Here is a 1,153,433-nt window from a genome sequence, read left to right as displayed (position 1 = left end):
CCATGATCCTCATTTGATCTCAAAAAGAGGTCAGTAGAAGATGACGCTGTCTTTTCGCTGTCCCAACAGGCAGATCCCATGGCCTCTTGGAGCTTGTCTTCCAAACTGTCCCACTGTGGCCGACGTTCAGACTCCCCTGAGAACAAGGTTTCTGAACAGTAGTTTCATGTGATGATAAAACACATGAAATCTGGCTTAGACTATTTAGGTTAAAATTTAGTTTAAAAAATTTTTCAGTGCCTTTAACACGTCACTTTACCAATGCTACTGGTTTCCTATAAGAATCATACGAAAACTTCCCCTTCATTCTTCACCTTTTTCCCCTGTATTTTCCTTTCCTGGTTGACTTATCCTGAGCTACCTGTGAAGCGGAAGAAGACACCCGTTGATTTGATGGTTTCCTTCCCACGGAATTTAATCCTGAGGGTTGTGAGAGCTTCAGAGAAGCCCGAGTGCCGTGAGCCCTCAGCTCTCCTGGGTCGGAGCAGGACACCCCCTCCTGCAATGCTCCATGAGCTGGAGCTCTGGCTTCAACAGCAACTCGGCACCAGCGGCCACGTTCAGTGTCAAGAGTCAGACTATTTATGAAGAAGACATTGATGAAGTGCAGAAATTATATGCATGATTCATTAGGGCCTTGACTATCATGTGCCATTATAATATACTCAACCCACCAAATCCAATGCTTTTCAGTGTTCCACTGATCTTTAGACATGCCTCCAAAGCCGACATGCTAAAACAAACAGAAGCTCCGTATGGGTCGAGCGTTACAAATGCGTAGCCCATTTCTGTGTTCATCCTCGCTTTCCCTCTCTGAAGAAAGCCTTAACAAAAATGTACTCTCATTTTATAAGACTTGATAGATTTGGAAAGTTGTCAATCAGATGCCAGTCAGATATGTTTTTAAAAGAATGACCTCAACTTCTTTGACATTATTCCACTGATAGGTGGGTGGGGGTGGGGGGCTCTTCCCTTGAATCTGGGCAACCTGTAGAGTAAAAGAGGTTTTGTGACTTGTGAGGCTGGGTCAGAGAAGACTAGGCAGCTTCCTCTCTGGTTCTCTAGGAACATTCTCTCTCCGGATGCTTCTTCTTGGACCCAGCCCCATGCTGTGAGAAGCCAGAGCCACGTGGAGATGCCACATGTCAGTGCTCAGGGGACGGCCACAGCTGAGCCCGTGTGCCTGGCGTGTGAGTGAGGAAGCTTCCAGATGATTTCAGCTCCCAGCTTTTTGAGTCACTGGCAGCCATTCACATCTTCCCAGCTGAGACCCCAAACATCACAGAGCGGAGACAAGCCACCTTGCTGTGCCCTGTCCAAATTCCTGAGCCATCATCAGCCAGCATCAATAAAATGCTGATTGTTTCAGGTCACTACATCTACAGATAACTGGGACATATGAAATAACAGCAGGCAAGGAATGTGAGTACAGAATAAAAATAAAGATGGCTTCATATATTCCAGCCAAATGATTTGAAAGGGGAAAGAGACTCAAAAGCCATTGTCATGTCCTGGAAGGTAGACTTAGATGAAGACACAGAAGGTGGCTTTATTTGCTCTGCAGCTCACACAAAGTTTAGAAGGATAGAAAAAGGTGGGATTATGGAACCAGCTCAGTAAGTTCTTGTCAGAATGATACGATAAACCAAATCTCACAAGATGAAATAAAGCAGAGACAAATGTGAAATATTCCATCTGTGTTCAAAAATAAATAACCTGAACAATATGGTATGAAGAAGACGTGACTTAATTAACCAGCAACACGATAAAAGGTTTCGACGTTGAGAGTAAGCTTCACGTAAACCAAGAGCCCAAAGAGGTTGCCTTGAGTAAGAAAGTGGTCTGAGGCCACACTAAAAGGAAGAAAGCAGCCAGAATAAGGAATTAGAAGGAGTGTTGGAAGGTCCTCCTCTGCTCTCTGGAATCTGGGAGTTCATTCTGGCCATTTCTCTTCAAGACCAACTGAAGCATGCAACGTGGTCTAGAGGGTACTTGTGAAAGATCTGTCATGGATGAAGAACCTGGATTATTTACTTGGAAAACGATAGTATATGGGTTTCATAATAACAGTCTTTGATTTTATGGAGGCAAGTAAGGTTGCGGAGGATGAGAATCCTTGTGTACAGCCCCAAGGATGGGGCCATGAACACTCTGAGTGGAAACTCCAGGGAGCCACACTGAATCAATATAAAGAAGAATTTTACACAAAGTCATCCAAAGTCGTTCATTCTGTCCAAAGCTGGAGCTAAGTGCTGAGAGTGGCAGTGAGTATCTCAAAATAAAAAGTGCTTGGTAGAGATGGTGTAGAGGGGATTGAAGAACCAAAAATCTTTACCAGTCATTTAACCACTGAGTTTCTCTGATTCTTTTGGAGGTCATTTATAGTTCAACTTGTTTGAATAAAATGTCATTTATTCACTCATTTGTCCATTTATTCAACAAATAATTATTAAGTGCCTATGAGCTAGGTACTGCACCAGGCCATGCAGGGGACAGAAGAATGACTAAAAATGTATCCCTACCCTCTAGGATCTCATGTTATGGTCAATGGCTTGAGGTAAATATTGGAGTTAAAAGTATAAAAGAAAAACCTGCAAAGAAGTAGAGTCAAAATGCTTTTAATTACATGTAGAGTGCAGTGCAGTGATCCTGAAATTTTTCACTGCTGCCTTTTAACGGTGTGCTGAGATAGACCCTGATACACGTACAAGTAAGAATCTCACATCACTACCTATTTGCATCAGCTTCAGGCTCAATGTTTGGGTTCTGTTTGAGAAATCTATGAAATCTATATTGACATTTTGTTTCAGAAGCATTCATTTAGAGCTCCCCAATTCCCAAATTTTCTGATTTTTATCCTCCCCCCCCCCCAAAAAGAGACTTTAGCAATAGGAGGGAGTGATGAATTAAGAAGATTATTTATTGTGGTTAAAGAGGAAATAAATAGAAAAGTAGGACAGCCCCCGGGGTATCCAAACCAAACACAAAGGTTACAATATTTATCACTACGCTAATAATGTGCCATTCATTGTAACTATCACCTCAGTGATAATTACATTGGCTTTCCCAGGAGAACTCTTAGTATCATATAGACTTAAGTGACTTACTCCAGGTTGGTTTAGTTTTGAACACGTTGTCTGCTCTCTTATTGCTGCAGTGAAATCTCATGCCCCCCCCCTCCCCTCACTCGCAAACCCAGAATATTGGGTGCTTTGACAGTTGACATCAGGGATCTTCCTCGGCCAGCTGTCAGAGGGGTCTCTTCCTTGGAGGCGGCATGCATTATGGAAGTGACACACGTGTGCATCTCCTCCCAGCCCGGCAGCCAAGGCAGGCAGAGCAGCGAGCCAGCAGCCCTGGCTTCCCCGTGCAACCGGCTGCTGCACCCCGAGCACCTCCGCTTTTCATCAGGAAGGAGAACGAAGAGTCAGAGGGGGATCTAGGACCATCTTGGCTTTGGGTTTGAGAAGTTTTAGGGTTATTTAGTTCCCCTTCTCATCCCACAGCTGGGATGATCTATTAAACATCGCTGAAAGATGGCCATTCAGAGCAGAGAGAGATCACTACTTTGGGGTGTGACTCCTCATTCTTTTATAAGTTCTCTGTGTATTGAAATAAGACTGGAATCCCTACAATAGCTGATGTGGCCGTCATGGACCTGCCCTCCACTGACTTTAGAACATATGGAGAGTAACGTATGTCACTCCTTACCTCCAATCTACTCCATCCAGACTAAGCAACTCTCGTCCCTTGTATTTCTTTTATGGCCTGATTTCCATGCTCTCATCCTCGCTGCTGTCTGCTTGGACACATTCTAGTTTGCTAATGGTCCTCTTCATGTGGTTTGCAGCTTTCAATACTGCAGCTGAGATATCCTCTTCAGGGAACTGTGCAGCTACCACTTCCTTAGATTGGGCACATCCTTCCTAGATTTGACATATTTATCTTCTACGTCTTCATTTGTGCCCATTCCAAGGCCAAGTCCAGGCCCACACAGAGCTAAGATTAAAACCCTGATAAAGACCTTCCTCTATGTAAATATAGATCCATTGTTCAAACTGCACAATTCCACCTAACTTCATGATCTAAATCACTGTTTATTTATCTTCTTCCTAAGGATCTTGTTCATGCATTAATTCAACAAAGATTAATTGAGCACCTATTCTGTGCCAAGCACCGCACTAACTTTGTTAAATTCTTTGCTGAAACCAATTTACGTTAAGACTGTGTCACGTTGCCCCCTCCAAGGGGGAGCGAGCTGGGTTTGATGTGGCGAAACCATGCTGCTTCTCAGACATTCTGCTTGTTCTCAAAGTACTCGCAAGCCCTCACGTAAATCATCTATTTCTGGGGTTGCTGTGGGTCTCTATTAAGCTTACCAAACTGGGGTAGCCATTACCTCCTTTTCTCTGCTTTTTGAAAATCAGGGTGTTTGACCAGCTCCAGCATCCGGACTCTCAATCTATAAATTCTCATAAGCCCTGGGGTAAAATTCACCTAAGCCTAGGGGTCTGGACCCATTTTAAAGGTTAGATGATCTCCTTGACCAACTAGATTTCTATCCTTTCCAGTTCTTGAAGGAGAACAAGGAAGCAAAGCAGGGCTGGGAGACTCTGTTCCCTCTGACAGCTGTGAACTTCACACCATCTGCTCCAGTCAGGGCCTGGTTCCTTTCTGCCTCTCCTCTAAACAGAAGGAAAAGTTGTTTCTGTTGCCTTCGGTTTCAGCTTTTCCTGGCACATGATGCTCCTTGATAATTTTATGGAGTGTATCCCATATTTTGTACATGCCCTTTTATCAGAGAACACTGTAAAAAGCAGCAAAGTTCCCTCTCGTCTCTGCATCTCTTTTTCTTCCTCAGTGTAGTCATGTATGGTTGTGTTGTCAGAGTTTGCTTTTCTCTTACATCCTTCCCTCCTGATGAACCACATTCACGTTTATAGTCTGTAACCAGGAGGCTATAACATGTTTCCTTTGAAGTCTTTGAAATCTGCTTTCCTAAAGTCCAGTGTTTATGTCTAACTGCTGAATATTTAATTTCCTTGCTCCTCTGGACTCCTGGATGAGACTTGCACTTAATTCCAATGTCTCTGTCATATCTTCATCCTCAATAAGATCAGAACAAGTCTGAAGTAGACTGTATCTTCTGGACCAGGAAATTATCAGCTAGGAAAAAGCAAGGCTTTATGAGCCCCATGTTGCAGTAATAACTGCAATGGTTAGGTAATTTAATTCTAACAACCTCCTGATGATGCAAGTATAATTATTCTCCTTTACAAATGGAGACTTGGAAGTTGTCAAGGATAATTTCCTTGCCTGAACTCAGGCAGGTAGCTTCTTTCTGGGACTGACCACGCTTCCCAGCCTCCCTTGAAGTTCAAGCCAATGGAATGTGAATGGAAGTAATTCATGCCATTCTAGTCCGACCCATTAAAAGGTCCCCCTCACCCAATCCCCACGCTCTTTCTTCTTCCACTGGTGTGATGCAGATGCCGGAGGGTCCTGGAAGCCAAATGTGGAATACAGCAGAGATAAAAGAATGAAGGAAGCTGGGTTACGGAGGCTGTGTTTGAAAAAGAGCCTCCCATTAATCAGGAACACCTTTTTTGAACTTAACATAGGTAAGAATGAATTTTTTATAAGTCATTGAGACTTGAGATTTTACCTGCTACTATCACCAATGTTACCCACATTAAAACAGTAAGAGCAATTAAAACTATCTGGAATGAAAACCCATATTTAGTTATAACCTCCAATCTTCAGGTTCCTCCCTTATATAATAGGGATAGTAACAGTACTATCTCAGTGGTTGCTGTGGGCGTTATGTGAGATAATGCTGGTGAAGTGCTTGGCAATGAACGGTGTGCCCAACATTTAGGATCTGCTCAGCAAATACACAGCAGGACTAATATGATCAAGACATTGCACCTCCCTGGAGCCAGATCTGCCTCTAGAACCACTTTGTAAACTCTTTACAGTGACTTTATCTATGCCATTTCCTTGGCTGAGTGGTCTTTTATATCATAACCCCGGCACATTCTTTCTAATTATCTTTCCCTTACCTACACCTACATGTTCTTCTCTGTGATTTTTTCCCCAGGTTAGTACAATCCTATATAGAAAAATGAAAACCTTTTTTATTGATTACTATGGGTGTAATCCATTTATTTCAGATTAAGTATACTTTTCCTTCATTGTCATCATCATAAAGCTCATGCTACCAAGTATAATGATATATAGTCATCCCTCAGTATTCGTTTGTGGAGATTGGTTCCAGGACCCTCATGGATACCAAAATCCAGGGATGCTCAAGTGCCTTATATATAATGGCATAGTATTTCCATATAACAAATGTGCATACTACAGTATACTTTAAATCATCTCTAGATGACTTATAATACCTAATCCAATGTAAGTGCTATGTAAATAGTTGCTGGCACATGGCAAATTCAACTTTTGCTTTTCGGAATTTTCTAGAAATTTCTGAATATTTTCTATCTGTAGTTGGTTGAATATCCAGATTTGGAACCCACAGATATGGAGGGCCAACTGTATTACCTTGGAGATAAGATTTGACTGCTTGGCTAAAATTTTCAAGTGACTTTACTCCAACTTCTGAAATAACATTTAAGGTCTGAGACAGTCTTCTAGAGCAGTGCATCACAAACTTTTATTTGTAGACAAATCACCTGGGTATCTTGTTAGGATACAGAATCTGATTCAGTGGAGCTGGGGTGGAGACAGAGATTTTGCAGAATCAACGAGCTTGGAGTAGCAAGGCTCTAGAGGTTTACAAAAATATTCGTCAACCACCAATTTGTTTGCATTTCATTTAATTCATGCCAGGTGATAAACTTATTCTTTGCAAAAGCCGGATAAAGAGGAAACTAAGCCATTCAATAAAGAAGAAGAGAAATTAATAGGTCTTTTAGGGCCAGAATAAGAAAAGTCAATGCAGAAAGTAAAACTCCATTTTCAAAAGATTTAGAGAAACAATCTCAGAGTCTTTTAATGTATTATATAAGGAAATAGAGAAGTACATGAAGAATGAGAAGGGTAAGAGAAAATGTTGTCTTTTATTAGCAGTAGTTCTCAAATTCTCAAATTTAGCACACATCAGAATCGCCTCAAGGCTGGTTAAAACATGGACTGATTATTCTGTGGTCAGGACTACCTGATAATTTGCATTTCTAACAAGTGCCCAGGTAACGCTGATGCTGCAGGTCAGGGGACCACGCATTGAGAACCTCTGGATGAAAGGATGGGAAAAATCGTTGGCAAATGTCCAGAAAGTCAGGCTATTCTATTTCAGTCTATACACAGGGAAACCTGGGAATAGAAGAAAGGAAAATGAAGCAAAATAAGAGAAACAGTTAAAATCCATTCCAGGCCCTGAGAACTTGAACTACAAACACTTAAGAACACACCCAGAGTAATTTCAGGATCATCCGCTGTCATTTTAACGATTTTTTTGAAGGGTAAACAATTTGACCGAAGCAGGAATGGAACAAATCAGATTCTTCTTCTAAAGGGAGAAAGAAATGACCCTGAAAAAGCCTGGACTTCTAACTTCTCTACATAGGAAGTTAGGGAAAAAGACAGAGGAAATAATCACAAAATCTATTGTCAAGCACCTTGAAAAGAAGAGGGCAATGAGTAATAACAAGGATTGCTTTCCAAAGAAAACGTTCTTTCAGATGGTTCTGGATTTGGAAAGGATCTTAGAATCACATGGCCCCAGCAGCTTATTTTTAAAGCTAAGAATACTGATGTACAAAGATATTGTTTTGCACCCAAGGTCATGCAGCAGATAGAGATGAGCATCTCAGTCTCCTGGGTCATTCCTGAAGAGCTGCAGGTTCTGCTGCTTTTAACTGGAGGCTCAGCTATACCTAGTCCTTGCGCTGGTCTGATGAGGGAAGGCAGCATATTGGGAGCCCCAGTGTACATCGTGGCCAAGTTCAACCCATGTGCAGCATCCTAGGTCCTATTCCCAAGCACTGTCCTGTATGTCACATGGCCACTCAGACTCTTCCAGTCAGGTGGGACAGGGGTGGCAGAGAGGCAGCTATCTGGCTGTCCTGGAGAAGCCCTGTATCTAACTGCCTTATGACAAGACTGCTCATTCCCTGTGTAAAATGGACTCATCAATACCTTGGGGAAGAATAAAGTGAATGGTCATCCATCCAGCACTAGTAAGTGCCTACAACACACAAGGAAGCATTGCTCCAGACACCTGGGAACATCAAAGGAGAAAAGGTTTCCTTATCCCCAAGTGCTTACTGGGTCCACAGCTGTATCATCAAAGGGCCATCATCTCCACACTCACAGAACAGAGCACTTAGTACCATCTTTGGCACAAAGTGCGCAACGTGAGGGGGATTAGAACCCTTCGAGCCCGATACCTTCAGGTTACAGCACCCGCAGGTGAGGCTTGGTGCATCAGATCATCACTCTTTGGGGAAGAGCTTGGACTAAACTCTGATATCCTGGCTCCTGATTCAGAGTTCTTTCTACTTCACCGCACTGCTGTCAAGACAGATCTTCTTTTGTTTTTTTTTTTACACAAAGATAAATAAGTTCTTTATTCTACATTGATAATATTTATCAAGATTCCTGTTTATCTGGAAATAAAAATGTTGAAGCAAGACATAAAATCTAGGACTCACAAAGTAAATAGCCCTAGGATTTTTGTATCCTATTTTCTACTTTATATAGATATAGGAGATAAAACACTATATGCCGTAACATATGGCAACTCCAGCAAAAAAGAAGAGGTCATGTTTAAGTGAAGCTACAACCACAATTTCCTAGGTGGTACCTAAGAGAAGACAGATCTTCTTAATGTTAATTAAAGGCCTTCCTATTATTGTCAAACTGAGGGAAGGAGAAAAGGCTGTGGCATACGTGTTTAAGTCACTCCGTTCTGTGAATAAAAGGGATTCCCCAGAGCAAGCTCGACTTCTCAACCTCAGCTGCACGCTACACTCACCCGGGGAGTGATGCCTGGCATCCACCCCAGAGACTTGTACTCAGTAGTCTGGTGCAGTCCAAGCACCGGGGGCTTCAAAAGATGCCAGATGATTCTAATGTATGGACAAAGTTGAGAGAATCATTCATTGCTCTATAGGAATTACCCTGAGTCCATTTTGACCTAATAGAGGCAGAGGGCTTCAGAGATGCTGGCGATGTGGCTTCTTACGAAGAGAGCACACATCCCAATAAAGGAATGAAATCCAGAATCTCCTGGTTCCACTCGTGAAGGGAATTTCCAGGCAAGGGGAAAGGCTGAGGGTCCTCCCTGCCCTTCGCCCAAGTTTCAGCTTTCCTTGGGAGTCTCTTCTACTACCATCACCACCACCACCGTCGCCATCACCACTGCAAGTTCACATCAGCCGTGGCCCAGAGGCCTTTCCTTGGCTCCTGTTGTGCAGTCGATTAAGGCTCTAACATCAGTCATATTGCAGAGAACAAGAAGAGAGAAGCAGAGCCAGAGCATGGGATAGACATATTCTGCCTTCCCAAGTACGACATCTGGAGCCTACCTGAGCCACCTCGCTCCCTGACATATTGCCATTCCAGTCATGAGTCCAGGAAAGGGGTCCCTTCCAGGGAAGCCCCCTCTCAACCCCCCTTTAACGTTTTGCCTCTTTTTCCCAGTTGAGATCAGGCTCTGCGTGGCTCTCCAGCAGCGCCTTCTGTGACGAGGGAAACATCTTGCACCGCCTGGTCCCATGCAGCAGGCACTAGTCAACACCAGCCACAGGAGCTACTGAGCTAGTGCAACCACTGAACTGAATTCTTGTATTAATTTTAATCAGTTTAAATTTAAATTGTCATATGTGGCCAGTGGCCAACGTGTTCGATGGTAATACATGAGGATGCCGTCTAGGACATATTCAATTCTGCAAGATTTTACAGCCTCACTCGTGTAGTTCTTAGCTCTGAAATGAAAAAAAAAAAAATAGTGCCCTTTTGTGGAGTTGCTTCAGAAAGAAGAACAGTGAAACACTGTCCATGACCTCAACACGAGCTAGAAGCCTCTGCCATCTGGCCAAGCCACAACCCAGGTAAAAGTTAAACGCATCCTTGGCAAAAACCTCTGACAAACCAACACTTTATTTGAACTGGGGAAAAAGTCAAGTCGAAATGTTGCAATAACCACCTTTTTTCAACAGTTTCCAGCACTTCCTGATTTCTTTGGTATCAAATGACTCTGCCTGTCACATTCCTGTTACATTAGCACTTCCTGGTTCCATAAATACTGGAAATAGACATTCGGGATCCCCAAACCAAACAAAGCAAAACACCAAGGTTTTTGTTTTTAGTAACTTAACCTTTTGAACCTCCTTGTTGTTCATTCCAGTGGGTAACAAGGGCTGGACTTAGATCCTCAGATAATCTGAAAGACAAGGAAGCAGTATTTAACTCAGAGTTAGAAAGTAAACGATTAGTTAAGATCTGCAATTAACATCTGAGCTCATTAAACCCTTAACAGTTGCCTTGGCCCGAACTGACTTGCCCCCTACCCGTCTTCCCTCCCTCCGGCTGGCCCCTCGGGCTCTGCACTTGTGGTTAAGAGCTGACCTCTGGACTCAGACCGCCTGGAGTTGAAGACTCACCTGAGTAGCTGGGTGACCTTGGGCCAGCTACTTAATCCCCTGGCTGCATTTTCCTCACATGCTAAGCCAGGATGATAATAATCTCATTCACAGAGTTAAGAGATAGATGAGTTCATGCTATAAAACACTTAGAAAAATGCCTAGTACATACTCATTTCTTAATTCACTTAAGCCATCGCAACTAGTGACATTAAATTTTTACTCTGCAGCCCACTGGTTATGTAACCTTCGTCTATCTGCTTCCCTTCTAGGAACTTCGGTTTGCCTCCATTGAAAAAGGACAATACACTCATGCTCAGAGGGCTGTCGTGAAGAGCGGAGGAGAGGGCACTCATGGAAGTGGCATTAGACAGGAAGCAGGTGGACGTTCCCAAAGGTTCAAGGGCAATGGCAGCTGGGCTCCCCCAGAGCCTCAGGAGGGTCCAGGTCCACATGCTGGACCTCAGTTTCGCAGACTTGAAATCTGATGGGCAGCACAAGAGGCAGACCCATCCCGCCCGGGGGAGGGGGAACTGACCACAGCCATGCCGTGGTGCACTCCAGACAAAGGGGCTTCCTGGGCACAGGCGGTGACTCCACATGTGTCCCTGTCTGCAACACGCTGAGGATCCAAGCCGGGGTCAGACTGGTCCCTTCCTCTGGCCTGGGCACTCTCTCCCATTCGGTGTTGAAATAAGCATCACCAAAATCTTGCCTCCAAGACCCACCCACACGGATTGCTGACAAGCATGTTGCTTCATAGATGCACACATGCTCACTGGTTATTTCCTCGTCCTGCGGACCAGGAAGTCATCTGGTCCCCTTTTACTTGTCTCCACGCTCATCCTTTAGATGTCAATGTCAGCGTTTCATGCTCACAGGGTAACCTTTTTTCCTCCCGGTTCTCAGGGACTGCTTCCCAAGTGCCTATAAGAAAAGGCTAAACAAATATGTGATTGCTTTTATGCAGCTAGTGATTTAAGGTGATTTCAGTTACCTCCTGAAAGAGTCTGAGGCCATTTTTGTCCCTAGGGTGTGTTTATTTGTTTTCTTTGTGTGACGGATGCCTTCTCTTTGATCCTCCAGACCCACACTCTGTCTTCTCCACCCTCCTTCCTGCCCCAGAAGGCTGATGGATATGGATTCCGTCAATGGACTCCCCGACTCCAGACTTGGCGGAAGGCAGGGAGGGAGGAGAGGAGCTCAGGTTATTTACTGCCCTCAGCCCCGTTTCTGAGATATTGCGATGGCCTATTTGCATTGCTCAAGCCAACGTCCCTGCCCCTCTCCGGAAGGTCTCCGCTATTAGTGGCTTAAGAATTCCAGACATCACTCCCTCCCGTCGTCTCCCCAGCCTTAGTCATGGTGGCTTCTCTGCTGCTATTAACCCCAGGTTACTGCAATATTCCTTTGTGCTTCCCTACATTTTCATAAAGAGTCCCTTTGTGAACCAGCCTTTGAAATTTCCTAATTCAAGTGAGCCATCTGTTCCTTGTTGATATCCTGAATGATGCGCTTTGTTTCGGGTCTTAGTGTTCGCAATTTTCCACGTCGATGTATGGAATGTTAACGTTTTAAGGGGTGAGTTAGCGACCTCACGGCAGAAATACTTCAATGGCGTGGGAGGCAGGGACTGTGGGTTCCCTGGCTCAGACCCCAGTGGCATCATCCACCACCCCAAATCCCTACTCACAGCCCCGTGCCCCGAGCCACAGCTGCAGGGATGCAGGAAACGTCTCATGAGCGTGCACGGCCCCTCTGACATCCAAGAAAGAACAGGCAGGGACACGAACAGCAACATCAGGAGAATTCACATTTAGTGTATTTTTATTAATTACAGACACAAAATTTTTAGAGCTAGAAAGTTCATTATAGACCCCAACCCTTCATTTCCCTTGTAAGGAAAAAAGCCCAGTTCTGCCAAGTCATCGGAGATAAGATGTTTCACAGAACCTGGTCAGGGACTCAGCTTCTTCATTTCCAGTCTGGTGACTTCTAGAAGAAGACAGCTACTCCTTAAAATTGAAGAGGCCAGACTTCCATCAGAGGTTTTTAAACACTGAAGACATTTCATTTGCTTAATGCAGAAGTTGTACCAACTTGCTTCCGATTTAGAGTTCCATTAAGACTCTTCAAAAAAAAAAAAAAAAAAAAAGCACGGGAATAAAAAGAATTTTTCAGATACATCTATTATATTTGCACATATGTGCGTGAAGGCATGTATACCCATATGTGTGTATGTGCCTGTGTGCTGTGTGTGTGTGTGTGTGTGTTTCCTTCTTAGCCTGATCTTGGCTCTCATTAGTTTAGCTTGCTGTAGCCCTAGGCAGTGCCTCTCTTCATGGCTGGTTTAGCATTCACACTTGGGAATTGTGACAGGCTCTTTCAAACCATGAGGAGAGAGCTGGATATTCGATAGAAAAATAACCCATCAAATCACATTTTCTTGATGTGAGTTAACTTACAAAGAATTAAGAATAGTCATTTCTTAAACTTGCTATCTGAGTGTAAAAAGGGACTTAAGGCAATGCCAGAATATTGAAATTCAGGCAAAATAAGGGGGATTGGGTTCACCAAAGGCTTGTCATATGTACTTTGACTTTTTATTCAAATTCTATATGGGGGGACTTTTTGAAATTTGAAGTTTCATTTTGTCACTTGAGAATGTCAAAAGCAAACATTTTCCCTTTTGATATAATTTTCTTATTTGGACAAAATCAAGTTTAAAAGGCCAGGTGGCATCTACAAAGCAATATTGTACTTCAAAACCCAGGAGTTAAACCCGAACTCTGCCACCTGGGGGCCCAAACCCAGGAGTCAAGGAGTGAGATTTCCTTCTGGGCTGTCTCTTGTCTCTGGTGAGCTGGAAGACAGCACCAGCACGGAAAAGAAGGCTGCCTCTAGGTTCTGCGACAGGAAAAGAGGCTCTTAAGAAAAAAAAGCCAGGAGGGGATTCAATGGAAGTGTCTGGAGGCTCCCAGGGCAGAGGGTTGCTGAAGGAGAGACTTGGAGGATGGGAACTAGGGCAGCTCGGGAAATCCACGACCCAGGAAGCACCGGAAGTGCCTCTCGGCAGAAACAGTCTGTCTAGGAAGCTGCTGCTGCCCCTGGCCACCCTCTCTCTACCACGAAAGTTCCCATCCACATTTGTCATGTGACACTAGCATTATTTCAGCATCCCTGGCAGGGAATTCTAACCAACCCGACCAAGGCCACACATGCACTTAAAGCTTGGCCTTCGGGGACAGGGAAAGGGATGGTCTGCCACCTTATCTCTGCTTTCTGTAGAGGGCACCATCTCCCGCTCAAAGTGCAGGCAATGGGGGACTTCCTTGGGCTAGGCAGGGTGGGCAGGTGCTGAGCAGCCGAAACACTTAAAGATGGAAATGGAAACAACCAACCACTCTACTTCCTAAGGGCCCAGCGCTAGGTTCTGCGCTTGCCACCCAAGGCACATGGTCAAGGAGGCCTTGTGATAGCGTTTTCTTTGGTCTCAGATGAGAATTGTCAATCCTCTAACATGCAAAGTGAGAAAAGGCGTCTGAGTGGATTTCCAACCTGAGTGGGAGGCAGTGGGAGCGCTGGGGCTTTGAAGCAAGAGAAAAGAGCTCAACCAGGTCACCTCACCTAGTGGACCCTCCTCAGTTCCTTCCTCTGCGAATGGAGCTGGCAAACATCGGGCTGGTGCGGGAACTAAATGAGGTAATGCCCAACTGTCCTTGGTCCAGATTTAGCCTCCATCCCTGTAGCTCTTTCCATCAACGTGAGTCTTTGCAGTGGAGTTTACACCGCGTTCTGGAGTCCCTGAAGCAGGCTTTCACTGGATCACAGGATACCTTCCTAGACTTGATAGTTAAAAATGTCTGAGACTTCACCATGTGTAAACAAGGCCACTGACATCACCTACCTTAGGAGAAGCAGCTTATCTCCTGCTCACTTGCTCCGCCCCTGTGCAACCCAAATCATAACCACACAGAATACCTGGGTCTCACTTCCTTACAGGAACTACCCCCAGAATGGGTCCCCACCCTCTAGCATCTTTTGGATAGATTTGGCTGAACTTATTTGAAACCAAAATTTTAAAGGTAATCAGTTGATATAACTGAATATTTTTACTGACCTCTCAGTTCTAGAAAACTTCTTACCTTTGGGTTGAACGTTAACATTGGATTGAGGTTTGGGGAGGACCACTGAAGGATGGCTTGATTATTCTCCGATACCACTGATATGCGCAGAAGGGAAAGTGCAAGCATCTAGGGGCATGAGATGTGTAAGGGTGATTCCAGAGAAGGTGCCCAGTGAGCTAGTGAGTGAAGGGCAGAGGCCACTAAAAGCCAAGACAAAACTTTCTAACAATACCCTGGGCTTTTATCAATGATTCCAGGATGATTTCCAGAAGCTTCTTCCTGTTGATAAATGCTGGCGTCTTAGCTCATGTAAAGAAAATGAAAACTGACCTTGATGTGCTTTTTTTTTTCCGACTTCCCTCCCAGAGCAGCACCTGCTGGGCTGGTGTCTCGGGGCCTGGGTGTCGGTGGGTAGACATCGAGGCTGAGCCAGAGACAGCCTCCAGGAGAAAGCTGTGCCCGAGAGCCTGCAAACGGTCCAGAAGAGGCATCAGTCGGAAGCAGCTATTAAAGACATGTCCAGGTGTGAAGCTGCAGGGCTCAAAGCAGGAGTGCAAGGGGTTGTCATGGGGACAGGGCAGCATCTGGAGGGAACACCTGAGTCACTGGAGCACGACAACCGGGAGGTTTTATGGGAGCCTAGAGGGGCTGCTGGGACGCCTTGCTGCCCCAGAGACGGAGGGCCTCGCTTTGGAAAGCAGTTTTTCTTTGCCTGACAACTTGTATTTGGAAATCGACCTACTTAGAAACACAAATTAAAAGAAACTAAAGCACAAAGGAAAGTCTAAGGCTTTCTCATAAAATTGGTTTGCAAATGTCCGGATGGCATCTGGAAGGTAAGAGCAGCATGGAGGCGGGTAGAGGAACGCACGCTGGGGGTGCCCAAGTCTGTGCTCTTCAGCTCAGCCTCATGGACGCTTCCGTGATCTTCTCCCCTCGGGGCAGGACAGGCCTGCCTGAGGTGCAGTGGCCTAGGAGTGTTAGAAGAGTTAACCTGGTTTGTAACCCTTAAACGTCCAGGGGTCCTTCAGGGGCAAGAGGCGTATATGCCTGTGGGTTTTCATCAAATGGACTTTCCCACCACCATGCACCACAAGGAGAGTCACTGTGGCCACGAGCCACTCACTGAGGAAGGGGCCTTACCCTGCAGGGCCTTTGGGGCATAAAAATGGATGAAAGTGCAGCCTTTGTTGGTTCCATTCCTGCCTTTGTGATTCCTTCACCTTTATCTACCCTCCAGTCACATCCCCCAGTGGAACATTTGGACATCTGCTGACGCCGAGACCCTGGTGCGTTTTACACACATAAACGTGGATATACTAGGGCATCTAGCCCTTAGCGCTGACCACAGCTTGCCATCTTCTGTTTTTCCACTGTCCATTTTTATTTATATTTATTATGCAGCCACCATCTTATTTCACTGACAACATAGATTTAAAAGGTCCTATTGGCTTGAGATTTTTTTCCCCTCCAAGATTATTCATTTGGGGAGAGGACAAACAACAGGAGATCCCCTCAACTGGAGCTCCCCAAAGGACAAGACCTCGATATGTTGAAACAGCGCTAGGTGCCCGCCCAGCCCCGCTCTCAGGATGCTGGTTCTGGTTTTGAAAGCTGACCAGCTGGGTCCATGTCTCGTCTCCACCATGGACTGGCTGTGAGAACTTCTTCCACAAGCTACTAGACCTCTCCTAGCCTCAGTTTCCTCCTTTACCCAGTGGGGATAATGAGAGTGTCTAGCTGAGATTGTTGGGAAGATTAAAGGTGTTTGTAAACACTCAGAATGGAGTGTGGTACAGAGTAAACACTGGCCCTGGGGATTGGTGATGATGGTGATTTTACTCCACGTTGGTGTGAGAACTTTCTTGGGTTCCAGGAGCTGAGTTACAATCCCAAACAGGTGTGGAATAAACGGAACATTTCCCCTACCACTGGAAAGGCCCTCACGGTGAGGCATCTTTAGCTTGAAAACTTGCCCTGCCCCTGCACCAGTGCACGCCAGAGACCTTAAAACCAATACTGACAGTTCTTAGGGCTCTGCAAGTGACTGTTAAACAACCCTCTCCACTTCCCAGGGTCATTGTCAAGTATCAAAGCCTCCTCCTCACTTACATGCTGACGATTTTCCTTGAGATGTTGAGCCCCCCTCTCTGAATAGACCGGCAAGTAATCACCAAGACTTTGGAATCCGTGTTTATTAATGTACCTTTATCTTCCATTCAGACTGTTTTTAATCTTCTAAATCAGTAACCAACCAAGGTGATTGCTGCTGATTTTAAATACTTCATGTTGTTTTTAATGGGTTTTACAGAGCTGGGGTCTGATGAGCACACATGTAACAAAAATACATCCTCCTCTTTTTTTTTTCTTAAACACATTTTCCTCATACGATTTGGCAAAAAGACAGATACTTATAGAGTTAAGTTCTTTTGCTGTTTATATTTCTCCTGGCAGAGCTCCAAAGAGCATTTAGCAGTGTATCAATCAGCCAGAATGTAAGCTCAACAGCCCACTGTATTTTCCTACCACACCTGAGAACTCCGGCTGAATACTCAGCACTCTGGTTGAGCCAAAAGTGTCTTTTCAGTGTATATTGAATTCATGGATTGCCTATTCTCACCTTTCCCTTCCAGGTGAAGGCAGAGATTGCTAGTGGGATCTCCTAGCCCTGGGATTGTGGCAGATAGGAACCATTTGCCCCTCTAGACCTCGGGGGGGGGGGGGAAATGGTGAGCTCTCTCTTACTCATATGACATCTTAGAAATGTCCAACAGGATTGCCAGTAAGGGTGTAAGATGAGCATAGCCATGAACATGGGACAGTGTAATTAGTTCTCCTCTCCTTGGTGATGGATTTGAACAGGGGTGGCAGGGGCAAGCTAGACTTGAATGAAACTCAGCTGCTAAGTTTTTTTTTAAGTAAAAATGGAATAAAAGGATGAAATGGATTTTGGATATTTTTGTACAAGAAAATCCAAAAAGTCAGTTTATCTTCCTTTATTAGATTTGCACAGATCTAGGAAATATCATACATTTCCAGTAATCTAGCAGCTTTTCTCTAGAAATCTGTGCTTCTAGGTCTTCCGAGGCAAGAGTTGCTTCTTGCCTTGTCTGTTCTTCTTGGAGACTTTATATAATAAGCTAAACATGTGAGTTGCCAGCTCTCAATTACACAAGAGAAAGGAACGCTGATCTCAGAGGCGCTGAGCACTGAAGTAATTGCCTCAAGGAGTATGAAGTCAACAGTGTGCCCGGCACTGGCAGGAATAATCTAGAACGAATAGCCACCTTTTAACAGTCTTGCTAAATCAGCAAAATTAAATCCCTGGACATGAGTATTTTTTTAATTGGCCTTATTGCCTCTAGTTGTGAATTGTGTGTGTGCGTGTGCGTGTGTGTGTGTGTGCGTGCACGCACGCGCATTTGCACGCAAACAAAGCTATGAAGCTATGCCATGAAAACCGAGTTTGGTTTACAAACTGCCCCAAAACAAACTTCTGAGCATAATATTTCCATAAAGGTCTGTCTTGCAAACAAGGAAGCCTCCTATATTTGTATATTTTCTCTAACTTTGTTTTATTCTTGGAAATCTGAGTTGATTCCCTGGAGCCTGTTTATAACGATGCTTCGGGTTCAGCTGTGTGTCCCCTTTGGCTTTCTTCCTGAAGCGGAGAAGCATTTGCACAGAGCACACCAGGTGTTACTTTCATATCCTTAGACATACTAGAATACATTAACGCAAACACTAAATCAAAACATAGCAAAATTAATGATCATCGCCGTGGTATCTAGACCAAACTCCTTATTACTGCGCAGGATCTGTGTGCATTGCGTCTCTGTTCTCATTTGATACTGAGATTGGACAATTTGATACTGATACTAATCAGTATTTTTAACTGTTAGTTGATGTTCACATAAATTATAGACCAGAATTCATCTCTTTTAGTCAGCATCATGTCATCCATTTCCTTTGGCTTGTTAGGTAATGACATATCCAAAGACCGAGTTCTTGGGGTTTCATTTTGCTGGCCTGGACCCAAAGAAAACTCACTCCTCTGGCTTGAGCCCCAATTTCATGCCTGAGAGCTAAAGCACATGACAACTGTTCATCATTCCCATTTCTTTCTTTTATTTTTTTCCCCTACTATCTGGAAACCAAGTCAACAAAGGAAACTGGTAAAACTCTTTTGTAAAACGTTAAAGAAACTGAAGTGTGTGGGTGTAGCTTTCCTAAAGATGCCAAGGGCACAGAGTTACTGGACATTCCACAGACCTTTTCAATTGTATCCACACCAGGCAGCTGTATATGTCCCCAGTCCTCTCCGAGGTAAACTCCATCCCATGCAGCTCAAGCAAAAAATAATTACCTGTCGCCTCTTCTATTAGCTGTACATTCTTCTATTACGCTCTAATACAAATATTTCTATATAAAATATAATCTTTCTGATTATACTTTCTGAGTTCAGCCATGGTAACCCAGCAAAAGGGAATGTATAATTTTCTCAAAACCTATGGATTTGGAAAACAAAGTTGCTGTAAGCTACCTCAATTTATCCAGCTTACAAAAACTGCAGAAGTGAACATAATCGGTTGCCATGAAGAGAGGAATGCAAACAAATAAATCTCATTCGAATTTCTCAGTAACTGGGTGTTTCCCCTTCCCCACAAAGGAGTGACCAGTTTTCCTCTTACAGTGGCAATGGAGGAGTGAGAAAGATCCTGTCAATCCACTGGAAAAAATACTGGGGAAGGATTTGATCCGCAGGATCCTTGGGGGACCACCTTTCTGGACTCCAGGTACATCTCTCTGTCTATGATAAACCCGAATTACATTCCTGAGAAAGTTCCTGAAAGGCCAGGACGTGTACTGAATGATAGGTGACCAAAGGAGAGAGGGAATTCCCCAAAAGAAAGCAGACAATGATTTATTCATCAACAGGGGAGTTAGATATTGCTAAAATTATTGAGTCAAAACTTTGCCCTTTCATTCACAAAGGAAGTTGGGGAGAGCTATCAGAAGCAGATGATAATTTCCCAGATGGGGATGGAGGAAACCCTACGTAAAAGAATAAGGAATGTTCTGGTCTCACAATGAGTCAAGGACTTAGAATCCTTAGGAGATTGTGCAACTTCATGGCCCCATAGGTCTGTCTCTAAATTCTAAAATAAAGAGAGTATGAAATGAAAAGAATTAACCTATCTAAGCTTTAATAAGTAACTGTAAACTTGAGTAAATATTTTAAGAGTCTGAATGAGGACAAAAGATGAGAGAGTGACAGTGCGGGGGATTATTTTGGGGTCCTTCAGTGGTGCTTCTCTGTACCTGCTGCCTCAACCTCCCCAATTCTCTCTCTGTTCCGTATCTACTCCTAGGCACTCACCGGCAAAGGAGTTAATGTCTGGTTCATTTTCTCAGTTCCCAGGATCCTGACAAAGAGAAGATACCTACAACAAACCTGTTCGCCTCAGAAATTGCTGCAGGTGTTTCTTCCTACTCTTTTGTTTCACTTTGATTTACTTCAATTCGAACCAAAAAGTGACTGGTATGCACTTAGTGTGTGCTAAGCCCTGGACACGGGTGACAAAGATGGGCAGGACCAAGTCCTGACCACGAGGTGCTCAGAATGTAGTGCGGCGGTGGGAGGGGGTGAGAAAGCAGCCAATGACCGGGTGATGGGTGTGATGTGGTGCTGAGGAGGAGGAAGAGCAGAGGAAAGGGCGACTCTAACGCTGCACCAGGGGATCCGGGAAGGCTTCCCAGGGTACGTCAGAGACGTGTCTCAAAAAGGGAGGTGAAGTGTGCAGGGAGGGCAAGGTGGAGAGGGCGTCCAGAGAGTGTGGGGAAGGGCGCTGAGGAGGTACCAGGAATGCGCCATGCTTTAGAAGCTACAGGGAGTTTGATGTGGGTAGGTTTTTTTCTATGGGAGACGAGAGGGAGAGAAGAGGCTGGAGAGGAGGGCAGAGTCCAGAGGGAGCCGGGCCTCACATGACAGACCAAGGAGCTCGCACGTATCTGTAGAGGATGAGGTGCCACTAAAGGACTGTAAGCAGAGAAGTGACGCCATCAGCTCTGGGTACCGGCGTAGGGCATAGGCTGGAAGAAGGCAAAACTAGAAAGTCTGGGAGACGTGAGGTCCCTGCAGTACTCCAAGTGAGGCAGTAGAGCATCCAACTGACCAATCACCAAGGGTCCTTCTGTTGACCAGAACAGATTGAAGCAAACGCTCTGCCTTATATCAGGTCCTGCTTTCCTTCTTGGGACGGTGCTGTGGTCCGCTAAACTCACGCAGGCAGGTAAGGAACACCTGAGAATATGGAAAGAGAATAAAAATGGGCTGCTTCTCTGGGCTGCAAATGGTCCCAAAGGCACCTGATGGAATACATCCCCATTAATGGTACCTGTCACATAGTTCCACGAGTGGCAGCTCTGGAAGTGACCAGGGGTCTCAGCAGCCCTCCGCCACAGACTGGCGCTCAAGTCCACATTCTGTCTCAGCACCAGCCAGAGCAAAAGCTCACCTTTCGGGGCCACCTTAGTTAAGTGCAGTATTTTGAGCACTGGCCAGTTTAAATCTATAATTCAACTAAAGAGTGACAATAAAAAGTTTTTCAAAATTTTCTCTTAATGTGATTTTTCCAGGGTTCAGAATTTCCTCACCCATCAACCTCACCACCAAAGTCAAGACTTAAAACAACATAAAAAACATTCCATTTACCTGAGTGCTTTAATAATGGTTTTTTTTTTTTTCCTACCAGAATTTGCTGTCACTACTGGTCAACATTTAGAGCTTTAGTTCACCAATATGACATGACTTAAGGAAGGTTTCATCAGTCAGTAAGTTAACAAATATTTATGGTATGTCTCCTGGATCAGGATGCTCTCAGTTGTGGAAGATGAAGACCCAAGTAAAAGTGGCTTGAACAACCACAGACATGCACTATCTCTCATAAGAAGTTGGCAGATAGGTTGGTTCCAAGGTTGGTTAATCAGTAGTAGCTCAACAGTGTTGTTAAGTCCCCAGAATCTTTCTTCTTCCCACTCTGCCATCAATGGATCTTAGCTTGTGGTCTTGAGTTGACTCCCCTCATGATGCCAAGATGGCTGCCACAAATCCAGGCATCACATTGCCCTTTTCTAGGGGCAAGGACAAGAGTCACAAAAGCATAGAACATGCCCATTCCTAAACCGACCACTAGCAACAAGAATAGGAAAACCTAGGATTGACTTAAAATGATTACAGCACATCCTCTGGGCCAGGTTGAGGGCTAGCCTTTTCTGAAGCAGTCAAAATTAGGGCTGTGTCAGCAAGGAAGCAAGGGCAGCAGCTGATAGCTAAGCAGCTGAGAGCTGCTCCGTTATTCTGTTTTTTTTTTTATTCACTATGAAAGAGCAATGCCTTTTAAAGCTTTTTTTTTTTTTTTTTTTTTTTTTAATTTATTTTTGGCTGTGTTGGGTCTTCGTTTCTGTGCGAGGGCTTTCTCCAGTTGCGGCGAGCGGGGGCCACTCTTCATCACGGTGCGCGGGCCTCTCACTATCGCGGCCTCTCTTGTTGCGGAGCACGGGCTCCAGACGCGCAGGCTCAGTAATTGTGGCTCACGGGCCCAGCTGCTCCGCGGCATGTGGGATCTTCCCGGACCAGGGCTCAAACCCGTGTCCCCTGCATTGGCAGGCAGACTCTCAACCACTGCGCCACCAGGGAAGCCCTGCTCTGTTATTCTTAGTACCAGAGACCCATCAGCACACAAGCCCCACAGGATTCTGGCTCTCAGGAAGTTTGTTTTCTAGTTGAGAGATGGGAATGCTGGTGGCCAGCTTAAAAGGAGAGAGGGGCTTAGCTGAAGTAGCTACCAACCTCAAGAAGTAAAGTAACATGATGCACATATCTCTTGTTGGGTGAGTTTTGGTTTCATCAGGTGTATATGAAATATATTAAGTATCAGTACAATAGACTTCACAATTGTGAGAGAGAAACATTTTAGACCTGGGAATGTAATGGGCAAATAGGAATAGGATGGGAACAAATTAATCCCCACTTAATTTCTGAGTATCTAATGCATGCAAAACACTGGGCAGGACTCAGAAAAGGTATAAGATATAAAAACCTTGGCCCTGAGAACATCAACATAGCTGGGTGACAATGGACATGTGATGGGTATGAAATGTAGCAGGAGTTCCGAAGAGGACCAGAGATAACAGGGTTGTCACTGGAATAAATCCCATCAACTTGGTATTTGGAAAATAATATAGGAGGAAAGAATATAAAGGGAGTAATTTTAAAAATTATATAAATTAATGGGTAACTAAGAAGGAAGGTAACAAAATTAAAATTGGAAGGACCAAGTGTAAGAGCATAAACTTGAAAATAATCCCAATGCATGTCATTGACTAATATCTAGAAAAATTAATTATATAAGAACAAGTTGTACACGCATCAAGCAAGATTCATCTCAGCAGTAACTAGTGGATAAATAATACCGATATGATAATAATGGTAGCTAACACTTACATAGCACTTTCCATATACCAGGCCCTGTTCTAAGCACTTTACATATCAGGCTCTGTAATCATTACATAAACCCTAAGTGCTACTTTTACCCTTATTTTACAGATGAGGAAAATTCTGGAGTAGGGAGATTAAGTAACTTGCTCAAGCTCACATAAGCCAGTTTCAGAGCTGGATTCAATCCCAGGCAGTTGGATTCCCGAGTCCCTGATTTCAACCACTGCTTTAGCAGGAAGGAAGCAAGCCCTGAAAAAGCCGGATTATCAGAGGGAAAATAAAGCCCATCTGAGCAGTTTCCTTCTCAAGTTGGAGAAGAGCCCCGGTGAATCTGGAGCATAATTCCTTGCAACTCCGGCCACCTACGTAAAAGCTGTTTAGAAAATGAGGTGCTCCCAGGGGTGTCCGGCTTCTGTCAGGGACGTGTGGGCAGGAAGCATGCTACCTGCAGGGGATTTAGGGGGGCTGAGCAGAGAGGTCCAGTGGTCCTACGCCCCCGGGGACACATGCGGAGGGGTCACCCCGGGAGTCTGTAGGTAAGACCATCAGGTCTCAAACGGTGCTGCCCCCGTCCTTCTGATGGGGACTCATAGAATGAAAGCTCAGCCGTCATAGCAGGGACACACAGCGTAGAAGCTTCCAGAGCAGCCGACAGCCGGGAGGACACATCGCAGGATGTCCCCAGCTCGCGCCTGACGCTTCGCCCGCCCATGCTTCCCAGTCCAGCCTCCACTGGGTTGCCCCAGGCTTGTCTTTTGGCATCATGGTTGCCAATTCCTGCAGTTTCCATCTTGTCCTCCGTCTCATAAAAAGACCCTGCTGGGCTCCCTCATAGCTGCTCTCCAGCTACTCCACACCTGGGAACTGGGCCCCTTGGCCGTCATACAGATGCTGAAAACCACGAAAGAACTGAAATTTTCACCAGCCCAGCAGAAGTCCCTCAGCCTCATCCACTTGGAGATGCTCTGCATAGTGAAAAGAATACTGCATCAGGCTGCAGTGGGCCCGGAACACCAACCCTCGGGGCGATCTCAGACAAATTACATAAATTATGTAGCCTGTTTAATACCTCAGTTTCACCAGCTGTAAAAAGGCAATAAAACGCCCTGACACCGGCAAAGGGTCATAAAGGTATTATGAGAACCGAATGAAACGCCGTGCATGGAAGCCACCTGAGAGGGACGAGTCACAGGACAACAGCACAGGGTTATTGTTTCTCTAGTTCTCTTGCCACAAACCTGGTGTAAGGGAGGGCACACACCTGCCAGGGGCTCAGACCTGCCCTCCCCACCGATCACCACACAGACAGCTAGGCTTGAGGGTACCTCTCAAGATACCACAGCGTAGGGGCTTAAACAACACAAACTTACCTTCTCACAGTTCTGCAGCCTGGGTGTCCAAGGCCAAGCTTCTGTCAGGGTTGGTGTCGGCTGGGGCCTCTCCTCCTGGCTTGAGGATGGCTGCCCCTCTTTCCACATGGCTTCCCTCTGTGTGGGAACGAGGACAGAGACCTCTGGCATCTCCTCCTCTCCTTATGAGGACACCAGTGCTATCAGATCTGCGCCCCACCCTTACGATCTCATGGAGCCTTATTTATCTCCTCAAAGGACCCATCTCCCAAGACAGTCACACTAGGGGTTAGGGCTTCAAGTAAGAATTTGAGGGGAGCCCAATTCAGTTCATGACAGACACCCAGAGACAGGAGCGGGCTGGCTGAGTCTTTTTAAGGAGTCTGGCGATCTCTGCCCTGTGCTGTGGGCATTGTCTGTAACAGGGAGTCCTAGCCAAGCCCCTGGGGCTTCTATTTTGGCTGTTTCTAGAACAAGAGGACTGGTGACCCATCAGTATCCATCAGCATAAATCATTATGCAGGAGGGTGCTGTGCTTTTAAATGAAAGGAGAGGGTTTTTTTTGCTAATGTCGTTGTTTTATTGATTTGGACAGAAGCACCTGAGAACAGGGCAGGGTGACATCTGCCCCAAGCCACACTTCATGGCCGCCTGGAGTCCTCTGCAGGCGAGGGTTAGCGGCAGAGGCTGAGGGAGGGCGTAGAACCCATCACTCCTGGGACTCGGTAGATCTGAAACATGACAGGCTGGAACCTCAGCGCGCCTTCAATCGAGTTCCCAGCCAGCGGAGCTGGATGGATAGGTGCGGAGCGGGGGCTGTTTGGCTGCATCGGTGAGCATCCCAGACCTCAGGGGACAAGCGTCAGGGGAGGGAGGTGAAATGGAGATTGGCTTCACAAGATTGCAGGCAAGAATATTTAAATATCGTATTTACATTACTTTTTGGGTTAGATGCTCACGGTGCTAGATCTCAGGGCCCAGATTGGGGAAAGGGATGAGAAAAAGCTGAGAGGAGCAATTTCTGACGGTGGCCTCATGGGGCCTCACCTCCCCAGTACAGGTAAAGCTCAATCCCGCAGATACTGACAGAGAGAGGTTTGAGGCGGACTCTACTGGTCCCACATGTCCTGGGACAGGACACCCGTGGTGTCTAATCAAAGCACAAGGTACCAAGAGGACCAGCCAATTCAAGGGTTGTAGCGGAATGGAGGAGCCAGGGTCCAAGACTCTCTTCTCCCCTGGAGCAAGGTCCGGAGAGTCAGAAGACCCGCTCTAATCTTGACCTTGTTCATCTGACCAGGGCAGTCAGTACCTGTCATAGCAAGGATTTAGGGCTGTCCCTACACCCTGATAGAGGTCAGGTGTAGGGACCCTTAAACTTTACTAATGCTTTAACCAGGGAGACGGTTTCCTTGGGTCGCTCACTTGCTCATGTGAATGCCGTCTGAACAAAGCCCGTGAACTCACAGCAGGGGCTGAGTGCCAGAAGCAGAGCAGCCCGGTGCCAGGGATGGGGACTCAGGAATAGGCTGTCACAGGCTCGGAAATCTCCCCAGCCATGGCTCTGTCGCCAGAAGAGACAGCCGGAGTGTGCAATGACTTAATCAGAACCCGCTGCTCCAGCCAACAGGGCAGGTGGGAAGATGTTTGGAAGCTGGTCCTGGGAAAAGCCAGAGAGAACAAGCATCCGCCTCTAGTTTGCTGGAGGATCTCGGGCAAGCAGGCAGGCAGGGAGGCTGGACCCTGAATAAAGCTCACAATTTTGAAAGAAAAAACATCTCCATTAAGATCTCCAGCTCGCAATCTCTGAATGAGTTTCTGATTTATTTCAAGAACACGTTTTCCCCCAGCCCTGAAATAAGTGTGAACCGAACTGTGAAAAACAGACCGTGACCATATTGTTGTCACTACCAATTCACAGCAACAATCTTCAGTTTCGAGTTCTCACCCTCTCTTTCTTTTTTGCATGGAAGGATTTGGAGATTTAAAGAAACCTCTAGCCAAGATGACTCAAAAGATTTCCATGTTTGAAACTGTGATCCTTCTCCCATCCTGCAGCTCTGCAGCGCATCACCCAAGGGTGCTGCCTGGGACGTGCCTCAGGGGAGGAGACCTTCTTTCCCCTGGGTCTCCGGCGAGGTCCCTCCAACATAACTGAGCTCTCCTCCTCAATGAGGGGCAACTCCCCGGGGAAGTCAGACCTCCAGCACAAACCAAGCCTGTTCTTTTCCATCATGTTCTCAGTGCATCTGAATGCGTTACAAACCACAGAGTCGCAAATTGTATTTGATTATTTATAACCATAAAATAAATGGAATAATGTAGATCTTGTGAATTTCTTTTTCAGTGACAGATAAGGCAAGGAACAGAAAAGCCCCTGGTGGGGCTAAATGATTAATGCATGATGAATTCATAACCTTCTTGCATTCGATGACCTTTCTTGAAGGAGTGGGAACAAGTTTCCAGGGTGCGATGCCTAAAGTTTCCACAACTTTCAGGTTTCCTAGCCCTGAGCTCTTTCATAAAATACTGGGGTTCAGAGAAATACATCAAGTTTGAAGAAGAATGCATATCTTTTTTCCCCTCTGGGCAACTCATCTTCTCATGGCAGAGGCAACAAAATAGCATCCTTTCACCTGCTTTTAATTTGGTAAAAAGGCAAAAATAATATGCCTAGGTATTTACTTCTAAAATCATGCTAGAAGAATACTTTGAGATGAAAGGGAGCCTTGTGAGTTACTATCTGTCATTGGCTTCCCATGATTAAAGGTAGGGCACCTATGCAACCTGGATAAACCACATCAAAGCCTTCATCAGGCCGACAGGTACGGTGCCTAGCATCTGACCACAGTGATGCGCTGAAGTTAATATGCTTTCATTTGATGAAAGTCTGGACTCCTGACAAAACAGTGATATGGAGACAGCAATGCTGTTTCTCTGTGCTCCCTCCTTTGCATGGACGTCTCTCCTTTGTGAAACTCCGGGTAGCTGGACCACAAATTCCCTCTGCTGTTAGTTTGTTAATGGCTGACATTCGTTGACTTACGTGCTCAGCACTATGCCAAATACTCCAGCCACATTATCTCATGTAATTTCTACACTGAGACTCTGATGGGTTTTACAGGTAAGGAAGGTGTCTAACATCCCACAGCAAGGAAGGGGCACAGCCAGGGTCCCCAGGCTAGACTACCTCCCCGTTTGAACTTCCTACTGTCCACTCAGTGAAAGGGGCCAAAAAACCCAGAGCAGACTGGCCTGTGAGTTCATTCAAGGATACCCTCAAAGGGCCCCTTATCAGCAAGGAGTCGTGGAAAAGTCAGGTTAGCCTGACTGTTGGCTGCTCTCTTTCGGAGCAAAAGCTAAGGAAAAAAATCACCGATTTGTTTCTATCTGTTCCTAACCCTCAAAGTCTTTGCAAAGCAGTTTAAATGAACCCAAGAGCTCCCCTGCCCCCCTAAAGCATTCATAATCCTATACTGGTCCCCTAAGTGTTACAGCAATGAAGATCTTACACTCCAGCGGAGGGGAAGGGGGAAACAGTAAATCCAAGAAGCTTCCAGCCCCACAGTGCAAGAACCTTCTTTGAGAACGCCTGCGGTTCCATGGGCAGGACGTGGAAGCTGGAAGTAATTGTCTGTAAAGTAGACATTAAGGCTGTGAGTGCTACCAACGCTCCCATCCGCCGTGTGCTAACGGGTCACACGTAGGATGCATGGAACTATTCCACCGGGAGAAATCTGTCCCATCAGCCATGCAAGTGCAGCCCGGAACAGCTCCCCTGAGCAGGCTTCGCGGCAAAAACTACCCCCGCCTCGAAAAGAGAATGTGCTAGAAACTTAGGACCTCTACTATACCTAGACTTAGGAACAGAATATCCACCAGCCTTCCACAAACAGCTGTGAACTCTGAACCCAGAGAGCAAATTGACATGACATTGCTGCTGAAACCAACACGCTTACCGCAGAGAACTATTGTGCCTAGGACACTCCTTTTAAGTTGTAACAAACTCCATGGCTGCACAATTGGACAGGCCTCATCTGTACCCATCTACGCCATCAAACTTCCTGGTGTTCCTGAAAGTTCGTCTAGAGTAAACGGTCCACATCTTAATATCTTTCCATACATTTTATTCTCTAGAATTGGGACAAGGTGAAGAAACGTTTGCCTAATACAAAATTAAATCGGCAGGTGTCAGAACACTCCAGTGTTTTCCTCTGCCCAACACTTTGCATGGTGGGAAGACAGAAAGGTACACGAAAAGCATCCAGTACTGCAAGCATGCTGATGTGTCTGAAATCTGGACTTCTTTTTCGTCTTTTATTGCTAACTTTCAGAAGTAATTAGGGCACTCATTTCTAAGCTAATGGCTTCTAATGGTCACTTAATTCTGGACAAACTGCAGAGTAGTATGCTTTTGAAACTAGAATTAATTGTTTAAAAGACATTATTGGGATTAGTCTGGTAAATGTAGAGAGAGGAAAAAAAAGATCTTTTACTGAGACATTAAAAATAATGAAGTCCCCTCCAGTTCCAGACCTCATACGTTTTGTCGGTTTTTTTCTTTCTTTTTCGGAAAGTAATCAGCCAAGAGAATGAGGCAATACCAGAGACCTTTACACCTGTTTATGAAAGTTCAGTGATGTCTCCTATAATTTTATCAAATCAGTCAGACTAAGAAAGGGAACACACAGAGCCAGAGTGGGCTTTGCTGCAAGTATTTTTCTCTCCTCTGTCATTTCAAAACATCCATCTAATCACTGCTGTGTTCAGAGTCTCAAAAAAGCCAGTATAAAGCACAAAGGGAATAAGTTTTAGGCTATAGCCTATAGCTACAGGCTACCGAGGGACAAAGGCATGTAAACCGCAAAGAACACAGAGGCAAATGCTATGACCGAAGTGCAGAGAGGATTCAATAAGAGTCCATCAGGTGAGAGAATTTTGAGTGGGAAAAAGCTGGGCAGGTTTCAAAACCTTGACATGTGTGTAGACCCCAATGGTTGGATAAGGAAAGGAAGGAAATGCCAGGCTCAGGGAGCAGCTGGAGAAAAGACCCCGAAGTAGGAAAACCAGCATGGAGCTTACGGGTATCTGACTGTCCTGGGGTAAAAGGCAAGAGGGTGGCCACATCAGGGGAAACCCTGAATGCTACAGAAAGAGTCAGGATGTTGGTGTATGAACAACCATGAGCCATGAATGGTTTTTGAGTAGGAAACTACATTAATCAAAGTTGTAAGTTCAAGTTGGTATTTTGAGTTTCTTTCCTCTCCATAGGACAGCTATAACTGAAGCATGAAAAGGAAAAAGGAGGAAGAACCATGGGAAAAAAGATGGAAAACAGGACTGGGAACCTCAATGATACATATTTCTACTTTGCCATGTTGTTTGGGGCAAACCTATCATTTTCTTTATCTACCTTCTCGTTTCCTGTTTGTTGTTAAGTGCTGACATTCTTCTCTCTTTAACTTCTTGGCAATATTTAAATATCACTTCAAAACTGCATCACCGTACTGGACTTCCATCCTGAGCTTTCGTCCCAAATTTTCAAATGCAAGCTTGGCATGTGAAGATAGGTAACGGCACTGATCTTCAAACTCAACAGAGCCGAATTGAGTTTCTCCTCCACCAGATCCCTGATTTATTCTGTATTCCCATCACTTGACACCACCTCCATCCTCCAAATCACCTAGACTGAAACTACGGAAGTTATTTTAGGCGATGCTTCCTCTCAACCCATCAACATATAACACCCGGTCAAATCCTGCTACAAAACCTCTCTTAATATCTCTGCATCCGCTCCCTTCACTTCATCCCCTTCACTTCATCCCCTCTGCCACGGGCCTGTTTCCAGTCCCCTGGCTTCACTTCAGCCCTGGACCACCAGATTAATCTCCTGATTGGTTTCCTTACCTCCAGTCTCTTCCCTCACTAATCTATCCCTCCATGTGTAGCCAAAAACACAGATCAGAAGGTGCTATGCCCTTCCTCACGAACCTTTGCTGTTCTCTTCCCACTGTTACACAATGAAGTCAACCACCTGAGTGTGGCATCCAGCGTCTAGAAGGATCCGCCCAAAACCTCCAACAAACCCTCTGCACTTTCTAGATCCCCGGTTCTCCAAGCCCATACCTTTTCCTCCAGATTTGCCTGCCTGCTGAAATCCCGCTCTGTTTTCAAGTGCTAGCTTGTAGGTTAGCTCTTCCACAAAACCTTTCCGATTTCCCCAGCTCAGCTGAATAAACGGCTATTTCCTCTTTGTGTGCGTGTGCACGCGCACACACACACACACACACACGCACACACAGAGTTCCTTGAGTGTCTTATTTCTGTCTGTCATTTATTATTTTCTACGTGTTTTCTCAATTTTAAATTCCTTGCGTACAGAGTCATGTTACATCCATCAATATATTCCCTACGATCTAGCATAATGGTCTGCAGGTAACAGGCTCTCAGAGAATGAATGCAGATTTGATTTATTCTTAAATTTCTTCCCAGGTATTAAAATTTCTAGAATTCTAAGTTTCCTGACCAGGAACCAAATCAGCCGATCAAAAAGGGAAATTGCGTCCTTACTAGTTTGTTAAGTAATTTGGGCCTTAAGTTTCTAATAGTTAATCAAATGTGTCTTGGGTCCTAACTATGCATTCTAATTAATAATTTATTTACTTACTCATTAAACAAATATTTATTAAACATTTACTTTGTTCCTAGGACTGTTCTAGGTGCTACTGATTCAGCGATGAATGAGTGAATTGGTTCGATTTCATCTAGTTTACATTCTAATGGGGAAACTGATTTTTTAAACTGGATAGAAATGCATAGGGGAAGGAAGATAAAACAGGGTAATAAGATAGTTACTTGCGTGGTCAGGAAAAGCCTCTCCAAGGAGATGACATTTCATCCTACAAACCCAGGTGCTTGCAGGTAATAGGGGTACATGTTAGGAACTCTAAGGAACACCAGGATTTTTTTTTTTTGTCTGTAAGTGAGTTCCTGGATCAGAAGTAACGTTGTGCGTTAGACCATGATGACACTTTCCTCTTCAAGATGGAAAGCCTCCCACTGGATTACTACTGGCTGCCCACACCCCCAGCCCAGGGATATAATATATCCGGGTTTCAGGAATGCTCACTGATGCTAATGAGACTCTTAGAGATGGCAGTATCAGATAAACTTTACCGACAAAATGTCCAAGTTGTTGAAGCTATGCTCTGTCTCACCCCTGCCACCATGGTCACCCATGGAAGAGCCTGAAATATTTGGGCAATGAGGTTGACTAATACCCACAAGGATACTCCTCTCAAAAATCTAACAACCGAGACGTATTTCTGTCGTGGAATCCTCTTGGTGAGCATTAGTATGAGACACGAATATCTCATTCTGGACCCATTCCAGTGGGTCCACCTGCACGCTGCCCTCCAAACCTCATTGCCTCACAAGTCCTGCAACATTTATCCTTCTGTGTAGCTGACTATAGACCTACCATGAACCAAGCCCTGAGCATAAGCTGGTATAGATTTCTGATCTCACGTTCTCTCTCCTTTCTGACAGCGTGGCTCTCAGATATTCTATTCAGTTATTTGCGCTGGAAAAAAATGTCCTGTCTCCACTCCCCCGAGGACCACCTGTGATAAATGCAGCTGTAATAACACAGCGGTCCCTTTCCAGTGGGACTAGCACACTCACACTTAGCAGAGCCATCTGGAAACCAGGCTTAAAAATGATTCCTCTTAGCCATCTTTTCATGGGGACCTCCTAGGAGGTTATAGGGCAGCTTCAAGAGGGTGTGGCAGAGAGGGGGGAGTAGTTACCCTGGGAATGTGAGCCACGTGCTTATGTAATTGACTTGTGCTCTCACAACCTGCTTGATCCCTGCCTCATAGACATTGCTTCCATGTGATGAAGGCTCTCTGGGGATGTCTGAGTTTATGGCAAGGGGAATCAGATAATCCTTAATCCATCACCGGCACCATGAATCACATGGTGGCTTGAAGTTTGTGATACCAAAGCCCAGTATAAAAAAGCTTTCTTTCAAAAGGAGAATATTTTCTAAAGAAGGCATGGTTTTGCTACAAAATTCTGGTGATATCCCATTAGGCGTTGCCAGTGTTTCATGTGGTATTTCTATTTTCCAAGACTCTTAAAGTGCCAGAATTCTGCTGGGCCGTGAGGATTGAATAGTTAGACAGCTCATTCCCAGCTTGCGTTGACCAGATCAACATTTTGCTCTAGTTTGCACCCAAGTCTTTCAATTCACCTTGTAAATGGATTAGAACAGGACATGCAAATGTTGTTTATGTTACCTCCAAAACCCAAAGAGGCGCCCCTCTTAGTGATATGAAGCCCAAGGCACAGTTTTGTCTGGAGCACCTAGAAGTTAGCAGTCCCCATAATGTCACCAATGCGGTTGTGCCCTATTTTTCAAGGGATTTATCTCAGATCCTCTGGTTAGCATGTGTCTTACTGAGGCATCTAGAACTATCCTTTCAGTTTTCTAGGTATCAGCAGCAAAACACTATAAATGTAATGGACCAGCACGATGCTGTGTGGGCTGGAGACAAGATCAATTTGTTTCTGGACCATATGTGGCCCAGAGTCAGAATAATCTGAGGCAAAATTGTGACAATGTATTATAAACTCTACCAGATAAAAGCAAATGAATTCTGGTGTTCTTTGTTTAACGAGACCGAGAAAAAATATTCTTTAACTTAATACCATATTCCAGGTTGCAGAAATGCAATCATTTACTTCAGTAAAGAAAACACATCTGAAACAGCAAGTGAAACTGGAGTCACCCTTCATTCGATTGATGTAACAATAATGTACTATGATTCTCCAGGACCCATCAACAAGCCACAGTGGAACATGAAATTAGGATGTAATAAAAATCACCATACCTCTGCACTTTTCAAGTCTTTAAAGATGTAGGATTGCTCTTGTAATACTATGTTGGTGAAGAGAGGACATCCAAGGATATTGACTTGGTCCTCCCTTCACAGATCAGGGAGCCAGTGTGCATGGCTTTTGTCAGTTGTCAATGTTACCTGTTAACTTGATGTGGTTGGACCGGGGTAAACACAAGGGGTAGGTTTAGGGTCCCACTGAGTCCTGATGAGGCAGACGTGGATCAAAACTCCATTTATCACCTGACCTATGGCTTTTTATCCTCCGTTGAGGACTTCTCCCTCTCCCTCAGATCTCTAATCACCGAGGGCAGTGGTCCAGGGCTCTGATTGGCACTCATCTCTCTTTCCTATGCACGAATACACGCATATATACCTATATGCCTGAACTTCTCCCCTGGGCTTCTATCTTTTCCCACTACATATCTCCATTTGGATGCTAATAAGCATCTTAAACTAATAATAGAGAATAGTTGATTTCTGCTCCCCACCAGGCAAGCCTGCTCTTTCCCACACAAGGTTTCCACCATCTACCTAGTTTCCCAGAATAAAAATCTTTGATGTTATTTTTTATCCCACTCCCATGTCCACATTTAATCCATCTGTAAGATCTACTTACAAAATATACCTCAAATCTGATTGTATTACTCAATAGCTGTGGCTACAACAACACCTGTCTATACAGTACCACTATCATCTCTTCTTTGACTAAGGTAACAGGATCCTAAATACTTTTCACTCTCCCACCCTTGGCTACCTACAGTACACACCAGAATCGAGGGGGTAGTTTCTCCAAACAGATGTCAAAACATGTCACTCCCATGCCTTAAATTCTCAAACATTTTTCCACTTCGAATCCTTCAATGGCTTTCAAATAAGGGCTGTGCAATAACATCCAAACTCCTGGTCGTAGCCTACGAGTTTCTTCCGGATCCTGCTAATCCTCTCCTACCAACTCTTCCTAATCTCCTTCATCTTCTATGTACTGTGACCTACACTAGCCTTATTTTTCTCCCTGGAGACAATGACGTACTTTTCCATCTCAGGATCCTTGATCATCTGTTTCCTTGGTTTGGAACTCTATTCCATGACTATGTCTTCCTCATAATTCAGGATACAATTCAAACAGTACTCCTTAGCAATGCCCCAAATCACTCTTTAGTATCTTCCCTCTTATCCTTTTCAGAGTGTCTATCAGTTCCTGAAATTAACTTATTTATTTATTACCTCTTTCTTCCATTATAATATAAGCTTCTTAAGGACGCTATTTTGCTCACCACTGCATTTCCTGCATTTATTTATTTATTTGGCTATGCCACGTGGCTTGTGGGATCTTTGTTCCCCGACCAGAGATCAAACCCGTGCCCCCTGCAGTGGAAGCATGGAGTCCTAACAACTGGACCACCAGGAAATTCCCCGTATTTCCTGCATTTGGAATAGCACTTATCACATACTAGGTGTTCAATACATATTTGTTGACTGAATTACTGACCCCTTGCAATTCCTCACTTTGCTTGGTAGACAGCAGCATTATTTGGGGTACCAGAAATTAATATTAGCTCAATCCAAGGTCTAATGACCCCTGGAATGGTTGGGTATCTCCTTTGTCTCATATATAGTTACCCTGATTAACAGCCCCTTGCTTTTCTGAGAAAACCTAGGAGGATGTTTCATGGCCCTACTTGGGATTTTATTGCACATCTCCAAGGATTCTGTCCTTTCCCTTCACTTCAAGGGCTCCAGCACTAGCACAGCTCTGGGAATAGAATGAGGGGTTTTCACTTTCTCAATGTGCCTCAATTCAGACCTTTCTTCATGCATCCTAGAATTTTGTTGTCTACTTAATATAAATAGGGTTTTAATATAAAGTGAGACCTTAAAGGAACGCCCCTCTCTCTCACTGTTAGGATCCATCATTGATTCACTACGATCCCTGGGATATCCTGTTGGTCAACACATTCTGCTCACCAGGAGGAACCTGAAGCCAGTCATGCTCACCTTTCTCAGTTTGCCTCTAGCTCTTACTCATTGTTGCTTAATGTCTGTCACCCCAGGATTCTTCTAACCACATGGAAAGAGGTATGTTAACTGTAGGGCTCATAGAAAACAGGCACTAACAAGTTTTTCAGAGATGATGGTACCTTTTTACCAAAGTCCTCATGAATAATGTCTTCTAGGCACTCTTGAGGGTGAAAAAATAGGACAACTTACAAGAGTAAATTCACTCCAGCATTTCTAATGCTGAGGAATTTGAATTTCTTATTTTTAATTTTACCAAAGTACATCCCATCTCAACCTCATTTAATATAGTCCACTGTTGAACATGGGTTGAGTCATCTAATGAGGAAGCAAGTAAGCCACTACTGCAATCAGGAAGAACAAATCTGACTCCATATTAGATCTGCTCCTTTTCCCGTGCTTAGTCATGCTGGCTGTGCACCGTTTGTAAAAGAATGTTGCCTATACCCAGAAATATACAGGAGAGCCCATTCTCAAGGCTTTGACCTTTAAGAGTCCATTCACATAGAGATAAAAAGTTGCAGAACAGAGAATAACATTTGTCTCATTTGAGGTTTACAGGAACATCATGGCCTGACCTACATGGGCAGCTGCAAAAAGAAAGGATTCTGACATTAAGAAGTTTGCAACAGCTAACCACGTCCTTCCCACAACTTTGCCTTTAAAAGTGCTTTGCTGAAACCCTTGGAGGCGTTCAGGGTTTTCTGGGCATGAGCTACCCACCTCCTTGCACAGCCCTGAAATAAACCTTTCTCTGCTCCAAACTCTGACGTTTTGGTTTGTTTGGACTCACTGTGCACTGAACACATGAACTTGTGTTGGGTAACACTACCAGGGCTCAGAGTAACTCACTGGAAGAGGTATGGTCTTGTGTCTCACTAAGATTCCCACAGTGATGTGTTCTCGCCCAAGTAGGCAGGGGGATTCAGATTCTAGGAAGCTAAGAAATGTCACATATAGACTATGCAGGGGTGGAAGGAGAGGATATAGGCTATGTGAAAGGTGGATTATCAAGGGAAAAGAGTAAAAGCAGGGATCCATCTGGGGGGCTATGGCAGCGACCCAGGTGAGAGAGGATGGTGGCTTGGTCTAAGGAGATAGCCAATGAGATGGTGTAAAACAGTAGGACTAGAAATGGATTTTGATCACAGAGCTGACTAGATTTACTCTCTGGATATAGACAGGACATAAATAGAGAGAGATCAAGAATGAGGTCTACATCTTTGGCTTGGTGTCAGTAACTAAGCTGAAGAAAGCATGCGGACTAGTGGGAAGTGAAAGGGGTATTCTGACTCTGCCTTGGTGCTTCCAATCAGTTTGTGACTCTCAACAGACACCTGTTAACAACTAACAGAACTTGGTCTGTGCCCCAGTTGTGACGGAGGTAATCAGACACAAGAGAGGAGGTACAGCTAGATTTGTTAGGAGGGACTTTACAGAAAAGCTGAAGCCGGTGATCCTGCAATCCCACTCCTAGGCATATACCCAGAGAAAATTCGAAGTTGAAAAGATACATACACCCCAATGTTCACAGCAACACTATTTACAATAGCCCCAAGACATGGAAACAACCTAAATGTCCATCAACAGATGAATGGATAAAGAAGATGTGGTTCATACATACAATGGAATATTACTCGGCCACAAAAGAGAATGAAATAATGCCATTTGCAGCAACACGGATGGACCTAGAGATTATCATATTAAGTGAATTAAGTCAGACAGTGAAAGACAAATATATGATATCACTTATACGTGGAATCTAGAAAAATGATACAAATGAACTTATTTGCAAAACAGAAACAGACTCACTGACATAGAAAACAAACTTATGGTTACCAAAGGGGAAAGGGGGGAGGGATAAATTAAGAGTTTGGGATTAGCAGATACAAAATACTATATATAAAATAGATAAGCAACAAGGTCCTACTGTATAGCACAGGGAACCATATTCAATATTGTGTAATAAGCTATAATGGAAAAGAATATGAAAAAGAGTATATATACATATACATATATATATAAAACTGAATCACTTTGCTGTACACCAGAAACTAACAAAATATTGTAAATCAACTATACCTCAATAAAAATAAATAAACAAACAAACAAACAAATAAAGCTGAAGCCAGGAAGATGAGCAGGACTTCAACTTAGAAGGATGGGGAGTAGGTACCTGGTCCCAGGGAAGAGGGACCTGTACAGCACCACTGCATCTGTTGTGCACCACACACCTCTGGGTCTGCCATCACCCTGGCCGTGTGTAAGTTCAGACTTAGAGGTGGAGGAATGCCAGGCACAGCGTTGGGATGGTAAATGAACCAGCATAGCCAAAGCAAAGGGTAGAGTTAAAGAAGGTTAGTGGAATTAAGACATTAGATAAATCTATGATTTGGCCATTCAAGGATTCATTTTTAGGCATATTTGAATAATCTTGACTCCACAGAATCCAGCAGGCGTGGGAAATGTTAGTAGGCACTCTAGTCACCCAAATCCCGTGTTAACTCATGATCAAGTATTAGCTCATCCCAGCTCCAGGAGGAGAGGGGTCATAAACATTTTTTATGAGAAGCTTTTTCTCTCATTTGTTCAGGGGAGACAGAGGAATCCTCTAGTCCTTGTTCCAAGAAAGCACTCTGACTGCTGAGATTAGACTTGGTTTAGTCAATAAATGAGCTGTTAAAATTGATTTCTCCTCATTGAAAGGCACTTCATTCACAAATATCCTCTGCCACATGGAGACCATTTTAGTCCGCAATCTGGGCTATTCCAAATGGAACTCTTTCATTACAAGCATGCCTTTCAGAACTCTTACTGGTGGTATCAGCGTGTAACATCCTATATTTTTCCACATATTCGCAGTACCTCCAACTTGAACGCCAGTCAGGGTTTCAGGGCTCTTTCATCCTTAGAAACAATACTTGTGTAGATAGAAAGCATTTTATTCCTGTCACGGCCCCCAGTGAGCTATTTGGGAAGGATAAGTATCACTTAAGGAAAGATGACTTGTGATTGCCTTCTTTATATCTCGTGATAGCATGATTCCATGTAGCACGTGGGCAAGAGAACATTTACTACGTTACTGCCATTTTCAGGGAGAAAAATACCTCTACCGGAATAACATTAGTCATATTTTTGGAAATCAGGGAAATGTATAGAAATATGGCTTTAGAAAAATATGTGGGCTGTCAAATAACATCTCCGTTCTTTTGACAGACTATAGCGAGAAATTAACAAGCCAGCACAGGGTTGGGAGACCTCGGGAGTGGGAAATGCCCGTGGACACCGTCTCCCCGTCCCATTTTTGCTGCCTATCTATTTTGTTTCACTCTGAGATTCAAAGAAGGAACATATAACAATGTGCAAATTCAATGGCAAGCACATTTGAAAACATGTCTGGGATCAACCTATTGTGAAATAAATATAATTTTATGGATAGTATCCTGAAAGTGCCTGACAAGAAATGTTTAAATTACCGAGTCAAGATGGTTAATACCGTTTCATTAGGACACAATCCAGACTCAGCAAACTCCTTGCCGAACCCCTGGTCCACTGTTCCCCACACAGTCCAAGGTGGACGCTCCTTCCGTACAACTCCACACCCCAGAAAAGCTCTTTATTTGTCTGTGCCTAGTTCTATATGTTTCTTGTGACATCTGCTGGTATTTCCATTTAAAATAAGAAGATCGTAATTTCCAACCATATCTGTTCTTATTTTGGGATGTGAGCCATTTTGCAATGCCTTATCCTTGAAGACTATGATTTGTTTGGGTTCTATGTATAACATCTTGGTTTAGGAAAATGCCTTTTTTTGCAGAAACATTTGAAAACAGTCCAGGGCGGGAGCTCAGCACTGGGGTAGACATGAGACAATGAAGTATTCTTAGTCTTTACCTTTTGCTTTTTCTCAAACTGTTTACAATACGAAAGGGAGGGCAGGTTTTGTTCCTTAGAAATTAAGAAGGAAATAAGAAAAATGATTGTCCATTACAGATAATGGGTGGCCAGCAATTACATAGAAATGGAACAAACATTCCGAAGGGCCAAGCTATTCTATCAGCACAGCTGCACGATGACAACCATATGCTCTGGCCTGAGGGGTTAACTATTACATTGAAACTGATTAGAGTAGTTTATCTTCACGGAAAATAGCTCCATTTGAACTGATCATTACTAGCAATAGGTAAACATCAATGGGTTAAGAGCTTGCTTTACATACCTCCAACTATGCTCAGAACGATATGCAGGTTAAAAGAATTGATTATCCAATCAGATGTAAATTCACACACTGACATTAAGCAAGTGTTTTAATAGCATGAGGTTCTAGGCAGCTGAAAGGAATTAGGAAAAATTGAAGGCAGGAGACTGTTCAAGAAAGATTCCCATTTTGTTGGAAGCCCATGTTAGAGAGACGGAGCCTTAAGTATGTGAGACAGCGGTTCTCAATGGATGGGAGAGATGGACAGTTATCTGGGTGGCTTTATCAGTCTGCCTACCAGCCCCACACTTGCCCTCTTCAATTCTGATACGTCTCCATATGATCAAGGTAGTGTGTGTGTGTGTGTGTGTGTGTGTGTGTGTGTGCGCGCACACACGCATGTGCGCACACGTCAATCTTTCTTCCACTGTTTTAATTTTTTTCTCCAGAATTACAAAATACGTGTGTGGACCCAAATGGAAAGCTGCTTCTTTTCTCCTGGATTGATTAACTGATTCATCCATTCATTCAATGATGTTCATTGAGACATTGTTTTAGGCGTTGGGATATATTGGTAAACAAGACATAGAGAGGCACTAAATAAATGACAGATATAAATGTCGACTTATCTTGAACCTAAACTAGGATGTAAAGAAGGACAGAGACAATCCCTAAAATAATCTGCATGATGGGGAAGTGGTAAAGATGATGATCATCCTTATTGTTAATAAAACATGATGCTTGTATAGTCATTTAATGTGTAGAGGATTTCAATTGTTTTGAACTATTATCAAGTGGTATGCCATCTATCTACACTGTATGCATCAGTTTATAATGACTTGCTTGACTAATTATCTTATACCTGTATATGTGTGATCTTCCTGGCTAGGTTGTAAATCCCACAAAAGCAGGTACTGTGCCTTTCATTTCTTGATCTTTCCTAGTGACCATCAATGTGCTCAGATTAAAGTAGTTACTAAAATATTACCTCCCATTTATACAGGTCTTAATAGTTTTCAAACACTTTTTATAGATTATCTCATTTGATTTTTATAATATCTTGTTAGTGAATTTCAATAATGAGAAATGAGAGGTTCAAAGAGGATACATTATTTATTTACTCAAGGTCACATAATTAGTTTTCTAAAGTCCTTCGTCTTTTGGCTTTTTTTATCTTTTTATCTAATGCTTTTTTTTTTTCATTGTACTATGTGGCTTCTCATATGCTGTGTATATATATCAGATGTTTCAGGCATATGTCAGATATATATCGAATATCTATTTATGTACTGTGAGGAATGAACTCATTTTTGGGAATTAGAGATGCAAGCAGAGAAGATTAGATTGCTTGATAACTCAAATCAAGCTGCTTATCTTTGGGTAGCCAAGATGGTCTGACAATTATGTGAGCAAAGGCAGAGACGTAACTGCACCACAGCTGTGGTTCAGGAGGAATGATGAGCTGAGGGCAGAATAAGTCATGAACACCCAGAGTCAGATGAAGAGGAGGCTCCACCGTCAAAGAACACATTTGAGGGCGTGGCAGCAAACATAGCACCGTGGAAATGATAACAGGGCAGAAGTGAAGGAGTTACCCCAGCCTGCACCCCAGCCATGCTCTTTATGTCTTCTCCTTGCTTTTCTGAAAATGAATGCCAGTACCATTCTAGGGCTTTCTTAATTCATGCTGGAAGCCCCCAGGGCTTGACATAGAATATGACAGTATGTCTACAGAACGTGCAGTCTGTCTGATTATCAAGCAAGAGATGTAAGAACTGTTAAAGCTACCACTAGCCCTAGAACTCACAATGGGAGACAGAACAGAAACTGATTATGTTTCTGCTGTTTCTGAACATCACACGGTTCCAGCCAGATTCAGCCTTATTTGTTGCAAATGCATGCACAGAAAAATCAATCAGGGATTCATGTCTTGCTTTTCATTTGGCAGCAAGCATCAAACAGCAGCAATGTCAGCCATGGAACATAACTTTTATGCCAGTTACAACTATACCCTATTAAGTTTTTTTCTCAAATCCATAAGGTCACAAAGACTTTCTCCTTCAATAGCACAACTTAGATGTACAAATTAAAATTCCAATTCCTGTATACCTTCCATTCATAAGAAGCAATTAAAGTAGAGGATCTAATATACTCTATGATGCTGGCGATGACCTTAATCTTTATTTGCCTCAATGGGCTCTGCCAAAATATCTCTTTCATTTATTAAACCCATTTGTGATTGCCACCAACTTGGAGCTGAATGGCATCCCAAGGCCAAATCTGTTCATTCATCCACTTGTTTAAAGAAAAAAAACCACTAGAGGAGCCATCAACTGATTAACCTGTGGCAGTTCATTACATTAGCATCTTTATCTGTATGTTGAAACAAAATATACAGTAATGGAGGCAGCTTTTTGCAGGAAACCGCCCTCAGCAGGAAACCCCTTTTCTTGTCAATTGAGCAAAGCTACATTGTAACTAACTTTTTAAAAAAGAGATCTTTATTGGAGTATAATTGCTTCACAATACTGTGTTAGTTTCTGTTGTACACCGGAGTGAATCAGCCATAGGCATACATATGTCCCCATATCCCCTCCCTCTTGAGCCTCCCTCCCATCTTCCCTATCCCACCCCTCTAGGTCATCGCAAAGCACGGAGCTGATCTCCCTGTGCTATGCTGCTTCCCACTAGTTATTTTACATTCGGTAGTGTAAATATGTCGATGCTACTCTCACTTCACGACAGCTTCCCCCTCCCACTCCGTGTCCTCAAGTCCATTCTCTATGTCTACATCTTTATTCCTGCCCTGCAACTAGGTTCATCAGTACCATTTTTTTCCCCTTAGATTCCATATACATGCGTTAGAATACGGTATTTGTTTTTCTCTTTCTGACTTACTTCACTCTGTATGACAGACTCTAGGTCCATCCACCTCACTACAAATAACTCAATTTCGTTTCTTTTTATGGCTGAGTAATATTCCATTGTATATATGTGCCACATCTTCTCTATCCATTCATCTGTCGATGGAACCAGGCGCCCTCACGCTCTACTCTTCTCCGGCCCTGGCACACCATTCAAATCTTTGATCGCACAACACCTTACCTAACCTGTTGGTTCTTTCCATAGATCAAAGAAGTAGAAATGAAGAATAAGTATTTAACAGAGGACCAGATGTCTTCCCTAGCTTCCCCTTCAGCCTTCTCACGAACAAACTGTGTGAACAAGATGGCATCTAAAGAAAGATCACAAGAAGTCGACAAGCTTGCATGCAGTCTGACCCCCTATCTCAATGATTAACTGAGAGTACTTCCCTTTTTCCCTTTAAAAACTTTCATGGCTGAGCAGAATCTTTGGAGTTGGTTTTTGGGGGTCATGAGTCCACCTTCTCCCCAGATTGCCAACATTCTGATTAAAAGTAATTTTCCTTTCTACCAACACTTGCCTCTCTTGGTATTGATTTTCGATCGGCGAGCAGCCAGACCTGAGTTCAGTAACAGTAAGCCTCTATAGAACATGCGAAGCTGTGCCACAAGCTACAGGGAGATTGTTCTGCAGTTTTAACCTTTTGTTTGGGATACTCAGAGTTTGACTACCTGTGGCCATACACCCTCAGGAGTCAAGCTGGGCTGTCCAGGGAGTAATAGAAGCCCACCTGGCCGCGCCCCTTTGGCTGCTGGTCATTGCAGATAACAAAGTGGAGAAATATATGTAGTCTTCCAATGGTATCTTGGATAGTTAGAGAAAAAAAATTGGGGGTATATATTTTTTACTTCAAATGGCAGATATGGTGGGTGATAACAGAAACACTATTGTAAGGGTGCAAGCTGGGGAAGACAGTCAATCAGAATCCTGTCCTTTATGGCAATTCACTGAATGCTTGCCTAAAGTGGAATCCATATGATAACCCAAGCAGAAACTGCCCAGCTTCTGAGAACCCTCCAAATGGGTCTGATAATGATTTGTTTATTTTTAATTCATTTCCCTCCTAAATATTAATCATACAGAAAACCTACTAGATTATGTCTTAACGACAGGGGTCATATCTAATTTATCTTTAAATACTCAATGGCTTGAAAGTATCTTGGTATATGGCGGGTGTTTATTAAGTATTAGGAGAGGAACATTAGCCAAGTGAAACCTACCCTTCAATAGTTGGCATCGTGTTAGCTGACTTGGTTAGTCAGGCCTTTACTGGAAGCTCACCAGTTAAGTGGGACAAGAGAAAGGATACAGCCCATTTCCACATGGAAGAGCTTAACAGTCTAGCCCAGGGAAGAAACATACTTTTTTAAATGTATACTACACAAAGCAGATACCAGAAACGTGTGACTGAGATCTAGCTACTCAAAGAACTTATTATGCTTGGGACGTCTTCTTAGCTCACAAGGATTCCTCTTTCTTGGGGAAATGACTCTGACGTCCAGAACTTTCTCCAGAGAAAGCAGATGAGTCTCTACAAAACGCCCATCCTCTTGGCTCTAAGTCCTTCACGCAGGACTGGGCCATTGGGCAACCAAAGCTAAACTGGGTCAATCAGGTTCTTCTCTGTGGGAAGTCAGAATTTTCAATCAAGAGTCTCCTGGGCTGGAGTCTTTGCAGCTGAATAATGTTGGGGGTGATACTCAAGAAAGGAAGTTTATGTTGTCTTGTCCCTGAAGTCACTAGAGCTGCCCTTCTTTCTTCCCTTCCGAAGTTGTATTTGTTCAGTTCTTCCTGGAATTCTGTGATATATTCCACTATCCTTCCACTTAATTCCTTCTCTTGCTTGAGCTGCTCAAGAGGTGGTTTCTATTATGTGCAACGGAAAGAAATGTAAATGCTTTGGAAGTGCAGATGGATGGCTCTAAGAATCAGTGTAGCCAGAACTAAGTGGGCTGAAACTGGAAAGAAAGCAAATATGCAAAGTTGGATATAGGAAGAAACACTTTTGTAGTACAATAGAGTGAAACAAAGCAACCCAAAGTGAAGGAGTGGAGTAAGTGACATGGAAAACATAGCATGGAGTCAAATTGGGAAATTGAGAGTGAGGAGAAAAGCTCTGTTGCCAGGGAAACAGTGGGATCCATGCCAACAGTCAAGAGAAGGTAACTGTGATGGAGGAGGCAGGCCAGATACTTAGGTGAAATTTAAGGGTATCTTTTTCTTTCTTTGGTCTGGGGCTTTATGAAGTGACATTCCATTTTACAGGTGCAGATCACAGTAACTTCATGCTGTGGCTTGGCGTATCATAGCATTGCTGGTTTTGCTATATGAAAGGACATTTAATGAGGAACGTCTTGAATAGAACTTCGAATCTGAGGGACTTCGAGGGATGAATGGCCCTGGCGGCTGTGACAGAACAGCTGAACCCCAGCTGCAACATGGGGCTGCCTGGTGCTTGGCCAAGACCTTCCATGCCACAGCCCTGAATCTCCAGGTCCTCCTGGTGACTGGACCTGCCTGAGGACTGGATGAGGTGGTCATGGTCACACCCAACACCTCCCTAGGCAGGCGAGGTCACCTGTAGCCACACACTGGCAAAATTGGGGAAAAGGACTTGATTTGAGTTTTATTTTGGAAGATGCAGACCAAGCGCCTCATTGGCCCTGGAGGGGTAGGCGGCGGGGTCCAGCCCATTTCAGTGTCAGCGCAAGGAAGTGGCATACATGGGAACAGAAACTGTGACTGCACAGCCCATCACAAATCTGCTTTTCTCAGATCTTCATCCGCTGCTGCAGCTTTTGGGTTCAGTTCTCCAGTGCTGTCAGCCCAGAGAAGCGTATGAGGCTTTTATTAATTTTACTTGTTCAACCTAATGGAAGCAAAGTTAGACATATTTTGTTCCAAGGCCCAATTTTCCTGAACTAAGTTCATGCATATCAAAAGCCCAAGAAATCAGAAGGTAGTGTGGTTCTTTTGTTAAATCTGTTCCTATCACATCTTCTATTCAGTGTCTTCCGATATGTCCTTTGAATTCTTCCAGTAAACTTAGCCTGAGGAGTTGGAGACCAAAAGGTAATTTTGAGAGTGATGGCTGAATATATTTGACCAATTGGATCTTCTTCAATTAAAAGTTAAGGCTGATATAGAATATTTCTCACCATGTTAAAAGCATTTAGAGAAATGGTTAATTCTTAAAATGATGAGTAACTATTTTCATTTCAGTAGGTTATATAATTTTCATTGAGGACTAAGATTTTGTTCTATAAATTTAAGTGCTAAATAAACAGTATACCCTAAACTCCAGTCCAGACTCTGTCCTGGCCCAAAGGAATTTGCTAAACAACTTTTCATTTGTACAACATTTTACTTTTTCTTTTTGTCAGAGTCATAAGTGAAGCACAGAAATATCCCCAGAAAGTCCATCCTCTTGGTATTTGCAACCTGGCAGGAAGCTCTAAAAGTCTCCTGGGAGCAGATTAGGTAAGTTCTATGAAATTTCCAGTGTACTGTAGGATATTTATCCCAACCCAAAGCTTAGTTTTTAAAAAGATTCATTTATTCCTAGTTTCAAGTTTCACACCAGGCTTTTCCACTGACCACAGAAATGTAGCACTAATCTTTGCTTGAGCCTCTGCAGAAAATATCAGGCATCTGAAGCAGAATCATGAACTATAATAGCTCTTAAGCCACCAGGTCATCTTAATAACATATCTCCCCCATCAGCTTTCCCAAACCACTCCAAGGCATTTGGAGCCTATGTTTTCATATTGTAGTTTTGAGAACCAAAATTTGTCTGAGTTCCTCTTGCAAGATTAATTAAAATGGACATGCTGTGGAAGCATAAACAAGACCAGGATTTCTTTACTATAAATGCTTGTCATGACAGCATTTGCTATAATGTCATTATGACATCTTGCTTTATTTCTTTAAATATGAAAAAATAAATAAGGGAAGCAGACTTGCAGTGAAAAAAAGAAATTATGCCAGCTCCATTCCTTATCATGAACATAAAGGAATGGAGGGCTAACAGCTCTTACCTCTCTCTGGTGGGATAAGAATAGCACTAGAAAGAAAAGACAAATCTGGCATTAATAAGACAGGATCATTAGTAATAATCAATACAGAGAAAAATGCTTTCTGAAGACCAGCGTTTGGCAAATAATTGTGAAAAATACAAAAGCAGTGCACATATGGGTAACTGAATCACTTCGCTGTACACCTGAAACTAACACAACATTGTTAATCAACTCTACTCCCATATAAAATCTAAAAATTTTACAAAGTGCTCCTAATAGCTTACTTGGGGAGTAAGAGATAAGAATATGGGGCAAGTTAATTATGAAAGAAACAAGGTATAATAAGTTATTTCTGAAAAAGGACCTGACTCTTGAGGTTAGGATGATTGGAAAAGACTTAGGGAAGGAAAGAACGAGGTCTTCAAATTTCAACGTTATGTGCAAAGTCAAGGAGAAACTGGTTTGGGGAGGAAGATGATGAGTTCAGGTTTGGAAATGCTGGGAGGGGTGGGTGCCTGAGACTCCCTGGTGGAGAGTCTGGTGGAGCTGGAAACGTGTAACTGGAACTCAGGGGGCCTTCTGGGCTGGAGATGGAGGTGGCAGATGTCAGCATGGGGGCATTAAAGGAAGTTGTGGTCAGAGTTGAGCTCATTCAGGAAACTGAAGGAGGGGCTTGCTGAGGACAAGTACCTTCAATATTCCAGGGTGGAATAGAGGAAGCATTCTGTGAAAAACAGACGGAGAAAAGCATTCGATGAAAGTAAACAAGGAGGGAGCAATATTGGGAAAGACAGAAACGGAAGGATCTACAGTGAGATTGTAGACAACAGTGTAAGACGCTCTGGTGGAGTCGGGGTCTGAGTGTGTGGGGGCTTGGAATCGCATCGCCTCATGCCTGCAGGGCTCTTGTAAGGAAACCAAGACCAGGGGAAGTTAAGGCACTTGTTAATCACACAACTAGTTAGGAGGGAGCCAAGACCAGAACGCAGATGCTGGACCCCTTTCTCTGCTGTCTCTGCTGTGTCAGGCCTCACCTTTGGGTGAGTGAAGCCCAGGTTTCACCAAGGGGAGGAGTGGGAGATCAGGCTTAGCAAGATAAGTCCAGGCAATGCTGGAAACTTGCTAAAGTAGGGGTTGAAATATTATCCTGAGGAATGGAGACTCACTAAAGAGCTTTGAGCAGGAGAGGCTTCCTAATCAAAGAGGTACTTGGGGAAATTTTATGTGGTAGTTTTCAGATGTATTGCCACTATTTTGCTTAGCTCGGTCATAGATTAAACAATTATGAATTAATTGCTTCCCAAAATAGTTGTAAATTTTGTTTAATAAAACTCCTTAATCATATCAGAAATTAATAACCAATAAATAAGTAAAATCTCAATTATAAATTAAGTCATCTGCTGCTTAGATCTACCATACCACCTAAAAAATATCTAGAAATACAATGAAAGTTCACCCCAGGCCTTAGATCAAGGCCAGCTTTGGCCTGAGTCCACTGTAGCCCACTCTTACATACTTCCATAACTCTCCTAAGATGAATGATTAGTGCCATATGGTGATAGATTATTTTACACGAGTCCTTCCTTTTTCTCTTTTTCTTCTGTACATGTACATCTATTAGAAAGAGGAATAAAAACATATTCCTGTACCTTTGGAAGTATGCCTTGGGAAAAACGCCCCTCACACAGGGTGGGCTTTCTCTAAAGGAGTTGCCATTGCACAGGCGGGTGGCACTGGGTCCAGCCGAAGCCCTGGATGAGCTTTGTTAGGGCCTCCCAGCCACTTTATCCTCTCTCTACTCAGAGCTTTACAGCTTTGAGATTCTCCAAAGCCAAGATAATGGTCTGCCTCATAGGGGGCAGTACACCAATGGGTAGAAATTGACCTGACACTCCGGAAACCCCAAGGTCCCAAGGTCCCCGAAGTCTGATTAGGTGGTTCATTGCAAGACGAACATCAAGTGTGGAACACAGAAAAATGTCACAAATGGTGCTTCAGACTGATTTTAGGGTCATGGCCACCTGCACTTCTGACCCTGACTTTGACCCTCCTCGCATCTTGCTTTCCGTCTCTGCTGCTATTCTGACTGTTCACACTCTGAGCAGAGAGGACCCGCCCTGCTTTACATGTGCCTGGGCTGAACACCTCCGTGGGATTGTTGCTGGGCAACAGCAGCCAGAACAATTTGTTTGGGGAGCACTTTGAGAATGATTACACTTGCAGGGTTGGGGTGGGTTGGTCGTGTGTCGTTCTTTTTTTTTTCTTCCTGTGGTACCTATTCCTGGAGGTTGTAAATATTCATCTGAATTTTGCATATATGAGGGGAAAATGTTATTTAAATGAGCTTGGGAGGGTAATTTGCTCGGGTGCATCACTGCACTCTTTTATGTGTTGCAGGTAGTCTGCTGCAGAAGGAGAAAAAGCCATTTTGTGACCGTTATTGACATAGATGACAATGCTATGCTGGCTTGTTTCAGTTCCGTAGAACAATGGGAGCAGAAGATGCAGTTTAGCAAAGGCATTTAGTAAATTGTTGGTAAATGGCGAGGATACAAAAGCCCCAGCGAAGTCATCAGGCACATTTCCTCTCTAATGTGGCTGCAGCTACTCTCCTGGCCTCCTCTCTCCCCCTTTCGAGAGGCAAACTTCCTCTTGCTCTCCTTTACATGCTGAAATACAGCACTTGGCTAAACCCGGGAGAGCTGATTTGAAAGGTAATGGGAAGAAACACTTCCTTTCGAAAGGAATCTGGCAGCCTTGAAGGATTTACAGTGCACTGATTTCAGATGAATCAGTCGGGGAGGAACTGCAAATACTTGGAAAATCATCGGGGTCAATATTGCCCACACCCCTGGAGTATTAATATGTACACACACCCATGGACCCCCCTGGAGATGTGTTTATTTCATAATTCACAAATGGTAAAGAGACCTTTTCTGAATTTTTTTTCTTAGGGACTTGGGGAGCCAGCAGTCAAATTGTGATTCTTCCAAATGCTTCCCCATATGCCTTAAATACTCCCATTAAAGATAATTTCCTCAGTCTACACACATCCTGTGAGTCTTACTGACCTCCTCCTCCCTACCTCATGAAAGAGAGTCTTTCCTTGAGGCTGCTGTGTCCCCTCTCGGCTATGACTTGGTCAGGAGCCTCTGACACCATATGGCAGAATTCGAGGCTGTATCGTCAGCCAAACACAACAGTTGTTTTTAGGACCCAGTCACTTACAGACTCCATCTCTCCACCCCCAGGGACATGTCTGTGGTTATAAAATATGCCTCTGGGCCATCTGACAATGTGGGCCCCAAAGCTGTCCTGTGGCCATAATCCCAGATCCTTGGGCTAATTTTGTAGGCTCTCTTGCACAGGAGGCAGCCTTTGGCCAAGAATCCAGTAAAACTCTTCCTGGTTCCTGGTTTACCTCAGGAACATGAATTAATGATGTAGTTTCATTTTGGGTGAGAGCATTTAAATATCCAGGATTCAAATTGCAGTGGAAGGAGCCTCCATACTGTTCTCCATAGAGCTACCATATGATCCAGCAATCCCACTCCTGGGCATATATCCAGAGAAAACTCTAATTTGAAAAGATACATGCACCACAGCAATGTTCATAGCAGCACTGCTTACGGTAGCCGAGACATGGAAGCAACCTAAGTGTCCATCGACAGATGAATGCATAAAGATGAGGTACATGTATACAATGGAATATTACTCAGCCATCAAAAAGAATGAAATACTGCCATTTGCAGCAACATGGATGGACCTAGAGATTATCATACTGAGAGAAGTAAGTCAGATTGAGAAAGACAGATATCATATGATATCACTTACATGAGGAATCTGAAAAAAACTGATACAAATGAACTTATTTATAAAACAGAAATAGAGCCATAGACATAGAAAACAAACTTACGGTTACCAAAGGGGAAAGGTGAAGGGGAGGGATAAATTAGGAGTTTGGGATTAACATACATACACTACTATATATAAGATAGATAAACAACAAGGACCTACTGTATAGCACAGGGAACTATACTCAATATTTTGTAATAATCTATAAGGGAAAATAATTTGAAAAAGAATATATATATATGCATATATATACATATAACTGAATCACTTTGCTGTACACCTGAAATTAATACAACATTATAAATAAACGATACTTAAAAAAAGAAAAAACAAATTGGGGTGGAAGAGTCAACAGTAAAGAGGACAGAGATGTACAGGAGAAGAAATTCAAAAATGAACACATTCTTTGCCATTCATCGTGGCCGCCAGTGCTGAGTTAGAACATTAGGTCCTTCAAACGTCTCAGTCTGGACACTCCCTTCAAGATGGCCTTGGAAGCCCACACCTTCCATATTTCCACCAAACCTTCTGTTTGTTGAGTGCCTGTTAGGTGCAAGCCATGGTCATAGGTCTTGCATAAGCTGCTAGAGGGTAAAATGCCTACTCTCCCCTCAAGATTGCAGGCACAGGCTTTCTCTTGGCTTTGGGGAGAGAAAGTCAGCCTCAGGCAACAGCACCTGCATCAACCCAACACTGCAATACAGCACGCAGCTCTCAGAGAGAACGTCTGACTCCACTGAAGACCCGCAGCCCCCTTTGCTTTTACTTTCCTTTGAAAAATGTCCTACATCTTCTGATTCAAAGTTTACCGCTAGGAACAACCCTTCTCTTTTGCTTACACCTCTAGGCAAAGAACATATGTCACAAATGCCACAGCCATATTTAGAAATGTCTGTTGTTCAGTTCCACTGAGCCTGCCCCCAAGTTACCTTTTCCATGGCAATTACTCATGAAATCTGAAAACGCCTGCAAATTAGTGTTAGGTTGCTTTCATTTCCCAATTAACTGCCCACCTGCTAGTATAAGATTCAAGTGCGTCATGGTCAGCCTTTTCCCCTTCAGCTTTTAGGAAGAAAAGAAAAGGTTCCCACCTTCCTTATGCAGAGAATAATTATTGTGCAGAACAGTCTACCAAAGGCAACAGTGAAACACGCACTGTGGGTGTATTCAAAGAGCTGGAAAAGGAAGAAAAGAATTCCATGGTATAAACATTGGACAGACAGGTGGATGCGTTTGGATAGACCATATGGCCCCCTTCTGTCTTGAAACGTACAGTGAGATTATATTTTTGCAAAATCCCTTCAAGAACTAAGTTGATGTCTAAACAGTAAACTACGGCAAAGAAAATGCTCGTGGTACCTTAACCACGTCCATTATTTCGACGTCAATTCTGTATTTCTGGGGATATGTTTTCAATATGGAGCTAACACACTTGTCATAGCATAAATGAGGTGGCGGAAGGTAAGGTGGAGAGACAGGGAAGAAGAATTTAGTCTTGTTTTCTCAAGAGAAATGGATACGTACTTGCCAAACTTGTAGCACAGGAAAACACTGGTACCCCAGTGCAGCCCCTGGAAACAACCACCGTGATGCGAATCCAAGGTACTGAGCTGAACGACAGACATGAAATGCACCAGATAATGAAAAACAGTGTCATTTCTGGAAAACATTAGAGAATATTTTTCTCCCCCTCAGGAAGGCAGAGCATATGATTCCCATTCTCACATTATGACAGAAACGCTGCATGCACTATATGTGGAGGATTGCTGCCTGAAATTCCAAGAGATCATACATGATGGGGAGCTACAAACATGCTTCTTCAAGCCCAGTTTAATTGACACCCCGGTTGATGAGATAACACGGTTTTGACAGCAACTCTGCACTGAAAGAGTTTCTCTTCGGATTTTCAAAAAGCGATTCTTGCCAACAGATTGGGATACAAGAAATCCATAGCCTTTCCGAGCAACTTAGTCTGAACCTTTGAAACACGGCCCACGTTTGGTGACACCGCCGCCCCCAGCCTAAGAACAGCAGTAAGGTCCCTGTCCTTGAGACAAAGCGGAACTTCTCGTCTCACGCTCCTCTGGCCACACAAATGCAGCCTGGCCTGCTCCTCCAGTCCTCGTGCACCCTCCCAGGGGACTCTGCAGGTTATTTCCTGGGTGACTGAGCCCTCTCAGGTACTGTGCGGTGCCTGCCATTGTCCTTTAATCTGGCTCCTTGCTGAGATGCTTCCAGTTGCTACAGACACACAAGTTGCCACAGTTGATGCCAGTGGGCTGGTCCTTCCACCAGTGTCTAAAGGCTCCAGTGCCACCGTGGTACTTCTGAGATGGCACCAGAGCCTGAAATGCTCGTGAAAATGCACCTGCCCAGAAATACCTGTGCTGCTACAGTGCTGGGGCAAAGGCCCTTTGCTGGAGCTGTTTCACATTCCAGCAACAAGCTTAAAGGGAGAGTGTGCCCTCTGTCTACACTGGCGCTGTGCTCTCAGGCTGGCCACGAGGCTGCTGCCCCTAGCGTTTGTTACGGGGCTCTTAGGAAAACAGCTCTTTTCTGTGTCATTGAGGTTTTTATTATAGCTTTCTCTTCCCAGGACTGCTGTTTGAGCCTTTGCGGTTTTGGGTGAATGATACTAGAGAGACAGACGTTAGACTGCCCTTAATAATGTTCTTCCACGCGCCTCAACACATACCTTACTTAGGCTGAGACTTTCCCCAGGAGAGTTCCCCTCATAATGCAACTAGATGCCTAGAAGAGTCACATCAGGACTCTCAGGACATTGTCACCGAACTGGGTGCCATGTTGCAGTGTTAAGAATTGAACAGAGGGCTTCCCTGGTGGCGCAGTGGTTAAGAATCCGCCTGCCAATGCGGGGGACACGGGTTCGAGCCCTGGTCCGGGAAGATCCCACATGCCACAGAGCAACTAAGCCCCTGCGCCACAACTACTGAGCCTGCGTGCCTAGAGCCCATGCTCTGCAACAAGAGAAGCCACTGCCGTGAGAAGCCCACGCACCGCAACAAAGAGTAGCCCCCACTCCCTGCAACTAGAGAAAGCCCACGCGCCGCAATGAAGACCCAACGCAGCCAAAAATAAATAAACAAAAAATTTATTAAAAAAAAAAAAAGAATTGAACAGAATAATAATACTCCCTTGAATTTCACTTTTATATAAACCAATACTCAATCTTCAGTGAGATAGTCTAGTAGGTGTTAGATGATTCTAGCAAGTAAAAAGAGAATCCATGAATCTATAAAGAGGAATTTTTTTCACTTTTTTCTCTGTTCTCTTGTCGTGGATGAGGCTACGGGAGAGTGTCAGGAGGTAAGCTGCTCCTGCTAAGCCTGGGAGAATCACATTGTCCTCAACAAAGAGAAAAGCGGGAAAATAATACTAAACGTATAGAAAGCAAAGGAGCTAATCAGATAGTCTTTTCAGTCTTGGGTCTACTCCACCTCCAAACCTAATGTGGACTATAGATACAAGACATCATGCCAAACCTACTGGCCAGTTAAAAAGTTCGGTCACTTAACCAATCCTTTTAGCTATATAAGGCCAAGTAATTGCTTTGACCCACTTTTTCCCCCACTAACATGACTGAGTCATAGATTTGCTTGGTTGATCGGCATTGGATAAACACACTCATAGGAGACTCCAGAAGGAAGTCATCACCAGCCTCCATTTTAAAATATCCTTTCTTTTTTAATGCATCAAACACAATAAAAATAATTTTGTAGGCACTGTTATATGTTTTCTCAGTTCATTTAATCACGCATTCTATATGGCTCAAGAAATAAGGAACATGTTTATAACCTTTCAAGGAATATGATATCCTTCTAAACTTTTAAAAAACTTCTAAATTTATTTTTAAAAGTTCAAGTCTGGGTAAAAGATAATGCTTTTCAACTATTTCCCATTATGAAAATGCCAACGGTACAAACCTTCTTGTTTTATTTTATAGCTTAGACTTACTGAAGCTACGCAAGATGACTACAATCAATATTTGTTAGAAGACCAACATGAGAAATCCATCTCTCAGACCCTGAAAACTGAAAAAGGGTGCTATGCCCCTCCCCATAAACAACCTAAAATGCTACACATCAAGGTTCACCCTGATGTTAGAAATCTGCCAGTTTCAGAGGGAGATGAGCATCTCCTCCGAAGTATTTATAGCCTTCTCACCATTTCCTTGTATCATTTTACAAAACAAATACAGTCAGCCAATACACCCCCAGAAAGAATATCAATGTGTTGCCTTTTCAGTTTATTGTGAATTCTAGGCCATTAAAGATATAATTAAAACACTTCCACAAAAAGAAAGCCCAAACTGAGGCGGCTTCAATCCACAATCCCTGTCTCTTCAGAACCTATAATTACTCTGTTTACTCAGTGCATGAAATAACAGTTGCCTGTGATTTGGGGACCATACTGTTTCCTATACATACAAAGAAGCACCTGTATCAAACGATACCCACTTTCATGGGATGGCAGCTCTTGGCCACCCTGATGTGGCCCCAGGATGGAAGGATTACAGTGAATATAACAGAAAACTCACATTTTTATAAACTATCTCAAGAGATAACAATAATTTTAATCCTCCGGACATTCTAGCTCATGGGTCTAAAGTATAAGCTTTCAGAAGACAAGGAGAGTTGAGGATAGCAGAACCCCGGTGATAAAGTGTTGGCAGTTCCCCAAAGATTGGGAATCCGCAGGCTAGTTCATCTATCAAAAAGCAGCCGCATCTGTATTTGGGAAATCGGCACCAAACGGTGGCTTCTCAGACTTCCCACCATTTCCAATTTATCCTGAGTTATGGGCTGTCCTGGGTCAGGGGAGGTAGTTCACTTGTCTCTGCTGGGTGTCTGGTGAAGCACAGAGGTGGTGGGGATGGATTTCTTGTAGAGATCCCTCTGTGTGTATCCTGATAGAGCAAAGGGGTTGAGGAGGAAAAAATGTACTGAAACACAAGAATTTGTGCTCATCCACTCCCCTTAAGACATTCAAAGCACCAACCAGAGCGCTCGTTTTGTGCTAAAAACAGTGATAGACACTTGAGACGAGAAGCCTTCAAATGTGCTTTACAACCAGGGGCTGGCACACATCCATCACTGGTTGAATCTCTCATTTCTCAGCTACTCTCTGATGCCTAAGTGTGAAAAAGTCAGTATGCCTGAATCGAATTTTTATATTGCTTTACGTCAATACACATTTGTTTGTTTTCCAAATCAACAACAAACGCAACAGTAAATACTTGGGCTGCTCAGTTGTGCAGCCTTGGCTACTGCCTTGCGCTGAAACGGGGTTCAGCTCATTCACTTCCAGACTGAGCCAGTGGTGCCGGCAGAATCCTCATTCCGTGAAGTGGAATAAATGATTTTCCCTACAGAAAACAAGCATGGGTATTTGGGCATGCCTCTGTGTGTATGTGTGTGCGTGCCTGTGTGTACACGTGCAGGCAGTTGTTTCCACGTAGCTCAGAAATAGCTAAGAGGCAATCATAAAAGGGTGGGTGCGAAGGCAGTGTACCCAGTTTTGCCTGGGGCTGACAGAGCCAACTGGAACCCATGTTTCGTTCTGATTCTGAAGTGAAGCTGCAATTTGTACTGTCCACAAGTTGGAGAAGGTTCTAGTCCCTCTGAAGAAGCAAGCATGTGGGAAGAGGCTGACTGTATTGAAACAGAAATTTTGTTTCCAATTAGTTCCACAAATCCCATGGATACAGCCTAGAGTTAAAAAAAAAAGAAAACAACAGAAATATGCAAACGTAAAAATATCCGTAACTTAATAAAGACAAAACCCTTCATGATTTCTGAAAAGAATTTCTTCTTAACCAAGCAGTGGAAGAAGTACCAGCTGTTCTTCCTGTAAGGGAGAGATGCTGTCCTCCCCAGATCCCAGAGGGCATGCCTGCCTCCGGGGAAGCACCACCCACCCAGGCATCTTCTCCTCCTACTCTTTCACCCTGTGAAAGACATCAGGTTGAGAAGCTTCAGCATATTAATTTAGTGAAGACTTCCATCCACTCATTCATTCATTCAATTGTGTACTAACTCTTTCTATCTATGTATGTCTATGGATGACTCCTTGTTACTAAGTCCAAGCTTGTACTTCTCACCACACAATAGGCCAATAAGCTGAGAGTCACAAAGAATAGTGACTTTATTCAGAAAGCCAGCAGAGAAGATAGCGGACTAGAGTCCCAAAGAACCATCTTACCTGAGTTAGGATTCAGGCTTCTTTTAGACTAAAAGGGGAGGGGCTGTAGCTGGTTGCTGCAAACTTCTTGGTGTGGAATCCTTGTTCTTGCAGCTTTCCAGGTAGGTCTGCTCACAGCATTTCTGTAAACCTCCAACAAGACAATTGTTATTCTCTGTTCTGCAACTTTTTATCTCTATATGAATGGAAAAGTGTTATACCTTTAAAGGTCAGAGCCTTGAGAATGGGCTTTCCTGTATATTTCAGGCTATAGGCAACATTCTTTCACAAAAGGAGCGGAGCCCACATGACTGAGCACAGGCAGCAGAGCCCAAAGGTTAGAGCTAAAGGAAGAGATCCAGTATGGAGTCAGGTTTGTTCTGTGTTACATCCACAGTGCCACTTGCACTACAAATGTGGCAGGGGGGAAAGACATAAACTTTACAGCATTTCCTTGAACTGAAGTCAGGGAAAGTATCTATGGACAAAGAGAGCAAAAGAAAGAAACTAAAAGAAATGGAAATGTATTCAAATTTCCTGTAGCCCCCTTGCAGCTAGAAGAGTCTGATCACAAAGGTTGAAGCCATGTTTGACCATGGACGTGGTCCAATGCACATGGTAGAGCTGGGAGCAGTTACCTATTGTGAGGGCTTCCTCCTGCCTGGGTGTCAGTGATTCCACTCCTAGGTAACCTGACCAGAGACAGGCTTCCTCTGAGGACACCTTTCCTCTGGGGCTCCCAGTCTTATTACACCCATACCCTCTGATTCCCCTGCATTCAATAGTGACCACAAACATTCAAATTCTATGGGGAAGGACTATACAGATGTCATGCTAGTCTATTGCACTGATCTATTTTATAATTCACTTCAAATTGTATTCTATTTGTATTATAAATCTTTTATCTGACCACGTAAGTTTCTCCACCTGGGGAGTAGACATCTCATAGTCAGAGGTCGTTATGGTCTGACAGAATCTGACTGCCTTTTTTTCTGAGCTTACCTTCTCTCTGGTCTCCAGGGCCAGACCTGAAGATAAAAAAGCTCCTGGTGAGACACAGGTATCTGAGGAGAGGCTGGTGTGTGCAGAGAGCAGTGGAGTGTTTGCTTTGCTGGGTTCAGGATGGGGAGGGAGGTGAGGTGATGCATTAGCTTCCTAGGGCTGCTCTAACAAATTACTACAGATTGGGTGACTTAAAACAACAGAAATTTATTATTTCGTGGTTCTGGAAGTCGGAAGTCCAAATCAAGGTGTCGGCAGGATGGGTTCGTTCTGGAGGCTCTGAGGAAGAGCCAGTTCCGTGCTCGTCTCTTAGCTCCTGGCGGCTCCTCGTAATCTTGGCATCCTTTGGCTTGTAGCTGCATCACATGTCTCTGTAGTCATATGGCTTTGCTCCCTCTGGGTGAATGCCCCTGTCTCTCTTTTTCTCTTCCTAAGAGGCCACTAGTCATGTTGAATTTGGGACCCACCCTACTCTCCAGGATGACCTCACCTCAACCATTTACGTCTGCAAAAACCCTATTTCCAAATAAGGTCACATTCACAGGTATCAGAAATAGGACTTGAATCTCACTGGGGCACACAATTAGCCTACGATAGGCAGCAAGCATATTGTAGTGAAGGGCCTCTGTATACTAAAATGAGGTTTTATTAAAATAATTTTAATATTATTCAGCAGGCAATACAAGGGAACCAGGGAAAGACATGGGAGACATAGCAAGAGAGGAGAAGCCTGGAAACCTAGACAGAGGCCACTGCAACAGCTCAGACAGAGGAGGTGTGGCCAGAGCAGTGGCCCAGCACAGGGAGGGGAGGAGAGGCCACAAATCCCTCCTGTTTTCCTGCTCTGTGGACAGGACATCCCACACAGAACCAAGGTCCAGGGTTTGGACCTAAGAGCCTGTTTCTGCCACGTCAAACCTACAGCTGGCTACATGTTTATCACATGGTATCTTAAAAGACACGGACAAAATAACAGGGATATTTCCAACTGCGAGGGGGAGGAATTTGACTTGTAAGTAACTCTAGGGCCCTGAAAAACTCATGGGCAGAAGAAGTTCTTCAGTGTTCAGATGACCCTGACTTGGGAAGAGGTGGGGGTGTGTTTTCTCAAGACTCCCTTGGGATGTAGGAAGGCACGGGAGAGAGGGAGCCGATTCCATCCAGGAATCCCTCTGTCAGAACCTGAAAGAGAAGGAACAAGGGCAGACCCCCCCCAGTCTGTGGGTGGCCCTGCTCTCACCATAAGAGAGAGGAAACCACACCTAGCCAGGCACTCGTGGGGTGGCGCTCCCATGGGGACACAAGGAGCTGCTGCTGGTAGAGGGGACGATGGGCTGGAAGTCCATCCTGCAGGTCAGGACTCCTGTTTCCTCCGTCATCCTCTGGTGTTGTATTCTGTAAAGCATATGCTTTTCATCAATTTGTGTGGATGGAAACCACCTAAGAAAGACATTTTTTAAATATTCGGAAATTGTCAAAGAAGGGAAAGCTTCTAGAACTTGTCTGTGCTGGCTATCTTTTTAACATCACTCTGGGGTTCAATTGGCGGGGATGGGGGTGAGACTAGCATCGTTATTTGATGTGAGGAACCCAACAGGGCCAAAGAGTGAAATTAAAGACTGAGGCACCTCACCTTCTCTGTGAATAGTTGTACTGTTTCCCATAGATTCATCCTGCTGCCCTCACCCTCTTGCCACCAACCAAAGATGGAATTCTCTGTCTCTCATCATAAAGCTCATCACTTAAAAAAAAAAAATTGTGTTAAATTTGACTCAGGTAATAGAAATCTACAGGCTGCTGACTTGTGAGAAAAGTAAGACAGCTGTTTTCATGTGTTAAAAAGAATTTGGATCGACAGTTCACATAATCTACTGTGAACATTTTTCCCCACTGTGGATAGATAAGTATGTTTGGCTTGAATTGTTAAATCTCTAAATTTGCACATATGTATTGATATGCGACGAGCCGCAGAGAACTAATTGTCCCCAGGATAGTTTGACAGCTCACGTTCTGTGCTGGGCACTCTTTCCCGGGGTCAATCACCTTCAAAAAGAAAAATAAATCTTAATTTTTCCTCTCAGCCAACAGGGACCATTCCTGTGTGCCACTGATAAGATGTGGACAGACCAGGAGTCCCGAGGCTAACACTGCGCAGGCGCCTGCGTTCACATTCAAGTGAGCACAGCCGGCGAACACAACCGCCATCCAGTAGCTGTGCGAGCAGAGCTGAGAACTCTCTCCCCTCCAGGGAGAAGGCGAAGCTGGCTTAAGTTGAAGGCAGGCCTGTCGGAGGGCTGGCCACAGGCAGGAAATGCTGATCGCGTTCTCTGAATTTTCAAAATGCCCAACAGGAGGGCAACCCCGGAAAAATATGCATCAGTTCAAGCTAAAATGGGAAAGATTTCAGCTTGACAAAGCAAGAAGGTTTGCGATCCAGGATGCGACACGCTGAAACGATGTACCGCATTTGGCGATCTCTATGACAACACGTACGTAGTGAGCGCTTGCTGTCTACCTTGCCCTCAAGAGATTTTCTGCTACCTTATTAAAAAATATATACAATAATAAATATGTAATATGTAAATCCTATAATGAAGTAATAGTGTAATATCAAAAGTAAATTAAAAGCAATAAATAAATGAACTATACAAGTAATAAATAAACACTAGTTATCCAAAATTTAAACATTGCAAATAAAGCTGAGGTTCCCCTAGACCACGCTCTTCCCCACCACACCTAATTTCCGTTTCAAAATGTGTGCAACACAATAGTTAATTTTCTCTGTACTTTTCCAGATCTTTTACTTACGTTCACACACACGCCCACACCCAGTACATGTATCTAGTGGGGAGCATTCTATTTATATATGACAGATACTATCCTACTATACATATTATTCTATATTTTTCATTTCAAAAATATTCATCTTGCTTATCTTTCCATGTCAGTATATATTGATCCACCTTTTACAAAGTATTCCATGAAAAGGACCTAAAGAGTTTATTCCTTTACTGTCAATATTTAAGCTGTTTTTAATTTTTTCGATTACAGACAATGCTGAAAGTACCAACTTATAGGCAGCAGTGTCTAGCGAGAACACATTTCCTCCCATACTTGCCAATACTTATCATCATGGGGCTCTTTAGGAACAAAGTATAAGCCTGGTCTGTTCTGGGTGACTTGGTCATTCACTTACTGAAAGGCATCAGATCAGAGAGAAGATCTCTCAAGGTCCACAGCAACTCCTTGATTCAATGACAATGAGTAAGAGGGTTCTATGTGATGTTCTACAGGAAGTTTACCTGGACTGCAAATATTTTTTATAAAATGTTTTTGCTTTAATTTTAATACACATCCTCACTAGAGGGAACAAAATTAGCCACAGGATCAGCAGAGGCACCTCTTCCCGGTTTTTTTTCCCTAGTACAAATCTAAATGCTATAGGAAATATCTGTATGTTAAGGCCCTTTCCCATGGATTCCTAGCCGCAGTGTGGGCTCAGCCAAGTGCTGGGCTCTGAGGCTGGAGATGAAGGAGACACCGGCCATGTCTCCTTTCACAGAGCACACATCCAGAAACCCATCACCTTCCAGCCCAAACCACAGAGAGACTGACTTGCTGAGGCAAAACAGTGATGTCTGGACGGTGTGGATGCCTCCCATGGGGGTTCCGAGTGCAATCGTAGCTATTAAACACCTGAATGTTCTTTACATGGACGTTGCCAACTGCTTCGCTCCCAAACACGTCCTTTTCATTGTCCCTGTTGCCTGATAAACCTGGCTTCCACCTTGGCTGCCATTTCAGCGCTGCTGTTTGAGGGCAGCCTGGGGAACCAACAGTGGCTAGAACGGGGGCTCCCTGAAGCCCCAAGAAGAGTGTAATAATTGAAAACAGGGAGGCTACGTTTCTTTGTGACGCAGAGGAAAACAGAGGTTTGCACAAAGTGACCGATGACCCTGGGTCACTGCCCTCCTTTAAACTGTAAACTAGCCTAAAGTAAGATAGCCATGTTTTTAACTTTGAAAATCCAAAGAAAACCAACTCCTCTTTGTTGTAAGGATAAATCACAGGCACCAACTTTATAAATGAGCATGTTACCTAAATCAGTACTTAGGTACCGACTCAATTAAATTCACAGGTGGTAAAATCTGAATGTGCTGTAGACAAAGCAATTTATCCATAGATGCTCACATTTTGCCAAAAATAGAATACAGCATCTTCCACAGATGCTCTTCCCACGTTAGTTCTTATTTTTCTAAAGATAAATTGCTTCATCTAGTAGACATTCGTTATCCTTCTCCCTCATATGGATAGGAAGGGCGTTTGAGGGGTAAGCAGCCCACTTGGCTCTCCAGGGGCAGCTGGTGAACTGAAGGGGAGATGCAGCATCTGCACAAAGTTTATATCTCCAGCCAGCATCTCAATGGCCAACATTGTTTCCTCTGCCCATGATGAACTCATTGTGGATGGACAGGCCTTCCTCCAGGGTCCAAAATGAACTCTGGGCAGGTGGAGGTAAAATCAGGCCTGGATGGAACCCACTGCTGCCGAGCTGACAGAGGCTTGAGTCTGCCAAATGGGATGATACCCATCATAAATTGGAATTGCCCATTATGATGGTCCAACCCTTGCCAAAGGAAACTGGCCTCAAATCAGCAACTCCTGGCATGGATGACTTTGAAAAACTGACCCGGGATCCAAACTTGGATTGCAAAAATGCTCATAATGTTTGACCTAGTAATTCTTCTCTAGACGTTATTCTAAGAAAATGATCTATTTATCCAGCTATCTACACACAAGCACATACACAATTGTTCACTGAGGTAAACCTTTATAATAACTAAAAATTGGAAACTAAATGGCGTACAGTGAAGTAATATTAATTTTAGGATATCTATAAGATAGTAATCGGTTCGGTCTTCAAAAACCGCATTTCTGATATACAGCTAATGTTATGGTAAATGCTCAGGATAAAACAATGTTACATGGAAAGAAGTGGGCATGTAATTGTATATTTAATATGATGCTAGTGTAGTTTCTTTGTGTATGTGAATGTGTATTTCTCTGCCAGACTCCCAAAATAATTAAAGGTGGTATGATTACGGATAGTTCTATTAAAAGGTTTTTCTTTATATTCCTCTTATTTTCCACTTCTACAATCCACATATATTACAGTTCGAAAATAGATATGTATTTTAAAAATTTTAGTTTTACAGATGAAGATTTGTTTTTATCATTCCACATCTCCTGAAGACATTTACTTGACTCCTAATTGTATTATTTTAAAAAGTGCAAACCCCAAGTGTCTCAAACTAGCCGAAGCCTTTCTAAAGGCTTAGGAGTATCTAAAGATACTTCCAGACCCGTGGAATTTAAAATTCCAGTTTATTAATCCCTTAATACTACCTTTGAAACATTTAGCAGTTTCAAATATCCCTCTACCTGAAGGAGGGAGAAAGGTAAAAGAAAAAGAAAAATAATGAAGAGTAGATATTTAACATCTCATATTTTCCCAGTTATAGATTTTAAAATAAGCTTTCTGGCTGTTAGAGCCTAAAAGGATGCCAGAGGTACTGACGACCCCGAATTTTGTTTATGTACCAGGTGCGACCTAGACCCTCCAGTCATTTCTTTCCATTCCCTTCTCACTCAGACCTTCTAGAAGCAAAGGAGTTAGGAGTCAGGCAAATGCACTGAGAAGGCCCATCTCTGGCTTGGCTTTTCTACGAGCTGGGAACCCCTCTACTCAAACCCTGCTTCCCCGAGCCCACGACTGATGATCTCATGTCCGACAAGCGCTTTACTCTGGGGTTAATACAGCATTTATAGCAACTCAGGACATTTACCACGGGCTGGAGGCCTTCGTGTAAAGCGCCTTGTCATTTTTATTGCCTCTCTTTGAAGAAATATTTGCACAACAATTTTTATTTTATTAATAGATATATTTTTCTTGTAGCAAGAAAGGATTATTTGCAGACACTGAAGTATTTATTTTTCCCATAACCTTTCAAAGTATTGGCCTCGGGTTTGGAATTCACTTTCCCTATCAGGAGACTTGGGATAGAAAGAATTCCCCAAACGTGACCCGTGAAGATAAACAGGCCAGTACAGGAGCCTGCTTTTAGCAGCGCCAGTCATGCGAACATCTTTGTCTTGCCAGAGCAGAAAGGGCATATTCTGACCTTCTCACTACCATGTTCCCTTCTAAATGAGCCCAGGGACTCAGCCATAATAAAGAAGGAAATAATGCCATTTACAGCAACATGGATGGCCCTAGAGATTATCATACTAAGTGAAGTAAGTCAGGGAGAGAAAGACAGATATCATATGATATCACTTATATGTGGAATCTGAAAAAAAAATGGTACGAATGAACTTATTTACAAAACAGAAATAGGCTCACAGACATAGAAAACACACTTAAGGTTACCAAAGGGGAAAGGGGGGGGGGCGGCGGGATAAACTAGGAGTCTGGGATTAACAGGTACACACTACTATATATAAAATATATAAGCAACGTAATATTGTAAATCAACTTTACTTCAATTAAAAAAAAAATCTTCAAAAAAGATAAGTAAATAAAGATGCCCAGGGTGCCTACATACACTGAGAGTCAGGAAGAATCTGAAAAGACTGTAGCTGAAAAATCTCCTAAGTTGATGAAAAAAGATAAGGCAAATCAAAAGGAATCAAAAAGCCAAGTATGTTCCTATTAAATTAGACTTTTAAATATGCCACTGATATCAGAGGGGTTTGAGTGCAATTGTCTCCTTAAATTTGGCAGGGAAATCATTAATCATTTGATGTTAAATTTATACAGATTGTTGAATAAATGAGCACCAGGCCCACAGGGTGGTGAACCAACAAGAAAAAGAGATGAGAGAAAAGGGAGGGAAGAAAAAGGGAGATTTCCTCTTTGCAGGACACTGGAAAAGCAAATCCAAATCCGTGGTCATTTCAAGCCTCCGTCTTTGGACTCTTGCCTTCCTAAATGGCAAATCATTTTAAGATCTCAAAAAAAGCTTGCCAGGTCCAAAGATAGAACTTACTCTAGTATCAAGCAGCTTTTAATAGATGTGAACTCAGGGCAGATATGAGTGTTGCATAACTTCAGGGCTTATGGCGTCCACTTGGTTGTCATCTGATGAGCAGCCAGGGTTCCTGTCATCACTGGGCACCAGCCAGCACAGTCCAGCTGCAGAACGGCGTTCAGGGGACTTCATGAGTGTGACTTTAGAACGTTCAATCCATGGGGCTCCCAGGTGACATAGGTTCCCTCCTGTCTCCTAACACAACCATACCAACCCAGGTTTAGAGACCCTGCGTTCTACTTTCTCTCACTGTTTGCCTAAGAGCAGAGTGAGGGGAAGCCTGCAACCCAGCCACATACAGACAGCAGATCAAGGAAGCCGGAGAAATAGAAGTCTACCAGATTTCTGGAACAGGCTGTTTAAGCACGTCTTCTATTAACTGGCCATCTTATACAGTGAAAATTGTCAGTTGTGTAAACCTTCAATGGCCAAAACCCTGAACCAGCCATCCTGGACCTGCTTTGCCTTGTGATTATATAATTCAAATATTCACAGGTTATTCAGTCAATTATCCATCAGAGTTTTTATTGAGCATCTATGCACTCAGGTCATAACACTATATAAAATACAGGGAACACAGGAATGGAGATGTGGTCCCTGCCACCAAAGACCATGCTGTTACCAAGCTTACTATTTATTTCCTAGCAGGAATTCCTAAATCACCTCCCCTTCCAGTCAAAAGCCTGTATTATTTTCTTGGGCAACTTGGGGCTATTAGAGTCATCTCAGTCAGCATGAATATTAAGCCATCACTAACCTTCTTTATCCACCCACTACCTGCCAGATGCATTTCCCTTCCAGATCCCCAGGCCATGGTTTCCAGCCCACATGGTTTCACTGGTGATGGCCTCCTCTTGTGTCTCCAGACCTCAGGATCTGCCAATCACCCTGCAGAGGTGAACAAATTCATTTCGCAAAAATTCCAGTTCCATTATATCACCCTCCTGAAGAACCCACCAAAGTTCCCCGCCACCTACAAGATCCAATCCGAATCCCTCGTGGGCACTCAGAACAGGACTCCATCATGGCACTGATATAAAATTAAGAGATGTGGTAACTAAAATAATCTAGCCAGTGGAGTTCCCGGTCAGGCCTGAATATATTAAGTGAGAATCACATTTGAACTGGCCTTACCTGCAGTACTTCGGGCTGCATTAATTTTTGTGAGTGGCACCCCCCCTTTATGCATATAAATTGGGTAATTACACTAGTAAATTGGAATTTTAGCATTTAGAATCAGCACCCGTAAATAATAGGAGGCAAGGGAAAGAAGGCCAATTGAAACTTTGGCCCTTAATATTTTGTAGACAGCTTGAAGACCAAGAGGTTTTGAAGAGATCTCACAGAAAAAGAATGAGAATAAAAAAAGAGTACCTAACCATTTTGTTTGTACGTTATTTTCTATTTAAAGATAATAAGGTGGTGCAGAAAAGTTGAAACACGAAAATTATATATTCGGTCATCTCATCTCAACTTCCTGCAGAGTAAAAATTGTCACAAAATTACCATACTTGTGTTGGACATAATTTGTTACAACTTGACCGCCTGAAAGCTCACATCTACCCTAATACCACGAATCCTGGCCTCTGCCTTTCCAGAAAAAGCAGGGATGATAAACGGACTTTGTTGAGGATTAACTTTGTCAATCAGCCATCATTGGTAAAATTCTGTCAATTTCTATTGTACTGGTACATAGAAATATCTGCGCTGATCTGGAATAAATCTTGAGTAAGTCAGAGCCCCATTTCTACCATGAGGAAACTGACTACGTGGGAAATGAAACTAGCATTGTAGGTAAGCCTGCAACACACCTAGCCATGTACCTGTGTTGTCAACTCATCTCAATGACCCTGCGAATTAGGTAGTATTGTCACTGTTTTTCAGATTTAGGAAACTAAGAGAGCTGGTGAGAGGCAGAACTAGGACTCAACACCACTTGGTCGAGGTGAGTCGGTTCTTAACCAGAGATGGAGGAGTTGGCAGGAGGCCAAGTACCTTTTCAAGCTACTCGGCTCGGGCTCGGCCAGATGCCCTGGGGGTAAGAGGTGCAAGACATCTCAGCCACTGTGGCCGCTAGGATGTTCTTCAGTAATGTTAATGCACAAAGCAAGATCGAAAGCTTTCAAAACTCTGCCACTATGTATCTCCCCTACATCTTGAAGTCCTCTTCCAACAATAAGCATTTTAATTTTTTAAATCACTAGTCATGAAGCTTAGGTCAATCAGGACCTTTGTATTTGGCCTACGCATCATTTTCTCTCTAATATTATTTTCAAAGCCAACATAATATTCAGGCCACTCATATCGATGTTGCAGGACCTGAGAGACAGAGGAAACAAATTCCTTGGGCAACGTTCCCTACTGGTCCTGACTCTGTGCCCAGGACTCTCTTTCTGGGATTAGGTCATCATCGACGTTTGCTAAAATTTAAATAGAATCTGGGAGTTTAACAAGCTCAACCACTAACATCTTTTGCAACACCTGCACTTATGCTTCTATGCATACACACACACATACATGTACACACACCCCCACATGCACATGGACACACCCCCACACACGTGCGTGCACAGTTCATGGCAACTAGACTGAGTTTATCAGGTTATTTGTAGCCAAGCGCAAAGTCATAAGAAGACAGGCAAGAAAGCATGTCTGTTTAGACGGAAAATGAGATGAGAGCAGATGCAGAGCCTGGGCACTTCCCGAGGGGCCATCGGACGAGGACACTGAGCAACACAGAAGGATGTGCTAGAAGGAGAAGCAGAGCAGAAGTTGAAGGAGAGCAGAAGTTGTTTCAGGGCATCTGGAGAGGCCACAGCAAACACCCTGCTTCCCAGCCTCTCCTGGAGCTGCCTCTGAGGACGCTCCAGCGCCCAGCGCTCTGACTGGACAGTGTTGGCTTTCAAGACTTGGCCTCAGACTCCGGGAGGACTCATGCCAAGGAGTACTTCCCAGAAGCTCTGCTGCCAGTGTCCTTGTCCCTGCGGTAAGCCACAGCCACCCCCCACCTCTGCAGGAGACCCTCCAACAGTAGCAGCCGTGTGGCTGACAGGGTCTTGGTCCTCCGGCCGGGTGTCAGGCCTGTGCCTCTGAGATCGGATAGCCAAGATCAGGACATTGGTCCACCAGAGACCTCCTGGCTCCACAAAATATCAAACAGCAAAAGCTCTCCCAGAGACCTCCATCTCAATGCTAAGACCCAGCTCCACTCAACGACCAGCAAGCTACAGTGCTGGACACCCCATGCCAAACAACTAGTAAGACAGGAACACAACCCCACCCATTAGCACAGAGGCTGCCTAAAACCATAATAAGGTCACAGACATCCCAAAACACGCCACCGGATGTGGTCCGGCCCACCAGAAAGACAAGATCCAGCCTCATCCACCAGAACACAGGCACCAGTCCCATCCCCCAGGAAGCTTACACAACCCACTGAACCAAACTTAGCTACTGGGGGCAGACAGCAAAAACAACGGGAACTACGAACGTGCAGCCTGCAAAAAGGAGACCCCAAACACAGTAAGTTAAGCAAAATGAGAAGACAGAAAAACACACAGCAGATGAAGGAACAAGGTAAAAACCCACCAGACCAAACAAATGAAGAGGAAATAGGCAGTTTACCTGAAAACAAATTCAGAGTAATGATAGTAAACATGATCCAAAATCTTGGAACTAGAATAGAGAAAATACAAGAAACGTTTAACAAGGACCTAGAAGAACTAAAGAGCGAACAAACAATGATGAACAACACACTAAATGAAATTTAAAATTCTCTAGAAGGAATCAATAGCAGAATAACTGAAGCAGAAAAACGGATAAGTGACCTGAAAGATAAAATAGTGGAAATAATTACCACAGAGCAGAAAAATGAAAAAAGAATGAAAAGAATTGAGGACAGTCTCAGAGACCTCTGGGACAACATTAAATGCACCAATATTCAAATTATAGGGGTCCCAGAAGAAGAAGAGAAAAAGAAAGGGACTGAGAAAATATTTGACGAGATTATAGTTGAAAACTTCCCTAATATGGGAAAGGAAATAGTCAATCAAGTCCAGGAAGCACAGAGTCCCATACAGGATAAATCCAAGGAGAAACATTCCAAGACACATACTAATCAAACTATCAAAAATTAAAAACAAAGAAAAAATATTAAAAGCAGCAAGGGAAAAACAACAAATAACATACAAGGGAATCCGCATAAGGTTAACAGCTGATCTTTCAGCAGAAACTCTGCAAGCCAGAAGGGAGTGGCAGGACATATTTAAAGTGATGAAAGGGAAAAACCTACAACGAGGATTACTCTACCCAGCAAGGATCTCATTCAGATTTGATGGAGAAATTAAAACTTTACAGACAAGCAAAAGCTAAGAGAATTCATCACCACCAAACCAGCTTTACAATAAGTGCTAAAGGAACTTCTCTAGGCAGGAAGCACAAGAGAAGGAAAAGACCTACAATAACAAACCCAAAACACTTAAGAAAATGGTAATAGGAACATACATATCAATAACTACCTTAAATGTAAATGGATTAAATGCTCCAACCAAAAGGTAGACTGGCTGAACGGATACAAAAACAAGACCCGTATATATGCTATCTACAAGAAACCCACTTCAGACCTAGGGACACATGCAGACTGCAAGTGAGGGAATGGAAAAAGGTATTCCATGCAAATGGAAATCAAAAGAAAGCTGGAGTAGCAATTCTCATATCAGACAAAATAGACTTTAAAATAAAGACTATTACAAGAGACAAAGAAGTACATTACGTAATGATCAAGGGATCAATCCAAGAAGAAGATATAACAATTATAAATATTTATGCACCCAACATAGGAGCACCTCAATACATAAGGCAAATGCTAAGAGCCGTAAAAGGGGAAATTGACAGTAACACAATCATAGTAGGGGACTTTAACACCCCACTTTCACCAATGGACAGATCAGCCAAAATGAAAACAAATAAGGAAACACAAGCTTTAAATGATACATTACACAAGATGGACTTAATGGACATTTATAGGACATTCCATCCAAAAACAACAGAATACACTTTCTTCTCAAGTGCTCATGGAACATTCTCCAGGATAGATCATATCTTGGGTCACATATCAAGCCTTGGTAAATTTAACAAAATTGAAATCTTATCAAGTATCTTTTCTGACCACCAAGCTATGAGACTAAATATCAATTACAGGAAAACAATCTGTAAAAAGTACAAAAACATGGAGGCTAAACAATACACTACTAAGTAACCAAGAGATCACTGAAGAAATCAAAGAAGAAATCAAAAAATACCTAGAAACAAATGACAATGGAAACACGACGACCCAAAACCTATGGGATGCAGCAAAAGCAGTTCTAAGAGGGAAGTTTATAGCAATACAATCCTACCTCAAGAAACCAGAAACATCTCAAATAAACAACGTAACCTTACTCCTAAAGCAATTAGAGAAAGAAGAACAAAAAAACCCCAAAGTTAGCAGAAGGAAAGAAATCATAAGAGCAGATCAGAAATAAATGAAAAAGGAATGAAGGAAACAATAGCAAAGATCAATAAAACTAAAAGCTGGTTCTTTAAGAATTAAACAAAATTGATAAACCACTAGCCAGACTCATCAAGAAAAAAAGGGAAAAGACTCAAATCAACAGAATTAGAAATGAAAAAAGAGAAATAACGACTGACACTGCAGTAATAAAAAGGATCATGAGAGATTACTACACGCAACGATATGCCAATAAAATGGACAACCTGGAAGAAATGGACAAATTCCTAGAAAAACACAACCTTCCAAGTCTGAACCAGGAAGAAATAGAAAATATGAACAGACCAATCACAAGCACTGAAATTGAAACTGTGATTAAAAATCTTCCAACAAACTAAAGCCCAGGACCAGATGGATTCACAGGAGAATTCTATCAAACATTTAGAGAAGAGATAACACCTATCCTTCTCAAACTCTTCCAAAAAATTGCAGAGGGAGGAACACTCCCAAACTCATTCTATGAGGCCACCATCACGCTGATACCAAAACCAGACAAAGATGTCACAAAGAAAGAAAACTACAGGCCAATATCACTGATGAAGATAGATGCAAAAATCCTCAACAAAATACTAGCAAACAGAATCCAACAGCACATTAAAAGGCTCATACACCATGATCAATTGGGGTTTATCCCAGGAATGCAAGGATTCTTCAATATATGCAAATCAATCAATGTGATACACCATATTAACAAATTGAAGGAGAAAAAACATATGATCATCTCAATAGCTGCAGAAAAAGCTTTTGACAAAATTCAACACCGATTTATGATAAAAACCCTCCAGAAAGTAGGCATAGAGGGAACTTACCTCAACATAATAAAGGCCATATATGACAAACCCACAGCTAACATCGTTCTCAACGGTGAAAAACTGAAACCACTTCCTCTAAGATCAGGAACAAGACAAGGTTGTCCACTCTCACCACTATTATTCAACATAGTTTTGGTAGTTTTAGCCACAGCAATCAGAGAAGAAAAAGAAATAAAAGGAATCCAAATTGGAAAAGAAGAAGTAAAGCTGTCACTGTTCACAGATGACATGATACTATACATAGAAATCCTAAAGACGCTACCAGAAACCTATGAGAGCTAATCAATGAATTTGGTAAAGTAGCAGGATACAAAATTAATGCACAGAAATCTCTTGCATTCCTATACACTAATGATGAAAAATCTGAAATGGAAATTAAGGAAACACTCCCATTTACCACTGAAACAAAAAGAATAAAATACCTAGGAATAAACCTACCTAGGGAGACAAAAGACCTGTATGCAGAAAACTATAAGACACTGATGAAAGAAATTAAAGATGATACAAACAGATGGAGAGATATGCCATGTTCTTGGATTGGAAGAATCAACATTGTGAAAATGACTCTACTACCCAAAGTAACCGACAGATCCAGTGCAATCCCTATCAAACTACCACTGGCATTTTTCACAGAACTAGAACAAAAAATTTCACAATTTGTATGGCAACACAAAAGACCCCGAACAGCCAAAGCAATTTTGAGAAAGAAACATGGAGCTGGAGGAATCAGGCTCCCTGACTTCGGACTGTACTACAAAGCTACAGTAATCAAGACAGTATGGTACTGGCACTAAAACAAAAATAGAGATCAATGCAACAGGATAGAAAGCCCAGAGATAAATCCACACACATATGGTCACCATATTTTTGATAAAGGAGGCAAGAATATACAATGGACAAAAGACAGCCTCTTCAATAAGTGTTGCTGGGACAACTGGACAGCTACATGTAAAAGAATGAAATTAGAACACTCCCTAACACCATACATAAAAATAAACTCAAAATGAATTAAAGACCTAAATGTAAGGCCAGACGCTATAAACTCTTAGAGGAAAACCTAGGCAGAACACTCTATGACATAAATCACAGCAAGATCCTTTTTTGACCCACCTCCTAGAAAAATGGAAATAAAAACAAAAATAAACAAATGGGACTTAATGAAACTTAAAAGCTTTAGCACAACAAAGGAAACCATAAACAAGATGAAAAGACAACCCTCAGAATGGGAGAAAATATTCGCAAATGAAACAACTGACAGAGGATTAATCTCTAAAATTTACAAGCAGCTCATGCTGCTCAATATCAAAAATCAAACAACCCAATCCAAAAATGGGCAGAAGACCTAAACAGACATTTCTCCAAAGAAGATATACAGATTGCCAACAAACACATCAAAGGATGCCCAACGTCACTAATCATTAGAGAAATGCAAATCAAAACTACAATGAGGTATCACCTCACACCAGTCAGAATGGCCATCACCAAAAAATCTACAAACAATAAATGCTGGAGAGGGTGTGGAGAAAAGGGAACCCTCTTGCACTGTTGGTGGGAATGTAAATTGATATAGCCACTATGGAGAACAGTATGGAGGTTCCTTAAAAAACTAAAAATAGAACTACCATACGACCCTGCAATCCCACTACTGGGCATATACCCTGAGAAAACCATAATTCAAAAAGAGTCATGTACCACAATGTTTATTGCAGCTCTATTTACAATAGCCAGGACATGGATCAACCTAAGTGTCCAGTGACAGATGAATGGATAAAGAAGATGTGGCACCTATATACAATGAAATATTACTCAGCCATAAAAAGACACGAAATTGAGTTATTTGTAGTGAGGTGGATGGACCTAGAGTCTGTCATACAGAGTGAAGTAAGTCAGGAAGAGAAAAACAAATACCGTATGCTAACACATATATATGGAATCTAAAAAAAAAATGGTTCTGAAGAACCTAGGGGCAGGACAGGAATAAAGACGCAGATGTAGACAATGGACTTGAGGACACGGGGAGGGGGAAGGGTAAGCTGGGACGAAGTGAGAGAATGGCATGGACATAGATACACTACCAAATGTAAAATAGCTAGCTAGTGGGAAGCAGCTGCACAGCACAGGGAGATCAGCTTGGTGCTTTGTGACCACCTAGAGGGGTGGGATGGGGAGGGTGGGAGGGAACGCAAGAGGGAGGGGATATGGGGATATATGTATACGTATAGGTGATTCACTTTGTTATACAGCAGAAACTAACACCACATTGTAAAGCAATTATACTCCAATAAAGATATTAAAAAAAAAAAAAAAGACTTGGGCCTTTATGATCCACTCTCTTTATAGCTGTTTCTTGGCCAAGAAAGAAAGAACTGTGGTCCCCGCAGTGCCTGTGTGCGGACTGAGACAGGAGGATGCCGAGGCACTCGAGGTGGCTGTGGTCCACTTGCTCTAGAAAGTTTATTCAGATGCTCTTCCGGCACTTAGAAGCCATCTTCACGTATGAGTTGGGCCAAGTGTGTTTATGCAAATACCCACGTTCTGACTGAGCCTCGGTTTATCAGAGAAACCCTCATTCATTATACTGAAGAGCAAAGTTTGACCCAGGCAGGGGAAATTTGACTATTTGTCAATAGTTGATGCTGCATATTAAACAAACAAGCGGCTCTTTTTAGGCTTTGAACTTCTATTTTATTTCCACAGCAGCACTCACGTTCTGCACGACACAGACTCCCAAGGAAAATAAAGGGAGCCGTAGGCCAAAATGGTACTCCAGAGCTCCAGAAAATTACCGAAAGAGATGCCTAAATATAAATTGGCAGTTAAGTGAGACACTAATTGTAGGTAAAGTGATGATGGTGATAGCAGCGAACTAGGTCCCACACATCTGTGCACTTGTTAAAAAGCCTGTTGAACTCTCCCAACAACAGTCACAGGAGGTAGGTACTAATATTATCCCCGTTTTATGGACGGAGACACCCAGGTACAGGAAGACTGAGTTGTCTTAAACCCAGGCAGGTGTGTCCTTACCCTCTTGAGATCTGAGTGACTCATGACACATCTGGACCAAGTCATCTCTCGGGGATCTTACAGCCCTGCCTTTCCACAGGAGAGCATCTATTCCAGTGGGGGGCAGGGACAGGAGTATAAAATCAGAAGATAATGCAAACGGACCACATCTGTGCTATTATATGCCAAGTAAAGGTGTGGAAAACTCCTAGAAGATCTAAGTTTTCACTTTTCTTCCACCTGTTTGGCATTTTATAGCAAAGAGCTCTTACATGGTGAGCTTAGAGGTGATGGAATCCCTGTTGGTCATAAATAGCCTAAAAAAACAACAAAAAGGACCAAAAACACACAAAAACTTATGAATAGCTTCAAGGTTTCTCTCTGGGAACTAAATACAGGCAGGACTTCTGTTATCTCTGGCATATTTTTGCAATAATCAACAAGCGGTCTTCTCCCCAGAGAGCTGTATTAGGAGATGGGTTTTTTTTTTAACTATGGATCTATTTTCCTAGAAAAATGAGCTACTGTCACCTCAAAGAAGTAGTTTTGCCCCAAATGTCTATGACAGGCCTTCTGAGATGAGCCAGGCATGGAGTCACTTAATACAGGTCTCAGCACCCATTGTTCACATAGAATTGTAGATAGGGCAGGAGCTGGGAAAGCTGAAAGGAAGCTATTCAAAGAGAGAGGCCTGAACAGTATCTGAAAACTAATTTAAAATAATAAAAATACCATCTCCCTTTATAATCAGGTAGTACTATTTTCTAAAGAGGTTTGGGGATAATGATGTTGTCTTTTGCTAAACTGAACCCAGTTTTGACCACAGCCATTACTGGCAAGGTGACCTTTCCCTAAACCATCAGCTTTGCCCCAGGCTTCCGTGGCCTAAAAGGCATCATTTGTTCTTTTAAGTACTGGCACTTGGCCATTTTTTCTCTCTCAAATTCCACATTCACGTGTCTGTCTGGTGATGAGCTTTCCATTTTTCTCTCCTTGCTCCAAGGATGTGCCCTGTCGTATGGCAGGGTTTTTTATTAATTGACTCTCAAATGATCTTGAAGGTAGCTCATGAAATCAGATCCCAGGGCTCTCCACATGACCGTCAGCTCTTATAGCTCTGTATGAACTTTTTAACATTTTTGGAGAAAGACGTGTGTGTGTGTGTGTGTGTGTGTGTGTGTGTACACATGTGTGTGAACTAATTCAAGCATCCCCCAGAGACCTTGTATTCCTCAGACCCCCAGCAGCCGCAGGCTATGTTTCCCATTAAGGATTTATTTTCCGCTAAGCAGTGATCTTTCTGCCCCTGAAAGAGGTTCTATTCCCATTTAGTGCCTGTTAGAAGCTCCCTGAGATTGGATTGAGCAGTGGTCTCAGAATACAGATTTCAGGGCACATTATTCATACAGAAAATAAGATCATGGCTGAGAAAATCCAGTTTTTGTGATAGGTGAGATGGAGGGAAGATGTCATTCTTGTCTGATTCCCGACGATTCACTGAACCTGTGTCTTCACCCCTCCAGAGAACAGAGGGAACTAGTTCCTGCCTGCTCCTACCTGGTTAGAGCCTTTTGTGGGCAATGACTTGACGCTTTTGGAGTTCTTCCGTGTACTTGCCTTGGGGGCGGAAGAATGATTGGTATTATCATGATTCAGCACTTGCCAATGGCCCTATGTGAGATGGGCATTCTTGGGCTGACACGCCAATAAGAACGGATCTGAATTGTTTGAGATGCACCGAGTCACAGCCTGTTGATAAATAGGAATCCAGGAGTCACACACGGGCTGGCCTCGGGTAAACCACGGCTGGCTCACACTCTATTTTTAGTTAATAGAGCTCTGCTGAAATATGGCACCAAGTACAAACCCTCTCACCCGTGGTTCATCTGAGTCACATGTAATAGCTGTACAGAGTAAGGAGGTCACACTGAGCTATGTAAAGGTATAAAACAAAACTCGAGCCCGGTGCGGGCTCCAATGGCCATACACACCCCAAAGTCACTGGCTCCCTCTGGGCAGTAATCATCCAACTGTCCCCCAGCGTTCTCACCAGGAGGCCCCGCAAGCTGCTCAGAGCTCACCCCGCTTTCTGCTGAGCACCCCTTGTCCCCCACACGGGCGCACCCTCGGTTTGAGACAATTACGTCCACCTCACTTTCTGCAGCAACTTGTCTCCATTCGGTTGTTTCATCCGTCCTGCCACAGCCAAGCCCTGCCTATTGACTCTGATACATCTTTCACAGAATCTCATTTTCATCCCTGTCACTGGAGTCCAAATGCCAACATACTGATTATTCTCGCTGTGACAAATACAGTATCTCTTCAGCAATCTCTTCAGATCTCCGTCTCCTGGGAAAACAGTTCCCTCCCCTCCGAGCCTTTTCATAATATCGCATGCTCAGATCACCACCATCCCCCCACCCATCCTTCACAAGCTCACACTGCACATTTTTCATATCTGTTCTGAAATGGCATCTTTGCCCAAGTTCAGCCTCACTGGTTTCCTGCCTGTGTGTGTGTGTCTCTGGGAAGCCCCTTGGTCCATGGGACAACTCCTTCTGCCCCTGTAGGCTGTTGCCAGGCTTAGTTTTAGCACTCTACCAATTACAGTAAGTTCTGTAATCAGATCAAAGCATTGGTCCCTGCTTGCTGGCCAGAATGGGGATGATTCCTCCTGACATAGCAAACAACCTCAAGAATTTCTTCTGAGTCAGCTGTGGGGCGCTCAGGCATGAGAAATCACAGGGCAAGTTCATACGTTCAAACATAATGATAGGATCATTTGACATGAAACTCATGCTCATGTACTGGCTGCCTTGTCAGCTGGGCTGAAGGACACACTTCTGCAGAGATGCCTCTTTGGAGAGTGTCACACTTAGGCCATCTCAAAACACCCCAACTTGGGCCAATGTGACCCTTGTCCTAGGAGTCAGTTTGGTGTCCTTTTGATGAAGAAGCCCAGAATGCCTGGTCAGTCCCTGCCATCTGTGACCGCAGGGATGTCTTCCTTAAGCTTTTGGATTGAAAAACAGTCAAATGAATATTTCTATCAATATTTGATCAATTTTTGATAAATTATCAAAATTATCAATAAGAAATTATCAAATAAATTATCAACCTTACTTCTTTCTGTTTTATATATGCCCACTAAACTCTTTAGCAAGGAAATGATTCCTGGTTTGTAGAATCTTTTTATTGGCCTATTTTGCTATTTAAAAATGGTTGAGAAGACGTCTCCTCGACTCTTCCCAATGGCGTTTGGGAGAGTAATGTGTGCACACAGCCAACTCCTGACTGTTTTCTCTGAGTATCTCTGGTATCCCAGGAATTTAAATGTTAGGGATGTTGACAGGCGGGCTGCCATTCCCCATCTGAAGTCTGGAAGGAGATCAGTCCTGTGAAACAGATAGGCTGATCCTGAAATAAAGTTCCTTGGAGTATGAGTAAGGGAAAATCTCAGAAGCCAAGTATTATCAGGTAACAGAGGTGACTGCAGGGCCCACTGTGAGCAGTTAAAAAAATCAGAGAAGTTCCTATATATGTGAAATCTATTTCATTTCAAAAATTGAGTAAAATTTTAAAAATAAAACAAATAAACCAGGGCTTCCCTGGTGGCACAGTGGTTAAGAATCTGCCTGCCAATGCAGGGGACATGGGTTCGAGCCTTGGTCCGGGAAGATCCTACATGCCACGGAGCAAGTAAGCCCGTACGCCACTGCTACTGAAGCCCACGTGCCTAGAGCCCGTGCTCCGCAAGAAGAGAAGCCCGCTCACCGCAACGAAGAGTAGCCCCCGCTCACCGCAACTAGAGAAAGCCTGCGTGCAGCAATGAAGACCCAACACAGCCAAAAAATAAATAAATAAAAATCAGTCAATCAATCAATCAATCAGAGAAGTTGGCTTTTGTTCTTTTTTTCACATTCCCTTCCTTTATCATGTAGAAATGTAGGGAAAACAGATCATTTGCTCTTCTTCCTTCCACCCTACTTGCTACATATTTTATTAATAATCTTGCTATATATTATCACAAAAATATTCTAATCACCAAGTTAATTAAAATTTGATTCAAGTCATAAGAATTATGAAATACACAAAATTAAAAGGTCTGAGAAGACAAGGAACACTGAGTTCCAGCACTTTGCACAATGCCAGCATGTAGTAGGTACTCACTAAACACTTTCATAAAGGGATGAATGAAGGAATTGAAGAAACCTACTTCACAAGCTTGGGTTAAGAATTAAATGAGATGACTATTCCTGGCACAGAGTAGGTATTCAATACTTTCTCTTTTCCTTCCCCCACAAAATAGCTAGAAGAATCTCCCTCTATTCCAGACCACCACTCAGTTTTCACAAATAGCAGGCCAAGGATGTTCAGTTCATTACTTGACTGGTCCACCAAGAATATCCAGGTCAGCAGGCAAAGCCCAATATGCTCATGAGGAGAGGTGGAACTCAGATTATAGAATCAGATACTGCCCCACTATTGCCTCAGCTCTAGAACCCCCTGGATGGTCTCAGCAAATACCTCCCTATAGAAAGGTTGTGTTCAAGAGAATCTCTCCCCTGAACAGTGAGTAGTCAAGGCTGGGTCCTGCTGTGTCCCTGCCTGTTGCTGCCTTTGGCCAGAGAGAAGTCTGAAGAAGGAATCCAGTTCTTGTTTACTTGGTCAGCCACAAGAGCTGAGCAACAGAGGGACGGTGAGTAATTCTAGATTGCACTACACTTTTTATTTTAACGGTAAGCTGAGATCTTCCTGAGATGATTTGAGTATAATCCTTGCCTAAGATATGGCAACAAACTTGGGACCTCTTGAGTTCTTTCCTTCCCTAGAAATCTTTGAACAATTTGTAAATACTCATATATTTACCTAAAAGAAGAAAATCCTGTGTGGAAGGGCTCACTTCATACCTCCACAGAGAAGCTTTCTCAGATGCTAGGACTCACATTGTTACCTAGCATGCATGAGTACAGTCTGGCTGAAGAAAACCATGGTTGAATAAACTTACACATCAAACTCCTTAGAACAATTCCTACCAAACACTTAACATTTTTCTCAAATAAAATAGCAATACCAACTGTATATTTTATTTAAGTAAATGTTTGGAAGTTCATTAAAAAGTAAACATGGAAGATCAGAATTTTTTATTGTAACCTTGGACCAGTATTTGTACTAAAGAATTAAAGAGAAATGGAACCATTATGTAATAATTTTATTTTTTTCATGTAAAGTTTCAACTTTGGTTTTTTATTTAAACTTTCATTGGTGGATTAAAATTGTCATCCATATTTACTTGTATGTGCATAATTCATTTTATATACACATATGTGTACATTCCTAACTGAAACTTTGTTGTCAAATTCAAGTATCATTATAAACTCATGTAATGTCCCTCTATAAGAGCCTCTTCTAACACCAACTGCTATATCGTGATTCATTTCTGGCAACAACCGCCAGGAGTTAGCACAGACCCACAAGTAAAGGCACAGTGCACAGATGACTGCCCTCACTTCAGGTGCCAGCCTGCAGCAGTATCCCCAAGCCACCTGCACTTTTGTCCAACTGGCTCCAGATCCAGGGCGTTTCCACGACCTGTTAGGTTTGATAGTTCACTAGAATAGCACTCAGAAGTCAGAAAAGCTCTATCGTTTTATTATAAAGCACACGTATCAGGACCAGCTAAATGAAGACGCTCACGGGGAAAGATCTGACAGGATCTTGAACACAGAGTTTCCGTGCCCTTTCCTTGTGGAACTGGGTGTATCACCCTCCTGGTACATTGATGTATCACCAACCAGGAAGCTCAGTAGGGTCCAGAGTTTTTATTAAGGTTTCATTACATAGGCATGTAACTCAATCTCTATCCCTACTTCCCTCCCTGGAGGTCAGGCTACCCCAAAACCCCAACTCTCTCTCATCACATGGTTGGTCTTTTTGTGACCAGTCCTCACCCTGAACCATCTCATTAGCATGAACTCAGGGAACCAAGGGAGTCATGAATAACAAAGACACTCCTATCTCTTGAGAAATTCCAAGGGTGTCAGGAACCCAGGATAAAGACCAGACTAATTCTTTATTATAGTATAGAGCCCAGTGACACAAAACCAAACGGGGTCAGGTGAAGCAATTCTATACACACCCAGCCTATTTTGGCCCAGGTACGTGGCTTTCTTAGGGATGTCTTAGGGTGTCAACTTTAGAGCATCTACAAGGATAATGTGACTCACTTATCTTTCCAGCTGTCCTTCATAATTGTTGATTCCCTCAGCTACAACTTTATATTTTACATTATGTGATTAAGACCTCTAAGAAGCTACAGGAGAAACCTGGCAGCCATCACCATGACCAAGTAACCCAAGTTAACATCACCAGGCATGGGACCATGGACACCACATGTCTCTTCATATGATGCACTAAGAAGGAGATAACTTCACTTTTGTAGTATTACCACCAAAAATTCATAACTTGAACCTATTCATAAGGAAACATGACATAAACATACACTGAGAGGTGGTTTACAAAATAACTGGCCTGTACTCTTTGAAAATGGCAAGGTCATGAAAACAAAGACAGAGTGAGGGATGGTTCCAGAAAAAGGAGACTAAAGAGACATGACAGCTAAGTGGAATTCACTACTCTGAGTTGGATCCAGGACAGAGAAAAAGGTAGACATTATCAGGTCAATTGATATAATTTGTATATGGATGGTGGATCCAATAGTATGATTACACCAATGCTATATTTCCTAGTTTTGATAACTGTGTTGTGTACAAGGAGGGGCACATGTAAGAGACTTTACTTGTTCTTAGAAAACATACGCTGACCTATTTAGGACTCGCTGTGACGTGTCTGTCCTTCACTCTCAGAAGATCCCTCCTGAGAGATGGAACAGGGCGGGGGTCATAAATGACAAAGCAAATGGGGTAAAATGTGAGCAATAAGTGATACTCCTGGTAAAGGGTGTATAGAAGGTCTTTGGACCATATTTGCAACTTTTCATTAAGTTACAAATTATATCAAAATAAAAAGCTTTTTTAAAGAATCCATGTGTAAAGAGGGAGGAAATGCGTAATGTTGCAAAGAAAATACTCATAACTAACCGGCTTTAAAGAAACACAGAAAGAGGTGCTGTGATTTTGGTGCCTGCTTCTTGTACTAAATTTAGAGATCTTGGTAAAAAGATGTTCTCATTGATTATTATTATTCTTAAGATTATTTGAAAACATTTTTTCAACTTAAATCTCTGTTTCCCCCATTCTTACTGAATGGGGAATTTTTTTCCTTTTTCTCCTTTTTTTTTTTTTTTTTTTGCATTTAGCATGTGCTGAGTTCTGTGCTTTTTACTGCAGGAAACCCAGCTTTGAACAAAGCATGCTCCTACCCAGTGAGCTTACAGTTTTATAGGGCAGACAGGCCCTCTCATACTCAACTGTTTACATGTGATAAGAATTGAAACCTTAAAGTGATACAAAGTGCTATAAGAGCACACAAGTCTGAGGTCCTGCTGAGTTTTGAGATGAGAGGAATTGGTCAGGGGAGGAGAAGGTAGAAAGCCATCCCCAGGCATCTGGTCTCCCCACCCCTGGGCAGCCCTGATGAAACCTATCACTACCCCTTACTACAAAGGGACGTTCACATCATTTCCTCAATATTTCTTCCAGAACCAGGTGTCAATGACTTAAAGTTGAAAGGAAGTTTCATAATCATTTCCTCTTCTACTTTTCCTCCTATGCTCTCTTCTTCTCTTAGTCCCCGGCATCTTGGCAGGGGTGAATTTGTGCCTAATTATTCAATCAACAACCAGTGGGCAAGAATTGGGATTTAACTTTGACCTCTGATGAGCCTGGGTAGCACAATCCAGGTTTCAGTTTGGCCAGAATCATAAGCAAAGATAAGCAAATCCTGGCTCAGGTAAGAATGAAATTTGGTTAATGACCTTTTGATGGAATGGACAGAAGGTGATTCTTGACTGGTTTGGTTGCAGAAATTTTCACACACTACACGTGAACACCATCTGCTATCTTTCCTTGTACCTAAACAGAGAAACTGGAAATGAACTGAGAAATCAGAGATGGTCAGAATAATTCTTGATGTATAATGTTTAACGTTATAAAAATCTGACCCATAGAAAAATGTTGCATTAGTTCTATCATTTCGATAGGAGACTCCAAATGGATTCCTGTAATATATAGTTTACAAATCTTCTCTAATCTTCACACTTCCTCTCTTTTAGAAACCACAGACAAGCAAAAAATGTCAGTGACATATCCAAAGAGCCCCTGTTCATTCGGTTCTAAGAGCTTGTGGGGAGTCCACACATTTTTCAATAGTAGGTGAGACCATTAGAAATCATGGCACCTCTATATGGTTTTTTTCACACCCCTATAGATAGCTCTGACCAACTGAAAAAAATAGAAAAGAAGTAGAAATAGCACCTTTATTTTGTCAAGATGGATGAAATCAGACTCCTCCTTGCATTTGGTACTATCATGACAAAAGGAACAATTTCAGCTTCACTGTACAGTAGAAAGATTTATGGCTGGAAAGCACTCTTCCCTCCCTTGAGCAAGAACATTTGGAATTATTAACAAAAATGCTGTGACTGACTATTTCTTGGCTGGAATTTTTTATAATACTATTGGCGTGGTCCAGTCAACTGGAAAAAAAAGTTTGGTTTAATTATATATATGTAGATAAAGATGTTGATATAGTGAGACAGAGAGGGAGAAAATCTTTTTATAATTTAACTCATGACTTTTGGGCTTTACATGCACATGATTAGTTTTTGCCATCATATGCTTGGAGCAATTAAAAATGACAATTTCTCATCTTAAGTATTTGCAAAGCTCCAGTTTAGTTCAGGGCACTTGGAAGTCGTATACTTACCGTCCTCCAAGAAAGATCTCTAAAGTTAATATCAGCAGTGTGACTCTGTTTATTTGTAGTTAGGATAACCAGGAAATTGAGGTGAGATATTAATCACATCCTTTCAACACATGGCAAATTCAGTTATAGTGTAGTCAAACATTCGAGAGATTAAGCAGGCTAGTTGTCCTAAATATGTTCTTTTTCATGGGAGGCTTCAAAGGATATTCATGATCTGGACTTGGAACCCCCTTTTTACTGTCCTGCCTTTCTCTTTATTTAAAGCCAAATAGGAAAGCAAGATGGAGGAAGGTAAGAACATTAATCCACTTTAGAGGTCCTGCAAACAATGGATGAAATCATTTAGCAAAAAATAAAGTCTTTGGGGGCATATCAGAGGTGCTAATATGACTAAGAACTTGGGCCTCTGGGTTTACATTCCCATCTAAACCCACATGTAGATCCCCAGCTTCCTGTTGCCTCTAGGCTTGGACCACCTGGTTCCTGTGCCTCAGCTTGGATGCCTTGCCATCCCACCCCAGCACCGGGTCCCCTCCCTCCTCGCATTCAGAGTCTAATGAGTCCTTCTCATTATTCCGGACATTAGCCATTGATTTACTTTGCCCAAACTTCATCTTGGATTTAAATGTTTTCTTTATCCCCCTTTTTGTTTTTCTCATCACTTACTGCTTGACCTTTTCAAGACCCCGTATAAAAAGACATATCACCTCCAATACTTGAACCTTCTTGGTTTACTCCCTTGCAAACAACTTCACTGTTCCTGTCTTTTTGGCTCGGCTTCAGCTATAATTATTTACTTGTCAGTGTTTTCCTTCTCTGTTACCTTTTTTTTTTTAATTTATTAAAAAAAATTTTTTTTCAGTATAATCAAAAAATTTTTTTTGATTTACAATATTGTGTTAGTTTCAGGTGTACAGCAAAGTGAATCAGTTATACATATACACATATCCACTCTTTTTCATATTCTTTTCCAGTATAGGTCATTACAGAGTATTGAATAGGGTTCCCTGTGCTATACAGTAGGCCTTTATTAGTTATCTATTTTATATATAGTAGTGTGTATTTTCCATTTTTTTTTTTTTTTTCTCATCTGCTGTGACCTTTAACTCTAGAACTACATTGAAAAGCATGACACACTTGGATACAGGTTGTGTGAAGAGAGATGCTTCATAGAAAATTGCCCTGCGTGATGAGACCTTCAGCCTCCATGTTTGCTCTTCCCAATGGGCTGTTTTGAAAGAGGCATCTTGTTTCTACCATTTTACCTGACTTGATTTGTTTATTTTCCGTCCAAAACCAGAAAGTTGGTTAGACACACACTAAAGAGAAATTGTATAAGTTATTAGAATGAAAAAAACCAAAGTTTTGTGTTTTTTTACAAAGTAGTGAAAAATATAAGTAACAACATAATAAACCATAAACTGAAGACCATTGAAAAGTGATTTCTCTTATTAGGCAAATCATTACTGCTTATTCCTGTTAAAATAACTCTTTGGGTCCCTACTTGAGCCATACTCTATGGGACAGCCAAATGGAGAACTTTTTCTCCCCCCTCTCAAGCTGAGAGCAACAAGAATGCATTTTGTTAGTAGAACTTGTTGTAAATCACTGCCAAAGGGAGAAACTTTTTGGAAGTTTGTCACGGTAAATCAATGTATTCGTCATGGGTTAAAGAATGGCAGAAGATATGTGGAAACCTGATGCTGATCGCTTGGTTACAAATGACTTGCAGATGTTAAAATGTGTTTCCCAATTAAAAAGAATGAGACAAAATGCCAGGCTGCCTGGCAAGAAGGGGCCAGACACCTGCCTAAAAACAATGAGAATCAAAATAAGCGGCAACCACCGAGATAGTCTTGAAACTTCCTTCCTAAAGGCTAATAATAGCCCCTTCCATATTCTTTTTTCATGTGAACTACAGATTCCTAGACTAAATACATATCCAGTGTATCCTGGTAATTTCTCAGCACAGATGAGATGTACTTAGTTTTGCAACTTTGGTGACACTGTGCTTTATCAGGAGCCTGGTTCTAATTCCTTCATTTCTCTACCAATTGATTGTAGATCACTCCTTCGGAGTATCCTGGCAGGGCCTGGCATCAGGTTCCAAATGACTACCAGCTGCCTGCTTGCTCTTCATGTTCATCATAAAGATTCAGGAGAATTTTCATAATGTGAAATCAATTTTTATCAATTTTCGTAAGTGATAAACCCTTTGGTTCTCCTACCAGTTTGAGATAGGGATCAGCTCTTAAGTCAGATCATTTCTCAAAAACAGATCAAGCAAATTCCTAGCAGGCACTCTAGCCTGAGATGAAGGAGCTACAGGTCACCCACTGCAAAAAACAAGTTTGTTTTTCAGGCCAAGAGGCAAATACTCAGTTACCTTCTAGAATAGTCAGACCTCACTGAGACCCAACTTTCACCATTTATAGGCAAGTCTGATGAATGGATTAAAGGATTTGCAGACTCTGGGAGCACATACAGGCGAGAAAATGGATTATGAAAGCCCACAAGGATTAATCAAACATTCTGAACTTCTTATTTTATTATAAATGGCATAAAGACATCATTGTATCATGGTTAAGATACACTGTAGTGAGACTCTGTGGATATGTAATTTTCATTCAAAGACTAAAACAAAGAATCCTTTTCAAAGTCCTTTTAAAATAAGCTTAGGAAAATATCAAATCAGGAAGCTCTCCAGATAAGGAGACAATAAGCATTACTTTTAAAAGAAATCATTTTTCCCTCCATAAATAGTGGGAAATGTTGTTTCTTTGTTCACATACATATATCTTATTTGTGCTTTGGAAGGATTTTAATTTCCAGTAGCAATTGGTGTGGGGACTTTTGGAGTTTGGCTTAATGTTTATTCTCGAAAGATTTGTTTTGGTTAACTGCATTTAAACCTATTTAAAAGGTATAATTAAAATAGGATGTTGAGGCCAAACATTTTTAGAGTCTATTGCTTTGGCAGTTTAATTTTATGCAAAAAAAACCTCCCAAAAAACAATGAAGCCCACTTAAATGAACACCTGCTCAAAGAATAGCCCTGTAGAAAAGATCATATCTGAAATCAAACAAATATAAATTTTAAAAAGCCACATGATGAAATGATACATCATTACTCTTGGTATGCCTATAATGAAATAATGAATATTTATACAATACAATGATGAAACAGAATATAGATAACCACGTGGTCATTTTTACTTCCAGTCTCAATTAATCACAATCATTCTTAGTAATTTTCAGATGAAAATATAAACAGATATAAAAGCCATTAAAATGAAGATACTCATAAATTTATTCATATTCTTGCATGGCACACAATGCATAATAAAAGTGCACATGCAAAGATCAAACTAGCAACTGAAAATTTTTCAGAGATTTGCCTTATTAAAATAATCTTCATTTCCGACAAAGTTCAATTAAAGGGTAAGCTGTCTATTTTCTTTGTATATCATTCTTATGGAATTTTGTGTCATTTACTTTTGTAAATTCGAAAATTCAGAAAAGATAAGGTTTTTCTGGATATTACTTAGCTACAGTCCCTCCACTTCCATTCTCTAATAGCTATTCAAAACATTTTCACTTTAAGATTACCCTATTTTAAATAAATGCTGGAGAGGGTGTGGAGAAAAGGGAACCCTCTCGCACTGTTGGTGGGAATGTAGATTGATACAGCCACTATGGAGAACAGTATGGAGGTTCCTTAAAAAACTAAAAATAGAACTACCATATGACCCAGCAATCCCACTACTGGGCATATACCCTGAGAAAACCGTAATTCAAAAAGAGTCACGTACCACAATGTTCACTGCAGCTCTATTTATAATAGCCAGGACATGGAAGCAACCTAAGTGTCCAACAACAGATGAATGGAGAAAGATATGGCACATATATGCAATGGAATATTACTCAGCCATAAAAAGAAACAAAACTGAGTTATTGGTAGTGAGGTGGATGGACCTAGAGTCTGTCATACAGAGTGAAGTAATTCAGAAAGAGAAAAACAAATACTGTATGCTAACACATATATATGGAATCTAAAAAAAAAAAAATGGCTTTGAAGAACCTAGGGGCAGGACAGGAATAAAGATGCAGACATAGGGAATGGACTTGAGGACACAGGGAGGGGGAAGGGTAAGCTGGGACGAAGTGAGAGAGTGGCATGGACATATATACACTACCAAATGTAAAATAGATAGCCAGTGGGAAGCAGCCGCATAGCACAGGGAGATCAGCTCGGTGCTTTGTGACCACCTAGAGGGGTGGGAAAGGGAGGGTGGGAGGGAGACGCAAAAGGGAGGAGATATGGGGATGTATGTATATGTATAGCTGATTCACTTCGTTATAAAGCAGAAACTAATACACTATTGTAAAGCAATTATACTCCAATAAAGATGCTAAAAAAAAACTACCCTATTTTACATTATATTTACATAAGATAAGGCTATAAATTACATTTAGGACACTGAGATAAGATTTTGGTTTCTCCTTAAGTATAATGATCAGATCATACTTCGAACATTTCTCCAAACAGAATCAAAATTCTTTGGACAGAGTCCATGCATGAAAATTAATATTTACTTCATTACAGAATTTTTTTCTGATGTAGAACATGCAAGCAAAATCACTCTTCGTAGCACTTGACTCCTTTTTTTTTTTTAATTGCTCTTTATTTGTAAACTAAAATTAATGTTATTAAAAAACCACATGAAAACTTCCAGTTTACTTTATCAAAAGAACACTGCCCATCATTTGGGTGTACCTAAAATCCCACTTGACTCATTCTGTATTTAATTATTCATAGAAGGATCCTGAGTTGGCATCTGGGATGGCATTTGAGTTGGCATCTACCATCATATGAAAACTCTGGAAGCTTTCTGACCAGCATTTTCAGGAGTCCTATCAACTAGGATTTCTACAGACTAACACAGTTGGGAAACGTGCTCTCAGAACATGTTTACAGCCTTAAAGAGCTGGCAGGATTCCTGAGGTGGTTTACAGAGACAACATCCCAATCTTACAGAAGAGGAAGTCTTGATAAGATATTGATATTAGAGGAATAAGGAGCAAAACAGGCTTTTCCTGTGATTAGTACAATGGAAACATATGACAACTCTATTTTTATTTATTCCATTTTATTAACAAAGGCTTTAAAAGCTTTTGTGTACTCTAATCCCCCTAGAAAAACTAGGAGACTTGTAAGAATTTCTATTAGGTTTTATAAACGCTAAACTGGAAGTTCACTCAGGTCTCGGGGGTCCACTCATGTTTAAAAGGTTCCCATGAACTAGAACTGCAGCCCCTGAGATGTGCACGAACCCTGGTGGCCACATTTTCACAGGAAAACACCAAGCAGAAGGAAGGGCAGCTTGAGAGCCGTAGGCAATTGCTTCTCATGTAAGCTGTGCAATTCCTTGCCTCCTAGAAGGAAGCAAATTTGCCTGGCGAAGAAGGGGCTCGCTCCCGCACAAAGTAGAAGAAAATGACAGAGGAAACCCATAAACCGCAAACAGCAATGCCTTTTTTTTGGCTCCTTGTCCCTACTCCTGGTTCCATATGCATCCTCTTCCCGGTTACTAACAACTAATCCTGGCCAAGGTGCTAACAAATGTTCAAGCCCTGACCTCTCTCCAACCTTCTTTTTTTGTTTGTTTCCTTGTTTATTACTTATTTTATTAAACTGAGGTATAATTGACATATAACATTATATTTGTTTCATGTGTATAACATAATGATTCGATATTTATATACATTGCAAAATGATCACCACAAAAAGTCTAGTTAATATCCATCACCGTACGTAGTTACGATTTTGGGGGAACTTTTTTTTTTTTTTTTTTTTTAAATGTGACGTATTTTTTTTTTTTTAATTTTATTTATCTATTTATTTATTTATTTATGGCTGTGTTGGGTCTTCGTTTCTGTGCGAGGGCTTTTCCCTCTAGTTGCGGCAAGTGGGGGCCACTCTTCATCGCGGTGCGCAGGCCTGTCACTATCGCGGCCTCTCTTGTTGCGGAGCACAGGCTCCAGACGCGCAAGCTCAGTAGGTGTGGCTCACGGGCCTAGTTGCTCCGTGGCATGTGGGATCTTCCCAGACCAGGGCTCGAACCCGTGTCTCCTGCATTGGCAGGCAGATTCTCAACCACTGCGCCACCAGGGAAGCCCTGGGGAACTTTTAAGATCTACTCTTTTAGCAACTTTCAAATATGCAATACAGTATTGTTAACTGTGGTCACCATGCTGTATGTTACATCCCCATAACTTATTTATTTTATAACTGGAAGTTTGTACCTTTCGACCCTCTTCACCCATTTCGCCCCCTCCTTACCCTCCATTTCCTCTGGCAACCACCAGTCTGCTCTCTGTATCTGTGAGGCTGGTTTTCGTTTTTGTTTTAAATTCCACACGTAAGTGAGATCACATAGTATTTGTCTTTCTTGGTCTGGCTTATCTCACTCAGCATAATGCCCTCGTGGTCCATCCGTGTCATTGCAAGTGGAAAGATTTCATTCTTTTTTCATGGCTGAATAATACCTCATTGTATTTATACACCACCTTTTCTTTATCCATTCATCCATTGATGGACACTTAGGTTGTTTCCGTGTCTAGGCTGTTACAAACAATGCTGCAACAAACACGGTGAATATATCTTTTCAAATTAGTGTTTTCATTTTCTTCCGATAAATACCCAGAAGTGGGATTGCTGGATCATATGGTAGCTCTATTTTTAACTTTTTGAGGAACCTCCATGCTTTTTTCCATTGTGGCTACACTGGTTTATTGTAGCCTTTGTATACAAAATTGTCATCACAGCTCAAGGCAATGAATTAATAACAACAATAACAGTACGTGTGGAGTAGCTACTATGGGTCAGGGGCTTCACACACTCCCTTGCTTAAACTTCATGATAACCCTACTGAATAGGAATTATTCTCAAATGTTCCAAATGAAGGTTTAGAGAGGTAAGGAATTTGTCCGAGGTTACACCTCTCATAAGTGGCACATCTATAGGTCAGATGCCAAATCCAATGCTCATGCCTCTTCATCATGCTGCTTAGTGATGAACTTTCAGAATATGTGAAAGGAGATGGGGGAGACATTGTTTTATACAGGGGTTCTCCTAGTCAACCGCTATTCCCGTCACACAGATGAGAGCCTACGCATGTGTTTGACTCCAAGGCCAGATTTCTTCCAAGTGTTGCTCAAGCTGTTTTATATTGCTTTACCTAATCCAAGTATAGTCTCTTAAACCATACATGACCTAGATTACATCCTAGATAAAAACAACTTTATAAATCATCACTAGATTAGGGTGAGAGTTTAGGTTACTCAAGTGGCCCCAAACAGGGGATTTATTTCATGTTTGGGATCAATTTGGTAATGCAGGGAATTGCTGCATGACGACAGTCTCTGATTCCTCTGGCCTGGATTGGCTACGACCAGGGAAGCCTGTTAAGGCTTTTCCCCACACAGTATAGTGTAGGAGAGACTGCCCATGGGAGATGAGTTTTGTCTCATTTTCTAGTTTCTTGCTTTCAGGGCACTGGATGAGCCTCTGTTCCCCTGTCTATTCTATCTCACTTCCCCACCACAGCCTTCACTTTGTGTATGGTACTTGCTGGGTCTGTAATATTCCTGTGCGGTCATTGATTCATCAGTAAATATTTATTTTCTACTAAGTATTCAGCATCATGAACACAATCAATGAGGAAGACCTAGTCCTCCCAGGGGTTCTTATCTCTCACTCCTGATCTTCTTGGTTGGTCCAGGTCTGACATAGAGCACGGTTACCCAGAACTAGCACAATGGGTCTCCACTAGTCATAATGTAACAGAGAAGAACAAACCTGACTCCATATTGGATCTATTCCTTTAGCTCTAACCCTGTGCTCTGTTGCTTGTGCTTAGTCATGCTGGCTCTGAACCTTTTGTAAAAGAATGTTGCCTATAGCCTGAAATATGCAGGAGAGCCCATACCCAAGGCTCTGACCTTTAAAGGTATAATACTTTTCCGTTCATATGGAGATAAAAAGTTGCAGAGTAGAGAATATCCTTCGTCTTGTTAGAGGTTTACAGGAACATGTGACCAGACCTATGTTGACAGCTGCAAGAATGAAGGATTCCAGCATCAAGAAGTTCACGACAACCAGCCACACCCTCTCCCCTTTCAGTATAAAAGAAGCCTGCATTCTAACTCAGGCAAGATGGTTCTTTGGGACACTAGTTCACCATCTTCTCTGTCTGCCAGCTTTCCGAATAAAGTTGCAATGCCTTGCCCTAACACCTCGTCTCTCAGTTTATTGGCCTGTCGTGTGGTGAGAGGTACGAGCTTGGACTAGATAACAGTAAGCATGGATGAAGTTGATAAAGGGTTAGTGTTATTTCCAGAGCTGCAAAAAGTGCTGCGGGAAGTACTAATTTCTCTGTTGCCAGAAGGGCCTGCATCTCTTGAACAGTGTGGATTCTTCTAAGCATCTGGATTTAAATGATTAAAGAACTTTCCTAATCTTGATAAATTGCCCCTTGGTCTTGGATATTCTATACATGGATTTGATAACATCTCTTTATCTGACAGCAGAGGGGCTTCTGATCGAGAATGGCTTCGATTCACATGGTGGATGATTTTCTCTGGAAAATGAAGAAAGGTGATCTGGTTCATTTCCTTTGATGCTTTTGAACAAGACAGATGATTATCCTGGGTGCAATGATTCGAACGTGTGGGAGGCCATCCTTTGCAGTAGGGAGTTTCTTTCTTCCCAGGCCTTCCCTAAATGAAGTTTTATCTTACAGATCCATCTCTAATTTGAAATTCCTTGTGAATGACGTGAGTAAACCTTCGGCTCTTGAACTGTATGGTCCTCTTGGCTTCTTCAATATTGAAATGAATTCTTGAGTAAGATCTGTAGGAGGACAATTTGCATTAATTACGATCACATCTGAAATTCTTATCTTGACCATTCACTAATCTAATTATTCCCATTTTTGTATTCAACCTAAAACAGAAGGAAATGGTATAGTAGATACAAGGGTTTTCTTGGGAGGTATTTAGACCAGAAAAATGATTTTGAAATGGCATCCTCTTTCTTTTTTTCTTTTTTTGAAGTAGCGTCCTTTCTTCCAATAATATTAGAAACTAATATGTAAAAAGATCATAGGATTGTTCTTATTAAAATGGAGTACAGAGCCTTCTTCTATCTTGTCCCTGCTTTCCTTTCATCTGTCTGCTCCTCTCCCATTCACGTGGGACTTTGAGAAGGGCCTGTATGGACATCTAGAAGTAGAGTTTGAAAATGACAAAACTAGATTATCTATCTCTACACACTTGAAGGTGTCCCATTCGAGATACATGATACATTTTTCAGTTTAGAGGTACTTAGCCCCCTACAGATGAAATGCTTTCTTTTTGTTTAATATCCTTTGCTTTATGGAATCCTCTTAACAGCCCCAAGAGTTACAAACATTACACAGGGGCTTCCCTGGTGGCACGGTGGTTGAGAGGCTGCCTGCCAATGCAGGAGACACGGGTTCGAGCCCTGGTCTGGGAAGATCCCACATGCCGCGGAGCGACTAGGCCCGTGAGCCACAACTGCTGAGCCTGCGCGTCTGGAGCCTGTGCTCCGCAACAAGAGAGGCCGCGATAGTGAGAGGCCCGCGCACCGCGATGAAGAGTGGCCCCCGCTTGCCGCAACTAGAGAAAGCCATCGCACAGAAACGAAGACCCAACACAGCCAAAAATAAAAATAAATAAATTAATTAATTAATTAAAACAAACAAACAAACAAGGTCTATGAGGTCAGGAACCATGTCTGTCTTCCTCACCTTTGTAGTCCCAATGGCACAGAGTAGGTGCTCAATAAATGTTCGTTGAATGAATAACATTAATTAGTTTCCATTAATTTATTAAAAGTATTCATTTTATCTAGTTTTTCTAATTTGCATCACTTTATGCTTCTGTATTTTCATCTGCAAAACAGTATTTTGTCCACAGGGGTTATTGGAGAGATTAAATGCATTTAGCACAAAGTAGGCACTTAGTTAATATTTGTCAATAAGTGAAGAATGGTGCCTTTTTAACATAAGCTAAGTGTTCGAACTTACTGAATTAGTAATTTGCTTTCTTATCTTCATAAGGTAGGGTTGTTTTGGTTTTTTACCTGGAAATCAGTCTAATCAGCAAATAGTAATAAATTTGCCTTTTACATAACTCAAGGTGTTATGAGGATTTCTGTTGGGATAACTTTCTTTGTTGTGTTTTGCAGAGATTATAAAACAAAGTATTTTACAATGGAAATAGCCATTTTGATTTAATTCACCAATAACTCAGAAGCAGCTGCAGGCAATCCTTTTCTATGTTCCAAAAAGAAAAAAAAAAAAAAAATTGGCCTCAAAAGAAGCAAGGAAAAATTTAACCCCAAAGGATAATGTTTTGGAAAGTTTCAGTGGAGTGAAACTTGGGGTTACAATAGAAATGTCTTAACAACTACAGCTTCTACTGGCGTGAAGAGCATAATGCATATTGTGGTACCCAACTTAATTTACTCTGTAATCGTACCAGACAGCAAACAGGATACAAACAAAGAGAACAGCGACGCCTTTTAAAATGAATAGCTGGTCAGAAAATATTGACAAAGGGTATTTGTCAGCCAAAAAAATAGAAATGGGGCCTACATGGATGTAGTTCTTCCCTCTATTCCTTTACAAGGTATTCATTTAAAAGGAATTTGCTATTCTCTCGTGTAGTTTACTTGTCAGATGGTACAATTACAGTTATTTTGCAGAGTCAATTTTCTGTTATATAATCACACAGACTTGTGTCTAATGCAACAGAAAATTGCCTGGGTGGAATAACTTTCAGGTGTTGGTTTGACTCTAGGGGTTTTGTGTTTGCTTTTCGGTCACAAAGTTTTCTTTTTGTTCAAATTCTATCCCAGAGAAATCTGAGTACCAACCCCACTCAGGAGAAGCACTATATGTAGCTGTTAGAGAGTGGGTGTTCGAGTCAGATAACACTGGTGTGGAATTCTGGTTCTACCACCTACCTACCATTTACCTGTAGGTATACCCCTGTTGCCAACACATCTTGATGAGACAAAGCTGAGTTTACCACTTACTGCCGTGAGGGAGAGCACCACCTCCAAACAGTTCTGGAAGCATCTTGGGAGGAAAAGGGCAAGGTTGAATCTTACTGAGGATTTGAAGTTTGGTTTCAAGGTGAGTTTTTCAAAGCTGAGCCATGATTCGAATCAAGTAAGGATCACAGTACAACAGTCCAGGATTAACGAAAAGAATGAGGTGAGGGTTTTCAAACCAAGGATTCAAAGAATTTTAGGGTATCGACTGTCTGTTGATACTTTCCATTGAAGGGGTGATGGATCTTGCTGGTAAATTTCTGAAATGAACATTCCAACCATTTGCCCAGCAAGACACTCCCTGGAACCGTAAAGTAATGCTAATTCTACCTGGTGTCAAACTTCTTGAAAATAGGCATCATGCCTCTATCGTGGTCTGTGCCACAGAACCAAATACATAGCCTGAGCCCAAGAAATAGCTGTTGATCAGAACGGGCTCCCCACGGCCCCCTCGCCGCACCCCTTTTAATCCCAGACAGAGGGTACAGCCTCCGCTCAGAAGATACTGTGTTTCCAAGGACACGGTGGAGCTCTATCTGCTTGACATTTAAACAGTTTAGTCAAATTCAATCTAAAATTGAATCAGTTCAGAAGTCTTTAATGGGGGAGACAATGCCTAAGGCTTTGGGAAACACACGGTCAAGACTCTTTCTTCCCTTCAGTCTACTGGAATAGCTGTGTGGGAGCCTTAAAGGTAACCTTGCACACAGGAGCTGGAGTTTCCCTGCTCAGAAGCAGACCTTCCTGTGGATCCTGGGAATTTCAGCAGGAGTCGAAGGGCTGCCCGTGAGATTTCTCTGCAAAGGATTTCATGCCATTGCACGTTCTCCCTGGAAGTCACATTCCTGACTGAGCTGCGCTGTGAGCTGGATGGATGTGTTCCCCTCATTAGAATCTCAAATGTCCCGGGAGAAGAAAAGGACCATTGTGTCTGGCACACCTTGGCGCTATCTCTTCTCAGTTCAGTTCTGCCTATTTATTTCTCATGCCTTCTCTTTCTATCTTTGAAGCCCCTTGGTATTATTCCAGCTCTTAATAGCCTACCTTCTGATGTTTTCCCAAACAAAGCATCCTTGTGTCAACTGTCAAATACTTACGCTCGACTTTGCTTTTTGGACAAGTAGGAAGAGGCTGTTAGAAAAGTTTTAGTTCTCTTCATTATTTTAAAACAGCAATTAAGACAGCAGCCAGAACTCTCTTGTGCTCTATTGGAAACAAACCCATCCTCCTCAGCCTTCCCTAGAATTGAATTATTGAAGCTTGATGTCATTTTGGTTTCCATGCAGTACAACCCCTTAAGAGCAATTTCATCCTTTCTTAGGTCTGATAACCAGTCCGAGTGCCAATTCCCTGAGGTACCTGAGATCAAATCTTACAAGACCATAATTTCATTTTCCTTATCTGTATTATATCATTTCTTGCCACATAACAGCTCTTAACATTGTTTGTATTGCCTTTATTATATCTGTGAATGAAGTTAATAGAACTTATGCCATTTAAAATACATGGAAGATTTTTAAATCATTTTGGTAAAATGATTTTAGCATACCTAGTGGAGTTGGCTTGCCTCTTCCAAATGATACTGTAATCATGCCATTCCAAAGCATAATAGTCATTCCTTATATTTTTCTTATGAATTAAAGTCTTCTGACCAATTTTGTTACCTACTCTATACGTTCCTGCTCAGTTTAAGACAGTCAACAACCAAGTTCTTTACATGTTTTGTACCAACCCCTTGTAATAGGCTTCAGAGTTGAAAAATCAGTCTCTGTTTTCTTCTGGGTAAGCGATTTTCATTTTAATGGAAAAATAATAATTATTTGAATTGTACTATTCCTTTAATGGAAACAGCAATCAATGGCTCTGGAACTAGTCTAACCATCTTGGCTGCACTTTGAAATAACAGGCTTACTATTACAGGGAAGGACCGAATCTGGGCTATCATTTTAACTCAATCTAAAAAGCAGAAAATGTTCTACGAGTTATTGTCACAGAATTGAAGAAGATTATACTGCCTTGTGACTAGTTTCCAGGAAACCAAGATGCACATCTCTTCCTAAGGCTTGCTCTTTACCTTTTCCTAAAAACCCCCCGAGCCCCTTGGAAGAGGATGGGGCATGGCCCCCTCACTATACATGGGCTCTGTTATTTGCCACTGTATTAGCATCTCAGGAGCCAATGAAGTGACCAGGTGAGCTATGGCAAATTATTTAATGAACTCTGCTAGAGCCATGAGTGTTTTCTGAATTCAGTATGTTGGGCTCCAAGTTTGTGAGGGATGAGCTATACTAAGTCTTCAAACTAATTGTTTAATGGCAGAATTAACATCTTATAGGACATTTAGAGTCTTGCAAATCAAAGCACAGCACTCCATCTCTATGTGGGATCTAATGAAAAATTCTATCCCTTTCTGCCCATACACAAATTTTCATTTCTGGGACAAATCTGTTTCAAATATTTTTAAGACTTGCCTCCTGACAAAAAGGAATACTTTTTCTGTGATTTCCAGTGGAATAGTAATATTACGGCTAGGTGGAAGCCTGTCTGTTATAAAAGAAGTTTCTCACCACTTTTTGAATTGCAGAGTCAAGGGCTGACTCTCCAAATATCACCAACTCCATGTAGACAAGGCGAAGCTGAGTTTATTGCTGTGCAGGGGAGCTCCACAGGGCTTTTATAGCATCTTGAAATGGGAAGGACAAGATTGCATATTGTTGACGTTTTTTAATTTGGTTTGTTGGAGAGGAAACACTTTTCGTCTATACTCTTAGTTTCAGTATTGAAGCTCTGCAAATTAAACTCACAAATGATATATTAGCAAGAGAAAAGGCAGCTTTTTATTCACCTAAATTTGTGGGAGTTCACAGAAAATTGTGACTCAAAAGATGGTTAGAATTGGGGGCCTTATATACCATCTTAATAAAGGAAGATGAGCAGGAAAAAGGGTACCTATCTGTTTAGGTGATTTCTTATACCAGTGCCAATTTCTTTCTTTTTTTTTTTTTTTAAAGATTTTTTTGATGTGGACTATTTTTTTTTAAGTCTTTATTGAATTTGTTACAAAATTGTTTCTCTTTTATGTTTTGTTTTTTTGGCCGTGAGCCATGTGGGATCTTAGCTCCCTGACCAGGGATTGAACCTGCACCCCCTGTATTGGGAAGCGACGTCTTAATCACTGGACCACCAGGGAAGTCCTAGCCAGTGCCAATTTCTGATTTCTCATGTTCAGTGACAGGAGTGACTCTCTGGTTGCAAAACTCCTAGGGAGGGGATTTATGATGGTTGAATTATTTGGGGAGGCTCTGCTTTTTGGACAGATAAGGAAAGTTCAAGAAAAAAAATATCTCTTTGTAAAGAGTGGTATATTCCAGATCGCTTCAGGTTTAAGGTAGGTCTTTCTATGAGGGGGCAGAGGAGGGGGATGCTTGATTAGGATTGACTGAAGATCATGCTGTAATACAATACTTTAGGATGGTTGGGAAAGACGAGGGCAGAAATTTTAGGCAAAGAATCCAAACTTGGTATGAAAACGATGCTTGCTATAGAAGAGCTGGTGGGTCCCATAAATTGTTCCTATAGTGAACAATTAAGTTATTTTCCTGGGAAAGAGTGTCTTGGAAGAGTAAAGTTATGCTAATGAATATCATGGAACATTCGGCTCAAGTTTATGTGGACCGCAGGTTGCATGGGGGCGGGTGGTTTCTGTTCTCACCAGTCGGCATGCTGGACTCCTGCTGTTTCTTTGGCTTACATACCAGCTACTGTGTCCTTTATATCTGTCTGTCTTTGGCAAGACTCTTTCAACCACTTCTAATTGTTTTTGATAATAATTTCATTTATACTTTGAAAAGCTTGATCTTTCATCCCTTTATTTTAATATTGAAGTGTTCTGACATCCAGATCACGTGCACTACCTCTTACATTTATGGAGATCCAACACATGAAATATATAAACATCTTAGTGTGTGCCGGCCGCCTCTCACTGACGTCAAGTCTCTGCCAGTTTTAGTTGTATCTCCCAGGCCTGTCACATGGTAGGTACCCCAGAAGGATTTTAATAATTTCCACTTCATAGACTTCTGAAGCCCAAGAGTTTTTGCGTTTTCAGCTTATGAAACTTCTAGCTGTAGCAACATTCCATCAAAAGAATCCTAATGAGGTCCAGTGCTTTGGAAAGAGTACAGAGGAACAAGCTGGACGTGGCTGATTGGAGGGACCCAGGCCACATTCTAAAAGAAGATCCCAGCGATGGAAAACGTGCCCTTTTCCCTCCTTTAAGGTCTCCCAGCTCCTTGATCCGGGCCACCCTCGTCCCCTCAAGATCTTTCAACATAGAGCCAGATTTCGGTCTGCACTTCTTAGCTTGAGTTGACCTCCTTCGAAAGCAAAATTGACTTGTTCCCAACTTCTGTTACTTGGGAACTTTCTCTAGGATAACAGTTAAGAGTAGACAACTAGGTTATTCCTCCAAAAGAGCACATTCATACTGTACTGAGAGACCCCCATCTTCACCCCTGTGTCTTTCCTTGATTCTCACACCTCCACACTCACAACACTCCTGACACCATGTGTGGCAGAGTTTGCCCTGCATCAGGCAACTCTGAGACACCTGCTGGGTGTCCTACAATTTCACTCGATTGTGACACTATCTACCTGGAGGTAGCACCAAATCCCACAGGTTAAGGGCTCGGTCCCACCTAGGATGCCAGTTGCAAGGAACAGGTCCCCAGGTCACCTGCAACTTTTGTCTGACATGGCTACAAGTCAGAGATTCCCACAACCCCCTCCTCGGGTTCTATTAATTTGCCAGGGTAGCTCACAGAACTCAGGGAATACAACTTACATTTACAGTTTATTAAAGGATAGAGTAATACAGAAGAACAGCCAGAAGAGGAGATACACAGGGCAGGGCTGGGAGGGTCCCGAGCACAGGCACTCTTGTCCCTGTGGAGTTGGGGTGTGTCACCCTCCTGGTATGTGGATGTGTTCATCAACCTGGAAGCTCCTGGACCCCCATACCACTGGAATTTTATGGAGCCCTCGTCACATGGGAAATCAATATGCTCTCCCTCTCCAGCTTCTCTCCACTCTGGGGAATGGGGGTGGGGCGAAAATTTCAAGCCTCTAATCATGGTTTGGTCTTTCTGGTGACCAGCCGCCTTTCAGGAGTCCACCCAGAAAGTAGTAGGCAGGGGAGGAGGTCTCTGAGTTCAGGAGAGGTCTATCAGAATTCTACGTGGGATGGGGAATTATGTGTAATTGCAAAAAGCTATAAAATAGCTGTTTATATTACAGAGAAATGATTTTTGGTAACATTATCTGAAGAAAACAAAGGTTGACAAAATCTTCCCTGGGCTGACAGGCAGGTGACTCTCAGGCAGGTGGATGTACTCCTTCAGGGAACATATTGGATCCCTTATGGAAGGGAAAGGGACATTCCTTTTTTTTTTTTTTTTTTTTAAAGCAAAATGGATCATGGGTTACAACAGGAACACTCTGTAAACTACCACATATAGGTTAACCTCTAGTCTGACTAGAGGTCATATATACAAACATGTTGAGGTTCTATCAGAACACAATAATAAAAGCAGGCTTGCAGTCTGACAGACCCTTGGCTCTACCATCCTTTCGCTGTGTGATCTTGGACAAATTATTTAACCTCTCTGAGCCTCAGTTTTATCATCGTAAACTGGGGCTACTTACCAGTCATTATCTCACGGGAAAAACCCTATGAAAAAATAATGCACATAAAAAAGCAAGCCCCAGAAAGCCCTCACTAGATGGTAGCTATTATTACTATAACCATCCTGAACATTTTAAAACATCTTTTGATTTCATAACTGTTACCCAAACTGTTCCCTTTCTTAGAGAAATCAGAGATCCTGAATATATCTGTGCATGTTTAAATATTTTAATGTGAAATGCAAGTGACATTTGCCTATATCCACTGTGAGAAAAGAGTCACCAGTGGCTTAGCCTACCACCAAACTAGCCACAAGAGACAAGTAAGAATGTTTGTGCTTCCAGGAAGCCCTCATGATTTTTGGAGGCATGCCTCCCAGAGAGAGGAATTCCTGGGAGCCCTGGAGCAGGGAAAAATCACGGGGTGGAAGAACTAGCAGGGTGCAGTTACCTCCATACTCAGGGCTGATGCTTGCTTGCAGGACACAGCTCTGGATTATTTTCCAAATCCAGATAAAAGAGAGAGAGACCAAGCCAGCTCAGGCTCTGTCTCTTTGACTCTCCACGCCCACGCGTATTCAAAGACAGCCAAAAATCTGGGTGTTTTGGCACTGTATAGATAAAATACTCATTTTTTTAAATTGAATATTTCACATTTTTATTTGGATGTTTGACAGCATGTATTTACGTACTTACGTATGCCCTACCTACCTCCCCCGAGGGTTCAAGATGGCAACATCACAAAGACAGCCTTAGGTTATAATTTGCTCTAAAAACCTTCCAGCACAAGCCTGACAAAAACAGTGTCTGAAGAGGAGTTCCGGGCCCATGTAAGCATAACACCATGAATTTCGGTAGTAAATGAAAATAATAAACAACATATTAGGCATAAAATCGAATCCGCAAATGTATCTTAAAATGCCAGCATGAACACAATCATTTTAACCAGATGAGAACGCTCTTCATTACTCTAAAATTAATCCACAAACCCATCTGCATTATTCTTTATGTCTGACACCAACACAGTTTCAAAGGCAAGCTTCCTGAAACTAAGGTTATTCCCATACAACTCTGATCAAATGTGATGAGAACAAAAATTCAGTAGGCCCTTAAGTGAGAAAAGAAAGAACACACTAGGGAATTCCCTGGCGGTCCAGTTGTTGGGACTCAGTGCTTTCACTGCCAGGGCCCAGGGTTCAATCCCTGGTTGGGGAACTAAGATCCTGCAAGCCGTGCGGCACAGCCAAAAGAAAAACAAAGAAAGAACATACTTTATGCCACGTCGGGATGAAGGCTTCATTTCTTCACACCAATCGTATGATACAGCCATGAAAGGAAATCACCAAATAATAAATAGCAACCACAAGAGTGACAGCTACCATCCCCTGTGACGTTCCTAGCCGCCAGTTATATTTCACTTTCAATACACAGAAGAAAATGTTGCTGAACGAGGGCCTGCCCCTAGTTTGGGTTCAGTACTTTACATCGTTAGATCTTCATTCTCATCATTATATTTTATTAATAATAAATTAAAAATAAGGAAGGGGGTTAGTTTATAAATTATACAAGCATTCAATTCCAGCCTATAGTCTAAGCAGCGCTTTGCAAAGAATGCATTTTCTCAGGCCAATGGATAGAAACATTCCCTGGAGTGGAGTGTGGATTTGCACACATGGCTGCTTCACCAAGAGTCCCTTAGGCTCCGTCCAGGCTCACGTATGTGTAGCTGCCTTCAGAGAACACGTCTCACTACATGCCAGACACAAGATGGCCTCCTTGGGCTTCACTATAAGCCCGTGAGGAAGGCGTTAGTTAGTGTGCTTGCCTTCCAGTGGGAGGAACCGGGGCCCAGAGACCTCAGACCACAAGTAGGAGAACACAGTCCTGTCTGCTGGGCCCCCAAGGCCCTGCCCAGAATCTGCACTGTCCACCCTGTCTCCACACTCTTATCCAATCTTTCATTCTTATTCTCACGTCGCATGACTTCCTACCCTCAGGACGAAGAGTATTAGTGAAATAAAGCTCGTTGTCAAATGTTATCATTTTCCTTATTCGTCTTGTGAATAAAACAAAAACACTAAAATTATGGGCTTGCTGTTCAACTCCCTGGCACACAGACCTGGGGGTATGGCCACACTTGAAAGAGGTCAATCCAGTCACTACCCAAAAGAATCAGGAGGAGAATCTGACAAGCGCCATGCTGACTCTCGGTGACCAGAACGCAAACTTCCCTTTCATGCACAGCACAGGCCGCGTTTTGTTTCCCAGAGAGATTGTCAGTTAATTGAGAACAAGGACAGTACCCTACACTGTACTTCTCCCCACAGAGGCTAAAACATGCAGCATAGCCCTATGCTTTGGTATGGTGAGTGTATAACATCATGTAATGTGTTCAATAAATAAACTTGCTTGCGTCAAGACGGTGCCATCCATCCCACGCCAGCCCAGCCCTCGGGAAACGCTGAGCAGATGACAACAGATATAAGCCTCACAGGTACTTGAATTTAACCTCCACAAGTCTTCAGAAGCTCACAGTCATAACCAAACCCAGGCTTTTTAATAATCACTTAGAAGTTCTTCAGTGCTAAACCACCTCCTAATCTTGCAGTTGTCTCTCTAGATTCCTCCGTATCAAACTAGTCAATCGTTCAGGAAAACTTTAAGGATCTACTAATGCTGGGCAGGAGGACAGAGAGATGGAAGATTACTGTGCCCACCTTCAGGGATCATACCATCCAGTAGAGAAAAGATGAGAAAAACATCCACTGCAATCCAATGAGGTATGAACAGGTGACTTAGGGGCGCGGTGAGGAACTGCCTTCCTGAAAAAGTCAGTGTGGATCCTCCCCAGCCCCCTACCTGGTCAAGCTGAGTTGGTCCAAACATCCCTCTCTTCCCCTCTCCATCCTGTGTGCTCTTAGCAAAACCTGGGGGACCAGAGCCCCTACACTCAGAGCGTCTACATCCCCATCTGCCCTCTCACCCTTAGCTCTTGGCTCAGCCCTGTCAATGACAGAGGAGAGAGGCCACCAGACACAAATCCCTAGACGTCTTATATCCTGCAGATGTATTTCTCACAATGCACACTCTCCTCCTGGGTCCCTGCACCGAGCTTTGGGCTAGCACCCTCTCTTGCCTCCTCGGGGTGCTGTCCGCCTTAACAACACTGCATCCAGTCACTCCAGCCAGAAACCAGTCCTTCAAGATCCTTGCTTTCCCAGCCTCCCATTGAATCAATTACAACGTTTGGCTAAATTAGACTCTTTCAAGAGATTTCCCTCGAATACCTCTCGAAACTGCCCCTTCGTCTCCGAAGGAGCAATAACGTGAGCAATGGAAATTAGGTCATGTGACCCCCCCCCGCTGCTTTTAGATGGCCATCCAAGGCCTTATATCATTTGACTCCTGCCTACTTCCAAGGCTTCAAGTATTTCAAGGCTGACTACTTTCATTCAAGGTTTTTTCATCATTTGACTCAAGTCTTCTTTCTCACCAAAAGGTAAGTTCCAGAAACCCCAAAACTACTTACCATTCCCAAGACATGCCATGCTTTTTCACATCCTTGAGGCTATTTGCTAAAGTTTTCCATCTGAATTATCCTAGATTCCTCCTTTTCTTTCACTGTCTTGTCCCCATGGTCACTATGTCCTGCTACTTCTATCTCTTCAATGGCTGTTTAATATGGCACTTCTATATCAGGTTAAGTCTTGTTTACAGGCAAAATTTTCCTTCAAGGAAAATTGGTCCTGCTTCTCTGAGAACCCTTCCTTGGAACCTTTCTTCCAAAGGCTGCCTCAGGTGCTTCTTCCTGGTCCTTATTTCACAAGAGATAACCCCGCCTGGTTTTCTTGCTTATATGTCAGGTGATGGGCCCCTTGGGGAAATGGTGACCTTGTTTATCTTTAATCTCAGTGCCTACTATGGCGGCTGGGACACAGCAAGTATTTAGATTGTTGCAGAATGGATGAGTCAGGTGGAATTAGGAGAAAAAAATAAAATGAAGTGGCGGAGATTTGGTCCTTCTTACTTCCTGTCCACTGCTGTCTAAGTTTTGGGTTCTTAGTGTCTGTTTTCACGCAAGAAGTATAAATGGCCAATATTTGCCCTGTTTTCACCCAACCCCTCCCTGACCATTGAACTATTACTCAACTCAAAGATATGAATTGAGGGAGGGAGACAAACTGTATATGGGTGAGAGAAATTGACACGGTTTCATGTGTTCAGTAAGAGAACTTCAGGTTTAAAATAACTAAGACAGTTGCCCCCTGATGCCATTTGCCTTTATTTCCCCTATGTCCTGGAGACTTTCCAGCTGCTGACAAAAATCCCTCCTTTCAGGCAGCATTCTGGAACCCCTGTCTTCCCCATCTTGTGAGCCTGGCTACTCCAAATTCTCTCCTTCAATCCTGCTCTCCTTTTGGGACTTTTCACCTCATACCCTTACGGTGCTTTCATTTTGTAATCTTTTTAATCCCAATGCCTTTCTAACATTTTCCCTCACAGGCCCTGTAGACTAAACGACATCCCTTTGCCCTTTTAGAGCCTCAAAATAATGTCTCCTTTTTAAACATAACTCATAGTGATATTGGCTATTTCTTTTGAAATGTTCATGTATACATTTTAATTAAGATAATTATGTCCAAGGGTGTAGGGGACCACTTCTAAATTCAACCTACCTTTAAGAAATTGCTTTGATCGTCTCCTCCTCACTCCATTGGTGAGGGAGGGATTCCCACCCTAGGGATGTGGGGATGACAAAACCCATGACACCTGATGTTGGGCAGGTGAGATTGACAGCAGGTGATTAGTTCCACATGCTCACAGCACAGGGGAGAGCTCCACATGTCAGACAGGAACACCAGGGGTGCACTTGTTCACACAGTGAACAGCCAGGGGGTGTAGGCTCTGTAGTATCAAAGGCGTGAGGTGACCACTGGTTCCTGCATGAGGATGTGACTGACTTGTTTGAATAGTTCTCCGGCTGACAGGGAACTGACACCGGCTATTTGAGGACAAGCAGGAACTTGCACAATCCTGTGATAAGGAGATTTGTGTGGCTGGGGGACCTTGTCCGCAGGAGCAGGTGAGGACTGGACCTTGCAGCCAGGCTACTGGAGGCCCCCTGGTTGCCCCAGCTGATGGGGTACACACAGTATTGGCCTCGATTGTAGGCCTTACATGCAGGAAGGGACATCTTACCTAGAGAGAGGAGAAAGTTCCCTTTTCCCTTATGTCCAACAGGATATAATTACATATTGTGTAAAAAGGGAATTGAGAGCATTGTTCATAATACATAAGGGGCAGAGGGCACCTTTCCAGCCTGGAGAATTACATCCAAGTGCGCAAGGATGGGGGGAACTCACCTCCCAGAGCTCATAAGCCTGGTACCATCAGGGCCAGCTCTTGCCGACATATGCAGGGCTGACGATATGATGGGTAAGCTGACTGTATGATGGGTATGCTGACGATATGATGGGTATGTGGACTGTCCCCCTCCGCATGAGGGGAGTGACAGGACAGTGGGCAACTGTGGCCAACCACCCTCACATCTTATCTCCAAAGTCCTCCAAGAGCACGATGTGGGCTGCTCTTCTGTTGGTGAAGCAGGCAGGGACTGATTACCATGTTCTATACAGAGAGATTCCAAATGCATTCAGGTATGCATTTTTAGCAAAATAACCAAAAAGCAATGGCAAATCTGCCATCTTTCACTCTGTGTGGTCCAGAGTTTTTCTCAAACGATTCTAGAATTTAGCTTTCAGACTCTTTTCCTGCCTGGAAAACACAAGGTCTTTAACGTTGAGCGTGAGCATCCTGGCAGCTTTGACTCCTCCTTCTCTCATCTTTGATGAGCCAGCCTTGCCTTTGAAGCAGAAGGTAAGATGTGTGAGCCAGGGGCTGCTGTACGAATGAGGAAGGGGCTCTTGGTTCCTGTCACATGGGCTGATGTGTGCTATTAGGTGTGATAATATGCACTTGTTTCCCATCCAAGGAATACAGACTTTGTTCAAGCATTTTACTTTTTCTATGGATTTTTCTTTGAGAATCTTGAAAAGACAATGCCAAGCTGCTGTTAAACTGTGGGAACATGCAGATCACCAAGTACAAACATGTGCCATTTCCTTCCTGCTATTTTCTCACCCGTCTAAAGAATAGCAGGATTTTTCATTGCTGTTTTTAACAGGATCAAAAGGGTTACCCTGCAGTACCATTGACGGAGGCCTCCCAGCCGAAAGCTTATAGTAACCACCATTCTTACAGGCCATATCCTGCCATTGATTTTTACATAGAACTCCCCATTGATTGCAATAGGGAGTTTTTCCCTGAGATCGATGGCAGGATATAGCTAGTGACATTAAGCATAGATAAAAGACCCTTGAGTTACCTGTCAACAGAACGAAAATTTAGATGTAAACTCATTTAACAAAAATTGGCTTTCAAATGTTCGTCAGAAAAGAAAGCACTTCAAAACGCCTTCCCCCCGCCCGCCCCTTAAGTTCAATGTAAATAAGATTTCTTATTACCAAATCATGATTTCCTTAGATGTGTCTTTTTGCTTTTCATGTTTATCAAAATCCCATTCTCATTAGTACTTCTAATAGATTTAAAGAATTTTTTTAAAGAAATGTGGGGTTTGCCCTCAAACAGTATAATATCTAGTGGGGAAGAAAGATGGGTACACATATAACTCTAGAACAAAGTGGGAGGAAAAAAGAAAGAGAGTAGAGAAGGGAGAGAGTGTTTCAAATTCTGGGGTGTTAAGAAAGATGTGTGTGCAGTATGTATATAAATTCTCAAGTACTGGAAGTAAAAAATTAAAGATTTAACCATCCAAGTTTTCTGATAGTATGTGATACACACATTTATCAGTCCTATTGGAATACCCATAGGTATACCTATATTTCAAGCTGGAAAAGGGAAATTAACTGTAGGCAGAATGGGCTGTTAGCAGGGTCACCCCACCTCCCAGGATTCTTGGGAAGTGGCACCAGATGTTCCATAGTAATTACTAAGAACACCCCTTACGCTCTCAAAGGTGACCCCGCTTAGGTGATGAACTCCATGGCATTGTTAGCAATGCTGATGTCAAAATCTACCTTAGTTGCAGGAAGTCGATGAATGAGGATAGAACAGGGGATGTGGAGGATGCCGATGTGCCGGTTGGGGGTTTAGAGCCTGGGGACCCGGGTGCTAAGTCCACGGTGAGGCCGGGCAGGCTGTGGAGATGGGAACCTTGCTGTGCGCCATGACATTAGGTTCTTTCCAATCTTGCATCTCCTTTTCTTCGTTTTTTTCGTTTTGTCCTTTGTTCTCTCTCTTTTGCCCACTCTCTGTTTTTCCTTCCCTCCTAGAGTCACAGGTTGCTGGATGGCTATTCCTGACATCATCTGCTCTGATGCCTAGAATCTCTTCTGATTGTTGGGAAGTCATCCTTTCAGATCTGCCAGCTGGTCTGTCAACAAATGTTGACTCGACAACCATTTTGCACTGGGGAGAGTGCTAAGTACTAGGGGTCTGCCTCATAGAGGAAAAGTCAGCAAGAGCTGTGATCATTTATAGATGTGGATTTTAACACTGGTTCACCATGTAGGACAGGCATGGAAACGTGATTTCAAAATTGTTGACAAACTTATGGTTTCCAGTCCAACATGTTAAAGAGCTTGGAAGATGCCACCCCATCCTAACAACAAGTAAAAGGTCAACAAACTGAAAATCAACAACTCTTCTTAGAGCCAACAGAGAAGTGAGGTCACAGGACAAACTGCTGCCTTCCAAGTTAGAGATACTGAGAGGCAAATACAGAAAATCACGACTTACTGGAGAGAAACCCACAAGCCACAACCCTCCTGGGAACCAGTGCCGGGCAGGAAAACCTCAACGGTAATGGACTGGACTTGAACTGAATTGCTGGAGCCTCAGTGTGGACAAGTCTGAGAGTTAAAAACTCCAGGGAGGGGACTTCCCTGGTGGCGCAGTGGTTAAGAATCCGCCTGCCAATGCAGGGGACACGGGTTCGAGCCCTGGTCCGGGAAGATCCCACACGCCGTGGAGCAACTAAGCCCGTGCACCACAACTACTGAGCCCGCGTGCCACAACTCCTGAAGCCTGCGCGCCTAGAGCCCGTGCTCCGCAACAAGAGAAGCCACCGCAATGAGAAGCCCATGCACCGCAACGAACAGTAGCCCCCGCTCTCCGCAACTGGAGAAAGCCTGCGTGCAGCAACGAAGACCCAACGCAGCCATAAATAAATAAATAAAAATTTAAAAAAAAACCCTCCAGGGAGACCCAGTCATGGGGGGGGGGGGGGCGGGGGGACATGGGGGGAGCAGAGGGTGGGAGGGGAGGGCGCTCCCACACTTTGATGAGTTTTGCCTCCTAGAGCTCTACCTGGTTCTCATAGTGAAGATCATAGAAAAGTCCCTGAGTGCTTCAGCCAGGGAGGGAAGAGGAAACATCGTGAAATACTCCTGACACTCCGTTCTATTAAGCAGGGCTGCCCTCAGGAGAGAGTAGTTAACCTGAACCTCATCTGCTGGGGTTTCATCAGACCTCACTGACCAGGGGGAGTGGAAATACCCAACTCCAGCCCACCATCCTATCCCATCTAAGGGACAGAGGGTGGAGCCAAGAAGCATGTGTGAAGTTCACCGTCCAGAGTCGCAGGCTCACCAAGACTGAGACCTCATCCTAGGACCACAGCACATTCCTCACCAAGCACACCCAACCTCACCATCACAGCACTAAAGGCCTCCTTACAGCAGTGCCTTCTACCCAGCTCAGCATGTCCACTATCAAGGAAAAAATTACAAATTTGCTGACAAATTTGTGAACGTAACCATATAAAATTGTCTTGAAGTTTTCATCAGTCTGAACAACTTAGGTTAGCGCCAGGAACTCTGAAACAGTTTTCTAATTAGTGGAGCAATCAGGTGGAGTTGATTCATGTATGCTTGAAATTGACATTAATCTCATTCAAACATGTTTAATGAATAATCATTAAAATTTGATATAAGTAGACTTCACAAATCTATTCCATTTTTAACAGAGGAATTGTGTGGGTAAAATGAAGCACAATAGAGCTTTGCTCTCTGGACATAACACCATCTGACTGACAGATTAAAAAGAGTCTGTCAGCCTCATGTTTCAAAATACTTTTTTAGTTTTAGGTGGCTTCTTTATTTTTCCCCATGTTCATACACCCACGTCATGAATCTCAGATTTTACACAAAATAAGTTGCTTACGTTGACATCCTGGAAGTGAAATCTTAAATTTGAGGAAATGGCTATGAACACCGGCAAACTTACAGTTAGTACGTCTCAGACATTTGGCTTCCAGAAACTTCAGTTTGCAAAGGGAAGTGTATATAGCCCTGGAAGTTATTTTACAGGAAATTGAATTGTATGGCTCTTCCATCTCAGGAGACCTACCATCTGTGTCCACTGATTACCCCTCTCATTGCACCCAGCAATTAAGAATGGACTTGGATCTGGACATTCAGATGTAAGGGTGGCATTTGGATTTAGCCTGATTTGCAAACAGCATGATTCACAAAAACCCATGTGAGTAACACAAGAAGGCAGACAGGGCAGTGCGAAGCTGTAATTAACATGAACCTGAGGATGCGCAAACTGTCCACGTCTTCCCGGCTGCACAAGAGGCAGCAGCTGATGTGTCGACCCGGATTCCAGAACAGCTTGCAATCTCCATAAAGCACTAATCATGCAAAAGATGGGTTAGAGCTGAGAAGATGTATCAAAAACAATCACTCTCTTCTTAAGGATTACCCTCTGGGTGAAGAGGAAAGAAAAGATGCTGATTTCCCCCAATTCCTCCTGTGCCAGATAAAATCATTACACAAGATTAGAAACCCAGAGGGTGGGAATTGCTTCCCTACCTGAAAAGTGACCTGAGTGGACGTCTGGCTTCCCACCTCCTCCTTGAGACAATTCAATTCCTCCCTCCTTCTCTCTGGGGCAGAGATGCTCTCCAGTCACACTCAGAAGCTGTCCCAGCTTCCTTCTAGCCCAGCAGACAGGGTTCTTAGAACATAAATTAAGCACTTCTACTGTAGTTAAGCACCTGGATACGTAAGAGATTTAGTAGGGGGGCTGGGGGTAGGGAGAGTATCGTGTGTCTTTCCGTAGGGTTGCTCATATCCACTCTCAGCTCTTCACTTTTGTATGCACACACAAGCGCACACACACTCACTGTTAGGAAGGGTTCTCTGGAGTTGTGCAGGCTGTCCGGAGTTGGCCCGCGTGCATTGTTTATAGCCATCAACATCCTCAGGGCTGTCCAACATATCTTCCTGGATCTTCTTCTGAGCACAGAGTAGGATTGCAATTCCTCGCCCTCCTAGCCAGGCGTGGGCCTGTGATCAGCTCTGGCAGGAAAGGGAATGGGGTGATACGTCTCCCTTCAAGGGGGAGCTCGAAAAGCCAGTGCGTGACTCGCATCCTTTTTCCTCACGTTGCCACCTGGACTGGCTACTCTTTTAGCTGGCATTGTTCTATCAGACTGGGTCCTAGAGACGGCACAAGGCAGGAAACAGATGAGTGCATGGACAGAAAATATACCCTATTTTTTCACACTACTGAGATTTAAAGGACGTTTTTCACCCTAGCTTAACCTCGCCTCTATGGCTGAGATACTAACCTTGAAAATCCCCCAGACTTCTGAGAAACTCTTGTGTTTACACGGCCTGTCTTCGAGCAGAGTCCTAGAGATCAGCACTTTCTCTGTGTGCTTTCTCTGAGCACCGATGGAAGCCCATCCTGCTAAGGCCAGCACAGACGCCTGCTGGTTTCCATATCTGCCAAGTGCTTCACAAAAGCTCCCAAAGCTCTTGATATCAGATCTGGGCTGCGCGTTTCTGCAAAGACAAAAGGTCACTTTAAGAGTCCAAGCCTTTTGCTTTTGAAACGAGCTCTTGGTCTTTACCCCTTTCTTACCTGAACTCACTGTCTCATAAATTCAAACAAGATAACTAGCCCATCAGACATTAATAAAGACATAAGGCCGCCGACCCATTTTGGGAAATACACACTTAGTCATCCATTTCTCCACCTAGCTATTCATCGGCCCCCACTTCCAGGAATTATTTCTGTCGAGAACAGCAGTTATTCGTCCTCCAGCTCCCAATCTTCCTTGGCTCAGCCATCTCTCCACCCATAATAAGGCAATTTGAGACACAAACTAACTCGGGGAAGTGGCCGTCTCTGAGCACGTGTGTTGCTGCCTTGGTCTCTTCCACGAGCCCCTCTGCTGGGACTGCCCGGTCAACACCCTCAGCTGCCGCCCTGGGATTCTCACCTTCCATCCGCGCACAAATAATAAGGACCGAATCTCCAAATGCAGCTTTCTGCAAACTTTAGATTCATTAGCCTGAAGTTAAAAAAAAAATACAAATTCAGTTGATAATATCAGAACCTACTCTCTCCCACAGGCCTAAAAGAAAAGAAACTTAAGTGGAAAAAAATACAGTGACACTGAAATATTCAAATATGGGATTTACATGATAATGGCGGAATAAATTCCATTTTTCACCGTTCTACCTGCAAATGATTACAGAGCAGTAGAATCGTTGGTACAGCAAAAGCAAATCAGATTGAGATTAAACATAGAAGTTCAAAAGATTGATGGAAATCTTTTGCTCATTTCCAAAACAAAGGCAGCAAGAGACACCTGAGTACACCCTGGGTAACTAGGCTTTCTTTCCAGCCTCCGTCACCGAGCTTTTCTTCTCATGTCAAAGTCCTCTCTGCTGAGACAATCTGTAATGTGGGTTCGATTATGCCCCGTTGTCCTGAAGACATTTCTGTTTAGAAAAAGTGAGGCCTCTCTGGGTTAGGTGGCCCTTCTTTATGCTTCCCCAGTAGTCCCTGCATCCGGCTTGTGTGTGCTGTTCACACTGCAGGGGGCCCATCTGACACCCTTATTCCTTCAGGGAGGGACCACGTCTGATTTCATTGCTGCATCCTTGGCAGTGAGCATCACGCCTGGCACAGAGCAGACACTCGCTGAATATTGAACGTCGAGGGCTTTTGAATGATGCCACTTTTGAGTATCCCAGACTCTCCGCTTCCAGGATAGCAGTCAGGACAGAGCCAGCGTCCAGGACAGCAGTAAGGGGACGGCCGAGGTCCCTTCACGAGCTCTTCTCCCAGGAAGGAGCAGGTCAGGCCTGAGAAGGAGAATTCTCCTGGCTCAGGCTTCTCACTATTTAGGGGACCGTCAGGCCAAGTTATTGGGGAGAGGGTGGGGCCTTCTGCCTTCTCCAGGCACGTCGCCCTCCCACCACCTCAATGTGTTCATCAGCTTGTAGGGGTTGCATGGGGGCTTTACTATGCAGGCACAATCCATTAAATCGTTGCCCACTGGTGATTAACTCCTCACCAGCCCTCTCCCCGCCCCAGTTGGGGGTTGGGGCTGAAGGTGTCAGCCCTCTAATCATGCCTTGGTCCCTCTCACAAACAACCTTCATCCTGAAGTCATCTAGGGGTCCCCAGCCACAAGCCATCTCGATAGCACACAAAATATACTCTTCCTCTTAAAAGCGAGCAGGACCCTGCAGGGCTCTCCCGGGTACTAAAGCCCCTCCATGTCCCCTGTTTCTTGTTTGTAGAAAAAGGCTCTAGTCTCCTAGGCCTTCCCTGAGCTCCAAAGAGCAGACTCGAGCAGTTACTAATTAGGGAAGTGGGGGAGCAGAAACAAAGGAAAAGCAGTCAAGCAAGAAAAGTAATGATAACTTAAACAATAGCTCAGTGATAAAACAGAGTCCTAGTTTCTCCTCAAGGGATATACATAAGAATCTGACATGTATCTTTGAGTTGTTCTGCAAGAACTAAAATCTCCTCCCACCCCCAGGTGAAGGATGGTGACTACCTGCTGACCACAAGCACAGAGGAGACCCCAGACTGGTTGGAACCAGAAGGTTGATGATTAAGATGCCTGAAACATCACCCTGTCACCTCACCGCCAACCTATCAGAAGAAAGTCCACGAACTGCAACCCCAAATGTTGCCTTTAAAAACCCTTCCCTGAAAGCCACGGGGCAGTTCGGGTCTTTTGCACACAAGCTGCTTGTTCTCTTTGCTGGGTCCTGCAATAAACGCTACACTTTTCTTCGCCAAAACTGGGTGTCAGTAGATTGGCTGTGTGGGCAAGTGGACCCAAGTTCGGTTCAGTAGCACTCTGGAGACGCCAAAGATTTCAGGAATTATGACGGGAACGAGGGACACTCTTTTCTCCCTGATCCTGAACACTAATGCACTGACATCATTATTTGCTTTTGAACCCATTTTTCCATCTATTGTCTGCCTTTCCTACTAGAATGAAAGCTCATTAAGGTCCAGGACTCAATCCCAGGACTCAGATGTACTCAACAGACACCTGCTAGGTGAGGGAGTGAGTGAGTGAAAAAGCCTGAGGGTCACAGGTACACAACTGCTCAGAGCCACAGGCCTGGGTGTTTGGACTCTTCCTTCCAGGCTCTGCCTCTAACACCAGGAGGTCTGCAAACAGGAGTTCCAAGTCTCTTCCTCTGTAATCCAAGGAAACCGAAAGCCCTTTTTGAGAGCTGTGCTAGGACTGCCATAAAACAAAGTACCAAAACTCAGTGATTTAAAAAAACAGAAACTTATTCTCTCACACTCTGGAGCCTAGACGGCTGAAATCAAGTTGTCAACAGGACTGTGCTCCCTCCGAAGGCTCTAGAAAAGAATCTTTCCTAGACTCTTCCTGGTGGTGCCAGCATCCTCAGTGCTCCCTGACTTCTACCTGCATCACTCCAATCTCTTCTCCATCTTCACGTGGCCTTCTCCCCTGTGGATGTCTGTGTGTCTCTTCTTTTCTTCGTATGAGGACACCAGTCATTGGATTAGAGCCCATCCCATCATCCAATATGACCAGGATAACCTCATCTTAATGTGATTACATCTATAAATGTATCTAGTTCCAAATAAGGTTCCATTCACAGGTACTGGGGTTAGAACTTCAACATCTCTTTTGGGGGAAGAAATTCAAACCCCAAAGCATTGATTAGATTAGTCACGTGGTGCACGTGGGAACTACATTAAGAATCAACCAGTCCTTCCATCTTGGTCTTGAATTCAGGCTACACAGTGACTCCCGGGACACAGACAAAGGAGTCTCCACGTGGCATCTTTTTATCAAGAAGCTCATCAATCTCAAACACATGGAATTTTGGAAGAAACTGCAGTAGAGAGTTTCTGAAATCTTTATTAAGTGCCAGGGAAGAGGATAAACAGAATACAAAGCAAGTATTTAGGTGATAGACATTAGTAAGGAACGGGAACCATCCTAGTGTTTCTAAGAAGACTAGGATTTGGGAATGGAGATAGGTTCAAACTTTTAATAGAAAAGTGAACAAGTTTAGTCTTAGCAGTGAAAATATATTTACCAAGTGCACAAATTTCTGAAGAAGAAACGTGAGAAATGACCCCAGAAGCCCAGATTCAAATGGCTTTTCTCTACACAAAAAAACTAAAACTGCTTCCCAGTAATGCCCAAACTACCAGATGGTAGTGGACAAATTCCATGAACAGATATTTGCTCTATATAATCCCAAATGTCCAACTGTCATGTGGTTGTCATGGTCAGAAGTACAGTCCTGATTCCCTTCCCCGCCCTGACTGCCGTAGGAGGGTCACGTGAACGTCACTAAGAGGACTGCTCAATTACCAGGAGAATTGTGAGTCTGTGGAAAAATCAAATTCAGCAGAGGCCGTGAAGTCCGTGATTACCAAATGGGAGTGTATTCCACTCCTAAGCCGACTGACAGCTTGATTTGGGCTCAGGAGAAGCAGTTACTGAAGGAGGACATACCATCTCTCTCTGCGATTCATAGCACGAGAAGACCTTAAGAGAAGGGCATTTCATTTGGTTCAATACCGCACTCTCCCAAAATAAAGCACACTTCCACATGAAGTAACGCAGGCCTAATTTTTGCAAATAGACAAGCAGTGACTGACTAGAATACTACAAAATGAACCTCTGCAAAATTATGGGAGGCAATCTCTCGTGCTCCTTCCAACTCTAAAAATTGTGTAAATATGGAGATTTATTTCAGTCCCAGAAGATTTCAGATACACAGATATTTCACGTTCAGTGAAAGAGAGATCAGAAAAGAGTAACATTATAAATGATACAGAAGGAAGTTAGTCATGGACACAACACACAAAATGAGCAGCTGAGACTCCACTTTGAAGCAAGCGTCTGAGGAAATCAGGAGTGGTTGTTTCATCTTCAGAGGCTGATCTGTCTGAACGGGAAGGACCAGGGCCATGGAGCCATTTCAGAGAGTGGCCATAGGACAGGCTATCAGAAAAGTCAAGTCATCCTCCATCTAAAAGAGCCTTAAGAAGCTGTACTTTCGTCAGTAATTTATATTTTGTAGCGCTGGTTCTAAAATTGAGGACAAGGGTGCTAGGTGGGGTGGAGAGAGCATTTTGGAATTAACCTGAGAGTCTTTCTAAATTACATGTCCTTTCATATAACTGACCAAAAAATGTTTTCTTTTGTTCTCTAATCAAAGAAATAAAAAAATAAGACAACAGTGAAATATTCTCTTCCTTCTCAAATTTTTCAAGGATTATTGACAAAGATATAGGCAGTATAAATCAATGCACACTATTTTGGACTCCAGTTTGGCAATATATCAAGAACTTTGAAAGGTTCTTTTTCTTTGACCATATAAGTCCATTTTATGGAGTTTGTCCCAACAAAATAGTTTGAAATATGCACCCTGGTTTAGCTATTCATCTTATCATTACTTGTAATGATGATAATTATATACTCCATATGCCAAATAAATGGAGCAACATGTAAAAGAAATTAAATTAAAAGTAAAAAATAAATTACATGTACTTTGGGAGAAGCTGAGGGGAGGCTGGTGGGAGAGGGGTGATCAGGTAGGAGGGTGTTTGAAAAGGTTCCTCAGGTGACTCTAATCGTCTTACCGGTTTCAGAATCATTTTTACAGAAAATAGAATAAAAAGAATTTTCCTTCATTTCAATCTATTTTGTTAATGATTTTTCCTCCAAAGTTGGCTTCACTTCTCACATGGCCATACTTTCCTTCTGCGGAGTAGGCTGTTAAGGAAATCGCTGTAACAATTTACTCAGTAAAACTGTCTTAGCCAAGTCTAAAAGGTTCTTTTTATTTCTCAATTTCAAAAACTCTATTAATTTGCGGTGATAAAAATCTTTCTCATCTTGAGAGTTCAGTGAAAAAAAAAATTCAAGAAATACATGATTGCCAAAAACTGTGGTAAATTCCCTTTTGTGTTGCTGCACAAGTAGGAATTTACCCCAACCAGACCTCCCATGCTTAGGGACTTTCCTCAAACCCCTTGACTTTTTAAGATTATGAAACATGCTCTGGGTACAACCCTCTCAGGGTCCACACCCTCCCTCTGCAAGAAGAGACAGAACATCTGTTCTTCAGCTCTCTGGGAAAGTATATTTAATTACTGGATGCTTTCCTTTTCAAAATGGTGCTGGCTCTTTTCTTCCCTCTTTTTTTTTTAAGCCTCTGGGACACAAACAAAACAAAATAATCCCTTCAATGTTTAAATCAGATAATAGCATGCGCATCAACAAAAATAACAGCTAATAGCATAAAATCGGGTCTTCTAGACCTGCAGAGAATCAAGAGTCAGGATCAGGCATTGCTCCTCTCAGCATCCATGAAATACATTTACCTCAGGAGACTTCTAGAAGCAAGGGTGTGCTGAAAACGGGGCAGTGAGGAAGCAAAGGAAGATGATGGGATTTTGCAAATTTGAGGAACCCACAACGTTCAGCTTGGGTGTCTCAATCCTGGCACTATCTATCAGAAAAATGCACACGTGCATGTGCACACGTGTGTGTGTGTGTGAGAGAGAGAGAGAGTGAGAGAGAGAAGAGATACATTGGAAGAGATGGAAGCAAACCAAGCCCGTGAGTCTTCTTCCTGAGAAAACGACATCTTCCACATCATGGTACGAAAGACTGAAAAAATGAGAAGCAAGGATTTCACTGGATTCAATCTTTAAAAAAAAAAAAAGTTTAAGTGTGATCCTGGCATCGTTCACATTTAAACACCAACCAGGGACCAATATCGCCAGCCTTTGTAAGAATTTTGTTATTCCAGATTTGTAATTTTCCTACTGTCGTCTTTTTTTTAAGTCCTGTTTTTCTAAAAACCAGCAAAAGCTAGCCAAAAAGAAGTTTGCTTTTGTTTTAGCAAGAGCAGAAGAGGAATAATGGAAACACTCTCCAATTTCAATTCAGTTCAATGGTTATTTTTTGAACCACTTCTAAGCCAGAGTCCCTGCCCTCATGAAGTGGACATTTATCGGAGAGATACGCAATCAAAGACACAGTAGTTCAGTTGGGAGGGGCAGATCAGGGAAGATTCCCAGAGAAGTGATGTTCACACATGGTTCCCAAGCTCTCAGAATTTCCAGGGGAGCCTCTGACACTATGCATGCCTGGATCTCTCTCTCTCTCTCTCTGGATCTTTGAAATCAGCATCTTTAAGAGAGGATTGTCTGTTCAAGTTTTCCCCAGGAAAAATGGAAGCAGTAGTGTGACCCTGGGTTCCGAGAGGAGAAGAACAGTGAAGAACATCTAGGAGGCTGGAGGTGAGATGAGCATGTTGGAGGGAGAGCTGAGAACCGGATGGGCATGCTTGGCACTCAGGGAGCAACTCGGGCTTAGCTGGCTGATCAAGCTGGAGAACGGAAATGGCCAGATCAGGAAGGGTTTTGTGTATACTGCCTAGGGGGGTGGACTTCACCCCGGGACAATACACTTGGATGAATGGGAGCACAGGAGAGGGGGGCAGGGGTCTGGGGACTGCGGGAATAAAGCTGAGAGGTGTCAGGAGCCATACCAGATCCACGCCCCTATCAGGGGCTCTAGGCAACCAGGAACCAGTTCCGCTGCCTTTGTTGCACTGTTTATCCCCCAGCTCTTCCCTTCCGTCTACACCCCACAAAATTCACCATTGGGGAAAAGAGATGAGGTGGAAACATCCATGCGGTTTAGGATCGACTGGTCCACCTCTCCTTTCTCATGTGCACAAACAGAAATGTACACAGATTTGCCCAAGGAGAAAGGATGCAGCCCTTCATCATTTCCACCAAACCTCTCTAGGCTGCCCAGTGTGACTTCTTTCTCTACTTAAGGCTACTTAAGATGCTCCTTTTAGCTGATCTCACTTGTAAATACATATCATGGTTGGTTTGAGTCTCTCCCTCTGACGCTGGTGATTGGCTCTAAAACCCGCCATAGGATGGTACACATCCTGTCCTCCTGGTCACATGACCAGGTTCTCAGGGTGCGAATCTCCTCCCTGGCTTCATTAGAGAGTAGTGATGTCTGTCATAAGCATCTGAGTGGACACAGCAAGGAGGAACGGATCTATCACAGAGGTCGGGTCGAGTCTTTGTCTTCAAGTGAGAGCCGGCCTTACCTGTCCCCGCAGGTGCATCAATGCAGCTTAACTGGCAAAACTGGAAATCAGGAGCAGACGTCAGTGGGAAGATTTAATGAAAACATTTAGTGGTAACAGGTCAAGAGGTGGATCTTTTAAATCCACACATTCTTCCCCCAGCCTCTGTTTAAGTAAATATACTTGTGCTAATAAGAAGGGAGGTTTCCCTAAGCAGAGGAAATGAGAGATGAGAGGAAAATAACCCCTCGACAATAGAGATTTTTATCTTTATCAGTAACCACATAGAAAATAAACTGTCCTGGGGAGGATTAGGGCATCCCTCCTTCATCCAGTGGGTCTGTAAACAGCACTGTTGCTGAAAGCATCACCCAGTGTGGAGAATCTCAGCTTAACATAACTGCAGACATTTTCCAGCAGGCCACTGCCTTGTCCACACGGCTGCCCATAGCTGTTTCGATGTTCTCGACTTTAATAAGCCTTCATACACTGCTGTGGGGAAAGCTGGGGGGCAAAGATGAAGAGGAGTTACCAGAGAATAACTGACCCAAAACTTTGTTTTCTACTCTGAGTCTGACCCAGACAAATGATTTGAACCCCAAATCAAAAGAAAATCCAGAAATCTCCATCTCCCCTACTCAGAAATTGTTTCTCTTAAAGCTCTGTCAATATGTTGGAAAGAATATTCAGAGGTTGAAACTATCTAATAAAAGTCATTATCAAGATCCAGAAATTAATTTTGGTGAAAGGAAGATTTAACACAAGAAATGATTTTGCAGAGTATGTAGAAGTGTCTTTGCATTAGATTCTTGCTTGGGAAAGAAAAATAAAATCCTTAAAAATGAATTGAGTTACCATTCTAATGCTGTGGTTTAATATGTTGAATGAAGCCAAGATCCAGATTAAAAGGAAAGCAATTTAAAACACAAATCTAAAAGATGAGCTCATAACTGAACTTTCTAAAAAAAGAGAAAACCTTTCACAAATAGAGCCATCCCAGTTTTGAGCTATTCTTCCCAGGAGAGGGAAAGAAAAATAGAGCAATAAACAGAAACAGAGAGATACCGGGGGGAGAGGGAAGCCAGAATATTCTGTTTTCCGTGGACAGATAGCTCTTCTGTGTCTCACACGCCACCTGAACCCAAATGCTGTATGTATAAGTGAGACAGAATAATAACCCTTTCCTTGGGTGTTTGACATAGTCTAAAGCTTGTGACTGTGGATTCAGAAACATCTATCTTCTGCATCCATCACCTGTCTGGTCTGCCTTAGACTACAGTCTTGGGTGGAACTAATAGCTCTAGTCATGCGAGATGATGTCTCCAGGGGAAGGAGGTGAGAACACAGAAATATTAAGACACCGTCAGAGAAACGACTCAAAAGCCAGCAGCTGACACTCTTTAGTCTCATCCACAGACAGAGACTGCATAATTTTAAAAGTGAACTATGAAAGAAGTTAAGGGCTTGCTTGAGGCAAATGTTGGCAGGTATCACAACCAGACCGCTTAGGGTACTTCTAAGATTCCAGTGGACGTTGAGTTTGTGGTCGAGAAGGCAAGAGGATTCCTCAGGACCCAGAGTTCAGCTTTTCCTAGTCTGGTGTCATACCCAAGCAGGGCATGAAAACTGACTTTTATAGAGTCCAAGGCACTGACAGTATATAAAGTTTTATAATCTGATTTCGACAACACGATCCTTGCTGTGTAAATTCTCATCCTGCTGAGAATGCAGAATGGAAGCCACTGAATGTGAGGGGAAAGTCTAGACCTGCTCAGGGACAAGGGGTTAAAAAGTTGATACGGTAATTACTTAGGCAGTAAGCTTAAAAAATTCAATATCAAAATCAGGGCTGGTTCGAAAGAGATAACCCAGGGCGCTAGGGAGGCCAGAGGGGCAGGCGAGTGGCAATTGCCTCGCCTCCAACATTTCAGTGCTGTGGGATCTTGCTAAGTTTTCTTATGAAATCAAAGAAAGGACAGATTTCTATGAGCTGCCCCTTCATGCTGTCCTTACAGCAAACATTCTGCAACATCAAGGTAATCATCTTCCTTTTTTGGCTCAAAAAGCAGATTAAGTACATGCGACTGAAATAAAAAAATTCAACTTCACTAATGACCACGCCCCAAAAGATCTGCTGATGAAAATAAGTAAGCAAAGTATTAATTCTGACTCTGCACAATGATCAACCCCCACCCCCCAAATAGTGTATCTGCTGATATAAATAAATAAATGAGGTATTAATTCTGACTCTGCACTTGACACATTCTGCGTTAACACCGCTTTAGGCTTATTTTATTCATAATTATTCAAAATCATCCATAGAGGCATAGAATGATTTCTATGGCAATTTCATGGTCCTGACTTCAAAGAAGTCATTATTTTCTGAGATTCACCCAACAGTAAGAATGACAAAATCACAGAACTGCTTATTTCTAGTGCTCTGCTTGGCAGGTGACCCAGATGGGTGACTCTGTGACACGGACGAGCACTTCATTTTGGATCTTGAGACCTGGCTCAGGGCCCCAGCTCCACCCGCTATTTTCAGTGAGGCATACTTTTGACTTGTTTTATTTCTATCCCCTTTAAAACCATATCCCGTCGTTTCTCTTCTGAAATTCTTCAACTTTTGCCATTAAGCATTTTTACTGGGCTCACTAGAATCATGCTTTTATGAAACATTGATATGCTAAAGAATACAATTTCAAGCTACCTAACCATTGCGTAAATACGGCCTGGAAGGAGATAACGTAGTGATTCACGTACAGTTATGAAAAAGAATGCCTAATGCAAAGCAGAGTGCTAGATGGCCTGTTTTTATGAAATCAATATTTGTGCATAATTTAAACAAAAAATGTACTACAAAGTTTATCATGAATAATTAGTTATTCCCTTCCCCACACCTCTTTCCACTGGGTCCTACTGCCCAGTGGCAAGAGCTTCAGTTTTTAGCTGATTTTGATACTTGCTTCCATTTTTCTAAATACTATGATTAAATTCACACCTGGTGTATCAGTTCCCTATTAACACAGGGGAGGATTTAACTCTTTATACCAATAAATACACACACACACACACACACACACACACAGAGTCTCCGTTCCCCACCATCCTCCCATAACATTATATAATAACTCTGTTACTCTGTGCAATTATGGTTTCCAGCTGAATCACACAGCGAACTGTGACATTTCCTTTTTTCGTATAATTTCTTTTTCAGTTCATAGTTGCCTCAGTTTGGTTTGTTTGATTGGTTTTCTATGCCCCATCACTCAATCATTCTTTGATAGAGATGGGGGTCTCCTAACACGGCCACATGCGTCATAAATTCTAACCCTTTTTTGATTCACGTCCCTGGAGCCTTCTCTCTCCTGCTCTAATCTGTTCTGGTTTCACTCTGCATGGCTGCAGTTTTGTGCCTTCTCTTCATCGTCAACCCGGGAACTTCTTTTTCCTCTCTTTTGCACCTGATGCACAGTTTCCTGATCTTCTTTCTCTTTACTCCTTTGTCTTCCTAGAACAATCTTCTAGTGGCTTCTATAGAAAAGACACAGGGAAGGTCACTATTTGAGACTTTAATATGTCTTTAAAAATCCTCACTTTCATTTGCTAACCTGACTTGCTCAAGAATTTCAGGTTGGAAAACATTTCCTTTACAATTTTAAAGGCATTGTTAATACTGTTTTTCCAGCTTCCACTGCTGCTACTAAGAAGTCTGGTGCAAGTCTAAAATTCAATCTTTCTTTTGTGTGTGTGTGTGTGTGTGTGTGTTTGGTTTGGTTTTGTGTTTTTTTTAATCTGTAGAAGCTTCTGAGGTTTTCTCTTTATTCCTATTGCTCTAGAATTTCATAATGAGTTTTGGGTGCTTTGTTTTGTCTGATCTTTTTTTTTTTTGGTTTTAGCTTATTATTTTGGAATCTTAGTGTAGATCCTCATGTCCTTCAGTTTTAAAATTTTTTCTTGAATCATATCTTTGATAATTTTCTCCCTTCTTTCTTCTCTGTTTCTCTTTCTGGAATTCTTATCAATTAGATATTTTACTTACTGGATCAAGCTTCTACTTTTCTTATCTTTTTCTCCTTTTATAAGGATAAAAGTCATCTTCATTCTTCCACTTTTTGAACAATTTTCAACTTTTTGCCTTTCTATTAAATATTTTATTTTATTCTTACTATTGTTTAATTTCTAAAAGTTCTTCCTAGTTTTCCCATTGTATACTGTTCTTATTTCATAAATGCAATATCTTCCTTCTCGATCTGAAGATAATAATTATTGGGGCATTGTTTTGTTTTGTTTTAGTTTTCTTTTCTTCCTCACATTGCTGTTTATTTCATATTTTTTTTCTTTCTTTTGGTTTGTTTTACCCTTTATGTGGGAGTCTCTCCTAAGGAACTGGTGGTTCTTAGCCGTCACTCATTTAAGAAAGAGGAACTAGAGAGCTAATTATAAGCTCAGGGTGCATCCATAGGGCTTCTGAGCTTTGCATTTGAGGGCAGAACAAGGACCAGCAATTTTAAAGGATGATCCCAAATATCAACATCAACAAGTCTGTTTTTCCTGGAACCTTCAGTTTCTCTAGAGAGAAATCCTCCAGTCTCTAGTTACTGCGAGGGTGCTGGGGACCTCGGCAGAGGAGGGAGTTGGGGGTAGGGAGGTGCGTCTCTCACTAAGACATAGTCATGGAATCTCCCAGCTCTCGCTTCTGCAACGTACCCGCCATCAGCTGCCTGTGAGCATGGAACTAGAGTCTCTGCTCCAGTTTCTGTAGAGACTCTGCCTGCCTCCTGCTCAGATCAGGAAGAATGAGAGAGAGAGAGGAGATGGGGTTCCAACTACTCCATAAACAGAATTTCCAGCTTACTGAAGTACCTTTTCTGCCAATTCTTGAGCCATTCCCAGATCCTATGAGATAATAAAAGGACTCTTCATTGCCATTTCTCTCTGGAGGCACAGAGATTTCAGATAAGTCTCTTTTCCTTTCCCCCCTGCTTTCCATCCTTCTGAAATGTCACTGATACTTCTCGTCTCCTCTGTGCCATCTCTCAGTCTCTTTGTCCTTTGATCTTTTTTTTTCTTAAATAATTGAGTTTTGGTTTTTTTAAAGTTTTTTTTTTGATGTGGACCATTTTTAAAGTCTTTATTGAATTTGTTACAATACTGCTTCTGTTTTATGTTTTAGTTTTTTGGCTGCGAGGTATGTGGGATCTTAGCTCCCTGACCAGGGATCAAACCCGCACCCCCTGCATTGGAAGGCGAAGTCTTAACCACTAGACCGCCAGGGAAGTCCCTGTCCTTTGATCTTAAATCTCTTACAATTATTTACTGTCAGCTTTGAAGCACTTTGGAGGGAATACAGCCAACCACGCGTGTTCAGTACACCTCGGTGTTGAATAATGGTAAGTATTTTACTATTGTTATCATTATTAATACATAATAAAGTTATTAGTCCATATTACTATTATAATAACCATTGCTCATGTCCTCTGGCCACCGTGAATATAAACTAATTTAAAAAGAGAAGGGCTATGGGTGAAAAGTCAGAACCTGGAATATTTTGTGTATCTCAGCCTGGCTCTGAACAGCTCAGGGGTAGAAAATTCTTTCTCCTCCCTCTCAACTAAATTGCACCTTTTCAGCGGCTTTCCCCAAACTTTCTGGGTTCCTTTCCTCCAGTCACTTTTTAATAGACCCCTGACTACATTGTGACCTCCCTGTGAACACTTTGGCTCCTGGCAAGTCCTTCTCTCACAAACCCATCTTAGTGTCTCTACATTTCCTTCACCTCTTCCTGGTTCCAATTGCCCTGGTTGGCTTTCTCCTCGTCAGGTCATCAGCGGGATCTCGATAATTCGGCTCACAGAGCACTGACCCAGCAAGGCATAATTGAACTTCAAATTAAGTCCTTTAATTGTGGCATGTGGTCCTGAGCTCCTCAGAGAAAAGGCTCCGTGTGGAGGGGAACATAATAAAGGAAATAAGATCAAACAATGGCTTCTCAGAATGTTTCCAACAATTCCACACACAAGCAGTGAAGGAAAACTGGGCACATCCAAATCAGAGGGGTGAGAACCCAGGGTGCTTTCTGACCTGAGCTTATAGAGGAAGCACAGCAGGAAGGATGCAGCGAGGTCCGCAGAGACCTCACCTCTGTCCAGGATAACACAGATGGAGAAAAATCGGCACGGCTGCTCCCCTTCTTAACCTGGAGCTGTTCATTGGGACAAGCTAAAATCCTTTCTTTGCCTGGAATATGAATTATTGGCAATCTCCCCATCTACCTTTGAATACAGGGACTCAGATTTCTGAAGAAAGCGTCGATTTCCATTCCTGTGTCTTTCCATCTTTCTCCCTAAGTACTGCATAATCTTCCTGCAGAGAGAATTGGAATTCTGGTTGCAAATGAGATCTCTGCTCTTTTGAAGGCTTCCCCTTGCCTTTGGGATTCTTCAGCTTATTTATTTATGTATATACTGCAAAGATGTCAGTGCCCTAAAAAAGTCTGTCATGCACTGAAACTTCTGGTTTTACGCAGGAGCTTTCAGCTCTGGAGTGAAAGGACAGAGAAAAAACATGAAGAAATATCAAAGGCACGACAGCAAAAGTACAGCACCTTCAGGTGACATGAGCAAAAGGGTAATTGTTTGGCAACTTTCTTTCTACCAAGAGACCAGACTGCAAGACCAACCTAGGAAAAGATACACAGTGAATTATGCAAGTATGTGAGTAAGGTTCAATAATGGAATAATTTAACTGAAGATACTGTGGGCCGAAAACTCCTGAATTGTAGCAGTTTAATACAAAGAAACACTGGCAAAATCTCAAGTTAGAAATCCCTGGTTGATTTAACTTTCCATTCCCACTGTCCCTCAGCAAACCTCCCAGTGAGTTGAGGAGGCTCGCCAGTGCCACAAAATATTTTGGTTTAATAGAAGATTGTTTATCTTGGCTGCTAAAATTTCATATGTCATCTCTGACCTTTACTTGGGTTGAAAAATACTGAATTCACAGAAGAGATAAGAAAACTCGCCCTTCAGAATAAAAGAAAGAAAATACATTTTGATTCATCAGATGCTTCATAGAAAGACTGAAGATGTGCATGGTCTTTAAATGTCCCCCGCACTGTTGCCTCCCCAAAACTTACTCCCTGAAAAGACTGAACAAGGGGAATTTATACCAGCCTCAGACCATTCAGGATTTAGCCCCTTCTTTTTTTAAAATAAAGCAGCCTCGTGTGCCCAATGACAACACTGAGTTAATTAGAGTTTTCATCATTAATATCCAATTGTGAATAAAGTAGTAAAAATAACAGCATAGGGGCTTCCCTGGTGGTACAGTGGTTAAGAATCCGCCTGCCAATGCAGGGCTCGAGCCCTAGTACAGGAAGATCCCACATGCCTCGGAGCAACTAAGCCTGTGCGCCACAACTACTGAGCCTGCGCTCTAGAGCCTGCGAGCCACAACTACTGAAGCCCACATGCCACAACTACTGAAGCCCGTGTGCCTAGAGCCCATGCTCTGCAACAAGAGAAGCCCACACTTGCCACAACGAAGACCCAACATAGCCAAAAATAAATAAATAAATAAATAAATAAATAAATAACAGCATAGTTTATCCCAGAAGTGACTTTCAAATAATTCTTTCATCGACATTTTTTTTCTGGTAAATATGGGATCTTTGTGATTTCTGTAGGAAAATTGAAGTAATTTATGTAAAGGAAAGTTTGGACAGTTTAATCAGTTGGGAGAACCATAGCCAATGGAACAAAATGGAAGAAAAAAGTGATAATATGGGGGGAGGTATTTCACTAACTAGCCCTCAAAAATACCAGTATGGCTGAAGGTTCTTTACCTTCCCCAAAGCAATGACTTTAAGATAATGTCTTAAAGCTTGCACCGCACATGCTAGGATGCAGCTGCTGGGCTGTTTTTCTTGGCAAGCACTGGGATCCTTTGTGGGTATTGAATAAACTTGACCTTCGGGGCTGAGCAACTCTAGAACGAGGCTGTTGGATGGTTCTCCTGAGAGTTCAAACACTTGAGTGAAAAGGTATGTGTAAAACTCTTCTTGTTTGGATGCAAGGAAATATGGACACTTAACCAGGTGTGAAAACATGGCTGAGCTTCTGTAAACGTGGTGTCGGATGTCACCAGTCTCAGTAGGTGATGGGAAATGAGACTTCCCAAGCTGCAGACTCTTGGCAGAAAAACTCAACTCCCCAATCTGCACCAAGAAGTGACCATCTATACTTTGTGGACCATCTCTACTTTGTGGTTTCCTTGGGGCTTTCAGTTAGGAGAACATTCCTTTTCTCTTTTTAATGTTTTCAAGTTTGGTCCAGGTCAGTAAGCACCTGAAGCTTTTTGGACAGCAAATAATAAGCTTCATCAGCCTCCTGATGAGTGAAAATGCTCTCAGAGTCCCAGCACTCGAGACTTTGGCATTTTCCTATTCAAGATAAGCCTAGATAATATCTGGGATCAAATGCAGTTGACGAGGTTTGAAGTGCCCCAAAGCTTAGTCCTTTGTGTTTTTTTTTAAAGAGAACTCAGTCCAGTTACACTCATAAAAGTGGACCACTTAGTTTCCTCACCAAAAAGCTTCCATTTTTTAATAAAGTTTCCTTTAGAGCCAACATCTAAAGGTAGCAAGAAATGTCTGCAGCAAAATGCGTTGCTCATGGGATGCTAAGAGGCCAAGGAAGAGAATGTTGCCACTTGGCAAACAGCTGAAAAACACAATCTTAACATATGTAGGAGTTACTAAAGTATTTCATTTAAGGAGGCCTGAGAGAAATGGAAAGAATAGTTTCATAGAAATAAACAATCCGTAAGGAAATCCTGGTGACCCTTTCACAAGCACAGCGTCCGTGACTTTCTTTGGTCAATTTACTTAGTTCAAGTTACTATTCACAAACAAAAGAAGACATTAGCCATTTTATTTTTACCTATTGTTGCTAAGATTAAATCCATAATTCTAGGGTTTTTTTTCTTGATCTTTACAAATGACTAGGTGGCCAAGTCACTCTGTATGGTTCCTCATGCAGATCACTTACAGGAGATGATCACTTGTGCTGATTACCAGGGCATCTTTCAGGGCAGTGGAGTCAGAGTCACTTCAAGATGTGTTTTATCTCATTACTCATCGTTAACTGATAGATAGCAACATGCGCACTGAATTATATTCCTTGTTAAAGGGCTGAGTCTCCTTTTTCTAGACGTGGTCTCTAAGCCCCTGCATGCAACAGTAAGGGAAGATCTGAGTCATCCCGTTAAGAGGGTGACTTGTTTCGGTCAACGTAGCCACAAAGCTCATATGCCCAGAAGACATCTTCCCTGTGGCATCTGACTTGCGTGGTCCTTGTCTGGCTCTCCCTTTTAACTTCTGCATAAAGTCTTGCAGGCACAACTTCCTCCTGATTCTGCCTCCTCTGGCTAGCTCTGTTCCCCCATCCTGCCCAGCCCCAAGGTCTGCTCTGCACATGAGGCTCCCGGCAGCAAGCCAGGCAACGGTGGCCTCATCGCTACTTCGTGATGGCGGCGAAGCGCGTTGCCATAATGTAGTGGGTAATCACAGCAAAGCGAATGTCATCTCCGTGGCCCAGTGGGGCAAACCAAGGAATAACACCTGTCCTGGTCAAAATCTGCCTGCCAGGGGATGTTGGAGGTAAATGTAAAGTGAGTTTGTGTTTTAGACAGAGCTACGGCATGCTGGTTCGAGAACAATACAGTGTCGTTAGGTCTCTAGCAAATAGTAATGTTTCAATTCAAATAGATTCAACTTTTTCCATATTATGGGTTACAGGAAAGTTGGAAAGAGCTGTATGAAGAAGGCAACCCTTGAGCAAGATTTTGAAGAAAAGGCAGAATAAGGATGCGTCACGCAGGGGTATGAGAAGAAGAAATAGTAGCAGCAAAGGCGAGGGGGCCGCAGGGGGAGGGGGAGGAGAGAAGCTGGGAAGGCAGCTGGGGGGTCTCACGTTGGTTGGTCTGACTTCCATGCTGAAGTGGGTAGGCTATTCTGCAGACAAAGGGGAACCCCTGACGGTTTCTGAGCAGGAGATTGTCATAATCAGAGCAGGATCCTTAGGAAGATGAATCCGACCACACAGGTGGGATGGAGGTAGGAAGGGCAAAGCAGACGGCAGCTGGGAGGCTGGCGCAGTAAAGCTCAAGGGAAGTGAAGGTCTGAGTCAGCAGGGACAGTGGGGCTGGAAGTCGGGGACAGAGGATGTGTCAAAGACTTGGATATGAGTTGAACCTGGGGGCTGAGAAAAGAACTGCACAGTTACTCTGAGGTTCCCAGCCCAAGTGACCAGGATGGCTATGTCACCGAGGATGGACCCGGGGAACCTGTCCTAGATGTTTCATTTGAGGGGACAACCAGACATCCAAGTCCAGCCTTGAAGACACAGGCCTGCAGGAGAGAAAATAGCCAAGAACCAGAAATGGTGATGCGGGGTTGGGGGGGAGCTGGGGGAGAGTCTGCATAATGTTGGACCCCAGGGTCAACGGCAGGGTGCTGCTCCCTTCCTACGTACCAGTTACTTAAATGAATGAGAGGGAGAAAGGGAGAAAAATACGAATATATATTCATTAGCCCCACTTACAGCAAAGATGCAATCAATGAAATTCAGATACAAATAAAGGCTGGAGAGCATAAAAGACCTGAGGAAGCAGGGGCTCTGAAAATGCTTAGTTAAACTGAAGCCATTCCTGCCATCCAGAAATTACTTAATAAAATAGGCATAACATGATGTAATTATATAATAGAGCATAACTTGCACTAACGAACTATAACAACCACTCACAAAATCCAAGAATACTTTTTAAAGTACCAAGAGTACTGCTCTGTTCAATAAATTATGTAATCAAAATGGACCTATGGCATTCTTCCGAAAACAGTGGTATTTCTGAATCTGAGAATCCAGGCACCCTGCTGCCAGAAGTGGCTCATTACATGGGATGTCCAATCTTTTGAATCTCTCATTGAGAACAATGCTTCAGGTCATCAACTGCTGTAAATAGTTTTGTTTGGGTATTTTTTTCCCTCCTGAAACTAGCAGGATGTTATAGCAGTGAAGTTATAGACAATGGTTATTTCTTCAAACAGTTGATTTTTTTCTCATTTCTTGAGAGGTTGGGTGTTAGTGAAAGATAAGTGTGTGTACGTGTCCAAAAAATTGTCTGGAGCAGAGAAGAAATGCGGAACTGTAATAATACTAACAATTTGTGTTTCTACAGCATCCTCACTTGAAAGAGCTGAGGATGGTTTTAGAACTATGTCATAACACCAGTGTAGATGGAAAATATGATGGTCTACATGTTAGAGATTTTTGAGCTTGGTCAATAAAACTTTCTCTACTCTACCAATAAACTGTATTATTAAGATGTCAACTCTTAAATCTGAGTCCTCTTTTCATCAATGGTCAGTTCTTTCTAAACCTCCACGGTGAATAGCTCATCTGAAATGACTTGCACTAAAGTTCCCTTGGCTGCAGGACTAAGCAGATTAACGATTTGAAGAATCATGGTCTTTCATTTTGAAAGAAAATAATTTTGCCACAGGAGTGATGGTGGGGGGATAGAGATAGAAAGGAGGGCGAGAGCTGGGAGATGGGAGTTGTATAGGTAAGCCACCATATGCAAAGTTTAACTGTTATCAATCAATCATTCAATCAATCAATCAATAGACAGACAGACAAAGAGATGAACATCCAACTTGTCAGTGGAGTCCAGAAATGTCTGAGTCTTCACCTTTTCTCAAGCCAGCTGTGAAAGATAAGGTAAAATGAGTTCCAGTTAATGGAATTCAGAAATCATTTGTAAAAGCCCAGGCACCTTTCAACTTTCACATCCTTTTGTGTGGTTCTCGGACAAGTTGGCAGCTAAGACATCTAAAAATCCCCCTCAGCCACTGTCCTTCTCCCACTGCCACAAACCCTCAGAAGAGGAGGAGACCGAGGCCCTAACAATTCTGCCTTTCTGGCCTATCAGGTAGTTTCCCTGAGGGTAGAGGGGAGTAGAGGCAGGATCTATTCCAGTTATGAGAGGGGAGTTAGCAAAGGGGGAAAAGCCCAGCTCAGACACCCTTCCTCTGAGTCTTCAGATATTCATGGAGAGCTAGTCTAGTGAGGGATTCAAAAATAAATTAAAGACAACTCCTTCCCTCAAAAAATATATCAAGGGGGAAACTACAAAGCTCCCCACTTGTTGCCACTGTTGGAAATGGCCGGGCCAAGGGACCTTTGCTCTGGGCCCCCTTGGCTATTTGCAACCTTCCCACTATCTCCTCTTCTCTCAGCCCAGGGAAGGGACAGGGCAAAAGTGTGAATTATTTCGTTTCTCTTGGCCCGGCTCTTTTCTCTCCTTCACAATGCCGCTTCCTGTCTCCCTCACTGGCTGTCTCAGAAACACCATCCTCTGGCTCACACCTCCCTCTCGTCTCTCAGGAAAGGGTCTGAGGTCGGTGATTGGACAAGAAATGCCACATGTTTCTCTTGGGGTCAGAACACAGTGATGCATCCCTAACAAGCGACAGTCACTCTAAAGCCAGGAGGCTGATTTCCTTGCATGATGTATGGAAAGCCAGGTCCTCCCCTACTTTATAGCCACCACCTCCCCAACGTTAGCAGGAATTTAAGTTCCACTGATACTTGGTTTTAGGACTTTTGTCTTAGCTCAGGCTGTTGTAACAAACTGCCAAAGACTGAGCTGCTTAAACAACAAACACTGATTTCTCACAGTTCTGGAGGCTGGGAAGCCCACCATCTGGGTGCCAGCATGGTTGGGTTCTGGTGAGGGCCCTCTTCCTGTTTGCAGATGGCTGTCTTCTTGTGTGTCCTCACATGGCAGAGAGAGAGAGGAAGCATCTCTTTTGTCTTTTCTTATAAGGGTACTAATCCCATTCACGAGGGCTTCACCCTCATGACCTAATTACCTTCCGAAGGCTCCACCTCCTAATACCATCACCTTAGGGGTTAGAATTTCAACATATGAATTTGGGGAGGACACAAATGTTCAGTCCATAACAGCTTTGTTGTTGTGTAAGCTATTTCAAGCATTATGAGCTGATGGGTGGGACAGTGATTTTGGAGAAAGAGCCCTTCTCGATACCTCAGAAATCACTCCATCTAGATGGCCACATGTCATTGTTCAACTCTGAGGCTGCACTATCCATTATTGTAACCTGTAGTCACAAGTGGATGTTTAAATTAGTTAAAATTAAATGAAATTAAAAATTCAGAGTCTCCATCACTTTAGCCGTAGTTCAAGGGCTTAGTAGCCATATGTGGTTAGTGGCCACCATATTGGACAACAAAGAACATTTCCACTTTCACAGAAATTTCTATTGGACAGCTTTGCTCTGAACCAATATTCAAACCATGGCTGAGGGTCACTTTCAGATGTGAAGTTCGTACAACAGCAATTTAACTGTCTATATAAAAAAATTGGTCACAATAAAAAATTTATACTGTAATTGTGTAACACAATTTATTCCTCCACACATAAAAGGACCAGAGACAACATTTTTCATTATATACCAAAGAAAGAACATAACAAAGATGTCCCAGATACAGTAAGGACTGAACTGAAATGAGTTAGAAAAAACCAACTTCGTCTTTTCAACAGGTTTAGTCTTTGGAGGTCTGTGTAAAGAGGTAGTTTATAATTATAATAATCCTCATGGTACTCTAAAATTCCCATAAATAATGTAATATGTATATTGGTCCTTTAGTGTCTAATAAAAACACACATGGAAAGCCTGCAGTGTGGAAATTCAGTATATCATACACAAAGCTCAAGGCAATCTCCACCCAATCAGATACAGAAGCCAGGAGCAAAGAGAGGAGCATCCATTCAATACAAAGAAGGTCATGTGACAGCTGCTGATAAAGACCTTCCTGTGGTCCAGGGGCTGGGGAAACTTGCCTTGCTTCTCAAAGCCCTGGTTGTTGCTCTTTCCTGTCTACGGCAGAGCAGTAGATTTTCCAGACCCAGGACTCTCTTGGTCCTTGCTCTCCAAGGCCTACCTGCAGCTGGTAAAGCTGTGAAGGAGACACAGCAGAATAGAGCTGTGAATTGCAGGCCAGTGAGATTTGAGAATGGCCCAGTCTGTGGCTCATCTTTGTCGAAGAAATATATCACCAGCCCTGAGACCCCTCACCCCCACCCCAGTCTGGATCCCTATTTCCAACCCATCACTTAATAGAATGACAAAATATGGAAGGGCATAAAGGAGGAAGCCAAGCATGAATTTTAGGAGACTCCCCTGACCCTTGTCCTTGCACATGCTCTGAGCTTCACCTGATTCCCAAAGCTGACTCCCCTTCCCCAGGATGGCTCACCCTGAGGGCAGCTTACCACTCATAGACACACAGAATCAGCTTCTCCATTCCAAGTAAGAGCTAAAATACATCCCAAGGATCCTTGTTCTGCCCATCTGCAGCCCAACATTACACCAACTCTCCTGGTGGCCTGAAGATAAGCCACTCACAGCTGTAGTCATCAGTCATCACATACTTACTGGCACCCATTATAGATCCAAGTTCCATGCCTTCATGAAGCTTGCAGATGGGAGTACCCACCCCTGTTAAAATGCAAACATTTGAGACAGGAGAGTGACAGGTAGTCACAGGGACCCTACCCCTTGATGACTAACTGAGTATCTAAAGCATGTGGACAGCAGGGCAGGAGAAGGAGGCTTAGGGCACAGGGAGGCCATGCTTGAGTGGGGTGTGGATGGTGTCAGAGACACCGAAAAGGCAGGAAGAAGGACCAGGAAGGTCAGCCTTGGCATGACCATGGTCAGGTGCATGGCTTGGGCCTCCTTCACTTCACCATCAAGAAGCTTTAGGAGTTAGTTACAAGCATGTTTTCCTTCCTTTGTCTTCTCCTTCGTTTTGTTCATTGTTTCCCCAAATACTTAGACATGTTTTTACCAAAAGAGTACCAATTAGAACACCCATTAATTCTCTAAAATTCACATAGTAATACTTGACTGCTATGGGCAGAATATTTGTGTCCCTCCAAAATGCATGTGTTAAAGCCTAGCCCCCAGTGTGATGGTGTTAGGAGGTGGGGCCTCTGGGAGGTGATGATGTCATGAGGGTAGGCCCTCATGAGTGGGATTAGTGCCCTTATAAAAGTGGCCTCAGTGAGCCCCTTCACCCCTTTCACAATACGAGGACACCAGGAAAAGGCAGCCATCTATGAACTAGGAAGTGGGCTCTCACCAGACACTGAATCTGCCAGCACCTTGATCTTGGACTTCCCAGTCTCCAGAACTGTGAGAAATAAATGTCTGCTGTTTATAAACTACTCAGTCTATGGTATTTTGTTATAACCGCCCAAACAGATTAAGACAACAACCCTAAAACAATAAGCCTTTCTCTTTATCATACTCTGGTCACGAATATAAGTAGCACATCATCAGTGGTACTGGTTTTAAGATCTCAGGCTTTCAGAGAGAGGTGTCAGGACAAAGCCTATTGGTTGGGAGTTATACCCAAGTTACTTTCTTGTCTTCAGGCTGGATGGGAAGATTGTACTGAAAGAGACAAATAGGGCTGAGCATGTTTAAAAGCTTTCAAGGAAAGGGAAGTAAGATCGGCTACTAAGCTGCTCTGTGACGCCACCAAGATCACAGTTTTAATTGTACTTGGTGGATGAACTAATTATGGTCAGAGAAAGTTAGCGCTGGGGCTGCAATGAACAACACGTTTTTTTCTAGGACACACAGCACACAGGTGACATCCTTATGCAATACAAGTGTTTCTTCAAGGGTTTGTTAAGATATTTAAACCAAAAGAGTTCAAGACAAAGGGGAAAGGGGGAAAAAAAAAAGAGTATCTGTGTGCGATTGTGAAGGTAGAGAGGTGAGCAGGAAGTGAAGTTCAAAAGAGGTAGAATGATGCCTCCAAAAGACAGCAGTACGTGGGAAGGAGCAATTAACTGAATCAGTCTGTTAAGACTCAAAACAGTCTGATAGAAAGACGACGTAATATCCTGATTGCCGAGTTAGGATCCCAAGTCTTCCATATGATGAATAATTAAAGCCAGCTCAGGGGAAATGGATTCTTTAATTTGTGTATTCAAAAGGGGCAATGCAGTTAACCCTCTGACCTTTGTCCAAACTTTCTTTTGGGGAAGGTAAATTCTTTAAGATCCTCAAAAAAAAAAAATGTTTGGGGGCTTCCCTGGTGGCGCAGTGGTTGAGAGTCTGCCTGCCAATGCAGGGGACACGGGTTCGAGCCCTGGTCTGGGAGGATCCCACATGCCGCGGAGCAACTAGGCCCGTGAGCCACAATTACTGAGCCTGAGCGTCTGGAGCCTGTGCTCCGCAACAAGAGAGGCCGCGACAGTGAGAGGCCCACGCACCGCAATGAAGAGTGGCCCCCGCTCGCCGCAACTAGAGAAAGCCCTCGCACAGAAACGAAGACCCAACACAGCCATAAATAAAAATAAATAAATAAATAAATAAATAAATAAATAAATAATTTTAAAAAAAAATGTTTGGAAGCATTCTATGTAACCACGACGAACTTGAGGTTCTAATGAAAGGACCAGGAAACAGCCTTCACTTCCCAATGTGCAGCCAACCACGTCCTACCCAAACCCCAAAGTCTGTCTTTGAAGACTCAACCACTAGCCTCGCCATGAACTTCAGGGTGTCTTACCAACAATGATATTTCTGGTTTTTCTATTTCTTCCTCCATTTTGTTACCCTACGGTATACTTTCGGGCACCCACATCCATACACTCATGCCACCAGGAGCAGGAGGCCGGTCCCACCATAAACAGATGCACATCAGCCCTGGCCTGGGGAGAGCTCTGGGTACCAGGGGAAGGATGCCCCTGGCCTCTGTCCAGTGAGTCACTAGCACAGTCACGTTGAATGTGGAAGATTATTTGATTGCTTTATGCAGTTTTCAAACTGGATAAGGCCCCACCTCCAGCTCTGGGAAGATGAGTTATTCAAGCTTTATGACTAAGAACACAATAAGTGGGAAAAAGCCACTGGAGTGCATGGAGAGAAAGAAATGAAAAGAAAAAAGTTTCCTCTTTTGGAAGGGGGATTTTATTCTCCACTTCCAGGAATAGTCAAGGGTTCTTCTCTCCCCACAATAGGGAGAAGGTACGCATAAAGTGGCCGCAGGGTTAGGAAGAAACAATGGAGGATGCATTGCATTGTTGGTGGGGCTTGGCTGGGGTGAGGGAAATACACCAGCTGGGAGGAAACAGCTGAAGGGCATCTCCAGGGATAGTCTGTGAATGAGGGTACCATGCTGAGGACGGCTGAGAACAAGGCACTGGCAGAGGCCAACACCAGAGGCATAAAGAGCCCAGGGAGCAAAAGGCTCAACATGCACAGAATCACCTGTCATCAGGCCTTGGGCGGTGGGGGCGGAGCAGAGCCTCAAGCCCCAGAGATTCTGATTTGGCAGGTCTGGAATGAGGCCAGTACATCTGCATGTCTAACAACCTCCCCGGTGGTGGTGTCAGTGCTCCTGGCACTGTTGACAGACAATTTCTGCAAGAGAGCTTGGTTACTATGCAGGACTATGATGGAAAACCTGGTGTCCACGTGCCTTAAACGGGCAGTGCAACAGCATATTCTGTTAGGCCTCTTAGCAGAGGATGACGTTAACTTGCTCACCGCTGAGATGCACCACAGTGTCCAGTGGGACCCAAGCTCCCAGGAACCAAGGAGAGGGCTCATTGGTTGTTTCCGTCCCACAGAGTCATCTCTGCCACAGGGGAAAGTTTGGTTCAAATATATACACAGCTTTTCGAGCCCTTCTCTAAACTAATGGAAAGCCTCGTTATTCTGTGATTCTACTTCTTCGTGTTCTCAGTTTCAAGACAACTCAAGAAATCCCTACATATTAGATGAGGATTTTTTTCCCTCCCCTTCTTCACCAGCAATGGTTTGTATCCAGGCCTATTTAAAGTCCTTGGAGACATCTGAACACCTGCCCAGAGAACCGAGAATCATATGAGCTCTGGAAAGGGCTGATATTGCTCAACACATTGGGTGTTTGGTGTTGAACTTGACTTGGTGGGGACGGGCTCAGGTGCTCGCCACAGGAAATTACGGTAATACACACACTACATTTAACTGAAAAAGTGACTCCCAGACAGTTATATTCCGTTTGGCCATCTAGAAATTGTGTCCCCAGGTGATCTGAGTGAGACAGCCACTTTAGCTATTAGTTCAAAAGCCTCACTTCCACTGTAAAACCATTTCAGCACTTGTTCATTAAATTTAAAACATGAAAGAGGATTTGCAAATCTGGAAAACATTTTTGAAAAATTTAAATGGAGTGTCACTTTGGCAGTGTAAATGGCATGAACTGTTTGATTTTCAACTATTTACAGATGTATCTGACTCTGAGATTAATGCCTATATTTTCCAGGAGAAATTGTGTAGGCAAAATTTTGACCAAATTGGCCTGAAAGAAGAATATTAGTTTAAATATATATAAAGTGGAAATATTCTCCTATCTATAGTATATGTCTCTTTGTGTATATGAGAAAAGAGAAGCATTTTTTCAATTTGTCTTGTTTTATAGCTCTTGATACCAGAAATTCTGCATTAGAAATAGAAGAATTTAATGTTCTATCCTCATTTTTGCTTGGAATTCCTGAGTCCCAAAGTTGCCAAATCCTTTCTTTCCTAATTCATATTTATGGTTGAGAACTTTCTTTAAATAACTATTTGGAAACTGGTCACATAAGACAACGCCAAAAGACAATATGAATTGGGAACATGTCTGGCCCTCCACAAGTCTAGAATTTTCATCCAATATTGTTTTTCTACTGTAGATTCCAGTAAATGAATGATATTATGACTCAGAGCCTCAACCCTTGGGGAAAAAAATGGAGAAAGTTCAAGTCTTAGCCTAGAATATATTTGAAAGATTAAGTGTTTTCTGTAACTCACATTTTAGTTATTATTTATGTCACTTCTTACTCCTAAAATGATTTACTGTGACTTACATAAGTACATACAATATTTTTAAAAGCAAGCCAAAAAAATGAGGAAAGAAGAAACAATAATTGCTATAAGTACACCTCACTAGAAGTCTGCTGAATATTGGGATCTTCATTTTCTAGCAGCCAACCCAAAGAAGGAAACACTCTTTTGAAACTATTAGAAGAGAAAGCAATTGCTCAAGAGAAGTATAATTGGGCCTGGCACTAAGACCCCCATGAAAAGTTTTACCTGGGTCAGTTTAGAGAGAATTCTCTGTATTCTCAACAGCTGTCCTACATGATATAATCATGGCTTATAAAAGACTTCAGTTCTATACATCCCTGAATACATGCCAATGGCTCAACCCCAGAAGAGAGCTCAATCAGAGAATGCCAAGAGGAGGTCCAGAGAATTCCAGAGCATTCCAGAGAATCCGCTGTCCCCTCATCTGGTTTAATCCAAGACAATGTGGTCTATTTAGAAAAATGGATGGATTGCTTATACTTAAGGCAATCATCCCTAGATATTATTATCTTGAAAACAAGCCTTTATAAAATGTTGAACAATGTCACATAATCCTCCTCCTGCATTTCACTTGGGGAGCTTTAAAAATGCAGTCGTCCTCACGATCTTCCTGAAACCTCAACCCCTGATCTCAACATTCTCCGTCTTCTCTCCACTCCTGCTCTAGGTCAAGTCATCACTGCATCTTCCCTGGAATTACTGAACTCTAAACTCCTTCAGTCTTGACACTTTGAGAAGAGTTGGAATAGTTTGGATCGAATTAAGTCACAGATTTCTAAGGCACACTTCTGACTTTAGAAGTATGGTCTTCTTTTACTTACCAGAATAAGCTGTATCATGTTTGGATCTCAACCTGCCTTTCCAAACATCCTTATCCCATACAAATTCTGCCCTTTCCATCTCTTTGTCAATGCTCACACTGTTTCCTCCAGTGGAAATACCTCTCTGATCCCAACCGAAATGAAACCCTAATCCCACCCAGCGTTCAAGGCCTGTCAGCTATGTATCCCACAGATCCGTTAGAGCAATGTCTTGCCCAAGGTTGGAGTTCAGTTAATATTGAGTGAATAAATGAATGCATGAATGTTCATCTCAGAATTTTCTCTTGGCTGCATTAGGCAGAAAAGTCAGAACTTTTTCATTATTTTTAATTAATTTAACACAATCCTTTCGGGGGAAAATAGTCATTTGGGCCTGCTTTGGCACTTCTTAAAGACCAAAGAGAAGAGCTTTCATATGTGGCCCTTCCCAGGGAGCAGAAACCGTTCAAGCAAGCCACATGTCGTAGCCTCTTAAGGAGACCTTGTTTCCCACCACGAATCAGAGAATCTGTGAGGGGCGAGCCGAGGCATGACACAGGGAAATCCACAGGACAGGAATTTGCTCAAGATCTTGAAAGCAGGCAGCTCTGCCAAAGAGCAAGAGCTCAGATGGGCAAGAAGCATGGAGGTTCGCTCTTCACCTGCCTGCTATTACGGGTGCAGTGATACCACAGGACACTGTGATTTATCAGAGGAAAATCGCCTGGTAATAGGAATAGAACTAGACCTCATTAAGATGAAGCAGGCTCTGATATCCTCGAGTTAGACAAAAGAGAATATGAAATTGATATGGTCAGCATTACTGCCATGCTGCATTTGAAAAGAATCAAAACAAGTGGCAATTGACAGCACTTGAGGAGGAAAATACCCACAAATGAAACAGAAGCGTGTTGAATGTAAACCTTGAGTCTTAAATGCATTAAAATATGAGTTTGCATTTGATTTCCTTCCCCAGTGAGATCACTTGGAGCAAATCTATGAAAGGAACAAGGAGTGTACACTTAATATGCTCTCGTCAAGGCCCTCCGGCAAAGGGTGGTGGGAAGATTAATTTAATTACCCAACTCTCATCATCTTGAAATAAGTGTGGGCTTGTTTGTAGTGCTGAAAACACCAAAAGTGCTCAGGAAAGGGTGGCGGAGAAGAGCTGGGGATGCTTGATTTGGAGAGGACCGTGTCACTGGCCACCGTCCTCAAAGACCCTTCACTATTAGATAAAGGGAATGTCAGTTATCCAACCTTGCTTTCAGCCACCTCCCAAAATTTGTAGGTGGGATGGAGGCGTTTGTTTACAGCGCCTTTAGCTCACGAGCCATGCAGTCTGTACGTCTGAATGGCCTTTATACACATGAATGCAAGGTGGTCGTCACGCTTCTGTCTGAGAAGCAAATGGCAACTAGTAGCAACCTCCGTGCCAGGCTTGTTGGTATTGTTGTTGTTTAGTGTTATTTATTGATTAATAGAAGAAAACTTGGTGATCCATTTTTATTCCAACAAAAATATCTTTGTGCATGATTTCCATACAAATTCTCCCAAGATACTACCCCTTGATCCCACTAAGGGACCATCTCCAACCTTTTATCCTCAGCCTTCGATGTCCCTCGCCACCCTGAACATATTTCTAAAACAGCCAAAGAGCTGCACCAGGCAAAAGAAGGAGCGGTCAAATGTATTCTGAAGACCCAACCTTGAGGGGCCGCTCAAGGAAGGGACGGATTCCACTGCTCCCTCCTGGCTTAGGTGCCTCTTCTTCCTTCGGATTGTTCATTATTTTCCAAGTGAAAAATGTATTATTTTTGAAATAACTTGAGGCCATATTGTAAAAAGCATGGACACGTTACTTAGTCTACTTCTTAATTTTAAACACTTCAACGTAGATACATCTATATGTGGTGGATATTACAGTTTTTCAAAATAAATATCTTGTTGTTACACTATTTCTGTAGAACAGAATGTTTGTAGAGAATAAATCTTTGGAGAGCGTCATTTTATCAGACACACGGCTCTTCCTCAGCCAACTGTGACAGCAATAATAAAGGGTAGGAAGAGGCAAAGTAAACCAAAAAAGTACAATATGTGCCTTACAGGGATTTACTTGGAACCATGACCCATAATAATTGCAAAAGAGGGAAATGTTTCCCTGTAATTTTTTAGGAACCTACCTCATCTGAACAAGTTGATTGAAAATGAAGGAACAACGGACTTTCCTAATTTAAATCTTACTTCCTAAAATAAACAAATTCTTCCAAGAGGGCAAAGGGGCAACATGGTAACAGACAAAACAATGGCCTGGCAATGCAGAGTTTCAGTTCTGCCTCTGGGTGACAAGGACCCCAGGAGTCAATTAGTGAAACTTTCTGATCCAGCTTCCCTACTTGCAAGGTGAGATTCAACAACTGACTTCTAGATGGAGAAAAAGTCATAGTAATAATAATAACAATAAAATGGAGGAGGAGAAGGAAGAGGAGGAGGAGAAAGCTTCTTTTGAAAAATTCTGAACTTGGTGAATCCTAATTCAAATCACAGTATTTACACTATTTCAAAAGACTTTCTTAAGAGACTTATCCTTCTAGCTTTGACTTCCCTGGAAATGTTTTTCTAAGGAGCATTGCAATGAGCAACAGAGGTTAAAATTTTTTTTTCTACAATTAGAGACAAAATAAATATGGTGTATGTGCTACATGCAAGGATGAGAGGAAAGGTGAGGAACCTCATGCTGACCTGCTCCAGAACCCCCTGCCAACAAGCCTATGAGGTTATTTTACCAGTTAAGGGGAGATGGCAGGGTCTACTCCAAAAGTGATACTGGGGTCGGAAAACAAGCAAGCACTCCAAAAAAAATCATAACCCTTTAATTTTTACTGTGAAATATGAACATTTTATTTTCTCTGTGTTTCGCATACAGCAAACTTATTTGTTAATGAGTTCTGTGTTTGGGAAGGAGTTTTTGTATGATTTAGAAAAAAATAATGTGAAAACCCCACAAATAGAAGAACCATCGTTTCAACATTAATATAATTCCCTTCCCCACCCATTTCTCACAATCATGTATCTTGATATATTTAATCTTTTGCAATGGTTCCCATAGCAACTCCTCCTGGTAGTAGCAGAGCTGAAGGCTACTGGAGTCCTGAAACTCAGCCCTGCCCTAAGCAGCCTTATCTCTCTCTCTCTCTCTCTCTCTCTCTCTCTCTTCACTTACTTGTTTATATTAAATCTTGGATATTTTAGAACTCTCCTTGCATTGGCCATCAAAATCCTGCCAGAGATGAGAACATGAGAACGTGAGATCCTTTTGAGGACAAAAGATGAGGACAAAAGATACGTTATTTTTGTTTTGCTTCATTTGGGGGTTTCCAAGCAGAGGCCCTGACTCGCTTAAATCTGTACTCTCCATGACCACTTACAAATTCCTTAACAGCACTTAACCAACACAAGGAGGTTCTCCTTAAGGGGTATTCATTAAAATTTGTCCCTAAAGAGTAAAAACACCACCTCTGCTCTGCCCTGAGTTCTGGGGTGACCAGGAAAACAAGGTGCTGAAAATCTCATGTAAAAATTCATGGGTGACACAGGCAGGGTTTGCAATGGCAGCTTTGGGACCATGTAATGCTTACAAATTCAAATGGTAGGACATTCTTCCCATTTCCCTCCTGCAATTTGTTTCTCTGCCTCCAGATAATACCAGCTCTGAAGAGTGGGCTTGGGGACTAGAAAATCAAATATTATTATTAATCACTGTAATTACTTTTCTTGGCCCAACTGTAGAGCTGGGAAGCAAATCAAATCCTCTTGAGTGCAATCGTAACTAAAACACGGTGCTGAGCCACGATGACGTCATCCTTAGTCATCTTAAACTAGAGAGACTATTACTGCAAAAAAGTATCTTCTAAAATATAATTGATCTTGTTTATTTACATATATTCAACGCATAAATGACAGGGTTTAAAGCACTTCTTCCTAAAGAGGGAGAAAATTCTTGTCTCTAATTCCCAAAAGTCCCCAAAACTTCAATGTGAATAAAATTAATTTAAAAATTACTTATATACACAGGTATGAGAATACACTTCTGCTTACCAGTTGAGGAAGATTAAAATTTCAGCGTTAATAATATTTAAATGCTTTGGTTGAAATTATAGCAGTTAGACTTCTAATAACCTAGTGGTACATTCCCTTTTCCGATAAATGTACATCTAGGGCCTCCACTGTTGCCAAACTCTATAGGGTGCCACTCACATTGAAAAAATCATAGATTTGTGTATTTATTATGACCATTCTCCAGCAAATGGAATTAAACTCTTTTGATCTTAAACAAACCAAAAACAGCATATTGTGGCAATTTGCTGCGAGTAGAAAGCAAAGTTATCCCGGGGAAAGTATGGTTTTTTCTAATTTGCACAGGAGCAAATACTAAATATAATAAATGCATTCCATTTAAAGCCATCGATACGGTCTACAGAATATAGCAAAATATTTTGAGATTTATGGTCAGATGAAACTCTTGCTTATTTTGTGCTATACTCAACAACGATTCAAAAGATTGCTTAAATTTTTCAACCAGTAGATTTCACCATCAGGAAGTCAGGTTTGAGATCACATGAACATGACATTTTGACCATTTGTTAAAATGTCACTGTGCCTTTGCTTTATAGGGGGCAGGAAACCAAAACTCATTTCTGTCAGCTGGTTTAGACACATTGCATTGTTGTATGATTCAGGGCACATCAATTTACCCCATCCAAGCTAGTTTCTTCACCTAAAAAATATCAGTGCTGAAATCCTAAGTTCTCTTTGGTGTATATTTTATAAGATTATGAATTTGATCCACTGATACCTTCAAGAATGCATAATTGTATTATAGTCAAAGAGACACAGCCTTTAAAAAATGCTAGTATTTCGTAGGTCAAATGGCAGCATATGAGACATTCAAATAGGTCAGCTTCTATTTCCTTTTTGGAAAAACATACTGAGCTATAAATAACAAATAATAAACTGCACATAATTAAACATAAGTTTTGATTGATGTATATACCCATCATCACCGCAATCAGGATAATGACCATATCCATCACCCGCACTCCTCATGCTTCTCTGTAATCCCTTCTTCCTGTCACTTCTCTCCTCAAACCCTATTCCAATCCACAGGGAACCACTGATCTGCTTTATTCATTACAGATTAGTTTGTATTTTTTAGAATTTTATATAAAAATTTTATATATAAAAATATATAGTATGAATTGATTTTTGGTCTGACTTCTTTCACTCAGTATAATTATTTTGAGATTCATCCATATTCTTGTGAATATTGGTAAGCTATCCTTTCTTATTGTTGAGCAGTATTCGATTGTATGGAAATATCAGAGTTTGTTTATCCATTAACCTGTTGATGGACATCACAGTTGTTTATAGTTCGGGATTATTACAAATAAAGCTGCTGGGAACATTTGTGTATAAATCTTTGGACAAATATTTTCATTTCTAGGAACAGAGTGGCTGGATCATATAGTAAGCGTATCTTTAACTTCTTAAGAAACTGACACATTGTTTCCACAGGGGTTGTGTGCATGTATATTCCCATCAGCAGAATATGAGAGTTCCAGTTGCTCCACATCCCTGCCAACACTGGTATCATCAGTCTTTCTAATTTTACACATTCTAATCGGTGTGTATCGACATGTAATTGTGGTTTTTAATTTGCATTTTCCTATGTTCAGTATACTTCCATGAGTTTATCTGCCATCCATATATCTTCTTTGATGAAATGTCTACTCAAATACTTTGCTCATTTTGGTTTTGGCTGTTCATCTTCTTATTACTGAGTCTTGAAACTTCTTAATATATTCTGAATTCAAGTTCCTTAGCTGATATGTGATTTGCAAATATTTTCTCACCATCAGTGGCTGTCTTTTCATTTTCCTCACAGTGTTTTCAGAGAACACAGTCCTTAAATTGATGAAATCTAATTTACCAAATTTCTTTCTTTTAGGGATTGTGCTTCTGACTTTATATGTAAGAAGTCTTTGCCTAATCAAACATCACAAAAATATTCTCCTATGAAGATAGAAGTATACTTCTACAGTTTTATAATAAAGTTTTATGTTTTATATTTAGATCTATGATCCAATTAGAGTGAATTTTTGTCTATGGTGCAAGGTATGAACTGATGTTGTTTTGTAAGTATGGTTATCCAATTGTTCTAGTAAAATTAGTTGGAAAAGTTATCTTTCTTTTTTTCCCACTGAATTGCCTTTGCAATGAAACTTCATTGACCATGTATGTGCGGTTTGTTTATGGACATTCTTCAAGATTTGTCTACTTATCCTTGCCCATCTATTCGTTTTGCTTCCTATATTTTGAAGCTCTGTTATTAGATGCATTAACACTTACAATGGTTGTGTTCTAGAATGGATTGACCTGGTTATCATTATGAAATGACCTTCTTTATCACTGCTAGTATCCTTTATTCAGAAAACTGTCTTGCCTGATATTAATATAGCCACTGAAGTTTTCTTACGATTAGTATTAACATGATATATCTTTTCCCGTACTTTTACTTGTAACCTAATTATGCCTTTATAGTTAAACTGCATTTCTTGCAGGCAGCATATAGTGATTCTTGCTTTTTTTTTTCCCATCTGACAATTTCCGCCTTTTAATTGGAGAGTTAGGCCCTTGTGATTTAATGTAATTATAGAAATGGTTGGGTTATATCCAACATCTCCCTGTTTATTTTTATTTGTCCCATCTATTTCTTGTTAAGTGGTTGAATTATATCTATATTTTCACTATTTATTTGTATTTGTCCTGTCTATTTCTCTCTCTTTTTTCCTTTTCTCTGCTTTCTTTTGGATTCAGTATTTTTAAAATTTGCTTATTTATTTAAGAGCTATTCATTGACATCTACTCTATGGCAGGCATTATTCTAGGCACTGGAAATACAACCGTGAGTAAAACAGAAAAAAATCCTTGCCCTCTGAGACATAACCTCTCGTTGGAGAGATAACAAGGGGCCAGGATGACTGGAGCAGGGTATACAAGGAGAAGACGGGAGGAAACTGAAGTAAGAGGTTCAGTCAAGGGTCAGATCACATAAGGCCTTGTAGATCATGGTAAGGCATTAGGATTTTATTCTCAGTGTGATGAGAAGCTACTGACAGGTTTTGAGCATGAAAGAAACATGATCTGGTTTACATTTTAAAAGAATAACTCTGGTTGCCGTGTGGCAAAGCTAGAGTAGAAGCAGAAAGTGCAGTTAGGAGGCCCTTGCAGTTTTCCACGGGAGAGAGAGTGGTGGTGTAGAGCAGAATGAAGCAGTTCAGATGTTAAGTGGTTGGATTCTGGCTATATTTTTAAGGTAGAACTGACAGAAACTATTAATTGATTGGATTTGGGAAAGGAAAAAAGAAATCAGGGATGATTTCCAGGTTTTTATCTGAGCAACTACACAAAAGCTTGTGCCATTTGCTGCAGTAGATTGGGTTTTGTTTTGGGCATATTAAGTTTGAAATGTTTATTAGATATTCAAATGGAGAGGTCAATTAAGATGATGGATAGGAGCCTAGAAGATTAGGGGAATAGTCGTGCTGTAGAGGAATATTTCAGAGTCACCAGGGGGCTGTGTAAACTTTTAAGAAAATATCTCAATTGTTATATCCCAGGGGAAGAAGAACTTATGTTCTTGTGAAACGTATGTGCTATGTTTCTTTGCACTCCCAGTCCAACACACAGCCTATACTGTATCAGTGAAGGTTCTTCTCTTGATCACATACGACAGAAACTGACTCTGGATAGCTAAAGCAAAAATAAAATAAATAACATAAAATAAAATAAGGAAGAAATTAATTAAAGGACTTTTTCAATACAGTCACAGAATTGATGGAATATTGGAAACCATGACACAGGAAGGGCAGCATGCAGGGCCAGCTCAGAGATCTCCATGATAAGACTTTGAGAAACTGCTATTAATAAAACTCAGGTCCAATTGTGCTAGGTCCTCCAAAGTCACTGCAATGCTCTAAAAAGCCAGGAGAAGGGCTCTCCATCCTTCATCTGCTAGAGAAAGGGACTGAAAGAAATCCTTGCTATTCAAGTGTGGTCCTTGGATCAGCAGCTTGTTTGGAATGCAGTGTTTTGGGTCCCAACCCCAAACCTAATCAATCAGAATTTGCACTATAATAAGATAACCAAGTGATTAAAATACATGTTAGGGCTTCCCTGGTGGCGCAGTGGTTGAGAGTCTGCCTGCCAGTGCAGGGGACACGGGTTCGGGCCCTGGTCTGGGAGGATCCCACGTGCCGCGGAGAGACTGGGCCCGTGAGCCACAATTGCTGAGCCTGCGCGTCTGGAGCCTGTGCTCCGCAACGGGAGAGGCCGCGATGGTGAGAGGCCCGCGCACCGCGATGAGGAGTGGCCCCTGCTTGCCGCAACTAGAGAAAGCCCTCACACAGAAACGACGAAGACCCAACGCAGCCATGGATAAATAAATAAATAAAATTTAAAAAAAAAATACATGTTAATGATTGAGAAACAGTTAAGTAAATGATCCTCCAGCTGTAAAATTCTCTGATCATCTGAATTGGGCAGATGATTTTATACAGCAGCTATATCATGGAAGGTTCTTTTGGATTCTTACCCAAATTAACTTTAGGATTCCATCTTGATTTGTTTATAGCATTTTTGAGAGATTTATATATAGTTTTCCTATTAGTTGTGCTGAGCATATATACATATGTACAATAATAACTATATAATATGTACAATGGAATATTACTCAGCCATAAAAAGAAACAAAATTGAGTTATTTGTAGTGAGGTGGATGGACCTAGAGTCTGTCATACAGAGTGAAGTAAGTCAGAAAGAGAAAAACAAATACATGCTAACACATATATATGGAATCTAAAAAAAAAATGATCATGAAGAACCGAGGGGCAAGATGGGAATAAAGATGCAGACCTACCAGAGAATGGACTTGAGGACCCGGGGAGAGGGAAGGGTAAGCTGGGACAAAGTGAGAGAGTGGCATGGACATATATACACTACCAAATGTAAAATAGATAGCTAGTGGGAAGCAGTCGCATAGCACAGGGAGATCAGTTCGGTGCTTTGTGACCAGCTAGAAGGGTGGGATAGGGAGGGTGGGAGGGAGGGAGACACAAGAGGGAAGAGATATGGGGATATATGTATATGTATAACTGATTCACTTTGTTATAAAGCAGAAACTAACACACCATTGTAAAGCAATTATACTCCAATAAAAATGTTAAAAAAAAAGAAAAGAAAACTATATATGTATCGTACATATAAGACATACCTATCTTATGCTCATCTATTTATGTTAACGTATTACCACTTCAAGTTTAGAAATCTCACTTCCATTTAAGTCCCTTGAACTTCCCCACTTTTAAATATAATTTAGTATCAAATGGTGTTACAATTTTTTAGTCATCAGATTTGATTTATAAAAGTCATGAAGAGATGGGTGGTCTATTGTATATGCATCTATTTCTGCTCCTCCCATTGTTCTTACTTCCTGGTGCTCCAAAATTCCTTCTTTTGTCATTTCCTTTCTGTTTGAAGAATTTCCTTTAGTCATTCTTTAAGGATAGGTCTACTAGTGACAAATTCGTTCCATTTTTCTTCATCTGAGTGCCTTTATTTCCCATTCATTCTTGAAGGATAGTTTCAACAGACATAGTATTTGTGGTTGACAGTTTTCTTCTTTCAACACTTGAAAAATGCTGTGCCACTTCTCTCTGGGGTCCCTGGTTTCAGAATAGAAATCCACTGTTATTCAAATTGGTAGGTAGGTAACATGTTTCTCTCTGGCTGTTTTCAATATTTTTTCTTTGCCTTAATTTTCAGGAATTTAGTTATGATATGTCTCTATGTGGACTTCTGTGAGTTCATCCTACTTGGAGTTTGCTCAGTGTCTTGAATCTGTAGGTTTAGGTCTTTTGCCCAGTGTTTCAGCCAGTATTTACTTGAATACTCTCTCAGTCCCACTCTCTTTTTCTTCTCCTTCTGGGACTCCACTGATACAAATGTTAGATCTCCTGTTATTGTCCCTCAGGTCTCTGTGGTTCTTTTTTTTTTTTTTTTTTCTGGCTATTTTCCCTCTGTTGTTCAGAGAAGATAAATTCTATTGCTCTGTCCTCAACTTCGCTGATTGTTTTCTCTATCATACCCACTCTACTATTGAGCTCATCCACCTAGTTTTTTGTTTCTCTTATTGCATTATTTAGTTCCATAATTTCCATTTGGTTCTTTTTAAATCACTTTAATTTCTTTGCTGAGATTTTTCTATTTTTTTCACTTGTTTCAAGAGAGCTTGTAATACCTTGGTGAAGCATTTTTATGATCACTGCTTTAAAATTCTGGTTCTTGGTGCACAGGTAATCTTTTTTTATTATATCCTGGACATTTTGGCTTTTATGTTATCAGACTCTGGGTTCTATTTGGATCTTTTATGATAGTAGGCAGGCACCACATTTGGGTTTAGCATACAGGTCCTGGCCTAATTTTGTGGGTTATGGTTCCAATGACAACTTATTTTTCAGAGCCATGTGTTTTTATTTTGTCTGCTTGTTTTCTTTGGTACCACTGGGTGTCCCACTAGTCTCTGATGGTACTGCTTGGGGTTATGGGATATAGTTTCCCCAAGCCAAGGTATCTAGCTAGTGCCTTTAGGTGGGGAAAGGGATTCTCTATCCAGGAGGACAAAGAGACATCCTGGACCAGTTTCTGATTGTGATGGGTCCCTTTTTTTAGCATCACCCAGCCACTCTGTGGCTTTGGGTGGAGGATGGGAATCTCAGGCTTTGAGTGGAATTAGAGCGCTTCCCTGGCCAGTTGCTTTTTGCAGTGAGATCCCCCTTGCCAGTGCCACCCAGTGAGGAAGGAGAGCACTTCCCCTGGTCACTTATCATTACAGGGCTCTTATTCAGTCCCCCTACTGGTGCTACTGAGCTTCCTGTTGTTGCAGTCCAAGGCACAAGTGAGCCTATCTGAAGCTACCTTCTGTTGGTGCTGGGGGTCAGTGAGTCACCTTCCTCTGTCAGGCAAGGGGATCAAGAGACACCCTGATGCGGTTTTTCCTCTAGCCCTGAGGCCCCTAATCAGTTACCTTCCTCTTTCCACCATTCAGAGCTCTCCGTTGGTTGCTTCTTGCATTATTGCCAGAGTTTATAGTTGTACTTAACAGGGAGAAATGAGTCTACACCATTTTGCCTAGATCATAAGTCCCTGGATTAAGTATTTTTTTTTAACAATTTCATTTACCTCTTGTGTTTACTTATTAGCTATAACTTTCCATGGCATTATTTTAGTAATTGTTTTAGGGTTTACAGTATAGTATACATCTTTTCCTTAACAGAATCTACCCTCATATGATATTATATCACTTCACATATAGGACCAGGACCTTGCAGCAGTATACATTCATTTTTCCCTCCCAGCCTTCATTCTATTGCTATCATCCATTTTTTTCTACATATCATACATACTCCACAATACATTGCTATTGCTTTAAGCAGTTGATCCTCTTTTCAAGAGGTTTAAATAATAAGAAAAAACTCTTTATATTAACTACAAAGTTACCATTTCCTGGGCTCCTCATTCCTCTGAGTAGACACAAATCTCCATCTGGAATCATTTTTCTCTTCTTAAAGGATTTCCTTTAACATTTCTTGTAGTGTAGGTATGTTACTAACAAATTACTTTTAGCTTTGTCTGTCTGAATAAGTCTTTATGTACCTTTATCTTTCAAAGATGATGTTTTCACTGGTGAACACTCTAAGTTGACATATTTTGCCTTTGAGAACTTTAAAGTTCTCATTATCTTCTCACTTACATCAGTTTCTGGGAAGAAAATGACTTTTCTTCATTCTGCATTTAATGTGTCCCTTTTCTCTGGCTGTTTTTAATATATTCTCTTTGTCACTGGTTTTAAACAATTTGATATGATGTACTTAGCGTAGTTTTCTTCATGTTTCTTGTTTTTAAAGCTTCTTGGATCTGTCTGATTATACTTATCAAATTTGGAAATATTTTGGCCATTCTTTCTTCAAATAATGTTTCTGTCCTACCCCAATTACGCAGTATTAAACCTCTTAAAGTTGTACTAGAGCACACTAATGCTCTCCATTTTTTCACTCTGTTTTCTCTTTGTTTCATTTTGGATAGTTTCTACTGCTATGTTTTTAAGCTCACTAATCTTTTATTATGCAGTGTCTAATCTGTTGTTAACCACATCCTGGGTAGTTTTCATCTCAGACACCTCTAGAAGTTTGATCTGGTTCTTTTTTTAATATTTTCTCTGTCTCTACTTAATACATTCAAACTTTTTTTTAGATTTTGACCATATTAAATAGAGTTATAATAACTATTTTAATATCCTTGTCTACTAATTCTTCATCTGTATCAAATCTGAGTCAGCTTTGATTTTTAGCCTCAATATGTGTTGTACTTCCATGCTTTTTTTTTTTTTAGTGTACCTGGTAATTTTTGATTGAATGCCAGACATTGTTATTCTTATCTTATTGGCTGTTGAATATTTCCGTATTCCTGTAAACTTTCTTGCGTCTTTCCCCCCCCCCCCCCCCATGGTCAAATTACTTGGAAACATTTTGATCCTCCTGGGTCTTGTTTTTAAGCATGGTAAGGCAGGACCAGTGGAGCATTACGTCTATGGAAAATTTTTCTCACTACTTAGACTACTGACTACTTTGACTACTGACTACTTTACTCAACCAACCATAAATTATGAGGTTTTCCACTCTGCTGGGAATGGGCATTATTGTTGGCCCTAATTGAGCCCTGGGAACTTTTCATTCTAATCCTTCTGACTAGTTCTTCCTCTACCCTGGATAGTTTCCTCACAGACATGCACTGGTCACTTTTCAGTAGAATACCTGAGGAGGCAACCCAGCAGATTTGCAGAGTTCTCTCTCTTTGCAGCTCTCTCCTCTCTGGCACTCTGCCCTATGAACTCTAACCACAACATCAATCTCCCTGCCCTTCCAGCTCCACTCTCCTTAACTCAGAGAGATGACTAGGCTCCATGTGGCTTCCCTTTCTCCACATCATATGCTGGGTCAGTCATGGGACTCACCTGGCTTGTTTCCTTGTCTCAGTGTCTCTGTCTTTTATTACCTGGTGGCCTGAAGTCCAACGTCTTGAGAAATTTTGTTTCATACATTCTTCCTAGTCCTTTAGCTTTTCAGGTGAAAGGGTAAATCCAGTCCATGTTAATTTGCCTTGGCTTACAATAGAAATGTTACCCTTGCGTTCTTTATGGAGAAAAGTGACCTGGAATTAACAAGGGTCAATGTGGGGATGTCATTTAGGAAGCTATGTCCAGGTAAGACTAAAGATGGAGAAAAGTAGATAGATTTGAGAGGTATTTAGTAGGTAGAATCAACACTATTTGGTGACCGATGGGCTGTGCAGGAAGGGCAGAGGGAGGAGGAGAAAGTGTTAATATGTGGCATGGATGCATGGTAACACTAACTCACTGACATAGGGAACTCTGGAGGAGGAGCTGATTTGGGGTGAGATGAGTTTAATTTGGAATATGTCCAACTTGATCTGGACGAGCACAGCGTTCATGGAGTGAGGAGTGACTCATTAAAAGGTAAGGCCAGGAGAAGAAATAGCAAGAAAGAAAGTAGATTATAAAGAATAGAAATAGAAGACAAGAATTGTGATCATGCCTTTCTGTAGTATTTTATGGATTGTTACTACTCTCCTTTGTGAGAGACATTTACTTAACACTTAGAAATACAGAAGTTTCACTGACCACTACTGATTACTTTTAACACATCAATAAAAAATAAAAATGGCTTCAACTTCTGTTTTAGAATCAGTAATGTTAAAGATTTGTATTAATGGAATAGATATTTCATAATGAATTCCTTGTAAGTCATTATATTTTTACATGAGTGAAAATTCATGATTTTCACCATCAGGCTGTTATAGGCTGTTACATCCTATCAAGAAAACACTGACCCCAAATGTAGAGGGCAGACTGATGTCCAGAGAGGTCAGAGCATTGAACCAAATTGACAAAGCAAGGTATGAGGATTCAACTCAGGTTTCAGACAAGGTGGTGGGTTTGGCTGTAACACATCACAGAGAAAAAAGGAGCCTCATGGTGTCAACTGAGAATTTCCAAATATGACAAAATAATTACTTATAAGAAATTCATTATAAAATATTTATTCCAGAGAAGCCAGAAGAACTACAATCTTGCAGCCTGTGGAATGAAAACCACATTCACAGAAAGACAAAATGAAAAGGCAGAGGGCTATGTACCAGATGAAGGAACAAGATAAAACCCCAGAAAAACAAGTAAATGAAGTAGAAATAGGCAACCTTCCAGGAAAAGTATTCAGAATAATGATAGTGAAAATGACCCAGGACCTCGGAAAAACAATGGAGGCAAAGATCGAGAAGACGCAAGAAATGTTTAACAAAGACCTAGAAGAATTAAAGAACAAACAAACAGATATGAACAATACAATTACTGAAATGAAAAATACACTAGAAGGAATCAATAGCAGAATAACTGACGCAGAAGAATGGGTAAGTGACCTGGAAGACAGAATGGTGGAATTCACTGCCGTGGAACAGAATAAAGAAAAAAGAATGAAAAGAAGTGAAGACAGCCTAAGAGACCTCTGGGACAACATAAAATGCACCAACATTCACATTATAGGGGTCCCAGAAGGAGAAGAGAGAGAGAAAGGACCCAAGAAAATATCTGAAGAGATTATAGTTGAAAACTTCCCTAACATGGGAAAGGAAATAGCTGCCCAAGTCCAGGAAGTGCAGAGAGTCCCAAGCAGGATAAACCCAAGGAGAAACATGCCAAGACACATGGTAATCAAATTGACAAAAATTAAAGACAAAGAAAAACTATTAAAAGCAACAAGGGAAAAATGACAAATAACATACAAGGGAACTCCCATAAGGTTAACAGCTGATTTCTCAGCAGAAACTCTCCAAGCCAAAAGGGAGTGGCGTGATATATTTAAAATGATGAAAGGGAAGAACGTACAACCAAGATTACTCTACCTGGCAAGGATCTCATTCAGATTTGACGGAGAAATCAAAAGCTTTCCAGACAAGCAAAAGCTAAGAGAGTTCAGCACCACCAAACCAGCTCTACAACAAACGCTAAAGGAAATTCGCTAAGTAGGAAACACAAGAGAAGAAAAAGACCTACAAAGACAAACCCAAAACAATTAAGAAAATTGTAATAGGAACATACTTATCGATAATTACCTTAAATGTGAATGGATTAAATGCTCCAACCAAAAGACATAGACTGGCTGAATGGATACAAAAGCAAGACCCATATATATGCTGTCTACAAGAGACTCACTTGAGACCTAGGGACACATACAGACTGAAAGTGAGGGGATGGAAAATGATATTCCATGCCAATGGAAATCAAAAGAAAGCTGGCGTAGCAGTACTCGTATCAGGTAAAATAGACTTTAAAATAAAGAATGTTACAAGAGACAAGGAAAGACACAACATAATGATCAAGGGATCAATCCAAGAAGAAGATATAACAATTATAAATATATATGCACCCAACATAGGATCACTTCAATAAACAAGGCAAATGCTAACAGCTATAAAAGAGGAAATCAACAGTAACACAATGATAGTGGGGATCTTTAACACCTCATTTACACCAATGGACAGATCCTCCAGGCAGAAAATTAGTAAGGAAGCACAAGCTTGAAGTGACACTATAGACCAGAGAGATTTAATTGATATTTATAGGACATTCCATCTGAAAACAGTAGATTACACTTTCTTCTCAAGTGCACAGGGAACATTCTCCAGGATAGATCACACCTTAGGTCATAAATCAAACTTCAGTAAATTTAAGAAAACTGAAATCATATCAAGCATCTTTTCCGACCACAATGCTGTGAGATTAGAAATCAATTACAGGGAAAAAAATGGAAAAAACACAAACACATGGAGGCTGAACAATACATTACTAAATAACCAAAAGATCACTGAAGAAATCAAAGAGGAAATCAAAAAATACCTAGAGACAAGCGACAATGAACACACGACAATGCAAAACCTATGGGATGCAGCAAAAGCAGTTCTAAGAGGGAAGATTATAGCAATAGCAGTACAATCCTACCTCAAGAAAGAAGAAAAATCTCAACTAAACAATCTAAGCTTACATCTAAAGCAACTAGAGAAAGAAGAACAAACAAAACCCAAAGTTAGTAGAAGGAAAGAAATCATAAAGATGAGAGCAGAAATAAATGAAATAGAAACAAAGAAAACAATAGCAAAGATCAATAAAACTAAAAGCTGGTTCTTCTAGAAGATAAACAAAATAGATAAACCATTAGCCAGACTCATCAAGAAAAAGAGGGAGAGGACTCAAATCAATAAAATTAGAAATGAAAAAGGAGAAGTTACAACAGACACCACAGAAATACAAAGCATCCTAAGAGACTACTACAAGCAATTCTATGCCAATAAAATGGACAACCTGGAAGAAATGGACAAATTCTTAGAAAGGTATAACCTTCCAAGACTGAACCAGGAAGAAACAGAAAATATGAATAGACCAATCACAAGTAATGAAACTGAAACTGTGATTTAAAATCTTCCAACAAACAAAAGTCCAGGACCAGATGGCTTCACAGGTGAACTCTATCAAACATTTAGAGAAGAGCTAACACCCATCCTTCTCAAACTCTTCCAAAAAATTGCAGAGGAAGGAACACTCCAAACTCATTCTACGAGGCCATAATCACCCTGATATAAAAACCAGACAGAGATACTACAAAAAAAGAAAATTACAGACCAATATCACTAACGATAACGATGAATATAGATGCAAAAATCCTCAACAAAATACTAGCAAACAGAATCCAACAACACATGAAAAGGATCATACACCATGATCAAGTGGGATTTATCCCAGGGACACAAGGATTCTTCAATATACACAAATCAATCAATGTGATACACCATATTAACAAACTGAAGAATAAAAACCATATGATCCTCTCAATAGATGCAGAAAAAGCTTTTGATGAAATTCAACACCCATTTATGATAAAAACTCTCCAGAAAGTGGGCATAGAGGGAACCTACCTCAACATAATAAAGGCCATATATGACAAACTCACAGCCAACATCATTCTCAATGGTGAAAAACTGAAAGCATTTCCTCTAAGATCAGGAAAAAGAAAAGGATGTCCACTCTCACCACTATTATTCAACATAGTTTTGGAAGTCCTAGCCATGGCAATCAGAGAAGAAAAAGAGATAAAAGGAATCTAGATCAGAAAAGAACAAGTAAAGTTGTCACTGTTTGCAGATGACAGGATACTATACACAGAGAATCTTAAAGATGCCACCAGAAAACTACTAGAGCTAAATATTGAATTTGGTAAAGTTGTAGGATACAAAATTAATGCACAGAAATCTCTTGCATTCCTATACACTAACAACGAAAGATCAGAAAGAGAAATTAAGGAAACAATCCTTTTCACCATTGCAACAAAAAGATAAAGTACCTAGGAATAAACCTACCTAAGGAGGTAAAAGACCAGTACTCAGAAAACTATGACACTGATGACAGAAATCAATGACACAAACAGATGGAGAGATATACCATGTTCTTGGACTGGAAGAATCGATATTGTGAAAATGACTATACTACCGAAAGCAATCTACAGATTCAATGCAATCCTTATCAAACTACCAATGGCATTTTTTACAGAACTAGAACAAAAATATCTTAAAATTTGTATGGAGACACAAAAGACCCTGAATAGCCTAAGCAATCTTGAGGGGAAAAAAACGGAGCTGGAGGAATCAGACTCCCTGACTTCAGACTATACTACAAAGCTACAGTAATCAAGACAATATGGTAATGACACAAAAACAGAAATATAGATCAATGGAACAGGATAGAGAACCCAGGGATAAACCAACACACCTATGGTCAACTAATCTATGACAAAGGTGGCAAGGATATACAATGGAGAAAATAGAGCCTGTTCAATAAGTGGTGCTGAGAAAACTGGATGGCTGCATGTAAAAGAATGAAATTAGAACACTCCCTAACACCATACACAAAAATAAACTCAAAATGGATTAAAGACCTAAATGTAAGACCAGACACTATCAAACTCTTAGAGGAAAATATCGGAAGAACACTCTTTGACATAAATCACAGCAAGATCTTTTTTGACCCACCTCCTAGAGTAATGGAAATGAAAACAAAAGTAAACAAATAGGACTTAATGAAACTTAAAAGCTTTTGCAAAGCAAAGGAAACTATAAACAAGACGAAAAGACAGCCCTCAGAATGGGAGAAAATATTTGCAAATGAATCAACAGACAAAGGATTAATCTCCAAAATATATAAACAGCCCATGCAGCTCAATATTAAAAAAACAAACAACCCAATCCAAAAATGGGCAGAAGACTTAAATAGACATTTCTCCAAAGAAGACATACAGATGGCCAAGAGGCACATGAAAAGCTGCTCAACATCACTAATTGTTAGAGAAATGCAAATCAAAACTACAATGAGGTATCACCTCACACTGGTTAGAATGGGCACCATCAGAAAATCTACAAAAATCAAATGCTGGAGAGGATGTGGAGAAAAGAGAACTCTCTTGCACTGTTGGTGCGAATGCAAATTGATACAGCCACTATGGAGAACAGGATGGAGGTTCCTTAAAAAACTAAAAATAGAATTACCATATGACCCAGCAATCCCACTCCTGGGCATATACCCAGAGAAAACCATACTTCAAAAAGACACATGCACCTCAATGTTCACTGCAGCACTATTTACAATAGCCAGGTCACGGAAGCAACCTAAATGCCCATCGACAGACGAATGGATAAAGAAGATGTGGTACATATATACAATGGAATATTACTCAGACATAAAAAGGAATGAAATTGGGTCATTTGTAGAGACATGGATGGACCTAGAGACTGTCATACAGAGTGAAGTAAGTCAGAAAGAGAAAAACAAATATTGTATATTAACGCATATATGTGGAATCTAGAAAAATTGTACAGATGAACCAGTTTGCAAGGCAGAAATAGAGACACAGATGTAGAGAACAAACGTATGGACACAAAGGGGGGAAAGTGGGGGCGGGGTGGTGGTGGGATGAATTGGGAGATTGGGATTGACATATATACACTAATATGTCTAAAATAGATAACTAGTAAGAAACAGTTGTATAATAAATAAATAAATAAAATAGAATGCAAAATAAAATATTTATTCCACCAATAATAATAATAAAACTAACATTCCTAATTCTAAAATCAGAGGTTGAAACCATTTTTATTTTTATTGACGTGAAAAGCAGACAGAATCATTTCAGGTTGACTCTGAACGATCTTATTACGAGCCATCGTCAAACGTGCAGACATTTTTCAGCGGGGAGAGCAAACACTTGCTGAACTTCCCATCATGGTTAATATTGTGCTGAATTTTGAGATATAAGATCACAGTTTAAATACTTGTCTAACTAAAGAGCATCTGGCTGAAGACATTGACCTTTATTTTTCTAAAACACACAGAACATTCTCTCTCCCGTCAATGAGCACTGCTGTCAAATGCTCTGGGTGCAGCCACTAAACACTTGCAGGATTGCAAGTTGAGGCACGGATGTTAACCATGCATTTAATCAGCTGCAGAAGGTGATACAGAGCATCACACTGACTAATTTCAGTAGTAACTGTAATGGGCTCTTAATTACATGTAGTGTCTGGTAGATTCATTTAGTTGCTGATTGCAAGATGGAATGGCAAATACTGAACAGGTTACCTCTCTTTATAGATGGTGCACAGTTTAAAGAGAAACCCATATTCTCAAGCCACGTTATTGTGAGTATAAATTGGGGAAACATCTTTGAAGGGCAATTTGGCAACACCTATCGAAATTGAAATGTGCTTCTATTCCCTTCGACCATGCAATTTGAATCTAATAGTCTATCCTACAAGTAGTTTCACATGTGTGCACAAAGACACATGTACAAGGATAGTCACTGCAGAGTGGAGGGTAATAGCAAAATATCGGAAACAGCTTAGATGTTCATCAATAGGAAATTTGTTGGATAACTTATGGTATTTCCATACACTGGAATAAAGTACAGCTATAAATACAATGAGACAGTACTTCTGTAAACACCAATCTGGAACATTTTCTGAGATATGCAGATATGTGAGGAACACAAAATGCAGAACAGTGTGTAATATACTCCTATTCTTCCAAAGGGGGAAGGGCAAGTATAAATACTCTGCATATATAAATGTATGTTTGAAAGGATACATAAGAAATGAGTAATCTTGGTTGTTTCTGGAAAAGAGAACTGGAAATAGGAAACTTAAGGCAGGGAATGGGGAAAGGTTTACTTTTCATATATATCCTTTTCATGCTCTGAATATTTTACTATGGAATATATAAGCTATTCAAATATTAAAAATTAAAAATCCATCAAATATTTAAAATTTTATCAAACTCTATTATAAATTTTGACATGGCTGCAGGAAAAAATACTTGCTAGGAGATGGAGTAGAGATACTTAAGAATGTACCAAATCCTGTTAAAATTGCATATTTCAAAGAAATGAGAAGTTTCTGATAAAATGGATGATTATTAACACAAAGTTGGAAATATAGAAACAAAGGAGTTACAGTGCTTTCCTTTCTGGGCACATTAGCTTCCCATGCTGAGAAAAAAACCATGACAGCTTTCCTGAACAGTTCCTTGCCATCCCTCCTCTTCCTCTAGGAAGCTCAGAGCCAGGGGTTGCCTGGCATTTATTAATCTTTTATTAATAAATAGGTTGGTCTGACCAATAAAGGAAGGAGAATCAGGAAAATGAGAAAAGAAACCATTTAAAATTGTACATGAATGAAAAAGCATGTTTACTGGGATAAAACACTTTACCGGAATAAAAATACTAGCCTAAAAATATTTTATTTGTCAAATTTCTAGGTAATGAAAAGTAAACATCTATCTATCAAAAGGACCTCATTTGCATTACCTGTAAGTTTGTGGAAGAATATAGGCTATAAACAAGTGCACACGATAAAATAGAGTAAGGGTATAGTCACCCCCTGAGCAGTCCTACAAAGCTCTGTAACCCAGGGAAAGAACGTCTAGGCTATGGTGAGTACTTCTTTGTAAATTTTGCTTGAAGATATAAAAGCTAAACTTAAAGTCACTGTTTTGCATTTATAAATATCAGAAAGGTATTTTCTTTTAGCGGTCCTTGTTCAAGACCTTAACGCGTTAAGGGAGTTTTTTGTTTTAATTAGACACAAAAAAAACTGGTATCTTATTTTCCTTTTTTGGCCAGTTTTAACAATTATAAGCTGATGGGCTAAAAGGCCTGATGAGGACATTAGCCACCAGTTAGAGAAGCAAGTCACCAGGTGGAGGACATACTTCAAACACCCAATTGGCCTGGTCATGAATTGTCAGTGAGAAAACTCAATTCTTAGCTTAAGAATTGCCCTCATCACTCATGAAAGATGCTCAACATCGCTAATCCTCGGGGAAATGCAAAACAAAACAGCTATGAGTTATCACCTCACACCTGTCAGAATGGATATCATCAAAAAGAACACAAATAAAAAACATTGGCAAGGATGTAGAGAAAAGGGAATACTCATACGCTGTTGGGAATGTAAATTGGTGCAGCCACTGTAGAAAACCATATGGAGCTTTCTCAAAAAACTAAAAATAGAACTACCAAATGACCCAGCAATTCCACTCCTGGGTATATATCTGAAAAAAAAAACCCACTTATTCAAAAAGATACATGCACCCCAGTGTTCATAGCAACATTATTTATAGTTGCCAAGATATGGAAGCAACCTAAGTGTCCATCAACAGATGAATGGATAAAGAAGATGTGGTACATATATATACAATGGAATATTACTCAGCCATAAAGAAGAACAAAATTTTGCCATTTGCAGCAACATGGATGGACTTGGAGGGCATTATGCTAAGTGAAATAATTCAGACAAAGAAAGACAAATACTGTATGATATCACTTATATGTAGAATCTAAAGAATACAAGAAACTAGTGAATATAACAAAAAAGAAACAGACTCACCGACATAGAGAACAAACTAGTGGTTACCTCTGGGGCAAGGGAAGAGGGGAGGGGCAATATAGGGTTAGGGGATTAACAGGTACAAACTATTAGGTTTAAAATAAGCTACAAGGATATATTGTACGACACAGGGAATACAGCCAGTATTTTATAATAACTATAAATGGAGTATAACCTTTAAAAATTGTGAATCACTGTATTGTACACCTGTAATTTATATCATATTATACATCAACTATACTTCAATTAAAAAATAAAAGAATTGCCTTTATCAAATCACATTCCACAAGTTGTTGGACATTTTCTTGGGCAGATTCCACTATGGTAGAACTTAACCAACTCTAAGTGCAACTTACAAGAAGATGAAAAGCATATGCTCCTCAACACACACAGGTGGCTGCATTTTAAAGAACTGAACTGTGGCCAAAGAGAAACAGCAATTTCTATGGGAGAAACACAAGGAGAAAGAAAAGGAAAAGCAAGAGATAATGAAAAGAGAGGATACATCAGAGGATTAAAAAAAATTAATTTCCTCTAGAGGAGCAAACTCCTCCCTTTCCTTCCTGCCTCACAGCTCTGACCAGAATAGCTCCTCCGGAAACCAGACTCAAGTCTCACCTCCATTCACCTAATAAAAACCATTTCCATCCCTCCCCTCTCCACTTAAATCCATCCCAGGCATTCTACCCTAACCTTGAACGATTCTTCTCCCCCCACCTTGGAGTCGTTCATTGAACAAGGCTGCAAGATGGCAGATGAGGTAACTCATGATTCATCATTGAGCTCGCAGTTGAGTAAGTGCCTTATGGTCCTTGACTCTGAAGCTTGAGCTCAACAAAGTAGAACAGACTTCAACATAACCTATCATTACACAAACTCCTACCTGTTTACTGACCAGCACTTAGACTAAATGCTGAACAGAAGTATGTCCTCCGACTTCAGTTATTATTATTTCTGTTCACAGATTTTCTGCAGCTCCAAACACTGGGTATTTGGTATTTGTATTGCTTCCTGTGATTCAACTAAGAAATGCCTCATCTGTGATGTGGAGGGTTAGAAATGGTCTTACAAAATTCTCTCATGCCTACAGTTATATCAATCTATGCCTCTGTACATTGGGTAACCCCAAATCAGAGTAGCCTCAGTCAGTTAATCATTTAGTGATTCTACAACATATTTATTGAATGTTTAGTATATATCATATGATATCACTTACATGTCAGATGCTGTACAAGGCCCTAAGGAATAAATGTGAATAAGACATAGATCCTGCTTTAAAATTGCAAAGAAACTTGAACACGAGTGGAGTGTTGAACAGAAGGAAGGGGTAGAGAAAGCAGGTCACAGGGGTAAACAATTGGCTAAAATAAGAGTGACCGTTGCTATGGCAGAGGTATGCCTTCCATGGTGGAGTAGCGCAAAGGAAGGAAACCTAAGATTCACGGTCAGAGAAATCTCTGGGAGCAGGTGCGTCATAAGAGGAATCACTAGGATGTGTGTGAGTCTGTCAGAGAAGGGTGAGCAGGTAACATAGTATCCAGAAGGGATGTGCCTGCTCTAGAGAGAACGGACCAATGGGTCCCGTTTGTCCGCTGCTTTGCCCCAGTTGTAGCACAGACCTGCCTTATTGTATGCCATCAGTGGATACTGGTTGAATGAATAAATGTTGATCGTTCTATACATCTGTAACATAGAAGGGGGGGAGGGCAATGTCAAAGAACAAGGCTTTAGGAGTAGGAAAGTCATAAAGAGACGTATATGACTCTCGGAAAGGAGTTTATAGTTTATTCCACAGGTAACAAGAAGCAATGAAGAATTATCTCCAGAAACTGACATGGAAATATTCATCATCATCTTTCCCAAGAGTTCAATGCCACGTGTCAGTGTCTGTTCCTGCCTCAGTCCCCAAGAGCGCATGCAACATCACCTGGATGCATTCTTTGCGCACAACTGTGCTGGCACATCCTTCTTTGATGGAACCTTTCCAAGAAGGAAATTCAGAAGGATGAGGAGCAGATCGTATGGGGTGGTGCCGAGGACACATATTTTGGATATGATCCTAATACCTTGGGGAAGAGGAGGTTTTGGGTCTGTCCTCTCAGTCTGAGAATGAAAATCGTTGGAGGCTTTATCACACTAAGTGAAGCAAGTCAGACAGACAAAGACAAACATCATATGATATCACTTACATGCGGAATCTAAGAAAAGAATGATACAAATGAACCTATTTACAAAACAGACTCACAGGCTTCAAAAACAAACTTATGGTTATCAAAGGGGAAAGGTGGGGGGAGGGATAAATTAGGAGCTTGGAATTAACATATACACACTACTATACATAAAATAGACAATAAACAAGGACCTACTGTATAGCACAGGGAAATTTATGTAATAAACTATACGGGAAGAAAATCTGGAAAAGAATGGATATACGTATATGTATAACTGAATCACTTTGCTGTACACCTGAAACCAACACAACATTGCAAATCAACTATACTCTAATATAAAATAAAAATTACATTTAAAAAAACCTAAAAAGATAAATAAGCAAAACTGGAAAGAAAGAAAAAGAAAAAAGAAAATCCCTGGAGGCTAATTTCAAGGACTCCATTGAGTCTATCTTTCCAATAGGTGTGCCTGGCCCAGCGGCATGAGACGGCTGGTAGGCCCCCATGGGTGGAGCCTTGCCTGAGTCTCTGGGCTTCTCATCAGGGCAGTTCCCAGGTGAGGGTGTTTCCCCCACTGTGAGGGAGGAAGCGTTCCTCAAACCACCGTCCACAGAGTCACCTAGGCTGGGAATCAGATTAGCTCTCAGTAAATGGGATTGGTCAAGGCACGAAAGTAGTGTCTTGGTGCTTCAGGTGAAGAGGGGTGAAGTGGGAGTGTTATCAGAGCTGCTCGGGGACGACAAGAGTGAGACGGTGTAAGACGTACCTTGTGAGGCCTGGGAATCTGGGTGTCTTTTCAAGCGGAGCCTCGCAAGGGCTGAGCTGCTGTCTTCCCAGCGCGGGTACCTGCAAACCAGAAACACCATGCTTGGTAAAAATAGAAAGACCCAAAATAGGAAGGAAAACACCCAAAGAACAGAGAGCCTGAGTGAGACGGACTTTTAAAAGACTGAGACCGGGGGCTTCCCTGGTGGCGCAGTGGTTGAGAATCTGCCTGCTAATGCAGGGAACACAGGTTCGAGCCCTGGTCTGGGAAGATCCCACATGCCGCGGAGCAACTAGGCCCGTGAGCCACAACTACTGAGCCTGCGCGTCTGGAGCCCGTGCTCCGCAGCAGGAGGGGCCGCGATGGTGAGAGGCCTGCGTACCGCGATGAAGAGTGGCCCCCGCTTGCCGCAGCTGGAGGAAGCCCTCGCACAGAAACGAAGACCCAACGCAGCCAAATAAATAAATAAATAAATAGATAATAACTTAAAAGACTGAGACCACTTGCCAAGGTTCTTAGTTTCTATACCCAGTTCACAGATTTATCATGCTATACATCTTTGTTTAATAAAACCCTGTACCACTACATTGAGGAGGATGTACAAGGTGTGTGCCCTGGAGGGGGATGACGGGCACTGTCCACACACCTACAAGTACTTACAGAGGCTACGCTCAGTGACAAGGATATGAGTCTAACCAAAGATGGCTTCCAAAGGAAGGGTGTAAATATCTTAGTGTACACAAGGACACATATAGCTGTTCAGGCATTGAGACACACGAAAGGCAAAAGTGACACATATACCTGCTGACATCTAATCCTGTGAAGCCTCTAGAAAGAACTTCCTCATCTCAGGTGAAATCCCCACGTTAGCCCAACATTTCTTCACCACCACCGCCCTCACAACTAGAACATCTCTTGTCTGGATGCTTGATTCGATCTGCTTTACAGTTCTTTGATGTCTTAGGCAGAAGACATTGACAACTTTCAGTCACTTTAGAAACAGTATTTTTATATTACAGGGAACAAAGCTAGAGTATTAAGCCACAAAGATCTTTGGAGAAACTTTCAGTTGATTTTTTCTTTCTTTCTTACATTTTATAACATGAGAAATAGATTAGGTTCTTAGTTTCAAGTATTCAGAACCAAAATAGAAGATAAGTATCTTTTCTCACCTTTATTTTGAGATGCTGCCATTAATGGGTAACATTTCAGGGTTAGGAATCAGGAAATTATAGAATTAACACCCTAGAAAAGCTCGTTTATGGTTGAGAGGTGTCTCCATGTAGGGAACAGCACATTTTCAACAGCCCATTCTCACATGCACGTGCCAGTAGAAAAAAAAACAATGACTGGGTAACAGACCACAGGACAGCTCAAGGGCAAATTATAAACAGTATCAGAGGCAAAGGAATTTACAACCAGGGGATGTCACCTTATTATTAGTCATACATGTTGCTGCCTACCATAGGATCTACTTAAAAGACTTTATTCCAGATTCCAAATTATAATTATCCAATTATGTACCACCTGGTTCAAGAATTGTAGGTAAAGAAAGTTTGGATGATTAAATAATGCCTAGACCACTCTTTATTGCTTAAAAAGAGAGAAAATACCTTACTTTTTGAAGGGGAGAAAACCCAGAAGACGTGAATGACGGTAGCTTCCAAGTCAAATCACTTAATTTGGTATCACGTGCTATGTTCATTTCAGTTTTCCTACAGAAGAATAATTGAAGGTTTATCCGACATTTCTTCTCTCAGTGCTGTGAGTTCTTTTCCTTGCCATTTCTGTCTGGCAAATGGGCGCACACCGTTACGTTCTGAGCACCCTCGGAGGCAGCTGCTTCAGCAGAAGTTAACTTTTCTGAATTCCACAGGTTGAACCAGTGATCCATTAGACAAGAAGCTTTGGCCTGGGATTCAGGATCTGGGCTGCTGGTCCCGGCTCCTCCACCAGCTTGCTGTGTGACCTTGAAGAAGTCATTGCCTCTGTGAGGCTTACATCTTCATATCTAACTGAAGGGGGCTGCACGGGAGGATCTCAAGGATCTCCTCCACCCCTAATATCATCATCTGTGGTTACAGGAAGGAAGTACAGTCATAGGGAGAACAGAGAACAAAGATAAGAGACAGTGGCCTGGAAGGAAACTAGTTCAATTGCTGAACATCCCGGACAGCAATTTGATCCAAAAAAATGTCAGGTGGTGGAATTGTAAGAGCCTGTTGTTCAGTTTCACAGTTGCCATCTCAGATCTTGGAAAACCAGCATCTCCAGTCTTTTCTCCACTTTGGCATCTCTGACTCCAAATCAGCCCTGAGCCAACAATTGGCTCAACGGGTCCTTAGCGAGGGGCACCCCTGGTCCCCACACATCTCTCTTCCCACGCTCCCGTTCTCTCGCACCAACCCATCAACAGCACACAGAGTGAAGGGGCTGAAACAAAATGAAGGGAATGTACAGTCATGCAGCAACCTCACAGTGAAGGGGAGGAGAGCTGGTGTAGCAAAGGAATCCAAAGCAGACAGGGTTTAGCAAAAAAGATGACTACGAAGCAGAGGTCTAAGAAACCCCACATCCCCTAGACGGGTAAATTTCAGAAAACAACCAGAAGAGGAAGAGAAAGGGAGCCCTAAGCAGAGAGCCAGCTTCTCAGGAATGATTGAAAAAAATCACGAAATGAAAAAATATGCCCAAATCAAGAAGAGAATATATTATCATCTCCCAAGGGAAGATGCTGATGACCCTTTGCTGGCATTATTCAAATCCAGGCAAGTCCGGACATCAGAAAGACACACCACTGGGATCAGATGACCGGGCTGCATAACTTAACAAGTCTTTCCTTGCCTGGAGGAGAGCCACAGCAAGGGCCCGAGGGCTCCACGAACAAGAACAATCATTTGGTTGATAGTGATTGGACCTTGGTTGATGGAGACAGCATATTAAATTGCTAGTTTGGGCAAACAGTATAGCGCAATACAAGCGTGTTCTCCCTGCTGGCATCCAAGTTCTCCATCACCATAAAAGCAAGCTGCTTCTCAACCATAAACACAAATTTCTAAAGAACATTTGGGTCCTTGTGGGGTTTTCAGGTGGCTGATGGGGTATGTTTGGGGAAGGGAATCATTTTACATTCTATCCATCTAGCTAAACGTACGAATGCAAGCACGTATTTTTCTGACGTAGATGACGTAAGGAGAATATTCTGACAAAGACCACAGTGCTTCAGCCCAGCTGGAGGTGGTGACAGTCTGTAGTCAGAGCAGCCCACGTCCCCTTCATCACAAACAGCTACTGCGAGTACCCTGCTAAGAAAAGGACACTGGTAGCCTCATTTGTGGTATCAAAGAACAGCCAGGGAGGCTGGAGCCCATCCAAATGTATTCGTGTTTCTCCCAGAGGACGGTACCCCATGACAAGACAGTCTCTGTTTTTAGAGACAGGGAACTCCCAGGGCGAGATAAAATAGGTTTGCAAGTGAATCCTGCTCTAATATGGAAGGACCAAGGGAAATAACTACCAAAGCAAAACAACTCAGGCAGCAGCAACCCAGAGCCCCAGGTCACCTGCTCCCCACTTCCTGGCATGGATTTTTCTGCTGCTGTTGTGAAACAAGTAGGTTCCTAGTTAACAAGAATTCCAGATTCATTTTCCTTGCAGGTTCTAACCAAGCTCCACCTGATCGACAAGTCCTTAAGTTCTAAGAACCTTTCACAACAATGGGGTGTCTTCCAGGATAAAACCTGACCTCCTTCTTAAACAGCTTGGATCCTAATGAAAGGTTAGAAGAGACAATCAAAGAAGTTTCCTCCCTAAAAATCCAAAATTTTGGCCCAACAATTAAATCAAAAGAAATCAGACAGACTCCTTAAAGTTATCCCTGGGTTCATTAGAGCTTCAGTATCATACCTACTGCTGAGCTGATGGCAGGTGGGGATTTTATAGAAATCAGTGGATCCAATTAGCGCCAGGGGTCCACAAGTCAAGCACTTCCGGGCTACAAACTATTGGTGACATTTCTAGACACAGATTGACAGCTGGAGCCAGGACAGCCTTCTCCTCACCCCTGAAACCTGATTAGGGAGCAAATGCCCTACCCAACTTTTCTAATCTACAATATTAAAAAAAGGCATCCTAAGAATTTTGTTACCACACTGACTCATGCCCAGGGGACTGGCATATGCTTACTCTAAAGAACCCCAAACAGGCTTGTCAGTGATGTTCATGGTTTGAACTTGTAAGAACATACATATCCAGGCACCCAGACTGTATAAGAATCATTATCGTGATACAATTATATAGTCGTTTGTTGATAATGGCATCACTTCGAGGTTCTCTGTCTGGAAAATTTCAGACGCCAGTCTTGCAATAAAGGAGTTAAGAGTCCACTTCTGTTTTAAACTCGCCATTCTCAAACTGTTTCCTTAAAATAATAGCGCTCCAGAAGCTGGGCCAAAATATTCCACAAGTAGCATTCAATAAAGTTAGACAGAAAAAATTACTAGGAAAAAGTTGAAGTTAATGATTGTCAAGTAGGTTTCCTCACATGTATCTTTTTAAAAGCCTTGATGGTAGCTCCCCACATGGCTGTTAGAGTATGTTGGCCGATGACAACGTGGATGAACAAATAGCAAATAGTCAGGGAGACTCAGTAACAGTGGACCCTGCTGATTCAACAGCTTGTTTCTTTTCCCATGTACATGTGTGCTCATGATTGTGGTTGTGTCTTACGAACACGTCACACACCTCCATTCAGCTTTTCAAGTTTCAGAGAAGGGGGGATGTCTCGCCTCCCAGTTCAACTGACTGTTTAAAAGTACCTGTCTTACCTTAATAGGAGGAAAAGAGCACACACACCCTCTACTTACTCCAGGGACTATAGCTTTTCACTCCTTGTCTCTCTGCAGTGAGCAAAACTGAGCAAGAAAAGCAAGACTGAAGGAGAGGCAGTCCAACCCCTTCTGCATAATCTAAAGCAGGAGCAAGCTTTCCCAGTGAAGGCCCAGCTAGTAAATATTTCAGACTTTGTGAGCAACATGCTCTGCCCCAACTGTGTAACTGCTGTTGTAGCACAAAAGCAGGCATAAAAAATACATGAATAAATGAATATTATGTGTTCCAATAAAGTTTTAATTACTGATACTGAAATTGGAATTTTATAAAATTTTCATGTCATAAAATCTTTTTTTTCAACTACTTATAAATACAAAAAGAAAAACATTCACATCTGACCCACAGGCCATAATTTGGCAACTTACCCTAAGTTCTAGCTGCTTTCAAATGTATCCTTGATCATTGGAGAACAGAGTGCCTGACTCCCTCATTTTGGCCCATGGCTAGATTACGTCTACTAAATTGGCTTTGCTGCAATTCCATCAAACTACACAAAGGGAAGTGTAGAAATTGGAGATGAACTTCACAATTGGGTTTACCGAGAAGATGCCACCCAGAACCTCACACGCTGCTATTTGACAGTGGGCAGTGATTTCTCTGGGGTCTTGATAGTAGGAATGGTTGTTCTCCTGGGAAAGTGGCTTACTACAAAGAATAACACTGATAACTTTCCTTCTTTGCTTTAGCTGCTGCAAAGTTCACTGGCCAATTTGTTCAGATCTAGCAAGCATATTGGATTGCACAGCATATATTGTATGGAAATGCATCCCATTTTTATCTTGTTTTTCTAACCAAGTTTTCTCTTTAGAATGAATTCCTCACTTTTAACACATTATTGTATTATATGGATTTTAATAATTAGCCCAGTATGGCAGGATGCAAATAGGATAATACCAATAAAATATATACATTATACTTAATTTCTGTACTTAAGGTTGGTAATTTACTAATCAAAAATAATTTGTCATAATGTCCTAAAAAAGCACTGTGACCTCCAGGTATATAACCAGTGAGACAAGTGGTTTTTCTGGCTTGTCACAGCTGGTGTCCTCTCCTTGAAGGAAATCTTAGGCAGAAGCCCAAGAACGCACCAGGCACAACAAGGAGTTGACCTGAGTGAAGTGGGACCACGGGCCCAAGGAAAGAAGTTACAGAGGTCAGCTGAAGGACAGTCACTGGGAGTGCTTCTTAGAATGACAGTTTTCTGGGATCCACTTAGAACCTCTGGATCTTCTTCTTTCAGGCATGGAGAATGATAATCTGCATTTTAAATCAGATCCTTGGAGAACTCTTTGAAACAGTAAAAACTGAACATCACTCTGCTAAGGACAATAAGAAAAACAACTGTTCCAGATAATAACACCAGCTACTGGAGAATTCCAAGAGGATGGGGCTAGGGAAAAGGAGCCATTTGGGAAACTGGGCAGGCTCTTGGTGTACATGGTGATGACACGGCCCTCAGGACTCGTTTGTCTGGGTTCAAATCCTGGCTCTGCAGGTTACTAGCTGGGTAACCTTGGGTAAGTCACTTAACCTCCCTGTACGTATAATACTTTCTTCCTAATCTATATCCCCCATTGTAAAAGGAGGATGTTGGTAAGCAAAGCCTTGCTGGGAAGATTCTGTGAGTGTCTGTAAGTTTTTAGAACAATTCCCAGACACTTTTCCATAATCCATCCCCCTCCTATCAGACACTTTCTAATGCCTTTCCCAATGTCTCCTCCTCTTTCTCTTCTCTCCTTTCCTCTGTCATTCCTATTCTTCTGTTTTACCCTCTTTGAAATCAAAACTCAACATGGTAGAACCGAAGTGGAGAAAGGGAAGCTGATCCTGGTTGAAAAGATTAGGAGGAGGTTGGGAGGGAGGTAATCTTTGCTACTTTGAAGCCACGCTACTGTGAAAACCCCACAAAAGAATGTGTAGTGTCCTCACTAGGCTTGGCTGAAGGCACTTTTGCTTCCTTAGTGGATTGGGCTGAATTCTGATGACACCCCTGTAGACCAAGACCAATTTTTAGTTGTCCAGTTTGAGTCCAGCCATGTCCCCACTGCCCCTAATGGCCTAGCAGCCGCAGTGCCAGCATTATCAGGAAGAGGTGTATACTCAACGCCCATCATCTTGTAATGCAAATATAAATTAAGTATAATCACTACATTTCAATCAGTAGCCAACCATTTCAACAGGTTTTCTTCACTTACAGTGCCTTAAGGAAACAAAGTGTAAGATTGACTTGGTAGTATTGTGTGTATATTTCAGTACATGTATGGGGGGGTGGGGGCAGGGATATTGCCCAAGGTGATGAAATTGATTCTTGGGAGGCAAAAGAATCTCAGCTTTTACAATGGTTTATGGTCATATGGCGGTCCACAGTACATAAAGAGATATACAGCATATTTGAGGCATTAAAATTTCATGGGGAAAAGGAGCAATTGGGGAAAAAAATGTCTAAAAAAACTTGGCAGGGTAGTGTAGGAGGATTCTAATGAGAAAAGGTTGAGAGATACTGTTTCAGTGAACTAGGCTGATGCAGATTTGGTGGCAGAAAAAACTCAGGATGCTCAGATAAAAGAGATTTTAAGGCAGATCCATTAAAATAATCCTGATGCCTCCTGAAGATTCCGAGGGGGCCTCAGAGCTTCTGGAAACATCATCATTGGCAAAAGTTTTAAGACGGGTTGTAGGTTGGGGTGAAATTAAAGCAATGCATAGTAAAGTACACTCCATTGTGTCGTCAGTTAGCTCATGGCCTGATTCGAAAGAGCCTTATTGCTGGAAACTGAGAAATCATTTTTTTTCCAAGAGAGAAATCCACTCCGTCTTCTTGAATTAAAAATTATGCCCCATGAATTCTGAACGATAACAATAGCTACAATAAAATGATTGAGATGCCCAAATTCATCTAATCACATGTTCTGTCTGGCCTATTCAAGCACAAAAGAATGAGTCCCAGCCTTTCTTCTCGCTGCTATCTGTAAATAGGAAAGAATGTATGAAAGATTGTGATCAAGTTCTGTCGGAAACACTCATATTTTCACAAAATGTAGATTGCCTTTTAGAGGAGAGATTGGCTGAAACTTTAGTTTATTAAACCAGAATACGAAAACAGGAGTTTAAAAGAGCGGTATTAATATTCTGTTCAAATCATCTCTTGATTTCTATTTTGAAGGGCACCCTCCGACGGCTTGATTTCTATTACAGTGAAGGAAGAGAAAACGCTCCTTTCCATTAATCAAAAAGAACCATAAAAATAGGTCTCGCTAAAAGCTGACTCTGACAAGTCCAAATGGAAAGTTTGCTTTTGGGCAGAGATAAAGAATATCTTTTGAAATATTGCAATCAATTCTGAAAAACTTAATTTTTTTCTTCTTTCATAGCTTCTCAGCTATTGGGATCGTCAATCCCAAAGCCTTCTTTGAGTGACTGCCTTCTGTCCCGCAGCAGGAAATGAACTATTTAGCTCCACACATAATGGCAAACTCCATTTCAGCATAAGCATCAGGCCCAGACTCCAGCAGGCCCCGATCGATACCTTTGGTTATCAACCAGGGGCCCTTCCCGCAGTGGAGATCCTCATTGGAGATAAAGACCAGAGAGCAGCCCTGATTTATGCCCTCTCAGCAGTGCACTGACAGGCCAGGCCCCAGGAGGCAGAGTGGAAAACCAGATGAAGACAACCAGAGATCCTTGGGGAAGTGCTGATCATCACGGACCCAGGATCACACCTCAAAGCCAACAGAACGCAGCCCTAGAGCAGCCCATCCTACCTTGTGGAAAACCTGGACTTGACATCTGGCCAAAGCAGGTCTGTGAACCACAGGGCTCTTTTGGACCAGCTGAGGAGCCTGCCCCTGGGGTGGGCTCACAGGACGCTCATCAGCTACACGCAGCCCTTGCCCTTCGTGCTCACTCCCTACAGCTTGCTTTGACTGGCAGCTGGGATCGAAGCATCACTGCAGCCACAGCCCCCCAAGTATTGGAGCTCAGCCTAAGACACCCCGCAGATCAACCACCTTGCAGGACAAGTGGCAACAGACAATTATGGATGGCAGAGTCCTGATCACAGCCAGCCCCCCAGTGTTACAGTTCTGCTGGTTAAGACTCAGATTTATTTCACGGGACAGGTATGTAGAAAGGCAGAAACAGTTCCTTCTTCTGAATGGCACACAGAGCAGGCTTTGCAAATATTGTGCAGTTTTGCGGGAGAACTCTGAAACTCGTTAAACATTTTGCAAGTAGCAGTAATAGATCAACCAGCTTTAATAAAGACAAAAGAGTGAGAGAAAAGTAGCAATCAGGAACATTCTAGCAGGTAGACAGGGATGATCCACCTAGGCCCACAGAAAGAAGGTATCTACGTTCCTGGATTTATGCTTTTACATCTTCTGAAGACAAACCACAAATAGCTTTTTTTTAAAAAAACTGCATGTATGTGTAATACTTCATAGAGATGATTGGAACAACAGAGTCAAATATCCAAAAGCTTTAAATTCATGCTTGGCTGTTAAACTGAAAAAAATAGGGATGTGGACCTTCAAGATGGCAGAGGAGGAAGACATGGAGATCACCTTCCTCCCCACAAATACATCAAAAATACATCTACAAGTGGAATGACTCCTACAGAACACCTACTGAACGCTAGCAGAAGACCTCAGACTTCCCCAAAGGCAAGAAACTCCCCACGTACCTGGGTAGGGCAAAACAAAAAAGAAAAACAAAGACAAAAGAATAGGGACAGGACCTGCACCCCTGGGAGGGAGCTGTGAAGGAGGAAAAGTTTCCACACACTAGGAAGCCCCTTCACTTGTGGAAACGGGGGATGGTGGGGGGGGAAGCTTCAGAGCCACAGAGGAGAGCACAGCAACGGGGGTGCAGAGGGCAAAGTGGAGAGATGCCCGCACAGAGGATCGGTGCCGACCAGCAATCACCAGCCCGAGAGGCTTGTCTGCTCACCCGCCAGGGCGGTTCCTCAACATAATAAAGGCCATATATGACAAAGCCACAGCCAACATCATTCTCAATGGTGAAAAACTGAAAACATTTCCTCTAAGATCAGGAAAAAGACAAGGTTGTCCACTCTCACCACTATTATTCAACTTAGTTTTGGAAGTTTTAGCCACAGTAACCAGAGAAGAAAAAGAAATAAAAGGAATCCAAATCAGAAAAGAAGTAAAATTTTCACTGTTTGCAGATGACATGACACTATACATAGAGAATCCTAAAGGTGCTACCAGAAAACTACTAGAGCTAATCAATGAATTCGGTAAAGTAGCAGGGTACAAAATTAATGCACAAAAATCTCTTGCATTCCTATACACTAATGATGAAAAATCTGAAAAAAAGAATTAAGGAAACACTGCCATTTATCATTGAAACAAAAAGAATAAAATACCTAGGAATAAACCTACCTAAGGAGATAAAAGACCTGTATGCAGAAAACTATAAGACACTGATGAAAGAAATTTAAGATGATACAAATAGATGGAGAGATATGCCATGTTCTTGGATTGGAAGAATCAACATTGTGAAAATGACTATACTACCCAAAGTAACCTACAGATCCAGTGCAATCCCTATCAAACTACCACTGGCATTTTTCACAGAACTAGAACAAAAAATTTCACAATTTGTATGGAAACACAAAAGACCCCGAATAGCCAAAGCAATCTTGAGAAAGAAAAATGGAGCTGGAGGAATCAGGCTCCCTGACTTCAGACTATACTACAAAGCTACAGTAATCAAGACAGTATGGTACTGGCACTAAAACAGAAATAGAGATCAATGGAACAGGATAGAAAGCCCAGAGATAAACCCACACACATATGGTCAACTAATCTATGACAAAGGAGGCAATGTTGAAAAGACAGTGTCTTCAACAAATGGTGCTGGGAAAACTGGACAGCTACATGTAAAAGAATGAAATTAGAACACTCCCTAACACCATACACAAAAATAAACTCAAAATGGATTAAAGACCTAAATGTAAGGCCAGACACCATCAAACTCTTAGAGGAAAACATAGGCAGAACACTCTATGACATAAATCACAGCAAGATCCTTTTTGACCCACCTCCTAGAGAAATGGAAATAAAAACAAAAATAAACAAATGGGACCTAATGAAACTTCAAAGCTTTTGCACAGCAAAGGAAACTATAAACAATACGAAAAGACAACCCTCAGAATGGGAGAAAATATTTACAAACAAAGCAACTGACAAAGGATTAATCTCCCAAATATACAAGCAGCCCATGAAGCTCAATATCAAAAAAACAAGCAACCCAATCCAAAAATGGATAGAAGATCTAAATAGACATTTCTCCAAAGAAGATATACAGATTGCCAACAAACACATGAAAGGATGCTCAGCACCACTAATCGTTAGAGAAATGCAAATCAAAACTACAATGAGGTATCACCTCACACCAGTCAGAATGGCCATCATCAAAAAATCTACAAACAATAAATGCTGGAGAGGGTGTGAAGAAAAGGGAACACTCTTGCACTGTTGGTGGGAATGTAAATTGATACAGCCACTATGGAGAACAGTATGGAGGTTCCTTAAAAAACTAAAAAATAGAATTACCATATGACCCAGCAATCCCACTACTGGGCCTATAGCCTGAGAAAACCATAATTCAAAAAGAGTCATGTACCACAATGCTCACTGCAGCTCTATCTACAATAGCCAGGACATGGAAGCAACCTAAGTGTCCATCGACAAATGAATGGATAAAGAAGATGGGGCACATATATACAATGGAATATTACTCAGCCATAAAAAGAAACAAAATTGGGTTATTTGTAGTGAGTTGGATGGACCTAGAATCTGTCATACCGAGTGAAGTAAGTTAGAAAGAGGAAAACAAATACCCTATGCTAACACATATATATGGAATCTAACAAAAAAGTGGTTCTGATGAACCTAGGGACAGGACAGGAATAAAGACGCAGATATAGAGAATGGACTTGAAGACACGGGGAGTGGGAAGGGTAAGCTGGGACGAAGTGAGAGTAGCATTGACATATATACACTACCAAATGTAAAGTAGCTAGTGGGAAGCTGCTGCATCTAATGGGGAGGTCAACTCGGTGCTTCTTGACCACCTAGAGGGGTGGGATAGGGAAGGTGGGAGGGAGGGAGACGCAAGAGGGAAGAGATATGGGCATATATGTATATGTATAGCTGATTCACTTTGTTATAAAGCAGAAACTAACACACCATGGTAAAGCAATTATACCCCAATAAAGATGTTAAAAAGAAAGAAAATAATTAAGGAGAAAAGCAGGTTTCCAGAAAAAGCTGACATCAAAAACTAACATTTGAGTTCAACATGATCCATTTGGAGAAACACACATGGAGCACAGGAGATGTAATGGTTACTCACTCTCTCTAATGCATCTGCCTATCAGTTGCTAATGTAAGCACAGAGGATCCGTATTTTCTGTCAGCAATTTCATACAGTATGAACGCTCTGAAGAAAATTATTGTTTAAACCAGAGAACCCATGTGAGGGGGTCCTACACACAGTAGGCAACTGATTGAAGTTAGACTCCTTCCTATTACTTGATAGGTCAACTTGCTCTTTTCAGAAGATGTCCACCTACACAGACACAGGCCCTGTTCTGTAGGGAAAAGACCAATAACTAAACCCCCCTTAGCTCTCCCAGAAGACCTGTATTTATTCCAACACAGTGGCCCAAACATTCCCCCTCCAATTTTGAGGGGAATTCTTATGAGAAACATCATTTGTGGGTGTCTCAGGTAATCCATTTGAGATGATATTTTGCAGTCTCTCTTTTCTTGTTTTGGTTTTGGTTTTAATAACGACAGCTGGGCTCTGAATCAGCTTCTTTTTGTTCCTTCTCAAGTGGCTGGAATCGGAGGGGGCTTTGAAAGATGCTTCTTCATACCATTGATCAAAGATTCTTTTTCCTGAGAAAGGGTTCACTCCCTATCTGTGCATTAATCAAATCCTCCCCTTTTTCTCAAGCGCCAAGAGTGTTTTCCTTCCCTCCCTCTAGCTTGAAGTCTGAGTCCATATTAGGAAAGCTGATGGAGTGGCTCTGTTGTGAGGGAGACTCGGAGGGGCTTTCATCTCTGAGACCACAGATTCCATCTCCCGGTTAGCAAACCATCAGGCTGTGCCTTATCCGTCCCCTCGGAGCCCCTTCACTGCGGGGTCAGAGTCCACACCTGAGAATTGGCAGCGACCAATCTTGTGTGTTTGTGAAGCGATGACCTACAAGGGACAGCCCCCTGGAGGACTTGACCCTGGAACACACATCCGGATCCTTCTCCAAACAACAACTCTTCACTTTCTTTGCTGTCAGCCACTCGGCCATTTGTCTTCTGTCAGTCATTTTATTTTTTGCAATAAATTTTTATTGGGCAACTATAATTCCCTTAGACTTGAAGCTCTAATTAGGAATCATCTTGGTCATATAAAACTTTTTTTTGGTCAGAGTAGCCATTATTTCACCCTGCATAGTAAATGCCTTACTCCGTACCCAATGTTGCCTTCCTAATCATATTCTAATTGCCTGCATTTGGTCTCTTTCTGGCTTTGCCAGTCTTGTTCTGAGAATAACCCTTCTAATTCACAATGAAGAAGTAAATAAATAGTTAGTATTTTCAGAACTAAAACATTGCACCAGTCCTTCAAGAAAGGAAGAGAACTCAGCTTGGGAATCTGTTGCCTAGTAACACGGTACTAACTTTTCTCTCCGTTTCCCAAACCAGTTGATAGCCTCCTGTTGGTTTTGTCAGCATTCCAATGCAAAACTTTCCCCCCCCCCCTTTTTAAAATTAGGAATGAACATTTGGTTTTTTAGTTTCAGAGAACTGACTTTAACCATCACCATTTTTTTCTGTATTTCACAGTAATCTTGGTTCCCTCTTTCTCAGTAGGTCCCAGTTTGTTTTCCTTCCCTGATAAAAACTACTCTTATCCTCCAATTAAGTACTACGTCTAAGAACAATTTGCATATTCCTCAGAAAAGGACACAAGCTTCAAATAGAAATTGAATTGATTTTAATTAATAATAATAACACCAGGCAATTAAATGGCACTTTATACTTTGCAAAGTCCTTTCATGACCACTCACTCATTTAATTCAACTTTTAGATGCTCATCCAAACTTCCTTGGCTTATGACGCCATGCTCAAAAAAATTTGAACCATGGGAAAGAGGTCCGTGGTGCTGTCTTTGGTCATTTTGCTTTAAGTTAGGAGACAGTGTCCAGTGACTAAGCTTTCACATGGTAAGGTTGGCATTTCCATCCTTAGCCTGGTCAGAAATTTAGAGGAAAATTACACAGAGCTCCATTTTACAGGTGATGAGCCTTGGTCAGGGGTGGTGGGCCAGGGAAAAAAAACATTTTTCTTGCTTCTTCCATCCCAACCCCTCTGGGTCTTTGACAGGAAGTAATGTCACAGAGCTGCCAGGGCAGCGGCCGAGCTGAAGAGGCTCCCGGGCTCACCCTTATCTTGATGCCTTTTTCTGCCTATCCAAGGCCTTTGAAATTTTCTCCAGACAGAAAGTAAAGAGAGGCTCTGACAAAGCATCTCCTTATATCTTATAGGACGTTTGCTGTCAACACCACTGTGAGCCCCATCAGCTGTGTTCAGTGGTTAATGAGTCTTAGTTTTGACTCGGGTCCTTCTTGACAGTTCACTCCACACCACCTTCCATCTGACTCCCAGATCCTGGGCTAGTGCTAGGGGCTGCAGGCTGCAAAAGCACAGTGGTTCCTAGTATTTGTTCATTCAGTCAGGGAGCAGTTTTCTGGTAGGCTGGGCCCCGGTTCAGCACAATAAATGGCCAAGTTTATGAAAACCACCCATGTCTCATCTCCTCAGTGGAAATACTCTACAGGGTTTTTGTCTTTGCTTTCAGAGGTTGAAAACAAAGCTTCAGCACAACCCATCTCAAAACCGCTCAGGGAGTCAATGTAAAGATGTGAATAAATTAAATTAGATGAGGGAATTTTCACTTTGAAGGCCTGTGTTTAGACATCAACAAAATGTAAGAGAAACAAATGTGTCCTAAAATATCAAAATCCTTTGGCAGCTGTATTATTTGGTTTGTGTTTTAGGATATGTGAATATGTATATTTTAAGGCTCCAAATATGTAATGTAAAAAAGAGAGAGAGAAGAAATATCCTTAAATATTCATCCTGACATACCACAGTGCTTTCACTGACCAAGTAAACCTTAGTAGAAATTATGCTTCGTTCGTTCCTTTTTTTAAAAATTCTTTCACGCCAGAAAAAGGATTTCCTGAGTCTTTCTCATCCTCCTCCTTCATTTCCCCACAGCAGGCAGCTGGTCTAGTCATGGTTCATCTCCTTAGAAAGTGGAGAAAATAGTGCACATGCGTGCATGGGGGACAGGACAATGCACCAAGACGTAATGTGTGGGATCCGAACCCAAATGAAACACCAGCCCCTATTTCAAAAATGATTAAGAATTTCCAGGTGGCAACAGTGGACCATGAAACCAAGCCCAGGCCCTGTCTCAGCTCAGATCCCGTGCACCTGAAGCCCACCTCACCTCTGGTCCAGAGGAAGAGAAGAGCATCAATCAGCATCTCGCATGACACGGGATGGTTGTATTTAATACCTGCTATTGCACTGAACTCCTGTAACAACATTCCAAAGAAGGTACGTCAATTTAACAGATGAAAGAAACTCAAACAGAGCACCGTTCCCAAATTTTACAACTTAAAAGTGATGGAGATTGGATTTGAATCCCGATCTGGCTTCTCCCAAAGCTTGCCTTCACCATTGTGTTCCATAGGTTCAGAAAAGCTTATTCTTAGCAACCTTTCTTAACACTAGAGACAAACCTATTCAGTTGAGTGAAAGAGGAAAATTAAAGGGTGGATGAGTGTTTGTCAGCACTATTTACAATAGCCAGGACAAGGAAGCAACCTAAGTGTCCAGTGACAGATGAATGGATAAAGAAGATGTGACACATATATACAATGGAATATTACTCAGCTATAAAAAGAAACGAAATTGAGTTATTTGTAGTGAGGTGGATGGACCTAGAGTCTGTCATACAGAGTGAAGTAAGTCAGAAAGAGAAAAACAAATACCATATGCTAACACATATATATGGAATCTCAAAAAAAAACCGGTTCTGACGAACGTAGGGGCAGGACAGGAATAAAGACGCAGATGTATAGAATGGACTTGAGGACACGGGAAGGGGGAAGGGTAAGCTGGGATGAAGTGAGAGAGTGGCATGGACATATATACACTAGCAAGTGTAAAATAGATAGCTAGTGGGAAGCAGCCGCACAGCACAGGGAGATCAGCTCGGTGCTTTGTGACCACCTAGAGGGGTGGGATAGGGAGGGTGGGAGGGAGGGAGACGCAAGAGGGAAGAGATATGGGAACATATGTATATGTATAGCTGATACACTTTGTTATAAAGCAGAAACTAACACAACACTGTAAAGCAATTATACTCCAATAAAGATGTTAAAAGGAAAAAAAAGAGTGGATGAGTATGTTGATTGAAATAGCACACTTTGTGCTTCCCTAACCTCACCGGCACCCTCCTCTCTTTAGGGTTCACTGTCTCTCCAGGAGCCCCGTGTCCTCACTGTCCTCTGGTCCTCACACCCTCACCTTGGTGTCCACAGCATGCCTTCCACACGACATCCCAAACCCTAGGTCTTTCCCAAACTTTCTTTCCATCAAAATGTCCCCATCCTACATTCCACCGTGGTGGGGAACATTTCTTGCCAAAAATAACTAATCAGATCAACTTTTTCATGAGCCAATACCTTAACTCAACCCCACAAAAATGTAAATAATGTGTGAATTTCAAGGCTTTATAGCAAGGTCATTTAGGTGAACTTTTTTCCTTTTCTGAACCCCTCCAATTATACCTCCTAGTCAGATTAGGCCTGTGGTTCGACAGCATCTTTATCCACATAAAACAAAATAAATGATTTAGCCACGATTATCAGGTTTATAGGTTAGGTTACAGGTTGTAGAAAATAGCTTTAGGTACCAGAGAACTTTCCCAGGGAACAGCAATAAAACATTTTATGTCTGACCTGTAATATCCTGTACCCTCGTAGTGCTAGACCTGCAGTGAACACAATTGCCATTTCTGCCAAATTTCATGGTCAGTGATTCTATGATATGGAGAAACGTCCAGTATGGATTAAAATGAAATCATTTACGGTCCCACACTGACAACCTGTGACAGACTTGAACCATCTCTCCCAAAAGTACATTCATAACTCAGACCACTTCACCTTGGAGTCCACTAAAATAGCATAAAATAATGTGGGGAAGCATCCGAATAAAAACATAACACAGGATACTCAAACCCTCTGTATTGTTCTTATTGGATATAATGTATTATCTCAGGGTTCCCTGAGTTCAATATTCAAATGTTCATCTTTGAGAAGAAAGACGCTACACTGTTGGTCCCAATATAATACACTAGACAAATACACAATCCAGTACAATTGCTATACAATACACGACTGAACCTGGTCCAGGCAGGAATTTCAAACGATTTGAAAAGAATAAGCCATTTATATTTGGATTTGGAATATGATGTTCTCCTGAAGTTTAAACATGATTATGTCTGATATTCTAGGAAATGACTTCTAACAAGATAACCAAGTCACATTCTGAGTACCTGATCCAGAAGAATCTGGGAAGAGTTTCCTGACCCTGTCCTTTCTGCTTGTTCTCTGCAGTATTTGCCATTATTTGCCCTCTTTTGAAACTCTCTTTCCTTAACTTCCATGATACTGTATTATATATAATTAATTTTTCCTCCCTAGGTCTCTTTCTGCCTTACGATTCCTTTTCTGTTGCCCTGTCCTCCAAAGGCCAATCATGGTTCTCTCCTCATCACTTTCTCTTACCATCAACTGTTTCTCCTCGCTACTAGTCACAAAATCACCTCATCTCCTTGGCTCCAGATCTTTATCTCCAACTCCGGTCTCTCTACTGATTTAAAATCCTTCATTTCCAATAATCTGAACAGCCTCTCTTGACCACAAACTCAAGAAATCTAAAATGAAACTCCAAAGTTAGTAGATGCTTTTTGAGGAGATAGACCTTGCCTATTATTGGAGATGCCTATCCTAGGTTGAACTTTCCCTGTGCACATTGATATAGAGAAGATCTGAACACTGGATGTGAGGTTGGACTTAATGAACTTAGTCAAGGTCCCATCAACAATGAGATTCTATAATTTATTACTTTTCCCCCACACCAGTTTCTCCTTTTGAAATTTTCCTTGTCTCCCAGACTCAAAATCATGGGGTCACCATTGTCCCTGGTTCTCCTTTTCCTTCCACATCTAATTGGTCACCAAGTTCTAGTGATTCTTCTACACAGCTTTGTTGGGTCTCCCCTCCTCTCCATTCCCATTACCCCCAGTCCCAAACAGCAGCAAAATTAAGCTGCTGGAGCTGATGCCTTCGAGCTGAATCTGGGATCACTCTAGAGCCAGAATCCCTGTAGCAATTTTTTCATCATCGGTTAAAAACTCAGAGGAGAGAGCTTGACAAAATGAGCAAAGGGGAGGAGGAGAAAGAATGAGAAACGAAAGCAAGAGGGAAGGTGGGCCTGCAGCCTCTCTTTGGTCCCCACTCAGCTGCTCTGTCTTCAGAGAGGATGCTGGGCTCCCCACTCCCTCTGGGTTTATAGTATCTTCCTCCCAGTTCTATTTTCACAAGTTCACTTCCACTCCCCCACAAAAGCCCTCAATCTACGTCTTTCCCTCACTACCCCAAACTTCTTGCATATTTAACCAGACCCAATTTCCCTTCTCATTAGAAAAAAGAGAACATCTTCCATTGTACTTGGGAGCTTCACATTCTCCATCAGGTTCATTTTCATCCACCATCTCACCAGACTGTTTATCTCATTCTTAGGATCTGTCACTGCCTTCCAGTCTCCTGATATCCTTACCCATTGTATACAATGGCACCAGGTGAATCGTCATAGAATATTGATTTGTTTGTGTTAATTTCCTACTCAGACATGCTCAGATAATGACTTCCCATTGAACAGAGTCCAACCTTAAGCCTCATGGTTAAAGCCCTCCCAAATTTCTTCAGCTGCTCTGCTCCATCAAATGTTCCACCTACTCACATTTCTCTCATGGTCCCTGACTACCAGGATATATCACTCACTCTAACTTTCCACCATCCATCTCTCTGGGTTGAAGACCTCCTGCTACGTCCAGTTATAAAGATTCTATGCATTCTTGGGCTTCCCTGGTGGCACAGTGGTTAAGAACCCGCCTGCCAATGCAGGGGACACGGGTTTGAGCCCTGGTCCAAGAAGACCCCACGTGCCATGGAGCAGCTGAGCCCGTGAGCCACAACTACTGAGCCCACGTGCCACAACTACTGAAGCCCGTGCGCCTAGAGCCCGTGCTCTGCAACAAGAGAAGCCACCACAATGAGAAGCCCGTGCACCATGAAGAGTAGACCCCGCTCACTGCAACTAGAGAAAGCCTGCGCACAGCAACAAAGACCCAACGCAGCCAAAAATTAAATTAAAAAAAAAAAAGGATTCTATGCATTCTTAAAGATCCAACCAAATGTGTCTTTATTGTCTAAGCTTCTCCCCCAATCAGTCAGAAATACATAGTCTCTTCCTTTTTATATATGTATTTTCTAAGATTATATATCAAGTAAGTGATGGTGTCTCACGCTCAAAGTATTATAATTACCATATTTGTGTTGTAATTTTTGCACATAGCTCAGCTTTTCCACTAGTTCCCTCCCTGGAGTTCTGACATACTTCTCTGTAAACATCACCATGTTAAATATGTCTCACATGCAGTAGGCATTTGAAAAGTTTTCATCAGCTAACTAGATGAATGAATGAATGAATGAATGAATCTTCCTTAGCATCACCCTTGCTAATAATAGACTATTCTTTCTTAGACAGCTATAAATTTTGCTCTCAACATTCCTTGAGGGAGGCAAGCAACTTGGCTTCAAAAGATGTCTATACAAAAATAAAATAGAGTTGAGATGTGAACCAAGCTATAATTAATACTAGTTACTATCAATGGTGTGTGCACAAGTTTTTGTTTTCTTAAGTATAGTACATAGGTAGTATGTGTGAAAGCAAGGTTTTCCTCAGATAAATTAATCCACAATTATCAAGCACCACTAGGGTAGCTACATGTGGGTACTCCTATCCCATTATTGCCAGGTGCAATTGGCAAACTTCCCTGGAACAAAATTATTAAATGACCACTAAGTTTAAAATGCCGACTGAAGTCCAGGTAAAACAATACATACAAAAATGCATACAATATAAATGATACAAGACCTCTACAATCAATTCTAATAAATGCTCATGTAAGATATACACCACTCTTTAAAGATTTCCTCTTTTTGCTCTAGCATACTGATAAAAGGAGGTCGTTACTAGCTGAGAAATTACTAGTTTCCTGTCTCAAAAGCATGGAAGTTTATCCATTGTGATAGCAACCATTTGAAAGGAGATTTTTTGAGATTCTGCTTGTGCTCTGTGAGTAAAGAACCATCTGTTTGGCATCAGAGCTGGTATGTTCAAATTACCAATATGTTTCTATACATTTAAAACCCAAAGGACTTGGAGACCAATGACATGACCTGAGTTTTTAGAACAACCATGTGGGTAACGCCACTCCCGCAGCTGCTCAGCAAAGTCTGCACACTTCTAGTGTCTACAGCATGACACTAGTTATTTGTTCAAGCAGTTGACAATTGCCAGGCACTGTGTTAAGTTTTAGATATAAAATGATGGACAAGACATGGCCCTCGAGGAACTCTCAGCCTAGGCTGAGAAACTGACATGTAAACTAGCATTTAGCGTGAGAAGGGAGCTTAACAGAGGCATGTTCCATGTGATGGAAAGACACAAAGAAGTAGCCCCAGACTCTGCCAGGAAAGCCGAGAGAGAGAGAGATTCTTATAATGCCTAATATAATGTAAATGCTATGTAAATAGTTGCTGGCGTGTGGCAAATTCAAGTTTTGCTTTTTGGAAATTTTTGGATTTTTTTTTTCGGAATATTTTCAGTTCATCATTGGTTGAATCCATGGATGCAGAACTTGCAGATACAGAGGGCTCACTGTATACCAAAATAACAAGACTGCATTTCTCTGGGCAGTAACATTAAAAATAATTTTCTATTGTGTTTGCACACATAATTTTCTATTGTATTTTCTATTGTTTTTCCCATTTCCTACAATTGGCCTATAAAAAAATTTTTAAACAACATGGAAACAACCTAAATGTCCATCAACAGATGAATGGATAAAGAAAATGTGGTACATCTATACAATGGAATAGTATTCAGCCATAAAAAAGAACAAAATAATGCTTTTTGCAGCAACATGGATGCAACTAGAGATTATCATACTAAGTGAAATAAGTCAGAAAGAGAAAGACAAATACCATATGATAACACTTATATGTGGAATCTAAAATCTGGCACAAATGAACCTATCAACAAAACAGAAACAGACTCATAGACATAAAGAACAGACTTGTGATTGCCAAGGGTGGGGGTGCGGAGGGAGAGGGATAGACTGGGAGTTTGGGGTTGGTAGATGCAAACTCTTACATTTAGAATGGATAAATAACAAAGTCCTAATGTGTAACACAGGGAACTATATTCAATATCCTGTGATAAACCATAATGAAAAAAATATAAAAAAAGAATGTCTGTGTAAAACTGAGTCATTGCTGTACAGCAAAGATTGGCACAGCATTGTATAATAAATCAACTATACTTCAATAAAAAAAATTGAAGAAAAAAAATTTTTAAACAATAATCATTTTAAAGCTAGTTGACTACATTCACAGTTTTCAACATCTTTCTCTGTCAGCCCACAAGCATATATATATGTATTTTTTCCATGACCAACTGGAGTTTATTCCAGGTATGCAAGGGTAGATCAACATTCAAAAATCAATTAAAGTAATCCATCACATCAACAGGCTAAAAGAGAAGTCATAGAATCATATCAATAGATGAAGAACAAGCATTTGACAAAATCCAACACCCATTCCTGATTTAAAAACAAAACTATCAGCCTTCTAGGAATAGAATGGAAATTCCTCAACTTCACAATGAACACGTAAGAAACCTTTCAGCGGAGGAGGAGAAGAAGATGGCGGAAGAGCAAGACGCGGAGATCACCTTCCTCCCCACAGATACATTAGAAATACATCTACACGTGGAACTGCTCCTACAGAACACCCACTGAACGCTGGCAGAAAACGTCAGACCTCCCAAAAGGCAAGAAACTCCCCACGTACCTGGGTAGGGCAAAAGAAAAAAGAAAAAACAGAGACAAAAGAATAGGGACGGGACCTGCACCAGTGGGAGGGAGCTGGGAAGCAGGAAAGGTTTCCACGCACTAGGAAGCCCCTTCGCGGGCGGAGACTGCGGGTGGCAGAGGGGGGAAGCTTCGGAGCCACGGAGGAGAGCGCAGCAACAGGGGTGCAGAGGGCAAAGCAGAGAGATTCCCGCACAGAGGCTCGGCGCCAACCAGCACTCACCAGCCCGAGAGGCTTGTCTGCTCACCCGCCGGGGCGGGCGGGGCTGGGAGCTGAGGCTCGGGCTTCGGTCGGATCGCAGGGAGAGGACTGGGGTTGGCGGCGTGAACACAGCCTGAAGGGGTTAGCGCACCACAGCTAGCCGGGAGGGAGTCCGGGAAAAAGTCTGCAGCTGCCGAAGAGGCAAGAGACTTTTTCTTGCCTCTTTGTTTCCTGGTGCACGAGGAGAGGGGATTCAGAGCGCCGCCTAAACAAACTCCAGAGACGGGCGCGAGCCACGGCAATCAGCGCAGACCCCAGAGACGGGCATGAGACGCGAAGGCTGCTGCTGCCGCCACCAAGAAGCCTGTGTGCGAGCACAGGTCACTCTCCACACCGCCCCTCCCGGTAGCCTGTGCAGCCCACCACTTGCAGGCTCCCGTGATCCGGGCACAACTTCCCCGGGAGCACGCACGGGCGCGCCTCAGGCTGCTGCAACGTCACGACGCCTCTGACGCCTCTGCCGCCGCAGGCTCGCCCCGCCTCCTCCGTACCGCTCCCTCCCCCCCCCGGCCTGAGTAAGCCAGAGCCCCCGAAGCAGCTGCTCCTTTAACCCCGTCCTGTCTGGGCGGGGAACAGACGCCCTCAGGCGACCTACACGCAGAGGCGGGTCCAAATCCAAAGCTGAACACCAGGAGCTGTGCGAGGAGAGAAGAGAAGGGGAAATCTCTCCCAGCAGCCTCAGAAGCAGCGGATTAAAACTCCACAAACAACTTGAGGTGCCTGCATCTGTTGAATACCTGAATAGACAACGAATCATCCCAAATTCAGGAGGTGGACTTTGGGAGCAGGATATATTAATTTTTCCCCTTTTCCTTTTTTTGTGAGTGTATATGTATATGCTTCTGGGTGAGATTTTGTCTGTATAGCTTTGCTTTATAATAGCTTTATTTTACTTCACTATATTTTATCCTCTTTCTTTCTTTCTTTCTTTCTTTCTATTTTTTCTCCCTTTTACTCTGAGCCGTGTGGATGAAAGGCTCTTGGTGCTCCAGCCAGGCATCAGGGCCGTGCCTCTGAGGTGGGAGAGCCAACTTCAGGACACTGGTCCACAAGAGACCTCCCAGCTCCATGTAATACCAAACGGCGAAAATCTCTCAGAGATCTCCATCTCAACATCAAGACCCAGCTTCACTCAACGACCAGCAGGCTACAGTGCTGGACACCCTATGCCAAACAACTAACAAGACAGGAGCACAGCCCCATCCATTAGCAGAGAGGCTGCCTAAAATCATAATAAGGTCACAGACACCCCAAAACACACCACCAGACGTGGACGTGCCCACCAGAAAGACAAGATCCAGCCTCATCCACCAGAACACAGGCACTAGTTCCCTCCACCAGGAAGCCTACACAACCCACTGAACCAACCTTAGCCACTGGGGACAGATACCAAAAACAACGGGAACTACGAACCTGCAGCCTGTGAAAAGGAGACCCCAAACACAGTAAGATCAGCAAAATGAGACGACAGAAACACACACAGCACATGAAGGAGCAGGGTCAAAACACACCAGACCTAACAAATGAAGAGGAAATAGGTAGTCTACCTGAAAAACAATTCAGAATAATGATAGTAAGGATGATCCAAAATCTTGGAAATAGAATAGACAAAATGCAAGAAACATTTAACAAGGACGTAGAAGAACTAAAGAGGAACCAAGCAACGATGAAAAACACAATAAATGAAATTAAAAACACTCTAGATGGGATCAATAGCAGAATAACTGAGGCAGAAGAACGGATAAGTGACCTGGAAGATAAAATGGTGGAAATAACTACTGCAGAGCAGAATAAAGAAAAAAGAATGAAAAGAACTGAGGACAGTCTCAGAGACCTCTGGGACAACATTAAACGCACCAACATTCGAATTATAGGGGTCCCAGAAGAAGAAGAGAAAAAGAAAGGGACTGAGAAAATATTTGAAGAGATTATAGTTGAAAACTTCCCTAATATGGGAAAGGAAATAGTTAATCAAGTCCTGGAAGCACAGAGAGTCCCATACAGGAAAAATCCAAGGAGAAACACGCCAAGACACATATTAATCAAACTGTCAAAAATTAAATATAAAGAAAACATATTAAAAGCAGCAAGAGAAAAACAACAAATAACACACAAGGGAATCCCCATAAGGTTAACAGCTGATCTTTCAGCAGAAACTCTGCAAGCCAGAAGGGAGTGGCAGGATATACTTAAAGTGATGAAGGAGAAAAACCTACAACCAAGATTAATCTACCCAGCAAGGATCTCATTCAGATTTGATGGAGAAATTAAAACTTTTACAGACCAGCAAAAGCTGAGAGAGTTCAGCACCACCAAACCAGCTTTACAACAAATGCTAAAGGAACTTCTCTAGGCAAGAAACACAAGAGAAGGAAAACACCTACAATAACAAACCCAAAACATTTAAGAAAATGGGAATAGGAACATACATATCGATAATTACCTTGAATGTAAATGGACTAAATGCTCCCACCAAAAGATACAGGCTGGCTGAATGGATACAAAAACAAGACCCATATATATGCTGTCTACAAGAGACCCACTTCAGACCTAGAGACACATACAGACTGAAAGTGAGGGGATGGAAAAAGATATTCCATGCAAATGGAAATCAAAAGAAAGCTGGAGTAGCAATTCTCATATCAGACAAAATCGACTTTAAAATAAAGACTATTACAAGAGACAAAGAAGGACACTATATAACGATCAAGGGATCGATCCAAGAGGAAGGTGTAACAATTGTAAATATTTATGCACCCAACATAGGAGCACCTCAATACATAAGGCAAATACTAACAGCCATAAAAGGGGAAATCGACAGCAACACAATCATAGTAGGGGACTTTAACACCCCACTTTCACCAATGGACAGATCATCCAAAATGAAAATAAATAAGGAAACACAAGCTTTAAATGATACATTAAACAAGATGGACTTAATTGATATTTATAGGACATTCCACCCAAAAACAACAGAATACACATTTTTCTCAAGTGCTCATGGAACATTCTCCAGGATAGATCATATCTTGGGTCACAAATCAAGCCTTGGTAAATTTAAGAAAATTGAAATCGTATCAAGTATCTTTTCCGACCACAATGCTATGAGACTAGATATCAATTACAGGAAAAGATCTGTAAAAAATACAAACACATGGAGGCTACACAATACACTACTTAATAACGAAGTGATCACTGAAGAAATCAAAGGGGAAATCAAAAAATACCTAGAAACAAATGACAATGGATACACGACGACCCAAAACCTATGGGACGCAGCAAAAGCAGTGCTAAGAGGGAAGTTTATAGCAACACAAGCCTACCTCAAGAAACAGGAAACATCTCGAATAAACAACCTAACCTTGCACCTGAAGCAATTAGAGAAAGAAGAACAAAAAAACCCCAAACCTAGCAGAAGGAAAGAAATCATAAAAATCAGATCAGAAATAAATGAAAAACAAATGAAGGAAACAATGGCAAAAATCAATGAAACTAAAAGCTGGTTCTTTGAGAAGATAAACAAAATTGATAAACCATTAGCCAGACTCATCAAGAGAAAAAGGGAGAAGACTCAAATCAATAGAATTAGAAATGAAGAAGGAGAAGTAACCACTGACACTGCAGAAATACAAACGATCATGAGAGATTACTACAAGCAACTCTATGCCATTAAAATGGACAACCTGGAAGAAATGGACAGATTCTTAGAAATGCACAACCTGCCGAGACTGAACCAGGAAGAAATAGAAAATATGAACAGACCAATCACAAGCACTGAAATTGAAACTGTGATTAAAAATCTTCCAACAAACAAAAGCCCAGGACCAGATGGCTTCACAGGTGAATTCTATCAAACATTTAGAGAAGAGCTAACACCTATCCTTCTCAAACTCTTCCAAAATATTGCAGAGGGAGGAACACTCCCCAACTCATTCTACGAGGCCACCATCACCCTGATACGAAAACCAGACAAAGATGTCACAAGGAAAGAAAACTACAGGCCAATATCACTGATGAACAGAGATGCAAAAATCCTCAACAAAATACGAGCAAACAGAATCCAACAGCACATTAAAAGGATCATACACCATGATCAAGTGGGGTTTATCCCAGGAATGCAAGGATTCTTCAATATATGCAAATCAATCAACGTGATACACCATATTAACAAACTGAAGGAGAAAAACCATATGATCATCTCAATAGCTGCAGAGAAAGCTTTCTACAAAATTCAACACCCATTTATGATAAAAACCCTCCAGAAAGTAGGCATAGAGGGAACTTTCCTCAACATAATAAAGGCCATATATGACAAACCCACAGCCAACATTGTCCTCAGTGGTGAAAAACTGAAACCATTTCCACTAAGATCAGGAACAAGACAAGGTTGCCCACTCTCACCACTATTATTCAACATAGTTTTGGAAGTGTTAGCCACAGCAATCAGAGAAGAAAAAGAAATAAAAGGAATCCAAATCGGAAAAGAAGAAGTAAAGCTGTCACTGTTTGCAGATGACATGATAGTATACATAGAGAATCCTAAAGATGCTACCAGAAAACTACTAGAGCTAATCAATGAATCTGGTAAAGTAGCAGGATACAAAATTAATGCACAGATATCTCTTGCATTTCTATACACTAATGACGAAAAATCTGAAAGTGAAATTAAGAAAACACTCCCGTTTACCACTGCAACAAAAAGAATAAAATATCTAGGAATAAACCTACCTAAGTAGACAAAAGACCTGTATGCAGAAAATTATAAGACACTGATGAAAGAAATTAAAGATGATACAAATAGATGGAGAGATATACCATGTTCTCGGATTGGAAGAATCAACATTGTGAAAATGACTCTACTACCCAAAGCAATCTACAGATTCAATGCAATCCCTATCAAACTACCACTGGCATTTTTCACAGAACTAGAACAAAAAATTTCACAATTTGTATGGAAACACAAAAGACCCCGAATAGCCAAAGCAATCTTGAGAACGAAAAATGGAGCTGGAGGAATCAGGCTCCCTGACTTCAGACTATATTACAAAGCTACAGTAATCAAGACAGTTTGGTACTGGCACAAAAACAGAAATATGGATCAATGGAACAGGACAGAAAGCCCAGAGATAAACCCACACACATATGGTCACCTTATCTTTGATAAAGGAGGCAAGCATATACAGTGGAGAAAAGACAGCCTCTTCAATAAGTGGTGCTGGGAAAATTGGACAGATACATGTAAAAGTATGAAATTAGAACACTCCCTGACACCATACACAAAAATAAACACAAAATGGATTAAAGACCTAAGTGTAAGGCCAGACACTATCAAACTCTTAGAGGAAAACATAGGCAGAACACTCTATGACATACATCACAGCAAGATTCTTTTTGACACACCTCCTAGAGAAATGGAAATAAAAACACAAATAAACAAATGGGACCTAATGAAACTTAAAAGCTTTTGCACAGCAAAGGAAACCATAAACAAGACCAAAAGACAACCCTCAGAATGGGAGAAAATATTTGCAAATGAAGCAACTGACAAAGGATTAATCTCCAAGATTTACAAGCAGCTCATGCAGCTCAATAACAAAAAAACGAACAACCCAATCCAAAAATGGGCAGAAGACCTAAATAGACATTTCTCCAAGGAAGATATACAGATTGCCAACAGACACATGAAAGAATGTTCAACATCATTAATCATTAGAGAAATACAAATCAAAACTACAATGAGATATCATCTCACACCGTTCGGAATGGCCATCATCAAAAAATCTAGAAACAATAAATGCTGGAGAGGGTGTGGAGGAAAGGGAACACTCTTGCACTGTTGGTGGGAATGTAAATTAATACAGCCACTATGGAGAACAGTATGGAGGTTCCTTAAAAAACTACAAATAGAACTACCATACGACCCAGCAATCCCACTACTGGGCATATACCCTGAGAAAACCATAGTTCAAAAAGAGTCATCTACCAAAATGTTCATTGCAGCTCTATTTACAATAGCCAGGACATGGAAGCAACCTAAGTGTCCATCATCGGATGAATGGATAAAGAAGATGTGGCACATATATACAATGGAATATTACTCAGCCATAAAAAGAAATGAAATGGAGGTATTTGTAATGAGGTGGATGGAGTTAGAGTCTGTCATACAGAGTGAAGTAAGTCAGAAAGAGAAAAACAAATACAGTATGCTAACACATATATACGGAATCTAAGAAAAAAAAAAAAAAAGGCCATGAAGAACCTAGTGGCAAGACAGGAATAAAGACACAGACCTACTAGAGAATGGACTTGAGGATATGGGGAGGGAGAGGGGTGAGATGTGACAGGGTGAGAGAGTGTCATGGACATATATACACTACCAAATGTAAAATAGATAGCTAGTGGGAAGCAGCCGCACAGCACAGGGAGATCAGCTCGGTGCTTTGTGACCACCTAGAGGGGTGGGATGGGGAGGGTGGGAGGGAGGGAGATGCAAGAGGGAAGAGATATGGGAACATATGTATATGTATAACTGATTCACTTTGTTATAAAGCAGAAACTAACACACCATTGTAAAGCAATTATACTCCAATAAAGATCTTTAAAAAAATAAAATAAAATAAATAAATAAATAAATAAATAAATAAATAAATAAGAAACCTTTCAGCTAATATCATACTTAATAGTGAGAAACTAAACCCTTCCTCCCCCCACCCCCAAAATTGGGAACAAGATAAGGATGTTCTCTCTCACCACTCTTATTCATACTAGAAATCCTAGCTAATAAGACAAGAAAAGGAAACATACTCCTTCCCCGTTGCTTACAGTTTTCTCTATGTTTTTTATTTTTTATTTTTATTTTTCCATTTCTTTAGCTTTTTAATGACAAATAATATAGAACAGAGACGTTAGCATAGGTGTACAACTCACTGCAAATTCATAAAATGAACAGTATATCTCACATCTAGATCAAGAAACAAAACATTGCCAGGAACACAGAAGTTCCTCTCATGTTTCTTTTCCACAGCCCACAAGCATATTAAGAGAAACCATAATTTAGAGAAGAAAATTAAGTGGCAATTAAAACAAACCCTACAGAGCCATGTTTTCTTTGTTTGAAACCTCAATCAGATCATACCTCCTCAATTATTTTGAGGCGACACAATTCTTACAGTGTTTATCAAACGTTTACTTTCTAAACATTCCTCTTGATCTCTTTTGATTTTCTGCAATTCAACCCTTCTGAACAGTGAGTCTGAAAGCACACTACAGCCCTTCTCGTTCAAACTCCAGTTCAGTATTTATTAAGAGATTTGGACCTCGACAAGAGTCAGGGAAATCTGTGTCTCAGCCTCAATGATGAAATTGGTTAATTACTGGGTGAGCAAAGCTAGATCTCTATGCATTTTGCTAGTCTTGCTAATCATTGAATTTATACCATTTTGGAAAGCAGAAAAACTTGGGGTGGCACATGCCTATTTGTTTACTTACTTTATTTCATTATTTATTTCCACTAAATACAAATCAGTTAAGTTTCCATCATGATGTTGGCCATTATGAGAGAATCAAAAAATAAATTCAAAAAGAGTAAATGCAGGGGGCTTCCCTGGTGGCGCAGTGGTTGAGAATCTGCCTGCCAATGCAGGGGACACGGGTTCGAGCCCTGGTCTGGGAAGATCCCACATGCCGCGGAGCAACTGGGCCCGTGAGCCACACCTACTGAGCCTGCGCGTCTGGAGCCTGTGCTCCGTAACAAGAGAGGCCGCGATAGTGAGAGGCCCGCGCACCGCGATGAAGAGTGGCTCCCGCTTGCCACAACTAGAGAGAGCCCTCGCACAGAACCGAAGACCCAACACAGCCATACATTAATTAATTAATTAATTATTTTAAAAAAAAGAGTCAATGCATACATAGTATGCATGGTTCTTTATGTCTGTACTCAACCACTGTACAGTATCCATCACTCACAACCCTCTTCCTTAGATACTTACTTCACCACAATACCCATAGTCTCTGGTTCCTGAGAACAGACTAGGTGAGAGCGCGTGCTGTGTTATAAAGTACGATTTGCCTATAAAGGAGATTGCCATCTCGCTCACTAATTTTACATTACCATCCTGTGCTTCTATTGATGTTATCACAGTGCTTTTTACAGCTACTCACTGCAATTGCAAAAATACACAGATTGTTCTGTCATTAGGAGGAGTAAATGATTTTTTGAGTGATGCAAGGAAAGGAGAGACTTTTATGATCATTTTCTCTGACTATAGCAAACTGTGTGTCTGTGTGTAAACAGTCGTGTGCCATATACATTGATGTGATGGAGCTACTTCGTTGCCCTTGTACTGTTGAACTGTTGAAGATGTCTGGCTCCCCTGAGGAATGTTGGTCTTATGGCACATAAACAAAAGAGCCTATTGACATTGTTATAAAGATGTGATTCATCTCAATTTTCTCTCTTATTCCTACATCATTGGAAAATGGATTGAGAAGCAATGGCCGTTGAACTACTAGCCTAGTTGTTTGCTTAAGGTTTAGTATATCTGCACATGTCAATTACAAAAAAAAAAAAAAAAAAGATAAAACCATCATAAAAAACACTTTGGAAACAAAAATAGTAATTTTTTGTAGAAAAACCATTGGACTGGAAATCAGAAATAGGGTTTCAGATGCCAATCGTTCACTTACTTAAGCATGTTCATTGGACAAGAGCCTGGGATTAATAAATGAGACAGACCCTGGTTTGAATGGAAGCTCTACCACATATATCTGTATGACCTTCACCAAGTTGCTCCCTGAGCCTCAGTTTTCTTCATCTATAAAAGTGAGACCATAATAGTAACCAACTCATGAGGTCACTGTAAATATTACATGCAATAATGCATGGGAAGAGTTTAGCACAGCATCTAGTAGATAATAACACCCAATAAATAATGGGTATCATTATTTCTCCTAAGACATTATTTCTAGCCAGCAAATTCTTCAGCCCTATAACATAACTGTGAGTCCATATCTGAGGGTTCATCCAGCTATAATAGTCTATGATTGAACTAGATGATGATTACACTTTACAAAAGAATTCCTCACAAAAAAATTCAAATCACAAAAATAACATGTCAATTCATTCACAGAAATATGAACCTCTATTATAGAAATCTTATATGAGGTAAAGATCTGATACTAAGGATAGTGTGTGGGAATTAAGATCATGTTTCTCTGTTTATTTATCTTTCCCAGTAGACTGTAAAATTTTTGGAGGCAGGGATTATATCTTATTTATCTTTGGAATCCCAGTGTTCAACTCATTGAGTGATTTAAAACAAATATATAAGTGAATGAATGACTTAATGATGGAAACAAGCAGCCGAAAATCTCTGCCTTTGTGGAGAATATAGTCAAGTGAGACAACGTTAAAAAAAAAAAAAGTGGGCTTCCTTGGTGGCGCAGTGGTTGAGAATCTGCCTGCCGATGCAGGGGACACGGGTTCGAGCCCTGGTCTGGGAAGATCCCACATGCCACGGAGCAACTAGGCCTGTGAGCCACAACTACTGAGCCTGCGCGTCTGGAGCCTGTGCTCCGCAACAAGAGAGGCCGCGACAGTGAGAGGCCCGCACACCGCGATGAAGAGTGGCCCCCACTTGCCACAAATGGAGAAAGCCCTCGCACAGAAACGAAGACCCAACACAGCCAAAAATAAATAAATAAATAAATAAATAAATAAATAAATAAATAAATAAATAAATAAATAAATAAATATTAAAAAAAAAACAAAACAACTCACATTATTTAAAAAAAAAAAAAGTGTGCTCAACATTGCTAATTACTAGAGAAATGCAAATCAGAACTACAATTAGGTATCACCTCACACTGGTCAGAATGGCCACCATCAAAAAGTCTACAAATAATAAATGCTGGAGAGGGTATGGAGGAAAAGGAACCCTCCTACACTGTTGGTCGGAGTATAAATTGGTGCCACCAGTATGGAAAACAGTTTGGAGGTTCCTTAAAAAAACTGAAAATAGAGTTACCAACAATCATACTCCTGGACATATATCTGGAAAAGATGAAAACTAATCCAAAAAGATACATGCACCCTAATGTTTATAGCGGCACTGTTTCTAGTAGCTAAGACAGGGAAACAACCTAAATGTCCATCGACGGATGAATGGATAAAGAAGATATGGTATATATATATATATATATATATATATATCTCAAATGCTGCTTGTAGGTCAGGTAAAACGATGACCAAGAACTGACCATTGGGATTAGCAACATGGAGATCATCCATGACCTTGAAGATGGAGGTTTGGGGAAGTGGTGACACAAAAGTTGATGGAGAGGATGCAAGAGAGAATGACTGGAGAGAAATTAGAGAGTGTATATGGGAAACTCTGTTTTTATAAAAAAAATAGAGAAACAGAGTAGTAGCAATAGGGTAAGTAGTCTCTAGAGAAGGATTTTTTGTCTGCTTTGTTTTTTCTAAGATGAGAGAAATAATCACATATTTGTGTGCTCATGGGAATAATCGACTGGAAAGGGAGAATGATGATGTAGGAGAGAGGAAAATTGTTAGAACAACGCCCTAGTTTGAGAGAGGATAAGATCTAGTGGACAAAGGGAACAGTTGGCTTTAGCTAAAGATCAAGGATGGTTCCTCCATAATCCTCAGCAATGAAGATGAAGGAGAAATGGGCAAGTTTAATCATGTGGTTCTTTATAGTCATTCTTTTCTAATGACGAAAATAGATAGGCTTCTTTCTTAAATTCACATGTGGTTACTAGAACAGCCCTGGAGTTATTATTCCAAATTGCAGATTTTATGGAAATAATTTTAATTCAGCAAGTCACAGTTTCACCTGACTTTTCAGGAATGCATCTATTGCCTGAAGCCAATTACTCCTAGACCATATAGCTCACTTCTGGAACCAGCCATGGAACAGTGATTTTTCAGAATAGACATTTAAATTTAGATTTATTACACAGCTTATTATCTCAGGATAACAGCAAATCTGTAATAATAATTCATATCTGAATTATTGTTCTACATTATGAAGCAATAGTCTTTAGAGTCCCTTTTGATTACTCTCCATCTTCTCAGAATGCTAATAGCCCCTATCATATATGTCATTCATTCAACACTTTACCAACTGGAATGTTGTACTGTTCATTTCACGTAAGTGTGATACCTGTGTGTGCGCACCTGTCAATAAACATAATATTATAACTAATTGGAGAATATGGGCCACATTTGCTTGTATTTCTGCATTACTGATGATGACCAAAGCAGTGACCTAAGAACAGGCAAAACCAGGAAATTTCTGGAGAAATATCCATTGTCATATGGCCATAAAAACAGAGGTAGAAAATAAATATACATGAGTCCATGGAGAAATAAGTCTCTTGGACTACCAGAAATAAATGGCAAGCCTATATGCATTCTTCAAAGAAGAAGGCAACTTCCCAAGACAAATATCATATCATTTTTAAAAACAGTATCTTTTTTTTAGAAAATTGGGCAAAAAAAATTTTCCCAAGGAAGAGAGTACCTGAAAATAAAATTGCTAGAACTATAGATCTTTCATATAAACCTCACATAGAGAACTTGGCTCCCCATATATACAAACAATGGAAGTTTAAATGCAATCCCACATTGGGAGTTGGCATCCTAAAGGACATCAGTATACCATGTCAAGTGAAAGTTGTATGCCTCTTCTTTCCTATCTGAGGTTGACCCTCTTCTGCATGGCAGGTCTTATCTACCTGCTGTAGGTTTCTCAAGGGAACATCTTAAACCATCCTATATACCATGGTATCAGGCACATAAAAACACTTGACATATACTTGTTAAATTTAATTTTCACATTAAAATCTTGCAGTGATAACAAATATTTCTGTAGACTGCAGTTTCTAGTTACTGGATAGTGCATGTTAAAGCAAAATTCTGGCACGTGTTATTTGTATTAATAAACTATAAAGTGCAAATTACTATGTTAATCAATAGCTTCCTAAAATGTGCTAAAAGTGATACATTTTGTTAACATTTATTAATTAGGCTTTGTTGGCAAACATTACAACTCATTATAGAACAATTAAGAACTATGGAAAAACACAAGGAAAAAGAAAAACACAAAGAAGAAATTTTATATCATCATCCCAAGACCATGTCCCAAATAAATTCACTCACATTTTATTATATCCTCCCAATAAATATTTTTCTAGCCAGTTGGCATTTTATAGTACCTGTTCTGTAACATGGTTTTTTGACATAATTAATAATATAACATAAATGATCTTCCATGTCATTAATAGTTTTTTAAAACATCATTTCTGTTGGCTGCAACAGTATACAGGTACACCATAATTTATTTTACAGATTCTCTATCATTGGTCATTAATGTTATTTCTCATTTTTCTTTATTATAAATGATGCTGAAATAAACATTCCTATGAATAAATTTCCCAAATCTGAGGCTGTGTCCTTAGGTTAAATTCATCAAAGTGGAATTATTTAGTCAAATGTTGTAAGTATTATTTTTTTTATTAATCTAAAAAGGTTATAATTATCTTTGTTTTTGATTATCATCATTTTATATTGGAGTATAGTTGATTTACAATGTTGTGCTAGTTTCAGATATACAGCAAAGTGATTCAGTTGTAGATAGATAGACAGGTAGATAGATAGATATTCTTCTTCAGATTCTTTTCCCTTTTAGGTTATTATAGAATATTTCATTATTAACACTTTGAATGTATACTGCCAAATGGTTCTATAGAGAGACTGAGTAATTTACACTCACCATAGAGTATGAGAAAAATACTGTTTTCTCTGTAATCTGATATTAGGCTGGGGAAAGTTCCTCCTCCTTTAAAAAAAAAGAGTAGTATCCATTTTGCAAATTTTGACAGATGAAAAATATCTCTGTTTTAATTTGCATTTCGTTGAATGCTGGTGATGAACTTTTTTGCATATTTTCTGGCTTTTTAGAGTTCATATATTGGAAACTTCTGTTTATGTCTTTTGCATTGGGATGGTCCTCTTCTATTGATGTCACCTTCTTTTACTTTTCATTTGTGTTTTTATATATTTGGGATATCAGCCTTTTGCTCTCACATGTTACAAATATTTTTTATTCATTTTTTTCTTTAATTGTATTAAAAGGTGTGTTTGGTATACTGAGTTTTTTTAGTGGTGAAATCTGTTGGTTTTTAGGTAGTGAATATTTGCATGTTGGCTTCCCATCATCCATATCCTGTCCTTAACAGCACTCCAATTCCTTCCTCCACTCCCACTGGGTATCCTCTAGAGGGACCTCAATTAGAAACCTCCCCTCCCTTAGCCAGAGGGTGGATACGTGATAAAAATTAGGCCTTTAGTACATGCTCTCTTTGAAATTTAAAATTTTCGCTGGGGGCCAAAGAAACTGAAAAAGGTTAGAGTTCCTCCAACTCCAGCTGAAGGGCCCTTTTTCCTGCTACAAAATCATTCTTATCATTTTGATTTCCTTGTCTCCAAAGCTCTTAGGATAACTACCATTTGCCAAGCCTGCCTATTTCCAAGCATCCACTCTGGGAGCTCCTGATATTAATCCGATGACTATCTTTTTCCTTAATGAATCAGTCCTTGTAAGCAATGCTGTGCCAACTTAACAAAGAACCCGACAAACCTCACCCAAGTTCATCTCTCACTCAAGTTCTGTGCTGCCAAGAAAGTTCTGCTCCTCTCCGAACTGGCGGAATTTTCATACTAATACATACTTCCGTGGCTCTAGGGCCAAGGGAAATAGCAAATTAAACCTCTCTGAAATTTTCTGCCCAGAATTGGCATAACATCCATCGCTTCTGCTTACTTTTCATTGATCGGAGCAAGTCCCATGACCAAGCCAGATGTTACAGAGGCAGAAAAGTATAAACCTTACCCAAGGAGAGAGTGTGAATATTTGGAAACAATATTAGCGTCGACTCTACTCACTTGATCGGAGAGGTTTCCTGTTGCTTAGAACCAAAGAACCTTTAATAATACAATTTTCCTTTCGGAGATCTACCTTCAATATGTCTAGAAAGGCCTTCCAAATACCAAAATTATAAAAATGTTTCTTGGAATTGTCCTCTAGTTTTTAAATCCAAATTTCCCAAATTGGTATTATACTTTGAAAATAAAAATAGTTCTACATAATTATGCCAAACGCTGCACTCTAATGCAGCTCGTGAATTCACAATGCACATTAACTTCATTTTTAGAGTTTTTGCAATTAAAAAAAAACAGCTTAATTTATTTTAATTTGGCACCTCCCAAACTTATGCATCCATCGAACTAGTTTTTCATATTAACCCTATTAACAGCTTACAAGTAAGAGTTCCTTTGAACACATTTAGGAATTGTTATTTTCTCTCTTATTTGGGATTTATGCTGTTATCCAGGACATAGAGTTCTATATCTGTAATCCAAAGAGTTAGTGAATTGTTCTAGCACCATACGTTAAATAGATTTTACTTTACCTAGTAATCCTGCAGATTTTGGTATCCTCGTGGGTCCTGGAACCAATCTCCCATGGATACCTAGGGACGACTATATTCTGTTTCAATGATCTTTCTTTTAGTTCTGATAAAACCATACTTGTTTTAATCACTATGGCTTTATTGTGTTCATTTATCTGTTACCCCAGGTCCTCTGCTACTCTTCAGTATTTTTCTTCCTTATTTCCATTCAGTTTTCCACAAAACCGCTAATGCAAGGGATTGTGACAGGCAAAAGAACACACAGATGAATAATACACAAGAATGTCTGCAGACATGAGGCCTATATTCTAGCAGGATATGCAACCATTAAACAGTTAATTACACAAACTATTCATTAGAATGTTCATGCGTGCTATGAAGTATGGGGCCATACAATGCAACAAGAGGGGATGTACTGAAGTCTGCCTTGAGATACATGATGTTGAACTGGTTCTTAGAGGACAAGGAAGACATAACCAGGGGAAGAGGAAGAGAAAGAGAGAGTCAAACAGAAGGAACAGTAAAGCCTTTGGGGTGCAAACATACTAGCCATTTGTAGACTAAAGCTACCGTGCCTGGAGCATGGCATGTGTCAGGCAAGGGAGCCAAGATGCAGCGGGCAAGGTCAGTGGGAGCTGTGCGATACAGGACCCTATGGACCACAGGAGGACGGAGCTTGTATTTGTACAACAATAAGAAGCTCTGGAAGGATTGGAAGCAGTGCAGTTACAAGATCAGATATCCCCCTTCTTATTATTGTTTAAGAAAAAATAAAGAATGGAGGCTGCCATGGGCAATGGTTGAAAAGGGAGGCTACTTAGGAGGCAACCCAAAAAATGATAGTTGCCTGGATGGTAGGAGAGATGATGTGATGTGGAGAAACAGGGGAAATATTTAGGGGGGAAATCAATTGGATCTCATCATTTATGGGATATGCCCAGATAAGTTCGGAATCCAAAACCCATTGTGATTTGATTAAAATGGAGTTCAGTCTATGAGTGGATTTGTGGACAGTTGATGTTTTGTACCATATTTATCCTCTAACCAGGAACATGGTTTGCTCTTCCGTTTATTCGCACCCTCTTTTACCCCCCTTGGCAATATTTGCTTGTCTCCTTCGTGTAAATCACATATACTTCTTGCGAAGCCAGCTTTTAGGACTTGTGTTTTCTTGTTGCTGTTATGAATTAGAATCTTTTTTCCAAATGTATTTTTTATCTGATTGCCACTTTGGTACACAAGAAAGCTTCTGGCTTTGGTAATGATTTTGTGACTCATTACTTTATAATAGTATTCACCATTATATCTAATTATTTTTCAATTGATTATCTTGGGGTTTCTGTAGATTATGATTACTTAATTTCTCCTTTCCAATGGCTACACCTCTCTCTGCCAAACTCCTTCTCCAACTTACTGCATAGCCAAAAAGTTCTAGAGATGATAGCAAATATTCTTATTACTCCTGGCTTTAAGGGAAATACAAAGTACAGTACATTTTAAAGAACATTCCTTAGGATTCTGATACGTGGTTACACAAATAAGGGATTTCAGGGTCAAATAAGCTTGGAAACACCATCTTGAGAAAAGTAAAACTGATTTCTTGATTGCATTTGATTCTCAGAAGTTTTTATATGTTAACGTTCATTTTGAATATCAAAAAAAGAAACTGGTATAGAGCATTTCCCATATTTACATGAACATATATACCTCTTTCCTTTTCTCTTCTCTTCGGCTTCTTTCAGGCTTCATGGGACACAAACTTGCAAAATGCTGCCCAACTATTTCACCATTGTTTTTCTCTAGATCACCTTGGTTGTAGGCAAGGATTACTCGAAATAACTAGTTTTCCCAGTATCAGTCCCAAATTCCTGGGATGGGGACTCTATTGACCCCCAGCTAAGGCCAGGGATTCACTTCACCTCCAGGCCCGGGACAAGTCCTACACCCATGTCCCCTGGGGCCACTCCAAGATAAGAGACGATTCTCAATTCTCCACATTCTGTGAAGTCAGGCCACCCGGCAAATCATCTGTGTCCTCCCATCGTGGGAGGGTTACTCAAGAAAAATGCCCTGTGGATTTCCTGATGCATCCCGGGTTGGTGCCAAACCATTAGACTCACTTAAAAACTAAGGATTCAGTAATTTACCCTCCATTTTATCCAGTGATCTATGGCACTGGCATCATCTAACTACTTGATACATGTCTAGGGCTGCGTAAAGATTGCATAAGTGGGAATAACAAATATTAGTCTTTTTAGTGATGGCACAATTCCAGTGTGGTCCTTGCCCACACATGAGAGTTTCCCAAAATTCAACCTACTCTTTTAGAATTAAACAAACACACTCTATCGTCCTTCACTTAACATTGAGTTGTTTTTTTTTTTTTTAATCTCATATCAAAGCATTCCATTCACAGTACAAACTATAACACAAATCGAATGGATGTGTTAGAGGAAAAATACACCTCTGCTGCTGCCTGATGAGGAAACCTACAGGTGAGTTGTCTGGACTGGCACCGCGGTGCCTCAAAGATGCAAGCTTTCTGCACAAACACCTTAACCATCTGCAGCAATGTTACAGCAGCGGCCGTCCTCTTGCCTAGCGATTCCCCCACAGTGCATGTTCCTGCAGTTGCACTCAGAGCTCAGATTGTTTCACGCCCAGAAAGCCCCAAAATATGAATGCATAGAAATACTATACGCACAACCAAAGACATCGCTTGAATAAAGATATTTTTATTGCCACTCATTAAATTGCTATGTTTGAAATGTCTCAAACAAATGCTTTGGAACAGCATTGTGCCAAACTCCCCACACAAACAGAAAGGCAACTCAGCTTAAAAAAACACAAAGGGCAGGGGCTTCCCTGGTGGCGCAGTGGTTGAGAATCTGCCTGCCAATGCAGGGGACACGGGTTCGAGCCCTGGTCTGGGAAGATCCCACATGCCGCGGAGCAACTACGCCCGTGCGCCACAACTACTGAGCCTGTGCGTCTGGAGCCTGCGCTCCGCAACAAGAGAGGCCGTGACAGTGAGAGGCCCGTGCACTGCGATGAAGAGTGGCCCCCACTCGCCACAACTAGAGAAAGCCCTCGCACAGAAACGAAGACCCAACACAGCCAAAAATATAAATAAATAAATAAATAAATTTAAAAACAAAACAAAAAAAACCCAAAAAACAAAGAGCTAATAGCCACCGTGCTGTGATTGGAGCCACATGGGACTCTGGGCTGCCATGCACTGCTTTTTTCCACCCGAATTCACCGGGAACATTCCCTCCTGAGGAGCCCCTCTCCCATTCCCCCCCACCAATTTAGAACACATTACATGAAACTTGAATGCTCTTTATCCTTTACCCAAGGAGGGAGGACAACACAAATTGATTATGATCAAATAGAGAGAGCTGTTTATTTTTTAATCCCTGAGCTACCAAGACTACCTTTTACCTGTTCCAAGAAAGACCCACTCAACTACCAGCCATAATCAGGATACAGTTCATTTTCAGGAGGATTATTTGCCCAGCCGAAGTGTAGCCCGTGGTGTGAATGCTCGGGGCTGTGTCCTCAGTAGAGACATTGCCTGGTTACAGCACAGCCCTGGCCCCTGGGGGAAAAAAAAAGGTGAGATGCGGAAAACACACTTTACCGAGGAAGAAAAGGAGATGTGAGGCTTCTTTCGCTTATCCAAGATCCCAAAACTCCTAAGAGATGGAAGAGAGACAGAGATTGAGGGTAACAGATGCCAAAGCCCAAACTGGGTCTGCCCCGCTGTTTGGACTCCTAAGGCCACCTACAGCAAGGTTTCCCTTTAGCCTAAGAAAATAGCATATTTCAATCACGAAACAGTCAGACATTTATTTCACTGAATGTTTAATTTGCAATATTTAGTACTGTTTAAAAGCAGAGTTTTGCTGAAAAAAAAAAAAAACTTTGCTTTTTCCTTGACTTGAACAAAGAATCCGCGTCTCTTTCATGACGGCAGCATCTCCTAAGTGTCACTATGTGGACCATCACGGCAGCCCTGTAGGGTATTTTCCCATGTAATAGATGGAAGAACTATCTCAGGATAACCACAACACCCATTCGAATGCCCTGTGGCTTGCCAATATCCACTGCAAATGGGCATCCTGTAAAGATGGTGCCCTCCCCTGCAGCTCGGGGGGGCAGATTCCAAAGCATCGCAGATGCACAGCTGTACTAAGCCAGGCCCATCCACTGAACACCCTCGCAGAAGCACGCTGGGCATTTGCACCTACACGGTCACCATCTTGCCCCCTTGCCCCTTGGCCTCCTGTGAATGCCTGGATCTTTCCTGCACTTCAAGGCAAGTTAGAAGCTGCTCATCTGTTGTGAAAGAGAACTCAGGGAGAGCTACTCCGAGCCAAGAAAACATACGGTCTAACTTCCTGAAAGAAAGAATGGAAGGAAAGGGTTCTAAAAGAGCTCTATTTTTAGAGGAAAAAGGTATTGAACAGAGTAGTGAGTTGGCTAAATTGTTTTCAACAATAATTTTAAAAGACAGGTGTGCGGACCAGGTTTGATGTTTCCTGAAACCAGATCACATTTTAAAAAAATACTTAAAAAGGAAATGAGGGTCAGTGTGTCATTCCTCTGACATTGGAAGTGATAAGGTTACCCATTCACCCCACTACCTCCTTGTCACCAGCGGCCTTGATCCCCAGCGGCACAACCAAGCAGGATGGAGGCCGGAGGTCTACGAGATGACTAACACCGCTCCCCCTGGGTAGAAAGAACCCTTTCCACTCTGACCTAGTTGGGAATTTAATCATCCACCCAAAGGAATGAGCTTTCCAACCCCTCCCATTACCAAAGCACAACATAAAAACACCACAGCCGTGGGCAAAAACCTGGAAAATACTCAGAACGAGAAAGCTACAGGACCACACAGGTAGAGAAGAGGTCGTTCCCCAGCCATCACTGGTGGCATGGGATTGATGAGAGAGTGGGAGAAGTAAAGCCCCTGGAGAGTGAGTTTGTTGAGATTTGGTCGTTATGGTGAACCTGGGGCACAGACAGAGGATGAGTTTCTCCTGCGGCTGGTTTTGGGGACCGTGCCACTTGAAGCTCACCTTCCAGGGCCAAAGGCAAAATTGAGAGAGGCCCATGGAGAAGCAAATCTGGTGAGAAACAAAGCAGGAGAAATACTGCCCGAATTCTAACAGAGCCTTCTCATACCCAAACGAGGCTCAGCATTCTCACCAATTCAAACTAAGAAGAGATTGGATTTTTTTTTTTTTTTTTTTTTTGCCAAAATCCTGATAAATCGTGGGACCAGGACTGGAGCACAGACCAGCTCATTTGTTGCATAAAGATGCCTTATTAACTACATAGAAACCACACAGAATGCTCATCCCATCCGTGGGTTCACTCGCTCGTTGATTATTGTTGTTCTTGTCGTATTGCTGTTGCTTTTGAGGAAGATGGCGTCTTCCTTAGGACGGTTGACTGGTTGATTCTCTCCATCAAGGGTCCTGGGCCCCTGTGGGGAGACCATGTGGGTAGTTCTGCTGATGAGCAGCCCAAGCTGACTTCAGTCTCTATGTGCTACGCCTGACGTGGAGAAAGGGGAACTGTGCATTTAATAACGAGATGACATGTTTACTGCATTCTTAAAACACAGTCTCAGGTCATGCCTTTCTGCCTCGGCTGTCACCTCACAATGGCCTGAGGCCCTTCTCTATGACCATCACCTCCCAAGCAGAGTCCTCAGAGAGAGACCCATCTGGGGGCAGGGAGCCTAGCTTGTGCATCTCTGTAGCTTGTACCCTGTACCCTGCCTCTCTCACAGTTCCCAGAACAGCAGTTCCCACACCACCGGCGCTCAATAAATATGTATTGGGGTCAATCTGCTGGAACATTCTTCATGCTAGCACCTTGACGATGCTAAACATCTAAGCCAGTCAACTTGAGAATAACAAAACTGTTTTTCTAAGGAGGAAGCATATTTCCAAATGACACGTGTGAGCTTTTTCTGACCACAAAAGTAATACATATTCATGGTAGAAATTTGGAAGATTCAGAAAAGCATAAATAAAAAGTAAAATAATTAATACTCCCATCATTTACAAAAGAACCACTGTGAACATACTTATTAGTCCAGGTTTCTTCCTATGTCTCTATTCACATATATTACAAAACTGGAATCATAGTTATTACTAGTTTTAATCTTTTTACCATAACTTACGGGCTCTATCATGCATGTCCTTAAGTATTCTTGAAGAACATGATTTCTAATGGTTGCAATGTGTTCTACCATATGGATGTCCCAGCATTCTGTAATTTAACCAATTTCCTTTGTTGGGTATTTTGGTTGATTTTAATTTTCCACTGTTATAAATAAAGCTTCAGTGAACATCCTAGCACATAAATCTTTGCACCCATTGTAATTATTTCCATGTGTGAAATTCCTAGAAGTGAAATGGCTCAAAGACTAAAAAGCAAGAGTATTGTGAAGATGAAAAATGATACGCAGACCGGAGTCTAACTTCATTCATTTAGGGAGATGAAGACCAGGTAACCATCTCTCAGCCTCAAAGCACAACCCTGACGTTTTTGGGTCATGGATCTGATACCTTCCACTCTATGAGAAGACTCTTCTTTTGAGAGTCGGTGCCACATAATGAAAAGAGGCTTTGAAGCCAGACAAGCCTGTGTTCTAATCCTGACACCTTCACTTGTCAGCCACGTGACCTTGGCTAATGCCCTGAGCCCTGCTTTCTCCAAAGACATAGTGAAGATAAAAGAAGGAAGCATCCAAGAATGCTAGTTAACCATCCAATATTTGTTCTCCCCTCCTCCTTACCGTTGGAACCTTGTTTTTCATTTGGGGAAATACTATACCGAGTGAACTTATGACAAAGTCAGTCTCCCTTGGCAGCTAGATGTGGCTAGAGGTGGTCTTAAGTATTAGAACTTAATCGTAAGATGTAGGGGAAAATTGTGGGACTCCTGGGAAAACTTCTTTATTTCCTAGCTTTATTGAGATATAATTGTCATACAACATTATGTAAGTTAAAGGTGTACAACGTGTTGATGTGATACACATATATATTGCAAAAAGGTCACCTCAATAAGATTAGTTAACACACCCGTAACCTCATGTACTTACCTTTTTTTGTATGTGTGGTGAGAACATTTAAGATCTACTCTCTTAGAAACTTTCAAGTATAAGATTCAATATTATTAACTATAGTCAACATGCTGTATCCATTTTTCCAGGACAAATTCATCTTCTAACTCAAGTTAGTACTTTCGACCAACATCCATTTCCCCCACCCCTGGAAACCACCAATCTGTTCTCTGTTTCTACAAATTTTTCTTGTTTAGATTCCACATATAAGTGATATCATGCCATATTTGTCATCCTCTGTCTGACTTATTTCACTTAGCATAATGCCCTCAAGGTCCATCCGTGTTGTTGCAAATAGCAGGATTTCCTTTTTATTAATGGCTAAATAATATTTCTGCATGTGTGTGTATAGCATTTGTATAATGTGCAATATAAAAATATAATACAAATGTCATTTTCTTTATCCATTCATCCATGGATGTACACAAGCTGTTTCCATGTCTTGGATGTTATGAATACTGCTGCAATGAACATGGGAGTACTGAGATCACTTTTTTCTTTCTTTCTTCTTTTATTAAGGTATAATTGACATACAATATTATATTAGTTTCAGGTATACAACATAGTGATTCAATATTCGTATACACTGTGAAATGATCATCACAGTAAGTCTAGTTAACATCTGTCACCATATATAGTTATAGCATGTTTTTCTTGTGGTGAGAACTTATAAGACTTACTTTCTTAGCAACTTGCAAATATGCAATATAGGATCATTAACTATAGTTGCCATGATGAAAATTAGATTCCCAAGATTGGTTTATTTCATAACTGGAACTTTGCACATTTTTACTTCCTTCACCCATTTTGCCCACTCCCCACCACCAGATATCTCTTTGAGAAGATGATTTTATTTCCTTCAGATATATATCCAGAAGTGAGATTGTTGGATCATATGGTAGTTCTACTTTTAATATTTTAAGGAACCTCCATACTGTCTTCCATAGTGGCTGGACCAATTTACATTCGGGGAAGACTTCTTAAAAGCAGGAATAGTTGAGGAAAAACCCTTTCACATTCCCTCCTTCCTGATGCTTGGAACTCAGATGTGATGGCTGGAGCTCCAGCAGTCATCTTGGGATCTTAATGAAGCCACTCTCTAAGAATGTTGGAAAAGAAAAGCTGGTGCCCAAGTCCCTTGTGATACCATGGAGCTGCCACATCTGCCCTGGACTGACTCATTCACACTCTTCTAACTGAGAGAAGAAACACTGTTTGGTTAAGCCAGCCTTGTTCCGAATTTTCTCTTATCAGCAGCCAAACCTAATCCTAGTTGATGAGAATACCTCTATTATGTAATCATTGTAAGGATAAAATAGAGTAATTTATTAACATTCCTGGCATACAGCAGGCTCTCAGTAAAGGTTCAGTCCTTTGCTGTTCTAACTGTATCCAGTTTTTATTCCAAGAACATGCTAACCTTCTGCTGACACTCTCCCCTTTTCCCCTTTTCCCTCCCAATATGAAACCACAAAAGGACCTTCTCCTCCAGCTTCCAGTGGAACATTTCTTCCTGGTAATCTTAGCAGTCTATCTGCTGATATAAATTTCTCTTTCTTTCACCATTTTCTGCTTCCCCCCTTGAAGACTAAGTTTCCACTGATTAACTGGGATTTCTGGACTCATATTCCTCTCTTAGGAATTCAGAACCATTTCTGATTTTCCAACAATTAACACAGAAATTTACTTTATATTTCTCATCAAGACATAATCATTAATCACTCCAAATAGTTCCAAATAACTATCACACACTCAGACATATTTGTGCCTGAAGTTCTAATTTACAGCTTAAACTACCTTACAGATCAGATCTGGAAAATTCGTTGGTCAGAAGAAAGTCAGAAAACATTATTCTCAATTTGGAAACCAGAAGAATACCAAACTGCCCCATCTGAAGTACTGGAGATGCTCTACCTATCTATCTACTATGTTCTCTCAGTGGCCTGGGAATCTGAAACAATAACCAGGGCATGGCCAACTTCTTGAATGGTGGGAGTGAAATTAATTTAAACAGTCAACAAAGTGATTTGACCAAATTTGAACAGTTGTTAAATTAAAAAGCAAAACCATTGTTTGAATTCAAAAATGCCTTCGATTTTGCTTGCAAATGTATACGAAATTAAAAAGGGGCTAACTTATGTTTACCATAGCATTAGTTTTAATATTGAAAAATTGGAAACAACTTGAATGTAGCAAGAGATTCATAAATTATGTTATAACCATAGACATAACCATCAGTTATAAAAGTATAACTGTATATAAAGTAGATAATAACAAGGGAAACTTTTGTAGTATTAGGAAAATGAAATACACAGATGGGGTAAACAACAAGGCCATTCTGTCCTTCTTAGTCACTGTTATCTGCTGATTTTTCAGATACTCCCACACACATTCAAAGAGCATTCTGGCACCTGTTTTACAACATTTCCCTCCAGCCTAGTTCTACTCAACCTTCCTGATGGCATGATTGTCCTGGTATAACATACATCCACTAACCTGGTCTACAGTTCTTCCCTTTCTGGAATTCCAATGATCCTCCATCCTTACGTTCAGGGCTTTGGTCCATTTTGAGTTAATTTTTGTATATGGTGTGAGATAGGGGTCGATCTTGATACTCTCAATGCTTGAAATTCTCTCTCCTCTTGGCCTTCAACGCTGGCTTCCCTCCAGTTTTCACCCAATCTCACATCACGTTCCTTTTGTTTCTATAAAATGTGTTGTTTTCTTTTCTACAGGTCTCCATTGTCATTATTGATTCAATTTTGACTGCCTTACTTGACTCTACGTTTGAGAGCAGAAACTTCGTATTTGACTTTATTTCACCAAAACCTCTGACAAAGCCTGGAACTCTGTGGGTATTAATCCATGTTTATGTAAAAAACAAAGATGGCATCAGGAAAAAGGCCTGAAAGTAAAATATAGAATGTGTGTATGTGTGTGTGTTTATGTGTGTATGTGTGTGTGTTTACGTATGTGTGTGCATACACACGGATGTATAGATATAGATCTTGCCTTTTTTTCTTGTATTTTTTGTAGTAAAGATACATGGAAATAATAGGAAAACATCTGTATTTAAGGGGAAGAGGGAAAAGAGCTATCATTCTGACAAACAAGAAAAATAAGTTACTGCGCTGATAACCTCACTAGATTGTGAGATCAAATGAAACCATGTAATTGAAAGTAAGTTTTATTCAAAGCACTTTACAAACGCAAGATAAAGCTCTAAACAAACCTCAGATGTTGATGTCCTTGTCATCATCTCGTAAACTCTGAATTCCTTTAGGGAAGGACCATTTCATGTGTATCTCCAGCACCTCACACCATGCCTGGCATAGAGCACATTCAAATTCTTTTGCATATTCAACTAATATGTCCTGAGTAGCTACCACATGCCAGAGACTATAAGCATCTGCCATCGTGACCTACTGTGCAGTTGAAACAGAGAATAGTTTTATATTGAACAAAATTAAATCTGCTGGTGTTCTTGACATTCTGTCTTTTCAAAAATTCAATTATGATGCCCATGTAATATATTTCAAACAATTTTTAAGAAAGGTGAAGAAAAACTAAGGAAATATTAGCAAACCCAAAATCTCTTAGGCATTTATAGAGTACCTACTCTAGGTGAATTGCCCTAGAATCTGTGAGGAATAAACGCATGTCTGAGACCTGCCTCCTGCCCTAGGAAAGTGCAAAGGCTAGTGGAGAGAGGGGTAGGCAGACACAGACACAGATGACTCTAACCCAAGGCAGGTGTGAGGAATGCTGGAAGAGAGGCTTGAACAAAATGCCAAGATAGTTCAGGGTAGGGCAGGATTACAAAGAGAACATCATGTTATCTTAGGGAGGTTTCTGCTCATGCCTGCCTGTTGGGCAACTTAGACTGGGACAGCTTTACAAAGAGATTGGAGCATCTGCGTGGTAACCTCCCCCCCCCCCCCCAACAATGATGGACAGATGGCGGCCCCAGGGGTCATCACCGAATGCTGGGCTCCTGTGAATGTGCAGGACAAGGCCTGAGTGTGGTGGGTTTTCCTTTTCTTCTGGAATATGGGAGATAAGCACCACAGGGCAGGAAGGGACCATCTAGTCGAACCTCCCACTTGACACCTCATTATTTGTTTGTTTTTCTATCTCTGAGTCTATGTCCACACTCAAGGATGAGTGTCTTTCGACTCCACCTTCCAGGAGACCCTTGGATTTTTTAAGTTACCTACATTTAAAGGAAAAGTTGAAGAAATGAACATTCAAAAAATATATAACTCAAACAATCTGTTTTATCAAAGCAGATTGATCATAAATCAGAAGAATAGGTGCAGTCCAAATCACATACACGAGACAGGAACTTGGCAAGGACCCCATCTTGGCAAGCTGTCCTCCCAGGTCTATACACGGTCAATATGGTAATTCATTTCCTGAAATTGCTTAATTCTGGTGTCTGTAACCAAACGGTTATTTATCTTCATGTACAGAAGCACACGTCATTTCAGGTAAAACTGATATTTGGAAATCCAAGTTTATACTCAGGTGAATTTTTACTATACCATAGGACCAACTCCTTTACAGAGGGACATTTCTTAAACACTCTAAAATAGGACTTCATTGACAAAAAGTTAAAAATACTTTTTCACTCCCTTTCCTGGAACGCAGTACCTACATGGAGCTGGTATATCTCTACAAAAACCTTCCCACTGTGGTCAGCAGATAATGTTTGTGCTCAGGCAAGTTCCAAAAATCTAAGTGGTAAAAGTCTTCAGGCGGCCAAGCCAGATTGCTGGAAGTCAACTGTAACTTCCTTTCAAATTATAGTAATTAATAACAGATTTGTTTCCTGTTATTGACCCAGGCTTAAATGCAGGCTTGAAAAATAGCCAAGTAAGTCAGAAAGAGAAAAATAAATACCGTATGCTAACACATATATATGGAATCTAAAAAAAAAAAAAAAAATGGTTCTGAAGAACCTAGGGGCAGGACAGGAATAAAGATGCAGATGTAGAGAATGGACTTGAGGATATGGGGAGGGGGAAGGGTAAGCTGGGACGAAGTGAGAGAGTGGCATGGACATGTATACACTACCAAATGTAAAATAGAGAGCTAGTGGGAAGCAGCCGCACAGCACAGGGAGATCAGCTCGGTGCTTTGTGACCACCTAGAGGGGTGGGATAAGGAGGGTGTGAGGGAGGCGCAAGAGGGAGGGGATATGGGGATATACATATGCATATAGCTGATTCACTTTGTTATAAAGCAGAAACTAACACACCATTGTAAAGCAATTATACTCCAATAAAGATGTTAAAAACAAGAAAAGAAGAATAGCCAAAACAGATTTACATGACGCCCTAAAAGAAAGTTTTCCTCTATGGCACCAACATAAGCCTTACTCCAGATTTCTGGCAAAGTGCATCTCAGCCGCCTTGCTCCAGCAAAGTGGGCCTACGCACACTGCAAAATAAACTCGGAAAATGTTCAGCAATCTGCTGGCGGAGGTGCTTGCTAAGTGAGCAGCTCTCCCCTCCGTTAGCTGAAGTGTGATCATTTCTCTGTTCACCTCATTTGCATTATCTCGTGAAAAATGCACAACCTGGGACCATATTTGAAGCTATGAATTTATTAGACCTTGACAGTAAGGAGCCAGACCCGGTACAGATGTCTTCCCTGAACACATGTTCAATAACACAGGACAGCATACAAATTATATGAAGATGTGGATGACATGCTTTATCTATGTGTAAAAGTCCATGCATTTATTTAATAAACATTTAACAAACACTAAGAAGACTAGGTAAGAACCTTACCAAAGGTAGAAAGAAATAAACTCGAGGTAGAATGGCGGGCTGGACATGACACAGTCTAAGAGAAATCGATGGGCCCTCCGGAGAGAAGTTGATTCTATCTTGGGCCAGACGATGGCTGGACACTTCCTATATTTAGTAGAAAATGTTGGGGAGATAATCTACCCAGCTGATTCTATAAACATCGTGCCTTCCTTACGCAAATATGAAAGCTTTCAAATGACGGTCTGCTTAGCAGAGATACAAATCTGCTGTTGTTTTTGTTGTTGTTTTACTAAAATTGAAAGTCTCTTTGGAAGAACCCGGGTGATGAGTTACACTGAAGACTGTTTTTTCCCCAAAAAGAAACGGAGATCTTCTTTTACGGAGATGTATGACGTCAGACAGACGTCCTTACTCTCTGCCGAGTGCTCACCTTTCTGCTGTAAGTTCAGGGCTGCAGGTGCTCTGATGATACGTACCTTCCCCTCCTCTCTTTCGAGCAAGAAAATGACAGCTGGACCCAGCACAAGGCATTGCCATCTGTATGCATTAGAAGAAGCCAATTTAATTTTTAGGACTTTCCAAGCCTTCAAAGCTACAGGCAAAGAAGGGAGGAAACCAACGTAGACTTGCTTGGATTCCGGAAGTGATTTTTCTCTCTTATGTAAACGATTAAGATGATGGACACTATGGACATCATTATATTTACTTCATAACATCCTGTTTTGTAATTGTATTTGAATATATATTACAGCAAAAGGAATACTGAAAAGTAAGGCGAGATGCTGCTCTGTTAGTGTCGGAGCTGAAGAGACACACAGTCCGCAGCAGCCTGGGCTTCTGTGGGGGGCTTGTGAACGTCAGAATGGATCAGGGAATCAGGAGCCGTCACCAAATCCAACATGCTGGCAATGGGGGAAGCTGTTCTGTGCTCCCTACAGAAAGGCACAAGCAGAGTCAATCAAATTGGGCTTTAATTAGGACACGAGTCAATCAGGAGACTAAATTCCAAGGCTAATTCTAGCACTGTCCAAAACAAAAACCAAGAAAAAAAAAAAAAAGCTCAATTAGATATTGTCTTCTGGTCCTGCTCTAAAACGGAAGCATCTGCCTAATTAGAAAAAGACATCATTCGTCCAAGACAAATGAGGAGACCCATCCGTGCAGGGTGCATGCAAAAGGATGTGAGGAGGGTAAGAATTTCTATAACTCCCAAGAACGTGTTTGCAGAATCACACAGGCTTTGATGAAAGTCTCATTGCATCCTGCTCACAGGGCTGCGTGTGGAGGGAGTTATCCTTATCTTTAAATGAACAAATGCCAAGAATATCCCACCCAATAGCCTCTCTCTGCAGAGCAAGGAAATGTGTAATTTGGGGAACTGAATGCACATTTAGCTTCCTCTTTGTGTGTTGATTATATTTTTCAAATTCATTTTTATTGAATAGGTCCAGCTTAAAATGTAATTGGCTTCAGAGAAGATAAAAATAGGTCTCATAACAGTTGTACTGAATTTTTAAAATGCAAAATAGAAAAATAAAATGATGCAAGCACATTGATTCAAGTGCGCCAGTTCCAGCCCACATTCCATCCCACATTCCATCCCACACATGTGTGGTTCAATCCAGGCTGTACATCTTTCATTTTAAGGTGCCCAGAAAATGATAATACATGTGACTGTATTAAGCAACTTATCATTTGGCTTGGAGGGAGTAATTTTACCAACATTACAGTTCTGCATTTTATTTTTATTGAAATATAGTTGATTTACAATGTGTTAATCTCAGGTGTACAGCAAAGTAATTCGGTTATACATACATATATATAAATATATATATTCTCTTTTTACATTCTCTTCCATTATAAGTATTACAAGATATTGAGTATAGTTCCCTGTACTATACAGATGGTCCTTGTTAGTCATCTATATGCTTATCCTTAACTCCTAATTTATCTCCCTCCCCCCTTTAATATAAGGAAAACCAATGCATGTAGTTGCACATTTAGCAAGAGTTCCTCACCAGGGAACATCTATTAAGAATCCACCTGCAGGTACGGCTCTATTGAGTACTCAGCAGAGCTCACCTGTGTCTGAGGAAGCTTAAATGTCTTCCTGCAAATCACACACCATGAAGGATCCTATTTTGTCCTCAACATTCAGTTTTCATGTGCAGACTAAATTTTTAATGAAATATTTTACTTTTCTCTACCAAAATATCATTCCCAGAAAATTCTTAAGAGGCAAAAAAGGCATATAGTCATTCAGATTCATTCATTTTTTTCCAGTGCAACTTACATTTTTATATTAAGATCATAAGGCTTTATATTAATAAAATGACTCTGAGTGCAGTAATGCCTCTAGTTACTTATGACGTGTTGCTTAAAGCTCTCGCGCTTCTTCCTCGTCAAAGAGTTTTTTTTCATCATTTGAGAGCAAGTCAGGGCAGTTGCTGTGAATCAAGGCCCCAACCCAGAGAAGGGCCTCACAGGTGAAAGGCCGTGGGAATGACTCAGTCTGCCACATAAAGGAAAATGGTCAAAATGGTCCACCCAGGAATATTTCTCCTTACCCTTTTCCAACCTCCTTTACAGAATGCAGCCCACTCCCTCAAAGTACTTAGAAGGGAAACTATTCTCTCCCCAGTATTTCTGTGGAAGATTGTTACAAGAAATCACCTGCCCTTGTAGGAACTCATGGCAGAGAATTCAATGCTGATCGGATTCTCCAAAGAGGATGCCGAAAAATCGTTCATCCTTCTTTGCTCCTCATCTCCAAGTCTTTCCTGCTCTAAGTGCCTCTCTTTTCTTGACCTCTAATACACACCTCAAATACCTTCCTCAGCATAATCTAGAAAGCGACTCAACCATTCCATCCCTCCATCTTTACTTCTTCCAGAATATGCCTCAAGAGAATCCCTCACTTCTTTCATTCCAAGATTTTCACTTGCTCCTTTGACAAAAGTAGCATAACACCTGTGTCCTCTCCATTCTCTGTTTGGTGTAAAACGTTGCATATCCACGCCGAACTGGACAGTGTTTAGGTGTCAATGGAGCCAGTCACAGCTATGCTTCACCTGCAGCTAACTGCCCTGCCCTCCGGGACTGCCCAGTAGCACGGCCCTCAGGCTGCTCTTTGGAGGTGGCCAGTGGCAGGACAAGCAGAGGCCTCCCACAAGCACCAACGCCCAGCTTTGTGTCACAAATAGCTCTGGCCAGCAGTGTCAGCGGTAAAGAGTTAACCAGACTGGTTTTGGGGATTCGGGCTGAACGTGCAGGGAATGGTCAGTAGGTATCACAGTAGAATGGAACAAAGGGAAAGAGACACATCATGATAGAAGACTGTGCAGGTCTTAAGAGAGCACCTGACCTATCTCTATTTCCATGGCTTCCATACTAGCCAACATCTATCTGGAGTGACTGTTGCTTAAAATAGAAAATGCCTAATTAAATATGTACTAATCCATCCATTTTCTCTCCACACTCTACCTCCTTCTCCCCTCCCCTCACATCCTGGAATCCCAGTGCTGTTGCTGATGGTTCTAGAACTTTCTCCCCACCCCTCTACCCTTCAGCAATGCATCCCCCCTCACCAACCACGGAGGTTGTTAGACACAGTTAAAGGGCACAGTCCTATCCCACCTCTTGAATGCACAAGAAGTGTCCTAAAGACACCTTAAGATGCACTGGCTAGCTGAGTGCATGTGAGACCAGCTGGGAAAGATATGTATGAAATATGGAAGGGAAGCACTTTTTGGAGAAGGTATCTAGGATCCATTGGGGACCAGAACAAGTAAACATGTAATAGCTTAACCAGTTCCAGAAGGCAGTTTAAGCAAATGAAGAAGACTGGGGGGTCAGAACCGGTGATTAAAATATGGTTCAGAGTAGTCTGGAGCGATAATCCACGGACCATTTGGGAAATCTGATATGTGCCTGAATGAAGATGGCTTTCCATAATGACCCTTTTCATCTCTTGGAGTTTAACTGGCAGATTACTTTTTCCTGGAAATTTTATTTTTAGGTTTATTTCTGGTTCCTGATATCTGATTAAGAGCAATGAAGTCAACCCATTTAAATTGTGCTAAGGAGTGTTTAGCCCTCTGCTAGTCTGCAATGTATTATCTGGGCCATCTTTACCACACCAGTGACGGAAATGCAGCTTGCTTTGCTGTAATGTTGCAGTTAAGTCCATTCTGATAAAGGGGAGAGCCTGTCATGAGCTCAAAAATGGAATGAAATTTGTGGTAAAATAAATGTCCTTTTTATCTTTTTAAGCCAGACACTCTTTCCCCCGGACCTTTTAATTTGATTCCACTCTGAAAAACTATCCCATTTTCTTCACTTCACTGGATGGTATTTTTATTGAGAAGTTGATGTCGGCACTTGCATTTCTCAACCCAAATCTTTACGTCCATCCAATCCACTGACAGTGGTTGCCGGCATCTCTTCACGTGACCCACTGCCCCTCACTGATTGTCAACAAAACTCATCGCCAACAAAACTCATGGAGACCAGGGAGATCCCACAGATTAACATTTCATTCCTTATAGAATGCAAGTACTTGAACTGAAGGAAACCAATCACAGTGGATTTGGCCTTAAAATCCCCTTGAAGGAGAAAAACCTATCTATTGATATTTACTTTGCGGTAGAAAATATTCCTTTAAATCAATCAATCAAACGACAACAAAGAAACTTCTTGAAGATGCATGAACTAAATGAAAACATCACTGGCTCTACTCTAATTTTGTAATTATCTCTAATTTCTCTGGACAAAATTAATTTAAATTTGTGTGTGTGTGTTTGTGTGTGCACGCACACACACATATAAGTCTCAAAAAGCCCCTGCAGAAGAAAAGAGGGACTTGAAGAGCCACGTGAAGCCAAACAATATTAGAAACAAACAAAAACAATCGGAAATTACTGGACTTGAAAAGGTGCACAGATTTCTGTCCTTTGCTTTTTCAACATTAAGTGCTACTCGACCTGCGTGATACCCGGTTCTGCTCTTTGCCTGCGTCTCACACAATCTCCTCCTGCTTAGCGGAGTACAGCTTCGATATGAAATAGAACAGAACAAGATGCAGATCATTCTGGCTCTGGGTCATGGCCGTAAGCCCAGGACTTCAGGTCAATGCCTGGCCAGGAGGGAGGGGTCTTGTCAGGCCCAGACATCGGGCCACAGCAGGCAGCCCTGCTGCCTCCCTGGCCACTCGACAACCCCTCTGAAATAGAGTTATCCTGGAGAGTGACAGATGACCAGCCCTGGAGGCGACAGCCCAGCGGTGCCTCCAAAGGACAGCTGAGCCTGCAGAGGGAAGGAAAGCCACAGCACCTAATCTGTGACCCGGAGAAGCTTCTCTAGGGAAAAAGGGCGGCCACATTTCAACTGGGTCAATAGTTGGTCTTTGTTTTCAAAGTCGTCCTCAGGCTACCATGGTTTTACTTCTCCTTACTCTTGGGCTGAGCTTTGGTGGAACACCAAACATGCCCATTTCCTACAAACTGGCTTCAAGTGGCAGACGGTTTCTGACCATCTCAGCTGACGTCGGCTGAATAACTATTTCTCTGATAAGAAACTTGTGCCTTCCCGCTCTAGACCAGGAGTCGTGTTCCCTTTAGAATGTAATCTCTTTTAAGGAGGACGTTGTCTCTTCTTGGCTGCATCTATTTTGACATAATAGACAAATGTTAATAAATATTTAAAATGGGTAACCAACAAGGACCTACCGTATAACACAGGGGACTCTGCTGAATATTATGTAACAACCTAAATGGGAAAAGAATTTGAAAAAGAATAGATACATGTAGATGTATAACTGAATCACTCTGCTGTACACCTGAGACTAACACAACATTGTTAATCAACTATACTCCAACATAAAATAAAAAGTTAAAAAAAAGAGTATGTTATCCTTCTCCACTCATGTTTTTGGGTCATGAAATGTTCTGACAGCTGATAGATTATAATGAAGATTTATAAAGAGAACAGAAGCTGGCCTTCAGGTGCAAGTAGCACATACAAAATTAGTTGACTTTATTAGCTACTTGCATCTAGAATCAACCGCTCTCCCGGTTGGTCCCTCCCCAGTTTGGCTCTTTGCCCGTTGATTTACAAACACTCGCAGAATTGACATCCCCTTGCTAACTTCTTGCCTTCGACACATAAGATGAGACAAGTGTCTAGTCTAATTCTCACTGCTCTAAGGCAATCCGTGCACTTATGTCTTTGCTAAAAATGTCTCCCAAAAGGACCATCTAAAGAATCTACCCCCCCACTTAGACCCTATTAAATTAAAAAAAAAATCAAATCTTTGCATCCAATGTTTACGAGAGTGTCTATGTGAATCACTGAGACATAAAACCATACATTAATCATCTATTACACACAACTGGGGAAGGGTCTACATGACACAGAGACAAATTGGTTAGTGTTACTTAGAAGAAAAAAAGTGATATGCTATCTAAGTATTTGGGACATAGAAAATACTTCACAAAATGTTGCTTTGTGTTATGATTTCTGTCCTAATTTTACCAGGTAAAGTCGATTTATTGAGTAAAGGACAAAGCAGCTCACTGCTTTCCTCCCCAACAATGGTACACCAGCCTAGAGACAATTATTTTCTGTTTTTCAAGTTTTGTGTATTTTGGCAAATGGATCACAGAAGAACGTTAATCATGCCATTTCACAGATATCTCATAAGTTTTCTATATCCAATGGAGATTGATGTGTTGTTTTATAACATGTATTGAATAGCAAAATAATACTAATTTTGTCCTTCCTGGTTTTAATAGATATACCTTTATTAAAAAAAAAAAAACCTTGGGAATTTATCATATATTAGATTATTGAGAACTCGATTATCAGATTAGTTATTTGTTTAGAAAATATTAAGGACCTACTACCTACTAGACACCAAAAAGTAAGAAGAAAAGAAGAAAAACTATGGTCTTTGTTCCACAAAATTCCCATACTACAAATGGCTAAGGACTAACCCTTCTCTTTTCCATTATCTGACTAGTTAATGCTGGGTCATTTTAGGAAAGGAAATGTTGAGAAAGAAGTCACAGAAAACGGTCCCTGCCAGGAAGGCTATTGACCACCTGCCTGTTAAATTGCATTGCTACCCTGAACTTTACCAAAAAAATAATAATAATAAAATACAATTAAAAAGGAGGCGAAAAAAAATACCTTTGAAAGAAATAAGCCACTTCCAATATGTCAGACAAACATAATGCATTTTGTTCACACCTTTCCTTATAACAGGTTTCTTTCAAAGGTAAGGTATATTTTTACACTAGCAATTCTTTTTAAGATCAGTAAATGCTGAGTTAAAAAAAATCTGCAAGTAAACATCAGTGCTACACAACGGTAAGAAGAATTATTGCAGGTCTTTGGTATTGACAGATTTCAAATATAGCGCCCCTAGCTATGTGGCTTAAATATAAAGCATTTACTACGAAAGTGGAAAAATATTGTAAAACCTAGGGCAATCATTATTTCCAGCAGTATCTTTTAGGGATAGCCATCTTAGCCCCAAATGACTAAGCCTTCATGCAACAGACATATATGGAGTCACATATTGTGTGACTGTAGGTCTCAGGTGGCCCAAGAAAGCTTGATTTGTACTATTGCCATGACATAATGTATTATCTTTTATTCTCAGAAGCTTCCTGGTTTGGACAGTGAATTATATGAATACCCTACTTTAATGTTTCTCGCTAAACCTAGAGTGGTGAGATCCTACCATTACTCCTACCAGTGGCAGACTCTACTTGCACTCATATAAACAGTATACTCTCAAAGTCGGTAGAATATCTGTCCTCTGATAATGATGATGCATTCATAGAATGCTCCCTGTATTCTTCAACACTTCTAATATGTACCTAGGCTAATTTTAACTGGAAAAATAGTAACCGTAAATTAAAAGGAATATTAATTCACATCCCTATATTATTATATAGATATGATTTAAATATTATGTAATATCTTTATCATATCAAATGTCATTACAGTTAACTTTTTACTACATAGTTAATATGGGATAACCTATGGTAACCTATCCCAAATGATACGTTTTCTAAAATAAAATGTCTTTTTAAATTTTTCAGTCAGAAAATTACTCTTTGTGTGACTTTACACTGAATTTTGAACTTTCCCTTGGTACTGCTCTCTGTACGGTGAATATTGTAATTTCTCTTGCCTAAGGCAATACAATTCTGATCTTGTAACACTTGAAGTTTTATCATGTCAAATTAAAGATACTATTATCTTTTCTTCTTATTCTGTCCTTTTCATATATTTTAAAATGATATTGATACAAGGTTTTTTAAAGTGTAATGCAGAATAATTAAAAGCATAATAAACACATAAAAAAAAAAAAAAAAAAAAAAAAAATCTGCAAAGTGCCTCATTCACATACGGACATTTTAGGAGGGACGGAGTTGGTTAGACTCAGAAGACATTCAGCACTTTCTAAATGCATACTAGTTCATCACTTTCCTCAGGAGGAAAGGTGAAAGCTGGCTTGCATTTTTCCCTTGCTGGAAACATTGGTGTATTCATTTTCTGAACATAAAATAATAATGATTTATAATAATAGCATCCTCTCCTAGTGTAGAATCTATTGGCTAGAATCATATTAGTAATGGAATTTAAGTTATTTTCACTTATTATTCATAGTAATACTCAGGTTCAGCTCTAGGCAAAATTGTTAAATAGGCAAAACTTATCTTTGGTGCCTTCCACTTTGGTAGAAATTTCCCCTAGTGGGGAACTCTAGACCCATACTGACTAAGGTGTTTATAGCAAATGCAGCAAAACATTCAGTATTACCTCCTCCAGGGATATTTGTGCACTAATAGGAATTTTTAACATTCCTGAAAAAGGTGAAGCTAAATTTGAGATTTCGGGCCCTCGTGGCCAGCCAAAGAAGGACTTTTTGGTCCAGAATTGCTCCAAGCAGCACCCTTAATGGTCTTCCATGCTTCTCTGTCAATGTCGAGGCTTATTCTTATAAAAACAGCAAAGCACTCCATTTTAAGCATAAATCTTGCTATTATTCATAAGTATATATTAGGCAAAGTATTTCAGTTTGACGTTACAGAATGGCACTTTGCAAAAGGTTGCACAATCTGATTATACAAGCAGCATTCCTACTCTCCCTGCTTTTTCAAAATACAGAAGGCAAGACACTTAACACATCTTCTTTGTTTATCTAAAAGAAATTTCCCTGAACTGAGGAAGAGGAGAAACTCTGTAGACTGCAGGCAACCTCACTGGTCTCTTTATCTACATACATCATATGGATGCGAAAGAACAACAGACTTTCCATTGACTTGATTGCCAACTCAACTCTCCATTTTTAGAGTCATTCCCAGAAAAAAAAAGAGAGTAGAATGAAATGAATTTTGGACTAAGAACCAAAATTATAAGTTCAAATCATGGACCTCCTGCTATGAGATCTTGAACAAATCACACCTCCTTGGGCTAGGATCTAAAATTCTCATCCAGATGGAGAACTAGATTTTAAAAATCCCTGCCAGCACCAAAAGCATCTTGAATTTAAGAACACAATATTAGACAAACATGAATAACAGTCCAGTTGAAACCCCAACTTGGAGTGACAAAGTATGGCTTTAAATATTTGAACTATTCGGAATAACGAATGGAATCCTTATTTCCTCTTTCCCACATTCACACTCACACCTCTTACAGCCTTCCGATTATGATTCATTCAGAAGGAAAAAAAACCCTTCTTCCTGATTTAGTGAAAAGCTCATTTTAAATGTAATGAGGGTCAAAGTTTCCTTTTCTGTGTCGGGTGAAATTACATAACTGACTCCAGAAATAGGATTACAGAATGGGTAAGATAATAGCATTTTCAATAATTAATGAGTATGGTTGTCTTGGTGGATGCAGTGAACATTTCATGCAGATCTGTATTTATTCTGTGGTCAAATATAGGTCCAAATGAGACAGATAGCATTTGAATTGTACATCATAGTGGAGGGAAAGCCCTGCCAATTCCCCTGCTCGTTTCCACGAATTGCTTAATAACACTTAAGTGGCTTTTGAGAAATTGGATTTTCCCCACTTTTCCTCAGGCAGGAACCAGAAACAGGAAAAGCTCTAAATACAGTTAACAGGACCCTTTCCTCCAGACTATTTCCTGAAGCTGAATACAGATCATAGCCCAGACTGGTTCCTTTATTCTCATTTAACATCATCTTCAGAGGAATGCTTTTTAATAATAAACTACTCTTTGAGTCTCTGACTTAAGTAGTGACTATTGATTGGCTGGTTAGAACTTCCATGCTTTATGAATTGTTCTCTGGAGGTGATGAAATGAGGAAATCAATGCTCTTATTTGTGTTTATAGTCGGTCTACAGAGTGAATTGGATTTCCAAACACCAGAGACAAAAGGATATCTTAGAATGCCATTACTTAAGGAATACAATCTTAAAAGAGCTAACCACATCTAGGCAAATGTTACTCAAAATATTCCTAAATGTTCTGAAATGAGTGATTAATGTGGAGAGAGTCCATCCTCAACAACTTTCTATAAAACAGAAATTGTCATATGTGTCTCTGTTCCCTTGCTGTTTAATTTGTGCAAAACGAGGTCATCTAATGACTCAGAGCATGGCTTGGAGTCACACGGAACCCAGTTGGTCCTGGCTGTGGGACCTTGAGCATGAAGCTTAGCTCATCTAAGCCTTAGTGCCTTTTCTGTCAAATGGAATCATAATAGTCCTTCCTCCGAGGACTGTTAGGAGGATTAAATAATGTGACATGATGTCTGGCTATGGTAGGCAACATCATAAATGGTAGCTGTCATAGTATTATTATTATTATCGGTACTACATAGTAAGTAGATACTCAATAACTGTTGATGGAGGGAGCTTTCGAAACAAGTTTTCAGAGGTCTTAACTCCCTGGTCTGCTCCTGATGCCTCTCCCATGGTCCATCCTCATGCCCACTGACTTCGGGTATGTGTTTAGAACTTGGTAGTCCAAACCAAGACCCCTGTCTCTTCCTTTTGGACCTTTGGGTGTTCGTAAACCCTACACACTCCTCCACCCAGATTCACCCTGCAGAGCCCTTCTCCATACTCATCCCATAAAACTAACCCTTCTCAGCTGGGCTCATATCTGTAGTCCTTAACCATGGACCCCTAGATTTAAACCCCACTTTGATGTGAACTCCTTTTGTGCTTGAATCCGGATAGTGCTCAACCTTTTCCCCTGCAGTGTAGGAAAAGGCTGGATTTCTCCAAGAATCTAGAGATGTCACAGGGAGAAAGGGAAATGGGTGCTGGAAAGAAAAACAGTAAGTATCCACCAGATTATTTATCCAGACCCAGCTCACACAAGAAAGAGAAATTGTAACAATGTATGGTGTTAGATATTAACCAGACTTAGTGTGATCATTTTGCAGTAGGTACAAATAGCGAATCATTACATTGTACACCTGAAACTAATATCAGTATAATTGACATATATGTCAGTAAAAATGACCCAGCTCCAATTTTACTTCTTTAATGTAAGTTCAATTCATCTCCATTGACAATCATTTATCTCTTGTCCGAACTCCAATTACATGGTTTTTTTTTTTTCTTTTTTGGCCACATTGCACGGCTTGTGGGATCTTGGTTCCCAGACTAGGGATTGAAACTGCACCCTCAGCAGTGAAAGCGCGGAGTCCTAACCACTGGACCGCCAGGGAATTCCCCGTGCCTACCTTTCTGATAACGGTTGACACATTGTGCCTGTCGAGTGTCATTTCTACAAACTCCAAAGCCAGAGTCTACATTACACGATTCTTTGTATTTGCCACCTGGTGTGCCACGAGAAATAGTGCTTTATAAATGTTTATCAAAGGAATAAAGTAATAAACTTCCTAGTGGAAGTATTACAATCAATACTAATTTTCATTATAATAACTGGTTATTCCACCCTCTTTCCTATCATTTTTACCAGTTACTCAATTTTTCTATCAGCTACTTTCTCTAGAGAAAGAATAACCTTAAATAATCACTTGCAAAACTTGAATGGTTAGGCTAAAGCACAGGTGAGATTTAGAATACTCTCACCTAAGGGTGTATATCAAGCTAGAGCTTGTTTTCTTTCCCTTTTTCTCATTGTCTTCCCCAAAGGAAAATGCAGTAATTTAAATGTGTGTATTACTAAGTAAAGGACTGTGGCTGTAAGTCTACAAATAACCGCAACTGCAACTCTAAAAAATTCTCCAGGTCATCTCATCTTAGTGGAAACGAAAAGAGAAAGTACCTGTATAATACTTCTAGTAGACAAAATGTCTTCCTGGGAACAAAATCTCCCCCACACTCAAAGTCTACTAACTGTAGGGCAGACCAGGGAGACAAGTGGCCACAGATGGAGGGAAGGAAAGACGAGGGGAGCGCCAAGGACTGAGGCTAGATGTGTTGTCCCATAAACGAGCTACTGTTCTTCCTCCATCATGAACAGACAGTATGTCCCAGATGGTTGGGACAGTGAGAACTAATACGGGAGAGAACACAGGATGTGTGGAGGAGACGAGACCAAAGGAAACAAGTTTGTGTAACTAAAGGTTATCTTCCTTAATAATCATTACAATTAAAGGTATAAAACATGCCAAGTTTAACTACAAAATGTCCAAAAGATTTAGGAAGTCATTGGTCTATCTCCCTACCCAATGCTGAAATAGTCAACAAACCTTGATTTTTCCCTTTAAAATAAACATCAACTGGATCTTTTAAAGGTCTTGAGGTAAACATTTAATCATGAGGGTGTGTTTTCCATTCCGTCTTGCCTTACGATCATTTGAGCAGAGTAACAGCACTCGAAAAGTGTGTTTGAATGGATGCACTTGACAATTAACACACTTGAACGTGTTTCCTAAGTTGCACTGCAAATCATTACAAACATTTTGAATGACTTTTCTCCACCACTGAAAACTCTGTACATTGTATTTTACAGGTCCTTCCCTCACTCTACTGGCCTGGGAACTTGCTGTAAACAGTGTGAGAAATAAATAGACAAATCAAAGTTTGTCTAGGAAAGTTACTGTTTCAGTATCATCACAGCAACACCTGTTAACATAGGTTACTTCTAGATCCAGGTCCTCCAGGTCTCTGGAATGATATTTTTTATTCTTTATATTGCTGGGAGTACAAGATACCATTCTATTAATATTCTCTATTATGTATTTCAGTATCATAAATGTTATCAGCTTAACTGACTACATAAATTCCAGGGAGGAGAAGAGAGAATGAGAATTTTATGGGAAGTTTTGTGTTGTTATTCTTTTTAAATTATTTACAAGGCTAGTAAAATATATGCCCAATGTTTTGATTTCAATCAGAAACAGACGTTTCCTCTCATCACTGCTTGTCAGTATTTCTTAGTGCAGTCAGCTTTACAGAATTTCATCCCATCTAAAATTATCTTATCTTACGAGTAAAAGTGACAGCTCTGAGTGAAATAAAGACATTTTCTTGAGTAGAAGTAGTAATTATTTCCATTTTTCATTAAAGTAATCCATTCAGTAGTAAAGATTAGAGAAAATTTAAATTATGAAATAAAATTGCCACTAAAGCAGAAATGAGCTAATAGAAGAAAGTACATAAACAAGATGAATATGAATACTTCTGAAAATTAAAAGAAGCAAGTAATGGATAAACATTAATAGCAAATACTTTGCATTTCCAAAATACCTTATATCTAATAACCTAAGACTTGAAGGCAAATGAACAAATAATTACAATGCAAAGGAAGAAAGGCAAAAGAAGACAGGATTCTCTTTAACCTTTAGCAAAAAGAAATAAAAGCCAAAAGAGAAACAAAGATTCAAGGCATTTCTTTCTGCCTCACTCTTCACCTTTTAACGTTCTTCTGAGAAATGAATTTTCTTTGAAAATATTTTTCTCTCTGTGCGTTTCCTATACTCCACGAGTTTCCTTGGATCATAGAGAGAGATAGGCCTGGTGTGTTGGGACCAAGATGGTAATGTGTGTGTATTTTGGAAGGAATACACTCATTTCTTGCCCTGCTTCATTTTTCCTCTTTCTATGGTGTTTCTGAGTAGAGGGCAAAGAAAGACAGAATGGGAAGGTGGGAACTAAAAATCCCTCCAATCCAGCTCCAAGGCCTCGGGAAACTTCATGCAAGTAACTTAAACCCATGCGAAGCTCATCAGAAAACGGACAGGAGGTCTGGAAACTAGAGCGTCTGCTGGTTATGCCAGGTGGTAGCTCTGATACCTCAGTCTTGGTGTGGCATTTTCTCCGCCAAGACATGCCTTTACTACTACAGTAAGCTGTGGCTGTGCTTTTCCCCACAAACTAGAAATTCTGGAAAAATCTTAATCCCAGCTTAATTTAACAACAAAAACAAAACCAAACCAGGAATCTGTTGTTTTTTTTTTTTAATTTGAAAATTCTCATCAAGATTATAGAAGTTTTATCCATTCTTCTGGGTATATTCAAGGGAAAGAAAAATGAGTTAAAGAAAACAGTTCTCAGAACAAAAGGCAAAGCTGTTTTTGAGCATATGACAACATATTACACCCACCCCATGCCCATCACAAAGCACATGCACTGTCAAAGCACATGCACACACAAAGCCACATGCAAAGTCTGGCTTTGCTCCCCCCTCCCCCCTCCCCCAACGGTGACAGAGATGCTGTTCAGAGGCCCCATGACAAGCGCTGTGTCAGACATAAGAGTCAGATTTCTCACATCCAAGCTTGGGAAACTCACCTAACTTCTCTAGGCTTAAATTCCCTCATCTGTAAAATGGAAATTAAATTAGATAATGTGGCCTGGCACTCAGTCAGTGCTCAGCAACTATTCTAAATTATTTTTTAATTCTAGCCAGTGATCCTTAAGATAAATGGAAGGAAAGGGGTGCCTATTCATAATAAAGAGCCAAGTCTGTTTTAGAAACAATTTTTAGATCACAACACATTTAAATGAGCAGTTGATATCCCTGAGCTCAAAAGGAAACTACATGTAATCATTCTACTGCAGAATCAGGTAGAAGGAGACATGAGGATAGGGATAGGTCAGAACTTGAACTCATTATGAATTTTCCCTAGATTCTCAAAAACCTATAAGTCTCTGCACGGCAAAAGAAACAAGCAACAAATGAAAAGGCAACCTGTGGAATGGGAAAAAATATTTGCAAATCATATATCTGATAAGGGGTTAATATTCAAAATATGTAAAGAACTCATACAACTCAATAGCAAACAAACAATCCAACTAGACTATGGGCAGTAAATATTGTTCTAAAGAATACACACAAATGGCCAACAGGTACATGAACACATGCTCAACATCACTAATCATCAGAGAAATGCAAATCAAAACCACAGTGAGATATCAGCTCACAGCTGTTAGAATGTCTGTCGTCAAAAAGACAAGAGATAATAAGTGTTGACGAGGGTGTGGAGTAAAGGGAACCCTTGTGCACTGTTGGTGGGAATGTAAATTGGTGCAGCCATTATGGAAAAGAGTTTGGGGATTCCTCAAAAAATTAAAAATAGAACTGCCATATGACCCAGCAATCCCACCTCTGGGTACATATCCAAAGAAAATGAAAACAGGATGTCAAAGAGATACCTGCATTCCCATGTTCATTGCAGCATTATTCACAATAGCCAAAATATGGAAACAACCTAAGTGTCTATCAATGGATGAATTTTTATTTTTATACAATGTCATATTAATCAGTCATTAAAAAGAAGGAAATCTTGTCATTTGGGACAACATAGGTAGACCTTGAGGGCATTATGTTAAATGAAAGTAATCAGACAGAGAAAGACAAATACTGTATGATATCACTTACATGTGGAATCTAAAAAAGCCAAATTCATAGAAACAGAGAGTAGAATGGTGGTTACCAGGGGCTGGGGAGGGGAGGGAGAGGAATAAGGAGATGTTAGTCAAAGGTACAAACTTCCAGTCATAAGATGAGTAAGTTCTGGGGCTCTAATGTAGAGCGTGGTGATGATAGTTAAAATAGGGTATTATATACTTGAAAGATGCTAAGACAGTAGATCTTAAATGTTCTCACCACAAAAAGGAAATGGTAATTATGTGATGTGATGCGGGTGTTAGCTAAGCTATGGTGGTAACAACTTTGTAATATAAAAGTGTATCAAATCAACTTATTGTACACCTTAGACTTACACAGTGTTATATGTCAGTAAAGGTAGGGGGAAAAAAACCTATGTGTCAATCCCTCAGATTCCTCCAATGCCTACGGAAAACTGCATTTAGAAGCAACATTATCTCTTTTAGATGCAGAAGGTACCATAAGAGCTACTCCACTGAGAAAAGCGTGAGGATTGCATGCATTCAACTCCTCTCTCACACATCTATGCAACCTTGGGCAGGTCACTTAATCTTTTTAAACAAGCGTCTGCTTTCACCGTCTGTAAAATTGTGATTTTAGCTGGATCTACTTAGTTGGTGGTTTCTAAGAGTCATGTAAGTGCTAATGCTTTGCAAGTGGTGGGCTTAAAATAGAGATTGGCTGTTATTTATTAATATTATTCTCTCCTAAATTACAAAAGTTAGCTAGACTGAGAAAATATGTCCATAATGAGGTCAGTTTAGGATGCCGCACTTGGCCTCAGCCTACCCATCCCCAGAGCGACCACAGCAGCCCTATGGTCCACACAGCACTATTCTCATATGAGAGAAATTAATTGCCTTCTCTGAAATCTGAACAAGGAGTGAGCTCCTGGCTTTAGGTTATAAAACCAACTCTCAGCCCATCCATTTCAGTCCCACCCTGACCCCTCTCTCGGATCCTTTCCCTTTCTTGCTGAAGTCCACCAGCCGGGAAAATATAGAGCCACCATTACTTCAAAGTGATTGGGGAAGAGCTGCAGCTGGCAGCCATGTTATCTTTTAGCAGGTGACCCGAGTCCAGAGGCGATCATCATTTCAAACTAGCCAGGAGAGGGAGAATGACAGAACTATAATGTTAGTCAGGTAGCCGTTTCTACCTTATCAGCCCCAGCAGACGCAAGCATGCACTGACAAATACTATACCAGAGGGTAGGATAAAAGTGGAATTAGAAAATAGCTACCTTCAGGACATTCTGGGCTTCCAAATTCGATATGCAGTTGTAATATAGATAACATGGAAAAACAGAGAATAAATACAGCTTTTAATTCAAACATGACCTTCAAAGAGCTTTTCCCTTAGAAACACAAATGAAAGGCCCCAAACCTTTGAAAGAGCAGATCCAAACAATAAGCATCCCCCCTGGCCCCCTACCGGAGCGCAGGGCACATCCCAGACGGCTCTTCCCCATAATGGGCTTGTAGCGGTGCTTTTATCACATATTATCACACATTCGAAAGTTCTTTATCACATTGGAAAGATATGCTTCCTCTACCACGTTTTATCTCATTCCAAAGGTATCTTATCAATATTCACTGAGCGAGCGTATTTCTAAATGACAGCACAGAACAGTGTATGATAAACGGGAACATTGCTGCCACTCTGATCGGTGGGAGAGATAAAGAGAAAGTGGCCAGCCAGAAAAATCAGCTGGGTTCGGCTGAAGTGTCAGGATCATCTGTAATGTGGCAGGAATGATGCATCACTGAGCCCGGGGACTCCCAAAGATGCAGGGGACCAAGAAATGCAAGGTCGGAGTGGCCCGAGTTTCCTGCAGAAGTGGCTTCTAACTTCAGCCAAGTGGGAGCCACTTACTGTCCTTGAGAGGCGAGGGAGGCTCTGCATTAAACTGTCCTCTCCTTAAGCCATATTTTACGGGCACCAGAGCTAGAGCATTTTAATTGAGCTGAACTACGTGCGTGACCCTCTTAAGGATCAGGGGGGCCCTTCCCACCATGACATTGAAACAGAGACTGTTTCTTCTCCTTAGCAGTTTGTAAATCACACGGGAAATCCTGAAAGGACAGAGTCCCCTCCCATGACCCTGATGTCTCCATCGCTCCCTTTGCCCTGCCCCATCCCTTTGGTTTCCATTCTGAAATGGACCATTTGTGTCTTGTGTAGAATGCTTTCCACGGGATAGGAAGGGTAAACATGCAGCTTGCTCTCTCAAACAAGCATTCAAACATGCAACTGCTTTACTCATTTCCAAGAGTACTGCAAAATAGGCTTTGTAAACAAAATTGTATGAATGGTCTGGTTAAGAAAGATGGTTACACAGAGGAATTAAATTCCACCAAATATAACAAGACACACATTCTCATTTCTGATGTTAAGACCCAGAAGCATTCTCCAATGAATCAAATAAAAAGGCATAAACTCGATCTGTAAGAAGTAAGAGGAATTTGATCCTAATAATGAATATATTATTTGATCCAAAAGTACATGAAGTGATACCATTCAGAAAACTTCCTAATCTTATCAGTCAAGCCCCTGGACACCAGGTGCAAAACCAGCCCGAAAGCTGTCATGTTACAGATGACCTAGGAGGCAGGTCAGTGACCCCAACAGACACCAGGAGCCCTTTTTCTGGACTGCAGAGTTGTAATTCACAAGCAATTGAGTGAAAATGACTTCCTCTCTGGGGCAATTGAGCTGGCATAACAAAGTCATGAATGCTGTGACTGGGTTAGCTTAGTTGTTTTGAAAACAATGTTAATGGTGGCAGGGTGGCAGGGTCAAACCCCATATGGGCTCATTGTCTTTGGAGAGGGAGAAATGGTAAACACGGCCAGGTTGGCTTCAGGAGCGAATGTGTCAGGTCACATGGGGACCCAGCACCAAGGGTTCAACCAAAACCCATCAGTACTTCTGGAAAAGCAGTCCAAAGGGCAACCTCTCCACCTAATTATGCCCAATAAGTATGACCCCTGAAAGGAAGACACAAGGTTATGATAGCACCTCGTCAACCAAGAATCCAGAAGGAGAGGATGATGATCTGATTTCACTGTATGTTGTCAAGGGGCTCAGAGGAAAGAAAGTTGGGAAATCAGGGCCAGAAGTATGAGGGCTTTAGGAAGAGAGAGTGGTCTCCCCCAAATAAAATCTGACGGAACAATCACAAATAACCGCAACAGGGAGAACAAGAAGAATGATCTTAAAAGGCACAAGGAGCTCCAGAGAAAGGAGACTCTCTCATGGCTACCCCAACAGTCAGTAAAACTCTCACCTCGGGGCAGGGGGGGCGTCCCCAACCCCCAAACCTAACACAGCCTAACTGCTCTATCGTTGAACTGCACCACCACCTTGCAGGATAAAACAGTCTTAAGAGACATGGCTCTTTCCTTTTTGGTCTGCATTCTAAGTATAAGGCACAGCTACTGTTCAACATATAAGTGGACATTTGTGAATAAACACTAAATTCTAAATTAACTTACCTTTTTCCCAGTTTCATTTTTGCACCATTACTAATTAAAGGTTAACTGCCACCTCTAAGTAGGAATTTGGTGAGTCAGCGGCTGTAAAACAAATTATTTCGACAGCAGCAGCATCAAAGAGCGGACAGAAAAGCATCACCACTAGTTCAGAATTCAACCCTTTTCTGTAAATATGTTCAGATCCTGCCTTCCTGCCAGCTGCTGTATACGTCAAACGCAATCCTCAACTCCGTTTAAAAAATGAGAAGATGGAAAGGGACCATCTTTTTTTTAATGATTGGCTGGCTGACCAATCATTTAAAAAGTTAGGTTAGATCCTGAATGCTAAGCATTTCTCCAATAAACACTCACCCGCAGAAGGCCATTCTTAAAAATGAAAGGACAACTGACCAGTGGAGAGGTTAGAGAACAAGCAGGGGCTCTAAGGGCTCAGGATCGAGATTTGACAGCCAAGCATGAGAAATCTGTTAATTACGTCTATGAGAAAGTCAGTAATTCAAAGCTCAGTTTCTCTAAAGGATCACCCCTATCTTCAGCCCCACCAATAAACTCCCTGATGTTTTTCATAGCTTCTGTGATCAAGGTGTATGACTGTTGCAAACAACACAATTACTTCTCTCAATCCTGGGCCATTTAATGGTACCACCATCAAGCTAGAGGAACACCACTGCCAAATTCCACAGACCTTTAGGGCGAAGTCCCAGAGAGAATCACCAACAGAAAAGTCGAGACATGTACACCTCTATCTTTTTAATATTATTATTGAAGTATAGTTGATTTACAGTATTGTGTTAATTTCAGGTGTACAGCAAAGGGATTCAGTTATATATATATTTTTCAGATAATTTTCCATTATAGGTTACTATAAGATATTGAATATAATTCCCTGTGCTCTACAGTAAATCCTGTTGCTTATCTATTCTATGGATAGCAGTTTGTATCTGTTAACCCCATTCTCCTAATTTGCCCTTTCCTTTTTTGGAAACCCTAAGTTTGTTTCCTGTGTCTGCAACAGACACGTGTGCTTATAAATGGAATCTATGATTTGATGAATATTCTTCAAATTGTTTTCCTTGAGAACATATTTCTAGCTCTGACTGATGAGGAGAAAGTAGAAAAGGTCAACAGCTAAAGAGATAATGCTGACACGTCAGAGCATTCAAATAATCAACTTTCCAAAAAAAACCCTGGGTTTAATAAGGAAAATGAGAAATGTCGTTAAGTTCTCTCTGTTCTATTATAAACAGAAGAATGATTTACTCTCTCAGCATCCTAATGACTGCCGTTCACATACCTTGACAGAGTGAAGCTTTGCACAAAGGACTCAGCCTGGGGAACCCCACTGTTCACATTGAACCATTTTTTCATCAAGTCCTTCCTCCAACTCATGGTGTCACATCTGAATTCTCCCTCAGCATGACTCCAGTCCCTTCTGGGAACATGGGATTGTTGATTTGATGTTCAGGGAAAACAGACAAGGAGCAGAAGTGTTGATTCTGGGGCTGACATGCTATACGGTGAAGTCTCATACTTGCAAACCTTTTCCTGACCAGCCCAGCCTGAAGTCCCTGCGCTCTTCCTTTCTCTCCACCAGCTCTTATCTCAAACATTCACTAGGTACTTGCCCTAACTGGTAGGGTTAGTTGTCTGTTTATGTAAACTTATCATGCTGTCAGAGTAGAAGGTAAACTAATAGACACAGGAGCCATTCAAATGAGATAGCGTGATTACTGTCATATATTTCTGTAACTCCCCGCAACTTCACTTAACACAATAGCTTGTATAGTAAATAATCAATAAAGCTGTTGGTTAAACATATGTATGTAAGATATTTTGTTGGAGAGCCAAACCTTCACTACTCAACTACAGAGTCAGGCATTTATATTAGATGATCTTTAAATTTATTTTGAGCTTTAATGGTCTATGATTCTTATTCATTAATTTGCAATCAAATGTTATACTAAGGTTTATCTTTGCATGGTATAAGAAAAAAAATTGCTGAAAAACTTAAAAAGTCTGACAAACAAGACTCATGGAAAATGACTGAGCAAAAGCTTTCTTTTCTCTCTTTCCTTTTTTCACACTTCAAGTACATCTATTTGATTCAAATTGATTACTTAATTATAAATCCTTATTCATTTTGATAACTCTGTTTCCTTTGGTTGAGCTAAAGCAGATTATATTTTTAAAAAATATAGTCTGTGATTCCGTGCCTGAATCACTGAAGTGGATTTCACTCCACCTAATTAGGGATAAAGTCAGGATTCAGTTACTGATTTATTTCCCCAAGACCCACAACCTTTTGAAAATCTTACAAGGTAGAAAATATCCAAATGATTCTATTGAATTGGCTATTCAAGTCACCAGCTATCCTTTCTCTTTACCCACATCTGATAGCTCATTCACAACCAATTCAATAAATATTTACTAAGAGGCTATTATATTTCAGGCAATGTACCCCACACTAGAGTCAAGAAAAACTTATAAACTAGGTTACGATTCAGGAGAGGTAGGCAGAATTATACAAGCAGCCATGACTCAGCAGTCACATGATAGAGAAGAGCAGCCGACTCTCCTGGTCTCAGGAATATTTCCCTAAGGAAGAGTATCTTCCCGAAGGAAAAGATACCAGCTGAAATCTGAAGAATTGGCAGAATCTAGCAAGATGTGATAGTTTTGTCAAGGGATACTCTCTAGTCAGAAGGAACTGGTCATATAAAAGAGAGGAGGTAAGAAAGAACATGTTGTTAGGGAACAATTTTAAGCTGGACTGGAGTCCAAGGGTGTAGAGTGGGGAGAGGTGGAAGGAAAGGAAGGAAGGGAAGAAAGAAAGAACAAACGAACGAAAGAAAGAAAGGAGGGAGGAAAGAAAGAAAGAAAGAAAGAAAGAAAGAAAGAAAGAAAGAAAGAAAGAAAGAAAGAAAGAAAGAAAGAAAGAAAGAAAGAAGAAAGAAAGAAAGAAAGAAAGAAAGAAAGAAAGAAAGAAAGAAAGAAAGAAAGAAAGAAAGAAAGAAAGGAGGAAGGAAAGAGAGAGAGAGAAAGGAAGGAAGGAAGGGAGGAAGGAGGGAGGGAGGGAGAAAGGAAAGCGGAACCAGAGAAATGAGCATGAGCAGTGGTAAGATCAGGCCAGGATCTTGTGAGCCATATTAAGAAGTTAGGACTTTATCTTCTGGGTAATGGGAAAACCCACTGACGTGTCCTAAGAGACAGGAATAAAATGATCAAATGGTATGAAGCTGTAGTGTAGAGATAGTGAAGACTTGCCCAAGGAGAGCAGTTAGGAGCATGAGAAGGTGGTGTGACCTGGGCAAGGGCAGTTCCTATGGAGATACAGAGAAGTGGTCAGCCTTTCCAGACACTGAGGAAACATCTAGAGGAGTCAGTGATTGGTTGAATATGGGGAGAGCAGGTGGAGAAGTCAAGGATAAGGCCCTGGGTTCTGCCTTGGGTACCTGGGCAAATAACATCATTCCCTGTGACAGAGAACACAGGAGGAGAAGTGGGGAGGGCAAGGAGATAAGTTGAGTTTTTGTGGTATTGAGTTTGATGTACTTGTGAAACATCCCAGTTGGAAGTGACTGGTTGGCAACTGGCCGACCAGGCAAGAGCTCAGACTTTGATCAGACGAGCTCTGACTTGGAGATGGGATCTGGGAATCATTAACATATAAATGGCAACTGAAGTCATTGGAGACAGAAAGAGGAAATTAAGAGGAGAAGGCAACAGGGACAAAAGCCTAATTAAAAGTAACATTTAACAATGTTTGGGGAAGAAGAAGTGAAAAAGCTGACTGAGTGGGAAGAGCTGGAGAAGTAGAAGGAAAACTGAGTATGTTCTCATAAAGGCAAAGAAAGAGAATGGTTCAAGAAGGAAAAAGAGACAGACAGTGCCAAGTGCTACTAAGAGATGAAGGTTAAATCACAGCCATTGGGTTCAAGGGCAAAGAGGTCACTAGGGGCTTCCCTGGTGGCGCAGTGGTTGAGAATCCGCCTGCCAATGCAGGGGACACGGGTTCGAGCCCTGGTCTGGGAAGATCCCACATGCCGCGGAGCAACTAGGCCCGTGAGCCACAATTACTGAGCCTGCGCGTCTGGAGCCTGTGCTCCGCAACAAGAGAAGCCGTGATAGTGAGAGGCCCGTGCACCGCGATGAAGAGTGGCCCCTGCTCGCCGCAGCTAGAGAAAGCCCTCGCACAGAAACGAAGACCCAACACAGCCAAAAATAAATAAATAATTAATTAATTTAAAAAAAAAAAAAAAAGAGGTCGCTAGAAGCCTTGTTGAGAGCAATCTAGTAAAGAGATGATTAAAAGCCAAATGGTAGAGCTTGCCTTTCAGACCTCTCCACAGGACTAGCAACAGCCGCCCACCATCTCTCCCACGAGTTTTCATTGGCATCTGGGTTCTGCCTTCTCTTCCATCCTAGATGGTTCACTTCCTGGATCCTTTTCTCCTGCCCACGCCCACTGAGCATGCGCACTCTCCAAGGTCCAGCCCCCAGACTGCCCTGCTCCTCCCTCCCTCTCCCCTCCCCAGCCCCTGTCAGGAACCCCATCCTCACACCTTCGTCACTTCCGTGGCCAAACCTTATCTCCTGCAGCTGCTTCCCCAAGCCTCTGGCTCCCTCTGTCTCTCGCTCTGTCTCTGTGTCTCTCTTCTCTCCCCATCCCTCTCTCTCCATCTCTGGCGGAGACTCCTGTGTACTTTGCTTCTGTAACTTCATCAGCTGAAAACCCCTTAAACTCAAGGTAGCCCAAGTGAATTCTGCACCTGCACCAACCCCCTCTTCCCACCTCCCAATACCTCTGTTCCTCCACCTCCCTATTTCTCACTTCTCTTTTGGTCCCTGAGTCCAGTCTGTGGAGAGATCCTATCTACCTCATGTGCCCAGTTTTGCTCACGTCTTTCCCCATCTTCCATCACACACCCGCCATTCATTCGGGCTTAGGCCATTCTTACTCTTTGCCAACAGATCTCTAATCGGTCATCTTCACAGTCTGTCTCTTCAACAGGCTGTACATTTTGGAGGACAGTCCAGCTCCACTCATGTTTCTGCTGCTTAGAAGCATTCACGCCTCCCCGTTGCCTGTTGAATTAAGTACAAACTTCCCCGATGTCCCTTCAGATCCCTCCATAACTTGAGACTTTATAGCCCACCTTTCCAGTTTACTGTTCCTCTACCTGCTCTAAGTCCCACGCAAACTAGACTGCTCACCTTTCAAGGAATTAAACCCACATTTCTCATCTGGCTCTTATCCACCACGTTTTCTCTCTGGAAATCCTATTCCATGAGGACCATCTCCAACACCATCCCACCACCAACTCCTCTCCACTAACATGTCCTTCCCACCCCCCCAAAAATTCCTCATAGCATTTCTATTGTACTTCTCTTGTGGCACTCACTGTTTTGGGGTTTTTTTTTTTAACCTTAATTATAATCATTTGTATCTTGGAATTATCACCCTCTACTGAAGTCCAAGATTCCTATAGGACAAATCCATGTCTGCTAACCCGGGGCTTTGGGTGGGTAGTAATTGTCTGTTGGCCTGAATTAATGAGATTCCATTGCACATGTGTAAGCATTTGTTAATAAGAGTTAATTTTTTCTTTTCTAGTGGCATCTAGAACAGAGGTCCCAAACTGGCAGTTAGAAGCTGAATCTGGCCCACAGATGTGTTTTGTTGAATCCACAGTTATTTTTTTAATTGAGTCAACATTTTTCAATGAAATATTTTACATAAAATGCCAGATTTTCAGCTTCTCTAAAAGTAGAGTGTTCTGGCAACAATGAGCCTGTACTCACGTCTGAGAGGAAATGACTGAAGTGGGGGCCGGCCACTCCCTTTGGATGGAGCGTGTACACATCACCTCACCCAACTCCCCAGTGCTCCCTGGTCCACTGCCTCACTGATGTTACCAGTGCCCCCCCTGTGGGCATTAGAGTTCCCAACCCCTGGTCTAAAGTCCTTGCAAGGGCAGTCTGTAGAACCTACGTTGACCCATGTCACTAGCCCAGGACTGTCCCTCGAATCAAATTTGAGGGGTACATGAATCGGACCGTGGCATTCCTTTCCCTCCTTTCAGTGCACCCCACCTCCGCCCACAATGCCCTCGGGTCTCCGTGTAACGAGCCATGCTCCTTTCTCATCAAAATGCACCTGCCCTCTAATGCAAGTTGGATGATTAGTATGTGTTCAATGTTAATGAATTAATAATGATAATATTTCCTGCATAGGTATAGTACAAGTATGAAAAATCTGTGTCAAGGATGATGTAGCCTGTGCGCACACACACCTACACACCATGGTAGACGTCACAAATCAATCGCAGGTCTCTTTCCAGCTAGGTCCTCAGAAATCATCTCAATACAGCCCTTCAGGAAGCCGCCACCAATGGCTCAGAGCCGGCACTAACGCAGGCACCCTGCAACCTTCATGTACATCACCTCTTTATTCACACAGCAGGGAGGAGGGGTGAACAGAAGAGGTAGTATCATTATCATTTTGGAGATGAGAAAATTGATTCCAAAAAAATCTGTCGCTTGCTCGACATTAAGATAAAGGTGTTTGAAATACATTTAAAATCCTGCCCTCAGCGTCAAAACTCTGCTTCCCTACAAGAAGGGAGAAGAGTGACAACAGCTTACCAGGAAAAGATTCAGAGGCTTCAGTTGATTTTAACTGAAACGGAATGACAATATGATGTGGCTCCCTGAAAGTTACTGCAAAGACAGGCTCTCAGAGATCAAGAGAGTGGCGCCCCTCTCCTCTTCCAGGCTTCCTAGGGCACCTGTGACCTACGATGAGCACCTGAACACCCTGGTTGCTTCCATGTGACAGAAATAAACTCGCCGGGGACGGGCAGTGCAGCGTGAGAACAAAGGGGACTCAGCTGGAAAAGAAAAGAGGCGGCGATCACACGCACGATGACAGAAAGCCGACCTGGACATTTCAGTGAATACTGGTGTTCACTTTGTGATTCACCCCTGTCGGTGGAAACGTGGAGGAGGCTTTAGGGGGATTTCACACACTTGGGTGGGGAGTGTCACTCCACGCCTCCAAGACACCTTCCATGGTTAGTATTCTGTGCTTCCACACAAAGGTCACTTAGCTAGGAAGGGCAGAAGTCAACTTTGCTGATACCCGGTCTGGCAGGCTTTTCTCCAGATAGTATATTTGCATTTTAACAGAGGACTTCGGTGCCTTAGATAATGTAGTAAATCTGCACAACACGATGCTCCAGAGCCACACAGTTTCTGTGTGTCTATCCTATAGGGTGGGTTATCCCTAGTTCCCGTGTCATACCCCATAGCATTCCTGTCTTAACCTGGATATAAGCTCAACCCTGCCAACAAAACTCTGTAAAATGTGCAGGGATATTTGCCTTCCAAAAGGATCACAAAGTATCAGGGCCAATCTAGCTAATAATCTGTGAGAAGTGCAACCTTTGGATGCTTGGTCCTGAGTTTGTGTCAATAAATAACCCACTGCTGGGGCTCTGCTCATCTGATGGTGCCAGGATTTGGAGATGTGGAGTCCAGGGACCGGTGGCAGCGTGGGGAGTGGGTTGGGGGTAGGAATCAGGTAGCAGGAAGTACAGAGAACCAGAGCACGGGGCCCAAGGGCAGTGAAGCAAGTCAAGGCCTAGTTCCAGATCCGAAAAGAGCAGTGCCAGCCAGAAATACCAATATAAATACAGTTTGTTGTTTGTTTGTTTTGCTATAATTTTTCCCAGTTGGCCATTTTATTGAGAAATAATTGACATATAACATTGTATTAGTTTAAGTTATACAACATAATGATTTGATATATGTGTATATTGCGAAGATCTACTCTCAGCACCTTTCAAACATACAACACTATTGTTACCTATAGTCACCATGCTGTAAATTACATCCATTATTTACCTTATAATTGGAAGTTCATACCCTTTGACACATTTCACCCATTTCACTCATCCTACACCTGCCTTTGGCAACCACCAATCTGGTCTTGGTTTCTATGAGTTCATTTTTTAGATTCCACATATAAGTGAGATCATACGGTATTTGTCTTTCTCTTATTTCACTTAGCATAATACCCTCAAAGTCCATCCCTGTTGTCACAAATGGCAGGATTTCCTTCAATTTTATGGCTGAATAATATTCCATTGTATATATATATATATACCTCATCCTCTTTATCCATTCACCCATTGACGGACACCTAGATTGTTTCTAAGGCATAGCTATACTAAATACTGCTGCAGTGAATGTGGGCTGCAGATAACCTCTTCAAAACAGTGATTTCATTTCTTTCAATATATACCCAGAAGTGGAATTGCTGGATCATATGGTAGTTCTATTTTTAATTTTTTAAGGACCTTCCATTCTGTTCTTCATACTAGCTGCACCGATTTACATTTCCATCGACAGTACACAGGAATTCCCTTTCTCCACATCCTCACCAGCATTTGTTATTTCTTGTCTTTTTGATAATAGTCATTCTAATGGGTGTGAGGTGGTATATCATTGTGGCTTTGATTTGCATTTCTCTGATGATTAGTGATGTTGAGCACCTTTTTATGTACCTGTTGGTCATTTGTATGTCGTCTTTGGAAAAATATCTATTCAGATCCTCTACCAATTTTTTAATCAGACTGCTTTTTTGCTATTGGGTTTACCAGTTTCTTATATATATTGAATATTAATCCCTTATCAGATACATGATTTGCAAATATTTTCTCCCATTATGTAGGTTGGCTTTTCATTTGTTGACAGTTTCCTTTGCTGTGCAGAAGCCTTTTAGTCTGATATGGCCCACTTGTTTATTTTTGCTTTTGTTGACTTTGTTTTTGGTGTCAAATCCAAAAAAATCATTGCCAAAGCCAGGTCTTATGTTCAAGTCTTTAATCCATTTTAAGCTCATTTTTGTGAATGGTGTAAGATAGGGATCCAGATTCATTCTTTAGCTTGTGACCGTCTAGTTTTCCTAACACCTTTTATTGAAGAGACTGTCCTTTCCCCATTGTATATTCTTGACTTCTTTGTTGTAACTTACTTGATCATATATGTGGGTTTATTTCTGGGCTCTCTATTCTGTTTCATTGATTTATGTGTCTGTTTTTATGCCAGTAAAAACAGTTTTGATTACTATACTAAAGCTTTGTAATACAGTTTAAAATCCAGAGGTGTGATACCCCCTCTTTTTGTCAAGATTGCTTTGGCTATTCAAGGTCTTTTGTGGTTTCCTACAAATTTTAGGATTTTTTTTCTGTATCTGTGAAAAATGTCATTGGAGTTTCGATAGGGTGGCATTGACATTGTATATCACTTTGGGTAGTATGGACATTTTAACAATATTAATTTTTCCAATTCAAGAGTGTGAAAGATCTTTCCATTTATGTGAGTCTTCAATTTCTTTTATCTGTATTTTATAGTTTTCAGTGTACAGATTTTTCACCTCCTTAGTTAAATTTTTTCCTAGGTATGTTATTCTTTTTAATGCAATTGTGACTGAGATTGTTTTCTTAATTTCTCTTTCTCTTAGTTCATTTTTAGTGTATAGAAACACAACTGATTCTTACATGTTGATTTTGTATCCTGCAACTTTACTGAATTTGTTTATTAGTTCTAACAGTTTTTTGATGGAATATTTAGGGTTTTCTACATATAATACAATGTCATTTGCAAATAGAGAAGTTTTACTTCTTCCTTTCCAATTTAAATTCCTTTTATTTCTTTTTCTTGCTTAATTGTTCTGGCTAGGACTTCCAGTACTATGTTGAATAAAAATGATGATAGTGGGCACCCTTGTCCTGTTCTCATCTTAGGAGAAACGCTTTTTTTGTATGATATTAGCTGTGTGCTTTTTATGTATGACCTTTGTTATATTGAGGTATGTTACCTCTATACTGTTTGTTGAGAATTTTTATCATAACAGGATGACGAATTTTTTCAAATGATTTTTCCGCATCTGTTGAGATGAGCATATAATTTTATCCTTCATTTTGTTTATGTGGTGTATCACATTGATTGATCTGTGGATGTTGAACCAGCCCTGTGTCCCTCAAATAAAACCCACTTGATGATGGTGTATAATCCTTGTAATGCATTATTGAATTCAGTTTGCTAATATGTTGCTGAGGATTTTTGCATACATGCCCATCAGGGATATGACATGTCATTTGATTTGTCCCTGGCAGTCCTCCACTGTCCCTGTATTGCTTGGTCCTTCCTCACAGTCAAGGAACATGATGGGAAGTAAATGATAAATCTGGGGCCTCGGGAGGCTCAGAGGGCCTTAAAGATGGATTATCATTCAGCCTGGAGTGTAATCAGACCCTAAATAATGGGACATGCCACTCAGGAAGGCCCCACAGCAAAAGATACTCCATAAAAACAAGCAAACTGTGGTCTGAAAGGGAGCACAACCCGGGCAGCGGAGAAAGGAAGTCTTAGTGCAGCACGCCAGTCGGAAAGGAAATACTATGTATTACAGCCTTTCTATGAACATGGGGGTGAAGTGAAGGGAGGGTCCAGAACATAGAGTTTTCTGAGGTTAGGCTGTCACTGTGAGCCTGGGCAGCAGACAGACCTGACAATCACCCTGAGGCACCAACACCCAGAGGGTGCTGAGGTGCCCTGGATGTGAAGGCAGAGCTCTGAATCAGCCAGCAGCTCCAGGGAGGCTTCTCGCGAGGTCAGGAGCCAAGCCTACAGCAGTCGTAGCCCAAGGTTTAAAGGGGGTGGTGAGAGAATCTGCCTGCCAAGAGAGGAGAAAATGTGACAGTTCAAGACAAGTCTAACCCATCATAATGGGAGCCATCGCTCAGATTCAGGGACCTACTTTGCTGATTCCTAGTCATCCCATGTGTTGTCTAAGATCTGGAGAAGTAATTTAGAAGAATGGCTACTACTTTCTACCTTTCCAGAGCCGAGAAGTAGTAAGTACATCATGGCTAGTGTACGTGTACATGTTCATGTGGGTCCCTATGCATGCATGCACGTGTACACACACACACACACATGTCCACACATATACACAAGTTACTTCCTCATGTTCTGAGCCAAAATAAAGGTCATCTACATATCTTGACAAGAACACAAATGGGGGAAAATAGAAACAGAATATTCCTGTGCTTCACGATCTTGCAGCACTAATCTTACTGCAGTCTACTCCCCAGGGGAGTATAAGCCCCACCTTCTGCTGGATTTTCAAAAGTGGTAAAACCAAGCGTACTTTCCCACAGAGCAAATACTTCTCTGCTTCCTATGTGGCCGTGTCACACACAGCATCACACACAGGAGGCTGCCTAGTAAATGCCTTTTCATGGTTCTGGTGAGATACCAAGAATCATATGATCAACGCAGTTTTCTAGACTATGTGCTGCAACGTGCTGAATTCCTCTAGCACTCTAGGCTAAATCCGTGGGAGAGAAAGAGTTAATAGCATCTAGTCTCACCAGATATCTTTGTTTGAAGTCAAACTAAAAATAAAAAATAAGAGAAAAATATTTTTGCTGGTAAAAAAATTCTAAAAATAATGATTAATGGATATACTTAACAGGGTATTGCTCACATTCATCTCTGTCATAAGTTGCCTTGATAGCTTTTGGAGGCCTTTATCTGTGTTAATTTTGAAAGAGATTATCATGAAAAGTATGTTTCGAGATGTCATCTTTCATTTCTTAGAACTGGGTGGTGGGCTCTCCAGGGGTGTAGCCTGGAGCTTAACGACGGTGCCACCTCTGTGCCCCCACGGCACAGCGGAGCGGAAAGCATTGCCCACTCTTCTCTGAACAGAAGATACCACTGTTTGTCCCATTGCCACATTCAGGGGCAGGATCAATGTCTATTTCTCAGAGTCAGGCTTGGGTAATAACTCAATATTAAAAGCTTGACTGAATGGGGTTCTTTCTAATCAGCTATATGGTATACTCTAAATCCCCTCTGTAGGAATAGAGAGGCAGAAAAAAAGCACAGGGCCCCAAACTACCATACACTGTATAAAGACAGGATGTGACGTCTGCTGTGAATGAGGGGGTTGGATTAGCTCAGCATGAACCTGGGGCCCTGTCACTCCAATGAAGCTCTGTCATGATTTGGGGAAACATCTAGGGGGAGACTAGGGACTCTTAGTTTCAAAAGCTGGAATTCTTGGTCCTTTCTAAATGTCTCCTAAGGTAATGGAGATTTTGGTATACCACAATTCAACTTCTCTTATAGAGGAAATCTCACTGAATAAAATGTTCAATTGAGGTCCATTGGCCCACTTACAACCTGCAAGGAAGTTACAGGAAACGAGATACAATTTTAAAGAAAGAACTCAAAAGAAAAGGAGAGGCCAAACGTGGTTGATACTTCTCTTAGGCTCCGTGACTCCCAGGAGGCCTGTCCACACTTGCCCATGGTCACCATGCCACTCAACCCAGACTCCGGGGTCATAGCCTCAGGCTGGCTTTGTAGAGACACAGGACAGACAGACCCTTCCCCTGAACGGGACATGTAGGAAACGGTGGCATTTTCCATCCAAACAGCAAATGGCTATAAGACAGATCTTGATTTAGACAGAATGCAGACCTCTTTTCACTGTGGGTTTGCAGATTCAGGTCTGCTATGACATTTCATCAATTACTGAGCCAGTCCCCCCATGGAGAGACACGGTTGTGTTGCTTACCACACACAAAGGACACGGGTGACCTCTGTGACAGGGCTACTGTTATTGTGACTTCACCTGTGAAAGAGCTGGGTCTCAGAGGGGTCGAGGACCTCCCCTGGTGCCCAGGACAAGAAAGCGGCTGATTCAAACGCGGGTCTGCACGGTTACAAAGCTCACTCTCCATGTGACACTCATGACCTCTCACTGATTCGCTCTAACTTGCTGTCTCTGAGCTGGGAAAGGGCTGGGGAAAGAGCATGAAAAGGAGAAAGGAGAACCCGGCAGCAATGTGTTCTCAGACGGCACAAGCCAATAGAGTTCAAGAGGGCAGACGGGAAAGTCAAGGCAAGGCAAGAAACCCAGAGTCCAAGCAGAGAGCGTCCGCGATGGCAGTGGCGGAGGAGGGAGGTTGGTGGAGAAACAGACCAAGTGTCCACATCCTACAACGAGATCAAGGGCAAGATTCACTTGGACCCAGGCACCAGCACACAGGAGAGACAGAGCCTGACGCCCAGACAGCAGACGCCGCCACATCCAGACGCTCTTCTTCTCAGTCTGCTCCCCTGGCTCTGCTGTTCCCCGGCGAGTCTGGCCTACAGCCCCGCAGGTGAAGGACATGGAAAGCAGCTGCCGGGCCAGCAGGCTAGGGAGCGGGGAGCAGACCCTCTTCTCTGGCAGAGGCGGTCCCCTGACAGGTGGCGGGAGGAGAGCCTGTTCCCAGTCACACCAAGCTGGATGGAGAAAGCGAAGATGAAAAACAAATGCAATGCCATCTCTCTGAAATCTCCACCTGCCCAGGGAAGCGGCTGTTGGCTGGACCCTGGTGGGGGAGGTGGAAGCCTCCCGGCTGAAAACTGACACCCAGACGCCGGGCCAGCAGAGACCCGCACCCAGATGAGGTCCCGACTCACGGGAACAGTCGTGATCGGAGTAACAGCGACACTCATTGAAAACTCCTTATGGCCAAACACGTGTACACATTTCCCTGTTTCATCACCCCAAGCATCCTGGGGTTTCCCCATTTCACAGGCGAGGCCCCGGTGGTCCCCAGTGGTTGAGAGACTTGCCCATGGCAAGGAGAAGCTCACACTCCTGTAGAAGAACATCTCACAGTCTGGAGAAAATGTCAGATCCCAGAGCCTGTGCCCCTCTTGCTGCATCCTATGGAAGTGTTCTTCTCCCAGCAAGCATCCTAGCCTGGAATTCACTGGGAAGGGACACACACACACACACACACAGATACACAGAGAGATACACAAACACACACACAGAGACACAGAAACAGACACACACAGATACACAGACACACAAACACACTCAGACACACGTAGACACATAAACACACACAAACACACACACACACACACAAACACACACACAAACACGTTTCCTGTATCACATTTGGCAGGTTTCAAAGGTATTCCCAAATATTTTCAATTTTGAAATGACCATACACATCCCTTTTCCTCCCAGAAGATATATCTTAAAATACATTTAAATAGAAAAACAACTTTTAAACAGGAATATAAAATCCTTTCTTCACATCCATCTTAACAGCAATTTGCTTGTTAAGCTTTTCCCCAAATTTAACTTTTTTCAAAATGGAAATCATATATGTCCATTTAAAAAATTTTTGAAAACATTATTTAAACTTCCTAGATCCAATTTCCTTCATCCAATATTTCTTAATTATTCCATTTGAATTTGATAATAGTTAGGGGACTTGGGTAAAATTCACAGAACTATTCCCAGCTAGCATATTTAATTCCCTGCTTTTACACCAAGAATTATGGGATCTACAGGTCAAAACATAAGTAACATCTACACAAGAAAAAATTTTAAAAGACATTTTTCCTATACCATTCACTAAAATGTGTATTTAGCACTTTTGGCCTATCGACAGGACAAGAATCAGAGAGCTTCACAGGAAAAAAAATAAGTGTATTTCACTCGTTCACCTGAAAGCTCTGTTTTTAATTTTAAACACACTGTGTCTTTAGAAAACCAGTTTTGTGGAAGTTGGTTTAAGGGCACATAGACATTAATAGTGGGTTGTTCTTATCTGTCATTTTACTACCAATACGAGCAAGACCCTTCAAAGAAACTTCCAGGGACTGTCGTGCCTCAAAGGGGCTCGTTTACTTAGTTGCACTGTCCTTGTTCCCAAATGGGCTCTTCCGAACAAACACAGAAGCTGAAAACAACACTGGAAAAAATACCCCGGAAAACGGTGCACAACATTCTGATGGGTTACAGATGGGCTGGGAACCTTACTGCCATTTTTTACTGTTTGCTAGCTTCCTTTCTTCTGTCTGCCATTTTATTGCCTGCTTTCCTTGTTAGCCTCCTGGATGCTTGAATCAACCCACTGAATCTTTCTACTCCAGGGAGGAGGAGGGGGAGGCAGGACCAACAGCCCTCGGCCATGAAGGTATCCAGCGGATGGACGGAGAGGGTCCTCAGCCACTGAACTGCGTTTCCACACGGTCTGTAACAGAAGCTGCTCAGATGAGTCAGGCCCAGCAGGAGGTTGGAAAGCATATTTCTGTCGAGATATTAAACTTACTTTAACAAAAAAAATTTTTTTTTTACTGCTCACAGTTAGAATCATGTCCTTGGAGACCAGGGAAGCTTATCCAGATCAGCTTTATTAGGCTGAATATCAATCAGTGAAGCTCAGGCTGCCGGAGGATGATTACGTCAGGAAAGTAAGGTAGCATGTTAATGGTTCTGCCTGTTTGCAGTGTTAACTGGTTCACAAGACTGAGAAGGATTATGACCTGACACTCGTGTATCCTTGTTGAATGTGGAATGTGATGGCTCAAACCCAACCAGCATCAACTATGTCACGTGTCACTGACACGGAAATAAAAATCGACGGAGCCAGACAACAGAAGAAAAGGTGGAACTTGGGAAGTGCACTGCATCAGGAATCAGAAGACTTGAATCTGGTCCTCAGGGGCCACCCTGGGTCCATAGAAGGCACCTCCATGTTTGCCCGGCCTCCTCCCATGTTTCTTCTGGGAGATGCTCTTCCCTCCCAGCCACCAAGCGCGTCTTCTAGTGGGGATGTGGATCGGGGTGCTCACTGCACGTGACCCAAGCTGCCCTGGGAATTTCTGACCTTGAACTAAGAGAGGACGGCTCCCTGTGCTCTGTAGGGGAATCTGGGAGCCACCAGTGACTACGCTTGCCGCCAAGTAGCAGGTTTGTAAAAATAAAATATGACTCAGACACACCCAGAGCAGCAGAGACCAGGGATCAGGAAACCCAGTGACTGTCAGCTCCAATTCCATCCTCCCAAGGTTTAGATCCGACTTTGCCCTTCCCCTAGCGTGGGTCTATGAGCCACTGTATCTCCCTCACCCCTGAGTTCACTTGGGGTGGGTTTATCTTACATAAAGTTAAAAAGGCCTAATGACAAGAATGCTAGGAATTCATCTCTCTGGGCCCTCTGTGTCTTTGAAAAACTTTTAAAGCACTGCATTACTTGGGATATGGGTTTCTCTGCTCTCAAAGAACCTTGAAATAACAGTTTCTTACTCACAGGTAAAATTTCAAAGCTGGTTTGCCACTCTGCCCTGTGAATTTGTCAGGGGCTCAGGCTGCTTCTCCCTGGGGGGAACCAGGGAGCCAGGACACTACTGCATGGCCAGGGTGAGGATTTCAGGCTATTTCTGCCTGGTGGGATCAATCATGGTTACGGTCCAAAGATCATTGCGTGTTTCCCGCTCTTCCCTTCTCTGAATGGGCGTTTTTACTGGTCATCATCATTAATCTCACCCTGTACTGTGTGTTGACTGTGAAGAGGGAGCAGATGATTCGTTTCACCGTGTAGAGGAACCTTATATAGATGGGACTGAGGTGGCTATGCCTCCCCCAGAGACCCTGGGCGTTTCTGGGTGCAGTGACTCTATGGGACTTTATGGTGGTCTCCCTTGGGAAAGGGCTGGCTGTGTTCTATGAGGGAAGAAAGCACGTGGATGCTTGCAGGCCTGTGACAGAGCCTGCCGATGCCCCCCCAAATACCTCCTTCTTAATAGAATGCCCAGTAGCTGGATGGACCACTGGAGAAGAAAGAATAAAGAACACATATCCCGGCCTCCTGCAGCTTGGAGCACCCACGTGACTAAGCTTGGATTAGTGGAGTATGTGAGAAGTGACACGCTCACCTACGGGTCACGCCTGAAAGGGAGAGGCCTGCCCTCCACTCCTCCTTCCCCCTCCTGACAGCTGATGTGCAGACTGGGTGGTAAACCAACTTGGGTCGTGCAGACGAGACCAAAACCTTAGGGACGGCAGAGCAAGTAGACAGGAGGATCCTGGGTCCCCAACACAGGGAAGCTGCCATATCAGCCTGGAATGTTCCATGAGAGAGGAATAAACTTCTGTCTTCTGATACCCTTTATATTGGTCCTGTTAGGACAGCTGGACGTCACTTCTACTATGACAAGCACTACGTAAGTGCATATACAAGTAGCTATGCATTTTAGAATTGACATTCCTAGAAGTCAACGTATAGGACCCCTCAGTTTCCTGTGTGAATGTGAAACTATAATGTTTAAGGTGATTAAAATGGATAACCACACCTTTGTCCGGCCTTCCTTCCCCAGTTCCCGGGGGCAGCCTGTGCTTGCCTTTGTCCCAGAAGCATGTCCCTGCCCGGGGTCCCATGGGTCTTGCCAGGGGCTGACAGGCACTGGCTGCCTTGGTCTCACTGAGGCTGGACGAATTTGAAATGAGCTTCCTCCCACAGAGCCAGTGTCACTGAGGACACAAGTGTGGCTGCAGGGACATAGTCAAATGGTCAGGCCTGTGGCACTATGGCAGGAGGGAGCCTGGGGCAGTGTGAGGAGGAGGACTGGCCTCTGCCTCAGCACCCTAATCTTCCCCAGAGCCCCACTGTCCAGCAACTAAAGGGTTAGCGTCCGACTCACCTGGTTAGCAAGGCTCACCAGGACCTTGTTTCAAGGCTACATCTAGTGTCCGTTCTGACTTATTGGGCCCCAGGCATAGGAACAATCAAGTACTTGGAATTAGCCTTGCCTGTAGGTAACAGGCTCTATTGTTCCATCCACCTGCCTGTTCAGGTCATTCCAGCGAGTTTTCACAATGGGGTGTCCACTTCGTTCCCCTGCCTGTTATTCCTTCTTCCCACTGGAACTGGAGCCTAGTCTTCAAGCCCGTGTCCTGACACCCTGCCACGTTCTTGCAAATTCTCTTCCTCTTTGGGGCTGGTTGGGTCCTGCCATGAATGGAAGAGACTCAATGCCATTTCCCTGCCTGCCTTCTTGACTCCTATGACCATGCACTGCCCATGATATGATGGATAGGTAGATAGATAGATACATATATACATACATACGTAGATACATAGATAGATACATAGATGTATGTCATATATCACTGACACCTACCTAACCACACTCAAGGGTGTTGTGTGGATTGTAGTTTAAAGCTCTGGATTCAGAGCACCTGGGTTCAGACTCTACCTCCATCAAAGTCTTAGGAAAGTTATCCTTTCTAAGCTTCAGCAGCTTCATCTTCAAAATGAAGAGACTAATACTTACCTCATGGTCTAGTTGTGAGAATTGAATGGCCCATAATAAGTAGTTGAGAAACTGCAGCTGAGCTGTGCTGTTATACCTGAGCTCATCACCCACCTGGCCGTTACTCCTGGCTCATCAAGCTGCCTCTCAGCATCAGCCTCCACAGCTCAGACATTCTCCCCATCTATCTGGTCTTGGCTTCTGCACCTGTTCTACCTGTCAGTGTTGCTGACCCCTTGCTGAGCGTGCTCAGTTCCACCCAAAGCATGACGCCTCATGTCGATAAGTATGGCAGTCTTCCCCAAGGGGTCCATCCTCTGTCCTTCAGTGTCATTGTAAGAAAGGACAATACGAGCCAATTGACACTCATGCCTTCATCTCCACACTCCTGAAACTTACAGGAAGAGAACTACCACAAAGGAAGTTCGTACTTGCTTCTGAGTTCCTGGGATTAGCCCAACTCCAACACCCTGGTGGCCTCTGTGTAGACATGAGTCAGCCAAGGCAATCTGTGCTCCCCGTCCTGCAGTAGGACTGCCCCGCTGCAGGGTCAGTCAGCAGGGGATGAGGGAAGTAATGAGGATGTGAGTGTCACCAGGAGTTCCCCACTGGGAAGGAATTGCCAGGCGCTGGCACAGAAGCTGGGAGCAGCTGCTCCTGCCCTGGGAACAGTTCTGGCCTCTGATATCGAGAAGAGTGAAAAAATGTCAGAAAGGGAAAACTTCCCTATTCGAGTTACAAATACGTCACCTGGTCCATGAACTGGGGTTCCCTCTGTCACCCCAGAGCACCACCCCTGAGCACCACCCTAGGGTTTAGAATAAAGAACAATGTCCACATGGCTTTGCTTCAATGATTATCTCAACCTTGCTTAGGGAATCTGTCTACATAGATTTAAAAAAAATCTCTTTTCCTCTACTTCTCTATTCTCAAGTGTAAATATCAGGTCCTGAAACATTTTAGAAAGGAGTAGGGATGAAAATGATGTTAGGAAGGGCTGGAGTAACAAAGGAGAAGAAGGAGGCAACTTGATGAAAGAACAGTGAAGATCAAGATAGATGGAAGAAAAGTGAGAATGAATCCTGAAAACACCAGCGGGTGGTTTTACATAACCAGGAACACACAGGCCAAGGACACTCTGTTCAGCTTGTGGCTGCAAGAACCGGTCCACCTGCAGACCTGCAAGAGACACAGATGATGGAACTGGGAGTCTGAGTACATCATGGCAGAGTGAGAAACGTCATCAAAATATTTCACAGTGACGTCCCTTTTATGGACCATCCTGTCGCACCTGTGGTACAAGTACAAGCAGTGTCCACGGAGAGGTTCTGCTCCATCAGGCACGTGGTTGCTGAGCTGCAGACTACGCCATGGACACCCTCTCCCCACTGCCCTCTCACGGCCTCCATCCACTGGGCGTTGCTCTGGGCAGAGCAAATGTTTCCACAGAACCATGTCCAGCCACGTGGCCCCAGAGGGCAGGCACGGCTGCTGGTCAGATGGGACATTAGCTGCCGCTAAGGAATCAGGGCCTCCCTGGGGCTCTGTGCACCTTTGGCTCAGGCCTGTGTTCCATGTTTCCCCCGCTGTCCGAAAAGTGAACGCTTTTGTAAACTGAAATGGCGTAAAGTGAAGTAGCAATGACCTCTTTTTGTAAAAGTGAAAATCCTCTTTGGATTTCTTTTGGCTGGTGAAAACAGGGACTCATGGAAGTTCTTCATCAAAGCAAAGTGGTGTAAAGGGAACCTTCGAAAAGTGGGGGACACCTATATTCCACAAGCCAAAGGGACAGCTATTTGTTCACGGCTGGTGAATGGCTGGTGCACGTTTTCCTCTGCATTGGTGATACAGGCTCTTTAAGGACGAGGACGGTGTCCCAGGGGTGGTGACTTCCCACACAGCGTGGAGCAGGGGGCCAGCTACGTCCTGGAACAGACCATTTGAAGGTGGACACGTGGACATCAAGACTCTGCTCTTCAGCCTCATTCCCCATCCCGACCGTCCTCTGTCGATGGAAATATGACTTCCATCTGTGGCAAAGGAGTGTGAGAGTTTGCCAAAATTCTCCCCACCGCGGAGCTTTTCTCCGGCCAGAGATGACTCATTCTGGTCATCCTTGCGAAAGACCTGGAAGGCCTGTCACTTGCAGTGGCCTCGTGCCAAGAGCAGGATGGAAGAGCTCACTTCTTCCTCTCGCTGCCCGCTTCCCACTCTCTACAGCATCGGTCTCCCCTCCACCCTCAGGTGACCTTCCTTGCGGAAGCACAAAGGCACCGGCCCGCTTTGGGCTCAGCTTTGCCAACAGTCATAGATTTCTGCGCCATGGTGTCTCCTCTCTTCCCCTGGAGAGCAACCCAAGCTTCCTCTCACCTTGGAATATTTGGGGCACCGGGAGCTGGATGGGAATGGCAGCATGAGTACTCAAAGGAGCTGAGCTTTCCCCGTTCCCTTCTCCACTCCTTCTACCACCCAGCCTTCCCTTGGCTCAGTGGAAGTACAAAAAGGAGTAATCATGTCTAGTACATAGAAGACGCTCTATAAATGATGTTGAAATATTTGGTCCAAAAACAAACTGTGATGCATTCTCAAGCATCATTGAAAGACTGATAGGGAACTCCCTTCCTTACAGGATCCCTCTGGAATCATGTTAATTAGATGACTCTTGAACCATGGGAAAAAAATACAGTATCTCCCAAGGGAGGGAGGGGGGGTTGGGACGAACTGGGAGATTGGGGTTGACATACATACACTGCTATGTATAAAACAGGTAACTAATGAGAACCCACTGTACGGCACAGGGAACTCTACTCAGTGCTCTATGGTGACCTAAGTGGGAAGGAAATCCAAAAAAATAGGGGGTATATGTATATATATGGCTAATTCACTCTGCTGTACAGCAGAAACTGACACGACGTTGTAAAGCAACTATACTCTAATTAAAAAAAAAAAGAATACAGTATCTCATATATGATGTGTATAGACATAGGTGGGTAACCATCAAAGAATTATTTCCTTATCATTTCAATTAAACTCAGCAAACATTAATTAAGTGACTACTGTATGCAAACCTCTGTGCCAAGTTCAAGACCAGAATGAGAAGGACACGGTGTCTGCTCTCTGGTAGCACAGCTCTATCAGGAGAAGAGTGAGTTGACAATTCATAAAGACGTGTTGAGACCCAAGGACAGTGACAGCCGCTAGCATGAGTCTTCCTTGAGGTGGGGCTGGTGGCTAAAGTCAAGGCAAGGTTGATTTAGAAAGTGAGGTCTCCCTGGGCTCTGAGTGAGGGCTAAGATTTTCCTTAATGTCAGGTGTGTGCATGGTGGGCTTGGGTGGGGCTGAGAATGATGGTGGACCAGGGTTCCCGGCAGAGGAAGGTCACGAGCAAAGGCCTGGAAGGGTGAAGATACGTGGGTTCTTGGGGAGCCTGGCTGACCCAGTGTGTCTTCAGTGGAGGCTCTATAGAGGTGCGGAGGGCCAGAGGGCTGGAGGGATGCAGGGGGTCTGACTGTATAGGACATCGCGTTCCATGCTCGGGAGACATCCTGGAGGTCCCTATATGATCTTCTATGGGTAAGGACCTGACCACACCTGCATTTTAGAAAAGGGATTACTTTCACCTGTTAATGAACTACAAGAGATTGAGGGTCCACTCTCTCACTTCCAATACCAATGTAGTGACACAAAAATGGCACCACGACAAGGAAAATTCACGTGTCATTGGTGCGCCTATGTAAAGGGGTGTGTATCACATTGTCCTGGCTCAGGGGGGCCTTCAGGTGGTTCCTGAGCCCAGCCATGTACAGAGAGAGGCATGTCCTTTTCCCTTCCGTTGTCCTACTGGGGGTTCAGAACCCCACGTCTTTCTCTTGACCATTTTCAGGGGAGCTCTCCACCTGGGGTTAATCAGACCGGAAGGCATTGGTGAGGGCCCAGGCAGTCCCCGCCAGCTGAGCAGCTGGGCAGGAGGCTGGCTGCGCCTCGCCCCAGGGAGGCTGGGCAGTCTGCGTGCCGGTTCTCTCCTGTCTGCCTGGTCTCTTCTCCTCATGGTCTCCATCCTTTCGCTCCACCCACCTCCACCTCTGAGCCTGGACATCTGTCCTAGTGCAGGGGCTGAGGGTGAGGGAAGATCAGGTGGGGGCCTTGTGTTTACTCGTGAGGTTTTCCTGCCTAATCTTGCCTAGGTTAAGTCCTTGCCTTTCTCATTAAAAGAAAAAACAATCCAGGAAGAGGTTTCTTTTTCTCTGTTTCCTACTCTCATTTCCCCTTTGAGAGCCAAGAGTCACAGAAGAGTCCAAAGTCTGAACAGGAAACAGGACAAAATTTAAAAAAGAAAGGTTGGGGGGACTTCCCTGGTGGCGCAGTGGTTAAGAATCCGCCTGCCAATGCAGGGGACACGGGTTCGAGCCCTGGCCCGGGAAGATCCCACATGCTGCAGAGCAACTAAGCCCACACACCGCAACGAAGAGTAGCCCCCGCTAGCCACAACTAGAGAAAGCCCGCGCACAGCAACGAAGACCCAACTCAGCCAAAGATAAATGAAATAAATACATTAAAAAAAAAAAAAAAAGAAAGGTTGGGGCACAGGAAATATTGCCAATATTTTGTAATAGCTGTAAGTGGAGTATAACCTTTAAAAACTGTGAATCACTATATTGTACACCTGTAACTTATATAATATTGTACATCAACCCTACTTCAGTAAAAAAAAAAAATTTCTGGTGTTTTTCCCACAAAAGGAAAAGAAAGACTGGGGGAAAGTTGTTTCACATCTATGCTATATCCCATAGCAAAGGGATTCTTTCAATGTTATTGGGTTTTATTAATATATGTATTATGTGCATTAAATGCAAAATTCTTGAAATTCATCAAATACGTTCCTACAGGCATTTAAACATATCCAAGTCACCAGAGCACAGGTATTTATAGACCAGCAAATACTAGTAAATCCATCTGGATCCTAATTAATGCCGTTATATTTCCACGCAGACAAAACTTGAGTGCTTATTACAATCATTCAACCAGCTGGCTGGTTCCTCCCCAACGACATCACTACTCTGAGTAATTGTGCATAGAAAATATTTTCGCATATCATCTTTTTTATGAAAAAGGAGCTCAAGGCACAGAGATAATTCACTCCATCCCTCATCTATAAATCCTAATCCAGTTTAAGTATATTCATATCTCTCTTAAATAGTCTCCTTAGGTTCCGTAAGCTTTCGAATCTCTTTCCAAAAACTGCTCAGTTCTGAAAAATGTCTCTTTGGGTATAATACCTGGTTACGTGAAGTCTGCCCTGGACCCCAACCAATTCTGGAAGCCCCACCCCTGAGACGGCATCCCTGAGGTCCCAGATTTTTTGGTAAAGTCTCCAGGTGCCAAAATACTGTTCTCGCATCATATTTCACCTGCTGGAAAAGTGGCAGAAGGTTTGATTTCTGTTCTGCTAGGTGACATGGTCCAAAATGTTTCAACAGGATCACCCTCACTGTGGTCCACCTAGGAATGTCCCAGTGACCCGAAGGCTGTTGTATTTCAAGATGCACCCATAGTGTGATGGGGCCTTTTCCCTCTTTAAACAGATCACTTTTAGATAGACCCTGAACCCTCGTTAGATCACTTTTAGATAGATCCTGCACCCTCGTTTAGATAGAGAGATCGCTTTTAGATAGACCCTGCACCTGAAGGAAGCTCTTCCAGGAGTGAGAGGGAGCCACTGAAGTAGTCCACTGGATTCTTGCCCTGGCTTTATTTTTTCTGGACCTAATGCACATATGTTTGAAAACTCTTCCTTCTGCCTCGTCATCCAATCCAGGCCTTTTCCTGGCAATCAGAAGAGCATGGTCTGGGAAAGATGCCCTTGACTTGGGTTCTTTACATTCTGCTTTACATTAACTGAAATTAAAGAAAGCCATATTTCTTGTTATTTTTTGGTGTGCTTGATTTTCATCTGACAGTGCTCTTTCCAAAATTATATGTAAGTGGGATTGTTATTCACATGGTGTGGTGACAGGTAGGAAAGCCCTTCATCACTTCAACACATAATCTTTGCACAAGTGACTGAGTGCCTTTTGTGTGCATGTGTGTGTGTGTGCGTGCATGTGCGTGCGTGTGCGTGTGCGTGTGTGTATGTGAGCAATTTTTTCCTAGAAGCCTGCCATTAGTAAATCACTCATTTGGAATTTAAAAAGTGCACATGCTTGACTGTGATGGTGTGTGATGAATTGGGAGATTGGGATTGACATATATACACTAATGTGTATAAAATGGATAACTAATAAGAACCTGTTATACAAAAAAAAAATAAAATTCTAAAATTCAAAAAAAAAGAAAAAAATTTATGCATAAAGCTTGATAATTTATCTTGTAAAAAAAAAAAAGTGTATATGCTTGACTATGAAGGAATTTTTTTAGTATATGTCTAACAGGCCTGACTGATTAAGTCATTCTTTCTTCAAGTATCAGAGTCCCCTGGAATGTTCTTTGAAACTACAGCTTTCTAGGTCCTACCCCTATGGAATCATAATCTTTGGTGGGAGAAGCTAAGGATCTGTAATTTTAACAAACGTTCTAAGGGTTTCTTATGAACCATGAAATCTGAAACCATCAACAAAATGAAAGGACAACCTACTGAATGAGAGAAAATATTTGCAAATGAAATGACAGATAAGGGGTTAATATCCAAAATATATAAATGGCTCATACAACTCAATTTCAAAAAACAAAAAAACACAATTTAAAAAATGGGCAGAAGACTCAAATGGATGTTTTTCCAAAAAAGATACAGATGGCCAACAGGCACATGAAAAGATGTTCAACATCGCTAAACATCAGAGAAATGCAAATCAAACCACAATGAGATATTACCTCACAACTGTCAGAAAGGCTATCATCAAAACATCTACAAATAACAAATGTTGGGGAGGATCTGGAGAAAAGGGAATGCTTGCACACTGTTAGTGAGAATGTAAATGGGTGCAGCCACTACAGAAAACAGTATGGAGGTTCCTCAAAAAAATAAAAATAGAACTACCATGTGATCCAGAAATTCCACTCCTGGGTATATATCTAAGGAAAACAAAAACACTAAATTGAAATGATACATGCACCCCAATGTTCAAAGCAGCATTATTTACAATAGCCAAGACACGGAAGCAACTAAGCGTCCACCAGCAGATGAATGGATAAAGAAGATGTGGTACATATATAATAGAATACTACTCAGCCATAAAAAAGAATGGAATTCTGACATTTGAAACAACATGGATGACCCTAAAGGGTATTAAGCTTAGTGCAAAAGTCAGAGAAAGATAAATACTGTATTTTATCACTTACATGTGGAATATAAACAATAAAACAAATGAATAATTATAACAAAACAGAAACAGACTCACAGATATAGAGAACAAACTAGTGGTTACCAGTGGGGAGATGGAAGTGGCAGAGGGCAAGATAGGGGTAGGGGATTAAGAGATACAAACTACTATGTATAAAATAAATAAGCTACAAGAACATACTGCAGCACAGGGAACTATAGCCATTATTTCATAGTAACTTTAAATAGAGTATAGCCTATAAAAATATTGAATGGTTATGTTGTACGCCTGAAACTAGTATAATATTGTAAATCAACTATCTTCAATTTAAAAAAGAAAAGAAATTAGCTGAAATTAAGAATTTGATAAGCTGAGTAGTTTCTCAGATTAGACAGAGGAGGAGAAAGCATTAGTGAACTGGAAAAGGGGCCAATAATCTATCCAAATGAGAGGGAAAAAACAAAAAACAAAACCCTAAAGTCTGAGAACCACTAAGTTAAATACTAATAATAGCTATTATTATCCTAGCCTATGTAATCTCTCCACCAAAAAAATGAACTCCCCCTCAAAAAAATCCTGGGGTCTCTCAAGACTTAGTCTTTTTGTGGACTTGCATGCAAAGAAACAGCCTGATGCCACAGTCCATGAAGAACTATGTTACAGCAGGTATCATGACAATGGCAGGGCACGACTCTCACAGAATAATTTACCCCAAAAACAACCCCAGTGACTCTTCAGGCCTCACTCCCACTCCTCCAATTTTTCTACTCTCAAAAACATATGTATCTATTAAAATTCTTTCCCTCTTATGCATTGAAAAACACAAGCTGCAAAAGAAAGCTTTGGAGAGTTGGAGAAATGTGACTATGAGCTATATACTAAAGCTTACTATAGAATTATTAGTTTAGTTGTGTGTGATGATAGTCGTGTGGTTATGTAAGTGAATGCCCTTCGTCTGAGGGGACGAATTCTGAAGTACTTAGGGGCGAGGTGTCACGACAGCTTCAACTTACTTTCACATGGTTCAGAAAAATAACCCTATATAAATATATTTGTGTAGTATATTTCTGTGTGTGAGACTGAAGGAAAGTAAAGGTGGCTAAATGCTAACGATTGGTAAATCTAAGGTATGTTTGGATTATCTTGTAACTGTTTTGTAGATTTAAGTTGCGGAGAAACAAATCCCTTTCTGTTCTTCTTGCTGCCCTCTCCCCACCTCCCATGCCCACCCTCCAGCTGGAAGTGACCACCTTCCTTGACCACATCAAACCACAGACCCAAGGCCACCATGCTTCCCGGTTTCCCTTGCAAGCCATGGAAGCAACTAGAAGGATAGTTGTCTGCTCTCACACTAATTTTCCTTCAATAAGTTCCACCTTGTAATGCAGGGATATGCTTATCACTTAGTTTCCAGTGAACAGTGAACTGAAAAACTCCAGAGTGTATTGCCGTCCCAAGGGACTAGAGAAAGAAAAGCCAGCAGACAGTCCAGGGCACTCTTGGGTCTGATTCCATTTTTAGGTGGATGTGTAGACCGTACACTGGTATCTCTGGCCTAGATGGGCCATGAGAACAAATATCTCTTATTTACCACTAAACTTACTCATCACTGAAATTCCTTCTCCTCCACCCACTGGTCTCCAGTCCCGGATTAGCTCACAAATCTCTTAGCATCACGTGGCCGAGTAGAACCCTCCTGAATGGCCAGAGGTTTAACAACGTTCCAGGAAGCATCCTGTCACTTGCATCTGCCAGTGGGATCCCAACCTCCGTGTGACTGAAGCACTTTAGAGCTCTCAGGACACCAGGCCCAAAGTTCTCAAAATCAAGGGGAAAAGTGAGGTGCTGCATCCGGCAGCATCCAGGGGTATTACGTAAAGCAGGCAGCTAGCACTGTGTAGAGTTCATTGGCGCTAAGTCAAGGCTCATCAGCAACACGGTGATAAATGTCACTGTGGTCAAACACATTCTGCTTGTGTGTGTGATACCAGAAAACAACACTTCAATGTAGACCTTCACTGAAGGGGTTGAGTCAGGGGAGAAAGAGGCTGGTCCCATCACGACAGCAGAGCCTTCTCTGGCTCCCCTCTGACCTCATCACTCAGGACCTCAGGGGTGCTGGAACTGGGGGACTTCAAGTTTGTATAACAGCAGGGTCCCAAAAAGGCCAGTGGAGGTAGTTTGATGTAATACAAACGTAACAGACATACGTGTATTTGAACCCTAGCTCCACAATGACCAGAGCTTGATTCGGAGTTTCTATTTCATCTGAAAATCAGAAATAATAACACTTCCAGCTTTCTGTGTGGAAGAAATCAGAACACGGAAGGAAAGACCCCAGCACGGTAGCCCTTCTGATCGTTGTTGATAACAGGAAATGGCTTTCCCAAGCCCTAGAGAGTGTTACTGTCAAGAAGAGGGCTGTCTCCCGTGCCCCTCCGGCTCACCAAGCAGGACCCCACGGCAGGAGTCCCAGGCTCCCGGGCCCCTCCGGCTCACCAGACAGGACCCCACGGCAGGAGTCCCAGGCTCCGAGGCGCAGCACATTCTGCTCTTTTTTCTGGGCATCCCTCCGTTCATGGAGCAGACATCTGCAGGACATCAGCTGCGTGACATGTGGGGGTGACTCGGGCTGGGCCGTGGGAGGGAGGCACGTGGATGAGCCAAACCATGGCCCTTCCTCGGGGAAGTTCTATTCCAGGGTGTCTGGACAAGCACAGAAAGACACTCACGGTGTCGAGCAAGTGGAGAGCCATGGGGGGGCGGAGGGAGCAAGGTACCACGGCCAGTTCACGGGCAGATGGAAGGCTTCAGTGAGGCTCCCCAAAGAGGGCTGTGATTTACGTGGGCCCTGGAGACAGGCAGGGCTGTGACAGACGGCAGAGTGTCGAGGAGGGAGCCGGAACATCTGGGGCCTGCTTACACAAGGGCCGGCAGTCTGCCGTGGGTTGGTATTACGTGGACACGCTTACATCCACTCACTCCACATGCAAACATCATTCCTCAGTCGGGAGGTTCTGCTTGATTCTTTAGGGTCATTACAAGGTACAGAGAAGGGCAGAGCATTTAAACCAATGCTCAGCACTACTCTGCCCGAGAAAGAGAAGCCGACTTTTCACTCTTGCGAGAGGAATAACTTGGGTTGCTTTTCTTAGTTAAACAACTGCAGAGCCAGCAGGTGCCACAAGCATAAGGGACACCCAGAAGAAACACTCATGGCTGGAGGGAGGCATCCCCAGGAACCCTTGGTGAAGGGTTCTGCAGAGGGGTTGTTGCGAGTGGCCAGAGTTGCTTCCCAATTCTGAACATCGGAGAGGCCAGCCAACGTTGGCTAGGGGACTCTGGCTGTGGTCTGTGGCAGCAAAGAAGCCAAGGACCCGGATACGAAGTCCACAAGAGGGAAGGTGTTCTGCGCTTGTGACCTGAGGTCAGCCGAGGGTGACAGTCATAGGATGAACTGGTCCCAGCCAAGCAGGGGCCTCATGCTCTAGTCCCCTCCAGACCCACGAGGCTAGTGCAGTGCAGCACTCTGGAACACACACCTGGGGATGTGAGCAGGAACTAAAGGGACACTAATCCTGGAGCCCATCTACCGCTGAGCATAACTGGCAATCCAAGCTGGGGAGATCACCGTCGCCCCCCAGCAGAGAGGCACCCACCAGACAGCGCAGGACCATACCTCTGGGTGACAGCTACCTTGTTCTGAGCATAGAAGCAGCCGTGCTGGGCAACCTGGAGAAAGAGAGGAGTGCTTATCACGTTAGTACCAGCTGGCCGGAAAGGTCCCGCCATTTCCACGCTGTTCATTGTTCGACACAGATTTCAGTATATGCCGATCTTAACACCAGCACCCGTACCTGTGTCATCACTTCCACACGGTGAACTCCTAGCGGGGACTCGGGCTGTGCAGTCGCCTGTTCATCCCAGAGGGTGGCAGCCACCCAAGCCCTGGAACGTTTTTTGATGGGGACACTGATGAGCAAGTAATCGTTAAACATCTTTAAAAATCTTTCCTGTAACAGGTTACCTGTAGATTATATTAAATTCATAAGGACAGTCCTCGTCAGTTTGTCTCATTTATATCCAATCCTAGATAAAAGTCCCTCTGCTCTACGGTTTCCTGTCACCTATTATTTTTTAATCAGATAATTTAACGTCAAACCACACCAGTGTGGAAGAAAGCAGATGAACAGAAGGGACACTGGGCTAATTTCAACTGGTCTTCTGAAGTTCAAATCAAGGTGCTGGATGGAACAACTGGTTACGTTCTTTGGAGTCTCAGATTCACCGAGATCAATAGCCGTACTCTCTCACTAGCCCTCTTTATCTCCAATCTGTCTCTCCAACTGCACCACTTTGTGTGATCAAAGAGTGAAGGACGGCTCCCCGGACCCTCAGAGGAAGGTCCTTATGGGACTTGTACCTTGAACATGCTGTCAGAAGGCGCAGTGACAATGGCCCGGCGCTGCTGACCTGGGGACCCTGTCTCCGGTTTCACCAGGGAGACACAAGGACAGACAGCTGCTCCAGGCATGTTTGTGTATATGTAAATATCCATATACTCACTCCAAACTCTGAGAGCAGTCTGGCCATCTGCCACAAATTCAGTGTATGTCTCAAGCATACAGGAGCGCCGCAGATGGAGACAGAGTACGCACCGCGCATCTCTGCCCCAGTCTCAAGCACGCACACCATCCCAGAGCTACATTTCTGAGCCTTTGAGATTTTCCCATCCCATGATTACAATAAACAGAGAGTACAATTCAAATGAAATGTTGTCTTATTGTGCCATTGTTCCTAACGGGGCGGGGAAATGCCAAGGCGTTATTAACAAGACAAGGTTGAAAATGCCCAGACAATAGGATATCCAGACACCCCTCCCTCTCCTCCAAAGCTGTTCTCTAAACACTACCAATAAGTCTCCCCCTCAGATCCAAATCAAGAGCCCATTGAAAAACTTCCTTACTTCAGATCTCAGAGACAAAAGTGAACAGCCAGGCGTAGTCTCAAATGCATCCTATTGTGCCTGCTTCTGCTGTCTCCCCGGCCCCACCCCGAAGTCTCCCTGCCTTAGCTGTTCTTTATTTCCCTGGATTCTCAGGACTGCTGCCTTGTTTCCATAGAATCACAGAAGTCAAAGCTAAAAAAGACTTCGCATGATTTTCCCCTTCACACAAACCCCAAGGGCAAAATGTTACCAAATTCCTACACTTAGATCCACAACAGACTTTCCTACGGGGAGTGGGGCCTGAGTGCAGACAGTCACACGTGATTACTGAGTCCTGTCATCCACTCGGAGAACAGCATTGGGCTTGGCAGGTCTAAGACGGCTGCGGGAATGCTCTCTCCTTCCAAAAGAGCTTTCATCCCTCTACTCGGCTCTCATTTTCTGCTCAGGATTCAATGCCTCGAGTTCATGTATATTTCTAAGCACTCTCATGGCAAACTCTACCCATCACTAATGTGTGGTGCATACCCCAAGCCAAGAAGCACTCAGAGAGATGGATGGGGCAGGAGACAGGGGGGCAGGCGAACTTCACGAAGCTTTGTCTTGTCTGTGCCACGGTGTGACCTTGGGAGCTGCCCAGCTCACGTCAGGCCAGCAGGAAGCTAACTGTTCCAGAGATGACGATATTTCAGAGCATCTGTCTTGGAAGTTGGTTTCCTGTGACCCAGTTATAGGCCTTCCCTGCCTTCCCCTAAACCAAAAAGTGCCTGCCTCCTGTACTGTTCTTTTGGGGTCCACCTTGACTGGCTTTAAAGGTCCAGTTAAGTATCAAGATTCGGTTACATGACCTAGGTCATCCCTTCAATATCTTAACGCTAAAAGTATTGCCTAATGGCAGAAAAGTAGGGCGTTGAGAGCTGGCCAGTGCAAGAAATATTTCAGAACCCAAATTAGTGATGGTAGATGACCATCAGCTGCTTGGTGGGTCCTTGTGTTTACTCTTAAGCAATAGAATCAAAACATTAAGTTGATTTTACACAGTCTTCCCATTACATGATCTTTCCATCACACATGGGAATGATAAGTCTCTAGGCCTAGGCGGTGCATTGAATACATAGACCATAGGGACAAGAAAATGTTCCTGGACCTTCCAGTCTATCATTCTGGCAAAGTGGGCACGTCCTTCCTACTGGACAGGCTCACTCGGGCAGCTGTGCCCACCGACCCTGACCACCAACGGGAACCTGGTTCACACACAGAACCAACACTTGATCATGAGCTGTCCAATTTCACAACTGTAGGAGTCTGCTCTCCACACCAGTCTGAAAATCAGCCTTGTTAAGAGTCATGATCAGATATATCGATCACTTCTCTCAGCATCTCTTCAAGGGATTCTCTAGATACACTTGACTGAGCTGGATTTAATTTAAGCACTTTGCTATCTACAGATCCTATGAGGTTAGCTTTGCGAAAATTATGACATGAAGGTCCCAGCTTCCCTAAGGAGAGCTGAGCCCCAACGTTCTTGATGTCTTGCATTTCCCCCAGCTTGAGGAAGGATTTGGGCACGTCTGCCCCTCATTTCCAGGTGAGCCCTGTGTTACTGTCACCTGTCTCACACCACGCACCATGCCGTCTTGCCACCCAGATTTCTCTCCCTGACGAGCAATGGCTTAGAGTGGTCTCACTCCCAAGAACACATACCCACCACTCTCACACTCCCTCCCACTCTGAGAAGCAACTTTCCTGCCCATATAGAGAGAAGAATAAAGCAGTTTGAAGGATCCACATCTCCTTCCTACTGTGTTTTTAAAAAATCATCTGTGACACCTCTGGAGAAGGTCATTCTAGCCAACGTCTCCTGGCCTCATTCTTTGATTCTTTGACAGTGGGGCAGAGTGGGAATTATGCGTGTGCAAAGGAGATAGATTTTCAACCCCTTTGTTTTCTTGAAACTATTTCCTCTGCTAGTGTGAATGGAATTTCTTAAATGATAGCTAAAGCACAGCAGGAAAATAATGTAAATCTAGTGCTAGGAGATTCTTCCCTCCAGGCACCATTCAAAAGCCAAACTCATTTGAGAGAAGATGCAGGGGTTCAGAACAGTTGAGGGGGCACTTGCTTTGCCTTGCCCGATTACATCAAAGAAAGAGAGGCAAGTATGTAGGGAATGAACTCGGAGACCCTGGGCTCGGAGCGTGGAGCCGTGAGTCAGCCCCAGAGACACCCACCGAAAATGGGCATTCAGACTTGTCGAGATGATTATCTGGAGGCGTGTGTAGGTGGAGCTCGTGTTGCAGATGCTTTCAGAGTATTTTGTCATGTCATTTGTTCCGTTAAGATTTGTTTAAAAGAAGAAAAAAAAAAAAAATCCAGGAAGCTAATGTCAACAGCTAAGAGGATTTTTAAAATACCGTCCCTCCCACTTCAAGTGGCATTGCCTAGATCAACACTTAGCCATACATCAGGAATGCTTTTGAAAGAAATTATGTGAAAACAGCAGTCAAAAGTTCCTATTATTTCAGGAAGCTTTTTCCAAAATATCTACTTTGATTTCACACTTCTGAACACAAGTAGCCACGGTCGTATTTTTAAGTGGAAGCTTGTTCTGAAATGGATGAGTGGTGTTGCCATGAAACAGGAAGCTGGCGAGCAGCAAAGCACAGATGTGACCTGGGACAGCGGCTGCTGCAGGAGGCTGTCCCCGCTCTAGTAACACGTGACGTGGGGCAAGACTGGGTGCCAACGCATCCCAAAGGGGCACAGATCTGAACAGCAATGTGTGCTAGAAGTCCCCTCCAGGTGGGATGGTTGCAGTAAGACACAGAAAGCACCAGAGATTAAAGTGAGGTTGAGTTGGGGCTTCCCTGGTGGCGCAGTGGTTGAGAATCTGCCTGCCAATGCAGGGGACACGGGTTCGAGCCCTGGTCTGGGAGGATCCCACATGCCGCGGAGCAACTGGGCCCGTGAGCCACAGTTACTGAGCCTGCGCGTCTGGAACCTGTGCTCCGCAACAAGAGAGGCCGCGATAGTGAGAGGCCCGCGCACCGCGATGAAGAGTGGCCCCCGCTTGCCGCAACTAGAGAAAGCCCTCGCGCAGAAACAAAAACCCAACTCAGACATAAATAAATAAATAAAAATTAAAGTGAGGTTGAGTGAAATCCTAGTCTTTGGGGTAATACTTCGCTTGAAAAGGACTTTTGCTTTGCTTTGTTATTTTTCTCACCTAAAACTGTAATGTTGTAATCCTTTCCCACTTCATCAGTAGAAGGCATTGATGGTTGTGAAAGTTTTGTTTGTTTGCTAGATTTGGGAAGCATAAGCAAAGAACTGAGAACAGTAACAAGAGCAGTAGGAATGCAGTTGACGGACAATGTGAGGCTGGGGAAGGAAACCTTTGTTCCTGATGATCGACTCGAGAGCATCCTAGCTCTGGGGTTTCTGTCTCATTCCAGGGATGCGGTTGACACCAGCTCAAGTTTCAGGGTGATTTGAACTAACTGGGACAATCTTTCAAACTAAGGAAAGGCTTGTATTCCAAATCATAAAAAACTGGTATGGTCCTTCTTATTCCAACCTTTTCTGAACTACCCAGTCCTACAGATATTAGGTGAGACAGAGCAAGGGCTGGAGGGAAGGGGTCACAGTGGCCCAGAGTGGGGTGAAGAAGCCAAAGAGGATGAAGGGGACATCTGCATAGAAGGGTCGCCTGCAAGAGGTGTCAGGCAGTGGTCCAGCCCAGGGGATGCGAGCCCTTGTGGGGTGAAGGGTATCCATGCGGGGCTGGCTTCAGTGGAGGTTGCACACATCAGACAAATCCAGACTGAGGGGCATTCTGCATGCTACTAGCCTGTCATCTTCAGAAATGTCAACGTCCTGATCATTAAGCAAGGACTGAGAAAATTTCCCGACAGAGACACTAATGTGGCATAATAACTAAATGCAGTGCATGATTTTGGATTGGATCCTTCTGCTATACAGCCATTATTTGGACAGTTGGTGATACTGGAATGAAGTCAGAGGATTAAATTATAGAAATGTATCATTTCTAATATCCTAATTTTGATGGTTGCATTGTGGTAACACAGAAGAACATCCTTCTTTATAAGAAATACACACTAAGATATTCAGAAATGATGAACTATTAGGTTGGCAACTTGATCTCGAACAGTCTCACTAAAAAAAAATACTGTATTTGCAACTTTAAGTTTGAGATTCTTTCAAAAAAGGTTTTAAAAGCATCTTACGGGATAGGTAAATTCTACAAGGATTTTGCATAAATTAATACAGCAGTGCAGCTTTCTGAATAGTGATCCTAGGCCAACAAGCATAACAGACATTTTTCAAAATTTTTCAAAACACACACATGCATACCCTACACACATGCACACACACAGACATACATATAGAGAAGTAACCACATTTAGCCACTAATCCAAGCTAAGTGAGCTCTGGAAAGGAGACGTTGATACTGAACCACAGAATTGGCCTGTGGTTACGTTCACCTATTATCATAACACAAGTGAAGTGTTCAAAAGAAAAATGGGCTAATGCAAAGAAGCATTTGCTGTCTCTCCTCTTAATGACGTGGTACCCAGATTAGCACACAAGGCTGATAACTCCTTTTGTAATCTATACTGTTAATTCTCAAAGCTTAGGTCATAATAATAGCAGGTACTCAATAAATGGCAGCAAGTGTCACTACCATGTGCCAACAAGGCATTTATCAAGGGAAATATCATTACCCGCTAAGTGGTAATAACCTGTCCACCTGAGGCTCAGAGAGGCTGAGGCTCTTGCTCAAGGTCACACAGCTAGAAATGTCATTAGTACTTTCTCTCCCTGACCCTGGATGGAGGCCAGATCACCCTCCCTCCCAAGTACCCTTCACTCAGTTGCACGAGCCCTACTCCCTTGGTAGGAAAGACCTAGAAGAAAAATATGAAGGTCTTTTCAAAAAGAAACCCTTTCTCCATCAGAGCACCTTTGAATTGAGCAAAGTCACTTCAGTGTCAAGACACATCATCACTATCCCAACCTGGGAAGAAGACAGAAGGTGCATCTCTCCCGTCCCTCACTGATGGAACCACACGGCAGCACCGGGTAGGAGCCTGAGTTCTCCCTGCCTGCCAGCCTATGTGCCGTCGGAGGAGACAGGCTTGTCCCCACTGCTCATGCTGGATGCGCGCTACTTGCCGTCTGATTCCTGCAATCAGCCACATCACTGGCTTAGCTTCAGAGCAAATGTGATCGGGCAGAATTTGTCGGCCTCACCCTCACATGGCTTCTCTATCCAAGCAGTTCTAAAGCCTGAACACACCAGGTCTTTATACAGCGCCTGGGCAGTGCCCAATAGCTAGGGAAATTGTTTGCCATTCTGTGAGATGTACTTAGATCTTACATTAAGATCTACTTAAATCTTAACATTAGCTCTTAGCAAATTTCCAAAGGAAAATCCCTACAGCTGTTGTTTTTAAAAAGTCTGTAAACTGGATACTGGATTTTGGCCCGTATCTTCATGTCCCGCTTTGATAAACAAGCAGTTTGCACTAACCCAGCAATAGTCCTTGGATCAGCTCAGGTATTGGAGGACCCCATCAAGTAAGCAGGCGAAATAAGTATGGGGATTCTGTAGGCAGTGGGAAATGGGAAGAAATGCGTGGCAGGAGAAAAAAAAAGAGAGAGAGAGCAGAGCTCCACAAAAAAAGGTAGATTATTCGCCGTACATCATCTTATAAAAAAAAAAAGTTACGTGATGCAAAATGGACTCAGTTTCAAGAGTTACCTCCCGAAGGCGAATGGTCCAATCCGTTCACACATTCAACAAAGATTTATCGAGAGTCTGCTACTTATCAGGCACCGTTCTCGCCTCTGAGCATACAGAGATGAACACGGCAAACAAAATCTCTGTCCCTGGGGAGAATCAATTGCTCATTCACTCAACACATGGCTATTTGCTCATACAATATACAAAGCCTTGGGCTGGTGTCGTTTGCTCCCTTATGGCTCTTCCAACCCCAGCTCCTTCCAGCTACTTAGCTTTTTAGGCTGTGTTGGCCACCCATGATCACTGCCTGCCACACGGTCTATTAAAGAAAAAAGAGTTAAACTCTTCCTTTCTCTCAACTAACCATACAGAAGTCAGGAGTTGACAACGGTGATTTCTCTTTCAAAGAGGGGAACAGTGATACCAGCCACCAGCCATGTAAAGCTTGGGAGAATTTTCTCATGAAGGGCAACTACAGAGCTGTCCTACAGGGTCATTAACGAAAATCAGGCATCTCGCTTACTCTATCTGGATACTAGCATCACCTAACTGCAAAGCTTTAAATGCTCCAGAAAGCAAAGCTAAGATGGCCCTCCCCTTTGCAGCTTGACCAGAATGAAACCCACCACCCACCTGTTCCCAGCGCCAATTAACTGGCCAGCCCGTATCCTGTCTGGGTGCTGTGAGGTAGCTTTCAATGAATTCCACTATTTTTATGGCAAAGACAAACTTCTAGAGTTGTCAGGGATTTATTTCAGGCCCTCCTTATGATGGGAAAGAAAAGCCTCCCTATTTGTACAAGCCTCTGTGTGTTTACAGAGGGATTCTAAACATACTGCCAACTGGATGGCATGGAGCTGGCCTAGTTTTGACAAGAATCTTAATTAGTAACACCAGCAAAAATCCCATTTAGACCAAAATTTCATGTTCCAAAAGCTTTCATCTCAGCTCCCCGAAGGCTTATGGATGATTATTTCTGGAACAGTCTAGAGAAGAAAGAGTAGGATAATCCCACACCATGTATTTATCTCATTATATCAAAGTAAAAAAAAAAAAAATTCAGGCAACTCCAAACTCACAAGTTGGAGCATGAGAATGAGTCCGTATAAACACTGGTGATCCAGAATCTTGGGTTTCCTTGAGAGGTCCTTCTGTCTCAGGAAGGAGTTTACCAAGAGCCCTCACCTGCTTTCCTGGCCAGGCCACAGGGTCAGTTCTCCAAACTTGGCTAAGGAAGGGCATCTTCAGTTACAACAATTTATCTGTTTTCTAGGTCAGCATTTCTCAAACATTAATATGCATGTAAACTTCCAGGGGATCTTGTTAAAAATCAGGTTTTGATTCAGGAGGTCTGGGGTGAGGCCTGAAAACCTACATTCCTGAAGCTCCCATGCAATGCTGATGCTGCTGGCCCGTGGACCACAACTTTGAGTAGCAAGATCCTAAGTGATGACAAGTGTGAGAACTGGGTACCACCTTATGCAGAAGTGGCTCCCAACGAGTTAGAGAGAAGATGCAGTGCTGGAGAGCAGAGCCTGGAGGAGGAATGTACTCTGGTTCCTGGACCACTTAGTCCGTATGTGGCCCCATCCAGCCTCTCACGGGAGATGTTCCCCAACAACACACCACCTAATTCTCAGCAAAATACTTCCAGTGTTTTTTCTGCACACCCATCCAGGGATGCTCAAATTTTATGCTCTTGGAGGATGGAGAATTTCAGGTGTGGCATAGCTTTACTATTTAGAGTCTTACTTTGGGGACTTTCTTCACTAGTACAAACTGGCTGACCTGCCTTCCTCCCCATGTGAGCTGACCTTTGAGGAAGGGATCCCACCCGTCCCCAGTTTAACAGAGCCTCACCTAAGACTTGGGGCTGCTGATATCTGTAGTTCCGAGATTTCCAGCATCTTTTCTGCTCTCCACATGGCCCTGCACTGCAGGTTGCTACCTGGTCAGTTCTGCAAAGGGCAGGTCTGACTTTCACAGGAAGGAACTGCCCTTCAACCCCACCCCTCATTCTCTTCCCATCTAACTATTTACTTAACTAAAAGACAAAGCTTTTCAAATAAAAGTGTTTTCTTAGAGCAAGCAAGGATTAAGATAGAGAGGGTTGATTAAAATAAAAACAAAATGATTGATCTGGAAAAAAAAAAAGTAAAGAAAAATAATAAAAACAACCATTCATTAGTATGTTCAATGACAGAAATGTGGAACTGCTGACTGATTTTGGTTTGGGTTTCTGCTTCCATAGAGGATCATGATGCATTCTTCTCTGCCCACATTTCTGGGGCCCCAAAAGATAAGCCCGTGTGAAGAGATGGGCCTGCTGCACAACTGTAAATACTTAGTGGCATTGCCAGTTAAGATGGCTCTTCTCTTGACATTCCAGTTTTTATTAAATTCAAAAAATCTTTCCATATGTGGAGAAGCCTGGTTTAGGGAAAGAACGCAGATCCAGGTTCACTGTGAAATGTTCTGAGCTACAGGCCTTGAAACTCAGAGAGAGGTTTGGGGACCACTAGCACCGGGATCACTTGGGAGCTTGTAAAAAAAACAGCAGAATATCTGGCCCACCCCAGTCCTACGGAATCAGAATCTGCGTCTTAACAAGATCTCCATGTGATTTGTAAATGTATTCATCTTTGAGAAACACTGCTGTAGAATTCCAGTATTTATATAATATGATATTCTGGCAACTCTCATTTGAGGCAACTTTGTTTGTTCAAGGAACCAATCCCAGAATTGCAAATGAACTGTTCACACAGCTTGCAATTCTAGCCTGCAATCTCTAGTGTGGGAAATAAGACCCAGGGGCCCCCTTTTCAGATAGATTCTTCTAAAGAAAATGAGAGTTTTGTTTTAATGGGCATGAACAGTCTAAATTGTCTTTGAAAATATTTTTTAGGACAGACAAAAATGTCCACAAATTCTACTAAATGGATCATTGCTGATGCATTGAATTTGACCCAACTTCACATGACATTTGTGCCCAAGTGACCCAAAGAGTCAAAGTGGGGACTTTGTTTTGTGTCCTGGAGCAACGAGGGTAAGTAAACTCCTCTCCCACATGACTCCTCTAGTCTCTTACTCCAATGGTCATTCTCTCCTGCTGACCACTCCTGAAGCACATCTGGGATCTTAGTTCCCCGACCAGGGATCGAACCTGCAGTGGAAACATGGAGTCTTAACCACTGGACCACCAGGGAAGTCCCCTCCCGAAGTACTTCTTACGTTAGTCATTTCTCTGCTCCAAATAAGGAATAGAAGTGCATGATATTTTGAGGAATGGTAAAGTGGGCTATTTGGACCAATCATACTGCTGAAAACAACCAAAGTTTGTGGATTAAAACAAAGAAACTGCCTTCTTAAAGAGGTGATAAGATAGAAGGGATTCTGTGGCACATTTGCCAATCTGGGCAAATATGAATTTTCATCCTGTGAAGTTCATGATGGAGGAGGATACAAATCATAGTTCAGAGTTTGCAAAAGATGTGGTGGCCCCCAGATAAGCTGGAACCCAAAAGAGGGCAGTTCTAGGGTAAAAGTGAACCAGAAGTAACCAAAACCTAAAGATTGGCATCCCAGTTCAGACTACCTAAAGCTTTACACTGGGTTTAAGTGTCTGAGACTGGTAAGGCCCCAAGAACTTAGCAGAAGCAAACATAAACCCCTTGTGAGGTAGGATTGCCATCAAGGATAATCAGGCAAACAGGGAAGTGAGACACCATGAGTAGCAACCAACAGAAGCAAGAGGCATCAGAAATAAACTTCAGATAGTGGAATTATCAGACAATAATTATCAACAGAGTGCTCATTGTCTTAAATAGTCAGAAAACATCATCCAGAATGCAGCACAGGGAAACAAAAAGACAGAAAATACAGAAGTAAGGGTAAGAGGCATAGAGAACAGACTGATAATATCTAATATACATTTTATTTGATGTTTCGAAGAGGGAGAAGAAAGAGAAGGGGGGAAGAACCAATATTAGAAGAAATAATAATGGAAAAGTTTCCAGAATGATGAAAGATGCCAAATTACAGATTTAAGGAGTACAACAAATCCCAAGTAGAGTAAATAAAAAGACTCACACCTCCACATATCACAGTGAAACTGCAGAAAACTACAAGCAAAGAGAGCATCTAAAAACAAGAAAATAAAAAAGGGTATGGTTAGAGTGACAGCTGACTTCTCAAAAGTAACAATAAAAGCTGAAAGCCAATGGAAAAATATCTTTCATGTACTGAAGAAAATTACTGTCCATGTAGAATTCTATAGCCAGTGCAACAATCTTGCAAATATGCAGGTAAAATACAAATGAAGATTTTGTCACCAGCATACCTTCATTAGAGGAATTTCTAAAGCAGTGTTTCTCCAGTTTTTCACGGTGAAGAACCAGGCTTTTTATTTTGTATTTTTTTAAATGTTCAATCTGTCATAGACTTGGACCTTTGGTTTATTCCTTGCTCAACAGGTCAAGTACACTGATCATCCCTTGGATATTGGGCAATGCTAAATTGCTATACAAGTTTTAGATTCTCAATTTCTGTACTTTGTGGTGGTAACTGACAGTTTGAAGACTGGCGATCTTTCTGTGGACTACACTTTCAGTAGCACAGTTTTCAAGCATGCACTTTAGGCAGAAGGAAAGTGATCCCATGTGGGTTGTTTGAGATACAGGAAAGAATACAGAGTCAAGAAAGTGACTGATCTTGTTGAGGACACATTGGTAAAGAATCTGAATGTCAAGTTTTACATGGGAGCAATTTCACATCTCTTTTTAAATTAAGTGAAGCTGAGTTAGCTGTGGTGGCTCATTAAAGCAGTTTTGCAACCCAGCTTTCGATACGTGGCAGGAAAGAGTGAATCTCATTGCAGAGCGGGCGAGGGAGAGAGAGAGAGAGACTTTGCCTCCTCTTTTCAAAATCAAATACATTGTATAATGATGCACAGTTTGTAAGGATTATTACCTTTCCCTGATGTTATAGGTAATTGTGAAAAACCACTTGAGAAAATTGCCCTAGAAAAACCTACTGAAACAAATTTTTATATCAACTATATTTTCTCTCTCATATTATCACGAGTAGCAAACTAAAACAAACTGTGGCTGGGTGATTTAAGTTATGGCGTTCTCAGGTAGAGATCCGGTTGGGACATGACAGTATCAGAAGTGCTTCTCCTTTGATTGCTTTAATAAATAATAACGTCACAGCATAAAAGAGACATTTACAAGCCAAGTCTAGTATTCTTAAAAATAATGAGAGCTTAAAAATAAGATTCCGACTGCTGACTACTGAGGAGTTTATTCTACCAACTAAATCAGAAACTGGCATTCCACTATTTCATGTCTTTTTTATGAGTATCCAAAATACATATTTGGATCTCATCTTTTTCTTTCCCGTCTCACTAATTAATTAATTAATTCCCTTTACCCTCATACACCATTCCTGCTCCCCACTAAAAGCCATTCAACTGTGTTTAATGTGTATGTAATCTTACAAAATATATATTCTTGTAAAATGCATACTGTTTTGTGCACAGGTATCTTTATTACATGCAAATAGCGTTGTGTTGTATATTTTTAAAATCTGGATGGCTCCTTATTTCACTGACTCATAGATTCACAGAAGTTAAATTGACCTTTGAAGTCAAATCCCTCCTTCCTCCCAAGATCATCCACAGGACGACAGGCTGGATGTCCAGGCTGGCTTAAATACTCCGAGTAATGGGAATCTCAGCCTGGTAAGGGGGCCAATTCCATGGTGATAGTCAAATTCCTTCTCCCCACTAACACCTCACCCTTAATGCCACCCATCGTAGGAACTCTGCACCAGGACCCACAATGGCATCATGAAACAGGGGATGCCTCACAGGGACCACTCTGCCATCTAGATTCCCAGGCTGAGACTTAGGAATTAGGATTTTTAAGATCTACTGACTTGTATTAACTTTGCTTCCCTCAGGTCATTTCCCTCTTCAGAATCCTTCCTCGGCCCTGCCATTTCCCCTGCGCTGTGCTTCCATGGCTCTCCCGGCCCCTTACACACCCGTCTGTCCCTCTTTGGCGCCGGGAGGCCAAACCTGCTGTGTTAGCAGGTGCTCTTCCCTTGCTCCTGTGCACGCTTTGCTGGTTCCGGCCGTCCTGGCTTTGCTCACACTGCTTTCTTTCTCCTGACATCTTTTTCTCTCTCCCTCTTCCCAGACCCAGGTCAACTTCCACTTCTTCTGCCGAGTGTTGGAGACGCACACTGAGAGAGGGAAGAAGTCCGTGGCGAAAAGCAACCGAGGCAAAGTAGCCCCAATACAGGAAGCTGACGTCCAAGTGCCCGTGACTGCTCTCTGTTGCAAAGAACGGATAACCACTCTAGTTAGTTTAAGCCATAAAGGAGTTTAACATAAGGCTACCAAGTAGCTCACAGAATCTATGGTCAGAACTAGGGAACAGGTTTGGCAAATGGACTGGAAGGCGGAGGGCGTGAACAGAGCCACGCAGACCACGAAATCCCCCGGCGCGTCGCCGGGATCCCCACCGTCTCCCCCACCGGGGGATCCCGGCCCCAGCGCCGGCTCCCGAGGGAGGATGGAGCCCCCGGACTCCCGCGCCGTGGATGCTTTTCCATCTCTCGCCCTACCTTTAACTCACTTCCTCAAAGTTCAGAGTCCAGGAAAGAACATCTGACTCCCCAGCCTAGGTCCTACTTACATCCCACTTGCTAGGAAGTGAGGAGAGAGAATTATTAGCCCATGAAGATTTCTCAGTCAGAAGTGATGCCCTACCTCCCACCAGACCTCACACGATTGGAAAGTTGGGGCTCCAAACAGAAACAAACCTGCCCTACAGGAGTTAGACAGGTGACTCGTTCTTTTCCAAGCAGGTCCACTTTTCCCAGCCCAGTGACGGCATACGCGTTTTGGAAAACTTGTGAAAACCATCTCAACCAGGATTCTTGGTGATGCAGGGAAAGTGAAAGCCCTACAGTTTGTTGAAAACATCTTGGACTTCCCTGGTGGCGCGGTGGTTAGGAATCCGACCGCCAATGAAGGGGACACAGGTTCGAGCCCTGGTCTGGGAAGATCCCACATGCTGCAGAGCAACTAAGCCCGTGTGCCACAACTACTGAGCCTGTGCTCTAGAGCCCGTGTGCCGCAACTACTGAGCCCATATGCTGCAACTACTGAAGCCTGCGTGCCTAGAGTCCCCCTGCTCCGCAACAAAAGAAGCCACCGCAATGAGAAGCCCCGCGCACCGCAACGAAGAGTAGCCCCCGCTCACCGCAACTAGAGAAAGTCCACGCACAGCAACAAAGATCCAATGCAGCCAAAAATAAATAAATAAAATAAAACATAATATAATGTTTAAAATAAATAAATAAAATAAAAGGGATCCTTGCTTTAAAAAGTATTTTTTTAAAAAGAAAACTTAATTCCATCAAAAAGGGACTTAGTTACACTACTATTAATATTTGATGGTTAATAAATAAGAAGTATCAGCAACTGTGTGAGAATGGGGACTGTGGCTCATGCATCCCTTGTGTTGATGGACACCAGACCTCCGGGAAGCACAAGGAGGGGTCAATAACACAGACACCTCCATTGCCAAGATGCTTCCTTTCATCAAGTTTCCTTTTCCAGCTGGACCCACATGCAGACCTATTGCCATTTCAGACATGTATGATCCTCTCCAGAAGCCTAGGTAGTTAAGCCCTTTCTGGTGAGGTCAGGTCTCAAGGCCATCCTGTACAGCGTTAAACATCGCTCTGCAGGGTACACCCAGAAATATCTCCCACTGCTGGTCACAGAGGCAGGTATGTTAAGGCCAGAGATGCTCAAGGCTCTGTCTTGGTCACACAGCCAATGAGCTGTCATTGGAGAGGTGGCTTAGGAGAGGACTGGGCCCTGGAACTGGGTCTTCCCACCACAGTGCAGCCGGTCAGGGTCCACAGCTGTAAACGTGGAGGAGGAAGGAAAGGAGGGTGGCATGGGGCTCACAGGGGACAGCCAGAGAGCACAGGTGGCCCTCCTGCCAGTGGTCGGCATCCGTGTCAACAGGCGAGAAGAGTAAGATGCTGAAGGGAGTGCCAGGAGCTTCGCCAGCATCCAGTCTCCCCTCTTCCGTGGCAGCAGCATGCCAGCCTATTTCATGCGACAATGTGCCCAGCTGGGAGTCTGTGCTTTCCCACCACTCTTGCAGTTAGGAGGGGGCAAGGGAGATGCAAGTGGGTTTCTGGGAGAGCACCCCTGGAGCTGCTTCTCCTTTTCTTTACTCTCAGTTAGACTGTGGACATAATGGCTGGAGTTCCTGCAGCCATTTTAGAAAGCTGAAGATCTCAGTCATCCTACAGCCAAACAGAAATATAGGAGGAGCTTGAGTCCTGGACTGCTTGCCTCTGAGCTGTTTTCATATGAGTGAATAAACACTTAATTTTTTATGCCATGCATTTGGGTCTCTTAGCCCAGCAGTACTCATTCCTTCTGTGGACGAAAAGGAGCAGAGGTACCAGGGAAATTCAGAAGCCCAATTCTGGGGCGAGCAGTTGCAGCTGGTAGAGAAGAAGGGCAGGGCGAAACAGGGCTTTAGCTGCCACCCCCCAACCTGTCCCCGGCTCCCAGGGGACTGGGCTGCCGGTCACATCACCAAGATGGGACTTAGTCTAGGGAACCAGAGAGCATCCAGTCTCCAGAGCTTCTATACAAAGCTAGAGCCGAGCTCCAGGAATATATAAAATCACAGTGATCAGTACACTGTGTAGCCCAACATCAAGGCTGCATGAACAGCCAAAGAGATTTAATGCCAAGTTGTTAAAGCCCTCTGGTCTGGAGTCAGAGACCAGGGTGAGGGTCGGCCATGGTGAGCGGCGAAGCGGGATGCTGAGGCCTTCCTCTCACGTCCCTGGGACAGTGAGGAGCCAGGTCCTCACATAGAGGTCAGCCCATAATATCTCCTCCCGTGAGGAGCTCCCTCAACCCCCAGCCCCGGCTGATCCCTCCTCTCAAAGTGGCAGAGGAGGGGGGCAGTGAGGACCTGCCAGCTGCTCAGGGATAGAGTCAGAGAGAGGGTCCTGGGGGAAGGGGAGGCAGCTGACTGCCCCGGCCCCTGCTCCTGGGGACCCATCAAGGAATCTCCATCTGAGCATCTGTGTGGCCCTCCTGTACTTGACCCGTGAGGACTGAAATCTGCCCATCTCACTGACTCCACCTTGGTCTTGTCCCCACCATCCCAAAATGGCTGCCACAGCTTGCAACATCAAATCTGTATCCGAGCCAGACTTCCCTTTGTGTCTAATTGGCCAGAATTAGGTCACATGACCCAGCTGCGGGAGAGAATGCCAAAATCAATGCATGGCATTTTTTCAAGACCTTTTGTGAGAAATGGCTTCTGCCAGCAAAGAAGGGGGTTAGAAATGGACATTGAGTAGACAACCCATGGTACGGCCATGGAGACAGCAGGTGCTGCTCTAGAAGGAAGGAACGGCTGCCATCTTAGGCCCTAGAAACTGTCGGAGGCTTAAGTCATGAGAATTTACCAACAACATGCTTAAAGAAGGTGGGGTGGAAAGAATCTGTTGTTTTCTTTTCCCCAGTCTTGAAGGTCTGTCAGTCAAGGTGCACTATCCTGTCGTTGGCCAGGGTGTGTGTGTGTAGTCTTGGCGCTCAGAAGTCACTCAGATGCTACAGGTCACTCAAAGTACCTCCACCTGCCGCCTCGCACGCCCCTTTACAAAATCACCCCAAGCACTGTGCTTGTTACGGTACAGAAGTCCCTTCTACACCGGAATTCTGGAGCTATCCCTTAGAGCAACTGAACAAATTACTCTCTCCTGACATTTGAATCTCAAAGTAATAAAAATACAGGAAATGGTTGAAGCCACTGTATTCCGATTTAGGTGTCCTTTGGGTGCCCTCATACCAGCTCTTCTGGATCCCCGGTTGTTCAAATAGTTTAGATATATTTGCCACTCAATATTATTTTAATAAACTCCTTTTCAGATTAAGGTCAGCAGAGTTGCTGTTGCTTGCACTTAAAGAACCCTGGCTGTCACAGATGGAATACCACCTGCTAGCAGAAGAAATAACTCTTTTTAAAAGAAAAAACCAAAAAACTCCAATTCTATCCACTAAAAGATGTTTGAAAGCCAACTTTTGGACTACTTTGATGTTATTCAGGCCACATTTCGAACACTAAATTCAGCCCATCGAGTTGAGAAACAAAGCATCTACTCGAGGCCTCGTGCTAATCGACACCCTCAACCCCACCCGTGCTTGTATCTGATTTCTCAGCAAACAGATATGAACCCACCTCATGGCCCACAGTATCCGTGTGCTAGGAGAGTGCCTGGCAAACAATGCATGACCCTCCTCTGTCTCTAAAGTAAAAGAACACATTAATTTTATCAGGGCTTTCAGAGCTGGGATTATTTGCCAGCTTCTCTTACCTCTGCCTAGAGATTCAGCCAAACAATATCTCTCAGTTGTGAAAAACAAAACAGAGAGCAATTACTATTAGGAATACTAAACTTTAATCTTTGCTTTTTAAATGACACGAAGTCCTTTCCACAAAGAGATCTTCTACCAGGTACCTGTTCTTTACTACAAAAGACATCAAGGAGACTTCTGTTAAGCAGAGGTTATGCGATCAGGTCCACAGTAGACAGCCAGCCCGATGGAGGTAACAATATTTCATTGCCAGGCCTCAAACGAATACGCCATTATAATGATCGGATCATTAGGAGAATGGTTCACTCAGACTAACAGCCCGCGAGATATCAGCCTATAAAACAAATCTGACTTGGGTTCTAGACACTGGTAGCTCCCTGAGGGGCCATGCCTCAGACCTGGGGAGGGAATCCTGCGTTTGCAATCACAAATCAGTGCCTCGGCACCCAGTGAGGAAAATCCGGCAAGACACTTGTGCGGTATGACATGCCCACCATGAGAAATGGCCCGATTGTCACCTGGGCACTGTGCTATTCTCCCGACATCTGCACGGCATATTATTGTACTGTAGCCACTCAACTCCATGTTCAATGAAAAAAGGGGTTCTTAGCAACCAAAACAAAATTATTTTGCAGCCAGAGGAAAAGTATCTGATTAGCAGAAAACCCAAATTCCAAGTTCTGAATCAGGACTTCTCCCCGTACACAGGGTCTGCCCTGCATGCGAAGAGGTGTCCGAGGCCAGCACCCTGCACAGGGCTCTCCTCCCCAGCCGCAGCGTGGCTGGCGCCCCTCAGGGGTCGGTGCCAGGCGGAGCAGCGGTACCAGTGCTGGAAAAGGGTGGCCGGGTGGCCGGGTGGGTGTGGGCGGCCCAGGAGGCCCCGGCCCGGAAGGGCCTGAGTACACGCACTGTCACAGAGCATCTGCAAGGCCCGGATTGTCCCGGCGCAATCCCAGGCCTTCGTGAACTTTCTCTGTCCCTGGAGCCGCCTCCCTCCTGTGTTTCCTGACACCATTTTCGGGGCCGTAACACGATGTCCCTCCTCAGAGCTCTGCCCTTCCACAGCTTGACGCCCTCCCCCGGAGAGCTGGCAGCTGTCCTTATCCGAGGGGAGTTTGCCTGGCATGCACTTGGCAGTGGCTGTCTCAGAGGAGGGACAGAGCAGGCTGGGATTCTGAGTGCAGCCAGGCTGCAAAGGAGACCCCTTTCCCTCCCCCTCTTCAGCCGCCCTACACTCTGGGGGGCAGGATAGGATGGACCCTTAAGGCTTAAGACCCTTCCCTGAACCCCAGATTTCCTAGCACATCCCTCGCATATGATCTCAGAACAGCCCACGCTCGTTTTTGTGATGTCTTACTGTGGTAGCCCCAACCACACCTCTGTGCGATGAAAACGCCCAGGATCTCTGCTTTAGGGGAATGAGAACTCCTCTTAGTCTTTGCTTATCCCCTCTGTGTAGACGATGCCTGGCAGGAAAAAGAGAAGGTGACAGAATTCAATTCACTTGACACAGCACAGCGAAGGTGTGTTTCAGGAGACACGATGGGGGCTCTTACCTGCCTGGAGCCAGGACCGGAGGAAGACACGGGTTGTGACTGAGGATGGAGGTGGGGACTCCGGCCCCTTCCTGGAAGCCAGGGATGAGTGGCCAGGGGAGAGGGGTGAGCAGAGACCTGGGCAGTGTGTGCGCATGCTCACAAGTTGGGGAAAGCAATCAAGCCTCCAAAAGAAGAAGAAACAAAGGGTGCTCCTCTCTCCCCTTCAAAGGAGCCCTGCAAACACCAATTGCTCAACTTTTCACCTTTCAGGTTTTATGTCCCTCCCATAGGCTGCTTTTGAAAACCCCAACTCCACCTGGATTAACAATAAGGAAATTTGTCATCCCGCAAGGTGGGAGAGAGCAGAGCAGGCAGCTCAGGCCGCCGGGTCTTGGGCTCCCATTGCCGGCTGTGCTGGACACATCCTGGGGCTGCGGCGAGGCGGCCACGGCTGTGCCAGGCATCATGTCAGACGTGGTGCATGGGCTGAACTGTGTCCCTCAGGTTCGTACGCTGAAGTCCTAACCCCCAGTACCTCAGAATTTGACTGTATTTGGAGATTGGGTCTTTAAAAAGATAATTAAGGCAAAACAAGGTCATTAGGGTGGACCCTAATCAGACTAGTGTTCTTTTTCTTAAAGTTTTTTTTTTTTTTTTGATGTGGACCATTTTTAAAGTCTTTATTGCATTTGTTAAAACATTGCTTCTGTTTTATGTTTTGGTTTTTTGGCCACAAGGCATGTGGGATCTTAGCTCCCCGACCAGGGATCGAACCCACACCCCCTGCACTGGAAGGTGAAGTCTTAACCACTGGACCGCCAGGGAAGTCCCCAGACTAGCATTCTTATAAGAAGAGGAGATTGGGCCACAGACGCACAGAAGGAAGACCATGTAAAGACACAGAGGAAAGACCACCATCTACAAGCCAAAGAGAGAGATCTCATAAGAAACCAAGATTGCTGACACCTTGAGCTTGGACTTCTGTGAGACAATACATTTCTATTGTTTAAGCTACGCGGTCCGGTACTTTGTTATGGCAGCCCTACCAAACACACGCGTGGCTATGTCCAGAAACACAGAGGACCCACTCTCTCCTCCTTGGGATTCTGCCCCCAACAGATGTTGCCTCATGTCTCACTGGCCAGAATCAGGTCTCAGACACCTTCCTGGTCAACCTGGCAAGACGAATGGAACTGATGTGATTGTATTAAACTCCTCATCTGAGATGGAATGGATATGAGAACGGAAACCCCCAAGGTCACCACAGAGCTGCAGGAAGAATAATTCTCTCTCTGTTTCTTCTTCCTTTGACTCTTATACCCAGGAGACAGCAGGATAGGAAGACCCCAAATATGGGAAATGAAACATACTAGTATGTATTGTGACTGATTATATTTCCCTTTCAAGCTCTTAAATTATGTAGGTCTATTTGATTTTTTGTAGAAACCGACAGACTTTTTACCTTTTGAAATCAAATCTTATTTGAAGAAAGATGCAGCTTCTACAAAAAAAGAACCACTCAACATTTGTCCTTTGAGGTCACAAGGCAAAACGTTCTTTGTCATCTGTTAAGGGCAATGCACAGTGCCTAACATATAGCTGGTGCCTGATAGTGAATGAAGATTCCTGGTCACTTTAAGAACTTTTGCCTTATGAGAAAAAGGAAGAATTGAGTGAAAATCTGAGCAACGTTTAGGAACCAAACAGAAGCAACCAAAGCTAGCCAACAGACTGAAACATTAGATTTTATCCCTCAGCAATGAATGCATCCAGGCTTTGATTGGTCCCTCTGCCCAGAAGCGACTGTATAATTACTTTGCAAACAGGTTTGGCGTTTGGTAAATCTGGGGAAGACGCTGGATATACTCTCCTGCTGTCCCCACACACGACGGTGCTGGAGTTGTGGTCCCAAAGCGTGCCCTGCCCACAGCACCTTAAACAACCACATTTAAGATAACACAGCCCCTCTCCACAGCCAGATCATACTGGATCACTGAAAGACAACCGACCCATGGGCGAGCCAATGCCTCTGTTGGTCAGTGACATCCACCTCAAAAAATATGGGATGTGCTCATCAGATATCTGAACCGTGAAATCATCTCAAGCAAGCAGCAAGAACAGTATCGGAAAAGATGCAAAGACAATGCTCCTAGAACAGTGGAAGCTCCACATGTTTATGGATAAAAGGAGCTGGGAGGTAGAATTGGGGTCGCGACAAGCCAAGTGCTGAAGATGCAGGAACTGAAAGGTACGAGGCAGGTGTACAACATGGCGGCTGCCTTCCGAAGTCAGCACAGAGCACCATATTCTTATGAAAATGGTGTAGAATCTTCAGGCCTTCCCTTTAGGGCAGTGCGTTCTGTTGGGATGCCCCCAGTGTGTCATGACTCTCTCTTTTTTTTTTTTTTAATTTTATTTATTTATTTTATTTATGGCTGTGTTGGGTCTTCGTTTCTGTGCCAGGGCTTTCTCCAGCTGTGGCAAGCGGGGGCCACTCTTCATCGCGGTGCGCGGGCCTCTCACTATCGCGGCCTCTCTCCTTGCGGAGCACAGGCTCCAGACGCGCAGGCTCAGTAATTGTGGCTCACGGGCCCAGTTGCTCCGCGGCACGTGGGATCTTCCCAGACCAGGGCTCGAACCCTCCCCCGCATTGGCAGGCAGATTCTCAACCACTGCGCCACCAGGGAAGCCCCATGACTCTCTTTGATGGTGGATTTGCTTTGACCCCAGAGCTATTTATAGCCACATCTTATACATGTAGTTTGCAAATCAACCAGCTCAAGAGAATCACTGAGCCCCTCTCCCTGCGCTTCAACTGATCAGGAGTTTGGATGAGGGTCACCAAGTCCTTTTCCAGTGCTACCGTTTTGTCACCATGAGTTTCACCAATGCCTTCTCTTCCTCGCTGCATCTAGACATGAAAAAATACAGGAACATTTTCCAGGGGGATGAGACCCCCTTTAAGGCAGATCTTGGGGAATTTGACAAAAAAAAAAAAACCCACAAAATTTAGAAACCATAGCTACTCCAGGCAATATCAGCCTATTTGGTCACTTGGCTTCCCTATACCACCCCGGGCTTCTGGTCTTGATCTGGAATCACAGACCATGCTTCTCTTGTGTCCCTAGCTTGCTTCTGGGCAAGGAATGGTTGGAGCCACTTTCCCCAAAGTCTCCGACCTGGACTGCCAGACCAACATACCAATTTCCAAAGGCTAGCTCACCACGGGAATGTGTGATAACAAACATCGACTTTCATTTTTCTGATTTCCTCTGTTAGCATATTTCCCATAAACCTAATCGCTGGAGACCTTGGGGTACAAACACAAAAACACAAATTGAATCCAAATTCCCCAGAAGAAGGAAGCCAGAGGACTGTGGAGAGAAGGCCAAAGACAGTGATTCGCTTTGCCCTGGGCGCGTGTGAAAAGAGGAGGAATACCGCTCCCAGGTCAGTGCTTGGAAAACTCGTGCCCACTTGGATGGCAGATCAGACCACTGCGTTTTCTGGACACACACATCCGGCCTTCCGGCATTTGCTTCGTAATCTTCTTAGCTGTTCGTTGCCCCGATGATTCAGGTCCAAGGCGGAGGGTACGGATTAGCTGTGATAACCCCCCCTGCTTCGGAGGCATGTTACGGAGCACACGTTTGCTCTCTCCATCACCACATTTTCAAAGGCCTATTGGAAATGTCAGGAAAAATTAGCTTAAAACGGTTTCTGAAGTAAAGGCTGGTCAAAGGGACATAGCAGGAGTCCTTTATGTGCCTGTGTGCTCTGCCGGGGCCTGGGGTGTGACCATGCGGTGGATTCAGGACAAAGCAAGGTGAGTGGCTGACCAGCGCACAGGGGAAGTTGCTTTAGGACTTCGTGGAGCTGTTTTCCATAATCCTCCTCACTGACAGTCACATCCATTTGGGAAGGATTTGGGTCCTTCGAGGTAGATACCATGGAAACCTCCCATGAGGAAAAACCATAAAGGCGCAGTGTCTGTAGCGCACCAGCTTTTCTAGGAAGAGCTGTTTAACAAAAGCACCAGCCTGGTCTCCACTTTGTGAGGCTGCATCACCGCCAGTGCCCTCGGCCAGGCTTCCAGCACGAGCCACCAAGGCTGCTCTTGTTCTAAAATGAGCCAGGTACACTGATGGTCGGGCAGAGGAGGGTGGGCGGGACCTTCTGTGACTGACAGCTCCAGGCACTGAAGTCTTGGAGCCTCGGGACCCTTTGCACTCAATGACAGACAAAAAGTATATGCCTTTTACGAAGATGTAGAAGAACTAGACTCCCCTACACTGCTAGTGGGGGGTTAAAATGGTACAAACACTTTGGAAACAGCTTGGCAAGTTTCTTTCTTTTTTTTCCTACTGAAGTATAGCTGATTATGCTAAACAATATTATATTAGTTTCGGGTGTACAACATAGTGATTCAATATTTTTATAGATTATACTCCATTTAAAGTTATTATAAAATCTTGGCTATTTTCCCTGTGCTGTACAATATATCCTTGTAGCTTATTTATTTTATACAGAGTAGTTTGTATCTTCAAATCCCCCGCCCCTATCTGAGCTTCCCACCATGCTGGTAACCACTAGTTTGTTCTCTATTATCAGTCTGTTTCTGTTTTGTTATAGTCATTCATTTTATCTTTTAGATTCCACATACAGTATTTGTCTCTGTTTGTCTGACTTAGTTCACTGAGCATAATACCCTCCGGGTCCATCCATGTTGTTGCAAAGGGCAGAATTTCATTCCATTGTATACATATACACATTTTTATCCATGCATCTGCCAATGGACATTTAGGTTGCTTCCATATATTTGCTACTGTAAATAATGCTGCTTCGAACATTGGGGCTTGGCAGTTTCTTAAAAAGTTAAACACATACCCACCATAAGATCCAGCCATTGTACTCCCAGGTATTTTCCCAAAGAAAAAGAAAGCTACTACCGTACGAAGACTTGTGCGTGAATGTTCACAGCAGCTTTATTTATAACAGCCAAACCTGGAAACGTGTCAGTGTCCATCCACAGGTAAATAAATAGATGATGGTAAATCCAGTCGATGGAATAGCACCCAAGAAAAAAAAAAAAAAGACTGAACCATTCGTGCATACAATGGTATGGATGAATCTCAAAATAATTGTGGTGAGTGAAAAAAGCCAGACAAAAAAGAATACGTACTACATAATTTCACTTATTTCAAAGTCTAGAAAATTCAGACTAATCTGTATTGACAGAAAGTATCAGTGGTTTCCTGTGGTTGAAGTAGACAGCAGGAAGGGGGCAGGAAGGGGTTACAAAGGGGCACGAGGAAATTTGGGGCTAATGGGTATGTTCCTTATGTTTATTGTGATGGTGATTTCACAGGCGTAAACACAGGACAAAGCTTATCAATTACGTCCTTTCAATATGTGCAGTTTATTGTATGTCAATTATGCCTCAGTAAAGCTGTTTTAAAAACATATATGTCTTTTACTCTTCTGGGAACGACCTCCTCTTTATCCTCTGAGCATCTAACACCGTCTCTGGAAAGGTTTCTTGGCCACCACTCCTCCCCTCCCCCCTCCCCACTCTATTTAGGCCCACACTGTGCTCCCGTCCCTCTAGGATAACGCTCATTAGGGTATTTTGTAAGGATTGATTGGTTTGTGTGGTACTGAGAGCAGGGCTCCAGCTTTCACTTTTGTGTCTTTAGCACGTACCATGGCACCAACAGGAACATAGATGCTCAGTGAGTGTTTGTTGAATGACTAAACGAAAGAATTTTAAATATTCACTTTGCATCTTCTAAAACACTAGATACAAAAGTAGGGACATAATATATGCCTAACATTCAATAAAGGATGGATGAATGGATGGAAGGATGGTTGGAGGGATGGACAGACAGAGGGGATCCACTAGCCTGACCACACCTGACCTGTAGCATCTGAGGCTATACTTCCGCATGACCTGGAGTTAGCTTCTGAAATCTCCCCCTGAACGCTTCCCAATAGCCACAGTGCCCCCAGGCCAGCAGTCCAGACCCCATGCTCCCTCCGTGCCAGGCATCATGAGATCCAGTCCACCCCAGAGCCCTGTTGTGACATCAGGAATTTTTCCAGGCCTTTCCAAATCAATATTTCACCTGGAAAATGTTCTACTTTGTCAGGGTGCTGAGTGGAGAAAAATGGAATAAATTATTCCAGTCTGGTGCCTTCTTTTTTTCTAATAACCCCCAATTTCCCAAATTATAATTAAAAGGAAAATATTAGAGCACAAACAGCATTATAACATTGAATTGCTGTACTTGGTGGAGTTTCCTCTCTAAATCCACATCAACAGGCAATTTAACAATAGGAGAAATCTCAATGGGAGTTCAACAGATGAAATTAACACAGCACACAGCTCTGGACTAAAATATTTCTTTGCCCATGTAATTGCTTGCAGCCACCCTTGTGTAAAAGCCCCCATCAGATTACAGGATTTGTTGTATGTAAATTGAAGAATAAATGGTTGGTAGCACCTTTCAGCTCTGTGATGCTGGAAATGAGTTTTTTAATAGGAAATTAGATTAGTAATATTTTAGTCAACAAAAATGTGGAAAAATTCTGCATAAAGATGAGAAAATCATTCATGCACAGAGACTTTAGCATCAAGAGTGAACAATTGTTGAAATCTGTGAATGGTTATTCACAAAAGAATTTCTCGACATTTCTCCTGGCCAAAGTCCAGGGCAGAAAAAGAAAATGATTTTCTTTATACCTTTATCACGAGATTCCACCACAATGCGCGCTCTAGATAACCATAGTAGAGTCCCTTCCCGCAAGCTCCCAACATTTTGTGTGTAACCTGGAAGCTTAAATCAGCTGCAGAGGTAATTACGGTGCTTCCTGCATCCTAATACGTGGGATGTGGGCTGCATTGTAAGAACATTAGCTCATGGCCCCTGGAAGGCCAGAGATGGGGATTCACGGGGTGGGGGAGAGTGTCAGGGGGAGGGAGGCGGAATCTGGGGTCTGGTTCCCTTGCTCCAGCAAGGGGACCTGACTGTGCTCTGGGAACCAGGGTGAGATGGGCCTTACCTGTTGTTCTAGGCCAGAAGGAACAGGGAATTTGATACCTGGGTCTCACTCTCAACCCAGGAAAAGTGGAAGCCAGGACAGAGCACGCAGTTCCAGTGAGTACGAGAGACCAGGGCAGAGAGAACAGTACTTAAGGGCTGGTCACCAAGTCCCCGAGAGCCAGGCTGAGGAGAAGCAGAATTAGAGTTTTCATTTTTGGAGACCACGTCCAGAAGGACCCCTGCAGCAGAGACAAATCTAGGCTTTGAAACTAGTGTGTGAAACTCACACAGTCAGGGGAGCTCTAGGAAAAGAAGAGAAAGTTATGACTCTCCCACAAGGCACAAGGTCTTCTTGGAAGGGGCCTTGCAAGGGAGGGGCCTGGAACTGAAGCTTCGTGAGCCGCCCCGTGAACCCGCCTCTGCCATCAAGACATCCCTGTGAAAGAGAGGAAACCCTCCGTGGGCCTGTGACTGACCGTGGCTGGGAGAAGATGACACCAAGAGATGGGTTATCTTTCTTCACCGAGGTTGGGTGGTGCAGAGGGAAGGGGCAGAGCGCTGGTGTCTGGAGCTGGTCCTGGACGAGGAACAGAAAACCGCTGCAGGTGGCCGTCCAGCCCTTCTCCACCAGAAGCAGGGAGGGGACGGTGTGGGCTCTGTCAACAGGCACAGGCCTGCAGAAAGCTGCCCCACTCCTTCTAAATGGCCTTTCAGAGAGCTGCGCTGAGGCAGCAGCATGACAGAGAACCCGGTAGAATCAAGGCCAAGGGAGCCTGAGAAAGGGTGGTTCAGTCTCTAATTTTGTCTGGTTGAGAGCATTGGCTCTATGGAGAGCCACACCACCTCAGTCTGAATCCTGGCTCTACCACTCGCTAGCTGTGTGACTTTGGACAAATAATAAACCTCTCTATGCTCAGTTTTTCACATCTATAAAATGGGTACCATAATAGATAGCATCGACCTCATAGGGCTGTTGTGCATTAATGTATCTCAAGCACTTAGACCGGTCTAAGAATAAATACAAGCTATGATTAGTATCTGCTCCTTTTAAATGATAATTATATGCAGATTGATGGATCTCAAACATTTGTACCTTAGCATCAACCGGCAACACTTCTTTAAGTAAACTTTTTATTGAAATATAAGGTACGTACAGAAAAAGCACACAAAGCATAACTGTACAGCTTAATACATTTTCGTGAAGCAATAAGTGATAACACATGATATTTGTCTTTCTCTGTCTGACTTACTTCACTTAGTATGATAATCTCTAGGTTCATCCATGTTGCTGCAAATGGCATTATTTCATCCCTTTTTATGGCTGAGTAATACATACACAATGGAATATTACGCAGCCAATGTATCTTTTTAAAAAAATATCTGGCACAGTGTGCAGCCCACAGCACCTGCTCAGTGCCTGCCGAACTGATCTGAACTAGTTCTCCCCCCTCATTCAGAGTGAAATGGATTCCATCGTGTTGCCTTTCTGCACTGAGATTAGGCAGGGAATTACAGGATTGACGAGCTGCAAGTTTCCCAAAGAGTGTGGACTTGCTTTAAGTTAATCAATGAATCAAGAACATTGCAGGGAAGCTGCCAGAAGAGAAGGCCCATGGAGAAAACACAGAAACACAGAGTACAAGCTTCATCCCCGGGGAAGCGGACAGACCAGGGGGACCATAAGACCTGAGCACACAGAAGCACGACCAACAATGAGACGCCAAACGTGAGAAGTGCCCAGTGGGCAGCATATGTAATCGAAGAGGTGTGTGTGGAGAGAAATCACAGAGCAGCTGGGGGAGAGTTTTATAGGAAGGAGACAGGAACTGAGTTAGACGTTGAGGGGTGAGCTGGATCCGGGCAGGCAGAATGGCGGGTGGCGAGGGCAGGGTGGAGGGGGACCTTTTAGTCCAGGGAACGTCGTGGACCCAGATCAGACAGGAAGGAGGGATGCAGTCTGATGGGAGGGCAAGTTAGAGATGTGACCTAGAGGAGAAAAGGCCAGAAAGGTGTGTCTGGGTCATGGAGAGCCTTGAAGCCAAGCTAAGGAAGTTGAACATTTTGTCACAGGCCATGAGGCTCCGTGGGTCCCTTGAGCCGCAGAGTGACTTGATAACGTTGATTCAGGAAGGTTGGTCTGGCTTCAGGTTACGGTCCCAACCGGAAGCTCCCAGTGCAGATGGCACCGAATAATCTAGCAAGTCACCCTATGGCCATAGGACAGCCTGGTCCTGACCAGCAGGGACTATTCACTGTGTTCCTCAGCCCTGGTGCGTCCACCTGCTATGGTTGCTTCTCACTCACAGTTGGACGTTCCTTCTACAGGCTTCTGTGTTCTCCGAGGGGCCCTTCTCACCGCAAGAGAAACAAAACAAAAACGAAGGCAAGAAGGAGCCGTTTGAGAATTCTTGCAACACCTGTGCAAGCTGGGTAATGGACAAATATTCTGACCTGGGACTGAGCAGCCGAATCAGGAAAATTGAATAACGAGTAGACTTAATAGGTTTTTCGGGAGGGGGGGGTCCCCCCAGCCCCAGACAGTATCCAACCGTTCCCTGCAGTAGACAATTAAATTACTCTAAAACACAACTACTTCCCAAGAAACCAGAGCATCTTAATAACTCAAGGAACTTAAGCAGAATAATAAGCTTCAAAAACAAATTATGATTTTGGAGTTATTTAAACAACTACTGTATAAACATGTTGGGAAATTTCCTCCGAAGAGTAACAGACCCAAAGAGGAGTTGTAGTAAATATCCTGAATGTCTCCACCCAGCCCTCAGGAAGCAAGGGTCTGTCACTCATCGGCAGGCCGGGCAAGGTGAGCTGGCTCTTTTGGGGACAGGAGTGGTGGCCTCTGCTCCTGGGGTAAGAGTCGAATCCATAACACGGGGAAGATTTTTGGGTGCGGGGTCCCAGCCTGGATGCACGAGCTCTGAGCATGTGATGAATCGGAGACCACAGCTTCCAACAGTCAGTTTGTACAAAAGGCATCTGCTGTTTTTCTCTTTCTGACTTACTTCACTCTGTATGACAGACTCTGGGTCCATCCACCTCACTACAAATAACTCAGTTTCGTTTCTTTTTATGGCGAGTAATATTCCATTGTATATATGTGCCACATCTCCTTTATCCATTCATCTGTTGATGGACACTTAGGTTGCTTCCATGTCCTGGCCATTGTAAATAGAACTGTAATGAACATTTTGGTACATGACTCTTTTTGAATTATGGTTTTCTCAGGGTATATGCCCAGTAGTGGGATTGCTGGGTCATAGGGTAGTTCTATTTTTAGTTTTTTAAGGAACCTCCATACTCTTCTCCACAGTGGCTGTATCAATTTACATTCCCGCCACCGTATGCTAACACATATATGGAATCTAAAAAAAAAAAAAAAAAAAATGGTCATGAAGAATCTAGGGGCAAGACGGGAATAAAGACACAGACCTACTAGAGAATGGACTTGAGGATACGGGGAGGGGGAAGGGAAAGCTGGGACAAAGTGAGAGAGTGGCATGGACATATATCCACTACCAAACGTAAAATAGATAGCTAGTGGGAAGCAGCCACATAGCACAGGGAGATCAGCTCGGTGCTTTGTGACCACCTAGAGGGGTGGGATAGGGAGGGTGGGAGGGAGGGAGACGCAAGAGGGAAGAGATATGGGGACATATGTATACGTATAACTGATTCACTTTGTTATAAAGCAGAAACTAACACACCATTGTAAAGCAATTATACTCCAATAAAGATGTTTTTAAAAAAGGCATCTTCTGGAGGAGAGGAGGGAACAGGAGAGGGACCAGTGGGTGGAGGGTGAAGAGCCCAGTGACTGTTTAAGATCCAGTTTTCTGAACATCCCTGCAAACTCCCTCTGAGCCCCATGGAGAGAAGGGGGCTGCCAGGAAAATCTGAAGGAGACACTCTCACAAAGGAATCTGTGAAGAAGAAAAACTACTACCATTTGGGGGGCACTTAGGTTCTAAGCATGGGACTAAGTAGTTGTGTTATTGATAAATCATCTTAACGACCCTATCTGGTAGGTACTGAAATGGGGTACTGTCCCCATTTCACTGATGGGAACACTGAGGCTTGCAGGGGTTAAAAGCCAAGATTATCCAGTGAGTAAGTGGCAAAGCTGGGATCCAAACCCTGGTCAGCTGACTCGAGCCCATGCCCATTGACACTGCACTGATTTGTGTCACAAACGAGAATGGGGGGTAATGGGGAGGGACGGTGAGCCCCAATGGGAGGTTGAGGGCCCCCAGAGACCATGGCCTCGGGCACAGGCACTGGTAGACCCAGAGAGGGCACCAGCAGCAGAGGCAGTGGCTCCTCAGCGCCGCAGACAAGAGCAAAGCAGAGCGAAGACCACGAGAGAAGTGAGGGTCCCAGGGACATGGGGGCCGGGTGTCTTCAACGTACACGTGGCAGTAGAAGGGATGAATAGGAAGGGGACAAAAGAGAGAAGAGAAGAGGGCCCAGGACATATCCCAGAGGAACACCAACATTTCAGGGATGAAGGTGGGGGTCAATACTCCATCCACTGAATTTTATTAAAACATGTCAAATTTCATTAGGAATAACTCTCAAAGTCACTCAAGAGTCTAGGAGTATTTACCTTTTTAAAATTTTTCTACTTCAAACGTACCTACGTCTGTTTCCTTATACCTTGCTCTGTCTCTCTTTCTCTGTCTCTCGCTCATTGTTTACAGAAACACTACACGCTTGCTTTAAGTGCAAAAAGGGAAATCAGAAAGACACTACAGCAAAAACTTCAAGTCCTTTAAAGTTTCAGGCGAAGCATTCACTCAACAAACATTTATTGAGTGTCTACTATGAGAAAGAAGGCAGGTTAATTTCATGGTCAATTAATTTCGTGAAGTTAACCTATCAGAGGTGATGGATGTAGTGTCCTGGGTGTCATCTGGGGACAGCAAAGTGTGATCCAAGCCTGGGACACGTTTGGAGAGATGCAGCTGAGCTGCTTGGTCAAACCAAAAGACACTGGAGGCTGGGTCACCAAAGAGGGCTTGCATAGAGGGAACGTAAACCAAAGCCAGAAATAAGCCTGAAACACAATGCTGGGATTAAACAAATCCTTGAGGTTAACTGGGTGAAAAGATCAATGTGGAGATTTAAGCATCAGAATCGGGCCTCAGGGCTCACCCAAGACCAAGGGTTCAGGGTGCACCTCTAGGGTCTTGAAGGGATCCAGCTGTTTTTAAAACAATGGGCCAAAGTCTCATCTGGATTAGAATGGACTCGAGTCCTGCAGCGTGGATGGATCACTTTGCAAGGTGTTGCAATATCTCACCTTCAGGTTCACCAAAATGGGATTTAACGTGCGTGTCCCTAAAAGTCTTAGTATTCGTGGGTTTCTTCCAACTGATGGTCCCATTTTCACATGAAAAACCATAGATCTTAGCAAAGATCTTGCTTTAACTGCTCCCTCTGACTGTTATCAGCAAGTCCCCATTAGAATAAGACTGTGTTACTCGCTGGAGTGTTCCCAGCATCTAACCCAGAACTCGGCACACAGTGGGAACTACAAACGAGTGAGTGAGTGAATGAATGACTTTCCCTAAACTGACTCCACATTACACATTGTCCATTTCATGCCTTGTAAACTGGCATCTTCTTTAAAAATCAATATTGGCCTCTTCATGGCCTTACAATTACCTTGAATAGATCACACAAACAGGATATCCATGGCTTTCAATTAATCCAGAGGGAGCCCTAAAAGGACTTCAGATGGGCAGCGGAAGATACTACCACAGTGTATGAAGTAGCCAATCAGAGATTAGAAGTCCCTGATGAGCCATCCCCTAATGAATGGAGAGAACATTTCCTGGCTTACGGGAAGGAGGGCTGGAGCCAAGGGAAGTGCCTCGTTCAGATGGATTAGTTATTGGAAACTCGTTTCCTTGGGCCAGCCGGTTCTTCCAGACGCGAAGTCTGTGGCTGTCTGCGTCTCTTCTCCAGGGGCACGGATCAGAGGAGTGGGCCCGGGGGCATCAGCTGCTGGCTCCTGCTTCACAACCCCACAGCCCATTTAAAGGAGCAGAGGATGGACACAGCTGTACGGTGAAGCAGCGGGCAAACCCCAGAGAGCCTCCTGGAAGAGGTGCCCCATCCTTCTGAGCCGCCCAACCCTGCCCCCTGCCCTGAAACACACCCAGTAACCTCCTGTGTTTCTCTCCAGATGCTGTGACTGTGTTTGATTAGGACCTGGAGTGAAATAAGCCACTGGTTTCATTGGGAATGTCTCAGAGTAAAAGTTTCTTTCTATGCATAATTAATATTCTGCCTCTTTGGAGATAAATTTTATCTATCCAACTCTGTAAATGGATTGTTTCCCCTTGGCCATTAGTATGTCATCTCTTTACCAAAAATAAAATAAAATACAAAGAAAAAGGATAGGTAAAGAAGAACTCCTCACTAAAAATGATTTACATTTTTATTCCAACGTGAAAAGCTTAAGAATGTTTTTAATGCCTGTCCAGCTTGAAACCCGCCGCAAATGTCTTACAACATTTTGTAACAGGCTTTTCCCATCTGTGCTGAAAACAGCTGATGATTTAATGCAAATTGTTATTGTGTTTTTGCACAATCTACCAGCGATCTTTTCTATTTTGTATTAGCATTTGGGAGTCTCTTTTGCATCTGCTTCAGAAACTCGCCTGCTAGGACTGGCTTTCTGTTGTGGCCACTCTGTGTTCTAATGCATCCTGCTTTCCCATGGTGCAGACCCTTATTTTATTTTTTTAAATTTGTCTGCCTTTAATCTCATAGGACTCTTTCTTTTCTCAACATTAAAACCTGGCTTAGAAATACATACTTTCTGGTCTAAGAGGTTTAAATAGTGAAGCAAAGGATCCAAAGCATGGAACAGTAGTTACCCACAAGGGACCCAGTGGGGTCTGCAGATCCACACACAGGCCTGGCTGGTTGTCTATTTCAAAAGGCATTTTTGGACTAAAGTAAACCATTATAGAACCATTATATTTATCTCACATAATGTATATAATATATGGACATATGTATTTGTAAGTGTACGCAAATAGTATTATGATTAATAAAATTTATTTTCAGGGCATTGTTAATTTCCTAACTCTTTATGCATTATATTGTGTTTCTTTTCCCAATCAATGAATTACCATCAAGTAAGGAATTTTAAATTGTTAAAAACAAAAAACCATCCTTTTGATAAAACCCTTATAACCCCACAGGTTCAGGACAATGGGTTCCACATTGTGATTGGGCTGTTCACCAACCGGCAAGTCACAAACTCTCGGAATCCCCATTTCCTCATGCGTAAAATTGGACTCTCATTTCCCTAACGTGCTTCACAGGGTTTGGGGATGCGAAAGAAGAGAATGCTGTACAAATTGTAAAGCACTACACGCATAGGTCAACCCAGTAACGTGGGAGCCAGGGGCCGCTGTGCCCTCTGATGGGCACAACCCAGTAATGTGGGAGCCAGAGGGCCGCTGTGCCCTCTGATGGCTGGTTCAGATTTTGTGTTAATGCTTTGGTTGCTTGGACCAGAGGGCGAGCTCCTCAGGCTCAGATGGGAGGCAAGCCATGCAGATAACATTAAAGAAGGCTTGGAAATGGAGTTGCAAGTCAAGGGCATGTGCAGGACAAATTCACTCGGAGGCCCCACAAGCCAAGTTCAAAGCTTTGCATGATTCCAAAATACCCGGCTTTCAGGGCCAGTCCTCGTTCCAGCTCTGTCTGGGTTGTCAGGCTAATGTTTGCTCCCATTTCATCCCAACATGAACAACCGTGATAAGTTTGTTGCCACTGACAACGAGAGCCGAATAAAAGCAAGTCAGATATGAGCTGAACCCTGAAACCAAATCATTCACCAAGGTCACGATTGGTTTAGAAATTTGGGCTGTTTCCTTCCTGTCCCTTGCCAGCAATTTATGGCACTTCCCCCTTGTAGTTTGCAGTCGGCTGGGCCCTGAGCCACGTGAGACTGTTTTTAATGGCAAAATCTTCAAAGTTGTACTTAAAATATTTGCATCGTAAAATCCCTCATGGAAGCCAAACTTCAGTTTCAGAAGGAGCGTCCTAGCAAGCAGCAACTTGCCTTCAGAGAAGGGAGAAGGGCTCCTGCCCTGACACCACCTTCCAGCCGCTGATCCACGAGCTGATGACACCCCAGGAGGAGACTCAGATCATCACGAGACTTTGCAGAGATGGGAACAAACTCCAAACGGTTTTTCTAAGCCAACGACAGTGCAAGGTGACTCAGCAGTTAGTTGAGCAATTCAAAAAAGCCCTTTTTCACACATTTAATTGATCCTGTGAGGAAATAAATGTTAAGGATGAAAGATGAGTAATTGTTCAGCTTCACAGTGGGAAGCCTTAGTCCTTGTTTCCCGTGTCCGGAATGAAATAGACACATCTAGGGAGTGACAGGCCAGTGCACAGATAACTCGCTTTAAAAAATTAAAAATGAGGAGATAAAAACTGATCGTTGAAATTTAAACTCAGAAAGGAAAAAAAAAAAAAAAAACACCTCACGAGGAAAAGCGATTACCCTCTTTAGCAAAGACGTTTGATCTTATCTGACTCATAATGGAATCTTTTATAAAAATCAAATTCTCCACTATAGGGTTTAATCTAAAAAAACTAAATTTATGGACAAAGGGCACCCATCGATTTTTCCTTTGCTGAATATGAAAGCTGAGGGAAAAGGAAAAGGAGGCAGAGGAAGATGTATGCTGACTGGGAAGATGATGAATTTTGGAGGGAACAACCCGTCTAACGGGAAAATAAGCTCCTTCTGTGTGGAAGGCAATGATAATCCCACCTTTTCTCTATGAAATCTGAAGTAAAATATCAGTTTCTTGTTCAAAAAAAAAAAAAAAAAAGCTTGTGCTCAGAATTACAACCTTCATCCTCCTTGCACTAAAAAAAAAGAAAAAGTCAATTTAATTCAACCAGCTTTGTGATCTAATCATTACTCAGAGCTGAAGATGGTTTTTCCATTAAAGCCTCTCCATCGTTCTCACTTTCTGACCTGTGAACATTCTTATTAGCTGCCTTATTAAGATGATATCCTGTCTCTGAAGTAAGAAAAGATTATCTCCTTGCCTGACATGTCATTGTCAGAGTAATCTTTGTTAAAAAAAAAAAAAAGAAGAAAAGAACTGACTGTTAAATAGACATTTAAATGTACGGCACACCATGTCGTACAAGGACATCCACGATGGGACAAGCATGATGGAACCTCAGTCACTTCCTCTGCCAGGACCAGCAAACAAAGCCAGAAACAAATTACTATCTGCTTAAGCTCAGGTTGATATCAACTGGAGGTAAGACTTGGGTTTTAAGAATGAAATAAGGGACACATGAAAATAACCAGCTAAATATAGAATTACGTACGCATTTCACATGTGACTGTCATGTGTATACACGAACAACGTCTACTCCCTAATGAAAACAATCGCAGAAGGGGAGCAGCCCAGGAGATGAGTGCCCTTTTGGGGTAAATGATGTGGACAGAGAAGCCTCCGGACCCCTGGTCTCTTCTTCCCTCTGGCCTCGTGTTCAGACTCGTGGTGGCAGATCATGACAAAGCCCACTGCCGCCTAAGTGGTGGTCAGCAATCTTTGCTTATTTTCTGCCCTTTTTCAAAAAGGGTTTGCAACAAAACCAATGGCCCCCACTCGATGAAACAAAATTCATTTGGTTTACCGTCTCGGAGTTGACAGATTTGACTTCCTTGGCAGAAAACCTGAGGAGCCCGGGTCCATCTCTCCTTCCTTTTAGTGAGATACCTGGGCTCCGCTCACCTCTGAGCTGCCTTTGGTCTAACTGACTCCAGGGAAAGGAGGTGGGTGTGCTGCTTGAGTTACACAGACTATTGCTACATTATATAATGTTGTTTTATAATGTATAGTTACATATACATATTTATAAGACTATCTATAGTTCTAATGGCCTAAGAGAAGCGATAACAGGGGGACCACGTTTTCTGAGGGACAGTTGAGTGACTGCACCTCCATCCTTAGCTGTGTGAGGGCCTCGGGGTTGCCACCTGCACCCTTTCCTGACTTGAGACTTCTCCCTGTGGACACACTCTCCCTCTGGTCCCAGCAAGTCCTTGTGAGATGTGCTGGAGCAGAGGCCAGTTCATTTAGACAAGATTGCTTCATCGGGCATATTCTCACTTCTGTGCTGACCCACATCTATTTCTCCTCCTCTTCTCTGTGTGGCTCAAACTGTCAGTTTTAATCAACAAATCCTCTGTGATTTAGGCTCCCACAGCATTCAGTACTGTCTCTCTTCTCACTGTCAGTTGAGATAAATAACCTGTGAGTTTTGGCATTTGCAGCGGGACTCCTGGTCAGCGAGAAAATTAACAAATCTGTCCATCTTCGCTTTTCTACTTTCCCACACCTTGTAGGCGTATAAGAACCAAAGACGTGTTAGCTCCTTGGCTTGCTATACACCTCTCGTTACTAATCTTGAGGTGACAGAGTTTGGATTTAGTGGCAGGATAAGGGTTGCTATGACAACCAGCTGATGCTCAGCCCTCCATGGGAGGGCATTTTGGACAGGTCTTTGCAAAGCCTGCCCTTTGGGTGGCGACCACGACCATAATGGTGCACAAGGCCCACCCAGGGATCTAGTGCCCTTTGTGCCTTCAAAGCACCATACAAATATTAACGAGTGTCCCTCTGGAAGAAGGAGCAAAGCCTTATTGTGTAATCTGGGAAGTAAGAACCAGGCTAGCTTGGAAGTCAGCTTGAATTTGGACTTCTCTCTGGGATCGAGGTACACATGGTTAGGACTCAAGCAGAACATTCGCCTCGTTGAAATGGTCCATAGTGCAAAGGGCAACGACGGAAATATTACATCGCTCTCTGTATAATTATTCTTTTATTTATTCTAGTGTATCGGTTCCTTCCATTCCAAATTTCCCGGCTACTCTGGGCAGCCTGGGCCTTCCAGTGGACTCATTAATTAGGTCCTTCTCCCTTTCCTGTCCCCTCTCTCCTCAGGTGTTCAAATAAACAATCAATCACCCACTTCCGTGTTTGCACAGACAGAGATGAGGAAACTTTCAACTTTCTCTAAATATGGAAAAAAAAATTACTTCTGCTAGTAGACTTTAAAAAAAACCCAGCTAGGAGAGTTTTCACAGGAATACTACAGACACACAGAGAACAGGAAGAAATATGCCTTTTATTAGAAGTCTCATATGTACAGGGAAAGCTGTTTCTCACAGCACAGGGGAGGCGGTGAGGAAGAGCAACTGTCGTCGGAGGTCACCATGCTTACACTGGTCACATCATTTCAACATCGCTATGCTCCGTGAACAAACAGAACCATTACACAGAAATGCAAAAGAGACGCAGGTACGGGGATGAACCCCTCACATATTTTCTAAAAAGAAGTGGACACAAAAATACAATGTGCCAGTAAAAATAAAAAATAGGTATATCAGTACATGTTTTTTTTTTTTTTTTTTCTTTTCTGTTAACACACAGTATGCTGAGCTTTCATCTCAAGCTTTTTTCACATCGGGATTCGCAGGCACTTTAGCAATCCAGCCACGGTTTACAACAGGATGTTCAGACCAACAAACGAGAAGATGGGAACACGGAAGTAACCCAGGTCCTCATGACTCGCACGTACATTAACATATTGACACCAGGGCAATCTTTTGTTATCCCCGTTTGGGGACACCAGAATGTTCTGTGGGACGCGGAACAGCTTTCTTCTTATTTACCATTTCTATTTCATGGCAGAATTATCTAGAAACCTGGATGACATCACCAGGTAGAGAGACAACAGGTGGATGAATAGACAACCATCCATCGCAACCGACTTTCAAAACCGGAGAAAGCAGATGAGGTTCTGGAATCCCAAAATGAGTGTCTGACTGATCCTTGTTCCATGCTATGCCCTTCCTGCCAACTCATCAAACAAAAACTAATTTAAAAAGAATGGCTGGGATGTACTGGGCCAGACGCTCATCCTGGGAGAATTCTTTCTTTCCTTAGCTACCACCCACCGTGTCATGACACACACTGGGCCGGCGGGTGGGCGGCCCCCTGCCCCACCAGGGCTGACGCCTGTCTCCCCCGTTCCCCACGCAGAGCCATGGTGACTCAACACACGTGCGAGGATCAGGAGTGAGCAAGGGTATTTATACACGCGACACAATAATCACTTTATTGGTAACACTGAGTTATAAGGCAGTTACAAAAGGACCCCCCCTGATAAACAGACAGTGTTGGAATATGGCTTAGCTTCTTTTAGATGAAGGAACTTTCTTGTTGCAAGGAGCTGAGAAAGAAAAGGGAAACCATACTGGTTACAAAGGATTAAAAATGACTGTGCCGGGAAGTACCACGGAGTCCCAATTACTGGTGTATGTATGTCACCCACTTTCATCCACCAGAGATGGAGATGTCACCTCACCTAAGAAACTTAAAGGGAAACAAGAGGGATCAACGTCACCCTTGACTTCAGGGTAATCTGTTGCCACAAGCTGTACGGGGCGGTAACACGAAGCCACGACGTCTCCCGGGCTGGGCCAGATTCCCAGTACCTGAGAGATGCAGAGCGTATGATGCCTCGAACAGGTGATTGTCAGATGGCGGGAAATCCTTCCATGAAACAGACACTTGGGACACAGTGGCAAAGACATTTAAGGCCTTACATCGAATTGCCCACACTGCTTAAAGGCACTAATACCAGCAACAGAAATATTCCATACTACCACCGAGGTTTCAAAAAAACTCCCAAAATACAAGTCTTCACAGGAAAATGTCCTTTATTGCATGACACGAAGCGTCTGCCCTCCTCCTGCTCAGGAGTAGAAGGGCCTCCCTTTCTCAGGAGTCTGGAGCCTGCTCAGCCTGGCGACCTGAGAAGGGGAGGGGGGCACGTCCTGCCGGAAGGGCCCCTTGGCGGGGACGTGACTGGGGTCCTGGACTTTTTTATATGAGTCATAGTTGCTGAGCCCCTCGGGGGGAGGGGGCTGCTTCTTCACCTGCTGCTCTTTCCGCCTCTGCTCCTGGCGGAGGAGCTCCTGGGTCTCCAGCATGACCCTGGCGTTGAAGCCGTGCCCGCCCAGGTAGCCGTTCCGGGAGCCTTGGTAGCTGGAATACCTGGGGTTCTCCTTGGCACTCTGGAAGCCTTCCCCGGCGGAGTAGTTCTGCTCCCAAGAATCCTGGGAGACGGAGCTGGCATTTTTCCTGCTCTGCCTAGAAAGCAAAGCCCAAAGGTGAGTGTGAGGGTTGGGAAAAGGGGAGGGAGAGAGATGGAAGGAAGGAAGGAGTGAGGGGGCAGGGCTGAGCCGAAATAGCATTTCTATATCCCAACAAACATTACAGTAAGTCCCATACATACGAACCTTCAAGTTGTGAACTTTCAAACATGCGAATGCACCAATCACGGAAAGTTACTTCACGTGTCTGGCGTACATTGTCACGTGCGTGCCTCCTCTACAAATGGTTGTGCTTTTGTGTACTTTACTGTACAGTACCGTGTAGAGTACAGTAGTACAGTGTCTTCATTTCAAGCCCAGGATGTCCGGAAGCAAGCGTAAAAGCAGTAGTGATGTAGCTGGTACTGCTGTACTTTTCCAAGTACCGTACTGTAAGATTAAACATGTTTTCTTTATTTTGGGGGTTGGTTTGTATTTTTATGTATTATTTGTGTGGAAAGTATTATAAAACGATTACAGTACAGTACTGTATAGCTGACTGTGTGAGTTGGGTACCTAGGCTAACTTTGTTGGACTTAACGAACGTGCTCTCGGAACGGAACTCGGTCGAATGCAGGGGACTTACTGTATTTGGTTCCAGTCACATGCCAGACACCGTGATAGGGGCGGGAGGACGAAAACATGACTGTCCCTGGCAAGTTCAAGTCTGAGACAAGTCTGCACAAACAATGGCTACACAGGAGAGACAGCTAACAGATTCTGCAGCTACTCAGAAACAGGGTCCCCCATCTGTGTCTGGGTGGTGCTATCTGTTCTGCTCAGGGTGACAATATCTCCTGCAGTTTAGACTCATTGGCAGAACGCTGTTAGGGGTATTAGCGATTTGGCAGCTTCTACACTAGCAATAATTTCTCGCTTTAGAACATTACAATTCAATTCTAAACAAGCCAAACAAATATTTTACACAGCTACCACCATCATGCCAGAGACGCCAGCTAATATGAAGTACGTGTGATGGATTCTGATTTGAGTTCAGTTATGAAAGATTTAAGTCTAGACTGCTTTATGATTAAAAATGCAACAGGCAGTCCCTTAAAGCCCCGGCTCTTGAGTTGTATATGTCAGCAACTGACACCCTTCGGAATACGTGTTCATCAAGATTGCAGAACCTGGACGTGTGCAGAGGAAGCACTATTTTCCTGCCCACGCCATCCTTACCCAAGCCCAGGGTAACCTACTCAACCCATTTCCTGTCACCCCAGGATGGGGAAATAAATCAGAGTCCTATAGAAATTTCAGCTTCTTATCCCTTCTGCAATAAAGTTGCACATCATTTTCAGGAAACATTATTGTTTTGAAACATCTTTAATTTACTATCAAGTCTCTAGATGTTTTTATGAATTTAGAATAAGATTGGCTATGATAAAGTAAAACAATTTTGTGCCAGGAAGGAAGACATGCCCTAATTTTTTTGCCTTAAAAATGGAAGAGAGGAGCGAGAATTGAGCCATAAAACAAAATATATTGCTCCGTTTATCAATAAGAAAATCATTCGGTGCCAGTACGTATTGTTCAGCCTTTCACATCAACACACACAACATGACAGAGTGTTCAGAAAGACTGGTAGAGGAAAAATAAGGTCTATGCAGCGCTCGGTCTCCCACAGGAATGAAGCCATTTGCATTCCTGAACATTCAGAAGTGCCGTCGACATGGTTTGGGATAAAATCTGCCCATTTTCCACATGACCTAAAATGTAGTCAAGGGTATTTTCAATAAGAAAGATGAACTACTGTCCAGAATCCTCCCTGGATATGACTCTGATTAACTGAACAGCCTACAGTATATCCATCCTTTTAATGGGAATTGGGCGATGTGTACAGTCAGCCCAGGCAAGAATCCTTATATTTGATGGAATAGTTTACTTGCCTAAAGCACTGATTACCTTCACTTAAAGAGTCATAAATTAATCTGCTCAGAGCAGTGAATGATGGAAAGTGCCAGCATGAAACCAAGGGATTTGACGTTAATCATGAAACTTTAATTAAAACAACAAACTTGTTACTGATGTTATAGCGACAACGTGGGATTCCTTCACGGGTTAGTTATCAGTTTAAGGATAACCGGAAATAGGCTTCTTCATCCTTGGTCCACGGGGATCCACTAGCCCTGTCCATCCCCGTCTCCAACTCCACGATGCCGGAGGCTTTGCTCCACGTACCGGAAGTTGCATTTTGAATCAGTCCCAGGAAAACAGAGTCTTTTTGTATTCAAACACATTGAGAATTCACTAACGGTTTGTTCAGGATGGAAATTATGACGATGTGGGAGAAAGAATTTCTTGAAGCTAAACTTTTCTTCAAATGAAGCAGTTTAGAGAGAAGGAAGAAAACCTCCCTGAGGTTCGAAGTAAGACACTTGAGGAAAGTACATACACACAGATATGTACACATGGACGCGTGGACACACGTACACACACACACGCTTCCTCAGAAAGGAAGCTAGCGTAGCAACAAGCTCTTGATTAAAGAGGACAAGAAATGAGCAGGTCGTAGAGAAACACGAGAAAGCAGCAGACAGGGTTTCCGCCACTGGAAGATGAGGCGCGCAGGCGCGGAGCATGGCGCGAGAGAGGCTGGGCGTCCCGCGGCACAGGTCCAGCCCCGAGTCTGCGCGTGTGGCTATGTGAGCCTGGGGGGGTTACCCTCCCTGGGCCCAAGGTGGATCATCTGTGAAACAGGCATAACCTCTAATCTCATAGGGTTCTGGGGAGAAATAAATGAAATCACAGACGTAAAGTGCTCACAAAAGTGCGGCATATAGTACACGGTTCACTACTGGGTGACTTTCAAGTGACTTTGCCTCCAATAATTAGGCTCTGGGTTTGGGAGGGCATCTTTCTGACCAAGGGAAAAACATAAACAAAAAGATCAGCTTTCTGTCCTCTGTCTGAAGGGTTGGTAGAGATCAGGGAGCAGAGAAAGGCACCAAGGACTAACTGGAGAACCCTCACTCGGGGAAGCAACTCACAAACACGTCCCAGAGTCAGAATCAGAAGCAAGATTTCCACTGTCCCAGCATTGCTCAAAGGCCACGAATAACCACAGGAGCAACAAAGCATCATTCCTTCCAATGAATGTCTTTACAGTCAGCACGCAGGTTTGTTGGGTCCTGGAATGCACTCACTAGACTCATGCCTCAGTCGACCCAAAGCACAAACCCTGGTGTGGCAATAACTGCCGCTCAGTGATGATGCCTGAAGACCACTGTCATGTACAGGACACCCAGCAAAGCCCCAGCGCCTGAGGAAAGCCGTCAGTCACTGCGCTGAGGAGGACACACAGGGATGAAGAAAGACAGACCACAGCTGACAAGGTGAGAGGCAATCGAGACACGTAATAAACGGACCTGTGGGGGAGACTGAGTCAGGGCGTGGAGACACAGCCGGGAAGCAAGGTGGATGAGCAAGAAGCCACCCATGGCAGGAGGAAAGATGCAGAGGAAAGGTAAAGAAAAGCATTCAACAAAGAATCTTGAATATGCTTTTCTATCAGTGACTATGGCCCAACATACTTTGCTACTACTCAGATTTAGAGCTGCCTTTTGGATACTAAGGAACTAAGCTAGGCATTTTTGAAAGGATTTAAAAAAAGAAAGTAAAACAGAAAAAAGAAAACTAATTTAGGAATAAAAAAGAAATCCTCCTCTGATTGAGAATTCAGTCTGTGGCCACTCGTGTCCCCTTCCCCCCGATCTCATGTTACCACCTGGCTAGTGTTTCTTCCTGACATTTCACAATGCAACCTGAAGTCTGCCTATAGGTTTCCTTAATCACAGTGAGAATTTACAAACCCCTCTGGTGCGTATACATCCCTCTAATTCAAACCACCTCACCTAGCGCGCCTGATACAGAGTCTCGACCATTTGTTTTCTTTTATGCTCCACTTTGCAACTGGACTCTTTGTGTGCGCGTGAAATCGTTTTGGTCTCAAATGCCACAGCAACTTGCTTAGACCAAAGTCCGCTAATTGTCCACATCCGAAGAGCTGAGGTCAAGTGTCTTTGAAGAATATCACATGTCAGAAACGGGGATTTCGCCTCCAGCTCGTGCGGGTCACAGCCCCCCTCCGATCTCCGGCCTCTGGCTGAGCGAGGTTCCCTGCAAGGAACCAAGCTGTGTGCAAGGCCCCGCATTCCTAATTCCCTCACTCAGAGATGCACGTTGAGGAATTACAGTTGACCCTTGAAGTGCATGGGTTTCAACTGCACGGATCCACTTATACATGGATATTTTCCAAGAGTAAATACCTCAGGACGACATGGTCTGTGGTTGGTTGAATCCATGGATACAGAGGAGTCGTGGATGGAACTGTGGATGGAACCATGGATACGGAGGGCTGACAATAAGTTATATGCAAATTAACCCCCCCCCCACCTGTACTCGCTAAAAGAAGTGAATGTGACGTACAGGCCGACCAGCCCCACTCACCTAAACTCACACAGCTCTTTAATTTTAAGATTTCTACTTTTCTCCTATCCGCACAGAATAAAATGGCTAATAGTAAGGGAGTTATAAACGACCAGAGGGAAAGTTCTGGTTCTTTAGGGAAACACTAACTGACAGCAATAGTCCCAGCAGCAGCAAGCCTCTGGTCCATGGAATTACAGGTGCTTCTACCTGTGCTTCAGGGGGAGAGGAGGGAGAGAAGCACAGAGGAGGGGAGAGCCGGAGAGGGTTAGGAGTGGAGATGGAGAGGGGGCGCCAGGATGAAAGGATCCGTTTGGAGAACTGAGCGACTTTGGAAGGTGAGCAGGAGAAATCCGGTGCACCTGCCTCTCTCTGGTCCTCTTCCCAAGGATGGGGCCCCAGAGTCTCTCCTCCCACCAGGCCCTCCCACCCCTATCCCTCCTCCTCCCCTTCCCTAGTCCTGGCCATTTCCCATCTCACTTTCTTCTTACACACGCTTTATGAGAGCTCTCCTCCATTTCTTACAAATACTCTCAAACACAACTAAAATATAAGAAGCCAAACATGTTGCCAATAAGATAAGATCACAGCCCCTGCGCGGACAACACCATCCGCGTGGGCCGTGATTCACAATGGCCACTGCGTGGCTGGGACAGCAGGGCCACACCACGCGTGCCGGGTCACCCCCATCATCACGCTCGTCTTTCTGATGGAAGGCAAGCCGACAGGCTGCAAGAGGGGAACTTACACAGGAGAAGCTTTTCGTGTACCTTGAAGTGTTGCCCATTTGACGCTCTGGGGTGATTCAGGCGGTGGCCTTCCCCCAAGTTCTAAGGGCAGCAGAGAACAGAGACCTTTATATCCATATCTGCTCACGTTCCAAATGTGAGCACCAAAGCCCTCGGTAGCAATGAGCATTACAAAATAGTGGTTTAGGGTCAGGGTTGGGCAGGGTGGGGTTGGAATTCTGGTGGAATTACATACTAGTGTGTGACCTTGAGGAGAGTCCCTTAATTTCTCTGAGTTGTTTCCTTGCAAGACGTGCTCTCCAAGGTCTTGTCTAGACCTGAACTTCAATGACTCTTGCCTAGAGTGGGCTAAATAACTGTTAGTTACGCTCCTATGTAAAAGAAAGGATACTTCCGTACTCAAAGGAGACACAGCTTTACGGATTGAGAGAGAACAGCTGAGTGATCAAGTTCCCACACTAGGCAGTGCCCCTCCTGGTACAGAGCTGCACTCACACCCACGTGGGCGTGGCTGACCCGGGTCAGTGCAGTGAAGTCCCCCAGGGTTGTTATGGTGATTATTTAACATTAAAAGGACTCACCTTTATTAGAATCAGGATCACTTTTATATCAGTCGGTCAAATTTGCCCCACCCCAGCACTGTTTTCCCCCAAATGCAAAATGGTCTACTTGATATAAACATGGTAAGTAGACCGTTTTCCACCCAAAATGTTTTTGTCACCTGGTTTTGAAATCGTGTTCCGTACAAACGCCTGTAAGAATTGTGATGATAGGAGTGACTTCTTTGGGGAAGTTTGGAAAGCTGAATGTTTTTAAACACTTTCATCATCTACAATACTTAGATGGAAAATGGCTATCATTTCAATGTCTTAGGGCGCCGTTACCTGAGGGCTCTCCAGGCCTTTGGCAGAGAAGCCCTGGGGCAGAGGGGCCTCCACGTGGGGAGCCCGGCAGGGAAACCCTTCTGGCTCGGCCGTCAGCTAGGCAGGTGGACATCCCGGGACTCTCCGAGGTTCAACACTGAGCAGAAGCAAGGATGGCAGGACGGCAAGAGAGGCAGGTTTGGGACCACTGATCCCCCCTAAATACGGTGCCTGGAGCATTTAGCACCTATCCTTTTGGAGAACTCTAGATTTACAAGATACCATTTATCCTAGTTACCCCTGAGCTGAGCAAAGTAAAAGCTCTCTTTCCATTTCTCAGTTGAGGAATCTGTCTCCAGCCCCATGGGAGGTCGCAGAACCAACACAGTAAGTCCCCTACACACGAACCTTCAAGTTGCGAACTTTCAAAGATGTGAACCTGCATCTGGTTCCAGCGAGGAACCAGACCCTGTGCCATCAACGACAGGCGTGACGGAAATTGCAGCTCGCCCTCCGTCTCCTATTGCTGACGATCCTTCAGCTCTACCACCTCCCACCTCCTCTCCCTCCTCCAGTCCGTAACTCTTCTTGCCTGTTCACTCGATGCCAGCCCCTGCACGCCAGCTGTTGTACTGTACTACTGTACTTTTCAAGGTACTGTACTGTAAGATTAAAGATGTTTATTTTTTGTCTTTGTTTTTTAGGTATTATTTGTGTGAAATGTATTCGAAACCTATTACCGTGCAGTACTATGTAGCTGATTGTGTTAGTTGGGTACCTAGGCTAACTTTGTTGGACTTATGAACAAACTGGACTTACAAACGTGCTCTCAGAACGGAACTCGTTCATGTGTAGGGGACTTGCTGTACCAGAACCCAGGTCTGGCCCCTAAGCCCAGTCCTCGAGGATCAAGCCACCTCAGGTCCAGTGAGGGAGCTGCCCGGTGAAGGTGTGGGCATCTCCTGAAACACCTCCCTCCTGGTCTCCCTGCCACGTGGTAAGGTGGCCTCTAAGGAAGCGATGATTCCCACCATCTACATGCGGTTCTTCGTTATTGGAGAAGAAGACAGTGCACTGGGGAAGGAGGGATTTCCCAAGGGACAAGGATGGGGAGGATGGCGACACTCGGGGGTGCGGGTGGGGTGCTCGTACCGGGGCAGGGAGCTGTACTGGCGCTGGGCCTGCTGGAAGCTCTCGCGCTCCTCCTGCCGTTGCCGCTGCATCTGCACCTCCACCGACACCGAGTGCCGGCCGCTCTGCACCGACGGTCTGGAGTTGGGCTGCGGGGGGAAAACGCAACACGAGTCACGAGAAAGGAATTACGAATATCACAGGACCGGGTGACTATTTCCACTCTCATAGACTGACTTAGAAACAATTTGCAACTTCCGTGAATTTCTTAAAAATCAAGTGCAATTTTCTCAAGAGGCATCTCATTGATCTCGTGAGCCCCAAATACCCCATCATCCTAAACTTTAATTACGGCTTTAGAATGGTTTAAAATTGAGACGTCCACCTTTCTAGTCTGCCTAAGTGAGGTTTGGTGAATACTGACATTAGACACTAGTCTACATCCCTTGTATATACAGCAAATACAGGGGAGTAAGGCTGCTCAGAAATCTAGAAGTCAATGCCAAAATATATACAAATTTGCTACAGTAATTCACAACAGTGGGAAAGTCCAAGGGTACACACTTGAAAGTTGGCCATGCTGGTGAATCTATTCGGTAGTTATGTATTTTACTCTAGCAGTAGGATACAATGTAGCTGATGCCCCCTTTATTAAAGGAGGACAGCTAAATTTTGAACCAAGATTAGTTGAAACTAGGCATTGTTCACCACGTACAGGTCCTCCAATCCACGGATGGCAGCCACATGTGAACAGAAACACTTATCAAAAGAATGAATCTGCAAGCTAACAGCTACTGGAATTGGTTATGAAATAATACATTTTGCCTTAGCTATGAGGATATGGCATTTTTACCTAGGTTAATTATACGCCACAGAGAAATTTTCCATCCTCTGGCTAAATACTTTGGTCAGCAGGTCATCTGCTCATTGCTGCCGCTGACCAAAACCAGATATTTGGTGATATATGATGCTGGGCCCCTGTGGCTGCTTTAGCTTCTCACCATCAGCGTTTAGCTCACCTTCGAGATCTGGCCTTTTGAAAGTAGCTCCACTCAAAACAGACAACGGTGCCTCTAACTTTACAAAACAGCTGACAATGGTTCATCATAGCGTCAATGGCAGTCACTCTTAAGTAATCCTTTTAAGTGCTCGCCGACCTCTGCCCCCTTTGCGTTACGCAACATTGTGCAATAGGCTTATTCTGAATGAAGACTGTTATAAACAAGTTATTGATTTTCTTTTAGAGTTGAAAGCCAATGAGAGACTTGGGCTCGATAATCATTTTCTGAAATCATATGAGTCTCAGCATTCATTTGGAGCATGGTAAGATAACACGTGGGTTTGTTCCTTAAAGAGTGGCTCCTCTGGTTGGCTTTCGTGCGAAGAGAAAGAAAGCAATCTCTATTGTCCCCTTTCTGCCTAGCTAGCATACCCCATTTGTTGGTAAGCAATGATGAGGCAAAACGCAGGACAAAATTTCAAAGCACATGCACATCATCAGCGAGCATATTAAAAATATCCCGATACAAAAATAATGGGTGAAGAGATTAGGCTTTACAATACCCCAGTCTCTACTAGTGGATGTTTATAACCACACGCCTTGGAACAAACGTGTGTTCGGAGACCCACTCCACAACACCGTTCAAGTAACATCAGTGGTGCCTTCAGCAAAGAAAACACATTGCTGAGTGAGCTCTGCTTACACAAACAAAGCATGAAGCAATTGTTCATCAACAACATTAAGGAGACAGACAGTTTCTTCCATGACCCTTGGTGAGGCTGGCCCCGAACAGCACTGAGCTGATCTGTTATCGGTGGGGAGCCCGGGGAAGGGCCACTGGACGGGGAAAGGGAAGCAAGGAAATACGCCTTCAAAAAGAACCCCATTTTCCTTTCCTTTACACTCAGTCTAAGCTACACACATGTGTCAAACAGTCTTGAAAGACCTGGCATTCTGCTGCAGGATTTAGTAACCAGCTTTTCAAGCTCACGCCGTTCTGTGACATGCTGCTTGTGGAGCTGTGAAAAGAAAATGCAAGGTCTTGTAGAGAGTTGTTTCTCCCAGAGGCCTGAAAATTTGATTCTGACGGAGGAAAAAAAAAAAAAAAAGTTGAAGGGCTTTTGCTTCCGCTACTGTGCGTTTTCTGATACTGTTTATCAGTGGCACATCTGGTTGGATCTGGATGAACCCCAGCGATGAAATTATCATGGGATCTGAAGACTTAGAATGAGGGAATGAGTTTGGAATCAGCAAACTGAGATATTTCATTGTTTGCTCACTCTGATGAAATACAAACCTCAGCCTAACTATTAATATTTTGCTCTCTTTCTCTTTTCAGAGCATGCAAAAGAGTAGGTTATTAGAAAGAATCACCGGGACTTCCCTGGTGGCACAGTGGTTAAGAATCTGCCTGCCAATGCAGGGGACACGGGTTCGATCCCTGGTCGGGGAAGAGCCCACATGTCGTGGAGCAACAAAGCCCGTGCGCCACAACTACTGAGCCTGTGCTCTAGAGCCCGCGCACCTCAACGAAGAGTAGCCCCCGCTCGCTGCAACTAGAGAACGCCAGAAAGCCCGTGTGCAGCAACGAAGACCCCACGCGGCCAAAAAAAAAAAAGGAAAGAAAGAATCACCCTTATTTTTAGGATGAAAGTTGACTGGGCCACAGATTTCAAGGAAGATTGTGTGCATGACGGGTCCAGAGCAACAACGAGAGAAGGTCGTCCTGGCAAGTCTTCTACTTGGCCTGAATCAAAAATAACCTGATTCATGATTTCAATGAAGATCTCATAAAAACGTAAATTGTGGGAACACTCTTACCACCAACAGCCCCGACTTTAAGATACTGTGGTTTTGTGGTTTTCGTCCCTACGGCAGAAATAGAATAATGTATCTAAAATCACAAAATCACAAAAATAAAGATAGAAATGAAGAAAGAGATCAGGTTTAACCCCAGAGAGAAGGGCATGTTTTCAGATAAAACAGCATCAGCAACTACAACAACAAAGCAACATCTATACAGGGAAACACGCAGGGAACACATAATTGTAATGATTCCAGAGATTCACCAGACAGCAAGGCAACAGCTCAGCTCTAAGAGTGCAAATTATAAATAACCCTGGCCTTGTGTGTGATGAAACTGGTGACAAGCAGCGACCTTTTAAGTAAAAAAATAGCCCAGGTTGCCAAGGCCATAATAACGACAGAGGTTGTAAGACAGAAGTATATACATGATTATCTCTTACACAATACGCTGGAGAACCACGATACGTGACTGTCTTCATGGCTTACGTTTAAAACCACAAGTGAAAATGATGCAGGTTGCTTTTGTAAATGAGCTGCAAAGTACTGGTCTTTATTGTGATTATGAAGAGATACGATTTATATTACATAAAAAATTATATACAGCTTCAAAAGCTGCACAATTTTGGTATCACTAACGTAGAACAAAATATTGAAAATATCTTCTGTACAGTGTTTCGCTAAATTAAGTCCTTCCGCATTTCTCTCCATTAAGTAAAAATCATCCTTATTTTTCCAAAATAAAAATAGACAATACAAAAAATAAAAATACAAAACCCAAACTGTTAATAGACTAAAGAAAGAACAAAAATAAATGTATACTGTACAAAGTTTCAGTACTAATTTGAACTAGGTGGTATTATAAGACTTTTAGAGCTTCATATAAAAGTGTGTGTGTGTTGGGGCTTCCCTGGTGGCGCAGTGGTTGAGAATCTGCCTGCCAGTGCAGGGGACACGGGTTCGAGCCCTGGTCTGGGAGGATCCCACATGCCGCGGAGCGACTGGGCCCGTGAGCCACAATTACCGAGCCTGCGCGTCTGGAGCCTGTGCTCCGCAACAAGAGAGGCCGCGATAGTGAGAGGCCCGCGCACCGCGATGAAGAGTGGTCCCCACTTGCCGCAACTATAGAAAGCCCTCGCACAGAAACGAAGACCCAACACAGCCATAAATAAATTAATTAATTAATTAATTTTAAAAAAAAGTGTGTGTGTCTCTTATGAAATAAAATTCATTAGTTTTATTAATATTTAATACTGTTTAAATAATCTAATTTTTCTTCATATAGATAAGAAAAAGAGTATGTATGCATATGTGTGTGTGCACTTGTATATATTCACACATACACATATATGTAATAGTCTTATGAATGAGAATTTAGGGTGGGTTTTCTACTTAAATTATGAATAATAAAAAATTTCAAATTTTCACATATGTCTAGGGCATGTAGAGAAAACAAAAATAAAATACAAGAAGTTTCTGTGCTTTGGATGAAAACCTATGATGAAGAGGATGATAATGATAACACAAAGAACAATGATATCCCCTGAGATTTAAAGTCCTTATTTTAGCAATTCAAATGCACTGCAATCCTAGTATGAATTCCCCATTCTGATAACAAATAGTCACTTACTCATGTTAAGAGTGTAAGTTGTTTACTCTGTTTAAAAGTGGCCATTGCTAATATTGGTAATGATTTTCTATAGAGGACTTACTGCCAACCTCTAATCCAAATAAAGTTAACTTCTGTCTCTAGATCCTGTCCTCCCTGCCCTCCGCTCTACCCATCACACACTGTACTTACACAGCTATCGATTGAACTCTGTGGGTTCTGAATGTTGAAAAGCTTAATTGCTATTAATGATGTGAGTAATGGTAGAAAAATTGCCACGCATACCAATTTCCCTCATCAAGATTTTATAAATATGTGTTTTGGTCTTAACACACTATTTGTCTGCTTCTCATCTTTCCCAGCCAGGGTTTGGATCTATTTTCCCACCTTAATCAGCAAGGAGGTTGAAAATAAAGGAGCAGTCCTCCAGTGTCCCTCACTGATGGGTGGCAGGCAGCCTCATGCACTTCACCACCCGAGGGTTCTGTGGGTAGAACAGCCCGCGGGTCATGGAGGCTTTGGCTGGGAGGGTGGGTCATGGGACTCCAAGAAAAGGGTCTATTCTGCAGCAGCACAGAGACACCCTTGCCATAACTAAAGGGCGCCCCTTAGCTGCAAGAATGGTTTCCTCCAGGTGGATTTTCAAGAGAGGTGATTGCCAGCCAATCTGAACTGTAGTAACACTGCACACGGCAAGGCTATCAACTGAGAAGGTATTTCTTGAGTCCAGGCGTGGAGGCCCATTAGGAGGAAATGACAGCAGACACCTCTGAAGTCTTCAAAAAAGGAAGACAAAAAGAGAAGCATCATCTCCTCAAATCCCCCAGGTCCAGGGAAGGCAGTCTAGGGGTGCAGGATGGCTGTGCAGTGTGACTGGCCCTCTTACTAAAGCAGGCAAGAACCTAACTGGGAAAGGGGAGTTGCTAAAAGTCCAAGGCAGGAAAATGGAGAAAGGGACAGATTTGTTTTATTTGTTTAAGGACAGACAGCTAGGAAGAAAGCTTGGGGGAGAACAGGATATTCATATCGCGGAGGATCAATTTTCTGTCTGAAGGACTAAACTACTTTCAGTCACTACCCATCCAGGATGGAAACGATTTAGCAATACAGCTATTAAAAGCTCCATTATCCCATCCATCAACAGTCTCAGCCAGCAAGTCTGCTTGTGGGCAACACTCAGGTATCTGTAAAGTTTTAACAGCATACTGTACTTAGGTCTGCAGCCTGCAATTTAATTCTTTTAAAAGCAACACTAAGTTCTGTCCATATCTGAGCTCTGTGATAATAACCCTAACCTCAGCTATTGTTCCATTATCTTAAGAAAGATTTACAGCAACTTGCTGCTTTATTTATGCTGCACCTGGCACTGCTTTGCAGGAAGAAGTTGCTTTTTCTTCTTCTTCTTCTTTTACTCAGCTTGGGAGAGAATTCACTTCAGTTACGGAGCTAAGGAAATGTCCTGGGCCTCTGCTCATCGAAGGACCTTTTGTGCCACAAATCAGCTCCCTCAGGCCCAAACGTTATTTTGAACAAAAGCCCAGGGACAGGTGCGTACTGTTCTGCTAGAGTAGAGAGAACATTCTGAAAATGGATGAGTTGAAAAGGGCCACTTGGAAGAATTTTCTGCAGCATCTCTCTCTGTATGTAAAGTCATTGGCTTGGATATTTTTCTAAATGGTACATCTGACTGCACTTCATGTGTGGGCATTTCTGACAAGCGGGACAATTTCAGTTAATATAGTCTAAGCTGTACACACAGCTTGAAGATGGGCTTGTGGTTCCTTAACACTAAAATGATTACAAATAATTCCAGTGGGTGAGATCATGGCCTCATCCTTTCCAAACACAGTGAGCTTTCAAGGTCAGAATACATACGGGAAAAGAGTCAAGATTCCAAGATATTCAAAGCTCATTTTGTAAAACAGATAATAAAAACTATAGGCTACGTTACATTTTGAACAACTGAGCAGCTCTTAATAAGGCAACAGTGAGAATTTGTATGAAAATTAAGACACTGAGTAGAATTACAGTCACTTTACACTCATTTACATGATCTGCAGAATGGAGAGTACACAGCAAGATCCCAATTGTTTGATAAACAAATAAATAAATAAATAAATGGAGAAGGTCAACTTCTGACGCACAATTTAGGAAATTATTCCATTCCCAAGGTAATCAGCCTGTCATCCAAATAATTCCCCGCTCAATCATTACAGGAAATGATTATATAAGCCAAGTTGCCCATCTGAAGTTGCTACGGCATTTTGATACACAATAATTTGGCCTATGACCTTCAGTAGTTGAGTTTCCTAATGTACAAGACAATCTCAAACACTTTTTTCCCAACATGATTGCTCATATTAAGCAGATAACATAGAAACATGTGCCAAAATATTCATGCCCCGCATTAAAAAAAACTTATAAAGAAACCTAATGGATACCAAACGGTTGCCACATCTCCTAGCGCAAAACTTCTAGAGCTAAGAAGGAGGAAATGCTCATTTAGCCTCCAACAAACCTGGAGATCTTGCATGTGGATAACTAACCAGAAATAATTCCAATTAATTTTAGTTCCCAAAGGTAGATTCCTCTGTTTCTCAAAGTTACATATTTAAAATATCTTCCAACTTCAAAGAGGTGTTCTTTCAAGCTTTTTTGTGCCCACCCACAATCAAGTTGGGTGTGGTTCCTCTGTGTTCAACAGTCCCTGCATCCCCCTCTCAAGACTGTAAAAGCACGCCTTTCCTTTGTATCAGCTCCACTGTAGGATCCTAAGGGCATTCTTTCTTTGTTTTCCAGAACCAAACACAATAACAGAACATAATCAACACTCAAGAAATTTGGTGAGTTAAATGATTAATTACGGACTAAAACATGCTGGTTGGATAATCCACATTCCCTGGTAAAGTAAAATGGCACGACGTGTGAGAACCATTTCCATATGCAGCGGCTGTTTATCCCTTCAGGTTGCCACTGGCTTCATTCTTCCTTTCAGCACCTTTGTGCAAATACACACAGTTAAGGATGTTTACCCCGCAACACAAAAGAAGCCTGCTTTAGGAAACCTAGCAGGACTAGGTTGAGTGATTAAGCCAAACAACAGAAGTAGATGAACATAATTCCATCCTGTTGCTACATGGGAATGACTCAGTTTACTTGATCATCTAGAAAAATAAACTAAATATTATTAATAGTGATATTGTTGCAGAGGACAATTAGATTTTCATACGTATTAAATCTGTTGCACATGTTTTATAACCTCCCAAAGTCAGCTACGATTGATTTCCTGAGTTTTTCCTCCGGGACGCCGTTCTCATATTGCCTGTTCTAAGGTCCCATCTTCCTCACTTGAACCAAGGTGAGGTCCTTCAAACTGGGACGGCTTCTCCAATTTTTCCTTCTTCTTCTTTCATTTGCAAAATGAACCTTCCACAAACTGCAACTTGATCACCAAAGCCCAGATCAGAACCTTTCCTGGCTTTGTGTGGAGTGTACTGAGGATGCTGGATTTTCGGACCAAAAAGGACCTCAGCGATGATCTAAACTCTGGAGCAATGCTTCCCAGAGCTGACCATCCTTCGAGATGACGTGGAGGGCTTATTAAAATACAGATCCCTGGGCCCCACCCACAGAGGTTCAGATCCAGTAAGTCTGAGGCAGGGCCCAGGAACCTGCACGTGTGACAAGCTCCCAGGAGAAGCTGAAGGTGCTGGTCCGTGGACTACACTTGGAGAAGCTCTGACCCAAGGCAGCAGCCTCTGTATTCAACCCAAGGAACTCTACTGACGTCTGCTTTACTCTACACCCCCAGATTCCTCTTAAATGTTCATTCTAACAAAAGGTTTAGTAACTGACAATCAGCTACTCTAACCCCCTTGGTTTACAAATAAGAAAACTGAGGCCTGGAGAAAAAATTTTAAATTATTTTTTCTAACCTGGCTAGTGGGCCGGCATTCTGTCCTGATACCATTTTTGTTCAGACTTTCAATCTAGCATTGAAGGCTCCTAGAACCTTCCCACCTTCATCTCTCCTTCTCTACAATCTAACCACACTCGGGTCTATGTCAGCCTTGTCTCACACCATTCTTCGTCTGCCCCTACTCTCCCAAATATCGAGTGTAATCATATTCCCAACACGTTGAACTGAACTCAATACACTTTTTGGGCCCTAATCACTCCTCCACTTCAGGAACTCCCATGCATGGATGGGACACCTTTGATCCCAACATCATCCAGATTTTCCTGGACTCCAAAAATACACTCTTTTGACCGCAGCCTCCTAAGCTTTATAACCCTAGACTGCTGGCACCCCCAGCTCCACTCCCAGCAGCCTCCCAGGCTATCAGAGCAGTACTGACCACCGCTTCATCCCTGTGGTGAATACCGTTCATCCCTGAGCTGTACTGACCACCCTGCCCACACGGGGCAGTGCTTCACCAGTATCCTCACCAGGCGTGCCTTCCTTGACTTTCTGCCATGTCTGTCTTGCCAATCCTCATCACAGAATTCATCTAAAAAATTATTTTTCTAAACAACAAGGTCTTACTGTATAGCTCAGGGAACTCTATTCAATATCCTGTGATAAACCATAACGGAATAGAATATGAAAAAGAATATATATGTATAACTGAATCACTTTGCTGTACAGCAGAAATAAACACAACGTTGTAAATCAACTATTCTTCAATAAGATAAATTTTTTTTAAAAAAATTATTTTCCGGGACTTCCTTTGGTGGCGCAGTGGTTAAGAATCCGCCTGCCAATGCAGGGGACACAGGTTGGAGCCCTTGTCCGGGAAGATCCCACATGCCCAGAGCAACTAAGCCCGTGCGCCACAACTACTGAGCCTGCGCTCTACAGCCCGCGAGCCACTACTACTGAGCCTGCGTGCTACAACTACTGAAGCCTGTGCGCCTAGAGCCCGTGTTCCGCAACAAGAGAAGCCACCGCAATGAGAAGCCTGCGCACCGCAACGAAGAGGAGCCCCCGCTCGCCACAACTAGAGAGAAAGCCCACGTGCAGCAACGACGACCCAATGCAGCCAAAAATAAATGTTAGTTAATTAATTTTTTAAAAATTATTTTTCTATTCGCAGTTCTCAAAGCATTATTGGCTATGGTCACACTATCATGTTGACTGGATTTACTAATACCCTCAGTTAGATTTTCCTCCCTCAGGCAGCTTATTTACTCATCTCTAGTTGACTCTCTCTCTCTCAGGTTTCCAATGAAAGCCTTCACAATTCCCATCATCTTGAACCCCCAAATCTGCTCCAATGCCTCCCATTCCCAGAAGTGACATCATCTCTAAGGCAAAACACAAGATCAGAGCCCAAGTCTGGGGCTAGATTGGGAGGATTAATTAGCCCGCCACACTGTGGAATCTGGACTTATCTTGGGGGCACTGAGAAGCCATTCAGAGCGCTGCTGTAGAAGGGTCCCTCTGGCGGCGATGAGAGGGAGGACTGGAGGTGGGCTAGAGGCAGAGACCTGGCAGGGGCTCAACAAATGCACACAGGAGACAGGGGAGAATCAAGAATCTCTAAATACTGTACTTTGCGTAGAGTAGATACACCATAGACGTGTTGAACTGATTTATTCAGGCTCTGACTCTCAGAAAAATGTATATAGAAAAATACTTCACTAAACTTTAAAAAATGCATAGTTGAGAGTCAGAATACTCCTCTCTGTCTTGTCATCAGGCAAATGAAACCTATTCTGCAGCGGACAGATGGTGCAACAAGATATAAAATGAAATTAGCAGTGATGAAACCCAGATGGAAACGAGGAAAAGGTCAATATACTAAAGGTCAAAGGAATTTGGCTCCATCTTGTCTTGTTTCATAAAGGTCTGAGGTCACAGCTCAGTGGCTTTTACTGCAGGGAAGTTGCAGGACTTCCTACAACTGTGCCAAGGCACCAAACACTCACCCAGGGTTGTTCAAAGCTATAGGTACGTCGCCGATCTTCCACATCTTCATCCTGCTTTGCTTGCTGAAATTCTTGCCGGAGACGCTGTATCCGATCATGGTTGCTAGGAGTTGATCTGTTGCTAAAAGACAAAACAGGCAACAGTGAACACCCTTCAGAAATACAATCTCTGGATGGCAGTTGCTAGGAAAAAATGGCAGCTTGCTGTGAAATGGTGCTGTTTGAGAGGAAGTGAAATTTTAAGACAATATCTAGGCATTTGAAATATGTTTTCATTTTGTTCTCATGATTAAGACTTACTGAGGTGATCTTAGACAGACATTCAAGAGGGCAAGTGGTATTTTTAGACATTCCTTTTTTACGCAGCTCTTTAAAAGCCTCATTTCCTCTCGGTAATCTGGCAAGGTGTTGGCAGCAAAAATTTTTTGGAAAGGACATTGCATGAAAAGTCGGAAATACCAGGGTCCAGTCCTAGCTCCTGCAGCTTCTTAAAGTAAGACACTTAATGTCTCTGGGCTGCGGCTTCTTTATATATAGGAAGTGCACATAAGAATCCTTTTTGCTCTAAATATCATAGTTGTAACAATCAAGTGACACAACACCATACGATACAGACTCACAAACGTGCAGTATTACTTTCATAATGCCATTATATGAAGTTCTTATTTATGAGTTTTCAGACGTCTATACACAAAATCCAACACTCACAGTATACATGAAAAGCATTTTAAAAACAACCTCAGGTGGTAGTTTGATTGAACCAATGAGTTCATAATAATTTTACCTTCTTTTTTTTATAGCTTTGAATTCTGTTTTATCTTCACAGAAAGCTTATAAGATAGGTGCAGAAGGTAGTATTTCACACACACACACACACACACACACACACACACACACACACACACACACACACAAAAGTAGAAACTGCCATTCAGAGAAGATAAGTAACTTGTTTAAAGTCTCCAGTCTTTCTCTAGCCGGTGGGGAATGTGAGACTAGAATCCAGAATTTTCTGGCCACTAACCCAGCCTCATCTCACTATACCCTGTTGTTTCATTTAGTAAAACACACAGCAGACACCAAAGCCCATCCCCTATTAAATTACATACATATTTAAAACAGTATTTTGCAAGAGTAATAGATATAACCAAAATCAATCTTAAATCTCACAGCACTTTTGGTGGATTCCATTCCCTAAGCACAAAATTACATCCAATCCGGACAGCTATTCAAGCACATTAGGTATATAGTTTTCCAACAAAACTTCAGACTTCTTGAGGACAAGAACCAAGTCTTATATTTATCACATATACCCCTCCAAGCTGCTGGCAGAATGGGAAGCTGTCAGCCAATAGGAGGATGGGTCCCTTCATTGAAGACATGTTGCCCTGGTGACTCAGAGTGGATCTGAGTTCTTTTGGCTGCACAGCCCCCTGGGTAATGTCATTTGTGAGAGGTGGCCTGGAAAGAGAAAGTCTGTCAGAGGAGAGCCTATAAAATTCTCAAACTAACATGTCTTTGTATAATTTCACATAGTTTCAAGAATTCCAAAGGTTTGAAAATCTCAAATTGAAAATGATCACATCCAGGACCATAACATGAACATCTTCTAAGAAGAGGGGATTGTCTTTCATCACTTCATCTCCTCGGTGGGTTTCTATCACCCTTATGTTTCTATCAATTTCATGAGAGCTTCTGGAATATCCTGTCGATACATTCAATTTGATGATTTTCCCAGTCAATGAAAACTTGTGTTCCCTTTGTTCCTCTTCTGATAGATCTTTAGATCTTTGGAACTGATCAGCCAGAGAACATGGAAAGTTAATCTGTAAAATGTGCTAGTTGACAACGTGAAGCTTCCGTCTACATATGGGTACCACTTCAAACTTCCCCTCCACACTCCTGAGCCTAGCAGGGTGTTATTCCTACTGGCTTTTAAATCATATATACAGCATCTTATCTTGTCCCAGCAGATACATTTTCCAGATGGAACGCCCAATCCACAGAACTCCTCACTCTCCATGTGAAACTGTGATGGTGTAGGTACGTGGATAGATTCATAAGACAAAGGCTAGGAAAGTGAAAATTCATTCACCTCACTGCCCTCTTTCCAGCTGTGACTCTTTTGTCCCCTGCATACTTCACAGCTTTTAATAGGGGGATTGTAAGAGGCTTGCCTGGCGAAATATTTTACAAGTCTTAGTAGAAATATTTCCCTATAATTTTCATGTAGCACAGACAGTTTTAACCACATAATTATTAGGTCCATGAAGTCCAAACCGTTGGTGAAAACGGACCTCTTCTTACTATTTGTGATTACCTGAATGCGCAGTCTCCCAAAACGGTGATTCAGTTATACGTATACTTGTATCTATTCTTTTTCAAATTCTTTTCCCATTTAGGTTATTACAGAATATTGAGCAGAGTTCCCTGTGCTATACAGTAGGTCCTTGTTGATCATCTATTTTAAATATAGCAGTGTGTACATGTCAATCCAAAATTCCCAATCTATTCCACCACCCCCCCCACCTTTCCCCCTTGGTAACTGTAAATTCGTTCTCTAAGTCTGTAAGTCTGTTTCTGTTTTGTAAATAAGTTTTGCATCATTAAAAAAAATTTTTTTAGATTCCGCATATAAGCGATATCATATGATATTTGTCTTTCTCTGTCTTACTTCACTTAGTATGGTAATCTCCAGGTCCATCCATGTTACTGTAAATGGCATTATTTCATTCTTTTTAATGGCTGAGTAATATACCATTGTATATGTGTACCACATCTTCTTTATCCATTCATCTGTCGATGGATATTTAGGCTGCTTCCATGTCTTGCCTATTGTAAACAGCGCTGCAGTGAACATTGGGGTGCATGTGTCCTTTTGAACCATGTTTTTCTCTAGATATATGTCCAGGAGTGGGATTGCTGGGTCATATGGTAGCTCTATTTTTAGTTTTTTAAGGAACCTCCATACTGTTCTCCATAGTGGCTGTACCAATTTACATTCTCAGTCTCACAACAAGGGAAGTGGACCCAGGTCCTTAATTTTAAGTTCTGGTGACCTTCATGCTTCTCATAGGACAAGACAAGTTCTGGAAGTCACTTCTGACCTTATTTCCAAATCTGAGCAGCTGGCGAGACCACTGTTTCACTCTCTTTTCCTTGCTTCCTTTCTTCTTATGCTCTAGAGGAAGCAGACTGACCTGCCTAAGACTAGCAAAGCACCCGAGGGTTGAAGGCTGCAGTGGTTTTCTGGTGGATGGGGATTTCCAAAGACTGGAAGCCCATCAAGAATCCTTGGGGAATAACAGCTGGCAGTCTGCAGGTGAAACCCTGGCTTCTAGAGATGGAACCACTGCAACTGCTTAGTTCTGCCTCCCAGGCCAGGCTCTAAGGGCCAATAGCTCACATCTGGATTTCTAAAGCTCCTGGTTACCTCTTCTGCCAAGAAGGCCAAAGGAAATTTGAAATATCCATTAGCATTCGTGACGAATGCCTGCAGACCCCAATCAACTTATATTTGGGTTCATTGCCAACTTAAAGTTGCTCATTATTTTTTTTTTTTTGCTGAGGAATATGATAAAGATATCACCTAAGTTGATCAGATGCGTGAATGAGACAATAAATCTCTTAATGAGGAGTCAGTAAATCATAATTTACCAATAGTGTACAGAAAGGAGGGATGAGGATGGGAATGACAGAGAGGCTTTTTGGGTAAAAAAAATCTACACGGTTTATGTCCAACATTAGCATTTAGCCTTTCTTACACATTGGTGTTTATACACGTGCACACACTCGTGTGTGTGTGTGTGTGTGTGTGTGTGTGTGTATTTTAAACTAAATGAAGAGGGTTTTGGTTCTGTAATGATCTGGGATTTTTTCTGACAGGGTCAAGAAAGCGTACATTGGATCATACACTATGGAGATCCTTAACACACATGTACAACCGAACCCTGACTTAGACGGAACCTAACTCTTTCCCATGCAATTACCGTGGGAATGTACTCTCTCCTATCAGAGGTAGATCACACAGAGTACTAAGTTTTAAAACCTTCAGATTGGACTCCTGCGATGTGCTTCACAAGCAAAAGTAGCTGAAAACACCAATCCATGCTAACTGCAGCCACAATCCTATTTGTAGGTAAGCATCTGAGCCTGCCCCGCATCTGTGCTGCACAGGTGCACTGAATGAGGAAAGAAACTTCATAATCGTGGCTCTCACCACTAGACACGTCTTGTGTATGAATCTCATCATCCAGAGTGCTTTTTCAAAAATGCTGATTGAGACTCACCTTGAGATATTCTGAGTCAGCCTGGCTAGTGCAGGGCCCAGGAATCTGCATGCATTTGAAAGCACTGCAAGTGCTCTATGGGCAACACTTTGAAAACAAGGCCTGCAGGCTTCATAGTTGGGACAAATTCCAATGCCTGCAGGGCAATTAACTAAAGAGTGAAGGAGACCCTTCGTGCGCTGGAAGCACGAAGTATGTTCTGTGACAACTGGGAGAAATATGCTTGGTCTAGAAAGGGAGGCCCTTACTTGGTTCCAGTAGATTATTGCCCTGAAAGGATATGGGTCTGATGTTGCCTTCTAACTTTTTTTTTTTTTTGAGAGAAGTCAGAATTATAGTCCTCACCCTACCTTCTAATTTTAAATGTTGGCTTATTTTAATTTGTCAGTCCTAGGTGAGACAAAAAAATGTCTGTTGCGTGCTAGCTTGTAAGCTCTACTTTATATTCTACAGATGCTGCCTATTTTATATGTTGCTTTTCTAGGTTATTTACTTTCACTGCACCGAGATAAGGCTAGTGGACCCCTAGTAACAGGCCCAAGAAGCAAATATTAAAAAAAAAAGACCACTGGGCATTGTCATTGCAGCCTTGCCTCTGCTCCGGATCTGTCTAACACTGGGCACACTGGCCTGCAGGCTTGAGTTCTGACCTATCTTTTCAGACCAGCTTATGCTGAGAGAGGGGTGTTTGTGACGTGACTGATGAATTCTTTATGGACTAAAAATACTTTCACATTTGCATGTTTAATTATGCAAGGGAAATCCGGAAAACTGGAATAGAGGGCATAGCCTTAAGACCCAGAATTCAGTGGAAGGGAGAATAACCACTCATTGCTCTGACCAAGGAGGTACCATCTTGGTACACACTCTCCTTCCTATAGAAGGAAGGAGAAAGGGAAAGCGAAGAGAGGGGGAAGACAGAGGGAGGGGATGGATCCATGGGCTCAGAAGGGGGAGATGATTCTAGACTCTAGTATTAAGAGAAGAGACGCTCCCAAGGAAGAGAGGAGATAAATTTGCTCGTATCTTTCTTTCTGTAATGCCCTTTCTTTTTCTTTCCATCTTTCCAATTCTACCAGGAAGTCAAAGAAATCAAATGCCACCTTCTTGAAGCCTTTCCTAACTACTGCAGCCCATGTTCATCTTTGCCTTTCAATTCCTCAATAATCCTTGTCCTCTGACCCAAATACTGTTTTACAGTGTTTGGTACTTAGATGGGTGTGTGTTTCTCTTCCTTAAGTTTAGGCCTTCATTACAATCATGTAATATATATATATATATATATATATATATATATATATATATATATATATATATATATATGTTTTGTACGTCACATCCCTGTGGCAGGTAAATTGTTAGCAAATATTTATGATGGACAGACTTTCAGGTGTCCCATGATCCCTGCCTCTGGGATTCCAACCTTTGTGCAACCCAAACACATGAGTGTGGGCAGGGCCACACAATGTCAAGTGTGACTTGCTTCTATCCAGTGAAATGAGGCAAAGGTCAAGAAATGTGTATGACTATATGTATGTGGTTAAATAGGAACACAGGGTCCATCTTACAAGTCCATCTTTCCCCTTTCTGGCTTTGAAGAAGGAAGCTGTCACGAATCCTACAGCTTCAAAGAACAGAATAATGCCAACAACTCCCGGAGCAGGGAAGTGGGGCTTCCCTAGCACAGCCTCCGAGTGAGAACCCAGCCTGGCTGACACCTTGATGGCACCGGGATGAGACCTTGAGCCGGGGGATTCCGCTAAGCCATGGCCAGACCCCAGACCCACGGAAACTGATACAATAAACATGAGTTCTTTGAAGCTAAGTCTGTGTTAACTTGCTCTGCAGCAAAAACTGATACCCACTGATGATGGCCTTGGCTGTGTGACTTGATTTGGCCGGTAGGATGTTAGTGGATATGATGCAAACAGGGGTCTGCAATGGGACCGTACGGCAGGTCTCCCTCTGATGACAACAAAAGATAACACCTAAACTGCCTAAACCTTGCTCTCTTTAGCATACACACACACACCACCACTATCACCACCATGTCACCTTAAACAATGTGAGGGCGCTGTACACACTTATTAAATGAAATCAAGTGGCCTGGAAGGGCTGACAGAACTATGGCTTGTCCACAGTTGCAACCGAATAAATATTGCCTGTTGCAAAGCCTGTTGGTTAGAAGAGCGGAGTAAAAGAGAGGAATCCTACTTGATGAATGAGTTTTACCTCTGTCATTTACATGATTCATCACTGCAAAGTTCTGGTCTCCTGGAAAAATTACGCAAAGGAAATACTATTGCACAAGATGTCACTGAAAGATGGTAGCTGCCAGACCTTAACACGTGAAACCAATGGAGTGCACTTTCCACTAGACACCAGTGTACAGCCAAGAACACCCCATGGAAATCTACCCAATGGCTTAGGGTAACTCCTTTTGTCAACCTCCCCATCACTTCACCAAAACACCCCACTCTGGTTCTGTGATCTCTGCAAATCAGCCCTCATAAGGCCAAAGCAACAATGTTTTCCCAGAGTGTGGGGAGAACAGACCCACCAACCAGGTCGTTTGGTAAAACCAAACTCAAGGACACATCCTAGTTTCGCTTTCCGGCAGAAATTGGTAACCTGCTAGGATCCGGGTCGACACACAACCCACAAGGAGACATTCCTGGTTAAAACGGGTTTTAGTTACTTTGCCAAGGATTCAGTTTGTAACACATCTCCTTCAAATCCCCAATTTGCAAAAGAATAGGTGCACAGTAAAGATTCTGGTTAACCGTATCATCTCATACCTTCGGCCTCTTCATTTTTGCTCTATACTTCTCAGCCCTAGCAATTTACTTTTTGGCCTAAGTACAAAATTCTATTCCAAATGCTAGTGAATTTCATACCTGTACTTGGCATCCAATTACTGGGGATGCAAAAGGACATTCTTCTTTTTCCCAATTAAAAGAAAATGCAAAAGCCGATTTCCAAATTATATCTGAGACCATGGAAATAAAGCAGCTCCACACTCGAAGCTTTTTCCTGTTGATATATTTCTATCACCTCCCCCCAGGTATTCCATGGGCACACCAGTTGGGAAAAGTGCCAGCCTCTCTGCTTAAGGAACTTTTTCTCCTCCACCTGCCGGCACTTCAAAGACCTATCCTCTCCGGGTCCTGGGATGCCACAGTCAGGATGCTGAAACCTCATTATGTTTGCATCCCAGCACACTTAGAAAGGAGATAGTAAGTTAAAGCTTCCAAGACTCCATTCATTTATACTCAGATCCTGTTCTGCTGACCTCTGACTTCTCCAAGCCTTGACGATGTCTTTAGCTAACAACTCAAACTTCGTGCAAGGTTTCTGGGTTTTAGTCAACTTATTCAAGGGAAATGTTATCTTTTTATTGATTTCCTTGGTATTTACAGAGACGCAAAGACTAAAGATCCAGCACAGTATGGGAACAACCTATCCTGCAAGACTACTCGTATTTTTGGAAACATTTTCATTGGAGAAAAACTAGAGCGTATTTCCCTCCCTTGCTTGATTAATTCTTCTTACATCCTAGCAACGGAAAAGCTTTTAGTGCCTTTATTAGTACCAACGGCAAGTCCAAAATTCAACTATTTCCTGGATGTCACTTAAAACAGACAACCGAACTGGAGCAGGCAAAAAGTGACACTGGAGAAAACATATGTAGGGCAGACCTGTCACATAGCTTTGGCAAACAGGCAGCCAGCAATGACCACAAGCGTCTCAGATCATTAAGCAATGTCTTACTGTGATGTTACGCGTCGATGTACGGAGTTGTAATCCTTTCAAAAACAGACAGATTGTCAGCATGATAAAGTGGATATAAACAAGTTCTTGAACAGGGATGACTAAAGTGGTGGTGGTGGGGGTGACGTTACTGAACTAAGAAGGGATGCTAGCTCAGGGACCAGGAACCAACGCCATTCAGAGGCGGCAGGTAAACAACGCTCTTCTCACTTAGATATTTTTCTCTACTGATTAGCAATTCCATAAAATATTCCTGATCTTGTAACCGCCAGACAAGTAGTTATAATCTACAGATGTCAGAACCGAGTTCTTAATTGCTGTAAATTAGTGAGCAAACCCAGGTTTCTCATTAAACCCATTACACCCCGTATGGTAAAATGGAGCACGTGTCGTATGCTCTCTTTCCTGGCACTCAAATCAGGAGCATTCTTTGTGAAATCCTAGGGACAGACAGAGCAGCAGAGAGAGAGTGTTAGGGTGTGTTTGTGGCGGGTTCCTGTCCCCCAAAGTGTGCTTCTCCTAGGGGAAAAAGAAAAGCCTCTAAATGGCAGTGAATTTGTTGCCTAAATTCTAGCAATGGGCTACATTGTGCCTCATCTTTGCTTCCTTAAGGCAGAGTAAGTGGTATCACTCCTCTGAAAACTTTTGCTTCTCTTAGAGGAAACTGGAAGCACTTCTTCCCATGGCCCATGGTTTGCCTCCTGTCACCTGTGCAGGCAAAGAGGCATAAATTGTTAAATTAAAAGGGAAGGAACAGGCTAAAATGCCATGACAAAGCCAACTCTGAACTTCAGCTTAGGTAGGCATTAGGGGGACCAGGCTAAGACTGGCTTTCTGCTGTGGCTCTACCTCTCAGACGGGAAGATTTATGAGGAATGAGGGAAAGGGTGGGAGGGTTAAACCAAGAAATGTATCAATTACCAAACTACAAATAAAAATAGCTCCTCTGCACAAGCTTCATTAAGTTTTATCAGCAAGTATCTTGGGGTTTTACACTCAAACCACAGGTCATAAATTCTCAGTAAATCCTCCATATGTTCACCAAACACCTGAATTCAATTTCTCTTCTGGTTGTGAAGGAGGAATGTGGTGCTCAAATTAATTATGCATGCAAAGTTAGTTTCTAACAAGGGCAGCTCTTTTGTGATGCTGAAAGGTATTTACAACATCTGAAATTTGGGGATAGATCTTTCTTCAATCTTAGCATTTTTATATTGGTATAAATTCTCTCTTCCAAGTTTGTACAGTGAAAAAATAAAGTTGGTGAATACCTTGTTTTAATGTTCGCATTTTTCTGTAGATAATCCCAGATATTTGTGAGATGTAACGAATGGTCTTAATACTTACTATAAGGATTTTAGACAAATATTTCTATGGGTAGGTACAAATCACCTTGAATTATAGGGAAAGTCTAAAGTGAGGCTAAATGGCTATATTTATATATGTTTACGTGTACATGTGAAATTAGCTACTTAGTAAATATCATGTCATTTTCAGTTTATTTTCAGTTATCCTCATCATCTGTACTATGAAAAGAATTATGAGAAACTTATGCAAATCCCAGAGGCACTCACTTTCCTCAGCTGATAAAATTCATTTTCAGATTCTGACACCCATGATTTGTGGTCCATTTCACACCAATTTCAGTGTTATAAATCGTAACAAATTAAAAATGTACAGCTATGTTCTCTGGGTTGAAAAGGTGGTCACCAAAGTCGTTAATACTGCACTTGCTTCTGATGTGATGAGTCATAGGGAGGGTCACCTCTCTCCATCAGAAAGACTTGGGACCGGGTCTCACTCCAAGTCCCTCTGTGGTCATTCGGTAAGAGGGCTATCATTTTATAAGCAGCAAAATCTCAGGAATGTACCCCTCGCCCCATTTTATTACTATCATCATTCTTCCTTATTAGCCTGTCACTGGGCTCAGGCAGGAGTGAGAAAAATTTAGCTTTACTTTTTCGAGGGGAATTCCTCCAGCTACAAAGAACGCACACATGCACAGACATACATAAATTCAGGACTCAACAATAAATACACGAAAAAAGATACTCCATTGTGAGCCTGAGGCGGCCCCTCCTAACTAGTAAATTTCACAGAAATAGTACAAGTTGGTTTCTACCAGAAAGGGTTGATCAGTCTTCAGGCCACACTTCCAGGGAGGCATATGGTAAAACTCAGCACAAAAGTAATATTATTTAGCAAGCTTTCAAAAACTATCAATATAAAACTATCAAAGAGATCGTATTCTAATAAACCTTTCTAAACAGACAGTCTTTGAATACTGTGCGGGTGAATGGTAGAATCTAAAACCCCAGGGATGGTGGAGAAATCCAGATTGAACTTCCACAAGCCCCTGTGAGAAATGGGGGCTGAGCCATGGACAGAAGCAGAATTCTGCAGGCATGAGTCTTCCTAGCAGGCAACTCTGTGTGGCTTTAAACGAATAAATGATGGGAGAGAAAATGTTTTCCAGGTATACCTATGAATTTAAATGCACTCTTGAAAATAAAATGTTACTGCCTATAAGAAACCACATATGTCATTTTTCTTTGCACAATGCAAGAAGCAGTTATAATTTGGGGTTAATACCCAAAGTGCACTTACTTTTCATAAATCGTGTGATTTTTCTTGAACTTGTCTATTAAACGGCAAGGACATGTAAGGTTATTCTAATGGGTTAGAGAGTTGAGGAAAGGTTATGGATTATACTATTCATTCAACAAAACCACTGGGGATACAAAGGTTAGTCAGTTGTGACCTACAGTTAAAGTCTGTGCTTTAAACTAAAATATACATTTGAGTGTCTGAATAAAGAGCAAATGGATTTTAATATTATAGGTGAAAACCCTGAAGAACTAAAAGAAGATTGAAAATCAGGAATATATTATGGAAATTTGAAATAAAAAAACAGTGGAAATTAAATTACCAAACCTGATGGGTTTTGATGACAAAATAAAACGATTATCATGTTCTTTTTCACATTACAGAGGTTTTATCATACAAGTATAGAAACTAATTATAGAACCATTATTTTAATTCTTTAATCATGAAATTACATAGAATTTAAGGCTAACATTTTCTTTGTTTTTGCATTCTCTGTCATTAATGACAGCATAATTGCAAAATATTATACAAAACTAAGCTATGGTTTTTTTTAGGATACAAATTCCAACACAGTGCAGTGCTTAATACTCATGTCATAATTCTAAATAATGGTTACATTCTATATGGCTTTTCTGAAATGACTTAAAGTGGAAAATAATGCAACAGGAGATATAGTGCCTGTAGGTTTCATGAGTGGCTAACTCTGCAATATTTTTGATGCCTAGAATAAAAGCAGAAACATAAATTTATTCATTTTCTAAAAATACAGAACATTGGATGGGCCCAAATAAAGAGTCTGCATCTATTATTTTTAAACATTTTAAAGATCATTAGAATATTTTTCTTGACTGGTAATTAATGTTTTCACTTCTATTTATGCTCTAAATTAATTTCATAATTATTAGTTAATAATTTTCTAGGCTTTTCTTCTATTCACAATTTGACCTCGTCCTACTTTACAAATTATTTACCTGGAAATAAATGAGACAGAAATGTCAATCAACTTAACTTCTCATTTAGTTTTAACTGAATTATTATGAGAAAGCACAAAAAGTGTGACCATGTTGGTTTGGAATTAATGGCAGACATCATTCTTTTGTAAATCACATTTTTTCACAGTAATACTCGCCTATGTATAGTTTATATGTTAAGATGCTGAAGAAAAAGCTTAAAATAATCTCCTTTTTCATCACATCTTGTCCCTTTGACTACCCAATCCTCCTCCCCCCCCAAAAAAACCCACTTTTTAAGGCTTTTAGCTGTTTTCTATGATATTTCTTTTTAACTCAACCTGAGACAGTCAGAACAGATCGATCATAATTCCCAGTTTGTGATATACTCTTGATGATTTCTGCATGACTCACTTTCTTTCACTTAGTGATTTTTAATGCTGGACTCAATATTATTTAAATTTATCAATATTATCAGTATGACTCATTACACAAAACAAAAGCTAGGGATTTAACAATAATCCATATCTAGCCAAATACCTCTGGTATTTAACTACATATTTCAGAATGATACATTTTTACTGCTATCTTCTGATTCATTAATTTTAAACATCTGTTTTTTTCTATTTCTTTACTTTTGCATCTGTATGAGATGATGGACGTTCACTAAACTTACTGCGATCATCATCTCATGATGTATGTGAGTCCAATCATTATGCTGTACACCTTACACGTATACGGTGCTGTGTGGCAATTATATCTCAACAGAACTGGAAGAAAATAAAATAAAGCAAAGTAAAGTAAATAAAGCAAAGTAAAATAAAATAAAATAGAAAACACTGCTGACTTCCTCTGAAGGTTGGTGAAGCATTAGCTCTCTTACACACTGCAACCCCAATTCCCACTCCCAGTTCCTCCCAACAGAGTTCTAGCACAACTTTTCAATGATTTTTTTTTTTTTTTAGTTTACATTATTCATATATTGTTCACTGCTAATTCAAGTGGCACATCATGGTTACATTTCCTTTCTTCTATGACGTTCATGGTTTTTCTTTTGCTTCATTTTCTTAGACCCTGTCCCTATAGCCTTTTTAAAAAAGACTTTATTTTTTAGAGTAGTTTTCAGTTCACAGCAAAACTGAGAGGCAGGTACAGAGCTATCCCATGTACACCCTGCCCCCATGCAGACATGGCCTTCCCCGCTATCCACATCCTCCACCAAAGTGGGGCATTTGTTACAGCTCATGGATCTACACTAACACATGATTATCACCCTAAGTCCACAGTTTACAGTAGCGTTCACTCTTGGTGTTGCATATTCTATGGGTTTGGACAAATATATCAAGACATGGATCCATCATTACAGTATCATATAGAGTGGTTTCATTGCCCTAAAAATCCTCTATGCTCTGCCTATCCATCCCTTCCCACCACCCCTCCCCTGGCAACCCCTGATCTTTCTATGTCTCCACAGTTTTGCCTTTTCCAGAATGTCATAAAGTTGGAATAATACAGTATGTAGCCTTTTCAGACGGTCTTCTTTTACTTAGTAGTACACCTTTAGGTTTCCTCTATGTCTTTTCATAGCTTGAAAGCTCCTTTCTTTTGAGCCCTGAATAATATTCCATTGTCTGGATATACCACAGTTTATTTATCCATTCACCTACTGAAGGACATCTTGGTGGCTTCCAAGTTTTGGCAAGTATGAATAAAGCTGCTACAAACATTTGTGGGCAGGTTTCTGTGTGGACATAAGTTTTTGATTCTATGGGGTAAATACCAAGGAGCACGAGTGCCGGATCGTATGGTAAGAGTACGTTTAGTTTTGTAAGAAACTGCTAAACAGTCTTCCAAAGTACTGGTACCATTTTGTATCCCACCAACAATGAATGCGTTCCTGTTGCTCCACATCTTCATCAGCACATACTATGGGTTTGAACAAATATATAAAGACACGGATCCATCATTACAGTATCATACAGAGTGGTTTCACTGCATTGCTGGCGTTTTGGATTTTAGCCATTCTAGTAGGTACGCAGCGGTATCTCACAAGGTGCATTTTTCCCTGATGACATACGGTATGGAACACCTTATCAGATGCTTATCAGCCATCTCTGTGTCTTTTTTGGTGAGCTGCCTGTGAAGGTCTTTGGCTCTTTTTAAATTAATTAATTAATTAATTTTTAAAAATTTATTTATTTTTGGCTGCATTGGGTCTTCGTTGCTGCGCGCAGGCTTTCTCCAGTTGCGGTGAGCGGAGGCTCACGGAGCCGTGCGGTGCACGGGCTTTTCATTGCAGTGGATTCTCTTGTTGCGGAGCACAGGCTCTAGGCACGTGGGCTTTAGTAGTTGTGACAAGCAGGCTCAGTAGTTGTGGCTCGCGGGCTCTAGAGCACAGGCTCAGTAGTTGTGGCACACGGGCTTAGTTGCTCTGCAGCACATGGGATCTTCCCGGACCAGGGCTCGAACCTGTGTCCCCTGCATTGGCAGGCAGATTCTTAACCACTGCGCCGCCAAGGAAGCCCTGGCTCCTTTTTAAAATCAGATTGTTGGTTTTCTTATTGTTTTAAACGTTTTTTTAAACATTCTTTGTGTATTTTTTTTTATCAGATATGTGGGGGTTTTTTGCAAATATTTTCTCCCTCTCTACAGCTTTTTAATACAAATTTCCACAAGATCAAACTTACCACAGCTTATCAACTCGTTATTTTCTTGGAGTTCTCCAGCCCCCATGCTTGTCCCACACACCCCAATCTGCACTGGCTCCCTAGTTCCCAGCACCTCTCTTCATCATCAGCCTGGGATTTGTTAGAGCATGCATTCTATAGCTGCCTAAAGGGGACATGTTGGAAACAAAAAATGTTGTATCTTTGCATGCTTAAAATATATTTATTCTACCATCACCACTCATGGGCAGTTTGGTGAGGGATGGAGCTGCAAGTTAGAAAACACTACCCTGCAGTATTTGAAGGTAGGGCCCCATTGTCTTCTTGCTCCCAATGCTGCTGTTGAGTCAGCTAACATTCTGACTCCCAACTCTTTATTATATACTTTTTTAAAGGCTCATCTCTTTATTTCCAGTATTCTGAAACTTCCCACTGCTCCCTTTTTAAAATCGATTTTTCTGAGCACTAGGTGATTCTTTGATCTAGAATCTTAAATTCTCCAGTTGTGGGAAAATTTCTTATGTTATTTCTCTAACACGCCCTCCATCATCATCTCTCTTTCTAGAAAGCATATACGTTAAATGCCTGACCTCCCAAGGTGAACTTTGATTTTTTTTCTCTTTCTTTCCTGCTATGTTTGTCTTATGTCTCTTATTTTATTATTTTTGGGGAAATTTCTTCTATCTTACCTACCAAGCTTTCTATTGTGTTTCTTCATACTGCTATCATATTTATTATTTTCCAAGAGTTCGTTCATATTTTCTTAATAATCCTTTCCAATAGCTTCCTGGTCATGTTTTGATGGTTGCAGTATCTTCTCTTATTTCATGGTGGGTATTATTTACAGTTTTTAAATATTTTCTCTTCTCTTCCCTGTAATTTTTGTTTCTTCCAAGTTCTTCTCGTAAGTTTATTGTTATTGTTTTCATCTGTCTTCCATAATTAAGGCGTTCCTCAGATGTTTGATAAGCTTGCCTGTCCTTTCTATTTAAGAACGAGGCATTGGGACTTCCCTGGCGGTCCAGTGGTTAAGAATCTGTGCCTCCACTGCAGGGGGCACGGGTTGGATCTCTGGTCAGGGAACTAAGATCCTGCATGCCACACAGCCAAAAAAAAAAAAAGAAAAAGAGGCATTAAACAGCAGATTAGTCATTGTGTGCATGCATGGGTGGGGCTTATGAAACGGCAGCTATTACTCCAGAAAGGCTGGGCAGGGAGCCACTTTTACGGTTGGGGATTCCCACATGTCAGTGTATGAGGGTTCCTACTGGGGCCGTTCAGTTTCTTCAGAGGAGAACCCGCCAATCTTAGGTCTGAGGGGCATCAGCTTGTGTCTTGACATCCTGGGGTTATTCTGTCATCATATATGGTAATAAAAAGATATACCTATTTTCATAAAAAATAGAGATAGCATTTCTGTTTCTTATTCTTCTTGCTGTTTTGGAGTGATTTTCGAGAAGAAAAGAGGAAAACATATCTTTATTCTCCATCAAATTTTGGACTTTCTAGTTTGTATTATTCTTAATTCTCCATTATTTTCAAGTAGATCAAATATCTTTTCAAGAATATTTGATATTTCAAGGTATATGGATACTTAACATTGGTTTTTTTTTTAGTATATGAAAGGCACGGACATGACTGTTCTAAAATTATAATATAGTTGTTGTTTTTCATAACAGGATAATATCTACCACTCCTCAATATACTTTAGGATTATTTCTATATTACTTTTTAGGATCATATATATATATATATATATATATATATATATATATATATATATATATATATACACACACACACACACACATACATACATACATACATATATACACACACATATATACACACATGTATATACACATATAACTTTTTAAGAGTATATGATTTTATTCTATATGTTTATATTTTTATGTGTTAAATATATATATATATACTTATATATACATATATATAAACTTGGAGACTAAATTTTTAAAGCATTGCATTTGTAATCTACAAAGCTCCAAATATAAGTAAATCCTATTTTAATGATTTACCCAAGTCCTCCAAACTTTCTCCCCCAAAGCATGTTCTGACATTAATACTCAAAACAGTTTTCCTTCTTTGACATGTGATGAAATTCACAGCTTGGCTTTATGTTTATTACACAAGTTTACTCCCACTGGTCAATGTGGTGGTTATGATTTATAATTTTTAATTCTCTGCTTCAATATTTTCTGGCCTCCACTCTTAATTCTCCTGCCAAATAGTGACCAGCTCCCATTTGGATCTCTTAAAATCATTCCACTGGTGCTCATGATAAAGAATGTGTCCTGACTTTTCCCACAGTACAGTCCTGCCTCAGCTACAGAGCATGCTTTGAGAATACAGTTCCAGACTCCAGAGACCCCACCACACACAAAGCTGATGTCATTTTTCAGGAGATAGCATAGTTTTGTGGCTACTACATGTGAATTAATACAAGCAAATTAAACCTAGTATAAGATCCCGGACAATCATAGTCTTAGAAGAACCAACTGATACGCTGAAGAACTAAAAGTTTATCAAAAGCCCTTTTGTTTGTTTCAATCCTCGTGTTTGAAAATCCTTCTAGAAAGCACTAAATTCTCTTCCATCTTGGAAAGAAGGAATGATGAATATCACTTAACTTCTTAAAAAGTTTCAAGATTCTCATGACCTTTAGTTCTTTTTTTTTTTTAATAAATTTATTTATTTTATTTATTTATTTTTGGCTGTGTTGGGTCTTTGCTGCTGTGCACGGGCTTTCTCTAGTTAAGGCGAGCAGGGGCTACTCTTCGTTGCGGTGCACAGGCTTCTCATTGCAGTGGCTTCTCTTGTTGTGGAGCATGGGCTCTAGGCACACAGGCTTCAGTAGTTGTGACATGCGGGTTCAGTAGTTGTGGCTCTAGGGCTCTAGAGCGCAGGTTCAGCAGTTGTGGCGCACGGGCTTAGTTGCTCCGCAGCATATGGGATCTTCCCGGACCAGGGCTCGAACCCGTGTCCCCTGCATTAGCAGGCAGATTCTTAACCACTGTGCCACCAGGGAAGTCCTGACCTTTAGTTCTTATTACTGACTACTCTGAGTAGGAAACAAAAGGAAGAAATTGAGTTGAACGTTACTCTGCTGACTATAGGTATTATCCCAAAGCCCTTTCGCTTTTTTTTGACAATTTCTTTTTACAAACTCCCAATAGTAGCACTTCTGTAGGCGTCTACCGCTTCCTCCTAAAAAGTGCAATTTGCAAACACATTGGCTAATTGTGGGTTTGCTTGGTTGGCTTCTAGTTAATCAAGACTTTATTGTATCATTTTGCTTAAATATTTAAAAAATTTTAAATTATACTGTAGCTGAATAAAATGAGAAAAAATATAATTTCTTTTCTGGGCACAGTATTCATAGAAGAGGTTCTTTTCTCTAGTTTGACTTTTTCTCAGTTTCAGGGATTTTCAAATTTCAAAAAAAAAAAAAAGGTAATATTGAATTCCAGACACCAATCATTTAAAATGTGGATAAAAACCTTTTGACCTTTATAAGGTGATTCATATGGTGAAATTTTCACTTCTCTGTGTCTAAAATATTGTTCAAAGACTTTAATCTGACACTTTACTAATTTAAATAACTTTCTTTTGGGACAAGATCCTTATTTAGCAGGATTACAGATTTCTAAAAGATTTGTTTTTCTGCAATAAACAAAGAATTTTTGATCTTTCAATTAATGTTGAAGAGCTGGAAAACAGATAGAGTGACTACCCAGCCAAGGTGCTACTGAACCATGAGTGGAAGGGGCAAAGGTCATGGGAATTCGGATGTACATTTCAAAACCGGCCTTGATGCCTGAAGGCTCCCCAAGGTAGGGGTAGTGCCAGCTATACCTGAGGACAGAGGAGAAAGAAATGGAGCAAAGCATCTGCTAAAACCCAGTATGATCCCTTACAAGCAGACTGTAACACCGCCTTTCCCATATTTTTACGTTCAACTGATGTCCAAGTACTAGTGTGCAGGGAAGCTAAGCCGAGACCAAATAGAACTAATTATGTGTGTGGCAGCAACAGAAGCCCAGAACATAGACACAGACTTTGACACAGATTTAGATGTAAACATCAGCAATTTTCTAACACAGGCATTTATACTAAAGAACCAGTTTGGGATAATTTCTTGAGTTGCAAAAGAAGGATTTAGAAAACATATACTGAACTATTACCCATGTTTGTCACAAGCCAATTATCCGACATAAAGCTACATAGAGACTCAGAAGTCACAGATCTCAACGATATCATTCTGTTTTGCCTTTTCTCATATTGTAATGTCTCTATAGACTGGCACTGATATTGTTTGATTTTGATATCATAATAGTGTCTCCACGGATTTTGGCTGACATTTTGTTTTGACATTATGCTACAACAGACCTCCACTGACATTTCATTTTGTCACTGCAACGTTGTTTCTATAGGTTTCTGCTATATTATTTTGTTTTGACATCAAAATGTCATCTCCATGGTCTTGGCATGACATTATCTAGAGAACTTTATGAAGTCGTATGGAGTCCATGGAATAGACGGGTAAAATGCCGAACATTTAATAAACTTGAGGGTGTTTTTGATAAACACAAATTTATATGATACTTACTGCAAATTTTGCAAAATCGTTTCCATCAAGTCACTAGGGTTTATTACAACATGGATTCAGTTAAGGAGTTGATTCTCTATCTTTCCAATAACATGTCAACAATTTTGGAGAAGTAATCCACTACCCTTTTATTGCCAGAATCTAGGTTTTTTTTTTCTTTTAATCAATACAGTCCGATTTTTTGTGTTACAAACTGAACTAACATGTAAGAAGTATGTATGAAGTATATAATTATAACTATATTTCGCTGAACTTAAGAAACCATTAAATCACCATTTGTAGCAACATGGATGGACCTAGAGATTAAAGAGAAAGACAAATAACATATGATATCACTTATATGCAGGATCTAAAATATGATACATATGAACTTATTTACAAAACAGAAACAGACTCAGAGACATAGAAAACAAACTTATGGTTACCAAAGGGGAAAGGGGGTGGGGGAGGGATAAATTAAGAATTTGGAATTAGCAGATACAAACTACTATATATAAAATAGATAAACAACAAGGCCCTACTGTATAGCACAGGAAACTATATTCAATGTCCTGTAATAAACCATAATGGAAAAGAATACATATATGTATAAGTGAATCACTTTGTTGGACACCAGAAACTAACACAATATTGTAAATCAACTATACTTCAACTAAACAAAAAAGGAAAAAAAAAGAAACCATTAAATCATGACACATTTTACATATCTCTGAGACAGAAAGAAAATGCTGCCAATTAACATCGGTTGTAAGAAGTATCTTAGTATTGGAGATTTTAAATTGTGAAAAATGTGAATCTTATAATTGATGAAAAGTACAGTGGTATGATATTTGATAAAATCAATTACCAAAAATGGTGATTAAAAAAAAAACTTATAATAGTTTGAACATTTTTTCTTAAAAATCATGGGATAAAAACATAAATCTTAAGCTGATTTTGAAGTTATAGGTAGACATTGTTGGTGAAATTCCTGACAAAGGATTCTCCCTTTCCTAGTAGTTTCTCCCTTCTTTTGGATTTACAAAATTATCTATGAACATTTTACTGTTCATAATAAGACCAAGAATATTTATCCAGAAAGCTAAATACTTCTAGGTTATATTACCTTAAATTCTCAGGAAAATGTCTTTACAAATATAATGTTATACCTTCAACTTTGGTCAAAAGTCAATATGACAAATGGTCATAATGTGAATATTTCTGTGTTCTTCGCAACCCTATATTTACAAATGTAATCCAATTCGTTATACAATTTTTATTTTAGAAAGTGTATATGTGAGAAATTACTCCTAACATGTAACACCAGAGAAGATATTCTACACATGATCTCATATATTTCCATTTATTGCACAAACAGTTGATCATAATAAGAACATTCATGAATCTTATATAACCCTTCACTTGAAAATGGTCATTTTGTTATGCAATTTCCCTTTTACAAGTATGTATGTTAAAAATGACTCCTGGAATTCATTGCTAATGAGAGCATTTCTCCAGATAAACTCATGCATTTCCTTTTGTCACAGAGTAACGTTTTGATGTTGTCCTTTTTGCCTTGGCTACCAGGAAACTGAGATAGACTTATTGTTCAATTATAATTACTAGCTCAATTTTCTAATATTTTTTTACCTTTCTGGGTCCTTCTAAGCTTCATTTTAATAACTATTTTTAAGAACTGCTTACAATAATTTTTGGAAATTCAGTGGTCAGTACTCCTACAAGAATAAATTTTATTTCATTAACCACAGTTCCTAGAGGGTCACAATGACACTCTATTGAGTATGGAATATAAAGCCTAGAATTTCTTTCCCTATTCTGAGTAGTTATTTCTTCTGACTCTTCTAAAAGAAATAATATTTGGCTTATGTGTATGTGAATAATGTGAGATGATGTCTAAGAAAGCATCTAACCCAGGCACTTGATAAACACTGAAGACAATGACTTCTAGAGAGAGAGGCACAGAGTAGGTTATACATCTGGGCCTGCAGCTCAGGAGAGAAGTGAAACTGCAGAGAGAGCTTCAGCTGCCACCAACACATACACAGGTGTAATTTAAGCCATAACAGTGGATCAGATACAGAAAGAACATGTTGAAAGAGAAGAGGGATGAGTATATATGATAAATCCAACCAATATTGTTAGGAAAGGACTGTTTTTCTTTTCACAGCAATAGAGAAGCAAAAAAGAAGGCTGGAAGTGCTTATGAAGTGGGGCTCTAATGGGATATAAAAATGTGCTCTGTTTGAGCAGCAACTCAAGTAACCTGCCAGGCTCTGCTGCTAAAGGCTCATTGCAAGGAATCCCTGTGGGTCCAAACACCAACCTCTCTGCTCCCTCCAGGCTGGGTCTTGGGCTCGTTATACCTGGGATGCTGGCAGGTATGCTGCTGTGCTGGTGACAAAACAGTGTCCTCAGGGGCTGTCGATCTAGTTCCTTTCATGAGAGCTAAGGTTTCACTAACTGAAAGAAACTTTAAAGAAAATTAAAATTTTGTTTGAAGGAACTAAACGTGACAGCTCTGATGTACTGCTGTCAGGATTATCCTAAATCCAAGCCTCTAAGATTAACCTTCTCATTTCCTTGATGTTAGGTTAATATCTGTTATCAAGTATGTTCCTTGTTCCATTGAGAGTTTGGCTAACTTTTCTCATGAAAAGAATAAAAGAAAGAGTACAGTATGTGCCCTCTCAGGACCAAGGCTACCGTTCACTATATTCTCAGTATTTCTGATGAGTTATTTAGTTTGTGTAACTTCTAAGTCCCAATGGATATTATTATGACAGAGATTTTTCTTTTTAAGTTGATTGGACATATTCAATTAATTTAAGCACTTTCCAAAAACAACAACAACAACAACAACAACCCAAAACTTAATAAGATTTATTTTTTGTCCTTGTAACTGAGAATCTCGTAACTAAGATATCAGGATCTTAGAAGTAATTGAAGTAGTATGTTAAAGATTTTTACCTATAATGTGATTCTAATTACTGATGAAAAGGAGCACAAAAGGACAACGAGCTTTTGCATTTTTGAGAGAAAAGCCAGGATTTATCAGTAACTATGACTATAGCCTATGTTTGGAAGATCAAGATGTTTGGCATCACAGAGAAGAGAGATCTTTTATCTTATAACATTTTAAATAAAATTCTCATTTCAAAAACATGAGTGTACATATTTGTTGCAAACTTTCCAACTGAAACTTAAGCTTGACGTATACATTTGTTGTCCCCTTTGTATGCACTTGGGGGGGGGGGTGGTGCTCTGAGACCCCACTCAAATCCAATCCATGAACAGCCTCCAATCTAAGACACATTGTTCACAGCTTGCCAAGGTGTAACTGATGGTATAAAGGGTTGAAAAGCCTATGTTTTAAAAAAGGCAGCATTCCCGGCTGTTCCCCACAATGTGTTCCTAGAGACCACATCATAAAGTGAATCACATTTTCCCATAGGAGCAGTGTTATCATTGGAGGTTATGTTTCTGACCAAGGAGTTGGCGCCAGATAAGGCCATGATATAGTAACAATGGATCACATAAGCAAAGATATAATAATTCTAAATCTTTATAGTTAAATAGTAAAAGTAGACTGCAAGTACTGTAAAATGAGTTTAAATACAGTCTATGTATTCCTTATACAAGAGAACACAAGATTCTACAGAATGTGTATATATAGCTAGCTAGCAAGCTTTATCTATCTATCTATCTATAGTACTAAGAACTTTTTAGAAATTCAGCATGAAATGAACATCCCAACTAATATCATAATACTTCTGCTTTTTTTTTTTAAAACCTAAAATGGCTTTACAGAGGACTAAGACCAGATTTTTTTGAAGACAAAGAGGGACGTCTTCTAGTTAAATCCTTCAATTTTACCCTTTTTATGTGATTTTTTACAGGATCTTTCTGTTACTTTGAAAAAATTTCCCTGTAGCTAACAGAGACTCTCAAAAAAACCATACCATCAACTTCATAACTCTTCCAAAGTGCTAGAGCCAGGACATCACAGATTGTCCAATTAAGTGTTTGGGTGTGTGTTGATCTCCATCGTGGCATTTAACATTTTATTCAAATGTCATTTAAAAAACAAAGCCGGCTTTAAAACAAGGAATATTCAGTCATTTCCCAGATAATTGATAGAACTGGCATAGGACAACATCCAGGCTGTCCTTGGATGGTCTGCTTTCCTGTCTTCTAGGTCAGACGTGGGCCGGGAAGGTTAAAGGCAAAGAAAAGGAAACGGTAACTGTTTCTCACACAGTAGGGAATAAACAGCCAGCACTCAAATACCTCTTATGTTGCAGTCTCTACTCCATCATCATAGGACCATTGCTTTTAGAACTGAAGAACACTCCTGGGGGGTGCCCCGGTGGCGGTGGATGAATTGGGAGATTGGGATTGACATGTATACACTAATATGTATAAAATAGATAACTAGTAAGAACCTGCTGTGTAAAAAATAAATAAAATTAAATTTTAAAAAATGACAATAATTACAGCTAATAAGTACTGAGCCCCCCCCCCCCAAAAAGAACTGAAGAACACTCAAATCATAAGGTAGCACTGAGATCACTGGGACCAACTCTTTATCAATGAGAAAATTGAGGCCCGGAGAGATAAAATGACATGCCAAGGTTATTAACAAACTAGGAGACGGCAGACTCAGGACGATGCACATATACAGATTCTCAGCCCAGGGTTATGCCGGGTTGGGCCACATTTTAACACTCTGTTGCTATTGTCTTCCTGATGCATAGAAATTGGAGAAAAAGCTTTCTAATCTGTGCCATACTTGAATTAGGGGATCTCTCTCTCTCTCTCTCTCTCTCTCTCTCTCTCACACACACACACACGTATATATAATAAACTTTCAGTTCATAATATGACTTCAAAGTAAACATATGTATCTGCAGGGGTCTCGCCCACTGAGGGTGTTTGCCGGCCCTTCATACACTGAGACCTCCACACACCACCCACCATCTGGCTGCGGCAGAAGCAGCCCCCCGTGGGATCTGGAAAGAATCTCAGATCCAGGGAAAGGGAGCTTTTTAGAGGCAGGTGTAGCCTGGGGTGTGAAAGCAGAGAGCTGGGTTCCATCATGGCTCTTCCATCTCTGACCAGCTTTGTGAATTGAGTCAGATGACAAACTCTCTGCACTCTTCTGTGAAGTGGGAATTTCCTTGCAGGCTCATTGTGGGGACTAAATAAAGAAAAATAGAAAGAACAGCCCAGGCTTTGTAAATGCTCTCTGAACAGTTTCTTCCCTCTGCAGAAATCCACCCTAAAGAGGTTGGCATTAGCAGATACACACTACTATATATAAAATAGATAACCAACAAAGACCTACTGTATAGCACAAGGAACTATACTCAATATTTTGCAATAACCTATAAGGAAAAAGAATCTGAAAAAGAATATATATATATATATATATATATATATATATATATATATATATATATGCATATATGCATATATACGTGTATGTATAACTGAATCACTTTGCTGTACACCTGAAGCCAACATGATATTGTAAATCAACTACACTTCAATTTTTAAAAAACCCACCGTAAAGACTTGAATCCAAAAAAAATAAAAGTAAACATAATACTATCTCTTATTTATTCCACATGGGATCAGCCAAGTAAAGTCTCTAATGTATATCATTTCTAAAAGAGCACCATATTTGAGGTACAACAAACACAAAAATAAGAAGAAAACCAGCCTCTGGCCATTTTAATTCAGATCCTCTAAAAGTCAGTCAAATTTATAGGAGTCCTTTGTCCAAGCTCTGTCTTTTATTAGTGGTTGGTTGAATTCAAAGTCTTGTAGAAAAGATGAATTAAATATTAATCAAAGTCCAGCAAATTTTAAGCATCTACCCCATTATCTTAAATGCAACTCCAGACAAACCACCAAAGCAAATCTCTCTCCTTCCCCCTAACCCTTCAACATAAATAAGCCTTTTAGTCTTTTCCCTGATGGTGTAGCTCATACCAAATGATGACACTATTTACAGTATCTGCTTTAAAAGGGCATAGCTTCCATTCCTATTTCAATTAAAGCCATTGTGCAATTACGCTTTCAAGAAACAATTAACAGAGGAAGAAACCATTTCCCTGGCTCCAGCCTTTTTAGAGTTGGGTAGTGTGGACGCTTTCTTACTACACGTGGCATTGAGGTAATTATTTAATGTTAAGGTTCACTTCCTCGGGTGTAAATTTCGGTTCCAGTTGACACTAAAGAGAAACATCAATTTATTAGGAGATAAAACTTGTTCTGCAGTAATGGAGCAGCTGCGTACATAAATTTATCGCAGTTTAATGTTCTCACACATAAAGCAATTAGAGTTTTCTGACAAACAGACTTGCCACTGAAATGACAGTGTGTACAGTGGTGGGGACGGGAAACAGAAAGTGAGGCTTCGGCGGAAAACTCTCTGAGGAAACATAAAATAATAGTAACATGTGTTGGGCAAAATGCAAGTCAAGCTCTCTCCTCGGCGAGTTTGAATGAAAAGAAATACTGCGAATTTTACAGCCCTCGGTGAATCCCCTTAGCACCCACAGCTTTCCTGGCAACGGACTGACTTCAGGATGCCTGGAACTGAGATTGCCTGGATTCTGAGCAAAGGACGACACAGACAGTCCCAGACCGGCATCACCTGATCTTCCCCATCAATAAGGGACAACCGCAGACAGATGAGCAGCCACAAAGATTTCTAATCGCTGAATGCCTGAGCCAGAGAGAGAGAGAGGGAGAGAGAGAGAGGGAAAGAGGGAGGGAGGGAGGGGGCAGTAACCTAGAGTTTATTTCTTTGCACCCTCCAGCCGCTTCCCCAGCGCCGCACCTGCAGGGCCGCAGCTGCCTCATTGCTTTCCGGTGGAGAATGCTTTTCCCAGTTAATATGGGAAGATCAGCTGAGACTTAAAACTGCTATAGCATATTTCTGTAACTTGTAATTTGTAGCAACAATTACCATTGTAATTTACTGATCACCTATCAGATGCCAGGTCCCTTGCCAACTGCTGAGAATACCAAGGGGTGAAAAATGGTTCCTACACTCAACAGTCAAGTAACATAATAATAGATAAGGTCTTAAGTCAGAAAGTAAATGTATACTTTTTGTGTGTGAAAATAAGAGGGGGGAGTGACCAGTTCTTCAGGAAAAGTAGAGACTGGGCCAGGTGCATTTTCACAGGCTCCCTGGATATGGGATGGACTTTGAGGAACAGGTGTCGGCCAGCAAAGAGACGGACCACGGGAAGGTGAGTCAGGGTTGAGAAGAAAGCGGTTCAGGGGTCCGTGACTGGATGCTGACGATTCTTACAGAGAGGCTACTGAGACGCCAACCAAACAGGGCAGGTTGAGCAGAGACAGGCAGCTCAGCTCTCTTCCAAAACTCCACTAAAATAACAGAGGAATAAAAAGTCTTAAGGCCACAAGGAGAAAAAAAAATAACGATAGAAGAGACTGAAATACATAAATGAACGATAAGATTTTAGCACAGCTGGAAGGCTACGGGATGGGACTTAGCACATAGGAAAAGGTGGAAAGCAGGGCCTTCATCAGGGGAAGGAAGACACCAAGAGGCAAAACGTTGGTTCTGCAGGACCCCAGAGAGACGCAGGAATGGAGGCCCAGGAACCTCTGAAGATGAGGGGTCAGCCAGAGCAGAAGATGACCCTTTGGGCATTTTTGCTTTACACGGTTTTTCCCCTTCTCTATCCTCAGAAACCACAAGCCCTTTAAGAATATGTGTGTAAGGGGCTTCCCTGGTGGCGCAGTGGTTGAGAATCCGCCTGCCAACACAGGGGATACGGGTTCGAGCCTCGGTCCAGGAAGATCCCACATGCCCCGGAGCAACTAAGCCCGTGCACCACAACTACTGAGCCTGTGCTCTGGAGCCCAAGAGCCACAACTACTGAGCCCACGTGCCTAGAGCCCGTGCTCCGCAACAAGAAAAGCCACCGTGATGAGAAGCTCTTGCACCGCAACCAAGAGTAGCCCCTGCTGGCTGCAACTAGAGAAAGCCCGCACACAGCAACGAAGACCCAACGCAGCCAAAAATAAGTAAATAAATTTATGTATAAAAAAAAAGATTGTGTGTGCGTGCACGTGTGTATGAGTATACATATATATATATATGTATATATTTATATTAATTCTTTCAACTCCCGTGGCAGCAGCAACAAGGCCGATGAAAGGAGCTCAGCGGAGAAACGTGGCCACTGGTGGACAGACAGGTCCTCTGGGAACTGGGCATCTGCACGGCGACCATCTGCATGGACGGTCATGCTTAGAGGCAGGAGGCAGATGTGACATCGCCTGTGCACAGCTTGCTGCTCTGCCCAAGCAGGGCGACACCCAGCTGCTCAGCAGAGTCCTAAGGGCCGTGACTCACACCTCTGACACGGAAGCTACTCCCTCTTATGACGGTCCTTGAGCGGGAAGACAGCAAGGGGATGCAAGGCACGTGATCCGCAGGCAGGAGGTCAGTATTACGCTGCATGGTTCAACTTCCTATTTTTTTAAAAAAATTATTTATTTATTTATTTTTGGCTGTGTTGGGTCTTCGTTTCTGTGCGAGGGCTCTCTCTAGTTGCGGCAAGTGGGGGCCACTCTTCATCGCGGTGCGCGGGCCTCTCACCATCGCGGCCTCTCTTGTTGCGGAGCACAGGCTCCAGACGCGCAGGCTCAGTAGCTATGGCTCACGGGCCTAGTTGCTCTGCCGCGTGTGGGATCTTCCCAGACCAGGGCTCGAACCCGTGTCCCCCGCATTGGCAGGCAGACTCTCAACCACTGCGCCACCAGGGAAGCCCCAACTTCCTATTTTTAATAGAGCAGCCACAAGTCAGATTTTGCTGGACAGGCACACTTTCAAATACTCTGCCCATAAACAGACTGCTCAGGGTCAAACTACATGCCCCAATTTTTCAGTTGGACCTAGCTGGTCAGCCTGGGCTAAGGCAAGTGCTCCCTCAAGAGAACTCAGGGGGGACAGGTGAGTTGCAGTCAAGGTTCTGCGTGAGGAGGTCCTGCTTCTAGCCCCAGCTGAGCTCTGGGCAGGAGCACAGCTGCTAGATTCCACTTCTGGAGGGAGCAGCCTCCCGGAGCCGTGGGGACAGAGCTCAGCTGGGCTCCAAGTCGCCGGGCTGCCACTTCTCATTAGGCCAAACTGCCGCCCAGGCACTCACTAAACTCATCTCTTTGGTTTACATGAATGGGAAGAACAGCTTCGGCACATTTAATCTTCTTACTATAAATACCTCAGTGAAGAAAAAAGGTGACAATGAAGGCTCATCCCACTCAATTTATTCCTGTTAGCATTCTTACAGTAGAAAAAAGGAGGAAAAAAAACCCCACCAGCCCTTGAGTATGAATGCAACGTGAAAAAAAAATCTCTGCTGAATCATGAACGTGATTATGATATGAAAAGATTCAAGCTGAATTTTAAAATCTCATTTTATAGCTACTTACAAATCCTCTGAATGGCTGTGCATGGAGCCCAGTGAACTTCACACTAGAACACGCATCATCAAGGGCAGGGATTCTCAAACTTGGTTGAGATGATGAGAGTGACGTGGGGCAGAAGATCCTACTTGAACCAGCAAGGCCCCGAGGATGAAAATACCCTTCCACGCCCCCAGCCCCCCATGCCTAGATGTCTTACTGGACTGGCTCTCTCTGCAACTAGGCAGTGAGCTTTTTGAGTGGAGGGACCTTGTCATTTTCATTTTCATTCCGTTAGCCCTGATCCCAATGCCAGGGAAATACGTGCTGCCTGAGTTTGCTGAATGACTGAGAACCTCTGATCTATGCTTTCCGGTGATAGGCTCCCCTTTTCTCCCATTTTCTTGATAAGTAGTTATATTCCATGTCTGTACCTCCTAACATAGAACATCATGAGTACATATACAGTGTTTCCCCCATGAAACCAACCAGAAAGGATTCCCTCTACTCATATCTGCAAATTTCACAACAAAACTCTTTCCACCCTGTATTTCCAAGATTTCCAAACTCGTGACTCATGTTTAAAGATTTGAGACCATCATGTGCTTCCTGCACAGGGTTCCTCACTCCAACCACACACCCCCAGAATGAAGCCCTTATTTTTCATGGTTCTGATACCCAGAAAAGGATGACGTAAAACATGACAAAGCGAGTCTAACACTATTACAGAAATGGGCATTGGAAAATGAGAAAAAGAATTCTGTTTACTGTGTGAGCTACAATTCGAACCCAGTATTATTCAGGTTTGACCACAACCCACAACAAAAAGTACATTTTACATAGCTACCAGTACAATAAATGTACGTAAATCTACAACTGAAATAGAGATTATGAAACAAAACCATTTCTATTGCTAATATACTCTAATTTTTTCTATTCTCTTCTACCACTTTCTCTTTAAAAACCACTGGTAACAACCTACTAAGATGATTTCATAACCTGACCACGGGAAGTGACTTACGGTTTAAAAACTAAAGTTGTCCATCTCTCATTTCGTCTCAAGAGAGAAGTTTTGATATGATTCAAAGGCAACAGAGAGTCTTTAAGACCCAGGAGGTAGGAAGTAACTTTCATGGAAGAAGCTAAAGAACCTAGAATCTTCTGGAGAAATCTCTCTCATGCTTCTTCTCCCTTTGGTATCTTCATGCCTCATGTGGTTCTTGGATAACTTTCGATTCTCTTTTCTCTTCCATTTCATGTTGCTCATGTGGTTAAGACTAAGCAGGAAGTAGGCGAGCCCAGGGGAAATAGAAGAGCAGCCTGTGCTCAGGCCTGACTCTGGACACTCCAGGCTTTAATCTCAAAGGCCAGAGGAAGCCTGAGAGCTCACCTGAGACCTGTCCTGTGTTCCATAGCACAGGGGCCAGACCTCAGCTGGAACTAGAGTGTGTATGTGCCACGTGCCTCTGTGACTATCCCTGTACAACACCATGCAACACAGCTCCAGTGTAACAGAAGGGTTGTTCATCCGTGCTGGACTGTATGGTCACCACTAGCTACATGGGTCTACTGAACCCTTGACGCTGGGTAATTCAGTGGAGAAACTGTGTTTTTAACTTCATTTAATTTTAATTGTTTGGAAGTTAAAGAGCCAAATGTGGCTGGTGGCTTCCATACTGGACAGTGAGACCCTGGAACCTATTAAACGTGGGTTGAGAGGTGAGGTCAGAAGGCCTAGGGGCGGGTAAGAATTTGGAGATACTGATCCCAGTCATTCCATCAGGTATTTCCAAGATTGAGGACTGAACTGTGGCATTTGCATTCTCAAATCTGGAAAGAGAAACAGAGTTTATGGAACCAAACGACCACAGAGTTTCAAAGTTGGGATTTTGTCATCAGTAATAAGCAGTTCCTTCCAACTACACCTGTGGTGAAGGGTGTTTGCAGGAATAGTTGCATGTGCTTCTAGGGGCAGAGGAGGCAAGCATCTAGTTCACAGTAAGGTTTCAGAAGGACCTAAGTCTAGATTCTGCTGTCACTTACTGGCTCTAAGACCCAGAGCATGTTCTGAATGCTCTTTTTAGCCCCATGGATGCTGAGGGGCCGCTGTGAGCAGGAAGAAAGTCAGTGTGAGGGAAGCACAATGCTGTGGTTTACAGCACAAAACCGCACAATATGTGCGCGCAGGCAGGTGGGTAATAATTCTTAGTCAATTTCAGGATAACTACCGATTCAGTCACAGGTGGAGAGAAGGCTGACTTTATCCGACATCTGTGTAACTCCTAGAAAAAAGGAGGGTCATCTAAAAATTGCAGAACGTAGGCTAATCTGAATAGAAATCCCTCAATTTACAATCTCACACTATGAGCAAATCCCTAAACCTAGAATACAGCTGGCCAAAATCAGTTCTCTGCACTACCTTATCCATTAGTGTATCCACAGCAAAAACAGCTAACACAGCTGTATAGCTCTTTCCACACATGAGGCCTGTCCTAGGCACCTAATCCTCACAGTTCTAGGAAGTGAGAACGGTTATGCACATGTAACAGATGAGATAGTGAGGAAAGAAATGGGAAAATTAAGTAACTTGCCTAAGATCAACACCTAGCTGATAGCAGAACAGGGATTCAAACGTAGGGTGTAGACTTTTAATCATTACACAAAACTGCCTTTACACGAAGAGTGGGTTTTTATGGAGTATATAGTCATCTTAACATTTTCACCCAGGAAGTTGTATTTAAAATAAGCGAGCATCTTAACTGCATCAAGGGCACACTGGTAGAAGTGAGAAATCGCAGATGACTACAGAAGACGTCTTATAAAAACAGGCTAAAATATTTTAACAATCTGAAGTGATTTAATATAGGAGCAATCAGTTCTTTATATCTTAGAAATCCAATGAAATAATTAATGCAAATAGATGACCTAGAACCATTAAGTCAGGTTCAGTTATCATTTGAATAACTGCTGGGGGAAGTTAGGAAATCATCACATTTCCTTAAAAGAGAATTCCCATTCAATACTGCAGGTAATATAGGGAATATTTTCAGTTCTGAAAAATGGTAAGCTTTGGTTATCTGAAAGATTCGCTATACACATGAAACCCACGAAAACATGAAATAGTTACACAAAACAAACAAGACTTCAATAAACAAAACAGACTGGATTCAGTGTCCTCTAAGTGCTTATATTCAAAAAGAGCCTAGAGCCTGGTGCAATCAGTAGGCACCAACACAACAGCCTTCAAGAGAACTGCAGTTTCAACACTGCTGTTGGGTACATTTTAAAAAATGTGCTAAAATAATGGGCCATGGAGGCATTCTGAAATTAGATCTAACGAGGTGAGTAATTGCTGTGCTACTCACACTCTATTTTCCCGGCTGCGTTCTCACACTGAACAAGGCGCAGAGATTGCCTTTCAAAGGCATCATCTCCTGTCATCGTTTTTGGGTGTTCAACACCATTGCTTTCCAGTGGAGGAAGAAAGCAAGAGAACGATGGTGTGCCTCCCCCAGACCTCTTGCCAAGATGGAAACTGCCCCTTCCGTGTGCAGTTAACTGACCAGCTGGACGGAAGGACTTACTGCAATGCTCTTGGGAAAAGGAGTGACGTGCCTTTGGGGCCTGTTTCTGGGATGCAGGCCCAGCTGAGAGAGCACATGGAGAAGGCTTACCACCCCATGTGAGGTTCCTTTTTAGGCCAGTGCAAACTAGGGAGAATTGGGGGGTGGTACTCACCTGAAATTCAATGCCAAGAGGCTAAGGAATGGGATTCACTCCCACATTTCTACGGTATATGGTGAGTGAAAGGCACTGTGTTACACCCATGGGGAATAAAAAGATGAATAAGACACAGTCGCTAGAGTAGGAAGGGTCCACACTTGGGTGTCTGAACCTATGCACGTCATTACATGCCTCTCAGCAGAACCTAGCGTGCTACGTGCTGAGCATAAAGTGATGCCTAGAACAGGTGTGTTTCCTGTCCTTATGGAGTAACTGTGCCCATAATAAATTTTAACTAGAACTGTGTTATGTGCCAGGAAGGAGAAAAACAAGACGCACCTGCACTGAGGTGAGCCGGCATTCCAACTTCACCCAAATTCCAGCTTCATGAAATGAGTTGAAATGATTAGTTAAAAAAAACTCCACTAAATGTTGCCCTGATAGGCTGGAAGGACCCCTCAGCAATGGAAGTGCTCTCAGATGGGCGTTTAAAGCGACCAGCCCGGCTATACACTTTTGACAGGACTGTGAGAATTCAGACTCATCCCCCCAACCCTGGAGCGAGCTGCTCGGATAGAGGCCACCACCACGTGGAAATCTGAAACCCCATAATTTCAGAGCTGGAAATGCGTCCCTAAACTGGCAAGTTGAGTTCTAAGGGGATGCAGGACACATACGAACCATCAGAGCAGAAATAACTCCATATTCTTACTTCATGATGCCCATGAAGGGTAGCTTTTCACATCACTGTAAATTAATTTAAATGCTTCTGTGATTATCAGGTGATCAAATCTGTTACGTTTGACTTCAGAAGCAAGTGATGTGTCACCCACTAGACTACAGATGATAGGGGTTTAAGCCCAACACCCAGGCTGGGACTCAGAGCAGCCAGCCCCGGGAAGGGCTGAGCCCTTATCTTGGAAGTTAAGTCTGGGGGAGAGGCCTGAGCTCCTGGACACTCTATGGGCTGGGAAAGGAAGTGCCACAAAGTGCAGGATAGAACATTAGATTAAAAGTAGAGTAATCCTTGCTGGTGGAATCAGAGAAGACTTCTTAGGTGAGGTAGCATGCGTGTTGGATCTTAGAAGCAGAATTTGAAGAGATTAGGAAAGGACATGAGATGAAAAGATAACATAGGATGATGTGGTTGGATAAAAAAAGGAATGTCAGTCAAAAATAAGGCTGAGACACATGAGGCCCAACTGGAGAGAGAGGAGAGTGGGAGATAAAAGTGGGAAGACACAGGGGACAAATCATGTACAGTGGGATTGAGAACCACTAGCAAACTTTTTCTATAAAGGGCCACATAGCAAATATTTTCAGCCAAACAGTCTGTTTCAGTTATTCAGCTCTGCCTTTGTGGGAGACAAAGTACCACAGACAAACAGACGATATCCCCCCAGATGGCAGGCGGGACACTTGGTCTGTGGCCATAGTTGGCAGACCCTGTGTTGGAGGGTTTCAGAGAGATAAGATCTGCTCCGCACAACTTTGGGAGAGCCACTGGGACAGCAGATCAGAATCAGGGATATTCTGCAGTAAGACCCGGAGAGGGGGGTGTGTCCACTGAGTAACGCTGACACTCTGAAGTAAGGATTCTTGTTATTACATATACCAAAGGGTTCCCCAAACAATAAATATCCGCGGGAAAGACGTAACAAGGAGCAAAGGAACTAAAGTGTATGATTACTCCATGTTACTTTGCCTAGTTATTATATTTTTAATATATAAAGAATAAACATAGACCCAAAAATGGTTAAATAAAACACCACACACCTTGGTCCACTTGTGGAAGGCAATGAATAGAAATCACTGCTACAGACCTTCCGTAAAGCAGAGAAGTAAGTAGCTTGTAGAAGGCTTTGTATTCCAAACAGAGAGCTACCAAACAGCAAAGAAAAGGATGAGATGGCCATAAAAGCCATTCCTTCTGTTTTTGACTAACTTGTGAGAGATGAGTGGAAAAGTTTCTGTTTATCTCAAATGGGCAGTTTTTCCACTGAGCCGTTAACATCGCTGAACACATTCAAGCACGATCGCGGTTTACTGCTGCAGTGGGCAAGTGCGAACAGCTTCTGCGTGAACTGCCGCAATGCTTGTAATTTCCAGGAATTAACCCAACAGGGATACTTTCAGGTCATTCAATACCATAAGAATACACTTATAATAAATATATTCTGTAACATATCGGAATGTTCTAGAAAGGAATATGCCAAAGCTTTCAACGAGGAATAGCAGCTGTTGAATTATTCTCACCAAAATATAGGACAATGCAAGACAAAGAATCACAGTCTGAAGCAGAGAGAACTGGAGACCAGTCCTTTTTTTTAACTTTGAGGAACATTAAGCCAATTCCAGTAACAAGTTTTGCAAATGTTTTACAGCCACTGCTGAAGAGGACTTGTAGTTTTACTGTGGGCAAACAATCTAAAGCTGACTTACATATAAAGAAATTGTACTTTTTCAAAATTCACAAAGTACTACTTCTAGTTTCCTCCTTGGATGGAGACACACACACACATACACACACAGTATTTTAATTTCATCGTCCTTTGTTTGGGTTAAAAAAAAAAAAGGCACGTGGGAGCATTTCTGAAACAAACTGACTGAAAACATCCATAGACGTTATCAAGTCACTAAACGGAAAGTTTTCAAGAAATCACCTGGCCTTGACCCTTGACTTCAGCCAATTGAATAGCAGTTATTTAAAACACATGAGTCTTTTTTCTTCCTTTTTTTAAAAAAAAAAAAAAATCCCACCCTAACATTTTCATCAAGTTCTAAGACACGACCAAAAAAAAAAAAAAAAAAAATTTCCTTTCATTTAAATTCACTTCACCCTTATTTTGGCCTCCAGAAGAGTAGGAAAAAACGGGTCAGACTCACCCTCATAAAACTCTTTGTGTTTCTCAGAGTAAGAAATAGATCTCCATCCAGTTTTCTCTTTTATAAGCTGAGTAAATCTCAGTTCTCTAGCTTTGACATGAAGCCTCTCCTCCACGCCTTCAGCCCTGCCGGTGAAACCTGCCAGCTCCTCCTCGTCGCTTTCGATAAGCGGACATCAAATTTCACTCTGGCCTTCCATCACATCTCCAGCATGCCAGAACATCCTTCTATTATAATCAGTAAAATCAGAAATGTAAAAAGCCAGACTGTGTGTTTCCTGGAACCGTACAGAATATCTAGCATATTGCGAGACGCTGTCTGGAGACAAACTTAATCATGGCTCAAAGGAAAAAATCGTCTTTGATTTTTTTCCCCCAAATAATTCTCTTTTGTGTCTCTATTTTATACCCTCCTCCACCCACCTGCCAGCACACTGCCCTCTCCACCCCTGCTCATCCTGGATGAGCAATTAGGACGTCCCTACCTGAGTTATTTTCCTCTTACATCATCAGCGCCTCCTTTGTTGCTGGTTGCTTTAACTCAGCTTAATAGCATTTCCTTGACCTTCCTATTCAATTGTTATGGGTGCCCAGTTCCCTCTCTACCCTTTCGTGCCCAGCGTTGCCCAAGAGCCACTTATCCCCCATGGCCTCACTTCACACTGTCTTCTCAGCGCCCAGCGGGTTGGCTTTGGCCATGCCCACTGCATCCTCACGTGACGTTCTAATAGTTACGGCAGCGAGTGGGCTCTTCGGGGGCTTGTTTCTTGCAAAATTTGACGCTGCTGACTCTCTTCCTTTGGCAAAAACATGAATTCCCCATATTTGCTGAGGAAATTATTACTCATCTCTTTTTAAAATTAATTAATTAATTATTTTGGCCGTGCCGTGCAGCCTTAGTTCCCCGACCAGGGATCGAAGGCGTGGCCCCTGCATTGGGAGCATAGCATCTTAACCACTGGACCACCAGGGAAGTCCCTATTACTCATCTTTTATCTTTATTTGCTGCATCCATAGGCTGGCCCATGCATTTCATGCAGCTCTGACCTCTCTCCTAAAACCCACATCCATTATTCTAATGAACTGCCTGCTTGCTGGGTGTCTCACCTGCATATGCTGACAACATTTCGAACCTGTTACACATAGTCGGCCCTCCGTATCCACGGGTTCCACGTCCGCGGACTCAACCAACTGAGGATCAAAAAAAATTGGGAAAAAAAAATTCCACAACATTCTAAAAAACAAAACTTGAATTTGCTATGCACAGGCGACTATTTACATAGCGTTAATATGGTACTGGGTATTATAAGTCATCTAGACATGATTTAAAGTACACGGAGGATGTGTGTAGGTTATATGCAAACACTATGCCATTTTATATCAGGGACTTAAGCATCTGTGGATTATGGTATCTGTAGTGGTGGGTCCTGGAACCAATCCCCCATGGATACCAAGGGACAACCATACAAAAATGAAATCTTTCTCCCCAGAGCTTCCCTTCCTTCTATTATCCTTATATTCTGTCTTTAAAATCAGCCATTTTAAAATTTCTTTCCCTAATCCCTCCCACAAATTCAATGAGCTACACTCAAAGACATGAAGTAGGAATAAGCGATTTCACTTTATTGTTGATAAAACATTAAGCTATGAAAAACAGTTGCTCTATTGGGTAAAATTAATTGGAAAACAAAATTAAATTTAGTAATAAAGCTCGGTGTTTTCCAAAGTATGGACTATGCTCTTTCTTAAGAAGTATTGGTGGATGTTAATTCTTCTCCTGAGTCTCAAGGAAAATTCTATTTTGACCTTGATGAATGGAAACACCAGAAATTTCACTTGCATTAAAAAGAGCTCAGAAAGTCTCAAAGACTCTGAGCCCATGTATGGGAGCTTGAGGCCTCTTCAGCCCTCTAGAAGAGAGGACAGTCACAAAACACTGGATAAACACAGCCACAACACACACACACACACACACACACACACAATACCTAACCTATAATTCTCCTTAAACACTTCTTTTAATTTTTCCCCAGATTTATTGAGAAACAATTGACATACATCACTGTGTAAGTGTAAGGACACAGCATGATGGTCTGGCTCATATATATTGTGAGATGATGTCCACAATAGGGTCAGCAAACGTCCATCTTCTCAAACAGACACAATGAAAAGAAAGAAAGAAAGGAAAACAATCAAAAAAGATTTTCCCTTGTGATGAGAACTCTTAGGGTTTACTCTGTTCACAACTTTTATACAGATCATATTGTACATTACATCCCCAGAACTTATTTATCTTGTAACTGGAAGTTTAAAAAACATAAACTAAGAGTAAACCTTGAAGATCCCTGTGACCTGTGTTTCCCTCCATTTCTAGTTAAGGAACGTGGCTGCTATAATTCAGTCTCAACATTCTGAACATTCCATATGAAACAATGCACTATGTTGGGGTCACTATTTGCAAAAAAAAAAAAAAAACAACTATCATGCCAATTAAAAGAGTGATTTGTGAGAACAAATAAAATAAGCCTGGCCAATTTGTCTGGGCAGCAATGATACAAACCTGATCGCCGCTAAAGATTTACACCTGCTGCGGTGTCAGCTCAGTTTTTCTGCCGCCTTCACGTCGGCTGCTGGCGGGCTACATCTGTCTGAGGCAGCAACCTCGGGCAGGGGAGGAGCTGAGCTTGGCTACGGAAAGCTCCCACTTTTCCACAGCGGCATATTAAATATTGTTCACTAACAATTATTCATCCAGATCTTACTTACCAAAAGTCTGACTATGATAGAGTATTCTTAGCCCAAAATTACACTGAGCACCTTAGGGTCACTGAGAAAGTCCACCATCGTTGTTGGCTTCCGCCAGCACGTGCATGTTGGTGTGATGGGCTGCAGCGCCTGAATGCATGCCGTGCCACGCACAATTAGGCTCCCAGGAAAGCCTTTTCATTATACACTCCATACTAGGAGCAGTACTGAGCGTTTTTCAAGAAAAGGTGCTCCATAAGTGACAAGACTTCTTCATTCTTTAAAGAAATATTTTAAAAAAACAAAACAAAAAACCTCTCAAGTCGAGAAACTACTCCTATGGTTAGTAGTAGAAAATGGAAAAAAGCAATATTCAGGTAAGTGGAAAAAAGCACATCTTCTGAAATGAAAAAAAAAAAAATAGCAAGCACAGAGAGAGCAGAACTGAGGAAAATAGAAAAGTGTCTTCCTTAAGGGTAATTTATCTGTGATATATTCTAAACGTAGTCTGTCAATTTCAAACAGAATAACTTGTTTATGCTTGAACATGTTTCTACTCTAGTAATGGAAGGTAGTTTTATAAGACACGAATTTCTAATTTGTTTTCTAATTTAATTATTTTAATAGCTACACATTTGTGTCCTTTGGTACAATAATAGACTCTTGGTACTGACATATCCACTGACCCTCTGTCCTAAAATCATGTACCACCATCAACAGAAAGGGCTGTCCTCTGGCCTTCACTGCTCCCAGGGGTGCAAGAGTATGATGTTGAAACATGGATGTTTTGGAGCAAAGGTCATGTCACTAGTAATGGCTTGGTGTTCGGTTTTTCTTTTCTTCTTTTCTCCTTAATGAAAAGGCTGAATATCTGACAGAACTGTAACATGTGAGCTATCTTCATTTTATAGCTTTGGTATTAGTTGCCAAAATAGAGCTCTGAGATCTGTAGCTTAAATATTTTATGAAAAATGCCTCCTCCAATAGAAATGTTAATAATTTAATACATGATAGACTATACACTATGTCTCAGAAATAGTTATTTAGTAATATTTTTGTATTTGGTATGAAAGCTTAGTAGTTAATTCCCTTGATGTACACTTTTACTTACAATGGTGGGCTTTTTCTGCAAAATTACGTTAGCATAAAAGATGTGTTAGTAAACATTCATTTTAAAATGAGTTTCTAATTTTTTTATTTTTTTCTTTAATCCAGAGAACCGAGAGCATGTTTCTGGGCTATGCCAACACATCTTGCCAAAGCTTGGTTTTGATGTTAAATATTCAAGCCCACACATTGCTATGTGGTTCCATTTAGCCAAATACTTTTCTGAGAGATGGGGGGAAATCTCCAGGACAGGCATAGGATTTGGTAAGTCATCGCGAGGGTGATGTGCTTTGCTCTGATTGTCCTGACGGGCTCTCCCTGAGGTAGTTACTAAAAAGAGCATCTATAATCAACAGCTGTGTCCTGATGTTTTGCCAATCTGTGCTCACAAGACATGATGTTTGGTAACATATTTCAAACACGGTTTGCTTTTGTCTTCTCAATACCAAAACTCCCACTTCCTTCATCCAAGAATTTCTAATAGTTTGAGGGCATTAATTATGCCATACAAAACCCTTTCACAGTAATTATTGGTGTTACTGGTATCCTGATTATCCGTAATACCGAAAAATCCACTTTCTATATTGGATTGCACCATGGAAATACACTTAATGGAATATGCTTTAATCCTATCTAGAAATGTCTGTTGCCTTGTTGACAAATAAAGAATTCTGAAATGCATACCACAGAATCTTATCTGTTCCACATTGCGCTTTTCACATTTAATTTGGGTGCTGAACTTCTTTTTCTAAAATGCCTCTTCTCTATACAGACTTTTCCCTGTGAGTAGGAATTAAGTTTGCCAGCTACATTTTGTAATTAACTTCTGGTGAACTGATGCTACGCATGTCAAAGAAAGGAACAGCTGCTGAAAATTCAATTTCAACGTACTGTGTGTGGCAGGAAACACAAAGAGGAGGCATGCAATCTTTGCTTTCTAGAAGCTTACAATTGCAGGGGAAGACCAGATGCAGGACAGAGCACAGGAGTAAGTTTGGTGTCCCGAGATGGTGACAAAAGGAGACAGGAAAACAGCCTGGGAGAAGACTCATAGGAGAGCAGGAGATGACAAAGCAAGCTGGATATTTTGGTGATAAACTTGGAGCTGAAAGTTCAAGTTTTGTTTTTACTCACAAATATAATGAGAAACTTCTGGAAACCCTAAGGAGATGATACATGATCCAAGGGATGGCCAGGGAAGACCACTTGCAGGTGGCCAGCTGTTTCCACCTCTCTGCTGGGGACTGAATGGAGGGCAATGGGCATTGAGGGATTTAGATTAGAACAAGAGAATACATTTCCGACAGTGAGACTTACTAAGTGAATAATGGAAGAGGTTAGAGAAGGAAACTGTGAAAATGTCATCTGTGAAAGTCTTTAAAATTGGGGTATATTTTCAACAACCTGAAGAATGGAGCAGTGAGGTATGGAGCGGACTAACCGAATGGAAACCACATAGCATTAACTTCCAAGGACAGAACAAAGGCTCCTTGGCCACCTCTGCTTGGATTCCTTCTCTAGTCTTGATGGTCCAAGTGAGCCGCCACATTCCTTCACGGTGACCTACGACCCAGAGAGGGCGTCTGAGAGGTGACCAGCCAAGAAGAGCCCAGATCAGACGCAGAGAATCAAGGTTCAGCTTCCGTATGACATGAACCGAAAACACTAGATTCGCTTGCAGAATCCTCCACAAACTTAATCCACAGGCTCAAATTTTAAGTCTGGCATCCTTAGAAGAGGTTTAGCTTTTAAGAGCTGGTTTAAGATACTACTGAAGGGACTTCCCTGGTGGCGCGGTGGTTAAAACTCCACCTGCCAATCAGGGGACACGGGTTCAAGCCCTGGTCCAGGAAGATCTCACATGCCATGGAGCAACTAAGCCCGTGCGCCACAGCTACTGAGCCCGCCGCATACCACAACTACTGAAGCCTGCGTGCCTAGAGCCCGTGCTCCGCAACAAGAGAGGCCACCGCAGTGAGAAGCCCGCTCACCGCAACGAAGAGTAGCCCCCGCTCGCAGCAACTAGCCCGCAGGCAGCGACGAAGACCCAACACAGCCAAAAAAAAAAAAAAAAAAAAAAATATATATATATATATATATATATATATATATATATATATATATATATATATATATATACTATTGAGATCACAGGTTTATCCATCCAACAACTCAGATGTGTATAGGTGGTAGGCACAGGGCAACACAGAGTCACTACCCTGGGGAAGACAGGCACATAAACAGTTAATTATACACCAGAGTGACACATGTTAGGACAGAGGGAAGCCCAGAATGTGTGGGGAGCACAGATGGCGGACACTGACCCTAGGCAGAGGGTACAGGGAAGACTCACAGGCGGACATGGCGTGATCCCGGGAGGAAGAGTCAGGCAGCTGACAACAGAGCAGAAAAGGTTTCTTTCCAGATAACGGGCAGGGCATGTTTGAAGGTATTAGGTGCCACCACAAAGGACGACTGTGCGAAAGCCTACAGCATGGGGAAATCTGGCAAAATCACCATCACAATCTCAGCTAGCATTCTCTCTGCCTTCCAGAGCCAAGGTTGCTTTTTAAAATATTTAAGTAAGACCTTCAGCTTTGATTAGAGCATCTGTCATATGAATATGTATTTGCTGGCTCCTTAGAATAATGTGTTAGACATGGAATTCAAATGCCCTTTCATTTATCAATGGCTACTAAGAACTGTAATCAAGCCAAGTCCTCTTATCTAAACAAAACTCACTAAATGTAAGGGTAGATGCCTAAACAGAAAACATGATTTACTGATCATTGTTTTCTCCCACTGTAAACACTCAACTTTCTATTCATGACATATATTCTCATATGTGGACACATGTGTTTATACATACTATCCATCAGTCAGGGGGAAAAAAGGTATCACATTGAATATATGATTCGGCAAGCTAGAACTCAAGCTTTACCAAGAGGCAAAAAGAAGCTTTAATGCATCTTAGAATTTTTCTGGTATACATCAGCTCAAACTATAATACTCAGAGTAAAGATAACCAAGGTTGCTTTCTGTAGGTTCATCGCCCGCTGGGGCTTCCCCAGCAGCCTTTGTCCACTTTGTCAGCATGGCTAAGAGGTCGCTAATAGGAAATACGGATAAGGTCCCTGCCGAGGGGTCAAAACACAGAAATCTCACAAAGTGATATAAATTCAATTTGTAGAAGAAAGGGAGAGAAATGTCAATGTATGGTTAGTAAAAGTATGGATTTGGGCTAGGCTGCCTGACCTACACGTGTCCTGTTCCTTTGCAGCACCTAAGCCTGTACAATCCTCTGACGTCACCCCACCAAGGATGTGTAAAACAGAAGCTGTCCACACAGGGAGGGTGCACAGATCTGTCTCCAGGCTCAGAGCCTGGAACCCAAACCCCAACTTCTCTGGGGTCTTTCCAATGACTTTTCCCCATTTCTCTCTGCCCTTACGAAGGATTTACTCCAAGACTGAGATTTTTTGGACAGGCAATTGTTGTTGTAACACAACCTTCTCAAGGGTTAAGTGCAAATGAATCAGAAACATGTGGCTTAAATTTCCCACAAAAATTGAATTCATATGGACTCAGATATAAAAGGGAAAACAATGTTTTCCAAAGGATGGTTTGAGTTTTGAAAAATTTCAAGTGCTGGGGAAATAGTTTAGGTACTCACTTAACTTTTAACTATAGCCAGAAATCAGTCATCCGGAACACTCTAAAACTTCATTCTTTTCAATGATGTGTCATGCTCAGGGAAAATTACATATATAGTGATTATATGTATATGGAGAAGCACCCACCTTCACAATTTTGTATAACAGCTCCCACAGAATCGGTGAGAATGGAACTGAGTAAATTGTACGTGTGTTATTCGGGAACCTTGTGAAAATTCAAACTCTGATTCAGCAGGTCTCAGGTAGGGCCTGAAATTCTGCGTTTATAACAAGCTCCCAGGTAATGCTAATGCCACTGGTCCATGGACCCCATCAGAGCAGCAAGGATGTAACCACCCACGCTGCTCGTCACATAAGTCATTTAATAGCATGTTTACAGATCTCGGGGCTGCCTGAGATTCCTATTTGTTTGGTGACAAAAAAAAAAAAAAAAAAACAAGCAAAATCACATAAATGAGAATTAAAATACCCTGCTAAAAAGGTATAGATAATTGCTCTGAAATTTACATAACAATATTCACTGATGAGAAGTAATGTATTCATTATGACATATGAACAATGAGAAAACAAATAAGAAACAGTAGATATTCCTCATTACCAACTCTGCTACCACTTTACATCCTAATCCGACTGGGAATTCTTTCACAAAGTCTTCCAAATCACGTCAGACATCAGAGAGACTGCCTGTTTTGAATTCAAGCACTTTTTGTTTACCTCATGACTAATTAGTAAGACATCGGCTGGTCTTTTGCACGCATGAGTTTTGCACATATGGATGTCTTATTTTCACAACTAGATTTTAACCTCTGTGAGGGTGTGGACTGTCTCCTTCCTTCCTGAATTCCCCAGAACCCTCAGCATGCTTTCTGAGTTGACCATGAAACCACCTGCACGTCCTGTATAACCATATTATAGGGTCCTGGTAAATCTCAGCTGATAATTTTTCAAGGTTGTACCAACAGCCATAGCCATTTCTATACAATGTCAGAATTCATGCTGCTTAGCATGCAATAACGCTGATTCTATTTGTCACCTGGAGGGAGGGGCCGAGGGCAGAGGCTGAAGTTGGAGCTGCGTAAGGAAACACACATGCTCTGAGAAAACATTCGCTACTTACCCACAAGGTTTGATGAAAAATGTGTACCTTCTTTCCTCCCCTAGGGGGTGAATGGGCCCATTTTTCATACGTGGAGCTTTCCAGGAACCTTGTTAAGATGAAGAATGCTACCTTTCTCCTCTCGGGTAAACGAAAGAAGAGAAGCAGCTTTCTGAGCACCCCACCACATCGGCAACGCTAGGAAAAGGATTTAGCAAGCCCTCCAACTTCCAAACCATGCTATCTGACTGCATCTCCAAGGGCGAGGTCATCCCAGGTTCTGGAAAACCCGCGCACACACCCTGCCACTGAAGGCGCCACCCGGTCACTGCCCTTCATTTTCCACATGAGAGCACCCGGGCTCCAAGAAAGAAGGTCCTCTTCTTACAGCAAGTGAAGAAGGGCAGCCCTCAGAGTGGCCCTCAGAGTCCTAGCTATGGGCTCCCATCCCTGCTCTGAGCTCTTCTGCAGCTGAGGCCCCAAGGCCACAGCCTCCCATCCCTCGGGCAGGGATAGGAAGCATTTCCTCCTTCCAACATGTTACACGGTTGGCCGCTTGGTCATGGAAACAATGTCCTTTGAGCTGGTTGGGTGGTTGACCCAAGCGTGGGTCCTGAAGCATAATGATGCGCTCGAGGAAAATGTACCCCAACTTACACACGGCCAGACGGAAATAAACTTAAGTGCTACCTATTTGAGTAGGACTGTTCAAAATGGACTTTTCAAAGATACGACTGTCATAGTCACCCTTCAAGTATCAGTTGAACAGCAACTATATGCACAGCACAATGTCAGGCTGAGTTTGGGAACAGTGCTAACTTTTCTTCTTATTTTTGAACTGTGGAAGTTTGCAATCTAGGTGGGAAGACAAGATACTTACATGTCAGCAGTTAAGCAGCTTTACAGAGCCAAGGATATTAATGCAAGAGATGTCATGAAATGGTAAGAATTACAAGAAAGAAGGTTCTGAGTTATTCTTGAAGGTCAGGAAAAATGTGGAAAGAAAGAGGAGGGAAGAGCATTCCAGACTGAGGGTGTGCAGTCCTGGAACCCTGATGCTCACCTGTCCGGCTGGTGCCAAAGGGACACATCAGGTAGAAATTTAGGTTGTGGCGAAAGTAAGAAAATCATCAAATCAAAGAGTGTGGATTCCAGCCAGTAAGCGGAGGCTTTCCAAAAAATATTTCTCAGAATTCTAAGATTCTGCAGAGGTGACTCGAAATTCTCAATGACTTATCTTAAGAATAAATAAATGTAATACCTCTGACCTTAAAACAAAGTTTATGTTAATAAAATATGATTGCTTTGATTAGTTTTATATACTAAGTTTCTACATACAGTTTCATTGAGAAAAAAGAATAACTGATAAGGGAGAGCTGCCTTTTTTAGTTATCACAGGAAAGAACAGCATTTGTTAATTTCAAGGATTTTATTTTATTTATAATACAAAATCACTTCAAAATTAATTTAAAATTCATTGTATTTTTAAAATAATACAAATGCTTCATTTGACACTTGGAGTTCCTAGTACCTATAATGGCAAAGTTATTACCGCATCATCGTTATTAATGGTATCAATCTGGCCACATCACATTATATGATGAGAACTAATTAAGACGGAATATGTACCATAATGGGATTTAACTGCGCACAGTCTAAAAGAATCGCCTGTTTCCCCTGATCACACTTCCTTATATACACAAAATCCACATTAACTTCACGGTGAGTTAAGCATCAGGCAGTGCTGGCAGATGATGGGCTTTTGTCCTGATGACTCTACAGAAAGGTATTAATTTCAGTTTTGCAGCTCATTCAGAAAATTGCCTTGATAACTTGGAAAAGCCCTGTTTATGCATTCTGCTTGTGTGTGTGTGTGTGTGTGTGTGTGTGTGTGTGAACCCAAAGAAACCATGCCAGCCATAAAGGAAATTAAAAATAAACTTGAATATGCTTCCATATGCCGGTGCCAGGGCCCCAGAGACTTGATCGTAAACTTGCACATTTAAATGGTCTCCATGAATTTTTGATTCAAAAAGCGTACTAAGCAATTTCATCATCACAACCACATAAAATAAATTTCCACTTGGGGAAAAATATTCCTCAGACAAGCAATGGGATATTTTATTTAGCTGTTCAAGTATCAGACAATTTCTAATAAATGAACATTCTGGATTTTAAAAAGTCTAATAAAGCTACTACTTTCCCTTGTATTAGAAGGTAATATAGAGTGAAGAATATAGGAGCTATAAGGAAGGGAATTTAAAACAATCAATTTTCTGGGGTGATTGAGAGCTTTAAAGCAAAATTATATTAACAATTTAAGTGTTAAATCCCCATGTGTCAGTTCATTCAAATCCCCTTATACTGCTAAACAGAAAAGAGGTGTTTAAGTTCTTATACTACATTTTTCATACTTACACCACTCTTTTCCTCTCACTGTATTAAGATAATTTTCAAATAGTGACTTCAGTTGCTGAGCATCCTTCATACAAGGGTGTTTGAAAACAACCCACAAACAGATAAAGAGAAGGTAATCCTCTCATTCAAATATTCAACAAATACATTTCTCTAAAATTTTATTTCATATTTTGGGACTAAAAGTCATCTCTTTGACATGATTTTAAAATAAGAGGTTATTATAAAACAGGAGGTTGTCACCATGCTCCTAAAATGACTGGGGCTTGTCTGCATGTGGACTGCCGGAGCTGCCACTTCCCCCTTTCTTGATTTATTAGATTCAAGAAAATATAAAAGAGTTGAATCAATTTAATTTTAATTCCAATTAAAAAAAAGTGTCTGGCAATTAAGTGACAGTCACAGACTTTTAAGCCACGAGGATGCAAAAATCGGGACAGTGAGTATCACTAATGTGTAATGTTATTATGAAAAATGTTAGTGAGCATAAATTAAATGGGGGGAAGGGCAGCAGAGCACTGGAGATTAAATTCGTAAAAGTGCTCGTTAGCAGAAAATCCACTTGTTTATTGAGAGACAGCCTCAATTAGCTGATGGTGGAAGTGGATAATTTGTTTATTGTTTCCACCTTGAGGAAAGGTTTTCTTACGTATTTCCAACCAAAACAATGGGCCCAGTGGTGTTGTGTTTTGTCTCTAGGGCAGCTCCTGCCACCTGTACCAGTCACTGCAGACCCCGCCCCCAAGTCCACCCGAGGCTTGCCAATCACCCTCTACACCATCAGACGCCTTGGAAGAGGCCTGGACTTCTGGGGTGAGGGACTTCGGTGTTGCAAAGGCTGGTGCAATCAGATCCGAAAATGACTACAATTAAAAAGAAAAAAAAAGCTGGCAAGGGGTAAGCCCCGCTATAGGGATGAAAGCCAGCCAATCATAAAACCGTAAATGACAAAGCAACTGAAGTCCCTGGGCCTTCCTTGGTACAAGATTGTCAGTGAGAAGTGATTTGCAATTGTGCACAAATTGGTTTTTTTCTTTCAAAATCCTTCCTAGAAGGATTGGGGTTGGAGGAATCTGTGCCATTATTTGCTTTTATTATAAATGTCTTGATCTTAAAATCTAAGGCTAGTACGGATATACATATATACACACATATACATTGACATTATGTATATTAATATGTATAAACACATACATATATATACATTATATTATATATATATGCATACGGAAGGCAAGAAAGTAGCAAAAGGACATGCAGTCTTTTAAAAATACACCAAAGATTTAACACTGCACTCTGGCGCAGCAGATGTTGAAGCGGGAGCAGGAAATCACCGAGCGACGGGTACTGCTCTGACCTGCGCCTTCCCCCCACTTCCCCGCCCCCCCAAGCAGCTCCTGGAAGAAGATAAAAAATAAGACAAAGACCCCCCCAAATCAATTTGACGAGTCTTCATCAAGCAGATTTCAAAATGTTTAAGAAAACCTCTATCTTAGACAAAATAAATTTAAAAAATAAAAGTCATCCTTTCTTCTCTCCGATTTGGTCTGCTCACCGGGCTGCCAGCTTTCAAGCCTGACCCTTCCTTGATATCCACTTATTGTCCCCAAACCTCAACCCACTGGGCAATTAGAACACAAGCACTGCTTTCCAGCCGCCGCGTTTTAGTTGAACGCCTGATCAAGGAGTTCCCGTGAAAGGAAGCCCCGCACGGGGCTGGGGAACATCACAGCCGCTTTCAAGATGCTGCAACGTCCGCCCTCACAGTTAACAGAGCGACACCAGGAAGAGGGAGTCCTCGCTTCCCTGGTCCTTGCCCCTTCATCTGCTGCGGCAGCTCTTCCCCGATGGGGGCTTGCAGCCCTCGGCCACTCTAAGGTCTTCAAGTGCTTCCAACCTTATAAAGTTATTTCCACAAACTACTATCACTGGTCCTGAGAACGTACTGTAATAGTAAAACATAACCTAAAGTATCCAGAAGAATACTTCTGCAGAAGTATCTTCTATTGTCTTTGCTGTAAAAAGTAACATATATAAAATTTTTATGTTTGATCCAAACTGATTTAATTAGAACAATACCTTTTGGGTTGCAGATCTCTGTAAATTGTGCATATATAGAGACAAGGGGGTAAAAGATGCATCGTGAATAGGCTGGGATTTCTCTAACAAAATAACATGACACCAAGCAACTCTCCTCTAAGATAATTACCTACAGCAAAGTTGGTTTCTTTATTCACATCCAAGTTCAGCAAATGGAAAAACCTAAGATTTCAGCGGCAAAAACAGAGATTATGAAAGTCAAGGCGTCCAGCGGACAGGTCAGCTCAGCCCACAGCCCACTTTCTACCAGACCACAGAGACGTGGATGCCAACATTTTTTTTCTTTTTAAGACAAGATAATGAGTTTTCATGTTTCTGTGAAAAAAAGAAACCCATGAGCCAGAATGCTTCACAAACACTGACCTTTAGCGTTAAGAAAGTCTCCTAAGGAAAAACAGGGATAAGAAAGTAACCCTCACGGATCCTTCTTACTGAGTGGCTTTTATGGAATTATCTGCAATCACCATGTAGAAATGGATGGACCTGCCTCCATCTAAATTCGTCATGAAATGCTGGACCTTGAGGCGTAGGGGTTGGAGTATATAAAGGGATGAACATTTGCCAGCTCCAAAAAAGAATGCTTTGGGATAGAAGGAAGGGAAAAAACTATTGGGTGATCACAGATATGATCATTTTCACTTCCTATAATCTGCAGGGTGGTCAGCTAACACAGTGCTTTCGTAACTTTAACAAGAACACGGTATATGATTAGAACTGTTTCACTAATGATGGAATGAGAGATGATTTCTTTAGAATGTGATATGAAAGAAGCATTGGAATCAGGACTGGATACCAGGTTCCTGGAGCTGTCAGTGGCTGGTGGCCTCTGCAAGGTCACCCAGCCAGCCAGGCAAGCACACTGCCCCTGCCCCAAGGCCCCCCTCCCACAGAAACTGAGGGAGAGCAAAACCAGGAAAACACCAGGGTGGAGGAGGGGGGAGATGCCAATATTTCCCCCTGCCCTTCTAACAGAAAAATAACACACAGGTGATTTGTTTACAGCACTCACACACACAGACCAAGTTTAGAGAGTGTATTTTTAAATTTACTGCAGGTCACAGAGGCCCTGAGTGGAGGTATCTATAAATAGCATGGGGATCTGGAAGGGCAGCCCTCTGGTGGAACATTTCGGCTGTGGGACCGCTGCTGCTTCAAAATATCCGTGTGGGTGTGCTGCCATCCTTCAACTGGAGACATGGAGTGGGGAGATGGTTTCTATCATGTGGTAACATGAGAAACCTGGGTGTTTCGGTGGAGGAAAAGCAAAGCGTCACATAAATCAACTCAAACTGTAAACATACCACTTAAATATTAATCAAGGTAATTATAGAAAAATAGTCCAGAAAATCTCTGTAACACTCCAAGATAAATAAATGTCCACAGACTCAAAAGAAACTCAGAACTCATTTGTTCATAACATGACTTGACTTTCTTCATATAACTCATGCGAATACCACATGCTTGGCTATATCTGTCCTAAATGAAATCACCTTCCAGTTGTTATCTGATTCTAATCCAGCAAACCTACACAAAACACATATTCAGGCTTATGAATAGGGAAAACGAAGTCCAGGATGAAAATCAATGAAAATAATCACAATATCCATCAAACAGAACCATGCCATATTTTTTAATAGAGCCTGTTTCTTAACTGCTTCCTTTGGGAACACGTTAAAAAGAAGAATGGGCATGTGTGCAGTGGGGGCAGGTATGCTTAGGCCAGTCTGTGGCTAAAACTCCTTACTAGTACAGAATGCCAATAACCTAGGCAGGTAGAGAAATAGGAGAAGCCAGTTCTCAGCATCCACAGGGAGTACAGGCTCTGGAGTGGTTTGAGCTGAAGTTTTGTTGAGGCAGTGTGGTCCGATGGGCTCTCCAAGAAGGAGAAAAGTACACCTATGTTACATGGTGATCTGGGGAAATAGAATTACAGATAGAAGAAACAGCAAGTGCAAAGGCCCTGGGGCAACAAGAAATGTGCCTGTGGAACAAGAAAAGCCTCATTAGCAAGGGGAAGAGTATTCAGCTCAGTGCTTGGTACTCACCCTGCATACTCAAGGGCTTCCTTTTCATCTTCTGAGCTCTTTAAAATTGGAAAAGGGGCTAGGCTAAGTAATCCAAGATGATTACCTAAACTCCAACATATTTTTTCGTCACCAGGGAGGCAACTAACACAGGAACTTACTAGCTGTGTGACCTGGGGCCAGCTACTTCACCTCTCTGAGCCTCAATGTAAAATGAAGATAATTGCTACCATCTTGATGGGATTATCATGCGGATACATGCCTGGCACACAGTAGGTGTGCAAAATTACTGCTGACACAATATAAATATTCCTGGCTTGACCAGTCTCTTTTAAGAACTTTCTCTAGTGGATTTTGTTTTAACAGGTCATTAACTTCTGGAGACACTTCAAGCTAAAGTGCCAAGACCAATGACAAGGGCAGACCAATTATAAACATGGATCAGTCAGCTCTGAAGCCTTAACTCAGTAGGAAGCTATGATCCAATTAACCAACATTTGGTTTGTGGATTGCTGTTCAAAAATACGAATCTGTATAATGTCCATTTTGCAAGTTAAAACACATTCACATGCTAAAATTAGGAGAGAGACTTAGAGGAAGTTTCAGCCTCAACATCTCCCCACCACTTCTGTAAAGTGCTGAAGAAGGAAAGAGCCTCCAAACCATAAAGGATGCTTTCAGAAGGTAAACACAACCAAGAGTCCCATCACTATAATTTGTTCTTGTTTCTCAGTATGTGTCTGGTAGATACATACAAACTTTTCTACTATCTACAAATTTGCCTTCTTTTCTCCAAAATCAGTTAACACCAGAAATCTTAACAGCCATAGGTAACAAGCCATCTTCCTGAAACCTGCTGACGTCTGGTTACGTGCGATTGCTTTGCAGCTTCATAATTCAGGACGTCCCTATAGGAAACATTGTGTTTGACCTCTATGCAAATAACATTGGTACTTTCAGACATGGCTACTGACCTGACGTTGCATTTGAAAGCCCCCAATAAAGGCATAGCTCCAAATTTTAAAACCCAGATTCTTCCAAAGGCAGGGGAAGGATCGAAGAGAAAAGTTGCACAGCTGGAAACACGATTCATCCTCAGAAGTTGCCCCAACTTATCATATCAGGGTCAACTAAATGTGCCAGATAAGAATTTGGTGAATTTACTTCGGCTAACACTGCTCTCCTTCTGAGTACACACGGCTGGTGAAAAGCCAGATGTTTTCAATCTGTAAAGCTTAACACCGCTGCACAGCAAAACCAGCTGGCAACATCCTGAAAGAAACTGTGTGTCTTCCTTGGAGGAGTCCGGGCCCTGGCCTGTTTGATCTTTTACACACACCCGACAGAGCTCTCCTCTTCCTCAGTCCACGCCTGTGTCACTGTCTTGGCAGCCAGCTCAGCAAAGACTTTGGAAGCAATAGCATAACCTCATCCTTTTTCCTAGAGCTCAAAAATACTTGAAAAAATATATACATTTTTTTTCCCCCAAATAGATCTCTCCTTATATGCTAGTTAACTTGAAAGTAACATAAAAATGATTTAACTCTCCCACAATGATTTAACCATTTCATCTGATTTGCACCACGGTACAGATATACACGTGTGTGAACACAGGATCTATTTCAGCAATTCATATATCGCTCGTTCTTATAACTTGGGAAGAGCCAGATTGAAGTTGGCGTGTGCACTAATCTATAAAGAGTTGTTGTGCAATTACTTGCATTTTTAAAAAATCAAACACAATGGGAATCTATCATAGGAAACAACTGCTATAACCAGCTTTCAAGCACAGATGTAGAGAATCCACGTATGGATACCAAGGGGGAAGGGGGTGGGTAGGATGAATTGGGAGATGGGGATTGACATCTCCCAATATATTGATACTATGTATAAAATAGATAACTAATGAGAACCTACTGTATAGCACAGGGAACTCTACTCAATCCTCTGCCTTGACCTAAATGGGAAGGAAATCCAAAAAAGAGGGGGTATACGTATACGTATAGCTGATTCACTTTGCTGTACCGTATAAACTAACACAACATTGTAAAGCAACGATACTCCAGTAAAAAAAAAAAAAGTCAATTAAAAAAAAAAGAAAAAGCACTTCAAAAGCACCCGTCTGCTCCAGGTGATGCAAGCCAGAAGCTCACGAACAAATCTTATCTATTCAGTACAAGCAAACCCCCAGTCCCCCTAATAAGCAACACTTTGTTGGCCTAGCTTCAAACTACTGATGCACTTCTTTTTTTAAAAAAATTATATTTCTTTAAAAAACAAGTTAAAACTTGAACTTCACAATTTCCAACACTCCTTCTAAGAGGCTAGAATAAGTGAGACTTCACTACACACGTAAATGGGATCTTTTATGCCACACCATCGCTATCTTCCATGCAAAGTGTGTCTTTCTCATAAGAAATTCAAGTCCATAATGTTTATTGGTAAATTACATCCAAATTGCAAAAACATTTCAATGATCCTAACATCTCTGTCAGATAAGCAAGCTGGGGAAACGAAAATACTCACCTGACATGGGGAGAATAAATAAAATAGCATGGAGCCGGTAGACCACGAGGCGGGAATTGCTTTTCTCATATTTAAGTCCTTGGGGATAAATCCAATGTCTAATAGGAAGTGAAAGTTCAAAAGCTTGTGTTTGCCAAATAAAGCAGTGATTGAGGGAATAAATCAATGAATGAACGATTCTCTGAATTGACTATTAAAACCGCTAAGGAAATACTGATTTCCAGTATGGCCCAGTTGCTGCCCGTCCTCCTATACTGGGCAGAGGTGAACTGAACCCAGATCTCTGGGGTTTCAGACCAAGTACAAGCAGAGCTTTCCTAATGAAGAGGGAACAGCAAGAGGCAAAACAGTCACACAGCACACTGCACGACAAATGCCTGGAATCACGGGAGAGAAACTAAATTCTTAGTGGATAGACCTTCATTCAACCTGGTCATAAAATTCAGGTTTATTTCCCACACAGGCTGATACACATTCTACCTTTGTGGTTCTCTCTCATAAAAATTCCACGCAACCTCCTTGGCTCCCAAGGCCTGCAGTGTTCGACTAACTTGGATCTCCACTCTGGCAAGAATCTCTGGCCCCCCGCTTCGTGATTAGCTACCGAAGGCACCCCTGGCTCACAGGGGGTTTAGAGAATTAATTAATGTTTGCAAAGTGCTTGTAGATCCACAAGCCAAGGGGTATTATATAAATGCAAATTATTAGCATTATTCTGTTTTCCCCGGGGGCAGACTACCCAGAGCACTTATTCATGCCTAATAAGAAAACCAAGTCTCCCTAACTAGGTCTTCCTCTGTTAAATGGGTTGTGGATTTACAACCCAGATCACCAACACCTGCACATCAGCCTGTGCAGGCCTTCGGATTTTTAACTTTTTTCTCAAGGATCTATTTTGGGACCCTTGGTTATCAGACTCAAAGCCTGCAAAAGAGATCAGAACTCATCATGAAAAGCAAATTCCACCTCCAGAAAGGAATTTCACATCTCACTTTCTCATCATTGGGAGGAGATGAGACAGAGGTCTTGGCTTTTTGGAAAGTTCGCTGTGCCCCTTGGTGGAGGCCCTGGCTCAATTCCACTTTGAGCAATTACGTTCTGCTCACCTCAAGGTCTCCTGCCGCTCCAACTGCGGGTAGTATTTATCGCCACTTCCTGCCTTGAATGTTTTGCAGCCTTCCTCTGTTCTGCTTAAACAAGTGCTGCTGGTCACCTACCACAGCCCTTCCTCTGGAATAAGGGGAGCCAACACGGCCATCACTTTTAGGGCCTAGACCCCTGGTTTATTTTGTTATGCAGATTGGAGGAGCCATTCATATATCATGTTTACACAGGTACTTTCTGCCTTTATCTCTGTTATTTTCACTCTAAACCTGGGAATGCAGTTGGGAGGTTGTGTAAGCATCACCCAGAGTCCTGATCCACAAATATCTTTGACAACTTTTATTGGTCTTTTGAGAAATCCATTCCTTTGTACTGAAAAACACTCTTTTGGATCATGTCATTACTATTACACAACATTAGGGCCCACTGTCATATAGGTCTCCAAACACACTAGAGGAAGGAGAAGAGGCTTTAAATGAGTCTTCTTGTATGTTAAAAACAGAAACAAAAACAAAAAACAAAGGGAAAAAAAGGAATCACTGTAAGTAATGCCTTCATTTGCTGGATATTTATTGAACTTTTCTATGGAACCACACATGGCATTTATTTTAGGATACTTTTCTCTACCACTTTTCAGCTCTAGGACATTTAAGTAACTTTGGTGACAAGGTGACAGGGCAAGCAGTGACCACGGCTCCCACTCAGGGCTTCATCTCGGAACCGGAACAGTTACCGGGAACCTCGACGGGCCCCAGAGTGGGTAAGGAGGAATAGTAAGATTGAAAAAGTAAAATAACACTTTACATATTGTATTACATACACATGCATGTGTACATACTGTATATTATATTGTAGAGTTTTATAGTTTAGAAGGTGCATTAAGATGTGCCCCATTTAACTCTCACAACAACCCCCCAAGTAAAGTATTACACCCGTTTGAGAGATAGGAAAACTCTGCATCCAAGGAGTGGGTGCCGTGCCTAAGAGCACAGAGCCAGTCAAGGTGCATGTCCCGAACTTGGACCAGGGAGCTCCTTCTCCAGGGAGCAGGGGATAGGGGTCAGCCTCTCACACTTTAACTCAACTGCTGCGCACGAAGGAAGACAACGTAAGGGAGAAGAAATACAGGTGGAGCGGGGCGGGGGATGTTTGAGGAAAGGAGACTCAACTTTTCCAGACACCCGCCAGCTTCCCACCAGCGCCCCCCGTCAGAAAGACTTTCCAACGTGGATCTGCTTATACGAGTTGGAATATGAGGTCTGACCCTCAGTCGCAGCTCACTGTGGTCCCCTGGCCTCCACTGGCGACTCTGAGAGTCATTATGGAAGAAGTCATCTCAGAGACCATGGCTGGCCCCAGATTTTATGCCTGTGTTGCCCTCTGATCAACCTAGAGTGAGCTGCTATCCCCAGAGAACACTGAGCAGAACAGCTGGGGCAGGGGTGGGGAGGGGCACAGAGCAGTGTCAACCTCAAGGGTCCATGTGACCCACCAGACTCTCCTTCTTCTTCGCTGGGTGTTGAGGGTCCCGACATCTGCCTCCCCGCTGCCCTTCTGGGGTCAGCCCCTGTCTCCTGTATCCTTAACATCTGATGTCTCCCCTCTCCGCTCCAACCCTTCCCAACAGGACTGTTCCTGTGGCCAGAAGCAGGCCTTCGTTTTTCTTGGTCTTCCCTGTGTACTAATTCCAAGCCAGACATTCCAGAACTGTCTACTGCATTAGTTCCTGAAAAACCCCAAGTCCTTTCAGAACCCACCTTTGCTCTCTCCCACTGTTTAATTGATAATATGAACTCTATTCAATGTGTAGGAACATCTCCTTCTGGAGAAAGGACCCTGTGCCAGCAGCTACCACTGAGTTGGATTTCAGTTTATTGGTGTGTGGAGTCTTGGTCCCAGGAGGGCATGGGGCAGGGGGGAAGGGAGCAGAGGCTTCAAGGACTGGCCTTGAAGGCTGCTGGACGCCTTCACAGTTGGCCATTTAGAGACATAATAGCAGCAAGAGGCGTGGTATTGGGCAAGAACTGTAATAGAACATCTCAATGCTTCTACAAGGAAAATGCAGGGAAGTGTCGTTGAAAACTTCCATCTGTTAGAATCACGTTTGAAAGTCCCCGGCCAAGACCCACACATTCCTGTACCCTTCCCAAGCACAACCAAAACAGATGCTTGGAAGCTCTTCCATGGACGAAGGCAGGATCAGTCCTGGTGTGGATCATTTTCTTCTGCATCTTGTCTCACAGAAAAAAATATCAGGCCACAACATTCATCAGGACACTGCCTGAAAGGGCAAAACAATGAAGCCCAGGTCGGAAAGTCTTAGCATAAGGAAGTCACAAAGCATCTTCAACAACTGATTGAAGCAGTCACGTGGCCGGGGCGGGGGGTGGCAATATAAGCGCAGCCCCAAATGTTCCCCCCTGAATCTCCTTCTGTGATCCTGGTCTCCCTGTGTTTTCAGGGTAAACTGACTTACACGACATTCATACCCACAACAGTAAACTGCTTTCCAACTGGAGGGAAATCAGCAATGTGTTCCTTCTTTTTCTAGGGCAGCACTAACTACACTCTCCAAAAGTGAAGCCCCCAGGCTTTGTTTTTAAGGCATTTAACTAATTCACTTTAATCAACCTAGTCAATCAAAGATGAGCTATATATTATCTTTCTCCCATGGCAATGAAAACCTTCCTGTCACCCTTGCCAGAGTGGGGCAGCAAACCACCGTGTAGATATGGCTGGGAAAGGAGGATAGAGCAGCAGATAATTAAAGTGCTTTAGACCACTCGCCCATTGATTTTCCTCTTGTAAAGGTAGCTCAGTTGAAATGATTCAGAATAAATCATGTATTCGAATTATCCTCTCAAGTAAGAGCTGAGAGCATATTGATTAATAATTATTTGCACTAACAGACTCAACTAAGGCAATATCATCGATTACCTTAAAAATTGGCTGAGATCAATCACAATGGAATCAGCTGAGTTTGAAGATCCACTGTCTTTTGCTTAGTATTTTTAAAGAGACCCACAGAGAGGCAGGGCTTCTGAACGGAATCGTAGTTGAGCACTGCTGGCCTGAGCGAATGATGGGCGATTACTTCTGAATATACGTTGACCTGGACCTTTTAACTAAGTAATGAGTCTCCCACACTTCCCCTGAGTGGGAGGTCTCCATGGTAAACAAATGTTTTCCACATATGATACAGGATGAATGTGTATAGTCCAAGGAATGTACTGCTGATGATAAAACAAACTGGGCCAGAAAGTAATGGGCTGGGAGGCTGACCAGCCAACGGTGCCTGTACATCCAAGTTTGTACACACGGACACGTGAATATATGCCTAGGATTCATCCACCAAGTAACCCGCACATAGTAGACACAAGACCACCCAGAAATACCTGCAACCTAATTTATTCATGCAGTTGAATGTGATTTGAATAAAGACACCACTCCAAAGTGTTGAAAAACGGGGAGCTTACTTAATCTTATACATTCATTTGGCAACTCAAAAAAACATGGCTAATTTTGGCAGTGATGTCCAGTTCCAATTTCCCAGCTCCCCAGAAGATCCTCCACCCTGCGGCCACCAGGGTCACTCTAAAGTACAAATCTGACCATGTGGCTCCTCCCCTCCCATCCTTCCCGGCACAGCACTGACTAATTCTGCAGCCCCTGCCAAGGGCCTCGGCCTGACCCTCTGGCCGCATGGTGCTCAAAGTGTGGTCTGTGCACTCATGGGTCTCCCAGGCCCTTTCAAAGGGTCCACAAGGTCAGAACTATTTTATAATACTAAAACCTCACTTGCTTTCTTCACCGGATTAACATTTGCACTGATGGTGCAAAGACAGTACGCCAGGGAGCTGGTGAAACAGCTGGTGATCGGCACAGATCAAGGCAAAGACACCAAACTATACTGGTGGTCGTTGAGTTCTTCCCCTCCAAGCACTTGAAGGAAAATGAGTGCCAGTTTCACTCAGGCATAATCCCGATGAAGCAGTAAATATTAACGTTAGTAACTCTGGACACTGAGTACACCTCTTTTTAATATTCTTTCCTGAGAAAGGAAGTATGCATAAAGCAGCTGTGTCACATACATACCGAAGTATGATGTCTGTCTCAAGTAAAAGCACTTATGGGATGGAGCTGAAAGCTGAACTAGCCTTGTCCACCCCCGACAGAACACCATTTTTAATTAAAAAGAACAAGTGACAAAAACCTGCTATTCAGACTTAGGTATTTAAAAGGCATTTTCCTGCAAATAAACGAAGTATGGACTTGTCCCTTTGAGGCAAATTAACTGACAATATTTATGGCCAATGATAAAATCTGGGTTTTTCAGGAAAAATTCAAACTTTGGAAAACTCACCATGAGTTTGATAGCTTCCTAATACTTTCAGCTTTTTGAAAAAAAAGCTGAATGAAATGTAATAAAATGTATCATCATTTGGAAGATCTTTAGAACTTAGTGGACCCATATTTTCAAAGTGACCAATGCCTGGTGTAACTAAATCATGCAGGGGTCAAAAAAAAAAAAAAAAAACGGTTTTTAAGAGCAGGAAAGATCAAAAGTTTCAAGGTAACAGAGAAAAGTTCATCCCTGTGGTTTCAGGTTTCACATCACAGTCGCATGAAAGAAGCTACCACTTGTCAGCTTTGGTGTAGAAAACTACCCACAGTCAACGTGCACTGTCTTCATATACTTTAAACAAAACCACCCACTAAACCAGGTTGAATGTAGAAGCAGTTATGAGAATCCAGCTGTCTTCTCTTAATAAGCCAGACATTCTAAAAACCTAAAGAGCTTTGAAAAAATGTAAAACAATGTCCATCTTCTTAGTACATTTTATTTTGAAGAATAGTTATCTTATATAAAAATGTAGCATTTGTAATACCACGTAATGAGTTTATTATTGCTGATTTTAAAGGAACGAATAAATAAATAATTTTTAAATGTCTCAGTTTAAATTTCAAATATGGTAACTAACAATACCTGTTTACTCACATAAGAAACAAAAGGCTCTTTGACAGCCTCAATAATTTTTAAGAGTATAACGGGAGCCTGAGACCAGAAAGCGTGAGAACCACTGTTCCAGTCTTACCCTTGGGCACCATCTCACTCGACACAATTCCTGCCCCCAGAAGCTCACAGCCTAATGGGGAAACAGACCAGGAGGTGGCAGCTTAGAGCACCGTGCCATGAGCATGTGACCAGAGGCCTGGGATGCAACAGAAGAGAGCACGAAAAAGAATGAAATAATGCCATGTGCAGCGACATGGATGGACCCAGAGATTTTCATACTAAGTGAAGTAAATCAGACAGACAGAGAAAGAAAGAAAAACCCCATATGATATCACTTACGTGTAGAATCTCAAATATGACACAAATGAACTTATCTACGAAACAGAGACAGACTCACAGACATAGAGAACAGACTTGTGGTTGCCAAAGGGGAAAGGTGGTGGAGGGAGGGATAAATTAGGAGTTTGGGATTAACAGATACCCACTACTATACGTAAAATAGATAATTAACAAGGGCCTACTGTATAGCACAGGGAACTCTGCTCAATATCTTGTAATAACCTATGATCGAAAAGAACCTGAAAAAGAATAGATACATACATATATGTGTATGCATATATATGTATACATACATATATGTGTATGCATATATATGTGTATACATACATATATATATATAACTGATTTGCTTTGCTGTACACCTGGGGAAACTAACACAACATTGTAAAGCAACTACACTCCAAAAAAAAAAAGTTTAGGTAAGAAATAAAGCAGCCCAAGTGATGGCATGGACAATTCGTAGGGAGAGGAGAGCAGAGGGAGGCATCAATAGCCAGGAGAGACCAGGGAGGGAAGGGGCCAGATTGGAGGAAAGTTACCGAGTTGAATTGGGGTATGTTGACTGTGTTGAATGTGGGACCTGTAGGAAAGGTGGGCAGCTAGATGGACTCTGGGCTTGACTGTACCAATCACTGAACCGACCAGTTGATGGAGAGGCAGTCACTGAAAGTACTAAGGAATCAGAGCGAGAGAAGGACAAGGGCTAACACACAGGAAGGCATACGCCAAGCTCCATATCACAAATATCCCCTGGTCCTAGGAGGGAACAGCAACAACCATGACCCTTCTGATTAAACCTAAATTGACTTGTTGGATCGAAGATGGACATTACCAACCAGATGTTTTCCAACTCACAATCCCAAAGGCTCAGTGTAGTATGTGCCTCAGTACTGTGGGTGTGGTGAGGACGGGTCTGGGGCAGAAGCGGGAGGGAAGGATCAAAGAGGCTGGCATTGAGTCAGAAGGATTTCTGCCCCTGCTGAAAAGAGGGAACAGAGCCAAGCCCCCAAATGAAGAATGACAGTATCAGCATCACCCGCTAATTCCCTGTGTCAGACACGGAGGATTCCAGATGAGGGAACCCAAGTCCAAGAGAGATTTTTGTACATGACATGTGATCCAAACTGTTTCATAACAAGGAACTATTTTTATCTCTGAAGCCAGGAAATAGATACTCTGGGCTAACACATGGGCTCCTTTGAAATCAGAGGACTTGGTCTGAACACACAAGCCGGTAGGAAGCTAGAACTTCACCATGGGAAGTGGAACTTTGTGGAACGCTTCAAAATCAAGCATCAATGACTCTCCTGTCTGCCCGTTGGGTGGATGTGTCTGAGGCAGAAACAGCACTAATCTTAGAAGATAGTTCATATCTTCCCAACACAGATCTCACATTTCTCAATAATTTCCTTACTGCTTCATGCTTTGCAAAAATGTCTTCCATTTATTTAAGGGCTACCAACTGGAGATCAAACTCCTCTCCTCTTCTTCTGTCCCTGGTGAGGCTGGAAGATGCCTGTTGATGGCTTGGGCTGGCATCTTGTGTAAAAAACCTTAGGATCTAGGGATAGCTGGCTGGCTCTGGTCTGCGTTTCGAGGCTTTGAAAGCATCATGGGAGCTTCATGTGACTGGGTAGAAACAGTGATCTCCACACCGCCACCCTCACTCTCCAGTCTGTTAGGGGTAAAGGCATTACAACCAGAACGCACTTTGACGGCATTCTCACTCTTCGGTTAAACTCAGTTTTAAAGTTTGGCTGAGCCAGTGACAGCTCCTAAAACTGATTTTTGAAGGAAATGGGAACACTGCTAAGAAGAAGCCTTCCCTTAATTATACAAAACATCTTTTGAATTAAACAAGTAATTCTTCCCACTGAAGTATCTAATTTGAATTTAAACATTTCTTTACATGCTACCTTAATTAGATGCACGTTTCTCTCAGCATCTTAATTTTATGCATTTTACACTTCTAAGCAGCTTGCTAGTGAGGATTGCTTATTTGCATTCATTTACATACAATTTGCAAGAAATGTTGAAAAACCTAGAAAGGGAGAGATTGTAAGTTCATGGGTTTTCTCCCTAAATAAAAATGTCAACTCTATGAGGAAACAAACAGTGCATTTTTTCCTTGCTTACCTATAGTACTTTCAAGACTACTTTTAATATTTGTACACACAAAGAGATCCATTTAATGAATGCTGCAATAGGAAGAGTTTCTCCTGCAAGTTAATCAGAATGATGAAAAAGCCTCCAAACTTCTAATCGCCTTCTTAATATGAACATGAAACATCCTTGAGCGGATAATGTCTCCTGAAAAATATTATTTGCAAAGTGCATCTTCTCATACAATAAGGACATAGTTTATCAATTCTCCTCTAAAGAGTCATCCAATTTTAAAACTATTTCTTTTAGCGATGGGTAGTTTATTCTGTATGACTTTCACTCCAGTTAATTGGATTTTTCTCCACATCTCTCTCTCCTCTTGAGCTTAAATTTATATTCACAATAACTCCACCATCCTTACAAGAAGCTGGAGGTACAGTTCGGGACACTCTTTATGTGAGAAAATTCAAGTTGGTTATTCTGCAGAGATGGAAGCTGTTGATACCTCCCTGGTTTTCAATGCCTCGTATTTCAACTAACATCACAAAATACGGGGTGCTCCTCTCCCTGTGACCTTGAGCATGGTGTATGCCAGGGCTCTGGGAAGAGATTTCCTGAGGCAGCCACTTCTGCAGGGCTGCAGAGGGAGCAAAATGGTAGCACACGCTTAAAAATACAAGTGCCTTCCACATTAAAATTTTCTCTCTCTAATTTCATTGGAACATGGCAGGGAGCCGCCCCGACCCAAGCTTCATAAATAACCACTGCGCTTCCAGAAGGCTCTCCCCTCTACATATTGAAAGTAACTCTAGGTTACTGCTCTGAGCTTCAGGAAAGAAAGCTGTCTGTCCAAAAGGAGACGTACCTAAGCAGAATGAGAGTTCTGACAATCTTCTAGCTGTAAAATAACGTGACTGGCAGATGGAGGTTATCCTCGAAAGACAATCAAAAAGCTAGGGTGGAAGTTGCCTCTGCAGAGCAGTAAGGGAGGCCGGGGACCCACGGCTGGAGGTGGCTTCCACCACAGCAGGCTCCAGCCGCTTCCTGTGTGGGCTCCGCTGGTCACATGACTCCCCTGTGCCTCAGTCCTCCTGATGTAAAACCAAGATCTCACAGAGAAAGCAAAAACAGATGCTGCACTTAAAATGATCTCTCTAAAGTAAACAAATTAGGGAATTTATGTCAGCTGTGGTCTCTGGAAATCAGCAAGAACTGAGTTTCCTAAAATAATTCAAGAAATCACTATGAATATCCTGCAACGTGCCAAAGCTATGTTGTTGTTTTTCTTAAAAAAAAAAAAAAAAAAAAAAAAAGTTTTTCTCCCTCCATTCTCAAGGCGCTGTTAGGCGGATGATGGGAGACGGATTGTGGATTAAAGGTCTAAGGTATCACCATAGCCCCCTGAAGGGTACCAGTGGAATTGTAGCAGAGGAAAAAAGAAACACCATTTTTATCTAAGTGCTTAAGAAAACTTTGTAAACTTAAATTTTATAGCAGGTGTGAGTACATACATCTGAGAAAGTAAAATTTGATGAACTTATCTATTAAGTTAAAATGTCAACTTATGCTTATTTAAAAAACAGATTTGCTATTTTTGGTCTAGCAGTCCAAATCCCCAGTCCTGATTTCATAACTTCCTGAATTGTCTGTTCAAATACCTCAAGATGCGCCAAAGTGATTTCTCCATGCTTAGTAAATGGGAGAATCCAAGTCGTTTTATTTTACAAATAAATATGCCAATGTCTCTTACGGAAAAGCATATTGATACTCAATTAAATAGAATAAGCTGAAAACGAACTGAATACAATTAACCCAATGTTTGTGCCTTCTTCCCTCAATTTTCATCTTATCTAATTCCAAGCTCAAAATAAAATTGATTTTTTATGTGTCATTTTCAGACTTAGACAAATAATAAGATCCTCAGTGCTGACGGTGGACTTTCTTCACCACACTGAGCAAGGTGTCTGCTCTTTCCTGTGCTGTTCTAGCAGTGTCTGGCCCTTAGAACAGGCATTCCGTGAATAAAATGTATAATATGCACATTCACAGAAAGCTTGCTATGAATACACACACACACACACACACACACACACACACACCTCAAGGTACTAAAATGAGTATTAACTGATGACACACAGCAGCACGCTTGGTGCCTGTCAGAGAAAATTTCTTTAAAAGAGACAAATCATAAGTTTACGCATCATAAACAAACATTTATGGAGTGTTTATGTACTGGGGCAGGAGACACATTCACCATCCTCAAGAAACCAGTTCCAGTTTGGGAGACACGATCTATTTATATTACTAAGAATATAAGGCATCATATGTTACACGCAAAAGAGAAGGGACAGAAGGTGCCAGAAGAAGCAATGCTTAAAAATGTATTTAGAGTCATGCAGATGGGCACAAACATCCCAAACAGAATCTTAGGAAGAAGTGTGTGATGTCAGCAAACAGAACAGGACAGGCTCTATGTATACAGACAATCATCCTCACATCCTCACAAACAGAAAAGCTGGCCACTCGCTAGCTACGAAAACTTGGGCAAGCTCGTCAACCATCTCTCTACATCTTAGTTTCCCGATCTAGTCAATGCAGATCACAGTAGTAACTCACAGAGTTGTTGTGAAAGCGAAATGTAGAAAAAGCCACCTGAATCCATGTAAAGCACTTACACAGTGCTGGTACATGGGCCATGCTTTCAAGAAATATTAGCTATAACAGAACTGATATACATTAAACTTACCTCACCCCTCTTAGCCCAATTATTCACTCTTATGTCATTTGATTTGTTCTCATCATCAGTCTGGTAGCTGGCCTGGGAGCCCCTTGGCTACACTTTCTAGAAACAAGTGATCCAGGCAGAGTTCGGTGTTGGTGCTCGGCAGAGTTACACAGGATGACTCAGCTCTGTGACACACGGCCTTAGACAGAGGACACGGATGCAATCACACCCATCTACCCCCGATCAAATCTAACTAAAGAGCACCCTAGGCTGAGAGTCACTTTTTTATCACTGTTATTCTTAAGATCTTTGAATCTCCTTATATCGTGGACTGGTTCTTGGGTTTATGACCATTTTTGATACAATACAGGGATGATCCTACCTCCCGTCTTAAATTGAACAATGCGTGAAATAAACAGGGGAAGCTTGGAACTCATTCTGTCATATAGATTTTCATGATACTAGCATTTCATGTTACTAATTTTTGACCTGTATTACCTTTTAAGTTACAAATACTTTGTACCCTTTCTGTTCTGACTACTAATGATGTTAAGAGGGAGACCAGAGCTAAAACCAGTATCTGTGGAAAATCCTGTGAGGTGCCCCCCTTGTCTACTTCTGTTCTTGACATAACTTGGCAGTCTGAGCTTTGGGAGTCCCCCTCAGGAAATGGCTGGTTGTGCCTGGAAGCAGGTAGACATCATACTTCATCACCTTGTCTTTTCCCACCCATACTCACTAGACGGGGAAACAGTCAGCTCCAAACTAAGTTCAATGAATTTGAAAATTGTTTCAGTGTCTTGAAATAATGTGCTCTTTTCCAAATTTAAAGAGTGTGTGCACGCTTGCACGCGCACACACAGATGCACAGACATCTAGCACAGAGTCTTGAACAATTTCTTGCAGTGACCAAACACTACATATGTATTCTTAGGAAAACATTTGTTTTTAAGATTCAGTTGGCCTCTGAGTATTCACAGATGGTCTTCATGCTTTAATTACTCAGTCTGAGGGACTGATTGGACCAGAACTGGAATGAAACCTTCAACCTCCTGTTTTTTGTTCCATCAGCACTCTGTTCAGACAACTCTTAGGACGATGTATTGTTTTTTCCTCTAAGAAAAAATGCAGACCACCTGCCTGCCTCTACCAAACTTAAAACAAAAAAACAAACAAAAGAAACACCCCACCACCAACCTCCAAGTTCCTGGCATGGACCCCTTCAACAATGTAAACATCATTAGTTTGTGTTTAATTCCTTTGGGACATAAAAATTGCTCAGCCCTGCTCTCCTACTTAGACCAGGTGCATAAGGAGTGAACTACCAAATCCAGGATTCTAGGTTAACACATCAAAGATTTTTTAAACATAACTTAACTAGTTACTTGCTTGAATTCTCCACTATTGTTTACTGTGCAAACCTTAGCTGTTACTGCAGAAGAATGTAAATCTGTGATTATTTCATGAAAGAATGAGAAATTCTCTTGGACCCTGACATTCACAATACAGCTCTTAACAATAATGATAGCAGCAAATTTTTAGAAGATGGTGCAGTAATTGAAATTGTGAAAAAAAAATTCTATAAGCCAAGCATGTGTATATTTTCTGGCCAACTTACATTTAAAATTATTTTTTGATTATCAAAGAACCATAATAAATTCAGATAATACAGCTATATAAAAAGAAGAAAGTAGAAATCATTCATAATCCTGGCAATTATGATTTTAAAGTTTGGGTCTTTTTTCCTTATACAGACAGACCTCATTTTATTGCACTTTGCAGACACTGCGTTTTTTACAGATTGAAGGTTTGTGGCAACCCTGCTTGGAGCAAGTCTGTTGGCACCATCTTTCCAACAGCGTTTGCTCACTTTGTGCCTCTGTGTCACATTTTGGTAATTTTCACACTCTTTCAAACTTTTTCATTATTATTGTATTTGTTTGATGATCTGTGATCAGTGATCTTTGTTGTTACTACTATTACTGCTGAAGGCTCAGGTGATGGTTAGCAATTTTTAGCAACAAAGTATTGATATTTTTGAGGTATGTACACTGGTTTTTAGACATAATGCTTCTGCACACTTAATAGACTGCAGTATAGTGTAAACATAACTTTTCTGTGCACTGGGAAACCAAAAAATTCTTGTGAGTTGCTTTGTTGTGATGTTTGCTGTATTGCAGTGGTCCGAAACCCAGCCCACACTACCTCCAAGGAATGCCTGTCGTCAACATTCAATGGGTGACTTAATGAAGATTTATCATATTTCAACAAGTTCCACCTGGGTACCAATTTTAACTAAAATTAATTTAAAATCTAGAAGAATGCCCATTTGAAATCACTGGTTGGCATGTGTATACATACATAAGGAAATATCTGGAAAGATGGCCCTAGAAGGATATTGATAGGATATGGGATCATCTTTATTTTTTTTTTCTTTATGCTTTTCTGCATTTTTGAATTTTATAATGAACACTATACCTTTCATTATTAAAAAATTATTCCAGATGGTGGAAAATTTTCTACTGAACCACTGTACAGCAAAATGGGAAGGACAGTCAACTGAACCACAGATGCACCCTGATATCCCTTTACAGCTTACAGAATTGTCACAAGCAGTTAATTCCTTCAAAAGGTGTCATAAAATAGGCAAACACAAAGGGAAAGCCAAATTGCCAGGTTGAACCCCAGACCTTGAAAGTACTTGGCAGGATTTGAGAGCTTTGGGCTCAGACAAACGTGAGTGATGCCCTGCTCCCCAGGTGGGGCTGTTTAAAGAGAGGACCAGCCCCAGCCTGAAGAAGCCACAGACATGGAGGCCGGCTCCACGGAGCCACGGACATGCCACACATAGCCCGGAAGGAGGGCCTTGCCAGAAGGACGGGTGTGAGGACCATGAGGTAACCGCGAGTGCTCTAAGCTGACATCTATGCCTTATGGCTGGTTAGCGCAGGCAGAGCTCAGAGTTAATGAGGCCACAGCCACAGCTTCAAGCTGGTGACCAAGCAGTCTGCTCTGCTCCACAGCCATTGAGAACACCCCCAACTCCAGTCACCTGTCAGCAAAGGCTGCCTGTCGTGTTCAGGAAGCCCAAATAACAACATGAGAATAAAGCATCCCCTCTCGTACTTCTGAGAACAGAGGATGCAAACTTCCTCTTGTGAGCCAATTCTCCTGATTACACAACAGGAGAATCAGTAGCTGGGTCAAAAGAAGGTGTGAGCTCTTAGTTACAGCCTAGTTCACCATGGTATTCTCCTAGCTTCTTTAACAACAAAGACTACCCTTCAAATGTGAGTAGCGATGGCAGACCCCATCAAAAGTCAGAATATTAAATCCATGAAAAATGGTCTAGTGATTCCTGAACATTATGTGTATATCCTGAATTTCACTGAGGCGAGGAAATCAAGACAGACATGAAACGGGATTGATAAGTAAAGACCTGCTCAAGAAAAGTGGAATTTTATAAATGAACTATCTTTGAGGCTATGATTGTGTGGATCTTTGTTACAAATAGTGATGACAGTAAAAACTTATGTCTATGTTAAGCAGTTTATACATTGTCTCACTTAATCCCCAGATCAACCCAGGAGACAGGGAGAACCACGATTCTTCTTTCGTGGAGTACAGCTTAGACAGGCTGAGTCACTGGTCTAATGTCACCCACTGAAGTTCAGGTCAGGAAGAGTGAGCCCCTAAGAGTGTTGACTTCCAAACCTTTTAACAACAGGAGAAGCAAACCATAGATTTCCTGCAGACAGTTAACTTATTGAGAGATGGGCGATATTTTCGCTGATTGGAAGTTAAAAGAACACGGCTGATATACATATACACATATCTCCCCTTTTTTGGATTTCGTTCCCGTTTTGCTGTACAGTAGAAACTAACACAACATTGTAAAGTGACTATACTCCAATAAAAATTAATTTAAAAAAAAAAGAACATGGCTGCTGAACATGGATGGACCCAGAGATTATCACACTAAGTGAGGTAAGTCAGAAAGAGAAAGACAAATACCATATGATATTGCTTATATGTGGAATCTAAAATATGACACAAATGAACTTATTTATGAAACAGAAACAGATTCACAGACATAGAGAACAGACTTGTGGTTGCCAAAGAGGAGGGGGGTGGGGGAGGGATGGATTGGGAGTTTGGGATTAGCAAATGCCAACTGTTATATATAGAACGGATAAACAACAAGCTTCTATTGTATAGCACAGGGAGCTATATTCAATAACCTGTGATAAACCATAATAGAAAAGAATATGGAAAAGAATGTATATATATATATATGTATAACTGAATCACTTTGCTGTACAGTAGAAATTAACACCTCATTGTAAATCAACTATACTTCAATAAAATAAACTTAAAAACAAACAATAAAACCATGGCTGCTGCCCTGTGGAACTTCTGCCCAAAACGTAGGGAGTTAAAACCTCGCTGGAGAGAAGAAACACATCAGGAAAGGCATTTGTGTCAGGACATGGGACCTATCTGCTATTTGCTCACCTCTAGTTGAGGAGCCTCAGCCTGTCTCAGAAAAAGGAAATCGTTAGCCGCCCTCTGTCCATCCATCACACAGCTTGCTGCCTACTGAATTCCAATTCAGTAGCTCATCGGGGCTAGTACAACTGCTCAGCTAGATGTGCAATAAAGAACGGGCCGGCTAGGGGGCTGAGTATCAGCAGACCCCGAGCAGTGACAATAGGAAGGAGGGGACAAAGCATTAGTTGGTAGGCTACTGCCTCTGTCCACCCCGAGGCTCCGGCTGCATCATGGAACCACGGCCCCAGACAGACAGCAGGACCACAACAGCAGATGGTTTGCAGCTGGCTGCGAGGTCAACGCAGGTGTCGGGACGAGCGTGGCTGTCCCTGCATCAGTCTCTGCTCTTTCCTGAACAGGGCAGACGTTGAACAAACTCTTTGGCAGCTTCTTGGCAAACTTCCCCTTCTCTCCCTCCAATAGACGTGTGAGTGCCTGTGTGTGCAACAGACACACACACCTGCCAAGTTACCTCGAAGCCCTGTATCTGCTCACGGGAGACAGCCTGGAATAGGAAAGGTGTGAGTTTGGAGACAGAGGGAGAACTGGGTTCCAGTCTGGTCTCCGTCCCCAGAAATGACTGTGCTGTACGTCTCTCATGTCCCACCTGTCAGAGAAGGATGCGCTCACCTACTTGCAGAGAGCTCTGAGGATGAAGTCAAGTCACGACGCACACAATGCACTCAGTGACTGCTACCACTAATGCCATTGTAAGGAGCCGCTGTTCAGGAAATGCTGATAAATCACATTCTACTTCCACTGTGAGAACCTTCTGGGAAGAAAAGAGGTATCCTCTCGTTATTTAATAACAATATTTTACAACAAAGGAAGACCCTTATCTCAGCATAAGTAAAACTTTATTTAAATAATTAGAAAACCAAAGAGAAATATAATTTAAAATTAGAAAGAAACGAAAAGCCACATGTATTAAGAGGGCTGGCGTATTTTGGAGAGAGAAATTCCAGCTGCTGGTGCATCTCTTCAGAGTGTTGACGGTGACGCTTTCAAAAGGGGAGACCTTTGTTTTTTAAATTTTAAATCAACATAGAGTAAAATTGACTTGTGTGGTTTTCTGTGTTAAAATCCACAGAGCTGTACACCAAAATGTCAACTCTACTCTTAGAAAAGAAAACTAATTTTTTACACATCAAGAGATTAAATAAAAATAGAATTCAAAGAGAAAATGAACTAATTAAAAATAAAATACATTAAAAGTTCATTTAAAAATAAAATTCATTAAAATAATTTTAGAAATAAAATGCCTTTTCATACATCAAAAATAAATTTAAAATAAAATGAATCCGTTTTTATAGTAAAAGGAATTAATTTTAAAAATGAGTTTTAATCATCAAGAGACTCGTGTAAGTATCCCACAGTCAGGATCAAGAGTCCTTCAGCCTAAAAATTCAAAGGGGAGAAGCAGACGCTCCCTGAATGCTCACTCATGCTGGGCGTGCCGGGTATTAACTAGGGTAACTAGGGACGTGAAACTGAAGGATGGGGACCCGCACCCCAGAGCATGGCTGCTGTTGGTGAGAAAGGCCAGAAAGCTTCCAAAGTACTTAGTTTAAAGACTTTTCAAGCATATTCATTACACATCCCTTTACCACGTTACAGATGAGAAGCGAGAAAGGGCTTACAAAGATTGAGATATCCACTCTTTGGAAGAAGAAAGCATCACCTCTTGTCCAAACATCACATTGTATAATACAGACTAAAAGAGAGGTACAGAGAAGCTAAGTGACTTCACACAGTGGATCCAGAACCAGGGCCTTGGCAGGAGACCAAACTCCTTCCCAACATATCCGAAAACTCAACAAGACAAACTTTCTCTTCCTTTTATTTCAAATGATATTTTGCATATGGTGGCACTGCTTATATGCATTGATGCAATTACATCAGAGAATCCATTACTTATCATTTATGAGTTTATCTCCAATTTAATGACAGAAGACGAAAAAGGAAAATAGGTAGAAATATGTGTTTAATATGTTACTTTCCTGGCAATATTTAAGCCATAATACATGATTCAATTTCTCTTATTGTGATACACACATAAAAGACAAGTGGCTTAGATCCAGAAAAAAAGAAAATAGTGAGTCCCCTCAGTGACAGTGGCCATCCTGAGCTGGCTGAAACAGAATGTCTGTCATTCTGAGGGGCTAGAGCTGGAATCCATCGAGGTCTGCATTTGAAGACAACCAAGGCAGGGATTTCTAACATTGCCTTCCCCACTGCCCAGGCCCTGCTGTCATCTGCAAACCCACGGGACACATCTCCAGTTTCTCCTGTGTCAAGACAACAGAACAACCTAATTTTGAATGTCGTTTTGGGGGTGGTTATAATGCAAAAGGGAGCTCTGTTTCCCTCTGACTCTACCAAGAGACAGAACAGCAAAACGCTTCAATGTATGAGCCGAGCACCTGAAGAATGAAGGCAAAATGGACTAATCGCCAACATCTCCTCCAGAGAAACTCTCCTAGACTCAGATCAAATGAATGGCACCTCTGAGGCTGGTAAAACTCCCCCTGACTCCTAGCCTTCTTCATCATCTGCAAAGCTTCTGAAGCCAGCATTCCCAAATATCATCAGAGAAATCACCGCCTGGAATCCACACATCTGAGTTCTGCTGATCTAGCAATGACTGGTTTTGCTACAGTAGAAAATATATTCAAGTTATGAAATAGGAATGATGTGAATATGTTTTGTTTATATGCAAGAGAATTTGGGGAGATGTCTGATCTATTTTAAAGAATGTTCTGAATAAGTCAAAGATGCCTCTCATGTTATGATTAAAAATCAACGGCAGCGGGACTTCCCTGGTGGTGCAGTGGTTAAGAATCTGCCTGCCAATGCAGGGGACATGGGTTTGAGCCCTGGTCTGGGAAGATCCCACATGACTCAGAACAACTAAGCCCATGCACCACAACTACTGAGCCTGAGCTCTAGAGTCTGCGAGCCACAACTACTGAGCCCTCGTGCCACAACTACTGAAGCCCGCACGCCTAGAGCCCATGCTCCGGAACAAGAGAAGCCACTGCAATGAGAAGCCCGCGTACCGCAGTGAAGCGTAGCCCCGCTCGCTGCAACTAGAGAAAGCCTGCATGCAGCAACGAAGACCCAGTGCAGCCAAAAATAAATAAAATAAATAAATTAAAAAAAAAAATCAATGGCAGCTAGATTGTAGTTATCATATTCATAATTAGAGTTCTATCCCTTGATTAGAGGTTTCCGAATAGTAAATGTATTGACTAAGCCTAGATCTCATGTAGAAAGTGGAAGGCGTATGGAAAGTAAAACTTGATATATCAACATTTATTGATGGTATTGATTTCAATGATGATAACAATGAAAGTTACAGGAGGATCTGGATTAATTTTCAAATTATCTTTCTTGACGTGGACTTTAGCCAGCACACGATTTTCCAGCTCATGCCATGTATATTTCTGGCATCTATATAGTCAGAAATGTAACTTTATAAGTAGAAAAATCATTTGTTTGGCAAACTTTGGATGTGCTTCTCTTCTATCTAACTACAAGTCCGTTAATTTTTACAATCATATTAAAGAACTCCAATAAAACTTTCAATGACTCAAGGGAAAGGCAGTTTTAGACAGTCAACCATAATTAAGCAAAATGATTGTACCAGCATCATTACTGGCAAATGCAAGGCATAATTTGAGTCTGGGGACAACCATCTTCAAAATAATTGGAAAAAACACACTGTAAACCTTTTGCATCATAAGCACATTTCGTCAACAGCAGCCTCAGGGCTCCAGTGAAATCAATTAGCTGTGTTATATATTTAACAATGGAAAAAAAATCTTTGATTTTGTATTTCTCAACTAAGAGACATCTGATGCTGAAGTCACTGGAACTTTCAGGTGAGAATCAGCAGGAGCTGAGAACTATAACACTTGCTTGTTGAACTTGCCTAATCTGACTATATTTAGTCTGTTCTACTGATACCTGAACTCAAGTTTAAAATATTCCTATGTTGGCCTAAATTCTCTTGAAATGCTACATAGGCCAGGTATGATGAGGAAAAACTTTTCAATGTATTAGAAAAAAAGTTAATAAAGTATTCAAATCTTCCTGTAGTGTTTTTTAAAAACTTATTTTAGAAAAAAACAAACTCTTCCAACTCTATTCTCTTGATCAGTTTTCAGAAGTAAATCCAAGAACAGTCATCACTTAGGACTCTGGTGAGCTGTCAGACACAAAGGCTTGGATTTTGGAGAAGGACGCCAAGCCCTAAGGAAGAAAGGGGAAAGGGAGGGAAAGAGGGCACCGGGACAGAGAAGGCAAAGCCTGGGTAAAGTGATGAAGGAAGCAGAGACCAGATCTTGGAGAAATGCAAGGACTCACCTCCTGATACTGTTCCTCGGGGCTCCCCGCTTTTGAAACCTCATCTGGGGTCCAGGGAAGGCAGCAGATCCCAAGGATTCTCTGGCTTGTTTCTGCTCTGGCTACCCTGACTGGGAGGAGGCATTTGCTCTGGGTAGACTCCCCCACCCCCCGGGGCTGGGCATCTGAGGGCTACTGTCACCAAACCCCGATGGGCTGCGGCCGAGGACTGATGCTGAGCATGGGAGGAGGGGCAGCCTCACGCACGGGGGCAGGTGGGGTGCGAGGGAGGAAAGGATGATGGAGGGAACTTGTGCACAGGTACATAACTTGATCGTCAATCCCATGCAGCATCTCACGGGACACTTACTTCAGTCTCATGGAAGAGAGGAGAAGGGGGGTGGTCCAGGAGCAGGTGTGAGAGGTGACTGTGCCTGAGAAGGACCGAGACGGGTGCCTACGTGATGGCCCAGAGACCACGAGGGAAGAACAGCGTGTGCTGGCTGGTCAAGAGCTCTATTGCCCCCTGGCTGTTAATTGCAGATCTTTAGTAACGGGGGTGTGAAACTAGACTAAGGCTCACAGGTGGCATTGGCTGTCGTGACAGAGTTCCAGCAAATCCAGCACTGTCTGTAAGCAGGAAACAGGTGACATTTGCCTTGAGTGAGCCCCTAAAGCCCTGGTTACGCCCTTCCTTCTGCTATTGGGAACCTGGCAAGGTCCAGGCCTGTCCCATTTGTATGTTCCTGGAGGAAGCCCTCCTGAGATCAGAGAAGACTTGTGGTATCTCCGTGTAATTCAAGAGGATCAACGCGGGAGTCTACACAGTTTCATCAACCAACAGGCATCTAGCTGTCCCTTGCCCTGCGCCCACTTTGAAACCACCATCTGCCGTGGTGTGTGAGTGCCCGCAGGTGTGCTTGCTGGTCTGGGAGAGTTGGGACAGGTAAGGTCTCCCTGTTTACAATTTAACTGGAGAAACAAGACTTATAAAGCTTACATCAGCAATTCGCTCCTAAAATATATTCCCCCTTTATCTTATAGACGGACTCATACTTCATTAAGATTCAGTCTTCTGATTATTTCTCATTCAGATGGTTGTTTGTTTTGCATCTCTTGGGTTAAAAAAAAAAAAGTATTCAATAATAAAATAAATAAAAATAAGCACAGCAGTGAGTGTTTTCAATAAACAATCCTTACATTAACTGCTGGGAGGTGGAACTGATCTTCTGCAAGCTAATTTAATGTAAACAAGTCAGGATGCAGAGAAAGTGAAACCCCAGCCCTGGGGTTCCTGGTAAAAGCATTTCCTGAGTGGGTGGAGAACGCCCCCGGTCCTCAGAGGGAGTGAGTGTCAGAGGTCTTCATAGGCTGGGACACCACGGATTGAGTTTCACTCTCAGGACAAAGCTGGTTACATAAATAAGGCCTAGAGTCACCAAAGGGTTAAATGCATGCTCCACCTTCTCTTTCACCAAGAAAAGATGACTTTCCCCCGTTTTTACAAATCCCCCAAAGCACACACTATTAAAGACACACGGTAAACCTTAAGGGAATTTCCAATTGATATTTATCAAAAGGGTTTCATTTCAAATTTCTCAATTCCAACTTTAAATAAAAATAACCAGTATGATCTTAGTTTTTTAGATGATATAAATCAGAAAAGTTCAAATATCTGATTTTTTTTTAAAGTCCTTTTTTTCAGAAAACAGAAATCTGATGTTAAAAGAGGCAGTGGTCTAACTTTTTATAAAAGAAAAAAAGTAATGAGCTCTCTCTGGACAAAATATGCTTGGGATTCTCATGCGAAGAACGAACTGCTCCAATTTTTCAAAGCTTGAATATTCTCTATGGTGTAAAACAATCGTTAAGTACCTTTGCTAATTAATGAGCTGCTTTTAGCTATAAATCACCAGAATTGCATTTTTTAGAAACACATAGCCATGAACATAAGATTTACTTTTTTTCTTCTGTGTATGTATCATTTTTTAAAAATTCAGTCTTTGTCACGGACACAAGTCAAATCAGGGCTAATGAGCCATTCTCTAAAGTGCAAATAACAGCGTTCATTAAAGAAGAAGTATTTCAGCAAAGAAAAGTAACTGACCATAAGATGACGCACAAGTGAAGATTGCCTGCAGGTGGCCCGACTGTGGGACGCTGAACCAAATTATAGAGGCTTTGCATGACTACTTATTCAGTTGTTCAAGATGAGAACAGTTAATATTTTTGAGTTCTCATCTAACATTACTAACGATGCCCCTTTTGTCTTAAATCTTCAAAATCCTTGCCAACACCACCAGGGGCTGCCAGGCCTTTAAATACGTCTTTAACAAGGTCGTTTACTAATACATCACACCTCATGACATAGGCTCACCTAAGGCTGATTTCTTGTGAGTTTCATTTTGTACCAAGTTACAGATAACAGACAAAGCAGAGAAGAGACGCAGCAAAGATGGCAGGACGCGATGGTTCCAAGGTACCCCTCTCAGGACAACTGGGTAGTGACCAGGAGCTGTGCACTCAGCAATCGGTCCTTTACTGACCATATTTCAGAAATAGACTTGTCTGATATACAGGAACATTTAAAGGGGAAAAGCAATAATATTTGAGGATGACCATTTTAATGCAAACTAGATGTTCACATATGATATTCTGACACCTCCCCTCCCGGAAAAAAGAGGTAAAACAAAGCAAACTTCAATCCTGTCACTTAAAATTAACTAGAAGGAAAACAAAATGACTTCAGATTTTCTTTCTACTTCAGTAACCTAAGAATCCCAGATTCCTTTAAATTCCATTTCTTGGGTCAAGAGAGGAAGAATATATGAATGCACTGGCTGTTTTCATGAGAAACAAACTTCATTTCACAGGAAACATCTTCTCATCAAAAGTCTAGCAGAATATTTAGTTGGAGGATTATGTGGTTATTGGGAGCCAGAAGGATTCAATCTTACTTAGCTTCTTTTAATATCAATGCTATTAAATAGTCTAGAGGTGAAGGAGGGGTGGAATTTACATGGAGATGTTATCAGTGCCAGGGTTAGAGTCTGGACCTGAAAGAGAAGCGTTCTGAGAAGCAAAGTCTGGCCGATTCTGTTCTTTGTGAGATAACTGATATTAGTTAGATAGCTAGTGGGAACCTGCTATAAAGCACAGGAAGCTCAGCTCGGTGCTCTGTGATGACCTGGATGGGTGGGATGGGGGTCGGGGCGAGGGAGGGAGGTCCAAGAGGGAGGGGACATATGTATACGTATAGGTGATTCACTTCATCGTACAGCAGAAACTAACACAATGTTGTAAAGCAATTATACTCCAATTTAAAAAAATGAAAACAAAATTAAGTTAATGTTTAATATTAATGTATTGGGGGAGAACTACCACGGGAGTAAACATTTAACATTTTTTATAAATAGGGAAAATAGTTCTCAACTCAGTTTTCTTAACCAAGAGTGAAGAAACCAAATTCAGAGGGACCCGTGTTCAAATGCTGCCTCAACCACTTAGTGGCCATGGGAGCTAGGCTGAGTCACCTCTCTAAGTCTCTGTAAACTCTGTGTGCTGTAAAATGGTTTAAAAAAAGTGCCCACCTCCCAGGGATGATGCAAAAACAAAATGAGAAAATGCATGCAAATTCTTGCACAAGAAAGCACTTAATAAACGTTAGCTATTATTAGTTATCATTAACATTTTTATTTTTACCACAAAGTTGTGGTAATGATAAAACTATATTAGGTGAGATATTCATGGACAGAAATCCAAAATAGGTACCCAGTTTGATTATCAGTCACATGTAACCTTCAGCCTCAGTTACCAAAAATCCTCCCTAGTGGAGATTAGATTCACTGAAGTTATAACATATATCTTTCTAAAATTATCCACATATTGCAAGGATAGAAAGATTTTTTAGAATTCATACCAAATTGTGAACATCTGCATGATACTGTCTTCGTCTGCGATGTGCTCAATGCAGGACCAGGACTAAGGATTTCCCAACATATAACATAAGAAAATATCTCGCATGTCACTTCTGTTACCATGATAAATGTAAAGATGGGTTGTGTGTGTGAGCCCATATGTGCTGTCCACGTGTGTATGTGTTTGGAGGTGGTGAAGAGAAGAGAAATTGGAACAATACTAAGAGTATTTGGGTTTTGCTTCTTTACTCTGTTCAGGAAGGTTGTGGTGTAATTCCTCAGTGACGTGTTAACATAAATCAGAATGGCTCTTTCATGGGTGGATTGCCCCACATGTTCTGCTTGTGAATTTTGGAGGAGGCGTTTGATGAGACCAGAGGAGACAGAAAGTATTTCCGGTAGGGTACCACCTCTGCTTGGAAGCCCGGGGCTCCTGTAGCACCTGAAACAACTCAACTTGTTATGGCTTCTCCATACACAATGAGGAAAGATCTACCCGGCAGTACGAAATGGAAACAGCTTATCATTCTCTCATGACTGACATAATAGATATTAATCATCACATACTTGCTACCTGTGAAGATGCTGTGACTGTGAAACAGAACTGACCCACCTCTGTGCCACTGTGGCTACAACCTGGACTCCTTTCCCAGGACCTGCGATGGTCTGGGATGACCCCAACCCCCTGATCCCCAAGAAAACTAGAATTCAGTCCACAATGGCCATTCACAAACTGACCATTTCCTCCTGACTTAGTTTTTCAACACAGGGAGGGAGTGAGGGGTAGTGCCAGACCTGCTGTGATCCCCTCTCCCCAATATTAGGAGAAGGCGACAGTGTACTGCTTTCTACTTGCTGTGTCAAGGTGGTCATGTGTGTGATCTCGTTGAATGCCTGCTTCACGGGGTTGTCAGGAGGATTGAGGATGCATGCACATGTACCCCTATGTTCATAGCAGCACTATTCACAAGAGCCAAGACATGGAAACAACCTAAATGTCCACTGATAGATGAATGGATAAAGAAGATGCGGTACATATATACAATGGAATACTACTCAGCCATAAAAAAGAATGAAATAATGCCATTTGGAGGCAACTAGAGATTATCATACTAAGTGACGTTAAGTCAGAAAGAGAAAGACAAATACCATATGATATGTCTTATACGTGGAATCTGAAACATGACACAAATGAACCTATCTATGAAACAGAAACAGACTCATGGACATAGAGAACAGACTGTGGTTGCCAAGGGGAGGGGGGTTGAGGGAGGGGTGGATTGGGAGTTTGGGATTAGTAGATGCAAACTATTACATAGAATGGATAAATGACAAGGTTCTGCTGTATAGCACAGGGAACTCTATTCAATATCCTATGATAAACCATAATGGAAAAGAAAATTTTTTAAAAGAATGTATATATATATAACTGAATCACTTTTCTGTACAGCAGAAAGTAACATAACATTGGAAATCAACTATACTTTAACAATAAAAGAAAGAGAGAGAATGCATGCACAGCCCTTCGGCCTCTGACTGGCACATTATAAGCACAAATAAACATTCCTTCTCTGCTCTTGACCCCTAATTCTTACCCTTTTGCGAGGTCAGTGTAATCACTCCCAACCCACAGATACAGAAATGTGTATCTCCGTACAAATCCCGGGTGCTCAAGACAGGAAGTCACTGAGTAAGGGTTTCTGCCCAGTTTGGGCCCATGTGACCCCAAGTCTGAGCAGGCCCTTTTCCCTCTGCCAAGTCAGCTCCTCCAAAGTACGTGTATCCTCTTTAACATCAGAGTCCTGATATCACGAGATGCCTGCGCACTTAGAAATGCTCAGAATCTGGGGAGGGGTGAGGACAAAGGCAAAGCAGAAAGAGGTGGAGGGAGAAAGAAGAAAAAAGAGCAGGAAGCAGAGTTCCAGTTGGAAAACTGAGTAGAGATGTTGGTCCCTTTCCCAAGAGCCCCCTTCTCTGTTAGCAGCCCCTCTCCCCTTACCCGACGCTCCCTCCCCACTCCTGCTGTCAGGAGTTTGGGGATGCTGAGTTTCCTCTTTTCCATCATCACAAAAGGCCACTTTTTGGTGTTCCATGTAAGATGTTATTTCTTTAGAATCTGTCAGTGCCCTAGACTACCTTTCTTTTTTGCTCCCAAATATTTTTGCTCTATATTTTGCTCCCATGTATATTTCTGCCCACTCCTCCCATTCTTGTGTTTCCTACTGCAGTGTGCTCAAATCACCATCATCCTAGCTGAATTTAGGACACTATCAGAGGAACCATGCTGGGGAATCCAACACTCAAAATTATCATTCCTCCCCCGCATGCTTTTATTTCCCTAGAGTCCCACAGTTCGCCAATATATATTTTTAAAACCTCTTTAATAAACTCACGTCGGGATGTGAAGTCCTGTTATCTAAGCTCATTCTTCTGGACCTTGTGGCTGCCTCCCTAAGTGACCTTGCAACTTCCGCATTGTTCTAGCCTGATCCCTGATGGCAATCTCTTCTAGCCCAAATGAGCATCATTATTTTGTTCTCTGCTTTCTTTTTTCCAGCTTGTTGTTTCCATCATTAAAAGTGAGAATACTCTGCTAGGCTGTGAGGGCTAGAAAGATATTCAGACAAGGGCCTCACTTAGGTAGGGAAATAACTCCCAAGGTATAACCATAAAATGTTAAATATAAGGGAGACAAGAAATAGGTGAGGGAGATTAAGAGGTACAAACTTCCAGATGCAAAATAAGTGAGTCACAGGTATAAAATGTACGGCGTGGGGAATACAGTCAATAACTTTGTAATATCTTTGCATGGTGTCAGATGGTAACTAGACTTACCGTGGTGATCATTTTGAAATGTATAGAAATATCGAATCACTATGTTGTGTAACAGGAACTAACAGTGCTGTAGGTCAATTATACTTCCAAAACAAACAAGCCCATAGAAAAATAGACTAGATTTGTGGTTATCAGAGGCAGGGCGTTGAGGGAGGGGGGATTGGATGAAGGGGGTCAAAAGGTACAAACTTCTAATTATAAGATAAATAAGTACTAGGGACAATAAATACAATTAACACTGTTGCATGTTATATATGAAAGTTGAGAGTAAACCCTGAGTTCTCATCACAAGGAAAAATTTTTTTCCTATTTCTTTTATTTTGTATCCATACAAGATGATGGATGCTCGCTAAACTTATTGTGATAATTATCTCATGATGTATGTAAATCACATCATTATGCTGTACACCTTAAACTCATAGAGTGCTGTATGTCAATTATATCTCAATAAAACTGGAAGAAAATAATATATATATAAGGGAAACAAGACCAAGACATGTCTGGTATGTCCTTCAGCCCCTCGTGGAGGAGGGGATGATGGGAAGGTGGGTGGGAGGGTTCACAGGGGGTGTGGGGTACAACGGTGGGAGGAGAGGATCATGGACCATGGATGGGCCTCAGTTCATTTTAAGATGCTGAGATGTCTAGATATGATCCTTTAACTAATGGGGGGGGGGTGGCTAAGAAAGGCTATTCACGAATCAGCAAACCCCCATATTACTGAGGATGGATTGGAGAGACCAGAAACTCATGACTGAACCAGTTAGGAAGCTCTTGCAAGAGTCCACGAAAGAGACGTATCTCCATCAACACTGTTCCAACCTCAGGTGCATCAGACCCATCGGGACATTCTTCCTGAAAGCCCTTTCATCTCCCATGTTCCTCTTCTATCCCACTCCTAAAATCATCTTAAATCAACCTAAAATGTCCCTGGCTTCTCCTCATTCTTCACACGACCTCAGGCCTTTACAAAACTGCCCCAGGGTCTTCTATCAGATGAAGCCCACCTTTATTTCATCCTGACTCCCTACTCTCCACTCAGACCTAGAAAACCTGTTGGCCTAACTTGATGCAAGCACATGTTTACTGAGGACGCTAAGTGCAGGCCTCCTGTTTGTCTGGTTATGTGTAGAGGACGTCAAGAGAGGCTCTCAAGGGCTCACATCCTGAGGGAGAGGTAAGATGGTTACATAAATAACAGGGACAAGGTCAAAGGAAAAAACCAGCAGTTCAGACGACAGGAGGGAAAGCAGCCACTGGTACTCCACATCCTAGAACTGTTTCATTTGATGACCACAAACTGCTGACTTCTTTCTGTTATACATTTTCCAACCTATTGTGATTTTTTTTTACAGGGTAACTTTTCATGATGATTTTTGTACCTGGACTCTTTTGATTAAGTAGAGTGCCCTAATTTATAGCTCTGCAGGGTCTACAAATTGGGAGTGGGGTGGGTGTTTGTGATTTCAGAAGCCATAGTGAAGTCACTGGCATTATTAATCTAGCCATACGTGCAATTTGTATGAAAGAATTCAGCAATTCTTCCTTCCCCATCATCAGGGACAAGTTAAATTGACCACAGAGGAGTCTGCGGTTTCAAGCAAAGTGGAGTGGGTGGGAAGGTGTGTCTGTCCTGTGCACACAAGAGAGACCAGCCCGTGGGTCTCCCACTAGCCCTTCCTTCTGGCTGCCACCACCATTATCCAAAGGGGAAAAAGCTGTGGTTGTCTACATTGGTTTTCCTTTAATGAATGCCCGCAAGTATCATATACAGACGGGCCTTTAACAACTCTTCCTCGGGAGAAGTCTAATATCAGAAAGTGACATTCCGAAGATAATTAAAAACTTGACCACGTCAGGACTTTTCAGGAAAGGAAAACTATGAGATGAGTTTTCAGCACTTCAGAGAGTCTATGCTACTTTTTGAAAAACCTCAAATGATCAGGCTTGGTTTCCCTTAGGGATCAGCCCAGTGAGGAAGTTAATACACGAGCTTTGCTGACGGATGTCAAATTAGCACTAAAGGTCCGTTGACTTATTGGGTCCCCCTCACCTACTGGCATTCCAGGCACCTTGCATAAATCCTGCAATAAAACCAATTAAAATCTCATTAAAAGATAAAACCTAAAACTATGCCAATAAATGCTAAACACACTTTAAATGCATTCATTTTGCATCATTCTTGGAGGGTAAAAAATGGAAAAGAATGGTGTGAATGTTGCAAAGCCTTACTGAGGATGGTGCCGATCTAAGCAAGTCAACCTGGAAAATACAATTAAATTAGTAAAATGTGCCCAGACTTGTCAAATTTCCAGGTCTGGTTTTCATCAGTGCCACACTTAAGGGATTTTCTAAGTTTTACATGAAACTCTGTTTCTACCTGTAATAAAGTAAGGGAGACATTTCTGAGATAAATACACATATTGAAAAATACATAAAATGTCATGATAAGCATACTGAAATGTCACTTTCAAAAAACTTATCCTTTTATCCAATTCTTAGCACATATGTCTTACCAGAAAGCATGGAATTTGCCATGTGAATGTCTCTTACAAGAAAAAGGAGTTGCATTTTAAGTATGATACTTAACAACTTGTGTGAACAGCCTCAAAGAGCTGATCCATCAAGAATTTTTGAAGAGTCCCAACTTCATGGATTATAAAAATGCCCTTCTGTCACTCTCTACAGAAGTATATAAACATATGCTCAATTACCCTCCTTTCCATAATGTCTGAAGACAGGAAAAGCCACATTTCCTTTAACCAGAGAGAAGAAAGAAAGAAAATGAAAACAAATCATATGCACAATTAAATGAGTGTTTAGTGAAGAAGAGAAATGTCTGCACGTGTGTACATGTGTGGGGAGGCAAGGCGAAGAGGGAGAGAGACGTATTCAAGAATAACACCTGAAATACTCTATCCAAAGCCACAAACTAATCATCACTGAAGGTGATACTTGTGTTTTACACTGTGCCTTTCTGTATTCTCCAAGCTTTTGGCATTAAAGATGTAGTATTTAGTATTTAGGAAAATAAGTGCTCTCTGAAAACATGAGTAGGTATTAGAAATACAAAGAAGGTTAGTTGACTCAGTCTACTCAACTGGTCCCCCAAAAAGAAGGGAAAAAAAAAAATCCATGTCAAATGGCTGACACTTATTTCTGGCACTACCTGTATTCTCTCATGTGGGCACAGCCGTGGTCGAAGATGGCGCCACAAAACCTTTGATGTCCCGCCACCCAATTCAATCTCTTTATGCAAATATTTAAGAAACATGCATGAAATTGAGCAAGTGGGTTACACTGCTTTAACAATAACCGTTCATAATGCTATTTGTACTACTACCTGCAGAGAATAACACTGGATGATCTCTTTGGAAATGTTATAAATGGAACAGTGTCAAATTTATAAGCAACATTTTAGACAGCAAATATGTTGCTTGGATTTTTAGCGGTCTTAAATACTGCAAGCAGCTTGACCTTATCTCCCAGTGCCACTGCCTTCCTGGAGTAATTGATGCTTGGAGTCCCCAATTTCACATAAGCCAGGCCACTGTGTTATTGTATACAGCAATCTGACTGCTGGCAGGGACAGGAAACTGCACTGAACCCAGATCAATAGACATGTCAACAGTAAGTGGCTTAATCTAATTCGGCCTATCTCATCTCGGGGCACAGAGTTTGCAATTTTGCTGTTGGGTCCCTCTGGCAGGAAATGGTTTGGAAAGTTTAGTCTTAAGAAGTTTAAGTGATATGCTTATCCTTTAGGCTCTTGAATGTTTATTTAGCAGAATAGCTATTTTAAATGTTGTTTAAATGGCAGTAATGTAAACAAGGCACTCGGACTTCCCCCTCATGTGAAAACTATAAGGGTGATTTCCTTGACCGTGGACATCACGATTAACACCACAGCCAATCACACTTTAGAGGAAATTGCTCTGGTTCACATGTTCTGAGCTAACGTCACGTTTAAACTCTATCCTCACCCCCAGTCAATGGCATTCTTCTGAGAAAAAGAAACTCTTCATTTTAAATACATATTTGTTTCTTCTTTAAACTATATTTTGGACAAATGACTTCTTCCATTATGAAACCTCCGGTAATTACCCATCAAAGCATCATTCTTATTCCTCAGAAGAGTGTGGGTGATAAGATTTGGTGCGTTGGGGGAAGGGAACGTTTCTGCCATGGAGGCTGAGAGTCTGAAATCATGAATTCTAGGCCTGCCTGAGACGTCACCCTCTCGGGCTGGGGTGGGCCACCCAACTACCCTACTGTCCCTGAGAGCTCATCACGCTCTCCAGGAAGGCAGACGAGATACCACATCATCGCCTGGGAGACGCTGGTGAGCGCTAGGGACCTGAGAGTGCCCGCAGTGCTGGTGCAAGCTGTTCTTCAACTATTAGAACAGGAAGGGCACAAACCACGTTCCACACGTGTAAAAACGCTCCATTTGTACAAGTCTCCATACTTTTGTAAGTCTTTGGAAATGACAACTCATTATCACAGTCATCCTTAAAATGACCTTCAACAGAAGTATAACAGGTGATGTGATCCCACCTTATGGGTGGAGAGGGCATGGAGGATGCGGAAGAGGGGGGCATGGAGGATGCGGAAGAGGGGGGCATGGAGGATGGGGAAGAAGGGGGCAAGGAGCATTAGGGATGCAGAAGGAGAAAGTGGAAGGGGAAGGGTAAAAAACCGATTCATTCTGTGATCAGTGGCATCTAAGAATGACAGAGTGTAAGGATATTTTAAGATCAGGTCTGCGTTTGGAAATTAATTAAGGGCTCCTCTACGTAACTTAAACCAGCCCAACACTTTCTAAGGCAAGACAGTAAGGAAGCCAGGCCAAATATGGGCTGGAAGTGAAGCTCACACAAGAGCTGAAGCGTCCAAGAAAGTTCCAGTCGAAAGAGCTGAGAGTCCAATTGGAAGAAATTAAGTCAAGGCTGGTGCCCAGACTAAGAGCCCAGGAATAAGTCATGACTGGGGATGCGGAGCGATTCAGCAACGGTACTGAAGGCCAAAGGGCAGAGGCAGAGCTGCAGATACAGCATTCACAGGCCTAGAGAAGGATAGAGACCGCTTTAAAGGTTCACCTTAGAAATCAAAATCCACGGCAGGGTTAGGAATTATTAATTCCCCTTTTCAGCTGGGTCTGCCCATTTAACATATTAAAATCAAAATGAAAGAATCTAGTAAACTTTCTTCTGGATTTCTAAATAATCTCAGCCTCTCTTGTTCTTCAGGGTGAATCAGACAAGGCGATCCTAGGAGGCTAATCTCCCAACTGCGAGGGAGGAAGGGTCACACAATGTTTCCCAAGAAACTGAGAAACGAAATACCTACAAACCAGAAACAAAAGAAGAATCCTAGTAAGAAACTGGTTCCATTTATTACGGTACATATTCTTAATTAAAGATGAGGAAGAACCCCAAAGAAATATGCCATTAGCTCTATCGTGGTAGCTGGGCTATGCATCTCCCCCTAATTATGAAACAAAGTACACCTTTATGCACCTGACGATTTTCTAGGCAATGGCGTAGTACAATGTTCAACAGGGATTGTTTTAATAGGGCTGGTAATGAGATCTGGGTGAAAAATCTCTCTGCTAATTTAGCAGTCCTCCTGAGATGTTAAAATTCTAGTCGGCAAGTGTTTCAAAGTTCCTCGCCAACCTGGCCCCAGCCCGGCCCCAGCCCGGCCCTAGTCTTGACAGTAGATTCTAAATATCACCTGTATCCCCATATCCCCTCCCTCTTGAGCCTCCCTCCCACCCTCCGATATATGTATGCATATGGCTGATTCACTTTGTTGTACAACAGAAACTAACACAACATTGTGAAGCAATTATACTCCAATAATAGATGTATAATAAAATACATAAATAAATGAATAAATAAATAAATACCACCTGTAAACCTCTTAGTCAATTTGCCTTCAGCAACAGTCACTTCTGCTCCCTGCTTGCCTCTCTGCCAGCGTGAGTCTCTTTTGATTTGCCCGGCACTAACTAAAATGCTATTAAATGAATAATTTGACACTATCATAATCCATACATTTTGAAGGCAAATCTCTGCAGAGTTTAAACCCTAAGATCTTTCCCATCAAAGGCAAAGCAACCTCAAATAGCCAGAATCGACTCCAGCAGCTGAGGTGGCTTCCCAACCTTTTTGTTTAAGGAATACATCAGTCCCTGTAAGCGGACTTAAATAAATGACTTGCAAATTAAAAGAAACGTTTTTCTGATTCACTGCAGTAGCTTGCTTTTTGGGATGCAAGGTTAAAAGTGAACAGTAAACCTTTTAAGGTTATTGAAACTAAATTATTAACGCTGTGTTTCACCTTCCTTTTGTCCTCTGTGCGGCATTCTTCCTGATTACTCACTGCCACTCTACTCCTACAAGTTGTAAATCAAATGAAAAATCTTTAAAGCACAAAAACAGCTGATTAAAATGTTCAACCACAGGGGAACTACAGAGGTGATGGGGAGTGGCACGTTGCATTTTAAAGAAAAATATGAAGCTTCTCATGTAGCTTTTGAAAAAAATATGTTGTGAAAACTGTACACTTTCATCTCCAGGAGGAAGCGAAAGGGACAGTCCCACTTTTGAAATCCACTTGCAACCTTCAAACTAATGAGAGCTTTTCTCCACTTGGATACCACCTGGTTCCTCACACCCAGAGTGCATTTTACCCGCATGTTTTAATGCTCAAACAGGAACTGCTTCAAGGGGACTGGTGACTCTCGACAGAGAAGGAAGTTTTCTTTCGGCCCTCACATTAGGGGGTTATTGACAAAGCTCTGAAATCAGAATATGGGGATCTGTAATGTAAATGAGGGATGCCAAATGCCACCTCACATGCCCTTGGCCTCTATTTCCTCAGCTGTAAAATGGGCTGATGATACTTTCTTCTTAGCTCACAGTTGTGAATAGGCACCTCCCAACACGTATTTAATAAAATATTCATTGGATAACCCATGCTTTACGCATCTTAGAAAATTGTGGTTCTGTGATTCACAAAACAGTTTGAGTTAATTAAATGTATTCTGATTAATAAAGCATATCCAGTGCCACCTCTTGGAGCTGCCACATGACATCCGGGATAAGAGGGAAAGAGCTATTGAAATGAGGAAAGGGAAAAAGGTGGGGACAGGGCCAGACTTTGGGAGACTGATTTCAAGATTCCAAGTGGTCTGATTTAAGAACTTCCAAGAGCAATGCAGTCCCCAGAATCTTCCCTTCCTGCAACCATGTGTAAAATACCAACCAAGAGCAGGACCAGCTCCACAGCAGGCACTCAGGGCCTGTGTTGCAAAAGGGCTCTGCTTTGACTGTCTTGATCATTTATCTTTGAACTTGCGTTGTGGAAGTGACGTCTGATGGGACAATGGATCATGTGTGTGAGGACAGGAGATCCCGGCAATGTTGTGTCCACTGAGGTCCTCCTCACCCCATTGCCATGTCCTGTTGTGAAGGCTCCCCGAGCACAGGAGCTGACAGTCCTGAGAAACCACGCTTGCCATTCAAACCAGAACTTGCTTCAAATGCAGAAAGGAGGTAACATTCTAAGAAACAGGAATGACCAAGGAGTCCTACTGTATCCTTTCTTACTCGTGTTAATTCCTGTCATTAACCACATACAATATAAAGGAGGCACGGAAGGGAAGGGAGAGATAAGCCAACCATAGTTCCTTTTCCTTTTAATCCTTCCTTACTCATCAGTAAGTCAAAGGCAGGGCGTGTGGGTCCAACACACACTCATCAAGAAGAGACACAAACAACTGAGCTAGTTTTGTGCAGTGTTTCACTGCTCTGCCAACTATGCAATACACCTGTATGTATGCCTTACGAAAAACAAATTATGTAATTTCAGTGATTCTGTGCACGAGTTAAATGTTCTTATATTACTGGCATTGATCACAACAACGTGAATGTACTTAGCACTGCTGAGCTGAACACTTAAAAACGGTTACGATGGTAAATTTTATGTTTTGTGGTTTTGACCACAATAAAAAGGCTGGCATCGCGCAGGATAAAGATGAACGGTAAAATTCATGCTAATAATTTAAAATGTCAGTGTTTCTTTATTTGGAAAAACATTCAATAAGCAAATTGAAAACATCATGACAAGTCAGAAGAGAGACTACAGAAGAAAGGCGCTTTGAGTTTTCGTGCCTTTTACAGCATTTTTTTTCTTGCATTTCAGATAAGGGGCCCCATGTTTACATTTTGCATTGGGCCTCACCAAGCATGCAGTTGGCCCTGACCACGAGCCAGGTGTCTGAGCACAAGTCTTTGTCCTTGGCATGACCTGGGAAAAACCGAGGCTTGCCCACGGAGGACGGGAGCTGCCCTGCCTGCAGAAAGCAGAGCTCAGGGCTCCTCCCACTGGGGGCTGAGACCACCAGGCTCCAAATGCAGAGACGCCTTAAAGATTCAGGAACCCTCCACAGACCCTACTGCTCTGGCAATAAATGTGATAACAGAAGCAACAGTGGAGTAGCAGCTTTCTGGCACCACCAGATAATAACACATGGAGAGAAGGAGGGATCCACCTGGTGGTGGTGAAGGGAGAGAATGCACTTCTTACTTACCTGAAGGCTACACTGGGTCCGCGAGCATCCCTGGCTTCTAGAAAGGGCCTGCCAGAGGCCCAGGACTGGACCAGCAGATTGGCTTTGGGAACAGAGGCCACCAGCAAATGCCTTTCCCTAACTTCCACCTTTAAAGAAGCTTTTCTGCCCTCACAGCCCTTGGGAATCGGCTGCCTCCGTCTCTTGCTCTAAGGCCTCAGCTGTCCTGCTCCTTCTGGACGCCAAAGCCCAGCACAATAAATCCAAGTCCCACGTGGGAGATGCAAAGCAGGTTGTGAGAGATGGGGTGGCACACGTGGTGTCACAGAGAAAGCAGCAAGGGTACAGGAAATGCAGAGGAATCTGCAGCTGCACTTTCCCATCACCGCCCAGGGCTCCCAGGCCACGAGGAAACCACAGGCACGTGGCAATCCGGGACATTATACGAGACAACCAGCTGGACTGCACAAATGGCACCGTCAAAAAAGACATGAAAAGGGAATGCATGGGAGAGAACGTTCTAGCTGGGAAGAATCTGAGAAAGACAGTGCAAGCAAATGCAATACATAGAACCGAACTGATCCTGGATCAAAACAAACTGCACCAATTGGGGGAACCTGAACCTGGATTATACATCAGATACCACTGAGTCAATATTAATACAGGAGGTGAGTTTTAAAGAATGGGTTAGGGGACAAAGACCCATTTCAGGACATTGCTCATGTCTTTAAGGGGGAAGGTGAATGGAGTGGGAGACGCATTGGACCGTATCTGAAAGACGTGATTCCTTTAATAAGAAATCTATAGCATAAAAAAGAGAATCAGAGCAAGGGACACTATGTGAGGCACAGAATGCTATGTTGAGATCACACAGGTGTAACATAATCAAGTTCAAGTCAGCACAAAAGCAGTCAAAAATGTTAATAACGATGGCCATCTAATAAGAGCTTATCATGCACCAGGCTTAGATCCGCACACCTGCTACATACTCCTCAGTCAATCTTTGCGACCTCTCTGTGAGATAGGTGTGAACACCATTGCTATGAAACAGGAAACTGTGGCTCAGAGAGATCGTGTCATGTACTCAAGGACACACAGCCCCCAAATTCCAACCCAGATCTTCGTGGCTCCAAATCCCAGCCTGATCAGTATCCCACACTGTGTGTTTTAAACTAGAGGAAAGGTGAGGACATAGAGGTAGATATTAAAAAGCTCGTTCTTAAACCGTGAGAATGTATTTGATCCCTACTGTTTGATATGTTTCAACCTCCCGAGCAGGAGGGAGAATCCTGGGATCATTGCTGCCTTTCCGTTCCTGTCTCAAAACAACAAACCTTAAGAGATTGACTTAAAAGCTTTTCATAAGACATAGTTAAGAAGATCAATATCCAGATACACTGCTGTCCGAATCCTGCTTACATAGACAATATGGCAAGATTATTTCTCACCTGGATTTGGGAAAATCTCACCAGATTTTGCAGAGGCACATGGGGGAATTGGGGAATATTTCTTCTTCTTTCATCAATGTTCTAAACATATTGAAAACCCCCTGTGGCGGCAGGGCCGGGTCTCGTTCAAATGTGTGTGTGTGTGTGTGTGTGTGTGTGTGTGTGTGTGTGTGTGTGTGTGTGTGTGTGTGTGTGTGTGTGTGTATCTTCCACAGGGTATAGGGCATAGAGTTTAATACATACTAAATCCTCAATAAATATCTGTGGAGAAAGTGAGCTAGATTCTCTCTCACCTGATTACAAAGAAATATAAACAAACCTTTATTGCAGCAAACTTAAAATAAATCCTTAAGGCACAGGTTGTTGTTTCACCTTGTGGAGTAGAAAACCGGTGTGTCACGGGCCACAGCAGGAAGTGTGCAGGACAGGAAGCTGGAGAAAGGGCGCGTCTCTCGATCAACAGGGCCAAGGAAGGCCCTCAGCGGACAGAGCACAGAAGGACCGCGAGTAAATAATAGAGGTGGACCTGGTCGCAGGTCTGTTGTCGTCTGAGGGTTTCCAGGCTTTCTTAGATACGCTGTTTCATTAGGTCTATAGCGGTTATCCATCACCCTGTTCAAGCCCCATCAAATCACTGTCCCTTTTTATATGTCTATCTCAAAAAGCTGCAAAGCAGCTCTGCAGAAATCTGGGTCCTGTCAGCTAGAATGATTTATTCCTTTTCCTGAACAAGCTGGTTCCCTGGACTATTGTTGTGGTTGTTTCAAATGCTAGTGTGTTTCAAATTTTAAAAGAGAGAAAGAGATGTTCAAAGTTCGCAGAGGTTGACATTTAATCAAATTCAACCCCAAGTATTTTAGGTCCTCCTAGGTTTCTGGCACTGAGGCTCTGGAGATGAAGAGGTTCCTCTGCTAATGGGGAAGCCCGACATAAAACACTGTGATCACACAGGGTTTACTCTCAACAAGAGGCAAGTGCACAAAGACACAGAGGAGAAGCAAGTCCTATCAGAGTGGAGGAAGTGAACATCGAATACATCAGAGACGTACTGGATAACTTAATTATCCAAGCTGGGTCCTCAAGGATGAATAGGTGAATGAATGAATGGAGTTTGCCAGGCAGACTCTTGCCTATCTTGAGTTGACTGTCGGTTAGGATATCCACATGTAAATAAGATTACTTTAGTTCTTTATGTCACACCACACACAAAAGTCATCTCAAAATGGACCACAGCATGGACATATATACACCACCAAATGTAAAATTGATAGCTAGTGGGAAGCAGCCGCATAGCACAGGGAGATCAGCTCGGTGCTTTGTGACCACCTAGAGGGGTGGGATAGGGAGGGAGGGAGGGAGATGCAAGAGGGAGGAGATATGGGGATGTATGTATCCGTATAGCTGATTCACTTTGTTATACAGCAGACACTCACACACCATTATAAAGCAATTATACTCCAATAAAGATGTTAAAAAAAAAAAAATGGACCACAGACCTGAATGTAAGAGCTAAAACTGTAAAATTTCTGGAAGACGTAAGAGAAACTCTTCAAGGCCTTGGGTTAGAGAGAGAGGTCTTAGCTATGACCCCAAAAGTATGATCAAGAAAAGAAAAAAAGTGATAAATTGGATTAACCAAAATTAAGAACTTCTGCACTTCAAAAGACATCATTAAGAAAACTGACAAGCCACAAACTGTGAGAAATATTGGTAAATCATATATCTCTTAAAGTATTTATATCCAGAATATAGAAAGGATTCTTACAACCCAATAATGAGACAACCAACCTTATTAAAACAGAGGCAAAAGATATGAATAGTTTACCAAAAAAAAGACATACAAATGGCTAATAAGCAGATGAAAAGATGTTCCATGTCATTAGTCATTAGGGAAATGCAAATTAAAATTATAATAAGATACTATTTCACACCCACAAGGACGGCTATAATCAAAAAACCAGACAATAACAAGTGTTGACAAGGATGTGAATAATTGAAACTCATATATTGTTGATAGGAATGTAAAATGGTACAGCCACTTTGAAAAACAGCGTGGCAGTTTTTTTAAAAAGTTAAACATAAACTTAGGATACAACCCAGCAATTCCACCCCTGGATATCTGCCTAAGAGAAATAAAACATGTGTCCACACAAAAACTTGTAACCAGAAGTTCATAACGGCATTATTCATAATAGCCTCACACCAAAGAAAATCCAAATATTCATCTACTGGGGAATGAATAAACAAAATGTAGAATATGCACACAACAGAATATTATGAGGCAATAATAAGGAAGGAACTATTAATATATGCTACCATATGGATGAACCTGAAAACGTTAAGCTAAGTTAAAGAAACCAAATGTAAAAAAATTATAATTTATAGTTCCACTTAGATGAAATATGAAATATCCAAAAAGGCAACTCTATAAAGACAGAAAGCAGGTAAGTGGTTGCCTAGGGTTGGGGGTGAGAAGAGAGATTACCTGCCAACAGGCATGGGGGACCTCTTGGGATGATGGAAATGTTCTAAAACCGGATTAGAGTGATGGTTGCACAACTCTATAAATTTATTTAAAATAAATGAATTGTACACTTAAAACAGGTGAATTTTATGGTTTGTAAGTTATACCTCAATAAAGTTGTTAAAAATTATTGGTTAGGGTGCAAGTAGGGAAAGATAAAGATTTTGAGGCAGCACGGCAGTTGATTAGCCTGGAGCATGATAAAAATATTTAAACAAATGAATAGGAAAATAAAAGAATGAACATCATGCCCCCAAAATGTGCTGATAAATACCCCATCACGTAAAACTCTTTCACCTTCTCCTTTGTTGAAAACAGGTACTTTCGGGCCTGGAGGGTAACTCTGGCATTATTCTGAGGTCTCTCTCCTCTCTGCTTTTGTTTCTACAGTCACCTTACTTTGCCTGTGATTGTGCTTTCTTCCTTTATATCCAAATTATCCAAGTCCGAGGGTTACCAGCAGTGTTTCCTTATCATTTTCCTCAGCCTCAAAACCTCCAGTACCTGGCGCCCCTGTTACTTTTGGTCTAAAGCCTCAGCCCCCCAAACAGCTACTCCACGTCACAGCACCTGGGCAGGGGCTCCCAAGCCCAGCTTCTCAGCATCAGCTACAGGACTCTTCCTACATGGGGTACCTCCCCTTCTCTCCGGGGCAGTTCACGTCTGTTTCTCCAAAGGTGGTGTAGCATTTTTCTTTTTAAACACATCCCACAACAATTAAGCTTAAATATGTCTCTTTAATGGTATTATTTTGCTCTTATTCATATGTCCTTTTGTCATTCTTCTCTAGTTGGGGGTGTGTGTGTGTCTGTAACCAGATTGAAAGCTCAAGATCTCAAACCACGTTCTACCCAGTATTTCTGATGCTTCCAACACACCTAATCTATCTTCATTATTTCTGTTGTTGGGCAATGCATGAACAAATGACCAAAGGAATGAATGAACGGAGGCAGAGGCACCAAAGAAAACATTTCTTTCGTTTTAAACGATTCATCCAATTTGCCCATTTGAATACTTTTGGTTACATGAGAAAAGCCTTAAGTGCAAACTTTTTATCCACAAATACTTATCACGTGGTTCTCATATTAATTCCTATCTACATTTGGACAGTTTGAAAACACCATAGCTGTAGTTCATAATTAGGCATTTGATCAGCTATGAGGTGCGAGAGAAAACTCAAATACCTTAATGCCAAATATGGATAACCTCTCCTCACCCAGCTCTGGGAGGCCCTGAGTGGAGGAAACCATTTGGCCTTTGGGCTCTATTTAATACATGGAGCAACCACAAATCAAAGACTGCAACCAATAAAGAAATACATAACAACAGAATATAAACCACCCCGGACACAGAAACCAGGAAAGCCTCAACCTGCCGATTTCCTGGATAGAAAGAAATACACCAGGCACAGCCCAGTCCAGACCACAGCACCAGCTGGTACCAGAAGCGCTGCATTCCCGTCCCATTCTTGCCTGTATCTCTACCCCAGCTTGCTCTATGAAGACAGATTTCTTTCTAAATTCACATTGGTAAAGCGAAGCATTTTGTTTATATGTGTCAAAAAGCGATAGTAAAAAGACACTTCGATATAGCCAGTATATAGGTGTTTGTTTGCTTAGGGAAGACAGAGATTGGAAGCTTACCACGCCCAGCAACTCCCTCTGCACACTGGAACGCAGCCCTGGAATGATTTTATCTCCTCCATGTTGGGTTTCTTTTATATTTAAAAAACAAAATTTTTTATTGGAGTATAGTTGATTTACAATGCTGTGTTAGGGTTGTGGAATCTAATAAAAAATGATACAAATGAACTTATTTACAAAACAGAAACAGACTCACAGATCTTGAAATCAAATTTATGGTTACCAAAGGGGAAATGTGGGGGGAAGTGATAAATTAGGAGACTGGGATTGACATAGACACACTACTATATATAAAATAGATAACTAATAAAGACCTACTGTACAGCACAGGGAACTATACTTAATATTCTGTAATAACCTATATGGGAAAAGAATCGGAAAAACATGGAGATATATATATGTATAAATAATTCACTTCGCTGTACACCAGAAACTGTGTTTCTTTTAATCAACTTGGTACTGGGATGTCTTGCCTTCTTTTGCCCTTTAACTGCTCAATGCAAACCAGCCACCTGCAAAACGAGAACCCCTTTTTCTAGTCTCCCTAAAATGACAACAAATTTAGAAAGCAGAGGAGAAAATGTACAAGTAATAACTTTAAAAAACATAAATCTCCTCTAATGTTGCTTTTCTTTCTTAGTTTCTTCCACCTGCATCCAAAGGAGAGGCTAATCCCAGCCACAAAAAACTGCCGAAATTTGTCAAATTAGATTCAGACATCCATATATCCACACGCACACAGCAACATTTCTTGAAATAAATAAAATAATAAACTCCAGTCTTACAGGAAAAAAAATATGCGTGCTACAACATGAGATTTTTTTCCCTTTCATCGGACACGTGCTCGAGTGCTACAATCTTAAAAGACAAATAAAGAACTTACTCATGAACTATTTGCTATGAAGAATCAACCTTTGGTGGCTGAACTTCATTATTTCCAGAAGTCATACTAACTGGAAATATATTAGTTACCTCTGAAGGTCATAAAATTTCGATCAATTTTAGAACGTCAGGGCTGTCCGTGGCATATTCCAAAACTCAACATTCAAAGTGGCAGCTGTGGCTTAAGGGTGATCATCTTTCAGCTCTGTCACTGACTTACATGGTTTTCACAAGGCAGAGACACACAGAAATCTTGTCTGAGGCAAAGGCCACCTCTGGACAGTCTCCACCACTCTCTCCAAACAGCCGTCCACCGTTCTCTGACATGGACAGACTTTGCTTTAAATCTTCATCTGTTTTTGCTTGTTAATGCCCTGACCTTGGCATCTGTGCTCAAAGGCCAGCTAATGTGATCTGCTCCAACAATGCCGACTTCGGCAGGGAACATAAGCTTGCTCCGTGATGTCACTGAACTCATTAGGGATATATTTGACATTTGGCCCAAGAGAACATACTTATTAAACACAACCTGAGTGAACAGCAGTGTGGCCTGTTGATAAGTAAAGTAAAACAATGCATGTTTTGTCCTACTATAAAAATAGCACTTTGACCAAGGAATAGGATTTCTGCTCTTATCCCTCTAGTTACGGCAGCAAAGCAAACTGAAAGATACATTCTGTAAGAAGAGATAATAGTCTAAAACTCTCAGGGCGATGTTAGGCATTTTATAGACTCTAATAAAGGTCCAAATATTAATTGATCATTTAGCAAACAATCCCCTTCCCAATCCTGGTCCAAGAGCAGAGGCAGGTGTTACTAGAAAAAACATCTTATACGTACACAAGAGCAACATCTAAATTATGCTTTTCCTCCAGATGGGATATTTAGGACCTGATAAAGCTGACAAAATGTCAGTTTCCAAAGGCTCCAATCAATGGCAGTTTTATCACCCTGACCGTTCGGTAAAGCTGGCTTCACCTGGGTGTGACAGGCAGGCAGCAAAGCTTGAAAAGGTTACGGTGACAATGCTGATCTTTGGCATCCCAGAGCAGACCTACAAAGTTTAGAAAACCTGCTAAAATGCTGCAGTGTGGTTACACTTTGGCACTTGGGAAAGTCAAACCTTTCATTTGCTCTTTTTTTTTTTTTTTTAATGTTTTGGCTGCATTCGTTGCTGCACGCGGGTTTTCTCTAGTTGCGGCGAGCGGGGCTACTCTTTGTTGTGGTGTGCGGGCTTCTCACTGTGGTGGCTTCTCTTGTTGCGGAGCACGGGCTCTAAGCACACCGGCTCAGCAGTTGTGGCGCACGGGCTTAGTTCCTCCACTGCGTCTTCCCGGACCAGGGATCGAACCCGTGTCCCCTGCATTAGCAGGCAGATTCTCAACCACTGCGCCACCAGGGAAGTCCCTCATTAGCTCTTAAAAGAAATAAACTCCCAACAACATCTTTTCTGAGATTTTTCCAAACATGAGGACTTTTAGCCTGTGAATGGAGTTTTCCTCATTTATTGAGCAGTATGATTGAAGAAAGCTGGTCATAAAAATCACTAAGTAATGGATCTGTGCAATGTATACACTGGGTACTCGGGTCCCCAAGTTATATTGTAGAGAAAGCAACTTGAAGGCGTAGATGGGATCTTCATCTCATGGCAGGTAGAGAATAAATGCTAGGAAACTATCAGGACTCACATACATCGGTCCCAGATCTGAATAACCTTTTTTTTTTTTTTTGGCCCATCTCTGCATGGTGCCCTGAGCTGAGGAAACAGTGTGGCCTTTCTGTACCCCCAGGATGCTTTGTATCAGAATGGAGGGCCCTGGCCTTCTGTGACATCTTCCATCTTTCACCCCATCAAGCATGTAGCCAAATGTCCTCATGTGGCTACACCCACGGTCATCCTTCCGTCCACATCTCATTCCACGCACTCAGCACCATTACGAACAGGTGACCACTGCCTCCCTCCGGTCTTGGTTTCTATAGAATCCCACTGTCTTGATTTCCCTCCTACTATTCTTTCCATCCTGTGTCCTTCACTCTCTCCCACTCCTGTGCTGACCCCTTGAGACTGGAGACCCCCAGGGCTCAGAACTAGCCCTTCTCTCTCTCCATCCCCTCCCTACATGACACCATCCAGTTCCATAGTTTTTAATACTGTCTGAAAGTTGATGATTCCCACATTTGTATCTCTGGCAACACAACTCTGACCACCACACTCACAAACCCAACAGTTTACTTGACATCCCAACTTAACATGTTCTAAACTCAATGCTTACATTCCTCCCCATACCTGCCCCTCTTGGTTTCCCTAGCTCCATCAGTCAGAGGCTTGGGAGTGCCTCTTGGCTTCCTTCTCAGTGAAACCACACCATCACAGCAGGCCCTACTGGTTCCAGCTCCAAAATCGCTCTCAAATCGATTCCCTTCCCATCCCACCAGCTAGTCAAGCCTCCAGGATGGATGGGGCAACAGCTTTCCTGTGCTCGCTGCTGGGTATTTCGCTATGGTCTCTGCTCCAAAGCCACCTTATACTCCACTCTGTGTTGTGAGAGCTGCTTCCTGCACTTGTTATCCCTAGAAACTTCTGTGTTATCTTTTTCCTCTCCACCCCCTGTATAACCAGGCCCCCATACTAAATCCCACCTGTTTGAATGTCTAGTGTAGTTTCTGTTTTCCTGGCCGACATACCCACCTTACAATCTACTTTACACAAAGCAGCCATTGGGGTATTTAAAAAGTCTAAACCAGACCGTGCTTACAATCTAGAAAACACTATAATGGCTCCCCCATGACACTGAATAAAGCTCATTCTGTAAGCCTTTCCTGGACAGGTTCAATTTCGACATACCTCTCCAATTTCATCCCAGACCCTACAGGCTTCCTTCTAATTTCTGGAACACGCTGACTGTTTCCCTGCCTCTCACCGGCTCATGTACTGCTCCCTCTGCCTGGACTGCTCTATCTTTCACGTCTGACCTCTCTGTATTCTTCGGGATTCAGCCCAAATGGCATCTTCTCAAAGAAATCTCTTTCTTCCTGAAGTATTTCAGAGCCCTGATTCTGTCCTTAACATAATTTGCAATTAAATATTTATTCATTAAACCATATTTCCTTAACTCCAACCCACAGGATGTGGAAGGCAGGGGCTTTGTTGAACTCACCTCTGGGTCCCCAGCACAATGACCTCAACGTGTATTTGCTCAGTGAATGAATGAAGGAATGAATGAGTAAATGAAGGACTTCCAAACACCACAAGTAGTTTAAAAATCAGGAATATCTCTCCTTATGTCTCATAGCGAATGGTTTTGCAAGGCAAATTCATAACATGCATTCACTTCAAGGAGCAAAACCACTTAAAACTCCTAGTCCACGGTGGATTGTTTGGAAACAGTGCTTTACTTACTCACTGATATGCTATTTGTAAATTTTTCTTATCTATTTACCAAAGCAATTTCTCCAAGGAACTCCATGAATCTGAAAGTAATTAAATTTCTATTAAATCTTTTAAGATTCTATAATTCAGACCACTAATTTAGTTAGGTCTTTCTTCTACTTAATGTGAATTTATTAAGTTTCGCTGTGCTTTCTGCATTCATTTTTTTAAAGTAAGATTATTCTGTTATAGAAGTATAAAAGTCCTTTTAATTCCAAAGGTTGGAATGTCACAAAAAGTTATCCTGAAAATATAAGACTGTTTGGTGAGACAAGGACGAAGCAGAGAAGAGATTTGCAAAGTCAGCCCCCTGCTGTGCAAGGATGAAGATGACTTCAAGGGCTGAGAAGGTTCTAGGCCTTCTTCCAGTCTCCCACTTGGACTTTTTTGTATAACTGCATTCAAATTAGTGGCCTTTGTCCTGTTCTTTCCTACTCACAGGAATTTTTGCAATGGACATGGCATTATTTACAAATGGTCACTCTTTGCGGACAATTCACTTTTTTCTGATTCATTTATGTGTTTATAAAACGCCACATTAACTACCACTGCTGTTTAGTTACTGATCTCTAATGACTTACATAAACAAACAAACGTGTGTGTGTGAATGTGACTGGCATGAAATCAGATCTCATGGAGTTCTGACTAAGGATATTCTGACTAAGGAAACTGAGTTTTCCCAGAATTCTAATAAAGAAGAGGTCATTCATTTCACTGTGTCAGATATAAAACTAAAAATAATATTATAGCATTATAGCATTTTCCTATAATGAGTATGATAGTCATTAAAAGCTTTAATTATGAAAAATGTTCTTTCACCTCTAGTAAACTAGAAGCCTTTTCGTTGCTGTTGTTTTCCTGTTTATATTATGTACAAATCGTCCTGCAACTTGACTGTCTTGCAAACCTCAATCACAGGAAGGAAGGGCCCTAAACCCACTGTGATGCTGAAGTTTGGAAAATGTTAACAGATGCCCAAATCTTTGAGCCAAGGTAAAACTTTCAAAAGTTTTAGTGGAATGCAAGAAAGAATAATGTGGGATAACGATCTTCACAATGCTCTTGGCACCAATCAAGTCTGTTCTCCAGTAAGTCTGAGTGACTTCCGTTACACAGATGTGTTATTGGCTGGGGCTGGGGGGTGGGGAGGGACTGAGAACTACGATTCTTGTTTTAATTTTTTTTTAATGACTTCAAGATAGTTTATTGTAGAAGCATGGTCCTACCCTATTTTTCTTTTTGTTGTTGTTGTTGATTAGGTTTTTGGAGATTTTGTTTGTTTGTTTTTTAATTGGAGTATAGTTGATTTACAATGTTGTGTTAGTTTCAGGTGTACAGCAAAGTGAATCAGTCATACATATACATATATCCACTCTTTTCTTTCTTTTTTTAGATTCTTTTCCCATATAGGCCATTACAGAGTATTGAGTAGAGTTCCCTCTGCTATACTGCAGGTTCTTATTAGTTATCTATTTTATATATAGTAGTGTGTATCTGTCAATCCCAATCTCCCAATTTATCCCTGAGAATTATGATTCTTAAAGCATTTGGAAACTTTAAGAATAATTTAACTCCTGGAAAATATTATTGCCAACATTTATAACAGCGGATATTAAAATAACGTACATTTAGATGTTCCATAAAGGGAACTGAAGAATTCCTACTAAGAGCAGAGAAACAGTAAGTGACAGATGCCGAGGTCAAACCACGCAGCCTTTTACAGCTAATACGAGACCTATTACAGCGCTCCGTACAGAGCGCCGGGTTGTCAGAACGAGCCTGAGCCTTTAAACTCTTAACCACAGATTAGAGGCTTGCTTCCTGAGGGTTTTTGGGTTTTTTTAAACAGATGGCCCAAAGTGAGGATGAAGAAAGCTGTTTTGATCCATTGTGTAGGTACAGAATGTTATCTTTGTTTTGTTTAAGCATTATACTGCCTAGAGTTAAATAATTGGGTGAAAATTCTCAGCTTTACTTTGAAGCCAGAGCACGTGGAGGAGAAGCGTTTGATCATTTTTCTTACTGTATTTGCATAAATGTTTACTCTCCAGCAAATATGAATATAAATCCAACTATTCTTAGTGCTTACACAGTTATTTAAGGGATAGGCATACTTCTGTATACATTGTTTATTTACCTATTTCCTTAAGCAACTGTGATCATCTTTTGTGGAAACAGGAGAGATGCTGCCTTAACGAAGTTTAACAAAAGATAGGAGGATAAAGCCTTAAGTTTCCATACAGCATCTCAAACAGCTTTCAAAAAGTGGAAAGTAAATCTTCCTGACACTTCTTTTGATTTTACAAGCTGTGGACACATACATGTGAATTGAACTCTGAAATATTGATTTACTTATGAGCATTTACTTATGAAATTATTCTGATATACGTTCTGATCCGAAATTACATTGCTAAAATAATAGGACTCAAAGTAGTATTTCATACACACAGAATTGGGAATAAAGAACACTGTCTTTTTAAGCTTAGCATTTGAATGCACTTTCTTTTTTTTTTTTTGAATGCACTTTTTTATATGCCTCTCCTGGCTTGGCTTCACACTGGTAAATGGTATTTCATCAGCCCAAATGATTGGGAGGATGGTTCATGAATTTAGTTTATGAATATTGACACATTTCAAACCACAAATTGGGATGTAACACTGCATCAAAATGGAGCTAAAAGAGGGAAAAGACTAGAGCAGCCAATAGGAAAATCTAGATGAACTGAACAAAGGCACTTAATTTAATAATGAAAACCACTCCAAGCTACAATGTACTGTACTATACCTCTAGCTATTCAATTATTAAAATAAATGCATATTCAGATGTTTCCCAAAGATGCTTGCCTTCTCTTTCAGATTCAAAAGAATGCCTTTCTAATCCAATACAATTCTTTTCACTCTGCATTTCAGCAGCTGCCTTTCCTGATTTCTAATCAAAGCCGATGATGACTGGCTTTGGCAACAGCCTGTAGTGTCCCAAATGAGTAATTAAAGCTATAAATGCGCTCACTTCTTCCTCAAAACCCAGGGTGCATTTCAGAGTCTAACAGATTCAGGCTCAACAAGGCTCTCCTGGGTTTGAAATGTGGTCAGGATCTCGAATGCGTCGGTAAAGGAATGGCGGAGTCTTTGTGTTAGCCTTTCTCAATGGCCAGTCCCACTTCCACAATACAGATGTCAGGAGGGTGACAAACTCCCTCAGTCCCAAATATCTCCCACACATATGGGCCCAGAACAAAGAAACTGGCAGCCAACACTTGGTTTAGACTAAGAAAGAGAAATATGGGGGAAAAAAAGATGTGTAATTATAAGGGAAAACATAAGAAAATATTTTCAAAATCAGAAAAAGTGCTCTTAAATAGCGAGGCCATGCCAAACACTTTCAATCTTCTCTATCTGGGAAACAGGAGTCCAGGCAAGAGATGTTCACTCCCCACCTCTTATAAGAAAGATTGAGTAACTCATGAAATGGAGAAAAAAAATAGCAGATACACCGTGTCAACTTAATTAAAGCCTAAACAGGATTTTCTTTCCAACTCTTAATAACTGCATTATACGACCATGAACATAGATTTTTTAATATACAGAACTTCAGAATAGAAATTTAACTTTGTCATATATTTTTTTAAATTGATAAAACTTTAATCTTATTGTAATTTTAGAGATAATATAATCCCAACATCTCCTCAATATTTCTTTTTTTTTCAAAATTATATAATTTATTCACATAGTTCAAAAAGCAGAAAATCATTCTTATTTTTTATGCAAATGCAGCATATTATAACTCTCCGTTCTACACCTTATTTTTCTCACTTATTGATGTGTCTTAGAGTCCTTCCCTATTAGTACCTTTTTTTTTTATACAGCAGGTTCTTATTAGTCATCCATTTTATACACATCAGTGTATACATGTCAATCGCAATCGCCCAATTCAGCACACCACCACCACCACCCGCCGCGGCTTTACCCCCTTGGTGTCCATACGTTTGTTCTCTACATCTGTGTCTCTATTTCTGCCCTGCAAACCAGTTCATCTGTGCCATTTTTCTACGTTCCACACACATGCGTTAATATACGATATTTGTTTTTCTCTTTCTGACTTACTTCACTCTGTTTGACAGTCTCTAGATCCATGCACGTCTCAGCAAATGATCCAGTTTCGTTCCTTTTTATGGCTGAGTAATATTCCATTGTATATATGTACCACATCTTCTTTATCCATTCATCTGTTGATGGGCATTTAGGTTGCGTCCATGATTTGGCTATTGTAAATAGTGCTGCAATGAACATCGGGGTGCACGTGGCTTTTTGAATTGTGGTTTTCTCTGGGTATATGCCCAGTAGTGGGATTGCTGGATCATATGGTAATTCTGTTTTTAGTTTTTTAAGGAACCTCCATACTGTTCTCCATAGTGGCTGTATGAGTTTACATTCCCACCAACAGTGCAAGAGGGTTCCCTTTTCTCCACAGCATCTCCAGCATTTGTTGTTTGTAGATTTTCTGATGAAGCCCATTCTAACTTGTGTGAGGTGATACTTCATTGTAGTTTTGATTTGCATTTCTCTAATAATTAGTGATGTTGAGCAGCTTTTCATGTGCTTCTTGGCCATCTGTATGTCTTCTTTGGAGAAATGTCTACTGAGGTCTTCTGCCCATTTTTGGATTGGGTTGTTTGTTTTTTTAATATTGAGCTGCATGAGCTGTTTATATATTTTGGAGATTAATCCTTTGCCCGTTGATTCGTTTGCAAATATTTTCTCCCATTCTGAGGGTTGTCTTTTCGTCTTGTTTATGGTTCCCTTTGTTGTGCAAAAGATTTGAACTTTCATTAGGTCCCATTTGTTTATTTTTGTTTTTATTTCCATTACTCTAGGAGGTGGATCAAAAAAGATCTTGCTGTGATTTATGTCAAAGAGTGTTCTTCCTATGTTTTCCTCTAAGAGTCTTATAGTGTCCGGTCTTACATTTAGGTCTCGAATCCATTTTGAGTTTATTTTTGTGTATGGTGTTAAGGAGTGTTCTAATTTCATTCTTTTCCATGTAGCTGTCCAGTTTTCCCAGCACCACTTGTTGAAGAGACTGTCTTTTCTCCATTGTATATCCTTGCCTCCACTGTCATAGATTAGTTGACCATAGGTGCGTGGGTTTACCTCTGGGCTTTCTATCTTGTTCCATTGATCTATGTTTCTGTTTTTGTGCCAGTACCATATTGTCTTGATTACTGTAGCTTTGTAGTATAGTCTGAAGTCAGGGAGTCTGTTTCCTCCAGCTCCGTTTTTTTCCCTCAAGACTGCTTTGGCTATTCGGGGTCCTTTGTGTCTCCATACAAATTTTAAGATTTTTTGTTCTAGTTCCGTAAAAAATGCCATTGGTAATTTCATAGGGATTGCATTGAATCTGTAGATTGCCTTGGTAGTATAGTCATTTTCACAATATTGATTCTTCCAATCCAAGAACATGGTGTATCTCTCCATCTGTTGCTAGTATCTTTAATTTCTTTCATCAGTGTCTTATAGTTTTCTGCATACAGGTCTTTTGTCTCCCTAGGTAGGTTTATTCCTAGGTATTTTATTCTTTTTGTTGCAATGGTAAATGGGAGTGTTTCCTTAATTTCTCTTACAGATTTTCCATCATTAGTGTATAGGAATGCAACAGATTTCTGTGCATTAATTTTGTATCCTGCAACTTTACCAAATTCATTGATTAGCTCTAGTAGTCTTATGGTGGCATCTTTAGGATTCTCTATGTATAGTATCCTGTCATCTGCAAACAGTGACAGTTTTTCTTCTTCTTTTCCAATTTGTATTCCTTTTATTTCTTTTTCTTCTCTGATTGCCGTGGCTAGGTCTTCCAAAACTATGTTGAATAATAGTGGTGAGAGTGGACATCCTTGTCTTTTTCCTGATCTTAGAGGAAATGCTTTCAGTTTTTCACCATTGAGAATGATGTTTGCCGTGGGTTTTTCTTGTTTCCTGAGGTAGGCTTGTATAGCTATAAACTTCCCTCTTAGAACTGCTTTTGCTGCATCCCACAGGTTTTGGACCATCTTGTTTTCACGGTAATTTGTCTCTAGGTATTTTTTGATTTCTTCAGTGATCTCTTGGTTGTTTAGTAACGTAGTGTTTAGCCTCCATGTGTTTGTGTTTTTTACGTTTTTTCCCCTGTAATTCATTTCTAATCTCATAGCGCTGTGGTCAGAAAAGATGCTTGATATGATTTCAATTTTCTTACATTTACTGAGGCTTGATTTGTGACCCAAGACGTGATCTATCCTGGAGAATGTTCCATGCGCACTTGAGAAGAAAGTGTAATCTGCTGTTTTTGGATGGAATGTCCTATAAATATCAATTAAATCTATCTGGTCTATTGTGTCATTTAAAGCTTCTGTTTCCTTCTTTATTTTCACCCACTATTATTGTGTTACTCTCGATTTCCTCTTTTAGAGATGTTAGCAGTTGCCTTATGTATTGAGGTGCTCCTATGCTGGGTGCATATAGGTTTATAATTGTTATAGCTTCTTCCTGGATTGATCCCTTGATCATTATGTAGTGTCCTTCCTTGTCTCTTGTAACATTCTTCATTTTAAAGTCTATTTTATCTGATATGAGTATTGCTACTCCAGCTTTCTTTTGATTTCCACTTGCATGGAATATCTTTTTCCATCCCCTCGCTTTCAGTCTGTATGTGTCCCTAGGTCTGAAGTGGGTCTCTTGTAGACAGCATATAGATGGGTCTTGTTTTTGTATCCATTCAGCAAGCCTGTGTCTTTTGGTTGGAGCATTTAATCCATTCATGTTTAAGGTAATTATCGATATGTATGTCCCTATGACCATTTTCTTAATTGTTTTGGGTTTATTTTTGTAGGTCCTTTTCTTCTCTTGTGTTTCCCACTTAGAGAAGTTCCTTTAGCATTTGTTGTAGAGCTGGTTTGGTGCTGCTGAATTGTCTTAGCTTTTGCTTGTCTGTAAAGCTTTTGATTTCTCCATCGAATCTGAATGAGATCCTTGCCGGGTAGAGTAATCTTGGTTGTAGGTTCTTCCCTTTCATCACTTTAAGTATATCATGCCACTCCCTTCTGGCTTGTAGAGTTTCTGCTGAGAAATCAGCTGTTAACCTTATGGGAGTTCCCTTGTATGTTATTTGTCATTTTTCCCTTGCTGCTTTCAATAATTTTTGTCTTTAATTTTTGCCAGTGTGATTACTATGTGTATTGGTGTGTTTCTCCTTGGGCTTATCCTGTATGGGACTCGCTGCGCTTCCTGGACTTGGGTGGCTATTTCCTTTCCCGTGTTAGGGAAGTTTTCGACTATAATCTCTTCAAATATTTTCTTGGGTCCTTTCTCTCTCTCTTCTCCTTCTGGGTCCCCTATAATGCAAATGTTGTTGCGTTTAATGTTGTCTCAGAGGTCTCTTAGGCTGTCTTCATTTCTTTTCATTCTTTTTTCTTTATTCTGTTCCGCAGCAGTGAATTCCACCATTCTGTCTTCCAGGTCACTTATCCGTTCTTCTGCCTCAGTTATTCTGCTATTGATTCCTTCTAGTGTAGTTTTCATTTCAGTTATTGTATTGTTCATCTCTGTTTGTTTGTTCTTTAATTCTTCTAGATCTTTGTTGAACATTTCTTGCATCTTCTCAATCTTTGCCTCCATTCTTTTTCCGAGGTCCTGGATCATCTTCACTATCATTATTCTGAATTCTTTTTCTGGAATGTTGCCTATCTCCACTTCATTTACTTGTTTTTCTGGGGTTTTTTTCTTGTTCCTTCATCTGGTACATGGCCCTCTGCCTTTTCATCTTGTCTATCTTTCTGTGAATGTGGTTTTTGTTCCACAGGCTGAAGGATTGTAGTTCTTCTTGCTTCTGCTCTCTGCCCTCTAACTTTGACATATTTTAAAAGGGGACTAGATCTTCATTAGAAGTAGAGATGGGTATTTCAAAAAATAACCCAAAATAACAGAAACAGTCCGACATTTCTAAATTTGTTTACTTACACACTTCACCTGATGAGAGAAAAGAATCAAAATAAGAACGTTTAAATTAAATAGAACAACTTTTTTTTGAAGGTCAAGAACGTTTAAATTAAATCAAACAACTTTTTATCGAAGGTCACGTGCACTCTGAAAGAATATTGGTGAATTCCTCAACTCTGATAGACAATTTCTTTGGTCTAATATCACTCTGAGGCTAGCAGCCCAATGAGCCCTGAGAGAGAGAGGAAATAGAGTGTAGGAGGGGAGCTGTCCAGACCCAACGGAGCGGCACTCCAGGGTGTCTTTCTGTAACAGCCTAGGGGAACATCAACCTTTAGCCAAAGGTCAGGTGAAGAGGTGGCAGAGGCTGAGGATGAGACAGACTGAGGGAAGTGGGAGGAACTTGTACCTTCAGATGGTAACCCATAGGGCAAACACCAAAGTGTTTCGAACTTGGGATTTGCCTTAAATAGAAATGTCCTACCATTTTTTGATAATACTATTTGAAAATGAAGAACATTTTTAGAGTTTAAAACTATTTGATTGATAAAATACAAGTACATATTTAGATTCACAAGAAACTGTAGTAGGACAGGACTTCCCTGGTGGTCCAGTGGTTAAGACTGCAGCCAAAAAATAAAAACAAAAGCAAAAAATACCTTATGGACTTCCCTGGTAGTGCAGTGGTTAAGAATCCGCCTACCAATGCAGGGGACATGGGTTGGAGCCCTGGTCCGGGAAGATCCCACATGCCGCGGAGCAACTAAGCCCGTGCACCACAGCTACTGAGCCTGCGTGCCACAACTGCTGAAGCCCGCATGCCTAGAGCCGGTGCTCCACAACAAGAGAAGCCACCGCAATGAGAAGCCCGCGCACCGCAACGAAGAGTAGCCCCCGCTCACTTCAACAAGAGAAAGCCCGCGCACAGCAACGAAGACCCAATGCAGACAAAAAGAAAAAGGAAATCGTAGTAGGACAGATCACAGTACATTTTAAGTTCTTGAAAGACAGAAGGAAATGGATAAATAAAAACTGCAGCTAACAATCAATCAAGCACTTTCTGTGACAGGCATTATTCTCAGTGCTTCCTGTGTGTTATCTCGTTTAATTCCCTGAGACCGTTTAAGGCATTATTATTATCTCCTTCTACACATGAGAAAACTGAGGCTCGGGCAGTTCAGCAATTTGACCAAGATAAATCCATGAAATGAAATATTGCTGCCATTTAAAAACATGCTTTTGTAAGAGAATACTTGTTTGTGACATATTAAGTAAAAAGGCAGGTTTCTAAAGAGCTATGTTATATGACTCTATTTTTAGTTATGTATAAATACACATATGCAGATAGCAGTCTGTGTGTGTATACTCCAAAATGTTAAAAATTATTGGCTCGGGGTGAGATCTTTAATTTTTCTGTATTTTCTAAGTTTTATATGAAAATGTTCTACTTTCATAGTAAGATAGCTTTCAGGTTTAGTGAAAGGAATCATAACATTACTGTGTGTTATTCCATGTTAACAGCTTCTAGAAGCTCTCCATGATATACTATTGAAGAATAAGTTTTAGAAGGTATGCAAGAAGTGTCAAAAGAAAAATGTTTGATAAATAGCCTTTGATATATAGCCACCTGGAGGTAAGGTAGGATTTTTAGATTTGGTGACAAGGAGGTGCTTTGAAAACCAGCAACAGGAAGCATCATAAGGAGAGGGCTTGCTCTGGTCCTGATGGGGATGGTCTTCTCCGTGGCCCAGCCAGCAGTCAGTCACCCACCCTCACCCCCAGCAGGATTTTTGGGTGTAGGTGAGAGTGCTTGCTGAGCAAGGGGCAGGGAGCCCACACCCCACAGACAGACAGACATACAAACATATAAACATACACACAGACATGCATGCAAACATCCACAGCACACACAGTACATACATGAAACACACATGCAAACATACACACATAGAAACCCACAGAAACACATTCTAAACAAGCATAAACATACCCCGTACCTGCATACATGAAACACACGCACATACGCATGTCCATTAGCACCTGCTGCTTGCCAGCCACGGTGTGGGAGCTTACAGACGCACGACAGGCCCGAGGAGGCCGTGGGGTGGGCTGGGGAGGCCTGGCCGGAACACATGCATCCAGGCCGGCCTCGCTAGAAGTCGAGCAGAGCATCCAGAGCTCCATCGACAAGGAAGAAATGAAGAAAAGAACCAAACAGAAGAGTGGGAAGCAGCCCCAAGTCGGTTGAAGGATGGAGGGAGCAGGGGGGTAGGGTGAGCACCTGATACAGAGCCGGTCACGTGCCTCGGCCCATGTGCAGTGAAGGGACACCCAGATGCTGAGCGAGAACCGGTAACAGACTGAAAACGGCAATGGACAGAGCCGAGGGCGCCACGATCCCCGGCCGGCAGAAGTAGCAAGGGCGACGTGGGATTCAGAGGAAATAGACCTGGACTTCCCAGGCCAGATCATCTTACCAGGTTCTCAATAAAAAGGATGGTAAACATGCAAATCACACATGTACTGTTTACTCACAAACAGCTGTGTCTGCTTAATTTAACTTTGAAGGAAATCTGGTTATGACTCTCAAGATTGTGCATTTTGAGTTCCTTTTTAAAAATCTCTTCTCACTTGAAGTCCAATTAGACTCTTACTTGGATAGTGCTTATAAAAAATATATCTATATCTGAATTCAGGACTATTCCAATAACCCTCTGGCATGGTGAGGTATATCTACTTTTCAAAGCTGCTATCATATCCACCTTTGAACTAACTCACCTACTCAACATAATTCTACAGGTCGCAATAGAGGTCAACAGGCAGGGGTAATTATAACAGTATGATACAACACACAGGTAGGGATTTGTGTTGTTAAGTATGCTTTCACATCTATACTTTATTTGATGAATATATATTTCTTATGTAACTGGCAAACCAGGAATGATTTTCCCTGTTTTATAAAAAGGTTACTCATGGTCAGAACTCATCCAAGGCTGGGCCTCTTCACAGGACAGCAGGCCCCCAGCCCGCAGGTTTCCTGCCCCCGTATCAGGTATTCCTGCCACGGTACCAAGACTTTCTTACCTGGAAAGCTGGGGATGAGGAGCACCCAGCTTCTTCCACATCCCCACCCCTCTCCTCCCACTTCTGTAAAACAGGAGGCTGTAAATCAAGTTCCTTCCTGCTCTAAAATGGTAGAAATCTATGATTCTAAATAAGGGTTTTTAACATAAAATTTAATGAAAACCAATATTTCATCGCCCACAAAAGCAACAGTATGGCTGTCAAACCATCACTACCCCTCGACGCTGGAAACCAAGAAATGATTACCACTTTAAGAGCCTTGTTAAAAAGGGTGCACATCAAAAATAATTTACAGAACCAATTCTCTGTTTGCAGCCACAGTTTAAGAAACAGGAAAATGTATCTGCCTTTCTATCTTGTTAATTCCCGTGTTATGTTGGTGTTACTAATAACATAAAATTTTTAAAATTTATGTTACACATAGAGCCAATTATAATTATCTAGTGAGAAAACAATTTATATGGGAATCTAAAAATAATCTATTTTACCACTGTAACAGATCACACACGTTATGAAATAAATTCTATCACCAATTAATGTTACAGTGGTTCATCTACCGACAGTCCAAGTTTGAAAAGCTCTCATTCCAGCTGATGCCAACATTTATAATACCATACTCAGGACACACTAGAGAGATACAAAATTGTTACCACGCATATGTGACATATATTAAGTACACTGCCCACTATGTCACAGTCAGGGATTATCTCACTTTATTTACTCCATAGTTTGGCCAGCAGTTTATACAGATTAAATTCCATTTAAAATTAAGTCCAAGAAGTTGTCCAGAAATTTATAATGTGCTAAAACAGAATGCTTATTCAAGTAACTGTGTTTCTCACTGAATTTTCAAGATCTACTTATTAGAAGGCTTTTTATCATAATACAGTTTTTTAAAAACTTATGGAAGTGGGGCTTCCCTGGTGGCGCAGTGGTTGATAATCTGCCTGCCAATGCAGGGGACACGGGTTCGAGCCCTGGTCTGGGAGGATCCCACATGCCGCGGAGCAAATGGGCCCGTGAGCCACAACTGCTGAGCCTGCGCGTTTGGAGCCTGTGCTCCGCAATGAGAGAGGCCGCGATGGTGAGAGGCCCGCGCACCGCGATGAAGAGTGGCCCCCGCTCGCCGCAACTGGAGAAAGCCCTCGCACAGAAACGAAGACCCAACACAGACAAAAATAAATAAAATTAAAAAAAATAATAATACCTAGCATATATATTAAAAAAAAAATTTATGGAAGTATAGTTGATTTGCAATATTGTGTTAATTTCTGTTGTACAGCAAAGTGACTCAGTTATATATATATATATATGTATATATATATATATATATATATATATATATGTATATATATATATATATATATATATATATATGTTCTTTTTCATATTCTTTTCCATTATGATTTATTACAGGATATTGAATATAGTTCCCTGTGCTCTACAGTAGGATCTTGTTGTTTATCCATCCTACATATGACAGTTTGCATCTCATAATATAGTTTTTTCTTTTTTTTTTTTTTTTTATTAATTTATTTATGGCTGTGTTGGGTCTTCGTTTCTGTGCGAGAGCTTTCTCTAGTTGTGGCAGGCGGGGGCCACTCTTCATCGCGGTGCGCGGGCCTCTCACTATCGTGGCCTCTCTCATTGCGGAGCACAGGCTCCAGACGCGCAGGCTCAGCAGTTGTGGCTCACGGGCCCAGTTGCTCCGTGGCATGTGGGATCTTCCCAGACCAGGGCTCGAACCCGTGTCCCCTGCATTGGCAGGCAGACTCCCAACCACTGCGCCACCAGGGAAGCCCTCATAATATAGTTTTGACATGAGATTTGACCTCCACCACAATTAAATATATGTATTTATAGTACTGCAAGCAGGCACTGTACCAAATGGTTTACCTGTATTATCTCATTTATCCCACACAACCCCACAAGAGAGTGATTATTATTATTTATTCGTATGTAGCTATTTCATTTTACAGAAGAGGGGAGAGAAGTGCTAAGTTTCCCAAAGTCCCACAGTGTTTAAGTTTGAGAGAAAAAAATTCCTTACGTCAGTATATAGTCCTTCAGTGCGGTTGACCAATGAAATTGATGAATGTGCTAATAAGCTGAATATTGTTTCTACCTCACCTCAATTTCAACATTGCAGTACAGTAACAGGATGCTCCTTCAGACAAAGTTTAATTACCAGAGCTTTTGCTTAGAATTTGAAATTAATTGGAATAGGACTTTGTTTAGTGTAAACACACATTTCAAAAGAAGCTGATTAAGGGATAATATGTTTCTTACTCAGGAAACAAAGGAAATCAGCAAAATGTTGTGCCTAGTTAAATACAGTGGCCAGTAGTGTCTGAATAGCTGCACAGGAAGAAAACAGACACTATAGAGATACTGAAGGGTCCCAAAATAACCTAAGCTCTTTGTTTCCTGGTCTTGAATCCAGCATTATCAGTAGAAGAACGTATCATTATCACTGGCTTAAGAAATGTACAAAGAAAAAATATATATGCAACTTTATTAACACTGAATTATAGTTATTTTGGGAAAAAAAGTCCTAGCCAAAAAATATACTGTAAGAATGGATTTGTAAAGCAATCCTATTCTGTTCCAAGTCATTGACACATTACTGGAAAGTTATAGATAGCTAATTTTTATGAACTGAATTATCCTTACATACTGAAGCTAGGTAAAGGAATCTTCTTAAATCAATCAATCAAATCACTAAACAACTTGAAGCCAAAATTTTTTCATTCGTTCATCCTACATACCCACTTATAAATTCTCTACGAATGTACAAAAGCATTTGGAGGGTATGAGGGCGAATGAGGCATGGTCCTTATCTTTACCTCCTTATAGATAAGTCTTTATCTCCTTGCAGGAGAAGTAACCTGTGTACAGGTGTACAGAGTGATCACATCCTTATGTCTGAGATTGCTTTCTAGCAGCGGTCAAGTCCTAACAACAGCTCTTGTGGAATGCCTTAATGATTTCCCACCATGACTAAAGACGAAGTCCAGAAGAACATGGGAAAAAATACAAATCATGCAAAAAGTGGAGGGAGACAGACAGCTTCTAACTATGCTGCACAGGCACTTAAGGAAGTCGTTCATAGACGTACAAACTGTTTTGAAACCAAGGGAGAGGAGAGATTCATTCCAACTAGTTGTACTAAATTGCAAAAAGATGGCATTTGGAGAATTGGGATTTTTAACAATAGAGATAAAGAGGGCTATATGCATCAGTTCCAGACTGATTTACCAACAACAAAAAAGTACCTGTAATGGGAACTGAGGTAGGAAAATGCTTGATGTACTCTGGGATGGGAAACAGCCTGGAGTGACTACAGTTTTGACGAGGACAAATACAGAGGGTTAAGACCGTGATGGTTCTCTGGGAGGAGAATGCCACACTAAGAAGTTTGGACTTGATTCTGCAGTCAGGTTTTTGGGGGCAGAAGTGATGCCACCCAGACTAGACTTTAGGACTAGACTTCCGGTAATGCTGACCGGATGGAACAAACCACAATCCTCTACATCCTAAAATTCAAAATGTCTGACAGCCGGTGAAAAAATTATTAGACATAAGAAGGAGGAGGAAAATGTGACCCAGAACCAGGAGAAAAATCAGTCAATAGAAACAGATCCAGAAAGGGCTGTGATGATGGAATTAGAGACAAAAGGACTTTTTAAAAGCTGATTTAAATATGGTATATATGCTAAAGGATGTAAAGGAAAACACAAACGAGGAGGAGAGAAATGAAAGATACAAATATTCTGCTGGTACCGAGGAAGCTAGGGAAGCCACGAATTCTTTAATTGATTGATTAGATTAGAAGACAACCTAATCCTGTTATATTACTGCATTGCTATACATAGGAATTAGTGGTTATGATTCAGAAGAATTTGTACATTGAGCCCTTTATGTAGCTGAGGAAAGCACAAAGTCATTCTACTTTAAAACCTATCTAAAAAAACATGTTATTGCTAAGTATTACTAAACTCCCACGTTTTACATTCTTCCTGTGTTACAACACCATTCAAAAGAACGTAACCTGTACTGTGTACCCACAACCAACTGACTTAGGGTAGTTTTATAACATTTCAGGCATCCTCAACCATACTACGTACCTTCTATTCTGGGTCATTTTACATACTGGTTGCCTATGATTCTTTGGTGCAACAAATTTCCAATGACTAATTGCTTCATAATCCACACTTTATCTCTTAAGATGGGTGTTTATATCACCAAGAGCTTGGAAAATGGATCAATTCGAAATAAAACGCTTTGCTAACAACTTTCATGGTTCACTGGCAGATAAAAGAAGGCTTATTAGCTTGGCACTCTAGATATGGCCTTGGCCATATGGTAAAAAACATACCAGATTTTTAAAAAGTCAATCAAACCATTCTGGTCTAGCTATTAGAATAAACAGCATGGTCCATAAAACCGGTTGTGTTATTTAAATCCGTCTGTTATTCTCCCAAAAGACTAGAAGAGCATTACTATCAGAGGCTGGACCTGTAGTTCTCTTTTACCCTCAATAGTTGCTAACACAGATCATGATGGATGGTTATAAAGAATGTATTTTCTAAATATAAAAATCAGGACACAGCTGACATATGGTCCAACAATGGGACAAAAAAATTTAAATACAGTGGAGTTTAACGAGGCTTACAGAGGTTAAATAACTTGCCAAACATCCAAGTAAGTGGCAGAGCCAAGATCTAAATCTAAAACCACATCAGCGGACAATGTCACCTGCTGTGCTTCCTCAAACCTGCATTCACGTGCAGGAACAAAGGCTGTAAAGCAGGAGAGGCAGGTTGAGAAGATCACAGAGGTAAAGGAGAAGCCTAGAAAAGAGACATCGTCCACCCTACCTCAAAACTCCCCTCCAGAATCGTGAAGAGTCACATGCAAAGAATAGAATTATTGAAATCTACATACTCACCCAAAGCAAGTCATGTTAACGCCAACATATTCAATGTATTAAAGTATTTATTTTATCGAAAGGGTTTTCAACAAACATTCCACAGTTAAGCAAGATGTAAAGAGCAGCTCTGGGCAAACAAGGACTTTTAATTTTTAATGGTTGCTAATATCTCCTAACACAGAAGCGTTATTTTCATTCTCCATTAGTAGATATTTATATGTTTATTGGTGGCTTATTAATTTTTTCAGATATTTCTGTAATAGAAATCTGGGACCTGAGGAAAGTCAGCACTATGTTTTCTGGGAAATATTAAAAAAGGTAAAAAAAGGTTCCCATCCAATGAAAATATTTATAATTTTCAACACATATACATTTATCAAATTTTGAAGCACACAAATTTTTATTTCTTAACATGAAGCAATTTTTGCTCAGCCTCAAAACTGGTACAGCTGGTGAAAGTTAATAATATATAATGTATACAAATTGTTTAACATGCCTATAGGCGACAGACATAGAGTATTCCATAATTAATCTGGAAAAATGAGAATACCTATCTATTCATGTATTTATATATTTTTTCATTGCTAGCAATAGCTTGTCAGAATCTCAGTCTGTGCTGGGGATTCTTCCATGTTTTAGATTAGTGACTTCCAAAAAACCTAGGATTTTCTATGCATTAAAGGAGAGGTGCTTGTTATTTGGGGTTTTAAGAGGTTCCAATCAGACCCCATGCCCCGCACGGGCTGTCTCTGGCTGACATCCGTCACATAGTCAGTGGATAATTTCAGAAGAGGAATGGCTCTCTTCCGCGCATGCGCCAGGTTAATGCGCGGGCCCATCTCTCGGTCTCGCTGTGTCCAAGCAGCGCCTCCCAGGCGGCAGCCCAGAAGCCGGGGACAGTACCACTACCTAAGGACACACAGGTACACAGCGCATCGGAGGTCAAGTGCAGGTCTGCATCTAAAGCAACCAGAGAACTGTTTTGAAAACAAGGTATAGGACAGATAGCGGTCTCATCTGCTGAGTTGGCCACACACACGATGCTTTGTTCTTTCAGATTGATGGCATAGTCTAAGAAGGCGCCTGAACTATTTACTTCCCGACTTCTGCATATGGGAAATCAGTCCTTACTCTCGGAACTTAGGAAACAGAAAATTTGCACGTTATTATCAGATATTCAAATGATGAAAGAAAAATGCCTACACACACACACACACACACACACACACAGAGCTTTGCACAGCCTAGAACCCTTAGCTTTAAGTACAGTTTCAAAAAAAGGGTGGATCAATTCGCAGCCCCATGAATGTTGGAAACATCTTAACAGTGTCTCTGAGATGAAAGAGTATCATACAGAATGAGAAAACGAGGGAAAGTTAAATTATGTCTGCAGTCATAACGAATCAAAGCCCAGAAGGAGGTCTGCAAATCAGCAGGTTCTAATGAAATATTAAGGTAAGTGATTATTGATGAAAAATGAATAAGCCTTTTTGATTTCGGCAACCTTTAAATCACACCTAGCTAATTAAAACAACTCAAAAGCATTCATTGACTCCTTGATGGGCATTTAGCTATCCTTGGGTATAGTCAGACTTCATTTTGTGAGGTATGTGTGTAGCTGATGCCAGGTACATGGACGAGTGTGCCTGAAAAAGACATATCATAAAAAAAAAAAATCTAGCTCCTTTTCATATTTGATTTATCGTTTCCAAGCTGGAAATAAAAAAAACCACAAGGGACATTTCCTGTGTACCATAAATAAAACATCTATAATGCTCTACTACATACTTATTAATATTGAACCCTATTTTAATTAATTATCATATAATGAACACAAGGCATTTATAATACCAATATTATGTAATTACATGGTAGTTTTTATTTAAGTATATCACAGAGCTATTGAAAACGGCTTTATTATTCCAGCCCACACCTTCAGAAGGAAGAGGCACAAACAGTATCTCCAAAGGTGGGCATCGCCCACGTGTCACATCACAAGTCATGGGAGGATCTGACTGCAGCCCCAAGCCTGCACCATCTTCATTCATGGCCGCAAATATCATAACCCTTGTCACCTTAGTCTCCTGTTTTGGAAATAAATGAATCTGTGCCTATTCAAGCTTAAACACTATACCAAATTTCTGCAGGTTAAGTGGCTTCCTAATTACAGAAATCAATCAAATGTCCTCAGCCAGGCACCCTTTAGCATCAGTATACAACAGCGGTCCCCAACCTTTTGGGCACCAGGGACCGGTTTCGTGGAAGACAGCTTTTCCCTGCACGGGGTGGGGGAGGGGTGGTTCGGGCGTTGATGCGAGCGATGCGGCGCGGGCAGGTGAAGCTTCCCTCGCTCACCCACTGCTCACCTCCTGCTGTGAGGCCCGGGTTCCCAACAGGCCCCGCTGGGGACCCCTGGTATAGAACGTTAAAAAGCTGCAGGCATCAACTGTAGCGTCCAACTTAAAAGCTGAGAAACCTAAAAGTTTTACACACGAAAGATGCTTTTAAAAATACAGAATCATCCAATATCATACCCGTGCAAAAACAATTTATGCAGCAAACTTTTAGTTTCTAAATGTCCCATGAACTCAAGAATACAGATGCTCCTGCCGATGGTGGTAGGGGCGGCAGCACAATGATAACAGCAACTAATACTTCCTGGGCTCCTCCTACGTGCCAGGCAGCATTCAAAGTGCCTTACATGGACTCGTTCATTTAATCCTCACACAAACCCGATGAGGTAAGGACCGCTATCCACATTTTACACATGCAAGAAAGTGAGGCACAGAAGGTTCTGGCAGCGCTGGGAGGTGAGCTCAGGCTGGCCCCAGACCTGTGTCAACCACACCTCTATCCTACCCGCTCTTAGCAGATCACATTGTATGGTCTCGACTCTCTCTCTTTCTCTCAAAATTACATAAGCTCTCGGAAACCTGTAAGCATCATGGATTTCGCATAAGCAAAAGAGATTTTAACAATTAAAACGGTTAACTACATGTTGCTGATAGAAATTCCACATTTGTTTCTAAAGCAGGCCCTCTCTGAAATCCCAAACACACACTTCCGGTTTTCCTGACATACCCTACACCCCGACAACTGCCTTTTCTATGCTGCTGCGGAGTTTGGTTTCTTTGTTCATGCCCTGATTTAACATATTTGAATGCCTATGTACCAGGCCTTGGAATACAGCCATGAACAAAATAGACCCAAACTCCTACATTAAAATGGAACTCCATTCTAGTTGCTAGAGATGAATGACAAACACAATTTTTCAAGTGTGAATATGCCATATCATCATGTCATAGGCACTAGCCAGAAAAATAAAGCAGGGAAGGTGGTGAGGGAGGTCAGGGGAGGACGGGGGGAGATTAGTGATTTTAAATTATTTGTGTGTCCCCATAGCAGCTAAAGCCCCTCCCCCACTGCTGCGGGGACAGAGCCTGGGTCCCTCAGAGGAGTGGGCTCTCGGCATAGAAGTGACCATGAGAGCATTCCAGGTGGTAGCACCTGGGACTCACTCCCTCCTCAGGCCTGAGGCTCCAGCGATGCCCCAGAATTCGCTTGGAATGACAACCGACTCGCTGTCACCTGGCCTACCTTCCCCTCCCTGACTAACCGTCTTCCTAGTGGCCCCCTTCCCACTGTCGGCAGTGATGGCGCAGGAGAAAACTCATGGTGCTGGCCAAGTGCCAGCATGGGGCACAGCCCAGAGAGCACTCCAGCAGGACACCAGTCCACGGGAAAGGGTGAAGCCTGGCTCCACAGGCCTGTCCCCACTGAGATGTCCCCACAGAGATGGGGGGATGGCAGGGACCTGCTTGTATCTTCCTCAGTCCTGGGTTCTTCCAAGACAGCAGAGTTTATCACCAGTGCCTACGGGAAGCATCATTGTTACTTTCACCATGTTTTCTCATCTCTCCAGGAACACAGCCTCTTCTACCCCCGCATACACACATGTGGGTGGAACTGGCACAGTCATTTGACTTTTAAGCATTTTTAAGAACGGCCTAGGTGTGAAAGTGGAGAAGTGATGGCCTCATGCAATTGCTGTAAAGGAAGTCCCAGTGAACCACCAGGGCATCACCACCCTTCCAAATCAACCAACCCACTGCTTCAGTTATCAGCGGATGGGATTGCTGGAGGCTGTCAATTCCTCAGTCAGCAAGGACAACCCTACACCTACATCCAGGTGGCCTTGATCTAGTACAAAGGCTGGAAATCTTGCAGTAAAACCAAGACAATTCAAAGATGCGCTGATTTTTCAAAGAAACCGGGGTAGTATGTTTTGGGTTCACTCATTACAAAGAGGGATGAATGGGATTCTCCCAGGGGCAAATAAAATTCCTTAGAAATCACATTAGAAGGAAAACGTTGACTAGATGATGACTCCACGAGATCTGTCCATCTTCCTGAACCGTTTTCGCGAGGTAGATTGTGTCTAGAAGATGCTCAACAGATACTGTACCCCCGGTGCTCCAGCAAAGCCTGCAGAAGCAGCAATATTGCGAATCCCGTGGCATTCAGAGTCACAAATGGCCAAAACAAGAATTTCAGATTCCTCCAATGCTACATTGAAGACATCACTATTCTCACGAACCTGCTTTGGAACTGATCCGTGAGGTCGACATCACTCACAGTACCGGAGCCGCCCACACAGAAACCACCCGGTTCCCGTCCAGTAAGGTCTGCAGCATCTCTTCCCATGTCGGCTCCGTCTTGTTATCCTGCAGCCCTCAGTGTCCCACATGCAGGAGGGTTCAAGACACCAGGAGCCCTAGGGGCTGGGCGAGCCTTCCTTGCTGATACCCCATACCACTTTTCAAGGCATAGACCACTCAGAGAAAAGCTACAACAGTTCTGCCACTGGCTCTTAGGGGCAGGAGGGAATCAAGGAATTTATACAGTAAAGTGTTGACCATATTTAATATTTGCCAGGAGCATATAAATCCAGCAGGTAAACCAACTAGGCTGTACCATCAGTCAAATCTCTATAAATACACATATAATTATATTACTCACATTATCTATTATATACATGTTACAGTGCTGACCCATTTAGGACGGAGCGCAAGCACAACACCTCTTAGAAGCCCCTCCTTCCCTGACCTGGGCCAATCTCCTTAGCATCCTATTGAATTCTTATCACTCTGGGTACAATACGTTTCGTGGTCTGTCACGTGACACCAAGTAAGAGGAAGTGGGAGGTGAATTTCTTATTCAATTCTGTATCCCAGACACCTCCCACGTCCCTGTACACTGCAGCCGCCAAATAATTGTTGGGGAGGGGAATGGACAGCCATGGGGGCTGGAAGAAGAACAGGTACTAGAATCTGGGGCTTGTTCAAAGAGCCCTTAAAGATTTAGCCCTTGAAGATTTCACAAAGCTTAAACAACCAGATGAAAGGAAAGAAGGAAATGGAAGAAAAAGAGAATAATTCGAAATAAGTATTTATCATCAGCTTTAGTTTCTGTCACAAAGCAGGTGATTTTTTAAGTCATGCTAATACAGCTTGCAAAACCAAAACCGAAACTGGAACTCTCCTGCATCGGAATTAGAATTATACAGAATCGAAGTCATTTCTAGGTCCTCCTTTCCTCCACAGGCCACATGTGACTGTGAAATTTAGAGAAAACCCTCATTCCTTAAGACACGGAGGGCCACCTGCCAGAATTTACCATCCTCGTCCGAATCCACAATGGCTGGGAGTTTCGTGGAACTCCCTGGAGTCTGTAACTTGTTCCACAGATACCCCATGGCCCCTAGTAAGCCCCAGTTCCTCTGCATCCTGTTCATCTCTGCTCCCAGTGTTCTTTAGAATTCTAAGCGCCATCTGAATTTAAAGCAAACTTGGAGTGAACATTTTACTTTACCACTTCTCTGCCTACACGCCTGACGCTGGTCCAATTGATTATACAACCTTCAAAAGACAAAGCAACTATTGCTTTTCAAACTTCATACCTGGCATTGAATGACCCATTAAGTATCAAAGCAGAGACCAGAGAAGAGAAGCAAGAGAAGCAAAAGATATCTGGTATTTGGTGGTCATGCAGATTATCTGGAGAGACTTGTCATGATAATCGGTAAGTTCTAGTATGCCAAACGTTTTCCTTAAAGTCACAATTTCCTTCATGGAAGACAACGCTATACTTTTATTTTTTAAATATATTTTCACAGTTCCAGAATTATATGAAGTCTGCATGAAAGTATAGCAGGATTTTTCTTAGACAGGTAATTTGTAATTATTTTAGACACCACCATTTACAACTTTTGAAAATCTACGAAGAAATTTGTCTTTCCCCTAGTAAATTTTTTTAATACACATTTATAGTAGAAATGGGATTTTAGGAGGATTTCTTTGAAGGGAATTTAGGATAATCCTTTTCTATTCCAGTGGTGTTGAGATCAAAAACTGTGTCTCATCTAAACAAAATTTAAGCTAATTGGATATATACCTAAATGAGAATGAAAACAATTGTTTTTTTTCTTTTTCTTTTTGGCTTAAACAGCACACGTTTATTTCTCACAATTCTAGAGGCTGGAAGTCCAAGATCAAGGTGCCAGCAGATCCAGTGTCTGGTGAAGGCCTTCTTCCTGGTTGACAGATGGCTGCCCTCCTGTATCCTCACATAGCTAACAGCAGAGAGGGGAAGCAAGCTCTCTTGTCTCATCCTGTAAGAGCATGAATCCCATTCATGAAGGTTTAATCCTCATGACCTAATTACCTCCCAAAGGTCCCACCTACTGATACCATCACATTGTTGGTTAGGATATCAACATATGAATTTAGGGGGACACATTCCATTCATAACAGCCCCTATAGTAAAAACAATTTATAATGTTTAAAAACTAAAGGTTTGCTCACTGGAGCACTGGTAGCCCTTCATCTGAGTTGCTGGGTGCTCTTTAAAATTCAAAGTATGGTATCTTTGAATAGAGCCTTTAATTCAGGCTTTATGCTATTTCCTCTATTCAGATTGACATTACCGATCCATTCCAAGTAAGCATGTTTTAGTTTGGATTCATGCACACCCAGGACATCCTCCAGACTCCTGAAGATGTTATGTTCTTCATTTCATTTGGAGAATCTGAGCTTTGATATGAGCCAGGATCACTGGCCTGTTATTCCTTGGTTTGCTCCAGGCTCAGTCAGGCTCTACCCACAGAAGGTTAACATCTCTGGAGCCTGGGCCAGGCAGGCCTCTCTGGGAGATAACCAAGAATTTCCCTCAAAACATGGGCAATAAAGATGTGCAAATCCAGGCTAAGGCTAGTTTCTTGCCTGATAACATCTGCTTAACTTTTTAAATTATACTAAACTTAATTGTAAAAAAGCTAAGCTGAAAGAGCCACCTGCCCTACCAAAAGGAAGCACCTTGGAGATGCTTACCCGGGCCCAAGGCATTTTGTTTCAAGGACAAATATTTTGAAAACTCTGTATCCCTAAGGATTCAACGATATAATCCCTGTATAGTTTATTGACTAGAAATAATAATGAAAGGGATAAAGTGAAACAGAAAATATAGTTTTAAAAATATTTGTTTTGGGGAATTCCCTGGTGGCTGAATGGTTAGGACTCTGTGCTTCCATTGCAGGGGGCATGGGTTCGATCCCTGGTCAGGGAACTAAGATCCTGCAAGCCATGTGACACAGCCAAAAAAAAAGTTGTTTTACAGAAATGTATATTTATAATAATATTTATTCATTCTATTTATTGAGTCCCTTTTATGCAATTTTAAATGCATATTAAATAATTACTACAGATCCACAGAATATATGAATTATCTAATCATTTTCTGTTCTGTGACAATACAGAAGTTTTGGAATTTTCACATTTCTATCTACACATCTATTTTAGTGGAAGAATCTAAGGACTTCCTTGATTGGAAAAGACAACAAACATCATTTTTAATCAACTACTGCTTACACAAAGTTACACAAAGTCAACCAATGGGGCACTAAAGGAAGGAGAGGAATGAAACGGCAAATAAAGAATAATCAAACAGTTATCCACGCTGAGGGCGGGGGTGCCCAAAGAAAAGCTCTAGAACATGTGGGAAGTTAATTTAAAAATGGATTTTGGATTCAGATCTTGATAGGTCTCCCAAGAAGTTGAAAATGCATCTCACAACAGGGCTCCACATAAATCCACATAAATGAATTTATATTGAGTTGACTGATATTCTATCCTGGTGCAAGAGCAAGAAGGAAAAAAGCACCAACCTAAGACCACTAAATACCAATAAGATTGGCACTTGAATCCACAGGTTTGGACTGTCTAAGGACAGAAGAACCAAGCAGTTGGTCAAAATAAAAAGATGAGTTACTGTGCTGAGCTGCATATAAAGCAGGATCTTAGGACTTCTGTTTGAAGGCTAAAATCAAATGAAATACCAAGCAGCTAAAGGGAATTTCCACCAGTGTGGCCAGCTCATCATCAAAGACCCAAAATTCAGTGCCTTGCAGAGGGGAAGACATTAAAACAAAACAAACACGCTCTGCTGGAGGACTATTTGCCTGATAGGTACCAAGGTCTAAAATAGTTTCTGCTTATCCTGATACTTCTGCAGAATATTTAAACTTTCTCTAGGCTAAAATAAATATATAAATAAACAACCCCCATTATACATTACTTCTCCAAATAAATTGTGGTTTCAGGCAATGTTAATCAACAAAAAGAATTAAAAAAGAAGTCTTTAAAATTAGCTATGACCTTATTTATGGCTTCATTACTTTCGAGATTTCAGCTGTTGGGTTGTTTATGTCACCTCAGCCTTTAATTTAATTGCTGCATTCTAACTATATTAGAATAGCTTAATGAATGGTGATGGCTTGTTTTAACTCACCAAAATTTAACATTTGCAGAACATATAACACCAAAGAGCCATTTAATTCATCCATGTATTAGATGAAGTTGGATTTATACTTTGAGACTGATCCTCTATTTGGAAAGTATGATGTGAGCCAATATGACACAGCCTGACATGATTAGGGATGAGGCTGAAACAGGAGGTCTTAGGGCCCATAAACCTCATGCTGAGGGCTTGGACTGTATCTTGGAGATGATAAACAGCCACAGAATAATTTTAAGCAAGAAAACGAGATATCAGATTTTTATTTGAGATAGAAAACTCCAGGTATGGGGTGAAGTAGGGATTTGAGAATAACAAGACTGGAGGCTGGGGGAAGAGTTACAAGACTACTGCCAGCTTCCATGTGTAGCAGAACAGAAGGAGAGAAAGGGTTTGGAATTATTTGGGATGTAAAATTGGTAGGTCTTTGTCATTGACTGATGTCTGGGGAGGGAGGCTGGCTGCAGAAGAAAGGTTGGGTCAAGAGTAAATGTGTGGGTGGTGACAGCATTCACTGAGATTAGGCTGATGATACTAGAGGAGATCTGGACTGAGAAACAATGAATTTCGTTTTGGATGGGTTGGGTTCAGGTGCCTGGGAGGCACAGGAAGCATGTGCTGGTAGCTAGCTCTGAGAACCTGGGGCTTACAGAGAGGGCTGGGCTAGTGCAGACTGTGCATCACCAGTGCCTCACAGCAATTAAAACCAAAAGGAGAGATTAGGAACCAAGATGGCGGAGTAGAAGGACGTGCGCTCACTCCCTCTTGCGAGAACACCAGAACCACAACCAGCTGCTGGACAATCATCAACAGGAAGACACTGGAACTCACCAAAAAAAGATACCCCACATCCAAAGACAAAGGAGAAGCCACAATGAGATGGTACGAGGGGTGCAATCACAGTAAAATCAAATCCCATAACTGCTGGGTGGGTGACTCACAGACTGGAGAACACTTATACCACAGAAGTCCACCCACTGGAGTGAAGGTTCTGAACCACACGTCAGGTTCCCAACCTGGGGGTCCGGCAACAGGAGGAGGAATTCCTAGAGAAGCAGACTTTGAAGGCTGGCAGGATTTGATTGCAGGACTTCAACAGGACTGGGGGAAACAGAGACTCCACTCTCGGAGGGCACACACAAAGTAGTGTGTGCATCAGGACCCAGGGGAAGGAGCAGTGACCCTAGGGGAGACTGAACCAGACCTACCTGCTAGTGTTGGAGGGTCTCCTGCAGAGGTGGGCGGTGGCTGTGGCTCACCATGGGGACAAGGACACTGGCAGCAGAAGTTCTGGGAAGTACTCCTTGGCGTGAGCCCTTCCAGAGTCGGCCATTGGCCCCACCAAAGACCCAGGTAGGCTCCAGTGTTGGGTTGCCTCAGGCAAAACAATCAACAGGGAGGGAACCCAGCCCCACCCATCAGCAGTCAAGCGGATTAAAGTTTTACTGAGCTCTGCCCACCAGAGCAACAGTCAGCTCTACCCACCACCAGTCCCTCCCATCAGGAAACTTGCACAAGCCTCTTAGATAGCCTCATCCACCAGAGGGCAGACAGCAGAAGCAAGAAGAACTACAATCCTGCAGCCTGTGGAACAAAAACCACATTCACAGAAAGATAGACAAGATGAAAAGGCAGAGGGCTATGTACCAGATGAAGGAACAAGATAAAACCCCAGAAAAACAACTAAATGAAGTGGAGATAGGCAACCTTCCAGAAAAAGAATTCAGAATAATGATAGTAAAGATGATCCAGGACCTCGGAAAAACAATGGAGGCAAAGATCGAGAGGATGCAAGAAATGTTCAACAAAGACCTAGAAGAATGAAAGAACAAACAAACAGAGATGAACAATACAATAACCGAAATGTAAAATACACTAGAAGGAATCAATAGCAGAATAACTGAGGCAGAAGAACAGACAAGTGACCTGGAAGACAGAATAGTGGAATTCACTGCTGTGGAACAGAATAAAGAAAAAAGAATGAAAAGAAATGAAGACAGCTTAAGAGACCTCTGGGACAACATTAAACACAACAACATTCGCATTATAGGGGTCCCAGAAGGAGAAGAGAGAGAGAAAGGACCAGAGAAAATATTTGAAGAGATTATAGTCGAAAACTTCCCTAACATGGGAAAGCAAATAGCCACCCAAGTCCAGGAAGCACAGAGAGTCACACACAGGATAAACCCAAGGAGAAACACACAGAGACACAGTAATCAAAGTGGCAAAAATTAAAGACAAAGAAAAATTATTGAAAGCAGCAAGGGAAAAACGACAAATAACATACAAAGGAACTCTCATAAGGTTAACAGCTGATTTCTCAGCAGAAACTCTACAAGCCAGAAGGGAGTGGCATGATATATTTAAAGTGATGAAAGGGAAGAACCTACAACCAAGATTACTCTACCTGGCAAGGATCTCATTCAGATTCAATGGAGAAATCAAAAGTTTTACAGACAAGCAAAAGCTAAGAGAATTCAACACCACCAAACCAGCTCTACAATGAATGCTAAAGGAACTTCTCTGAGTGGGAAACAGAAGAGAAGAAAAGGACCTACAAAAACAAACCCAAAACAATTAAGAAAATGGTCACAGGAACATACATATCGATAATTACCTTAAACGTGAATGGATTAAGTGCTCCGACCAAAAAACACAGGCTTGCTGAATGGATACAAAAACAAGACCCATATATATGCTGTCTACAAGAGACCCACTTCAGACCTAGGGACACATACAGACTGAAAGTGAGGGGATGGAAAAAGATATTCCATGCAAGTGGAAATCAAAAGAAAGCTAGAATAGCAATACTCATATCAGATAGAATAGACTTTAAAATAAAGAATGTTACAAGAGACAAGGAAGGACACTACATAACGATCAAGTGATCAATCCAAGAAGAAGATATAACAATTATAAATCTATATGCACCCAGCATAGGAGCACCTCAATACATAAGGCAACTGCTAACAGCTCTAAAAGAGGAAATCGACAGTTACACAATAATACTGGGGGACTTTAACACCTCACTTACACCAATGGACAGATCATCCAAAATGAAAATAAAGAAGGAAACAGAAGCTTTAAATGACACAACAGACCAGATCGATTTAATTGATATTTATAGGACATTCCATCCAAAAACAGCAGATTACACTTTCTTCTCAAGTACGCATGGAACATTCTCCAGGATAGATCACATCTTGGGTCACAAATCAAGCCACAGTAAATTTAAGAAAATTGAAATCATATGAAGCATCTTTTCTGACCACAACACTATCAGATTAGAAATGAATTACAAGGAAAAAAACGTAAAAAACACAAACACATGGAGGCTAAACACTACGTTACTAGATAACCAAGAGATCACTGAAGAAATCAAAGAGGAAATCAAAAAATATCTAGAGACAAATTACAATGAAAACAAGACGATCCAAAACCTATGGGATGCAGCAAAATCAGTTCTAAGAGGCAAGTTTATAGCTATACAAGCCTACCTCAAGAAACAAGAAATATCTCAAAGAAACAATCTAACCTTGCACTTAAAGGAACTAGCGAAAGAAGAACAAACAAAACCCAAAGTTAGCAGAAGGAAAGAAATCATCAAGATCAGAGAAGAAACAAATGAAATAGAAACAAAGAAAACAACAGCAAAGATCAATAAAACTAAAAGCTGGTTCTTTGAGAAGATAAACAAAATTGATAAACCATTAGCCAGACTCATCAAGAAAAAGAGGGAGAGGACTCAAATCAATAGAATTGGAAATGAAAAAGAAGTTACAACAGACACCGCAGAAATACAAAGCATCCTAAGAGACTACTACAAGCAACTCTATGCCAATAAAATGGACAACCTGAAAGAAATGGACAACTTCTTAGAAAGGTATAACCTTCCAAGACTGAACCAGGAAGAAACAGAAAATATGAACAGACCAATCACAAGTAATGAAATTGAAACTGTGATTAAAAATCTTCCAACAAACAAAAGTCCAGGACCAGATGGCTTCACAGGTGAATTCTGTCAAAAATTTAGAGAAGAGCTAACATCCATCCTTCTCAAACTCTTCCAAAAAATTGCAGAGGAAGGAACACTCCCAAACTCATTCTGTGAGGCCACCATCACCCTGACACCAAAACCAGAAAAAGATAGTACAAAAAGAGAAAATTACAGACCAGTATCACTGATGAATATAGATGTAAAAATCGTCAACAAAACACTAGCAAACAGAATCCAACAACACATTAAAAGGATCATACACCATGATCAAGTGGGATTTATCCCAGGGATGCAAGGATTCTTCAGTATATGTAAATCAATCAATGTGATAAACCACAGTAACAAATTGAAGAATAAAAACCATATGATCATCTCAATAGATGCAGAAAAAGCTTTTGACAAAATTCAACATCCATTTATGATACAAATTCTCCAGAAAGTGGGCATAGAGGGAACCTACCTCAACATAATAAAGGCCATATATGACAAACCCACAGCAAACATCATTCTCAATGGTGAAAAACTGAAAGCATTTCCTCTAAGATCAGGAAAAAGACAAGGATGTCCACTTTCACCACTATTACTCAACATAGTTTTGGAAGTCCTAGCCACGGCAATCAGAGAAGAAAAAGAAATAAAAGGAATCCAAATTGGAAAAGAAGAAGTAAAACTGTCACTTTGCAGATGACAGGATACTATACATAGAGAATCCTAAAGATGCCACCAGAAAACTACTAGAGCTAATCAATGAATTTGGTAAAGTTGCAGGATACAAAATTAATGCACAGAAATCTCGTGCATTCCTATACACTAATGATGAAAAATCTGAAAGAGAAATCAAGGAAACACTCCCACTTACCATTGCAACAAAAAGAATAAAATACCTAGGAATAAACCTTTTGTCTAGGGAGACAAAAGACCTGTATGCAGAAAACTATAAGACACTGATGAAAGAAATTAAAGATGATAGCAACAGATGGAGAGATATACCATGTTCTTGGATTGGAAGAATCAATATTGTGAAAATGACTATACTACCCAAGGCAAGCTACAGATTCAATGCAATCCCTATGAAATTACCAATGGCATTTTTTACGGAACTAGAACAAAAAATCTTAAAATTTGTATGGAGACACAAAAGACCCCGAATAGCCAAAGCAGTCTTGAGGGAAAAAAACGGAGCTGGAGGAAACAGACTCCCTGACTTCAGACTATACTACAAAGCTACAGTAATCAAGACAATATGGTACTGGCACAAAAACAGAAACATAGATCAATGGAACAAGATAGAAAGCCCAGAGATAAACCCACGCACCTATGGCCAACTAATCTATGACAAAGGAGGCAAGGATATACAATGGAGAAAAGACAGTCTCTTCAACAAGTGGTGCTGGGGAAACTGGACAGCTACATATAAAAGAATGAAATTAGAACATTCCCTAACACCATACACAAAAATAAACTCAAAATGGATTAGAGACCTAAATGTAGGACGAGACACTATAAAACTCTTAGAGGAAAACATAGGAAGAACACTCTTTGACATAAATCACAGCAAGATCTTTTTTGATCCACCTCTTAGAGTAATGGAAATAGAAACAAAAATAAACAAATGGGACCTAATGAAAGTTCAAAGCTTTTGCACAGCAAAGGAAACCATAAACAAGACAAAAAGACAACCCTCAGAATGGGAGAAAATATTTGCAAACGAATCAATGGACAAAGGATTAATCTGAAAAATATATAAACAGCTCATGCAGCTCAGTATTAAAAAAACAAACAACCCAATCCAAAAATGGGCAGAAGACCTAGACATTTCTCCAAATAAGACATACAGATGGCCAAGAAGCACATGAAAGGCTGCTCAACATCACTAATTATTAGAGAAATGCAAATCAAAACTACAATGAGGTATCACCCCACACCAGTTAGAATGGGCATCATCAGAAAATCTACAAACAATAAATGCTGGAGAGGGTGTGGAGAAAAGGGAACCCTCTTGCACTGTTGGTGGGAATGTAAATTGTTCTCCACAGCCACTATGGAGAACAGTATGGAGGTTCCTTAAAAAACTAAAAATAGAATTACCATATGATCCAGCAATCCCACTACTGGGCATACACCCAGCGAAAACCACAATTCAAAAAGACACATGCACCCCAATATTCATTGCAGCACTATTTACAACAGCCAGGTCATGGAAGCAACGTAAATGCTCATCAACAGACAAATGGATAAAGAAGATGTGGTACATATATACAATGGAATATTACTCAGCCATGAAAAGGAATGAAATTGGGTCATCTGTAGAGACGTGGTTGGATCTAGAGACTGTCATACAGAGTGAAGTAAGTCAGAAAGAGAAAAACAAATATCATATATTAACGCATATATGTGGAACCTAGAAAAATGGTATAGGGTTTGCAGGGCAGAAATAGAGACATAGATGTAGAGAACAAACGTATGGACACCAAGGGGGGGAAGCGGCAGGGGTTGGGGGTGGTGGTGTGATGAATTGGGAGATTGGGATTTACATGTATACACTGATGTGTATAAAACTGATGACTAATAAGGACCTGCTGTATAAAAAAAATAAATTAAATAAAATTCAAAAATTAAAAAAAAAAAGAAAATGGCCTTCCACTATTAATTTTATAATTTCTTCTTCTTTCCAAACTTTGGTTAAAATTTAAAAAAATCAATAATATGTAAATAGGATGAGTTATTCATTACAAGTACTGACATTAATATTGTTTTTCTAAGAGCTGAAATTATCTTCTTTTATTAAAGGTATAAATTCAAAAAAAAAAAAAAACCCAAAAGGAACGTGTAGAGAATAGCAGTGGTCCATAGCTATTCCCTTAGGGGATCCAAAGTTAGGGGACAAATAGAAGAGACTCTCTAAAGAGACAGTGAAGGAATAGTCAGAAAGGAAGGAGGAAGCAAGAGATAGCAGTATTGTACATAGAAACTAAGAGAACAGAGTTTCACGGAAGCCAGAGTGACCCAGAGGGAAAGAACAGAAGTGTTCACTAAACCAGGAGTCCAGGAGGCCACTGGGAAACTAACACAGCATGGTTGCTGGAACCAATGCCCACAAACCTACTGCCTTAAGATAACTACAGTTTATCATATTTGGGTGCTGGAGGTCAGAAGTCTGAAATTGGTTTCACTGGGCTTAAACCAAGGTGCTAGCAGGGCTGGTTCCCTCTGGAGGCTCTAGAGGAGAATCTGCCTTCTGGCTTTAACCACCTTCTAGAATCCACCGCCCTCCTGGGCTCAAGGCTCCCTCCTGTCTTCACAGCAGCAGCCTGCATCTTTTTTTTTTTTTTTTTTTTTGCACATTTTAAAAATTTATTGTGGTAAGAACACTTAACATGAGATCTTCCTTCTCAACAAATTTTCAATTTACATTTCAACAAGCATTCAATACAGTGTTTTGATCTATGGGCACAATGTTGTGTAGCAGATCTCAGGAAGCTTTTCATCTTGCATAACTGAAATTTCATACCCATATATTAGCAATCCCCCATTTCCCTCTCCCGCAGCCCTGGCAACTATGATTCTATTCTTTGCTTCTTTAAGTTTGACTATTTTAGATACCTCATATAAATTTGAGTTATGCAGTATTTTTTCTTCTGTGATTGACTTATTTCATTTAGCGTAACGTCCTCAAGGCTCATTTTTGCTGTTGCCTATTGCAGGATTTCCTTTTTTAACAGCCTACATCTTCAAGTCTCTCTCCAACCTTGACTCTCCCACCTCCTTCAATTATGATCCACTGGACCCATCTGGAGAATCCAGGGAAACGTCCCCATTTTAAGATCTTTAACGTAATCCGATCTGCAGCGTCCTTTTTCCTGCATGAAGTAACATATTTACAGGTTCCAGGGACTAGGGCAGGGGCATCTTTGGGGGACCATTATTATGCCTACCACATGGAGTGAACAAGATGTAGGAAAGAAGAAACAGCAGTCTCTATCAATCCTAGATTAATCTTTCAAGAAGTCTGGATTAGAAGTGAAGAGGAAAAATAGGGCAGAGAATAGCCAGAGGTTAAAAAACAATTTTTTTTTTTTTTAAACAGCATGATCAGGACATCATGTTCACCAGCTACGCAGAAGTGACAGCAGAGACACACAGGCTAAGAAGGGACCAGGGGGGAAGCCTGAGGAGCAGGCCCCTTGTAGGGGTGGGGCTGGGATCCAGAAGGGTGCTCCCAGGGCCGGCCAAGAGGAAGGAAAACCCATCCTCAGCAAGCAGGGAGAGAGAGGTGGTCCAGGCACATACAGAGGAGGTGGATGGAGCTGGCCAAGGTCAGAGATGGCTAGTGGGGACACTTAGATGGGGCCAGGGTGGAGCTCATTCATCAGCAAAACATGTGCAAAACACATGTTACAATGAGACGGATTCCATTTGAAAATCACTTTCTCACATCTCAAGAAAAGCCGAGATTAAAAAAAAAATAACTAAATGTAAGTAAATAAAATTGTATTTGACTTTTTGAATAGCAAATACAACTTTGTTATATGACCCAACCTTTTAAAAAGAGCACTTGTTTAATAACAGCCTGTAGCTAAGAAAATTAGTTTTGTTCTGTGTTTGCCAGACTTCTTTTGACACAACTGGATTCCGGTTTTTAATGGGGGAAAAAACAAGTTCACAGAGGTCTTTTCTTTTAAAATCGGCATTTTCTCTTTAGTCGTAAAATGCATGCAAAAAGCATATGATTATGGTATTTATGTTTCCATTAAGGTGTCCTCAGCAAGCTGGGGGAGTCTAGCCTACTATTTTCCTGCTATTTAGATTTACAGCAGCGCAGTAACTGTTTTATTTCAATTATGTTTGAGGACAATGCTCTCTTGGTGGCAAATGATTGCATGGTGACAGTCAGCAAATGTCCATTAGAGCTGTCTTTCTGTGGAGTTTTTAACTACAGATTCTGGGACCTGACTATAAAAATATGAATTGCATAGTGTCCTCAAATAAATAAAAAACATTACTGACCGACATTCCATCAATTCTTTGCTAGAATTCAAAGCACACGAAATTTTGAATTGAAACTGTATAATTTACATGAAAAGAAACTTTTTGGTAAGTGTCAAGAAATACTGAATAAAGTTTATGAATAACACACCTGCAGGCTGACCTTCTGAATAAAATGATGATTCGGTCATAGGTGAAAAATGGGCATTTATGAATGCCCAGTCAAAGCTGTACCCAATATGGAAATTATAAATTATAAATTATTTCACCTCTTCACTGTAAAGAGACCTTACTAAACCAACCGATAATGGAGTTCCAGTTTGTTTTTGATTAGCCCAAGAATAGTACTGTTCAAAGGGTGGATGGACCAATTGCATTAGTCAACTGAGGTGCTTGTTGAAAATGTGAGTTCTTAGTCCCCAGCCAGATCTACTGCATCAGGATACCAATGGGTGGAGGTCAACACTGGCGAGAAGCACTCCACGTTCTTGATATACATGCCAAAATGTGAAAGATCACTGTTCTAGAATGCAGGCTTTCATAATTCTTAAGAGTATGATCCCTACCTGCCTGGCCCACCAGAGGACAATCTGATGTAAAGAGGAATGTCAACATTTTCGCCAAGGTTTGGGAAGTCCAAGCCTCCGTATCTCCATGGAGCACTGAAGCTTGGAATCAGCAAAACTTTCACGAAAGTAAAACAGGAAGAACTTCAAAGACTTCCATGAAAGTACAAAACGAATACCTTCAAATTCGCAAAAAACAGACTGAAATTGATGACTCGTGTCCTGACACCACTATCCCCCTAACTCATTCTCAAATAAGCCATTTTTCCAGTACCCACCATCTACTTTTTCTTCCAAGTATTTACACTATAGAAGCAATCTGGTATGCCTCACACTGAACTCAGTAAGTCCTAATTTAAAGAGAAATGGTTCATGATATGATGTGATTTATGGAGAATACTTAGTGACCAACCTACTTGATGACTGAACTGTGGGCATCAGAGAACTGCATCCCCACACTTTTATATGTATGCTAAGTATAAGGAATAAAACCATCTTTATTAATTCCATTTTCATTCCTTGCTTGTTTCTGTATCCGGGTGGGGACGCTGTGCTTTCCTGAGAGTAAGTGCCCATTGCCCAACTTATAATACCAACAGCAAACACCTAAATAGTGCTTACTGTGGACCAGGCACTGTGCTAAGTGCTTGAAAGATATTAACTGACTTAGTCCACCCCAAGCCTAATGAGGTAAGTACCACTATTATCCCCATTTTACAGATGAGGAAAATGAAGCACAGAGTTCACACTGATGGTGGACGAGTCCAGAACCAAAGTCAGGCAGTGTGTATCTTGGACATCACACTTAGCTGCCTCTGATTTTATGACAGGGGACTTCCCTGGTAGTGCAGTGGGTAAGACTCTGCACTCCCAATGCAGGGGGTCCAGGTTCGATTCCTGGTCAGGGAACTAGATCCCACATGCATGCCTCAGCTAAGAGTTCGCATGCCGCAACGAAGAAGTCCGTGTGCTGCAACTAAGACCCGGCGCAACCAAATAAATAAATAAATGAAAATTTTTTAAAAAGTTTCTGATTTTATAAGAGGATTATTGATAGAGGTAAGAGAGAGTGGTATATCAGAGTTAAGAATGATAAATGCTGTCAGTAACACTGCACTGCAAATTTGAAAGCTGCTAAGAGAGCAAATCTTGAAAGTTCTCATCACAAGGGAAACAATTTTTTAAAATTTTTCACGGTGACACATGGTAACTATATATTGCACTGATCATTTCACAACGTGTACAAATGTTGAATTAGTGTGTCATACACCCAAAACTAATACAATATTGTATGTCAATTATACTTCAAATACATCAATAAAAAAAGAAGGATAAATGCTAGCAGACATTTGATTGATAACATTTCTTTAAGTAGAGGCTAGCAGAACGAAAGGCAGAAAAGATTATTGAATGACACTGAAGAATCTCACAATTCTTAACTTAATTTCACAAAATATTGTGGCAATGATTTGACTAGGGGGTAGTTCTCCAGTGTGTAGACAATCTTGATATAAAGATGATGATTCCCTTGGGCTCTTGTGTGCATGATTCCCTAAACTCAGAATGGTGTTGGGCATGAAACAGAACCCTGACAGAGGGAGACTTAGGCAAGGAAGGGCTCAGTTCCCAGGTAACAGGAGCAGAGTGCGGGCATCCCAGGACTGAAGCCACTGCTCCAGGGCCCAGGCTGCCTCCCTCTTCCTCCATGTGGCCTTCATCCTCAGCCTTATTACATGAGCCCCATCTAAGGGCACCATCCAAATCCAGGCAGGGAGAAGGGAAAATGGCAAAGGGAAAAAGCTGAGTCGGCTCTATTTTCATCAGGAAAAACCCAGCTTGGCAGAAAGTCCCATCCTATGAGACTGTGGATCCTATAAGTGAGTCCCACTTAGCTCATTCATCAGAATAACGTCACATGGTCACCTCTTACTGCAAGGGAGCCCGGGAAATTGAAAATTTTAAGCTGGGCACATCGCCAGCCTGAACAAAATGGGGATCCTATTAGGTAAGGAAGAGGGGGAGAAGAGGTGCTGGGTAGGCGACTAGCAGTGTCTCCCATGGTGGGGGAGAAACGTGGGAACACAGAGGCGCTGCATCAGAAGACGCAGCAATCACATAGGAAATACACTCCGCCAAAGAGATATAGGACTAGGAATCATTTACAATAGCTACATCTTTGAGGTCTCTGGTTATAAGCAGGATAAAAGTAAGTTCACCAACACTTTTGTGAGTTTGAGCTTTGTTATTCATAGAAAACAGAAGGGTAGGGGTGACTTCTCTGGCATCCACCCAATATGAAAACTCAGAATGTTACCAAGGGCATTAATAAATAGTGGTAACAATGGCCAAAGGGTACAGTCAGATAATATTTCGTGTGTCAATCCAATTAAACAGGCATGGACAATATTGCCAGACAGGGTATGAAGCTCTCCTAGAAAAAGCATTTTATAAATAATATGTGGAAATTGAGAAAGTGTCCCATTTTGACATCAAATTCACAGCACTTAATAAATTATCCCTGGTTATTTCCACGTGGGACTACCAGATCCACATTTCCATTAGATCAATCAAAATTATAAGCAATGAAATTCAGAATATGGCTTTCTTACTGAACAATAAAAACCCCAGAACAGATTCAGGCTACACTTCAGACTGTCAACGGACTGGCAATGCTCCCATGAAATCCAAAAATTTGAACAGTAAAGTTCATCCGACACCAACGGCAAACTCGGGCGAAATTTAGTTAGTTGGTGGGAGTTTCTTTATTGGGTAAAAACTCTCTCTGAGGAGTTTCAAGTTTTATGTTTCCATCATTTAACTTTTTAGAAAGTTAATAGAAGCATATTCTAGATCATCTTGTGTGTTATTTCACTGTCTGAATTTAAGTTTACAGACACAGAGGCACCAAGAAATGCTACTTTTACTGTCTCGAGTTAATGGTAAGAGAAGCAGGTCGGACTTCATGCATTAGGATGCATGGATGTAGCACACAGGTCAAAGGTCACAGGATACAGACATGCAAAAGAACTGCAGAATCTAACTGAGAAGAGTGATGGCTGAACTGAGTCAGCCCTTGGCTTGTGGAGCGAACAAACTGAAATGAACCAGGCATGAAGCATCCACCACCATATTCATGATTGGTGTGAGACTTTAGATTTTAAAAAAACATTATTGGCCACATTAAACTAATGTTGTTCATTTGAATGTAATGGTTTTGCTGTTTTGTTTGTATTTAATTTGTAAAGATCTTTGGTTTTAGAGTTACATAATGGCCATAAACAGAAGGAGTCTGGCCCTATTTTATTTTTATACATATTTAAGTAATATTATAATCAAAACAATTTAACTCTATGCGGCAGTATCAAGAGATCATCTTTTAAAGAGTCTCCAGGCTACTCAAGTCTGAGAAACACTTTTTTACAGCTTTTACTCTGACAGAAAAAGGCAATGGAGGTGATGCCATTATTTCCAAACCAAATGCAAATTCAATTATAGGTTGATGAAGAAATACTTTACAGGTGCCATAATTCCCAACTTTTTGGATTAGTGAAATCATTGTTCAATGGACAGCTTATTCTCTGAAAAAATAATAATTACAAAAACACAAAACATAAATTTCTGTGATTCATTTTAAAAAAATAAATTATCTCTCTCTTGAGTTGGACACGTCTTAGAAAGTCTGTAGTCCAATCACCCTTCTGGGACACTAGTACATAGAACTGTAAAATCCCTGACACATAGTTGCCTGGGATGTGCCTGAGTGAGGCTGAGAGGGGCTTTGAACATACCGATGTGTATGACGTGATTCTGAGCTCTTCTCCCGAAGACCAAAGCCTCCTCTGGAACGTGTTGTTGAGTGGGATTTTGATGGAAATGAATTAGGAGGCTGAGTTTCGGTCTGAGGTCAGCTTGGGGCAGAACTGAGCCTGCAGGCTGGGATGCTGGGGACGCTAGTAGTCAGGACCCTGGACACAGAAGGCCTTTTGAAAATCTGCAGAGATCTTCAGGAGGCTTAGACTCTCGTAGGGCACTGGGGTTTAAACGGGGGTTTAAAGCAACCATTTCTGGACCCCAGGAGCTGGAGAGACCCCTTCTGACTCCCAGCTCTGTCAGGGGGTATTTCTGAGCCATGTGAATAATCACTATAAGTCACTGTCTTTTAGATTTTCAAACTAGATGTGGAAAGTGCTGAAAATGGTCAATGTTTTTATCAATGATCAATAACACGTTAACGAATTTTCTTTTAGTTCCTCCAGGAGGTACTAACTGGCAGTGCCAGTGTTGCTGCCGTGCCTTCTCCCGGGAAAACACTTGCCACGGGGCATCCATGGCCTTCAAGTGCGATTTGACCTTTGACCAACAGCTTTCACAAGTACAGCAAAAACCTAGTAAAAGTTTCTTAAGAAAATGTCACTCTCTGATAATAACCTTATTCTTTGAATCCTGATACATCCGTATTAGACAATAAGCACAGTGAACACCAAAGGGGTTTAAATAAACCATAAGCCTCCTATGTTAACTTACAAGGCTCACTCATTACAATCAACACCAAATAGATCTTCATAAAACAACTTTTAAAAACGCTAAAACCACACAAAACCAAACAAAAAAGAAAGAACAGAACAACAATCCGACTAGCTTTCCCTAAGATCTGCTTCTCCTTTTGCTACTCTTTAAAACGTTTCTATCTGGGTTTGCCTGAGGGTTACCTGTTGCCTTTGCAAACCTTTATTAAAAATAGCTGCAAGTAAATAGCTAAAACATAGACAGCTTGCAAAATAAAGCAGCCAAATAACACATGGGTGCTAGAGACAAAGGAATTCCAACGCATCTCTAGTCTTGTAGGGGTTCATAAAGTACAGCACCAGCATCAGACCCGGGAACTTGTTAGAAATGCAAATTCTCAGGCTCCACTCCAGTCCTACGGAATCAAAATTCTGGTGAAGGGTTAATCCAACTGTGTTTTAAGAAGCCCTCCAGGTATCTGATGTGTGCTAAAGAAACACTAGTTTGAAGTGAGACCTAATATTTTTAAAGCCTAGCTTCATTATACAGCAATGATTATAAGATGCCACTACAAGATGGGATGGAATGAGTGTATTCTTTATGATGATAGTATGCATGTGTTTCAAATAAAAAGAAATGAATATTATTTTCTTCATGAACTAAACTTTATATGGTGCTTGAATACATAAATGAAGGAGCTGAAGATCTGTTTCTAAATTGTTTCAGATAAAATTTGAAATAAATATATAACCATTAACATAGGGTCAGCATTGCACTCCTCTGTGCTACACTAATATACACGGTCAGACCTGTGGTCTGTGGCTATTAACAAGCAATTTGAAGACTGGCTATACTATACATCTCATTCACTAATTCTTTCATGATATGAAATCATGTGACCAAAAAAAAAAAAAGTGGCCCAAATCAATCATAATTGGAACAAATCATGTCACTGCCCATCTATTTAACTACCACGACTAGAGGCTCTCCTAGCAATAAAAGGAAATATGCCTTAAATAGAAGAACCATAGTTTCAAGTTTGCTTCTTATTTGAGTTATAAACTACAGGTAGTTCTCCCATCTGAAACCATTTTAAAACAAGATGACATATTTGGGGATCATGAGACAAGCTATCAAAATCTCTACTGTTCCTTCCATTAGGCTTCAATTTGTGTAAACTCAATACTCTTAGACACAAGGGGTTTTTAAAGGCCATTAATAAAAGGTAGTTCTAGTTTGAGAATTGATGAACAATCTACTCCCTTGTCACAAACTATATAAAAGTTGATTTGGAAGCAATACCTTGACTGCTCCAGGAGCCTACCTGTCTGCAGGTAAAGGTTTGGAATTCCGCGGCTTCTTCACTTGGGCATACAAAGCATCCATCATATGCCCTTCTCTCGGGCTCTGGGGTCTGGTGCTGAGAGCCATGGAACCTTCATAGGAAGAAATTCCCCCGTACATCAGCTCATCATCACAGCCAAACGTCCGATGAAATTCTTGGATTTCAGCATAGTCACGCTCCCGAGCCTGTCGCTCCCTAAATTCTCGAGTTTTGGCTTGAATCCTGTAAAATTAGAACAAGTTGGAACAAGAGAAACTATGCCTTTCCTAAGAACTGCATATAGAAACATTCATCAAAATACGTTGTAAAATACCTATTATTTCATGTAGTTCTAAGAAGATAGATAGGATAAACGATGTTATATTCATTCTAGATTGTCAGGGTAATGTCATGGATGCTCAAAAATTATCATTTCAGATAGCTTTGTTCATGTCAGTAAGACATAGTCATGATTTACATCTTCACTTAAATTATCACTTATTAACTAGCTTTCAAAATTCACTAGGAATAGTTTTAGGCATCCACTTGGGTTTTACTCATGAAATTTTTTGAGGCAAAAAGTTACTTCTTGAAAAGTTACACACACATATACTATATATGTATACATTTATGTGTGGGTGCACCATATACAATCTTACTCATTACAAATATACCATACACATTCAACATATTATGAAGATTAACCATGAATCCACACCACAATTCTTTATTAATGGCAAAAGAAGATCTCAGTTTAATGATACTGACTTTGATTTTATGTGATGTATACAGAACTGGCAAATCCTGAGATAAAGGACAAGAAGGCATGTATCTAATCAAATTTTGAAATAAAACTTGCCTGTGTTATAACTAAGAAACAGACCTTAAATAACCCCTTTTACTGAAGATATGTTTAAATATTTCCTAAGATTTTATTAAGCTACTTGGTACAAAGTCCTCTTCAACCTATTGAAATAATATATGTCCTAAGATGGTCTTAGTTAGTTGAAGATAATTCAACTACCCTTGATAGAATTTTGATAACTTCTGATGGGAAAAAAATATTTCTATTACATACTAACAAATTTAAATGTTAACTTAAAAGTGAAGTCCTATCTATAAAAAGCAATACTTTCAGCTGTGTTTAATATCTTATTGCAAAGTTATTTACCTTTTTCATACTTGAAGTAGACCACTGCTAGCATAAATGATACATAAATGTATTCAAAAGAATACAGAAAAGATAAAAAATCGATGAAAAATCAGTCCAATAATAAAAAAGAAAACTACAGGCCAACGTTCCTCAAGAATACAGAAACAAAATTCCTTAACGGAATATTAGCAAATAGAATTTGGAAATATATAAAAAGAATTACACACCATGACCAAGTGATGTCTACTGCAGGAATGCAAGGCTGGTTCAATTTTGAAAAATCAATCAATGTAATACATCATATTAATAGGCTAAAGAAGAAAAATCACATGATTATATCAACTAATGCAGAAAATGCATCTGACAAAATTCAACACCCTCATGACAGAAATCCTCAAAAAACTAGTAATAGAGCAGAACTAACTTCCTAACCTTGATAAAAAGCATCTATAAAAAACCTACTGGTAACATAATGGAGAAAGACTGAATGCTTTCCCTTAAGATTAGGGAAAAGGTAAGGATGCCTGCTCCCACCATGATCATTCAACAGGGTGCTGGGAATTCTAGACAATGAAACAAGCCTAGAAAAGGAAATAAATGGCATACAGATTGGAAAGGAAGAAATAAAACTGTTCTTATTTGTAGATAATATGATGGTCTTTGTAGAAAATCCCAAGGAATCTACAAAAATCTCCTAGAACTAAAAAGAAAGTTCAGTAAGGTCACAGGATACAACATTAGTATACAAAAATCCATTGTATTTCTATATGCTGGCAATGAACACAGATGCCAAAATTAAAAATACAATGTCATTTACAATCAATAAAAAATGAAATACTTAGATTATAATGGTTGGTTTATAGATATACATAAAATACATAGATGTAAACCTAACATAACATGTACAGGACTTATATGCTGAAAACTATACAATGATGATGAAAGAAATCAAGGAAGATCTAAAACCTGGAGAAACAAATGGTATTCACGGATGAAAGACTCGACATAGTAAAGTCAGTTCTCCCCAAGCTGATATGTAGTTTTAATGTAATTCCTATAAAAAACCCAACAAGGTTCTAGTAAATATAGACAAGATTATATTTAAATTTATATGAAAAGGCAAAGGATAGAACAGCTAAACAATTGTGAAGAGAACAATAATGTCGGAGGAATCACACTTCCTGATTGCAAGACTGGTAATACACCTGTAATAATCAAGATGGTGTGGTTTCTGTGGAGTGATAGACACTTAGATCAATAGAACAGAATAAAGAACCCAGAAATATACAAGTATGGCCAACTGATTTCTCGTAATTGTACAAAAGCAATTCAATGAAATAAAACAGTCTTTTCAACAAATAGTGCTGAAGCAATTAGACATCCATAGGCAAAAATGAAAACAAAACAGAACAAAACCCACATTGAATTTAAACTTCATGCCTTATACAAAAATTAACTCAAAATGGATCACAAATTTAAATGTAAAATGTAAAACTATAATACTTTAGAAGAAAACATAGAAGAAAATTTTTAGAACCTAGCAATGGTGAAGAATTCTTAGAAATGATACCAAAAGCATGATCCATAAAAGAAAAACCAGATAAACTGGACAACATCAAAATTAAAGCATTTCCTCTGTAAAAATGTTAAGAGAATGAAAAGACAAGTACAGACTGGGAGAAAATATTTGCAAACCACATATTTGACAAAGGACTCATGTCCAGAATATATAAAGAACACTCAAAACTCAACAATGAGAAAACAATGCAATTAGAAGGGCAAAAGACATGATGCAATATTTCTCTGAAAAGAATATACAGATGACAAATAGGTACATGAAGAGATGTTCAACATCAGCAGCCATTAGGGAAATGCAAATTAAGATCACAAAGAGCTATCACTACACACCTATTAGATCAGCTAAAATAAAAACAGTGATGCTAACAAATGCTGGCAAGAATGCAGGGAAACTGGATCTCTCACACCCTGCTGTTGAAAAGGTAAAATCATACAGCCATCATGGAAACTAGTCTGGCAGTTTCTTACAAAACTAGACATGTACTTATCATACCACTCAGCAATTGCATTCCTGAGCATTTATCCCAAAGAAATGAAAACTCAAGTCCATGCAAAAACCTGTACACAATTGTTCCTAAACACTTTATTTCTAATATTGAAAAACTGGAAATAACCAAAATATCTTACGATAGGTGAATGGTTGAAGAAACATCCATAGCATAGAATACTACTCAGCAATAGAAATAAACAGACTACCATTACACACGGCAACTTGAATCGATCTCAGGGGTATTGTGCTATGTGAAAAAAAAAAGTCAACCTCAAAAGGTCACAGACTATAAGATTTCATTTATGTAACACTACTGAAATGACAAAATTATAGACATGGTGAACAGATTAATGGTGCTAATCTGTAAGCAAGGGGTGAGTGGGACTATAAAAGGAGATATTTGTGATGAAATAATTCTGTTTCTTGATTGCAGTGGTGGTTACATGAATCTACACATGTGATAAGATGACACAGAGCTATACACACAGGTGGTATCAATGTCAACTTCCTGGTTTCGATATTGTATTATACTTATGTAAGTTGTAACACCCATAAGAGAAGTAGGAACTCAAATTCTAATATCAAATTTATCTAAATTTATAGTAGATATTTTATTATAGTCTACTTATTCATTTAGGAGCAAATACGACAGTCGAGGATGGCATTATAGAAGCTGATTACCATGAAATACTAGATATCCACAATGAAAAAGTTTATAAGTTCAGAGATACTCTGAACCATACTCTTTGCACCATACTCTCTTTCTGACTCTGTATTCAGCCAGAAAAACTTTCAAGAGAGGGAAATGACTTCTTTCTTCAACTCAGTGGGGTATTATTTTGAAGCTCAATTAGGATCACTTATCTCACAACCCACTTTACTACTACTATATTTGGTCACCATCGGACAACCACCTAATCATAGGTAATATTCAGGGTGAGTGGGCATTCACACAAGTCTTGAAGCTTGGGAACCCAAAGAAATTTGAGGCACTATGTTAGAAATAAAGCCAAAACTTCTGAATTTGGAGAACCTCTTGAAACCAAAGGGAGTGATTTGGATTGGTTTAAAAATGATTGAACCCTGTGGTTGGTTAAAAGTGAAACTGCTCTTGCTTACTGAGGTTGGAAAGTGTGGCACTGTTAAGCCATCAGAAAAAGAGAACAGGACAGTCTCTTCTCAAGGGAAGCACAAAACCTAGATAATCTCCCCAAACTACTTACACATCAGTTTCAACGTATTATTGATGGGTCCTGGATTTGAATGTTCTTTTGTTCCAAATTACACAGAAACTCATGTTGACTGGAGGTCAATTTCTGACAAGTCAATGGCTCAGAAGAAATGCTTACTGGCATGAGGAACAAATCATAAATGCCAGTTCTCAATTGCTTTCTTTTACCCAAAGTTGCACATTATGACTAATTGTCACTCATCACTACATCCAATAAACATTACAGTCACATCTATAGTACCTTCTAAAAACACTGATTTTTTTTCCCTAAGCTCCAATAACATAAAAAATTATATTTTTATTGTTTACCTTGTCATTACCAATAAATTTATCCCCAAAGTTATAAAAGCTGTTTGTAAAAAAAAAAAAAAAAAAAAAAAAAAAAAAGCTGTTTGTATCCCTCCTTTCCATGCTAGTGGTTCATACTTTTGACGGAAACCTTAGAATAAAACTACAGTATACCTGCGGCCACCAATGGTGGGACCGGACACAAAGGACTGACAAATCTGGTTATTAGCCTGAACCAATGTATATTTTAAAGTTCATCCTAGAAATCAATGCTAATGAAGCTTGCTGTGCAAATGGCCCTAAAAAGTAGAGTTTTAAAAGGAGGAATGCACTGTGGTTTTGGTGCATTTCAGACAATTCAGTCAACAAAAGACACACAATGATTTTATTATATACTTTTACATTTGAATGTCTTGTTTATTATAAAGTGAGAAAAGGGACTTTGCAACACAACCAAAAGTTATATATACATGTTGTATATTTTCACGTTCACATTTACATTTCATATTTTCATTTTCATATTTTTCTTATTTCAGAAAAAAACATTTGGCTCAGGGGAGAAAATAGTTTTGTTTAAAGAAAATAGCATAGTTTAAGGAAACTTTTCAAAAAGAGGGTATCTTGCAGTGTAGCCCTTAACAGTTCCAGATGGTCAATGCTATAAAAGGACACCCCCTCCGCTCTTTTACGGTGACCCTGGGGTCACAAATTATCTCTAAGATGTAAGAGTCATCCATTTTTCTGAACAGTCAGGTTGTTGTTTAGCATTATCCATCTAATTTATCTCGGGCCAAACCTCACCAATGACAAAAGTAACTGATTAGCCCAAAACTTAGCCAAAGAAATAAATGTCTATTGCTTTAAGCAGTCCAGAAAGTCGTTCTGAGCCATAAACAAGAGAACCATTCTGAGGTTTAAATGATGGCAGACAGCTGTTCTGACATTGATGGGCAACATCTTCACGCACTGTCTTCCTGTTCTTGGAATGTTAACAAAAATATTAAAACAACCATTAAAACTTTTTAAACTTTTTACTAAGACTTTTAAAAATGTTAGTAAAGAATTCATCGTTTCAATTTGGTTATGTTCAAACATAACTATTCACACCTTTCTTTTTTGTTAGGAAAAAAAAACAGTCATTTCCATTATGATAATGAAATTGCCTTGAACCTGCATAGAAAAGAATACACAAAATAACGTAATATACTAAATAAAGTAATAAGGTTAATTTCTTTCCTGCTGTCACTAAATTCATGCTAATGGTCTCTCTTCAGCTTGACATCAATTAATGATTTTCATTCCAGACTGGTTGCAGTGTTCACTACCCTTTTCTCTAATTAAAATGGATGATGCATGAGGAAGATAAAACACACAAGACTTCTGTTCTTGTAACATTTCTATTCATTAGAATTTTTATTTTTTACAATAAATGGCTTTTAGCACTAATTGCAGTAGAGTAAAATGAAAATAACTTTTTATGACTGTGAAGTATAGCTTTTCTATAGCCAGAAAAGATATAAGGCTTGAGAAGCACAACTGAAGAACAACTTCTCAGGATGGAAAAATCAATGGTTACTTAAATTACTCTGCTGTATCCAAAATACTTCCATTTCCAAAGCTATGAAGCCTCAATACATGGAATGTATTGAATCATGCATTTTTTAAAAAGACTCCAAGAAGCAGAAAGTAACCTTTAATGATTTTAATTTAAAAAAACAAAACACTTTTAACATCTACAGAAGATAGAATATACTAATATTAGTTTAACATAAAAATTAAAATAAACTTCAGATTGCTACATACTAGATAAGGGTTAACTATCTTCAAAAGAATACTTAAGAGCTTGAAATCAACTCTTTTGGGAAACATTTTACCCCCAACTTATTGCACTACCATCCAGAAGCCTCAGTCTGGGAATAAATTTCTTGGATCTTTTCCCAACAATATTTCCTCTCTCTAAAAATCAGTATTACAGAAATTCGTCAAATAAAACCCAATTTCATGGCAGAATGAAATTTAAGCTACAAGGCAACTGGAAAAAGCAGTTCGATTTAACAGCAGTTTGTGTTCAACTGAATGTTTTATTTGCCCCTCAAAACACTTCAGCAAATGGCAGACGTCAGAAATCTTCAATTTTCAGCTTACCTTGCTGGGCATATCTAACAACTGCCACCTACCAAGATGTAAGCTGCCAATGAGGTGTCTATGCTGAATTCCCAAATGAAGGCCAATATCCCACTAAATTTGAAAACACAGTTATAATTTTAAGTAGGATTTTAATACTTGTGTAATATTGGGGCAAAAGTTGATTTGAAAAGAAAAGCCTTCCACATTCTGAATGGGGCCTTTAAAAAAATTATTGAGCAGGAACAACTGTTTTAAAGATACATTTCCATTCAAGGGAAGAAGGTAAGTTGTTGAAATCCACAGTGGTACCTTATAATAGGTGGGGGGCGGCGGGGGGGAGTTAAATTTCATCCCTCAAAGCTAAAATGAGATAATAGCATTTTTATAATATAAAATGGTTAAAAGTTGAAAAAGAGATAAAAGAACAGCATTCATAGAGACAATACTAATCACTAATGCAACCACAACTTTTCCAGAATCTAAGCAGTTACAAGAATGCGCACCCACCATGAGCCCTGTACCTGAGCGTGGATGTAGAATTTTTCCATTTTGCTAAATTCATAAGTTCTTGGGAACTAGATCTAGACCCCAAATTACCATCTCTATGAAGTGTTCGTTATTAACTCTAGCCCCCCAACCTCTTCCCTTCCCAAAGCTCTGTGGCCACCAACTTTCACAATTGATTATAATGTCTTACGTTGATTTTTTAATATTATGAGGTTTTAATCTTTTCTCCCTCTTAACAAAGGCAAGGAATCCCTGAGAGAGGAACAATTATAATAATAATAAAAAATTTATACCATTCTTTTATGTACTTAATATATTGTGAACAACAAAAATTTCTCTTTTACACTAATAAAACACTAGAATGATATTTCACTAACCAAAACACACACACATACACTCTCTCTCTCTCATATATACTTGCTCATTCACTCACATCATGTTTGAGCTTTCACAAGTGTCAAAGCACCTACAATTATTTCCAACTCAAAGAGAAGCTACAATGCCAAATACATCTAAGACAGCTCTCATCAAAAATAAAACTGCCTTTCCTACTCCAGTTACAGACTGTCAATAAAATCTGTTCCAATTTGCCCAAGTATTGGTCTATTTTAGACTTCCACATAGTTAATAGATTCTTTAAAAATTTGTTCACTTGCACAATAAATTCTTAAAATATGTCTGATGAACGAATCTCATTGATTAGAACGGACTTCTCTGAAGGATTTAAGAGGTCAGAGAAAATATGAAGAACTCTGCTAGATGATAGAAAAATATATTTTTTCTATTAAAAGGTTAAGTTTTAAAAGTCAAGCTGTGTTTGAATGACAATATGTGACCTGTATGCAAAAATTATCCAGGATACCTGGGTTCTGATGCCAGAATTCGGGGAATCTGAACACTAAGTTTCAAGCCAAAAGGAGTGAAAATTGCTTATTCTTTCAGATGCACAGGGAATGCAACTATTATTGCTATATAGTTTATTCCTTCTGTAATTTCACTAATTTTTAATTCATGCACTTTAAAGAAACTTTACTACTACATTATGATACATATTGTTTAAATGTTAATTTCTGCAAAAACTAATAAACATATATCATCTTTGAAAAGGATCTTATCAACTAAGAAAGACCACAAAAAAGTTTTTATCAAAATTTCAAGTACTTACTCAAAGCAGATATTGGGAACAGTTGGTAAAACTGAAAAAAGAAATGCCAGTGATTGGAAACTGGAGGCAAAAATGCCACAAAGCATTCCAAAATGACACACCAAGAACTGGGAGTGCACCACTATGGACAAAGATAGTTCAATGGCCAGGTATTGAAAACACAAGGCTTTTAAGGGTGATTATCACTTTGAATAATGGAACATTTTCAAGCCATAAGTCCTTAGCAGATTTATAAATAATCTTCATATTTCGGAAGAATTTCATAAGAAATTCATTAACTTTTTCATGTCTCCACTGGAAGCATTGAGTCTCCTTGAAAATATTTCCAACTTACAAGGTAGATATAGATAATAATATCATCATGGGTATCCCCTGCTGAGTAACTATAAAATGTAAGCCAGTTAAAGTTATAAATCTCATTTAATAGAAGGAATAACATATGAGGTAAATATTATTTGAGAACTGGGGAATTTGGCCAGCTATCACAGCTAAAATTTCATCTTTCAGACCTTATTTCCTTCCTTCTGTCCTTCCTTCCCATCCATCCTGTTCATACAACCTTGGCCTTGTTCCAGAAAACATTTAACATGATTTTCTAAAAATGTATGAAAATGCAAAATAAATCAAAATGAAAATAGCTGTTAACTACTGAAAATAGACGTCAGCTTTTTAAAAGTATGTATGTGTGGAAATATGTATTTTATAGGAAAAAAATTAGAATGGCATAGACCAGTATGTTAACAGTGGTGTTATTACAGACAAATTTTTGTTTTCCTATTTTATGTTTTTTTTTTCAAATTTTCTGTAGATTTAGAATTAGAATAAATTTAGAATTAGACCTTAAAAAGATATATGTTTTAAACAGATGAGAAACATGTGGGAAAGAGAGAATTGGAAAAAGAAAAAAAGATGTTTCAGGGATAAGATTCATAAGTCCCCAAAACAGAAGCCATAAAGTAGAGGAAGGTCACAGCACTGGCTAAGAACTTGCACACAGTTCTATGAAACAATCAACTCTGACAATCCCATTTACAACTGTATCAAAGAGAATCAAATCTAAATAAAAATAAATGGGAATAAATCTAACTAAGGAAGTATAAGACACTGATGCAAGAAAGTGAAGACAACAAAGACAGATGGAAAAACGTACCATGTCCATGGATTGGAAGAACCAATATTGCTAAAATGACCATACTACCCAAGGCAATCTAGATTCAATCCAATGCCTATCAACTTACCAATGGCATTTTTCACAGAACTAGAACAAATAATTCTAAAATCTGTATGGAAACACAAAGGACCTCAAACAGCCAAAAAAATCTTAAGAAAGAAGAACAAAGCTGGAAGTATCACTCTCCCTGATTTCAAATTATACTACAAAGCTACAGTAATCAAAACAGTATAGTAATGGCACAAAAGCACACACAGATCAATGGAATAGAATGGTGAGTCCAGAAATGAACCCACACTCATATGGGCAATTAATCTACTAAAAAGGAGGCAAGAATATACAACAAGGAAAAGACAGCTTCTTCAATAAATGGTGTTGGGGAAACTAGACAGCTACATGCAAAAGGATCAAACTGGACTACTCTCTCCATCCATGCACAAAACTAAACTCTAAATGGAATAAAGACTTAAACATAAGACCTGAAACCATAAAACTCCTAGAAGAAAGCATAGGCAGAGTGCTCTCTGATATTGCTCCTAGCAATATTTTTTTGGATACGTCTCCTCAGGCAAGGGAAACAAAAGCAAAGATAAACAAATAGGACTATATCAAAGTGAAAAGCTTTTACACAGCAAAGGAAACTATATCAACAAAACAAAGAGGCTGCCTACTGAAGAGGAGAAGATATTTGCAAATGATATATCCAATAAGGGGTTACTATTCAAAACAAAGAACTCAACATCAAAAAGAACAAAAAACAAAAAAAAACCTAAGTAAAAAATGGGCAGAAAACCTAAATAGACATTTTTCCAAAGAAGACATACAGATGGCCTACAAGTGCATGAAAAATGCTCAACATCTCTAATCATCAGGGAAATGCAAATCAAAACCACAATGAGATATCACCTCACACCTGTCAAAATGGTTATTATCAAACAAATAACAGGTGTTGGAGAAGACGTGGAGAAAAGAGAACCCTTGTACACTGTTGGTGGGAATGTAAGTAGGTGCAGCCACTGTGTAAAACAATATAGAGGTTTCTTAAAAGACAAAAAATAGAACTACCATATGATCCAGCAATTCCACTTCTGGGTATTTACCCCAAGAAAATGAAAACACTAATTCAGAAAGATATATGCACCCCTCTGTTTAGCAGCATTATTTATAATTGCCAAGATATGGAAGCAAACTAAGTGTCCATCAACAGATGAATGGATAAAGAAGATGTGGTATAACAATGGAATATTACTCAGCCATAAAAAAGAACGAAATCTTGCCATTTGCAACAACATGGATGGACCTAAAGGGTATTATACTGTGACAGAGAAAGACAAATACCATAGGGTTTCACTTATATGTGGAATCTAAAAAACAAAACAAATGAACAAACATAACAAAACAGAAACAGAGTCACAAATACAGAGAACAAACAGTGATTGTCAGAGGAGAGGGCATTGCAGGGAGGAGAGAAATAAGGAGGCGAAATTGTCAGAGGTGAGGGAGATTAAGAGGTACAAACTTTCAGTTACAAAATAAATAAGTCACAGGTATAAAATGTACCGTGTGGGGAATATAGTCAATAATTATGTAATATCTTTGTATGGTGACAGATGACAACTAGACTTATCATTGTGATCATTTTGAAATGTATGGAAATACTGAATCACTATGTTGTGTACTAGGAACTAACATAGTGCTGTAGTCAATTATACTTCAAAAACAAAAAACAAACAAACAAACTCATAGAAACAGAAATCAGATTTGTGGTTACCAGAGGCAGGGGGTGGGGGAAGGAAGAATTGGATGAAGGGGGTCAAAAGGTACAAACTTCCAGTTATAAGATAAATAAGTACTCAGGATGTGATGTACAACATGATAAATATAAGTAACCCTGCTGTACATTATCTAAGAAAGTTACAGAGTAAATCCTAAGAGCTCTCATCACAAGGAAAAAAATTTTTTATTTATTTAATGTTGTATCTATATAAGATGATGGATGTTCACTAAACTCATTGTGGTCATTGTAAAAAAGAAAAAAAAAATCAACTCTGATTCCTACAGCCAGTTAGATGAATGAGCTGGACATGGCTGAACCAGGAGCCAACGGTCTTTACTTGCCATCAGTATTTCCCCAATGACTCTAAATTCTGAGAGATATTAGTATTTTATTAAAAAAAAAAAAAAGTGAAGGGGGATATTCTGTGAGTAAATAAGTTAGGAAATGATGATTCTCTCTTCCTCTTCTGGTGACTCACAATGTACATTAACAGAATTAGGGTTTAGAGAAATAATGGAGTAAAGAAATATGTATAAGTTGGTTTAATCAAGTGTTTCTCAAACGTATTTGTACGTGAAGCCCTTTTTCTGTTGCTGAATACTGTTTGGGGAACCCCACGCCACCATGTTTACATACCATTAAAACATCAGTGGAGCTATCACTAGAGCAAGAACACAGTAGAAAGCCACAACATTACTTCTGACACCTAGTCAACAGAGAAATCCATGGTATGCTTCACAATGGAAGCTAAATGGACTTGACGTTACAGAGATCATTTAATTGAACCTGTGGTATTTGGGGTTCGGAGCCCCATCTTTTCGTGTGGTGGAAATGAGCCAATAGGGGCTCTGTCCCAAGGCACACCTGAAAGAGAAACCAGGAAGAGGCAGCAAGCACTGGATTCACACCTCAGCTCCAAATACCAGCTGCTTGGCTTAGTTTCTCTACCTAAACCAAATGTGGCCAACAGCATCACTGAACGGGTAGGGTACCCAAGTTCAGAGCTCAGAGCTTGAAGTCAAAATAGCACATCCCAGAACCAGCTAACGTCACCCTTGATGCCTTTTGTCTCAAGAGAAGACCTCAGGCACACAGGATCAAGTCTGTGGCAGGAGAGAGCTGGTGGAGCCAGAGAACAGATCCATGCCAGATCCTGCTCCTCCATTTCTCCAAAGTAGACAGCATGTATCCAAGACCCCACCTCCCAGTGATGGCAGCGAGTGGAAGGAAAGGGAGGGAAGTGAGCAAGAATGAAGGCAAATTCCATCTCAGACCCCTGTTCCGAAGAATCTAATTTACTATCACCACCTAAATAGATCTTTACATGGTAGCAAAAACCATTTTCAACTATATTCATTGTCCTTTCAACTTTTTAATATTCTGTGTTGAGTAATATTCAGGCTTCATGGATTTGTCTGGACAAAAAATATTTGGGTATGTGGACATGTCATAACTAGTAACTACGGAATATCAGGTTTTCTATTTTTATATGGAATCAGCCAAAATGATTTTTGGAACTCAAATAGCTACAGTAGTAAATAATGTTACAGGAGATGCTTCATGGCCAATCAGCAGCGAAGGAAAGGCTGTGATGAGAATATAAGCAGGGGCTTATTTATTTTTCTCTATTACCTCCAATCAGATTCTTCCCAAAGAAGCTACATTTCCATTCTCAAAAGGAGCAATGCTAATGCCAACGGCAGAATAGGATGGAGGTCATCCAAAAGTAGGCTTGCTTTATCAAAATAACACACATTGAACAAGCACCACTTATGCAATTCAATGAGACTCATACATTCACTTGCTCTGTTACAGGATCCAGGAGTTTAAATGAAACATATATGTAAAAATTGTTACTGAGACACAAAGTCAAACAGTTTTCTTAAATTATGAAGCTAATTGATTTTTTTAATGGACCAGTCACTTGTTCCTTGACTCTAAATGATTCTTTATTCTAGGCATCTTGTACGTTGTAAATTCATTAGGCCCAACTAGTTCCCAGAAGTATTGCATCATTAGAGGTACAGAGATGGAGACTAAAAGCAAAGCTGAGAGGTGAACTGCGCCTTAGGCACATTAAGAATACAAGTGAAGCCATTATGTAAAAACCGCTGTTTGGCTGTAAAAACTTGACTATGCATTATAAAAGTATTTTGGAAAATGTTGATAGAATCCGCATTGAAATAGAGCAGTTCGAAACCATTTCCACTAAGATCAGGAACAAGACAAGGTTGCCCACTCTCACCACTATTATTCAACATAGTTTTGGAAGTTTTAGCCACAGCAATCAGAGAAGAAAAAGAAATAAATGGAATGCAAATTGGAAAGGAAGAAGTAAAGCTGTCACTGTTTGCAGATGACATGATACTATACATAGAGAATCCTAAAGATGCTACCAGAAAACTACTAGAGCTAATCAATGAATCTCGTAAAGTAGCAGGATACAAAATTAATGCACAGAAATCTCGTGCATTGCTATACACTAATGATGAAAAATCTGAAAGTGAAATTAAGAAAACACTCTCATTTACCACTGCAACAAAACGAATAAAATATCTAGGAATAAACCTACCTAAGGAGACAAAAGACCTGTAGGCAGAAAACTATAAGACACTGATGAAAGAAATTAAAGATGATACAAACAGATGGAGAGATATATCATGTTCTTGGATTGGAAGAATCAACACTGTGAAAATGACTATACTACCCAAAGCAATCTACAGATTCAATGCAATCCCTATCAAACTACCACTGGCATTTTTCACAGAACTAGGACAAATATTTCACAATTTGTATGGAAACACAAAAGACCCCAAAGAGCCAAAGCAATCTTGAGAAAGAAAAACGGAGCTGGAGGAATCAGGCTCCCTGACTTCAGACTATACTACAAAGCTACAGTAATCAAGACAGTATGGTACTGGCACAAAAACAGAAATATAGATCAATGGAACAGGATAGAAAGCCCAGAGATAAACCCACGCACATATGGTCATCTTATCTTTGATAAAGGAGGCAAGAATATACAGTGGAGAAAAGACAGCCTCTTCAATAAGTGGTGCTGGGAAAACTGGAGAGCTACATGTAAAACTATGAAATTAGAACACTCCTTAACACCATACACAAAAATAAACTCAAAATGGATTAAAGACCTAAATGTAAGGCCAGACACCATCAAACTCTTAGAGAAAAACATAGGCAGAACACTCTATGACATAAATCACAGCAAGATCCTTTCTGACCCACCTCCTAGAGAAATGGAAAAAAAAATAAACAAATGGGACTAATGAAACTTAAAAGCTTTTGCACAGCAAAGGAAACCATAAACAAGACCAAAAGACAACCCTCAGAATGGGAGAAAATATTTGCAAATGAAGCAATTGACAAAGGATTAATCTCCAAGATTTACAAGCAGCTCATGCAGCTCAATATCAAAAAAACAAACAATCCAATCCAAAAATGGGCAGAAGACCGAAATAGACATTTCTCCAAAGAAGATACACAGATTGCCAACAAACACATGAAAGAATGTTCAACATCATTAATCATTAGAGAAATGCAAATCAAAACTACAATGAGGTATCATCTCACACCAGTCAAAATGGCCATCATCAAAAAATCTACAAACAATAAATGCTGGAGAGGGTGTGGAGAAAAGGGAACACTCTTGCACTGTTGGTGGGAATGTAAATTGATACAGCCACTATGGAGAACAGTATGGAGGGTCCTTAAAAAACTACAAATAGAACTACCGTACGACCCAGCAATCCCACTACTGGGCATATACCCTGAGAAAACCATAATTCAAAAAGAGGCATGTACCAAAATGTTCATTGCAGCTCTATTTACAACAGCCAGGACATGGAAGCAACCTAAGTGTCCATCAACAGATGAATGGATAAAGATGTGGCACATATATACAATGAAATATTACTCAGCCATAAAAAGAAACGAAATTGAGTTATTTGTAGTGAGGTGGATGGACCTAGAGTGTGTCATACAGAGTGAAGTAAGTCAGAAAGAGAGAAACAAATACCGTATGCTCACACAGATATATGGAATAAAAAAAAAAAAGTTCTGAAGAACCTAGGGGCAAGACGGGAATAAAGACACAGACCTACTAGAGAATGGACTTGAGGATACGGGGAGGGGGAAGGGTAAGCTGGGACAAAGTGAAAGAGTGGCATGGACATACATACACTACCAAACGTAAAACAGATAGCTAGTGGGAAGCAGCCGCATAGCACAGGGAGATCAGCTCGGTGTTTTGTGACCACCTAGAGGGGTGGGATAGGGAGGGTGGGAGGGAGGGAGACGCAAGAGGGAAGAGATATGGGGACATATGTATATGTATAACTGATTCACTTTGTTATAAAGCAGAAACTAACACAACATTGTAAAGCAATTATACTCCAATAAAGATGTTAAAAAAAAAAAAAGAAATAGAGCAGTTCATCTTAAACTGCAAAAAAAGGAATATTTAGAATATGAAAAATGGTGTCGGATTAATGACATTGCCCCCTCTGGCCGGCATCAAGATAGGGAGAAGTATAATGTTTCTTTCTACCCCTTAGATTGTTCTCTAATTAAATCACATATTTGCCTGTGGATAAATCTGAGTTCATACACTACCTGGTGTATACTCTTCCTTAAAGGATAAGAAAGTCTTTTCAGATAGATGTTTATACTCCTAAGCACATAAATGCCATATTCCGCACACTAAGGAACACTGCATGTCGTCTAAAAATAGTGAGTTTATTAATAAGTTTGGGGATGCCCAAATTGGTGAGGATTAGAGAGAGTCGAGAAAGCAAGAAAGGTGGAATGATTTTTTTAAAAACCGGAGAAGAACCAGAAGAATAGACCCAAACCTGCAACATAGTTGAAAAGTCCATATTTTCCCCACTTATATATTTTATAATCTGCAAAGCTAAAAACAGAGAATCAGAGTAACTATCCCAGCCCACCCCCCAAAAAAAAACCCAAAAAACCCAACCCTCAGGGGTATGAGAAAGATGAATGAAAAATATCCAAACATGAATCACTTCTAAAGAAAACCCTGTCTAGTTCTTACTTTCCTTGTTAAGAATGAGATCAGGACTTCCCTGCTGGCACAGTGGTTGGGGATTTGCCTGCCAATGCAGGCGACACGGGTTCAATCCCTGGTCCGGGAAGGTCCCACATACCACGGAGCAGCTGAGCCCCATGCGCCACGGCAGCTGAGCCTGTGCTCTAGAGCCCACGAGCCACAACTACTGAGGCCCGTGCTCTGCAACGGGAGAGGCCACCTCAGTGAGAGGCCTGCGCACCACAGCAAAGCATAGCGCCTGCTCGCCGCAGCTATAGAGAGCCCGCACGCAGCAACAAAGACCCAACACAGCCAAAAATAAATAAATAAATAAAATTTTTAAAAAAAGAATGAGATCAAAGGTATCACTACTCTAGAATTATGGTAAGAATACCATACTTGGCCTGAGAGATGCTGGGTTACAATCCTAAGCTGTGGATGATATTTAGCTTTATAACCTTGATCAAGGCTTCTGATGCTCCTGATACCCCAGATTATTAAAAGTAAAAGAGGCATAGTAGCTCTTGCTATGGAAGCTTGAAATGAAATAGCTGCTACAGAGAAGCTCACTCCAAGCCTGCAAACTCTAATAATACAAGGGTGAGATGATTCTCTCATCCCCCCATGAGTTATAATGAGAAAAATTCTAATTGATCATAAAGTGGATTTCAAGTGTCTGCTTCAAGTAATTTCTCATTCATTTCATTGGTCTTTGGGTTCCTGACATGAAATGACTCAACAATAGATAATAATCTTTCTGGAAGAGACGGAGTAAAATTTAAGTAAAAAATGTCACACAAAATATGATAGCAAAATAGAAGGAGTAAAAAGAAATAGATGTCAGATTTGTTAGGAAAACAACATAGTAAAAAACCAACAGCCTCCTCAATTCTTATTAGAAATCAAAATATTTTAAATGAGATATAAAAACTCAGAGTTTTATTTCCAGATGAGCATGTCTTTAAAATTATTATAATATACTATATACTCATAGATGAATTAGACAGAATTTTACATATTTTTTGTGATTTTAAGTGATCATTCATTGATTTATTGATCATTAGTTGATTTATTGATCTCATATGCCCTACCATCTCCTATACAAAGATCTTAACTAAAACCAATAAAATTCCTATTAATGCCTCAAATAAATATAAGGTTTTTTTCTTTCAATCATTCTTTACGCTGTATTCATCCAACCATCAGTATCTGGATTGACACAGAAAAAACAAAAATAAAATAAATGCAATTTCTTTATATTAAAAAAAAAAGAAAGAAAGAGTAGAAAGGAACAAAAGAGCCTCCCTCTAATAAGGTTCAACCAAATAACTGAAATCTACCTTTCCTGCTCCTGCTTCATCCGTACTCTCTCCTCTTCTGATGTAAGGGAGTCCTGCATTTTTATTTTACCCGTTTTCTCAATCTTGTCATCTTTTCGATGTTTGCCAAACCTGTTGATAACAAAAAATTCTAACTTGTCAATACATACAAAACGCGTTGTCGTTCTTTTGGGATAAAGACCTATGCACGCAATGAAGCGTGAGCATCCTCAAAATGAGGCCCCAGTGTCTCCTGCCCAGTATTAATATTTTCAATCAGATTACTTTAATCCTTTTTCATTAGAACTTTCCAGAGAAAACCCTTTTTGGAAATGGCCTCCATACCCATTTTTCTTTAGGCAACACAAAAATAACAACAAAATCCTTGCAGTTCATCCTATTAAACACACACAATCCATAAATGTACAGAACAGAGTGCCGAGTACGTCAGGTGCGGAGGATAAAAATCTGCATCAGAGTGGGGGTTCTCTCAGGACTGCAGAATGATAATCCACAATCATCTTTTTAATGATCTCTCCATAAACAACTATTCTTCTTTATTTTCACAGTCAGTTTTATTGGCAACATTCCTCATAGTTTAAACATTGACAAACAAGGCCACATTTGCAAGGTTCAAAGTAAAAAGGATAATTTACGCTGTGATCGTACTTTGGGCTTATTAAACTGAAAGCTTTAAGGAAGTCTCAACAAATACTGTTCCTAAATCTGATGAAAAGCTATCGCCGAATGTGGCATCTTTGACTTGGAAATCTGTATCTGATCAAAAACAAACATGAGGAACAAACACGCAATTCAAAAACAGTGCACACACATTTCCACATATGGGCACTGAATTCGAGGCTCTCCAAAAAAACACTAATATTATTCCCTTCGGGCATCCAAAATACCTTAGAAACCTCAGACTTGGTATCCATTCTTTTTCCTGCTCTGTTACTTTTTTCTACTTTTCTCCAGACCATGTTGCCTGGAAGGCATGTGTTCCATCCCCTGAAATAATATTCATCTGTAGTGATTTGGTCACCAGATGTTTCAAAAAAGAAATCTTTTATAGACAGTTACTCAACTAAGCATTCATAAATATATAAAGTATACCAAGCATTTTCTAAGCACAAAGTAGGAATCTGGCTTATGGTGACAATTAATCATATTGAAAAAGAGATGAGTAAAAGAGTTGGTCCAAAGCTGATATAAAAGAGAAAAAAGTATCTCAATTACTGGTGTGGCTGGGAGCATATGTCTTTCTTTTTTGATATAAACCTGATGTCAAATACTGGTCTATGCAGGAAGTGTACATGGGAATATCTCATGGGTTCACCAAAGTAACACTATGTTGGAAATAAGTAAGGGAAAGAATTCTCAAGATGTTAAAATAGAAAAAAGTTAAAGTCTCACCACCACTATTCCTTCAAAATTATGTGTATTATTAAATGGCATTGAAAACTGCCTGTAAAATTAACTTCCATAAAGCAAATCTACCCTTAAATTTTAATGTTATTTAGAAATTAGAAGACCATTTCAGTGGCAAAAAAGAAGAAAAGAAAAGAAAAGAAAAGAAAAGAAAAGAAAAGAAAAGAAAAGAAAAGAAAAAAGAAAAACTCCCTGGGAACTTAAGCCCCAAAACTGATGATGTCTCACAGGGGAGAAACTATGTACTATGCTTTTAAAACTAATAAATACAAAGCATTAAAGCTAAAAACTTTCTCTTTGTTTTTGTCAATATTATCAATAATGCCTAAGAGTTAAGCATAATGATTGTCTTTATAGAATGAATTAATAAATGAAAGAGCAAACATAAACAACTGATACATCTCAGGAGGAGCCAACATTTGACAAAAATTTATTGAGCATCTAAGGACAGGGCTAGACAAATTCATTTGAGTGTCATCAGCATGTAGATGGTATTTAAAGCCCATGTGAATCCCATGATGAAAATTCTGCAACATTGAGGCTTCTGGAAATATAAAATGTATTAAATTCTAACTTCAAGAAAAGCGTCAAGTTCAAATCTTAATACATGACATTTATTTTTTTTTAATTGGAGTAGAATTGCTTTACAATGTTGTGTTAGTTTCTGCTATACAATGAAGTGAATCAGCTATATGTGACATTTTACTTATAATACAGATTCCTAAAGGTAAATCATTTAACCATTTAGTTTTTCAGTTCATAAATATCCTTCAAGCAATACGTTGTCATACTGACCTGTTTTGTTTGTGTTGCTGGTTCACATTCTAGATTACATACATTCAACCCTGTACCATATTTGAGAAACACTATGATACAAGATATATCATCCATCTTTACCAAAAGGTACAGTTTAATCTTCCAAGAAGAATCTGCCCTTTGAGTTAATAATGTGGGGAAAAATTGAGGTGGTTGACTTTCCCATGTTTTAAAGCAGTTTTTCGATATTTTCAACCCAAAACCTAACACTGAATTTAATCAGCTATTGTTAAAATCTTTTATTAAATGGTCTTCGTCCTATTTCGTGAAGAAAGTTTCAGTTTTCTATCTCAGTCTACCAACTTTCAGTTTTTTATCTCAAATACACATGACTAAAAAGAAAAAAAAAAACAACAAACCTATGAATCCCAACTCATATTTAGGAACTGAAGTTTTTTCTCATTGTATTTGATGTCAAAATATTAGTTTCCTCGGCTGCCTCATAATCACCAGAATATACTATTTTATTATTTGTAAATTTATTATCAAACTGTTATATTTTCCTTTTAAAAACTACAGTTTCAAGATTAATGTATGAAAAACTGAACAAACCATAGATAAAATGTTCATAGGTTAGCATTTGGACATTTCCCTTAATGCCTGCTTTAGTTAATAAATTATGTGATTTCTTTAAGGCATACTGTAAAAGCACAGCACATTACTTGTTAACTGGGGTAAAAATGGATCCCTCAGCTATAATTTTTTGACAGAATGAAATAAAGACTGTAAGTGAAAAAAAATACCAACCATTCTAGAGTATAAAAAGAAAAAGGAATTAGCTATATCCTCATCACTCTAATTGCCAATCTATTCTAGTGTTCATCTTAATTTATAGTTGCTTAATTCTTTCTGAAAGGGGGACAGGGGAGGTCACTGAAAAATTTCAGCTATCCATGTACTCACAAAGTTAATTTCACAGCTGAAATCAGTAATCAACCTATGAAGACAATCATTTAATAGCAAGATGCTTAGAAACTTGGAGGACATCAATTACACTTATTTTATTATCTTCTAAAAGCCACAGATGAATTTCAAATGGGTCATTTTCCAAGGAACAGCATAGCTGAAAAAACATTGTGCTAATAGTATGTCCAGGAAGCAAACCCATTCCCAGCAAAGAATCAGTTTCATGAACTGCCTTCTGACTACCCCATACACATGTTCAAAGAGAAATGTCTGCCACCTCTAGAAGAACTTCTTGGTGAAATCTTAGGATGTATTAATACAGTAGAAAGGCCTTTTTTTTTTTTTTTTTTAAATAGAGACAAAAAGAAAAATAGAGAGCTTGAGAAAAAATTGGTAGGGAAAAATTTCTCTACAGGTACTGCCCCATGGAGACAGAAGGTACAATGAAAAGAGTGCCAACAAGCCACTGAATACTCCTTTCACAGAAGGATACAGTGGATGAGCCCGTCTTATCAGAGTGAAATTGATTGCCACTTTGCTTAAACATATGGCTTTCTTCAAGAAGGATACAGCGATGTTTCCATTCAGCTAATCTCCCAGTAATCTGCCAAATGGGTTCTACCATGACATGCTACAAATGAGATCACTGCCGTCTGCCAGATCAGCCATATATATTATTACTGCAAAGACTGATGGGCGAGATGTGCACTTGTTGATGAATGCGGGAAGAAAAAAACAAACAAACCAACAGTCACAATGGATTGCAACAAAATTCTGCTGGTTTTATATAGAAAGAGCCATCATGAAAAATTAACTGATAAAGAGTTTTGTGCTTTTCAACCACCATTTTGGTTTTTAGCAAATTAACCTCATTCTCTCTGTGGTATAAATAACACTGAACTATTTTTACTATATTTTCTACTGCTACTAAAATTAGAGATCTTTAGGAAAGAGTAGGCTGAATGATAACACACAGCATCCTGCTATAAATAAAATAAAAATAAAATTGGTTTTGCAATGAAAGGGCTTTTCCTAATACCATATTTGAAAACACAATAGAGGAAAAAAGAAAGTCTAAAAAAATCTGCTGCTATATTTAAAAATAGATGAACAGACTATCTAGAACCAATTATCTTGTAAGTTTTGAGAAATAATTTTTAAAATAAGATTTTCTTCCAAAAAAACTCACTGAAATGTCACCTAGAAGTCTGGTATTTCTCACTGCTAATTACAGAGGTCTTCATGTCTAAGGAGGGCTTTGCTATAAGACTTGTCTTACTATTTACCCTAAGAAATGTATAGGTTATAAGTGATACTGCTTGGCTGGGGAGAGAAGTGAAAATGGCACAAATCCAAATTCAGTGTCAGCTACCAGAAGCCTTGTGTCCTCCCCCCCACACCCAACTCCCACACTGGTATGGTCAACACAGTCTTCTAACTCCATCCCCTGCCCTATGTTTTCCCCTCATTTCTGCATATGTGCACCATCACGTGATTTAGCCACTCCCTTTCTCCAGGAACTCGCTGTCTCTTTCTGGAACCTTCCAGTTTCTGGTGGACACGTGTCGGTACAGCCATTGTGCTACCCCGTCTTTGACCACTGCCTGCTATACTAATGTGCCAGGGCCCTAAAGATCCTTGAGAGATGCCAGCTGCCCAGTGGACCAAGTTCAAGAACCTATAGAGCAAAACTGAAGACCGTGTCCTGTGCCATTCCTGCATCCCCATCAGCAACCTGTATGCCTCAGGACACACGTTCACTCAAACCAAAGCAAAATCACCAGCTTTTAACCTCATTCCTCTGTAGTCCTTTGAGTGATACTTTTCCTAACTGGTTTTGGATCCAAGTTTCTCTACAAACTCTTTATCAGTTAATTCTCGTATCATCTTACCCCACATTCCTGGTGCGAGCGGTGACTTCCCTTAATTCATCACCCCGGTGATGAACTTAGGAACTGATTTTTGCCTTAAAGCCCTAAAAGATAACTGCTCTAAATTTTAGCTGAAGAAAATAAAAATCTAGCCATGTGTCTCTGCAGATTGCTCTCTTGCACTCCTGTCCAAGTGCACTGAAGCTCCACATGCACATATGTCTGAAGATGGAAGCCTAGAGATGAGTCACCTTGTCCAATGTCTTCATTTGACAGACAAGGTAACTGAGGCCCAAGAGATCTGCATGCCGAGCTGTGCAAAGTCACCTTGCGAGTCAGGAACAGAGCTCAGTTCACCTCAGTGAGTTTAAGAGACCTTGGTGGGGGCTTCCCTGGTGGTGCAGTGGTTGAGAATCTGCCTGCCAGTGCAGGGGACACGGGTTCGAGCCCTGGTCCGGGAAGATCCCACATGCCGCAGAGCAACTAAGCCCGTGCGCCACAGCTACTGAGCCCACGTGCCACAACTATTGAAGCCCACACCTAGAGCCCATGCTCCGCAACAAGAGAAGCCACCGCAATGAGAAGCCCGCACACCGCAACGAAGAGTAGCCGCTGTTCGCGGCCATAAAGACCCAATGCAGCCAAAAATAAATAAATAAATTTATTAAAAAAAAAAAAAAAAGACCTTGGTGGGTCTGAACTTGGACACTCCTAGAGAAAATGAAATTCCCAGACCCATGAAGTTCACTCCTAAGTGAGACGTAGAACTGAGCACCTGTTGAAGGCTCTTTTGCTCACTTAACGACACTTAACTAGAATATATTGAATTCTTATTTATGTATACTTGATCTCATTGATTCCAATAACCGGCATATTAGGTATGTGTTCTTTAGGGGAAACCTCAGGAAGCACAGGGCGATTTAGTGATTTAACAGGTCATCTAGCAAGTAAGCAGCAAAACCAGAATTCGGGCCCAAGACTCTTTTTATTACCACACCCAGCCACCTCCAAATCAGCCAGTCACTCTATGCTTTTATACTGAGAGCATCTGGTTAAAACATCTTGGGTGAAATCAGTGAGATAAATCTTGTATTGCTGGCAGCAAGGAGGTCCAAGGGACATTGTTCCTGCATGAACTTTTCTATGAAGGCCAGGAGTTCAGACGCAAGGTCAAGAACTGATTCTAATCATTGGAGAGGATCACACAAACTGCCACATAACCATTCTTAGGACATTGCCAATATTTCTAAGTGCAATGACACTCCAGAAGTCAACGCTGTCTGCGTAATATATGCAAATCATGCCAGGCAACAGCAGAAGCGTGTCAAACCGCCCAAACCCAATCAGCGGGTAAAACAGCAAGGAGTCACTGCGTGCATTTCTCTTGTATGATGATGTGCTCGTGGTTTCTGGCCCTACCTTTTTTGTGTGTGTGTACCTCAGCCTCCATTTTATAAACGAGGGGAAAAAAGTCCTTTCTAATGTGTCCTTCCCATACAGGATCTTCCATATTTTAGTGACATTTAAAGAAATTGCTACCATGATTGTGTACCGATTTGCTCAGCAGTGGCTTGTGGCGATGCTGGATCAATCAGGGAAAAGAGGGCTGATTAGGAAAAGCAGAAAGCTCCCATTTAGGCAAAAAACATCTTGGTAATCAACCATGATGAGAAGCAGCCTCGCAAAGAGTACATGACAACTTGATAGTGCTTTTGTCAAATGGGATGCAGTTTTAAGTCAGCACAGTGTAGCAGGGGTTCTCTTTAAAAGGAAATCTGCAAACTTGAGAATCATTATTTGATTGTGTACGGTTTTCATCAGTGCTAGTCTGATTAGATTTAATAAACTAAATTTGTGTTGCTTGGCATCCAGGAAAAAAATAAGTGACTTTTTTTTTTTTTTTAAAGAAAATATAGCTTCTACTTAACCAAGCTAGAACAGCCTTCAGACATGTGATGTTCCCTTAATGGACAACATATCCTTCTCAGGACCCCCATTAAATGCCCTTAGAAGTGCATTCTTCCCCTTCGTAGCCTGTGTTATCGAATCAAGGATGCACAGATATGCCTAGTAACCCGACACTGCAGGAGTCCAGGACGGATATGGACAAGGAAATAGTAAAGCAGTTAAGAAACTGAACCCAGCACATTATCAATTTTGACTTTATAAGAATCATCATAAACTCCAAAGATCTTAAAAACCAAACCAAACACACACACACACACGCCCCCCAAAAAGCACGGGATCCAGATATAAAGGCTTAAGGAAAAAAAAAAAAAAAGCAAGCACAGTAATCCTTCAAAACACAAGATGAACACATAAATAACTGTGAAATAATATTTATAATCTATACTTAGAGCCATTCAAGTCAAATGACAGAAGATGGGTGAAAGTATATCTTAATTATGATATTAAAGCTTCCCTGACATCAGCTAGTCTATGGACCACACTACATACTTTCTGTAGTAAATAAATTCCTCTTTGTAAAAAAGGGTCAATCAGTAATGACTGTGCCATACAGGATTTTTATAAGGCTTGATATACCTCATTTTTTTTCAAAACATACCCACACAGGTAATCAAACTACGCTAACCCAAAACACCAAACATGCAAAGGCAAATAATATGTTAAGTAATTTTTTTGTTTCCCCCAGCTACTACATTGACTTTATAATAAATAATATATATATTATTACATCTAAGATTAAAAATATATATATATATACACACACACACACAATTAAATATAGTAAAAACAAGACATAAGTCTGATTTTTCTAAATGCTTAATTTGGCATTGAAATCAGCCATGTCCACTTTAAATGATTTTGAGAGAGTGTGTCCCACAACTACTTCTCTGGATCCTTTCTCTACCACTATACTCCTAATTCTTACACTGTTCATTTTAATGCATTATTGTTTCATAATACAATACTACAAATTGCAAATTACATTTGGCTCAAGGAGTGATTATGAAAAATACTATCACCGCTGCCTTTGCTAGAATAACTCTGATAATAATGAGAGATTGATTGAGCTCTAAGCAGCCTGAGTGATGAGGAGGGTCAATTGGAACATTTGTATTAAGCTTCTTTTGTTAAACCCAACACTTTGCCACGTTAGAGGCAAATAATCACACCCTATATCTGGTTACCATGGTTTTCCTTTTCCTAAAGCATCAGAACAATTTAATAAGTGGTACTGCCCCAAAGGCAGTTCCTAGAAGAAATGTTAATGAGACCTAAGTCAAAAAACACATCTATGTAAAAGGGCACTTGAAAGAAGAAAATGTAAAAGATGGAATGATACTTTACAACATACCTTTTTTTTTTTTTCTATTAGGACAAAGTCAGGAGTATTTAGTAACAAAGATAATTCTAATAATTTCTGTTACCATCTGCCTATCTGATGCTCAAACTGGCATCCAGGTTATAAATGCTGAGAAAGTAATGCAAACACACGCACAGCTTAAGGGTATCTTTTTTGACTCAGAAATACTCACCCTCAGTTAATTATGTATTGTGATTCAAATTCTATGTTTTGACTATTGATACGACATACCTAATTACAGGTACAGCTAAAACACCCTCCAATATATTCTTATCCTTATGTTTACGAGCAAATGAAAGTGGTAAAGACAGATAGATAACGTGGTCATTGGCGTTTGGGGGAGGAGAGGAAGGAAACCACTCCGGGAAACTATGAAAGACTAAAACTTCCCCAAAGATCTCATTATCTATAAAGTTAAGGTGTCAGTCAGCACTTTTTTCTGTCGACGATAGGAAACAATTTCTGATGATTCACATTTCTGAGAATACTCTCTGCAGAGTAAATTAGGAGTCAGAGCTTTTCATTTTTTATCTCTCAGTTGATTTGCATATTCAGATTTAACATTAAGGAGCTGACACGTTCTTTTAAGGCCCAACAGGGCTGTGCAGGCAAATTACCAAGAGCTGGAGGCCACACCTAATTCTTAGACCAAGAAAAACAAGCAATGCCACCCCGGGGGCTGTGGCTCCTCAGGCCTCGAGCCCACACCCACTGTCTACCCGACTCACATCACCCTCTTAAAGAACAAAGCACCTAAGGCCACAGACTTGGTTAAAATCGGTGTTCTTACAGCGCACCTGGGTCCTGGCAAGTCTAACACATACAGAAGATGACCGTGTGACACCAAAAACTGGCAATGGCTCTTTTCTTTATTCTTCCGTAATGGGGCTTCACTCCACCAGGACGCACAGCACTGAGTATTGTTTATGACTCACCCGTGGGTAAGAACCCAGCTGGTAACTGCGATCCACAATCTTGGGATGGGTTCAGGGATCGAATGACAGGGGCTCAGGAGGAAGAGACAGGTTTAGGGTCTCCCCTCCAATCAGCACGCCCCTCCTGGGAAGGGGACATGAAATCTGACAAACGGCCAACCACCACATTTTCCCTTATTTGGCTAAAGAGTTCAACAAGCGTTCCAATACAGAACTTGCAGATTTGTGCACTGCCCTGGAACTCCTCTCATCCCAACTCACTTCCAACTCCTAAGAACTGTCACGGCTGCACTGCCTGTTGTGTGGTCTGAGGCTGCATGACTCTCTGGCAAACACAAGGCGTAAGTGGGGCTCTGTCAGAACACGCATGTTTGTCCAACAAACCCTCCTGGAACCGGAGCCAACACCACTCACAGTCAGTTTAAATCCCCAAGTCTCCCCAGTTACAGCAGCTGTTACAGGATATCATTATGTTGCTTTTCCTGGGCTGAAGTTCGACCTGTCTGGTCTAAACTAGTATAATCATGGTATATTAGTAAACCTCATTTCACTGAGGGCAATACACACACACACACACACACACACACACACACACACACATACATATATGTATACACACATATTTCTGGATAGAAATAAACTCTACATCTTTTTTTTAGCAAAGGCACTCAGAATATTTATCTAGGAACTAACACAGGAATAATTAATCTAAGGGGAGAAAAGCCCATGAGAAAAGAACTTAAACAACAGGAGCTGACAGATATGCAGCACCTTAAAATTTCAAAAAGCTTTCAATACACAGTCTTTCATTTCGTTCTTAAAACGAAATGTGAAGAAAGTGGAGCTCAGGAAACTGAGGCTGATGGGTTAAATGCCAGAGATGGTGGAGCTGGGGTGGGAAAAGAAGGCTTCAAACTCTAAACCCCAAGTTCTTTCCACTACAGAATACCCTTCTCCCTCTTAGACTGACCTCAACCCCTTCGAATGCCCCTTAGGTTCTTCATGTTCATTTATATGTTAAAAGTAAAGCAAAATCTTTATTGCACTGAAATCACATTCAAAATAAACTGTAAGAAAGGTCACCACGTAAGCTTCTTAAATGGCGTAACATCAACTAGACTGTAAAATACTCGAAAGTGGTCGATGTAATTTTAACTCTTAAGCAGGGGTCCTCCACACACAATGACGGCTGAGACGTATTGCTGATAGATGGACCAGAGACAATCGGACACAAAACACCAAAGCATCCAGGGAAACTTATCTGAAGGTCAACAACTCAGTTGCATCTTGGATGGCAGTTGAGCATGGGCAGGGTTCCTTGACCTTGGCACTGTCGAGATTTCAGGCCAGATAATCCTGTGTGTGGGGGGTGAGGGGGTCCTTGTGCATCGTAGGCTGTTAAGTAGCATCTCTGGCCTCCAGCCACCACATGCCAGCACACCTCCTCCCCACTTGTGACAACCATATAAGTCACCAGACACGGCCAAAGTCCCCTGTGGGGCAAATTCCTGGGGGTTGAGAACTACGGGGCTAGGGTTTAAGACAAACACCTAAGTTCAATGTGATAGCCTTATTATTTACAAAGAAGAAGGGATTCAAAGGATAGTAGAAGGTGACTGGTCTTAACCAATCATTTATTTCAGGACTACCTCCTCCACACTAAAGAAGGAAAGCTCTTTCTACAGAGATGGTTAAGGTTGAATGCTGATGACCATCCAAGTCCCAGAAGACAAGATCTAGCTGGAATATTGGGGGAATATATCCATACAAATCAGTGGGTTAAAAAGGCACCAAAGTTGTACAATCAACATTAGAACACTGACTGAGAACTTGCACTCCAAAATCAGAAAGACATGGGTTGGACTTCCCTGGTGGTGCAGTGGTTAAGAATCTGCCTGCCAATGCAGGGGACACGGGTTCGAGCCCTGGTCCGGGAAGATCACACATGCCTCAGAGCAACTAAGCCCGTGCGCCACAACTACTGAGCCTGCGCTCTAGAGCCCGCAAGTCACAACTACTGAAGCCCACGCACCACAACTACTGAAGCCCGCACGTCTAGGGCCCATGCTCCGCAACAAAGAGTAGCCCCTGCTCACCGCAACTAGAGAAAGCCTGCGCACAGCAATGAAGACCCAGCACAGCCAAATAAATAAATAAATAAATCTGAAAAAAAAAAAAAAAAAAAAAAGACATGGGTTATCTGATGTGTGGCAATTGGCACTATTAAATAATAATAAAAATACTAACTATAAAAAGTAGTAGTAGCAAAGATTAAATACAATGTTTTTAAACAGGTAACGCACTGCTGGCAGAAATCATTACTGAGTAAATAACAGAAACAATTTTCTAACAAAAATATCTGTATATTCAGCCCCTCCTCCTGTGTTTCCAGCCAGCTCCTCTAGGCTACCTATGTTGGGGAGATCATGACCACTTCAAGTGGTAGATATAATCAGGTATTCCAGGATTTGTGGTCTACTCCCCGTCTTTTGGGTTAAGCCAAAACGATCTGGCCGGTGGTGGTGGGGCTTGGATGGCACGGCAGCGTGACGGTGGCCAGCAATCCAGTGCTACGGAGCAGCTGCAATTTCAGAGGCCAGAGGCCACCGGGCTTCAGAAACCGTGAGATGGACAGGCAGCTCCCAGGGGCAGGCGCTCCAGCTCAGACTCTGCTAGTTGCCTACCCATATCCATTCTCCTCCTCCTCCATCGAAGCGGAGTCCCGATTTGGTAGGGAGAGGACATACGCCTAGTTGAGATAAAACTATTTTCCCCAGCTCCTCTGAAAACAGGAACAGAAGATAGTAGTTCAGAGCATAACACTGGAGCCAGATTCCTGGGTTAAAATCCCAGCTTTCCCTCTTGCTAGCTATGTGACGCACTACCCTTGGACAACGCACTAAACCTCTTGGATGAAATGCGACCACCCTTGCGGATTTATTTTGAGAATTAAATGGACGACACATTCCTGGTGTTGGCACATACCAGCACTCCATATATATTAACTATTTCATTATCATCGTGAGTCTCCGTTTCTGGCTCATCGAGGTGGATGGCGGCACTTCCGGGAAGACCCTTACGAAGGGGGTTCCCTCCACTAGCAGCTGCCTCTTCCCCTTCCTGCTTCTTCCGGCTTAGGATTCCGACAAGATGCTCAGAGTTGTCGCCAGGAAGTGACAGTGAGGACACAAACACACGTTAAGACACTCGTGTTCATAGCAGCGTCCTTCACAACAGCCGAAAGGCAGATGCAAACTAAGTGTCTGTGGATGGATGAATGGACGAAGAACACGTGGTCGATACATACAACGGAATATGACTCAGCCTTGAAAAGGAAGGAGATATTGACACATGGTACAACATGGTTAAAACTCGAGGACATTGTGCTAAGTGAAAGAAGCCAGTCGAAAAAAGATAAATACTGCGTGATTCCACTTATATGAAATACCTTGAGTAGTCAAACTCAGAAAGACAGAAAGTTAGAATGGTGGTTGCTAGGGGTGAGGGATGGAGAACGGGAAGTTACTGTTTAAAGGGGACAGAGTTTCCGTCTTACAAGATGAAAGGAGTGCTGGGGATGGATTGTGGTGATGGTTACACAGCAATGTGAAAATTGTTGAGATGGAGCCAAGACATGGAAGCAACCTAAATGTCCAAGGACAGAAGAATGGATAAAGATGTGGTTACACACACACACAATGGAATGTCACTCAGCCATAAAAAAGAATGAAATACTGCCATTTGCAGCAACATGGATGGACCTACAGGTCATCATACTAAGTGAAATAAGTCAGACAAAGACAAATATCATATGAGATCATTTTTATGTGGAATCTAAAAAAAATGATACAAATGAACTCATTTACAAAACAGAAATAGACTCACAGACACAGAAAACAAACTTGTGTTTACCAAAGGGGATGAGGAGGGGGAAGACATGTTAAGAAGTTGGGATTAACATATACCCACTCCTATATATAAGATAGGTAAACAACAAGGACCTACTGTATAGCACAGGGAACTATGCTCAGTATATTATAATAACCTATAACGGAAAAAATCTGTAAAAGAATATATACACATATATCAGAATCACTTTGCTGTACACTTGAAACTAACACACCATTGTAAATTAACTATACCTCAATGTAAAAAGTTTTTTTTTTCCAAACGGATAAGATGGTAAATGTTATATGTACTTTACCACAATTACAAAAATAAAGAAATACATATTAAGGATGGCTGAGTAAAAAGGAGGTAGTGACATTGCTGATGCTCTGGGGCCACCATACAAGGCTTGGATTGGTCGATCTTCAGACCTCTTTTAAATTAGAGAAAAATAAGCCGTGTCTTCTTTTAACCACAGTTATTGTGCTACAACCAAAACAATTTCTCACAGATAAAAGCACGGAGATAGGAAGGCAAGAAGGAGTGTTTCCTTTCAGGTATTCAGATTCCCAAATAAAGGAAAGGAGACTATATTCTTTGCAACATCTTTGGAAAGGATCCCATCGTCACATCAACACCTCAACAGGTTCAGTCCTACAGTTCCCAGCAACTAACTTTCTCCTCAAGATGTCACCCTCACAGTCAGTCCACGGTGGCCAAGGGACAGCAGGATGGGGCCAACAGCCTTCCAAGAGGGAAAGAGCAGAACTAAATGAGAACCAAAACACCCACCAAAGGGAGCCTCCTCCATTCAGGATAATACCGCCATTCGAGCTGACAAAGACTTCTCAGTAGAAAACAAGAAGCAAACCACACTCCCTGAGTCAGAAGTGATTTCATTTCCCCTCATTGTTTTTGACGCTATGTGGGCATTTCTCCAGTGGGGGAGCAGAGACACCTTCACACACTTTTTATTATTTGGCTGTTAATGGTGTTTCTCTCTAATTAGACAGCTGCAGCTCAGCTGCATGTATGCAGGACAGTGGAAGATACTTCTAGAAGAAAATATCCTGTTCTATTGCTGACCAGAGTATCTGGAAACAGTATGAAAAATCCTGCCTTAGTGAATTATATAACTCCCATCTCACAAGAAAAATAATGTTCAAAGGAGTTTTGCCAGGCTAGACGGGGGTCTACTCTAAGAGAAAAAGCGTAAAACTTTGACAGTAAAGATAATAAGACCCACATGGATAAAACTATATTTAAATACGGGACCTTTCAAGAAAAGAGTTCCATAGGGAAAATGTTATGTAATTTTGTTTCTATTTGTTCACTGAAGTTGAGAAGACAGATCTAAAATCTTAGTAATAACCTTCTAAAGCTTTGTAATGGTTTCTAACTATGACCAAACAAGAGCTAACTAGTTACATTTTTTGCTTTTTAATAATTACTTAGTTTATAATACCTTATTACTGAAAATATAAAAGAAGTCAAAATTGTGTCACAGCAGGAAATTCATATAATTCTACACTTTCCTGGGAAATATATTTCCAGAAAGAAATCTAGCTGCAATGTTTTTGAATGCCGCAATGGTTATAAAGTACAGAATACACAGAATGATTCATGATAGCAAAAATGCATATAAAAATAATAAAAAGGTTTTTAAAAATGATGCATATAAGCAAAGCACAGCCAGGAACCCTTCAGGAAAGGGCAATAAACGAAAATCACAGGCATGTTCAATATACCAATTCAACAGTATATAAACCCATTAAGAGCTTGAACATAGCCAAAACTTCATATCCCCTTGGACGGAACATAAAACATGAGCAGTGTTGCCTTGAAGAACAAAGGTATCTGCAAATCACAGTTTATTAAAAAAAAAAAAATTTTTTTTTTTTTTGAAGCCACGGGAATGGAAGCACTTATGAATCTTGGGAAAATATGTCCTGGGAAAGCAGAGTCTGAAAATGAGGACTCCTGAGTATGTATCATAATGGTTAAATGTCACAATATTTTTTTAAAAGAAAATCTTTCACACAAGGTAATTTTAAAGCTGGTTCTCTGATGAAGCAAGCAATTTATCTGACCTCAGGATTTTTCTTGTTTTGAGAGAAAAGTGGAGGAGGGTCCTATTGTCATGTAGCATCTGAGTCATCGGGGTCCACCTGCTCGGGTCACGTGCACAGCAACCCCACAACTGCCAACAGGAGGGAACAGGACAGAGATGGGAGACGATAAATTCTCCCACCTCGAAGGAGAGAGCGATCCCACAGTCAACAAAACCATTTCATCATTTTATTCATCTTTCTTCCAAGTTATATTTTGGTAATAACTTACTTAAAAAAAAATTAATTCCTCGAATCCTAATTTCTACAAACCTTTGTGAAAATCTGCAGTTGGGATTAACATGCCACTTAAAACATCATTTCTATTGCTCAAAAACAGGGAAATCTGGCACAGGTTTCTGTGCTTGTGTAGAGAGTGTTGGGGAAAAAAAAAAAAAAGAGCTTTGCTTCTTGAAAGAGGAGTTGATATATAATATCCTTAACTTGGAACAAGAATTAGCGTCAGGAGATTGTCAGTACTGGCATCACACAAGAGACACTAAAGTATAGCACGAAACAATGGTCACCATTCAACACGGGTCCAGGGACACCTTCTGACATCAGCAGCTCCCATGCAGCCGAGGCCAAGAGCACTTGTGACTCCTTGGTGGGAGCACATCCTTCTAACGAGTAAGAAATGCACTCGTAGTCTGTTGTATTTTTAGATTCCACATATAAGTGATATCACACAGTATTTGTCTTTCTCAGTCTGATTTATTTCACTTAGCAAAATAACGCCCTCCAAGTCCATCTACGTTGCTGCGAATGGCAAAATTTCATTCTTTAAAGAAGCAGACTCACAGACATAGAGAACAAACTAGTGGTTACCAGTAGGGAGAGGGAAGCGGTGAGAGGCAATTAGGGATAGGGGAGTAAGAGGTATAAACTATTGGGGGTAAGATAGGATACAAGGATATACTGTACGACACGGGGAATATAGTCAATAGTTTATATTGAGTAATAACTATAAATGGAGTAGAGCCTTTAAAAATTGTGAATCACTATGTCGACATCCTGTAACATATAATACTATACAGTAACTATACTTTAATAATAAAATAAAATAATTTAAAAAAAGAAACGTACTCCTGCCCTGGCTTTGACGACCACACTTTTCTGGTTTTACTCCTCTCTCTGCAGTGGCCTCTCCTGGGTCACCAGCATCTCCTCCTGCCAACTGAGTCCCCACACTGAGCCCCCGGGCATCTGAAGGGTCCTCAGAGCTCTGGCCTCTGTCCCTGCACACAATTCCCGGGCAGCCCCTCCACTGACACTGCCCCGGGCTCAGAGTCACCTTCTCTGTCTTCAGCTCCCAAATCTCCACTTCGCCAGGCCTCCCCCTCCTCTGCCTCTGTCGCCTCCACTTTTACCTGTAGACAAGTAAACACCAGGTTCAACACGTCACTCTCCTCCAAGTATACAAATACGATCCTCCTCCGGGGTTTTCCTGTCTGCACGTGACAATCCACCCAGCTGATCGGGCCAGAACATGGAATTATTTCTTACTGTTCTTTGTCTCTTGTTTTTTATATCTAACCAAACAATCAAGTCCCCTACATTCCTCCTGAGAAATGTATATTGTATCTCCGTCCCCTCGGCCACCACCATTTCTGGCCATGATTTTTACAACAGAGACCTAACAGAGTTCCTGCGTTCAGCCCTTTTAATTTTTAAAATTAAAAATTATAATTTTCTAAAAATATGTAAATTTTATCAAGCCATTCTCTCAAAAGGCTTCCCAGCGTCCTCAGGATAAGGTCCTAACTGAGTCATGAGTCCTTCACGATGAGCCACCCTGCTTCTCAAATGCCTCCAGGCTCCTCCCCCCACACCTCCGCAAACCTAGAGGATTTCTACCACCTAAACAGCATTTTTCAAATTGGGTGTTGCAACCCATTAAAGATGTAAAACTGATTTGGTGGGACTCAACATTTTTTTTTGAAAATGGAATTACCGAACAATAATAATGACTACAACAGCTAGCGTTTACATAGCGATTCTTTGTGCCAAAGAATCTTTGTTCTAAAGTGCTTTGTACATATCAGCTCACTTGAGCTTCCAAGCAACCCTGGAAAGCAGCCACCATTATGATCCACACTTCACAATTGAGAAAAGTAAAGCACAAAGGTGTTCACGAAGTTGCCCTAAACCCAAGGCTGCTGAGGGTACAGCTGGGAGTTGGCCCCGAGCCATCTAACTTCAGAGTCCAGGCCCTCAACCTCTATACTCTGATGCCGCTCAGCATTAGAGCCCATCACGAGGAGGAAGGGCAGGGATCAGACGGCAAAACGTTTACTGGAGTTGTTGGCGCGTATGTGTTTGCTGGGTTACAGGTGGAATGTGTCTCCTGCTGAGGATCACATCAGAGGAGTCTGAATCCCTCTGATGAAAACTCCTCCTCTCCTCCAAAAGCCCCTTCAGACACAGAAGTCACAACATCTGTAGGACCTCGGTTTTGAGGTCATCTTCCGGAGGGAGGCTGCCTCTGCCTCCCGGGCTGGGCCCACCGGCTCCCTGAGCCCCCCTCAACCCCTACAGGCCCCCTCCTGAGGCCCAGGGCCCCCTCGGGCTCCCGTGACACCCGGCACACAATCCCCCGCACCTGGCATCGAGCCTAGCCTGCCTGGAGCAGGCCTCCAGTAAGTATGCGTGGAATGTGTGGATTAAAGCTTTTACCTCACAATTACCAAAGAATCATACACACTCCATAAACAGACTTGAAAAGAATCCGCCCCCTCATGGTTGGAAACAATTCTTTCCAGGTGAGGAGTGAAACACTCAGAATTCATTTCACTGCCCAGGTGACCCTTGTGTGAGATGCGGGGCTGCACAAACCGACTGCACTTGCTTCCGAGTCACCCGACAGCACAGCTGGCGGGGTGACAGAGAGGGCACTGGATACGGTGGGAGGAAGAGGCAGTTCCCTTAAGAAGTAATCAGCGGGAAAGAATATTAAAAAAAAGAATGTCTGTCTGTGTATAACCGAGTCACTCTGCTGTACAGCAGAGACTGGCACAGCACTGTAAATCAACTGTCCTTCGATAAACAAAAAAAAAGAAGTAATCAGGACCAGAGGCCCACGTCGCACCCCCCAGCAGGTAAGTGCCTTTCCTGCCCGAAGCACCATCTAGGGAACGCGCTGCCCTTCACAAGACTTCTTTGGCCCCAGATCTCTACTCTCACCTGCCAGTTTGCAAAGGAGCCGTGAAAGTTCATCTTTAATAGAATTACTTATCAAATATGATGGCCCATCAGGAGGTTTACTGCTCATTTATACTTACCTGAATGTGGAGACACATCACACCAAGTTTATTTTAGGGGAATCGCCTTTCCTGGGTGTGCTTAGGACAGCTTGGGTGTGCAGTAGAGAGTGTTCTACACAAGTGATTATCAGTGCTTTGCCATCGCCAAGCGGCTGCAGCTAGGCGCTAGAGACACACCAAAGGAAAACCGCCCTCTTCTTAGAGTAACTGTCTGAAACTGTTCCAGAATCAACCTATACTGAGATAAAGTAGACGCTCTCATTTTTCTCAATTAAAAATGTTTTCGGCATTATATTTTAAAAGCAGATAAAATCAAATAGGAAAGAAAAGAAACCTGAAATTCTAGGAATTCAAAAGTACACTTGAGATGCTCTCCTGACGGCTAAAATCAGTTATAGAAGCAGGAATTAGATAAAATTATTTCCCTGCAAGCAGCAGTGGGAATCTGGCAACGCCAGGCATGAGGATCCCAGATGGACACAGTGAGCGGAGGAACCGAGGCAGGCGGCACGGAGCCGGGAGGGCCTCCCAGGGGAGGCCCCAGGGCTGAGCACATCCAAGGGCCAGGCAGGTGCTGCTGTGGGCGGCAGGGACGGGCCGTGGGTGAGACAGAGGGGGCAGAAGAAACAAACACCGGATGATCAGAAGAGGAAGTCGACGCTGAGGGCATACTCCCAGGAAAGGACGAACAGCCTCACAATTATTTTAATAGAAAAAAATAAACGAGACAGCAGTGATGGATCCATCGCGAAGGTGTGTAGAAAGGGAAGGGAAACAAGGTGCGAAAACAGGAAGGACGTCAGAGCCTTCACAGGACTAGGGGGCCATCCTGAGAGAGCAGAGCAGGAGGAAAGCCTTTTCAAAATCATCGTCGCCAGCGCTCCAGTTTGAGGGTCAGCTGTGGACAAGGGGATGTGGCAACTGGTAATTTTTAATTAACAGTAAAATTCCTGAGTCCTTAAGAATTATTTTGGAGAGAGAGAGGACCACAGACAGAAGAAGCTTCAGAAATCGAATAGGAACAAAAGCCAGGTTCCAAAGGTACTAAGTTCCACGCTTCCCGGCTAGCTGCAGGGGTCTACATTTTCAGAGCACGCAGCAGCAGTGGCCACTTCACATGATGACCTTCACAGCCACTGCAGCTCCCACATGGGGCTGGGGCAGCAGAAACCACAGGAAAAGGTTGAGGAGGCCAGGTGGTCCAGCAGAGGCGTGGAAACCTGCCCCTAAAGGGGGACAGGCCTTCGAACCCAGCGGCCCCGCCCTCACCCACTGGGTGGCCTCTGTAACTAGTTCACCTCTCCCAACCTGTGGGCTTAGTTTCTTCATCCATAAAATGGGGCTAAAAAGAGCACCTACCTGACAAGGTGATTCTGAGGATTTAAAGGAGTATTGAGAAGAGCGCTCTGGGTAGCCTGTCCCCCGGCCCCAGCGCTCAGTGACTGCTCCTGGCCAGTGGACGCACGCCACCCAAAGGATGCTCTTCTCTTTAAAGTTGTACCCACCAGCCCATCACCCCCAAAATCAGAAAGGAGGGCCAAGAAGTGGTCTCGGATGGACAGCCCTCTAAATTAACTGGAAGAGCTGAGACAGAGAGAAAGTGGGGATATTTTCCAGTTAGTTTGTGTCAGTTCAGTTCAAAGTCTCTGTTCCTTTGTGTGGACAGAGAATGTAAAGTTGTTCCTTTAGTTTCTTTGTTTAAGGACTGGAATTGTAACATAAACCAAAAGATCGTGAGAAACAGAGAGATGCTGTTTTCAATACAGGTGAAAGATAAATTATAAACATTACAGACGTTGTGGAAGGAGAAACGAAGGAGGTGAGATGTCCCCATCTTGGTCAAGCCACACCTCACACTGGTCAGGACCATTCCAGGCCCCGTGGGGCCGGGAGGGAAAAGGGGAAAGCTCCAGAGTGCCACCTAGGGGTGGGGCAGTCTGTAAACTAAACCTGGTGGGCGTGGCCCCCAGAAGGGGGAGGCCAGCCACCAGGTAATTCTCTCTGAGGCAGCTGTTCAGAGAATTGTGAAGAGTAAAACCAAGGCTCTGACTTCTTTTAGGGACAGGATCTTACGCCATCACCCAGAGCCTGACATTTGAGGCTTAGGAAGACATCCATAGGGCAATGTTAACACTTACTCCTTGTTTGAACCTATAACCCCTGAACCCTACAACCCCCAGCCTGAAGGCTGGGGCCTGCCCGACAGGAGGACTTAACTTGGAAACTGTATCGCCTTTTTTGCAAGTCTGACGGAATAGAAAATCCTTAAATCATTTATGACTACTAAGAGCAAACAGTCACTTCCACAACAAACCAAAGAACATGATGTGCTCTAGGAGCATGAAAAGACTTGCTCCCTGGGGACCAGCCCCTCAGTCACAGGCCAACTCGGGAAGTGATTTCATCTCCCGAAGGCAGGAACAAGCAGCCCTGCCCTGGTTCGGTCACTGCTCATAACACGCAAAACCACTCCAGGTAGAAATTCCTCACGTGCACCGTCACCACCTGCTCTAGCAATTTTATGGATTTTCTGTATCTGTTCACACAACAAACACATGATCTTAGCCTGGGTTTCATCAGAAGCCAATCCTGGGACAAGGGTTCGGGGCCGTGGTCTGACGGAAGCTGAAGAAACTCTGGTCGGGAAGTGGCGATGGGACCGAGGGAAGGAAAGGCGGCCCGGCAGGACGCTTCCCAAGCCTGTTTCCACCGCGGGCAGGGAGGGGGATGCCGTGGGCAAACTCTGGGAGCCGCAGGAGGGACGGCCTCTCCACCAGTAGCATGCACGGGGCTCCCCAGGGCTGATAAGCATAGATTCTGATGTCAGAAGATCTGGGGTGGGGCCTGCGATGCTGTGTCTCTGCCAGGCTCCCAGGGCCTGCCATGCACCCTCAGGGCTAAGGGCACAGACTTCCACCTCAGCGTCCTAACCCGAAGGCCGGGAGGCCTGGAATGCGTTCACACGGGCTTCCATGGGTCATCGTTGATGCTGCTCTGGGCGGGCCTCGTTGCAGGCACCGCCGGCAGTTCTGCACTGCGGGGCTGGGGGATCCGGGCTAGCAGGCATCTGGTACGTTCCCTGGGCACTGACGACGCACTGGGCAGTCTGCACAGGATGCAGCAGGGAAAAGGGGGTAACAGTCCCTGACACTGTCGACATTTTATTAAACCGGGTAAGTGGGATGGATCGTATCTTAGGGGGTGGTAAGTGCAAAGGAGAAAAAGAATGCCGAGAAGTGGGGCAGGAAGTGTCCCGTGGGAGAGAGAACAGTTTGCGGTGCTGGACAAGCCCCCTGAAAGCTGACACTTGAGTGAAGATGTTGAATGTCCAAGAGTGAACCCGGCCGTGACCGTCTGAGAAAAGATTATTTTGGTAGAGGGATGGGTGAGGTCCAAGGCTCGAGTGGACCTGGCAGTTCAGGGAAGAGAGGCCGGGGTAGTCGGGGTGAAGTCAGCAGAGGAAAGAGTAGAAAAAATGAGGTCCGAGGGACTGGGGGGAGGGGTGGATCCTGTAGCATCCAATGGGAGACTCAGGATTTCCTCCTTCACTCTGGGAGACCTGGAAGCCAACTGGGGGTTGAGAGGAGGGACGTGCCGTGACTCTAGCTGCGAAGTTCAGAATATACAGAAGAGAAGCAAGGGCAGGAGCAGGGGGCGTAGCTGGGAGACTACTGCCCAAATCCAGGAGGGGCTGGGTATGCTGAAAAGGATGAGGATTACAGAGATGTGTCAAAAACAGATCCAATGGGCCTCTGCTTCTGTACGTAACAGGTTAAATGCGGGGTATAAGGAAAAATAGGAATCAAGGACTACTGCCAGCTTTTGGATCTAACCAACTGAAAGAACAGAGCTGCCATTACGTGAGAAAGGAAGATGGAGAGGAACAATCCGGAGAAACGCCTGAGCCATGTGGGGAGCACACGTTAGGTTTCAGGCGCCTGGGAAGAGGCAGCCTCTGCTGATCTAGAGTTCAAAGAAGCTGCCCAAGCGGGGGATGTGAATTTGGGAGTCATGTGCCAGCACACTGTCTTTAGAGCCCCGAGGCTCTCTTTCCTAAGAATGCAAAAGTTCTGTGTTGCAGAATAGAGGAAAACAGACGGAGACTGAGGCCCGAGCTTGGAGCACTCCAATATCTGAAGGATAGGGCAGGACCAGAAGTGGCAAAGGAGACAGTGACGGGGTGGGCAGGGAGAAAGGCGACCCCGGCAGGGTGATCTCAGAGAGGAGCAGGAATCCACACGCCGAAGGGTCCCGCGGACCGAGGAGAGGGTGCGAATACGGCAGGAAGATGCAGCAGGAGAGGCCACTGGTGGCCGGATGAAAACAGGCTTTAGGGAACCAAGGGGGGCGAAGGCTTCCTTGAAGGGAGTTTAAGAGAGAACAGGAAAATGGAGGCAGCATATGGAAATTGATCCCAGGGCTTGCCAAAGGAGAAAGGAGGAAATGGGAAAATGAGGGAGTACTTGGAAGGGGAGGTAGGGTAAGACAGACTTTTCTCTTAGATGGAGGGTAGGACAGAGTAGATGATCCAGGAGGGAAGGGCCAGCATCAGGGTGCAGGAGAGAGAAGAAAGAATTGCTGCAGCAACGTCCCAGCCTAAGTAAGAAAGGATCAGACCGCTTTGGGGGACTGGCCTGAGCTTATTAATGCATGGCTGGCTCATCCGCCCTAAAAAGAAAAAAAAATGTAAGCAGAAAGGTTAACAGGAGACCATAGGTTATTTCACTATGATAGGAAATCTAACCCAGTTTTAGTCTCTTGTTTCTAAATTGGCCATTATTAAACATAGGTCAGAAGAAAACCATCCAATGCTCAATTATGTAAGAGGTCACTCCCCCAGTGAATTCTTTAAAAGACTGTTGGAAAGGATCAAACAGTTACTTTTATATAATACTTTGTGGCTTGACAAAAATCCATTTAGGAATAGCATGTACTTGATCCACGATATTTAATGTAAAAGATATAGAGAGAGTCTCTAATGGTAACAAATAACATTCAGAAAGAATATTGCCAATCTATGCTGTGGTAAATGTCATTAGCCAAGCTTGTCTTCTAGTGCAGTTTTCAACAGTGTGTGGTATTTATTTACACTGTGTTAGTAAGGAGTGAATAGTCACTAGCCTTCAATTTTCACATCAACTGCAGAAAAAAGATGCCATTTTCTACACAGTCTGGTACTGAAATTGACTTAGCATCTCAGAACTGTCAAAAATTTCTTTTACGAAAAGGTTTGCTTTACAGAGACTATAAAGTAGGTGTCATCCTTGACACTTGCATTCTGTATTCAGGCCGCGGGTCTCTGGAAAAGCAGCGTTAAAGAACGTCAGAGAAGGTCTTAGCAAGGCCCGGCCGTCACGCTCGGCGCCCCTCGGCTCCCTCTGCCGTCAGTTTCCACGCTGGAGATGTCAGAGGCTCTTTGCTGCAGCTAGAAGAATCCTCGCCAAGGATGCTATCAGCTGCCCTAGGATTCATCTTTGCTAAGAGGTCGGTCCGGCACTTACTTTCCTCTGTTAAAAACGGGAACCTGTTTCCTTTCAAATTAAAAGAAGCACATACTAAGTATCGGATTTACAAATTCAGAACTTATTCCAAGGAAACCTCCCAATAGGTGTACTTATATACAGGACCGGTTCTCTGTCCAGGTGACAAACAAGAAAACAAATCAAAGTATGCAAAACCGCTCTCTTCCAGCTCCTTCTTTCTCATGACAAAGTACTGCTCTTGTGTTTCATTAGGTAGGCCTAATTTTTCTCCACATTTATTTTAACTGCGTCCCCTGAATCACCAGCAGGCTGCACTGGATGTCATTCAATTCTGCCAACGAGAAACCGGTCACATTAATCCACAGGGCAATTGGGCCCGAGGCAAAAATCCACACGTCCTGGTATTTCTGACGTGAGCAAATTGACACTGTTCTGTGTGCTTCCGTCCGGCAGCATTGGAGGGTTCGCTCAGCCGGGGAGGGCGCGAGGGTAGGGCTGCCAACTGCTACCAGGTCAGAGCGGAGGTGAATCCTTCTCACAGGCTCCCATCCCAGTACCGTAATACCACTTATGACATGGTTTTCCTCTTCATCATCACATTTCTCTTTGAGCGGCATGCAATTCTACCATTCTCAGGAAACAGAGCTAACTCTACAGTTTCTCTGAAATCCCAGGGGGCCACGAAGCAATGAAGGGGTTGTGGATGAAGGCTTTGCTCTAAAGGAAGGACGGTCTGAGATCCACCTGCACGAGCTTTCACACCTGTGATGACAACACCTGGCAGCTCTTTCCAGAAACGTTTTTATAAAAGAGTGTGCACTCTCACTCCCTGGGGTCCCAGCAACCTCAGGATCATTATTTGCCAACGTCTCCCTACTTTTTCACCCTGGAAGAACTTGTTGGTTCAGCCATCCCTGAGCAAAGATATCTATTTTCTCAGCGCCCCCCCACCCCAGTTTTTTGTCTAACCAGTGTAACCCATCAAGGGAAGAACCTTTGCCAAAAAGTCCTTTTCACACTGGCCCATTGGTCCATCGATGGATGGGTGACTATCCCAAACCACACACCTCATCGCCCACAGACTGTTCCCCTACCTGCCTGTGTCCCCAGCTGCCATGTCGCACAACAAAACCAACCCGGTACATTGCGCACTCTCAGAGCACCCATCCTCACGCCCGATGGGTGTGGGCGGGTGAGTTCTGAATACACCAGCAGTGAGAACTCTGGTTTTCCACTAGGAAAACGGGCCAAGAAAAGAGAGGAAAAAACACTTCTCTGCCTTGTCAAGCAGTAAACCCCCAAGCTTGACATCAAGAACAGAAAGTCCCAAAGCGATTATCGTGGGTGTTACGAAACCATCAAAACTGCTGATGTCGTAAACAAAATCTGTCAACAGCCACTAAGAATTCATTGAAAGTAAATTTATTGTTTGTTTAAGAAAACAAAAACAAAAACAAAAAACAGAACTGTGCAATATGTGCTTCTCAAGACATTTGGACTCTCGTTTGTTGCTCATCTCTTCTCGGGCTTCAGTTTGGCCAGGCTAAACGAGAAACACGGTACAGACACACGGTTAGTGAGCACAGGTAAGGGAGGCAACCGAGACGCGTGTTTGTTATTTTCTCAAAAGCCTACAAGGTGCGAGCCAAACTAGGACATCGAGTTTTAAAATCTGATCGTGTTCACTGCGTTCTGAAGACGATTATATTCTAAAAAGGGAAAGACAGCCGTATATCTGATTTCAACCAGACAAGCTTTCAAACTAAATTATCCTTTTCCTCGTACAGAACTGAATAAAACCATGCTGTAGGGACCCAGGGAATCATTTTCAATGTAACTGGAGGATTCAGTTTTAACGGTAACAGTGCAACATGGCTTTTGCTTTAGTGGTCCAGGGGGCGACAGGCCCTCAGCCATCATCTGTCACAGCACCACACAAAGCACCTGAGGCGTGAGTGGGGTCACGTCCAGGAACCTTCCGTTACAGACGGGAGGCAATTCCATGACATTCAAAAGAAAATGATTCTAATTTTTCAGGCAAAGTAGCATCGAATTACACTTATTCAAGGGCTGAAAAAAAGGGGGATACATAATTTTAAATGCTTACTATCTGAGAATATTGTCCTAAATAAGGGAGTTTATTATCTTATTGATTATTTCATTTTGGAGACTCACACAAAAACACGCTGCTTAACAATGCTATTGCCTTCCTTTAAAAACGGATGCATTTCAAACATTAAACAACAGATCTCTCTCCTTCTAAAGCACGGACTCAGTCCCCTCTTTGGTGACAATTTCATACAATTGCAGAATTCTCAGAAACATTTTATAGTATTAAATTTGAATAGCCACGCATCCAAGAATCAGACATATACAAAGGCTCCACATTTCAGACCCTCACGCTGCCCTGCACTTTTCACACAGAACGATCACATCAACAAAGTCAAGTTTACCTTTTTAGTAGAGAAACTCAGCCTTCTCAGATCCAAAGCCATTTTAATTAAGGCAATGGGAGCTCCTTAGGGGCAAAAGAAGATGTAGTACATACAAGGAGAAATCCATACAAACACGGGACACTTTACATTTGTCATTTGATTCCTTGTAGATTTGAATTTGTGATTTAAAACTGGCATTAAGGCAGCTTTTGCACTTCATATACTTCATAATTTATAAACAGAGGAGTGATTCATGTGACTCCCAACATTCTTTCCTAGAGCTGTTTATCAATAATTAAATTGTTTTTGTGACTACCATTCAATGCATGAAGTAGAAAACCATGTCGTCTGTATAGACCAACAAATAAAAATACCGACTCAAGGTGCCGTGGTTTCCTCTGGTACAGTTTTTGAGATATGGTACATCTATGTGGCCCTCATCAAATGTAAACAAAATCACAGACAACTTACAGGGGTGGGAATAGAGTGTGTGTGTTTTGGGGTCAAGGGGAGGGAGATGGTTGGGGAGCAGAGCCTGCGAGCCTGTTTTTTGAAGGAAACCATATTATTATTCCCTCAAAAGACTAAAGGGAAAAAGCTCACATGCCTCAAAAGCTAGACTCCCAACATCTAATGCCCCTTACCCTTACCTTCTTCTTTCTGTTATAACTGAACCAAAAAACAGAAACAAATCATAACAACACCCCCCCAACACGCACACACACACACACACACACACCCCTGCTTTGTACTTCGGGCCTACATTGGGCAGCTATACTTGAATCTTCTTACAAAGTGCTCTAAGAAATTATATGCACATACACGTTTTGATTAAGGTATTTTAAAGCAACACTGCTAAGGGAATCACATCCTATTCTCCTCAAAAGAACAAAGAGGAAGGAAGAGACTAATTTTTAAATCTTACTATATTTCCCCTCTGTTAATTAAAAAAAAAAAAAAAGGAAACATAAAAGAATCAACCTGCAAGTCTATTAGTCTCAAATAATTAGATCCAGTAGGTATGGAAGGTAGTAAAAAAGGTTTTGAAAAGTCTAACAATGCTTTAAGAGTCTTCTCAAATACTAAGGACGTTTCATAATGCTGTGAAGGAGTTAGAGGCAACAGACAACCAAACAAAAAGCTTCTGTTAGTCTAATAAAGGATTCTCAACTTCTTTTCAAGGAGGAATATTCAGCAAGCTTCAACCATTTCCCAAAGGGAAACCAGAGAGAAGACGGCCACGTTCAAGGCAACTAGACAAGATACTGCAACCTGTTAGGGTATCTTTGCCTTCTCCATGTGGTGGTGTGTGGCCCTCCTGGAAGAAAAAGCCCTGTTTTGTGGAATTCATACACTTCCTGGGGTATAAGTACCCCCCAACACGGCTGATTTTAAGCTACCAGCGTGTGGTATCAGCACCGTGCCAATACAGTGGGCGTAAATAACCTCAAAAGCAGAGATCATAGTGAAATGTAATAAAATAATCAGGAAGTGATGAGTTTTGAGTTATTAATTACCTTTGATTTTTATAGAACTTATCTAATTTTTAATAATGGCTGGGTTTAACAATCAATTGGCAAAATTTCTAAACATTGAACAATTGACCCTCACAAGCCAGCACGGGCTGACTCCAGCAAATTGGTCCCAGAAAAGTGTGGACACCCATGATTTTCTCAGTAGCCATTCTTAAACACTGGGAGACTGTGAGCTCAGTTTTTAGAAAATACCTTCAGCCCCTGCACTTAAACACAGAAGTTGATTTTTAAGAATACTCAGGCCTTTGAAGTTACAAATGGGTCAACTTCTTCATCACAAAGCTGGCTTTCACTACGGGTTAGAGGTATAATCTATAGAATTTGATCTAGAGAAAACATCATACAGTGTTTTACAGAACTTTTAGTAAAAACGGGGCTGGGTTGGGTTGCATTCAGGGTCCCTTTGAAACAATATATATATATATTTCCCCATGGTCCCCACACTCACCACTCCTCTGGCCCCAAAAAAAAACTCTACCATAAAGCCTCTCTTACTCTGGAGTCCCAAGCTACAGAAAAAATAATGTATAATTAAAATAATGTATAATTTCTAAAATAATTATAAACAATCTAGAAGTTTGCTTACTTTTTTATTCAATGAGAAGAACAGAGCACTGAATCCATCAGATAAATGTTGGCCAGTGAAGGAAACCTACAAGCCATTAGCCTTCAGGAAGACTTCCCTGGGGGGGGAGGGGGGCACCTGGAAGTGAGGCTGGGCTCCAGGCGGGATGTGTATATCCTAGGGGAGGTTTCCTCTTACTTCATATTCTCTGATTTAAAGAAAACAGGGGTGCAAATTCCCTCAATGTTAATTGATAGACAACAGCCTTATTTCTGTGCATTATGTAGGTGCCTGATTACGAGCTGTCAGTTTGCATATATAGAGTGAGAAGCCCTCTGCCTAACACAGAAACTGAAATAAAGTGGCAGTTAGCGCAATTCCACCCGTAAGTGTTCCTGGACACGGAATATAATGATGAAAGATGATCTGACTGAAAATGCATCCAGGAGGAGCGGTATATAAACAAGAAAAACTCTGGTGTGAAAGGAAACAGATCCCAGTGTTCTGAAGCACTGAAGATGGAAATGCGACCGTATTTAAATTAAAGCTGATATTGCCAGTGGGCCGGGCTCTGTGTGATCTGCGTCTGTAGTTTACTTATTCCATGCACTTGACTTAGCCAGACGTCCACAGGACACATCTGGTATGTGTGTAGCCTGCAGGCTGGGCCTGAGTCCTCGACTTCATGGCCTTGACTTGTCTATAACTCCCTGAGTTATTGAGGTCAACCTCAGGACCATAAATCAGGAAATTCTATGAAAATAAAAACTCTTGTTCACATTTTGCAATTAAAAGAAAAGCTAAAAGGAAGGGATTCATAATGCAGGATAACTACTTTTTGAAGAGTCAAGGGGCTAGGCCATCTGTTTTCAATTCTAAACCATCATCTTGATATGTTTAGGGGTTTAATTTATGGAACAATCAAGCAATCTTTATATTTAACATTAAATACCTGAATATTATAAATCACCTCCGATGAACGTTTATGGGAGAGTTTCAGAGCAACTTCTGAACGACTTGTCACTTTTATTGTGCAGCCATGATTTGTAAAAAAATGATATGCTAAGTAATCCTAGAGTATAATTTAGGGGTACAAAAACAACTGTCAGGAAACAGCCAGAGACTGCATTTAATGAAATCTTTACCGACTGAAGTAATAAGTAGTACATTAATCAACACAGCTTAATTGAAGCTCTATTTGTAACATTTTTTCTTATTAGACTTGTTATTAATGAACCTTTATATGCTACCACTAACTTGGGCTTGATGTTCAACTTCGACAATGAACAATTGTTCACACGCACAAAAGAACAAACACGGCTGTGAGGGCCCTTTGTCTCTGGCCCTCCTTCCTCTCCACAGTTATTTACATGGTTGGCAAGACAGCATCTTTCAGGCTCTTTAAAAGGGTCTGAAATAGTTCAAGTGCAATCCTTAAGAAAGTAAAAACACAGCAGCGAAGCCTGGGAACTAGAGAAGAATCTCCACTGACCTCAAAGACAAGGTCGTCAAAGCTGTGCTTGCACTGGCCTGGCACTCACACGGGGGGCCGGCTGGCCCTGGCTGGCAGCACCTACCTGAACATGTCTCCCAGGCCCCTCAGCTTCCCCTTCTTGGCTTTCATCTTCTCCTTCTCCTTGTCTCTTTCTTTCTTCTTCTCTTTGCCCGTTTTCTCCTTCCTCCGATCGGTCTTCTCGCCTCTCTCTTGGTTTCCATTCATCTGTCTCTCCAGAGAGTGGGAAGGCTGGTCGCTGGCTGTGGAGACAGACTCTCTCCCTGATCTTGAACTTTCTTCCGTGTCTTCTTCCACTTGGAAGGAAACAAACACACAAAAAACGTAAGGAACACAGGGAACCAAAGGGACAAGAATAAGGAGGCTGAAGTCGTGTCAGGGTTTTCTCTCCCACGTTTCCAACTAGGCCTGCAAGGCTGCTTACTTCGGAGTAGAATCAGAATGAACGCGTGATGTGGATGGTTACTACGCATATGTGTACTCCTGCATGAAGATGACGGGCCAACAGGAAGAGAGTAATAGTAATAGTAACAGTAATCTGGCTCCCGGGCCGGATGGATTCTCTCGCGTTGATGTAGAGCCTGTACTGCTGGGGGGATAAGCAAGCCCTCACCACACAGCCAACCCCAAGGGTCCTGTGTACCACACTGGCGAAATGAAGACAAGCAGCCCCTCGCCAAGAGCTTCCTTTGCTCTTGGGTAAGGGTGATATAGCTCCACCCCGGCCCCTGATGAATTTGTTCAATCGCACCACTCCCTAGCAAGCACAGCGATGTCAGCACAGGATTCCTTTCCTCAGCCTCCCAAGTATGTATGGCCCTTTGTGATTTCTGCATAGAGAAGACTGGATCTTCACAGCCTGTCTAACTTTCCCTTATACTGTCATCCAAAGGCCAACATCATAAGCCAGCGCTCCTATGTGTTCTAATCCAAACTAATTTTGCACGTCAGTCGACACAACGGCAGGTGAACAGAGGTGGATGGAGACACGAAGGCATAAATCCACAGCCTCACACTCCTTGGAACTTTGCAGATAAAAGCTCTGCTTAGTGATAACGATATTCCATCCTTTGAGGCAGCACTGAGTTAGGCATGTGGTCCGAGTGCACACCCCCACCTTTTTGCATTTGAAAGAATGACAAGTAACTAGAGTAGGTTTCTACCTGCAAGAGAACTTTAGGAATTTCTATATTAACAAGCAATAGATGCACACATCAACAGCCATTCTCATAAATCTTTTTCCAGATTAGCTGCCTAAGCTGTTCTTCCAAATATATTGATAATAAGAATTATTGGGGTTCCAGATTACCCCTTGAAATCTGAGGTCATTTTCCCCCTGCATCAACAAATAAAGTATGAATCAGTGTTTTTCCACTTCTTCTAACAGAGAACTATATAAGACAGTTAGAAATCTTTCACAAAGAACTGACCTCTAGATCAAATTAATATATCTTCAGAAGAAATTCAGTCTTGCCTCTCCACCAGCACTTGAGTTAGCAATACACAAAATCAAGAGTATAATAAGACCAGTTAAAACAATCCTAGTATCAATTTATTTACAAAACAGAAACAGACTCACAGACTTGGAAAACAAACTTATGCTTACCAAGGGGGAAAGGCAGGGGGAGGGATAAATCAGGCATTTGGGATTAACATACACACACTACTATATCTAAAACAGATAATCAGGGCTTCCCTGGTGGCGCAGTGGTTGAGAATCTGCCTGCCAATGCAGGGGACACGGGTTCGAGCCCTGGTCCGGGAAGATCCCACATGCTGCAGAGCAACTAAGCCCGTGCACCACAACTACTGAGCCTGAGCTCTAGAGCCCACAAGCCAAAACTGCTGAGCCCACGAGCCACAACTACTGAAGCCTGTGCGCCTAGAGCCCGTGCTCCACAATAAGAGAAGCCAGCACAATGAGAAGCCCGTGCACCGCAACGAAGAGTAGCCCCCGCTCGCCGCAACTAGAGAAAGCCCGCGTGCAGCAACGAAGACCCAACACAGCCAAAAATAAATAAATAAAATAAATAAATAAATAAATAAATAAATTTATAAAATGAAATAAAAATAAAACAGATAATCAACAGGGAACACGGAACTCTGCTCAATACTCTGTAATAGCCTATATGGGAAAAGAATCTAAAAAAGAACGGATATATGTATATGTATAACTGAATCAATTTGCCATACACCTGAAACTAACACAACATTGTAAATCAACTACACTCTAATGTAAAATAAAAATTAAATTAAAAAAACAATCTTAGTATCTTAGTGTTCTGCTATTAAACCCTCACAGATCGTAAAAGATACTATCAAATGATGTCACAACCATAACCAAGTAATTCAGTTTTTTAAAAAGTGCCAATTATTTAACGTAATAACAGAAAAAGTGTAGAATTCTTTTGTTTTCACATTTGATTAAAAACATGAGCCAACATATTTCCCATCCCAGCAGGTCATGCCCTGGGTACAGCCAAAGAGTAAAAATACCACTGTGTCTAAATCCGGAAGGTACTTTGGAGGTCATTTAGACCAACTTCTTCCATTTCTTGCTGAGGAAGCAGAGATGTGGGGCCAGCACACCACCAGTGTGGGGCTCTCTCTACCATTATATTCTGGTACAATTGTACCTCAGCCAGACCTTCATGCATTTCTTTGATCAACTCTGTGAATGCTCAATTCCACGCTTCATACAGCATGGATGTTGGTCATCTATCATCCAGTCACTCCACGGTCTGCCCAGAAGATCATTCCAGCAGCCAGCACTGCATCTCAAGAAACCCACTGTCAGTCCTGCAGTCATTCAGCACCGTGACTTGTAGCTGCTACTGAGAAAATCATTCCAGAAGCTCGATCAACTGTGCACAGGGACTCGAGGACCGGCTCCCAACCACAGAGGTGAGCAGAAAGGCTGGCCTCCCTCTGCACTGGGGTATCTTAACTGGAAGCCACTCTCCTCTTGCAAGAGACGAGGCAGCTTTTTAAAAAGTTGCTTCTTTTCCTCTCTGTCAGTTCATACGGAAAAGGAATTGTGCGGGTTTGTTAAAGAAAGCCAGTTACAGTTTTCAGATGGGCATTGCTAGTGAAAATCCATAGCCTTACAAATAAATGCTGAGTTAAGGCTGTCATTTTTGTGTGGTGCACAGAGAGCAGGGAAAGACTCCTGGCCCGGGTGGCTTGCTGTGTAGCCTCTTCAAGGGGCGTTCCCCAAGAAAATGTAAATATAGCTTATGCAGGGTTGGAGCATCTTGTCTGAAAACACCCTTGAACTTGGCTGTGCTCTAACTGATGGTAAACCATGGCTTCCACATTATGGGAAATGGGTGTGGCCTCAACTTTGAGGTAATGGACCAAATCAGGATAAAACAGTTCTCAAAAGTTCCCGGGAACTACAAAACCTAGGTGTGTCTATTGGTACACTCAAGTCAGATAAATGGATGCTGGTGATTATTCTAAAAGTCTCGCAGACAAAACTCCTTTTACCTATCCGTCCATAGCGCTCTGTACAAACTTTTATTATTGCACTTCTCATATGATACGATCACAGGTCCGTTTCCCATTCCCTAAACTTCTAAAATGAGGACTGCTGAGCGGCCAGCGGCTGCCCGTAAATGGCTGTTTACCTGGAAGACTACTGGTGAGCCTGACTCGTGACTTTATCCCAATCCGACAAACTTTTATCCAACCTCTGTGTATCACCATCCTCTAGCTTCAGAACAATGTCTACGCCCCTCTAATGAAGCCTGACAACACACGCCACACCCTGGTAACAGTAACCCCAGGAAGGCCACTGTGCTTGGTTAAGCTCTCATCAGTTTCTGGTAGAGTTTTATGCTATTATTGTTTGTGCTCTACGTATCATCCAGTGGCTTGCCTGGCCCCCTACAATGTCTGAAACTATAAACAAAAAAAACGAGCTCAATACATGTAAAAGACTTCGTCTTCCACAGGGACCATTATCATAAATCATGAATGGAAAGATCAGTAGCGATTCTGCTAGTTTTCTGCCTAATAGTTTTGGGAGAAGCACATGGGACATATGTCTGCTCTTGGCTCCGTCACAGAATAAAGGCAGCGCCTTCACAACGAACTATATGCTGAAGCCACATTTGTTGCCAATTCCTTTCATAGTCACAATAATTTCCTGGTGTATGTAATACAACTTATTTTCTAAACTGGGTGAAACAGAGAAAATTAGTATTAAGTCATTTATTAACTTCAGGTTTTGTAACCTCATTTTGTAAAATCAAAACTCTTCGCTCAGTTTCCTGCCCCGAGCAAGTGGACTGTTTTACAATCATACTTGCACATTTGAGAATTCTTTATGCTTATTCTGAACATTCTGATTTAGATAATACACTATCACAGAAACTCTTCTGGGGGTGTACTGATGCAACTAATCCCTTTGAATGCCAACTAATTAAAAATATTTAGCAATATGTGCCTTCATATGCATAAACATAAGATGTTCTTTTAGAGTATTACATTGTGTACGCTTCAAACGCTAAAATTATTTGATAGAGAAAAATAAGAATCTCACTTTACCCCATCCCTATGCAGAATTACTGTGGTTTTTAAAAACTTCAGTAAATTGGTTACACGTGCTTAATTTTTTTTTTAAAATGTACGTATTCAAGGTCACTGATAGTCAGATTTTGTTTTCAGTTTTAAAACCAGTCTTTGTACATTTAATACTAGCTTTATAATAAGGTACATAAAATATTTTTATTCTCTTAAACTACAAAAGATATTCAGATAAACAATTTTTCAAGTAAGAAAAGTACTGGTAATATATCACCGTAAATGGCTTGATCTATTGCGTTCATACAATAAATTACAATGCACGGACTAATCATAAACCTATATTTAGGTAATTGACTATTTTAAATGCTATATAAATTTTACGTTTTTTCTCTTTAATTTTGCTCTTTGCAGATTGTTTGCTTTCCTTCTGCAGATAGTCTGCACAAAGAAAGATGATTACCTCCTTCCAAACAAATGGAAATTTCTATTTTTGACTAACATTTCTGCTCTATGCACTGCACTGCCAGCTACTTTCCCATGTGATTACCTATAAAGACAGATACTTTCAAGTTTCTCTTTTTAAAGAAGGTATAATGTGAAGCTGCTTATTTTTCTTTCAGGCAGCACATTCTATAATTAAGACATACCTAATTACCATGTTTTCAACAGATGCAAATACAGCTCAATTAAAATTCTAGTCCATGCGACAAATTCAGCTACTCAGTTCTGCAAGATATCACGTTAGGACTGGGTCACCAAGAAGTTTGGAAAAGACTGAGCACATACATGGTAAGGATTATGGAGAAAATGACCTTAGGCGTCAATTGAACCTCAAAGTTCTGTAGCTTCTGCCATAAAAAAACACTTTGATCTGGTCATCACACACATTTCATTGTCAACAGTTGACTCTAAGCCACATGGTCTTTTTTTTCCATTGAGAAGCAATACTACTGTTGGGACTGTAATGATCTCCATTGCTTGCTTATCCCAAATCCATTTCTCCATTTCTTCTTCCTAATGAACTCTGTGTTCAGGAATGCAACCCAGCTTCAAGGGGTGAATTCATTACTAAATTTACACCAACCTATGGGTCCCTGCCCCTGTTGATTTATTAGTCCAATGTTATTAGTCCAAGAATGGCCCCGTCACCCCGAATGGACATATTCCATGCGTGGGGAGACGGCTCACTCCCTTCAGTTGGATGTGATCAGGAAAGCACGAGGCCCCTGAACCCGGCAGTTACCCTCTGGATAAGCTGACTTGTGGACAGCGTGGCAGAAGGGTCAGAAGGATGGCGGGGCTTTGATAACACCGTTAGGCTGTGGAATCAGGAATCCTGGAAGCTACCCAACTCTAGAACCCGTTATGTAGGACAATGTATTTCCTCATGGTTTGAGCTGGTCTGAGCTGGGTTTTCTACTACATGCAGCTGAAAGCATCCTAATAGGTACATTATATAAATCAAACTTTAAAGCAGCTGTGGAATATCCACAGTACTATTTATCACAAGTGTAAGATTTAGCAGTTAATGCCACTCTAGGCAGCTTTGACAATTTTACTAGAATTATTTGTTCAGACTTGTTACTAGTGTTAAATGAATTGGTACAAACATCCAGGGAAATACAAAACAGAGAAATACAAAATGAAAATGACAGCATTACTTCTTATTTGCCAGTAAGCAAGTACTCTTCTCCGAGGGCATAGCTCAAAGCAGTGTTATTAAATATTTGTGGACTGAACAAATAGCCCATCACATGAAAACCATCCTTTACTGCTCGCTGTTTAGAAAGAACTACTCTAGGAATTAGAAATATCTAATAATAGAAGCACATATTCTTGAGTAATTTCCAATTTACTTTGGAAGACAAAGGATTAAACGTAATAACTGGACACAAGATTATGCAGTCTTCAGAATCTATCTTCTTAAAATTTAAAATGAGTGAGTTAAAATGAGACATTAGTAATTGGAAAATTTCACTAGACTTAGCAAATCCACTGACCACTACCAATTTCTATTGACTAATGTTAGGTAAAATACAATATAATAAAAATAAATGAGGACTGAACTCCCAGGCACTGCAAATCCTGCATAGGATTTGAGAACATTTTATTATAATTAAATAAATATATATACATATATATTTTTATATATGTATACACATATTATTTTTGTTTCTTATTTTAGTTGAATATTTGACTTTGGAAAAGGAAGAAAAGATGTAAGAAATGAACAGCTAGTGACACAGATGGTATTGAATAATAGGATCTGCTTTTCTGGACCCTGACTTTTAACATTAGAATGATGAGCTTTTGGCAATGGAAAAACTTAGCTTTTTCAGAACGTTTAAAAAAAACACATACACACACAAAGCTGGCAAGAAGAATTAAGAAGCTTTTATACTAAAATGTGGGGTGGGAGTAACAACTGATATTATGAAGAATAGAGAACATGACGGTGAAAGGAGAAAAAGCCATGAAGGAAGTGGGTGACATTTAACAGCAGGCTTAGAGAAGGGTTTTCAGCAACTGGAGGAATGTTCAAATAGATGATTCCTAAAACCCACTCTTCTAAAATTAGATTTATTTCATTAAAAAAAAAAAAGCCAACCTCTTAGTTTACATTGGGGTAAGGAGTAGAGAGACAAAAACAATAAAACCACACTTCCAAAGAGTTTAAGACTTATTATCAAAAACCATTCTTTACTTCTACTTCAGAGTCTAAAGTTTTCTTTAATGCATCCCTCCAAACAAACAGGTAAAATGTTCCTGAAGATCTTGGTAGAATGCCACCTCCACTATCCCCCCTGCCCAGGAGAAGGCTGCAGAACAAATACAATGAGGATCACACCCTCCATCTTCTGAACGCTTGCAAATTTGCTTTCAGTGTATAATTGATTTTCACATACAAATGATGGTCCACAATAGACACTGTTTCCTGTGCACAGGGGACAATGTATAAAGAAGCTGAACGCTTTCCTTTCAACAGACCCAATGGACTGGCTACACAATGAAAATGGTAGCACTCAAAACCCTGCTGTTGGAGTTGCCACTAAGAATTTGATTTTTATCAAGGACTGAATTGGTGTCAAATGTATATTTTAACAATATACAAAAAAATTATGGTGTCAAGGAAGGAGTGTCCAGGCCACTGCTCTGACTCTTTTAAGTGAAAAAACAAAAACAAAAATAAGTAACAACATAAAAACGTGCAAACGTGATGAAACAGTGAATGGAGAGCAGTGCTCTGTTTTGCTATTTACTGAGAAATCAAAACAATTGTCCCCTAAAAGCCAGTGTTCTTAACTCCCATGCCCTACAATCCAAACTGGGAGATCCACAAAATTTCTTGATGTTAAAAAAATATTTTATATTAAAAAGTCTCAGATACATCTATATACAGATTTTTCTTGAGTTACGATGGGGTTACGGCCTGCTAAACCCAACATAAATTGAAAATACCGTTAAGTCAAAAATACACTGAATACACCTAACCTACCGAACATCATAGCTTAGCTTCGCCTACCTTAAACGTGCTCAGAACACTGACATTAGCCTAAGTTGGGCTCAGTCATCTAACACAGAGCCTAGGTTATAATACAGTGTTGAATGTCTCGTGTAATTTAGTGAACACAGTACTGAACGTGGAAACCAGAACAGTTGTCAGCGTATCGGTTGTTTCCCCTTGTGATCACGTGGCTGATTGGGAGCTGCGGCTGCCGCCAGCGCCCAGCATCTCCACAGAGGATCTGCATATCACCTGCCCGGGGAAAAGATCCAAGTTCAAAGTTAGATGTACGGTTTCCAATGAATGCACATCACTTTCGAACCATCGTAAAGTCCAAAAATCCTAAGCGGAACCATCGTAAATCGGGGAGCGTCCATACCCAGTTGGGGCTTTAGAAAGTCAAAGGAAAACTAGATTGCTTGGGAAAAAGTGTCTTGAAGAAGGAAGATGACAGTCCATTGTACACAAGAGGGTAGGGGACAGTCAGGGCAGTGAGAAGGTAAGCCTCGCAGACAGTGCATGGTCTGCGTGAGAACGCACGCGGGCGCTTGAAGGAAAGTGAGGACAGTGTGAGCCCAGAGCTCACTCAGCCAATGTAGAGACAGTCGGACCAGTTAGGAGATCCTAATAGTAACTTCAGATATCAAAAAATGAGGATTGGGGCTAGATTGGGCAGAAGGAGAGAAATTAGGAGATTTCATGGGGGAAAAACTAAGAAAACTTGGTAATGGAGTGATTACACAGTGAGATGATGATTCAAAGTTTCTGAGCCTGGAGGTACTAACGAGAAAAATCACATCATCATCATCCATCTTTACATGTGAGATGCTAAGCATGTAAACGCACTCGCTCCCTTTCCTCTGGCTTTGCCAAGCATCATTACTCACCTGGAGTCTTGCATTACGATCATAGAACCAGTCTTGCCACCGACACTGCTACTTACCATCCCATCCCCAATAAGCCATCCCATACAGCCCTAACAAGCATATTCCTTTACTTGAAATTCTTCGAATGCTCTTTAAGGTCCTTAGTATGAACAAAAATCATTTAAACGAGGCTGTCTGTGATCTGTTCTCTGACTACGTCCTAAACCTCACTCCTCACCATGCCCTCACCCGCAGTGCACACATGAGCCTTAACAGGACGATGGCGGTCCAGAGGTGGTCCCGGCTCCCTATGTCTCCTACGCACCCACTGAAGACCACTCAAGCAATATTACTCATCTAAAACAATACCTCTTCTGGGAAGCCTTCTCCCTACTATCTCCCACACCACTCAACTTCCACATGGGCTGAGTGGGTCCCCCACGGTTTGGTGCCATGGTAACCTGTGTACTACAATGGCCCTTAACCATTAACCACACTGCTTCTCAAGTGTCAGTTTATCCACTGGGTTGAACCACCCCCAGCCCCTCAGGAACTTAGAGCTTAAATATCAGATTTTAGGTACTACAACTCATTCATACTCTATAGTAGCAGTTTCAGTGTAATGGCTTTTCCCACTCAGAAGTTTGTTTAATATTCTAGAAAACTCACAGGACTGCAAATCAGAAGGCATGCATTCTATGATTTTGTTCCTAAGTACGATCTTGGCCATCTATTTACATACTTTTTCCTTATCAAAAAAATGCTTAAAATGAGGATTCTATAATTCAAACACTTCAGATGTGACTTTTCATCATACTTTTAGCTTAACTTACTTTTCACCTAGAAAAAGAAATGTAAGGAATAGGTAGCTTCGGCTACTTCACATGCTTACACCTCTATTGCATTCAGAAATTTCCTAAAATTATCGAAAGCTCCTTTTCTTAAACTGCAAGTGATACTTAAGTATACAAATTGGCATAAGAGGATAAGACAGGTTATTCTTATTCCCAGCCCTTCAGAACAAATATTTTTTATAGATCAATACCCAATTATCCATTAAGATAGATTAATCAAATGGGAAATCTTTTACAAAGTACTTTGACTTTGAAACCCCTATACTGAATTCTTCCACTACAGACTAACAGTAATCTAATGGGGTTTCTTAAGATAACAACCTGGTTTGCATTTTTTTTGCTCAAAATGTAATGACAAAGGTGGCTAGAAACGTGGAGGATGCTGAGGGTAGAACATCTGAGATATTCATGAAATACGCTATTTGAAGCTAATAAAATAAACAAAAATTCTCCTGGAAGCTTTCAGATTAGCTGATTTACTAACATAAATTCAGTTTCTTCAAATCTCATACTGCTAACCTAAGTTATGTATATTTTAGAGCAGTGCTTTTTTCTGATCTCCTGTTAAGAGTACTATAAGAAAGTAGGCAAGCTACTCAAAAGCAATCTGTCTCTATGTTTTCAAGGCATACAGTTCTCACATTTAAAATTGTAAACTGGATAGATCTTAAAATTGAGAAGTACAATTAATAGGATAGTCTTTGGTTTTGTTGTGTTTCACCTCCTTGACCCCGACAAAAAGCTGTTACTGAATTGATAGTAAGGCTGACAATTTGGCAACTTTTAATAGAGAAAAAAAATGGGACTCTATATTTTGAAAAATAAAACAAAGCAATGTTATATAGCATCCATGTTCTTGGTTGCAACAGAAACTGATTTATTATGGGGGATGTAGGAGCTGCTTGCTGGGAGCCAGGCGGGGAGTGTGATTTGCATAGAAGAGGGAGCAGATTGTAGATGCCCTGACCTGTCAAACACAGGTAGGGCCTCGGAGATAATGGGTCCCAGAATACAAAGCTCCATCTTGATCCAGACAGACACACACAACATGGAGAGGCCAGATGGATTAAATGAGAGACAAAAACGCTGGCTTCTGCCATCTCCACAGGAAGCACGTAAGTGTTACAGAAGATGACAGATACCAGATACCACATGGATCCCGCCCCAGTCTCTTGGCCCCCATTGTTGTGTGCATGCCACAATTTCGATGCTGCTGAGAAGAGGCAAGCCTGTTCCGAGCCATGAAAGAGAGTCACCGGGGAGGACCTCGACCCGACTGACAAGAGCAATCAACGAGACCTCCGCCTAAGCCACTTTCCTGTAAAGAGGCAAAGGGCTGCACGGGACAGAAACAGGCAGCTGGGTGGTACACGTAATGCCGCCCCCATGTTTCCAGGGTGCACGGACTGCATCCTCACAGGACAGCCATCTAACAAAGACTGTCTGCCCAGACAGGGTCCTCGTACAGAGCATCGCTCAACAGTGACTCGGCATCTTTAACTTAACGGCGGCCATAACTGAGTCCCCCGAGTCCCACCTCCGTACAAGAAAGGCCCTGTACAAGGTCCTTTCTTGTACGGAGTGTCCCACAGAGCACGAGAACGGCAGGGCCTAGACATGTGGCCGGGGACAGCTGCCATATGGCAAGGATGCCGGGCGAGGCTGCACAGGTGAGGACGCACAGGCGAGGACGCCGGGCGAGGCTGCACAGGTGAGGGACGCACAGGCGAGGACGCCGGGCGAGGCTGCACAGGTGAGGGACGCACAGGCGAGGATGCCTGGCGAGGCTGCACAGGTGAGGGACGCACAGGTGAGGGACGCACAGGCGAGGATGCCGGGGGAGAAGCACAAGCAGGAACACAAATGCAGACAGTGGAAGAGAGCGTGTGGATCACGCCATGAGAATCCACAGCCTGACTTGGAAAAGGACGGTGTTTAGGGAACTAGAGGAGGAGCTAGCCAAGCGGGGCTTCCTTCTCACACCTGTACCTAGTCGTACGTAAAGGTGACAGTCTCATGACCACCAGCAGTAACACCAGCCTGGAGAGATTTTTTTTTTTTTTTTAAAGAAAAACACACAGTTTGCTGAGGCACTGGAGGTCTCAGACGTGCGGGTCCAGTGTGGGACGCAAGCAGGAGGAGTGAAATGTCACTGCTGCCCCGAGTGCCACAGCCCGAAGCTCGCTGTGTCTGGGTGTGCGTCTCTCACAAACAGTGGGGTCAGTCAAGCAGGAGTCCATTTACTGATGTGACAAACAGTCACTGACTCCAATGCTTTGCCGAGCTCTGAGCCTGGTTACGCAGGAATAAGACACGGTGGTGTCTTTCTTCGTGGACTTTACAGACAATGAGAGAAGGAGGCAGGCAGGACTGAGGTCAGTAAGTGAAGGGGGAAACAGAGTCATGGAAAGTTAAAACTGGAAAGAACCTCAGAAAAGGAACCATCTAAACCGGAGCTTTTCAAACTTTTTCTGGAAAACTGCGAACTTCCTTTTTTTTAAACTTAAAATTGACAAAGAACCACAACGTATGAAAAGTGATTTTAAAAACCCAGGACTGGGAATTCCCTGGTGGTCCAGTGGTGAGGATTTGGCGCTTTCACTGCAGGGGGTTCGGGTTCGATCCCTGGGTAAGATCCCACGAGCCACGCGGCGCCCCCCCCCAAAAAAATTTAAATAAATCAATAAATAACACACGACTGTTGAGGCGACAGCGGGGTGTGGGGGAGCTGGTGACTTTGACAGAGCCCGCCCACTCAGACGCCCATGTGCTTCCCGGCTCCCCGAGACCACCGAGGCCCCCCTCTCCACTGGCCGCCGCCACACACAATCTGACCATCAATGACCTGGGCGTCCAAAGCTTCAGTTTTACAAGTGAGGGAATTAAAGCTCACGGATGTTAAGCAACTTGACCTAAATCCCAAATGGGTGAGAAGAATGTGGATGGGATGTAAGTGATCTGGACCCCAGGCTCACATCACCCTACTCATACAGTTTTGACAACCCGCACTGCAAACATTTGAAATGTAGAAGAGTTGCCTTTCTCTGGCCATATCCAAAGTTCACCAGACTGGTCTGGAAAAATACATCATAAAGTCAGGACTTTGGGAAAACCCAGCACTTTGTGGTCTCAGGTGCACCTTGTCACGGTGTCTCTCTCAGCTCTAGCCCAGAACTTTCCCTGCCCTTCACAAATCGTAGTTTGTCTATTTACTTGGTTTTGTCTTGATGATAGTTGAATACAAAAGTTTTCATATAAAATACTTAAATCTGTTCTTTCCAATTAAAAAAGGAAACTAAGTTTATATAGGGACAAATTTAGATGTTCACACCAGTGGGAAGCTCTGGAGGCTACAGAATTAAGAACATGCCTGGTACTGATAGCTCTTCCATCCCCGGTTGCACACTTGAAATAAGTGATATATGTGAGAACATTGCATTTATGAGGGAATTTAAATAACATTTTAACCAGAACAAGAAAAAAGCTCAGAAGCATAAACTGTGCTTACAAAAACAAATATGGAGGTGCCAAAGCACTGTATCTCTTATTAAATATGCACCCAGGACAGAGGCAAGATCCCTAAGTGATATAGGGTCCCCACCCTAGAAAGGCAGAGCAAGTAATACTGGTAAGGCTGGCAAGGAACCACTGATACGCCAGGAAAAACCCAAGAGGGTTGAAAGCTCATATGACTCAGGATCTTGGAGACCAGGATTGGCAGCAAAAATAGGAAATATGTTCTTCATCTGGGAACAATGAGCTGCATATATTTGAAATCACTGGCTGGATGGAGTGAACAACTGTCCAGATTTAGACTAAGAAATCTGGGGGGAGAAAGCAGTGATCCTCTCCTAAGCTTTGCTTTGTGTGTTACATTATGGCAGAAATATTCATCTCCTGAAACACATTATATCTGATAGGCAAAGATTATATAATTTTGCTTTAAATCTCCTCAGAATGTGATTTTCATTTAAAACTCTCCTTCCCCAGCACAGTCTTCCTTAGGTACGTGTGATCAAAGTGGTTCACCCAAAAGTTAAATTGTAATTGTTTACAATCCACCTAAATGATCTCTGCTTTAACCTTGGGCAGTGGTGTCTCCAGCTTTTCTTCTCTTTTTTTTCCCCCCCTCTAGCTTTTCTTACAATGGTTAGATGGGTAGAGTCACTTTGAAGTTAGAAAACTAAAATGTGATTTAGTAGACACGAACAATATAAGTTAATCAACAATTTTTTCTATTAGGACTCTAGTCCTTTCTCTTCTAAGTAAATACACTACTGAGTTTCTTCCTTACGTTTAAATTGAATGGCTATTTTTATACCATAAATATTTAACTACAGTGACAACTCCCTGAAGCATACATTTGTACGTATTTATAAATGTTACTTTTTTCTCAATATACTATGGAAAACACATTGCTCATTCATGGTAACCTTTGACTTTCAATAATCTTGGCTTAAAATATTTGGCAATTTGGAAATACACATACACAAATATGTCTTGCTAGCTCAGTTCAAGGAAAGCAAGAGTAATTCATAAAAACAAAGCAAAAATATGTTATCAAAATCACAGATGATTACATGTACTCATCTGAGATATATTAAAGACATACTATACAGCAGTAGTTTTCAAATATTTTGGTCTCAGGATACCTTTATACTCCTAAAATTTATTAAGGACTCAAAATTTTAGGTGGATTATGTCTATCAATATTTACTAAACTAAAACTGAGAAAGTTTAAAAATACAAATTACTTTATAAAAAATAATAGATTTCATGTTAACAGAAAATATGGCTTTTACAAAAAAAACCACTGTATTTTCCAAAAACAATTATTGAGAACAATGGCAAATCTCTTTAATATCTAGCTGAAAAGATTCTTCTATCTTCTCTGCATTCAGTCTATTGCAATATCACATGACATCTTGCCTCTAGAAAACCCAACTGTACACTTGTGAGAGAATGAGAGTAAAAAAGGTAAATAACATCTTCTTCTTATTATGAAAATAATTTAGATCTCCTAGATCCCTTTGAAGGGATGCTGGGAACTCCTAGGGCTCCCTGGAGCACACTTTAAGAACTGCTGCTCTATAGAGATGCCTGGCATGCCTACTCTTTCAGACATTGTAAACTTACATGTCTCCATGCCTTCATCGTCGTCATCTGCCGCAGGTTTATCATAGGACTTGTCAATGGCAGCTCTGAAGCTTTCATTGCATCCCCTTCCTCGGATTATCCGCGGCCGCGGGCGATGGAAAGGAATGTCCCCATTCAAAGTCACCTCAGCGACTGCTGTCTGCAGACTCTCTAAAGAGCTTGACTTCTTCAGACCCAAGGAAGGCCCCACATCTCTGCTGGGAGAACCTTGGAGGTTTGCAAAAACAAAATCTTAGTCAGAATGAGTGGAGAAAATTACATGTCTGAATATCTACAAATTGTGGAAAATATCAGGCACATAAACAAATTATTTGCTCAACGTCAACTTCTGGAATGTGGGTGGCAGTAACTAATTTTAACTTTTCCCAAATGTATATTAAAGTAGGTCTATTTTCTCTATTCTCATTAGGAAACACTCTGAGTTATTAATTTCCATTTTTAGCTTAACAGATGAAATCTTTGCCAAATCATTTGCTCCAAGTTATGTCAATAATATAAAAGAGGCAGAATAACCCAGGAGCTCATTTGAAAAGCAGAATGATGAGAAGGCTAAGGGAAGCAACCGAGACTAAGCTTCAAAGTGTAGCTGAAATCATTGTTTGGCAGTTTAAAGTTATTGACAATGGAGGTGAAACTTTCACCTCAATGAGTTTCATCAAGCCTTTTCCTCATCATGGTGCAGGTTCGGACAACTCAGCAAGTAAGAAAAGCACAAGAGACCACGTGTCACCAATAGAAACAGGGCACCCTGGCACCAGGTAGAAACCTAATTCTGGAAAACGGTAGTTCTCTTGGAAAAGCAACACAAGATGTGAATAGAAATAAACTATATAAGGGCGAGAGAGAGAGAAGTAAGGGAGAAAGGACTCAAGAGCTGGATGTGAGTACTTAAGATCTCCAGGCCTGCAAAGAGAAACAGGTGATGAACAGAAGGAACAAGACATCACGATTACCAAGAAAATCTCAGTAGGATGGCAGGGGAGAATTCAGAGGATTAAAAATGTGGCTCTGGGGACTTCCCTGGTCGTCCAGTGGTTAAGACTCCGCGCTCCCAATGCAGGGGGCCTGGGTTCAATCCCTGGTCGGGGAACTAAGATCCCACATGCCGCCACTAAAAAAAGATCCTGCATGCCGCAACGAAGATCCCTGTGCCGCAACTAAGACCCAGTGCGGCCAAATAAATATTAAAAAAAAAAAAAAAATGTGGCTCTGTGACTTGAGGATCTAGGGCAGGAAGTCCCGAGATGGTAACCAAGCTTTAGAAGGCAATCAAAATGGATTTCTTTAACCAGGTAAGACAACCTCATCCATCATTCCCTGACCTGGCCCTCAGAGGTAGATGAATTTAACCTCTAGATGGCTGAAATGCCAGCAACCACTAGCTGGGCAATCCAGGTTATAGAACTAGTTCTTCACTTATACTGTTAAAAAGACAGGTGCAAAAAAAAAAAAAAAAAAAAAAGGGAGGGTAGGAGAGGCTGGATAGTTTCTCTCCACGTGGGGCCATCAGCCCATATGTGAATCAATAATTAAGGAGTAGCCTTGATATGTTATCACTTGGAAGACAAATAGTTCTGACATGGGCTTTCCATTGCTCAGAGTATAAAACAGAATAAAAATTAAATTGGGAGAGTCAAAACAAGAATTATCTTTTTAAGATTCATTTACATGACACCTTTCACATAATTTTCACAATGGGGTAGCAGTTTTAAGTTAGAATAAGTATGTTAAAATGTAACATAGGCAGAAAGGCAGACAGATGACTCTAATGAAGAAAAAATATTCTATAAATCATTGTGCTTGGGAAAAAAATATGATTTACTTAACTTTTTCCATGCAGGTTTGTATATATTTGATTATTTATTTTATGACAAAAATTCACAAGAAATATTTCTTTCTAGGATGATCAATCTTACTTTTTCTCTTGATAGCCCTATAATTTTTGACAAGTTCATGCTTTAAATACCCATAAAAGTCATGTCACAGGAAGGAAAATGAATTTTCTTCTGAAGAATGAAAGAAAAAGTAAGAAATCAAGGAATCAAAGAGAATGGGAAAAGATGATTCCTGGGTAGGGACATTTACGTTCACATTTTCTAGAATTAGCACTAGGAAGATCTTTTTCTGAATAAATCATGCCTAACAATTTTTATAACTTACTAGTTTCATTTAGGTCCTATAAACATTTATAAGGCAAATATTCAGTACCTTCTTGGCTTCATAAAGGACATGTATATATGTTTATGTATATATGTATGTATGTATGCATGTGTGTACCTATATGTATCTATGTATATATCTCCAATGAAGATTTGATGCTTCCAGTAAAGATTATCATAAAAACATAATTTATGGGCTTCCCTGGTGGACCAGTGGTTAAGAATCTGCCTGACAATGCAGGGGACACGGGTTCGATCCCTGGTCTGGGAAGATCCCACATGCCGCGGAGTAACTAAGCCCATGTGCCACAGCTCTTGAGCCTGTGCTCTAGAGCCCACGAGCCACAACTACTGAAGCCCGAGCGCCTAGAGCCCGTGCTCCGTAACAAGAGAAGCCACTGCAATGAGAAGCCCGCACACTGCAACGAAGAGCAGCCCCCACTCGCCGCAACTAGAGAGAGCCCACATGCAGCAACGAAGACCCAACGCAGCCAAAAAAAACAAAAAAACAAAAAACAAAATTTATGTATGAAAAGTTAGCTGAGATTTGACTTAAGATACTCAGAACACTAAAAGCTTTAATAATTTCAGAAACGGCATGAGTATTTATTCAAATAAATGTATATATATTACATGTATATAAATATTGATATATGTATAGATAAATGTATATATGTATTTATTAAGAAACAAAACACAAGCAAATCAGGGATCAAAAAAATGATGGAATTGTAACTAAATAAGCAATAGATATTTTGTAAGCATAACTGGGAGCTTACCTATCTACTCTTTTCTCTAAATTCTTAACACTGTAGTATAACATTTTGGCAAGATGTTGATATATATATGGTGGGTATTGGGTATATGGTAGGTAATACACTACAGTCTTTATATATGGTTGAAAATTTTCATAACATCTATAATTTGTGCATCTATAACAGGGATCAGCAAACTATGGGCCAAATCTGGAAAATCTGACTGGAACACAGCCATGTCCATTCCTTTGCATATCCTCCATGGCTTGCCTTCACACTACATCAGAATTAAGTAATTGCTCCAGAGACTGTCTGGTCTACAAGATCTACCATATTTACTCCCTGGCTCTTTACAGAAAGAGCTTGCTGACTCTTGATCTATAACATGGATTTCATTCATGCAAGCGGTATGTTTGTCAAAGAAACTTTAACAGAGATTTTGTTAAGTAATAAATTAATAAGATTCCTAAATGAGGATCACTGAGATTCCTAACATCATAAACTTATCATTTAGCAGGAATAAAAATTGAAAATATCTCTCACTATATAAAGTAGGGGCAAAAGAGTAGTTTTATTTACACACAAAAAAATCAATGTCTCTAAATTTTAAATAATTTTTAAATTATTGTAAATGTAAAATAATAATTTTTTAATTATTTTAAATTTAAAATAACAATTTAAAAATAGTATTTTGAAGCTCCTTATATAAATCTTTTAGGTCATTAGGATACTTTGCTTATTTTTTATAATCAAGGATTAAACTATTAGAAATACAATTCTCTTATTCCTGTTCCCTCTTTTCTTGCAGAAAGTAAATTTACCCCCCAAGTATCATAGAAGATTCCTAAATCCAGGAATAAAGGGGGAAATCATAATCATACTATTTTCCTTAGGTCTATTTTTCTACTCTTACCTACTAATACCTCTCTCACCAAAAAAAAAGGAGAGGATGTCTTTTGCAAGGGCAAAGGGAAATGGAATTCAATTTTCATTATGAAAGGCTTACAGCTAGACAGACGATCTACACTAAAATGCCACTGTGACTCTACCAAAAACCTTTGGACTAAACTGTAAAATCATGATAATCTTAGCAATTCAAGTGAAGTGAAGAAAGAAAAATAACTGAAAATCTGTTCACTGTCTAATACTGGAGGATGGGAAGGATTCAGTGTAGATATTTTATTCATTGTAGATTTAAAAGCAATAGACCAGAACTTTGATGTCTATGTAATAATTTTTTGCCCCAAGTTTTTCCAATTTAATTCGGTAGGACAGATCACACATAGTATTTTATAAATGCTTTTTATCTAGGATCTAACTAACATTCTAAGACACTATGAAAGCAGATGATTCAATTAGATGATAAAAATCTGCCTTCTCACCATGAAAGTTATTTAATGTTTTCAGTTGAAATCTGGATATTATTATTATTTTTTAATCATAATAAATTGTTCTTTTCCTGTTAGTGAGTTGGTTAAATTAACTATTTTCCTTACTTTACCTAATTGGCATATTATATAAAGTCATGTTCTTTAACCTGAGCAGCTCAATTTGTTTTCTATAAACATTAACTTGAACAGGGGTTACTTCTTGAAAAGTACTGAATACCATTAACTGACTCCAAAAATGAATTACTAATTTACATATGTAAACTATCAAATAATGTTTTTCTTTAGCCCTGCTTCAGAATTCCAATGAATGTTATGTTTGATAAAAGAAATAACTACTTAATAAGGGCTGAGGCTATTGCTAATTGCCCTGCACTACAGTTAATCCAATGATTTATTGGATGTAGTTTTTACAATCTATCTTTACAGAATGTGAAAACCAAGCATGTCCACAATTATCCTTACATATGTATGTGGGATACACATTTTTCAAGAAGCCTAAAACTAATTACTACTGCAGGTTAAAAAGGTGAATTGAAGCTAATTAGTGCTAAGTGGTGTAACTACATCATACTGGATCTAGAATAATTAAAACGCTATTCCAAACTTATAATAATATATCAAAATGCTCAATTGTACAAAGCACATGACTTTAATTACACATAAAGACTTTCCTCTGATTATTGTCATAAAATAACATATAAAGTAAAATCTACTATCATGTAAAACTCAGTTCAAAATAATACATTGTTTCTACGGAATGATTTAGGCAGCATCTTAGAAGCAAGCCCTAAATAGTTAAAAATAAAAACAAAAACAAAAACAAGGGCTTCCCTGGTGGCTCAGTGGTTAAGAATCCGCCTGCCAATGCAGGGGACACAGGTTCAAGCCCTGGTCCGGGAAGATCCCACGTGCCGCGGCGCAACTAAGCCCGCGTGCCACAACTACTGAGCCTGTGCTCTAGAGCCCACGAGCCACAACTACTGAGCCCACGAGCCACAACTACTGAAGCCTGTGCTCTAGAGTCCGTGAGCCACAACTACTGAGCCTGCGAGCCACAACTACTGAAGCCCACGCACCACAACTACTGAGCCTGCGCTCTAGAGCCCGCGAGCCACAACTACTGAAGCCCACGTGCCTAGAGCCCATGCTCCTCAATGAGAGAAGCCACCACAATGAGAAGCCTGCACACTGCAACGAAGAGTATCCCCCTCTCGCCGCAACTAGAGAAAGCCCACACGCAGCAATGAAAACTCAACGCAGCCAAAAAATAAATAAATTAAAACAAAAAACAAAAACAAAAACAAAACCTTCAAGCAGGTTCACAAAGATAAGGATGCAATATATAGTCTAATTCAATGTTAGGTAACTACAAACTAATGCTTGCATCAGAAAAAGATCTAAGCTTTTCTGAGTGACTAATGAGAGCAAAACTAGACACTGTCCTTCAGTGAAAATATTTATATTTGTGCCATTATCCGTCAAACCAAAATCACCACTTTGAGAATCATTTTTTGGGTGTTAACCTAAGCATCAGATAGATGACTTCGAAACAAAGAATCCACCCTAAGAGATCACGTTTTCAGGATTTTGACTTTTTTTTTTAAATTGTGACAAAACATTCCTACACAAATATAATTAAGAAGATCTAGGTTGTTTTAGCATTTCTGAAGCACTAAATTATATTTCCATTTAGTGTGTACTACAGTGATAAATTTCTTCTCACAGAAAATTTTCCTTTTCTTGTACAGTTTGATTTCCTACTATGAAAACATCCGTGCCAGCCTGGAATATTTATGTTTACATGCTATGTGATTGGCAGCTCTATAATTATGATAAGCTCCTTGGACCACAGTTTCTATGGCAACAGTCTAAGTGTCCATTCTTACCTGCTTTCTGGTCATCCACTGTATTGAGTTTAGTCTCGTCAGCTACTGTTAAAAGGTAAATGTATAATGGTTAGCCCAGTTAGTCCCACAGCCCAACATGCTTCAACCATTCCCAGATCTTTTCAGTTAGGTGATAATTCTTAGGTAATACTTCATGCAAAATATATGAAATATCAAGCAAACATTCATAATCAAAAAAAAAAAGGGGAAAAAAGCAGTGTCTCCATGCAATGCCAGTCATCTCATTTCACAGACACGTGTGTTATTGATATGTTAGCATATCATAATTAGCCAGGCAAGGAATAGCCCAATTTTTCTTTTATGCGTGGGATAAATGAATGCTTTTAGTCTCGAAGTACAAACAGCCACCAGAGAACAGCGTAAATACGTTATAGTTGATTAACAAAGGTTTTTCTCATCATTCAATCGGTGTATGGATATAATTAATTAATTAATTTGTTTGTTTGTTTTGGTTTTTGGTGGATTTGGATTTAAAAAGAGACACTACCTGATTGGTGTTTGATTGAACAACTAGGATTATTTTCCTCCTCTCATTTGCTTCCAAATACTTTCTACAATAAATATGCTCTCAAATTATGACTCCAGTTAAAGGCCTTAATTATCAACACATAAGAGTTTCTATCAAATAAACATTAAAGGATAGCAATGGAAGGAAAATATCATGAAGTAACCAAACTCTAGACATGGATTGAGATAATGGTTTCTCTCCAAAACTGCTTCTTCTGGTTCGAGCATCCCCACAACCAACCAAATCATATTCCAATGAAATTGGTTTTCAGCAGCCAAAGTGTTAAAACATTTCATTTTTTTCAAATAAAGATACATGAACAGAGCATGATATGCACATGTGTTTGTTTCTTTTCTCATCAGAAAACATATATTAACATATTGCACATGATGTAAACATGCCACTTAGGAGAAGTGTGGTTATCTCAAACCCGGAGAAAACTAATTTTTGCCAAATTGCCTCATTTCGCATTTATTTTCTCTATTGCTCACAGTAAACAGACATGTGTTTGGGACCATCGATTTTCATCTGAAAGCATCTAAACCGTATTTAGATAAAGATTCATGGAGATTGTACTCACTACCTAAATCCATGCTTTTTGATTTTCGTGTTTTAACGAAATCCAATTGACTGGCATCTGAAAATTGCTTTGTGCGTTTTTCTGACATACTCTGACGTCCAAATCCCTCTCGTTGAAAAGCAAGAACTGGATCGACGTCTGGACTCAAAGAGCTGGTGTGAAGAGAAAGAGAAACATAAAAACATTTACTGAAAATAAGAGACATGACGTTCAGGAAAGTTCATCTACACCTGTATGTATGAATGTGTGTATATGGATATTCCTCAGAAATATTTAAACTAAATAGCACAAATATAGTCCATCAAGAAAACTGTGGTTGGGCTTCCCTGGTGGCGCAGTGGTTGAGAATCTGCCTGCCAATGCAGGGGACACGGGTTCGAGCCCTGGTCTGGGAAGATCCCACATGCCACGGAGCAACTGGGCCCATGAGCCACAATTACTGAGCCTGCGCATCTGGAGCCTGTGCTCCACAACAAGAGAGGCCGCAATAGTGAGAGGCCCGCGCACCGCGATGAAGAGTGGCCCCCGCTTGCCACAACTAGAGAAAGCCCTCGCACAGAAATGAAGACCCAACACAGCCATAAATAAATAAAATTAAAAGAAAAAAACAAAAAAAACAAAACTGTGGTTGTGTAGGAGGTGATGAGAAAATACGACATTCATTTACATTTAGAGCAATTCCTTCTCCATGTGAGAAAGACAGAATCTTTGAGGAAAACTTTCATATATTAATACAAATACTGGCAGCAAATTAGTGACTATATGAATTGCAACTGAATAGAAGTTTTGAAAAGGGTATGTTCTGCAGACCTGTGGTAGACAAGGGGGCGGGGGGGGGAATGAGGGAGGAATGGATTGGGAGTTTGGGATTAGCAGATGCAAACTATTATATACAAAATGGATAAACAACAAGGTCCTACTGTATCGCACAGGGAACTCTATTCAGTACCCTGTGATAAACCATAATGGAAACGAATATGAAAAAGAATGTATATATATATAACTGAATCACTTTGCTGTACAGCAGAAATTAACACAACATTGTAAATCAACTATACTTCAGTAAAATAAATTTTTTTTAAAAAAGGATATGTTCTGGTCATCTTATATATCCTTTATCTTGTGTTTCAGAAAAAAAAAAACAAAACACCTTTATGGCATGTAGTTTTATGAGGATGTAGCTTCTCTGCAACTTAATCAACTGAGAAGAAATCAACTCAACAAATCACGATTAGAACCTATTCTGATGAAGGTGTGGTGCCGGGTACCAAAGTCAAAGTAATAAATAAGAAAAGATCTCTATTCCCTAAGAAAAATACCAAACCAGAAGCACACAGAAGACGCTGTGGATGCGTGGATGGGAGAGTGAATGGCATTCCAGGGAGTCAGGAAAAGCATGACTAAGTCTGGATGGCATTCGATTTGTGTGACACCAACACAGTGGCTCCAGCAGAGACGATGAAGCACAGGGCAGATCAGTGGTAACAGGATACAGTATCAAGTGTTTTCACGATGGAAGTGGCAGGGGAATCGGTCCTGTTTGTAAAATCCCACGAACACTTTCAGAAGCACCACCAGGTGTTGTGAGCCCAGCCTCACAATGAAGTGGTTTTTCTCTATGCTGAGCACACTGAGTAAACAGAGAGCTCTCCTGTATCAGTGTGGAGTCACCTTGCCTGTGTGGCCAGGTAGGAGAACATCCCTCCACAGCTCACTGGACACACTAGAATGTGGCGGCCTCTCCACTACATCAGCTTCCACTCTACAAGCCCTCCTTATGCTTCTGCTGGAAACCAGCTTCTCTAACCCTGTATTGGTCCTATGGGAATGACCATGCATACTGATAAAAGGGTAGTGATCTGGTCTGGATATACAGCAGAAATTTAGCTGCAATTCACTGTGCATGAAATGACAGATGGCATTAGGGAAGTGCTAAACCAAAAACTGCGACAAGGAAGACATCAAGGCAGTGCTTCGCCATCAGGTGATGTGGCCTGAACGCTTTGAGCCCCTGTGTCTTCATTGGCTCCATGAAGAAAAGAGTGGCCTCAACCACTGGCCGGGCCACTGAGAGAATTCAAGGACACAAGGGGAAAGCCCTCAGTAAACTGCAAACCACCATGCAAAATAAGTTATTATTAGCCAACAAAGACTTGCTATCTCAAATTTTCAAAGTTATGAAAATTATGATAACGGAAACAGGGTATTTAAAAACCAACCACCAACCAAAACCTCAAAAAGGAAATGAACGATCCTTCTCCATCTTTTCCACCAAGTACAGAGCAGGGCCCGGGGAGGAGGCAAGGTAGGTGCCTGGGACTCAGAATTCAAGGGAGCTCTGATCTCAGGGTCCTGTGAGTTCAGGGGCGACACCTGAGAGTGAGAAGCTCCTTACGCTTGCTCCCCTGGGCACCTAGCTTGCTCACCCTTGTTCTGGCCCAGGAACTGGGAGCTCAGCCCAAAGCAAAAACGATTTTTTTATGTAAAACACTGTGTTACATCCTAATCAATGTTATTTTGTTTGCACCCTACACTAAATCTTTTCATTTTTAATATATCATGTTTCATCTGTAAAGCCCGGAATAAATTTGACGTTCCAGGAAGAAGCAGGGTCATGTTCACCTTGAAGCTTTAGGTGCCCCTTCTCATACTACTCTGCTTAGACCCTATGTATGTATGTATATACATACGTGTGCATAGCTCCAGCATATATTATGTATATAAGTATAGACTGCTTTTACACAATTCTTTTTTTTTAAAACGGCTCTGATGTCCTGCTAGCCATCTTTTTTTTTTTTTTTTTTTAAATTTATTTTACTTATGGCTGTGTTGGGTCTTCGTTTCTGTGCGAGGGCTTTCTCCAGTTGTGGCAAGCGGGGGCCACTCTTCATCACGGTGCTCGGGCCTCTCGCTATCGCGGCCTCTCTTGTTGCGGAGCACAGGCTCCAGACGCGCAGGCTCAGCAATTGTGGCTCACGGGCCCAGCCGCTCCGCGGCATGTGGGATCTTCCCAGACCAGGGCTCGAACCCGTGTCCCCTGCATTGGCAGGCGGATTCTCAACCACTGCGCCACCAGGGAAGCCCTTACACAATTCTTAAATATATATGTGTGTGTACATTATGCTTATATAGTAGTATCCACATACGACTATGCTTACCATACTATGCTTATAATTTCCAGGGCACATACACCCCAATTCGAAAACACAGTCCTAGAAGTGAAAAATTAAAACCCACATGGTGAGAACTAGGACCCAATTTTGCAACAATAAACACTAAATATTATATTTGAACTAAGAGTAATTCTTTTTGTTTGTTTGTTTATTTTGGCCGCGCCATGCGGCATACGGGATCTTAGTTCCCCGGCCAGGGATCGAACCCGCGCCCCCTGCAGTGGAAGCTCGGAGTCTTAACCACGGGACCGCCGGGGAAGTCCAAGAGTAATTCTTTTAGATACTGAGAGTTGATCTCTCCGACCATCCTGCACACGCTCATCAACCCTTTTCTGTATCGTGTGAATTACACTAAAACCTGAATTCCAAATAGGCATCAAATGTGTGAACAGAGTGAATCTGCAATACATTTTTAGTAAAAATTATTGGTTAAAGGTTTTTCAAAGAAGTACAAATTGTTGTTGCTGAAAGCCACATATTGGCGTATTTTTTAAACTAATTTTATATCCTCTGAAATTATGTTGTCACTAAGATTAGAATTTGCCGTTTTACCTTCTTCACCTTAAAAACGTTGTTATGTTCCCTAAATCAATTCATGGATTGAAAACAAGTATATTCTATCAGTTAAGAAATGCAAAGTTTAGCCATTTGACATATTCAGCCTTCCACAATCGTGCAGCAAAGTGTACACATACACAACTGAAAACGGCAAATGAGTTTTTGAGTGAATAAGCATCTTAAAATAACTAAATATTCTTAAACCATAACATAATTAATTCTTCCCTATCAATATACCCATTAAACTAATTTCAGACGCAAGAAACAATACACTAGGATACTTAGCAAGTTAGTCTGCAGGACTGACAGCTGATTCTTTAAAGAATGTAACCATACCCTGACCCCCCCCCAAAGTTATTAAAATTCCAGTTATTAATCCTGCCTTATTGCCCTTTTGTTTTCATAACATTTTCATCAAGGATTAGGGAGATATTGTCAGGCCGGAAAAGCTTACATTTTCTGCTGTGATTCAGAACAGCTGCCATTCTTGTTTGGATAACCCTTCATTCATATTCTTTTCCAGCCCCTGCACATTCCCCACAGCAAAATCACACAAGTCCTCACTGTTTATGAATCCCCTTAGGGAAATTAATGCCACACTCCAGCCCTGCTCGTTGTTTATTGACTTTCACCAATAAAGCATTTCTTAAGGCCCCAAACATCTATTCCTACGGCTGCCTTCAAAATTCCTCACCACGGTGGAGACTCAAAAGGTTTTTGTCCCTTCGATGAATACTGCAAATATCTAATCCTTACTTTCTCTGTCATTGCTTTCACTTTCAGAAAGAGATATAAACTGCAGCGGTAAATGCTACAGCATCTGATTCAAGTAGGTTTTTACTTTGTATGGTAGTTCCCCCTCTACGTTGAACCAAAAAACTCGTTCAAAGATAAGCTGTTATCACGCGGGCTTGAGTGTAGCTCAATGCCACAACACTGAAATATCATTTTGCTGATGGATTCTTGAAAGGGCAATAAGAAGATTCTGGTATAATGCTTCACATGGTTGCGTTCATTATCACTACAGCCTTCCAAGGTCATCCCTAGGAGGGACTTTCCTTTCGCTTACTGATGTATATAATTACTAGGCACGCAAATGAAGACACACATCCACATTTATTTGCCACACATTGGCTCAATAATATCGAATGCTTTCTTCTATTTTGAGAGATACAGGAGAAAAAATAGCATTAGACTGCCCCTGAAGTCATAAGGTTAGAAGTAAGTACAAAGACTAGTAGAGTTATAGCACTCTAAAAAGAAAATCTGAAAAAGCCTCTTCCCGCTCCCAGAACATAACAACTATTAATTTGGCCAAAGTCATCTAACTGTTACAAACGCTCAGTCACCAAAGGGATTTGCTTAGAATTTATTTATGGAATAGAAAAACAATTCGTCGAATTAACACAGATCTAAAATAAAAGTTTCACTTGTGAAACTTAACAAATGAGTAGGGTTTGGGGGTTAGTGGTAGTTTTCTTGTTCGGCTGAACTCTTAACGATAGCCCTGGAAAGGCTAACACAGTTGGGCAGGTTTATGAGGTTGGGGGGAATCTCTTGTTTGAGGAGTGACAACTACGAGTATTAAATCATTATTATTAAATCAGAACACCGCTATAAAAGACATTGATTCACTGTGCTCGGTGACAGACCATTTAACCCTAAAATCAAGTGTGATTGCAATTAACCGATGTTTCCCAACAGTGCTCTTACCACTCTGCTGACTCACTGATGCCGGCCTTGGCCCACGCGCCAGTGTCCGTCGTCACAAATCCTACATCATCGTGGGAGCTGGAAGATGACTGGTCAGAGAGATGTGGGGGGAGCACCGGCAGCCTGTCATCCTCGATAATGACAGTGTCGTCTTGGGGCATATTCACCGTGGGGGACAGCTGGTATTTACCTGTCCAGTGGAGAAAAACAAAGGGAAATTCTAGACATCCATCTAAGGGTTATGTATATGAATGTTAATACTTTGCTACATTAGAAAAAGTCTAAATTTCCAAAATCTGCTCGACCTGGTGGGACAAAATAGAATTAAGTAAACTTATTTTTCATAAATGAATGTCAAATGGAGACCTCCGGTCTATTCCTTCCTCTGACACAACAGCTATGGCGCTCTGGGTGTGGTATTCAATGTCTCTGGTATTAAGTTTCCTAAGGCCAGAGATGATCTCCAGAATGACTTCTAATGTGAAAATGCCACGTAGATTCGAAGTTCTTATAGTCCTTTGAAAAATTTTATCAGGAAATTTGGAGGGAAGCCCTGCAGACTTACATCAATCATTCACGCATTCACTAGCTGGGCACCTACCACCTGGCAGGTTTGTAAGGAAGACTTAATCTCTGCCTCTCAATGGCTCACACCTCAGACAGGGAGATAGATAAAGTGGTAATTGATTGGTGCTCTGAGTGATGTGCCGGAAGTGCCCTGGCATTCACTAGTGCTGGTAATCGCCTGGGTAGCTGAAGGAAGAGGATGAGGGGAGTCTTAAAAAAAGTCAACATCCGAGATGGGTTTTGAATGATTAATACGATCTCTTCTACTAGAAGAAATCACAACATTGATTTTAGACATCAGCAACATCATTAAATGCATGATGGAGAAAAGTGCACAGTGCACTCAGGTGACACTTCAAAGATGAGTGCATGCAGAACCGGGGCCTTGTGGGGAGATGGCAGGAGTGCTATTAAAGAGAAAAGATTAGGATCTCACTGCCCAGAGGCTTTTCAGGCCAAGACAGGGGCGCTAGTAAATTTTGATTTATTCAATTAGGATATAGTGTTCTCGGTAAGAAAAGACCCAGAACTGTCCACATTGATCAGTTTCTTTCAGGAAAATCTGCTCAGGTTCCGGGATCTGCATGATAGGCGTTTATCTTTCCTGGGATAAAATTGTAATTCAGGGGCCTGAATCCTTAAAGATAAAGCTGGGGTCCAAATGTTGCCATCTTCCTCCCCAAAACACCTATAGTTCTTCTGGCTTCCTCCTCAAATCTTGTGCCATATTTCCTCTGAGCAAGAACTCATGGGCGAAGCTTCGGTTCACATGGATATCTTGTGAAAGGCTGTCCTCAGAGAAACATGCATCACGGTGTGGTGTCGTCCTACTGGCCTGTCTCTCCCAACAGAGCAAGGAGAACGGACAGTTTCCCTGTCACCTTACAGGAGGATGGAAACACTGTCATTTCAAGTCCAATGTCCATAGCTGTTAAGTCAGCTCTCCTGGTTCCTATGCAAATGAAAAGGATTGCTGCACTTTCCCAATCCTACCACCGTTTCAAACAGGGTGCCCTTGTCCTTTACGAGTAATTGCTTTTAAAAATAGCACAATAGCAATGTGAAGACAGTTCATGAACATTTTAACATCTGTCTTAAGATCTAATTTTTAAACATTCACAAGAATGTGTAAACGATCATTTTCGTTTTAACACCATTTTGGAAACTGGGAGATAGCATATATAGACTTGAAGGATTTTTTAAAATATATATTATTCTAGACATTTCAACAAAGGAGCAAACATTAAGTTGATCTTTGCAGGACAACCCACAAAAGCAAACTTGCTAGAAATTTCAAATGCAATCACTACTTAACACCAACTACTCTATTACAGAAATAATATATGTTCACTGAAACCTCTACTCAGCAAATTATCATGAAAAATACTGTTTTGATTTGAAATGCATCCATTTTGACAAACTGTGAAAACTAGCAACTGTTTATAAACGCTCACGATAAAAATGTAAATCAAATTTAATACTTCGTTGCTTCCCTTTCCTGAATTCAAATCACTCCTTTATGCCTACTTGAGTTTTAGGATATTAGTACAGAAAGACAGAAATCTGTTCAATAAAATATCATTCATAAATAAGATTGGACATTCCAGCACTATTACCTAAAGAAACATTTCCTTCTCAAAACATACTTTTTTCCCCCAAAAAGTATACAGAATGACAAATCCAAGTTATCCCTGGTAGCTCACCGCTGACAAGGCACATGTCGCAGCATTAAATGCCACGTCCTCACACAGGCAAAATTTATTGGAAGAAACTATATTGGTGTAATATAGCACATTCATTTCTAAACACAAAAACAAAAACGTTTATGCAATATATTCTGAGAGACAGTCTAGCAAGCAGTATGGAACACAGAATGGTTCTTCACGTGACAGTCCTTTTTTATGTTGTTTTGAGCAGAAATATTGTTCCTTAGGTGATCTAAAAATGTATACCTAAGTAAATGGCAGGAAATGTCCCTATTAACAGTAAGACACGGATTCAGCTTTTTTTCTTTCCCCTATGATTCTGGAGGCTAATATTTCAAAAGACTTGAGAATATATGTTTTCCATCAATTTTCCACTTCTTAACATACTTGCGACGAACAGTGTTCTGGGATGCGTCTCCAAGAATATATTGGGGGTAATGAACTAAGCTATCAAACTACATATTCTACCAAACTCCCCTTTGAATAACTCTCAATTATGTTTGCAGGTACTTGGCATATCCTACATGTGAACCCTTCGAAGGGTGACTTCAGAAACCTTTGATCCGGTTTTTGATGAATAAACTTTCCTTCCCTCAACTAGTTAACCAACAAACTACGATTTAGACTGTAGCCGAGTGAAACAATGAGATGCAGAATGACTGTTTACTAAACATTTATTCATTGGTACATTTACATAGAAGGCAACACTACGTGAAATGAGAAACCTTTTGCCAGAGATATGACTCACAATAAAAACAACCTTAATGTTCCATTGTTCTACGTTGACTTTCTAACAAGATCAAAGTATTCTGAACAGAATTATTTTTTAAACTCACCACAATGTATCAATATAAAAACTACTGAGGTTACATTAAAAAATGGAGACCACAGATTTCAGTCGTGCTTTAAACGGAAAAATTCTTCAGATAAAAAAGTTGGAAAACATTTAAGGTTCCATGCTCCCAAATGTCAGCCTGTGATAATGCCCTACAAAATGAACACGCTGGTGAAATGAGCTACACCTATTACCTCTATGGTTATTAGTAGTACTAGTTAAGACAGTCCAGCAATTTGGAAAATATTTTTAAGGCTTTTAAAAGGAAGAAATCCTATGTAGCCTTGCTACAGATTTCTTTTTGATAAATGTCCAAAATCACTCCTTGAAAATCCATGATAGTGGAAAGCCAGCCAATACAGATGACATTTGGAGAACTCTTGCCTTTGGCTGCGACTCTGGCTGACCCCACCAAAAGCTAAGGAGATCGATCAGTTTCCAGTAACGTGGGACTTGTGACTCAGAAAAATATGCATCGTAATTTTGGTTCAGAAACACAGAAGTCTGGGGCTTCAGACCTGTCACTTAATTTCTCTGGGCCAGAATTCCCCTGAACAGACGTTTAGTAGGTTGGAGTACACGATTTGTAAGGTTGTTTCAAAGATAACTTCTCTGATTTTTAAATCACAGTGGTTGCCACAATGGAAGATTCTGTTAGACTGTCTAAAGCCAGTTGCTTGAAAATGTGGATACTTAAAAATGGATGTCAATAAAGAATGAATGTCACTAACACTTATTGTGTGATCCCAGTATTCCCCAGAGATGGCTATTTTTAGAAAGAGGAAATAGCCAAGAACAAAATAAAACAAAAATCGTCATGGGATCTTGGGACTTAGTTCTTTTATCTGTTAAGTGGGAAAGTGTAGCTGATGACATCTGACATGCTTCCAACTCTAAAATCTCTTCCTTTTTTGGTCTATTTTTTGGAAGCTTCTCTCCTGGGTTAGGTTCCCATAGAAATGAGTCAGAAAGCCTCAAAGCTCCTTTTGGGTCTAGAGTCCCACAGGAAGAATATTCTATGTGAAAATTCACCCTGTCCACATAAAATTAATCACTTCTTAATGTAGTTAGCTGGAATTTCAATACAAAGTTCTATCTGAATCATAGCAGATCATGAAGCAGATACCACCACCTCCACTGGTGTCTACACAGGAGATATCCTAAAGGTATAGAAGACAACTGCTAACCAAACAAGATCTGAAAATTTTCCATGCACCCAGATACTGTGCCCAGCAGTAAATACTGTTGCTATTGGTTTAGGTTAGCTGAAAGTCAATGCTTTAATTTCTTATATTTGGTACCTGGCTTTGGTATCTTGTTGCAAGGTACTATCTTTGCAAGATTTCTAACTTTAAGTGGAAAGTGATGTTACGAACACTGTCTGTTTCTTAGGGCCAATGATGCTGAAATAGGGACTGACAAAGACTGAGGAATTCTCGAGTTTGTAAAACTCAAGATAAATCAAATTAAGCATATACATTTCTCAGAGTAAAACTATATGGGATCCCTAGTTTCCCATACAACATGTAAAAAACTATCTTAAAAAAATATCCAAATCATTCAACATCAATTTGGCCTACCAACGAAGAGTAAGGAGTCTGTCACTGCCCCCCACCCCAGCCCAAAAGGCCACGCACAGTACATCACAAAGCACAGAGCTGGAAGATTACTGCCCCAGCAGAAGCATCTGGAATTTTAAAGTCCATTACACCTCTAGCAGAGGGAAGGGAAAACAATGCCAACTCTAATGCAAACTTAGGAGGACTAACGAGGCCACGGCTAATAAAATCAGAGCAACAGACTGAAGAAAAAGAAGGAATCCTCAACCCATATATACAGCATTTCCAAAGGTCACTAGGTGAATTGGGGGGTTTTTGTTTTTTAGTTTTAGTTTTTCGCCTTCCTCTGAAGCATCAGGGATTGGAGTCAGGACGCAGGTTACAGGAACTGGTGGACCAATGGTCTGATTCAGTATGGCAAGTCCTATGTTCCTATAATAAAGGGGAAATTACAGCGAATCACTTTGTATGCACACAGATCCAGGGAACACACACACTCTCTCGCTCGAGGGGTCTTGAATTTTCATCAAAAAAAAAGTATTTAACGAAGATAAAGTGTCACAGCAAAACCAGGAAAGTAGGGAAAACCCCACCGCAGAGAGGAGAGTGATCATTAATAAGCAAAGGTTAATCTGACAAACTATGTGCAATGCCTGTCACCTGACAGGTGTGCAATATCTTCAGCATCCTTCCCCGACTTGCACTATGTCAAGCAGGCCAAAAGAAAACTGTTGGCAAAATTAAACCAGAGAGCTGGCACGCCTTCATTCTATACGTAACAAACTAAGAAATGAGGAATTTAGCAATTGTTCCAAACAAGAAAGCTAGAAGGATTAGAGGAAGAACAACAGAAAATTCTACCAGTCATGTTCACGTAATTTTCCTATCATGCCCGGTAGAAAGTTCTTTGACGGCAGACTGATTCTCACTCGTCTTTGTATCTACAGCAAAAGTATATACACAATGTCTTGCCAACAGCAGGCTTTCCATAAACATCCACTGATGAAGGAAACAAATTCCTGTTCCAGTGAAGCTTCCTAATGGAGACGTGAATTGTATTAAATCTCCATTAAATGTGCTCAAAATGGAGTTAAATTTAGGTTGTACTTCATATTAGAGGCTTGCAAAACACACCAGCAATAAGTGTTTTATGTCACGTGCTATTTTAATCAAAACAGCTTCTTATGTGTTAAATTTGACAACTCTCACAAGCTAATCCCAAGATGAGCAACTCAGTAAATCAAACCACTCTGGTGGCAAAGCAAGTCTTTATTAACCGGATCTGTTAGCAGAGAGCTGAACGGCTGCAGAGCAAGTGCTAATCACCTCATTCCCCACTGGGGGCCACGCAGACAATATGGTGCTGAATGCAAACAAAGGATGTGAAAAACTAGTTTCAGGATTTTCAAATGAAGGCTTTGAAAAAGTCAAGATGCAATTAAAAAAGGGTAACACCTTATTAAGTACAAACCACAAAATGTGAACATTCCACATACATGCGTATACATATTTTTCCCCTCCCTCCAAACAGTGCTATTGTAAACATGTAACTTTTGAATCCTTCCTGCCATAAGCCACTAAATTTTGATTTAAAAACACAGCTTCACTTATCGTCTCAAACATGCTAAGAATATCTTGATCACTGGAAAACACTTCTGTGTGATCCCCTTCTTTCTTCTCTTTCCCACATGTTACAGGATCCAAAACTCACTTAACAAAATCAATGTATTGACTTCCTCTCGTCACATTAACACTTCCTAAATGATTATAATGAACCTGCCCCTCTTCCCCTTGAAAACATGGGCCTCCTTTACATTAATATTACATTCATAACCTCTCCGTGAACCAGTAAAAGCACAAAAACAAGATGTGATCAACAGGGTTTTACCTGACTCACCCATTATCCTGCTGAGCGCAGCATTTCTTGTGGGTGATTCATCAAGCCCCTCAAGCCCGCTGTAGAGGGAGTGGGAAATCCTTCGTTCTCTATCATCCAACACCGTTTCAATGGGCAGCTCAGGTCCAGAGGGGCTCCCAGGTGACTTCAGCTGCAGAGAGCGGGGGCGGGGGGCGAGGTAAAGTCAGAACTTGAGGCCCATGAACAGCATGGGGGAATCAGACCAACTTGCCCAGGGTCTGCCTCGAACTGGGTACCAAATGAACTAGAACTTTTCACCCTGTACCAAAATAATTTGTGATGACAGCTTTGCCTAATGACCAACTTTCTGTGCCACTTTACACTGTGCCTCCCATGAAGTTCTGTCAGATTTCAACCACTGGAGGAAAAATATGTATATTAAAGGCTTTTTTTTTCCAAACTCACCTTGTTGCTTATTTTTTTTCAGCTTGACAATTAGTATCTGTTGAAGTCAATTTGAGTTATGGTTTAATTCAGAACTCTTTATGAGATGTTGCCCTGCGCTAGACATGCTTCATCATTATCAGAATGGAAGCTGGAATTTAAGTCTCCTTTTTACACTTAGAGTGCATAAATACACCTAACAGCACACCTTGGTGTGTGTGGGGGGGGAGAATGACCACCCACTCTCTAAGACCTAAAGACCACTTGTCAGTTCGGGTGTCTTCAACAATACACTGAGCCTCAGTTTCTTCTGCTGAAATTAGAAACAATCATCCTATTCTCTCATTGTGATCTTAAGTATGAGACAGTAACTGAGAGAAAATAAACTACACAGGATATTGACAATACGGAAGTAAAAACCGAGTATTCTAATAAGGCAGGCAAAGGTAGCTATTTTGCAAAAATATATAGAATCTGCTAGATAAGCAAAGAATATAGGTGGATTCCTATCACCAAGAATTAAAATAGTATGGGGCGTTCTTTAAGACAGCTGTGCCTTATAAAGTCATATACTTCATAAAAATAATATGAGTGAGAACTCTATGCTAGTAAAGCCATGAAACAAGGAGGAACAAAGCACACAAATCCTCCCAGTGTGGGCTCTGAGGTTAACCCCACCAACTAAAATCTTATGATGCTTTGGAGCTGGCCGGCAGCCAGAGACAGGGAAGGCTGGGGGGGGGGGGTGGGGGTGGAGGGGCCGGCGTGGAGGCAGGGGGCACAGCACAGCAAAGTGGAGAGAGGACTGCACATTCCAAACAGAGGAAACCACAACTGTGGTTCACCTGAACAAATTATTATTTCTGTTAGAAGCTATCATCTGTTTAACATAAATGAAATATTTAATGAAGTTCCGAATTGTAGACTTATCTCGCCCAGTTTGATAAGCACTGGGGAGATTTAATGCATTGAAGGGTCAACACAATTACAATTGGAGGCACGTCAAACTGCGGGAGAATAATAAACTTGCAGCGCTAGTGAATTAGACTCAATAAGGTTTAAATTGTGAAATGAGGATTTGTGTTATTCGGTTTTTTGTTTTTTTTTTAAATTGCAGATTACAACTGACAGCTTTACTGAAAAGTAAATTAAACATTCCAGCTCTTGGATGTAAAAAAATACAAGAAAATTTTCTGAAAGAACATTATTCCTAAATTCCAAGGTACTTTGGAGAAGTAAAAACAAACACAACAAATACCCAATACCTTTAAAAGCAGGCATGTGTGAATTTTTTTAATGAGCACATACATTAAAGACCTGCTATACAAGTCTCGACACACAAGACCTGCATCCTACACAATAATTTATTTAATCATAAGACAGACAACACATCCTCGAGTTTGCTTAACAAATACATTTAATTGAAGCATATAACTGCAATTTTCTAGACGATAAAATCTTTATAAAGCACCTTTACGAGAAATCCCTAAATATCACAAGAGGCTATTTTAGAATTTTATAAAGTCAAATAAAAATTCCATTTAAAAAATAGCACATGCAGGCTTTCCAGAGAAAAACAATAAGATGCCTGTTCACTAGGAACCTTGTACTTGAACACTTTCATGGGAAAGCTTCTGTACCTCCCCACCTCCCTAACCATGTCTAATTTGCATCTCAAAAGACAGATTTAAATGAAGACATCAATGGCCAAATACATAAATATTTAACAGAAGACACAATGCCTTTTAATTTCTTTAAAAAAAAAAAAAAACTGATTGGGGTACAGAGTTTTGTTTTAAATCTTTTGATGATTTTTTTTGTTGCAAGCAATTGAGTTTAAGAAAGAGGAATGCATCGCATCATCGGAGTGGGAGCTTAGCCACTCCAAGGAGGGCAGTCCTGGAAGACTGGCCTGGCCTTCCTGCAGTATGGGCTGCTCCCAGGCCCTTCTGATCTCCATATATAAAAACCTTATCAAATTAAGCTTACTTCGAAGACGACGCCAAAATAAAAGAACTGCAATTTTCACTTTGTCGTTTTAACTGCAAAAAATGTTCTTCCATCCAACAGAACTCAGTCCCAAGTAGGGAAAGTTGTGTGGGACGCCCTCAACTCCATCCCTAGGAAGATAGGAAAGCCTTTCCACCCATTAAAGAAAACTAGGTTGCAGCAAGATAACTCATACTGGGGATCAGCATAAAGTGATACAATCTCTTCCCAAAGTAATGTGGAAATGTATGTCACAGGCCAAAAAATATCCTATATTCTGTGACCAGGCCATTTATTTCACTTTGTGGTCACTATCCTCACAAAATAATAAGTTAAGTGAATCATAAAGATTCATGCTGATCAATATTTATCAGAACTTCATTTACAAAGACATAAAAATTGGGAATTACCCCATATCTAAAAACAATGTAAATGTAGTATGCTCTTAAAAAGATATTCAAATGATCATATATTGCTTTTATAATCAGAAAATAATAAGTGCTATTCAATAACAAAGAACTGGATATTGTCCAATGAATATGCTTCATATTATACACTTGGCCTACTCTTCCTGGGAAAAGGTAAAATATTGGTTTCTTTTTAAAAAACTAATACAATATCTGTGGGGCTTAATAAAATCTCAAGTTGTTATAAGTGTGCAATAGTGGGTCAAACCATGTCTTTCACATAAAGCAAATGTATCCCACCATCTCAACTAGAAACGGTGAAAAGCTGGCATAGATATGGCCCTAATCCCCTCCAGCAAACCTAAAACTGGGTCCCAGTTAGTAATTGGCTCGATCTTATTATCCGATATTTCAGTCTTTATAAGCTTATTCTATTCTATCCCCAATTCCTGGCACAGAGCAGGTACTGGGTGAATAATTGGATGAATAAATTCATTTCTGAGTGAATGACTCAGAGTTTCCTTAAATCGGCTTAGAGATCTTATACGTATAGGCCATGTGGAAGCGGGCCTTTAAAGCTAAGGGCACAGCACAAGGCTGAAAGTAAAAGAAAGTTGATCGAGATTACAATCACACACTGCAGAAGGGACTAACATCCAAAGGACAAGTTAACACAGGACAATGAATAGTAAGACAGGGTCTAGTTTTCTTTGGAGAAGAGTGGCCGGAGTTTCAGGGTTCAGTTCCAGGTTCTGCTTCCCTGCAGAACCACAGCTAATGTCCTTCACGTCCCCATGTGGCTGACAGCACGGACCAGAGGGTGAAGTAAGCCTGGACGTGGCAGACCCAGAACGCGATGGCCTGCCTGACGCTCTGAGTCGTGGGTTTACTGCCCACCTCTTCCCAACACAGCCAGAGTATCAACTGCCTGAACCCCACACTCACAGGCAATCAGACCCTCTCATGTGCATAAGAGGGGTGGACACCTTGCTTCTAAATTACTCTGCCACTACCTTGGCCTTGCAGCCATTAAGCACCTCATTTGACTTCTCTGTATTTATTTCTTCATATATAAAACAAAGAGAATCGTAAACGATACCTTAGGCCCCTTCCTATTCTAATGTAGCTTTCTAAGAGAATTAAACGTAGAGACAGAATTCATTTTAAAGTAGTCCTTGGTCAGTTCAGTGAGTTTTGACAAATTGATAAACCCATGTAACGTACACCCCTCTCTGGATAAAGGGCATTGCCATCACCTCATTAAATTCCTTCCTATTATTTCCCACTCAATCCCAACCCGCCCAAAAGCAACCAATGATATTTTCATCCTAGAATAGCTTTTCCAGTTCTAGATTTTCATATAAATTAAATAGTATTAATAATAATATAACACTAATAATAAATCATATAAAAATTAATAACCCCAATTGGTAATCAGTTTGTCCATTGCTATAAAAATTGCTGCTGGGATGATTAATGAGAGTTTATTAAATCAATAGGCCAAACTGAGAGAACTGATACTTCAATGATACTGAGTCTGCTAATCATATATCACTCCACTAATTTAGGTCTATTTTAATTTTTCAGTGACGTTTTATAGAATTACGAGTACAGAGATTACCTGTGTTGTTAAATTTATCCCTAAGTATTTTATGATTTTTGATATTATGGTACATGATAATTGATTTTTATTTTACTGTCAAATTGTCTATTCCTAGTACATACAAATAAAATGGATTTTGTCCATTGGCCTACTGTCCTATGATCTTGCTAAATTCACTTACGTGTTCTAAATTGCCTTGTATATTCCTTAGGCTTTTTTACGTAGAAATCATGTTATCTGGAAATAAAAAGTTTTATTTCTTCTTAAAAACAAAAAAAAAGTAGTCCTTGGTGACTAAACTCCTCAGCATGGGGGCTAAGACAAAACTTACCTGGTCTTATTCTCTATTGGTACCAAGGCAGGCTTTATATGAAATCATGTCTAACAAAGATATAATGAAATGACTGCAAACTAGGTTAAATTGTAGTAATTCCTACCGATACTAATTTCCTTGGAACATTTAGAATTATCATAATTCTCCTACACAGGTGATTTTCAATACCCATTTCCCAAAGTTCTCCTTCAAAGTCCTCAACAAATTTGTCCTTTGCAATGATACCAATGTTTCTGCCTCTTGCTTTATGTATTCTTTCCAATGGAAAAGATGCCAAAAAAGTTCATCCATCCTTCAGGAGCACAAAACAAAGGAAAGCCATTTCTTTTCTCTCTCTTTTTTAAAGAAACAATTACTGCTTACGGAATATTTTTAAATACTTAAGTAAGAGCATTAGAGCTAAGGAAAGTGAAGGAAATCCAGAATCACTGCCAAAATATTAATTCTGTTACCTTGCCTTGTTAGAACTTCAGTGTCTAACAGTAACTAAGTTAATCTTTTTCTTCTAAAAAGGCTCGACTCTCTGGGATTATTTCCCTCATCACTCAGTCCATGGTTAGGTGTCAGCCTTGGGTTGGACCCCAGTGATGGAGAGATGAACAAGGTCCCAGCCATCTCAGAATTTGCAGTTCCCGCCAAAGAAAACCAGAGAGGAACCATGATGGTGTGACAGCTGCTCCCTGAAGGTGAGTACCCAGGGCTACGGAAAGGCTTTGGAGAGAGGATACTAAAATCTAAAGGCTGACTTTGCTAGGACAAGGAGCAGAACTGACTCATGTGGAAAATCCAGAGGTGAAAGGCAGCATCAGACAACTGAGAAATTTCAGGTCGTGTAAGGGACAGGCTGGTGGACACAGGGGCTGGTTTGTGCACATCCTAGTGGCCACGTGATGGAGACTGGCACCCATCCTGGAAAGGAAGGAAAGCTCCCGAAGAGGTTTCGGCCGGGAGTGACACGATCAGTTTGTTTTGTGGGAAGATGTGCCTTACTGCCGTGTAGACAAAACGGGCTGAGAGAGAAATCCTTCAGGGAGCTGCAGCAGAGAGCCCGGTGAGAGGATGGGGTAAGGGCAGGGGGATGGAGAGGAGTGAGGGAGGAGAGAAAGATTCCAGAGGAGGAGGCGACAGAGACAGGAAAGGCATTTGAGAGGTCAGAGCCACCCCAGATTTCCAGCTTCTACAAGTAAAGAAACAGTGGAGCTATCTCAGAGGGAAGGAGGACAAGGTAGATGAAGAACTGAGGGAGGAATGGGTTTTGGTGGAAAAAGCATAGATGCCTGAGAGGCATACCAGTGGAGACATACCAGTGGACATCTCCATGGGTGGCTGGACAGAGGGATCTGGAACTAGAGTCCTGAGCTGAAAACAGGACCACGGGATTCATCATAAGGAAAGTGGTACCTGAAGACCAAGGAACGAAGGTCTCCCAGGGAGCAAGTGCAGAAGAAGACACAGCCCAGAAAACGCCTTGAGAAACACTAAGCAAAAGAGGAACAGGCAGAAGAGAGCAGCCTTAAAGGAGACAGAGGGCCAGAGTGAAGCAGGAGAAAAACGGGGAGAGCTGGCAGGAAAGGATTCAAGAACGAGGCAGTGTTCACAGACTCCTGAGAAGTCAAGTGGAAGAGACTGAGAAACATCTTCTAGAAAATGTCTCAAATGTGCTGTATGGGGACAAAGACCAGGGAAGTGCAAGGGAAGATGATACTTCGTGCCGAGAGTTGCCAATATTGAAGAAAACGTACTAAGATAACAGACAGCACTTCCCACATATAGAAGAGGGCAAGGGAAGACGTGACAAAGCACAAAAGATGTGCTTCTGCAAATTTTCATCTTCTCTAGCTTGAAAATAAGTATGCAAACCCGTGATTTAAAGATGAGTTAGTAAAATATAGTTCTGTGATATTGTCAAAGGCCGGACCACACGGCTGACAGATGGACCCAGGAGGAGAGAACTCAGCACAATATTCTGGCTTGAGGTTCATCCGTGACAAGACACCCTATGCTTATATCAATATTTACGGTAACATAATTTATACGCACCCTCCCAGTAATTCAGGGAGATGTTTTTCCAAGGGTAATATATAAGTACAACAGCAGCAAAGTCATGTCTTAAGACTTATGGGAAGCTGAAATGAGCTCTTCTGTCTTCACAGAATTCTTTCGTTAAACCCTGTCAGTACAAAAGGCTTTTCGCTGGTATTACAAAGAGAGCACAGCACTCGTGATAAGATTTTTTTTGACATAATTGCTTTATAAGCTTACTCTATCCTAAGAAATAGTAATAACCAGCAATGTATGAAAATGACACCGTAAAGAATATTGAATATTAAAGTCTATTACTGCCTACTGCCTCTGTTCCCTTACTTAAATCATTTTCATTCACACAAATTCATATGCAGAAGTGAATGAGACAGAGATATTGCAGTGGGATTCCAATTCCGTGTGTTTTATAGGGCAACAGGGGATCAAATCAGTGCTTTTATCAAAACATTTTCAGGTTGGTACAGGTTTGTTAGGGGAACAAGAGGGAACCGCCTGAGCCAGACAAAAACACGTCTGGATTCAGGATGCTGCCCTTCAGTAAGAGTCTTACATTTTAAGTCCCCCTATGACATTTCAATGTTTCTCTCTAAAGGAAAACTTTGAGAAATTTTAGTTTGTTTTTAAAGAGACTAAGAATATGATCTATTGTCCAGGAGAACGTCCAGAGAGGGAACTCCATCTGTCTTTATTCACCACCGTATCCCCAGGATCTAACTCATTTTCTGAATGTAGTAGATGCTCAATGAACATCTGTCACACGAATACAGTCTTAGGGTATATGAAATTATTCCATTTTTGAAAAAGACCTAATAAAGAACAATGTGTCTTGTGAACTTACTGTGGAGAATTTTTCACATAGCTCTTTGGAGGACTTACATTAAAAACATCAGTTAATGATTTGGAAACCAATAAAAATTATCATTCAAGAAAGCCGATCCAGGGGCTTCCCTGGTGGTGCAGTGGTTGAGAATCTGCCTGCCAATGCAGGGGACACGGGTTCGAGCCCTGGTCTGGGAAGATCTCACATGCCACGGAGCAACTAGGCCCGTGAGCCACAACTACTGAGCGTACGTGTCTGGAGCCTGTGCTCCGCAGCAAGAGAGGCCGCGATAGTGAGAGGCCCCCGCTTGCCGCAACTAGAGAAAGCCCTCGCACAGAAACAAAGACCCAACACAGCCAAAAATAAAAAAATAAAAATAAATAAATTAATTAATTAATTAATTAATTAAAAAAAAAAAAGAAAGCCAATCCAGTAGCCTACTCTGAGGGATTAGCATTTATATTTATGATAAGAAAGTAAATGTTTTACTTCCCACAGTTTTCCACTCTGAGGATTTTAGTTAAGGTGACACTGTTCTCTTGTTGTTGTGGAAACTAATTTGTTAATTAGCATTAAGCCACTCTCCATTTGGAAAATAAAAACAAGTGTAAAAATAAGTCTACGGTCAATAAACTTTCGAAAATCGGTCACCTCTCCACTGACTACCCACTGAGCTCAGGGGTATGTGGCAAAATCCTATTGTATTAAAGGATCGGATGAGCCATCATCGATGGCTTGCTTCACATATTAAACACAGATTTTAAAATTAAGAAAAACACCTAAGCAGTTTAGATATACTTTCCGGTTTGTACCATTTGCTAATCATTTTCTCTTAGTTGATTTAAAAATGTGAGGAGTTGAGCATCAATAAAAACAAAAACAACAAACGTGATACTTTCAGCAAGCAGGTCCCACCTGTTTCCTAGAGGTGGCACACACTTTATAAAAATTCTCTGAAAAAACTTTTCTTCAGGGTCTCATATTAATTAACAAATCTGTATATAATTCCCTTTAAATTCTCAAATGCCCCGCTATCCAAGTCTACTTGGTATGTTTTTACTATTTGGGAGGACAGACACTCACACCCTTTGGGAGAGGAAACCTTCCCACCCGTGCCTAATTACAGGCGGCAGCACATGTGCAGAACCCACTGCGGCTTTATGCAGGAGATACCGCTGAAAGGGCAGCCCCTCCGGAGGAAAATACTCAGCCCTACAGTGAAGGAGAAAGGGGGCCAGCGGGTAGGAAGGGGGGCTTACACTTCTGACAGTGTCACAAGAGAAACAGACTCTGCCCTGTGAGGGGCTTTACAAGAGGCACCCATTTTAGATAAGCAAGGGAACAAGCAATCACTTCAATGTTTCTCCCTCCTGGTTCAACACTGCTGAACAGAAGAGAAAGTGCGGGCTCTGAGCAGGAAAGCGTGGCCCTGATTCTTGAACCCAGCTAAAGGTGCCTTCGAGGTCCCAGTGTTATCTGTTGAGGTGGCAACAGAAATATTACTGCACACTTAGGGATATTTTGATCACAGAATTAAGAAAACAAATCACAATCCACTGACAGTACAATAAACTCTAGCCAGCAAAGATAATTGAGAGTCTTTCAAGGTAAAGCCCCTGGACCTGCCATTCTTGGCCCAATGTTAGGGAAGAACTTGGTCCTACGACCATTTCAGATGCCTTTTGTTTTTCTCATTCTTTACCTCGGTGCCTTTGGTTATTCTCCTCGCCACAATGAGCTGGATCATTCCTCGCTTGTTCCCTTCGGTGGACATGGACCTCCGGAGGGTTTCCATGGCATCCTGGTTTGTCTTGCCCAACAGGGATTCTCCATTCACTGCTATCAGTTGATCGTTCACCCGAAGCCTCCCATCCTGGGAAGGAGGCAGGTAAAAATAAGTGCCATTAAATAGTCTGTGATAAAAGAAGCTGCTTTCCCTTTCGTTAAGAAAATAAATAAAAACAAAGCAAAAAGAAAAAGAAAAGGGCTTTAATACTAATGGATTATGCCCAATTGAACACCAGCATAATAATGTGTAAGCAGCCTTTGCAGCCTGTGTCTACTTCAATCATTTATACATTTGTAAATCAAGTCATTATCATAATCTGTTTACCAAAATAGCATACTAATTCATAGGACACAAAGTGATTACTTTCCTGCTTCCAGAGACACCCAGAGAGGTTATTTACACCCAGAGAGGTTATTTACAACATGCAAAAGCTCCAGGCTATTAGACAATTGCAGAGAAGTGCCCCCTTCACAGACAGCCAGGAAATTTTCTCTAGACTGGGAAACAGGAGAAGTGACCCATGGGAGGGGAGGAGAGGGGAGGGGAAGAGAGTAACCTTTCCAGTAGGTTAGCTCTGTGCCAGAACCTGAGCTAAGTCTTTGCAGAGATAATCTCCATTTCACTGTAATGACCATGGGCTGTGAATTCTGTGAGACCAAAAACGGGGAGTCGAAGATATGAACTCCTTTCAGTGAGAGATCACTGAGATTGCACTGGTTGTTTGATCACGGATGGGGTATCAGGAAGAAAACAGAGAACATTTAAGGGTTACAGGGTATCAGAATACGCTACCCCAAAACACGCCACTTTGGCATGGGGATTATTTTAGCAGAAGGCAACTGAGAAATGGCAGGCACAAGAAGGGGACTCTGTCCTCCCTGCTTCTGGCTGAAAGCGGGCATAAAGTTCTCCTTGTGAAGGTGCCCCCTCTCTTCTCCAAAACCTGGAAGGGGAGAACGACCCTCGCCACCAGAGACAGAGATGCACTGAGATGAGTCTGCAGAATAAGCCTTTTCTGCCATCGGTTTCCTTCATACGTTTACCATCCCACTATTTACCACACCTGGAAGTCCGAACCCTCTTTCTTTGTCTAATCCCTACTCCATAATTTATCAGCATTTGCTAAAATGGTATATAAGCTTCCAAGTCTAACCGCTTCTTTAGGTTTTCACTTTTCCTGTGGAGCCCCCGTCAGTCAAATCTGTAAACTTTTTCTCCTGTTAACCTGTCTTTTGTCAGTTGAATTCACAGGCCACAGAAACAGAGTCTAAGAGGGTAGAGGAAAGACTCTGCCCCTACCGCTTCCATGTTTCCAAAATAAGAACAGGGCTGTAATTAAACATTTTTGCGAATGAGCATAAGCTTGATAAGGTTGACATTTGCTTACTTTAGACGCTGCTCCTCCGTTAATAATGGACTTGACGAAGATTCCTAAATCTGCGTGGTTCTCCTTTGACCGGTTACCTTTGACACTGACGCCAAGACCAGCAGATCCTGAATCATTCAGTGGAACTTCAAACGTCAGAAATTCCCTGGTGCCGTCGGGTGTGAGCACAGGATCCTCATCTTCTGCTTTCTAACAGGAAACAAAATTGCACATTATATTCCAATGTTTCTTTCTGTTATTTTTAAGGACTGCTAATGAGCAGTTCTTTCATCGTAACAGGCACAGTAGTATCTCCACCAAAGTTCCACAACAAGAGCCATGATAACAGCGCATCGGCACCCCCTCCAGATGATTCCTGGAACCAGCTGCTAATATTTGTATGTGGCACTTGTTTCAATATTGAAACAAACCTAAACCAGATTCTGAGAAATACAGGGGAAAAAATGTAGCAGAAGGACTAAAGTCATGTAGACACAGAGTTTTGGTTTATTTTTTTGGTTTTTTGTGGGTTTTTAAAAAATCTGTTTATATATTCTAAACCACAGGAGAAAAACAGTAACAGCAGGAAATCAAAATAAATAAATATAACTCATTTGTCCCTTTGTTTTTCACTAGGAATTTTCAATGTTATTAATAGTTTAATTTTCACTAAGGGTGCATCATTTTCTTCACAAACAGTAACAAATCCTGATGATACAAAGTCAGCAGAAAAAAACGGGATTCATTTTCGGAGAGTCACTAGAGAGTTTTAACCTTCAACATCTGTGAGACAAAGTAGAGATAAACAACATTAGGGAAATTTTTTTCCACAGTACTGTATGATACATCTACAGCTGGGGATATTATTCAAGCAATATTGTTTAATTAAAGAGTTGTATATGCCAGCTTTGACTTCGTAATTGTAGCCATCGAGTGCATAAGGAGACTGTTGCAGAACCCGACACATTTGAGATACACGAACTTTTGCTCAGCTCCCCTAAAACAGCAGGGAGGAAATGAATGCTTCAAGTATAACCTGATGAAAGGCAGCGAGATGACATATAAAAATGTCGGACACCGGAAGAGTAAGCCATCTGCCTTCTGTAATCCTCTTCAGGGATCCCAGCTCTACACTGGCCATCTCCAAATAGATGAGGCCAGAATTCTTTATCAAATTCAGCATTTCATTTTATGTCACATAACAGACACGTGGCACAAGCTCTTTGAATCACAACTAAATGCCTCATCTAGTCCTACAACTTTTCCTCCTTCTCTTTTTGTAATTTTGGAATATTTCTCCAGCACCCACCTATTCATTCAAGCTGGAAGTATCAAATTACACTTGAAGAATGGTTCAACATCTAAGGGTTCAACATCTAATGGTACATAATTAGGCTGGAATATAACGCATCCTTTAAAGATTGCACTTTTAAAGAATGTTCAATTACACACATGAAAGCCTATTGCAGAGCAATGGAAATGTAGGTAGACTTCAGTTTTTTTCTTTGTCTCTCAACACATTTAAAAAATTTTTCTAATAATTATCAAAATTAACATAATAATGATAAAATAATTTTTAATATTAATTTTTAATAATAATTTGGAGATTTAACATGCAACCTCAGATATCTCAATTAGATGAAATAATTTTTGGAAGTACAGAGTGTATCAGTAAGATTTTTTTTGAAGATTATCATAATACAAAAGATATGTTATTTTAAAATTTCCAAATCCATAATAACATGATTTTTTTAAACTTTCTAATTTACTAATATTCATTGTTAACATTCTTTGTGCCATCTCAAAAGATAGCCTCATAGTTACCAGGACAAGGTGTGTTTTAAAAAAAAAATCGCTAATATGTTAAAAACAGGAAAACTATATATATAATAAAGAATATTAAAGAAAGAACAACTTGAAAAGATACAGAGGGATAGTATGATAACTATACAAAGTAAATACATTTCAGTATCAAAATCAAAATAAAGCCTATACCTGCCCATTATAAAAGCCTTTGTACACTTAAAATATTCCTAGAGAATAATTACAGCTCAAATAAAGTCAATGGATTGGGGAGAAATAAACATTAAATACTCATATCAAAATATTGACATCATATTTACTATGCATCATATTTACTATGACATATTTACTATTGACATCATATTTACTATATTATCTTTATATACTTGTTTTGGTCTTAAAATTTTATTTTCATCCATATGGTTCAAAACAATTCAAGAGTAGTAAATAAAGACCTTGTGTGAATGAATACAGCTACTTCAATATAAAATCTGTTTCTGATGTTTGAAATACAAAATAGTATCAAAACACACTACAGCCCCTCCTACTTTAAATTCAGAAGTAACTGAAAGATAAAATTCACTCTGTGAATCAGAATCAGTATTTATATTCCTGGGGAAGTTGCACTTGAAAAGACACAGAAACCAAAGATAGTCCTTAACTGGGCACATTTAGATCTGATCATTCAGTACGTTTATTTGCCTCAAATCTGGAAGGTTCTTAATTGTCACTTACTGATTTATATCTTGTTTGGCTTTTTAACGTTTACTGATTTTGACATTTCCATAATGTCTTACAAAGGCTTAAAATTCTCATTTTTCTTCTACTTGAAAAATCAAGATAAGGAGCTGACTGAATATATGAAGAGAAATTTTAATCAAGTTCGAGTCACTTCCTGACGTGCCCTGCTCTGAACCTGTCTTAAAGGAGACTGTATTCTCCATGGGAAAGTTTCATTTCTTATGAAAACTGCAGATGGGAATAATATTCTTTTTCAGCTTTCTTATCAAGTCTTAAGTCATTATTATCATTAAAAACATTTAAGTGAGAGATTGTACTTTTCCTTTGATATTGCATTATTAATCCATTTGGCTCTTGACATAAGACTGAAATTAATTCCAACTTTGAGAACTTAATTCTCTGGCAGCAAAATGTTTAAAAAAATTTGCTCTTTAAAAACCATTTTTAAGGCTACTTTATAGAGAAATTTTCCAAAATCTTACTAGTATGGGGATCTCTTCATTCTGATATATATAAAGGAGAAGCTAATTTTCTATCACCTTCGATTGTTACTCCATCCAGATTCTGTACTATCTCAACCGTTTCTTGAGTCAAGTTCTTTCTAAGGAAACATGATAAATATTTTGTTTCCCTTTAACTTGCTCCTCAAGCCATTTGGACATGAATGTCACTCAAGTGCACATTATGTCCCTCATGTACAGACATGTATGTACCCCAAGTGATTTTCTATCAGTGCAACCTGTCATGTTTTCCCTTGGCCATTACTCCATTGGCATTTTTGCCTTCTAATGTCCAGAAAAACAGGGCATTTTTGCTAAGCGTATTAGAAGCAGGGAACCTACTGCATGGGTAGTATGAAAGCTATTTACTTTCCCGCTATCCTCAGAACAGCAGAAAAGATACACACGTATCTGCAGCAAGACAGAAAAACAGCCACAAATGATCAGCACTAAAGCCCAGTTTTCCTTCCTCTCCAAACAAGCCCCAATTGCTAAGGGGAGACAGCTAGCCTATAGGCCACTCTAAGTCTGCAGTTAATCTGCAAAATGGGTAACAAGGAAGTAAAAGTTGATTATATTACGTGGCCGAAACATAATCGTTGGGCAGAGATTAGTGCTGGGATGGGGATGATGGGCTAGGAAGGAAAACTTTATGATGGATCTTAAAAAGCAATTATGCCATCATATTCTCACACTTAACACCTATTTTCATACAAGTTAAAGAGAAAATACACTTATTCTATATCTAGAGATTAAATAATATGCAGGTAGAGCAGACAAATGATAACAACCATTTACGGTTTTAATCAAGAGGAGGATTTTTTTTTAAAATTATTTATTTATTTTCATTTATTTATTTATGGCTGTGCTGGGTCTTCGTTTCTGTGCGAGGGCTTCCTCCAGTTGCGGCAAGTGGGGGCCACTCTTCATCGCGGTGCGCAGGCCTCTCACTATCGTGGCCTCTCCTGTTGCGGAGCACAGGCTCCAGACGCGCAGGCTCAGTAGTTGTGGCTCACGGGCCCAGCCGCTCCGCGGCATGCGGGATCCTCCCAGACCAGGGCTCGAACCCGTGTCCCCTGCATTGGCAGGCAGACTCCCAACCACTGCGCCACCAGGGAAGCCCGAGGATTTTTTTAAATAGAGAAGTTATCGCGTTTATTTTTTTGCATAAAGGAATAACCCTCCAGTTTAAGCTATATATTTTAATTTATCCCATATGTGAGATGAATGTTTATGCATGATATTTGTGTTGATATTTTAATTATTCTTATTAGCAAAGTTAAAATGTCACATCTGGCTTTACTGTGCTCTTTTCTGATTTAAACAGTAGACGTAAAATAAATAACATTTAAAGAATTTTAAAACGTTTTGCTTGATGCTACAAATTCTGAGAAGAAAAAAAAAAAAAGGTTTTGTACAGTTGTTCATCTGTAATGTGAAGCCAGAAAAATCCTTACTCAATCAAAGAAATGTCACACAAACCCAAACTGAGGGACATTCTCAAAGTAATTTGCTCTTCAAAAATGAAAAGCAAAGGTAAACTGAAGAAATGTGCCAGATTAAAAACGACTAAAGAGGCATGACAACTAGATGCCAGGTGTGATCCCAAGGATTTGTTTCTTATGTATTCGTTCATTCGTTCACATCGGCACACCATGAAGGACACTAACTGAGACAACGGGTAATACAACACTGTTAGGTCAATGTTAATTTCATGGCTTTGGTAACTAAACATGGTTACACAAGAAAATGTCCTTGTTCTTAGGATACACACACTAAAGATTTACAGATAAAGGGGAGTTACGTCTACAATTTATCTCAATTCTGAAAAAAACTTATATAGTAGGAAGGAGAGGAGGAAAAATTACAGGGAGGGAAAGGGGAGGATGGAAGAAACTTACATATCAAATGTGGTAAAATATTAACAATTGGGGAATGTGGGAGAAGGGTATACTGGAGTTCCTTAGGCTATTCTTAAAACTTTTCTGACAGCATGATGTTTTAGAATAAAAATTGCACGTAGTAACTAATCCAGAATAGTTCTGCTATATCTAAAACAGTTCTTATTTTAAAAACAGACATTACTACCAACATAATCTTTAAAGTAACTTGAGTTCAATAACAAAAAAAAAAATCATAGACTAAATTTTAAAGATATTAATTTTTACCACTATACAACAAAAGGAGGACAATAAAAAATAACTAAGATATGTTCCCCAAAGGAAAATACACTAAACATTAGGAAATCCTTAACTTATTATAGTAGAAGTAGGGAATTTCAAATGAATCCCCTAAAAACTGATAGAGATTCACTATATAAAATCATTACTATTTTTGTAAGATCATGAAAATATTATTCTATCCCAATCTTGGAATAAGATTGTTTTAAACTAAGTTTGAGTCATTTGAATTGAAAAGTATTTCACTGAATCATGACTTTAAAATAAGTTTGAGTATTTAAAGCACTAGAAACAGAACACATTTTATAAAATTCTTTGTGATAATAGCAACATTTGATGCTCAAAACCAAACTACTAAGGTCAGCATATGATTAGTGTGTGACAGTATAAATCTTCAACAAAAACTCAAATTAGAGAATTTTGTACTCTTTCATCTGCGTTACCTAGGATATTGAAATTAATTTACATTATAGGCCTAAAGAAATGTCTGATGATCAGTTTATCTCAAATAACTTATACAAAGTTTTGGATGAAGATGTAACAACCCATAATTCAGTCCCCCATTTGGGGCTCCCTATTTGCTTTGTCTGATTTGACTATTCTTCCCAGCTTTGTTGAGGTGTATTTGACATACAACACTGTAAATTTAGGGTGCACAGAGTGTTGACTTGGTACATTTATATATTGCAAAATGATTACCATCACAGCTTAGCTAATACACCTCCATCACACCACAAAACTACCATTTCTTTTCTGTGGCAAGAACATTTAAGATCTACTCTCCTAATAACTTTTGAGTATATAACACAGTATTATTAACTATAATCACCATGCTCTACGTTAGATCCCCAGAACTTACTTGTCTTATAACTAGAAGTTTATACTCTTTGACCAACATCTTTTTTTTTAATACATTTATTTATTTATATTTTATTTTTGGCTGCGTTGGGTCTTCGTTGCTGCCTGTGGGCTTTCTCTAGTTGTGGTGAGCAGGGGCTACTCTTCGTTGTGGTGCACAGCCTTCTCATTGCGGTGGCTTCTCTTGTTGCGGAGCACGGGCTCTAGGCGCATGGGCTCAATAGTTCTGGCACGTGGGCTCCAGAGCACAGGCTCAGTAGTTGTGGCGCACAGGCTTAGTTGCTCTGTGGCATGTGGGATCTTCCCAGACCAGGGCTCGAACCCATGTCCCCTGCATTGGCAGGTGGATTCTTAACCACTGCGCCACCAGGGAAATCCCAACATCTCCTTTTTTCCCTCACTCTCCTGGTCCTCACTACCACCATTCTTGTCTCTGTTTCTATGAGTTCGGCTTTTTTAGATTCCACATATAAGTGATATACAATATATATATGTATACATATAACATATATGTGTGTGTGTGTATACACACACGCACACACACACACATATATATATATATATACACACACACATACATCTTCTTTATCCATTCATCCACTGGTGGACATTTAGGTTGTTTCCACATCTTGGCTATTGTAAAAAGTGCTGCAATGAACATAGGAGTGCAGATATCTCTTCAAGATCCAGATTTCTTTTCCTCTGAATAAATACCCAGAAGTGGCATTGCTAGATCATATGGTAGTTTTATCTTTAATTTTTTGAGATAACTCCACACTGTTTTCCACAGTGGCTGCACCAATTTACATTCCCACGAATAGCGTACAAGGGTTCCCCTTTCTCCACATCCTCACACCTTGTTATCTCCTGTCCTTCTGATGACCATTCTAATAGATGTGAGGTGATATCTCATTGTGGTTTTGATTTACATTTCTCTGAGGATTAGTGATGTTGAGCACCTTTTAATGTACCTGTTGGCCATCAGTATGTCTTCTTTGGAAAAATGTCTATTCAGTTCTTCTGCCCATTTTCTAATCAGATTGTTTATCTTTTTGCTATTGAGTTGTGAGTTCTTTATATGTTTTGGATATTAACCCATTATCAGATATATGATTTGTAAATATGTTCTACTATTCCAGAGGCTGTCTTTTCATTTCATTGGTTTCCTTTGCTGTGCAGAAGTCTTTATATTTGATGTAGTCTAATTTGTTTATTTTTACTTTTGGAGTCAAGTCCAAAAATTCATCACCAAGACCAACGTCAATGTGCTTACCCCATATGTTTTCTTCTAGGAGTTTTATGGATTGGGGTCTTACATTCAAATCTTTAATCCATTTTGAGTTGGTTTTTGTACACGGTGTACAATAGAAGACCAGCTTCATTCTTTTTCATGTGACAGTCCAGTTTTCCCATCACCATTTATTGAAGAGACTACCCTTTCCCCATTGCATATTCTTGGCTTCTCTGTCATAAATCAATTAACCATATATGTGTGGGTTTATTTCTGGGCTCTCTATTCTGTTCTCTATGTCTGTTTTTATGCCAGTATCAAACTTTTGATTACTATAGCTTTGTAACATAGACAAATCAGGAATTGTGATGCCTCCAAGTTTTGTTCTTTCTTAAGATTGTTTTGGCTATTAGAGATCCAATAGATTCAATATGGTTTCAGTGAATTTTAGGGGTTTTTTTTCCTATTGCTGTGAAAAATGCCATCAGCATTTTGACAGGGATTGCACTGAATCTGTAGATGGCTTTGGGTAATATGGACATTTTAACAATATTAATTCTTCCAATCTGTGAGTATGGAATATATTTCCATTTATTTTTGTCTTTTTCAATTTCTTTCATCAATGTCTTACAGCATTCAGTGTGCAGGTCTTTTATCTCCTTGGTTAAATTTATTCCTAAGTATTTTATTCTTCTTGATCCTATTGTAAATGGGACTGTTTTCTTAATTCCTTCAACTGTTTTCTTAATTTACAGTGGGGTCAACATGGTAGGCTTTACTTGATATACCACAACCATTAGTTTAATAAGTCTATGACCATGCTTATTGACTAGCTCATTAAATTTCCAAATCAAGATTATAACCTGTCTGAAGTTAGCTTATCAAGATGCTTCCTGATCATCAGGGAGGATCCCCAAATCTCCTCAATGTATCCGTGCAGTTTCTACAGGGAGATCTCACTAACTCTTAGAATGAATGTTGAATTCTTGACATTTAAGCATGTTTTATGTCTTATCCGTATGGTCTAGTATCATCTCTAAACACTATTATTTTCTAAAGCCCTACTTCTATCCAGTAGCTCTGAATATGTTTTATGTACAATTATATTCTACATGGATCTTACCAAAGAGTTCTTGGGGGCCTTCCTAAGCAGGTTTGCATAGTTCTTTGAAGCCCAAAGAAGAAACTGGCACTTTGGTAAGTCAAGGCCTGATAGCCTGTAGGTAAATTCACTGCTTCATTGTGATGGTTACTTTTGTGTCCACTTGGAAAGTGTTTTTGGATGAGATTAACATTTACATTTGTGAACTCTGAATAAAACAGATTGCCCTCCACAATGTGACTGGCCCTCATCCAATCAGAAAACCGAACAGAAAGACAGGCCTTCCTGAGCAAAGGGGAATCCTCCGGCAGACTGCGTTTGGACTTCATCTGCACCATGGGCTCTGCTAGGTCTTTGCCTGCTGGCCCACACTGCAGATTTGGACTTTCCAGCCTTTATAATCACACAAACCAATTCCTTAAAATAAATCTCTGTCTCTATATCTACACATCCCATTGGTCCTGTTTCTCTGGAGAACCCTGACTAATACACCCATGTATTGTCTTGTCCAACCTGGACATCCACAGGAATAAACTATCAAGTGAATAAACTTTTCAAAGGCAAAGGAGTTTGTTCAGGACATGGAATAAGTGAACCTGAGCCTCTGCTAAATAATTCAGCTTTTTGTCCAATTTTGAATGGATAGATAACCTAAAACTCAGTAGGGTTTCTAGTTGCCCACTCTCACTAATTAATACAATATTTAAAAGAAGTACAAGAAACCTGCATCTCAGATATTTAAAAGGTCTACCAACTATTGGTACAGCCCTACTCATCTACCTAAGTGACCTTTTTTAAAATTTCTCGGACTTAATCAGTTCTGGGAGTCATGGTGATAATCAACTAACAAACAAACTAATTGAGCTTGAGGACATTCCATTCTCAAAGTGCTTACAATCACGGAAAGTTTAAGTAATATCAGAGAATTTTGCGACTTGAATAAATTTAATGATTTGCCATCAAAAGACAGAGAGAAGCAGAGATCCTGGAATTCAATTTTTAAATTATAATTTTAACATGAAGCCTTTAACAGCCCAAAATGGTATCACCAAGCAGGAGCAGAAAGAGAGGCCCAGATGTGAGAGAGAAAAGGAAGAACAAGAAAACGAAAAGAAAACATTTAGACAAAAACAAACAAACAAAAAAACTGTACTTTCTTTAACTTAGCTTGGAAAACCCTTATCAGAAAAAAATTCCCATTTGAAATTGCAAGTCAGACACACATACACATATATCATCTCTTTTGTTAAGGTGACTGAATTGTCATTTGCTCTGGCATGCTATCAAGAACATAAAAAGCTTGTGGGTGAGAAGTGGAGCAGAACAAACCTAGACATTCTCAACGGAATACCACATTTAAAGCCAAAGCTGCTTCCTCCCGTTAGCGATTGAAAACTTCAGAGCTAATCTTCAATCTCCTCACAAGGACTGACTAAATGTTTTGAAAGAACACACCTATCTTTACTGCTTATATCATCATTTTCCATCTCAGATCATCTTATGCATAAACAGATGTAGTTTATGTGTGAAGTCATTCGCTTTTCCGAAAAAGTTCTATGATATTAAGATTCCAAACACCAAAGAGTGGTTCTTCACCCAAGGATCACGTTGCAAAATGCCTTTAGCATTTATCTTGCAACTCTTTCATGGTGTGGTTATTGCTCTGAAAGGTTTTTAATATATATAAACAAATCTATCAATCTACTCTCTTAGGACATTTTGGCTTTGTCATGCTGGGACAAGCATTTACTTTCCAAAGTTAACAGAGAAAATTTTCACATATTTTCTCAATACTTTTTGGTATGTTTTTAGGTTTAATTTCATAATTAACTGGGATTTATTTTGGTGTATGGTGAGAAAAAGGAATCTAACTTTTTAAAGTGAATGGCCAATTGTTCTAAACACTAAACAAACCACTCTTTACCGCTATTTTGAAATGTCTCCTTTAACAAACATGCACACACACGTAAACACTGGGACTGCTTACATCATCAATGTGTTTCAATGATCTACTTGTCTGTTCCTATAACAACATCATGCTATTTTAAGTATTTTAGCTTTAAAGTACATTTTGCTATCATTATTGTCTTTTAAAATAAATCATTCTTGTGCCCCACTTGACTCTTCAGAATCAACTTGTCCAATTTCCCCTCACCTCTCAACATACCCGCCACCACACCACACACACACACACACACACACACACACACACACACACAAATACTATTGTGATTCTGATTAACTATCACAGACCTATTGATTTAATGGGTAAAAAATGAAGGCTGTGAATTTCCTACAACCTGTACTTATGAATGTGTAATGTTCTCAAGGTTGTTTACTGATTTTCCTCTGAGGTCTGATTATTCATCCATTTCTGTAATGATGGAATATTTGAAAATAACATTTTGTTTGTTTATTAGGTTCAAAGTTGTCTGGTTATGAATGTGTCAAGAAAAATTAAATTCTGTAATGCTGTTATTAGTGTTAATCATGTTATTCAAGTTCTTCATATTCTTACTTTATCTGTCTATCTAACATGCCAAATTTTGGAAAAATATGTATTAGCATAACCCACCATGGATATGGTTTTGCTAAATTTTCATTTTACTCACAAAGGTTTGGGAATGACATGTGTTTGTGCTGTGCTGTTTAATATATAAAAGATCCTGACTGTTGGAATTTCTACTGGATGATATCATGTGTCAATATAAAACACCCTCTCTTTTTACCCCATGCAATGCACCCACACAAAAAAGAAGATAAGTTCAGAGGCTGATATGGCAATCCTTACTTTCATTATGTTAGTACCACCTGTTAGTACTCAACTTATTCCTTTATTTTCAGCCTGTATTAGGATTTATCTTCTAAACACGTATTTTTTGCTTTTTAATCTAAGCTGTGAAAACTTACTTCGGTTAGGAGAATTAGCCCCTTAAAATACACTATAATAACTGATAATAAATAACTTATTAAATATAAGTTATTATGACAATATGTTTAGTCTAATTGCTGGTATTTTATTTTTCATGTTTATGATACATTTTTATTGCTCTTTTAGCCCTCCCTATTTTTTCTATGCCTGAATTGTTTTCTTTCTTCATTTTTTCATTTTTGTAGCCACTTACAGCACTTCACAACTCATGAAGTCTATATATATAGATAGATAGATAGATAGATGTTAAACTACTAAGCTCACCAATTTTGCTCCCTCTTAATATGCAGGTGAATAGGAAAGTCTTTAATGTCTCTTTTTTATCCCTGTCTGATCAAAAATAATCACAATATATTCTTCATTTGGGGGAGCAGCAATAAGTCACTTAAGGTAAGACCACTTTGGGATTTAATAAATCTTTGTATATTAGGATCTATTATGAGCCAAGAAAAGAGAGGACAAATAACTTCATAATTAATTAGTAAGAAGTTAGTTCAATTTATCTTTCCAACATCTCTGCATCCTGCAAAAGACAAAGCTCTTACCGTTTCTTTTGGAATCTGCATCTGGCTTGGCTCTGCATTCTAGAAGAATTGAAGAAAAACATAAATACAGACTGACCAAAGCCATCTTCAACACACAGGGACACAAAGCTTTACTCTCAAGGAAAAATTGTTTGTTCTTAAAATCTACAAAATATATAGAGGGTGATTATATTATGGCTGATATATTACTCTGTCTTGCAAACTTTCACTGATGTGGTTATATTATCTTATGTGTGTGTATGTGTGTGGGCGGGGTTGTTTTAAAAAATTGTTCTAGATGTAAATTTCTACTTGCTCATTCACAGTATATCATGAATTTATTATTTGGAGGAAAACAAATCTCACGAAACTGCTTTTCTATTCCTGGCACTGTTTCTAATTTTGTTTTCTAATTTTCCCAACTAAGTCTAAATTATAAGGTATATTGTAATTTGATAGCTAGACCAGATAATAACAGTCTGAACCACAAGCATTATACTTTACAATATTACACAGGTTATAAATGTGATTTTTTTTCATGTATTATAGAGTTGTTTTAATTAATAGATAGTTACAAGGTTGACTTATTAAAAAAAGAAAGGGAACCTATTGATAAAAGTATTTTGTTTTAGACACAGAATTTAAACACAGACACCCCAAACAGAGGAAAAGAGTTCTGTTAATTGGACTGAAAGATCATTTTCAATGCACTCCTTTAAGTTTTCAGAATTTTCTTTCTTTTAAACCTTGAATAGCAGCTGCAACGTGAATAAACTGACGGCCTACTGGCTCACTCCTTAATGAAAAGCTCACAAGCAATAAATTAAATAACCAAGAAAAAAAAAAAAAAAAAGGAGGCAGCAGAAGGGGAAAACAGAAGCCTGGAAGATCAAAATTGGACCAGAAGAACCTGAATAACCTTAAGCTGGTCTGTGCTGGCACTAACTCGGGAACGGCTGTAAGAGCAGTGTTTAAGCTTTGGCAACCTAATAATGCCAACTATCACCCAGGCTCAGATACACTGAGGAAGGACTAAAGCTTTATCGCATCTAAAGCTCCGTGTTTTTTTAAATTTTTTTTAACTGCTCATTTACAATTTAATAGAGACAACTCCAGATTTAGGATCAGGTGGCATTTTAAGCACAGAATTGGATAACAGTGGGGGGAAAATGGAAAACCAAATTTAAATTGAGAAATAATGCATTAAACATTTCTAAATAGAAATAAAGAAGTTTTCATCATTTCTCAAAATCTACTTAAAACACAAGTTTCAGTTTTCAGCCCTATCACAATCTGAAATCTCCATGAAATCATAGTAAATTGTCAGTGTGTGTGTAACCAAGAGTTGGAATATTCCCAAGACTAAAATTTATCTGTTTTATAATAAAAGGAAATTTTTATTAACCATGACACATCCATACTTGAACGATTAGCCTAAGAGAATTAGGGCAATCGGACAAATTTGGGAACTGCGTCCCTAAAACCTACCCACTCTAGTATATACGGATTCATTATTGTTTAGATAAAGCTAAAAGCTATCTGAAAGACAGGTCAAATGTTCTAAAATGACCCAACTAGAATCTGTTTTGAAATATTTAAAATACCACTTGTACTTGAAGTAAAACAATTTTCCTACCACATCAAAACAAAAGATAAAGGTGATTTCTCCAATTATATTATTTCTACAAATAAATGAAACCTACCACTTTTTGCAGAAAAACATTAAGAACTATGTCAATTTAATATACAGATTTCATTCCCACAAATACTATGTAAATACCCCTATCTAATATTTAGATGCACTGACATATGTATAAAAAGTGAAATAAATAGTTTGCAAACAAATGCCTTTTCATTTCATTTATGTCATTCTAAATAATGCCTATGTCAGGAATTAATGGCCCTGGGGCTTATTGCAACTCAGGTCTTTTTACTTTCAATAAGAGTATTTAATTAAGGTCCTCTTTTTCATACAACAGTAAGCAAGCATCTTTATTTGGCTTAGCTACACGTACCATGAAAACTTGAAATATGAAAATTTGTCATATGTAGTGGAGAAGATGGCAAGCTTTCAACAACAGCCTTTGAAGTGACAGTTATGGAATAATCGACATCTCTGTATTCAATCAGTCCATCTAAAAGCGTTCAGTCATAAATATTTGCTGTCCTAGAAAATATCCCTGCAACCTGATTTTCAAATACTCTTGCACTCAACATTGTGGATATCTGTTTCCAAAACAGAAGAAATATGAGGAAGGAATGCTTGTATTATGCTAAGGCTGAAATATATATAAAATATAGAAACTGCTTGGAAAATCTCTTAATAAACACTGGCCAGCAGGTCGCTAGCCCAGATCCCTGCCTCATGTGCGTCAGAAACCTTTCATCTGCTCTGAATTTACACACCAGTTCCCTTGGGTGGAAGGCATCTTCTTGGCGGAAGACCAGAAGGCTCACGGTCCCTTCCATCTTGGTGCTTCTCAACAGGGAAACAACTTCCTCCTGGGATTTGCCTGCTAGATCAACTCCATTTACCTAAAACAGACAGAAAGTTTTCAGCTGCAATACTGGGCGAACAGATAACAAGAGACGAGACACACATTCTAGAACTGATCATGTCTGCCATGGAACATGGTTCATTGCATGGTACATTCTGCCCTGATCTGATAAGCCCCACCAGGCTGCTGGGGCTAACAAAGAAATGCAGATCAGTTACCTAGAAGTGAGGCAGGAAGCAGTCAATCCTTCAGGTCTTATCAATAAACCAAAAGCATAGCCACTGGTGCATTAACAAGTAACCAGAGATACAAATATATCTACAACGCCAAGGTAACACAAAACTTCCTGGCTTTGAACTGGGATATCTTGATGCCCTTGTGCATCACAGGTTTCCTTACACCAAAATAAAAAGATGCCACCCTTGCAGAAGGTAGTAAAAACACACTAAAAATATTTTGGTAAAAACATTTTAGCTTTCACTGAAATTTTACTGAAAATTAGGATGATAACTTTTTAATCCCTAAAAAGCAAACACTGAAGAAGAATCTCTACTAAATAATATTTTTGGAGGGCTTGCAGTATTTCACTTCAAGATTTTTCAATGTTTTAAGAAAAAAAATTTTTACCAGAAAAAAAAAAAAAGAGAGATTTGAAAATACCACTTCCTGGGGAATCTCATCATTTTTTGTAGAAAGTAAAATATGATCAGCAAGCACTACGCGTTTAACAGAAATGAGAGTGGAAATTTCTTTTTCAAAGTGTTCTATATTACTCTCTTTAGACAGAAATAGCATTTGTCTAAGGCAATTAAATATATCATTTAAATTGTAATATCAAAACTTTCCTGTAGTTTTAATGTTCTGGAACCTTTCCCCCACTGAAAACCTTCTTATATAGCTCAGTGCATTACTATCAAGGGATTGTAGGAAATAGGTCAGTAATAACAGGTTCAGAGAAAGCAAAAATTTTCTAGATAATTTTTAAAAATTAGTCACTTGATACTTGAGTTAAATATAGGCTTGCAAATATCCAGATACTCAGAAAAACTTTTTGCCCACAGAACTGCTGATACTGTAGAAATACAACCAAGGATACTAGAGAGGTAGGTTTAAAATACACCTGAGAGCTACAGAAGATAAAGCCTAATTCTGAAGAGATACAGATCGCAGACCCTTCCTCAAAAAGAAAAGCAAAAGCCTCTGTGATGTGTCACAAGTAAAGCAATTACATGATGAAAGGGAGACACAAAAATAAAGCGATTACCTTTAGCAAGGAAGAAGGGTGGGGGCCCTGCAGGGAGAGAGGGGGAGGAAGGGGACAGACTTTTTTATGATTTAGAGGCAAAAATAAGCTGATACACTTCCTAAATGAAACAAGCTACAACTACAAACGGGGACTAAGAGTACCCCACTTACAGCCCGAGGACAAGAGGCCCTTTCTGGAAACAATACCCTAAACACAATTTGTACTTAAACCTTCCCTTTTACTGGGCCTCTATCACTCTCCCTTTAAAACATGGTGTCATGCAAACAAGACAAAGAGGAAAGAGGAAGATTGAAGGAACCTAGGCCCAAAATGCAGACACAGGAAAAAATCTGGAAGCTATTCCTTTGCTCCGTTACTTTTCAAGAAATCTTTAGATTTCCCCAGCTGGAGCTGGGGAGTTCAAAGCTACATATGAAACTACAAGTTAAGAAAAAAGGATAATGTCATAAAAATTTACTTTAACATTAGTACTTGTTTTTTTTTCTTAATTTAAGTATAGCTGATTTACAATGTTGTGTTAATTTCTGCTGTACAGCCAAATAATTCAGTTATACATACACATACATTCTTTTCTTAAATATTCTTTTCCATTATGGTTTACCATGGGATACTGAATATAATTCTCTGTGCTGTACAGGAGGACCTTGTTGTTTATCCATTCAATATATTTAACATTAGTACTTAAATGCTAGTTAATAATTATGAAACACAGTGCCTGCCGCTAAAAATACAGACTATGTTTTCTAAAGAAAACACTAGAAAAACCACTAATAAAGTATCCTCTTTCTCCATCTTTCTCCCCTTTATTTCTACATGCACAACATTCACACAAACTTCATACATAAGAAATGATGTATCTTTATGTATGTCAAAGATAGCTTCAAAGACCAATGAACCGAATGAAACCCATGAGGCACAGAAAGGAAATTTTGAAAAACTATTTCTTTTTTTTCCTGACATTTGATTTTTATGTCTCAATTCATTCTCCACGCTGACATTTCCAAATTTCCTTGTTCTTCTCATCAAGACACACTGTTTTCATTTACTTCATTTGTCTCTGCTCTGATTCCAGAGGAGATAACATTTCTATACTGCCAGACATAAATTTAAAGTCATCCAGAAATATAACCTAACAGACACTGTACTTACATAATGACAAATGTTATGTATCTCATAAACCAAATGTCCAAGTAACTAAAAATTTATGAGTAAACTAAACGAAAAGACATTTCTCATCAAATAACATGGAGAGAAATGTAAAAGTGAAGCGGAAATACAATGTTTTAGGATGCATACTTCTGCTAAAATATATAATTTAATTTCATATTTTATGAAAATGTTCAAAAGACTCTGAGCCTTGAAAATGGAACTTTTCAAGAATTATGGAACTTCCGAAGCCACTCACCTCTATGAGTCTATCTCCCGCCTTCAGTCGGCCATCTTGGATGGCGGCCCCTCGTGGGAGGATGTTTTTCACATAAATTGGAGCTGAGCCACCTATTGTCACATCCCGGGAAGTGATGCTGAATCCCAAACCTTCTGTACCTGAATATATAACAGAAAAAAAAAGAGGTAAACAAAATGAGATATCTTGAATTTCACAGGTATATCATACAAGAAGGATTTGTTATTATTCTCTACCTCAACTTGACATTTTGTAACTTTCACACTGACCTACACATTAAATACTTTAAAAGTTGTAAGATTTTTCAACACAGACTAAATTATGGAAGGTTTAAATGGTATATATATCAAAATTCATTAGTCTAAGAAAAAACGGGAACCTAGTCAGATGAAAATAATATACAAATATGCCTGCTGAATGTTTTCAAATTTGTCTAAATATTTGATTATGAAAATAAACAATTTCTCTACACAAAAAAACCCACAAAAAAACCTTCTGCTAAAACCCATAGTATCTAAAGTATCAAGTATTACTGTGCAATAATGGTATCCAGATTTGAAGGGTAAGCAGTGAAGAAAAGGAAGAGAACAAGTCCAGGGAAATGGAAAAGAAATAGTGAAACGAGAAATGTTTCTAGATACACATAAAAGAACCTCCCCAAACTGACAGGATGAACCATATTATCTTTGCCTAGTTCTCTTCTAGTTCACCTAAATCCTACCGTTTATATTTCTCAAAAAAAAAAAAAAAAAAAAAGGCAAATTACCCATCTGAGATCATAGCTACCAAATCTGAGGATCACCATATGATGTTTAAAGGTACTGAAACCAATGAGGCATTTACACATTACTGTGCTAGTTTGTATAATTTCAATTCCAGGCTCTTTGGCAGCTTTCTCGACAGGCACCCTTATAAGCTCAATACAGTGAAAAGGGTTATGTCACTGAAACCAACATGCAGTGAGCCAGAATGAGCCAAGAAAAAATGTGAAGATAATGATAAATTTCTAATGAATCAACAGAATTATTATAATACTTCCAATAATGATTCATTTCTACCAGAGCTTTAAAAAACTATATTAGGTTCCATCTCAATTAAAATGATCTGAGGACAAGTACTTGCTCAATAAAGGAAGAATAAAGAGATATGTAAAGGTGAAAAATCTACAGAAGAATTCATTAATTTGATGTAGCACTCGCTAAAAAACTATAAGTCAGGGTATGAATCTCTAAGTAAACAAACATGGGCAAATAAACATGAATAAATATGTGGGTTAAAGAAGAAACAAAGTAGAAATGACGAAAACACAGTACATGTAACAAAAACCTACTGTAAATATTCTAAAATTCAAACAAAACATTCATTTACTTCAAGTCTGAAATCACTTTAATGTGCCTCGACTGTTAATTTCTTAAGTCTTCTGTGAAGACTTGAATGGCATATTGTCTATATGAAATTTTCCTAATTATTCTGCTGGGGCTTTTCCATATGTCTCTGTGCTTTCATGAAACTCTAATGACTTGCAATAACATTTATTAAGGAAGAATTCTAAATTATTCTCCTTTTGCAATATTAATTTCTATGAACTACAAAGACTGATTGTTATATGAACCAAAACACTATTAAAATATCAGCAATAACCCCTAAATCTGTACGCCAAAAGTTCAGGCAATGACCTTTCAAAGAAAGATAAATAGATATCAATTTTCATTTAGCAAAGCCAACAAAACATTTTGCACTGACTGAAATAGATCACTGACCTTCTCCTCTGACTTTATTAAAAAGCTAATTTCTACAAAAGAGCAGGGTATTTGAGAATGCCAAAATGACAATAAGTATTAAGAAATCATAATTATGGAAGCAGGTACATAGGGGCTATTCTATTTCAACATGTTATATGACATAGTTCCAAAATTATGCCAAAGAATCATTATAACAAAGGCTTTCTTAGTCCTTAGCTTTGACCTCAGTTTATGAAGAGCTTCTGTCATTCAAATCGTGTCAGTTCACTTTGAACTGAATTTAAAGTTTAACACTGACAAACCCTACATTTTAGATGTACTTCATTAAAAAATGTTAAATGTAACAGTAATAACTGGTAAAAACACTGCCTGTTAACTACAATGAAAACTTGTTCAACCTCATACAATCATTAAAACATCTGTATTTAGTACTAATCAAAGACAATGAGCATTCTTTGTCACTTTTATTTATAGTGAACATTATTTTTTTATCTTTGTAAGTACTGGCAGAATGCACAGGCAGTTTCCACCTTTTGCCATACATTCTCATAGTTAATGAATTAAAATCAGGTCAGATCTATGACACTCTGTATCAGTTATATAACTCAAGGTCAGAAAAATGTTTAAAAGAAAACCATTATTTCTATTTTTATGTTGATTGAGCATAATCTTTCTAAATTAACTTCTGTAACATGTAATCATATGTTTTTAAATGCTACCAAAATAAAACTATTGATTTCTGTATTCAAAAGAGTGATTCTTTTAATGGCAAATAAAATTTCACTTCATTTAAAAAGTTCATATTATATCATAAGGTGTTAACATATAATAATTGTATGGAAAACTGTAATTAAACAATGAATATGCCTATATCAGAGTAAAAAGGCCAAGATATTTATGAACTAAAATCTTTATGACAATGGAAAATAGTCTTCCTTTTTTGAAAGATCCCAAGCAGAATTTTATGTTTTATACAACTCTCTTTGTGTTTCTTGATATGCTTTTGCTTAAAAACCAGGTCCTTTCATTTGAGCGTAGAAAAAGGAAGAAAGAGAATCTGATATTCCTCTCATTTATGCATTAACAGGGCTAAAAGGGGTTTAAGCCGATGTGATTCCGTATTTGTAAGGGGTTTCAAAAGTGGAGTGAGGTTGTCAGTTCCTGATCAGGTCAACCAAGTATTTGGAGCTTAAAAAGCCAGTAACCAGAAAGAAGGCATTTGTGGTTCACATGAAGTTCAATGAAAGAGTATGATTTAGAAAGGAAATAGGAAGCTCAGAGTTTACAGAGTTGTAAACTCTACCCCAAATGGAAGGAAGAACGGTCTCAGTGTCAGGACATGGAAAAGGTTCCAGTAAGAATCTGCTGCTGGTGGCCACATGACTTGAGGAAATCGCTCAGCCTCTCTTGGGTTCATTTCCAACTAACTGTAGGAGTTGGTTGAGCTCATAAAAGGAGAAATATTCTTTATAATGACACCAATTTGAAGGACATGATTTAAAAATATATAAAAATGCTCAGCTAAAAGGGATGATTAATGGCAAAAGTATATCTCAGTGCCTGGAGGGGACGGTGATTGGGAATGAGAAAGTCAAGCCTAGGAGCCTGATCTGAGTCGTCAGGGAGGCCAGCACAGAAATGAACGCCTCCTGTACACAACGTTGCACCGTCTAAGGGCGGGGATCCTTAAATAAACACACTGATGTAAGGCATAGGTAATAAAGTATTAGCAAGGCCCATTCCGATTCCCCTTGTCACCTTGAGGAAGGGAAGAATGCGATATTCTGGAAGAGCAGGAGACAAGGGGCCAGTGGCCTTGCTTCTCAGCATTTCACCGGGAACCACCAACAGCTTCAAGGGAGTCAATCCCTTCCCGTCACCAAAGGACAGGCTGAACTGGTGGAAGGACTTCTAACGTCCTCTAGGGGGGCTGTATGTGGACATCGAGTGGGGCACTCAAAACAGTCAGAGCCTCCCTGTTGCTTTGGGTTTGATGGTAACATCCTGAAACCCATTTCCTTCGTTGTCAAAAATTTTACGGCAGTCGTAGCTGCTACTTTTTTCATAGAAACGTAACGCTTAAGGCCTATCCTCTGATCTTCTACGTGTTAATTTTTATACAGCAAAGTGAATCTGAAAAGCATAAAAAAATATACAACTGTAAATCCTTTTTTAAAAAGACGTATCAGTTCTTAATAATGAGATAAGACTTAGGATGCTTTGGGTTAGTTGGTTGATTTTGAAAATAAATTCCGTGAAAAACAGGAAGACAGGTCATACCTTTCTTAAGCTGGATGTTAAGCTTCTTGCCTACTTTCTTGGTGTTGTAACCACTGCTGGGACTGAACACGTGGTGTACGGCTGGGCCCGGAGCAGCGGACGGCTTTCCCGAGGGCTGTGCGCTCTGAGGTAGGAGTCGGGGGTGAGGGTCCGCGTGCTCGGGCAGGGGGTTCGGCCGGGGCACCCTCGGCAGAGCCTGCGGCCCCGCGCTGTTCACACTCCTGTGATCCACATGCTGGCTGTCGGGGCTGAAGCGGCTCGAATAGTAATTGTTCCTCTCGCTTTGGGACAGTTGTTCGTACTGCTCTTTATTTGCTGCGGGAACCACATGGAACCAAATGATGGATGTCCGCATGGCTTGGCGAAACATATGTTGTGCTCTGGGTTTGAGAAAGAATGGAAAGTTAGCAAATGAAGACTGGCAGACTCGAAGATGTTATGAGCTTAATTAAGTATACTCATTAAGCAACAAGGACGGACAGACTTCGTTGAAACCGAAAACAAAATTCTCATAACCCATTTATCAATCGGGTTTGCAAGCTCTGATAGCAGCAGGGCTGTGTCTCCAAATATAAATTTCTCATTCTCTAGATAAAAATGACAAAGTTATGTACAACTACAGGCAAAATACCAGTATTTTGGTATACCCGCCACAAAATACCCTCCACTGTAAATCATTCAATCATACTGTAGTTTTAAGCACAACAGGTATTATCATTTCAATATTAAGAGAAATTAAATATAACCTTCTCTCTACATTATCCAATACAATTACCTGGAGTTTGATGAAATTTTTAAAAGCTAGATAATGGCAGAAAATACTCCTCTCCAGCATGAAGGCAGAGACCACAGACATATGGTCTGAGGTACCCCAATCGCCCGCACTCTGTCACGCCTGATGCAGGAAAAGAGCAGCAATGAGGTAGTACACACTTACTGTTCAAATCTTCTATTTCGAAGGTCGCCATCATTAATCCTGACAATGCAATCATTCTCATGAAAAAGGTTTTCTTGTTCAGCTTTACCACCTTTCTCCAATCGTTTTACTAATAACCCCAGGGTTCTGGAACATTAAGAATGCAAATCATTACACACGTAATATTTCCACCATGCACAATGCCCTACTGCTTTAATGCCGGGATTATACTTACAAAGACTGCCTAATAAAGGGGTGCATTAAATTGCTATTCAGACATTTAAAAATAACACCAACACAGAAATCACAACAGTATAAATGGTGTGTAGAAAGGGATCCTTTCAATAAATATGAGCAATCATTTCTGGTGTGTCAGTGTTATGCTTCTGAAACAAATCGTACACTTCTCTCTCTGCTTAAAAATGCTCCCGGCAGAGCTGGCCTGATGGCTCATGGCCATGGCAGTGGGCAGCATGGATGAGCATGGACTTGTGAGCAGCTCTGGCAGTTTCCTGTTTTAAGCTAGCTGGTACAGTGCTGACGGCAGCCCCACCTTTCCATGAAAGGAAAGGCAACAAGGAGAGGCTAACCTGTACATTTGAGATGGAAAATTGGGAAGATTCCAAAAATAGAAGAGTTTCCATTCTTGGCATCTGAATTTGGTAATGCCTCATGTTCTGAATTTCAAAACTTCTTAGGTCTCCCAAAAGTAAGTAAGTTGTTGCCATTATTCCCATCGGAAGAAAATAGAAAGCCAGTGACAAGTTCCAATAATGCCAGTCACCATTCACCCCTCCACGTGTACTCAAATTTCAAGTCAAAAGAAAAGCCCAGATGAACTTTTAGAGATCAAGATGGAGGGAAAAAAAAAAATTATTACAAATGTACTTGGTCTAGAGCACTAAATCCTTGACTGACAGGATGGACATTCTTTATACCCTGGGACAAATAACAAACACTATATATGAACACAGCTTGATACGAAATAGGAATCTCCACCTAGTTCTGATGCTCTGACTTAATTGACGGTTAGCATATAATCTGTATTATGATCATGTTAAAATTTTTATGAACTTATTTTTGGCTTGTCCCAAGCTTGCATTTTCTTTCATAATCCTAATATTTAGAGACAAAAAAAAATGCCCATACAGAAACTAGCATTTAGGGGACTTCCCTGGCGGTCCAGCGGTTAAGACTCTGTGCTTCCAATGCAGAAGGTTCGGGTTCAACCCCTGGTCAGGGAACTAAGATCCCACACGCCACACAATGCGGCCAAAAAATTAAAAAAAAAAAAAAAGAAACCAGCATTTAGAATCCTACATAAATTAAAGTTGAAGACACCATCATTTCCAGTCGCCTATCTGTATTTTCCAATGGAGTACAACTTGCAGTACCCTGTATATGCTTTCCAGTAGAAAGATACTCCCATAGATAGCGCCCTTCTTCTTTTAAACCTTTGCAGTAATTGTTGTTGTTGATCTTGCTCCCCTGCTACTGTTACCTGTACACACACCTTATCTCTACTGTTGCACTGTCAGCTCCTGCAAGGCGGGGAAGGTGGGACTCAGCAATACATGCTCCAGCGCTCAGCTCGTAGTAAGGTCTTGACAAATGACAACTGAACGAATGGGTGCTTGAGTTTAGCTGAAGCAAACAAGTCTCCTATTTCTAATAAGCTTTTTGCAAAATAGAATAAGTGAAATAAAATCCAGATTCGGATCCTTTTTTTTCATGACGGTGTCACTTATACCAAACATAGGACTGAGCTGAAATGAATTGAATTAAAGCAAAGGTCCTTTTTTGTTTGTTATTTTGCAGTTTAACCTTCTTTCTTTCATAAACATTTACTGAGTCACTGCTTAACTTCACTCTAATCTTTATTATTAAATATAATAAAGAGGCATGGTGTTTTACTATGGTTAAGCATACCTACCTACAAGAGTAAGAGGAGATAACATTTAAATTGCCTTTTGTCATGTTACTATTTGGGGATTAGCATCTACTAGTGTAAGAGTCTAAGAAGCTTGGTGACTAATGAAAAAAATATGACGTAGGTCATTTTTAGCTACTTACCACCATATATTGGAACTATTGATCAATAAATATAAAAATTCTCTCAGCTCAAAGATAAGAAAAAGTACACTGACACAGCAGCATGAGCAACTTAACTGTCTGGGCTCCTACTTGGCAGGAAGCGATCTCTTAATGTGCCACACCAATAATTCAGTGACCGCTAAAATGTCACCAAGCCCACAATCTATCTCCCCAAGCTTCCCTACTGTTCATTTGTCTCTATGGGTGACTGAACAAAGTGTTCTATCAAAAGCATCCCATCATTAAGATATACCTATGACTCCATTGAATGGGACAAAATAATTAGAGAAATCAAATTAAATCACAGTTGTTGGTAATAGTGGAACCAGAAGAAGACACTGGGCCACTTCGCCATCCAAGCAGCCATGTGAGAGCACAGGGGAAGGCAAAGATGACTTGGCCACCCATGGGCAGTCTTAACAGAACCACAGCTTGGTACCACACCTGTTGCTAAAAGCTGCCTCTGCAGACCAACAGGGCTTCTTTCAAGTTCATGTATTCAGCCCCTGAGTAAAAACATGCCCTACCAAGAGTCACTCCAGCTAATTAATTAGTTTTTAATTGGTGAGATCGTGAGTGATTTCTCAATACGGTTACAACATTTCTGTGACCTAAGTTAATGAAAATTATTATGCCTTTATGTATTCTGAAATATTTTGTGTATTCCAAAATAGTCCACAGAATATTTTTAGAGAAATAGAGAGAGAGAGACTATGTTTAATGGAAATCACTTAGCAGGTTAACTAGTACCAGTTATTTGTTCAAATTTATAAATTTATCTCCAATAGAACCTTTCAGTATCTATGACAACTTAAATAATATAACTTGGAAATCTGTAATTTAATTCTATAAGTGGCATTAATATTTTTCAGGTGAATAGGTCTATAGATCTATATTCACCTAGGTAATCATTTTCCTTTTCTTAAATCTACTTTTTTTTCCCATGGGAATCATTCTACAATAATCATCCACAGTAAAAAGGCCTGACATGCTTCATTCACTGAATGGCTTGTCTTTCTATACAAGCCCTCATATATGGCCAAATGCCTGAGTAATCCTAACATACAGTAAAAATGTTACAAATCATAAACAAATACGCTATCGCATTTACATGAAATATTGCAGACATTTATTAAATGAGGTTTTAGAATCCAACGTTGTAAAAGTAGTTGCAAAACCCTCAGAATCCTCTTTCTCAGCACTAGAGGCTCGGGAGCTGATGGGGGTGGGCTGGGGGGGGGGGGCGGGTAGAGGAGGAGAAAGGGAAGAATTTCACCCTGACTGACACAGCAAGTGATCAGGGAATCAACGGAACAGACTGAATTAAGGAGAACTTAGTAGCCTGCTGATTTCTAAGTACTTGACCACACTATTAGAATCACTCTCTCCAAAAGAATGGATTAATTTAAAAGGAAAATGGTACAATCTGCAAAATTATCTCATTTGCCTCACTAGGTGAAAATGATTACAAAAGGAATGGGGATGAACTATCAAAAAAACTTTACAGGAAAATTGAACTGATAACATAACAGCCGGACTGAGAATAAAGAGGGCCCTCTGAAGGGAAATCAACGGGAAGTAATAACAGAGACGTTCATCTTCCTGAGAACTGTGTGTGTGCCAGCAGTTACATCTCCACACCCTCCACCGTCCCGGGAAAGGCGACTCGGATAGTACAATTAGAAACAAATTTTAGGGATCTATTTTGCAAATTCAACCAGCAACTAGAATTCCTTCTAAAGGAATAAAGAAATGAGTACCGATGGTGTTGTGGTTCCCATAACACTCTTATTAGAGAAAATAATTGAAGGTCGTAAAGGTCAGAGCATTTTGGCATGTCGCTCTACCGGAGTAGACAATGGATTTTCTTCTTGGCAGTTAGTACCAGAATTCCTTATTAGGGCAACCACTTTCCATCAGAAGAAGAAGCCACTTTGCAAAAGAGAGAAGAGAGGGGAGCAGGAGAAGAGGAGTTGGGGGAGGGGTGGAAGCTCTGCTTGTGGGGAACATTCCAGGGGCAGAAGCACCAGCCTGGCTGTGCTGGCTGGCACAGGAGGACGAGCAGGTGTATTATTAACATGGCAGGGAGGGCGGCTCTGTGAAGCCATGGCTACAGGGCTCCGGGGTACAGGGGACAGACCTCTTCACCTCCTGCATGAATCTAATGTGAACCCGACTTGGCAAGATGCTTTCTGAACGAGTGGATTTCTTCTGGTAAATCGGAAACATCCCCAAATCTACTCCTCTTCCCTGGTCCTTCTACCTTTTCAAAACTTTAGGGAAAAAAATACTATGTCCACTATGTACAAATCCCACTTCTGAATAATTTTCCTAAAAGAAAAAATAGGTAAATACACAGGTTTCTTTGAAGTCTTTCATCATGGCTTTTGTACAATGTTTCTTAACCCCCAGAGAGGGCAAAGAAGAAGAATATAGCCCCAGAGAGCAAGCCATTGAAAGGCGGCATCTCTGTACATGATTTTGGATGCATAATTAGAAATTTAACTGCTTAGATTATATTAAGGGTTGCACCACTACATTTTTACAAGGTTCATTAGCCTAATTATACACTTAATTAAAACAAACTCAGTCACACATGTTAACATTTTCAATTCTAAGTATAAATTACAGCCAATGATAAAACTGAAAATAAGTAACAAATGTTTTATTGACATCTAAATTGGCTGAGCAAGTCTGAGTTTTGCTTTGATAATGTAAACTCCCACAACTGCCACCCAGCTGTATGGAAATGATCATAATTCATCTTAATAAAAGCTGACATAGTATAAACACCACAAATACTGTGAAGGCAGAGAAGGCATGAGCAGAATGGGCTCGCATCAGCAAGACCCTCTCACCTCACTGAGTACTAAACAGGGGGCTGGCAATGACCTATATTCAATCCCTCAGAACCACAGCCAGAATGCCAACTTAATATAACATCTTGATTTTTTTTTTTAATCTTTAGTGGATGAGATAAAGTAGACCAAAAAATGGTAAAGTAAAAGTAGAGAATTCCTTTAGATTAGGGCAGAAATGATAGGCATCGTGCTACTACATTTAAAGAAGCAAGATTTATCTAAATGTAAAATACAACTTTCCTCTCTAAAACAAATGCATTTAGCATGTCCCTTTATTAGAACAAAGCAAGTCTGCAACTGAGAACGCACAACCTAAGACTTACAGACGAAAGGCTACAGATTCAGTAAATAAAGTTAAATTGTGTTTCTTAGAAAATACTTAAATTAAAATCAAGTACACAGAGTTCAAGAGCATATTTATTCTTTTAAAAATGAATAGCCAACTTTAAAACTCTACAGTGAACTGAAATACAGTATACAAGCCTTGGATAAATCTCTTCTTAACACCTGAGTTGTTTCCATGAAATTCAAATTGGCTGTAATTCTTTATTAACAAATACACCCAACTAACTAAATAAGTGTGTTATTAGTTAGGGATAACTAATATCCCTGGGATTCTCAAATTTATGATATAAGAGTAAATTCTCATCTCACATTCATGATAGAAGAGATCGTTCTCCACTGTTACAAAGACTCATCAGCACTTGCCTAGACAACCAGAACTCCCAGCATTTGGAGGAAATTTTAAAGGCACATCACAGGAACATAAGTGGAAGGTGAAATATCATTCTTCTTAGCTGCCGCTGCCAAGTACCTCACTAAAAGTATTTTACATGTATTTTATAAGTACATGTATTTTCATATTTTAACCAGACAAAGTCAGAGGAGTGTCCCAGCCCTCAGATGTGAAGACCTAGGCTAAGTGAAGCTAACTTGCCCAGACCACACTTACTAAAAAGACAGAGCCAGATTCTGTCCCAGGCATCTCTGGCCTCAAAACATGGGTGATTCCTAACAACCCCTCTGCCAATAACATGAAGACTCAGCATGTGGTCCAGGCTGTCACTGACTGCCACAAAGAGGGAAGACAGCACAGCTAACTGGAAATTCTGGAAGAAGATGAACTGTCTGTTTTTGATGTGTTATAGAGCAAAAGATAATAAAATAAAGGTTAGATGAGCTAAGATTTATAACTAACGTTATTTATAACCCATGTAAATAGTAATCAGAGGAGCCAAGTTCACAGATTTTCACTGAATAATTAAGTAGAGGAGCATGCGTTTTCTTAAGACCTTCCAAAGATGTCAGCTAACTACTCTTGTATACAGAATAGTTCAAAACTTTATAAACACTTCAGTTTTTACTTGAGAGGAAAATTATTCAATATGTGCATCTACAATACAGAAAACAAACATTTATATTTCACTCCTTTTCTATATTAATCTGATCACAGGAGTATATATTTTCCAACAGGGTCACTTTTATTTCAACTCCAAAACCTAAACATTTAAAATATTCTTTTAGGGATGTGACTTTTTTTAGCTTTACGTGGCAGAATTTATGGACAGTAATACAAGTAAGAAAATAAGTCCAGGAAAAAAGTCATGAAAAGAAACAACATGGCAATCGAAAGGTTTGGTATTGACCCTTCACCTGATACTCTATCAAACTGAAGATAAATGGCTGAAAAAAATCATTTGGGATACAAATCAAAATTAATCAGACAAATCAAACGATGGCACATCTGTAAAAAGAAAGTTGAGAGCAATTAATAAGTAAGGCATTTGGCAGCATGAGGCAGCAGCAGAAAGCTTAAAACACGCAGACCCATACACACACACACTCCTTCTTACCAAGGACTGTTTTCCTAATTAAAGGCTTTAGATTTTTCCTCAGGTCTCACGGTTGACAATCAGGTATTGGGAAGAAGAAATCTGTGAGTGCCTGTTACTAATTGGAGGATGTTAAATGAGGTTGATTTTTTTCTATTTCCCTTCCTCCAGGGAATTTGTTAGAATCAGTAGGGTGCAATGATGGGAAATAATATACGGTTACAATAAAGAGGCTTTCTCATCAACCAAGTAGGTGGAAATAAAATTCTGGACTCTGGCCCCAAAAACAATATGAATAGGAAACAGAGAAGAAGGAATTTTAGATATGAAAAATAATAGAATGTAAACTCCATGATGGCAGGCATTTTTTATTTGTCTGCTTCTCTAGAGCAGGGCTGGCAAATTACAGCCCATGAGCCAAAATGTGACCTGCCACGTGTTTTTGCAAATGAAGCTTTTTTGGAATACAGCCAGGCTTGTTGGGTTATCCATGTCTATGGCTGCTTTCACGCTACAATGACAGAATTGAATACTTGCAACAGAAACTCGGTGGCCCACAGTGCCCAAGATATTAACTATCTGACCCTTTACAGAGAGTTTGCCTAGAACCAAGAATGGTGCCTAGGAGATAGCAGATCTTTAAAAACAAACAAACAACAACAACAAAAAAACTCTTGCTTAATAAAATAAACAAACATACAATTACTATTTGCATAAGAAAAAGCACAGTGAAAGAAAATTCCAAGGGCCACAGGGCTAAGAATAAGGAATGTATATAAATGGGAAAAGGCCCACTACAGAAAAGGCACGGAGAAGCAGGCTGCACTTTATTAAGAATAATATGCTTTAGCCATACGTGTTTCCAGAGGGGAAAAGATTAAGAATATTCACTATAAGTTAGACTGGGAGTCCAAGGAGAGGAATAATAGTTATTTTTTAAAATAATACAATGATATTTCTTGAAAACCTTCAACAATTTCTCTATTATTTACTGAATGAAGTCTCAGAGGCCATTCATAAAGTGCTTTCTAACCATCTCTCCAGTGTTATCTCCCAATACACTCAGTTTCAAATCATTGACTCATTATTTCTCAGCAAATCACACAAATTTGTATAGAGCATCTTCCCTTCGTATGTTCTCTTCCTAGAAAGACTATCTTTCCAGAACATCGCTAGCCTAAGTCCTGTATTTCCTTTAAAGAACAGATCAAGTTCTACTGCTTCACAGCATCCAATAGTCAATAGCCCTACTTCCTCTAAACCCTATGGCACATGTGCATTGAGTTCTTTAGACACACACTATAGATCTTTTTATATACATATTTCTCAATTAGACCTTAAGTCCCTTAAAACTAAATACAAAACCTTATTTCATAAGCCCAGCCCCTATTTCAGAATATACTTTTATGTCTTGCTTTCTAAATACTTAACATTGCAACATAATCGTATTCCTGAGTAATTAGAAAGGCTCAGGAAAACTCATTTAACATCAAGGCAGAATACATTCTTATTGTTTTGTTTCTAATACAGCAATGCAGAGCTAATAGGGATCATCACAGTAAGCTTCACTGAGCAATACCGTTGGGCTAGGTCCTAGAAATATAAAAAAATATAACATGAAACATGGTTTTTCTGCCAAAGGAAATGACAATTACTTGGCATAGCCTTCCTGAAAACAGTAGCACTTGTGATTTAAATAAGGAGGTTATGTTTGACATTTAAATCAGGAGGAAATGAAATTACATGTGTGAACTGAAAATCAATTTCAAGGTAACGAAACTGTGAATAAAGAGTTCTGGGTGGGGATCAGTTAACTTTATATTTTTGAATAAAATACAAGATGATGACTAGAGAAAAACAGAGCATCAAGGGGAGACAGCACAGGGAGTTCCCTAGCAATACAGTGGTTAAGACTTCGCCTTCCAATGCAGGGGGTGTGCGTTCGATCCCTGGTCGGGGAGCTAAGATTCCACATGCCTCTCAGCCAAAAACTAAAAAAAAAAAAAAAAAAAAAAAAGAAAGAAAGAAAGAAAAAAAAGCCAGAAGCAATATTGTAACATATTTAATAAAGACTTTAAAAATGGTCCATATCAAAAAAAAAAAAAAAAATCTTAAAAAAATGGGGGTTGGGGGAGACAGCACAGTCTCTCCCTGGCATTTATTTTGTCTCCGTTTCTACCACCCAAGACAGTGGCTGGGGGAACGGCAGCCACAAGCCAACGGTCACTAATGTCCCCAATCAGGGAACAACATTCAACCTACTCTAGAAAATAGCCTTTTTAAATTGGTCCAGCAGGATTTTTATTCAAAAAACTTCAGTATACCTCAGGCCATAATAATACCTAAGTAGCTTTAAAAATTTCTCTAACATTGACTTCACACTCTTCCAATTTTCCTGAATTATATTTGATACTCGAGATGTTCGGCATTGAGTTTCTTCTCTTTACGACGTTTAATTCCCATTCTGCACTGTTCCTTGAGGCTTTTTGACTTAGAAATTGAAATCAGAAAGCAATACTGACATGCATGTGTCACTTTTAGGAAAATAAGTATTCAGTAAGCGTTATTCAATTAGTTACATCTCCCAAACTGAGAGGGCCCAAGTATGATTGGAATTTTGTACAAAGAAAGTTATCCTTGGAAATTTCAACTTACATCCCATGAATATGTACTCTTGTGTTCCCACTGGATAATATGTGCAATTTCTTCACGAGTCCTGCTTAATTTCTTCCTTTCTGCTATACTGTGTTGCTTAATTTGCCCTTGCAGCCACCATTGAGCTGAGGTAGCTCCCTTTATAAGCTGTCATCACAATTAAAATCATCTTCTACAACAAGCCAACTTCAGTTACCTAATTCAGACAATCCTTCCTCTATCAGCTCACAGAACACCTATGATACAAGGATGTCGGCATTTATCACATAATTATAATAGTGTGAGTTCTTGGCTATCACTCCATCTTGACTGCAAACCCCTGGAGACAGACTGTGTCCTGTTCATCCTTGTTTCCCAGCACCTAACACAGGAACCATCACACGGTAAATGCTTGGGGAGGTTTCTGACTGACTGAGAAGAAACCACGTGTCAGCATTTCTGAGAACAAGTGAGACAGGTATCTCTGGCTCCTGAAGATTGGCGTCTATGATTCTTCAGCAGTCCTCCTGCTGTTCTCCGCATTGTCAGCCTCACTCTGAAGAGCCACGACCGGCAAGGTGATGAGGAAGCTCAGAGATGCATCACAGGTGTTGGGGGGAAAGAATTCTGTTCTGTTTCCCAATATGAAAACTAGTAATGCCAAAAAAGGATTTATAAAGAATCTCATTTTCTTAATCTCTTTGTCCCTTGTATAGGGAAGCTGTACAGGATATTCTTCATTAAGTTGCCACATCAACAGGGATTAAAAATGACTCAGCTGTAAAACACCTTCTAGTTCTATAAAGGGATCCTTGTCTCCTTGAATGTGTTCTGTATATCGAAACGAAATGCCATGGTAACCAGTAACTGTGGTCGATTTTGTGAAATGCCTTTCACTGAATTAATCTGCAGTAGATTTCTTTTTCTATCTTATACTTCTTTTGCTTTAGGCTTTTTAACCTATTTTATCCTAACATCCTTTCACACTGCGGTAGGAAATGTGTAATAAATGACAGAAAATAACATGTTTGTAATTGAAATACTGGTTTAAAGCCGGTATATACACAATTAAATCTCATTTGTGATGAGTTATATTCCACAAGCAGTTAAAGGCACACTAATATTGGGAGGCTATCGTCCATGCATTTTACCCTCCTCTTATTTTTCTACTCATGAAATAAATAGAAAAAGGGTTTAACTTCTGAGATCACTTAAAATTATAATTTTTAGAGGAGATAAAGGCAAGGGCCGTTTTGAAAACAACTAAGCTCATTTAACTGAAAGTCCTTTGAAGACGTTTCAATGCTTCTCCAGAGTTTTAAAAAAAAGAAGGAAGAAAGTGAAAGCAGTCATAACTCTGTGAATGTAACACCCTCCCACCCCCAATTCAAGGTGAATTTCACATCTTGTTAGATGTAACGCTCACATCCAAGCCTCGTACTCCAGCAGAGTTCTGCGTAAATCACAGTGTCAGCTTCCAGACCTTCCATAAAGCGTGTGCTTTACCAAAGACATGAAATCTGGACTCGATACTGTCAGGAACATATACCAGGAAGGCAGTACAATTGTTCAAATACTTATTTTGAACAATTAAATAGATAATTCAATCACATGCTTGTCACTGATGTTTCCTCCATCTCTCACAATATACTGGACGCTTGGAATTCCCTGACAAGGGTTGGAACTATGTTCCTGTTCTCTCGGTCACTGGCCTAAGGTGACTTTCCAGCTCCCCCTTTTCTTCTCCCAGTGTAAAAGAAGTTAAAGAATAGATAAAATGGTAACAATAAAAGAAAGAAGTTCAAACTAAGAAGCCAAATAGTTCATCAATATGTTTCACTGGGTAATAATTGGATGGGTAAATAAGAGAGGATGGGAGTAAACTTCAAAGGCTAATGCCCACCCCACCTCCATGGGGAAGGAGGCAGCATTTCACTTGTGGATGATAGAGGCTCATCAAACATTTGATTAGTTGCAAATTCAGTTCATAGTATTTGAATACATATACAAGCAAACATACACTAATTCTTTCACAAAAAGAAAGCAGCAGGATAAAAGAAACTCATATAACATTTGACGTTTTTAAGGATATATGTTCTATGAAGTAATGAAGTCATACTAACAAATAGTACAAAATTTTGATATTCGAGTGGGCAGATTGAAGAGGAGGAGACACAAGTCACACAGTAGAAAATAAATCTATAGCTTGTCTAACTTAAAAAAATTTCAAACATCATCATAAAAATCATATAAAATTTAAGAACTAAATAAACATAAAAGCAAATTCTAAATGAATCATTTTCTATGTTATCCAGATAGTTTTTATTGGATACATTTTTTCCAGAAAATTGCTTTAAGCTCTCCCTTACCTTTGCACATTCAGCTGGAGTTCTGGCTCTAAAGGCTATCATCAATTTGCATGGATGTGATGAACGCTAAAATTATTAGTGTAATTTAAATGCCCGATTTCTTCATCAGCCTAAGTGCTTTCTGTGATTACAATGCAGTGGCCCCCAAATGAAAAGGCTTCTATTAAGCATATGCTAAGTCAACACCACTCTATATCTGAGCATAAATGAAGATAAAACACTCCACATTATGATTCAATTAAAAACCTGCAAGATACGTTACCTGCCGCCTCGAGCACTGAAAGGCACTACATGGATTCCCAGAGGCCCTCCATCGTTGGGGACTTGTACGAGCTTTACCATATCACTGTGAGACAATATGATGAATGAGGGAGCATGAACATGGACCATCACAAACCAAAACTGAAACCAAACCAAACACAAAACCGCAACGACACAGACACACAATAAACAACAAAGGAGGACAAAACGAAAAATCCCACCAGGCACACACGCATATACATACACATTCTGGAATAGAAGCATGGTGATGAGGGCACATTCAACTCTACATACCTGCACACTAGTCTGATGGCATGGGGTAGGGAGGGGGGAGCAATCATCAGAGATAACTACATTAAAAATGACACAGCACCGTTGCTCTCGGACCACACTCTTCTGTGTAGTCCAAGTATACATTTTGTGATCAAATCTCTAGACTTCCACTGGAAGTTTCCCATCCTAATATCTATTCAAGGACTACGAAGATTAATGGGATAAAGATGCTTCAGCTGCACAGCACTTTATAATTTACAAAGTGCTCCTACACGTGTCACATCATTGATCCCCTCCCGCAAAAGTCCAATAAGGTCAAAGCTTTGCCCCGGGAGGTGGCAATCCAGATGGGATACAGCCACTCTTACTTCCCAACTCAGAGCTCCATGGAAGGTCACCATCCTACTTGCTGTAAGCTCACTGCGTATGCAGGCAATGCAACCCCACGGGATACCCGTAAAAAATCAAATGATTGTCCCAAGGGTGTTTGTAATTGAACTCTAAAGTCTTTAAGCTATTTATATGAAGTGACGTGAAGTTACTTCTACCACATAACTACAGTACTTTAATATTAATATCAAAAGCCCGAGTTTAATGCAACTGGCATAATCTGGAGAATGTAAATTTTCTACGCCATTTCAATGAGATTCCACTTTCTTTGTAGGTATTTCTGTGGGTGTGAGTACTGCACAAAAACCTAAGCAGTCCTGATCTAACAATCAATATTTGGAAATACTATTTCAATTACATATCTAGTTTTAAGCAATCTGGACAACCATAAGTGATTACCAATGGACTTGACCAAGATCACAATATAGTTTTTATGCAATGGAAAATGCCAATGCTACAACTGTATTTCTATGTGTATAGATTCAATCACATACACTAATTAGGACAAAATTGAAATTTTGTCATATTACCAACATATTTACTAAAGTAATACTATTTAAATGGATATTTAATTTTTTTCTATTTCCATAGAATTTCCTAAAATCCTATTTGAGATACTGTTAATACCATTTGAACATGTATTTAATGACTGGTTTGTCAACTAGTATAGTAACTTTAATACATTTATTTTATTTTATATTCTTTCTCAAAAGAACTATGACAGTGCAAGTGTTTCTTAACTGTGTAAATACTTAGAGTGCTGGTTGCTGAATACCCAAACATAATCTGATTCGAAGCCTATTTAATCTCACTGAGAAAGTTCTTACAGCCCTTCCTTGGAAGACCAAGAAAAGACAAAATTAAGAGTTTAATTATTAATATCTGGACCCCCAACTTTTACCCAAAATCAAAGAAAAAATTTAGAATGACTGCCCTCCCTGCTCTAAGGTAACTTAGAAGAAGTCTTGAGAACATCTTCCATTCAAACCTGCCATTATTTAAGATAGTTGTAAAGTTGTGATAATATATGGAAGTTTTTCTTTGACCTTTTACACTTTAAATCATGTTCAAGATCCCTAACCTGTAATTTTTTATCAAATATCTTGAGAGATTCTATTTCTTCAAATCAAAAAAATACACACTAAAATGACTAATGCTTACACGATCCAACTAGTTTTTCAAGTAAATTATGTCCACTATTTCTTTTTTAATTTAGCGAAGTTGAAGAACAAACAAATAACCAAAATACTGACATACAAAAGCAATCTGAAAACAGTTACAGTGCTGTGAACAGAACAAACTTTTTTCAATCAAATACTATTTTATATTATAATTTAATAGTATTTGCCAAGGCATGAAACTCAGAGCAGGTACGTGTGAATTTCCATGCTATAGTTCTTACATTAGATCATTAACTCAATAGACGAAAGATGCTCTTTGGAAAACAAACCAATGCAAGGCATGTTTTAACTAAGCACAAACATAACGCATGCCATATGCTTTCGGACTACTTGCTGCTATCAGTGAAGCTACATGGATATTACAGAGTTAGTTGAAACTGTCAGTAACTTACTCCAGAGAAAAGTTGGGTACGTGCTCCACACCAGTGTCGGCGTGCCCCACGGGCTCAACTCGGCTGCTGTCTTCCTCCGTGCCATCCTCATCCTAGAGAGGGCGCAACACAAAGAGAGGCACACTCTGAGTCAGGTTTATTCTTATGCAGTGAATGAGAGGAAACTGAATAATTCAAACTGGAGTCTAAGAGGCATTATGATAATGTTAACAATATCTCTCCTCTAGCAAGGATGACCTTTAATGATAAGACGGGTTGGTACATGTGAAAAGCTGCATTTTAAAGCAACAGTCTCCTGAGTTAGTACATCCTAGAGGGTGAACAAGATGCCACTGCAATAAGGAAAGAAAACATTAGAACTTATATTAACCCTCTTATCATTTTTATTTCACTTTTTGGTATATGTTTTAGGAAGTAATTATATATTACTACAATGTTATAATAAACTAATAAATAAATGTACATTACACTGGGGATGCATGGTTAACATTTATACTAATCCAAACAGTTGAGATCATTATAAACCTTAACGACTAGCAAAATCTTCAGTCCTATTGTCAGTTCCCCAGTTCCTATTAACACACCTTGTCAAAATGAACATCAAGTAAGCACAATCCTAGACTTAGATACTTCATCCTGTGAAATCTCACATAAAGTTACCCTAAGCCAATCGACTGATCATTTAGAGGTAAAGGCATTAAGATCTTAGCCATGAAGAACCACTTCTGTTTACTTCTGTTACAAAAGACCCAGCGCCGGGAAAGGCACAAAGAGTAAGATAATCAACCCCAATAACCACCATTGTATTCTTCCTTTTAGAAAGGCAATAGTTTGTAAAAATTATATTCCAACATGCTGTAGAAATTGGGTAAACATGCTGGTGCTTCAAAAGGTGCATGTGGAATAAATGTGATGGTTCATAAAAGTAAATGAAATGTCACCCAAGAATATGCCTTACTTTATAATCCTGGCCACTGTCTTTTCACTAAGCAGTTCACTAACAGTGATGTTGGCTTTGCAGGATCATTTGAATAAGGATAAACATGCCTGACGATATCAATGGTCCTATTATCCAAATTAGAATATTCAGAAAAGACTCAGAATCTCCAAACACAGTGGCTAAGAGGCTCATGAGGGTTTCACCTTGGATCCACAATGTGCATACTTTATGTACACATACAATTTGTTAGGTTTACCCTTTCTACTGTATAAGTTTGATAACAGTGAGTTTATATGTGAACTTAACTAAACCACCTAATGAGAGCCCACCATTAGAGAAAAACTGTATACTTTTAACCATGCATTTAACAGATTCATAGTAGAAATATATACACCATCAACAGAGACATCAATCAACAAAATAATAAGCAAAGGCTATAGGTTCAAGACACAGCATCAAACAATATTTCAAATTATTGAAGCAATATGAAGGCAAGGCAGGGCAGTTGGTAATGCCCAACTGACATTTCCTCTGAGAATCTACCAAAATAAGAAGCTGAATGCACCGAGTTTTTCTATGAGTTTAGATAGGCTCCGTGCACCCTCAATGGCAAGGCACTGCATGAAGTCAAGCTACTTGAAGATTGATGACCCTGTGTTCTGAGAGGCTCTAATATGTAGTTTTTAGTCACCTGTCTCTTTTAAGCACCAGCACATAATACATTTCAAAGGTTAGCCAGCATCTTGAACCTGCCTAAGAACCACACTTAATGTAAACAAGAACTCCCAAAATTATGCTTTTCCATTGGGAAGTGGGGGTAGGGAGGAGAGAAATGCGATTGTATTTATATAAATCAGATGGAAAACATACAAACAGTCTTATGGGTTAAAGACATTTTGTTTCAGGATTCATTAATAATGTAAACACCGCTGAAACACCACCATGATGTATAACCAACAGAAACACCTATGTGGCACTGTGAAATAGCCACATAAATGAAACACCCCAAACTACAGTGATGAAACAGTAACTGATAATTGACACATTCATTGTTCCCACAGTGGCCATTATCAGGTCCCCAAGAGCATGCAGAATATTATTTCATGTAGCTGCATATGGTGTTCAGTTGTTTTGCAAAATTCACCGCCCTGAGGCTGAGCTGCAACTGCTGTGGGAACCACAGTGTCTGGATGTGTACAGATCAGCTCCTATATTGTTTTATTTTGTTGTTTTGTACTTTTTAAAGCTGCAGCTGAACATAATCACTTTTAGTAGGAGTTATACACTGAATTCCGTCATAACCATAGTAAATGAAGCTCAGTTATTATATATGTCAAATCAAGACGGAAGGTCTAGAGTATCAATTTAAGCTACGTAGTGTTAAAAAAATTTTCAGGTGAGCCAATGTACTTTTTGTCCTTTACCTTCTCTCCATTTTACAGCACAGTGTAGTGGTTAAGAGTTCAGATTAGAAAATTAAACAAACCAAGATGTGAACACTAAGTGTGCCATCTGCCAATTTTATATCCTTAGGAAAGTTATATACCCCTTTTATACCTCTATCCCTTCTGCAAACTAGGAACAATAAAAGCATCTTCTTTGTAGGACTACTGAGAGGAATAAGTAAGATAATCCACGTCACAATCATAACATAATACCTGACACGTGGTAACTGACAATAAATGTTAGCTGTTATTGAAAAGAGAAATAAACAATAAATATATGACATACAAAACATACCTTAGTGATTGTTTTAGGGTAATGTTACACAGCTATAAAATATTTTGAGAATATATATTTGTCCATACATACCTTGTGCCTTGCAGTAAAATTTAATATTAAACATATTACCTACTCAGTTAATTACAAACTGTATCATCTGCATTTTATAAAGTTGCATAAAACCCGACATTTGTCGCACTTTGTTGTATACAACGCGCTTTCATCATAAAAGGCCTCCGGAATGAGAAAACATATTAAAAAATATAAACAACTAATGCTGTATACAATCCAGTAAAAGGTGGGAAGAACAAAACACCATGAGTTGTTAGTTGAGGAAATTTTCAAAGATAAAATAGATGTGAAGAACCGTGAAGGGTCTATGATTTCACCCTACTTGAAAGCTCATAGTGAGCCTGCCATAGCTTCATGGATGTCACAGAGGACACGAGACTCCCGGGTCGGAGACAAAGGACAGTTCATTACAGCACCAGCTTTAGCCAGAGCATCACACTTTCATGCACTGATTCCTAAGCTAAAATTCTCAGGGGCCCACACAGAAGAAACATGAGCCCAGGGAACTCGAACCTTTTACATAGGCAGTAAGCATGTCTGCCCACTGCTTTGGAGAGAGACACTATGCCTATCTTCCAAGGCTTCTTTCAACACATTGCTGAAAGAACAGTCCAGAACAAGGGCCTTTATTCTCAAGATGTACAAAAATGCAAGAGAACCATGGAGAATTACCTCCCAATGACAGAGTTTAATCTGAGCATTTCCAAGTGGTAGCGTTTATAGGATCACTAGCATACTAAAACTGGGAATATGATTAACAAATGCTCTATGATAACAATGTCTTTTGAATGGTAACATTAAATTGTACTAGATAAAAGAGTCATACCTTCTATATCAAGGAAAAACTAATTTTTCAATGTGGAACAATATGCCCAACCAAACAAAAAAAGCAAGTGTGAAAATTTAAAACAACTCTCAGACATGCGAAGTCTTTACTTCCCATGGACCCTTCCATATAAAGCTATTTTTGGATGTGCTCCAGCAAAATCCAGAAAATTCAATAAAACAATGGACAAAACCCAAGGAAAGTCCCAGAATATGGTGACAGTCCAGAGGAGCAAAAACTAGTTCAGATTAGAGCAGCAGGATGGAGAGGTCTGGGAAGTCAATCTCCATGAGAAAAAAATAATAATAATAGCTCAATATTTTTGAACATTTGGGAAACATTTTGACAGACCTGATAGAGAATGGGGGGAGGGGAACTAAAGCTATGTATAGAGAAAACAAAACAAATTTTTTAAAAGTCAAAGCAATTAGCTCTAAGCACAGCAAAGGAAAATGTGTAGGAAAGGACATGTAATCAGAGTACCTACTTGGTTATGCAGTGAGCAGTTCTTACATCACCATATAATGTGACACTGGCTATTGATTTCACTTGGGCTTTTCATGTAACAATACTGAGAGGATGGGAATGGGGAAAGTGAAAGTGGCATTAAAGGAAAAACCCCATCTTCCATAAATGGCAAGTCAACAGATGTCAATAACTGGTAACCAGGAAAGAGCAACATAAATATTTTATTCAGAAACATGGAAGTAAATAGCAGAACCAACATCTGCATAAATTGGGAGTTGCTGCCTCTGGGGAGAGGGGCTGGGGGAACACAGAGGAGGAGAACACAGAGACTGCTAGTTTTTTCACTGAACACCTTCCAGCATGATATATGTAATTTTATTCTGACTACATATTTGAAATACCCACCAAGAGAGGCCCTTTAGATCCACCTAAACATCTGGACTCTCAAGATCCCCAAATGCAACCTGGCATCAGATTTACTGCAAAGGATAAAAGGCAGGAAACCCAGCTTGCCAGCAAGACAGTGTCCCGCTTTTGTCCTTGGCAGGAGCCATCCTTGAAGATGTCCAGGGTCTCTTCCTGTGTGTCCCCCAGATGACAGCTCAGGTGCGGGGGAAGAGACTCACATGGGCGGGATGCAAAGCGCTACCCTGGCCTGGGAGCCTCCTGTCTCAGAGGAGCCAGTACGTCTCATGACACCACCACAGGGACAGCTGTTTGTCAGCTAGTTACAGTTTTTCGAGTCTAGATGAAAATTACCAATCAAAATAATTTAATTACCATACAAAGATAGTTTACAGAAACTAACAGGTTTCCAGAAAAAGGGAGCCAAAAAAAACCCACCAAAATTTACAGTCTCATGCAGAGGGGGAAGAGATTTTGTTAACCTTTTATCTACCGTAAAATATTGATCTAAGCAATTTTTTTTAAGATGGAGAAGACAAGTAGTCAAAGAAGAGAAAAAAGTGAGAGAAAAATGAATATTTGATAAGCTTGGGTGAGAAGAGTGAGTTTTAGATCAGGTTAGAAACTCGTATTAGACAAATGGCGATAAAAGCTTCATGTGAACCTATTTGTTCTCTGCTTCTCATGAAAATTAATAATCTTACTCTCTTCCATAATATTAACAATATAAAGACTCACCTTCAATTGCAAACATTCTTGAAGGACCAATGGATGATATATTCTGAAATCACAAGCACTCACATGAACTATGTCTTTAAGAAAACCAAATTTGGCTAACACCCTAATTATCTTTTTAATTTCAAAAATTATCTAGTTGTATTTTTTCCTAATGAGCACTATATATCTTCTCTACAGTCACAGATTTTTTTTTAATGATACCCAAATACTAAAGTGGATGCCATTGCAAAATAGTACAGGATCTGTAATTAGAACACTTAAAATCTGAATCCTGCCTCCATCACTCATATAAAGTATTAAGAGGACAAGCTTTGTAACTGGTTTGTTTACCAAACAAGGAAAGCAAAAGCACACTGTCTGCCTTATGGAACATAGGAACATAATAAAACTTCACCCGGAAAGCAATCACCTGCATGTCAACATTCAAACTCTTGGGTTCCAAGGATCTAAATAGTCTGAATAGTTACTACTTTAAAGAAAAGCCTACAATTTTAAGGAATAATTCAATCATTTTTAAAATGTTTTTTAAAAACTTAGGTTATACTTGTGTACATAAATTTCCTGCATACCTGACTTTGATTTTTATGTTTAGGAAGCAAGAAGAGAAACGAAAGTTCTGATGATACCCTGGGAAACAAATTTACAATATTCTTCCTCAAGTGTTTTTATTATTATTTTTTAGAGTAAAATAATTTGACTGGTTCAGTTATATTGCTACACAAATGCTCAACCAAATGATCTTTGTCACCTTTTTAGAATTTTAGAACTGCAAAATTTTCTGAATTTAATGTGAGACATTAACTATTAGTGAACCATAGCATCCCAGAGAAAATATTTATTTGCATGTTGACAGCATGAATTAAACCACTTTTGGGGGGGGGGGATCACATATGGTGGAAAACAAATTCCAAGGGGAATCTGTTTCCAAGTCCTCTAAGTATCACGAATTGGATTCCAGAAGGCTCTTGTGTTAAGGTTTCCACTACTTGATTAATTGGCCAAATCGCCAGGGAAAAATAATTTCCCATCATATGTGGAAAACAAGTGAAAACATTTTGGGGGGAGGGGAATTTCACAACTGAAAATGATAAATCTATAGCAAACTTCTAAAGAAATAAAATCAGGAAATGTGTAATATAATTTTACTTAAAGATCATTATATTCTACTAGAGTAAAAACATTTATATTAAAACAAGAATTCAAATACTCTTAAGAACAGACAAGATAATAAATAAGACTTTTTAGAATAAAAATATCTTCTTGCATTATATTATAGAGGGAAATTAATAGCTGTTATACCTTTAAAGGCAGTGCAGTTCATTATAATATAAACTTGCTCCACAGAACCCAGAGCTCAACACCAAATAATTTTGGATTAAATGAAGAATTATTCAGTACCTGTGATATTGAATGTTGTATGTGAGCTGCATGCCCTCAACCGGATACCTAACATCCTCATCTCAAGCTAATACTGATCAAATGGGACGGCAAACATAGTCCTGAACCCAGTCCATGAAATTTTCATTTACCACAGAAATGAAACGTTTCCTGTCTTGAAACATACACAACATGACTCCACACAACCCAAGGCAAGAGAAGAGTCTTTGAGAAGAACAGATGGTGATTTATGAAGCTATCTAACCACAGAGAACAGCAAATAGTATGTATCTTTGCACCTGTTACATGCACAGTGGAATCTTGAAATTTAGTTCCAAAATGTAAGCCCGCTTCTCATAGATTATTAGAGTTTTATCCCAAAGACTTGACCACTATCACCACTTCAACAATACGGAGGCCATTCGTTTTGCAGGAAGTACCTCTACACTGCTCAGTTTCCCTACCACACACCAATGGCCAAATGTACCCATTAGGTACACTGATTTTAATCATGACATGATTTTAATCAGCCTAATCAATCTGGTTCAGGTGTGGCTTCCTTATGAGACTAATACCCGTTGGTTTTCTTTTGAACATTACTGAAAAAATACTCTGACGTATGGATTGTTGAAATGTACTGATTTTGTCATCAGACCAATCTTGCCTAACAATAACGTTTTAAACCTTACTGAGGTGACATTTTAAAATGCTTTACCTTTGGGGTGAAATAAGTAATACATGGGTAAGTAAACAATACTTATTCAGACCTATTTTTTAAAAAAACACATAACTATTTTCTTTCAAAAAATCGATTTCTCCTTGGCTTAAAAATGATTTCCGAATTAACCACTGATTTGTTAATGGAGAAACTAAAGTAATTATTTAAACTTTTATTTAGATCATTAAGAAAAAATCTAAACAAATATTTCTTGCTACAGATAAGTACAAATCACTTCTTAAAAAGGCAAGACACAACTTTTAAACTTCACAAATTTTAATTAACAATAAAATGATAATTGCTAGTATACACCGAGGACTGCTGATGTGCCAGTTACTAAAGAAACCACTTCTTTAGTCCTCAATACAACCTCAATTTAATCCTTAACAACACAACCCTTAAACATACTCCAAAAAACAAAGCATATGGGATTTTTTTAATGAATTTTGTGCAAGTCTTTTTTCCAAATATAACTGAGCCATGTCACCACGTGACAAGCTTCCAGCTCTCTGAGCACAACATAGCTTGGATAACGGAGCTGTGTTGTTGACACTTAAAGCATTCTTTTTTTTTTTTTTTTAAATAAATTTATTTATTTATTTATTCTTTTATTTTTGGCTGTGCTGCGTCCTCGTTGCTGCGCGCGGGGGCTACTCTTCATTGCGGTGCGCAGGCTTCTCATTGCAGTGGCTTCTCTTGTTGCGTAGCATGGGCTCTAGAGCGCAGGCTCAGTAGTTGTGGCGCACGGGTTTAGTTGTTCCCCGGCACGTGGTATCTTCCCGGACCAGGGCTCAAACCCGTGTCTCCTGCGTTGGCAGGTGGATTCTTAACCACTGCACCACCAGGGAAGCCTTGCAAAGCATTCTTTAATAAAGTTTACTGAATGCTCTACATGAGATTATATATAGAAATGTACTGGATCCACCCAGTACGTGCACGGGTGTAATGAACAACCAACCTGGGTATGAGGCCTGCCTCTGCCATGTATTACTCATCTCACTGAGCCCCACTTTCTTAATCCAAATAAAGGAAATACGACTTTCTCTATCTCATAAACTTGCTGGGATTGACTCACGGCTATCACTACATGCAAAGTACCTTACATATTAAAACAAAATTTTTAGGAAAAAGAAAAAGAACCAATTTTACTAAACATCTATAACGCACCATAAACTGCATATACAATCTTTCACTTAATCCTCACAACAAGGTAGGAATTCTTATTATGAAGAAATTAGGTCTAGAAAAGATTTCAGATTTCTCTGCAGCAGCAGCCCTGGGATTTTGAAAACAGCATCATGGCCTGTGGTTCTTCAGTTTCACCATGTTTTTTCACTCTGTTTCACTCAGGGAAGAGTAACCCAGAACTATTCAGTACTGATGTGACCCAAGCTAACTAGTTAGTCAGGGCTAGGGCCTGTGAGAAATGAAAATAAAATAAAATTTATGTTGTAAAAAAATATTAAACTCTGAACATATAATAAATGTACTTTCATAGAGTGAGAATTACTATTAAAATATTTTTGTGTGTGAATTTTCATTTTAGGAGAAACATAAATAATGAACATCAGGAAATCTTACCAGCTGTTACATCTGGGTAACAGTGATTTTTACTGTGTCTCTATAACATTAAGTACTTTTACAATGAGCATATAAAATCTTTTAGAAATAAAGGCTATTTTTATTTGTTAATAAAACCCTACAAAACTTTCATAAAGTACTTTTTATTACATAATATTACTGCTTTATAATTTCTCTGAAAAGTGACTTTTCAAAGAATCAAGGATCTAGAAAGAAAACAGAACATTATAGGGAAGTAAAAAGATGGAACTGGTCATTGATATTGATGTATATCATATTGAATCAGTCCTAGAAATCAAGCAGAGAGGTTTTTTTAAAAATCAATGATTTGGTGTAGTGTCTGAATGGCAGAAGAAGAGCAAAAGACTGGTAAGATGCCATATCAAAAAATTAGAAGAAATTTCAATTAAAAATTAAAGAAAGAATAAAGAGTGAAGAAGAGTCACAGCTAGGCAGGTTCACCATTGGACTCTGTGGCCCACAAAAACCTCACATGGCTTCCAACGGGGAACAAGATGTATATATTTTACCCTTTTTCCTTGATGATAAATACACACTTTACCATTATTAATTTTGAAGGGCTTATTAAAAAACATTTTGTAGTCCCCAAAGTTCTACACCTCATTATTTTAAATTGTTAATAAGCAAGTAAGGAGCAACACATGGGTCCTGTAACAAAATCCACTCTAAACATCTATTAGAGTTTGCACTGGTTTATTATTTTCCAATGCAATCTCATAACTTCACAAATGAAATGCAGTCATTAACTTACTTGAAACCAGTAAATGGCTTCGATAAAGTAAGTAGCTTTCAAAAAAAAAAAGAAAAATCTCGTTTTCACTCAATTTTCTAGTTAAGTTCAATGAAGCAAAAGCTAGTTGGTAGATTTTCTGGGGATCAAGAGACTGTATTCTCTCAAACAAAACAAAACCTATTCTATTTTGACACAAGGTACATGGCAACGATGATTATTCTGAATGCTCAATTTAAAATCATGGTTCAAAAGTTTATAATAAACGTAGAGGTTAACATTAATAAAGCTAATTAGCTGTGTATTGCTGCATTGCCCTTAATGCCTGGGATCTGATACAAATGCTAAACAAAAATTAAGACATTAAACAAATACACTAATTTAAACCAATAAACATGTGCTACGTTTGGTATGGCACTTTAGCCTGGTGGTTAAAAACAGAATCTCCATGCAGAATGATTTTGACAAATTATGTAACTTCTCTGCCTTAGTTAACTCATCTATAAACTGGGAAGAATAATACTATCTACTGAGTTTCTATGAGGATCAAATGAGTTAATTAACATAAAATGCTTGGAACACTGCCTACTACATAAGTAAAATATGTAAAATATGTGGTTGATTTATCTACTCATCTCACTCATCTATTTATCAGAAGCCTATTTTTTTCTATGAATTTCAACAAAATCTTTATAAACTAGTGATAGTAATCCTTTAGATGTCATATAGCTATTACCAATTACGGTTTGTTTTCACTTTATGTAAAATGGAGGTGGTAATACAAGAGATCCTTACTTTATAAAAGCATTTGCCCCTTTCACTGCTTTCTTCCTGGGTTTAATAAGGACGCAGATGTCACCTCCTGCCACCTCTCCTTTCACTCACGTCCCAGAAGATAACAACTATCTGTTCTAATGTGTAACTTTCAGAAATATTTCAACCAAAAACAGTCTTGGAGAAAAGGACTGTTTAGGAAGGGTGATTGTTCAGAGTATCCCTTTCAACACACTTACTTATTACTAAAATTTCTTGAGTCAGAGAAATGAATTAAATGCTGGGAAGTCATTTCATTAGGTTTAATAACCATATCATTTGCTTTTGATTACACAATTTGATCCAATTATGTCAGTTCTTTTGGTTTCCTCAGGTTGTTCCCTTGGGATATAATTAAATCTGGAATTTGTGATTTGCAAATGGACTAAAAAAACTTGAGCTCATTTTATGTGAAAGACTGTCTTATCAGTATTTACCAGAAAGAGATGCTTTCAGAGTAAGAGACTCATTACAATTTTTAGTATAAAATGATTGCAGCAGTGATATACGGGACAAATAGAAATAGAAAACATAACAGATACTGGTTACTTTCAGTTACAAAAGTAAAAGTTCTGAAATATTTATTTAGGTCATTCATGGGGATAGAAACTGTTTGACTCTTGAAATATTTACTCCTGAATGTTCAGATAAAAGAGGATCACGTTGTCTGCTTACTTGTTCTCCAGATAATAGACAAGTTGAATTGGACTGATAAGTGGTAGGAATTTCCTCTCTTAAAAAGTTTTACCGGGCAAGTACTACAATTTGGTAGAAAATAGACTTTGTAACTAATAACAAACTGAAATAGATTTTAAGATATTAGACAGTCCATGTATTTTTAAAAAGCTCAACAGCTATCTTTAGCATTACGACCCAGAGCATGGGCTTATTTCGTGGGGGTGAACAACTTGTAGTATCTTCAGATAAAGACAGCACAAGGGAAGCACATTCAGAAGTCTTTCACACTTTTCCTGTAAAGTCAGCTCAGCTTTTGTGATTCAGATTAGCTTTTCAAGGGCCAGAGCTACCTTTCTTCCTTTATTTGAGAAATCTTGAATACCAAATACTATTTCCTATTCAAAACCCTGAATCTGTCATTAGGCAATTTCTTAAAATAAGTCCCACAGCCCTTTCATCTGGATTATTCTCTCTCTGTGAGCCTTAGTTGCTGGATTCCTGGACGTGTGTCTGCGGGTAGCTTTTCTCCCTTGGGCATTAAATGTGAAACCCATCTTCTGTCTCTATTCTCTATCATTTCGAAAATCACCTCCACATATGAGAATTCTTTGTAAAATGGAACTGCAGGGGGTTTTTGTGCCTATATATACTCTTGAGGGTAGCAGTCAGATATTAATAAAATTCCAACTTCTTAAAAGAATCATTAAACAGACACTATTACTAGTGAGTTGAGTCAAACATTTGATGAGGTCAAAGAGACCTGTAGTTACAGACCTCACTTCTGACAGTCTCAAGAGATACCATCAAGATACAAATGTATTTTAAAAATAGAAACACATATATTGCCCTGCACTCAGCTAAGGAGCAGGAGTCTTCTCAAGACTTAACACTCTGTGACACCCCAAAGAACACTCGGGCCCTGACTTGCTTCTCTGATAGGACTAGCAAGTTTGAAAGGGTCAGTCTGACATCACATCCTCAGGTCAGTCCTGGGGTTTCCATCAGAGCAATGTCACTAAGAAAGCACTTGGGAGATGGACCTGAACAATCCCAAGCCCAGCTCTTCTGGGGGCTCCAGGGGGGAAAGTGGCGACAGACTCTGACACGCAAAAACTTGTTTGGCGTAAAGAGAAGTTTCATCAGGTTAGAGACAAAACCCAATGCAATGACGGGCTGTCAAAGCAGAGACCTGGACAGATAGCCAATCATTTCTAGGAAGTGGCGTGAAGATGTGATACACTCAGGAGTGTGCTGATAACTGTCTAAGAGCTGGCTCTCCAAAGAAAAAAAATTTTTTTAAAGGGAAAAAAGATCTAATTTGTAATGTCTGCCAACACCTGTGATACAAATACTCCCCCTGTGGCAGACTGAAAACTACCAAGATGATGTCACTTAACAGAGTTGGGAAGACATACAACCATCAGGCAGAAGCCGGCTATAATTACTCAGGTGGTACTGGGGAAGATTAGAAAGAAAGGAAAGAATTCTTAGAAGATTAATTAAAAATATCCATAATAGAAAGTACCAACATTCTGTCTGACACTTATTCATACGTGGCCAGGTTATTTCTTAGTTTTATTTTATATCCTAGTAAGGCCATTCATGTAACAGATGTTTAACTATTCTTTGAACCAACTAACAAATGAATTACAGATCTCCTATGATGGGGTTTGTCCCAATAAACTCATAGTAAGTCAAAAATATCATAAGCCCAAAATGCATCTAATGGTCCTAACCTACATCACAGCTTAGCCGAGCCTGCCTTAAATGTGCTCAGAACACTTACATTAGCCTACAGTTGGGAAAAATTGTCTAACACAATGCCTATTTTATAATAAAGTACTGGATATCTCATGTAATTTATTGAACACTGTACCAAAAGAGAAGAACAGAACGGTTGTCAGTGTACTGGTTGTTTACCCTCCAGATCACGTGCCGACTGGAAGCTGCGACTCACTGCCACCGCCCAGCAACACGAGAGAGGAGAGAGCGGACACAAACATCGATGACTAGATCCAAATTCAAAATTCAAAGTAAGGTTTCTGACGAACGCGTACTGACCCATCCTAAGTTGGGAACCATGTGTACCATCAAGCAATGACTTTCTAACAATGACCACCGCCACTCTGACAGCAAAGGACAATTTTTATCTAAAATGGAACTTGAATTTCCTAAAAGGCCAGTTATAAAGAGACTGGACACCGAAGCGCATCTGGCACCTCTATGGCGCCTAAGTGAGACTACAGAAAGGGGTCCCCTTGGAGAATCTGGCTTGGGGTGCAAAGCACAGGCTGTACTTCACCCCAATTCTCCCCTTCTGCAAAACAACTAAAAGCAGTGGCCTTGAGCATAACATTGCTTTTCAGTGTTTAATAATTATACCTGTTGGGCTTCCCTGGTGGCACAGTGGTTAAGAATCCGCCTGTCAATGCAAGGGACACGGGTTCGAGCCCCGGCCAGGGAAGATCCCACATGCCGCGGAGCAACTAAGCCCGTGTGCCACAACTACTGAGCCTGAGCTCTAGAGCCTGCAAGCCACAACTACTGAGCCCACGTGCCACAACTACTGAAGCCTGCACTCTTAGAGCCCGTGCTCCGCAACAAGAGAAGCCACGACAATGAGAAGCCCGCGCACCGCAACAAAGAGTAGCCCCCGCTCACCACAACTAGAGAAAGCCCACAAGCAGCAACAAAGACCCAACACAGCCAAAAATAAATAAATAAATAAATTTATTTTTAAAAAATAATAATAATTATACCTGTTAAGTGCATACATTTTGAACAAAGCACTTTATTTTTTATCTTATAGATATTTTAGTTAAACACTGAAAAGAACTTTACATAATTACCTCAGAGGATAAAGATGGGTAGGAAGAGGGAAAATATTTATTGACAGTGGTGATAATATTAAACATCCTCACGAATGAGCCAGGCCCTATATCAGTGCTGTTCCTGTTCTACAAACAGAGAATTGCAGCTCAGAGTGGTTAAGGAACCCATCCTTTGTCACACAGCTATACATTCTTTATTTTGGACATTACCCACATTCCTGATGGAAATTAGGAGTAACTTATTCTACCAGACTTAATCTTCTGTCTCATAAATGACAGCAAATAAATTCATGGTCTGTTTAAACATCCATGTTTACAGTTCTTCAGAAAATTAATTTAATCTGTTTAGAAATCTTTAATTTACTAGCGTTTACTGAGTGACTACCTTCAAATCACGGCACGAGACATGAGGACATTTATCTGGTCGTGTGCTGTTTTCAGAGGGCAAGTGATTCCAATCTTGTCCTCTGAGAATGCATTAAACTTTTAAATAAAATGTGCTATGCATTTATAAAATTGAATGTAAAAAAATAATAGGGTAAAATTTTTAAATATTAAAATACTAATTTAAAATTTATCATCCACTAATGTTAAAGAAGATGTTGGGCGTTGAGGGAAGAATGGGAGAGAAGTAATACAAAGAAATGTTACTTGGGGACTTCCCTGGTGGCGCAGTGGTTAAGAATCCACCTGTCCATGCAGGGGACACGGATTCGAGCCCTGGTCCAGGAAGATCCCACAAGCCGCGGGGCAACTAAGCCCGTGCACCACAACTACTGAACCTGTGCTCTAGAGCCTGCAAGCCACAACTACTGAGCCTGCGTGCCGCAACTACCGAGGCCCTTGCACCTAGAGCCCGTGCTCCGCAACGAGAAGCCACCGCAATGAGAAGCCCGCGCACCACAATGAAGAGTAGCTCCCACTCGCCGCAACTAGAGAAAGCCGGTGGACAGCAACGAAGACCCAATGCAGCCATAAATAAATAAATAAATAAATGAATGAGTGAATGAATGAATGAATGATTAAAAAAAAAGAAAGAAATGTTCCTTGAAGCAAGGGAAACCAACTCACCTCAGCATTGGAGTGTATGTGTCTCTTTAGCAATTTTTTTTAATGTTATAAGGAGTGTTTCCCCATCATCACGTCATCTCATAAAAGATTAAACTGGTGTTAATGTACACAGAATAAAACATGGACGCCCCATGCTACCTCCACAAGTCCCCCCTTTAAAATGAATCACAGTTGTAATTTGGAAAATATCCCTCCAATTCCTTCTCTATAACAGTATATACGTGAGATGCCCATATATGCAGGTGTAATTTTTATATGAAATGGAACATATTATATATACCCTGTGAAACTTGTTTTTTTCCCTCAGTACAATATAGAATAACTGACATAGTTACTCCTCCATTAATGGCAAAGTGATAACCACAAATCTAGTTAACGTCCATCATCACACAGTTACAAATTTTTTTTCTTGTGGTAAGAACTTTAATCTCTTAGCAACTTCCAAATATATAATACAGTATTGTTAACTGTAGTTACCATGCTGTACATTATATCCCTAGGACTTATTTATTTCATAACTGGAAGTTTGTACCTTTTGACCACCTTCACCCATTTTGCCCACCCCCATGCATCTGCACCTAGCAACTACCAATCTGTTCTCTGTATCTATGAATTTGGTTTTTTGTTTTTGTTTTTAGATTCCACATATAAGTGAGATCATGTGGTATTTGTCTTTCTCTGTTTGACTGATTTCACTTAGCATAATGCCCTCAAGGTCCATCCATGTTTCACAAATGACAATATTTCCTTATTTCTATGGCTGAATAATATTCCACTGTGTGTGTGTTATGTGCATACCACATTTTCTTTATCCATTCAACCATCCATGGACACTTAGGTTGTTTCCATACCTTGCCTACTGTAAATAATGTTGCAATGAACATGGGGATGCATTTTTTTTTTCAAGTTAGTGATTTTGTTTCCATGTCTTTTTAATTCAGTTAATGAGCATATGAATCACCACCCCTTGGGACAGACGCAGGGTGCAGTCTAATAAAGTAAGAACCTGAAAAAAGCCATGGATGCTTTCCCTAGGAACAAGCTCATCAAAAAAAAAAAGGGAGGGGTATCTTCCTTATGAATTCAGGGAGTTCTCGTGCATCTAGCCATTTATTTATTTATTCAGTGATTGAACGCCTATGATGTGCCAGGCGCTGTCCAAGGCATTGGGGACACAGGAGTGAACAAAACAGGCAATAGTCCCGCCGTCCTGAAACATATTTTAACAGGCAGGAATGGAAAATTTACAATAAATGTGATAAATAAGCAAATTACATGTAGGTAAGAAAGTGCTAGTAAAAATAGAGTACGGCCAGGGGAACTGGGAATGAAAAAGGCAGGGAAAGTGGGGGGTTCGGCAGGGGTAGCAACTTACAGTCCTAAACAGGGGTTGGGAAAGTCTCAGTGAGAAGGTGAGATCTGAGCACAGGTTTGAAAGACGGGGGGAGAGTTAAGCAAGGGTAAGTCTGGGGAAAGCGCATTCCAGGCAGAAAAGCAGAGAAAAGACCCTAAGAAAGCTTGTGCAATCAAGGAACAGACCTCACAGGCTTCCCAAAACAAACCCCAGGTCAACAGCTCCACCCCTGTGATCTCAGTTTAAGAAGTTATCTTTGTCTATGCAGTTATCATTAACTAGATGATAGAACGAATGGATTTTAGAGCCAGGAAGACTTTGACTTGAATGCAAAGTGTTGTACTCCCTGTGTGACCTTTAGCAAGTTGTATGACTCTTAAGGCTCACGTTTCTCATCCAGGAAATGGGGATAATAATGCTAAACATTACCTTATAGGTTCTGTATAAGGACAATGCATATTAAGAGCTTAGCACTGGGGGTTAATGAATTGTGAGTATGGTCAACAATACTGTATTACAAACTCCAAAGGTGCTAAGAAACTATATCTTAATTGTTCTCACCACAAAAAAAGAAAAGATAACTATGTGATGTGGATAGAGGCGTAAGATAATTCTACAGTGGTAACCATATTGCAAAACATAAATGTATCGAATAAACGTTTTGTACACCTTGAACTTACACAATGTTATATATCAATTTTATCTCAGTAAAAACTAAATAAAATAAAATAAACAAGCTCTTAGTTTAAAAAAAGTTTAGCACAGTAAAGGTTAAGAAATAGTATATCTTGTAATTATTAACCAAAAATTAATTACCCTAACTAAATACAACACAGAGATGCACATATACAACCACACACACACACAGACTCTTGGGGTTAAAAAAAAAAAAGTCAGCCCATGTTTTTGTTATTATTAAAGTTGTTTTGATGAGAACTGGAGTATCAAGACATTAAATTATATAACAATCACCCACGTTTTCCAGACCACCTTAAAATCCCAATGATTTTTTTTAATTCACAGAATCATTATTACAATTCAAATGTTAACAACCTGGCAAATTTTAAGTCACATGAGAAATTGAAAAGAAACCATGAAACCCTGGCCCAATTTTTATCTTCTTATTCGTAGGAAGTCCCCAAGCAATATTATTCTAGCAAATAGCAGCTCACCACTGACTGAAGATTAACTCTTAAATTCCCCTTTATTCTGAAGCTCAGATATATTTCTGTACTTGCAAGTGGTATATACCATAAGGTACAATTAGTTATACATTAACATCTTACCTAATAGTAGAAAAACAATAGAAGAAGCTGAAGTTTGATGATAAACAGTTCCATCATCTCATTATGTAGAGCAACTCATATTCATTATGTAGAGCAACACATGCAGAGGGTAAAAAATAAAATCACCAGCCATATCATATTTTCTGCTAAACAAAAAGTTCCTTAGAATGAACAGAGATTTTAATAGTCAGAATTCCTTGGGATAAGAATCAAGCCTAATGTTATTTAATATAGTCATAGTAATCTGTTGGAAGAAACAGACAACAAGATATATTCCAGTAACACAAAACCATTCAGGTCAGTAGAAACCAGAAGGGTCTTTTAAAGACTCCAGGAGGAACTAATCAAATATGAAGCCTGATGAAATCTGGCTTATTAATGCAAGGTAATCAAGGTTCTCTTTAACTTTAAATTTTGAGCGAACAGCCCTATCCCAATGAGCAATGACTTCTTCATATCAGCAGGCAACTAAGCAACAACCCCTCCCATCATTTAAAAAATCAAAACGCCTTCCTCTTCTTCTCCTAGTTTTTCATGTTTTATACCTCCCATTTATCCCTCAACCCCCTAGAAATCTGGTGCCTGGCCCTTCATTCTACTGAAATTGCTGTGAACCATTTTTAATATCTCAACCATAGGAAATCACATCTTGATTACTACCAAGACCAATTGATTCTACCTCCTAGTACCTATCAAATTTATTCTTTTCATCTCTGCTGCAACAGCATGGATCTAGGACATTATTTCTTATCCTTCTAATGGGGGTTTCTCTTCTCAAATCCATTTTCAGTGTACTTTAATGGCTAAAGAAACTTGCTGTTTGAACCAATGTGACAGATTTGACCCCTTTTCTCCATCACCAATGTTGTATTTGCATAATATATATTTGGATACTTCCACACAATCTGGACCCAATTTAACTTCTAATATCTATCTTGTCCACACATGAACACTAAACTCCCATCACACCAGACTTCTCACCAACAAAACCTCCCCTATGCTCATCTTTCTGTGACCTGGCATTACTGGGGTACCACTGTCATCTTTCGAGATCCAAAGTGAATACCATCTATTTATCCAAAGCAGTCCTAGTGTTTTGAGGTAGAGTACCTGAATATCCATCCAACTGTCACATGCACTGAAATGTCCCTGTGATGCCTTTCACCCACCTCTTACTCACCAGAAGCACACAAGGATCACAGTGCTCTGTCGCCCCAAGAGACTATAAGGCATCTGAGAGCAGGGACGGAATTATTTTGACTAAATACTACACATTTGTTTCACATACAAAAAAAAAAACTACATTTTTTGACAGTAGAATAGACTGTTGAATGTAATTTGCTTATTATTCTATCCAACAAGGCCTTATATTTAAAGATAAGAAGTAAGTTGAGTTCCTAATGATAGAACATGACTATTGACAATTTAAGGCAATCACTAGGACAGGGTGTGTGGCAAAGAATAGCAATAACTTTTATATTAGGATTTGACTAACACATTATGTAATTAAAGTAACATTTATTGACTATTGAGCTATATTATTTTACTGAAGAGTCAAATCAAAGTGACCACGGTCACACAGCTAAGGGCAACAGAAATCTAAGTTTTTCTGGTCAGGAGCATAATTTGTAAACCATTGTGATAAGGTCATTAAAGCTTCTGAACTTTATTAGTAAGAAAGAGGTAATTCCTCCAACAGTCCAGATCAGGAAAGGGCGGTTCAGAGCAGTCAGACTAATCAATCCCTCAAGGCAGGAATCAAATCTGAGCCTCTGATTGGGAGCACATGACACAGCCTCCGCACAGGGGGCTCCACAAAGAGCACCAGAACATCTTTGACTCAAAAGCGAGAAAATAACCCCTGATGTCATGGGATGAAAACGGATCTATATTTTGCGTAAAGATCATTAACTGAAATCAATGATTTGGATTTCCTCAAAATTTTACCAGACTCCTTGTTTTCCAGACAGACTTTTGGAATATTGGTTTTCCTTAAGTGACCATTTCCATCCAGGTTCTGCCCCTCCAGGAAGCTAGAGATTAAGCAGCTTATTCAAGATTCCCATTAAGAAGCATGAACTAGGACCCAATTTTGGTCTCCTCCCTGTTCCAACCACTCCATTCTCAAGCAGGGCAGTATCTTAAAGCGAGCATCCAAAACACATGACCAGAGACTGGATTGAGTAATTAACGACACAACACTGATTCAAAAGGTGGGGGGACATTGGAGGAATAGAAGAAATAGAAGGAATATTTATTTAGCAGAAGGAATATTTATTTAAAAGGAATGCACAGAAGTCCAACAGAGCATAGGATATGCATGAGGTCATGGTAGGAGATGAAGTCTAAAGAAGTTAACTTGGATTTTGGATTGCAGAGTATACAGAACACCAAGCTAATGAGGTTAATTTTAAATCACTGCAGGAGGGAGTTTTTTTATGCCTTTAAACTTGGAGGTGATGCAATACAAACAGTGGTTTGAAAGATTAAGCAAATAGGAATGTGCAGCATTGACTTAAAGACGGGACAGGTGGTAGAGGGAGACACATGTTACATCAGTCCAGTTGAAAGGAGTATGGCTGAAGTGAGAACAGGTGCTAGAAGGTAGAAAGAACATGTATATATGCAAGACTAAAGGTATAATATGTAGTACCTGGCAACAGATAAAACAAGAAGCAGTAGAAAGAGAAAGAAACAAAATAAGTTTGAAACCTGGGAGACCCATGGCAAAATGACAAGAAACAAGAAAGTCACTGACAGTTATAGAATTTTCTAGCTCTAGGAAACATTTGAAAATTAACTACAGACAATTTCACAGGGGGTGAGGTGATTCTGGCATACAGAGGTTGTGATGGATTGCACAGATGGATGGAGAGTCAGGTCCAGAGCAAGGGGTTTCAACTCGCACTGCCCTTTAGACTAGGGACCACTTCCCTCTGCTTGGGAGAAAGTGTAAAGAGAGCTCAAAGACATCTAGACAGAAGTAGTCGGCTAGTATTTGTGGGAAACACAAAGCTGGAGGGATGGGAAGAGAAACTGAAAGGTCATGCAAAGGAAGAGCACATAAAATCCCATTTAGAAAAATGACCTGCATGCACGCACACGGGAAGAGCAGAAGAAAGACATTTCTGCAAGTAAAACAATGACTGAGCTTAGAGACAGAATGTCAGAGAAGCCAAGAGAAAGATTTTCCAGGGATGCAGTAGATTCAAAATGCTGGTCCAGTCACTTACAGAAGGGAAAATGCACATGCACCTTAAAGAAGGCATTTTCACCATCAATAAAAGTCCTTTGCATATTTTACGATTTCCAATCTATTTAAAGAAATAAGACATGGGATTTATCTTTTTATAAAAATCCACAAAATAATAATAAAAGTTAGTTAAATAATTATGTGTACCCTAATTCAACTTAACTCCTACTCAAGAGCAAAATTTTAAAAATTCAGATAGGCATTATATTGAGCCACAGAAAGTATATCAAATCACTGCCTAAATCGTGTGCAATATTAGACAACTAAATTAGCAAAAAGTTTAACACATAACTCAGTGGAAAAATCTTTTTAAAATAACAAACATTATTTTTATTTGAATTGAGACCTGTTTTTCTTGGCCAATCCACAAAAATATGTTTCTCTTTCTATGAGTTCAGGACATTAATGCCAAACTCTCAGCCAAAGGTTTACGAAAGTATTAGTGAATCGGGTATGTTTATGATTAAAATACAAAGTTCTCAGGAAAATTAGTCCCTCTGGGGACTTAAAATAGGAGTAAATCCAAAAGCCTAGATTTCTGCTGATATAATCTAACTTTCCTTGCCCTCCCCTCAAAATTTTCCCAATTTAATCTAGAAGAGATTCTTGAAAAGTTAAACATTCACTGAAAGGAAAGATATACTATCTATGGAATAATATATTTTTTATCAAAATGTTGGCTATAAAAATGTGTTAAGAGAAGAACCATTTAGATACACAAATTACAAGTATGTAGCCCTTTACAATTACAAAAGCATTCAGTGAAAGTAAGGTCTGCTTAGATGCAAAGGTTGCAAAAGAGATTTAATGCCACCAGAAGTTTAGGCATGCCTCCCTCACAAACAGAAACCCTGAGCAACAAATACGGGCTGTGCTCTCATTAAAAAGAAAGACCCATAATTAAAATGAAACATGGTAAGTGCCATGATGGAAAGAAAGGGAATAAAAGCTCCTGGGTGCACCTTCCCTTGGTTTGGGCAGGAGTAGGCGGATAGGATAATGGGCCACGGAAGGCAGGTGTCAGGACATCTCCAGAGGTGGAGACCTCCAAGTTCTGACCAGGGGGAGAGGACTTAGGAAGAGGCAAGGGGAGAGTTGAGGAGCATGTTCAAAAGGCCAGCGATGTAAGCGCAAGATGAATCTGGAGACCAAACAAATTCAGGGGAGCCGGCAGCACTGGGGGTGCAGGGGAGAAGCGCTGCGATGTCCGTAAAGGGGTGGCAGGAAGATCCACCCACAACAGAAACAGCAGCATCAAAACTAATACTATGGTGTGTTTCCTCCGTGTTACTCTGTGAAGGAGTAACAAGAACCCCCTCCCCACCCCACCCTACCCCGACTGTTTATGCCAAGGCTTCCTTTTCCTCCCAGGAAGACAGGGATTGAGTGGCCTGTTCTCCCTAAGAGGAAAGGAAGCCCACTCTCAGCTCACAAGCTGCAAACTGTGTCAACAGCCTTATGCTCTAGAGAGTGGGGAAAGGGAATGATTTCAAAGGCATAGCTCATCAGCTGAACAGATTTCACAGAACCTCATTTTGTAACGTGACATGACAGAGTGCATGGGGTCTCCTGGGCATTGCTGGTGGGAGTGTAACTTGGTCCAGCATCTACTGAGGTCAGTCTGGAAACATCCATCAAAGTTATACATGTATATACTCTTGTAGAAACCCACAAATGTACAATTCATTTTTAGGTTTCTATCCAAGAGATACTCAATGCCAAGTGGCTGAAGGACAAAGGTTATTCACTGGGCTGTTGTTTGCAAGAACAAAACACAGTAAACAATCGACATGCTCATCAGCAGAAAACGTCCTATCTGTACAAAGGAAAATTAATAAACTGTTTCAAAAATAGACCCTTTTTATGTTTCCATATAAAAAGATCACCCAGCCATTCTCAGCAGAAAAATCAAAGCCCAGAAGATGATAGGTAGTATTTAAGTAAAAATGTGAAAAGAGAATATAGTTTCATATTTGCTCAGGAAAGAATGGTATCCTTTGAAAGGATCCACAGAAACTTGGTAACAGTGGTTGCATAAGGGGAGGTGAGCTGGGGGCTGGAGGCAGTATTGTGTAATATCCATGTATAATGTTTGATTTGGGAGCTATGAATATATTACCTTTGCAAAAATCAAGTAACTAACATATTCTAAAATTTTTTTAATTTAAAAAAAGAAATCACAATGTAATCCCTATCAAACTACCAATGGCATTTTTCACAGAACTAGAACAAAAAATTTCACAATTTGTATGGAAACACAAAAGACCCCGAAGAGCCAAAGCAATCTTGAGAAAGAAAAATGGAGCTGGAGGAATCAGGTTCCCTGACTTCAGACTATACTACAAAGCTACAGTAATCAAGACAGTATGGTACTGGCACAAAACAGAAATATAGATCAGTGGAACAGGATAGAAAGCCCAGAGATAAATCCATGCACATATGGTCACCTTATTTTTGATAAAGGAGGCAAGAATATACAATGGAGAAAAGACAGCCTCTTCAATAAGTGGTGCTGGGAAAACTGGACAGCTACATGTAAAAGAATGAAATTAGAACACTCCCTAACACCATACACAAAAATAAACTCAAAATGGATTAAAGACCTAAATGTAAGGCCAGACACTCTAAAACTCTTAGAGGAAAACATAGGCAGAACACTCTATGACATAAATCACAGCAAGATGCTTTTTGACCCACCTCCTAGAAAAATGGAAATAAAAACAAAAATAAACAAATGGGACCTAATGAAACTTAAAAGCTTTTGCACAGCAAAGGAAACTATAAACAAGATGAAAAGACAACCCTCAGAATGGGAGAAAATATTTGCAAATGAAGCAACGAACAAAGGATTAATCTCTAAAATTTACAAGCAGCTCATGCAGCTCAATATCAAAAAAACAAACAACCCAATCCAAAAATAGGCAGAAGGCCTAAACAGACATTTCTCCAAAGAAGATATACAGATTGCCAACAAACACATGAAAGGATGCTCAACATCACTAATCATTAGAGAAATGCAAATCAAACTACAATGAGTTATCACCTCACACCAGTCAGAATGGCCATCATCAAAAAATCTACAAACGATAAATGCTGGAGAGGGTGTGGAGAAAAGGGAACACTCTTGCACTGTTGGTGGGAATGTAAATTGATACAGCCACTATGGAGAACAGTATGGAGGTTCCTTAAAAAACTACAAATAGAACTATCATATGACCCAGCAATCCCACTACTGGGCATATACCCTGAGAAAACCGTAATTCAAAAAGAGTCATGTACCACAATGTTCACTGCAGCTCTATTTACAATAGCCAGGACATGGAAGCAACCTAAGTGTCTATTGACAGATGAATGGATAAAGAAGATGTGGCACACATATACAATGGAATATTACACAGCCATAAAAAGAAACGAAATTGAGTTATTTGTAGTGAGGTGGATGGACCTAGAGTCTGTCATACAGAGTGAAGTAAGTCAGAAAGAGAAAAACAAATACCGTATGCTAACACATATATTTGGAATCTAAAAAAAAAAAAAAAAATGGTTCTGAAGAACCTAGGGGCAGGACAGCAATAAAGACGCAGACGTAGAGAATGGACTTGAGGACATGGGGAGGGGGAAGGGTAAGCTGGGACGAAGTGAGAGAGTGGCATGGACATAAATATACTGCCAAATGTAAAATAGATAACTAGTGGGAAGCAGCCACATAGCACAGGGAGATCAGCTCGGTGCTTTGTGACCACCTAGACGGGTGGGATAGGGAGGGTGGGAGGGAGACGCAAAAGGGAGGAGAGATGGGAATATATGTATATGTGTAGCTGATTCACTTTATTATAAAGTAGAAACTATCACACCATTGTAAAGCAATTATACTCCAATAAAGATGTTTAAAAATTAATTAATTAATTAAAAAAGAAATCATGCTATCAAATTAATCCCCATATAGTCCGACGAGTATACTATCTTCCAAGGTAGCAGGGAAGACCCCATAATTCTAATCACTCATCTCATTAGATGTTCAATGAGCCCAGAGGATGATAAGGAATAAATAGGGACACCTAATAAGCGTTAATTTTAAAAAAAATTCTCTACAACCTATGTGAGGTTATCTTCCTGTAAGAATCAATTGCTTTCACTAAAAAACTTTTTGTGCAATTCCATAAGACACAAAGGATATCACTCCTCTCTTTGAAAATAATTTCTAAAACTCAATTTTATATGAAATATCCATGTATCAAAAGAGAAACTTTACTCAGAGAATTGAAGAAAACCATATCAAAAAGCTATCTACTAGATCTAAAATGCTAATGCTAGATCAGAATTTATAATATCCATATTTTATATACTGAACATGTAAATACCAAACTCCACTGTTCCTAGAATAAGAAAATTAGTCTCTTAAAGAAGACATTTTCCCCAGGCTGGTGTCCCAGAGTAATAGTATAATTCATATTCATTCTAATGACAATAAAAGCCTCAGCACTCTCTGCAAAAAAAATTTTAAACAGTAAGAAAACAGCTCTGAAACAAATAAAATATATATTCAGGAGAGAATATATTACTTTCAACTCACTTGCTTATAAAATATTAAATATAATCAAATGGTTTGTTCAAATATTGTTTTTCCAATTAAATGGAAAATTAATCTGTCACTTTAGTTATAAACAGAGTAATTTAATATTTTCTGATAATCAAATATTTTAAATATTCAAGTAACTAAAATTTTTAGAGCTAATATAATCGATGACTATGTTGGACCTTGAGCAACATTTTAGGCGGCCTTTTTTTCCTCATGTCCCACTAATGCCTCACTTAAGTAAGTCCCAGCAGCTCTTACCCTCTAAGACCATGACCTTCTAGACAAAGCCTTAAAAGCCTCAGGGGGCTTTCCCAGGGCAACTGTGACCAACTGTGATACAGCAAAAGTTATAAGGATGCAGAGACACTGTTAGTAACAGGCTGATGGTGCTCACCTTTTAACACCTGAATCCATGTTCAGTTACAAGATGTTCTCAGGGGAAGATGAGAAGTGACTGAATAAGTGGATGAGGAAGACCGCACTCCCCACCAGATCAAGGTTTTTGAAGTAAAACTTGCACCACTTGCAACACAAGCCAGGATGCAGCCAAACATTGATGACTCAGAAGTATGACCGTGTTTCTAAGGTTTACTTATGTACATGACTTAATATTTAACAGGTTTTCTTTGCTTTACCTATAATCTGCCATTTTTAGCTCATAACTAATAAAAATCACAGTATCACATCATATGGCATAAAAATGGCCAATCTAGTCCACCCAACAAAGAATCCACCTGTAATACATGGTATCAGAAAAAATAAAAAATATTATGGGCTTTTTCCTTTCAATTTATCACAACACTTATTCACTCAAAAACACATGGGGGATGACTCGGAGCTACAAACAAACAGTAACCAAGACAACGCCTGTGCCATTTTAGCTCATGGAAACAGACATAAACAAAGATAAATTCAAATTCATAAATGTTATAAACAGAAGGCTGATGAAAGAAGAGACAATAATGTAAGGGCAGCAGGAATGTCCCCCTCCTGCAAGCGTGAGGATTAGGGAGGGTCCCCTGGGGCGGGGGGGGGGGGGGGGGGGCGGGATGCGTGGGGTTGGATACATGAAAGATAAGAAGGAACCAAATCTGTTAACTGGGAGGGACAGTAAGCCAGGCAGAGGCAAAAGGGAGACAAGGGCGTGTGGGGCAGGGGGAGTGTTAATGGAGCGTGTATCTGCTGAGCGGAAGGATCTAGTGCAGAGACACACACACACATTCAGGACTGTGTTGGGAGGAATTAAATACGAAGGCAAAGTCCTAAGACTGAGAAGCGATGGCAGACAGAACAGAGGTGAAGACGGCTGGCCTTAGGGAAGCTTCCTCCAGGTATGAGGACAGGCGGCACGAGCCCAGGAAGGTCTGTAAATGTAGTGATGGGAAAAGGAGGATACGAGAATGACTTCAGAGAAATGAGCGATTACCGCAGGCAGGAAGAGACACAGCACTCCTCAAAGGGTTTAACTTGGTTCTGATTAATATCCACATTGCCATTTTATCTTACAGCTTGGGAATTATGGTATTTATTTAAAAAAAAGAGAGAGAGAGAGAGAGAGAGAGAGAAAACATTGCTCCATCTTCTAATCTTATGAAGTTTGATTTACTAAAAATAAAAATATTTCAAGTAATATGTTCTTCTTGCAAAGGAGTATGTATTTCTACAAATACATAAAGTGAAACCTAAAAGCCCAAACAAACCCCCCTGCCTTGCAATACCATCAGGTGTATGTTGTGGAAACTACATGTTTATTTTACAGTATTTTCTTCTTTAAAGAGAAAGCTGATCAACAACCTCCTTTCAGCCATAAGAGTAGAGAAAAGAAAGAGAGAAAGGAAGGGAGGGAGGGAGGGAGGGAGGAAGAACTGAAGGAAAAAAAATGTCTCATAGATACACAGACCCAATGAAAATACTACAGGGCACATATACCCAGGCCTCAGTGGGGGAAAAAAGAACATAAAACCATTGGGCAAAATGTTTTAGTGCTTAAAAACGGTCATTTTTTCAGGACCATTCCAGAATCCTGTTGAAGGTAGCTGGAAAAAGCCTGTTTAAGACTGATTTTGAAAAAGTATACCTACCTAGATCATAACATTCCAAAATTTTAAATGGCTTAGAGGGATTCAATTGCTACAGGCAGGCTGCAGGAAACGGGTAGTGAAAACAACATACTGTAAGCCAAAGATGTTAATGCAATTTCTTAACCAGGATTTTTAAAGGATAGCAGTTCCCCCGCTCACTGGGCGTAGAAATAAAGAACAAATTTTCAAAAGCAAATGACATACAGATGGGTGGGGATAAAGAGAGAGGAGAAAGCCTGTATTCTTTTCATGGTCATATTTAATCACACAGCTCACAACAAAGTCTTGAAGACTGCCTGCAATGAATTTATGAAAAGGCACCTGAGGGTCGTAGCTAAAAAAGAAAATGCACCTTTATCCACAGTGCAAGCTCTAAAACATCTAGTTCTAGCAGCTGTATTCACAGGCAAGAAAATCATCAGCTACTAACAGACTCCCAGTGAAGGTTAATCCACACACCACCAAAGATTTTTCACTTGGTAGAATTTCTGAAGCACTTCCCTGCTGCTTGCAGGCTTTGAGCTCCATAGGCCAAAGAAGCAATAAAAATGGCCAGTCATAAAGGAACAGGAGAATTGACTAGGACCCCTTAAACTGCACCCCTCACTCTAAAAGCCCATGGGCAGCCCTGTGTCTCCTGAGCTCCATTCACTTCACAAAGGCACCCAGAAGCTTAGAAAGTGGCCAAGCAGAAACCCTAGTAAGACACTTAGCATTCTTAAATGGCATCCTTAGATCTAATCGTATCAAAACCACGCATGCTTGCCAAAACCAAAAGGGAATATAAAAAATGGACACAGACACAGAGATGAACACTAATGTCATTTTTATGTCAGATTATGTTCTTCAGAAAAGAACCAGAGATGATTTAAAATGATTAACTTTTATTTTAATTCTGGTAAGATGCCATGGAAGCAAGAATCCAATTCTGGAAGGATGATGAGGGCATTAGAAATACACCAGGGACGAAAATGAACCAGCCCAGCACCCCAAATGGTACTCCCAATATGCCAGGAGAAAAACAGTGACTGTTGTGACACTAGGGAGAGTTATCGAGGCTATTCTTACCCAAAATAAAGATAGCAAAGCAGCACCTAACAAGTGCCCACGATGCACCAAAAACTGGATCTGCATTTTGATATGTTACTCACTCAATCTTCACGCATGAAGCCAATAGCAGGTATTATTTTCCCCATTTTGTCTATAGTGAAAATGAAGGTTGCGGATTTTATACAACCAAGAAAAGGCCACACCGGTGAGTTATGTGCCACTGAATTTACATAAGGGTAAAATGCTGCTTGTCGCTCTCACGAGAAAACACCATCCAAAGTGGCCCTGCACGTGGCTGGCAAGGCTCCCTGGGAAACTCGTGTTTCCTTCTCGGAAGAATGTCCGCCAGCCCCCTGAGCTCCAGTCCTGTTCTTATATTTGATGCTATAAGTCCACTGTTCTTTGATAATACAAGTAGAAAATGTGCAGGGCTTCTGAAAAATAATATGTGTCACATACGTAGATGACACTATCAGTTTTAAACCTCAACTAATGTTAAGACATGTATTATAATGGCAGGCATCCCATTATCAAAGCACAACAAGATTATCTGCTCTTGGCATATCCAGGAGACATGACACCTCTCTTCAAAGGTTGTTTTGGTTTTATTTTTGGTGTTATTGTGAACATGACATGTTCCTGCTATGAAGAAACTCTCTGGCATTTTGTAATGAAAACTAAACTTAATTTTTAAAACGATCTATGTTTTTAGTTTCTACATTTGCCGCTGTTAGAGGTGAACACAATTCTATTTGCTTTGGCCCAAGTTCTGCGAAACTTTGCCAACTAGGAAATAATATTAATAAATCCCCTGCTTTTTAATAGAAAACTGTAGAACTTCAGAATTGGGAGGCAGGGGCCTTTGATTATTTTTAACCAGATTATCAAGTCTTTTGTTTACTCAGTGTCTATGTGCTAAAGAATAAACAAACAAACCACATTCCAGTTACTATTTAGCAGGACCAGACCCTAACCTCCTGTCCCATTAGTGTGGCGGAGACCACGAAACCCGGCCAGTTCCCATGTCAGAACTTCCATAGCTCTTCCTTGTTCTAAGGGCTTGACCCTGCAGTCATTTCACTGACTGGTTTGCAGCTGTTGGAATCAGATTTCTGAAGAAGCCACCTCCTCATTTTGTCATTAAGAAAGTATGATCAGTTCATATTCTGGAAAACGAGTTATTTATGTCATCTGGATGGTTCTAAGTGTCAATGAGATGAGATTTTTTTTTTCTTCCCCATTTAGAAAAGGTTTTTTTTTTTTTTTTTAATTTTATTTATTTATTTATTTATGGCTGTGTTGGGTCTTCGTTTCTGTGTGAGGGCTTTCTCTAGTTGCGGCAAGTGGGGACCACTCTTCATCGCGGTGCGCGGGCCTCTCACTATCGTGGCCTCTCCCGTTGCGGAGCACAGGCTCCAGATGCGCAGGCTCAGCAATTGTGGCTCATGGGCTTAGTCGCTCCGCGGCATGTGGGATCTTCCCAGACCAGGGCTCGAACCCGTGTCCCCTGCATTGGCAGGCAGATTCTCAACCACTGCGCCACCAGGGAAGCCCCAGAAAAGGTTTTTAAGCACTTGGGGAAGGAGGAGATCTTCCCTGTGCAGGTGGATGGAGGAAAAACCAACCTCGGAGAGAGGTGTGGGCGCACAGCACGACCCCTGACCCCGTCACTCATCACGCCAGGGTGAAATGGGCAAAACCTAGGAACATGAGGACTTACTGACTGACCTACTCATTTTTTTAAACTATCCCCATACAAAATCTGGAAAAGCTTAAAAACGTTGCTTCACTACACTGTTTACTCACATCCAAAACAGGCTCTAATTTCTAAAATTTACTTCTGCTCTAGCTCCTCAAAACTTTGGCTTTAATCAAATTACAATGAAATGTAAAAATGAAACACTTTCATAGTAACTTACCTTTTCCATGATTTGTGACTATACTCACTGTGTAGCACGTGAATAGCAATCATAATGTATAAATATTTTCAAAAGTTTAAAAAGTATCAGGATAAGCAGACAATGTTGGACTCTTCTTTTCTGAGAACAGGACCAATGATAAGCATTCATTCCTTGGCATTATTTTATTACATAGGTTTTCTATTTAACCATCCGCTACTTTCTAATTATAATCTCTAGGAGTCAACAAATACAGGCTGATGTAAAAACAGACCTATCCCTGGATTAGCCACATTCATTTCAGAAGGAATAAGTGATCAAAATTCAGAAATGTTCTGTCTGCATGAAAAAGCCTGGAGCAAAAGCGTCGTGGCTGGAGACAGTGACAAAAGTGCACAAAATAAGAAGGAAAAAGGCAGTTTAGTGCTTCTAAAACTCATAGCCTCACAGGCTCCAAAGAGGACGGGACGGCCCATTCAATGTCAAACCTAAACCTCGTGATCACCACACATTTAAGGTCTTTCCCTGAGTCTGCCTCCCTCGGTATAATCTGCCAATTAGATGCGGTTTTTGCTTGATGGAAAGAACCTTAAAGCATGGACTTTTCTCTAAAGGTCAGGGCAGTCGTCCCCTGTAACAGAGCGTAAGTGGTGGCTGGAATGTGCCTTCCACCTCCTAGTGTTTTCTGTTAATTGGCTTCAGGCCTGTTCACCCAGACAAGGTAGTGAAAATGGCAGGCTCCCAATTAGCTTAAATTTCCCTTAAGGTCCCTCTACATTCTGGTCCCAAATTCTCCCAATCATGTATTGTAAAGTTCCTGCCTCCTCTTCTGTGGAATTTATTAGTTGCAATAAACTGTGGGGATAGAAGAACAAAGGCAGCTTATGATCTATTATCTGCCAATATTAAATTATAGTCCATGCAGAGTCAAGGAAATGGTAATCGTTAAAAGGAATTCAGATTTCTTAAAGCATTGTCACACATCAAAACTGGGGAGGCTTCCCTGGTGACGCAGTGGTTAGGAATCTGCCTGCCAATGCAGGGGACAAGGGTTCGAGCCCTGGTTCGGGAAGATTCCCACGTGCCGTGGAGCAACTAAGCCCGTGCGCCACAACTACTGAGCCCGTGTGCCAAAACTACTGAAGCCCACGTGCTTAGAGCCCGTGCTCCGCAACAGGAGAAGCCACCGCAATGAGAAGCCCACACACCGCAACTAGAGAAAGCCCACGCGCGGCAACGAAGACCCAACGCAGCCAAAAATAAATTAATTAAATTAATTAATTACAAAAAAAAAAAAACCCACAAAAACTGAGGGGGGTTTGCTGTGTTTTTTGTTTCTTGGGTCTCAGAGTCAAAATTTCGGAAGCAGGAGAACATTTTTAAGGCAACACGACAGAAACCCATTTAGTTTTCAAATCCTCTGTGCTTCCTCTGAGAGCTCCCAGGAGAAGGAAGTCACAAGATTGAGGTAAGAAAAGGATGTCTTTGAAAGACGCTCAGTCCTCTACCTTCTGAGATGACCCTGATGCAGGATGCTGCTGCAGGCAAATCTGAGCAAGGTGAGTCAGTCATGATTCTGGAATCATGTAGACTTTGACTCCAAGTGCTTCCTGGGTCAGAGTTCAGAGTTCAGATACACCACCTACCTTTAGAGACAGAGGTGTGACTTACCAACACTCTAACAGAGGGAAGGAAGATTCAATGGCCCCCTTATCAATCCCAAAAGAGAAAGCACCTCAGCTTCCAGAGGTGCCTGCTAGCTCAGCACTCACACCCTCCTTTGTCCTTTTCATCCCTGCTGTTTATTCCCACTGGCGAAGCTGATGTGGTCATAATTGCCTTCAAAAAACAGAGATAATGAGAAACAAGCACTCTAGTAGGAAATAGAGCAAAAACAAAACCACTGGCGGCATATACAATCTAGAACTCTCTTGACCTCTTCAGTCCAGATGGCATAACTAAAAGAAGACATCAGTTCCACCCCGGTGATCCCAAAGCATAAAGACAAGCGCTGATTTTTTTCTTAACTACATGAAATATTCTTTTATCTACATGATGCCACTCCTTTACTATATTTTTAATGGCAAAAAAAAAAAAAAAACACAGAAGAGACATCAGGCCATTAAAGTCAAATGACTCATGGGAACAGTTAAATGAATAAATCCACAATTAAATGAGAATGGCTGGACTAGATTTCCAGTGTATCCAGCATAACCTATTTGTACTCTTCTGCCCAAACAATTGTGCTTACTTTTGGCCAAAGTTTTAATATGGGTTTTGTTTTGTTTTTGCTGTTCCTGTCCAGTTAAATAGACTTCAGGCTAGTTAATTATCCTGCTGATGGTAAATCATTAAATTTAATGAATGGATCGGCATTTCTTAAACTGAAGCCAAGGAAGAAGATGATTGCAGGCTCAAGAGTCAATAAGCTAATGTCATTCACAGTGGGCTACATATACTAAGAAAGCACTTTTTTTTTTTCTTTTTTAACTTTCTTATCATGGAACAAATACTTCAAATAACTTCAACAAAAGCCAATCAAGGCTTAGTTTTGGGGAAAAAAAAAAAAAAGATGTTTGTGTCTCAATGCATCCCTTTTGCTTAAAAAGAAACCCCCAAATTACAAAGAAAATCTATACTACTTCCCATAAAAACAGGCCTACAACCACAATAGTAAGACAAAGTTATATTTTTAGAAGTAACTAAATGTATCATATTTTAGAAACTCCAGGCTGCCAATTTTTTTCTCCTAATCTTGCAATAAAAATGGTCAGATTCAGCATCTTCAGCTTGAACCGAGCCCTGACTGTGTTTAGTGATGAACAATTGTGTTTCAGGGAAGGTAAACCCCCATTTCCACCCCCAGCACTGGGAGGTCAAACGCAATTAGTCTAAACCAACACAGGTAATTTTACTGCCTTTGATTTCGAAAGGGGTAGGCAAGTCATGAGATTCTGGACAACAAAACACAAAGGGCATCTGGTGGGCGGGGAAGGGGGAGGTGGTGGAGACAGGAAAAGCTTATCTGCTTTCAAATGGGTCACAGTGAAGAGAAGGGCCCCGCCCCCTTCCTCTGCAAGGATGAGATGGTCTGGACCCAGCAGGAAAGGACTAGCCAAGCCTGCAGGGCTCCGGGAGAAACTGGGGAACCGTGACCCTCAGGAAGGCCACTGTGCCAGAAATGAACCCCTACCTTCCCTTCCCCCTGACTTCTTGTTAAAGGAGCAAGGAGTAGTTCCTTATCATGCAATCTAGATGTTCTGTATTAGCACCCAATGTTTTTCCAACAAATATACTAAGACACACTGAATTTGTCTGGGTACCCGGCATGACTCTAAGCCCTCAGCAGGTATTATATCACCAATGAGGCCAGCTCTATGATTACCCATCTGCTATGTCCACTATGTGAATAAATTGAGGGGCAGACAAGGTGAGCAAGTGCCCAAACCCCACACGTGGTGAAGAGCCGATAGCAGCCAGTCTGACCCCAGGCCCGAGGTGAACTATCTCAATCCTAAAAAGTTACTTCAAAGTGATAATTTTCTCAAAACAATACAGATTTTAAACTAATTGGTGTTACTATTTCATTATCACTGGGTTTTCACTTGTTTTTATCACTTGTTTTTCCTAAATAGAACTTGCACGGTTTTTAAACTATTTAAAATCATTTCCAGGGACTTCCCTGGCGGTCCACTGGTTAAGACTTCGCCTTCCAATGCAGGGGGTGTGGGTTTGATCCCTGGTCAGGAAGCTGGGGTCCTACATGCCTTGCAGCCAAAAAATCAAAACATAAAACAGAAGCAATATTGTAACAAATTCAATAATGACTTTAAAAATGGTCCACATCAAAAATAAAAATCTTAAAATTATTTCCAGCACACAAAGTTTTATGCTCCTTACTACTATAGGATAAAAATCATTCCATCACAGGTAACAAAGGCAAACTGTCCTTTTTTATTGTTTCATAATCAAACACCCCACATACACAGAACTATTTTAGGAGGTTTATGCTGTAAAACATAGACTGAGATGAATTCAGCAAAACACTTAGGGTTTCTTTCCACTGATATCATTAATCTAAATTGAAAAACAGCTATTCCAGTATCTAGGCAACCGAATTATCAATAATTTTAGAAATTACTGAAACTGATACACAACAAAACATTCTGTCACCAAGTACTCACCTAGTTTGTGATCCATATGAACTTTTTAAAGAATATAGATGATGAAGGAACCAAATAAGTGCATTTTTAATATCAAAACTATTAAAACTACAAAGAAAACACTGGCGTTCCCACTACAGAGAAACACTGTGACTAACAATAAACAATTAACACTTTAAAAAAACAACACTGCAAGAATTTTTTATACATCAAAACTTACCAGATAATTTCTTAGTCTTCATACCAACAGTTTTGTTGCAAAGAGTCCTCTTCCCAAGACAGGAAGCCATTATGTATACTGAGTGGTAACAATTCTGGTTTCATGAATTGGAGGTGACTACCCCACAGAGTGAACTAAGCTACTCTGAAAACGTAGACACCTACAGCAGGTCCTTGACATTTATGAAAGGACAAGTCCCCAGACCTGACAAGGTAGTCTAAACGCTGAAACAACACTACAGCTTATATTTTTCCCATAAAATGAAGTCAGGGATAACAGAAAATTTATTTTGCGTCTTCGGATCCTTTGACTTAATTGCCTCTCAGTCGAGAGGAGAGCCCATGGGTGGTCTTGAAAGTCTACCCATAAACCGTATTATTCACACCAAATATCTGTGCCTCACAGCCTAACAAGCTCTACGGTGGTGATACCTGAGAATCTACAGCACCTGCTTATGAGAAATCTTTGATCAGGAACCACCACCCAAATATTCTACATTTATGTTACACACACTCTGATGCAGAGCCTGGTCCTTAACTACAGTTCGGCAGAATCACTTATCTCCAGTCATCACTGTGATGGAGGGAAACGTCTGGGGGATGGGCTAGGAAGGTACACCACCGACGCGTGTAGAAGGATTCGTTTATGTTACCTGTTCTTGCTTCTCCAGCCACTTGTCCACCATTGGGTGACTGGCACTCAGAGACGAGCGAGCATTTTCTCTCTGAAATTGGTTAGACCAGTTACTAGTGTCCCGTGGGAGGCTTCTGTAGTTTTCATCTTTCTATTCAAAAAGAAACAAAAAGGTGTCTTGTAAAAAACCAGATCTTGCAAATTAATGATGCACCTGGTTTTTCAAAAGTAGCAGAAAAATGATTCTACATATTTAAAATGCTTTTCCCAAGTCTATACCAAAGAGCTGACTGAGGACATTTCCTCCAGGTTAGACCTCAGAAATGCAGTCACCTGCCTGGGATAAGGGAGTCTGAGGGCTGCGGCCACACACGCAGGCCCATAATAGACAGAAGAACACACACTGCCCTCCTCTCGAACCAACCTCCCCAAGCCAAGTACGTGCACCAGAAAATGGAAAATACTTCTATACCAGACTTTTATCATCACTCAATCACGGCATTTTCTCTTTTCTTCTTCCTTCCAATCTTAGAATAATATTGTGAGATATTTTCTATAATTCACCAAAAATGTTTAAAACAGGGAAGATGAATGAATTTGCTCTTTATTTAGATCCTCGTAGTTTTGTGACTTTGGGCAAGAGATTGAAGACTCTGGGTTCTTCTGTTGCCTCCTTCACAAGCTAGTTGTAAACATTAATTCAAATATCAAGTAGAGAAAAAAATTAGTCTATCCCAATACATGGTACATAATAGACATATAGTTGTTCACCCCGACATGCTTATGACGAGTGATGTCTTTACATAAAAACCTAGTCAACTGATAAATATTTATTTAATACACCCCAGAGCAACCAAAGTATCTCTTTCAAATAATAATTTATAACAACTTGCTTTGGCTTTAGAGCTGCAAAACTTAATTTCAACGTTCTGAAAAGAAATGAGAAGGCTAGGATAAGGTAGGAAAGTCGAACATTTTAGTTCAATAACTAAATCCAAATATCTCCTACAAGAATAAATTTAAAATGTTAACCTCACTTTAACCCACTTACATCAGTGCCCCACTATAAGTACCCAAATATTTTCCTTAAAAATTTTGCTAAGGGTAGCGTGGTTATAAATATCATCATATACATGATTGATCCTTATCCTTTATTACTTAAACCACATGAGCAGTCAGCACACACATAGAAACAAAAAAGTGTAATATAATAGATTTGCATTGTATAGACCTTAGCAATAGACCGGGATACTGTTTTCTGTTTCATCAGAGAATAAAACTTAAAAATGAATTGACTGTCCTGGACCTATGCCAATGCTGTGACATATGAAAAAGAAATTTTTTTAACCTATAAAGATTTACCAGTATAGTTTTGGCATGAAACTTTGTAATTTTTTAAAAATCAAACTACAGAAAATAAACTTTAAAAACTCGATAGGAGAATTAACCATTATAGCAGCAAGTACTTTTTACTAGTAAAACTCTGTACCTTTTTGGTCACTATGGCTCAAGAAAGCTGTGATAGGGGCTTCTCTGGTGGCACAGTGGTTAAGAATCCATCTGCCAATGCAGGGGACACAGGTTCGAGCCCTGGTCCGGGAAGATCCCACACATCGCGAAGCAACTAAGCCCGTGTGCCACAACTACTGAGCCTGTGCTCTAGAGCCTGCGAGCCACAACTACTGAGCCCGCGTGCCACAACTACTGAGGCCCGTGCACCTAGAGCCCATGCTCCGCGACAAGAGAAGCCACCGCAATGAGAAGCCCACGCACCGCAACGAAGAGTAGCCCCTGCTCGCCGCAACTAGAGAAAGCCTGCGTGCAGAAACGAAGACCCAACACAGCCAAAAATAAATAAAATAAATAAAGTTATTAAAAAAAAAAAAAAAGAAAGAAAGAAAGCAAGCAAGCTGTGATGGGGCATAACCACAAGTAAAAGGAAGATGCTGGTAAGATTAGGCTGCTGTTCCACACCCGGGGATGAGGTACTGACCCTGCTTAGAGGAATGTGGAAATGGTAAAATAAGCAGAGGACATAGACAAAGTCGAAAGAAAAGAATGAAGCAAATGAAGAAACTAAAGTTCACTGTATCTCAAAATACTAAGAGCCCTTCCTTAAAACTTGAGCATAGTAACTTCAGAACAAAGCGAAACTATCTGTTTCACGTGGTTGTCCCTAAACTTACTGACCAGAAATTCAAATAAATCATAAGGGGCAGATAAACTTATTAATGACAGAACCTTAAACGTCCACGAAGAGAGAAAGGATTGGAAGTGTGGAGAAACACAAGCACAATTTCTACGTCAAGGATCGTGCAGGGTCCTACCGTTGGCTAGGGACCTGGTTTTTCTATTCTTTTCCCACCATTAGAGGTGATTATTATACCAACTCTTTACTTTGAAAATGAATAATCAAACAGAAAGCATTAAAAATCGATCCTGCCTTTTTAGTAGGAAGTGTATTTCAGAGAAACCAATAGTGCCAGCCAATGGGGAAAGCTTGTCTTTTCAGGAAAATGCTGAGTATGGAAGTAGAACAATTAATAGTATTAGAAAAATCACCGTTTTCAACTCCTAATGAAATCATTCATTCAGGCAAAGATAATCAGTGGATGCTAAAACCATTAGGTGAAAAGTTGATAATGAACCGGATGTATGCATAGTGACAAAATACCACTTGCAAAAGGAAAAATATATCTTTAAAGTAAAGAGACCACATGCCACAAAACTCTCTTTTCCTGATGTCTAGAATCCAAAAAGCTGCTGGTACTTCCTTTGGATTCCTTTTGAATCTCCATCATTATTCGTCTTCCCTTAAATGGCCCCTGCAGGCTCTTACTATGGACCACTCACTACCGTCTCCCTGAACAAGCTCAAAAATGTACAATTGCAAACCCTCCTCCCTGACAACTTCTACGCACAGGTCACCAACACTAAACTGCTTCTCTGAATTCATGATCTAAATTTCCAACAGGATGTCCCAAAGGTATGTACCTAATCTCCACAGTCTCGTTAATCCAAAGCTCATGGCCAAGATCTTACCCTTTGGCCATCACCCTCGTTCAGGATCAACGTGCCTCTCTTCTGAACCACTACAGCAGCCTTCTAGTTGGAGGCTGGCTCAAACCTTATCCTCTCCAACAACGTTCCACAGAGGATTCTCCTAAAATGCCCGTTAGGTCACGTCATACCTGGAACAAGCATGAGGCAGACCCGGGGACCCATGGTGTCACAGGCCTCCTCACCTCCGACAGGATTTTCCTGAGCCCAGACTCCCAGCAACATTTCTTCTGTGAAAATACTCACCGCTCTTCAAGGCCCAGGTCCCAGGCTGCCTTCTCTAAGAAGCATTTCCTGACTCTCAACAGAACTAATAATGTCGTGCTTTCTGAACTACTAAATTCTGATTTTACTCCTAATTATAGTTCTAACTTATAATTTAGTTAATTTTTAAGATTGCTGTTTCCATGATCACAGTGACACCTAGGCAGAAGATCACCAGTCACCTTTAAACTCTAGCACTTAGCTCAGTGGCCTGCACCTACGTGGACGGCTTTTTCTGGAATACTTACTATGTTTCCTACTTTCACAAGGTTTCAAAATCCCAGAATTTTAAAGGAACATTTCTAACCGTTGTTTAAAAAATCAAATCAATAAGGAAATGCTTTAATCAGGTATCACGACAAACTTCAGTGGAAATGCACTTTCACTGAAATACAATGACTGTACTTTTAAATTTATACTGAAAGATGTATACCATTGTTAGATGCCTATTTCAATCTAATGTCACACCTACAGTATACAGTGTCTGTGGAAAAATTTGATTATTTCCAGTTGCATCTAAAGAGTAGTGTGGCATTTCTCTATGTCAATTATGACATGTAATTCATGCAGCAGGCCACCACAAAGTAATCATATTAAGGCAGATAGGGCTAAAAAAAAAAATCAAAAGATCTGTCCTTCTGAACTCCATCTGAAAAATTCTACAATTTTATATTCGTAGAATCAACGTTGAGTATTTAATTGGTAAGAAAAATAAAACATACCCCCATAACAAAAAAAAAATTCTAATTCAATGTTGATATGGTAAAGTCAATAATAAATGCATATATTAATTGATTTATGATGTATGAAAAGTTCAGTTACAGTCACCTTAGTCATCACCAGGTAAGTGAAGAATTTCTAAAATATATTATTAATCATTATGCAACATATCTGTTATTTTTGTCGACAGCATCATGCAGGTGCTACTCGGATTTCAGCAATGTTCGTCCTCAAAATCCTGTCTGAAGTTTGGATCAAGTGCACACACAGAGTATAGTCCTATAAAGCTGTGATTAGTATCTGTGGTGTGAGCACATCCACAAACCTAATAACATACGATGTATTTTCTACAATATATGCACGGATAGTCACTATTTTCAACTGCAATGGATACAATGCACTCTAGTTTCAATTTGAAAATACTTTTTCCAGTGTAAATGATTTTAAAATTACAGTACTTTTAACTATGTCTATGCAAGACTACATTTTTCATGGACCAAACTATAGTCAACTACAAAGAAAGTCAAAATGTTTGTTAAATGTATTTGCAAAACTATTTCATAACTTGAAGAAAAAAATAAACCAACAAATATTTTCGTCATTGATATTTTCACAAGTTAGAGTTGAATTTATAATAAATTGGAGAATGGGATTTTAAATCTATTTTATTCTATGATCAAATTAATGTCTCCATTCTGTATACTGGCAAAATTTTAAAAGAAAGAAAGAAATCTTTTTCTTTAGACTTATAAAAATCCAGTAGTAGGACCAATATAGAAAACCCTAAAAATTACTGAATTTGCTAACAATAAAAAATCATTAAAGCTACTATTTTACATCTAAAAGATTATATAAGAAAAATATCACAATGAATTACTCTCCTTTTTTTAAAATTATAACTTTAATCCTCCACTTAAGAGACTGGCCCAAACATCCACTCAAGCTTTTTGGGAAAGGTGGAAAACTTTCCCTCTTGCCAGAAAAAAAACAGATGTTCCTGCTGTGAGCAGGCATTTTCCTTATCATCTAAATGTACTGCCATATCATCAGGTGTCAAAAAGCCACCCAGGCTGAGAAATGCATATTAATTTGCTGCTCCCGGGTAGCAATAGCCTGGTTATGGAGTAAATCTATTCCAGGGTAGGGAAAGTGACTGTCCTTTCTGCCCCCTCCCTGAGCCAATAAAAAGAAATAACACAGAACCACTCAATGCCTTGGGATAGAGGCTTATTCCTGGCATACTAAGCTGCAGCTCCAAGGCTTTATCTCTCAGAAACAGCTATTTAGCTGATGGTCAGATTTCCCGGCAAACCTACATCCCTACCGCAGAAATACAGGAATATTTCATAAACATCATAGAAGTAATGGATATTTTTGTGTTAGCAGAGGAAACCCAACTATATTTCCACTTTATCTCAATGCAAAAATTCCAAACATCTTTTAAAAAATCACTAGGAATTGTGCCATATTTTGAAACACCAAATACCCAATGCATATAGATTTCATTTTTGCACCCTCTATGCATCCTACGGTTTCGAATATTCCTATGTGGTTTTAAGGTTTTAAATTTACAATATTTTTCAACTCTGCAATTGTGGTCAAAGACAATTCAATCTTCCGCTTTATCATTTCCACAAGAAAAGACAGACAAAAAACAAAGGAAACTATTTTCAGGATGTCTAACCTGAAATTATGAGGCTGAAGTGAAATGAGTAATTATGGCTTAGGACAATTTTTTTTTTTTAATTGCAGGAAGCTTGCTAAAATCTTCAGTAGTCATATTGTCAATTCAGCGTGGCAGCCCCATTCCTGCTCCTGGGCCAGAGTTTGTCTTTTGTGCCTCCTGACAGCTATACCAGAGTATGACCTTGGAAGCAATGCCAAGGCTAAAGCTTAAAGATAACAACCATAAAATGGTCTGTAAATAGGATTGTTGTCAATGTACTTTTCTGACCTTCAAACCACCCTCTAGATATAAATAAAAATTGGGCGGGGCGGGGGGGAGATAAATAAATTGACACACACACACACACACACACACACACAAAAACACAGGTTCAACAGCCAACTTGTAAATGAAGTCAGAAAGTTCGGCAGTCCCTATCAGTTTAAACCAATTGCATACCTATTAAGGCATTTCTCAAAGTAAGGAAACACAGGATTTTATTCCAAACACAGTAATTATCATCACTTATCTTAGGCACATGGCTATTTTCAAGTGTAATGAACTAAAAAGCATTATTCGAAATACATGGTGACCAATATCCTGCATGCAATGCCTAACGTTGTTGATCAGAGGTCAAACAATCGTTTCCATGTTAGCGGTAATTCCTGTCCCTAAATGAGCATGAGTACTGGTACCTGTATGTATACATCTTACTTTCGTTTTTGATAATTGCCTTCTTCCACATTCTTAATCATTATTAGTGAGAGGGGTGGGGGAGATAAAGAAAAGAATGTGTGTTTAAAATCTGTTCCTACAAACATACAGACACCAAGGGGGGAAAGTGGCAGGGCGGTGGCAGCGTGGGATGAATTGGGAGACTGGGATTGACATATATACACTAACGTGTATAAAATAGATAACTAATAAGAACCTGCTGTATAAAAAACAAAATAAAATTCAAAAGATAAAATAAAATAAAATAAAATTTGTTCCTACTTCTGAGCAGAACTATGTATGACAGGACAAAGAGGGTTCGAACATTCACAGATTTTTTGTCAAAACAAAATTCTGTCTAATAGTAGACTATATATCTATCATTTATTTATCTATAAATATCTATAAATGATAGATAAATAGTCTACTAAAATGTGGTGGAATTTGCAACAAGAGACACTGGTTACACTGACATTGTAAGTTGTTTAAAATTAAAAAACAAAAGGGTCAAAGTCCAAAGATTTTGAATGCCAAAACATTTACCACAGCACCTCTTTAGCTCAAATTTCATAAGCAACAAATATTTATTTTTAACTATTTTAATTTTCTTTTTCAACCGCATTTATGTTTTGAACAGAAATTAGTAAAAAAAAAAAAAAAGTTGAAAAATATTAATTTAGCCAAGCAAATATTTTTATTAATGTATGAAGTAAAATCTCCTAGCATGCACATCAAATTTTATTAGTTTGTTTTTTTCCTTTGAAATGTTAAAGGTACCGTACACAGTTCTCAAAACTCATTCTGGCCTTAAAAATTCTGAACTATAACTCATGTCTTTGCCAGCATGTATCATAAATACATGCTCAATAGCTTCTAGATCATAAAATTACATTTAGATCAGTGGGACACTCAAAAATGTTAAATACACCAAAAAAAAAAAAAATCATGTTGGAACTCTCCAATATGGAAGAACACATTTGAGAACTAAAATTAATTTTGCAAATAAGTTTCCTGTTGCACAGCAAATGCTTCAGGTTGATATGTTCACAAAACCAGAAGCTTGACATTATAGGTTTATCTCACAACTTACAACTGACCTTGTTAACAGTCTTGATATCAGGTAAGAGAAATAACCCCTGGAACAGATACGCATCAGGCTATAACATAAAGGATCTGGCATAAAAGGGGTTGGTCAAATCTCACATGGAGGTACACCAACTTATGAAGGCCATGGTGTTTCCAGAGGTGACCATCAGAGCACGAAGGTCTCTGAAGCTCCCAGACATGCTTGTGGAGCAGACCAGGAAATCCAAGAAGAAAAAGATCAGCAAAACTGAGCCTCATTCAGGCTCCTTATTGGAACCAATTTCCCCAGTTGTTCCTAACCCACCTCAACAGTTCAGAATGCCATGAAAAACTTTAGATACAGAATTTTAAAAGCTGGAAGGAGAAAGCTAGAGAACATCCAGCTGAACCTCTCACTGTCTAAAAAAAGAAACAGGGACTCAGAGAAGTTATGACAAATGCTCTATGGAGATTAGGATGACTAACCAGATCCCACAGTTATACCTCCCCACTTCAATGCCCAATTTCTGAGTGATGACATTTCCAAGTTTTCATTCTCCATCTAAGCAGAAAGCACAGTTTACCTGAGTATAACTGGGTATAACTTCTGATATCCAGCCATTCCTATATAATGACCCCCTCCCATGGGAAAGTATCTCCCAAGTTCTTGCTTGTCAAGTAGGGCAAAGCCATTATACAATCTTGAATCACAACTTCTATTTATGTTAGAGATGGTTGGTTCATTGATAAATACTACATAGTCTTAGGAATAATCAAGCATAAAATGTTTGTTTTAAAATTGTTTTAGGGACTTCCCTGGTGGCGCAGTGGTTAAGAATCCTCCTGCCAACGCAGGGGACACGGGTTCAAGACCTGATCCGGGAAGATCCCACATGCCGCGGAGCAACTAAGCCCCTGCACCACAACTACTAAGCCTGCACTCTAGAGCCTGCGAGCCACAACTACTGAGCCTGCATGCTGCAACTACTGAAGCCCGCGTGCCTAGAGCCCGTGCTCCGCAACAAGAGAAGCCACCGCAATGAGAAGCCCGAGCACTGAAAGGAATAGTAGCCCCCGCTCGCCGCAACTAGAGAAAGCCCGCGCGCAGCAACGAAGACCCAGTGCAGCCAAATATAAAAAATAAATAAATAAATAAATTTATAAAATTGTTTCAAATACAATGATCTCTTGTCTGATATAACTGGGATTATCTCCTTTATCCTATGAAAACATGCACAAGTGGTGAGGAGAAGGTAGATGGGGAGGAAAGTGTAATCTTTTTTCAAGTTACAAAGATGTTATCTCCATCTGTATTCTGAGGAACTAAGGAAAAGAACTAAAAGGGAAGCAGCAGAAACAGCAGCTCCCATTTTATTTCTTTCACAGAGTTTCACAGAAACCAACATGGTCACTGAGTTGTTCTACAGCCACCTGCACCCCACAGTCAGCAAGGTCGGGACCACCGCTTCTGACCTTACTCCTTCCACCAAGGGCAAGTGTAGGAGCAAAAAACAGGATACAAAGGCTGCGAGTCAGATCCCACTGAGGAGCCTGGCTCGTTTTCCACAACAACAATAAAGAATGTGAGCAGCACTCGCTTGACTCCGCAAAACAAATTTGAATCTGAAACAATTTTCAAACATTTTAGAAAGTGCTACATGCTTCTTATTTTGAAGGTACAAAATACCCATCTACATTTCATTTTCTTTCAAAGACACATAACTCCAAATGTTCACATCTCAAAACTAAAATTGTAAAGAACGATCGCATTTGGCATCAGGAGCGAACTGCACAAGAGAGGGAGGAAACAGATGCGGGGAGGTGAGGGAGAGACAGTAAAACACTTAGTCGCCTGATTCCAAAAGATCTGCCATCTTACATCTTATCCAAATGTGCAAGATGAATCTTTTATGCTTACCTATCTAAATAGTTTACCTTAATTTGAAAGCAATATATATATATATATATATATATATATATTCAAAGAAATTGCTGAAATTTGAAAACATTTTTACCTTAATCTTAAAGCAATATATATCCAAAGAAATTACTACAATTGGCACCATATATAATTAATGTGGCAATGTAAATATTAGCAGCTCCTTACATTTTTGCGTTTACAATCATAACTTCAATGGACTGGGTGAATTGAGTCATTCCTGGGAAAAGCAGAATTGAGTCATTCCTGGGAAAAGTTCTCGGGTACCATCTACAATTTAGTTTCTGTAAAGTTTTCCCCTTAATTGTGAAATGGCCTCCTCAGGTAAACCATTTCCACAGACACATTTTTGAAAAATGTAGAAGATCATTTTTATCTCCTCTAAAACTTGCGGTTAAGCAATTAAAATAGGAATCTAAGAATAGTCAGCACTAATCAGCAGTAATAAAGTTTATTAATTATTAAAACGGGCATCATTTTTAAAACTTCACCAAGTCTATATTATATCTCAACATCTTAGGCTTGAGTAAAAATATGCTAGCTTCATTAACATCACTACTAAAAAAAGGACTTTGTTAATTGATCTCCATTTCTTTCCCTTTTCTGGGGGAAACTTTTGTCTTTGTTTCCTCTAATCCTTGTAATTGATATTATTGTTGTTACTGTTATTGAGAAATAATATATTCAGCCCTCTTCTTGATATTTTACGTGCATTGCTCAAAACAGCTTAACAACAGCAAAGTAAATAATGATATAATTGGGTTATAACCCAAAAACCAAAAAAAGTTATCTACGAGGCTCCATCTCCACAAGAGAAGCATTTAGAATAAAGAAATTAATGGCTCAGACTTCTAAAGAATTAAGTCCTTCTCTCCAAACCCCATCAGCAGAAAAAGCATGTTCTCTGAGAAGAATATTAATTTTCAAGGAAACTACTTTGGTCCTCAAATTATAACTGAAAATTCTAATTTTAGAAAATGTGATTCTGGGAAATTTCTGAGTGATTGCTGTTGACCCCACACATACACCTTTAAAAAAATCTTAACAATCTGAATAAAGTGAAAAAGAAACAGCTGATGCAGGAGGTTGTCAGGATAAAAACTGAAGACAAAGTGGAAGCTCCCAGTCCTGAAGATGCAGCGTGTCTAAAACTGACGCATTTCTCAAACTCAGGCTTGTAGCAGGAAAGGGGGCCAACCTTAAACCAATATTTAACAAAATCAGTTGAAGAACTTTTAACAGAACTCATTTTCAAAGCAAAAAACATATTTCAGGGAACAAACAGGTGTGTCAGGAGGCTCATGGAGCCCAGTGGCTGAATCCTCGTTCCATAATTCTCATTATTGGTGCATTAACTGCCATCCGGTTCTCGGCACAAAATGTGGGTGGTACAACCTACATTGTACCTTCTTGTTTTGGAAAAAGGTTAGATTTACAGAAAAGATGGTACAGAGAGCTCCTGCATACTCTTTACCCAACTTCCTCCAATACTGACATTTTCCATAACTTTGGTTTATCTGTCAAAATGAAGACATTAACACTGACATATGACACTGTTAACCGAACTACAGACTTATCTGCAAGTCATCATTTTCTTTCCACTAACATCCCTGTTTCACGGCAGGATCCCATACTGCATTTACTTATCGTGTCTCCTCAGACTCCTCTGATCTGAGACTGTTTCTCAGTCTTCCCTGGTATTTTGCAACCATGGCATTCTTTAAGAATGGTGGTCAGGTATTGTGTAGAACGTCCCTCAATTTTGGTTTTTCTGAAGGTTCCTCATGATTAAACTGGAGTCAAGAGTTTTGGGGAAAATTCCACTGAGGTCCCATCTCATTACACTACATCAGGGGCTCATGCCATCACCATGAATTATCACTAGTGATACTAACCTTGACCACGGGGTTCAGGTCAGTTCACCACAGTTCCCCACTATAGAGTTAATGTTTTTCTCATTCCATCCTCTACTCTTTGGAAACAAATTACTAAGGGCAGCCAATCCTCGAGAGGAGGGGAATTAAGCTCCACCTTCTGGAGGGGGAAGTATAACATATATTATTTGGAATTCTCCTGCAAGGAAATTTGGACCTTTTCCCCATTTTATTTTTTATTCAATCATTTATTAGTATCACCGTAGTCTCGTGGATATTTATTCTGGTCTTTCGATTAAAATCCAATTATATCATTATTTACTTTGTTGTTGTTAAGCTGTTTTGAACAACCACACATAAAATATCAGGAAGAGGCCTGAGTATATAATTTCGCAATAACAATGATAAAAATATCAATCACAAGGATTGGAAAAAACAAAGACAAAAGTTCCCCCAAAAAAGGGTAAAGAAATGGAGATCAGTTAACAAAATCAGATTATTAGTAGTGATATTAATGATGCTAGCATATTTTCACTCAAGACTAAGATGTGAAGATATAATATAGACTTGGTGAGATTTTAAAAATTATTTTGGTTTTAATAATAAATGCTGATTATTCTTATATTCCTATTTTAATTGCTTAACAGAAAGTTTTAGAGGTGATAGAAATGAGAAGGTGGTTATGAAATATTTTACAGTTTAAAATATTCAACTAAATGAACACTGGGCAATATATAAAGTCTGTAAGTATGTTGGAAAGTGGGTGGCATACTTAAGAGCACAGAATATGAAACAGGACAATTGAGATTCATAACACAACTTTATCTTTCAGCAGTTGGTTTAATTCTTAGGTGAATTATTTAAACTCTCTCAGGCTCTACCTCCTCATCAATAAACTGGGAATGGCCACACTACTTACACTTCAGAAGGCGATTAAATGAGATACAACACATAACACACCCAGCAAGAAGCAAGTACTCAGATCAACTTGGCTATCATTACACGAAAATACCAAAACCTCAGAAACAGTACAGTTTGGAGATGGGACAGATGGAAACCATTTCTATCCCCACCCTGTAAAAACCGTTGCCCCAAAGGCAGTCCAGCACATCATGGCACCTAGAACACATGCAAATTAAAACAGAGCTGCCCCAGCGGCTGGGACGCAAACACCAGGTACCGCAGTCCAGCACCTCACTAGGCTCTTCTCTTTAATAACAGGACGTGACTTCATGACCCGAAGTAGGTATGTTTATAAGCTAAAGTATTAAAAATTAAAAATAGACACCAACTTAGAAAGATGAAATGAGGCCAAAATATTTTCAAGTGTCTAAAGAATACGTGAATTTTTGTTCAATATAATTTAATCAGTGCCAGTTCCTGGTCTCCTCTCCCAAATCAAGAAAAACGGGTATAACATCTTCATTTCCCTCTGTATGATATGCAACTTTGAGGGTGCTCAACGAGGATTCTGAAATTGCTTTGGATTTATATTCCTGGAACGGTTTGTGAACTCTAAAAATATCATACCCAGGCTTAAACATTTTCTCAATAGCACCTTAGGATTTCATAACTTGGAACACAAATTATAATATTTAAAGTATGTGAAAGGGGATTATATTCCTAAATGTGACACAGAAATAGATGAGTCTCGGTTATTAACAGCTCAGGCTAGGGCACCTTGGCACTTGAGGTTAGTCTATTTTAAAAATGAGTAGAACCGGGGCTTCTCTGGTGGCGCAGTGGTTGGGAATCTGCCTGTCAATGCAGGGGACACGGGTTCAAGCCCTGGTCTGGGAGGATCTCACATGCCACGGAGCAACTGGGCCCGTGAGCCACAACTACTGAGCCTGCGCGTCTGGAGCCTGTGCTCCGCAACAAGAGAGGCCGCGATGGTGAGAGGCCCGCGCACCGCGATGAAGAGTGGCCCCCGCTCGCCGCAACTAGAGAAAGCCCTCGCACAGAAACGAAGACCCAACACAGCTAAAAATAAATAAATAAATAAATAAATCTATAAAAAAAAAAAACCAGGCTCTAAACTGAATCACAATAGAAACGCTCCCTTCCAATGTGATCAGATCAGGAACAAGGTCAATCAAAATAGAGCAAAAAGGATACACTAAATTAAAAAAAAAAAAAAAAAAATGAGTAGAACCATCACTTACTGAACAAAAATGCAGTGCATTCAAATTAAGATCTTTTAATATGCAAAACAGAAGGGTGAAATTTATAGTTTTAGAGGCCTTTTACAGGAAGTACAAATGTTGTAGCAAGATAGCCTAAGACCTGGGTCTCAGCTGGATTTCCCTTGAAGCAAATACCCCAGAAAATTAAACATAGCTATAGGGCTCTCGCAAAGGAAACGTAGTTTTAAAAAACTTCTTAGCCCATCCTTTGAGGTTTTAGATGGTTATTGTAACTAGCTGGCAGCTATGGTTGGCCCATAAATAACCAAAGGATAGACAACTTTTTTTTAATAGCCAGCTGGTCAAATGGACTAATTCAAAAATAAAAAATTTACCAATATGACTCACCTCCCACATTAGAAAGAAAAAATGAGAAGAAGCAGACTAAGAAGCCAAAGGTTTGAGAAGAGGATGAGAAAGCAAAAAATAGGTAAATTTAGAATATCACTTTATTTATTTTTTAATGTCTGTACTTAATTACTTGATCAAGATTATAAGCTTTTACAAAGGTCCTGCATAAAAAGAAAAGTTCTCATTTTTTTTTTAAATTCTAAAGAGAGCAAATATCCATTTCTTTTTTTTTTTTTAATTGAGGCATAGTTGATTTACAGTGTTGTGTTAGTTTCAGGTGTACAGCAAAGTAATTCAGTTATATATATAACATATATAGAATATCATTTTACAATGAATGAACAAACGAATGAATGAATGAGCCAGTAAGCAGCTATTTTAAAGAGCCACGTGGAGCAGGATTCAAATGTCATTGCTATTGCATTGTCTGTGTATCAACTGCAAAGGTTTTCTTGCTCTCAGTAAAACAGGGAGCAGACATTTTCTGGAGGTTTCTTGTGCCTGATTGGTGACCCTAATGCTGGGAATTCAGTGTCCTGACCTTACATATTCAAATGCACTTGAACTAAGATTGGAGGGGAGGGGGGATGCACCAAGTAACAGTAAACAGAAACAGTGCTTTTGTCATAGCTTCTATCTAGAAATAGATTTCCTGTTCTAGTCTTGTATTGATAAGATAGGATCCATTATCTCAATGGGGTGTTGTAATACTTTTAAAAAAAAACTGAAAAAAAAAATTAATCGCTTTTCATTTAAAAATTTGAGCTAAGAGTGAAAAGAAGTGAAGTGTCACAAAACCAAATATGCTAAATGTTCCAGATTCTATTCTAAGATAGAAAAATTAGCCCAAACGAAGACATATCAAAATAACGATTATATTCCTATTTGCCATCTCTTGACAGACAAAGATACCTTCCGCTTCCCGCTGGACCCAAGTTCTTTAAAAAAGACTGTGCCCAGGAATGAACAGAGAAGCTTTAAATAAAAACACACAAACGTCCTGAAATGGGTAAATGAATCTATTGGTATAAGTGTGTTTCATCTTTTAAAAGTCCACAGGTAATTCTGATACACAGCCAAATGGAACTATTAAACTATTCAATAAGACAGTAAGTCCTGGAACTCAGAAACAGTACCAGTTGCTTCTTGGTGCTCTGCATCCTACCCCTCATCCCCCAGCCCACCCCATCTAGGACTTCTCACAGAGCTCTTTATACATCATAAGTACTTTTCACTTTATTATTCATGAATTTATGGGAAGCAATTATCAACAGCTTTAAAAATGTTTGTTTCCTTGGTCAAATAAGTCTACTTAAGGAATCAGCTCTAAGAAAATAATCAGAGATGTCAACATAAATTGGTATATAAGGATATTCTCTGAAGGGTACTTCTAAAGGTTACTTATAAGAACAAAAAAAAAAAAAAAAGAAAAAAAAGGCTAAAGTATAAATATGTTAAGCAACAAGAAAAATCACCAAATAAAGTTAATAAACAACTCCAGAAAATCATTACCCTAATAGAACCTTGTGCGAAGTATCGATACTTACAAGACAAAGGAAAATGCTCTTGGTATAACACAGATTAGGGAAAAAGGCAGGAAGTTAAACTGTACTGATTGGATGACTCCCCATTGGTACCAAGAACAGCCACCATCTGTGTAGAGCTATACTATGCTCCACAGAAGTCCTCAAACTCATACACCAAATGTCAACACTCATCATCAAGACCCCAAATTACTTATCTGCTTCTTTCTATGTTTCATTACTTTAGAAAATGCAAAGAGCAAGAAATACTATTATCGGGGGGAAAAAAAAAACTGTTTGGGGACTCAAAATATACCACAAGAAGGATTTGTAAAAATCATTTTCTAAAGTTAGAAGGAAGATCTCACATTGCTTTGAATGTAATGGAAAGAGAGGTGACAAAGACATAATTAAGACAGCACCTCTTCCAAGAGTTTGCATGCATCAGGGGTATTGGAAAGATATCAAATGTGACAAGCAACTAAATCAAACAGAAATAATAAACCCAGAGGGTCAGAAACATCCAGAGATGTTCTTAAACATCTCTTTAAGAAATGGGAAATAAAAATTTTTTAACCTAATGACGCCAAGGCAATATGTTCTCTTACCACTTTCCTCCCCTTCCCTGATCAGGTAAGAATCTCTCTTGGAAACTAGTCAAAATATGATTTTATGCTAATTCTACCTATGTTAGTTGGGGGGTAATATAACTTAGAAAAACAACACCTCTTATTATTTACGGGAAGGAACAACAGCTTACAACCACTGCCCAACGAACAGAACAGAGACCTGATTCCTAAAACCTCATGGCAGACTGATTCTGATAAGTGCCTCATTACAGTGGAATGAATCAAACCCTGCCCACATCCTTGGTGGCCTCTTCATTCACAGGGACACGGACCTAGTAAGGATGGCTAAAGAGTTGGCAAAACGACTTGAGAATTCACACTGACTGAAATACTCTTTCTCAAGATGAAGTATTAATATGCACACACAAAATCTCAAATGAAAATACATCTTCCAGCAAGATACTTTCCACACAAATTGTGAGCAAAATGGTCTCTAAGAGTTGAAAAGGGCAGTCAGCCACCAAGAGCTGGGTAACAGGAATAAGCCAATGTTCCAAAGAACTTTGAAAAAAAGCCAAGATTCTCTTCCCCTCTATGCCTCACGGCCAGATAAAACTATGACAGAATTTAAGAAATCCAGAAGCCCGTGACACCCTTGGTCTCTTGGAGCCCTCACCTGGCTTAGTATCATCAAAATCTGTGAACTTTGCCCTCTAAACTCGACAGTGGGATGAAACAGTATCACTGTTTTAACTGCGAAGACTCCACCTCTCATCTGTGGTTTTGAACCACAAGGGAGAGTTCAACGTGGCCGTGTTCTCACACACGAGAAAGGAACTGCCGGGTTCAGAAATAAGAGATTTTAACTGACCGGTGACATTACACTAAAACTGTTTTTCTTATTTAACTCGGAAGAATAGAAGCTACTTACGTATGCAGATGAGTTATACAAGAACACCAACCTATATTAACCATTAGAGATCAATGAATCACAGGACTGTGAACTCTTAACTAATTGATTTCCGTGTTTTTATACAGAAAACCTAAACCTCTACATGCTGATAAGAATTTATAACATCTTGAAATTGCCCAGCATAGGTAAGCTCTCATGGACGCAACAGAAATAAATAAATTTAACACTGATAAGCAAGTATGCTTTCGTCCAAGCATCCTTTCTTAATATTGAAGACATTGGAAGTCGTTTTATAACTGAAAATAAGACAGCATTTATCAGACATATACCTGTTAAAAAAAAAAAAAACGGCTCAGACTAAAATACAAACAGCTTAAAAATCTAGACTAGGAAACTTAGTAAATAGGTATTCGAAAAGTAAAGCCAAAGATAATTCAAAAGACAAATTCATTACACATTGCCTTTTATGTGTGTCGTACGTGAATACGATTCCATCTAGTGATATGTGTGTGAATCGAGGCCTCTGCCATGGGAAAGTGTAGGCATCTGGCTACATTAAATACCACTCCCAACAGGGAAAAAGCTTGTTGGGTAAAGTAACCATTTTTAAAACAAAATTATATTCAAGTTTGTCTTACAGTGCTGATACTTATAATGTGAAAAAACATAGTATAAATGTCCAACAATAAGAGAATGATAAATAAAGTATACTCTACCCTGGAATGCTTGGCGTTCATTAAAACTATTTTCTAATAAAATTCACACCAGGGGAAATCCCTGTGAGATGAAAAAAATGTAGAAATAATCAGGATGCAAATATGTAGACAAAGAATGACTCCGACTTTGTGTGTGTGTGTGTGTGTGTTCACTAATATCTTAGTACTGGTTGTTGATGAGTTTGGAATTATGGATAATGTAATTTTGTTCTATTCTACTAGTTGCCCAATTTTTTACAATGATAGACACATGTTACTTAAAAGAGAACGAATGAGGGACTTCCCTGGCTCTCCAGTGGTTACGACTCCATGCTTCCACTGCAGGGGGCGCAGGTTCAATCTCTGGTTGAGGAACTAAGATCCCACATGCCACGTGGCACAGCCAAAAAATAAAACAAAATAAAAGAGAATGGCAGTGAGGTGGACATGGTTAACTGGCCATAAGCATCTCCATCCTCTCCAGGCAGCTTCCCTGGGCTGCAGAGCCTGGAAGGCTAAAGTCCGTTTCCCAGACACCCCTAGACATAAGGATCTGGAGCAAACTGCATTCTGCCCATTTGGATTCAACAGCCTGAGATTTTAATGATAATTGTGAAATAGGGGATTTTCTTGGGCTGTTATTAGTGGCAAGCCATGGAGATGACGGCATTTTCTAGGGTGTTCCTGGGTTCAGGCCCAGCTCCACAGGTGACAGGCGGCAAGGTGAGCACAGGTGGAGACAGTGCTAACGTCTACTGGGCCAACACAGGCAGCAGGACGCCAGGTCCTGCACCTCTGCCCCCTCCCCAGGCCAGCTAGACACGCTGTACTGCACTGTCCAGAAAGCCCTGGGGGCCCAGCCTATGGTCTGCTCTTCTAGCCCTTCCAATAATTTTCTGAAAAGCAAATTCTCAATATTAAGTCCTTTTATGTTTAAAATAGCTCCTGTGATTCTGTCTGCTGTAACTGAAGCGGACTCATACAGCCAAGATGTTGAATGAGTTAAAAAGAAAACTGTGATTACCTCAGTGACTTCTGACCCCCTATCCTTCAACTAAGCGAAAACCTTTTTCTAAAGTAATAAATTTTTTTAAACTACCAACTTGACTTGTTATATATTTGTGAATATCCATGGAAATCAGGTCTATTCCGAACACAAATTAAAGGTCACGAGGCCTATTCAGAAACCAGATTCTTTGAATAGTCTACTGCATGATAAAGCATTCTAAATTTTCAGGCTAATCTCAATGAGAAGAAGCTCATCACATATCTAATAAAATATAACAGAAGAGTTAAACCCCTCATCCAAAAAATCAGACTATAGTACATTGTATTTTCTTGGTAGATTCTTCTCAGTTTAAACTTACATATTCCCTTCTTTTTTTTTTTTTTTTCTTTACTTGAACTGGTATGAAGAAGAGTTTGTTGAAATGTGAAACTAAGATAAAAGAAATATTTAAAACAGGTATTTTGACACAGATGTAAAGGATAAATCAAGCAAATATCAAACTACATTGATTTTTACTATTAATATGTGATTAATATATTTCCACACTTCTCAATATGTATGGTGCTCAATTACTGGCTGCACTGAAAAATGTTTATTAATTCATTCAACATATGTGTGCTGAGAATCTATTTTATAGATTCAGCAGTGAAAATGACAAGCACAGCTTAAAGCTCATTGGGTAAAAGGTTAGAGGTATAACAGAATGGGATGGTACGGCTTCTGTAGGAATATATGACAAGGAGCATTAACACAAATTGGAAAAAGTAGACTAAATAGACTAAAATAAAGCTTATTTATTTAGACTAAATAAATTAGGTCATGGACAAATTAAATTTGGTCAAAGAAGAGAATATTATTAAGACTAGACAGTACACTTCCATTTCGTTTCAATTGAGTAGAGAGAGAAAATGACCATGGATGGCGCCCACTTTCATCCTTAATGGTTCACATGCTGTGATTTCTTTAATGTACCTCAGGGACCAACATGAATATGTGCTTATACATGCGCAAAAGATCCCTGTAAGGACATGCAAAAAGCTCATAATGGGGCTGCCCAGGAAGAGACATGGGGTGATCAGCAGACAAGTTAGGTCTTAGGAGAGGGACCTTAGGCGTACATACTTCTTGTTAAAAGGTTTCATTCTTCATCATAGGAACATATTATCCATTCCAAAAATGGATACATAAATAGATACACAATATATAGCAAGGATTTAATCAGAAAACTCAAGGGCAGTACAAAAGAAGAAGTTATCTGAACTTTGGTGTGAAGGTCACAGAGGACGTAGCAGGGACGCCATGGAAGCAAGGGCCTGGTCCACGGCTGACTCCCATTACTGGATAGAAAGAGGACACGATCTAGAAGCAGTTACCTTCCTGTCACAGGCTGCAGGGCTGCCGGCGGTGTTTTGTTTGAGGAAGCCAGCGGTTGTCGACCAGCGTGTGGGGTTTTTCCGTGAAGGTTCTTCAGAGGAGAAGTTATTATCACTGACAGACGTGGAGAGGCCAATTAAGGCTGGGTCACTGCTTCGTCGGACGTGAAGAGGCATATCTACAACACAAAACAGCGTTATTAAAGATAACCTAACGTCTGAAAACTACATGTTAGGGTAAAGGTAGTTAAATCAAAAGATTAAAGAATAGAATAACACCTTAAGGTGACAGTGGGCCAGCCTCGTAAATAGAAATTCCCTTAGTCCCTTTAAAGACCCCACTGCAAAAGAAATACGGTACCTCCAGGATACCTGGAGTGAGAAGGCCGGGCTGGTATCTGCACTTCACACTGGTTACCTGTGTGGCTCTGGGCAAGTGGCCTCCCTGTCCTCTGCCTGTGGTCCCTTCCTACACAAACGGCAATAAAACAGTACTTCTCTCCTAAGGGTACCGGGAGGACTGAATGAGCTAAAGTGCATAAGACAGTGTCTGACACACAGTGTGCACTCAATAGAGAGCGACAATAATCACCACTGCTGTTCTCATCATCCTGATATTGGTTTGGCTCGGCTATTAAAGAAGTCTGTTAAATAAAATATTACGTTTGTTCAATAAAGTATTATCAGAAAGTACAGAGCACAGACATGTTTCTTATCCTTAAGAAAACGGAAATCTTAAAAGTAGTACACCAGTACGCAGGTAGTGTCTGCCATATACTCACATACACAATTACATAAAAGATGGTGTTTTAGCAACTGTATTCCAATGAAAGAGCAGTGTGCTTGCAACCACTCCAGCAAAATCAACAACAAACCCAGGCTAAAATTTGTAATGGTAGCACTGAGAACATCCTAGCAGATGTGATCACCGTTACAGAAAAGAAACAGAACTACAAAACCAGAGAGAAGAATAAAGGCACATGAGTCTGTAGCACTGAGAATCAGAACCAAAAGCCCCACACATCAACAGAGTGAAAAGCATAATAAACATAAGACAAAAATTTTAGATGATATTACGCTTAGAGTAATCTGTTTTCAAAAACTAGGATACAAGTTAAATATTTATAAAAAGCCTCTAACAAAGCAGCTTTAGCAGTGAAGGAGTAAACTCATCATTTACCATGAGAAACGTTTTTGGAATATTGATGCATTTGCTCAGTGGTGTGGCTACGGAGATCCTTGAGGATATGAAACTAAAGATAGACTATTTACATACATTGAAGGTTCTATTTAAACCACTGTCAATCCAATGTGTTAAAGCAAATTAGAAACAACCAGAGAAAACAGAAGCATATGAATCATAATAATATTGCATTTAACATTTGCTTCCAATAAAGGATTTGATAACCAAGAAAGAGGCTGAATAACACTACCAGAGAAAAAAATATACTGAACATTTAATATTGTTGGTGGTTATCTTAACTTGCTGAGAGAAACACATACATGAAAATTATGGGGAAGAATAATTTTCAATTTTCAGTGTGTAAAAAGTGTGTGTAAAATCTTGTGACAGCTCTTGCTGCTTATAATTTGCACCAAAAAAATAAAACACAACAAAGAACTATACAGTCACTCTCAAAACAAGTTCACAAAAATATACATCTAAGGAACTATGTGTGTTAATAGTACAATGCTCTTACCATAAAAAAGTTCCCTCCCAATTAACAAAATTGTTCCCACATTCAAAAATCAAAAATGTAAGCAGAAAAGCAATAAAATGGTGAGGAAGAAGAATAAACTACTTCTGGGAAATAACAATAATGCTCCTTAGATATGGGCTCTGTTGCTTTCCAATTACAGGGTCGCTGATTACTTAGTTGTTAAGGAATTCTGTATACCTCAATTTCTGTGTGTGTGTGTGTGTGTGTGTGTGTGTGTGTGTGTGTTAAGTCTAAAAGAAGCACTATTAGTTCACAAAAGGCCTTTAAAAATGGTACAGAGGTAATGACTAAAAGCAGTACCCACAATAATAAAATAACCACATGAAAGTCCATTTCAACCCCCAAATAAATTCAGGGACTATACATTACACCAAATTCACTTGGACACAATAAAACAGCTTACTCAACTTGTTTCTGAAAATTTCCCCAAGAGAAACACATTGCAGACATGATTCAGATTAGATGAATAATTAGGATCATCATCTTCTGAAGGGACATGATCACTGTGTTAATCTGTTAGTCTGAAACAGACACAAATAATTAGCACTTTACCTCTTTGTATCTGTAACTCTCAAAATTCTAGGTGCAGGGAAAGAAAGAGGATTCGAGACCAGGGGGTTACAGCAGGGCTGCAGACCCTTGGGTTGCACCTTCTGGGGAGATGCTGGGGCACAGCCCCCAGGCAGCATCTACATCAAACACACTGTAAAGGATGTCCCAGGAGACGTGCTACTAGGCAGCCCTTCCTACGAGTTGCTCACACATTCATTCCACTTCTTGTTTTCATTTTAGTGATAGCGATAAAAGAAATGAATATAAGGACAGTCTGGATCTTTCATTTGCACCATCCTCTAACTGAGTACCCCCATGCAGTTTCAGACCCCAAGGTTACAGTGGTGGTCACAGTCAAATTCAGGAAGGTGTCCTAGATCTGATTACCAGGCGAATGAGAAAAGAACAGAACTTATTTTAAAAAGTAAACAACGTGTTCTCAACAAAGGAACGCCAAGTGACATCATGATGATCTTGAAGTTAAGGTTTTCTTGCAATTGTTGAGCTGCAAGAACAGAGTATCAGAGTGCACATGGGCAGCAAAACTGGGTCCAAATATAAAGACCCTGTAACACACCACGTGTCCACGCCCATACTGCCTACGATTTAGACACAGTGTCTCACACTGATGGTGAAAATTTACAATTTTATTGGTTTATAATTTCTTCTTGGTTTTATGGTTGTGTGAAAATTATGTCATGTTCATCCAGTTTATACACACACACACACACACACACACACACACAGATTAAATAACATTAAGAAACCAGTGACTTGAAAGGATCTAAATCTTTTTTTGTTTTTAACATTAGTCCCAGTGGAGAAACATGCAACTTGCTTCACAGATGAGTAAGCGGAGGCTCGGAGAGGTGACAGGAGGAGCACAGGGACAGTTTCCTGTCCAGAACTTGAGGCGCCTGGGTCAGTGCTCCATCACCACCCAAATCATGAAATTAATCCTATTATTCAACCATTCATTGGAAAACAAACTCCACTTCTAGCTACTTGCAGATATAAACATTAGTCTCAATTTTGTAAAAGGGAAGAATTTTGTTGTTTTCACAGTAAAATTACTTACACCTAGAAATCAAACACTGATTTTAACTAATAGCATCATTAGATTTGGGAGAGTTAAAGAACTGTTACATCAGCCATACATACAGACTGAAACAACTGGAGTCCCAATTTCAAAAATGCTTAAATAGGAGAAGGAAAAAAAAAAACCTCTACTGGTTCAATAGAGGAAGTATGATGTATAAGATGATGTAGCATGCCCCAAGCGAGACCCACTTACACCGGTATTTCTCAACTCTGACCACAGGACCCTTTCACACACTCTAAAAACTACTGAGGACCCCAAAGAGGTTTTGTTTATGTGGGTTATAGCTAGGGATATTTACCATACTAGAAGTGAAATTGAAAAAAATTTTTAATATTTATTTATTCATTTTTAAGTTAACAATAATAAACCTATTACATGTTAACATAAACAACAGAATTTTATGAAAACAATTTTACAAAATAAAGCACATGTAGTGGGGTAGCAGCACTGTTTCACATTTTGCTCGGTAGCAGACATCTGGGTTCTCACTGCTGCTTCTGCATTCAACCTGCTGCAATATGACCTAGTGTATGAAGAAAAAACGAGCTCCACAAATATTTAGCTGGGAGGGGAAATCAAATGTTAGTAATCTTTTCAGATAACTGTATATCTTCTTCTTTGATACCACACCAAAGCTTGAGAAATTAGTTTCTCAAAGGTTAGCTACAGTATGGAATGTAAACTTCCCATTCTTTGTTAACATTTGTCTGTCTTACACCTGGAACTGGATCTTTTACCTGTGACAAATTTTGTAACATTAGCTATTTGGAATATATTATTAATTGGGTTTTGCCAATCTTCTGAAGGTTGATATATTTCTTTACATCAGAAAGTCACATATGTGAACATCATTACCAATTCCATCAGAAAAATCATTAAGTACTGGGAAGTTGTCATACTCACAGTGGGATATAAGTTTTTCCAAAATCTAATTCTACTAGAAAGCTTGAATGTTATCTTTGGCAACAAATATTGTCAGTCGTTTGCCATGTAGTGACAGGCTCACTTCATCCATTTTCTAGAAACCCTGCCAGACACCAAAGTCTGAATAAGCACAGTTTTTCCAGCCTTCTTTCAAACAAAAATAGTGTTCCACTAAAAATGGTTACCTTAGCTTACAACTCAAACTATCACATGAAAGTTTTTCTCAATAAACCACTGATCTTCAATATGTACAAGTACTTTATGCCTACCGCCTATGCTGGCACACAAAATATTAAATTGTGTACTCAAGGGTCAGAATTTTTTAAAAGTCATCATTTTGCTGCTTCATCAAGAATAGTAGATAAAATGGCTTTTTTCCTTAAACTGCGGGTGTGTTGGGTGAAGGATACATTTGGTGCTACCATCTCACTTTGTGCCAAGGAGCCTGCCTCTTACCCATCAGCGTCTGGGCACCACTGGTGCACATGTCAACCCGGTGAACAACACAAAATGTTTCTGGAACACCATGAAAAGAGTTTTGCCTAACAGTCTCCCTGAAATAGCCTTATTGATGTGAAGGACCCATAGACCACACACATTAAGAACCACTGGCCTGAACGCATAATCCTGGCATGTTGGTTCACCTCATTGGATCTCAGTCTCCCCTTCTATAAAACCAGAGGCTGCACTAATGGGGACAGAAGATCCTTTTAATGCTAAAAATTGTGTGATTCCACATTGGATACACTTCTATACTAGTAATCATCCACCAAACCTCATCCTAACAGAACTTAAAACAATTTATGAAGATGTACTAGAAAAAAATAGAAAACCATTTCAATATAGTATCAACAGGAATTACCAGTTGCCTCTAAATAAGTGAAAGTATTACAAGCAGCAAAGGAGGAGGAAGATACACAGAGTTGTGGGTAACAGTGCAGAAGTAGTCACAACTGGCGTGAGGTATATGGATGAACCGAACTTGATTTTAAGGAAAGAGATTCTTCCAAAGGCCTGGTCTTATCAACAAAAAGAAGCACGAAACACAACTGCCTGATTCATCTGACAAGCTCCCCACCTCTCACTGTACTGATAAAGCATAATATTGCAGAAAGAATGCAATTTTGTCTTGGCCTCACAGAAATAAAATACAAATACGGCCTTTTTGCCTATAATTTGCTCCATATTTCTGGGGCTCACGGCCTATTTCAGCATTACTAATAATCTGATGTAATTTGTGTTCTTCAGAGCAATTAGAAATAATGGGAGCTTCTCATTTCAGGTAATTTGGTCATTATTATTACGATTCCTCACCCTCCATTTTAGGAAAATCCATGCCTTTCAAAACACGATAATAAAACTTTCTCTGCTCATAATCTTCTGAGTTATTTAATACATATATTTTCAAAGTATAGCCTCTGAAATATTAACAAGAAAATTCAAAGATGAGGATCTTCAATAATTAAGCTACTGGATGAAGCACATGGGGGTGGGCACGATGTCACCGCGTCCCGGACAGCTGTTTGATGTGTGCCTTCCTTTGAAGAGTGGATAAAACAGCAATAAACCCTCATCATAAGATCTCAAATTCTCTGTGGCACTAATGCACTGTAAATATTGATTTGCTTCTCTAGATTAGGTGCCTTTTAAATAAGTGTGAAAATGGAACATCTAATAATGAATTAGAACAAATACTAAAAGGGGAGATACATACATTTTTACCGGTTACACATTGCACCCCTACTCCTAATCAACTTTCCCAATGTTTCTCTTCTTTTATTCTTCAAGTGATTTTTAAATTATTTATCCGCTCAAGGCAATGAAGAAACCTTTTCCATAAGACAGGCAGCAGTCATCAAGGTATTTAACCAAATCTAAAAATAATACGTATGCAGTGACACAAGTTCTATTAGAACATACGATGCAAACGGCATAATTACTCTTCATGCAAAATGAAGACCGTCTCCCCCATCTTTGGGGCAATTATACATTTCCTAAAGACACATCTCACAGTGAGAAGGACCAAGTTATTAACACATGCCACGGGGAGAAAAACCTGGCATCAGGATTGCAAAGTCCACCTTCCAATATAAGTTGCCCCTTCTTGTAAAGGTATTTATCAGTATTTCACTTACTGAGATAAAATCCTTGGAAGAAATCTAGGGAAGGCAAGGCAGGAAATAAGCTTGAAAAAACAATGAATGACTCAGAGAGAAGGATATAAAATGACTTTATCACCCTGTTATTATATAGATATTATATATATATATACACGCAATAAATAAAGAATACTATAGTTGAAAGGCGCCTCAGAGATAAATTGAAATATCACATTTACAGATAAGTGCACTGAGGCCTGGATAGAGACTGTAGGGCTGGGTCAAAGGTCACACTGCTCCTCTGTGACCCAGCTGTCCCTGGAGCGCCTGTCAATAGACTCCTCATCCGTGCCGTTTGGAGCTGACCGCACTGCTGTCCAGGAAGAACTAAGACGTGTCAAAGCCACAATATGCTTACACTTCACTAGAGATAACAGGTGATTGCTTGGAAAGATTGAGTTTAAAACCCACTTCTATAGATAAGAGGATGCGTTCACTGGTCCCACTGAATCTTAGACACATATGAGGAGGAAAAAGAGAGAAAAGAGAGCCAAGGGGAAAATATACATGCAATGTTCTAATGTCATATGAATGTTTACAAAATAAAACCAAGAGTTTTTCTGAGGCATACGAAACTGGCATCATTAGAATTCTCATGCTGAAACCGATAACACGACCACCCCGATCAGGAGCCCTCCAACTGCTCATATGAGTACAAGTAAAAGTAGGCATATGTGAATAAGATCAGCGGGTTGTTTCAGTGCTGCTGTGACCTAATACTACAGTGCTTCAAAATCTTACCAGTAAGGGAAATATACACAGGAGCCCTCTCTATTCTTTCTTACAACTGCATGTGATTCTACAGTTATCTCAATTTAAAAGAGTAAATAAAAGCCCTCCTAAGAATTAAACAGAAGGTCCCAGGCGAGATGTCTCGAGGTCAAGGCCTGCAGCCACCAGGACTGATGGCATCTCTCTAACCCCGTCTCCTAGAAGTCTCCTCCCGCCGCACCCGTCCTGGCGCCTTGCTGGCTCCTCCAATATGCTCCACGCTCGGGTGCCTCCGTGCCTCCCCCCGACCCCACCGCAAGGAGCCTCTGGCCTCCACCCACCCCCGTTCTCACTGCCCAGGGTCCTATGCCCCGTGGCTGCTCCTCGAAGGGCGCCAACTCCTCAAATCCATCCAATCCAGCAGCAGACGGCTGACTCGGAAAGGGGCAAATAAGGAAAGTTTAAAGGAAGGACAAACATACGACAGGTTTAAGGAAAAGCAGCCGGGGATGCAGTACCCAAGAGACAAGGGGAGCGGAGGTTCTCACTGCAGGACACAGCCACCAGCACAGCACAGCCGGGCAGGGCTCCCGTTCCTCTCCATCAGCGCCCGGCCATCGGTGCGTCCCCCGCCTAACCAGGCCGCACGAGAAAGCCTGGAGCCCGCGGACACTCCGAGAGGGGTCGGCCCTTCCCCCGCCGGCAGCAGCGCGGACAGCGGGCCTGCAGGAGCTCAGGACGCCAGTGGGATTCCTCTGCCCCTTTCTCCCACTCCACTTTGCTCCTCCTCCTAACAGCATCAGCCCCTTAAGGCTGCACCTGGAGGACAGGTCTTCACGTTATCATTGCAAACGCCCCGCCTCCCTTCCTGCACGCATGCGCACATGCCCCCAAAGTGGGAGCCTACATTTTTCTTAGTTAGATACCTCAGTCAGTGGGACTTCCCCGTGGTTAAGAATCCCCCTGCCAATGTAGGAGACACGGGTTCAAGCCCCGGTCCGGGAAGATCCCACATGCCCGCGGAGCAACTAAGCCGGTGCGCCACAACTACTGAGCCTGCACTCTAGAGCCTGCGAGCCACAACTACTGAACCTGCGTGCCACAACTACTGAAGCCCATGCGCCTAGAGCCCGTGCTCCGCAACAAGAGAAGCCACCGCAATGCGAAGCCCACGCACTGCAACGAAGAGTAGCCCCCGCTCGCCGCAACTAGAGAAAGCCCGCGTGCAGCAACAAAGACCCAACGCAGCCAAAAATTAATTAATTAATTTTAAAAAAAAAAAGATACATCAGTCAGCAACAAAAAAACTTCCTAACCGTTAAAGATTTCATTCGGGGGTTGCTATCCTGTCGTCCCTGAGGGTAGGAGAGAGTGGTTCTGGTCTGGCTGCAGAGGTGGAAAGCCTTTCGTGGTTACCTCCCTGCCTCCTGTGGGAGGGGAGGGCTGGCCTGAGGCCATTATGGGAGTGACCAGGGGCTTATAAAAATGTGCACTGGCTACTAAATCCGGACATAAAAACTCAGTGTCCCCAAATCCTTTGCTAAGACAGAACTTGGGACAGGGTGGGTGCTGTCAGGGTCCTGAGCTCCCTCCGGGCCCATGGGGAACACCCAGGAAGCCCCAAGAGCAGAGAAAACAGTGCTTCCAAGGGCTACCTTGGCCCTTTCACTGATTTGGGGTCCCCTTTCTGTTCTGCTGTGGCAGGTGTGACGTCAACACGCACTTGCCAACATCTACTAGACACAGCTCTCCTAGAGAGTCTACAGAATAATGAATACAGGGCCAAGGGTCCTTCGAGAGTTGTGTATTGTGGAAAAATCACTCCAAGTGAATCCCACTCTGACCATTCAAATACTCGAGCAGACCCCCACCTGCCCGGCGAGGGCTGAGGACAGGTAACACCGGGTGTGAGTGGAAGGAAGGAGGCGAGGGTAAGAAGAGGAATGACACCCCAGGGTGCCGACGAAACTCACCACAGGGCGGGGAGCGGCACAGCCACGTGAACGGGGTGGGGGGGGGGCACGGGAGAGTTTCTCTAGGACAAGCCTGTGGGAAACTTTGGCTGCCAATTTTTGTATTTTCAGAAAAATACCTTAAGAGAGCAAGGAGGGGATTGAAGCTGAGAACACAAGAGAGTGAGCGGGAGCACGAACGGGGGAGCCGGGAGCAGGTAGGAGCTACTCCCGAGCTCTTCTTAGAAAATGAACGAAATACTCGGAGAAAGAACAGGAAAAGGCGGGGGGACTTCTGTGTTACTGCGAGTGGTGATGCTTTCCCTCCCAGATGTGTGCTGAGCCCGGCACGTGCCCTCTATTTCCAGGGACAGTCGCCCCAGCTGGAGGGCGAGGACGGCGAGTGTCAAGTCCGGCTCTGTCTTCCTCACTGCCTGATCCCAGGACCCAGAGCGGCCCCTGGAAGAGAAAGTACCCGATTCCTGTTGTGCGCGGCAGCTGTGCTGTGAGACCACTACTTAACATTCCCAGAATTCGGAAATACTGAAGCACTGGTCCAGGAGGGGCCACAGGTAAGGTCGGAGCCTCTGCTCCCAGCAATTTCATCAACCCATCCATGAATGGCCGTGTTTTACAGGTGTTTCTGTTTAAAGACACCTCATTTCATAGATATTGTTGATTCATGAACAGGAAACTCACAGCCAACAGGACTAAATCTCATGCCTGATTGAAGATGAACTAACATGTGTATTTTCTCCATAAGGCACATCACAGACTTATTGTACTTAGGAGCACAAAACAGCATTTTATGTTCGGGGGTCATTTTGAGCAGCAAAATCACCAACCAAAAGCACAAAAACGTGAAAAACATGGCACCCAACAGACCATGAAAGGGACCTTGTTTACAGTATGAGCGCTGAAAAAGAGGCAGAAGGTCCTTGCTCACCATCAACTGGGGACACGTGCGACTGGATTCAACAATATTTGTGGGAACCTCCACAAAGACTGAGGTCCAACTGTACCTTCTCCCATAAATATTTGTCAAATGAATAATCGACTCAGAAACCTTTAAAAGAGAACCACCCCCACTTCCTCCAGGTTCCTCCCCAGATACTGCTCTCTGGCTTCTTTCCTTGACAAGCAATCTCGGAGGAAGAAGAGCTGACTGCTTCATCCCTCCCTTTTCCTTTAACCCACTATTATGTGGTTTCCTCCCCACCAGCCCACCAATACAGGACCAGAAACCTCCCTCTCTTTATCAGCGGGTACTTTTGAGCACCAGTCTCTGGGGAGCTCAGGGTGTGGCACAGACATGGCCTCTGCCTTCGTGGAGGCTGCAGCACGGTGGAAAAGGCAGACGAATCACCCAGCCCCGTGCAGTGTGATCATGGTGCTTCAGGAGAAATACCAAGAGCCACCAGAACACCTAAGGGGGGACCTTTCCAAGAGCATCCTCGAAGACTTCACGACAGAAGGGATGGCTAAATTTTCCCTGCTGTCCTTTCACACTCTTGGTGTCTCCTCTCTTAGGAAGCCCTGACCACTTCTACAAGGGGCTCCTTTTATGGCCTGATCCCACCGGCGTATCTGCCGCGCTGTCATCCTGAGTTTGGGGATCCGCCTCCCCTGAGTGCACAGCTCCTAGAGAATAACACTGCACTTGTCACCGTCACACTCCCCAGGGGGTCACCCTGAACAAGTGCCGAGCCATCGAAGAAGTGAATGAATAAGACATCAGTGCTGAAGGTTTGGGTTTGTGTGTTTTGGGTTTTGTTTGGTTGTGGTGATGGTGGTGTTTGGCCAGTGGGATGGACAGAAAGGAAGAAAACATGCAGCCAGAGAAAAGTGCAGGGGCAGAGAGGCCAGACGCTTAAAGTCTACAGAACTTAAAGGACTGCAAGCAATTCCGTGTGGCTAAAGTGTAGAGTTAAATAAAGAAGTGATGTAGAAAGTGAATGCCAGGGAGGGAGGCCCGGATGAGCCAAGCAGGGTCTTGTAAGTCAGAAATTCTCACACTTTAATGTGTACACAACGCGCCAGGGGATCTTGTTAAGTCGATTCCATAGATCTCGGGTCACGGAAGATGAAATTCAGCCTTTCTAGCGTCCACCACCACACTTCAGGATTCCATGTAGCAGGACTGCACTATGCTAAAACTTTCTTGAGCTGTGCTAAAGACTTCTGGTGCACTCTCATCAGCTCGTGTGTGCCTTCCCTCCAGCCCGGCCATCTGGATGCATCCCTTACAGAACACCCATAACACCTTTGCTAACCCACACGTCAGATGTCACGACTCAGAACGGTTGGTACGGTCGGGTCACAGGACATCAGATTAAGCCCTGGCACCTACCCCCGTGATCTGAGTAGCACCTCTCCACCCTACGCTCAGATCCAGCTGGAACGCTCTGAAGTGACCCGAGGCCACATACTCCTCCAGACCTCGTCCTTCCCTCCCCATTCTACCCCATCTTCACCACTCTAAGGTCAGCCTGGAGGGTACCACCTTCTCTAAGGAGTCCCCATGGTTCCGAAAGCATAAGTGACACCACTCCTTATGTTAATTTCACTGATTAGAACCAGTACTCTCTCGCCCGTCTCCCTCATTAATCCTAGAGGTTCCACGCCAGCAAATGTTTGCTACAATGTTGTTGTATAAATAAAAGAGATGAACGAATGTGACTATCCATCCATCTCCATCCTTTTCACATTGATTGTCTCAAGTATTATAAGGGCAATCTTTTTAGCAAAGAAAAAACAATTACAGATATTAGATGGCCAGAGGAGACCAAAAAAAAAAGGGGGGGGGGTGGTTTCTCCTGGGAGAAGCTCAAAGAATTGTTAATGGACATATTGGTGATAAACTCTCTCTGGCCAAGAATCTCAATAACATTCTACTCATTTTTTATTATTAACTTTGCGCTATTGTTCTTCACGCAGTGTGCTCTCCGAAGAGAGTATTTGAGTACAAGCAAATCTAAATTAATTCTTCACATAAAATTTTATATGTTTATCCATATCAAATCCTTTATATCACTTTCACTGTACCAATTTAGTTCAACAATCATGTAAATTAAGTTTTGAAATTATAAACTTCATCTGACAGGTCATTTGTCTTTCAAAATTGTTGACTATTGATTGCATTGGAGATATTCTCTAAATGCTCAATGCCCTTTCTCCTTTGACATTTGTCTTCTATTATTTTATTAAGGATTCAAGTACTTCAGTAACTGTCAAGTTAACTTTTGATTAGCATTATTCTCCCGTTCCTTTATTATTTTAACCTTTATTTCATAATACTATACGAAAGCATAATATTTTTCTCCTAACTGGGGACCAGCTTTTCCCTAATTTCATGAGCCAATTTTCTGTTACATAAGGATGTGCATCTGAAGGTCCTCTACTGTACTAGACTTTATAATTATTTCACTAGCACATTAAACATCATCAACTACTTCACAATTGCAAGGCCTTTCTTAGCTCTCAGGTGTTAAACTTCCACTAGAGTCTCTACACTTCATTTTCCTCATATATAGACTCTTCATCTTGAACTTGAATCTTCATGGTGCTAAAAGCTATACAAGAATGTATCAGGACTTCCCTGGTGGCACAGTGGTTAAGAATCCGCCTGCCAATGCAGGGGACACGGGTTCGAGCCCTGGTCCGGGAAGATCCCACATGCCGCAGAGCAACTAAGCCCGTGCGCCACCACTACTGACCTGTGCTCTAGAGCCCGTGAGCCACAACTACTAAGCCCGCGTGCCACAACTACTGAAGCCCACGCGCCTAGAGCCTGTGCTCTGCAACAAGAGAAGCCACCGCAATGAGAAGCCCACACACCGCAATGAAGAGTAGCCTCTGCTCACCGTAACTAGAGAAAGCCCGTGCAGCAACAAAGACCCAACGCAGCCAAAAATAAAAATAAATAAATAAATTAAAAAAAAAAAAAAAGAATGTATCAGAAGTCATTCACTCAATACAAATATCTACTGAGCACCTACTGTGTGCCAGGCACTCTTCTAGTTGCTGCCATTATGTGATCCCTGAAGGACTGTACATCCCGGTGATTAGATCACCAGAGAGATCCCTTGTACATTTCCCTCACTGAGAGGATGAGAACAATGGATAAACAAATAAGTGCAGATGATGTCACAAGGTGATCAGTACCGTAAAGTAAAACGAAGCCGAGGAAGACATCGGGGCTGCAGAAAGTGGAGAAATGCTAGTTTATCCCGGGGAAGTCTGACGGCGGCATGCGAAAGCATTTGAATAGCTCATTATCCACTTTCCCGTCCTGAGTGTTCCAGTTTCAAATTAATTCCTTGTACACCCTGGCTATTCATAAAGCCATTTGGCCCTGGCTGCTACAAGGCGGCAATAAGACTGGATGGTTCTGAAACATATGGCCGCATGTCTGTTTGTGTTACCTTCAAAGTGCAGAGGTCTCTCATAGCTAATCTAATCCATTCCTCCTTCTCCTTGAGGAAAGAGTCATGTAAAGCAAATACGTCCTGATCATTTATAACAAGCCAATTAAGTCTGTAATCACTAACATTCGTTGATCATTTACTATGGGTCATGCATGTGCTAAGAACCTTATTGCATTAATTGATCATCTCCTCAGAACAAGGCTACAAAACAGGTTACATTATTACTCCCATCTTATAGGTAGGGAAACTGGTGTTACAGGGTTAAGATATCTTGGCTGAAGTTAACCTATCAGTAAGTGGTGGAGACAAATCCAAGCCTTGATAGTCAGGCCACAGAGAGAATGCCCCTCTCCAGGAAGCATGGAATCCTGCAACACCAAGAACGGAAAGATCAGTCAGCACTCTGAGTTATTCACAACTTCCTCACCAACCTCTACCACCATGGTCTCACCCGAGGTAGGACAGCAGCAAATGCATGTGAGCTGCACTCACTCACTCACACCGAACCTCAGAGCTGCAGAAAAATCACTGTCACTGAGCCAATGGCTCACCTGATGTTTGGATCTTTGTGATCCTTTCCACAGGTGAAAAGAAAGGTCATGAAAGAACTTCAGAATGAGACAGGTTCCCTTTAGCTAGGACTGGCAAACAAATGATGCTTTTAACTTCATCACAATTCATTTTATTCTTAGGGGATTTGTGGGGAGGAATGAGGAGTGGCACAGTGAAGGGGGGAACCTCATGGAGAATATGTGTGTGTGTGTGTGTGCACGTGTGTGTAAAACTAAACACTTCATACTTCATATCTACGTAGGGAACGTTTATCTGGATTAACAGGTTCAGTCTGTATGTTCACAGTATGTCACTACAATCTTGTGAAACAGGCTATATATTCACCAAAAGAGTCTTTTCAGTCAAGTACATACTCAATTTAGGATAATAATGCCTGGAATACACTAAGCACTCAATAAGGGCCAACTTTCTTTCTCTCACCTGCAGCCCTCCTTTATCTGACCTTAGTAAAAGGTCAGAAATCCAGGTCAGTACTAAGGTTTTCCCGCCCCCACCTTGCACTTGTTCGCACATTCTTTGAGTTACATCCGTGGCTCCAAATCTTCACTAGTTATTAAAATGATCTGGGACTATACTGGAAAATGCTGATTCCTGGGCCCCCACCCAGAAATCCTGAAATTTGGGTCTAGGATGAGTCTCGGGCGTTATTTTTACAAGCTCTCCAGGCAACTGTAATTGCAGCCAAGGCGGGGAATCACTGCTCTAGGCTGGAGAGCACTGCACATACATCCTAAGATATCTTGTTAAAAACACAGATTCTGATTCAGCAGGTCCAGGGTGGGGCCTGAGAGACCGCATCTCTAACGAGTCCCCAGGTGGTGCCTTGGAGTAGCAAGGCCCCTATCTGTGCTGCCCAGTAAGTAGCCTCTAGCCACCCCGGCCACTTAAATCCCGTTCCTGGGTCTCCCCTGCCTCATTTCAAGGACTCAACAGCTACAGGGGGTTAGTGGCTACCACAGCGTGCAAAATACACGTCATTGAAATTTCTTTATATATAAACAATTTTGTCAGACACTGAATTTAGCTAAACAAAAATATAATTAAATAATCCTTGATTCTACACTCTCAGTTTTATTAACTTTTAATCACTAAGAAAGGATAAGACGTAAGGCAGTCCTGCTTCTTTTTAACTCTAATTCGAAAACGTTATATAGAGAGAACAATTTTTCAACTTATTTGATATAGGACAAATAACCTACATTTTCTAAGATCTCATTGGACTTTTTTATGTAATATTTTCATGTGTACATTTGCACATTTTGGGAATCATAATACATGTCCATGACTCCCCAAAGAAACAAAACAAATATTTACAGAAGAAATTTTTTATTAAAGTGCTATATTTGGAATGAACCCACTGTGACAATTCAAATCCTATTGCAAATCTGTATACAACATAGAAAATTCCAATAATAATCGGGGTGGGGGGGAGAATATTATTTTAAGAAAACCAAACAACTGCTTGGCTGCTTTTTAATTGAGTAGATAAAGCACTTTAATATAGATAAAACATTTCTAATATTTAAGAAGCACTTTTACAACTATAAAGCCACGAACTTTACCCATAACTCTGACAGCCTGACAAGCAAGCAAAGAGAATTCAACCCAGTAGTAGTTTCCTAGGCAACAAGCACAGATACGACCAGTGGAAAAAATGAAAAGAAGGAAAAGCATTGAAGCATTTCCAGTGGGCTTGAGAAATACATTTTAATTGTCAAAATGACACAAAGACAACAATATTGAAAATCATTTCACTGAAAATGATTCAAAGCAGAATGCCATTTTCATTATGGCAAACGAGGTGTGGAAAAATAGAAAAATTAGTTTCCTTTCCTTTGCTCTGAATTAAGTAGGGATGGTAATCAATCTTGTTTGATTTTACAAAATTTATCTACATTAGTGTAGATTTTTAATATGCCTCCTTACTTTTCTCCACAAATGTGACTATCTGCTGATTCAACGTACAAAAGAAGAGAGTCACCAGGATGACGGGGTAGCACAGGATACAGGGGGGCGTCTGGGCATCCTCTGTTACAAAGACATGCTCATACATGCTTCGGTCTTACTTCAAAAGTAAACCATACACTTCACAACACAGATTAAAATAGCACTGGGTTGTCCATATTCTCACCAGGCTTCTGCTTCCTCATCAATAACAAGAAGGGCTTGGATTCAAACTCAAAAACCTTTCTGGCTCTAACAGCTTTTGATTTTTAGAAATAAAGTATAGAAGGGCTCTTTTGTCTAAAGACATTGAAACAAAACAAATACTATATTCTAAGCCATTTTAAAACTTTTTCTTCATAGGATCTAAACGTTGACAGTTAACCTTTAGAAAATAATATTATAAATGTCCCACTTCACGGGTATTAAAATGTCTACATTTTACATCAGCTTTTGTAACCATGATGGCATTTGCTCTCCTATCTAAGTCAGGAACATTTACTTGGATTAACAGAAATGTGTTGGATGCTCATAATTTATATTTTCACACAATGTGCCACTACAAGCTTGTGAAATAGTCTATATTTTCACCAAAAGAGTCTTTCCAGCCAAACGTTTAGTCAATTGGAACTTAGGTTGAATTGATCAAGTAATTCAGGCAAAACTACCAATTTAGTAGCTGCAGGCAAATGTCACTGAAGCGTTTTTCTGATAATTCACCTTTCAGTGATTGGTAAATTAAGGGAATGAATAGCAAAATGGGGCTTCCAAACAAGAATATGTTCACTGTTTTCTCTTTTTCTATCTTGTCTATCCAACAAAGCCAGATTAATACATTATAATCCATTCCCCAGAGCCCTTGAACTTCATCAGATCCCGTTTAATGCCATCATGCTCCTCTGCAATTGCCTCCATTCACTTACATTTGCTTTTCTTTTGGCTTTTCATCTTACTCTCTAGATTCTTTTCCTGTTCACTCTTCAGAACACTGGGTATCAATATACCTCCATAGAAATAAGCTCCTTCATACATGGTATGTGTAAGATCAACTGAAAGAAAATTTAAACAATATGGCCATTAAAAGAAAAATGAAAAGAGTAAATGCTAAAAGAACCTCATAGGTAGATGGACTGAAATTATGTGCACGTCTGCAAGGAGCCTGACAAAGCCTGTATTTGGTCAGGAAGTTTGAAAAGGAAGGAAATGTTAAAAGGTTGATCTTGCTTCCCTTTTCACATGAGCTGCCAGGGAGGAAGCCCAAAGTTTTGTGGACTTAAATGTATACTATGTGATAGATGGTACAGACATACATTACATAGAGATAAAATTTTCTTTTCCTTTGTCTTAGTTTTCAACTTACATTTTCCTTTTTCACAATTCTCTATTTTTATTTTCTAATTATTGTTTTTATTGTTATTTTAGAGACCAACATAAATCCATGTCTACTAGATAACCAGAGCACATATCTAACATGATTGGGTCTCTACAGTATCAACAATATATTTATACAAAGGATGGTAAGCTTTGAAGTATCAAAATTAACAGGATATATACAACTGATTTATTCTAACATGTCTAGAACTTAATATGCTCAAAAGTATATGTTGAAAAAATTAGTTAATTGGCATTTATTTATTCCAAGCAACAGTATTCCGACTATACATCACACATTTCACAAGAGGCCTGGGACTGAACACTGGTCTTCCTTTATGAAGAAAAAAAAAAGTAACACCAAACCTTTGAAACCTCAAATTTCAAAAAATCTCATATGCTCTAAAGCAAATTATGGGTAAAGATGATCATGACCTAAGTGTAGGATCTTTACAAGGGATTAAACAATGATTTGACAAACCATAATCTTTTTGTGCTTGCCATTTCTAAAAAGAGAAAAGAGAAATTCCTATTGAAAAGAAATAGTATGCAGTATCTTTACAAATTAATCATAAGATTCATTAAGAATAAACTGGCTATCAGAGAGCTGGCTCCATGTCAAAACACATTTACTGAATTAAAATATCAAAAATAAAAATCAACTATGTTTCTATGACAGCTAAGTCACTAGGAAAGAGCAAGCAGGAAAAGAACCCTACCTTTACTTCTCATCAGGCTAAAACTTGAGTGGGCTGCTGTGTACCACTAGGCGTGCATTGCCAGCTACGCTACTGCACATCCCGGAAAGGGTAATCATCACAAAGGGTTTGCAAAGATAGACAGGCATAGCTCAGGTTCATCTTTACCATTTCACACAACTACAGGCATAGATAGGTATGATATGAAAGCTCATATCCTCCTGCCATGGGGGAGGGAGGCTATACACATTTTTTAGTACAAACATGGTCAAAATCTGAACATTCTCTTTCCCTCCTTTCCCCAATCCAGCCAGTGTCTAAATGTTGCTAATCTATAGATTGATTTACCTGTAACATTCTCTCTTCCTCCTCTTACTGACTTGTCCCAAAATTGCTCCAGGCCCCTCACAATTGGAATTGCCTGCAGTAAATACCTACCAAACTTGCCTTCTTCCACTGTTTTTAATCAATTCAAAACATGTGACTTGTTTGTGCTTCACACAGGTGAGCTCCAGAGCTGGCTCAAACATCTTATGAGAAAAGCTGAAGTTTTCAGAAATTTTTGAGAGTTGGTCATTAAACAGAACCATTATTAAAATTAAAATTATACGGCTTCCCTCGTGGCGCAGTGGTTGAGAATCTGCCTGCTAATGCAGGGGACACGGGTTCGAGCCCTGGTCTGGGAAGATCCCACATGCCGTAGAACAGCTAGGCCCGTGAGCCACAATTACTGAGCCTGCGCATCTGGAGCCTGTGCTCCGCAACAAGAGAGGCCGCGATAGTGAGAGGCCCGCGCACCGCGGTGAAGAGTGGCCCCCGCTTGCCACAACTAGAGAAAGCCCTCGCACAGAAACGAAGACCCAACACAGCCATAAATAAATAAATAAATAAATAAATTTTTTTAAAAATTAAAATTATATAAACGTATAATTAAATAGATTATATTAAAAACAAAGATAATACTCAAAACACAGCACTTCCCAACTCCTTTACTATGTGTTGTTGTTACATATACTCGTGATGCATCAATTGCATCCATGTGGTGGAAACACTATAATGGTGCATTTCTCTCCAATTCTGTGTTCAGTGACATGATATTGGGAACTTGAAATTGGCCACAGTGAGAAACCATGGAAATGGGCAAATGCTACAAGCCAGGTCTTTTTTGGTTTCAGATATTCAGCTGTTAAACAGTTACCAGCACACCAGTGGATGTGGAGACAAATGCCCTATTCCCCTGGAGTCACCAAAAGCACAAGGCACTTCAGGGCCACACAGCAAGTCTGTGCAGTCAGGAAAGGCCCACCAGAGAGACTGTCACTTGAGCAGTGCCCTGAGGGATAAGTTGAGGTGAGGCAGGTGGGCAATGAGGACAGAGAAGCAGCTTTACCACACTCAGAGGGAAACACGGTGCTTGGAGCCTGAGACCCACCCAAGAAACTCAAGCAAGGGAGCTGAGTACAGGGTAGGAAAGACAGATGCAAAAGAGTTCTTGCAAACCTTACCAAAACTTACCAATATTAACTGTATTAAAAAATATTGGGAAGCTACGGAAAGTTTTGAAGCATTGGGGTAGAAGGAAGAGATGTGGGTTTCTCAACAATCACTCCTGCTACGTGCAGAATGGACTCCAGGGCTGCCCAAGAAAGGACACAGAGAGACGGGCCAGAGACAGGCCCGGGAGCTTTACTTTCCTGATAACAGAGCACAAGAGCAAAAACCTTCTTCAGCATGCCGCAGTATCATTTTTTATTTATTTATCATTTAAACGCATGCTCAACTAACAGAAGCATTATTAAACACATACAAGCCTCCAATAAAGATGTTAAAAAAATAAAAATAAAAATGCCTCCATCAGATTAAAAAAAAACATACAAGAAATGGTAAATTCTAAACTACGAGACAATACAGATGTACGCAAAGCTTCAGTATTCTGTGTCCCCACGTCCCTGATCACGACCCCGCTGCACAAACTGCCACCGACACCAGCCTTGGAAGGTGAAACGCAGCTCGTGAAGTCACAAGGCTTGGTGAGGCTGTAGGAGCTGGGGCCAACGCCACTAGGGACAGCCAGGTCGCAAAGACCCTTAAAGACCCCAGCAGCTCTGGCCGTGACCAAATGCCCCCACGGTGTCCACTAGAGACAGTGCTCTGGCCGCTCCATTTCACCAGGGGCACATATAAATGCTAAGCTCACTAACTGAGATGCCAGTTCTTCTTCACTAATTGAACAACAGCAAAGCCCTAAACCACTGGCTGCAATTCATCATAAAAACGCCTTGGATTCCTTCGAGGGATTCCTACCAATACCTGCATGCTGGCAGCTCGGTATTCTGGCATCTACTGACAGCCAAGCAGAATGTCCATAAGTGCTTCTGACATCTGCCCAGGACGACCTCATCACACTCACAGTCATAGTGCCCACAGAAACACTAGTGTGTGTGTGTGTGTGTGTGTGTGTGTGTGTGTGTGTGTGTGTGTGTGTGTGTGTGTGTGTGTGTGTGTGTGTGTAGCTGCACCACGTGGCTTACAGGATCTCAGTTCCCTGACCAGGGATTGAACCCGAGCCCCAGCAGTGAAAGCTCCGAGTCCTAACCACTGGACCGCCAGGGAACTCCCAACACTAGTCTTATAGTTGCCTAAAAACTTCATCAGAATTCAAATTAAGGAAACTTGGAATTGACAGGAAGAACCCATGCTGATTAGTGCCCCTAGAAAGATTCATCTCTCAAATAATCAAGAGTAGATTCACTACACTTTCAGGCATCACTTTGAAAATTGAAATTACATCAGGATGCTCTTTTTTTATTTTAATTTATTTATTTTATTTATTTAATTTATTTATTTACTTTTGGCTGTGTTGGGTCTTCGTTGCCGCGTGCGGGCTTTCTCTAGTTGCGGCGAGCGGGGGCTACTCTTCGTTGTGGTGTGCGGGTTTCTCATTGTGGTGGCTTCTCTTGTTGTGGAGCATGGGCTCTAGGTGCGCGGGCTTCAGTAGTTGTGGCACGTGGGTTCAGTAGTTGTGGTGCACAGGCTTAGTTACTCCGCGGCATGTGGGATCCTCCCAGACCAGGGCTTGAACCCATGTCCCCTGCATTGGCAGGTGGATTCTTAACCACTGCGCCACCAGGGAAGCCCGACCAGGATGCTCTTAATTTTAACTTACTTTTAGGCTTAGCAAAATATAATCAATGTACCCAAATAGCAGTCTCTGAATACCTCTTCCCATTAACAGGACAAGACTGCTTTGGGAAGTGACTGATTCCAGCTGTGTGGCAGAAAATATATAAGATGAGCATGGAACACAGTTCATGGCAGAAAGCAAGGATGTTGTTATCAAGAGCACTCAGGAGCCAGTTTAGAGAGGTCCCACTGCCACGAACGTGGATGATCTGAGCAGCAATAAGAACAATAAATAATGCAATAGACTGAAATAACAACTATACTAATGCTTATGAGTTCTTTTAACTCATAAGTGACTTTTTTAAAGAGGGAAAAAAGAAAAGTGAAACCAGGAGATGCTAGCCAAGAAAACAAACTCATTATTATGAAAACTGATAAAAAGACAGAATTGGGCATGTGGTCTGTTCTTCCTATACAAAGGATATCTCAGGGTAACAAACTAGTTGACAAAAAAAAAATATATATATATCTTTAGAGAAATTATGTAGCCAATAAACGAAAGAACTGGAATATCAACATGCTGCAAACATTAAAAAAAATAATAATGGATCTAGGCAATAATCACCAATGCTGCTAATATCACACAATGAGAAACAACCAGACTTTGCCTCTTGAGTGAACTGTACAATACCACCTAGAGATACTGTTGTCAAAGACTCAGACCAGAATCAAATCAAGACTCTACATCTAATAACTACCAGTTTATAAGAAACACAGGGTATGTAAGAACGTAGTAGATGCCACAGGGATGGATTCAGCTCCAGACAGAGGAAAACCACCAGAGAATCAGTCCAATTTCAATGACTAAATTGCAATGTGTATATGTGTGTGTGTGTGTGTGTGTGTGTGTGTGTGTGTGTGTGTGTGTATACATACACTCATACCCATATATAGACACATGCAGACACACACACAGAAAGAGGAACTTATAGACTAAAAGAAACATATCAATCAAATGCAGTGTGTAGATTTTCTTTGGATGCTGATTTAAAGATGCCAAATATGAAACCACATTTACAAAATAGAGTAATTTTAATAATAATATTACATTACATAGCATTAAGAAAGTATTGTATGGGGTTATATATTTAAAGTTTTACTTTTTAGAAATATATACAGTACTGAAATATTTTCAGAAGAAATGACATGAGATCCGGAATTTACTTTGAAATAATCCCATTTGGGGAAGTATAGATGAAACAAGATTGGCCATAAATTGATAATTGTTAGAACTGAGAGTTGGGCATGGCATTTCTTTACACTATTCTCTTTAATCTTGTATATGCTTGAAATTTTCTACGATTAAAAAATTGAACAGAAGACAAGTGACCTTGCAAAGGAGAAAATTATAAAGACAAGTGAAAATATGCAATGTAATGATACTGAATAATAGTCTTTTTCCCCAATCAGGGTTAAATTTTTTAAAAAGGAAAGCTGTGTAAAGCTGCATATTCATCATGATGGTTTCTTTAATATTTTCTGTGCTACAGTTGAATGAATCTCCTCCGAACAGGCTGTGCTGACTTTATATCAATACAACATTTATTCAGAAGAGGCTCAGTTTCACCAAAAAGATTTGCTAAGTCAAGCCTCCTAAAGTGCTGTTTCTCACAAATTAAAGGTCTAAGATGCAACATGAAATTTAACTACATGATTAGTGGGTCTAGATGTGACCCTGAACCCATTTACTTAGACGTGCCTTGACTTTTAAAAGGTTAAGTGACAAGTACTACTGTAGTTTGATTTCTTCCATTTTTCAGAAAGATGAAGCATATTTGATGATAATCAAGGTGCAGATATAAAACAGCTGCACTTTCGCACCAAACACAGAGTAAATCTTTTCAAGGAGCAATGGAGTGATAGACAATAAGTAATGGTAGAGAAATGTGAAAAATATTCTTATATTATTTTGATGTCTTAACATTTATTGTGAGAAAACGCTCAAAAATATAATAGTTACCAATAAGATTAGCAGATGAGCCGACAGAAAAAAAACAAAATTTTCAAATATGAGTAGCATAAAAACTTGAAGCTTGGAACCCATAGGAATTGAAAGCAAATTACAAAAAGCAGTCAGATGCAGGTAGAGAGTCTTCACTATTTATTAGCTTCATCTGATTAATAACTTCCTTAAAAATCCGTCTGGGGGCTTCCCTGGTGGTGCAGTGGTTGAGAATCTGCCTGCCAATGCAGGGGACACGGGTTCGAGCCCTGGTCTGGGAGAATCCCACATGCCGCGGAGCAACTAGGCCCGTGAGCCACAACTACTGAGCCTGCGCATCTGGAGCCTGTGCTCCGCAACAAGAGAGGCAGCGACAGTGAAAGGCCCGTGCACGGTGATGAGGAGTGGCCCCTGCTTGCCTCAACTAGAGAAAGCCCTCACACAGAAACGAAGACCCAACACAGCCAAAAATAAATAAATAAATAAATTTAAAAATTAAAAAAAATAAAGAAATAAAAAAAATCCATCTGGGTGTGTGGCATGTGTATGATGTGTACTTATTTCAAGGACAGAGTTTATGAAAGTAAATGAAGAAAAAAATCTAGAAAACGTAACATTTTGTTTATTTAGAAACGTAATATATTCATCATATAGAAAAAAACTGCCCCATTAGTTTTATGAGCAATACCTTCATGTCATGTAATAATCTTTAGTATTGCTATGGAAATTTTAAGTTAAAAAGCCCATATCAAAACTCAGTTTTCAGTCAGTAAAAAAAGACAATACTTATGAAATATACAAAAATAAAGGCAAGGAATCACTGCAAATCACACACACACACACACACACACACACACAGGCACGCACGAACACCTTTTCCAGACATGTTTAGTACACCACTATCATGACAGTCCTGACTCTTGCACAAGAAAGTAGATTGCACGCATCAGCATTTGTGTTACCCATGATGGTGACGCATCATTCACTGTAAATAAGTAAACAGGAATCAAGGTCTACAACAGCCAAGTTCCAGAGAATAAAACTGTGCCAGCAGTAGTTACTCAATTTATTTATAGTTCAAAAATGTTTTTTTTCTCCCTCTAAGTATATACTCTGTCTTTAAAGTTGGTAAGGAATAATAACCACAACTGCAAAACCATTGATAGCTAAACCAAACTTCTCCTCTGACACAATTAAGTCTTATAGTAAGACCTTAACAAAAATGCAGCGATTCAGTATGTCTTGATAATAAAGGAAGTGAATGAAGATGGATGACGTAATCATCGGGCAGAGAGCAGTCATTTTAGATGTGGTTTCAGAAGATATTTTTTCTAATTAAGGGTCTCAATTTTCTACACTAATAAGAGTATTGCATTGGCCCCGAATCAAGCATATCCAATTGAGGATACAGATGTAGAAGGTTGTTTGCGAGGTTCCCTTTTAAATTTACAATCTTGCAGAATGTACGAAAATTGAAATATATATAAAATTGTGTTCAGTGGAAAATATTATAAAACATTTCTTCAGTGTAAAAGAAAAATCCTATTAAAGGAATGTTAGCACCCTGGTAAATAAAATTTAAAGATCAAGTACACATTTGAACTTGGATCTGTTGCAATTTTATGTTCACAGATATGAACAGTCTTTTATCACATTCCATTATTCAGAAACTGAACTGTCAGAGAGGTACGTAAAGCAGCTACAAAATAAAGCAGCATATAAGGAAACCCAGAAAGAGGAAAGAGTGCTGTTTGAGAAAACTTTTAATTCTTTAAAAGACTGGTAAATGCCCAACAATGCACTTCTTTACAGGCAAAAGAAGGAAACAAGGTGAAGTAATACCAAAAAAAAGGTCTTTAGATGAATGTGTTCATGAAGGCTCATTAGAACTAGTCTTCAGTCACTTCAACGCCATTCAAAACAGAATTATTAGAAACTTCTAAAAGAGCTCAAGAATGCGAACTGATGGAGGTTCAAGAATGAAAATTACATCTAATACTCACAAGCTCCATCAGTTTATGTAACCACCCTAAAAGTCATTCTTCAGATACTCTATGAGAAGGCCTAGAACATAACTAAAGTAAACATCTGCAATAACTTTGCAGATTTTTTTTAAAGCTTAAAAAACAAATACAATAAGTCATAAGGAAGGTAAGAAGGAGAGCTTGAGCAAGAAGAGAGAGTACATATGAGATAAGGAAACTGCCCAATGTTTTCAGTATTCACAAATTGCACATAATTTTTCTAATCAAAATTTCACCCTTAGAGTATAAAAGTCAATACTCTGAAAATTCTTTTTAATTATGCAAAAGAGATAAATACCAAACAAATTGTTACATGAAAGTCAAGCAAACAGAATTATATAATAATGGCTAGAGTGATGTTTTTATAAATATTGCTCTATCTGGCTCACCTAAATTAGAAATGGTCTCAAAGAACTACTTCTAATGAGATGGTTTGTCCCAATGTTCATTACTTTCCTTTCCAATGTAATTACATCAAAATGATCATCACATAAATGTTGTTGGGTCAGACACTGATTGTTGCATCCAGAGTCACCTGATGAGGAAAGATAATGCCCCAAACATAGAGCATTGGAAGTGGTATTTTTTTCACACTACCTCACATTATTAATATTATATATTAACTGTATATTGTGTAGGCAGAATAATGGCCCCCAAAGATTGGTGCACATCCTAATCCCTAGAACCTGCCATGTTACCTGACATGCAAAAGGGCCTGTACACGTGGAATGAAGGCAAAGACTGAGGTGAGGAGATTATCCTGGATTTTCCAGGGGGGCTCAATGTAATCACATGAGTCCTTAAAAAATGGAGAGAAGGGCAGAAGGAAAGGGAGGGAGGCGTGACTGCAGAAGAATGGTCAAAGGGATGCAAGGTTGCTGACGGTGAAGATGGAGAAAGGGCCACAAGCAAGGAATACAGGTGGCCTCCAGAAGCTGGAAAAGGCAAAGAAATGGATTCTCCCTTCTTTGGGATTCTCCCTTGGAGCCTCCAAAAGAAACACAGCCCTGCCAACCCTTGGACTTTAGCTCATTGAGATCCACACGAGACTCTGACTTATGGTACTAAGATTAATCTGTATCATTTTAAGGCACTAAGTTTGTGGTAACTTGTTATAGCGGGAATAGAAAACTGATACATATACACACACAGAAAATTATAAACACCCTGCTCTTCAAAATTTATGTATTAACTCTGATCAAACTAATTTCCCAATTTTGAAGAAAAGAGGTGCCATGTCCTCGATGAGGGAGAGAAATGAGGAAGGCAGACTGGGAAGCTTTCTGGATGAAGCACCAAGGACAGGCCCAGACAGACCCCTGCCCACCTGGCTCTCCCACCCCCCTCAGAGTGGACACATGATCCCCAAGCCTTGACCACGGATCACAGACCCATCCTCAGGATTCAATGCAGTTCTGCTCTATGATTTGTGACTCATCTTTTCTTCTTTCTTTTTTTTTTTTCTTTATTTGGCTGCACCGCGTGGCATGCGGGATCTTAGTTCCCAGACCAGGGATCGAACCTGTGCCCCCTGCAGTGGAGGAGCGGAGTGTTAACCACTGGACCCCCAGGGAAGCCCCTGTGACTCATCATTGACCTTGCTTCTGCCTCCCATTCCCAACCCCCTGACTCTGATTACACAAGAACGGTTATTATCTAGCATTAGTAGATACCCCTATACTACTTATGCAAACTGATCACCAGCTGGTTTTTGTTGCTCTAAGTCATACATCTTTGGGCTGCAACATCTCTGCCAAGCAAGAGAATATTCTTTTCCAATGCATTAACACAAATTCTATATTTAAAATAAACACTTCTCAAGCTGATCTAAATAACAAATTAACCAGTGGATCAGCCATGGCACAAACTGACATCTTAATTAAATGTGATGATGGGCTGAGTAGAGTTGTAGTCTGAAATGCCCTTTGGCTCCTGCTCTTCCCATATTATGATTGGTCCTAGACGGTTCCGGTTGTAATTTTCCATCTTTAAACATGGGAATTATCTCTACAAAATGATTTATTTTCCTGAAGGTACTTGCTACTCCTATGCTCCTTTCATATATAACCTCACTAAATAACTGCCATAGATATGTGCATATGTACATACAAAGACTTATGACTAGGGTACCACTATAAAGACAAGAAAATGATGCTTGTATAATACGGTCAAAACACAACTGCAGCCCAGGCAACGAGCTGCTGTAATTGCTTTATTTACTCTCAACTCTGTAAGGAAGAGTTGGAAAAATAACACATAGTGGTGGCTTAATCCCCAGAACAGATAGAAAATGGAGGGTAACGCTGAAAAATGCAGGGATAGAAAACTGTCTACAACTTTTAGAGAGAATACAAATGGAAAGGCATTCCACCAAGGAACAGGCAGTATGACAGTACCCGAGAATAAGCCAGGTCCATGGTCTGGACCACGTTTCAGACCAAGAGAGAGAAACAGGAGGTGAGGTAACGGAAGCACAGTCCCCTTTTTTGCAGTTATCAAAATTCTAGATTTATTTAAGTTCTGTCAAATGCCAACTGGAGGGAAGTATGTAAAGGAAGCATCAAATCTAAGTCACAGAAAGTGCTGGATAGAGACCTCTTTGTGAGAAGGCGCTGTCCTCTCTCACGTGTGTCCTGGGGCACACGGTCTCACGCCGCTATGCGCACATGCTGCAGTGCCCAGGCTCTTTACTAAGGAGAAAAACAATTTGCTGAATTGTAGGCAATGAATTGACAATAATTAATAAATTGTTAATTTATACATCAATATAAATGAAATTTGTAAATACAGAATAGTATAATGAATCAATACACTGATTTAGACGTAAGGTGGTTTTTCTTCAAAACGTGGCCATCACAGGGACCACTAGCTGTGCATTTCAGGGAAAAGGCAGAAGGGGTGGAAACCTCAGGGGCGCATTTACCAAGCACTCTGTGTCCCTGCAGGGCTGCCTCTCGGTTCCTTCCCATTTGGGGCTCACACAACGACTCTGAGAGATGAAGCCGGTCTCTAGCTGGAGACAGGAGCAAACAGAACGAGGAACGCAAAGCCATTTCTGACATTAAAAGCAATGAAAGAATAAAGAAGCAAACCCAGTTTCAAGAAGATCTATACAAGAGATCTGTATGAAGAGCAGCAAGAAGAAAAGAGAAGATGTTATCTGCCAGGATTTCATGATGACAAAATAATCCACATATGGGTCTCTCTGTGACATGTGCTAATAGAAAAAAGAACCTAGATACCTGGTTAGAATGGAGAATGAAAATGCAAAAGAAAGCTTGTTTACAATCTAATCGTGTCTGCTCAAACATTTTCATACAATTATTTTCTCTACGTAATGCACTTCTTATTGCCATTTGAAAATGGGCTTTCTTGCTTCGATTTAAATTGTACTTTCTTAATATATTCATAGCTATATCACTTTTATAAATTTTCAACTGTCAGTAACCGTTTTTGCAACTAATGCACAGAAAAAAAATCGGACACGTAAGATATATCCCCATACAAAGGCAAGACTACAAGGCAAGGCCTCAGGGTCAAGTAAAATATACTAGCCAAGGACAAAAACAAGTGAGAAATACAGAAGTGATTGGACACCGGAGAAATCTTAGTGGGGTGGGGAAGGAATCTGTAAAACTGTTCTTCCCTAGATTTCAGCAGGTGTGACAGATGCAGAGACTTTGTGCACAAGGGGTCCAGTTCCATAAGGTTTGGGGTGTGGAGATCTCGCACAGATGGTGCCGTGAACACTACAGGAAGCCTTTTCAATGACCAAGGACCACCCACTAACTACAGGCCAAAGTCCGTCTGATTACATGGGGCAGAGAGTTTCTAAAATATACTCCTCCTCCCAGTGGCCCAAGAGTCACCATTATTAAGTGTAAAATACTGTATACATATGTGTGGAGATTTTTTTTAATTAAGTACTTCACAAAGATGTAATTAAACAATGTAGGAAGCAAATGACTATTCTGCTGAAAGATAACTCGGAAATACTGGTGTCAAACGGGAAGTCCAAAGATGTTCTGACTCCAAGTCTGGTGTCTGGAAATGCCACAACGGGACCTTGACATACAGTAAGTGTCCATACATTTTCGGCAATAACTCCACTTGTCTTGAATATGAAGAGGTGTGCTATGGTTATGCCATAAGCACAGACTGTGTTAGTTCACTCCACTGAGCCTCAGTTTCCTGACGGTAAACAGGGGAGATGGACCTGGAGGTTTCCTAAGGGACTGCTCCATCCTACAAGGATGTGGAAACCTGTCCCCAGCGTCCCTTATGCAATACAGTATACTCATAGCCTCTGTGGGGAGAATCCATGCACATGTCTAGATTTTCATGTGCTCTGTGGAAGGATTCCTGGGTAAAGGAAGCGGATATAAATGACACAGTATGATGAAAAGACTACACTGTTACCGTGTGGAGTGTTAAGTTCCAATGTAAAGACCACAGATGAAATGTTTCAGCCCAATGAAGCAACTGATCGCTTACATTTTATTAGCATTTTAAAACCTAACATTTCTTGTGTTCTGGTGTGGGGAAAATATATCTTGTCGTCCCCCCCCCCCATTTTTCTTAATGGAAGACCACATGAAAAGGCAAGTTTAAAAATAATTTTGCAACCAAAATCACCATATGTTGATTGCTGGTTACTTCACTGGAAAATTGAAGGATGAAACACACATCTTTGCAACACCAGATATCAACAAAAAAGAAGGCTTTCTTTATGGTATTGAAATGCCATCTCTGGAACAAGCATCTTGGTCCGCAGACAGTGTGCCTGCTGCTGAACTGCTGTCGCCTGACAGCCCGTCTTATCTGCCAAATTGCTCATTAGGCCTGGCAATTGTCACCTGCGCCTCCAGTTCATACTCCAGCAGGGAATAAACATCAGTCTGCTCGCACCATCCCCGGCAGCAAGCTCCCAACACCCCCTCAGTAGCCCGGCCCCCCCACCTGCAACCCTCCAAACACACTCACCTTGTATACACACCATTATTTTTAAAATGTCAATTCGGCTTCCAGCTCTTAGAAGCTGGCTTAGCTTCAATAAAGCAAAAAATAGAAAAGACAGAGAACATGCAACGTAAGCCCCGTATTACAATGTGAAGTGGGCTGGCCAATAATTCACTTAATTATTCACGCCAAGAAAGAACACATAAACAGTCTGAATGTAGTGAAGAACGCTCATTTCAGGGAGTATTTCTGAGTGCACAGGTGACAAGAGAGCAGAGCACAGGAGTCCTCTTCCAATGGGATCTGACCCATCCAACCTTGATTGTAAGTCTGAAAGGAGAGTACTCCAGTTTATAAATAAACAATAGAGGTACTGTGGCAACCAGAACAAAGAGGTAGCTGAGAGTACTCCAGGCTCTCTGTCTTTGCTGCTTCCACTGATCCCTGCCAATGAGCGCTCTGACATTCAGAGGCGGATCAATACACAAAAAGATACAAAAGAGATACTCTGTGGGCAAAAAGCACCAAAAATATGAAACAGAATGTCTGAAACCCCATAAAACAACTTCTGATGGAATACTGTTTTTCATTTTGCAGAAGTAAAATATTCACCACCAACCCTGCAATTAGCTAGAAAATTACAATAATTACAGCAATTTTGTATCCCATCTCCAATCCAATTAATAGATACATGACCTTGTCAACATGTAATAATCAGATTGCATCTACAACAAAACTGGATGGGTTTTATATGCTGAATAGAACTTGCACAGTAAGAAGGTAATTATTTGAAATACTGAGAATGCCATTTGTATGCCATGCTCCACTTCACAAGTTAAAAGGAAATACAATAGGAATATTATTTCTATTTTCAATATATGTTTAAATAAAATCCGGAAAATAGTTCTAATACCAGGTAATGTTAAGAGAATAGGTCTCTAAACCAAACATCTTGGATCTCGTAGCAAGACAAAACCAATCCGTGTATTATTGAGTAAGAAAAAAAATTTAGAGTTCAAGAAAGAGGCGGCGTGGTCGGGGGCACCTAACTTTATGACACAAGCCTTGTACAGCAGTTCTTGATGTCTCTGTAAAAGTTTTCAAAGTTAGGGAGCTAGTAAAATCTTACCAATTAGTTAAAGAGCACCATTTTCAGCAACATTTTGCCAGACATGGATAAAAATTAACTATAAAATTAACATAGCTCAGAAAGGTTAAAATGTTAAAAGACAATCTAATCGGATACTTTGTTTCTCAAATTTTCTACAGCAATTCTATTTCTAGGACTTCTTCCATCACTAAGGCATATGCCACTGCCAAGGAATCTCGAATCTTCAGTCTGGCTCTTCCAAAGGAAATATTAAATCAGTATTCTGGGATGAAAAGAAATCTGCCATCATTCTAAAGCCAGGCTACCCCCAGAATGTCTGATCTCTATAAAAAGCCTTTGAGAATTAAAAAAGAAAAAAATCAATAAGTGGGGGAAAAAAATGCTAGACTTGGTCTCAGTGATCTGCTCCGGAAACTGTGCTCCTGAGCACAGTAGGTCCCTCTAAAACTGGATTTGTGAACAATAAATATACAGTTAAACATCTATCACAGAACCGTGAGGTTCAGAGAACACGGTTCCACTTTGACCCTGTATGAAAGCACTCCACCCCACCTACCTAAGAAAGGCAGTGTTTCCTATCCAGGAAGACACGTCCTATTTACTTGGGTTCTGTAACTCCTCACGCCTTTGGAACATCCATAACTACTGGCTTTGCACTCAAGAGACATCATCATCACCATCGTCTGTCTATAATCTCCTGTTACTCTAGTGCTTGTCGTGTGTCAGGCACTATCAGGAGGTCAAACATCTCATTCACTCTTCACAGTCCGGGACCAGGTTCCTGGAGAAGAACGAACTGAAGCTGAGTGAGACTGCTGACCTTGCATGATGTGGCTTTGCCTTATTCTTTCTGAACCATGAATATGCTAAACCACCATCCTAGGAAGGAGTATCTGCACAGCAAGCTCATGTTAAAAGCATAAAGTAGACTATACTCCCAAACTTATCAAAAGTCTGGTTGGAAAAAAAAAAAAAAAAAGAACATTTACTCAGGTTATCCATATCTGCTTATCTTTAAATTGAAGTATACCTATCTATGCCTGAAGGATGCAGAGACCTTCCAAGAAATGCCAGAACAGTTCAAAGGGTTTGATGTCAAATCACCATATTCCTTATGCACCACTCCCTAAAATGGCATTACTGGCCTGAAAACTGCTGCATTTCTCCAGTGTGGACAGTCCTAAGGCAGAGAAGGTCCAATGCCCAGGGCCCACAGCACTTCTGGAGGCCCAAATGTTTCAAATTACTGTTTTTAATCAGAAGGGAAAAATGAACTTTGGGAGGAAAACAAAATGTTTTAATTTTTTTTCTCACGTCATAGGAAAATACTTCCACAGTTTTCTTGGCTTCCATCAATTTTTTATGGAATGGAGGAGATAAGTTAACTCATTCATAGGAAAATTATTACTTTATTTCTTCAAGATAAATTTTGAGGCTTATTTATCTGAAATCCTTTATTAACCATGCCCCTAACTGGAGCTGATTATTCCATCACTGAACAAATCTCTACATATTGTTGGTTTCTTTATTTCCGTATCTGAAAAAGAGGAAGAACATAAACTCCTTGATGGCAAGGACTAGGCCATATTAACTCGACTCTGAACTCTGATCGCCTAGCAAAAGGCCTGGCCAGCACAGACCGACTGTTGTTTTATTTCCGAATGAATGGTATTAATACTGTAGAAAATGACTCATATGTATTGGGTAACTTTCACATAGTCACCAAACCTTGTATTTAGTAGGTGTTTAACACGCATTTACCCAGTGCCTGCCAAGGCCATAAAATCTAAATAACGTTAGCAAATAAAATTCAGAGCTTCTTGCTCTGAATATTTGCATATTTTCTCACTGATGACTGCAAGACAACACATATGCTTCAAATATAACTTCCTTTTCTCAATTAAAAACAAGGTAAAAGAGATGTTTGGGGTTGAAAACAGCATTTAAATTTTAACACACAGAGCCAGCCAAATATGGGTGGTGGTGGTTTAAAAATCTTGTTGAGTCAGTGAAGTCAAAAGATATAAATGGGGGACTTCCCTGGCGGTCCAGTGGTTACGGCTCCACGCTTCCAATGCAGGGGGCCTGGGTTCGAGCCCTGGTCGGGGAACTAGGACCCCACGTGCCACACAGCGTGGCCAAAAAGTAAAAAATAAATTTAAAGAAAAGATATAAATGGATGGGCAGCAAGCCATCCAAATTCTTCTTAACCTAAAGACAGGACTGGCCTTTCCTCCAACACATTTTTAAGGTGCAGCTAAATTAAAGGTGCACCTTGCTTTGTAAAACACATGAATAAAAAAACCACAACAGTAACACAACAAAAAGCTCTGTATTTCATTATATACATTAAGGTGTAATTACTCACATAAAGACGCTGTTTTCCAAACATCAGGCACCTACGAATCCTTGTACTCTTGTTTCATGAAAATCTTCTTTAAATAAAAACTAGGCAATCCATTTCTTAAACACAAGCTTGTTCCAAGCAGATAATCATTAAGGCATGGACTTAATGAGCTAGTGTACAATAAAAGAAAATGACCTGCACACTCCCTGCATATTACTTCATATACCATACATGGTACCCACCTCACCTTTTGAAAAACACTGCCCAAAGTAAATCCTACATAAGATTTTTTAAATAGTGTATCCATGTAGTAATCAAATGTTACTTCCACAAAATCAGTTTAAAATGTATTTGTTCATGTATGTGCACAAACAACCTACGTCTCCTGGATATAAGGAAAGGTCCAGCTAAAACACCTTACAGTGGCTGTTCCTATCCACGCTTCCTTGGAAACATTTTCCACTGTGCCCAGCTCTCGCTACGATTATTCTTGTCCAGGTGACAGAAAGCAATTTTAGAAAGTGGTTAACATTGGTCTGCAACCATACACGAGCCCCTGGGCATCACGTGCATATCCCATCATGCAATGTGCCTTTCAATCCTCTACATCTCTATATGGCATACTTTCCCTGTGGTTTCTGATGAATCGTCGGATTTGTTAACTGTTAAATTGACGTTCTTTCCTTATTCCCCATACATAGATATACTCTCTCTCTCCCTCTCTCTCTCTCTCTCTCTCTCTCTCTCTCTATATATATATATATATATATCCTCTCTCTCTCTCTCTCTCTCTCTCTCTCTCTCTATATATATATATATATATATATATATCCTCAAGGGACAGTGGAAGCAGAAATAGTTTATGAACATCTAGAAGCAAATTACCAAAATGCTACAGACTGCTACCAATGTGAAAAGTGGGGACAACGATGCATTTTATAAGAATAAACTATATATTCTAAAAATTATCTAACTATATTCTATAGATTAGTTTATATATTATTATATATTATTACCTATCTCTATGTGAAGGTCTACTGAAGACTACCAGTAACATCACACAAGACTAAATTTTCCACTTGAAAAACTGAAATGTTTCTAGATAGACGTGCCTAAAAGATAAATGACTTTTAAGTTATAAATTTCTTGAAATAGGCCTTCTTAGTCTTAACAATTGCTCAATGATAAGATTATACAATTACAAATGCTAAATAGAATGTTTAGCAGAAGTTCTTCACTGTAAGCTTGGCAGGAATGGCTACAGAATGCTTCAAGCTAGTGTCCCGGAACTTGGGCACTAGGAATCCTAGGATTCCTACTATAAACTCACTAAGTCCAATATTTTCGTTCCTTGAGATGGTATCTAATAGCAGCTCTTCCAGATCCCTGAAGATAACTATCCCTGAGGTCCCTTCAGCCCCTGGTCTCCAGATAAAGTTCAAGTAACTGTTATAACCAAGCTGATGGTCAATCCAACACACTGTGTTTGGTTTCAATGGAAGGATGTCGATTATTTCTATCTGTTCTAGCGTTCATACAAAACATATGGAAAGAAAAATGCAGGTAGTATAACTTTAACTATTATCCTTATTTACCTTTGGTGAGCAATTAAAAGTCTACCAGTCCAAAGTAAAGTAAGGCCAATCTATGAAAATGTAAAGAATCTTGCCTCCCTCTGTTGCAAAAGACACTCGCCCAGGTTCTAAACTTAATCAGGTTTTGCTATAAACAGACAATGAACTCCATTCACAAGAGCACGGCTGGATAACACAGTCGGCGTCCCCGTAAGTGAAGACGAAATATGCACTCACTGGCACGGAGGACCGAAGGGGTGACCTCGATCTCACTCGTTGCTTGGTAAGGCTGGAACGCTGAAACACTGTTGGTGCCGAGCTCACTGCCAAACATCTCCGGACTCTGGGTGCCTGTGGAGCTGGCACTGGTGCCATCACCTCCATGATGCGGGTCTTGCTCATCAAACACTGCTACCAGCTAGAAACGACAGGTAAATTTGCAATTATAAACAAAGGCATTTAAAATGACAACCAAACACTTACACCACCTTTGAGGTAAATCTACAGAGGAAAAATATGGATATGTACACACCCAGGAATGTTAAGTTTTAGGAAAAGAAACTTCAAAGGAACAGTCTTGCCCTGAGTTTTGATGCTTTACTTTTATATTTCTAAGTCATACACTTCATATGCAAAATTCTCTGGGTGAAAATAAAAATAAAATGCTTTTATATCACAGAATGCTAAAGGGGATGGAGTGGATTTAAATCTTTTTGTAAATGATATATCAAGTGGAAAAGAAAGTGCATGTATAACTATATATAATGCATATACATGATATATAGTTTATACAGCAAAAGGTATAAGGGACCCTTCATATGGGAAGAAGGGTATATTAACAACCGTGCAGCATCTGCTTGTTTGTCCCTAAGTAACACAGAAAGGATACAAGAAACTCATGAGATGGGTAGGCTACAGGGAGTTAGTAGGAACAGGGTTGAAAGAAAGAGAGAATGGGAACAATGGTGGAGATAATGGGGCGGTAACACTTTTCTGAATATATTTTTCTGTAACTCTGACTCTTAGAGCCAACATAATGATTCAAATACCTAAAAGAGAAATAAATAATTGAAATCGACCAGGAGGCAAGGTGGGGTCTGGGGGTCGGGAATCTAAAATGGAGCACAAACAAATAAACCCAACTATGTTACAAATGAAAAACAGAACCACAACGAAAAGGGTGGGGAAGAAAAGAACTAAGTCACTTTATAAAACTATATTTTTTCACTGTTTAATGTAAGGCTAAAGGCAAAAAGAACCTTCACAGAAATATTGTATTCTAGTTAGTAAGGTTGTTCCTTACAAGCGCGTGGTTTAGAAACTCATACTACTCCTCCTCCTCCTCCTCCTCACACACACGCACACACGGCAGGAATGAATGAAAAAGAAAAATATTTTGGATAATGACAGCCAAAGTTCTCACCACCAGAAACAGAAGTTACAAGCAAGGAAATATACTGTAGTATTAGATTAGAATTAGAGGCATCAATATGAACTTGTAGTTTTTATAAGTAGGTAGGCAGACGGGTATGGATGGATGTGAATACATGTGTCCTAGCTCTGTCCACTGAGAGATCGTGGAAGCAATGACATTGCTTCAATGTCAAATTGCTGGTCCAAGAACCAATGAACACAAGTGGCCAGATCATGGTTTCTAATACTATTCTCCAATAAATGAACTAGAACTCCTTAGAAAAATAGTTAATTCCAGGGTTGGGGACAGAGAAAATACATGATGAGCCTGGAACACCTTGTGATGCTAAAGAACACATCAAAGGAAGCACATCAAAGGAAATTAGGGCCAACCTTAAGGAGCTCCCAAGGGCCAAAACTATTTGGGACACTTGTAAACGATCAAATAATGATAGCATTAGATTATAACCCGAGATAAACTAAACATCTGTGAGTTCATAATGATGTAAGTAAATAATCGAAGAAATAAATAAACAAATGGTGGAGAATGGACAGCTTTTCCTTCCTGGAGCATCCCAATTAATAAATATAGAAAAAATAACTAAAAGAGAAATTATCACTAGGCAACCTCCACAGTCAGAACCATCTCAGGCAAGATCTACCAATGGATGCTAACGTTAATGGGTGAGAGTATGGTGAGATATGGGCATATCTCAGAATATCTCCCCATAAGATGCTTTTTAATTAAAAAGAGAAAGTAGTGCCTGCGGGCAGAAACTTGGCAGACAGCACTTCACCAAGTGCTGTCACTTCACTTCATCAACATCACGTACCCTCTGAAAAATGCATTGAGAAGTATACAACGTTACTTCCGTGGTACTCTTGCCCCAAATGCATAACTTTGGTCTAATCGTGAGGAAACATCAGACAAATCCAAATTGAGGAACATTCTGTAAAATAACTACTACTCTTTAAAAATACCAAGGTCGGGAAAGTAGAAGGCTGATGAAACTGTGTACATTGGAGGAGACTGAGGAGAAATATGAACAGCATGCGGTGTGAGCCCCTTGCCTGGCTCGTGGGCTAGACAAAAGGCGTTAGTGGGAAAGAGGCAAAATTCAGATGAGGGCTATAGATTAGTGAGTAGTATGGACTCAATGCTATTCGTTTCCTAACTTTGATAACTACACTATGATTATGTTGGATGTGAACATTAGGGATAGATGAAGGGTATATGGAAGCACTCTGTACTATTTTTGTAACTTTTCTGAAATATAAAACTATTTCAAAATTGAAAATTTTCATAATACAAAGCATAACAAAGTACCATAAAAATTAAAATTCAACCTATTTCTTCTTATAACTAAACAGTGGCAGCATTTCTTTAAAATCTCAGAGTAATAAAGTTCTAAGGCACAGAACACCTTGGTCATTCACGCTCCAATCCCATGCCTGGCGAACTAAGCTCAGCCTTCCAAGGAGAGAAGAGTCAGGACTGCACACAAAAAGAACCACACCTTCTGCCTCCAATCCAAGCCTTTTCAACGCCAATACTCCGGTCAGTTAACAGACCAAAGGTGTATTCACAGAATATGAAAAGTATTTATAATTACAATTTGTCATTTTGAACAAATGCTATTGACATCAATCAATTCACAAGACAAAAAAGAAAACCACCATAAGGTCATAGAGACATGAGACAAACAGGAAGCTCAGAATCCTGCTGGGGCATCTTATATAATTAGCTGATTAAACAATCTGAAGGAAGGTTAAGTGGTAAGAAGAAATTAAAGTCAGATGAATAGTTGGGCCACTCAACTTTATAATAAGCAACATCAGTGGGAAAAGAAATCCTTAGCAGTTATAAAAAATGGAAAGGTGTTTGTATATATACACTAAAGTTTCCATATACAGTATATGTGTGTGTGTGTTGTAGGTATATATATATGTATGTATATATACATATATATATAATCAGCCTGTTTATCTGACAAGCATCTCCCCATATTAGTAACACAGACATTCTACAGATCAGGGGTCAGCAAGCATTTTTCTTAAAAGGTCCAGATAGTAAATATTTTTGGAGCTGTGCAATTCAAACAGTCTCTGTCACAACTATTCTACTCTGCACTGTAGCATGAAAACAGCCGTACACAATACATGAATAAATGAGGGTGACTATGTTTAAATAAAACTTTATTTACAAAGCAGGCGGTGGACCAAACTTGACCCTCGGGCCGTAGTTTGACGATCCTGCACTAGATTGCTCATCCCTCTAGTAACATCCAATTTAAATTTTCCAATTTGGGAAATAAAACTAGAAGTCAAGGTACCTTGGTAACCCTGATAAGCTAACAATATTCATTTCAAGCTCTTCATCAGGATTTTGAATTTCTGTACTTGATTTTAATTTCATCAGACTTCTCACAAGGTGTGTGGCTTAATATGCATTTTGAAGATATTAAGTTCTGACATTTTGGCGCTTAATTGGAAGCAAATGAAATTCAAGTTTTGTTATTAACTTTTCACAATGATGTGTTCTCTCAAGAATCAAGTCCTTTCTGCAAACTGAAAATGGAGATTGAAAATTACAAAGAACGAGCCTTAAATGCCACACATGATGGAAGAACTTATACACTATATTAGTTTCAATAATTATCTTCAGCATTTTTAGAAAACACAAGAATTATGAAATCTGGACTGTGCCACGAACAAATGCTGTTTGAATTTCAGTGGCAGAATCACAGTTGGTGATTTGCAATATGCCAATAACATACAATTCTACAGCTTTCATTTAAACCAAAATTTAAGTGCCAGGTGCAGACATAAAGTAATTCTGTGTTAAACTGGGAAGGATATATGATTTTAGAAAATCTACTCTACAAGAATACACAGTAGCACAGCAAAAGAAAACGAGATCTTCACAAAAACATCACATATTAAAAATCTCTATCATGTCCTTCAAAAAATAAAGGAAATGTCTTGCTTTTAAATTTGTGAAACGTGACTCAAATCCATATTTTAACAGATGGAATCTTCACTGCTGTCCATGAAGTAGACTGTTTTTGAAAGTTCACTTTAACTTTCAATAGTTATTACTTCATTGCTCTTCTGATCCATTCACCCATCCAGTCTCCAAGAGAAAAGACAGGCAGAATTTAGGATAGCACCCACGATGACCCACCTATAAATAAAACCCCAAACTTGGCCACACATTTCCACCTCCCTCAGAACAAGTCATTTCAGCTGCCTGAGACATCAGAACCCTCCAACAGAAAACCCATTTCGTAAACATCACATGCAAATGCATATATAAACCACTTGGATCAAGGGTGGCCTCTTTCATGGATAAAAATATGAGCTAAGAGCCCAGATCTGTGTGTAGCCATGTGGCTAAGAGCATAGAATTCACAAAGAGAACTACATTCAAAACCAGCTCTGACCTTACTTCTTAGATGGATGTTGGCCTAATCCACTGGCCTCTCGGCCATTTCTAAGCCTTACTTGTCCTCATCTGGAAAGAGGATGGTGATTGCGGTAGGCAGAATAATGCCATGACTGTCCACACCCAAATCCCCAGAACCTGTGGACGGTGCCCTTCCATGGCAAAAGGGACCTGAAGATGTGATTCAGATCAAGGACCTTAAAACAGGGAGACTGTCCAGGATTATCCAGTGGGCCCCAGCTAATCACAGGAGTCTGGATAAGTGGAGACCCTTTCCCAGCTGTGGTCAGAGGGAGATATAACACTGGTTAGAGAGAGATTACACTTCTGGCTTTGAGGACGAAGCCAGGGAGCCGTGAGCCAAGGAACGCAGGGGCCTCTGGAAGGCAAGAGAATGAATTCTCCCCTAGGGCCTCCAGGAAAGAATGCAGCTCTGCTCCACCTTGACGTTACCCATGTCAGACTTCTACCCTACAGAACTACAAGTTAATAAATGTGTGATGTTTTAAACCACTAGTTTGTGGTAATTTGTTATGGCAGCAATGGGAAACTAATCTAGTGCCAAGACCTCTCCTCCTGGACTTGTGATAAATAAGAGAGAAGGCGCGTCGACTTTCAGAACACAAGCGCGTGCTTACTGTTAGCTATTATTAAGTGATAGTGTGGTGGTTGATAAATACACACTTCTGGAAAACTGAGGATCAGTTTCAAGAGTAACTACAGACTGAGGCAAAGTTCTTCGATACACCAATAATAAGAGGGGAAAACAACAGGAAAAGGAAAGGAGAAGGCTTGCTAGAAAAATTCAACATCACAATAAGCACAGAGTGAAGTTCTTCTGCAGGTGCCCTCCATCCTCCCCTCAACCCCTCACACAAACACAGAGCAGCTTTTTACATCTCATTTCACTGAAAAGAAAACTGAGACTCAGAAAAATTAATATGACTAGAGCTTAGCTATAAGTATAGAATGAACCTGAAATTGGAAGTCAAACCCATCCAACTTCAGAGATCTTATTTTCTCCCAACCTCACTGCCCTGGAGCATCTAACAAGTCGACAGCAAGGTCTTCTAGGAAACTCCAGGCTATGAGCACCTACAAGTCTTGGAATCGAATTCTATTCATTCTTGATTAACTAAAGCTAACACCCCACCTTACCAAGTTAACATAATTTTGATACCACTACCTAAAACTTTCTGAACATATCTGAGGGTAACCATGCTAAAGATATCATCACTCAGTCTTGATCAGAAGAGCTTTTTAAAAGAATCAAAAGATCTTGCAGATTCTGTCTTCCTACAGGAAATGGCAGGGGACGTAAGTCAAGTAGTTGCCTAAGTGAGGTCGCCAAGACTCTAGGCCCAGACGCCACACGCCCTCCAAAGCCATTTTACTGCCATAGCCCTTGAGTCATCCATCTGTCTCTGTTGATTTCTTCATGTAAGGGCTGCACATATCCAGAAAAAGTTGATTATTATGGGCCTCATGAACATCTTTTGCACACTCAACATTAATATATCGAATTGTTTGACTGTGAAATAAAGACCTGTTAACTCTTTAGAAAGGCATCATGTTTCTGGCCCTGGAGAAGGTCCAAAGTATGTGGAAAAATACTAAAAATGACACTGAACTTGAAGATGCCTTTAAGACCCTTTCTTCACCTAAGGAACATGATTGGCCTCAATGAGTAAGCCAGATGCCACTGAATCACTTCATCTATGGTATCAAAGCAAAATCGGCAAGAAACACAAAAGACAACATGCACTTGATTTTGCTTCTGGTGGGGAACTCTCTGTGTTTGCCACATTTTCCAATATTCTTCCTAACACGAGACTATGATGATGATGCTTCTGAACCCCCAAGATAACGATGGCATCACGTAAAACAACACATCTCTGAACAATGGCAGGGAGGTTTCATAGGCAGATTTGCCTGTAAAGAATAAATGCAACAGAGGGAAAATGCAGTAAAAATGTGAGAGCTCTATCACAGTATAACATTCCAAAAAACTAACAATAAAAAGCAAGTAGTTGGAGATACATGTATTTTATGATGGAAGTAAGGCTGTTCCATAACATACAGTTCTAAGCTATCACTATTCCAAAAATGACTTTTTCTTCCCATAGGTCAATCTAGGAGTTTCTATAGTTAGGATCACACATATCGATACCTTTACTTTTTTTTTTTTTTTTTGCCCTTTGACTCAAGGACACACCTTTAAAAACATGGTAGGGATTTCCCTGATGGTCCAGTGGTTAGCACTCGGCGCTTTCATTGCCGGGGCCCAGGTTCGGTCCCTGGTCGGGGAACTAAGAATCCGCGAGATGTGTGGCACAGCCAAAAGAAAAAAGAAAAGGAAAACTAAGAGACACTAGCACGGTTATATAGATTAGTGCAGTATGTTATCTACTCACAAGAAGGGAACCTAACGAGATAAATATTTAACAGTGTCATTTCAAACAATATGCCATGTAGGAGGGGGTAAGGCATTCCCTACCTGAACAACCAAGGAGACCAACACCATCACAAGCTTCTACCTGTGGATGATCAAAGGTTACTGTCCCACAAGAGCTAACAGCATCTTTTAAGAAGGCAATATTTCATGGACAGAGATGCTTAATAAAGATATTGTGCTTCATCTGGAAATCACAGTGAAATCTATTCACCTATGACACTCCCCAGCTTATATTTCAGAGCTGGGATTTAATTCTGCTGTCCCTCAGGGTGACACACTGTGTCACCCACTGAGCCTTCAGACTAATTAGATTCCCAATTTAAGAGTTATGCTCAACTAATAGCCTTGAGTGTATCAACCGCAAACCACAATGAACACATGCAAATGCTGTAGCCATCAGCTGGCTGACCCACTTGTCAGACAGAATGTAAACCCCTCCCCCTCCCATCCCCGTTACCAAGGGCCACTGTTCCGTTTGTACCCATCCATGAGGTTACAACTACATAACACTATTGCTGAAGTGTTAATAAAAAGCAAGACTGCACAGTAAGACAGAACAAAATGAATCTGAAATTGGCTAATCACACACATATGGGTTGACACCAAATTGGAGGAGGTAGCATTTGTTGTGATTTTACCATGAGCACATGCAGCTTCCCCTCAAAGAGATGACGGTAAAACTGGGAAAGAAGCCCTATGAACCTCAGAATCAAAGGTAATGATGTAATAATGAATTACTGTGTAGACATGGGCCAAAAAAAACCCTATTAAATCAGTTTGTAAGCTTTCTAATGACTGAACTCACTTTAATGACAGAGGCAACACTAAATCCTTAGTCATTCTCTGAGCCTTACTTGCTCTCATGGTTCATTAAAAACTCACTTAAGGGCTTCCCTGGTGGCGCAGTGGTTGAGAGTCTGCCTGCCAATGCAGGGGACACGGGTTTGGGCCCTGGTCTGGGAGGATCCCACATGCCGTGGAGCGGCTGGGCCCGTGAGCCACAACTAGTGAGCCTGCGCATCTGGAGCCTGTGCTCCGCAACAAGAGAGGCCGCGGTAGTGAGAGGCCCGCGCACCGCAATGAGGAGTGGCCCCCGCTCGCCGCAACTAGAGAAAGCCCTCGCACAGAAACGAAGACCCAACACAGCCAAAAATAAATATAAAAATAAATAAATAAATAGAATAGACAAACCTGGGCTAAAAAACAAAACAAAAAAAAAAAGCAAAAAAAAAAAACTCATTTAAATAAAGCTACAGTTTTACTGGTCGAGTAAGCAAAACAACAGCAAAAGAATATATTTGGGCCGGTGGTGTTTTATAATAGTAGTAATACAAGCTGTACTAATAAAAACAAGCTCACAACAGAAGGAGAATCTCAAGCTTGCCACTGAAAAACTTTAAATGTTATATAAGCAAGATTAATTCTCTGCTTCATCAGCATTTTAAAAATTAAGTGTATATTGTCCGATACAAAAAAAAAAAAAAAACCCCAGAGCTTAGAAGAGAACTCTAAATGCCATGAGCACGCTGAAGGCGTAGCCACTTTCCCTCCTGGCTAAGCTAAGAGAGGTGAAGAGCTGGAGTCCTTTCCCTGCACTGTACCTGGAGCCTCAACCTCAAATCTGTCTCAACTTCCAGCTCCGGGGCTTGAGAATTGAGAGGCAGCAGGTCCTCACCTATGGGTGCCCTGCCCCCGTCTCCTTGCCACTGCCAACCTCCTAACATACATCTCTCCAAAAGTGAGCGAGGGGTGGAAACAGGATTCAACAACAAGGTGTTTTTATCTGTACACAATTTAGCTTGTCAATCAGTACGCGTTACACATTGACTCAGGAAGAGCTGCATTAACGAATTGTAAATGAGAGACTCCCCCAGGAGTGACTCCTTTGATGAACGCCATAGTCTGGGGGTTGGGGATCTAAGTTTAAAAATATATGTATTATTAATCAAAAGTCCAACATCACGTAGAAAACAGACGGGCACAATGAGACAGGCGAAAACCATACACACACACAGAGCCTTTCAATCAATGCTTCACTCTAAACTGTGATTAAAAGGTCCGCGACGAAAACCCACAGCCCCAGCGATGCGACTTGAGCTTTGCAGAGTATGTATGCATGAATGACACTTCCCCTCTCTGTCCCACAAAGACATGCCATTGAACACGGACTCCACAGTCTAGGGCACCAGCCTCAACTATCCCCCACCCCTGAACCACAGACCAAAGGGATGAGAGGCTGCAACGTGATTGCTCAGCCCAGACACGCAGCACCACAATTACCACCAGGCAGGACCACTGCTCATGCCCGCCGTCCTGCACTTCTGGATTTCTGCCTCCACTTGGTGAGTCTGCTGAAGCTGAGTTGACACCTTGGTTAGGAAGCCCCTCTAGTCTTTTTTACCTCCTCAGCTAGCCAGGTAAATTAAGCCAGGGCCTCTTCCACTGACCTGAAAACCTTGTCTCCGTATGCCCTCACCACCCCTGCACCTAGCAAGGTACAAACATCTACATGAGAGGGGAGCAGGAGTCGATTTAAGCCTCAAGTCGCAAGGGCAGCCTCCCATCAACCTGTGCCCTAGACTCTGTGCTGTATGGAGTGCATATGTATCAGGTGATTCCAGGCTCACAGGAGAAATCTGCCACGGCTCATCAAATAACCACCTCACAGAACAATGCGTTCACATACTCTCCCTAAGCAACCCATCCCTGATTCCACTGTTGAATATATGACAAATGACTCATCACTAAAATTCCTTGCCAGTCAAATCCGGTGAACTATAATACTTTATTTTTTTGGCAGTGGGTAGCGGAAAACTTCCCATCCTAAAACAGAAATTTAAAGGATCACTTCCTTAGTTCTAAATTTTGCAACTTATGTTTAAAATTAGAAGCACGAGAAAAGAAAACTTGGCTCTGGTTCCATCAAGCCATCAGTGCTGAGAAGGAGTTAAGCAGAAAGCATCTCGGCACAACGTTAGACCTAGAGATGGTGCAACAGAGGTAAGCAAATCATCATCTCTGGCATTTACAGGCAAGATCATACTTCCAACTGAAGGAACCCGCCTTGTTTCCAAGGCAACTTGCCATTTGTATAGGGGACTCACTTGGGGGTTAGTAATCCCTTAACTGCTAACTTCACAATTTGAACCAGACTCCTACTGATATCTTAGCTTCCATCTAAAAGCATCATCAGGAAAAAAGAGAGTTTAACTGCTTTAAAAGACAGGAATTCAGAAGATTCTATGGCATTCATTGACTTTGAGGCGCACGAGAGGGACACAGGAGCAAAAGGTGACTAAGAAAAGCACAATAGAAGAACTGGGAGTCGCTGCTTCTCAGTCATTTGTTTCCCATTGAAGACGCATCAAACGCACCACTTCTGTTCACTCCAAGTTCTGAATGAAAGTTCAGTTTATACTGATATATAACAAAAAGTCAGTCTTCATTCTGACAACCACAAGCCAATATTAGCAAAAGATCAGAGTTCAACAAATTTGTTTTGTAAAATATAACACTAATGTTACATTACAAAATGCCTTTCAGTTTAATTTGCATGCAAAAAGACAAAGTGTGATTTTTAAATATCCACCCAGGGGCAAAGATGAAAAACTTCAAACATTTTCTGACTCCTTTTTGCTACACTCATTATCTCACCACCTTCTTCTACAAAGGAGAGATAACGTGTCCTTGACATTATCCCAAATTATCTTCAGTATGCAAGACAATGCTGATTAAATTAAGCTCATTTTAATCAGCTGGCAGGTTTATTCAAAAAGTAACTAAATAATAAAATTCTTTATAACAACTACTCTTCATTAGTATAACCTGCTTAGCAATGGTTTTTTAAAAAGCGAACACAGAATAAATACTAATTGTGTGTCAATCCTTTCTCCTCCATATTTGACAGATGAAAGAAATACCTTAGAAGTTGAACATTTCCCCTAATCCACAAATCGCTTTAGTACTAAAATTTCACACAAATCTTTTGAAATCCAGTGCCATCTAATGGATTTAGCCAAGCACAAAGAGTTTTGAAACCTTAATTTTTGGCAGAACATATTCTGAAGAAAGACAGAATCTCTGCTTTCCTTCCATTTACATCTCACAGAAAACCTCCCCATGGCTGACCTGGAACTGGGGTGGTGGGCGGGGGGCGGTCAAGTCAAGGTCATCCCATCATTTGCAGTACTCCTTTCATAAGGGCGAGGTTGCCAGTCTTGGATGGGTTCCCCAGGACGACTGAGGCTCAGAGAGGTGACCCCTCCCAGCTGTGGGACCTGGACAGTTCCACCACATTTTGGGTCTCAGTGCTGCATCGGGCTGTTGCATATGTTATTTTACTTAATTCTGAGCAAGTGCTTGGAAGGGTTCCTGCAGGTCACAAGTACTCAATAAACGTCAGCTACCATGATGATTTCAGAGAGCGTCAAGAGATTGAGGTTATCACCCGAGGAAGATGAAGGGCTCCAGGACTAAGTTCAGCCATGTGAACTTCATCCTGAAAACCCTGGGGCAGCCCTGAATGCACAGCAGTGTAATCTGCATTTATTCTGCAGAAGGCTTGGAGGAGTTTGGAGAAAGCACTGAAAGGGTAAACACGGCAGCTCGTCAGTACAATAGCGAAGAAGTCAGGAGGGCCTAGACTCATGGGAAAGCAGTGGAGTGAAAACACAATTAACACAAATAATTATTAAAACGCAAGGCTGAGACTTATTTAAAAGGCTTTGGTGCTTGGTGGGTGAGTGGCGCCTTGGAGGAGGGGGACAAATCTGAGATGTCTAGGCTTGGGTGGCTGGGCAGGGGGCAAGTATAAGGACGAAGAAGTTTGGGATGAAAAACGATGCATTCAGATTGAGGTACATCCAGGATCCAATTCCCAGTAGACACCTGCAGTTGGGGGTCCATGGTGGGAAGGGGAGTTCAAGACTAATGACATGGAACTGGGCGATGTCACTGGTGGATGGTGGGTGAAGCCAGGAGTTTATTTAAGGTCCCAATCTGGATGTGGAGCATGTAGTGAAATCAGAACCAAACCACCACAAAGCTGAGATTGCAGCCTTCTCTCCTCTTCCTCCAATTTCATTTTGGAAGAAATTTGAGAATTGACTAAACAATGTAAGTAAACTCAAGGAAACCAGGAAAGGGAAAGTATCACGGGGTAGTGATCAGTAGTATTTAAATACCACCAGGAGGCATATTAGCACTTTCTCAAGGAAGGTGACATCAATACGTATTTTCAACAAGTGGGACCTAAAGCTACTGCAATACCCGTGCTAAAATAATTTCAATAATAGGGAATGAATGGTAAAAGAATAGGAAAAAAACTTAATTTTTAGTCCACTGATATACAAAAAATAGACACTCAGATATTTGTTCAAATAACACTAAGCAAATAAATTCGTCTTCACATTATGCTGTCTCAACAGATGAGGATTCTGTAAACAGCTCTTGGTTTTCTTGTGAAAAGGTCTATTTCTTTCATCGTCGTGTCCCACCCTGCTCCTGCCTGAAAGGTGCCCCAATAAATACATGATGAATTAATATCAGTTTGCATATCTATTTTGCAACCCCTTTGAAAAGTATAGGCAAGCTAATACCAGCAGCTCATCCACTGCAAGTCCTCAGGGCATCATGCCCTAACCTCACGCCTTTGCTTGCACACCCAGAAAACCACAGCCTGCAAGAAGAGAGAAAGAGATCAGTGCAGCCTGTACCTTAGTTCACGGAATGAGACCAATTACCCATGTCATCGTCCTCCTACTTTTTCAACACTCTAGCATCGAGATCTTACTATTTATTCTCTGAAGCCAGAAGTATTTTTGAAGTAGGCTGAGGCTAGAATCTCGGGAAACAGTAGGCTGATGCAAAACAAAGAGCCATGGACTTTCCCGGAGTCCCTGACCCTCCAGCTGCAGTTTCCGCCTTTCCTATAGGAAGGATCACAACTTGCACTGCTGATTATACAAGGCTGCACCGGCGTATAAGGCCCATCACCTACTTCACTTTACTTATTCTTTTACTCACACCGTGCACCTACTATGTGCCAAGAAATGAACGAAATGAAAGAATGAACCTTCTCCACAGCAAAAACAAAATGCACAGAGGCATTGAATTCTGCATGTAGTTGCAGCAGATTCACAGATCTCCCCTCTAAAAGAAGGAAGACAGAATTAAAGACACATTTTCTAACATTCAATTAAATATCAATACACATTTCTTAAATTCCATCACATCACTCTGATAACCACAGTTATATATTAGTGTAAATCTCTCCTCAATATCCTCAAACTCTCTTTATTTCCTTGAAGTAGTCCTGCTACTTTCTCTGCTCCATCATCCCATTTTACTACATAAATGTTCAAAGTTAAAACCCAGAAATAAGGAATCACTTTACATGGATTGGAATAAAAGAGAATCATAAACAAAATTCCTGACTATTTAAAAAATGTGGGACTTCCCTGGTGGCTCAGTGGTTAAGAATCCGCCTGCCCCAATGCAGGGGACACAGGTTTGAGCCCCGGTCCAGGAAGATCCCACATGCCGCGGAGCAACTAAGCCCATGCGCCACAACTCGACTACTGAAGCCCGCGTGCCACAACTACTGAAGCCCGCATGCCTAGAGCCCGTGCTCCGCAAGAAGAGAAGCCACCGCAATGAGAAGCCCGCGCACTGCAACAAAGAGTAGCCCCCGCTCACCACAACTAAAGAAAGCCTGCGCGCAGTAACAAAGACCCAACGCAGCCAAAAATTAATTAATTAATTAATTTTAAAAAATAAAATAAAAAATGTGATTACAGTAACAGCAGCAGCAGTAGCAACCAAGTGATACTAATGGCAGGAGCTGACCCTTCTTATCCTCAAAATACAAAGAGCACTGCTGTCACACCCTCTCAACACCCAGGGAAACGAGAAACCTACAGGGTTGCATTAACTGGCTGTGGTCCACCGCCACTTATAATTGGCAAAACCTCCCAAGTGTGCTTGAAGCCAATGGTTTCGCTCTGAATCCCCGCAGGACAAACATTATTTCCCACAGATCACCACATTTCCTTGTAAAAGGATCTCACACCTTTTTAGAAGACAGTATCCACCCCCAGAAAACCAACCACCACTGGGGGATCCTGAACCCTGGATTCCAGGGTCCTTGGTTGAACCTCTGCTGTGACACTTTGCCTCGTCTGTACGGCTGTACAGTGGTCTCAGCGCATCACCCTGCTCTCCCCCGATGAAGCCAACACAGTCAATACCTTGGACACGATATAAGGAATTTAAAACAACAGTATGAATGACCCAAGGACTGAAAGAAAAGGTGAGAGAGACAACGATGTAGAAGAAAGTAACAACAGGAAACCATCTGCAAGCTGAGGAGACCCCAGGGATTCTGGATCCGGTGGCAAACCAACCCAGAACCTGACTGCTATGGGGCCCACACTCCTCACCAAGAGTTTTATCTCTGAAACCACTGAAAATGCTGGAAATGTCTTAATGATCCAGAAGCTGGAAACTGCTCAGACAATAAAATCACTCTCACACACAAGAGACCCCACAGACCGTACAGTCTGTCTACACAGTCATGATAGCAAACGCAGAAAAGGCCACTGCTGGGACATTTAAACACAGTTCCTACAACCTTGCAAACTAGCCTAAAAGAAAGGAAAATATAAACTCCCAAACTGGCCAAATTAGTGCTTATTGTAAAACACAAATCTAATTAGACACTTAACATCAAAATTGCCAGAAATAAACACACACTTCATGTAAACAAACCATTAATGGGCTGTTGCTTTTTCTTTGGAAGAAGCACATTATTTATAAACTGCTGCCACCTTAAAACTGGCCTGACTCAATCCTGTCAGACGGTGAAACACCCTTAGGCAAGTGGTAAATTAGGAGGGGGAAAAAAAAGTCACTTCACAAATTGTGACATCACTAAGTGTCATAAATGAATAAAACAGAATGTTGCACAAGACTGTATAAAGACAAGATCTTTATTCAATACTTTCACCAAGAAAGAAAGGCTGAATTAAACTTCCACATGTGATGAAACTATAAGTTCACTTATCAGTTTCCCCTCATAAAATAACAGTAATGGAAAACCCCTCAAATTAGTGATCCAGAGTTCCTGGTGTCAAATATTCCCAGTGGAGCCTTCAAAACCACAAGAGAGTCAGGAAATCTGAGCGGCAGCTTGCACGGGCGCTCCGGGAAGACTGGCCGCTGTGCCCTAACCTGGCCACCTTCCTGGAAGCTACCACCAGGTGACGTCCCTGGGATGCACGCTCCCTGATAAACAAGACACAATACGCGTGCAAAGAAATGGGTCTGACTGATGAGAATCTAACGAAAGCTGTCTCGGTCACTGGACTTGAAAGAAAAAAAGCTTTGCAAAGACACAACACCAATACTCCAAGCACTCTGGAAAGCACTTCCACCCCGGGAATTTGCTCTTCGGAGGCAGCTGTCAGCTTCATTCCACTTCCTGGAGGATGAGCTCAGGGGCTGGACCCCAGATATTGCGGTCTCTGTACCATCAGTGCCAGGCGGGACACAGGTGCCAGGGTGAACAGAGCAGCAGATCTGCTGGGGTGAAGCCCTGCGAGAGGCGGGGCCGAGAAGCTGGGCAGAAAGAATGAAGCACAGAAAGAGTCTTCGAGGGCAAAGGAGAGTCACCGGGCCAGAGGCTGCAGAGGAAGAACGGGGAGGCGGGGCCACGGCCCCTCCTGCAGGGCAGCTGTGATCCCAGGGGGAGGGCTGCTGAGTTTCCACCCTCTTTCAAACGGAGAAAGCAAACGCACAGGTTCTCATAGACCTGGAATAACAATCCTTGATTTGCAAACAAATAATACAGCTTCACAATGCCTTATCCACGATTCCAACATCAAATGGCTCCAGAAACGAACCTGTTTTTGTAAGTTTCTGAGAAGCATATTTGCTGGCAAAACCGAATCTGGACCAATGCAAGATTATTTATAATATGCATTTACTCGCATGTTGGTGAGAAGGCACGTGTCCCCGCAGAGCCGTCGATGATTAGACTACAGAGTTCTGCCTTCAGCATCACAGGGGATGTTACATGTTCTGATCACCTTCCCTACGGCCTTTCTAAAATGGGAAAAAATCTGGACTCTAACATCTGGCCGTAGGGATTTCAGGCAAGGCATCGTGGCGCTCTCAGTGGTGTGCTGGCTCTCGAGAACTCACGGTTAAATTTTCAGGAATTCTGCAAACCCACTGTTAACATAGTCATCATTAAAATTTACTTATGCAAACTTACAATGAAATAAATTCAGTTAAAATCAAAGGTAAGAAATAAATAAAAACTCACCCCTTCTTAATTACACTACTGCGTTTCACTGCTCTCTGTGGTCTGAGGATATGCATGTCTCTCTCATCCACAGGGTGGAAATGTTACATAATGGTGTAAATGGTGTGTTTCCAACTCCACGCTCACTGACGACGTCACACTGGTTCTTGAAATGGGCCGCGGTAGAGCATTCACACCACAGAAACCAACAAACTCTACAAATCAGTGGGTTGTTGAACATTTACAGGCACATCTGTGCTTTAGGCTCTCTTGACACTCTGAAGACAAAGATGAACCATGAGTACCTCTCGACGGTAGAGCTCAGAACGGGCTCCAGTGCACAACAGACAGCGTAGAAGGGGAATTTGAGAGACATCTATGGAGCAGAAACTTCAGGAACCCCAGGGCCCTTTTCCCAGCGTTCTGTTAGCAATCAGAGAACAAGTCCTGCAGGCAGCCTCCTTCCTGGCCTCCTACCCCATTCCCAGGGCATTACTTAGAGGTCAGCTCCCAACGGCCAGCAGGCATCAGGGAGGGATTAACCATTTTACTCAATGTTAAGGTCCCAGGGCCTCAACCTGCGCCTTGCACACAGTAGGTACACAGTAAATATTTACTGAAGGAATGAATGAATCCTCCAAAGCACCTTGTGGTCCAATACACGCTATATTTCAAATCCCGTAAGGTAAGAAAAAGTGCCAAACAAACAGACCATTTGCTAAACCTCTCCTAGTAGAAGAATTCATGAGGTGAAAAAAATGAGTACTCTATTATATTTATAAAGATAGAAGTATATGAAATTTCCTTTGCTTTCTGATTTAAGTAAGTAGTTTTGCTCGAGTCTGAAATCTATTACTTGCAATATTGTTTCTATGAAAAAAACAACAGAGTTCTAAATAACTGATTTTAAAATGAGGTTTTAGAGCACAAATCCATTCCTAAGTTGGAGATAGAAGCCTAAATATATAGTCACCATAGCAACTTTTTCACAAGCTCTCATAGTCTTAATTTGAGATACAGGTAAAATTTTAAAGAAAAAAAAAAACCCACCATTCAAAACAATTAAATAATCAAAACATTCCATAAAGACATATTCACAATAATATAGAAAATACAGGAGCCAATTTTTCAGGAGATAAAGTTAATGTTTCTTTCCTAATCTTAATACATTATTTATAAGACACTCGGAAGGTTTCTTACTTGTTGCCTAAGAGAACCATCATCCTGTACATAACTGTGTGTAACTGATATTTCACACATGGTATCTGCATGAGAAACACAAATGCAAAGAGGAGGGAAGGATTTCCAGTGCATATGCACCTAACATTCTAAATGCTTCCTCTACAGAAATGGAAATTTAGACCTCCCCCATCTGTAGTATGAGACTCAAAAAGCCTTCCGCCCTACGATCTAATCTATGTTCCTAAAGGAATAACAAAGTTCTCTTATTCTACGGATCCTCAACAGATGAAGTCTGGCCTCACGGGCAACCTCCAATTTGAATCTTGTGCAAACCCCCTGAAGCCCAAGACGGCACACCCTCTCCTGCTGACAGCATCACCTCTGTCTTCTGAACTGAGGAAGCCACAGGTCTGTAACAGGACAATCCATCTTGCGTGGCAGGTGTCGGATCACAGGGAGGAGTGGCTCTGGGCAGTTCCGCTGCCTCACCTGCTGCTGTTTTTCAGAACCATCTCTGCACACAGCAGCTACAGGAAGCCCAGGACAAAGCATGTTCTTTAGCCCTGGTGCACTGCACTTTAAGAGAACCCACCATATATCTTTATCCCACAAATAGTGAATACTAAGTGCCATAGGGACCCACTCCATCCAGAAAAATATCCTTACAATAATTTTTAGGGACCTCCCTGGTGGTCCAGCAGTTAAGACTCCTGCTTCCAATGCAGGGGGTGCTGGTTCGATTCCTGGTCAGAGAACTAAGATCCCACATGCTGGAGACCTTCAAGATGGCAGAGTAAGACATGGAGATCACCCTCCTCCCCACAAATACATGAGAAATACATCTACATGTGGAACAACTCCTACAGAACACCTACTGAATGCTGGCAGAAGACCTCAGACTTCCCAAAAGGCAAGAAATTCCTCACGTACCTGGGGAGAGCAAAAGAAAAAAGAAAAAACAGAGACAAAAGAATAGGGAAGGGACCTGCACCTCTGGGAGGGAGCTGTGAAGGAGAAAAAGTTTCCACACACTAGGAAGCCCCTTCGCGGGCGGAGACAGGGGGTGGCGGAGAGGGGGAACTTCGGAGCCACGGAGGAGAGTGCAGCAACAGGGGTGCGGAGGGCAAAGTGGAGAGATTCCCACACAGAGGATCGGTGCCGACCAGCACTCACCAGCCTGAGAGGCTTGTCTGCTCACCGGCTGGGGCGGGCGGGGGCTGGGAGCTGAGGCTCGAGCTTCGGAGGTCGGATCCCAGGGAGAGGACTGGGGTTGGCGGCGTGAACACAGCCTGAAGGAGGCTAGTGCGTCATAGCGAGCCGGAGGGAATCCGGGAAAAAGTCAGAAGCTGCCGAACAGGCAAGAGACCATTGTTTCGGGGTGTGCGAGGAGAGGGGATTCAGGGCGCCGCCTAAAGGAGCTCCAGAGACGGGCGCGAGCCGTGGCTATCAGCGTGGACCCCAGAGACGGGCATGAGACGCTAGGGCTGCTGCTGCCGCCACCAAGAAACCTGCGTGCGAGCACAGGTCACTATCCACACCGCCCCTCCCGGGAGCTGGTGCAGCCCGCCACCGCCAGGGTCCCGTGATCCAGGGACAACTTCCCCAGGAGAACACACGGCGCTCCTCAAGATGCTGCAACGTCACGCTGGCCTCTGCCGCCGCAGGCTCGCCCCGCATCCGTACCCCTCCCTCCCCTGGCCTGAGTGAGCCAGAGCCCCCGAATCAGCTGCTACTGTGACCCCGTCCTGTCTGAGCGAAGTAGAGTTGCCCTCAGGCGACCTAAACGCAGAGACGGGTCCAAATCCAAAGCTGAACGCCAGAAGCCGTGTGAACAAAGAAGATAAAGGGAAATCTCCCCCAGCGGCCTCAGGAGCAATGGATTAAATCCCCACAATCAACCTGATGTACCCTGCATCTGTGGAATACCTGAATAGACAACAAATCACCCCAATATTGAGGTGGTGGACTTTGGGAGCAATGGTAGACTTGGGGTTTGCCTTCTGCATCTAATTTGTTTCTGGTTTTATGTTTCTCTTAGTTTAGTATTTAGAGTTTATTATCATTGGTAGGTTTGTTTATTGATTTGGTTGCTCTCTTCCTTTTTTTTTTATATATAGATAAATATTTTTTTTCCTTTTTCTCTTTTTGTCAGTGTGTATGTGTATGCTTGTTTCTGTTATTTTGTCTATATAGCTTTGCTTTTACCATTTGTCCTAGGGTTCTATCTCTCCTTTTTTTTTTCTAAGTATAGTTTTTAGTGCTTATTGTCATTGGTGGATTTGTTTTTCGGTTTGGCTGCTCTCTTCTTTCTTTCTTTCCTTTTTTTTCTTTTTTTATTACTTCTTATTTTTTAATTTTTAATAATTTTTTCATTTTTTATTTTAATAACTTTTTCTTTCTTTCTTTTTTTCTCCCTTTTCTTCTGAGCCATGTGGCTGACATGGTCTCGGTGCTCCGGCCTGGTGTCAGGCCTGAGCCTCTGAGGTGGGAGAGCCGAGTTACGGACATTCGTCCACCAGAGACCTCCCAGCCCCATATAATATCAATCGGTGAGCGCTCTCCCAGAGGTCTCCGTCTCAACACTAAGACCCAGCTCCACCCAACGACCAGCAAGCTCCAGTGCTGGACACCCCATGACAAACAACAAGCAAGACAGGAACACAGTCCCACCCATTAGAAGAGAGGCTGCCTAAACCATAATAAGGTCACAGACACCCCAAAACACACCACCGGACGAGGGCCTGCCCACCAGAAAGACAAGATCCAGCATCACCCACCAGAACACAGGCACCAGTCCACTCCACCAGGAAGCCTACACAACCCACTGAACCAACCCTACCCACTGGGGGCAGACACCAAAAGCAACGGGAACTACGAAACTGCAGCCTGCTAAAAGGAGACCCCAAACAGTAAGTTAAGCAAAATGAGAAGACAGAGAAATACACTGCAGATGAAGGAGCAAGGTAAAAACCCACCAGAACAAACAAATGAAGAGGAAATAGGGAGTCTACCTGGAAAAGAATTCAGAGTAATGATAGTAAAGATGATCCAAAATCTTGGAAATAGAATGGAGAAAATACAAGAAATGCTTAAAGGACCTAGAAGAACTAAAGAGCAAACAAACAATGATGAACAACACAATAAATGAAATTAAAAATTCTCTAGAAGGAATCAATAGCAGAATAACCGAGGGAGAAGAACAGATAAGTGACCTGGAAGATAAAATAGTGGAAATAACTACCGCAGAGCAGAATAAAGAAAAAAGAATGAAAAGAATTGAAGACAGTCTCAGAGACCTCTGGGGCAACATTAAATGCACCAACATTCAAATTATAGGGTCCCAGAAAAAGAAGAGAAAAAGAAAGGGACTGAGAAAATATTTGAAGAGATTATAGTTGAAAACTTCCCTAACATGGAAAAGGAAATAGTCAGTCAAGTCCGGGAAGCTCAGAGAGTCCCATACAGGATAAATCCAAGGAGAAACAGGCCAAGACACACATTAATCAAACTATCAAAAATTAAATACAAATAAAAAATATTAAAAGCAGCAAGGGAAAAACAACAAATAACACACAAGGGAATCCCCATAAGGTTCACAGCTGATCTTTCAGCAGAAACACTGCAAGCCAGAAGGGAGTGGCAGGACATATTTAAAGTGATGAAAGGGAAAAACCTACAACCAAGATTACTCCAGCAAGCAAGGATCTCATTCAGATTCGACGGAGAAATTAAAACTTTTACAGACAAGCAAAAGCTAAGATAATTCAGCTCCACCAAACCAGCTTTACAATAAATGCTAAAGGAACCTCTCTAGGCAGGAAACACGAGAGAAGGAAAACACCTACAATAACAAACCCAAAACACTTAAGAAAATGGTAACAGGAACATACATATCGATAACTACCTTAAATGTAAATGTATTAAATGCTCCAACCAAAAGACACAGGCTGGCTGAATGGATACAAAAACAAGACCCGTATATATGCTGTCTACAAGAGACCCACTTCAGACCTAGGGACACATACAGACTGAAAGTGAGGGGATGGAAAAAGATATTCCATGCAAACGGAAATCAAAAGGAAGCTGGAGAAGCAATTCTCATCTCAGACAAAATAGACTTTAAAACAAAGACTATTACAAGAGACAAAGAAGGATACTACATAATGATCAAGGAATCAACCCAAGAAGAAGATATAACAATTGTAAATATTTATGCACCTAACACAGGAGCACCTCAATACATAAGGCAAATGCTAACAGCCATAAAAGGGGAAATTGACAGTAACACAATCATAGTAGGGGACTTTAACACCCCACTTTCACCAATGGACAGATCATCCAAAATGAAAATAAATAAGGAAACACAAGCTTTACATGATACATTAAACAAGATGGACTTAATTGATATTTATAGGACATTCCATCCAAAAACAACAGAATACACTTTCTTTTCAAGTGCTCATGGAACATTCTCCAGGATACATCATATCTTGGGTCACAAATCAAGCCCTGGTAAATTTAAGAAAATTGAAATCATAACAAGTATCTTTTCCGACCACAACGCCATGAGACTACATATCAATTACAGGAAAAAAGTCTGTAAAAAGCACAAACAAATGGAGACTAAACAATACACTACTAAATAACCAAGAGATCACTGAAGAAATCAAAGAGGAAATCAAAAAATACCTAGAAACAAATGACAATGAAAACACAACAACCCAAAATCTATGGGATGCAGCAAAAGCAGTTCTAAGATGGAAGTTTATAGCAATACAATCCTACCTCAAGAAACAAGAAACATCTCAAATAAACAACCTAACCTTACACCTAAAACAATTAGAGAAAGAAGAACAAAAAAAAACCCCAAAGTTAGCAGAAGGAAAGAAATCATAAAGATTAGATCAGAAATAAATGAAAAAGAAATGAAGGAAACGATAGCAAAGATCAATAAAACTAAAAGCTGGTTCTTTGAGAAGATAAAACAAAATTGATAAACCACTAGCCAGACTCATCAAGAAAAAAAGGGAGACGACTCAAATCAATAGAATTAGAAATGAAGAAGAAGTAACAATGACACTGCAGAAATACAGAGGATTACGAGAGATTACTACAAGCAACTATATGCCAATAAAATGGACAACCGGGAAGAAATGGACAAATTCTTAGAAAAGTACAACCTTCCGAGACTGAACCAGGAAGAAATAGAAAATATAACCAGACCAATCACAAGCACTGAAAGTGAGACTGTGATTAAAAATCTTCCAACAAACAAAAGCCCAGGACCAGATGGCTTCACAGGCGAATTCTGTCAAACATTTAGAGAAGAGCGGCCACCTATTCTTCTCAAACCCTTCCAAACTACAGCAGAGGGAGGAACACTCGCAAACTCATTCTACGAGGCCACCATCACCCTGACACCAAAACCAGACAAAGATGTCACAAAGGAAGAAAACTACAGGCCAATATCACTGATGAACATAGACGCAAAAATCCTCGACAAAATACTAGCAAACAGAATCCAACAGCACATTAAAAGGATTATACACCATGATCAAGTGGGGTTTATCCCAGGAATGCAAGGATTCTTCAGTATACGCAAATCAATCAATGTGATAAACCATATTCACAAACTGAAGGAGAAAAACCATATGATTATCTCAATGCATGCAGAAAAAGCTTTTGACAAAATTCAACACCCATTTATGATAAAAACCCTCCAGAAAGTAGGCATAGAGGGAACTTACCTCAACATAATACAGACCTTATATGACAAATCCACAGCCAACATCATTCTCAATGGTGAAAAACTGAAAGCATTTCCTCTAAGATCAGAAACAAGACAAGGTTGTCCACTCTCACCAATATTATTCAACATAGTTTTGGAAGTTTTAGCCACAGCAATCAGAGAAGAAAAAGGAATAAAAGGAATCCAAATGGGAAAAGAAGAAGTAAAGCTGTCACTGTTTGCAGGTGACATGATACTATACATAGAGAATCCGAAAGATGCTACCAGAAAACTACTAGAGCTAATCAATGAATTTGGTAAAGTAGCAGGATACAAAATTAATGCACAGAAATCTCTTGCATTCCTATACACTAATGATGAAAAATCTGAAAGAGAAATTAAGGAAACACTCCCACTTACCACTGCAACAAAGATAATAAAATACCTAGGAATAAACTTACTGAAGGAGACAAAAGACCTGTATGCAGAAAACTATAAGACACTGATGAAAGAAATTAAAGAGGATACAAACAGATGGAGAGACACACCATGTTCTTGGATTGGAAGAATCAACACTGTGCAAATGACTATACCACCCAAAGCAGTCTACAGATTCAGTGCAATCCCTATCAAACTACCAATGGCATTTTCACAGAACTAGAACAAAAAATTTCACAATTTGTATGGAAACACAAAACACCCCGAATAGCCAAACCAATCTTGAGAAAGAAAAATGGAGCTGGAGGAATCAGGCTCCCGGACTTCAGACTATACTACAAAGCTACATTAATCAAGACAGCATGGTACTGGCACAAAAACAGAAATATAGATCAATGGAACAGGACAGAAAGCTCAGAGATAAACCCACACACATATGGTCAACTAATCTATGACAAAGGAGGCAAGGATATACAATGGAGAAAAGACAGCCTCTTCAATAAGTGGTGCTGGGAAAATTGGACAGCTACATGTAAAAGAATGAAATTAGAACACTCCCTAACACCATACACAAAAATAAACTCAAAATGGATTAAACACCTAAATGTAAGGTCAGGCACTCTAAAACTCTTAGAGGAAGACATAGGCAGAACACTCTATGACATACATCACAGCAAGATCCCTTTTGACCCATCTCCTAGAGAAATGGAAATAAAAACAAAAATAAACAAATGGGACCTAATGAAACTTAAAAGCTTTTGCACAGCAAAGGAAAACTTAAACAAGACGAAAAGAAAACCCTCAGAATGGGAGAAAATATTTCGAAATGAAGCAACTGACAAAGGATTAATCTCCAAAATTTACAAGCAGCTCATGCAGCTCAGTATCAAAAAAACAAATAACCCAATCCAAAAATGGGTAGAAGACCTAAACAGACATTTCTCCAAGGAAGATATACAGATTGCCAACAAACACATGAAAGGATGCTCAACATCACTAATCATTAGAGAAATGCAAATCAAAACCACAATGAAGTATCACCTCACACCAGTCAGAATGGCCATCATCAAAAAATCTACAAACAATAAATGCCGGAGAGGGTGTGGAGGAAAGGGAACCCTCTTGCACTGTTGGTGGAAATGTAAATTGATACAGCCACTATGGAGAACAGTATGGAGGTTCCTTAAAAAACTAAAAATAGAACTACCATATGACCCAGCAATCCCACTACTGGGCATATACCCTGAGAAAACCATAATTCAAAAAGAGACATGTACCACAATGTTCACTGCAGCACTATTTACATTTACCAGGACATGGAAGCAACCTGAGTGTCCATCGACAGATGAATGGATAAAGAAGATGTGGCACATATATACAATGGAATATTACTCAGCCATAAAAAGAAACGAAATTGAATTATTTGTAGTGAGGTGGATGGACCTAGAGTCTGTCATACAGAGTGAAGTTACGTCAGAAAGAGAAAAACAAATACCGTATGCTAACACATATATATGGAATCCAAAAAAAAAAAAAGGTTCTTAACAGCCTAGGGGCAGGACAGGAATAAAGACACAGACATAGAGAATGGACTTGAGGACATGGGGAGGGGGAAGGGTAAGCTGGGACGAAGTGAGAGAGTGGCATGGACATATATACACTACCGAATGTAAAACAGATAGCTAGTGGGAAGCAGCCGCATAGCACAAGGAGATCAGCTCAGTGCTTTGTGACCACCTAGAGGGGTGGGATAGGGAGGGTGGGAGGGAGATGCAAGAGGAAGGAGATATGGGGATATATGTTTATGTATAGCTGATTCACTCTGTTATACGGCAGAAACGGACACAACAATGTAAAGCAATTATACTCTAATAAAGATGTTAAAAAAAAAACCCAAAAAATGAAAGATCCCACATGCCTCACAGCCAAAAAAATAATAATAATAAATTTAAATAAAATGGTATGAAATGAACGAAATGGAACAGAAAAGAATAGAAAATATCAATGTATATTTTAAGTAGGAAGGCTGTTTACAAATTTACATATTTGTTCACTGGGCCACCACGTCAAATGCACCTCTTCCTGTAGAGTGTTTGTCCCAGGGACATTGGCAGGTGTGGAGACACTTCTGGTTGTCACAACTGGGGGAGGGTGCTATTGACACTAGCTGGTACAGGTCAGGGAAAACCGCTAAACCTCCTACAACGCTCAGGACAGTCCCACGCAACCAAGAACAATCCAGCCCCAAATGTCTCCAGTGCCAACACTGGAGACAGCCACAAGTTTCAAGACCACTAACTGACCTTGTAGTTCACGCCATCTGAGGGTCACTCCTATAGGGCACACGTATGCACCGCTGTAAGCAGAATCTGCTAATACTTAAGAAGTAAACGTAAGGCTTCCCTGGTGGCACAGTGATTAAGAATCCACCTGCCAATGTAGGGGACACGGGTTCGAGCCCTGGTCCGGGAAGATCTCACATGCCACGGAGCAACTAAACCCATGTACCACAACTACTGAGCCTGTGCTCTAGAGCCTGCGAGCCACAACTACTGAGCCACAACCACTACCAGCCACAACCACTGAAGACTGCACGCCCAAAGCCCGTGCTCCACAACAAGAGAAGCCACCGCAATGAGAAGCCCGTGCACCACAACGAACAGTAGCCCCCGCTCACCGCAACTAGACCCAACACGGCCAAAAATAAATAAATAAATTTATTAAAAAGAGAAGTAAATGTAACCGTAGCCTCTCAATGGACACAGTTAAAACTTGGTTCCAATTTTTTTTCCTATAATAAAAATGATGGATGCTCCCTGCAGAGAGTTGTGAAACTGAAAGAGAATAAAGGATTTTGTGACAAATGAATGAAAAGACAGAGCAAGGCAGGACAGTCTCATAATTTGTAAATCCTTTACCAGAAAGTAATAAATTCCTATGCTCTATACACGTTGTGAAGAAGCCACTGGTTTCAGGTTTTGCTTTTTTTTTTTTTGGTTTAAACTTCGCAATTTTTCACACAAGAACTTTAACAATAAGACAGCTCTCACATCGTCAGAAACCACCAGAGTAGGTTACTAGAGTTGACTAAAAAATCCCAAAACAGAAGATGGTGAGAAAGGGAGAACCAGAAAGAGAAAAATAAAGGAGAGACAAGACCAAGCCAGGAAAACACAAGCAGAAACCTACTTCCTATTCACCACTTGTGCTTTTCAAACCACAATGCAAGTTGGAGTGTTTTTGGTTTGAAACTGCTAAATTTCGCGCCTGCAGACAGAGGCACTGCCATGGAAAAGCACAGCCTGGTGAAGGATTGAACGCAGGCAAGCTCCTCTTTGCTTTTCAAACTGCTAAGAAAGAGACGAAGCAACAGAACAACAACAAACTGTAAAGTTCTAAGTTAAGGATTTTGCTTAAAATATTTCTTAATCACAGTCTAATATATTTTCATTATTATATTTAAAAGAAACCTAATTACGTTCAAAAGAAAAGTGGATGTGCTTGCTGTCACTAATGAGATCTCAGGGCATGAGAATTATTTCAGAAGCAGCAGCTAGTATCCAAGGGTGCATTTTTTTTCATCATTTGCATTAAGCAGAAATTTTATCAGAAGGCCAATTAATAGTCAATGTAATAGCTTTGCAGAAGGAGAACTAAATTAAGTGTGTCAACACCGTACACTCAGTGCCTGCCCCTGTCTTGCACTCATCAAGAAAATTACATGAGTGAAGCTCCAGTCTCACAGACGATGGCCAATCAATGGCAACTCATGACAAGACTCAAGACGATTCCAGTTGTTTTAAACATCTGGTAGAAATAATGCCGTGAAAAGGAGCCTAGTCCCTGCAGATTTTTCACAAGGAAGCAAAAAAAAAAAAAAAAAAAAATTTTTTTTTTTTTTTTTAATATTTATTTTTTGGCTGTGTTGGGTCTTAGTTGTGGCATGCAGGATCTTTCGCAGTGCATGGGCTCTGTAGTTGTGGCACACGGGCTTAGGTGCCCTGCGGCATGTGGGATCTTAGCTCCCCAACCAGGGATCGAACTGGTGTCCTCTGCATTGCAAGATGGATTCTTAACCACTGGACCACCAGGGGAGTCCAAAAAAAAAAAAAAATTTAAGCTCACAGTCTAATATTGTTTTAAATTCTGCATCTATTTTTATATTCTGAAAAAAAAAATCCCATGTTTTAATGAACTAGATCCATCAGAAACATATACAGAGTCTGTATCAAAGGAAAACAGCTTTTCTTAAACCACTTTCATTAAAATTAAGCCAATATTATATACTCACATAATATTACATACTCATACATTATGTATAAACTTAAAGGCTATCAAAATCCTCAAAATTCTACATCATTCTAGCTCTAAAACAACTATGTAATTCTAGTTTTAAATTTCTACAATAATCCAAAACAATTCAGATTTGACCACTTACAAAAAATGGGACTAGATGATAAGTTTGAAGTGATTTAAATGTTATCCATGCAGGTGGCCAAAAAGAAAAAGTTATATCATTTATTGGTTCAAAATAATACCTGCCCTTATAACGCCCTGACCCAGAGGTACTCAAAGTGTGATCCCTGGCCACGGGCCTCATCACCACGAGGGAACTCAGTAGAAATCCAAATACTCAGGCCCCACCCCAGACTTACTGCATCAGAAACTCTGGGGCTGGGGGCTAAAATCTGTTTTCCCAAACCCTCCAGGCAACTCTAATCCAAAGTCAAGTGGGCAAAGCGCTGCCCTAACCTGCAGGTGACAAGAACAAAGACCAGCTAGAGTGTTAAGACGTCCTGTGCTAAGCGACATCCACAACTTAGCTCGTTTAACCCTTATGATGATTTCATGATGTAGGAACTCGTATTCTCATTACACTGGAGCAGCTCTGGCTCAGTCATATTAAGCACTAAACCGAGACTCTACAAAGCCGTGTGAAGCCAAAGTTTACTGTTAACCACTATTACCCGCAGCATGCAAGGAGTGTGTCCCTCCCTTTCTGCTCTCACAGTACAAGTTCGTCCACTCAGTAACTCACATAAGCTTTGTGGAAACGGGCAGCTTCCCTCAGGACGTAATTTCAGTCTTCTATCACACGTAAAAAGCCTCACATGCGTTGACGCTACCCTCCTCAAAAAATAGGCAGGGTGTGAATTTCAGACGACCACTGGAGTCCTCTTTCATCAGTTCAAATTTTTATTAATTGCTTGACTAAAGAATAACTTAGGGACCTCCCTGGTGGTCCAGTGGGTAAGACTCGAGCTCCCAATGCAGTGGGCCTGGGTTCAATCCCTGGTCGGGGAACTGGTTCCCACATGCGTGCCGCAACTAAGAGTTCGCATGCCACAACTAAGAAGTCTGCACATCTTTAGTCCACAACTAAAGATCCTGCGTGTGGCAACTAAGACCCGGCACAGCCGAAATAAATCAATAAATTTTCTTTTTTTTTTTAAAAAAGAGTAACTTACGTGTAGCCCATCTCGCAATGTGATCTCTGCAATGTGATCTCCTGTTACTGAATCAAGGCCAAGTTTCCACAACTGGCTCATCTCTAACCAAAATCCCAACTGCCCCAATCTAAAGGGATGAGGTGAGAGACAGAAGGTAACAGGCACTCGGGGAGTAGAGCTTTCAAAGTGGCCTGAGGCCTCTTAAACTCATGGGACGGGCCAAACACCACCATTGCTGGAAAGCACTTGTCAACAGAGAGAAACATGTGGACAAGATCTCAGTGAGAATCTAGCAACATGGACGTTGAGAGGGAAAACACTGATAACAGTTCTATCAAAAATTCATAACAACACCCTTAACTATACACAAGAGGAGATGCACTAAATAAATCACTGTACATCCAAGGTATTTTAAACCAATATAGCTATTAAAAATATATTCACAGGCATGGAAAGAACAAATGACACACCCCAAAATATTAACATATCGTAGTAAACATCTGATATTGTAGAATTACAGGAGATATATTTTCTACTTTGTACTCCTTTGTTTTTCAATGTCTTACAGTATAGGCACGTTTTAATGTAAAATATATATTTATGATAAAATGAAATTAGAAAAAAATACCATAAATAAATTACTTGTTCTATACCTCTAGAACCTACTGAATCTTCAACATATATTGATAGTAAAGTAATAATGAAAAATTGTTTTAAATTTTGAAGTTAACACTTTATATTACTCACTAAAACGCTGAATATACTAGATGAATACATTTTTGTACAAAGAAGAAAAATAAATACTTTGCAGACCAGAGCAATTATTACCAATACTCATTTTATCAATAAGTTTCTTCAGGATTCCACTGGGAATAAATACATAGCTTTAATTTTCACTGTATTAACCGAGTGGTGTTCCTCTTCTTTCATATTGTTTTAGACATTTGATGTATTCTTTTGGTTCAACACAATGAATGAGCACATTAGAATTTAAGACCATCATGGAGAAGGACCCCTGACAGTCAGGTAGAACACTCAGTACTGCCGGAACACAAATGAAATTATCTGAAAAGGCAAGAAATTACTAGCCTGCTGTCTAGTTTTCAAACACACAAAAGGAAGAAATGTTTTTAAATTTTTTAACTTATTCCACAAGTTATTTTTCTGAAATTTAGTTATTCAATATTTGATAATAAGAGCACAAATTTTCCGAGTCTACAACGGCGAATGAAACTTTCAAATCTTCGCGCAAATTTATAGAACGGGTAACATTACTGAACTGCTCATCAAACAGTTAGGGGGACACCCTCACCGTCAGCCAGTTCCCATCCGCAGATCAATTCAATGAACATTAGGAATTTACAGTAATTTACAAGAGGAAATATGCAGAAACAAGATTACGTACTCTGCTTAGTTTCTTTATTTTCATACAGCCATTTAAAAATAGAACAGAAGGGGTTTCAAAGACAGATACGCAGCATTTTTTTACCAAACATTTTAAGCAGAAACAACATAAATAATCTGCCAGAATTATGCCACATCATTTTTCCCTTGGGAAGATAAATGTTACACATACCATGTGTATTAAATAATTATGACTGGAGATAATCACAGCACACATAAAACGTACGCATCACTGCCAAGAATTCACCTAGAGATTTATTACACTGAGACACACAGCTTTTAAGCTCTGTAAGGAAGTCACACGTTTAGCTCTTAATATTACCTAGAAATGCTCAGCAAGATTAGGGAGGGGACACGAAGCACTCGGGTGAGTTTGCAATCGGATGGATTACTACGGAGAGCTGTCTTATTCTCACTGCATAACCTGACACCTATTGCTCAAGTGGCAACTCAAATTAAAATATTGTTTAATGGTGAGAGAAAAAATACACTGTGGGGACAGGAAAAATGTATTTCAGGCAATGACTATGCTTAAAATGGCTAATTAACCAGCAAACTTTGATCATCATTTCTATTCACTACTGAAAAGTTAGCCTACATTGAACAAAAACTTTCCCAAGACTCGATAAACGTGGTTGTGCTTCTGTGGGCTCTAAAAGCTAATGAGATGGTGACAAGAGTTACACAACGGGGTCGGCGTCCTGGGACAGCTCAGTCTCCATTGATCAAGCACAAAGTCTCCCCATTTGATGTTTTAGGTTCTACCAGTTAGCCAGCCTGTTCTTTAAAAACCTATTTGAAAGCAGTAACATCGATTAACCCTGGAAACAGTTTTCTATAAGTCAGAACAATCTCTTCCTTTCATTTTTAAATCTCATTTCCTACAGAGGTTTCTCCAATGTTTAAAACAGCATGAAATTCACTACCCAAATAGCATTAAAATCTAACCTTAAACATAGTGGTTTATGAAAAATCCTCCTCCACACTCCAGCCTTCCAAACAGGAAGTGTCTTTCTTCTCTTTGATTCGAAGACCAAGAACTATAGAGTCATAGAAGAGGCACCTTTGATGGGCTTTATTTTTGTAAATACTTTGGACAGGATTGCCTCCTAAGTTTTTCTTTGGTCTCTATCACATCCCAAGTCCTATTTCCAGTGCATCACTCTCAGAAGTTAGGTCATCTGAAATAGTCAGGTCTCAATTATTGGGAACAGAATGATCCAGGAATATCCATCATTGGACCTTCCATCTGCTGAATCCAACCAAGCAAACCACCCAAACGTCGATAAAGAGGATGGGCAGGAGCTGGAAAACTGAACCGCAACCATCGGATAGCTCTCATCTCGAAAGTTCCATTTTTTAATGTTTTAGCTGATATCTTCCAACAATAGAAACTTCAAGCCAGTATGTTTTTTCCATACGTTAACTGTGATATCTTTTAAAATCCAGTATCTTGGAAACTGGTGGCAATAGTCCTAATTCCCACATAAGAAACTCTGAACTAGAAGCCCTGTCGGGATACGCTATGGATTTGTCTCAACAGAACTCTGATGGTTCCGTCTGACTTGGAGCATTTGACCACAAAGCCTTATTTAAATAAGACAACAGAGGCAACTTTCAATAATTTTCTCCTCTGAAGGTCTTAAGATTTTATGATGCACCTCATAAAGTTGAAAAGAAATAAAACATAGCCCCCTGCCTTCACTTTGTAGAGGTAGAATCTCTTCTATTTTGAATCCACAATATAAAGTAAGACCAGTAGGTGTAAGCTTTGTTGCTGTTGTTGAAGTTGGTTCTCGGAATTGGGTCGGAATCCAGCCAATCCCTGCTTCCCATTGATGCAGCTCTGCTTTTTCATTACACTGGCTGCCATTTTAGCAACAGAACATTTATAGTATCTCCTAAAATACACTGAATTTACACACTGGATAGAGTTGGACTTAGAAGGGTTTTGTTATTTTAAAAGATATCCCACGATCCTCAAACAGGAATAAGTTTCATTGAAACACTAGAGTTACAAATTTTATCTCAAAAAGTGAACTTCATTGTGTATCTATCTTTGGATGTGTCATGCTCTTCCACTCATCCCCTCCATGTGGGAAGCTGCGGGGGTTCTCTGACCTCTCTGTGAGAACGTCCTAGCGTCAGAGACTGGACAGCACAAACATCTGAGCCAGCACACACTTCTGCTTCTTCTGGATGACCATGTCCAGACAGCTTGAGGAGGGGTACCATCCGCCAGACAGAGGTCCACTCTCGTCAGTGAGAATCAACCCATTTTCAATCAGCATTGCCAATGACCTAATAATAAGGCGAGAACTTTGCTGGACTTTCTCACGTCTAAGCCAACTCAGTTAAAAGGAAATCCCACAAGTTGTGTGAAATGAGTCATGATTCATTTGTTGATTCCTTAACAAAAAGCTGGAGCACCTGTAAGTGCTATGGCTGGATGCACAGATGCACATCCAGGAAGATATGGTCCCTTCACGCCACCATGTGACATGAACATCATTGCTGAATGCTCTCCATCTTTATGTACTGAACCAGAGAGAAACTGAATCTTTCCCTTAAAAAAAAAAAAAAAAATATATATATATATATATATATATATATATATATATATATATATATATATATATATATATATATATATATTACAGTGCAACATAAAACATTTCAAGGAAATCATGTTCGCAGAGGCTTAAGAAAAACAAGTGTCCCAACTTGGGGCTTACATATTTTACAATCATTCCATATTTAGAGACAATTAGGACTTTTTTCCAACTCAGATATGAGAAAATGTTGTTCTGCTCTTTTAACTCTAAGTTAAAAAACAGAAGTTTAGTGTGCTGGTCTCCTCCTGCTCTCTCTCTCTCTCTTGTCCCCCCTGCTCTCTCTTGTGCTCACGTTCTGCCCTGCCACGCCCTTCTCTCAAGAGGCCCAAGTCATCTCCCCCAGCAAGTGGGCCCGGCCTGCGGGGGAGGGCGGCATGCAGCCCCACCTTGTCCGGCTCTCGGAGCACACCACCACCTGGACCAAGGGGTATGCACGTGCCGTGGGCTATGACCTGAACAGCACCTGTGATTACATACTACCACCTATGGGGAAAGCCCTTGTGAAAACCGACATTCAGGTAGCTCTTCCTTCTGGGTGCTATGGGAGAGTAGCTCCACATTCTGGTTTGGCTGCAAAATACTTCATAGATGTAGGGGCTGGTGTCACAGATGAAGATTAGAGAGGAAATGTTGGTGTCCTACTGTTTTAATTTTGGCAAAGTCTGAAGTCGAAAAGGGTGAATTGCACAGCTCATTTGTGAACGGATATTTCACCCAGAAATAGAAGAAGTTCAAGTTTTAGATGATGCTGAAAGGGGTTCAGGGGGTGTTGGTTCCACCGAAAATAATTAAGACTTCATGCCAAGAAAAGACATGTTAACTCTCGCATACGACTGATGTAAGGCTTTAAGGGAACTTCAGTAAATGGACTGAGAAAGCCTTTAAGGTGTCAAAATAACCATCATTAGAATGTAATGGGAAAACCCACTGAGATGTTACGCCAGCGCCGACTGAAGCGACCACACCCTTCCATGAAGCAGCGCTTCACACACTTGATGTTCCATAAGCGACGCGACACAATCCAACAAGACAAGGACACTTGGGAGGAACTGTCATCAGACTTCAGCACGTGCTAGCGAGGACTTCGGAGAATGGCAGCAAATCACCACTAATCAACCCTCCCGTCCTCAGCAGCCAGGTTCAGAGCCAGGAAGTTAACTCACCACCAGCCACAGCGGTCGCCAGACAGGGTTCCGGGGTCAGAACGCGCACAGACGCGGTTGACAAGGGAACCCCAGGCCTCCTCTCCAGTCCCCTGAACCCGAGTCCCCAGAGCGGATCCTCAGGGGCCACGCAGGAAAACGGTGTGGGGACTGGAGTTCCCGGCCAGGTTCTGCATTCAGAGGAGAAAAGGCCTTTGTTTAAATGGCCCTGAACAATAGAATAACTGCAAAAATGGTGTATCGTTATAAATAGCAAATTCTCAGGGAAACTACAGAGAGGTAAGGGAAGACGAGCAGGTGAGGGGGCAGGACGCCTGGCTCAGTGGAGCACATTCGATCTGCCGGGATGCATGATTTTATGGAACACGCTAATGACGATGGAAGAAAAACCTGGGAAGAAATACAAGCCTGAGACAAAAAGCAAGAGTGAGATGTGAAAGATTACGTAAATCACGTATTGGGGTTTTAGAAGAAAGGTGTTTTTTTTTTTTAAACCTCCCACTGGACCAAATGAGTTGTAACACAGAAACAGGCACTGTTCTGTTCAAAAAAATAAGCCCCTCACTGTAACATTTACAATTCTACAAAAGACTCCATCAGATTCTGCCAAGGCATACCCAGTGGCTGGCATCTGAGGCTCTGGAAAGATAAAATCTGAGACTGCATACTGCCGTTTTATGTATTTCACTGCTAGGCTAGGATGCATTTAATGCACAAATGCCAGCAGGCCAGGATACAAAAATTTACTATGGATGTGCTTTAAGTTAATGTTGATTCCAACAGTTTACCATCCATCAACTATTCTAGTGCCAATTAGCACCATAAAAACCATGCGTAAATATTTGAAAAACACGTTAGCAATTAAAGGGAGGAAATATTCCACATTAAAATCAGGAAGAGACTTTAGGTTAAATGCTAAAAGGTAACTACATTCTCAGAACATCAAGTTTCACAGCATAACACAAAATGCTATACGCACTCGAAACCAAAAATACAACACGTAGATCCCATTTAAAATTCAGTAAATGCCAATTATTATTTACTGCTTTCAAAACGAATAGGTCTCCTAACAACATGAGGTTTTAAACTTTGTGCGTCGTTAACTTATACTCCATGTTAGTGATGAAGTGTTGACAAATGCTTTCAGTGAACTAAGAATGTGAAATATTCTGAAGAAAGGTAGCTTAGGTTCTTTCTTTGTACTAACTTTTTAATGCTTGCCTTTTTTAAACAATAGGAAAAGTAAGAGTGCCTGGCACATGGCTTAAAGTCAAGCTTTCTTCTTAAGTAATAATCTAAAAAGAAGAACATAAATTCTTCATCATTTAAAGACTTTACTTTCTAAGCAGAGTAATCCCCATAGTTAAAAAAGAATTTTAATATAAACTGAAAGAAATTTAGTATGCCAAGTTAATCAATGACAACTCAGCAGCCTTTCATAAGGAATCAGGATCCCACAGAATTGGGGCCATTTTTTAAGTACTGAGCTTTAAGACCGGGACAAAAAAAACTTTTAACAGTAGGAATTGATATATTTTTATCAAGACTACACCAACTCTTTCATCTTTCACAATGAGAAAAATGGCCAAAATCATTAACTCATGGGGAAAAATCTAGAATACTAATAGTAAGATATTTCGATGGCATTGACTAAAATATTTGAGGGCCTATTAACTGGTTGAAAATGGATAAATAGATGCAGTCTTTTAAGAATAGTAATTCAAATGTTGGCTTTCAAGACATAGACCGTGGTCCCGATCCATTCAAATAGAATAATGCTGCCACTATTCTACTTGAAGAAAATGTTGAGAAGTTTTACTTATATTTTAAAGATTCAATTAGAAGACAAAAATCTTGTATATTGCATGTATAGGAAAATGATCTCCTAGGAAAAAAATAAGTCAAAATAACTGAGGAACAAAACAAAGTTATAGGATCAAAGAATAATGAATACTTCAAGTTTTGCTTTAACTATTAGAAAGCCTTGTACCAAATACATGCCTGAACGCTTATCTTGCATTATTATTTTACTATCCTTATTTTTTTCTAATATCCTCAAGATGTTTTAGCTTTTTTGTAACCATATGTATCTTATAAGGCCACTATGCCCAAATTCAGTGCCATCCCCCATTTTCTGAGAAAACACCTCCACTCACCCGCACACCTACCTTCCTACCACCCATCCAAAGGGGTGGGCGCCTGGTAAACACAGGTGTTCTGAGTGGTTCTACTTCAACCCCACGGACACTGCCACCATCACTGCACCTGCACCCTCCCCTTCCAGCCACACTGATGAGATCAGAGTTGGACTTTTGATCTAAACTGGACCAACTGCACCATCTCCCCAAGGAACCTGCAGGTGGGACTGAAAGACTGAAAGAGGCTGGGACTATCGTAAGACACATTTAGGGATGTGAGACAGACAAATTATAACATGGAAATAGAGGGGCAAAGAAAGCTGCTCTAGGGGAGGAAGAATAAAGCAGAATTCCAGAAGCAAGCAAGAAATCGCGTCTTGAGAAGCGGGACTTTTGGTGTTCCTAATGCCGTTTTAGACCTTGTTCCTGTTCTTGTGCTAGTTGAGGTTATGAAGAACCCCTCTGGTACCATCCCAACTTCATTCTTCTTACGCTAACTTGACTTGGTTATTGTTATGTAGAACATCAAGAAACTCAACTGAATACAGCCTCACATCCTACGTGCAATAAAGATTTAACATATGTAACTGTGCTACCACTCTTCAATCCCTTGGCTTAAGATCATTTAGATGAACAAAGTTAAAATGTTTGGGTTTTTTCTGTCCATACCTGTTCCAATCATGGACTTCAAGGGCGATAACTAAGCCTCCCCAACACACTCTTTCCCTTCTACTAACCCACAGCCCTTCACTTTTCTATGTCCCACCCGAAAATATCTAGACAAGGATATTTCTGGTTCACAGATTGTCTGTATTTTATACAAAAACTTTCTGAACACATACGTGTACCTGACCCCATCTCACCAGCAGGCACGGGTGATAAAGACAAGTATAACAGTGGGTTTAACTTTCTCAGCCAGTAGCACAGCAATGCTCAATGGACCCAGCGGTTCACCCGGGACAGAGGAGTATCAATCACCAAACAGCACCCTTTCCGAAGTGGGTCACTGTTATCACTAGAATGTGATTTTATCTCTGAGTAGTTTGGGGAAGAAAATAGATGAGAATTACTCAGCTACTTGAAAAGTAGGCATTGTGCTTTATTCAATTTTATATCCTTGGCGCCCAACACATCATGTAGAATACACTACATGCATAGAAAATAATTACCAATCAGAATACCTAGAAAATACAAAAGGTATGATATAATTATTATTATTATTATTATCATCATTATTATTTTGCCAAGACTATTTCTCAATCAAAGAAAGATGCAGACAACTGTGGTATTACTGGCCGTATATAATAGGTTTGGACAAAGTAAGACCCTTCAAACACACCTCCCTGTAGGGACACATTTCTCAGCTCCTACTTACTTACTGACACATGGGTTGCACATCTCTTTGCTCAAAAGTATGGCTCAAAAGTGAGTCATTATATCCCTCATTGCTACAGCCCAAATGATCTATCACGGCCACATCAGAGGCGCATTTATGACTTGCTTATTCCAAAACCAATTTGAGTGCGTGCTGTTACAAAGTTTTTGGTAGCTATAGTTCTTAACGGAAATTCTGCTTCATTTTATCAGCCACATGGAATTATAGGCAAGAATCACATTGTAAACTATCATCATTGCCTTGATCTTTAGAACAACCGATAAAATACTCATCGTGCCTATGAACTGATTTCCTCAAAGTGTCAAGTCCTAAGTAACTTAGAAATGAGTCCTACCTTCTTTCTGACGGTCCCTTGACTCTATAATACGAAATCTGCAAGAGTGTAAAGCTACCTACTGCAAAGACAGCTTCCCTTCCACGATGTCCCCTCGCCCCAAGTATACACACTTAGCTTTTACTCCAGTTACACGGAACCACTGATCAATTAAATGCTGCTTCCAAACCCACACATCTGCTATTCCTTCTCCCTGAGATAAACAACTCGTATAGGATTAAAAGACTTTTTTTTTTTTTTCTTCAAAGTCTTAAGTTTTCTGGAGACCCTATGCCAAAGCACTCCCTCTTGTTATTCTTCTGTCCTTGGTCCACGTGTCCTCTTAGTACTGGTGCCACACTCTGCCTTTTACTTCAGCTAATTGTGCACATCTTACCAGAGCTCAATCTGATTGAATTGATCTTATTGGCAAAGTAGTATTTTCAAACGATCTAAGATAAAAAGGCTTGTAGGCTAACTGGTACAAACTTGTTATGATTTTCTATAACCCATGCCTTAGGGGTCTTGCCCTCTTATGTGTAACTGCTAAGTACCCACGCATTTTTAGGCAAGTGTCATAAACTCTAGAGAATTAGCCAGAGATGTTTTTTAAGCCCAATTTTATTTTAAACTGTAAGCGTCTGGAGTTTTCACAACACTTTCTAAAAGAAAAGTGCAACACTGAGTTGTAAATTCTACCTGAGTTGCGACAGTTACCAGTCAGAATAGACACATACCAATGAAAGAGAAAACAAGATTGCTACCTTTTTAACATCCCAGCAAGTCAAGATTCCTTAAGTGAATGCCCACTGGTCAATGTCACAATTTCCCCTGTAAATCATTATTCCACAGTTTAATAAATAGACTTACTCACCAAACAGAAAGACACACAATAACTGGTGAAAAGGATGACTCCCAGGACAGCAATATAATCTGACCTTACTTACTGGATGAGAACAGAAGTGATTATAACAACAAAAACGCACTTGAGAGGCTTCTACCGCCTGTCAAAGTGAAGAAGAACACAATGGGTGTATTTAAGATGATCCTGGGAGCTGAGCTGAGATCCTTCATGTGGTATAGAAACAGGCATTTAAAATGAGTCCGTGAAGAGTTTTCTTATTTAACAAAATATCTTTTACAAAGTAAAGGATTTTAAAAGTTTGAATTAGAAGCTGACATAGGTCATGTGCCTTAATTACGTGCATCATAAAAACTAGTATGTCCTACTGAGTAATTCAAAATAGTGGTAAATGTTTGGCTTCCCAGGCAAAAGAAATTGCTTAATTTCTAAGACTTAAACGTGAGAAACCATAACTAACCATGATTTGTGAAGAAGAAATCAGAGTCCAAACAGAATTTGGGGAGATTTTTTATAGACCTTTAGAAGGCTGACTTTATTATATCCTAAATATTTTTTCCATTTGCTTCTATACTGGGGTATTGGCATATATCAATAATATTTCTCAAACACAGAACAACTGTTGCTCAAATCTAGGCCATGCAGAAAAAGTTAATGATACCACAGATACTTATTAAAAGCAAATACTTTAAGGGGTTGTTACATGCATAGGACTTGAAAATGAAGAAAGGACACAAGCCTAGTACAGACAATGTCACAGAAAACCAAAACGATCTACTAAATGGAAATGCATTCATTTTCTTGGTTTCCTCCTTGTAATGCACTTTTTAACATTTATCTTTTTAATCCATGAATCAGTGAGGACAATATTTTGCTATTTATGGGTACAAAACAGCCCTGTCCTAGGTATACCAGGGTATACTTAAGTATGTAACACCACAAGATACAGTAAATTTACTTTACTAGACAGTATAGCATAGTAGGATTAACCAGAGATATACTTCAATTAGAAAATGCTTTAAAATAACAAAGTCAACGAACATTCGACTGTACAATTTATTCTGTCAAATATAAATGTTTGTCAGTGTATGTGTGTAAATTATACTGTCAGTCTCAACACAGCCAAGTGCTTTTGTAAGCTGCAAAACAATTAATAAGCAACTCTCTAAGGGGTGTACCAAAAATTTTCCAGAACACGCCAGATATCTGGTCAAAGATAAGGGATAAAAAAATTTTTTGATACATGGCTCTATTATTAAAAACAATCCCTATGTTTGAAAGTCAGTGTCAACAGATGCAAGAACTTTATTTTAAAACTTCCAGGGAGACAAAGCCTTTCAAGAATGGGGCCAGTACCCTGCAATCTGGTTTGGGGGTGGGGGAGTGGTTAGGGAACTGCAGAAAGCACACATGCCCAAGGAGTTCTTTTTACTCCTTTTTCTTTTGAGACAATGGTATTAAATTTTAATCACGTTTTCATGAGTTCCAAAGGATAGCAAGGGGAACAAAGTGTCAGCCCTCTTTGGATGTGTTGAGCCATTTGCAACAAACTCAGCTTTTTCATGCGTAACAACAGAATTTGAGGTCAAATTAGTCTTTATCCTTTCCCTCTGGGCATGTACTCAGGTTAGGACTCTCTCAAACCACTATTTGGGGTAAGGTTTTAAAGAAAAAAAAAAAAATTCTTGTGGTAAAAATAGGTGGCACTGCTATTCAACATTAAGAGAGCAACAGCTGAGGTTTGGATCCTGAGAAGGGGGCAGGGACCAGGAAATATTCTTGATTACTCCAAATTTCTGATGCAAATTACACTCTGTCTCCAATCTTGGGGGCAGTGAGGTGGAAGGAGGAGTGAGAACAAGATATCCCCTTTACCACCACCCCAAACATTTTGTGTTGCAGGAATTAAATTACTCCAGCCTTAGTCTTCATTCACCATGGCAATTACAAAGGTGAAATGATGGGAACCTTATCTTGCTAAAAGTTTACCAACTGCTTTTGCATTTTTCCTCTAATTTCGCACCAGTGTCATCAGATTTCTCAGTTTCAATTTCCGCTTATCCTTATCCAAAATCATATTCATTAAAACCAGGTACAGGGTGGAAGCCATGCTGAAATGTCATCCTCCCATCAGACAGCCTAGCAATCGGTGAAGCACACTTAGGACCATTGGTGGAGCCCACTGCATCTCTGCTCCGAGGACAGGCAGCCAGGACCACTTGCTTACTCTAGAGGTCCATTTCGGTTTTCCATCTTCCAAGTTTCTTATCAGAAATTTTAAGGGAGGATTACCATTTTTTTTTTAAGTCTATCATTTCTATAACTGTTAAAACCATTATTCAAAACCAAGCAGAACGTAAACAATTTCAACCAAATGTATCATTGTTTAACTTAAACTAATGCATCTTCCTAGTTCTGTGAACACCAGTTAATTCTACTCTATACTAACCATGACACTGCAATCATTCATCCTTCTAAATACAACCATATTTTGTTTCACCATTCTTTTAGTTACCCAGATTATAAACTTAATACTGTAATATGTTAAGGATAGACAACAATGACTCTTTGGGGGTTTTTAACATCTTGAAAGTTAGAGTTTAAAATACGTGCTTTAGAATGAGTTGCTGGAGCCACAGGGCTCAACAGAAGCACTTACATATTACTCCATAAGATATTATGAGGCATTTCACAAATTCTACAACCAATTTCTATTTAATAAAACAGTCAATTCATTAGGAAAAATTGTGCTAATATGAGAATATCGAACACTGTGTCTTGTATATGGAATCTGTTTATACATAAAAGTCATACCTGTCTTCAAAAATAAGGTAAATCAGCATTACAATAAGGTAAGATTAAGAGCATCATGTAATATCCTGATGCCCAAAAGGAATAAGAAATTGCATTTTATAATGGAAAGAGCTTAAACTTCAGAGGACCATGTATCTGTCAGCTGATCCTCACCTTGGAGGATCCGTCATCTCGGACTATTGACCCTCTTTATCCATGAAATGAAGTTAATAGTTTATAAGGAGAAATTATATATATAACAATTAATTCATCCTCTGGTAGGTAGGCTGCATACACCCAAATGTTAGCCTTTTTATTCATACATAAATAAATGTTATTTATCTATTTAAAATATAAAAATAAATGCTACAACGTTAGTTACTCAATATCCTTTCCAAACTCCTTCGTCACTAACCGAACCCCAATTTTTTCAGTATCTATTTGTTTCTGATTGGCTATGTGACTTCTTGTCATTTCATTTCATTTTCAGGATTGGCTTAGGGAAGAACAAGGAACTCAATTCTAGCCCACAGGTCAGCAGATCAAGTCTTCCTAGGGCTTTGGGGATGGATTTTGAACTCACGTTGCTGGAGTGTGTGGGATGGAGCCACTACAGTTCTTTTGTGATTCTGGGAAGAACCAGCCTAGACGTTGAGGATGACAGAAAAGAAAGAGCTGGGTCCCTCATAACATTATTGAGTTACATAATTAACAAAACCTCACACGCTATTTTAGGATATGTGATTGTGCAAAGTACAGATTCTCTATTGTTTGACTCTCTCTTGAGTGGCTTTTCTATTATATGCATACAGGTTGAGGAGATATTTGGGATGCTCATGTCCTGTGAGAATATATAAACACATTTTATTATCTCAGTCTATAATTGCAAGCCATTAATATGATAATTTTTCATTTATTGATGGAATAAAAATAACCAACACTTCTCAAATGCTCACTGTAATTCATTTATTTCTTACAACAAAGTTATGAGGTAGGTACATCTCTTATCCCCAATTTAGAGACAGGTCAACTGAGGTCCAGAAAAGCCAAGTAACTTGTCTAAATGCACAGAACTATTAACTCGACGAGCCAGGATTAAGTTCAGGAAACTGGCTCTCAAGCCCACTCAGTATTGTTAAGCAATACTGTCTGTCAAATGAATAGCATTAAAATAAATTTAGACCATTAGTGTTATTAATTGCTGGCCAGAAACCCAAGATAATTTATTGTCCAATTATACCCAATTATGAGAGCTAGTTTAATTACATCAAGACAGTTCTTCATCTGGTCACTATTGAAGACCATATGGCCAGATAGAAGACATAACATTGAAAGATTTAATCCCATTTTTCTTAACTCAATAAACAACTTGCTCTTTAACAACTTCTGTGTTGCAATTAGTTTATTCCCGATTCTAAAAATCTGAGTTTTTAGAAAGTGATTTTGATGCCTAGTACACCTGGGAACCTCTGCCTCAGGTAATTATGGATGACCTTCACTTTCAAACACGAAAGGACGATGGTCCCTTTCTTTAAGTGTGCAAGCTCACAACACTAATTAGATCACCCGGTTTGGTGTGGGGAGACAAACTTCGAAAAATGCAGGATTCAAATTATCATGATAATTGGCTTTTCCTAACTTGTCCCATTTTCTAAATGGCAAAAAGTAAAATAAAATAAAACTAAAAGTCATGATTCAACTATTTTTCCACTTTATCAAAAGGAAAATACCAACCTTGATTTTTCAATGATTAAACAAAGTCCAATGAACTGACCGTTGACAATCCAATATCGATCCTGGGGTCACCCCAAGGATAAAGCAGGGAGAGAGCTCTTCTTACTATGGGGGTGGGGGTGTGGATTTCAAGGCTCAGTCAACAACCCCCTGCGGTGTGGGTAAGGAACAATGCCCAGCAGCCCTGTCAATGCCATAGCACAGAATGAAATTTTCTACTTTGCAGAAAGTTTTGAACTGTTTTTTTTTCAGAGATTGACAGATAGAGCTGTGCATTCTTCAAAATGATGTGAAAATAACATGAAGCACCCCTGAGGGACATTTCTATACAGGTCGTTATAAGCATCTACAAAGAGGCTTAATCTTATAACAAAACACAGATTGCGACTAATTCCACAGATTAAAATCCTTAAAAACCAGGTCAGGGTCATGATTTGGCCCTTCTGACAGGCAAGTGCAAAGATATCCTGGGGGAAACAAGGTGTAGACTCAGGGGGGTAATGAGTAAAATGTATGGTAAATACATTATTCAGGAAATGCAGTGAGAACATCTGACCCAAAATGGTAGAGAAAGTGGTGCAGAATGGATCATAATGCAAAATTTACTTGTGTAATATCAAAACAAAGAAAAAAACAGGCTTTAAACATGAGTTGTGTGTTTTCTTTTTCCTACATGCGTTTTTGCTTTTGCAATGGAAAATATCACATAGAAGTCCCACAGTAGTTCATTTATAGTGTTCCATCTAGATATTAGTTAACCAAATTAATCCAAGAGTTTTTGCAATTGGTACGTCCATTCCTGCATCAGGCCAAACAACACACAAGATGCTGATCTGATGGCTGTAAAGCCAATATTGCTTTAAGACAAGAACATGTCTTTAAATGTTATTATTAAAACTCTTTTTTGTACTATTTTAAGGGGTAAACTTTTTTTAAAAAATTCTAGAACTGTTCAGATACTTTCCGGCTGCTTTTTTAAAATGTATTTTAGGATAAAATTTAACTTCTCTATTTATAGTCACTTCCTCCGTAAAGACTTGGAAATAAAGAGCACTAGAGACTAGTTAAGAAAGATTGCTACACAGGAAACTAACAGGAAATGCAATTTATAGCTGTTAGTACAGTGCCCCACGCAAAGAAAACAAGAGGTTAATGAGGTCTTGCCGATCCAACCTTCCCTGAAAAACAGGGTCGCTGGTTAATGTGCAACAGAGAAAAAAGATATTCAACAGAGTGTGAATATCAGTGTCTGTAATGTACTCCTGTTACACCATGAACTGATTTAGTATGTGTTCTGAAAACGAAGTACTAATCTACTAAAAAAAATTCAAAAAACAATGTCAATACAGACAAGCACTCGTTTTAAAAATAGTGGTAAAGAATTGAGACCATTTTAAATTAAAATAGTAACTAAATATGGGTGTGTACACATGTAGGAATGTTTGCTTGGGTGTAACGAGTATTATGAAGATTTAAATCACCAAATCACTTCTGAAACAGTTTTAAACCTTAAGAAGACTGTGTCCTTTGACATTTTCTTTTTACACTGATTTGACTTAACATTAAACAACTGGTCTGGTCAGAATTTCAAACATTCAGAGGCTAAATTCATCCATGGAGTACTACTTCGAATCGTTCATTAACACAAATACACAGAGATGCAAACATCAGTTATGTACTTTGACAATTTAATCTAATTTTTAAATTTCCAGTGGCTTTTAAAGTAGTAAGAGCATTATTCGTTTAAACAATAAGATAAACACAGGAAGAGCAGAAACCAGCAGTTACAGCTGGACACTAAGCTATCAATATTTTACCAAGAAGCCTTGCACAATAGACTTGACATTTCCAGATTTATGCTCCAGCCATCTGTCCTCAGATGGTGTGATATGTGTCACTGTTGAGGGGCTAGCTAGCAAGCACGATTAGTTTACTACAAAGTATAATCGAGTTCTGCCTGTCGGAGAAGTACGGATAGGTGGGCTAAGAGGGAGGGAAACCAAGTGTCTTCCATTCACTCTGCGCTTCTCTTCCTGTGGAGCCATCAAAGAGACACCGTCCCTCCGCCGTCCCTTCCAGGCTCCATCGGTCACCACCAGGACCAACCTTCCAGTCTGTTATCGATGCTTCCTACTGAATAGAGGAGTTTCAGGAACTACCTTCCAAAAAAACCTTCATTTTATCCTGGCTGGGACTATCACTGCACAGAAAAGTGAAATCAAAATTCACCCAGCTGAAGTTAGTATTACAGATGTGAATGACCTTCTCCACCACGATGATCACACTTTTTTTTTATAGTCAACCCGTGTTGTAGGAATCTTGTCATTCATTACTGGCAAAAGAGACACCTATGAAGAAGCTTTAGTATATGTGCTGCCGAAGCGAGCACTGAAGAAGCTTTAATTCATTATGATTTTAAATACTTTTGTTATGAATCAAAACCTTGTTCAATTTGAAAGTGTCTAGACAATAAAAAAGAAAACTTGTTTCTCTGATTAATTACACCAGAAAACATAAATCATATTTTAAAATTTTAAAGAAATAAATAAAGGGGATTTTATTTTTCAAAAAGCCTTTGACATTTTCATAAATAATAAAACTCTGAGGTCTAAGAATAAGAATAATAACATGATAATTAATAATATAATAACAGAGACATACAGCTAAGGGGTGGCAGAGCCAAGGGTAACCCACTCTGTTCTTCTCAGATGCAGCAATTTGCGAGTTAAAGAACAGAGACACTGGAGTCAGATGCTAAAATCCTGTTCCAGAGCTTGCTCGCTGTTTGACTTCGGGCAATTAACCTCTCTGAACTTCAATTCCCTCAGCTGTAGGAAGGACGCACTCAAATGTCAATTGCCCAATTCCCTTCCGAACTTTTATTTCTAATAGTGTTGCATATGAAATACTTCAACTGACACAGGCAATTACATTTACAGTGTGTCCTATTACCTCCAGATAAAAACGTTAATAAAGCCTTCCAAAACCAAAGAATCATTCCTTAGTATGATTAATAATTAACAGGTATTAATATTCAAAGCTAAACTCATCATACTACTTTTCATACTATCTAAAAATATATGAAAACTTTTTAAATGCCAGATAAACGGTATTCTATAAATAATAATGTAAGGTATAACCAAATCATTCCCAGAGCTCTTCTGAGCAAGCAAAGACAGTAACACAACATTAGCCAAGTGCAAAATAAGAAAAGCTTTACTGCATTAAGTTTTAAACATCAGCATATGGAAACTATAGAGAAACTGGAAAATCCTTCTACAGAGAATGGGGGTGGGGGGGGGGGGGTTTGATCTTACTACCACAAGAAGACTCACACAGACGTTTAGTTTTGATTTTCAAATCATGAGGGAGAAACTGACTCAAAATAAATATGCAATGCTATATAATACTGCATTGTAAGTGACAGTAATTTTTTAACAAGTCACCATCACTAAATGCTACCAAAACTTTTAGAAAAATTATAATAGAAAAAATGGTGAAATTAAGTTCATCCATACCTGAATGAATGAGGATTAACTGACCATTGATTAAGCAAGCCTTTCCTTTCTACTCAGACAACTAGAAACAATAGGTGAGATTATAAATATTTTCCATACCATTATTAAAGGTTTTACATCTTGCTAAAATAAAAATAGGAACAGCTGATTCCAGTGCCACCAATACATATTTTTACTTTCCTCAAGCAGACACAAAAAATAGGCTCAGATGAAATTTTCTAAAACTAGAAAAACAACACACATGTATCTAATCCTTTAAGAATCTTCATACTTGAATTCCAAAAGTTGCTTCCTCTCCTAGTTTTAGCCAAAACTCTCAAAAATATACTCAAAATTTTACCTGTGTTTGAGTTATTTTATAAACAACTCTGTTGGTTTACCACAGTGCTTAGCAATGTTTTCCTTCTCAGTGGTGAAGATGGACTACAAAGGACTATTCAGGAAAAATTAAGATGTGAGGGACTGCTTTTGTTTCCACCCAAAACTCCAATCGGTTATTAAGTTCCAAACTGTGACAGGGGCATAGTAACTTATTCTTACAGCTAGATGAATGTGAATTAAAATTAGCACCCCTCTTTAGATAGTAAAACGTTCAATTCTGGGATTCTATGAAAGGTAGCACAGAAGTAGGTTTTAATTTTTTTATCCTCACGCCTCAGTGAGCAAACTGAGTTGGCACAGCTCGGCTGCCACGTGGGACCCAGGAGTCGTTGGCTTTTAGATTAATTATGATGATGATGACGATGATGATGTGAACAGCTAACATTAATACTGCACTCAGTATAGGCTAAGCATTGCTCCAAGCCTGTTACGTATACAATTCATTTGGTCTTTATAACCCTGCGAGGTAGCATTAACATTATAAATCAGCTACTATAAAACATCAACAGTCACAAGGCTTCCTCTTCAGCAAAAGGTAGCAAAACTAGCAATAATTTTAAATGACAAAAGCAAGAACCCTATATATTTGGGAAATAAAGTAAATGACACACCGAAGAATAATAAACCAAAAGAACAGATGGAATGGAAACTTTTGTTGGAGAAAGCAATGACTGATTCAATTAAGAATGCTAATGTCCCTAGCAAAATTGAACCATCAGTTCCACTTTTTGGAACACTGGGTTGTGAAATTACTCTCTTGTTTAACGTACGAGTTCATATTTCGACCAATTTGATGTGCATCACTGGTATAAAGTTAGCTCCTTAGGTAAACAACAATATTTGTTGGGTTTTTTTTAAGTTCGCTTAACAGGAAAAATAACACAGGGCTCCATATTTAGTGAGAGAATGCAAACAATACTATTATGCTTTATCTAGTAAGAATACCTGGCCTTGCATTCCCAAAACAATGAGAATTTGCACAAAGAAAACACATTTCTCAAACTGATACATATGAGTGTATGAACTATGGATTATGAAAGCAAGCAACTGTTAACTCTGAATACCATCTACAGTTTTTTTGGATTATCCTGAAAATATTATTGATGCTCTAAGTAAGAAAAAGGTTTTGTTTTACTTACAAAACTAATTGATCCAGGGATTTTTCCAAGTAAGAAGGTAATTTGAAAAAGAATGCAATAACATGAGTTGAGATGAACTGAGTTGTGACTGAGTTCAACTTAGCCTAACCAGCATCACATTCGTGGCTTTGCTGCTCTCTGCTCCCCCTCTCTTACACAAGAACTCATAAATGATTCTTTTTCTTTTTAAAAAAAAAGATAAATAAAATAAAACTACTAGATGTGGTAGTAAAAGTAAATGATAGTGAAGTTGTCTAATCTAATGATGCAAAGTGATATAAAATTTATTTTGGTGGTAGCATTTTTTTAATAATGATTTATTTTATGTCCTATTTCTATACTAAAGGCAGCACTTAATGTTTTCTGCCTTATTTAAGATATTTTGTGGGGGTCATTATATCACACACTGGTATTACAATTTTTGGAGATTTAAAATAGTCTCTGTAGTTAACATCAAGAATTTCAAGGATCTATTATAGTTGTGGCTTAGAAGGATTTCACAGCATCAGCTTCTGTGTAGTTTCTGGATTGAAGTTGCTTGGAGCATCCACTTTTCATGAAACACTATCAAGAAGTATAACTTTAACAAGGAGTTCTCCAAGAGGTCTTTTGACGTTATGAAGCCATTTGTTTTCCAGTTAGGTAAGGCTTGAACATTTACATTTTGGATTAATATTTTTATAAGTAACTTCCTTTGTATTTGCAATTTTATCCTGATAGGTCAAATTAGCATATAATACTTCTTATAAATGTTAACATTATAGAGTAATATAATACATCCTTTAAGAATCTGAAAGCTTTCTTTTCCACTAAATCAGAATCTGCAAAGAAAGAGCAAGACAAGGAATAAGCACTGCTTTTTCAAGCTCTGCAGGTGATTTTTATGTGTCGTCTTGAATAAATGAGTCAGTTTTAAAGATGTTTGGGAGTTTCCTGGTAGCCCAATGGTTAGGATTCAGGGCTTTCACTGCCATGGCCCAGGTTCAATCTCTGGTCAGGGAACTGAGGTCCCATAGGCCGCACGGCGTGGCCAAAATACATATATATTTTATATATATATATATATAAAAATAAAAAAATTTAAAAGTTGTTTGACAAGAGGGTAAAAGAGAGGGCCTCCCCAAATCTCAATGCGTTCGCTTCAATGGGAGTCCACGGTAGAACACATTAATGACAAAAGACTATGCTTGAAACACACAGGCTGGCTTAGGTGCTACAGAGGAGAGGACTACAGATCCAGAACAAAGCAGTGCCCTTTGCTTGTCTCTGGCCCCTCTTCCTACCCCAAGTCTACCCATCCTGACCTCAGAGAGGCGGTTGCTTGCTTTGTCTAACTTTCTCTCATCTGCTCTGTACCTCTTTCAGCTGTTAAGAGCTCATAATAGCCAAATCAGAAAAATCTTTAAAAATGAATTCAAGTCAAATGAAATCAACCACAGAAACACACTGCATTTATGACTTTACATTTGAGGGCAAGAAATTTTTGAAGACGACTATCTGACCAGAGGGGCGGAGGAAAGAAACAAAAAAACGACAAAAGCATTTTTGGACCATATGAAATGAGAGGTAACCAGCTGGCGGCTGGTTTTCCTTTCAGCCCTCATGTCACCCCAATTTTCATGTTTCACTCCCTGACCGCACTCATCAGAACTCTACTGAAGGAGACGGCTGTGCGAATTTATAGAAGACCATAGAAGTCACTACAGAAACAGTCTCCAAAACCCAAAGAGAATCCTGTAAGCTGACCAGTGTCAAGATCTGAATACTAACATGTACAAATCCAAATGTAGACACCTCCATGATCATTTTGGTTACAGTGGAATGAGTCACCGTACAGTTTCTCTGCATCCAACGCATAAAAAGGAAAGGGAAAGCTGGTTTTCAACATCATACTCCCTTCTAAAGCAACTTGCAGTCAATTAATGTTGTCAGCAGCAAAACTCAGTTTTCTCCCCTGCGTGCAGAGGTGAACACACAGGACAGCCTGGTAATTCCCGTGGAGAGTGTGGCGAAGTGTTTCTAAGCAACCTGGCTCCATCATCTTCCCTGACAAAAACAAGGGAAAGCGTCTGAGCTGAGGGCTGATGGAGCGCTGAGTACTAATGCAAGGAGGGGAGCTTCCTTACGACTTTGGGGAGAGGAACACAGGAGCAGCTTCTAGCTGTAAATAAATTCCAATTAAAATGGTGTGCAGCTCCTACAGCTGAAGCCAAGCCCACTGATGAGGTTCCCTCTGCGACTGTCCAGCCATGTGAGCTGGGCTCGTTCATATACCTGTATATTTAGTTTAGCAAATGATTTGTGTGTATTTGCTGGAAATTACTTGGGGGGAAACCCTTCCAAACATGTCCGTTTATTTGCTGTGGAATTTGTTTAATCCTCTTAGGAACATTTAGACTGACAACATTCTTAAATTAGCATCTTTGCCCAAGAGGCCTTGCCAGTCACATGCACTGAACTATATGACAACCCAGAAGCAAAATTTAAAACGTTTCAAACCGCTGGCCATACTGGTAACACCACCCAGCACAGCAGAACGAATCCAATTTGAATGAGAATCAAGGATGCTTTTCTCCTCACACCCTTTTTTTCCTCCTCTGCACAAATCCATCACTCTCTGTTGCTCTTGTATCATCCCCTGCCTATAAAATGGGAATGAGAGATAACTTTTTCCAATAAAAATGCCATAGAACTAGAATAAACTTTTTAAAGCTGTAACACCTCCTCAGAATACTTTAACTCCTATTCAGTAAAAATATCACAGAGAATTTTTGAAAATTTGAAAAAAAAATTTTTAAGGAAATTTTAAAGGAAAATAATTTTTAACTGAATCATATTCTGGGCACACTGAAAAGGTTCCACTTAGAGGACTTTTACAGACTTTTTTTTTTTTAAATAAATAACCTATAAAAATACACCCAGTATTAATTAGTAAATCTTCATTTCTTATTCTTAAAATTCTTAAGACATGCCATTTTTCTTAAATCAAATGAGAAGGTATTCCTGTGGCAATGAACAATAAAATTACCAAAGAAGACATAATAAAATGGCAAAAGCAACTCACATTTTGCCAAGTGCTATGCCTGCGATTCACAATTATCATCTCACTTTAAGCTGACAGCCCTGAAGTGAGTTCTATTAATCAGCCCATTTAACACATGAAGAAACTGAGGCTCTGGGTGGTCACATGTTAAGTACAGGATTCAAACCCAGGTTCTCTGTCTACGCAGGCTATGCCCTTACCAATTCACACTCATATTTCCAACTTCTCAAACGCACTCAACCCGAGGTAATGTACATGCCTCACGTTTCTAAGAGTATTCGGATGTACCCAAGTACACGTACTAATCAGACTTTTATGTCGGCAAAATTTTTATTTTCCGATTTTTCTGTATCAGTTCAGGCTGAATTCCTATTAGTTATGAGGAGAAGTACTGAGGTAAGGGGAGGCGGGGAGATATGCCAGACATATACAATGCCAAGAGATCTGCTTAATCAAGAAAGCAAAGTATTAAATAAACCACTTTAGCAACATCCTTTTCAGTAAACCCTGGTGTCTAAGTATTATCTCAAATGAGGGCGAGCCCACCTGCAACTCTGCCTTCCTGCCACTCACCCTGGATGACCTTGGTTTCCTCACCTGTGAGACAGGTGTTCTCCCAGGAAACTTTTGGAGAGATTAAGCGAAAATACATGAAAGAGGCTAGTTCATTGCCAGACAGTAGGCACTAAATAAGTAATACCTACCATTTTCACTGAAGGAAATAATTTTAAATCTCCAACTAAACATGCCTGATAGAATCTGAAAAAGCACTTTAATCTGCTTGCTAAAAATTGCAAAATGAGATTTCTCTTTTAAAGGCTGTATCTATTCCCCATACTTTTTACTAATTCTGGCTGTTATCCTTAAAATTTATTCCAAAAACCTGGCATCTCCCCTATTTAAATTCTTTAAGCTTGAAATCCTGATCAAACTTGGGCACATAAAGATTTACACCGCAATTCACAGAGTAAACAGACTACAGACAGTGTGCTCAGGACAGGCACCTAACTTCAGAACAACACTAGCTGCCAATCAAGAGAGACTCACCATTTGAATACAAATCAAACTGAATGTCATCAAGGAGGTTGACAGACTGTTTGCCCCATGAGATGACTCCTTACCTGACTTAAGTGATGCAACACATTTATCATTTAATTTCTAACAGAAAATGTAGAATGTGGTTAGGGTTCGAAAGTAACATTTTTGTTTCAACTTCTTTTTTCCCACAAAATATAGGTATCATTAAAAAAAAAATAAGCTTACCTACTTGAACTCGTAATAATAAATATTCAAATATCAAACACTTCTTGACTTAAATTCCTTTCAAAAAGCTAATAATTATTACATTTCTTAAATACAGCATCTTTAAATATAAATAACACGTATTTGGGATTCTTGGGAAAATACGTTCTAGAAAAATTTTTAGCTAATTTTTAAAGAAACCATTGCACAGAGTTTCAGAATTTCAGAAGTGGAAGAGAATAATATTGTAACTCAAGCTCTTGCTTTAAATGTGGGAATACTGAGGCCTCAAAAGACACATCAATTTGCCTAAATGCATATGCTGTCCCTCAACAGGAACTCTAAAACTAAGATCCAGGTCTTTGAGAAACCAGGACTTGCTCTGCTGGTATAGAGCTGAACCTGATGAAAATGGATTGTGGGAAAGAACCAGAATGCTAGGGGCCTGGACGAGGCAGCAGTGGAAAGGAGGGATTTCACTTGGTTATGGATGAGAAAGAGAATCTCACAATCACGATATTATAGGCAATCCCTCAAGTGCCTAAAAACTACTACTTAACACGCCTGACACCGAAAATACGCATGAGTTGATTCATAGGCTAACTAGAAGGCATTCTTTGTCACAAAGCGAGCCTTTTTCCCATTAGCTCTACAACGAAAGGAACAGACATAGAAAGCTGATATTAACTATTTAAAAATTTACACCAAGAACCAAGGAATTCCCCAGTAGAAATATAAAGACTTGCTGGAAGTTACGTGAATTTATTGCCAATTCAGTTGTCTTAAAAGTTGCGCTATAAAATATATTGTCCTTTGCTGTTCCAAATCACATTTGAAAGAAATAATAACTTTCTTAAGAGTGTTTCTGGAATTTTCTTCTATTCTCTAAAGCCGAATCTCAGACCCTTAAAGACATGGTGGGCTGGCATTTTGCCCATTGTTCTCTAGGCACTTTTTTGTTCCTTTAAAGAATAAGGGGGTGAGGGGGTATCACACAGAAAACTATTCCAGCATAAAGCTGCTTACATTTCCTCCTGAAGCCTTGGGAAATAATGTCCAAAGTAGAAGCAGTACAAAAATCTAGCGTGAGGGTTACCAGTGAGAAAGTGACTTGTAAGAACAAATATGCTCTCCAATGTCCTTTTGGAGCCCCTAGTTTAAATGAATCAGGTGATTATCCTAATACTATACGTGCACCTCTACATGAAAGGGAAACCAGGCGCCCTTCTTCCCTCCTTTCTGATGCATGGAATGTGGACCTGATGATTGAAGCTCTGGCAGACACTCTGGACCGTGAGGTTGATGGGCTGAGGATAACACTGAAGTGAGTCAGGCATCTGCTTCTCTGACCCTGGGGCCATCACACCAACCAGCCCTGGGATGCCGATGCTTGACTTCTTTATGTAAGAGGGAAATAAACTTTTAGCATGTTTAAGCCACTGCTGTTATCTAGGGAATTGGGGGTTGTATACTGCCACGCTTAATCCTAACTAATAAAGTCAAAGATTCACGAAAAAGTATTTACCAGATATTTAGTAAATATAATTATAAAAAGAATGATACAGAGATCTCAGTTTTTGTTTTAATGCTATGAAATGTAAACCGAGTTTAAGCGAATGCCATTAAGCGCATGTCTTAAACAAGACACTGAGGAGAAAAAACAAAGCTGACTTTGCAGAACAGACACCCAAAGCATCCTCCTCTGCAGACAGCAGGAAAGCCCTACTCCACCACCACGTTCGGAGACACGCGTGCTCCCTGCTCTCCTTGTCTTTGGGTTGTGTTTTGTCTTAAACCTTTGGAAAAAGAAGTGAGATTGCTGGTGAAACCATTTCAGGAGTAGTTCCTATTATCCAGATTCCCTGCTTCTTCCTTTCCTCCGTCTCCTTGAATGTTCTGCCACACAGTTAATCAGGCCAGCCTTCTAAGTTGAGGAAATGGAGCCCAATCAATCTGCTTTTAGACAGAGTTAGGAAATAGACAGTAAAAAACACAATTAGGAAATCTTATCTTCCAGAGGTCATTGCACAGATGAAATATGAGAATATATGTGAATCCACTTTGTAAACACTAAAGTACAATACAAACGATATTAGTATTGATTCTATGTTAAGCTCATCAAGAAAGGAAAAAAGAACATTTTCCCTACCAGAAGGAGAATGTGCTTTGCAATTTTCTATCACTTTAATACTTCAAAAGTCTCTATAAAATTGATTTTTTTAAATCAATGCAAATGAGGGACTAATTTTAATTCCTTTATCTCCACCAGTTTAACATATATCAATAATGCTACCATTTCCAGGTACTTTATTTACCAGAGCCTTTGGCACACATGAATCATACAGTATGCCAAATCCTTAGGATCCTTAACTCAGGTTAGAAAACCTATGCTTCATACATGAATTTGAAGACACGAAGATGCCTGGCATGTCCTACTGACTTCAAGCTATTATTTTTCAAACTATTGTTTCTTCCTGGTCCAAAGCAGACATGCATTTGTTGCTGTGAGGCTCTTTAAGTCAAAAGGGCAACCCATCATGACTGCCTTCGAGACAGAAATCTTATCCTCCTCCTTGTCCGTGTAGACATAATACCCCTACTTTACCCTAACATGAAGAATGACTACTGATGTTACTTCAGAAAATCCAATGCAAACATTCTCTAGCCTAGTAAGGAGGAGAAAGCTGTGTGCTTAAAGACCCACGCACTGTGTCTAACACACTTGGTAAGATGCTGCAACTTTTCGAAGCTAAAGCCTAAACGTGTAAAATAGGAACAACGTTATGGTGAAGGGCGTTCAGAGGCTAGCTCCTTAGTCCCACTTCATCTTTCTCAAGCAGCAGTGTGCAGAACCTTGAGAAAGACAGCAAGACGGTACCCAACTCATCAAAAAGCTGAGTATCCCAATAATTCACAGTAAAACAAATGTCATCTAGCTCAATGAATTTTCACGTGTGTCTCTACAATATATGTCCACCTTTTTTACCTTCTCAGTTGAGAGACACTCCTTTTTTTGAAAATTTCCCTTATTGCATTAGAAGTTCTTGTTTTGCCCAGTCATAATGCCATCTAATGATGGGAGGGTAATGGAGCTGACAAATATATATAATAGTACTCCAAGACTACCACTGGATATTTGTTCATCATATGGACTAAAAATCTTTAGGTTAATTGTACATCAATATCATATCTAATTCACATAATAATCAACTGTTATTTTATTACTATCATCTCCTGAAACAGTCATCTGGTCACTAGGTTTTTCCTTCCCTTGACCCATGGATTTGATGATTTTTCCCCAGACACAATAGGTTTTTGAAAAGAAGTCTTTTTCACCTTTTGCTATTATACTAAACTTGCGTGTTTGACCCTATTCTTCATTCTCACTAATACTCACAAAAAAAAAAAAGGCACCTCCCCTACACTATTATTTGTAGATGCCATTAATATACTGCTTAGCTAATTCTTCCAGATCATTAAAAAATATATACATATTACCCTGCGGTTCTCTTCAATTTGATATGTTTTCAGTAATCATTATCCCTCTGGATAGTTTATTATACATTTACCATTTCTTTATCCAATTCAGTTAATTTGGTATATAAGATTTCAAAAAGAAACTATTTTCTCAAAATCATGGTATTTAACATCTCTAGCCTTTTTTTAATCAAGTAATTCTACAAAACTATCAAGGAAAGCAATCAGGTTTTTGTGTGATGATTACTGCTTTAAATTCTCTGGTCCTGTTTCCATTATCTTATAGATGTTTACACATTCTTGTTAATGTTATTTCATGAGTCTATTAGGAATTGAAATTAAACTAACTGGATGCTAATTTTTCTTTTAAAAACAATCTACTAAATTTCCCCTGCTAATTCTTTATTATTTCTAGTACTAAGGCCCACCACTTTTTCTAATATTCCCTTTTTTTTGGCAAAACTCTAAAAGCCTACAGATAGCACCAACTCTATGAGAAGAGAAGGTGATCATGGCCTGCAGGTGTGATTTTGGGCCATTGAGCACACATACTTCCCATCCCCCAAACTGTTCTGCCTCTATTGCAGAACAACTGTTGCACAACAACAGTCCTGAAGGTTATTGCCTTTTGTAAAATCCCATAACATCATAACTTAGATAATTTTTAAAAAGTGCATAACTGCAAAAAATTTGTGTAAAATGAGGGAGGGGTGCGTGCATTTGCTCATTTAAGCCTAAACTCACTCTAGAAGGACACACACCACACACACACACACACAACACTGGGTGACTCCAAGGAAGGAACTGAATGGCTTGGGGATGGTGGTGGCAGTCATACCTTTTGAATTTTGAGCTGTATCAAAGTATCACTTACTCAAAAAATTCGGGTTATCATTCCAGACCAAGAGAATCAGAATCCTCTGCAAGATGTTTAACAGAATTTTTTTTAAACAAACTATTTTCCCTAAAATCCCATAATTCCAATATCCATGAAAAGAAAATAGATTAGTAATATCAAGCAACAATTACTACTTTAATGCGGATTAGTTTTCAGCCCCAACTGAAAGATATAGAAATAAGACACCTAGAGATAAAGATATGGGAAAGAGGTATTAAAAAACAAGACTCTAAAAGAAGTAATGACCCTTTAGGAACCTGATCATTGTCTTTGGAATAATTACTTGATTAAAGGAACTCAGTACCAAGGATTTGGAGAAGTACCAAGAGGCAATCTCGTAGGATGAATGAGTAGGAAGAGACCTCAGGCCATTCTCATTAAACCTCAGCTTTCTCCTTGGGCTAATCCTAAATGAAAAACATTTCCCTGGCTTCTAGAATTATCTACCTGCACAGTTCCCTTAATGCAAAGGGCGGGGGGCGGGGGGGGGAGAAGCAAGCAGGGAAATGGGGAGACAATTCTGAAATGTATGACTCAGTACACAGGTGGATTTGTTCCCTGCACAGAAAAACTGACAAATCCATGTTATGAGTAACCCAAGCATTTAAAACTCAATTTTTATATTATTATTATTATTATAACGATCTTCACCTCAAAAAAATGGAATGCATTTTGCTCCCAGAGTTAAATCCAACCATAAAAAGCAGGCATAGTGCTATCTCAAGGACAAAGGAGAAAAATCATCATTTTGGCAAAGGAATTCATGTGTCATGGCCTAGATGCCTTTGAGCCTTTCCAAAGGAAGGATGAGCTATATATCATAGTCACTGTGGTGTTGGTGGCAATGTTCTGTTTTATACACAGAGATATGCGGAGGTCAGGGGCAACTCTATTTATACCTCCCACATGCTCATGCTTCCCCATCCTGAGAGTTTTGTGCAAACACTATGTAAAACCATGACTGGTTAGCAGTACAAGGATTTTATACGGGCCAATGAGGGTAATCATTTCACAGATCAGTGTGAATAAGTGCTCTAAGATTATTTCCACTAGCACTCCGACAGCAGCTCAGGGCTGGTTCGAGGGCGTTCGACTTGTGTCACTGCACAGGGTCCCACGCACTTAGTTTAATGCTCTGCTGCTGCAGTTTCAAACTTATTAATCATTTTTCAACAAGGGGCCCACACTTTCATTTTGCACTGTGACCTGCAACCTACTGGAACTTTTTAAAAGAAATGAGTAGTGAGAAAGACACAAGTATATTATTAATGTGGGTTTTAGGCAAAAATGCTATAGGGTAGAGAGTAGGGGATGGGAGAAATAAAAGAGCTGTAAAGGAGGGAAATGATAGATTGGAAAGCTAATGCTTGCATGCTAGAGGTTCATAGCATAAATAATCAAATAAGAATAAATTCTGTAATGAATAAATGCTATCTAGCATAATGAATTCTATAAAGTGTATTTTGATGCTATTGTTTATGATAAGCTTATAGCTTTAGAGATGATGAAGTCATTTCAAAATATTCTATAGAAGGGCATTTAAAATAAGTCACCTTAGGAGTAAATCTTAATAATGTATTTTAGCAGTATGAAGAGGTATTTGGTAAAAATGCCTATGTAATATCTTTAAAATAGTATTTATGTATGCAAGTAAGGCTACGCAACAATTAGCTAATTTTTGTTACTTCTGGACATTCACAATAACTACTTAATGTGTGTACTTGATTTCTAAGATCTTTTTGCAGGCAAATAATAAACTCTTACACTCTTAAAAACAAAAGAATAAATTCTGAACTTTCTCAAAAATAAATCATTATATAGATATAGGTGTAGATGTAGATATATCCATATCCACATCTGCAGATGTACATCCATAGTTAAAGGTTTTGTAAAAATTCAACAAATAGTTCTTAATTGAGCACTACTTTGTACCTGGTGTATAATATAATAAATGTTACAATAACAGACACAAATAAACCATACTAACACTCACCACAGAGTTAATACACATTTTTGTAACACAGGATGTGTATCATTTGTAATCACCTATTTAGATTAACTACTGCACACAAACACACACACAGACACACACACCTTCCAGCACTGAAACCTATAAATCACTGAATACCTCAGAGCTATCAGAAAACATTAATTCAATTCCTCAAGCTAAATTACATTTCACCATTTCCATCAATGGACTTGAATAGAACCTTGAGATGATTAATGTTTTATCAGCGATTACCCAGACAGGGGAACAGAGAGAATGCCATCTCGAATTCAGAATGTTAGCTCAGCACCACTGAGGAAGTAATGGCCTGAGCTGTCATCTGTAGGAGTATTATTATTATTAAAATTTAGTGAAAACTTGAAAAAGTGTAACTTACTTAGGAATTCATTTCTGTCTTTTAAGACTTGATATTGTTTTCTTGCTAGAAGCCAAGAGACGGGAGATTGTGAGAAGCCTTAGAAATCCCATGGCTAAAAAAAGATGAATAATTCTTCCATGATCTGGGCCCCAGAAAGGAGGATGGGGGCATGGGTTTACAAGCTTCTGCTACTCCGCTGTTTGAAGCTGAACCATTTCTCATGGATTTACATTTATTACAACCTACAATTATGACTTATGCCTCTTCCCGAGCTCTCAGACTATAGCTTCCCTTTCAGATCACAGAGAGCAAAGAAAAGGTTTATTACTACAAAAGTCAATCCTACACCCTAAGGACACTGCCGAGCACAGGGGAATGTGTGCTGTTAGTAAAGACTCTTCAGTCAAAGCATGCTGTTTGAAGGACCTAGCATGTGTGTAATAAATTTGTAAAAACAGTGTCTTTGAAATGACCCACAATTTACACTTAATGACTATTACATTTCAACTCCTATTTCCAAGTAGTACTAGAAAGCCTCAATAAAAGAGTATATACAGTCATTTCTGTCATGAGGAAGTGAACTTGGGTGGACTCTGCAACCCATTTACACAAATACATCACTGAAGCCTGTGTAAAAAGCTCTTCAACTCTTCTCTCACATGGCTTGGCTAGATAGAGACAAAAACAACTCAAGGATGACGAGTAAGTGATGCCAAAATGTAGAGAGAGAGGATTAGCCTAGCCATGAAGTCCTTCTGAAGGCAGATGAGGACAGTGAAAGGACATGGCCCTAAAACAAGTCAGATTTGGGCTTTTATCCCAACACTGGCCTTTCAGACGCAAGGCATCTTGGCCAAGCCACTCTTGAAGCTTTACTTTCTTCAGATCAGCACCGTGGGGCTGTTTGCCTCCTGAATAAGACAGCAATGTCTAAAACACCTAGGACAGGGCCAAGCAAATAATAGACACATAGTAAAGGACCACTGTCATCATCATTATTATTCAGTTGCTTAAACTCTAAACTTGAGGTTGGAGTTCTGTGGTCCAGGAATATATGAGAACTTCTTAAGGCTTAAAAATCCAAATATTCCCTAAAAATATCAGGCTGTCAGACTTAGACCATAGTTTGTGAAATTCTGTCTTCATTCCTCTGTTCTAGCTTTAAAGAAGTCAAATCAGCCTCTGATTAAATTTTTGAGAAGTAATTCTTGTTGGACGGGAGAGAGGGAAAGAGATTTATTTTTCTCTTAGCATAACAAAGATTCATAAACTGGAAATACTAAATACTGTACTACGAAAGAAATTTCTATTGCAAAATATTGGCATTAAGTGTTTACTGAATGTTCAGTCTCAAATAAATCCCTCGGAAAATTAGGAATAAAAGATTTTTTGCTTGCAACTACAACTTCTGAAATCTACTACAAAGTACTACAAAATACGACTATACTCCAATAAAGCACCCTACAAGGCATGATGTCCCCAATTCGGTTAAATTTCAAGTTGATTTCACTACAATTTCTTACTTATCCTCATGTGTACCCAGTGACATTCCAAATACCAATTATGGTGATGCTTTTCAGAATTACCCATCTAAAGGACTTCAAGGAAGGAGGGTGTGTGTCACCATAACTAAGTCACTTTTTAGAGCAAAAAGTAAAGTTTGTTATGCTGCGGTGCAATAAATTAAGTTTTTCCACTGAAACAGACACGAAGTAAAATTTTATTTTTCACTTAGTTACTTCAAATAGAAAGAGCTCATTATTTAGGGCAAAAAATATTCTGCCTCAGTTTTTGCAATAGAATTATCTCTGTTTTCTTTTTCCTATTCTTTCTCATTAAATAAATGATGAGGATAAAAACTTAATTTTATCCTTACGGTACATACCAATTCTTTCCATGAAAAAAAAAAAAAAGTGTGAGCGGACGTGGATACCACATTAACCTTTAAGAACAAATGTTGTTCCAATCATTGCTTTTGTTCCTGAGCTCTAAATTCCAGTTAAATCCTATACAGTCACTATGGATCAGGTGAGATTTGGCATGTCTGTGCAGATAACCTTAGGAGCATTCAAGTTTGCAAGCAATATGCATCCAACCCCAATCTTGACCTCTTTTTGGAAAATGGGCTTGGTGAAACATAACTGCATTCGACTTTCCTTCTATTACACGCACACAGATTTTCAAAGCCCTGTAGAAAACGTGCAGAGGTGCCTAACCCAATTCTAGAGCAGGGAAGATGACAAAGCCATGGGCATGTGTGTCCCTTAAGCAACCTCAAAGAGCAGCAGAGGCGTCCAGCAGTTTTTTAATACATTATCTCCATCTTAAATAAATCTAGAGAGAGATTGCAAAAGAGAGAAGGGATTTGACTACTTTTAGGCACATAAATAAGAAATGGCTCCCAGATGCAGAGGTGAAATGGAGAGAGGGTAGATTTCACACCCCGCCCCCACTCCAGTGCCAAAAACATTCCAAGGATCTGCTTTATCAAAGAAACACTGAAAACCCCCAAAGTCTCTAGGTTCCTAACAGAATGGTCAAGGAAATAGTGCTGGGGGGTTAAACTGGAGCAAGGATAAGTTAGTAGCCGAAGATAGGCATTCAAGATAATACTGGAATAAGAACAGCTGGGAAGACCGTGGTGTTCTCAACCTCACTGCGGTGATGGCAGAACAAGGGTAGCAAAGGCTGCTAAGAGAAGCCAGTATCCTCAGAGGATGACTGTACCTCCTCACCTATGTTTATAATTTGTTACTGCTTTTTAGTTTGCTTATATAATATTATTATATATCCTATAATGTAATGTGTTACATATTTGTATATTTTTCTTGCTTACCATTATCCCCAAGTTTTACTGGGACAATTTGTTTAGAAAGACACTTTTCGGGAATTCCCTGGAGGTCCAGTGGTTAGGACTCGACCCTTTCACTGCCAGGGCCCGGGTTCAATCCCTGGTCAGGGAACTGAGATCCCTCAAGCTACACAGCGAAAATACACGCACACACACACACACACACACATACGTATATACATATATATATATATATATATATACATATATATATATATATATATATATATATATATAATAAAAGAAAAACACTTTTCTGTGATTTAAAACATTCTTTCTGAGGGGGAACAGTCTAAGAAATCATCTAATTTTCAATGTGTGGGGAAGACAAAGTTGGGGTGAACTGGGGTACACACTCAGAAAACAGTTTCTAAGGAACAGTCACTTGAAAGAAAACAAGACTCCAATTGTTGCCAGTGGGTGACAATCACAACTGGTTTAGTTATGACTCCAAAGTAGTAACTTTCTTGCAGACCCTGTATCCATCTGTATAAGAACCTATCAAAACCTAACCCATGAACTATGAAATCAGTTTTTGAAACTTCAGACATTTACCTTTTTTAAAAATGAACTCACGAGTAACAACTATTACCCATAAATGTCTGTCAACAAGAGTCAAAAAGAAATCCTTGGCTAGGAACTGCAGAATGTATTTAATTATGCACATATTCATATCACCTAATTAAGACACTGAAAAAGAGAAGAAATTCTAATGTGTTCTTAGAGCAAGAAGGAATCTCTGAAGTTCCTGCAGAAGGAGGTGAGGCATAATAAACAACGCCTACTGAAAGAAAGAACACGAAGACACAATTCTGAAAAACAGCACAAATATTGGGAAATTGGAATTTTAAATATAAATAAACTATTGGAACATAAAATTGGCACCAGATTCAGTTTGAAATTAAACGTGAGCTTTATTACAAGGAGTTGTCCAACCTGGTATAAGATATTTTAGCATTCAAAGGTAAAAATAAATAGAACATTCAATGTATGTAACACTGCAAGTCTTCAGAGCACTTTCTGGATAACATGAGAAAGAAAAAGCAAATTTGTTCAAGTGAGGGAGGAGAGAATGTCCATAAAAAGGCTCTTTTTCCAAAATATTTACTAAACTGAACTATTAATGTTATCAGGCATGCTTCAGTGTACCCGAGGACTTCAGGAGTAAACTGGGTTTTGCCCCAGCACCGAATACATTTGCAAACTGTTAAAAACTAGGGCAGAGGTCGAGAATCATCAATAAGCTCTGGGGATACAGGAGTAAAGAGCTAAGAACAAGCTTCTAATAAGGGGACCATCGCTAAAGCTGATGATCTAAAATCCCAATCCACATGTGCCCCGCTGTGCCCTACACTGAAAGCCCAACTTAGAAGGAAGGCCTGCCAGGGTCCAGCGCTGGCTACTGCTCCAACCAGCCTTCTACCCACCCTGCCCCTCATGGTCCAGACCTGGTACCGATACGGAACCACGTCACAGCCTCTGCCAGTGTAAATACCTCTCCCTTCACCAGGAACAGCCTTGTCCTGACCCTGCAGCTACCCTGACTCAGTCAACATTCAGGGGGCAGGTCTGGAAGCTTCCCCCACTCACCACCACCATCATCATTATCCCTCTCTCTTTCACACTCCCCCAAACGGAACAAAACCTACACTCAACCGGAGTAAATACTCCTTTCCTGTTGTCCTCAAATTGGAGAAGTCTCAAAAACAGAAACCACAATGTTGTTATTCATTACTGTGACAGACCAATATATAGGTGCGTATACACTGTTCACTTTTCTTTCAGGAAAAATAAAATTAAGTGTAACTAAAAACTATTCATCCATTTCTTTTTTCCTTTTTTTGTATTGTAATACTTTTTTAACTCACATAATTAAATATTGGAGATTCACTAAAGGAAAATTTTCACTGCATTTTGTTTCTGGAGGTTATTTCGTGTTTTGTGTTGTAATTACTAATGAAAATAATTTTGTTGTATAGTAGGGTGTTATAAAAATGATCCATGCTGGTGTCAAATACATTAGGTACACCACTGATCAGAAGTACCCCCAAACTGGAAACAATCTAGAATGGATTAAAAAGCTGTGGCATATGGGGACTTCCCTGGCGGTGCAGTGGTTAAGAATCCGCCTGCAACATATATACAATGGAGTATTACTCAGCCATAAAAAGAAATGAAATTGAGTTATTTGTAGTGAGGTGGATGGACCTAGAGTCTGTCATACAGAGTGAAGTGAGTCAGAAAGAGAAAAACAAATACCGTATGCTAACACATATATATGGAATCTAAAAAAAAAAAAAAAATGGACTTGAGCACATGGGGAGGGGGAAGGGTAAGCTGGGACAAAGTGAGAGAGTGGCATGGACATATATACACTATATATACACTATACGTCTAGTGCTAGAGCAGCAAACGGCTATCAAAATTAAGCAGAGTAAAATAGATAGCTAGCGGGAAGCAGCCACATAGCACAGGGAGATCAGCTCGGTGCTTTGTGACCACCTAGAGGGGTGGGATAGGGAGGGTGGGAGGGAGGCGCAAGAGAGAGGGGATATGGGGATATATGTATATGTATAGCTGATTCACTTTGTTATAAAGCAGCAACTAACACACCATTGTAAAGCAATTATACTCCAATAAAGATGTTTTTAAAAAAAGAATCCTCCTGCCAATGCAGGGGACACGGGTTCGAGCCCTGGTCCAGGAAGATCCCACATGCCGCGGAGCAACTAAGCCCGTGTGCCGCAACTACTGAGCCTGCGCTCTAGAGCCTGCGAGCCACAACTACTGAGCCCACGAGCCACAATTACTGAAGCCCACGCGCCTAGAGCCCGTGCTCCGCACCAAGAGAAGCCACCGCAATGAGAAGCCTACACACCGCAACGAAGAGTAAGCCCCCGCTCACCACAACTAGAGGAATCCCGTGCGCAGCAATGAAGACCTAACGCAATCAAAAATAAATAAATAATTCTTTTTTAAAGTTGTGGCATTATCATACAATAGATTACTACACAAAATGAACTGCTGCTACAACCCAACAACATGGATAAATCTCACAGACATAATAATGAGCAAATGAAGCCAGTAACAAGAGAGTGTATAACGTATTATCTCATTTCTGTGAAGTTCAAGAACAGGAAAAACTAATGTTGAGTGATCAATCAGAACAACAGGCAAGGGATGAACTGCCCATCGGCAAAATGGGTTCAAGGAGCCTTCTGGGGCGCAGGGAATGTGCCACATCTCAATCTGAGTGGCAGTTACATGGGTTTATAGATACAGAAAAGTTCTTCAATCCTTCACTATATATACACTTCAATGTTTAAAGGTCTTTTCTACTACCCACATAATGCCTACAATGAACAGAAAGAGAAACTGAGGTTCAAAAAATGTAAAATATGTATTCAAGATCACTAGTACTTAAACGATTGTTGTAATTTAAAATAGTTGACAAACAGTTATGCTATAGTTTTTAAATTTCAAAGTGTGGTACCCTTTAATGTGATAGTTTGGTAGAAAGAGATTAATGGAAAGAAAAAAGTACCGTCTAGTGCTAGAGCAGCAAATGGCTATCAAAATTAAGCAGAGTATATAGGACCTGAGAGAGTATATCAGAAAAAATAATGTTGTGCTTTGAAAATTACTCTTCGCTGGTAGCTTGCCAAGGTGTCCTGGCGTGAAGCAATGGCGCCTGGGTGGGCTGAAAGTTTAAATTAGAAAGGACCCCCTGCCTAGTGCTTTGCAGCTCTGGTGCTAATAAAGTTGCATCCTTGTTTCCCTTAAGAGCTCATCTTTGTCCTTGATGGCATCTTGCCCTTGGCAGAGAAGACCTGACACATTCCAAGAACCCCAGGGATTAATACTCTTTGCCCAATGACAACATTAACTTGCCCGGGTTTAATCTGCAAAGATTGTCCCTTCTGCCTAGTTCCCTCCAAAATAAAGCCAAAAAACAAGGCAAGTAGACACACACACATCACATTGAAAAGGAGACACGCAGTCCAGGATGGGGCGCTTCACCCTGCCTTTGGGGAAAGGGGCTTCCAAGTCAACCAGAGTTCACAAGGCAGAACAGAACCTCAACTATCTAAACCGTTGAGTAGCAAGGAGGGGGACTCTGCAAACAACTCACTTCTTCGCCAAAGACTTCATAACCAGAAGCGTGTAACAGTATGTGAGGCCATCATATGCACCTAGCACACCAGACAGGGAGTAGAAGGACAGAAGGGGAGAGAAAGTTAGGAAGGAACAGAAATAGGAAAAAAAACAAAAAAAACCAGAAAACATACAAGTAGCGGTCATGGGGAAAAGAGAAAGGTGGGAAGATGCTAAGCTGGGGTAGGCCCCTGCTCTGGGTTCAGTGAGACAATTACACACAGAAAACCAGCCCACATGCCATCCATCACTCTATACCCAAATCCTGGAGGAGCGAGGTGACTGTTAAAGATGCCTTCAGTCCCAGACACTTTTAAGAACAAGAAATTCAAAAACCATCTAGTTTTCCCCCCAAAAAAACTGTTGCCTTAAAATCCTATCAAAAAAGTTGGTTCCCTCATTTCACAAAACGGTCCCCAAAGGACAAACACCCAATGAAATATACCTCTGTGAGAGTTATAAAACTGTGACCAGCCAATCCACAAATACAAGTAATTTCTTGTTAGTCTTGCCAGTTTTCATAGGAGAAACTACATCTGTACACATGTGCAGGTGGGTGTCTAAAGGCATATGCTCAGGGTAGGAGGGGGAAGGTCATGTGAGACCCTGGGCTACCTCAAACCAATAGAGCAACCAAGAGAAAGGAGAGGAGCAGACAGATGAGGCTGGAAGCGGAAAAGCACGCCTGATCCAATCCCCTCCATCAAGTCCACACACTGTGCAGCATGCGTTTCCAGGATTTCTGTTGATTGGTGGTTCTTCGCGGGTCTTAGGGGGCAAACAAGTTAATTGTATCCACGGGAGAGCCCTAACACAGCTGGGACATGGAAAGAGTGGTCCAGATTCCTAGATAGATGCATTATTTTTGTGGTGAAAGGCGAACTTGAGAAACGTACTTTGGTGCAAATCTTAATCTTTGGGGGCCCATCTAAGTGCCTCGAAAGGCAGTACCAAGTTTTCTGCATTTTACAGATCTCAAAACTGTCAGAGCTTCACCCCATCCCACCAACAAAGTCATTACTCCAGATACCTTAAAACCATAAAAATATTCCATCATTTTACAGATAAATTCACAACACATGTGATCCGTGTTTGCAAGCAACCCTCCAGGGTACAGACAAATGTGCTAAAAACCACAACTTCTCATGGTCGTATCAGAAATAACAAGGATGAGCGCATTCCCAAGCTGAGGCTTAAGTGATGGGTTTTGTGCCAACGACAGGAATTCTTAATGTGTAACAGCTAGAAGAACAGTTAAATAATTAAGTAACTTCCTGGGATTATTGGGAGGGAAAAGAGTATGAATGGAAAATGAATAGATTAAAAGAAAAGGATCCTCTGTGTTTTATACAAACTCTAATAATTATACAAATTCTGAATGGCAGTTATCCGAGGTGGTGTCTGTTTTCATAATCCCTTTTCTGTTCCAAATGTGTTGAGGAAAGGGAGGAAAGGTAAATTCATCCTTTGGCACCTCGCAGACATTTCTGCTCGTGGGTCTGGCACCCCTCAGAGCTCATTCTATAGCCGTGAGAGGACCAGGGGTCAATCAGCAAGGAAAAACCCGATTCCAAGACCTAGACTGGATGGAGCTAGGTACACCCCACTCTGCTCGGCCCTCTAGCATCAGAATCGAGAACGCTTGGGACTTTCCTGGTGGCGCAGTGGTTAAGACTCCGCGCTCCCAATGCCGGAGGCCTGGGTTTGATCCCTGGTCCGTGAACTAAATCCCACATGCATGCCGCAACTAAGGAGCCCACCTGCCGTAACTAAGACCCGATGCAACCAAATACATAATAAATAAATAAATATTGAAAAAAGAAAAGAAATTACTATTCTTAAAAAAAAAAAAAAAAGAATCAAGAAAGCTTTGTGAGAAACATTTAGGTGTTCTTCCTTCATTTGTTTGAGAGGAAGAGCAGGGCAGGCTTCAGGGGTGTACCCACCCATGCCATCAGCACAGAGCCCCACACTGGGTTTACACTCTGTTGTCAGTGTCTTGAATGGTGACTTTTTGTCAGTGTTTTGAATGGTGACTTTTTCAACCAGGCACCAGGTGCATTCATTCTGCACAGGGCGTCCCCGCAAGTTACTCGGCCGGTCCCGAGTGAGGGTCTGGTTTGCTCTCAGATGCTCACTTGTCTCTGGCTGCTACTCAGACTCTTCCACACACAAACATGTCAAACACGCTAGGCTGTGTCCCTGTTCAAAACAACAGAAGAGAGCGGCACTCATCAAAACCCGGTTGGCACTGTGGGACCAGGATGCTCTTCAAACCAGGAAATCATTACGCAGACAGTCTCAGCAGACACCCAGCCTTCGAGGACAGTTAGGAGGATTAGCAAATAAACCAAAATGCTGTGTGTAGACTTGTGTCAATCAAAGGAAAAGAGGCATGTACAGAGAATGAATAGGAGGAAAATTCTAAGGAACCAGTAGGATCAGGGGTTGAACTATATTCATTCACCAAAGAATATTTCTGTAGTTCCTAGAATATGCTACGTTAGGAGGTTTTTCTGATGATGGTAGTGGGGAGGGGGCATTTCGTTTTGTTTCACGTCATGATCGTCATTGATTGTAAAATGAAATTGCTGAACACTGTACGTGATTAATTCTAGGTTTTATAAAGTGTGGTACTCAACAGAATAATTAGAAAATAGCCATAGCTTTTGATTGCTGAAAATACGCAAGGCTTATTTATATTTGCAAATCCAGTTGACAAGGCTGTGTGTGTGCTGATAGCAAACTTGAAAATTTTCAACTCTTCCATGACTTTAAAAAGTAAGCAGCACCCAGGGAAATACATTCATACAAAGACAGGGACAAAAATGGGTGTTTTTCTTTTCTTGTTTAAAAATACCTAGTAGCTGAAAACATCCTAGTCCCTGAACAATTTAGAAGAACTGATATCAGTCTATTGCCATGATGCCAGCCAAACTCAGCCCTAAAAATAGAAGAAACCCGTGAATCTAGAATTAGGCAGAATAAGGACCAATTTATTTTTACATTCATTATTCAATGCTTACATGAAAGTAAAAATCTCTGATGGCTGGGAAAATTAATTATAGTCTTCAGAGGTATTCTGTGTTTAATAGTTACTTGTAAAACACGAGGTAATACAAATATGAATGTTTTCCATCACAATTTTGTACATTATAAGTAGACATTTTAGGAACATAACGCTGCCTAACAACCAAGTTAGTTTACTGTTAAACAACTGTAGTCCTCAACCTAAAAATGAAAAGGAAGTAAGCTAATCAAAATGCGAAATTTAAACTTTTTCTAGAAATACAAAATAATAGGAGAGCATAACTCTTAGAGAGGCATTAGCTAACCAAGCACTATCTGGACAAAACTGGAAGGCAGAAGAGATTAAAAACCAAAATATCAAAAGGCACAGAGAATACTCATACACTGAGGAAAGCAAGGAAAAGAAGCATAAGGGAGTAATTTTAGATTTTCTTACTGCCTTTCCTTTGCTTTGCTTTGCTTTTTTTTTAATATTTATTTAGTTATTTAGTTATTTATTTTGGCTGTGCCGGGTCTTAGTTGTGGCATGTGGACTTTTAGTTGCGGCATGCATGCGGGATCGAGTTCCCCAACCAGGGATGGAACCCAGACACCCTGCATTGGGAGTGCGAAGTCTTACCCACTGGACCACCAGGGAAGTCCCCCTAATGCCTTTTCAAATTTAATTTCAAATATGGCCAGAAAAATTAACTTGGCAAATCACAGAATTAATATCATTTTTAGAATCCCTTCCCTATGAACTTCTAAATAGGACACATCAGAATAAAATCATAGGAGGTCCAGAGAAAAATTTAGATCTTGGACCAACCACAAGAATTCCACCCCTGAGGTCCCATACACGATTGTGCATAATGACATCGGGGGAGGCAGCTGAAAACTGATAAATTTATCTTAATCCATGTAGACGAAAATGGGAAATAAACGGAATGCCTGACATTTAGAATAAAGTAGTTCAAATATAGTACACGTCTATAAACACAGTGTGTAAGCAATACATAAACATAGATATAAGCTAGTAATATGTGTATATAATTGTATGTATACACCCAAGTGTTCTAAAGCTATGTTTAAAATGCATTAAAAATATAAAATTTAAAAACATATAAAATCCTTTTCCAAATACACCTCCAAATCCTTAAACATATAGACATATTCCCTATCAGTGAGAGAGAAATTATCCCTTAGGAAGAAGACAACCATGATTTAAAAAAAAAAAAAAAAAAAAAGGCTAAGACAATGTTATGTTTAAAAAATTAGTTCTCACCTCTTTACACACTTTTCTCCAATGGTCATTGTGAATCTATAACAACAACTACAATGTGAGCGGGACAGTGCTGGGCGCTCTACGTGCTTAGTCCTAACTCAGCTTCTTAGAAGCTGCGTGCAACCCTGGTCAAGCTGTGGGAAACTTGCATGATTAATTTCCTTATCGGGAAAACTGGGGCAAAATTCCTACCCCAAAGGGCAGTAGCGAGGTTTTGTGACATAATGGATGCAGAAAGCTTCTTAATTCTGGTGTACAGCACTGGACACAGTGAATGGAACCTAGCATTGCTAATCATCACAGCAATGCAGCAAGGTGGGTATCCTTATTATCATTATGGGGAAAAATGAGAGCCTGGGACACTAAGTCACTCACCTGCAAAATGACTGAATAACTGTGGGCTGGAAACCAGCTGAGGGGGAGATGATAAAGTACCTAGCCAGGTAATCAAGTCAACAATACTAATTAATCTTAAATGAAAATTAAATGTAATTAATCTTTCAAGTTAATGTACATAATTCTCCAAGCAGCTATAAAACCTAAACCCATATAGGTGACAATAATTCAACCAAAGCTACTTACCGTACAAAAACTAATAAATATTTATACTTAAAGTCCATCACACAAAATAACTTCTTTTCTGAATTCAAAGGCATGCTCAGAACCAACCCACAATGGCTCGATCGTTTCAAGTATTTTAAATCATTAACATAAACTCACATTTGCACTTTTATAAAAATATGTAAAAATACAGTCAAGTGAGCAATACACAAGAAAGCCAACTTGCATCCTGATTAAAGTGTGTGCATATGTGTGCTACTGGCCACCTGCTTTCTTTTTGATTCACCACTCAGTTTTCACCTTTCTGAGGTCTAGTCTGTGAAACACAAAGATACATGAAACCTTACTGTCATTAGAAAGCAGTCCCAAAACATTTTTATGGCTTGAAATTTGAGCTCAACAACATCTGTGTAATTACAAAGTATATCATGTAGGAATAATAGAGCTATGTATCATAAATACATACCAGTAGCCCAATGTTAAAATCATTAAGTTTTATTTAATTACAATCCATTCTCTGAAATGCACATGGTCCAGCTCACAATTAACCATAATTATTCAGCCCCGCAGCATAGCACGACACGGCACCAAGAGGATTAGCAAATGTGTGGCCTTCTTACTCTTTCTGCCCATTATAAGAACAGAAAGAAAATTCAGACAATATGGCACCGCAGGAAAAGGGCAAACACATTCATTTCCTGTAGAATAAAAAAGGTTTAAAAAATGGTTTTCTGCCCAATATTCTCTGGGGATCAGCTTCCAAGTTTCCGAATTTATGGAGGAAACCCTTTAGGGTCAACGTCTTAGCTTAGGTTTGCAAATGAAAATAAATAAATAAACAGTTTGCAAATGAATAAACAGTTTGCAAATGAAAATAAATAAATAAAAATTTTTTAAAAAATGAATCTCATGTAGTAAAAAACAAAACAACGCATGGTTTTCTAAAACCCTTGTCAATTCTTATTCTAAATTTGCTTTTTGAAATTATGTTGCACCACAAGCTGCAAATGTATAATTCTCTATTGATCAGCAGACCCTCCAGTGAACCAACTTATACAAATTACTAAAACTAAAGCAATCACTAGGAATATACTCCTCCGTCATACTGATGGGACAGGTTTATAAACACAGAAATGTGCTAACAAACATACTCGGATACACATACTTGTATGGATGCGTTTGTTTTCCTGGATCCAGTTTTCAAAGGCAAAGAGCTAAATTTGGAGAAAGGAAAAAAATGTTTTTCCTCCTTTAAAGTTTTATTTCTTCTTGGAAACAGTGCTCCTGACAGTTTAAGTCAGCAAACATCCGTCATTTGAGTCCACGACCTCCCTTCCCTCCTCTGGCCCCCCTGCATGGGGCAGCAGGACCACGGCTCTCCCAGGAAGAAGCAGAATCCTCTGGGAAATTATCTCAGAGCTGCCTCTGAAGAAGAGCTAATAAGAGCTGAAGCTCCAGAGACTACAAATTTGAATATATCAAGAAGCTCTCTGACAGAAGAATGAGAGAAAAAGGAGTAAAAATTATAAAGTTCAAGGAAAATCAGGGTGAGACCAAAAAAGAACACAAAAAGTGTGCTGTTCAAGGATAAGAAAACTAATTAAGAATGACCACATTTATTAACAAATTACCTAAAGGTACCCAGATCGCTTCTTTACATCATACTCTAAATGTCTAACATGTATTTTTAAAAGACTGTTAATACTGATTAATATTTTTACCTAACTTCCTTAAAACGTTTTTTAAAGTATCTTTCAATGTGTCTATAGATAACCTAGTAATCTGGCCCACAGAACCATGTCAACTAATTGTTTCACAAACTGAAGCAGAGAACACACGGCAGGCGGGACAGCTTTCACAGGACTAGTTTTGGACATTTGAACTCACTGAAGGGACAGCCACCTTCACAGAGTACGGGGCTAGCCTCCAGGAACTCTTTAAAAATTTTTATTTTTAAACTCTTTAACGTCTTAGCTTAGGTAAAACTGTGGAGGCAAAAGTTAAAAGAAATGCAATTTTGCTGAAAATTTTTTAAAGGAAAATATTTGAAAATATTAGCTACAGCTTCTCTATAAATATTGGTACTCAACTGTATTCTCTGGTGCAAAATTATATTATTACAACAGAGGATCCTCAAAACCATGACCTTTTTAAGCCATAGCCCTGAAAAAACGAAGAAATGGGGGGGGGGGCACAATTCCTCTAAAACTCAGGTTTCCTAATCTTTATTTTAAAATATTAAGGACTTAACACTCGATTATATTTGTTTATAAGTATGCAATGATGTTTCACTAACAGTGACCTAGAAACAAAGAACCACAACAGAATCCAAAGCCTTTTAACAAGACCTCCCAACATTACAGAATGCACAAGTGCCCAAGCTCCTTAAAAATTCTCAGCTTTGTTGGAAAATTCAGTGGCCCCTTTAAAAACTGAAATACATTCCTTTCCCACCCCACTTAAAATAGCTTTTCTCAACTCTTGGTGACATCAAGTGACATCTTACACCAGTGAAGCCAGCATGTGAGAACACTTCCATAACAGTGACAAACTCAGTCACAATAAGTGTAGAAATGAGAAAGTGGTAAATGCCTATGAATCCACTTGAAAAGAAAATGGACCCGAAAAAGAATAGACCCAAAATGAACCGACTGTAAGTTTAAATCAGCAAACAAATGAGCCACTAACAAAACGTCAAATGTCTTTTTAGCTATGATACCTCCCTGATTGACTCTGGCCAGTTGGATCTCCATGTCTATGATTACATCATTTTTGCCTACTCCACATTCCTGTCTGGCGGAGGCAATCACTTTTCTAAACGCACTTGAACCACACACACCTCTCCCTCCACACTCAATCACAGGATCAACTCAGTGCTAGGGTGATACCTGAGGTCAACCACAGTGTGACCCCAGCCTCCTTCCCGGTTTGCCTGCTACTACTTTCCTAAGGAAGGTTTCCTCACTGTCCAGGGCACCTCCCCATTCCCGCACCAATTTCCCCCACTGCGCACCCCCCTGATGCTCCAGGCTGCCAATGAACTTCTAGAAATTCTTTACAGTCCCACCCCCATCCCCTCCCAGAAGGTTTTGCTATTCTCTCCAACTACAAAGACAACCCCGGCACCTATAATGCCTATTGGCACTCAAATATTTATTGAATGAATGGTTTAACTATCCTGAATTTCATTGTATCTATGTATAATTTGTTATTTGCTAAGTGTTATTCTAAAATTTTTATTTTACTACCAAGATGAGGTTGGGAATACCCAAGCCTAGGTAGGCATCTCATTGCACACACTGCCAAATCTCTCCCTGGTGACTCACACATCATTATGGAAACAGGAGATGCTCAAATATTTAATGGAGTCTCAGAATATAAATAGCATTTTAGAATCATCTGGTTTAACTGCCCATTAAAAATCTTTGAGTGCCCTCTGCTTTATCCCAGCACTCACCCTCTGCCTGCAGCCCCTCCCTCCCCAGGCAGCTCACAGCAATCTCAGGGAGCTCTGACTCAGGAAGGTTTTCCTAACACAGCACCCCAGGCTTCCCCTCGGCACTGCGCAGAGCAAACCTATCTCTGGGTCTGCGTGACAGCAGAACCAACTTCTAGGTGTATGCCTTCGTTTATTCATTTATCAAACACTTCCTGAATACCTACTATGAGCTCCCACCCCTACACCAGGCACCAGGGGTAAAATGAACACTCCCACCACCTCCGCAGCAGGACCATGGGTCCCGCTCTCGTGGAGTGAAAACAACTGGAAAAAATAGACATTGTTCAGATAACCATACACAAGATACGTCCTCAGGTCATCAACCACTCATGCATGATGTGATCTTGCCTCCCTTTGGTCATTTTGGCATCTCCTTCTCAAATGCCATCAACTTATTACCAAAAAAAGAGAAAAAAGCAAGAAAACACGACCTGCATCCCTAACAACCAAGAGGTGACTCTTTCTCCAGCAACAGCCCAGAGCAGCTGAACCCACCCCCATCTGTGCTCTCAGATTCCATTCACATGTTCCTGCTTCTTTTCCAGACGCACTTACTCCAAACTCACTGTCACTGGAAAGCAAGAGGTCTGGGGGCGTGGAGGGTCTCCCTCTCTTTCTGAACCAGGAGGAGAACCAGTGTGCAAACAAAACCCTTCACAGATCCTCATACGCAGACAAGCTAAAATCCAGACTCGCATAAACTTATCTTTTCATTTGGAATGTACATTAATTTTCTTACTAAAAAGACAGTTGAAGAAAACAACATGCTGTTTGATGAACACAACAGAAAAGTCGAAATTGGGTTGAGCGTTTCATCCACCTCAGAATCCAAACTGTTTCTCCATCTCTGTGCTGCTTCCATGTTATCAGCTTAAAAGTCTCACCGATAGACAGATAAAAGCACACCTTATAATTTCAGGGCACTCTTTAATTAAACTAAGTCCAAAGCTTGAAAGAGAAGTGCAAAATTTCTGATTCCAAATCCCTAACCATGAACCAGCTCTCATTCCTATGAAAGCTCCAGGAGATGAGAAGCACTCAAACCTTAGAATAGGGTAAAAAAGCCACATCACTACATGGCCACGTGCATGCCCTGGCACCACACTGAGCGGGTGTGCAAGTGCCCTCAAGCCCACGGGAGGTCCCTGCTCCCCCAGGTGGGCTGACATGACCTCTTCCTTGGTAGTGATCCAGTGAAGAGAAACCTCTGAACAGAGATGGCAGGAGAATCCCACTGTATTCTAGGTTTGCACAAAAAAATATTGAATCAGGCAGGACCCATTAAAGAATTCATAGTTCCAACACTGAACAACAGAACATGACTTATCTGCACATTCCTAGCAGCTCAAGAACACACTTCAAAACTATCAAGACAGAACCCAGACACCCGATTCACACCATGACCTGAAATAAACAGCACCTCTGCCTTCCCACCTCCTTACAAAAATCATCACACATTAATTCTTCATGTAAATATATGCTTTCTAAAGAGGCATGGGCAATATGTTGCTATGCTTTATAAGTTTCCATGGCAGGCTATACCAATAACAACAAATGCAATCATATTATGCACAGATTTCTTTTTTTTTTCAGTGTCAGACTTTTGTCTTATTAAACCTACTTTATGGTACCTAAACTGAAAAATAAGATTGTGTACCTAAATATATTTTCATTTAAAATGTATGTTGATGAAATAAGTATCCAAGCCGTGGTGCTCACATTTATATAACATTCCGTGCCAGCTGAGGAAAAAGAGTTCTCAAGCAACACGTGAATCCCAATCATTTATTTAATCATTATTTAATTTTCACACCTTTCCTAAAATTCAGTAGAAGAGCCAGTTTCTTCTACAGGTGGCCATTCCTGCACTTGTTTTCATTTAGAGACTTTTACTTATTAACCCAAGTCAAACTCACATCTGACCACATTCCTTGCTAAAAACAAAGAACGGAATTCCTCTAAACAGGGCAATATTACCCATCTACTAGAAACATATAGAAAGAAAGATACATTTATAGAACTTAATTTGGAAAACACTCCAGTGACAGAAATCCGAGATCATCATTTATTCTGAAAAACTTCACTTTTTCTGATTTATACATTTTGCTTAATTTTGCAGATCAATGCTGTTTTAAATTAAAACCCAAAGCCTCCAGGTATCATGAAATAACATAGAAAGGGCTATCAAATAAGAAAATTATATGTGTGAAAGGAAATTATGTTTCCTTTAATGAAGCTTCTGAAAATAATTCTATACTATAACTTTCACCTAAAATGTCAGCCATTTCAATTGTTACAAAAGGATGATAGATACTATTTGTCACAAGGGAAGGTTTTATGACCCTTCTATGGGGGTGGGGTGGAGGCACTGCAGAGATAAAGATGAATTTGTATCTGTAAGCAAGATATCAATTATAATTAGTCCCATCAGGCTACATGGAACACTGAATAAATTATGGTTGAAAGAATATACTGGATAAACTTGAGTCAGTTGCTTTTGGTGTCTTTTACAACAACAAGAAGCTCTGGGGAAAACAAGATGATTCTGCTAGGACAAAATGCATGACAGGACAATAGTGCCTGGGTCTGGTTTGGTTTTTAGTGCCTGGGGCATAGTCCATATTAATAGTATTTCTCATAATCCTCCTGATATGATCACTGGAGAAGAGTGGGAATTGAGCTTTTTCACTTATTTCTTTTTTTCCTAACAAATGGACTGTTTTCTTTCTCCTGGCCCTTCAGCCCCGTGTCAGTTTAAGAACTTGCAGGTCACGTGTGAAACATCAGTGTTTCTGGCCCCTGAAGGCAGAGTAAGAAAAGTGATGAAATAGCAAAAATCTACCCTAAAGTGCTCTACAAAGGCACACAAAAGCATATGGGAATATAAGTTGGGCTTCAGCAGCCCAGAAGTGAAAATTGACACTTCACGCGGCCGTGTCTGTAGCACATACGGGGGGAGCCACGGAACAGTCCCCAAGGCTGTTCGCACACACGAAGGTACAGCATTGCACCCCGTCTGACGGAGTCTATTTATAGCAGACCTGCCTGCTCCAGACACACAATTATTTGTGCACATTGAATATGCATTATTTAACGGTGCAACTAAACCAAAACGGGAATTTTCTGGGCATCTTTTAATAGGCTATCAAACTTTCTTCCCCGAAATAATTATGTTCCGTTTTAAATAACTTCAATCTTCAACTTTAATCATGAACAAGTCATCTGAATTGAAAACTTCTGGGACAAGAGTGTTTTACCATCTGAACAAAACAAGTGGTTAAAGGGAAACCAAGAGACGACACTCCCCACTGTTAACCAAAGGAGCCAGAATAAATTTTCTTTTTTTTTTTAACTTTTGAAGAAGAACATTCTTTTATCTTCTCTTCTTGTGCCAATGCTATTCTTTTTTTTTTATTTTTAAATTTTATTTTATTTTTTTATATAGCACATTCTTATTAGTCATCCATTTTATACACATCAGTGTATACATGTCAATCCCAATCGCCCAATTCATCCCACCACCACCACCACCACCCCCCAGCCACTTTCCCCCCGTGGTGTCCATACGTTTGTTCTCTACATCTGTGTCTCAATTTCTGCCCTGCAAACCGGTTCATCTGTACCATTTTTCTAGGTTCCACAGTCTGTAATTTTCTTTTTTTGTAGAATTTTTGTCTGGTTTTGGTATCAGGGTGATGGTGAGAAGGGTGGGTGTTAGCTCTTCTCTAGATGTTTGATAGAATTCACCTGTGAAGCCATCTGGTCCTGGACTTTTGTTTGTTGGAAGATTTTTAATCACAGTTTCAATTTCATTACTTGTGACTGGTCTGTTCATATTTTCTATTTCTTCCTGGTTCAGTCTTGGAAGGTTATACCTTTCTAAAAATTTGTCCATTTCTTCCAGGTTGTCCATTTTATTGGCATAGAGTTGCTTGTAGTAGTCTCTTAGGATGCTTTGTATTTCTGCGGTGTCTGTTGTAACTTCTCCTTTTTCATTTCTAATTTTATTGATTTGAGTCCTCTGCCTCTTTTTCTTGATGAGTCTGGCTAATGGTTTATCAATTTTGTTTATCTTCTCAAAGAACCAGCTTTTAGTTTTATTGATCTTTGCTATTGTTTTCTTTGTTTCTATTTCATTTATTTCTGCACTGATCTTTATGATTTCTTTCCTTCTGCTAACTTTGGGTTTTGATTGTTCTTCTTTCTCTAGTTCCTTTAGGTGTAAGGTTAGATTGTTTATTTGAGATTTCTCTTGTTTCTTGAGGTAGGCTTGTATTGCTGTAAACTTCCCTCTTAGAACTGCTTTTGCTGCATCCCAAAGGTTTTGGGTTGCTGTGTTTTCATTGTCATTTGTTTCTAGGTATTTTTTGATTTCCTCTTTGATTTCTTCAGTGATCTCTTGGTTATTTAGTAACGTATTGTTTAGCCTCCATGTGTTTGTGTTTTTTATGTTTTTTTCCCTGTAATTCATTTCTAATCTCATAGCATTGTGGTCAGAAAAGATGCTTGATATGATTTCAATTTTCTTAAATTTACTGAGGCTTGATTTGTGACCCAAGATGTGATCTATCCTGGAGAATGTTCCGTGCGCACTTGAGAAGAAAGTGCAATCTGCTGTTTTTGGATGGAATGTCCTATAAATATCAATTAAATCGATCTGGTCTATTGTGTCATTTAAAGCTTGTGTTTCCTTATTAATTTTCTGTTTAGATCTGTCCATTGGTGTAAGTGAGGTGTTAAAGTCTCCCACTATTATTAGGTCACTGTCAATTTCCTCTTTTATAGCTGTTAGCAGCTGCCTTATGTATTGAGGTGCTCCTATGTTGGGTGCATATATAATTGTTACATCTTCTTCTTGGATTGATCCCTTGATCATTATGTAGTGTCCTTCCTTGTCTCTTGTAACATTCTTTATTTTAAAGTCTATTTTATCTGATATGAGTATTGCTACTCCAGCTTTCTTTTGATTTCCATTTGCATGGAATATCTTTTTCCATCCCCACGCTTTCAGTCTGTATGTGTCCCTAGGTCTGAAGTGGGTCTCTGATAGACAGCATATGTATGGGTCTTGTTTTTGTATCCATTCAGCAAGCCTGTGTCTTTTGGTTGGAGCATTTAATCCATTCACATTTAAGGTAATTATCGATATGTATGTTTCTGTGACCATTTTCTTAATTGTTCTGGGTTTGTTTTTGTAGCGGAATAAATTTCAACGAGACACAGCACAAGGAGCCACCTGATCCATCCTCCAAATCCCAAACTCGCGCTCCAGGTCTTCGGGACAGGCCAGTGGGCGGCCGATCATGGCCGGAGCTCACGGGTCCCGCTGCACTGCCGGCTGGCTGCTGCCGTCACCGCCGTGTGTCTCTGCCTTGTTTCACGTCATCTCTCCAGGAAAATGGACAGTCCCACAGTGAAAAACTGGTTTCTTGATTGTTTGCATCTCCGGCAGCAACGTCTGTGCCTTCCAGTTGGAGGCAGGAAGATGTGGGTAAAAGGGGGACTGGCCCTTTCTGTTGGAACCTAGCAGTTGGAGCAGAACCTGTGGCTTTTACATAATAAGGGTGATATTTGGACCCTTGTCCCAGCACAGTGAGGAAAGAGGAACTTGTTGAAAAGAAACTCAGTGGAAAGGCCAGCACAGTCAGCAAGGCCCACCCTGTGACGAGGGCACCAAGCCCCAAGGGGACCCTGGCAGAGAGGCCAGTCCGGGACCTGGGGGCCGGGATGCAGGGCTTCGTGAAAGCCGACACCCCGCCTGTTGCAGGCCCCTCTGGGAGGCGGGCACCCAGGGAGACCTGCTCACCCAACCCTGACGTCACACCAGGCAGGGCCCAGGGGACATCAGGCCTCAGGCCAGGGCCGGGGTCACCAGCCCCAAGCTCTGGGCCGGGAAGACACGTGAAAGCTACAGAGGGTGACCTCGAGTGGAGTCCCCTGTCCTTGCCTGGCTCAGCCACGGAGACCTCACTGCGTGTCTCTGAGCCTGGGGGCTGATCCAAGCGCTGTTCTCACAGTAACTCATAAGAGCAGGGAGGGCAGGAATTACTCTCCTCACGTACAAGATTAGGCAGCTGAGGACCAGAAAGCAGCTTAAATAACACACTGAGCACCAACTACGCACCAGGCACACTTCTTGGTGTGAGCTGTGATCACCAGTGGCACCAAGTCAGGGAAGGGCCCCTCCAGGCGCAGCTGCACCAGGTGTCACACGCCGGTGACTCTGGTCAGATGCCCAAGCTGTAGCTGGAGAAATCCAAGTTCAGTTATTTCCCATTAATGTGACCTGAATGGGGGGTGCTTCACTTCAAATTTTTTTTTTTCAAATTTTGAAAATAGTGATATTGAGGAGATTCAAAGTAAGATTAAAAGTCAACTTTACCAGAACCCTATCTTAATTTGGGGATAAGTTCTTAAGCCTAAATCAGGACAGAAGGCAAAGATCTTATCTGTTCAGTATCATTTTTAAAAAATCTCTTCAAACTACCCAGTGATGGAGCAGACTGCTCTTGCGTTGATTGCCCAAAACATGAAGTAGGTGGCCGGGGTTGAAGGGTCATAATTAACCACTCTGCTGTGTGTGTGTGTGTGTGTGTGTGTGTGCGGGGGGGGGGGGGGGTGACAATGACAACCGTGTAAACAGTGGAATTCACTCAGTGCAGCAAGATGCTGACACTGGGCAGCCAGAAGGAGCTGGGATCGAAGGAAGAGCAGACTCCAGCCTCCACCGAATGCTCATTCTCAATCATGTCCACTGAGTAGAAGGGCAGGTGCACTGGCAACCCTTTTACAATCACTCTCTCTCTGTGCGTGCTTCCTTGCTCTCTCCTCCTCTCTGAGTGGGGAAGTGTCTTCTCTGTCTCTCTGGCTCTCTGACTCTCATCCTCTCTCTCTGTGAGAATAAAGCTTGTCTTTTTTAATCTCTTTCTTTCTAGAGAGGACAGGGGAAGAAAACCGAACAAAAAGAACAATATAGTTGGACATGATTGTGTGGTTAACTCATAACTCTACATCTGGCAGAAGAGGGTCTCTGAAAGCACTCACAGACTATGCATTATATATGCTATGACTAAAATGTAAAATCAAGAATAAAATTCTGACTGGTTTGAGGGCTGAAACTCATATTTGGATATAAACATCTGAAAATTAGCCAAGGAAATGACAAAACACATGAGAATAACGTGGTTACGATCCTCACAGCTAACACACTTGTGTGCACTGTAATTTCAGGGCAAAGTTTCAAAAACCAGTCCCTTCTTTCTAACCACATCCAAGCATGTGAATGTGCACATCCAAAAAGAGATGTCATGGCTGATGCAATCAACATGTGAGCCCACTGACAAAGCCTAAGCAATCATGCCCAAGACTGTCTGGGCTCAGAGAATGACATGTTGCCTTCTCTTTGCCATGTTTTTATAAGACTTCACTTTTGAAGCCAAACATCCTTCTAAACTATATTGATCTTAGACACCCATCTAATATGCACTGAATTATGACCCCCTCCCAAAATGATATGTTAAAGTCCTAAGCCCCAGGACCTCAGACCATGATCTTATTTGGAGATAGGATCTTTAGAGAAACAACTAAGTTAAAATGAATTCATTACAGTGGGCCCTGATGCAATATGACTGGTAACCTTATAAAACAGGGCAGTTTGAACACAGAGACAGACAGACATCAAGGGAAGACAACGTGAACACACACAGGACTGGAGTGACGTGTCCACAGCTAAGGGACACGTGCGACACCGCAAGCCTGGCAGGGGCGTGGAACACACCTTCTCAGAGCCTTCAGAGGGAACACAGCCCCGCTGTTCAAACTTCTAGTCTCCAGAACTGTGAGACAACACACTTCTGTTGTTTTAAGCCACCCAGTTCTTGGTCCTTTGTTACAGCATCCCCTCCAAAACTAACAGAGTATCCATAAGCACTCTGATTGAAACAGTTTTTAACGTTTCACATGGGAAAGAAGGTCAGTGATTTCAGGACGAAATGAGGGGCGCACAGAAGTTGCTTTATCAGTTTTTTGAAACATCGGAAGCCGTCTGCGCACCTGTTCACCAGCTCTCTCGGTGGGCGTGGCCTGCCTCGCCATCTGAAGGCAGACAGGTGGGGAGCAGGAGCTCACAGGCTCTGCCCTCACCTGCCTGACTCTCCAGGGACTTGCACAGCCAAGAGTAAGGAACTAATTCTCAATGAATGTGGGACGCCCATCCACGCTACCTGGGAATACTTTCCAAAGTCCAGCAACTCATTTCCCCAAGTCTTCCCTTTTCTTATTGAGAGGTACCACACAGAAGCTTACACAACATTTGTACTTAGCAATGACCTGATGGGATGATACACATCCATGTGGACTAAACTCAAGCACATGCTCTGATGCATCTTTACTACAGGTGCACCAGTAGCCCAAGTACCGGCGACCAGTGGTTTTGTTTCCATATTAAGTAAAACCTGACTGGGAAATCTTGAATATGTCAATTCATTCAGCAGTTATTAAATACCTCCTATGATTTAGATTGGGGGTCGGCAATCTTTTCTTGTGAAGGACCTGACAGTAGGTGTTTTAGGCCCCGAGGCAACTCCTCAACAGTGCCCAGTGCTGGGTAGTGAAAGTAGCCACAGACAGTGCACAGGAACAGCAGCCGGGTCCAACAATGCAGCGGGTATGGCACGAGGGCCATAGTCTGCCACCCTGACTTAGATGGTGGGGTAGAGGCTCCATCTAGCCTGAGAGACAGGGACCAGCAAGGTGTCCCTGATGAGCATTTCCAACAAGAGAAGGGTGGCCATACCTGTATCCTAAACGTGTAATTTCGGCAAGAAAATTGTAAGTCAACAAAAAGAGAAGAAAAGAAAAAAAAAAAAGCATACAAAGGGGAGGAAAAAAAGATGAACCAAAAAGAAAAAAATGCATCACAGATGGGAGGGGGTCACAAGACACCATTCAACGTCACAGTGACACAGCCTACACACCTCAGATATGATTTTTAAACTCTCGGTGAAAAGCCAAACGATCTAAGAATAGGTCCTTAAACCCTCTCCCAGGAGGGGGAGACAGGATGTTAAATCCCCCTTCACCGCGGGCTCCAGCAGCCGTGCAATATTGCAGTTACGACGTGACCGCGACGTCCTGGTTGGCGCAGTAATGAAGGTCCCGGGAGGGACCCGCAGCCCGAGCGCCCGCACCCATGGATGCCGATTTAACAAGCCCACGTGTGACTTACTGTCCCGACTCTCGTATTAAACATTTTCAATATCTTTCAGCAGTTTGATAAAACCTGTTAAAATTAAATTCCAACTACAATGCACTCATCCACACTTTAGGGGGCAAAGGTTATACTAACATGATCTCTCTTTACAGCCCGTGTCCAAAAAAGAGGATGTCTTCCAACCTCCATGTACAAAAGCAGTAATCCCAAAGCACGGGGGGGTAGGGGGGTCTCCTTAACTTAACACACACACACACACACAAGCTGAGGTCAGTAAGACAGTGTGGTGCTACGTTCCCCAGCTCAGAGCATCTAACTGACTGCAACCCCAGAAAGAAAATCACCTCCAATCTGCTAGTGGAGAGCCTCACAGAGAGGGCTCAACTAAGCACATTTCATACCTATGTACCCTCATTCATCAAAATTAGTATCGCCAGCATTTATTATTTGTGGACTTTTTGATGATAGCCATTCTGACTGGTGTGAGGTGATACCTCATTGTACTTTTGATTTGCATTTCTTTAATAATTAGCAATACTGAACAACTTTTCATGTGCCTCTTGGCCATCTGCATGTCTTCATTGGAGCAATGTCTAAGACACTGCTATTTTATGGCTGAGTAATATTCCATTCTATATATGTGCCACATCTTCTTTATCCGTTCATCTGTCGATGGACACTTAGGTTGCTTCCATGTCCTGGCGATTGTAAACAGAGCTGCAATGAACATTGTGATACATGACTCTTTTTGAATTATGGTTTTCTCAGGGTATATGCCCAGTAGTGGGATTGCTGGGTCGTATCGTAATGGAATAAAGACAAAGACGTAGAGAATGGACTTGAGGACATGGGGAGGGGGAAGGGTAAGCTGGGAAGAAGTGAAAGAGTGGCATGGACTTATATACACTACCAAATGTAAAACAGATAGCTATTGGGAAGCAGCCACATAGCACAGGGAGATCAGCTCGGTGCTTTGTGACCACCTAGAGGGGTGGGATGGGGAGGGTGGGAGGGAGACGCAAGAGGGAGGAGATATGGGGATGTATGTATATGTATACCTGATTCGCTTTGTTACAAAGCAGAAACTAACACACCATTGTAAAGCAATTATACTCCAATAAAGACGTTAAAAAAAAAAAAGACTGCTATTTTTAAAATGGATAATCAACAAGGACCTACTGTATAGCACAGGGAACTCTGCTCAATATTCTGTAGCAACCTAACTGGGGAAAGAATTTGAAAAAGAATAGATACATGCATATGTATAACTGAATCACTTTTTCGTACACCTGAAACTAACACAACATTGTTAATCAACTATACTCCAACACAGAATAAAAAGTTTAAAAAAATTAATATCACATTGCATTATCTGAGACCCAAGGAAAAGAGACCACCCAAGTAGCTCAAATGCTTGAGATAAAACACTCATCTGGTTGTCATAACCTCTGTTTAGTGACCTGATTAAAACAAGCACCAAAATATTCAAGACCTTCAGCTTTCATTAGATTTTAAGACTGTTTTTTGAGTAATCTGTCATTTTCCTGAGGTCAATAAACCAAGTGTTTATTTATTCACTAAGCAAATACTACAGATCTTTAGATACTGAATATATGCAGTATGTAGATATTTAGGTAAATATCTAACGCGTGAGACAGAATACATGGGAATACATGCAGCTCTCCCCACTGTGGTCGGGTGAACGTGGCCTGGATCCCCCAGGTAATGAGCAGCCCCCGCAGAAGTCACCTAACGTACAGACTAGCAAACTAGAAGAGGCAGTGGTGGGACAGGAGATCTAAAATGAGACACAACAATGATAACCCAGGGCTTTGGAAATTAAAAACCTTTCAACTCCCTATAGGCCTTGAGCTGGTTCCCAATCAGCAAAACTGGAAAAACAGATTCCTTTCCGCGTACACTGTCAGGCCTTGCTTGGTTTCACGGAGGTGAAGCCGGAATCACATGCCCCTGCACGGATCTGGCAGGCGCACGCAGGCCCCACCGAGGAAGGCACCTCCCTCACCTGTCCAGGTTTCCAACCTCCAAACGCATGACCAGGAGCCCAGGCCTGGCACCTCTGTCCCCACTCGGCCTCTCTCTTTGAGACTCACTGGGAGGAGAAAACACACAGAGTGACTTCTGTGAACGAAGATCTTTCTTTTCCAACATTCCAAACACTCAAGTTTTCCAACATTCCAAATCCTGGCTGAGTGACCACTGAGGTTAAACATCCACGTGGTCAACTTGTCAAAAGTACCCGCTTGGCCTCCCTCCGCTGCCCTCCAAGCATCAGCCAACTGTTTCCTTCTAAATTTGGTACAAAACCACAGTCATGTATGGCCCGGAAAGGTAAACGATGTCAAGGCAAGTGGACTGATCAGGGGAATGTGAGAAGCAAGGGGTAGTGTGGAGAGAACATTCTCCAGGCCAAGCAGTCAACCCTCACTCCAGCAGGGCCAGGGGTTACGGGGTGCCCAAGCGCCTTTTTTTCCTATTTGTGTGCCAGTGAGGACCTGACTCCGCTTTCCCGCCAGCTCCTGCCCCAGTAACTGGTATCCATAGCATAACAGGAATTGCCAAAGTGGAGAACAAATCCTGCTTCTCTGACATCAAGGGACATTGGGCTGGGATGAGGCTTGGAATAACGGGGCACCTACACTCAAACATCACTGTGAGAGACCTAAAAATTCACAAAGCTGTCAGTTATTTAAAAAAAAAAAAAACCACCCTCAGCTATCACAACCACAGTGACTGACTCTTTGCTGGCTTTACCTATTCCACTTTGTGGGTCTCCTCCTGCCCCACTGCCCACACCCAGAAGCCAACTCAAAATCCATGCCAAGGGGCTATTACAACCTCCATGTCAGTTAGTAGACCAAGGGGCTGCCTTCCCCCCAGGTGCTTCAGGCTTACTTAGAATGAAGGAATTAACGTTGATTTTAAGAGGCGGACACCAAACATACAGAAAGAAAAAGTAAATAAGGAGGTATGAATAGTTTGACACAGATAATTGTAGATAATGCTACTCACACTAGCTTCTACGGCATTTACACCAGGTAGATAACACTCAGAAATGCTGCTTTTAGAAAGAAATTAGAAATGGGTTACCTAAAAGTGCGTATTTTGAAAATGAGAATCCTATGCAGTTGAAAGCTAATTATACTGATTATACACAAATTGTCGGTCACATTACAGCTCTAGAAAATAAACCTAGCAAGCTATACTGTCATAGAAATACTGATAATATTTACAACGGTTCAAATACAAGGAGTCAATTACATTTTTAATTGTAATTTTTTTCTAATGCGTTGTGTGTCTGTTGATTTCCCATTAAATTCAAACGGGAAATGGAGCCCTGTGGCCGAAGACAACACAGCCAAGAACAAAGGAGGCAGGTGCAGAAGAGGGGGACCCAGGTCACTGGCCAAAGAACTTTCATCCCCAGAAGGTCTCCTGCACTGGAGGCTCCAATTATGACATTGTGAATAAAAAGGTTATTGCTCCGTCTTGATCCCCAATTCCCTATTCAACTGCATTTGCCTCTAGTTCCAGCTCAAGTTCTGTGACCCACGCCTTTCTTATTAAGAAGGTAATTGGTAACACACCTAGGCAATTGAAAGCCACAAAAAGTTAAGAGTGGGTGACATTAGTAAATGAAACTCTCCCTAAAGGAAGCAGGGCTGGAAGAGCACTGAAAACAGGAAGTGGTACGGGGAGAACCCTGGGAATGGGTCCAGATCATCTTGCTTTGGAACCAAAAAAATAGGGGAGTTGTAAGAAATTATCCCTTAATTACTAAGGAGCTGTTAACAGATGAAGTCAAGCTATATTTGCTGATGTGGAAACACATCCAAGATATATTGGCAGAACAGTATGTATAGCAGGAAACCATTTGTGTATGGGGGGGTGTTTAAAATGCTCATATATGTGCAGAAATTTCTGGAAGAATGCTGCCAAAAAAGAAAAAAAAAAGATAATTGTGTTTTCCCTCCAGGGGAGGATAGGGGTGTGGTATTTGGGGCATTTTGTGTTATTTTCCACTTTATACACTTCTCTTTCTTTGCCCATAGTATACACTACTTTTACAATTTGAAAAAAGAAAAAAGAAAAAAAAAACACCTCAGGCTTTTAAGGAACAGAGAGATTTTGAGAGCAGGGCAGATGCAACATTTTTAAGAGATGTTCTGTTGAATAAGAAGGAAAGAAAGAAAACCACGGCTAACAATCCCCTCACAGGCACCAGGAGTCACTGACAACCAAAACACCTCCAGTGAGACAGGGACAGCTTTGGTTTCTGCAGAAGACCCTACAGGTGGTGCTTCCAGATATCTTATGGATTGAGTGAAAGCCACAAAATTCCATTTCCAGAATCGGGAGCCTTTTCCATTTGTCGGGTGATTTCTAGTTACGACGGAAGCTGTGCTGCCAGCAACAAAAGGCATCAACAAGCCTTGAGGAGACGCCCTGATGTGAAGGAGGCGGGGGCCAGGCCGAGGGCAGCCCAGGAGCCCGCCCGAGGCTGCTCCCCCACCCCGGGACCCGGCTAACACACGGCTCCAAACGGCGGAGGACCCAGGCCCCCAGGAGGGAAGGCTCGTGGACTTCGAGCACAGCTTCCTCCCTCGTGGGAGCCGCACGCGGCCACATGGCCTGTGCTCAGGAGAGGCCCGCGGTCACAGCATTTCGGGCTGCGGGAGCAGAAAGCAGAAGTCAGCCCGCTTTCGCTGAGGTCAGCTCTGGGCTACCCCTGTGGGTGGGAGGCTGGGCGCCCGCTGAGGGCTCGTCCAGGGGCCACACAGGGGACATCTGAGTCCCCACTGCTTCTTTTCCCAACACGGAAAGGGTTCCAAGCCTTCCTGACCGTCCTGAGTGACCTCAGGGGTAAAGTGAGGGCAATAACTCGAGAGGGTGGTTAAAAGGACTCAGGGAACTACGAAAGCACTCAGGACAGAACCTGGTACCCAGTCTCATCAGTCAAGGCCACTAAACTGCTCGTTCCTTGAGATCAGATAACTAGCATGTAGGAAATACTCAGTATATTTGTTTTAACTCTGATTTTTTTCTATTAATTCAGTTGTAAAGGATGATGGAAAGAGAGAAACGAACATGTGAGCGCCTGCTGGAACACACCAGACCTCGTGCTGGGCTTTTATAAACATGATGTGACATCGTCCCACAAGCTGTGTGGGCATTAGAAAACACACATCAGTGGAGGAGGTCGGGGAAAGGTTCTGGAACCCCCAAGGTCACAGAGGTGATGGCCTAGGCAAACGGAACCCTCAAGCCACAGCACATGCCACGGTAGGGGTTCGGTCTAATGAGGATGAGGATGCTGTCTTTTTTTTTCCTTTTTTTAAAGATTTATTATTTATTTATTTACTTATTTATTTATTTTATTTATTTTTGGCTGCGTTGGGTCTTAGTTGTGGCACTCGGGATCTTTTGTTGCAGCGCACAGGCTTCTCTCTAGTTGTGGCGTGCGGGTTTTCTCTTCTCTAGTTGTGGCACACGGGCTTAGTTGCTCCACGGCATGTGGGATCTTAGTTCCCTGACCAGGGATTGACCGAGTCCCCTGCATTGTAAGGCAGAGTCTTTACCACTGGACCACCAGGGAAGTCCCAGGATGCTGTCTTCATGTATTGTTCTTTAAAAAAAAAAAGCCAAAAACTCTACTGGTCATACTTACTCTGCCCGAAGGATACACACAAGCTTTTGCGTGTATTGAGGCTTCATCAGTTTCAGCCAAACCAACAGTTGGCCGCAGCCCCCTGGACACCCAAATTCAGGCGCGGCGCTGCCCTGCCCCCGCCGAGCCCGGCAGCTCCGCGCTCTCAGCCAGGCGGCCCGAGTCCCTCCAGGCCTCGGTCACCCAGGCCATCCACGTGGCCGCAGGAGCCCACCTTCTCCATCAGGCCCGCGGCCAGCACCTGGTCGGCCTCTGGGGCGGGGCCAGGCCTCTGACTCCGGTTCATTGCTGGCACCTCGCCCGATCTCACACCCACGGGTGAGAGGCTTTGAAAGCCTCAGACAAATAACGGAGACGGGGACCGCGCAAGCACTTCTGCAGGGCTGGAGAAGGGAAAACAAAAGCCAAATTGCACCTCGAGTCAAGGCAACAGTGATGCTTAAGATAGCGTGCAGCTCCCGTCAGCCAGATGTTGTCACCCAGTTAGCAGAATCAACTGATTTACTTCACGATGGGCTATGTCCCTGCGTTAATTTGCCTGCGAGCTCGCGGGGAGGACCGGCGCGGAAAGAGCCGGTGGGCGCGGCGGTGCACTGCCGTGATGGGCAGGCGGGAAGGCCTGGATACAGGAGCATCAGAGCACGGCTTGGAAAACGTATGTTAACAAGAAAACTGAGCCGGGGGAGGAATGGCACAGTTGCTCATATTATAAAAACCTATTAGACAAATGTTGGCTACGACCTATCACATTCAAAACTCTGTCAGGCACAAAGAACGCTGAAAAGAAGGCATGAAAGCTAAAGAAAGGAACTTAAAAATCAAGATAATATTCTAAGACGTGAGTTACACAAACAGCACAGAAATACATCTCACACTATAATTACACCCCTGTGCAAGGATTTAATAGTTAAATGGTCCAGTTTCCAGAAATCAACAAGTAAAATAAGTCTGTTAGCAAGGACTCCATCAGGTGCTATGAGCGTAGTTTCCTGCGAGATGGATAAAGTAATCCATATGTCTTTATTTGCAAGTAATTTCCACATTCTTTTCACAAACAAGGATGAATCCAGAGAGCAAGCCTCCTCCCAACTAACTCTTATTTTTACGCCTCATAAGTATTCAAGGGATAAGAGGAGCTTGCTCCCTGGGTTTGCCACAAAAGCCCCACAATGAGCCGCCCGGTAACGTCAGCGCTCACCCCATCCACAAGTGTGAGCTTTAATTACAAGTGATCAGTGTGTCTCAGGCTCGCCCTGGAGACCAGGCCCGGGACCCTGAGAACTTCCCGGATCGTGTATTTGAATTCACGACAATGCTCTGTCGCTGGGGGTTTCTGCCTTCAGTAATAATGTGCTTTGTTCTCGCAAGTGCCCCTCGCACCTGCCAACTGAAAAGAAAGCCCAAAGACTTTGCCGGACGGTGTGCGGTCGTGCTGCCCTCTAGTGGACGCCGCCGGCACAGCACCTCTAAAGTTGGAGGTCAGGCAGGCAGGGAAAGCTTGTGAAATGAGCGAGAGAACTGGATAAAGGAAAAAAGAAAAAAAAAAAAAACAGAAAACACAAGTTACCCCCAGAAAATATAAAGGGGTCTCTCCTAAAAACTTCAACGGCATTTGATGGGAATCAAATAATTAAGACTGCAGGCTTCGAAATATACTCAAACCTCTGCAATGTACGCACATGCCGACACATTACTTAAAATTTTTCACACTAAAAAACTTAAGCCAAAATGTATCTGTATCCATATGAGTATGTATAGACAAAACACACATATACACATACAGACATCTACTGCACCCACCACTCTTACACTGAGAACACAGTGACAAGTAAATGCCACAGAATACAAGGGCTGGGTGGGTCTAGCAGACAAAGTACGCAGGAAGATAACGTGGACACCGTGGGGAGCGGGGAAGTGGAGAGTGGAGGGAACGAGGCTGTCTGAGTCTCCACTTAAAATGCAATCACTTACCAGGATCCGGAGCTGATAAAGCAATACTGATTGAAAGTTAAGAACGATTAAAAATCACCAGGAAATCACAAAGCCACCAATAAGGAACGGTCATGCTTTCTTTTTTTTTGCTACACATTAAAATCACACCAAATATTAAATGTGTCCCCTAAAGTCATAACTAATAAGATTTCCTTTATAAAACTCAAGCTGGGGGGGTAGGGGCCGGGAAGTGGGCTAAGTAGGGAATCAAGCCACGTTTAGTAACAGCCCCTACTGTTATGTCAAACTTCACTGGAAACTGTTCTGTACCTCCAGCTAGCAAGAAACAGTCATATCTTCTAAGATACCTTACACATGCTATTATGACACCTATAATAATTTTCATGACAACATTCTAAAATAAAGTCTAACTATTTTCACATCACACTCAGACCCGTTTCCTCTGGAAAGCACCGCAGACACAGGCTCACTTAGTTGCCAGCGGTAAAACTCAATCACAAACTGGCAGCGACCTCTGCTGGAAGGTCCAGGAATCACACCCTGAAAATAAGCAAAGTATTGCCTTTCATTCCTGGGTATTTTGAAATAAAAATAGCACAAAACAGCTCAACTATTTAGTCTTAGAATAGACCCTTCAACCTGGTGTTACAAAGCACTTGAAAAGCTTAGCTTTTTAGAGGGTTTGCTTTGACTTGGAAATCAGTTATGAATTGGGTTCAATCACCCACAAACATCTTTGTCTTGTTAGTATTTATATGATTTACAGTTCTCCCTCCGGGGAAAATAAAATAAAATTCCTTCACAATTCTTAGAAGAGAAAAATATAAAATATGAAATACGCCTGTGAGAGGTTATTTCAAAGAATATTTCTTACTATGCCTACGGTCCTCGTGCCATTCGCGTAATAGCTAAGATTTTCTCTGGCTTCAAATGCCTTCTAATCTACAAAACAAGATCTGATGAGACAGGAAGGCGGATACATAAAGATGATACAAACCCTCTTCTTGAAAAAGTGTGCCTGGGAAAATACAGTGTATATTATGACCACTACGCTTTTTAAAATGCACAGGAAAATCCAGGGGTAAAATACAACACGTGCTTTTAAACCAACAGGACTGGCGCAGCGCCTGGGGCAGCTCTCCCCGTCCGCGCGTGGAGGGCGCAGCGTGAGAGCCAGATGGCAGCGTTAGGGACCACCTCGCCGGTGAGTGGCTGGAGTCCCCAGTTCCTCCGCTGTGAACCCGGAAACAGCAGCGACCTATCAGGGCTGTTACGAGAACGCATTGTAAGCACCTCGCCCAGCACACATCTCACACTTGACACACAGGAGACTTTACGTGAACACACACAGAGAGGACAGACCTCCCCTCCCCTGCCCCCTCCACGCCTTCCAAGGTTCCCCGTTCGGAACCACCCAGCAGAGGTCCACCCAGCCTCCGGGACCAGCACTGCTCAGTCCTCGCCTGGGACGGTCTAAGGAGCAGGAGGGCTCCTGCTGTGCGACGCAAAAATGATGGTGCTTCGAGTTTCTTCCTCACGTTCTCCCGTGATGTATGACTTCCTTATCATGAGCACACTGCACTGTATAATTAAAACAACTCCCAACTTGAATCCTTCCTTGTGCCAAAACACATCCGAAGCCGGCGAGGAAACCACAGAGGCCAAAGCTGCAAAGCAATTAAATGCAGCAGCAGCCTTCCTGCCGGCGCCGCGGCCCCGGGCAGCGGGCGGCGTGAGGGGAGGGCGGGCGCGGGGCGGGGGGGGTGGCGTGTAGGCTGAGCCCATCTCTGCTCCTTCCGCGGAAAATCGCGGTCCTCCCCCGGCCAACTCGTGCAAAGGTGGAATCTGAGAGCCTTCCAATCCAATCTCTCACCAGACCAATGTGGCCTTTACTGCCACCCTGAGCCCTGAACTTGCACGACCTGAGAGTCTCGGGGCCCTCGGGCTATCTATCCTCGGAGCACACGCCCCCGAGAGACACTGGGGCGGAGGAAACAGACAGGAGGCCGCGAGCAGGGCTGCTCAGAACCCACCCCCACCCCATCCCCGTGCCCCAAGGCCAAGGACAGTGCTGGGCAAGCCGGGACGCAGCTCCTCACCTCTGAGTCGGTCCCCTCGTCTGTTAAATGGGGCAATGACCCACTGGCTGGGAGGGAGGCGCCTCAGAGGAACACTGGGCAGGTCCCTGCTCACTGATCCTTAACCCCGTGCTGTGTGATATTAAGTGTACGGACACGGTGCGCTGAGAGCGGAAGGCGGGCGGGAGGCACTGGTGACAGGCTGCAAGGGACCAGAAGATGCACTGAGGTCCCCCTACCAGGCGGCAGGCACCTCCCCAGCAAAGCGTACCTACGACCTTCGCACGGGGCTGTGAAAAGGACTTGGTGGCACGGTGGGCACGAGGTCCCATGCAAATACAGACCTGCACCCGAGGGGCAGCACGGGGTCCCCTGTGTCCCGCGCACGCGGGCCCTCGCACCTCCTCAGCGCCCTGCACTGTCCACCACTTCTGCCCGCCTCCGTCTCCTCCTCCCCCACCAACCAGTCCCTCCAAATGCCCTGTGAATGTGCTGTTGTCACCAACCCTCCTCAGGACGACCCTTCACTGTCCACTGCCTCCCTGGCTCCTCATCCCCCCTCAGCCATGGCTCAGCTGCATCCCTGACCCCCCAAGTCCCTGCCACCCCAGGGCTCCCACAGCCTGTGGACCCAGCCCCCTCGGGCCCTCATTGCTCACCCCCCCCCACCCACTCTCCCCCATTCCCTGCTGCAGTGGGGCTCACCCTCACCGGAGGCCCCAAGGCTCAGCGCAGGACCCCGTCACCTTCACGTGACCTAGGCTCTCCCTGGACCCTTGAGCCTGGTCCTCAGCCACCCAAGTTCATCACTCCGGCCCAGACCACTCCTACGAGCCCCAAACCTGATCACCTGCTCAACAGAGCAATCTGAACGCCACACAGCACATCCACTCACCACGCCAAAATTTCCCGTGATCACCACGCCCCCCCCCCACCTCGCCCCCTCTTCTGCTGCACCGGCCAGGAACCGTGACCTGTCACTCCACCTCCTAGCAAGCCTCTCAAATCTGCCCGCTCTTCCCTCTTTCCATGGCCGGAGCTGCCCTCCCCTCTCTCCTAGATTCTGCAAGAGCCTCGTGACTGCTTTACGGTCCACAGAGGAGCCAGACCACCTTTATAAAGACACATCTGGTCCCTCCACAGTGAGCCCACTCCATGCTTCCTGTGCTCTTATAACTGATCCAGAAACCCTAATACGCCTCTGAGGGCCTCTGCTGGTATGTGGTCCCATCAGAGAAAATGGACTCAAGCAGCCCATTGGACCAGCACCCCACCTGGGGTCACTCTGCCCCTCCTGTTTACGGGTGTTGTCAGCACTCAGCCCTCCTGACGCCCTGCGTGTCTATTTCTGTAACTGTCCATGCCTGCCCCCAAAATATAAAGATCACAAGCACAGAAACTTGGCTTTTTCACTGAACCTAGAATCGTGCTGGGCCCCTGCAGCCACTCAGATGTCTGCTGAGTGGACGGATGGCCCCGCCACCCCGCCTGGGCCCTCTCCTCCGCCTCCAACTCTGCTGGCCTTTCGAGCAGGACAGACCCCCTCTTCCCCCTCCTCCTCCTCCTCCCCCTCCTCCCCCTCTGGGCTTCCCTTCCCTTACCTGTCCTCCACCTGGTGACTCCATTCCAAGCCTTTGGTTTAAAAGCAGGCATCTCAGGGGCCGTTTCCCTGACAATCCCCCAGGATGAAGTCAGGCGAGCATGGGGGTGACCTAAAGGTACAACCTCAGGTCCTAAACGGTGAGATTCTGCTGTGCAAGGGGCACTGTGTGGGCTGCACACAGCAGGGTCTGTGTGTCCTTTGCATTGATGTTGGCCCGGGGTCCCCCCATAGCTCATATACAGAAAGGGCTCAAGGCAGTTTAGGCAAGAAAAAGGAATTAAAGGCATCCAAATTGAAAAGGAAAAAGTAAAATCATCTGTTTGCAGATGACATGACATTATACATAGAAACCCTAAAGACCCCACCAAAAACCTGAGAATGAATAAACAAATTCGGTGAAGTTGCAGGATACAAATAAAAATACAAAACTCCATTGTGTTTCTATACACTATTAACAAACTATCTGAAATAGAAATAAAGATACTCGTCCCACTTATAATAGCATCAAAAACAATAAAATACTTAGGAATAAATTTAACCAAGGAGGTGAAAGATAGTGATGAAAAAATTAAAGACACATACATTGGAAGAATTAATATTGTCGAAATGCCCATACTACCCAAAGCCATTTATAGATTCAATCCAATCCTTACCAAAATTCCAATGGCATTTTTCACAGACACAGAAAAAAAAAAAATCCTAAAATTCATGTAGAATCACAAAAGACCCCAAATAGCCAAAGCAATCTTGAGAAAGAAGAACTAAGCTGGAAGCATCATGCTTCCTGGTTTCAAACTATATTACAAAGCTATATTTAATTAAAACACTACGGTATTGGCATAAAACAGACACATAGATCGATGGAACAGAATTGCGAGTTCAAAAATAAACCCTCACATATACAGTCAACTAGATTTGACAAGGGAGAAAAGAGTCTTCCCTGTTTCCAATGGGGAAAGTATGGTCTCTTCAATAGATGGTGCTGGGAAAAGTGGATATCCAACTGCAAAAGAATGAAATTGAACCCCTATCTTATACCACTCACAAAAATTAACTCAAAATGGATTAAAGACTTAAATGTAAGACCTAAAACCGATTGAAAAAAAAATAGGGGAAAAGCTTTTTGACATGGGTCTTAGCGATGATATTTTTGGAATAAGACACTACAAGCAACAAAATAAAAACTAAACAAGTGGGACTACATCAAACTAAAAAGCTTCTGCACAGCAAAAGAAATAAACAAAATGAAAAGGCAACCCATGGAATGGGCGAAAATATTTGCAAACCATGTATCTGGTCAGGGGATGATGTCCAAGATATACAAGGAATTCATACAACTCAACAGCAACAGCAACAAAATCCGATTTTAAAATGGACAAAAGACCTAAAAGGACGTTTTTCCAAAGAAGACATACACGTGGCCAACAGGTACGTGAAAAGATGCTCAACATCACTAAAAAAGAAAGTACGGTATATATATGCAATGGAATATTATTCAGCCATGGGAAAGAAGAAAATCCTGCCATTTGTGACAGCCTGGATGAACCTTAAGGGAGTTATGCTAAGTGAAATAAGTCAGACGGAGGAAGAACAAATACTGTACGATCTCACTCACATGCGGAAACTCACTCATACGTGGAAACTATAAAAAGCTGAACTAACAGAAACATAAGGTTGATTGGTGGTTACCAGAGGCTGGAGGAGTTGGGGGGAAGAGGGGAGATGTTAGTCAAAAGGTAAAAACTTCCAGTTATAAGATGAATAAGTTCTGGGGATGTGGTGTATAGCATGGTGACTACAGTTAACGATACTGTATTGTATACGTGAAAGTTGCAAAAATAGTAGATCTTAATGCTCTCACCACACACACACACAGGAACTCTGTGACATGATGGGTTTGTTAACCAACCTTAGTGTGATAATCATTACACAATATATACTAAGTGCATAGTACACCTTAAACTTACAGTGTTATGTGTCAATTATATCTCAATAAAGGTGGAGGAAAAGAAATAGCTCAAGAACATCTGTGCAGTGAGTGAACAGGAGATTCTGTGTACATTTTAGTCCTACACTGTCTAAATATACTAAAGTATCCTTTACTGACAGAAATATAAAATAATTAAGTCAAACGGGCACAAAGGCCTTTTCCAATTCCGTTACTTCGTGTTTTGACACTTACAAATATAATATCACTGAATTTCTTTCTCCACATTTTAAAAGAGTATCATTTCTCATGTAAATCTAAAAGAGAATTACAAAACATACAAAAGTAAAAGGCTCCACAGTGGCGAGATACGTATGTAGTGTGTGTGTGTGTGCCTCTCAGATTTTCATTCCATTTACTGCCTGCATAATATTTTTAGGCTGCAAAACCCGCAAAGCTGTCCACAGTGACTGGATATTGAACTCTGAGACAAATACACAAAATTCAGAACCATCTCTCCGTGTCTTTGGGGGCTTCCAGAGTCAAATCTGCGAGCTGCACATCCCAGGGCCTAAGCTTCAGCTGGGGAGACGTCTGCCTTGCAGCCGGAAACTGATAAAACATGTGGGCGGGAAGGACAGAAAGTCTTTGTCCAGCTCAGCAGGAGCTTTCCAAGCTTAATATATTAAAACTGCTTCACACAAGTAGCAGCTAGGTCCCCAGGGCCCAGCTCTGTGCCCTAACAACCATCGGACCGCTGAGACGCGAGTGTGTCTGGTACAGAGTGGAGCAGCCACGGGCGGCTGCAGAGGAGAGCCGTCTCCGAGGTCCCAGGCGCCTGGGGCCCTGGGATGCTTCCTGGCAGCTCATTCCAGGCACCAGTCTATGGAATAAGGATAAAAGATACACCCCTTCTCCAGGATGCTGTTCACGGGGTACACAACAGCTATGCGTCTTCACATTAAACACCCCCCGACCGACGGGACTGGGCATCCATGTGTCCTGAGGGACTCTGCTGGTGCCACCGCATTCTCAGTGATAAGGAAACTGGCCTTCAATGTCTTCAGCAGTTTATGAATTTTAAGAAATTTATTTGCTGAATAAGTGAGAGTAAAGATACATATTTTAAACGAGTAAAAGAAAGCCTGTGTATTACACTGTTTCCCTGTGGTGCTGGGATACTCACCTGATTTTCCAAGGGGGGGTGTCTGTCGTGATCAGACCAGCAGACGGTACATACAGTTTTAAGAAAATGACAATACAGTAAATGAGGAGCCAAGATAATGAGATTCTAGACTCAGTGTTGCCACCAAAAGCAACCAAGAATTTTTTTGCAGGCATGTGTTCTCACCAGCACACTAGGAAACCAAGTTTTTAAAAATTAGAAATAGCGGCCTGGCAATGGGCCTGCCTCGGGCTCCTGGTCCCGGTCCCTGGAGCCTGGGGCTCCAAGGAGTCTCTGTGTCCAGCCCCTCAGGATTACCATCCTCCCTCCTCCGGGGAGAGCAGATTCGGGGCTGCCACCTGGTCTCCTCGGCCTCTGCAAGGCACTCGGGGTGGGAGATGGCGAGAAACCCCCAGCCCCATGATCCCAGAGTGCCTGATGCAAGGGCGGGCCCAGCACTGCCTCTGGAGCTCGGGCCCCAAACACAGACCCATGGCCCCGGCCACGTGACTTTGAAGGTGACCCAAACAAGGCGCATATCTGTGGACAGTGACAGGGGAGGAGAAGGCTGGCAGGTGGGGCAGCTGCCTTTGCACCGAGCACAGCCAGACCCTCTCTGGCTCCTAAAAATATTGGATCAACGGACGAATAAAAACTCCCCTAAGAAATGGAGAAAAGAAAAAGAAAAAAAGTAGAAATGCAGCTAAGCAGAGATTACCAACTGATTAATAGATTTTTAGAGCAAACTATTAAAGTGTGTTACTATATTTGACATGTTCTAATTTTCCCCTGTTATACAGTTAGAGAATATTTGACTACTAAGAATAAAACTTTAGGCTAAAATCTGAAATGGAAAAGAAAAGCTCTTTAACTGCTTAGCTCTCTGGAGAATCACTAGGACAAGACTGAGGCTTGATAAAAGCATGTATTATAGTAACTAGGACATAAACCCCCAAAACACAGTAAGAGTGCAGAAATATGATTTTTTACAAAAGAATCAAGTTAGAAATACTAAGTATCAATTTGTGGTTATAATATCTAAATGATTACAGGCAATCAATTATGCTTTTCCTAAATAACTGCATTAATAACTTTTCATGTTTGTTTTTGGATGAGTACTGATGAGTGACTACAAGTACCCAAACTTTTTTTTTTTTTTTTTTGGTAACCATAATTAAGTCCAGGTACATGAAAAACAGACTCTCATCTCTCATGAATAGTTTAGAAAATATTGTACTTTTTAATTGAAATTTTGCCCTAAAGGTTTCTCTCCTGTCCAAATAATTTCCCAACTGCATTCCAAATTAAACTCCTAAGTTTTCATCTCTACCCCCAGGGTGTTCTCCCACATTACAATGTATTTTAATATGTATAAATGATAGCAATGCTATAAAGTGTTATTTCTCATTGCAAATGGTCATTAATATCACTTCATACCTCAGAAAGCATAATAGTGATTTGGCAATAAAATGAAGTGTGATCATCACCCACTAATAACCCGAGATGGTGGCCCTGTAGGACTTCATGTGTCTCACGGAATGTTCTTGACATAAGCACACTCTGGTCATTACTTAGGTGGGAACACTTCCCCATCACATCTCTAATGCAATAACTGCATGATCTTTTATGTCATTACTGTCTCCCTCTCCAAATGCGCATACACCTCTCACGGTCCTCTTCAGCATCAGGGCCATACGTCTCCCACTTAGTACTTGTTTTTTGGAAATGTGGAAGTATTTGCTCTTATTTAAGCGGAGAGCTTTACTAATTACTCTTTCGCCTTGACTGCTTCTACACACTTTAAGAGAAAAGAGAGGAGGGTGAGTTGCTTTAAGTACCGCCAGACAGCTGCTCTCACGTGGAACTTTGTTCCGTCTGTACGTAGTAGAATCTCACTGTGAACGGCATCCACAATGCATCCCTCACCAAACCGTCCGTTACTGTGAGCACAGCTGGCATGCGGGCTCTGAGGGCAGGGCTCTGGCCCCCTTGCTGCCATGCCCCACGTCTGGAAGGCATATTGTAAGCTTCACAAATGGAAGTGTGGCTGAATTAAATAAAGTAGGCGACTTCAGAATGTCTGCTGGTTGAAGCTTTCACAAACCCAGCGGCCTACCAATACAAGTCCACCAATTTTAAGCTGTTCTGTATTCTAAGACATAACCAGTACCCAGGCAGTGACAACGGAACCTTTAAAGCCTTCCCTTCAAGCCCCCAGGAACAGATCTATACCTGACAGAAAAATCCAGAAAAAAATCTGAAAAGCCTTCTTTTCGTGTCGGCACCAGGCTGACACGTAGCCTTAATTTCCTTGTGATTTTGGAGCTACAATGCAAGCAAGTATAACATAGCTTCACTCTTTGCCTTCTAATCAATGTGAGCAGCTGCTAACACCTATGTGAGAGAAATCCTAGGACATGTCAGCTTCTGAAGATATTCAATCAAGAAACAATAAACGTATTTGGAAACCGAGCTTTGTACTGCTTGAAACTGCAGTTGCGGGTGGGAGCATTTAAGCGTTGCTTCAGGGACCTCTATTAACACCTCCAAGAACAGGGCCCAAGAGTAGGGGGCCTCATGACTATTCTCTGCAGAGACCAAGCGTAGATAAACATTCAATATGCAAATCACACCTAAAATACTCACCAGCATATTTGTTTATAAATAGAAACACGTTCTTCATCCCAATACTGCCATGTGGCACGCACGTGGGTCTGAGGACTGCGTTTGATTTTTATAAACAGACTGAAACTTCACGCAATGCTATATCATCTTAAAACGCATATGGGAACCCAAGATTTAAAACCTGTAAAGCTGAGTTGAACTGCAGAGTGACTGTAATAAACGCAAAATGTTAAGTCAGCTTCAAAGCAATTCTTAAAAGAAACTCCAAAAACTTTCATGAATGTTTTATAGTTTACTTTTCATATTGATGTATTTCATCTGAAAACAAATGCCAAGAGCTGTGCGAAAGCTCCTCTTTTCATGTCGGCCACGCTGTGAGGAGTCTGGGATAAGACCCCGTGACACATGGAGATCTAAGGAGCTCCACGCAAACTGCGGGCCCCCTCCCCGGAGCACGTGGCGCTTTTACAGGGGACGGGCCATCAGCTTACACGTCCCAGGGGGCTGCTCTTGGGGAGCAGCCGGCATGAACTTATCACAGTCACTGGCCAATGACTCCTCCAAAATGGAAAGCCGTGTCATTGGTTTTACACATGGCGGCGGAGCTATGTACGCTCCCAGTTAAAGGGACCGAGTTCCACAGGTCCCTGAACTTCCGGGACTCCCGGTCCCCTCCCCTGCCCCACGCCTGTGCAGCCGCAAGAAGGGCATCACCCGGCACTTGCATCCTTGTGAGCGACCGTGACGCCTGGAGACCAAATGCATCTCGGGTGATGAACTCAAGCGGAGCGGAGCTGCAGCCTGGGCAGTGCAGGGACCCCAGAAATAAAAGGGCATGTTTTTTAAGTTGCTTAAATATCCGAGAAAGCCTAGAAAAACTTGGAGCCTTTAGGGTGAGCTCAGGAACTGTCTTCACCTTCAAATCACTCAGCAACACAGCTGCTACCAGCACTCGGGTCGGAAAGCACAGGGGCAGGGAGGGAAAACTGAGAAGGCTGAACCCAGCACGGTGGTCACACCCTGGTGGTCTGACCGCGGTGTCCCAACCGTGACTGCTGAGGAAGGGCATCCCCAACGCCCCAGCCCGTGCTTGGGGACCCAGGGGCACAGCTCACGCTCCTGGCAGCGCTGACACAGAAAGGGGATTTTTTTGCTCCAAAAGGCAAAAATCAATAAAGCCGAAGACTTCCCACGTGCTTTTCTGTTGGTCTGAGCAGCGAATGACACCGTTTCTCTTAGAGCAGAGTCTCGCCCTCACATGCCGACACCCTTCCTACGAGGGTGCGTGACCCGCCACCTCCTCTCCCAGGATTCCCTCCCACAGGACAGCCCCGCCCCCCCCCACCCGCCAGCCTCCCTGGGGAGCCGCAAGGGGAGGGGCAGCACACACACACACAGCAATGGCTCACCCTGACCGGGAAGGTCCCTGCGGAGGGGTCCCCACCAGCCTGACTCCTCGGCCAGAGCCAGTGGTGGCACCTTCCAGGCCCCCGGGACCCTGGGAGCCGGTCTGCACAGCCGACTTGGAAGTCCTCCCAGATTCTTGGGCCACACGACACTGAGACCACCTTCCGGCCAGACCCGGCAAGTGATGAAGCCACCGGCTGCACCTTCTAGAGCCAAGTCGCCTTCAGTGACCAAGACCGTGAACCCCGCTGCTGGGTCACAAAGGCACACCCAGGAGGCTGACTTCCCTGAGCTCTTACTACCGTGTGAGAGACTCGGGCTTTAGGAAATACACGTCAAATTACTTACTTCGGGCTCTCTTCATTCCGGATAACAAGGGGGTGTTTCTGCAGAACAAAGTGGGCCAACTGGTCCCCTATCTCCCGCTTGCATTTTAGACCCCGGCACACACTACCAACCCTCCTTGCAAATTTCACACGCAGAGCGCAGTACCGTGGTTGGTGGCTGTCCCCCAAGGAGAAGCAAGTCCCAAGGAGCAGACACAGCACTTACTCATGCGGGACAAACAGCGCCCCACCCCCGGCATCTTCCTCCCAGTTCGCCCTGAGCCCCCGGCCGGCCGGCTGTGACTGTGCAGACACGGCCCGTCCGTGCGTGACCTCAGGACACAGGGCCACCTCTCAGTCCACTGCTGGCCACGGAGAGACAGGTCAGCATATGCGGATGGTCTGTGCCAACGACAAGAACAAGGTGATGGCCCCAGAAGCTCTCACACCTTTTTTTCTAATCCTGTTTCCTTAGGGGATTTGAGACAGAGGTTTCCTTTCACTTTCTTCCAAATCCGAACACTAGATTCCAGACAGCAGGGAAGGCACCTGGTTTGAGACGTTCCGCTGAATAACCACATGGATACTGGGGGCCAGAGGCGGGGACAGGATAGAAATGCTGAGATTCCAAAATGGCCAGCATCCTCCAAGTAACAGACAAGAGCACAGATGTGGCAGGACCTAGTGGACTGACTGGGGTGCGTGCTGTTTGTGGGAGGGGCCCTGTCGCACCACCTGGCAGGGCGGCTCTGAGCCTGCAGCATAACCAGAAGACCCCGCCTGGAAAGACACACTCAGATTCTAGAGAATGAAACATGTTAAGATCCAGGCTAGCTGCAACCAAATGCAATAAATATGCAAATTCCTCAGTTGTAACAAGGAGCCTATCTGGAAAGTAACAAACTGTACAAGTGGGTCAGACTTTGGCTTGTTATGTAGAAATTTGCATTTCAAATAAAAAGTTGGTCGCTAAGTCAAAGGGGATGAAGACAGCATTAAAACAGAAGTGCTCATTTAAATGACAAGCCCTAGAGCTCTGAGGCTGGTAAGGGACGAGAAATAAATAAAAAAGATGAATCACGTGTTTAAGAGGGAGAAAAATGTGTTAGCTTAGATCACTTTTAAGGAAGAGAAAGATCTGAAGGGTCTTACATAAGGAATAATAATCAGAAAAACAATATTTGGGGTCAGTCACGAGGACTACGTTCTTTAGGAGGGAAAAAACTTTAAAAAGGAGACAATATTTGGGAGTAGAATCAGCTGATAAGCAGAGCCTCGGGGTCAGATACTTAAACTGGAAACACTGGATGTCCTTCCTTGCAATGGGTTGGGCAGCCTGTCCCTCACACGTTCCCTGATACATGTTATTCTCATTCTCCTTAGAGATCTGTTCATCATGTTTAAGGACTGAAAATATCATATCTCTTCATCTTTTTCCCTGTTTTGACAAACTTTGCCTCCTCTGACAAGAAAATACTCCCACACGAACATAACAAGAGCACGTGTAGCGTGAGCCCGTGAAGGGGCTTTTGGAAGGAAGAGAGAAGGAACTCAGGCTCACGGGACACCTCTACAAAGATGCACCCGGAGATGGAACCCTGCCTGGGCAAGCCCAGAGGACCCTGACACAGCCCTCGGGGTGCCCACGGGACACCCGGCTGTGAAGGAGGAGTCTGATCTCTGCGACCTGTTACCTGCAGATGCGATTACAGGGCAGAAAGAAGAGAAATCTGGAAGAGAAGCGTTCATGCCTGTGTTACACACACACACACGCACACCTGACAATGGTAGGATCCTTAAAACTGTTTCACACAGAGGAGTGAGCTAACAGAATAATTCACGCCTTGTCTTTATTAATTGCTCTAATAGTAAACTGACAACCTTTATAAAATATGAATATGATTACAGTTCTAATAGGGATTAGGTGAAAATAAACACATTTGGTGCCAGTAAAATTGTGAAAAACATTTCAGAGAAGTATCATAAATATGACTCCACTACTGGCTTCTGAGGAAGGCTATGCAGATACAAAAAAATGAAATAATAATAGCTAACACGTATAAGGCGACACCATCCACCACATACTGCTTTCACCCTCACAACCACCCCCTTGCAAATGGTACCATTATCATCACGGCCTTTTTGCAGATGCGCTGAAAGGTTAGGTATAACTTGCCCGAAGTCACACAGTCAGATAGCTGGACTGAACCTGAATCCAAGCCATCTGAATCCAGACTCTGTGCTCTAGAATCCAAGATGCACTGCCAGCCTTTCTATGGAAAAAATATCTGTGACTCTCAATGGAAAGGCAACTGTTCCACCGATGAAAAACAAAAACATAGCGCCATGGTTGCTACATTGCTAAATTAGATCACGTCGCACACCAAATCCAATCACAAAACCTTTCCCTCACCAGCACGTGGCACTTTTTCCTAAGCTCGGCTCTGACATCTGGCTTTAAAGATCTTCCATTTGGGTTCTTCCCCAGCTGCTCCCTAATGAACACAGCCCGCGCTGCTACATGGACACACGAGAAGCGTTTCCACATCTATACTTCACTAATGCTGATGCCCAAAACATTTGCGACCCTTGCCTCTTCTTTCTAAAATCACAGTCCATCCCTGATTGCTCACCCCCTGCTACACACCAACTGCCTCATAATAAGAACCATAAAAATAAGCGGTTAAAAAAAATCACCGTTTATTCTTTCCTATCATGAAAATAGGAGAGCACATGACAAATGCTTTTCTGAGCCCAAAACTCTGCCCAGTGTCCATTAAGCACAACTCTGAACAGTATTTGCCATTCAAACCCTCTGTTAAGAAAACAGCAATTTCCCTTATGTAATCAAGTGATTTTTCTGTGCTTTAACATGCTCACTCTGCAATCTTGCCTGTGTTACATTGTTCAAAATAGAAGTAAACTTAGTCTCCTATCAAACCATTGCAAACTCCTAAAAAGTGGAGCTTGAATTTTACATAACACAAAGGCTTTACGAGAATCTCTCTCCTAGGGCCACCTGTTTAGCTGTTGCACACTACACAGTGTTTGTCTATAAATCTTTCTAGCATATTATTTCTCAATGATTTATTTGTGTGTTTTCTCTGTAAAAGACAACAGGCATTGCCCTAGCCTGTGTTTTTCCTGATCACATAGGACCTGGGGTGGGGGGGGGATGGAGGCGTGTCATGTGCATGATATCACTACAAAACGTGTAAAATAGGGCAGAATGCAGGGGAGAGTAAATAAGGGAATGGGAACGCTGAAGAACATGGCCATTCTCACTTCTTAAAAACAGCAACTACGTTACATCATGTGCCCTTTTACCAAGAGCCTTGGGAATGACAATACAGAGAAGACCCACAAGGGGGAGCCAGTGGGTGCATCTTTAAGGTAACTGGAGACTAGGAAATTTGGTTTAAAAACCAAAACTTTACCTTAACAGAAACTTTCAATCCCACTAAGACAAGCCACAAGAAAGGGAATGAAAAAATATTAAGAGTAACAAAAGGAGCAGTGAATGAAAGCAGTAAAGAACAAGATACACAAATTCCCTGTGCTCCTCAGAACTGAATTCAAAAACCAAAAGGACTTTTTAGTGTAATCTTCAGTGTGAGTTCAAAAACAAACATTTGAGAAGGATGGCTTGAAAACAGCCCTTTCACACAGTAGTAAAAAATAAGAAATTTTTATGACATACAAACTTGAGGTTGAAGAAAAAAGTAAAAATTAAGAGCATTTTCTTTAAAATTCCTTTCGTTGGTCAAATTTAGTTACTAGGACCGCCCTCACATTTCGCAAAAAAATTGTAATGTTGACAGAGTGGCTGTAAATCCATTCTCTCTAACATTAGATTTCTCTTGGCCTCTCCTATTTTACAATTTACTTTTAACCTTCAAAATTAAAAAAAAAAAAAAAAAAAAATCTGGAACACATTCCATTCCAATATTTTCTTGAGGTTCCAGATAACTGACCTTAATTCCAGGAAGTGTTACCTGATAAATATATTGTCAGTGAAGATTTAAATATTGCTACTAAAGATGTAATTATAGATGCTCAAGTTTTCATACTATTGAAGCACATTAATTAAAACTTGGCACAGCTGAAGAAAATCAGGAAACGAATGAAAAGGAAGACGGTGTGTATTTCATATGGAGTGTAGCATAATTATTACCTCTTTTTGATAAAGATGTTCAGAGGAAGGCTCCGGGGCTGTGCCTGTAATCACTTTAATCATCGTTCGATACAAAAGAACCGATCTGCCAAAATCCGAAGGGATTTGCTTATTGTTATGCTTTTAGAAAGTTCACCAGGTATTTCCAAATGCTTCTAATGACGAAAATTAAACATCTGGTAATGGTGACCTACTTATGGCTGCTGAACTTCCTGGGATAGTCTCTTCCATTAATTATGTACATGCTGGGAACTGGGAGAGAGTTTACGTTATGAATAATAACTCAAGATGCAGGAGAAGTCAGAAGCCGACAGGGGCAGCTCCCCGCTGTCCTGACTGCTACCTGTATTAAGGCCTTGTTAGCACCCTCGGATTGGGGAGCAGATGCTACATAAAAATTGCAAAAGCACCAAGCTAAGGCATGCATGCAAGCTCAACAGAAACACGGTGTGAGGAAACAGCCTGTTATTGAACATTCCAAACCGTGCCTGAGGGGAAGAGCCAGGCTGTCACAGTTCTACATTTCACTCCGCAAGGAATTATGTTCCGATGCGAACTTGGACCCCAAACTTTTGCAATAGTGACCAGGTCTTCTAGATCCTTGGCAAAAGCGCGAGTAAGAAAAACCAGAACACACACACACACTGTTTCACGCTTCCTTAAATTGGGGGTGAAGAGAAAGGAATTTAGACATAGAGGTTTGTGGTCATTTGAAATTCATTTAATGAAAGAATTTTTTAAGTCCGCTTGGAGTTTATTAAAATCAAATAATACTTGTTTATTGTAACTCGATCAGCATCTTTCCCAAAAGCCACAGATTTTTACTAGTTAATATACATGGAGCTATCTCCTACTTTCTTTCAGCTTCATTTTAACTTTTTTGGAACTCAATAAAGAAATCATTCCAGTTTTGAAAAAAAGACTTTTTGGGTTTTATACCCTTTGGTATTTATGTGAAAATATGTACTAGGACTAATTCATAATTAGATACGAGTTTAAATTACAATATTCCTTAGGATAAGTTCACCAAAATTATTTTATTAGCTAATTTGCTTAATCCTGAATATTATTTAATATATGCCAAAAGTACAGTCAGGGTCCAGTAAGGAAAACAGAAATCACAACAGAGAGTATAAGGAATCAGGTAAACAGGTGAGCTTGGAGCTGGGGATACAGAGGAGGCGGGAGACCAGCGTTAACAGAACCAAGAGCCTGGGAAGAGGGTCCTCAGGCAGCTGGTACCCAGGCCTCTGAGCAGAGGGTGCTGCCTGCTGGGGCTGGAATGTGGGGCGCTTAGCGGAGGGACTTCCTGGGGCGGGGCCACTGCCAGGCTGGGCTGGCCCCTCTGAGCTCGGAGGAAACGCTCAGCAGAGCTGGTGCTGGGGCATCTGAGTGGGGTGCTTGGCGGGTGTTGCTAGCCCCCCGGGAGGGCTGATGAAGCTGGTTCTGGGAATGCTGGGAAAAGAGCTGAAAACCAGAATCAGCTGCCACTGAATGGCCCTGGCTGGGCAATGCTGACAGGAAGAGCAAGGAAACAAGCAAAACCAGGTGTCATCTCCTGGTCCTTCCTTCCAGGCTCCCTCCAGCACCCCCGACAGGGAGCAACGGACAAGCAGGAAATGCAGGACATAAAATGCAAAGCTTAGGTGGCCAGGTCGGGGCTGACGAATAACCGCTTAATCCTGGCACGTTACCACGGTGCCTCGGCTTCCTCATCCATGAACTGCAGAAGATACCAGACCCCACTCATAGACGGTGATCGATCATCACGTTTGTTTAAAAGTCCTTATAATCATGCCTGGTGCAGGATAAATGCTAAATTTATACATGACATTATTTTCAAAGTTATTTGTTATTTAATCTGTATAATTTTATTGGTTAACATTTACCCACAAAATCCACTTTCATAGAAAACTCTCACGCAAAACAAGAGCACACATAGCCTGGGCTTGGTCTACACCCTCAGGAAGCAGACCGTAAAAACAGGACAGATTTTCAGGAGTCCAGCGCCCAGGCAGGTTCTGCCAGCGACACAACTCCACACACCACCTGGGCCTGTGCTTCTTCCCCCAAGCAAGGGAGCCGATAAAAAAATTATTTCTAAGCTTCCTTCCAGTGTTTAAAATTTTTATAATTATAAAAACCCTTTTTAGTTTAATTTCAAATTTGAAACTAATTTCTAAAAGTCCTTGGTTTTAATTAAGGTTTCTCACAGGGCAGAAGTTTGGTTGAACCACATATATAATATCTACATAAATGCCTGCACTGTACGTTTATTTTTCTCAAAAGATAGACCCTTTAAAACTTAGAATAAAATTTTAGAACACAAAGGACATTTTGAACATGGGGGAAGTCTCAGAAGAGCATCAAATAAGGAGTGAATAACTGCACAGGGCTGCCACATGCATCTGGACTGGGGGGGGTGGGGGGCGGGTGCCTGAGTGCACGGCCACTGAGAGGCACAGCTAAACCGGGCAAAATGAAGATGCATGTGAGGACAGAGCCTGTCATTCTCTCCCTGATCCAAATACACAGCAGTGAACACACGGACAGATGGTCCTCGGGTTCTCACGGGTGGGTTCAGCAATCACTAGGCTTTCTGTGGCTGAACGAGCCAGACCGGACCAGCCCCCCATGAGCCCCAGTCAGCACCCGGGATAGCGGCTCCGGCAGCAAGAACCAGGGGGCTGAACCAGCCAACACAGCAGCGCTCAGCTGCTTCCAGATGGGAAAATTATTTTAAAACAAGACACAGAAGCACTGTGTTCTAGTTCAGTACTCGGAAGGCATTTTTGCAGTGATGGATGTTGTATCCCAATTCGCCCCTCATATTCTGTGCTGGCACCCAAGAATGGAATCTGCTGACCTCATCAAAGAGGAACTGAAATAAATGTTACTTTTAAAAACTGAACCGACAACAGGAGCTCTTTCACACATTAAATTATCTACCAAAAGCCACTTTTTACATGTGGCAGGAGGGCTAGGATTATAACGAATTGGACCGGTAGAAATAATGTGAGGATTTGATCTAACAAAGATGCTTTCATCTTTAGACATAACATAGCCCTTCAGGACATCCCAGGCACCTCAAGTCAAAAACTACTTTTTAATTGAAGCTGTAATTACTCTCCCTGAGAAACAAGAGACAAAAAAGATGCATCTCGCATACCCAACATGCTGACAAAGCTAGTTCTTCTGTAACTAATAAAGCAACAGTTTCTTAGGAAATAAATAAAACAAAGCCTACTTGCAAACATCCTAAAACAAATGAATGAATAAAGGAACTCGGGACATTCATGCAGCAAAAATGCAAGCTTTTTTCCTGAACAGCCCTGATGAAGGTCCTGTGGTTTTTCCCAGACTGCTCATATCTAGTTAAAGGAAGGCTTGATGGTCGTAGCAGAGAAACCGGGGCAAGCCCTTTTCTGTGGAGGTTAGGAAAGGAAGTAACAGCTATTGAGTGTCATCTTCACACAGAATAAAGGGGAAAGAAAAAAAAAAAAATGGGCATGATCTATTTATTCATCTGCAGCCAAAACTGCGCCTGGGTTATGGTCCTCAGGCCTTCACCCAGGTTCAGTGACACAGAGGAAAGAATCACAGAGAGGGAGAGTTGTTATCACCACGGCTTTGCAAAGAGCTCAGCAACGGTGGACTTCTGGACCTCACTGCAGTGAAACGAGAGACACAGACAAGAGCCCTTGACCTTCAGGTAAGCCCTTCGAGAGAGGGTGGGATTGGCACAACCAGTGATGCATTAAGGTTCCCCATCACCGAGCAGTGCAGCCAAAGAAAGGGGCACACGTGCTGCAAAGACCGCACCCCCCTGGAGAGAGGGTCAGATCCAGCTCCTTGGATCTCAGTGCCTAAAACGTGCGGGCAGAGTCACGCCCACACATTCCTGGAGGTACACATGTCAAGAGAATGGTGTCTCCACTTCGTCTGCAAACACTTTCTCTAAAACCGGTTCAGCTGACATCTCAGGGTGGCCGAAAAGAACTGCTGGCCCTTTCTCTCTCTATGGTCAGCTTTCCTTGGTCTCAAAACATTCCCTCTACTTCCAGACACCCGATTGTAGGCAAATACCAATGTGACAAATGACAAACGGGCACACTCAACACAGGGAACGGGTTCCTGTGTGTGACCCACCCGGCCTGGGAAGCACCAGACATGGCAAATACTTTAAAGATGTTGTGTCATTCTATTCATCCACAAAACGCTCCACTTTCCACTTTTTTTCCCAAAAGAGTGCTTTTAATATATTTATGTCAATGTCTGTATCAACAGCAAATGCAATCAGAACCTTTTTCTTAGTCAAATTAGTGGCCGCTGCATCTGTCATCCCAGACAAGGTTATTAAGAGGTTCATCCCAAGCAAGGCTTTCTGTGCAAAGTATTAAATACATTTTCTAATCACTTCTGGGTTCTCAAGCACATTCTGTCCTGCTCTCTGTAACAGCTTATACAGAATCTGTGGACAGTTCGGAACTGCTTCATAAATTATATAAGTGCTTACGTGCGTGTGTTTTAGATAGACAGATAGCCCATAAGAGGGAAGGCGCGACTTTCTGCAAAGACATCCCACTGAGTAGGGACAACATAAGCAAAACCACAACTACCAGAAAAATCATACATTTTAAGAAAAAAGAAAACTTGCCTGGAGAAGTTTCCTGAATTAATATAATCTGTGCAAGTTATTAATAATAAAGATTTCTAGACTGTCTTTAACAAAATAGGTATAGCAATTCAAATAAGCTAGAGGATAATCATACTAAAAGATTCTCATGAACCACCTAATTTATTTCTAAATAAAAGCCAATCCTCCAAAAACCCCAGTGTGAGTATAGGAGGTATATTACTGAGGCATTAATGATTTTTTTAAACCCTAGCATGTGTATTCATGCAATATATATTGACTAATTATGTGCCTAATCAAGTAGCAAGAAACTTCTGCTGACTCGTTACTTTTGGTTCCCAATACAATACAAAGTATGTAAGAATCTCAACTTTGCTTTTTGTCAAAGCTCAGGAGTTAATGCAGTAACACTAGCAGACTCTACATGGCACTATAGGAATGATTCAACAAGACAACTTCAGCTACTCAGTTTCGTCCTATTCACCTTCTACCATCTGTCCACTGAGGGTCCCTCATTTCTTGTTCTTCTGCTCCTGGGCTTGATTACCTTCCCCTCATCCTTAAAGGCAGAAAGAGGGGGAGTAGGGCATGCACATATAATATGGGATTGAGGGTTCCAGAAACTAAAGATGGGCATTTTGAACCAGACATTGTTTGGACCTAATTTGAAACCAGACTTGATATGCATATCCAACAACAAAAGCATCTGCTCCAGATCTTTCAGAAATACTCTAAACTTAATTATAACATAATTATTGACATATAGGTTGAGAAATTGGTTTGGAAATCCAAGAACAAAATCCAAACGTTAATCCAAAATCCAGTCATCAAGGGCCAACCAGCTGGTAGAAGCGATCTTTCTGTTAACGCAAGGCCGACAAGTCAGAAATTAGAATTCAATATGCAAAGAAAGAATGGGTTGTACTCCAAGTGTCATTCCGCGGTTTCTCAAAACATACTGATCGACATCCAGAGCAAGTGATGGTGGTGAGAGCACCAGCACCTACAATAGCATTCACTGTGGCTACACCAAGAGCAGCATGACAATTGGGGGTTACAGTGTTGTCACCTTATTCATTACTGAGCCGAAAGAACATTATGCAAAGAGATATTTTTCTCTGCCAGCTTTTGGCACTGAAAAATGCGTAATGATTTTAGATGATTTTGTATCTAGCGCATTTGAGAAATATTTGCCGTAGTTAATTCTAAGCATCAAAGTGCTCACACGTGGGTGGCGTGGGACAAAGCCAGGGTGCTCCCCTTTCTAGTTCAGTCCAGTTGGGTGACTGACAGCTGAATGCCCAGCCAAGGTGCACTTGGTCTTGGTAAATTAAGCTGAATGTAAACATCAGCTACTGTAGCTAGTGTTTATTCTTAAATTCCACAGAAAATGCTTATTATACTGTGATGACTTTGTTGAAAATAATTATCATAAGCTCTATTACAATTATAAGAAGCTCCGATCTCATTTGCAGGGCCTGAAGGAAAAATTACCTGCCACTTTACTGTTCTAAGGTCATTAGAAGGGAATGAGGAGGAGGGATTTTCCAAAAACCAAGGAAGGAAGGAGATACATCACATCTCTCCTTGGTCCTTTAGCTTCCTGGATGGGCTGATGATGGACATGGGTTTTTGCCGGTTGCCTGCAATGGTTAAGGTGGAAGACGGGTGAACGACTAATTGTTACTTGTTCACAGCCCACACCTACAAAGACAAATGAAAACAACAAAGTCCAGGACAGGCCCAGACAAACCACATCTCAGGTCAATTTCTTGGCCGTAATAAAAAAAAAAAAAAGGTCTGTTTCCACCAGCATGAAACAACCTTCCTATATGTAGAACCCCTCCCATTATAAAATTGTCTGTACTGGGATTTTGTCCGTGCTCTCCACCTGACTTGACCTACTCAGCGCAAGTGACTGCCTCATTGTCACCACGCCCCTCCTACATTCCAAGAGGACTGGAATTATCAATAGAAACTGTCTATCACAGTTCACATCCATTAGAGTAACTTCAAGAGAAATCAAAATCTAAGAAGAGCTGAGAGAAAGAGAGAGAAAACAGACAATTCTCTTCCTCCAAACCTGGCTTTACAGCATATAAATGCCCACAATATCAACATCTCCAGAGCCTTCTTTGTAGTTATACTTAAATCTAATGGTAAATATTTAATTTTCATGGATAAGCAAAAGAAAAAACAATCGGACCTTCTCAAAGCAAAGATACTTTGGGTAATATCTCTTTCCCATTCATTCAACAAATATTTGAGCACTTCCTATGTGCTAGGCATTGTTCTAGGTGTTGAGGATACAACAGATGAAAATATGGAAGACAGAAAAGAGAATGGAAAAAATGCTTGTAATACCAACATAACTATTAGGAGCTGAGTTCACTGAAACATCTTAAATGTCGCAGAAACTAGCATTTCTATAAGCCAGAAGTGGGTTTGGGACAGGTCAGTAGTAAACAATGGTGATTTTATTTATTTTTACTCTATGGAAAAGGAGATAACACAATTCCAGAAAGTGCAGTCATGTTTCTAAAGTTAAAAATCTCTTCCATTGCACCTAGGACAGTTCTATGCACAGAATGGGTGCTTGAGGTGTTGGGGATAAAATAAATAAATAAATAAAACATGTAAACTGGCAAATTTAAGCACAAATTTTGTGCTTATCTTCAAGGTTGGCTTAAGTATAAAACTGCATTTTTTAAACACCTGAAAAATTAAAGGATTTGTTTTATATTATGAAAAACAAAAACAAATACTAACATAACAGTGCATTGTAATAAAAGGAGGTGATGATAAGTTTGGAACTAATGAAAAAGAACACAATCCTTTGACAAAATGCCTGTTCTCCTGTGTCTGGTGATTTGAGTGTTCCGAGGATCAGCATCAAAAGGTGATTAAAGATAGTAGTTCAAGATGGAGAAGCAGAAGGACATGCGCTCACTCCCTCTTGCGAGAGCACCGGAATCACAACTAACTGCTGAACAATCATCGAAAGGAAGACACTGGAACTCACCAAAAAACATACCCTACATCGAAAGACAAAGGGGAAGCCACAATGAGCCGGTACAAGCGGTGCAATCACAATAAAATCAAATCCCATAACTGCTGGGTGGGTGACTCACAAACTGGAGAACACTTATACCACAGAAGTCCACCCACTGGAGTGAAGGTTCTGAGCCCCACGTCAGGCTTCCCAACCTGGGGGTCCGGCAACAGGAGGAGGAATTCCTAGAGAATCAGACTTTGAAGGCTAGTGGGATTTGACTGCAGGACTTTGACAGGACTAGGGGAAACAGAGACTCCACTCTTGGAGGGCACACACAAGGTAGTGTGTGCATCAGGACCCAGGGGAAGGAGCAGTGACAGCATAGGAGACTGAGCCAGACCTACCTGCTAGTGTTGGAAGGTCTCCTGCAGAGGCGGGGTGTGGCTGTGGCTCACCGTGGGGACAAGGACACTGGCAGCAGAAGTTCTGGGAAGTACTCCTTGGTGTGAGCCCTCCCAGAGTCCGCCATTAGCCCCACCAAAGAGCCGGGTAGGCTCAGGTGTTGGGTCGCCTCAGACCAAACAACCAACAGGGAGGGAACCCAGCCCCACCCATCAGCAGACAGGCAGATTAAAGTTTTACTGAGCTCTGCCCACCAGAGCAACACCCAGCTCTACCCACCACCAGTCCCTCCCATCAGGAAACTTGCACAAGCCTCTTAGATAGCCTCATCCACCAGAGGACAGACAAAAGAAGCAAGAATAACTACAATCCTGCAGCTTGTAGAACAAAAACCACATTCACAGAAAGACAGACAAGATGAAAAGGCAGAGGGCTATGTACCAGATGAAGGAACAGGACAAAACCCCAGAAAGACAACTAAATGAAGTGGAGATAGGCAACCTTCCAGAAACAGAATTCAGAATAATGATAGTGAAGATGATCCAGGACCTTGGAAAAAGAATGGAGGCAAAGATCGAGAAGATGCAAGAAATGTTTAACAAAGACCTAGAAGAATTAAAGAATAAACACCTAGAAGAATTAAAGAACAAACAAACAGAGATGAACAATACAATAACTGAAATGAAAAATACACTAGAAGCAGTCAGTAGCAGAATAACTGAGGCAGAAGAACGGATACGTGACCTGGAAGACAGAATGGTGGAATTCACTGCCACAAAACAAAATAAAGAAAACAGAATGAAAAGAAATGAAGACAGCCTAAGAGACCTCTGGGACAACATTAAATGCACCAACATTCACATTATAGGGGTCCCAGAAGGAGAAGAGAGAGAGAAAGGACCCGAGAAAATATATGAAGAGATTATAGTCAAGAAGTTCCCTAACATGGGAAAGGAAATAGCCACCCAAGTCCAGGAAGCACAGAGATTCTCAGGCAGGATAAACCTAAGGAGAAACACACCGAGACACATAGTAATCAAATTGACAAAAATTAAAGAGAAAGAAAAATTATTCAAAGCAACAAGGGAAAAATGACAAATAACATACAAGGGAACTCTCATAAGGTTAACAGCTGATTTCTCAGCAGAAACTCTATAAGCCAGAAGGGAGTGGCATGATATATTTAAAGTGATGAAAGGGAAGAACCTACAACCAAGATTACTCTACCCGGCAAGGGTCTCATTCAGATTTGACGGAGAAATCAAAAGCTTTACAGACAAGCAAAAGCTAAGAGAATTCAGCACCACCAAACCAGCTCTACAACAAATGCTAAAGGAACTTCTCTAAGTGGGAAACACAAGAGAAGAAATGGACCTACAAAAACAAACCCCTAATAATTAAGAAAATGGTAATAGGAACATACATATCAATAATTACCTTAAACGTGAATGGATTAAATGCTCCAACCAAAAGACACATGCTCGCTGAATGGATACAAAAACAGGACACATATATATGCTGTCTACAAGACACCCACTTCAGACCTAGGGACACATACAGACTGAAAGTGAGGGTATGGAAAAAGATATTCCATGCAAATGGAAATCAAAAGAAAGCTGGAGTAGCAATACTCATATCAGTTAAAGTAGACTTTAAAATGAAGAATGTTACAAGAGACAAGGAAGGACACTACATAATGATCAAGGGAGCAATCCAAGAAGAAGATATAACAATTATAAATCTATGTGCACCCAACACAGGAGCACCTCAATACATAAGGGAACTGCTAACAGCTATAAAAGATGAAATCCACAGTAACACAATAATAGTGGGGGACTTTAACACCTGACACCAATGGACAGATCATCCAAACAGAAAACTAATAAGGAAACACAAGCTTTAAATGACACAACAGACCAGATAGATTTAATTGATATTTATAGGACATTCCATCCAAAAACAGCAGATTGCACTTTCTTCTCAAGTGCGCACGGAACATTCTCCAGGATAGATCACATCTTGGGTGACAAATCAAGCCTCAGTAAATTTAAGAAAACTGAAATCATATCAAGCATCTTTTCTGACCACAACGCTATGAGATTAGAAATCAATTACAGGGGAAAAAACATAAAAAACACAAACACATGGAGGCTAAACAATACTCTACTAAATAACCAAGAGATCACTGAAGAAATCAAAGAGGACATCAAAAAATACCTAGGGGGCTTCCCTGGTGGCGCAGTGGTTGAGAATCTGCCTGCCAATGCAGGGGACACGGGTTCGAGCCCTGGTCTGGGAAGATCCCACATGCCGCAGAGCAACTGGGCCCGTGAGCCACAACTACTGAGCCTGCGCGTCTGGAGCCTGTGCTCTGCAACAAGAGAGGCCGCGATAGTGAGAGGCCCGCGCACTGCAATGAAGAGTGGCCCCCGCTCGCCGCAACTAGAGGAAGCCCTCGCACAGAAACGAAGACCCAACACAGCCATAAATAAATAAATAAATAAATAAATAAAAATACCTAGGGACAAATTACAACGAAAACACGATGATCCAAAACCTATGGGATGCAGCAAAATCAGTTCTAAGAGGGAAGTTTACAACAATAGAAGCCTACCTCAAAAAACAAGAAACATCTCAAATAAACAATCTAACCTTACACCTAAAGGAACTAGAGAAAGAAGAACAAACAAAACCCAAAATTAGTAGAAGGAAAGAAATCATAAAGATCAGAGCAGAAATAAACGAAATAGAAACAAAGAAAACAACAGCAAAGATCAATAAAACTAAAAGCTGGTTCTTTGAGAAGATAAACAGAATTGAGAAACCATTAGCCAGACTCATCAAGAAAAAGAGGGAGAGGACTCAAATCAATAAAATTAGAAATGAAAGACTAGAAGTTACAACAGACACCACAGAAATACAAAGCATCCTAAGAGACTACTACAAGCAACTCTATGCCAATAAAATGGACAACCTGGAAGAAATGAACAAATTCTTAGAACGGTATAACCTTCCAAGACTGACCCAGGAAGAAATAGAAAATATGAACAGACCAGTCACAAGTAATGAAATTGAAACTGTGATTAAAAATCTTCCAACAAACAAAAGTCCAGGACCAGATGGCTTCACAGGTGAATTCTATCAAACATTTAGAGACGAGCTAACACCCATCCTTCTCAAACTCTTCCAAAAGACTGCAGAGGAAGGAACACTCCCAAACTCATTCTATGAGGTCACCATCACCCTGATACCAAAACCAGACAAAGATACTACAAAAAAAGAAAATTACAGACCAATATCACTGATGAATATAGATGCAAAAATCCTCAACAAAATACTAGGAAACAGAATCCAACAACACATTAAAAGGATCATACACCATGATCAAGTCGGATTTATCCCAGGGATGCAAGGATTCTTCAATATACGCAAATCAATCAATGTGATACACCATATTAACAAACTGAAGAAGAAAAACCATATGATCATCTCAATAGATGCAGAAAAAGCTTTTGACAAAATTCAACACCCATTTATGAAAAAAACTCTCCAGAAAGTGGGCACAGAAGGAACCTACTTCAGCACAATAAAGGCCATATATGACAAGCCCACAGCAAACACCATTCTCAATGGTGAAAAACTGGAAGCATTTCCTCTAAGATCAGGAACAAGACAAGGATGTCCACTCTCGCCACTATTATTCAACATAGTTTTGGAAGTCCTAGCCATGGCAATCAGAGAAGAAAAAGAAATAAAAGGAATACAAATTGAAAAATAAGAAGTAAAACTGTCACTGTTTGCAGATGACATGATACTATACATAGAGAATCCTAAAGATGCCACCAGAAAGCTACTAGAGCTAATCAATGAATTTGGTAAAGTTGCAGGATACAAAATTAATATACAGAAATCTCTTGCATTCCTACACACTAATGATGAAGAATCTGAAAAAGAAATTAAGGAAACACTCCCATTTACCATTGCAACAAAAAGAATAAAATACCTAGCAATAAACCTACCTAAGGAGACAAAAGACCTGCATGCAGAAAACTATAAGACACTGATGAAAGAAACTAAAGATGATACAAACAGATGGAGAGATATATGATGTTCTTGGATTGGAAGAATCAATACTGTGAAAATGACTATACTACCCAAAGCAATCTACAGATTCAATGCAATCCCTATCAATTTACCGATGGCATTTTTTACAGAACTAGAACAAAAAATCTTAAAATTTGTCTGGAGACACAAAGGACCCCAAATAGCCAAAGCAGTCGTGAGGGAAAAAAACAGAGCTGGAGAAATCAGACTCCCTGACTTCAGACTATACTACAAAGCTGCAGTAATCAAGACAATATGGTACTGGCACAAAAACAGAAATCTAGATCAATGGAACAGGCTAGAAAGCCCGGAGATAAACCCACGCACTTACGGACAACTAATCTATGACCAAGGAGGCAAAGATATACAATGGAGAAAAGACAGTCTCTTCAATAAGTGGTGCTGGGAAAACTGGACAGCTACATGTAAAAGGATGAAATTAGAACACTCCCTAACACCATACACAAAAATAAACTCAAAATGGATTAGAGACCTAAATGTAAGACTGGATACTGTGAAACTCTTAGAGGAAAACACAGGAAGAACACTCTGACATAAATCACAGCAAGATCTTTTTTGATCCACCTCCTAGAGTAATGGATATAAAAACAAAAATAAACAAATGGGACCTAATGAAACTTAAAAGCTTTTGCACAGCAAAGAATACTACAAACAAGACAAAAAGACAACCCTCAGAATGGGAGAAAATATTTGCAAATGAGTCAATGGACGAAGGATTAATCTCCAAAATATATAAACAGCTCATGCAGCTCAATGTTAAAAAAGCAAACAACCCAATCCAAAACCCAATCCAAAACTGGGCAGAAGACCTAAATAGACATTTCTCCAAAGAAGACATACAGATGGCCAAGAAGCACATGAAAAGCTGCTCAACATCACTAATTATTAGAGAAATGCAAATCAAAACTACAATGAGATATCACCTCACACCAGTTAGAATGGGCATCATCAGAAAATCTACAAACAACAAATGCTGGAGAGAGTGTGGAGAAAAGGGAACCCTCTTGCACTGTTGGTGGGAATGTAAACTGATACAGCCACTATGGAGAACAGTTTGGGGGTTCCTTAAAAAACTAAAAATAGAATTACCATATGATCCAGCAATCCCACTACTGGGCATATACCCAGAGAAAACCACAATTCAAAAAGACACATGCAACCCAATGTTCATTGCAGCACTATTTACAATAGCCAGGTCATGGAAGCAACCTAAATGCCCATCGACAGACGAATGGATAAAGAAGATGTGGTACATATATACAATGGAATATTACTCAGCCATAAAAAGGAATGAAATTGGGTATTTGTAGAGACGTGGGTGGATCTAGAGACTGTCATACAGAGTGAAACAAGTCAGAAAGAGAAAAACAATTATCGGATATTAACGCATACACGTGGAACCTAGAAAAATGGTACAGATGAACCGGTTTGCAGGGCAGAAATAGAGACACAGATGTAGAGAACAAACGTATGGACACCAAGAGGGAAAAGTGGTGGTGAGGGGGAGGGTGGGGGCGGTGTTGGTGGGATGAATTGGGAGATTGGGATTGACATGTATACACTAATATGTATAAAATGGATAACTAATAAGAACCTGCTGTATAAAAAAATAAAATTCAAAAATTGAAAAAAAAAACTGGTAAAGGGGAAAAAATCCTGTTAACCAAGAAAAAAAAAAAAAGGTGATTAAAAAAAAAATTTTAGGGGCTTCCTTGGTGGCGCAGTGGTTGAGAATCTGCCTGCCAATGCAGGGGACACGGTTCAAGCCCTGGTCTGGGAAGATCCCACATGCCGCGGAGCAACTAGGCCCGTGAGCCACAGTTGCTGAGCCTGCGTGTCTGGAGCCTGTGCTCCACAACGAGAGAGGCCGCGGTAGTGAGAGGCCCGCGCACCACGATGAAGAGTGGCCCCCACTTGCCGCAACTAGAGAAAGCCCTAGCACAGAAACGAAGACCCAACACAGCAATAAATAAATAAATAAATAAATAAATTTATTTATTTATTTATTTTAGGGAGTTCCCTGGCAGTCCAGTGGTTGGGACTCCATGCTTTCACTGCCAAGGGCCTGGGTTCAATCCCCAGTTGGGGAACTAAGATCCCACAAGCTGCGAGGCCAAAAATAAATAAATATTTTACCTAAGATATCTGGACTCCTCCGATGGTTTTCAATATAGACAGAAAAACGTATTCCAAAGTTATTTATTAAAAATTTGGCTTTCAATCCTATGATGGAAAATCCTAAAATTCTATGATGAAGAATAAATATATAAACCATATGACAAAGCGACTTATGTATCCTCCTCAGATTGCTACTGAAAAGCTATCCAAAGTTAGATAACTTTGTTAACAAGGTCATACTTTGTGTTAAAGGAGCTAAGAGAGTCTTACTTAGTAACCAGGTTAGATATTTTGATCTTGACTTTTAAATCTTGATCTGAAACAAAGGAGCTTACCTCTGCTGTTACTGCAGATAAAAATCCCTGGTGTGGGAATCTGAGAGGACGTTAGTAGCCAGCCTCCTATCTCCACCGGAGGTCACACCTACACAGCTGTAGACGCTCCTTCACCTGCCTCAGAACACAGGGACACCTGCGTGAAGGCCAACACCAGCCAACACAACACTAGTCAACACCAGCCAACACAATACCAGCCAACACAACACCAACCAACAACACCAGCGTGCTGGCTCAGCTGTCACTCACAGGGCCCGGAGCCTCACGTTCTTGTTTCTTCCTATGATGAGCACATGTCCTGTGCTCATTACCATTGAGTTCTATTCTCAAATCTTCAGCTACATAGTTCTATTATCTTCCATAAGTCCCTTAACTTCTCCAGAGCTGTTTCTTCACCTGTCAGCGTTCAGTGGTTTAGGCCAGACTCACTTGAGGTCGATGGGGGCAAGGGGAGGCCCCGACTGGTCCCCCACAAGCATGCTTGAGAGTGTCTCTAAGCGTCTACGACATCTGGCTCGACCCATGGTTAAGAATCCCGAGGTTAGGGACTTCCCTGGTGGCACAGTGGTTGGGAGTCCGCCTGCCAATGCAGGGGACACAGGTTCGATCCCTGGTCTGGGAGGATCCCACATGCCGTGGAGCAACTGAGCCTGTGTGCCACAGCTACTGAGCCTGCGCTCTAGAGCCCATGAGCCACAACTACTGAGCTCGCATGCCACAACTACTGAAGCCCATGCCACCTAGAGCCCATGCTCCGCAACAAAGAAGCCACCACAGTGAGAAGCCCGTGCACTGCAATGAAGAGTAGCCCCCTCTCACCACAACTAGAGAAAGCCTGCGCAGAGTAACGAAGACCCAACACAGTCAAAAATAAATTTTAAAAAAATTTTAAAAAAAAGAATCCCAAGGTTAAATGACATCTAAAGTCCAATCAAGCTATAAAAATTCTCCAAGTACAATCCCACAACACTTGATCCGAGAGGAATTTTGTTTGTTGTTTTGTTTTATGTACACTTTCAACTTTGTTTTTAAGAGACAGCCAAATGCAAGAAAGGAGCTGAGATCATTAGAACCTGAAGTTTTATGTAACTGAGCCTCACAAAAAGCACAGAAATGCATTTCTGTCTCTTTTTTCAACTGGTTTCTTTAACAATACGTGGGCAGCCATTCAAGTCTACAAAACTGAGACCACAGTGAATCCAGAGTCACTGGCCAAGGTCAGACGATGGAGGACACCTGCCAGTGGCCACTCTTTCAGAAGCTGAGACCTCAGGAGGAATTACAGTCTTCAAATCAAAAGAAATAAGCATTCGGCCTGCGTTACACACAGCATCAGACAGGTGCCCCTGGGTTCGTTCTATATACCTTATTTCTGTCACAGTCACAGCTCCAATCAAAGAGTAAGATGTATGATAAAGGCAAGCCGCTGCTTTTTGCATTTAAGAAATAGTTTTGACTCAGGAAACTCAAATGTATCAACAGATATTCAAGTTGTATAAAAATGCCAATTTCAGTACGGAAAAATAAATATAAAGCAATGAATGCAAATCAAATTTTAAAAGAGAATGAATTTCAAACCAACTTCCTCAGGTAATGCATTTATCTCCTCCACAAGGTTCAAACAATTCAAAAATAAATAAATAAAAACTTAAAAGTTTGCTTGGTTGTTGATATTTAGATCATATGATAAAAAAACATTAAAAAAATTTTTTTACTATATGCATCATAGTAATATGTATTTCAAACTCCATATGAAAATTAAATTCAAGGCAAATTTAAACACTAAGGGCCAATGTTACCATATAATGCCACAGGAGACACTGAAACATCAGGGTTAGGAGAAACTGAAAAGGGAAAATGCTTGCCAAAATGATTATATGTGTTTCCAAATCAAAGAGAACTGATTCTTTGAAAGTGAATGTCAAGCGTTCCAACTGTTACAAAGAAGAGCCGCACAGGCTGTAAGTGCTATAAGAACTCAGGAGCAGAGTTCCTAAGGGACAGAGAAGCAGGTCACGAATTTCGAAAACAACACGTTTTGTGGTTTTAAAGATACAACTTGAAAATAGATATATCACTGAAAAAAAACCTAGGTTTATTTACATATGACTCTGATTCAAAAGGTTAACTGCTCTCCGTCTCCCCAGGAACACTGCTATTTATGCACATTTCTTCATCTTTCTCACCCAGCCTTATGATCAAGTACCGAATTGAAGACTTTTAAAGCACAAATTAACATAAATTACAGTGCATTTAGTTCACAGCCCAAAAAGGTAGACAAGGAATTTACCACCAGCGGAACATCCAGTCACTCTAACCAGGCAACTGCACGCCCCACGTGGCAGGAACAACCATCCTTTCTCAACCGACAAAGACGGTTCCTCCTCAGGAACATGCATAACCCACAGTTCATAACATAAATCATATACACCCCACTGATGGGCTGCTTTGTTTCCACCCTGTTTGAAGACCCTCCGATAAAAGAGCTGCTGCCTTTCAAAAGAACATATATGAATCCTCCAACTACACGGCCTGAATTTTGTATTCATTATGAGCCACGTTTCATGCTGGTCCTTCCGACTCTTGGTCGCCAAGGCCTGTTTTGGCTGGCATTATGACATGGTGAGATGCTAACTACAGTAAGGGGTGTAGACTAAGAGTCAAGTTAGGGACTTCCCTGGTAGTCCAGTGGCTAGCACTCTGAGCTCCCAATGCAGGGGGCCCAGGTTCGATCCCTGGTAAGGGATCTAGATCCCACATGCTGCAACTAAGACCTAGCACAGCCTAATTAATTAATTAATTAATTTTTTTAAAAAGAATTTTTTAAAAAAAAGAGTAAAGTTAAAGACCTAGGCCCTGCTTGATGCTTTCTAAAACACGGTGTTCAACAGTCTTTTTTTGCTCACCTCAAGGATGATAAAGTTCATCATGGTCACCTACACGCATTTCACTTCTCTTTGACATTTAAGTATTAAAAGCTCTGGATTCATCTATTCTTAAATTCAAAATGATCTCAGCCTACTTTAACTTGGCTGCCGTTTCAGACGAAACCACCTAATCAAGAAATGTCAAAGGAGAACTAAGGAGTACAATTAATGCCTAATTCCCAGCACAAATTTCCCTAAAAATAACTAAACAGGCCTTGCTTCAATCCAAATCAGAAATAGCTCAATCTGGCGACAGCGTGTTTTTGGAAGAAAATTTATTTGCCCTAGAATAATTTGAGGGTAGCAAATACTAAAGGTTTGTATTTTTTAAACTAATACTTGGAGTACTATAATATGCACATTTTCACCCAATTACATAGCTATTATTAAGCTAAACGTAATATTAAATATATACATAAGCTATTCTTGAAAATATAAATTGTATTTAAGTTTAGGAGCTTCTTATTAATTGAGGCTGTGAAAAAAAGCAAGAATGTACAACTTTTGCAACGCAGGAGTAAGAGGGGATCTAACTTGATGACGTGATATGGACACAGCAAAGCAATGTCACAAAACTTATCAAGAACACACTTCTCCCCGTCTGGGTGACATCAGTGAGCAGCATTATCTTTCCTGCTATGATTAGGAAACTATTCTGGTAACAAAGAAACAAAACACTCTTCCAACTTATCCACACATATACATTGTACTTTCTAAGTCATTCTCTCTTTAAAAAACAAAAACAAAAAAAAGGTGGTTACATTTTATGAAATAGAACTTACATATTCCTAACTTGTTACATATCCTTAAAGTATTGACACTTTTTCTAACAAGCACTTAACAAGAACATATGTTTTAGTGTTTTATGATAAACAGTGTTGTACTTTGAATTATTTTGGACAGAACTGCAATCTCTCACTGACGAGGAGTGGCACTGTCTATCGTGGAAAGAATGATCGGTATAAAAATACAACTGTGAGCACACAGAGTTACACTTCGATCAACTGTGATCCTTCTACACGTTGCTCTTAATAGAACATGGAAAAGCATGAGACAAAAAGCCTTAGCATGTTATCTCTACACACACACACACACACGATGGATACTACAAACTTCTAGCGTATTTGAATACAAAATCCACCCAATTTCCTTTGCTTTGTACCTGAGGATAATTAACAAAGGGGTTCAAAATAATTATCTTTAGGCCCTAGAAGACCAAAGCAGCTTTCTTGTGAGTTCTGTATCTTCTACGTAAAAAGGAAGGCTCTATAACAAGATAAAATGTACGTCTATATAACTTACAGTTCTTAGGGTTTCTTTTTGTTGAATTAAAAAGCCAGCTAACTTTCTGAGTTAGCTTCATTGTTCTTCTACTGTTAAGCAACCTTGTCAGAATGTGTCATTCTGCTAACTTCCATGTCTAGATTGTGATTTTCTATATAATCAAGATGTAAAAGTAAGTCAGCATAGAGACAGAGACATATAGACAAATGATCACAATGATAGTTTTGTAGTAAATGACTGAAATCCACAAACTGGACCATGCACACATCCTGATGCATGAATTCCAGCCATTTACTCCAAAATGGTTGTGTTTTGGCTGAGGAAGATTTTTCAGCCTCACACACTTTAAATTGAATGCTTTGTCTTGTGAGCCCAGCAAACTGTCCAAGATATGACATTTCTGCTTCTCTTAGGTTTTTTCCACTTAATACACGATCTTAACTCTCTTGACAACTCTCAGAGGTATCATCATACTCTTGTCTTAATCATTAACCCTCGCCCCGCAAAAGTATACAAACCCTGATTCTGAACCCTATTTTCTATGGCAACCTTTCCTCAAGCAAAACAACGCACAAAGCTGAAATTATACGGTTGCTTAAATGTCACACGCTGCCCTCTTTCAGAGAAACAAGGCTCTGAGGACGGGACATGTCTTCCTTGAGGGGGAAGAAAACCATGTCTTTCTTTGTCATGAGTGTCACCCACTGCCACACACATAATGACCCAGGAACTCTGAGCAGGAATCTAACTGCTCTTCAGCGACACAGCCAATGTCCCCGTGCATCCTCCAGAAGACCACGTCTCATCTTTAACATGAAAAGTAATCTCATCTTACCCAACAGCTTGGAATGTAATCACTTAAAAGCATGTCATGAGAGCAGAACGCCATCACTATTATTACCACACGTAGAACTACAAGCAATTAGAAGTTGTTTCAGGCAGGAAGTTTGAAACGCTCAGCAGAATTTAATTAGACAAACTGGACTTTGGCAGAGAACTCAAGGTGAACACCCTACTTCTATAAACAATGCTGTGGAATCCTTAATGACAAGACAGGGCACTCACACTGAAATTCTCAAGCACGGGATTCCAGCATGCAGGCCCCTGCGCTCAAGTTCAAGCAGAGTTTTCAACCTGATGCTTCTTCAAGGCGGAAGAGAAAAGATTCTGCCAACTGAATCAGTGCCCTTAATTTCCTCATTCATTTCTGGTATTATTTTCTGTATACTCTATATAGAAGGTTTAATTTCTTAAAAACAGGTTTTAATCTGTGTCCTCAACTCAGATTATACTAATCTGCACATAATAAACAACTGTCACACTGAAAAAAATCACGATTGTTGAGAATTCCTAACATCTGCTAGGGTTGTGATTTCTGCTGGAGGAAAAAGGTGAGTGATTTGGAATGTCTCAGACTTGACTTGTTTCTGATATGTCAAGGTTCGCCATGACAACAAGGAAAAGAAGGGGGAAAAGAGGAAATTAAAATGACTCAAGATTTAGCAGACATGTGAGGACCAAAATAAGTGTAGAACTGGTGATACATATGAGTTTTCAGTGTCCACTTTTTTTTTTAATTTCTTTATTTTATTTATTTTTATTTTTGGCTGTGTTGGGTGTTCACTGCTGCGCGCGGGCTTTCTCTAGTTGTGGCGAGCGGGGGCTACTCATCCTTGCGGTGTGCGGGCTTCTCATTGCAGCGACTTCTCTTGTTGTGGAGCATGGGCTCTAGGCGCACAGACTCAGTAGTTGTGGCGCACAGGCTTAGTTGCTCCGTGGCATGTGGGATCTTCGTGGACCAGGGCTCGAACCCATGTCCCCTGCATTGGCAGGCGGATTCACAACCACTGCGCCACCAGGGAAGCACCTAAGTGTCCACTTCTATATACCACTGAGAGATGTTCCAAAACACACATCCTTCATAAACTAGCCAGATAAATATCACGTATTTGAGCTGAATTTGAATCATATGGAGGAAGTCGTTCTGAAGCACTTCTCTGTAATGTCGATCGTGACTACTTGTTAACGGGGCTCAAAAATAACCATTCTACCAAAAGGCCACTGGGGGGCACACAAAAGCCATGGCACTTGTCCAAAAATAAATGATGAAAGGGAAAAAAAAATCACATTCTATGTGAGATGTTAGTTGACTTTTTACCAATTATTGTTGTTTAGTAACTGAAAAAGACCTCCAAAAATATTAAGGAGGAATCTTTTCAATTCTAACAGATAATACTATTTTTTAAAAAATGTGGGGCTTCCCTGGTGGCGCAGTGGTTGAGAATCTGCCTGCCAATGCAGGGCACACGGGTTCGAGCCCTGGTCTGGGAAGATCCCACATGCCGTGGAGCAGCTGGGCCCGTGAGCCACAACTGCTGAGCCTGCACGTCTGGAGCCTGTGCTCCACAACAAGAGAGGCCGCGATAGTGAGAGGCCCACGCACCGCGATGAAGAGTGGCCCCCGCTCGCCGCAACTAGAGAAAGCCCTCGCACAGAAACGAAGACCCAACACAGCCAAAAATAAATAAATTGCAAACAGGTGGGAAATATAGGACAGAACCCTCTCCATATAAGTAACCCTCCACGGAAGCAAGAACTCTGGATACAGCAGGGAGACCAGGGACACAGCTTCCACTGCATCAAATGAAAACACCCTTCACCAGTTAAACAGGCCAGGAGTAGTTGTCAGGAGTGACACAGGGTGTAGCAACACACCTTGGAGTCAGCAGAATGTGAGTAAACACAGCAGGTTCAAAGAAGTCTCTTTAACTCATTCCTTGACAAAACACAGCCAGCTCTAGGACAGAATGGAGTCCCAACCCCTACTTCAAAGCAGGAGCCCTCTTACTCAGCAGGACTATTTTCTAAACTCCTTGAACATTCTCTTCTTCCAGTGAATAAGAAGTGGAGTGATCTGATGCTCAAATACTTTTACTCAGAAAAGTATAGGACAAAATATTCACAAGAAAAATGAAATAGGAGTCTGGAACACCCATCCTCTGTCCCAGAAAGGAGAGGAGGGCGTTTTATGTCCCTTCTGAAGGCAGCAAGAGCATTGTTCATGCAGTTTATCTCAGGTCTAACTGAATGATGCTGAGTGTGAGGAGGGACAGGAAAATAAGGTAGATGAGAAATCAGAGAACTCAGTTTCTAGTGAGCACTGAACACTACAAATATTCACAACACAATTAATACTCATGGTACTATTAACACTAGAGCCCCACAAAACTCAGTGCTTTTGGGACCACACAGCCTAACTCAAGGACTGAAAGGAAGTACAGTCAAGGTAATATTTTTAAATTTAGCTCATAATCCTAAGAGTTTATTTTTGTCACAAGTGGCACACCAATATTATTTTTAAAAACACACACCAATCATTAAACAAACTACATAACTGAAAAAACTACATAACCGAACATTAGCCTATACCAGAATATCTAGCTGATAAATCATACAAGTAGGGGAATTTTAAAGGGGACAATGTTAAACAAAGTAGTCATCTGCTATGTCAGTTGAAGGCAGAATTATCTTTATTCAAGACTGCCTTTCTGGGGGAGGGAAAGGCTTATTTTTTCTTTTTTTTTTTTTTTGGCTGTGCCGCTCAGCTTGTGGGATCTTAGTTCCCCGATCATGGATCGAACCTGGACCCTCGGCAGTGAAAGCACCAACTCTTAACCACTAGACTGCCAGGGATTAGAAGCATTTCTGGTCTGGATGCTGAACATACCTCTTAACTTATCCAGCCTGAATATTCCCACCTACCTATGGACCATTTCTTGCTTTAAAAGTACTTGGAATTACTTTAAATTAGACTAAGAAAAAAAAGAGAGACAAAAGAGATAACCAAATTCTAGAATGTGGAACAAAAGTGTTTTAGATGAAAAATATTTTGTTAGCATTTTCATCTTCCTGTTTTATGACGGATCCCCAAAGGCAAGCATTTCCTATTCCCTTCAACATCTCAAGTTCTGCCTGGAATGGAACAAGTGCTCAATAAACATGTCTGAGCCAAATTAAAGAAAATGATGCTGTTATTAAAAAAATAATAATAATAATAATAATGTGACTGCAGCTAGGTTTCAGTCTCAAGTTCCTAGTACTGAGAAATCTCTGCTGACACTACACACTACTGCTAATAACAAAATGCCTGAGGACAATCGCCATTTGACTGTCCCCTTAAAAAGAAGTGTTGCTTAATATTTTGAAAGAAATTAAGCAATCTATTAGGCATTCCAGTGCAGGGACTATCAGAATTCTGAAATACAGCATACAGATTCTAGGATTCCCCTATTCCAGGTGAGTTTCTGGCTTTATACTATGTGCCTTTATTATATTAAATAAGCTCTTTCCTGGGTGGCAGTCAGGTGCTTGCCATCTAAGATCAAATGGTTATAGCACTCACAAATTTCTCAAGGCTTTCTGAGTGGGATTTTCTGCACGTGTCTTAGAAATAATACTATCACTGCCTCATGTCTGAGGAGTCATCTCCCTGAGCTGTCTCTTTATAGCCTTTTATACTCAGTTGTTTTCCTCAAAATCTAAATTTCATGTTACTCTCATTCAAATGTTTTGACTCAGAAGAACTTGAGTTCCTTTTCCACATTTTAACACTAATTTCCTAATTAAAATGTTATTAGGATTTTCCATCACAGTGAAGGCAAGTATTAAGCTGAGGGTGTGCACCGTTGGAGGAACCAATAAAGACTGGTTAGAATGACTAGGTTAGAATGATTGCAAATTTCTGCCACCTGGAAACGCTATTTGTCACATGCCTTTAAATACCATCTATTCTATATAGTTGTCATTTCCAAATTCATACCTCCAACTCCAATCTTTCCCTTGAGCTTCAGAACTATATGTCCAATGACCTACTTAACACCTCTGCTTGGATGTCTCAAAGGCATTGCAAAATCAGTTAAATGTCTCAATAGGAAAGAGACTTGACTGTCTCCAACCCTGACATCTTGCATTTAAACGAAATGGACCTCCAAAGTACCCCCACCTAGCTCCAGTTAAGACTCTAAAATCACCCTCACTCTGTCTTCTTTGCCCTCACTGCTCACACCTACAATGCATTCTTCCCAAAGCAGCCTTCTAAAGATACACCTCTAATTATATCACTTCTCAGTCTGACAGTTTAAGGGCTTTTTATTACATTTAGTAGCAAATCTCAAATTGATTAATATAGTCCTTAATACCCCTCCCTTCCTCTCCAACCCCACCATTTCCCCCCTCCCAGCTGCCTGCTGCATCCACGCCACGCTCATTCGCTTAGGATCCAGGACGCTTTTTTCCACGTCAGGTTGCTGTACACGCTGCTCCCTCTGCCTCCAGCTGTTCCCAGATCTGGCTCCTTCTCAGCCACTGGAACCAGCCCTCCTGTCTCCTCCTGAGAGCTGTCCTTGCCCAGACTCACTGCCTTTGGAGTCTCTTTTCCTCACTGCAAGGAGGAGAGCTCTGTGAGATAAGAGGACACCCCCCTACACGATATTCCCTCAGCACCTCCAGCTGTTTCTCCGGTATATTAGAGACTGAAAAGCGTTTGTTGAATCAATGTCAGAAAGATGAAATGAATGAAGGAATGAGTCAGTCTGTAAGATCTGCTTAACCTTTACTCAAACAGATGCTGTAATTTAAGTCTGATACATGAACATGAGGCATCCATAATTGTGATAATAATCAATAATTGTGATAGTAATCAATAATTGGGATATAATTATACATGGCACTAACCTCCCGGCATTTTAACAAACACTCATATAAGAAGATTACATATAAGTGATCTAACAAAATTAAAGACAGTCGTTAAAATCAATATATTTTTACTAGCTAAACTAGCCTCTTTCTCCAACCCCAACCAATGATAAAAATGTTTGTTATCTGGGACCAGTCAATCGCCCAAAGAAGCGAAAGAGATCTGCAGATTCAGGAAGTATATTTGGTTCTCCCTCTTCTCAAACCAAGGACACTACCATCTATCCAACTCTCAGGGCTGATACAAAGTTACAGCCGTATCCTGCTACAGTGTATAGCACATGAGGCTTCAGTTTTATTAGTTGACTTATTTTGGAATATAATAAGAGGATCAAAGGGTCCAGGCTCTTCCTATTTTCCTCCTCTTTTACTATAAAATCCAGGAGGAAAAAACCCCTGCTATTTTCTACATAATTATACATGAATAACTGTATGAATGAATGAATGGGATGATCTTGTTTATCATCTATAATTACTTCTCCAATTATTCAGAAAATATTAATGAGGAAGAAGCCAACAGTCATCTACCTTCCTCCTTCTTTTCCTTTTTGTGATGAAAACAGTTTATTATATACCTGAAAAGTTGAATTGTATACATTTCACTCTAGATAGGAGAGAAAAGAAAACCTAAACATTTTAAAAGTTGAAAGTTACTATAAAACAGCTTTTCACAGCATTTATTCTGGAGCACTTGTTTTGAGATGTGCTATTTTTCTGGAGAATTGTCAGTGTTGGCCAAGTAATATTTTAAGACTGTAAACAAGGCCTTCCTTCCCCCTGCCCCCCAATTTTAACAGAGATGTAACTGACATATAACATTGTGTAAGTTTAAGGTGTACAAAGTGTTGATTTGATGCACTTATTACACTGCAAAATGATTATAACCTTAGTATTAGCTAACACCTGTATCATGTCACATAATTACCATATCTTTTCTGTGGTGAGAACATTGAAAATCTACTCTCTTAGCAACTTTCAAGCATGTGATACAGTATTACTAACTCTAATCACTATGCTGTTCATTACCTCCCCAGAACTTATTAATCTTAAATGTGCACCCTTCAACCAACATCACCACTTTCCTCCCACGTTTCGGCCCCTGGTAACCACCATCATTATAATCTCTGTTTCTACGGGTTTGGCCTTTTTAGATTTCACATATAAATGAGATCATACAATACATATTTCTTTTTCTCTGGCTTATTTCACTTAGCATAAATTCCCTAAGGTCCATCTATGTTGTCACAAATGACAGGATTTTGGTCTTCCTTATGGCTGAATATTCCTCTGTGTGTGTGTGTGTGTGTGTGTGTGTGTGTGTGTGTGTCATCCATTCATCCGTGGATGGACGCTTGGGTTGTTTCCATATCTTGGCAATTGTGAATAATACTTCAATGAACATGGGAGAGCAGACATTTTTTCAAGACAATGTTTTCATTTTCTTTGGCTAAATACTCAGAGGAGGAATTGCTGGATCCTCTGGTAGTTTTAGTTTTGATTTTTTTGAGAAACTTACATACTGTTTTCCATAGCGGCTGCACCAATTTACATTTCCACCAACAGTGCACAAGGCCTCCCTTTCCTCCGCACCCTCGCCAACAACTGTCGTCTCCTGTCTTCTGATAACAGCCATTCTAACAGGTGTGAGGTGATACCGTGGTTTTGAGTTGTGTTTCCCTGATGATCAGTCATGTTGAGCACATTTTCAAGTACCTGTTGGTCATTTTGTATGTCTTCTTTGGAAAAACGTCTATTCAGTTCCTCAGTCCATTATTTGATCTGATTGGTTTTTTGAGTTCTTTACGTATTTTGGACATTACCCCTTATCACATATATGGTTTCCAAATACTTTCTCCCATTCTGTAGGTTGCCTTTTCCTATTAGTGGTAGTTTCCTTTGCTGAGCAGAAGCTTTTTAATTTGATGTATTCCCACTTGTTTATTTTTGCTTTTGTTGCCTTTGCTTTTGATTCCAAGACTTTTGGTTTGGTTTGTTTTGGTTTTTAATGATACAGTCCTTGTTGGCTCCTAAATACTAAAAATCAAAACTGGGATCTTTGCTTCTTTTCAGAAAAGAACATACATACTGAGAGCATACTAGGAATCCTCAAATTCTAAAGATGCAGAAAATAACATATTTCTTCCCTCAGCTGTTACTGAGCACCTATTACGTAGCAAGCTCTCTTCAAAGTGACAGGAATGTAAAATAAGTAAATGAAAATGAATATCTACAGAAATTCATTTTATAAAACAAATACCTAAGATAGCCTGGCTTGTATGTTTGTTTTTAAACCATTAGACACTGGTATTTAAAGAGTGACTAGTTCACCTAATTCAATGAATGGCGGTAGCAATGGTGACCAACAATGATGACAGTTATTATTACCATTTCCTGGGGTCCTATTTTTGCCAAGCACAACGCTGAAACTTTAACACAAATTCTCAGGCTTAAACATAATATGACCTTGTAAGGTAGGTACAATCATTAACCTCCCTTTAGGGATGGGAAAACTGAGGTTAGAGAGATTAAATACTTTGCTCATAAAGTAAAGAAGTCATGGGGCCAGAAGTCAGGCACAGGCAGTGTGACTTCCTTCCCCCAACCCCGCAAAGAAGATGCGCCTTGCTGATGGAGCAATAGAAAAGCAACATGCAGCAGACCAGGGGACCAAGCCCTAGCCTACAATTAACATGATAACTGTCCCCCACTCCTCCTGACTCACTGGGCGGCTCCAGCCAAGCAAAGTCCTCACTGCCTCCCTCAGGAAGGCTGACAAGCCAAGACTCTACAGAGAGTCCCCACCTCCAAAGCTCCTACTGCTTCCGAGGGGCCGTGCAGGGCCCGGGCCCCCTTTTCTGTTCCCTTGCACTAACACCCCTCACCCATCACCACCTCTGCTACACCTGGCCCTGTGCTCCCCGACCCACCCACCCACAAATTGATGAGCTGGGGGCGAACCGGTACTCGTGAAATACTTACATGTTGGGAAATAATCCCTTTGAGTTAATTAATTAGCCATTTAATGCTCTACTTGGCACTTAATTTAAATATTTTCTTCTTTAGAACCTAACTCAAAGAAATCCATTTAGGAGGAAATTAATCAAGGCATCTAGTTAAATGAAGTCTGTTTATACAAATTATTTCAATTCCAAGTTAGCAAACTCTTTTTTTTTTAAACATCTTTATTGGAGTACAATTGCTTTACAATGGTGTGTTAGTTTCTGCTTTATAACAAAGTGAATCAGTTATACATATAATGTGGCAAACTCTTTAAATCATTCCTTCCCTATGCCAATTCATACTAAAGTTAAAAAAATAAATAAATAAATGTTTATATTCTAACCTCAATTTAGAACTGCCTAATGCTCTCTTCATATGGGAATTAGGCAGAAGGAGAATTATGGAGAAATTAAAAAACAGAAAGTAACAAAATCCCCAGTTATTCACCTACTCTACCCTCAGAGATAACTATTTCAGTCGGTCCCTTAAACCCTTTCCAATGTACATAACTGTTTGCACTAAAATTAGACCATATTTTGAATGTTGTTTGAATCCGATTTTTAACAAATTTATATCAGATTCACACATCTGTCTGCGCTTCTGTTCCAAATATCCAACTGCCTAACTGACACCTCCAAAGCACCCCAACTGACTAAAATCAGGACTAAATCCTGATCTCCCCACTGGGTCCCAAGTCAGTGCCCCCCCAGCACGCACTCCCTGCCTTGGGGAATAACCTCACCGTCACATTTACCTATTAAGCCACCACAGATCTACCTACTCCCCACCTCTCCGCCTTCTCCTCCATATCCGTCTCCCACCTCCCCCAAAACCCACACACTGGCCCCCCTGGGTCCACTCTGCCCCCTGCCCATTCATTCCTGACACACTCAGCTGGGGATATTTCTCATATGTAAATCTGATCCCCTAACACCTCCTCGTTCTCACCTAGCTGTCCTTCAGATTCCAGCTGGGTCGCATTTTTTTTTTTTTTTTTTTTAAGGCAAGTCCTGCTTCACCCTGAGCTTGGGCACATCTTTCACAGTACCGTTCCTTTTCCTCAGAATCATTATCTATCAGAAATTCTGACTCTCACAATAGATCATAAGCCCCAGTAGAGCAGGAAACATGGCTACTTTCGTTCAACAATGTATCACAGCACTAAGCTCAATGCCTGGCACACAATAGGTGCTCAGCAAACAGATTACATTAATTAAAAATACTGAAAGATGGGCTTCCCTGGTGGCACAGTGGCTGAGAATCCGCCTGCCAACGCAGGGGACACGGGTTCGAGCCCTGGTCTGGGAAGATCCCACATGCCGCGGAGCAACGGGGCCTGTGAGCCACAACTACTGAGCCTGCGCGTCTGGGGCTTGTGCTCCGCAACGAGAGAGGCCGCGACAGTGAGAAGCCCGCGCACCGCGGTGAAGAGTGGCCCCTGCTCGCCGCAACTAGAGAAAGCCCTCGCACAGAAACGAAGACCCAACACAGCCAAATACATAAATAAACAAATAAATTTATTTTAAAAAAAAAAATACTGAAAGAAAAAAAAAAAGACTAAAAGTCTTTTCTTTCAAAGAAAATTATTATATGTGCTATCTCTTAAATTATTATTATTATTCGGGCACCCTGGTTTGAAAAAATTCTCTACCTAACCTTTATCCAGCAGGGGGAGGGGCACTCAGCTTTGGTTCAACATTGCAGCTTTGACTTGTCTATTCCATAAATGCCTCTGTGCTAGCTTTCACTGACATGTAGAATTGCTGCTTGCCCACAATCCCAATACATTTTAAAAGTTTCTTTTTCTCCACATTCTTCTACATGAGGACACTGGCCAGACTGTCCCCCAGAGAATCCTGGCTTCTTTCCAACAAGCAGCAATCAACAGTCTCCACAACAACCCTTCACGGTGCCTGGACTCCACTCTAAACACACAAACTCTTCAAAGAATTTACATTGCTATCCCATCCAACCCTTCGTACAAAAAGCAGGACACCAATAGTGGAAGATTATTTCCCAAGGTCATCCCCAAAACAGAACACACACGACATCATTCTAGGTCAAAACAAAATGACACCCCAGTGTGACAGAGGAAATGCTTGATGCCACATCTTAAATCACCTTCAGCACCAAAGACATAAAAGAGAAAACAATGGTGTGAGTGAGAAAAAGACACTCTTCTTGCTGATCCCCCCCCAACCGCCAAAAGCACCCTTCCCCCCCACCCCCCGACTCTAAGCGCTGGTCACTTCCCCCTGAAACCTGTTTCCACCCAAGGTCAATGTGAGGTGCCAGACTGGAGGGAGAAGTGAGTGAATGCCCAGGATTTTTACTCTGTCGTCTATGTACTAAGTTTACTGTAGTTCACAGAGGGAATGACAGGAGGGACAGAGAACTGAGAGAGGCTCACCGATAGTAAATTATAAATAATGAAGAGCAAACCAGGAAGAAATTCAGACAGAACGCAGCGCAGCACTCAGGAAGGCTCGCATTACGGCTGTTGTAAACGGTGCTGGGGATGGCGTGAAATCCACTTCAGCTTTTCACAATTTGGCGGAATGTCAATGAGAAGACTGAGTATCAGATCCTAAGAGTAAACAGAGCAGCATGACAACCCTGCCTGGAAGCTGCAATGTCCAGAAGGGACGAACAAACAGGGCATGTCTTCATGCCCAAAGTAGACCTAGATATTCCATGTCTCAGAAAATCAAACCTACTCCAAGAACACAAGACAACCCACACTCACACCATTTTTGAATACATTTGGGTAAACCCTAGAATTGGAATTGTATAGGCACTAAATGAAAACTTCCTCAGTGCTGTGCATTGAACTCTAATAACTAAAGGATAATGATCAAAATTACAGCTAAATAGATACTTCAATTTTCTTCCGTGATCATTTGAATTACTGCCTCTTAATCCTCATTTCCCTGTATTAAAAAATATTTTTTCATAATTTTACAGATTCAGTGACCAGGTATAAAATCTGTATCTCTGAGAGAGTTTTCCCCATTACAGAGACTGACAGGAAGGCAGGGCCACTGAAGCCTTGTTTTCACAGTTTGTGAGGAGAAATAGCACCCTGGGGTGGGGTGGGGAATAAAATTCAGGTGCCCAGAGGAGTTTCCTAAAACAGGACATGTTTTTAAAGAGGAATTTTATTGTTTAGGAGAATGTTTTTCTAACCTAAAAGCAAAATAGGTGTCAAGATCCTTAGCCAGAGAAACTGCCAAGAAAAGTTGAAAACACTCCAGGGTGATTAAATCAGAATCAAGTTTCAGAACCATGGAAAAGAGCCATACAACTCACTACACACAATCCCTCACTTTGAATAATGCATCCAACGACACGGGTGAATTTGGGTGCTGGGATTCTGGATTAATTATATTTTCACAGTTATAACTTAAAATGGGTCCTTTAAGATGCTCCTTCAAAAATTTAAATTAATTATACACATAGACACATATTTAAATATTTCTGAACAAATAAAACAATGATTTAAACTATTTTAGTCAGCAGTACCTTGTACCCTCTACCGTTCTTCTATTTGAAAACTGAATTTAATCTACATGATGTAAAATTGTCTGAAAACTTATTTCACTTACTAATATTTAAAACCTTTTTCTCAGGTTAAAAGATTTTTTTTAACCTACATAGGATATATAATAAAAGATTCCAGAAAATGTAGATTTATCATCAAATTCACATAAGAATATAAAATCTAAAACACGGTTTGTTTATCCTATGATTTCAATATGCAGCTGTTTTAGATTACACAGTTTCCTTTACCTTTGGTTTTTATGTGCAATCTAATGGTTGTGCTGAAAGAAGAGTGTATTATTTTCAGTTGCTGAGTAACAAATTGCCCCCAAATTTAAACGAGAACATCAAACCCCTTAACCTGGTTGATCTTTATAGATCCAACAGCTGCAGAGTCCACGTTATTTTCAGGTATACATGAAATGCCCACCAAAAAGGCCATAAAATAAGTCCCAATACGGTTTTAAAGTTCTTTTTAAAATGCTATGGCTGAACATCTACATCGCAATACTCTACCTACTCAAAATGTGAACTGTGTTTGGAGCGTGAACACTGATGGGGGTGCAGGGAGGAATGTTACTTGTGCTCCATGAACCTGCCCGGCGCTATACGATGTGGGCTGAAGAATAAAGTAGGATGGCACCAACTAGGGGGAAAACTACATTTGTGTTCAATCAGAAAGGAAACAGGTTTCATTATCTTGTAATAACCTGTAATGGAAAACAATCTGAAAAAGAATATATGTATATGTATATAACTGAATCACTCTGCTGTACACCTGAGTCTAACATACATTGTAAATCAACTACACTTCAATTAAAAGAAAAAGAAAGGAAGGAAGGAAGGAAGGAAGGAAGGAAGGAAGGAAGGAAGGAAGGAAGGAAACAGGTGGAGAAACAGGAATGCTCACCACTGCTGCTGGGTGCAAAAGACATACCCAGGACCACTCAGCTTCCTCCACAGAAATCCAAGAATCCAAAACAGGACGCATGAAAGAGCACATAAATCCCTAAAAGAAAATACTGTGCAGCTATGTCGGCATAGCTATGGTTAATGGATGTGGAAATGTATTTATCATCAACTCCAAAAAAGCAGGCTACTCCTCAATCCTTTTTATTTAAGAGGAGAAAAGTGTGTGTCTGTCTCTGAAGGAAAAAAGCGTCAGGATGCAAAGCCCACTCAAATAGCGGCAGTAATGAGCTTTAAGCAGTAAGGGGGTCACGGGTGACTATTTCCTTCTTTGTATGTCTCTTTTTCCTCATAAGAAGCTGTATTATTTTATAGAAGAGAAACAACCAAAAAAAGAAAAAGAAAAAGGAAGAGGAAGGGAGAAGAGAAAATATGAAAAGATCAGTACAACACATTAGCTCATCTCTTTCCAGCATTACGGCTGGGAAAGGACAACCTGTTTAAATTCCTCATAAATTTCTGTAGTTTAAGCTCTGGAGCTGAGCTGCACAATAAGATGACTATAATTTAAGTCTCTAGAGGATGCTCTTCATGTGGATTGCAGGAAAAGGATTTGAGAGCCACCCTATTCCTGGCTCACAGAAGAGCCTGACAAGGAGAACTGACCCCAGGAGAAAGAGCAGCAAATCACAGACAGGCAGGAAAGTTCTGCATTTTTGACACCACATGCTCCCAGCCCACGGTAGCTGCAGGGAACAAACCCCACGACGGCAGGGGCTAGTGAATCAAACATCCGTGACGTTACACAATACCTGGCACCCCGGAAGTTTCCATTTTCCTTAAGATTTCAAGAAAACACATAAGACATCGCCCGGTTCTGAGCCAGGCGCTATGCTGTCAGGAATGCAGGCGGGAATAAGCACAGCAGCCGCGCTCGCCCAGCCCACAGCCCCGGAGGCAAGGGGCCAGCGGTTGGAGAGCTCCCGGGAGGAACAGGAGTGGGCACTGGGCCATTTACCTTCCTCGACCCCACGCAGTCACCTTGCTGTGCAGCCCACCCTGAGCTATCACAGGCCGCGATGAACAGGTGAGGATGTGGCCGCCAGCCCTCCCGGCATCTCACAGCAGGTCAAACACGAGGGGGTGTGGCCACAGCCTGCTCAAGTTGGATTCAAGCAATCAAGAATCCGCTGACTCCTGTGCCAGAGCCCAACATCCTGCCACAGATTCCTAACACGTTCTGAGTCACTCCTCTGCCTCATTCCCTCAAGGAGGACAGACAGGAGGGTGGATACAGGCCAGTGATGCCTCCATCACAGCCAACAGTGAAGGTGCTGTTGCAGTGTGACGGCACTCGGAGGAGCCACGGATGAAAGGGCAGCTCCCTGAAAGCCAAGCCCACCGGGAGGAGGCTGGGATGCAGCCGGGCCATGCCAGCTGCTGGGATGGGCCATCACTGGGATCAGAACAGAGACCTTGTATGTCGCACATGGAAACAGTGAGCATAATGACAGGCCTGAGTTGTCGGGAAAGATGTTACATTTGGTTAAAATAAGGGGGGGATGGCATGGAAACCTCTTAAAGATATTTCCATTTAAAACGCTGCAATTTTAAAAGTTCAAAACCTAGTATTAAGTCCCAGATATCAAGAAAAGCATTATACCCTGGGAAGATTCATGATACTTATTATAAAACAAACATACCAGTATGAGTGGCCCAAATGTCCTTTAAAATACATGTGTCTGAAACAGGAAGGAAAGTGCTCCCCCCACCCACGCCCTCCCCCGCCTTCACAGAATGCGCTCAGAGCCGCTTTCCTGGACTTGCACTCACTCTGTCTTTATCATCCGCCACATCACAGAGGATGTCGTCGAGATCGAGAATCCCTCCGTCTCCATGTTCCAGTCGATGCACTTGTATCCAGTAGTTTGGATCCTGTATGAAAGAACAGACAGCAAGTTAGCATCACCAAAAGGGAACACAACAATTTACACGGGGATAACCTCCTGCCATGAAAAGGAATCGACCTCATCAAGAATATCCCAACTGACTGAAAATTCAAGTGGCTCCCTATCTTTGGTTGAGTCAATTTTCTTTTTTTGATGATGGAGTCACTCCTGCATGCACGTCCCTTTGGCTCAGACGCCAATACACTATAGTGATAGGAACTGCAGAAACGAGCAAAACTCTCTGCACACGAAATATTAATTCCTCTGAAGTATGCTGGGTTTCCCATGGTCCGATATGAAATACTTATTCATCCTCCCAATCCAATCTACTGAGATAGTCTAATAAGCAAGCAACATATACTGTGTGTCTGAAAAGCTCATGTCACAGCCTATCTGAAGAAAAGGAGGTTGCCTGCCTTGGTGGCTCAAAGTAACCCCTACAAACAGGTCTAAATATACTGACACAGAAGAATGTTAAGACCACAAGTGAACAAAGCAAGCTCAGAACAGCATGTGTGCTTGAGTCTATTTCTGTAAAGACAAAGTTACATACACTTGTATGTGTGCATACGGCAATGTCTCCAAGGAGGCACACCAAAATTTGCAATGCTTATCCCTGGGGGTGGGACTGGGGGAGAAGGAAGAAAAAAGACTTCATTTTAAGTGTTACACACTTCTACCTGCGGTGTGTGTGTGTGTGTGTGTGCACGTTCATGCATGTGCACACACATATATACACACACATACATATACACACAATGTAACATAAAATCAAGCTCTAAAATTATGTGAAGAGGGAACATAGTTGTTCTTAAACTTCTATAATCATTCTCTTGTGTACTTAAATGAAAATATACTAAACTATACCTTTTGCCGTTAGCTACTAAATCATCCACAGCACAGAATTACTAATAAAAAGTTCAATTCAAGGTAACACTCCATTTTCCCAGCCTAACCAGTGATGTTTGGTACAGTTTTTTCTTAAAGGAAAGGCTGGGATAGAGGAGGCACAAGATTAATGAGAGCTAAAATACAGATTCTGGACCCTACTCAGATCTGCTGACTCTGACCTTCCAGGGGTGGGGTCAGGCAATCCATACCCTTGAAGCCCTCCAAGGGCATCTTTAAGAGAGCCATGACTAAGAATCACAAAAAATGGAACACATAAAAAATGAAGAATTATCAATCCCTGTCATTTCTAACCAGCACAGAAGGCAGTCCAGACCCTAATTCTCAAAGTTATTAAACATTATCATTAAAAACTACTATACCAATAACCCAGAGTTCCTTTGTACCCTTATCTATCTAGATTTCTTTAATAGATTCAGTGCTGAAATCAACTGTTCATCTAGAACACGGAGAGTAAGCTTGTGGAAAACACACACACCACACACACACCACACACCATACACACACACCCCACCACACACACACACACACACACACGCACACCACACACACACAAAACACACACCACACACACACACCACGCACATACCACACACATACCCTTGGCATCGCCTTCACTCACTGGTCCTTACTCTGCGTAATTCCCTGGTTACAATGTCATCCAGAGAGTTCTTAAGAAACCCGCTGCTGTGAGTCGAGCCAGGCTCCAGAGTTTGTCATTTCTAGAATCGCTGAGCTGTTGAAGAACAAAGTCCTGAAACAAACTATACTCCTACTCTTCCTTACCAAATGGTATTAACTCTCCAAGAGAAATGGAGAAGAATGAATAACCTGGGGGCGAATAAAGAGAAAGTCATCATCCCCAGCCACTCACCACAAGCAAGCTGCAGGATGACCTAATCAACCTAAATATCAGCTTCCACTTCTAAAGCAACTTTATGCACCCAGAAGCAGGCTGACCTCTAAAACGTAGCTTATAAAACACATTCTTAAAGCCTCTTAATCCTCCTCACTCTTTCCGCATGAGATCACAACCTACTGCCTTTCTATAACACTTGGAGCTACTCCTTTGAAATAAATTCCCTCCTAAAGATTTCCCAACCTCTTAAATTGGTACTTGAAAACCTGCTAGGGTCCAGCCTCTCTCCCACCACTTCCCCTCTCACAGCCCGCACTGTGCCCTGTATAACTGCACCCCTCCTTCCCATGCCCAGTGCCTGGGGACCCACCTTACCCCTCAGGCTGACCATTCCCATCCATCAAGACTCCTCAGCCATCCTCTTCCCCAAGAGCTTCTCCTGACCGGAACACCCCAAGAAAGGTTAGAGCTCTATCTCCAGCCTCACTGTCAATGTCTCTAAAAACCATAATGGTATGATGCAAACTAATATATAGACGATGGATAAACAACAAGGTCCAACTGTACAGCACAGGGAACCATATTCAATATCCTATGACAAACTGTAATTGAAAAGAATATTTTTTTTAAAAAGAATGTGTGTGTGTGTGTGTGTATATATATATATATATATATATATAACTGAATCACTTTGCTGTACAGCAAAAATTAACACAACACAACTACACTTCAATAAAATTTTTTAAAAGCCATAACAGTATGGAAAATAGTACTCAGATGTCAACTTTGAGCCTTTAAAAGCTGTATTTTTCCAAATGCTAAAATAATAGTACAAAATCTTCTGTTGACCCTACTTTGCCCTCGAGCTACCACACCTCGACCCTCTTGACAGCCAAATTTTTAAAATATCTGTCGTCTCAGATTCTTCTCCCATAACCCTGTTCCAATCAGGCTTCCTCCCCACCATGGTTCCAAAACTGTCTGTCAAGGTCACCAACAGCCTCCATGTTGCTAAAGGAGTTCTCAGGACCCATCTTCCTTGGTCTATCAGCAGAATTCAATGCCGCTGGTCACTCCCTCCTCCTTGAAACACTCTGCAAACTTGGCTTAACATCCTTCAACGATCTGATCAAGGCTTGTCTAATTCTGAGATTCAGTTGTTGACTTCTGCCTCCAGAGAGGTCCTGATTCAACGGTCAGCTATGCCAAGTAGCCCTGACAACACCATATCAAGGCATTCATCAGGCTGGTGCTTATTAAATGTCACTCCATACCATGTGCTGAATGGAAACAACCATTTGGAGAGAAGGCACCAAGAGGGAATCATCAGTAATCTCAAGAGAGCACAGCACACTAAAAAATCAGACCTGAGCAGTGCACGTGAAAATGACCTCCTCCCGCAAGAGTATGAAAACCAGGAAGGAGGCTTTTTGCCACTGAGAAATACAACTCCTTGGAAGGGTAGTCTCTCAGGAGATTTTAACTGACAGCCTTCATGCACACAATTCTCTCTCGACACCCAGAGCACTCGCTGTGTTTTCAAGGAACAGTCAAGTACCCGTGAGGGAAAACTTTCCTAAAAAATTTAGACCATATTCGTTGATTCCACTTTGTGTCAGTCTACACTAAGTTTGAAATAATAACAGAAATCATTGCTGTCCTGGCTGTAGAAACTTAGAAATGTACCTGAACAGAAAGCTGTGATAAGCCACTTTTAAAAATACCAAAACCATTAATTCTACAATCTGTAGACCTGTCATTGGGTTAAAAAACAAACATGACACAACACTCAATTTTTTTAAAAAAAGTTTCACTTACGGTATGTACATATAAAATAACCAAAGATTTAAACACTAATAATAAGTTTACAGTATGATGAACAAAAATCCATCACACATGAGCAAGAAATGAGAGACAAGGTTCGTCCAACAAGTGGCTGGAGAGAGGGCTACCAAGAAGCAAATGTCCCCGCCAGACAAGGCTCCCCAGGATGGATCCAAGCCCAGAGAAGAAATTGGGAGGCAAAACCACACACACAATCACTGCTTCTCCCCCAAGATGACTGGGAAAAAAGATGGAGGGAACATTTCTATGACCAGCTAGAATGAAAGCACAGAGATTTGATAAGATGCAAGTTGCAAAGAATGCTGATACCCACCCTATCCCAGGACACAGGAAGAGAATACAGTGCAGGAAAAGTCCTAATGAAAGACTGACTCCTATCCAAATTTCAAGAAATCTCTCACACTCCATAAAGAGCATTGTCACACTATACAACAAGATACTGAGCTTTTGCGAGTGGTGACCTGGGTAACACACAAGCACTGCATATTTTATGCCCATGCAAGTTTCAAGAAAAGCATCTACAAATAGAAACAGTACCCTACTCTTGCATTAACCATGGCGTACAGCAATGGTCTATATCCTGTCAAATCTTCAAATGAGAATATACTTGTAAACGTAAGACTAGAAACTTCATGTTGATCCAAGAGAATTGAGTATTTACTATGTGTGAAGCACTGACAATCATTACCTACTGTGAGAAATTAAAATTTATCAGATAAAACAAAGAGTTAAAAAGAGACAGACCATGAGTCATAAGAAAACTAAACATAAAAATGCTTTGTGAGTTCAGAAGAGGAAAAGATTACGTTCACTGAAAGATTTGGAAAAGGTTTGTGGTGAGGTTTTAGCAGAATCAGATGCCAGAAGAGGGAGGGTGGGAAGGAGGGAGGGAGGGAGGGAGGAAGGAAGGAACTTCCAAAAAGTAAAATACAAGTCACCACAACAAAGGGAAAAGGAATCAGAAATCAGAATGGGTTGGACCTTCTCAAGAGCAACACCAAAATCTAGATGATAACAGAATGCTGACTTCAAAACTCCTAAGAGAAATGGTCTGCAACACAGAATTCTAGACTTCAGCCAACAGCTACCAGAAAAGTGTGAGCGAAGGTAGAAAAGGACATTTTTAGAAATGCAGTGTCTCTAAAAAATTACCCTCTCTGTCCCTTTCTCAAGTGAACACTAGAGGATGTGCACCAACAAAACCAAGACATAACCATGAGTGAGGAAGGCATGGCATGTGAAGCAGGGGGCAGACACAGGAGAGAACTGCCAGGGGGCGGTCCAGCCAGGAGCCATCCCCAAGACTAGGCCGGGAAAGGATGCAACTAAACACACCCAGATGCTACTTAACAGCTGGCAGAGCTGGGATGGAATCAGCTGCAAATTCATAGAAGACCAACCAAATGGAAAAAAAAAAAAAAAGTTGTTCATTTCAGGGAAAACACAAAACTTGTGAAGGAAAGAAAGAGTAATCAAAGTATCTATCATACATGGTTCAGCTATGAGAAGCTTTTAATACGGAAAATAGTGTGAACGTCAAGCACTTAATCAAAATTATAACTATTCTGGGGGGAAAGAGGTCTAAAAAGTGTGTGTGTGTGTGTGTGTGTGTGTGTGAGAGAGAGAGAGAGAGGCAAAGCACACCAGAGAGAGAGACAGAGACAGAGACAGAGAGAGAGACAGAGAGAGAGACAGAGAGAGAGGCAAAGCACGCCCGGGGCAGTGAAACAGGGTTAAAACTTCCACATTGAGTCAAAAGACAGACCCCGCCCTCCCCCGGCCCTGCAAAAAAAAAAGAACCGACAAAAGCACTCACACAGAAATATGGAGGAGAATATGGAAAGGATCAGGTACAAGAGTTGGAAACGGCAACCTCTGTAGGAGGTGCCGCTCTTTTTTCACGAGAATCCTGGCAGAACTATCTCACTCTGCACATCTATAATGTTCAGAAGCAAAAAGATGAGAAACCGTTTGAAAAACGCCTTAAAATAATGGGCATGGCACACGGCTTCAAGGTTAGCAACTGTCCGTCCCATGAGTCAAGGATAACTGTGTCTCGGGACAAATGAAGTCATTGGTAATGACATCACAAATATTGAAAGAAAGCACTTCCTCGTTCAAGTCAATAGAAGAGCACAATCAATAGCACTGATGCCTCATGCTAGACACTCTTGGTTAAGCATCTCTCCAATCTACTTAAACCAAAAACAAGACGTTTAAAATATGTTCCAAAGTTCTTTTTTTTTTTTTTTAATGAATCATTAGTATTTCAAGACAGATGTGGTATAGTCCTCCCTCCGTATCTGTAGCGGGGGTTGGTTCCAGGACACCAAAATCCACAGGCGCTCAAGTCCCTTGTACAAAATGGTGTAGTATTTGCATATAACCTACCACATCCCCCTGTCTACTTTAAATCATCTCTAGATGATTTATAATACTGAATACAATGTAAGTGCTATGTAAATAGTTGCCTGTGCAAGTGGTAAATTCAAGTTTTGCTTTAGGAACTTTCTGGAATTTTAAAAAATATTTTCAATTGAAATCTGTAGATAAGACTGAATCTGAGACGCAGAACCCACACATAACGGATACGGAGGGCTGACTATACATGTGATTTTGACCTTAGCTACTTTAATCATTTCCACTTCAAAAATGCCTATCATGTATAAATTCAAACCACAGGACCCATTTTCAATTTTGTTGCAGTAACATTAAACAGATTTTTTTGTTGCCTTCTCAATAAAGGCAGAAAACATAGCTGCTGTTCTACAGCAGATCACCACTGAATACTAGCCAGTGCCTCGTGGTAAGTGCACTCCGCTGCCCCCCACTTTTCCACCCCAAACCACACCCAACACCCATGCCACCACCTCACCATCACAGCACAACAGAGCAAACCACAAACCTGCTGCCTCCCTTGAAGAGTGGATGGCTTCATTTAATATGTCAATCAAAAAAGAAAAAGGCAGCCTGAAACCAAAGGTGAATTCCAACTTCAAGGAAATAACATTCTGGCATTTTGCTTTATTAGAACCAGCACATAATCTCTCATAGGGTCGCATATTAGCCCAGTAATGTGGGAAATCAGCCCATTATTGACCTCTCTACCTGTGACATCACTTTCAGAACAACATAGAGATCGCTTGAGCCACGGATGCTCCCCGATTCCTACCCCACTCCATAGAAATCATGTACAAGAGATCACAGAGCTGGCTCGGGACGAAGCCAAGGCAAGAACGAGAATGCAGTAGCCACCAGTTATATTTGCACTGCATTCATGTGCATTATCTAATGTGATGGGAGGGTTTATAATCCCTATTTTCAGATGAAAAAACTGAGACTCAGAGCGTTTAAGTTGCTGACAAGAAGTCACAACTAATAAACGCTGTCAGCCGGGACTCAGCCCTACATCTGCCGACTCATTCCCAGCACTTTCTCAGACCCACACGGATGGTTTCCAACGACACCATCACAGGCGCTTGTCTTCCTACAGCCCTTCCTCCCAATCTCTTCCCAACAGCATCATTTTTTAAATATTTTGCATAATGGGGAGGTCCTTAAAATATTTATTTTAATAAAAAAGTTTTGCCTGTTTAAAAAATCAAGTCTGAAAAACCACTCATCTAAGTATTATACTACAGTTCTAATCTCATCCATGATTTGAAGCAGTGGTTCTCTAAGTGGGATTCCATCCCAGATCAGCATCACCTGAAAACTAATCAGAAGTTCCAAATCTCAGGCTCTACCCTGGTCCGACTGAATCGACATTTCTCAAGGCTGAAATGCTTTGTGTTTCTTCTATGTATTATTATGTATTATGTTTTAGCTCATAAATTCATGGGTTAATGCTTTCATGAACGCTTTTTTTTTTTTTGCCGCTCTGCGCAGCATGCGGGATCTTAGTTCCCCGACCAGGGATCGAACCCGTGCACCCTGCAATGGAGGCACAGAGTCTTAACCACTGGACCACCAGGGAAGTCCCATGAACACCTCTTAAATCAAACAGATGTTTGTTACTACATCTTAAAAACCGTCACCATGAATACATACACATATGTTTGACATTCCTGTGATGACCATATAGGTGGTTATACATATATTCGCAGTGTCAGAAACAAATTTCGCAGTCAGTATCAGATACAAATTCTTTCTCAGAGTTGTTTCACCTCTAAGCTCTTTGCAGAGAATTGCGAAATCCATATCTCTAGACCAGAGCCCTCCAGACATGCCAGCCTCAGACATCGACCTCTCTCACTGCATGTGACTTTGGGAGCTGTCTGAATTCCCCAGGGAGCTTGTTTTGATTGCTTGCCAGGAAATTTTAATGCCATGAATAAAAGCATGTCCGTTTGGGAACAACTAATAACTGAACAATATTTTTATCAAGTCCTATTTTAATTCTAATTTATGAAGCTTATATTCCTTATCTTCCCCCTAAAAGCAACTTATTATCTTCATTTCTACTGGCAGCAACATCCTCCTCGGACTTAATCTAATCAAGCCATAAACGTAGCCTCTCTACAGGAAATACAGGGGATAGAGAATCAAGTCCAATGACACCACAAGGAAACAACCAGACAAGTCCAGAATATGAGACCTTTAATAACACAACTGCACTGACTTCTTTTAAAAAAAATCCACGTTGTCTAATATCTGGATGCAATATATGATCCTAGAGTGGATCCTGCATCCGGAGAGAAAATTTATTTAAAAAAAAAAACAAAACCAAACAGTGCTGGGACAATTGAAGAATCTGTCATATCATGTGACAGAATTGATAACTGGAAAATTCCCTGGATGTGAGCGGTATAGAGTAATTATATAAAGGAATATTCTTGCTTTTAGGGGATGTGTGAGGTAGTTAGGGGTGAGTTGCAGGGAGGGAGAATTTGGTACTATGTATCAATATGCTTAAAATTGAACATATCCATTAACCCAGGAATTTAAAATGTTTGTCTACATGGTCAAGATGTATATATGAAAACAGATGTTTTAAGAAACAATAATACAGAATAGGAAACCAGCCACATACCCAACAATTAGAAATTGGCTGAGTACATCCAGTCAATGAAACACTATACAGCAATGTAAATGTTGTGCACAGGATATCATGGAAGGTATCATCTCATCTTTAGTCTGAAGACAGTGCAACCTGCAGACACGGACAAAAGGTACCAACGGCTACACACAATTGGCAGCCCTTGTCTGTACCTTCTGGTTTTCCATAGCAAACATATATGTGCAATCTTATAACTGTATCACCTTAAATAGCGAGTGAACACATCCCTTCCTTTCCCCTTCCTTCTTCTCTTGTTCTCAGTAATGGAATCACCTGCTAACTCATCTCACTGCTTCCAGGCTCGTCTCTTCCCAATCCTGTCCACATCCTGCAACCACATCCATCTTCCCAGAACACCCGTTTCATCGTGTCCCTGCCCCGTGATGAGTCACTTCCAGTGACTCACTACATCCTAAACGTTAAAACCCAACGTCCTTGGCCAAGCACTCAATGCTCTCTCCAAGCCTGCTTTTCCGGGCTCCCCATGGATCCCATCCCAAGCGCTCCGAGCAGCGCCTGAGACAGAGCAGGTGCTCAGTAAGCGCTAGCTCCTCCCACTCCACACATCTGAACGCTTTCACCCCCATGGCTCCGACGACCCAGGCTGTCTGTGCCTCTCCTGATACAGAACACAACCACTGCCTCTGTGAAATGTGCTCCAACCCCAAGGTGTTCATCTAGACCACAAACCTGTCACTTAACAGCCTATCTCCTTGTACACGAGTGGTGTTTTGTTATCTCTAGATAAGTTCCCTAAAGGCAGGGAGCATCTTTTGCTCTTTTTAGCACAGAACAATGAACAAAACACCATATTGTTGTATAAATAATGTGTAAAATATATATGAATAAAGTAATAACCCTATTGGGCAAAGAAAAAAATTTCAACAAGACTTTCTCAGAAACTATAATTAACACATGCAGGCTTGTGCTCCCCTAACTGCCAAGAGAAACCCCGTGGACACGGGTGCCTTGTCGTGACCAACACCCCCTTCACCCTGTATCCTCGGACCCCAGAGCTCACTCAAGAACCACAGTGTCGGGGCTTCCCTGGTGGCGCAGTGGTTGAGAGTCTGCCTGCCAATGCAGGGGACACGGGTTTGAGCCCTGGTCTGGGCAGATCCCACATGCCGCAGGGCAACTAAGCCCGTGAGCCACAACTACTGAGCCCGCGTGCCACAACTACTGAAGCCCGCACGCTCTAGGGCCTATGCCATGCAATAAGAGAAGCCACCGCAACGAGAAGCCCGTGCACCACCACAAAGAGTAGCCCCCGCTCGCCACAACTAGAGAAAGCCCGCGCGCAGCAACGAAGACCCAACGCAGCCAAAAATAAATAAATTTAAATAAATAAATTTTTTTAAAGAATGGAAAAAAAATGAAAAATATATCACCCACCAATTAACAGACTTGACTAACTTCAGTATGAGGAAGTAATGCTTTACCCCACGCTACCTATAAAGACACACAGATTTAAGAAGCGTTTCATTCCAGCCATGCACCTGGCAGTGCTGGATTCCAAGCTGCAGAAAAATACAACCCATAACCATTAAAACCAGGCCTCAGTCCCCTCAGGGCAGGGACCCACCCTGCAGCCTCAGCGGCCCACGGCACCTGTGCAGTTCAGGCAATAACTGAGATCTTTTAAAGCGAACTAAAATGCTGAATGTTTTTCTAGTGTTTATAAAGAAATAACCAACCTAAGAGATTCTTAGGGCTCTCACCCAGCAGAAGAAAAATCTCCCCTCTCCTATTTACTCTCCAACCAGCCAACAAGAGAGGCTGACTCAAACCAAAAGGAATTTCTCTGACCTGGAAAGAAAGCCTCCCTGAAACTTGAGAAACTCTAAATAGCTCAGAATTCTAAAACGAACCAACCATATCTGACCCCAAAGCGGCTCTCCACTGCCCCCTCATATTACTTAATCCAAAAACCACCTCCCAGTTTTTCTTTAAAGAAGTTATCTCAAATTGCTTAAAATCCACAATTAATTCCTTACACCTGGCAGTACTCAACCAGGCTGAATCAGAAATAAATACTCCTGAACTAACAGAGGAGATGGTGAGGAAACGGTGGGTTTTGACGGAGAATTTGCACCTACCTGGGGTCTCCTCTTTGGAAGCCTGGGCACGCAGCCGTCCAGCCGCACCCTGTGGCCCCTACACCTAAATCCAGCACAGCCCCCCGGCGCGCGGGGTCTGGGGCGGGGAGGGCCGCGGCACCAGCACCTCGCGCACGCGTGGCCCCGAGGCGGGGCGGGCGGTGCTCAGACCGCGGCGCTCAGGAGGGAGGAGGGGCCTGACCCAGTATCTGCGGGGACCACCGAGGCCAGAGGTGGGCGTCCTCCTCCCGCCAGGCCACGGCCACCATGGATCCAGGGAGGGAGCAGTGATGGTGTCGTCAACAGATGGGCCAGAGCCGGGGGTCCTCCCGAGTCTTACGACCACGGACATCTCTGCAGGCGAGGAACACGCGCCAGCTTTCGGGATGATTTTCAGGAGGGAGAGGAGCGACCGACAAAGGGCACACAGGCCCCGCATATACCAAGATCCAGGCCGGGGCTTCCCTGGTGGCGCAGTGGTTGAGAATCTGCCTGCCAATGCAGGGGACACGGGTTCGAGCCCTGGTCCGGGAAGATCCCACATGCCGCGGAGCAACTGGGCCCGTGAGCCACAACTACTGAGCCTGCGCCTCTGGAGCCTGTGCTCCGCAACAAGAGGCCGCGAGAGCGAGAGGCCCGCGCACCGCGATTAAGAGTGGCCCCTGCTCGCCGCAACTAGATAAAGCCCTCGCACAGAAACGAAGACCCAACACAGCAATCAATCAATCAATCAATCAATCAATCAAATCCAGGCCGGTGGGTCCGCGGGATCTCCTTGCCACTCAGCTTGCTGTGGCTCGTTTGGACCCTCCTGGAAAGCCATCGCCACCTCTTCCCCTGTGGAAAGCTTCACCCAAATGCCACTTCCCGCTAAGCTCTATCTCTCCCCAGCGTCGGCCTTCCATCCCGCTTCACCCTTCGTCCTGTCTCTCCACAGCACGCACACCCACGTCTCGAAGGCGTGCCCGCTTTACAGGAGCCCGCGGACCTGATTCACGCCCTCGCACCCCTGCGGAGCATCCACGCTACGGCAGGCCCTGGACAGACGCAGGGTTTATGGCAGCAAACGGTCCCTGCCCGCTGGAGTCGCTAGCAGACGAAACAACAGGGACTCTCGCTTAAGCACGGCCCCAAAGCCCAAAACTCATCGACACGCTGCTGGTGATCTCAAACCAAAGATCAGTTTGTATTCCTTTACAAACTCATTTGTTTCAAAATGATTTGGCACTTAGATTTTTCCTGAAAATCCCTAGTGCGACTCATAATGTCATCTGGGTTTATCTGGTCAATTTCAAGTACATTTGAAATGGGGGCATTTTAAAGGAAGGGCTCCAAGACACCTTATGAAACGACGTAAAGGAGATGCTGTAGGCTAATACCGTATAATTTCTTAATCCCTTAGATACATGCTTAGTTCGCTGTCCTTGTAAAGTTTTCTCGTATGAGGTATTTGAAATTTAGGTAACGGTGCCTTCAGTTTATTGCTTCTGAGAAATTATGGTGCACAGTATCTCAGAAACAAACAAACCAAAACACATTAAGCAGCACAATCGAAGCACTAAAACAGAAAACATAGCCAGCCCAAACCCAACCAGTCTGTACTAACCCTATTCTGCCTCATAACTTTAAAGTTTCCGATGAAAATCCCGCATGGAAGCAAAGAAACAAATTAGCTGTGTGGGAACTCAGGGAAAACCTAACTACACAACTAGTAATTCAAGGGTGAAACGGACTGACCTCAAACAACAATAGAACTTGTAACTGTAAACTTATCAGACAGGGTGGGGGACAGCAAAACAGAAGTAAAGTTGGTCTGTGAAGCTTTGAAGATGCACACATAGAGTGGGTGGGGCAAGGAAGCCTGGCTTTAAGGACAGAGGCTCCAGTGGGCGTATCACCCGTTCATCAGTCAGTAGCCACGAAAAGGGTGGTGAAAGGGCCCCACGGGCTCAGTGGCCGGACGCGGCACAATCGCTTCCTCCTTGCAAACACCTGAGGCCGTGTGCACAGCAATGAAGGGGGCAGGCTATCTCTGAGGCTCATTCACACATGGCTCAAGCAGTCACAAAGATTCAACACACCCCAGCCAGCTCTCCTCAAAGTGGAAGGAGGATAAGCATTTCCACAACCCCCATAATCCAATCTTGAGAGCAACTTGTGATGCAAAATTAAAACTACCTAACCTCCCCTACAACATTCTCTGTTGACATATGTTTACAAACATGTGTCTTTGCAGCAGCAGAGTTCTGAGCTCTGTTGATCCCATCCACCTTCCCAAACCCAGGGAGCCGCCTGATGGCGGCAGAACCACAAGTCTGCACCACCCGAAGCAGAAGAGCAGGAAGCAAGGCCACGGGCCCATCCAGATTACTGGAAGATTCCTGCCAGCAGGAGCAGTTGAGGATATGGAAGAACATCCATCCACTTGGAGGCTCCCAATGACTGAGAACACTGTACACTTATTACCCAGTTTAACAGCTGCAGATAACAGGGAGGCATGTTACACACCACCAGATGATGAAGAACTTAACGCTCAGCCTGAAAGTAGTACTTGTGTTTTAGGACAAAGCGGGTACTGCCAGGTCTAGGTAAGGCCCCTGTTCTCCAAGACTTTCCAGTCAACTTCAGGAGTCAAGCCATAGGTATGTGGAAAGTTCACTAACAACATCCAGTTATCAAAATTAAATGCCAACCAAGTGGTACAGGAATTACAAAAACTCAGAAAACACCAAAGACAAAGAACACTTCATGAAGGAATTATGTGTCACCTCAAATGGGGGACATCTTAGGACAAAGGTGGAGGCCAAGACATACATGGCATGTTTGAATAGCGGGGAATAAAGCCCAGACACGACACACACCATCAGCACTTGTCTCATACTTGACTTTTTCTCCCTCCCCAGGACCAGGCTGTGCTGAGCTGAGCTGCACACACAGGACCCCCAGGGGCCAGGCTACAGAAGAGTCTCTCTAAACCCGAGTGGGAATCGCTGACACTCAAGCCCTAATCCAAAAGTCATCTTGAGCTTCATGTTTGCTCTAAACAACTATTTAAACAAGCTGTCACCCACAGAAGCAGCACATGTGAACCCGCAATCTGAGATCTGACAAGCATTTCCAAAGACCCCCATATCATCTTTTATTTAATTCCAAAATTTTAAGGCTTATGGGATTATCTTGGGACTACATTCTCTCCCGCCCCCAATCCCTCCTTCCTCTTTTTGAAGTTAAATCCTATCTAGGTGAAACTCCCATCCCTCAAATGTGTTTAACAATAACAGGTCCTTAAAACACCCCCTCCAAGCACAGCAGCAGCGCTTCCTGTTTATCAAAAGACGAAAGTAAACAGCAGGTCAACAAGACTGGACAAGGAAAACAGAAAACCCGTCTGACGTGTGCTATGTGAGCAAGAGAAGCGGCCCCTGCACCCATGGCGTCAGGCGTGTCCAGCCCGGCCCTCTGACCTCCTCCTGCTACGAAGACACCGCTCTGCTCACGTCACAGCAGAGCCATGAATAGCACAAAAGTGACTGAATTAGCATAACACCAGCGCATCCGCGTACGTGAACACTAGGGCCCATTCTTACTGAAAATCTATGGCGTTGAGAACAAGAGGCAAAGCCCATCTGGCCTTGCTGAGTGTTTGTTTTGACACAAAGCCTCTGTGTGGGCCTGTCCTACAGTCACATGACCTTCCTGAAAAAACTTGTCTCTGTTCTGGATAGACCCACACACAAGGGGGCTGGCACCAAAATTTCAGTTTGTGGTGCAAGGTATGTTGGGAAACAATTGCTCCCACAGGTGAATATAAATAGAGTGTAGACTACTGACACTCAATTTTTCTTTCTTTTTTTTTCTTCCTTCCTTCCTTTTCTTTAAAAAAACAAAGAAAAGCTGCCTTTGAAATGATGCCATTTTGTACCATGTCAAGAATTCTTCTCAACTCACCTAAAATAAAACCTATAGATACACGAATGTATACCACTAAAGTCCTAAAAATGTACCCAGTTATTTAGGAAGGCAAAATCCATCATAATTTAAATAAAATAATTTGCCTTTAAGGACTGTCACTCTCATTTAATGAGAAGTCACAATGTTATGAACTAAGAAGATAGAACTTTTCAGACTAATTAGAGGGCATTTGATACAACTTTGGGCCCCGTCACAGCAGAAAGGCAATGTAAGTATCTCGAGAAGGGTGATGCATTAATTCTAAATCTACACCAAATATTCAAGCCCCCTTGACAAAGCTTACACAAAGGAACACGATATGGAAGCAAACTTGACTCGGTTAAGTGTAAATCCTAAGCAAGGTCCACTCTTCACAGAGACCAGTGGCAACCAAATGAAATCAATGCCAGAGGCGAGGAGATTGCATTCTAAAAATAACAGAATTCTAACCTTTAAATTAAGTTTGTTTCTTTCTTTCCTGTATCTCCATGCTGTCTTTGAAAAGAGTCAAACAACTGTGGAAAGAATAGAGTGTAAAGTAAACCATGTGAAGAGGGACGATGATGGGGGCTAAGGCTGCAGGGACGCTTGACTAGCATCTGGACAGATGCGGGGACAGCGAGAAGGAGGACACAGAAGAACTGACCCCTTCCCTCCAAACCCCAGTGAGCACGCTGGGCTGGATGAGACGGGGGGTGGGGGGTGGGGGGGTCCCTCTCCCTGCGAGTGTCCAATGTGCACAAGGGACGGGCAAGTGACCGGGGTGCTCAACCTCCGCAGGGTCAACAGGCGAGCAAGGCACAGCGGTTCCATAGCTCAAGTCACAGACACTGCTGAACCGGCATCTCCCGGAGCTGTCAGAAGCCCCACTTTCACCAACGAGGACAAGACTGAAGAAGAAGGTGAGAGACCTAACAAGTAGGATGATTCAGTATCTGATGGAAGATACAAATAAAGCATTAAGTATCACTGCCAATCTGAGTTAGATGAAAAAAAAAAATGTGTACTGGGTTACACCAATACCTTCAATTAAGCATCTATTAAATTACAAATATATAAGTTCTACACTAGAAAAACACTGGCTTGTTATTTTCTAAATAGTAATAAGATTTCACCCATCGCCACCGTGTCCTTCACCCTTGCATCTTCTGGTGGAATCACCTTCAGAGCAAACAAGTCATAGTTCACCTACCACACATTTTTTTTTTTTACACAGATGTTTTTGTATATAATTTTCCATTCGTTACAATTTTCTAGTCATTTAAACATTTTAGATGTAGTGTGATTTTTTTTTAACGTCTTTATTGGAGTATAATTGCTTTACAATGGTGTGTTCGTTTCTGCTTTATAACAAAGTGAATCAGCTATACATATACATATGTATGCGTCTCCCTCTCTCCCACCCTCCCTATCCCACCCCTCTAGGTGGTCACAAAGCACCCAGCTGATCTCCCTGTGCTATGCGGCTGCTTCCCACTAGCTATCTATTTTACATTTCCTACCACACATTTTAAGAGTAAACTGGCTCAGTGCACAGGGTCCCTGCCAACCACGATCACAGGAAGCATCCATGGAGGCGCCATGACGGTCAGGAACTGAGGGACAGGCCTGGCTGCTCCATCTCCGGTGGGCACAGGGCCACTCACACTCGGTGTTCAACAGGGCAGCCCCTGTGGTCACACGACTCCCTCCTCATGTCAGGGCACATGCTCAAGGCCTCCAGCTCAAAAACTTTTAACTTCCTATTATTTGCCTCTGCATTTGGGATATGGCAAAGCATGTTTAAAACCCCTTCCAAAACAGAATGGCCTTTACAAAGCACAGCCAAGAGCAGGGTGTTTTTAGTTCAGTGTTCTAGTCTGCCAAATACATATGTTGACTTGAAGGGTAGAGGTTGCCCTTGACTCTCGTGTTTCCAATAAAACCTTAAGAGGAAAAGTCGTCAACGACAGCAGAAATACACACACACCGGCAAAGTCATCATACCTATTATGACTTTCTGGAACTTCTTCCCCTTAAACGAACATGGTGACTTACTGACTCCCCAGATTTTATCTGTCACAGATAAGATGGTCTTCTTTCAACCTCTTTCAGCTCAGATCACTGTATATTTCAAACAATCCTTTAAAAATCAAAATGTGTTAGGGATCAATCAGATCAGAGTAATTAACCTCGGCTTTGTTATGTCAAGAAAATTTTTAAACTTCCTACTTTCACTAGTTCCCCGCTTGGGGGGGAAAACCCAACCACGTCATAAATTTTGCATTATCCCAGTACGTTGTGTTTTAAAATATGCTCAAGTATTGATCACAGTGATGCAGCAGAGGCACTTGAAGGCGCCCGCTCGCTCGGGCTTGGCAACTCCGCACGATGCAGGGATGCAGGACGGGGATGGGGGCTGCTTCCTCCTCGGGGGCTGCCTTACACTCTAGGCCACAGGGCAGAGGATGCTGCTGCTGGGAGGTGGCTTTAAAGTGCCTTTGACTCTCAAGTTCGTGTTCCTTCTGTTACTTAGAGGATGATGGCTCCGACTGCTGATAAAATCCAGAGCCGCCAGCAGAGGGCACTCTGCGAGCAGAGGTTCCTTTCCTCCGCGGATGCCTTCACCCCATCAAAGCAAACACATTCTTAACTGATGCTTCATATTCAGCATGGGAACAGTTTAATCAGAAATTAGAATAAACTCATGTGTTCACGAGAAAATAAACAGGCAATTTGAGGATGCTGCAAAACGAATCCTATATTGTTTAAAACATGTTTCTATCTAAAACACTTTTTAAGGGGGCAGGGGGGAAACCCCAATGCAGTGCATTTGGAAGGGGCATTGTGATCCATGAAGCCGTGCAGTTAACGTGTCCTTCCAAATCATGCCCGTGTTTAAAGTCTTGTACGACCATCCACTCTCTTGTGATGGTAGAGAAAGAGCTGTTTATTTCCCTGCAATTCCATACATAGTTTTTTTAAAAAGCTCATACATTTCTATATTTGTTAGTGAAATGTTGCTAAATTTATTAGTAAATTTCTAAATTTGCTTGTAAAAAATTAAATTATATATAATAAACTGCCCTGTTCCTAATCTCAACAAACTATTTAAAATAACTTACTACTACAGTAAACATAGCACATAGAACCACAGAAAATGCTACAGTGAAAATACATACATATATATACATATATATGTTTATATATATATATATATATTTATATATATATATATATATATACACACGTATATATATATATACACACTAGTTAAGTTGGCCACAAACCATGGGACATTTTTGTTTTTCTCTTCACCACTGTGCCGTGTTATTGATCCTTAAGACAAAGCACCACAGGTGGCAGTGGGGAAGAGCTCTGGGATCAGTCCACCCTGCAAGCAGGTGCTTCCAGATCTCATGCACATCACACAGGGTTCTGGATGCCACGGTCCAAGGCACAAAGACGTGCTGTGGAGCAAGTGCCCAAGCAGTAGAAATGCCGACGCTTTGAATCAGCCGCGTGTGCTAAGTGGCTTCTTGATCATCAATGTGAAGGGAGCTTCCGCACAGGCAACAGAGCCCAGGAGTCAGCGTACAGGCTCTGGGCCTCGCTGGAGCCAACCACTGAGCCTCTCTCTGCCTTCCTCCCCTCGGCTGAGAAATGTAACAAGAGTCCCCAACGCACAGGGTAGTTAAAATGATTACAGGAGTCGAAAATGTTAAAGCAGTTAAAAATAGCTCATGGCATTTAGTCACTGCTCGGTAAGTTTGGTTACTATCATTATAGCCAGGATTTTCAAAAAAGCCCCTTCCTCAACCGTGTAGACGGGTATTGTACATTGTAAACCCTACCCTTTTAGGGGTGCAAATATCTAGGGTCAATGTACCACAAAAGGGAGTGAGGGTATACATAGGAGCTCTCAGTCCCACTTCATCTGAAACACCCAGGGAGGTTTATTAACTAGCTACCCACCACCCCAACCCAGACCAACTGGTCTGGAATCCAGCACTAGGAGCTCTCCCACCTCCCATGAGGGTTACAATTGAATAACAAGGTTCTGTACAACCCAGAACCTTGCTTGATGATTTGCTTGGTGTGGCCTGATCCTACTCTCCTGGGTGAGAACACTCCTGGTTTATAAAGAAATCCCGTTTCCCCTATTCTCAGCCATGCAGCAGCTAAGTGTAGTATCTAAGCGCAAATTTCTCTAGACAGAGATTTGGTCCAAGTTCTTCCCAGCTTTAAGGGTCAGTAGAGGTCATCAGTTAGCACCTCGTGGATCTCTGCCTCAATTTAACCATCAACAGCCAACCATCTGTGAGCCAGATGCAATATAACTTTCTAAAGCTCCCTAAAGCTCTCAGTTATAACTATTTTTATACTTAGGAGTTGGTGGTTTCCTAAACCAAAAGCTGTTCTCTCTCAGACGTGCAGGAAAGGCCAGCACTGCGTCTGTACGGCATCCTCCCTGAGCCTAGACCACAGTGTCCCTGAGCCCCAGAGCCCAGCAGGCTGGCAGCTTTGCACGAGATTCTGTGGACAGGAATCAGCTCTAGTCCCTGCTTTGCCAATAACTGTGTGAGCTCAGGCAATTAAAAGCTCTGGCCGTTTCCCCACCTGTAATCACAGAGGAGCAGCTCAAGACGTAAGGGCCCCACTACCCCGAACATATACCATCCCCTGAGCCGCAAAAACCAGACCACCCATCCCCCTTCACAGTGTGCCGGGCTAGCCCATCATTCGGAGCAGTCAAGTTTAAACACTTTGGCACAAGAGTCGCAAGCTCACGTGCCTACGGGAACCAAGAGAGCAAATGAAGGCGGCGGGATGGGGGTTCCTGCAGCCTGGAGAGGAAAATCAGGCGTGTGGCGTGAGGGCTCGCTCCCGCCTGGAGGCCCCGGGTCTCTGGAGGAGCTGCACGTTCTGATGAGCCATGCGGCATCTTCTCACCTGCTCAGGTGGCCGTGACAGATGCCATCGAAGCACTGCTGCCCACACTACCTCCCCCTGCAGGCAGGGCAAGCCCCACCGGACCCCAAGCTGGCCTGTCCTTCCAGGCGGCTTAAGCCTGAAAGCGCGAAGAGCTCCCACCCTGTGCTTGGGAAAGAGGTCGAAGTTCATTTCACTGGAACAAGTCTGAGCACAGCCGCTAGAGAGACCACTACATTTGTTTTCTTAAACAAAAACTACCCAAGTTCATAAGCACAATGACTTATGGGCACGTTGAAGCCTTTTAGATTTTCTTTCTGTCTCTGGTCTCTTCTTTTTCTATCCCTGATCCTACATTGCTGCCAGAATAAAACTCTTCTGGCCCTGTTGTTAAACACTCTCTCTGAGAATTAAAGGCGGGTTTCCCCGTTGGGAATGGTGGAAGTATTCACCCTACCCCAGCCGGCACACGCCCCTCCACCACCACCGTGTACTGGGCACCTGACATCTGACCAGTCATGTTCAACCTTAACACCAGATCCCTGCACACATTCTGGGTCAAAGACCATGTTTATTCCGTCTATTTGATGAGATTCCACAGGTTTGAGGCTTAGTAATGTGTTGTGTATGATGGATCAGAGGTAAAGATCATGCAGAGAAAGAGCCCTTGATGCTCCGTTTTCCTCAATCTAGTTAAGAATTTATCATAATTAATAAAGCACAGGTTTTTAGAAAAAGCTCTCACATTTTGGCTCTCAAATACTTAACAAAAGTATACAGTTCTTCAAATACATACAAATAGCCTTTGGGAGACCTGTACATTAAAACACAGCAAATAAAACTTTTAACCGGCTCTGATAATAAGTGTCATTGGTGAACATCTTCACAGATTAGAAAAAGTCACATTAGTAGCCAGCGAGTCCCAATCTTAAATACTTCCACGGACTGTAACGACACAGGGCACTTGAGAAACAAAAGCAACAAGATTCTCTTCAATCCTGAAACATCCCCTAAAAGATGAGTGTAAAAGAATGGAACATATGCACCTAAAAGTGCCTTCCCACTTTAAAATGATTCATTTCCACTAAAGCTACTACCCGGTTTACAGTAAACGTGTCACATCGTTGCCTATTTTTAAGTGCTCCCCGATCAGCTGATATCAGTGCAGGCTGCAGTAAAATGTTTTTATTGTCCAGCAGAACACAATCATTTCTATACTTATCTTTTCTTTCTCATTACCTAGAAGCAGAAATCAAAGATTCCACATCTTCAGGAAGTCCATTAATTGTTTTTTAATAAATTTATTTATTTATTTTTGGCTGCATTGGGTCTTCGTTGCTGTGTGCAGGCTTTCTCTAGTTGCAGCAAGCGGGGACTACACTTCATTGCAGTACAAGGGCTTCTCATTGCAGTGCCTTCTCTTTGTTGTGGAGCACAGGCTCTAGGCGCGCGGGCTTCAGTAGTTGTGGCACGTGGGCTCAGTAGTTGTGGCTCACGGGCTCTGGAGCACAGGCTCAGTAGTTGTGGCGCACGGGCTTAGCTGCTCCATGGCATGTGGGATCTTCCCAGACCAGGGCTCGAACCCGTGTCCCCTGCATTGGCAGGCGGATTCTTAACCACTGCGCCACCAGGGAAGCCCCCATTAATGTTTAAAATAGTTTGTCATATTTAGTGCAATATTCTGAATCCTCACATCTGGCAAAATTATCAAATTATCCTCATATGTAAAACTCTTCAAATGCTAAAAGCAGCCTACTCTTTTAAAAGAGATAATGCTATGAATAAAAAGCTCTCGTGAGAATTTAAAATATTCTATGTGTGAAATGGAAGCTAAACATCTTCAAACGGTGTGACCTGATTTATTAAAGAAGGCCTGCTACTATAAACCAATCTGACCAGTGTGCGCACACAAAAGCCCCACTTAATTAAAGATACACTAAGGAAGTTACACACAACAAATTAACTCATTATGCAACGAACAACCTTCTAGAAGAGCCAGAAAGTAATCTGACGGCAGCCCAACAGCTCACTGTGCTTCACTCTGGCTTTTCTGCACTCATCTGTGATCTATCCCCAGGGAGAGATTCAATTTAAAAGGATGGGAAAAGAATGGAGGATCCTTCTGATAAAAACCACATCCAACATCCCCCTTGCCTCGCGTATGCAAAATCAGGAGCTTTTCAATATGCGTTGGAGAATTTTAATAGGTCTTATAGTCTAAATCAGAACTAAAGAGCAATTCATAAAGAATTTTATTGTTTCTTAAAATACTCAAAAAAATAATTTCTCAGGGCTATATCCTGACCCAAGATAAGCATTATCCCTCCTGCAGCATCTTATAACACATAACACACATGGTTCATCTTATGAAATGTGAGATACTTCTGACACTCGTTATCAGTTCTAATGTTTTAGCTCATCTTTTAGAAATTATGCCCTTCTGGACAAATAAATGTACAGATGTGGGAATGTCGGGCTGTTGAAAGTGAGATCCTGAGCCTGGAAAACACATTAAACTACATCAAGAGACAATGAAAATTTAACATTACCAAAGTTTCCAAAAAACATAGTAAATATTTCAAAACTTTCAACTCGATAATAAATCAATGACTGGTTGAAATCAAACTTTCACAGAAGTGCCTCCTTTGCCCTTTATTCACCCTAATGTGAGCTGAACAATACATTAGTATTATGAGTACTGAGGTAAAAATTTTGGTGGCAGTTGTGATTTGTCATGATTTTAAAACTATCACCATCCAGTACGAGCAAAATGCTTTTAAAAAAATTCAATGTTTAGGGATTAGTAAAATTCAGTTAGGTCAATATTCCTAGAAAATAAAATTTAATTTTTGTTGCCAAGTGGTTGTATTTACCTGACAGAGTCCCTTGTTAGTCTAAGTTCTATAAGAGAAGATGATGATGATTTTTGTCCTGACTGTCCCAGGGTGTTTTATTCTACCTGCCATACTCCAGCTACAGAATTCTAAGTTAAAATAGAAAAGGCTCAAGACATCAAATTTTAGTATTTATTTTAGTAGGAAATGCATAGTGAATAAATTATTTCACAACAAAACAGTCTGAGTCATCCATCTATGAAATTATCATCCTTAGAATACATACAGTCGGCCGTCTGTAACTACAGGCTCTGCATCCAAGGATTCAAGCAACTATGCGGGTCAAAAATAGGAAAAAAAAATTTCCAGAAAGTTCCAAAAACCAAAACTTGAATTCACCACGTGTCAGCATATTTGCATAGCATTTACATTGTATTGGTAATCTAGAGATAATTTAAAGTATACAGGGGGATGTGCTTAGGTTATATGCAAATACCATATCATTTTGTATGAGACTTGAGCATCCACGAATCTTGGTGTCCGAAGGGGTCTTGGAACCAAGCCCCCATGGATACCAAGGGACAACTGCATAATATTACATAAAAGTCCTACTGCTGAAAAATGAAATTTCAGTAAGACGAATCATATTTCCATCTTTTTTTGAGTTGCCCAAAGAATGTGAGCAAATTTGCAATTTGAGGAAGGAACCAATGAAGCAATCTTCCTTCTATAGACTACAATTGCCTCCCGTTTCATGATTATAGCTTTGCTGTCAATCATACAGGGAGGGGACCCCCAGATCCCCTCCCACATAAAATACACCAAGAAAGTCATTGTGAACACAGCAGCCTGCATCACTCCCACACCTTAGCCGGGAGAGAGATGCTGTTTTGTTCTCAATCCAACTTGTCTCTCTTTTTCTGGCTAAAATAAGAAGGAAATAGGGTTTCAAATGCACATGAAACATTCACTCAGATTCAACCACAGGCTGAGTCATAAAACAAGTCTCAGTAAATTTCAAAGGATTGAAATAATACAGCGTATATTCCCTAGCCACAGAATTAAATTATAAATCAATAATAAAGATATTTGGAAAATCTCCAAATGTTTGGATATTTGAAAGTTAAGGGACATACTTCTAAATAACCCAAGGCTAAAAGAACTCACAGGGAAATTAGAAAGATTTTGAACTGAATGATAATAAAAACTCAACATATCACAACCTGTGGATTGCAGCTAAATCTTGATGGGAAATTTATGGCTCTTTGTGCTTATATTTAAAAAGAAAAAACAGTCTAAAAACAATTATCTAAGTTTCTACCTTAAGAAGCTTGAAAAAAAGACAAGCAAATTGAACCAAAGAAAGTAGAAAGGAAATAATAAAGCTAAATGAGAAATCAATGAAATGGAAAATGGACAAATATAGAATATCAACCAAACCAAAGGCTGGGTTCTTGAAAATTAATAAAAGTGATAAATCCCTAGCTATACTAATCAAAGAGAAATCACAAATATAATAACAAGAATGCAAAAGGGACATCGCTACAAATCATACAGATATTAAAAGGATAATAATAGACTATTACGAGCAACTTTATGCTGAAAAATTTGACAACTTAGATGAAATGACCAATTCCTTGAAAGACACAAATTACCAAAACTTATACCAAAAGACACAGAAAATTTGAATAACCCTGTTTTTAAATATAGATTCATAATTTAAAACTTTCCCACAAAGAAAACTCCAAGCTCAGATGGCTTCATTGTTGAATTCTCTTATAAACATTGAAGGAAGAATTAACGTCAATTTTATATAAACTCTTTCGAGAACTACGAGGGAACACTTCTCAACTCATGTTGAAAGGCCAGCATAAAACTGATACCAAAATCAGACAAAGACGTTAAAATACATATGTTATCTCCCTCATGAACACAGGCACAAGAATCCTTAACAAAATATTAGCAAAGTAAACCCAGCAATATATAAAAGCAGTCAGGATATAAGGGCATTTTTTCCACAACCACAACTTTTAAGAGCCTCTCCCTCCCCAAAATCCAAACCCTTTTTTTTGTTTTCTAAAGGATAAATTAACTATGTCTGGAAATTAATGAGTTTGCAGATTGAAAACGTTTCGCCTACATTATATTGTACAATACAGCTACAAATTTGCAGAATGCAGCAGCATTATTTTTTAATAATCCGAAATCAAGAGTAGAGAAATTAAATTTAGAAAACAAAGATGAAGTCAAGGGCGATATTCAAAATGCCTTCCATGAAGTCTCCAGATTGGCTGTGAGGATTCTAGCAGCCTGGGCAAGAGAGGGCCCCTCTCACTGAGTACATACATGTAAGAAGAGAACCACAACTGTGTATATCACCAGGAAGAAATTTCCCCTGTGGATTCTCAAGAAGAATGCTGTGTGAGACACAGTAAATCCATGTCCTCAAAACCATTCTTTAATAAATCCAGCATTGAGTTTCATAGGTATGCTTATTTTATCGTCTCCCAATTAAAAGGAAATGACCTAATGCCAAAAGCAATGGGGTGGGGGGAAGGGCAGGAGCCCATAATCTGACCTGGTTACACAGCTCTACCACTGTCAGTTACTCAACTCTGATACCCAAACTTAGGAATTTTATAGCTACAAGTTTCCATAGGCAGGGTCTCTGTATTGTAAAGATATTTGTATCCCCATGAATGCATACATGATTAAGTCATCATTATAAATATCTGTAAAATATGCTTTGAGCTATTTCTTTAAACTATTTTCTCTGTGCCTATCATTTTTTTCTGATTCAGAAAAAATGTTAAAGTACAAAATTATGATTGATCACCTTCTTTTAAGAACGCTTCCGGGACTTCCCTGGTGGCACAGTGGTTAAGACTCCGTGCACTCCAAATGCAGGGGGCCCAGGTTTGATCCCTGGCCAGGGAACTAGATCCAACATGCATGCCGCAACTAACAGTTCGCATGCCACAACTAAGGAACCGGCGAGCCGCAGCTAAGGAGCCCGCCTGCCGCAACTAAGACCCGGTGCGACCAAATAAATAAACATTTTTTAAAAGAAAAAGAACGCTTCTATACAGGAGGTCTGAGTTTGAGGCTGTATGCAAAGAAAATGTATTCTAGTATGAGATCCTCAGTTCCCCTATAAACTTCACTCAACTCTTATTTGGAGAGCTGTTCTTTTACATGTGTCTTTTACATGAGTCCTTTACACTAACTGCTGACGTTGACAGTTATAACAGTTCCTGCTATAGTGCTGACCAGAGTGAGTGCTAATCAGATGTCACATTACCTGAACTACTGTACCAAGTTTGTTTAGAAACAACACAAAATACCTATACGTCCTATAAATTAATGATCTTCCTAAAACAGCACTTTTTAGGCCATAAAAGAATATAAAACACTTTTTGTTTGCCATTAAAACCACTGAGATTTAAACGAATGCGAAGAATTTGAAGGTCGTGAATAACAATTGAGAACGTTAAGGCTCAAAATTAAATGTTAACTGGAGAGCAAGATCTAAAACCTTCCAACTCCCAACTGCTATGCCAATATTTCTTTAGCATGCCACACCTTTTGCCAAAATCTTTTTTTTTTTTTTAAACTTAAACCACAGGGAAAGTAAATATTGTAATGAATTTGCAAATATTTACAAGAGGGGAACAAAGAAGTAAGCCAACTAAATTAAAGGAGACAGACATAAAAGGAAATAAGCCCAAGGCTCAGGGTTCCCCGCTTCTCAGAATTGACAGCGTAAGAATAAAAGGAAGAGAAAGAATTTTGCAAGACGAAATCTTGAAACGAATAGCTTTTTGCAAGATTAATCACAGCTATTAATCCCTCCTTGAAAGACAGACAGCAGGGAAGCGTCCCTGTCTCTAATCTAAAAGACCTCCACAAAAGAGCTATTATAGAGGAAACACCACCACAGGGACGTGCAAGCTTATGAAAACGTTAAACTACGGAAGAGTCACCGATAACATTAACATGTAGTTCTCACTTTTCTTCCTGTGGAGAAAGGTCTGAGATGTACTGTACAGCCCTCTTCTCCCCTGCCCCCAGCACAAAGGGCTTCCAAGTCTCTTTTGGAGTATCTTGGTTTTATCTTTAAAATGCATATAAAATGTGTATCTTACTCCACAATATCCGTATTTGTCTTAATAAAACAAACCTGCACCCCTGGACAAAGGGATAGACCATCCCTGACACCCCCCGTACCCCCCAGCAGTGAGGGTCAGCACCTGAGAGAGAACCCTTGCCTTTCAGCACCAGGCAGACGTGGGGCTTCACGGAGGAGTCCCTGCATAAAGACCCTGGTCTCCTGCCTCTTGCCCTACTGCCCACCTACTCTTTGGATCTCCCTCTCTCCTGCCCTCTGGAGGAAATGAGGTGACACTGCAACAAAGGAGCCGGCCAGGATCAGACAAAGAAACGTGAGGTTTCTCAAGAAAAACACAGGTGCTGGGCAATAAATCTCTGTCAACTGCAAACCTAAGAGTCTCACTAGTACAATGAAACATATGCTTCCCTCTTACTTAGACTTTATACCAAAGTTCAAAGGTAACACCATTAATCATGCGTGAAAGCATGACTAACCAAGTCATCACTTAACCACTCGTTTCCTGACTGCGTATGAAAGCTGAACTTTACAGCATCACTGCCAGCAACTACTAGTATTGAAAAATCCCATTACAATCACTCTTCAAAGGGTTCTTTCTCTTGAAGACAAAATTTAAGGAGGAAAAAAAACCCATTTTCTTTACTACTAGTTGTCTAAGATTTTAGTGCAAACATATTTCCATGCTGTCACTAATAAGAAAAAGTATTCAGTTAAAAAAAACACAAAAAACACAACTAGTGGCAAGCATGATCAGAGTTTTTATCAGGTATCTATTCTAGTAAGCAGATTCAAACTTAGTATGAACCATAGTTCTCAAAATCCCTAATATCAAGCTAACTACAATCCACAAAAAAAGAGTAAATTTGCTTCTGTAAATGTGAAATCAAAGCTCTTTTCCACTTATTTCCCACTGACAAAATGAACTCCATAAATAGCAAAACCATCACTTATTCAGAAAAAAGTGTAAACAGTATGTAAGAAAACCATGTGATTTTAAAAGTCATAAAGAATGATCTGCAAAATAAAATATTTCCTAATCTAATAATTTATGACTTAGAAAGTTACAACTTATTTCTCAGGTTCAAAAAATAATTTCTCTTAAAAACTTTTATTACAATGCAATGCATCAGTGTTATCCAATCCAAAAGAGTAAACACAGGATATTATATCAAATAAGTACCTCACAAAAGCCCTAGGACAACATGCTTCCGTACTTAAAGATCAGACAAATTCCCACCATCGAAGAATTGCTCTTTTTGTACATAAGAAATATGTGGGCACTTTCAAAACAAAACAGACACAAAACAAAAATTTTAGATACTCTGTTAAAACAACTGGCTCTCCACTTGGCAGGCAGGGTGATGCAGGGAAGAACTTCGATTGTTACCTTACCAAACACAAAATCAATTTCAGATTAATTCAAGATTAGATTCTAAAAATTTTGTTTCATTATTTTTAAAGTATTAGATTTACAAACATAGAATAGTTTTGCAATTTGGGATGAGTAGGGCTTTCTTAAGCAAGACTCTAGACGTAAAACTCAAAAGGCAGAAAGTTAAAAATTCCTGTATAGTATGCACCATTTAAAAAATAAAGTTAAACGACAGAGAAAAGACAGAAAATATATTTTCAGTGTGTATCACAAAGTTACTATTATAAAGGGCTCATAAAAAAAACAACCCAAAGGAAAAATGGATAAATAAATAGGAAATTCTGAGCAAAAGATAAAAATATATAAGAAGACACTGAGGGGATCTCTCCCACCAAAGGGGAAAGGTAGGGGAGAGGGATAAATTAGGAGGTTGGGATTAACATATATACACTACCATAGATAGATAGTATCTATAAAATTATAAAATAGATAATCAACATGGACCTACTGTATAGCACAGGGAACTCTACTCAATGCTCTGTAATAACCAATATAGGACATGAATCTGAAAAAGAATAGATATATGTGTCTGTATAACTAAGTCACTATGTTGTACACCTGAAACTAACACAACATTGTAAATCAAGTAAACTCCAATATAAAATAAAAAACTTTAAAAAAAGAAAATACTTAGACCTACCAGTACTAAAGTAACGATCATACACCAACTTTTGACTACTAAATTGACCACAAAAATAATAATAATAAAAAATAGATAACTTAATATTCACAAGAGGCCAGGAGCATAAATTATCTTTTTTAGTGCAATTTGTCAATATCTAATAAAACATCATAAGATGTGCACTTCCTTTGCTCCAAGCAACTCATTTATATTCTATAGGAAAAACTCCCACACAAAGAATAGATTTGTAAAGATGCTCTACCAGTAGTTATTTATAACAGAATATTGGAAAAAATACGTATCATCATTAGAGGAATGGTTACCTAAGTGAGGCTACCTCCATACTATGAGATATTATGGGTTATGCGGTGACGCTCACAAGACTTCTCACTAGATGGGACCTGCAAATCCAGACTCAGTCTGGCATTCAACCCTCATGTAACTAACCACAATCTAAATTCTCTGCCTATCTCCCACTCTTCCTCCTCCTCAAATGATCTGTTCCAACTGAAAAGTACTTGCCAGCCCCCAAACTTGGCTTGTACTTCAAGAATTCCATCTCCCTGACTTCATCAGCATTGCCTATCAAAATGCAGCCTAACCTTATCAAACAGGCTTCAAAGATTTTGCCTAAGGAAACAAAGTCCAGGGACCTCCCTGGCAGTCCAGTGGTTAAGATGCCGGGCTTCGAATGCAGGGGGTGTGGGTTCGAGCCCTGGTCAGGGAATTAAACCCCACATGCCACACAGCCAAAAAAAAAAGAAAGAAAGAAAGAAAGAAAACAAAGTCCATGTATGCAATCATTAGTCAGGAAGATTCTCACGACATCCTTTATAATAGAGAAAATTGAAACAATTAATCCACTTTATTTTTTTATTCATTTCAAAGTAAGTGGCAAATGTCAGTACACTTTGCCTGTAAGCATTTGAACAAGGCAATATATGTAGTATAATCCCAATTTTTTTTGCCCATTCCCAGATTTTTTTTTAACATCTTTATTGGAGTATAATTCCTTTACAATGGTGTGTTAGTTTCCCCTTTATAACAAAGTGAATAAGCTATACATATGGATATATCCCCATATCCCCTCCCTCTTGCATCTCCCTCCCACCCTCCCTATCCCACCTCTCTAGGTGGTCACAAAACACCTAGCTGATCTCCCCGTGCTATGCGGCTGCTTCCCACTAGCTATCTGTTTTATGTTTGGCAGTGTATATATGTCCATGCCACTCGCTCACTTCCTCCCAGCTTATCCTTCACCCTCCCCGTGTCCTCAAGTCCATTCTCTATGTCTGTGTCTTTATTCCTATCCTGCCCCTAGGCTGTTCAGAAACTTTTTTTTTTTTTTTTTTTACATTCCATATATATGTGTTAGCGTACAGTATTTGTTTTTCTCTTTCTGACTTACTTCACTCTGTATGAGAGACTCTAGGTCCATCCACCTCACTACAAACAATTCAATTTCATTTCTTTTTATGGCTGAGTAATATTCCATTGTATATATGTGCCACATCTTCCTTATCCATCTGTCGATGGACACTTAGGTTGCTTCCATGTCCTAGCAACTGTAAATAGTGCTGCAATGAACATTGTGGTACATGTCTCTTTTTGAATTATGGTTTTCTCAGGGTATATGCCCAGTAGTGGGATTGCTGGGTCGTGTGGTAGTTCTATTTTTAGTTTTTTAAGGAACCTCCATACTGTTCTCCATAGTGGCTGGATCAATTTACATTCCCACCAACAGTACAAGAGGGTTCCCTTTTCTCCACACCCTCTCTGGCATTTATTGTTTGTAGATTTTTTCATGATGGCCATTCTGCTGGTGTGAGGTGATAGTTTTGATTTGCATTTCTCTAATGATTAATGATGTTGATCATTCTTTCATGTGTTTGTTGGCAATCTGTATATCTTCTTTGGAGAAATGTCTATTTCGGTCTTCTGCCCATTTTTGGATTGGGTTGTTTGTTTTTTTGATATTGAGCTACATGGGTTGCTTGTATGTTTTGGAGATTAATCCTTTGTCAGTTGCTTCATTTGCCAATATTTTCTCCCATTCTGAGGGTTGTCTTTTCATCTTAAGTTTTCCTTTGCTGTGCAAAAGCTTTTAAGTTTCACTAGGTCCCATTTGTTTATTTTTGTTTTTATTTCCATTTGTCTAGGAGCTGGGTCAAAAAGGATCTTGCTGTGATTTATGTCATAGAGTGTTCTGCCTATATTTTCCTCTAGGAGTTTTAGACTGTCTGGCCTTACACTTAGGTCTTTAATCCATTTTGAGTTTATTTTTGTGTATGGTGTTAGGGAGTGTTCTAATTTCATTCTTTTACATGTAGCTGTCCAGTTTTCCCAGCACCACTTACTGAAGAGGCTGTCTTTTCTCCACTGGATATTCTTGCCTCCTTTATCAAAGATAAGGTGACCATATGGGCGTGGGTTTATCTCTGGGCTTTCTATCCTGTTCCATTGATCTATATTTCTGTTTTTGTGCCAGTACCATACTGTCTTGATTACTGTGGATTTGTAATATAGTCTGAGGTCAGGGAGCCTGATTCTTCCAGCTCCTGTTTTCTTTCTCAGGATTGCTTTGGCTATTCGGGGTCTTTTGTGTTTCCATACAAATTGTGAAATTTTTTGTTCTAGTTCTGTGAAAAATGCCAGTGGCAGTTTGATACGGATTGCATTGAATCTGTAGATTGCTTTGGGTAGTATAGTCATTTTCACAATGTTGATTCTTCCAATCCAAGAGCATGGTGTATCTCTCCATCTATTTGTATCATCTTTAATTTCTTTCACAGTGTCTTATAGTTTTCTGCATACAGGTCTTTTGTCTCCTTAGGTAGGTTTATTCCTAGGTATTTTATTCTTTTTGTTGCAGTGGTAAATGGGAGTGTTTCCTTAATTTCTCTTTCAGATTTGTCATCATTAGTGTATAGAAATGCAAGAGATTTCTGTGCGTTAATTTTGTACCCTGCTACTTTACCAAATTCATTGATTAGCTCTAGTAGTTTTCTGGTAGCATCTTTAGGATTCTCTATGTATAGTATCATGTCATCTGCAAACAGTGACAGTTTTACTTCTTCCTTTCTGATTTGGGTTCCTTTTATTTCTTTTTCATCTCTGATTGCTGTGGCTAAAACTTCCAAAACTATGTTGAATAATAGTGGTGAGAGTGGGCAACCTTTTCTTGTTCCTGACCATAGTGGAAATGGTTTCAGTTTTTCACCATTGAGGACGATGTTGGCTGTGGGTTTGTCATATACGGCCTTTATTATGTTGAGGAAAGTTCCCTCTATGCCTACTTTCTGGAGGGTTTTTATCATAAATGGGTGTTGAATTTTGTCAAAAGCTTTTTCTGCAGCTATTGAGATGATCATATGGTTTTTCTCCTTCAATTTGTTAATATGGTGTATCACACTGATTGATTTGCATATATTGAAGAATCCTTGCATTCCTGGAATAAACCCCACTTGATCATGGTATATGATCCTTCTAATGTGCTGTTGGATTCTGTTTGCTAGTATTTTGTTGAGGATTTTTGCATCTATGTTCATCAGTGATACTGGCCTGTAGTTTTCTTTCTTTGTGACATCTTTGTCTGGTCTTGGTATCAGGGTGATGGTGGCCTCATAGAATGAGTTTGGGAGTGTTCCTCCCTCTGCAATCTTTTGGAAGAGTTTGAGAAGGATAGGTGTTAGCTCTTCTCTAAATGTTTGATAGAATTTGCTTGCGAAGCCATCTGGTCCTGGGCTTTTGTTTGTTGGAAGATTTTTAATCACAGTCTCACTTTCGGTGCTTGTGATTGGTCTGTTTATATTTTCTATTTCTTCCTGGTTCAGTCTCATAAGGTTGTGCTTTTCTAAGAATTTGTCCATTTCTTCCAGGTTGTCCATTTTATTGGCATATAGTTGCTTGTAGTAATCTCTCATGATCCTTTGTATTTCTGCAGTGTCAGTTGTTACTTCTCCTTTTTCATTTCTAATTCTATTGATTTGAGTCTTCTCCATTTTTTTCTTGATGAGTCTGGCTAATGGTTTATCAATTTTGTTTATCTTCTCAAAGAATCACCTTTTAGTTTTACTGATCTTTGCTACCATTTCCTTCATTTCTTTTTCATTTATTTCTGATCTGATCTTTATGATTTCTTTCCTTCTGCTTTGGGGTTTTTTGTTCTTCTTTCTCTACTTGCTTTAGGTGTAAGGTTAGGTTGTTTATTTGAGATGTTTCTTGTTTCTTGAGGTAGGACTCTATTGCTATAAACTTCCCTCTTAGAACTGCTTTTGCTGCATCCCATAGGCTTTGGGCCATCGTGTTTTCATTGTCATTTGTTTCTAGGTATTTTTTGATTTCCTCTTTGATTTCTTCAGTGATCTCTTGGTTATTTAGTAGTGTATTGTTTAGCCTCCATGTGTTTGTATTTTTTTACAGTTTTTTTTCCTATAATTGATATCTAGTCTCATAGCGTTGTGGTCGGAAAAGATGCTTGATATGATTTCAATTTTCTTAAATTTACCAAGGCTTGATTTGTGACCCAAGATATGATCTATCCTGGAGAATGTTTCATGAGCACTTGAGCAGAAATTGTATTCTGTTGTTTTTGGATGGAATGTCCTATAAATATCAATTAAGTCCATCTTGTTTAATATATCATTTAAAGTTTGTGTTTCCTTATTTATTTTCATTTTGGATGATCTGTCCATTGGTGAAAGTGGGGTGTTAAAGTCCCCTACTATTGATTGTGTTACTGTCAATTTCCCCTTTTATGGCTGTTAGCATTTGCCTTATGTATTGACCTACTCCTATGTTGGGTGCATAAATATTTACAATTGTTTTATCTTCTTCTTGGATTGATCCCTTGATCATTATGTAGTGTCCTTCTTTGTCTCTTGTAATAGTCTTTATTTTAAAGTCTATTTTGTCTGATATGAGAATTGCTACTCCAGCTTTCTTTTGATTTCCATTTGCATGGAATATCTTTTTCCATCCCCTCACTTTCAGTCTGTATGTGTCCCTAGGTCTGAAGTGGGTCTGTTGTAGACAGTATATATACGGGTCTTGTTTTTGTATCCATTTGGCCAGTCTATGTCTTTTGGTTGGAGCATTTAATCCACTTACATTTAAGGTAGTTATCAATATGTATGTTCCTATTACCATTTTCTTAATTGTTTTGGGTTTGTTATTGTTGGTCTTTTCCTTCTCTTGTGTTTCCTGCCCAGAGAAGTTCCTTTAGCATTTGTTGTAAAGCTGATTTGGTGGTGCTGAATTCTCTTAGCCTTTGTTTGTCTGTAAAGGTTTTAATTTCTCCATTGAATCTAAATGAGATCCTTGCTGGGTAGAGTAATCTTGGTTTTTCCCTTTCATCACTTTAAATATGTCCTGCCACTCCCTTCTGGCTGGCAGAGTTTCTGCTGAAAGATCAGCTGTTAACCTTGTGGGGATTCCCTTGTATGTTATTTGTTGCAGTTCCCTTGCTGCTTTTAATATTTTTTCTTTGTACTTAATTTTTGATAATTTGATTAATATGCGTCTTGGTATGTTTCTCCTTGGATTTATCCTGTATGAGACTCTCTGTGCTTCCTGGGCTTGATTGACTATTTCCTGTCCCATATTAGGGAAGTTTTCAACTATAATCTCTTTAAATATTTTCTCAGTCCCTTTTTTTTCCTCTTCCTCTTCTGGGACCCCTATAATTCGAACGTTGTTGTATTTAATGTTGTCCCAGAGATCTCTGAGACTGTCCTCAATTCTTTTCATTCTTTTTTCTTTATTCTGCTCTGAGGTAGTTATTTCCACTATTTTATTTTCCAGGTCACTTATCCGTTCTTCTGCCTCAGTTATTCTGCTATTGATTCCTTCTAGAGAATTTTTAATTTCACTGATTGTGTTGTTCATCATTGTTTGTTTCCTGTTTAGTTCTTCTAGGCCCTTGTTAAACATTTCTTGTATTTTCTCTATTCTATTTCCAAGATTTTGGATCATCTTTACTATCATTACTCTGAATTCTTTTCCAGGTAGACTGCCTATTTCCTCTTCATTTGTTTGGTCTGGTGGGTTTTTACCTTGTTCCTTCATCTGCTGTGTATTTCTCTGTCTTCTCATTTTGCTTAACTTACTGTCTTTGGGGTCTCCTTTTCACAGGCTGCAGGTTCGTAGTTCCCGTTGTTTTTGGTGTCTGCCCCCAGTGGCTAAGATTGGTTCAGTGGGTTGTGTAGGCTTCCTGGTGGAGGGGACTGGTGCCTGTGTTCTGGTGGATGAGGCTGGGTCTTGTCTTTCTGGTGGGCAGGACCATGTCTACTGGTGTGTTTTGGGGTGTCTGTGACCTTATTATGATTTTAGGCAGCCTTTCTGCTAATGGGGGGGGTTGTGTTCCTGTCTTGCTAGTTGTTTGGCACAGGGCATCCAGCACTGTAGCTTGCTGGTGGTTGAGTGGAGCTGGGTCTTAGCGTTGAGATGGAGATCTCTGGGAGAGCTTTCGCCATTTGATATTACGTGGAGCCAGGAGGTCTCTCGTGGACCAATGTCCTGAACTTGGCTCTCCCACCTCAGAGGCTCAGGCCTGACGCCTGGCCAGAGCACCTAGACCCTGTCAGCCACACGGCTCAGAAGAAAAGGGAGAAGAAAGGAAGGAAGGGAGGGAGGGAGTGAGGGAGGGAGGAAGGAAGGAGTAAAATAAAATAAAATGAAATAAAATAAAAGTTATTAAAATAGAAAATAATTATTAAAAACAAAAAAATTAAAAAGTAATTTAAAAAAAGAAAGAAAGAAGAGAGCAACCAAACCAAAAAACAAATCTATCAATGATAATAAGCATTAAAAACTATACTTAAAAAAAAAAAATGGACAGACAGAACCCTAGGACAAATGGTAAAAGCAAAGCTATTAGAACAGCCAAAATCCAGAACAGTGACAACACCAAACACTGGCAAGAATGCGGAGCAACAGGAATTTTCATTCAGTACTTGGCGTGTCCCGGGGTTTACTGTCTTTTTTAGGAAGTACGCAGATAGGTAGAGAACTTGGGGCCAGTCATGGCAGGCTACACTAACCACTTGGGCCAGGGAAAGGGTTCTCCCAGTAAGGGACAGAGGTTCCGCAGTGGCCCCTGCTGCCCGCAAGCTGCCCATAGGCAGTGTGCGCACCCTCTGGGGCGACCTCGGACCGGCATGGTCGCACACTGCTCGGCTGGTCAGAGCCTGCACCTGGCTCATAATCCCAATTTTTTAAACAAAGTATTTTATATACAGTGCGCACTCCATTTGTGTAATAAACACTTTTCCTCGAGTGATAAAATTATAGATTTTTTTCTTCGTGTGTGCTTTTCCCCAAATATTTTGCACAAGCAATTAAAATGTATAATTCTGAAATGGAGGAAGTCCTAAAAAATAAATAATCCAAGAGTTGCTTTCATCTTCTTTTCCTTTCTTCTCTTAAAAAAATACATTTTGCAAAGGAAATGCAACATTAGCAACTGAATATACACATTCATTTTTCTTGACCCATCAATGAAAGGTTTCCCTTTCTTTTGCCTAAAACTGAAAACAGAACAAGATAAAATAGCCAATGCTGATGATATGATCTAATTATTACAGCAAATTCTTCAACATCATTAAACCCTTGAACAAAAATTCATTGTTAAGTTAGATACTTGGTATTTCATTTACTTATCCTAGCTTTCCCTTGACTACCTGTAGGATGAGAGCTGCATAATGTCGTACATCTCTCCAGGCCCTCACACCACAACTGCACACTTTATTGCAAAAAAACACCTGAGGCCAGTGTTTTCAAACTGTAAAATGTATATTTTTTCACATGAAAACCCTGCCTCACACACACAAACTCAAAAACTCTATTGATAGCAATCGCACTCCTGGGCATATATCTGGAGAAAACTCTAATTCGAAAAAAAATACATGCACCCCAATGTTCATAGCAGCACTATTTACAATAGCCAGGACATGGAAGCAACCTAAATGCCCATCAACAGAGGAATGGAAAAAGAAGATGTGGTATATACACACTAAGGAATATTACTCAGCCATTAAAAAGAAGGAAATAGGGCTTCCCTGGTGGCGCAGTGGTTGAGAATCTGCCTGCCAATGCAGGGGACACGGGTTCGAGCCCTGGTCTGGGAGGACCCCACATGCCGCGGAGCCACACGGAGCCACTGGGCCTGTGAGCCACAACTAGAGAAAGCCCTCGCACAGAAACGAAGACCCAACACAGCCATAAATAAATGAATTAATTAATTTTTTCAAAAAAAGAGGAAGGAAATAATGCCATTTGCAGCAACATGTATGGACCTAGAAATTATCATACTCAGTGAAGTAAGTCAGACAGAGAAAGACAAACACCATATGATATCACTTATACGTGGCACCTAAGCTATGACACAAATGAACTTATCTACAAAACAGAAATAGACTCACAGACATAGAAAACAAACTTATGGTTACCAAAGGGAAAAGGGGGTGGGAGAGTGATAAATTAGGAGTTTGGGATTAGTAGATACAAACTACTATATATAAAATAGATAAACAACAGATAAATAACTGAATCACTTTGCTGTACACCAGAAACTAACACAATATTGTAAATCAACTATACTTCAGGGTTTTTTTAAATTTTTTAATTTAAAAAAACTATTGAACAGTCTTACTATACGTGCACTCAAATATTTTCAACTCTCTTTTTTTTTTTTTTAAAATAAATTTATTTATTTTTGGCTGCATTGGGTCTTTGTTGTGGTGCACGGGCTTCTTCATTGTGGTGGCTTCTCTTGTTGCAGAGCACAGGCTCTAGGTGCGCGGGCTTCAGCAGTTGTGGCGCACAGGCTTAGTTGCTCCGTGGCATGTGGGATCTTCCCAGACCAGGGATCGAACCCGTGTCTCCTGCATTGGCAGGCGGATTCTTAACCACTGTGCCACCAGGGAAGTCCCTCTCTTTTTTAATGCTATTTTTATCCACTAATGAAACACATTCCATTTACTTTGAAACACTGTTCTGCCACTGTTGTATTATGAAATTACACAAACATACAGAAAGTTGAAAGAATTAGACTGTGAACTCCCATATACCCACTGCTTAGATTCTACAAGTAATGGTTTGCATGTCTGCTTTATCACAAATCTATCCATCTATCCATCCGTCTATCCATCCATTTTCCATCTTGTTTTGTGATGCATTTCAAAGTAAGTTGCAGACATCAGTACCCTTTCCCCAGTCACTTATGCATATCATTAGTTAGAGATCAATATTTGAAACGCTTTTTTATCCAGGCGTGTTTTCTTCCTTCAGCAAGACATAATAAGAATTAAAATTTTACACAGAAAGAAAAGGCCTTTGGCCGCATAACAGAGCCCCCTCTCCTGGGAGGATGCCCTGGCCTCCCCTGCAGCCACACAGAGCTGCCAGCAAACAGTCAGTCCTCTGGACCTAACCAAGACCTGGCAGATCAAAGAAGCTGGATGGACCACATGTTGCTCGTGGCTCGCTTAAATCATTCCATGATACGTGCATTTCTGATACTGTAATTATCTGTACATTTATATTCTCAAATATTTTACTGCCTTCTAAAATGGAGAAACCATTCTCCATAGCATTTAATAAGTATAAAGCATTGTTTTAATTCAAATATGTGGGGTAAGGCCTAAAATTGAGGCTCCATATTATGTGCTGCCTTGACATCTGGAAAACCAGGAGGGTCTCCAATGGCCTAGCTCAAGTCCCCTCCCCACCCTGATCCCATGGAAAAGGCCCCCACCCACCCACCCTCCCCACGGGGACCAGGCCCAGTTCCTGATCGTCCCTGAGGTGCCGCCTCTAGTTCCCCACCAGCGCACGAAATTATTCAAACGAGCCAATTACATCCTCCTGGGGGAACCAGAGGTCACCACTCCCCCCTCGATCCTACAAAGCCTTCCTCCTGTGGCCCCTGCTTGTTCACTCTGTTCCCAAGTGGACCCTCCCCCCGATCAGCATGAGGGGTTCTCCTCCCCTGGGCTGTGGGTATATGTAAGCTACAGTTTATGTAATGGCCTGCCAACCAGGGCATCTGTCCAATGTCAGGTGTCATGGGTTTGGTCATCCCCGTATCCCTAGGGCAGGAATCCCTCCCTCCCCAGTGGAAGGAAGAGGAGACAATCAAACCAAAGATTTGTTTCTAATTAGTGCATGCAGGATGACCAAAGAAAGAAAAACGTCAGACCATTATAATTGCAACAAAATAGCAAAATTTTAACACTTAGGAAACAGAAAATTAAGAGGGGCTAATGCTTAGTGAATATTGAATTTTGGCCTTTACAAAAACAAAACAAAACAAAATACTGCTGGCATCTGAAACTCAACACAGCCAAGTGCCGCTCCCTGAAACCCCTCCACAGCTGCTCCTCCCTGGATCTCCCCAGTCAGTGGCAGCCAGCCCCCTTCCCCCCTCCCCCCCACCCCCCCCACCCCGGGGTCCACACCACCAGCTGTGAGGCGGCTACCTGAGGCCGGGGCCTGTGTTTCCTCTTTACCACCAGAGCCCCAACACCTAGAGTGGGGCTTAGCAAAGAGTACATGCGTTATAAATGTTTGTGAAAGAAATGAACGAATAGAAAAATGGTTTCCTTGGAAAGATTTAAGTCCACCTTTCATGCACCCCATGCATTTATAATTCGTGTTTGGTTAAACTCAATTTAGAGTTGATCTTCTCATTAACAGCCTGTGTTATAAAAGAAATGGGGTAGAAATAGATTGCTTAAATAATTACTTCTGCACTATTGTCTATGTTCATTAAAAAGTGACAGATACAGAGAGGAAAGTTTAAGAACGATGTTGAAATGTTGGAAATAGGTTACTTTAGACATTCGAGAACGTTGGATGCAACCAGCCTCATGTCTCCATCCCCTCTTACAGCTGAGACTCTCAACAATCTCCGCTGAGAACAGCAGGATCCAGATCCAGTCCCAGGAACACGAATGGACAGAGGGAGAAGCAGGGGTGCATGGTGCTTATCTGGTCCCAAGAACTAGTTCTGCATTGTGTATTTAGGTGGTTGAGCTAATAGTTGTGAGGTCAAAGGTATCTCACTCATACAATTTGCCTTTCACTTTTTAACAGAAGCCAAAGTTTATTCTGTGATTATGTGGTCAGGCAAGGAGGATTTCCTATTTCTGCAGTCACAACAGTCAAAAGCAGAAAGCCCTTCTAGGTACTTGGCTACATTTGCCTTCAAGGACAGGTGAAGTCAGGCCCTTAACCTTGGCACCCCAGGGACAGAAAAGATGTCTGCCACAAATATCACTGAGTGGCACTTACCCTGAGGACAGAGAGGTGAAAGTCAGGTCCCCTTCCTCAACAAGCTTATATCTGGAGAGGCAAAACTACAGCAGGGCAGCCTGATGCACATCTAAGAAAACAGGAACACAGGCACGCAGGGTGCCACGTCCAGAAGCCTGGGACAGATGCCATCTAGGCAACTGGGGCACAGGACGCACCTGGGCTAAGAGCCAGGAAGGAGGAAGGCTAGTCCAGGTGTGGGTGTCTTGTTCAAGAAGCAGAGACTCTGAACTTTTCCTAAAGGTTATGGGTCTTACTATATGCAATGTCCTCAACTATTTTCTTTTTAATTCTTTTTTTTTTTTTAATGCCAGTTTTAACCCACTAAGAAACAAACACCCCTCCCTCCTCCCACACTGGACTAACTATCCTACATGATATACGCATCTATAATTTTAAGGAAAATACCTTTATTAGACAGCTAGACAAGTACCGCTGGCCCTAGAAAAGCTGGTACTAGATACATCTGTCATACAAGTAGAATCCCACTTTTTTTTAAAATTAATGTGTAGTTGATTTACAATTTCATGTTAGTTTCAGGTGTACAGCACAGTGATTCAGTTATATATATACACACATATATATATTCTTTTACAGATTCTTTTCCCTTATAGGTTATTACAAAATATTGATAGAATCTCACTTTTAATCAGCCCCATGGAACATCAAAACTACTGTGTATTCAAACCTCATTAAAATGGAGGGAAGCCTATTGACACTTCATACAAAGTATTGCTAATTTTACTTGTAAATAAGTGTTTAAAGAACACACTATTGCTGAACTGAATGAATAAACATTTTCAGAACTCTAATGAAAAACTGATGAACTCATAAAAGTGCTAACAAAAGATCAAGATGAAAAAAAAATTAATTACATGGGACTGAGTGAACTGATGAGGATGAGTATAATTTTTGTGACTTTCTGTCTGAATTAAAAAAAAAAAAATCCCACAAGGACTCACAGGCAAAGAATATACAAATCAATTTTCACTGCAAAGTAAAGGAGCTGTTACAGTGGAGGATTACTGGACTGAATGTCAATATTGTGACACAGTATGAGCGTGTTTCATGTTTGGTAATTGCAATCATTGTTGCTTTTGTTGTGGTCATCCATGTACAATGCTTGGTGTCAGTCTATCTCTTGTAAAAATAAAATACAGTGTGTGTGTGTGGAAAAAAAAAAAAAAAAAAAAGAACACACTATTACAGAACATAAAACCAGAAAAGTACAAATGGGGTCTTCAGTGAAAGGCTATAAATGATACATCTGAATGAAATACCTACCAAAGGAAGTAAGGAAAGATGATGGCCAGGAGAAGGTAACTCACCCTCCCCACTTAAACAGAATTACTACGCACTGAAATGTAAGTTTTTATTAATATACAGTTGATAACTAACTATAGTGGAACAGAAAGAGGACATTTATGGAAAAACTGGAGAAAACCAAACAGAATCTGGAGTTCGGTTAAGTGACACAAGGCAAGCAGTGGAAGCAGCAGGGGCACAGACAACCACTAGGGTTCCCCTCCCACAGGCTCACAAGAGGCAAAGGGGAGGGAGAAGGATGTCAGAGGGCTTTGGCTAAAGAGAGAAAACACAAAGACGGCAGCTGGCGAGAGCCAGGCCCCCCACCTACCCCCAGAGGAGGAGGGAAGGAAATAAGAAACCAGTGCAAGAGGGAATGGAGGCGGGGCCCCTTCCCAGATGACTACCAGCGCTGGGAGTCAGACGCATGTCCTTGGAGAAAGCTCCAAGCTGAGCGGCAGGAGATGGCTCCAAGAGCTCCCCTAGATGCCGAGATAGTAGTTGATTCAAGCAGACACAGATGCTCTGAATGCAAAATGTTAAAAATATATATGTATCAGTGGATCTGGTCTCCCCGTAAACAAATGTGCCATTAGGATTCGGCCTCTTTTATGACCCAGGTATCTCAAAGTCACCAGCCTTTCGAATCGGTGGCAGTGGCACTAGATAACTTCCTCTGTCAATAACCTTTGCAGTTACAACAAAACGGAGGTTTATGCTCAGTTCCTGGCAGGACTGTTAAAAGCGTGTTCAGAGCTGACTGCTCTCTTTTGGCTCCCGCCCCATCTCACACGCCCCCTCCTCCCACCCGCCATCTCCCGGGTCTCCTCCATGTTCACGGCAATCTGTTTGGAAGCTTCGAAATGTCTCCCCCACCAGCCTCTTTTATATTTTATGAACAACAAATTCTGTCCCCTCCCCCTCTCCTCCTGGGGACTCAAAGATGAATCTTGATTGTGAACCAAGAAAAATTAATGGGCATATATCTTTTTTTTTAGATCCAGACCTCACAGAAAAATAAAATCAATTAATTCAACGGTGATTTTAAACGTTTAAAATGTGAAACTTGACTTTATAAGTCTGTTTATGCAGAAACATCACTATATCAATAATCTGCTGGGCACACAACATTGGAGAGGTCTCAAATCGCTGACTCTTAAGTTCAACTTTTAATGGAACACACCTAAATATAAATGCATAGAACTTAGTTACACAGAACTTTTTACCCAAAAATGAGTACTATGGCTTAATGGGACTGCTCTCTTTGCAGAGGGACAGACCAATTGGCCAATGTCTACTCAACACCGTATCTCCAAACACAATAAAATGCCAAACTTAGAAACAGGTTGTTTCCTATGGAAAAGTCTATTGCTATGTTTTCACAAGTCAAATATTTATTTTTATTTTAAAAGAAAATCTTTGATGGACCAAAAAAACAGCTAATTCCATTTGTGTCATTTTCCTTGGACACCAAAAATTCTAACAGCTTTGAATGAACATGCCTCCAAATCTCTGCAGAAGTGACAGCCCCCTGTGCACAGAAGCGCAGCCATCTGCAAGGGACCAGAAACCAAACGGCATATTCAACAGGCAGCACAGAAACTCTGCCCGTGCCGGTCAGTGCAATGTGGTCCTCACTACCCTGGGGTGCAAGGTTCCCGGACAATAGTAGCCCTTATCATGTATGAATCAGCACACTGTACGTTTCACTGAGAAATCACTCACCACTTCACAATGAAGCACGAACAAGAAAGGGAAGCTAACAATGGTGATAAAACGCTTGCTTCAGTGCAAAAAATAATGACTGGTTTTTGTTTGTAAACTCACAGGACACTTCTTAAGATTTCAAAATCATTAGAAATATAAAAGTTTACAAAATCATTAAAACAGATAACAGTAAGGCAAACTCCTACAAGCAGGTTCAGTGACAAAACCTAGTAGGCAAATAAAACATTTCCTTCTCTTCCCCCAGCACAAGAATTGCCTTTTTAGTTTTCAGGATGTTTTTACTTCTGTTGTCTCAACCTCCCCATAACAACCCTGAGAGGATGAAAGGGCACGTGACATCCCCAGAACCAGGAGATTAACTGGATCCCCTGCCACCCCAGGTCTATTGACTCCCGGTTCCTGGTCTGGTTGCCCTGAATGGCGTCACCCCATCGGTGGTCTCCATCTCACATCTTACAGCCCAAGCTCCTCACTTCTTTTCAGTTTTCCTGGCCTTAAAATGTCCTGGCAGGTTAGGAGCAAAACTGTGTCATCAGATCAGAGGTCACTAATTCGCCCTCAGAACACAGAGAAGCTCACAGGTGATGCACTGAGCCCACCCCCTACCCCGCCCACAGCCCAACACCCACTCCCTTCGCTGCCTGTGCAGGGCAGGCTTCTCAAGCCAGGGAGTGAAACTGGCAAGAAGAGGGTCAGTCCTTACTTCCGTACTGCTTGCTGCTCTTTAAAAATACGTGTTATGTTTAAAAACCAATTTTTGAAAGAAGAAAGGAAACCATGCAGGCTGGCCTCCGTGTGTCCAGAGTGAAAAATCTACAGCCAGCAACAGGGATGGGCACGTTGCAACCCCAGGAACTGTGGCCCTCGCACTCCTTCCACAGGCTCTTTGCTGGAAGCAAAGGCTTTGGAGCCACGGGGTCTCGGGTTCCATTTCTCACTACAGCCATGCCGAAGTTCTCGCTTGTATGATGTAAAGGTAACACCTAGTTCAGGGGGTTACCAATTCACGCGGGAAGGCCTAGGAGAGTGCCCTGGCCTTAGCAGACATTCAATTAAATTGTATCATCATCTTCTCATTATTCTCCACTATATCTTTCTCCCAACCAGGAAACCTCTGGGAACGTCTGGGTTCCAGGGTACATGCATAGAAAGGACCAGAGGCCAGACAGAACCCCACCCAGGCCACGGTGCTTGTCTGCTCCTGCCTTCTAGAGTGAGCAGTTTCCTAAGGAACCAGAGCCACACGTCTGGTCAGCAACTTCAGTCCTCCCGTCAACATGGCTCAGAGCCAATGACCCAACAGAGCTTTGTCAACTCGCAGAGGAGGAGGTGGCACAGCCTCAGACCCGCTTCTCAGATCTGATGGACAGACAGCTGAATGTAGGGTAAATGGACCCTGATAAGACCCCAACTTAATCAGCACACACAGAGGGCCTCCCCTCACACTTGCCTTTCAAAATGGATTGGAACCGACTCTAAATTTCAGATCCTGAAATCTCCTGCCCGTTGATGCAGCGCGCTGAGCCAAAGGGAAGCGGCCATGTTCTCCCCTACCTAAAACCCACGTCCTCTGAACACGCCGACACCCTCACCAGCCCTGATGGATTTTTACAGGCAGCACTGACTGGGAAGGACTGTCTGAAGAGGAAGTGACTTATTCCAGGTAACGTGAAGACTGATCCTGCATTTCAGCTGTCAGAAGTCAATGCCACGGTTTGAGGGAAGAGGAAAACAGAGCTGGCCTGAGGGCTGGCAAGCCACAGGACTGCCCGGGATGGCTCTGCATCCCACCACGATGGGGAGAGCGGGGAGGGCAAGGCAGGCCCTCCCACTGCGGCCCTTCCCTGCCTTACAGAGCAGCGCGGGGCACCTGGCACTCAGGGCCGCCTGCAAGACTGCTCCGAGTAGAAGCATGTCTCTGCTAGTCGAAGAGATCCCCAGACACTCTGAGCCTGTGCAAGCAGCAACAAACAGCCAGGCCTGGGCGAGCCTGGTGACAGACAGAGCACAGCAATCCCAGGGACCCAGACTGTCACCGCAAGCCCCACTCCTGCATCTCATTCGCTCTAAGGACCACCCCCCATGGTATCACTCAGAAATGATAATAAATAGCACAACAGCTTAATTTTACAGTTAAAGGCAACAAGCCAGGTGGCTCTGTTTCTCCTAACATTACTCACCTTGGGGGAAGATTTGCATTATCTGTGTAAATCTTAACATATTTACCGCGAGAAGTCCCAGTTTTAAAAAAAAGTTCGTTAAGAGGAATTCAGTAGCAAGCACATTACATTTACCATCTCAAAAGTAATAAAGTTTTTTAAGTTAATCCAATATTTGGCTGTTTATCTTCACCTTCCAGGATTGAAAGACTAAAAGGTTTCTTTTCACCCCTAAGGGGAGAGACTGGCACCTTGACCACAGCCCACCTTACAGCTCTTTTTTTTTTTTTTCACTTGAAAAATTGCAAGGGTCTTATTTTTATTTTTTTTTAACATCTTTATTGGAGTATAATTGCTTTACAATGGTGTGTTAGTTTCTGCTTTATAACAAAGTGAATCAGCTAAACGTATACATATGTCCCCGTATCTCTTCCCTCTTGTGTCTCCCTCCCACCCCCCCTCCCTATCCCACCCCTCTAGGTGGTCACAAAGCACCGAGCTGATCTCCCTGTGCTATGCGGCTGTTTCCCATTAGGTATCTATTTTACGTTTGGTAGTGTGTATATGTCCATGCCACTCTCTCACTTTGTCCCAGCTTACCCTTCCCCCTCCGCGTGTCCTCAAGTCCATTCTCTAGTAGGTCTGCATCTTTATTCCCATCTTGCTCCTAGGTTCATCATAACCAATTTTTTTTTTTAGATTCCATATATACATGTTAGCATACGGTATCTGTTTTTCTCTTTCTGACTCACTGCACTCTGTATCTTTACCTCAGGTTTTTGCAAGTGCTATTGCCCAGCCACCAACTAAGTCGGCATAAACAGGCATCTGTTTACCAGCATATCACTGGAATCTCCTGTTTAAACCTCCAAATTACCTGGCTTTGATAACCGCTCTTTATGACAAACAACAAAGAACTGTAGTCTTTACAAGGCAATGACTAGAGCAGGGCCAGGACTGGGGTGAGACAAGGGGGACTTGCCTATGAGACAAAATTTAAGCAGGGGCCAGAATCTCATAAACACTTTAATGCAAGTTTTGAAAAATATCAAAATTAATGCCAAAAATCCATGATGAATAAAATGCCAAAATTTTAAATAAAAAAAGGATCATTTGAGGAGAGTTTAGAAACTTCCCTCCAAATGTTCATCATAATTGCAGGCCACACTGTTCCCCCCAGGGATCAGAAGCGGGTCAGTGGCTTCAGGAAATTAGCACACAGGCAGGAGCTCAGGCCTCAGGTTAGAGACCCAGCCGCTTGGGGCATTTGCTGCTTCAGGTCAACCCTCTGTCGAGGGCAACCTGCCCTCACAGTCCTTCACTTCCAGGTGGGAGGAGAATCAGCTGGAGGAAGCAGAGGTGAGAAGGACCTTCCTTTGCATCCTCCCAGGCACCTTCTCTGTCCTGAAAATCAACAGTGGTAACCAAGACACCAAACTCACCATGGCGCAAATAAGAAAATGAGAGTTAAAGGGGTAAATTCCAGAAATGAATACACACACTCTGGGCCCACTGACTGTGAGTGGAAAGGCTGGGACCAGAACCCAGGTGTCCCAGGCCCACCCAGGGCTTCAATCCAATGAGACTCGGCAATCGACACGCCTTCTTTCTCTACATCTTTAAAATTGTTAATATGTATTGATAATTGCATGATACTTATTAACTTCTAAATTTTTCTATGCAAAAAGCTCTCCTCATTTGTCCTCTCAGGATTATTACTCTTCAAGAATCAAAATGAGAGCAGTAACAAAAATAATACTCTCTAATACAAAAGAACTTCTAACAGAAATATTTGCCCCGTTCCAGAAGGAACAGCCTTGGAAATGCATACGTGTAACTTTTAAAAATTTAACTTTTTTCACACATCTCTAATGTTTTAACCTACTGGTACTCATGTTTAATGACCACTCCATATGACTCTTTTAGTTCAAAAACTAGAGAACTGATGCTTTGCCACTTTTAAAAAAGCAGATTACAGTTTTTAATATGCCAGCAAAATGCTCAATAGTTTGCAAATGTCGGGTATTTATCACTAACAGCCACAAGTGCTCTCTCTGTCCCAGTATGACCATGAGGTGACCAATACATTTTTCTTCAATTGCCAAAGTTTCTCCCTTTTGTTTCCCATTATAAGAAATAACTATAAAATGCATTATTAAGTTTTATTTTTTAAAAATCACCTTGGAATTAGCAGATATTCCCATTTTACAAAGATCTGCAAGTTGCAACACAAAAGTCTCCTGAAGCTGCTTTTCATAGCGCAGGCTGAGTGATCACGTGTGGGCCATAATTCCTCTGAGAAGCTCTCATACATGTTACCTTTGGCATACAGCATCTCAGGGGAACAGGTAACAGAACCTTGAATTCTCAGACTAGGGAGAAATCCCAGGCTCCCCCTCCACCTCAATGCCAGCAGCCCCCCTACAAAGTGTGCTTTGCAGTAAGTGGTCACATCACCTCACAGGCCAGAGACCTGACTGCCCCCATCCCAGCCAGGAGCTCCAGTCAGACATTCCTGGGTTCCAATCCTGACTCTCACCCACAGGCTCTGAGAGATGGTGCAAACTACTTAACCTCACCACACTTCAATTTCATCTTCTATCAAAATGGGGATAATATCGGGCTTCCCTGGTGGCGCAGTGGTTAAGAATCCGCCTGCCAATGCAGGGGACAGGGGTTCGAGCCCTGGTCCGGGAAGATCCTGCACACTGCAGAGCAACTAAGCCCGTGCGCCACAACTACTGAGCCTGCGCTCTGAAGCCCGCAAGCCACAACTACTGAGCCCACGTGCCACAACTACTGAAGCCCGCGTGCCTACAGCCTGTGCTCCGCAACAAAGAGCAGCCCCCGCTCGCCACAACTAGAGAAAGCCTGTGCGCAGTAACGAAGACCCAACGCAGCCAAAAATAAATAAATAAAATAAATTTTTTTTAAAAATGGGGATAATATCGCCTACATCATAGAATCAGTGTGAGGACTTAATCAAATAACGTATACAAAACCCCTAGACTGTGATATAGCCCGGCAATAAACACCAGTGTCTGTCCCAGAACACTGGGATCCCACAGGCCACGCGGCCAAAAAATTAAATTAAAAAAAAAAAATCTGTTCTTAAATATTGTTGTCAGAATACTGAAAACGTAATTTATTTTTAAACCATGGAAGTCAAATGTCTCATCCTTAAACAACATAAAAGCAAATACTGGGAGCTATGACTTTACATAGTGCTAACCTTCTCCGCCAGTCGACCAAAAGTGAATATTATCAGGTCACAAGTCCACTGATATTTGCTGAGCTTCAGGCAGCATCCTGGAGACCCGGCCCAATGCCCTCAAACTGCATCCCAGACAGATGGTCTCAGCTCTTCCCTGCCCTCTTCCCCGAACCCAAAGCAGTCTTTTCATCGTATGTTCACCCTACTGGGCTCCCTCCTCAAAAGAGTTCATTTAATCAAAGGGCCCATGACTAACAGTGACTGAAAAGCCGCTCCTGAAAGATGCCGAGAAGCGTTCACAATAGTTACAGGAGCCGCTCTTACAGGACGGCTCTGCAGCAGACCCTGGGACTGCCTGGCTGGCTACCCACCCACTCCAACACCCTGTGCCCTTGCCGGTTCCCCGAGGTGGACGGAAGAGCTCAAACCTCGTGCTCACTGCTCTCTGACCCAGGAGACCTAACACCAGCCACCCTAGCACAGGACGGAGTGCAGGCACGGGGTCGGGGCAGCACCTGGACCATCCTCTGTCCTGTCTTCACAGCACAGAACACCGAGAAAATGTGGGCGCAGGAGCCGACACCGGCCAGCCCACCGGGGGCTGCCACCCGATCTCGGCCACCAGGAGCCCTCCACGCTGCATCCGCAAAGCCCCACGCGACGAACAGGGCCACGCGCTCCGACCCTGTCGGGGATGGTTCACCTGCATCCAACTCTTCACCTCCAAGCAGCAGCCTCTCCTTCTCCTCCCACCTTCCCTTCCCTCCGCTTACCCCTTCACAGACATTTATGGAGCCGCCCCTCTGTCCCAGGCACTTCATGAAAGGATGTCACCTTCAGAGCAGCCGTCAGAGAGAAACGGTGCCTTGATGCACAGCTGGTTACGAAACGCTGGCCGACTCAGCACAGCACTGGGTGCAGCCCTTCCACCTGGACTGACCTTACTTTTCTTCCCTTAGATTTTCTCGTTATTTACTCCTCAAAGTCTACTCCTAGTCTCTTACCTCCCCCGTGTACCTTTGCTTTCAATTTACTTTATCTCTTTCCACATTTATAAATTTAACAGTCACGTGTCTTTATGGTAGACCTTGATAGCTTTTATACCAAAAACATCAGTCGTCTGGCAGATAGTTGGCTGGATGTTAATTAACACCACTCTCATTTAACATTACTCTGGAAGTGCTAGCCAGGCAACTAAACAGAGAAGTCAGTATTTGCTATGAATACAGAAAAGGAGGCAAAATTATCATGATTCGCATATGATAAAATTATATACCTGAAAAATCCGAAAGAATAACTTGAATTATTATAAAAAATAATTCACAAATGTTATGAAAATTAAACACAATAATTGCTTCCCTATATATACACTATAGTCACTTTAAAAATATAATGAGAAAAAGTTGACAATAGCAATCAAAAGGGTTTACTACCTAGGAAACAATATAATGTATTGGACTTACACGTATTTAGAACTCTAAAAAGTGATCAAAAAAAGACTTAAGTAAAAGGGAAATTATATATATTCTTGAAATTCTGAGGGGTTAGATTTAACCATTGATAAAGATGTCAATTCCCTTCATGAAGGAACTGATACTTACAATGCATTCTCAATTACAATATTAACAGATTTCTATTTGTTTTGTTTCTGTGGAATGGGTCAGCTTTGGCAAAATGAGACTAAAGTTATAATCTTGAAAAACAAACACGGAAAATTCAGAAAAATTATGAAAACAAAATGTAAACCTTATCAGGATTAAAAACTGTTTGGGACTGAGGAGAGAAAAGGAGAAAAAAATAAACAGAATAGATAAAGAATACAGAAAGAGAGTCAAACATATCTTAATTTATGGAAGATAAAAGCAAAAGCAAAAAGGAGTGATTATGAAAAGGAAAATGGCTCAGCAATTCCACTTCTAGAAAGCAACAGGCATACTTCTAGTATTACCAAACCATCACACACACGCACACACACACACACACACACACACAAGCATACACGCACACACACACCCCTACCTAAAAGCCTAGAAAACTGGAAGGCTGTGCAGAAGCCACAATTAACGTGTTTACATTTGGAGGTGAGGAGCTGGGGCAGGAGCCTTTATTTCTTGTTTGTACTGATTAAGTTGTCTAAATGTTTATACACTATGTCCATTTGGATTATTCTTGGAAGTGAGATAAGAAACATTTTTCTTTTCTTAGTTATACTCTTTTGTACTGTAAATTCGGGGTGGGAGGCACACAGAGAAGTACAGGCATTGCCATCAGACAAAACTGGGTTCAAAGCCCTCACTTCCAGGCACTGTTCACATGAGCTTGGGGAAGTTGCTTACACAACTTCATTTGCAAGATGAGGATGAATTCCTCAGTGAGCTGCTCTAAGTATTAAACGCATAAAAATACTCAGCCTAGTACCTGGCACCTAATTACCCACAGAAAGGAAACAGTTGCTGTGCTGATGAGGACTAGGGTTAAGACAGCAAGAGCCCCTCAACTCCGCGGAGTAAGTTACTGAGTGCTTGTGAGACAGGGAGGTCGAGTTGGCTACGCATCTGAGACACGCAGTTCTCCTAACTCATTAATCTAATGCTTTTCCCAGTAAACTAAAAGGCAGTCATATTTCCTTAGAGAATAACAATTTATTTTTGTGGGAGATTTTTCTGTGGGACAAGAAAAACCCAGCTTCTAAGGTGCCCGTAAACTAGAAAGTACTAGTGGAGACAAGCTTAACCCAGGAAAGAACAACCCATCTGCTAATCACAGAAGAAGTATATGATAAAGGCCATCTCCTTCCTATCCCCCGTTCAAACCTCAACGGGACAACCTGAAAATAAGGTATTCACGTCAGCTTGTGCAGACAGCATTCCCGACCTGGCAGCTCCACTAACATAAAGCAGCACTTTATATTATTTATGGGACAAACTTTTAAGAAGTCATTTAAATGCCCCTGAAACCATAGCAAAAGCTAAGAAAGTCTTGAAAAAATATATATATATATGGTATTTATACTTTAAAGTATTTATACTGAAGCTAAGTCAGAGCTGATTGATATGAAGACCACTTCACAGTGTTTTATGGGGTCAAGTGTTATCACTGACCTCAAATACTTCTGTCTCTCAATTCAGTGGAATCTCTTTACAAAATAGCCAAACAAAATGCAAGAGGCAGATCTGACTTACAACAGACACCTGTCCTTAATTGGCAGTGGGATGCTGTCACCTGTCACACAACTAAACCTGAAAAGACTGGTATTCGGGAAAGGACAGTGCTCTGATGTGTGGCCGTGCGCCCTATGTGCACAGCCAGGGGCTGTCTGAGGACACAACGCCAAAAGATTTCGTTCCAAGGAAGCCTATCGTTACTAAACCGAATACTAACAGAGACTGGTCTCAAAGTCAGAGTGGAAATGCTTTCTTCTTCTACCGCTACCGATTTCTCCAGATGTCCTATCACGAGTGGTCAGAATGGAAGAAAAGAAACAGAGCAGCAGGTAAACCCCTCCTGACACACCTGGCAGCCTCGGCCTTGCTGGCCCGGACCCCAGGGGTCAGTGCTCAGAACCCGACCCGGCTGGACGTGTGCACAAACGAAGCCTCTACTCTTCGCCCGCACCCAGCTGAGGAGCAGAACTGGATGACACGCTATCCCTGACCCAAGGACGCTTGGACTGACAAATGGAAAAACTAACCAAGACTGCAGGGCACCCTTGGGGAAGCTGGCAGCCAAGCTCCAGGCAAACCTCGAAGAACAGGTGTATTGGTGCCAACCATGAACCACGGGGTGCCACATCTGCCTGACACACCAACTGACTTTACCTTACCTCTAATTCCTCCCCACGTAAGGCCAGATCACTGCATGTGAAGCTGTGAATGCAGTCATTTAAAATGCCAAAGGCACAAATATTCCTGAGACCTTACTACATGGCGTGGAAGGTAACACAGAAAGTAACTCGCGCTCTGGTTAAATAATGCAATTGTAGGGTTTACGGCTGCCTATCAAAATACCAATCGGGATAAAAGTAAATATTTAGCTACTTACAATAGCTGTAATAGGATACCAGTCAGAGAATGCATAATTTTTAGCAGAGGATTGGAAGCAAAGTTTTCGACCAGATTGAAAGCTTGAAAGGAAATGTTTTGATTCTCATTATTTTAGTAATAAGTTTTCTTCTCCTTCCCCTCCCTTCAATCTTAACCCACCTGAATGAAGTATACACACCAGTGATTCCACACCACAAAATGCAAGCTCCACTGAACACGGTTAAAGCATTTATTTAAAGCATGTGGACATTTTAGTTTCCAACCTACGAAATCCTCGACTGATCTGGGCTGAATTACTTGGTGGAAGTCTTCACCGAAAACAAGATTATTTAATCCTCCCTCCTCCAAGCCGCCACTTGCTTTCCAGGGCTAGTGCCTGAGCCCGGTTCCCGAGACTTCAGAAAACTCCTAGAGAAGAGGGAACATCCTTTGGGCAGCCCGTCCCCACGGGGCACGGCAGAGAGTGCTGTGAACTCTGAACTTTCAAATGGCTGGCTAACAAAATCCAAGAGGACATTTGCTTCAAATCCTCTTCTATCTCTAGACTGGCCAATCCAGCCCGTCAAGAAGCAGAGAATCATAGACAGAAGAGCGCGCTGTGGGCAAGGGAGGCACAAAATCAACCTCAAAGTGCGTGGTGGAAGCACAGGGAGAAAAAACTAACTCAAAGCCAAAAAGGGGCAGATACTTCTCATCTAGCATACGTTAGAAAATAGGCGTGCTTGTCAGGCTTATGGCATGTTAACAAAACAGATCGGCCATGCTTATAATGAAGCCACTTCAAAAGTGGCTTCCCCTGAATAACATAAGGTAATTGGTTATTAGGAAATTGTGGGGAAAACAAAAAATAGTTGTCATAGGTCAGACAGCATATAGATTTTTTTAATGTTGCTGAATCACTGACTTATTGAGAAATATACAAGCATCTGTTCACAGCACCAATAAAAACTCTTCCAAGTCACAGTGGTTATTTCTATAACCCCTGCCTTAGGTGACAACTTGTATCTCATCCCTTACCTCTCAAAATAAGCACGTTCCTTGAAAACAAGGACAATATTTTATATTTACCTATTTTCTATGCATCCATATGGCTATACATGACATCTTCAAATACTTTATTAGCAATAAGGAATATTTTGTTCCAATGAATCTGTCCTTTTCATAGCATACGTACACTTGTTAAAAGTCACTGATTCCAAAATCAGGCAGATTTTCTTTTTCCATCTTCAACTAATATCTATAAATTCTAGACTTCTCTGAACAAATTATACAGGCTAACCTGAAACCCTGCCAACTTCCAAAATTATTTCAGACTGCATCAGATGACAGACAATCCCCTGAGCTAAACTACACACATAGGGACATCTCATCACAAATAATTTTCATAGAAATAACCTTCCCCCTTTTAACAAATGGCCTTTATGAGTAGCAAATAGCAGGAAGAGACACCTCAACCAACAACACAGACGTCAGTAGTGGTGAGAATATGGGCTGACTGCACAGATGCAGGACCACATGCCAGAAATCCCCCAAGTTTATGAACAAATTGAGGATTTCGATCAAGGTGCTATTGTCATTTTCCAAGGGCCTTAGAACAAGTGGAGTGAGCCAAAGACAAACGTTTTCATGGGCAAAGGAGGGACTGACAGCTCCACCAAGAACTGTTGGGTGTAGCACGAGTCCAGGTGCAAGGACACACCCTCCATAGGGAGCCCTCCCTTCAGGGAGGCTCAACTGGCCACTCATGAGGTCTTAGTCAGGGTCTGTCTGGGCTCCATGCTACTGTGATCCAGACCTGCATCTTAGGTACTAACAACCTGCATCTTAGGTACTAACAACAACCTAAGCAAGCTTCCACGGTCAGCATCTGCAGCCACTTCTTAGCAGTTTTCTAATCAAATGCCTCCTAAGAATAGTCTCTCCTCGAGGATGTGGATGATCAAAGAATGGTCGTGAAAGTGAGAACTGAGGTGAGGGATGGGAAAAAGAAAACATCCCACCCTAACCACGTACAACATGCTTTTTTCCAGCTTTCTCTTTCCGTGCTGATCAACTAATCACAGAACAGAGAAAAAGATGACAGATCAACAGGATCAAATAGTCACTAATCTCAAGATTCAAGACAGGCGGTGTTTACCTGCCTCAAAGGGAACGGTGAGAATTGTGCTCACTGGCCCCTCTTGCTCTAGGGCTGGGGGTGGAGAGCTTCCCCGTGATGGAGGAAAGGACCAAGGTCACTGTCGGGGGCTCACAGGGGAGCAGCTGACTCACAACAAGATGTCAAGTAAAACCAGCAGAGAGATGGGAGTCCTATCTGGATTGACAGCCCTGGGCAGGTAAGCAGTACTCTTTCCCCGCCTTCTTCCCCTCCCCCTCCTTCACCTTTTTACAGACGATTTCTGTCCTTTTGAACCAATAAACTGTTTACAGTGCAAAGCTCCTAGTTTCTAGAGGACTGTCAGGTTGAAGAGAGATGAGTACATTTCTAACCCATCCTCCTCTTGAAATTTTCTTCTTCTACTTGCCTTTCTGCATAAATCTTAGTTTCAGGTTTTAGACTCAAGTCACAAAAAGGTACTGCCTGTTCTCCCAAAAGGAGGCTTTTAAACAAGATAAATGATATGATTTCTTGAATATTTGTGAAAGAAAATTTCCCTTTGACTCCTTTGTAGTGCACAACGTTAGGGGTTTTTGTTTTGTTTTGTTTTGTTTTCCTTCTGATCCAAAGCCATTTTGGAAGTCTACGATGCCAGTTTGAATCCTTTTCTTTACTTTTGAGCCTTCATTTACATTAAAAAACTTTATCACTTCAAAAATATGTATTTCCAGAATGTTTGCATGATAGATTCAAATATAGAGATCGTGACTGAACTTCCTAACTGAACAACAGTCTAAACTAAAAAAAAAAAAAGAAAAAAATTAAAGTTTGCATCCTCATACCACAGTATCTGGTTAAGGAAATTCACAGAAGCTGTGAGCTCAGGGACCTCCCCATTATCTCCTATCTTCTTATCCACTCACTGAGACTCTGGAACAGTCTGTTTTCTTAAACAATATATCCTAAAAACCACTGCGAAGTCCCCTGGACAAACTAAGACCATACCCAAGGTTCTGATCCCCACTTACCCTCGTAAGGGACACGTTTTTTCTGACAACTGCTGTAAAATACCCAACATGCGATGCCTCATTTTGCCCTTACACCTGGAGGGCTTCGCTGCTGGTGCTTCACAAAGATGTTCTAAAATTCTCTCTTTTAAGGCAAAGCCACCTTTTTACACATGAAGTTTTTAGGCATGAAATCTAATTTCCTAAACTGACTCCTTACTGTCAACTCAGTACGAGCCCACCTTGCTCTTTACTCCTAAATCGCATCTGTCCCCGCCCCCCCCCACTCTGTTAGCACTCAGTGTTTCTCTGTCATCCAGAAGCTGCCTAGACCATGCTGGACACATTACCATCATATACATGGGCCACTTTAACAAAACCTCACACAATCCAGGTCTCAGTCTTAGCATTGATGCAGGAGGAGCCAGGCTAGGAAATGTCAGCTGAATAAAGGAAAAGAGTTTTAAAATCCCACCAACTGTTTTGGAATACCCACCAATTACCATGCACTGTGCTAGATGTTATTTCATACATTCTTATGAACCTCCAGCAATTCTCTCAAGGAAATTGGCATTCTCCTCATTTTACAGATGAAGAAACCCAAGTTCAGAGAGTTTAAGTAATTTTTCCAAGTACTGAAGCTGGAAAGTGACAGAACATCATTCCGAAGTCTCCCCACCACACTGCACTACATCGCACGCTCAACTGCAGGAGAGTAGTTTTGAAACAAAGGACATTAGAGAAGCCAAGTGAATTTCAATCAGGGTCACTGTTGAACCTGCAATTTCCTTTTTCCTCTGTCATGCCATGCTCTCTGCAGAACTATACCTAATGATGAATCATTTTGTCATTGGGGCAGCTAAGCATATGGACCTTCAACTTACAGTGTAAAATATGTACATGTGTTTTAATTTAAGCCCTGAGCTTGGATTAATTTCACTGTTACTCATTCACAGAAGAAAAAAATCCCTAAGAACAGCTCCCACCCAAAATGCAAGACCTGGAGAGTTCTAGCCCCGCCCCCTGAAAGGCACACCTTGGACTCAGGTAACAAGGAGGGCTTAACAACACTGGAAATTCCCCATTGTATAATAGGTGTGACAAAAACAGCAAAATTGAGTCATGACAGACTCAATTCTGTGTCAGACAGAATAGGTTATGTAAACAAAGGATACATTAAGGATGCTTTTGGATATACACTCACTGCTGCCCAAGAAGAGCAGAAAGGGAAAAAGAAAAGCTATGGAATCAGAGGCACTGAAGATAAGTGAGAACTGAAATAAACAAAGAGAAAATACTTTATTACTGCTTCCATTAATCAAGACTCAATACTGAGACCAGAAACAGGAAACCAAAGAAATATACTACTGCACAGAAAAGAACAGCAAGAGTTTGGCAGTGGATTTTAGTCACACTGTCAAGTCTCTAAACTTAGGACCTAACTGGCCCTATCACCTCCAAAGAAAAGCTAAGTATAAATGTAACCAATAAATATTAAGTGTCTACAATTAATAAACTTAATAGCAGATACAATGTACTCTTGAGAGGTGTTTCACAAGCAGCCCTGCTTAAGGAAAACATCACATCATTGGTTAGGATCATCCAGGTTATTTCCACAAGAGACTGTCATCTATTCAGCACCTCAGCAAAAAGGGAAAATAAACTTCTAGAACTTTCTGCCTCAAACGTTTCATTTAATGATGATACACTTAGCGATCAAACATTCCAAGTTAAAGCAAGTGAAAAAAGGGTAAAGAAAAAGTATCAGTCTAAAAATAGAATTGAGAGAGTTGATTTAAGCCAGCCAATATCACTCCTCACCCAAAACCAAGGCAAAATTCTTTTGAGCAAACAACATGTTAAAGCACACGGATTTCAGTCCGCATAATAAGGCTGAGGTTAAAAACTAATATTAGAGAGGAACTGAATGAAAGGTCACCCCCAGTGGCAACTCCCAAGTCACTTAGTTCCAATATGAAATAAAAGAGTCTTAAGGTGTAATGTTTTAATATAGTGAGAAGCTCTGCGTACACCACTGAGCTTTCTGCTTAGAACATTTATGAATTTTAAAAATCCTTCATTTTCCTTGGAGACTTCTTTATTCATTTTCAGAAACAGAACTTTACCCATCAAAATCTTTCACATTGCCATGAGGTATTCAGGTTTCAACAAGTTCACTGTAATTCCAGGCTCCAGCAAACTATATATTATATAAGTAAACGTAATGCAGGAGGCAGCCTCCAAACTGCCCCCCGCCCCCACCCCGTGATCTTCACCTCCTAGTTGTCAGGCCCCTGTGTGATCGCTTCCCCGTGATCTACTTTTAATGAAGAGAATATAGCAGAAGTGAGGGCCTGTCACTTCCAAATTAGGTTATAAAAAGCAGGTGGCTCCTGTATTAGGTGCTCACTCGCTACGGTGAGGAACTGAAGCCTCCTGCCGACAGCCACGTGAGTGAACCTCAGCAGGTTCCCCAACCCCACTCTCGCCTTCAGATGACCGCAGCCCCATAAGAGATGAGCCAAAAACTCAGCCTAGCCACACCTTAAGTCCTGCCCCCCAGAAACGATGAGTTAATAAGCATCCAGGGTTTTAAGCCTTTACGTTTGGGGATAATTTTTATACTGCAATGGATAAATTATATAAATAAGATAATTAATATACTTTTTTTACATAGAGCTCATCATAGAAGAGATAACACTATTTGGGCATAAGATTCAACCAATCTTTTTTTTTTAAAGGCACAAATGTATTCAAGTATCTGGCCTTAGTGAAAAAAGAATCCTAATTTGGATTTATAATTTTTCAAACATTAAAAAAAAGTTACATACATATCTTAGTATCTAGGGTAGTTTAAAACTAAACAATTAGGATTTATTATTCTTTAACTCTAAGAAAATGATCAGTGAAGCATTTTAGAAATATAGCCAAATTATAAAATTCCTAGGAGATTTACAGAGGCAAATAATGGCACTTTTCTCCTACTAAGTTGCATAAAATGATTCAAGCATTCCTCCCTCAATGACACTTAAATGAGTAGATTTCCCTGGAGAATCAATGCTAAGCAAAGATACATGCCTTCCTTCTGTAATATCTTTGTAGTATTTTAAGCCCTTCTCCCTAGAAAAAGGGCTATTACTTTTTTTTTAATAGTGCAATATGTAATACCTTTTATTTTTTTTATGTATGATACATTTTTTTTTTACATTTACTTTCTATTTAAGAACATGATGTCTTAAAGGAACAAAGTGCTACCACCAAAGGAATTAGGGATGCCATGATAAAGGAACTAGGGAGGAAGAGGTCTCAAGGATGGGGCTTGAAAAAGTGCTTCCACATGTGTAGGTAGCTTTGTATACACTGCGCGAGAACCCATGAGATGTATCCACATAACATATACATGCATATGTGCACACACCCACAAAACAGACCTCAATTTCACTTAACAGGTTTTTTTTTTTTTTTTTTTTTGGCTGTGTTGGGTCTTCGTTGCTGTGTGCGGGCTTTCTCTAGTTGCGGTGAGCAGGGGCTACTCTTCTTTGCAGTGCACGGGCTTCTCTTGTTGTGGAGCACGGGCTCTACGAGCGCGGGCTTCAGTAGTTGTGGCATGTGGGCTCAGTAGTTGTGGTGCACGGGCTTAGTTGCTCCACGGCATGTGGGATCTTCCTGGACCAGGGCTCGAACCCGTGTCCCCTGCACTGGCAGGCAGATTCTTAACCACTGCGCCACCAGGGAAGTCCCAACAGGGCTCTTTTGATGCCTTCGTTTACACTCATACTTTTAATGACATTGAAACAAGTTTACCTTGAAAAAAGAAAATCATAAAAACAGAAATTTCTGTTTCTGCCTCTAACCCTGAAAGTCATCCAGTTCAGCCCAATAACAGATTAGGTCCCAAAACGCAAGAACACTTAGCAACCTATCTGACTAAACATTTTACTCTTGTAAAGTTTCTTTCCATCTATATGATACAAGACGAAAGCTCTTATGTTCCACAAAGCAGCTTTGATATATTAGAGATTGGGGTAGGGAAAAGTGATTTTGTTGCTGATGAAGAAACTGCAGCTATTGGCGCTGGGACTGGCAGGGCTCCGCACTCCCAGAGAACACAAGCTCTCACACCTAGCACGCGGCACACTTGCAGAGCACTCCATCTGTCCTGTGCAAACGCAACATACACCTAGGGTATATTATATTTTTAAGAAGAAACACTGTACGCCAGAACATCAATATTATCAGACTGGTTCAAACCAACACTCCATACCCTGAGCATTTTCTCTCCAATATGAGAACTAGGGACAGATCCCGCCACGAGAACTCACATTTCTTCCTCTGTCTTAGTAGTTCTCCAAGGGGAGGTACCACTCCCTGGCAGCATGTTGGAAAGTCTCTTGTCACATGGCTGGGGCACTGCTGGCATTTAGTGGCAGAGGTCAGGGAAGCTAGACAGCCTGCAATGTGAGGACAGTCTCCCAGAGGGAAGAAATCATCTTCAGGTTCTGACGGTCCCACTAGACACTCAGGTAAGTAACAAATTGGTTATAAATTTCTGATCCTTGAGCTTAAATCTGTCTTACACAGTATTTTGCCCAGTTTCAATGGCACTCAATATTGTAGGAATGCAGTGACCACGCAAATTGAGCGAAGATGGCCTGGAAAAGTTCAACTTCGACACACTGGTTTTCTAATACCTCTATTTAACATCTCTATCCACAAAAGGAATAATATAACACTCTGAGGGTAAAGACTCAAACCTAAACAAGATGTCCAAACCTATACTTTCTTTTTTTTTTTTAATTTATTTTATCGAAGTATAGTTGATTTATAATGTTGTGTTAGTTTCTGGTGTACAGTGAAGTGATTCAGATATAGACATAGATATAGATAGATATATAGATATAGATATAGATAGATATATAGATATAGATATAGATAGATATATAGATATAGATATAAACAGATATATATAGATAGATATAGATATAGATAGATATATAGATATAGATATAGATAGATATATAGATAGATAGATATAGATATATAGATATAGATATAGCTATATAGATATAGATATAGATATAGAGATAGAGATATATAGAGATAGAGATAGAGAGATATAGATATATAGATATAGAGATAGAGATAGAGATAGAGATAGATATATAGATTTATATAAAATAGTTTGCATCTGCTAATCCCCAACTCCCAGTCCAGCCCTCCCGCCGGCCCCTGGAAACCACAAGTTCTCTACGTCTGTGAGTCTCAGAAACCTATACTTTCAAACTAAAACCATCCACAGACATTACACATCCCAGGGAACAGCTGGCACAACCAGCGCCTTAGAAAGAGAAACAAAGCCACGCTGAGTAGACCATGCAGAGGTCTCAGCTGGACACCCATTATTCAGATCTGGTCCTTCCTCCAGCCTCTCTGTTGTGCACATGGGCAGCGAGAGCTCTGACTTCTCAGATGAGGACAGTGCTGGTACACTAATGATATCAGTGACAGAGCTAACATCTCTGTGGTGATTATGAGCCGGGAAGCATTCTCACCACTTTCCACCCATGAACTCATGTAACCCCCGTTCAGTCCTAAAAGCAGTACTATTATGACCGCCCTCCCTCACTCCCGTTTTACAGATCAGGAAACTGAAGCACAGCAATGCGAGGTCATTGCCTCAGTCTACACAGGTCTCAGTGACAGCTAAATTTCAAAACCAGGCAGCCCACCGACAGCCTGAATTCAACAGATAATCTGAAGAATCAAACTATATTTGGTGAAATGACTTTTTTAGTGTTATAAACAGTAGTTCATGTTAACGGTGTGTTTATCAACAAATCGCCGCTTACCCAGTCAATCAAGACATTGGACTTGCACTCGAATAAGCATGTGTACTAATCAATATTGAATTACTTATGTTTCATTCGTCATATTTTATCAGACTTGTTTGTAAGGATCTATGTAGCCCCTTAGCAGGGAAAATCACCCAAAGCTGAAACAAGCAGGTCAGAAGTAGGTATCTGTCAAGGGAAACACCTCAAGGTACAAGAGCAGATTAAAATGCTCTGATTCCACACAGACATCTGTTCTGCCATAAGCGACCATCTGCTTCATATCCCAGACTGCAAAACACTTCAATAGGAAGTGTCAAATCTGATTCCTAATCAGGAAACAATTATCTACATTTGCTACCAGCCCCAAAGCTGATCCGAAACTCCTGGGGCAAAAGTTAATGGAAAAACCGTAGTACAGGTACATATTCTAATGAGACGAGATATTGCCCAAGATTCCTACCAGCTGTAATATTTTAAGTAATTCATTGACCAAAAAATATACAACTGAAGAGGTAAGATGAGAAATGTTGAGAAATTTTCAGAGGGAAAAAAAAAAAGCAGTTTGGGAAACAAAGACCTTCGAGTGAAAGGTCCAGTGGGCCTTCAGCTGCTGGGCCAGGAACTTGGGTGAGCAGGGGGTCCCCAACCCAAAGGCACAAAGACAGACACAACCACACCCACGGTTAGAAGGCACTTTTAAGATAGAGGATGACTTTCAGGGGTTCAGAAAAGCAAGCACTAGAGCCAGTTAGGATGTGAGGAAAGGCTTTTATCGGGGAGACCCACAAAACATTGAGTTGGACCCCAAAGACTCAACAGGTCCTCATCGGGCCCCCTGTGAAAGGAGGCCCCCAGGCTGCAGGGCACCACAGGCAGGGCGCACGTGGGATGCAGGGCAGCGTCATTCAGGAAGACGGTCCAGGAAAGCTGATGGGGCAAACCGAAGATGGGGTGACAGTCTGCACTTGTTTCCACGGGCAACACAGAACCTCTGGGGCTCACTCAGCACCTCTTACAGGCCAGATCCTGGGGGGACAGCACAAACTAGGAAAACCAAGTGCTTGTTATAACAGAGCTTGGATTCTAAGGGGACAAAACAGAATCAAAGATGTAAGATGATTTCATTTGGGAAGAAGGGTCCTGAAAAATGAAACAGGACAAGGAGATAGAAGGGCGGGTGGAGCCCAGAGACTGGTCAATGCCACACCTTGCTCCTCTGGGCACAGGGAAGCAAGGAACAAACGCAGCTCTGGGAGCCTGAGTGACAGACAGGCCCTCGAGAAGTGCTCCTGCCCACCTGAGCGTCCCGAGAAAGTCAACCGGTTCCGTGTCTTTTTAATTCAACCTCAATGAACTGAGCTAATGAGAGGTGACCAGTAATGGCTTCTTGTTACTACAAGAAGAAGCGTCTTGAAGAGTGGCCTCCAGTTCTCTTTGGGGTTTTGGTTGACAAACACGTCCACTCCTGCTACTGTTGCAATCCAAACACTGCTGGACACAAGTGCAGCGGGGGACACCCTCCCTTGGTAAAGTTCCAGCAAGCAGAGGACAACAGCAGACTTTTTCGTTATTATTTCTGAATAAATTTAGCAAAATTTTTAAAATGATATAATTCAGTAGATAAAGGTGAAATGAAGCCTTACTTTCATAAATGTTGGTATGCTGGCGGGACTACAAAATAACAGCCTTTCTAAAAAGCAACATGGCAATATAGACAGTTTGTTTCCTTTAACCCAATAATTCTTCTTTTGGAATCTAAAGACAATATTGGATACTTAGAGAAGTATTTACATATAAACAAGCTCGGTGCAGGGTTATTTATAAAAACAGTTTAAATATCTAGGAAGAAAAGTTATGTAAATAGTATATCCATACGAAGAAATATGTAAGCCATTAAGAATGTTTAAAATAATATTAATAGACGAAAACATTAATATGTTTTTAAAGTAGTAAATAATCATCTTAGTGTGACCTCCAAATTCATAAGAATATGAGAGAAAAAAAAGATGAAAATACAAAATGTTAAGTGATGAGATTCCAATCTGTCTGTAAGAAGCATGAATTTGTTTTTTTAAAAGCACACGCAAATGTTTTCTTCTTTGAAACTCTTTCCCAACCTCGTCTCCTTATGTTGCCAGCTCCATTACTCCACTGGACTTCAGTGCTCGAAGGACCTTCCAAGGTCCAAGTTTACCACATACAGACCTGAAACTGTCTCTCTGAGAGCATCACCACCGAGGGAAAAGGGAAAGGAGCCCTGACTTGGCCCTCGTCCACCTTTATTCTCAAACAGCTTGGTCCCTGGCTCCCAGCCCTGGCCGCAGCCAGGCACACATGCCACCACCTGTGAGCACAGTTGGGGTGTGGCTCCAGCCGGGCACCGAGACAGAGCTCTGATGGGTGTGACTCCCTTAGTTCTAAACAGGTAAATACCCAGTTCTCGGCACTGAGCTCGAGTTCACCGTCAACCTCAGTGCTCAGCCCTCACTGCTCACCAACCTGACAACACGCATGTTCACCACCTCCCTTTCCCAGCCTTCCATCAATCAATTCAATAAACTCCCTCGACGTCTGCCTCCTGCCAAAGCTGAATGAATTCCATCATCCCACCCGATCTCGATCTCAATTTGACGTCGCCGTCAACAAACCCTGACTCCCCATAGAAACAAGCTGGCCCACTTTGCGCTCCGAGGTAGGCGCTGCAGCCGTCCGACAGGTGTGGGGCTCGGCTGAATCTCAGGACCGACCGCGTGCTCTGCCAGTGACCCTGCACACCGCAGCCGCGGCCGCAGCTCTCGGACCACCACCCTGAGCCACTCTGTCACCACTTACTAACCCACCTCTACAGCCAAGTTCTCACTTAAAAGACAGCTTTCAACTGGTTTAACTGAAAGCCCCTGAACACAAAATTCGGCATCACCGAAGGACGCAGCCAGCCCTGCATTCATTCTGACCTCCTCCCACCATACTCACGTTTATGCCTCCATCCGGAAGGAGCCAGTCTTTAAACTGGTGAACGAGAGCTGGCCCACCTCTTGCCCACCCTCCGAAATGTCATCAACTACTCTTCAGCTAGACTGTGCCTGGACCACGGACGCCCTCCTGTAAATGTGTGGGCTCTGCATTTGTGTGTTCCGCTACCATTTCAGTGACAGCCCCTCGAAGACCAGCACGTGACTAACGTCTACCGTGTACCCGTCAATGCTTCACACGGCACTGCGAATCCTATGAGGGCTTTAAAAGAATCTATCCGAGGACTTCTCACAAGCATTGAGGTATGAAAATGAAGAGGCCATCAGCGCCCTTCCCATATCCTCTGATATTCTCTGGGTGACCTCTAAGCCTCACTCTTCTAATCTATAAAAATTAGGCAGGGGCTGTCACAACAGTATCCACCTCCCTCATATATTGCAGCTGTTTGCATATATTCCAGCAATTAACAATAGTTCAACTTACTCCCAAAAGCCCACCCCAACTGCACTGTAGGTGCGTATTAGTTCCTCCGTTTATTTGACATCTGTCAAGCACATACACACCGGGGCGGAGGATGAACAGGACCTATGCTCTCACGGAGTCCACGGTCTGATAAGAACACAAGTGGGTAAGAATGCGTATAACAACGTGTTACAGTATAACGCCACTGGAAATGCGATGGGATCGCTAAAGAACAACAGGGCTGGGTGAGCGAGGGTGAGAAAGAGGCAGAGTAAGTGTGTGTCTAAGGAGGAGGCGGGAGGGGACATTTGGGAAGGATGGGTTCGGTCAAAAAAGACTGCTTAACCAAACGCTGATGGAGATTAACTGAGGAAAACAGCAACAACAGAATTAATTGCTCTCTTCTCCATTAAAATACTTCAGCTCTAAAAGGATTATACAAATGAAGGGACCTCAATGTTTCTCCGTTCTCCCATTTGAAAAATAGAACAATACTTTTAGCACTTTACATACCATGAGAAAGCAACCAAAATGCTCCAAATAACTCAAAGGTCTTTTTAAAAAAATAGGTTATACATCAGCACCGTCATTAACCCTGACAGACTGATTACTGAGACTTTTAAAGAGTTACATGAGACAAAAGTCTTTAGGGTCAATTTTTTCTCTGTATAAAACCGTATCCAGTGTTCTTCAGTTACACTTCTATGCACTTCACACACGACACCCCACAACCATTCCACACTCCTGAGAATGACAACTCCCTGCAACGTGCCTTCTAATTAACATGGGGGACACTAGCCTCAGCAGCACGATTGCTGCCAGTTATTTTCAGAGAGCGCTAGCTCTGCTCCAGCACATCCTCTTCCTAGACTGACAACATCCATTTGTGTCTGAAATTGGGTGTGAGGCCTAAGTGCCTCTTTACGTAACCCCCCAGCTGCTGAGTCTCTGTGGCTCTTTTCTAAGTGGCATTAATTCAGAATGAGGAAGGGCGGGGGCGGGGGGGGGGGTTTCCCTGCTCTGATCCGCCCTTACTACCAAAGCCAGCTTTATCTTATTAAAATACTGCCCCAATCACTTAGTTCCCCGGCTCAAAAACTTTCAATGGCTCCCAATTACTTCCTAAATTAAGTATCAGCTGATGGTCCGACATCCAAGACCCTCTATTACATGACGCCATTTTTCCGTCTTGTCTGCCACCTTACAGCTACATTATTCAGCCAAATATTCCCTGCACCTCAGACATGAGCCATCCTGTCACCTCTGTGGCTCGCCATGCTGTCCCAGCCAACATGCCCGCGTACCTGCTCTTCTATTAAGATCCACTCAATGCCATCTCCCCTCCAACATCTTTCCTGGTTATTCAACCAGTGATCATCTCTCATGCCTTTGAGCTGCAAAAGCACTTTCTCCCTCTGATTGAAACTATCCCTTTGGCCTGGTACTCCTGAACTAAGCTTATACCTCTAGCCCTGAGCTAGCCTATAAACTCCCTGAAGACAGAGCTTTGACATCTGACTCATCCCATCACCTCTGCTAAGCACCCTGTGCAGAATGGCTTACCTGGACTTGATAAAGCATCCTTCACCCAACTTTTCATTACAGAGGCCCTGAGTGTCAGGAGGAACAGCTTGTAGGTAAAAGAGAGGCACAGACGTTTTTGAGCAGGTGCATCACAGGATTGGAGCTCACTCTCAGAGGAGCAGGGTGGCCTACCAGAGTGGAAAGCACTAGACTGGGAGTCCAAACTCGCCTGCCACTTACCAGGTATGTAACTGCGGACAGATGACTCACCCTCTGGACCACAGGAACCTAACCCAGAATGTCTGTTTTGAGAGTAAATTAGAGGGGACGAATAAACTGCATGTCAAGTTCCAGTTTCAATGTCCTAGTGGTGGCGCCTGCAGTGACTGAGGTTACGTGGGGACTCCCGACAGAGAGCATACGACCTGTTCTCAGGATCCACCAGACTGGAAAGCTGGGGTAGCAAGGAGAGGCCATGGATTTGCCATGACCTTCAAGGTCTAACATCACTGGATTTGGGGAGTTTTTGTGATATTCCTCTGGGAACTCAAAACCCTAAAAGTCTATGAGGATGTTCTGGACTGAAGTTCAAGTGTTCCTCTGGGAGATGAAAAGGAGGGAAAGGAGGGAGGGAGGAAGACCTGATATTAAAAATCTGTCACTGTAAAACATGTAAGCATTCACGATTTTCCTCAAGAAACTACACATAAGTAAATTCATAATGGCTTTTAAAAGTTTGCACTCCTTTCATTAAAACGTTCCAGGATAAACAACAAGGTCCTACTGTATCGCACAGGGAACTCTGTTCAATATCCTGTGATGAACCATAATGGAAAAGAATATGAAAAATAACGTATATATATGTATAACTGAGTCACTTTGCTGTACAGCAATAATTAACACAACATTGTAATTCAACTGTACTTCAATAAAAAATAAATTTTAAAAAAAACGTCCTGGCCTCTGAAAGCAAATGTGGACACAGCACAGCAGTGCCGAAGCCATTCACCAGGGCAGGTACCCCGAAGGCAGGCACAGCACTGCTCTGCCCATCCCAGCTATTGCACTTAGTATCACTCGGCCTCCTGGGCTCATTTTCTGGGGACAACAGCAATAATCGTACCCACCAGACGGGATCGCTGTGAGACTGACAGGATCCCCCGTGTGTATCACTGTGCCTGGCACATGGGCGTGCGCCATGGACATTTGCTGCTCCCATCACCACCACTATCAAGATGGTTGCCGTGCAACTAGCAGGGTACATCTGTCCGCATGTTGTTAGCGCAAAACAATCTGCTAAAGCAAAAACTAATTACACAGGACTGAGAAAGAAAAATAACGTCAGCCAGTCCCACCCATGTAAGTCTTACAAACACTTGCTGCCTTTTTTTTGTTGGTGGTGTCTGGTTCTAATGCCAGCCAAGGAACAGTTTTCACTGCCTCTTTCAATTCTGTGGTGTATCTCATGAAGCAATAGGTGTTTAGGCAAAGACACACACATGCCCAGGCTGGTATATTTAAAAGAACCGATCTGATAGAAATGAACGCCCTGTCCTTTCAGGCAGAAACAAAGCAGTTTTTCCACGGGGTTAGCTCAGACCTTGTTTAATGGAGCTTCACAGAAATAGAGCAAATTAAAATGACACTATTTCCTAACAGCTCACAGGATAAGCCAACAAAGGTGGGTCACGCCTATAAACAAGTTCAGGTCAGCCCTTGACAGTGGTAAGAAGTGGAACCAAATACCAAGGAAGTTTTTCAATCTGGAAGGCGTGACTGCCTTTATCACTCCCGACTAGCAAAGCACAAGGGCGCGCCTCTAAGGGTTTCTGCTTTTTCCAACAACTCTGTAATGCCTTGATCCGGTCTATAGCAGAAATATACCCATCAGATTATAATGCCTGAATAAAATAGACACTCAGCCCCGTGTGAATCTAATGAATAAACCAAGGGAATAGAGTTGGATATAAACAGGATCCGAAGATAAAACCAGATTTTGCGTGGTGCATGTTACCAGGTTTGAAGCCCATCCTCTCAAGGCAGCTAATCTTTCACACCCTCTGGGTTGGGGCAAAATTCCCCACATTTGCTACTGAAGCAGTGGCTAAAGCAGTTGGCAGGCAGGCTGGTCCATGAGCAGCTGCCATTGCTAACAGAACTGGAGTGGCAGGAATGTCTTCACTACATTTAACGTATGGATGGATACATATTGTTTTGTTGTTGCCACTATGAGCGGAGGACACTTACAACTTGAGCCAATAACTCTTTACAGCCAGGATGAACGTAACTACACTAGATGTTTGAACAAAGGAAATTACACTAAAGTTGGCAAAAACCAAGTTGTTCCCTGAGAGATTCAATTATATTAAAAATGTGAATGGGAAATCATCCAAGTGATTTTATTATCAGAACTTCAAAATGTTTTATTTCCTTTTCAGAAATGGATCTACAACTCCACATATCAAGAACATAGTTCAAGTTTTGACATGCACATCCTTAAGAATTCTCTTTTTTTCTTTTAAATCAGTTTGTACGCTCGTTTATAGTGAATGCTTAATTACCCATGATTCTTTTTTAAATTTTACTTATTTATTTATTTGTGGCTGATTCTTTTTTTTTTTTTTTTTTTTTTTAATTTATTTATCTATGGCTGCATTGGGTCTTCGTTGCTGTGCATGGGCTTTCTCTAGTTGCAGCAAGCGGGGGCTACTCTTTGTTGTGGTGCACAGGCTTCTCATTACGGTGGCCTCTCTTGTTGCAGAGCACAGGCTCTACGCATGTGGGCTTCAGTAGTTGTGGCTCGCGGGCTCTAGAGCACAGGCTCAGTAGTTGTGGCTCACGGGCTTAGCTGCTCCGCGGCATGTGGGATCTTCCCGGACCAGGGCTTGAACCCATGTCCCCTGCATTGGCAGGCGGATTCTTAACCACTGCGCCACCAGGAAAGTCGAAGAATTCTTAATACAATAAAAAACAGATATCAATTTAATAAGGTCAGCCTTTTTAAGGTAGGCTACCAATACGTTAAAAAATATATATATATAATATATGTAAAATATATATATAATATATATATATATATAAAGTACCTCAAATGTTAGCAATTAAGCAATAAACAGATAAGTTTTTCCAAAACACACAGGCAACTCAATGAAAATGGATGCTAGAAATTGGACTAATTTAATGCTTTTGTAACCTGTTTTTTTTAATTGATTTCTCTATATTTCCCTTTATTTAAAATGCCTATTTATAGATATTTCTCTAAAAGAGATAATAAAATCAGGAGCCAACCTCCCAAAGAAAAATTTCATTCTCTATTCACGATTACCTTCTTAAGCAGTTAAAATCACTTTTGCTTCAAATCATTTGGCACCAAAACATGACAGATACACAGTGATGTTTAAAATTTCACTAACCTAATTTCAATATTTTTCACAGGACATTTTATTCCACAGTGCTGTCACGATTCAAAATAAAAGGAAGCCATTTTATTTGAAACAATCAGAATAAACCCTGCTAATTTTTCTTGGGTCTGCTCTGAATTGCAGATTGCAGAAAGTCATTTGGATACATTCTATATTTTGCAGCTATTATTAAGCAACGTAGGTTTCTTCAACAGTAGAAAGTATCACTACTCAAATGTCGAGTTTATTTTAATATGTAAAACTTTTTCTAAATATTAGTACTTCTATAACGCAAGCTCTAGAAGGGAAGTAGGGGAGATTCTTTTTGATATTCAGCAATATGGAAAGCAGGGTGCAAATGAAATCTGCCTTCTCAGCAATATTGAAATAACACTAAAAACCTGAAGCGGTGGAGTTCCTTCCCACCATCAATAATTAAATCAGTCTTCAAAGCATGCAATTTAAGTAGAAGCATCCTTGCTGCAGAGCCTTGCTGCTCCTGATCATCAAGGATCCAGCATCACCTGCACTGCCTGGGATCTTGTCTGAAGTGGAGACTCTCAGTCCCCACCTCGGACCTGCTGAATCAGAGTCTGCATTTTCACAGGTTCCCCAGTGTGCACATGAAAGCTGAAGAAGCGCTGCTCTAGAGGAGGATGGCATTTAAAAACACAGAAAAAAAGGGACCTCCCTGGTGGTCCAGTGGTTAAGACTCCACACTTCCATTTCAGGGGGCACGGGTTCAACCCCTGGTCGGAGAACTAAGATCCCGCATGCAGCACGGCAAGGCCAAAAAATTAATTAATTTTAAAAAACACACACACAGAAAACAATGTAATGAAATATCAACAGAAAAACAGTATAACTCATGAAACCAGGCCTCCCACATGTGGCAGTGATAAAATCCCAACAGTCTTACTAGAGTATCCCATTGACAAAATGTGCACACCAAAAATCAGGGGCTTGAAATGATCCTTGACTAAAAGCCAGGGCCATCCTCAGAAAATAAGACGTGTGATTACATAAAAGTGGATAATCATTACACTTCCAAGTTTAAGGGAACCTGCAGGTTAATTCTGTAGTCTACAGGTGAGAAAATTGATATGCAAGGTTACAAAGATGACTGCTGACCTGGAATTGAGTTATGATTGAATAATTCTCTATCTCTGTGTCTCAGCGCCTAAACTCAGCATGGCATCTTTGCCTCCTTCCTCTCACGTTGTATCAAAAGAAGGATCCATGTCCCTTGCATTAGCCCTTTCTATTCCCACTGGCATCTTCGTTCAGATGCTCATCACTCACTACCTAATGCAACGTACGTTCCCCCAGGTCCTCTGTTTACCCCCTCTGCAACTGAGATAACCCTACAGGTCCCTGCCCACAGTCCTCCTCAGATATCATCAGGAATCTCACCTATTCAAAACCTCACAGGATCGCATCAGGAATCTCACCTATTCAAAACCTCACAGGATCGCATTTCTTAGGTGATAAGGGAGAAATGCCCATGTCTGCCTACGCAGCCTGCCATGCAGGTAGGTCTCTCCCACCTCACCTCCCAAGATGGCCGGCAGCACCCTCTGTGCACTGGCCCACCTGCTGTAAGTATACTTCATGATACCCTGCAGATTCCTCGTTGCTCAGACTTGTCTCCTGGTCTGGAATTTGTTACTCTAACAAGGTCCCATCTCCAAAGCCAAGTCCCACCTCCTCCACGGGGCCAAAGCTCTCTGTGTCCCTGAAGAATTCATGTTCACAGACATTCACTTTTCCTTCTCCTGTCCTGTTAGTGAGTTCCGTCAGGGTAATGACTGTATTGTGAATCCTTTTAACATGACAAGCCGGTAGGTAAATACACTGGAGAGTAAGTGATGACTGGTGAAACCTGCAATGGAAGGAATTTCTTCCAAGTTGGTACCCAAAGCCACCCAACTCAAGTAAATTTCTGGATGAAGGGGGAAGAGATCGGGTAAGGATCCCTCAATGAGATTTTCTTCACAACAATGTTATATTTATAAGGGTAGTGTACCCCTCACTAATTTTCCAAACTTAGGCCTTAAAATATGCCGATGATTACAATCTAAAAGCAGCAATTAACCTTATTTTCTAAAATATCCTCTAAAATACTCAAGTGCTAGGATACCATGGTTCTCTCAGCACCTTACATGGTACCTGGTACCAAATAAGTGCTCAACAAACACTGGTTGAATCAATAGATGGGGTTTCCTTTTTTTTCATTTTTCACACAAAGAGACTCCATGAGTAAAGAACCAAAGAAACCAAATTAAAAAGGAAGATTTGAAGAGACTCAGGAAAGAATCTGCCCTAACCAGAGCTTAGCTCCTCCTACACTTCTCCTCCTCATCTTCCAAGAAGCAAATTTCATTTAATGAGGAGGCTCTTCAGTAGATGTAAATTTAAATGAAAAAACTCACCAAGCTGTGAATGACCATTATGCCAGCTGACCCAAGTAATCCTTGCCAAACACAAACAAAAATGCAGAAAATACACTGCTAATGGCTCATAAGATGGTTCCTCACTAAAGGAAAAAAAAAACAGCTATCGAAAGATTCCATATATTTTTCTCAAAGTAACATTTTCTCTATAAAGTCACTTTAAGTTCTTCGAGAACAGTAAGGAAAATATGTACAAATAAAAAACATAACTGAGAGGTCACCAATATATGGAGTAGATATGCCTATTTACTGGCTAAGACCCACTTACACTGCATGAATAAGCATTTATGCAGATTTCAACCTTCATCCAAAAACGTATGATCTTAAGTTATTTAGTGAGGATTGAATATCTTTGAGAGATGTGTACTATAGAAAAAATGTAGTAAATACTTTGCTAAAAAGCATGAGTCACTAATACACTAATTACATATCAAAGGTAGGACAGACTTTTGCAAACAGGGTTATAAAAACGATCCAAGATGAGGAGTAAGAATCAAAATATTTGATGATTCAAAGATTTACTCTAAAATACTTAAGAAAGAAAATCTATTTCTACATGGTCCTCTGGCTTGTATTCTCAATAGAGAAAGGAAGCTGCACTAAATACCTTTGCAAAAACAGACACACTCAGCAGATGGAACTTGAGCTTTAAAATATGGCCTTAATGAACCCTCTTGCACTGCTGGTGGGAATGTAAATTGATACAGCCACTATGGAGAACAGTATGGAGGTTCCTTAAAAAACTAAAGATAGAACTACCATTCGACCCAGCAATTCCACTACTGGGCATATACCCTGAGAAAACCATAATTCAAAAAGAGACATGTACCACAATGTTCACTGCAGCTCTATTTACAATAGCCAGGACATGGAAGCAACCTAAGTGTCCATCGACAGATGAATGGATGAAGAAGATGTGGCATGTATATACAATGGAATATTACTCTGCCATAAAAAAGAAATGAAATTGAGTTATTTGTAGTGAGGTGGATGGACCCAGAGTCTGTCATACAGACTGAAGTAAGTCAGAAAGAGAAAAACAAATACCGCATGCTAACACACATATATGGAATCTAAAAAAAAAAAAAAAAAAAAAAGGTTCTGAACAGCCTAGGGGCAGGACAGGAATAAAGACACAGACATAGAGAATGGACTTGAGGACACGGGGAGGGGGAAGGGTAAGCTGGGATGAAGTGAGAGAGTGGCATAGACATATATACACTACCAAATGTAAAATAGATAGCTAGTGGGAAGCAGCCGCATAGCACAGGGAGATCAGCTCGGTGCTCTGTGTCCACCTAGAGGGGTGGGATAGGGAGGGTGGGAGGGAGGCGCAAGAGGGAGGGGATATGGGGATGTATGTGTATGTATAGCTGATTCACTTTGTTATACAGCAGAAACTAACACACCACTGTAAAGCAGTTATACTCCAATAAAGATGTTAAAAAATAAAATAAAATAAAATAAAATATGGCCTTAACGTGTTCATTTAACTAGCAAAATTACTTCTCATTCATACCTGGTCATCTAAGAGAGCAATATCCACTTACGCAGCAAATGAATTGCTGGCAGAACCAGGCGGCACACCAAAGGAGCTGACACATTCCCTTGGATTCAAAATAAAATCATCCCAGCATTTCATTTCCATCCTACCATAGCCTTATCTAATTCTTTAATTTTCTCTTTACTTTGATGAAGCTCTTAATTATAAACCAAAAAAAAATTAAAAATGCATCTATAAACTCTCTACCCTTCAACAAATAACATTTGGGTTTTACCTTAGTTATAGCATATTTAACATCATTCTAATTGTAGGGTACATTTAATTTTGTACCTTTTTTTCACTTAACCTAGCATAACCTTTTTTCACTTTGCTATAAAGTCTTTGTATACATTTAATGGCTACATAGCATTTCTTCTAATGGATAAACCATGGCTTACATAACGATTTTCCTGCTGTTGGACCTTTGAAGTCATTCTGAGGATTTCAGAATTTTAATAATGCTGGCTGAATATTCTCAGGACCTTTGAAGTCATTCTGAGGATTTCAGAATTTAAATAATGCTGGCTGAATATTCTCACCCATAATTTCAATTTCCTAGGGATAAACAATTTCCCAGAGAACAATATTCCAGGAACTGAATAAAACTGATCTACATTTTTGTAGATCTTGATAATCTTGCCAAAGTGCTTTTCAAAGGAGATGTACACTTTTGCACAAGAGCACCAGCGACGTGGTGGTCCAAACGCACCAGGTCACTATGACTTTGCAGCATGGGGTATGTTATGCATTTTTTGTTTCACCAACTTAATAAGATAAATGATAATATTTTAATTTGTGAGTCTGTGAATAGTAGGTATATTCAGTGTTTTTCCATGGCTTTTTACTAGTTAGTTCTCTCCTTTGTAAATTGCCCATTTGAGTCCTTTGGCCAAGCATCCATTGGGCTCTTAATGTTCTTCTCATTAATTTGATGGAGTCAAAGTGCCCCATAAGTGCCTTGTATTTTCAGTGAGAAGCTTTCATACTAGAAGAAGAATAACAGGGACTTAATTCTATCACTGATCAGTTGGATGAATGTTCAGAAGTGAACAACACATCACTACTCCCAGGGACACCAACCTCTGGGAAGGAAAGACTGCTTTGCTTTAAACCAGTGGCTCTCCAGTTTATTTAACACAGCTCACATTTCTCAACCATTACTACTTCCCAACAGAGAAAAAGGAAATGACAAAAATGAACTGTCACTGTACAAACAAATGGAGGGTGAAAATACACATCTACTGACATTGGGTCATGCTTGAACACCAAAGCATACCTAACTTAAATTCTCATTATTAAAAAATTATAATCCCCCAATGCTGCTGATAATAAAGCGTATCACTACACCCTGTAGATCTGGCCAAAGAATTCACAGCAAACCGCATGGCATCACCTTTTATGCAGGGCTTCTAAGATCAAGGCTAAGGTTAAGACAAAATTATCCCTGAAAATTATGTAAATAGACTACACAGTACAGCAAGTATATGGGTTTCTGAGTATTGCATTTTCTCCCACAAAGGCCAATGCTGCCAGTTTTTCCTGTAGTGTTGGAAGAGACTGCCATTTCTTTGGTTGAACACCAGAAGTCTGGTAAACACAAGTCTGACTTGTTTAGCAGAATGTTGCATGGAAAAAATATATATATATTGTTAATTATTTTTAAGCAAATATTTATAGTTAAATTAGCATAAGTTAAATGTACATGACACAATGCCACTGTAAATTGATAACAATGACACCAAATGAACTAATTTATAATTTAAAAGCAAAAAAAAAAAGCAGCCACTGAAAACCACAACCAACTCAAAGACCACACTGATCTTATGCTGATAAAACTTCCTTCTCAAGTTTTATTACTTGAATTGAAATCACCTGCATGTACATACCTGTCGCTGTTTTGCAACCTTGCCAAGTACTAAGTGACATCCACACTTTAAAATACTGAACTCAAATCTCACACTAATTTTTCATTTACAGATGACAAATTTCAGCAACTCTTAAATTTTTACTTAGTTTTTTAAAAATGAAAGTATATGAAATGGAAGAACCCAAGATCTGCATTGTCAGAAATTATGCTTTGAACATCACTGCTTTTAAAGACAAGTGCCAACCAGATAAAGAAAATGTACTTTGAGGGAAAAAGAGAAGGAATTTTTTTAAACTTCAAAATCCCTTTCTTCTGGAGACGGATACAACATAGAAAGAAGTAGCATAGTACCCAGTTGTTCAAGATTACGTGACAGAGAACCTGCTCAAAATACAGCAGTACTCTAACCTTTGTGTGCCATTAGACCAAGACTGACCAGCAAAAAGAACACATTTCTTTGCAGGATCAAGACTGGACAGACAATGGAATGCAAGTCTGCCAGTTAAAGGTACCCTTTGTTCAGAAAATATATTACAAGAGGAAATGCTGGATGTACTTGCGGGAGTATGAAGAAATTTGGATGCAAATAAGAGGGAAGCCAAATAGACAAAGCACTGCTATGAGCATTTGCCACTTACCAGAGAAACCAAGTTTTATATATATAAAATATGTATAACTTTCTTATTTTTAACCACAAATTTGCACAGAATCCAAGTACCACTCTAGAATTTTAAGAGCATGTCATAAGAACTCTTGATCTGCCTCTGAAGAAGCAGTAAGAGAAGCTATCACCCTCAGTTTCATTCTTTGTAATTAATAACACTTTGTTCTTTAACAAAATAAATGTAGTTCATTGTAGAAATGTTGGAAAAGTATGAAGAAAATCAAATTCACCCATAATTTGGACCAAACAGGAGCTCATTAGTCAGGCAGTCAAGAGCCCTGGAAGAAAGTGAGAATCCAGTTTTGAAACTAGTAATAACAAGACAAGGGAATAAGAAGCACAGCAACAGATACCATCTCTAGACCTAATTTTGAAAACTCCAAGAAAAAGAACCTACTAAAAGGACATTACTCCTACTCCTCTTTTAGGTGAGTAATGTCCTACTAAAAGGACATTACTCACCTAAAAGAGATCACTGGTTTTGCAGCTCTGGGGACACTAAAGCATGACAATCTGAGAAAGATAACACAGCATTATGCAAAGCAATTCATCTAACTGGGTAGTTCAGTTTTTAAAACAGCATATCTAAAAACTGGAGGGGGGGGCTTCCCTGGTGGCGTAGTGGTTGAGAATCTGCCTGCCAATGCAGGGGACGCGGGTTCGAGCCCTGGTCTGGGAAGATCCCACATGCCGCGGAGCGGCTGGGCCCGTGAGCCACAATTACTGAGCCTGCGCGTCTGGAGCCTGTGCTCCGCAACAAGAGAGGCCGCGATGGTGAGAGGCCCGCGCACCGCGATGAAGAGTGGCCCCCGCTTGCCGCAACTAGAGAAAGCCCTCGCACAGAAACGAAGACCCAACACAGCCAAAAATAAATAAATAAATAATTTAAAAAAAAAAAAAAAAAAAAACCTGGAGGGGGGACTTCCCTGCTGGTGCAGTGGTTAAGAATCCGCCTACCAATGCAGGGGACACGGGTTCGATCCCTGGTCCAGGAAGATCCCCCATGTTGTGGAGCAACTAAGCTTGTGTACCACAACTACTGAGCCTGCGCTCTAGAGCCCGCGAGCCACAACTACTGAAGCCTGTGCGCCTAGAGCCCGTGCTCCGCAACAAGAGAAGCCACCGCAATGAGAAGCCCACGCACCGCAACGAAGACCCAACGCAGCCAAAAATAAATTAATTAATTAATTTAATTTAATGCTTAAAAAAAAAAATTAAAAAAAAAAAAAAAACTGGAGGGGCAGGCACATGGCCAAGGAGGAAACAGAAATGTGGTATAAACCACAAAGAACTCTGTCAGGAAGATAAACCCAAGAATTAGCTGAAGTGCAGGAACAATTTTCTTTTAAGTAACTAAAGGAGGAAATTAAGGTTCTAAGCTATATTTGGAGCACAGAACAGACAGGCTACAGTGTGGAGAACGTAGGCTACTACTAACCAATTGTATTTCTTCCTGGTCTTTTATAACAGAAGAATTTCAAGCTAGAGAAGGAACAACACGGAGCAGAAAACCAGCAGCCTCTCTCTCCCTCCAAAAAAAATTTAAAATGAGAACATTTCCAAAGCATTTTCAGTAATTTCGTGTAATTTCCCCCACTTTAGAACCTTCAAATGCTCATGGAGGCAGGTACAAATTCCTCTGCTTGACAATAAGCCCCTTCCCTCCAAGGTCAGTCCCTCTCCCCCTGGTGGCCTCACCCAAATCCACTTTCAACGTCACCTTCTCTGGATGGGCTCTTACTTGCCATCAGCCTGGGAAGAGCGAAGGTGACCCTCCCTGGGTTCCCACGACACGTGGTGCTTGGGTCTCTACCCCATTTCCCACCCTGCTGCCGCTGTTTCCCACGGGACTGGGGGCTCTGAGAGGGCATCTCCACATCACTAGCACCACAAACGCAGTAAGAGATGCTCATTTCTTAATTAATCAACTAATGACTGATTCTCTGAAGAATGGTCATGGGACCAGGAAAGAGATCAGAAGATTAAGATGAGCAGTGCTGTCTCCCCAAGGATGCAGGAGACCAGTTAGGCTCTGAGTTAGAGCTTTATCCTCCAACATCCTTCCACGGGAGGGAGTGCCGTGCCCTTCAAAAATAAGAAAAAAGAAAAAGCTGCAACTCAGTGGTTGAGTAACTTGTCTGAGGTCCCACAGCTAAGAAATGGTTCCAAACCCCATACCCACATGCCTCCAAAGCTTCTCCCTTCTCCCTCGGATGGAGCTGGGGGAGGGGAGGAGGAGCAGCGGATTCCAGTAAACTCTGAGCATCAGCCAGGGACACCGTGACCTACCCTGGGACCGCTTGGGCCGCATTCATGAAACTAGCCTCGTTTTTTATACTATGGTTGCCAAATGTCAACCAAGTATTGTTTAAATTTCCCAAATTGTTATTATTATATTAGATGGTGAAACTGTGAATGGATGGTAAATGTCCTTGGGTGTTGAACCTGGTCAAAACCACACGTGTGGCACTTTGGACCATACTTGTAAGCCGGTGGGGTCTCCAGGTGTCCCCCGTAAGTGGGCAGTGAGGGAGGGAGAGAGCACCAGGTGACCTCCAGGTCTGACTCTGCACCCCTCAGCCAAGGACAAACGTAAGACAGCAGCTGGTTCAGATCCACGTGTCTGGCAAGTAGCAATATCTCTGTGCTGCCTCAACCTCATGTTGGGTTCTTAGCTTCTAGACCTGGGTATCACAGATGGAGGGGAAATGACTCGCCTGTCTTGCTGAACAACAAGCAACGTGAACTGCCAAGGGTGAAAAAGAAGCAGGTATCAGGCCAACAGAGCTTTTCCAGGAAGAGTTTTTAACACTTAGAATTGGCTGCCGTGAATGGCACTGAGTGCATCGCCAGAGGCGCGATCCCCAGGCAAACACCTGGTGAAGAACATGTCTACACTGCTCAGAAGGCTTTCATATTTAAAAGCGACTTCTTAGGATCTGTACTGCCCTACATCCTATTCTACCAATTACATGCGGAATTGTATGTATGCTGAACTGATATAAATGTCAAATCATATTTTTAATGAAGAGCTTGCTGTTTAAAAGACCTAGTGTGATTTTCCTCTTAGTGCGTCCTTGGTAAAAATGCATCTATGTTTGGCCCATCACATTTCCTTAAAGTGAGGCAGGTAAACCAGCATTTTTGCTCACAAGGGATGGCCAAATAACAGCTAACTGACAAAGATGTCGGATTCTGACTTAGAGTAACCTAGCGTCCTACAGCATAGACAGTAAACGTAACCAATCCACATCGATATGTATAAAGTTACAGCCACCACCCATATAAAATAAAGCAACTATGCGGAGATCAACCGTTCCTGACTTTGCTACAAGAACCCACTGGATTCACTCCTTCTACGAAGTGACGTGCAGACAGTGCAAGCAGTAGGAGACACTCACTTGTTGTAACATTTCAATCATGTGTCATGTAAAAACTGCAAATACTACCCAGATGAGATTCACACGTGAAAAAATCCAACACAGCTCTCTCACTTGGCACTTTCGGGAAGATGTGCCCATTTCAGAGAAACTCGTATACAGGGGCAAATTCCTCGGTGGTTTTCTTGGGTCCCTTGTAGCTGAGGATCCATATGCTTAGATATCAGCGAACGACGACACTGACGCCACCGAGTGACACATGGAATCAGCATTCCCCACCACACTCCCCACATCTTCTCTCCATTATTTTCTTGGCACAGGAGATGCCTTACACCTGCTGGTTATCCCCACGGAAACACTGTGAAGTTCATTTTGACTCTGCGTCTTTTATGTGAATGGTTTTAAAGTTGCTGATACATATTTTATAAAATATTTATTTTGCCCTTGACCTAACCTAACCTTAAAAACCAATCACCAGATACGTCCCTGGTCTTCCATTTCTTCCCCCAGACCCAGATGCTATTCAACAATGGAAGCATGGGTACGATTTGTCATGCGCTTTGAAGGTATTCTCTGTAAGTCCAAGAACTGGTTTATGGGAGAACTCTTGGTCAACAGCCTTCTCAATACATTTTTGGAATGATGTAGACTACAGGATAACAATTTACATGATAAGGTACACAAGCATTTCCCTTGCACAAGTAATAAAATTTTATGGCATTTTTTTTTTTCTGGGGATAAACATCTAATTATTACAAGCCTGTAATCAGAAAGAGGTCATATGAGTACTATCCTAAAGAATTATATCTTGGAGGTCATCAAGAATCACAATAGGAGGAAATCCTGCTCTGCTGTTAAAACTCTACTGGGATTCATTAATAAAATCATTACTAAGTGGAAACGGAGTTGTCTTTGGTCTCCTGCCTATTTTATCCCCAGGGACAACAGCACGCCCCTTCTTTCCTCCTGCCACAGTTTTCACAGAAGCCGAATTTTTAAAAATGAAAACGGGAAGAGCTGCAATTCAAAATTGCTGTTATTTTTCTGTTCTGTTTCTCTGGTAAAACAGGACTTCTAAACTAACAAAAAACAATAATCAGTGCAGACGAGACGTACAGTACGCTGTAATAAGGAAATACCGAAAACCAACCCTCGGAATGCTACACAGTAAAAGGAGCTGAAACTCAATGTTAAAGCTAAATTGCAAGATATTACTTCACACAGCTGTGAGGGGAAACATAAAAGCAACTGGGGATTTCCTGTATTTGAAGGGAAGTACTTCCGCTTTCTCTGTACTTTGCTTGAACCTGGGGGGCAGATGACTTTCGCATCCCAAGCTTTCCAGCTCCAGCACAGCATCCAAGCTCTGCCCCTCCGGGGACCTGGGGCACCCCTCGCCGACCAGCCCCCAGAGCGCCCACATGCGCAGAGGCTCACAGGAGCATCAGTCTAGGAATCTGGGTGACGCCGAGCGTCTCCGAGAGGCTGCACGGCTGCAGATGCTGCGGGTCGGGGTAGCAGAGACGCCCTCTGTGCTATTTCCCTCGCCCCTCTGACCCCGACCTCAGGCTCTGGATGAGCTGCAGTACTTCGCTAGGGAAACTGGTATTTCCTGTCTGCTCTCCAGTCACTTCCTATTCTTTTTTATTGGTTTCTGGTGGTTTCCATATTCAGAAAAAAAAAAAAAAAAGAGCAGAATAAAGAGGCCCACCAGATTTCGGCTTTCTTTCAGGGCTAGTACTTGATGCAAAAGGAAAACAGGCGAAAACCTCTCAAATCAAGAGTCTGGTGGTGTTTTTAGGAAAAGGTTAGTATGATTCCGTAATAGAATGTTTAAACAAAGTTGGATCTGATTCTCTAAATACACCACGCCTTCTCCTATAAGGCATTTAACTTCAGTTATTTGAATAAACAAGGGTTTCTTGGAGGAGAAGTGTGGGGAGGGGAGTCAGACACATTAATTTCTCAGCAAGGTCCATACTCACAGAGTGTAAAGGAAACAAAGCATCACCGCTGGCCTGGAGCTCACAGTTCTGTTGGGGGCAGCCAGCTCCTGGACCAGGGGAGCATATGAGCCACACTGCACACCCGGGACTGAAGCGCATGGTCCCAGCGATCACAAGACAGCAGTGGAGATGTTTTTGAACTTTTTAGAAAAACAAAACTGTATAATTAATGGAATTCTCTCTTCACAGCGCTTAAGCACTCTAAAAGTTGATGCCTAAATCTGGCACCTACTGAGAAATTGTGACACGCCTGCTATACTTTTTAGATATTTTTAACTTGTAAAGAGAACAGAGTAAGGGAATACACCCTGACTCCACTATTACCATATAATTTTCCCTCATATATCATCCCAACTAGCTTCTGGACCCAGCTGCATCATAGCAGAAGCCTCCAACAAATTACGGAGGCCCGATTTAAGGCCAGGGTGTAACCCAAACCCTTTCTGATCAAGCAGCGTGAGAAGACCTGCCTGTGTGCTCATGGAAGATCCCAAGAAGTGGTAGCGGAGCAGAGGCTACACCCAGCCTCCTCCACTGAGCGCTGGAGAAAAGTTTTAGAAAGGCTACCATGGAATCTTGAAGGAGGACCCCAACACCCTCCAAGAGAGCCAGAGGTGCTCAACCAACCCTGGGGCACACAGGAAGGTCTTCCTTGAGGAGCTCCATCTTTCATAACCTCCAGTGTTGAGATGAGCCCTACATCTGTTCTTTTTAATTACCTGCAATTCTAACAATGACATCAACACACTTAATATCTGGCCACCCCACTTCTGGCTGCTCAGAAGACCTGCAGTACTAGGAATTATCGCCCCCAACACGTCGGTGCTGTCACCTTTACCCAAGGAATTACAAAGGTTAACTTGGTTTCCCCCTACATGACAGCTTTATTCCAAGAAGGACTTAAAGTAAGCATTTAAATTTCATTTAGCTTAAAACATTTTTAAAATACCACCTTTGTCAGTGTGCTAAAACTTACGATTTGATGGATTAAGTTGAATTTATTTTAATCCAAGGGACAATAGTTAAAAAGCTTTAATTTGGGACTGACATAACTCCCATCTAGAAATTTCGGTTTTTAAATATTCTCTCTAACGTACATTTACTTGAACTTTTAGCTATTTGATTGATATCAACTTTTTATGTAGAATAATTGCCTCAGGGTGCATATTATTTAAGACTATAATAAGTCTTCCAGGACATTTAAAATAAAAGCAAGAGAGTATATAATTTTAGTTTATCACAAACATACAACCAGATTATAAAAATTTTGGAATTAAAAAAAAGGGGAAACCACCATATTTCATCATTCTAAAACAAACTGTTATTGGTTTAGTATGTTTCCAAATCATCTAATGCATTCCTTTAACTGCTTGGAAGCATGCTATATATAAAATGTGCATCTTATAAGTGGTTTCTGAAACTGCTAAAGTTTTTGTAACCATCATTCTAATATTTAAAGTAAGTATTCTAAAAAGTTAATAGTAGTCCAAGCCATACAATATAAATAGCAAGATATAAAAATTAAGGGGGCAGTTCCCTGGCGATCCAGTGGTTAGGAATTGGCGCTTTCACTGCCAGGGCCCGGGTTCAATCCCTCATCAGGTAACTAAGATCCCACGAGCAGTGCGGCACAGCCAGAAACAAACAAATAAATAAATAATAAATAATACAAACTAAGGGAAGAAAACGCTAGCTCCCTGTGAGATGGCAGGAGAAAAGGACTCAAGTGTTTTAGCATGTTTCACTTTGTCCAATGAAGATCTGGATACTAACAAAAGAGCAGGTCTAAGTGGAGATGAGCATTCTCCTGGTATTTTCAAATGTACTTTTTTTTTTTTAATTTATTTTTGGACTGCATCGGGTCTTAGTTGCGGCACATGTGCTCTTCATTGTAGTGCGCGGCCTTCTCTCTAGTTGTGGCGTGTGGGCTCAGTACTTGCGGTACACGGGCTTAGTTGCCCCACGGCATGTAGGATCTTAGTTTTCTGACCAGGGATTGAACCGGTGATCCCTGCATTGCATTGCAAGACAGATTCTTAACCACCGGACCACCAGGGAAGTCCCTCAAATGTACTTTTTTAAAGATTTTCTTCCCTTTTCTTTTTCTGTCTCTCCTATCTAATCTTGTGGAACTGGGAATGCATCCTGAACTTTCCCACACAGTCAAGTGGGAACATAACTGTTCGTGAGCATTGAAACCCTCTTATTAAAAGCATTACAATTGTAATAATTCCTAGTATTCATTCCTCTCCATCTTCACATCAATGTCCTCTCTGAAAAGCTGGTGCCAGAAATCCAATCACCAACTAAGCTTCCTCGCAGCCTTAGAATTGCTGGAAATGGTTAAATGGACACTGGAATTTATTTAAATTCATTTATAGGAATATTAAAGTGTTTCATACTAGAAGATAATGGCTAGAGCTTCATAAAAATGCTGTTAATCTTTCAGTCCACACAGCAAAGCTACCTGGGATGTTAGGTTACATTTTTACTTAAATACACAAAAGAGGAATGATTTTATCCTTTTAAAAATGAATGGTTTTTCAAATCTCAAATGACCTCAGTCTCCAAAAACTTGCACAAGTATCACATAGTTATGTTTTGAGACCCCAGACAACTAAATCCATGATTTTTAACAGGTTTCTCCTTATTTCCTTAATTCTGCACTTTGAAATCCATACTCCGATAGCAGCTTGGGATAATCCAACTGACTCTGGCAACTATTTTTGGTTCTGGCCATAGCTCTGACCCATAATCACTGACTAAACATGGCCAAGTGATGGCAGAGCATTCGATGCTGGAAGAGGCCAAGTCAACAAACAACACCCCACTGGTCTGAGCGGTGTGAGCCTCGCAAGGGAAGGGCAAGTGGGCTACGAGGGGATGGCAGACGTCCCCTGACAGTCTGAAAGGCACTGCAACCGCCACTGCCACCCGGGAGGACTGGCCAGCAGTTTTATGAATGGCAGTGAGAAGTAACTACAGTCAGAGGCATCTCGTTACATCTGGGGATTATAAAGGAAAGAGGCGCCTGCCAGTGTCTGACGGCGCAGGACAGCCGATCCAACCCCATTCAGATAACACGCCCGAAAGATCCGCCTAAAATCTACCCATTTCTGACACTCACTGCCACATTAAAAACTTAAAAATGGGTTTTAGGGTCCTATGTCTATTTCTTTTCCAATACGTACGCATAGATTTGTTTTCAGAAGTTCAAAGATGTCACGCAGACTTCAGTGGAGAAGTGACTACTGTGCATCATTATTTCAGGGCGTTCAAACACCCAAAAGTGGGACACACAGCTGCAAGGCTTGTAAAAAGCTCTCAAAAGCAGTTAGTCTGGGCTTCCCTGGTGGCGCAGTGGTTGAGAGTCTGCCTGCCAATGCAGGGCACACGGGTTCGAGCCCTGGTCTGGGAGGGTCCCACATGCCGCGGAGCGACTGGGCCCGTGAGCCACAACTGCTGAGCCTGCGTGTCTGGAGCCTGTGCTCCACAATAAGAGAGGCCGCGATAGTGAGAGGCCCGCGCACCACGATGAAGAGTGGCCCCCGCTTGCCGCAACTGGAGGAAGCCCTCGCACAGAAACGAGGACCCAACACAGCCATAAATAAATTAATTAATTAATTAAAAAAAAAAAAAAAGCAGTTAGTCTAAAAACTAGCACCACATCCATCTCAGAGTCAAGTAACTGAAAAACTACTGGGTCTTTCCCAACTTTTTCAATCCTAGGAAACTTAACACAAATCCTTATAAATCTGTTACACACCTCAAGAATACAAAGATAAAACCCAGTTCATATGAAGAGTACTGACGCGGTACAGACGAATCCAAATGCAAGAGTAACAAGCACACATTCTTCCCATATCATGGGGAGACGTGACACACTCAAAAGAAACAGATGAAATATTTATAATTTCAGCAGCAGAATCTGAACAGAAGACGGAGTGTTGCTCAGATAACTCACCTCAGTGAGAAGGTGAGTGGGCAGATAAGAATTGTCAGGGAACCGCTAAGACCAGATGTGCTTTACAACTGATCTAAGTAAGGTCTGGGAGCAGGTAAGCAGCAGGATGAACAATGGTGCAGATACTTGGCATGTTTGTATCTCAGGCAAGATAGAAGGAATCCTTGAAGACCACAGAGGCAAAGGAAAAGTGTAAGTCTTAAAGTGAAGAAAAGACAGACTTCACAGCCATAACCCAGTCAGGCTAGCAGGAAAGTTGTAGAAAATGTCATCCCACACCCAAAGCACAGGGCAGAGGGGCACCTGATGTGCACTGACTAAGCACCGCAGGGGGGCCGTGTGGAAGGGTGGGAAATTACCTACACACAAGGACACCTTTGCATTCCACTCACATAGCATCCTCAGGAGAAAAAGCTGCTTTGGTTTGTTTTATTTTTTTAATATGAAACATTGGTTGTCAAACTGTTTTACACAGAATCCCAGTTCGGAGAAGCACTTTGTGTGTCTCCCTGAAAGTGGAGGACGAGTTGCTGTGGTTACCTCTCATCTCCCAAGCCACCGCCCTGCTCCAGTAACATGGAAGAATCTAAACCCTGCACATAAGATCAGTCACCTCCTCCTCCACAACGACCAAGCACCAGATGCCTACAGCGGACAAGCTCATGGACACACCCTGTACATACGTGTCTCTCATTCAATCTTCAAAGAGAAGGTGCGGGTATTACAGCCCAGTTAACAGACGATCAAAAGGAGGCTGCAGACCTCATTCCTGGGCCCAGGGGCCCACAGCTGTGAGTGTGTCACCCACTGACCCAGGAGGTCTCCCTGGCAGAGGCGGGAAGAACCTCCCAGGCTGGCCATGTGTGCACTGGCACAACTTCTGGAGAGCAAACTGGCAAAATGCATAAACTGAGAGCCTTAAAAAAGTTCATGACTTCCTACCCCCAAAAAACTTATACACCTAATTTAAATAAATAATCCAAACCATAGACCAAATTTTATGCGCTGATTGTTACAATATTTTTAAATGGTGAAAAATAGGGCAACGAATTTCCAACACTAGGCAAATAGTTAGATAAATATGTATATATCCACACAGTGAAATACTATATAGCCTTTAAAATTTATTATGACAATTTCTAAAAGACAAGGGAAGGACTTCCCTGGCGGTCCAGTGGTTAAGACTCCGCTCTTCCACTGCAGGGGGCACGGGTTCGATCCCTAGTCAGGAAACTAAGACCCTGCATGCCGTACAGCGCAGCCAAAAAAAAAAGATATGGGAAAATGTGAACATATCAAGTAAACGAAGAAGGAACAATCATACATCATGATTTCAACTATTTTTAAAAAGCATCTGTATTTACATACACACAAACACACAGAAATTTAGACTGAAAAGAAATACTCAAATTTTAGATTATTCTGGCGAGACTGTAGGTGACTTATTATGTTCTACAAAATCATCTGCATATTCCAAATTCCCTATAATAAGTATTTATGCTCTTGTAAACAATTAATGCTTAACATTTTTCAAGAAAACATTCATCACACCCGCTCAAACCAGCACCTCTGAGGAAGAATCCTGCGTTCCCAGAAGCTGAACCATGAGCTACAGAGAGATCTCATCTGCAGAGGCAGATTGTCTCAAACACTCTGCAGCTTGGGTTGGGATAAAACTTGTCATATTCCTGGTTAATTATCGATGAATCTGGAAATTGCCTCATTTATTAAAGACTTATGTGCTTCCAAAGGCACAGCAACACACTCTGAAGCCTGTAAGCTGGTGTGAGCAAGCAGTTTCTAGACTGTAATAGGATTACTTGTGGTGTTCTCATTCAAAGGCCAAAATCCAATAAAATAAATTGTAGAGTGTTTGTTTAAATAACACACTTGTGCATTGTCTTCCACTTCCTCTGCCAGCACTAATTTACCAATCAGTCAGATCCCCAAGGAGGCAGACACAGCAATGATGCTGATGCATAAACAAGGGGGGAAAAGACGCTGAAAGGACTTCACAGGCGAGAGCACAGAGCACCCACACAGGTGAGCTGAGCGGCAGAGAGGGGCCTCAGAGGCTCCGCCCGGTGCAGAACCAGCGTGCATGCAATGCAGCACTTGTACGTAAATGAGAAGTTTGGAAATGAAGCAGGAAAAATCAAGTTATAGCTGAGTTAATATAAACAAACTGAAAAAAAAAAATGAAGCTTTCTGTAAATTGGTTTCTAAATATTCCAGCAATGTACCCCAGTATAAATGGATTTTTAAAGATTTAATGAACCATACAAAAACTGACTGCATTTCTTTTATTCCCTGGGAGACACCAAAAGCCAGCCTAGGACTGTAAACTAAGTCCTGTGTCTTTCACTAGAGAACTCAGTGCAGTTACCACCCTCCATCCCAGCCTCCCGCACGGACACACATACGTGGTGCTCACAGATACACGGACACACGTGGACACAGGCCACACACAGACGCACACACTGTGGTTGATAGTTTGAGAGCATCATAAAATAGAAAATCATCCCACTGGGAGAAAGAAAGCAAACTGAGGGCCTAACTCACCTCTAACACGCTCTTCCTCGGTTCAGTTACACAACACAAAATACAAAACACAATTATTTTCCTTGATGACCATTCCTAAGTCCAGCCACACAGACACTGTCACTTTGCAGTCTCCTGCACCTCTGAGTGAGCAGCTGTCACGCAGGAGACCACCCGCCAGGCCAGAGTACCCTGAGCTCAGCCTGGGCGGCCCTGACACCCCGAACCAATGCCCGCCAAGCCCCTGAGCCCCCGAGCCCCCGAGCCCGCCGCGGGCCGCAGCCTGCGCCCCGGAGCAGGGACAGGGGCCGGCACCCTCCTCGGGAAGGTGGGCCGGGAGCCCAGTGGGGCTCCAGCCTTCTTGGGAAGAGACGGGACTCAGGGACGGGTCAGCACACTTCATCCTTCACCTCACCCCATCAGGGGCCCTCGGCACCTCCCGGGGAGCCAGCACACTGACCTGACCGAGACTCACTCAAGGGCAGCAGATCCAAGCTGCCCTGGGCTACACGTGGACTGCTCCTTCACCTCCTGCTTTGGCAGCTTCGTCTAACTGCCCCTGACCCATCATCCAACTGCCCCTGACCCATCATCTAGCTGCCCCTGATCCATCCATCATCTAACTGCCCTTGACCCATCACCTAAATGTCCCGATCCACGGAAGGTGCCTGTGCACCACTCACTCTGCATGGACCTCCTGCTCTGCCCAACACCGAGGCTGAGGAGATCGGTGATGACAGAACGGAGTCCGGAAGGTCTTGCCAATTCTCCCAAGTAAGGAAAGATGAACATTTCAAATACCCAGCTCAGGCTGCCAGCTCACTTTCCTCACTCAATTCAAAAATTGTCATTAATACAGCAGCGCCTGTTCTCCCACTATCAGTGCTTCACAAACTCCACTCCTGAGAGCAAAGCAAATGCAAAAAAACACATCTTAATATTCATTCAGGTTTAATTATTAAAAAAAAAAAAAAAGTGGCTCCTTGCCGCCAGAGGAATATTTCTTAATTACCTCCAGCTTTAGTCATAGTTGTCGTGCAGTTTCCAACGACCCTGTTTTTCCACAAAGGACACACTTCCCCCTCTTTTATCCACTTCATGGAAAAGTCATCCACCCCCTGGAACGTGCATATCCACCCGTAATCTTTACGGTGACATCTGAGCGCAGTAAATCCAGCGTGTCAAGCCACGGCTGTCAGCAGGGGAGGGCGGACAGCACCACGGATTCCTCGTGGAGGTGGGCTGCTGGAACCAGCACCACAATGCAGAAGGAACATGCAAGAAATCCTTCTTGATGGCATCAGCGTATGGTCTCTTAAAAGTGCATCCTCTTCTAATTATTCACAAGTAATAAAACATGTAATAGGGACTTCCCTGGTGGCACAGTGGTTGAGAATCCGCCTGCCAATGCAGGGGACATGGGTTCGAGCCCTGGTCCGGGAAGATCCCACATGCCGTGGAGCAACTAAGCCCGTGCACCACAACTACTGAGCCTGAGCTCTAGAGCCCGCGAGCCACAACTACTGAGCCCATGAGCCACAACTACTGAGCCCACGTGCTGCAACCACTGAAGCCCGCGCGCCTAGAGCCTGTGCTCCACAACAAGAGAAGCCACCGCAATGAGAAGCCTGCGCACTGCAACAAAGAGTAACCCCAGCTCTCTGCAACTAGAGAAAGCCCATGCGCAACAAAGAAGACCCAACGCAGCCAAAAATAAATAAATACATAAATTTTTTTTTAATGTAATAACAGTTGAAATTATTGGGGTAACTCCCTTTCAAAAAGAACATGTTTGCATTAGTTATGTTTTATAGCCCTGTAACTCGATGTGTCTATTTTTGGATCTCTCTGGGTTTGGGGGGTGGGGGGAGGACACCTTTGGGGCCGTGCCTAGGGCCATGGCAGAGATGGCCCCGCAGGGCCCGGGCAGTTGCACGTGGTGCCAGGCGAGGAGAAGCCGAGGCCGGGGCAGAGCCTTGATGCCCCCTGGGGGTGTGGGAGGGAGACTGTCCTGGGGCAACGGGGAGCCCCTATATCTATCAGAGCAGAAAGGCACAGCTTACAGCTCTGGCAACAGTACAGAGGAAACAATGGGAGGACCAAGGTGAGAGGGGAAACGAAGGCAAGAGGACTCCAGGCCAGGGAACCGGGAAACAGCACAACTTTGGGGAAACACGAGAGTCCGTTCTGTCATGACGGGCAGAGCGAAGCGAGGTGGTGAGAGATCAAGGCGAAAGGCAGGCAGGGGGCCTTTTTCAGGCCGATATATGTTGTTTTTACCTGGGAGGCCCTGCTGACCCCATGGACTTCCCTGTGCTGGAGAGTGTTGTGATGAAAGCTGTCCTTGGGGAGCTTCCCTGCTGGGAACATGCAGGGTGGGTCACCACACATGGGGGGCGCGGAGGTCATGAACCAGGAGATGCTCTTAACAAGTGGTGTCTGGAGAGCTTTATTCCCAACGCCTGATACCTATCAGTTATATGTAAAGTGTCTCATTTTAAGCAAAACCGAATGAATGTAAGCAATACCACATTTAGATCATTATGGTGGAGCTGCATATTACCCAAAGGTTAGGCACTCAACAGCATGAATAAAATGAGCTTAACATATCGTTAAACCACCCTTGAAAACTCCATTTAATCGCCCATAATCACAAGGAGAGGCTCCCACGATGGGAGGACTCAGGAATGGACACCACAGGGGACAAGGGTCTCCCACTTCCAAGGCCACACTCAGTCCACAACACACACTCACGAGGGGACAGCCACCTTCACCTCATCTACTGTCTGCCTGTCTCTGCTTGAGCACAGAGAATTTAACTCGTTATAATGAATAACACCCCAGTGATGCAATACCCATAAGCTTCCACCCCCAAAAAATCCACATTAGAAAAATAACTAACTCTTTTTTAAACATGACACTTTTTGGCAAACAGCATATAATTCAAAATATTACCAGTTGTTCAAAAGCCAGTTTCCACCATTTTCCAGAATCCTATCTAAGAAAGGTAAACTCATACTCAAGTTCTAATCAGTATGTGGAACATTGGAAGAGCTGCATTCTGAATACTGTTCATTAGCAGACTGATGGAATTACTTCATTTCCTCATCGGCACATGAACTTGAGGGTATATGGCTAATTTATCTCACAGGACATTCCAGTAAAGGAATCATGAGTGGCCCAGCCACTTTGAACCTCTTAGAGAAGATGCCATATAAACCTAAGGTGTTATTATCATTATCTCTTTCTGCAGTACAGCCTGGAAAAGCTGTCAGGTCTTTGGACTCATGAAGTAAGAACTCCAACTACTTCTTAGGTTTACAGCCTTGAAGGCTCAGGACATACATTTTATTACTGTGCCCAGATCAAGAAAAGGAGAATTCTAAAACATGACACAAAACAATAAAAAGACTAAATGTTTGATGTTACATGCAACACACATACACACACACACCCCTACACTGACAGCAGAATAAAGATGGTCACAAGTTCACAAGTTCCTGGACACTCCTGGCTTTGAGAAGTGCAGCCAGCATCCCCTGCCCAGGAATCTGGGCTGCTTAGTGACCGGTTTGGCACAGAGAAGACAGGGATAATGATTCTGCGCTGGCTTCCAGGTCTAGGTCTTTAGAGAGTGACAGCTTCCTCTCCTGACTCCAAGAGCCCTGAGCCCTCCATGCTGGAGACGAAATGACAAGATGCTCTGGTCAACAGTCCCAGTGAACCCCAAGCTTCTACCACCCCCAGCAGCACCAGACATGTGAATGCAACCATCTAGGTCCCCCCAGACCAGATCACCTGCCAGCTGAATACCCCTGAGTAACCCCAAGTGAAGCAGAAGAACCACTGGGCTGAGCCCTGCCCGAACCCTGACCCACTAAATCATGAGACATACTTAGTTGTTGATTTAAGCCATGAAGTTCTGGGTGGTTTGTTAAGCAGCAATACCTAGACAAACAAATTTTCAAGCAACATTTTTACTAACCAACTTATGGTTAAGTGCTATTTGAAATTGCTGAATAAGAAAAACATTCTCACATGGGCACGGCTCCCAGACACATTACGCCTTTAACTAAAGTAATTTCCAACAGGTCTGTAAAATTCAGTACTGGTTAAGTTCTTATAACTGCAGCATCTTTGAAGACAATGTTTTAAATGTTATTACCGAGAACTGCACTTTGCAGCTCTGAAAGCTCCCTTGCGGAAACGATGTCCTGTCTTAATCACCTCTTGCCAGTGAGCCCTGTGCTGGGTCTTCCCGCACCGCAACACGGGAGCTCAGCCCTACGTGCAAACGATCCAAATGAAGGTCGGTTGGCAAATTCCATGTGAAGAATGACAGCTGGGTGCTCCCCTGGTGGCACAGTGGTTAAGAATCCGCCTGCCAATGCAGGGGACACGGGTTTGAGCCCTGGTCCGGGAAGATCCCACATGCCGCGGAGCAACTAAGCCCGTGCGCCACAACAACTGAGCCTGCGCTCTGGAGCCTGTGAGCCACAACTATTGAAGCCTGCATGCCTAGAGCCCGTGCTCTGCAACAAGAGAAGCCACCGCAATGAGAAGCCCGCGCACTGCAACGAAGAGTAGCCCCCGCTCACCGCAACTAGAGCAAGCCAGCGCGCAGCAACGAAGACGCAACACAGCCAAAAATAAATAAATAAATTTTTAAAAAAAAGAATGACAGCTGGTCGTATGTTCTCTTTTCCCTACTTCGAGTAACAGAGGAAACGTATAAAAATGTAGGGTACAACGAGCCATGATGCCAGGAAAAACAAAAACAATCATGCCGTGTCGGAGTTAATAAAACGGATCCGGGCAGGCACATCCTCTGACCCATGTTCAGGTTCCCGAGGCCTCGGGCCAGAGACACATGTTTGCCCTCACTCCCTGGTGTGGGGATGCGGACTGTTCGACGGGAATATTCCAACAAGCTGAGTGTGGAAGTGTGTGAGAGGGACGCCCCGCTGGCCCGGTGAGGCATGCCTTCTCTCCCACACAGGAGGCTCAGCCACAAGCAAGCTTGAAAAGAAACTCCAGCAAAACGAGCGTTCAGTCCACTGCTCACAAGCCCGCTTTACCCAAAACCAAAAATCTTAGTTGTCCTGTCTCTACACATCACAGGCACCCAGAGGACATCATGTGACTCACACCGAAACTCGCATATTTTACTCAATATGACCTTTCCTTTCCCGCCGCATTTCTATCCCACGTGCTGTCTTTTTACGGCTCCTCCTGGACCCTTTAACTCATTTATGTTATTAAACTCAGACTAGACATCCTTAAGAGTTAACGCCTAAAACCTAAGGAACGCTTAATACGGGTGCTGTCAACTGTGTCCACAAATAAAACTCAAAAATTAAGTCATTAAAGTGAGTGACTTCATTTTGAAAAAGAACAGATACTTGTATACATATAATTGAATCACTTTGCTGTACACCTGGAAACTAACACAACATTGTTAATCAACTATACTCCAATATAAAATAAAATTTTTGTAAAAGAAAAGAAGTGAGTGACTTCAAAAGAAATGAAAATGTACAAATTGGGCCATTGTCACTTAAGTGACCAGCCTGTGAGCACCCTGGCTGATCCTCTCAACTTGTGTTCTGGAAATTTCCATGCACAGCTACAAGGCGGCAGGTCCCAGGTCACATAACACAACAACCCCAAAAGGCCTGGAGGCTGCTCTAAACCAGAGGTTCTCCACCCTGGCGGCACAGAGAACACCCAAGGAGCTTCGTAGCAATATAAGTATCCACCCCGGCCTGGAGATCTCATTCCCGTGGCTCGTGGGGAGCCTGAGCATCTGGTTCTTAAAACCCTGCAGCCAGGGTTGAGAGCAACTGCTCTGGAACCATCTGGGGATCTGGCCAAAATGCAGACTCTGAGAGAGTCTGGGATGGGATCCATGATTCTCTATTTCTAACAAGCTTCCAAGCAAAGCCAGCGTTGCTGGTCCACAGACCACACCTGAGCAGCAAGGCGCTTCGACATCTAGCCAAGCACACAGGAGCCTCCTTGACCCAACCCACTCCGTCATCCTGAAGGCGCACTTCTTCCTTATGCGCATGAGCCACTCAAGGAAACCCAGGTCAGAAAACCACCTGTCTTCTCTGATGGGCACTGTTTACTCTTTCTTCTGGAACAGCACAGACTCTCCAGACAGAGGGGTCACATCAGATGTACAACTTTTTGCCACTTTCTTAATCCATTTTAGCCCAAGCGTCCTCACCCGTAAACTCGGAGTTGCATCACTACCACTCCAAGGGATTAAGGAATACACTGGGAGCACAAGCCCAGCACTTAGGGCCTGATGCACAAAATGTCCCAAAGCGCTAACCATGACTCTTGATAATAAGGGTATCACTGCTTCTATTTCCCGATACCATTGTGTCCTGGTTCCCCTCCTGCCTGTCGGAAACTCCTCAGTGAATTGGGACTGAGAAGACGGGATGGGGATCACTGTTAAAGGTACTTTCTCGGCAGCTCTCCAACCTGACAGGCAGATAAATAATGCCCTTGATACAGCACCTCTTGTGCAAGAGCTTTCGATCATCCATCCTGACCTAAAAAGCTTATTGACACCAAAAGCAAAGACTGACCTGAAAATACTACTCCCCTGAATCTACAGAGGAAGCAGCCTCCCTCCTCGTAGGTGGAAAGACAGCCCAGGACCAAAAACTCCTCTGCTTTAGATTAAAATCCCACGCCAACCACCTATCAAAGCAGATCTAAAACTCTCCCAGGTAAAAGAGTAAAACTTAAATGTTCTCAGCAAGCATAAAGAAAGATATATGCGAGGTGATGGATGTGTTAGTTAACTCCATGCGGGGGAAAGTCTGCACAATGTATACATGTATCATGGTGTACGCTTTAAATATGCGACAATTTTATTTGTCAATTATACTTCAATAAAGCTGGGGTGGGGGGGAACTCTCCCAGTTACTTCTCTACAGTTTTGTTATAAAATGCCGGGGTATTCTGGAAAGGTTTTGAAAGCACCATTCATCACTTTCATTACAAAGCACAAAAACACAGGAAATTGTGAATGGAAAAGATATGTATAAATTCCAATCGTCCATGCTGCTGTATCTCTTTTTCATGTCCTGTATTTGAAACAAAAGCTTTGGATTTCAAATGCACTCACATGACACGGTGTTTACAAACAAATACGGGAAGGGATCAAAGTCAAAATATGGATGTAGCGCAGCTAGATAAGCTTTATTGTTTTAATCACTACCTAGCAACTTCCCTAAGAACATGCAGAGAGGGAGGAAGCATTCCTTTAATTAATAAGAGGTTTAAAGTCCTCAAAGAGAGGAAGACGACTCTCAATCTTGCGGTGGGGAAGAGGTATATGAGAAGAGGTGGTCCCCTTGAGCACAAAGCCAGCTAAGTTGTGATGACCTGGCAAGACTGACAGAGTAGCACGGCCACACCCAGAGCAAGCCTTCCGGATACCACTCCTGGATTCAGGATGACAAATAGGTCAATTCTTCTTGGGTGAAGCCTTCAGGTGACTGGCATTGGGTGCCTTTAGCTGAACTAAGGGATTACAAGTCACATCAATCTGCCAACCCTTACAACTACCTACCCAAGCAAAAGATGCTCTGTGTTCACTGACTGCTGATGTAGCTGCCCAGAATCACCATCTTAAAGATCCAGAGGAGTAAAGAAGTGTTATGGGCATGTGAATTATAGAGGCTTATATAATAAAGGATTAGAGGGGTCAAAAAATGTCGACTTTCGGGTGGTGGTGTGATGAATTGGGAGATTGGGATTGACGTATATACACTAATATGTATAAAATGGATAACTAATAAGAACCTGCTGTATAAAAAAATAAATAAAATAAAATTCAAAAATTAAAAAAAAAAAATGTCGACTTTCCCATTTTATTTTATAACTCAGGTTATCTCTTTGAGCTCCAGGGTATTCTCAGAACTACTATTAGTAATTAAATGCTAAAGGTCTTTAAAACATCTGTACATTTTATAAATATCAACAGTATTTACAATTTCTAGTTTTACTCTTTCCAAGTTTCAAAACACTTTTTAATGGAAAAATGTGTAACCAATGCCTTTTAAAATATTGTAAATACAGCGAAGAAATTTTCCATAATCTCCATCCATCTAGCAGTATGGCAGCCACAATTATTTTAGAAAATAACAAGGGCTAGTGGTAGAAAAAGCAACACAGTTAAGATAGACAAACACACTTCTTGATCTGTAAAAGAATCAGTTTTAACTACTGGGTTATCAGAACATTCTTTTTCCCTATTTCCAATTGATTTATTAGTAAATACTAAAACTGGAATTTCTATAGTACTTTTAAGAAAGTAGTAACTCTTTAACAAATCATCTTGAAAAATGACAACTGGTATCATACATCAAATAAAAATCAAGTTGACTTTATGAATTAGCCATTAAAAGTGTGCCTAATCTATGTGTAAAACTTGAGACAAAGAAAAAGATCTAAAGTTGACTAAGAGTCTATAATATGGCAGGGGGATTATCTACATTAAATCCCTTGATCTTCGTCACTGCCAACAAAAGAAAACATTCCCAAATTACAGATGAGAAAACTAAGGCTCAGAGAGCTGGTGGGACTTGCCAAAGTTCAAAACTACTGTGGCCAAAACCAAAAACTAGAAAAGCTCTTCCACTATGGACATCTTTGGAGCATCTAAATCAATGTCACTGGGATTTTATTTCTCAAACTGCAGAAGAAAGTTTTCGATACTTTTTTAAGGGAGAACTTTTTTTACCAAACATTCAATTTCCCACATCTAGAGCAATTCTAAGGAGGATGAGAAGAAACAATTTAGAAGCATTTACTCAAGTGAGCCTTAGTCACTGGCAACCATTCTTAGCAAAAACGAAAGAACAGTACAGTTCACATTTAGTCCGTTTTACTTCCTACAATGCTTTTTTACGTTCTCTCTTCATACCCTCACAACAATCCCATGAAGGACGTGGTATTAGAAGCCAAGGATCCTGGGCTTACAGAAGTTGCCGTTCTTGCTCTCAGACACACAAATGATGCAATCTGCTCTTCTGAATCCTGGCCCAGAGTGTGTCATACTGATGTGCCTGCCTCCTAGGAGGAAAAAAACACCCACCACCAAACTTTCCACTTCCAGCTAATTGTGTTTTTGCAAACATCTGTGTTTTTAACAAGTGGGTCATAAAATACAAAAGATAAAACTGACTCCACCTAAAAAGTTCAGGGTTTTATCAGCTTTCCAGGTTTCCTTGAAAAAAATATCCCTGATAGTATGTGCCTTCATAATTGAAAATATGACTCATTTCATATTCCTCAGGCAGTACAAATGCTGAAATGCCACCATCTTCCAGAGGCAGTTGTCTAAAGAGTTATCAATCCAAATGAGGCACTTTCACTTAGAGATCCTCTTGATTTGTCTGAAAGGTTTTTTCCAGATCTCTAACAAAGTGGTAAAGATTCCAAATCCTACACTCAACTTTCATGGATTTGTGATTAGTCATATCCTGTACGGTGGTACACCAGGAACCAATATCCTGCACATTCCACCTCCTTCTTCTGCAGGTGCTGCTGGCTGGGATGAGAGGATCTCAGGTTAGAGTATAACCCTGCTGGGCAGGAACCTGGCTAACTATTATTCACATATGACTTTGCACACTGGATTTCAGAATTACAAATGATACATCTTAAATGCCTTTGTGTGGTCACTGGGAAATGGTTTTTGAATTCTGGATTCAATATTAGATTTAGAAAAAAATCAAAACACGAACATGAAAAAACTTTCCCAGTTTTTACTGTATACTTAAAAGAACTAGAACAAAAAAACCCATTCTCATATCAACCACTTACACAGAAATGGCACTCTCTTTTTTGTGTTTTTCATCTGTTAGTACCACATATTTTCAGTATTCAGCAATTTTAGGTTTTTGATATACAGTGACTTGTTTTCTGAAATAAACATTGAGAAGGAAACATTGATTTTTATTGTAGAATATCTCAAAGAGGCCTTTTCAGAAACATAAACCCTATCATACAGGGATGCAATACAATAACAAGAAAAACTACACACCAGAAAAAAATAAACCCGGGTTCCAAAAAATTAAGTCTTACTGTTTCTGTATATTAAAGAACATTAAAAGTGGGAATAATATCGACCTGTCATCTCTAAAACCACTTAAATTTATACCACCATAGAAATACCAAGTTCATGAACATGTATGTGCGTGTATATGTACACATATACCATCCATTTAGAACCATGCAGAAGCATACGTTTAGTTTCGCTTCACAAAATGAATAATCTTATTAAGTTACTTCTGACCATGTAATTTTATTTTAAAAGATACTTATCTTGGGACAGTAAGGAATTCTGAGGGACAGTCCAGGTGAAATACATACTTTCAAACAGTATATGTTTGACCTGGGGGCCAAGCCCATCATTTCAAAGTAAGGGAGGCAAAACATTCTCACAGGGAGGGTGGATGCAGTAGAGATCTACCCTGTCTGCGCCTCTGAAACGCCACTGCACACCACTCATGCCTCCTGGTCCCACAGGCAGACAACCAACCACGCAGACTCGGGGTGGCTGTCACGGGGAAACAGACATCAGGAGCCCAGCCCAGAACTTCTGAATATGGGAAGATGAGGATGGGAAAACTGGTGCTCACAGAGCTTGTGAGATTTGCCAAAGCTCAAAACTACTGTCCTAAACCAAAACCTGGAGAAGCTCTTCCACAATGGACATTTTAGGGCATCCGAATCAACTGCCAGGGCAGCTGGTGAGCTGGGGAGGAAGGAATCTCTGGCTGACGGAGAACAAGGCAGAACAGGTGAACGGTTAGTTGGTGAAGCCTTTAAAGGGGGGAACAGGAGACTCGGCGCCTCAGCAGTCGGGGGCTTAGCAGACAGCACCAGGAGAGAGTAGGCAGGCTTGAGAAAGCAGGTTCACACATTGTATGGAAAACTCCTAAAAACAGCCAGTCTTCGTTTGAGGTTTTTGAGTATCTCTGACACAGAAAAACATGTTTTATGGGACTCTCAGAACTACAAAATACATAAAAATGGAGCTTTGTTCATAGTGGCTTATGTAGTCTATTTTTTTAACATCTTTACTGAGACATAATAGTATTCCATAAAATTCACCCGTTTAAAGTGTACAATTCAATGATGTCTAGTCTATTCACAGAGGCATACAACCATTACCACTATCTAAATTTAGAACATTATCATCACCCCAAAGACCAACCCCATCCCCATAAAGAGTCACTCACCATTACCCTCAACCCCCAAGCCCTGGCGACCACTACTCTACTTTCTATATCTATAGATTTGCCTACTTTGGTCATTTTGTATATATGGACTCATACAATATGTGGGTCTTTATGACTGGCTTCCTTCACATAGAATAATGTTTGCAAGGTGCATCTATAGCGAGGCATGTATCCTAACTTCATTTTTGCGGCTTAATAATATTCTAATGTATGGATATACCACATTTTGTTCAGTTAAACACTTGGCTTGTTCTATTTTTTGGCTGTTATGAATAATGTTGCCATGAACATTCATGTACATGTTTTTTGTGTAGACATGTGTTTTCATTTCTCGTGTGTGTATGTGTGTATGAGCTATTTCTGAGAGAAAAAAATTAAATAATTCACATTTCAAGTCACTTGGAATGAAGCTGGAAATTTTATTTCTAAGTTCCAATATGAGTTGATGGAGGAAAAAAGAATAAACAAAAGTAACAGAACCACATAAAGATGGCAGGTCAGACACAGGAAGACACAGAGCCATGAAGGAAAGGCATTTTTACATAATCCTTCCAAATGGAAAAAAAATTTCAACAGGATAAAATAATGACTAAAAGACAAAAAATAATCACCTTTCTACTATGTTCACAGAACTCTGCATTTCTTTTCATAAAGATTTTTCTATTTTCCATGTAAAACAGAAAAGATACCAAAAATCGGTAAAATGTGTAAATTTCCTGAGCCCCTGCTCTACTGCCATTGACCTTGACCTTGGTGGCAGCTAGCACTGCTGAGTGAGTGGCCGAGCAGGAGGAAAGCCCCCTGTGTGGGCCTAGCCACCCACCTCCACCCCCTGGAAAAGCACCTCCACTTGTGGAAAGCACCTTCCTGGACCAATTGTACATATTTCTTTCCGTCCTTGAAAAAATGCAGAAGGCTCTGTTCATCTTTCAAGTGTTTGCCATCACCTGCCCGCATCCAGCTCTACAGGGAGGTACAAGTCTCAAAGGACAGCTGGAGATTCTGTGCAAATGGGGCTTTGAACCCTACCTCCGCGCCCAATTCACCGGCATTCACCGTGAGCCAAGAAGCACCTCCCATCGCCAGACTCTCCCTGTGAATCTCAGATCCTAAACATTTCTGTTTACTCCTGGCACTTACCCACGGATCCCAACTAACAGTTTTAGAAGCGCCAGACCCAGCATAGGTGTGTTTCGGGGCCAGATTCCCGCACTGCCCTGGCCACCTGCCTTGAACCAGGCCCCACGCAAACCCCAGGACGACCCCTCTGCTCGGGCTGAAGAAGGGACCAAACTCCCTGAAAACAGCCGACACGAAAGAATAACTTTCAGATACTCCAAAATCACACTAAATCTGAGTTGCAATTACAATCTCTTTGTGCTAATATGCCAAACATACCAAACCTTAAAGTCCTTAAAATTACACAGTCTCCGAAGCAAAAGTGCACTTTTTGTGTGAGAATACGTGTCGTGTATTTGTTCTCAACTTCGTGTCTACTCAACTTGTAAGATGACTACGTGGCAGATACTGGCCATACAGGTAAGACCGAGGCAGGGCCATCACCTTCAAGCACCTCACCTGGAGGAGAAGGGGCACAGTTCTGTTCCGAAACAAACACACCGCAGCACCCACAGCAAAGCACGTTCCTCCAGGTCAGTGCGGGAAGCTCCTGAGACAAGTGCCCCGCGGGGAGAACCTCAGGCCGCCTTGGGGTGCAGGGCCAGCCTGAACTGAGCTGAGGCTCCAGACATGAGCAGACAGGAAGAGAGCAAATGGTCCAGGTGGGAGAGACAGAAAATGCCAGAGCAAAGACAGGAAAGTGCAAGCAAGGCCAAGTGGGTAGGGATGGGGTAGGGGGTCTGGGGAGGGAGAGGCTGGAGGCAAGAGGGGTCCTGCAAGGGACAGGCCCTGCTGAGGCGGCAGAACTTGGCCTCTGGGGAAAGCGGGTGTCGAGGCCCTTAAGCAGAAGAGTACACGGAGAGTTGCATTTTAGAAAGATCAGTCTTTCAGACATGTTTGTTTATATTTTCCTTTCTGAAAGGGAAGACGGGAAGATGTTAATGAAATAATAAAATTTATTTCGTTTCACTATTCAAAAATATGGTCATTCAAATTCTGCAACAATCTATTTTCCTAAAAGTTTCAATAAGCTCGTGAATGTGTAACAACATGCAGTCATCCATCTGTTCACGAGAAATCTCACACCAACCACAAGATTTGTCACAAAAACCATGATTTACACGGTTTTAGTAATCAACAGTCCTCCTCCCCCGCAAAAAAAGGAAAGCACATTTTCAAAAGTTACTGCCCATAAATTTGTTAATTTTTTTTAATAACAACAAACTGCTATTAAATAACTCACACAACTCTTCCATGCTCAAGGGACAGAAGCAGTGGCCCCAAAACCACAGGCCCAGAAAGCAACCTAGGGTAAAGCCAATATCCACAACTTTTATGTTCCCTGCCTCATACACACACCCACACATACACACAGATTTGCTCCTCTGATTGTGGTGCTGCTTAGGCAAATATTACCATTTCTACCTATTCTTTAATTAAATTACACTTTCTTCTTAAGCAGAGAGGAAAAACCCAAACAGGAAGAGCAGACTGCTTGGGAAAGCCTGGCAGGCAGTAAAACCATCCACCCAGTAAAACCCGTTAGGGATCCAGAGGCAGTGCTGAGGAGCTTCCCATTCATCATCCCCTCAGTACTCACCTGAACCCTGCAAGGGAGTGACCCGTTTTAGAGAGGAGGAAACGAGGCTCTGTAGGGTTGGTGTGCCCAAGGTTCAACGGTGAAAACAGCTAGGTCTCCAAACCCAATCCAAAGCGCCCCCTGCCAGAAGAGGGCTATGGGCGGCAGGGGGGGTGGCAGTGAGCTAAGAGGCTCCAGCCACCCCCCACCCTCACTTCTGCCTTTAGCCCCCTCTTCCCTCCGCTACTCAGCAATCAGCAGTGTTTCTGTGGATGAACGCAATCCTGGTGGTCCTCCTCCCAGAGGAGCGCTTGTCCTGCCCAAGCACCCCGGTCCTCCCTGGACCATCAGACTGTAGGAAGTAACAGCATCTTGCCCCAGCGTTCCCAGTCCTCCTCAGCTTGGTCCTGCCCCACCATCTGACAGGAAGGCAGCATAGGAGCCAAACTAGCCCTGATGCTCACCTGCAACGCCCTCCCTCCCACCTCTCCGAATGGCAGCAACTCTCCAGATTCACTCGCCTGGACCCTACCGAAGCCCTACAGACTGGGACACCTAGGCCAGGCAGGTGCTTTTGGAGGTCACCCCACTAACCAGTTAGGAAGCACTGTCCTAAATCCAGGCCAGCCTTCCCACTCACTACGCCCAAGGCAAACCCCCCAGGCCATAATGACCACTCCCATCTCTGAAATCCAGAAGCAACTACTGTCTGTATGTACCACCATGTTGCTAATTAATGCTATTGCCTACTGTTATTTATAGTTTAATATATTCACCGTCTCCCAAATTACATTCTTCTGCAGTGCAAGAATTCAGCCTTACATTTCTTCATAGAGCATGACATTTTGCATACAGTAGCCCTTCAACAAATTAACAATTAAAAAAAAAAAAAAAAAAGCATGGAGATTTTCTTATCTTTCTCCTAACCAGAGCTGGGATGCACAGCAGGAAAAATGGGAAATCTCAGAGCCAGCCCCAATCCACTCAGAATTAGGAAGGAGCCGGCAAAGCCCTGAGAAGCCAAGTCACCACACTACAGAGTCCCGGCAGTTGGTGCTCTGCACCCTGTGTCCATTGGGGAGCATGGATGAGTCAGGCCACAGGTAGGAGAAGAAGGGTCACATACACAGAAAGTCCATGTAACATGGTCCTCAGTGTCTAGCAGAGCACCCTCCTTAGAGACGCTCTGGATGAGGATGGGTGGATGGAGAAGAACAGCCAAAGCATTTTCACCCATCAGTGATCATAAACAGAAAACTATTTTTTCACTGGAGAAAAAAAAAAATGCTATGAATAAGTGTAAGCCTTCAAATATCTGCTTATTGAGGACATTTCTGATATTAAGTCATGCCACTCCACTGCCCAGAAAAACTGATCTGTTTAACCTGAAAACAGCTCAAGTATAATGCCAAAAAATTAGCCCCATCACACCACAAAATGCTCTCTGCAGAGAAAGTCTTAGTGGCTTGGGATCTTTCTTTCTGTTTCCTTTTTCTTTTCTTTTCTTTTCTTTTTTTTTTCCAGCTTATCTGGTTTTTATACAAAGCCATAAACATGATCTTCCCCCATTTTTCCCCACCAGATGGGAGTTCATCATGGCACATGTCACCTAGCAACCAAACACCACTCTACAGCTACCCAGTTACCCAATTCTTCATACAAAATTTATCTTGTTCTATTCAACAGTAAGGGGTGAGGAAGAGATAAGAGAATAAAAGTTAAAACAAGTGTTAATAAGTGTTTGCTTCATAATCATTTTTAAACAGGGTGGGAGAAATGGGAAGAGTGACTAAAGTTTAATCTTAGCCATTACCTAATCATTTAAGAGGAAAAACTACAAATGGACCTGGAATAAACTCCAGCTCTTGCCACAGTTGAGAGTCAACAGTCTTGTGATCCAATGCCTGAACTTTGTAGACCACAAAGCCCATTTTAAAACTTACCTGCTGAACTGTGAGTTGCACTTAAAGAGAACTTAAATAATTTTGGAAACCCCTGAATCATCTCTGAGTCATTTATCTCCAACTCCAACAATACCATCACTCTCTGAGAATCACCCTTCCTTCCTTCCTTCTCCACCAGAAAAAGTAATCAATCTCATGCCTACCCTTCACAACTCAGCTGTTGAGCTCCTCTTGGGGTGCCTTCCCAGGCACCCTGCAAAAACTTGCGCTTCCTTTCCCGCTCCCCAGTCACTGTGAAACCACCACCACTGACACCTAAAAACAAAGTCCAGATCTCTCAGCGATACCTCTCAACTCCATCTACCCGACACCCCAGAGGCCTGTCTTCTCCCCACCGCACCACGACTCTCCCGTCCAAAGGCTGGCCGCCCTCACTTGGAGGACTGTGGAGCCCCTTTCCTAGATTCTCACAGTCCAATTTCCACAAGCAGCCAGTGGGTCCTGCAGATGTCCAGCACCCAGAAAAATGCCTTGGACATGGCAAACGCTTAAGAATTTCTGCGGAACATACAAATGACTCAACTACATCTGTATCTCCCAAACAAGCTGTTCGACCAACATGCATCGTGTGCATAATGAAATATGACTAATTTTAAGCATGTAAATGTTTAAGCATGTAAATGACTAATTTTAAGCACGTAAATTTTAAATTAAGCATGTAAGCAAAGAAATGTCGATCACCCCTCCCTACTCAGGAACCTGGACACACTGCAGAATATATATTACTGTATTTCTCTTTCCTTGCATGATTTTTTTGTTGGTTTCCTGAGTACATATGCAACTTGATTTGTTGATATAGAATATTTAGATCACAAACTGTCATTCATAAACAGTGCTTTAAAATGCTAAACATGGGTTTAGAGGGGTTTTCCCCCTTGACAGTGGTTCAAGATAAACAGGTGCCCAATTTCCACTAATTTTATTTGATTTTCAATAAGTTCAACCAACTGTAAAGAACATTTTAGAGCCGTTAAGTAAAGTCAACATCTTCCATCATTGTGTCAGGTTCTTAAACGTTCCTAAGATTATCTTTAAAAGGCCAAATTTATGCTATTTTTCTCTATACTAAAAACAACAGTGTAAAAAGGTTTTTTCCCCTCTTAATTTCTGAGACTTTGTAGAATGCCACCCCAGCACCCTGTCTACACTCAATCAGGCTTGACAAAGCCACCGTCCCTCTCACCTGCGACCCCCCAAACCCACAGGACGCAAACCACTCCAAGATCGGGGACAAAAAGGAAATTCTGAAAGTGAACATGCTTTCCACCAAACGTTACTCTGCCGCAAAGGAAATATCCTCAGGTGCTGGGGAGAAACTTGGGAGGCGTGGGCTGTTGTCAAACAGACACAGACGATAAAACAATTTAACAAGATGCCTTTTCACTTCTGACACATTGTACAGGAATGCAGTGAAGTGGAGACAATGTTATCACTCCACGGGGAAAAAGGGAAAGCTACTCAACTCCAGGCCCGGGCCGCGCGCGGCCCCGGCTCCACATGGAGCTCGTGGCAGACAGGTCAACGGCGACATGCCTGCAGGAAAACTCGATATTCGGTGACCGATTTCTGGGCTGTGCTCCTTCAAGGAGCCGTGCTCCGGCGCCTCTCGGTCACCGAGGTGCTGGGCTCCAGAGACGATCGCGAGCCAGTGGGAGCGGGTCGGTCCCCGCGCCGCGCCCCCATCCGCCCGGGACCCCTGCCTGGCACGCACGAGGGGCTCCCACTGCCCGGCGGGGGCCCAGAGGCACAAGCGAGCCAGCCACTCTCGCAGCACGCGGAGCGAACTCTGCTCCACCAGGAAAGTTCCCTCGCCCGGCCTCCGCCCGCGGGCCTGGGCGGGGAGCCGGGGCCGCAGCCCGCGGCCGGGAACAGGCGTCCGGCCCCGCTCCGCGCGCCCCGGCGCGGCTCGGGCTCGGCTCCCGGGAGGCTCGGGGCGCCGGCGGCCGGGACCCGAGGGAGAGGCAGGGGCCGGGGCCCTGGGCCCGGGCGCGCGGAAGTTTGCGGCCCGCAGACCGAGCGGGGGGCGCAGGCCGGACCGGCCGCCGCGCGCTCCCTTTCCCCGCCTCCGCCTCCTCCTCCCCTTCCAGGAAGCGCCATATTGATCCCGGCGCCTTCCCTCCTCCCGTTCCTCCTCCCCTCCTCCGCCCCCTGGGCCGCCCGCCCCCGCCTGCGCCCCCGGCCCCTCACCTTGGCGATGGCCTTCCGGTAGCGGGTCACCGCTTGCTGGATGAGGCTGAAAACTTTCATGTGGCCGTCCCCACACGGCACGACCACCCGGGTCCTCCCAAAGCACACGGTCACTTTCATGCCGCCGCCGCCGCCGCCGCGGGCCGGCCCGCGCCCCTCGGTGACCGCGGCCGGAGAGGCCGGAGCGCCCCGGGCCGGGGCGGCTGTACGCGGGGCGCGGGGCGCGGCGCGCGGCGCGGGCGCGGGCGCGAGGCTAGGGGCCGAGGCCGGGGGCCAGATAGGCTCGCATGCCCCGCCCGCCGCCCTCGCCTCGCCTCGCCTCGCCTGGCCCGGGGCTCGCCCGCCTGTGCCCGCGCGGCGCCGCAGCCTCCGGCCACCTGTTCGGCGTGTCGTCGCGCTCGGCGGCGGGGCAGTGTGGCGCTGGCGCGGCGCTCGCTCCGGGCCGCGGGGGAGGGGACGGCGGCAAGGGGAGGGACGGGGAGGAGGCGCGGGGAGGGACGCAGAGGGGAGGGGAGGAGAGCAGAGGGGAGGGGAGGAGAGCAGAGGGGAGGGGAGGGGAGGAGAGCAGAGGGGAGGGGAGGGGAGGGGAGGGGAGCGGACGGGAGGGGAGCGGACGAGAGGGGAGGGGAGGGGAGGGGCGCGGCGGGTCCACAACACTGTGCACACGCGGCGACCTGGCGCGGGGCGCGGGGCGCGGGGCGGAGCGCGCGGCCGCCTCCCTCCGCCCCCTCCGTGCCAGGCCGCCGACCCCCAGCCAGGGCGCCGCAGCCCCCGACCTCCCGCAGCCTCTCTGGAGCTCCCCTTCCTTTGTCGCTGTGAACCCCGCTCCTCGGGCTGGAGGGGCCCGGGCGGAACCGCACTGACTCCTCGCGCCCCGGAGGGCTAGGTGCTCCCGCCCGGTTCCCCCCGCTCCCGCCGCTGGAGGCCAGCCTGCGCGTTACCAGCAGAAATGAGGGGGCTGCTCTGCGGGGAGGCCTTTCTCCCGAGGCCACTACTGACCTTGAAGCTCCTGTGACCCCGGGTGACCCACCCGCTTCAACGAGTGCAGCTCAAACATTAGCAATTCACATCGTTTTATTTCTTAAAATTCTGCAACCCAAGCAATCTTAACGCAAAGTTATGAACAATACACTGAGAAGGCCGGCGCTGAACGCTGCCACCTCAGCCGCGGAGAGGAAAGCAACTCCGCAAGGAGTTACCTGCATGGGGACAGGCGACAGTTTAGAGGAACGGAGACCAAGTCAAGAAAAGTAACTGACGCTGCTCTGTCTCGGTTAGGGCAGGAATCTTGGTGATCCTTACAACTGTGTGTCATTGTGTTGAAAGAATGGCAAATGTCAGCAGAGAGTTGTCGCCGGCCCACGTCTGTCCCAAACGATAGTGGATTCATTTTTGCCAGCGTTTCTAGGGTGTGTGAAAGCACTCAACAGCTCCGTGGGCTCAAGGAGAACTTCAGCAGGTAGAGCCGGAAGACCTGGTGACCGTCCACCTCCCTTTTTAAACTAAGGAAACAGGACAGATTTCATCTGCTTTGCAGGATCCCTGCACTTTCCCGGCCCCAGGTATAGTGCGATTGTACTTCCGCTCATCTACAGCCCTTGACCACTACAATCCGTTGTCCCGGCAAAGCAGTGCAATAAGTAGGCACCGTCTGTCGCTATCCCACTTTACCCCAGGATGCTAAGGAGTGTTGAAATCACTTGCCCAAGGCCACAGAGAAAGCATGAGGCAGACCCAGAAAGAGACCCCAGGTTTCTTTCCACACATTCACGGAGAAAGCTCTCACACTCCTCTTCTGTTTAGCGGCAACATTCAACTTTTCTACCCAATAATTAAGTTTGTGACAGCGATGACAACACGTCTTGCTGAGGTCTTCTTGCTTCTTGTATTAATACTTGGACCCACAGTAACAAGTACTGATAATCATAGATGTTGTTTCTGTTTTAATGCTCTGGGGAGGGAGGAGTATTCTAGTTTAGAGTAGGGCTTTCTGAAAATAGTTCTGATTGAAAGGCAAGTTCAGGAAAAGCCAGAGGAAATCAGATGTTGCTGGGATGTAGGTTCAGATCCTGATTCTACCATTTACTAGTGCCGTAGGCATGGCATTCAATCTCCTTCTAGCCTCAGTTTCATCTGCTGAAAAGTGGGACTGATGATTATGAAGATTAAATAATGAGGATTAAATAAAATAAGAGAAATTGCTAGACGTGATACAGCTGTTCAGTGTCTGGACCAGGGCTCATGACTCTCAGGCCTGCACTCACTTCACTTTAATTCGATTCCACACGCAGTTAGAGAAGAACTTCCATGGGGAAAGCAGAATTTTTAAAGTGAGTAAGAAAAATGTAGATTTTAGAATAAGATAGCTACTCCAATAACTGTAATTCAAGACATTAAATATTAAGTGCCAGCAAAGTGTTTACAGCAGTACTGAGGAGGGAGGCCTGCCTTCACAAAAGAGGCAGCATCCAAGTACCCCTGTACCACTTTACTTACATCAATTCCTTCCACTATTCAATAGTTAGTAAGGAGTTAGACAGTTTCTCAAAAATATGATCATAAGATTAATAATTATAGTGTCTATTTAACTGACTAGATAAAGCCTTTAAGCTTTATTTAAATCTACCTAGTTTATCTAGATACAGTGATTCCCTTTATATTAATAACTGATGGAAAACTAATGCTGTGTTAATTTAAGATACCAGACACTTTGGTGTCTTGGGTCAAATTCATAAAATTTCCTCACAAATAATGAATCTGTTTTCACTAATATACTCACCTAACGTCTAACCATAAAGGTGTGTTAGGGCCAGGCTACCTTCACATCTACAAAGTGTTCAGCTTGACCAAATTGCTTCTGGCCTGAGATGAGCATAAAATCGAACCCAGTCCCAGTGAGAAGCAAAATCATCAAAGACAAGGGTCAAATGTTACATAAATATCTTCTGGTGTGTTTATTGTCTTAAATTCTGCATATTTCGAGTAAAACAATTATGACACCTTATATTGTGCTTCTCTTTTATAATTGATTGATTACATTGGTTTTGAAAACGCCAGAGAATCCTGAGAATTAATTAGAATCTAGCTGGGCTTCATGTCTATTTTGCAAATGGACCACATGGACTATAAATTTAACTATATCCAGCAGCATTCATGTGCACAGTGAAATAAATACACACCCCACGTGTGTAGCAACAGTACTGTATTACCTAGCATCTTACCCTTAAAAGTTTCAATAATTAGGAATAAAGAAAACATTTATAGGAGCTTTTAAAATTCAGTTGTACTTTAGAAATCAAAATTATCACTGAAATGTTTCACGCACATATTGAATGCCTACTCCATATTATACTTAAGACCATGTTAACAATCTTGTATGCCTAGCCTCACACAAGTTTAGTCTAATAGGAGAATTGGATCAGTATTCACCAAATAATTATTGTCCACCTATTTTATACCAAGCACTGCACTGCAGGCTGGATAGTAAGTTCCTCCTTCAAGAGGTGCCCAGTCTGGAAAAACTTTCAGACGTGAACGGTCAGCCACTAGAGTAGGATAGGTGCTACACATCAGGAATGGTGGTGGTACCCAGAGGAAGTGCTCACTCCTGGAAGAGAGGAAAGAGAAGGAGGTGGAAGCAGGCCATCTAGAGCGAAGCTGTCCAAGAGAAACATCAAGAGAGCCACAATTGTAACTTTAAGTCTTCTAGTAGCCAGCCACAGATGAAGTTAATTTTAATAATGTATTTTATTCAAGCCAGTATACCCTATTATCATTTCAACATATAATCAACTTTTTAAAAATACTAATGAATATTTTCCTTGCAGGACATTTGGTCCTGTCCAAAACATCCATGAGCATATTTGGTCCATGCCAAATGGTTTTGGAAAGGACCAAATATCAAGGACCTTTTGGCATGGACCAAATGTCTCCATGGATGTTTTGGACAGGACCAAAAATGACCAAATATCGAGAACCTTTTGGCATAGACCGAATGTCTTATGGAAGTTTTGGACAGAACCAAGTGTCTACTAACCAACATTTTTCATACATTTTTTTTGCCTACTAATTCTTCATGACCCCATGTGTAGTTTATACGAACAGCACGTCTCACTCTGAACCTGCCCTCCATATGCATTCACTCATGCATTCACTCGTTCAGCAAACACTGAATAACCAGCACATGTCCGACCTTGTGAGAGCTCAGTGACTACATGTGGCTCTTGGCTGCCATATTGGACGGCGCAGCTCTGGAGGATGGGACTGCCAATGGCTGGAAGCCACATGCACTGTCAAGAAACTTACTCACAAGTGGATTGAGCTCTCTGAGGGCAGAGGTGGTGTAACTCACAGCACTTCCCCAGAATTGTTCTCCCAAGGCTGGACGCACGCTAGTTACTCAGTAAGTGTTTGATGAACGAGTGAATAAATACAGAGGGATGGGGGAAAGATGGTTTCTTGACATAGATATGAATCTTGTAATAGTATAGCTGTGCTTAGGATAAAAGGCAAAGATTGAGAAAAATAAGAACAGCACTTAGGCTCCACAGAGCTTCTCTGTTGTGCAACATTAAACATAAGTCTAAAAACAGTGGTTTTTCTATTGAAGCTTGAGTTCATATAAATTGTATGGGTGAGAATAACAGCCAATGAAAGAAAAGGAAAAAAAAAAGAGGAAAGGAAAAGAGAGAGGAGGAGCCTTAATAATCCCCCCAACCTACTGAAAACTGTCATCAGTCATGAAAAGTACCCAGAACGACCTGGTTCAAAACAGAAGAAAATTGCACAAGACAGGGTGGGCCCATCTCCTTTCCCCTTTCATCCGACGCTGTGCCTTCACTTTCAAGGCTGGTGAGATCCATAAGGCACCTGACTCACCAGCTTGTGATTTCAGATGGGGTGGTATTGACTTTCATGTCCCAACCATGAGCATCCAAGTCCTCACCTTCAAAATATTCCAGATCACCCTCAACCGGTCCATCAGCTACAGTCACCAAAGTATCCACCACATTCTTGCTGTCCTGTTCCGGTCCCTAGCAATGCCTGGAAGCTGTGTCAGCACTGTCCTGCTTGGAAAAGCTGGAGTCCAGGCTGAGATCACCACTTCAGTATGCCCCCGTGTCACCCAACCTCGGAGTGCAGGGAGAGGCCCGGGTTCCTTGCAGAAAGCCATCACCTGCATCCTTCCATCCATCCGTCCAACATCATGATCCACCCGGCAGAGCCCGGGTCCCTAGTCAAATGCCTCTCTCCTTCTTAGGCTCCAAAGCCTAAGAATGAGGGAACTTGTCGATCAAGTCCTCGAAGGCCAGCCCAGCAGGGCACAGAGCAGGGTGAAGACAGCACAGTTGGTGATGTTAAAACCCAACTATTGGAGACAAATCTGCAGGAGGGTCAAGCAAAGCAGTCTGAGCCGCTTACTTCCTAGTGGCCAATTGACCCAAGGCAGATCGGAGCGGCCGGTGGTGTGGAGAGGTGTTTCCACCTGAGGTTCTTTCAGCTGAATCTTTGAGGGCAAAGTTCAGGGTCAAGTTCTCCAGCGAGGCCTAGAGTGCTGTCCTTCTATGTTGGGGGAAACCAGAGACGTAGGTAGTGAAATGCCTAGTCTGAATCAGGATTCGCAGCTGGGTAGACCATTCTGCCTTCTCTCCAAGGTGGGCCTGGTTCTACTAGAGGCATAAAGTACTTGGGTCGTTTTTTGTGACCCAAGTTTCTAAAAAAAACTTTGAGAAAATGAAGTGGGAATGGGAGCAGATCAAGACAATGATTTTAATCATTTCTTAAGGAGAGAAATTCTCCTCACCCCGAGGACACTTAACCTTTGATGATTAAAAGGAAAAGGATGAAATGAATTCACATAAAGCTTCACACCAAGGCTTAGATAAATCTAGCTCTAAAGGACTTCTGGTCAGGGGATATGAATCAGCTTTTAAAGACTTTTTAGCAAATGCGGCTGAGCAGTTTCATTCAGTAAAGAGAAAAAATGCACTGTGGTTGATAATTGGAACAATACACTTTTTCTCGACCTTGTCAAGATTAAATGCCTGAAATTCTCAAATCCTGAAACAATAAGGCTGCCTGACGGAGAAGCTTTAACCGCATCACTGTTTTGGAATTAAACAACCATGTGGGGCCTTCTCAGAGGGCCTCTGGGTGGTGGTTACCAGCCTGAGACCCACCCAGGGGCCCCCAACCCCATCCAGCTGAGGGAGGGACGTCCTCCTCCCTCAGAGCCAGACCTGCTCATGTCAGAAGGAGGTGAGTGGCAGTGAGGCTGCTCTTTGATGAAAGCCAGTGCCCAGGCCCCGGCGTTCTGTGCAGTAATTCAGGTGCGCTGGACCAGCATGCACCCAGCCCTGCCGCTCCTCTGTCCCTGATGTTAGATGGCTGACTCATCCTCCCCTCCTCTGTCAAGTTACTCTGTTAAGCTAGGGGTTCAATTTCAAAAGCCCGCTCTGTGCTGTGGAATGTCATCTGCTCAGCCCCTCAGCAGGGGCTACACACTTGTTCCAGATGGGGAGGTTCCCCCGGGGTGAACACGATGCAGTGGGTCCCATCCTGGACCCAGAACCCACAGAAGGAAGTAGTCTCTGTGCTGACAAAACAACATCGTATGTGCCTGCCTCTCCCTGCCCTTCTCTCAAGTGTGTGACCTTGGGAGCCAGGCCCTGTCGTTTCCCTGTTTGGAGCCCCGCGATGCCCTCCATTTCACGCACAGGCAAAACAAAAGCCCTGACAGTGATTTCCAAGGTCTCCATGACCACCCAGCATCCCCAAACCTCTTCTACCCCTTCCCTGTCCACTCTTCCCCATGGGCCTTGCCGATCCTTAACCTGGCTGAGACCCACCTTCCTCGGGGCCTTCACACTTGCTGTTCCCTCAGCTACAACGCCCTTCACCCCAGGATCTGCTTGGTTTCCTCCCTCACATCCTAAGGGCCTCTGCCCATTGTCGCTGTTGCATTTCCTGACCCCCGACATGGAATAACAATAGCTCTCCCCTGTCCCTCTCTGTCCCCCTGCCTTTTTTTTCTCCATCTGACACATTACACAGTTACCTGTTCATTAATTCACTGCCTGTCTCTTCCAAAGGAACGTAATCTTCATTCAGACAGAAACTCTTCATGTCTGCAGTAGTGCTCAGTCCATACAGATGCTCAGTATGGTTTGTTAAATACCTCTCAGTCACTGATGACCAGCAAGACACTTGTCACCTGGTGGCTCTGTGGCATCATCTTCACTTCAGAGTTCAGCCTTGTGAGGTAGATGTCATGATGGTTCCTAAGTTACTGTTATTTTGAAAAGAGTAGATGCTGACTGTGTGCTGGGTACCACAGGCGGGTACACCAGCTGAGTGGGTCTGGCTCTCCCTGGCAGAGCAGGTGCGTCCTTGTGAAAGCACAGCTGTCCGCTGAGCCACAGGCCAAAGCTGACCAACCACCTGTTTGTGTGGCCTGTGACCTAAGAATGGTTCTTTCATTTTTCAGTGCTTGAGAAAAAAAAGATCAATACAAGAATAACATTTTGTAACGTGAAAATTAAATGAAGTTCAAATTTCAGTGCCGATAAGTAAAGATTTATTGGAACTCAGGCACGCTCACTCACTGCATATTATCTATGGCTTTTGTGCTCCATCAGCAGAGGTGAGCCATTGCAACAGAGACCATATGGCCCAGAAAATCTTAAATATTTACTATCTGGCTACTTACAGGAGAAGTTTGCTGACTGTGGTTTAAAGCAATGCACGGTGATCAGAAGATGGGAGACAGTGTAGAATAGAAAGAACGCTTGGCTGGAAGCAAGAGATAGGACTTCTCCTTCCACGTTTGCCTCTCGTTCTTCTGGGACCTTGACAAGCTAACCTCTCAGAGCGTCTATGTCCTAATCTATTGTGGCAGATGCACTATGAGGCAACCCCAGTGAATTACACCCTGTATATTCCCTTCCCCATGCATGGGGGCAGAACCTGTGACTTGCTTCTGATCAACAGAATACGGCAAACCTGATGGGATGCCACTCCGATGATGACATTCCATCCTATAAGACTCCACCCAGCACACTCAAGGGGGACTCTCCTGCTGCCCATGCTGTGAACGGCCCACGGAGAGGGCCATCTGGCCGGGAGCTGGGGGTGCCCTCAGAGCCAAGGTCTCCATCATACAGCCACTGGGAAGTGAATTCTGCCAACAACAAATGAGCTTGGGGACTTCCCTGGTGGTCCAGTGGTAAAGAATCCGCCTTCCAATGCAGGGGACGTGGGTTCGATCCCTAGTTGGGGAACAAAGATCCCACATGCCATGGGGCAACTAAGCCTGCGTGCCACAACTACAGAGCCCACACGGTCTGGAGCCACAGCTAGAGAGAGCAAACCTGCACACCACAACTAGAGAGAAGCCAGCACGGTGCAACAAAAGATCCCACATGCCGCAACTAAGACCCAATGCAGCCAAAAAGATAAAGAAAATAAATAAAAATTTTTTTTAAATGAGCTTGGAAGCAGTTTCTTCCCTAATTGAGCCTCCAGATGAGACCACAGCCCTGCTGACACCTTGAAAGCAGCCTGTGAGAGCTTGAGCAGAGGACCCAGCTCAGCCATGACCAGACCCCTGACCCACAGAAACTGTGAGTTAATAAATATGTGTTGTTTTAAGCCACTAAGCTTGCAACAATTTGTCACCTAACAATAGAAAACTAATACATCTACATAAGAAGGTCTTTGAATTTTATTTTAAATTACCTTGAAATTCTAAGTTTCTCCTTAAGAGCTTAGCCTGATGCTAAGAATCACCTAGGATGCTGAGTAATGTACAGGTTCCCATGGCTTTTCCTTTGACATTCTTGCTTTGGACATGCTACGGGCTGTTACAATGTGTGTGTGTGTGTGTGTGTGTGTGTGTGCGCGCATGTGTGTGCGCACGCACGCACGCGCGTGCACACATGCATGCAGCCTCCTTTTGCTGCCCTGGGTCTCTGCTCAGCCCAGAGATAGCATGGAGACATTCCTGCCTGCATCCTAAGGGTGGCTCCCATGTAATTCAGGAAGGGGGTCCCACTGAGCAGGAACAGGAGGCAAGACAACACAAGGCTTTGGGCGAAGCAGTGGTGAGCAGACAGTCCTTGTGGAAGTGGAGGATTCTTCGAAGTGAGTGGCTAGAGATAAAGGGTGAAAGGTGTGTTGGGGGACCCAGTAATGGATGGCCTTTTATGCTAAAACCTCTCTTTTATTCAGTGGTCAGTGAGGAGTTTTTGAAGGATCTGGAGTACCAGTGTGGGTTGCAGAAAGGAGTCAGATCAGCTGGGATGGCCTCCCTGCCTCAGCATTCTAGCAAAATGGTAACAAGCGGTGATTCCGGGGGGCAGTGCCCTCCCTTGCAGTTAGGACTTAGGACAACACCTCACCCTGAGTGGACAGCATCTCCCTGGGCAGCTGCCTGGGCCTGGGCTCCCTCTGCTGCCCTCCCAGGCACGAGCACTCAATGACTTGTGCTCACTGCCTCTGGAGTGTCTCCACCGCACCCCTGCAGCTCACCCCTGCTGCCCTCCCCTAAAACTGCCCAGAGTCCGATAAGTGGGGATGTGTAGGCTGAAGCAGCTAGTTTTCCCCAGGGCCTGCACCCTCTCCTCTTTCTCAGCATGACTGGGTCACAGCCCAGGGTCCTGGTGCCTCCCTTGGCCGTCTCCCTCCCTCTCCTGACACCCAGCTTCCCTTCTCCCACTTCTGACACCCAGATTTCATGTGCTCCAGAGATGTCCTTTTGTGATAAATGTATTCATTCACTCATTCAACTTTTATTGGGAAATTAGTATTTTGCCAAGCACTGTGCTAAATGATGGTGATAAAAGGTAAGAAGTAATCTCGACCCTCAAGGATGTCCTTCTTCTTGAGAGGGAGAGAGCCGGAGATTGATGATATAAACAGGCCATTATAACACAGTGTATAGTTTGCCATGGGAACACAAAGGCTGAAGCCTCAGTGGCCAGAGGTGGTCAGACAAAGCTTCCAGGAAAAGGTAATTTTTAAAATGGATGATCGGGAGTGAGTGAGCCACACAGGAAATTAAATGTCTGAACCAAGGGGGGAGGTCCAATCCATGCAAATGGATTATGGACAGATCTGAGTTCCTTTAGGAGAGAAACGAAAAGACTTTAAAATAACCAAGTATGGAAAAAAATGAGATGGAGAAATCAAAGAAAACTGAAGTCTGAGACTGTGATCCTGGAAAAATGATGGAGTCATTGATAGGCATGGAATTCAGCAAGAGTATCAGTTTGAAGGTGGGGGAAAGTGAGGGGTTAAACACATAGAGATTCCAGTGTTTAGAGAGGAAAATGGAATATAGTTCGGAAAAGTACTGTCAATGCAGGCTGCGTCAACATGGCTTTATTGTGTCATGTCCACCAGGGGACCACATGCCCTCCATGGGGACTGGGCTGGGAGAATGCTTCCTGACAACTAAATATCCTTCCATGGCAGCACCTGTTGTTATGAAATGGGAGGAAGCTGGGACCTACAGCCAGAAGACTTGAATTTCAGCCTCCTCATCACTAGCAGTGTTGTTGGTCAAGCGAAGTAACCAACCATTATGATTGTTTCTGTTTCTACATCTGCACAATGTGAATAATTCAAATACACATCTCCAGGGTTGCTGTAACAATCAAATGAGATCATTAAAATGAAAATATTTTGGAAAATGGAGTGCCGTCTACAAATGTTAGCTATGACGATTGGTATTTTGTTTTTCAGCTTGCTCTCTTTCTCGCCATATTTTTTTTTTTACTCATGGAGATGATTTTTTCCTCCTAATATTTTAGATGGGCACATTCATCATCATGGCTTTTCTGATTACAAAAGTCACCATGCTCTGCTTCCATAATTCAAACATAGTGGAAATAGGTAAGAGAAAAAGAAAACAACTTCCTGTCCCCACCCCCTAGAGATAACCAGGCCTGGTGTGTCCACTTCCCGGACATCTTACCTTGTTTATGAAACCGGTCTTTCCATGAAGCACAACAAAGGGGTGTGAGAAAAACGTCACTGTATTTTTGTTTCCCTCTAGCCCTTTAAAGTTGATTCAGTGGGGAAATCTTCCCCTGCCACTGGCTAAACACTTGACAGGCCCCTCAATTTTCTTGTTCAGTTTTTAGGAACTAGACTATTGTGCAATCACAAAACACAGTAGCAAATCAGAAACTAGGTATCCAGTCCAAGATTTTATTCATCAATTCAGGCTTCGTTAGAAGGAGAGACTTCCTTTCCTGCAAGTGATGATCTGGTTTTCTTACTTTTCTCCTCTTCCCTGCCTGCTGGCTTGGTCAAGTCAAGTGTGGGGAAGACAGGTGAGGAGAGACTTGGACCTCCTTACTCAGCTGCTGGCCGCCACTCTGGGCAGACAAATGCTTCGAGCTGACATCTCCTTTCCAGGGTGTTTTGGGGCCATCTTGGGGGTCCCCTGCTAGGCCCCCAGGCCTGGGGGATGCTTCTTCTTCAACTGGATCCTACCCAGTTCTGTCCTCGGGTCTCAGGATCCACCCTTCACTCAGACTCTCTCTGATGGAGGCCCTGGCCCTCCCCAGCCCTCTTTCTGGACTTAGATAGACTTTAAGTGGCTGCAGACTGGCTCTCTCTCCCTCTTGGCCCAGGATCTAGAAGAAATAGTCATGCATTCCGTGTCCCTACACACGGATCCATGGGAGCGTGGCTACTTCTCAAACGCAGCCAGCCGCTCTCTGCCCTGCCACAAGCCACTTTTGCTTTGTCAGGCGTGAATCAGGCACCAATCCGTGGGGCTCCCCAACTCCGAGAGACACAAACCCAGCTCTACAAGTGTCTGTAGAATCCCATCCTCTCTGGGCTCCAGATGAAGGGCCAAGCACTTCCTGGCTCCCGGCCCTCGGTAGCAGAACTCTTCAAATACATTTCCTCCCAATGTATCTCCACTTGCTTATATTCTCAAAATGTGCAACAGGATTCAAGGGTCCCAGAACCAGTTTTCAGTATTTACTTTGAAGATTCCTCCAGGGTGACCTGTGTCACACTGTGTCACACTCCACGTGGTATCTGACATCTATCCTACCGTGTCAATTCTATTGAATCTTCAATTTTAACATCCAGTTCCATGAACTACTATATGTGTCAATACAAATATTTTAACAAAATGTTCTATTATGGATACAGTTCTGCAAATTTTTGTTCACTTAATATATCTCAGGCAGATTTTCGTGTCAGTACAAGTAGATTATTCTCATTAACCTAGATTATTATAGTGTACAGACGTAAAGGGATTCCACTGTGGTTTAAGACAGTACTCTGGAAGAGGATGGTCATCTAACCTCGGTGCAGGCCTTGGCAAAGCAGTGGGGGTGGTGGTTCGGGGCCTGAGCTGGGTGGCAGTGATTCGGTAGGTGACATGGTAGAGAGGAAGACTGGAGAGAGCATGACGGCTTTCCCTGAAGGGCTGTAATTTGAGCAGCTGCTGCACAGAGCTACGCCTTGGTCCCTGGGGTGTGCTGAGAATTTAAATTATGGGATGGGGACTAAAGGTGCAATCCTCCTACCTTTTCTCAGGGCCTAAATCCATCTCCTTGTTGTTTAATGGTCCAAATGCCTCTTGGAGAAGCACTTTTACGCTCCAGGCCCTTCCAGGCCCTTCCAGGCTTTCTCTCTTTCCTCCCATTGCTTGGGGTTGGGGGAAAGAGTGGTTGGGTGGGAAATGTTAGTAACTGGGATTAATTGAATTGGGGTTGAAGCAGGAGGGAGGATGTTATTCTAGAGAAATATGGAACATCAAGAGACCTGAATGGGATGAAGTGGGAAAGGAAGTTAAGGGCAAATACTTCAAATCCTAATTCTTTTCACTCTTTCCTCCTCTCCCTCCACCCACCACTTCATATCAGGATGGGCAAATCAGGATGTTTTTATCTTAGCTCCAGAATTACACAGCTTAGAGAAACAACCACCAAAACAGGCCACTAATGGAGCTCCAGGCACAACCACTATGATGTCTCTTTCTGTTCAATGGCCACGTCTCCATGGCCGTCCAGGTCACCGAGGTCCTAAGTCATTAACGATCTGACCGTCTGAGGTGGTAAACATCCGGTGCAGATGTGCACAGAGCGAAACTGCAATCTCATGACATAGGTGGGTTTTCATGGAAACAATGTTGGACGGCCACCCCCGTCACAGCCAGCGCCATGGACCAGGGAAGGTCCACTCAGGTTGCACTGCTGAAGACAGAAGAAAGCCCACAAGGGTGATGAGGATAGGGCTTCAGAAAGAATTGGTTTGAACATCAAAGGATTAAGAAGGGCCCTTGGAAAACTGACGAAGCTAGGGGATATTTTGTAAAAACAGTTATTTTCACTCCCCCTGCAGTGGAAGCACGGAGTCCTAACCACTGGACTGCCAGGGAAGTCCTTAAATTTTTAAAAATTTAGAGTTTTTCACGTTATCTACTTTCATTTTTCTAGTTAAATCCCAATCAAAAAATTTTTTTTAATTTAATTAATATGAAATCTCATTCCCTATTGGAAGTGGATTCTGTTTAAGTAGCTTTCTATGCTCAGATAATGAGGGCCCTTCTACGGCATACATACACAACGAAAAGCAGATTTTCAAAGTTTAGCAATCGATCGACCATTCCCCAGGTTGATGTTAAAAATGGAAGAAAGGCTTTTCCAATCAAGGGTCTGATCCAATAAAGTTCTCATTCCCTGGAGCTCTTCATGACCTAGATAGGAGGAAACTCAGTAAGAGTCTGAGCTTTCCACAAACACTTGCCATCAACCAGACAGCAGTTCCACTATTGAACACATTTTCTGCATACCAAGTTCTTAGAGAATTATAAAGGAAATATAAAGCAGTGAAAAACACAATTCTTGATCTCCAGAAGGCTGCAGTACAAAGACACACATTTATTTATGAACTCGAAATAAGAAGCCTTTGGAAAATATAAATAATCTTAAACACAGCTTGCTAGAACTTGTCCTGAACAGGTCATATTTATTCCCACGGGACTTTTTGTTTTCAGGCAATGGCTGCTATGTGAAAATAGCTCTTGCATTAACAGTGGTAACCATTTCGGTCCTGGGAGAGAAAACGTAACCATTTCAAACGGTTCACTTAATATATCTAAACAAACCATGAGACAGGTTCCCAGCATCTTGGTAATCATCATACATCTTGTTCTGTGGTAGCAGCACCTCAGGGCCTGTGGGGTTTGGGGAAGCACAAGGGTGGAGAGCCGTGGGGAGGGGGGCTTGCAAAACCCAGATCTGAGCATCATTGGGCAATCAGAGCACCTGGGCACTAACAAGTCTGGATTTGGTTCCTAGATCTGTCACCTGTTCATCACCTGTCACCTATTCATCACAAGCCAATGAAACTCTCTGAGACTCAACTTCTTCGCTTGTAAACATTTCTAAAAAAAATATAAATTTTTCATCTGGGTGTTGTCAGAATGATAAAGTAAAGAAAGCGGCAGAGTCTCTAACTTATAGAAGGTGCATGATAAAAACAGTTCTTACCTCACCATTGTCATTATCGTTATTAATATTTATTTTATAGTCCAGAGTTAGGGGGAATGCCTTTGATTTTTTTCAAAATAAATTTTTAGTAACACTCTTGTTGACAATAATCCAAATTCTATGTTCCTTATCTCCTCTTGTCTTGAGAACTTTAGTCCCCAAAATTTTCATCAGTATTTCCCCCTGTATTAAATCATTCCCGTTAGCACACAAACAAGTTCCAGAATCTCACACCTGGAACAAAAAACAAAAACCCCAGCATCTTCCTTTGTCCCCCCCACCCCATCTCCCTCCAGAAACTGCTCCCATTTCTCTGCTGCTCTTTATTTTATTTTTTTTTAACTTTATTTTTTATTTTCTACTTTATTTATTTATTTAGGTTGCGCCAGGTCTTAGCTGTGGCACGCGAACTTTTAGTTGCGGCATGCGTGTGGGATCTAGTTCCCTGACCAGGGATCGAACCCGCGGCCTCTGCACTGGGAGAGCGGAGTCTTAACCACTGCACCACCGGGGAAGTCCCTCTCTGCGGCTCTTCAGAGCAAGACTTTGTGAAGGCCTGGTTTGGTACAGCCACCCTCACCCTCACTCCCATTTTCCCTTAAACCTTCTTGAATCACATTCCTGTCTCCACAATTCCACTGAGATCCCTCTGGTCAAGGTCACACACACCTTCTTTGTTTCCCCATCCAATGGTCTTTTCGTACTTGACCCTTCAGCAACACGTGGCACTGTTCCTCCCTCTGGAAGCACTTCTCCCAGGGAGCTTCCATGATATCACACACTTGGGTCTTCCTCCTGCCTTTCTGGTTGCTCTTTTCCCGTGACCTTTCCTTGATATCTCAAGCCTGAAGCATCACTGAACTGTGGAGCACAGCAAGGATCAGCCACACTAGCTCCTCCATCTCTGCTGGCTGCCTAGGCAATCCCCTTCGGTCCATGGGCTTAAATAGCATTCATGACCTTGACTCTGAGGGAGAGAGAGATGGATAGATAGAGGGAGGGGCATAGTTATCCAGCCCGCACCTCTCCCCTGACTCCCAGACTCTTGTTTCCATCTGCTCACAAGATATTACCTCCCAGATGCAGAAAAGCATCTGAAATCTAAAAAGTACCTGGATGCCCACCCCACTCTCAACCCCAATCTGCTCCTCCTCCAGGATTCTGATTCTCAGTAAGTGGCGCCACCCTCTGCCCGGTGCTCCAGCCACGAACCTGAAAAATCACCCAGAGTCCTCCCTCCCCTCCCCTCCACTTGCACAACTACCCTGAACCTGCCCAGTTCTCTCCAGATTCTTTGCAAGCCCTACCATCGCGTGCTGGGGCTACTGCAGCCTCCTAGTCAATCTCCCTGTTTTCACTCTCGCCCTCCCCACGCCACACCCACCTATTCCCCACACAGGAGCCAGGTGATCTTTCCAAAAATATGAGTCAGATTGTGCCGCTCCTCTTTTTAAAACCCTTATATGACTTTCCACCATCCTTAGAATAAAAGCCTCACTTGATGCAGGAGACTCTGTAACATCTGGTCCCTGCCTCCCCCCTCCCTGCCTGTATTCCCTCCCACCCGCCCCCTCCAGCCGCACTGGAGGGGCCTCCCTTCTGCTCCTCTATTCTTCCTTGGGCCTCCGCAACGTCTAATTCCTCCATCTGGAATGCTCTTCCCAACAATGTTCACGTGTCTGCTTCTTGTCACCAGGTTTCAGCTTGAATGCAGCTCCTCAGACAGGGCTTCCCTGACTGTCCAACCAAAGGAACCCCCTTCATGCTCCATCCCAGAGCCTGTGTTAAGAATTTGCATCACACATACATATCACCGTCTGATATTTTCTTGCTTGTTGTCTCCTGTTACAAGCATGGGGGCCTCCGGGGAGATGTCCTGACCACCATCTTTGCTGTCCATTACAGAGTCGGCATTCCTAAGTAAGTATTTGTTGAATGAAAGGCATCATCTAACAGTCAGTTGTCAAATACCTGCGTAAGGAGACACTCTGTGTGCATTATCAGTGGTAGGATTTAATCCTGTACTTTCTTCTGGGAAGTGGAAGAGCGGATATTGGTGGCGACATTTGCTTTTCATGTTCAGGGAAAATACTCTAAAAAATGCAAAGCAATTTTAGTATCAGATATTCCTCTCCCTCCCCTCCTCAGAATTTATACACTATTTCAAGACAAAATTTTAAAAACACAAATAACATGAACAACACAGGGGTTTACTGCTTTGGATGATCCTTGATAGTGTTTCCATGAACGGCCTTCTCTGGGGGTGGTCTGTACTGTCCTACGGCACGCACTTAACAAGCAGCACTGTGTTCCAGGAGCTTACCTATGAGAAGGCGAAGATGAACGTGGTTCTGCCTGCCCTGCAAGAGCTCACAGTCTAGGGAGCAGAGAGACACAAAGACTGGTTTCCAATCAAAGGTGGAACCAGGTGCAGGATGCCTGACGTCCCAGCAGGGACACCCAGCCCTGGCTTCAGGAAGGGATGCCCGTAGGGGGACCAGCAAGGCCACTGCAGGCATGAGCTGGGCAAGGCGGGGTGGGGGGCTGCCAAGCAGGAGGACAGCGGGGGCAATGGGAACGCTTGAGATTAAAGTACACAGCAGGTGCACCCAAGGAACTCTGCATATACCAGACAACAGCTCAAACTACTTGTGTTAGTTTGCTCGGGCTGCCATAACCCAAGTACCATGGGCTGGATAGCTTAAACAGAAGAAATTTATATTCTCACAGCTCTGGAAGCCAGAATTCTGAGGTCAAGGTGTGGGCAGGGTTGGTTTCTTTTGAGGCTTCCCTCTCTGGCTTGCCGACGGCCATCTTCTCCCTGTGTCTTCACGTGGTCTTCCCTCTGTGTGCGTCTGAGTCTCAGTCTCTTCTTCTTATGAGGATACCAGTCACACTGGACTAGGGCCCACCCATAAACTACCCCTTTAGAGACCCTATCTCCACAAGAACCTACTGTAGCACAGGGATCTATGCTCAATATTTTGTAATAACCTGTAAGGGAAAAGAATCTGAAAAAGAACATTTTAAGTATATATTTATGGATTCAGATATATATATATCTGAATCACTGTGCTGTACATCTGAAACTAACATGACACTGTAAATCAACTAGACTTCAATTAAAAAAAAAAGACCCTATCTCCAAATATAGCCACATTCTGAGGTCTGGGGCCTTAGGACTTCAACATATAAATTTTGGGGAAACACAATTCAGCCCATAGTATTAGAGAACAAAGAAGGAAATTGTATTATAAAGACATCAGGATATCACAAGACAAGGATGCAATGGATCATGTGAAAGTCTCTGTCTCCCTCCCTCTCTCTCTTTCTTCCATCTCTGCTTCTCTCTCTTTTATGCAATTGTACAGAGTTTAAAGAATAATAATAATAACCGTCCATGTAATTGTTCCCTAAGAAATAGATCCTTCTTAGAAACACTGTTTCTAGTAAGCCCCTTCTCAATGGCTTCCCTTCCTCCTTCTGAATTTCATGTCAACTCCCCGCCTTTCTCCTTTGTTTCACCCAAGAAGTACATATCCCTAGGCAGTATCTTTAGTTCTGCCTATCTTATTCTTCATAGAAATGAAATTGCATGGTGTCTAGTATATGACATGCTTTCCTCAGTGAACATTGTATTATTGGATTCAGGTACATTGACGCATGATGCTGTGGTCTGTTTTCTGTTGTGTAACTTAGATGACCATTGTATGACTATATTATCATCCAGCCACCCTACCAGTTATGACTGCTTGGTTGTCCCCAGTATTCCGCTGTTAGGAACGAGGTTGCTGAGGACTTCTTGTACAACTGTCCTGGTACACATGTGCTAGAAATAGTATATATATACCTAGGATATATTTCTTAGCAGTAGAGCTTCCTGGTTGTAGGTTCTGCACATGTGGGATTCACTTGTCACTGCCAAATTAGTTTCCAAAGTGGAAATTTCCATTTCTCCATAGTCTCTCCAGCACTTAGTACTGTTAGACTTTTTAATTTCGGGCTGAGTGTAAAGAGTGTGAAATAGTGCCTAATTGGCGGCTTTAATTTTCCTTGCCTTGTTTGGTAAATGAGACTGTGCACATTTTCTTATATTTATGGACCGACCACTCACGTCTCCTTTTCTATGAAGTACCTTTTCATGACTTTGCCCATTTCCCTATTGGGTTGTTTGTTTTTTTGTATCTACTTGTTTTGTTAATTTGTATATTTTGTATATTGATCCTTTTTCAATGGTATGTTTTGAAAATGTTCTCTCCCAGTTTTTTTTTTTTACTCTCATAAGTTGTCTTACAATGAGCAAACATTTTTATTTTTAATACATTTGAATTTATCTTCATTTTCCTTCATAGTTCATGCTTTTTGCATCTTATTTTAAAAACCTATACCTACTCCAAGCTTATAAATACATTCTCCTAATTGTCTTCTAAATTTTTTCATAGTTTTTGCCTTTTGATTTTGTCTTTAGGTCATGTAGAATGAATTATTTATTTATTTATTTATTTTTGGCTATGTTGGGTCTTCATTGCTGCGCGCGGGCTTTCTCTAGTTGCGGCGAGCGGGGGCTACTCTTCATTGCGGTGCGTGGGCTTCTCATTGCGGTGGCTTCTCTTCTTGAAGAGCACAGGCTCTAGGCGCGTGGGCCTCAGTTGTTGTGGCTCGCAGGCTCTAGAGCACAGGCTCAGTAGTTGTGGCGCACGGGCTTAGTTGCTCCACGGCATGTGGGATCTTCCCGGACCAGGGCTCGAACCCATGTCCCCTGCATTGGCCAGCGGATTCTTAACCTCTGCGCCCCCAGGGAAGCCCCTAGAATGGATTTTTAATGTGTGGGGGAGCAATGCAACTTAATTTTTTCCTGTATGTAGAGCCAATTGGTTGGATCAATAGCATTTATTGAATTGCCCACCCTTTTTTCACGAATCTTCAATGCCTGTCCAGTCATAAATAGAGTTTCCATATTTGCATTAGTCTGTTCCACTTGTCTGTCTAGCCTTGTGCCAATACCAACAGTCTTTACTACCATATAATGGGTCTTATATAACAAGTCAAGACACATCTTCAGGAACCTCTTGACCATTCTTCACCCTTTGCTCTTCTTCATACATTCTAGGATCATTTTGTCAAGTTCCAGGCAGGGAGGAATCGGGAAGAACTTTTGGGACCTCAAGTTAAAATGAATTGATCAATACAGGAACAGTTGATATTGACTCTTTCCATCTATGAATATAATTCACCTTTCCACTTATTTTGTCCTTCTTTAATGTCAGTCCAGAAAGTTCTAAAATGTTTTCATGAAGAGCTTGCTCATTTTGGAAGATTTCTCCCTTGCTCCTTTATACTTTTGCTGCTACTGTAAATGGTATCTTTTTTCAAAATCATACTTTGTAACTAGTTTTGCTGGTGTATAAAAATGCAATTGTCATTTGTGCATTGATTTTGTATTCAGCACCCTAGCCAAACTCTTACTGATTTTCATAATTTTTCTATATAGTCTTTTGGGTTTTCTACGTAGACAAGCATATCATCAATAAATAATAAGAGGTTTATTTCTTCCTTTCTAATCTTCAAATGGCGGACAAAGATGAAAAATACTTTGCAGTTATAATCAGAAAGCCTTGAGATTTGTTGGGTTGAAAGGGTGAGAAAAAGGGAAGAATCAAGAATATTTCCCCACTCAGATTCTATAGATTCTGTATGGTGGCAGATGGTGTCCCTATCTGAAAGGCTACAAAAGGAAAAACACCTTAAATTAATTTAAAACAAATAATATACACAGATGGGTAAATTAAACTTGTTTTAACCTGTATAGAATGGAATCATGTCCTTAGCTTTTATCATCACCAGCTTTGCTGAATGATGTTGATAGAGTCACGGCTACATTATGTGATTGCAAAGTACAGTATCTATAAAGTGTGACCACGTAGATTCATTTTCTAAGGAGTTTTGGAAAATAAATGAGCAATATTAATATCACCTCATTACCATGGGTCTCCTTTTAAAACAACTGCATCACTTCAGTCAGCTTTAAAATTGTGCATTATGGTGCTGTAATATAATCCCTATTGAGGTTATACATATTTGGACGTGTTTATTTTCAATGATCAAAAATCCCCCCAAGAAAAGCTGAAAGGTGGTTGGGGGCTGGGAGAGGGGATGAATCTTAGGTCAGTGAATATGTGCTGTGGGGAGGTGCTGGGACGGCCCTTCCGAGGGCCCTGGGGATGTGGAGGAGAAGAGATCTCAGCAGATATTTGGAAATGTTCCTTAGAGGAGGGCATGATTTGTCGAATTAACTGGGGGAAATGCAGAAGAGGAACACAGTTTTTCCCCATAAAAATTAAAGATGTGGAGATCTGGATTAGAAAATTTGAAGTCTGCATCCACTTAAATATCCTCAGACCCAATCAAAGGAGCATAAAATAAATCAAAGATAAAAATCTAATGTTTTTAACAAGAAAAGCTGACAGAACTAAGACTTATGAAAATTGGCAAGACAATGTTTGCTTTTGTTTTTCCAGTGTCTACATTTACAAAGGAAGAACCTTCTACAGTTGCAAAGAGAAAACTGCTGAAGAGACTCTCTTAAAGTGAGCCATAAATATTCAACCATGGTTCATGATCATTGTTTGAAAAATGAAAGTAAGAGATGAACTGCTTTCTCTTGGGAGAGATCCTTCTAATTTGGTATGTAGGGTGGCAATGGGCTTTGGGATCTGACAATTTCATGGTGTATTTTTCCACACATTCGAATATGATTCAGATTTCACATTTGCGTTGTCTGAGAAGCCTAGTCAAGTCAAATGGAGAGGCTGTCCGAAAAAGAGAGAGGCTTCATCTAATTCCATAAAGATTGTTTCCACTAACTCAGCTAAATTTGAGATACACAAAAATTATATAGCCATATTTTCCATGTTTATCATAAAACATTTTCCAATAGGAAAAATAATATTTTTAAAAAGAACTTGAAACTCGCAATTGTAACGTTAGTCTTCTGCTAATATAATTCAGTAAGGACTTAGCAAATATATGATTTCTGAATTACCTGAGAGTTGTACAAAATGACTATTAAGATCTCTCTTAAGAGTCTATGGCTCTAAATTTATGAACTTTTTGTGAGGAATGGGTGTCACAAAAATTACTACCAATGAAGGGCTGGGTTTAATGCTATGTCCTCACTTCCAGGTTCCACTGGATCGTAGTCAGAAACCCAAGAAACACCTAAAGGAGATGGCCACACCCTCAGCAAAGTTTTTCTACCTCCTCTGACCATCCTTTTCCAAAATATGAAAGGAATGACTATCTGGGGGTCTGGTGATGGCTGGAGCATGATTTTCATTAACTGGCATGGGCACCAGGGTTAGGAGGTGACAGGACATCGCTGGAGAAAGTGGAGGGTGGAGCTTTATCACATAAGAAGCTTTAATGCTGTCAATTAATCATGAGTGCAAAATTAAACTGAAAAATTTCCATCGGCAAATTCAACAGTATACAGTGCTAAAACAGACATCTTCCTTGATTCTTCTTTGCCTGAGCAGGTAAACCTAAACATATCCAGTATATAAGGAGTATCTATCATGAAAAAATATAGCTCAGCACAGGCTGCAACTGTAGTTAAATAATATGTTTTCTTAACCATTTTTTTAATTGAGGTATAGTTAATTTACAAAGTTGTGTTAGTTTAAGGTGTACAGCAAAGCGATTCAGTTATACACATATAAATATATATATATTCTTTTCCAGATTCTCTTCCATTATACGCTATTATAAGATATTGAATACAGTTCCCTGTGCTATACAGTAGGTCCGTGTTGGTTATCTATTTTATATCTAGTAGTGTGTATATGTTCATCCCAAACTCCTAATTTATCTCTTCCCCTCCTCCACTCCCCCCCCCACCCCCCTTTGGTAACCATAAGTTTGTTTTCTAAGTCTGAGAGTCTGTTTCTGTCTTGTAAATAAACTCATTTATATCATTCCACGTCTTGGCTATTTAAACAGTGCTGCTGTGAACACTGGGGTGCATGTATCTTTTCGAATTAAGAGTTTTCTCCGGATATATGCCCAGGAGAGAGATAAACAATATGTTTCTATCTATCTCTTTGGTGGTAAGCCTGTACTTCTCTGAACATAGTATCATTTTCATCTATCTCACTGTCTTAAAGAGAGAAAATTGCCCTCAAGAATTAGTAAGGCTATATAAAATTTAGGGATTAAAAACTTAGACTTATAATTTATGACCTGGGTAACTTTGCCTCATATTACTTCTAAGAAATGATTTTTTTGTACTGTTCCATAGAGAAAACTTGAGTATAAAGATCTTTTTATGAAAAAAATCATAATAGTTTATATTATCTCTTAAAAGAAAATATAAATTTAAGGTTCTCCTTGAGGTCATATTTCCATGCTCCAGTCTTAATTTCTTCTACATCTAAACTAACTCAAGGCCCTTTGGCATAAGCAATAAGACTAATCAATACTGTATGCTTTCAAAAGAGCAAAATAAAAGTTTTCTTTTGTCTGTAAAGAAGGCTTTGGTATAAAATAGTTTGGCCTGTTAGAAGAGCATTATAGGGAATTAAACGTAGGGAGACGGAGGAAAAACTAAAAGTGAGTGAATGAAGCTTGAAGACCAACAGTATGGAGAAGGGGACTCTGGGGTCAGACTGCCTGGGTCCTTTTCTGCCTCTGCCCCTTTCAACCCCATGACCTTGGACAAGCTAAGTCACGTCTCTGGGACTCAGTCGGCTCATGTGTAAAACAGGAAGAACAACAAATGCCTACTGCACAGAATAATGATGAAGTCTAAATGAACCAGTGAAGCCCTTAGAGTACTACCTGCCAATGTGCAACAGGAGTGTTTGTTCATCCATCCATTCAGTCACCAAACACCTAACGAGCATCTACTGTGTGCCCGGCACTATTCCAGGAACTGTAGCTACATCACTGAACAGATCGGAGAGACTCCTCTGCCCTCATGGAGCTTACATTCAAGTGAGGACGGAGAGACTCAGACACATGTTGAAGGTAGAAAGCTCAGTAGGTGTTAGCTGTTGTTGTTGTTATTACTGTTATTATTAAAGAAAAAGACTACGAAATCCATGAAAGTAACCATTAAAGAGATTGAGTGGACTGACTGAGTTCATGACTATTATAAAACCTGTGAATCTGGGACTTCCCTGGTGGTCCAGTGGTTAAGAATCCGCCTTCTAATGCAGGGGACATGGGCTCGATCCCTGGTGGGGGAACTGAGATCCCACAAGCCGCGGGCAACTGAGTCTGCGCACCGCAACTAGAGAGAAGCCTGCAGGCCACAACGAAGATCCCGCGTGCCGCAACAAAGACCCAATGCAGCCAAATAATAAAATTAAATTAAATTAAATTAAAAAAAAAAAAACAAAGAATGTGGAAACTTCTAAAAATAAATAAATAAATAAAATAAAACCTGTGAATCTAATTGAAGAAACATTCGTTCCCTGTTCCCTCGGTGAACTGAACACACGTTAGGAGCAGTCAAAGGCAGCTGGGGTACCAAACAGGCGAGCCGGGCATCCTGGGCCCAGACCCCGTGCTCTCAGCCCCTCGGGGTCTCTGCTCCCTGTCTCCCCTTCACCCTGGGGCTCCTTCCACGTGGTTGCTCCAGCTCACATCCAGGCGCTTGACTGTGCCTTTGTGTTTGGTTGTTTTCCTGCTGCTTCCTGGGTTTCTGTCAGCAATCCAGTTTTACAAATTGCTTGGCTCAGAGCTGTGTTTGTCGTCTTCCTTTGAAACTGTGATTCACAGTGTACACCCTATACACAGAATCCTCACCGCCCAGAGACTGAAAAGCTTGTTTTCAAAACAAACTGCAGAACAGGCCGGCTACCCGGGGTTTTCACGCAGCTGCTCAAATGGTCAAATGTAATTAAGGGAGCACGTTCAAGATCTCTATTTTTTGAACTTAGCCAAAATGTTTTTAGATGCGGATCAGATGGTGATGTCACTTCGCCCACAATCTTGTCAGCTGAGAAAACAAAGTTGAAATTGAAGAAGAAAAGGAGAACACTTTAGCCTGAGGATTTGTGTAAGATGTGTTCAGATTGGGCTTTTTAATTCAGTAAGAAAAGGCTGATGATCACAGTAAGCTTGTAGGATCCTTGGTTCTTAACCTTTTAACTCAGGACAGACGCAGGGATAGCTCTTGTCCCATTCTCTCATGTGGAGGATGGGACAGTAATGGCGCTGACCTCTGGGTATTATTCTGGGTTACGTAAGATCGGGTACGTAAACACTTAGTGCCACACCTGGGGCAGGGCAAAGGTTGCACAGGTGTTGCTGTCATTGTTACTATTTATTGCATGGCCTGTGCTGTGTGCACTTGCCTGAGGGGGAAATAGGGTCACAGTAGCAAAGCACTATGTCCATGACCTTGTCCACTGGCAGAGTTTAAGAACCAGCGTCTTGCAGGCAGAAGCCCCGGTGGTTCACAGAAGCCCAGGAGTGTCGTAGGCCTGTTTGAGAAGTGAACCCTCCTTGCTGCTACAAAGGAGACCTCATTTTCCTCTGTCTGGCCCCTGAAACCATCCCCAGTGACTCCTCCGTCTCCAAACACACTGACAAGGGCTGTACAGCCCACATATCCACCCTGGGCCTCGGGCCTCCAGTCCTCTGAGGCGGCCGTTGTGTTCTGCCCCTCACCACCTGCTCTGCAGCGTCTTAAGCAGCCAACCGGGAAGCAGGCCTTTCTTTTTTACCACCTGCTCGATTCAGCGCGCCTGCGCCAGCCCCCAGGACAGCGTGGGCTGGACACTCACATCCCCTCCTGTCGGGCCCTTTTCTCTCCCCTACTGGCTTCCCTCCAGTGAGTCATTTGCCTGGAGGAGGGGATCTGCCCACCCTGTCCTCCAAAATCCTGGAACAGTTTAGACGTTCAAACCGGAGTTACACCTCCTCGTTCTGGAAAGGCAGCAAACATACATGGTGCTGACGAGCAAGAGACGTGTGGACATGAGTCCTGGATGCGGCTCGGCCTCTCGTTGTATAAACGTGGGGAGCCACCCCACCCTTCTGTGTCCCTGTCCCCCCTCACATGGGGATCCCCCCTGCCTCAGGCTGCTGTAAGTACCGATGGCACAAACCCACGAGAAGTGTCAGCTCAGTGCCGCTGGGAAAGCTGCTCCCCGATCCACACCCAGACCCCTGAGAGCAACAGGACGACTCCAGCCGGGTTTCCCTCGAGCACCATCCTCCCTCCCTGCCTCGTCCAGCATCGCAAGACCCTGCCATTCCGAGTCCAGAAACAGCTCCAGGTTCTACCGACCTCTCCCGTCATCCCCACGAGCACCGTCTTCCCTCAGACCTTAAGGGTCCCCGGAAGCACCGCTCTAGCATCCTAACTAAACATCAACTCCTGTCTCGGCCCCTTTCCTTCTTGAATGTTCTCCACACTGCAAGGGTGTGCAGACAGTCTAGCAGCTCACCCTCACCTGCAGGGAAAAGCAGAACGCAACACCCTGGAAAGACATCAAAGGCGCTTCACAAGCCCCATGCCTGCACCTCCTCGCCCCCAGTCTCCTGCGCTGCCCTGGGCCAGATCCTGCAAACCACTCCCCTCGGGCTCACCCTCCCCTCCAGCTGTCAGCGTTTACACCATGACCTCCACTCGGGCGAGCTGATTCATAAGTATCTGGGGCCTCATAGGCTTGGTGGTCCCTCTTGGAAATGAGTTAGTGGCCCACTCTGGGTCTGAACACCAGAGTTGTGGGTGACCAATGCTCTCACCTTTTACTGAGCCCTGAGCAATGTGGCTGGGGTGGGGGGGGGGAAGGGTGGACCTGCTCAGCAAAGAGAGAGGGGTGCCCTGGTCACCCCAAACTTCTCACCCATCTGCTCAGTAATCCGGGGTCTTGGCTGACTGATGGTCCATCTAACACACTATATGTCATCTTTCTAGAATGGCCTTCTCTCCCATTTTCGTCTTGACAAACTCCAACTCATCCTCCAAGCAATGATATCGCCTGCTCGCATCACCATGTTCTTACATTCATACAGCTTCTTCCATCACTAATTTTAAGTTCCTCACAACTGATTACAACTTGCTCATCTTTGGCCATCCAACTCCTAGCAAATGACATAGTAAGTTCTCAATAAATATCAATATGTGATGCATGAATAAATGATTGAAAGCTGGAGTTTTTCTTTTTCTTTTCTTTATGGATAAGTTACGGTTCTGAGACCTCGTGCTCTGGGAAAGTAGAAAACAGTTCTTTTCCCAGGGCAAATTCCCGGGGCGTTGAAACAATTTCCCAGATAAATCTCACTAACCTGAACCATCTGAAAGCTACCTTCATTCTCTGTTTGGCGTTGTGTGTGAGGACCAGATCCTTGGGCATCTGACAAGAAGGGAGCCTTGGAAGGTTGTAGTACAATGTGAATCTAGACCTCTGGGCCAACTCAATAAAATGCAAAAGTTCCTGCTATTTTAGAGCTTTAGGGAAATAAACTTGAGGTCCTGAAAACAAATCTCTAGGGATATGTGGAATGATTTCTACCCTCCCTCAACAGAGTGTTGTACGACCTGCAAAGCAAGAGGTTTTAAACCTCATGGCAAGTGAATGATAGTAATAATAAGAGATTAATGTTAGATGCATCTGATGCTGACTATGAGACAAGCATTATAAGTGCTTTAAATGCATTAACTCAACCCTTGCAACCGTCATGACATCCCCAATTACAGATGAGCAAACTGAACAAACCCCCAGTCTGATCCCCAGTTAGTGCCCTGGACCTTAACCTTGTATCAAAAAAACAAAACAAAACAAAACAAAAACAAAAAAACAAACAAAAAAAATGGGAAAGAACTGAAAAGTTCTCTATTGAGAACTACATTTACAGTCTTAATATTGTCTACCACAACCTTGCTTTTTTTTAAAGGAAAATTCCGATTAGTGTGAGATCTGCAGACCCAGAGTCTAAAGCCTGACAAGGCTGCTCCCCACAAACACACGGGGAGACAGACTGTCCTCACACCCGAGGGTGCCGTCCCCGCACCGTACCCATACAGCCCGTTTGTCCATGGGGCAGAGGGGCGAGGGAAGGCACGGCCAGCCTTTCTGGATGTGTCTGGCTGCTCTGGGAGGATCCACTTCCTGTTTCATGATGGAGGGTCTGGTCAGACAGGGCACGGAGCTCATGACATTCACCTTGATGCATCCATAAGGTTCTCTCTTTATGTTCAGCTCCCTTGAGGAACAAAACTTCCTACCTGCCTCTTCCATTCACACTTACTGATCTTCACAAAAAGGAAGAGTGTATGACTTAAAAAAAAAGAGGGACCTTCCTTCCTTCTGATTCAGGTCAGTAGACTGGGTTTGGGCTTCCCCCATCCTCCCAGCCAGAATGAAGACAGAACTCCAGCAACCTCCACAGTGGGAAAGGGGATGAAGAGGCTGATGGGAACAGAAGCTGAAGTAACAGCAATAGCAACGGCCAGATCTACTAGTTTATCTTAAATGACATATATTTATCACAATCTAAATAGTATGTATAAGGTTCCAGAAAATCCAATTTTTCCATCAGAGAAAAACCAGACAGGACATAACTATAGGAATGCTCTCAGAAGCAGACCCCTCATCCTATTTTCAAAATGAAAAGTACTGCCCTTGGGCTTCCCTGGTGGCGCAGCGGTTGAGAATCCGCCTGCCAATGCAGGGGACACGGGTTCGAGCCCTGGTCTGGGAAGATCCCACATGCCGCGGAGCAACTGGGCCCGTGAGCCACAACTACTGAGCCTGCGCGTCTGGAGCCTGTGCTCCGCAACAAGAGAGGCCGCGATAGTGAGAGGCCCGCACACTGCAATGAAGAGTGGCCCCCGCTCGCCGCAACTAGAGCAAGCCCTCGCACAGAAATGAAGACCCAACACAGCTAAAAATAAATAAATAAATTCATAAAAAAAAAAAAAAAGTACCGCCCTTGACTCAGTTTGGAGGGCAAATAGGACTATTGGAGCTGCCTCTGAAACCAGCTAGTGTGGCAGCCCTGCCATCTGTACCTACATGTCCTGAGAGGCATCAGCCTGCTCCCTGAAATCCAAAGCCACACAGTGTCAACACACAACTCCCGTGCAAATATTTGCTGCAGAGAAAACGTCTTAAATGCCTGTATACCCAGTTTTCTAGCGGGCGGCAGGATGAAAAGGGGAATTCATGCGTGTATTAAGAGATTTCTTATCCGAGCTCTATCAGTCTCTGTGCAGCCTTCATCACAGCACACTTAATGGCTTTTTCCTTCCTCCCGCTCCCTCCCCTCTTCCTCCCACCAGGCCCTTCTAATAAAAAGCACACTAAGTCTTTAGCCCTGTTGGCAAGGAGAATTAAATTGCTATTTGCCACCTGGTGTTGTCTTACTTAACATATTTCCAAATTGCTCTTAAATCTCCCTTTGGAATTCTGAGTATAAACACTGGAAAGAAGGAAAGGGAATAAGAAGAAAGAGAAACACAAACGTGAGCAAAGTTGCATCATTTCTGTTAGCTTTCCTTTTACCAGACTCATTCGTGTTTCCTCTTTGCCTTCATCTTCTGTTCATCTCATTCAACTTCTCTTGACGTTCATCTTCTCCCCCCCATTTTTTTCTTTTTAATTAATTAATTATTTATTTTTTGACTGCGTTGGGTCTTCGTTGCTGCGCGCGGGCTTTCTCTAGTTGCGGCGCGCGGGGGCTACTCTTCCATGCAGTGCGTGGGCTTCTCATTGCGGTGGCTTCTCTTGCTGTGGAGCACAGGCTCTAGGCGGGCGGGCTTCATCAGTTGTGGCATGAGGGCTCAGTAGTTGTGGCTCGTGGGCTCAGTAGTTGTGGCTCGCGGGCTCTAGAGCACAGGCTCAGTAGTTGTGGTGCACGGGCTTATTTGCTCTGCGGCATGTGGGATCTTCCCGGACCAGGGCTCGAACCCATGTCCGCTGCATTGGCAGGCGGATTCTTAACCACTGCACCACCAGGGAAGTCCCTTCCCCCCTTTTTGTTCTCTAGAATTTTATTCAAAAAAGAGACACATGTTTTCCCCATGACAAAAATCATACACATGCTCACAATGGGATGGTTTGAATGTTTTTAATTGAATATGATCCCAGGAGCTCTTAGATCCTGCCCATTGTAACTCTGTTTTTAAATTTTCCTTTTCTCCTTTTCATTCAATTTATTCAGCAAACATTTGTTGAGAATCTATTCTTGCCTGGCACTGTGCTCTCTTCTTCTTCCACTGTTTTCTGACTTATTTCCTTTTCAGTTCAATTATCACTACTAGGAGTAAGTAAAGTAATAAACTTAAAGTACTCACTGACCTGAAAAAATTCCATTCTTTGCAACTGTAAGGTACTCTTCCTTCTAAAGCTTTCAGTAATAAAATGAGGCATTATAATTAGTACAAAGTTCTAGAAGACTCATCAGATTACAAATACTTAATTTCTACTAAAATGAATTATTTTCAAGGGGTAGGACTGAGTCATTCTCAATACGATTTAAAGTGATGTTTCCATTCTATTGATAAATAGGGTTTCTATGTGCTCTCAGAGGCCTGTTGGAAGTTGCGTTTCCTTCATTACAGTGGCAACTTTCTGAACCTTAAACAAGAAACAAGGAAAAAAATCATTTGCAAACCAATAACAATCTCAGAATTAATGTCAGGCCCCTTAGGGAATTTATAATCAGAGGGAAAAGATGATAGGACCCACAGATGAAAACAAACCGTAATAAGGCACCAGCCTTCACCCACGGACTGCCCAGTAGGGGAATAAATACAGCCAGGGTTGTACATCACAGAGGGAAACCACAGCTTCCAAACAAGCTGGACAGACTTGGGGTGGGAAGGAGCCTCTCTGACATGTTTGAACTCATCCTGTTAACGAGATGTTTAAGATGTTTAGACTTCAGATTATTTTATTCAACTCAGAAGGAGAAGGTCTACCTTAGTTGGGACTTCAGTGCAGACAGATGAAACGTCAGGTCTGCACTTCTGCCTGGAGGGCAAATCCATGCCCCCTCTAAGCAGAGTTGATGGGAGGGAAGAGTTGGGTTGCTGTGAAAGGAAAGAGGAAAGGCATGGGTATTGAGAACCTAACAGATGCTTGGGGGCATTTGAGGCTTCTAGCAAGGAGCTGGGAGACGTTAAAGAGGTAATTAACATCTGTATTCTAAATAGCAGCGGCGAGTACAGGTTAGAACAGATGGGTTCAGAAACCATACAAATAGCCTGGGATAGTCTGTAGGTAGAAGAAAGAGCTTAATATTTCTGAGCTGTGAGTGACAAGATGCTACAGGAAATGGTTTCTCTAAACACTTGCTTTAACGGCATAGTTTGGGCATTAAAGAGAAGGTGGCTCCCACTATGGAGAACAGTATGAAGGTTACTTAAAAAACTAAAAACAGAGCTACCATATGATCCTGCAATCCCACTCCTGGACATATATTCAGAGGAAACCATGGTTTGAAAGGATATATGCACCCCAATGTTCACTGCAGTGCCGTTTACAATAGCCAAGACATGGAAGCAACCTAAATGTCCATCAACAGAGGAAAGGATAAACAAGATATGGAAGATATATACAGTGGAATACTACTCAGCCATAAAAAAGAATGAAATAATGCCATTTGCAGCAACATGGATGGACTTACAGATTATCATACTAGGTGAAGTAACTCAGAAAGAGACAGACAAATATCCTATGATATCACTTACACTTGGAATCTAAAAAAAAAAGGTGCAAATGAACTTTATCTACAAAACAGAAGTAGAGTTACAGATGTAGAAAACAAACTTATGGTTACCAGGGGGTAAGGGGTGGGGCAGAGGGATAAACTGGGAGATTGGGACTGACATATACATACTACTGTATGTAAAATAGATAGCTAATAAAGACCTACTGTATAGCACAGGGAACTCTACTCAGTACTCTGTAGTGGCCTATATGGGAAAAGAATCTAAAAAAGAGTGGATATATGTATATGTATAACCGATTCAGTTTGCTGTACTCCTGAAACTAACACAACATTGTAAATCAACTATATTTCAATTAAAAAATAAAATAAAACAGAATTAATCTTACTTTACAAAAAAGAAGCACCTTGAATTTTGAAGAGCTCAGAATAGAGAAAGAGTAGGTGCTCAGAGGAGAGCATTAATTCACATCTGGTCTTGTTTTCCTGCTAAATGAAAGTACTCCACAGGAGGACCTTGAGTTTGCATTAAGACAAAATGACATTTAAAAATAAAACAAAACACTTCACTACCATTTGAGACAGTTATCTAAGTGTGCTTAATTCTCATTTCAAGTTAAACGCTTCAAGCTGATTATTTTTCTATGAAAGCCTATGTCTTGTCCCAAATGCTTCCCCTCACTACATTCTTTATTTACAGACAATAAAATTTATACACACAACCACTGATAAGACATGGATTGACGAATTTGAAAACAGGGAGCATTTTTTGTCTAGAAAATTCCCCAGGATCATAGTAACTAAAGTGCCATGAAGACAGAGCAAATCCCAAACTAAATATTGCCACCTACAAGGATTTGATCCATTTTCTAACCTTTTAAAACACGTGATAATGTACAAGTGCTATTTATCTCTATGTTTCGGTATTCCACAGGTTAAATTTGATTGGCAATGTGATCATGGTAGCAGAAAGGCAGATATTCACTAGGTGTTGGCTAGAAAGAAAAATTTCGGGGCTTCCCTGGTGGCACAGTGGTTAAGAATCCGCCTGCCAGACGTAGAGAATGGACTTGAAGACACGGGGAATGGGAAGGGTAAGCTAGGACGAAGTGAGAGAGTGGCATTGACATATGTACACTACCAAACGTAAAATAGATAGCTGGTGGGAAGCAGCCGCATGGCACGGGGAGATCAGCTCGGTGCTTTGTGACCACCTCGAGGGGTGGGATAGGGACGGTGGGAGGGAGGCACAAGAGGGAGGGGATATGGGGATATATGTATACTTGTAGCTGATTCACTTTGTTATACACCAGAAAGTAACACAACATTTTAAAACAATTATACTCCAATAAAGATGTTAAAAAAAAAAAAAAAGAATCCGCCTGCCAATGCAGGGGACGTGGGTTTGAGCCCTGGTCTGGGAAGATCCCACATGCAATGAAGCAACTAAGCCCGTGCGCCACAACTACTGAGCCTGTGCTCTAGAGCCCACGTGCTACAACTACTGAAGCCCATGTGCCTAGAGCCCGTGCTCCGCAACAAGAGATACCACCGCAATGAGAAGCCCGCGCACCACCACGAAGAGTAGCCCCGCTCGCCACAACTAGAGAAAGCCTGTATGCAGCAACAAAGGCCCAATGCAGCCAAAAATAAATAAATAAAATATATAAATTTTTTTAAAAATTAAAAAAATAAGAAAAAAAGAAAAATTTCAACAGTAATTAGCAAGCAGTAGTTCTTTACCAACGAATACTGAAAATTTCTATAAGTTTTTGGAAAACTGAAACTGATAATGGGGAAAAATTAACGCAGTTCAGGAAAGAGTTTTTAAAAAAAACCAATACAGTGTTAATTATCCCCGACACTATGATTTCTCTTTGTGGTTTCCACAGAGCCTCCACAAGGAGATGATGTTATCTGTGGAAGCATGGGGGGGGGAGGTTTGGTGACTGAAAGCAAGGTAGGAAGACACCCTAGTGGAGGGAGTGGGGAGGTAGAGATGAGGCCCTCAGGAAGGACCCTGGCATTAGGAGAGGGGTTCTAGTGACCCACCAGGGCCTGAGTTCTGTCTGTCTCGGCTGGGACCACTGGTCTCCCTGGGCTTACAGTAGCCCTGTGAGAAGGAGGATCAGTATCACATCATGAAAGAAGAAACTGGGGTTCGGAGACGTGATGGCATTTGGCCAAGGTCAAAGTTACCAAGCAATGAAGTGGGTTGGGGGCCCTCAGTGTCAATCCCCCCAACGCCCCACCTCACATGGTGGGTTGGGGGTGACTGTCTTTTCTGAGGTGTTGTTCATCTGCCACAGGCAAAAACAATAATAAAAGAATATGAAGAATGCAAAACAAAACCAAAAGCAAAAAGGGCTCTTAGTGGTTTTTTTCTGTCCCAAACTTTTAAAAGCCATGTAGATTCTATGGCAGTTTGACCATATTCTCTGGGGTAAAGGGAAAGTAAGCTTAGTTTGATTTTGGTTAGAAAATGAGTGTTGTTTAATCTAGATTTTCAAAACATCCTGATTCTGTTCAGGGGTCATGCTGAGGTGAAATGTAAGGAGTATCAAAAAGTTGACAAAATTCAGTGTCATATAATCAATTTAAGAATTCACAGAGTTCCTGTGGTGCACACTCAGGGTAATGGATGGTTTTATAGCCAAATGTCTACAATGTGTAGATCTCTTTATTCTGTTTTCAAGTATTTGAAAAAGAAGAACATGAAACACATGCAATACGGGAAGCAGACACACAAGATGAAGTTGTGCGTTCACTGTTGGGGGAAAAGCACTCCCACCTCTAAGAGCTATAAGAGAAAACAGCAAAATAGTATTCATGCAGGCAAGGTGCTAGACCAGTCACTAGGTATTTAAAACTACTGAGAACAAAACGCCAGTGGAGTCCTGGGTGTAGCCCTGGGGCGGCAGCAGCCTGGGTGGATAACATTACACAGGCCCAGCTCTACTCTAGCACACTGATACGCAAACCACACTTAATATAGCAGACGGTGTGATTTAGGTGACATACTCTGCAAGATAGCAATTCCAGAACTGTCCCCTGATCCCTCCAAGTCTTTACAAAATGCCACTTTCTCAGTGAGCGCAGCCCGGCCATCCCAATGTCAAAACCCCTGACAGTTCAATCTTTTATCCTCCTTCCCTGCTTTAGTTTCTTCCACAGCTCTTTGTTTTACATCTGCTCGGTCTGCTGTGTTACCCTCAGTCCACTAAGGCACATAGTGGGCACCTTCTTTGTTGAATGAATAAATGATTGAATGAATGAACAAATAATGGTGAGTAAGGGAAAAATATTCCTAAAACTTATATCGTGATCATGCTGTGGAGATTAGGGATGGGATTACAGGGGTACAAATGAGCCAAAGTAATATATATATATTTATAAACAGAGCAAACTGGACAAAGAAATTACACCAACAAACATGAGGATAATGAAAAACTAGTCAGTTTTCCAAAGCAAATAACATTCCCTTAAGGAATTATAATATGATAATGTAGAATAATAGAAAAGTACATTTGTTCTGCTAAATGCCCATATTAAAATAGGCTAAAATAATATAAAATAAATTCGGGGGAAACTGAGTCTTTTGAGCAGAGATCGATGCAGACAACTGGCACTGCTTCTGCTTGGACAGTCCGTGGAGGGCAGGATGGGCAAGTGTCTATACATAGACAGCCTCGGGCAATGGGGAGATCATAACAAGAGCCTTTACATAACAACTTATGGCTTAAAAGGAACTTCTTCGTATAAGGTATTTCTTTTGATCCTCAAAGAAACTCTGGAGGTCTGAAAAACTGGTTTTCAGGACAAAGACTTGACTTGGATGGCCAACCATCATCAACCACTGACCTTCACCTCCAGCCAGGTCAGGACCCACCCTTCGTCCCTGCAGGAGGATCACCTTTTCCCAGAGCATCCAGGACTCTGGGCTGTGGCCCTCCCCCACCCCTGCTAACACTATATACATCATTGTAGCTCCTGTTTATGGGGTATCTGCTCCCACTTTCAGGAAGTTTGCTAAGCTATTTAGAGAGGACCCCATGTAATCCTCCCAACAATTTTTCAAGGCCCACAGGTGCTAGTGTTACAACCATTTGACAGATGAGGACACCGAGGTTGAGGGAGGTTAAGTGACTTGTTCAGGGTCACTCAGCCAGTAAGCGGCAGAACTAAGACCCGGAATGGACTTGCTCTACCTTGGCAGCACTGGACCTTTCCTCTCGCGTTAAAACTTACCCGCTTCCTTCCTTCTTCCTGCAAACATTTATTGAGCATCTTCTATTGATCTATAGATACAGCAAAGCATAAAATAGATAACACCTCTGCTCTCACGGAGCTTACATCCTAATGAGAGGTGAGGAAGAGATTAAACGAACAAACAAAAAATATGTAATAGGTGATGATAAATGCTAAGAAGAAAAATAGACAACGATGACCGGGGTGCTATTTGGATACAGTAGGCTGAGGAGGCCTCAACAAAGGCAGCGCTTAAGTAGGCACCTCCTTAGAAAAGGGAACCTTCCCACACTGTTGGTGGGAATGTAAGTTGGTGCAGCCACTATGGAAAGCAGTATGGAGGTTCCTCAAAAAACTAAAAATAGAGTTGCCATATGATCCAGCAATCCCACTCCTGGGCACATATCCAGAGAAAACTATAATTCACAAAGATACATGCACCTCTATGTTCACAGCAGCACTATTCACAATAGCCAAGCCATGGAAACAACCTAAATGTCCATCGAGAGATGAATGGATAAAGAAGATGTGGGATACATATACAATGGAATACTACTCAGCCATAAAAAAGAATGAAATAATGCCATTTGCAGCAACCTGGATGGACCTAGAGATTATCATACTAAGGAAGTAAGTCAAAAAGAGAAAGACAAATACCATGTGATATCACTTACATGTGGAATCTAAAATATGACACAAATGAACCTATCTGTGAAGCAGATGCAGACTCACAGACATAAAGAACAGACTTGTGGTTGTCAAGAGGGAGTGGGGGAGGGATGGATTGGGAGTTTGGGATTAGCAGATGCAAATATTATATAGAGAATGGATAAACAACAAGTTCCTACTGTCTAGCACAGGGAACTATATTCAATATCCTGTGATAAACCATAATGGAAAAGAATATGAAAAAGAATGTATTATGTATATATGTACACTGAATCACTTTGCTGTACAGCAGAAATTAACACAACATTGTAAATCAACTATACTTCAATAAAAATAAAAAAGAAAGACACCTCCTTAAATTAGGGAGTAGGTCATGCGCCTCCTGAGCGAAGGCAGTTCAGGCCGAGGTCTCTAAGTGCTTTGACTTGAAAATGAAACAAAAATACTCTCCAAAAGTTTGACCTGTTAAAGTTGGTCACTCTTCACAATGAGGTCAGTGTGCTCGGGCTGCTAGTTTAGAAAACTGCAATTGAGCAGTTGCTTTTTCAGCCGGAGCTTTAATCTGAAGTGACCGGCTCCCCCAGCTGCCTGTCCTCACTCTTTCCTCCCAATCCCATTAGCATCTGACCCGTCTCTCTTACAGAATTTGGTGCTCAGGACCTTGTATTATATTTGTTGGAATCAGGATCCATCTCCCCTTCTTGTATCGGCACCAGAGGTTCGATGGATGTATTTGGTGAATGGATGCAGTAGTCGGGGGCACATGTATGGGTAGTGCTTTGGGATCACTGGGCCAGAGAAAGGGGTTCTCAGACGTTCCTCCCAAGGAAGAGACTAGCACAGGCACAGCACCAGGGGATTGTTGGAGCCTGGGAAGTACCCTAATTTTTGCCTGCTCTGGGGTAGGCCATGGGTAACCAATCCAGGCATAAATTATAGCTCATGCCTGGCCAGGAAGGAATAAATTTTAACACTGGAAAAATGTGTCTTACCAGAGAAGAACCAGAGCAGAATATGGCAGTAGAAACTATATGAAGATGGAATAAACTTAGCACAAAGAACTTTCTAGCCATTAAAGTCTAGCCAAATGCTTGTGCAGTGTGAACAACTAGAAGACCAAGATGGCACACTGAAGTAGGGTGGCCCAGGGTCCCAGTTTGCAGAGACTGAGGTGGTTCCCAGTACACAGGACTTTCAGTACTCAGACTGGGAAAATCTTGGCAAACCAAGTGGATTGATCACCCCAACTGGAAGTCTGGACCAAAGATTCACACAAAGCCCAATAAATATCTGTTGAATGAATCAATCAATCAAATTCTATGATTCTAGGAACTTTGTCCACTTGTACTGGTTGAATCATATTTCTTCTTTCTGTGGGGAAAGTTTATCTTAAGAATTATTTAGCTAAAAGTAATATTGGGGTTTCCCTGGTGGCGCAGTGGTTAAGAATCCACCTGCCAATGCAGGGGACACGGGTTTGAGTCCTGGTCCGGGAAGGTCCCACATACCGTGGAGCAGCTAAGCCCGTGCACCACAACTACTGAGCCTGTGCTCTAGAGCCCATGAGCCACAGCTACTGAGCCCGCGTGCTACAACTGCTGAAGCCCGTGTGCCTAGAGCCCGTGCTCCGCAACAAGAGAAGCCACCGCAGTGAGAAGCCCGCACACCGCAACGAAGAGTAGCCCCCGCTCGCCGCAACTAGAGAAAGCCGGCACATAGCAACAAAGACCCAATGCAGCCAAAAATAAATAAATAAAATAAATATACTTATTTTTAAAAAAGTAATAGAATCCATCCAAACTAGGTCAAGTAAAATGGAGATCATGGGAAGGTTATAAAGGACTGTCACAGATCACAATTAGGAAAAGCAGACAGGTCTGGGAGGTGTGGAACAGGGAAGTGGAAACTACTTGGAAATAGGGCACAAGACTCTCCCCCTCCCCCGTCCCTCTCTTCTCTTCCCCACCTCCCTCTCCCCCCTCCCTCTCTTTACCTCCCCAGCTCTCCCCTTCCCCTCACTTCCCTGAGCATCTGCTCAGTCTTTTAATTCCTCCATGGTATTCACACTCTTCTTCTCTCTCAAGGCTCATTGTGGCCACACCCAAAATAAGTCTAAGCCCGTCAACTTTGCATGACGCGTCAGTTTTGCTCATCACAGCAAACTAGCTCAGGCTCTGCGGTCTAAACTCCTGAGAAGCAGCAGCTGACTGGCCCAGGTGTGTGGAGCGTCCACCTGGGTTGAATCACCTGTGGCTGGAGGGGGAGGGGAAAGATCACGTCTGTGTTGGGCTGTGGCTTCTAGGGCTGTGGAAGTTTCTCCAAATTAGGACAATGTTACCTCTGGTGGGAGGAAAAGTGAGGAGGGATACCCAAGTGGCTGCAACTGTACTTTAGTTTGGGTTTATTTCTTAAACTTTGTGGTGAGTTCCCTGGTGTTTGTTATATTCTATTTCTTTTTTATATTCATACCATGTTGAATGTCTGAAATCTCACTTGAAAGTTTCCAAATAAAAAGAAGCGGCCCTTCTTGAAATAAAAAAGAAGAAAACTTGAATAAAATTACATGTATATAGACACAAACATATCTACCCATGATCAGCTTTTCATAAGGTGATTAGATAACTCTACGCTAATCGTTTGGTTCTCGAACTCTTGTCCTAGTTTCCTGATAGGCATGATTTTTTTCAGGAGTTGGTGATATATTCATTCATTCAGCAAATACTGATTGGCTGCCCGCCATGTGCCAGTAGTGGGTTCACAGAAGCTGAGGTCCCGAGGCTTAAACAGGAGACAGACATGCAGTGAGGAAACACTCAGTAGGATGGAGGCTTTTTTTTTCTTTGTAATTCTAAAATGAGCTTCCATTTAAAAGTTTCTCACAGTTTCTATCTAGGAAAGTTCTCAATTTTTCAGGAGCAAATTGTCTTTGTGTTGGAAAGGCTCACTTGAGTGGTCCTTCTTGGTGGCGGGAGGAGAGCAACACCCTTGCTTTAGAGCTAGGGGATGAAAGGCCCGTGCCTGAGTACGCCCAACAGAAGCTGCTTCTCCTAGTCCTCCAGGCAAGCAGGGGAGGGGGCGACCCAGACAGGGGCCAGGCCTCCCCGGGACAAAAAGGAAGGAGACCATGACGGTGGGTGCAGGTTGTACAGCCTGGACGATGCGATGGCTTCAGTGATCAGCTGGCACAGAGACTGTCAAGGGTGCGGAGGCGGCTCATCATGAGGGAGCGGGTCTCGGGTCCCCTCCTGCAGCCACCGACCCTGAGACGCGAGGAGTCATCAGTACGTGGTTCTGGGGTGTGGGTTGAGGGGAAGCAGGACCACAAGGAGGGAGGATGTGCAGCTGGATCCCATGGGGGGCTCTGGAGTGTAAGCTGTCTACCCTGCAGCAGGCTGGAGTCCTCAGGGATCGCCCCTGAACCCAGTTTCCAATGTACCACAGAGGGGCAGCGCCGGCTACAGAGCCTGGTGTAGAGCCAGGAACCCCATGGCCACTGGGCAGGGATTCCCATCCGGAGCTGAGCCCCAGAGCCACATCGGACACCCCGTCACCACATGGTGAGCCCCAAAGTGTGAGCTCGGCCAACAAAAGTGGACCAGGGGCAGTGCACGGGGTCAGTTCTCAACAAGGAACACAACCATTTAAAATAAGGGTGCGGACTCCTGAACTCATCAGAGGCTCCAGCTCACTGTTGTCGAGCTGTCTGGGGTCCGGACTGGCCCCTTCGAGGTGAGTAAACCCCTGAAGTTATGGGACAACTTGATGGGAAAAGAACATACCCACAACCCCAGGAAGGGTGTAAGCTTCCTGGAAATTTGGCTCGTGGAAACCAGAGCCAGTTCTGACTTGAAAACGAAGCACTGTGATTTAATTTTCACCCCAAGCTGGTGAAGCAGGTCGTACCAGTTACACACAGGAAAGGAAAATAATTTCAAAATGTGATAAGTGCCATGGCTGTAAAATACAGGTTAAAGTGAGACAATAAAAGGGAGATACCATTGGCTTTGGGGAAGAAGGGCTTAGAGAAGCCTCTCTAAAAATGTGGTATTTCAACACAGCCTGAAGAACCACAGGTGTGGGGAGAGCCCTCCATGTAACGAACACAGCGTGTGCAAAGGTCCTGAGGCAGGAAGCCATGTGATGTGCCTGATGAGTACGGCCCTGGAAGAGTAAGTGAGGAGAAAACGGCTCCAATGAGGCTGAAAAGGTTGTGGCAGGGTCTTATGAACCATATCAAGGGGATTTTGTTTTGTTTTTGTTTTTTCCCCTAAGGGTGATGGGGATCTACTGGAGGAATTACAGCAGAGAACTGACCTGATAAAATCTACCTTAAAAAAAATTGCTCAGGCTGTTGTGTGAAGAATGGACTAGAGCCAGACAAGAATGGAAGCAGTGGTGGGTGAGGCCAACATTTTGGAATCAGATTACTTGGATTCAAAAGCCAGTTCCGCCACCTACTAACTATGTGACTGTGGGTGAGTTACTTAACCTCTCTCTGCCTAAATTTTATCCACTCCAAAAGGCAAATGAAAATGGTACACATTTCACTGAGTTATTATGAGCATTATTATGAGGAAGATATGCCGTTTTATAAGCATTTTCATGTGTAGTAAACCTGGCACATAGTAAACACCCAATAAACATTTATTTATGGCCAATTTATGGTTTATTATTGTGCTAGTGTTATCATTTTCAATAGGAGGAGAGGACTGTTAGAGTTTTAGGAGACAGATAAATAACAATTCCATCTTTCCCTTCTGAGTCTGGAACCAACTGAGAAATAAGACACAGAAGATGACAGCTGGGCATCTGTTATATCTTAACTGATACCTAAGATGTGTCAGGCACAATGAGAAAAGCAGATGAAAGCTTAATTATAACATGGGTGAGGCGGGTGACACATGGGGACAGAAATAAGTAAATACTTAAATCAGTAAGCTGTATCATGCTTCAGAAGGTATCTCTTTTTTTTTTTTTTTTTTTCAGAAGGTATCTCTTTAATACTGATAGTGAGAAAATGTGGTTAGATCAGCAGTCAGATCAACCTTCTCCTATGTCTCCCCAACAAGGAAGACTTACTTCGTCATTGAACTAGGAAACCACAACCAACCCCTGACCCCCACTATTGCTTCAGGGGAAGAGTCTCCCCTGTAGCTTACCATACAGCAGAAAGACCAGTCCTGGTCATCTTTCTTAAGTCAACAATGTATAATGAAACGCACCCATTTAAACTGTGCACATAGCTGAGTTTCGACAAATTTATACATCTGTGCATCCATCACCACCACAATCAAGATACAGAACATTTCCATTACTCCAAAAAGTTTCCTCCTGCCCCTTTGCAAAACACCCCTCACCCCAACACATGCCCAGATGGCAACTAGAGATTGGTTTTCCCTCTTCTAGAATTTCTTGTACATGTAATCATATAATATATTCCCTGTGTCTCGCTGCTTTTGCTCAGTGTATGTGTAAGACTAACGCATGCTGTTGTGTGTCAGTAGATTTTACATTCTGTTGCTGAGTAGCATCCCACTGTATGGGTGTACCACAATTTGTGTGTCCATTCACCAGTTGATAGATATTGGCGTTGTTTCCAGTTTTTTACTCTTATGAATAGAATGGCTGGGACTGTTCATGTAAAAGTCTCTGTGGACATGTTTTTATTTTTCTTGGTAAATGCCTAGGACTGGAATTGCTGGATGATATGATAAGTATATTCTTAGCTTTATAAGAAATTGCACAACTGTTTCCCAAAATGGTTGTACCGTATTTTACATTCCCACCATCAGGGTGTGAGTGTTCCTGTGTTTCCACAGTCTCATCAGCGTATGATTTGGTCAGTTCTTGTCGTTTTAGCCATTCTAGTGCGTGTGTAGAGGTACTTCATTGTGGTTTAACGTACATTCCTCTGATGCCTAATGATACTGAGCGTCTTTTCGTGTACTTATTGGCAATTCCCATGTCTTTCTTATGAAGTGTCAGTTTAAATCTTTTACCCATTTTTAATTTAGGGGTGTTTTTTCTTCACATTATTGATTTGTAAGACTCCTTTATATATGCTAGATATTTGTTCTTTCTCATATGTATGGGTTGCAAATATTTTCTTCTCTCTATGGATTGCCATTTAATTTTCTAATAATGTCTTTCAAGGAAGGGAAGATTTTAATGTTGATGAGGTACAATTTATGAATTCTCTTTTGTGTTTGTGCTTTTTCCCTGCCTAAGGAATCTGCCTACCCCAACTAAGTAGTGATTTTCTTCTGTTTTCTTCTAGAAGTTTGATAGTGTTAGCTTTTATATGTAAGTCTATGATGGATTTCAACTTAATTTTTGTGTATGGCATGAGTTAAGATTGAGGTTCTTTTTTTGCCACATGGATGTCCAATTGTTCTAGCACCATTTGTTGAAAATACTATCCATCTCACATTGAATTAAATTGGCACCTTTGTCAAAAATCAACTAATCATACACACGTGGATCTGTACCTGGACTCTCTATTCAGTGGCAGGGGTTTATGTGTCTGTCTTTATACCAACACCACATTGCCTTGAGTACCTGGGTATAAGCCTGAAAGGAGGTAGTGTAAGTACTCCAACCTATCCTTTTCTTCAATATTGTTTTGCTTCTTGTTGCTCCTTTACATTTTTATAAAATTTCAGAATCAGCCTGTCAATTTATATAGATATATTTTGAAGTAGAAAAGAACAGCTTTATTGCTTTGCCAGGCAAAGGGGGACACAGTGGGCTCGTGCCTCTCAAAATTGTGTTTCCCAACCTGGAGGGGGTAGTGAGGAGTTTTATAGTAATGGTTCAAAGGCGGCGTGATCATCTCGTAGACATTCTTCTGACTGGTTGTGGCGAGGTGATTGGGAGTCAGCACTGTCAACCTTCTGGTTGCAATCAGTCTGGGGTCTACATGTATACTGATACTTCTCCCACCTTGTGGGACTGTCAATTTATATTTTAAAAAGCGCCTGTTGGAATTTTTGCTGGGATTACATTGAACCTATAGATCAGTTTGAGGAGAACTGACATTTTACCAATTCTGAGTTTTCAGAACTCATGGTTTATCTCTCTGTTTACTGAAGTCTTTTCTCTCAGCAAGGTTTGATTGTTTTTGGAGTACACATCTTGCACGTCTTTTGTCAGGTTTGTTTTCAAGTATTAAATATTTTTCCATGTTATCGTACATGGTATTTTTTCATTTCAATTTCCAATTGTCTCTAGCTAGCACAGAGGAATACAACTGAGTTCTACATCTTGACCTTACATGCTTCCAACTCCAGTGCGGCGTAGAGAGCATGCCTGTCCTGGCCCACTATGTGCACCGTCAAATTAGGAACGTATCTGGTTAAAAGTTCAGAAAATCTGGCTGTAGTGACATAAGCACATACTAGGTGGTTGCTGTTTAGCAGCAGTGGTTTTGGAGGAAATGTCTGGCCTTTCGCTCATGGCTGCAGGATGGCTCTCGCAGCTACAATGCTCACACCCTTGTCCAAGGCAGGAGGAAGGACAGAGAAGGAGGGACCAGACACACTGGTTCCCTTTTATCAGCAGCGCACGATCTTTCCTCTAAAACAGTAGTTCTCAAGTGGAGGTGATTTTACTACCTAGGAGATATTTAACAATGCCTGGAGATATCAGTGGTTGTCACAACTAAGAGGGTGCTATTGACATCCAGTGGGTAGGGACTCGGGATGACGCTAAATATTCTACAGAGCACAGGACGGCTTCCCCACAACACAGAACTGTCTGGTTCAAAATGTCAGAAGTGCCAGGGTTGAGCAACCCTGCTCTCACCAGCTGGAGACCTCCACTTTGGTGCCACTGGCCAGATCGGGGCATATGGCCACCCCAGCTTTCAGGGAGACCAGAGTAGTAGGAAACATTGATGGTAGCAATTAGATTAGGTCTCTGATGCCTATAACCTGGGGCTGGACTTATCGGCTTCTCAACAAAATTAGAGCTCTGTTAGCAAGGAGGAAGTGGGAGATAGACACCGAGTAAGCAAATCATGGGGTCTGCCACAGGCCGACAGCAAAGATCTACCCACCTTCCCAGAGTCTCCCAGGGACCCGGATGAAGAGCATTTTCCATTTTTTTAAAATAAGTCCTCTGACCCTAGGCTTCAGAATCACCAGCACAGGGATGCATACATGAAATTTCTATATAATGTTCTAGATCTCTTGAGGGAACATGATACATATTTCTTCCAATAATTTTTTTTTTAAACCTTGAGCTGCATTGCCAATAAGCTGGGCACAAAATAAGAATTTATATTGTGCTCCGAAGATCTTATTTCAATATGCCACAAGATAGGCTAGTAGGGGCAGGTGAATATTTAGCTGTGATAAAGATAACAAAGTCAAGAATTAAGTAACTTGGCATGGCCACACAATACCAAGTCAAGATGAGAACTACATTCCCGTGCTTCACAGCCGGCCAGCAAGCTCCCCATACCTTCCATGGATCCTGTACCAATTAGATTAATCTTTAAAAAAGAGAATTTGTCAGTTGATCCTTCTGGGGAGCCTGGGATACAGCTAGCTGCAGACCAAGCTGAGCCCAGATGCTCAGAGGATGCTATCGGGCTCATCTCTACCTCGTGGCTCCGTTTCTGCTGGCCTGGCTGGTGGCGACCAGAAATTCCGGCCTCACCTCCTTTAAGGGGAAAGAGTGTATCCACCAAAGTCCTAGCAGGAAACAAATCACACACTCTAAATTAGGTGACGTGAGGTAATTTAATAAAGGGGTCATTTACGGTGGTGAGTACAGGTTTTAAGGAAACCAGAACGAGCTAGTGCTGTCCTTGGTGCTACAAACCACAGGACATATTATTCCCAGGCCAGAAGAGGCAGGAGAAAGAAGCAATTTGGAGGAGCTGGAGTGGGGAGCTTTGTGGAGAGGCCCTTCTTACAGGAGCTGTGGCATCTGGGGGGGCACAGTGAAGCCACGCAGTCTGGCCTCTGCCCGGCCCTCTCACTGATCTCCGGGCAGTGCCCCAGGGGCTCAGTCCAGCGGGAGGCGGATGGATCAGGGAGCCTCCCAGGATGGCGAGCAGGTGAACGCAGGGCAAGGACGTGTCTGGAGAGGCCAACAGAAGATAGCCAGGCAGATCTATTATTAACCACACAACAGAAACGTGACTGGCCTTGCCTGAGCCCCCGTGCTTATCCCTGTGGTCAGATGGAGAAGGACACCGTGATCGACCAGACCCACAAGCGAGAGAAGGGTGATTCTCCTAAGAAGTGCTTTCAGACAAATGCTGCATGGTCACTCCAGACGCACACTCACAACCTCAACAAAAGCCAGAAAAGTCCATTGCTTGAATGGAGAGAGAAACCTCCTAGAACTTTCTTATTTCTATACCTTTGTTTCTTTATCCATTTATTTGTTTTTGTTCATTGTAAATATTGTTTCATAATAAAAGCAGAGACTCAGTGGTTAAGGGTCTACCCAGTCAAACTGTCAATCATTTATTTGTGAAGAAGAATAATGACATTTTCAGATATGCGAAGTCTCAAAGAAATTTACCTAGTTGAAGTATTTTTCCCTACCCAAGTGAACAAGGTCACATGGATCCCACAGTCACTTTCAGCTAACAGCAGGAAGTCTCTTTTTTGGATATTTAAAGTCTAATCATATCCATTCTGATATCAAAACTGCAATCAAGATTCTGCCTTTTCTTTCTTTCCTTCTTTCTCTCTCTCTCACATCAGACTCCTCACACTAGGTGGCATTCAGGTGTCCTCTCCCCCTCTGGTCATTACCAGGCTCCCGTGGGTACCCTAGTGACCCGTGCAGAGGGAGACGGCAGCTGCTCCCTTCAGTCCTCCAGCCTTCTGTAGCTATTTCTACAGCAAAATCTCAATAGAATGTCTTCTCCCCTAAAAAAAAAAGATTCTGCCTCTGGATTTGATGGACTAGAACACAACCAGATGAGCCCCCCACCCCCCTGCAGGAAACGAATATAAAACCTGAACATGAAGCAAGAAGTACTGGAGAGGGACTTCCCTGGCGGTCCAGCGGTTGAGACTCCACACTTCCACCGCAGGGGGCGCAGGTTCAATCCCTGGTCGGGGAACTAAGATCCCACATGCCGTGTGGTGTGGCCAAAAAGTAAAAAGAAGAAGGAGAAGAAGGAGGAGAAGAAGGAGAAAAAGGAGAGAAAAGAAGTACTGGAGAGTGAACAGAAGCTGACACCCGGGGTGGGTGGGACACATTTACTGGGGAAGGTGAGATCGGGAGCCATACGAGTCAATTCCCATCTCCGTGGCTTTTTGCCAGTGGCTAAGTGTGGTCCATGCAGCACGCACAGCAGCACTGGTGGCAAACATGGAAAACCCCACAGGTGTTCTGCCCTGGGAAACAAGAAGAATAAAGACAGTGAACCGGAAAAGTGAAGCCGGGAAACCATGAATGCTGAAGGAGGGGAGGGGTCCCAGGAGGGAGAAACTCAGAGGTCAGACCCTCCAACTCTCCCTGCCCGTGTCTCTCACGGACCCTGAGCCACATGTATGTGAAACAGGCTTAAGACAGCTCAGCTAAGGAAATAAGATCTAGACTGAGACTAGAATTCACATCGAAAAACTGAGTTTTCACACAAAACTTTCCTGTGAACACATATGAAAAACACTCTCTGGAGAAAAATAGCAGAATCAAGAATTTCTACAACTTAACATTCATAATGTCCAGGATCAATCCAAAATTACCTGTCATATGAAGAATCAAGAAAATGGAATTCATTCTCAAGAGAAAAGCAACGAAGCCACATCCCAACGTGAACCCAAGTTGGACCCCACAGGCAGGATTTTGAAGTGGGTATTGTAACTATCGTCAGTGAAGTTGAAAGACACATGCTTTCAACAAATGAAAATCTCAGCAGAAAAACAGGGAATCTCATCAGAGATATAGACACAATTAGAAAAAGAAAACTAAATGGAAATTCTAGAACAACAACAAAAAAACCCCCCACAATTTCTGAAATAAAAATTTCACAGGAATACACTTAGCTGAATAGACATACTAAAGACTAAATGAAATGCAAGATAAGTCAACTGACATGATTCAAAATGAAGAAAACAGAGAAGACAAAATTTTTAAAAATTTGAACAGAAGCTCAAGGACCAGTTAAATGATATCAAGTGGTCTAATATTTGTGTCATTGGAATACTAAAGGGAGAGGAGAGAGAGAATGGGCAGGAAAAAAAACATTTGAAGAAATAAAGACCAAAAATTTCCCCAAATTAGATTAAACACATAATGATGAACAGACACCAAGCAGGATAAACACAAAGAAGCTTATGAATTACATCCAAGTCAAATTGTTAAAAACCAAAAACAAAGAGCAGTGTCTTGAAAGCAGCAAGAGAAGAACAACATATTACATAAAGAGGAATATCAATTCCATCACTACCGACTTCTCATCAGAAACCCTGAAGGCCAGGAGAAAATGGAACAGGATCTTTAAAGTGCTGAAAGACAATATTGTCAGCCCAGAATGCTATACTCAGTGAAAACATCCTTTTAGAACGAAGGTGAAATAAAGACTTCTTCAGATAGAATAAAACCAAGAGAATCCATCATAGTCAGAACTACACTATAAGAAACGATAAAAGAACTTTTTCAGACTCAAGAGAAATATAGTGAAACTGGTCCTCAAAACAGAATGAAGAACAATGGAAATGTTAAATATTGGTAAATGCTGGGGTACACAAAAGGTCTGATTCCAAAACCAGACAGAAATGTCATAAGAAACAAGAACTGCAGACTAATATCCTCCATGAATATAGACATAAGTCTTCTTAACAAAATATTCACAAATTGAATCCAACAATATATAAAAAGGATAATACATTATGCCCAAGTGGGGTTTATCCTAGAAGTTTAAGTTTGGTTAATATCCAAAAATTAATCAATATAAGTCATCATTTTAATTGAATAAACGGTAAAACCACATAACCATTTCAATTGATGCAGAAAAAGTATTTGATTATATTCAACACCAACTCATGATTTTAAAAAATAATAATAAATCAAAACTCTCAGCAAACTAGGACTAGAAAGGAACTGACTTCAACCTAAGGGCATCTATGGCACACCTGCAGCTAATATTATACTCAGCAGGAAAAAGCTTACTCCTTTCTACCTAAGACCAGGAACAAGGCAAGGATGTTCATTCTCACCACTTCTCCATTTTATTAGTGATCCTAGCCAGTGATATAAGGCACAAAAAAGAAATAAAAGACATAGAGATTGAAAAGGAGAAAAACGCTAGAAATCTATTTTAAAAATTCAACCAGATTAGTAAGTGAATTTATTAAGGTTACAAGATACAGGTCAATTTTCAAAAAAACAATTGTATTACTATTGATTGGCAATGAATAATTAGAAACTGAAATCTTTATAACTATAAAATAACATCAATCTATAAAACTATAAAAGGGCATCAAAAACTACTTAAGAATAAAATTAAAGAAATATGTGAAACACACACGTCTTTTGTACATGGAAAACTGCAAAACACAGCAAAGAGAAATTACTCAAGACCTACACAAATTGAGATACCCCATGTTCGTATATGGAAAAACCCAAAATTGAAATGCCAATCCTCCCTAAATTGACCTATATATAGATTAAACGCCATCCCATTTAGAATTCTAATATACTTTTTTTTAAAAAAGAAATCAAGGGCTTCCCTGGTGGCGCAGTGGTTGAGAATCTGCCTGCCAATGCAGGGGACACGGGTTCGAGCCCTGGTCTGGGAAGATCCCACATGCCGTGGAGTAACTAGGCCTGTGAGCCACAATAACTGAGCCTGCGCGTCTGGAGCCTGTGCACGTCTGGAGCCTGTGCTCCGCAACAAGAGAGGCCGCGATAATGAGAGGCCCGCGCACCGCGATGAAGAGTGGCCCCCACTGGCCGCAACTAAAGAAAGCCCTCGCACAGAAACGAAGACCCAACACAGACAAAAATAAATAAATAAATAAATAAGCCCTCCCCCCCCAAAAAAAAAAAGGAAATCAACAAGATGATTTTAAAATTTATATGGAAATGTAAAGGGACAAGCATAGCCAAAACCATTTGAAAAAGAATAAAGTTAGAGAATGTTGTGCAACGGAGTAATTCCTGGATTTCTCAGTGTTTTTGCACAGTCCTGCCTCCTGAGCAACAGAAGTCAACGTGCTGTAAAGATGAGGTCTGCTCTGATCGCCTAGAAACATTTGCTCCTCACATGTTGTGGGTGTTAAACCTGATCCACCTGCTTCCTTCACGATAAAGCCATCTGCTCCCACTCGAAGGGCGGTGAAACTTCTGATTCCCCACAAAGCTGGCGGCTAACGCTCTGGAGCAGGGACCTTCCTTTCCTCCCCCAAATAAGGAAAAGATAAACTCTCTCTCTCTCTCTCTCTCTCTCTCTCTCTCTAAGGGAGGGGTAGATATTCCTGCTTCTATATTTCTGTGGTACCATCTCACCGAATGTTCAGGATCTACCTGGCTCTCATCATATCGCTCGTGGGGACCAACGCTGTGATGCCACTCTGGCCACTATTATTCCTAAATAAGTAAATAAAGATGTGCTTTCTGACTCAAAGTCTTGGTGCTTCTGCCTCTATCTCCATCTACCAATCCGCTATCTATCTATCATCTAGCTATCTGTCTCTCCAGATACAACTTCGAAGGTGATAACATCTCAGATTCACAGTTTCAGACTTAACCACACTATCTGATTTCAAGACATAGCTTAGAGCGAAGTAGTCGAGTGTGGTATTGCAGTAAGGATAGACATGTAGATAAATGAACCCACACCTAAACTATTTTTTTTAATTAATAAGCTTTCGTTTTTAAGAGCGGTTCTAGGTTTACAGAAAATCGATCACAAAGTACAGAGCATTTTCACAAACTCCTTCCCACCCACCCCACCCCCACTCTACTATTTACACCTTGTGTGAGTGCGGTACATTCGTTACAACTGATGAACTAGTATTGATGCATTATTATTAACTAAAGTCCATAGTTTATATTAGGGTTCACTCTTTGTGTTCTACATTCTATGGGTTTTGGCAGATGTTTGGTGTGTAAACATTTCATGAGAGTACAGAATAGTTTCACAGCTCTAAACACTCCCTGTGCTCCACCTTCTTGTTCCTCCTTCCCTCCCACCCCCCTGGCAACCATCAATCTTTTAATTGTCCACACAGTTTTGCCTTTTTCCAGAAGGTTATGCAGTTGGAGTCACACAGCCTGTAGCCTTTTCAGATGGGTTTCTTTCACTAAGTAATATGCACTTAAGGATCCTCCGTGTCTTTTCGAGACTTGATAGCTAGTTTCTTTATAGCCCTGAATAATATTCCATTGTCTGGACACAGCACAGTTTATTTATCCATTCATTTAGTAAAGCACATCTTGGTTGCTTCCGAGTCTGAGCCATTATAATTAAAGCTGCTATAAACATCCATGTTCCGGTTTTTGAGTGGGCTTAAGTTTTCAACTCCTTTGGGTAAATACCAAGGAGCGTGATTGCTAAATCATATGGCAAGAGTAGGTTTAGCTTTGTGAGAAACTGCCAAACGGTCTTCCAAAGTGGCTGCAGCATTCTGCATCCCCACCAGCAATGAGTGAGAGTTCCTGTTGCTCCACATCCTCGCCAGCATTGTCAGTGTTTTGAATTTTGGCCACTGAAGTAGCTGTGTAGTGGTAAGTCACTGTAGTTTTCATTTTCAATTCCCTGATGACATACGATGTACAGTATCTTTTCATATGCTTATTTGCCATCTATATATCTTCTTTGGTGAGGTGTCTGTTCAGATCTTTTGTCTTTTATTAACTTGGGTTGCATGTTCTCTTACTGTTGCGTTTTAAGAGTTCGTGTATTTTGGATACTGCTTCTTTATCAGATACATGTTTTGCAAAGATTTCCTCCCAGAGCGTGGCTTACCTTTTCATTCTCCTAATAGCGTCTTTCTCTAAACAGAAGTTGACAATTTTAATGCAGTCCAACTTACCAAATTGTTTTCTTTGTATATTGTGCTTTTAGTGTTGTATCTAAAAAGTCATGCCCAAACCCAAGGCCATCTATATTTTCTCCTATGTTGTCTTCTTCTAGGAGTTTCAGAATTTTGCATTTTACATTTAGGGCTATGATCCACTTTGATTTAATTTTTGTGAGAGGTGTACGATCTCCAAGTGGAAGGTTGGAGTTGAGTATTTTTCTTCCCCCAGGTTGGTTAAGCTCTGGTTAGTTGGTTTGCGTTTTAGCTTATTCTGTTCATCCTTCCTCTCCCCCGGGGCTGTGGGCTGTGTATGCAGCCCCAGGCACAGAGCAACTTGTGTTAGAAGCAGGGAGTGAAGGGGACAAGGGGATTTTCAGGGGGAAAAAAATTTCAGGTCTATAGACACAAACAAGGTAGAAAGCAAAGAACTGGGAGATTTGCAGCCCTGTGTTCTTCCGAACAGACTATAACCTCTTCTTGGATCTCAGCTGTACCAGGACTTCAGGACAGGAGGTAGACTCTTGGCCACGTCAGCCAGACACAGAGAGAAAGCCAGCTTGCCCAGGGCTTTTCCTGGGATGGGGCAGCAACCTCTGCCACTGCGGGCAGAAGAAGGAAGACATGTGAATTAGAAAAACAGGAGACCGTGTTAGAAGATCAGTTTTCAAAATCTGGGCTGGCCATAAGCTGGAAGTATAGTCCCATCAGAACATCCAGGGCGTGACAGGAAGAAAATACCATTTTGAAACAACAGGGGTTGGTTGATTTCTGAGTATTTTGATGGCTCGCGCCACCTTTGTAAGGAAATCCAAAGACACTTTAGGATGGGTGGATATGTATCCTAAGCCCTGCCTTCTGCATCACATCAACAAACTTGAGATTCATGTTCACCTGAGTTTAAGTCATAAGAACAAACATGACTAAAATCGATTTCATTCCACTGGAAGATCCCAAGTGCACAACTACAAACATGGGGGACCACGTGGATTAGGATAAAGCTGGTTCCCATGAGACCCATCTGTGATGAATCTTGGTTGGGGGGGGCATGGGATCCTGACCTGTGACAGCAGTGGAGCGAAAGTTCCAGCCCACAAGCTGGTCAGGGTGCCTACAAAGTGGCAAAGAGCAAGAGACTGGTGTCAGGCCACAGAGCACGGCCAGTGGCCAGCGGGAGCCCCCAAGGCAGCTCTCTCGCCCCTAGGATGGAACCAGAGGCTCAGCACGCACCTCAGGAGACTTGTGAAATAACAGGGATTGCGGCGCTCACTCTCTCTGAGGAAGTGGAGCAATTAAAAAAAAAAAATCCATTCATACCATCTTAACAAGGACAAAACTGTCAGCCGGTGTAATGCACTGCTGCTTGGCTACCACCACCACTCCCCACTTCTTCTTTGCCAAGAGAGCCCTACTTCTTTCTTTCTTCCTTTCTTCCTTCCTTTCTTCCTTCCTTTCTTCCTTTCTTCCTTCCTTCCTTTCTTCCTTCCTTCCTTTCTCTTTCTTTCTTTCTTCCCTTCTTCCTTCCTTCCTTTCTTCCTTCCTTCCTTTCTCTTTCTTTCTTTCTTCCCTTTCTTTCTTTCTCTCTCTTTTCTTTCTTTCTTTTTTTTTTTTTGACCACTGGGCTTGAAGGATCTTAGTTCCCTGACCAGGGGTCGAACCTGTGCCCCCTGCTGTGGAAGCTCGGAGTCCTAACCACTGGACCACCAGGGAATTCTCAAGAGGGCCCTACTTTTGTCACAGTATCTGGGCTTCTCCTCTGTGACTCTTGGATAAGCCAGTCCTAATGGTTCCATTCCCCTCGGCAGTGATTTATCTAGGGATGTCCCTGTGCCCATTGCTGGCCATTTGTGATATAAGGGGAGGTCTTCTGGGGATGGGGAGGGAATTCCAAGAAACATTTTCTTGTTTATAAAAAGAGTCACAAGTGAAGGAATGATCATTTTTCTTCTGCCCGTGTTGCCATATCTGGATGTGAGGCTCAGACCTACCGTGATTATCTTGTGAACACAAGGTGAGTAGCCAGAGTTCTCACTGAGGCTGGAAGGGAGGAAAGAATGGGGACCCCTGGTGACAGTGTGGAGCCACTGAATGAACCAGCCCCAAAGCCACCCTCCTCTAGACCTCTCGTTAGGCCAAGGAACACATTCCCTAATTATTTTAGACAGTTAAGTTAGACAGTTTAGGGGTTTTCTGTTACTTGCATCCAAAATCATTCTAAGCTGATACGGAAGGAAGGAAGGAAGAAAGGAAAGAAGGAAGGAAGGAAGGAAGGGAGGGGTGAGGGAGGGAGGGAGGGAGGGAAGGAGGGAAGGAGGAGGGAAGGAGGGAGGGAGGAATGGGAAAGGTGGGTTTTGAAGCAGAAATACTGCTGCCACTTGTAGGTAACAGTCTAGACAGTTGAAGGCAGATGTTTCAGTGCAGCAATACAGGAAATGGGAACGTGCTGCCCACCTCACTAAACTTGTAGACATCTCCCAGAGTTACGTCTCCTACAGGAACTAGTCTAAACTAATATAAATAAAACTAAGATTTTGCTTCTCAATGAGTCAATAGATATTCATTGGCCAAATACTCAGCACACAGCGTGTGGGGCAGTATCAAAGGAGATCAAGACTTATTCCCTCTGAAAAAAATGTCAGAAAGCTCCAATCTATTTCCTTGCAAGAATCAAGGAACTTTGAGGTTCACAATATGCTCGTGGCTCATTTACGCATTATCTATTTCTCAGAAGATTCTGAAACCCAGACAGGAAAACTGTTTTAAAATCTCACATGCCCAGAGAGACGGAAGGCCTTTGAAAGGCACCCGGTCCAATTTCCCAGCTGAGGTTGGATGATTCCACGAGGCCACCCATCTGAAACCAGAACCTAGGTCTTCTGCGGCCAATCTGGTGCTCTTTCTGGTTCATTTTGTTCACTGCAAAGAAAAACAAAAAGAAAAGAAAAAACAAGTCTGCAGCAAAAACACACCTTCAGGCCTGTGCAGTTTTAACCAAAGTCACTCATCGTATGTATTGGATGTAAATTGCATTTGATAACTCAGGTAGGTAAGAAATAACAACATTTATGTAACGCTTTTTAATTTCTTTGATTATAGAAAGGTACTTTCTGATTGGAGCCCCTGTCCCTCTTGCATCCTCATGCATCCTCCATGCTCTGGGTCCCTTCAGAGCCTAGACTCCTGCAGCCCTGAATGCTAAGCATTTGAAACTCTGAAGCAGGATCCTTAAACTTTTGGGGGTCTGGTGAAGCCTATGGACCAGTTCTCAGAAAATGTTGTAATTGCAAAAACATAATGCACTGGATTATAAAATAAGCCAAATATATGGAAATATACTTATCAAAATATTTAAGGGGAGTTCCCTGGTGGCCTAGTATTTAGGAATCTGGGCTCTCACTGCTGGCGCCCGGGTTCAATCCCTGGTTGTGAAACTGAGATCTCGCAAGCTGCGTGGTGGCACCAAAAAAAAAACAAAAAACAAATGAAGTTGTTACATAATGCTTCTATTTTAACCCATTAAAAAAATAAGACCAACAGGTCTGATGAGTACCACAATTTCCAATGAGTGTAAATGATTAGAAGTATCTGCAACTACTGTCTTGTGATATGAAAACATCTATGATTTCTACTGGTAATGAAGTCACAAATATTGCCATTACTTACCTCTGTGGTTTGTTGCAGCATTCATAATTGAATTTCAACTAGAGGCTATTGAAAATAGAGATGTGATATTTCTCCCATCCAACTTCACTCACATTCTAACCAGACTCCCTGCCCCCCAACCAGTCCATGGATCCTAAGTTAAGAAAGTGTGAGTCAAAAGACTTTTCTCTGCCTTTCTGCTGTATCATCTTTGCCCAAAGCCAGAATGTGGCTGACCAAATGGGGGAAGGCCTAAAAGAGAAAAGAAGGTTCAGAAACAAAATACTGTCCTGCCTCAGTTGGGACGGCCTCATCACCCAGAAGTGGAGGAACCTCTGCCCTTCCCTCCTATCACCAGTGCTGGTGAAATTTCTTCAGCAAAATTGACAGGTCTGAGACTCCTGGTTAAATGTGATGAAATAGCCCCGTACATATATCTCCTTTCCCTTCAAAATAAAAAATACATAAAACCACAAGGGCAAAGATATTGGTAGAGGAGACATCAGAAGATGAACGATTTGGACACATTTCTGAGAGCCAAGAGTGGAGGGGCGGCTAATCTGCAGAGTGAAAGAGGACAGACTGGATCCATAGTTTGGTTTGCAGAGGGGATGCTAAAGAGAGCACCGATTTTTTCCACGGGACCTGGAAGGCTCAGAACTGACAACAGGGAGGTGGGAGGTGGAGTTCACTCCCCCACGCTCAGAAATCAGGTACCTGCCCACCCCACCCATGCACCCTCCTTACCACCCCAAATGCCAAGAGACCAGAAGGAAATAGAGAGAAAGCAGGGTGAGCCTGGAGCTTGAACCTAGGATTATTAAGTGAATTCTTCAAGTTGACTCCCTTCATTCCTAATCTGCTTCCAGAATTCCAGCAGGTTGCCCTCTGGCCCCCAAGGAAAGGGGCGGGAGGGGGGGGGCTGGGATTGCAGGAACCTTCTGCTAACACCCTGAACATGTTGACTTTGGGGCCAATGAAAAGGCCACCTAATCATTCAACGTGGAAGTTCCTGAGCAGACAAGCTACATCAGCACAGAGAGCTTCCAAAGAGCATCCTGAGCACCTCCCTCTCAAATACGGACGGACAGGCAAGAAGCAAACAGCGTCTGAGAAAAGTCTCCAATACGAGTTTTGCACGGACTCAAATTTCCCTCCCCTACATTCTTTCTCAAGAATGAAGGATTCCCCTCTCCAAATCAAGAGCATAGATGAAGAAGAAAAGCAACCCAGGAAGTGGGATTCAAAGGAGAGCAGTACACAGTAAAGGTCGTTTCTATGAGGACAGTTTTGTCTAGGACAGTACAGACGGGAGCAGGAGAGTGAAGAGCTCTGGGAGGGGGTTTCCAGGGGGTTGGAGTGGGAAGGGCAGGAGGAATGGAATGGATTGATCCACTAGCTTATTCACTATTTGAAAAATAATACTAAAATGTTTATAATATCTTAGATGAAGCTTGTGGATCAAATTAAGTTTATAAAAAAGCAAAAAAAAGACAAAACATTGATTATTCATTCCAGGAAAAAGGGAAATGTCATGTAAGAAAGGAAACGTAATTATAGCACATTCTATGGCTCAGCAGTGGACAGTATTTAAAAGGTCCTAATAATGCTGACACTATTAATACAGCCCTCTATTTATAAACGGAACTAACTAGCATGCACACAATATCACACAGTCCATGCTGAAGTCTTTTTTTTTTTTTTTTTAACATCTTTATTGGAGTATAATTGCTTTACAATGGTGTGTTAGTTTCTGCTTTATAACAAAGTGAATCAGTTATACATATACATATGTCACCATATCTCTTCCCTCTTGCATCTCCCTCCCTCCCACCCTCCCTATCCCACCCTTCTAGCTGGTCACAAAGCACCGAGCTGATCTCCCTGTGCTATGCGGCTACTTCCCACTAGCTATCTATTTTACGTTTGGTAGTGTATAGATGTCCATGCCACTCTCTCACTTCATCCCAGCTTACCCTTCCCCCTCCCTGTATCCTCAAGTCCATTCTCTAGTAGGTCTGCATCTTTATTCCCGTCTTGCCCCTAGGTTCTTCTGACCATTTTTTTTTCTTTTTTTTAGATTCCATATATATGTGTTAGCATACGGTATTTGTTTTTCTCTTTCTGACTTACTTCACTCTGTATGACAGTCTCTAGATCCATCCACCTCACTACATATAACTCAGTTTTGTTCCTTTTTATGGCTGAGTAATATTCCATTGTATATATGTGTCACATCTTCTTTATCAATTCATCTGTTGCTGGACACTTAGGTTGCTTCCATGTCCTGGCTATTGTAAATAGAGCTGCAACGAACATTGTGGTGCATGACTCTTTTTGAATTATGGTTTTCTCAGGGTATATGCCCAGTAGTGGGATTGCTGGGTCGTATGGTAGTTCTATTTTTAGTTTTTTAAGGAACCTCCATACTGTTCTCCATAGTGGCTGGATCAATTTACATTCCCACCAACAGTGCAAGAGGGTTCCCTTTTCTCCACACCCTCTCCAGCATTTATTGTTTGTAGGTTTTTTGATGATGGCCATTCTGACCGGTGTGAGATGATATCTCACTGTATTTTGATTTGCATTTCTCTAATGATTAATGATGTTGAGCATTCTTTCATGTGTTTGTTGGCAATCTGTATATCTTCTTTGGAGAAATGTCTATTTAGGCCTTCTGCCCATTTGGGTTGTTTGTTTTTTTTGATATTGAGTTGCATGAGTTGCTTGTATGTTTTGGAGATTAATCCTTTGTCAGTTGCTTCATTTGCAAATATTTTCTCCCATTCTGAGGGTTTTCGTCTTGTTTATGGTTTCCTTTGCTGTGCAAAAGCTTTTAAGTTTCATTAGGTCCCATTTGTTTATTTGTGTTTTTATTTCCATTTCTCTAGGAGCTGGGTCAAAAAGGATCTTGCTGTGATTTATGTCATAGAGTGTTCTGCCTATGTTTTCCTCTAAGAGTTTGATGGTGGCTGGCCTTACATTTAGGTCTTTAATCCATTTTGAGTTTATTTTTGTGTATGGTGTTAGGGAGTGTTCTAATTTCATTCTTTTACAGGTAGCTGTCTAGTTTTCCCAGCACCACTTACTGAAGAGGCTGTCTTTTCTCCACTGTATATTCTTGCCTCCTTTATCGAAGATAAGGTGACCATATGGGCGTGGGTTTATCTCTGGGCTTTCTATCCTGTTCCATTGATCTATATTTCTGTTTTTGTGTCAGTACTATACTGTCTTGATTACTATAGCTTTGTAGTATAGTCTGAAGTCAGGGAGCCTGATTCCTCCAGCTCTGGTTTTCTTTCTCAAGATTGCTTTGGCTATTCGGGGTCTTTTGTGTTTCCATACAAATTGTGAAATTTTTTGTTCTAGTTCTGTGAAAAATGCCAGTGGCAGTTTGATAGGGATTGCATTGAATCTGTAGATTGCTTTGGGTAGTAGAGTCATTTTCACAATGTTGATTCTTCCAATCCAAGAACATGGTATATCTCTCCATCTTATTGTATCATCTTTAATTTCTTTCATCAGTGTCTTATAAAATTTTCTGCATACAGGTCTTTTGTCTCCTTAGGTAGGTTTATTACTAGATATTTTATTCTTTTTGTTGCAGTGGTAAATGGGAGTGTTTTCTTAATTTCACTGTCAGATTTTTCATCATTAGTGTATAGGAATGCAAGAGATTTCTGTGCATTAATTTTGTATCCTGCTACTTTACCAAATTCATTGATTAGCTCTAGTAGTTTTCTGGTAGCATCTTTAGGATTCTCTATGTATAGTATCATGTCATCTGCAAACAGTGACAGCTTTACTTCTTCCTTTCCGATTTGGATTCCTTTTATTTCTTTTTCTTCTCTGATTGCTGTGGCTAAAACTTCCAAAACTATGTTGAATAATAGTGGTGAGAGTGGGCAACCTTGTCTTGTTCCTGATATTAGTGGAAATGGTTTCAGTTTTTCACCATTGAGGATGATGCTGGCTGTGGGTTTGTCATATATGGCCTTTATTATGTTGAGGAAAGTTCCCTCTATGCCTATTTTCTGGAGGGTTTTTATCATAAATGGGTGTTGAATTTTGTCAAAAGCTTTCTCTGCATCTGTTGAGATGATCATATGGTTTTTCTCCTTCAATTTGTTAATATGGTGTATCACATTGATTGATTTGCATGTATTGAAGAATCCTTGCATTCCTGGGATAAACCCCACTTGATCATAGTGTATGATCATTTTAATGTGCTGTTGGATTCTGTTTGCTAGTATTTTGTCGAGGATTTTTGCATCTATGTTCATCAGTGATATTGGCCTGTAGTTTTCTTTCTTTGTGACATCTTTGTCTGGTTTTGGTAACAGAGTGATGGTGGCCTCGTAGAATGAGTTTGGGAGTGTTCCTCCCTCTGCTATATTTTGGAAGAGTTTGAGAAGGATAGGTGTTAGCTCTTCTCTAAATGTTTGATAGAATTCGCCTGTGAAGCCATCTGGTCCTGGGCTTTTGTTTGTTGGAAGATTTTTAATCACAGTTTCAACTTCAGTGCTTGTGATTGGTCTGTTCATATTTTCTATTTCTTCCTGGTTCAGCCTCAGAAGGTTGTGCATTTCTAAGAATTTGTCCATTTCTTCCAGGTTGTCCATTTTATTGGCATATAGTTGCTTGTGGTAATCTCTCATGATCCTTTGTATTTCTGCAGTGTCAGTTGTTACTTCTCCTTTTTCATTTCTAATTCTGTTGATTTGAGTCTTCTCTCTTTTTGAAGTCTTTTTAAAATTAATTAATTAATTAATTAATTTTTATTTTTGGCTGCGTTGGGTCTTCGTTGCTGCGCAGGCTTTCTCTAGTTGTGGAGAGTGGGGGCTACCCTTTGTTGCGGTGCGTGTGTTTCTCATTGCAGCGGCTTCTCTTTGTTGTGGAGCACGGGCTCTAGGCACCCAGGCTTCAGTAGTTGTGGCGCACGGGCTCCGTAGTTGTGGCTTGCGGGCTCTAGGGCACAGGCTCAGTAGTTGCGGCACATGGGCTTAGTTGCTCCGCGGCATGTGGGATCTTCCTGGACCAGGGCTCAAACCCGTGTCCCCTGCATTGGAGGCGGATTCTTAACCACTGTGGCACCAGGGAAGTCCCCAGCACTCTCTTTTTTAAAAAAAAATATATATATATATATTTTATTGAAACATAGTTGATTTAATAATGTTGTGTTAATTGCTGCTGTACAGCAAAGTGATTCAGTTATACATATATATTCTTTTTCATATTCTTTTCCATTATGGTTTATCACAGGATATTGAATACAGTTCCCTGTGCTATACAGTAGGACCTTGTTGTGTATCCATTCTCTATACACTAGTTTGCATCAATACAGTCCTCCCTCAAGATACAACCACCGCATGGGGGAGGGAGAAAGGGGGTGGTACATTATAGAGAAGTGCTCAGCTGTTAGAATCAGAAGAGAAAATGTCTAAACTTGATGAACTGAGAAACAGCAGAGTAAGGGCACTGTTTGAGAAATATGAAGGTAAATACGAGAAGAAAGAGCTACAAGAAACTGAAGTGTTTGCCCTGGACAGTGGGCAACAGGGGCTCCTTACTGGACAGAGCCACCAGGAGAGAGGTAGAGGCTAAGCCAGCCTGAGGGGGCTGACCTGCTTTGTGCAAACACCAGGGCCTAAAACAGATCTTCTGATTAACAGAAATACAGCAGCGGGGTGGGGCACCTGGCCTTATAAAATGATGCTCTTTTCTGCTCCCGGAACATGACATACATCACTTCATCTCCATTGAGGTTGGCATTATCATGTTCATTTTCTAGATAACGAGAAAATTCATTACTTCCCTAAGGTCACAGCGCTAGGAATCTGGATTTGGAGCTGTGTCTGTGTGAATCCAAGGGTGAGCTTTTCCGTTAGTTCCAGGGTGCGAGTGTATGTTTTCCGATTTTATGACTTGAGAAACATGCTTGTGTCAACTTGGAATAGACCCCTCTGTGAAAGTAAGAGCACATTACAGAAAATAGGATGGCAAGGCAAGAGACCAGATTCTCAGCAACCCAACCTCAGGCCCACGGTGGGCAGTCCCGCCGCCCACCACTGCCCGCTCTGGGGCAGCCCAGAAACCCCGGGCTGATCAGCCCGATGCTGTGAGCCTCTGCTTAGCCCAGACTCCAACCAGACCCTCCCCCGATCCCAGTGCGGGAATGGCTGCCCCACCCCACTTCAGTTAGCTGACTTCTTAACAAATGAATCAGAGTTTTAGATGACGCTCCTATAAAACCATGGGCCACTCAGAGACTGCAAATTGCTAACAGATGTCTTTTGGGTTAGAGTACACTCACATTCCTGCCAACGATAAAAATGAGAGGTTAGAGAACAGATCATTTTATTATCCCATAAAGAAAACCAGCCAATTGTGCATTCGTGTTTTTCAGGTATATGTGAAGTGAATTTTGAAATCTCCTGGAAAGAACCATATTTTTATAGCTAAAGAAGGCCTTGGCTATTAGAGGTGAAGCCCTGAGCATCTAAATTTTATTCGTTTGAAAACAGAGTGTGTATATCTGCATTGCTTATATATCGGAACGGGGTGGGCGGTTTCTTTTAAACTTTATTTATACATGCTACCACAAGCCATTCCAACATAATGCTAAAATTTCATCAGAGCCTAAACCTTTTCCTTATTTGTTCCTATTCTATAATCATATACAATAAATTATAGGATTTCAGCTAAAAGGATATATATATATATACATATATATATATATATATATATATACCACATGTATGTGTATGTATAGGCTATAATTTTTCTCTTTGTGGCTAACGGGTGGGGTGTTCATTGCATATTTTTACTTATCCAGCTTAGAGTGTGGTTATCATAAGATTTCTATTTTAAGAGCACTTATTAGCCTGGTTAAACACTCCTAAAATGTCAATTGTCAAAAAACCTTTAAAATTAATCAGCTGAGCTTGATTAGGGACAAGCTTAATTTAGCAATTAGTCTGACCAAATTGTCTTTTACTATATAAGAAGAGTTTAATTATTTTTGCCAGGCACAGTAAATTCAAAAATCATAAACCATACACATACAGAGTCAGCTCCCACTGTCGGGATGGCAGCTAAAAATGTCACTGGCTTATAATAAATTCAGATCCTCAATGTTCCAGGTTAAACCTAAAGACAAAGATAAACATTGCAATGGCAAAAATACCAGTGGAGTTAGCCTTTCCCTGTGCTGTTCGAATGTATATAGTTGCTAGCTCCCTTGAAGCAGGGGCTATGAAGCTCAGAGGGGGGGAAATCCGACCGTATTTCTGACTAGTTCATTCAGCCAGAAGCCAGCAGGCCTCCAGCACTTGTTTTTGTTTGGTTGCAGAGGGCCCTGAGCCAGAGAAGAAAGCAGGCTGGGCCCACCACAAAGGAACTCTCTTCCCCCACCACTTTTCAGTCCTGAGGCTTTGAGCGTTTTGATGCTCCTCTGGATTTAATCATGCAAATGTGAGTCTGAGCTGGACGTCTTGGAGGAAGAGGTTTCCGAGACTAAGCCGGTTGCAGCCCAGCCCACCCCTCAAATGCACGTTGCCTATAACCCCGCCCTTAGGGGGATGCATTGCCATGACCTAAGCAAAGAGCAGGGAGCTCCAATCAACCAATTAGTCACCCACTCAATCAGTCAACCAGCTGATCAACCAATCGATCAGTCTGTGTTTACTAAGCATCTGCCAAGTGCCCAGCTCTTGCTCTCTGCACATCGTGTCTGGAGGTGAAGACAAGTGAGCAGAAAAGAGGGGCTGCAGCATCACCGGGAAACAGAAAGCAGTATTTGCTGACTCAGTGCCAACAGCCCAATTCAAAAACAACACCAAACACTGCAATGTGAGGCAGGTGGTTCTGGGGAAGGCAGAGTGTTCAGAGGAGAATGCCAGTGAGGGGGCACGGTGTGTCTGGAGCAGCCGCCCCCTGGAGTCAGCAGAGTGGGGGGCGAGAGCTCTCCACCTGCACCGGGCAACGCACAGAGGCCCCCCCGGCCCTGCCAGCCCGGCAACTGCCAGCCCCTTGCTCCGGGCTGGTCTCAGCCAGAAGGGACTTAGGGGGCTCTGCCCCGTGCCACCAAGTGGTAGGAGCCACGTAATATCTAGATGGGAACCCTGGCGAAGAGGCATCACAACTATGAGCTTCGAGGAAAGGTGACCGTTGAGACGACTATCTCGATGGATCAACTTCCAAGTTTCATTCCAGCCACCAACTGAGGCTGTTTGGCTGACAATTAATTAACTCCTCAGAGTGGACTCACAGGGACAGTGACAGGCGTTGTCATCATGAACCACAGGCTGGAATCGGGGCCTTTATATTAGCGCAGCCTCCTCCCCGATGGCTGAGCACCTGGCCTCCTACAGGAGGGGTCGGCTCGTGGGATGCTTCAGAGGAGTGACAGGGCTACGCATTTCCTGTGTCGATTAAAAATGATCATCTTGGTTCATCTTAATGTATTTTCAAATTAGCCTCCATCTGTCCAATTACCCTAGCATAATAGAGAAATGCACATGGAAAACATTACCCGGCCTCTTAAAAAATCATTTTGTTGGCTTCCCTGGTGGCGCAGTGGTTGAGAATCTGCCTGCCAATGCAGGGGACACGGGTTCGAGCCCTGGTCCGGGAAGATCCCACATGCCGCGGGGCGACTGGGCCCACAACTAGCAGTTGTGCACCACAACTACTGAGCCTGCGCGTCTGGAGCCTGTGCTCCGCAACAAGAGAGGCCGCGATAGTGAGAGGCCCGCGCACTGCAATGAGGAGTGGCCCCCGCTTGCCGCAACTAGAGAAAGCCCTCGCACAGAAATGAAGACCCAACACAGCCATAAATAAATAAATAAATAAATAAAATTTTAAAAATAAATTAATAAATAAATAAAGCAAATAATTTTAAAAAAATCATTTTGCTGACAATTTTGAGTAGATGATCAAGCAGTTTAAACGATAACCATTTTCTCGAGCATCTCTTAAGTACAGTCATAGATAAACAGTACTCAAATTTTCAGGACAATCACCTTAATGATGTCTACTTGCCCCTTTATGGCAGACTGAAAACTTGTTTTACTTTTCCTGTTAGAGAATATGTAGGAAAGTCTCCTTTGTGTCCTAATAGAGTGTTCTCAACCTGCCTGCCATGAACCCTTTGAGGTGCAAATGACTCTCTGTAGCAGAGGAAGGCCAGTCTCACTGACAATAAGTACTTTTTGAAGAAGTCAAAAGATTATGAGTTATTTCTACCCATTCTTTTCCATTCCAAAACTAGTTATTCAGGGAACACGATATCACTGGTCCTTAGGGAACACTAAACCTGCCCACATGGAAAACTGTCTAGTACAACGTGGATAAGAATGGAAGCAAAAGTTGAGCCCCCAAGTAATTTACATCTAAAGCAATTATAAAACCAGAAAAAGCCCTCAGAATTTTGGGGGATGTTCTTTTGTCTGCTCTAAGCAAAAAGCAAAGGTGGGTCCTGGATGGTGAGTTTATTGCTACAATGTGTGACCACCTCACAAGGGGAGAAGGATCCAGAAGAAGTACCCTTTAAAGAAGATAGAAATCCAGAAGATAAAAAAGCGAGTTTCCTTTACTCTCACTGAAGACCAGGATTCCTGCACAGACAACAAAAGAGCTTTTACTCAGCAGACTTACTAGGTACATGCTCTCAGATTCTTACAGACAGAGCTTGAAAACTTCAGCCTATAAGCCTTCTAGCCAGTTCTCCCCTTGTGTAGTCCAAGTAGAACAGAAGTAGTATTTGATGGCAAGGAGAGACAGCACCCTGAAACCACCCCCCGCCTACAGAGCAAGTGGTATTTTCAAGTTTTCTTCCAATCCGAGTTTTTTTAAAGCTTGGCCCAGTTCTGCTCAGGCCCCAAAATCATGAGTCCAAATCAATTTGTTGAGCAGACTTATACATGTTCTGAGCTTTGAGACTGTAACACAAGAAAGAAAACAAGGACAGAATGACTATTTCAGCACCTGAGTTTATTAGTTCCACTTCACATGTGTCTGAGGATGGCCTCTGAGTGACACAGCATTGATGTTTCTGCATGTATTGGATTTCTTGATTTCACTAACAGCACGGATTTTTTTTTAAGTGCTTCTGATTCATGCACAGGTGGTGCCTGACATGAGCCCACACACCATTTGCTCACAGATAAGTCGAAGACCTCATTCATTAAGAGCCTTATCCTGCAAACCCCGAGCCCAGACTACCAGGAAGCTCTTCCAGCAACTCGAACGTCTAGAAACGTCCTCACCGCTCAGCTGCGTGTTCCCAGACGCTGTGTTATCATGGAATTCTCCCTTACACACACGCGCATAGCTTTGGCAAGGTGTTGTGCTGGTCTGGTGAACTCTGAGTTGAAGTTAGGGATTTTTTTTTCTTTCTGAGTGCTGAAGTTAGATCCTAGAAGGGCTCAAAGGGAGGGTTAGTTCAAAGTCTTCTTTGGCCCCCAAAGACAGTCTTTTCTTTTTTTTTTTTGTTTACCTAGGATTTATTTTTTAGAGCAGTTTTAGGTTCACAGCAAAACTGAGCAGAAGGTACAGAGTTCCCGTTCACCCCTGTCCCCCCAGGACGTGCTCTGCCTGCCCCACTATCAACATCCTGTACCAGATGGTACATTTGTTACAACTGATGAACTACACTGACGTCTCGTTATCACCCAAAGCCCGTAGTTTACATCTGGGCTCACTCTTGGCACCCTACGTCTGTGTGTATAATGACAGATACCTACTGCTGCAGTTAGCTTCACTGCCCTAAAAAGCCTCTGTGTGCCACCTCCTCCCAACCCTTGGCAATCACTGATCTTTCCACTGTCTTCACAGATTTACCTTTTCCTGAGTGCCGCATAGCTCGAAACACACAGTATGTAGTCCTTTCATTTTTTATTTTTATTTTTATCTTTTTATTTTGGCCAAACCGCACGGCTTGCGGGATCTTAGTTCTCCAACCAGGGATTGAACCCGGGCCCTGGCAGTGAAAGCGCCAAGTCCTAACCACTGGACCGCCAGGGAATTCCCTATGTAGTCCTTTTAGATTGGCTTCTTTCACTTGGTAATACACATTTAAGGTTCCTCCCTGTCTTTTCATGGCTTGATAGCTCATTTGTTTTCAGCGCCGAATAGTATCCCATTGTCTGGATGTGCCACGGTTTATTTATCCATTCACCTACTGAAGAACATCTTCATTGTTTCCAAGTTTTGGCAATTATGAATACAGCTACTATTTGTGTACAGGTCTTTGTGTGAACACAAGTTTTCATTTCATTGGGATAAATATCAAGGAGTGTGACCGCTGGATCGTATGGTAAGAGTACGTTTAGTTTTGTAAGAAACTGCTAAACTGTCTTCCAAAGTAGCTGTACTATTTTGCATTCTCACCAACAGTAAGTGAGAGTTCCTGTTGCTCCACATCCTCACCAGCCTTTGCTGTCAGTGTTTTGGATTTTAGCCATTCTAAAAGATGTGTAATGGTATCTAATTGTTGCATTTTGCAATTCCCTCATGACGTGATGTTCAGCACTTTTCCATGTGCTTACTTGCCATCTGTATATCTTCTTTGCTGAGATGTTTGTTCAGGCCCTTTGCCCACTTTTTAATAAGACAGTCTTTTGAAATCCAGTTCTTATCTGAGTCGATTATAGGACCCAAGAGAGAAACCAGGTGCAAGGAGATTACATGTGTGGACTCTGGAGGCAGACCACATGGATTTGAAACCCAGATCTGCCCCTCTCTAGCTGTGTGTCTTTGGGCAAGTTACCTCACCTCTCTGAGCCTCCATTTCCTTATCTGTAAAATGGGAACAATAATAACAGTATCTACCTTGCAGGGTTGTTATGAGAGTTCCGCACATTAATACGTGTCAACCACTTTGATCAGCGCTGGGCATGTGGGGTGCACTCAGCATTCAGCCGGCCTTCCAAACAGACAAAGGACACACCACCTAAGACCTGCTCTGTTACCAACGTATCATCAAGGTTCACCTGTAAATGCCCATCAGTTAGTAAGAGCATTCTTCTGGGTTGTGAATTTTAACCGTCACACCAAACATCTGAGGTCGGTATTGTTACCTTCATTTGATAACAGAGGGAAACAGTGACCCACGCTGGACAACCAGGGGGGCAGCACCAGGGTTTGAACTCAGGCCTATCTGACTCCTGAGTCTGGGTTCCTAGTCACTCCTATGCTCCCTTAAGCTATTAACTAAAATAACTTATCTGCTTCTTTCAATCTGACATCTACTAGGTGAACTCTATGAGATTGCTGATATGTGACCATTGTTGCCCTAAACTTTGTATAGATCATCCCAGTAGTGAAACAGACACTTCATTTAGAACATGACCCAAGAGGGGGTCTGGAGAGAGGTGGCTGTGCCGAGCTCCCTAGGGGAAGAAAGGGCTTGTTCTGGACAGCAGTGGAGGTTCCCACGAGCAGCGGGGCACTCACTCCCAGGGGGAGGCGCCGGAGAGCTGGACCTGGCTGGGAAAGACCGGCACTGTCCACTTGCCCACTTCACCAAGAGCAGCCCCTGTGGGTCCACCCGGCTGGAAACGGCAGCATGGGCGGGCCCAGCCGTTCAGAAGCCAGGAAAAAATTTTTCTTTACTATCTAAAAAACTGTGATTACCGTGCTTTCAAAACTGTCTCTGAGAGCAAGAACCATCTTATTAGATACCCTGTAAATAGTATTTGGCTCATTGTGGAAGCTTAATAGATATTTTGGAATTAGAAGAAAAGTCATAATAAGTCCCTGTTAATGGAAACACAAGCACTCTCTGGCTTCTCCTGGCCCACTCCCCAGTCCTGAGGGGGCTCTGCAGACGCTCAGATGCGGACGGCGTGCTGGGCTTGCTGAGCCCGGGAAGGACCCATCTCCCCTGGGTCCCCGGTCCCTGCATCTGCCAGCCTGCGGTTCTCCTCCGCTTCTGTCCAGAGGGTGATGGTCTTACCACCTTATCAAAGGCAGTCACCTTAATTCCAAGTTGGGTAACACTAACAGGAAACCCTGCAAAACTATGATATAATGTCAACACCCCTTTTCTGTCCTGTGACCAGAAAAAGCAGGTGCTCAGGTGTTCCTTGAGCCTCGCCACTGGCTACTTGGACCAGACAAACAGTTGGAGCAGTTTCCGCCCTTGGGGTTAAAAATCTACTCAGGGAGACCGACTGATGCACAGGGCAGTTAGAGATGGGCACGCTGTCACTCCTGAGTGTGAAATTCAGAGGAAATCAGTGACATCTCTACCCGGGGGACGGTTGCAGCTAAAAAACTCAGTGACAGTCGGATCTGGAAGGTGGCCACGAGATACGAAACCAAGGGAATTCCCTGGCGGTCCAGTGGTTAAGACTCTGTGCTTTCACTGCCAAAGCCGAGGGCCCAGGGTTCGATCCCTGGTCCGGAATTAAGATCCCACAAGCCGCCAGGCGTGGCCAAAAAAAAAAGAAGAAAAAGGATATGGGAGTTCAAGATAAGGCGTGGAGGTGGCAGGAAGATGAGTGGGGAGAGCAGGGATGCGTGGGGGGCCGGGATGTGGGTGGAGCTTGGGTGGGAACAGGGATTCCCCGGGAGCCCCGGGTCCCTAGCACCAGGGATGCCCACGGTTGGCACTAAGCGGACAGATCGTCCATCTCGTTCACATACTCCCCTCACTCGACCTCAAATAACCATCTGAGGTGCGTGCTGTCCCCGTTTGCTGGTGGGGACACTGAGCCCGGGACTCATCCACGGCCACACAGTTTGCAAGAGGCAGAACCTGGACACGACCCAGGTTCAAGCCCAAATGCTGTGTCTTCTTTACACTGAGGCCTACTGCTTATAGGGCTAAAGGTCGCTCCTGCCTAAGCCGTTCCCACTTGTCGTCTAGTAATAACCACAGCACCTCACATGACTCTTTACCCGGCTGTTCACTCTTACACTCGATTTACACATTAGAGATTTCCTCTTTTCACAGAGCCAATACTCAATCGTGGGCGAGTGGCACTAAAAACTTAATGTTCTGACAGTCATTTCCGAAAAAAGAAAAAGCTGCCCCAGTACCAGGTAGCATCCACAGAAAGGCAGTCGGGCCGGGAGCTGAATGAACGTCCGCGAGGATGCGGTAATAACCAAGGCAAGGATGCTGCCTGCGTTCCCAGACTTGAGCCACACTTCAATTAGCGGTTTTTACAGGAGCCACAGGAGTGGATTAACCTTGTGACCTGAGGACTTGCTCAGAAGTGGGCTCTTTTTCCACACTCCCTGCCTTGGTGGATGACTGGCTTCATCCCTTAATACCCAATGTGAAATGAAATGTGTAAAACAGTAACCAAATCACTGACACCAGATGTGATGCCAAACGCTTGGAATTACCCAAAACAGCTGAATCAGGGCCGCCATCCACATTTCTCCAGCTTCCAGCCTGGAAGATGGCCCTGTGGGGTCTGCTGGGGCTGCAGCCACAGCTGTCACCTGGCGGCTCGACCCTGGAGCCCTGCCTTCCCGGCCTGCCACGTTGGTGGCTGTCTGGGACAGTGACCCCCACCCCCTAGAGGCTCCCCTGCAGCTGCTCTCCTTTTGTGTAATCAGTTGTTTGCCTCCTGATAGGACTTCACAGCTGCCCCAGGAAAGAGCCCCCTCCCCCAAGCACTTTGTTCTCATTCCATTTTCCTGAGAAGTCAGATCTGCCCGCTAATCACCGCACAGTCTTATCAAGAGACTAATGAATTTAAGAGGCAGAGAAGCCCCCCTTAGATGTCGCTAAATGCCCACCGCTCAGGAGTACAGCTGTGTCTTCTGTGCATCCCCCCGCATTTTCTGCCAGCGCTGGACATCTGATGGACGTGTGGAAGCTTTGTTTCGCTCTGCGCAGCTGCTTCTCTGTACATCAAAGGAGGCGCATTTCCACCCTCATCTCCTGGGCGCACAGTATGCAGCGTTTGAGGGAGTTTTAAGGAATTGAGTACGTGCATTTAATGAGATTCTTCCTTCATTGGTTCCCACTGCAAGATGGTTTTGCATTAACAGAATTATAATGCCATAATGCTCCACTTTAATTATGGCCAGTGGCAGCTGGCACCCCAGTTCATGTTAATGATATGCAACTCGCGTACACTGATTCCTACTCAAAGTTGGGAGCGCTGCGTCAGGTGGCGTGTGCCCTTCTGACTGAAAAATAAGGCAGGCAGTGAGGAGGTCCCTGTTCTCATGATCTGTTATCTTTTGCTACTTCCCTGGTCCTAACAGCCTCACAGTCTCATCAAACCCACCGAAACTCGCAGAGCCTGGTCTTCGGACTTCATTCCTTCTCTTAAACTGGCTCCTAAGACTCCCAGCTGCAGTCCTTTGGAATAAAATCAGATCACAGCAGGGTACTCACAAGTAGAAAGAACATCAAGAAAGTTCATTCGTTTGTTCATGCAGTAAACAAATTCGGACAATAAACAATAAAGAAGCAAATGTGTCGAATGTCAGAAGGTAGTAAGAATTACGAAGACAAGCTGGATAAGGGGATAGAGACTGTTGGACTGAGGGCAGAGTTTGCTGTTTTACGTTATTTGGTCAGAAGGCCTGACCCAGAGGATGGAGTGCCCTGGAGGAGAGGGAGACACGTGGGTGAGTCATGCTCATATCTGTTCAGGGCAAAAGGACCATCACGAAGGGCCTAAGACAGGAACGTGCCTGGCATGTTTGGGAAAGAGCAAAGAGGCCATGGCGGTCGGAGTCACGCAAGAAAAGGGGAGACTTAGGAGATGAGGTCAAGGAGAAAGCAGGGGTCAAATAATACCAGACTGTGGCCAGCGTGAGGACATGGGCTGTGGCTTGAGCTGCATGAGAAACCAATGGGATTTCAGCAGAGGCGAGGCATGCCATGATCACGTTTCAACAGGCTCAGGCTGCTGCTGTGTTACAAGCAGACTACTGGGGGCATGGACGGAGGCAGGGAGACCCGTCAGGAGGTGTATTCATTTGCTAGGGCTGCCTCAGACTGGGTGGCTTAAACAGCACAAATTTACCTTCTCACATTTCCAGAGGCTAGAAGTCCAAGATCCAGTTGGCAAGCTTGGTTTCTCCTGAGGCCTCTCTCATTAGCATGCAGAAAGCTGCCTTCTCTGTGTCTCCCAGGGCTTTTCTTCTGTGTCCCCACATGCCTGGTGTCTGTTCCTCTTCTAATAAGGATGCCAGTCATATTGGATTAGGGTCCCTTCCATTTAACCTTAATTTAACCTTCTTTTTAAAAGCCCTGCCTCCAAATACAGTCACACTGGGGGCTAGTGATTTAACTTATGTATATATTTTGGAAGGGTACAATTTAGTCCATGGGAATTCCCTGGCAATCTAGTGGAAAGACTCCGTGCTTCAACTGCCAGGGGCTTGGGTTCAATCCCTGCTTGGGGAACTTAGATGCCACAAGCTGTGTGGTGCAGCCAAAAAAAAAAAAAAAAAAGCAATTTAGTCCATAGCAGTATGTGAGTGAAATAATGCCAACAAAAGATGACCATGCTTGAACCATGGTCATACTAGTGGATATGGTGAGAAGAAGCTGGATTTGGGCTCTTTTCCTGAAAGTTGAATTAGATGGAATCATGTTTGTACCAGTTTTCATGAGCATCATGATGGTAATAAATACTCAAAATTCATCACTTCCTGATTATTTTACTACATTTTATTATTGTCTGTGCTCTTGAAGCTATATTTCTTATATCCACATGGTGGAAATCGCATACAGTGGAATACATGTCCCTTCTCAACTTCAAGTTCAGTGAGGTCACTGGGCAGCTTGAAATCAGCCACTGTGGGAGTATTTACATCTCGGATATTGGCAGATACTACAAATCAGGGCTTGATTTGATTTATTGTTTTGTTTTGTTGATTGTCTAGACTTAAGGAAGTAATAGGAAAAACTGCTACATTGCCAAAAGCACAAAAAATTCAGGAAATATTTTTCAGTTTTCAAAAACCATTATCCAGTTCAGCAAATCAGTCACTCGTGTTGTTGGTGAACCAGTGAGTGAAGTTCTGACACACATCTTGCTTGTTTCACTTTCATCTTAACTTGTTCACTTAAAGGAAAATATCAACCAACATGCATGATGGAACCACACTTGTTCTCTAGTTGTAACCTTAGGTTGCCTATGGACACAGAGTTTGACAAAAATCAATGAAGCCGGACTTCCCTGGTGGCGCAGTGGTTAAGAATCTACCTGCCAATGCAGGGGACGCGGGTTCCATCCCTGTTCCGGGAAGATCCCACATGCCGCGGAGCAACTAAGCCTATGCTCCACAACTACTGAGCCTGCGCTCTAGAGCCCACAAGCCACAACTACTGAAGCCTGCATGCCCAGAGCCCGTGCTCCGCAACAAGAGAAGCCACCGCAATGAGAAGCCCTCACACCGCAACGAAGAGTAGCCCCCGCTCGCCGCAACTAGAGAAAGCCCAGCCCGTGCGCAGCAACGAAGACCCAACACAGCCAAAAATAAATAAAATAAATACATTTTTTTAAAAAAAGAAATGAAATTTTTTTAAAAAAATCAATGAAGCCATTCTGTGAGAATTAATTGGCTATATGGAATTTACAATAAAAATTGTAAAAAAAAACCGTTGACTCTTGAACGGTAAGGGTTTAAACTGCACTGGTTCACTTAGACACGGCTTTTTTTCACTAAATTATGTGCTACAGTACTACTCAGTTAGTTGTATCCACAGTTAGTTGATGCAGGACCGCAGAAACAGAGGGCTGACTGTAAAGTTATACTTGGACTTGCCACTGTGCAGGGGTTGGCGCCCTTAACCTCTCTGTTGTTCAAGGGTCAACTGTATTGTTAAAATTGTATATTTCATGGGAATTCCCTGGCTGTCCTGTGGTTAGGACTCTGTGCTCTCATGGCCAAGGGCCGGGGTTCAATCCCCGGTCGGGAAACTAAAATCCCATAAACTGCACGGTGTGGCCAAAAGAAAAAAAAAAAAAAAAGAAAAAGAAAAATTGTATATTTCATTGTATCTGTAAATTGTGTGCTATACATTCTTTATGTTGGTAAAGTTTATAATAAAACCTTTACATATACAAACTTTTTTTTTTTAGAGAGCTTGCTGTTAAGCATTTACTAGCACAATAATCACACCTGTGCGGTGGTGTGGGAATGGGATTAGGTTTAAGATGGACCCATTTTGCTTTTCCATGGGGTCTCTCTCTCTGAGATTCATGGAGACTATTATCTTATGGAAAACATGCATAATTATGGCCACCAACGTCACTGCGTTCTCTGATGTTACAAGACATAGGACGTCCCAGGTACCATGTCCTACACCACTCTGCCCTGCACCCCTCAAGCCAGTATCCCTCCAGTCCAAAAGAAACTGATCTCCTTCAAGCTCTTAGCATCCCCCAGGCTCCTGTGACGGCCAGAGGCAGGGAAGGGCAGTGCGGGGAGCCCTGCTCGTCAAAAGCCAGGCTGGACAAATGGTTACACCCACGCAAACCACCCCACTGGCTGCTGTGCTAGACGCTGCCCACACTCCCCGTCCCTTCACTAAACCTTCGTTCCCTCCATAGTACTCACACCTTTCTGCTTACTTTACTTGTTTATTGTTTGTCTTGTCACTGAAATGTAAGCTCCTCCACGAGGCAGGAACATTTCTCTCTTGTTCACAGTCATGTCCACGATGCCTAGAAAGTGCTCGGCACTTAACAACTGTCAACAGGCACTGGATGAGAGAGTGAAACTTCCAGCTCAGGAACTCTAGTGCCTCCTCCCCATGAGCACACACACACTGCTGGTGTTCAAGGCCCATGTCCATACCTGCTGATGAGAGAGGACCAGCGGCTAGGAGCTACCCACGGGGGGCCTGTCCAGCCCTCGCAAGCCCGGGTGGGGACCGCTAGAGACAGCACTGAGCTGGGCGGGCCCCAGGGCATCACCCTCCACGGGAAGATGGGCACTTTCATTGCAAAACTCCTTTTAAAAGTATTTTTGAAGAAAGGGTACCGGCATTTTTCTTATCAGTCACTGTCTTTGGGCACCAAGTATCAAAGCCAAGACTCTTCCCTATTTGTTTTCCCATGTGTGGTTTCAGATCAGCAGATCAAGGTCAATATTGTCAAACTGGCCAAAAGAGCAATCACGTCTTTTTCCTTGCTGTTGACCCCACTGAGCATACACCCTGCTGGTGTACAAATGGCAAGTAACCTTGACCCTATTCGTTTCTACACTTGGAGGAGTCCAACAGCTAGACAGAATGGTGACCCATTTTTGAAAATATGGTAGGCACCATATAATTAAACCTTATATAAAAATTCTGAAGGAAATAAAGATGTTCAATTTCTAATTTCTTTATAGGAGACTAAATGGAAAACCGGCATCTTATTATAGTAGCTGAAAACAACCCATGGGTTTTATTAGGCCAAGAGTCATAATGCCCTTGAACTTGAGCCAAGGCAATTGTACATGAGCCATCCCAGTTTATCTGCCTTCAGTACCCAGAATTTATTTCCTTCAAGCTGAAGAACATTAGGATGGAGATGACACTTTTAACAGCAAACAGATGTGCGGCTGGATTCAACTGAAAGAGACCCAACAGAATCTTTTAAACGGTGAATTACATCACAGGAACAACGGCCTTTCTAGGAGTCTGCCAGTCCTCTGGTGTGGGGTTTAGAGGCCTTAGGCAACTTTAAGCCAGAGCTTTATCTTTGGGGAGACCCACCACCACCCCGAGGTCTTTCTCGCTGTCTTCTCACCAACATTTTGTCTCCTGTTGCCGCTCTTCACACGGGAACATACATGCCTAAGCTTTCCCCATTCCCCATTCCTGCTCCCTCCCCTGTGTCTCCAGAATTTGGACTAACAAAAATTGGGTTTACTATTACCCTCCTTTGGCCACACAGTGGTGTTTTTAAGGCACCTGCCGGGAAGTCACTAAGCAACCCCAGAGAAAGATCTTTAATGGTGGAATCCCCACATTTGGTGGGGCTGTGGGGCAGGGGTTGGGGGCAGGTGGACTCTGGCTTGGACAGTGGGGCAGTGTTGAATAGCAGGGCAGCTGTACCCTTTTTTTTTTTTTTTTTTTTTATGGCCACGCCTTGCGGCATCTTAGTTCTTCGACCAGGGATTGAAACCCAAGTCCTCAGCAAAGGCAGCTGTGTTCTGACAAAGGCTAGGAGGAAGGAGAAACGGCACTTGCTTTCCGGTTTTCTGCTGGGATTCATTTGGAAGAGTCTAACCAGCCAAAAAGGCATTTGCTATTCCAGTAGCTCCTCGGAGCACACCAGACGGAGATGAAGCTGCCCTGATAAATACTCGATCAGCTGTTACCGCGTGGGCAGTAGACAGCCGGACGGCCGGGGCTGGGGACTCTCATTTCACCCGAACACACTCTCTGAGCAGTTTCCAGGATCCATAGATTGGCAGCCTCGCCCTTTTAAATGCACACATTGTAGGCAAAGTCGTGGTCACCTGCGCTTCAGAATTCCTGATCAACAGGCTAAACAATGGATCAGTCCTGCTGGCCTGTGGTTTCTCAGACGTGGATTGTTGGCATGTGCGTGGCAGGAAGCTGATTCAGCCTTGACCAATAGCAGCCTTTTTTCAGGAGCGAATAGATCAGGCAGCAAGAGCAGATCTGGCCACGTTCCCACCTTGGCCCAGACACTGCCCACGTGGCGGTCGTCTAAGTTCTGAGCAGCCTGCAGCAGCAAGGTGAAGTGTGCTGTCCGGTGATGTTCACAGCCAACTCTGTCCCTCGACTAGTCCTTCCTTCGGTCCCTGCTGTGGTTCTAGCACCAGGGACACAGAACTTTCACACACATTCCAACAGGTGTGACAACAGCACGGTGACTAGTCCACCATAGGAACAGCCCCCTGAAGAGTGACGTGATCTACTATCCTCCTTCCCAAGTGGAGGACACTGTGCCAGGCAGAGAGAACAAGGCGGTGATGATGATGACAACCAACAGAGAAACTGCCTGAAGGCTCCCAGAGACGTGACTGCCAGCCAGCGTCCTGGGCAAACAGGCTCCACTTCTGCCCCAATACCCCAGGGGCTTCTCCAGCCTCTGCACCTGGCCACCCTCCTGAACACACAACCCTTATTTATGTATCCATCTTGGAGGATGTACCGGGTGTCTCATTCTTCCTGTCCCTGGACAGTGTCGTTTGTTGTTCAGTTCCTGCCCTGAAGCTTCAGGGACCAGCTACTGCGACCCAGCTCAGGCCAGAGCCCAGGACCCTGACCACTTGCTGGGAGAAAATAACCCTGGTTGAAGATAAATAAAATGATGGGTTTCCTGATTTGTGGTCCTGAAACCCTGATTCTCTTCAACCACCTTCACATGGAGGGGAAAACCTCTCGGCGAGCTGGCCTCTGCAGAGAAGCGTAACCGTCCCTGAAATGGGACCTCTGCTTATGTGACTGTGGCGTCCTCCCCGTTGGTGATGGTGGCCTCCCTGCCAGCCCTGAGTCCCCACTTAGCCAGGGCCAGCTCTTCCCTCTAGGTTCCGTCCAATCGTAATCAAGGGTGTTGGCTAAATAAGTGACGTGAGGCTCTGTAAATTCAGGCTGTACCTCAATCTGCTTGATGGTGACACTCCTATCACAGAAGTGCTCGGAACCACAACAGGGAGTTGGAGGCCAGGATGTCCCTAAAATGTGTGTCGTCAGGAAGCACACAAATCGCTTATAATGATCCAAGTAAGGCTTTTATTGTTGTGGGTAGGTGTTTCTCATTTTTTGGGGTTTTGTCTTTTTACTGCTTCTTATGGGACTTTCTGTTTGTTTTTTTCTTACTGAAAACTGTAAGAAATAGTTTCATTAGAAAAGGAAAACTAAAGATGACAAGAAAGGTAATAGGTAGGTAACCGTGGTTTAAACATGTGGTTGACAATAAGCCCAGGAGTCTACTTGTCATTCCACGGGTTTCTGGATTTAAAAGGGCAATTGGGGAAATTCCATGGTGGTCCAGTGGTTAGGACTCCGTGCTTTCACTACCAAGGGCACGGGTTCAATCCCTGGTTGGGGAACTAAAATCCCTCAAGCTGCGCAGCACAGCCAAAAATTAAAAAAAAAGAAGAAGTGGGGTTGGTGGCTATTAGAACAGGAGACTAACCATTTGAAGGTAAGTATGAATCTGTAATTTTGGAAGAATGTGTCTCTGAAATAGCAGAGAACCATCACCCATGGGTATAGCCATTCTAACGAAACTGACTTTGACATGAACAGCCATGTCACCTATTCAGACAAATAATATTATTCCTAGAGACTTGGAGTGAAATCATTTATGCTAAACCATTAGTAATCATTTATTCACCCATGCGTGTAGCAAAATTTTGAGTCCCTGTTATGTGCCAGGATATAGCAAACAAGAACACGAACAAAGCATAAGAAGTAATGAGGGAGGGCTTCCCTGGTGGCGCAGTGGTTGAGAATCTGCCTGCCAATGCAGGGGACACAGGTTCGAGCCCTGGTCTGGGAAGATCCCACATGCCGCGGAGCAACTAGGCCCGTGAGCCGCAATTACTGAGCCTGCGCGTCTGGAGCCTGTGCTCCGCAATAGGAGAGGCCGCGATAGTGAGAGGCCCGCGCACCGCGATGAAGAGTGGTCCCCGCTTGCCACAACTAGAGAAAGCCCTAGCACAGAAACGAAGACCCAACACAGCCATAAATAAATAAATAAACCCAAAAGTTAAAAAAAAAAAAAAGAAGTAATGAGGGAAACAGACATCAAACCCAAAAATCACATAAGTAAATATATAATTGCTAAATGTGATGAGAAAAAGTAAAAGGTGTGCTGAGAGATGACATGGGGATCAGATGGGGGGTGGCAGAGAGCTAAGGACAGCTCTCTGATGTTAAGCTGAGATTTGAAGGATGAAGAATGGCTGGCCAGGCAGAGAGTGTGGGGAAGAGAGTCGTGGGCATAGGGAACAGCCCGTGCAAAGACTCTGAGGCAGGGAGGACGTGGCGAGTGAGGAACTAGAAGGGGGCACGAGCGTGGTGAACCCAGGGACAGTGGCTGCAAGGAGGCCGCTCACGCAGGAGGGGACCACAACGGGTCCTTGAAACACTGGCGCGTGACTGGATCGGCCTCCTGAGCGGTGGCTCTGGTTGCTCTGTAAAGACCAGCTTGGGGTGCGGTAGGGAGACCAGGTGGAGCCCCGTCAGGATGCTCACGCAACCCTGCCAGCGAGAAATGGTTTCCTGGGCTGCGAGGGTAGTGGTGGGAGTGGACGGGGCAGACCAGGACAAGGTGGATTTTGGAAGTGGACTCAGCGGACATGTTAACAGACTGGATAAGAGGAGAGGAACTAAGAACAACTCTTAATTGTCAACTTAATTGAACAACTCAGAGATGGTCATACTGAGTGAAGTACGTCAGACAGAGAAAGACAAATGTCCTATGATATCGCTTATATGGGGAATCTAAAAAGAAAATGATACAAATGAACTTATTTACGAAACAGAAACAGTCTCACAGACTTAGAGAACGAACTTATGGTTACTGTGGGGAAGGGCGGGGGGAGGGATAGTTAGGGAGTTTGGGATTGACATGTACACGCTGCTATATTTAAGATGGATAACCAACAAGGACCCACTGTATAGCACAGGGAACTCTCCTCAATATTATTTAACAACCTAATTGGGAAAAGAATTTGAAAAAGAATAGATGCATGTATATGTATAATTGGATCACTTTGTTGTACACCTGAAACGAACACAGCATTGTTAATCAACTATACTCCAATATAAAATAAAAAGCTTAAAAAAACCCAAACAATTCCTTCACTGACATTATGAGAAACGAAGACACCCAAGGGGGCAGGTCTCAGGCTGAGGGGGAGAGGCAGGGAGCCGGATGTGGGGCGCGTTACGTCTGAAGTGTCCACGAGACAGCCACGCAGAGAGGTGGAGGGGGCAGCTGGCTGGAAGAGGCTGGGGACACACACTGGGGCCTTGGCAGTGTGCTGACGGCATCCGAAGCTGAGGAAGCAGATAAAATTCACTGGGGGATGAGGGTGCAGCGAGGAGAGAAGATGGCCTGGCGCTGAGCTTGGAGAAGAAGCTGCCAACAGACAGGCAGGAAGGAGTGGGCACAGAGGCAGAGACTCGGCCTTGGGAACTGAGTCGAGGGGAGAGGTTTGCAAGGAGGGGCACCTCCACCAGTGATGCCGAAGTCATTCAACAGGACACCACAAAAGCATCTGCTCCATTTAGCCACAAGGAGGTCCCCGGCCACCTCACTGGGGCAGAGTCTGCAGCATGATGGGTGCGGGGAACCCATACAGCAGGGGAAATATCAATAGTAAGCAGGGAGGGGAGGCAGAAGTGGGGGGCAACTGCAGTGCTGAGGGCCTTCTCTAGGGTGCGTGGCAGCCTGAGAGGAGGGCTGGGCTCACCTGAGAAAGCCTGGTCTCATCCCAGCCCTGTCATTGCGTGATGTATGACATCCTGGTGAGTGGGATGGAATCTGATGAAGGCGCCCTGGTGCTGGGTCAGTGCTGTGACAGACATGCTGGTCACCCAGGCCCAGGCCGCCTTTACCCACTGCCCTGTCAGCTGCCAACCGTGTCAGCTCCATCTTCAACGTGTCTCCCAGATACGCTTCCCTTTCCCCAGCCCCGTCTTCATCTGTGTTGGTTTATGTGAGCCCAGGATGGGCCTCCAGGCCTCTCCCATCCCCGGGCCTTCCCCATTTGGCTGAATGTCTCAATGTACACAGGTGGAAAGACACTTTCACAGAAATCTGAGTCCTAAAGACTCACAGGTTTTCAACTAAAATACATGGAATTATCTGCTACAGACAGAGGAGGAAGCTGGTAACCCTTTATTTTGCTTTAAAAAAAACTAACTTAGCTGATTAGGAAAAGTCTATCCTACAAGAACCCTGATCTGTTACGGGATGTCAGGTGGTCACGTGAAAAATGGGATCTTACACGAAATTGCTGGGATACCTGTTCTAAGAAAAAGAAAGAGACAGAGATTCTAAAGTCTATTCTTGAGCACTGAAGAAGAAAATCTGGATTTAGTTCCATCTCACCGACTTCTTTTTCTTTAAGCAAAACAACTAGATGTTTCCCCTTGCACCGTAAGTTCATTTCTTATTCTGCTTTTCCTTTAACACCAGTATTAATAGTGGAGCCAGAGCAAGCAGAGGCGAGTCCATGATGAGGCTCCATGGCCGTTTGCTCTGGGTTAAAACTGACCCCCTGAGTGCACGGATGTCAAGGAAGGAGCCGGAACTGCTCCCAGCTTCCAGGGTATGCAGAGGGCAGAGCAGCTACCAAGGCCAAAGCTGACAGTTGACAACTATCTGCACTGGCCACAAAGTAAACGTTTTGATGAATAAAGGAGCCTTCTCTTAACAAAATATATAAGAACAAACGTTTTTATAAAATATTAGGCCAAGAAGACCAATTTCCATTTCTAAGAAACAGGCCCTCAAGCTTTAGAGATGCTCTTCCTCTGACCCAAAGGCAAGCGTGACTGTGACCCTGGGGAAGGACGTGAGCAGATGCGGGAGGTCAGGGCACCAGGTGGGCTGCTGCGTGGGCGCCCCCAGTCAGTGGGGAGAGAAACACTGGGCATGCGGGGCGTCTGGGGACAGGCAGGGCTGACTGGACTCTAATTAGATTTGTGATCCACAGAGGCACTTTCAGAGATTTTGCTGTGTGCTGTTATTCATTTTCAGGGCTCTGGAAATGCACTCTGAATTGTATAGAAAACAGACAAGACTCCAGGCTACAAGAGAGACCGCACAGGGAGCTCACGCCTAATGGCCTCACTCGGGCTTGGGGGGTCGTCCTGGACAACGCACTAAGCCTGACTTATTGCCCATCACTCACACCCTGGAGCCATCGTTAAAATGCAGTTCAAGAGCAATTTTTCATCAAATTTAAATCACTATTTGTTTAAGTAATAAACACTTTATGAAGAGGTAGGTATTGGAGCAGGTAGCAATAACAATGTCATCAAAAGACATGGAAAGACTTCCTAGGGAGCCTGAGTTGATGGGTGCTTCCTTAGGGCCATGAGTGATGGGGATCCTGTGAGCAATGGTGACATAGGCACGAGGAACCCTGGGTATAACTGGTAACAGTAGTTGTAATAATATGCTATGATTTTAATAATTGCTTCTATCTTCATAAAAAATGTTTAAGTTAGATCATTTACAGGTTGTATTATACATATCTATATGTCTGTGTGTACGTGTATTATATGCAGATGATAGATAGATAGATTGATAATAGGTAGACAAAAGTACATCTGATTTTTTTAAAAAGCATTCTCTCACTTACTGGGTTGTTGGTTAATATAACAAACAGATTGAGGAAATCTTTCTTTGAAAGGACAAGGTAAATTCTATAGCCACAGGAAATTCATTGTAGACAAGATTTTTTACAAGTGTGCCTCTACAGTTGCTTCTGGGGATGCGTATGGGGAGGAAATTTCATGTTTTTCCTTACATGCTTTTTTATATACTTATACAGTTTGACTTTTTTTTGTCCCAAGCAGGTCCCAAGTATGCCATTTGAAAACGGGATTGTGTATTTTGAAATGAAAATGGTATTTTGTATTGTACTGTCACCCCAAACCGGGTGGATCTGGTGCCAGCCCCGTCAATCGTGGCCATATAATATAGGAGTGAAGACAGAAAAAGCGGAGAAAAGTGAGAGAAAATAATATAAAGGAAAAATAAGTTGATAGTGGGTTGTCTGAGCAACTTTAGAGAACAATCTTTCAAGCATCCTAAAACAATCTGGCAATATTTAGCCACTAATTGTTCTCAGCAATTATTGAGAGTTAATTTCTGTGGAGCCACTTCTGGCCTACTTTCATTTCAGTCGTTTTGTGCAGGTATCTAAAAAATCTGTAATTCATATTGTTCTTTTCCTTAATGGAACTGGAAAGTATAATGGGAGTATGTGGAATTTCGGCCTCGTTGAACCACAGTCTAAAGCTGTTCAAGAGGGTGTGGGGCAAGCCCTGCGGAGCCCCCTGCTGCTGTCAGGGTTTGAGGCTGGAGAGGATGTGACTGCATCATCTGCTGACGTCATTTGAGACTAGGAGTCAACTCAGGATGGATATTTCCATTATTTAAGTCAATTACCAGCACTCCCCCTTTTTGTGTGCACTTAAACATAGTTTGGCTATCCCACTGCCAAAAAAAAAAAAAAAAAATGCTTTCACTGCTAACTTCAAGATGAATAGTTGCGTATTATTTTGTATTGCATTCATGGTGTTCCTTGTAAAGTTAAATGTACAGCCGTCCTCCAGGCCAGGAAGGACCTTGTGCTGCCATCTTGCTCTCTCTCTCTCTGTCTCTCTCTGCGCGAGGCACCTCTAACCACCTCCAGCTCTCAGGTCCTCCGACCACCCCACCCTCTTTCTTCTTGGACACAAGAAGCAAGAGCCTGAGTTTCCTACACTCACTTCTTGTTGCTGATGTCCTGAGACCATCATGAAAACGATGGTCAACACTTTACACTCAAGTCACCCCTACCTGTGCCTACAGCAGATATTCCTAATACATCACAACTTTCTTCTCCATTGAACCTAGAAATTCTTAATTTGATGCTCCAAGAAGCCATTACCAATTAATCACAGGCAATGTGGCAATGAAAATGTATTGTCTGTCCCTTCTCTTGATTTAGATTCCCACTGTGTGGGGACCCCGACACTCAGCCCTCCGCTCTGCACTTCACCCTTTGGGACTGGACCTAAGGTCTCCGCTGCGTAACTCACTCCGTTGCCAGCTGCTACCTTCCATTTCTCAAGCGGAGTCTTCTGGGCTTGATGGAACGTACCAGCACCTCCCCTCACTGGCCCTGGGAGTGATGCTACCCTACCCGTCAGAGGAGCAATGCTAGTAGGGCTATGGGGTGTGACTGGGGATTTACTCGCTGTGTTTGTGTTCCAGCCTCACTCTAATGTACTTCCTGTCTTGGGAGCCAGGACAGGAAAGGGCACTTCATGAGCTCCTGAGCAGCTAGGGTTCTACCTAGAGATTCAGGTGCTGCTAATTGGGTGCACTCTGCAAGACTTGAATTTAGAATGGAATTAGGTGGGGTAGAGGCAGGGCACAGGGCCTCCAGCCTGCTGGTGTGCACTGCAGCCGAACTGGGTGGATCTGGTGCCAACCGCTCCAGGGGAGGCCTCCCAGTTCTGCAGGCAGCTTTCTGATGTGGTTGGACCGATGACTCCCTCGCACCCACTGCTGGAATGTGGGAGCTGGCAGCTCAGCCCGTAGTCTGCTTCTTCTGTCCTCCCAGTGCTCCTTTCAGCCAGCCAATACCCTATACTAAATCCCTTTCTGCTTTCACCACAGCTGGACAGGATGGACATGGGATGCAGTCACAGGATACTTCCCAAACATCTTCCTGTTGCTTCTTTCATCTGACCGGGCTCCACTCTCAGAAACTGCTGGGCTGCAAAGAGTGCAAATGCTGGGCTGCACCAGATAATCTAGTTACCATAAATAAGAGAGGAAATATGCTAAGTTTTCGACAGCCGTTAGCCAGAAGATATATTGAATATAGGAGAACATAGAAGGCTATTTAAATAACTTATTTTGATTACTGCAGAGAATGAATTGTTTCTTTTTAAAGTGGGAGAACTTATATGCAGCACAGGGAGAAAATGATAATGATAATTATAACCTTAAGGAGCCACAAGAATACATATCTTCCATACTTGCTGGATATTTATGGTGAGAAATCTTCTCCCACTGTGCTCCTACCAAAGTATGACCACTACTACCCATCAGATCTTAGACAGAAGGTGTGAACAGACTCACTATCAGTATTTTTAAAAGATCACTCTCAGGGATTTCCAGAGACTTAAATCCTTAAGGAAACTTCAACATTCTAAATCTCCATGGGTATGAAGTTAATGCTATGGATGAGTTTAGTGAGGAGAGAGATGTTTTTCCTTTGATAAAAATTAAAAAAAGGATACAAAGGGAAGGGAAAAAAGTAAATTTACAGTGGAAAAACCTGATACACACTACCCCATGCCAGATGGCCAAGGGTAACATCATTGGTGATAATTCATGTCGGGAGCATGTACCTTGATATGATGTAATGAGGATTGCACTTTACCCTCCACTCCAGGACCCATGACTCCAGTCTAATCGTGAGAAAAATATCAGGCAAATCCTGATAGAGGGCTATTCCAAAAAACACCATACCCATACTCCTCAAAAGTGTTAAGGTCAAGAAAAACAAGGAAAGTCTGAAAAAGGTAACAGCCAAGAGGAGCCTGAGGAGACATGACAGGTAATATAGTATGGTATCTGATGGGACACTGGAACCGAAAAAAGACATTAGTTTAAAAACAAGGGAATCTGAAGTGTGGACTCAAATGATAATATATCAATATGGGTTCGCCATTTGTTACAAATATATCACACTAATATAAGATGGTCATAATAGAGGAAACTAAGCACAGGGTGTGTGGAACTCTATGTGTTATCCTTGTAATAATTCTGTAAATCTAAAACTTACTAGGGAATTCCATGGTGGTGGTTAGGACTCAGTGCTTTCACTGCCCAAGCCCTGGTTCAATCCCTGGTCGGGGAACTAAGATCCCAGAAGCCACGTGGTGCGGCAAAAAGTAAATAAATAAATAAAAATTTCTAGATAGAGTTTATTAAGGAAAAAAAGAGATGTGCAGCTATTGTCATAAAAGGAAACTTACCGAAAAGGCCAGAACAACCCAGTGCCCGGATTTCCAAACTCCAAGCAACTCGCTGTTAGTTTTCATTTAGTCGTTAAAAAAAAGTCAGCTTGAAGATGCCTTGAGAGTTTTCTCTGAGTATTTCAGTGAGTTTGTAATAGAAACGGAACTTTAAAACATCAAGTGAGTTAAAAAGCAAAGGAGTAATTTTATCACTTATTAATTCTGAATTGCACTATTTACTTAGTGATGATGGTGCAATTCAGTGTACTTTTTGTCTACACTGATACCTATCCAGAATGTTCCTTTATTTCAATTATTTTCACTGGGTTTTAAATGGAAATATGTATGTACACACACACACACACACACACACACACACAAATTTTAGTGGCTGAGATAGCTGTATTTTCTCTAGTATCACTTCTATGTACTTATACACACTCAATAGAAACTGGAAGGATCTTATAAAGGTTTTCTTATTTATGGACACCTTTTAAAAACCTGGCCAAGATATTAATGCCAACACTAAAATGAGGTCCATGCAGGTATTACGCTTCCTCATTTGGAACCCATACACACATTCTGGGATCTCCATCTTACTAGATAATCATAAAATACCAGAATCTTTATCAATTCCATCTCCCTCCGACTCACTTAGGCTCACATTGGCTAAGATTAAGACATATATCTTTAAATGCTTATGGTATTGCCCGTCAAGAAATGTTAAAGTATGATATTATTTGTAGCCCACCTGGGAAAGGTAAAATATCTTGAAACTTAAAAATCCCAGTTGGCAAAAAAAGAATGGAAAGACAGCAGGAATTCTTTCCAGAAACTCTAGTTTTAAATATACATTGGGGTAAATTACCTGGCAGTCCAGTGGTTAGGACTCTGCACTTTCACTGCAGGGGTCACAGGTTCAATCCCTGGCTGGGAACTAAGATCCTGCAAGCTGTGCTGTGCAGCCAAAAAAATAAATTATATATATTTTTTAAAAGAATGACTTCAGTTTAAAAAAAAATATTCATTTGGGCCACAGGCGTAAAGACTTTTTTCCTAATCTGGGAATGGCTGGCTTCCTTGATAGGAGAGTGGAAAGAAGGCTTCTGCTGGCAAAGGTGACTTGAGCCATGTGGCTGAAAGGGTCTTGGTGCTCCAGCCTGGTGTCAGGCCTGAGCCTCTGAGGTGGGAAAGCCAAGTTCAGGACATTGGACCACCAGAGACCTCCTGGCCCCACATAATATCAGTTGGCAACAGCTCTCCCAGAGATCTCTGCCTCAATGATAAGACCCAGCTCCACTCAACGACCAGCAAGCTCCAGTGCTGCACACCCCATGCCAAACAACTAGCAAGACAGGAACACAACACCACCCATTAGCAAAGAGGCTGCCTAAAATCATACTAAGTTCACAGACATCCCAGAACACCCCACTGGATGCGGTCCTGCCCACCAGAAAGACAAGATCCAGTCTCAACCACCAGAACACAGGCACCAGTCCCATCCACCAGGAAGCCTACACAACCCACTTAACCAACCTTACCCACTGGGGGCAGACATCAAAAACAACGGGATCTATGAACCTGCAGCCTGTGAAAAGGAGACCCCAAAGACAGTAAGTTAAGCAAAATGAGAAGACAGAGAAATACACAGCAGATGAAGGAGCAAGGTAAAAACCCACCAGACCAAACAAATGAGGAGGAAATAGGCAGTCTACATGAAAAACAATTCAGAGTAGTGATAGTAAAGATGATCCAAAATCTTGGAAACAGAATGGAGAAAATACAAGAAATGTTTAACAAGGACCTAGAAGAACTAAAGAGCAAACAAATAGTGATGAACAACACAATAAATGAAATTAAAAATTCTCTAGAAGGAATCAATAGCAGAATAATTGAGGCAGAAGAACGGATAAGTGACCTGGAAGATAAAATAGTGGAAGTAACTACCGCAGAGCAGAATAAAGAAAAAAGAATGAAAAGAACTGGGGACAGTCTCAGAGACCTCTGGGACAACATTAAACACACCAACAATCAAATTATAGGGGTCCCAGAAGAACAGAAAAAGAAAGGGACTGAGAAAATATTTGAAGAGATTATAGTTGAAAACTTCCCTAATATGGGAAAGGAAATAGTCAATCAAGTCCAGGAAGCGCAGAGAGTCTCATACAGGATAAATCCAAGGAGAAACATACCAAGACGCTTATTAATCAAATTATCAAAAATTAAATACAAAGAAAAAATATTAAAACCAGCAAGGGAAAAGCAACAAATAACATACACGGGAATCCCCACAAGGTTAACAGCTGATCTTTCAGCAGAAACTCTGCCAGCCAGAAGGGAGTGGCAGGACATATTTAAAGTGATGAAAGGGAAAAACCTACAACCAAGATTACTCCACCCAGCAGGATCTCATTCAGATTTGATGGAGAAATTAAAACCTTTACAGGCAAGCAAAAGCTAAGAGAATTCAGCACCACCAAATCAGCTTTACAACAAACGCTAAAGGAACTTCTCTAGGCAGGAAACACAAGAGAAGGAAAAGACCTACAATAACAAACCCAAAACAATGAAGAAAATGGTACTAGGAATATTCATATTTTATATTTCATATCGATAATTACCTTAAATGTAAATGGATTAAATGCTCCAACCAAAAGACATAGACTGGCTGAATGGATACAAAAACGAGACCCGCATATATACTGTCTACAAGAGACACACTTCAGACCTAGGGACACATACACACTGAAAGTGAGGGGATGGAAAAAGATATTCCATGCAAATGGAAATCAAAAGAAAGCTGGAGTAGCAATTCTCATATCAGACAAAATACACTTTAAAATAAAGACTATTACAAGAGACAAACAAGGACACTACATAATGATCAAGGGATCAATCCAAGAAGAAGATATAACAATTATAAATATATATGCACCCAACATAGGAGCACCTCAATACATAAGGCAACTGCTAACAGCTATAAAAGAGGAAATCGACAGTAACACAATAATAGTGGGGGACTTCAACACCCCACTTTCACCAATGGACAGACCAACCAAAATGAAAATAAATAAGGAAACACAAACTTTAAATGATACATTAAACAAGATGGATTTAATTGATATTTATAGGACATTCCATCCAAAAACAACAGAAAACACTTTCTTCTCAAGTGCTCATGGAACATTCTCCAGGATAGATCATATCTTGGGTCACAAATCAAGCCTTGGTAAATTTAAGAAAATTGAAATCGTAACAAGTATCTTTTCCAAACACAACGCTATGAGACTAGGTATCAATTACAGGAAAAATACTGTAAAAATTACAAACGCATGGAGGCTAAACAATACACTACTAAATAACCAAGAGATCACTGAAGAAATCAAAGAGGAAACAAAAAAATATCTAGAAACAAATGACAATCAAAACACGACGGCCCAAAGCCTATGGGATACAGCAAAAGCAGTTCTAAGAGGGAAGTTTATAGCAATACAGTCCTAGCTCAAGAAACAAGAAACATCTCAAATAAGCAACCTAACCTTACATCTAAAACAATTAGAGAAAGAAGAACAAAAATAACACCAAAATTAGCAGAAGGAAAGAAATCATAAAGATCAGATCAGAAATAAATGAAAAAGAAATGAAGGAAATGATAGCAAAGATCAATAAAACTAAAAGCTGGTTCTTTGAGAAGATAAACAAAATTGATAAACCATTAGCCAGACTCATCAAGAAAAAAAGGGAGAAGACTCAAATCAACAGAATCAGAAATGAAAATGAAGTAACAGCTGACACTGCAGAAATACAAAGGATCATGAGAGATTTCTACAAGCAACTATATGCCAGTAAAATGGGCAACCTGGAAGAAAAAGACAAATTCTAAGAAAAGCACAACCTTCTGAGACTGAACCAGGAAGAAATAGAAAATATAAACAGACCAATCACAAGCACTGAAATTGAAACTGTGATTAAAAATCTTCCAACAGGGGCTTCCCTGGTGGTGCAGTGGTTAAGAATCCGCCTGCCAATGCAGGGGACATGGGTTCAAGCCACGGTCCAGGAAGATCCCACATGCCGTGGAGCAACTAAGCCCGTGTGCCATGACTACTGAGCCTGCGCTCTAGAGCCACAACTACTAAGCCCACGTGCCACAACTACTGAAGCTCACGCGCCTAGAGTCCATGCTCCACAACAGAAGCCCCTGCGATGAGAAGCCCACACACTGCAACGAAGAGTAGCCCCTGCTCGCTGCAAGTAGAGAAAGCCCACGTGCAGTAACGAAGACCCAACACAGCCAAAAAATAAAAAATAAATTAAAAAAAAATTTTCCAACAAACGAAAGCCCAGGACCTGATGGATTCACAGGCGAATTCTATCAAACATTTAGAGAAGAGCTAACACCTATCCTTCTCAAACTCTTCCAAAAGATTGCAGAGGGAGGAACACTCCCTAAATCATTCTTTGAGGCCACCATCACCCTGATACCAAAACCAGACAAAGATGTCACGAAGAAAGAAAACTACAGGTCAATATCACTGATGAACATAGATGCAAAAGTCCTCAACAAAATACTAGCAAACAGAATCCAGCAGCACATTAAAAGGAACATACACCATGATCAAGTGGGGTTTATCGAAGGAATGCAAGGATTCTTCAATATACGCAAATCAATCAATGTGGTACACCATATTAACAAACTGAAGGATAAAAACCATATGATAATCTCAATAGATGCAGAAAAATCTTTCAACAAAATACAACACCCATTTATGATAAAAACTCTCCAGAAAGTAGGCATAGAGGGAACTTACCTCAACATAATAAAGGCCATGTATGACAAACTCACAGCCAACATTGTTCTCAATGGTGAAAAACTGATACCATTTCTACTAAGATCACGAACAAGACAAGGTTGCCCAGTCTCACCACTATTATTCAACATAGTTCTGGAAGTGTTAGCCACAGCAATCAGAGATGAAAAAGAAATAAAAGGGATCCAAATCAGAAAAGAAGTAAAACTGTCACTGTTTGCAGCTGACATGATGCTCTACATAAAGAATCCTAAAGATGCTACCAGAAAACTACTTGAGCTAATCAATGAATCTGGTTAAGTAGCAGGATACAAAATTAATGCACAGAAATCTCTTGCATTCCTATACACTAATGATGAAAAATCTGAAAGAGAAATTAAGGAAACACTCCCATTTACCACTGCAACAAAATGAACAAAATACCCAGGAGTAAACCTACCTAAGGAGACAAAAGACCTGCATGCAGAAAACTATAAGACACTGTGAAAGAGATTAAAGATACAAAGAGATGGAGAGATATACTGTGTTCTTGGATTGGAAGAATCAACATTATGAAAATGACTATACTACCCAAAGCAGTCTACAGATTCAATGCAATCCCTATCAAACTATCAATAGCATTTTTCACAGAACTAGAACAAAAAATTTCACAATTTGTATGGAAACACAAAAGACCCCGAATAGCCAAAGCAGTCTTGAGAAAGAAAAACGGAGCTGGAGGAATCAGGCTCCCTGACTTCAGACTATACTACAAAGCAATAGTAATCAAGATAGTATGGTACTGACACAAAAACAGAAATATAGATCAATGGAACAGGATAGAAAGCCCAGAGATAAACCCACACACATATGGTCACCTTACCTTTGATAAAGGAGGCAAGAATATACAGTGGAGCAAAGACAGCCTCTTCAATAAGTGGTGTTGGCAAAACTGGACAGCTACATGTAAAAGAATGAAATTAGAACACTCCCTAACACCGTATACAAAAATAAACTCAAAATGGATTAAAGACCTAAACGTAAGGCCAGACACTATAAAACTCTTAGAGGAAAACATAGGCAGAACACTCTATGACATAAATCACAGCAAGATTCTTTTTGACCCACCTCCTAGAGAAATGGAAATAAAAACAAAAGTAAACAAATGGGACCTAATGAAACTTAAAAGCTTTTGCACAGCAAAGGAAAACATAAACAAGACGAAAAGACAACCCTCAGAACGGGAGAAAATATTCGCAAACGAAACAACTGACAAAGGATTAATCTCCAAAATATACAAACAGCTCATGCAGCTCAATATCAAAAAAACAAACAACCAAATCCAAAAATGGGCAGAAGGCCTAAATAGACATTTCTCCAAAGAAGATATACAGATTGCCAACAGACACATGAAAGAATGCTCAACATCACTAATCATTAGAGAAATGCAAGTCAAAACTACAATGAGGTATCACCTCACACCGGTCAGAATGGCCATCATCAAAAAATCTACAAACAATAAATGCTGGAGAGGGTGTGGAGAAAAGGGAACCCTCTTGCACTGCTGGTGGGAATGTAAATTGATCCAGCCACTATGGAGAACAGTATGGAGGTTCCTTAAAAAACTAAAAATAGAACTACCATACAACCCAGCAATCCCACTACTGGGCATACACCCTGAGAAAACCATAATTCAAATAGAGTCATGTGGGCTTCCCTGGTGGCACAGTGGTTAAGAATCTGCCTGCCAATGCAGGAGACACGGGTTCAAGCCCTGGTCCGGGAAGATCCCACATGCCATTGAGCAACTAAGCCCATGCGCCACAGCTACTGAGACTGCGCTCTAGAGCCCGCAAGCCACAACTACTGAGCCCGCGTGCCACAACTACTGAAGCCCGTGTGCCTATAGCCCGTGCTTCACAACAAGAGAAGCCCCCGCAATGAGAAGCTCGCCCACCACAACAAAGAGTAGCCCCCGCTCACCACAACTAGAGAAAGCCCGCACACAGCAACAAAGACCCAACGCAGCCAAAAATAAAAATAAATAAATTTATTAAAAAAAAAAAAAAAAAGAGTCATGTACCACAATGTTCATTGCAGCACTATTTGCAATAGCCAGGACATAGAAGCAACCTAAGTGTCCATCGACAGATGAATGGATAAAGAAGATAAGGCACATATATACAATAGAATATTACTCAGCCATAAAAAGAAATGAAAATGAGTTATTTGTAGTGAGGTGGATGGACCTAGAGTCTGTCATACAGAATGAAGTCAGAAAGAGAAAAACAAATACCATATGCTAACACATATATATGGAATCTAAAAAAAAAAAATGGTTCTGACGAACCTAAGGGCAGGACAGGAATAAAGACGTAGATGTAGAGAACGGACTTGAGGACACACGGGGAGGGGGAAGGGTAAGCTGGGATGAAGTGAGAGAGTGGCATGGACATATATACACTACCGAATGTAAAATAGCTAGCTAGTGGGAAGCAGCCGCATAGGACAGGGAGATCAGCTCGGTGCTCTGTGACCACTTGGAGGGGTGGGATACGGAGGGTGGGAAGGAGATGCAAGAAGGAGGGGTTATGGGGATATATGTATATGTATAGCTGATTCACTTTGTTATACAGCAGCAACTAACACAACAATGTAAAGCAATTATACTCCAATAAAGATGATAAAAAAAAGTATGCATTTGAAGACGAGGTCCGTCTGCAGGTGTTGGCTCAACCCTGCCTGAAACAGGATGGACCAGAGCAAAGACATGAACATCTCCTGGGAACAGGAGGTGGGTGGTGGTGACCAGCTGTGCACAGCCTGCTGGGCGTGGAGGTTCACCATCCCACAAGAAGGGTAAGGCAGGTACCCCTACACTTTAGGAAACAGGCTTACAGAGAGGAAGTAAGTTAACAGGACCCAACAGTTCAAAAGGAACAAAGCCAAGAACCAAACCTGGGTCCACCTGGGTCCACAGTCTCTGACAGTGAAAGCAGGTCCTGCTTCATTGGCCCTCGCCGTGCTGTGGCCTGAGTGTGGCTGCTTCAGCACCGCTGTTTGCTGAGAAGGATTTCTGCATCTGATTAAAAAGTACTTTTTCTGTCAAAGGTTTTGGGAAATCTTTTCACTTTTATTTTATTTTATTTTTGCAGCTCCTGCGGGGTCATGTCAACAGGCCCTGACAGCTACACAGAAGCCTACATTTCCATCTTCGCCAGCTCTCCTGTCCTAAACTCACGCTCAGAAGAAGATACTGGGCCTTCTGGTGACCTAATGCGGTTGAGCTGTGGAGCCCTTCTCCCTGATTTTATTGCAAGGCAGCCAGCAAGACTAGTCAGTAATTACCTCAGGTAATTGCACAACATCTGCGTGTGCCTTGCAGACCTGGTCCGGAGCCATGCAGATACGTGCAGAATGAAGTCTTTACCTGATGGGATCTGCTGCTGCCTGCACGGTTCCTGCCACCCCAAAGGGGACGATTGGAAGACAACTGAATGGGCCAAGCCAGGGTTTTCTTTGGTAATCACACAGGGACCCAGGCCTCAGAGAGTCAGAGCCTAAAGATCTTAAAAGACCTTGACATTTGCATATCAAACACTGTTTACGTGTTTGAAACATTTGGAATAAATCTACAGACAAAGCACCACATTTCATTGTGTTTCTAGAGGCAAACGTGGATATGAACCATGACGGTTTAAAACTAAAAGTCCCCTGATAAAAACCAAGAGAGGAGGAGGGGTGGTGGGAAGGGAGAGACAGCTGGAGAAAAGCCTGTGGTCCTTCACGAACGCTCTGCGCTGCTGGAACTTTTTAACCAGATGCATGTACCATTGTGGCCATTTTAAGTACTTTATTAAAGATGAGAAACAAATCATTTATATCCACCCAGCATCCCATGGCAAGGGACCGAAGGCAACATGGGCCTCCGGAGTCTGGGGACCGTATGTCAAGACATCCCCTGATGTGAAGTGCTTCGTGTTTCTTGAAGATGGTTGCTATACAACACCCATGATGCTTTCTCTTACGCCTTTCATTTCATTTTGAAGTCACCAGTTCTTAACTGCCTGTTTCAGAACGTTTTAAGGAATGAGCACAAACATTCAACAAGAGAAGCGCTCTGAAGGCAATCAGCTCTCATAGTCCCAGCTGGCAGGAGCCAAACTCAAAGACCCCTTGCCTCCCTGTAACCGGCGCCCACCAGGAACTGGGAGGCAGTAGGCTTAGCACACTCAGCGCTCTGGGCTTTCTGGCCTTGGAGGAAGAAGCCGCCAGGGTTAATTCCTGCATGGAAGCAAGTAGATGCAGGCAGGCCCAGGCTGACCCCTCGCCAAAGGTCAGGCAGCCCCTGGCTCCTCCTGCCTCTTTGTCAGAAAGAATATCTTTTTGTGACTTGATGTGATTTTAAATCTGTTCTGTAGAAGGTTTTTCCTGGAAGAGCGTACTCTGAAGCAAAAATTGTCAGCGGTCTCTGCAGGAGCCATCAGAACATGGAGTTCCAGTAACAGTTCTTGGCTGCATTGTGAGTGTCAGACTCCCTCCTGGGGTTAGAGCGGGCTTGGCGGCAGATGTAGGGCCCAAGGCCAGGCTGGCTGTGACCCGCATCGCGGGCAAGTGCTCTCAGCGGGCCCACGCGGACCCTGGCCGGACACTGGAACCACTGCTTTTCTGGGTAACTTTCCTTTTTTCCTACCGGTAAGTCCCAAGGAGACCACTGGGGCTGTTTGAACCCCACATATTGTTTCTCCGAGGATTATTCCAACCCCAGAATGAAAACTCCCCACGTTCCCAAGGAAAGCTTTTCAGGTACCAGGTGGACGGCACCTTCCTTCCTACCAGCACAGGAAGATGAGCTAAGAGGTTGCTGCAATAATCCGACAGCCTGAACCCTGTTGGTGATGAGTGGCAGATAAAGTCTGGATGTATTTTGAAGACAGAATTTGCTGACAGATCTCTGTGTCTCTTCCTCTTCTTATAAGGACACCAGTTCTATGGGATCAGGGCTCCACCTTTACAACCTCATTTAACCTTAATTCGCTGTAGGGCCCTCTCTCTAATACAGTCACATGGGGGCTTAGGGCTTCAACATATGAATTTGGGGGACACAATTCAGTCCCGAGCAGCAACCAAAAGCATGAAGTTGTCATTTACTGAAATAAAAAGCCATACGAGCAGCAAGTTTTGGGGGAAAGAGCAAGAGTTGGAGGCTTGATTCTGAGATTACGCCCTTTCTATTTTTAAAATGTTAACATGTCCTTTGTTTTGTGAAATGAAGGTGATTCTAAATAATAAAGTTTTTTTTTTCCTTTTAACATCCTTCTTGGACAAAATGAAGTTGGTATTCCTATGTTAAAAAAAAAAAAAGAGTTGGAGGCTTGAGATGCCTGTTCACCTGGGGTGTTGGACATAAACTTGGAGTTAAGGGAGCTGGTCTGGGCCGGAGATCTGAATGTGGGAGACCTCACCCTACCGGTGGCCAGGAGACTAATGAGATCACCAGAAGTGAAGAGGACCCATGATACCCCGAGCATGGCAATGGGCAGAGTTCGGGGGTGAGGAAGAACGGCACAGGAGACTCCAAAGCAGCAGTCAGGGGCAGAGGAGAAAACCGAGGGAGTGTGGTGTCCCCCAAGCCAACTGAAAACAATCGTGTAATGAGGAGGAATTGGTCAAATGTGACAAGAGCCGCAAATCGGTCAAGAACGAGGAAGACTAAGAATTGCGGGTTGATGTAGCCCCACGAAGGTCACTGGGGACCCTGATATTGGTAGCCTTCGTGGAGTGAAGCCTGATGGAGCAAGTGCAAGAGAGAACAAGAGAAAGCACAGGAGGATGGTGTACGAGGCAGCCTGGAGTCCTGCTGTGGACGGAGGAGAGACGGCGGGACCTTCCCTGGAGTCAGGAGTGGACGGAGGAGAGAGGGTTCAGTAACTGAAGGGGCGTGTGGGTCAAAGAGGGATTCTTTTCTGGGGGACGTCATTAATGTTGCATTTGTATGTTGAGGAGAGGGAGGAAGGATGACAATAACCTACAGTTTTTCCTCTCTCACTAGGTGATTACTGATTCGAACTTCTCTTCCTGATTGAACATCAGAAGCTGTGTCAGCCTCACCTCCCATGGCTGGACTTGCCCAAAACCGAACTTTGCCTCTTAGGCTCCACCTGGTTCACCTCGCCCCCCCGCCCCGTTCCTCCACTCCTTCTGCACGATGCTGACCTTCACGAGCGCTAAGGGCCAGACTCTACGGCTACTCACTGAGTTAATCCTCAGAACAACCCTGTGAGAGTGATGAAGGATGCCCTTAAGTTACAGGTGGGGAAGCTGAGAACAGAGTTGAGGTCTTTGTCTAAGTTCTGGAAGGAGGAGTGGGGACTCGGCCCAAGAAGGCAATTTCTGAAGCTCATGGTTTTAGTCTTTACTGACTCAGGGAGAAGAAACAGCGTTATTGTTCAGACCCTCCTCTCTCCAAATGCTATTGGCTTCCAGCCCCTGCTGAACCCATGTCAGAGCATCTTACTGCCTCCCAACAGTATCTGGACATGAGTGTTACGTGCCTCCATGACCCCTGTCCATTCGGACATGGCCTTGTTGCTTATGCTACTTTGGGAAAGAAGCGTGAATCACACCCATCCAAGTCATTTCCATTGTACACTCTTCATTGGGTTGTGTGAATGAGTAAAACAGAATTGAGTTTTCCCTTGTGATCCAGTAACATTTACATCTTGCTTCTGATACAAAATATAGAGTTATTAAAATTTCACTACATGCCAGAAAATGTTTTAAGGGTCAGTCTTTCATTCAGGGAAAAACACCGTCAAACACGACAGAGGCAACTTGAATGGAGCTTCCCCGCCAGGCACAAACCCTGCCCCGACCCCACCTGACTGCACAGCCTCCAGGGGCCCTCTCCTTCCCACCAAGTGCACTTGCTCGGAAGCGGCCACCGAAGGCTAGGGCTCGGCTGCAGCGTCATCAGTCAGCATATAGGAAAGAAGGATTCAGGAGATGACGCTGCAAGTGTCACTGTCTTTGACTTGAGTCCTTTTCCTCTGCCATTACTCCCACCTTTTATTCTTTGTGGTTTGCAATGTTGGTCTCTTTCTTGCTCAGGTGTCCCCATGATTTGACAGATGAGGACTCTGAGGCCCAGGCAGGCTCTGTCACTTGCTCAGTCACAGATCCAGCCGATGGTAGACTTTGCCTAGATCCAGGCTCCTGTCTTCAGAGCTTGATCTGATGTCCCAAACCCAAATAAACTCGATGGAGCTGGCCGACGGACTCTGGGGGAGCTTAGAGGTTGTGCGTGTGGCTGGAGTCCCGTCCAGCTCACTGAGGGGGACTCTGTGTCATATATGTATGGTTTGATATGTTCATTTATACATGGGAGAGCGAGAGAGAACCATCTGTCGAATGTCTATCACATGACATTATCTCAAGTGCTTTGCCCGTATTTTCTCGATTTTTACCCAAGCTCATCTCCATCTTGCACAGGAGAAGCTGAAGCTCAGAGGTTAAGTAATATGGTCAAGATCACACATTAATGAGTGGAGAAGCTGAGAATGGGAGCTGGGTTCCTCTCATTCCAAGCCTGTGTTGCTTCCGTATGTGACGCTGGCCCCCGAAATCCAAATTCACAGAGGACTGGCTGTGGCACTGCAGAGTGTTAACGCATTCTCTCCTGTGTATCATGAGCATACTTGTTTCAACCAGTCAGCACTGTTTCTCCCCAGTGGGAAAACACACTACGAAATGCAAAGGAAGGTAAGAACGCTACTTAACTGGATATAAAGACAGAACAAAGGAGACCGGATATCCTTAAAGTATCCCCTTTTCAGGTCCTTATGGCCGTGGCTGTCCAGCTGCAGCCGGAGGACAGAGTCAGCCTGCTGGTGCAGCCGCTTCTGACATATCCCTGGAGTTGCCCAGCAAACCGTATCCTGACTTCTCCTTGTGACCACATTTTCTCAGTTGTGATTCACTCTCCCTCACCCAGTTACAGTTTAAACATGTCACAAGTCATGGCTTGTTTGGCATGGGGTACATTTTAGGTTGCCTGCTTCTTATGGAATCTGGGGAGCCTCCTTGCCCCTCTCCAGACAACAGCCAGGAAGCACTGTCTCTGGGAAATGGTGAGCTTTTAAAATCTCATCTACAGTAAGTGCATCAAGTAAATCTCACTGACTTTAGACCTTGCTTGGCTGGCTCCCAGAGCCAAGGGGAATTCTAATTCCCTTCGTTTTGTAGTAGCCACTGTTTATCACTAAAAGCCATTGGTTTTGCTTTCTTGGTTCACTTTTAATGATAGCATGTGCTCATATTAAATCTAACAGTATAAAAGGGCATTTTGTGAAAAGAAACTCTCCTGCCCCCTGACCTCCTGACCTCTGATCCTCAGTTGACTCTACCCAGAGGCAATGGGTCTTTCCCACTGTTGGTACATATTTACACGTAGTTTTTTAAATTAAAAGTAACAGTGTGTGTTTCAAAGAATGGTCATGTGTGTCTAGATTCCATAGACATTTAATAAATGTTAACTGCATTTCAGATCTAAGCCCTGGCTCTGCCTCTGCCACCCAGCTCCTGACTTGGCCTCTGTTAACCTGGACAGCAGGCAGAGCTCAGATCCATTCGGCTCCCCGACAGTAGATAAATCTAGCAAAGGACTTAGTACAGGAAGTTGAATTCATGGACAAAACTGTGATTTTGGATTAAGTTAGGATATTAGGATCTAGAGCTGCTTTGTTCATACAAGAACTCCTGGCACACGTGGCTACTTATATTTAAATTCCTAAAAATTTAATAAAATTAAGCGTTCGGTTCCTCAGTTACATTAGCCTCATTTCAGGTGCTCACTAGCCACATGTGGCTATGGCCGCCACCTTGGACGGACCAGATCTACAGCACTTCCCTCACTGCAGAAGGTTCTATTAGACAGACTGTTCTAGAGGGCCCTGCAGCTTTTTCTTTACCACTGTCCCCCGCGGAGATGGCTCAGGACCCATCCTGAGCTGCTAATGGCTTCTGGTTCTCTACACCTGTTTCACCTCCAGCTGCCAAGCCACCCTTTCCTCTGCCTAGAACATTCCACCCACTCCGACCCCACACTCTTTGCCTAACTAACTCCAGTTAAGGTCCCAACTTAGGAGTTATTTCATCCAAGAAAGCATCCCTAACCCCCAAAGTCTAGATTACAGCCGCTCTTCTGGCTGCCCTGTACTTTGCCCCTATCGCAGTATCATACCACTACGTATTATTATTATCTGCTTGTTTGTCAGTATCTCTCATTTATCCATTCACTCATTCATTAATTGAACACTTAGTTATTAAGCTCCAGGCACTGTGTTAGGCATGGGGATTCTCTGACGACAGACATAGCCCTTGTCACAGAGCAAGTGCACTGTGTGAGGCCGGAGCCTCGGTCTTGCCCACAGCTTATTCTAATCTAGGTGCCTAGCACATAGCAGGTGCTCAGTCCATTGCTGTTCATGGGATGAATGGAAAGTTCTTCAGGAATGGGCCCTTATGACTCTTCCATCTGGGTTTGGACTGGGACACAGACAATGGGCAGTAAAATGAAGCCATCAAGACCTATGCTTACCATAGTGAGTTGAATAGTGGTCCCCCAAAATTCGTGTCCACCCAGAACCTCAGAATGTGACCTTATTTGGAAACAGAGTCTTTGCAGATGCAATTAGTTAAGAAGATGGACCCCAAATTCAATGTCCTTATAAAAAGAGGAGAAGATGCACAGAGAAGGCCATATGAAGATGGAGGCAGAGACTGGAGTGATGCAGCTGCAGGCCAAGGAACACCAAGGATTTCCTAGAGCCCCCAGAACTGGAAGAGGCAAGGAAGGATCCTCCCCCAGAGCCCTGCGGGAGCATGGTCTTGCTGGCACCTTGATTTTGGACTTCTAGACTGCAGAATTGTGAGAGAACAAATTTCTGTGGTTTTAAGCCACCAAGACTGCAGTAATTTTCTTAACGGCAGCCCCAGGAAACTAATACAGCCACCAAATGTTTTCATGATTGCACCCATACTGTGGAATGGTATGCCCTGGTTGAAAAGAATGAGATAGATCAAATATACTGCTAGGAACACCCTCCTGATGCAGTGTTTTTGTTTTGAGTATGTAAGCTACAGCCCTATGTACATAAGAAAAAGAAAAAAAAATACCATGTGTATGTTTAATGTGGATTGTGTGTGCACTCACGCTTAAAGGACAGGAAAACCTCCAGAAAGGTGCACCAAACCTTTCAACAGTGCTAACAACAGTGTCCCATGTGGACAGTGGGAGTGGAGGGCAAGAAGTATAAAGAAGGATTTCACTTTTTACTCCATACACAACAGCATTATTTTGATTTTTTTAAGCAATAATCTTGTATTTCTTTTGTGATTTTTTAAACCATAAAACCACTGAAAAGCATTTTGATTCGTGGAAGGTCACAGTTCATCTCACCTGTAAGGCAGCTCATTCCTAAGGGGCCTGTGTCTGTCTCATCTACTCTAATGGCCAGGAGCCTGGTCCGGGAAAAACGCTTGGAGCCCCTGATGGGGCACATTTCTCCGTTTGTCTGAACCAGTTAGCTTTTCCCTGGGTGTAGGGGAGGAACAGGACAAACACAAGAAGGCTAGAGCACATCACCCTTCCTGCAATCGCTCCACAAGGAAACCCCTCCAGATCAGACTCGCAGCTTTGCCTAGAGGGACCTGAGCCAACAGAGGGAGGGTGACCCCGCCCACCCAGGCCCCGCCCCTCCCAATCCAGGCTCCACCCAGGGCCCACCCTTCCCAGTTCAGGCCCCACCCCTTCCTAGGCCCCACCCAACCCGGGTTGGGACTTAAGGTCCCGCCTACCCTGCCCCACCTCGGGCTCCGCCCAAGTTGAGGCCCCACCACTCCGAGTTCAGGCCCTACCCAGGACACACCCTTTCCAGCCCAGGCTCCACCTCTCCCCAGGCCCTGTGCCTTCCAGGCTCCTCCTTGTCCTGCCGCGGCCCCGCCCCCCAGGTCCAGGCCTGTCTGGAGATGGAAGCTCCTGGATCAGCCAACCTGTGGCCTGGTGGACACTGGGAAGCAGGACAGGGACTTACGCCCTCTGGAAAGTGAGCCGGGCAGGCCTGCGATGGGCTGAGGGCTGGACCCACGGCCTGCGCTAATGCTTTAGCGACTTCAGAACAGAGGCCGTGCCCGTGCGCCCTGGTGAGACCCACCTAATGAAGGCCCAGTGGCAGTCCCTGCCAGGCCTCCCAGCTTCAAGCAGGGAGAAGCAGCAGAAAGACGTTGCATTGTAGCAGAAGTTACACTTGTGGACAAGCCTACACTTCGGAAACCGCAGATGTGCGCAGTACAAACAGGGTGTCCCCTCTTGCATTGTGTGCACTTCCAGACCCTGCACTTTCCTGACTGCAGTGGGGAGAAAAGAAGGTGACGGTCTGTGCACTACGGTCACAGACGCTGCGGGACCTGTTTTCCTCACTCACGGCCTCTGAGGCCTCGTGTCTGAGTAGCCGCAGGCTTCAGGGCGCAAGGCTGTTCCCTTCCTCATCCGTGTGGGAGTGGATCGTGTCTGGTAGGAAAGCTGCCAGCCCCGAATGCTCCCGAGGAAGGCTGAAGGCGCGTTGGTCCAGACTAATGGTCGGCATTCATTCGCATTAACTTCCGGGTGGTTGGATCAGAAAGATCCGGGAAAATCCTTCAAACAAAAACTGCCGTGCTCATCTTTGTCACCAGGTGCCCAGAGCTTTTGCTCTTTGTCTGGTAGGTGACTGCTGTTCTAAGGCATTCCTTCTCTGAACTGAGCCTCAGCGGAGGGCCGGTCTGCTCTCCTTAGGGAACACAGGCAGGTTGGCCGAGGGACCACCACGCAGCCTCCCGCCCCATCCTGACCGAGGCAGACGCCGACGTTCCATTCTGAAGGGCATTAAAGGAAAACCGCACGGTGAATGTCAGACATGCCGTCAACAAGCCATTGCTCTTAATATGCATTCTCAGGCTTCCAGCTTTAACTCATTCGCTAATGGATTTCCATGCTATTTCTCACCGTTTAGGATTTCACTAACCAAGTGAACAATCACGACTTGCCTCCCCCAGGTGGGAGTCATCACAAACTTCAATAACTGTCCCTCCAGCCCATTAACCTCCTGGTGGACCACGCCACCAGAAGGAAGATATCTGGGGGCAAGCTGGCCTTCCTCAGACCCTTCCAACTGCACAAGACTACATGGGTGGTCTACTCACGAGGTCAGCCCTGCCTGCAAACCTGGAAAAGCACATACATCAGAATAAAGTACTCGTGTTAGAAACATGTTTTAAGTTACCATCACACTCAAATTGTTTTTCATGATAATTAAAGGTGCTAAAAACGAAAAGGAAAACAGGCACTGCATGAATCCATCTATAAGACAGCAGACTCAGCTCAAAGCAGGCTGGGCCCTGGTCCTTCTCCAGGTAAGACGTGACTGAGCCATAGGCCAGTGCAGGGAGGATGGCCTGCAGCCCCACAGGCCTCCACCAGAGCGACCACGTGATGCTGCTCTGTTAGGCAGACTGAGGCATCACACTGATGCCTCCAACAGGTATTTATCAGGCGCCTCCTGTAGGCTGGGTACCATTCTAGAGTTGGGGATGCATCAGTGAACAGAACAAAGAAAGATCCCTGCCTTCCAGAATGTACATTCCAGTTTAGAGAGAAAACAGACAATAACCGTAATAAATAGGCAAGTTCTACCGTTTGCTAAAGGTGATAGATGAGGGCTACGGAAAGAGGAGGAGGAGAGTGGCATGGGGAGATCAGCACTGTTTGGGGGAACGCGTTTGTGACAGGACGGTTTCTCATCCTAAATGGGAGTATTCGCACCAGGCTTCAATAAGAAGGTGAGATTTAGGCCGATACTTGAAGGAGGTGAAGGAACCAGCCAAGTGACTATCCAGGAAGGGAGAGCAAAGGCCTGGAGGCAGGGTGGAGAGGGCAGCGTGGCTGGGGCAGGGTGTGGAGCTGGGGGCGAGGAGTGTGGGCCTGGCTGACCATCGTGGGGACTTTGGCTCTGCCTCTGAGTGAGGTGGGCCATGGCAGGGCTGGGACAGGACAGTGACAAGATCTGACTCATGCTCTAAAAGAGACACTCTGCCTGCTGGGCAGAAAACAGACTGAAAGAGGACCAGGGCAGGGGCAGGAGGCCCAGACAGGAGGACAGTGCCTGAATACGGGGCCTCACTCCAGCATGGCAGGGGAAGCTGTGAGCCCTGGGAAGATTCTGGATATATTCCACAGGTTGAGTCAAAAGCACTGTCTGGTGGATTGGGATGTAGAGTGTGAGAGGAATCAAAAATGATTCTGAAAGTTTGGCCTCAGCAAGTAGAAGTATGCGGTTGCCATCCATTTAGGCTAGAAATTATTCATGCAGCATTGTCTATATTCTGTAATAAACAAAGGATGCAGTTCTCCTAAAGATACTTATAACCCGAATCTGCCTGAATCATCATAAAATAGTATATAAAGTATGAACCAATATCACTGACGTGTAGCAAACTGCCAGGACTTTAGAAAAATCGAAATCTGGAGACTATGCCTGACTCTTGAAAGTGTATACTAAGAATATGTGGTGCATAATTTTTTATGAAGTAAATTTCCAGAAATTTCCTTGCACCCAAACCTACTTATGGAAGCTACTAAAGGAACGGGAAATAAAACATTAAGAACATTCTCCAGGGTTTAAAGCTACACATAAACAGTGACAACTATCTGCATCTTTTGACCTGATTTTTATAATGTATCCCATTTCCCAAGTGAAAATAGACATTTGCTTTTTATGACAGCTGCAGAAAATAAAGTAGATCCCAGATTGCCCCTTTTGTAATTGTCTGTGTCAGTGTGAATACAGAAGGACAGTCATTTTCTATCATGTATATTATATCCTGGGGAATGACAATTCCTTTTTGTTGCTTAGATCTAACTACCCATGGTAAAAATACTGAAATAAGTTAAAAAGTATATAGCCAGATATAGTCAATTTAAAGAGGAAATAAAGTTTTTTCTGAAATATGTTATTCTACCCTAAAGATTTTTTAATTCTATCTTTCAGAGTGAAATATAAAATAATACAACAGTCAGTCCCTGAATTGATAAAGTGAACCTTGATGTACTTATGCAGTGTTAGTTGTGACTCCCTAAAATACAAATAAACTGCCAAATTACAGTAGCATGTGGGTTTATGTGTTGGTTATCTACAGCTAATATGATTGCCAAAATTATTAATCTGCCACACTGTTTCACGTATGGACTGGAAAATTGTATTCAGTACAGTTGTACATAGTGCATGTGAATGTCATTCACAACACACATATAATGTGCATTTTTATGTTTTTAACTTTAGTTCATTCTTTAAGCACTCAGTGTACCTGTTGGGCTAGATTTCTGGAGACAGATACGCAAACCCCACTAATTACATCCTAACTCTTTCTGGCTGGTCTTATCAGCCTTTGGAGCTGTTTCTCTGCCCTTGGCCATTTTCTCAATGAGTTGTCCCTCTCCCGAGAGGGGCCCTGAGCCATCCTGCCACGAGGCATCAAAGCCCCAAGCAGACAGCACGTCAGCCCCTCAGGGGGGAGTAAACAGGTGGGCCGGCGCTGAGCAGGGTGAGGCCAGAGGTAGGAGTCCAGGAAGAAGCTCTGCTTGCTTCAGCAGAAGGCCTTCTGAACCTCTTCGAATTGTGCTTCTGTGACACATAATGTTTCTCTCAGTTTTTGTCTCATATTTATTTTCTTTAAAACCAAGTTTGCTCTCTGTTCTTCAATGTCCATGGTGTTGCTTTAAAATAAACATCAACCTGTTAGGATGCAGGCAGCCCCACGTAAGCCGACCCTAGTTTCTCTGAACACAACTCAGTTCTAGGAATTCGACCGAGAGGCAGCTCCACAGGCTGGCAGGGGAGTGAGCTCTGGAAGAAATGGACCCAGATTTCAGTCTGGGCCTTGCTGCTCATGAGCTCATTGCTAACCTGGCCAGCTGATCACGCTGCTGCCCCGGAACTTCCAGCTTTGCTCGGCCCAGTGGGAAAGCCAACCTGAAGCTGCCTGCCCTTCCTTCTCTTTGACCATGACCCCGGGCCCCGCAGAGCCCTGTTTGCCTGGCCCAAGCAATGCCACTCTCGCCCAGGCCTGGGCCACCAGCCTTTTTCCAAACAGCACCTCCACCAGCCGCTGACAGACTGAAACTTCACAGAGGAGCTACATAGCGATCGCTTCGTGCCAGAGGAAGGGCCCGTCTCCGTTCCTACCTCTAGTGCAATGTGGAGGCTAGAACAGTCATCTTTTGTATTAATTCACACGTTTAGTCACTAACCCAGGAATCAGAAAGTGCTCTCAAAGCCGCAAAGCATTACCCAAATACAAAGTGGTATTTTGATTGCTGTGGCTGGTCTGTTGGAATCAGACTGTTGTTGGATTTCACAATCTCTTTCCCTCTGAAAGTGTGTGCTTGTAATGAGTACAAGGTGTGAGCTTAGTTTAAAGTGCAGGGACTTAAAATCATTTTATTTTTGGAATTTCACGATCGCCCTTGGAATAAAGACACCTGGGGGTGTCCTAAAACCGGGGCTGGGAATCATTGACTTAACCACTTGGAAAGTCGCATAAACAGGGTGGACTTGAAAATCTAGTTTGGATTTTTTTCACAGCTCTCTATCTGTAAGCTGGCCACCGTTGTCACTCTTGTGTTGTTTTTTGCTTTGGGGTCTGGGAAGTAGGGGTGGGTAGGAGTAAAGGGGGAGAGGACGCAGGGGGTTCAATACACATAATTCTCCCCTTTAGTCAGGGTCTCTGGGCAGCTTGACGAGGAGGACCCTGCTGACTCCTTTCCCTCTGAGCATCCAGAGGTGCCCATGGGCGCAATGAGACTATTTTTTTCAACACTCAGAACTGTGATTGCCCAACTCCCCAGGGCAAAGCATGACCCCACGGCCCGGCCACGGTGAGTAATCAACCCAGCAGCGTGTGCAAGAGGCACATGTCCGCTCACACTCGGGTCTCCTGTTAGTGTGCTTCTTCCCAGCTCTTTCTCTCTTGAAAAAAGAAACCACCCATCTTTTTTTAGATTTCACACGTGGGTCCCCCGGTTGCTCCCTGGTCAGGCCTCATCCCTGCGTGTTTCTCCTCTTCTCAGCCCCATCCCACTCCCAGGGCAGTGTGTGAGGGGCTCCCCGGCCGCATTCCCTAGATGGTGGACGGTGGCGGGCAGTACCTGGGAGCTGGCGTCTCTCTGCCGTGTGTGTCAGTTAATCCAGGCCTGCGACAGGCCCCAGAGGTCTGCATCCGCGTCCCTGGCCTCACGCGGGTCCCGCTCTGCACTGGGTCCCCGCAGGCGGGCAGAAGCCCTCTCCCCGCCTCTCCCAGCAGCCTTTTTTCTTCCTTCAGAAAGCGGTTTCGGGGACATTGGAGCGTGGGGTGGGGCCTAGGCGGGGCGACGTCCAAGCGTGGGGCGGGGCCTCTGCTTAGGACCTGCGCAGAAGGGGAGAGGCAGCACGTGGAAAGGAGGGACGCTGGAGCGCGGAGTTACGGAGTTTGGAGTTCATCAGAAGGGGCTAACGGATAACTTTGCTGATGTCCAGGTGTCTGTAGTTGATTGCCCTAATTGGACTAAGGAGCCATTTACCTTTCCCGTAAAAGGTATCTGTGGGAAAACTAGAATTGCAGAAGTAGGAGGTGTGCCTTACTTATTGCCTCTTATAAATAAAAGAAAAGTTTATGATCTAAATAAAATCGCAGAAGAAATCCAGCTTCCTGGAGCTCTTGTTCTTGGAGCAGGAGCAGGCCCATTTCAGACTCTTGGATTCAATTCTGAGTTTATGCCAGTTGTTCAAACAGAAAGTGAACACAAACCTCCTGTGAATGGACGTTACTTTGCTCCTGTTAACTCGGCAGAGGGAGGGTGCCTACTAGAGAAATACAGTGAGAAATATCATGATTTGGGGTGTGCATTACTGGCTAATCTTTTTGCCAGTGAAGCCCAACCTGGAAAGGTCATTGAGGTGAAAGCCAAAAGAAGAACTGGAAAACTTAAGTTTGTGACTTGCATGAGACAGACTCTTGAAAAACATTATGGAGATAAGCCTGTAGGAATGGGAGGTACTTTCGTGATTCAGAAGAGAAAAGTGAAGATTCACATTATGCCGGCAGAATTTTCTTCCTGCCCATTGAACTCTGATGAAGACTTGAATAAATGGTTACGTTTTTATGAGATGAAACCTCCTTTGGCTTGCCAGTTTTTATCTCCAGAGACGCAGGGTTTGATTTGTGGTTGGAGCACACTCATTGTCTCAGTCATCATGAAGAAGGTAGACGCTACCATTTTGACACCACCCCAGTTATAGTGGAATATCTTGGATACTTCTTACCTGCAGAGTTTCTCTATTGCATTGATCAACCAACAGAGACCCATTCATTTGGGCGAGATTAAATCAACTGATACTCGTTTGACTGATTAACTCATTAATTGATACTAATATAAAGCCTAATAGAAGTGATCTCACTACTTAAGGCCCATTTTTTTTCGGCCTTTGAAATGAAAGGTATGTCGACACTGTGCTCTGTATTACTTCACAGATCTATCTGAAAGGGATTATTGGGAACAAAGACACATGATGGAGATGTTCTTCATTCTTTTTATTCTAAAAATCAATCTTATGTTTATAATTAAATATAAACAGGATTAAGAATCAAGTGATTACTCCTACTAGCTAATAGTAATAATTTACATTTGTATAATAGTATTCAGTTTTTCAAATTAGTCTTACAAACCGCTAAGTGGATGTTTCTAGGTATTAGAAAAATCAGTGTTGGAAATGTTGATAGTTGTTAAATCTTTCTACTGAGTTTTTGAAATCCATTTTAGAAGTCAAAGTACACTTTTTTCATGGAATAAGGTGGTCAGAGGGAGCAACTTTACTCCTTTTGGTGATGTTGAACCATACTCAGAAGTTTGCAATTTGCCTTTAACAAATATTAGCAACCAGACGGTTAGCCATGATTCCTCCTTTGTTTGGACTGTCAATTGGAAGCAGTTTCTGCCTTGTTGGTTATTTGCAAGAAGAGAATTGCAAAGAAACAGCATCAAAACACAACCTCGAAGTGAGTATACTCTAATTTATAAATGAGGCTATTGCTAAATATGACTTCTGTCCTTCATGAAATATAAAATTATACCTTTACCGATTGTAATGGTTGAAATTTTCTTCAGTGTTTTTCTATAATAATCATTAGCCAAAAACAACTCTCTAATCTTGTAATACCACCACTGTTCAGATTTAGGAGCTTTTTAGTACTAAGCATATAATAAATTGTCAAGAAATATTTTTTGTCTTTGGATGTTAACTATAACATATCCTGTGAGTATAAATTCCTAAATATTATTTTTAAATAAACACTAGTTTGTACCAAAAGAAATGAATAAAAATTTTACATTCATTAAAAAAAAAAAAGTGGTTTTTGTAATTTGCAACAATGTTTTTACCACAAAAGCAGTTTTCTCCAATGTTCCATCTCTTTCCAGAAGCGCATTTCAATAGATACAACACAATGTACATCAGTGACAAACTTGCCAATCAGTCAACTTGTGAATAAAGAGTAACTGTGTGAGGTGATGGCTGTTAGCGAAACTTACCACCATGATCATTCCTCAAGACATATATATACATATAGCAAATCATTATGCTGTACACCTCAAACTAAGACAATGTTATATGTCAACTATATCTCAGTAAAACTTGGGGGAAAATACCGTGACTAAATGTGAAGCTCTTTGGAAAGTCCTCCCCTGCCCTGCAGATTTCATCAGTGGGTTCCTGCAGCTCCCCTCGGTGTTCCACGATCTAAGCTCCAGCTGGCAAGGAAGCCAGACGTGGGGAGAGACCTCGGGTTGCCGGTGACTAGTCACCTCCCGGGACCTGTGTTCATGGCATCACAGACCTCTGGGCGAGCCGTCTCTTGGGGCTTTCTGTGGCGAGGGGCCTTCCTCCCCACCCCACTCTGCTCCTCGGCACCGTGAGGCTCACCCACCACAGAGGTCCCCACGCCATCGGGTCCAGCCCAGGCTTTGGGAACAGGCTGGTTGTATTTTTAACTCCAACTGCTATAAATACGCCCCTTGGAGTGTCCACTTCCTCCCTCCTCCATGGGCACCTGTCCCTGGCCAGGCTCAGTCAGCCATCTGACCTGACACAGTGCGATTTCAGATGACTGCTTTAGGATAATCAAGTTTCACATGTCGATCATAAGGGGCCTGGGGAAGGGGGGGAGGTCAGGAGCTCGGAACAAAACCGGGGGAGAGGCACTGGCTTTGCAAATGCCTTTCTTTCCTGGGTAAGGACCAGGCTCATGGCCTCCCCTGTACTTGACTACAGCCAGCAAGAGGGCTACACCGCATCCCTTAAGATGAAGTGAGCTAAAAACCAACCTTCAAATAACTTTCCACCTACCACGTGAAAATGCCAACTCATCCTATTAAAAGTACTTGACAAGCCTAGAAGCTGGCTCTACTTCCAGCTCACAAAGCCCTTTTCTTTTTTAGTTTTTTTTATTTTCATCAAAGTAATATGTATGCTTGGCTTCAAAAAATAAAATTCATTTGAATAGTTCCATATCATAAAAACCCAGCTTCCCAGCAGTGTTTTAGCCTTGCTGGTTCTCAGCACCACTCCGGACCGTGGGAGGTGGGTCCTGCCCATCGCCTGACCTCCCACACATTTGACCTGGAGCCTCGCCTCCTTGGGGCGAGGAGGCTGCCGCTCTCAGCAGGGCAGTGGGCATGCAGGCAGTGGCCGTTTCTGCAGCCCAGCGTGGAACCACTGTAGAAACCCAGCCTCTTCACATCTCCCTGTGATTCCTGGAGCTCCAGCTAGTCCTTAAACTCCTGTCTTCTTAAGAAAAAAGCTAGAGTGGATTCTGTCGTCTCAACTAAGAACCCTGACAATAAAGGATTATGGGTTCCTAATGAAAAACAGCAGCCCCACCCTAAGCCCCACTCCCAGTGGCAACGCTGGAACCATTTTAGTCGATGATTTTGGTACATATTAACTTTAGAGCCAATGTTTTCACAGGATTTTTGTGAACTTAACGCAACTACCTACTTCTATTTTTTCCTCTTTCATTGTCCAAATATATTTATATGTTAACGATCCACTTTATATTAACTATGTAAATACTGACTGTTGAGTTAAGCCGTGTACTTCTCATGTGACTTTTATGTCTTAACTGTTTTCCAGTTGTTTAGTTTTCTGAGCAAAAAAATGATCTGTTGTTCTCAGACCCAGGATGAGAATTTTACGCACTTTGCCCAAGATGCCCCAGACAACAGACGATAAAGGTGCAATGCGAACGTAGTTTGTGTTCTGAAGGGGCTTGCCATCCTTCAGGTACGCAAATTTACAAAATACACCCCCAAAATTCGTAAGGTCAGCAGTGATACACAGGAGACAAAATCCAGAACTGAATTCTGTTCCAACAAGATGATGGCAGCCAAGTCAACACCACAGACTCTCAACATCTATTGATTTACAACTATTCTCAAAAGATTATAGGACTTCCCTGGCGGCACAGTGGTTAAGAATCCACCTGCCAATGCAGGGGACACGGGTTTGAGCCCTGGTCCAGGAAGATCCCACATGTCGTGGAGCAACTAAGCCCACACGCCACAACTGCTGAGCCTGTGCTCTAGAGCCTGGGAGCCACAACTACTGGGCCTGCGTGCCGCAACTACCGAAGCCCACGTGCCTAGAGCCCATGCTCCGCAACAAGTGAAGCCACCGCAATGAGAAGCCCGCACACCGCAACGAAGAGTAACCCCAGCTCGCCGCAACTAGAGAAAGCCTGCACGCAGCAACGAAGACCCAATGCAGCCAAAAAAAAAAAAAAAAGATTATAAAAGTCAATGACATGGAATAATGCAGTTTTGCTGAGCCTCCATTTCTTTCATTTTCTCTTAGGCTTCAAATATTTATTTGTATGGATCGATGGATCGATTTTAAAATTTTCTTGCTTCTTAAGAATTACCAAGGTAATAAATTGGCCCTGCATCAAAGTTGAATAATCCACAAACAAATAAAGTTGAAGGTGTGTCTTCTTAACTCCCTCCCCACCCTGCTCCCCACCCCCTATAGGAGGGGGTTTCCTCCCAGACTCCCAAGTGGGGGGCGTGAGGCAGGTGGTCACCCGGCCAGAGGCTGTGAATAATCAGCTCTGCTGTGAGGGAGCCTGAGTGCAGTCTTGCTCTGCCCTATAGTAGCTGAGTGACCTTGGACAAGCTCCTTGGGCTCTGAGCTCTAGTCACCCCTCTCCAGCACACAGACAGCAATGTGTGCCTCATAGGATCGTGTGGGTGCATCTCACCCAGTGTGGTCCCGGAACCTTGGGCTTCCCAGGGACCCCACCTTGCTGACCTCCCAGCAGCTGAAACTCAGCGCATTCTTATTGTTCCCACTCATCAGGGATAGAACCTTTAGCTTGTGTATATATAGTACTTAAATTGTTTTTAAAAGATTAGTAAAAAAAAAAAAGATTAGTAGCTTTGTTGAAAATAGCTCTTAAAAAAGCCAAATGCTCTGTGTCAGTGGTGGAAGTCTTTTAAAAATTTAAGAAAGTGATGGTCCTCAACCAAGAAATTCAAAATTGGGGGTAAACTAAGGAGTGGAATTTTAGCTACGGTGTTGCCTTGGAACAAGGATGTGGACAAATGCCTCCTGCTGTGCTGTATAAACAAAAATGAATGAGGATGGCATTTGTAGAACTCTCCTCAGCAGAGACTCTAAGGGGTGCAGAATCGTGCAGGTGAGAAATATTCCTGAAAATCAGATCTCTGATTGCCTCGGGGTCAGGGGCAGTGCAGGGGCGAGGACTGTCCTGGAAACCACGAGAAACCAGATGGAAGTAGGCATGGCTGGGAGTCACAAAAAACACCTCCTTAGCCAAAACGTGTACAGATGATTAAAAAAACTCCAAAATATCCCATGAAAAAACTTTCTGTTGCCCGAGGAAAGTGCCAGAGAAGGAGGGCACCTTGAGAGGCTGGACCGAGGGTGGTGCAGAGGCCGAGGAGTGAGGGCGCTGCTCTGAGCGTCAGCATCAATGCCGGGGCTGCACTGGCAGGGTCTGAGGTCCACTCCGCCCGTGGAGCACCCCCAGGTGCTGAGGGGCTCGGGTCCCCTCATCCCGCCCCAGACAGAGGTGTCCCCTCTCACCTCCGACCTCGAGGGCCCCACCCCGTGTCCCCTACCTTTCTCTGTGTTTACTCTCAGAAAAGGGTACGATGAATTCATTTACACTCGTGTGTGTGAGAAGACAGTCACCTGCACTCTAGCAAAGCTGGCACACTGGTCACTGTTACCTGCCCAAATCCAGATTTTTGGTGTCAACTTTTCCATTTTTATTTATTAGCAACCGATCAGTTTTTGTTAAAATAGATGTCATGGGCAGCATCTGGTGACAGGACACAGGGAGAGGACCAAGTGAAGGGGGAGGGTTGGAGTGATGGGTCTGCAGGCCAAGGAACACCGAGGATGGCCAGCAACCACCAGAAGCTGGGAGGCCTCCCAGCTGGTGTCAGAGGAAGCCCGGCCCTTCTGGCACCCGGAGTTGGACTTCCAGCCTCCAGAACCGAGAGACAATACACGGTGTGGTACCTCATTCAGCAGCCCCAGCAGCCAGCACAGATGTGGTATTTCATGGCCTCTGGCTAACACGATGTGGAATGTCCTGTTAGGCCTCACTAAGCCACAAGCAGCATCTTGCACGCCATGTGCTGACCAGCAGGGCTTGATGGCCCCTTTCACACGGCCTCTCATTGGAAGGAAGGTCAGGGCTATGCCAGAAAGCAGTCCAAGTCACAACTGTGCAGAAAATCACAATTGGGTATAGGTCTCTGGGAGCTAGCAGGGCATCTGGCATCACGAAGTGACTCAGAAGTGAGTTTGAATCCTATTTTCTCAGGTGACACAGTTCCCTCTGAGGACTCCGGCCCAGACTCCACTGGGGATTCACCTACTGGACCTGAATGAAACAGCAGGAAAGTCACCCCAGTCACCACCTGCCCCACAGCAGATGGTGTTGGGTGGAATTCAGCATGGATACACGTCTACCCCCGTCTCTGGAATCCAATTACATCTTCAGATACAGGCTCTCAGTGGAACTCGGGCCTCTGGATTGATAGCATTTCTACTAGATTCCTCTCCGAGCTGGATCCTCACACCAAGGCAATGGGTGGACCTGTCTGAAGAGGACAGAACAAATCTGGGGAGAGCCTGAGTCATGGGAACCGGGAGAGCGGATCCCATCCTGGACGTGGATCCCAGGCAGGGGAGGAGAAGTGCTCAGGAGGGCGTGGGGGCCAAGTAAGCACGCTGGGCCCGGCCCATTTGGGTTCTGAGCCTGTGGCCTAGGGTGGAGGGCTGCTTTATTTATTTATTTATTTTCACATCTTTATTGGAGTATAGTTGCTTTACAATGGTGTGTTAGTTTCTGCTGTACAACAAAGTGAATCAGCTATATGTACACATATATCCCCATATCCCCTCCCTCTTGAGCCTCCCTCCCACCTGGAGGGCTGCTTTTAAGAATAGGACCAAAAAAAAGGTCATGAAGAACCTAGGGGTAAGACGGGAATAAAGACACAGACCTACTAGAGAATGGACTTGAGGACACAGGGAGGGGGAAGGGTAAGCTGGGACAAAGTGAGAGAGTGGCATGGACATCTATCCACTACCAAACGTAAAACAGATAGCTAGTGGGAAGCAGCCGCATAGCACAGGGAGATCAGCTCGGTGCTTTGTGACCACCTAGAGGGGTGGGATAGGGAGGGTGGGAGGGAGGGAGACGCAAGAGGGAAGAGATATGGGAACATATGTATATGTATAACTGATTCACTTTGTTATAAAGCAGAAACTAACACACCATTGTAAAGCAATTATACTCCAATAAAGATGTTAAAAAAAAAAAGGAATAAAGACACAGACGTAGAGAATGGACTTGAGGACATGGGGAGGGGGAAGGGTAAGCTGGGACGAAGTGAGAGAGTAGCATTGACATGTATACACTACCAAATGTAAAATAGATAGCTAGTGGGAAGCAGCTGCATGGCACAGGGAGATCAGCTCGGTGCTTTGTGACCACTAGAGGGGTGGGATAGGGAGGGTGGGAGGGAGACGCAAGAGGGAGGGGATATGGGGATATATGTATGCATACAGCTGATTCACTTTGTTATACAGCAGAAACTAACACACCACTGTAAAGCAATTATACTCCAATAAAGATGCTTTAAAAAAGAAAAAAAAAAAAAAAAGAATAGGACCAGCCTGTGAGCAAGAGCAGTGGCCTCTTGTCTCCCCTGTGGAGCTAAGGCGGATTCGTCTGTGTCCTTCACAGGCAAGTTTGTCAGATAGAATACAGGACACCCAGTTACATCTGAATTTCAGATCAACAATGAGTAATTTTTTTTTTTTTTTTTTTTTTTTTGGCTGTGTTGGATCTTCGTTTCTGTGCAAGGGCTTTCTCTAGTTGCGGCGAGTGGGGGCCACTCTTCATTGCGGTGCGCGGGCCTCTCGCCGTCGCCACCTCTCTTGTTGCGGAGCACAGGCTCCAGACGCGCAGGCTCAGTAGTTGTGGCTCACGGACCCAGCCGCTCCGCGGCATGTGGGATCTTCCCAGACCAGGGCTCGAACCCGTCTCCCCTGCATTGGCAGGCAGACTCTCAACCACTGCACCACCAGGGAAGCCCAACAATGAGTAATTTTTAGTATAAATATGCTATATGTATATATGTATTATGCTATATGTATATATGTATTTAGTATAAATATGTATATTTAGTATAAATATTTAGTATAAGTATGCAAATATTACACGGGACATCCTTAGACTACAACAACGAAAAATCTTTAATGTAAGCGTGTCCCAAACATTGCACAGGCCATACTAAAAAAAGATTCATTGTTTATCTGGAATTTTGATTTAACCGGTGCCCTGTATTTTTATTTGCCAAATCTGGCAGCCCTATCCCGGGCAACAAAGACAGCAACTCCTTCAGCATCACACTTCTCATCAACACTCAATAAATATCCACATACAGGAGAAAAAAATCCACAGGGCTGCAGAGAAAAGCAGGGATATCTGAACAGGCAGAAACATAGCAAACTAAGCTCCTCTTCCTGCCTCAAACAGCTTGAAGGTCGTGGTGATGACAGCCCTTTAGAAACTCAACCCAAACAGTCCTTTTTTCCAGACCAAATCCTAGTGAGTTGCAGGAGATCTCGATTTCTTTTATGACTCTACCCAAAGACACCATCTTGAATGTAGCTGGCCATGCCAGGAACGTGGTTTGGGACGGGGCCCAGCTCAGTTTTTCCCAGAGCTATTATAAGGAAGTAGTCATGAAACAAAACGCATCTGTGTGGTTGAAACTGCAGTGCTGACCCAAAATATTTCTGATGTGTGGAACTAGCTGGCAAGCTGAGAACCTGAGAAAACACAAAGAGCTGTCTGGCCGTCTGAGATGCCCAGAGCCTCCAAGGGTGGCTTTTGCTCCATGCTATTAGCTGTTTTCCAACAGGCAGGAAGCCAAGGCAGGCAACTCCGGGGGAGATATGTTGGCAGACACAGTTCGGCCTTGACAGCTTCATCTGGAGGACAAGCAGGGGTGGGAGGGAGGGAGCACTAGGGGATCGGAGGGCAGAGGCCCCAGCCTGCCTCTGGGTGGCGCCCCAGAGCCGGCCGTGCAACCCACTCCCTGCAGCCACCCTGTGAAGTGGCATCTGTTTTCTCCACTTCACAGATGGGGAAAGTGAGGTTCCCTCGGTTACCTGAGGGTTAAAAGTCAAACTCAGTTCTTTGTAATCACACTATTTTTTGCACGTGGTTCAAAATCCAAAAGGTACTTAGGGATACGGAGAAAAGTTTGTCTCCCCAGGCCCTGGCCTCCTAGCTCCCCTCCAAGGAGGTGATTGACATTGTCCATTTATTATATGTCCTTCGAGAGAGATTTTATAAATATATGTTTTTTTCTGCTTTTCTTGTTTTAGACAGTTGCTTGAAACCAAGCTCTTTCAGTCTTTCTAACTAAAAAAAGAAAAAAGGAAAAAAAGAGTATTTCCCCATTACAAAATACGGTCAACTTAAGAAATCAGAGAAAATGAAAAGAATACACTATCACCTCCTGCCCTACTCCTCAGAGGCCACCACTGTTAACCGTTGGGCCTTTCACTCCAGAATTTTCACAGAGGTGTTATTTGTAAACAACTTTATGTGTCCTCTTCCTACCGCACTATAGTTACCTCTTTGGAGAGAAAGACAAGGAGAAGAAGAAGAGAAGAAGAAACAGGAGCAAATAATTTGTCCAGAGGGCGTGGGGCTTGTGGGCAGGAGAGGTCAATCAGACTAGGGAGGAAGTGAACACTTACTCATCCTTCTGAGAACACTTTTTTTTTTTTTTTTTTTTTTTGAGCCCCAAGCACCTGCTCTGTGGGAACACACATCCGATCAAAAATCAGAGACCAGGGGAAAATAATAGATCAACAAGCCATTTCAGTGCTGCGCGGTAAGTGTTGAAACAACAGGAAGCTGGGGAGCTGAAGCCAGAGGAGGTGGGAGACAGAGCCAGGTCCCCAGGAGAGGGTCACCGGAGCTGAACCTTTACCCAGAGACCCATGGGGTCAAGCCAGGTGATGAGTGGAGGGGGCATTCCCATGGAGAGAGGGACTGCAGAATTAGAGATCAGTTAGTAAGGCAGCAGGAATGGCAAGAGGCAGGAAGGGACAGGTGGGTCATATGAAAGGAATGTTGGCTTTATCCCAAGGATAACGTGAAGCTCTCGCAAGTCACAAAGCAGGAAATGGGCACAGTTGGATTTGCACTTTGACAATGACCAAGTTGGCTGCTGGGGGAGGAATACATTAGGAGTAGACATGGTGGAGGGGAGTGTGGAGACTGGAAGACTAGTTCGGGCAGTGCTGCGTCAATCCAGGTGAGAGAAGATGGTGGCGTGAACAGAGGCTGTGGTGACCCTACGGATGGAGAGAGAAGGATGAATTCTTAAAGAGGTTACGGATGTAGATATGCTGACTGAGTGGGGAAAAGAATGGCTTCCACACTGAGTCTTGGGCATTTCTCGATTCAAAATTCTCCTCTGGTTTCCCCTCTTCTACAAAAGTTTAAGCTTCTAAGCTTGACCTGAAGACCGTCAATGACATCATTTCAACCTTCCTTTGATAATCTCTCTCTGTCTCTGTGTCTCTCTTTCTCTCTCAACTTGTACTTGAGCCATAGTGGAATGCTGGTGATTCCCCAAGCACACCCTCCCTTTGCCCAATGTCCTCCTCCACCCATCTGGACTTCCTGAAGCCTTCAAGCCCAGCTCAGTGCCACCTCTTCCAAGAAGCCTTCCCAGACCTGCCCTCCTCTTTTTCCCTGTACTCATTTGGAACTAACCTCCTCTTGGCTCCAGTAGCACTTTGCTTCTCCATCTGCTGAAACACCACAACCTACATTTTGATTTTTGTGGAAGTGTCTTATTTTCACTACAAAGTTAAAGGTTCCTTGAAGGCAGAGACTGCAGCTCTCTTGGAAGCTCAAGGAACGTTTGTTGAGTTGAAATGAGCATTCACTGGGGAAACCAAGTTCAGAGCCAAGAAGGTTTGTGAAATAAAGGAGAATCAGGCAGGCCTGGGGTTCAGTGGGGTAAATAGGGTCAAACCTGTGAGAAGACCCTGAGGGCAGGAAGGATCGGCAAAACCATAGTTACTGTTAAGGTCGTGACCTCTGGCCTGGGACAGAGGCTGACGCCCTGAGTTTAGGCTTCCTCCTTCTGTCAAGGAGCAAAGATTCACAGATGCTGGTAGACCCTGAATAGAGCAGGACCAGGGACGAGGCCTTGGGAGATGTTTGGAGTCAGACCCCAACCCCATGAACCGAGATGAGAATCCAGACATTTTCATGAATGCTCTGCAGCCATTAGATACCCTCCCATCCCCTCCTGGAATAAGAAACATGCTTCCTTGTCTTACTCTCCTTACCGTCAACTTTTACTACTTGTAGGAGCCTGCAGTGACCACAGGCCAGCCTGGCACTGCCAGAAAGCTCCCATAACTCAGCCTCAAGGCAACTCTTTCTAGTGGAGCATTTCTCTTTCAACATCGGGTTGGAGGCAGTGAGGAAGTGAGCTGCTGATATCCCCAGCCTGAGCAGAGGCCAGCGTTCTGGGCACCGCCTCCTGTGCAGGTTCCCAGAGACCAAGATGTGTCCTTGTCCCCTCCAGATGGCACCTTGTGCCTGGAGAAATGAAGGACCAAACGGGAGAAGAGAGAAGGTCCGCAAGGTCTTCTCTAAAGCACAGGAGAGAAAGCAGTTTTGGGCGCCCCACTGGTTAGAGTGAACGCCTTCCAGATAAGAGGTCTGCACGGGCTCCAGGCGCTCACCTGCAGGCCTGGGGAACTGCAGGGCAGTGGGAGAAGCTTGGAAGCTTCCAGGATGGCACTTGGCCACCTCCGTGGCCTCCTGGCCGGAGCCCCGGCTCTGTGTGAGGGGCACTGGGCCGTGAGAAGAAAAGAGGGGAGTGATTAGTAGAAACATTGAGAGGAAGCAGCAAAGGGCAGGAAGGGGTGCTTCAATGCAGTGGAAGACTGCTCGGCAGTGGAGGGGGATCCAGACATGGAAAGAAGGACCAGCTCTGTGGTCGCTCGTGGCTGCTCCCTCAGGCAGGTCGGAGGCCAGGCTGAGGGGCGACAGGGACAAAGCCCTCAAGGAGTTCCCCGTCAGCTGTGTGCAAACAGAGAAACCCACAGACTTACAGAACACAGATGGCTCCCACACCCCGGAAAAGGGGCATCGGAGGATTTCCAACAAAGAGTTTTCGGCTTTCAGCTTTCAGCTCGGATTGAAGAGATCAGCGGAGATGACTTTGAAGACGGAGCAGGATTTTGATCTGTAGCGGCTGAGAGGACACTGTGAGGAGATGAGAAGGAAGGAGATGGTAAGGAGGTGACAGCAACAGTCGGTAAAGAGATGACAGCTGAGAGGCCATGAGAGGAGAGACAGGTGACAGAGACCTTGGGAAGATTCCAGCGTCTTCTGAACTCAAGAGACAGGTGTGGCCTGAGATGGAACTAGAAAAGGTGATAGAAACGGACCTGAGGGTCAGAGGAGGGGGATTCTGGAGTGTCCAGTGCCCTGTAGGAATGTCCTACATTACATGTCCTGTGGTGGCCACTCAGGGGTTAGGAAAGGTACTGCAGACCCCCGGACTCCCATCTTCCCCAAGGTTCCAGCGCAGGTGAGGGACCCTCCCTCCAGCCCGCCTGCCCCGGAGGCCCCCCCCCCCCCGTTCCAGCTCCTCTCGAACCTGGCCATGGGACAGGGCAGACACTGCCATGCACCCCAACTGCCAGCCCCCAACCCTGCCCCTCAGCTCCCCCGGGCCTGTTGACGCCAGCCAGCGGCGGTGGCGGGGGGGGGGTCCTACCCAGTTCCGTAACTTACACTGAGGCCCAGAGAGGCTCAGTCACCTGCTCAAGGCCTCAGAGCCTCAGGAAGTAGAAGCCAGGTTCAGACTCGGGATAGAGGCTGATGCTGGTCCCGGCATGTGTCCCGCGGAGGCAGCCGGGCGAGGGGAAGGCGGGGACCTGACTCACCTTTTCTAAACCTCAGCTCACTCTCCTGTAAAAACCACCTCAGGGGGTAGATTTGAGAATTAAATTATTATTATTATTATTTTTTTTTTAGAAATTCACGTTCATTCATTCATTCATTCATTTATTTATTTATTTATTTATTTATGACTGTGTTGAGCCTTCGTTTCTGTGCGAGGGCTTTCTCTAGTTGCGGCAAGTGGGGACCACTCTTCATCGCGGTGCGCGGGCCTCTCACCATCGCGGCCTCTCTCGTTGCGGAGCACAGGCTCCAGACGCGCAGGCTCAGTAATCGTGGCTCACGGGCCCAGTTGCTCCGCGGCACGTGGGATCTTCCCAGACCAGGGCTCGAACCCGTGTCCCCTGCGTTGGCAGGCGGATTCTCAACCACTGCGCCGCCAGGGAAGCCCTAAATTATTTTTAAAATAGAGGATGGGGGACTTCCCTGGCAGCCCAGTGGTTAAGATTCCGCACTTCCACTGCAGGGGACGTGGGTTCGATCCCTGGTCGGGGCACTGAGATCCTGCATTCCTGCATGGCACGGCCATAAATAAATATTTAAAAAATAAAAGTTTTTCTTAAAAATACAGGGGGCGGTGGGAGGAATTGGGAGATTGGGATTGACATATATACCCTATTGATACTATGTGTAAAGAGACAACTAATGAGAACCTACTGGAGAGCACAGGGAACTCTACTTAATGCTCTGTGGTGACCTAAATGGGAAGGCAATCCAAAAAAGAGGGGATATATGTGTATATATATATATATATATATATATATATATAGCTGATTCATTTTGCAGTAGAAGCTAACACAACATTGTAAAGCAACTGCACTCCAATAAAAATCGATTAAAAAAACAAGGAAGTAATCAAGTTTACATGAGCCCATTAGGTGGGTCCCAATCCCATATGACTGTTCTTATAAAGAAGGGAAATTTGGCCACGCAGACAGACACACACGAAGGGAAGACGACGTGAAGACACTGAATGACGATGACCATCCACAAGCCGAGGAATGAGGTCTGGAGCAGATTCTCCCTCACAGCCTCAGGCGGAACCAACCCTACTGGCACCTTGATCTCAGACTTCCCACCTCCAGAACAGAAAGACAGTACATTTCTTTTGTTTAAGCCGCCCAGTCTCTGTATTTGGTTAAGGCGGCCCCAGCAAACGAATATACTTCCTGATCTGCATAAATAAACAGATAGATAGATAAATAAATAAATAAATAAATAAATAAATGAGATACAGGGGGAAATATGGTGAAGCCTATCACAGACGCCGGCACACAGTTTCACCGAGCTGACTCCCCCCCCCCCCCCCGCCTTCTGCTTCGCATCCCAGCACCTCCTCTGAGAACGAGGTGGAGGAACAAGGGTGGGGAGACTATTCCCCTCTCCATCCACTTCACAGCACTCCAGGTTACAGGTCCTAGGGGCCAGTGCCAAGATCAGAGGGCCACGGAGCTCTGGAGGAGAGCTCATTCACAGGCAAAGAGATGGGAGCCCGGAAAAGAGAAAGGGCCCTGCGAAGCATCACGCTGCCAGTCGAGGCAGAGGTGGGACCCTGCAGCCCTCAGACACTCGTCACGGAGCCTCCTCGGTGTGCCCAGGCCCTCCTCCGAACCCCCGCCGCGTGGGGTGGCCCAGGCAGATGTGTACCTTGCCCACAGGGAGCATACACTTCAGCAGGGAGGGAACGGTGACACAGGGCTGCCGAGATAAGGAGACTGGGAGAGGAGGGGGCTCCATCAGGAGGAAGAGTTAAAGATTCAGAAGTGAGGGGGCAGGGGGGCTTCCCTGGTGGCGCAGTGGTTAAGAATCCGCCTGCCAGTGCAGGGGACACGGGTTCGAGCCCTGGTCCGGGAAGATCCCACACGCCGTGGAGCACCCAAGCCCGTGCGCCACAACTGCTGAGCCTGCGCCCTAGAGCCCACGAGCCACAACTACTAAGCACATGTGCCACGACTACTGAAGCCCACGCGCTTAGAGCCGGTGCTCTGCAACAAGAGAAGCCACCGCAATGAGAAGCCCACGCACCGCAACAAAGAGTAGCCCCCGCTCGCCACAACTAGAGAAAGCCCGCACGCAGCAACGAAGACCCAACGCGGCCCAAAATTAATTAATTAATTAATTAAATTATTTTAAAAAGTGAGAGGGATCCAGAGCACAGGGCAGCTGGGGAAAGAAACGCCCCGTTTACTGCAAGAAGGAGAAGGGGTGGGGGAGATGGAAGCAGACAGGACTGCAGGTCTGGGGGCGTCTCTGGGGGCACGTTCACGCTTCTGTAGCTCGGGGTCTGCTCCTCCGCATCACTTCGCGGTTACCTGGGCCCCTTCATCCACGCTGTCATCATGGCTTCCAGCGAAAACAATTCTCTTTGCATTTCTTACGCGAATACACCACCACCTACCCATTCTGCTGTTGATGGACACCTGGGTTCTTTCCAGTCTTGGGCTATTTGAAACAATGCTGCTGTGCACATTCGGACACATCTCTGTTAATTCCTAGGAGCATATGTGGGGTGTATAAAGGTAGGAGTAGAATTGCTGGGTCACAGGCTATGTATATGTATTTTCAGTTTTAGGAGACAGCCATCAGTTTCCTAAAGTGATCGCTCTAATTTACTGCCACCAGTAATGCATGAATTTTTCAGTAGCTTCACATCCTGGAAGTCAGTTTCTAAAATTTTAGCCATTCTGTAGGTGGGTAGTGGTATATTATTGTGATTTTAATTTTAATTTCCTTGATTACTAAAGCGATTGAGCATCCTCTCATATGTTTACTAACCCTCTGGATTTCTGTTTTTGTAAAGTTCATTCTCTTGCCAATTTTTCTGCTGGGTTATCTGTCCTTTTCTTATTGATTGGCAGCACATCTTTAAATATTCTAGATAGAAGCCACTTTGTCAGCTAGACAGGCTGCAAGCATTTTTTCCCAGTCTGTGCTGGCCTTTCTACTCTCCTCCTAGTGTCTTTTCAGGAACAGAAGTTCCTAATTTTAATGTAGGCACATGTATTGATCTTTTTTTTAAAAAAAATAGTGTTAATGCAAGGTCAGGAAAATATTCTTCTACGTTATTCATCTTCTAAAAGTTTCATTGTTTTGCCTTTCACATTTAGTGCACAGCCTATCTGGGGTTGACTTTCTGTCTGGATCCAGACAGATGCAGTTCTTTTTCACAAATGCAATGTCATTTTTTTAAAATAATATTTTGCTAAAATTTTAAAGTTTGGCTTATCTCCATGAACATAACAGGTGTTGTGATTTTACAGTTTCTGTCTAGTAACTGCACCTTAGAGTATCTCTGAGTCTATTCCTAGTGTCTGTTTTTTGTGCTGATTCTCATTTATTTGCCTCAGCGCCTCATGTAGTGGGTTATATTTGATCTTGCGTTGATCACTGCAGTTTAACAATTGTTTATAGAAATAAGCTGTGACCAAGCATAGGTGTTATTTTCCTCCAGAGATGCTTTTCTTAAGTTTCTGCCAAGGTCTTAGGCACACCAACAATCATTATCACCTCAATATTGTACCAGTTGAGGTTTTTCCAGACAATCCAAAGGACTTGAAAGTAGGCTGCAGTTAATATCATGGTTACTTTAGGTTTTCCTTTATTCCTATGGTGCAGCCCTTGAAGACTGCCCACCCCCTGCCCCACCCCGAGTCCATTGCTTGTCCTCCTAGCCCTGGAAGGCTATCCCTGTGCTGCCAGCCACTCACCCACCTCTTCTGGGTCAACAAATGTCCTCTAGGCAAAAGCAGTCCCAATCCTGGACTTCGTTCCCTGGATTCCTACCTCATCCCACATCCTGTCCTTGTAACTCTTCACTGTCTGTTCAGTTCTTTGATGCTTTTAGGAAGACTATGTTTTTTAAACATATTGTCTGGCTTTTTTGCTGGCTTCGGTAAGGCAATTGGGGTGTTAGGTAGTTCAACTCAGACCTAGTAGAAGCAGGGAGTCATCATTCATTGTTTACTGAAAACAAAGTGTGGACCATCTGTAGGCTTAGTTCCTACTCTGGAGCATCATTTCCCCCAGGAAGCTGTCTTTGAACACACACTGTCACCTTCCACGACACCCTGTGCATATTTAATTACCAAATTAACACTGTTAGACCGTGAGTTGCTTGAGGGCAAGAACTGCTCCATATTTATTCTTTGTATCCTTAGTGTCAACTATGGTAGTGTCAACCTTGCACACAGGAGGCATTCAAAACAGCTATGTGAGTGAAGGTATGATTAAAAACAGCTTTGTTCTTATTTCTTAAATTTTTGACATTTCCTCCGAAAAGTTGATCTTATCTTTGGGAGCAAGAGTTCAATCTGTTCTTCAAGGACTGAATCTTAAAGGAGACCTAAGAAACATGCCCAGGCTTGCTATGGATGCCTGTCTGTCTTCCTCTTTTCACACAGAACTAATCTCTGCTCCTTGGAGAACTTCCTTTCCAGGTAATCATGTTTCAGCAAGTCAGGAGGGACATGATGAGACATGAATGTAGTGTCAAAAAGAAGTCAGCCTGGAATCACAAAAGAGATTTTTAACAATCCACACACAAACAATTAATTTATTTTAAAACACTGTCATTTTCTCAAAAATATTTTGGTAAGAACAATATGATGTAAATGTGTGTGTGTTCATTTAAAATGCACTTAAGAAATCAGTTTCTTTAATCAGAAACTTGCCCTTCAAAAGTGTTCAGCTAATATTTAACCCAAAAGCCACACAGCAGAGTCAGCTACTACAAAGGTTTCACTATAGATAGATAGATAGATAGATAGATAGATAGATAGATAAGGAGAGTCTTTTTACTGGAAAAATAAATGTCATAAGTAGGTTTTCATTTGAAATATTAGTGACTTTCTAAACATGATATATGTCAGAAATGGGCTCTTTCCCATTAAAGAAAACACCAAGCCCAGTTTGTCTTACAGGCAAGTCAACCTATTTGAGGAATAGATTATTCGAATTTTATAAAGACGTATCTAGAATAAAGAAAAAAGTTTACTCCTCAATTCATTTCATGAGGCAAGTATAACTTTGATTTTTAAAAAACAGTAGGAATAGTGTCTTATAAAGTCAGAAAGAAGGCAACAGTGTCCACTATTACCATGTCCATTCAACATGTCCCAGCCAGCACAATAAGACAAGAAAAAGAAATTCAAGTCATAAGGACTGAAAGGGAGGAAATAAAATTATAATATTTTATGATGATATGATTGTCTTCATAGGAAACTAAAGGGAATTAACAAATAAATTACTAGATATAAAAAGGAGAGAGAGTTTGGCAAGATGATATATATAAACATATAAATGACAGTTTTATTCTACTCACTAGCAACAACCAATTAGAAAATTTCACTTTAAGAAGACACCACTAGGGCTTCCCTGGTGGCGCAGTGGTTGAGAATCTGCCTGCCAGTGCAGGGGACACGGGTTCGAGCCCTGGTCTGGGAAGATCCCACATGCCGCGGAGCAACTAGGCCCGTGAGCCACAACTACTGAGCCTGCGCGTCTGGAGCCTGTGCTCCGCAACAAGAGGGGCTGCGACAGTGAGAGGCCCGCGCACCGCAATGAAGAGTGGCCCCCGCTTGCCGCAACTAGAGAAAGCCCTCGCACAGAAACGAAGACCCAACACAGCCAAAAATAAATAAATAAATAAATAAATAAATAAATAAATTTATTTAAAAAAAAAAGACACCATTTAATAGTAACAAAAATCTTCATGAACCTAGAAATAAATCTAATAAAAGATATGCAAGCCCTATACACTGTAAGTTGTATACCTTTATTGAAAAACATTAAAGAAGACCTAAATAAAGGGAATGATATTATATGTTGATGGGCAGGAAAGTTTAACCTAAAAGTGTCATAATTCACATAATGATCTATAGCGTTGATGCAGCTCCCCTCAAAGTTCACAATAGAGTTTATGTGTTTATTTTTATGAAACATGACAAATGTATGAGGAAGAGCAAAGACTATCCAAGACACTTCTGAAGAAGAAGATGAAAGAGAAAAGACTACCTCTGCTAAACACAAAGACTCAGGATAAAGCTAGAGTAATTAAGGCAACTGTGCTATTGGCAGACAGGCAAAGTGACCAACGGAATGAAATAGCCTGAAACAGAACCATGCAAAAGAGGAACATTAAAATATGACCTAGAGGTCATGGCACGTCCTTGGGGAAAAGAGAAACTGCTCAATGACAAAAAATAGGTTATCTCTATGGAAAAAGAAATGAACATGGATCCTCACTATACAAGTAAATCCTGAATAGATTAAGAACTTGAATGTCAAGAGAAAAAAATTTAACTTCTAGAAGAAAACATAGGTGACTTCTTCTAGCCTGCAAGTAAGGACTAATTTTTAAATAAGGCCTTATCTACAAAATACTTGACCACTACTCCTCAAAAGTGTCAGGGCATGAAAAGCAAAGAAAGCCAGAGAAACGGTCCTGGAGCAGATTAAGAGATGTGACAACCAGATGCACTGTGGTTCCCTGTGTGAGGTCCTGGAACAGAAAAGGCTGTGAGTGGAAAAGTCAGCAAAATCCAAACAGAGTGTGGAGTTTAGTTAATAGTAATGCACCAGTGTTGGTGTCTTAATTTTAACAATGTCCCATGGTAATGTAGGATAACGTGAGGGAAAATGGAAACTGGTCAGGGGAGACGGGAACTCTGGACTTAACCATCCTTGCAACTCTTCCGTAAATCTAAAATTATCCCAAAAGAAAAACTTTATTTTAAAAATAAATAAGACCAAAGAATCTCTAATGATAAAATACCGATAAACTTGACTACCTAAAATTAATAACTTTTTTTCATCAAAAATACCTTCAGTCACTCATTGATAATTGTTAAAAACTGGTGTATTGTTAAAACCCAGGTATCTGGGGATTCATTATATTATACTTTCGACTTATGTGTTTGAAATTTTCCATGATAAAAAGTAAAAAATAAAAAAACACACACAATTTAAAAAACAAACAGAAGACACCCTAAAGAAAGTGAAAAGACAAATTACAAATGGAAGAAGGTATTTGCCGTAAATATCACTGATGAAAGATTACTACCAAATATACATAAAGACCTCCTAGAAATCAATAAGTAAGAAAACACAACCCAATAGAAAATAGGCAAAGGATATGAACAAGCATTTCAGAGAAAAGGAGCCAGTTCCGACTGAGGAACTGCCATTTCTACTACCCGTCCAGGAAAGCATCCTTACTTTCTGGGACAACAAGATGCTCCACAATAATTTGGAGAATTGTCTGAGGATGGCCAAAGTGACTGCAGGGCCCCTCTGGCCCACAACTGGGGCCCCGTGATCTCTCGGATCACATTTAAGGAAAATGTATTCAACTGGTTGTTGAAAAGCCACCCAGGCCAAGTTATTTTCTAAAATTCAGTCAGTGTCCATCCTAGATCTGTCAGCTTCTTTGTCTAATCACAAGGAAACCCCAAACCAGCCCCAGTTGGGAGGATCAATCAAAGATGGCCAGCAGCATTAGTCCTGTGTTTGGACAAGCCAGCCTTATTCTTCGTCCTATCAAGTGTGTAAGGAGGACCTATGGGATTTGGGACAGGTGGTATGGAGGAGGGTTTAAGGGCATGGGCTTTGCTCTGGGTTGGTTACTGTTGAGACACAGGGGTAAGTTATGCCCAGACGTCTTAATCCTGTCTATGGGGAGGGCAGGCTAGAGCAGCTGTCACTTATTAGCCAGAGCGGGTGTCTGGTACTTTGCAGCTTTGGCAATGGTCGTGTCTTCTCTGTGTTGAGACATGATCATAAGGTGGTTTGGTTTTTGTCATGATCCAGCATGGTCACAGAGTGGCCCTGGGGTTCTGTGATATCGCTGGGCTTCAGCAGAACACTGATCCCTTCCTGTGGGTGCCGGCTGCTCAGAGCAGCACCAGGGCCCAACTGGCGGGATCTGCCAGTGCCTGGGTGTCGGGGGATGCTTCTCTCCTTCTCAGAGAAATTCTGTAAAACTGCCTCCTGCTCTTCCATAAGCTCACAAAGGACAATGAAATATTGCGAAATGTTTCCACATTGAAATAGACCGAAGAGAAATGATACTGCATGATCTGGGCTTCAATTCCAGATGAGAAAAATATGAAACGTAAATTGGGATTGTTATTAGCTAGTGGTGTTGTATAAATGTCTCCTGCTTCTGATTGCCCTGCGGTTACGCAAAAGAACACACTCAAGTATTTAGGGACAAAAGGGGTACAGGATCAGCAACTTATTCTCAATCAGTTCAGGAAGAAGAATGTTTACATAAATAGAGTAATAGAGTAATTTATTGTTCAAATAAACCAAATTGAGCAAAATGTAAATAATTGGTGCATCTGAGAGGGGGCATAACAGGGTTCTTTGTGCTATGCTTCCAACATTTTTGCATGTTTGAAATTACAAGAAAATGAAAATTCATTCTCCCCCACCCCAAAAGGGCAAACCCTAAACAAAGGATGGTTTTTCTTAATTTTCTTCTTCCAAAATGGCAACAAAAACATAGCCCCACAGCTGGGGCTCCAGAGCCTGTACTTGCCTGGAATGAGGAGGACTCGGGCCCTGGTTTCTCCACGAGGCACAGGGAAGGGAGTGGAGCTGGAAACCGTGGGTCTCTGCGTCCTCTGCTGCTCTGACTTGGCGACTTCAGCCAGAAGTGGGTCCATCACCGCGTGGGTCTCAGGCATCACTTAGATCAAGTCTTCTTTTCCAAACGTGAAAAATGAAGCACAGCACCATTAAAGTTTGTTCTCAAACTCGGGCTTCACAGAGTTGTGAGAACAGTGGGACGATGTTTCTGAAAGTGTTTTGACAAAAATGAAGAGTCATGAAAGTGCAAGATATTATCAATAATAGACACAGCTTTTTTCTTAGTTTTTGTTTTGATTTTTGTTTTTCGCTCCAGTGAATCTGGTATAATTATGCACAAGTCATTTTCTTTCATTCTATGCCTATTTTATTTAGTTTTTTTTAAAAAAATGAATGCTGGGGCTTCCCTGGTGGCGCAGTGGTTGAGAGTCTGCCTGCCAATGCAGGGGACACGGGTTCGAGCCCTGGTCTGGGAAGATCCCACATGCCGCGGAGCAACTAGGCCCGTGACCCACAACTACTGAGCCTGCACGTCTGGAGCCTGTGCTCCGCAACAAGAGAGGCCCGCTCGCCGCAACTAGAGAAAGCCCTCGCACAGAAACGAAGACCCAACACAGCCAAAAATAAATAAATAAAAAAAAAGAAATTAACATGTTTAAAAAAAAAAAAATGAATGCTGATTATTATCAAATGACTCTTCTGCATCTGTTGGTATGATTATAGATAAGGATTTTATTGATATTCTGAATTGTGATTGAATTATATCAATAGATTTCCTGATATTGAATCAACCTTGCATTCCTAATCAGAATTTATCATTTTTTGATATGTTGCTTGAGTCAGTTTGCTAATATTTTACTTAAAATTTTTTGCATCTCTATTTATAAGGGAGATTGATTTATAACTTCATTATTTGATTCATCTATCAGGTTTTGATGTAAATGATGCAGGACTCATAAATGAATGAATGAACTATTTTTATGGCCTGGAATGGTTTAAATAACATTGGAATGAACTGTTCTTTAAAGATTAGATAGGACTCAACTGTGACATTGTGTTAATGGCAGATTCTCAATCAACATTTCACTTTTTTCTACAGTAATTGTTCTATTATTCTTTCATCAATTTTGACAATTGTACAGTTTCTAAGAAATCATCCATTACCTCTAAGTTTTCAAGTTTTGTCAAAGAATTGCAAGTGATATTCTCTTAAAATTATTTTAATATCTATGTAGCTGTGGCTATATCTCCTTTTTCCTTTTTCAACTTGTAATCAGGCTCAGAGGGCTTTTTCTATACTGAGTTATTCAAATAACTCTAGGATTTATTTGTTCTTGTAAAAATATTTTGGTTTTTTATTTCACTGATTTCAGCATTGTTTTCAATTCCTTTTCTTGTACTTTCTTTTAATCTTATTTTTCTTTTTTAAATTTTAAAAATGACTGCTAAGTTATTTTATATTTTTGTTTTTATTCTTTAATTATGAAGGGATTTAAGGCTATAACTTTTCTTTGGAATATAGCTTTAACTATACCCTGTATATTTTGGCACAGAGTGTTAAAGAAACTTTAATTTTGATTTTTGGTGGGTTTTGTTTTGTTTTTTTGTTCCAAGGGTTATTCTGAAGGATATTTTTCTTTTTTTCTTTCTTTTCAAATTTACATTCAGTAAAATTGACTCTTTTTAATTACAGTTCTATACATTCTGACAAATGCCATCTCACAACCACAACAATAGAGATACTAACAGGTCCATCACACTTCCCCTGCCCCCCACGTTATTCCTCTGTGTTACCACTTTGCAGTCAAACTCTCCACCAAGTCTTAGACCCTGGCCATCACTGATCTGTTCTCCATCCCTGTAGTTTTTCCTTTTCTAGAACATCATATAAATGGAATCCTAGAATTTGAACCTTTTGAGTCTGGCTTCTCTCACTTAACATAATACATTTGAGATTCATGTACACTGCTGCATGTATCAATAGTTCATTTCTTTTTATTGCCAAGCAGTTTCCCATTGTATGCATGTACCAGTTTATCTAGGCAGCAGTTGATGGACATTTGGGTTGTTTTCAGGTCTCAGCAATTATCAATAAAGCTGCTAAAAATATCCCCATAGAGGTTTTTGTGTGAACATAGGTTTTCGTTTTACTTAGGTGAATATCCAGAAGTGGAATTGCTGGGTCATATGGTAGGTTTGTGTTTAACTTTATAAAAACTGTCAAACAGTTTTCCCCAGTGTCTGTACTATTTTGCATTCCCACCAGCAATGTACGAGCATTCCAGTAGCTCCACATCCTCACCAGCACTTCGTATTATTGGATCATAATGGTGGAGAGTGTTTCTTAACTTTCAAGTTTTAAATATCATTTTGACCATCTTTGTAATGTGTACTTTTATTATCTCTTATCTATCTAATTGAATTGCTATGATCAGATAACATAGCCAGTAAAATTTCTGCTTTTTAAAATTAAGGTTTTCTCTGTCATTGATCTTTTCCATAAATATATATATGTGAAATATACATATATTTAACTTTTACTGAGATATATATAGTTCACATACCATAAAATTCACCATTTAAAGTATATAATTAAGTGGTTTATAATATATTCACAATGTTGTGCAAATATCACCCCTATGAATGGAAGATTTTTATCATTTCAAAAAGAAACTCCATAGCCAGTAGCATTCACTCCACATCCCCCTCTTCCCAGCCCACAGCAACAATTTCTCTACTTTCTGTCTCTATGGATTTGTCTATTCTGGACGTTTCACATAAATAGAATCATACACTATGTGGTCTTACAGGACTGGCTTCTTTCACTTAGCATCATGTATTCAAGGTTCATCCATGTTGTATGTGGCATGTATCAGAATTCCATCCCTTTTTGTGGCTGAATAACATTCCATTGTATGGATACTCTACATTTTATTTTTCCACTCTTCAGATGATGGATATTTGGGTTGTTGCTCCATTTTTTTGGTATTATGAACAATGTGACTATAAATACTTGTATACAACTTTTTGTATGAATATAAGTTTTCAACTCTGCTGAGTATATACCCAAGAGGGAATTGCTGGATCCTATTCTATGTTTACATTTTTGAGGAACTGACACATTTTCCAGGGCAGCTGCACCATTTTATTATCTTCCCACCAGCAAAGGATTCTCATTTCTCCACATCTTTGCTCACACTAGTTCTTACAGCCATCCTAGTGGGTATGAAGTGGTAGCTTGTTGTTGATTTGCATTTCCCTAATGACTAATGATACTGGGCATGTTTTTCATGCACTTATTGACCATTTGTATTTCTTCTTCAGAGAAATGTCTGTTTCTTGGTCATTAGCTGACTCAATTATCAGACTGACTGTCATGGTATCAAAAAGTTTGTATTCTAATAACCCTTATTCTACTTAATATTGACCCCAAAATGCAAGAGGAGTGATGCTGGCAATGAGAATATGCCAAAGAGAAGCTGAAAAGTGCTTCAGTAAGTGAAAAGGAGAAAGTTCTTGACTTAATAAGGAAATAAAATCATATGCTGAGGTTGCTGAGATAATGAATCTTCTATCCATGAAATTGTGAAGAAAAAACAAATTCATGCTAGTTTTGCTGTTGAAATTCAAACTGCAAAAGTTACAGCCACAGTGTGTGATAAGTGCTTAGTTAAGATGGAAAAGGCATTAAATTTGTACAGTAAGGCATTTTGAGAATGAGGGACCACATTCACGTAACTTTTATTATAGTATATTGTTATAATTTTTCTATTTCACTACTGGTTATTGTTATTAATCTCTTACTGTGTCTAATTTATAAATTAAACTTTATCATAGGTATGTATGTATGTATAGGAGAAAACATAGCACATATAGGGTTTGGCACTGTCCGTGGTTTCAGGCATCCACTGGGAGTCTTGGAATGTATCCCTCACAGATAAAGGGGGACTAGTGTATTTCTTGAATGCAAAGTTCTCTGTATATAAAACTGCATATCTATTAAACTGTATTCTTTGATTATCTTGTTCAATTTCTCTGTTTTTACATGCCTTTTATCTAATAGGTTGGCCATTCTGAGATTGATACATTAAAATCTCCTATCATAATTGGCACCATGTTGATAATTTTTGAAGCTAGGTGATGAAAACACAGGAGTCATAACACTTTTATAACATAGTGTAATTCTTTCCTCTTCTATGTATGTTTGGAAATTTCCTTAAAAGAAGTTTATTTCTTAAATCTTCAACTACAATCACACTTTTACGACATTCTCTTTGCATTCCTAATCATTTTTGCTTTATACATTTAGCTGCTATGTTGTTTGGTGAATACAGATTTATACAGATTATATTTTTTTCATAAAGTCTGCCTTTATTATAAGGCCTCTTTCTATTTTGTTTTGTATTAGTAATCTTAAACACTACTTTGTCTAAGGTTAATATTGCCACTTCTGGGTTTTTTCCTCCCTGTATTTGCCTGGATCACTTTGCCTATGCCTTCATTTTCATCCTATCTTGATTGGTTTAAGTGTGCTTCTTATAAACAACATATAGATTATGATTTCTGTCTTTTAGGGAATTCAGCCTATGCACACTTAGTGTAACAAAGATTATAGATTTTAAACCTTACATACTACTTTGCTTACTATTTATTTTATACTGTTGTTTCTTCTCTTTTCCTTGAGTTTGCCGATGTGATCACATTCTCCTTCCCGTCTCCCTTTTCCTTCTTGTTAGTTAGGAGATTTACAGGCAAGCTGCTTTCCTATTGGAAAGATGGATGCCGAGGGGCCACTCAGGGTGCCTGCACACTGACTCTGACTCCCACTCCAGCTCCAGAGACGAGGCCCTGATGGCTCTGAATTGGGCTCAAGAACCAGCAGATCTGCATGTTTGTGTTCACTCCTGAAATGGAAGTATTAGGGTTGTTTGTATAAATTCTCCCTGAACAGAATTGCAAGTCCTAAACATATAGGACTGTGAAGCAAAGCAGAATTAAGCCTCTCAGATCCAGGATTCCAGCTACACCAAAACACACTTTTCTGCTTCTGTGTGGTCTCTTCAAGTTTCTGTATCCTTAGCCAAGGAAATGGAGACCTTCCAGGATGTGGGGCTGGGGAGTGGCGATGAGGCAAGGAGCAGGTGTGGATTTCTGTCAGTCCTTAGCTGACTTGAGAAATGCAAAGTTCTACCATAATTTTCCATTTTCCTAGTGGATACCATCCTACACCTGGCACATAGGGACAAATATTTCTCTACCACTGTATGTAAAAACAAAACACAGAGCAAACGATGTCTCTCCACTATGGCACTCCATTACCTCATTAATAAGAAGGAAGCTTGAGAACGTTACAACTACCCTGCGGGTTCCTGGACCCAGATGGAACACACAGGCCACTGCACAATCAGGTAGTTCAGTGCTTTTAGTTCCCGGCTATTATTACAGTTTTGCTTGTAGAATCATTTCTATTCCAAGATCCTTATCTAGCACTTACGTTACACATTCCTGACCACGCTATCATTTTACATATATCACAACACACACACTGCAAAGCTCATTGCCCATCACTCCAATCTTCAGGTCTTTTTTTCTGCTTTATTTGTTGTTTGATTAGAGTCCTCAAGTATAATATTTTCATCAAATGGAAGTAGATTATGATTTATTCTCTGAATCTTTGCATAATGTTGAATATTTGTCTTTTACCCTAATAGTTGTACAGTAATCTTGGCTGCTTTTCTCTCAGTAGTTTTAAATGTTATTCCACCATTTCTAGCTTTCAGTGTTCTAGAAGACAAATCCAGTGCCACACTGATTCTTTTCCTTTTAGTCCAGAGTATGAAAGATTTTTCTCTTTTCTCTTGGAATTCAGAAATTTTACTAGGATATTCCTTAAGTGGCTGTTTCATTAAACAAGCCTGGGATCTGGTAAATTTATTCACTTTGAGCACTCAAGTCTTTTTTTAGCACACAGGAGTTTTTTATTATTATTATTATTATTTTAATTATTGCTTCTCCTCTACCTGGTTCTTTTACCTTTCTGGGAATTTTACTATCTACATGTAAGGTCTTCTGGATCTAACTTTCAAGTATGTTATCTGTTCCTTTAATATTTCCATCTGTTTGTAATTTTGTTCTACATTTTTTTGGCTGTATTGGGTCTTCGTTGCTGCGCTTGGGCTTTCCCTAGTTGCGGCGAGCGGGGGCTACTCTTAGTTGCAGTGCGCAGGCTTCTCACTGCGGTGGCTTCTCGTTGCAGAGCACGGGCTCTAGGCGTGCGGGCTTCAGTAGTTTTGGCTCGCGGGCTCTAGAGCGCAGGCTCAGTAGTTGTGGTGCACAAGCTTAGTTGCTCCGAGTCATATAGGATCTTCCCAGACCAGGGCTCGAAACCCGTGTCCCCTGCATTGGCAGGTAGATTCTTAACCACTGCGCCACCAGGGAAGCCCTGTTCTACATTTTGAGACTTTTCTTTTCACTCAATCTTCTGGGCCACTAATTCAGATCTCAACCATCCTCTACTTTAATTCATCAATTGAAATTTTAAATGCAAGAGTCATGTTTCTTGTTTCCACAAAGTATTTTTATGCCGTAATGCTCTTCAACTTTACTTTTTATTACTCTTGGTTCAAGTGGTGCAATGTCTCTGCTGATTCTTGCTTTTCCACAGGCCAGATCCCTTCTGGTGGGCTGTTCCTTTCCTTTGCTCACTCATGACTCTATATACTCTTGGGGTCCAGACCCACTCAGGGGACACTTTTGCAATCCCAACAGTAGTGAAAGGTCCACCGTTGGCTGCCCTGTGGCAGGTGCTACGGCAGCAGCAGGCTGACAGGGAACAGGGCACTCTGCTCTCTGGGCTCCCCCGCTGCAGAATGAACCCTCCGCAGACTCAGGGCTGGCGGACCACTGCCTGGGAGACGGGTTAAGCGAACGGGTCTTCCCCAGCTCCTCTCTCTCTCCAGATGCGGAGCTCTGGTCATGGCCAAGGGCTCCCTCCTGCTGGTCCCACTCCCCTTCTGCCCAGGAAAGGAAGCTGGGGCAAAGCAGGAGGCCTGCCAGCTTCGCCCGCCTGCTGGCCTCAGCTCCTGCTGCATCTGAAAGGGAGTTCGTGGCTGAAAGGGGTTAGGAAAGAAAGCCTGCCATGAGCTCGCTGTTGTCATCCAGGGGCAAGCAGCCATGATGACGCCCATGAAAGAACTTATTCTTTGGCTGCAGAAAGAAGAGAGAAACATTTAGAGTACTGGTTCTTATTGGTGCTGGTGGCAGGCACATAGTATTTATCAAACACTTAAAATAATGTCAGGCCCAGTGAATGGCACTCAGAGAAGCTGTCTCATTTCATCCTCACAACAATGCTCCAGTTATTTTTCAGCAAGAGATACTACGTAACCTGGTCAGGGTCATTTCAGGCAGCTAGCAAAATTATTATTTTTTTACATGTCTGCAGTTCAGCTTGGGCTGGAGACAGAGCAGCCTCCTGACAAGTGAGTGCCCAGAGCTTTAGCTCCTGCAGCCTGCGGTGCATGTGCAGGCATGCACACACACACACGTGTGCACACATACGCATGCACAACACCCACGTACACACGCACAATACACATACACACATGTACGTGTGCAGGAACACGTGTGTACACATGCAGACATGCACACGTCTATATGCGTGTATGCACTCATACACACGTACATACATATACACATGCACACACGTGTGCACACGCACCAGTTGTCACAACATGACAAAGTGCTGCCATCCATGTTACTTCCTAGGAAACCCTCTATCTGCCAGGACTCACACCACCAGAGGGGGAGAGAGATCTCCAGGAAGGCACAGTGGGAAACATTTGTTTTCCAAATCCCACTTCCTCCCCGTGGCGCTGCCTTTCCCAGTCTCCTGGGCTGATCCTCCCACTTCCAGGGCCCTTCTGACTGTCTCCTTCCAACCAGAGCTCGAGACCTGTGACCCAACCCCTTTGCACAGAAAGGCCTCTTGCTGGTGTGTCTGGTGGAAAAGCAGAGGCGTTCGAAACCTGTGAGCCCGCCCAGAACACCAGTTTGCACAACCAAACCCAAAGGAGCCCCAAATAGAGGAATTTTAGCCACTGAGGTCAGGGTCATGTTTGGAAGGAGGTTTGGCCTGAGATGTTCGCAGACCTCTCAGTGCACAGAAGCACAGCGGCCTGTAGGCAGCTTGCCTTCGCAGAGCACATTTTTGTTGCCCCAGCAATTGCAGCCTAGGGTCGGGGAAGATGCCCTCAGTACTCTTCCTTCCAGAAAAAGAGCAGGTAGCCTTTCTTGTCCCTCCAGAGGGCCTGGAGGATCCCCTCACTTGGTCCATGGGAGCACCTAGAACATGGACTTGAGCTGAGAATCGAGGGGCCTCCCTGGGTATTGCTGCTGAGCGTGAAGGAATTTCATTTACACCAAAAACATAACTAGGGACTGGACTCAAAAGCAAACCTTTGTCTTACATAGACTCCTCCTTTGCCCAGAGTCCTCAGAGGCAGGGCGTGAGCCTCAGCTCTGAGCACTTGAACACTTAGTCTGGTCCCCACGGGTTGCGCCTCCCAGCAAAGTGCACGCCATCGTGGAGCTCGGTATGGAAACCAGCATAAGTGAGGGTGCTCAGCTTGCAGGAGGGAAGTTGTGAAGAGTTCCCGTGCAGCAGGGGATTACTTGTGTCCTCTGCTGCTCCAGAGAACCAAGCTGGAACCAAGAGGGGGACTTGGGCACGAGGCACAAAGAAGCAAGCTCGATAGGGGAGAAGCCTGTGGCGAATGGTGAACCAGGGAAAGGAAAACTGACACGGCAACGGCTTCCAGGGACCCCAAGCCCAGGGTGAGAGAACGCAGGGGACTCGGCATCCTCCGGGCAGTCCCAGGACCAGGCGCTACAGCCCGGCGGGAGAGGCCCCACAGCCAGGGGTGCGAGACAGCATCTCGAAGGTCCTTCCTCCAAGGACCGTACCAGCTCTTGGGGTGGGAGTGGGGGGCAGCAGGGCCGCATCAGCACCTGGGTTCTGGACGAGGCCCAGTCTTAGGAGCAGCTCGGGGGAGGGGAGCAGACCCACCCTTGGTTAAAGCCCAGCCCGAAGGCCTTGGCCAGTGGAATGAGATGCGAGGGTAGAAAGGAGAAGCAAAAGGAGCCATGGTCTGAGGCTGCTTCGCGGGGCCCATGGCCAGCTGGCCCTGGGGGGGTCTGGCAGCGCGTGCGGCCTGGGGATGGAGTGCAGTGTGTGCAGTTGGGGAGACTTGGGAAGCCGGGGAGACAGGAAAGCAGGGGCTGATGGGAGAGGCCACCTGAGGACATGGTGATGCCCTTCACGCTTACAGGGTGAGAAGTTTACCCACTTGACCCTTAGGGCCTAATCCAACTCCAACCGTGGATCCTACTGAGGCCCCTAAGACACAAGGCCTGGAAGCTGATGTCCCTGGCCCTCACCATGCACACTGTCTGGCCTCCTTGCTGGAATCGAATGTTTCAGAAACGAGCCCCCATGGCAACCTCTTCCTCCACCCGCTCTCTCAAAGTCTCTCCAAACCGGGGCCTCTTGACCTCCTTTGCAGGCGCAGCCTCATTCCAGCCTCCAGAGCAGCCCCTGCGGTAGTAGAAGAGGGATCTGGTCCACACTGCTGGCTCGGGCCTGTCTGGTGTCCACGTCTGCTGCGTGAACGTCCTCTTGTTTCTGAGACTCTTGGGTTAAGGAAGGAAGTTGTAAAGAATTACCTCTCGGCAGGGGGTGACATGGGTTCTCCGCCTGCCCCGTGCTCAGATCCCTGTTACGGAAACCCTGTCCTCGGCTTGCACGGTCCAGGCTCGGTGGCCGGGCCCTGATGTCCACCGACTCCTTTCCTGAGGGCAGCGTTTGCTCACTCTCAGCCTGCAGCCATCTCGGGGTGCGGACTGCAGCTATTGCCTGCTGCGTCTCTGCTGCATCCCGTCCTTGTCTCAGGCAACCCGCCTGCCAGACTCTGAATAGGTTCTGAAAGCAGAGCCAACATATGGGCTGTGAAAGAAGAGGTGAGTAAAGAAACCTCCAAGGTTTTGGCCTGAGAAACTGGAAGGAAGGAGTTGCCATCAACTAAGCCAGGCAAGGTTGTAAGTAGCACACGTGCGGGGCAGCTGGAGGAGGCCTGGGAATTCAGCTGTGGATGTGCTCAGTCAGAGACACCCACTGGCCATCCAGGTATGGAGACTGAGCTGGCCATTGGAGTGTGGGAGAGAGGTCTGGACTCGATGTTATGATTTTGGATGCTGTTGGCATTTAAGCCATTGCACTGGGTGAGATCACCAGAGTTGACAGAGAAAAGAAAGTCTGAGACACTTGTACATTAAGAGATTGGGGAGAAGAGGAAGAACAGCAAGAAGACTTCTTACTGGAAAACTGCTTGCTTTTCTCAGCAGATAACTAGTAATCTGCTGATCCAGATGCTGGGATCTGACCAGAGCTTTTCTTCTTTGTGAGTTTCCTTATCATGCGTTTTGTACTTTACATGCAGACAAGATGCTACACACTCACCATCTGCACAGGTCTTCTTGAATAGTTCTGACCGCAGACTTGGGTTGCTCCGAGCCTTCCCCATGTTCTCCTGGTACATGCGGGATTGGTGGTGAGCACTTGCAGGAAGATGCAGCAGAAATAGAAGCAAAAGCTCTGTCCAGGGAGCAGAGCAGTTTCTGGTGGATTGAATAAGATTTAAGGACAATCTTCTCTCTCCAAATACGCTAACCAATCATACATGCAAGGTGGGCATTTGACTTTTTTGTTCGTGTATATATTCTTCATCTGGTAAACGGTGATTCTTTGGGAGCTATTTCTCAATGTCTTTTTAAGGAAAAATCAGAAAAATTTGTATTTAATTGATTTTTATACCAAAGTGTAATCTCCTAATTAAAGTATAAAATACTTAAAATATAAAAACCCACGAAGAAATTGAAGCACACCCATTTTAAAAACGTATAAAGGGAACTGTATACGTTTTCATAACAAAGTACCATAAACCTGGTGGCTTAAAATAGCAAAATTTATTCTCTCACAGTTCTGGAGGCTAATAGCCCAAAACCAAGGTGTCGGCAGAGTTGGCCTCTCTCTGAAGGCTCCAGAGGACCCTTTCTTGCCTCTTCCCAGTCTCTACTGGTTATTTCTGATGCTTGTGGCTACATCACTCCAATCTCTGCCTCCATCTTCACGTGGCTGTCTCTCCTGTGTGTCTGTGTCCAAATCTCCCTTTTCTCATAAGGACCCCATCATTGTATCAGGGCCCACACTAACCCCGTGTGACCTCACCTTAACTTGATTACAACTGCAAAGACCCTATTTCCCAATAAGGTCACATTCACAGGTTCTGGGTGGACATGCAGTTTCGGGGGAACACTATCCAACCTGGGGCAGTAATTGAGAGCAAACTACAATCAATATGTAACTAAATACAGGGTCTTAGACGAGTCTCATTAAAATGAACATACACACTCACTGCGAAACGGTTAAGGAAGTAAGCCCTTCAGGCAGAAGAGGACTGACCCTAATCCTGTGAGTTCACATCACATCTCATATCTCTCAGAAACCACAGCACAGTGCTCCACTAAGCCCCCTGAGCTCCCTGAGTTGGCCCCATCCTTGCCCCTTTATGAGTCACCCCTGGGGGGACTGATGGTCTGGCAGGGGCAAAGATGCATTAGCTAGCTGCCTGGTCCTTTAGCTCTGCTTCCCAGAGAATCCCAGATTGGTCACTTCTGGGAACTCCAACTGGTGCCAGAGCTTTTGGATTGAGTCAGCTGGGATTCAAATGACTGGGTCAGGGGCTTCTCTGGTGGCATAGTGGTTGAGAATCTGCCTGCCAATGCAGGGGATATGGGTTCGAGCCCTGGTCTGGGAAGATCCCACATGCTGCGGAGCCACTAGGCCCGTGAGCCACAACTACTGAGCCTGCGCATCTGGAGCCTGTGCTCCGCAACAAGAGAGGCCGCGACAGTGAAAGGCCCACGCACCGTGATGAAGAGTGGCCCCCGCTTGCCGCAACTGGAGAAAACCCTCGCACAGAAACGAAGACCCAACACAGCCAAAAAAAAAAAAAAAAAACCTTCAATGTTTAAAATAAATAAATAAATAAATAAATAAATAAATAAAAATAAATGACTGGGTGAGCAGTGAGCCTGATTGACTTTTCCAGATCAAGGCTGGCCTCGTGAAGGAACGCAAACCGGCTCTCTCTGTTTGGACACAGGCCGATGCCAGCGTGGAAGAGGGCAGAGGCGGCAGGGTCAGGCTGTGGATACCTCTTCCTCAGCCTGAGTGCCTCTGGCCTTGCTTCGTGGAGCAGGGCCGGGGTGGCCCCAACCCAGGCGGAGCAAGTGGTGTACAAGCAGAGACGGCATCCCCCCTCCTTCCCCACCCCCCTTCCCCGTCCCTTCCTACCCCACGCATTTCCAGTTTACCGTTTCTCCAGGTGGCTGGAGAGCCACATCTTCCTTGGCTGAGAGATGGTTATTTTTAAACGTACTGTCTAAACAAGGTGTCTCAGAAATTTCCTCCATGCACGGCACTGATGTGAATTTAGTCACCTCAGCAGTGTATGACTAAAATGCTAAAACAGCTTTTTTTTTTTCTATTCAGCATTCAGCTTTTCCTTTGTCAGAGTACTTCCGTTGCATCAGCGACCTCCTTGAGCCACATGTTAGGTACAGTTTATGTTCAACCAGCTTATTCCTGCTCAAACTAGATCTTTGCTTCTCTGTGTCTATCCTTTCTTCCCCAGAAGACAAACTAATGAAACCCACCCACTCTGAGAACGTCAGGCTCTCAGCATAGGATCAAGTGCTGTGCTGGGGCAGTACCACCCTGTAATGATACCTAAACAGGGCGGTTATAGAAGTCACAGAACATTTCCATCGTTTTCCTGCAACACCAAAGTTCTTCCAAGGAAAATACTGATCTGGCCAGAGAATAAAATTAGCAACCCACTCACCTTACCCCCCTCTCCCCAGGGCTGTGAACCTCAACACAGGCTGCAATTCTTCAATTATTGTAATTATAAATAGTAAACAATGGAGAAAAAGAAAACAATAAACGAAAACTGAAAAAACCCTGCCTTTCTTATTCAAGTTCTTTTCCACAAGTTGGTTCTCAAAGGTTTCTTCCTTTTGCTGAAAAACAGTACCGTTAAAGTTGTCGGGAGAACGCAAAACACGGGTATATTCCTCCCTCCAGGTTAAGTGCCTAACACTAACAAAGATTGTGAACATAAGAAATAATCATATGGCACTTTGACTTACGGCTCAATGTTGCTACTTCTACAAACGTGTCCTCGCCTCCAAGCAGGGTGACAAAGACCACCGTCTGAAGTTCTAGGAAGACAAACCCTAGAACGTGTATAAACAACTAGATATTCTCATCCCTGTTCATCCTTGTTTTCATGATTTAAGACGTATGTACTATATTCGTGTGGTAGCAAATGTCTGTTACTCTCTAGCTGCATTTATCCTGGACGTTAATTCAAGGGCTAAAGAGTCAGGGGAGTGAGAATGCATTAAGAAGCCTCTAGGATTGGATTCTGAGGTTCAGGATCAGAGCATCTACAAGGTGGAGCACCAGGCCCGTATGAACAACCGCCAGCTCCACTGGGTTACCTCACAGGCACGACAGGCACGTCACGTGCGAGGTGTCTGCAACTAAGCTCATCCCGCTCCTTCTCCACCCTGACCCCGTCCAGGTCCCCCATCTCACTGGATGGCATCGCCGTGACAGCCAAGAGTCTGGGGTCATCTCACTCACCCCTCTCCTCGCTCACCCAATTCACTGGGAAGTGGTGTCAGCTTTATCCACTGCCCCCTCTAGAGGGCGCCACTGCTCCTCTCCAGGCCTCCTGCGTTCACACGACTTCTGCCCTCTCGAGTCCATTCTGCACACGAAAGCAGCGTAGCCATTTCCCACTGAACTTTGCAAATACTCTGAAATAGTTCACGAACACCAAAAATAGAAATATATACACTACACACCATAATTAAAGGAATATTCATGCACCCACCACCTAAGAAAACATGACCATCATCTTTTTTCTTTTCACGCAAATGGAGTTCACCCATGTAAACACCAGCAGCTCAGGCACACAGGTATTCTGGATCCGCTCGGGATCCATGCTGTTGCCCCTGCACTCTCCTGCCTTTTTCTGCCTTTCAACTTCTCTTACAAGACCTCCTCCGAGAGCCAGGAGTTCCCTTCGCGAGCACTTACACTTGGAATGGCATGTTCACGTCCGACTGTCACAAGTCTAAAACGCTCCACGTGGGCACAGACCATATCTTGGCTGCTGATGGTCGCAGCAATGGTACCCACACAAGAGCCGGCCCCAGGGCATGGCTGGTAGGTGACAAAGGAAGGGGGACTGCCTGAACACTGGATGAAAGCTGGGGAGGAAAACCTTTTATTTCCCAGGGGGCACAGTCACAGCAGGTGAAAATCATTCCTGCCCATCAGTGAAGTCCACCTTTAACGAACTCCAACCAATGGGGCTTACGTCTCACCTAGGATTGCCTGATTTAATTGCTTCAGCCTAAAGTATGCTCCATGAACATACCAATCCTCAACCAGTGAGCCTTTCCATATTAATTTCCACTCATTTAGCTACGGCGCATTTACAACTGCCCTTAGGACTAGTATTTTAAAAGCTCACATCTTTACTCTGACCTTGCTCAACCAAGAATCTGTCCTAGGGACCAAAAATTAAGAGCTCAATAAATTACCCATTGCTACCATAGAGCTCAAAAACTTCTAATTGAAAACAGGCTTGCATTTAATACATGCACTTGAAATAAATGTTCTATACTTGTGCATGTGAATGTAAAATATTACATTCACAAATACTCTCTGCCATGAATCAGTTTTGAGCCAAGTCACTTAACCATGTATATTTACAGCTTAAATAAGTACCTTAAGAAACTAAAATAGAAAGTGTTTATTAAATCACAAATTAACTAGACACAAACTTTTATTCTGAAAAGTCAGGAAAAACTATTCTTCATGTATAACATGAAGTTATTTCTATCTAATTCACAGGCTACTCTATATAAATAGACTGTATTTATTAGGTCCACAGTCTTGCCTGGGTTTTAAATTCAGGTTCTGCAGTTTCTGGCAATGATTCTTGGAAAACACTCTACATTTAGTTTCCTCACCTGTGAAAAGAGAGGAACGCTGCTTATTTAACAGGATTGTCTGAAGATCGAACAAATAAGATGTGGAAGCACCAGCCATAGTCTGCCTTCAATAAAGATTTAAAAACAATTAACAGGAATGTTATAGCATTGTAGCATACACAGGTTATAAAATCCTATCAAGATCGTAAGTTATAAAGTAAAACACAAACCCCAGAGTGTCTATTCTTCTGTTTATATTAAAGCAATTGTCGTAAAGTATTGGAGCAAACCCTAGAATAAACCTGCACCTTGGGGCTTCCCTGGTGGCGCAGTGGTTGGGAGTCTGCCTGCCAATGCAGGGGACACGGGTTCGAGCCCTGGTCTGGGAAGATCCCACATGCCGCGGAGCGACTGGGCCCGCGAGACACAATTGCTGAGCCTGCGCGTCTGGAGCCTGTGCTTCGCAACAAGAGAGGCCGCGATAGTGAGAGGCCCGCGCACCGCGATGAAGAGTGGCCCCCGCTTGCCGCAACTAAAGAAAGCCCTCGCACAGAAACAAAGACCCAACACAGCCATAAATAAATAAATAAATAAATAAATAAAATTAAAAAAAAACAAAACAAAAAACCTGCACCTCCAGCAGCAAAGTATCTGGTTTCGAAGGGAAAGAGCAAAGTGTTGGCAAGAGCTGCACATTGTTTGGTTGTAAAATACATCCCTGGCTCACATGTTAACCACCTCAGTATTCAGGATTTCTTTTTTAGCTTCTGAAAGTTGTGGTCATATTCCTTTCGTTTTCTAAGGTACAGCGTTGAGAGCCGTTCCTCTCCTCCCTCGCCTTGCCCTTCTGTCGCTCCGACCCCTCCTGCCCACAGCACTGGGCACCATGCACAGAGCTGTGTGCCAAGGTCTGGTGCCATGACGTCCACTGCCTGACGCCACCCGACTGCCTCAGCTCTTCCCCAAGCTCCTGCTCCTCCGCAGAAAGTGCGCTAAACCCATTCTACTCACCGCCCCGTCTTGGGAGGGGACTCGGTTAAGGGCATGACAAGCGTGTCTCCAATATGTTTCCTTTCAGGTGAAATGGGGAAAAGGGTGGGACAACAACTCCTGTCAGTCATTTCCGTCGACCTCAGCACAAGTATTTTGTCCATTTTTCAATATATTTTCTTGACAATTAGATATCAGGATAAGACTTAATTTAACATTTATAAATATTTAAGAAAAAAAGGAATCAATGTGGAAAACTTTATCAACAAGTTATCAAAACAAAGATTTGTTTTTTGACAGTGGATGTACAATATTATATGGTTTGCCGTTATTTTCTCTCTGGGGGAAAAAAGGGAAAATGAGAAATACAGTATAGAAGTCATTAAAAGCTCAGTAGATTTTTTAAACACTTAAGAGACATGAGTTAGAAAAAGTGCAATCAAACTAACTGAAAAAGCCATTTTTGCAACAATAAGAGAAATATGAATATGGACCATATATTAAATGATACGAAGTTATTGTTTATTTGTTAAGTGTAATAAAGTAACTGTGGTTGTGTTTTTTTTTTTAAAGGCCTTTTCTGTTAGAGATATAAACTGAAGTATTGTAAATGATTCATGTAGGATATGCTTTAAAATATCTCCGCTTAAAAAAATTGTATGTGTGTTGTGGTGGGGGAAGGGTAGATAGATAATAAATATGAAAATAGACCAGAGCATTCTAATGGTGCTGTTGATATATATAATAAACAAAATAATGGACTTTCATGTCTACGCAAGTGGCAGCTGGTGTAACGCATCACACAGATTAAAAAACAAAAAAAAAGAAAGGTATTTAGATATGCACTGCTAAGAACACCTGTGACGTCGGAGAGTGACTCTCGTGTGAACGTGGTAGGGCGTGGAAGGGTAACAGGCAGGCAGGAGTATGGGAGGAATACACCGGGGCCACAAGATCACCTACAACCCAGAGGAAGGGAGAAGGGAAAGCAGCAGAGGTGGGGCATTAGTCTACATTAGAAACGACATACTGTGGAAACAAAAGTAAGACAACCTTTGAATGACAGCTCTTTCTGAGCCAGATGTGAGGTCACACACATTCCCCTCACTTTTGGTTCTGAGCTGCAGCAGGACACCACCAGAAACTCTTGATAGAATTCAATCCTCACTATTCAAAACGCTCAAATCCAATGTAGTTCTAATCCATAAAAATAAAACATTCTTTATGCTGAATGCATCTTTATGCATTCAAAAACAACAATCTAGACGTTTTTCATGTAGGAGTATAAGTGAATTACACTGTTCAGATACAAATGCAACTAAAGCTGCATGAGCTGCTTTGAAAACTCACAGACATTTATATGTATTATTTTGTGATACTCCATCCACATAAAAAAGGCATTCTATTTCTTTATTTTTTATTTGACAAGCAGCAATATCATGTTTGTCATTTTAATGTAGATACAATTATTAGGTTATCTGTCATATTACAATATTTAAGTTTTTTATCTTATGTCCTTTAAGATACATTAAAAAAAAAAACAACAAAACATCAACTGCAAACGTGAAGGGGAGAAAAAGCATGGTACCCAGCCAAATTTCCACATTTCAGCAATACTTCACTCATTCTTTTTTAATAAAGTTTTAAGAAATGTCATAATGACATGAGCTTGAAATATCTCTAGGCATTTTCTCTGACGCTCATGACGTGGCACTGGTGATGTTGTAAACAGCAGAGAAACAGGGGCTGCCAAATGGCCAAATTATGGAGGCACAGGCCTGCTTTCTCCCACAGGACACACCGGATGGCGATGGCAATGACCTTCTCACATCCACACTGGGGGAGCGCGCGTCACGCTACGTAGCTGTACTCATCTGCTGACGCCTGGCTGCGTTCGATGTACTGTTTGTCTATCAGAACTTCAATACACTTCTTAATCATGCTGATACTAGGGTTAAACCGAGCTCTTGACTGGCTAATCACCTGTGGGAGAGACATGGATGTTAAAGTGCTCTTGTCACCAGGAGGGCACTGGAGCAAATAACTTTTTATGCAAACTAAGGAAAAAGCCCAACCTTTATGTTGTGAAGGGATAAAAACTGTGAAGAACACGGATACAGCAAAATCTAATAATAGTCATATATAACTAAATTAAACCATAAACTAATTCATCTATCTAACTACTCATATACACCCCTCAAGCTTCCACTTAACCCCTACTCAACTTTCAGCTCTTAGCTGAAGTAACACCTGCTCAGGAAAGCTTTCAGCCACACCCCCAAGTCAAGACCTTTATACACATTCTCATGCTACTGTATACCTTTTCTTTGTTGCCTGTGAGTGTAATTTTATATTTACTCCCATATTATTTCAATAACGTGTTTCTTCCCTACTAGACTGAACTCCAAAACAGCAGGAGCCACCTCCTGAGCTGCTCTGCACCCCACGGTGACCAGCACAGGGCTCCACACATGGTAGATGCTCATGTATTCATGGAATGAGTGAGTGTGTGATGTGGTCCACGTCCTTCAATAACTGGACACAAGACTGAATCGATGAGGCTTAGACCTCTAAATTCAAACACGAATTTAATACTGAAATTTTAAGTGAGTACTGTTCTCATTAAGTAATGAAGCATTTTTTTATGTTATTTGGGAGTCGTATTATTTCTGTAACATCTTCACAAAGAAACATTCCTAATCCTAATACCCTCTGCCCCAAGAAGTCTTGAGGACTTTTCCCCCTTTTACCTCCTGAATAAGGGCATTATGCCGAAGTACTTTCCGTGCTTTCATGATACGAACTATAGCAGCTTGGAGGTACATTTTTCGATCTTCATCTACAGCACTTCTCGTCTGCTCCATTTCCTGTTTTACAAGGACAAAAAAAGCCAATGAGACATTAAGTCACTGCACTTGTTTTTAACTCATTTTATTTGTGAGCTTAAATAAATCTCCAATCAATACTGAGAATCAAATTATACGATTATGTGCCCAATATAACATAACCATTACCAAAAGAATATTTACAGTGAGTTATGTATAATTTCTTAACTTAAAGTTGGAAGGTTATTTTTTAAAAAATGAACACTATTGTAAATTGTACTCAGTGTAAGTAGTCAATAAAGGAGAACTTAAGTGACAGAGAGTAATAGTTTTCAAGACTGCTGTCCTATCAATGAGTAAAAACTTATACCACAAAGCTTGTAGACTTTAGTAACTGGCTCCAAGTGCACACTGGAGCAGGCTTCAAGGGCAAGAGCTGTGAAGGGCTCCATTTGACTCCAGCAGAGAAGCCAGCAAGGATGGGCCAGAAGGGCCTCTCTGCATGGAGCTCAAGGAAAGACAGTGGAGGAGAGGCACAAGCAGGCAATGCCACATCAGTAGGGATCTCATAACAGCTTTTAAAAGAGAAAATACAATCCATATTACAAATTATTATCATTAGCCTACAGGAAAATGAGATCTTGAACATTTTAGGGTTCAAATTTAACAGCAATTGATTAACATTTGTCTCCCATGGGGGAGTAAGTCCCTGGAGTGGCCTGGCATCTCTGATACCTTCACATCCTGCCCTGAGCCCAAGGTCAGGGTGGCACATAGGAGGCAATCAGGAAACTTCAGTGATATGAATAGGCTTCCCCAGAACAACAACTGCTGCTGAGGTGAAACAAGCAACAGCAGATGTTCACTGTGCAAACTGGCTCACCCGGGGTCGGACCCCACTCCAGACCAACAAGCTCACAATTTGAATTTTAACACCATCCCCACGTGGTTCATTTGCACAGGAAAGTTTGAGAAGCATTTTCCACAACTTTTCTTTGAAAAATGTGTTGTAAAACCTTCCATTATTTTACAAATGAAAAATATGAGATTATATTACTATTCAAGGTAGAAATTTTTGGAAAGAATACAAAACAAATCCATATATTTTAATACAGTTTAAGAGCAAATATGACTATGTTCATTGTGGCATTATTTATAATGGCAAAGATATGGAAGCAACCTAAGGCCCATCAATAGATGAATGGATAAAGAAGACGTGATATATATACACAATGGTATATTATTCAGCCATAAAAAAAGAATGAAATCTTGCCATTTGCGACAACATAGATGGGCCTGGAGGGTATTATGCTAAGTGAAATAAGTCACACAAAGACATATACTGTATGATTTCACATATATGTGAAATCTAAAAAACAAAACAAATGAACGAACACAGCAAAACAGAAACAGAATTACAGATACAGAGAATAAACAGGTGGTTGCCAGAAGGAAGGGAGATGAGGGGAAGAGAAAAATAGGTGAGGGAGATTAAGAGGTATAAACTTCCAGTGGCAAAATAAATGAGTCATGGGTATGAAATGTACAGTGTGGGGTAATTTATGTAATATCTTTGTATGGTGACACATTGTAACTAGATCGTTCATGGTGATCATTTTGAAATGTACAGAAATATTGAATCACTATGTTGTGTAACAGGAACTAACACAGTGTCAATTATACTTCAAAAACAAACAAACTCACAGAAAAAGAGATCAGATTTGTGGTTACCAGAGGCAGGGGGTGGGGGTGGGGAGAGGGGAAATTGGATGAAGGGGGTCAGAAGGTACAAACTCCCAATTATAAGATAAATGATGATTAGAGATAGAATGTAAACATGATAAATACAATTAACGCTGCTCTGTGTTACCTATGAAAGCTGTTAAGAGAGGAAATCCTACAAGTTCTCATCACAAGGAAAAGTTTTTTTTCCTATTTATTTAATTTTGCATCTCTATGAGATGACGGTCGCTCACTAAACTTACTGTGATCATCATTTCATGATGTAGGTAAGTCAAATCATTATGCTGTACTGCTTAAACTTATACTGTGCTGTGTGGCAATTATTAAAACTGGGAGAAGAAAACAAAAACAAAAGAGCAAATATGACTAAACTACGACAGCTTTTTCCTAAGATACTCATTATACTACTGTTTTTAAAATCTAAAATACTGTTTATAAGGTTAGTCAATGCAAAAAATAAACCAGAGAAGATGTATCATAATTTTGATATGAAAAGTTTTGCATTGGTCTCAATGTTACCACTTGTAAAGTCCAATGCTTAAATATTTCCAAAAGAAATGACATTAGAAAGTACTTACCTGTGGTGTGTCTTTCTGCATTGATGTAGTAATTTTAAATTTTGTTCTTTTACTGCTAAAGTTCATATTTAATGAAAATGAAGATTCTGCATCAATGTCTTCCTACAATTAAAAATAATTCATTTACATTTATAAAAATAAAATCACTAAATAACAATTGCTGCAAATAATACGCCATGAAATTAAATAATGACCAAGGAAAAAAGACTCAACTCTCATAATCTTTTACATTATAAATATTATTTAAGAGAAAAATAATTGTCTTCTGTCAAATAATGGAAGAAAAAACAATTCTTTCCTAATTTTATGCTTGATAGAATTTTAATCAGCTTAGATTTAGAATAAAGCTATTTTCTGGCCCAACTGTTTAATACATTACCACCAGATAAATCTGACGAGAGTCAAGCTCATTGGCTTAAACAGAATTTTAACATTTTAATTTTTATGAAATAGCGAGGCTCATAATTTTTCCATCAAATTTTGAAAAACCAAACAACCAAATTTTTTTTTTTTTTGAATGCTGCAGTAATAAAATACCAATTAAAAATAACCTGACTAGAGAAGCCAGCTGGTTCCAATGGCACACAAGCATCACTTCCTCAGGACCCCGGTGTGATTCTGACATCACCCCTCAACGCCCGTTTTATTCACTCTGCCAGAAGCGAGTGGACTTTTCTCAAGTGGAAGTTGTTAAGCCAATTTTTAGCTCTTAAACTCTATTGGGCTTAAGAAACCCACTCATGTCATACGGTGGAATCTGTCCGCCAGCAGGACCACGAAGCACTTGGCAGATGGCACTTTCTCAATAATAACCAAAGAAACTCTATTAAAGAATGCCAGCTTCATAATTAAAATTTAATGTGCAAACAAACTATCAATATTTATTTTGTACGTTTCTGGGCAGTAAAAATAACATGCTTTAGAAAAATACTTAACTTTTTAGGCACTTAAGCTTAAAAATTTAAACTTAAAATTTTAAACTTAAAAACTTTTACTTATAATTAATTGCCTTAATTAAAACCTTAATATTAAGAACTTAATATTTTAAGTTTCTGAAGACAGAAAAATTAATCATTTCTCAAAATTAAGAAAAGCTTGATTTGAATTTTAGCATATATGCCATTTAGAGCTGTTCAATTATAGGCTACAAAAGTCATCATTAGCAAAATGAACTCATGAGAGAAATAAGTCGTAGGCCATGAACCAAAATTAAAACAAGCATCATTTACCAGACTTTTTTCTTATGGGCACAATAATCTGAAGCAGGAGATTTAACCCATATCTGTTGCTTTTTTAACCATTTAAATATCCAAGACATACTTTAAAAACAAAAACATGTTACTAGAAAAAAAAAGTTATAAAGAAAAAAGGGAATATACTATCAGCTTGCTAATTCTCATGACAGATATTAAAAACATATGGGGGTTGGACTTCCCTGGTGGTGCAGTGGTTAAGAATCCGCCTGCCAATGCAGGGGACACGCGTTCGAGCCCTGGTCTGGGAAGATCTCACATGCCGCAGAGCAACTAAGCCCGTGCGCCACAACTACTGAGCCTGTGCCCTAGAGCCCGTGAGCCACAACTACTGAGCCCGCGTGCCACAACTATTGAAGCCCGTGCACCTAGAGCCCATGCTCCGCAACAAGAGAAGCCACCGCAATGAGAAGCCCCCGCACCTCAACGAAGAGTAGCCCCTGCTCACAACTACAGAAAGCCCACACGCAGCAATGAAGACCCAATGCAGCCAAAAATAAACACATTAATTAAAAAATATATATATATATACATATATATATACACATATATATGTATATATATGTGTGTGTGTATATATATATATATATACACATATATATATATATGTATATATATAGGGGTTAGTTGAGTCCTGAAATTCAGGGACATGAGAGTGACAGCACCTGAGATGGAGTTACACATACTAAATATGTGTATAAATAGACATCAACAGGCTGTCATTTCCTATCACAGAACCATGTAATTAAATATTAACTAAACATATGGGGGAAAAAACCCCAGCAAGATTTAGACAGACTACAGTTTTAAAACCTCAATTAACCAGAATCCTTCTGCTGTCAACTCTTTAATAATTTTTCAGTAAACTGTCACAGTATAGGACAAATAAAATCAATCTATAAAGGGCACACGAGTACCAACTTAGACAGCCTTCTCTGTGACGCCTCAAGTTCTTGGCCGTAAGGAGCCTGAAGTAATGTAGCTGATTCGAGTGCTTCTCAAAGAACAAAGGGCATTAACAATTATAACCTTACTTTTAAAACTGCAAACATCCCATGAAAAAGCTTTAATATTTATAATGCTTAAATTCCTTGAACTATTATTACCCCATACCTTTTCTGAATCATGGTTAATCATTTTCACATCGAGTAATGATTTGATTGTTTTTGTCAGTTCCTTTTCGTTCATCTGAGTGCTGTCTTGAAGTTCTTTATAGCTGACGGTTTCACTGTTGTTAAAGGCAAGAAGAACCGCCATTTGGTATGTTGTGACCATAGCTACGTATGGTTTGCCCAAATAGTTCATTTTAACTTCACCTACAATTAAAACAAAATTGTGACAATAAACTCATCATTCAAAGAAGCATTCCAAAATTACCTCAGTAATAACTGTTTATTTCAGATATTTTCTACTGAAAGAGTGAACCAAGAACTCTTGGTTAAATTGTTGCAAAGCTATTCCTGCTAGCAATGTAATCATCTGTTTGCGGGTGGGGGGGGGGGATGGAGGGGACAGCTCTTAGTTTTGAGTATGTAGTATAAATCATGGTTAAGCTATCATAACATTACCAGTAAGCTCAAACAATGTCTTTAAATAGTAATAGGAAGGCTAAGACTTGGGCAGAAAAAAAGTAAGAGGAGGTGGAGGTAGGAGGAGAAACAGACAGACAAAGGGAGAGCATGACAGCCTGCTACCAGCAACGGCCTCCTATGTGTGTATCTGGTCTACCCCAGGGAAGGTTCAAGCATACAGGAGGACACCTGTACTAAAGTGTCTAAACCATAATTTCTGCCAAAATATAACAATGCTATTTTGTTTCATAAATAATGTTTTTCTCCCCAGTAATTTTCTAGGAACAAACACAAATGGGAGGAGAGACAAACAGGCAGATGCATTATTTTGTTGAAATAGTTGATGGAATAACAATGTTCTGGACCCTACACTACCCTGAGAGCTAGAAAGATACATCAGGCTTAGGCCAACTACAGTTCTACCCATCCCAGGGGGCGGCACACTGAAGAGCTTGTTAACAAACAGTGTGTCAAACAGTTATGCACTTGTAACATGTAAAAACAGTTAATGCAAGTCAAAAAACTGCTTCCTAAAGAATAAAGTTGTGGTTTAGTGATTGTATTTCTTTCTCTCTCTTACACAAGCACACACACACATCCTGCATTATTTGACTGTTAATGAATTATAAACTATATCAGCATGAGATTTGGTTTTAGGGCTCTATATTTTAACTCAAGGAAGCTGTATTTTACATGAACTTACCCCAGAGGCTGCATTCTCCCTGTTAGTGGTAATTAGCAACTCTGATCAAGACTGTGTGCTTCTTTTATTATTTAATAACATATATTTAATTCATTATGTAATTAAAGACTTTAAAGGATATAAGTCAATTCTCCAGCTTACTATGACCACACAGATGCTTATTCTAACTTGCACTATGCCTCGACTTATTTTTTTAAAAACTGATATTCAGAAATATTTTTCAAAATTATTTGGATAGGAACACCTAAAGAAAAAATTTCTAATCTCTGAATTTTCATGAAAGGAAGTTTAGTTAATTGGAATATCCAATTCATGTAGAGTTTAAGTAGACTACAGTCATTAGGACTGTCCTACTAACAATTAGTATAAAGAGCACTTTAAGAGCCTCATCTCAACATTAAAGTTTAGGAAACGTGGTGAGAGGCAAAAAAAAAAAAAAAAATCATGTAAACTGCATTACACCATTTGTGCAACGACTGCTTAATCATATCCCAGAAACAAGTATAAAATAATGCCTCAAGCACCTAGATGATTAAGCTAGGACCATCACCTAGCTGTCACAGATGTTGCAATGTACTACCATGGGTTTGGAAACAGAATGAGTCTTTTGCCACAAGAACCCAAAGAGCATTAGGAGACAATGCAAGTAAGGGGTCTAAGTATCATTTACTGATATCAAATCCACTCTGCAACCCTTAAAAACAGGAAAACTTGTTAGTTTTGTTTTATGACTTTTTCTTGCTATTTTTCAATAAATTATTGGTGTCAGGGTACATGGACCTCTTTCCACTTTTTTTCAGCACCATTCTCTTATTACTCAGCTCATGGCTGGAAAGACTGGGGAAAGGGTGGAGGAACATGTGGGGCAAGGAAGGAAATCCTAAATCTGGATGATTCACTTAATTACCGCTGTGTAAACAGAAAAGGAAAATGACAAAGAGGTCATTTAACCTTCAGAATAGGTTGACAAACTTTAAGAAACTCCAAACTAGAATAAAATATTCTAATACATACATACTTGAAAAATCAGACCACCATAATTGAAGTGGTAATTAACAATTACCAGAAATAAAGAGTAGGCAGAACTCTCACACTACTTTCATCCAAGTTACTCCTCTACTACCTATCAGCAACCCAGTCTCTAAGGGAAAGTTGTTCTTACAGAAGAATGCCAGCTACTAAATGCTGAGTGCATGACAGAGTATCACTGATCTGCAACCAGGAAGAAGATAACTGATTCAAGCAGTGATCACCAGTGGATGCTACAACCATCAGATACAGTTGTTCCTGGAAGACGGTATTCATTTGGGCCCTAAGTGTCACCCCTCAGATCACCTGCTAATTGAAAAGGGGAAACAGTCTCCTCACAACGGAAATATCACCTCAACCAAGTGGCCACTTTACTGTCTCTCACAGTGGGACAGTCTGACACCACGTGCCTTCTGATGTAATGCAACACGAGCACACAGGACCACCGAAGAAGCATTCTCACCAATAATATCTTAATCTGAATATATAACTAGTTGCCAAACACCAAAATAGTAAATCCCTCATTAAAACTACTTTAGGAGACAGACTAATTATTGCTGAGGTAATGCAAAGGAGTTTAAACTCCCCAAGATAGATATTTAGGGGAAGTAAAAGTAAACTTAATCCACATACATTAAAACACTGGTCCAGCAATGTTTTTTTCCTTAAAATCAATTATATTTACTAAATGAGAATATAAAAAATTCACAATAGATGTAAAATTAAAGGCCAACTACTAAGCGACCACTTGCTAAGAATATCAATGAACATCTCTTTATTTCACAAACTACTGAAAAAATTAAAATGCCCAATTTGTTCAATAAAGATAAACTTGTAAAGATATGTATTACTATGTACTAATTATTATGTACTAATATGTATTACTAACAAAATGAGACATCATATTCCAAATATAAAGTAGTCAAATAAATGGTACTTACGAGAAACTACTTAGATGAAATTTCTCTTAGGTGAGTGAATTTCCTAAATAAAGGTATGGCAACTAATCAGATTTTCTTGTACCATTTCTAAGAGACATTAACATACATGGCCATCCTTTCCCTCTTATACAAAGAGAAAGTTGATTCAATGTACTTTTCAAAGCATAGCTTTAGCAAAAGTAGAGAAATTCTGAGTGTTTGCTTTGGCTAACATCTTCAGGCAGCTTAGAGAAACTGAATACAGGCTCCAATCACTCAAAGTATTAATCCTACTTTCCAATTAGTAGACCCCACTGTTCCAGGAAGAAGCTAAGGAAATGATTAGATTTTGATTAAACTTTTCTAAGACTGGAAAGTACTGGAAGTTAATTGGGACATTCTGGAAAAAGCGTTTACTACTGCCGTTCACTACAGTACTACAAATAAAAATCATATGTTTAGGTCTCCTTGTGATGCTATAATAGTTAATGAAATTTTTGAGGATATCTGCCATATCTAGAGAGAAGAGGTTTTTAAGATATCTGTTTCATCAAGTCTGGGTTTCTAAATAAAATTCCTAATATCTATAAAAAGTGGTCTGTTACAGAAATGTAGGAAACCATTATAAAATTCAGAAACTCTTTATAAGTAGCATAATTATAAAACACTATTAAAAATGCTGCACTTACTTTAACCATATAAAAACGTGCTCAACTTTACTCATAATAAAAGGAATGCAAATTAAAAAAAAAAAAAGTGCTTCACTTGAACTTCATTATTAGTTGCTTTAATGGTAACCAGAAAGGTAGATGAAGAAGAAAACGTTAAAAACTAAAATTAGGAAAAAAACAACAACTATAATTAGGGCCTATGAAATCGCTTTCCAAATTTTTAACATAATTATATGAGGTAAATTTCATTAAACTAGATATAATCGAATGCATTTTACCTGTACAAAGATAATGTAACCATGTAAGTTTCCTTCCACTGAAATGCTGGCTGTAAAATAATTCAAACTGTAAAAAAGAAAAAAGGAATCAAATTATTTTCAGCTACTACAACCTAACTTACTTGGCTATCACTACACTAAAAAAGTAAAAAAAATCATGTTAGAGAAGACATTAGAGCCCATCTGGTATATTTACTCGTTTTACAGATGAGAAAACACATCTATGCAAGTTCCTGACAAAGATCATGTAAGTATCAGGCCAGCTCTTTTCACTTAAAACCCTGTCTGTGGTTCTTTCCACCAAACCACAGCCCTGCAAATTTAACTTTTCGTATAAATTCAGAAATTATCATTTTGAATGATATCAATTTGGACTTTATAAATAAAATCCCTGACCAAAACCACTACCATATACATTTCAACATGAAAATATAAATCAAACCTTCATTTCTAGTCTCCTATTTGCCAACATATACCCTTGCTGAACGGACGGGTTGAGTAATATCAGTGGTCACTCCAAAAGTGACATTCCACGATTTAACTTCCACATGCAGTCAAACACTAATACAAGCAAAGCTTCAGAGGCCTGTCTTTGTATCTTTTGTTGACATTATTGTGAAAAATTAAATTTAACATTCTATTAACGTAGCTTTAAAATTTTTTAAATTCCTCCCTCAGATTGAATGTAGAACATCAGTCCAAAACATAGAGAGTTCATATCTTCTAAAGAGCTAGTACATAATCTACAGCGAGAAAATGATACTGGAATGTAAAAAAGGTAAAAACTCAACTTCCATATAAAACTGAAAAATAAATATATTCATCACATCACAATTCAGAATTGTGGAAATACTTTTAGCATGACGAGCCATATGTAATATACCTAAAGCTTTTATCTGTACTTCAAACTTTACTTTCTGTACTTTCAAAATGAAGTTTAAATAAAGCAGTCAGCAACATGTGACCTGTAAGCTGCACTATGCCCACTCCTTACAACAAAAGTTCACAGCTGCCAGCCAGGAGAATTAGTGAATTCTTTTAGCAATTTATTCCAAGATAGTCCTGGGAAGCTGAAACTTGAGCATTTTTTCCCTCCAATGGTGCAGCATTCTCCTCTATGAGCAAATTCACCAGCCCCCTGGCAGGATAAATAGGAAATGACTGGCACCTGGAATACTTATGATTTTCTGCCTGGTCCTAATCTAGACAAAGAAAAAATCAAAGTATGTCATAAAAGGATCCCAGAGGTATGCTCTGACTAATAATCTCCCTGGGTGTCAATAAAATTCAATTACTACTATACAATTTGTAATTATGAAACATTTATAAGGAATTTATGGACAAAAGCAAAATAAAACATTTTTGAAACTGAGAAAACCAAACTTTAAAATGCTCTTTATAAATTATGTAAGTGCAAAACTAGCTTTAGGATGTATATTCCAAGCTCTGAAAGCACATGCTTTACCTCTTTATAGCCCTAGCAACTAGTACTATCATTAAAGTTTTATTGATGATGATATCAATATGCCAAAGAAAGCATTCCTTTATCCTTAAATTTAAAATCTGATTATAAAGATTCTCATATCCATAGCTAGTCAAGAGCAAAAAGATTCAGTTCCAAATGAGACTAGTATCAATTCATCTGGTATTAAAAGACAAAAGTTATAACATCTTGCTTAATGATATCATTAAATAACTGTGTTATCCAAGTTTATTAGTAATAAATACACCTTGACTAAACTTCTCATTTTAAAGTCAGGCTTAATAGTTATAATAGTCAGGCTAACAGAGAGCATCTTTCAAATACCATTTGAGGGCATTAACTGAAACTCAAGGGGCCTTAAAAATGAACGTTTCATATTTGATGAGCTTATTCACTTCAAACAGAGAGCTGCACTAATATACACTACCTTATATTTCTTTAGTTATTATTCAGGTTTGTGGACCAGGTACAAAAGTAGATTTAAGATATACTGGTCTAATGTGCAAAATAAATTACTTTTTTTAAGATTTTCTGATGTGGACCATTTTTAAAGTCTTTATTGAACTTGTTACACTATTGCTTCTGTTTTATGTTCTGGTTTTTTTGCCCCGAGGCATGTGGGATCCTAGCTACCCACCCAGGGATCGACCCGCGTCCCCAGCTGCCCCGACTGGAAGGCAAAGTCTCAGCCACTGGACCGCCAGGGAAGTCCCCAAAATAAATTGCTTTTAATTAAAGCTTAATTTCCATAGTTTTAAGATACATGTAAAATGGATGTGATTTCTGATAAACAGCTATATTTAAGGGAAAGATGGGAAATATATAGATGATCATTAAAGCAAGAGGAATTAATTTACATGTGAAAAACTGTACACTATTAAATACACAGATGGATTTTCATTCTTATGTGACTGAAAACTTGGATTTACTAGGAGAAATGTAAGGACAAACTCCCTCTACTGGTAATTAGAGAAAGTCCAAACTGAGAGAATGATATGCTTGGAATCATAATTTATAGTCAGAAAGGAACCCACTTCCTGTTTGTAAATGAGGACACTGGAACCTGGGGGAAGGTCATATGTTAATAAATGAAGTTTAAGGGGTTGATTCCAGTATTCCAATAATTACTGGAAAATAATTATTTCAAGGAGAAAGAGAAGAATAACAAACTTAAAGGAGATTTTAGTTCTGCCAGCCCCCACCCTGTCCCTTAATTTCGATTGGAAAAGCAGGCTCTTAAGAAGAAATAAGGTTTAAGACTGTCAAAGGTGAGGGGTCAGTTTTCTTTCTCTTGCCTGGTCACAAATACATCAAAGTGCTTTACACCTGGTTACCCCATCCCCTGCCCTGGGATCATATTCTGCCCATCCAAACAAATGCTCTTCTTCATGAAGTTTCTAAGATGGTTTGCACTATCATGCCTTTTCAAGGACGCAGAAAGTCCTAAATCAGACTCCTATTCGGAAAGTCCACCTTATGTACGGTATCTTGAAATCTACCTGGCTACTCTGCTATTACCACTACTATCACTATTAACTATTACTTCTACTTTCAGCATTTATTGAGTACTTCTTATATACCAGACTAAGCGCTTTACATATTTCATCTTCATATTAACACTCTGAGTAGCAGTATTATCAGTTAACAAAAAATTCGGAAGTTATTTGCCCAAAGTCACAGAGCACAGTAAACGGAAGAACAGACATTTAAAATCAGGAGTTATGATTCCGGAGCTTACACTGTGTTACTTGATTTATAATCCTTATTTTGAAAGAAGCAAAAATAACATACATACATAACGTAATGATTCAAACTACACACTGTGAACATCTCTAGTAAATAGTGTAATGAAATACCATTTTCATTTTAAACTTCATAAACATATGCATAACTCACTGGTTCACAACCTCAAGTTACTGCCCAAGTAAAAGACTATTAAAAGATAAGCCTCGTTTGGTGAGATAATCAAAAAGGGTCAGTTTCAAGAGAAACGAAAACATGTTCATCCACTCAAAAACTTGTACATGAATGTTCATAGCAGCATTACTTACACACCCAAAAGTCAAAACAGCCCAAACGTCCAACAGCTGATGAATGGATAAATAAAATGTGGTGTCTCCATACAATGGAATATTATTTGGCAATAAAAAGGAATGGACTACTGGCACAGACTCAAACATGGATGGCCCTTGACATTCTTCTGCAAAGTGAATGAAGGCAGTCACAAAAGACCACGTGTGACACAGCTCTACATGAGATGTCCAGAACAGGCAAATCTACAGAGAAAGAAAGCAGACTGCCTAGGGCTAGGGAGAGGGGAGGGAATTGGGGAAGGTGAGGAGTGACTACTGATGCGTAGGGGGTTTCTTTTAGGGTAATTAAAATGTTCTAAAATGGTGCTGGTGGTTGCAAAGCTCTGTGAATATACTGAAAACCACTGAAAGTGTACACTTTGAGTGAACTGTATAGTGCTGTGACCTGAATGTTTGTGTCTCCCCGAATTCATGTTGAAATCCTGACGCCCAATGTAATGGTTTTAGAAGGTGGGGCCTTTGGGAAGTGCTTAGATCATGAAGATGGAGCCCTCATCTATGGCATTAGTGCTCTTATAAAAGAGACCCCACAGAGCTCCCTAGCCCCTTCCACCATGTGAGGACACAGCAAGAAGTCTGTCACCTTAGGCCCTCATCCCACCGTGCTGGCACCCTGGCCTCAGACTTCCAGCCTCCAGAACCATAAGAAATCAATCTCTGTCATTCATAAGCCATCCAGGCTGTGGTGTTTGGTTACGGCACCCTGATACAATGACTACAGGACTACATGACTAAGCCGTATGGTACAAGTTACATCTCAACAGCTGTTAAAGATGTAGTCTCCACAGTCTCTTTAAAAGCTTTGGGTAAGAAGTCTATGGTTTCTATTCAGTCACACTTTAAAGCCATTTTTACTTGAATTTTCCAGCTTCAATCTATTTTTTCTAAAATATTTCACATTCTACATATATTTACCTAAATTACAGCCCAGAATAAAAATAACTATTATAAGGGATAAATGAATTATAAAGGTGGCTCAATATTCAAATGAAAAATTAGAAAATGATTGTTTTAAGTACTGGATTCTAAACTTTCTTATAATATCAAAATTTTTGTAATTTAGAACTACTTAAGACAGATAACAGGTTTACTAAGAATAAGAGACATGCTCTGACAAAGAACTGACACCCTTAGCATTTTAGTTTTAATATTAGAAACTACAATAATTTACAGTCTTCCTACAAGGCAGAATAACCATAATTTGTGAATATATTTTTATATCACGTGAGCCCTCAAGACTTTGGAGAAATATTTAAAGCGATATAACGTGAAGATAATTATTAAAATTCCTTAGGTCTTCCAATATATTTTCTGCCAACTTGCCATCTGTACACTTTTTTCCAATTCCTGGGGAATCGCAAATGTAGATGAAGGAGCCTGAGTAAGAGGCCATGCACCAGCCTAGAAGGAGAAAAGTCAAATAGTTAAACATCTCACTTGAAAGTAAATGTTTATAAAATGATTTAAGCAACTAAAGCACCTTTTTCTCCTTCCTCAAAATGTTGATAAAACCCACCAGCATTACTATCAAGGCACGGTTCATTCCAGATCAATATAACATATAACTTTAGAAGCTATAATATTCTGATTGAAAGAAAGGTAATCAGGCATCAATCTATTAATCCTTCGTATCACAGTATTTGAAATGATTAGTAAATGCTCATAATGAAACACATATTCATACCTGTAGAACATATATTTGAAAACTAATTCCCAAATCTATTACTGTGTCTTGATTTTTGATAAAATTGTTGAACTTATTGTTGAGATCCGCACTGACACTCATATCTGTGTACATCCGATGTAGCTTGCTGGTAAATTCATAACCACAGGCTTGCTGTAAAAGAAAGTTTTAAAAAACATATGACTTAAAAACAAAAATAATAAACCATACTGATTATTAAGAATGTTTTGCTACTGCTAGGTCTATGGTCAAAGGTCCTGCTTGTACACTTACACCAAAGGCCTGTATTATTCATGACCCAAAGCAGCTATTCAAAACCTTTCAAAAATTCCTTTTTTTTTTTAATGCAGATTAAATAAGTGAATGAAAACAAATATTTATGAAACAAATTTCCCTTTAAATCAAGAACTTTTCTATAAATCTGTGTATCATTTCAACACTACAAAATGCTCCATTACTAAATGTAAGATACCTTATAAGGTTCACAGATAGTATCAAATATACATGAAAGATAACTGGGAATATTTGTTAAAAAGGAGGGTACTGAGGCAGATTTTTAACACCATCAACTGAGTAATAAAGAAATCTATTCCTTTGAAATTATTCAAAACTCTGTCATCACCAGGTCAGAAAATTTGGATCTCTAATCTTGGGATATAAAAAGCTTTGTTAACATTACCTCTAAAAATTAAAGGGTAAGTTATTTTTGGTATATTTAAAAAGGACAACATATTCAATGTATACCATGCAGGAAAATTATCAACTACTGAATAACCCAGGATAAAAAAAATTAGCAACTGCTTATCTCATCAGTGTGTAAGCTAAAATGACATAAAAGTGAACTGAAATTCAAATGCACTCCACAAAACTTGTATTTAACGGAATATTTTAGGTGTGTTCGTTTATAAGTAATACAAGTCTTTTGTAAAGTTAACACTTTATCTTGTGGATGATTCTATATCAACATATAGAGAGACTTTGTCCTTTAATACAGCATTTGCATATCCCACCATGAGACTACACCACTTTACATTTAACCAGTCAACTGTTGATGAATTATTTCCTGTTATTACTCATATTGCTACAATGAACATCTTTGTGTGCTAGTGGAATAATTTCTAGGACATTATCATATCAAAGGCCTACAGTACCTTTAATTTATTGATCATGGCTTCTTCAGAATCCATAGACATGGATAACCCATGAATTAAACGTTTCGCCAGCATTCTTGCATAGAACTACATTAAAAAATATTTTAAAAGATTACTTCCTTTCTGATGATTTAAAGTTCAAAAATAAATCAAAGCTGACACATAAAACCTCTCGATTCACAACTTACCTTTTGAAAAACATCCTTATCGTCGATATATTTGAAGACAGTAATAAAGCTCGTGAGCTTGTCCTCTACTTCATTCTCTGTCATCCCCTTGGCTGATTTCTTCAGCAAGTTGTCACAGTACTTAGCGAGCTCAAATAGAAATTGACAGTAACGCTTACAGAGGGCCCTTCTCAAAGGAGGCACAGTGGCAACGACACAAAATAAGATCACAGTCTTTGCCATCCTCAAACTTATGTTTTAAAAATCATGGACATGCACTAAAGAACTTGAAATATATGTCATCAGGGAAATTTTTAAAAAACCATAAACAGTAAAAAATCTAGGACTTCCCTGGTGGAGCAGTGGTTAAGAATCCGCCTGCCAATGCAGGGGACATGGGTTTGAGCCCTGGTCCGGGAAGATCCCACATGCGGCTGAGCAACTAAGCCTGTGCGCCACAACTACTGAGCCTGCGCTCTAGAGCCCGCGAGCCACAACTAATGAGCCCACGTGCCACAACTACTGAAGCCCGTGCGCCTAGAGCCCGTGCTCTGCAACAAGTGAAACCACTGCAACGAGAAGCCCGCGCACCACAACAAAGAGTAGCCCCTGCTCGCCACAACAGGAGAAAGCCCATGCACAGCAACAAAGACCCAACGCAGCCAAAAATAAATAAATAAATAATAAAATAAATTTATAAAAAAAAAAATCTAAACAACGCTGAATGATCAATACAGCAATGATATAAGTAATTAAATTTAGATGGAACACCTAGGTGAGTTTTGAGCAGTTCTGTCATTTCTGACATTACGTAAGTACTTTTTAAAAATCTCACAACAACCTTGTAAGCAAGTTTCCTTTAAAGGTTATCAAACATTTTTCATCAAATTCCCTTTAGATCTCAGATAAAATAAAATCTCCATGAAAAGTAATGCAAATTATTTTAAAGCAGTCATACTTTCAAACCCAAACATTGTAAAATGGAATATTTTCTCCTTCAATTATTTACGAAAAGGCTACAGAGATGACCTATTGCATTCCTTAAATAAAAGCCAAATGATATACAGTGTTGACACGTTTTTATTTTTAATAATTAATTTCAACTACTTTTTAAAAAAATGCTACAAAAACAAATTAATTTGACATTCACCTCAGTTTGCATTTTCTAATGCTGACTTTTCATATGTTTACATTTATGCAACCATCAAACTTACCAACTCAGGTGCTTTGCAAACAGACTTGGGTTCTCTGTAATTTACAACTGATGTAAGGGCCTATATAGAAGACAGACCAGGAATTAGCCACCATTAATAGGGTAAAAACACAGCTGGCTCAATATATGCTATAATCTGTACGTCCAAAAATTACTACCCTACATAAAACATGGCATTTTGGGGGTAGTTTGTTAATACTGTTGTCATATCTAACAAAGGGTAAACTCCTCTTGCTGTGTCCCTCATGGTAATTATATAATGAACACACATAAAATAAGGCTATATTTTTAAAAATCTTACAACAACCATGTAGGCAAATTTAAATTCAAAAATTTGTAAAATATAATATTTACTTTTCTTTCAAATATTATTCATTATAGCCTAAGTATTATATTCAAAGGAAAAATGAGCACTAAAGAATATTAAAATTATACATGTATTTTTCAGAACATACTAGTGTATTAACAAGTCTCCTTTTATAGCATAATCATGGGAAATTCAATTCCCATATAATTCAAGCATTCAATTCAATCATTCAATTACTCACTTAAAAGTTATGTTACACACATCTATTTTGACTTTCACTATGAAATTGGTTGGTTAAGGTCAATCTCCATCTCCAGATTAGAAATCTCACAATTAGAAGCCCTAATTCTGAAACTACCTTAAAGAATAATGATTAAATGAAGAAAATTATATATAGATAAGGATATATGTATTAAAAAGTTACCTTATCCAACGCACTCATAAAGTGCTGATCACCATTCAAAACAGTGTTGATAAGCTGAACAAATTTACCATGTACTTCCAGAACTGACTCCACAAATAGTGTTGGCATCTAAAAATATGAAATACAAAGTACAAAACCACATTTTAAGAAGTTCAAGGGTATAATTTGGCTTAGTGAAGAGTCGTTTAAGAGTAAAGCTTTCCCTAAGCAAATAATGTTACACACGACACACAACCTCAAAAAATGTTTTTAGCTAAGACGGTCTTAAAAATCTAAAACTTTGATGTTGAAATTAGCTGTCATTCAACACTGGAAATGCAGGACTGTAGTTCCTCTGCCAGAAGAACGCATGGAAAAAACACTTCTCTCTGGTGCTGGAATTCTGTATCTTAAGTGTAACAAGATACAATCTCAGAACTACCAGGCCTATCACTTTCATAGAGGATTATGTAAATAAAAACGGCCTTCAAAGCCACTGAAGGCTGAGAGAGAGAGGAGAAGTTAAAAAGCCATTATCTGTGAAAATTGAGACCCCTAGAGTTGGGCAGTACAGTTCCCCACATCTCAGAGAGAAGAAATACCTAGTAGTGCAAAAGCGAGTTTTCATTCTTAATGGAGATAACTATGAAGTTAGACCTAAGACTTCCAAGTCAGCTAAAATTATCTGAGTCTCCTACAAACGCATTCTCTCGTATTTGCATCTCCTAGGCCTTGACACCAAACTCTATGCCTCTATGCCCAATGTCATTCCACACCCTGAATCTGTAAAACTAATATAAACTAAGAAACCTAATAAATAATACAGGCTATTAGATCTAAGCAATATAAATTAATAGTTTTACAAAAAATGGGAAAGTTTATGCATTACTGTGGCAGGACATAACATCTAAGAATTATCTGCCAAAGACAAATAAATCTACAACTAAGGAGATCAGCATTTAATAAATGCTCCTGAACAATGAGGTCTATACACAGATCACTGCATTACAGGAGGAGCAAACAGCTCTACATAGGAAAGAGAAGTGACATGTGATGTCATGTCTATCTTATTTGTCAACCATCACTAGTATAAACAAAGAAGGTGGTCCAACAACATTTGACAATAGGAGCACACTTTGATAGGAGACACCTTATTGTAAACAGTAATTTAAATGGCAGGGAACTCTTGAGAAAGATGGGGATTAGGGATATGAAGGTCACTGCTGGGTATTTTGGGTAGGAAGCATATATTTAGGGAAGATAGTTTTAATCCAAATTTGCTTCCTGGGCTATCAAATCCAGGGCGTGTAAAAGGAAATCAAATTGTAAGTTGTCTATATTATCACTGATTAATACCATTACCACTACAACTAACTAAACATTAATGCCAGTTACACAGAAACAAGACTATTTAGAAACAGCAAACAGGGACTTCCATGGTGGTGCAGTGGTTAAGAATCTGCCTGCTAATGCAGGGGACATGGGTTCGAGCCCTGGTCCAGGAAGATCCCACATGCCGCGGAGCAACTAAGCCCGTGAGCCACAACTATTGAGCCTGCGCTCTAGAGCCCGCGAGCCACAACTACTGAGCCCATGCGCTGCAACTACTGAAGCCCATACGCCTAGAGCCCGTGTTCTGCAACAAGAGAAGCCACTGCAGTGAGAAGCTGGCGCACCGCAACGAAGAGTAGCCCCCGCTCACCGCAACTAGAGAAAGCCCGCGCGCAGCAGTGAAGACCCAACGCAGCCAAAAATTAATTATTAATTAAAAAAAAAAAGAAACAGCAAACATACTTTACTGTGAGAAATTAATTAACAATTGCTAAATGAACACGACAGTGTGTAGGAAGAAGTTTATCTTATTCATTGATTTTCTAATAATTGATAATTCCAAAATGTGTCCAACAACTTCTAGGTTTGAACATTTTAATAAAGACGTTTCATTTATTGGCATGGTAGGACTTTTCTTTCATGCTTTTAAACAGTAAAGTCAAAAGAAAAACTCCATGATAATCTGATTAAGAGAAAAATTTTCCAGTTCCTTATGTAACTCACATTTTCCTGAGTAAGATTACTGGTTGCTCTAAGGCCCTCATCATGGATATGATTTTGCAGCTCCTGAATCATATGAGGTAAACCAGTGGACACAGCACGGAGTAAGACATACATATTTGCCATGTCTGAGGGGAAAAAGAAATTTATTATTAAATTTCCAAATAGTTTAAAAATGTTTTTAATATAATAGGTAATATATGGTTCCAAATGCAGAATTACAGAAGAGTTTGCAGAGCCAGATCCCCACACCTTTCTCCCAATCACCCCATCCTCTTCCCCTGGGAAAGCAATGTTGTGGTTATTTAGTATCTTCTCAAAGCTGTTTCCTACCCATTCAAGCAAATACACTATTCTTCCCTCTGCCCCTTTTTATACAAATAGTGTAGCGTATTTCATGTACTATAAACAACATCTTGACTTAGAGATCTTTTTACATCAGTACACAAAGCATCTCCTCATATTTTACAACTGCTTAGCACTCCATTTTATGGCTACATTACAACAATTACTTAACAATTGATGGGAATTTGGTTGTTTCCAATCTCTTGATATTACAATGTTACAATTAATAATCCTGCATATGGGCAAGAATATCTGCAGTATAAATCCCTAGAAGTGGGACTGCCATGCAAAGCTTAGTCTTGTAGAAGGACCTTCTAGACAGAGCTCCCAGTGGCCAGGAGCTCCCTTGCCAACAAATGTTTTGATCTTTGCACTGAGAGGTGGAAAATGATATCTCAGTGTAGTGGTTTTTATTTTAAACTTTTTACTGAAGTATAACACACATACAGAAAAATGTACAAACCATAAGTGTATATCTCAATGAATTATCATGAGTGAACCCCCCTCCCAAAGTTATCACCACCCACAGTAAGAAACAGACATGACCTCCACTCAGAAGTCCCCTTCATACCTCTTCCCAATCACTACCCCTCCTGTTCTTCTGCAACGGTAATCACTGTCGTGACAGATTAGTTACTTACTAAATTAAACCAAACCACAGGTTCGGTTTGCCTGTTTTGAACCATTTATACAAATGAAATCATACAATTCTTGCATGTTTGGTTTCTTTGGTTCAACATGTTCATAAGGTTCACCTGTGTTGTATGCAGCTATAATGTGTTCCTTTTCACTCTCCTATAATATTTCATTGTGTGAATATGCGGTACTTTAATTCATTCTGCTGTTACTGGACATTTGAGCTGTTTCCAGTTTGGAGCTATTACAAACAATGCTGCTGTGAGCATGCTTGTGCATGTCTTTTTGTGCATGTGTGCATGCATTTTGGGTGGGGGGGGTTGAACACCTATGAGAGCAACAGCTGGACCGTAAGAGATGTGTTTGTTCAGCATTAGCAGTCACTCACTGGCAGTGTTTCAAGGTGGTTGCATTGATTTATACTCTAGGTCCAACGTGTAACAGGTTCCTGTTACTCTACACACTTCCACACACTTATTATTTTCAGTCTTTTTCATTTTATATCAAAATGTGATTAAGTACTGATACCTTAGTTTGGTTTTAATTTGCATTCCTCTGTTTTAGTGAGATTGAGAGCCTTTTTATATGTTTATTGGCCATTTGGATATCCTCTATTCTGCAGTGCCTGTTCAAACTTCTTGACTATTTTATATTTCGGACATAAACCTTTTTCAGGGATTGCAAATATATAACCCTATGACTGTCTTTTTTTTTTCTTTTTGAGGTATAATTGACATATATTAGTTTCAGGTTTATAACATAATGATATTGGTATATACTGCAGACTGATCACCACAATCAGTCAAGTTAACATCTGTCACCATACATATTTACAACTTTTTTCTTGTGATGAGAATTTTTAAATTTTTATTCTATTTTTTTATTAATTTTTATTGGAGTATGGTTGCTTTACAATGTTGTGTTAGCTTCCACTGCACAAGAAAATGAATCAGCCATACACATACAGATATCCCCTCCCTTTTGGACTTCCCTCCCATTTAGGTTACCGCAGTGCATTAGGTAGAGTTCCCTGTGCTATACAGTATGTTCTCATTAGTTGTCTATTTTATACATAGTATCAATAATGTATATGTGTCAATCCCAGTCTCCCAATTCCTCCCACCACACCCCTTTCTCCCTTGGTATCCATACCTCTGTGCCTCTATTTCTGCTTTGTAAATAAAATCATCTATACCATTTTTCTAGATTACACATATAAGTGTCATTATACGATATCTGCGAGAACTTTTAAAATCTACTCTCTTAGCAACTTTCAAATATACAACATGGTATTATTACCTATAGTCATCATGCTATACATTATTACATCCCCATGACTTATTTTTTTTAATAACTAGAAGTTATTAAACCTTTTGACTCCCTTCACCCATCCCCCCTGACTCTGGCAACCACCAAGCTCTTCTCCGTATCCATGAGTTCGTGTGTTTTGTTTTTTAGATTCCATGTATAAGTGAGATCACATGATATTTGTCTTTCTCTGTCTGACTTAGTTCACTTAGCACAATGCCCTCGAGGTCGATCCATGTTGTTGCAAAATAGCAGATTTCATTTTTTTTTTTTAATGGCTGATACTTCTGTGTGTGTGTGTGTGTGTGTGTGTTTATTTTCATCCATTCACCTATCAATGGACACCTAGGTTGTTTCCTTATCTTGGTTATTGTAAATAATGCTGCAATGAACATATATGAACAGGGTTCATATATTTTTTGGGGTTAGTGTTTTTGTTTTCTTTGGATAAATGCCCGGAAGTAGAATTGCGAGATCACATGATAGTTTTATTTTTAATTTTTATCCCACCAACTGTACACGATGGTTCCCTTTTCTTCACAACCTCGTCAACATTTGTTATTTCTAGTCTTTTTGATAACAGCCATGCTAACAGGTGTGAGGTGGTATCTCACCGGGGTTTGGATTTGCATTTCCCTGATGATTAATAATGTTGAGCACCTTTTCATGTACCTGCTGGTCATCTGTAAGTCTTCTTTAGAAAAATGTCTGTTCAGATCTTCTCATTTTTTAATCAGTCTTTTTGCTATTGAGTTGTATGAGTCTTTTATATATTGTGGATATTAACCCCTTATCAGATAAATGATTTGCAAATATTTTCTCCCATTCAGTAGGTCACCTTTTCATTTTGCTGATGGTTTCTTTTGCTGTGCAGAAGCTTTTTAGTTTGATGGCGTCCCACTTGTTTATTTTTGCTTTTGTTGCCTTTGCTTTTGGTGTCAGATTCAAAGAATCATCACCAAGACGGATGTCAAGGAGTTTATCGCCGTTTTTTCTAGGAGTTTTATGGCTTCAGGTCTTAGGTTCAAGTGTTTAATTCATTTTGAGTTAATTTTTATGTATGATGCAAGACAGTGGTCCAGTTTCATTCTTTTGCATGTGGCTGTCCAGTTTTTTCAAAAACATTTATTAAAGACATTGTCCTTTCCCCATTGTGTATTCTTGGCTCCTTTGTCCTATGACTGTCATTGTGATGTTATTTTGATGATCCAATGGTCTTAATGGTTTTTTAATGATCCAAAGTTTTTAATGATAAAGTAGTCAACTTGATCAATCTTTCCTTGTGGTTAGTGCTTTCTGTGTCTTATTTAAAATATTCTTCTCTACCTCCAAGGTCATGAAGTTATTCTCCTATATTATCTTCTGGAAGTGTTACTGCTTTACATTGAGATCAAAAGCCCAAAATGAATTGATTGAATTTGTATATGGTGTTTGAGGTAGAGATCAAATTTCATTTTTTTCCCACATGGATATCCAACGGACCTGGCGCTGTGTGTTCAAAACACTATCCTTCACCCACTGCTCTGCAGGACTGCCTTAGTCTTAAATGAAGTAACTACACATGCATAGGTTATTTCTCGGCTTTTTATTTTATTCCATTGGTCTCTTTGCTTATCGTTGCACCAACGCCTCATATTCCTAATTACTGTGGTTTTTACAAGTCATGCTATCCCGCAAAGTTTTCGCATCATGCTCTTCAAAATTGTCTTGAAGAGTAAGTATAACTTTCAGAGTTTCAGAGTTTAAAAAAAAATCTTGGGTTTTGAGAAGATTGCCCTGGATCTATAAATCAATGTTGCTTTCAACAATGTTTAGTTTTCTGTGTAGGTCTGACACATATCTTGTTACATTTATTCCCTGCTATTTAAAAATCCTTATTGCTTTTTTCTAAAAAATTCCATTTTATTCACTGCTTATTGTTAACATTTCATTGTATTTTCATTTTGTATTTCCCCTATTTTGAGTGAGACTGAGCATCTCCATATATTTAAAATCTATCTATATTTCCTTTTCATGTTCTTTGTCTTTTCTCCTCTTATTTACTAGAAACTCTTAATGTATTCAGGAAATTAGCCCCTGTGATTTTTAAAAATGTGCAAACACATTTTCCCAGTTTTTCTTTTGACTTTAGAATACAGTTTGAAAATATACTTTTCCAAAACAATCTTTTAAAATAGATTATTAATATCTGTAAAAAGGCATATCGAATATTTTAGAGACTATTACTTAAATATGTTTGAAGTCTAAGGTAGCTGGAAGGTGATGTAAAAAGTGGGTTTATAATTTAATTTCTATTCACATTGATGTTTGGTATCACTTACCATTTTTTTTCTCTTGTCGGATGATATTATGACATTCTGCATGTAAGAACTGTAAGTGGTCTGCTACCATTCGTTGCTGACATTCATGAATTACTTTAGTATATGAACTTGGATGTAAGTATTTTCGACATCGAATTTCTTCATCTTTTAATCTACCTAGAACCTTTAGAAATATATTCTTACAGTCAGAAACTACTATGAGAAAACACCTGTAATATCAATAAGTAACTTACATGGCAAAGTAACTTACAAATAAGAATTATATAACTAATTTAAACTCACATTCCGTAAGTCATTTCAAAATTTTATTAAGCTACTAGATGTCACATACATTTCAGCACTGTCTTATGAACAGCACGGTCTTATGAAAAGTTAAATGGTCTGCATTTTGTCCTCATTTATTGACCCCAATCATCCTACATATAGACAACCTATATGCAATAGGAAACATGGGTAAAGATCATTAAAAAACAGAATAGGTGGTCACTTCATGAATATTTAACTCTCAAACTAAAAAGTAATTTACATCAACTGGATCAAGCTAATTACTTTATGTTGATTCATCTTACAAACATAAACAGTATGTACATGATAGTAAACTATCACATTAAAGATTCCATTAAATTTTTTTAAAGTAAAAAAAATTTAGTCATAGTCAAATATTTCAATCAAGACCTTTATTAAAGCTTATCCTATAAAAAAGCACTGAGGTACAAATAATACACTGGTTAACATCAACAAGAACCAGATAATAAAGATAATAGCCAGAGAATCTGGCTAACTTCTACCTCAAAAGAAAAACAGACCTAGCCATATTTAGTATACAAACATGACTTTAACCTGCTTATGGATTAACTAAATAAAAAATGAATTAGAATGTGGGTCTGAGGGAGGCAAGGGAGGATGAGAAAAGGAAAAAAATAAAATAATGAAAACGGGGGGCAGTGTGCATATCAATAAAAAGTAGATTAAGTTTGGAGTGCCTCAATGCAGGGCTTCAAATAAACCACCTGTAGCTGGCAGAAAAAGCCAAAACTAGAGGAAAGATACAGAAAGGGAAGTAGGAAGGCCACATGAACTGTCTGTTAATTAAATGACCTATTCTTATAAATGTTATTTTCCAAACATAATCTCCAGTGGCCTTCCTTTTAATAGTTTGAGATCTAGTTTACATATCATATGATTCACCCATTTAAAGTATACAATTCAGTGGTTTTTGGTATATTACATTATTAGTTTTTTTAAATTGTGGTAAAATATATGTAACATAAAATTTGTCATTTTAACCATTTTTAAGTGTACAATTCAGTAGCATTAATTACATTCACAATGTTGTGCAACTGTCTATTTCCAAAACTTTTTCATTACACCAAACAGAAACTGTGTAACCACTAAGCTATAACTCCCTATCCTCTCCTCCCAATAACTTCTAATCTATAATACTTTCTGTCTCTATGACTTTGTCTATTCTAGATATTTTATATAAGTGGACCCATATGATGTTTGTCCTTTTGTGTCTGGCTTATTTCACTCAACATAATATTCTCAAAGTTAATCCATGTTGTAGCATGTGTCAGAACTTTATTCCTTTTTAAGGCTGAATGACATTCCATTGTATGTATACACATTTTGCCTGTCTTTTCAACTCCTGAAAGGCATTTGGGTTGTTTCCATTGTTTGCCAACAGCCTGTTTTTGAGAGCCAGATATAACGATGAGAGTATGCACCCCTGATATTCTGTGTGCACTTCTCAGGACTGGATCATTGAATCTTTAACAAGAGTCTAAGATGTAAAAAGGGCTAAGTGCTAACACCCACTGACTTAGTGTAGCCTGCACTTAATGGAGGAAAATGTCCTATATAACTTCCTCAAGATCCCAGAGCTAAAGAGTGACAAAGCATGAAAAGAATTAAACAACTCAGACTTCTGGACCTGGGCTCTGTGGAATATGCACCATTGTATCGTATCAGTAAGTACTGATATTTCCTGACCTATGGCCTATGGAAGCCTCACTACAGCTATTCCACTTGAAACATTTTACCTTTCTTTCTTTTTAATATTTATTTATTTTATTTATTTATTTGGTTGCGCTGGGTCATAGTCGCGGCAGGCGGGCTCCTTAGTTGCAGCATGCGAACTCTTAGTTGCGGCATGCATGTGGGATCTAGTTCCCCGACCAGGGATCGAACCCAGGCCCCCTACATTGGGAGTGTGGAGTCTTAACCACTGCGCCACCAGGGAAGTCCCCATTTTACCTTTCTTAAAGGTAAACAAACTAACAAAAATCATCTGATAATAAAATGCTTGAAATCCAACACTGCCAATGAAAAAACCTAGTTAAAATTTCTAACATATCTTATCTGATGACTGAATTTATAATCTCACTATTCTTTTACTGAGAAAATATACATGGAATTATAAATATGGTTATCAATGTGTTGGTTTAATGATTAAAATTTCTCGTGGAGGTTTTTCTCAGCCTTCCACAAACTTAACAGACCAAAAAGATCAAGTATCTAGAATTATTATATTTTTACAATTTTTTTCCTTCCATTTTAGAAGAAGATAAAAACCCCAACCCCTAGCTTTTGTACTTATCCTATTCCCTTATCTACTAAGCACAAAATATAGTTTATTTTGCCAAGAATATGAATATATATTAATTTTAAAGACAAGCAAATCCAGCAATCAGGATTTATCAGAAAGCATCAACCACAATGAAAACTGGAATAGCACCTTTTCTATGGAAAATGCCATAGCAGGAACAATGATTTATCAATAGGTGTTGTACATTAACTATAACTCAGCGTAATGATCAAAAAAACAGAACTTTTTACACCAAAAAAATACATTAACTAAGATAACTAATATTAAATAAAACCACGCCTGATATATACTAGATGATGTAGTTACATAATGTTTTCTTACCTTTTCCATATACTGTGAGCAGTTTGATTCTTGTAATAAATTTGAAGCTTCTTGTTTGTAATACTCTCCTGTTTCAGTCAGGAAGGGAGACTCAAAGATTTCCTGATAAAACTAAATAAATCAATTAAATAAATCATATTTAAAAAATTAGAACAGGCAACTTAAGAAATTAAAGGTCTAATTATTTATGTTTTTAAAGGAGGCTTTTTACCTTTAAGGGGAATTTTTTCTTATACTGTTCAACATGAACAAAGGAGTTAATAACCCCATGGATTACTTTCTGGTTTGGGTCTTCTCCACCACGATCACTAAAACAAGGTATAACACAAAACATTCTTGAGAATACAAATATCTATGGAAATATACCAAAGTATGCCACAATATGGCTGCTTATTCTATTGGTCTAATCACATTATGTATAAGGCATTTTAAAGCTCAATGCACATGATGCTTAAAAATGATTTTTCATACTGCAACTGAATTAATATTTATGATAGTTTATATACACATTAGATGTCATTCCAATAAACAACAGAAAAGCTTAATTGTAAAATTAAAGATACTATGTTGACACTAAGATGATACTTCTTCAATTTTAATAGAGTAGCTGTGAGCCCATCAATTCAAGACTTTAAATACCAGTGGTTAAGAATATTTGAATTTCACTCACCACAAACTCTATTACTAGAGGATGTGGTCTGAGAATGCAGTCTTTGAACCATCACAAGTATGCCTACAGTAATCTGATGAGACTCATTCCTCAAAGGTACACTCTAATACAATATATCGCTCAGTGAAATGACTAATAACTGTTGTTCTCTAAGAGGTCTGCTTGAGCCACTGAGTTGCTTTCATTTAAGCACAAAGGTATTTCTCTACTTAGAAATTTAGTGAGATATGTTTTAATATTTCTATATTCTGTTACAGTTACAAAGGGATCTAAAATCATCTCAATTATTCATGTGACATTTTGATAAGTTCCTACTTAGTCAAGGGTACTACTGTGATGCAAGTCTTAATCACAATAAGAAATATAGGTGAATTTTGGCTTTTATAATTACAGAAAGAGGAAAATGAAATAGGAAAAAAATAAGAGTGGGCCTAAAGCCACAGTAAAACGGTCTGGCTCTATGCTGGAAGTTTCTGACTCCAGTAATAATGCTCAAATCAAACCATTATACAGTCAAAGGTTTACCTTTCCATGGTAATCTTCCACCTCACTTTAAAATAGTTTTTTTCTTTGAAGTAATAATTATTTTACAAAGAAAGCAACAGAAAAATATATTATCATCATTTCCTAGTAAAATCTTCTGGTTTTCATACTGGGATATAAAGATTTTCTAACATTTAAGAAAAGTATTGTGGCAATTACCTTTATGTATCAGTGTCCCTCCCTGCCTCTGCCTCCCTCTAATCCTCTTTCTGTCTCCCATTAATTATCTGGATATTCTGGGAAAAGTTTGTTGTGCTTGAATTAATATGGCTACAGTCCTTCTGACAGTCACAGAAATGTAGTTACAAAGTCTACATTTTGATATAAGAACTAATAAGAACGATGAGTTCATACAAGGTGACACATGGTGAGCTCCTTTCCTCTGCTGACCTTCCCTCTTAAGCCCAAATTAAATCTGCTGAAATAATGATATAACCTATTCCACTGATTTGGAGCACATCACTTTTTGCCTTTTAACTTTGTCTGGGACCAAATGAAAATCAGTCAAAAGTGAGAAATATCTAAATATTTGGAAAATCAGGTTACCTAAAATTATTTTCATGACCAAATCCTACTGTCCCTGCTCAGCACCAGGAAAACGTCCACTGCTGCTATTCTCAGCACTCCTGCCATTTGTTTCTGACCCCAAAAGGCCCAGAGAAGCTGGAATCAGGTAAGGTAGTGCCTAGAAAGAACATCGACATTCCTACTGCTTAATAACTAAATTGTCCTCTCCTGTAAGAAGAACATCTGAACTCAGAAACTCTTAGGCATAATTATTCAATTCACCATACACTTTGATAACTGCACAAAAGGTACTATAGAAAATCAGTGTAATTTATTTCTATTAGGCTGACAGAAAATGAAAATAAACTGAAATGATGCTAAGTTAGTACTATATAAAAGCAATGACTAAGCTGGTTATCTGAATAAGCTCTGGTCTCACCTAAGAACAGTGATCCCAAGAGACGAGCTTTGAGAAAAGAATATGAAGAATTTTTATTTTAGAATATGGCTCATTATTTGATCTTGACAGAACTAAGTGGAAAATGCCTACAACAATCATAATGAAATCACTCAGTTGGGAGGATGGGAACTAATAGGAACAGTTTATTGTAGCCCCTAAGACCAGGATTTTGGAGTCAGACTACCTAGGTTCAAGTTCTGGCTGCAGAATATGTCACCTTGTGCAGGTGCTTATTAACCTTTAGTACTCAGAGATGTCCCCTTCTGTAAAGTGGGGGTAAGAAATGTACCTACTCTCACGAGGATATGGTAAAGATTATGCATAATCCAAGAAAGTATGTAGCACACTGCCTGGTACATGAGTAAACCATCAATAAGCTAGTATTTTAAGTACAGATAGGCGCAAAATGGAAGCATTTTCAATAAATTAGAGAGGAGAAGAAAGCTAAGAGACCAAAAAAAGCACTAACTGTGATTTTAAAACCAAGGCATTTTAGAGGGCAGACCAGGTTTGTGATGGTCATTAAAAGTTAGGCTGGAACTCTCAAAAGTCCTGATTCTGATATGTGACAATGGGCAAATTAATTTCTTGGTGAAACTCCCATTCACCCCCTATGATTAAAATGAGAATATGGTTCCAACAAGTTAAACGCAGCCTCCTGCTCTCACTCCAAATCTGAGAAGTGACAGGAAGGATACTTTTTAACGCTCCATTGTTGGCTGTAGCCCTTGGACCTGTAGAAATTGAAAAAACAGAATGAAGACTAGATAGCACAGAAAAACAAAATTACGGACCAAAATGCACAAGAAAAGAACCGCTAAAAGGAGGGGGTGGAAGATAGTGAAGGAGGACGGGCAAGAAGTGGTGTTACTGAAAGCGGGTTAGCACAAAACCAGCGAGGTCATCAGCAGACTAGCTGCTCTGCGTATCCCTGCAGGAGCAGTGAGTGTGGTGCCACGAGGAAGGGAAGCGCCTGCGCCCAGACTGAGCCCAGACTGCGCCCGACTGCGCCAGACTGCGCCCAGACTGCGCCCAGACTGCGCCAGACTGCGCCCAGACTGCAGCCAGACTGCACCCTGACTGCTCCCAGACTGCACCCTGACTGCTCCCAGACTGCACCAGACTGCACCCTGACTGCTTCCAGACTGCTCCAGACTGCGCCAGACTGCACCCAGACTGCGCCAGACAGCTCCTGACTGCACCAAACTGCCCCCAGACTGTGCCAGACTGCACCCTGATTGCTTCCAGACTGCGCCAGACTGCACCCAGACTGCGCCAGACAGCTCCTGACTGCGCCAAACTGCCCCCAGACTGCGCCAGACTGCTCCAGACTGCGCCAGACTGCTGCAGACTGTGCCCAGACTGCGCCAGACTGCTCCAGACTGCACCAGACTGCACCCTGACTGCCCCCAGACTGCCCCTAGGCTGTGCCAGACTGCTCCAGACTGCGCCCAGACTGCGCCAGACTGCTCCAGACTGCACCCTGACTGCTCCCAGACTGCGCCCAAACTGCACCAAACTGCCCCCAGACTGCTCCAGACTGCACCCAGACTGTGGCCAGACTGCGCCAGACTGCGCCCAGACTGCTCCCAGACTGCTCCCAGACTGCCCCCAGACTGCGCCCAACTGCCCCCAGACTGCTCCAGACTGCGCCCAGACTGCGCCAGACTGCGCCCAGACTGCTCCCAGACTGCCCACAGACTGCGCCCAACTGCCCCCAGACTACTCCAGACTGCGCCCAGACTGCGCCCAGACTGCACCCAGACTGCGCCAAACTGCCCCCAAACTGCGCCAGACTGCTCCAGACTGCCCCAGACTGCTCCAGACTGCACCCAGGCTGCACCCAGACTGCACCCAGACTGCGCCAGACTGTGCCCAGATTGCTTGGCCCCAACCCCAGAGCACCTCAGGAGGCACTGGGAAATCAAGGAAACAGTTCACCTTCAGACTGGCAAGACTTGATGAGTAGTAGAGAAACGGGTTCCCGTACTCTGCCTTTGGAAGAACAGGTACTTTACAGAGGGCAACATTAATTCTAAATGCACATACTCTATGGCTCCAAACATCTGCACCTGTGCATGACAGAACCAAGAGTTGTAGTAATGGAAAAACTGGAAACAACCTAATAGACATTACTAGGAGAAGAGTTTAAAAACTGAGGTAGAGCCATACCAAATATTCTATAGAGTTTAGGAAGAATGAGGAAGATCTCTATGTACAAACATAGAAAAATTATCAAGATATAAAATTGAATTTTAAAAGAAGTACGTCATAAATGATTTTCAGAAGTTAGAAAAAAAGAAAAATTTCTATACTTAAAAAAAGAAAAAACAATATTCTGTATTGTATTCTGTATCATATTTATTTCTCTACATAGATATAAAAATTCACAGGAAAAGGTGTGAAAAGACAGCTAACCAGATGATCACAGGGATTACCTCTGCGGAGAGGAAGATTGAGGAAAGGATCTGGAACACTCAAAGTTTTTCAAGAATGCATTTACATATCATTTGTGTATTTGGAACTAAGTTTTTCACTGAGTAGCTGGTACCAGGTCTGGGGAAGAAAATGTACAAGATAAGCCTGGAATATCCTGACATACTACTAGATAGCAAGAAAGTTATCAATGATGACTAGGGTCACTTCAAAAAGACTCTGGCACCAACTAACCAAAGAGAGGCTATTTAAACTTTAATAAAGTTAGACAATGAATAGGAACAAATCAAATATATTTAAGTCTATAAGTTTCATCACGGTATGTTGAAAAAAAAAAGCTAATTGGCCACTTTTTGAACATGACAGCAAACCAACTCATTATCCTGACAACTGGGTAAAGAAAAGAAAAGAAACAAGAAGTTATTTCGCCTTTCCTATATGATAACCAAATAGTTTAGATAAGGGTAAGAATATTTTTGTAAAATGTTTCAAGTTAAAAAATGAAAACCGAATGACAGAATTAAAGTGGTATCGTTTTACAAACCCCAGTATACTAAAAGATGTCAGCATTTAGCATCAGTGGCTGCTTACATCAAAAAAAGAGTGAAAAATCAGACATTACCAAAGAATAAAATATCTGTGGTTTTGCCTGCAAGAACCAACCTGAGTCTGAGTAAAACACTGAACTGCCAATTTATAGGAAACAGAGGACAAAGAAACACGTATAAATGGGCCTCATGCATGCAATCAGCAAAATCCAGACGGTGGTAAAGTCTAAAGATCAAATGGCCAGGATTCATGAACAAATAAGTTACAAGTTAAAAAAAAAAAAAAAGGATGGAGGAGAAACCTATTGATTAAAAGATTTAAAAGATGTATGAAGGTTTTTTTTAGGATAGACAAGACTAAACTACAGAGTCTAGGAATGCACACATGGGTGAAAAAACCATAAGGAAATAGAAGAAGAAAGTGATTGCCTCAAAAGTTGGGTAGTGGTTACTATGGGAGAAAGGGAGGGGATGGGACACACACAAGGGTCTCAGGGGAGGCTGGCCTGGTTCTAGTCCTTAACCTGTGTGGCAGTAACAAGCACATTCACCTTATAATAATTCATTAAGCTGTACATTTGTGTTGTATGGCCTCCTGTATCTATATTTAATTTTACACGCACACAGCAAAATACCCAAAAGTCCAAAAGAAAACTGTTATAACAATATTAATATGTGACAGAATATGGAAAAAGAGCACAAGACAAAGTTACTACATAACAATAAAAACAATTAACCATGAACAGAATAATCCTGATATTTATTTAACTAACAACAGAGCCTCAAAATTCATAAAACAAAAACTAACAACTGCACGGATGAAAATCCATAAATCTAAAATGAGCTGGGAAATTTAAAACATCTCTCAGAAACTGAGATACAAAAGAATAAAAACTACTACATTAAATTTTATTTTTATCCAAGATATTTTTCCTCAATGAAATCTATAATTTCTTAACAGTTGAGAAATAGAATAACAAACATATGAACATGCCAGAGAAAACACAAATCAGCCATAGCAGCCTATGTTATAAATTTTCCTAATTCAAAGGGGAAGAAAGAATTTTATTTAAAGTTTTAAAGTTTTTTTTTTTTAAACATCTTTATTGAAGTATAATTGCTTTACAATGGTGTGTTAGTTTCTGCTTTATAACAAAGTGAATCAGTTATACATATACATATGTTCCCATATCTCTTCCCTCTTGCTAAAGTTTTTATTTTGGGGTTTCCCTGGTGGCGCAATGGTTGAGAATCCACCTGCCAATGCAGGGGACATGGGTTCCAGCCCTGGTCGGGGGAAATTCCTCAGGCCGTGGAGCAACTAAGCCCGTGCGCCACAACTACTGAGCCCACGCACCACAACTACTGAAGCCCGCACGCCTAGAGCCTGTGCTCCGCAATAAGAGAAGCCACTGCAATGAGAAGCCTGCACACCGTAACGAAGAGTAGACCCCATTCGCTGCAACTAGAGAGAAAGCCCGCGCACAGCAACTAAGACCCAACACAGCCAAAAATAAATAAATAAAATATGTTTTTAAAAATTTTGAAAATTAAAAAATTAAAGTTTCTATTTTTGTTCAAAGACTACTTGACACTAGAAAGTTAACTGCAGAGCTACTGGAAAAAAGGAAAGCAATTCTGAATCCATTTAGCATTAAAAAGTCTGTGTTTTTAACAGTATCTTTAAGCATCTAAGCAATTCCTTTTACCTGCATTTAAAAATGTATCTACTTTCTTCTCTCTAATTTCATATTCTTACACTGTAACATTTAGATCCACAAAGTTACAGCATTTTATTTATTAAAATTAAAAACAATGTTAGGTTGTTACTACGCTGAAAGTCCCAATTGGCAATTCTATTTTATTATAAAAGACAAGTTATTATATGAATAGAATTACTTTTATCTTTCCTTAGTGAAGCAGACACTGTGAAAACATGCAGATACACAACCTATGATTACATCACTTGTTTCTTTCTTCCTAATATAGGAGGAGCACTTTTACTTTTGGATTATCAATTAAATTTTATGTGTACAGATTTCATGATACCATGAAAAAAAATTAAACTAACAATTGTTTCATTGACTCTCTTAAGCAAACAAAAAAATTCTGCAACCTACATTCCACTTTTAAATCTAGTACTTCACTGAAACAGTTTCTCTAAAATGCATGAAGCTGGGATTATTCCTGTAGCGTTTATATACCTCAAAAGAAGCCACCTTTATAGGATACAATTAATCAAAAAAAGAGCCTGGACCTAGTCTGTACCTTAAAAGCAGAGGATACATGGTCGTTTAGCCTTTTACGTCACTTTATATTGCTGTCTTGTTTTCCTGCCTGTGACCTTTTTAGACCGTCTTTTTTGATCTACAGAAACCCCACTCCACCCAATTACAACTTTTTTCAAAAGCCATGAAATTGTATTACAGTTTACTGAGCATTTCAGCATTCATGCCTAGTAAGAATTTTCACTTAGCAGAACATTTTGATTTCACAAGAAAAAATCCTCCATTAGCTTGACAGATAACTTTACCTCTTTCAAGGCTGAGATGGCCCTCAACTTTCTGAAATCTTCCAAGAAGATCAACACACTACCTGTGAGTTGGGGAATTTTTATGATCTGTATATGTCTCTTACAATAAGAAAATGAAGGACAGTTCTACGTGTGATTCTATACAAAAACTCCTAGAGATGCAGGTGATGGTGCAGCATAAAATATACCTCTGCACAACCAAAGTTACATTAGGAAGTACTCTTTTCCTAAAGGTGCTAACCAAATTAATTCATCTACTGAGGAAGCTAAGAGCACACAGCGAAAAGATGGAGAAAGTATATCACTTGGGTAAAATAAAGAACAATTAACTGAGGTAGGGATTATCTAACCCAAGCTGTAGGAAAAGAGCTGTTATCATTAGTATCAGATAAGCACCTGAGTGGTGGAAGCAAGCATTTTAGCTAAAGGACAAGTGCTTAAGAATCACAGGGCTAAACAAACTGTAAAACCCTGGGAACAGTTTTAAAGCAGCAGTATCTAAAAAATTTTGATGCCCAAGTGTAAACAGTGTACCAAGTACTAAATGTATTTAAGAACTAGGAAAGACACATGTCTTTTCTTTTAGCAACTCTTGGCTATTATGATAAAAAAATAACCTCTTAGACTACATTAAATAATGTTAGCACTAAGGGAGACCTATCTAGGCAGGAATAAAACCAGGTCTATCTATCAGGGATTGCCGGCATGTCATTTGTCCTTGCTCTGAAATCTTTTCACTGTATAATCCTCTCTACTTCATCTCACCTTTTTCAATCTACTTTTCCCAGTGCTCTGGGCAATTTACCACTCTCTCATCATGCTTTATTGTCACCCTATCTGTCCATGATATCTCACATGACAATGGGTAAATAGATGTTAAAGCAATGTAGCAGAAAGACCCAAATTGGAAGCTTAAAGACATGGAGTCTCTTTCCTACCTACATCAAGTTCAATAAGTCATTTTTCCTTACTGAAGTTCAATCTGCTTACTTATAAATAAAACCTGCCTGGCCTCCTTGAGATCAAATAAAGAAAATACGTGTGAAAACACTAGAATACTCAAAGCATTATAAAACCAAAATATATTCATCATTAAGCTAAAGTACTGGAGCTAGGAGTAGAAGAAACATTCTGTGGATTGAAATGACAGGCATAATGGATTTAGAGTTAAAAATTCCAGATTTGAATCTCTGGAATTAAGAAGATGGGAGCTGAATAGAGCAACACAACTGTAAAATGGTAAACTGTACCAATCACCTAGGGTGAAGATTAAATGGATTCACAGGTAAAGTTTTTAGATCACTGCTTGGTACACAGTTTCCATATTTTATTATTATTATTAAGCCTTAGTACCCTTAGCTGTAAAATGTAAGACAATACCTACCTAATAGAGTAGACATAAAAAATAAATGAGATATTAGTAAAGCATGTTGAATAATACTTTAATGGAAACTGATTTTAACAACAAAACCAAAACAAGTTGCCCTAATGTCTCTAAACATATAGTCTCTATGTCTTTTCCAGAATTAGTATCCTACTGTTGTTTTATTTTTCTCACAGTTATATTTTCTTTAATTTTTCATAAAATTCATTTTTAACAAGCTAACAATCACACTTAAGGAAAATTTACTAGGTTGGATCAAAATTATATTAAAGAGACATTTCATTAAAAGTGCATTTAGAAAATTATAACAATATTTTCATTATACTTTTAATGTAAAATAGCTGAATTCCAAGTCAAGAAGAAAGCTAATATTTCTTAGCAAAGGAAATTATACTAGAGCCTGTAACTCTTGTTGGAAGTGTTCTTTTAGTCAGTCATAGTTCAGTGGAGAAAGAGGAAGGAAGAAAACTGTTCCACCCTACTGCTTCACTACTGCCTTTCCTCTCTCTCATCACCTTTGGAAACACTGGAATCATGAAAAGCGTGAGTGACAATTTTTAAAAACCAAGTTACTAACTCCTACCACATATTTTCTATTTGGTGTTAACATTAAATATTAAAATAGTCTCTCCTTTTGTGGCTTTTTTTCTTAACCTCTTATTTCTTATTAGGAGCCCCATAGTAAGAACAACGCTCTGCTTTTTTCCTCACATAAAAAACTCCATATTTGGGTCTTCTTAATGAAAGCAGTTTCAGAGGGAGTGGCCATTATCACACAGCAATTCATTGGTCTACAGAATTCCTTTCACAGTAGTTCCAGTCACCTAAAATTTATCTGTGTGAGCGATTTCAGTTTCTGATTCCCCAGAGCTGAGGTCTAGTAAGAATCTTCTGGGCCAGAGCTGACCAAGAATGTTCTCCTCTGGACTCCACAGGATAACTTACTTGGTGCCAAACCTTATTCACACAGCAGTTAGGTAAAGAGTCAACCATTCTGGGCCATGAGGACAGTGGGAAGCCCTTTTTTCATAAATTTACCTCACAAGTTAACTGATTATTAAGGTGACCAACAACTGGAAGAATCTGTTTTCCTGAGTAGGTTATCGTCATCAGGGTTTCAGCTGAGAATACGTTCAAACAACTCAGCACTGCCTACAAGATCCACGACGTTTCAGGATTACAAAACAAGTCACTTCCTTCAGGGACTTATTTATTTACTAAGCATATTAGGTCACAGTGAAATCTGCCCCCCAAAACCAAAAGATTATAAAACGATTTTAAAACATTGGCATTAGAATGGAAAATGAGGCTTGTTACAGTAAAATGAGGCCCATGTGCAGTTGACAGCCATGCAACTGGTCACTATTTTAGACCGTTTCAAACAGCAAATTAGAACTGACTCAAGAAGATCAATGTCAGTACTCACTTTTTGATTTCTCGGAGCAGCATTCGGATGAGGATGGTCTGAAGTGGTTCAACCATCAATTTCCTCCACATATCCAATGCTAGCTGCCAGGAAAAATGAAAATCATCAAGGCTGAATTACTTAGTATTTGATTTAAACATTTGTTCAAGACTTCTTTTAAAAGTAAAAACACCCATCAAATGAAGTATTTATAACTATACTTCAAAATTCAAATAAAAATTGAATATAAGGAAAATAAATTTCTAATTTAAAATGACAATGACTATCATATCAGACTTGTACAAAGAACAGAATTAAGCTTTTATCATTAATTGAAAATCTTACAGAAATAACTGATTTTTATAAAACCTTAAGTTATTGATTGTTAAATGCCCAATATTAGGAAAGGGCTATAGACGCCAAAACTATAATGGAAACAAAGGAGTTATGTTAAATAAAATAATGTGATTTGGCTGTTGGCTGGTTTTTGAAATTATAACACCTCTCATACAAACATAAAAGAATAAGTCAATTTAAAGAATAATAAAATAAACATCCTTGTATTCAACACCCAATTTAAGAAATATGACTTCACCATTACTGTTGCCCCAAATGTCCTCCTCCTTTCTTTCCCCTCAGAGATTATCACTATCCTGCATTTTGTGTTAAATCATTCCCTTCCTTACAGCTTTACCAAGTGTGTAACCATCCCATATGATATTTTTGAAGTTGACTTTTTTTTTTTTGGCCACACCACGTGGCATGTGGGATCTTAGTTCCCCGACCAAGTATCAAACCCGTGCCCCCTGCAATGGAAGCGCAGAGTCCTAACCACTGGACCGCCAGGGAAGTCCTGAAGTTGACTGTTTCTGACCTTGATAACAAAATCACATTGTATGCTCTTCCATGTATGATTTTTGTTTTGGTTTGTTTTGTTTGTTGTTATTTTTAAATTTTATTTATTTTTTTGTTATTTTTAAATCTTATTTCTTATGTATAATTTTTTAACCATAACTTTGTTACTGAAATCCAACCAAATTGATAAAGAGTTTATAGTTCAATCGTTGGCATTGCTATATAGTATCCTCTTGTATGAAGACACTATGATCAACTTTTACTTTCTACTGCTGATGATACTGTTTGTGATCCCAGCTTTTGCCACTGAGAACACTGCAGCTGTTCCTGCATTCACCTCTGGTGGTCATAGGCAAGTGGTTCCCTGACACACACCTACGAGTGGAGACGCTGGCTGACAGGAGCAGGCATGCGTGCAGCTTTACTAAACAAAGCCAAGTGGTTTTCCACTTTACACTTGAAGCCAACATCCTGACAACAACTGCTACTGCCAGGCTCCGGTCAGACTTTGCCAATGTGATGGACATAAAGTGGACCTCCTTCAGGTTTTAACTGGCAATTTCCTGAATAAGGCTGGGCATCTTTTTATGATTTTTGTGCATTTCACTTTTCTTTTTTCTCTGTAAACTGTCCATTCATCTCTTTTGCCCATTATTCCATTAATGTTTGTCTTGTTCTCAATGCGACCTAGTAGTTCTTTATATATCGTGGAAATTAATCCCTTGACAGTTTTACATATCGCACTTTGTCATAGTTTGTGACATGACTTTTGAATTTCTTTACAGCATTTTTTTAAGTAAAAATATATTCTATTTTAATGTGCTCAAATTTATCAATCTTTTCCTTTATTGTTTGCATTCTTGTGTCTTTTAAGAACTCTTTCGCTCCCTAAGGTCAACCTTAAGGAGATATGTGTGCTCCTATGCTGCCTTCCAAAGTTTTCAAGTTTTGCCTTCACATGAAAGCCTTTAAACTCCAATATGTTTTTCTCATACAGAGTACAAGTTATTCCAGTATCAAAAACTGATTGCTCCTAAAAAAAAAAAAAATTGATTTCTCCTGTTTCCAACGTAGCTGCATCCACACAGGTATGATTCTGTTTTTAGCCTCTCTACTGTTTCCCTAGGATAACTTTATTCTGATCCACTGGTAATTTTATAAAAATAAGTAGAAGCATCTGTTTTCCCACAAGGAACATTCTTCAGGTTTTGCCTTCTTTTTCTTTTTAATTAGCACAAAGAAGATAATACATAAGAAAATGGGATTTTATAGCTGTAGTAGGAGGGCAAACTGGTAAAGCCTTTGAAAGGCAAGGTGGCAGGGCTATCAAAGTTCAGGCTGTGCTTTGACCCAGAAAATCCACTTCCCGGTACTCACTCCATGAAAATTTCTGCTCATGTACAAGCAGATATATACACAAATGTAACTCCATGATTGTAAGATTTCTGTTTACTCTACTCATTACCATATTCCCAGCATATAGTACAGTGTCTAGCACACAGAGGGATTCAAAAATATTTAATAAGTGAACAAATGAACAATGATGTTCACACAGTATTGTTTGTGACAACAAAAAAATGAAAACTAAGGGGAATAGTTTAATAAATAATTAATAATTATTTGATATCCCTACTTTTTAAACAAAAGGAAAGAAATACAAGTTGCAGAATTTTATGTATGCTCTGATGTCAAAACTATTATGTGTGTATATATATATTTATATGTAAATGCGCAGGTAAAATTCAGAAAAGACATAAATCTAATTGTTTATAGTGATTTCCTCTGGGAAGAGGAGTGGGCATGATGGTGTTAGTGATAAGGAACAATTATAAAATAAAACATTCACTTATCACCCTACAAACTAAAGCAACTGCTATTAAGATTCTGGTATTTCCCATTGATCTGTTTCTCTACATCCTTTCCCCTCTACAGCTTTATTCCTATTAAACATACAATGTTGTGTCCAAATGTTTTCAAAAACCATTTTCCCCTTTGTTAACGTTTCTATGAACTGTTTTCTACTAATTTATCCCTTTGCCTACTTTTATAACAAAATCATATTGTATATAGTCTTCTATGTGTGATTTTTATTGGACATTGGAAATTTAGACTGTTAGCCCTTTAGTCACCCTTATTAATGACTGCAAGGAATACTTTTAAACATGTAAACCTTTTTTTCCGTATTAGTTTTGCAGTACAAATTACCAGACGTGGGATTACCTGGTCAACAGGTATTGAACATTTTAAAATCTACTGAAAGACACGGATAAATTTCTTTCTAAAAGGGTTATTCTAATTTAAATTTCTACTAATGCTGCATCTTAGTTGTTTATTTCCTTCACTGACACCCATCAAAATTTAACATTAATTTCTTTACTTAGTTGGCATCTGCTTCCCCATGAGGAGAGCAGACCTTCTGTCTGTTCACCATTGTATCCCGAATGTCCAGCTACTCGATAAATATGTACGACATGAATAAAAAAACACTGCACTAGGGCTTCCCTGGTGGCGCAGTGGTTGAGAATCTGCCTGCTAATGCAGGGGACACGGGTTTGAGCCTTGGTCTGGGAAGATCCCACATGCCGCGGAGCAACTAGGCCCGTCAGCCACAACTACTGAGCCTGCGCGTCTGGAGCCTGTGTTCCGCAACAAGAGAGGCCACGGTAGTGAGAGGCCCGTGCACCGTGATGAAGAGTGGCCCCCGCTTGCCGCAATTAGAGAGAGCCCTCGCACAGAAACGAAGACCCAACACAGCCATAAATTAATTAATTAATTAATTAATTAATAATAATTTTAAAAACCACTGCACTAGAGTATTTCTTGCATAGTCAGTATATGTTTTATATATTATTATAATTTTCCACATTTAAATCTGAACTGTACCTCAAAAATTTGAGTGAATTGGTTGAACTGCACACTTTATTGTTTTACGCTGAATTTCTTTAATTACATTTTAAAGTTAAAATAAATTTGTTGCATCCACAAATTTGTATTTCCTCTCTTTTAGGTTCTCTTTTTAAGTCCATGTCCTTCACACTTTTCAACCATAAGAGTCTCAACATTTTCTAAATACTTTTTATGAGATTTTTCATACAGCAGAACTATTAACCTTCTGTCATTCATCCATCATTAATTTAACTATTAAAATAATACTCATCACATCTTTTCTGTTCTTCTCATCTATCTGAAGATTCTTAGGAAATCATGACACTATTTCATTTACTTAACATTCAGGATTCTTTTTTTTTCCCCCTTTAGCCACGCAGCTTTCAGGAACTTAGTTCCCTGACAAGGGATCGAACCTGCATCCCCTGCATTGGAAGCACAGAGTCTTAACCACTGGACTGCCAGGGAATTATTCCCTAGGATGTTTTAAATCTTGAAAATTTTAAGATAGTCCACTCAGTGTCCTTAAGAAAAGGACAGTGAATCAAATTTCCTCAGTATATAAAAACACTCTTATGTTTGCCAGTCATTTAAAGAATGTCCTACCTCTCCTATTTCCATAAGTGGTTCATTCATATCTACACCACCATAACCATACTGAAGGTCAGCTTCTGTCAATTTATTCTTTTTAATAAACTGGGTGTTGAGATACCTGAAAAACAAATGTAATATCAATAGACACTATGTCAAAATCAGTAGGAAAACAAGTAACGTGCAACTTTAGAGCAATAATTTTAGGGTTATAATCAACTGCAGAATAGTTCAGTAAGAAGAAACTAATTATATATAAATTAGAAATATAATTTTTAAAAAAGATAAAAATTACCAGCCCAACTCCCTTTGCTAGGCCCGAAGAGACAAAGAGTAAGACCTCCAGAGTAGCAAAAAAAAACCTATTACCACAGTCTCACTTAAAAAAACTCAGGGGTATTGTTCTAAAACTTTCCAATACTCTTATAGCCTAACAGCTCCTATCCAAGGGTCAACCCTCTACAGTCTAATTTGCTCATTCCCAGATTCTTCTTGTTAAATAAGCGAAGTTCACTTTGCAAAGAATTTAACAGAAAATGGTTAAAAGATCAAAGTCAAGAAAGTTCTCTATATTTTATCACCATTAAATACGTAACTTTTCACTTTTAAACAAACAAACAAAAAAATCACAATCAGTAGGTGAGAAAACGCAATCGATTGTTACAGACAGTAAGAAGTATGGGCAAAACTGACAGATTCAAGATCACTTTGTCTACCAGGGGTAAACAGCTTTATAAAGAAAGACTAATAACTGTGATGAACTCTAAGAACTACTAAGATGAATAAAGAGTTCTAAGATTAAATAAAATGTGTACAAAGCCGTGTAATATTCAAGCATCACTTTTCATCATCCCAGATTTCACCACAAGGCCTTTAACGCTCAACACCTAAAACTATTCGTTTGATGGCTTCTGCCAAGGTGAAAATAGCTATTGACAATACAAGTATTTGGGCAACAACCACAAAATCTCTGTATTAAAACACGCACTTTCCCACGTTCACTGAATCAAAATGAAAGGTCTGCTGAATGTTCAGACAACTGAAACTGCTAGCAAAGAAAACAAAAATTTCAACCGCATAACTCCACTGACAATCCTAGCAGACGATGAAAAATAATAAAGCGCTACGGCCACCACCACTTACACAAGTTCCCTCCCACATTCACTCACTTCAAGCTCTGGACTCCAGGGCTTACAACCTTGGTGCTCCATGTGACATTTTAGTCTCTTCTGTCCACTGGTTACAAAGTCATTTCCTTCAAAATACCATTTAGCTTTCCCTTCCATTCTCACTGTAACCCTCATAATTTCCTGCTGTGCTTCCACCACGCCTTCCAGCTGAGAAAAGGGGAACAGGATTGGGAGACGGAAGCAAGAGCTGGAGAGAAACGGCTGCTTCACCTGAAACAGACTCCCTGGGGTAGGGCGTTTAACCTCTGGCCTCTGTCACTCTGGTCTCGGCTCAAACACACCTCTCTCAGGCCTGACCTGACCCCAAACCAAACTAACCGTCACTTTCCACCCCCAGTGAAGTAACTATCTAATACATAACTGTTTTCTTCACAGCACTTGCTACTATGTGAAATAATCCTGTTCTTTTCTTTGTCTACTGGTTTTGTACATCCACCTCCTCTCTAGAATGTGAGGTCTGGCAGACAGTGTCCAGAACAGTGGCAGGCAGATAGGCAATCCTCGAAAAATACTTCTCCGAATTACGAAATGAATAAATGGGTAACGTTCCAGCAGCACGGATGGCAAAAGCTAACATTAGAACACAAACTTGGAAAAGCAGCCTGGAGCCAGATCATAAAAGCATGAATGTCAGGAAATAAAAGTAATCACTGACACTTATGCAGCGCCTATCGTGTGTCAGAGACAGGCATAAACACTGCAGCTGGCTGAATACTAGGAGGTAGATATATGTGGTACTATTAGGATCCTCATTTTACGTGTAAGAAAATTGCAGCTTAGACAGCTTAAAGAACTCGGCAAAGGTCCATCAGCTACTAAGTGGCAGAGCTGGGCCAGAAAACTCACGAGGTCTCCCACTCTCATTCAGCAAGTACTGACCAAGTGCGTACTGCATGCCAGGTACAACAAGGCACTGAGGATAGAAAAACGAAAAACAAAAATGTAGTCTCTGCCCAGAGAGCTTACCCATCTGGTAGGACATAAAAACACAAACAAATGTAACATTTCAACAGTGAAAAGTGCTGAGTAGGGGAAACTTAGTCATATCTGCACCATTACATGTGCCTTTCTATAAGACCCTTTGCTCCAAACCATTCCTTTTCTGGTCACTGTACCATGGCCATCCCAGTAATCCTACCTAAAACATTAGCATCACTTATCTCATCCTTCCGTTTACCTCCTTTAATCAGCTGGTCCTCCTGTCCTCCTACACTATTCCTCACCTCCTCCCATTATTTTCCTTTTCACTTTCAATGCCATTCGTTGACTCTCTGCTTGGATCATGTGCAACACTCTCATGACTGATCTCTGTTTCCCATTTCTGGCATATCCAATTTACCTAAAAATTCTGCTTTCAGGATATCAACTCCCTATTCAGAAGCCTACAGCAGCCCCCTTATTCTTATACAGTAAGTGTAAACTTCTCAGCGTAGGAGTTTGCTGACTCTGAAGAGTAGCTGCTAGATCTGCAGAAGTCTGGATTCACTAGAGATCTGTGTGTATATTCCGCAGCCAATACGCTGTTTTAGTGGAGCTTTATACGTTTTATATCTGATAGGACAAGTCACTATTCTCTTTCCCGCATGGAATAAATTTTAAACTAACTTTCATTATCTATATTCTTCTCATTACAGATTTCTACTCTTGACAGTTTAAGCTTGATAGAGAAGCTTTTAAAATAATTTATAGATATAATTTAAAATGTAAGTAGCATAATTTTTCATTTTGATTCAGACACCATTCTTAATTTCTAAGTCACTGTAGTATTTTACAATCAGATTTATTAACCACACATTTGTTTTTAAATCAAGATATATATTCTAGGAAATCATAAAGTAAAATAGCTTTCAATAATTTCTTTAAATAGTCGATACTCTACCACACAGTCAATACCTGACTGTCTGCTCAGGTCTAACTCATGCAGTAGTACATGTTTTTATAATTCATTCTGGCAACAAAGTGATTGATAAGTATCCTTTGCTTTTCTGGAGTATTAGCAGTAACACAACAGTATTAACTAACAAGAACTAATAGCCTAAGGTAACTGTGAAGTCTCTAAGAAATCAGGCATTTCAATCTATCTTTAAAAAAATCCATTATAAGAACTGTTCCCATGCTAATACCTACTGGATTTCAAGAGTCGTTAGTCCTCAAGCTAATACTTTAAGTACCCCACTTCAAGAGCCCACAGGGCCTAAACAGATATGTAGGGGCAGGAAAGGTGGGGTAGGAGCACCATTATTTTTCTTTAAAATTGGAACCCTTAAGTCACCTATGCGAATGCATATCCATCTTATAAATCAATCAGAGTAAAGAAAAGGCTAGAAATTACTTCAAAACAATAATACTGAAAAATGCTTTTGAAATAAAACTGATTTTTTTCCTTTACATTTCTTCACACAGATTTCCTTATAGACTAAGATTAATAACAAGAGATAGCCTGGATAACCTACTACCCAACCAGTAAAGACTATCAAGCAGTTTTTTTCTAATTACTAACAAATGTGCCCTCTATGAGAAGGATCTCACCACCCAGTCTACCAATATAATTAAATAAATCAGTCACATGAAGCCAACACCACAGAGGTCAAACAAAACACTCTATAAGTGAATCCCATGAGCCACTGGTTCTAAGTCTTTACTACAGACAGTGGAAAGTTACTAAATGATTTCAGACGGTGATCAAATTTGCACTTGAGAAGTTTACTAAATAGAATAAATTAGAAATCAAAGGCTGGGAGACTGGTTACAGGGATGTTATCAATAATATTCCAGGTCAGAAACCATAAAAAGCTTGAACTACAATACTATAATAGCACTGCAAAGGAAATAATAAATTTAAGAGACATTTGGAGGATTTGACCAAGACGGGTCAGGTAGAGAGGATAACCCTAGGTGAAGGGTAACTGAGACTTCCGGCATATACATCTGGATGTCCAGGACTACCATTAACCAAAATGAGTATTACTGGGGCAGCGTGTGTGTAAAAGATAACAAGCTCAGTTGTGAACATCTGCAGTAGTACAATGTACCCACAGAACATCCTGGAGGTACAGGCAGCTAGGTAAGAATATTCCTCTGAAACTTAGACCACCTGCAATAAACATTTATTTTGGTGGTTATCAATATATAGGTTGTAGCTAAAACCAGGAGTAATAGAGATCATCCTAGAAAGAACGCAGAGTGTAGCTAAAGGATGAGGATAGAACCTACGTAAGTGACTACAATGACTCTCTAGAATGAGGCTAGGTAGAATGAAGAAGTTAAATGGATTTATTCAGACTGATCTGGGTTTAAATTCTGCCCTTGTAATTTTTCCAGCTCAGGGACCTTGACCTCTCTGACCCTTAGTTTTCCTCCATTGTAAAAAACCAACTACCTGTTATGGCTTTATATGTATGCACACATATGTGTATATATCATATATATTGCAAAATCTAATAAAAGCTCATCAACAGTACCAATTTAATAGTACTACTTTCAATAATACCAAACTGATTTTGGTAAAGAGAGGTGCAGGAGAACCAAGAGAACGGTGCCCCAGAAAACTAAGAAAGAATAGAAAAACAACTTGAATCTTTACTGAAGTATCTCAGCTAACGAGGGATCCCACTGCATGGCACACAGTCGAAGCACTCTGTTTTGTCATCCGTATACCAGTGGCCCCAGCTTCTCAGCAGTGACAAAGACACGCGTGTGCTCTCATTCTGATCCTTAAAACTCCCCCCGCTCTCCCCCACGGTTTAGCTAAGGAATTCTTAAGTTCTATTTATGACTAGGCCACTTTGGTGGATGGAGGGGGGAAATCAAATGTCAGGATGTTTAATGGATGGCAAACATGTTCTGTAAAAGCCAAAGCCACAGTAAACCTTGCCCTTGTTAGCAATTGCTGGTTTCTGGTTTTATTATATTTTGCTCTTCTAAGAGGAAACAGAGCTACCGGCCATTTAGAAGTGAGTTCCAGTTTCTAACATAGGCAGCTTACATCTAGTGAAGTCCAGTGTTGTTATAAAAACCAAAGGGAATACGAACCAGTAAAGCAAAGAAGGACAGACACACCAAGGTGACCATGCCTTGGCCCCATGTACCTGTGCAGGAAACGCGTTGAGACCTAGCTCTACTCCTCTTCTCCAGCAAGAAACTGAGGCAGGGGTTCATCTGTGGCCCAAGCCACAATGCACAGGGCAAAATTATCACTGCAACCATCACAGGCCAAAAGGTCCAGGTGCTTAACAGCACTATTCCCTATTTATCCAGTGTCCTTCAACAAATGGGTCTCTGCCTGTGTACCTAGGTACTGTACTTATTTCCACTGTCTACGTGAATGAGTTAGAGAGGACCAGCCCAGGGTGCCACAGGAACATGCATGAGTGGCAGTTAACACCAAAGATCTAAGCAGGAGACTGAGGCAAGGAGAGGGGAGTTCAGAGCGGGGAATGGGAACTAGTCATTCAGGGAAAGGAAGAAAAGCAATCCAGACAGACAGAATAGCACAAGGAAAGGCGGGATGATATGAGACCACAAGGTATCACAACACTGCCGGTAATTCAGTACGTCTAGAGGAGAGGGCGGGAGAACGTCAAGAGAAAACTGCCAGGTACTTCCATGAAACATAAAATGCTGAATCCTAGAGTCAAACAAGAGCATGCTGGAAGGGGGCACGAGCTTAGATTCACTAGAAGTTTCATCCAAGCTGAAGTTTCACTTCGGATCTGTCAAGATTTAATGTGTGTTACACAGTCCCAGACAACTGAAGAAACAGAGCTATGCCATCAAATACAGTTTTAGTTTTCACAGAATAAGTTTCCATACACTGCCTGGCTCCCAAATACCCACATGACCCACACTACAGACCTTTCCCCATAGCAGAGAAAAGTCCATACATCAGGTAATGCTTTAGTTCTGCTCATTTTCATGGGTAGTAGGTAGTAAAAACAAACCAACCAAAAACTCCTGCAATTACCAAATGCAGGCAATACTGTTTAGGCTGTCGAGAGTCTAAAAGTGTACTTACCTATACAAGCAGTCCATATAGTCTGCACCCTTGCTGTATTCCTCCCAGTACCTATGATACATAACAAGTACTTGCTCTTCAGATTCCAGAACTCTCTAGAAAAAGAAGAAAAATATTTTTTACTCAGAAAGCACTAATCATTTTCATTTGTAAGCTATGAAATTTATCAAAAACTAATGTTCTTAAATAAGTGACATAATTCAAGCACTATATATTACATTTACAAATTACATTCTTATTTTTAACTACCTTTAGTAACAATGAAAGAGCTAGAAAAAAAATGTGAATCTTAGATATGAAAGTGCAGCATCCATACTAGAGAGTAAATGTTTCATTCTCAAAGATAAAAAAACAAAATGTAATGGTTTGATGCTGTTCTTTGGGCTAGAATATTAGATCAGATTAAAACAGAATGTAATTCTATTGTATTTCCTCACGTCCATCACTTTTGATCAGCCTGTAGTTATGTCATCACCTCATATTATTCACTTTTGTGAATAAGACTACTTATGAAAATTGACACATTTTCCATATTCCCCAAATAAGTTATTTTATATTTATTTAATAAAAACCTACTATTTTTTGAAAAATGACAATCAAACTGAAATCTGAGGGCTGATGTTTAAAAAGTTAATTTTAATGGAAATCTAGTCTAACAATAAAAATCCACTGGACAGGACAGACATTCCCAAGGCCACCGCTGCTCTTACTTCGGCTCTTCCATCAGCCGTCCGTGTGACCTTAGGCAAGACATGACCTCAACACTCATCCAATTAACTCTTGAGAAAGCTATGCTTTTAAACTTGTAATTTTACCAATTAAGTCTCAGAATGATAGGAATAGCCTATAAATAGTATTTTTTTGCCTATCATATGGTAAATAAATTAAAAATCGCAACCACTATTAATAATGCTGGGGAATAGGGCCCACTTAGGAACTACTGCTGCTGGTTGGATAGAATATAAATCTAGGAACAATTTCTTACTACGGTTGTTCCTCAACATCAGTGGGGATTGTTTCCAGGACCCCACCATGGATACCAAAATCCGCAGATGCTCAAGTCCCTACAGCCGGGCCTCCATATCCACCAATTCGGAACACACAGATATGGAGGGAAATGTTCATGACTTATGACCCAGTAATTCCACGTCTAGGGACTTATCCTATAAAAAAAACTTGGTAACACAAGAATAACTTAGCTACAAGGATGTTCATGGAAGTATTGTTTATAATCACAACTTTATGAACTGGAAATAATCTATATGCCCAGCAATACAGGAATATTTAAACAAATCACAGTATCTCCACAAAATGAAAAATTTTACAATCATTGCCAGAATTACAAGTCTATTTAATGACAAAGAAAGAGACCTACAATATTATTAAAAGCAAAAAGCACATTATAAAGTATACAACATAACTTCATTTTCTAATAAAAATGGAAGTCTACACAAAACAAAAATATGCAAAAGACATGTATCAAATTATATTTTTAATACGTATCAAAAAAAGATATATTTAAAAATAGATATATCAAAAATATTAACAGTGGTTAATTCTGGAGGTATGTTATGGGTTATGTTTATTTTCTTTTTGCTCATCAGTATGTTCTAAATTATCTACAACATAATGCAATAACTTTAGTAATTTAAAAAGTTCTCTGTGTGTTTCATGTTTGGTAATTGCAATCATTGTTGCTTTTGCTGTGGTCATCCATGTACAATGCTTGGTGTCACTCTATTTATCTCTTGTAAAAATAAAATACAGTGTGTGTGTGTGAAAAAAAAAAAAAAGTTCTCACAGGTGAAACTGTTTCAGTTCTGTTGGCTATATTAACAATTTACTTTGTCATCTACATATTAGCCAACTTCTTTTTTTGTCACTGGACTTGAGAGAAAATATGGTATACAATTATATAAGTATTCTAAATTTTCATAAAACTACTTCACAATTGTAAGTTTTCAATCACACAATTATACCAATGTTAATTTTTTGGTTTTAATAATTGTGCCACTGTTATGCAAGATGTTAATATTAAGAAGCTGGGTAAAAAGTATTTGAGAAGTCTTTGTATTATTTTTGCAACTTTCCTATAAGCTTAAAATTATTTCAAAATAAAAAGTTTTTAAAAATCACACTTTCAACCTATGCTAAAATATAAAATTGCAAAATTTATAAATGCCTCACACAGTTACCTACTATATTACAACCAAAGCTAACCAGCTCACAACAGCAGAACTTTTTAACTTCAAAACTAACATATGAAAAATGTTAAGACTAAGTTAAATTACTTGTCATTAAAACCACTTTCATAAACTGATAAATGCACATACTAGAACGCTAAAATGTATCTGCCATATATAATAAAAAGAGCATTTCCTGCAAATCAAAACCAGAATGAGCTATAACCTCACACCTGTCAGAATGGCTACCATCAAAAGTCAAGAAATAGGACTTCCCTGGTGGCACAGTGGTTAAGAATCCGCCTGACAATGCAGGGGACACGTGTTCGAGTGCTGGTCCGGGAAGATCCCACTTGCCGTGGAGCAACTAAACCCGTGTGCCACAACTACTGAGCCCACGTGCCACAAACACTGAAGCCCACGCGCCTAGAGCCCGTGCTCCACAACAAGAGAAGCCACCACAATGAGAAGCCCGCGCACCGCAACGAAGAGTAGCCCCTGCTCGCCACAACTAGAGAAAGCCCGTGTGCAGCAACGAAGACCCAACGCAGCCATAAATAAATAAATAAATAAATAAATAAATAAAGTCAAGAAATAGCAAGTGCTGGCAAGGATCTATAGAAAAGGGAACCCTCACGCACTACTGATGGGACTGTAAACTGGTGCAGCCACTATGGAAAACAGGGTGTTCCTCAAAAAATTAAAAACAGAACTACCATATAAGCCAGCAATTCCACTCCTGGGTATTTACCTGAAGAAAAAGAAAACACTAATTCAAAAAGATACATGCACCCCAATGTTCATAGCAGTTCATAGCAGCATTACTTACAATAGCCAAGATACATAAGCAACCTAAGTGTCCAACAATAGACAAATGGATAAAGAAGATGTGGTATATATATATACAATGGGATATTACTCAGCCATATAAAGAATGAAATCTCGCCATTTGCAACAACATGGATGAACCCAGAGGGCATCATGCTAAGTGAAATGTCACACAGAGAAAGACGAATACCGCATGATCTCACTCGTATGTGTAATCTGAAAAACAAATGAACTAGCAAAACAAAACAGAAACAGACTCAGAGATACAGAGAACAAACAGGTGGCTGCCAGAGGGGAGAACGCTGGAGTAGGGGGCCAAAAAGGTGAAAGGGATTAAGAGGTACAAACTTCCAGTTAGAAAATAAATAAGTCATGGGGATGTAACATAGAGCGCAAGGAATATGGTCAATAATATTGTAATAACTTTGTATAAGGACAGATGGTTACTAGACTTAATTTGGTGATCATTTCATAATGTATGTAAATGTTGAATCACTATGTAGTTCACCTGAAACTAGCAAAATATTGTATGTCAACTATATTTCAATGAAAATAAAATAAACAGATAAAATCGGCTCTGAAAAACTGAGCTTACAAAATACTGTATGTCAACTACATTTCAATGAAAACAAAATAAAATAAAATAGATAAAATAGGCTTTGAAGAACTGAGCTTTTCTTCAAATGTTATAAGGGAAATATCACAGGATCAATTGTGCTCTACTTATGGGTTATTACCATTTGAAAAAGATCTACTCCTGGTCATGTACAGGGTTAGACATATTATTACTAAGACTGTGTTACTTTATCTCCATTTTACAGATAAAGGAACAAGAAGTTCAATCTACAAGGTAGGTTAGGTGAGTTGCCCAGGGTCACAGGGCTAACAAAAGGTAGTCAAGTTTCCACAGACTTAGAGAAAGAACTTATGGTTACCAGGGGGGGAGGACTGGGGGAAGGGATAGTTAGGGAGTATGGGATAGACATGTACACACTGATATAATTAAAATGGATAACCTTTGGCTATTCGGGTTCTTTTGTGTTTCCATACAAATTGTAAAATTCTTTGTTCTAATTCTGCGAAGAATGCCATTGGTAGCTTGACAGGGATTGCATTGAATCTGTAGATTGCTTTGGGTCATTTTCACAATACTGATTCTTCCAATCCAAGAATATGGTATACTTTTCCATCTGTTTATGTCATCTTTGATTTCTTTCATCAGTGTTTTATAGTTTTCTGAGTACAAGTCTTTCGCTTCCTTAAGTAGGTTTATTCCTAGGTATTTTATTCTTTTTGTTGCAATGGTAAATGGGATTGTTTCCTTAATTTCTCTTTCTGATTTTTCGTTGTTAGTATATAGGAATGCCAGAGATTTCTGTGCATTCATTTTGTATCCTGCAACCTTACCAAATTCACTGATTAGTTCTAGTAGTTTTCTGGTGGCATCTTTAGGATTTTTTATGTATAGCATCATGTCATCTGCAAACAGTGACAGTTTTTTACTTCTTCTTTTCCAATTTGTATTCCTTTTCTTTCTTTTTCTTCTCTGAGTGCCGTGGCTGGGACTTCCAAAACTATGTTGAATAAGAGTGGCAAGAATGGACATCCTTGTCTTGTTCCTGATCTTAGTGGAAATGCTTTCAGTTTTTCACCATTGAGCATGATGTTTACTGTGGGTTTGCCATATATGGCCTTTATTATGTTGAGGTAGCTTCCCTCTATGCCCATTTTCTGGAGAGTTTTTATCATAAATGGGTGTTGAATTTTGTCAAAAGCTTTTCCTGCATCTATTGAGATGATCGTATGGTTTTTATTCCTTAATTTGTTAATATGGTGTATCATATTGATTGATTTGCATAAACTGAAGAATCCTTGCACTCCTGGGATAAATTCCACTTGATCATGGTGTATGATCCTTTTAATATGTTGTTGGATTCTGTCTGCTAGCATTTTGTCCAGGATTTTTGCATCTATGTTCATCAGTGATATTGGTCTATAATTTTCTTTTTTTGTGATATCTTTTTCTGGTTTTGGTATCAGGGTGATGGTGGCTTCGTACAGCCAAAGCAATCTTGAGAAAGAAAAATGGAGCTGGAGGAATCAGGCTCCCCAACTTCAAACTATACTACAAAGCTACAGTAATCAAGACAGTATGGTACTGGCACAAAAACAGAAATATAGATCAATGGAACAGGATAGAAAGCCCAGAGATGAACACATGCACGTATGGTCACCTAATTTACGACAAAGGAGGCAAGACCATACAATGGAGAAAAGACAGCCTCTTCAATAAGTGGTGCTGGGAAAACTGGACAGCTACATGTAAAAGAATGAAATTAGAATACTACCTAACACCATACACAAAAATAAACTCCAAATGGGTTAAAGACCTAAATGTAAGACCAGATACTATAAAACTCTTAGAGGAAAATACAGGAAAAACACTCTTTGACATAAACCACAGCAAGATCTTTTTTTGACCCACCTCCTAGAGTAATGAAAAAACAAAAATAAACAAATGGGACCTAATTAAAAGCTTTTGCACAGCAAAGGAAACCATAAACAGGACGAAAAGACAACCCTCAGAATGGGAGAAAATATTTGCAAATGAAACAACGGACAAAGGATTAGTCTCCAAACTATACAAACAGCTCATGAAGCTCAATATCAAAAGAGCAAACAACCCAATTAAGAAATGGGCAGAAGACCTAAATAGACATTTCACCAAAGAAGACATACAGATGGCCAAAAGGCACATGAAAAGATGCCCAACATCACTAACTATTAGAGAAATGCAAATCAAAACCACAACGAGGTATCACCTCACACCAGTCAGAATGGCCCTTAACAAAAAATCTAGAAATCATAAATGGTGGAGAGGGTGTGGAGAAAAGGGAACCCTCTTGCACTGTTGGTGGGAATGTAAATTGATACAGCCACTATGGAGAACAGTATGGAGGTTCCTTAAAAAACTAAAAATAGAACAACCATATGACCCAGCAATCCCACTACTGGGCATATACCCTGAGAAAACCATAATTCAAAAAGAGACATGTACCCCAATGTTCACCGCAGCACTATTTACAACAGCCAGGACATGAAAGCAACCTAAGTGTCCATCGACAGATGAATGGATAAAGAAGATGTGGCACATATATACAATGGAATACTACTCAGCCATAAAAAGAAATGAAATTGAGTTATTTGTAGTGAGGTGGATGAACCTAGAGCCTGTCATTCAGAGTGAAGTCAGTCAGGAAGAGAAAAACAAATACCGTATGTTAACGCATATATATGGAATTTAAAAAAAAAATGGTACTGATGAACCTAGTGGCAGGGCAGGAATAAAGACACAGACATAGAGAATGGACTTGAGGACACACCATTGGGGGAGGGAGAAGCTGGGGTGAAGCATGAGTAGCATCAACATATATATACACTACCAAATGTAAAACAGATAGCTGGTGGGAAGCAGCAGCATAGCACAGGGAGATCAGCTCGGTGCTTTGCAATGACCTAGAGGGGTGGGATAGGGAGGGTGGGAGGGAGACGCAAGAGGGAGGGCATATGGGGATATACGTATGCATATGGCTGATTCACTTTGTTGTACAACAGTAACTAACACAGCATTGTGAAGCAATTATACTCAAATAAAGATGTATAAAAAAAATAAATAAATGGATAACCAACAAGGACCTACTGTATAGTGCAGGGTACTCTACTCAATGTTATATGGCAGCCTGGATGGGAGGGGAGTTTGGGGGAGAATGGATACACGTATATGTATGGCTGAGTCACTTTGCTGTCACCTGAAACTATCACAACATTGTTAATTGGCTATACTCCAATATAAAATAAAAAGTTTAAAAAAATAAAATAAAATACTGGGGGGAAAAGAGAAGGTAGTCATGTTTCTAGTTCAAAGAATAAATGATCTCATCCAATTCCTGATAAGATCAGTAATCCAAAATAAGTTAGAAATGCTGTGTATAGCCAAATACTACAAAATTCATTCACTGCTTATACACAGATCAAGTCGGTGATGTTGCCCTCATGCACATGGCACACTGACCAAAATAACTGGTCACAGAGACTTTCTATCATACTTTTTAATTTACCATTCTCCTTTTTAATTCTAGGTTTTTAAAGACCTTATATAGGATATGAAGAGGCAGCTAAAATGTTGAATATAAAGACAGAGATTCACCAAGAGGTGGGAAGCAACATTAAAAGAAAACTTGGTTCTATAAACACCATCCAGGGGATATGTAAGCACTTGATTTCAAGTTGAACACATCTTGATTTGAAACCCTACTCTTTAACTTACTAGTTGTATGATCTGGAGCAACTAAACTGACTTCCCTTGGAGAACCTAACAACACAGAGCTTGACCCATAGCTCTTATATACATATTAGAAAAATGCTAATTAGGAAACAAAACAAATAACCTTAACCTGATACAAGTTCTGCACTGGAAAACAGTGAACTAGTCAAATAACTATGTAGCCATAAACACATTTACATCATGTATGTATCAATCCTTACCTTGTGCAAATGCCGTACGTGATTTTCCAAAAAAATCTTAGTTTCTGTATAAAGTCTTTCTCCAAGGGGTTCAGGATAGGCCACACATAAAGCATAGATATCTCTAGTTAAATTGTTAAGGTTTTCATATTCATTGAAGATACTACTTTAAAACAAATGAGATTTAACTCAAGTCTGGCATTAAAAAATGAAAAATCCTTGTTTCATTTTAGCAGTTTAGGATTATATAGATACATATACAGAATGAAAGACACTTACCCAACACGTTGGTGGTAGAAGGGAGGTAGGGAATCAACCTCACATGCTCTGACTCTTTACCTTGTATCCTCACCCCAAAAAGAGCAAGCAGCCCTCTTCACGTGATGTCATTGTCTGGGAGGCCTCAGTCAGACTTTCCTATGTTCCCTCCAAATTCTTTCGTTGTTTATTTTTAATTGTAATTAGTAACCAATAAAATATCTCCATGTATCCATGTATATATATTTGTTTGATTACTATTATATTAAATATTTAAAATTTTATTTACATATTTAAAAAACAAACATGGTGAAGCAAAAATATCATCCAAATAGTGTAATATCACTGTGCCAGGTTTCTTTATAGAAAAAAAAGTTACAATAAGAAACTATTAAGTTATTTTAGGGATCGGGAGGGTGGGAGGGAGACACAAGAGGGAGGAGATATGGGGATATATGTATATGTACAGCTGATTCACTTTGTTATAAAGCAGAAACTAACACACCATTGTAAAGCAATTATACTCCAATAAAGATGTTTAAAAAAAAAGAAACTATTAAGTTATTTTAAATCAACTTAGATATCATAACGAACCTTTATAGACTGGAAGATTAAATAAAATAGTATAGATATAAGAACTATTTTTCAGCAATAACATAAAAAATATTCACCTATATTACAAAGAAAGTAGAGACTTGAATATACACTACCTAAGAAAGAAAAATTTTTTAATTTATCTGGACACAAATTCTATAGAGAACTGACATGGTTTGGTGGAGGGGAGAGGGAACAAGGCATCAATGGAGAAGGAGCTTCAAAGTAAGGTATTACATGAGCTCCCGGATCAGCCTGGGGTCCCTCTAGGTTTCAGCTAAAAATGCCTTTAAAAAAAAAAGTCCTAGTTCATGACATAATTTAAATCTTAACTGATCACAAACCAGTCCTAGTAAAACTAGATGTAAAAGGGTTGTCAGAATTAGGTGTTCTAGAAGCCAGGACAGCAGTTAACTTCAGTGACTGGGGAACAGAGGTCCCTGGTTGTTAGGAGCACTCGATTTACTGGGTACACAGGTGTGCTCACTTTGTGAGAATTCACCTCTACATTCACCAGTCAGTATGTATATCATACTTAAATTTAAATTTAATTTAATTTTTTTTAATTCCCTAGCAGTCCAGTGGTTAAGACTCGGAGTTTTCACTGCCGTGGGCCTGGGTTCAATCCCTGGTCAGGGAACTAAGATCCCACAAGCCACACAGCACTGCCAAAAAAAAAAAAAAGAAAAAACAAAATTTTTTTAAATGACTAAATTTGGCCAGGCTCTAGATCAACAATCAGAAGTGTGATACATGTATTATCTTTAAGTTCTGAATACCTACTTCCAGAACTTCCATCCAACATGATGATGATATTTGCTCCTCTTATCTTCCCTTAAGCCATATACACACATTTCTAGAATACATAACTTACTTGATACTGAAAAATCAGCAATTCAGTATCATAATTTCAACATGATATGCTAATTATGTGCTCAAATGTTTTACATCAACAAAGTTAATGTCTCAATATAGCCACTGCATGTATATGTAAACAAAAATGACCAGCAAAATTCACCTAATAGGGTTTCCCTTCTCTCTGCTGAGGGAAAGGGATCTGTGCAAGGTAGGAATCCAGGGATACTTTCCCATTTCACTCCACATACAGGACTTATATATTGTTTGACGCTTCCTCAGTGAGAATGTACTCATGTATTGTTTTTAATGGAGTCCACCTTAATAAATATTTTAAATGAATATTTTAACTCAGCATAGTTTTGAGTCTCACCGCATAATTTCACTCAACCGCCTAAAAGATATACCTAAATATGTTCTTTTTCTTTAACCTGCTCAAATACCCAAGCACTCTGGAAATGGTTAGGCCTTGGGAAGGGCACCCAAGAGGAGCACTTTTCAACCCTCTAGCATTCAATTATGATTTGGTTATAGACAAGATACTTTAAAAGACCAAAAATGGGAAATAATGTAGGTGGTCAGATTTAGATTTAAACACTCTCTTCTCCAAGTCATCTTTTCTGGGAGCCGGAATAGAAAGATACCTGTATGGACGAACTTTCCACTTACAAATTCTCAAAATCAGAAACACAATGTGTTCAGGAGCAAGAGCTCTGAACTGTGTTACAACCAAAAGACAGTGCTGGTCAGCAGCAAAATTACTTATTTTAGTTCATTTTCTCTATTAAAAGATGCTTCCTATGCTTGGGCTTAATTTTTAGTTTTAACACTATTAACTCTACTGCATAGTGGGTCAAAAACAATGTTTTGCAATGGGAATAAAAGGAAAGATTACCTTAAAGTTGAAAATGGTAAAATAATGATCAAAAAAGAACTGACAATACAAAATAAAACTATAAAAAATGAAAAATTTTATTGACATTTCTTAAGAGAAAAAATTAAAATGTGACATGTAAAAAATGCAGTATCTATAAAATCATCAATTAGCAAGCAAGGATAAAAAAATGACTGATTAAATAAAAGAACTCTGACTTAATTTAGAAGAAGGGAGTGAAACTGTTACTGATGCACTAACCAGGGATGACTACAGATACAACCTTTTCCAATCCACACAATCTAAGAAAGACTGATGGGCTGCTAAGTGTAGATGCCAAGGTTACTAAGAGGTCCTCCTTCTAACACTTGTGAAGATCATCAAGGATGGAGATTTCCCACCTCAACATTTTTCAATGCAGTCAAAATTGTTCTATGTTTGAAAAAGACTCCTCATAGAATATGTATTTGAAGTAAGGACAATAGTTTTAGAGCCAGGTTTTCCTATCTGGGAGAATTACATTCAGGGAAGCAATCTTAAATAACCCCTCACTGAGTAACTATGGACTTATACATAAAACCATTTATTCACTAGAATCTATCTTGTCCTTAAGTAGGAGACCGTCTATATTACACTGCTGGGGTTCGGGAATTGTCCTAACAGCTACCAAAAGGCAGAAAACCATGAATACAAGTACACTTGTCCCTCAGTATCCACAGAGGATTGGTTCCAGTACCCCCTGTGGATACCAAAACCCGAGGATGCTCAACCCCCTTACAGTCAGCCCTCCACATCCGTGGTTACAGGACCGACAGTATACTTGTTGAAAAAAATCTGAGTATGGGCAGACCTGTGCAGTTCAAACCTGTGTTGTTCAAGGGTCAACCGTAAACCAAAAGAACCAAAGAACTCCAACCCAGGGAAGCAAATAGTAAATGTACATCTACACCTAGCCTCTATCATATCATAAGCATTTGATATACCTCTTAAAGGATAAGTCCCAAACGACCCTAGACTGCACCTAAGCTGTCACAGAGCTTCTGTTATAGAGCATCATTATTACTTGTGTTAGGCAGAATTCTAAAAGTGGCCTCTCAAGACTTCCCTCGCTAACCCCTGGGACTGTGAATATAAGCACACCCAGTTACTTTACATGGCAAGGGGACTTGGCAGCTGCAGTTATGATTACTAATCAGTTGGCTCTAAAATAGGAAGATTATCCTGGACTTTCCTGATGGGCCTAACCTGATCGCATGAGCCCTTCAAAGGCAGATCCCTACCAGCCCCTGCCCCCTGCACCAGCTGCAGAAGGGGAAAGGCTTGACACGCCGCTGCTGGCTGTGAAGATGGAAGGGGGTCACATGCAACAACTGAAGAGTGACCATAAGTCAATGAGAGCAGCTCCCAGCCAAAAGTCAAGTAGGAAAACAGGACCTCAGTCCTATAGCTGCAAGGAATTGAATTCTGCCAAATAACAGGAATGAGCTTAGAAGTGGACCCTGAGCTCTAGGTGAGAACACAGCCAGCCAACCCCGATTTCAGCCTTGTGAGATCCTGCGGAGGGAACCTAGTCACACCATGGACTCTGACCTACAGAACTGGGAGATAATAAAAGAGTGAAACACTAAATTTAAGCCACTACATTTGTAGTAATTTGTTATGCATCAAAAGAAAACACTGATGTCTTCTATTTACATTACCTATCAACCAGAATGCCTTGCCTACGTAACTGGACCCAGTACATTTATGAAGGATGAGGATTAAGAGCCCTCTTATCAACACAATAAGAGAACTAGCTAAATATTAATGCTACTTCTTTCATCTGTACAGTATGCTTCATGGCATTCAGTTGACAGTAGCTATTCACTCACCAAATATTTGCTAGGTGTCTATATGTACCAGATACTGGGAATACAGCAGTGAACAGGACAGGTATCTGTGCCCTTACAGAGGTTATATTTAGTAAAAATGCTGTAGACAGGGGATCACTAAGTTCCATACTTACACATGTTAAACACTTTGGCTGGCAGACCAGGCTTCTTTGATACCCACTTCAAGGGTGTAAGGAGACTTGAGCATTTTTATCCCAGCATCTAGCCTACAATATCAGGAAGTCATCTTAACCCTCTTGGGCCACTATATTTTCAACTGTAAAATGGGCTAATAATATATATTTTACAAGGTCGTCCGTAACAAATTAATCACATGCATTATATGTCGAAAGACAAAATTATGACACAAAAGAATGTACACAGTATGATTCCATTTATACAAAGTTCAAAACATAATTAACCAATATTGTTTAAGGCTGTATATTTAAGCAATTATGCTGTTCTTTAAAAAACAAGAGAATAATATGATAGTAGTTACCTCCAAGGGAAAGGAGCAGGCTTGTGAACTGAGAGGGGCAGCTGGTGGGGGAAGGTTGGTGGATGCCAGCAGTGTTCTAGTTCTTAACCTGTGTTGTGATAATGCAGGTGTCTGCCTTATAATTATTTGCTCAACTCTACATGTATATCTTACTTACGTATGTATTATATTTCATACACCTCAAAAAATGCTTTGTAAAAGATCAAGTACTAATATATGGTGGTGAACAATTTGTAGGGAGGGCTTTTTTCCAGTTTCAAAATATTAAAGATTTATAGCCTCTAAAATTTCTACCTAAATCTGAGTATCAGATGTCAACCTTATATTCTAGGGCAAAATAAGAGGGAAAAGGAGGGAATCTGGCTTTAGAACAATTAGGAACATTATTTTACATAATAAATAAATTCATAATAAAATGCTTTTTTCACAATAAAATTTAAAATGATATTCCATTCCTTTATTTTTCATAATAAAATTTAAAATGATATTCCACTCCTCAGTTTACTGTTTTTGTAGATACTTTTTATTTCAGGGGAGGAGGAGAAAACTCATGATCAGATCAAGAGTAACTGAACCATCTTAGATGGATCAAACAATAAACATCTTAGAAATATCGGTAACTGAAGGGGCACTTTCAAAGGAAGTCAGCTATCTCAAAACCATTTATAAACCAGCAATTAACTGTATATTCTGTAGAAGAACAAGAACACATTTAATGACTCTATTTTCTTTACGTTATGCTCATTTTCTCTTTTCTTGTAATCTTCTATGACCAATTCCTTCTCTCCTCTCTCTGCTCATTATTTTAGTTAAAACAGTGTTAAAAGTACCTAAGTACTTGCCTAGCCCAACCTCATTAACACACAAGTAACCTTCAACGTTTTCTCAGTTTTTATTGATTCCCACCAAAAACAATTCATGATGTTCCACAAAAAAAATTTAAGAGACTAATTCAAAAATAAGCTCTTCAAAGGCAGACTCCATAACAATTATCATCTAGATACAATGGAAAGTACAGGAAATTAGATGTTAGACATCTTGTATGCAAGTCTGGGCTCCCTGAATGACTACCTGCATAACCCGGGGCAAGTCCCTTCACCTCTGAGTATCAGTTTCCTCATCTATTATATCTGCCCCACTGATCTTATAGGCTTGTTTTTATATTAAAAATATAAAAGGTCTTTGCAAACTCTGAAGTCTTCTAGAAATGTTACCATCATTTTCTGTATCTGTAGTGCCTAGAACATAGGTACCCTAACAAATGTTTCTTGCTGACAACTGCAACTGTAATGAATTCAAAGAACTTCACTGTTCTTGCATCAACATTCAGTTTAATATTGACAATTAGGTTAGGCATTGAGAACAAGCTGAATCACTGTCTTATGAAATCCAAGCTTTTCTAGAGAACACACGCCTCGCACAGCGAGGGCAGCCATCCTTCAGCCCCAGGACACTGCTGGGGAGGGCAGCACTGCGCGTGAGAGGACTCGGAACCTCCACGCGCACTCTGGTAATAATACCTTCACGTCTCACCTTCCCCTCGGGGGGAAACGATCTCTGGTTCTCACAGTGTCCACCCAGTCCGCAAGGCCTCCTTCAGGGCCCTGGGGCACTGCCATGGCACTTAGACCCAGAGACCAGGCCTCGACCCTATGCCCTTTCTTTGCCCTGGAATGTGGCGTGTGTGGTGGTCCCTGTGGTGGAAGACGGAGGCGGGTCAGGAGTGTGCCAGGGCACAGGCCGTCCCCAGGCCCTCCCAGCCGTGGCCCCTGGCAAACACTGGGCAGAGTTGATGATGCTGCCACCCACCACTCTGCTCCATCTACCTGTGGCTGAGGGTTCCTACAGACCCTTTTAACCTCCCCAATACTAAGAAACTACAGTATTGTAATACTGTGGTTTTTTCCTTTGGTGCCAGAGTATATACCCTGGGTGCTGGAGGCTGCACTGTGTTTTTTACATATATAATATATATATATAATAATATTATTAATAACGTTATAATAATATACATACATTATGCATATCATGTACAGTGTGTGTATGTGTGTGTGTGTGTATATATATATATATATATATATGTATTTTTTTTAAAAAAGATTGCTGTCATGTAGGAATGCAGGACAGCAGGTCTCAGACTGTCCTAGGGAAACCACAAATTTATATTTTCATATAAAACCCCTTATTCACAAATGTAGAAAACCCAATTAAGAAACGTTTCCATCTCACAGCCACTGAATTGGCTGTTTGCTCTCTGCTTGGAACACTCCCCCCCAGGTTTCTGTCTGACCTGCTCCCTCCCTGTTCCAGTCTCTGCTCAAGTATCGCCATCCTCAAGGAGGCCTTCCTTGACCACCATCTAGAGAGCCGCGCACACACGCACTCCAACCACGCTCATGCCCTCGCTTTGCTTTACTTCCCCCCATGGGATGTAACCTGTTATTAGAAGCACTGGCATCAGGTTTGTTTTACATCCATTTAATATCTATTTCCTTTAGTAGAATGAAGGGAAAGTAGTTTGTTTTGTTCACAAATGTACTCCCAAAGCCTAAAGTAGTGCCTGACATATACTAAGTGCTCAGTAAAGTATCTGTTGAGCAAAAGGTTATCAAAGATTGTTGACTGCCACATACAGGCAATGAACTTGGAAATGTGAACAATAATATATTTGAAAATAGTCACACTGGCATGTTCTTCCACTTAGGAAAGCTTAAACCTGTTGTCACTTTTCAACAAGCTTATGAACCTAGCATGTTGATCAGTGCAGGCATCCATGCCACTGGAAGGATACGAGAAGCGGTCGTTCCATGTTGCTCTCTCCACGTACTCCAACATGACCACAGCTTTGATTGTCGTGAGGAGTTTGTTCCAGGTTTCATCAAAATCCACTACTCTTGGTTTCAGAGACATTGTGCAAGTTTAGTGTTGAAATCTGTTAATTAAAAACAACGGTAACGTTAGCATGAATTCTACAAGGTCAGTTACTTGTTTCTAAAGCACCACATAACTGGACAGCATGCTGCACGGAAGGGGTGAGACCAGAATCTGGCACGTGGTGAGAACAATAAATGCTGGCTGCCATCTTCTCATGACTGTCCAGACAAGGAATTCCACAGAATACCTGCATTCACTGCAAACTCTAGGAAATAAAAAGCTTTTAGCACAAATTATTTATAACCCAGGGCGGTCCAAAGATTGAGAAGCCTCATTTAATTTGCTGAGAGAAAGAAGCTGGGACCTAATGAGCCAAAAAGTTAACTTCTATCATGAGAAATGCACAAGAGATACTCAATAAAAAGGTTTTGGCCCCAAATCCTTGTGGTTTGCACTCCTTAAACTGGAGACTGAGGCCATATATGAGAAAACACAAGACAATTAAAGGGTTTATTTTCCTGGAGCATCAGTTTAACTAGATTCCAAATCCTTTTCAATATCACACCAGAAGAACAGAATTAAAAGAGAAATGTCTTAAAGTTAAATTTAATTGCACAAGGGAGCACTTTTCCGGCACATGCCTTCACATCCTCCGCAAAGTTTTCCCTCGTTACTAGGACTGTGAAGCACCAAGCTAGTCTGTAGCCAGGGCCAAACAAGGAGGAAACATTCTTCCTCCTGTGTCCCGCTGTGGGAAAAAAGGAGGTAGGGAGACAGTGGGGAGAAGGGGGGAATGCATAGAGAGAGGAAAAAAGAGACAAGAGGAGGAGACCAGCTGCACGATCCCAGCCCACAAACTGGAGGTGGTCCTGGGTCCTTCTTACGTTTCTGTCCTGTGAAGAAAAGAACTCAAGAGGAGTCCAAGGAGGGGAAGAAAAAGAATCAGAGAAGCCAAACAAAAACCCAAAAGAGGGTGTGCCACACTAAATCACCTCTCTTTCTTCAACATACCAGGGACTCCACCTACAAGCCTTAAACTTCCTCTAACTACCGAGAATGGATTAGCAGTAGTTCCTCTGTGTGTGTGTGTGTGTGTGTGTGTGTGTACTGGGGGAAGGGGGAAACCTAAAGCTCTAGCTCTAGATCAGAAAATTAACCTTAACTCCGTCTCACCCTTATTCACACATCCTATCTAACTGTGTTACTCAATATTTCTTAAATCCATCCATTCCTGTGCAACCCTATGAATGTTCTGAGATCAGGCCCTCAGCAGTTCCAGTTTGTATTAATCTTTATCAAAGAAGTGCTAACAACTGTTAATATTTACACAGTACTTACTATAAGCCAAACACAAATCTAAGTGCTTTATATAAATTCACTTAATCCTCCCAACAAACTGATTAAGTAGGGCCCAATGTTCTCCCCATTTTCTAGATAAGAAAACTGATCACAGAGTGATTAAGAAACTTGCTTAAGGTCATGGAGCTATTCAGACCCGCGCTGTAACCCCTGCCCTCAACTGCCATATACAACTATACTGCCTTACTAACATCCTTAGTGAATACTTAGATACATGCCAGGCGTTGTACTAGGCTGAGGATACAGTGGTCAATAAACAAAGTTCTTGACTTTCAAGAAGGTTACACTCCTGGATCTGGCACTCAGAAACAAAAATAACCTACGTAAACCACAGAGCTGACCATGTCACTCTGGTACTGAAAGCTGTTTGTGATTGTCCACTATAGACAGCATCCGGTTTAAGCTCACTGGCAACATGGCCCACCAAGCTTCCATGGTTTGACCTTGGACTAAAGCACCTCTCCACCTTGCTCTTCTCATGGGACTCCCTTCCTTGACATCATAATCTGGTAACTTCTCTGCTTAGAGGTCACTGAACACAACAGGCTGATTCACACACCCTGCCTTTTATCCTCATTGTTTTCTGTACCTAAAATTCTTCCCTTCTCCTTGCCTCCCCCTTTCCACCCATTCCCCTAACTCCTACTGATAGTTCAGCCTTGGCCCAGAATATCTGTTTTCAAAAAATTTTCTGGGCCCACTTAAGCTAGGTAAGGTGCCCTCTTAAGCGTTACTTGAGAACTCTATGTTTAACCTCTATTAGAGGATTAAACCATGCTCAACTGTGATTATCTGAGTGTTTCTTCAAGGTAGGGACTATTCTGTAACTCTCTATCAAAAAGCTGTCACTGTCCGCTTCACATTCGTTTCCTCCCCTTATAAAAATGGAATCATACTACACACCCTGGTTATAAATTATTTTAATGGTTGCACAGATCACCTTTTAGCTTTATTGAAGTTTTAGCAGAATCAGACTGGCATTGACTTCTCTCCTGAGACCAACAGATTTCTGATAGAATGGGTTTATGTGCAGTGATAATCCATTCTTAGATGGGTGGAAAATGTGGACACCAAGGCGAGAGAAGCCTTCATTTTATTTCAATTGTTTAAATGAGCATTTACTCATGGAGAATTTATGTAAGGATGTGAAAGAGAGAGGGCAAAGAAAGAAACAAGACCACGACCACCCCACTGTTCTTCTCCACTTCCCAAACTGTCAGACAACTCACAAGAATACATATGAGTCTTGTTTTCATTCCTGTGCTACATCATGTCCTACACCTGGTGTCCTGCCAGGACCACTTCCATCCCCAGTCAGTGAGACTATGTCCTACTGAGCACCTGCAAAGTTCAAATCTCACATTACTACAGTTTCCTCTAGCTTTCTTCTGGGCTCATTCATGCAATGTTAGGGTTTTTAACACTTTGGCCCACAGGTACTGTGCCTATGGCCCCTAAAAATAAATCATAGGCTCCAAATAAAAAAAAAAATTGAAAAATAAAAATTCATGTTTACTTATGTTTCCAGATAACATTATGACAATATTTTATGAAAATAACATTTACAAAATTTTCATTACATTTGAAAATGATTCATAGATTAGATTTTCTCACTTAGAGCACCATTTCTAAGTATGTATGGCTGTCAATAATAGTAAGTTAAATAATTACAAAAGTGATTTATATAAACATAGTTACCATATGACCCAGCAATTCCACTCCTATGCAAGAGAAAACACACAAAAACCTGGATGCAGAAGTTCAGAGCAGCATTATTCATAAAGGTCAAAAAAGTGGAAATAACTCAAATGTCTATCAAGCAATAAATGGATAAATAAAATGTAGTACATCCATACAACAGATTATTATTCTGTAATACAAGAGAATGGAGTACTGATAGATAATACAATACAGATGAACCTTGAAAACACACTATGTGAATAAAGTTGGTCACAAAAGACCACATATTTTAGAATTCCACTTACGTATATGAAATATCCAGAATAGGCAAATCCATAGACACAGGAAGTACTTTAGTGGTTGCATAGGGCTAGACGACTTGGAGAAAAATGGGAAGTGACTGCTAATTAGGTGATGAAAATGTTCTAGTATTGATTGTCATCATGTTTGTACAACCCTGTGAATGCGCTAAAAACCACTGAATTGTACAGTTCAAGAGTACACTGAATGGTATGTGAAGCATAACTCAATAAAGCTGTTAGACATTTACGGTGAAATAATCGTATCAAAAACTTTGGAGCAATGTAACGTGGAGGGGAGGGGAGAAAAGGTATATTTACATGGTTGCAAATTCTGAAATCTCAGTCTCCCTCTCACTCCCATGCTCTAGTCACCAGCTCCCATCACCAGAGGCATATATTATATGTGTCTGGGGGTATTTTATACATATATATTGTTATTCCCCTTTTTTAACATAAATGAATATAGAGATGGTCTTTTTCCACTTGTTTTACATAAATGGTATTACACTGCTTACTTAACAATATATTCACTTAACAGTATATTTGGGAAAGTATTCCATTTTAATACACAAGGGTTTCTTTAATCTTAATAGCATTTCATTGTTTGGCTGTATCAGGATTCATTCTACTAAGTTTGATATGATATGTGATGAGTCCTCCAAAATTGAAGTGCCTAGTTTAATATCAGTAATTTTAAGTTAAATAGTTTTTTTTTATGAATTAGTAAGCTCTTTTTACATTGACATTAACAAGGTTTTCTTCTAAAGATACTAATAACACAATTTAAGTTACAACTGCTATACTAGTTGATAAGAGAAGAAAATTACACTATTATCATGATCTTTAACTACTGTTTACTAAATACCTTCTGAATTCCTCCTATGCTATACATATTATATATATAAGCATTACTAACCATCAACCTGCAATTCAGCAAAATCCAGACTGCAGGAAACGACTGGATAATCAGATTTCTTCAATAAACTATGCACACACATAAGAGAAAAAGAGAGAAAAGAAAATGAGAGTGGGAGAGAGATATATGTGGAGTGGAAATTGAACTAAAATAGACTAAAAAGGCACATTCATCTACCACAGTGTGACTGATCTTATTTGGATCTAGATTTAAGCTCTTTTTAAAAATTATATTTATGATAACCCTGGAAATTTATAAACTGATGGGATATTTGATGACTTTAAAAAATAATTTTTATAACAATAATTATGAGAGCTTTAAAACTGAGAGTACTTATCTGTCAGAGACACATGCCAAAATATTTATGGATGTAATAAATGCTGTCTGAGATCTGCTTCAAAATTAAACAGCTTGTTTATGAATTGATAATTGTTGAGAATGAGTGATAAGTACATGAGGGATTATTATAATATGCATTTTCTGTATATGTTTGCAATTTTCCAAAGTAAAAGGGTAAAAAAAATATCTTCACCATCATCATCATTAACAGTTCCATAAATATGGGGGGGAGGGGGAAGCACATAAAAGAAATTAGAAAGCTTAAAAAAAAACATAGTATTAATCCAAAAGGTCTAACATTCAATTAATATGCATTCTAGAAAATTAGAATGAGAGGTAATTATCAAAGAAAAAATATCCCAGAACTAATGAACATTAGTTTTCCAACTTAAAAAGGCATACTGAATACCCAGAATGTTTGATTTTAAAAATAAATAACAAGGCACCTCTTTTTGACATATTAAAACACTGGGGGTAAAGCAAAGATTCTATAAGTTTTCAGAAAAGAAAAAACGACTATATAAATTATAAAGTCTTTAGATTTACAAGAGCAACACCGGAAGCTGGACGGTAATATAAAGCAATGCCTTCAAAATTCTCAGGGAAAATGACTAATTACCTAGAATTCTCTATCAAGAGTGGTATCAAATAATTTACTTCCCATGAAGTCATTTTATTCAGGAACCTATTGGAAGATACCCTCTATCAGGAGGAAATGGAACAAACCAAGAAAGACTTGGGATCCCAGAAACAGAGGGATCTAACACAGGAGAGAGGAACAGGAATTTTTCAGAACAGCAGCTTTACAGATTTTAAAAACAACCTGTCTACACAGACACAGAACAAAGGGCTCCAGGATGGTTCTCTCCAAGAGAAAAAAAGGGTGGGGATACTCCCAAACTCATTTTACAAGACCAGCATTATCAAGATTACCAAAATCAGACAAGGACACCCACAAGAAAAGAAAATTACAGGCCAATATTCCTGATGAACACAGATGCAAAAGTCTTCAAAAAAAATTTAGCAAGCCAAATTCAATGATACACCAGGATCATAAAAGGAACATACACCATGATCAACTGGGATTTATTCCAGGGATGCAAGGTTCACAAATCAATCGACCACATTAATAAAATGAAGAATGAAAATCATATGATCATCTCAACAAATGCAGAAAAAGCATTTGACAAAATTCACCATTCATTTATGACAAAAACTCTCCGCAAAGTGGGCATAGAGGGAATGCACCTCAACATAATAAAGGTCATATGTGACAAGCCCACAGCTAACTGCCTCAACAGTGGAAGCTGAAAGCTTTTCTTCTAAGATCAGGAACAAGACAAGGATGCCCACTCTTGCCACACAGTATTTATTCAATATAGTACTGGAAGTCCTAGCTAGGGTAATCAGGCAAGAAAAAGCAATAAAAGGCATCCAAATTGGAAAGAAAGAAGTAAAGCTGGTAACATGATATTATATAAAGAGAGCCCTAGTTTTTTAACCATAAAACTGTAAAAACTATAATCAAATTCAGTAAAGTTGCAGATACAAAAAATCAATATACAAAACTCTGCTTCATTTCTATACACTAATAACAAACTATCAGAAAGAGAAATTGAGAAAACAATCCCATTTACAACTGCATCAAAAAGAATATGATATCCAGGAATAAATTTAACCAAGGAGGTGAAAGACCTGTACACTGAAAACCATAAGACATTAATGAAGAAAACCGAAGACAACACAAATAAAAGAAAAAAGGAAAGATATCTGTGCTCATGGATTGGAAGAACTATTTTTGTTAAAATGCCCATATTGCCCAAAACAACCTACAGATTCAGTGCAATCCCTATCAAAATTCAAATGGCATTTTTCACAGAAATAGAAAAAACAATGATAAAACTTGCATGGAACAAAACAAAAAACTGAACTCGTAAGTACAGAGAACAGACTGATGAATGCCAGAAGGGAGGGAGTCTAGGGGTGTGTAAAAGGGGTGAAAGAGGCCAAAAGGTATAAACTTCTAGTTATAAAATAAGTCATGGGGATGTAACGTATACAACACGGTGACTACTGTTAATAATACCAAATTGCATATTTGAGCTTGTTAAAAGAGTAAATCTTAAAAGTTTTCATCACAAGAAAAAAAATTTGTAACTATGTATGGTGACAGATATTAACTACATTTACTATAGGCATCATTTGTAACATATACAAATATCGAATCATTACGTTGTCCACCTGAAACTAATATAATGCTATATATCAACTATACCTCAATAAAAAATTTTTAAAAAGAAAAGCCACAGTGTAGGAGAAAATATTTGTAAAATATTTATCTGATACAGGATACACACACACACACACACACACACACACACACACACAAAGGACTGGTACTTAGAATATATAAAGAACTCTCAAAGCTCAATCAAAAGAAAATATACAACTCAATTAATAAATGGCCAAAAGACCCAAATGGAAAGCTCAGAAATACTGATAACAAGTAAGCACATAAAAAGATGCTCAACATCATTAGTCATTAGGGAAAGGCATATTAAAACTTCAACAAGATACCACTATACACTTATTAGAATGGCTCAAAAATTCTGACAGTATCAAATGCAGATGAGGACATGGAGCAACTGAAACTCTCATTTGCTGCAGGTGGGAATTTAAAATGAAATAACCACTTGGGCAGTTTCTATTAAAATTAAGCATACACTTCTCATGTGACCCAGCAATCCCATTCCTGGCTATTTATAGATGAGAAATGAAGACATACATTTACAGAAAAACCTAAACACAAAATTTTAGAGCACCTTTATTCATAACTACCAAAACCCAGAAACTCAAATGTGCCATCAACTAGTGAATGGAAAACAAAATGTGGTGCTTTCACACAATGGTGTACTATTCAGCATTAAAATGGAACAAATCACTGATATGTGGACAACAATGGATGATTCTCAAAAGCATTATGCTAAGTGAAAGCAGACAGACTCATTAGGCTACGTTATTGTATGGTTGCTGAAAAAGGCAAAAATATAAGGACATACATCAGATCACTGGTTGTCAGAGACTCAGGATGGACTACAAAGGAGCAAACAAACAGGAAACTTATGGGGTGATAAAATATTCTATACCTTGACTGTGGTGGTGGTTACGTGACCATATAAATTTGTCAAAATTCGAAGAACTGTGTATCTTTTTAGGGTGAATTTTACTATGTGTAAGTTATACCTCAATAAACCTGACCCCTCAAACTCAACATGTCCATCCATTTCCAGTATTTCACATCTTAATAAATATTATCATACATCTAGCTCAAGGTAGAAATTTTATTAATCATTCTTGATTTCTCTCTTACTCTCAAATCAATCAATAAGTCCTGTCAACCCTATCTCCTAACCATTTCTTGAATCCAACCACTACTTCCCATTCCCACTGACATCACCCTAATCCAGACCACCACCTCTTACCCAACTACTGCCTCCTAAATGAGCCACCTGTATCCTCTTTTGGCCCCTTGTTACATTCCAAATACTGTGGCCAATGTAAGCTTTCCAAAAATGCAAGTCTGATAATATCATACCCTCTGCTTACAATTCTTCAAAGACTTTTAACTTATAATCCTTATTATCTATCAATTATCATTTAAGAAAAAATAAAACTTCTCTGTGCTTTCTTAATTTATCACTGACTACCCATGAAAGTCAATAAATACTTTATTACTAATATTCTGACAACAAAGACTTTTAAATCGGTTACCAGTTCTAAGAGAATAGCTAGGTAACCCAAGGTAAAGATGAAAATAAAGAAGCAATCAGGAAAATCAAATTGATAAGCTACCTAGATTTCTGATAGCAATGTTCTAAAATCTCTTTTGCTTTTTAAGTTTTACTCCTCACACACATACCTCACTCCTCAGAACACTGAAAGGTGATCTGTCACTAACCTTTCCTTTCTCCTGAATATCTTAACTTTCCAGTGAGTTTTAGGTACCGAGGTTGAAAGAGCTCCAAAATAACATGGTACTGCCCCAAAGTATGATGTGTTAACACAGCCTAACAAAATTCCCACCCCAAAAATGTTTAAAAAACAAAGTTACTAGTAATAGCAGAAATACAAAAGATATAACTTTGCAAAGATCAGAAGGATTTTAATTTGGAGTGATACTGTGTAGTTCTTCACTTAGACATTTTTCATACAAAGAAGTGACTTGGATAATTACATTTCAGCAGGTAAAGCAGTAACAGAATCTCAAAACATTCCATTTTAAGTCTAGAACTGACATTGGTGCATAATTAGATATTTTATTTGAAGTATAAATTTTAGTAAAATGTATAACCATGTTTAACATACTGATCAGTATGACTACAGCTTAACTACTGATAAACATTTCAGTTGCCTTCCAAAAGTATAATTATCAATAATGTAAATGGCTAAACGCTTCAAGTTGTGAGTCTCTTTTTAGTTAAAAAAACAAAACACAACCAAAAAACTACCAAATGATAATTTTTTATTTCAGTATTGATCAGTACCAGCAATAAAAATTTGGCATTCCAAAAATTACCAAAAAGATATAATACTGGGGCCTAAAAAAATTTCAGGTAAGTCAACATACCATAGTTAGTTTTCAAAATGACATTCAGGGGGCTTATTGAGCAGGTTATATTCTAAATACACAAAATAAGGAAAATACTTAAGACCCAATCAAAGAGCATTATTAACTTTGCAATATTTTCCATTTCAAGGGCTGTCTCTAGCGTACACTGACCAAAAATGCTACCACGATTGCATATGAAAATAAGCTCCAAGAATGCAGCTAAACACTTTCATCTTACTGCACTGAATGTGTGACCCATTAGCTATAGCCAAGAGGTACCTTTGTTAGTTGGAGGCTCAGGGTACAAAGCTTACTGTTGCAATGAGGTTTGACACACACAGCTCCACAGCACAAATGTCATCTCCATCACATGACTTTCCTACTTAAGAATTTCTAGTAGTATGCTTTAAAAAAAAAAAAGGAGGGGGCTTCCCTGGTGGCGCAGTGGTTGAGAATCTGCCTGCCAATGCAGGGGACACGGGTTCGAGCCCTGGTCTGGGAAGATCCCACATGCCGCGGAGCGACTAGGCCCGTGAGCCACAATTGCTGAGCCTGCGCGTCTGGAGCCTGAGCTCCGCAACAAGAGAGGCCGCGATAGTGAGAGGCCCGCGCGCTGCGATGAAGAGTGGCCCCCACTTGCCGCAACTAGAGAAAGCCCTCGCACAGAAACGAAGACCCAACACAGCCATACATAAATAAATAAAATTAAAAAGAAAAAAAAGATACCTCTTGACAACTTGGTAAAAAAGAAAAAAAAAAAAGGAGGAAATTGGTGTAAAAAACATTGGTGTAAAGAGAAATACAGCAGTCTGTCATCCCAGTTGGCAAAATGTACAGTGCAGGATGAAAACCTCAGTCTCAAAAAAAGGGAAGGGGGACAGTGGTAAGTAGGGAATGTATTTATAATACAACAAAGAAGTTACAGAAGACATTTGCTTCCAAAATAAAGCTAATTTGACCAGAATTAAAGACCCTTCTCTCCTCAATGAACTTGAGACTCTCCCACACAGACAGTATTTCTTTCCAAGTTTTCACATCGCTCCCATCAGCATGAAGTTTAAAGTCTTCTTCACTTGCTTCCTCACTTTTTTCCATTTTTAACAATCTAGGCAAGGAATCTAAGATACCAACTAGCCTTAAAAAAAAAATTCTTATATATGTATCAGGGATGAGTTAGAGAACCTGAATTTGTCTGAGTCTCTCATGGGTAGGCAAGCCCAGTTTGGCATGCAGGCTAGACAAGGCTATGACCAATAAGCGTTTTCACAAATAATCCAAACATTGAGTGCATTTTTTTTCTAGGCCTGACCTTCTATCCAAATATTAAAAAGGGTTACTCTAATTATCCTCTCTTTGCACAATCCAATGACTTGCAATATTTGTTATCCTATTCTGAGAGCTAAATTAAGTCACATATATCTAAAAACCTTGGATTCATTATTTTGGTAACTTTATACTACATACATTATTATGACTATTAGAAAAGTATGCTCTATTTCTGTCAGAAAATAGTAGTCATAAATAAAAGGGGACAGCTAGTGTAAATGCTATAGTGCTTGACTGGAATCAGAGTTATCAGTATGAACTCATGGTTTTTAACACACACAGAAATATAAAAAGATATAGAAATAAACATAGATGTTTGTGTATGCATGGATTAGTATACATATACAGTTCTAGCTCTGCTCATTGAGCGGGCCTAGGAACAATGACACCCCAGTGGCAATGAACACACATGGCATCCAGATCTTGGTTTCTAGATACCATTCTCCAACAGAAGGAACCAGAGCTTGGAGAAGTGATTGGTTCCAGGGCTGCAGCAAGGAAAATATGAGCCTGGACATCTTATGATGCCAGAAAATAGGAAGTGCTTTCCTAAAGAGGATGGGGGATGTCCAAAAGACAAAGAGCCAACCTGAAAGCCACTGTGGAACAATTTGAGCGATAAAATAAATAATGATAGAATTAGATTATAAACCATAGAGTAAAACAAATATCTATGACTCAACACTGATACAAACAAATTACTGAATAAACAGATATGGAGAAGGGACAGTTCTCCCTTATAGAAGAATTCCAATTAATAAGTGTAGAAGGAAATGAGAAAAATATAAAATTGCCATCAGGTGAACACTACTATAATAATTATTACAAGCAAGAACTACCAAAGGATGCTGCAATGAATGGGCAAAAATTTGAGAACAGGATTTCTGCACAGTTTCAATCTCCCCCAAGATATCCAGTAATTACAAAGAGAAAAACAGTAACTTTACAAGCAGAGAAATTTAACAGACATGACCTTAATGAGAGTCAATATCACCTCTAATAGGATATACTGACACCCTGTATCCTGTGATGTGACGCACTGAGTAGGACTCAGTATCACTTCTCTAGTATTCCTGCCAAAAATGTACAACCTCAATCTAACTATGAGAAAACATAAGACAAACCAAAGTTGAGAGACATTCTACAAAATAACTGACCACACTCATCACAAGCATGAAGGTGATGGAAGATGAGAAAAGACTATCACAGATCAGAAGAGCCTAGGGAGACACATGCTAAAGGCTGTGTCTGATCCTGGATTGAATCTTGAAAGAGGTAAAGGACATTACAGGAAAAACTGGTGAGATTCAAATAAGGTCCGTAGTTTAATTAACAGTATTGTACCAATGTTAATTTTCCTCATTTTGATCATTGTGCTCTGGTTACGTAAGCTGTTAACATTACAAAAAGCTGGGGGAAAAGTATACTTGAGCTCTCTGTACTATTTGTGCAACTTCTCTGCAAGTCTAAAATTACTCCATTTAAAAAAATTGGGGGGACTTCCCTGGTGGTCCAGGGGTTAAGACTCCACACTTCCACTGCAGGGGGCACAGGTTCGAAAATTCCACATGCTGCACAGTGCAGTCAAAACTAAATAAATAAATGAATAAAATTTTAAGTATCCTCTACTTTTTTTCAACTGAAGTAAAACAAAGTTGAGAAATTCAAGAAATATCTATACAGGGTAAATCCAACATTTCACTATTTGAAAAGCAACCAACATTGGAACAGGACTTAAGTCATTGAGTTAATAGATATTTATTAAGTATTTAAAATATTCAGACCTCTCTCTACCAGGTACTAGAGATGCTGCCTTCAAGAAGCATACAGCTGATAAGAGAAACAAAAATGATAAACTATTACCCTGATTGATGAAAAATTCTGACACATACACAATCAGGCTATAATCCAATGATTAAATAACAACAGTAACATCATTTACAATGTTAAAGTATATAAATGGAAATCCCTTGGATAACTAAAATCTTCAAATAGGACATTAACATCTATACATTTACAGAGTTTAAGCAAGCTTAATACGTTCACCACACGTTTCTTAGTAATTAGTGTCTAATGCTTCAAAAAGAAATATTAAATATTTTCTACCAAAGATTATATTTCTCCAACCTAGAAACTAGCTGCTTACTTATCTCAGACAAAAAAGAAAAAAAAGTACGTAACAGTAACAAAAATAACCACAAGAATCAAACTGAACAAAACAGTTCATGAATCAAGAACAATCTCAGAAAAAAAAAGAGGTAGACCAGTTTACATAGGAAGTTATCTGGCTAAAGACAGCTAACTGAAAATCAAAATGCCAACCAATATAAAAAGTATTATAAATTCAGTAGAGAACACAATAAGTCTGGATTTTTTAATTCTTCAAAATAACAAAGCTTAAAGCAACTTACAGAATATTCCATCTCCCCTCCTCCAGGTCAATCAACAGGGTTTAACTGCACCCAAAAGTTGTTGCAGATACTAATATCATGATCTTAACACTACTCATTGTTTCAAAATTTTTAAGAATCAAAGGAACTTCACTGTTCTAGTATCTCCAACAGGCCTTTCCAAATACACAGTAGTAACATAGTTTGAATCTATATACAGATCTTCTTCAACTTAAGATCAGGTTACATCCCACTAAACCCATCGGAAGTTAAAAATATCGTTAGGTTGAAATGCATTTAATATACCTAACCTACGAACATCATAGCTTAGCTTAGCCTACCTTAAACGTGCTCAGGACACTTACATGAGCCCACAGTTGGGCAAAATCATCTAACACAAAGCCTACTTTATAATAAAGTGTTGAATATCTCACGTAATTTTTTGACTACTGTACTGAAAGTGAAAAACAGAATGGTTGTATGGGCACAGAATGATTGTAAGTATATTGGTTGTTCACCCTCGTAATTGCTAGGCTGACTGGGATCTGAGGCTCACTGCCCAGCATCACGAGATTATCATACTCCATATTGCTAGCCCAAGAAAAGACCAAAATTCAAAATTCAAAGTATGGTTTCTACTGAATGCATATCACTTTTGTACCATCATAAAGCTGAAAAATTGTAAGTCAAACCATCGTAAATCGGGGAAGGTCTGTAATCTTTAAGATAATAACACAAGGATTATGCTAACATCTGCAATGCAGTAGAAACATTACTGTTAAGATTCAAACCCAGGCAAAGGGCCAGATCACTCTGAACAGATAGTTTATTAACTGGTTACTGAGAGAGAATTCAGTCATACATCTCAAGTATCAATAACTTCTTATGTTCTCATGATAACATTCCAAATTTCTGCTTGTTTTTCTAAGATTTAACATCAGCAAGATAAACTTCAAAATATTAACATTCAAGGGCTTGATCTTGTCATTAATTTACTTGAATTTAACTGACAGTACATATATGAAAACGCTGCTTTCAATCATAATCAAACTTTTTTTTAGCATATAAAGAAAACAGGCAGATAAGGTGAAACACACACACACACACACACAAACAGCGCAAACTTCTATAAAAAGCCTTACAAAAATAACAGCTCTTTAAACAACTCCACATTTGCAGGTTCCAAACTCAAAGAGCGCCGGGACCAAATCATAAACTGTTGCAGTGCCCCACGACTGTCTCCTCTTCTTTCTTTCTTTTTTTTTTTTTTTTTTTTTCTTCTCCTCTTCTTTCTACATTCTTTCTTTAGGTGGTCTCATACTGCTTCATAACTTTTAAATACTATTTAATACTCTTAAAAATACAAGTGTCAAAGCAAGGAAAGTATGCTTCCACTTCTGCCGAGTGGGGAGAAGAATCTACACACATTTGCCTACATGTGCACAAAATATATCTTTGGAAAGATGAGTAAGAAACCACTAACATATTTGGCCTTGACAAAAACTGCAGGGACAAGAAATAAGGGAGATTTTCATTCTATATCCCATCAAACATTTCAAATTCTGAATCAGGTGAATGTAGTTTCTATGCAAACATAATTATAATAAACCAACAGATAAAGGCGGATGACTCCCCATCTCTTTCTCTCACTAGAATTTAAATTCGATGAAGGCAGAGATTTTTGTCTATTTTTTCACTACTATACATCCCCACTGCCTAGTCCACAGCTAGTACTTGAAAAATATTTGCTGAATGAACGAAGAACTCCCTAACCTCTCCACTAAATTCCAGACGTGTATATCCAATTGCCTGCTTCTCCCCTCCACATGAACATCTAACAGGTCCTATGTAACATGTCCCCTCCAACCCTATCCCCATATAACAACCTGCCTCCCTCACTTCTTCCGCATCTCAATATGTGGCATCACCATGCTCCAGGTAAAGCCCCAAACCCAGGAGTCACCCATGTCCCAACCAACTGCATTCCCATCCAACCATGCCAAATCACTACTTTTAACTATAAAATATATCTCAAAATCTTTTTTACTTGACACCAGTCACTACTCAAATCTGCCACAGCCTTCTCACTGGTATCCCTGCTATTCTCTTATCCAATCTCCTTCACAGTCAGATTGTAAACCAGACCATATCACTCCCAGCTTCACAAAAAGGGAATAGCTTTTCAATGTACTTTAAAAATAAAAGCCAAACAAACTCCTTTGGATAACAGACCTCACATGACCTGACCTCTGGCTACCACCTAACCTCTTCTCTCTCATGAGGGTCCCAGACCACCTTCACTGAGTTTCTTTCAATTTGCCGAACCCAAGCTTGAGACCACCTCTAGGGATTTCCATTTACTGTTCCCTCAGACAGGAACACTCTTCCCTCAGACTTCCAAAGGCTAAATCCTTCCCACTTTTCAGATATCAGGTCAAAAGTCACCTCAGACAGGTCTTTCCTGACCACAGCATCTGAAGCAGTCTGTCCCGGTCACTACCACAACTCCCTATTTTACTTCCTTTACAGCACTTATGATTCTCTGAAATTGCTTTTACTTCTTAATTACTTTCTGACTTTCCCTTACCTCCCAGAATTGAAGCTCCGGGAAAGCAGAAATTTCACGTGTCTTGTTTATGGTTGTATCCCTAATGCTTCCAGTAATGCTTGGCATACGAATCAGGTGCTTAATAAATATTGAACTGTTAGACAAGGTAAAACTGACTTTAAAGAAGGTCCACAGCATTTAATTTAGTGACAGACTGGTGAAGATAAAAAACATGAATAAACTACCTTTCCACATAAAACACTGAAAAAATCACCAAAGGGTGGAGAGTGAAGTAAGAGTATTTCAGATGCATGTGAACATTCAAAGACACACATACTTCGTGCATGCACACTATAGAGATGTTCCCCCAACTTATAAACAGCATCTGGGGGGGGGGGGAAGATTAACTCAAAACACTGTGTACGTCTGCTATTTCATCTCTGACTCTTTTGGAAGGGTCTTCCAAACACTATATTTGGGCAAAAGAGGCAAAATATAAACAATTTGTTCAACTGTCTGTCTTGGAAAGAACTGTGAGATTGTAAAAAGGAGGGAGCAGTCTTTTAAGTGTTTTTAAATGCCTATTACGTAGTCGGAAGTAAATGAGAACTAAGTGATTATTTCCCATACCTTACTATGAGTGTAGATTTGGGACAGGTCTAGTCCAAAGATGCTTACACTGTAAAGTCAAACAGTCTGTAGCGAATATTAATAGTTCTTATCTTATTATCAAAATTTTAACTTCCAAGGTACTGTCCTTCAACTGGTAATAGTAATCCCTGGGGAAAGGAGAGGATTTAACTGTAACAACAGCCAGCAACTCGCAAATGTTTTATGTACATGCACGTATTTGCGGGGTGATGGGGAATGGTGCAGACTCCCTGGTGTGTTAACCAAGTGCTCTTAGGAGAGTCTAAGGATCTAATTTCACCAAACCCTAAGTGGTGAGACAGGTCTAGCATGCACATAGGACACTACTCCCCAGAGCTATCAATCTTCGCTGTCTGCGGAAACAAAAGTGAAAACACTCGTAGTAAGGATATAAGAGACTGATGCCGCCCCCCCCCCCCGGCCCCAGCAAACACACAGAGCTCAGTGCCCGCGTGAGGACGTAAATAAGCAGAGAACACGCACTCGCACCTTCCCTCCCTAGGAGGAAAATGAGGCCGAGGGAGGGGCGGCCAAGACCGGCTTGGGAGGCCCGGGATGCAGTCCGGGGGCGGCCGGGCTCTGGGGCTGGCGCTCCTGGAGCCGGGGTCACCCACAGGACACCCGGTCCCCAGCCGCCGCTCCATCCCTCCCCTCCCCCTCCGTGCCCCCAACTCCTCTCCCCGCCCCAGCCCCGCCACCCACTAACCGGGAAGGGAAGTTTCCCGGTGCCCGCAGCCGGCTCCGGGCCTTCAGCGGGTTACCTGCTGCAGAGGCGGGACGCGGGGCAGGGACCAGGGGTGGGAGACAGCCCGAGAGCGCGCAGGACGAAGCCCGGCGAGGAGGGTGGGCGGCGGCGGCTGTCAGCTCCGTCCCTGCTCACCGCGCTGCCATTACTGCGCGCAGGCGCCTCCCCGCCGGCCGCCGCCACCGCCGAGAAGTGGGGGGGACCCGGGCCGGGGCCGCGGCCGGGCGCTCACCTGCCGCCGCGGGAACACTGCAGAGCTCCCGGATGGGACGGCGCGGTGGGAAGCGGAGAGGGGAGAAGGGCGGGCGGGCTATGCGAGCTGTGAAACAACTGTCCTCCGCTGCCTGGCTTTCCCGACACGCCCTCGGGTCTCCTCTTCCGCGGCCTCCGACCCCCCCTTGTGCCGGCGATGGTAGAGTCCGCATACGGCGAGTGCCGAGGGCCGCTCTTGTGCGATCGCGGAAGGCCGCGGGACCCGTGCTCCGAGCGGCTGCGAGCGGCGCCCGCTGCCCACGAGCCCTCGCTGTTCGCTGAGCTGGGGACCGGGGACCCCCAAGTTAGGGACTGCTGATAACAGTGTGTCAGAAAAGTGGTCTCAGCACAAGGATTTATCCCTTGAGTTCTTTCAGAACTATGTGAACATTCTGATACACCACCATCTCCTTGCCACCTACTTCTATGGGCTTTTCAAAAGATCAATATGTATTAGCAAAATTAGTTTCCTCGGACATATTCTTTTTGTAGTAAGTTTTTATCTGTAGCCATTCTGAGACATAAATGTGTATTTTCAGTAGAGGCCCGTCTCTTCACAGCCGTGACCCCAACTCCCCGCCTCCCCGCACCTGTCAGTCCAAGGGTTTCCTCGCATACAATTTCTAAGGGTGATGTTGACAAAAGTGCAGACGCACCCATCACCTCCTAGTACACACAACACCGCAGGGAACAAAAGCCTGGCTTTATTCCTTATCAGCCTTTCGTATCTACAAGATCTCAGAAGTCAGAGTCTAGTCTTCTTTGTGCGTTCTGAGCAAGCCTTTCCCTTCCAACACTCTTTTCTTCAAACTATTTGGACCAGTCCTTTAAGGCCCACTTAAAATCCTGTCTCCCGACCTGATAAGTCCCACCGGTCTTTCTCCTCTTCTAATCTGCCTCTCGCTGCACTTGAAGTCCGCAGCCCTTCTTTTTTTTTTTTTTTTTTTTAATTATTAGCACCTTTAATTATTATTTATTTATTTATTTATTTATTTATTTATTTGGCTGTGTTGGGTCTTCGTTTCTGCGCGAGGGCTTCCTCCAGTTGCGGCGAGCGGGGGCCACTCCTCATCGCAGTGCACGGGCCTCTCACCATCGCGGACTCTCTTGCTGCGGAGCACAGGCTCCAGACGCGCAGGCCCAGTAGTTGTGGCGCACGGGCCCAGCCGCCCCGCGGCATGCGGGATCCTCCCAGACCAGGGCTCGAACCCGTGTCGCCTGCATTAGCAGGCAGATTCTCAACGACTGCGCCACCAGGGAAGCCCCGCAGCCCTTCTTTTAAGAAAGTTATTATTATATGCTAAATTCAATTCCATTATATGACCTGTTTTCTCACATGTTCTCCTTCTAATTCAGCAATTCTAAGTGTGATCCCCAGACCTCTGGAAATCTCCAAGAGCTTTTTAGGGGTCCCAATGTTAAAAACAATCTTCGTTGTAAATGACATGTTCTTTGTCTTTTTTTCTGGGTTCACATAACACAGCTGACATCGCCTCAGCAGGAGTCAAGAGGGTGGCACAGGGAATTCCCTGGCGGTCCCATGGTTAGGACTCGGCGCTTTCACTACCGTGGGCCTGCGTTCGATTCCCGGTGGGGGAACTAAGATTCCCCCCAAGCCCGGCGGCGGGACGAGAGAAAAAAAAAGAGGGTAGTACAAAACTATCCTGCTGGTCGTTGCATTGCTCCCACACTCTCCCAGTTTGTTTTTGTTTTTTTAATTTAGGAATATCCTGGATGAAGTAGTAAAAAATATGAGTTTTTTAAAGTTCAATCCTGAGTACACGTCTTTCTAACATTGTGAGGGAAAAAACGTGAAGCACACATGCACTCTTGCTGTATACCAAAGTAGCAATGGTCGTCTTGAAGAAAAACACTTGAGCGGCTGACTTGGGAGCTGAACTAGCTGTTTTTCATGGAGTGCCATTTTTCCTTGAAAGAACAGTTGACAGAAAAACTAATGTTACTCTGACTTGGGCATTGACACATTTCTCCAAAATGAATAAAGTGAGCCTAACACTTCAAGCAAAACAACTGATAGTATTTGTTGCCAATGATAAAATGTGGCTTCCCAGTGAAATCTGGAAAATTTATGTCAACACTGTCAATGGAAATAATCAATAAAAAATCTATAATCGGAATAGAAAAGAGTTTTCTTCCAGCCAAACTGAGAACTATAGTCCGGGAGAAACAGCTTCCAGAAGCACCTGAATTGTGTTCCTCCAGGCTCAAAAATGGGGGAAGCTGATATGGGCAAAACCCACAAAGTTACCTAAGTTGTTTGTGAAGACTTAGGATTGGAACTAGCAAAAAATAAGGATGCTTGTTAGGTAAGAATTGGTTGGGGTCCAAAACGGTTGC

At 41.5% G+C, this 1,153,433-nt stretch overlaps 2 protein-coding genes and 2 pseudogenes across 22 annotated transcripts; 2 read left to right on the top strand and 2 right to left on the bottom strand.

Moving 5' to 3' along the window:
- Nucleotides 1-298,907: 298,907 nt before the first annotated feature.
- PARD3 (par-3 family cell polarity regulator) lies at nucleotides 298,908-924,501 on the bottom strand. Of its 18 annotated transcripts, none has more exons than XM_068560771.1 (25): nucleotides 924,321-924,500; nucleotides 817,954-818,055; nucleotides 676,918-677,098; nucleotides 641,407-641,585; nucleotides 621,505-621,636; nucleotides 585,978-586,069; nucleotides 583,743-583,826; nucleotides 571,712-571,837; nucleotides 570,775-571,154; nucleotides 566,753-566,892; nucleotides 563,989-564,117; nucleotides 561,604-561,642; nucleotides 549,733-549,921; nucleotides 548,259-548,429; nucleotides 538,947-539,106; nucleotides 532,392-532,581; nucleotides 526,948-527,099; nucleotides 525,839-525,883; nucleotides 519,627-519,854; nucleotides 504,800-505,031; nucleotides 474,683-474,793; nucleotides 456,791-457,033; nucleotides 318,473-318,593; nucleotides 308,151-308,278; nucleotides 298,908-300,956 (listed from the first exon to the last, which is right to left on the bottom strand). In XM_068560771.1, exons 1-25 carry the CDS (start codon nucleotides 924,438-924,440, stop codon nucleotides 300,560-300,562), a joined length of 4,071 nt encoding a protein of 1,356 aa, XP_068416872.1. In that variant the 5' UTR covers nucleotides 924,441-924,500; the 3' UTR covers nucleotides 298,908-300,559. The 18 variants fall into 18 exon arrangements, with proteins under 18 accessions (XP_068416872.1, XP_068416881.1, XP_068416913.1 ...); XM_068560780.1 differs by having other exon boundaries at nucleotides 526,951-527,099; XM_068560812.1 differs by having other exon boundaries at nucleotides 527,038-527,099.
- On the top strand, nucleotides 696,920-710,906 carry LOC137768216 (deoxyuridine 5'-triphosphate nucleotidohydrolase pseudogene; annotated as a pseudogene).
- A 105,776-nt stretch (nucleotides 924,502-1,030,277) lies between the features above and the next one.
- On the top strand, nucleotides 1,030,278-1,031,029 carry LOC137761608 (ester hydrolase C11orf54 homolog pseudogene; annotated as a pseudogene).
- A 38,300-nt stretch (nucleotides 1,031,030-1,069,329) lies between these two features.
- CUL2 (cullin 2) lies at nucleotides 1,069,330-1,151,194 on the bottom strand. 4 transcript variants are annotated; one of them, XM_068560752.1, is made up of 21 exons: nucleotides 1,151,056-1,151,194; nucleotides 1,133,876-1,134,016; nucleotides 1,126,155-1,126,257; nucleotides 1,118,599-1,118,693; nucleotides 1,112,410-1,112,515; nucleotides 1,108,084-1,108,166; nucleotides 1,097,788-1,097,884; nucleotides 1,097,577-1,097,687; nucleotides 1,094,648-1,094,810; nucleotides 1,090,041-1,090,165; nucleotides 1,088,007-1,088,114; nucleotides 1,087,277-1,087,336; nucleotides 1,086,084-1,086,212; nucleotides 1,085,896-1,085,982; nucleotides 1,084,745-1,084,897; nucleotides 1,084,384-1,084,461; nucleotides 1,079,485-1,079,551; nucleotides 1,075,426-1,075,628; nucleotides 1,073,060-1,073,161; nucleotides 1,070,664-1,070,780; nucleotides 1,069,330-1,069,896 (listed from the first exon to the last, which is right to left on the bottom strand). In XM_068560752.1, the coding sequence occupies exons 2-21, from the start codon at nucleotides 1,133,992-1,133,994 to the stop codon at nucleotides 1,069,765-1,069,767; spliced, it is 2,238 nt and encodes a 745-aa protein (XP_068416853.1). In that variant the 5' UTR covers nucleotides 1,133,995-1,134,016; nucleotides 1,151,056-1,151,194; the 3' UTR covers nucleotides 1,069,330-1,069,764. The 4 variants fall into 4 exon arrangements, with proteins under 4 accessions (XP_068416853.1, XP_068416845.1, XP_068416835.1 ...); XM_068560744.1 differs by lacking the exon at nucleotides 1,151,056-1,151,194 and adding an exon at nucleotides 1,150,785-1,150,985; XM_068560734.1 differs by lacking the exon at nucleotides 1,151,056-1,151,194 and adding an exon at nucleotides 1,150,840-1,150,985.
- Nucleotides 1,151,195-1,153,433: the final 2,239 nt, after the last annotated feature.

The sequence above is a fragment of the Eschrichtius robustus genome, chromosome 1 (genome assembly GCF_028021215.1).
Source record: "Eschrichtius robustus isolate mEscRob2 chromosome 1, mEscRob2.pri, whole genome shotgun sequence".
NCBI classification, from domain to species: Eukaryota; Metazoa; Chordata; class Mammalia; order Artiodactyla; family Eschrichtiidae; genus Eschrichtius; species Eschrichtius robustus.
This window is presented reverse-complemented; position numbering and strand designations above follow the sequence as displayed.

Bases quoted from the DNA above. Each gene is read 5' to 3' on its own strand.
- PARD3 (XM_068560771.1), bottom strand. From the start codon at position 924,440: ATGAAAGTGACCGTGTGCTTTGGGAGGACCCGGGTGGTCGTGCCGTGT. The intron at 571,155-571,711 runs GTAAGTGTGTAC...TCTCAAACCCAG, and splicing joins CGAAATAGAAGATTTGAACA to AGCACAACATATGTTTCGCC. The intron at 318,594-456,790 runs GTAGGCTCCTGG...TTTGTCTTTTAG, and splicing joins AAACCTTTACCTGCAGACAG to CAACAGATCAACTCCTAGCA.
- CUL2 (XM_068560752.1), bottom strand. From the start codon at position 1,133,994: ATGTCTCTGAAACCAAGAGTAGTGGATTTTGATGAAACCTGGAACAAA. The intron at 1,097,688-1,097,787 runs GTAAAAAGCCTC...TGATTTATTTAG, and splicing joins AGAAAAAATTCCCCTTAAAG to TTTTATCAGGAAATCTTTGA. The intron at 1,070,781-1,073,059 runs GTAAGTACTTTC...CTTGTAAAACAG, and splicing joins TGCAGAAAGACACACCACAG to GAAATGGAGCAGACGAGAAG.